The 1,140,660-nt window shown below is 42.9% G+C and overlaps 1 protein-coding gene and 2 long non-coding RNA genes across 9 annotated transcripts; 2 read left to right on the plus strand and 1 right to left on the minus strand.

The window, feature by feature from the left end:
* Window positions 1-21,271: 21,271 nt before the first annotated feature.
* On the minus strand, window positions 21,272-960,392 carry ARHGAP24 (Rho GTPase activating protein 24). 7 transcript variants are annotated; one of them, XM_056568756.1, is made up of 10 exons: window positions 960,166-960,392; window positions 510,774-510,973; window positions 350,670-350,757; window positions 107,232-107,354; window positions 78,307-78,514; window positions 40,096-40,228; window positions 33,820-33,893; window positions 26,951-27,072; window positions 23,748-24,816; window positions 21,272-22,078 (listed from the first exon to the last, which is right to left on the minus strand). In XM_056568756.1, the coding sequence occupies exons 1-10, from the start codon at window positions 960,248-960,250 to the stop codon at window positions 21,835-21,837; spliced, it is 2,346 nt and encodes a 781-aa protein (XP_056424731.1). In that variant the 5' UTR covers window positions 960,251-960,392; the 3' UTR covers window positions 21,272-21,834. The 7 variants fall into 7 exon arrangements, with proteins under 7 accessions (XP_056424731.1, XP_056424732.1, XP_056424730.1 ...); XM_056568757.1 differs by lacking the exon at window positions 960,166-960,392 and adding an exon at window positions 633,909-634,174; XM_056568755.1 differs by lacking the exon at window positions 960,166-960,392 and adding an exon at window positions 592,175-592,472.
* Window positions 37,401-39,404, plus strand: LOC130364083 (uncharacterized). The gene is made up of 3 exons (XR_008891886.1): window positions 37,401-37,447; window positions 38,070-38,108; window positions 39,253-39,404. It is a non-coding gene; the product is annotated as an uncharacterized LOC130364083 (long non-coding RNA).
* Window positions 960,393-1,117,086: 156,694 nt separating the features above from the next.
* Window positions 1,117,087-1,126,955, plus strand: LOC130304204 (uncharacterized). The gene is made up of 3 exons (XR_008854002.1): window positions 1,117,087-1,117,234; window positions 1,118,742-1,118,828; window positions 1,125,844-1,126,955. It is a non-coding gene; the product is annotated as an uncharacterized LOC130304204 (long non-coding RNA).
* The last annotated feature ends 13,705 nt before the right edge of the window (window positions 1,126,956-1,140,660 follow it).

Genomic DNA, 1,140,660 nt, shown 5'->3' on the forward strand with positions numbered 1-1,140,660 from the left:
TACTGAGCCTCATTTTGACTTGTCTTTAGGACATTCAATCAAAGTCAGTTCAGCCTGTAGTTTGGTTTTCCACTTTGATTTTGAGTGTGATTCCATATCCAGATCTCCATGGGTTGATACATTTGATTTCCATTAATAATTTGTGTGTGATTTTGTTGTCAGCACATTCAACTATGTAAAGATGAAAGTATTTCATACGATTAGTTCATTCATTCAGATGTAGGATGTGTTATCTTAGTGTTCCCTTTATTTTATTTTTTTGAGCAGTGAGCAGTGTAGTACCTTTGCATGGCTGACTATCAAATCATGCTTGAAATTGTCATTAACTTAATGGTAACCCACCCTTTATGAATATTCTATAGTGAATGAATTCATCTTAACACTCGCTCTAAAGATGAGATTCTTTATCAAAACATTTTGCCTTATTTTTTTTTACATTTTGTATGTATCTTATCCTTCAAACATGAGGTTTGCCTGAATTTTGCCAGAATACCTTTTATTCTTTAGTTTATTTCTGGGTTTTATTTATCCAGATGAAGATTATGATTTACCTTGAGGTAGAGAAAGAGCAAGGTCCTCAAACAAAGTGGGGAAGATATTGCATACCATTGCATATGCACTGGAGTTGTGTTGTGGCAAAAAACTGGAGTACATGTGTTGCCCCATATTTACTATGTGTTTTGTAAACACGGTTGTGTGTTTTAGACACTTACTGCGCTTTTCTCAACAAAAGAATTGGCTCAGCGAAAAATAGTTGTGTGGTGGAAAGCAGCATGACTTCAAATGCACTATTGTGCTCAAAATTATGGTGCAATGTAAGCTAACCAATAGGTGATATAAAGTTAGACAAGAGTGTCTAAAAGATACATCAAACTGATCAAGTATCAAGCGCCATTGTCTTAAGGGGGTACTCCGCTGCCCTGCTTCTGGAGCTCCGCTCCCCAGCGTCCGGAAGTTTATTGTTCCGAATGCTGTGTGCAAGCTTCCGTGTTCAGGGCCGCCCCTCGTGACATCATGCCCGCCCCCTCGTGACGTCACGCCCGCCCCCTCAATGAAAGTCTATAGACTTTCGTTGAGGGGGCGGGCGTGACGTCACGAGGGGCGGCCCTGAACACGGAAGCTTGCACACAGCATTCGGAACAATAAACTTCTGGACGCTGGGGAGCGGAGCACCCCTTTAAATTTCTTGCTTTCTTTGACTGCCTGGTCTAAGTTTCACTTAGTAGTAGACAGTTTTAGTAAATCAATTTTTGAATTCCAGTCTTTAAGCTCTAAAAGAACATAATGGGGGGAATATTCGAAGTCCTGTGTTATTAGGGCTCTTTATTTTGCACCGCAAAGAGTGTTAACTGCCCCTTATTTTCAGAAGTGTGTTTGGGCTTTTGAAAGTTTGGGGCAAATTGCACAAAAAGCAAATCATTTAACACCAAGTATACTTGGTATTAGCTGCGACACTTTATGTGCCAGAAATTAGTGCTAAACCTTTCAAAATAGGGTGCTAATAGCACAAAACTCCTAACCACACCACTTTTAAAAAAAAAAACTGGCTAACAGGGCACTAAATCAGGTGCTAAATATCTGAATATGTGGTGCTAATAGTGTGCACCACATTTTAAGCAAATGTGGTGCAGCTAAAGTAAAAAAAAAAGTGGATAATATTATTCTCATTGTTCAGGTGATGATATTATTGTCATTGTATCAGCAATTGTCACAGATGTTCTCTCTACCAGACATCATCTGAACGTGACCTGCAGCAGTGACTTGGCTGGGGAAACACTGCTTTTGGTCTGCTTTTATAAAGCACTGTATAAAACACATTAAATAACTAGGTTTTCTTTAGAGATAGTAACATGTAATGATCTATTGTAAACTCGTGTAAAAACTTCTTCATAGCATAAGTTCAGATACTGGAGCAATCAGATTTTTTCCATTTGTTTCCAAGTTTGTCCCTTTGTGACTCGAGGAACCGTATGGGCCACCTTCTTCTGTCATTGTATATTGAAACATTGAACATTTATCCTGAACCCAGATAACCAGTATGAACCCATCTGTAGAATCATTGACTGCTTATTGACTCAAGAAATGGTAAAACTCAACTCACCAAAACCTGTATCATGTTGGACTATTGGTTCCACGCTTGTAAAGTAATATTTTTAAGGATGGGTTTCCTTTTTACAGTTGATACACTACACATTGACTTGCCATGTTATAACTTATTTTGTGTAGTCACATGGGTATGCTCGCAGCTTATTGACATATCTGGACACAAATGATACCTTCAAAAAGAGATGCCAAATTCATCTGCATCTTTGTGCTTAAGAATATCTTAAAACAGCCTTGACAACCTGTACAGAACCATTCACGAAACAGTATGTGCTCTGTATTAGATTGAGCTTCATCAAGCATTATAGGCTGGCAGGAATGCACTTCGAAATGCTTGACCAAACGTTCCGCCTAGTAACCTCTAAGCCGGTGCTGACTATAAAGCAATGCCTATTGTATTTATTCCATAGCCAGGACTTATCTTGGTAAAATGTGGACATTTAGAGCTAAGGGAGGGGGGTTCAGACTGCTGAGACTTGATGTCATTTTTGTGATAATACTAGCAAATTGTTTTCTTTTGTACTGTTTGTGAATCATTCTGTTCTGGTGTGAGATTGAGACTTGTGCCGTTTCTTTCCAAATTTGCATTTCTCCTGATTCCGAATTTATTTTACAGTTTGCCAAATCCCAAAAACAAAACTTTTTGAAGCAATCATATCAGATATTAACAGCACACAGAAACTCATCCTGATATTTTTTTTGTAATAAAAATGCACACAAAACAAATCAAAAAGGCACGCGATATTTTAAAATGACTGTATATGAATAGAACTATATGTATGTGATTGAAAATTAAACTAAAACATTTGAATTGAGAATTGAATTTTCCTGTGTTTTATTTTACCAGCAAAAAAGCTCTGTGTTCTATTTAGTTTCTAACATTCTTCTTCTTCGTTGCTTGTTATGAAAGATTTAGCATTTGATGTACACCAAAATCTATTGGCTGGCCACTAGGTTCGTGTTGGTGTGTGAATCTATTTAAGCTACTTGTGATCCACAGGTACCATAATAATAACAAACAATAAAGAGTGCTATGCTTTATACAGAATGAGTAAGGCCGGGTTCACACATCCAGTTTCAATCAGGGTTTTGATCATTGTTTTTAGCCCAAACCAGGATTTGGTCCAAAATACATAAAAGTGTTTTTTTGGTCAAAAATTGTGATCAAAATGCTTATCAAGTACTAAACAAACCTACTATTAGGTAAAAACTAACCAGAATAATACCAGAATATGCATTTCACCTCTTATTATTAAACAATGCATGTTGAGTTTTTGGATGTGTGCATATTTGTCTTAAATGGTATTCTGAATTCAAATGGTAACTGTAAACCTATGATGATCAATTCTCTCTTACATTATGTAAGCTATTACTCACCCCGTATTATGAGATCTATACCCTATGGACAAAGGGGTATCCCTGTTTGCAATTTGCTGTATCTCCCTTCGACATTCATGGGAGATTAGTAAATGGCATAACACCAGGAGTACTCTGTTAAAGGGGTTATCCACAAAAAAACTTTTTTTATATATATATATATATATATATATATATATATATATATATATATATATCAACTGGCTCCAGAAAGTTAAACAGATTTGTAAATTACTTCTATTAAAAAATCTTAATCCTTTCAGTACTTATGAGCTGCTGCAGTTGAGATGTTGTTTTCTGTCTAAGTGCTCTCTGATGACACCTGTCTCGGGAACCGCCCAGTTTAGAAGCAAATCCCCATAGCAAACCTCTACTCTGTGCAGTTCCTGAAACAAGCAGAGATGTCAGCAGAGAGCACTGTTGCCAGACAGAAAACAACAACTCAACTTAAGCAGCTGATAATTATTTTTTATTTTGTTTTATTTATTTATTTATGTAGCGCCTACAGATTCCGCAGCGCTTACAATTATGGGGTACAAACAATAATTAATGAAAGGATTAAGATTTTTTAATAGAAGTAATTTACAAATCTGTTTAACTTTCTGGAGCCAGTTGATATATAAAAAAAAAAGTTTTTTCCTGGAATACCCCTTTAATGTAACTCCAGAAGTTATGTAAACAGCATGGCTCACAAGGCTATACTACCTACAAAACACCCATTAATGTCCACGGGGTTAGACAAATAGGGAAAGACCAGAAGTTCAACAGTTTTTTGGCTTTTCAGTGCAAATAAGCCGCAGAGGCCAGGAAGCCATGTTTTAGCCAGATGCGAATACTCCTTTAAGACAAAAGAAAGTAAACAGTAACAATGGAACGTTCATGTCACAGGCAGAGGGATTAAACATTTGCCTTTTGGCTAGAGGTTACCTGAAATATGTGAAGTGAATGATGCTCTTGAAAGAGTATAAAGTAGGGAAAGGTTTTCTATTTGTAACCAAAAAACACAAAACAACAAGCCCTTATATTACTGCAGACCTGAATGCAAGTTTAAGGTCACCAGTATCGGTGAGGTTGCTAGCTGCACATCGCTGACGGTCTCTCCCATCCCTCCCCTCAAACTTTGACCTTTCGACTGCAGCAACTTTTGTCTGGAGATGACTTGCTTGTCTTCCCATACTGACATGTGATAAAGAAAACAATAGACCTGGTCACTCCCATCAACTCAGTAACTCTGGTCAAAGATGCTTCTACCTGTCATACCAACAATTATTCCACTTTGGAACTCTGTCAGGTGTGATAAACCAGGTCAGAAACAAGACAGCTTTTCAGAACAGCATGAGTAATACATTTTATCAACAGCAATTTAAGCTATGTGATTGAGAAAAAAGTGGTTACCGATGATGGCAAGACTGTCAAGAAGAGTGGTTACCGGTGATGGCAAGAATGTCAAGAAGAGTGGTTACCGGTGATGGCAAGAATGTCAAGAAGAGTCTAACTTGAATCTAACTTATATAAAAATAGGGGTGTCCTAGTTATTTAGGATGTATGCGAGCTAGAGGATTTGGTTTTGCACATTGTAATAGTGGTGGCCCTGGGTTACTACAGCACTGCTCATGTTAAAGTGACCACCACTAGAGCAATGATATGTCAGGCAACCTGTGGATAGGCTATCAATAATTTTACCCTCGTGGGTGAAGCGGGCTTCTAATCCAGGAATTGGACGGCGCTGACCGGGACAAGGACACCAGACAGGTAGTATACCTGTTATCTCTCACACCACATGCACACTCCCCTCCATAATGGCGACGATCAATCGCTTGTGTTTCCGGGATATCTGCATCACTTCCTGTCTCTACATCACAGGAAATGATGCAGATATCCCGGAAACACAAGCGAGTGATCGTCGCCATTATGGAGGGGAGTGTGCATGTGGTGTGAGAGATAACAGGTATACTTCCTGTCTGGTGTCCTTGTCCGGGTCAGAGCCGTCCAATTCCTGGATTAGAAGCCCGCTTCACCCACGACTGTTTATACCAGGAAGGCTGCAGACCTTGACTTTATCCACGCGATCTCCATTGTTGTGTATGGGCTACACAACTATGTCGATTGAGCAGTGATTTCTCCCCCTATCCCATTGAAGTGAATTTACTCCACAAGGAGCGCCTCTGCTTTTTTCTTTTTCCACCAATAATTTTACCCTGGAAAACCTCTTTACACTATAAAACAACCCTTTTAAAGCAGGTTGAATCAAATACAGAGCTTTTTCATCTGTATAGGAGTAATAACTGAAGGCAGAAAGCAAAGGCTTAATACCTGCCACTTTCCTTGGAATTTTGGGGCATATAGCAAGACAGTATATAAGAAATGACACACTAGCACTGGGCCACAGGATAACAAAAAGATGTACATCCAAAAAAAAAAACTACCCAAAGATAATAAATAACAGCAAATGACCAAATATTGCACTCAACAAGAAAATTGGTAACAAAATATATAATAAAAATAAGAAGAAAAAATCCTGGAACTGACAAGGACTTAACCTAAGCAACCATGTGTGATGTTATAACCATACTTACCCACCTCAACGCACATTGAGCTGGATGCTTCGTCATGGTGGTGTGGCTAACTGGGTGACTGGTATACCTCTTTATACATAAACAATTTGATAGACAGTTACCATAAGCAATCAGCAATTAACACAGGTAAAAGGATATATGACTGACACACCTGAACAACCAGTAATGTATAACGGCACAGGATAAACCTCAATGAGAAGAAAAAGAAGATCCGGAGCTGAAAGAATAGTACATATATATAGACATGACAAGACAAAGCACACATATGAACAAAACCTCCGCAATGAAGGTATAAAAACCGCAAACCACCTCACACAATTACATATACTATGCACACTGTGGAAAAAAAATGTATTATAATGATATGTGGTATGGGTTGTGAGATGCAGGGCAGATGACATTAACCCCTTGTATTCGGGATGCCAGGGCATGGTTTATCCTCAATACCACCCGAAGGTATGCCGCTGGATCCTGGGCTTGGCACGGGGCAATAATAACTCCGATGCCAAGTTATGGACAACATTTGTTTTCCACTTGTTTCCACCAGAGTTCCCCTTTAAGTCACCTGGTCACTGATGCCACCTGGGTAACAATCACATGACAACTCACATGACAGCTGATGATCACATGTTAACCTTTCTTAAAGATACAACATTCTTTTATACATAATATAGGGGATAATATACATTTATAGTAGAACAGATGCAGGGGGGCCCAGGGGACATTGCAGGGAGGCTGCCTGACAGGGCAGCAAGGGTACGGGGTAACAACACCCATAATGGGCCACCACAGATATAAGTGATGAAACTATGTTAATGAGTGTATGTATATATATATATATATATATATATATATATATATACACACACACACACTTCACAGGAGAGCAGCACAACCACTATAATTGTCCGGGTGCAGGCTGTTGGAGCCTGGGTTAGAGGCCCTCCACTATACAAATAACAAAAAAATCAACAGCACTCCATTCCTTCAGATGAATCAGTGCGGGGCTTTATTCATCTTGTGTTACATATAAATATAATAAAAAAATATATGAAATAACAAATAACGATGAGCAATTAAAAGATTAATGTGAAAAAATAATAAGAGAAATGGGAGGAAAACCATATAAATACAGATGTAGAAGTGGTATATTGGAAAGAAAAAATAAATGAAATAATGTGAATAAAAAGTGTAAACACTGTAAAAATGAGTGTGAACATTTAAAAAAAAAAAAAAAAAGCCATATACTGCATATAATTAATAAATAGACTCTAATTTTCCAATCAAGATCAAAAAGTAATAGAAGGTGACTGAGACAAGATATTGTAGCATGTGTTAAGGTAAGTATATGAATTAAGGTGTTATAGCATGAAGATAAGTGTGTGAAAAAAGCAGAGAGACAAAAATGTGAATAAAAAACTATGTGATATTGTTAATAAAAAGTTGAGCAAAAAAAAATGTTTGATGAATGGGTGACAAATCAAAATAGTTAAAAAACAATATTAACCCCTTCAGGACCCAGCTAATTTTCACTGTAGGACCATTTTTTGCACATCTGACCACTGTCACTTTAGCATTAAAGGGGTATTCCAGGGAAAAACATTTTTTATATATCAACTGGCTCCATAAAGTTAAACAGATTTGTATATTACTTCTATTAAAAAATCTTAATCCTTTCAATAATTATCACCTGCTGAAGTCGAGTTGTTCTTTTCTGTCTGGCAACAGTGCTCTCTGCTGACATCTCTGCTTGTCTCTGGAACTACACAGAGTAGAAGAGGTTTGCTATGGGGATTTGCTTCTGAACTGGGCAGTTCCCGAGACAGGTGTCATTAGAGAGCACTTAGACAGAAAAGAACAACTCAACTTCATCAGCTCATAAGTACTGAAAGGATTAAGATTTTTTAATAGAAGTAATTTACAAATCTGTTTAACTTTCTGGAGCCAGTGATATATTAAATTAAAGTTTTGTCCTGGATAACCCCTTTAATAACCCTGAGATGCTTTTACTTTTCATTCTGATTCTGAGATTGTTTTTTTGTGACATATTCTAATTTATGTTAGTGGTAAAACGTTGTTTCATTTCTTGGTGAAATATTCAAAAATTTTATGAAAAAATGTAAAATTATTATTATTTTTTTTTTACTTTGAAACTCTCTGCTTATAAGGAAAATGAATATTCCAAATAAATTATATATTGATTCACATATACAATATGTCTATTTTATGTTGCCATCATAAAGTTGACATGTTTTTACTTTTGGAAGACATCAGAGAGCTTCAAAGTTCAGCAGCAATTTTCCAATTTTTCACAAAATTTTCAATATCGAAATTTTTCAGGGACCAGTTCAATTTTGAAGTGGATTTGAAGGGCCTTCATATTAGAAATACCCCACAAATTATCCAATTATAAAAACTGCACCCCACAAAATATTCAAAATGATATTCAAAAGGTTTGTTAACCCTTTAGGTGTTTCACAGGAATAGCAGCAGAGAGAAGGAGAAAATCCCAAATCTTAATTTTTTACACTGGCATGTTCTTGTAGACCCAGTTATTGAATTTTTACAAGGGGTAAAAGGAGAGAAATCTTCCTAAATTGTGTAACCCAATTTCTCTCGAGTAAGGAAATACCTCATATGTGTATGTCAAGTGCTCGGTGGGTGCAGTAGAGGGCTCAGAAGGGAAGGAGCGACGGGGAATTTGGAGAGTGAGTTTTTCTGAAATGGTTTTTGGGGGGCCTGTCACATTTAAGAAGCCCCTATGGTACCAGAACAGCAAAAAAAAAAAAAAATCACATGGCATACTATTTTGGAAACTACACCCCTCAAGGAACGTAACAAGGGGTACAGTGAGCATTAACACCCCACAGTGTTTGACGACTTTTCCTTAAAGTTGGACATGTAAATGATTTTTTTTTCACTAAAATGCTTTTTTCCCCCCAAATTTTAAATTTTTACAAGGGGTAATAGGAGAAAATGCCCCCCCCCCCCAAAAAAAAAAATGTGTAACCCCATCTCTTCTGAGTATGGAAATACCCCATGTGTGGACGTCAAGTGCTCTGCTGGTGCACTACAATGCTCAGAAGAGAAGGAGTCACATTTGGCTTTTGGAAAGCAAATTTAGCTGAAATTGTCTTTGGGGGGCATGTCGAATTTAGAAAGCCCCTATGGTGCCAGAACAGCAAAAAAAAAAAAACACATGGCATACAATTTTGGAAACTACACCCCTCAAGGAATGTAACAAAAGGTCCAGTGAGCCTTTACACCAAACAGGTGTTTGACGACTTTTTGTTAAAGTTGGATGTGTAAATGAAATTTTTTTTAAATTTCACTAAAATGCTGTTTTTTCCCCAAATTTTACATTTTTACAAGGGGTAATAGGAGAAAATCACTCCCAAAATTTGTAACCCCATTTCTTCTGAGTATGGAAGTACCCCATGTCCAAAAATCTGTCAGACACCTGTGGATTGTAAATACTCACTGTACCCCTTATTACATTCTGTGAGGGGTGTAGTTTCCAAAATGGGGTCACGTGGGGGGGGGGGGGCATTGTTCTGGCACTATGGGGGCTTTGTAAACACACGTGGCCTTCAATTCCAGACAAAATTTATCTTCAAAAGCCCAATGGCGCTCCTTCTCTTTTGAGCATTGTAGTTCGCCCGCAAAGCACTTTACATCCACATATGAAGTTTTTGGGGGCTTTTTTTTTCCTATTTTCCCTTGTCAAAATGAAAAATTTAGGGTAACACCAGCATTTTTGTGAAAAATATATATTTTTTCATTTTCCCATCCAACTGTAATAAAAATTCTTCAAACACCTGTGGGGTGTTAAGTCTCACTATACCCCTTCTTACATTCCGTGAGGGGTGTAGTTTCAAAAATGGGGTCACATGGGGGTATTTATTTTTTGTGTCTATGTCAGAACCGCTGTAAAATCAGCCACCCCTGTGCAAATCACCAATTTAGGCCTCAAATGTACACAGTGCGCTTTCACTCCTGAGCCTTGTTATGCGCCCGCAGAGCACTTTGCGCCCACATATGAGGTATGTCCGTACTCAGGAGAAATTGCATTACAAATTTTGGGGGTCTTTTTTTCCTTTTACCGCTTGTGAAAATAAAAAGTATGGGGCAACACAAGCATGTTAGTGTAAAAAAAAATTTTTTCTACACTAACAGGCTGGTGTAGCCCCCAACTTTTCCTTTTCATAAGGGGCAAAAGGAGAAAAAGCCCCCCAAAATTTATAGTGCAATTTCTCCCGAGTACGGAAATACCCCATATGTGGCCCTAAACTGTTTCCTTGAAATACGACAGGGCTCTGAAGTGAGAGAGCGCCATGCGCATTTGAGGACTTAATTATGGATTGCATTGGGGTGGACATAGGGGTATTCTACGCCAGTGATTCCCAAACAGGGTGACTCCAGCTGTTGCTAAACTCCCAGCATGCCTGGACAGTCAGTGGCTGTCCGGAAATGCTGGGAGTTGTTGTTTTGCAACAGCTGGAGGCTCCGTTTTGGAAACACTGCCGTACGATATGTTTTTCATTTTTATTGAGGGGGGGGGGGCAGTGTAAGGGAGTGTATATGTAGTGTTTTACCCTTTCTTATGTGTAGTGTAGTGTTTTTAGGGTATATTCACACTGGCGGATACATTCACATGGGGGGGGGGGGGGCGGGCAAACCTCTGTCTGTTTCAAAAATACAACTCCCAGCATGTACTGATTGCCAAAGGGTAGCTGGGAGAGGTAGTTATGCAACAGCTGGAGGTACACAACTACAACTCCCAGCAAGCCGAGACAGCTGATTGCTGTTTGTGCATGCTGGGATTTGCAGTTTTGCAACATCTGGAGAGCTACAGTTTAGAGACCACTGCACAGTGATCTCCAAATTGTGGCCCTTCAGATGTTTCAAAACTACAAATCCCAGCATGCCCAGACAGTAAACTGCTGTGTGTCATGCTAGGAGTTGTAGTTTAGCAAGATCTAGAGGGCCACACTTTAGAGACCACTGCACAGTGATCTCCAAACTGTAGCCCTCCAGCTGTTGCAAAACTACAAATCCCAGCATGCCCAAACAGCAAACAGCTGTCTGGGCATGCTGGGAGCTGTAGTTTTGCAACATCTGGAGGGCTACAGTTTAGAGACCATTGTATAGTGGTCTCAAACTGTAGCCCTCCAGATGTTGCTAGGCAATTTACCGGCTTCCGTAGGATCCAAGGAGCCGCATCGCCGTCCTCTGCTGCCACCGATCACCGCCGCTGATCGCCGCCCGCTGCCGCCGCCAATGGGTAAGTGGACTTCGGCGACGGTCTTCGTCGGTTTCCCCGTACTGCCCGGCCTACTGTGGGTGGGCAGAATGGGGAAACCGAAAGTTAACCCCCCCCCGCCCACGATCTGCCAACGGTCGTCATTTGTGAACAACCAATAGCTGGGATAGGAGGAGTGGCACCCCTGCCACCTCACTCCTATCCCTTCAGGGGGATCGTGGGTGTTTTGGACAACCCCAATCACCCTTATTTTCCGAGTCACCTGGAATCGGCGCAAATCACTGATGTGAATTCACCGGCGATTTGTGGTGATCACCGACATGGGGGGAGGGGTCTCAGGACCCCCCCTGGGCATTTGCACGGGGTGCCTGCAGATAGATATCAGCAGTCACCCCGGTCCGGTCCCTGCCTGATGTGCGGCGGGGACCGAAATTCCCACGGGCGTACAGGTACGCCCTGGGTCCTTAACTGGTTAAAGAAAAGGGAAATTCACAGTGAATAAGTGCCAAATGCAGATAAGGTACACACATAAGGTGCTTGAAAAATAATAATAGCAGAGGACTAGACAACATACTCCTGATCATCATAACAATTACACAGTTTATTATATGATAAAAGTAATACATTTGGTAATGACACCACACATGGAAAAAAGGACTATTAAAAAAGGTGAGAAACAAAATTATCAAGAGAGTAAAACACAAGACGACGATATTTCACGAATATATGGAATGTATGAATATTCGTCCTATATTCGTGAAATTCGCATATTCGATATATTCGAGGTTATTTTTACATGCACGTATGCGGATAACTATCTGCCTATCTATCTATATTATCTATCTATCCATCTATCTCCTAATATTCTTTAGTGACGATATTCGCGAATATTCACTCTCCAGTCTAATACAGTAAATAGTATAGGAACCTTCTTAAGACCACAAGCTGGAAGCAGGGAGGGATAAGATCACTGTGATGTGTTCTGTGGGAAAAAAAATTACAAATATTCGTAATTGTGAATATATAGTGCTATATTTGCCATATTCGCGAATATGCGAAATTCACAATAAATATTCAAATTGCGAATATTCGCGCTCAACACTAGTGAAGCATTTAGGTGATAGAGGTAACTTTAAAGAGAAGATCTGACTGCGATGAGGACGAATGATGGAATAAGAGCTGCAAAAGGAGGAAAAAAACATAATTAAAAATTTTTACTAAAAGAATATAATAAAAGGGAAAAAAAACGATGTTAAAAAGTGAAAAACCAGATGGTTTAGATACAGGGATCGGATCGACATGGATAAGGAAAAGACATGGAGAAGACCAAATTGAAGCTATGGATTGAATAATGTAAATGGGGCAAAACTGACATATTTATTTAGGCCAAATGGATACATGGTTTTAAATCCATTTAATTTCCTGCTGAGCCAACAACTTCTTTCAATTACCACCTCTTGGGCTAGGAAAGACCCTTTCAGTGCCCCTTACCTGAAGGCATGCTGGATATTGAAATGTTGTGGGATATTTGTTAGCCGAGATAGATCTTCTTCATGGGCAGACGTGATTGTAAACACATGCTCACGTATCCTGCTTCTGAATTCTCTAGTGGTGAGGCCTATATAAACGAGACCACAAGGGGCATGATAGATTACAAGTTATTGCATGAATAATCATAAATTGTTTGCCACCACTTGAACCAAAAAAGTGTGTGTCAGGGACAACATTGCAACATGCCACAAAGGCACGGCAGCCCCAGCTAGGACTCTTTATTAATTGCCAGTATGGTGACTGTTCACCAGTACATCACATAGATTCTGAGATTTTCTGACTTCTGTATGTAATGGATGGATATTTCTGAAGGTATAAATTTAGAGCCGGTGCAGTGTCGTGGATTGTAATTTGCCATAGATTGTGATGGAGTGACTCAGCAGTTTTCCCTGCTTGAGCACTCCGCCTCCATCAGTCTCACTTGGGCTATCACAGGGAGAGGATCTCTCCCTGTGATAGCCCGAAGCTGCACGGAGCTCTCATAGCCTCTGTGGCCCGTTTTATTGTCACCCGCCAGCGAGCTCGATCGCCAGCGCTATTGGGATCCCTATGCCCGATAGCGCTGTCATCCACTTGACTTCCGCCAGCGCGATCGGTAGCCAGCGTGATCAGGATCCCTATGCCCGATAGCGCTGTCATCCACTTGACTCCCGCCAGCGCGATCGGTCGCCAGCGCGATCGGGATCCCTATGCCCGATAGCGCTGTCATCCACTTGACTCCCGCCAGCGCGATCGGGATCCCTATGCCCGATAGCGCTGTCATCGACTTGACTCCCGCCAGCGCGATCGGGATCCCTATGCCCGATAGCGCTGTCATCCTCTTGACTCCCGCCAGCGCGATTGGTTGCCAGCGCGATCGGGATCCCTATGCCCGATAGCGCTGACAACCGCTTGACTCCCGCCAGCGCGATCGGTTACCAGCGCGATTGGGATCCCTATGCCCGATAGCGCTGACAACCGCTTGTCTCGCCGCCCGCTACTCTACTCCCCGTCCCCTGTTAACTCTCAGGGAACGGGGAACAGAAAGTAGAGCAGCGGGCGCAGCTAAAGTAGTGCTGCGCATGCGTGCGCAGCTAAAGTACTACTGCGCATGCGCAACACTACACAAATAGCGTAGGTAGGTTGTAATTTAGCATAGTTTAGGCACCACAAGTCCCAGCATGGGTGTTGTAGTTTAGGACAACAACTCCCAGCATGCCCAGACAGCTAAAGGCTATCCAGGCATGCTGGGAGTTGTAGTTTAGCATAGATTAGACAGCGAAGGGACTACAACTCCTAGCATGCCTAGACAGCTAAAGTCTGCCCAGGCATGCTGGGAGTTGTAGTTTAGGACTACAACTCCCAGCATGCCCAGACAGCTAAAGGCTGCCAAGGCATGCTGGGAGTTGTAGTTTAGGACTACAACACCCAGCATGCCCAGACAGCTAAAGGCTGCCCAGGCATGCTGGGAGTTGTAGTTTAGGACTACAACACCCAGCATGCCCAGACAGCTAAAGGCTGCCCAGGCATGCTAGGAGTTTTAGTTTAGCTTAGATTAGAAAGCGAAGGGACTACAACTCCCAACATGCCCAGACAGCTAAAGGCAGCCCAGGCATGCTGGGAGTTGTAGTTTAGCTTAGATTAGACAGCGAAGGGACCACAACTCCCAGCATGCCCACACAGCTGAAGGCTGCGCAGGCATCACTAGGGGGCATGACCGTGATGTCACGACCCCTGTACAAAATGTTCTGGAGCTGGGGCAGCGGAGTACCCCTTTAAATCCTATCTGGTTGTCGATGGATCCAGATGGTCTAGGCTTCAGGAGAGTATCCCTGTTGGTATGTTTGGTCCTTGTATATACCCACTGGATATATTTTATTTCATATCCATGTTCACAAAATGTTTTATTTCTTGCGCACTTTGCTCAAACATTTCCAAAGTGTGCCCGGGGGGGGGGATGTATGGTCATGACATCACACATGGTTGCTTAGTCCTTGTCTGTCCCAGGATTTTTTTTCCTATTTTTATTATATATTTTGTTACCATTTTTATTGATAAGCGCAATATTCGGTCATTTGTCGTTATTTATTATCTTTGAGTACCTTTTTTTTTTTTACATGTATATCTTTTTATTATCCAGGCCCAGTGCTAGTGTGTAATTCCATTAGTGGCGTTGCTAGGGTTGGTGACACCAGGTGTGGTAGAAAATGGTGTCACCCCATAACTACCCCCCCCCCCCCCTCCCCCAAAGTAAGTTTTTAGCCTGTGACAGACACCACTGGTGTAGAGCATTGTGAAAAATTCCAGTATAATAATGAAATATACCAATTGCCACAGAATGGGAAAGCACTAAAGAAGTTTTCACCATTTAATACTATTGCTTCCCGGCTGATTTAAAGGGGTACTCCACTGGAAAACATTTTCTCTTTAAATCAACTGCTGCCAGAAAGTTAAACAGATTTGTAAATGACTTCTATTTAAAAATCTTAATCTTCCAGTACTTATCAGCTGATGTATGCTCCACAGGAAGTTATTTTCTTTTTTAATTTCCTTTCTTGTCAGACCACAGTGCTCTCTGCTGACACCTCTGTCCATGTCAGGAACTGTCCATAGCAGGAGAAAATCCCCATAGCAAACATATGCTGCTCTGGACAGTTCCTAAAATAGACAGAGGTGTCAGCAGAGAGCACTGTGGTTAGACAGAAAGGAAATTCAAAAAGAAAAGAACTCCCTGTGGAGCATATAGCAGCTGATAAATACTGGAAGGATTAATTTTTTAATAGAAGTAATTTACAAATCTGATTAACTTTTTGGCCCCAGTTGATAAAAAAAAATGTTTTCCAGCGGAGTACCCCTTTAATCAGTGGTGAGGTTATGCTGGAAGTTGTAGTTTCACTTATCATAACTGTAGAACTTACAAGTGACTACAGCTCTGATAGGATAAAGTGAGGAGAATACACAATAATATCAGTGATAGTCACTATTGTAGGTGACGTCTTCTCTATAGTTGTTTCAGAAAATAGAGAAAGACTTCACTGAAACACAGTAGCACACCAGTAAATCATCAAATCCAATTTCATTCAAGACAGAAAAAATGTTTACACAAAGAAAGATCAAATTGCACACATAGTGGTTTAGCAATTAATGACAAAAAAACACATTAAAAACATTTAAAATCCTGGCTCGCAAAAGCCAGTGCACAACCTAGGAGATGGGCCATGTACCCCCTCACCTAAACTGACACCCGTTTTCATACCCTATAGATTAAATCAGTAGTAGATATATACTGACATATACTCCAATCTATATATAGATATGCAGTGCAGTAATCAATCATATAACTCATAAAGTGCAAAATAGTTATACAATATATCATATAAAGGGACTAATGCCTACGCAATACAAAAAGTATATATCTACTATTGATTTAATCTATAGGGTATGAGGACGGGTGTCAGTTTAGGTAAGGGGGTACATGGCCCCTCTCCTAGGTTGTGCACTGGCTTTTGCGAGCCAGGATTTTAAATGTTTTTAATGTGTTTTTTTGTCATTAATTGCTAAACCACTATGTGTGCAATTTGATCTTTCTTTGTGTAAAAATGTTTCTGTCTTCAATAAAATTGGATTTGATGATTTATTGGTGTGCTACTGTGTTTCAGTGAAGTCTTTCTCTATTTTCTGAATTGTCGTTTTTTATCACTGAGTAGCACCCAAATCACATTTATTGGCTTGAGCCCCCCTTATCCTCTTCTTTTGTATTCTCTATAGTCGTTCCTTATCTAATTCAGATGGAACATACCGCCAGGACTTGTTCCAGCTAAATCTTCTCTGCAGAATGTAACGCAAAGATGGCTCCTCACTGTCAGCGGATGCTGATCCTCTAAATGAAAACAATTATTATTATAAACCTGCCAGACACTGTATCCTCTAAATATAATACTACTATACACTGCACTCTCTGAATATAAACCTTCCACACACCATACCCTCTGATTATAAATCTGCCACATACTGTACCCTCTAAATATAATACTGTCACACACCTTACCCTCTGAATATAAATCTGTCACATACTGTACCTTGTGAATATAAATCTGCCACATACTGTACCCTCTAAATATAATACTGTCACACACCGTACCCACTGAATATAATACTATCACACACTGTACCCACTGAATATAATACTATCACACACCGTACATTCTAAATATAATACTACCACACACTGTATCCTCTGAATATAATACTAACACACACTGTATCCTCTGAATATAATATTACCACATACTGTACCCTCTGAATATAATACTACCACACACTGTACCCTCTGAATATAATACTATGACACACAGTACCATCTGAATATAATATTACCACATACTTTACCCTCTGAATGTAATACTACCACATACTGTACCCTCTAAATATAATACTGTCACACACTGTACCCTCTGAATATAATACTATCACACACTGTACCCACTGAATATAATACTATGACACTCTTTACCCTCTGAATATAATACTACCACACACTGTACATTCTGAATTTAATACTACCACATACTGTAAATTCTGAATATAATACTACCACACACTGTACCCACTGAATATAATACTATGACACACTTTACCCTCTGAATATAATACTATGACACACTGTACCCTCTGAATATAGTATTACCACACACTGTACATTCTGAATATAATAGTACCACACACTGTACATTCTGAATATAATACTATCACACACCATACATTCTGAATATAATACTACCACACACTGCACTCTCTGAATATAATATTATGACACACTGTACCCTCTGAATATAATACTACCACACACTGTACATTCTAAATATAATACTACCATACACTGTACATTCTGAATATAATACTACCTCACACTGTACCCACTGAATATAATACTATGACACACTTTACCCTTTGAATATAATACTACCACACACTGTACATTCTGAATATAATACTACCACACACTGTACCCACTGAATATTTGTTGTAGCGCGGTGGTGCAGACAGGCACAGCTGAAGACTGGGGTCGGGAGGGTGCTGAGTGGCATGGTGTCTGGTGTCACCTGATGCGACCTGAACCCCCCGCACTCCGGTCGCTAGGCCTCTGCATTTCATATGTACAGTATGTATTCTGGTGCCAATACCAATTTTAACATGATTGTTTTTTATCTGATGTTTTCTCAGCAAAGGTATAATTTGGGATTTAGTTGTAAGCGTGCATTTACTTTTAGATTTTTGGTGTAGCAATGACTATATTAATGTAACACCAAGCTGTAAGTGTGCCTGGATTGAAGAATAGAGGGGTCCGGCTACTTATCCACTTTTTTCCACATTATGCCACACTACACCATAATCACAGTAGTAGGACAGGTGTGAGGTCCCCTCATGAAGGCCTTTCATGGTGTTGCCCATGTGGTCTTCAGACCAATCTTTAGCAAATGAGACAAAAACAGGACTCATTGCTGAAGAGGATAGGCTTCCCTTGTCGTCTTGCTCTCCGCTGTTGTTACAATTGCAATCTTGGTGAGAGCAAATCCTGCTGGTCCTACTGCCGGGATTATGGTGTAAGGTAGCACTAGACCGTTCTAGTCTTTGTACCAGGTTCACTAACAGCTTGGTGTTACATTGATTTAGTTGTGGAACCAGTGTTATGACTATTTCTCTGAAGTTCCATTTTTAACACGAAAATGCAAGGCCAAGTGTTGCTCATGCGCCACCATGACCTGCAGTTTCTATGGACTTGTCTCTCATTAAACACAACTGGAACTTCTTTGGTTGGCAATTGCTGCCAGCAGTAGATCTTTTCAGAACACTGATAGCATGCCAAGGTGTGTAAGTGCATGCATTTCTGTTTGTAGTGCTCATACTCGGTATTGAATAAATCTAGATGTTTTGAATATTTTTTTCTTTCATTTTTTATCATTTGCATATCATTAACATCTCAATCCTGGGATTTTCATAATTCCATGGCTATTCCTTTTTGGTGATGTAATGTTAATGTTGAGGTATGAATATTTAACCCAAACAGCAAAGACTGGACAAATGCATCAAAATAGAAATATGTATATTAGATATAATTTACAAAAATTATAAAATATAAGTTTTCTGTGTTACTGTATTAAATCTCACACAATCATATCCAAGAAACCAGTTTATACTGTTATAGAACTATTCCAATTGTGCTGCATGACCTTGTGATAAAACTATTGTGCACTTTAGATAAGTTCATCCATCAGTTTAGTGGTCCATCAAAAAAATAAGGAATTCAACAAAATCCTGTCCACAAGCAGAAACACATTTTTTTATAGAGATAAATAGTTTATTTTTAAAAACAGCATCGGTTGGACATGAATGTGAAACATACTGTTTCATCAGTCTGATAAACTTCCATACATATACTGTATTCCTAGGCCTGTCTCCCCTTTCTGTTAAGAAAAGCGCCTTGTGACAAAATTAGAAATATCATTTATATACAAGTTTTTTGTGTCAGAAATGGGACACCTCTACTTTTCCTATGGGCCATTCATGATAAACCTCTCCAAATGTCCGATTTACTAACGTAGACATATTTAGAAAGATGTATAAAAATGGACCTCTGAGGAATGCCATGTGAAATAACCACATACAGTATAACATGGTGCCGAAATATCACCAGCTGTAATGACCATCTTTTTGCATATCCGTGTTGCCCACTCTATTCTTTGCTGCCCCTTTGCTGTGACTAGGATATGGTAAAACAGTTTGATATGTTATAAATTATATGTGTCTGGTCTAACTTCTGGAACTTCCACTTTTCATGAGACTGGAGATTCCGTGTCCCCTGAGTGAATGACCTAGCAGCATATGTGCTTTACTCACTTGAGTGCCTTCACTCAGTATGAAACTGATAAAACTTCATTTAACAGATATGAGCGATACATACACACAGTTTTATTATGATTATTATTATTTTGCCATTCCATAGCATTTTTGGGGTCAGTAGCAATTTTATAATTTTTATGCTTTTGGTGCAAATTTTTTTTCTCCATGGTGAAGTGTCTAAAGGGGATAAGTGTCAGGTCACTGGGACCCCCTATATCTCCTGCCCAGCGAAGACAGAGTGTTCCAGCAGTTGGACCCCCAAGATCAGACACTTATCCCCATCCTGTGGTAATGTACCGGAGTTCCTCTTTAACAACACTTATTCCAATGCCAGCACATGGCAATACTCAATCAGTCAAAACAGACAGTAAATAAACATACAGGGCTTGCTTTGTAACAGATGAGACTGTGTGCTGTAGGATTCATTTACTGCATTCAGTTAGAGACAACCATGTACTAAAACCCAGTAGACGTGTAGCAAGGGCTAGGTGTCAGCTGGCAAAGTGACACCTTTTATATCAGTAACACACACATTTGTTTGGGATTTCAATGGGCACTCCGGTTGGCTCATTTTTGCCCCGTATCTGGTTTTGTGACCATACTGAAAACCGTGGTATACAGGAGCGCCAGGTTTTCACATCTCACAGCCGGATCTAGTCTCTGTATTGAACCATCGTGGTGTGAATGCACCCTAATATACTTTATGAAAATCTCCTTTTTATAGAAATGATTGCTTATACCCCATACCATCCAAAACATAATCCTTTCTAACTGTAACATCATCTGTGTCCTAGCTGAAACACAGTGTGCGATAAAGTCCAAGAAGTGAAGCACAGTTCCTCGGTGCTCACTCCTGTCCTAAGACTCCTGTCTGAAAACAGAGGAGGCGGTTACAGAGCAGCCTGCAGTGATATGATGAAGAGACCCAGCACAGCAGACTCAGGGAGGAAGTGAATACATGGCGAGTGATGGCGGACTCAGAGCATGCCTCAAACACGCCCCTTCCTGAGCAGTGGATGTCAAAATGAGGGATCAGCTGTACAGAGCAGTACAGATTTGTGAGGCAAATACAGAAGCTAGACACATAAAAAGTTGTAAAGCATATGAATGACCTAGTGAGTAACATATAGAAGCATTATATTTTTCTGTGATATGGCAGGTACGCTTTAAGGGCAAATTGTGCATTGTTATATTAGTTTTAGAATTAGTTTTGCTATGATAATGGCTGTCGGGGCATGCTGGGAGTTGTAGTTTTGCAACAGCTGAGGCACCCTGGTTGGGAAACACTGAACTAGAGACTGTTGCTAATGGGTTATATCAGCCTGTAGTCTGACAATGGAGAAGCCACCAGCTCAGCACTGACTGATAGATAACTGTTGCCTAAATGTGGCCTTTCTACTAAATGTAGCCTTCCCCAAGAGTGAAACAACCACCTAATAGTAGTTATCATCAACAAATAATTTTGAACACAGGTACAAGAATGAGAATCTCTAAAAAAAAAAAAAAACAAGTGAGGCATGAGCAGTCTTGCTGTAATGCTTTATAAAATTCTGTACACTTTCTTTTGGTCATAGGCAAGTTAGTTGGCACAAACATCAAATTCACAAAGTATCATCCTATGGTTTTTTTTCTTCGTTCATTCCCTGTCAACATGGGAATCAACAATTCATATACAAAATAAGCCGATGGTAGCACAATGCGCAAAAATATTGTATTATGTTTAAGTGCAAGGGTATATATAGACTTCATATAAAGCTTAACTGCAACAACATATCAATTTGCCATTTTAAATACAATACTTGCATTATTATAATTCTTTGAATACAACTCTGCTTTTATAACATAACACTTTTTTTTTACTATGTACACACATCCAGTTGTAACACTTGACAGTAGCATTGATGGAGCATGTAATAATAGAACAGACTCTGTTAGGTGGACAGTGCTTAACATGTTGGTTAGTTATAGTCTCCTTTCTCCTTAGAGAGTACCACGTGATAGGAATATCAGGTGACCAGCCACCTGCATACCCTCCCTTTAAAAATCTACAGCTACATCTCACTGTCCGACATACTTTGGGCCACTTTACTGAATCCATATTGTGTTCCCTCTTTCTGGTCTACGAGGTTCAACTGTAAGGTCTCCAAAGGTTGAGAAAAATTGCTCCATCTCCTTCTGCAACATATCGTTTCTTTTCTCAGCGTCCTCTTTTGCACGTTCGGCATTCCTCATTTTAATTTCCACCATTGTGTATTTTTTCTTTTCTTGTTCAAGCTCCTCGTGTAAGGAAAGAACTTCTGTCTCCAGAGTTAGATTTCTTTGTTCCAGGCTGAAGGAAAACAAAATGTAGTCAGTAACGTAGGTATTAAATAGGATACCATATAGAGAGACTAGATGCACAGATTTAAATGGGAGGAAGGTGTCTGTATGCTGGCATGTAATAATAGGCTTGTACAGGGTTCAAGTCCTGCAAGAACGTATGGGAATGGAGTTCCTGCACTTTTTCCACAGCAGTAACACTGTTCCCATTAGCAGGAATTCCCACACTTTCCCCCCAAGACTTGACCCCTGGGCTTATTACAAAATGTAAAGTGAAATATACATATTTAAGGGGTTGCCTCTGTGCATGTGCGGCTGCTCGCTTCACCTGGCAAAGAAGCTGTACGTGGGTCCAGTGCATCAGGAAGAGGAGATAACTATTGATGAAGTAGTGGGGTGGGAGGGGAGGCAGATAGTGGTGTTACCATTGCTAAAAGAACAATAACACCCACATTGCTAGTTTTAGCCTCATATCTCCTCATTATAGATCTGGGTGATACATTGTTGAATAGAAAGTCACCTGCACCATAAGCCTGTATATTCAGGTTAGTGCAGGTGACCCTCCTGTCAGTTTCCCTTTAATGGCCTACACAGAAGACAAGGGGCCCCATTGAAAGACTTGACTGCATCCCCCATTGTCAATTTCTGAGAACTAAATGAAGGCAACGGCTTTGGTTGTACTTCTTGTCCAGCAAACTCAAGTGCTGTAGAACTTCTTACTCTATTTGTTCAAGACATGCTTCGGAACAGATGCCTAACATTAGAATCTCTGACGCGTTTCACTCCGAAGAGCTTAGTTATAGAGACTCTATGACTAAGCTCTTCAGAGTGAAACACGTCAGAGTTTCTTCTGTTATGTGTCTGTTCCCTAGGATGTCTTGAACGAATAAAGTAAGAAGTTTTTCTACAGCACTTAAGTTTGACAATTTCTTCCCTGGTTCGTATGTTTGTGAGGCCGAAGGCAGTGCTGGCATGTCCGTAGCACAGGTGCAGTGAGAAGCTGGGAGTGAGCTATAATTCTATGAAATGTGCACTTTTTGTGGCATGTGCAAAATAGAGCCAAAATGAGCCAAACTTTGGTTGCTGCTATAACTTTTGATGTGCTAATATATGGCTAAATGTGCCCATACACATGAGTGAAAATTTGACCAAACCTGCCAATTTTGGACTGACAAATGTATATGGAGGCCTCCTAACTCTCCCCAACAGATTATGTTGTGGGGAACTAAAGGGTCAGTCATGTTTGATTTCAACTACCTGACTCTATATAAGCCACTGCCAGAGGAGTCTAACAGTGGTTTGCCCCTCCTCCCTCCATCTAGAGCACATGGACATTGGGCAAAGCTGATTGTTCAAGTGAGTGTATTGAGGGATCGAGAGCAATATCTATGTTGACTGAATGAACGTTTAGCCAACAGCTATTAAAGGCCTCTTTTAGTTTGTGCTTTCCGTAGAAACCCTATTTAAAAATGTCTAGAAAGAAGGACATGGAAATGGGAAGTGATTATAGTTGAATGGGTAGTGTCTTCTTTCAAGCCAAATATTTTTTTCTTAGAGACTGGACTCTTGACTTTAGTCTTAGTAAAAAACAGTTAGCATGTTAATCTTTTTATACATATGGTAATAGTTCTGGGAGGATACTAAAGCCTTATAAACAGGATACATGAAAGTAATAATACCTTTTTATTCTTGTCTCAAACTCCATTTTCTGTTTGGACATTTCCTGCTTTAAACTGGACACAAGGCTGTGCAATGCACTATGATTGGTTGAGTTACTCACTACATAAGTCTCACTGTTGTCACTGCTACTGGTAGCCCTGCTACTGCGACCCCCTGCACTTCTTCTATCAAATTTGGTCTCAAAGTCTGCTGGGTTGTTAATATCCTCATTGACAGGTCCATCTAAAACCGGGTCTTCAAAGTTCCCACTGTAAAAGTCCTGCTCTGGACAAGTTGTTGTAGAGGAGCGGCAGGAGTTGGAGTTTTCGGGAAGGGATATTTCACATGATGACGTAGACCATGTTGCACTGTCTATGCTTTGTTTGTCATCAGAGTTCATCATGGAGAACTGTTGCTGGACATTATCATATGTAGACAGCCTATGTTGTTGAACCGATTCACCTGTGGAGTCTTTCTGTTTGTTGTCTCTCAATGTGACGTACCCATTGGGCAGCCAAATTGTGGTCCTACTGTTCAAAGCATTGCTCATTGTGTCTGTACTGGACACTCCCATTTTGACTGCTCCATTTTGCACACTGTGGGTACCCATTTTTGTTCCCGAGCTCTTTAGAGAAGAGGTTCTCCTGGCCTGTAATGTACCGTTAGGTAATGAGTGATGCTTGTCATGTACTTCCACTGAGCTACTAAAGGACCCATTGGTGACAATTCCACTACCCTTATTAAATGCTGGATTTTTTTTCACCATGAGTGGTGGGCTTCGGGAAACATCAAGTTTGTGAATACTATTCCTTGGGCTATTGGATTTACTTCCTGAGAGTCCAGTGGGAGAACCATTGTCAGCACTGGACCTTTGTGGAGAATCTGATTTCTCCCATGAACATCGTCTCACTGCTATGTCCTTTGTGTTATTGTTCTCTTTGTTTTGTATTTGGCCTAAAATCATTTTCTTCTGTAATTCATTATTATTGTTGCTCAGCTCTTGTCCAATTTGGGCATCTCCATCTTTGGGGAAAAGTATTTCATGTTCGCTTATCATCACTGCCATTAACTGCTGAACCACAACGGTACCTGCAAAAGAATGAAAGAAATTCTGGTTACACAATGGGCCTGATTTAGGATTGTAAACCAGACCTGTTGAAATGTTTGTCAGGTTGTGTGCCAGAATTTGCACCCAAAAAATCAAAAACCCAACCAACTCTCCAAGGGGCGTGATCACCTGAAAGGGGGCGTGTCCCTGACATTTCCGAAAAATCACAACATAATCACTAAGGTTTCCACAGAAAATGTGGTGAATTTGACCTGAGGAAAACCCTATAGATCAGAGCAGTTGTAAAAAAAAGAAAAACAAAGGGAAATGTGCAAAATCTAGGGAAACATTAGTAAGTACCATGGAAAAATATCTGTTCAAGACCAGTGACTTAACTATACCTTTTGGCACATGTTGCATGCACCTTGGTGCTTGGATACTGATTGTATAGCCAAAGATTGCTGAGGCTACTGCAAATGGGGACATTACCCATAAAAAGCTTTTGAGTGGCTGCCCATAAATAAATTTTCTCCTGAATGCCATGAAAACAAGTAGGATAGTACCATTTATTGGGGCACTCTCTGGCTATGGGACTGTATAGATATGTGTCTGGGGTACTGTACATTCAGTGGATCTCCCAGACTGGGCCACTGTCAGGCATTAACCTTCTCTATATGTGGATAATGCATGTGGACAAAACCAAGTCTGCAGACTGCATTTTGTCTGCATCCACTATTCATTTTGTAGAATCATACACAAAACATTTTACTCCTTTCCAGAATGGTCAATACATTTGTGCAGTAACATCTTCGGCCAAGCGGCCTTACAGTGTTACTGCAAGCGTGAGGTTTCTCAGCAGACTTGCGCTTCGACACTGCAGGGAAGGCCTATAAACATTTAAAAGAAGGAGTAGTTACAGGAGCTGGCAGGCAAGTATAATGGTGCATTTGGGTGCCAGGTAATGCCCCAGTGTACCAAAGACCATCATTTACATATTGCTGCTGCATGTTACAGTTAAAATGGTAAGGGCAAACCTGCTTAGAGATTCCCTTTAAAGAAAACTGAATACAATAGATAATGATAAATATCCAACAGTAGAGAAAAACATAGCGGCACTCACCATACAGTAAATCAGACTAGGAATTTATTGTGGTTAACATGGACTGAAACAGAACACAAGACAAGTGCCTTGCGTGCTGTATCAGTCCATGCAGACCACAATTAACACCTAATTTGATTTACCATATGGTGAGTGCCGCTATGTTTTTCTCTACTATTGGGTATATATTAAATATTTATATTTAGTATATGCCAATAAAAGGCAATTATGCAGTAAGAATAGAGAATGGCTTTTTAGTTCCATTTGGGATACAGGCTGTCCTGTACTATAATCTCACATTGTATCTTAGTGATGTGCTCGATAGTAAACACCCTTTGTAAAGCATGATTTCACTAATGTTGTAACATGTTGTCATTGCTGTAGAAGTGGTGTAACACTGAGCCTGGGATGATCCCGCCAGGCAGGTGACATCATGCATCAGATGTGTGAATGATTGCTAAATGCTGTTCTTGGACATTCCAAGACTTGAAACAGTAGATGTTTCTTAATATGTTATGTCACCTACTATGTGTACACAAACATATATCTTAATATACATGTGCTATATGAAAAATAATTTGTTGACTAAGTTTATTAATAAATTATCCTTTGTACGGATCATCATTACCAGATGGGTTGTTGACACTTTTCATCTGTTCCTCAAAACTGTGTCACCCCCATAAAAACACAGAACCAAAAGCAAACAGCTCCATACACAGTGGAGTGGGCATGCTGGGGTACTGCAGCTCAGCATTCCTGATTGGCCAGGGTGCTGAGAGTCGACACCCCACCGATGACAGGCCATAGACTGGAGAACCCCTTTAAAGACCATCTGCCTCTAATAATGCCTTACTAGAGATAAACTAGTACAATGTGTGCTATTTGGGGAATGAAGGCCATTTTGGAGTACTGTATCCCTCCTGATGATTCAGGCTCTCATAAATGCCCTGATCTAAAATTCCCTGGCCCTGTGTATGCCTGACGGATTTTTCTTACTGAATTCCATTAACATTATCCAAGTATATTTAACACAGAAGAATAGTGACCACACTGTAAAATGTATACGTCTAACTTACCTTCCATTATAGTCATGGGATCCTCCACCTTGGGACGCAAAATATTGGGACCAAATACTGTAGCAAGGTTCTGTACACTCATTTTATTCACCCCAGAATATGACTGAACTTCATCCAAAAACCTGGAGTATAAAATAAAAATTCAGAAGAGATGTTTTATAAGTTACATACTGTATGCACAATGCCTTTCTGTGCAGCCCACGGGGGCAGGGCAGACACAGGGCACATTTATTGTGTATTGTGAACTGTATATCATGTACTACAAACTATCATTTAGGGCAAATGATAGTGAAGCCCACCTGGTCCATTTGTTCTGCCCTTATATTATTTCCTTTTCATTTTCATCTTAGGATAGATATACCGTATGTTTATTTCAGGCCTTCACTTACTGTAGATTCACCAACCTCTTCTTATTACACTGCACTTTGTGGTGATGATCTCATCTGCTGACTGCAGTAGGTAATAATGTACTGCCGAGTACCTGATGTGGACCCCCAAATCCCCCTATTATAGAACAGCTAGTGAAATAGACCACATCATACACCTCAAAATTATAGTGGCTTAGGAAACCCTAGGTCACTAAACTGTGGATCTCTCACTGTTGTAAAACTACAACTTCCAGCATGCCCAGGCAGCCAACATTTAGAGGTCCACAGTTTGGAGACCACTGCAATAGACTATAAGAACACACTTATTCCTGATATGATATAACTATAGATTTCACCTTCTTGAGGATTTTAAGTGTCACTTAGGTTTTGTTCACACTGCAGAATCTCTGGATGGAATTTCCACCGGAGATCCTGCAGGTGGCGCAAGGACCGTGTGGACTGCATTGCCGTTCCCATAGATTGCAGCGCATTTCTAAGTGTATCTGAGATTCTGCAGTGTGTTGAGATCCTACCAATCACTACAAGGTGGATGGAGAAACATTAGGCTAAGTCAGTGTTTCCTAACCAGGGTGCCACCAGCTATTGCAAAACTACTACTCCCAGCTGTTACGCCGAGCGCTCCGGGTCCCCGCTCCTCCCCGGAGCGCTCGCTTCACTCTCTCCGCTGCAGCGCTCCGGTCACGTCCTCTGACCCGGGGCGCTGCGATCCCGCTGCCAGCCGGGATGCGATTCGCGATGCGGGTAGCGCCCGCTCGCGATGCGCACCCCGGCTCCCCTACCTGACTCGCTCCCCGTCTGTTCTGTCCCGGCGCGCGCGGCCCCGCTCCCTAGGGCGCGCGCGCGCCGGGTCTCTGCGATTTAAAGGGCCACTGCGCCGCTGATTGGCGCAGTGGTTCCAATTAGGGTAATCACCTGTGCACTTCCCTATATTACCTCACTTCCCTTGCACTCCCTTGCCGGATCTTGTTGCCTTAGTGCCAGTGAAAGCGTTCCTTGTGTGTTCCTTGCCTGTGTTTCCAGACCTTCTGCCGTTGCCCCTGACTACGATCCTTGCTGCCTGCCCCGACCTTCTGCTACGTCCGACCTTGCTTCTGCCTACTCCCCTGTACCGCGCCTATCTTCAGCAGCCAGAGAGGTGAGCCGTTGCTAGTGGATACGACCTGGTCACTACCGCCGCAGCAAGACCATCCCGCTTTGCGGCGGGCTCTGGTGAAAACCAGTAGTGGCTTAGAACCGGTCCACTAGCACGGTCCACGCCAATCCCTCTCTGGCACAGAGGGTCCACTACCTGCCAGCCGGCATCGTGACAGTAGATCCGGCCATGGATCCCGCTGAAGTTCCTCTGCCAGTTGTCGCTGACCTCACCACGGTGGTCGCCCAGCAGTCACAACAGATAGCGCAACAAGGCCAACAGCTGTCTCAACTGACCGTTATGCTACAACAGTTACTACCACAGCTTCAGCAGTCATCTCCTCCGCCAGCTCCTGCACCTCCTCCGCAGCGAGTGGCCGCTCCTGGGATACGCTTATCCTTACCGGATAAATTTGATGGGGACTCTAAGTTTTGCCGTGGCTTTCTTTCCCAATGTTCCCTGCATCTGGAGATGATGTCGGACCTGTTTCCAACTGAAAGGTCTAAGGTGGCTTTCGTAGTCAGTCTTCTGTCCGGAAAAGCCCTGTCATGGGCCACACCGCTCTGGGACCGCAATGACCCCGTCACTGCCTCTGTACACTCCTTCTTCTCGGAAATCCGAAGTGTCTTTGAGGAACCTGCCCGAGCCTCTTCTGCTGAGACTGCCCTGTTGAACCTGGTCCAGGGTAATTCTTCCGTTGGCGAGTATGCCGTACAGTTCCGTACACTTGCTTCAGAATTGTCCTGGAATAATGAGGCCCTCTGCGCGACCTTCAAAAAAGGCCTATCCAGCAACATTAAAGATGTTCTGGCCGCACGAGAAATTCCTGCTAATCTACATGAACTTATTCACCTAGCCACTCGCATTGACATGCGTTTTTCTGAAAGGCGTCAGGAACTCCGCCAAGATATGGACTCTGTTCGCACGAGGCGTTTCGTCTCCTCGGCTCCTCTCTCCTCTGGTCCCCTGCAATCTGTTCCTGTGCCTCCCGCCGTGGAGGCTATGCAGGTCGACCGGTCTCGCCTGACACCTCAAGAGAGGACACGACGCCGTATGGAGAACCTCTGCCTGTACTGTGCTAGTACCGAACACTTCCTGAGGGATTGTCCTATCCGTCCTCCCCGCCTGGAAAGACGTACGCTGACTCCGCACAAAGGTGAGACAGTCCTTGATGTCTTCTCTGCTTCTCCACGTCTTACTGTGCCTGTGCGGATGTCTGCCTCTGCCTTCTCCTTCTCTACGGTGGCCTTCTTGGACTCTGGATCTGCAGGAAATTTTATTTTGGCCTCTCTCGTCTACAGGTTCAACATCCCGGTGACCAGTCTCGCCAGACCCCTCTACATCAATTGTGTAAATAATGAAAGATTGGACTGTACCATACGTTTCTGCACGGAGCCCCTTCTTATGAGCATCGGATCTCATCATGAGAGGATTGAACTTTTGGTCCTCCCCAATTGCACCTCAGAAATTCTCCTTGGACTTCCCTGGCTTCAACTTCATTCCCCAACCCTGGATTGGTCCACTGGGGAGATCAAGAGTTGGGGGTCCTCTTGTTCCAAGAACTGTCTAAAACCGGTTCCCAGTAACCCTTGCCGTAACTCTGTGGTTCCTCCAGTAACCGGTCTCCCTAAGGCCTATATGGACTTCGCGGATGTTTTCTGCAAAAAACAAGCTGAGACTCTACCTCCTTACAGGCCTTATGATTGCCCTATCGACCTCCTCCCGGGCACTACTCCACCCCGGGGCAGAATTTATCCTCTCTCTGCCCCAGAGACTCTTGCCATGTCCGAATACGTCCAGGAGAATCTAAAAAAGGGCTTTATCCGTAAATCCTCCTCTCCTGCCGGAGCCGGATTTTTCTTTGTGTCCAAAAAAGATGGCTCCCTACGTCCTTGCATTGACTACCGCGGTCTTAATAAAATCACGGTTAAGAACCGCTACCCCTTACCCCTCATCTCTGAACTCTTTGATCGCCTCCAAGGTGCCCACATCTTCACTAAATTGGACTTAAGAGGCGCCTATAACCTCATCCGTATCAGAGAGGGGGACGAGTGGAAAACGGCATTTAACACCAGAGATGGACACTTTGAGTATCTGGTCATGCCCTTTGGACTGTGCAATGCCCCTGCCGTCTTCCAAGACTTTGTCAATGAAATTTTTCGTGATCTGTTATACTCCTGTGTTATTGTATATCTGGACGATATCCTAATTTTTTCTGCCAATCTAGAAGAACACCGCCAGCATGTCCGTATGGTTCTTCAGAGACTTCGTGACAACCAACTCTATGCCAAAATTGAGAAATGTCTGTTTGAATGCCAATCTCTTCCTTTTCTAGGATATTTGGTCTCTGGCCAGGGACTACAGATGGATCCAGACAAACTCTCTGCCGTCTTAGATTGGCCACGCCCCTCCGGACTCCGTGCTATCCAACGCTTTTTGGGGTTCGCCAATTATTACAGGCAATTTATTCCACATTTTTCTACCATTGTGGCTCCTATCGTGGCTTTAACCAAAAAAAATGCTGATCCCAAGTCCTGGCCTCCTCAAGCAGAAGACGCCTTTAAACGACTCAAGTCTGCCTTTTCTTCGGCTCCCGTGCTCTCCAGACCTGACCCTTCCAAACCCTTCCTATTGGAGGTTGATGCCTCCTCAGTGGGAGCTGGAGCTGTTCTTCTACAAAAAAATTCTTCCGGGCATGCTGTCACTTGTGGTTTTTTCTCTAGGACCTTCTCTCCAGCAGAGAGGAACTACTCCATCGGGGATCGAGAGCTTCTAGCCATTAAATTAGCACTTGAGGAATGGAGGCATCTGCTGGAGGGATCAAGATTTCCTGTTATTATCTACACCGACCACAAGAACCTCTCCTACCTCCAGTCTGCCCAACGGCTGAATCCTCGCCAGGCCCGGTGGTCTCTGTTCTTTGCCCGATTTAATTTTGAGATTCACTTTCGTCCTGCCGATAAGAACATTAGGGCCGATGCTCTCTCTCGTTCCTCGGATGCCTCAGAAGTTGATCTCCCTCCGCAACACATCATTCCACCTGACTGCCTGATCTCCACTTCTCCTGCCTCCATCAGGCAGACTCCTCCAGGAAAGACCTTTGTTTCTCCACGCCAACGCCTCGGAATCCTCAAATGGGGTCACTCCTCCCATCTCGCAGGTCATGCGGGCATCAAGAAATCTGTGCAACTCATCTCCCGCTTCTATTGGTGGCCGACTCTGGAGACGGATGTTGTGGACTTTGTGCGAGCCTGCACTATCTGTGCCCGGGATAAGACTCCTCGCCAGAAGCCCGCTGGTTTTCTTCATCCTCTGCCTGTCCCCGAACAGCCTTGGTCTCTGATTGGTATGGATTTTATTACTGATTTACCCCCTTCCCGTGGCAACACTGTTATTTGGGTGGTCGTTGATCGATTCTCCAAAATGGCACATTTCATCCCTCTTCCTGGTCTTCCTTCTGCGCCTCAGTTGGCTAAACAATTTTTTGTACACATTTTTCGTCTTCACGGGTTGCCTACGCAGATTGTCTCGGATAGAGGTGTCCAATTCGTGTCTAAATTCTGGAGGGCTCTCTGTAAACAACTCAAGATTAAATTAAATTTTTCCTCTGCATATCATCCCCAGTCCAATGGACAAGTAGAAAGAATTAACCAGATCTTGGGTGATTATTTGCGACATTTTGTTTCCTCCCGCCAGGATGACTGGGCAGATCTCCTTCCATGGGCCGAATTCTCGTATAACTTCAGGGTCTCTGAGTCTTCCTCCAAATCCCCATTTTTCGTGGTGTACGGCCGTCACCCTCTTCCCCCCCTCCCTACCCCCTTGCCCTCTGGTCTGCCCGCTGTGGATGAAATTTCTCGTGACCTTTCCATTATATGGAGAGAGACCCAAAATTCTCTCTTACAGGCTTCTTCACGCATGAAGAGGTTCGCGGATAAGAAAAGAAGAGCTCCCCCCGTTTTTTCCCCTGGAGACAAGGTATGGCTCTCCGCTAAATATGTCCGCTTCCGTGTCCCTAGCTACAAGTTGGGACCACGCTATCTTGGTCCTTTCAAAATTTTGTGTCAAATTAATCCTGTCTCTTATAAACTTCTTCTTCCTCCTTCTCTTCGTATCCCTAATGCCTTTCACGTCTCTCTTCTCAAACCACTCATCCTCAACCGTTTTTCTCCCAAATCTGTTCCTCCCACTCCTGTTTCCGGCTCCTCGGACGTCTTCTCGGTCAAGGAAATTTTGGCTGCCAAAAAGGTCAGAGGGAAAAATTTTTTTTTAGTAGACTGGGAGGGTTGTGGTCCTGAAGAGAGATCCTGGGAACCTGAGGACAACATCCTTGACAAAAGTCTGCTCCTCAGGTTCTCAGGCTCCAAGAAGAGGGGGAGACCCAAGGGGGGGGTACTGTTACGCCGAGCGCTCCGGGTCCCCGCTCCTCCCCGGAGCGCTCGCTTCACTCTCTCCGCTGCAGCGCTCCGGTCACGTCCTCTGACCCGGGGCGCTGCGATCCCGCTGCCAGCCGGGATGCGATTCGCGATGCGGGTAGCGCCCGCTCGCGATGCGCACCCCGGCTCCCCTACCTGACTCGCTCCCCGTCTGTTCTGTCCCGGCGCGCGCGGCCCCGCTCCCTAGGGCGCGCGCGCGCCGGGTCTCTGCGATTTAAAGGGCCACTGCGCCGCTGATTGGCGCAGTGGTTCCAATTAGGGTAATCACCTGTGCACTTCCCTATATTACCTCACTTCCCTTGCACTCCCTTGCCGGATCTTGTTGCCTTAGTGCCAGTGAAAGCGTTCCTTGTGTGTTCCTTGCCTGTGTTTCCAGACCTTCTGCCGTTGCCCCTGACTACGATCCTTGCTGCCTGCCCCGACCTTCTGCTACGTCCGACCTTGCTTCTGCCTACTCCCCTGTACCGCGCCTATCTTCAGCAGCCAGAGAGGTGAGCCGTTGCTAGTGGATACGACCTGGTCACTACCGCCGCAGCAAGACCATCCCGCTTTGCGGCGGGCTCTGGTGAAAACCAGTAGTGGCTTAGAACCGGTCCACTAGCACGGTCCACGCCAATCCCTCTCTGGCACAGAGGGTCCACTACCTGCCAGCCGGCATCGTGACACCAGCATTTTGCAACAGCTGGAGTCACCTTGGTTGGTAAACACATAGCTAAGCACTTGTCTCGGCTCACTGCTTTCCGGGGAGAGATGCACTTAGCTAAGCAGACTCGGACCATATCAGAACAAAACATTTGACAAGTCAACGTTTTTTGTTAGTGACAGCGAATCTTAAAGGATAAATGAAAGAGCTATTTTTGTATACTGATGTAGTAATACCAATGGGTGTGAATGACATCATAGTACACTTACCTACAGATATACTTCAATAGATTGTAATTTACTGTCGGAAGGCTTTTCACTTGCTTCACTAATTCAGCTACACCCTGTAAAGTAAAATGAGGATTATTATAAAAGGGTTTTCTCAGAGATCGAGCATTGTGAGCACATAATCTCTACAGCAGTGATTCAAGAGGAACTCCGACAACACCCTCCACTTACATATCTAGGGTGAGACCTGGAAATTATGACTGTTCCTAGTGTAAGGCGACCCCCCCCCCACACACACACTCTTATCCTAGCTCATAAATCTTTATCAAGCACCTCTTTATCCCATCCTACACTACTCAACTCCTCAATATAGTGCTACTTCCAGTGCTTCGTGTGACCATGGCATAAAGTGGTGGCCAACAGGCCCCCTCTATGTATTTCTACGGGAGAGCCAGAGATACACAAGCGCTGTATCTCCCAGTCTCCATGGAGATGCTTGGTTGTGCCGTGGTTGACTCAGCTTCATTCATGGGGAGAGCCAAGTAGCCAGACAGGAGATCATGTGGGGTCCCAGTGGTCAGACCTCTTACAATGAGACACTTATCAGATAGGGCATACGTTTTCCTAAACTGGACTACTCCATTTATAAAAATCCTGCATATCAGATAACATTTCTATAGAAGACGTCACCTAATATGAGGGAACTATAAGGTCCCCTTAGGTCCTACCACCTGGATGGAGGTAAAGTCAACTATCGGTTTAAATCAATAGGGAAAGGGGTTTTGTGGATATCTTGAGCAAATAAAGAAAGCAGAGCTTCTCATAGGGCAGTATGTCTGAAACAGTTTTCATATATAGGTAGTGGAGACCCCCTAAAGGTAACTGCTCATCTTCGTGGGTTGTATAAACAGACACAACCACTTTGCAGGCATAAAAAATGCATGGTGCAGCCTTCCAGCAATTAGTGTCGGAATTTGCTAGCCGAGAGGTACACAGGATAAACATGAGGAAGAAAAAGCCTGGATTATACAAACTTCTCCTTGTTTGGTGGACTTTGCTGAAAATCCAGGCTTTTTCTTCCTTCTAGAAAAAAGAAATGTGTGTGCAGCTCACAACCGAGTATCCGAGGGGAATGTGGTTAAGAGATCGATCCCGACCGATCAAAAGAAATTAAAATTCTGAACAATTATTAACCACACCTCAAGGATACTAGCTTACTAGGTACATAATAAAAAATATTGAAGACAGTTTATTTGAAGAAAATGTATAGATGTTTATTAAAACACAATATAAAATATAAAACTATAAACATAAATTAAAATAAAGCATATTTTCAGAGCAATATTGCACTACTGTTGTAATGATTTGCCATTGGGCCCTAATGGCAAAAAAGGGGGAGCTAAAGCACTGCCAATAGTAGTTGTATATGTCAGTAGATCACTGCAAGCAATGTTTAAATAATTTGCGAATACCGATCATCCGGAGGAAACTGTTAGTCCGGCAATTGGGTGTTAAATGTATGTTATATACATTTATTATATTATATACATTTATTATATTATATACATTTATTATATTATATACATTTATTATATAATATACATTTAACACCCAATTGCCGGACTGACAGTTTCCTCCGGATGATCGGTATTCGCAATTTATTTAAACATTGCTTGCAGTGATCTACTGACATATACAACTACTATTGGCAGTGCTTTATCTCCCCCTTTTTTGCCATTAGGGCCCAATGGCAAATAATTACAACAGTAGTGCAATATTGCTCTGAAAATATGCTTTTTCTAGCTTCTGTTTATCCTAAGAGTCCAAGCAATCAGCGCAACCCTTTATGTGTGAATGTGGCCCAAAAAAAATGGAGTTATGGGATGAACCTGTGGTGCTGTAACCCTCACTAGACAAACTTCATGTAGCAAATTGTGCAAATAGTGAATGTATAAAAATAGAGGGCAGCCACTCACCAAGTCCTTTTCGATCTCTTTATTTTATTCAGAAGTAAAAACAATCCAGTAAAATGGTTCCACGCTGCAAGTATCTAGGGCTGGATAGTTTAGTGTTCATTCATCATGCAAATAGGTGACAGCTGTTTCCTGCAGCAATTGCGGGAAATAGCTGTCACCTATTTGCATGATGAATAAACATTAAAGGGGTAGTTCAGTTTAATAATTTGTATCTATTATTAATTTCCTTCTTCATAGTTTTTTATTTTTGCAATAAACATCCATTAAGTGTGGTGCAGGCCAGGTGAGTGTGTGTGTCTGTCTGTGTTTGTGTGTTTGCGTAGTTTTTTATTTTTGCAATAAACATCCATTAAGCGCGGTGCAAGCCATCTGTCTGTGTTTGTGTGTGTGTGTGTGTGTGTGTGTGTGGGGGGGGGGGGGGGGGGGTTGTTGAAACTATGCTCCTAATGTGCAGAATCTATGCTACCTATTGTGGGGGAATCCTATGCTACCTAATGTTGGGAATCTATGCTACCTATTGAGGGGGAATCCTATGCTACCTAATGTGGGGAAACTGCTACCTAATGTGGGGAAACGATGCTACCTAATGTGGGGAAACTATGCTACATAATGTGGGAAAACTATGCTCCTAATGGTGGGAATCTGTGCTACCTAATGTGGGGAAACTATGTGCCTAATGTGGGGGAACTGCTGCCTACCTAATTTTTTTTTTAACTACAACTCTCAGCATGCACTGACAGCCAAAGGGCATGCTGAGAGTTGTAGTTATGCAACAGCTGGAAGGGCTCATTTTGGAAACCACACTCTATTGGTCTCCAAACTGTGCCCCTTCAGATCTTGCAAAACTGCAATTCAAAGCATGACCAGACTGTCCAGGCATGCTGGGAGTTGTAGTTCGACAACATCTGAAGGGCCAGATGTTGCTGAACTACAACTCCCAGCATGCCTGGAATGTCTGAGCATGCGGGGAATTGTAGTTTTGCTACATCTGGAGGAGTGCATTTTATAGACCACTGCACAGTGGTCTCCAAGCTGATGCCCTCCAGATGTAGCAAAATTTAAACTCCCAGCATGCACTGACAGCTGAAGTGTATGCTGAGAGTTTTATTTATGCAACAGATGGAAGTGCATGGTTTTGAGACCACTGTGGTCACCAAACTTTTGTCCTCCAGATGTTGCAATACTACAACTCCCAGCATGTCCACACTGTACAGGCATGCTGGGAGTTGTAATTTGGCCACATGTGAAGGGCCAAATGATGCAGAACTACAACTCCAAACATGCCTGGACTGTCTTGGCATGCTGGGAGTTGTGCAACATCTGAATGGGCATAGTTTGTAGACCATTGCACAGTGGTATCAAGGACACATCGGCTAATGCCGGCGTTTGCGTCTGCTGGCCCTTATATGGTCTCGGTTCCACATCACATCCTGTACGTCTATTAGCCAATCAGTGACCATTATTCTTATTCTCGTAGGATCCCGCGCATGTTTGAATACTTGGTAGTTTTCGGCATCAAGCTTCTATTGTGCGCATGATTGTGGACTTAGAAAAATCCTCTGCTGTCCGCCGATGTAAGCTATTGCGCATGATTCTGGACTTAGACTGATTTCTCCTGTTTTCACAGGCATTAGTGCGCATGATGTCGGACGTAGAAGAATTCTTGATGCTCCGACCTACATGTATCCTCTATGGTATGCCTGCACAGGCGCTGATGCATATGTTGTCGGACTGCATACATCCTCTACAGTATATCGATATTTGCTATTCCGCATGTTTCAGGTCTTTAAAAGACTTCTTGTGTGTTCCCATGCGCTGATGCGGATGATGCCGTATTTCGGAATTTCTATATACCGACCTGCGCATATCTTGTATGTTCCCCTGTGCTGATGCATGTGATGCCGTACTTTAGAGATTTCTATGTGCCGACCTGCACATAACTTGTATGTTCCCATGCGCTATTGTGCCTTGTGCCGTACCTAGAGAATTTCTGTGTGCCGACCTGCACATATGCTCATATAATGGGACCTAGAGAGATTTACCAATATATATACCTGCTTAGTACTCTAGTATTCATTTTCTGTACATATCACCTGAAAGTGAAATCCCTGATATCACTATTGTAACAGTTTGTTTCCTTTATTACTAAATGCATCTATACTTCACAGTTTGATGTTATTTTTTCTATATCTGATAATTGATTATATATTTTGAAGTATTATTATTATGGTTTTAGATATATTATAGGTGCATTATAATATTGCCACACAATGTGTTACTTTGTATACCATTAGTACCATTGTACTCTCTCTACAGATGACTTTCCCATGGAGTCTTACAGATGATCTTCCTTTGGTAAGTATGTCATTTTTCCATACCGATTGTAGAAATCATTGATTCAGAGGTTGTAATTACTTGTCCATACTGTATAATTTATGATTTGGTTATCAGTGTCCTAAATTTTATTAGAATGTATATCAAGTGTATTATTAAGAAGGTCTGATCCTAATGCTGCTAAAATAGGCGTTTTCATTTTATGTTACATCGGCGGACAGCAGAGGACCAGAATCTTGCGCATAATAGAAGCTTGATGCCGAAAACTACTAAGTATTCAAACATGCGCGGGATCCTACGAGAATAACAATAATGGTCACTGATTGGCTAATAGACGTACAGGATGGGATGTGGAACTGAGACCATATAAGGGCCAGCAGACGCAAACGCCGGCATTAGCCGATGTGTTCTTGATAAAGCCGACTTCGACGGTGAAACGTCGGACAGGCTAATAATGTTGTTTTAACCAGCAGAGTGCCCGATCTCAATACTTACAGTACAAAGTCCACAGTTGAGTGCTCGTCTCTCCACTACGGGATCCCTGTCAGCAGACTATAATAGTATTCATCGCACCATATGGTGATATAGGGAGAGATGTATGTTCATTCACTGAATTAACAGTGCAGTTGCACAGGATCGGAGGCATTCTGTGCTTTCAACATTGCTTGCACTCATTGGGTTTTAATGCTCTAAGGAGCTTAATAAAGTTTAATAATAAGATAATTTTGGGGGGCACCTTAGTTTGGGGATATTAGTCTGAGGGTTTTGAAACTTCAACTCCATGCATGCACAGATGGGAGTTTTAGCTTTGCAACATATGGAGGCCCCCATTTTGGGAATCATTGCTATATAGTACAGCAGATGAAAGCAGGATGGGAGTGGTTGCTTCGTAACATTCAGAGTGCAGGGGCTGGTCAGGTGACTGGGGCAGAAAACGGCAGTTAGTAGGAAGTGAGCACAGAGCGGCAGCAAAGAATGCTGGGACCTGTAGTTTAAAGACAACGTGCAGGGAAGGGAACAAGCAGGAGGGCAAAAAGGTGTATTAGAACCACGTACAGGAGATACAAAGGTCACAGTAGAATAATAGATGCAATGTAAATGTCCTATGCTGATGTATTTTTTTTGTTTTGTTATTTTATTACGTTCATTGGATAACCCCTTTAAGCTATCCAGCACTAGAGGCTTGCAGCATGGAACCGTTTTACTGGATTGTTTTTACTTCTGGAGAAAATAATGAGACCTAAAAGGACTTGGCGAGCGACTGCCCTCTATTTTAATACATTCACTATTTGCACAATTTTTTCTAAAAATGCTATATGTCAAAGACCCCACATCTCTGTTTTATATAATAAAGAAGAAGACTTTAATATTGGCGTATGTGATAAAAATAAAAAATATATAATATTGTTGTGCTATAAAATGTCACATGTTCATACATGGTGCAAAGCAATATCTAAAGAGATCAGAAAAACAAATGTCTGCTTTTATTCTCAGAAATAGCACCACACCTGTCTAAAGGCGGTGTCTGGTATTGCAGTGCAGTCTTAGGCTCGTTTCCTCAAAGGTTTTTTCTGGAGTTTTTTTTTTCTTCTTAAACTACCACTGCAGTTTCTGAGCCAAAGCCAGAAGTGGATTCAAAAAGACTGGGAAAAATAAAGGAAGAACTTATACTTCTCCTTTCTTCTGGATCCACTTCTGACTTTGGCTGAAAAACTGCAGTGGCAGTTCTCCAAAAAAACACCAGAAAAAACCTGTGTGAAAACCTAGCTTTATTCACATGAATGCAATACCAGACACAGCCCTTGGACAGGAGGGGCGCTGCTGTTTCTGAAAAAAGTAAAGGCAGATTCATCATAGTTTATCTTCTATTGAGTAGCAAACTAGATTAACCCCTTTTGAAAACTCAAATTTCACATCAAAAGTCGCCCTTATCTATGACATAACACCTGAAAAAACGAGGATTAAGAAAGCGTCTGGCGATCGCCATTCGGCCCCTTCTCATACTTACTGATTCCTCCTCCTTGCTCAGCTGTTTGGCACATGAGAGGAAATCTTCATACTTTGAATATGGGATGACAGGCTCCGGCAGCTCTCGCAGGTACAGCTTCAGAAGGGAGGCTACTGTGTGGACATCTGTATTACTGTAGATAACAGAACACAAGGACGTGCTTAATGTTTAGACAGAAGCATCAGTTTGCAAATCCATTGCACGCTGTCGAAGCTGCGCCATAGTTTAATACATCAATTCTGTATAATGCTTAGGAAGCAACCTTTTTTACTTTCCTCTTTGTCTGCATTTACCTTCATGTCAAATGAAATAAACCAGAGCATTAGTCATTTCTCTATAAGCATGATCCTACTGACAGATGAACGCCATATATAAAAGTATGCATAGAAGACAAAACAATACATCAAAATCCATATTTTATAGGTCCAGGTAAACCTGGGAAAGATAACATGAGTCCATATTTTCCTAGTACTGGATTATTTGTGGTGCAAATTTGTGCTACAGAAACCAAATGTATTTTCATTGTATTCCATGTTGCGCAATTAGTCATATAGACAACTGTTTAAAGGGTACTCCGCCCCTAGATTTGTTATCCCCTATCCAAGGGATAGGGGACAAGATGTCTGATTGGGGGGGTCCTGCCACTGGGAACCCCGCAATCTCTCCTGCAGCACCCCGTGTCACCTGCTGCATGGAGCGAAGTTTGCTCCGCCGGACTCTTGCCGTATCCCATTCATTTAAATAAGCCAGACGAAGTCAGTTAGTGACTCTGGTCAGCTCATTTTTGCACTGTATCCAGTTTTGCTGCCGGACTGAAAACCATGGTCTGCTGTGATTTTCATTACGGCAATAAAACTGATATGGTGCAAAAATTTGCAGACTGAGGTCACTATCTGACTCCGATCAGCTCATTTAAGTGAATGGGATGCAGTATGGGTCTGGCAGGGATGCGGCAGCAGCCAGTTTTTACATTTCCCCGCCAGACCCATATGCCCAAAATGTAGTGTGAATGCACCCTATGTGTGTATTTCCTGTACTTTATTATGTTCCCAGGTTTGTGCTTTAGTATACCCTTTTTGTCCTGACTTGATTTCTGACCTCTTACTGTATTGTTTATTATTTTGACCCAAGAAGACGTCCCTGCACTTATTAAGCGTAGGGACCGTCTTCTAGTTGTGGAATCACAGTTTAGGGCGACAACGCAACAGGCAAGGACAGTTGTTCTGTGTGAGTACAGGAGTGAACCTATTCCCTGCCCAACATGACAGAACTGAGCTGGAATACTGTACACAACACACATGTCTCTGAACCTTTGTCAAACGGCTCTTTGACAAAGATTCTGAAACGTGCGTTTCTGAGGAGTGTGCCTAGAAATTTCAACTATGGGTAAGATTTGAGTAATAGCATTTATTTACTTTGTTGGTAGATATTCACTATTTGTTGAAGTAGTAGAGAACATAACTTTATTGATTGCAGCCCACGGGAACCATAATTGGTTTGACGCTATTTAGCTCTTGTTTGGGTAGCATTTGTATGTATTATTCAGTCATCTATCTAACATAGTTTTATGCAATATATCTGCTGACAGCACCCACTCCTCCTGGCACATTGCATTTTTGTTTTCTCTGTAAGAGTCGTCATTAAAGGGGTACTTAGGTGAAAAACTTTTTTTTTTTTTTTTTCTTATCAACTGGGACCAGAAAGTTAAGCAGATTTGTAAATCTTAATCCTTCCAGTACTTATTAACTGTTGTATACTACAGAGGAAATGATTTTCTTTTTGGAACACAGAGCTTTCTGCTGACATCATAACCACAGTGCTCTCTGCTGACATCTCTGTCCATTTTAAGAACTGTCCAGAGTAGGAGAAAATCCCCATAGCAAACATATGCTGCTCTGGACAGTTCCTAAAATGGACAGTTCCTAAAATGGAGAGCACTGTGCTCATGATGTCAGCAGAGAGCTCTGTGTTCCAAAAAGAAAAGTATTCCCTCTGTAGTATTCAGCAGCTAATAAGTACTGGAAGGATTAAGATTTTTTAATAGAAGTAATTTACAAATCTGTTTAACTTTCTGGCACCAGTTGATTTAAAAAAAAAAAAAAAAGTTTTCCACCGGAGCACCCCTTTAAGCTTGATAATTGCGTTGACATTAGTTTTTAAGTTGATCTATAAAAATATATATATATATTTCATGTGAAGGTGGTGGTGGGGGGGGGGGTCTCCATCTGGTCCCTGCCAGGAAAATCCACTGCTGGGTTTCCAATGGGGTGACCGAGTAGGCACTCTATGTTAACAGCTTCACTGCTTGCACTCTTCACTCGATGGGTTAAACTGTAGAGGGTTAAAGTTATTGCTGAGTTTTAGCTATAATAAACACAAAGTTAGAATGGTGTGATCACAGCCCCGTAGCCCTTATAATACCCTGTAACATAGACGTACAATAGATTTTTCATGGGGGTTGCTAGTTTCATCAAACAAATCGTATGCTTTATATTATGCAAATCTTTACAATTGACTTTTTGTATCAATTCCTCTGCTTGCTGCCATTCAATAGAACCACAGGCACACAGGGGCTTGTTAGAAGACATAAGCTCTGGTAACTGTAGCTGTAAACGTTTATTCACAAGGCAGAATTTACGCTTGCGGAATTCCACATCAAATTAAAGTCCTTAGACTTCGATGCCATTCCGCACTACCATTCACACTTCTGAATTTACCCTGGCGGAATTCCTCAAGCGGAAATTCAGAGGTGTGAATGGGAGTGCGGAATCCTATAGAAGTCTATGGGCTTTATTTTGAGGCGGAATTCTGCAAGTGTAAATTCTGCCATGTAAATAAACCCTAAGGCTAGGTCCACACTGCGGAATCTTGGGGCAGAAAAATTCCGCCCGGAGATTCCAAGTGCAGCCCGCTAGGACCCTGCGGACACTGCAGTCTCCAATAGACTGCAATGTGTTCCGTGAGCAACGCCATTCTTCAGGTGGAAATTTTCAAGCGGATTTTCCGTTCACAAATTTTGCTTCACAAATTCCGAAGTGTGAATTGAAACCCATTCACTATACTGTACATTTTAGTAAGTGGAATTTCTGCCTGCAATTTCAAAGCGAAATTGCAGGTGGAAATTCCGTATTCTGAACCTAGCCTAAATCTCGCTTTCTATCACATGGCCAGGACAAATTTTCATCCTCTAAGCAAACAATAACGGTAACTATTGAATGACAGCAAGCAGAGTTATTAAAAACCATGAGGAATTAATGCAGGAAATATCTTAGATAATGATATAACTTTCAATATACATTGTATATAGAATAACAATGACTTGCTTAAAAATGGAATACCCCTTTAAGATGTTATTGCGGACAAAAAAATACAATTCTATTCTTTTTTGCTATATTTTATATTCATCTTGATTAAACCTAATATTTATTGGGGGAGATTTACTAAAATTGTTCCAAATAAATCCACGGCATGTAACAAATGTATTATGTACTGTAGATTTGTTTTTCTGCCTACCTTGACATTTTGAGAAATGTTTGGAAATCAGTGTGTGTAGGAGGTTACATAAAATATTTGTATGCAATGTTTTCATGGTTTTTGGCAAAAAAATATTGCTGTGTATCTAAGGCAGCTATAAGATGGAACAAGGTAGATAAAGGCGTCTGACATGTATCTGAATTGCGCCAAATATATTATGCCTTCTTGATAAATGTGGTGCAATTTACATCGGTTTCTTCAAGTCATACACCCATACATCCTTATGACACGCTCTATAAATCTTCAATGGAGTGTTGCTTCTAAATCATCTAAAAGGGGAAACGTACGGGATAGGTAATTGCCTAAATCTACCACTAGATGGCAGAATGTCACAGCAAATGATCTCCTAGGAGAGTTCAGGAAAGTTTATAATGTAACATTTTATTAAAATAGATCTAACTGTGCGATCTATTGTCCTTTATTCACAGAGTTGACCGAATGCCAAAATACAGTGTTACAGGATCAGGTCACTAAGTCTATTAAAAGAAGAATTCTTCATAATATTATAGATTATCTGGAAAGCAATAATGTTTATATATTTATGCTGTTTGTCACAATATCACAAATAACACTACCTGACTGTTTAATATATATTGTACATTCACTGGTGTAATCCTGTCTGTAGGCAGATGAAAGTTTCCTGCTTCTTTAATGGAAGCTCTTCTATGTTCACACGATGGAATTTCTGTGCGGGGATTCCGCGGCAGCAGAGTCCCGTTAATTTTGATGGGATGCTGCAGCGCTGTTCACATCTGGCGCGGAAATTCTAATTTTGGTGTCAGCAGAAAGAATGGACTTGTCTATTCTTTCTGTGAAATCTGCACGGAAATGATGTGGCGTCTATGAAATGGCGCATTTCAGGCGGTCCTAATGCTGGCATGTTCTGCCGGCGCTCCGCAGTCGGACTTTTGTGAACATAGCCTCAGGGAGGTGCTATCTTTACTTAAGTCTTCATAGTGCTATGAACACCCTAAGGAAGGCTTGTCAGGTCCGATTACTTAGCTTCCACCCCTTGATCTTTACAGCTTTAGAAACATCAGTTACTTTGGTACAGCAGGTCACAGTTAAGTCTCGCTTAGGCTGGGTTCACACTACGATTTGTAACTGCGGTTCCTGTATACGGCTGGGAGGAGGGGGGGCGGGGCTTAATTGCAGCCCCCGCACTCAGCCGTATAGGGGAACCGTAATTAATGTATGTCTATGAGCCGATCGCAGTGAACCGCAGCCTCCGGTCGGCTGCTTTTTCGGCCGTATGCGGTTTCCCGACCGCAGGCAAAAACGTGGTCGACCGCGTTCGGCTGTCCGGGCATGCTGGGAGTTGTTGTTTTGCAACAGCTGGAGGAACTCTGTTATGAATACACTGTGCCACAGCTTACCTCTCCTTTTGAAAGAGTCTTGAAAACCTGCATGAGAGTGGCGACAAGGGGATTTTAGTCTTCTAACTGCTGTTTTTGAGCCCCTGAGAATCCTGTCCCTTGTGCACAGTTATTTTTTTATTTTCTACATTTCAGGGGGCGGGACTATTGCTCAGCTGAACCCACAAAGGTACTCCTTTACTTTAGTTGTCTGACCAATCACAGAACATCACATACTCTTTTTGTTATGCCACCAGTGCTGGTAATAGTGCACTAAATTAACCAGGCTGGCACTGTCCTGGGCTGTTGGTTTAACATAGGAATATAGAATGTGTGGGCGGATAAGAACCATTTGACCCATCTAGTCTGCTCAATATTTTGAATACTATGAATAGTCCCTCGTCCTATGTTATATCAAGCATAGCCTTTTGCCTATCCCTTGCATGCTTGAACTCCTATGTATCTATAGCTACCACTTCTGCAGGAAGGCTATTCCATGAATCCACTATTCTAAGTAAAGTAATTGATATTAATGCATTAACCTATGTCCTCTTGTAGTTTTGCTTCTTTTAAATATTTCATGTTGTTGCATAAAAACTATTACTCCCCTTTATGTAGCATGAATTTGGTCAACCCCTCTTAAAGGGGTACCCTGGTGGAAATTATTATTATTATTTTTTTTTTTTAAAGCAACTGTTGCCATAAAGTTAAACAGGTTTGTAAATTACTTCTATTTAAGGGTGCGTTCCCACAGGGCGTATACGCAGCATATTTGATGCTGCGCAAAATTTATGGCAGCAGCGGGAAATACGCTGCATATTCCTTGCTCACTATACACACAGGGCTTTCCAGCGGCAGCCCAATGTGTGTAGTGAGTTTTGGAGGCGGGGCCGCGCCGGCACACGGCCCCGCCTCTAAAACTCATTGCACACATAGGGCTGCCGCCGGAAAGCCCTGTGTGTATAGTGAGCGAGGAATACGCAGCGTATTTCCCATTGCTGCCATAAATTTTGCGCAGCTTCAAATACGCTGCGTATACGCCCTGTGGGAACACAGCCTCAAAATCTTAATCCTTCCAGTACTTATCGGCTGCTTATGTTTCAAAGGAAGTTCTTTTCTTTTTGAATTTCTTTTCTGTCTGACCACAGTGCTCTCTGCTGACACCTCTGTCCATGTCAGGAACTGTCCAGAGCCGAAGCAAATCCCCATAGCAAACCTCTCCTGCTCTGGACAGTTGCTGACATGGACAGAGGTGTCAGCAGAGAGCACTGTGGTCAGACAGAAAAGAAATTCAAAAATAAAAGAACTTCACTTGTAGTATACAGCAGCTGATAAGTATTGGAAGGATGAAGATTTTTGAATAGAAGTAATTTACAAATCTGTTTAACTTTTTGGCACCAGTTGATTTTTAAAAGAATTGTTTTCCACCGGAGTACCACTTTAATATTTATAAAATACAACATGAACATCCACATGAAAACATAAAGTGGAATTTCCTAAAACCATTTTGAACCAGTTTTTAAATGTCTCTCAGTTCCCTGCATTTAGGCTACACATAAGAGTGTTGTGGCAGTGTAATCTGTATACAAAATGATATAAAACAAAAAATAAAGTCAAGTTTACTGTATATACAAATAATCAACCATCACTAGTCATAGTACACAGACAGCTTCTTGCGGAACGCGTGTCAAGGTACAGTGCTGCCTCCTCTATGGATGTTTTTCCTTCAGGTGGCTGTTATTTTCCTTCATGGGTTATGAGCTGTCTTTAATGTGTATTATCTGGCAGGTTATTTTATATGCTGAGAGGCAGATACCCATGCTGAGAGGCAGATACCCATGCTGAGAGGCAGATACCCATGCTGAGAGGCAGATACCCATGCTGAGAGGCAGATACCCATGCTGAGAGGCAGATACCCATGCTGAGAGGCAGATACCAATTTCCTGATTTGTCAGGCATTTGCCTCATGGAATTTGCTTGTTCTCTTTAGACATTCTTATAGACTTATAAATGGTTTTAGGTATTGATAATGTCTCATTCTAACTACTGTACTTTTTAGTATTATGTTTAATCTTAGTTTTATTATTATTATTATTATTCGTAGTAGTAGTAGTATTAATATTAGTAATAAATTGTATATTTCATGTTTAGTTTTTTTGAGGATTTAGCCCCTCCAGCCTCAGGAAGAAGTCATTTCTTTCCATCAGAAAGGTACATTAACCTGAAAGTACTCTGAGCTGCTGAAAACCACTAGTACCGGTCTGTAGACAGTTGGCGATAAATGGCATAGGTTTTTATAATTCAGCAGCGAGTCATGTGTAAATCCATATCACTACATTGTATAAAAACAGTTCATAGCACCAGCTTCTCATATGTGTATAAAAAAACAGTATTACTTTTGTTTCATGATTTAGAAAGACAGCCCTGTCTTGATGAAGTCCCATAGCTGACAATGCTTATCAAAAACCAAGCCATGAGGGGGAAAATAACTGCCTGTATAGCTCAGTGACAGAATTGTGTTGAGGCACAGATAAAAAGAAGAGTTTAATACATTTCTGCTGCACTGAAAATTCCCCGGAACACAGTGGCCTCCATAATGCTTAAATGTAAGGTGTTTAAAACAAGCCATAGTGGGCCAACTTCGTCGAGCTGGCTTCCCCACTGAACTAATCGGGGGGGGGGGGGGGAGAGAGGACCTTGGTAAGAGAAGTGAACAAGAACCCAATGGTCACTCTGGCTGAGCTCCAAAGATCATGTATACAAATGGGTGAAACTTTTAGAAGATCAACCATTGAGTGTCCTGAAATAACCCTCTCATCAGTAAAAGACGCATAAAAGCCCACCTGGGGTTTGTAGAAAAGCACCTAAAGGACTCTCAAACTGTGATAAACAATATTCTCTGGTCTGATGAAACCAAGATGGAACTTTCTGGTCAAAATTGTAACTGTCATGTCTCGAGAAAGCCAGGCACTGCTCATAACCTGCCCAAAACCATTCCAACAGTGAAGCATGGTGGTGGATCCATTACCTTTGGGGGTGTTCCTTCGTGTTTGGGACAGGGAGACTGAAAGAAGGTACAGAGAAACTTTTCCTAAACCAGTTTCCTATACGACTATAGGTTACTATGAAGTTGGTGACAGATTGAAAGGTGTAGAATGTATTTTGAGGCATAAAATGTCTAAGCACCTACAAAACATTTACAAAAACGCTTGAAACTTTTAAGCTTATTTTGCTTGTAAAACAAGTTTATTTTGGAGGGGCAAAGTGGACACAGCCTAAATATGGGTTCATAAATAGTAATTTGTTTTGTACCTTAAAAGAGAACTACGGGATTGAACATTTTATCCCCTATCCTAAGGATATGGGATAAGTTTCAGATCGCGGGGAGTCCGACCGCTGGGGCCCCCCACGATCTCCCGTACGGGGCCGCGGCTCTCTGCATAGAGACCAGTGGAGGGGTGTGTCGGCCGCTGCTTCGTGTGGTGGTCAACACGCCCTCTCTAACCAGAGAGCCTTCTTGTGGAGCATATAGCAGCTGATAAGTACTGGAAGGATTAAGATTTTTTAATAGAAGTGATTTACAAATATGTTTAACTTTCTGGCACCAGTTGATAACAAAAAAAAAAAAATTATATATATATATATATATATATATATATATATATATATATATGCGTGTGTGTGTGTTTTCCAGTGGAATACCCCTTTAAGAATGCTTCTTTAAACTCCAAAGCAGTAATAAATGGTTTCTATGGTGTACATTATAGGTAAAATAAACATGTAAATAGAGCTTTATATTCAGCTGGGATTTGTGTTTTACAGGATTACATAGTGAATTTAAATCTTACAATCCCCCAAGACTATGAAGTAAAATGAGAATTAAAAAAATGTGTGTTTCCATTACTGTAGGAAGAAGGCTTCCGCCTGCAGAGTTACACTGCACTCCCACATTTAATTTGCAAAATTCCTTAGTAAGACACCAATTAGCCTGATTTACAGATAGGAGATTGTGCTGAGCTAGATGCCGGCTCGTAATGTGCAGAACCAGAGGTACGTGCTACACCATGTAGAAAAATTAGGGACATTACCTGTTTCAGTAAGGCAGTAAATTACTTTGCATAAGACACACACACACATATATATATGGATATATACAGCGGGGCAAAAAAGTATTTAGTCAGTCAGTCAGCCACCAATTGTGCAAGTTCTCCCAGATGAGAGGCGAATGAAATTTTCATCATAGGTATACCTCAACTATGAGAGACATAATGAGAAAAAAAATCCATAAAATCACATTGTCTAAATTTTAAAGAATTTATTTGCAAATTATTCTGGTAAATAAGTATTTGGTCAATAACAAAAGTTCATCTCAATACTGTGTTATATACCCTTTGTTGGCAATGACAGAGGTCAAACGTTTTCTGTAAGTCTTCACAAGGTTTTCACACACTGTTTCTGGTATTTTGGCCAATTCCTCCATGCAGATCTCCTCTAGAGCAGTGATGTTTTGGGGCTGTTGCTGGGCAACACGGACTTTCAACTCCCTCCAAAGGTTTTCTATGGGGTTGAGATCTGGAGACTGGCTAGACCACTCCAGGACCTTGAAATGCTTCTTACGAAGCCACTCCTTTGTTGCCCGGGCAATGTGTTTGGGATCATTGTCATGCTGTAAGACCCTGCCATGTTTCATCTTCAATGCCCATGCTAATGGAAGGAGGTTTTCACAAATTTCACGATACATGGCCCCATTCATTCTTTCCTTTACACGGATCAGTCGTCCTTGTCCCTTAGAAGAAAAACAGCCCCAAAGCATGATGTTTCCACCCCCATGCTTCACAGTAGGTATGGTGATCTTTGGATGCAACTCAGCATTCCTTCGCCTCCAAACATGACGAGTTGAGCTTTTACGAGTTGACGAGTTGAGTTTTTTTGCACAACGGTCTTGTGATCATTTTGACACCACAGGTGAGATCTTACGTGGAGCCCCAGATCGAAGGAGATTATCAGTGGTCTTGTATGTCTCCCATATTCTAATAATTGCTCCCACAGTTGATTTCTTCACACCAAGCTGCTTGCCTATTGCAGATTCAGTCTTCCCAGCCTGGTGCAGGTCTACAATTTAGTTTCTGGTGTGCTTTGACAGCTCTTTGGTCTTGGCCATAGTGGAGTTTGGAGTGTGACTGTGAGGTTGTGGACAGGTGTCTTTATACTGATAACAAGTTCAAACAGGTGCCATTAATACAGGTAAGGGGTGGAGGACAGAGGAAACTCTTAAAGAAGAAGTTACAGGTTTGCGAGAGCCAGTAATCTTGCTTGTTTGTAGGTGACCAAATACCTATTTTCCACCATAATTTGCAAACAAATTCTTTTAAAACATCAGACAATAAGATTTTATGGATTGTTTTTTTCAATATGTCTCTCATAGTTGAAGTATACCTATGATGAAAATTACAGGCCTCTCTCATCTTTTTAAGTGGGAGAACTTGCACAATTGGTGGCTGACTAAATACTTTTTTGCCCCACTGTATATATATATATATATATTTATATATATATATATATATATATATATATATATATATATCTAATGTGTGTGTGTATATACATACTCTACTACAATGTAAAGTATTGTAAAGCCTGTATACCAGCCTGTATACTAGCACACAGCCATTCATGCATAACCCTTGGCAACAAAAGTGAGTAGAACCCTAAGTGTAGATGTCCAAATTGGGCCCAAATTATCAATATTTAGCCAGATCTTCACCAATATTACCAGAGCTTCACAGGTTTACCACTGGTTCTCTTCCACTCCTTCATGACGACATCACAGAGCTGGTGGATAATAGACACCTTGTGCTCCCCCACCTTTCAATTAGGGATGCTCCACAGATGCTTAATAGGGTTCCGGTTCAGGAGACATGTTTGGCCAGTCTATCACCTTTACCCTCAGCTTCTTTAGCAAGGCAGTGATAGTCTTGGAGGTGTGTTTGGGTCCTTTACCATGTTGGAACACTGCCCTGTGGCCCAGTCTCCAAAGGGAGGGGATCATACTCTGCTTCAGTATTGAAAATAGGGCCTTACAATTGAAAATATTAAAGATATGTTTTAACATTTAAATTGAAGATTTCAAATAAATGAACCTAAAAAGTTTTATTTATTGTGCCAACAGCATGAGCAGACCACATTGCGGTACAGTGAAACAGCCTGGTGGTGACGGAAGCATAAGTAGACCATATAGTGGCTGAACTGCACAGCCTAGAGTTGGTGGTTGCAATAGGAGACTATATAGTGACTGAATGACACAGCCTGGAAGTGGCGGAATCATGAGGAGACCATATAGTGGCTGAATGGTGCAGCCTGGAGTTGGAGGCAGCAAGAGGAGACCATATAGTGGCTGAATGACAAAGCCTGGAGCTGGCATCAGCATGAGAAGAACATATGGTGGTAGTATGAGACAGCCTGGAGTTGGCGGCAGCATGAGGAGACCACATATTGGCTGATAACCCAGCCCGGAGTTGGCGGCAGCAAGAGGAGACCATATAGTGGCTGATTTACACAGCCTGGAGTTGGAGGCAGCATGAGGAGACCATATAGTGGCTGAATGACATAGCCTGGAGCTGTCAGCAGCATGAGGAGAACATATGGTGGCAGAATGAGGTAGCCTGGAGCTGGCATCAGCATGAGGAGAACATATGGTGGCAGTATGAGGAAGCCTGGAGCTGGCAGCAGCATGAGTAGAACATATGGTGGCAGAATGAGACAGCCTGGAGCTGGCATCAGCATGAGGAGAACATATGGTAGCAGCATGAGACAGCCTGGAGCTGGCAGAAGCATGAGGAGAACATATGGTGGCAATATTAGACAGCCTGGAGCTGGCAACAGCATGAGGAGAACATATGGTGGCAAAATGAGACAGCCTGGAGCTGGAATGAGCATGAGGAGAACATATGGTGGCAGTTTGAGTCAGCCTGGAGCTGGTAGCAGCATGAGTAGAACATATGGTGGCAGAATGAGACAGCCTGGAGCTGGCATCAGCATGAGGAGAACATATGGTAGCAGCATGAGACAGCCTGGAGCTGGCAGAAGCATGAGGAGAACATATGGTGGCAATATTAGACAGCCTGGAGCTGGCATCAGCATGAGTAGAACATATGGTGGCAGAATGACACAGCCTAGAGCTGGCATCAGCATGAGGAGAACATATGGTGGCAGAATAAGACAGCCTGGAGGTGGCAGCAACAGTATCAGGAGTCCTGAAAGTGACCTGGTGAGGCGGTGGGTGGCAATACCAGTACCTGGTGATGAAGGTGCGTGACAGCGGGTGACAGGATCGGAATAGTAGCTGAGGCAGGTAGGAAGATGAAAACTGTCTCTTTTGTAAAAGTAAGTATTGTGCACAAGTAAGTATTGAGGACATGCATTATGTAAAATATATGTACCCAATTTTTTTTTTAAATCAAACTAAAGGAAAGGTGTGCAAAAAACACCATGTGCTACCTACACCACCAAGTATTGATGTGATGCAAATACCTCTGAAAGGTGGAAGGGAACAACGTATGGTTCATTGTAACCGGAGGGGGGTAAAAACTTCCCCTGTAAGGCCCGACTCTCGCATTATTAATTCCCTTCTTGGCAAGTGTTACTCGTTAGGCTAAGTTTCCACTTGTTTTTTTTTCTGGCAGTTTTTGGAAAACTGCCACTGCAGTTTTTGAGCCAAAGCCAGAAGTGTATTCAAAAGGAAAAGGACATATAAATGAAGGACTTACACTTCTCCTACATTATGGATCCACTTCAGATTTTGGCTCAAAAACTGCAGTGGCAGTTTTCCAAAAACTGCCAGAAAAAAACAAACAAATGGAAACTTAGCCTAAGGCCGTACTCTTGCCCTATTAATTCCCTTCTTGGCAAGTGTTATTCGCCTTAAAAAGGGCGGCCCACACAGGAAACTCTCCCTATTTCCACCTAAAAACCCTGGGAAATTGAAGTGTTTGTAGTGGGAAATAGGGAGAGGTTCCTGTGTATGGCCGCCCTTTTTTAGGGCGAGTAACACTTGCCAAGAAGGGAATTAATAATGCGAGAGTAGGGCACTGGTTACAATGAACCATATGATGTTTTTTAGAGGTCTTTGAATCACATCAATACTTGTTTGTGTAGGTGGCCCATGGTGTTTTTTGCACACCTTTCCTTTTCTTAGATATAAAAAAAAAAAATTGGGGTCCATATATTTTATCCTAAGAAAAGTTAAGTTTTAGCTAATGCATATCCTCAATACTTACTTGTGGTCTGAAGTGGAGTAATTTACGTAACTGGGGAGATTCTGTAACATTTCAAACAGTACCACAATAGTAATCCTTCCTTGTTGCAGGTTCGGGGTATCGACCGAGTCTATGTTGGTGCACCGGGTGGCAATTGGAAAAATCTCTTGGCCCAAAAAGAATGCAAATGGATAGAAATATTGGGCATAAAAACTCCTACTGGCTTGAATGAGATTAATAGCTTTGCCTCTTTTCTGTAAGTACAGATTAATTCATGTTTTCCTCTCCTCTTATTCTTTTGGTCGTCATATATATATATATATATATATGTATATATATATGTATATAATTGTTCTGTTCAGATACCTTCCGTTTTTTTGTCTCCTACATTGTAGTTAATCATTTTTTTTTATCTTGGTGATTCCCCTCATATACATACCTCCTATGGACACCCCTCCCTTCTTTTTCTACTACCCCCTTGTTACGCCGAGCGCTCCGGGTCCCCGCTCCTCCCCGGAGCGCTCGCTACACTCTCTCCGCTGCAGCGTTCCGGTCAGATCCACTGACCCGGGGCGCTGCGATTCTGCTTCCAGCCGGGATGCGATTCGCGATGCGGGTAGCGCCCGCTCGCGATGCGCACCCCGGCTCCCGTACCTGACTCGCTCTCCCTCGGTCCTGTCCCGGCGCGCGCGGCCCCGCTCCCTAGGGCGCGCGCGCGCCGGGTCTTTGCGATTTAAAGGGCCACTGCGCCGCTGATTGGCGCAGTGATTCCAATTAGTGTCTTCACCTGTGCACTTCCCTATATCACCTCACTTCCCCTGCACTTCCCTGCCGGATCTTGTTGCCATTGTGCCAGTGAAAGCGTTCCTTGTATGTTCCTAGCCTGTGTTCCAGACCTCCTGCCGTTGCCCCTGACTACGATCCTTGCTGCCTGCCCCGACCTTCTGCTACGTCCGACCTTGCTTCTGTCTACTCCCTTGTACCGCGCCTATCTTCAGCAGCCAGAGAGGTTGAGCCGTTGCTAGTGGATACGACCTGGTCACTACCGCCGCAGCAAGACCATCCCGCTTTGCGGCGGGCTCTGGTGAAAACCAGTAGTGACTTAGAACCGATCCACTAGCACGGTCCACGCCAATCCCTCTCTGGCACAGAGGATCCACTACCCGCCAGCCGGCATCGTGACAGTAGATCCGGCCATGGATCCCGCTGAAGTTCCTCTGCCAGTTGTCGCTGACCTCACCACGGTGGTCGCCCAGCAGTCACAACAGATAGCGCAACAAGGCCAACAGCTGTCTCAACTGACCGTTATGCTACAACAGTTACTACCACAGCTTCAGCAGTCATCTCCTCCGCCAGCTCCTGCACCTCCTCCGCAGCGAGTGGCCGCTCCTGGGCTACGCCTATCCTTGCCGGATAAATTTGATGGGGACTCTAAGTTTTGCCGTGGCTTTCTTTCCCAATGTTCCCTGCATCTGGAGATGATGTCGGACCTGTTTCCCACTGAAAGGTCTAAGGTGGCTTTCGTAGTCAGCCTTCTGTCCGGAAAAGCCCTGTCATGGGCCACACCGCTCTGGGACCGCAATGACCCCGTCACTGCCTCTGTACACTCCTTCTTCTCGGAAATCCGAAGTGTCTTTGAGGAACCTGCCCGAGCCTCTTCTGCTGAGACTGCCCTGTTGAACCTGGTCCAGGGTAATTCTTCCGCTGGCGAGTATGCCGTACAATTCCGTACTCTTGCTTCAGAATTGTCCTGGAATAATGAGGCCCTCTGCGCGACCTTTAAAAAAGGCCTATCCAGCAACATTAAAGATGTTCTGGCCGCACGAGAAATTCCTGCTAATCTACATGAACTTATTCACCTAGCCACTCGCATTGACATGCGTTTTTCCGAAAGGCGTCAGGAGCTCCGCCAAGATATGGACTCTGTTCGCACGAGGCGTTTCTTCTCCTCGGCTCCTCTCTCCTCTGGTCCCCTGCAATCTGTTCCTGTGCCTCCCGCCATGGAGGCTATGCAGGTCGACCGGTCTCGCCTGACACCTCAAGAGAGGACACGACGCCGCATGGAGAACCTCTGCCTGTACTGTGCTAGTACCGAACACTTCCTGAGGGATTGTCCTATCCGTCCTCCCCGCCTGGAAAGACGTACGCTGACTCCGCACAAAGGTGAGACAGTCCTTGATGTCTACTCTGCTTCTCCACGTCTTACTGTGCCTGTGCGGATGTCTGCCTCTGCCTTCTCCTTCTCTACCGTGGCCTTTTTGGACTCTGGATCTGCAGGAAATTTTATTTTGGCCTCTCTCGTCAACAGGTTCAACATCCCAGTGACCAGTCTCGCCAGACCCCTTTACATCAATTGTGTAAACAATGAAAGATTGGACTGTACCATACGCTTCCGCACGGAGCCCCTTCTAATGAGCATCGGATCTCATCACGAGAGAATTGAACTTTTGGTCCTCCCCAATTGCACCTCGGAAATTCTCCTTGGACTTCCCTGGCTTCAACTTCATTCCCCAACCCTGGATTGGTCCACTGGGGAGATCAAGAGTTGGGGGCCCTCTTGTTCCAAGGACTGTCTAAGACCGGTTCCCAGTAACCCTTGCCGTGACTCTGTGGTTCCCTCAGTAACCGGTCTCCCTAAGGCCTATATGGACTTCGCGGATGTTTTCTGCAAAAAACAAGCTGAGACTCTACCTCCTCACAGGCCTTATGATTGCCCTATCGACCTCCTCCCGGGTACTACTCCACCCCGGGGCAGAATTTATCCTCTCTCTGCCCCAGAGACTCTTGCCATGTCTGAGTATGTCCAGGAAAATTTAAAAAAGGGCTTTATCCGTAAATCCTCCTCTCCTGCCGGAGCTGGATTTTTCTTTGTGTCCAAAAAAGATGGCTCCCTACGTCCTTGCATTGACTACCGCGGTCTTAATAAAATCACGGTTAAGAACCGCTACCCCCTACCCCTCATCTCTGAACTCTTTGATCGCCTCCAAGGTGCCCACATCTTTACTAAATTGGACTTAAGAGGCGCCTATAACCTCATCCGCATCAGAGAGGGGGATGAGTGGAAAACGGCGTTTAACACCAGAGATGGACACTTTGAGTATCTGGTCATGCCCTTTGGCCTGTGCAACGCCCCTGCTGTCTTCCAAGACTTTGTCAATGAAATTTTTCGTGATCTGCTATACTCCTGTGTTGTTGTATATCTGGACGATATCCTGATTTTCTCTGCCAATCTAGAAGAACACCGCCAGCATGTCCGTATGGTTCTTCAGAGACTTCGTGACAATCAACTCTATGCCAAAATTGAGAAATGTCTGTTTGAATGCCAATCTCTTCCTTTTCTAGGATATTTGGTCTCTGGCCAGGGACTACAAATGGATCCAGACAAACTCTCTGCCGTCTTAGATTGGCCACGCCCCTCCGGACTCCGTGCTATCCAACGCTTTTTGGGGTTCGCCAATTATTACAGGCAATTTATTCCACATTTTTCTACCGTTGTGGCTCCTATCGTGGCTTTAACCAAAAAAAATGCCGATCCCAAGTCGTGGCCTCCTCAAGCGGAAGACGCCTTTAAACGACTCAAGTCTGCCTTTTCTTCGGCTCCCGTGCTCTCCAGACCTGACCCTTCCAAACCCTTCCTATTGGAGGTTGATGCCTCCTCAGTGGGAGCTGGAGCTGTTCTTTTACAAAAAAATTCTTCCGGGCATGCTGTCACTTGTGGGTTTTTTTCTAGGACCTTCTCTCCGGCGGAGAGGAACTACTCCATCGGGGATCGAGAGCTTCTAGCCATTAAATTAGCACTTGAGGAATGGAGGCATCTGCTGGAGGGATCAAGATTTCCAGTTATTATTTACACCGACCACAAGAACCTCTCCTACCTCCAGTCTGCCCAACGGCTGAATCCTCGCCAGGCCCGGTGGTCTCTGTTCTTTGCCCGATTTAATTTTGAGATTCACTTTCGTCCTGCCGATAAGAACATTAGGGCCGATGCTCTCTCTCGTTCCTCGGATGCCTCAGAAGTTGAACTCTCTCCGCAACACATCATTCCACCTGACTGCCTGATCTCCACTTCTCCAGCCTCCATCAGGCAAACTCCTCCAGGAAAGACCTTTGTTTCTCCACGCCAACGCCTCGGAATCCTCAAATGGGGTCACTCCTCCCATCTCGCTGGTCATGTGGGCATCAAGAAATCTGTGCAACTCATCTCCCGCTTCTATTGGTGGCCGACTCTGGAGACGGATGTTGTGGACTTTGTGCGAGCCTGCACTATCTGTGCCCGGGATAAGACTCCTCGCCAGAAGCCCGCTGGTTTTCTTCATCCCCTGCCTGTCCCCGAACAGCCTTGGTCTCTGATTGGTATGGATTTTATTACTGATTTACCCCCTTCCCGTGGCAACACTGTTATTTGGGTGGTCATTGATCGATTCTCCAAAATGGCACATTTCATCCCTCTTCCTGGTCTTCCTTCAGCGCCTCAGTTGGCTAAACAATTTTTTGTACACATTTTTCGTCTTCACGGATTGCCTACGCAGATCGTCTCGGATAGAGGCGTCCAATTCGTGTCTAAATTCTGGAGGGCTCTCTGTAAACAACTCAAGATTAAATTAAATTTTTCTTCTGCATATCATCCCCAGTCCAATGGACAAGTAGAAAGAATTAACCAAGTCTTGGGTGATTATTTGCGACATTTTGTTTCCTCCCGCCAGGATGACTGGGCAGATCTCCTTCCATGGGCCGAATTCTCGTATAACTTCAGAGTCTCTGAATCTTCCTCCAAATCCCCATTTTTCGTGGTGTACGGCCGTCACCCTCTTCCCCCCCTCCCTACCCCCTTGCCCTCTGGTCTGCCCGCTGTGGATGAAATTTCTCGTGACCTTTCCATTATATGGAGAGAGACCCAAAATTCTCTCCTACAGGCTTCATCACGCATGAAGAGGTTCGCGGATAAGAAAAGAAGAGCTCCTCCCGTTTTTTCCCCTGGAGACAAGGTATGGCTCTCCGCTAAATATGTCCGCTTCCGTGTCCCTAGCTACAAGTTGGGACCACGCTATCTTGGTCCTTTCAAAATTTTGTGTCAAATTAATCCTGTCTCTTACAAACTTCTTCTTCCTCCTTCTCTTCGTATCCCTAATGCCTTTCACGTCTCTCTTCTTAAACCACTCATCCTCAACCGTTTTTCTCCCAAATCTGTTCCTCCCACTACTGTTTCCGGCTCCTCGGACATCTTCTCTGTCAAAGAGATCTTAGCCTCTAAAAAGGTCAGAGGGAAAACTTTTTTTCTAGTGGACTGGGAGGGTTGTGGTCCTGAAGAGAGATCCTGGGAACCTGAGGACAACATCCTAGATAAAAGTCTGCTCCTCAGGTTCTCAGGCCCTAAAAAGAGGGGGAGACCCAAGGGGGGGGGTACTGTTACGCCGAGCGCTCCGGGTCCCCGCTCCTCCCCGGAGCGCTCGCTACACTCTCTCCGCTGCAGCGCTCCGGTCAGATCCACTGACCCGGGGCGCTGCGATTCTGCTTCCAGCCGGGATGCGATTCGCGATGCGGGTAGCGCCCGCTCGCGATGCGCACCCCGGCTCCCGTACCTGACTCGCTCTCCCTCGGTCCTGTCCCGGCGCGCGCGGCCCCGCTCCCTAGGGCGCGCGCGCGCCGGGTCTTTGCGATTTAAAGGGCCACTGCGCCGCTGATTGGCGCAGTGATTCCAATTAGTGTCTTCACCTGTGCACTTCCCTATATCACCTCACTTCCCCTGCACTTCCCTGCCGGATCTTGTTGCCATTGTGCCAGTGAAAGCGTTCCTTGTATGTTCCTAGCCTGTGTTCCAGACCTCCTGCCGTTGCCCCTGACTACGATCCTTGCTGCCTGCCCCGACCTTCTGCTACGTCCGACCTTGCTTCTGTCTACTCCCTTGTACCGCGCCTATCTTCAGCAGCCAGAGAGGTTGAGCCGTTGCTAGTGGATACGACCTGGTCACTACCGCCGCAGCAAGACCATCCCGCTTTGCGGCGGGCTCTGGTGAAAACCAGTAGTGACTTAGAACCGATCCACTAGCACGGTCCACGCCAATCCCTCTCTGGCACAGAGGATCCACTACCCGCCAGCCGGCATCGTGACACCCCTTCTTTTAACATATTCTTTAGTACATTTTTTTAAATCATATTTACTATATATATATTTTTTAAATGGATTTCTTATTTCACTTTTTTATCTATTTCTTGCCCAATATACAAGAACATATTCTTTAGTAACATTTTTTAATCATATATACTTTATATATATATATATATATATATATATATATATATATATATATATTGTCACGATTCGGCAGGCTGGAGGTGGATCCTCTGTGTCAGAGAGGGATTGGCGTGGACCGTGTCGGTGGACCGGTTCTAAGTAGCTACTGGTTTTCACCAGAGCCCGCCGCAAAGCGGGATGGTCTTGCAGCGGCGGTAGCAACCAGGTCGTATCCACCGGCAACGGCTCAACCTCTCTGACTGCTGAGATAGGCATGGTACAAGGGATAAGGCAAGAGCAAGGTCGGACGTAGCAGAAGGTCAGGGCAGGCAGCAAGGATCGTAGTCAGGGGCAACGGCAGGAGGTCTGGAACACAGGCTAGGAACACTCAAGGAAAGGCTTTCTCTGGCACAAGGGCAACAAGATCCGGCGAGGGAGTGCAGGGGAAGTGAGGTATAAGTAGGGAGTGCACAGGTGCAAGCTAATTAGGGAGATTGGACCAGGCACCATCATTGGTGCACTGGCCCTTTAAATTGCAGAGACACGGCGCGCGCGCGCCCTAAGGAGCGGGGCCGCGCGCACAGGGACAACACAGACGGGGAACGGGTCAGGTACGGGGACCGAGATGCGCATCGCGAGCGGGCGCGTCCCGCATCGCGAATCGCATCCCGGCTGGGAGCAATATCGCAGCGCACCCGGTCAGCAGGTCTGACCGGAGCGCTGCGAATTAAAGAACGCTGCGAGCGCTTCGGGGAGGAGCGGAGACCCGGAGCGCTCAGCGTAACATATATATATATATATATATATATATTTATTATTATTTTTTTATTATTATTATTATTATTATTATTTTTTTTTTACATTCATTTCTTATTTCACTCTTTTATCTATTTCTTGCCCAATATACAACAATTTATATTTTCCACCATTCCTATCTTCAATTCTCCAATTCTCTTTCTACTTTTGTTACAGTGTTGCTTCCATGTGAAAGTATGCATTTTTCATGCATCCCTCCATTTGTTAGCTAGTTCTTGATGTATTGTCTTTTGCGTCTTTGGAACTAATTTGTGTCCTCTAGGTACTAGAACATATGAACTGACTCCTCACCAATCTTCCTTGTCCGGCATCCCGTGGTCTCTGTTTTTCTCCCCCCCCCCCCCCCTCCTCCATCCTCCCCCATCCTAATTGTCCCATTGTTTTTAATATATTTTCTAATATATAATTTAGCATCATGTTTTGTTGATTTGTTTCCTGGGCTGTATATATGTATATTGAATATACATAGGTGTACATACCCTTGTGGAATGTGTCACATACACATTCGCCATATATGAATTCACTGTATTTTACATTAGCTATTATCACATTTTTCGTGGACAGATGAGTTCTCCTTGGGTGAAGTCCAGCGGATCTTCAAAGTGTTATGGCAGGGTCATGTCAAGGTATGCCTTCACCTGCTGGTTCAGATCCTGCTCCATGTCTACCTTGTCACGATTCGGCTTCCAGGTAGTGGATCCTCTGTGTCAGCGAGGGATTGGCGTGGACCGTGCTAGTGGACCGGTTCTAAGAGGCTACTGGTTTTCACCAGAGCCCGCCGCAAAGCGGGATGGTCTTGCTGCGGCAGTAGCAACCAGGTCGTATCCACTAGCAACGGCTCTACCTCGCTGACTGCTGAGAAGGCGTGGGACAGAAGGACTAGGCAGAGGCAAGGTCAGACGTAGCAGAAGGTCGGGGGCAGGCGGCAAGGTTCGTAGTCAGGATGGGTAGCAGAAGTTCAGGTACACAGGCTTTGGACACACTAAACGCTTTCACTGGCACAAGGCAACAAGATCCGGCAAGGGAGTGCATGGGAGGAGGTCAGATATAGTCAGGGACCAGGTGGAAGCCAATTAGGCTAATTGGGCCAGGCACCAATCATTGGTGCACTGGCCCTTTAAGTCTCAGAGAGCTGGCGCGCGCGCGCCCTAGAGAGCGGAGCCGCGCGCGCCAGCACATGACAGCAGGGGACCGGGACGGGTAAGTGACCTGGGATGCGATTCGCGAGCGGGCGCGTCCCGCTGTGCGAATCGCATCCCCAACGGCCATGACAGTGCAGCGCTCCCGGTCAGCGGGACTGAGCGGGGCGCTGCAGGGAGAAAGACGCCGTGAGCGCTCCGGGGAGGAGCGGGGACCCGGAGCACTAGGCGTAACAGTACCCCCCCCCTTAGGTCTCCCCTTCTCTTTGTCCGGTAACTGCCTCCCCTGGGATGAGGACACCGGGAAAGAATGGAGGGTTTCCTCAACGGCAGGCAGTACAGCAGGAGTGGGAATGGGGAGGGAGGGCAGAGGGCGAGGCCTGGCACGGGGCAGTGTGACACCAGGACGGGGGCCATGGTGAGGCACAGAGGCTTGCCTGACGGGACTGGGAGGGGGGGAGAGGCACTTCCTGTGGCAGGCAGAGTCCCAGTTCCCGATCTCCCCGGTGGTCCAATCAATGGTGGGGGAATGAAGCCGGAGCCAAGGCAGACCGAGGAGGACCTGAGAGGTACAGTTGGGGAGAATGAAGAACTCAATCCTCTCAAGGTGGGGTCCAATAGACATGAGGAGGGGCTCTGTGCGGTAACGCACGGTGCAGTCCAATCTGGCTCCGTTGACCGCGGAAATGTAGAGCGGCTTGACGAGACGGGTCACCGGGATGCTGAATTTATTAACAAACGACTCCAAAATAAAATTTCCAGAGGCACCAGAGTCCAAGCAGGCCACGGCTGAGAGGGAGGAGTTGGCTGTAGAAGAAATCCGCACGGGCACCGTGAGACGTGGAGAAGAAGACTTAGAACCAAAAGATGCAACACCCACGTGAGCTGGGTGCGTGCGTGCGTTTCCCAGGCGTGGAGGACGGATAGGGCAATCCACCAAGAAATGCTCAGTACTGGCACAGTACAGACAGAGATTTTCTTCTCTACGGCGATTCCTCTCTTCCTGGGTCAGGCGAGACCGATCCACTTGCATGGCCTCCTCGGCGGGAGGCCCAGGCGAAGACTGCAAAGGATGCTGTGGGAGAGGTGCCCAGAGATCTAAGTCTTTTTCCTGGCGGAGCTCTTGGTGTCGCTCAGAAAAACGCATGTCAATGCGGGTAGCCAAATGGATGAGTTCTTGGAGGTTGGCAGGAATCTCTCGTGCGGCCAGCACATCCTTGATGCGACTGGATAGGCCTTTTTTAAAGGTCGCGCAGAGAGCCTCATTATTCCAGGATAGTTCAGAAGCAAGAGTACGGAATTGTATGGCGTACTCGCCAACGGAAGAATTACCCTGGACCAGGTTCAGCAAGGCAGTCTCAGCAGAAGAGGCTCGGGCAGGTTCCTCGAAGACACTTCGGACTTCAGCGAAGAAGGACTGGACTGTGGCTGTGGCAGGATCATTGCGGTCCCAGAGCGGTGTGGCCCAAGACAAGGCCTTTCCTGAAAGAAGGCTTACTACGAACGCCACCTTAGACCGTTCTGTAGGAAACAAGTCTGACAACATCTCCATATGCAGGGAACACTGAGACAAAAATCCACGGCAGAGTTTAGAGTCCCCATCAAATTTGTCCGGCAGGGACAAGCGTAGGTTAGGAGCGGCCACTCGCTGCGGAGGAGGTGCAGGAGCTGGCGGAGGAGATGGTTGCTGCTGTAGCAGAGGCAGAAGTTGCTGTAACATGGCGGTCAACTGCGACAGCTGCTGTCCTTGTTGGGCAATCTGCTGCGATTGCTGAGCGACCACCGTGGGAAGATCAGCGAGACTTGGCAGCGGCACCTCAGCGGGATCCATGGCCGGATCTACTGTCACGATTCGGCTTCCAGGTAGTGGATCCTCTGTGTCAGCGAGGGATTGGCGTGGACCGTGCTAGTGGACCGGTTCTAAGAGGCTACTGGTTTTCACCAGAGCCCGCCGCAAAGCGGGATGGTCTTGCTGCGGCAGTAGCAACCAGGTCGTATCCACTAGCAACGGCTCTACCTCGCTGACTGCTGAGAAGGCGTGGGACAGAAGGACTAGGCAGAGGCAAGGTCAGACGTAGCAGAAGGTCGGGGGCAGGCGGCAAGGTTCGTAGTCAGGATGGGTAGCAGAAGTTCAGGTACACAGGCTTTGGACACACTAAACGCTTTCACTGGCACAAGGCAACAAGATCCGGCAAGGGAGTGCATGGGAGGAGGTCAGATATAGTCAGGGACCAGGTGGAAGCCAATTAGGCTAATTGGGCCAGGCACCAATCATTGGTGCACTGGCCCTTTAAGTCTCAGAGAGCTGGCGCGCGCGCGCCCTAGAGAGCGGAGCCGCGCGCGCCAGCACATGACAGCAGGGGACCGGGACGGGTAAGTGACCTGGGATGCGATTCGCGAGCGGGCACGTCCCGCTGTGCGAATCGCATCCCCAACGGCCATGACAGTGCAGCGCTCCCGGTCAGCGGGACTGAGCGGGGCGCTGCAGGGAGAAAGACGCCGTGAGCGCTCCGGGGAGGAGCGGGGACCCGGAGCACTAGGCGTAACATACCTGCTGATGATGATTTGATTTACTATGCGGGTGAAGAAAGGTACTCATCAGCGTCTGTAGACTCAGGCTGCTGCTAATGGAGCTGGTACTGCTCCTGTCACCCCACCCCTCTCCAGTAGCCATGGCAGTGGAAGGTGAGCGCAGAGGGCCCCCTGAGTCAGACCTGCGAGAGGATGGAGGATGGCACAGATAGGCATCGGCCAACTGACTAGGTAGGATGTCTCTGTAGTAGGTCAGTTTGTCCTCCCTCTCAGTGGGTGTAAATAAGGCCCCCATTTTGTCCAGGTAGTGAGGGTCCAATAAGGTGGAGAGCCAGAAGTCATCCCGCTGCTAAAAGGTGAGAATTCGGCGGTCACTACGCAAGCAATTGAGCATGCATCATGCCATTTGTGCAAGTGACTCGGAGGGACTCCCTGCTTCCATCTCCACTGCATACTGCCATGGTGTGTCTGGGTTCTCTATCTCGCCTTCCTCATAACCCTCTGGTTCCTCTGGCTACTCCTGCTAACGAGAAAAACTGCCCATTTCCTGAAACCTAAACTGTGCTCCACTGTGCCCCTCCTCCTCCAGTTCAGCCCCCACAGGGCTCATGTGGCCGTGAGATGTAGGCGCCACATCTCCAGTGCCCTGACCAGCCATCGTTTCCAACACGTGTTGTAGGAAATGAAGCAATGGAATGATGTTGTTCATCCTGTAATCCTGGCGACTGTCTAATAATGTAGCTTCCTCAAAGGGCCTGAGCAAATGGCAGGTATCAGCTGTCACTGGTTGATATTTAAGTTACACAGGGGAGTCCCCCTATCTGCTTGGATCAGCAAGAAATCAGTGATGGCTTTTCTCTGTTTGTATAGTCGGTCTAACATATGGAGGGTGGAATTCCAACGTGTGAAAATGTTGGGGGATGCTAAGTTTGGGGGACTATGTTGGGGGATGCTGTTCTGATGCTACAGCTCAAGGAGGGTGTGCTTTGCGGTGTACGAGTGGCTGAAGTGCATGCAAAGTTCCCTTCCCAGGATGTCTTGCAGATGGGGGGACAACCAGATTGAACACGTGTGCCATGCAGGAAGCATGGCTCAGTCTTCCTTGTCGCAGCGCAGACAAGATGTTCTTCCCGTTGTCGGTCGCAAGGTTTCCCATTTCTGATTTTAGTGGAGTAAGCCATGATTCCATTTCTTGATGAATTATTTCTAGCAGTTCCTCCCCTGTATGACTTTGTTCGCCAAGGCAAACCATGTGAAGAACAACGTGACACTGCCATGCCCTGCACACATGGTATGCTGGAGGGGCACTGAGACTTGTCTGTGTAGTGAAGACTGAGGAGACGGTGGAGGTTGAGGAGGCGGAGTCGCACACTGTCACAGGACCAACGGCTTGAGAGCGTGGAGGCGGAAGCGGCGTGACCTGTCCAAGTTGCTGTTGTGGCTGTACATTCACCCAGTGGGCCGTAAAGGACATGTATTGTCCCTGACCATAGTTACAGCTCCACACGTCTGCGCTGCCGTGACTGGCCAACCTTCTGTTCCACAAAATTGTGCAGGTCTGGTACTGCCTTTTTGGCAAAGAAATGATGGCTTGGGACTCTCCTCCTTGGCTCGACATAAGCCATCAGTTCTCTGAAAGGTCACAAGTCCACCACTTGAAAAAGGAGGAACTGCAGCACCAGCAATTTGGTCAGGAGCACATTCAGCTTCTGCGCCGCTGGATGAGTGGGCGCATACTGTTGTTGCTGGCGGAATGACTGACTCGAAGTAGGAGGGGTCGGGGACAGGGACTGCTCCCGGGCCATGCCAACTGAAGGTTGTGTCTGAGGAAACCCAGACTGTTGACTAGGGGTGTCAGACGTCACTTGTGATGAAGTGGATGACCGAGTCAACCAATCGATGACAGCAGATGGGTTGCTGGTCGAGACACGACCGCGAGCTGATACCGGGAGCTCAGGCCTCTCGCTGCGACTCCTGCTTCCACTCGTCCCTAGTCTGCTGAGATCTCTGCCTGCGCCTGATGAATTTAGGCCTCTGCCACTCCTCTGTGCATGTCTTGGCACATCTTAGTGCGTATATGAGGGGAGTACAATGTGCTCCACTACGCTTAAAACAGTATTTGTCTACAACACCAGCAGGTGTGTACTTTTGGCTGGCTTTTCACAGTAACTAGGCCCATTTGACTTTAACAGGAACAAAATGGTACACCACTTAGATGTACGTATGTAGTATGCACAAGGGAGTACAATGCACTCCACTATGCTTAAAACAGTACAGTGGGGATCAAAAGGTTGGGCACCCCAGGTAAAAAAAAATTTATTAATGTGCATAAAGAAGCCAAGGAAAGATGGAAAAATCTCCAAAAGGCATCAAATTACAGATTAGACATTCTTATAATATGTCAACAAAAGTTAGATTTTATTTCCATCATTTACACTTTCAAAATAACAGAAAACAAAAAAATGGCATCTGCAAAAGTTTGGGCACCCTGCAGAGTTAATATCTCGTACTGCCCCCTTTGGCAAGTATCACAGCTTGCAAACGCTTTTTGAAGCCAGCCAAGAGTCTTTCAATTCTTGTTTGAGGTATCTTTGCCCATTCTTCCTTACAAAAGTCTTCCAGTTCTTTGAGATTTCTGGGCTGTTTGTCACACACTGCTCTTTTAAGGTCTATCCATAGATTTTCAATTATGTTGAGGTCAGGAGATTGTGAAGGCCATGGCAAAAGCTTCAGTTTACGCCTCTTGATGTAATCCCCTGTGGATTTTGAGGTGTGTTTAGGATCATTATCCATTTGTAGAAGCCATCCTCTCTTTAGCTTCAGTTTTTTCACAGATGGCATCAAGTTAGCAACCAAAATTTGCTGAAATTTTATTGAATCCATTTTTCCTTCTACTCGTGAGATGTTCCCTGTGCCACTGGCTGCAATACAACCCCAAGGCATGATTGATCCACCCCCATGCTTAATAGTTGGACAGAGGTTCTTTTCATTAAATTCTGTTCCCATTCTTCTCCAAACGTGCCTTTGCTCATTCCGGCCAAAAAGTTAAATTTTAACCTCATCGGTCCACAGAACTTGTTTCCAAAATACATCAGGCTTGTCTATATGTTCATTTGCAAAGTTCAAACGCTGATTTTTGTGGTGAGGACGTAGAAGAGGTTTTCTTCTGATGACTCTTCCATGAAGACCATATTTGTACAAGTATCTCTTTATAGTGGAATAGTGTACCACAACTCCAGTGTCTGCCAGATCTTTCTGGAGGGATTGTGCAGTCAAACGTGGGTTTTGAATTGTTTTTCTCACAATTCTGCGAACTGTTCTGTCTGATATTTTCCTTGGTCTTCCAGATCTTGCTTTAACTTCCACTGTTCCTGATGACTGCCATTTCTTAACCCCTTAAGGACCAAGGACGTACCGGTACGTCCTTGGTCCTGCTCTCCTGATATAACGTGGGGTTACACAGTAACCCCGCATCATATCACGGCGGGCCCGGCGTCATAGTGAAGCCGGGACCCGCCTCTAATAGCGTGCAGCGCCGATCGTGGCACCGCGCGCTATTAACCCTTTAGCCGCGTGCTCAGAGCTGAGCCGCGCGGCTAAAACCGAAAGCGAAAGTTGCCGGCTAGCTCAGTGGGCTGTTCGGGATAGCCACGGTTAAATCGCGGCATCCCGAACAGCTTACAGGACAGTGGAGGGCTCCTACCTGCCTCCTCGCTGTCCGATCACCGAATGACTGCTCAGTGCCTGAGATCCAGGCATGAGCAGTCATGTGGCAGAATCGTCGATCACTGGTTTCCTATGAGAAACCAGTGATCAATGATGAAGATCAGTGTGCGCAGTGTTATAGGTCCCTATGGGACCTATAACGCTGCAAAAAAAAAGTGAAAAAAAAAAGTTAATAAAGATCATTTAACTCCTCCCCTATTAAAAGTTTGAATCACCCCCCTTTTCCAATAAAAAAAAAACACAGTGTAAATAAAAATAAAAATAAACATATATGGTATCACCGCGTGCGGAAATGTCCGAATTATAAAAAAATATCATTAATTAAACCGCTCGGTCAATGGCGTGCGCGCAAAAAAATTCCAAAGTCCAAAATAGTGCATTTTTGGTCACTTTTTATATCATTTAAAAATGAATAAAAAGCGATCAATAAGTCCTATCAATGCAAAAACTTCAGATCACGGCGCAAAAAATTAGCCCTCATACCGCCCCATACACGGAAAAATAAAAAAGTTATAGGGGTCAGAAGATGACAATTTTAAACGTATTAATTTTCCTGCATGTAGTTATGATTTTTTCCAGAAGTCCGACAAAATTAAACCTATATAAGTAGGGTATCATTTTAATCAAATGGACCTACAGAGTAAAGGTAAGGTGTCATTTTTACCAAAAAATTTACTATGTAGAAACGGAAGCCCCCAAAAGTTACAAAACAGCATTTTTTTTATTTTGTCGCACAATGATTTTTTTTCCGTTTCACCGTAGATTTTTGGGCAAAATTACTGACGTCATTACAAAGTAGAATTGGTGGCACAAAAAATAAGCCATCATATGGATTTTTAGGTGCAAAATTGAAAGAGTTATGATTTTTTAAAGGCAAGGAGCAAAAAACGAAAGTGCAAAAACGGAAAAAACCCAGTCCTTAAGGGGTTAATTACATTCAGAATAGAGGATATTGACATCTGAAAACATTTTGCTATCTTCTTATAGCCTTCTCCAGCTATGTGAGCGTCATTTATTTTCAGTTTCAGATTTCTAGACAACTGCTTAGAAGAACCCATGGTGCTGATTGTTGGGGCAAGGTCAGATGAGTCTGGGCATTTAATAAAACCTTTGAGATTGACATCACCTGGTCTTCCCAGATGATGATTGAGAACAATCCATGACACTGGCAGGTCTCAGCTTTGCAAAGGTGACAGTGCATGCTATAAATTCTGCAGGGTGCCCAAACTTTTGCAGATGCCATTTTTTTGTTTTCTGTTATTTTGAAAGTTAAATGATGGAAATAAAATCTAACTTTTGCTGACATATTATAAGAATGTCTAATCTGTTATTTGATGCCTTTTGGCGATTTTTCCATCTTTCCTTGGCTTCTTTATGCACATTAATACAAATTTTTACCTGGGGTGCCCAAACTTTTGATCCCCACTGTATTTGTTTACAACACCAGCAGGTTTGTACTTTTGCCTGGCCTTTCACAGTATCTGGGCCCTTAAGGCTCTAACAGGAGCAAAATAGTACACCACCTATGTAGGCACAGGTTACACTTAATAGAGGACAATACGCTCCGCTACTCAATCAGTATTAGGCACTAATAGCAGATGATTATGGCTTTTAGTGCTCTGCTCACCCTAACTGGCTGGCTACTATTAGCTCTTCAGTTGTTGTACACACCAGTGCTGCAGCACACAGTTGCTGTGTACTACACCCAAAATTGCACTTAAAGGGGTACTCCGGTGCTTAGACATCTTATCCTCTATCCAATGGATAGGGGATAAGATGCCTGATCGCGGGATTCCCGCTGCTGGGCACGCTGCACCCCATTTGTAATCAGTCCCCAGAGCGTGTTCACTCCGGGTCTGATTACCGGCGACCACATGGCCGGCGGCATGTGACGTCATGCCTCCGCCCCCGTGTGACGTCACACTCCACCCCTCAATGCAAGCCTACTGGAGGGGGCGTGACAGCTATCACGCCCCCTCCCATAGGTGGGCATTTTACATACATATAGACTTCTGCATTTCTTATAAAGAGACAGCTACACAGTGCACTGAATGGTATAAAATGATGCTGTTTACATAAGATGTAGAGCTGTATAGTATTGATACATTAATCTATACCATGATCACTTTACACTGTCTTTATGACTGCAGCTGCGAACAGTCCTAGTGGAGTCAATCTCTGCAGCCGCATAACTGAACTGCTTTGTATTCCTTTACTGAACATCGTGAATTGTGCTGGTATACTACAGAGAGATGGCATTAGATATTTCCTGGAGGAAAATAGGAACGCCACTGTATAAATGTCTAAAGATGTGCCATGATATGAGACTGGTCATGTGGCTAAATAACTAGATGATAGAAGAGGTGGATATTGCTCGGTCACAGTTCTATATTCTATAAGCGTTGAGTTTTTCTGGCTTTGAAAAATAACAAGTAAATAGATAAGGATTTAACAGTAAAGAAGCATTGGTGCATATCCAGACACAGCAGACTTCATTTTCATAGGAATGATAAATAGGCATAGAGTTTGGAAGAAAATTATGCAAGATTTTTGTTTTACTAAATTACCATATATGTCAATTTTTTTTAATATTTACTGTTGAAAGTAACATCTTTATACTGTCACCATCATCTACAAACACACCACATAGAGGAGCACGCAAATATCCCACAGATCAAACTGCAAATGAGTTTTCCCCAGGGAGAGAAAAGGAGGTAGGAAAGAATAAAGCTGGATTTCTAGTGTCATGTACTGGAGGTACAGTAGCTTCAGTATAAGTCAATGCTTACCCCATAAAAAGCCATAAAATTAACTCCAGAGCAGGAAAACAGGAATAATAATCCTATGGCTAGATAGGGCTTCAGCATATCTTTTTTTTTTCCCGCAGCATCGAGAAAAAAAAAATGTTTTATATTATATTCTATATATATATATATATATATATATATATATATATATATATATATTAACCTATTATATTCAAATGTAGCTCCAAAGCCCAGGAAATATTCCCAGCATGGCAAGAGCCCAGGTAAGTCCGGCCCATGTCCTCTTTATTACCACCATTTGACCCGCTTGTATTCCCCTACAATGTTTGACTTATATTGAATCACAGCAGCGAGGTCACTGCAGTCAGCTTTTTACTCTTTTATCCCACTAGTAAACCTGCAACACTTTTCTCCTCTCCACAGATATTTACCAGCTAGACAACTGGTCCTCCTGGATGATATCAGCCCTGGCAGTCTATTTAAAGAGCACTCAAGCATTTCCACTTTGTCTGCAGATTAGATACGTATTCCATTATAATTTTTTTTATGTATTGAAAAGGGACAGCAGAGCTCCTCATAGCTGAGACACTTTTCAGGTTTCCAATCATCTGACATAGTTGTGTAGCAAAAACACAACAACTTATAAAACTCTCAGTAAACAATGCAGCCACCAGGTTCCACTAGGATCTCTGGTCCACCGAAATAACAAAACACCAAACAGGAATTGAAGAAAAAGCGCCGTTATTTCAGGAAAGTAGTTGGCGATGCTATAATCTTCACACCAACATACGTGTATTTAGGTTAATAAAACTTAAAAAGCCATACACATGACGCGTTTCAGGGCATAAAACGCCCCTTCCTCAGATGTGCAAATGGCATAAAAACATAAAGCAAAATTACATCTTACATATAAATCTTTCTAGAAGAATGAACTTGTATAGATGACCTTTATCTGACTTACTATTCTTACTAAAGTTATAAACCAAGAGTTGTCTAGCGTCATGTCACAATGTTGCTCGATATAATTGGTCATATCTTACACATGCAGAGAGAACAACCCATCTAGTAACTTCATTGACAACTATTCATTTCAAGCCACATCTTGACTTGTCAGTATTAGTACTTGTGAATTAGATCAACCTTATGTCGCTGGAAAAAAATAAATGCATCCTGAGCTAATAATACATCTGGACCCAAAGTAATTGGCAAGGTAAACAATGCCTGGCAATACAATCTTATTTTTCTCAGGGTTGGTTATAAACAAGTGAGTTAGTCATAGTAGAAAGAGCCAATGTTTTTTTCAGCAAATAAAAGGACAGCGTCTGTTTCGTTTGTGTATAACATCTCAATATGATGACAACAGCAGAAGTCAAGATCTGCCTTTTAATGACTAGACATAATGGAGAGGAGGACCATCTGTCTGTGTCAACATTTTCATTTCCACACTAATTAAATAGTGGGATGGGAGCAGCTTTCCGAATTCTCATTCATTGTGGAACGTGTCTTTATTACTGGTGATGGCTGTAGGGGCACATACATAATGAAGGTAACAGGTTTACACAGTAACAGAGAATCAATGTCACAAATGTCACTTCTCCATAAAGCAGAAATTACAGGCTGCTGCCAATAAGAGAGAAGCCTTGTATACTGTGTATTATGTACTGGTATGCCCATAGAATCAAGCTGCTTTCATGAACTAAGAATTGGAATGCTTAATATGCACAATACCATTGTATACTCGTGTAAGGAGTCATGTTAAAACAAGCATATACATCTAATATTAGTGGTCCCTTAGTGACACTAGCTGGTCAAACAGCTCCAGAAGTTGGTCTTCTGGGGTATAAATTGGTCAAATGGAGCAATGCCTTTATACCATTTGTGTTAAAGGGGTATTGCAGGAATTATGTATTTCACTATGCTACAGAGCAGAGGCGGCTCTAGACTTTGTGAGGCCTTAGGCAAAACTCGAACATGAGGCCCCACATCATTTTCTGCAGACGTCATATTATGATTCGATCTGCTATAAAATGGCTGCTCTGTCGCCGGAGCACCAATATTAAGTGGTGACAGGAACAATATAAGATTAAGGTGTGACTAGTGTCCGTAGGCCCCATGGCAAATTTTGTTCTGTACACCAAATTTGTCATAGACCCCGACACAAACCATGTAAGTGAATACAGTTACACCTAGAGACTCACAGGTGATATATTCTCTGATCAAACTCGTTCACTTTCCCTTGTCTTCTCTATCTGGTTTAGACCATCATGATTATTTCTCCCATCCAAGACTTCTAACTGCAGAATCTGCCAGACAAACTATTTAGGTACCTTCCTATAGCACTATTTCCACCTCTTAACAAACTCCCCATGTGTATTGCCCCCACATACTGTGACTGTTTATCATCCCACATACTTTGATATCACTCTGTATTATCCCACATACTGTGACATCACTGTGTATTATCCCTGTACTGTGACATCACTGTGTATTATCCCTGTACTGTGACATCACTCTGTATTATCCCTGTACAGTGACATCATTGTGTGTATTATCACTCTACTGTGACATCACTGTGTATTATCACTGTACTGTGACTTCACTGTGTATTATCCCTGTACTATGACATCATTGTGTATTATCCCACATACTGTGACATCACTCTGTATTATCCCTGTACTGTGACATCACTCTGTATTATCCCTGTACTGTGACATCACTCTGTATTATCCCTGTACTGTGACATCACTGTGTATTATCCCTGTACTATGACATCATTGTGTATTATCCCACATACTGTGACATCACTCTGTATTATCCCTGTACTGTGACATCACTGTGTATTATCCCTGTACTGTGACATCACTGTGTATTATCCCTGTACTATGACATCATTGTGTATTATCCCACATACTGTGACATCACTCTGTATTATCCCTGTACTGTGACATCACTGTGTATTATCCCTGTACTGTGACATCACTATGTATTATCCCTGTACTATGACATCATTGTGTATTATCGCACATACTGTGACATCACTCTGTATTATCCCTGTACTGTGACATCACTATGTATTATCCCTGTACTGTGACATCACTCTGTATTATCTCTGTACTGTGACATCACTCTGTATTATCTCTGTACTGTGACATCACTGTGTATTATCCCTGTACTGTGACATCACTCTGTATTATCCCTGTACTGTGACATCACTCTGTATTATCCCTGTTCTGTGACATCACTGTGTAATATCCCTGTACTGTGACATCACTGTGTATTATCCCTGTTCTGTGACATCACTCTGTATTATCCCTGTACTGTGACATCACTGTGTATTATCCCTGTACTGTGACATAACTCTGTATTATCCCACATACTGTGACATCACTCTGTATTATCCCTGTACTGTGACATCACTGTGTATTATCCCTGTTCTGTGACATCACTGTGTATTATCCTGTACGTTGACATCACTCAGTATTATCCCTGTACTGTGATATCATTGTGTGTATTATCACTCTACTGTGACATCACTGTGCATATTTTTTCTGTACTGAGACATGACTTTGTATTATCCCTGTACTGTGACATCACTGTGTATTATCCCTGTACTGTGACATAACTGTGTGTATTATCCCTGTACTGTGACATCACTGTGTATTATCCCTGTACTGTGACATCACTGTGTATTATCCCTGTACTGTGACATCACTGTGTATTATCCCTGTACAGTGACATCACTGTGTGTATTATCCCTGTACTGTGACATCAGTGTGTATTATCCCTGTACAGTGACATCACTGTGTGTATTATCCCTGTACAGTGACATCACTGTGTGTATTATCCCTGTACAGTGACATCACTGTGTGTATTATCCCTATACTATGACATCACTGTGTGTATGATCCCTGTACTGTGACATCACTGTGTATTATTCCTGTACAGTGACATCACTGTGTGTATTATCCCTGTACTGTGACATCAGTGTGTATTATCCCTGTACAGTGACATCACTGTGTGTATTATTCCTGTACAGTGACATCACTGTGTGTATGATCCCTGTACTGTGACATCACTGTGTGTATGATCCCTGTACAGTGACATCACTGTGTGTATTATCCCTGTACAGTGACATCACTGTGTGTATTATCCCTGTACTGTGACATCACTGTGTGTATTATCCCTGCACTGTGACATCACTGTGTGTATTATCCCTGTACAGTGACATCACGGTGTATTATTGCTGTACAGTGACATCACTGTGTGTATTATCCCTGAACTGTGAAATCACTGTGTGTATTATCCCTGTACAGTGACATCGCTGTGTGTATTATCCCTGTACTGTGACATCACTGTGTGTATTATTCCTGTACTGTGACATCACTGTGTGTATTATCCCTGTACTGTGACATCACTGTGTGTAATATCCCTGTACAGTGACATCGCTGTGTGTATTATCCCTGTACAGTGACATCACTGTGTGTATTATCCCTGTACTGTGACATCACTGTGTTTATTATCCCTGTACTGTGACATCACTGTGTGTATTACCCCTGTACTGTGAAAATGAAATGTCCCAATCAGCTGAGAGGATGGCGGGAGAGCTCTTACCTGCCTCCTCGCTGTCTGATCGGTCCTCTGCTGCTTCAGCAGGCTGGAGCAGCAGGGCACCGATACCATGCTTTGGCATAGCATTGCACAGTATATGCAATTAAAAGTCCCCCCGCCCCAAATAATAAAGTGTTAACTTTTTTAAAATAAAAATAAGTGAATTAACCCCTTCCTAATAAAAGTTTAAATCCCCCCCTGACAAATTTCCCCATTTTTTGAAATACAATGATGTAATAAAAAAAAAAAAATGATCTCATGTGGTACCTATAGTCCGAGAGTAAATGTCCGAACTATTAAAATATATGGTTAGCTAAACTGTGCGGTCGATGGCGTACACGTAAAAAGGTACCACATTCAAAGAATGTGCATATTTGATCACTTCATATACAATAAAAAAATTATAAAAAGCGATCAAAAAAGTTAAATCAAAACAAAAATGGTACCGATAAAAACTACAGACCATGGCGCAAAAAATGAGCCCTCATACCGCCCCGTATATGGGAAAATAAAAGTTATAGGGGTCCGAAGAGGGGATTTTTAAACATACTAATTTTGCTGCATGTAGTTATAATTTAGTAAAGTAGTAAAATAAAATAAAACCTACATAAATTGGGTATCCTTGCAACTGTATGGACCTACAGGATAAAGATATGGGGGGAGACTTATCAAAACCTGTCCAGACAAAAAGTTGCTGAGTTGCCCATAGCAACCAATCAGATTGCTTCTTTCATTTTGCAGAGGCCTTTTCAAAAATGAAAGAAGCGATCTGATTGGTTGCTATGGGCAACATTTCCTCTGCACAGGTTTTGATAAATCTCCCCCATTTGTGTCATTTTTACCGAAAAGTGCACTGCGTAGAAATGGAAGCCCCCAAAAATTAAAATTTTTTTAAAATTTCTCCCACGAATAAGTTTTGTTTCACCACAGATTATGTCATAAAATAAGTTATGTCATTACAAAGTACAATTGGTGACACAAAAAACAACAACAAGCCTCATAATGGTCTTTAGGTGCAAAATTTAAAGTGTTATGATTTTTAAAAAGGGAAGAGGAAGAGATGAAAATGCAAAAACAAAAATTGGCCTGGTCCTCAAGGCCAAAATGAGCTGAGTCCTTAAGGGGTTAACCATGTACTGTGATGTCACTGTCTATTAACCCTGCATTGTGATGTAAAAGTGTGTATTAACTCTGTATAGGGATGTCACTCTGCATATTAACCCTGTACTGTGACAGTACAGGGTTAACATGTACAGTAACATCACAGTACATGGTTAATTTGCAGAGTAATGTCACAGTACAGAGGTTTTTTTTTTTTTTTACAGTATAGCATACCAAGATGAGGATGATGATAATAGATCATGGGTGGACCCAGACAGCTAGGGTACATCAGCATTATTATCATGTAATGTTTTTACAGCCGGCCAGTATGATCACTGACTGGCCGCTGCTGCATGGTGGTGCCTGCACTGCTGTATGGACTGTGGCCGGTGGATGCACCTGAAGGAAGCAGACAGATGCGGACATGGTGAGGCTGAGAGCCGCCACTTCTTCTTTCTTTCCTGCACTCCAAAGGCAAGGCAGGGACAAAGGTGACGCGCCTGCGTAGGCATGCTCCAGGCCCCAGCTTAAAGTAGCAGAGGGGCTCAGATGTGGTCGTGGCTCTCCCATTAGGCTGGCCACCGCCTTGGTCTGATCTGGTCTTACTTATGGTGGTCGGGGCCAGTGTGAGGCCTTAGGTGGTGCGACAGAGGCTGTAGAGTTAATGTAGTCTGTACCTGTGTTTCATGGTGGTCTCGCAATTCTTCTGTGATTTTTGCCCCAAGGTTTATTTTCAACAGCATACAAAATGTCATCTCAAGTTTTCCCAGGCTGCAGCGCAGCCCGAGGCATTACATCACTAGTCAGGTGTTCTGAGGGAGCCTGTCTTTGCTTCAAAGGGTGGAGCGACCGCTGGGTGGGAAGGGGATCATTCTGCAGTGAATTGTAGTTGGGCAACAGCTGGAGGCACCCTGTTTCTGTGTGGAGGGAGGGAACTCCAACAGAAAGAAAAAAAAAATTCACAAAAAGATAGCCACAGTGTTATGTTAATCTCATAACATAGCTATTTGGCCCCAAGACAAGCACGGATCCTTCCTACACATGTCTATTACTGTCTGGCAGATAAGTACTAAAATCCCCTCATGGTGGATAACACCTTTAAAGGGGTACTCAGACGCTAAGACATCTTATCCCCTATCCAAAGGGGACCCCCGTGATCTTGCACGGAGCACCCCGTTCTAATCAGTCCCCGGAGCATGTTCGCTCCAGGTCTGATTACTGGCGATCACGGGGGCCGGAGCATTGTGACATCGCGTCCCCGCCCCCGTGTGCTCCGGGGACTGATTAGAACGGGGTGCTGCGTGCAAGATCATGGGGGTCCCCAGCGGCGGGCCCACCGCGATCAGGCATCTTATCCGCTATCCTTTGGATGGGGGATAAGATGTCTTAGCGCCTGAGTACCCCTTTAAGTCAGTACAGCCAGTCTTAAATATAGCAATCAGTCATAGATATCTCTTGTTGAATAGTTATTCTGATAATTCTAATTTAATTAAAGGCATTGGCACCAAAACAGAAAATTCTGTGTGATGGCTCACATGTAACTTCCTAGATGGTAACAAACTACAACAGCATAGCATGGAAATTTGACACTAGAAGCTTTGTTGAGTGTGTTCCTGTCACCTCCAAAAAAATATTGCAGAGACATGACAAAAGTTTTATTTGGTGGGTGTCTGGGCCCTCAGATCCTCATTGATCGTTAGAACAAGGTGCACGTGGGGGGTTTCCTCCTCTCCTCTGCGATTTAACACTTTTTGTGAAACTTTTTAAAGCTATTTGGACATGTAGTTTAGCAGAGCTTCATAGGTTGTCACTGGAGTCCTCGTCTACTCCTCCATGATGACATCATAGAGCTGGTGGATGTTAGAGACCTGGCACTCCCCCATCCCCCACCTTCCATTTGAGGATGCCCAACAGATGCTCAATAGAGTTTAGGTCTGAAGACATGCGTACTGCAGGATATGTTGGCTCTATATAAATACCCATTATTATTCTTGTTTTTATTATTATTGGTGTCATGATATGTGTTTTTAAAGGATCTATCCTTATTGCATAAATTATTTAACGATGTATAGCATGTTGATGTATAGCAGGAAAGGCATACCTCTAATGTAGGTAATGTATACAATAACACTGGTTTGTAGAATACCTGTCAAATGATGGCTTCTCCCCACAGTCAAAGGCATCTTGTAATTCCTTCACCAGGTTAGCCTGTCCAGGTAGTCGAAATAATCCTTCCTCTGTCAGCCCTCGCTGCCGGATGAAGTCCACACACTGCTCCACCAACATGGGGGCCAGCCGTGCACCATATCGCTTCTCATACCGTACCGTGTCTTCAAGCTTCTGACCAAAGATACCTAGAGTTATTGAAATAAAGAAATTGGAGTAAGTTATGTGCAAATGTGAAGTAAAGTACTTTATAATAGCCTCCTGTGCATTCTGGGATTAATGAGTGCATGGAACCAAGTAAACACTAACATGTAAAACTGGGGAAAAAAGGAAATGATCCATGATTTATAACATCTAATGTATTGAACAGAAACAGCATACGCTAGCTGGAAGAAAATGAATCATTCCAACAGTCTCTAAAGGATTTATTGCATTATTAATGTATATGGCTGCAAGGTTATCATAAAGCTGAAGACTTCAGTGCGGTATACGTACTGTTTACTTGAAGGGGGAATTCACTGACTGCATTGGAATAAATGTCGATTTCCTGGGAATCTGCTCATACCTGCCATGGAGTGCCTAATGACTTCCAGAGTACCCTTCTGTACATACGATGGGCGATCTGGGGCTCTGGGTTACTGAGACTGTCTAAGTGAGGTATACATGAGAGCTCCTTGCAGAACCTTTCATCCTGATGCTAAAGGTTATTTGATGGACTCAGTTTCCATAAATAGCAAGACTGTTATTTGACAGTGTGTGTGTCAGTGTAAAGTTCTCAGAGACCTTGTAAGCCATAAATCACGTACTAACATATGGGAATGTCTATTTTTCTTATTAAGTACTGCAACCAGGTCAATATTATACAACTTCATTCCTGGCTGATGGAAAGGAAGCATTTACCCTCTGTCACTAGCAATATTGGAGAATGAGATCATCATCCACTGTGGGCTAAATTTATACGTGTAAGTTAGAATCTTTCACAATCCTTCCTTAAAGGGGTACTCCACCCCTGGACATCTTATCCCCTATCCAAAGCGCTGGAGGTTCTGGCTCCCGACCACGGGGACGGAAGATCGTGACATCACGACTCCGGCCCTTGTGACGTCAGGTTCCGCCCCCTCAATGCAAGTCTATGGGAGGGGGCGTGACACGCCCCCTCTCATAGACTTGCATTGAGGGGGCGGGGCCTGATGTCACACGGGCCGGAGTCATGACATCACGATCTTCTGTCCCCGTGGTCAGAAGCCAGAACCTCCAGAGCCTCCGGAAGCAGATACAGTGGGTGCTGCATGCTATATTGCGGGGGTCCCCAGCGGCGGGACCCTCGCGATCAGATATCTTATCCCCTATCCTTTGGATAGGGGATAAGATGTCTAGGGGTGGAGTACCCCTTTAAACCCACGTTATGTCCCTATAACTGGAGGACTTTTTTGTCATGTAGTGATCCCTCAAGATACAATGGCCTCATCTAACAATATTTTTGTTACATACAATGATCTTTCTAGGACCATTGAAACCACAATCCACATGCAATGCCAGAAACAGTCTAGATCCATGGCTTCTGTAAACAGCTGGAAGAGTCGACCAATTACAATGGGCATTTCCCTGGGGAAACCCTGTATTATTAAAGTACTTTTACTAATGTGCTGTAATGTACCGCTCTTTATCTGCACCAGGACTAGCTACTCCTTTCGACACCTGGAGAGTGGCCCCATTTTGTATCTTGGGTACACTGTGCGTACTTTATACGACCCTGAAGAAGCTCCAGCACACTATGTATGAAGTGATTTATAGCTTAAAGCAGCTATTTATAACTTTTATGTGTAAGGACCTGCTTTATCTGTATCGGTTATCCTGGAACCAATTTACTGGTTTTCTATAGAGTTAGGCCGGGTTCAAATGGCAGAATGTCCTCACCGAAACTCTCCATGCAGACATTCTGCAAGACTGCAGGTGAAGGCAATGTATTGTGTGCATCCATAGACTTGCATTGAGGGGGCGGGGCCTGATGTCAAACGGGGGCGGAGTCGTGACATCATGATCTTCCGTCCCCGTGGTCGGAAGCCAGAACCTCCAGAGCTTCCGGAAGCAGATACGGTGGGTGCTGCATGCTATATTGCGGGGGTCCCCAGCGGCCAGGTTTAAGGGCCAGGTACATTCTTTCTGCAGACACGGAAATTCTGCCATGTGCACAGCACAGCAGAATCTCATTGAATACAATGAGACTCTGCTGCTTCAGAATCTCTGTGCAGAATTCCAATGTGAAATTCCACTCTTTTAGCCTTATAGTCTCAAGATGCAATAGTTTCAACATCCAATGGTCAACTGGACCCAATAAATATAGTTACCCCAGCCAGGGCATATATCTTCTTTTCTTACCAATAGAGGTTTAAACCCTTGGCACCAGTTTTGGCTTTTGATCCCAACCTTGCCAGAGGCATGATTTAAAAAAAAAAACAAAAAAAAAAAAAACCCTTACCACATGAGGGCTTATTTTTTGAGGGAATAAGTTTTACTTTGGGGTAAATATCAGGGGGAATTTGTCAAGCAGCAAATAATGCCGCGTTTATGAAAGACATTGCTTTTGCAACAAAAATTTGCGACTTATTAGCCTGTTTACACCAAACGTGCCATTTTTAAAAAGTGAGCCACTGTACATAAGACTCCCTTTACATATACTTTTTGCATAGCATTTTTGTTCCCTGAAAAAAGGCCACAAACAACTGAATTTTATCCTCCACAATGATTTTTTTTTACCATTAAATAGTGTCGTTAGAGTTAGTATTTTTAAGTAATGTTTTGTTCTTTTTCTTCTTCTCATTACTAGTCATTTAAGGATATCTATTAAATAATGTGAAGAACGCCACAAAAGAAGACAGATTTACACAAAATTTGGTGGAAAAACACCACAGCTACAGCACCCTAAAACATTAAAGGGGTACTCCGCCCCTAGACATCTTATCCCCTATCCAAAGGATAGGGGATAAGATGTCAGATTGCGGGGGTCCCGTCGCTGGGGACCCGCAGGATCTCGGCTGCAGCACCCACCTGTTGCGGCTTCCGGCAGCGCTGGAGGCTCTCATCCTAACGCCTCCCAACCATGGTTACACGAGATAGTGACGTCACGACTCCGCCCCTGTGTGACATCACACCCCGCCCCTCAATGCAAGTATATGGGAGGGGGCGTGACGGCTGTCATGCCCCCTCCCATAGGCTTGCATTGAGGGGGCGGGGCGTGGCATCACATGGGGGCGTAGCCGTGACATCACAATGCTCCGTCCCCGTGATCAACAGTAATCAGACCCGGAGTGAACACGCTCCGGGGACTGATTCTAACGGGGTGCGACGTGCAAGATCACGGGGGTCTCCAGCGGCGGGACCCCCGCGATCAGGCATCTTATCCCGTATCTTTTTGATAGGGGATAAGATGTGTAAGCGCCGGAGTACCCCTTTAAGAAAACAAATCACAGAAATGTTCTTGCCATATGCCACATTATCCTTCTGTCCTCTTCCGTACCTGTGTGCAGAGTATCCTAGAATCCTAAATACCCAAAATAATGACTGTGAAATCTTTGAGCTGACAACATAGGTAAAATTGTTAGAGCTACATTCCACACTATTGCAAACCCATATCTAAAAAAATCTTCTAAACTGCAAAGTAAATGTTTTATATGGCTGGTGCCTAGAAATCTCATTGGTAAAAGATAGCACAAAAATGATCCAAATACCAATTTTCGTAGGGAGAAAACAACATTGACATGAGCGGAGAAGGTAATAGCCCTATGATTGTTTTTTTGCAATAGCTAATATATTTTTAACCCACTTGTATCCTGTATAAGTACTTTTTAAAGGGTTGCTAAATAAGAACATATTGAAGGCCTTTTCTTGGCAGGGATGTCAGCCTGACTCAGCGTCTGACTTTGGAAAGCCATTCAGGCAAGTCAACTAAGATCAAGATCTCTAGAGGTTCAAGCTGTGACATATACCCACACATCATTTATTTCGGCAGGCTGGGAACGTGGAAACAGTCCCACAACTCCACTGCTTAACCTAGGCATCCAGAAGTAGCTAAAGTGCTTACAGCTGAACGGAAAATAATAACTTGCATCCTATGACCAAGTGGCCGGGCAAAGGACAGATTAAGTATTAACAGGAACGCTCCTAATAGCTCTGACAAACATGCCAGGATCATGTGCTTTCCCTTCTGTGCAGTTCCATTACGGATATATTTTAGGGGCTATACCAATTTATATGTGTCTGGATCATATTTTCTTGTGTGTAAATAATTAGATAAGAAGAGTATTCCGGGATGTTTACATGGGGAAGATTTATCAAAACCTGTGCAGAGGAAAAGTTGCCCAGTTGCTCATAGTAACCTATCACATCGCTTCTTTCATTTTGCAGAGGCCTTGTTAAATTGGCACTGTCACCAACTTTAATTTTTGATATGTTGTAGTACTTATGTTCTACAACATATCTCTAATATAGTTTCATTTTTTTATTTTTTTATTAACACAGTGTATTTTACGTTTGAAAACCGGCCACTAGGGGTCTCCCTCCTAGTGGCCGGCTGCAGCCTGATGTCACGCCTGAATTCGGACCGATGCCGGCCGGGCAATCGATCCAAATTCATTCAGGCTGAGCTCGCTCCCTGCCTGCCAATCAGACAGAGCGCTGAGAACAGAAGAAGCGCACTTTGGCTCCCCTGCTTCCTGGCCTCGCACTCCGGGCCCGGCATCCCGTCGCTGCTGTCCTGCACTTACTTTTCACGCCGGCCCCATCACTGCATGGCCCTGGTATGTCTGGGGGGGAGGAGCGGGATGCGCGGTGGGGGGAGCACGGGGGGGGGGGGTGTTCGGGTAGCGGGGTTCAGGGGGGAAGGGGGCGCAGGCCGGGCCGGGGGGGGGGTTCGGGTTGCACTGCGGCTATGTATTGTTTTTAACACAGGGTGTCTCCAGTTTTTTCCCCACTACAACTCCCAGCATGCCCTGACAGCCAATAGATGTCAGGGCAAGCTGGGAGTTGTAGTGGTGAAACAGCTGGAGGCACCCTGTGTAGATGAACTAAGGGTGGAAGTGTCTGCCCCAGCAGGCATCAGTGACGTCGCGCCTGCTAGGGAAGTCTGCCTGGTAGTGAGCACACTACCAGGCAGCCAAAACTGCATTTTTAATATAGTAAAAATTTTAAGGCAGGGAGGAGGTTAGGGAGAGATGGGAAATAGGAAGGGACAGGAAAAAAAAGGGATGGTGGGAGCTACTCTTTAAAAATGAAAGAAGCGAGCTGATTGGTTGCTATGGGCAACTGGACAATTTTCCTCTGGACAGGTTTTGATAAATTGCCCCCAATGTACACTGTCGCTTTAAGAAACAGCAACATTCCTGCGCCCATTTTTCTCTAGTGATGTCCCTGAAAATAACTGCACATTTTATTTTCGGCAATGTCCTGAAATTACTTTAGTCATCTGAAAATTAATCTGTTAATCTTGGTCTCCAAATTCTGCACATTCCATGAGCGGCTGGGGGGGGGGGGGGGGGGGGGGGGAGGTCATCTGCGGGAAAGTCTCTCTTATTGGTGGCTCACATAGCTTACAAAGTCTTTCACATAATGGTTAATGCAAACTATAGATACAGAGCTTGCCATTTGCCCCACAGGCATGGCCTGTATTATGGGTTTTATTCCTTCCAGCTAGATAATGACAGAGATTTATTCTGAGTGTAAACTTTGTTTAGAGCAGTGGTCTCAAACTGTGGCCCTCCAGATGTTGCAAAACTTCAACTCCCAGTATGCTGAAGTTTTGCAACATCTGGAGGGTCACAGCTTGAGACCACTGACTTAGAGTAATGAAACAATATAGAATATGCATTATTACTGCTAAGGGGTATTATGGTTTCATGTAATAAAATATATTCATAAGTTATCTGGTTTTCCACTAAACTTTCCCCATTATGTCCGTATGGTTCTAACACCTTAAGAACCAAGCCCATTTTGACCTTAAGGACCAGGCCAAATTTATTTTTTCCTTTTCGTTTTTTCCTCCTCGCCTTCTAAAATCCATAACTCTTTTATATTTCCATCTACTGACCCATATAAGGGCTTGTTATTGCGTGACCAATTGTACTTTGTAATGAAAACTCTCATTTTACCCAAAAATTTATGGCACACCCAAAGACTTTAAATGAAAACCACAATTTTGCACACTTTGGATGGTTTCGTTTTCACACTGTACACTTTACGGTAAAAATGATATGTGTTCTTTATTCTCTGGGTCAATACAATTAAAATGATACCCATGGTTACATACTTTTCTATTTTTTGTACCGCTTTAAAAAAATATCAAACTTTTCGTACAAAATCAGTAATATAAAATCGCCCAATTTTGACCATCTATTACTTTTTCATTTTTCCGTATATGGGGTGGTATGAGGGCTCCTTTTTTGCGCCGTCATCTGTACTTTTTATTGATACCACATTTGCTATATAAAACTTTTAGATCACTTTTTTATTATATTTTTTTGAATAAAATGTGACAAAAAAAGCTGCATTTTTGGACTTTTTTTTATTTTTTACGTTCACGCCGTTAACCGTATGGGATCATTAACATTATATTTTGATAGTTCGAACATTTATGCATGCGGCAATACCAAATATGTTTATTTAAAAAAAATTACGCTTTTTGGGGGGAAAATGGGATTATTGGGGGAGGGTACTTTTCACTTTTTATTTTTACATTTTTGAACTTCTTTTTTACACTTTTTATGTCCCCATAGGAGACTATCAATAGCAATCAGTTGATTGCTAATACTGTTCCGTGCTATGCATAGGACATAGCACTGATCAGTATTATCGGCTATCTTCTGCTCTGGTCTGCTCGATCTCGGAACAGAGCAGTAGACGCCGGGAGACAGTTGGAGGCAGGTGAGGCGACCTTCGGCCGCCATTACAGATGATCAGATCCCCACTGCAGCGCTGCAGACGATCCGATCATCTATTTTAACATGCGCATTGCCGCAGATGCCGTGATCTGTATTGATCACGGCATTTGAGGGGTTAATGGCAGACATCCACGTGATCGCGGATGTCCGCTATTACCGGCGGGTCCCCGGCTGCTGATAGCAGCCGGGACCTGCAGTGTATGATGCGAGCACTGCTCCGATGCTCATACACAGGACATAAATATACGTTCTGGTGCGCTAAGTACCGCCGCACCAGGACGTACATTTACATCTGTGGTCATTAAGGAGTTAATATCTCTGCTTGCAGTCATTGAACAGAAACTTTCATTATTCACTCCTCACCTGGAATATACTGTTCAGTTTTGGACACCAGTTCATAAAAGGGACGTTGTGGAGCTGGAGAAGGAACAGAGACACGCAACTAAACTAATAAGGGATATGGAACATCTTGGCTATGTGGAAAGATTATAAGAATTACATTTGTTTAGTCTTGAGAAGAGCCGTTTAAGGAGGGATATGATCAATATATGTAAGTATATAAATGGCCCATACAAAAAATATGGTGTAAAATTGTTCCAGGTTAACCCCCCTCAAAAGACAAGGAGGGCACTGCCTCTGTCTGGAGAAGAAAAGGTTTAGTCTCAAGGGGCGACACGCCTTCTTTACCATAAGAACTGGGAATTTATGGAACAGTCTATCTCAGGAACTGGTCACAGCAGAAACAGTTAAAAGCTTCAAAACTGGGTTAGATACATTCCGAGAACAATATAACATTAATGCTTATGCAGAAATATAAAATCCCACCCCTTCCTCTTCATCCAACCATACCACTTCCCTTCAATTCCTTGGTTGAAGTTGAAGGACATATGTCTTTTTTCAACCATACTATGTACTTGCAGTGGATATAAATCTGTTTATGTGATGGGCTTATTATTGGCACAGTGCAGGTATTAAAACGATGTCTTGTAAGAAGCCATAAACCAGATTCTTTGGATACACTTCTAAACTGGTAGCATCTGCCGAGCAAAGACAACTTTATTGACCAAGGTGTTCGAGACATACCATGCGGTTTCTATGGGGCCTTTGGAGAGAGAGGCCTGGCTCCGGCCCTATTCCTTTTACTACTGGTAAGAACTCTGTAGGACTTCTCTTCCTAGGAAACTGCATTTTCAGCTAACAAAGGAAGGTTGGATTGGTCCAAGGATCATGGAAATCAAGGGAAAAGAAACACTAGGGCCACATAGAGAAGCTCCTAGGTGGCAATATCAGATGTAATATCAGTTGCAATAGGGAACACTCTTCTATGTATGCTACTGTTTATGGCCAATACCAATTTAGCAGTAGAATGATAGAGATGTGGTCTAGTTAATATACTTATGACCTACATAAGTCAGTGGTGTGAAGGTACAATTAATGCAGTGATATCATCACTCTGGACAAAGGCATGTACCTAGGATGTCAGTATATCGCTTTCTGAGTAATCATTGGTAGGTAGATGGTGGAAATTGGTACTCTGGGTAAATAAACGTATCCCATATTTACAGAATAGGGTATAAGTGTTTGATCACAGGGGGTCCAACTGCTGGAACCCCCCGGGTTCTCCTCTTATGGGGCTAAGCAGTCCCTCACAATAGCTCATCTCTGAAGGGGGGTTGTTGGAGTGCTCAGGAGAAGCAGCTGAATGGTACGTTATGCAGCGGGAGTTGGGCTTATACAGGAGAATGTGGGGGGTCCCAGTGGTCAGACCCCCAGCGTTCATACACTTATCCCCTATGTTTATTCCCCAGTGTACCCCTTCAACTACCAGGGTAGCGGGCATAGCAGCTGCTACGTGGCCCAACAGTTAAGAGGGGGGCATTCCCATTGAGTACAGACATGTATGTAAAGTGTCATGGAAATTTATATTGCAGCCCTAATATACGGTACATTTTAATTTCAAGCACTCTGATTACTGTGTATATTAGCCCATCTTTCTGGCATTACTTTGTGCATTATTCTTGTGTGACATCACTGTTTGTCTAATTGCTGTGTTTATTAATTTATCCCACTATTATTACTGTACATTACTGGGAATCTGGGAGATCTATTATAAGCTTTTTCTGAACATACTGCTTTAAATGGTCATGGTGGAGTTAGGCTCCATCCCAAGTTTTGCTATAGGACCCCATGATGAGTTGTTATGCCCCTGATGGTGGGGCAAGTTTTTAAGGTTTAATAGCTTTGTCCAACATATAGTGGAGATAAATATATTTTTGGTGAGATTCATTGATGCCATCTCTATTCTTGTGATCCAAGGTTGCCAGTGGTTGCCTCTATTCACAGATGAAAGGAGTATGCACAAGTGCTTGCTCTTAGGCTCGGAGGGAGCTTGGCTTCTCTCCCTATCCTTTCAAAGGTTTCTTTATATTTGCACACCGTAATTGCTGGATGTTTTCTTTTCACCTGTTTGAAAAGGTCACAGCTCAGCAAGCCCACTCTGCTTTGATGCAAGGTTTCACTTAGCCATTCCTTGAATTGGAATTTAGATAACATGACAAAAAGCAGTGCCTAAGAAAATTAATATAAGAAATGATCCACAAAGACGCTAAGAAGAGTTTACATTCTTCACTCATTTACTCATTTATCAAGTATTTTAGCTTGGCACCCCCTTTCTTTTTGCAAAAGAAAGTATTGGATCCCAGCAGCAGGAAAATGAGATAACATGTAAACAAGCCCTTAAGCTCTCATACTTATACCAAAAGCAGACAACCTGGGTGGGCATGCAAGCCAAAGTATTAAATCACAAGTGCCCAGCCATGTATAATAAAGGGGTTATCCACCATAAGGTGATTTTAGTATGTACCTGGCAGACAGTAATGGACATGCTTAGGAAGGATCTGCGCTTGTCTTGGGGCTAAATGGCTATGTTGTGAGATTACCATAACACTGAGGCTAGCTTTTTGTGAACTTGTATTTCTTGTTTGACTACAAATCCCACAATTCAATTTTCCTCCCTCCCGCATGTCAGCCACCTCACCCATTGAAACATAAATGAGCTTCATCCATTCAAAAGACCTGTGGTTTTCAATCAGGGTGCCTACAGCTGTTGCATTAGTTGCAGATTGATCTCTCTCCCACCAAGCAATCCCTCCACCCATTGAAGCAGACAGGCACCCTGTCATCAGCTGACTAGTGAGTCAGGTCTCGGCCACATTGCAACCTGGGAAAAATCTGAGACAACAGTCATTTTGTATGCTGTTAAAAATAAATATTGGGGTGAAAATCACAGAATTGCAAAAAAACTGTCACACACAGGTAGAAACACTATATTATGAACTACACTAACTTTACAGCCCCTGTAGCATAGTCAAATAAAAATAAAAAATCCTGGAATACTTCTTTAAAGAGGACCTGGACCTAATAAAATGAGATGTTACTATCACTACTGTCAATAAAAAGCTTATGGTGCCCTGATCCAACTCTTTTACAGTTTCTTCATACGCCCTTTTGTTCCTGAGATATGAAGTTTTATAGTATGTCTGACAATTTAGGGAATCAGTCATATGGGCGTGAACTTAATTTAAACAATTGGAAAGATTATCAGGGGCTGGAGCGATTATAAAGTCAGGGGGAAGGGGGGTGTATTAGACATAGACGGCCCTCTATGTACAACATTCACACCACCTGACTGAATAATCCCACCCATCATCTGATCTCGTCACTCCCATTATTAAAATTCAGTTCACACCCATTTGACTGATTACCTGAATTGTCAGACAAACTTTTAATCCACATATCTCAGGAAAAGGAAGGCGCATCAAGAAACTGTAAGAAGGTTCTATTATCAGGGCATCTCAGTTTTTAGGGGTTGGCAACAAGTCCCCTTTTACTTCAAGACAACTGAACCTTAGGAAGGTGAGAGGGAAATAAACAATATAAAATGGAAGGGCTCAAAGGATAAAGAAGGATCTAAACAGGAAAAGGAAAAACAGAGAATAAAAAAAAATGAAAGGCCATGTAAAAGATAAAGGTGGTACCAGGGAAATTGAACACTCAGTGAAAGGAAGGGTAGCTAGCATAGTGACATCATTTCTAAGGCTTCAAAAACACAGGACTAATATTTACTGCAGTGTATTATTCTGCAATGTTATTTACTATATAATACAAGCAGTAACATTTTGGTAAAATGTTTGGAGGTTTGTGACGAATCGAATTTACTGTAAGTTCGCTCATCTCTAGTTCACACATACAGGATCCTGCGCAGATTTGATGCGCAGGATTTGTAACTGTAGATTAGAAGTTGTGCTCAGTCATTTAGTTTACATTGAAATCTGCAGCAGAAAATCCTGCGCATCAAATCTGCGTACGTGTGAACACACCCTAAAGGATAATGTGATAAAATGATGATTAAGTAATCAAAAAACATTGACAAGAATAAAACATAAATATAATAAAGTGAACAACACATGATAAAAATACTCTGATGCATACATATACAATTAAGTGTAAATGGAAAAAAAAGTGTAAAACCATGTTGGGGGTGGGGGAGGGGGGTGCCCAGTGACAAAAAGTGACAAAAATATTTGAAAGTGAATACACACTAATAACAAACATATTAAAGAAGGGCAGTATTAGAGGAAAGAACAATTGTAGAAAAATAGACATGCAAGATGTTTGATAAAAAACAGATAAAAGGACCCATGTACTATGATTAATAGAGGCTAAATGATGTCCATTATGATAAACAAAAGGACATTCCACAGTGCATGATGGTACATGGGATGAGGGATCCTTTTGTATGTCACAAGTTCTCTGCATGTACCTTGGATGTTTGCTTCCTTTGGTTATTTCTCACAACATTTGGTGCATTGGTCACTTTACTGTATATCAATATTGGGTATATGTTAAGCCTCTTTATCTGTATTGTACTGTTATTTTATATAATTATATAAGATAATATAGTCTGCATAGTCATTCAATTATTACAACATTGAGTTTTATCTAGTTTATACGTGTGTATTTTTGTACATGCATACGGGCATACAGATAGTGTGCCCTCGATGGGGTAAATCCACATCGAATTCCACATGTGACATGTGCTATACTTGCCACACATTCATTGTAGATTTGTGGCAACACCTGTGTAGATTGTCATCCAAAGAGTGAGGCAAGTTTGGACCTATGGGATTACAGGGGTTCTCCAATTTCAGATATTGGTGTTGTACCTCCAGGATAAGCCATAACTATATGATCTGCCACATTGTCCCCAATATATGCATTGTATATTATCCAGAAACAATGGCTGTGTACACTCTGTAGTGGTGGGGTACACGCTGTAGATGATGGGGTACTGCAGCTCAGCTCCTACTGAAGCAAAAATCTGAAATTTGAGAACCCCTTTATATGGGAGTAAACCTTCCAGTAAGATTTGTGCTTACATAAAACAATGTTGACAATATTTTCAAACAGGCATTCATTTTCAGCTGTTTTTATGTGTAGAAACAACAGTAGCTGCAGATGACCTGATGGGTGGATATAGTATGAACAAGTCTTTACATCGTGTGTAAAGCTTTGAATGAAATTCCAGAATGACATTACTGTGCGCAGTAAATAGTCCCACCTGTGGAATGTCAAACAAGTCTTTAAAGGGGTATTCCGGGAATTTTTTTTATTTGACCATGCTACAGGGGCAGTAAAGTGAGTGTTGTTCATAATATAGTGTCTTTACCTGTGTGTGACAGTTTTCTCACAATTCTTATGTGATTTATATCCCAATATTTATTTTTATCAGCATACAAAATGACTGCTGTCTCGGAAGTTTCCCAGCTTGCAATGCGGTCGAGACCTGACTCACTAGTCAGCTGATGACAGGGAGCCTGTCTGCCTCAATGGGTGGAGAGAGCAATCTGCAAGTAATGCAACACCTGGAGGCACCCTGATTGAAAACCACAGGTCTGCAGCTCATTTATGTTTCAATGGGTGGGGTAGTTGATGTGTGGGAAGGAGGAAAATGGTATCATGGGATTTGTAGGCAAACAAGAAAACTGAAAACAGGAAATACAAGTTCACAGAAAGCTAGCCACAGTGTTATGGTAATCTCACAGCATAGCCATTTAGCCCCAAGACAAGTGCAGATCCTTCCTAAGCATGTCCATTACTGTCTGCCAGGTACTTACTAAAATCATTTATGCTGGATAACCCCTTTAAGAGTAACTGTAGTTCACTGCAGATTAGTCTTCTTCCACACTGCCGTTGTGACACAGAAGTGCGACAGACGTCAGGGAACATGGGGAGAATAGTGGGAGTAAAAATACCTCATGCAATGTCTTTTTCTCCCGCTACTCCCATCAAAAAACAACCCCATAATAGTAAATGGGATCTGTCGGGACCAGTTGTTGCCCATTGTGCCCCTACCGGATAACGGACGTTAAAGGCACAAAAAAAAGTGCCTAACGGACCTTTTCTGATGGGGCACAACAGCTGTGTGATGGGGACCTTACGTCTTATAATAAGGTATATGTTTAGGAAGGATACCACTATTCCTGGTCACTAGGGGGTGATGTATCATAACCTGTCCAGAAGAAAAGTTGCTGAGTTGTCCATAGCAACCAATCAGATTGCTTCTTTCATTTTTGAAAAGGCCTCTGAAAAATGAAAGAAATGATCTGATTGGTTGCTATACACAACTCAGCCACTCTGCCTCTGGACATGTTTTGATAAAGCTCCCCCTATATGGCTTATATCCAGCAGTATTCCTCTCTACAGACTCCATCATTAATCATTTTTTCTTGCCCCAGAGCATGTCAGCTAGCTCATATGATGTCTGCCATACACATCACACAACAACATGGACATCCTGCTCCCCTATCTGTCGTAAATTCAGCAACATAGAGGAAATTATACAGTAGTAATCAGTAGTCTAAGCTGTGATTCTAGCATTGGTGTGACAAAGAACACTCACTAAAAGTAACAGAATCTCTGTGTTTCTGAGCCTCTCACTCTCTCTCTAGCAGCTCACTCCTCTCCCCCCTTCTCTCCATACACTTCTATGGGCAGCAGCTGTAACCTGAGTTGAAAACCATCTTCATGTTTGCTGCTCTGAGGACAGATTTTACAAGGGAATAAAGAGTGAAGGATCAGTGCAGAATAAAATGTCAGTTTTTCAGTAAGAAAATGTATTGCAAAGTTTCTTATCTACGCTTCATTTATAGGAAAAACGGAAATGACACTTATTCCTTAAAAGACTATTCACACGTACAGTATTTTGCGCAGATTTGATGCTCAGGATTTGAAGCTACAGATTTCAATGTAACCTAAATGACTGAACACAGCTTTAATTCTGCAGCTTTAATTAATACGCATTAACTATGCACAGGATACTGTACATGTGAATAGAACCCGACGCAGTGTTTCCCCACCAGTGTGCCTCCAGCTGTTGCAAAACTACAACTCCCAGCATGCCCAGACAGCCTTTGGCTGTCTGGGCATGCTGAGAGTTGCAGTTTTGCAACAGCATGCTGAGAGTTGCAGTTTTGCAACAGCTGGAGGCACGCTGGTTGGGAAACACTGCCTTAAGGAGTGCTCGTGATACAAACCCTGTCAGCCCTTCCCTTATACACACACACACACACAGAAACAATCATGAAGACCTTAAAACAAAAATCAGTAAAGTAGTTTAATCTGTCATCCTTGACTGTCAAGGATTTGTGCATTTAAACCTGTGTTTATACAACTGATGTTATCACAAAAGTGATATTTTAAATTTAAATAGGACTACAGTTATGCCTACTCCATCGGGAAAGTGACAGCAGGGAGAATTCTAAATGTTTATTAAGGGGAACAACTAGGCGGCGGTACCAGCGCACCAAGGGGCTAGGGAACATACCCAGTGCATCATATTAGTATTTTTAGGTATATCTCTACAACGGTGTGATATACAGCTAAACCAAAGGACCCCTGTGATATGTGTTTCCCCCGCTCTGAAGCAGTACCAGCAGGTTAGTGTGGATGACACCGCCATTAGTTTCCCTTTAACAATATAAAATGACGGTTTTGCTTTTCTATATAAGGCCTATATACAATCTATAGGAGAGATGTGAATAGAAGCATATAATGGTCGTAGTGTAACAATCTGGACGTACCTCTCCGGAAGCTAAAGCACCTTTTTATTTTCCTGTAGGTTGTTTTGGTAATGAATGAATTGGTCGATAGAGAAGCAGATGAAGAGGTTGCTGCATTTCGGTCTTCCAGCATCATACAGGTGCCAGTTGGCATGGGAACTAGAGATGTTGTGTATAAGTAGCATTTGGATGAGACCTATGAATCATTCCTTGGCCCACAGATTTTTATTTTAATGTCACCGGCAAGCTATTGTTTTCCTCCTTTGCATCCTTTCCTAATATCTCTCTGTCAGTCTTGAAAGGTTACAAAATCGGTGCAGGAAATATGACGCATCTTCTGATCACATGTCAGGTGGGCGCGGGATCAATCACTTCCCAACTACATCTGCAGTCTTTAAGGAAAAAAAACTTTCTGGTGGACGGAAGAAAGAGAAGTAACTTCTAGACTACAAGAAGCTGCTTTAAAGTTTATCCAAATCCGCCAAAAACAGCACAGAACAAAGCCAAGACTTAAAATGCGGCCACCACAATATCATTCGCTCGTAGGAGAGGAAATGTGCTTGCTGAAAGAAAGGCAACGGAATGACACGTTTTCTGTTCTTCTAGATTCGCAGAATAGAAGCTGTACCTTAGAATGCCCGCTGGCCAAGGAATTGATTGGTCTGATGTGCCCCGGGCGCTGTGCATGCAGCAGGTGCAGTTCCAAGCTTCAGCAAGTTGGAAAGCAGTAAACAACTATCCCAGGCAGCAGGAGCAATGAAATCCCAGGCTCTGACTTTGAGTTGACTTCAAGCAGGCATCACGTGTGACAGCTTAGAGATTATTAAAGGTGCAGTCCTCCTCCGTCAGACCTTCTTCAAATAACCTCTACTGCTTTTCACTTCTTCTGCAATACTCCTGGGGATTTTTCTTTCTTTCTTTTTTTTTTTTTTTTTTTTTTTTACTGTTTAGATAGCAGAGTGAACATTCTGAGGAAGATTTTATATGAAGTCATAATTATGTATAATAAATAAAGAAAAGAAATATCTGTGGAAGAATAATGAGAGGAACCTTTTGGGAAGTATTCGTAGGTGATTCATGGAGGGGCAGTACCGTATTTTTTCTTTTTTTCTTCCCCAAAACTGGGGGGAAAAAGTCCGTGCGTCTTATACGGCGAATACACCCCTATCGCGGCGGTCCCTGCGGCCATCAACGGCCGGGACCCGCGACTAATACAGGACATCACCGATCGCGGTGATGCCCTGTATTAACCCTTCAGACGCGGCGATCAAAGCTGACCGCCGCGTCTGAAGGGAAAGTGACACTAACCAGGCTGTTCAGTAAGGCTGTTCGGGACCGCCGCGGCGGTCCCGAACAGCCCAACTGAATAGCCGGGTTAGTGCTTACAGGACACCGGGGGGGACCTTACCTCCTCCTCGGTGTCTTTTCCGTTCAGGGATCCCCTGTATGGCCGGCGCTCTCCTTCCTCGCCATCACGTCGTCGCGTACGTGCGTCGGCGTGCGTAACGACGTGATGGCGGCGATGGAGAGAGAGGATACCCGGCCGGCAGCAGAGATGTTCAGCAGCGACTGGGACACGGCGACAGTGATGGAGCGACATCCAGGGCAGCAGTGACGGGTCCGGAGCGGCGGGGACACGTGAGTTCTACCTCCTATGCAGTGGTCTTCAATCTGTGGACCTCCAGATGTTGCAAAACTACAACTCCCAGCATGCCCGGACAGCCAACGGCTGTCCGGGCATGCTGGGAGTTGTAGTTTTGCAACATCTGGAGGTCTGCAGGTTGAAGACCACTATTGAGTTCAAAATCTTTAATTTTTTAGATTTTGCACGTAAAAATAGAGTGCGTCTTATACGCCGATGCGTCCTATAGGTCGAAAAATACGGTATATTGCAACTTTTTTATATACATTACCAGGGTTAGCTTAAAGAATTAGTTGGAAGGGTACAAGTCACTCTCAGTTATGGATTTGATATTTGCTCCCACCTTAAAGGGGTATTCCAGGCAAAAGCTTTATTTATATATATATATATATATATATATATATATATATATATATATATATATATATATATCTATATATCAACTGGCTCCGGAAAGTTAAACAGATTTGTAAATTACTTCTATTAAAAAATCTTAATCCTTCCAATAATTATTAGCTTCTGAAGTTTTCTGTCTAACTGCTCAATGATGATGTCACGTCCTGGGAGCTGTGCATGATGGGAGAATATACCCATAAGAACTGCACAGCTCCCGAGACGGGAGTCATCAGAAAGCAGTTAGACAGAAAACAACAACTCAACTTCAGAAGCTAATAACTATTGGAAAGATTAAGATTTTATAAGATTAAGATTAATAGAAGTAATTTACAAATCTGTTTAACCTTCTGGAGCCAGTTGATATATAAAAAAAAGTTTTGGCCTGGAATACCCCATAAGTTTCTCTTATCAGTGGTCTTCTGTTTCCGAGATCTTAGAGAAGGGGTATTCTTTCTAAAACTGCAGATATATCGTTGATGATCTATAATACTCTATTGTTAATAGTAAGATAATAAAAAAATTGTATTTCTTTATTTATTTGATGTGTCTCTTCATAATGTGCGGATATGAAGTCATGCTGAGGTTTTTCAAATGTGCAACATATATATTATAGTGGAAGCTTCCTGCACATTTTCACAGCAAATTTCTCCCATTGCAATGCAAAAGGTAAAATGTAAGGCACATATGTATAAATAGGATGGAAACATTTGATGAGTCTTTGAAATATGTTCATTTTACTGTAGATTCACAGTAGATTTGACCCAACAGCTCTACAGAAAAGTGTTTTGGATTTTATGAACTCTGTCAACTGTGAAATCTCTATATGCAGCAATCTAGACTGTGTTTTTGCCTATAGTGCAATGTGTCTTAGTTTGTAGTAGACTGTATCTTGAGATATAGTGGACTGTTTTTGGCCCACAGTGAAGTGTGTCTTATTGCACTTTAGGCCAAGACACAGTCCACTATAGACTAAAACACATTAAAAACACATAGAATAAATACATTCTATAGTGGACTGTGTTTTGTCCTATAGTGCAATGTGTTTTAGTTTATAGTTGATTGTGTTTTGGCCTACAGTGCACTGTTTTAGTCTATAATAGACTGTGTCTTGGCCTGTAGTGCACTGTGTTTTAGTCTATAGTAGACTGTGTCTTGGCCTATAGTGCACTGTGTTTTAGTCTACAGTGGACTGTGTCTTGGCCTGTAGTGCACTGTGTTTTAGTCTATAGTAGACTGCGTCTTGGCCTATAGTGCACTGTGTTTTAGTCTACAGTGAACTGTGTCTTGGCCTGTAGTGCACTGTGTTTTAGTCTATAGTAGACTGTGTCTTGGCCTATAGTGCACTGTGTTTTAGTCTACAGTGGACTGTGTCTTGGCCTGTAGTGCACTGTGTTTTAGTCTATAGTAGACTGCGTCTTGGCCTATAGTGCACTGTGTTTTAGTCTACAGTGGACTGTGTCTTGGCCTGTAGTGCACTGTGTTTTAGTCTATAGTAGACTGCGTCTTGGCCTATAGTGCACTGTGTTTTAGTCTACAGTGAACTGTGTCTTGGCCTGTAGTGCACTGTGTTTTAGTCTATAGTAGACTGTGTCTTGGCCTATAGTGCACTGTGTTTTAGTCTACAGTGAACTGTGTCTTGGCCTGTAGTGCACTGTGTTTTAGTCTATAGTAGACTGTGTCTTGGCCTATAGTGCACTGTGTTTTAGTCTACAGTGGACTGTGTCTTGGCCTGTAGTGCACTGTGTTTTAGTCTATAGTAGACTGCGTCTTGGCCTATAGTGCACTGTGTTTTAGTCTACAGTGAACTGTGTCTTGGCCTGTAGTGCACTGTGTTTTAGTCTATAGTAGACTGTGTCTTGGCCTATAGTGCACTGTGTTTTAGTCTACAGTGGACTGTGTCTTGGCCTGTAGTGCACTGTGTTTTAGTCTATAGTAGACTGTGTCTTGGCCTATAGTGCAACGTGTTTCCATCAATATTGGACTGAGTTTTGGCCTGTAGTGCACTGTGTTTTAGTCTATAATAGACTATGTCTTGGCCTATAGTGCAACGTGTTTCCATCAATATTGGACTGAGTCTTGGCCTGTAGTACACTGTGTTTTAGTCTATAGTAGACTATGGGGGAGATTTATCAAAGGATTTAGACTGTTTTTTCCTGTCTAAATTTGTCGCACAGAAAGTCGCAGTCTAAATATGTGCGACTTTTCTACGACTTTTGCTCTAGAGGATTTTTAGAACATGATGCATGCTAGTCTATTTTAGACGGAAATGCATTGGAAAATGCATTGGTGCTGAATTTATCAAGTGCGACTTTTGTGCGACAAGTCGCATCTGCCCAAAATACGTTGAAATGTCAGACCATGTTGGAGCAGGTCTAAATGCAGTTTAAGCTGTAGACCCTGAAGTCTGAGCACAGAATTTAGCAAGGGCTGCGAGACCTTTGATAAATTAGGAGCACAATAGACAGGAGACTACCACATACGCTGGTCTATAAGCATACCCAGAATAGACTAGATTAGTAAATCTCCCCCTGTGTCTTGGCCTATAGTGCAATGTGTTTCCGTCTATATTCCGTCTATCTTGGACTGAGTCTTGGCCTTTAGTGCTATATGTCGTAGTCTACAGTGGACTGTGTCTTGGCCTGTAATGCACTGTGTTTTAGTCTTTAGTAGACTGTGTCTTGGCCTATAGTGCAATGTGTTTCCGTCTATATTCCGTCTATATTGGACTGAGTCTTGGCCTGTAGTGCACTGTGTTTTAGTCTATAGTAGACTGTGTCTTGGCCTATAGTGCAATGTGTTTCCGTCTATATTCCGTCTATATTGGACTGAGTCTTGGCCTGTAGTGCAATTTGTTATAGCCTATGCTTAGTCTATCATATAATTTGTCTTAGTATATAGTGGGATGTGTCTTGGCCTGTAGTGTTATATGTTGTAGACTATAGTGGACTGTGTCATGACTGTAATGCAATATATCTTAGAGTTTTGCTTTTAGGCAGATTGATAAAGCTGGGCCCATGTCTTGGTCTATAGTGCATTTTGTGTTATTGCATATTGGACTCTGTTATAGCCTATAGTGCATTGTGTCTTCGTCAGTATGTGTGCATTTATGAAGGATAACTTATTTAAAGCAGTTTTACAGAGAACATTGTTACACAATCTGCTGTTCATGTGTTTTTAGGCTTTAACACAATGTTTTCATAGTTTCCTACTTATAGATGAACTTGTAGGAATTACTATAATCGTCCATTATTGGCTTTCCTTCATATCCTTGCTATTATTTAGAGAAGCTCTTAGGCTGATCATAATAATCTGCTCCTCCCTATGTGACACAAACATTTCCTAACACAATAATGTACATTTATATTATGTTCACTTCTCAGTAAATTCTGTGCAGCTTAGAATGATCATTCCTTTAATAATGCATAAGGGCACTTTGTATGCAAACATCCCTGTAATGTCCTAAGTGACTTTGGTGGTGGTGTTTGTTCAGGTAACAAGAAGAAAAGGAATTATGTTCTAGATACAAGTCTTCACCCCCAGCAGGAGCGAACAAACATTCATTTAATCATGTAGTTAATGATTAATAGGGTTGCCAGCTCACATACCCGCCATAGCCCAAACACTGGTTCACTAATAAACCCGCTGTTGTCCATGAAATAGACGTAGCCATAAAGAGCAGTAGAAAAAAAGTGTAAGAAACAGCATGTGCAAGGTACAGTACTGTATATCCTGTGTATGGCAGTTACAGTCTGTTGGATTTATTACACAAAGTTTACTAAAGCTCTAAAACAAGATAATCAACATATATATATATATATATATATATATATATATCTATAGTTGTGCTCATAAGTTTACATACCCTTGCAGAATTTATGATTTCTTAAAGAGTAGCTATCATTAAAGGAGTACTCTGATTTATAAATTTATACCTTCCAAATGTTCCCCATGTCTGTACCTCTCTGGTCATGTACTTCTTGTTGCAATCGGTCCAGCCGTTCTCTTGATGTGGCATTCCGTATTTCACGGCACTTCATGGTTATGGTGGTGTGGAGGGTGACGTAAAAATCGTCATCCCCCATGCTGCCTTGCTTCAAGTTCCTGTCCCTCCGTGCCTCCCTCCTCCTCCCCTCCCCTCCCTCCATCTAGCATTTGGTCATGCGCATAGGACTGGTGTAACGTTACTTTTATGTGTAACTCCTTTTGTGAATAATCCTGATAGTTACGCCGGCATAACTACCAGTGTTATTACTGGACGAGGAAGATCACATGCCCGATCCAAAGTAAATGCTGAGTGCGCAGGTGCGCGCAGCTCAGCATGATTGGAGGGAGGCTGGGGAGGCGTTTACTCAGCCGAGCGAATGTCGGCTGAGCAAACGAAGGTGGGCATGCATATTCATGAGTGGGAGGGACCAACTCGTCCAGAGAACGATGACGCTTCGTTCCTAAGATGGCCGCGGACAGCTGCATAATGGGGAACGAAAGTCATAATCCACACAGATCAGCTGTACTTCCGGTTTTCATTAAACACGGTGATGGCTGCCTGCAAGACAATGGAGGTAATTTACTATGTTATATAACTTCACTGATGCTTGCTATTGGTGGGGAGAAGTTTTGCTTCAGAGTACTCCTTTAACTAAACTTTCCCTAATCCCCCTCCCCATCTGTCCCTGACACTAACTAGATCTATCCCTGTATTCATTTTTATTTAAATCCCCATTAAAATACCTTTATAATAACACCTTCGGTAGCTCAGAGTTGAGCTCTCTCCGGAGGGCAGGAAGTGGGCGTGGCCAGCTGGCGCGACGTCATCTGAAGCTTGGCGGGCCGGCTTCCGCCCGTCTTCCTGCACTGAGAAGAGGGAGATGCAGGGGGCGGGGAAATTAAAATTACAGGCGCTGTACGTGCACAAGCTCAATGGAGAAGAGGGAGATGCAGGGGGCGGGGATATTTAAATAACACGCACGAGCACTGTGCTCGCTCTCTGCCTGTTTCATATACAGGCAGAGAGCGAGCTGAGGACAAGCATTTCGGACCACGCTGGACCACGCTGCCCGGCCAGCAGTGGTCCGAACATGCTCAACGTGAGGGGAGGAAAATGATTCCTGGACCACATAGGGTGACACCTAGTGGCCAGGTTTTCAAAAGTAAAATAAACAGTGAAAACAAGATTTTTTAAAATTAATATATATTACAAAGATATTTATTAGGGCAAAAACTATTTAATAAAAAAAAATTGTTTTAATGAGAGTACCCATTTAACCATTGTTCAGAGAATATGATAACACAAAAACTTTTCTTTCACTCATGGTTAGTGGTTGGCTGAAGCCATTTATTGTCAAACAACTGTGTTTACTCTTTTTAAATCATGATCACAACACAAACTACCCAAATGACCCTGATCAAAAGTTTACATACCCCAATTACTTAATACTGTGTATTGCCCCCTTTAACATCAATGACAGCTTGAAGTCTTTTGTGGTAGTTGCTCTTTATCTCCTCAGATGGTAAAGCTGCCCATTCTTCCTTGTATAAAGCCTCCAGTTCACCTAAATTCTTGGGTTGTCTTGCATGAACTGCACGTTTGAGGTCTCCCCAAAGTGGCTCAATGATATTGAGGTCTGGAGACTAAGATGGCCACTCCGGAACCTTCACTTTTTTTTTTGCTTTAGCCAATGACAGGTCGACTTGACCTTGTGTTTTGGATCATTGTCATGTTGGAAAGTCCAAGTATGTCCCATGCGCAGCTTCCTGGATGCCGGCGGGGCTGGGATTCGCATCACGGGACGCGCCCGCATGCAAATCCCGGGCCGTCGCTCACCTCCCTCATCTTCCGCCTCTCCGTGTCCCCGCAGCCCCGGCGTGCGCATTGGAGCTCTTTTACTTAAAGGGCCAGTGCTCAATTAATCAAGTGTCTACACCTGTCCCCTGTCCTTAAATATCAGCACCTCCCTTGGTTCCCTGCCGGATCTTTGGTTGCCTAGTGCCAAAGTGAAAGTCCTGTGTCCCTGTTACCATGTACCTGTTCCTTGCTACCTTACCTACCCTGCACCTGTGTTGCCTGCCCTGACCTACTGCAATCTTGCCACGTCCTGCCTGTCTCCTTCTCTGCCACACCACCTCCCAGCTACCTGTGTGGACGAGTCGTGCCAGGGGTAGCGACCTGGGTGCCTCCTGCCGCAGCAAGACCATCTGGCTTTGCGGCGGGCTCTGGTGAAAACCAGCGGCACCTTAGACTCCGCTCCCTGACAAGGCTCATGTCATTATCTACACAGGCCCAGAAGATCCACCCCTTGCCGTGACCCATTACAACTGTCAGCGTCTTGTCCCCATGTTTCTGAATAAATAATTATTTTTCTCATAATGGAAGGATGAAGGTCTTTTGTTTTGTGTGGTATCTGGCATTTACATTGACCATGAATATAGAGGTCATGGTGTAACATGCTACTTTTATGTTGTGCGCCAGTGCATTGATCAAGGCTTTATTTGCTGGTGTGGTGGTGTGGTCTGATGTGCAGAGCAGATGTTGTTTCCCTAGGGGCAGATGGCATTAACCCCTTGTATTCGTGACACCAGGGCATGGTTTAGCCTATAACCACCTGAAGGTATACAGCTGGATCCTGGGCTAAGACTCCAACGCCAAGTTACGGACAGCGGTAGCTTTACTGAGGGTAGACAGTTGGTAAAGTTGGTAAAGTACAGCTATACAGTTCAGCCAGGGCCCAAGGAGGTGACCAGTGACTCAGAGACCTTAAGGGCTTGCTGGGACTTGTAGGAAGATTGGACAATTTGGTGCAGGCCATGTTGCTTAACAATTTGACAGAGACTGACTTGACTGATGACGGACAATGCTGCAGGTTTAGCTTACTTGCACTTGACTGTGGCTGCAGGATTCAATACTCTGGATACTCACTAGGCTCGACTGACCTCAGCAAAGACTTGGTGTAAAAGAGAGAGATGCTAGCTTCTCCCAGGCTTTTATGGGGGAGACTAGCAGGGAGCCCATAGGTCACGCTTGGGATCACCTGGTCACTGGTACCTCCTGGATAACAATCACATGACATATCACATGGTGTAACTCTTAAACACATTTTATACAGTACAACATATTTACAATGGGGAAACTAATACAGGGGGCCCTGAGGACACTGAAGGATGTTGCCTGACAGGAGAGTGAAGGTACCACTGCTTCGTTTCCTACAACACATGTTGGAAATGATGGCTGATCAGGGCACTGGAGATGCGGCACCTACATCTCATGGCCACATGAGCCCTATGGGGGCTGAACTAGAGTAGGGGGAGGGGCACGGTGGAGCACAGTTTATGTTTTTTGACATGGGCAGTGTTTCTAGTCATCTGACAGGAGAGGAGGAGTAGGAGCAGCCAGAGGATCTAGAGGATTATGAGGAAGGCGAGACAGAGGACCCAGACACACCATGGCAGTATGCAGTGGAAATGGAGGCAGGGAGTCCCTCCGAGTCACTTGCACAAATGGCACGATGCATGCTCACTTGCATGCGTAGTGACCATCGAATTGTCACCATTAGGCAGCGGGATGACTTCTGGCTCTCCACCTAATTGGACCCTTGCTACCGGCACAAAATGGGGGCCTTTTTTACACCCACTGAGAGGGAGGAAAAACTGACCTATTACAGAGACATCCTACGTAGTCAATTGGCCAATGCCTATCTGCACCATCGTCCATTCTCTTGCAGGTCTGACTCAGGGGGCCCTCTGTGCTCACATTCCACTGCCATGGCTGCTGGGGAGGGGTGGGGTGGCAGAAGCAATACCAGCACCTTCAGCAGCAGCCTGAGTCTACAGCCGCTGATGAGTAGCTTTCTTCACCCGCATAGTGAAGCAACTCATCAGCAGCAGGTAGACCTGGAGCAGGACCTGAACCAGCAGGTGGTGGCATACCTTGACATGACCATGTCAACACACCTTGAAGATACGCTGGACCTCTGGGCAGCCAAACTTGATTTGTGGCCGCAACTAGCAGAGTTTGCTGTCCTGCCTGGCCAATAGTGTGCCATCAGAGCGGGTGTTTAGTGCGGCGGGGGCCATAGTCACCCCAAGGAGAACTCGTCTGCCAAGAAAAATGTGGAGAGACTGACCTTTGTGAAGATGAATCAGGAATGGATCAGCCAGGATTTCCAGCCACAAATGCCTGATGCATCAGAGTAGATTGACCATGGTGCCACACCAACATTTCACAAATATGGATAGTGCTAAACAAATTTATGGCGCTTCTTCCCAGTTACAGACATTCCTCCGCATCAGACCACAAGTAAGTATTGAGGATATGCATTACGTAAAACTTAACTTTTAAGAATATTCTTAGGATAAAATATATGTACCCCAAATTTTTTAAATCAAACAAAAGGAAAGGTGTGCAAAAAACACAATGTGCCACCTACACCACCAAGTATTGATGTGATGCAAAGACCTCTAAAACGTGGATGGGAAGAACGATGTCCATTGTATCCGGTGGGGGGTAAAAACTTCCCCTGTAAGGCCCTACTCTCACATTCTTGGCAAGTGTTTGTCCTAAAAAGGGCGGCCCCACACAGGAACCTCTCCCTTTTTCCCCCTACAAACACTGCCATTTCCCAGGGTTTTTAGGTGGAAATATAGAGTTTCTTGTGTGGGGCTGCCCTTTTTAGGGTGAGTAACACTTGCCAAGAAAGGAATTAAATGGGGCGAGAATAGGGCCTTACAGGGGAGGTTTTTACCCCCACCAGCTACAAAGGACAATATGTTGTTCCTTTCCACCTTTTCGAGGAAAGTGTTACTCATTTTAAAAAGGGTGGACCCACACAGGAACCAATCCCTATTTCTCCTCATGCTGCTGCAACCTCCAAGCTGTGTCATTCATCCACTTTATGGTCTCCTCATGCTGCCGCCACCTCCACGTTGGGTCATTCAGCCACTATATGGTCTCCTCATGCTGCCAACACCTCCACGCTGTGTCATTCAGCCACTTTATGGTCTCCTCATGCTGCCGCCACCTCCACGCTGTGTTATTCAGCCACTATATGGTCTCCTCATACTGATGCCACCTCCAGGCTCTGTCATTGTGCTCTGCGACAGTGATTCTAATAGCGATGCCGGTAATCTACATGTCATACTGAATAACAGTATTATTTCACTACCCCAGCACACTCCCTATGCGTGTTACAGCAAGGCAAAGTGTTCTACACCCCTTTCAAGGCTCTCTGTAGGCCAGAAATAGCCGTTTTTAATAGCAATTCACCATAAATAAATTCCGACCAAAACACATTTTTTGGGAAAATTCGGCGAATCGGCCGAATCAAATTTTTCAAACATTAGCTTATCTCTAGCTGTGAGTTTGGAAGCCCCTCCACTTACATTAGTGCACTGCATTGAATTGAAAATAATGCAGTCTGTATTATAGAGGAGGAGTGTTATCTGCTGGTCACACCATACTGGAGAAAACCAGCATTACTAGAGGCCCTTTTTCATGCAGTTGAGAGTTTTTGCACTTGGAGTACAGTAACTCCTGCAAAAAAAAGGATCCTCTATTCTGAAGGATCACTGCAGGTCCGATCTGAGGGATTACAAAACAAAGTGGCGATACAAATAGTGTTGAGCGGCATAGGCCATATTCAAATTCGCGAATATTCGCGAATATATGGACGAATATTCGTCATATATTCGCGAATATTCGTCATATTCGTTATCTCCTCGTTTTATTTTCGCATATGCGAAAAGTCGCGCATGCGAAAATTAACATATGTGAAAATTTGCATATACAAAATTAGCATACGCGAAAATGCGCATATGCGAAAATTAGCATATGCTAATTTTTGCATATGCGCATTTTCGCACGCCAGTCTCACACAGTAGTATTACAGCCTTCTTTACACCACACAAGCTGGAAGCAGAGAGGGATGATCACTGTGATGTGTACTGTGAAAAAAAAAAACAATATTCGTAATTACGAATATATAGCGCTATATTCGCGAAATTCGCGAATTCGCGAATATGCGATATTCGCGAATAATATTCGAATTGCGAATATTCGCGAGCAACACTAGATACAAATACAGAAACATCCTTTTGGAGAAAAGTTGTACAAAGAGCATCATAACACATCTAGGAAGGCCAGGCCTATAGACATTGTGGCTTCCACATTACAGAACTGCCGCCTGGATCAATGAGTACTATAATTTCGCACAATCTGCCGGGAAATAACTAGTGTGCACTCATCAGTTAAGAAGCAAAGGACTAGTGTATCACTTCCCAAGGGTAACAGTGAAGTATAGAGTGTTTCAGGGATTCCCATACACTACCTTGGTTCCTTGGATGCTTCTCTGCTCTAGTCATTGTATTATTTCCCAAGTTTCGCAGTAAACAACTGTACCTTATTTTGCATATTCCTGTGTCTTGCTATGTGCCCCTGGGGACTTTGTACCATGGTCACCAGGTCACTGCTGTGCTACCCCTTGGCTGCGGCACTTGCCTGCACTGTGAGCACACAACACAGTTTCCTCTGCACTATACATATATCTTTTTACACAATTGGCTAATAGTAATGCTAGTAATGAAGAAAGTAGATGTAACATAGATGTATTTGGTAATGCTATAGTCATCAAATGCATTGTATTACAATCCAGTGGCTGAAAATAACAAATGCAAAGAACATGACATAGATAATCCCAAATCCATATAATACCCAGTAGCTATTCTGAATTATTGGCACCATGCAGACTTATGTTGGTTAAATGTTAATAGTGAGGCTAGGAAGCATTTTCAGTTATCATGCCACAATCTGAGAGAGGTTTGGCAGACATATGGCTATTCATACAGTTATCACTGATCTCTATGGACTAATGAAGTGCTGCTGCATTGATACATTTACATAAGATAATGCCAGAGCAGACACAAGGGAGTTCATCACTTGTCTGAGTATACTTTGATCAATGATCCCTATGCAAGTATCTGCATCTATCTGTCCTTGTCAAAAAAATGACAGAAAGAATGGGAATGAAAAATGCCATCTGCACTATATTTGACACCTGGAGGCATTGTAGCTCTTTTCTATCCTACATCACTGTTGGCATGAATTTTACATTCACTGCAGATTAAAAAAAATGCAGGATCATTCATACCATTCATACTTATATGGCAGGTTGAAGATCACTGTTGGGTTCAGAATCTCTTTTTTCTAGATTTTGCACCTTTAAAATTGGGTGCGTCTTATATGCGTTGGGCTTTCAAAGGACAGAAGTAAAGCTGGCAAATATTTTACAAAAGGTTAAAATAAACAATATAAATAAATATATTCATTGATACTTAAGAACTACCATAAAACTCTGGAACCATCTCTTCATGAAGTATTGTTACTACTCCGAAATTCATCTCTGTGCTGTAATGATAGTACCACATACAGGGCTGAGCCTAGGGTCATGGATGCCTAGGTGCAGGTCTGTTTTGGGCACCCCTGGTGGGCATGGTTATATAATGGACCCTTTAGACAGGAAAAAAGGGGGGAGGGGGAGAGGGACTGGTGTTAACCAAGCACCAGACCCAGCCTGCGCTAATTGTATGGTGAAAGCATGCCGTGTTACAGGAGTCAGTGCAACACTACTGTTTTTGACTGCGCCTCCACCTTCATTCAGCTAGGTCAGACTAGTGCACAGTTCCAGGGGGAAAAATGTTATACTCCTTAAACTCACAGTCAATGTCCTTCTACTCCTTAGACCCTACTTTCTGGGTGTGGTGTATCCCATGCACGCGTCTTGGCAGGGCCCTGACCACATATAGTAATGTCCATAGTATGCAAACTCACCTCCCCCGAATGGTGCCCATATGACTCTACGGATAGACTTCACCCAGTCTTCCATGTCATTCTGCGTGCTGGCCATAAGAAGGTATGTCTCATGGTTTGCAGTCATTCGTTCCCGATCTCCTCCTGTAAAAGACAAAGAAAATTATATAAATGATTGATAAAAAAACAATCAAATATGGATATTGTTACATTTAGATTACTAGTTCTTCATGCCCTATATAAGTGCCATTAAAACGTGTCATCTCCAGATGGGTTTTAGTTTATTCTGTGGATTTATTCTTTTATGTAACACCTGTGCTTGCCTCATATATACCTTATACTGTTTACCAACCCTTGTATTCTTTTGCTGCCGCTCCACTATTTACAGAACTTGTAGCTCCAGAACAGTTACTTTAAAAGGTTACACAAACAGGCAGGCAGCATTAATATTACCGGCGATATTTGCTAACAATTCATTCCAAATGTCTTAAAATAATGTATTCTTCAGCATAGCAACCAATACATAACAACCGCCATACACTGCAGAACATACAGCCTATAGAAATGAAAAAACAATACAAAAACCTTGTAATACACATAAACCACATTTTTGTTATTTGGTGTAGACCAATAAAATTAAGCAACAATAAACCAAGGCAAATAATAAAAGTCGACAAGAGATAAGCCTCCCCCTGCTGTTTGTCAGTCTGCAGGATTATGTGTATGCTCCGGAAGGAGTCTCGTAGAAATCCTGCTTAGAATGCTGCTCATTTCTTCTATTGTTGGGTAGAAAGAGTGGATGAGGTTGAGCAAAAGGGCCGGGGCCCAATATTATTTACCTTCTAATAAAGAAAAAGCAGTGGGCAGAGGGTCCTGCGGATTCCACGTGTAAATGCATTGCTGGGCGCATTTCCGAGCGGTCCTAGCGCCGGCATGTTCTGTCGGCACTCCACTGAGATTTTATGTGCTGACATTCCCCCCGTGTGAACATAGCTTTAGAGATAAGAGATAGACCACTAACAACAATGTACAGTGGGGCAAAAAAGTTTTTAGTCAGCCACCAATTGTGCAATTTCTCCCACTTAAAAAGATGAGAGGGGCCTGTAATTTTCATCATAGGTATAACTCAACTATGAGAGACATAATGAAAAAACAAATCCATCAAATCACATTGTCTGATTCTTAAAGAATTTATTTGCAAATTATGGTGGAAAATAAGTATTTGGTCAATAACAAAAGTTCATCTCAATACTTTGTTATATACCCTTTGTTGTCAATGACAGAGATCAAACATTTTCTGTAAGTCTTCACAAGGTTTTCACACACTGTTGCTGGCCCATTCTTCCATGCAGATCTCCTCTAGAGCAGTGATGTTTTGGGGCTGTCGCTGGGCAACACAGACTTTCAACTCCCTCCAAAGGTTTTCTATGGGGTTGAGATCGGGAGTCTGGCTAGGCTACTCCAGGACCTTGAAATGCTTCTTATGCTTCTTGGGATCATTGTCATGCTGAAAGACCCAGCCATGTTTCATCTTCAATGCCCTTGCTGATGGAAGGAGGTTTTCACTAAAAATCTCATGATACATGGCCCCATTCATTCTTTCCTTTACACAGATCAGTCGTCCTGGTCCCTTAGCAGAAAAACAGCCCCCAGAGCATGATGTTTCCATCCCCATGCTTCACAGTAGGTATGGTGTTCTTTGGATGCAGCTCAGCATTCAATTTTCTAATAATTGCTCCCACTGTTGATTTCTTCACACCAAGCTGCTTGTCTATTGCAGATTCTGTCTTCCAAGCCTGGTGCAGGTCTACAATTTTGTTTCTGGTGTACTTCGACAGTTCTTTGGTCTTGGCCATAGGGGAGTTTGGAGAGTGACTGTTTGAGGTTGTGGACAGGTGTCTTTTATACTGATAACAAGTTCAAACAGGTGCCATTAATACAGGTAACGAGTGAAGAACGGAGGAGACTCTTAAAGAAGAAGTTACAGGTCTGTGAGAGCCAGAAATCTTGCTTGTTTGTAGGTGACCAAATACTTATTTTCCACCATAATTTGCAAATAGATTCTTTAGAAATCAGACAATGTGATTTTATGGATTTTTTTCTCATTATGTCTCTCATAGTTGAGGTATATCTATGATGAAAATTACAGGAATCTCTCATCTTTTTAAGTGGGAGAACTTGCACAATTGGTGTCTGACTAAATACTTTTTTGCCCCACTGTTTCTGTAGTGTATTATGTTTCCGTTAGTGAGGGCAGCTGAACCAACATGGCAGGTTCCTTCCAATGCCGCATTCGCATGGTGGAATTTCTGAGCGGAATCCATTGCAGCAGCCTCTTATTGTTTTCAAGGGGATTCTGCTGCACTATACACATGGTGGGAAACATCTGCCCTGGAAACTTTAATTCCGGACTCTGCAGAAAGAATTGACCTGTCAATTCTTCCATTGGAACCTAGCATTGGCTTGTTGTTTTAAAAGTTTTGGGGGATATTCCAGTTTCAGCTAATATCTGAGTTGCTAAAGGTTAATACAAGTTTCCAATAATAATCTTTCTGTATCAGTTCTTTGTGATCCCTGTTGCTATTTGCTTGCAGTAGATAACAATTCTGCCCTGGCCATGTGATGGACTTGCTGCGCTCTGATAACTTTACCGTAACTATAACCAGTTCCGCACCTATGAGTCTGTCACATGACCAGCACACATACTGGAAGTTAATAATGTCAGCAACTAAAGATCATTAACACCACAGGGCAGTGGTCTCCAAAGCAGTGGTCTCGGCCATCCGGACATGCTGGAAGTTGTAGTTTCGCAACAGCTAAAAGTCCACAGTTTGGAGACCACTGCCATATGGAATAGATAGAGAAAGTATATGGGAACATTGTATAACATGTCAGTTTGCTAAATATTACTTTAAAGGGGAACTCCGGCGGAAAACATTTTTTGTAAATTACTTCTATTAAAAAAATCTTAATCCTTCCAGTTGTTATTAGCAGCTGTATACTACAGAGGAAGTGCTTTTCTTTTTGAATTTCTTTTTTGTCTGTCCACAGTGCTCTCTACTGACCTCTGTCCATTTTAGGAACTGTCCAGAGCAGCATATGTTTGCTATGGGGATTTTCTCCTACTCTGGACAGTTCCTGACATGGACAGAGGTGTCAGCAGAGAGCACTGTGGACAGACAAAAAAGAAATCCAAAAAGAAAATAATTTCCTCTGTAGTATACAGCCACTAATAAGTACTGGGAGGATTAAGATTTTTTTTCATAGAAGAAATTTACAAATCTGTTTAACTTTCTGGCACCAGTTGATTTAAAAAAAAAGTTTTCCACCGGTGTTCCCCTTTAAGGGAAGAATGTTGGGGCTATTTTAGTTTAGTTTCTATGTTTCCTGTCCCTTTCATAGCAATAACTATGATGACTATGATGATCATCCATCATGCTAAAGTAGGCAATAATCAGACGACAGACTTGGTCAAAACTACAGCAGAGTAAAGATGGATCAGATACTAAAAGCAACACATCTGAAGTCTACATCATATTACTAAGGGCCTTAATGAAATGAGAGAAAATATAAAGAATAGTCCACTTCATGGAGGGATATAATGGGTGATACTGATCAATAGCGGCTACATTCATATATTGATATGATTATTTTCCTTTTATTGTGCAGAATAGTTGCAGTAGTTATTTTTTGTTATATTACCTTTTTTAAAGTTATCAAAATGTGAGTTTTTACCTATAAAAAATTAGTCTGTTGGTCTGTTATGATTGAAACTCATCTTATTACCAATTCCTAAGTATAATATATACTGACATGTATTTGATATATGATCTTATTCCTTGGAGCTGTTATTTGTTTCTTTATTTCTGTACATCTTTTGCAGAACTTTTAATAAAATTTTATAAAATTGGTTTCTACAAGCCTCTATTCTTGAACTATTTTTTTGTTTTTGTTTTGTTTTGGGGACTATGAATTCAGAATTCATACCATATTTATCATTGCTTTTACCTGCTAACTTATATGTCCTATGTGTACAATAAAAACAACAATGTACAGTAGCATTAAACTACAAATCATATTGGAAACCAAAAATGTCATAAATCCACAAATCGTGGCACTACTCCTGGGAAATTTAGAACAGATGATAAGTATGCATGGTATTCTGTATATGAACTTATTTCTTCTAAAACAAGGTAGTGGATATTGCACACTGATATAACATTAGTTGGAGGTAAAAGAACCAACACTTGATCCCCCTATGGCTAGTTTCCACCCAGGCTTTTATAGTGTTTTTTGGATATCTGCCCCGGCAGTTTTTGAGCCAATGTCCGAAGTGGATCCATTAGGAAGGAGAAGTATACATTTGTCCTTTATATTTCCCATTCCTTTCAAAATACACTTTTGGCTTTAGCTCAAAAACTGCAGTAACAGTTTTATAAAAAAAAAAAAAAAAAAGCCAGAAAAAAAAAAAAACTGCGTGCAAACCTAGCCTAACAAATACATGTCAGGAAAATAGAACAATTTGCTTCATCAAAAAACAGTTTTGTTCTCCACATCCTTACCATAATCTCCACCTATAAATAAACACGATGGTATTGGTTGCCATAGATATAAACCTCAATTACATTTTCAGATTTGTACAAGTCGGGAAGCAGCTGATTAAAATAACTAGAGGTTTATGAATACGGCTTCCTTGTTACAATGCTATGTACACAATACAATGCTATGTACACAGTCGTCTTATCACATGTGATTACCAACAACAAATTCTGTTTTTCCATAAGTGGAAAAAATGCAAGATCTAGATAATACAAAACAGGATCTAAATAATGATAATGATAACCACATATCTTGCCATCTCCCCACAGAGTCAAAATGCCTTGGGAATACCATAAAAACACAAAGCAGAGCCGCTCCTTGTGGAGGATCACACGTGCTAATGTCGGATAGGGACGGGGGTATAGGTGGTCTCTTACCCGCCCCGGTTGTGTACCGACATACACAACAATGGTTAGCATGTGTTAGACAATGAAGGAGACTTGGTTGTCCGTCTGCAGCCTTCCCATGTGAACTTTGTGGGTAACAGGGAATTCTCTGGCGCTGACCGGAACAAAGAGGCTTCAGGTAGGTAGGTTCAGGTTAAAAAAAAGCTTTATTCAGCCAAGATGCAACGCGTTTCACTGCACAAGCGCAGCTTCCTCAGGCATTGAAACGTGCAGTGAAACGCGTTGCATCTTGGCTGAATAAAGCTTTTTTTTTTAACCTGAACCTACCTACCTGAAGCCTCTTTGTTCCGGTCAGCGCCAGAGAATTCCCTGTTACCCACGAAGTTCACTGGATTATATTGAGAATACCATGGCACTGTGATTTTTTGCTGTTTAATAAAATATTGGAAGAATCACATCCAAGCATCTTCCCAGCAGACATTTATTAAAAGATCATAGGTTCTCCTTTTTACAAATGAACACTATTCCCAATACACATCCCTGTTTGGGAAGAAATAGTCACACTAGCTTAAAGGGGTATTCCAGGATTTTTTTTTCTATTTGACTGTGCTACAGGGGCTGTAAAGTTAGTGTAGTTCATAATATATTGTCTTTACCTGGGTGTGACGGTGGCCTCGCAATGTTTCTGTTTATTTTTAACAGCATACAAAATGAGTGTCGTCTCAGGTTTTCCCAGGTTGCAGTGCGGCCCGAGACATTACATCACTAGTCAGTTGTTCAGAGGGAGCCTGTCTGTGCTTAAATGGGTAGGGTGACCTCTAAGTTGGAGGGAGATCATTGCATTGAAGGGATCAAAGATGTGTTTCAATGGGTGGAGTGGCTGATGTGTGGATAGGAGAAAAGTGACCTCACACTTATAAACAAGGAACTATGGAATTTGTTGTTTCATGGGCACAAACTTCAACAGGAAATAGCCAGATCATAAAAAGATAGCCTCAGCATTATGGTAATTTCACAACATAGCTATTTGGCTCAAAGACAAGCAGAGATCCTTACTAAGTATGTCCATTACTGTCTGCTAGGTACGTACTAAAATGACCTTATGGTGGATAATACCTTTAAAAACTGGACCACTTCATATAATGCAAGTATGAAAAATTAGCTAGCATCTTCTCACTGCCCTGATCGCTAGTGACCTGACTTTACTGATATATTTCACTTCTAGTGGCTTTATTGTACTCAAATGACTTATCAACCCCCTTTATACTATATAACAGGTGAACAGTGTAACCTCCTCCCTTGGATGCTGGCACTTCACTGGGGAAAGGATCAATTGCAGCTGGTCCCACTTCTACATAGAGCCCCATTATATCAAAGACATATACAACCCTGTTTTTATTTCATTCTTACTAGTACAAGTATGTCAAAATAGTTGGCCAAACAGCTTTTTAAATATTTTGTTAAAGAAAACATTGAAAATGCAGTCGGGTCTATAGGTATCATGTTATAGAGGATGAGGAGCTCAGAGAATTGATATATGGTTTTCAAGTATAGAAAGAAATGATCGCTTGCACTCACCGTCCTCGTAGTGTATTTCATCATGGACCCTCCGTGCAGCAGGGAGATCTCTACATGCGGGCACTCAGAGGCTAACAGCCATTTTCGCACACAGCCGTGTGCTTCTTATGGCCTTCTAGGAGGCCGGAAGAAGCACATGGCTGTGTGCGAAAACGGCTGTTAGCCTCTGAGTGCCCACATCTAGAGATCTCCCTGCTGCTTTCTTTGTTGACTTAGCACCCCATCAGTAGTATTATGTACTCAGGCTACGGCCATTGAATAATTCTGGGAACTGTTGCATGACTTTATTATATATGGACTGCCTTATGTGATTGTGCTCTCTGTGGTTCGTATATTATGATATATGGTGTTGTTGGAAAAGATTAAGTACAAACTATCATTTATTACTGTAAATATCTACTCATTCTGGGTTAAGTTGCAAGTGGGCGGTCCTACCTGGTGATTGACAGCTATCTGTGCACATAAGCGCATGTACATATAGAGAAAACTATTAGTAACAGAAAAGGACCGCCCACATGACTACTTAGCCCAGAATGAGCAGAGATTTATATGAATACATTACAAAGTACAAACCTGTATATCAGTCTGCTCAGCTTCTTCTGCTCTATAGCCCACCAGTGAATTAGACTGTATTTTTCTTTTTAATATCTAACTCAAAACTTGACAAGGATTGTGTTTAGAAAATACAACTTCACGCTATTCTTAGAAATAGCTTGGACGTACAGTACTTATGATAGCATCAGACATCATCTTAAGCTTACCAGTATGAGCGCACAGTAATCCAATCCAAAGCTGTAGATCAGCAAATATCCCATCATCAGATATAAAGAGCAGTATTCCAGACCCCGTCAACTAGTAAATAAGAAGATATGGCAGTACACTGATGTAGCCTGATCACTCCCAGGCTTATCGCTGCTGATTCAACACTTTTTATTTAGCCTCAAACAGCTGATATTTAGTGAACACCAGTGATATCAATTTTTTGACTCAATCTTTTTTCAGATGTCAAGCTAGGAAACCAAATATTCAGTACTAGTGCTGATAACTTAATAATAGAATCTCAATACAGAGCAGTACACGCAATATGTATTTATCATACTATTTATTATATTGCTATCAATGTTTTGGAGCAGTGCATGGTATTAATATTATTACAATTATATTTAAAAAATCCTCACAGCAACACAAAACCTGTAGTGCCAGACCAAGCTATACAAAAAACATAGTTTTTACAAAAAACTACGTTTATTTATTTATGGATTCATTCAGTATAAAGACCCCTAATATATAGGCGGGTGAGCAGGACACCATCAAAAATAGTATATGACAGTTAGTAATAAAGTCAATCAGACATCATATAGTAATAAAACTATAATAAAGTGCAAGTGTAGTATAATGATCCATGAATGTTCACCCACCATACCTGACATGAAAATATCCTTTTAAAAGGGGTACTCCCGTGGAAACTTTTTTTTTTAAATCAACTGGTGCCAGAAAGTTAAACAGATTTGTAAATCACTTCTATAAAAAAAATCTTAATCCTTCCAGTAGTTTTTAGGGGCTGTATATACTAAAGAGAAATCCAAAAAAGAAATGCATTTCCTCTGATGTCCTGACCACAGTGTTCTCTGCTGACCTCTGCTGTCCATTTTAGGAACTGTCCAGAACAGGAGAAAATCCCAATAGCAAACATATGCTGCTCTGGACAGTTCCTAAAATGGACAGCAGAGGTCAGCAGAGAGCACTGTGGTCATGACATCACAGGAAATGCATTTCTTTTTTGGATTTCTCTTTAGTATACAGCTCCTAAAAAGTACTGGAAGGATTAAGATTTTTTAATAGAAGTGATTTACAAATCTGTTTAACTTTCTGGCACCAGTTGATAAAAAAAAAAAAAAAAAAAAAAGTTTTCCACGGGAGTACCCCTTTAAAAAACAAAAAATGTTTTGGGGTACAGCTTGGTGTAAAGCTTAAAATGACATTAGGTTATTTTTTCCTCCCCTAATTCTTACTTTATGAGATTGTCTGGCTTGGGTAACTGCTATGTTTTAAGGTCCCTTGACTGTAAGCTGATATTGAGGGCTGCAGGGGAAAGAAGTAGTAAAAAGACATTCAGATATATGCAGCTGTCATCCAATTCACATGGAGAGTTCCACTATCCTGTATAGTCTATAAGAGAGGGATTTGAAAAGTGGTTGTCTATGGCTTTGTTCACACTGAGTTTGGGGTATAAAGTTGTGGCCAAAATTTTCAAAACTGACACAAATTTTGTTTTTCACAACGTTTAATGCTTTCGTGATTTTATATCTTTTAGGGTGCATTCACACCACGTTTTTGCAATACAGTTCCCATATATGTTTTCAATTTGAAAACCGTATGGAACCGTATTGAAAACCGTATGTATTGACTCTCCATTGAAAACCGTATGCAAAACTATGCATTCGGTTGCATCCGTATTGCGTCTTGTACGGTTTTGTCCGTTTTTTTTCCCTTACCCAAATCCATAGCCTACCACGGTTTTTGGTCTGGGTGAAAAATCGTATTGAAACCGTATATGTTTTTTTTAAACATAGGAGTCAATGGGAACCCGTAGAGAATTGTATGTGCGTACAGTTCCATCCGGTTTGCACCATACGTTTTTTACTTTGCACAGTTTTTTCTTGGAATTTCAATCAAACAAGTAAAACTTTATTCATAATTAGTTACATAGTTAGTATGGTTGAAAAAAGACATACGTCCATCAAGTCCAACCAGGTAATTGAAGTGAAGGGTGTAAGGGGATAAGGAGTGAAAAGTTAAAAATTTATAAGTTTTTTTCCTTAAAAAACGGATGCAACCGGACATCATTTTTCAAACCGTATACGGTTTTTAACTGCATACGGGTTAAACTTTGTACACACATTTTGATAAAGTTTTGTGTGGTTTTTAGGAATCCGTTTTTCATAAAAAATATGATACAGGAAATGTATTGCAAAAACGTGGTGTGTATGCACCCTTTTTCAGATGTTTCTATGTTTAATGAAGTACAATTATAAGCATTTCATACTTTTTTACACTTTTTTTGACAAATACATCAAATTGATGCAAAGACTCAATATTTACAACATTTAGCCCTTTTTCAAGCCTTCGCCAGTTTATCCTTGCATGCTGGATATCATCTTCTAGGCCAATGCTGACTGGTGACAACCAATTTTTGCCTTTAGGATTAACCACAGGTTTTCAATGAAATTGAGATCTGGAGAGTTTCCTGGCCATGGACCCAAATTCTCAATGTTTTGTTCACAAGTCGCTTAGTTATCCCTTTTGCCTTGTGACATGGTGCTCCAATATACTGGAAAAGCATTGTTCATCACAACATTCTTCCAGACTTTCCAAATTGTCTGAAGGAGGCTTATCAGAGAAAATAACTCTGCCCCTGTCATCTGCTGACCAATCTCTCTACAGGGGTAAAGTTATTATCTTTGATAGAAGCCCCTTCCATTATGAGCACCACTTACACACACTTTAGTAGATGCCTCCGCTCAGAATTAAAAAGGTATTCTGGCCTTATACATCTTATCCTCCATCCAAAGGATAGGGGATAAGATGTCTGATCACGGGTGTCCCAACGGCAGGACCTCCGCTTTCAAACATCTTATCCCCTATCCAAAGGATAGGGTATAAGATGTCTAAGGCCAGAATACCACTTTAAGCCTACCTATCTCCCCCTTCTTAGATCCACAGCAATGTGGTAGGTTAGGTAATTGGATAGAGATTTAGAAGATAGAACTGCTTCCGCTCCTTACTGAAGAACAAATGCAGGATAGTTCTGTGGTAGGAAAACATATGACCAACGATTATATGTGGTCAGGATATGGGGTGTGGAGCCCTTGTTAAAAGTTAAAGTGTAGCTGTAACCATAGAAAGTATATGTGTAAATTGAAATGTTTTTTTAAAGCATCTATTCTTGTACTTGCCATAGTAGTAAAGCAGATGATAACTATTGGAGGATGAAATTCTTAGGATAGATGTTTAATTAGGTATCTCCTAAGACTAGTACACACTAAGGCTAGATTTACATTGACGTTGTCTTCCGTCCTGTTTAGGGTCCTTTGGGCTCTTTTTTTTCCTAGTGAGCAGAATGGACACTGAACTGGATCAGAACACAACGGACACTGCCCAGTCCCGACTGACCCCATTAACTTGAATGGCGTCTGTTGGGGATCCGGTAGTCTAGCAGAAAAAAAAAAAATAGTGCATGGGGACTACTGATCCCATAAAGCCTTTATCCAATAGAAAGCAAACTGAGCAAAGTATTGAGCAGTGGGATGATCTCAGACATTAACCTCCTGTCACATCACTGCATTACTATGTCCAGTTGGTGCACTACAGATCCCAGCAGTGTCACTGCAGAATGCATTAAAACCATTAAGCGTAAAAGTTGACTGACAGTTTCACCACCACTTCATTACTTGGTGAGCGCCAAATCACCCCAAAATAGAACAATAACCTTCAAGTCTTTTTCAGTAATAAAAGAAAAGGACCCTTAAAAGGAATGGTTGGCCAAGGAAGGGATAGAAGAAAGTGCCTCCCTTGCCATGCTCTCTGTCAGTAATGTTGGTGACAGTAGCAGGTCTGTGAGGTACCACCCATTGGCCTAGACCCGGTACAGGTAACAACAGCAGCCTGGTGCCATATGGTAGTAGTAGCAGCAGCACTCGTTCTCGGTCATCCCAGGAGGAGGAAGAGTCTGACCATATGATGTTTGGCTAGGTGTCTAGTTTACCTGGCATCTCTTGTCAACATTTTAGAAATCTATTCATTTATTATTCAGGTTGGAACTCCTCATTAGATCTGGTTCTTGGTCTGCCAAGGGGAATGCTTCTCAGGATCCCTCCATCTATGCAGAATGTGCAAATCTACAAGAAATACATTGTTATCTTTCTATTTCCCAATAATTCTCATAGATAAGATGCATTTGAATCATCCTTTAAACTGCTCTGGTAAAATGAAAGCTAAGCTCTGATTGGTTGATATGGGCAGCAAAGACATTTTTTTTAGACAGTTTTGATAAATGAGGACCAATATATTCATTATTTTCCTCCCATTCCCCTTATTACTACCCTTTGTTCCCCCAGCACTATTCATTGTGATATCCTGCACTTTCATTTCTTTATATAGATGGGTATGTGGTGGAAATCTTTTATTATTACAGATATTATGGCCATTTCCTGCAGAATTCCTGTAGACCCACATTTCCTGTAGCATTATACATTGTCTTCAGAAATGTGAACTTTAAGACTGACAGGAAATTCTTAGTGTTCTATCAGCTGCACAATATAACAGTGCACAAGATGCTAAACTATCTCAACCTGCAGCAGAAGGACACCCTCCCTTCAGATAAGGGCACAAATACATCTAAACTAGAGATTATACTGCACGAACAATTGCACCTTAATTGTTCGCAGACTGTAAGAATGCCTATAGACTGTCAAGGGGGTGGTCATAGCTGCTTTCAATGGGGTGTGAATCTGAGGCTGAGAACTGACTGGTGATCACTACCCAGTTGACCAACTAGGCCCTTATAAGTATATTTGATTCTAAAAACAAAATAGGGACCGAGGGAAAAAAAAACATTTCACAGCTTAGGGGTACGTTCACATGTGCTTAAAGGAGTACTCCGGAGCGCTGGTACTTAAAAAAAAAGTTTACCTCATCTGATAGCTCTTTCAAAGACCTTTCCAACGATGCCTCATTTGTCAAATTTGGCCCAGCCATTCTCTTGTAATTGCACCTGTAGCAGTAAGTAGCCATGTCATAAAGACTACATTTCCCATGACTCCCTGCGCCAGCTTCCTGTTAGCTGCTGCTCTCTCCCCCTCCTCTCCCCCCCAGGAAATTATAATAAATTATAATAAAGTAACGCCCACAGCTCCTTCCCTCCTTCCTCCTCCTTCCATGTGCCCACTAGCGCAGTGTTTCACAACCAGGGTGCCTCCAGCTGTTGCAAAACTACAACTCCCAGCATGCCCGGACAGCCGAAGGCTGTCCGGGCATGCTGGGAGTTGTAGTTTCGCAACAGCTGGAGACACCCTGGTTGGGAAACACTGCACTAGCGGTGTCACAAGAATGCCGAGCGCGGCTCTGTTCCCTGTCCCTGTCAGCTCTCAGGGTACGAGCCTCGCGCACGGCTAACGTAGTACTGCGCAGGCACAGCACTACGCAAATAGCGTAGGGCTAACGTAGGCAGCAATAGGAGCCTAGCGTTAGCGCTACGCTATTTGCGTAGTACTGCGCATGCGCAGAATAAATTAACTTTGGGGGAGTAGCCGACTCCGGGCTGGGAGGCCGGCACAGCCCGCAGTGACTCATGGGAGCGATGAGTCACCGGGCGAAGATGGCGGCGGATCAAGATGAAATACAGGTCGAGCGTCATCAGAAGACCCAGCTTCCGGACGGAGAGAAAAGCGAGGAGAAGACCGGGAAGAAGACCATATGGAAAATGTGAGTATATTAGAATGTTATATAACTTTGCCTCATGCTACAATTCCCCAATAAAAGGTTAGCTTCGGACTACTCCTTTAATCAGCTACAAGATTTTGGTTATTTCCATAAATGGATAGAATCTGCAGCATCAAATCTGCAGTGCATTAAGTATGTCTATACATTATCCACAGCGGGATCTTTGCAGCTGAAACTCCACTTGCAGATTTGCTGCGGTCATTGAATAGTAAGATAATCCACTTGCGGATTATACATTTTGCTGGTTGGGTGGGAAACAGATTAAATAGGCACTGTCAGAATTAACTTTTTATATGTTGTATATCTTGGCAAAACATTAACCTTTCTAATATACTTCATAAAAAAATGTTATTTCCTTTTCATAGAAATCATATAAGAAAAGACCACTAAGGGTCCCCATACCATCTAGAACATAATTATAGTCCGGCTGCTGCATTATCTTTGTCCTAGCTGAAGCAACGGCTGGAACAAAGTCCAGGAAGTGGGGGTGGGACTAGCTCACTCCTGTCCTATCAGACTCCTGTCTGGAAACAGAGAGGAGGGGTTACAGAGATGCCTTTAGTGATTGGATAAAGAGACCCAGCATAGCACAGGGAGGAAGTGAATGCATGGTGAGTGAGGGCAGGCTCAATGCTTGCCTGGGACACAGGTATGCTTTAAGTTTCTACAACTCTGCTGGTTCACTCAACTACAACTTGGTGGGCTAACTCATCTATTTAATGCATTACATTCGTGACTGTTAACTCTGCTACATCTGTAAACCAACCTATGATAAAATGTAAAATGCTAAAATGATAGAAGATGGAACAGATGTCAAAACATTGTCTCATAAAATAAAATATTCTTCCCTGCTTTACATATCAGCATGTAAAGTTTACTCCAGACTTTTCTATGGGTAACATCAATCTTTCCTAAGAGGCCTGTCAAATCTGAAGTCATTATGTATGCAAACAGTAAGCATTTCATAATGTAATGACACCGAGCTATGAATTGTGAGCTATTTACTCCAGAATTCATTAGAAACCAAATTACTCATACCGTTACTATGAAAACATGCAAGTAAAATAGCAACATAATACAGGATAATAATACCTATTTAAAACAAAGAATGAAATATGTATATGAGTTTATAGAAACATTAAGAACTTTAAGTGCTATTCTTACTTTTGCTACTTTTACCTGTTACTGACATAAAATGCAGTCAAACATTTTTTATGCTTAGTAAACAGAAAACCTGTAGAAGGATCAATATCATATAGATTTAGTGAGAAGTAAAAGCAAATACAGCATTTTTCTTGATATGTGATTATCAGATCTGGTTATCCTCTTAGCCTTAGCACTCAGTCCTCCTTCTGAGCTTCATTCGGGATTTGGAGAGATGTCAATGAGAAATACAGTAATGTCTACATCTGCTCATGAAAGTTTGGGCTAACCAAAATATATCTCCAGCGATGACAACTCAGGAACGTTTCCTGACCTGGAATCCATAAAGTTTCCATTTTCAGCCGACAGTATAAATTATGACTTCCTTTGTTCTTTATTGCAGTACAGCCTACTTTACTTTAAGCATCATCAAGGACAACCTTGGAAAGGGCATGAAGGGCATTCGTCTGTGCCTTGGCTGGTAGGAAAGAAGGCCAGGCACCTACATACTGCTATTCAGTGTGTTTACATCAGTGCTACAGTAAGTATCTTTAACACCATCTGACCAATATGTATTAAAGGGGTACTCCGGTGGAAAACAAATGTTTTCAAATCAACGGGCGCAAGAAAATTACACAGATTAATAAGTTACTTCTATTTAAAAATCTTAATCCTTCCAGTACATAGGAAGTTGTATAGTTCTTTTCTATTTGACCACTGTGCTCTCTGCTGACACCTCTGTCCGTGTCAGGAACTGTCCAGAGTAGAAGCAAATCCCCATAGAAAACTTTTCCGGCTTGGGACAATTCCTGACACTAACTGAGGTGTCAGCAGAGAGCACTGTGATCAGACTGGAAAGAACAACACAACTTTCTCTGGAGCATACAGCAGCTGACAAGTACTGGAAAGATTAAGATTTTTAAATAGAAGTAATTTACAAATCTGTACAACTTTTTGGCACCAGTTGCTTTGAAAACATTTGTTTTCCACTGGAGTAACCCTTTAAGGTACATCTTGGTTGTAAAGATTAAACTCAAGCCTACAGGTTTAAGAAACTTATAGTTTTTACAGTTGTTTGACTTACATACATATACAGAATTGCCTTTATATGTACACCCCAAAATATTTTTCCTAAAATATATGGAAATGTCTAGAGCAATGCAACAGTACACATCTACCAATTGCATTTACATTTTAACATTCATCTAACTCTTTTAGGGTCAGGAACTCCAGTTCCAGTACACTTCCTTCTGCAATAATCTCCTTTTGATTTGGTGAGCACCTCTCAGGATCTGGTAAGCCCATTCCAGGATGAGCCATTTGAAATCATGGACTTTATTATTTATACTTTTCTTTTACAGTGGTTTATTTGAAAAGGGGGGTGATTTTAGCTTTTTTGGGGCAGCATTTTTTTAAATTTTTTTTACACATCTTTTGGTCCCCCTAAGTAGCATAATCAGTAATGTAGCAGGTAGTCAGTAGGCAGGCGGCAAAGGAGCAAGGTCAAGTCAAAGAGCAAAGGGTACGATAAACGGCAAGGCAATACTCAGAAAAACGTAATTCTTTCAAAAAGCTTTGGCGCGCACCCTAGGGGATGGGGACACATGCGCCGGAGAAAAGAAGCAGAGGAGGAGGAAGGAGGAGCAGGAGGTTAGTGACAGGCTGGAATTCGCATGTGGGCGCGTCCCACGATGCGAATCCCAGCCCCGCTGGCAGCAGAAGGAGACAGGGCCATGCGCATATGGCCAGCGTGTGTGGCAAGAGCAGAGATCATTACAGAAGCCCCCCTTTGGTCTCCCCCCTCCTTTTACGGTTCAGAAAACTCCTGAGAAGGTCACAGTACAGAATATTCTCCTCTGGCTCCGAAGGTTTCTCCTCAGGAGCCTAACCCTCCCAGTCAACCAGAAAAAATAGTTTACCTCTCACAGTTTTTGTGGCAAGAATCTCTTTAACTTTGTAGACATCAGAAGAGCTGGAGACTGGCGTGGGGACAAGATTCTTTTGAGAAAACCAGTTTATGACAAGAGGCTTGAGGAGAGAGACGTGGAAAGAATTGGGAATACAGGTAGTAGGTAGACAGAGTTTGTAGGAGACAGGATACATTTTTTGTAGAACCTGTGAAGGGACCAAGTTTGTAGCAGGGGATCTTGAAGCGAATGTATTTGGAGGAAAGCAACACCATGTCACCAGGAGAGAAGGACGGAGGAGGTCTTCTACTCTTATCAGACTGCGCCTTCATGCGTGAGGAAGCCTGAGATACAAACTGTCGGGTTTTTTGCCCGATGGTGGAGAAGTCGCAGACCAGCTCATCAACAGCAGGCACACCGGAGGAAACTGGGAGAGGAAGAGAAGAACGGAAATGGAGTCTGTAGACAACAAAGAAGGGAGACAACCTTGTGGACTCGGAATCCTTATGATTATATGAGAATTCAGCCCAGGGGAGAAGGTCAACCCAATTGTCTTGGCGAGGTGCAACAAAATGACGAAGATAAGTCTCAAGAATTTGATTAACCCTCTCCAGCTGACCGTTGGACTGAGGGTTGTAGGCCGAGGAGAAGTCCAGATTTATGCCCAGACAGGTACAAGGAACTTAGAGACAAACTGCACTCCACCATACGAAACAATATGCTGAGGAAGACCATGTAAGCGAAAGATATACAGCAAGAAATACTTTGCCAGCTGTAGGGGAATGAAATTAGCTATCTTGGAAAAATGATCTACAACGACCCAAATGACAGTGTTATTACAAGATGGTGACAGATCGGTGATAAAATCCATGGCGATATGGGACCAGGGAGTTTCTGGAATGGGCAAAGGCTGCAAGAGTCCAACAGGTCTCTGCCGTGGAGTTTTGTCATGGGCACAAGTATCACAGGATTGGATAAAATCAGAAACATCACGTTCAAGATGGGGCCACCAGTAGTGCCAAGAGATCAGAAGTAGAGTCTTACGTATTCCAGGATAACCTGCAGTCAAGGAAGAATTACCTAATTTCAGTACCTTGCGTCTAAATCTGGTGGGCACAAAGGATTTTCCAGGAGGAGCTTGTTGAATTTAAGCAGGAGCGACAGCAATCAATCAGGAGGAATAATATGCCTAGGCGTGGAGTCCAAACCAATGACGTCAGAGTACCTGGAGAGAGCATCAACCCTGATGTTCTTGTTTGCTGGACGGAAGTGCAAGAAGAAGTTGAACCTAGAAAAGAACAGAGACCACCTTGCCTGGCGAGGGTTCAAATGCTGAGCAGCCTGAAGATATAGGAGATTCTTATGGTCAGAGTAGATGCTGACCGGATGAGAAGATCCTTCCAATAAATTTCCCCTTTCCTCCAAAGCAAGCTTGATAGCGAGCAGTTCACGATCTCCAATGGAGTAATTCCTCTCAGCAGGAGAGAAGGTCTCAGAGAAGAACCCATAAGTTACAGTCTTGCCCTTGGCGTTTTTCTGTGTAAGAACGGCACCAACTCCAACAGATGAGGCATCAACCTCCAAAGCAAAGAGCCTCTCCGGATCAGGTCTAGTAGGCACGGGAGCAGAGGCAAATGCAGACTTTCAATGGGAGAAGGCCAATTCGGCCTCATGAGGCAAAGACTTAAGATTAGAACTCTTTTTTGTGAGAGCCACAATTGGAGCAACCAAGGAAGAAAAATGTGTGATCAATTGACAATAATAGTTAGCGAATCCCAGAAAGCATTGGATATCACGTAAGCCGGAAGGACGAGGCCAGTCCAATACCACAAACAATTTATCTGGATCCATCGGCAGGCATTGATGAGAGACAATGTAGCCAAAAAATGGGAGACTAGATTTTCGAATAGGCATTTCTCCAGTTTGGCGTAGAGATGTTTCTTCCGTAGATGCTGAAGAACCAGACGAACATGAGTTCGATGCTCCTCTAAGTTGGAAAAGATGATCAGAATGTCATCTAGGTATACGACAACACAGGTGTAGAGAAGATCATGGAAGATATCATTGACAAACTCTTGAAAAACAACTGGAGCATTGCAGAGACCAAAAGGCATTACGAGATACTCAAAATGTCTATCACGAGTATTGAAGGTTGTTTTCCATTCATCTCCCTTGCAGATATGAATGAGGTTATATGGTCCAACTTGAAGAAGACCTTGGCACCATGGAGATGGTCAAAAAGTTCAGAGATAAGAGGTAGTGGGTAACGATCCTTGATCGTGATTTTGTTGAATCCTCTGCAATCAATGCATGGACAGAGTGAGCCATCCTTCTTCCCTACAAAGAAGAAACCTGCTCCAGCAGGAGAAGAGGACCTACTGATAAATCTCTTTTGTAGAATCTTCTGGATATACTCAGCCATTTGCTTTGGTCACAGGAACTGATAAAGGGTAAATCCTTCCACGAGGAGGGGTGGTGCCAGGCAGAAGATCTATAGGGTAATCTTAAGGACAATGTAGTGGCAGAGCCTGTTTCTTGCAGAAAACATCAGAGAAATCTTGGTAAGGTGGCGGCAGGTAAAGTAGGAACACGAGAAACAACTTTAAACTGAACTGGTTGGAGACAATGATTTGACAGAATTGTCCCCAGCGAATAATTTCTCCAGTTCTCCAATACAGATGCAGAGAATGAAGTCGTAGCGAGAGAAGGCCAAGAAGAAGCTCAGAAGTACAGTGTGGCAGTACATAAAATGTAATCTTTTCTTTATGCAACACTCCCACTTGCATGATGAGAGATTCAGTACGGAAGTGCACCATACAGTCCAAATTGTGTCCATTAACTGAGGAGATGAACAAAGGATTGGAAAGCCGAGTAACAGGAAGATGATATTTGTGGACCAAAGAAGCATCAATAAAGTCACCTGCAGATCCAGAGTCCTAAAATGCAGTGGCACTAAAAGAAGACTTGGCAGAAGCGAAGACTTGTACAGAAATGGTTAAGCGAGGAGAAGTAGTATTCACACCTAGGGATGCTTCTCCCACATACTCTACATACTCTTTGGACGAAGTGCACAGTCCTTGAGGAAGTGCTCTGGGCTAGCACAATACCGGCACAAATTCTCACTGCGACATCGAGATCTCTCTAGTGGCGTCAAGCAAGATCGATCCACTTGCATAGCCTCTTCAGCAGGAGGCACAGGAGATGGACGTTGGAACAAAGGAGCCAAGGAAGGAAATCGCGGGGTACGAGGCGGTTCCCTAGCCAATCGTAGTTCCTCCTGCGTTTCGGCAAAACGCACATCAATACATGTAGCAAGATGGATAAATTCACACAAGGAAGACGGAGGATCTTGGGCAACAAGGGCGTCTTTAATTCTGCTAAACAATCCTTTTTGAAAGTGGCACACAAGGCCTCATCATTCCATGCCAACTCAGAAGCCAGAGTGTGGAATTGAACCGCGTAGTCACCAACAGAGGAATTTAGCAGAGGATCTTCTGGGGGACTAGGGGAAGAGGTTAAAAGTCTTCTCGGGCCATAATTTTCTGCCTCTGTGAAGGTGCCGCCTGGGTCCAATGTACCCGTTGTGACCCACTGTAGGGCCATCCCTGCATATAGCTTTAAATAAATGGAAATGTATAGCTTTCTTCTGCTACATTACCTTACAATTCTGAAGAAAGTCTTGAAATACATTATGCAGTCATGGTATTTTAAACTCCATTTAAATTCTGGCTTATTCCTCGCTGGATAGAAATTTATATGAAATGAAGCTGTGACTAACTAATTGATCTAGGACATTACGTTAATGCTTCAGATTTAATAACATGCAGATGAAACTGATTTTCTTTTATTACTAAACAAATTAAAGTCCATATTCCTCTGGCTGGGCATATGAATCATTTAGAACACACTATGAAATTTTATTTGAATAAGTCAAAGGTGAATAAAGTAGTATCTATCAACATCTATATAAAAATTTCAAAATAACAAGCTGACAGTTAACATCAGAGGCAGCTTTCCCATTAGGCAACTTAGGCGGCTGCCTAAGACCTCACGCAGGAGGGGGCCTTGCAGCCGCCTAACTCAATGTACACATTTCCATTCTACAGTGCCGCATCCTGGAAGCATTTTACTATAAGCGCGTCTTACAGAAGCCTCTTTAGCTAAAAGCAGCGCTCTGCTGATTGACAGATTGGTAGACAGCCGCAAGAGGCCTGAGTGTTCTTCCTCTGGGCTCTGGCACATGAGTGACATCATCACGTGCCAAAGCACAGACAGGAGAAGAAGAGGGGAGAAAAGGCCATGCTGCAGACTATGGGACCAGGTGAGTATATTTGTTTGTTTTTTCTTTAGTAATTACCTAAAGGGGACTGATGCTATTTTCACTACATAAAGGGGGCAGCTGCTGTTTTTACTACATAAAGGGGGCTGCTGCTGTTTTCACTACATAAAGGGGGCTGCTATGGTTTTTACTACATAGAGGGGCCTGCTGCTGCTTTTACTACATAGAGGGGGCTGCTGGTGCTGATTTTACTATCCTCAAGGGGGCTGCTGATATTCTTACTACCTAAAGGTGACACCTACCTATTTGGGGCACCTGTGTTATGGGGGAAGCAATGTTAAAGGACCTGTCTACCTCCTGAAGCGACCAAACTACCTAATGTGGGGACCTATCTACTCTTCCCCAACCCACTTATCTACCACTCTACTGTGTGAGACACTAAGGGTGTTATTTATACTGTTTGGAGCACTATAGGTGCTGGAAAAGTGCACACCCTAAAATATTTGGCTGGCAGGCTCTGTGGAGATGAGTTGTGGATGGAAGAAATTGTCATTACGGTATGGGTTGGATGGAGAAGAAAAAGGAAAGTGAACGACTCCCATCAGAGAAGACGTCACCTGCAACCGTATGTAATCATTTATATGGTCTGTAATCATTTATATGGCCTGTGTAGAGCTGGGGTTACCACTGGCTGTGTACAGTGGTTATTATTCAATATCAATATAGTGGTATCTTCCAGTCACTGTATGGTGGTAATGTGTAGTTATGGTGTGGCAGTATTATTTGTACTTTGCGTAGTGATGTTATTGGTGATACTGGTCTGTTTATAGTGGTTTTATTTAGTATGGTAGTACAGTGGTCCCTCAACATACGATGGTAATTCGTTCCAAATGAACCATCGTTTGTTGAAACCATCATATGTTGAGAGATCTGAGCAATGTTAAATATAGGAAGGTATACACCTGTCCCCGCCGCTCAGGACTGTCACCGTTGCCCTGGATGTCGCCGTCCATCGCTGTCGCAGCGTCCCCGTGGTGTCCCCGCCGCTCCAGAGCTTGTCCGCTGTCCAGGATCGCCGTCATCACGTCGCAACGCACGTCGCTCCTATTGGATGACGGGACAGCATGCGCGGCGACGTGATGGCGATGATGGAGAGCGATGGCGATGCAGGGGACTCGAAGAGGGCGGTCCGGAGCGCCGGGGACATGTAAGTGATCGTAACCGGACCACAGTCTGCGCTGCCGGATAGCCGTTTATGCGATGACCCAGACATCGTATTTTGATGATGCCTTCAACATGCGATGGCCTCTGAGAGGCCATCGTATGTTGAAATTATCGTATGTCAGGGCCATCGTAGGTCGGGGGGTCACTGTATTATTCCATCAATATATGATGGTAATGGTGGGGGGCATGGTTTGGTACAATTATATGTCCCTTGTTTAGTGGTGTTTTTTGTGTCTGTATAGTGTTTTTTATGTAATAACATTATGATGGTATCAGTCACTGCAGCAGTAATATGTCTTCCTGGTGTGGAGTTATTATTTTGTCTTTCTAAACCCTAACCCTTGAAAAAATGTCTGCGTGTTCCCCAGATTAGCGTCGATGCATACACTGTATACACTGCCATTCTCTAAAATTCCCAGGCCCGGGGGTGGGGGGCCTCATGATCTAGTTTCGCCTAAGGCCTCACAAAGTCTAGAGCCACCTCAGGTTATTATAGTGGGATGCATTAGGTGAAAACTTGTATTCATGATATATACAAGCAACCTACAGTAGTATATAATTTTAGGGAAAATATCCATGGATGCTAAACTCTATAGGAAGCAACCACACTATTCCAATATTGGTACGCCTACACCTTGCCTAAATCTTGGACTAGGACTTTGACAAAATAAGGTATAGATTTTACATATCAAAATATTGAACAGTATAAGTCTCCTTAGTGCTTAGCATCTAAATGTTATATAATTTTATAGTCAATGTGTGAATTCTACTAACAAGATGCTCTGCAGTACACTATTCAAGGAAATGTGGTTGAGTAGCAGTACTAGCATATCAACAGGTCGAGTACCAGAGCTATGTTGGGTAAAAGATGCCCATTGTGCCTTATCAGTGCTGCATTTACTTTTTTCTAGTCTCTCCATGGTCCCTGAGTTGAAACCCCTGACAATCAATCAATCAATCAATCAATGTATTATGGAATGTACTTTTAGAGAACCCCCTTTAAATACTCCTAACAGCCTAACAGAACTTTTCTATAAAAGGTGTGCTCAGGCTGCCAGCATTTCAAAAAAAGAAATAAAAATACTGCATTTACCTCCCTACGTTCACCTGGTGCATCTGGTAAACTGCTGCGTCCAGTATGGAGGTTGGACCTGGTCATCTTTTTGGTGCCAGGGCCTAATACGTCACACTGCCACTTAATGGCCTAGGTGGGACATTGCTGCGGCCAGTGTTTAGCTGAGCTGCAGTCTAACATGGGCACCTCCGGCAATTAGGAAGAGGGCCACAGCGGAGGACAGGAGTAGGATACCGAAGACATTGGAGGAGCGGTGACAACCTGTGCAGGAGTTTAAAGAAAAGTTCTATCCGGAGTTCCCTTTTAATGACTTTTACTTCACTGCCATCTGAGCTCCCACAATGCACCACTCAAGAAGAATTAAAATATTAGAGCAACTTATTGCTGTTTGGCTCCTGAGACTGCTGACTGTTTTTGCTGGGAAAGAAGCATTTATACTCAGTGCTGATAAGACATCCCTTGCTCTTTGATGAGACAACTCCTTTTAACTGTGGAGTACTGATAGAGGTGGAAGTACAGTATGTTTAACATAAAATAAGTCAATTCAAAATTGCTTCAGAGGAACAATCATGTAAATTCTTAAAGCTTATGTCTTACTGTGTGAACTTGCATATGTTTATAGTTTTAATAATATCCATACCAATTAAGATCCAGAGAGCCCCCTGGTATCAGCACTGCGAGATGACACGGAGGCTATTTTCCAAGAATTGCAATGGATTGTAGTGAAAAATCACTATAAACGCATACTGTGTATTCATTTATAAAAAAAATATATATAAATAAGATTTCTACAATGGTTTATTAAATAATTGATATTCTCTAATTGCCGTTACTGTCCATAACATGACTGTGTAAGACTGATGACGAGTGTATCGATCCTTTTAAATGTCAGCATTCACTGGATGGATCACAGCCTACTCTGTCTCCTATTAATTCCTCTCGCGTGTCTGAGTTCCGGTGTAGGCGAGCAGAAGTAAAACTGCTTTCCTTTTTTCAAAGCACATTTAATCTGTTTTACTCTACACTGTCAGCAGAGTAAAAGAGAATAAATAGGTTTCTCAACTGAATTTCATCAGCACATTCCAAATTCATTATGTGGTGACCTGCTTGGGGTGTTGAGGTGACCATGTCCAAAAGGCTAGAGATACAGCAATTCCCATTGTTTAATTTTTTATGTTCTCTTATACTGTACCAAAGCCAGACCCAGTGTTATCTTTTTACTGTGGAAAATCTGACATGTATTGATTTAAAAGGGCTGAGTTCTTTATTTGACAAATCCCAGAAGTTCCCATGTGTATTAAAGGGGTACTCCGGTGAAAACCTTTTTTCTTTTTTAAATCAACTGGTGGCAGAAAGTTAAACATATTTGTAAATTACTTCTATTAAAAAATCTTAATCCTTCCAGAACTCATTAACTGCTGAATCCTACAGAGGAAATTCCTTTCTTTTTGGAACACTGATGACATCACGAGCACAGTGCTCTCTGCTGACATCTCTGTCCATTTTAGCAACCGTGCATAGCAGATGTATGCTAAGGGCAGCATGGTGGCTCAGTGGTTAGCACTGCTGCCTTGCAGTGCTTGGGACTTGGGTTCAAATCCCACTAAGGACAACAATAAATAAAGCGTTATTATTATTATAATAACGTCAGCAGAGAGTACTGTGTTCGTGATGTCATCAGAGAGCATTCCAAAAAGAAAAGAATTTCCTCTGTAGTATTCAGCAGCTAATAAGTACAGGAAGGATTAAGATTTTTTAATAGAAGTAATTTACAAAATTACTGTACATGTTTAACTTTCTGCCACCAGTTGATTTAAAAGAAAAAAGATTTTCACCGGAGTACCCCTTTAAGTCTTACAGTGTCTGTCTGAACTGGACTGGACATACAGTATGACTTACTATACCTTTGTACATTGTTACTGATTATTTGATAGCACAACCATTCAGGGCCTGCTCTGTACTGACAAAGGACAAATACCTCAAAACAGCTGTCTACAGATTGATAACTCTTTCTTTTGGGGATGATTCTGCCTAGGCTGATAAGGCCTAGCTATGTTTCAATGTTCTTTAAAGAGGACCTGTGGTCAACCCCAAAAATTAGATTATCACAAAAATAGCTTAGGGCGCCCAGATCACACAACTGTTTACAGTTTCTTGATACACCCTGCCGTTCCTGAGATATGTGAGTTTATAGTTTATCTGACAAATTAGGGAATCAGATGGGCATCAACCTAATTTTAATAATGGGAGCGAATATCAGGTGATGGAATGTATTATACAGTCTGAGGGTGTGTATGTTGTACATTGAAGGGTGTGGATACCTAATACCCCCCCCCCCCCTGACTATATGGGCACCCTAAGCTATTTAATGATAATGCAATCTAATTCTGGACACAGTCCCACTTTATGGGGTCAAGCATTACTTTACTGGAAATATGCCTCCAATAGGTGGCACTAGAGAACCAGTTCTTTTCTTTCTAGAGGAAAGCTACATTGCATACTTTTTCCCAGGGAGCTTTGCCTGGCCTAATAGAACTACCACACTAGTTGGCGGTATTTCCTAAGCAAAACAATACCCCTCATACCCAATTCTATAGTAAATAGAGTCATAGGTTGTATTCACACACACAAGATCCACTGTAGATTTGAAGTTGCAGATCAACAGCTGTAAAATCCTCAGTTGTGGCTTTTACACGGCAATCACCTTACAGCGTCACACTTGTCTTCAGGTTGTGTGTGGTATTACAACTGTGTCCCATTCACTTCAATGGAATTGACCTGAAATACCTTACACAACCCAAGGACAAGATTGAAGATAAACCCTTTAAATATTAAAATAGAATTTTCCGTTTATACCATAAGACGTGTATTTTTCACAGGGCTCAGTGTTGATTTCACGGACACAGTGACACAGTATACACTGCGACAGAGCTGTGGAAGAGAAGTGTCCTATAACCATCCCTATAAGCTCCCCATGCCAGGTAAAAAAAAAGAAAAGAAAAAGAATAAACAAATAACACAGCAAAGTAACTATTAGGCTAAGTTTCCACTTTTTTTTTTTTCTGGCAGTTTTTGAAATACTGCCACTGCAGTTTTTGAGCCAAAGCCAGAAGTGTATTCAAAAGGAATAGGACATATAAAGGAAGGAATTACACTTCTCCTACATTATGGATCCACTTCTGACTTTGGCTCAAAAACTGCAGTGGCAGATATCCAAAAACTGCCAGAAGAAAAAAACAAGTGGAAACTTAGCCTTATGGTAACCAGGAAAAGACATCAATGAAAACCGTAGGCCAGATTACTAAGGCTGCATTCATACCACGTTTTTGCAATACAGTTCCCGTATCAGGTTTTTGAGGAAAAATGGATTCCTCAAAACCTGACTAAACTGTATCAAAACGTGTGTACAAATTTTAACCCGTATACAGTTAAAAACTAGGGATCGACCGATATCGTTTTTTTAGGGCCAATACTGATAATCGGTGGAGGTTAGGGCCGATATTCCAGTATAAGTTATCGGCTATTTATCCCCCCGTCACACCGCTGCAGATCATTGATTTAAAGAGGGCGCTTTAAATCAATGCACTGTAGTGGCTTTTGCGGTGCCATAGGCCGCCGCCGCCACCCGCTTCTCTCCCCCTGCCTGTCCGGGGGTCCTGAGACCTATCACCACCACCGCTCCCCCCGCCATGCCGCACCGCGACCGCCACCGCACCCGCGACCCGCCGCACCGCGACCGACCCCCCGCACCGCACCGGCCCCATTGTCTCCCCCATGCCCGGTTTTATAATTACCTGTTCCCGGGGTCCACTCCACATCTGGCTCCTGTGGCGTCCTCCTGAGCTGTCACTGTGCGTACTGACAGTGACGTCACGTCGCGCACGTCACAACACTTGTCATTGCGCACAGCGTAACGCAGGACGCAGCAGGAGCAAGAAGTAGCGTGGGGGGCTGTCTGGTAGCGCCCCCTACAGTACAGGGAGGTACTACATATTCTGTACTATTCTTTACCTGTGCCACAGTTACCTGCTCTTTTGGACACCAGGTGAGGGCGGCTCCATTTTACTTTTTAGGACATTGGGTGTACTGTACAGGACCCTGAAGAAGCTCCTGTCCTCTACATAGACAGTGATTTATATCTTCCAGCAGATCTTTCTTACTTTTATATGTAAGGACTTGCTTTATCTATATTAGTTATCTACTTATTTCTCTTTATTCCTCACTTTTTCCTATTATTAGGTGCCCTTTTGGAGGCTTCAGAACCAATTACCAGGTTTCCATAGAGTTTAAAGGGGTACTCCGGTGAAAACCTTTTTTCTTTTAAATCAACTGGTGGCAGAAAGTTAAACATATTTGTAAATTACTTCTATTAAAAGATCTTAATCCTTCCAGTCCTTATTAGCTGCTGAAGGCTACAGAGGAAATTCCTTTCTTTTTGGAACACTGATGACATCACGAGCACAGTGCTCTTGTTATTATTATAATAATGTTAGCAGGGAGAACTGTGCTCGTGATGTCATCAGAGAGCATTCCAAAAAGAAAAGAATTTCCTCTGTAGTATTCAGCAGCTAATAAGTACAGGAAGGATTAAGATTTTTTAATAGAAGTAATTTACAAATATGTTTAACTTTCTGCCACCAGTTGATTTAAAAGAAAAAAGGTTTTCAACAGAGTACCTCTTTAAGTCTCACCATACAATTGTTTCAACATACAATGGTCATTGCGACACCAATAATATTACAGTTTAATTTGTATTAACACTTACTGCACCAGGGATCAAGATAAGACCGGTAATTGAGGAGTACTGTTATAGCTATACATATATTTCAACTTCCTAGACACCACAAATGGGGGACACGTATATTTTTAATCGAACATCAATATGCAGAATCAATCTGCAAGAAAAATAATTGTGACATGCGCCAACATAGGTTTTCTCCTCAGGACGCATACAATAACACTTTGAGTTAATACTGGTTGCAATATGCTTGATGCCTTACAAGTTCCGTACATGAGGCCATTTTTCAGCCTTGTCCCATAATCATGCTCAAATTGCATAATTCTGGTGCAAATATCCCTCAAAAGGTGCAACCCTATGCAACTCGAAGCAGCACTTAGAAATGTGCCTGTGTAGAGTAATTATTGGAAGCTATTTAATGTGTGCCAAATTAACCACATGCCAAGTGCCAAAATCAACACAAGAAAACAATAGAGACATAGAGGCAATTCCCTCTGTAGTCCCTATATATGACATTTTTATGTGCATAAGCCCATGCATGGATACAATTAGAAACACTACAAAACTAAAACATCAGACCTGTCCAATGTGTAGTTATAGAGACATTTATCATGCTACAGACATCGCGCCCGCACAATATGGCCAATTCTGCCCCAATGTCTGGCTTCTGTTTCCAAATGTACCCATCATAGGAATTAGACTTCATCAATACAAAATGGGGGACATGTATCATTATTTGTGTATGGTAGAAGCAGTTTACCCCTTTTGCCGAATTCTAAATTATGCGCAGAAGCGCTAAATTTATCAATCAAGCGCAAGGAGTTTCATAAATTGCGGGTAAATATAGTAATCTCCTCATACCTCCACCCTTTGGAAAATGAAACCGATAGTCATTGCGCAAGATTTCTGCAGGTAAATGAAATGTACGCAGTTAATACATTTGTGCCTACTAAACATGTCACTGCAAGGTACACCGAAACCTACACATCTGGAGGAAATGCTCCACCAGAATGTGCTAAAAATAAAAAATAAACAGCTTGCACATAATTTTGCGCAAATTTTTTTTTACACGAAACAGGGGTAAAATCTTTGATACATGTCCCCCAATGACTCTAAACATTTGCCAGCATTTAGGACAATGTTCTATTAAACATTTGTGAGCTATTTCTTTACAGATTATGAGCTGGTATGTTTTGCTAACACATCTTATTGGTATATTCCCTAAGGAGTGCTTGCTGAAGAAAGCTTTTGGCAGATCTTATATGCTAGTAGATGCAAAATATCAGAGAGGCGCCAATTAGCTGCTAAGGGGAAAGCGACAGTATATGATGCCCTGCCGAATCGGTATGCAACACATGCTAGGACGTAGTACATAGGAGCAGTATAATTAAAGGGGTTATCCAGGAAAATACTTTTTTTTATATATCAACTGGCTCAAGAAAGTTAAACAGATTTGTAAAATACTTCTATTAAAAAAATCTTAATCCTTTCAGTACATATGAGCTGCTGAAGTTGAGTTGTTCTTTTCTGTCTAAGTGCTCTCTGATGACACGTGTCTCGGGAACTGCCCAGTTTAGAAGCAAATCCCCATAGCAAACCTCTTCTACTCTGTGCAGTTCCCGAGACAAGCAGAGATGTCAGCAGAGAGCACTGTTGCCAGACAGAAAACAAAAACTCAACTTCAGCAACTGATAATTATTGAACGGATTAAGATTTTTTAATAGAAGTAATTTACAAATCTGTTCAACTTTCTGGAGCCAGTTGATATATATATAAAAAAAAGTTTTTTCCTGGAATACCCCTTTAACCCCTTAAGGACGCAGGACATACTCAAACGGCCCCTTTTCCGAGTCCTTAAGGACTCAGGACGTTTGAGTACGTCCTGTCAAATCCCGGCCCCCCGCCGCTAGCTGGAGGGGAGCCGGTGCCCGATGCCTGCTGAAATCGTTCAGCAGGCATCGGGGCATATCGCCCAGGGGGGTCATTATGTCCCCCCATGTCGGCGATGGCCGCAGATCGCTGGACAATTCAGTCCAGCGATCTGCGGCAGATTTTGGGTCAATCGGGTCTCCAGTGACCCGGTGACCCGGAATTACAGGCTGTTTGGGGCCGTCTCCGACGGCCACAAACAGCCAGAGCCTGCAGGGGTGAGGTGGCACTGGTGCCACCTCACGATCGCCCTGATTCGTCGGCCGGATTACCGGCCGACCAATCAGGTAGCCTGCTGCTTTGTGTCACTCCCGCAACCCGCTCCGCCCCTCTTCCGGAGGACGTGAGCGGGTGCGGGACGTGCACCCCAGGTGCTGGGGACCCCGATCCCCGGCGTCAATGTTGGGATCGGGGCCCCAGGAGCGACGGCCGTGGCGGCGACGACGAGGGACTGACCTCATGCGGCTGGATCGTTGGAGGTGAGTGACAGCCTCCTGATGTTGCTTAGCAACAGCTCCCAGCATGCAAAAAGAGCATGCTGGGAGCTGTAGTTATGCAACAGCAGGAGGCAGACCACCACAACTCCCAGCATGCCCTTATGGGCATGCTGGGACTTGTAGTTTTGCAACAGCTGGAGGCACATTTTTTCTATGGAAAAGTGTACCTTCAGCTGTTGTGTAACTACAACTCCCAGCTTGCACCAACAGCTAAAGTGCATGCTGGGAGTTGTAGTAGTGCATCTGCTGGTTGCATAACTACAACTCCCAGCATGCCCGTTGGCTGTCGGTGACTGCTGGGAGTTGTAGTTTTGCAACAGCTGAAGGCACACTGAGTTATGTAGCAAACCAGTGTGTCTCCAGCTGTTGCATAACTACAGTCCCCATCATCCCCAGCCAAAGTAGTATGCCTCCAGCTATTGCATAACTACAAGACCCAGCATGCCCTTCCGCTGTCCGTACATGCTGGGGGTTGTAGCTTTTGCAAAAGCTGAAGGCACACTGGTTGCAAAACACTGAGTTTGTTACCAAACTCTGTGTTTCACAACCAGTGTGCCTCCAGCTGTTGCAAAACTACAACTCCCAGCATGCACTGATAGACCGTACATGCTGGGAGTTGTAGTTTTGCAACAGCTGGATGTCCCCCCCCCCCCCCCCAATGTGAACGTACAGGGTACACCCACATGGGCGGAGGATTACAGCAAGTATCCGGCTGCAAGTTTGAGCTGCGGCAAATTTTCTGCCGCAGCTCAAACTGCCAGCGAGAAACTACTGTGAACCCCCCGCCCGTGCGACTGTACCCTAAAAACACTACACTAACACACAATAAAAAGTAAAAAACACTACGTATACACATACCCCTATACAACCCCCCTCCCCTCCCCAATAAAAATGAAAAACGTCTGATACGCCACTGTTTCCAAAACGGAGCCTCCAGCGGTTGCAAAACTACAACTCCCAGCATGCACTGATAGACCGTACATGCTGGGAGTTGTAGTTTTGCAACAGCTGGATGTTCCCCCCCCCCCCCCAATGTGAACGTACAGGGTACACTCACATGGGCGGAGGATTACAGTAAGTATCCGGCTGCAAGTTTGAGCTGCGGCTCAAACTGCCAGCGTGAAACTACTGTGAACCCCCGCCCGTGTTATTGTACCCTAAAAACACTACACTACACTAACACACAATAAAATAAAAAGTAAAAATCACTACATATACACATACCCCTACACAGCCCCCCTCCCCAATAAAAATGAAAATCGTCTGGTACGCCACTGTTTCCAAAACGGAGCCTCCAGCTGTTGCAAAACAACTACTCCCAGTATTGCCAGATAGCCACTGACTGTCCAGGCATGCTGGGAGTTTTACAACAGCTGGAGGCACCCTGTTTGGGAATCACTGGCGTAGAATACCCCTATATCCACCCCTATGCAAGTTCCTAATTTAGGCCTCAAATGCGCATGGCGCTCTCACTTTGGAGCCCTGTCGTATTTCAAGGCAACAGTTTAGGGCCACATATGGGGTATCGCCGTACTCGGGAGAAATTGTGTTACAAATTTTGGGGGTATTTTCTGCTTTTACCCTTTTTAAAAATGTAAAATTTTTGGGAAAAGAGGCATTTTAGGTAAATTTTTTTTATTTTTTTTACATATGCAAAAGTCGTGAAACACCTGTGGGGTATTAAGGTTCACTTAACCCCTTGTTACGTTCCCCGAGGGGTCTAGTTTCCAAAATGGTATGCCATGTGTTTTTTTTTTTTTTGCTGTCCTGGCACCATAGGGGCTTCCTAAATGCGGCATGCCCCCAGAGCAAAATTTCCTTCAAAAAAGCCAAATGTGACTCCTTCTCTTCTGAGACCTGTAGTGCGCCAGCAGAGCACTTTTCACCCCCATATGGGGTGTTTTCTGAATCGGGAGAAATTGGGCTTCAAATTTTGGGGGGTATTTTCTGCTTTAACCCTTTGTAAAAATGTAAATTTCTTGGGAAACCAAGCATTTTAGGTAATTTTTTTTTTTTTTTACATATGCAAAAGTTGTGAAACCCCTTTGGGGTATTAAGGTTCACTTTACCCCTTTTTACGTTCCCCAAGGGGTCTAGTTTCCAAAATGGTATGCCATGTGTTTTTTTTTGCTATCCTGGCACCATAGGGGCTTCCTAAATGCGGCATGCCCCCAGAGCAAAATTTCCTTCAAAAAAGCCAAACGTGACTCCTTCTCTTCTGAGACCTGTAGTGCGCCAGCAGAGCACTTTTTACCCCCATATGGGGTGTTTTCTAAATCGGGAGAAATTGGGCTTCAAATTTTGGGGGGTATTTTCTGCTATTACCCTTTTTAAAAATGCAAAACTTTTGGGAAACCAAGCATTTTAGGGAATTTTTTTTTTTACGTATGCAAAAGTCGTGAATCACCTGTGGGGTATTAAGGTTTACTTTACCCCTTGTTATGTTCCCCGAGGGGTCTAGTTTCCAAAATGGTATGTCATGTGTTTTTTTTTTGCTGTTCTGGCACTATAGGGGCTTCCTAAATGTGACATGCCCCCCAAAAACCATTTGTCGCTCCTTCCTTTCTGAGCCCTCTACTGCGCCCGCCGAACAATTAACATAGACATATGAGGTATGTGCTTACTCGAGAGAAATTGGGTTTCAAATACAAGTAAAATTTTTCTCCTTTTTACCCCTTGCAAAAATTCAAAAATTGGGTCTACAAAAACATGCGAGTGTAAAAAATGAAGATTGTGAATTTTCTCCTTCACTTTGCTGCTATTCCTGTGAAACACCTAAAGGGTTAAAACGCTGACTGAATGTCATTTTGAATACTTTGGGGGGTGCAGTTTTTATAATGGGGTCTTTTATGGGGTATTTCTAATATGAAGACCCTTCAAATCCACTTCAAACCTGAACTGGTCCCTGAAAAAAAGCGAGTTTCAAAATTTTGTGAAAAATTGGAAAATTGCTGCTGAACTTTGAAGCCCTCTGGTGTCTTCCAAAAGTAAAAACACGTCAATTTTATGATGCAAACATAAAGTAGACATATTGCATATGTGAATCAAAAAAAAAATATTTTGAATATCCATTTTCCTTACAAGCAGAGAGCTTCAAAGTTAGAAAAATGCAAAATTTTCAAATTTTTCATCAAATTTTGGGATTTTTCACCAAGAAAGGATGCAAGTTACCACAAAATTTTACCACTATGTTAAAGTAGAATATGTCACGAAAAAATATTCTCGGAATCAGATTGATAACTAAAAGCATTCCAGCGTTATTAATGTTTAAAGTGACAATGGTCAGAATTGCAAAAAATGTCCTTAAGGTGAAAAAGGGCTCAGTCCTTAAGGGGTTAAACATGTACTGAGCTTAGAGATGGCATAGTGTGTCACCAGTGGATGTTCCATATGTACAATGTGCTTCTTATAATAATAAACTGAAGGCCTTTCCCTATTGTAATAAAGAAAATAATGTAAAAATAGTGAAATATTTAAAAACCATGGTCGAGATTTATTAGTTTACTATTGCAAATGCACCAACATTTTGTTGCTAGCTATACAAAAAAAAAAAAACTACTACTGTAAAACAAAACATGCAAATTAATGTGCATTTTGTATCTGAACAAGATAATTACATGAGAAGAGGCCCATACTTAGCAACAAACCTACGCCAAAATAGTAAATAACCCAAAAAATACAACTCACACAATTGATACTACAGTTATCCCTCAACTTACAATGGCCTCAACATACAATAGTTTCAACATACAATGGTCTTTTCTGGACCATTGTAAGTTAAAACCAGACTCAACATACAATGCTACAGACAGTCCAGATCTGTGAAATGTGTCAATGGCCGGAAGAACCGACCAATCAGAATGGGCATTGACTGGTAAAACCCCTGTATTACTGAAGTGCATACACTGACTGATGTCTGGTAGCGCCCCCTACAGTACAAGGAGGTATTACATGTTCTTCTGTACACTTTACCTGTACCAGGGTTACCTGCTCCTTTGGACACCAGGTGAGGGCGACTCCATGTTACTTTTTTAGGACACTGCGTGTACTCTACAGGACCCCGAAGAAGCTCCTGTCCTCTACACAGACCAGTGTTTCCCAAGCAGGGTGCCCCCAGCTGTTGCAAAACTACAACTCCCAGCATGCCCGGACAGCGAAAGGCTGTCCGGGCATGCTGGGAGTTGTAGTTTTGCAACAGCTGGGGGCACCCTGCTTGGGAAACACTGACATAGAAAGTGATTAAAGCTCCCAGCAGATCTTTCTTACTTTTATATGTAAGGGTTTGCTTTATCTGTATTAGTTATCTACTTATTTTTCTTTAATTCTAACTTTTTCCTATTTTTTGGATGACATTTTGGTGACTTAAGAACCAATTACCAGGTGTCCATAGAGTTCTGGTCTCAACATACAATGGTTTCAACATACAATGGTCGTCCTGGAACCAATTAATATTGTAACTTGAGGGACCACTGTATTTGATGTAGATTTTCAGGCACAAAGATGGGCTTGCCAGGGTGCATCACATCCAGAAGAGCAGCTGGGAATCTGTTGATCAGCATTTAAGTCATGTTGTCCTACTTTTACACCCACGTATTTCCTGTTGCTGTGTCCCACAGGGTCCACTACAAAAGTTCTGGTTATTTGTTTCATATACCTCTTCTTGTTTGATATTATTTAATGATATAGTGTGTTTTACATTGCACTTTTGATTTGTATCCCAACAGTGCTGTGGCTGAGAAGAAGTTATGGACTCCAAAACCATAGAAAACTTCTGGAAGGAAGGTGTAGCTTGCTTATTGCAAGGCCAGCCTCTCCTCAGAGTCAGTTCAGAGCAGAATGCAGAGGGAAGAGGAGTAAGGAGAAGAATATTCTGTGAGGAGAAGTTGTACAAGGGCCTCACCATTCCAAACCGGGACCCTGAAGCTTCCAGCCATGTCAAGTAAAGTTGTGGCTGTCACATTACAGATAGCTTTAAGATTGTCACCCTGTAGCTGAAAAGGAATGTTTCCTGCATCTACAAAGCGCTGACTATGAAAAGCTAGAAAGGGAATGCAATAACTCCAGAAAGCTACAGATGGGATTTATTGAGAAATCCCATGTGCTTTCATTTTAAAAATATTATCTGTGTACAACAAATGAACTATGAGTTATCATTTTTTAAACTATCCCTGTCTCTGGCTTTATTTGCACAGAACCATCAAGGACACCAAAGCCTACATCAGCCAGGAGATATACATACATGTGAGTAGTGCCTTGGAAGACTACTACCCCCACTATTCTACAGTAGTGCCGTCACTAGTGTACTTGCCCTGGGCTACTACACTATATTTTACAGTGTCATACAAAGAATATCATATCAAAGAAAATCATATTGATTTGTATCAGATAATATCGGTTTTATGCAGGGCTTACCAAAAATTGAAACTGGGAGGTGTATTAGCACAATAAGGTTTATTTTCTCTTGTTTTATTGCGATAGAACATTACTTAGTGCTATCACCGTGAAAGTATCACATTGTGGTAAAAAAAATATATATTTTCATATCAACAGAAAGTTAAACAGATTTGTAAATTACTTCTATTAAAAAATCTTAAACCTTCCAGTACTTATCAGCTGCTGAGGTTGAGTTGTTCTTTTCTGTCTGATCACAGTGCTCTCTGCTAACACCTCTGTCTGTCTCCTCATATCCCCATATCAAACCGCTCCTGCTCAGGACAGTTCCTGAGACAGATAGAGATGTCAGCAGAGAGCATTGTTGTCAGACAGAAAAGAACAACTCAGCTTTAGCAGCTGATAAGTACCGGAAGGATTAAGATATTGTTGTTATCTGACACTCTACCCAGTGTTGTGCCTGGACTGCACAACATATTCTGGTAAGCGCACATCTACATGTAGCATTTGACCACACTTGAGAAATATGCACAATGGAGCTCTTCTATTTTTCTACTATCCCTAACAGGGCATACTAGGGCCAAATTCACTGGAAATCTACTAACCTAGAATGTTTTTGGGGTGTGAGAAATCACAATACCTCATGAGAACCCACAAACTACATGTAGATGTTTCCTTGCTAGGACCCCAGTGCTAGGCACAATATTTTGACTATAAAAACCCAGGCCACTCCACTTGTAAAAGGCCTAACAAGTAAAATGTTCATATACATATATGAATGTGAAGTTCAAAGGGGTACTCCGCCCCTAAACATCTTATCCCCTATCCAAAGGATAGGGGATAAGATGTCTGATCACGGGGGTCCCGCCGCTGACATCATGGCCATGCCCCCTCAATGCAAGTCTATGGGAGGGGTCAGCGCTGGTGGCTCGTGATGTAACGGACGCGCCCCACTCGTGACTTTGCAGCTACGCCCCCTCAATGTAAGTCTATGGGAGGGGGCTGCCACGCCCCCTCCCATAGACTTGCATTGAGGGGGCATGGCCGTGACATCACGAGTGGGCATGACCATGATATCACAAGCCTCCACCCCACATTGCCAGTCATCCGGCTCGGAGCAAGATCGCGTGGGTCCCCAGAGGCAGGAATCCTGCGAGCAGACATCTTATCCCCTATTTTTTTGATAGGGGATTAGATTTCTAGGGGCGGACTACCCCTTTAAGGAGTGCATAGTAACATAGTAACATAGTTCATAAGGATGAAAAAAGACCAGAGTCCATCAAGTTCAACCTATATCCCTAATGAGTCCCTACTGAGTTGATCCAGAGGAAGGCAAAAAAAACCTCTTACTAAAGGTAAAAATTCCTTCCCGACTCCAAATATGGAATCAGAATAAATCCCTGGATCAACCTTCTGTCCCTATAGATCTAGAATCCATAACCTGTAATGTTATAATTCTCCAAAAATTCATCCAGACCCCTTTTAAATTCTTTTACAGAGTTCACCACGACCACCTCCTCAGGCAGAGAATTCCACAGTCTCACTGCTCTTACAGTAAAGAACCCCGTCTGTGCTGGTGTAGAAACCTTCTTTCCTCTAGACATAGAGGATGCCCCCTTGTTATAGATACAGTCCTGGGTATAAATAGATCATGGGAGAGATCTCTGTAAAGCCCCCTTATATATTTATACATAGTTATTAGGTCTCCCCTAAGTCTTCTTTTTACCAAACTAAATAACCCTAATTCTGATAATCTTTCTGGGTGCTGTAGTCCTCCCATTCCCCATATTACCCTGGTTGCCCATCTTTGAACCTTCTCCAGCTCCACTATATCTTTCTTGTACACTGGTTCCCAGTACTGTACACAGTATTCCATGTGTGGACTAGTGATTTGTACAGTGGTAGAATTATTTCCTTGTCATGGGCATCTATGCCCCTATTGATGCACCCCATGATTTATTTTCCTTGGCAGCAGCTGCCCGACACTGGTCACTACAAGTTCTTTTCCATGTCAGTAGTCCCAAGTGTTCTCCCATTTAATACATAATCCCAGCCCGGATTTTTCCTCCCCATATGCATTACTTTACATTTATCAGTGTTGAACCTCATCTGCCACTTCTCAGCCCAAACCTCCAACCTATGGAGATCCATTTGTAACAGTGCACTGTCCTCTATAGTGTTTACCGCTTTACAGAGTTTAGTATCATCTGCAAAGATTGCTACTTTACTATTCAACCCCTGTACAAGGTCATTAATGAATATATTAAATAGAATAGGACCCAAGATTAACCCCTGTGATACCCCACTAGTAACAGTCACCCAATCAGAATAAGTACCATTAATAACCACCCTCTGTTTCCTATCACTGAGCCAGTTACTTACCCGCTTACACACATTTTCCCCCAAGTCCAAGCATTCTCATTTTATGCACCAACCTTTTTTGTGGCACCGTATAAACTGCTTTGGAAAAATCCAGATATACGACATCCAGTGATTCCCCCTGGTCCAGTCTGCAACTCCCCTCCTCATAAAAGCTGCTTAGGTTAGTTTGACAGGACCGATCCCTCATAAAACCATGCTAATATGGAGTCATACATTTATTTTTATCAAGATACTACAAAATAGCATCCCTTAGAAAACCCTCAAACAATTTACATAGAACGGAGGTTAAACTAACAGTCTATAATTCCCAGGGTCACCTTTTGACCACTTTTTAAATATTGGCATCACATTTGCCATGCGTCAGTCCTGGGGAACAGTCCCTGTTACTATAGAGTCCCTGAATAATAAAAATAGGGGTCTGTCTATAACATTACTTAATTCCTTTAGAACACAGGGGTTAATGCCATCTGGACCTGGCGATTTGTTTATTTTGATTTTTTGTAGGCGGCACTGTACTTCTTCCTGGGTTAGACAGGTGACCTGTACTGGGGAATCATATGGAGTATAAGCACTTGGACTTGAATTATTACCAATAATCTATTATTCTAAATTAGTACGTACAATTCTTTTATGAAGCATGAAAGCATATTTATTCGGCATTTTCCTCTCAGCACTCTATGTGTCATGTGTCGGGTATGTGCGGTACTAATAGCACAGACACCTTACTACCTGATTCAAGTCCCTTTCCCGAAAAGCTTTTCCCGCTGACATGTCATTAGTTACTTGCTGAGGAGTTCACTTGTACTAACATGACCCCGCTACCTTTTATGGCCTGAAATCCACTTCAGATTGTTTTCTTGAGGAAGAAACAATAAATCTAAGAGACATGCTCAGTGAGCAGGGATTAGGTTTTGTACATGAGTAGAAAATAAGCTAGAAGGCACTGCATACAGAGAGGAAATAGAAAGATATCTGCAGGTATACATTTCAAAGGATTTCTTACAGTACATGTCATGTTTGGTACTGAGACACCAGATATAACCATGGTACCCAAATTACTTCCTCACTGCCACTGTATACTATATACATGTAGAATGATATAAATACTGCATCAAGAATGCCTAAATTGAATGTTTGCAAAGAAACAAAATTATTTGTTCTTTCCAATAATAAATCCACCAATAACTGTTCATGTAACTTAAAACAGCTCCTAGGACTTACTTAACACATCATAAGCATCATCCAACTAATGTATACTGTACTAGTGTGGCATCAAGGGTCAACTGTACCACAGGCCTCACAGGGAGGACGCAGTCTGTCTGTATTGCGCGGGACATGAGGTGAGTATTTTTTATTTATTTATATTATTATTTTTATCTTATCTTAAGTGGAGGGGGGTACCTAGCTACCTACTGGGCTACCAGCTGGAAACCTACCAAGCTACCTAGCTATTACCTACCTGGCTACCCACCTACTTAGATAGCTATCTATCTGGCTACCTACCTACTGGGCTATTTACCTACTTAGCTAGTTACCTGGCTATCTATCTAGCTAGCTACCTTCGTCATTTCGGATGAGATCCTAACCACATAGAGGTTTTTAAACTGATAGTGGATCCTGCATACACCCAGATAAAGGCTTTATGCCCTGAAGAGGTGAGTAGAGTTAGCCTGTTAGGGTCCCATCCAAAGAGAAGACAGCTCTGTATGGTGGCTGGAGGTCATGTTTTGATCAAAGAGTGTGCTAAGAGCCTCAAATTTACTTTTGTGATCTAATACTTTTGTGATCTAATGCATGCATCTATATGTTTGGTTGTTGTGCTGACTATCTCTGCGTGACATGTCATCATATTTTCTAGATTACACTAATACTTTTTGTAAAAATATGCTGGAATAATATGTACAAATGTGCCCCTTTAGGCTATGTTCACATGTCAGAATGTCAGACTGCATGCACCGACATGAAATCCTGGCACTAGGGTCGCTCAGGAATACGACTCTCATTGATGGCAATGCATTCCATGCGAAGTCCACAGAAAGAATGGACATGTCCACTTTTTCGGCAGACACCAGAATTGGAATTTCAGCGGCAGATGTTTCTGGTGCGGAAATTCTGCTATGTGCACAGCACAGCAGAATCCTTCTAATCAATCAATGGGACTCTGCTGCTATGGAATTTGCATAGGATTCCACAAAGAAATTCTGGCGTGTAAACATAACCTCAAAGTTAATAGTATGGCAGCTACAAGATTAAAGGAGTACTGTAGTGTAGTAAAACTTCTCCTCTATCCGACGGAACGCCCCGTTCCTGCAGACTGCCGTGGCCCCGTACAAGAGATCACGTGGTGATAAGTTATATTCCACTACAGTATTTCTTTAAGTAAACTAAGGCTATAAAAGCAAAATATTGTAAAAATGTCAGAACACCTGAGGCCATGCCCCCTCCCATTAGGACAACTTTTTTTTCAATAAAATTTGCAACTTTTGTATGCCAGAAAACTTGCATACATGCTTTGAAATATTCTTCCCTTTGTTTGAGCAGATTAACAAATACATTTTTTGGTAGCCCAGACTATTTTGTATCCTTTTAACGATGACCTCTGGTGAAGAATGTATTTTTTTTTTTTTTTAAACTTTAACTCACAGAGCGTAGTGTCTATAGTCGGTGATCTGTCAGTGCCGCTCCATCAATTACTGGCCAAGGTGGGACACCACTGCTGCTAGTTGTCACGATTCGGCTTACAGGTTGTGGATCCACTGTGTCAGCGAGGGATTGGCGTGGACCGTGCAGGTGGACCGGTTCTAAGAGGCTACTGGTGTTCACCAGAGCCCGCCGCAAAGCGGGATGGTCTTGCTGCGGCAGTAGCAACCAGGTCGTATCCACTAGCAACGGCTCAACCTCGCTGACTGCTGAGAAGGCGTGGGACAGAAGGACTAGGCAGAGGCAAGGTCAGACGTAGCAGAAGGTCGGGGCAGGCGGCAAGGTTCGTAGTCAAGGTGGATAGCAGGAGTTCAGGAAACCCAGGCTTTGGACAACACTAAACGCTTTCACTGGCACAAGGCAACAAGATCCGGCGAGGGAGTGCAGGGGAAGTGAGCAGGTATAGCCAGGGAGCAGGTGGAAGCCAATTAAGCTAATTGGGCCAGGCACTAATCATTGGTGCACTGGCCCTTTAAGTCTCAGAGAGCTGGCGCACGCGCGCCCTAGAGAGCGGAGCCGCGCGCGCCAGCACATGACAGCAGGGGATCGGGACGGGTAAGTGACTTGGGATGCGATTCGCGAGCGGGCGCGTCCCGCTGTGCGAATCGCATCCCCGATGGCCATGTCAGTGCAGCGCTCCCGGTCAGCGGGACTGACCGGGGCGCTGCAGGGAGAGAGACGCCGTGAGCGCTCCGGGGAGGAGCAGGGACCCGGAGCGCTCGGCGTAACAGTACCCCCCCCCTTAGGTCTCCCCCTTTTTTTGTCCGACAACTGCTTTACCTGGGACGAGGACACCGGGAGTGAATGGAGGGTTTCCTCAAAGGCAGGCAGTACAGCAGGAGTGGGAATGGGGAGGGAGGGCAGAGGGTGAAGCTTGGCACGGGACAGTGTGTCACCAGGACGGGGGCCATGAGGAGGCACTGAGGCTTGCCTGACGGGACTGGGAGGGGGGGAGAGGCATTTCTTATGGCAAGCAGAGTCCCAGTTCTTGATCTCCCCGGTGGTCCAGTCAAGGGTGGGAGAATGAAGCCGGAGCCATGGCAGACCGAGGAGGACCTCAGAGGTACAGTTGGGAAGAACGAAGAATTCAATCCTTTCGTGATGGGGTCCAATACACATTAAGAGGGGTTTTGTGCGGTAACGCAAGGTGCAATCCAATCTGACTCCGTTGACCGCGGAAATGTAGAGCGGCTTGACGAGACGGGTCACCGGGATGCAGAATTTATTCACCAAAGACTCCAAAATAAAATTCCCAGAGGCACCAGAGTCCAAGCAGGCCACGGCTGAGAGGGAGAAGTTGGCAGAAGGAGAGATCCGTACGGGCACCGTGAGACGTGGAGAAGTAGATTTTGAACCAAGAGACGCCACACCCACGTGAGCTGGGCGCGTGCGTTTCCTAGACGTGGAGGACGAATAGGGCAATCCACCAAGAAATGCTCGGTACTGGCACAGTACAGACAAAGATTTTCTTCCCTACGGTGATTCCTCTCTTCCTGGGTCAGGCGGGACCGATCAACTTGCATGGCCTCCTCGGCGGGAGGCCCAGGCGTAGATTGCAAAGGATACTGTGGGAGAGGTGCCCAGAGATCTAAGTCTTTTTCCTGGCGGAGCTCCTGATGTCTCTCAGAAAAACGCATGTCAATGCGTGTGGCCAAATGGATAAGTTCTTGCAGGTTGGCAGGAATCTCTCGTGCGGCCAGCACATCCTTGATGCTACTGGATAGGCCTTTTTTAAAGGTCGCGCAGAGAGCCTCGTTATTCCATGATAATTCGGAAGCAAGAGTACGAAATTGGATGGCGTACTCGCCCACTGAAGAATTACCCTGGACCAGGTTCAGCAGGGCAGTCTCGGCAGAAGAAGCTCGGGCTGGTTCCTCGAAGACACTACGGACTTCAGCGAAGAAGGACTGGACTGTGGCTGTGGCAGGATCATTGCGGTCCCAGAGCGGTGTGGCCCAAGACAAGGCCTTTCCTGAAAGAAGGCTCACTACGAACGCCACCTTAGACCGTTCTGTAGGAAACAAGTCCGACAACATCTCCATATGCAGGGAACATTGAGACAAAAATCCACGGCAGAGTCTAGAGTCCCCATCAAATTTGTCCGGCAGGGACAAGCGGAGGCTAGGAGCGGCCACTCGCTGCGGAGGAGGAGCAGGAGCTGGCGGAGGAGATGGTTGCTGCTGTAGCAGAGGCAGAAGTTGCTGTAACATGGCGGTCAACTGCGACAGCTGCTGTCCTTGTTGGGCAATCTGCTGCGATTGCTGAGCGACCACCGTGGGAAGGTCAGCGAGACTTGGCAGCGGCACCTCAGCGGGATCCATGGCCGGATCTACTGTCACGATTCGGCTTACAGGTTGTGGATCCACTGTGTCAGCGAGGGATTGGCGTGTAGTGTTGAGCGGCATAGGCCATATTCAAATTCGCGAATATTCGCGAATATATGGACGAATATTCGTCATATATTCACGAATATTCTCATATTCGTTATATTCTCGTTTTATTTTCGCATATGAGAAAATTCGCGTATGCGAAAATTAACATATGTGAATATAAGCATATACAAAATTAGCATACGCGAAAATTCGAATATGCGAAAATTAGCATATGCAAATTTTCGCACGCCAGTCTCACACAGTAGTATTACAGCCTTCTTACACCACACAAGCTGGAAGCAGAGAGGGGGGATCACTGTGATGTGTACTGTGAAGGAAAAAAAAAAAATAAATTACGAATATATAGCGCTATATTCGCGAAATTCGCGAATTGGCGAATATGCGATATTCGCGAATAATATTCGAATCGCGAATATTCGCGAGCAACACTATTGGCGTGGACCGGTTCTAAGAGGCTACTGGTGTTCACCAGAGCCCGCCGCAAAGCGGGATGGTCTTGCTGCGGCAGTAGCAACCAGGTCGTATCCACTAGCAACGGCTCAACCTCGCTGACTGCTGAGAAGGCGTGGGACAGAAGGACTAGGCAGAGGCAAGGTCAGACGTAGCAGAAGGTCGGGGCAGGCGGCAAGGTTCGTAGTCAAGGTGGATAGCAGGAGTTCAGGAAACACAGGCTTTGGACAACACTAAACGCTTTCACTGGCACAAGGCAACAAGATCCGGCGAGGGAGTGCAGGGGAAGTGAGCAGATATAGCCAGGGAGCAGGTGGGAGCCAATTAAGCTAATTGGGCCAGGCACCAATCATTGGTGCACTGGCCCTTTAAGTCTCAGAGAGCTGGCGCGCGCGCGCCCTAGAGAGCGGAGCCGCGCGCGCCAGCACATGACAGCAGGGGACAGGGACGGGTAAGTGACTTGGGATGCGATTCGCGAGCGGGCGCGTCCCGCTGTGCGAATCGCATCCCCGACGGCCATGTCAGTGCAGCGCTCCCGGTCAGCGGGACTGACCGGGGCGCTGCAGGGAGAGAGACGCCGTGAGCGCTCCGGGGAGGAGCAGGGACCCGGAGCGTTCGGCGTAACACTAGTGATTGGCTAAATGGCACTGTGACGTCACATCTACAGCTCAGGGCAAAAGTGGACTGTGAGCGGAGAACGGCCAGAGACAGAACGTCCTGATACCGGAGCTACAACGGAGTGGAGGTGAGTTAAAGTCTTGATTATTTTAATAGGCAAGCTGGGGAATTTGCCAAAAAACATTTTTCTTCAGAGAAGCCTTTTAAATTTACAGCAAAGGAAAGAGTAAAACCTGGGGCTAAAAAGCATATGATAAAAAGGGAAGTTGTAAGTATTCCATTAATGGGAAAATGGGAACTGGTCTGTTTCTGTACTTAAAGAGTCACATGAGCAGAAATAGCAGGGGGTATGGTGATTCATTCCCAGCCCCTTCTGTGTATAACTTTAGTTCAGGTCAAGTGTTTAGTTACTCAGTCATGTGTCAGAAGCTATATTACTATAACAAGTTGTACTGTTAATGCAAATCGGAACTGATATAAACCGGCTGGAGAATAAAAGTCATTGCCTGGGGATGAGGGTTGTTAATGTATTTTCCAAACAACAATTGAGACAAATGTCACATTTCTCAATGGTAAAGAAGCCATGTATATTTTCAGTGGAACTGGATAGACCTTGACTGTGACCTCAGCTGGCTGAGATTTTCTGACTTACGGAAATGTGCCTTTATTTTAATACAAATAAAATAAGGTTTACAGTTTTATTGATATAGGGCGAGTTTCTTGTAGGCCTTCCTTACTGCTATGATAGAGCCAATGGAGAAAAATGTCTGCTCATATTGTCCATATTCTTCTTTCTAGTTAGGATTTTAACCTGTCTTTAATGCATCAAGAAAAGAATATATGTCCTAATGAGCAGTTTGCTGTTCTCTCCTAGGAAAGGGGCAATGCTACTAGATGGTAACGAAATGGTATTAAATATCACTAGAGATCCCCACGTTTCTTTTTATACTGGGGTCCCATACTGAACTTGACACAACTTGTGTGTAGCTTGTATAGCGAATAGATAAAATATTATGGTATTATGTCCCCATCAGATACTTGCTCATCCTTTCCTTATGGATTTATGAACGAAAAGAAATAAGTATGTTAAATATTAACATCTAGGTCTATATATTAAGTGTAGTGGTCAACTCACACTGTCTCTGGCGCTGATATAGATTTAATATGGATGACTATAAATTTAATATAGTTAAATAGAGAAAAAAGCTACACTGAAAAAGTAGCAGCACATCGAATGTATAATTTTAGAAATATAAAAATTCTCTTTATTGTACAAATAACACACAGTTACATATTATGAAACACACTATTGAATAAAAACATTTAAAATTGGCCATAAAGGCCCAAAGCACAACAAAAGAGGAGAGGCCATGAACCCCCTCCTCTAAAATCACCTGTCCTGAAATATAATACAAGGATAGTAACTCAACCTCAGCCTGCATACAGCACAGTCCTCCTTGATAATAATCATCAATAAGAATACCACTAATACAACTGGCTAGAAGGCTGCCAGACTATTGAGGTGCTGAAAGTGTACAATACAAACAATATACCACCATAGAGGAGGCAGGCGAGTCAGACTGGAGGACATCCAAAGATAGAAAATAATATGGTCAGGACAGGGCCACAAAGGACCCCACGCATTCCGTCGCGGCTAGCGACTTCCTCAGGGGTGTTGTCACATAATATTTAACTGTGTGTTATTTGTACAATAAAGAGAATTTTTGTATTTCTAAAATTATACATTCGGTGTGCTGCTACTTTTTCAGTGTAGCTTTTTTCTCTATTTAACTACTGTGTCTTTTTCACCCATTATGAGTTAGTATTAGGATTGAGCCCCCCACATCTTGATTATAAATTTAATATAGCTGTTGGCCAACAGCTAACTTTCCCAAACCCCACATACACATGAACACTTGGCTCAACCAAGCATACATGTGTTCTAGATGAAGAAAGGCACTGCCAGACATCTCTGGTGGTGGTTTATCTGCTCAGAAATAAAAGGACCAGGCATATTAAAAACAGTGGTTTGGGCTAACATTAGTCTATTGTGTACGGCTAACTTTACTTACACTCAAAGTAAATAATGTATCCATATTTATATTAGATCATAGAGATATTTAGATATGTCACTGTGTCCCCCCTTGCATAGGTCAACAATAGGTAAAAACAATAGGTAAAAAACCTAAACAATCGACTAGTAGTTATTAGTAAGACTAGACAAATATTCGGCCTCCTACCTGAACATCATGCACTATAGGTGTTGTTGTATTGTCTGGTTCAGCATAACCTGCATAGCCATGTATATTTATACATGGCTATGCAGGTTATGCTGAACCAGACAATACAACAACACCTATAGTGCATGATGTTCAGGTAGGAGGCCGAATATTTGTCTAGCCTTACTAATATACACTTATGTGATTTCCCAATAGATATGCTGGATAGTCATTCTAAAAGGGTATTTCCAGTTTGGTAAAAAAAAAAAATTACAAAAAAATTACAAAAGATACCATACTTACCCTGCCGGATCCAGCACCAGAAGGTCAGGGACTTGAATAAGTGCCCTTATTTTTATAAACCTCCTGTGAATCTACAATAATAGACAGCCATGTTGGCACTTTTTTATATAACCTGCAAAAATTACTAAGAGTAAAGAAAAATGCAGCTTGATGGCAAGTAAATGTTGGAGCCTGAGGTCAATAACATTAGAGTTCTTGTCACATCTTATAAAGAACCACACTTTAGTTATCATCTTCATTTTACTTTTCACAAAGACATTGTGCACAGGCCTAAGTCAGCCGTTTCAGTTTTCGTTAATTCCTTATGACTATAGATGTGTTGACATGTACAGTGACAACAGTCCAGGTCCTTTTGGAGTTGGTATAATTCTAGTCTCATGTATAGAAAGTATAGGTAGAATATAGGGGGAATGCTCCAAAAGCCAAATAGAACTGCTAAGACAAATCCAAGTTAAGGAGAAAAGATAAGGAAATTGTAAAGTAGAGAGAGATGATCTGATCTACTGTGGATGAACGTAACTCTGTCTTATTATTGTAACAGCGCAAAGCAATTCTCCATAGCTCACTGTGCTGAAGGCAATGTGAGCAGCATAATGGATCAATGTACTATAATGAGGTAGATAAATCAGAATACTGAGGAAGTTAGGCCGCTTGATTCATGTAAGAGACTCGAATTCTCTGCTGACCTTCCACTATTTCTATTACACCGCTTCACACACTCATTTCAGAGCCACAAGACAGTGCCAGATAGAAACATCTCATTTACTCCTTTATCCAAATATCCCACACATTTCTTTCAACTAACTTTTACTGGAGAACCATATTTGGTAAATTGACCGACAGCCAAAAGCATTGCATGAGATCAGGGCATAGTATTTTCATAGTTTGTGAATAGAACTTTTCCTTTAGTGTCACACACCACAACAATGAAGATGTACTGTAAAGTTAGCACAGTAAAATTTCTTCAATCTAGAATTAAAGGGAACCAGTCAGGTAATTTGTGCTGTCCAAATCACAGGCAGCACGAACAGGGAATGTCATCAGCAGAGAAGGGAGAGCATGTCATCAGGGGAAGTAAACAGGAGCACCCGAGTGGACAGTGAGAGGTGAGTGTAATGGGAAACGGGTGTGGACCTGCTGTGCTACCAAATTGGCTTGGCTTCATGCCATACCTGGGATCTAAGTCAAAGTACCCTCTGGGTCTTCAACCTTTATCCTGCTCCAGATTACAAAACCTAGACTTCTGCTGCCTGGGGGTATCAGGTAGCTCCACAAGTGTGTTCCTTCTTGGTATGGGTAGAGTCTGACCCAGTAGGACAGATAGTACTGTGGGTTAGACATGTAAGAGTGGTTGGCATTTTCAGTCATACACAGGAAATTCTGAACAGATAAGGTTGAGACATAGTCCGATACAGGCAAATGGTTGATGCAGATGGCAGAGGTTTAGTTCTAGGTTGGCAAGAATAAAGTCTGCAAAGTACAGGAAGGACAAGGCAGAATTGAAAACCAGGAAACAGGCAGGGTTAGAATACACAGAATACTAGAATTGTAATGGCCCTCCCTTCGATAGGAACACTAGGAACTAACAACGTTTAGGCTCAGGATGTTGGGCAGACCCCCCTTAAATATAAAATGAAAAGCATGGATAAACGGAGTAAGATTTAGGAAAGCGTGCACTGTCCCTTAAAATTTCTGGAAGAGTGCAGCTGGACCCTATAAGCCACATTAGGAAGTGAACGAGCATGGTGGGGGGATGATGGGGAGCAAGGCACGAGGCAGGAACCGGTAACAGACAACAATGTGCTTGGAGGGACCACCTGCAGCGAAAACTCCAGAGGCCGCTGCACAGGAGCAGAGCTCAGCAGAATGTGTGGGAGCACTGAGTGCCAATGGGAGGCATTTACCCATGTAACAGTGAGTGTTCAGCGTTTTAGGCTATAGTTAGTTCATTAAATGAGAGAACCCTTTTGACAACCTATGAACGTAGGAGTTTTGTCTATTTATAAATTGACTGATTGTAATATTAATGTTGCTTCCCTGTATGACAGGCTTTCTGTTCTGGAACACCTCACCCCTCATGCCACATGTGCATCCAGATCACTCAGTCTTAGTTCTATTACTATAATTGTTTCTTAAAAGGGTTGTCCACCTTAGAAAATCCTAATGTAATATTCTGAGTTAGTAGGAGGGAGGGGGTCTCCTGTTTAGGACCCTAATCTCTTAGTCAATAGTGATTTACAAAAGCATTTATCAATCTGGAAGACACATCTTATCTTCCATTACATTGATAACCCATTGATTTCTTTTGGCAATGTGTAATACTTGACTTCCTGTGGGATGGTGCTGCTGGGGATATTATATATTTCCTATGGGGTTTCCCTGCAGATTACAACTGAATCCTGTGGGTTCAGTTTAGGGGCACTTTGTGATCAGCTTATTGCTAAGCGACCTTTCCGACATGTAAGGACTGTCCAAAGCGGAAAACCTCTTTAATGTGTCTATACATGTGTGCACATGCAGTATTTATGGCATTGCTTGACATCTCTTTGAGATTTCTTTCTACAAACCATGTAATACTACAAGTGTCAAAATAAAACATTTACTGTATTAGTCATGTACTCCACAATGTAATGTTAAGGTAAAAGAAAACATAAACATCATGAACACAATGCAAGCGCACATAGCACAAAAGGAACCTTGTGGGATCTCTTAAAAGTATGTCATTTGTTAACTCCAAAAGACAGGCAGAGCTTGGAAGCAGAGGGGTAACTAGAAATCACAGGGTCCCACAGCAAAGTATAAAGTGCTCACACCTGAGTACCCTCCCCCCCCAAAAAAAAAAACCTGCTGCTATGACTTCTATGACTAAAGCTATGCCCATGCTTGAAAGCCATCGTTTCAGACCAAGTCTCACTGTAGCTCTAGGAAGAATGAGTTAATTAAGGATTCAGTGGCAGAAAGTCTTAAGAAAGTGAGTATTGCATTGTCCATGTTCTTAAGAGAAGTCACAGTATATCTCAAGTGTACTGTGCTCAGCAGACGGGTCATGCACCTTCTATATTAAGCCTAGAAAAGAAATGAACTGAAAAGTTGAGGGTAATTTTACCTTCCATGTTCTGCGGTGGAAAGTGAATCATTCTTCAGTCACTGGCTCCTATTTAGGTGTCATGCACTGCCAGAACTTTTACTTATATCCAAGACTGGCCCACGGATAAGCTCAAACATAGATTTTCTAGCAAGGTAAGAGCCAGCAGACAATGAGTCTGAACTCCCTCACGAGCCATTGTTTACATGCCGAGGCCTGACAGACGCGCGGTGGAGAATAAGTCACACCCACATGGTCCTGTATACATAGATTACCTTAACAGAAGGACATCAAGGGAGTATTTTGACAGTATAATATTTTCCATGCTTTGGGAAAAAGCTGAAAAAACTACCAAATACATTATAGCATCATCCTGTAAGCTAAGCAATCTCAGGATTTAGGCTTGGACTACATGGTGTCACCACATCACGACTAAGGAACATTACCATGACCATGTCACAACAATAGGCAGAAATTCAAGCATGCGGCAAAAAGTAGCACATTTTTGTGAAAATTCTTATCCCGCACAAAAATGTTGCCACGTTTTGCCGTTCTGCGCTGTTGTTGTCGAGTGGGTGGGGCTAAACTGACAGCATTTTTACACCTGATAACAGGCCTAAATTGTATTTGAAATCTATGCCAGATCCAAGCTGGTGTAGATTTCTAAGGCTGCTGCATAGTCAACCTCAGAGGTGCAGGATTTATTGAAAGGCATAAGAAACCCCGGTCTTAGTTACTCCCCCCTTACTGTTTTGCTTCTGCAGCTTGCACTTATTGCAATACATTAAATGCCGCCAGGTGCTGTTCATTGTCTGTCCGGTCAGCTCTCTATCTGTATAAACTACAACCTCTTCTGCCTTGTTTTGAATGAGAATCTAAGCTCAAATCTGATTTTATTTTATTTGATATGATCAGAATTGACATTTTCCAGTTCTCTCACTGCAGCAAGCAATTGAAACAATAAAAACAATTCTACTAGAGATAAATAAAACTCTCTGGACATCGCAATGATAACAAGAATGAAAATGTCCATTATTTACACTACCATAGCAAAGTGATGTAAAAAAGGAAAAAAAAGGTTTCTAGTACTGTTTTTTATGGCTTATCTTTATTTGAGCCTCTTTAGGGTCTATTTACACGTACAGTATTCTGCGCAGATTTGATGTGCAGGATTTGAAGCCATTTAGTTTACATTGAAATCTGTAGAAGAAAATCCTGCGCATTAAATCTGCGCATCAAATCTGGGCAGAATACTGTATGTATGAATAGACCATTAAAGGGAAAAGATATTTTTATACTTATTAGAGCCAGATACTGAATTATGTTCTTTCTAATATGTTTCTATTTTCTAGTTATAATTATTTTTATTGGTACATTATTATTGGAACAGCCATGAGCTGTTTTTCACAGCAATTAGAGATATGCGTAACAGCATGTCTAATGGAAAAAGGGAAATTTGTCCAGCCCAGGCCTTCATATGCATAGGGATGTTTTCTGGTCATGCTCTGTGACCTGTACAGGGGACATCCTACAGGGAGGGGAATTCTTATCTGTGAGCTTTAGCAATTGTGAGGATTCTTTTTTCTCTATACACTGGTGCCATCTTTCACTGTACTGTAATATGTACAGAACAATAAGTCACTATGATGGCTTTTATTATTTTAATGCACAGTGAGGCACAGTGAGGCAAATATTTAATTTGCCTGAAAAAGCTCTTTAAAGAGTACCTGTCATCAACAAAAACTTTTAATATGTTGTTCATAATCATTAATGAAGAGATATTGTAATATATCTTCATTAAAAAATATTAATATTTATACCAGTTTTTTTATTTTATACTTTTGGCCACTAGGGGTCTCTCTTCTATGCCTGGTCTGCAGGCAGCTTCCTATGCTTTTCATAGTAAGTAAACAGCTTTTAGGACTAATGCTGAAAGGGCTCTGGTCCTTCCACCGGAAGTTCAGTACTCTCAGCTTACAGGCTGGGAGCGAGTCCTGAGCTGAGAGCACTGAACTTCCGGTGGAAGGACCAGAGCCCTTTCAGCATTAGTCCTAAAAGCTGTACACTTACTATGAAAAGCATAGGATGCTGCTTGCAGACCAGGCATAGAAGAGAGACCCCTAGTGGCCAAAAGTATACAATGAAAAAACTGGTATAAATATTAATATTTTTTAATGCAGATATATTACAATATCTCTTCATTAATGATTATGAACAACATATTAAAAGTTTTTGTTGATGACAGGTACTCTTTAACTGTTGAATGACTGTAAAAATAGGGAAAACCAGCTCCATGATATGGAATCCCACAATGGCACCATAGTGGCACCAGAGCTTCTACAACAATGTAGTACAACAGTAACTCTGTGTGCCACTGTTTAAGCACTGTTCACATGGCTCTGCCACGTGCATGAGGCCTAACACCAGACTGAATACAAGTATCAGGACAAGACATTGACAAATCATCTACCAAACATGTTTCCCAACCAGGGCACCTCCAGCTGCTGCAAAACTAAAACTCCCAGCATCAGGGCCTGTTTTAGACTAAGTGAGGTCCTGGGCAAAAATAAAAAATGGGGCCCCCAGATTGTGTGACCAAAGATCACTATGCTGCGCTCCCTGAATTGTGCTGTATCTCAGCTAATGTGAGTTTTTTGATTGTGCTGCAAACTCCAAATGTCTGTAACTACAACGTGTGAAACGTAATAATTCCATCCAGGATGAATTTGTGGCTGCTGTAATTTTGGGTTCACAATGTGACCCCATTTAGTGCAAATCAGCTGAGCTCCCCCCTTTGCAAAAAGGAAGTGCAAGGACAGCTATGGAGCAACAGCAACTTGTAAGGACACACGTAGAGAATTTCAGAGCAAAACGGCATCATAAAATGTATGGTCACAGGGTCACATAAAGCCATACATTCTATGATGCAGTTTTAAGGGTTTAATAAACCACCTAAAGAGCAAGAACTGATTTGCGCTGGATTTCTCTACGTGTGACCACATTTACTTACATCAGCACGATTCAAGGGGAACAACATGGCGATCTTTGACTGTGTGACCCATTTTTGCCATGTAGCCCTAACCAAATACTGTCACCTTGTTCTTGTAATAGTCACCGCACACAGATAAACAGCGATCTCAATGCTACCTATCAGTAATAGCGCCCACATATGCTACCTATGGTCAGACGACGGACTGTCCACACGGAGAATCTCTGTGCAGATATTTCGCAAACTGGAGGACACCGACATAATAACAGCTGGAGGCAAAAAATGGGTCGGGTCACTAGCGGATACGCAGAGTGAAATATGCTGCGGATCTGTTACGTGTAAGCCTACCCTAGCAGTGATCTTCTCAGTGCTGCCTGTCAGTAATAGCACCCACATATATTATAAGAGTGATCTTCTCAGTGCTGCCTGTCAGTAAAAGCGGTCATTTTATTCTTTTCATAGTAATAGTTTTCCTCTTAAAGGGGTTATCCAGGGAAAAACTATTTTTTTATATATCAACTGGCTCCAGAAAGTTAAACAGATTTGTAAATTACTTCTATTAAAAAATCTTAATCCTTTCAGTACTTATGAGCTTCTGAGGTTTAGGTTGTTCTTTTCTGTCTAAGTAATCTCTGATGACACCTGTCTCGGGAACCGCCCAGTTTAGAAGAGGTTTGCTATGGGGATTTGCTTCTAAACTGGGCGGTTCCCGAGACACGTGTCATCAGACATTACTTAGACAGAATAGAACAACCCTAACTTCAGAAGCTCATAAGTACTGAAAGGATTAAGATTTTTTAATAGAAGTAATTTACAAATCTGTTTAACTTTCTGGAGCCAGTTGATATATAAAAAAAAGTTTTTTCCTGGAATACCCCTTTAATGCCCCACACCGTGAAATAATGCCCACCTTCATGCTCCACACGTTTTAAAATTGTCAGCGATGCAGTGACTTGCCCTTGCAGTGGGGGTGTTGTGATAACCCTCTACTGAGTTAGGTATCACTGGAGTTATGGTATCTAAATACATAATTGGTGTGCTGGATATACCTGCATCACCTTAGCATAGACTACCAGTCCTGTTATTGTTTTTATGTCTGCCGCTGGTTAAGGGTTAGCCTCGCAACCCTTGACAAAGCGGATTCATCCGCTAAACGTCGGGGAGGCTTTTGTCTTTATTTTAACCAGCGGCAGACATAAAAACAATAACAGGACTGGTAGTCTATGGTTAGGTGATGCAGGTATATCCAGCACACCATTCACGCAGATAGATACCATAGCTCCAGTGACACCTGTATCAGTAGGGGGTTATCATAATACCCCCACTGTAAGAACAAGTCACTGCATCGCTGACAATTTTAAAACGTGTGAAGGGGTTAATTGGAATTTTAATACAAATTGAAATAAAGTTTGTTTTAGGGGAGGGTATCTAGTAAGGGTTTATCCCCGAGAGGGGGCAACCCCTTAAAGGTTGTTTAGTATTGAACTACCCTGAGACCCTCGGGGACACATTTATGTTTGTTTTTCATACAGCAATATATGTGCTATAATTGAATATTTTATACCCCCCCCACCCCATACTTTCCCCTATTACCTTATTACCTTCTTTTTTATCCATTGTACAGAGCCCATACACACACAGCCCAGACTTACTATGGATCTTCCAAGACCTACGATGACATCATCAGGAGTCCTAGCCTATAGGATTCTAGAAGGTCCATAGTAAGTCTGTTAGTGCTGTCTGTAGTCTGTCTTCAGCCCGGACGGCTTTAGGGCTATACTAACACTATTGTATTTTACGAAAACACAGCGCAAAATGCAGTACTGTTAGTAATGCCCTAAAGCTTTTCAGGGGCCCCCTTTTGGATGGGGGCCCTGGGCAATTGCCCAGGTTGCCCCCCACCCATAACACCCGCACTGCCCAAGGCTGTCCAGGCATGCTGAAACATAGTTTTGCAACAGCTGGAGGCACCCTGGTCTGGAAACAAAACACTAAGCTCTATGGAAAAGAGATAAACAGGCAGAGGATCATTTCAGGTGAGAACACTGTAAGAAAATAGCACATTTTCCATCTACAGATCACTGAACTACAATATCAAAATCCAAATCCTTGCTGACTAGATAGAAAGCTTGTTTATCTTTGCATGACCATTTATTAAAGGAAAAAAGAAGAATCTTGGAGATCCCTTCATATAGTTTCTATTTTATATGATAAAATCAAATAATTCTATTATGTTTATATGCATTTTAATTGAGAGCAGTTTCAAATGAGGCATAATTAAATGTTTTTAGGATTTCTTTATTTCAGACAGTGTAGTTTACGGCTCTGTGTAACGTTTTGGTGTATGTCATTGCTATACAAACAAAAAAGAACAATTTGTCTAGTAAACAATGCTTAAGGATATCCGCGCACACTGGGAGTTGTAGTTTTGCACCAGCTGGAGGCCCCTGATTGGGAAACAATGGTCTAAGCAGTGTACTCAGCGCGGTGGAATATGTTTTAGTTGCTTCCCCTTTAAATACGACATAGCTTTATCCAAAGTATATGAGTGGGACTGAAGCCGCATTACATCACCCAGACTTACACTCTTGTCCTTTGTGCAGTATTATATACCCACTAATCCATTGTTCCCTCTTTAGATAAATAAAAAGATGAATTAGTCCATTGTACAGTTTAGGTACATTTTTATAAAAAGGAAACTAAAGCCTAAAGTCACAAGTCCCTACTGTAGAGTGATTGTACATAGTTATATCATTTATAAGGTTGATAAAAGACTAGAGTCCATCAAGTTTAACCTATATCCCTATGGTGTCCCTACTGTGTTGATCCAGAGGGAAGCAAAAAAACCCTTATGAGACTGATGCCATTTGCCCCATACCAGGGGGATGAATTTCTCTCTGACGCCAATATAACAATCAGTTTAAATCCCTGGATGAAAATTCTATTCCTATAAATCGAATATCCATAACCTGTAATATTATTACAGAATTATTTTATTGAGTTCACCATGATCACTCTCTTATTGAGTTCACCATGATCACTCTCTTATTGTGTTCACCATGATCACTCTCTTATTGAGTTCACCATGATCACTCTCTTATTGAGTTCACCGTGATCACTCTCTTATTGAGTTCACCATGATCACTCTCTTATTGAGTTCACCATGATTACTCTCTTATTGAGTTCACCGTGATCACTCTCTTATTGAGTTCACCATGATCACTCTCTTATTGAGTTCACCATGATCACTCTCTTATTGAGTTCACCATGATCACTCTCTTATTGAGTTCACCATGATCACTCTCTTATTGAGTTCACCATGATCACTCTCTTTTTGAGTTCACCATGATCACTCTCTTAATGAGTTCACCATGATCACTCTCTTATTGAGTTCTGGCAGAGAGTTCCATTGTCTCATGTAAAACAAAATTTTTAGTTGTTAGCATACATTTTGTTAAAAAAGTACAAGCCCACTCGCCACGTCAAGGCCATCTAGCCAGAGTGGGTCCCTAAACTACCACTGGCATAGCGCCTCCACGACACCAAGCCCACAGGGAGAATGACCCAGTGGCCAGGCAGCCCCACCGCTGCCCGACCAAGCCCCTGGCTCCCGGCTCCCTCGCTCCACAGACAAAGCATCAGAGCAACAATGGCCACCACAGAGCACCACACCAGTCTCACTGCTCTTACAGTCTGTGCTGGTGTAGAATATGTAAAATATTTATCTATGTAAAATAGACTAAACCAGCCTGCAGGGAAATGTAACGTTCAGGCCCCTCCTCTAGGAGACAAGGGAGTGACAAGGGAGATTTCCACCTCCATACCATAATGTTCTCAAATTGGGTAGCATAAGAGACCTAGTAGAGCCACTTCAAGGATGTGAAATATAGGTACAGTGGAAGAGATGTATAAAGAGCAATTGCCCATAGCAACCAATCAGCAAAATCCTTTTTAAAAATTAAAGCTGGAATCTGATTGGTTGATATGGATAATTATTCCATAATTCCTCTTCTCCAGTATCTTCTGAATAAGGGGTAATGCGTATGCCACAGATGTAATAAGATTTCCAAAATTTCATTTCAAGTGAAAAACCTAATTTTTAATATTGAAAAAAAAATTGTCAAGAACAAATTCCATCCTCCGTTACTTCTGTGTTTTTCCTTCACCATACGTAAATGCCAGCATGTATTAATTAAAATGAAAGCACAATCTATTTAACGCCGACTTGTATCAAAGGTTACACTCTGCTATCTTCTAAAGAGAGGAATATATCTTCAAAGGAACCCGTGTCAGGCAGGTGTAATAGAGGAGAAGCTCATTAGCACAACATTAGAGAGAGTCATCATTTTAATTTCATTTTAAGAAGCAGAAGCCGCCTCCGGGCATTCCTACTCCGACACTTCTAGAACTTGGTGAAATTAGAAAGTTTCACGCCGCATATGTTTAAGATGAAATGTACCATTACCTGGATTGTCAGAACTGAAGTCACACATCTTCAAAACAAGGTATTCTCAGGATGCATTCTGAATAACACTCAGTCTACAGCTATGTTAACATGTCGGAATATCTCCGCGCGGACATTCCGAAGACTGCAGGAATGTGCCATCTCATAGACGGCAATGCATTCCATGAGGAGCCCGCAGAAAGTATGGGCAGGTTCATTCTTTCTGCAGACACGGAAATATAATACTGTTCATTTGTTCTGTGATCCATATGTCCTTAACCCCTTAAGGACCGGAGGTTTTTCCGTTTTTGCATTTTCGTTTTTTGCTCCTTGCCTTTAAAAAATCATAACTCTTTCAAATTTACACCTAAAAATCCATATGATGGCTTATTTTTTGCGCCACCAATTCTACTTTGTAATGACGTCAGTCATTTTGCCCAAAAATCTATGGTGAAGCGGGAAAAAAAATCATTGTGCGACAAAATTGAAAAAAAAAAACGCTGTTTTGTAACTTTTGGGGGCTTCCGTTTCTACGTAGTACATTTTTCGGTAAAAATGACACCTGATATGTATTCTGTAGGTCCATACGATTAAAATGATATCCTACTTATATAGGTTTGATTTTGTCGGACTTCGGGAAAAAATCATAACTACATGCAGGAAAATTAATACGTTTAAAATTGTCATCTTCTGACCCCTATAACTTTTTTATTTTTCCGTGTATGGGGCGGTATGAGGGCTCATTTTTTGCGCCATGATCTGAAGTTTTTAACGGTACCATTTTTGCATTGATAGGACTTATTGATCACTTTTTATTCATTTTTAAATGATATAAAAAGTGACCAAAAATGCACTATTTTGGACTTTGGAATTTTTTTGCGCGCACGCCATTGACCGAGCGGTTTAATTAATGATATATTTTTATAATTCGGACATTTCCGCACGCGGTGATACCACATATGTTTATTTTTATTTTTATTTACACTGTGTTTTTTTTTTTATTGGAAAAGGGGGGTGATTCAAACTTTTAATAGGGGAGGAGTTAAATTGTCTTTATTCACTTTTTTTTTTCACTTTTTTTTTGCAGTGTTATAGGTCCCATAGGGACCTATAACACTGCACACACTGATCATCTATGTTGATCACTGGTTTCTAATAAGAAACCAGTGATCAACGATTCTGCCGCATGACTGCTCATGCCTGGATCTCAGGCACTGAGCAGTCATTCGGCGATCGGACAGCGAGGAGGCAGGAAGGGGCCCTCCCGCTGTCCTGTCAGCTGTTCGGGATGCCGCGATTTCACCGCGGCTATCCCGAACAGCCCACTGAGCTAGCCGGCATGCTTTCGGTTTCACTTTAAACGCGGCGTTCAACTTTGAACGCCGCGTCTAAAGGGTTAATAGCACGCGGCACAGCGATCAATGCCGCGCGCTATTAGCCACGGGTCCCGGCCGTTGTTAGAGGCCGGGCCCGAACCGCTATGACGTGGGGCCACGCCGTGGCCCCGCGTTATAGATCGGGAGTGGACACATGACGTTCCAGTACGTCATGTGTCCTTAAGGGGTTAAGATGCTCTTATGTGTATCCTCCGTATTTGGAGTTTTACACATATTTTTTCTATATATTTATGTTTTATACTTAATATGACCATATACGGTAGGGCTACAAATAATTTCTTACCATCTTTAACCACAGTGCCCTACGATACTTGTTCTTTTATCATTATCAACCATTTTACAACAAAGAGGGGGGTGGTTTTTTCCTTTATTTATCAAGGGATTTACACAGGTTTTTTGTGTATACTTGTCACAAAAATTTCAAATGTGCGACTTTTGTGTGAATTTTAGTGGTACGCAGGTCTGCACGATTTCTCCCTGAACAGATGTTTTACACATGAGCTGCTTTATACTTTGCAGTGGTCAGTGATTAACAACGTGCGACTTTTCTAAAAAAAAAAAATTGCAGATTTGTTGCACAGCCTTCAATTTCACAAAAAACCCTACACCAGAACAGACCTTACTTTCAAAAAGTTGCACAAAAGTCACACGGGAGGGGTGGGGGGTGTGGTTGTAGTCAAACAAAAGTTGCGTAGAAGGGGGTCATATAAATTGGTGTTCTGAAGTGAAATTTCACAAAAATGTGTATCAACCCCATATTTATGACATGCCCTTCACCATTTAATAAATTTGGGGCATGTACACTCCAACTACACCATCAAAACCTGGGTATCAAAATAGTGCACTTACACTGACTTAGATAAATCTCCCCCAGAATGTTGTTTTCTACATATTGTCATTCACATATCTGTGTATGCAAATTACTCATGTGATCCAGTGACATGGAATCACTTTCAATCACTTACCATGGAAGGCACCTGGTATGGGCCTATTTAAGCTGGAAGTCTGCTCTCATACCTCGCCTGCGAAAGAGCTCCTACTCCTAGCTAGCGTTTATATTGTATTTTGAATTTCTGACATATTTGACCCATTGGCTTCGCTCTCTGTCTCTTCTCCTGTTTCTGCAATTTGGTATTTCTGTAATCTCTTGCTACTGACTCGGCTTGTGGACTGTGACTTATTGTGTGTGGTGTGTATGTTTAGTTATTATTTCTGTTAGTGTGTGTGATTCCATACAGTGTGTCCTGACCTCCACCTGTATTATAGTTTATTTTGTTGATGTTTGACTCCCTGCACTTATTCAGGCAGGAACCGTCACCGTGGTTGTGGACCTGTCACCTAGGTTGGATACGCAAGTAGGCAGGGCAAGTGGGAGTGGGTGAGTTAAGGGCTTCACTCTTCCCTGCCCATACATGACAGCAACACTATCTAGTAAGTGGTAACTATTTACAATTACTGTTTACAAACCTATAGATCCCACAGGCTTTACTAGGTGTGCACCTTTAATTTCTTTTTACATTTTCTATAGAAACTAGGAATTGACATACATTGACTATATCATAAATAACATGACATAAACATTCAGAATAGGCATTACTGTAGTTGGATAAAAGCTTTCCCTAAACCTACTCACAGGTGACTTGATCACATGATCTCTAAAGTTTATTGGTAACATTAAAAATAGATTGGATTTGATTTATCTTTTAAAATTCTGTCTGTAATACCGAATTATCTTTATAAATACATTAGTACAAGTCTACATCCAGCAGTCTTGGCAACTCTACGCTATAAATTATGTTCCTTCAATGTTACCATTCCAAAACAAACAGTAATATACTGTCAACAGTTGTTTAACAGTTTATGTTTTATTGAAAAGAGGCGCAAAGGGGTTGCAGCACCCCTTTGCGCCTCTTTTCAATAAAACGTAAATAATAGATGTATCACTAAACATTCCTTCTTAAAGTCTGGTGGACCATGTTAAATCACAAGAAACAATCATCCAAAGGGTTACTCCGGTGAAATTTTTTTTTTTTTTTTAATCAACTGGTGCCAGAAAGTTAAACAGTTTTGTAAATTACTTCTATGTACTGGAAGGGTTAACATTTTTAAATAGAAGTTATTTACAAATCTGTTTTACTTTCTGACACCAGTTGATGAAAAAATTTTTTTTTTCACTGGAGTACCCCTTTAAATATCTCTACCAATTCCCCCACATACTGATTCTTGAACGCACCTGTACCTGCTTCCTAAAGTAAAAAAATCATTGCCTTAGTCTTATCTACATTCATAATTTCTTTCTGTAGACTAACCCTCTAGTTCCCAAATTTCAGATCAAAATGCAGTTTCATTCCCATTTGTGAGCAGACTGATCAGCACACACATAAAGTGGATGAGACACAGGAAACACTGATGATGGTTCCCTGAAACAAATAGACGCAATATACCATAAATACAAGTAAAATAGGATAATGATACCAAGGTACGTTCTGCACCAAAATTTTACACCACTATCTGACACACCAATACCCTTTCCTTGCGCTAGGAGAGGTATTGGTGTGTCAGATTGTGGTGTATAATTTTGGTGCAGAGTGTACCTTGGTATCATTATCCTATTTTACTTGTATTTAACTGCAAATGATATGGTATATTGCCTCTATTTGTTTCAGGGAACCATCATCAGTGTTTCCTGCATCTCATCCACTTTATGTGTGTAATTTGTATCTGATTAGACTAAAAGTCAAGCTTTATTTCACCCCCCCCCCCCCTCTTCCTTCTTCATGTTTGATTTATTGGGAGTCATTCAATTATAGATACCTGTATCATTCTACACCCCAGTTCACAGTCTGATCTATATCAGCAAGATCATACCCTTGTGACTTGCACAGTCGGAGGAATAAAGGGAAAATAAAGCAGGACTCAAGCACCATTGAGGTGGAGTATCTAAATATAAATCCACAATACCTATTAATCAAAAATCTGTAGCAAATTACAAAAATCTAATGGCAGCCCGATGTTTTCAAACTTCCAGTACTATTTCAGTGTTTTTTTTTTATGCTGAGCTAAAAATCTACTGTACATACAAAACCCTTCCATAAGTAAAGATGGTATCCACATAACTAAAATAGCATGCACAGCTAATACAACTGCAACCTTCCTAGATCCATTCTGCCTATCAGCAAATTGAAATGTATCTTCTTTACTTTTCAACGCTTCATTAATGTGTGATAAAACATCACCAGTGATGTTACAGCTACCGGATGATAGCTGCTGTGTGTGACTGTTTTTCGTAAGGGTACAATAAACTGCCTTTTTAAGCAGCTGCTGACTGACGAAACAAATGCACATAGCTGAAGAAGTCTGGGCGGAATATTATCTGACTTGGCCCCCTTCTTCACCCCCATTTTAAAAGACATAAATACCTGTTTTTAAAGCAGTAATGTGGGGGGAAAAATGATTTCCTGCACTGATTGTTCCATGCTGCCCTGGTCTTAAAGGAGTACTCCGCTGCCCCAGCGTTCTGAACATTTTGTTCTGAACACTTGGAGCAGGCGGTGGGGGGGGGGGGGGGTCGTGATGTCATGGCCACGCTCCTCGTGACTTCACAGCACATCCCCTCAATGCAAGTCTATGGGAGAGGGCGTGGTGGTTGCCACGCCCCTCCCATAGACTTGCATTGAGGGGGTGTGGTGTGATGTCACGACCCCAGCAGCCCCAGGGGTGTGGAAATTTTATAAAAAACTACTTGTCCACGGGACTAAAATGGAGCAAAATCTACTTGTCCCTCATGACGATCCACTTGTCCGGCCAATTTTCGCTTTTACACTCTTGTTTTTTCCTCCTCGCCCTATAATAGCCATAACTACCTACTATAATGATACCTTTTAATTTTTCAATAACATATTCTCCGAACCAAAAATATATAAATATTAAGGGAAGTGAAATTGAAATAGTAAAAGATAATTTTGCAGATTTGGTGGTTTTCTTTTCTGCGCCATTTACCTTGTGGCCAGATAACATGTTAGTTTTATACTTTAGGCGCCTGATTACAGCAATACCAGATTTGTATCGTTTACGTCATGTTTGACTAATTCTGGACTTTTTCAAATTTTTTTGATTGCCATTTTTTAACCCCTGTAGCTTTATTTTTTTTCTGCACACCAGGCTGTATGAGGGCTCATGTTTTGCGCCATAATCAGATTTTTGTATCGGCACCATTTTGGTGTTGATCTGACTTTTTAATCGCTTTTTAACTTTTTTTTCTGGGAGATTATAAAAATTGCAAATCTGTGGTTTGGTATTTTTTTACATTTACCGTACGGGATACATAATGTTATATTTTCATAGGTTGTACAATTACGCTCGAAGCGATACCAAATATGTTTATTTTTATTATGTTTGCATGTTTTTATATGGGAAAGGGGGGTGATTTGAACTTTTAACATGGAAGGGGATAATGCAGCGGTCTTCAAACTGTGGCCCTCCAGATGTTGCAAAACTACAACTCCCAGCATGCCCGGACAGCCAACGGCTGTCCTGGCATGCTGGGAATTGTAGTTTTGTAACATCTGGAGGGGCACAGTTTAAAGACCACTGGGTTAATGTGTCTTTCAAACTTTTATTAAAACTTTTTTTTTTTTTTTACACTTTATTAGACTTATGAGGAATCATTAGATTCCTCATACAGATGAATAGAGTTCTATTGAACTCTATTAATCTGTGTGCTCTGTGATCCATTGATAGAGCCTAGTCCAGCCAGGATCTATCAATGACTGAGCCGGGACAGGAGGAAGCAGAGGTAAGTCCTCCGGCTACCTCCATAGTGGATCGCCCCCCTGCGATCGCGCTGCGGGGGGGGGGGGGGGGCGATCCACCCCACTAGCCCACCAGGGAGCATTCACATCTCCCTTTAGACGCCGCTGTCAGCTTTGACAGCGGCGATCTAAAGGGTTAATAGCCAGCCGCGGCGATCGCCGCATGCTGGCTATTAGCTGCGGCCCCCGGCTACTGTGAACAGCCGGGGGCTGCAGAGTATGGAGCGGGCAGGAATCCCGAGCCCGCTCCATACTCCCCTGTGAGCGCCGCAAGCATCTCCCCATGCAGACGTGCGGGGAGGGAAGGCAGAGGATGCAGGTCTGCACGGGGAGAAATAAGCCACGCCCCCTCATCTCCCCCCGCACGTCTGCAGAGCAGGGGAGAGAGGACATACACAGCTTCTCATCTCCCCTGCTCTGCTTCAGAGGACACAGGCTGCAGAGTATGGAGCGGGCAGGAGTCGGGATCCCGCTCCATACAAACTGCAGATCGCCGCCGCACTTGTCAGGTCCGGCCCTGCTTGCCCGAAGCCGGGCTAAGGGCCGGACAAATTTACCTGCCCGGCGCCCAAAACTGCTAGTCCCGGGCGTCGGGCGATAGAAATTCCACATCCCTGAGCTCCTACCCAGCTTTCTAAATGAACGCTGGGTGCTGCACAGAGATTGCGGGATTCCCAGTGGCGGGACCCCCGTGATCCTTTAGATAGGGATAAGATGTCTAGGGGCGGAGTAACCCTTTAATGCTGACCTGACATAACTGCATTAGATTCATGGCAACTGCTGTTTGAACCGGGAGTCAATTTCTCAGTGATTCTCTATAAAAGGTTCAATCTGAGGCTCACATAGATGCCTGCAGAATGTGACTTGAAGTCCACACAGCAGTCACCATGAGATTCAGATAGGACCGAAATGGCATCATATCGGGGAAATAATCCACTGGGTAAAAGAAGGATCAGCGTGGTTGTTTAACTATATCATGTTACTGGTGAACCTTAAGCAACTTCAAAAGACTTATCCACTACCTTCACTTGGTGAGTACCACAAAGATCAGACCTCTTAAATCTTAACCCCTTAAGGACCGGGGTTTTTTCCGTTTTTGCATTTTCGTTTTTTGCTCCTTGCCTTTAAAAAATCATAACTCTTTCAATTTTGCACCTAAAAATCCATATGATGGCTTATTTTTTGCGCCACCAATTCTACTTTGTAATGACATCAGTCATTTTGCCCAAAAATTGACGGTGAAACGGAAAAAATAAATCATTGTGCGACAAAATTGAAAAAAAAAAACGCTGTTTTGTAACTTTTGGGGGCTTCCGTTTCTACGTAGTAAATTTTTCGGTAAAAATGACACCTTATCTTTATTCTGTAGGTCCATACGATTAAAATAATACCCTACTTATATAGGTTTGATTTTGTCGGACTTCTGGAAAAAATCATAACTACATGCAGGAAAATTAATACGTTTAAAATTGTCATCTTCTGACCCCTATAACTTTTTTTTTTTTCCGTGTATGGGGCGGTATGAGGGCTCATTTTTTGCGCTGTGATCTGGAGTTTTTAACGGTACCATTTTTGCATTGAGAGGACTGATTGATCAAAGTGACCAAAAATGCACTATTTTGGAATTTGGAATTTTTTTGCGCACACGCCATTGACCGAGTGGTTTAATTAATGATATAGTTTTATAATTCGGACATTTCCGCACGCAGTGATACCATATATGTTTATTTTTATTTACACTGTGTTTTTTTTTATTGGAAAAGGGGGGTGATTCAAACTTTTAATAGGGGAGGAGTTAAATGATCTTTATTCACTTTTTTTTCCACTTTTTTTTGCAGTGTTATAGCTCCCATAGGGACCTATAACACTGCACACACTGATCTTTATCATTGATCACTGGTTTCTCATAAGAAACCAGTGATCAACGATTCTGCCGCATGACTGCTTGTTACGCCAAGCGCTCCGGGTCCCCGCTCCTCCCCGGAGCGCTCGCTACACTCTCCTCACTGCAGCGCTCCGGTCAGATCCACTGACCCGGGGCGCTGCGATACCGCCTCCAGCCGGGATGCGATTCGCGATGCGGGTAGCGCCCGCTCGCGATGCGCACCCCGGCTCCCGTACCTGACTCGCTCTCCGTCAGTCCTGTCCCGGCGCGCGCGGCCCCGCTCCCTAGGGCGCGCGCGCGCCGGGTCTTTGCGATTTAAAGGGCCACTGCGCCGCTGATTGGCGCAGTGGTTCCAATTAGTGTTATCACCTGTGCACTTCCCTATATCACCTCACTTCCCCTGCACTTCCTTGCCGGATCTTGTTGCCATCGTGCCAGTGAAAGCGTTTCCTTGTATGTTCCTAGCCTGTGTTCCAGACCTCCTGCCGTTGCCCCTGACTACGATCCTTGCTGCCTGCCCCGACCTTCTGCTACGTCCGACCTTGCTTCTGTCTACTCCCTTGTACCGCGCCTATCTTCAGCAGCCAGGTTGAGCCGTTGCTAGTGGATACGACCTGGTCACTACCGCCGCAGCAAGACCATCCCGCTTTGCGGCGGGCTCTGGTGAAAACCAGTAGTGACTTAGAACCGATCCACTAGCACGGTCCACGCCAATCCCTCTCTGGCACAGAGGATCCACTACCTGCCAGCCGGCATCGTGACAGTAGATCCGGCCATGGATCCCGCTGAAGTTCCTCTGCCAGTTGTCGCTGACCTCACCACGGTGGTCGCCCAGCAGTCGCAACAGATAGCGCAACAAGGCCAACAGCTGTCTCAACTGACCGTTATGCTTCAGCAGTTACTACCACAGCTTCAGCAATCATCTCCTCCGCCAGCTCCTGCATCTCCTCCGCAGCGAGTGGCCGCTTCTGGTCTACGACTATCCTTGCCGGATAAATTTGATGGGGACTCTAAGTTTTGCCGTGGCTTTCTTTCCCAATGTTCCCTGCACCTGGAGATGATGTCGGACCAGTTTCCCACTGAAAGGTCTAAGGTGGCTTTCGTAGTCAGCCTTCTGTCTGGAAAAGCCCTGTCTTGGGCCACACCGCTCTGGGACCGCAATGACCCCGTCACTGCCTCTGTACACTCCTTCTTCTCGGAAATTCGAAGTGTCTTTGAGGAACCTGCCCGAGCCTCTTCTGCTGAGACTGCCCTGTTGAACCTGGTCCAGGGTAATTCTTCCGTTGGCGAGTATGCCGTACAATTCCGTACTCTTGCTTCAGAATTATCCTGGAATAATGAGGCCCTCTGCGCGACCTTTAAAAAAGGCCTATCCAGCAACATTAAAGATGTTCTGGCCGCACGAGAAATCCCTGCTAATCTACATGAACTCATTCACCTAGCCACTCGCATTGACATGCGTTTTTCCGAAAGGCGTCAGGAGCTCCGCCAGGATATGGACTCTGTTCGCATGAGGCGTTTCTTCTCCCCGGCTCCTCTCTCCTCTGGTCCCCTGCAATCTGTTCCTGTGCCTCCCGCCGTGGAGGCTATGCAGGTCGACCGGTCTCGCCTGACACCTCAAGAGAGGACACGACGCCGCATGGAGAATCTCTGCCTGTACTGTGCTAGTACCGAACACTTCCTGAAGGATTGTCCTATCCGTCCTCCCCGCCTGGAAAGACGTACGCTGACTCCGCACAAAGGTGAGACAGTCCTTGATGTCTACTCTGCTTCTCCACGTCTTACTGTGCCTGTGCGGATGTCTGCCTCTGCCTTCTCCTTCTCTGCTGTGGCCTTCTTGGACTCTGGATCTGCAGGAAATTTTATTTTGGCCTCTCTCGTCAACAGGTTCAACATCCCGGTGACCAGTCTCGCCAGACCCCTCTACATCAATTGTGTAAACAATGAAAGATTGGACTGTACCATACGTTTCCGCACGGAGCCCCTTCTAATGCACATCGGACCTCATCACGAGAGGATTGAACTTTTGGTCCTTCCCAATTGCACTTCTGAAATTCTCCTTGGACTTCCCTGGCTTCAACTTCACTCCCCAACCCTGGATTGGTCCACTGGGGAGATCAAGAGTTGGGGGCCCTCTTGTTCCAAGGACTGCCTAAAACCGGTTCCCAGTAACCCTTGCCGTGACTCTGTGGTTCCTCCCGTAACCGGTCTCCCTAAGGCCTATATGGACTTTGCGGATGTTTTTTGCAAAAAACAAGCTGAGACTCTATCGCCTCACAGGCCTTATGATTGTCCTATCGACCTCCTCCCGGGCACTACTCCACCCCGGGGCAGAATTTATCCTCTGTCCGCCCCAGAGACTCTTGCCATGTCTGAATACGTCCAGGAAAATTTAAAAAAGGGCTTTATCCGTAAATCCTCCTCTCCTGCCGGAGCCGGATTTTTCTTTGTGTCCAAAAAAGATGGCTCTCTACGTCCTTGCATTGACTACCGCGGTCTTAATAAAATCACGGTTAAGAACCGCTACCCCCTACCTCTCATCTCTGAACTCTTTGATCGCCTCCAAGGTGCCCACATCTTTACCAAACTGGACTTAAGAGGTGCTTATAATCTCATCCGCATCAGAGAGGGGGATGAATGGAAAACGGCATTTAACACCAGAGATGGACACTTTGAGTATCTGGTCATGCCCTTTGGCCTGTGCAACGCCCCTGCCGTCTTCCAAGACTTTGTTAATGAAATTTTTCGTGATCTTTTATACTCCTGTGTTGTTGTATATCTGGACGATATCCTGATTTTTTCTGCCAATCTAGAAGAACACCGCCAGCATGTCCGTATGGTTCTTCAGAGACTTCGTGACAATCAACTCTATGCCAAAATAGAGAAATGTCTGTTTGAATGCCAATCTCTTCCTTTCCTAGGATACTTGGTCTCTGGCCAGGGACTACAAATGGATCCAGACAAACTCTCTGCCGTCTTAAATTGGCCACGCCCCTCCGGACTCCGTGCTATCCAACGTTTTTTAGGGTTCGCCAATTATTACAGACAATTTATTCCACATTTTTCTACCGTTGTGGCTCCTATCGTGGCTTTAACCAAAAAAAATGCCGATCCCAAGTCTTGGCCTCCTCAAGCGGAAGACGCCTTTAAACGGCTCAAGTCTGCCTTTTCTTCGGCTCCCGTGCTCTCCAGACCTGACCCATCTAAACCCTTCCTATTGGAGGTTGATGCCTCCTCTGTGGGAGCTGGAGCTGTCCTTCTACAAAAAAATTCTTCCGGGCATGCTGTTACTTGTGGTTTTTTTTCTAGGACCTTCTCTCCGGCGGAGAGGAACTACTCCATCGGGGATCGAGAGCTTCTAGCCATTAAATTAGCACTTGAGGAATGGAGGCATCTGCTGGAGGGATCAAGATTTCCAGTTATTATTTACACCGATCACAAGAACCTCTCCTACCTCCAGTCTGCCCAACGGCTGAATCCTCGCCAGGCCAGGTGGTCTCTGTTCTTTGCCCGATTTAATTTTGAAATTCACTTTCGGCCTGCCGATAAGAACATTAGGGCCGATGCTCTCTCTCGTTCCTCGGATGCTTCTGAAGTTGAACTCTCTCCGCAACACATCATTCCTCCTGACTGCCTGATTTCCACTTCTCCAGCCTCCATCAGGCAAACTCCTCCAGGAAAGACCTTTGTTTCTCCACGCCAACGCCTCGGAATCCTCAAATGGGGCCACTCTTCCCATCTCGCAGGTCATGCGGGCATCAAGAAATCTGTGCAACTCATCTCTCGCTACTATTGGTGGCCGACTCTGGAGACGGATGTTGTGGACTTTGTGCGAGCCTGCACTATCTGTGCCCGGGATAAGACTCCTCGCCAGAAGCCCGCTGGTTTTCTTCATCCTCTGCCTGTCCCCGAACAGCCTTGGTCTCTGATTGGTATGGATTTTATTACTGACTTACCCCCATCCCATGGCAACACTGTTATTTGGGTGGTCGTTGATCGATTCTCCAAAATGGCACATTTCATCCCTCTTCCTGGTCTTCCTTCAGCGCCTCAGTTGGCTAAACAATTTTTTGTACACATTTTTCGTCTTCACGGGTTGCCCACGCAGATCGTCTCGGATAGAGGCGTCCAATTCGTGTCTAAATTCTGGAGGGCTCTCTGTAAACAACTCAAGATTAAATTAAATTTTTCTTCTGCATATCATCCTCAATCCAATGGACAAGTAGAAAGAATTAACCAGGTCTTGGGTGATTATTTACGACATTTTGTTTCCTCCCGCCAGGATGACTGGGCAGATCTTCTACCATGGGCCGAATTCTCGTATAACTTCAGAGTCTCTGAATCTTCCTCCAAATCCCCATTTTTCGTGGTGTACGGCCGTCACCCTCTTCCCCCCCTCCCTACCCCCTTGCCCTCTGGTCTGCCCGCTGTGGATGAAATTTCTCGTGATCTTTCCATCATATGGAGAGAGACCCAAAATTCTCTCTTACAGGCTTCATCACGCATGAAGAAGTTCGCGGATAAGAAAAGAAGAGCTCCTCCCATTTTTTCCCCTGGAGACAAGGTATGGCTCTCCGCTAAATATGTCCGCTTCCGTGTCCCTAGCTATAAGTTGGGACCACGCTATCTTGGTCCTTTCAAAATTTTGTGCCAGATTAATCCTGTCTCTTACAAACTTCTTCTTCCTCCTTCTCTTCGTATTCCTAATGCCTTTCACGTTTCTCTTCTTAAACCACTTATCATTAACCGTTTCTCTCCCAAATCTGTTCCTCCCACTCCTGTTTCCGGCTCCTCGGACATCTTCTCCGTCAAAGAGATTCTGGCATCTAAAAAGGTCAGAGGGAAAACCTTTTTTTTAGTGGATTGGGAGGGTTGTGGTCCAGAGGAGAGATCCTGGGAACCTGAGGACAACATCCTAGACAAAAGTCTGCTCCTCAGGTTCTCAGGCTCTAAGAAGAGGGGGAGACCCAAGGGGGGGGGTACTGTTACGCCAAGCGCTCCGGGTCCCCGCTCCTCCCCGGAGCGCTCGCTACACTCTCCTCACTGCAGCGCTCCGGTCAGATCCACTGACCCGGGGCGCTGCGATACCGCCTCCAGCCGGGATGCGATTCGCGATGCGGGTAGCGCCCGCTCGCGATGCGCACCCCGGCTCCCGTACCTGACTCGCTCTCCGTCAGTCCTGTCCCGGCGCGCGCGGCCCCGCTCCCTAGGGCGCGCGCGCGCCGGGTCTTTGCGATTTAAAGGGCCACTGCGCCGCTGATTGGCGCAGTGGTTCCAATTAGTGTTATCACCTGTGCACTTCCCTATATCACCTCACTTCCCCTGCACTTCCTTGCCGGATCTTGTTGCCATCGTGCCAGTGAAAGCGTTTCCTTGTATGTTCCTAGCCTGTGTTCCAGACCTCCTGCCGTTGCCCCTGACTACGATCCTTGCTGCCTGCCCCGACCTTCTGCTACGTCCGACCTTGCTTCTGTCTACTCCCTTGTACCGCGCCTATCTTCAGCAGCCAGAGAGGTTGAGCCGTTGCTAGTGGATACGACCTGGTCACTACCGCCGCAGCAAGACCATCCCGCTTTGCGGCGGGCTCTGGTGAAAACCAGTAGTGACTTAGAACCGATCCACTAGCACGGTCCACGCCAATCCCTCTCTGGCACAGAGGATCCACTACCTGCCAGCCGGCATCGTGACACTGCTCATGCCTGGATCTCAGGCACTGAGCAGTCATTCGGCGATCGGACAGCGAGGAGGCAGGTAGGGGCCCTCCCGCTGTCTTGTAAGCTGTTCGGGATGCCCGCGATTAGCCGCGGCTATCCCGAACAGCCCGACTGAGCTAGCCGGCAACTTTCACTTTCGCTAAAGGGTTAATAGCGTGCAGAACCGCGATCGGCGCTGCCGTGATCTGACGCGGGGTTACTGTGTAACCCAGCGTTATATCAGGAGAGCAGGACCAAGGACGTACTGGTACGTCCTTGGTCCTTAAGGGGTTAAAGCGTACCCGTCAGATCCAACAATTTTTTTTTTAAATATATTACTCAATACCTAATCCTGATCATGTACATCTAATTTTTATGTGTCTAGCACCTTTATTTTTTTATTACACTGTTAATTTAGCTCACTAGTCTGAATTCCTCTCAAAGGGAGGGGGCGTGGCCTCACTGTGCATGTCTCCGCCCCCTCCCTCAGTATGCATGGACACAGCAGGACTAGTATGTGTCCAAGCAGGCAGGGGGGGCAGTTGTTTGACTGGCTTTTTAGTAGGAAATACTGAAAATTGTCTAATGAAAGCAATTGCAACACCTTCAGTCTTGAGGAGTCCATGCTTCTATAGGTCAGCGCTATACTGTACATACATACTGGTAGTAATATTGCTATGTACTGTATATGTAGTCAAATTTGTAGCCGTCTCCTGTTATGTGTTCACTAAGTTATCCAATGCCTCTACAGGTGCTTCAGTTCGGAATATCTTAGTGCTCAGAAGATCAGTTCACCAGCCCTAGTTTCTGGTGGCTTAATTATGTCTTGGGGTTTTGCGTGCTATAGTCTCAATTGTACATTAGTTTGATGGCTCATGTCTATTGGTTTGGAGCCCCAATCACTGATGGGGGTAGACTTGTGTATACATGTTACATATCTGCTTACTACTGCACTGATCTATCCTTCTGTGCGGACAGGTGGCATTATGTGATCTGCAGATGTCATGAGGCTTCATAGTCCTGCATTGTGAGCTTCTGTTTCCAAGATCTGTGATGTACGTTAACAGATGCTATATATATACCAATGTCTAAATGTGTATAGAAAAACTAATTTACAGATAAAAAATAAAAATAAAAAAAATACTGTTTTGTTTAACTGACCTACGGACAAAATTACCATAAGCTAAGAAACCCTAGCTGAGACTAAATATAGTAAGCAATCAACTGCTTTGTCCTCATTCTTTGTAAACCGATATACTAGTGACTTAGTTTTTATTAGGCAGTCTGGTTATTTATGCTTTGTCCCTATCTAAAAGTGTCCAATATGATTGTAAAGATTATGTGTGAGAGGATACATAGCTGGTTCACTTATTACATTCTGTTATATTAAAGCAGTTGTTATTCTCCTTAGAACTTGAAGGAATGCTGCTCTCAAACTGAGAGATGGGGACATTGTCTTCTTAAAATACATTGCCAAAAACATGTTATGTATGGTATTTAGCAATTTCCTGTATATATTCATGCAACGTGTACAGTTTCTGTGTATGTATTTATATTTATTGCCTAGTTTGTTCTATTTAAGGCAAGTGCAGGTTCATATATAAATGTTTATGTCACTATCATCTTCTGTGGCAATGTACAAAGAACAATTGCCAAAATACCAGATCAAACAAGAGATTGACAAGATAGTGGAGATTATGGAGAGGACCCTGCCACATATGAGTGTAGTCTAAAATGTTTTGGGCTATTTTTGGATGGGACATTTTTTGAGACCTTTACATCCCAAAATACATCCAACATCATGTACTGTGGGAATTAAATGGCCAAAAATTCCTGACAATTTATTTTACGGCCACAAATCGAAACCATGTGTGAACAAAGAGACGTTTTCCCATTGGATTTTCCAGTAGGAAAACTATGGCCTGTTTTTTATGGCCCAATATTTTTGGGTTGGCAACATAAACTGAAGGTCAGGTTATGGCAGATTATACACCTCAATGATGTGCTTAAATCTTTAAAGGGGTACTCCGGTGAAAACCTTTTTTTTTTAAATCAACTGGTGGCAGAAAGTTAAACATATTTGTACATTACTTCTATTAAAAAATCTTAATCTTTCCAGTACTTATTAGCTGCTGAATGCTACAGAGGAAATTCCTTTCTTTTTGGAACACTGATGACGTCACGAGCACAGTGCTCTCTGCTGACATCTCTGTCCATTTTAGCAACCATGCATAGCAGGTGTATGCTAAGGGCAGCATGGTGGCTCAGTGGTTAGCACTGCTGCCTTGCAGTGTTGGGGACTTGGGTTCAAATCCCACTAAGGACCACAATAAATAAAGCATTATTATTATTATAACATCAGCAGAGAGAACTGTGCTCGTGATGTCATCAGAGAGCATTCCAAAAAGAAAAGAATTTCCTCTGTAGTATTCAGCAGCTAATAAGTAGAGGAAGGATTAAGCTTTTTTAATAGAAGTAATTTGCAAATATGTTTAACTTTCTGCCACCAGTTGATTTAAAAGAAAAAAGGTTTTCACCGGAGTACCCCTTTAAGATTTAAAAACTAGGTATTTCCAAATCCAAGTGAGAGACAGGAGAAATTTATGTTAGAGTGGAAGAAATAAAGGGAATAGATGGGATGGAAAAGGTGTGAAACATGCAATAGCCTAAGACCTAGAGATTAGTAAAGAGTGTGGAGACACCTTTGTACATTAGTATAAGGATGTAAAGAGAGATGCCAGCAGCCAATGAAAGGCCCTAGAGGAGGTTTGGCACAATAACAGCAAATAGACTAGGCACGCTGATCAATCTGTTGGTAAGCCTTACAGGTGGCTGTTGTAGCAGTCACATTGACATGTAAAGAGAACATGCACCTTTGTATTTTGGTAAGGAAAGGATACAAAGAATATATGTGGCGATGTGAAAGATAAAATACAAAAATTCATTCAATTACATAATGAACTGGTCTGTAACTGGGCAGAACTAAAGTATGAGGGGTGCCAGGACAGACCATTGAGTATATTCACAGATAAAGGGCAAAAAGCTAAAAGCAAACAAAACCTCATTACTACATTATCATATAAGCAGTCATTGTAAAAGCTGTACTAGAAACATGACCGCTCTAATAAATCTGCGTGCTATAGTAAACCTGAACATTATAGAGATGTCCTATAAAGCGGAGAAATCAATTTCCTCTACAAGCAATGTGATTTGGTTTATGATTTAACACATTCAGTTGATTTACAGTCCAGCCCTACAACCTGTGATAAGGAGAATCATACATAGAAATAGACTTTCTGTACTACCAGATATAACTATTAAAAGGATTGAGGTGTAAAATCCTTTCTAGTAAGCTAAAGATGCAGTGCTTGAGCTTACGTATGACTGAACTCCATATACCGTGATACTATGGTAAATAATCATAGAGCAGGACGGCATGCGATGAATTCCAGTTTCAGAAAATAAAAGTCATCTATTGGATAATAAAAAGTTGTACAATTTTCCAGCATACTTTCTGTATGAATTCTTTTTTCATTTTAAGGCTCTCTGCTTGCTGTAATTCAGCAGGAACCTACAGTGTTTTTACCTGTTATGAGATGTGTGTCCTCGTAAACACAGCACCCATTACATGACAGGACAGATTAAAGAATTGTTAAACAAAGTACAGTACAGAACAAAAGTTTGGACACACCTTCTCATTCAGAGTTTTCTTTATTTTCATGACAATGAAAATTGTAGATTCACATTGAAGGCATTAAAACTATGAATTAACACATGTGGAATTATATACATAACAAAAAAGTGTGAAACAACTGAAAATATGTCATATTCTAGGTTCTTCAAAGTAGCCACCTTCTGCTTTGATTACTGCTTTGCACACTCTTGGCATTCTCTTGTTGAGCTTCAAGAGGTAGTCACCTGAAATGGTTTTCACTTCACATGTGTGCTGGTGTGGAGGAGGAGGTGTGATGGTGTGGGGGTGCTTTGCTTGTGACACTGTTGGGGATTTATTCAAAATTGAAGGCATACTAAATCAGCATGGATACCACAGCATCTAGCAGTGGCATGCCATTCCATTCGGTTTGCGTTTAGTTGGACCATCATTTATTTTTATACAGGACAATGACCCTAAACACACCTCCAGGCTGTGTAAGGGCTATTAGACCAAGAAGCAGAGTGATGGGGTGCTGCGCCAGATGACCTGGCCTCCACAGTCACCAGACCTGAACCCAGTGAAGGCAAAAGGGCCAACAAGTGCTAAGCATCTCTGGGAACTCCTTCAAGACTGATGGAAGACCATTTCAGGTGACTACCTCTTGAACCTCTTCAAGAGAATGCCAAGAGTGTGCAAAGCAGTAATCAAAGCAAAAGGTGGCTACAACCTAGAATATTAAATTTTTTCACACTTTTTTGTTATGTATATAATTCCACATGTGTTAATTCATAGTTTTGATGCCTTCAGTGGGAATCTACAATTTTCATAGTCATGAAAATAAAGAAAACTCTGAATGAGAAGGTGTTTCCAAACTTTTGGTCTGTACTGTATATTGGAAAATTATATTATTTTTGACTAACCTTTATCTGCAAACATTAGTAGTGCCTGTGACCTACTCCATAGACTGTGTCTGGCCACCTCTGGTATGTTCACATACAATAGCCTGGAGAAGGGGTGAAAATTGCTTGATATATTGCTGTAACCTACTATGCACTATTAAGGTGGAATCATTCATCAATAAAAGTGACAAAATGAGCAATATATAGACGTGTCCACCATTCCCTTCCTTAAATTTAGTTGAGTCTTTCAATTTCCCACTATACAAAATGTTTAAAATATTGTGATCAAAACCATCAACAGACTACTATTCCCATCACACCACTGGGTGGCCACACATATAGCGTATACATTTCATGACAACATACTGCAAAATCATGTTTTCTTTTAGGTTGGTTAGTCATTGGCTATTTTAGGTTATGTAGAGCCAGGTGGAAAGGTAAGAAAGAACACCTACCTACACAGTCTTCAGATTATGCCTCATGTCCACACAATAGGCCACTAAAGCTACATACTTCTTCATACTACACACTAAAATATACTATATCTAGATCTGTATCTATGTAAATAATGCTAATGTTTAATGCAGCACCCTCAGGGCACAACAGATGATAGGAGAAGGTTAAATCCTGCTCGTACAGGGTGCTGCTTTGTCTACATAATCATGCTCTGTCCTAGGGCCAAACAGGATCTTATAGTGTCAACAGAACGTCTACGAGAAACAAAACAGTTCTTATTATAGATCTGTCACCTGACTATGCTGTGTCAGGGCAGCCTATTACATACAAGGAAAGGACCACGCTCTTGTTGGCATAAATGGTATCAAATTATTGTGCCATTTGCCGTATTATACCACATGGCTTATAGGAGTTATCAAAGACCATAGTGGCCCCATAGTTCTAGATGTGGTGTATTCCTGAGTGGAGAGCTGTCCCTGTGTCTATGTTTAATCTTCCGGTGGAATCCGCCAGATAAGTTTCATCTGTCAATGTGACGGCACTAACATTGCAACATATTGCAGCTTCACATTATGCGCTGATTCCGGACAGAGTGAGTCCACTGGGGAAATTCACCATGGAAAGTCCTCACTGTATTTCTCAGTGTGAACACTATAATTTATAGAACATGCTTAAATAGATATGTTTTTTTTTCCACTTTTTCAGTTTGTCTTTCTAAAGTTCAACCTAGATCTTAATGTCCAGTTAATTTGTGAATAGTTTCATAAAAGCAAGGGATCTCAGCATTTCAGCTTTAAGGGGTACTCCACTGCCCTGCTTCCGGAGCTCCTCTTCCCAGCGTCCGGAAGTGTATTGTTCCAAACGCTGTGTGCGGGCTTCCGTGTTCAGGGCCGCCCCTCGTGATGTCACGCCCGCCCACTCGTGACGTCACGCTCGCCCCCTCAATGAAAGTCTATGGGAAGGGGGCGCGACGGCCGTCGCGCCCCCTTCCCATACACTTTCGTTGAGGGGGCGGGCGTGACTTCATGAGGGGCTGCCCTGAACACGGAACAATAAACTTCCGAACGCTGGGGAGTGGAGCTCCGGAAGCAGGGCAGCGGAGTACCCCTTTAAAGGCAATTCAAAGCAGTGAAGCGAATAGATGCAACTGAAAAGTAGAAAAGATCAGGTAAAAAGTCCAAAAGCCTAAAGCATTAAAACACCATGTATAGTTTTAGTTGATTTTGTGAATATAAAATCAATTCCTGGCCTGTACCTGTATTCTTCATGAAATAACAATTCAGGAATATCTTTTCTTATGGTTTTGTGTTTTGATGTTCTTCTGTTACTCTTCCTCGAAATGCATGTTTTAACTTAAATAGCCAACTGGGTGTTACCACTAGGAGGCGTGCCCCTAAAAAATCTGGCACTGTCAACTTTGATTGGATAGTGTGACATATTTTTGGATCTACAAACAGAGAGTCAGTGGTAACTTTTCTCTCTGGGATTAGAGACTTGAAGGTCACCTTGTCCAATATGTTGGTCATGTAATTTTGTAAACTCAATGGACTATTCTATAAGTAAGCCATTCTACTGCACAATGTATGTCCACCAATAGTTTCTGATACTTGCATGTAGTGAAAGGGCTGCGTATGGGTTTTTGAGCGCTGAGGCTTATGAATGCTTTTTGATACCCAAATGTTCAGTTTATGCCAGAGGAAGGAATAGACAATAATTGTTGTGGGAGTAGGTAAAGTGAAAAACAAACATAGGTATATGTTTTAGTAAGAGGAGCGATGAAAAACCTAGTTATATAAGGTGCCCACTATGGAAAGTCCTTTTTTGTTAGAAGTGTCCATTGTTGATAAGATGATCACAGTGTCCGGTTGTCAAGACTGTACCCAAGCTAATTAATAAGGGTCATGAATGGGGGACCTCCTTCAGTTAACTCCGAACTCCCTAACATAGTAATCCCTTGACATTCCATGGCTCTGACATACTTTAGTTTTAACTTACGATGGCATCTCATATTTAATTATATTTATATTTTATTATAATATTTTACTTCTACTTTGTTATGGGGAAAAAAAGACACTTTAGGCTGGGTTCACACTGGCCAATATAGATGACAATAGCTTAATATGGATGTATTTTATGTCTTTATCACTGATCACAGCTGTCAGTCCAGGTCTGATGACCTATAGTTGGGCTGGGACATGCTGTTGTAATTTTACATTAAAAAAGTCTCTATTAAGCTAGTGTGAACTTTACTGTACCTGATATCTACATGAATGAAATATTTTTCGATATATATATAGCTATAAACCTCCATTTTACTCTTCTTGGATTCTCATTTTGGCTTGGTGACCTTCTGTAACTTTATTTACCATTATAATAAATAGGCAGTGAATTTACCTTTTAAAGGAGTTATCCAGGAATAGATAAACTGACCTAATTTCTTTCAAAAACATCACCCCACCTTTCTCCAGGTTGGGTGTGGTTCTGCAGCTCAGTTCCATTGAAGTGAATGGAGTCAAGTTGAAATACCACATACAATCTGGGGATAGACATGGTGCTGTTTTGAAAAGAATGCTATGTATGTAGAAAAAACAAAGCTGGCACTGACAGAAATAAGCATGAGGGTGATTGCGGACAGTTCACAAGGACACAGTTGACAAGGATGCTGTTCTGATACTCCTGTAGCAGCGGTGCTCAACCAGTAGCGGTGAACAGTTGAAAGCAAAAGAAACACAGAAGGTGGCACTCACCATTCAGGAAGTCTTTATTCACCGTACAGGAACAGGTAACAGGTTGGGGAGTGGGGTGGAGGACGGTGCTGCCGGAACAAGTTGTTTTGTGCGCTTTACGCTCTTCCGGCTAGAAGAAGTGTGCAAAGCGCACAAAACAATTTGTTCTGGCAGCCCCGTCCTCCACCCCATTCCCCCGCCTGTTACCTGTTCCTGTACGGTGAATAAAGACTTCCTGAATGGTGAGTGCCGCCTTCTGTGTTTCTTTTGCTTTCAACTGTTTTTAAAAGAAATTTGCTCTGTTTTTCTATTGCTGGATAATCCCTATAAAAATGCTGCTGTCTACTAAGACATTTCCTACTTGTGAACTAATAACAGATGCCTATATTCTGTAATTTCATTTGTGATGTGTGATTCTTAATGAAAATGGGAAGAAAAACATTGATTTTGTTAAAATCACAGCAAGGTTGAGCCACAGAGCGTGTGAGGAGCCTGTGTAATGGGGAGATGAATAGCATGCTGCTACTAAACTGCAGTGTCGTCTTCTTTGGCAAAGATATTTATCTTGATATAAGAGCAGATGTTGTCTTTGGAATCAAATCCTTATGGCCAAGTCCCAGATGGCATGCCATCTCTATGATTAGAGATTGTTAAATTACTTTTAATGCCATATGTTCTTAACAGTTAATTGTTCATTTAAGAAGTACAAAGTGTTATCTTATTCTTACAAATAATGCCTAAAAAAAGTTTGCAGATATCATATCGTCAGATGTGAATATGTTCAGTGCAGGCAGTAGAAGACCATGGGCCCCCCAGACTAGTGAGGTCACGTCAAAAGTTCGGACAATGTTTAATGTAATGAAGCACTCTTTGTTAAAGGGGGAGCCTACTGGTCAGATCTATCTACATGTGATGGAAGAAGAATTCTTGGGTCCCCTAGGTATTAAATTGCAAAACCTTTCAGTCCACTTGGGTTGAACAGGCCATCTCATTTTCTGTTTTAAAGTTGGATATGAGTAATGTGATCACAAATGGGATACAGTATATAGTACAATGCTGTATCCAGTATATAAAATTATCCAATGATACTGGGGCACAATAAGCAAAACATATCTAAAACACCGTGCAGTTTAAAATTTGTAAACATCCAATGGCTGGGGAGAGGCAGGGGGAGGGAATGAATACTCATTAGTTAGGCTAATGTGCTGAATGAACAGCGCTGACTTCACAGTGCCGAGGCTCGGCTTGTAACCCCCTCCTGTGCCACTTGTTACTCATTAGCATATTTAGAAAAAAGAAGATTTCGGGCAAACACAGGGACGGATCCGGGCCTGGTAGGCATAATTTTAATCAGTGTCTACTACACTAACAGCCAGTACCACAGGTTAGTGTGGGTGACTTTGCTGACAGTTTTCCTTTAACAAGATGTGTTTCCCCACCTCACCCTAATCAAAGAATTAAGGCCACAAGGGGAATGGGACAAGGCAGGTGTCAACAAGGTCTTTAGCCAGCTCTAAAATGCCTTGTCAAGAACCACTAAAGCAGATGGAGATGATAGTGCAGTGCAAATCCTACTTTTAGTAAAATAGTAAAAATGCTAAAATAGCACAAAATGGCAAAATCCAGGGACTTTGTCACATACGCAGCCAGGGGTAAACAGCAGAAGCGGGAACTTAGGAATAGCCGAGGTCAGGATACTAGAAAACATTGTAGTCAGAAGTCAGAACCAGGATCAGGAACCAGAATGGATGTTAGCCAGGCCAGGTTAATACACAGAATACCAAACAGGAATAACAGCAATGTGCTTGCAGATCAGAGAACATGCAAGGGCAGAGGCTGCCTGACATGCTGCAGTTTAAATGACCAGGCCCCAGCAGGGAAGGGGCTGGCTAATTCGTCAGGGAAAGAGGGGCTGTTTGTTAGCATCAGCAGAGATGTCCTGCTGAGAAGCGAGTAGTGAAGCGGAGGAAGGCTGAAAACCCTGACACGACCACGTGATCTCTTTGTCTGGACATAGCTTTATACTGCATACTCACTTAGTAAATTTTACTAACAGCAGTGCAATAATTCTACTGTTCTTAGTACAATAGTCAGTAATATTGTAAATAACAATATTATCATCCACACTAAGCTTGTATCAATGAAAATGATCTACACATCACACATTCAGTGGCAAGATACCTTAGAAACCCACACATTAACAGCACATTTTCCAAGGGCAAATGTTTTCTAAAACAAAAATCCAATGATTTTGTTACCTAGCAACCCAGTAATCATCTGAAAATGGACAGTACAGTTCAGTAGGTCTTGCATTCACTAGGAAAGCTTCTAAATGAAAAGATGATGATATGTACATTATGAGCAAAATGAAGCGTGTGGCCAATAATACCACATGACAACAGCAAATATCACCACTGTACAACTATCTACCACCAAACAACACATCAGAAACTTGCAATATTAAAGGGGTACTCTGGTGAAAAACTATTCTTTTATTATCAATTGATTCCAGAATGTTAAACAGATTCGTAAATTACTTATCTTAAAAAAAATCTTAATCCTTTCAGTATTTATCAGCTGCTGTATACTACAGAGGAAGTTCTGTTCTTTTCTGTCTGACCACAGTGCTCTCTGCTTCCACCTCTGTCCATGTCAGGAACTGTCCAGAGTAGAAGCAAATTCCCTAAGCAAACCTCTCCTGCTCTGGACAGTTCCTGACATGGACAGAGATGGAAGCAGAGAGCACTGTGGTTAGACTGAAAAAAACAACTCAACTTCCACTGTAGTATACAGCAGCTGATAAGTACCGGAAGGATTAAGATTTTTATATAGATGTAATTTACAAATCTGTTTAAGTTTCTGGCAACAGTTAATTAAAAAAAAAAAAATATATATATATATATATATATATTTTCTCAAAGCTACATTTTATAGTCTATCTACAGTATCTATCCATCTATCTATCTAGATAAAGCAAATATGATGCAGCACTCCATAGATAGCAAAGAAGGTGGTTTTATTCCATCATGTGCATAGACAACGTTTCACCAGTCTCACACTGGCTTTTTCAAGTGTGAGACTGGTGAAACGTTGTCTATGCACATGATGAAATAAAACCACCTTCTTTGCTATCTGTGGAGTGCTGCATCATATTTGCTTTATCTGGATTAAGGAACCGGAGGACCCAGGTTCCTGATATGCGGGCACCCCGAATTTCTTTTCTACTCTGGATATTGGTAGTGCCGTTTTTATTTGCATTGTATCTATCTATCTATCTATCTATCTATCTATCTATCTAGGAACAAGAGGTGGAAGCAGCACATAAGTGTAAATAGTGGGTGCCCGTGGATAATGACCTGGTCCCAGTCGCAGATCAGGTGTAAACATCCAAATACTAAAAAAGAACTCCAGCGCCACTCCAAGTGATCAAAGAAAAATTGGTGTTTATTGACACATGGTCAGCAGTGGATGCGACGCTTCAGCGGCATCTCGCCGCCTTTCTCAAGCAGGCTTGCTTGAGAAAGGCGGCGAGATGCCGCTGAAACGTCGCATCCACTGCTGACCATGGGTCAATAAACACCAATTTGTCTTTGATCACTTGGAGTGCCGCTGAAGTTCTTTGTTTGGTATTTTTATCTATCTATCTATCTATCTTGTTAAGAAGGGATGCCTGCACTACACAACACATACTGTAAGTACAAAATACATCACTACAGTATAACATATATCAATGGGAGGAGAAATTTACTAAGACCGGCGTTTCATATGTTGTTCATATGTAAAATGCGAGTAAAAAAAAGTAGCTTCTTTATCTTTAAACTGAGATTGGGAATACATTGTTTACCCCCTTTTTATACTTGTACTATGTAGTATTCAAACTGGGATAAAAGAGTCAATAAAATGAATTATTGAATATGAATCTTAACAGGTTTTTTTTTTTTTTCAACAAAATTTGTAGAACAAACTGTACATTGCTGAATACATTTTATTGACATTTTCCTGCTGTGAATTAGTATAATAGAAGCTGTAACACAACATTGAATCGATATGAGAGTGTAAAAAGTATTACTCAGCAAGCTGCTTTCACGCTGGGCTTTCCTAGGGATTTTCAGTAAAAAGAAATTGTATGCAACTCTGGGCTTTTAGAAGCACAATGGGGGACATTTATCAATGATTTTACCCCTTTTTGATGTTTATTTTTTGAAGCATAATTTTGCGCAGTGTCACTTATTGCATCTTTTTTGTTGCTCTTTTTTTGTGGAACATTTTCAGATGTTGTCTATTGCTCGTGCACCGTGGAGCGAAAAATGCAGTGGACACTAATTTATTGCCTGCGCAAGGTTTATTTATGCTGTCAAACTTTGCACATTGCCGACATTTTTAATACAAACATACAACATCAAGGAGTACACGTACCAGCCGCTTGCAGACTCCTGCAGCCAGACTACTGTGGTACCTTGGTGGGGGTATAGGGTAGTTGGGGTGTTGCTTTTTCTGAATTATAAAGGGCGCTGTTAACCCTTGTCACTCGTGACGCCAGAGTGAGGGTTAAATACTGTAATGGTGCGGGGCCTATTGCCACCCTTCCCAAGAACGATAGGTGAATGCGTAATAAATTGATTGTCCGCAACCACTGTCAACTGAAACTTGCAGGAACTTTTACTGAAGATTTTCTGAAGCAGACAATAGCAACAACAGTCCGTGAACAAAGTCTATTTGTATTTGAGCAGCGATTGACAGTTGGTTGAGATTAGGTAAGCTCAATTTAGCTTTAGGAAGATTCCGTTGCATAGATCCACTGGATTTATTGGTGCGTTTAGGTCCAGTGATCTTGCGGAGAGTAGCGGGGAATTATATATCTATAACCACTATTATGTAGGCCGAGGCCGCAAGGCTTTGGCCTTGTAAACGTACTTGAAAGTTGCGGAGGTCCTACCTCATTCCGTGACAGCAACCCAAGAGAGCGATTAACCCCTTAAGGACCGGGGTTTTTTCCGTTTTTGCATTTTCGTTTTTTGCTCCTTGCCTTTAAAAAAATCATAACTCTTTCAATTTTGCACCTAAAAATCCATATGATGTTTTATTTTTTGCGCCACCAATTCTACTTTGTAATGACATCAGTAATTTTGCCCAAAAATCTATGGTGAAACGGAAAAAAAAATCATTGTGCGACAAAATAAAAAAACAAAAAACGCTGTTTTGTAACTTTTGGGGGCTTCCGTTTCTACGCAGTACATTTTTCGGTAAAAATGACACCTTATCTTTATTCTGTAGGTCCATACGATTAAAATGATACCCTACTTATATAGGTTTGATTTTGTCGGATTTCTGGAAAAAATCATAACTACATGCAGGAAAATTAATACGTTTAAAATTGTCATCTTCTGACCCCTATAACTTTTTTATTTTTCCGTGTATGGGGCGGTATGAGGGCTCATTTTTGATTTTTGATCTGAAGTTTTTAACAGTACCATTTTTGCATTGAAAGAACTTATTGATTGGACTTTGGATTTTTTTTGCGTGCACGCCATTGACAGAGCGGTTTAATTAATGATATATTTTTATAATTCAGACATTTCCGCACGCGGTGATACCATATATGTTTATTTTTATTTTTATTTACACTGTGCTTTTTTTTTTTTATTGGAAAAGGGGGGTGATTCAAACTTTTAATAGGGAGGAGTTAAATGATCTTTATTCACTTTTTTTGTTCACTTTTTTTTTGCAGTGTTATAGCTCCCATAGGGACCTATAACACTGCACACACTGATCTTCATCATTGATCACTGGTTTCTCATAAGAAACCAGTGATCAACGATTCTGCCGCATGACTGCTCATGCCTTGATCTCAGGCACTGAGCAGTCATTCGGCGATCGGACAGCGAGGAGGCAGGTAGTCTCGCTGTCCTGTCAGCTGTTCGGCTATCCCGAACAGCCCGACTGAGCTAGCCGGCAACTTTCACTTTCGCTTTTAGCCACGCGGCTCAGCTCTGAGCGCACGGCTAAAGGGTTAATAGCGCGACGCTGCGCGCTATTAGAGGCGGGTCCCGGCTTCACTATGACGCCGGGCCCGCCGTGATATGAAGCGGGGTTACTGTGTAACCCCGCGTTATATCAGGAGAGCAGGACCAAGGACGTTCCGGTACGTCCTTGGTCCTTAAGGGGTTAATGGCCGTAGCTCCCTTATATGGGTAGGGGCGGGCCATTTTGGATTGGTCCAAAACAACTGTCACTCACCGTTACACAGCATTATGGGACAACACGTGACTCAAGAACCACCTAAGGTCCTTCAACATACCATAGAGTTCTGAACCATGTCACATGACCTGCAGGTCCTGCGAAGCTAAAACAAGTGAGTAACACCATATACATATTTAAAAAGATAATATTCATAAATATCAAGTTACTAAGGGGTGACTAGGGGTTAATCAGGGAAGAGAACCCCGATAGTCCTAGGGACTCTGACTTTGGGGACTACTAACTAAGGCACATTATGAAATACGGTTCCGGGACACCGCACTACTGCTACTCTCATCATGAACAGACTCTTTTCCATCATGGGAGTAGTAGTTCCCTTGCTGCGGGAGTCTGCAGGCAGCTGGGGAGGCTAAATTAGTGTTAGTACTACTACCCCCCCCCCCCCCATCATGAAACAGAGTCAGTTCCATGTTGGGGGCAATAGTACAGGGGATAAGGTATTGATCGCACTGGGTCTCACTTCTGAGACCCAATGCGATCCAAAGTTATAAAGCAGGGGAGCAGGTGGCATGGTGCGCTCCCCAGCAATGTATATACTGTGTATATACTGTGTTTCTATCTGAAATCCCCTGCTGGGAGCCCTGGATGTCTGGCACCGAGGAGCCATTCAGCGCTTCCGGTGGGGTTTTTAAACTACTACTTTGACCCCCAAATGTATGCCCCCATGCATATTTATAATAATTAATTGGCCCCAGTGTGTTTATAATAATTAATTGGCCCCAGTGTGTTTATAATAATTCATTCGCCCCAGTGTGCTTATCCTTATTTCCCCCAGTGTCCTTATTTCCCCTTCCGCTGCCTGCTCATCTGTTTGGAGCAGGGCAGCAGCGGGATATGTCGGGAACCGGCAGTGGTGAATGAATAAAGCAGACATATCCTGCATGTAGGCTTCATTCATTCCCTGCCGTTGCCCGAAATGTCCCCCCTGCTGCCCTGCTCCTAGCGCAATCAACGCACCGCCGAGACATGTAAATTCTCTGCTGCTCTTCACCGTTGGGAACGGAGATGAGCAGCAGAGAATAATAGACATGTCCTGTTGGTGTGCTGATTGCGCTAGGAACAGGTCAGCTGCTTCCCTGCACCAAGCAGATGAGGAGAAGGCAGCAGGAGGGGGAAAAAGACACTGGGGGGGGGGGGGGGGGGGGGATAAGAATAAGCACACGGGGGCCAACAAATTATTATAAACACACTGAAGCCAATGAATTATTTTAAACACACTGGGGCCAATGAATTATTATAAACACACTGGGGCCAATAAATTATTATAAAAACACTGGGGCCAATGACTTATTATAAGCACACTGGGGCCAATGAATTATTATAAACACATTGGGGCCAATGAATTATTATAAATATGCATGGGGGCATACATTTGGGGGTTAAAGTAGTAGTTTAAAAACCCCACCAGGAGCCCTGAATGGCTCCTCGGTGCTGGCCATTCAGGGCTCCCAGCGGGGGATTTCAAAATGAAAGTTTACACAGTAGTATATAAATCGCAGGGGAGCGGAGCATGCCGCTTGCTCCAATGCTTTATAACTGCTGATTGCATCGGGTCGCAGAAATGAGACCCAGTACGATCAATCCCTTATCCCCTGTATTACTACACCAAACATAGAACAGACTCTGTTCCATGATGGGGGAAGTAGTACAAACACTAATGTATGCTCCCCAGCTGCCGGCAGCTGGGGGAACTACTACTCCCATCATGGAAATGAGTCTGTTTCATGATGGGAGTAGTAGTCCCTCAGCATTGCAGGAGTCTGCTGGTGTCACCTCTTCTGAGCATTCTCTGAAGTAATAGCAGTTCAGAAACAGATATTATAAACCAGGGGCAAACAGATGACATTAAAGGTTCATCCGTTTGCCATAGACTTCAATGTTAGGCTCCTTTCACACTTCCGTTTTTGTCCGGTAGGTGACGTCCATTAGGAAGATAGCGGGAGAAAAATCTGTGCATGGCACGTCTTTTTCTCCCGCTATCATAACCGGACTCATAACGGACGTTAGAGGAATCCCATTTTGCTCCGTTACAATAACGGACGTTAAGTAAAAAAAATTAAATAAAAAAAAAGAGCCATTAACGTCCGTCTGTAAAGGAACAACAGTCACAGTGTGAGAGGAGCCTTAAATTTATAATATCGGTTTCTATTCTGTTACTCTTGACTGGATAAAAAATACTGCATGCACCGTCTTTTCTCCCATTAAAAAAACAAACGGAACAGGAAGCAAACATGTGCAAACGGGTGATAAAGCTTTGTAAAAAAAATATCCCATTGACATCAATGGGATTATTTTACAGCTGCTTGCAACCCATTTAAAGATTATCAAATGGATTGCAGAACAGGCTTTTATTAACAGATGCAGATGGCTGTGTGAAGGAGCCCTAAGAATACCTCTGTATGTGCAGGAAGGGAGAAGAAGGTACGGCTGTTAAGTCTATGTATATGTGTGATCATGTGTATGCGCCAGAGCTGAATGTGTGATTGTGTGTATGCAGTAGAGCTGAGTGTGTTATTGTGTATGCAGCAGAGCTGAGTGTGTGATTGTGTGTATGCATCAGAGCTGAGTGTGTGACTGTGTATGCAGAAGAGCTGAGTGTGTGATTAGGTGTATGTAGCAGAGTTGAGTGTGTCTGTGGTCATGCTTACACATGCTTACACATTCAGCTCTGCTCCAAATACATGTCGCACACTAATTTCTGCTACATGTACATAATCCCACACTCAGCTCTGGTACATGTACACAGAGTTTACAAACCAGGGTTTTGCAAAACTGCAACTCTCCCAGCATGCCAAGTTTTGCAACACTTGGTGGCATTCTCGTTGGTAAACAGTGATATAGAGGTAAGGGGACAGATTGTTCATCAATATTACATATTTTTTAAACCCAGAAATTCTATGTTCTGTTATGTTCTATATTCTGTGTATAAAGATTTATGATTTTACTATTGTGCAGAGTTTTGTTCGGCACACACTGCTGCTCTGGTACCTCTACACGGTGCAGCGAGGGGAGGGGGGGGCGTTTCTATGTTTGCACAGATTACACAAAATTTATCAAAGGACGTGCGCAACTTTTGTCAATTTTGCGCAAGAGTGTAAATTAGACAAGAGGTATAAAGGGGTAGATCTGAATCTACAATAGACCCCTGATGATAAATGTCCCCCAATGTACTAAAAGGACAATACAAGAATGTATCTTCCATCTAAGCCGCTTAAGCATAACATTACATAATAATAATGATAAAAATCATCATCATAATAATAATGTGTCATGTTCTCCGTACATGCATTAGTGTGATGCATTTTAACCCTTAGCAAATGTTAAAGAGTACCTGTCACCAAACTAAACTTTTGACATATTGTTCCTTATGTAATTATAGAACACTTTGCTATCTACTTGCTGTTAAAATTCTAGACCTTTATATGTTTTTAATGTGATTGAAAAAGCGGCCACTGGGTGGCTCTGTTCTGTTCCCTGCGCAAGTCAAACAGTTAGTAATATATCCTCTCTGTCTCAAGTCACACTTTTCACTAATTCTCAGTTGTAGTTGTAGGGTCTATATATAGGGCCTAATTATCGTATCTCCTGCCCTGCTCTAGAATCTTCCATGTAAAACTCAATGTGAACAAATGCACAAATTGTCAGTAGGCGGCAGTGTTTCCTAACTTATAAAGGCAGAATGTAGTGGCTAGCTGATAATTATTTAGCAACTTTTGCTGCCTGACAGGAATACTGATGCAGTGAATATGAAGTGCAAAACAATAGAAAACACATTTGTTTGGCAAACAAACATTTGTTCCAATGTGTCTAAAAGCATAGACATAATTTTCCTTTTTGGCGTGTGTCATACATGGACTTCTATGTTAAAAAAAATGTATACCACTGCATATCTTTTTTTTTCTACTGGATCCTTATGTATTTGCTATTACATCCACCAGGAAATGGAAACCACATAAACAGAAGGCAAAATGACACTTTTTTGGCCTTCCTTGGGTGATTGGGGCCTATGGGTACATCTACAAACGGACACTGCAGATGTGGTGTGAAAAGAGCCAAAAAGCATGAAGACACATAAGTCGGCATGTGTTGTGGACGTGAAGCAAACAACTAATGTGCAAAATTCTTTCTGGGTAGCAGATTTTTTTTAATCAAAAGTGTGCAAAGTTGTTGCAAAGGTGCACAGAGCTGTCAGATGCCCCAGTGTGGACTAAAATAATGAAACAACAGTTATGTATGGGGAGGTATAGGAAGACTAGGGCAGATAGGTAGAAAGGGTGCTGGTTGTGGATTTCCTTAAATTTCATTGTCAGGCTATGTTCATACAGCAAAATTTCCTAGTGGAAAAATTCCATTAGGAAATTTAGTTGCAGCAGAGTCTAATTGTTTTCAATGGGATTTGGCTGCTCCGTGCAGATTTGGGAATTTCTGTGGCAGAAACATCTGCCATAAATTTCCAATTCCAGTCTCCACAGAAAGAATTGACATGTCAATTCTTTCTGCAGAAACCTCTTAGAAATGTATTGCGATCTATGGAGATGGCGACTTTCCGAGCGGTCCTAGCACTGGCATGTTCTGCCGGTGTTCACTACCTGTGGAATGTCAGACCGGAAATTTTCCAGGCAGACATTCTGCCATGTGAACATAGCCTCAGTATTTTGAAATTCATTAGCATAATAGAAGGAAAGGTGGAGTATGGGCCATTGGGCATAAGTTGTAATAATCTAGGAGGAAGATGATGAGAAGTTTTTTAGAGCTGGATGTAGCAGGAGGTGAAAAGTGTTAGAATGAGTGGTCTGAAGGTCATGTTAAAATCTATGGTTATTCCTAACTTAAGGGTATGTTCACACTATGTTACTGTCCCCTTTAGTCACAACCATCTGAATCCTGAGTTGATTCAATTGCATTTGCCATGTTGAATTTTAGGATGTAGAAGAAAAAGAAAGTAGCTGATAAACACTGCGGACCTTGTTGCTAGAAAGGTTACATCATAGACCAACTATATTTCCCAATGTTACTACTTGCTAAACAATGCTGTCATCCTGGCTTTGGCTTTTCCTTAAAGAGTACCTCTCATGATCTTGTTAAATGTTATAATCCTCCCAGTTCACTGCCCCCATCATGATAAACCGCCTCCTGCCTTTATTTTTATTATTTTGTTCGTTTTCTACCTTGATATTGCTCTGTATTTCCTTACAGACTGGGGAGGAATGTTCCCCAGCAGGCGTGACATCATCTGAAGCCATACAGGGGAGAACTTCCTCCCTCACTCTGCTACATACAGCCAAGAGCAGTTCAGTGTGAGATGAGCTATGATTGGCTAAGGCTGCACACCCACCCCCCTCCCTCCCTCAACACTCCAGACTGCATTTCCTGTAAGCCAGAAGGAATCTAAAGTCTGTGCAAGAGAGGGGGGGGGGGGAGGATGGTGGGGAAATGTGCTTTGGACATGTAGCGAGACACCTAGTGACAGCTTTTTTAAACACAAATAAAACATAGAAAACTTCATTTTTTTTTAACAAAGTACATTATAAAGATTTTTTTATTTTCCATAAGGAGTGCAATAGCAAAAAATGTGTTTTAATGAGAGTGCCCATTTAAACTAAAATGTTACAACTAACAACGTCCTATCTTTAGTCTTTGGAGCAGAGCTACAAATTATTTGCAATACCAAGATTTCCCCCGAGAGCTGTCCAATGACAAACAAAAGTTTCTTCCTTGCTGTTCTCTGAATAAGCATCACGGCATTTCCCATTATTAACCCCATTCAATACATCATTATTTTCCAGTGCCCAATTTGTACCAGACGGCAATGGACTCATTTGGGGGAGGGGGGGGGGATTACTAATGTGCATGACACTTTAGCTACTTGTGCTAAAACTCCATTAGTTTTAGCAGAACAGGATCTATCTTAAACTGCAGATTAACAGATTGGGGGCATTTTCAGGAGGAGGTGTTAAGGGGAACCATACAGACTATGCAGTTTGTGGGTTAACACATACATGGCATTATAAATGATTGGGCTATACACCATAGAGCCACTCACAACAGGAGGTACCTCAATAGCTTTCCATCAACGATCAGTGGTTGTCAGCTACAAGACTTACAGTATATCCCCAAGACCTGCCTTACCCGACTAACAGCACAGTCCCTTTCTATCTACACTTTCTTGATAATTTACCGTTTGTACGTCTTCTTCTGGTATATGGAATATATCTCTACTATTGATATACCCTTCTAAGTGTAGCACTAGTAACTGATGCCCTAAAAGAGGAATCCTAGAAAGGAAACGTGTAGGTACATATAGAATTTCAAGCACATCCTGTATGTTGTGTAAAATATATTTACTGTCTATTGATTTGTTGCTATGCTATCTATAAGCACAGGAGCCATGACTGCAGTGCCTTTTACACCGAGGTATATTTATCTCACTTTCCCAGCAGAAAGACTGAATACAATGAAATACAATCCAGTACAAAATACCTCTGTAACCAGAACCGGCCCAGATCTGTGTTCCAAATGCATCATTACACATCTGAGCATTAACTCCTATTATACTTGCTATGCTAATGCCATGATTAAGAACATATTGTTCGAAACGCGTCGGTGGACGTGGGTTTTTAACTCACTAGAGCACTTTTCTGTTATGTGTATTTTCCTTTCATCATTTTTTTTGTTTGACATGAATTAAAGTTACCTATTTTTAACTATTTTTTGGTGGAGCTGGAACCCCTGTCTTTTCGTATTGGATATTATACTTGCTAGTTACTCATTGATACTCAGCTCAGGTGCGTTTGCTGTATCCCTCTAATCTATGCCACAGCTAATTTAACTCTTTCCTTCTTATATATGCCAATTCTTGGTTCCGATAATACCTGCAGACGGAGGGGTAGCTTGTAGCTTTTGGGCCCCAATGCAAAATCTGTACCAGGTCCCATATGCCAATTATATTGCTGGTCTCTAATGGGGCTGATGTGCTTTGGGGCCCCCTTAGGCCCTAGGGCCACGGTGCAACTGCTACCTCTATAGCTAAGTGTGACATGTAGCAGTGCTGAATACGCATGTCACACTTTTAGGCTGGTGTTCACACATTGAAGAGTCGTTCCTGAACGTCCATATAAGATAGACAAAGTCTAAGTCCTTTAGTCACACTTTTTTCATACAGCATTGAAAGCTGCCCAAAAAAAAAAAAAAAAAATGCAGGTGTATAGGCAACCACAGTGTATGATGATATCTCTCTACATTAATGCAGTATATTCCCCTGCAGTCCTATGCACAGCAGCCAATAATGTTGTATCATGAGTTGTATCTATTGACATGTATCGTGAGTTGTATCTATTGACATGCTCGCTTTAATACATCTGGCAACCTCTGCTCCATCTGACGAAGACAAATTGTTACAGCTGCCGTGCGAAGAATTAGTAATCCAGCCGTGCTCTCTCTGCATTTTGATATATGGCGGAGTTAACGTTAACTCATTAGGTTTATCTGCAGTCCTATGGAAACAAGGGTGTGCTGACACCTGTCAAAAATGGTCTACACCTGTGCTGAGCTCTTCTACAGAACGGTGCCTCCAGCTGTTGCAAAACTACAACGCCCAGCATGCCTGGACAGCCGAAGGCTGTCCAGGCATGCTGGGGGTTGTAGTTTTACAACAGCTGGAGGTGCCCTGGTTGGGAATACTAGGACACAGGAACAGAGAACAGGGCAACAGGTCACTAAACACCACCACATCAGTCAAATCAACAATGTCTTTTCTTGCAGGAAACTAGAGGAGAGGGGAACTTCTTGAGAACAAGACTAGTTATTAGCACCAAGCGCTCCGCATTGATGTCTAAATTACAAGGCTTGCCACACAATGACTGCAGTGGTCTTTAAAGTTCACTCCGAAATGCGTCTTTCCACCCACGTGCCACCCAGAGTTCCATTGATTTACATAGCTTCACCCACAGGACATTCTATACAACAATTCCAAGCTGTCAGATAGCACAAGTATCCAGGGGCACAAAGTATGTAGCAGCAGACAGCTGTTTTTGGGTAACAGGCAAAAAAGGGGAAAAAAAACAACATCTCTATAGAAGAACATAGAACACATAATAAAACATGGTTATACATTACGTCTACTGCTCCAGGGAAGCTTGTCGAATTCTTGACTCATAGTAATTAGCTCAATATGGCAAAACTCCATACACCAAGAAGCCAGACAAGCTTTGGCTATAGGCTGCTAGGAAGCTGGCAGACAAAACTCACCAGTGCTGATGTGTTCCCGAGCTTAGTGGACACTTCCCATACACCAGCCGTCCAGTCGTCGCTGCTGCTTTGATAAGCTGGCTACAAGAGTGCCCGGCATCTGTTCCCTGTGTGAGCTCTCGCTGCAGTTTCTCCCATTACTCCATCACCCAGGAATGGCTCTGACACATCCTCACCCCAGCGCCGCTGCCTCTTCCAGATCAGGTATGAGGTGTCGTCGCTTTAACAAGGTCACATGGAAGAAGACGACGGAGCAGGATGCGAAGCGAGCGAGAAAGTAAGCAGCATGCGAAGCGACGGAGAGGAATGTTTCCCTACAGCAACTGCTTATTTCCAAAGACGGCGATACGCTGGGTGCAGTTTAAAGCTCCAGGAAGTGGAGGTTACAAGGGGAATCGCATTCGATAGTATAAAAAAAAAAAAAAAAAGAACTGCGTCCATCCAGAAGACGGACATCAAATGTCCACGAGTGTCACCTCTCAGTTCTAGAAGACTTATAATTGAGGTCGAGGGTTGTGGGTTTCATTACAGAGGCAGCGAGATTAGTTAAAGACATGGAAGTGACTCCAGGAATTCTTTCTTTGATTTTTTCTTTTTTTTTTACTGAGCAGTTTGCAAGCTGGGCAGGAAATTCCTGAACAAATGTCTGAACAATACCTTCAGTCACTTCTGTCGCCAAATCCCCAGTCTTTATGTATGGTCAGGGAGCAGCAAACTGCCAGTCTAGCATTTATCATGGAAATGTGATGGCTGAACGCTTGGGATGGGATACACTGACGGGAGCAGTCAGGGTGAAGGGTGAACGCTGGGTATTGGGGACTGATATACATTAGTACAGACTGGTTGCAAAATTATGTCTTGAGAACTGTTACTGTAGGTCTGTGTTTACCAACCAGTGTGCCTCCAGCTGTTGCAAAACCACAACTTCCAGCCTTCGGCTGTCCGGGCATGCTGGAAGTTGTAGTTTTGCAACAGCTGGAGGCACCCTGGTTAGGAAACACTTGGACATAGGAAGACATACAGTATACTGTTTAGTGAAATAGTGTAACTAAATAACTGGTGACACCACATCAGTCAAATCAACAATGTCTTATCTTGCAGGAAGAGAAGAGGGGAACTTATATGACTTATATCCAGCATTTATCAGCAGTATTCCCCTCTGCAGACTCCAGAGTGGGTGTCAAATAGCTGCTATGATGTCTCCCATACACATCACACAGTGACAAGAACATCCTGCTCCCCTATCTGTGTGTAGTAAACTACCAGACACAGCAGCAGCATGAAGGACATTATACAGTAGTAATCAGTAGTCTAAGCTGTGATTCTAGCACTGGAGTGAGATAGAGCACTCACTACAAGCAGCATCTCTGTGTAGTGAAGCTTCTCTCCCTCCCTATAGCAGCTCACTCCTCTTCCCCGTGCTTTTTCCATACACTTCTATGGGCAGCAGCTATAACCTGATTTCTCAAAATCGATTTTCATCTCTGCCGCTTTAAAGACAAATTTTTATCAGGGAATAAAAAGTGATCACTGCAGAAGAAAGCATCAATTTTATGTAATAAAATGTATTGTAAAGTTTCTTATCTAAGCTTCATTTATAGAAAAAACCTGAGATTAAACTTACTCTGTAATTAACACATTATTATTCTGGGTATTCTGTGCAGATTTGATGCACAGGATTTTTTGCTGCAGATTTCAATGTAAACTGAACACAGCTTGAAACCCTGCGCATCAAATCTGCGCAGATTACTGTACGTGTAATTAGACCCTAAAAGTCTTTTTACATATACAGTATTCTGCGCAGATTTGATGTGCAGGGTTTTAAGCTGCAGATTTCAGTGTAAACTAATTGAACATAGCTTTAAATTCCGTGTATCTGCAAGGTCCCAGTACAGGACATGGTCCTGCACTACCCTTAGGCCCTGTCAGGTTGAGATCCTCAGTGACCAGGCGGCTCCCCTGCAAGGTCTCCCCCTGTTGTTTCCAGAATGTTTTGTGTATAACTTTAATGCCTAGACAGTATCCTTATATATAGGTAGTACAAAGGACCTGTTTAAGTCTGTCACATGTTATGTTATGCAGCCACATGATTTGTTGTCACATGTTCTCCCAGAGAGCACCAGCTTAACCTATGACCCGCAGCTTGACCAATGGGCTTTAGTCCAGTCCCCCACTATATAAAGGGGCGGCCATTACAATTCACTCTATTGTACCATTATTCTTTATTTTATCTTTCTCATACTCAGCTTTTCCTGTCCTCAGATAGTGATTGACAATCTGGCCTTCTCCTCCCTCAGTCTGGGTGCCTCATCTTGTTCGGAAGTCTGCTCTTCCCCATCCTTGTGTTGACAGCTTTCCTTTACAAACTGATGCTGCTCTTAGCTACTGGATAACAACTTGCTAATATTAGCCAGGGAGGCATCAGAGGGCATCATCTTAAAAAGTACTTGTCAAAATAAACTTTTCCAAACTAACTCAGGCTACAGTCATGGCCGTAAATGTTGACACCCCTGAAATTTTGAAGAAAATCAAGCATTTCTCATAGAAAAGGATTGCAGTAACACATGTTTTGCTATACACATGTTTATTCCCTTTGTGTGTATTGGAACTAAACAAAAAAGGGAGGAAAAAAGCAAATTGGACATAATGTCACACCAAACTCCAAAAATGGTCTGGACAAAATGATTGGCACCCTTTCAAAATTGTGGAAAAATAAGATTGTTTCAAGCATGTGATGCTCCTTTAAACTCACCTGGGGCAAGTAACAGGTGTGGGCAATATAAAAATCACACCTGAAAGCATATAAAAAGGAGAGAAGTCCACTTAGTCTTTGCATTGTGTGTCAGTGTGAGCCACAATAAGCAAAGACAACAGAAAGAGAACTGTCCGAGGACTTGAAAACCAAAATTGTGGAAAAATATCAACAATCTCAAGGTTACAAGTCCATCTCCAGAGATCTAGATTTGCCTCTGTCCACAGTGTGCAACATTATCAAAAAGTTTGCACCCCATGGCACTGTAGCTAATCTCCCTGGGCGTGGACAGAAGAGAAAAATTGATGAAAGATGTCAACATGAGATAGTCCGGATGGTGGATAAGCAGCCCCAAACAAGTTACAAAGATATTCAAGCTGTCCTGCAGGCTCAGGGAGCATCAGTGTCAGCGCAAACTATCCGTCAACATTTAAATGAAATGAAACGCTATGGCAGGAGACCAAGGAGGACCCCACTGCTGACACGGAGACATAAAAAAGCAAGACTACATTTTGCCAAAATGAACTTGAGTAAGCCAAAATCCTTCTGGGAAAATGTCTTGTGGATAGATGAGACCAAGATAGAGCTTTTTGGTAAAGCACATCATTCTACTGTTTACAAAAAAAGGAATGAGGCCTACAAAGAAAAGAACACAGTACCTACAGTGAAATTTGGTGGAGGTTCAATAATGTTCTGGGGTTGTTTTGCTGCCTCTGGCACTGGGTGCCTTGAATGTGTGCAAGGCATCATGAAATCTGAGGATTACGAACGGATTTTGGGTTGCACTGTACAGCCCAGTGTCAGAAAGCTGGGTTTGCGTCCAAGATCTTGGGTCTTCCAGCAGGACAATGACCACAAAAATATGTCCCAAAGCACCCAGAAATGGATGGCAACAAAGTGCTGGAGAGTTCTGAAGTGGCCAGCAATGAGTCCAGATCTAAATCCCATTGAACACCTGTGGAGAGATCCTAATATTGCTGTTGCTAAAAGGCGCCCTTCCAATAAGAGAGACCTTGAGCAGTTTGCAAAGGAAGAGTGGTCCAACATTCCGGCTGAGAGGTGTAAGAAGCTTATTGATGGTTATAGGGAGCGACTGATTTCAGTTATTTTTTTTCCAAAGGGTGTGCAACCAAATATTAAGTTAAGGATGCCAATAATTTTGTCCAGCCCATTTTTGGAGTTTGGTGTGATATTATGTCCAATTTGTTTCTTTTCCTCCCTTTTTTTGTTTTGTTCCAATACACACAAAGGGAATAAACATGTGTATAGCAAAACATGTGTTACTGCAATCCTTCTCTGTGAGAAATACTTTGTTTTCTTGAAAAATTTCAGGGAGTCCAACATTTACGGCCATGACTGTATGTTCACTAATTACTCCTAATGCTCCTCCCAAGCTTAAAACAATTACAGAGCTTTGAAAAGCTGTGTATCATACCTTCAATCTTGCTCTCATAGTGGGTGTTCTCCAGAAAGTGGGTGTTCTCCAGCAGGCATGATATCACTGAAGCCTGCTGAGGGACCACTTCTGCCCTCAAATCGTTGCAGTGCTGTGATGAATAGAAGACCTCAGACTCTGTGCATGTTGCAGTGAGGCTCTGTGCAGCTGTCAATCAAGCTCAGTGCAGAAAAGCACTTCCTGAGTTTGGTCTCCTGCCAGCCCAGGAGGAGACCAAACTCACTGTATTAATTGCTTCAGGGAACAGAACAGAGCCACCTAGTGTGTTTTTTTTTCTATTACATTTTAAACATATTTATGTTGATAATTTTGAAAGCAAGTGAATGGGAAAGTGTCTGCTAATTACACAAGGAACATTATATTAAAAGTTTTATTTGGTGACAGTTACTCTTTAAGGCTCTATTTCCCTGGAATGCCCATCCCCGAAAATTATCCTGTGTAAAGTGGCCAGCGAATGAGAAAACGTTTATCAGCTGGATGCATCCTTTGTGTTGCTGATAAATTCATCGCTATCTGCCGCACAACTGTGAGATGTGGTCAACAATAATGAGGTTAGGTGTACATGAACAATCCAGCATTCATGCATGCAGCCTGGGCACATGTTTGGTCAAGCTTTGTGAAGGCACAGAAATTGGTACAGTAAAAACAGTAAAAGTCGATCACTGAGATTGACAGTCATTATTGGGTGTCTGTTGGCTTGTTTAAAAGGGCTTTCAGAATAAGGGCTGTTTTAGTTGCAAAGGTGTGACATAGGTCATGGAATGTTTTCTTAATCCTGCTCCTGCCTGCTCCCACTGGATTTCAGACCATTACCACCCATGCACATGAGGTGTGTGTTCCACTCCTGCCCACTTCTGCAACATGCCTGTTAAGCCCGCCTGGTCCCACAAACATTTTGCCACAGCTTTTAAAGAAAGCTCCCCTGTGCAATTTCATTGCTCCCTGTGCAATTTCTTTACCACCCATACCATTTCATTACCCCCTTGTGCCATTTTATCACCCCCTTATCTAATTTCATCAACCCCCTGTGCCATTTCAGAGGCATTTAGAATTTTGTGGGACCCACTGTATGTTCTGTGATGGCCTGCGTCCGCTTGCACAAGACTAAAAACTGCCGCTTTCGTAAGTTTTATATCGGGACCCATGGGATCCCAATCCTATTTTAGTTATTTAGTGTGACTTCATGTAGGACCAAACCTTTAATCATGCTTGTTCCCTCCTTATAATGAGGATGAGATTTTTTCTTAAAAGGATACATGGTTGTAATCCACGCCTTCCTCTCTAATATAGTGTTCAGAGGCGTCTCTCCCATTAGGTGACGTAGGTGGCCGCATAAGGCCTCACACAGGAGGGGGCCTTACAGCCGCTTAACTCAATGTACAAATCACCACTCTACAGTGCCGCATCTGTCATACTTATTGTAGGCCCCAAAAATGAATCACTATGTTCCATAGCATAATAGCATGATGTCGGCCATTTTGTTGTATGTTCTAAATAGTCCACAGTGTATTCTAAAATTCTTCAATGAAGTATTGTCTCTTTAGTTATTTATGGCTGTTTAGATAAGACAGGTAAGGGGAGTAGTTACATTCTCTAGACATTAACACATCTGTGTTAGAGAATCATCCATTGTATTATTATCTTTCCCATAAATTTGATAGTGTTGAAAATGTCTAGTTGGTGACTCTATGTCTGGAGAAACCATGTTTTAATTACTTATATGTCAAAAATAAACCCTGAACTTATAATATAGGGCTCCATACTTCAAGTTAACCATTAATGGTAAGAATGCTAATTGCTTATGCAATAGCACCCCCTAGGGTATGGGTAGTTGACATTACACCAACAGGAAAGGCATTATAGGGGATCTGCTCAATGCATTCTGGGTATTATAGTGATGTCATAGTCCTTACCATATGTACACACCCAACCTACATTCATTGGGGAAATCCAATTTAGGAGGGTGTGTCTAACTAATTAACAAGTCTGGTAAACCTGGTGTTATGGACTGGGAGGGAAAGAACACACACAAAGGAAAGAGGCCCAATAAAGTGGAAAAGCCATGTGAGATCCCAGCAAGCCGGACTGATCACACAGTACCAGACTAATGGCTATCCATGATGTTGAGATGGACCGTTCAGTGTTCCTAAGAGGCGAAGCGAGGTTCTTTTATAGACTTGGTAAGAGACACAAAAATGGTATTTCATTTAATTAAGACCAATTTGGATAATGTGGATGGAATTATACCATTTAAATTGGCGAATAAATTAATAAAATAATTATCTCCATATTGAGATTATAGTTTTAGGATATTGTGAGACTTCATTCTACCTGCAGAAGAATCAGGACTCATAATCTATCAAAGCATTAAATAATTGCTTATACATATTGATAGAATTCCTACTCGCCAAACTAAGTGTTATAAAGAACTTGTTTCAAGTTCTTCCTTCTAAAATATAGTCTAGCGAGATCATAAAACTCTGCTATGTGTCTTAATAGTCTTACCAAAGTCATGTATAGAAAAATAGTCCAGAATGAGGCGGAAGTATTCTTCCATGTTTATGTTCTTAGATGTATTTGCTCATTCATGGAGTCATGTTATATGTAATTGGTTATAAGGGGGCGGGGAGTGTATTTAGCATTCCATATTGAGATGTCTATGATTAGATATTGCCCATATTGATATCATAAGGTTTCCTCTGAACGAAGTGATATGTAATCTTTTTCTTATATGATATTCCTAACCTAGTAGCTTTTGTTTTATTGTAACAAGTTACTTACTACTCACATGTATTGTTCTACTATATGTAGTCAATTAACAAGCTTATAATGTTTACTAATATATCTAATTGATATTAATTTGCATATATCATTGTGTTTATTACTCATTTGTGATTATAACCTTATAACCAATAAATCTGCATACTTTTATAATACCTGTATATTATTGTATATTGCAAAACTACATCCTTAAGCGTTAATTTTATCCCGTCATAACAAGAACTTGTTGATATCTGAGGAAATAGTCGGACTCAGATGTGAATTGTATTGATTGGCTTTGTCTACAATTCACTAGGTCATAATTTTGATATTTGTAATAATTTTCAAAATTTAACATTTTTCATAATTAATATTTTTACGACCATAATTCATAATTGAGTTATTACCGCACAACACATCCTGGAAGCATTTTACTATAAGCACGTCTTACAGACATGCTTTTACCTAAATGCGCTGCTCTGCTGATTGACAGATCGGCAGTCAGCTGCAAGAGGCCTGAGTGTTCTTCCTCTGGGTTCTGGCCAGCCAGGAGAAAAAGAGTGGAGAAGAGGCCATGCTGCAGACTACAGGACCAGGTGAGTATCTTTGTTTGTTTTGTTCTTTAATAATTAGAGGAAACTGCTGCTGTATTTACTACCTAAAGGGGACTGCTGCTATTTTCATTACATAAGGGGGCTGTTTTTACTACATAAAGGGGGCTGCTGCTGTTTTCACTACCTAAAGGGGATGCTGCTGTTTTTACTACATAAAGGGGGCTGCTGCTGTTTTCGCTACATAAAAGGGTCTGCTGCTGTTTTACTACCTAGAGGGAGCTGCTGCTGTTTTCACTACATAAAGGGGGCTTGTCATGATCGGCTGGGTGTACAAGAAGAGTGAGCCCTAAGCTGTCCCTAGTGACACTCTCCCTGCCTACTTGCCCATACACCCTAAGTGGTAATTGACAACTTGTACGCGGTCCCCCCCCCCCCCTACGTTACAGTACAGTGGTGTAAAAACAAGTAATATACATAGTCGGTCACTGATCAGAAACAGAAACTGAAAACTACCAGACAACCAGATATACCAGACAGGATACAAATACTAACAGGGCAGGATATAGTGTATTAACAAACAGTTCACAAACCAGAATTCAGATAAATGGCAGACATGGATAAATGAACAAGACTAGGCATGGTATGAGTATACAGCAGAAACCAGGAATTGCAGGGGCGGAGCAGAAGACTTAATTGAAAGCTAGAACATTAAACTGATCAGGCAACATAGGACACTGTTCACACTTGGACCCAGGACTAACAAACTGGACACCCCACTCCACAAAAGGAGTAGGCGTCATAATAAAGCCAAATAGAGAACTAGCCAGCGGGGGAAAAACACCACTGTGTGATCAGGATGCTGACCTAGTAGGAAACAAAAATATAAAAACACGAAACACAGGACTAGAACCAGATGAGTCAGAACAGACTCCAGGAAACAAAACAGGAATTATTACTTACAGAGCACAGGTAACACTAGACTAACATAGTGTGAACACAGACTAAGCAGAATGGACATACTAATCTTAAAACTGACAAATGTAACAGACTAAAATCTACAATAAACAAGACTATTTAACGAATACTCAGATGAAATCACAAGATAAATACAAGGTAAATGCTCAAGCATAGTCAGAGTATTGCACAAACAGACTTCATAGTAGCATTATTGCACAAACAGACATCATAGTAGCATGATCAAGTTTTGCCTAAGGCCTCACAAAGTCTAGAGCTGCCTCTGATAGTGTTCTTTCAGATAGGGTAGCATATGTAAAAAAAAAAAAAAAAACTCTAGTAGGATTCTTACAGGCTTGGACCAGGGTAAAAATTGTTGTTGGAGTAAAAAACAACGCTTTGGTAGTGCTAAAACATGAGGAATTAAATGTAAAATGTAAAAATGTAAATGTAAAAAAAAAAAAAATATTAAAAGTAATCGAGAAAACTTCTTTAAGAGCAAAATATTATCCAGTGCTTATATAAACAAGAAAACAAATGAAATGCTATTAACCGAGTTGATTTACTGAACTTCCTAAATAAACTTTAATATAATTCAACAACTGCATACCATGATCTGGATAAAATGTAAACAGTAAATATTATACACGATATGCTAAGTAATTCTTGTGTGACTAACATAAGGATGCACAAATGAACAAGCCACCCATGATTCCTTGTTTACTTAAACAGTACATGACAGTTTATTTAGTAAATACTTCTATTTCCCATAAAAATGATTTTTTTTTTTGTCATAATCCAGGCAGTGCTGACAGCACACTGTGTAAGAAAACAGCCCTATTGAAACACACTAACAACCCTATTGAAAAGGGGAATGGTAACACCCAGGTATTAATTCATGAATGCAGTTCCAAGAGGGATATCAGAGAAATGGTACAGCACAGAGTTATACGAAAATGTGTCCAGTATTATTATTTCATGGGGAATACAGGCATTTACCGAAAAAGACATGGGGGAAGCTGAGCTGTCTAATTTACTATTATAAATTGTAACTGTCCTTACTGATACACTGTATATACTAAATAGCATATAATATACAATACAGCTTCAAGTTACAATATTAATTGGTTCCAGGATGACAATTGTATGTTGAAACCATAACTCTATGGAAACCTGGTAATTGGCTCTGAAGCCCTAAAATGCCATCCAAAAACAGGAACAGAAACTGAGCTGGAGTTACCAGGCCTGGCCACTAAACTGAACACTACAATGAACAGAGTCAACTGCTTCCAGTCCCATTCACTATGTACTGCGGCAGCCAAACAGCTATCTTCATGATAGGCCATCAATCAAAGTACCCTGGAAAGCCCCTTAAACTGGCACTTCCACAAGAAATTTTGCATAAATTAAGTACAAATGAATGTATTTTGCGATGTATCTTATCAGAGAAAAAATATAAGATTCCTTTCCCACCCTACCTCTCCTCCTATATTTTCATTTAATTTGAAAGACAATTCATTTCTGACCAGGGATGTGCACACATAGACTCAAAAGGGGGCTTGAGCCCTTGCCCTGATAATGCACCTGCCCTATAATGCCCTTAATGGTTGGGACCTCCGTAGGGTGATGCGGGTCCCATTCAGCTGACATGACTGCCGGTGGTCCCTTGTGTTGTGTTTACATATGTAAGGTTTATACAAACATTTTTTAATTAGAAGTGCCCTTCTTTTCTACTTGAGCTCCTGCCCCCCAAAATGTCTGTGCACGTCCCTGTTTCTAACTTCTGTTCTGTTTCAGTTCACAAAACAGATTAGCAGCTCACTGAGGGAACAGTTACATGCTGCCCATTCAAGTCTATGAGAGGTAAAATGCAAAAGTGTGATTCATTGGAGTTTTTATCTAAAATTGCCAATTTTCCTGTGGAGAAAAGTAACTTTTTTTTTCTACATTTATATAATCTGCAACAACTGCATCAAATCTGCAACAAAATGCACACACTTTTAGGCCCTCATTTACTAAAGTCCAACTGACTCTTTTTCTTGATTATTGCGCCTAAATTTTTCTCCCAAAGTCTGTGAGACTAATTATGCGACCAAATTTTTGTTGCACTACCGACATTTTAGAAAACACTCGGAGTGTTTTTTTTTTCACTCTGAAATGGGCGTGTTTTATGCAAAAATGGGCGTTTTACCGACAAAACCCAAAAAATACTTGGAGTACTTCCAAAATCACTGGAGAAAAAGTGTGAGTTTGCCTCACAAAATAACCGACAGCCAAGAGGCCGAGTGAAATTCCAAAAATGGAGTGATTTGTAACAAGGGACTGTTTACCATTGTGTTTTTTTTTTTCAATAGTAAAGTTTATTAAAGATTTTAAACATACAAAGTAGTAAATGTGCACATGCGCCCAAAAGAAATAGACAGGTAGTATGGTAAACAAGTCATATTAGGAGCAGTAACACTAGTCTTTTAGGACTCCAACATGACAACAATAAACACTTAGGCATACATGGCAGACAATAAAATATCAGCACCTAGTCTGGCACAAGTGTTCCTACAAGAAAAAGAGAAGAGCAAGAATAAATGAGAAAGGGAGAAGGCTCCCAGGTAGACCGGAAGGAAGACAGGAGGAGTTGGAAGGAGACAGAAAAACACAGGCAGAGAGAGAGAGAGAGACAATAAAGAGGACTAACCTTTCAGCACGGTGCACTGGCGAGAACCCCAACATCGGACAGACTGACATCATATGTAAGGGCACACGCTCAAGGCATCAGTCAGTGAACATTTCTTGAGAGTTCAAGTGGAGAGTTCTGTATGTGTCAGAGGAGAGAAAGGATATCCACGGTCCCCATATGAGATAGTGTCTCTCCACTTGCCCTCTGGAGTCTGCCAGCAACTCATCCATCCTATGTAGATGGGAGAGTTCCTGGAGCCAAGAAGTGAATGTGGGAGCAGAGGAAGATTTCCACAATCGGGGGATGACCGTACGAGCCGCCAGAAGCATAAAGCTAACTAGTCGGGCGGACCACTTTGGCAAAGAGGGTGGGAGCATGGAGAGAAGAAGGGGGCCTGGGGACACAGGTAAACGGATAGACGTCAATTGGTGAATTACATCCAGTACTTGGGACCAAAAAGGAGTCAGTTTCGGGCATAATAACCATATATGGGACATTTACCCTCCTGGCTCACCACATCTCCAACAGGCATCAGAAACACCTGGGTAAAATTTGGATAAAAGGGCTGGTACCCGGTAATTAGTTTCCTGTGCCCTGCAGGAAATCGACAACTTATGGCAAAGTCGGAATGCTTTCTCCCACTCTTCATCATCGAATGCTGTGGCTAATTCCCTCTCCCAACCGATCCGAAAATGTAGTGGATCAGTCCGAAGCGTATCAAGAAGAAGGGCATAGATGGAGCTAATTGGACGAAACGTCCGAGAATCTGAAATACACAATTTCTCGAAGGTGGAAAGGGGGCGGTGTAATTTAAGTGTGTCCCTGGCCTGTACATAAAAGTGACTAAGCTGAGAATATTGAAAGACATGTAGGAAGGAAGCTGGAGCCCCTCCCAAGATGTCGTGAAGTGGTCTCAAAGATGTTGATGCAAGGAGACTAGAGAAAGTAGGGGACTCTGATTCAGAAAGCCCAAGAAAGAGGGAGGTGGAAAGGGCGGGCGGAAAGGATGAGTTGCCAAATATAGGGGTAAGTGGGCCATCGGGAGTGAAAAGGGCCGTGGAGGCCAGGAAAACACTACGGACATGAGCCATACTCGCTAGGACCGGTGGCAAAGCAATGAGAGACCGTGTTGTGAGATTACCATCAGGTAGCCACATAAGTGTTTTGGGGTCTAATTCAGAGGCATCACGTTCAAGACCTATCCATAGTTTGGCAGGGGAGGGTGAGTAACAGTCCAGAACAGTCCAGAGTCCTGTCCAGAACCGCAGAAATGTGATAAAAGAGGCAGTCAGGCATGCCCAGGCCTCCATCCAATCTACGTCTGACCAGGATCCTGCGTGCCAGTCTCGGGTGTCTATTTGCCCAAACAAAGCCAGAAAGGAGCGCAGAGAGCTCCCTAAAAAAGGATCGGGGGAGGACAACTGGGATTGTGGAGAATAAATACAGGAGACGAGGTAGGATATTCATCTTCAGTATATTGATCCTCCCTATCCATGAAAAATCCCTGCGCTCCCATCTGGCCAAGTCTGTCCTCAGTAGGTGTAAGAGAGGGGCGTAATTGAGGGTAAACGTGTCTGAGAGGGTAGCAGGGACATGAATCCCTAGATATGTGATCGATTTGCTACACCATTTGAATGGAAAGGAGTCACGCAGGTATTGAATAATGGAAGGAGGGAGAGTGACATTGAGGGCCTCGCTCTTTGATGGGTTTAGTTTGTAGTTGCTGTGGTGGGAAAAGGTGTGGATGGTAGAAAGAAGAGATGGTAAAGTAGTGAGTGGATAGAAAAAGGAGAAGGCGGAACATTTGCAATGGCACGAGGGAGTCTGGAGCCCCTTAATATTCAGATTTTGCCGTATTGCATTGAGCAAGTGCTCTATACATAGAACGTAGAGGAGTGGGGACAGGGGACAGCCTTGCCTCGTGCCATTGCGAATGTCAAATGGAGTGGAGAGTTGACCATTGATGCGAACCTGTGCTTGAGGGTTGGAATAAAGGGCCAGAATGCGTGCTCTCATCAGGGCACCCAAGCCAACTTAAGATAGAGTGGCGTCTAGGAAACCCCAATCCACGCGGTCAAAGGCCTTCTCCGCGTTTAGAGACAATAAAAAAAAGAGGGTGATTGTGCTTACGAGCACAGTGTATAGCTGAGAAGGCACGAAGGGTATTATCCCTGGCTTCTCTGCCACGGATGTAGCCCATACCATTGTGTTTTGTGTGAAAGTAACTTGGTTTATAACCGGAAAACATTTTGTACAGTTAAACACTTTTATGAATAAAGTATTTAATGTTTGGGTGATCTTTTTTTTTTTTACATTATAACACCTGAATATTTTTAATTAATGAAACTGTTTATAAACAAACTAGTCCAAAACCTTTTGACTCACACAAATAAATTTTTATTTATAAATGGTCTTTAAGGTCCAAAAAAAAGTTTGTTTTACGTGTTTGGAGTTTGTTCGACACAATTGACTAGTGCGACATAAAAAACCCCCAAGAAAAATAACCGACACGTGCGACAGATTAGTAAACAAGCCTGGAAAAAAATGGAGGGATATAGAAAACACTCCACAATAAACACTCCACTTTTAGTAAATGAGGGCCTCAGTGTAGATTTAGTGTAGATTCCTAAAGATATACTATAGATTCCGCAAATAGACAATTTGCAGGATTGCGGAAGATAAAGTAGAGACAACTGATAGACATGAAATTCCAGGAGCACAGTACAGAACAGGTTACATGGGCTGTGGGTACTTATAAGTCTGAGACTACTGATGTATAATAAAAGCCGAATTTGGAAAACAGAGATTAAAGGGATTCTCCACTGCCCTGCCTTCTGGAGTTCCGCTCACAGCGTCCGGAAATTTATTACTCCGAACGCTGTGTGCAGGCTTCCGTGTTCGAGGCAGCCCCTTGCGACATCACGCCCACCCCCTCGTGACGTCACGTCTGCCCCTTGTGACGTCACAAGGGGTGGGCGTGATGTCACGAGGGGGCGGGCGTGACGTCATGAGGAGGTGGCCTCGAACACGGAAGCCTGCACACAGCGTTCGGAGTAATAAACTTCTGGAAGCTGCGAGCGGAGCTCCGGAAGGCAGGGCAGTGGAGAACCCCTTTAAAATTCTCCGGAAAAGCAAAGAGGCACAAAATAGAATAACAGTATTGTCATCACATGGGACTACCGATGCAAGGGGAAAGCCCTAACAATACAGTCTGGGAAAGCTGGGTGGTTGCTACAGCTAGCTCTGGTCTTGGTTCCTTATAAGTATACACAGTATGTCCCCAGGGTTTAGAGTATATAGGGGAGGGATGGAGCAGTGATTTATGCCCATATGATATTTAACATGTTGTTTTGTCTACAGTAATACATTTATATGGGCATTATATCAGCATTCCATAATTTCTCTATATTCTCTAATCTCTGGGGACATATATTCATATAAGGAATCAAGACCACTACCAGGTCTAGTGCCCATTTATTAAGAGAGACCACACAACTTTCCCAAACTTCAGATGTATGTGACTACTTGTAAAATATCCAAAAATACACAGTTATCAGGGCATAACAACTGTGATTGGAAGATAAGAGGTCAGTGTGAGGGTCCTATCTACTATATTGGGGCCTAACTACTATATGGGGCCAGTGTGAGGGTCCTCACTACTATATTGGTGCCTAACTACTATATAGGGGCAGTGTGAGGGTCCTAACTACTATATTGGTGCCTAACTACTATATAGGGGCAGTGTGGGGGACCAAACTACTATACAAGGGCAGTGTGAAAGTCCTACCTACTTATACAGGGGCAGTGTGGGGTACCTAACTACTATAGGGGGCAGTTTAGGTCCCTACTACTCAAATGGTGCAGTATTTACACATTAGTATAGAGATAAGGACAGTGCTGGAACAAGGAGCCTAAAATGTATGTCTGGCAGATTCTGCAGGGAAAAGTCATGGCTGGAGAAGTCATCATGATGCCAGAGCTGGATGGGGAAGACAAGAAAAAATGAACAAATCCAGTCAGGGGAAATACCCTCTGTGGGTTACTACAGATGGCCCTAGGTATGATGCTAAAACCTCTCCCACGACCAATGATTTTTTCCATTTAGAAAATACAACAATTTATAGCATCTAATGAATGTTCTTATTTAAGGAGTTATAGAACCAGCAATAAGTTGTGGGAGGGATAGGTTCTTAACAGAGCAGTGAATCTGGAAACACTCCGTAGAACATCTCTTCCCTACCCGCCCCATGCCATTGTTTACACTTAATTTAAGATCTTATTTATTGTGTTGGAAATAATTGTCTGGGGATGTCTGACGTGAGCTGACTGAACAAAGCCGCTGCTGAACAAAGACTCTTCCTGCTGAATATGAAAGCATTTACTTCGGTATTTCATGGGCTTTAACTGTATTCATGTGCTTTAATAAAGTAATATAAAACGATAGCTTGCCCTGATTATTGAAAATAACATCATGAATGTCAAAGTCTGACATGATTTTCTATAGGGGCAAACGTATTTTATTTAATATACATACACTCTTAAAACTTTCTATGTGTTAAAGCAGCTACTTTTCAATGCCATCCATAAATGGACCAACCACCTGGAAGAAACAGATTTAGCTTCCAAAAGTAGAAGTAGAGCTGATAAAATAATATCATATTAATACTGTAGGCAACATCTTTCACATCTGTGTTAGAGGCTTCAATTCCATGAATCTTGTCATGTGACTAGACGTCATGATTAAAATGAGAAGGGTCTGTTGGGATTCATTAATGTCCAGCATGCAGCAGACCATTCGGCTCCACTGGCAACTGTTGAATGGAGCCTGCGACAGAGGCCCCAAATAGAGCCTGCAATGCAGATGTGGACCTAGGCCAACAGAGTTTTCAAAGTTAAGGACTTGACTACTGGAGCCCCCTCTAGTGATTAGAAGTAAAATACAGCCGAACTTGGGAGACCTGACTTGTGCAGGCATTGGAACATAGCCTTAGTTATCTTGTTAAAAGTATAAACTGCAGATAGCTTTATAGAAACATCAATCTCTTTATTCTCGATATTAGTGGAAATAAACACCATCCCACCTCCACCAACCCTTTAAGGGTACGTTCACATGTACTGGATCTGCTGAATTATTTTGTGTAGCTGATTTTACTACCCATTAAAGGGGTATTCCAGGAATTTCTTTTATTTGACTATGCTACAGGGGCTGTATAGTTAGGTTTGTTCATAATATATTGTCTGTACCGGTGTGTGACGGTTTTCTCACAATTCTTATATGATTTTCACCACAATATTTATTTTTAGAAGGATAAAAAATGACTGTTGTCTCAGATTTTTCCCAGGTTGCAATGCAGCCGAGACCTGACTCACTAGTCAGCTGATAACAGAGAGCCTGTCTGTTTCATGGGTGGAGCGATCGCTTGGTGGGAGAGGGATCAATCTGCAACTAATGCAACCGCTGTAGGCACCCTGATTGAAAACGACAGGTCTTTTGAATGGATGAAGCTCATTTATGTTTCAATGGGTGGGGTGGCTGATGTGTGGGAGGAAGGAAGATGGAATTGTGGGATTTGTAGTCAGAAAAAGAAAAGTCAAACACGAAAATACGAGTTCACAAAAAGCTAGCCACAGTATTATGGTAATCTCACAACATAGCCATTTAGCCCCAAAACAAGCACAGATCCTTCCTAAGCATGTCCATTACTGCCTGCCAGGTACGTACTAAAATCACCTTATGGAGGAGAACCCCTTTAACTTCAATGGGTAACAAAATGGGTAACAAAATCAATAATTTTGTGCAGCACAAATATACAGCAGATCCCCTACATCTGAAAGTACCCTAAAATGTAATTTCAATTTGGGAAATTTTAGGCATACCCACAGGATATGTCATAAATGTCTGATAGATGCATGTCCCACCTCTGGGACATACACCTATCTGGAGATTGAAGACTGCCCAGCCTGCTCTGACCTGGTAACTGACTTGGTCAGGTTGGTTGCTCTAACCACCAGAGTTTGTTGCTGGCTGGTGGTTTTATACAGTTTGTGTATCCCCCATTAACATTAATGGGAGTTGCTTACATGTAAAAGTGAACTTTGCTGTTTCTGTAACTTCAGAATTACATTATATACATATTCCACATGAAAACCCTTTGATGGTATACAAAGATCAAATCGAAGATTACTTATTGCTCAACAATCGAGAGAGAACATACCTGCATGCAATAGACAAGTAGTATAGTAGAAATGGTCTGGTTGAAAACCCTCAGGTCACAATATGCAGTCGGAATGATGTGCAGACAGAAATGTGCTCCTCTACTGCACTGCCTCCCCTCTCCCTATTCCCTACCATTTCACATACTTCTTTTACTCGAGACTGTACTTGCTGTTAACATTACCATCTAGTTAGTTACCAGTATTGTTGGAAAATGACAGTTCTGGGAGCATTTCAATGATCAGAGGTGCTCACATCAGAGATGCAGAAGAGCATAGGCTTGTAGCCGAGCCTCTTGTTCCCCAGGCTGTGGTTGTCTGGTGACCCATGTTGCCAGTAGTTTAAACAGAAATAATATGATCCGGGTTCAAAAAAAATGTATGCAAGATAGACTTTCAGACATCAAAATGTGGTTAAAGGTTAAGAAAAAAAGAAATGCTCACAGACTATGCACAGCAGGCTCCTCAAGATCAATAGTTTAGTATCAGTAATTTAACTATCCAGGAAGTTTAGTGGACTGGACACATAAATAGAAGTGGATACTAATGGAAAAAGAAGGGGACAGGCACCATCGATATAAGCATCAGAGTCCTCATCAACATGCCCAAGCCATTGCAACTTACAAAACAGAGAGAAGAGACTGTGCATACAGACTGCAACTCAGAACAAGATAACTCCCAAAAAATCACAGAAAATCCTGTATTACAAACATTACCAAAAAGAATAAAGCATATAAATACAAGTATACATATGAAGTCAAATAAAAGATGTTAGATAAAACCCATTATCACAATGTGAACAACAATGTATCAAAATACAAATAAGAAATGTATCTGAACCTGGCAAGGGCTTGGAGACTAAGTACCATGCGTTTTATCATTACTGGGCTTCATCAGGGGATGACAGTTAACAGTGACAGTTCTTCCTGCTGACAGGAGCAGACAGGGAATGAATTCAGCAGATGCTGCAACTTCACTGCAATAGTCTGCTGTGTACTGCAATGTTCTGCAATAGCTCTGGCTGGAGAACTGGCAGGATTGATGTGGGAGGGAAGTAGGCAGGGTAGGAGAAATACAGAATTAAGTACAGGATAAATTTATGGTGGTTTTAGAACTTAGGCAGACAAGTAAGCAATGCTACATGCTTCTGTGGTGGCCCAGTATGGGAGGTGTTGCCCGTGCTCCTGTTGTCCTGTCAGGCAGCCTCCTTCAGTGTCCCCAGGGCCCCCTGCACTTGTTTCCCCATTGTAAACATGTTTTACTATGTAAAGTGTTATAAAATGTAAATGTTGCTTTAAGAGTTATATATACCATGTGATATGCAATGTGATTGTTACCCAGGAGGTATCTCATGACCAGGTGATCCCAAGAGTGACCTATGGGCTCCCTGCTAGTCTTTACCATATAATCCCTGGGTGGAGCCACAGTCAAGGGCAAGTAAGCTAAAGTCACAGCTTTATGAGTCAAGTCAAGTCAGTCCCTGTCAAATTGTCAAGCAACATGGTCTGCACTAAATTGTCCAGTCCTACTACAAGTCCCAGCAAGCCCTTAAGGTCTCTGCGTCACTGGTCATCTCCTTGGGCCCCGGCTGAACTGTATAGACTTTACCAACTGTCTACCCTCAGTAAAGCTACTGTTGTCCGTAACTTGGCGTCAGAGTCTTTTTTGCCCCCGTGCCTAGCCCAGGATCCAGCGGTATACCTTCTGGTGGTTTTAGGCTAAACCACGCCCTGGTGTCAAGGAATACAAGGGTTTAATGCCATCTGCCCATAACAACATCTGCCCTCATCACACACCCCGCCACCACACTTCTGCAGTATTTTTTTTTAACCTGCATCGGAATGACCCTTTATTGATAATAATGGGAGACTTCAGTCTTCCCCAGAGTTTTCCTTAAAATCAGCAGGATGGCTTGTGGGTGTTAAGATATTTCCTCTTTACATTTGCCTTCTTACATATCTATGAATCATAAATCCTTGTATCAAAGAAAGGATGTGATTGTGTTGTGCTGCATCCGATTCTGAATGCAGGTAATATGACGGGTGATGCCAATTGTTGTAAGAAAAAACCTGGAAGCGACAGCAGTAACATTTGTAAGACAGGATATTTTGTTCTTATTCAATGGCAGGAAATGTTTCATTGTAAAGTGTTGTTTTCTTTTATTCCTATAATTCCTTACAGCTAATGGTTTCTAATTGCTGTGCTTATGTTCTGCACGTGTTAATACCGCACTCATACTGAGACACACAAATAAACAGCTCAGATGGTTGACACTCCAGGCTTAATAGTTGAATGGAAAACTTTTTCAAGTGGTATTGTTACGCCTAGCGCTCCGGGTCCCCGCTCCTCCCCGGAGCGCTCACGGCGTCTTTCTCCCTGCAGCTCCCCGGTCAGTCCCGCTGACCGGGAGCGCTGCACTGTCATGGCCGTTGGGGATGCGATTCGCACAGCGGGACGCGCCCGCTCGCGAATCGCATCCCAGGTCACTTACCCGTTCCCGTCCCCTGCTGTCATGTGCTGGCGCGCGCGGCTCCGCTCTCTAGGGCGCGCGCGCGCCAGCTCCCTGAGACTTAAAGGGCCAGTGCACCAATGATTGGTGCCTGGCCCAATTAGCTTAATTGGCTTCCACCTGGTCCCTGACTATATCTAACCTCCTCCCATGCACTCCCTTGCCGGATCTTGTTGCCCTTGTGCCTAGTGAAAGCGTATTGTGTGTCTAAAGCCTGTGTACCAGAACTTCTGCTATCCACCCTGACTACGAACCTTGCCGCCTGCCCCCGACCTTCTGCTACGTCCGACCTTGCTTCTGTCTACTCCCTTGTACCTCGCCTATCATCAGCAGTCAGAGAGGTGACCCGTTGCTAGTGGATACGACCTGGTCACTACCGCCGCAGCAAGACCATCCCGCTTTGCGGCGGGCTCTGGTGAAAACCAGTAGTGACTTAGAACCGGTCCACTAGCGCGGTCCTCGCCTATCCCCCTCTGGCACAGAGGATCCACTACCTGCCAGCCGGCATCGTGACAGTAGATCCGGCCATGGATCCCGCTGACGTCCCTCTGCCTTATATCTCTGATATCACCACGGTGGTCGCCCAGCAATCCCGACAGATCGCCCATCTAACCCACCAGCTGTCGGAAGTATTCACCATTGTGCAGCAACTTCAGTCGCAACTTCAGCAGCAATCATCTCCTCCGCCAGCTCCTGCACCCCTTCCGCAGCGAGTGGCCACTCCTAGCCTCCGCCTGTCCTTGCCGGACAAATTTAATGGGGACTCTAAGTTTTGCCGTGGCTTTCTTTCGCAATGTTCTCTGCACTTGGAGATGATGTCGGACCAGTTTCCTACTGAAAGGTCTAAGGTGGCTTTCGTAGTCAGCCTTCTGTCTGGAAAAGCTCTGTCATGGGCCACACCGCTCTGGGACCGCAATGACCCCGTCACTGCCTCTGTACACTCCTTCTTCTCGGAAATTCGAAGTGTCTTTGAGGAACCTGCCCGAGCCTCTTCTGCTGAGACTGCCCTGCTGAACCTGGTCCAGGGTAATTCTTCCGTTGGCGAGTACGCCATACAATTCCGTACTCTTGCTTCTGAACTTTCCTGGAATAATGAGGCCCTCTGCGCGACCTTTAAAAAAGGCCTATCCAGCAACATTAAAGATGTTCTGGCCGCACGAGAAACTCCTGCTAACCTGCATGAACTCATTCATCTAGCCACTCGCATTGACATGCGTTTTTCTGAGAGACATCAAGAGCTCCGCCAGGAAAAAGACTTAGATCTCTGGACACCTCTCCCACAGTCTCCACTGCAATCTGCGCCTAGGCCTCCCGCCGAGGAAGCCATGCAAGTGGATCGGTCTCGCCTGACCCTGGAAGAGAGGAATCGCCGTAAGGAAGAGAATCTTTGTCTGTACTGTGCCAGTACCGAACATTTTTTGGTGGATTGCCCTATCCGTCCTCCACGTCTGGGAAACGCACGCTCGCACCCAGCTCTCGTGGGTGTGGCGTCTCTGGATGCTAAGTCGGCTTCTCCACGTCTCACGGTGCCTGTACGGATTTCTACTTCAGCCAGCTCTTCCCTCTCAGCCGTGGCCTGCCTGGACTCTGGTGCTTCTGGGAATTTTATTCGGGAGTCCTTGGTGAATAAATTCCGCATTCCGATGACCCGTCTTGTCAAGCCACTCCACATTTCCGCGGTCAACGGAGCCAGGTTGGATTGCACCGTGCGTTACCGCACGGAGCCCCTCCTAATGTGCATCGGACCTCATCACGAGAAAATTGAATTTTTGGTCCTTCCCAATTGCACTTCCGAAATTCTCCTTGGACTACCCTGGCTTCTACACCATTCCCCAACCCTGGACTGGTCCACTGGGGAGATCAAGAGTTGGGGTCCCTCTTGTTCCAAGGACTGCCTTAAACCAGTTCCCAGTACTCCCTGCCGTGACCCTGTGGTTCCTCCTGTATCCGGTCCCCCTAAGGTCGTTAGGGACTCTGCCTGCCACAGAAAATGCCTCTCCCCCCCTCCCAGTCCCTTCAGGCAAGCCTCTGTGTCCCCTCATGGCTCCCGTCCTTGTGTCGCCCTGCCCCGTGCCAAGCTTCACCCTCTGCCCTCCCTCCCCATTCCTACTCCTGCTGTACTGCCTGCCATTGAGGAAACCATCCATTCCTTCCCGGTGTCCTCATCCCAGGGGAGGCAGTCACCGGACAAAAAAAAGGGGAGACCTAAGGGGGGGGGTACTGTTACGCCTAGCGCTCCGGGTCCCCGCTCCTCCCCGGAGCGCTCACGGCGTCTTTCTCCCTGCAGCTCCCCGGTCAGTCCCGCTGACCGGGAGCGCTGCACTGTCATGGCCGTTGGGGATGCGATTCGCACAGCGGGACGCGCCCGCTCGCGAATCGCATCCCAGGTCACTTACCCGTTCCCGTCCCCTGCTGTCATGTGCTGGCGCGCGCGGCTCCGCTCTCTAGGGCGCGCGCGCGCCAGCTCCCTGAGACTTAAAGGGCCAGTGCACCAATGATTGGTGCCTGGCCCAATTAGCTTAATTGGCTTCCACCTGGTCCCTGACTATATCTAACCTCCTCCCATGCACTCCCTTGCCGGATCTTGTTGCCCTTGTGCCTAGTGAAAGCGTATTGTGTGTCTAAAGCCTGTGTACCAGAACTTCTGCTATCCACCCTGACTACGAACCTTGCCGCCTGCCCCCGACCTTCTGCTACGTCCGACCTTGCTTCTGTCTACTCCCTTGTACCTCGCCTATCATCAGCAGTCAGAGAGGTGACCCGTTGCTAGTGGATACGACCTGGTCACTACCGCCGCAGCAAGACCATCCCGCTTTGCGGCGGGCTCTGGTGAAAACCAGTAGTGACTTAGAACCGGTCCACTAGCGCGGTCCTCGCCTATCCCCCTCTGGCACAGAGGATCCACTACCTGCCAGCCGGCATCGTGACAGGTATCTTTATTTTTATGCTAAAGTAAGAGACAGCGCTATGATAACGGGTACATTTTGTTATTATTTTCCACTTTTATATGTTAACTAAACATTTTACACTTGTCAGAATATGTCACTGGTGGATCTGAAACACCCACCAATTCCTACGATGAGGGGTCAATGATGTTCAGTAAAGTAAGATAGGTGGAGGTCAGAGATTTCCATAACCTTGGAACTGCTAATAAATCATTCATCAGAAGAGTTATTATTATGAAAATCTTTACTGTATTTTAGTGGTTTGGATTCATTACGGCACTGGAAAATCTTCATTCCGAAAAATAAAGAGGATCTCAACTTCCCATCCGAAAGCTGTAATGGTAAATCAGTCACAAGGCCTCCAATTGCTATGAGTAAACTGGTGTCTTCTTATGTGACGTAGAGGTATTTGGGCCCCCTTAGCAGCCAATCATGGGTGCAACTGCTACATTTGCATTTCATTTAGGTACAACCCTGTGTAATCCTACATTACATGCAGCATTACACCAATGATGCACCTCCTCCATTATAATAATTAGAAGGGGCCAAGAAGACCTACACAACACATATGTTTTACCTCTGCATAGCTCTTCTCTTAGCCACCCAATTAGGGTACATTCACACCAGGTTTTTACAATAGTGTTTTGTATACGGTTTTGTATCTAAAAACCATATACAACCATAATGCTTGCCAGACCAACTGACTTTCCATACAAAAACTTAGACAAAAAGATGTATATATTGGTAGTAGTTTTTGTACTTTTTTTTTCCATGCACAAAACCGTGGTCAACCGCGGTTTTGTTCACGGTCCTGTCCTGTTTATCGGGTCTACAATGGCCTATAAATATTGTATATTGCCCATATATGGTTTTATTAACATTGTAGTCAATGCAAAACTCCTTGAGGGAGATTTATCAAAACTGTAGAGGAAGAGTGGTGCACTTGCCCATGGCAACCAATCAGATGGCTTCTTTCATTTTTTCACAGGTCTCTTCAAAAATGAAAGAAGCAATCTGATTGGATGCCATGGGCAACTGCACCACTCTTCCTCTGCACAGTTTTTTTTTTTTTATAAATCTCCCCATTGAGCATGAAATTCATAAGGTTTTGTCAAGTTTTTAACCCCTTAAGGACCAAGCCTATTTTCACCTTAAATGGGTACTGTCAGATACAAAAACTTTTGATATGTTGTAAAGCATGCAAATCCAATAGGTTTTGAAATTGCTTTCATTAGAAAATTTTCAGTATTTCATAATGAAAAAGTCAGTCAAACAACTGCCCCCCCCCGCCTGCTTGGACACATACTTGTCCTGCTGTGTCCATGCATCATCACCTACGTCATGGACACACTTCCTTGATTGACAGCTGTGAGCGCAGGGCTCACAGCTGGAGGAAAAATCCTCCCACTGTCAGCTTGTGTCCCGCTACTGTCAAGGACAAGTAGCGGGACACAAGTGAGGACAAGCTGGGAGTTGTAGTTTTGCTAATGCTAGGGGAGATGTGAGCAGACAGTATACTGAGGGAGGGGGCGGAGACCTGCACAGTGAGGCCACGCCCCCTCCCTTTGAGAGGAATTCAGACTAGTGAGCTAAATTAAAAGTGTAATAAAAAAATAAATAAAGGTGCTAGACTCATAAAAATGATGTACATGGTCAGGATTAGGCACTGAGTGACTGACCAGAGCATTTTTTGAATATCTGACCACTGTCACTTTAAGCATTAATAACTCTGGGATGCTTTTACTTATGAATTTGATTCCGAGAATGTTTTTTTGTGACATATTCTTCTTTAACATAAAATTTTTCTAAATAACCGCATCATTTCTTGGTGAAAAATTCCCAAATTTCATGAAAAATTTGAAAATTTTGCACTTTTCTAACTTTGAAGCTCTCTGCTTGTAAGGAAAATAGACATAACAGATAAATTAAATATTGATTCACATATATAAATATGTCTACTTTATGTTGCCATCATAAAGTTGACATGTTTTTACGTTTGGAAGACATCAGAGGGCTTCAAATTTCAGCAGCAATTTTCAAATTTTTCACTAAATTTTCAAAACCCGAATTTTTCTTGGACCAGTTTAGATTTGTAAAATAAAGGTAGTGCAGCTCAATCAATAATCTAACCTGAGGTTAACCGGTATGGTCTAATAACCCCAAGACCAAAAAAACCTACAGAAACTTATATAACCAAGAGAATTATATAACCGGTCCTCAAAGGGTAGTTGGAAATATAGAGATAGCAAACAATAGAGAATGGGTAGACAGGGATAATTGAATGGCAAAAAAAGTGAATAAATAGTAATAATAATGGTAAAATGTACCTAAGTAAAAAGCTGAATAATGCATAAATAATAAAAAATAATAATAAATACCTGCAGATAGAGAAGCTTAAATAATCATGTACTGTACATTTATTGGTAGAGATGATAATAGTAAAACATCTGGGCAGGGCCCTTGCCCCGGTGTTTGGTAAAAATGTACTAATTAAAAATGTGCTAATTAAAAGGAAATAAATGAAAAAAAAATTGCCAACCATCTCATATAAAATAATAGATAATAATGTTCATAAAAGTCCTTTTAAAATATTAATATATTTTTCAGCCAATGTCTAAAGTCAGTACAGTAGTTGTGGTTTGATTAACCAGCTACATTGATTAGAACTGTCCATAGAATCTGTGCGCTTATAATAGCAGCAAGGTGGAGACAAAGTATCTGTAATGTATGGTTAATGGGCTCAAGTACTTTCAAGTGCGATGCAGTTGTGACAATTGCTTCAGTAGGAGTGTGCCGGTTATTACAGATAGTTACAGTGTTAAGGACGGTACCTTGTAGATGACTTCACCGTGTTCTCCGGCAGCTGATGTCTCCAGGAGCGGCAAGCTCCGGTGACTATAGCAAATCAGTGCCCGCACGGACTAATGTGAAGGTGACCACCAACCTGGCATAGGTACAGGGGGCTCCTCTGATGCAGCGACAGGTAGGTACACTGGTCCAAACTGATATGGTATTGTCCTCTGCAATGTGGGAAGCCGGCTTATAATATCGGGAGGAAGATGGATGTGATCGCGCTGAGCACAATTCGCCCGGTCTGTAGAGCAGCAGTTAGGCTTGTAGATTGGCATCATTACCATAATAATTACCATTATTATTACTATTTATTCACACTTTTTGCCATTCAATTATCCCTGTCAACCCATTCTCTATTCTTTGCTATCGCTATATTTCCAACTACCCTTTGAGGACCGGTTATATAATTCTCTTGGTTATATAAGTTTCTGTCAGTTTAGATTTGAAGTGGATTTAAAGGGCCTTTATATTAGAAATACCCCATAAATGACCAGATTATAAAAACTGTATCCCTCAAAGTATACAAAATGACATTCGGAAAGTTTGTTAACCCTTTAGGTGTTTCACAGGAATAGCAGCAAAGTGAAGGAGAAAAATCAAAATCTCCATTTTTCACACTAACATGTTCTTGTAGACCTAGTTTTTGAATTTTTACAAAGGGTAAAAGGAGAAAAAGCCCCCCAAAATCTGTAGCCCAATTTCTCTTGAGTAAGGAAATACCTCATATGTGAATGTAAAGTGGTTTGTGGGTGCACTAGAGGGCTCAGAAGGAAGGAGCGACAATGGCATTTTGGAGAGTGAATTTTGCTGAAATGGTTTTTGGGGGGCATGTCACATTTAGGAAGCCCCTATGGTGCCAGCAAACAGCAAAAAAAAAAACACATGGCATAATATTTTGGAAACTGCACCCCTCATGGTACATAACAAGGGGTACAGTGAGCCTGAACACCCAACAGGTGTTTGATGACTTTTCGGTAAAGTCGGATGTGTAAATGACAAAAGTATTTTTTTCACTAAAATGCAATTTTTTCCCCCAAATTTACCATTTTTGCAAGAGGTAATAGGAGAAATGTCCCCCAAAATGTGAATCCCCATTTCTTCTGAGTATGGAAATACCCCACATGTGTGGACGTCATGTGCTCTGCTGGTGCACTACAATATTCAGAAGAGAAGGAGCCACATTTGGCTTTTTGAAAGCAAATTTTGCTGAAATGGTTTTTGGGGGGCATGTCACATTTAGGAAGCCCCTATGGTGCAAGAACAGCAAAAAAATTTTGGGAAACTAGACGCTTCAAGGAACGTAACAAGGATTAAAGTGAGCCTTTACACCCCACAGGTGCTAAGGTTGGACATGAAAATGAAAAATTTGATTCTTTTCACTAAAATGCTGGTGTTACCCCAAATTTACCCACAAGGGGTAATAGGAGAAAAAGCCTCCCAAAAATTTGTAACCTTATTTCTTCTGAGTATGGAAATACCCCATATAGGAATGTAAAGTGATCTGCGGGCGAACTACAATGCTCAGAAGAGAAGGAGCGCCATTGGTCTTTTGGAGAGAGAATTTGTTTGGAATGGAAGTCGGGGTCCATGTGCGTTTACAAAGCCCCCCATTGTGCCAGAACAGTGGAACCCCCCACATGTGACACCATTTTGGAAACTACACCCCTCACAGAATGTAAGGTGCAGTGAACATTTACACCCCACTGATGTTTGACCTTTGGAACAGTGGGCTGTGCAAATGAAAAATTACTTTTGACCACTGTTCAAAAAATCTGTCAGACACCTGTGGGGTGTAAATGCTTACTGTACCCCTTATTACATTCCGTGAGGGGTGAAGTTTCCAAAATGGGGTCACATGTAAGGGGGGGGGGAGGAGTCCACTGTTCTGGCAGCATGGGGGCTTTGTAAACGCACATGGCCTTCAATTCCAGACACATTATCTTTTTTTTTTTTTTTTGCATTTATGTCAGAACCTCTAAATCCCCTCAAATGTACATAGTGCACTCTCACTCCTGAGCCTTATTGTGCACCCGCAGATCATTTTAAGTCCACTTATGGGATATTTCCGTACTCAGAAGAAATTGCGTTACAAATTTTGGGGGTCTTTTTCTCCTATTACCCCTTGTGGGTAAATTTGTGGTAACACCAGTTTTATGGAAAAAAATCTAGTGAAAAAACCCCAGCATGTTAGTATGGGGCAACACCAGCATGTTAATGTAAAAAATGTAATTAAGGGGTAAAATGTAAATAAGGGGTAAAAGGAGAAAAAGCCCCCCAAAATTTGTTAGGCAATTTCTACCGAGTACGGAATTACCCCATATGTGGCCCTAAACTGTTGCCTTAAATATGACAGGGCTCTGAAGTGAGAGAGTGCCATGTGCATTTGAGGCCTAAATTAGGGATTTGCATGGGACAGGCCCGAATGCAAGAATTACACTTGCCTTTGATACCAAAAATACCCTACGGCAGTGTGAGTTGTTGTTCTGCAACAGCTGGAGGACCCGTTTTGGAAACAGTGCTGTTAAAGATGTCTTTTCATTTTTATTGGGGGGGGGGGGGGGGGGGTAACTGTGTAGGTATATGTAGTGTTTACCCTTTATTTTGAGTAGTGTAGTGTATTGTAGTGTTTTTAGAGTACATTGACATGGGCAGGGGTTCACAGCAGGTAAAGTTTGAGCTGCTGCAGTAAATTTGCTGCATTTCAAACTTGCAGGGGGAAACTCCCCCCTGTACAGTCAAATGGGGGGCGGGGCAAACCTCCAGCTATTGCAAAACTACAACTCTCAACATGCAGAGACAGCAGAAGGGACTAGTTATGCAACAGCTGGAGCCACACTGGTTGTAAAACAATGAGAGTTTGTTACTTAACTCAGTGTTTCCCAACCCGGGTGCCTCCTTCAGTTGCCAAACTACAACTCCCAGCATTCATGGTCTGTCAGTGCATGCTGGAAGTTATAGTTTTGCAACAGCTGGAGGCACAAGGGTTGGGAAACACTGAGTTAAGAAACAGACAATGTTTCCCAACCAGTGTGCCTCAAGTTGTTGCAAAACTACATCTCCCAGCATGCCCAGACAGTCAAGGGGCATATTGGGAGTTGCAGTTTTGCGACATCTGGAGGGCCACAGTTTGGAGACCACTGTGTAGTCGTGTCGAAACTGTAGCCCTCCAGATGTTGCAAAACTTCAACTCCAAGCATGCCCAGACTGCCCAGGCATGCTGGGAATGGCCAGATGTTGCCGAACTACAACTCCCAGCATGCTTGGACAATCTGGGCATGCTTTGAATTGCAGTTTTGCAACATCGGGAGGGCTATAGTTTGGACACCGTTTTGCAGTGGTCTCCAAATTGTGCCTTTCCAGATGTTGGAAAACTACAATTCCCAGCATGCCAAGACTATCCAGGCATGCTGGTAGTTGTAGTTCTGCAACATCCGAATGGCCAGATGTTACAGAACTACAACTCCCAGCATGCCTGGACTATCTGGGCATGCTGAGAGTTGTAGTTTTGCAACATCTGGAAGGGCAAAGTTTGGAGACCACTGCACTATTGCTCAGAGCTGTAGTTTTGAAATTCCTAGAAGCAGCAGTGAAGATCACTTGACAGCAATCTTCACTGCTGCCTCTGACGCCGACGCCGCTGCCTCCACTTGCCTGCGCTTCCTTTCTTCCGCCTGTCTACGTGTGATCTCAGGTAACTGCCGCCAGTCCCCCCTGCATCAATGGCCCCCGTACCATCGCCGCCATCTTCCCCTGCGCTGCCCAAACTTCCAGGGGTGGGCAAAGCAGTGGATCTGAACTTTCACGCACGACACCCCCCCACCACCACCCGCCCTGCGATTTGCCGGTCAGTCCTGACCGGCCAATTGCAGGGGATAGGAGGAGGTGGCACCCCTGCTTACCTCACTCTCATCCCTATTTTCCGGGTGGTCGGGTCACCAGAGACCCAATCAGACCGGAAAAGCCGTGATTCGCCGGTCAATTCTGACTCACGGTGTTTGCATGGGTTGCCTGCTGAATGATTTCGGCAGGCATCCGGGTCCGGTACCCGCCAGGCGAGCATCGGGGACTGGAATTCCCACGGGCATACAGGTACGCCCTTGGTCCTTAAGTACCAGGATGTCAGGGCGTACCTGTATGTTGATGTAGCCTTACTTGGATGGGGCCAAGCTGCAATTCTTTGCAAAACGGGGTTGCTGGAGAAAAGTGTGTAAGAGATGCACGGCTACACCAGTACTGCGTCCCACACTGGAAATTAGTTAGGAATAACCTTTTAAGTTCCAACATGCCTTAAAGGGGTACTCCACCCCTAGACATCTTATCCCCTATTCAAAGGATAGGGGATAAGATGTCTGATCGTGGGGGTCCTGCCACTGGGGATATCGCCTGCAGCACCCCATTCCTCGGCTGCAGGGAGAGAGGATCGCTCCGTGGCTGAGTATGGGCGATACAGGGGACGGAGTATCATGATGGCTATATTTCCCATTCCTTTTGAACCCACTTCTGACTTTGGCTTGAAAACCGCAGTGGCAATTTTCGAAACAAACGCCAGAAAAAACCTGAGTGGAAACCTAGCCTTAAACATATCTTTTGATATTATAGTCTTATCACGTCTCTCTTGAACTTCTCACACTGTTTGTGGTAGGATTAGTTTTATGGTTTTCTTATTGAAGTTTCATCTTCCCAGAGTAAGTAGTAGTCAGAGACATAAAGTAGATGTACAGAAGTACATGAACAGTAGACAATAATAAAATGACTCATGTTCCTTAAACTGATACTATAGTGATTCTCCATTTTTCATGCTTCTCCCCTTCCATCTTTATTAGGGTTTTATATGTTCTATAGCTGCAGCAGAATGCCATAATCCAATCAGCTTTATGCATTAATCTATTATGGCGACATAGATGTACAGCGGCTGAATTAACACTGTGTCTTCATATACTACGTTACATCAAAAAATGTTAAGTGAGGTCTCATTTATGCATGGCTATAGAGAAATGAAAGGGCTATGAATGACACATAAGTAGATCACCCTTGAGATGAACTAGATGGAAACAGTTACAATGTATGATCTAGATAGATAGATCGATACATAGGAGATAGATAGATAGATAGATAGGAGATAGATAGATAGGAGATAGGTAGATAGATCGATAGATAGATAGAAGATAGATAGATAGGAGATAGATAGATATGAGATAGATAGATCGATAGATAGGAGATAGATAGAAGATAGATCGATAGATAGATAAACAAACATATAGATAGCTAGTTGCTCAGATTAATTCTTGCCTTCTCTATTGTAAATCTTAACCAATGGGTCTTTTCTAAACTCTCCCCTCTTCATTCCATCCTAAATGCCACTCTCCTTCCTCTTCAGTTGTTACACCAATGCCATCCCCCCTGTGCCAGTCACTTAACTGATTACTCATTCAGTCTAAAATACAGTTCAAAATCCTCATTCTCACAAAAAAAAAAGCTCTCCACAATGCTGCACCTCCCTACATCTCCTTTTGACATCTCCTTCCACCATCCTACACATGCCCTCCTATCTGGTAATGATCTGAAACTAACATCTTCTATAATCCGAACCTCCTATTTCTGTCTCCAAGACTTTACTTGTGCTGCACCAGTTCTCTGGAATGCATTACCTCTATCCCTCCGACTTATACCAAATATTCACAGTTTAAAACATGCCCCAAAGACACATATCTTCAAGCAGATGTACAATATCCCCTAATTGGTCTCCCCTATTATCACTTTGCCCCCTTTTGACATCTCTGGATTTTGGAGACATCAAAAGTGCCATCATCGTCAGTCTAGACATTCCAAATGGATTTAGTGACTGGCTCATCCTCCCTTATGTCACCTATCCTATTTATAAAACATGGCTGGACCATCGTATTAATAAAGCACTTTGTGCTTTTTTCTCATTCCCATTCCTAATAATAATTATTAATAATAATAATAATAATAATAAGAGATATGTTTAAAGTGTCAATAAGAGCCCATCCATTACTACCCTACAGTCTTAAACATAGCCACATTTTCCCAAAAACTAGAGATTTCTTCATAGCATAACAACTTATGAGAATATTATCACAGTCTTGTTAGTGGGTGTAAATAAACACATGGCTAGATAAGGCTTGTCATTAATATCCATAGTTTCCAGTGCTGAGGCCCAAGTGCCTAGAGGCATTTCCCAGCATGGCAAATCTTGCCCAGCAACTCTCTATCTGGTGACTATCAGTCAAATGGGTTGGTAAATACAAGTGGGCTATAGGGTGGTGATAAGGAGTACATGGGCTGGACGCACCTGGGCTCTTGCTGTGCTGAAGAATGGCCCCTGGACACTTATAACAAAAAGGCTTATATCTCACCAATGAAGATGACTATTGAAATAAAAATGTTTTACTTATATACTCTAGGATTGAATAAATAATCATTACCAAAAATACTAGCACTTCAGTTTGTCAACATGTGATGCATATGTGATACATCATGTTATAGTCAGGGCTACATATCGGCAGTCAAACACCCTTCCACTGTGTTGCATGACATAACACAAGCTGACTATGGCTGTAGCCTGTATTCTGCCTATGGAGCAGCAGACACAACCTGTGATGACACTGTTAGGGTCACAGCGCAGGCAGGCCCGATGACACCAAGGCATCATATCTGTCTATATGAAGTCTCATAGGACACAGGCTTAAAGTGCATGCAGAGTCCATGCTCTGCCATAGTACTCAACTGCATTAACACTTAAAGGGGTACTCCTCTGCCCCATCATTTGAAACATTTTGTGTTGAACGCTTGGGGCAAGCAGCGGGGGTTGTGATGTCACACCACGCCCCCTCAATGCAAGTCTATGGGAGGGGGCGCCACGCCCCCTCGCATAGACTTGCATTGAGGGGGCGTGGTTGTGACATTCTAAATGAACGCTGGGTGCTGCACAGAGATTGCAGGGGGTCCCAGCTGCTGGACCCTCAAGATCAGACGTCTTATCCCCTATCCATTGTATAGGGGATAAGATGTCTAGGGGTGAAGTACCCCTTTAAACCTGGATCAAGGGGGCAGTTAACCACTTGCATACACCTCTGATGGAGACAAACGGGAAGCTAAATATTAAGAGAAAAGTAGAATCACATTGGTTTTGTCTGACAAACCACTGCAGTAAGTTTTTGTGCGCCTTTTTACTTCACTTTTAATCTGTTCCTTTGACACAAAACTTAAATGATCATTTTTACTTAATTCCACCATATTTGATATTGCAAAGAGGAAATGAGGCTGCAAAAAATGGAAGCTCATCAGAAATCGAGCTTCAATTTACAGTATTTCAGCTCTGTGTTCAAAAGTAATAAAAAGGCATATAAATATTAAGCAAGAGGCAGCCGCCATCCGGAGGATCCAGAGAAGGGTGCAGAGCATTCTGCACAGGAGACAGGCACCAAAGGCTAAATCTAGGACTGAAATCACATTTGCATTTTAGAAAATGTATTATGTGCTGCACTAATTGTATTTTATGAGAGTCACAAATCTCCATGTTGAACGTATTAAGGCAGCCAGTCATATTGTATGGATGTTAAACTCTTCTGGATTATTTCATTTTAGAAATATTGAACAAAATGGCAGGTCGATGTAAAGTCTAAGGGGATGGTTGACAAAAGGAGGCAATGTTTCCTTCAGTTATTGTAGACCTATATTGAAAGCCAACATATCGAAATAATATACAGGATTGCTTTGTAGGAAAACTGTCAGCCTGTTCACCCACACTAAAAACAATACACTGTGTTAAGTGTGGGTGAACAGGAGTCCAACAAGGGGTCACTTACTTAAACATGTCCAGCAGGTCCTGAGATATGTCCCCCAGAAAATCCTCTGCTAAACTGAGTGAATCGTGCACAGGAGGCGGGGTCCCAGTGGCTCAATTTACATATTCATTGCCTTTGACTCCACATTCTAGTGAAGTGGAGTTGTGGTGTCCCAACACAAGAGCTGTCCTGTGGCTTCAGACTGCTTCAGGCCGACCTGCAGCCCAGGTGTTGTCCCTACTGAAAGACTGATTAACTGTATTTTAGCACTTTGCCAAGAGTTAATATATTTTTATAATTATTTTGTTGTTATTCTTATGTATGTTATTTATGTGTTATGGTGCCTTTAAGCAGAGGAGAAGTGTACAACATGTGACCCTGCCTGCCAATGGGAACCCCTAAATTCTAGTCAATACAGTGTAGCGGGGAAGGAGTTGCCCCAGTCCAGTGCCAGTCACTGTTGAAAGCAGAGCAAGTGTGGTAAAGGTGTAAGGTGTGTTGTGTGCTCCAGGGGAAGGCCAAGATCAAATCTACTTCATCCGGTCATTCTGCAAGGATCACCCGCATGGTGAAAATTCATGCCCAGGTGGAGGAAGCTACAAGACCTTGACAGGACCCTAGCTACCATGATCAATCTTCAAGTCTCTTAAGAAAGTATCAATTCATTGGGTGAAAGCACCACAAGTATCAGAAAGGCAACAGGGCTCCCATGGGGTTATGCTGCATCCTCTCAGCGTGCACCATACTGTCTGTGTATTACCATTTGCACCTGCTCAGTAAAGACAGTTATCCATAACCTGACTTTGGAGTGTTTCTTTACTCCCCGTGTCTGACCCAGGAGAAGCAGTCTTCAACTTCAGACCATGTATGGGCTAACGGTGCCCTGGCATCACAAAGTGATAAGGTATTTCCCTACACCACCCGAGTCGCTGGTCAGGTGAGAGTGCTGCTCAAATGAAATAAGTTTAGGTTCTTTAAAATTGACTTGGTTGTGTACTTAGGTGTCTATAGAACACTACCCTGAATGTCTAGGAGACTAGTCTATGTTCCTCTTTATGGAGTCACAAACCTTAACCCCATGTAAGGAAAACAGGACTAGCAGATCTTTTAATGTTCATCTAAGTTTTTTGTATTTTGTTTGCACTCTTGAAGACATTTTGATCTGTCTCCTTTTGGAAAGATTTACCACGTAGATATCATTGTTGCCATTAGCTGGAACCCAAATGCCTTTTTTTGGCTTGATGCCTTGGATTTCTAGGCAACTATGGGGACGTAGCAGCATTATTTATGAATGGGATTACAGTTGGCGCATTATAAGGGAGTTTGGGGTGGGGCAGTGGGTGCATTATTAGTAAGGGCATTTTTACCATATGGTACACTAGTGGGAGCATCATACTTTGCAGAGACACCTCGCAGTTGGAAGAAGTTGGGATAGAGGAGAAAAAGAAAATATCCCCTGTGAGTCACTAGATGTAACTGTAATCACTTAGGCCTCCTTTTCATATGTGCATCTTCAGTTTTTTATCCCCTCCGGCGCAGCAAAAAAAGTGCCGGAGGGAAAATGAAGCCTGAACAGTTCACCATCATCCGGCGTCTCAGTTTAGATGCCGGATGATTGGACTCCCCGGACTGCCACAGACAGGGTAACGCATCATGCTGTGTTCCCCCCTCTGGCGATCACAAACAATGGATGCCGGATGATGCACAACTGATGCCAACTGATGCACTTCTGGCATCAGTTGGTGCATCAGTTGTGGCAATTTTCATCCAGTTTTGCCGGAGCCGGACACTGGATATATGTAACTCTAGCCTTATACAGGCTGCAAAACCTATGCAATAATAGTATCTATCACTATATGGTCCCTGTAAAACTGGTTATAGTGGTCTTCGTGTTAAATACACTATATGTGGTCATGATGTGGAAGGATTATTTGGCCCATGTATAGTGCTATTAGTAAGTGCAGGACCATATGGTGCAGAGATATACAGTTGTATATAAAAATTATTTGAGGACAGGGCATGTATCTATAGATACAAGTTTTATAATAAAGTAATATCCAAGGACAGAATATTGATGAGGAAGTATATCTCTACGCCTGTGTTTTACAAGTTGTTTTATATATTAATAAATAAATAAAAAGGCAGAACACGCCTTGAGGCTCCTGCCCCAGATCTTTTTAGATCCTTGCAATGCCCCACGTAGACTAATATTGTGTGTAGCTTATATCTCTTCAGGAGTTTATTTTTTTATCGTGGCCTAGTGTCCTACCTTGTTTTTCTTTGCCTCCTAGAAGTTTTCTGTTCTTCTACATGTAATCTTTAGACTCAACAAGGCAGGTAACAAGCCTGATTCACTAACTACTGTACCTAAGAGTATAATAATAAGGTGTACTAACAATGCAGTTTGGTGGTACCCCACTGCATGTAACTATATGGACTTTTTACTAATATATATATATATATATATATACACACATACATATATGTGTGTGGGCTTGTTGAAAAAAGATGATTGCAACTAAACTATGCAGAAGGGGTGTAGAACTGTGATGTTCCTCATAAACCATTTTGATGGTTTATAACAAAGACTTTTATGATTTACTCAGAGGAAACAATGACTCAGGCCTTCATAAACTTATCCTGTTTGAGTAGAAACAGTTGTAATCACACCATGCATTGCTCTTTCCTATTCTTCCTCATCTTATTAGCACATTTCAATGAACAAGAAAACACTCATGTTGAAGAATAACTGATCTTATTTTACCGAAAGAGTACCTTTCATCCAAACCATATTTTCTAAGCTGAGATTATATTCCCTAACTACTCCTAACACCCCTTCTGCCCTTAAATTTTTTTCCTGAGCTTTAAAAAGCTCTGTATGATACCTTTCCCCTTGCTCACATTGTGTGAGCTCCCGGCAGGAGAAAGTGGGCGTTTCCCTGCAGGCGTGACATCACTGAAGATTGGGAAAGCTGTTCCTCGCCATGCCCCACATGCACTTCCCGAGTTCCTTGTTCAAAAGGTAAAACTTCTAAAATTATTCTGTAAATTAATTTTCTTACATGCAATACTGTTGCATGCAAAATTGCTAGAATTTATAAAATTGGTATGTTTTGATAATAGACTATAAAGGAGACATGAAGCATTGTCTCCAATCTTATTGAAGCTTCTCATCTATGGCAATTACAGGGTAATTATTTTATCTTTGTTGTAATAAAAATCACCTCCCTTTGCAGTGATGCCCCAGTAAGGGTGCTTTCACACTACGATTGTAGTGTACGGTTGCTGGATCCGGTTGGGAGGAGCGAAAACTGTCCGCTCCCGTATCCCAGCCAGATACGGCCCGAACCCCATTCATTTCAATGAGCCGACCGGAGTCAAACGCTGACTCCGGTTGTCTCATTTTTGCCCCGTATACAGTTTTCTGACCGGACCTAAAACCGTGGTATACAGTGTAAAGCATATGGAAATGACAAAGTAGCCTGAAAGATAAGACATGGAGTAGGGCTTGGACAGTTATGATGCCCAAAGTCTCAAATTCCTGAATCATATCTGATTTGTTTTCGTTAATAGACAGAGCTCAAGGGTAGCCTGTAACAAGAAAAACACAGATATATAAATATACTCAACCAGGCTGTTACGCCTAGCGCTCCGGGTCCCCGCTCCTCCCCGGAGCGCTCACGGCGTCTTTCTCCCTGCAGCGCCCCGGTCAGTCCCGCTGACCGGGAGCGCTGCACTGTCTTGGCCGTTGGGGATGCGATTCGCACAGCGGGACGCGCCCGCTCGCGAGTCGCATCCCAGGTCACTTACCCGTCCCGGTCCCCTGCTGTCATGTGCTGGCGCGCGCGGCTCCGCTCTCTAGGGCGCGCGCGCGCCAGCTCCCTGAGACTTAAAGGGCCAGTGCACCAATGATTGGTGCCTGGCCCAATTAGCTTAATTGGCTCCCACCTGCTCCCTGCCTTTATCTGACCTCCTCCCATGCACTCCCTTGCCGGATCTTGTTGCCTTGTGCCAGTGAAAGCGTTTAGTGTGTCCAAAGCCTGTGTACCTGAACTTCTGCTACCCATCCTGACTACGAACCTTGCCGCCTGCCCCCGACCTTCTGCTACGTCTGACCTTGCCTCTGCCTAGTCCTTCTGTCCCACGCCTTCTCAGCAGTCAGCGAGGTAGAGCCGTTGCTAGTGGATACGACCTGGTTGCTACTGCCGCAGCAAGACCATCCCGCTTTGCGGCGGGCTCTGGTGAATACCAGTAGCCTCTTAGAACCGGTCCACTAGCACGGTCCACGCCAATCCCTCGCTGACACAGAGGATCCACTACCTGGAAGCCGAATCGTGACAGTAGATCCGGCCATGGATCCCGCTGAGGTGCCGCTGCCAAGTCTCGCTGATCTTCCCACGGTGGTCGCTCAGCAATCGCAGCAGATTGCCCAACAAGGACAGCAGCTGTCGCAGTTGACCGCCATGTTACAGCAACTTCTGCCTCTGCTACAGCAGCAACCATCTCCTCCGCCAGCTCCTGCACCTCCTCCGCAGCGAGTGGCCGCTCCTAACCTCCGCTTGTCCCTGCCGGACAAATTTGATGGGGACTCTAAACTCTGCCGTGGATTTTTGTCTCAGTGTTCCCTGCATATGGAGATGTTGTCGGACTTGTTTCCTACAGAACGGTCTAAGGTGGCGTTCGTAGTAAGCCTTCTTTCAGGAAAGGCCTTGTCTTGGGCCACACCGCTCTGGGACCGCAATGATCCTGCCACAGCCACAGTCCAGGCCTTCTTCGCTGAACTCCGGAGTGTCTTCGAGGAGCCAGCCCGAGCTTCTTCTGCCGAGACTGCCCTGTTGAACCTGGTCCAGGGTAATTCTTCAGTGGGCGAGTACGCCATCCAATTTCGTACTCTTGCCTCCGAGTTATCATGGAATAACGAGGCTCTCTGCGCGACCTTTAAAAAAGGCCTATCCAGTCGCATCAAGGATGTGCTGGCCGCACGAGAGATTCCTGCCAATCTGCAAGAACTCATCCATCTAGCTACCCGCATTGACATGCGTTTTTCTGAGCGACACCAAGAGCTCCGCCAGGAAAAAGACTTAGATCTCTGGGCACCTCTCCCACAGTATCCGTTGCAATCTACGCCTGGGCCTCCCGCCGAGGAGGCCATGCAAGTGGATAAGTCTCGCCTGACCCAGGAAGAGAGGAATCGCCGTAGGGAAGAAAATCTCTGTCTTTACTGTGCCAGTACCGAGCATTTCTTGGTGGATTGCCCTATCCGTCCTCCACGCCTGGGAAACGCACGCACGCACCCAGCTCACGTGGGTGTGGCGTCTCTTGGTTCCAAGTCTGCTCCTCCACGTCTCACGGTGCCCGTGCGGATTTCTTCTTCAGCCAACTCCTCCCTCTCAGCCGTGGCCTGCTTGGACTCCGGTGCCTCTGGAAATTTTATTTTGGAGTCGTTTGTTAATAAATTCAGCATCCCGGTGACCCGTCTCGTCAAGCCGCTCTACATTTCCGCGGTCAACGGAGCCAGATTGGACTGCACCGTGCGTTACCGCACAGAGCCCCTCCTCATGTCTATTGGACCCCACCTTGAGAGGATTGAGTTCTTCATTCTCCCCAACTGTACCTCTGAGGTCCTCCTCGGTCTGCCTTGGCTCCGGCTTCATTCCCCCACCATTGATTGGACCACCGGGGAGATCAGGAACTGGGACTCTGCCTGCCACAGGAAGTGCCTCTCCCCCCCTCCCAGTCCCGTCAGGCAAGCCTCTGTGCCTCCCCATGGCCCCCATCCTGGTGTCACACTGCCCCGTGCCAGGCCTCGCCCTCTGCCCTCCCTCCCCATTCCCACTCCTGCTGTACTGCCTGCCGTTGAGGAAACCCTCCATTCTTTCCCGGTGTCCTCATCCCAGGGGAGGCAGTTACCGGACAAAGAGAAGGGGAGACCTAAGGGGGGGGGTACTGTTACGCCTAGCGCTCCGGGTCCCCGCTCCTCCCCGGAGCGCTCACGGCGTCTTTCTCCCTGCAGCGCCCCGGTCAGTCCCGCTGACCGGGAGCGCTGCACTGTCTTGGCCGTTGGGGATGCGATTCGCACAGCGGGACGCGCCCGCTCGCGAGTCGCATCCCAGGTCACTTACCCGTCCCGGTCCCCTGCTGTCATGTGCTGGCGCGCGCGGCTCCGCTCTCTAGGGCGCGCGCGCGCCAGCTCCCTGAGACTTAAAGGGCCAGTGCACCAATGATTGGTGCCTGGCCCAATTAGCTTAATTGGCTCCCACCTGCTCCCTGCCTTTATCTGACCTCCTCCCATGCACTCCCTTGCCGGATCTTGTTGCCTTGTGCCAGTGAAAGCGTTTAGTGTGTCCAAAGCCTGTGTACCTGAACTTCTGCTACCCATCCTGACTACGAACCTTGCCGCCTGCCCCCGACCTTCTGCTACGTCTGACCTTGCCTCTGCCTAGTCCTTCTGTCCCACGCCTTCTCAGCAGTCAGCGAGGTAGAGCCGTTGCTAGTGGATACGACCTGGTTGCTACTGCCGCAGCAAGACCATCCCGCTTTGCGGCGGGCTCTGGTGAATACCAGTAGCCTCTTAGAACCGGTCCACTAGCACGGTCCACGCCAATCCCTCGCTGACACAGAGAATCCACTACCTGGAAGCCGAATCGTGACACAGGCTTCCACTCAGACCTATTTTTTTTTTTTTTTGCGAAAATGTTTTCGCAAATGGTGCAAAAAAATTAATAAATAAAAATTGCAAATCTATACCACCTCCCGACCAGGTCTAAAAAAAAAAAAATTACTACTCCTGTCTGTTTGCCAAAAAAACCCATCAACATTAAACATTTTACCATTAAAAAAATAATAAAAAAGATACAGTAGTGATGCAAAAAATTGTATTTAACTAAATGTATATACATTTTTAAACAGGGATCAATGTATGTGTGCGGGCAGGGCAGTAAAAATGTAGCCGACAATACTAAAAAATGTAGTGTGTGTGTGTTTCACTTTTTTCCTTTATGTTTAATTTTGTTTAGGTAGTACTACTACTCCCAGCATGGAACACACTGTTTCATGATGGGAGTAGTAGTACCTGTACTAATTGACAAATCACCCGGGGTCCGTTGCGATCCTTCTGTATAATGTATAGATGCGGCTGGCTGCTCTTCTATGGTCCCCTGCACCGACATATATATACACATATTCATATTTCCCGCAGAGATCTGTGATCCAATCACAACTCTGTGGGAAATATGAATAGGTGTATATATATATATATATATATATATATACACGTCAGTGCAGGGGATCATAGAAGAGCGGCCGTCCGCATCTATAAATTATACAGATGGATCACAGCCGGTGTCAGGAGTGACATCCGCTGTGATCTTTCCTTAACTGCATGTACTATAGCTCCCTGCATGGAGCACCCTCTACTCCATGCTGGAAGCTGTAGTACCTGCATTTATAGACAGATCGCAACAGGTGTCAGAAGTGACACTCGCTGTGATCTGTCTATTAATGCAGGTACTTCTGCTTCCAGCATGGAGCAGAGTGTGCTCCATGTTGGGAGTAGTAGTACCTGCAGTAAGGGACAGATTGCAGCGGGCATCACTACTGACACCCGATGCGATCGTCCTATCTATTGCAGAGATGCAGAGCGGCTTTTTCCTGTGCTCCGCATTTCTGCACTATACTCCGGCCGGCCATTGATATGAATAGAACATCACTCATTCATCTTTCCCTCTGAGAGCGGATTGGCTGCAACCATCTGGCCAATCCCCACTCTGGGCAGAAAATATGAATGAGTGATATGTATTCTATTCATATCACTGGCCAGCCAGAATATAGTGCAGAGATGCGAGCGCTGTATAGAGCCGCTCCGCATCTCTGCAATAGATAGGATGATCGCATCGGCTGTCACTGCACCTGGGGCGATCTGTCTATTAGTAAAGGTATTACTACTCCCATCATGGAACAGTCTGTTTCATGCTGGAAGTAGTAGTACTACCTAAAAAAATGTAAAAAACTGAGAAAAAAAAGTGAAACACACACACATTTTATTAAAAATGTATAAAAATGTAGTTATAAAAAAAAATGTAATTAAAGGAGATCTGTAGTGCTCTGAAGATTATCCCCTATCCCAAGGAAAGGGCATAAGTTTTAGACTGCGGGGGGGTCCGAGCGCTGGGGCTGATCTCCTGTACGGGGCCGCGGCAATGTACAGGAAAGGGGGCATTCCGTCCCCGCATGACGCGGCAGCCGGCACGCCCATTCATATATCTCTATGGGATTCATGGAGGGGCGTGCCATCTGCTGCATCATGCAGGGATGGAACGCCCCCTTTCCTGTACATTGCCGTGGCCCCGTACAGGAGATCGCGGGGGCCCCAGCGCACGGACCCCCCACGATCTAAAACTTATCCCCTACTGCATCCTTTTTTTTTTTTTTTTTGTACACAAAAATGCAATATCCACTCAAATCCCAAAACGCCAGAAATAATGTCAGGTGCTGGAAATTGCACTGGCGTTTTTTCCAGTAAAATAAAATGCCGGAAAAAAAATTTGAATCCTAGCCTGAGAAGCAGGATAGACATGGTCTGAAAGCGTGGTAGAAAATGATCTGGGTGCAGATCTGCGTGAAATTTATCATGGTCACTGCGACAATATGATAAATTTGGAGCAGTACCACCAAAAAAAAACAAAAAAACGCATCTACACAAACCACAAAAATGATCTAGCCAAGCCAATTATTAATAAATCTCCCCCATATATTTTTATGCCTTCATATTAAAGGGGTATTCCACCCCTAGACATCTTATTCCTTATCCAAAGGATAGGGGATAAGATTTCTGATCATCGGGGTCCCGCCGCTAGAAACCCCTGCGATCTCTGCGGCAGCACCGCAGTCATCTGGTGTGCTGACATCACGGCGACGCCCCCTCATGACGTCACACCCTCCCTTTGAATGCAAGTCTACGGAAGGGGGCGTGACAGCCGCCACAACCCTTCCCATAGACTTGCATTGAGGGGCGTGGACGTGACATCACGAGGGGTGTGTGTGACCGTGACATCACAAGCCTCCTGTGCCGCATACAGTGCTCTAAACAAACGCCAGGTGCTGCAGGGAGATTATGGGACCCCCGTGATCAGACATCTTATCCCCTATAGGGATAAGGGATAAGATGTCTAGGGGCGGAGTACCCCTTTAAAGATAACCTGTCATATTTCAAAATAGGCTTCATGTTATAGAGCAGGAGGAGCTGAGAAGATTGATGTATAAATCTGTTGGAAGAGTTCAAGGATAACTTGTCATTTATTCATGTACAATAGATCTCTGCTCATTCTGTGCCTAGGAGTCATGTGGACAGTCTCAATAAGTAATTGATAGCTCTGTGTATAAGTGTGTGCCTGTCAATCACATAATAGGACCACCCACTTGACTAATTTGCCCAGAAGAGCAAAGAACTACATGAATAAATGACCAATTATTTTCCAGAAATCTATACATCAATTGTTCAGCATCTCCTGTTCTATAACATGATGCCTACAGATTGGACTGCATTTTCATTGTGACAGGTCCCCTTTAAGCTCGATACTTCAGGGATATTTTAAGTATCCATTTGACTATGCTACATACTTGACCATAACATGTTCCAATAAAAATAACTAAATGTCATATGAAAGGGCACCCAGAGCAGAATGCTTACAATGGACCACGGAGCACTGACCTGAGTTCTAGACATTCGGCTCCAGTTAAAACTTTTCAAGAGGCTTTCGGGCAGCCAAAAAATGTCACTGTAGTAAAACAGCATGCAGTAAAGCTAAGCAGTAAATTATAAAGGAAACAACATGTTAAATTAAATGCAGTTGACTGGAGACCAACTGCTGGGAGTTGTAAGTTTTGCAACAGCTGAAGGCACACTGGTTGGGAAACTCTGCTATAGATATAGGCTTAAAGGGGTACTACAGTGAAAAACATTTTTTTTTATCAACTGGTGTTAGAAAGTTTTGTAAATTACTTCTATTTAAAAATCTTAATTATTTCTTTTTACATTTCTTTTCTGTCTGACAACAGTGCTCTCTGCTGACACCTCTGTCTGTCTCAGGAACTGTCAAGAGCAGGAGAGGTTTGCTATGGGGATTTGCTCCTGCTCTAGACAATTTCTGACATGGACAGAGGTGTCAGAAGAAAGCACTGGCCAGACTGAAAAGAATGCTGGAGCATACAGCAGCTGATAAGTACTAGAAGGGTTAACATTTTTAAATAGAAGTAATTAACAAATCTGTTTAATGTTCTGGCAACAGTTGATTAAAAAAACAATAATTTTTCACCGGAGTGCCCCTTTAAGTGTAGCATGGGTGGTCCTCCCTGCCTGTGTTTTTTTAACCTTTAGTCCACTTCTATTTGAATGGTAGCGAGGTGCTGGAGATTAGTGCTATTGGATGTTTATTGTACTGTTAATGTTTCTGAGTTATGTTGCTTTGGCGAGGTGGAGTCCGGATCTTGGTCTCAGATAAACATGTGGGATGTATTCCTCTACTTGTACTGTATGGCTCATTCAGTTTGTTATGTTATTGGACGAATTGTCCCCTTTTTGTTATTTAGCTCCTCTTGTATGCTTGTACTGTCAAATTTTTTTCAATAAAATTAATTTTAAAAAGATATGGGCTTAAAGGAAATCTTTCATCAGCTTCACCTGCACTAACCTGTCGGTACAGATAGGTAGTGCAGTTGACACTGATGACAACGATACTTACCTGGTCCTGTTCCGTGCTCTGGCTCTTCTGCAATCTTCTGATGGGTCCTGCTGCTGGCAAACAGCAATGGTGACATCACAGGGCTCCGCCCATTCTCCAATTTGGCCCCAGAACAGAAGATACGGTGGAAGATTGCAGGAGAATCACAGCAGGGAACGGTAACAGGTAAGTATCTTTGTCATCAGTGTCACCTGCACTATCTATCTGTACCGACAGGTTAGTTCAGTAACACCACGCCCCCTCAATGCAAGTCTATGGGAGGGGGCGTGTGAACCATAGACTTGCATTGACTTGCATTGAGGAGGCATGGCTGTGACTGCACGAGAGGGCATGGCCATAACGTCACGACCCCCACCGCCCGCACCTAGCATTGGAAATGAACACTGGGTGTTGCACAGAGATCGTGGGGGTCCCAGCTGCGGGATCCTGCAATCAGACATCTTATCCCCTATCCTTTGGATTGGGGACAAGATGTCTAATGGTAGAGTACCCCTTTAAGTGTAAAAAAAAGAAAAAAAAGAATAATAATGACTGTAAGCATAGGCATATCGATCATTTTCCTAATATGTATGAGGGAGTGGTCTGTTTAAAGTGTAGCTCCATATAGGACAATGTACTTCATAGAGAAATATGAAAATAAGTTTCTAGATACTTGTATTCACAAATATGGTCTGCAGTAATAGAGGAAATAAAGAAATGTACTTGGTACCAGAAGGAATAAGCACTACCTCTTGGTCTTGTTACTGGTATTGGTTAGGGCAGCAATTCTATATAAAAGCCTAAACACATCTTTGACATCTGTGAGATTTTTATACTCAGTATCCAAATAGTCATCATAAGAAATAGAAGGAAATACAACGTGTGATGACAGCAGTCCGCTACTCCTAACCTATTAAGAGGAAGACACCCTGATACATTATTCAAACCAAAGTTCTCTGCCAGGTCCAGCCACATATTCTCATTTGCGCTGAGTGAGCAAAACTAAAGTGAATTCATGTGGTGTATGAATTATGTATCTCTCCGGTCTTTGAAGTGACATTGACTTTACTATAAACCAAGATCCTTATGGGAACGATATAGAAAATCAGAGAACTAAATGATGATAAAACTCATCACGTTAACATAATACAACAGTAACTCATGTCACAAATAATTCATAAAAAAGCAGCAATGCCTTCATTATATTTATATGGCTTTACACACTGCAGATGTAAGGCGTTGTTGTGCTGGTGCATGGCCAAGAACTGGGTGAAAAAACCATAGGGGGAGATTTATCAAAACCTGTGCAGAGGAAAAGTGGGGCAGTTGCCCATCACTTCTTTATTTAAAAAAAAAAAAAGAAACAATCTGAATCGGGCAATTGCCCCACTTTCTTCCTCCCCCCCCCCCCCCCCATAGTTTCCATGTGATTTAATGTATGTGTTGTAATATTGCAGCAATTCACATTAAATCCTACCTGGTCACCAGAGGGGCAACTTCTAGCTTCTGGGCCCCCATGCAAAATCAGCAACAGGGCCCCATGTCTACCATGTGCTATTTATTATACTGGGCTCATGTGCCTTGGGGCCCCGATGAAACTGCTACCTTTGCACCCCCTATAGTTACACCCCTGATGGTCGTAATGTGTAAACAAAAAAAACAAAAAACAAAAAAGAATATACTGTTCATTTTTATTTTATGACCATATAATAATGTAAAATAAATATCTTGGGGGTTATTTCTCATTGTGTTCTTGTGTTTTGTTTTTTTTCTACATTTTTCGCTTTACGTAAATTTTTTTTTGCTTAGTTCTAAAATCCGTCTTTTTGAACTTTTGCTGTTGCTAGACCATTTTTTGAAGTCACGGATGCAGTTGTCACAAATTTATGAACTGCGTGTCTTTGATTTTTGATGCAACTGACACAAAAAAAATCTGGACCACCTCCTGACCAGTTCTAAAAAAGATTACTACTCCCGTCTGTTTGCAAAAAAAGAAAAATCATCAGCCAGAGTGAAACAGAGAGAGAGAGAGAGAGAGAGAGAGAGAATAAGGTAGAGAATAACAATCAAATGCAATGGTGTCCGCTCACCTCCGGAGCCGAATCTCTGACACACCTGTGCTCTCACGGACCCGCCGGTCCCGCCCCGGCTTCAACAGCGTATAGAAGGAAGGATTGTCCGGCACCAGGTATGCTCTAAAAGATTTCTTTTATTCAAGCCGTAGCAAGGAAGCAAACATCACAGGACTGTAGTAATCTGACGCGTTTCGCTCTCTCTTGAGCTTAAACGTAGACTAAATTCAACAGACCAACATGCAGTTTAAAAATAAGACTCAATGGTCACATGATAAAATACCTGACGTAGGTAGTGATTATAAAGACCCGGCATGGATATCATCTGTTAGTATTACAGAGTGGATTGGATCCTGTCATTAGTGCGTTATTCGCTGTGTGTCTGTCCTATGAGTGTGAATGTTCTCCAAGCACTAAGTGTGAAACCGACAAATATGCACAAATAAATAAATAAACCACAATGTGTTGGAATAGTATATGTATAAACCGATAATAAAATGAAATGGTTTATCTTCATATTTGTATATCTCAAAAGAGCTCAAAAAAAGCTGCATACATGAAAATATATGTGTCATAATTGCATACGTTGAATGGATCATGACATGTTAGGTGTCACACATGCACGGATAAATAATACAAAAGAATAAGCAATTTCTTTATGTGTGTAATTCATGTAACCTACATGCATGTATACATATACTAAAAGATGATATCTGCATCATTAGTTGCTGGATGTACATAAATAAATTGTAACAAAAATAAATTATAACATTGCACAATTTTCTCTGTTTTGATATGCATGTATATCGGTTGCACATCAATACCATAATTTACAGTAACCGCACTCTAATAGGCATCTAGACACACTAGGTGGAATCACCTTCCCAACCCTCCCACTAAGAGGAATCATTGGTCTACCAAAATAAAACATAAAACATGATATGATATGATAAGGGGCTGTGGTGCTCGGGGCGCTCGGAGCATCTGGGGAGGCATATAAAGCTAGACAATATTCTTATGTACAGGTCATAATTAAATCTAGGCGTTTGTTCATTCCCCGCGGGTATCTGGTATCCAAAAGGAAAATCCAATATGTCTCTCTATTGAAGAGGCGTTTTCTCACATCCCCTCCTCTAATACCCATCTTAACCCTTTCTACACCAGACACCCGCAGGGAATCCAACTCCCCCGCGTGTACATCCCGAAAATGGCGTGATAACATGGAAATGCCTACTCCTTCACTCCTGCTGTCGGAGATATGTCTCCTAATTCTTGTTTTGAGGGTATTGGTAGTGCACCCTACATATTGCATGTTACACTTGGTACACGTGGCTACATAAACTAGCATTGTAGTATTGCAGTTGATGTATTCACGTAATTGATATGTTTTATTATTTACACAAGATATTATCTCTTTGGAGTGATGCATGTATTTGCATGTAATACATCGACTATGTCCACAACCCCAATTGCCTACAATGTCCAACCAATTACCATGTTTAATTTTACTCTTTGTACTGTATTCTCCTTTTTTAGAGTTAAAAAGACTTGGTGATAGGGAGGAGCCCAATGAGGGTGCTTTTCTAGAGACCGCCATGATGCCCTCTTTAACTACCTCCCTCAATATTGGGTCCCCCTCTAAGACTGGTGTATACTTATGAATAATATTTTTGATTTGGCCAAATTGCGCACTGTATGTGGTAACAAAAACTGATCTTTTTTGTTTATTTTTGGTATTTTGTGGACTGTCAGTCCTTTTTCTTTTTCCAGTATATTGGATCAGTTGCTCTCTATTAATGTTTTCTACTCTTTCCTGAGCTTTGTTAAGACAGTCTTCTGTATAGCCCCTTCTGACAAATCTGCTTTTAAGCTCTCCTATCTCTTTTTCCCATTGTACAGGATCAGAGCAGTTCCTCTTGATTCTGCACATCTCCCCAAAGGGGATATTCTGGACCACATGCTTTGGGTGGCAGGAGGATGCCATAAGGACTGAGTTTGTCGCCGTCTCTTTTCTATAGGGGACGACAACAATCTTAGATTCTCTGCTGGATAGGGAGATGTCCAAAAAATTGACTGAGGTAATGCTAAACTGTGCTGTAAATTTCAGATTCAAATGATTATTATTGATATAAGAAATAAACTCAAGAAAACGACATTCTGTGCTCCCCCAAATAATCAATAAATCATCTATGTAACGCCCTATCCAGCAGATATCCTCAAAGAAAGGGTTACTGGGTGTAAACAGGAATTGCTGCTCCCAATAAAACATAAAAATGTTAGCGAAGGAGGGTGAATATTTGGCACCCATGGACGCTCCCCGGGTCTGAAGGAAGAAATCGCCATCAAACATGAAATAATTGTGCTGCAACAAGAATTCAGTAACCATGACGATAAATTCCTTCAGACCCGGGGAGTAACCACTGTACTGATCCAAATGACATGCCAGGGCAGTGAGACCCGCATCCCATGGGATAGATGGATATAAACCCACTACATCACAGGTGGCCCAAGACATATGCTCACCCCACTCTTTCTGATCTAGAATATTAATAACATGTTTAGTGTCTTGTAAAAAAGTGGGCGTGATTTTAGTGAGGGGTTGCAGATAGTGGTCCACCCACTCCCCAAGGCGCTCAGTGACCGATCCTATACCTGCCACAATCGGTCTAAGGGGAGGTGGAAAAACCCCTTTATGCACCTTGGGGAGTGAGTGAAACACAGGAACTACTGGGGCCTCCACATAAAGGTATTCTGCCAACTTGCTACTGAGAACACCCATAGCAACTCCCTCTTCCAGAACTCTTTTTAACTTAGTTTGAATTGTTTTTGTTGGATCGTTATTAAGTTTCCTATAGGTGTCACCGTCTGAGAGGAGCTCTACGTTTAACCGTTTATATAGATCAGAGTCAAGCACTGTCACATTACCCCCCTTATCTGCATTACGTATGACAATATAGTTGTTCTCGCTCAATTGTTTTAGTGCCATCCTTTCTCCTTTATTCAAGTTATCGGATGTATGTTTTGACACTATTTTATCATGCAAGTGCACAAGGTCTCTCTCCACCAACTCCTGGAATCTATCCAGGGCCTCCGAACGGGAGGCCACAGGATAGAACCCAGGGTTGGCGGAGTGGAACGGAACATCCAATTCGTCATTAACCACATGATTTTCACATTGCAAACTGCGCAGGTGAACCATATTCATCTGATCTCTAAAGTCCATACTCGTACATAAGTCCACCTGTTGTAATGGTGAAGGAGGCACTTCCGAACTTGCTAGCTGATTATCATCTTCTAATGAAAAAAAGTGTCTCTGTAATGTTAAACCACGTGCTAGTCTATTGACATCCAACAAGGTGTTAAATAGATTAAATGTACAAGTAGGTACAAAGTTCAGTCCTTTGCTCAGCAGGGTAATTTGGGGAGTAGTGAGGGTACATGCAGATAAATTAATTACTGTGCTCACCTCGGAGTGAGGAGTGACCTCAAGGCGTATCTCTTGCCTCCGATGTCGGCGGCCGGCCCTCCTGGTTTTTCGTCTCCTTTTTGGCCCCATCGGTTTTTTGGAGCCGCACTTTGTTCCATGTTTCTATTCACATTGGGATCCGTATTCATTGCTGAAGATCCCACGTGTTGTGGGCCTCCTGTTTCAGAAAAGCTCACTCTTCTGGGGGATCTTGAGCTTGGTCTGCGTCTGCGCCTGGATTTGGAGCGTGGAGTGCGCAAGATGGATTTCGGGGTGTCACCTTGCGCCTCTCTATGAAGGTGCCAAGAAAAAACTTGATCATTATTGTAATCCTCCGTATCTCTCCGGAATTTCGTTTTTTTGATCTCCATGATATTACTTTCCACTAGATCCAATTTCTTGAGGATATTTTGTTCCAACTTGGCAAACTCTTCATGATCTTTGTATGGCAACAGTGATTCTTTTAACGTATCTAGCTCCTTTTGCATAGTTTGAAGCTCTGATTCCTCTTCCTCAATAATATACGATATCAATTTCGCAGAGCAATCCAGAAGCGCCAGGTCCCATTTATTAATAAATTTCTGGGAATAATTCTTGACTGGTCTTTTTTTCAGTCTTAGGCCACGTGGGACCAAACTTTTCTCCAAGTACGTGGTTAGGGTTTGGTGATCCCACCATGTTCTCATTTCTTTTATCATGAGGTCCTCCATCTGCCGGGTTAAAGTCAGCATGTCTGGGGGGGCTACATTCATAGCAGGTGCAGCGAAATCTTGGAATACCGAGCGTGCTTTGGTTGCTCGGTCTGGACCCAATACTTGTCGGTCTCCCAGTGCCGCTTGACTTAGTAGCTCTCCCCCTCCTGTGGAAAATGCTTCCATAATTGACGCTTGGCGTAGATATGTGGCTCCTCCACAGCAATGGGAGCGGGACAATCGGGAAACAGTGAACGTCCAAATGCAATGGTGTCCGCTCACCTCCGGAGCCGAATCTCTGACACACCTGTGCTCTCACGGACCCGCCGGTCCCGCCCCGGCTTCAACAGCGTATAGAAGGAAGAATTGTCCGGCACCAGGTATGCTCTAAAAGATTTCTTTTATTCAAGCCGTAGCAAGGAAGCAAACATCACAGGACTGTAGTAATCTGACGCGTTTCGCTCTCTCTTGAGCTTAAACGTAGACTAAATTCAACAGACCAACATGCAGTTTAAAAATAAGACTCAATGGTCACATGATAAAATACCTGACGTAGGTAGTGGACCACTATCTGCAACCCCTCACTAAAATCACGCCCACTTTTTTACAAGACACTAAACATGTTATTAATATTCTAGATCAGAAAGAGTGGGGTGAGCATATGTCTTGGGCCACCTGTGATGTAGTGGGTTTATATCCATCTATCCCATGGGATGCGGGTCTCACTGCCCTGGCATGTCATTTGGATCAGTACAGTGGTTACTCCCCGGGTCTGAAGGAATTTATCGTCATGGTTACTGAATTCTTGTTGCAGCACAATTATTTCATGTTTGATGGCGATTTCTTCCTTCAGACCCGGGGAGCGTCCATGGGTGCCAAATATTCACCCTCCTTCGCTAACATTTTTATGTTTTATTGGGAGCAGCAATTCCTGTTTACACCCAGTAACCCTTTCTTTGAGGATATCTGCTGGATAGGGCGTTACATAGATGATTTATTGATTATTTGGGGGAGCACAGAATGTCGTTTTCTTGAGTTTATTTCTTATATCAATAATAATCATTTGAATCTGAAATTTACAGCACAGTTTAGCATTACCTCAGTCAATTTTTTGGACATCTCCCTATCCAGCAGAGAATCTAAGATTGTTGTCGTCCCCTATAGAAAAGAGACGGCGACAAACTCAGTCCTTATGGCATCCTCCTGCCACCCAAAGCATGTGGTCCAGAATATCCCCTTTGGGGAGATGTGCAGAATCAAGAGGAACTGCTCTGATCCTGTACAATGGGAAAAAGAGATAGGAGAGCTTAAAAGCAGATTTGTCAGAAGGGGCTATACAGAAGACTGTCTTAACAAAGCTCAGGAAAGAGTAGAAAACATTAATAGAGAGCAACTGATCCAATATACTGGAAAAAGAAAAAGGACTGACAGTCCACAAAATACCAAAAATAAACAAAAAAGATCAGTTTTTGTTACCACATACAGTGCGCAATTTGGCCAAATCAAAAATATTATTCATAAGTATACACCAGTCTTAGAGGGGGACCCAATATTGAGGGAGGTAGTTAAAGAGGGCATCATGGCGGTCTCTAGAAAAGCACCCTCATTGGGCTCCTCCCTATCACCAAGTCTTTTTAACTCTAAAAAAGGAGAATACAGTACAAAGAGTAAAATTAAACATGGTAATTGGTTGGACATTGTAGGCAATTGGGGTTGTGGACATAGTCGATGTATTACATGCAAATACATGCATCACTCCAAAGAGATAATATCTTGTGTAAATAATAAAACATATCAATTACGTGAATACATCAACTGCAATACTACAATGCTAGTTTATGTAGCCACGTGTACCAAGTGTAACATGCAATATGTAGGGTGCACTACCAATACCCTCAAAACAAGAATTAGGAGACATATCTCCGACAGCAGGAGTGAAGGAGTAGGCATTTCCATGTTATCACGCCATTTTCGGGATGTACACGCGGGGGAGTTGGATTCCCTGCGGGTGTCTGGTGTAGAAAGGGTTAAGATGGGTATTAGAGGAGGGGATGTGAGAAAACGCCTCTTCAATAGAGAGACATATTGGATTTTCCTTTTGGATACCAGATACCCGCGGGGAATGAACAAACGCCTAGATTTAATTATGACCTGTACATAAGAATATTGTCTAGCTTTATATGCCTCCCCAGATGCTCCGAGCGCCCCGAGCACCACAGCCCCTTATCATATCATATCATGTTTTATGTTTTATTTTGGTAGACCAATGATTCCTCTTAGTGGGAGGGTTGGGAAGGTGATTCCACCTAGTGTGTCTAGATGCCTATTAGAGTGCGGTTACTGTAAATTATGGTATTGATGTGCAACCGATATACATGCATATCAAAACAGAGAAAATTGTGCAATGTTATAATTTATTTTTGTTACAATTTATTTATGTACATCCAGCAACTAATGATGCAGATATCATCTTTTAGTATATGTATACATGCATGTAGGTTACATGAATTACACACATAAAGAAATTGCTTATTCTTTTGTATTATTTATCCGTGCATGTGTGACACCTAACATGTCATGATCCATTCAACGTATGCAATTATGACACATATATTTTCATGTATGCAGCTTTTTTTGAGCTCTTTTGAGATATACAAATATGAAGATAAACCATTTCATTTTATTATCGGTTTATACATATACTATTCCAACACATTGTGGTTTATTTATTTATTTGTGCATATTTGTCGGTTTCACACTTAGTGCTTGGAGAACATTCACACTCATAGGACAGACACACAGCGAATAACGCACTAATGACAGGATCCAATCCACTCTGTAATACTAACAGATGATATCCATGCCGGGTCTTTATAATCACTACCTACGTCAGGTATTTTATCATGTGACCATTGAGTCTTATTTTTAAACTGCATGTTGGTCTGTTGAATTTAGTCTACGTTTAAGCTCAAGAGAGAGCGAAACGCGTCAGATTACTACAGTCCTGTGATGTTTGCTTCCTTGCTACGGCTTGAATAAAAGAAATCTTTTAGAGCATACCTGGTGCCGGACAATCCTTCCTTCTAGAGAATAACAATGTTTAACACCTTAAGGACCAAGCATTTTTCTGTTTTTGCACTTTTGTTTTTTCCTCCTTAACTTTTTAAAAATCATAACCCTTTCAATTTTGCACCTAAAAACCATATGAGGGCTTTTTTTTTGCGCCACCAATTCTACTTTGTAATGACGTCAGTCATTTTACCCAAAAATCCACAGCGAAAAAAATAAAATCATTGTAAAACAAAATTGAAGAAAAAAAACCCATTCTGTAAATTTGGAGGGGGGTGGGGGGGGGGGTTGATTTTGTCGTACTTCTGGAAAAAATCATAACTACATGCACGAAAATTAATACATTTAAAATTGTCATCTTCTGACCCCTAATTTTTTTTTTGCGTATGGGGCGGTATGAGGGCTCATTTTTTGTGCCGTGATCTGAAGTTTTTAAAGGTACCATTTTTGTTGTGATTGGAATTTTTGATTGCTTTTTATCATTTTTTTTTTATGGGATAAAAAGTGACCAAAAATACGCTATTTTGGACTTTGGAATTTCTTTGCGCGTACGCCATTGACCGTGCGGCTTAATTAATGATATATTTTCATAGTTTGGACCTTTATGCACGTGGCGATACCACATATGTTTATTTTTATTATAAGAAGCACAAAGACACAGGGATCGTCCACTGACGCAAAAGGACACAACTATCCCTGATATGCGCGGAAACCAACAGCAGCAGGTACCTTCCAGCAGTCCCACTCTATCAAAGCAGTTTTCCTGTGATACGACCTCTCTACGGCAACACAAATTTTCCAATAAGGTAACGAAAGAATGGAGGGAGCACTCACGGTTTGGGAAACTTGCAAGTGGTAGCTTTTATTCTTAGGCGGTGCGGTGCATAGACCTGAAAAAGTGGGGCGCAATGGACCCACGATTAATTCACGTTCTTTCTTTACCTTATTGGAATTTTTTTTTAATTATGTTTATATATTTTTTATATGGGATTTGGGAAAAGGGGGGTTAATATGTGTGTTTTTTTACTTTTTGGTAACTTTTTTTAAACACTTTTAGTCCACTTAGGGGACTTTTAGGAGGAATCATTTGATGCCTCATACAGATCAATGTGGTTCCATAGAACTACATTGATCTGTGTGCTCTGCGCTCGGTTGATAAAGCCTGGCCCTGTGATGGAGTCATAGTTAGGTGTCCCTTAAGTGGGGGAGAGTAATGCCTCAACATTCTGTGCCTTTAAAGGGGTACTCCGTGGAAAACTTTTTTTTTTTTAATCAACTGGTGCCAGAAAGTTAAACAGATTTGTAAATTACTTCTATTAAAAAATCTTAATACTTCAGTACTTATTAGCTGCTGAATACTACAGAGGAAATTCTTTACTTTTTTGGAACACAGAGCTCTCTGCTGACATCATGACCACAGTGCTCTCTGCTGACACCTCTGTCCATTTTAAGAACTGTCCAGAGTAGGAGAAAATCCCCATAGAAAACATATGCTGCTCTGGACAGTTCCTAAACGGGACAGAGATGTCAGCAGAGAGCACTGTGGTCATGATGTCAGCAGAGAGCTCTGTGTTCCAAAAATAAAATAATTTCCTCTGTAGCATTCAGCAGCTAATAAGTACTGAAAGGATTAAGATTTTTTTTAATAGAAGTAACTTACAAATCTGTTTAACATTCTGGCACCAGTTGATTTAAATAAAAAAAAGTTTTCCACCAGAGTACCCCTTTAAGTACATTTAACCCTGTATGAAGATATGTAACTGAGGCACTCACCTTAATATGGGCGACACATACCTATTCCTCACCTGGTAAACCTTGAGGCTAAGTTTCAACTTTTTTGTTCTGCGTTTTTTGGTTTGAAAAAAACGCAAATAAAAACGCCTGAAAAAAAGGCAGTGCAATTTCCTGCATCTGGCGTTTTTTTCTGGCGTTTTTTCATTTGTGTGGAAATAGCATTTTTGGCACGTTTTTTTTTTTTGGTACCCAAAATTTGTTGGGTACAAAAAAAAAAAAAAAAGGATGCAGTGGTTATGGAAAAAAATGTATTTAAAGAAATAAAAAAATGTTGTAACTAAATGTTAATTAATATTTAATAAAGTGTGTGTGTTTCACTTTTTTTTTCTCTATTTTTTAATTTTTTTTTAGGTAGTACTACCACTCCCAGCATGGAACAGTAGTACCTGTACTAATAGACATATCGCCCTGGGTGTCAGTCTGACACCCGATGCGATCTTCCATAATATAGCAGAGATGCGGAGCGGCTCTATACGGCGCTCACATCTCTGCACTATACTCCGGCCAGTGATGTGAATAGAACCTCGCTCATTCATAATTTGCCGCCCAGAGTGGGGATTGGCCGGATGATTGCAGCCAATCACAGCTCTCAGAGGGAAATATGAATGAGTGAGTGGCCGGCCGGAGTATAGTGCAGAGATGCGAGCGCTGTATAGAGCCGCTCCACATCTCTGCAATAGACAGGACAATCACAGCGGGTGTCAGTAGTGATACCCGCTGTGTTCTGTTCTTACCTGCAGGTACTATTACTCGCAACATGGAGCACACTCTGCTCCATGATGGAAGATGTAGTACCTGCATTAATAGACAGATCACAACAATTGTATCTTCTGACACCTGTGTCAATCTGTCTATTAATGCAGGTACTACAGCTCCCAGCATGGAGCAGAGTGTGCTCCATGTTGGGAGTAGTAGTACCTGCAGTTAAGGAAAGATCACAGCGGATGTCACTCCTGACACCCACTGTGATCCTCCTGTATAATGTATAGATGCGGCCGGCCGCTCTTCCATGGTCTCCTGCACTGACGTATATATACACCTATTCATATTTCCCACAGAGAGTTGTGATTGGCTGGAACCATCTGGCCAATCACAGCTCTCTGCAGGAAATATGAATAGGTGTATATATACGGCAGTGCAGGGGACCATAGAAGAACGTCTGGCCTCATTTATACATTATACAATGTACAGGTACTACTACTCCCATCATGGAACAGTGTGTTCCATGCTGGGAGTAGTAGTACTACCTAAAAAAAAATTAACAAATAAAGAAAAAAAAGTCAAAAATGTACACACACTACATTTTTATTATTGCCGGCTTCATTTTTAGGTCCCTGCCCACCCACATAAATTGATCCCTCTTTAAAAATTAATACAAATTTTGTAATAAAGAAAAATGGCGTTAGATAACATTTTTTCCATCACTACTGTATCTTTTTTATCATTTATTTTTAAATGGTACCCTACAAAATTTTATTAAAAAAGATATCTCCATCACTTTTTTGATCGCTAAAGTCCAAAAGAGAATAAAAAACGCCTGAAAAAACGCCAAAGTTAAAACCCACATGGTGTTTTTCTTGGCGTTTTTTTTTTTTACTCCTATAGCCTTCTATGAGAGAAAAACGTCACAATTTCAGGGGAAAAAAACGCCAGTGGCTCAACATGCTGCGATTTTGCAAAACCAAAAGGAGCTGAAAAATGCCAAAAAAAGAGTGAAAAAACGCCAAAAGGATTAAAAAACGCCAAACTGAAAAATGCCATAGCATCTGGCCGTAGCATTTTTTGGTCGAAAAAAACGCCATGCGGCAGAATTGACATTTTTCTTGGCGTTTTTCCAAAAAAATAAAAAACAAGTAGAAACTTAGCCTTATAGAACAAAAAGTGCCTTCACGAAGATAAAGTGCTAAATTACAAACATGGCGTCCCTATGCATTTTACAGTGTGTTCTATGCCATTTCTAACAGAAATGTCTACCTGGTTTACCTAGACATAGACGCAAATATGAAGTGATCTGATAATATTTATAAACCACCTGACAGGAAAGGGCACCACAAGGTCTTAAATATAAAGGTTTTCTGTGAGGCTATTTATCCTGTTTACTAGACATTGACCTAGCTATTAAGTAACCTTTATTTCCCGCTGAGACAGTGCTTTGGGTCCTGTACAGTCACTTAGATTCTTTGCCCAAATGTCTAATACAGATGACCGTATAAGAGGAATGGTCCATGGTGACAGGCTAGCCTAGTTTAATGTAGGGCAGGTTAGCCCCCAGGCAGAGCTGAAGTAGCTGAAGAGTGTAGAGAAAGTGTACAGGTAAAAAGTATAGCATCTTTACTAGGGATCATATAACATTATTGTTAAATATATATATATATATATATATATATATATATATATATATGTATATATATATATATATATATATATACATATATATATATATATATATATCTATATATATATCTATATATATACATATATATATATATGTGTGTGTGTGTGTGTGTGTGTGTGTATATATATATATATATGTGTGTGTGTGTGTGTGTATATTTATATATATGTGTGTGTGTGTGTGTGTGTGTGTGAAATATAGTACAATATGTCATAAAACCAACATCTGCTATTGTAAAAAAAAAAAGTAAGCTAATTATAAGAATATATATTCTTATAATTCCTATGAAATTACTATGAATTTTTCCGTTAAAAATAATCCAGAAACTCTATTATCCATAATTTCTGACAACCTAAGTACCTGCCAACCTAAGTACATCTATCTCACATCTATGTTTTTGCGCCCTATACAGCCGTTTTCAAACCAAAGGCTGCATAATGCAACTAGAACATTGTTCTGTTATCAAAACGTTCACTACAGCATCCCAACATAAACCATATTTACTCCAAACAGGGTAAGATTCTCTCTCAGAACCTTGAAAAACAAAACAATGCCCTATTCCTATTTGATAGAATAAAAACACATATTTTCACCTGCATTCACATGACCATTTTGCAATACGTTTTTGGATCAGTTTTTTTTCCCAAACGGGGAAACAAATAACGGACAAAACTGTATGCAAAATTGTGCATTATAAAAACCGTATAATATACGGCGTATATGGTTTTTATATCGCCCACAGACTCCCGCAGCTGGGGGAACTACTATTCCCATCAGATGGTAGTAGTAGTTCCCCAAGCTGAAGGAGTCTGCGGGTGGCTGCAGTAACTGCATTAGCGCTTGTACTACTACTCCCATCATTAAACAGAGTCTGTTCCATGGTGGAGGTAGTAGTACAGGGGCTGAGGGACCGATCGCATCCGCTTCCCTGTGAGGTATATAATAACATGGTACTTCAATTTCATATTCCCTGTTAAGAGCCAGTTGATGACGGCCATTCAGGGCTCTTGGAGGGGTATTTGAAATAATACACTGAGGTTCATTCAACCAACAGGGAGCCGGGCGGCCGGTGAATGGAGCAATTCCGCCTTCCTCTCTGGCAGGAGCCGACCGTCCTTCTACTGCTCCCAGCATGGAACAGACTCTGTTCCATAATGGGAGCAGTAGTAGGATGGTCGGCTCCCGCAAGGGAAGTGGGTAGCATTGCTCCAACTCCCCATTGGTTGAATGAATGCCTGACGGCTCCGTTTGTTGAATTAGTGCCACCTGCTTTCCCTGCAGGAGCCATCCCTCCTACTACTAATCCCATCATGGAACAGAGTCTGTTCCATGATGGGGGCAGTAGTAGGATGGCCTGCTCCTGTCGGAGAAGCAGGCGGCATTGCTCCGTCCCCTGGCCAAATGGTTCCCCGTTGGTTGAATAAACATCAAAGTATAGTAAAGGCAGTGATGGCCATTCAGGTCTCCCAGTGGGGAATATCAATTTGAAGTGCCAAGTTTTTATATACCCTGTATGCTTTTGTATTGGATGTTAATAAATAAGTTTTTCAATACGGTTGCATGCAGTTTTCACATTTTTAAACCGTATGTAACCCAATACTCCAGTGAATTGACTTAGTAATCACTCTTTTCCCACAATAAAGGTAGACATAGTCTACTCAGAACTGGATGTTATTAAATGGCAAAGCCGAGTGAAGGTCTTCCTTGTGTAGACTTATGATTAAAAAGTCTGAAAACAATAGACCGTTTAATATTTTGTGTTGCAGTCGGTTTGTGATATTTGCTGCATTTTACAAGACAGCTGCTAAGCCACTATGCCAAGAAAGGAAAAAGTAATTTAAAGAGTTGATAGTCTTTATGTGTAAGTCATACTTTAATATTGCTGAACTTATGAAAGTAGAAATAAGATCAATTATTTGATTTACTACAAGCCTTGGCTGATATTACAGCAATGTTCCGAAATTCCCTTTATCTATAGGTACCTAAAGGCAGTGATAATAGAAAACAAAAATAAAATGTCTGCCGGGAATGTAATTCTTTATCCGTTGATTTTAAAAGGCGTTTAGTCTGGGAATAATACAGGGTTCCTTTAATCTACATTTAAATTGGAAAAGGGTTCAGTATTGCAGCTCCATTCAGCTTTCATCTAAGTTACATTGCTTTAGCATTTCTCTTATTCTGTGAATCTTGTATAAGGAATAGCATGAAATCTCCTTCAGCAGGAATGTGTATGTAAAACAGCAGTGTCAAACAGGAGCTTGTAAAAAGCTTTATTTTTCCTGAGAACCTTAGTAAACCCCACTGAATAGCTGGATGCACAGTGCCTAACATTTTCATCAGAGTTGATCTTGCGGAAAACACTGCCTTAAGTTACTGCTCAAGTACTGAAGTCAGCCGTAAGCCTCAACGCAGGAAAAGGGCTACTTGTTTTTTAACAACTGTCACTTTTATGCCTCTTCTACCCTTTAATAAAGAAAATAAAAAATGATGTGGCTAATGATATAGGTTGCCCGGTTAAAGGGGTTTCTGGCATATGTGGTGGCCCAGTACGGGAGGTGTCACCCTGTACCTTTGCTGCCCTGTCCGGCAGCCTCCCTTCAGTGTCGCCTGGGCCCCTTGTACTTGTTTCCCCCCTGTATATATGTTTTGCTATGTATTATAATATATAATGTGTTGTTGTTTTAATTAATGTACCATGTGATTGTTACCCAGGAGGTACCAGTGACCAGGTGATCCCAGGGGTGACCTATGGGCTCCCTGCTAGTCTCCCCAATATAAGCCCTGGGAGGAGCCAGCTGACTCTTTGAGCTCTGCTCTTTTCTGCTAAGCTGAGGTCCAGTCAAGTCAAATCCTAGTGTGTGTGCCCAGAGTGTTAGAGGCCTCAAGTCAAGTCTGCAGCCACCATCAAGTCAAGTAAGCTACAGTTATAGCTTCATCAGTCATCAGTCAAGTAAAGTCAGTCCTTGTCAGCAACTGTCAAGTCAACGTGGCCTGCATCAAATTGTCCAGTCCTACTTCAAGTCCCAGCAAGCCCTTAAGGTCTCTGAGTCACTGGTCACTTCTGTGGGCCCTGGCTGAACTGTATAGACCTTACCATCTGTCTACCCTGAGTAAAGCTACCGTTATCCGTAACTTGGCGTAGGAGTCTTTATCGCCCCTGTGCCTATCCCAGGATGGAGCAGTATACCTTCGGGTGGTATCGAGGATAAACCACACCCTGGCGTCATGAATGCAAGGGGTTAATGCCATCTGCCCCTAGGATAACAACATCTGCCCTCATCACATCCCATTACCACACATACAACTATGAGGGCAACCTTAAGGGTAGGGTCACACATGCTGTATATTGCTGCATATTTGCTGCTGTGTATTTTCCTGCCCATTGAAGTCATTGGGTAGGAAGTGTCAAGTAGGTAGAGCTGAGACGCTCAAGTACCACAGCCTGGCATGCTTTCTTGCTTTCCCTCACCTCCCAGATCCTCCTTTATTGATGTATAGAGCCCTGAACACAAACCAAGGAGGGACTGGGAGGTGAGGGAAAATAAGGAGATGTAGCAATGTAATTAATTAAGGGGTCTGATCTTGAGTTTTATTTACTTGTCTTGTCTGGGGTCTGATAAATTTAAAAGTTAGTTATCAAGTCTGATAAATTTAGTGGGTCTGGTCTAGGGTCTGATGAATTTAGATTAATTAATCTGGGGTCTCATACCTCATAATTAATAATGGTCTGGGATTTGATTATTTTAGGATATGGACTGGGGGGCTAATTATGTAAGAGGTTTGAACTGGTCGGGGGTCTTCAGAAATGTTGGGGTCTGATCTAGGGTGTGATTCATTCAGGGTTTCTGGGGGTCTGAATAAATGTATTATTCTGGTCTGTAATCCAAGTGGATTTAGGGGTCAGGTCCAGAGTCTGATTTATTAAGGGATTTGGGGTGTAATTAGAGGTTCTGAATTAAGGATTGTAGACTGGGGTCTGAGTAATTATGGGAATCTGTTCTGGAGTCTAAATTAATATGAGTTCTCATCTGAAATCTAAATAATTTAGGGGTTTAAACAAGCTTAGAGGTTCTAGTCTGTGGTTTTGAGTCTGAATTTATTTAGGGGTTTTGTCTGGAGTCTGAATTACTTAATGTCTAATTTAATTTAATTTGGGGTTTAAATTTATATTGCTATAGAGAGTTGGGGTTTGGCAGAATAAGTGAGGGGCTAAACAGCAAACAAGTTTTCATAGTGGTCTGAGGAGGATGAAATAAAAAAGAAATGTGTACGAATACAAATAGAGAAAATGTCACCTATAAGTCACTGGATTTGCCTCTGTCTGCATTTTGACAATACTGTATTCTTTTGTGTAGTCTACAGGATGATACTACTTTGTAGAACAGGTATCTAACCACTATATGGTTACTCTACAGCAGTATTATGGGTTATATTGGTTGTTGTATTGCACACCTGTCACCTGTTTTAGGTAGTGGCAAAGTTTGTGAACTGCTTGGGACCCCTTCGTAACGTGCCAGAGCCAGTGCAAAGAGTAGAATGTCTACTCATCTGAATGACAACTGTTTATTGTCTTTAAAGTGTTCTCTGTTTCCGTCCGCTCTCCCACATGTGTTGGAACACTACCATGCTATAACGAAATAAAGAATCACGTTGTTCGTTCAGACTGGGTGAGTGCTCCATTCTTTACTATATTCTTGTTGGATACATTAAAGTTTTTATAATTCTCTAAATCTGCGGGCTTGTTGATGGGATAAATCGATTAGCACAGTCCTCCTGTATATTCTGTAGGAAAACAGAATCATCAGAATGGTTCTCATTTGGAGAAATTATGAGCCATATGCTATTCTGTGAATATTGTGCAGCGTCAATTACAGGTAACATGCTGTGATAATCATCCTATCGTTTTAGATGGGTTTAATGGAGTAAACTTGATTTCTATTTTGAACTTGAGCAGAAATCCATAGAGAATTGGCCATGATTGCATCTTTTATATTCATGCAAAACTACAGTAAATGCCATCAGTGGGTCTTAACTCTGATTGTACAGGCTTATCACTTATGAATAAAAAAATACACTCATACGCATGTCTTCTTATTCAGTGTAATGCATTTTATTACCAGGCACCTGGTGGATTCAGAAAGTGGATAAGACTGGTCACAGAGGGTTTTATAGAAGCCTAGAGCAAAAATCACATACAGATACAGTATCTCCTTTCCATGCTTATTTCTTAACCCCTTAAGGACTCAGCCCATTTTGGCCTTAAGGACTCAGACAATTTAATGTTTACGTTTTCATTTTTTCCTCCTCGCCTTCTAAAAATCATAACTCTTTTATATTTTCATCCACAGACTAGTATGAGGGCTTGTTTTTTGCGAGACCAGTTTTCCTTTGTAATGACATCACTCATTATATCATAAAATGTATGGCGCAACCAAAAAACACTATTTTTGTGGGGAAATTAAAATGAAAAACGCAATTTTGCTAATTTTGGAAGGTTTTGTTTTCACGCCGTACAATTTCTGGTAAAAATGACATGTGTTCTTTATTCTGAGGGTCAATACGATTAAAATGATACCCATTATTATATACTTTTATATTATTGTTGTGCTTAAAAAAAATCACAAACTTTTTAACCAAATTAGTACGTTTATAATCCCTTTATTTTGATGACCTCTAACTTTTTTATTTTTCCGTATAAGCGGCGGTATGGGGGCTCATTTTTTGCGCCTTTATTTTTTTTCCTTTTTTTTGATACCACATTTGCATATAAAAAACTTTTAATACATTTTTTATAATTTTTTTTAAACAAAATGTATTAAAAAAGTAGGAATTTTGGACTTTTTAAATTTTTTTTCGTTCACGCCGTTCACCGTACGGGATCATTAACATTTTATTTTAATAGTTCGGACATTTACGCACGCGGCGATACCAAATATGTCTATAAAAAATGTTTTTTACGCTTTTTGGGGGTAAAATAGGAAAAACCGGACGTTTTACTTTTTTATTGGGGGAAGGGATTTTTCACTTTTTTTTAACTTTTACTTTTACATTTTTTTACATTTTTTTTTACACTTGAATAGTCCCCATAGGGGACTATTCATAGCAATACCATGATTGCTAATACTGATCTGTTCTATGTATAGGACATAGAACAGATCAGTATTATCGGTCATCTCCTGCTCTGGTCTGCTCGATCACAGACCAGAGCAGGAGACGCCGGGAGCCGCACGGAGGAAGGTGAGGGGACCTCCGTGCGGCGTTATGAATGATCGGATCCCCGCAGCAGCGCTGCGGGCGATCCGATCGTTCATTTTAATCGCGAACTGCCGCAGATGCCGGGATCTGTATTGATCCCGGCACCTGAGGGGTTAATGGCGGATGCCCGCGAGATCGCGGGCGTCGGCCATTGCCGGCAGGTCCCTAGCTGCGATCAGCAGCCGGGATCAGCCGCGCATGACACGGGCATCGCTCCGATGCCCGCGGTTATGCTTAGGACGTAAATGTACGTCCTGGTGCGTTAAGTACCACCTCACCAGGACGTACATTTACGTCCTGCGTCCTTAAGGGGTTAAAGGGTACCTCTCATCAAAAAGACTTTTGATATATTATAGATTAATGTATGCAGAATAACTTTACAATTGCATGTTATTAAAAAATATGCGTCTTTCTATTTAATTTTCCACTTTGAAGAAATGACCACTAGGGGTCTCCCTAACAGTCCTGGCAGCAAGCATTTTAGACTCATGCTGGAGTCCTAAACACTCCGAGCTGCCAGTCTGCTTTGTTTACAAAGGAGAACACTCAGAGCTGCCAGCCTGCTTTGTTCACAGCCTGTTTGGCTGTGAACAAAGCAGGGTGGCAGCTCTGAGTGTTTAGGACTCCAGCATGAGTCAGAAATGCTTGCTGACAGGACTGGTCGGGAAAAATATAATAGAAAGAAGCATATTTTTCATGAACATGCTATTGGAAAGTTATTCAACATTCATTAATCTAAAATATATTAAAAGTTTATTTGATGAGAGGCACCCTTTAACTCAATATATCCTGAAATGTATGGTGTGAGATTACCAGCTTTTCACAACAACACAATTTAGTGACCCTCTGTCACTAAATGTATACACTGTGTATATCTACGTGTGGACACCCAGTGATTGTTATGTCAATGAAACCTTTTGAGTGTTCTGACAAAATGTTAAAACATTATGTACTACTGAATGTAACAAAGAAAAACAGGCGTCCTGCACTCACCGTTCAAATGCTGATAATTCGGCTCCCATCTCGGGCTGCTCAATCCGGAAAGGAAGATATGAATGACGTGGGGCGCTCAGAGGCGACTGCCGGCGGTTTCACGCATACAGGTGCGCTTCTGCCGGCCTCTTGAGGAGCCGAATTATCAGCATTTGGACAGTGAGTGCAAGACGCCTGTTTTTCTTTGTTACATTCTTGCATTTACTGGGTTTCCCATTGTCCTAGCACCTCCGCCAGCTGAGTTGATCTAGTTAGCTGCCCGATTGTCCGTACTTTCCATCTTGTGGAGCTGTATATACAGGTACCGGTGCCACTATTCTATTTATTCTTTTGTGACATTATGTACTACTTTAATTTTCAGTGTGGTGTTGTCTCATCAGCTTCTTGGCTCCTCCCTCTCTCAAGAAACAATGGATCATCCTCTGCTGTCTCAGGAGGCTTGGTTGGATCTAGTCTCTGAGCTCTACTACCTCCCCCTGAGTGATGCCATCACCACTGACTAGCCCCTACAACAAATGTCACCATTTCCCTGTCATATAAACATATACATATATTTCTTTATTGTAACTTAGTGAGAATAATATATATTTACAGCATACTGCTTTGTGTTGAACAATGCCACCAGAGCCAGCCTGATGCTTTTGCTACGTGTCTGTGGTTGCCAGGACTCTGTTTTTTATAAAGCCTGCATCTGAAAGACTCTATCAATAGATCATAGATCTAACAGATCAATGTAGTACTGGGGTACTGCATTGATTTTTATGAGCAATTGAATTATTACTCATACAGGTCCCCTAGGGGAACAAGTGTTACATTTTTTTTATAATAAAATAAAATAAACCCCTCCCCTCCCTCTAATTTTTTTAAATAGAAATATTAAAGAAAATATAAAGATATTTGGTATCACTGTTTGTGGAGATTTTTAAACAGTTAAAAAATATAATATAATGGTGTAAACAATTTTTTTAAAAGCTGTGCAAAAGGCCCTTAAATAGCTTCTTACACAGAAAACTAAAACGTTATAGTGGGACAGAATACGGAGATTTAAAGCAATTATTTTTCATTAATTGATTAATTAATTTTTTTAAATTTGCATAGCAAAAAGCATACAAATTGTACAGTATTAACCACAGTATTAATACTACAAAGTTCTATTCTCTTTCCTTGTACCACTACTTGCATAAAATGCCAATATAATCACATAATGTACAAGAACATAGATTTACTACATAAAACAAGATATGTCTACAAACATATGAGTAATACAGATTTCCAGTAAACAACTGAACCACGAGATAGCATAATAAAGCAGATTTTCTACTCTAGCAAACATAACGAACAAGAACATAATAAGGGTGCCTTGGTCCTCTTATGGAGAAACATAAAAAGAAAAATCATGTAATATTTACAACCACCTGGCAGAGCACCTGAACAGGCTTGCATGTTAACCTTGTTGGTTCTATGTGAAAGAACAAGTGAGCAGTTATTATGTGGGCGTACTAGAACAGAACAACGCGTGGAAAGAAAATTGCTAAAACCCTAGTGAAAATGCCTCTGATCATTTTTGGCAATTTTGCTACCATTGATCTTTCAATGAGGCGTCATTCTTATTAGCTATAATAGCAGCTTTCACGTAGATATGTGCACATTTCTGATTTAGATGAAACTAGCGAATAAAAAAGCAAGTCAGCCGTACATACAGTGCTCAAAGAGGTTTCTCCGATCAAGTGCTAAACAAAAGCAATATACTGTAGAGGTGCAATCATGCATACTCTTATTACTGTGGTCAAGCGGGTCTATAAGAGGATCCGCAGGGTTTATAGAGTGCACAGATGTAACAGAACTTAAATTACTATGTAACCCAGGTGCATAGTTAATGTGGGATTTATCATAGGATTGAATAATAATTGCTATACATAAATTTCTATATGTAATAACAGATAATGCTGAATTCTGCCAAATGATAAACTAGACACTACTACATGGAATAGCTGGTTGACCATCCAGATAGCCAACCAGAATACCAAACACAAAAACAAAAAAAATAAAATAAAAAAATTGGGCAACCGATAAAACACTACAGCTTTTTACATAGATATTCACTTTGATGCGGTGACCTGGACTGCTTTTGTGTTAGCCACTACTACATTTATGGCGTTTTGCTAACACATAAATATACAGCAATCCTATCAATATTCTTAATGGTATGCTTACTTTATTGTCCAGTCTTTCCACCTAAATATGTGGCCGGTAAAAAGCAACAATGAAGCTCTCATCCTCATATCTCATCCTCATATACTGACATTATTTCCCGTCTTTATATTCCATCCTCAGATCCTGTCCTCGTATCCTATCCCCATATTACGACCTCATATCCTATCCTCATATCCCAAACTTATATTCTGACCTCATATTCCATCCTTATATCCCAACCTCATATCCCATCCTCATATCCCAACCTCACATCCTGTACTCGTATCCTATCCCCATATTACAACCTCATATCCCAACCTCATATCCTGTACTCTTATCCTATCCCCATATCACGACATCATATCCCGTCCTCATATGCTGTCCTCATATTCGTCTTTATATCCCAACAACATATCCTGACCTCATACTCATATTCAGAACTAATATCCCGTCCTCATATGTTTATTTAACTCGACAATATTTTTATTTGACATATAAGTACAGTGGGAATCAAAAGTTTGGGCACCCCAGGTAAAAATTTGTATTAATGTGCATAAAGAAGCCAAGGAAAGACGGAAAAATCTCCAAAAGGCGTCAAATTACAGATTAGACATTCTTATAATATGTCAACAAAAGTTAGATTTTATTTCCATCGTTTACACTTTCAAAATAACAGAAAACAAAAAAATGGCGTCTGCAAAAGTTTGGGCCCCCTGCGGAATTTATAACATGCACTGCCCCCTTTGCAAAGCTGAGACCTGCCAGTGTCATGGATTGGTCTCAATCATCATCTGGGAAGACCAGGGGATGTCAATCTCAAAGGTTTTAAATGCCCAGACTCATCTGACCTTGCCCCAACAATCAACACCATGGGTGACCTCTGTAGGGAAACTCCCGCCCCATTCACACAGGTCTTTCAGTACACGCTCACAAAGCTGGAGAAGGCTATAAGAAGATAGCAAAACATTTTCAGATGTCAATATTCTCTCTTCGGAACGTAATTAAGAAATGGCAGTCATCAGGCACAGTGGAAGTTAAAGCAAGATCTGGAAGACCATGAAAAATATCAGACAGAACAGCTCGCAGGATTGTGAGAAAAACAATTCAAAACCCACGTTTGACTGCATAATCCCTCCAGAAAGATCTGGCAGACACTGGAGTTGTGGTACACTATTCCACTATAAAGAGATACTTGTACAAATATGTTCTTCATGGAAGAGTCATCAGAAGAAAACCTCTTCTACGTTCTCACCACAAAAATCAGCGTTTGAACTTTGCAAATGAACATTTTGGAAACAAGTTCTGTGGACCGATGAGGTTAAAATGGAACTTTTTGGCCGGAATGCGCAAAGGTACGTTTGGAGAAGAAGGGGAACAGAATTTAATGAAAAGAACCTCTGTCCAACTGTTAAGCATGGGGGTGGATCAATCATGCTTTGGGGTTGTATTGCAGCCAGTGGCACAGAGAACATCTCACGAGTAGAAGGAAAAATTGATTCAATAAAATTTCATCAAATTTTGGATGCTAACTTGATGCCATCTGTGCAATAGCTGAAGTTAAAGAGAGGATGGCTTATACAAATGGATAATGATCCTAAATACACCTCGAAATCCACATGGGATTACATCAAGAGGAGTAAACTGAAGGTTTTGCCATGGCCTTCACAATCTCCTGACCTCAACATAATTGAAAATCTATGGATAGACCTTAAAAGAGCAGTGCGTGACAGACAGCCCAGAAATCTCAAAGAACTGGAAGACTTTTGTAAGGAAGAATGGGTAAAGATACCTCAAACAAGAATTGAAAGACTCTTGGCTGGCTACAAAAAGCGTTTACAAGCTGTGATACTTGCCAAAGGGGGCAGTACAAGATATTAACTCTGCAGGGTGCCCAAACTTTTGCAGATGCCATTTTTTTGTTTTCTGTTATTTTGAAAGTGTAAATGATGAAAATAAAATCTAACTTTTGTTGACATATTATAAGAATGTCTAATCTGTAAATTGATGCCTTTTTTGAGATTTTTCCATCTTTCCTTGGCTTCTTTATGCACATTAATACACATTTTTCCCTGGGGTGCCCAAACTTTTGATCCCCACTGTATCATGTCTATCAAGTTTCATCCAAATCTCCCCAGCCATTTGGAAGTTGACTTTTATGCTTTAACATACTGTACATACTTGCATTGAGTTTGATATATATATATATATATATATATATACATATCAATATTTAGGTGTAAACCTCCTCAGTACTTGGACTCATTTCAAACTAAGTGTGAAATGATCCAAGACTTGATGGTTTCTATGAACTTGTTGACAGATATACTTGTCTGTTTTATTCAGCTGCTGTGATCTTGTGAGATCCGCTACATTTAACAGCAGCTTAGAAGCAACTGGATAAATGACACTACATAAGAATCTGTGTCATTGTCAATTGTAAATGAAACATTGTCTTAGGACAAGTGAAAAGGACACTTCTTTCATCTGGGGAGTATGTGAAAAATGTAGCATTGTCAGACCATAAAGCTTGAACTCACTTTTGTTTATAGCAGCGGTCTCAAACTCAAATTATCTGGGGGCCACTGGAGGTAGCGGCTTAGTGAGACTGGGCTACATGCGCCCCTCACATATAATGCCCCCATAATGCATCCCTCACATAAAATGCCCCCATCATGCGCCTCTCATCATCCACTAGCAGTAGCACCCCCATCATCCACCAGCAGTAGCACCCCCATCATCCCCCAGCAACACCCCCCCTGTGATAATAGCATGAGCTGATGGATGATGGGGGTGCTACTGCTGTTGGGTGGCGAGGGAGAAGCATTAGGTATGCAGCAGTTTCTCCACATTAGGAAAGCAGCAGTTTCCCTACATTAGGTAGCATAGTTTCCCCCCTTTAGGTAGCCGTAGGACAGTTTCCCCACATTAGGTAGCTGTAGCACAGATTCCACACATTAGGTAGCCGTAGCACAGTTTCCACACATTAGGAAGCCTTAGCACAGATTCCCCACATTAGGTAGCCTGAGCAGTTTCCCCACATTAGGTAGTCTTAGCATAGATTCCCCATATTAGGTTGCCGTAGCACAGTTTCCCCACATTAGGTAGCGTAGCACAGTTTCCCCACTTTAGGTAGCCTTAGCACAGTTTCTCCACATTAGGTTGTGCAGCATAGTATCCCCACTTTAGCTAGCCTTAGCACAGATTCCCTACATTAGGTAGCACAGCACAGTTTCCCCACATTAGGCAGCCTGAGCACAGTTTCCCCACATTAGGTAGCCTTAGCATAGATTTCCCACATTAGGTTGCTGTAGCACAGTTTCCCCACATTAGGTAGCGTAGCACAGTTTCCCCACTTTAGGTAGCCTTAGCACAGTTTCTCCACATTAGGTTGTGCAGCATAGTTTCCCCACTTTAGCTAGCCTTAGCACAGATTCCCTACATTAGGTAGCACAGCACAGTTTCCGCACATTAGGCAGCCTGAGCACAGTTTCCCCACATTAGGTAGCCTTAGCATAGATTTCCCACATTAGGTTGCTGTAGCACAGTTTCCCCACATTAGCTAGCGTAGCACAGTTTCCCCACTTTAGGTAGCCTTAGCACAGTTTCCCAACATTAGGTTGTGCAGCATAGTTTCCCCACTTTAGCTAGCCTTAGCACAGATTTCCTACATTAGGTAGGTTGAGCACAGTTTCCCCACATTAGGTAGCCTGAGCACAGTTTCCCCATATTAGGTAGCCTTAGCATAGAATCCCCACATTAGGTTGCCGTAGTACAGTTTCCTCACATTAGGTAGCCTTAGCACAGTTTCCCCACATTAGGTTGTGCAGCATAGTTTCCCCACTTTAGCTAGCCTATAGCAGTTTCCCCACATTAGGTAGCACAGCACAGTCTCCCCACATTATGTAGCCTTAGCACAGATGCCCCACATTAGATAGCCTTAGTACAGATTCCAAACATTAGGTAGCCTTACCATAGATTCCCCACTTTAGGTAGCCGTAGCACAGTTTCCCCACATTAGGTAGCGCAGCACAGTTTCCCCACTTTAGCTAGCCTTAGCACAGTTTCTCCACATTAGGTAGCACAGCACAGTTTCCCCACATTAGGTAGCCTTAGCACAGTTTCCCCAGATTAGATAACCTTAGCACAGTTTCCCCACATTAGGTAGCACAGCACAGTTTCCCCACATTAGGTAGCCACAGTACAGATGCCCCACATTAGGTAGCCTTAGCACAGATTCCCCACATTAGGTAGCCGTAGCACAGTTTCCCCACAGTAGGTAGCGCAGCACAGTTTCCCCACTTTAGCTAGCCTTAGCACAGATTCCCCACATTAGGTAGCACAGCTCAGTTTCCCCACATTAGGTAGCCTTAGCACAGTTTCCCCACATTAGATAACCTTAGCACAGTTTCCCCACATTAGGTAGCACAGCACAGTTTCCCCACATTAGGTAGCCACAGTACAGATGCCCCACATTAGGTAGCCTTAGCACAGATTCCCCACATTAGGTATCCTTAGCATAGATTCCCCACATTAGGTAGCCGTAGCACAGTTTCCCCACATTAGGTAGTGCAGCACAGTTTCCCCACATTAGGTAGCCTTAGCACAGTTTCCCCACATTAGGGAACCTTAGCACAGTTTCCCCACATTAGGTAACCTTAGCACAGTTTCCCCACATTAGGCAGCACAGCACAGTTTCCCCACATTAGGTAGCCTCAGTACAGATGCCCCACATTAGGTAGCCTTAGCACAGATTCCCCACATTAGGTAGCCTTAGCATAGATTCCCCACATTAGGTAGCCGTAGCACAGTTTCCCCACATTAGGTAGCACAGCACAGTTTCCCCACTTTAGCTAGCCTTAGCACAGATTCCCCACATTAGGTAGTGCAGCACAGTTTCCCCACATTAGGTAGCACAGCAGTTTTCCAACATTAAGTAGCCTTAGCACAGTTTTCCCACATTAGGTAACCTTAGCACAGTTTCCCCACATTAGGTAGTCTCAGTACAGATGCCCCAAATTAGGTAGCCATAGCACAGATTCCCCACATTAGGTAGCCTTAGCACAGATTCCCCACATTAGGTAGCCGTAGCACACATTCCCCACCTGGACATCGCTACTTACATCTGCCTGCGGGGGCTTGCAATGGCGTCACTCACCGCGCACACCTCCGCCAGGAAGTCCCTGCAGGCAGATGTAAATAGCAGTTTAGTGACAGGGCAAGACTGGTTGCCCATCATATGTGCGGGCCGGGAGTTTCAGACCCCTGTTCAACAGATCCCTGGTCAATTGCAACCGTACATTCAACAGGGTTTAACATTTATCTGGCTCTTTGACTTTGTGCAAAAGCTGAATATTCCACTTAAAACCCATTGATCAGATTGGAGGATTGTAAGAAAACCATCCCCCCCAAAAAAATAATGTTCATAAAGGGTTTATATATATCCCAAAAGAAGACGTCCTGCACTCAGGGAATAGCAGGTAAAACTTGTAAATGGCTTTATTCAAAACGCAATAGGCAGGACAAGATCTGACGCGTTTCGCACGCTCAGGTGCTTAGTCGTAGATAGACACACATTCAAAAGTACGTGTTAAAATACACATGAGTTTGGTCACATGACCACATGAATCTTAATTAAAACAGTTAGTTACAAAACATGGAACTGGGAATCCTTGGTATATCTAGGGGAGAGTTCACACGTGGGCACATGCATTGCGATAGTTTTGGTTCCACACTAGACTATTTCTTTCCGCAACATTATCTATGCTTATATATGCGTGTGTAAAGTAGGTACTTTGAACTGGTCGTTTAAGGAGTGGTACAGACTATTCACTATATAACTATTAAACGCATGATATGTACCTCTAAGTGTGAACTCTCTCCTATGATGAGATAATCAAATAAAAAATATATATTGTGACGAAATATGTTCGGGAGCGAAAAGTACCAGAACCACAGGATAGATTAACTAGGTACACACACCCACTGGTATATCTATGTTCACGTAAGCATTATCTACGCACACGTCAACATCAAATCAAGTCTTTTATTTAATCCTTGTGGGTGCCTCGTTCCCAGGAGGAACATCCAATAGGCTTCCCTATTGTATAATTTCCTCCTGAGATCGCCTCCTCTGGATCCTAGTGTAACTTTTTCCACCCCTGATACTTGTAGGTTGGTGGTGTCCCCCAAATGGGACTCTCTAAAATGATATGACAGCATGGAAATACTTGTTAAGGTGCATTTAGCATCTGATATGTGTTTCCTAAACCTCATTTTTAGAGAATTCCCTGAACAGCCTACATACTGTAAATTACATGCTGTACAGGTGGCTACATATATGATAGATTTGGTATTACAGTTAATGTACTGATGTATATTATGTGTCCTACCTGTTGTGCACGATGTTATCGTATTAGAGTTTGTCATATGGACACAGGTGATACATCTAGTATGACCACATTTCCGATTTCCTATATTTCTGAGCCAATCCCGATCACTTTTATTTTCTTTTTGACTTGTGAATAGACTGGGCGAAACTTTAGTACCAATTGTAGGGCCTCTTTTAGATACAATGGAGATGCCATCTGATAGTATATCTTTCAGTATTGGATCAATTTCCAACACTGGGATATACCTATTTATAATCCTCTTAATTTGTCCGAATTGTGTACTATACGGTGTCACAAAAAACGGTTTCTTGTCTTTATATTTGGCTACCTTCCCTCCAGCATTGTACGATTCCCTTCTGTTTTGTTGGCTTCTAGAGTGTGATACTAACTCTTTACGCTCCAATCCCTCAATTCTTTTATGGGCTTTTTCTATTTTTCTAAAAATTTTTCACTGTAACCCCTCTCTTTAAATCTAGTGTGGAGTTCTTCAGCTGCAATTTTAAATTGCTTTTCGCAATATATATTTTTAATTTGATTATCTCATCATAGGAGAGAGTTCACACTTAGAGGTACATGTCATGTGTTTAATAGTTATATAGTGAATAGTCTGTACCACTCCTTAAACGACCAGTTCAAAGTACCTACTTTACACACGCATATATAAGCATAGATAAAGTTGCGGAGAGAAATAATCTAGTGTGGAACCAAAAGCATCGCAACGCATGTGCCCACATGTGAACTCTCTCCTAGATATACCAAGCATTCCCAGTTCCATGTTTTGTAACTAACTGTTTTAATTAAGATTCATGTGGTCATGTGACCAAACTCATGTGTATTTTAACACGTACTTTTGAATGTGTGTCTATCTACGACTAAGCACCTGAGCGTGCGAAACGCGTCATATCTTGTCCTGCCTATTGCATTTTGAATAAAGCCATTTACAAGTTTTACCTGCTATTCCCTGAGTGCCAGACGTCTTCTTTTGTGGTCTCTATTGAACCGGGAGCGGTACTGGTGTCCGTGGCACGAGGACGTGCAGTAGACGCAGGAGCGGTGAGCGGTTCTACTCTGTTTATATATATATATATATATATATATATATATTTATATGGCTGCCATGCAGAATACTTTTTTTGGATGGACCATGGTATCCTAGTTTAAAGGGTTACTACGGCGCTAAGACATCTTATCCCCTATCCAAAGGATAGGGGATAAGATGCCTGATTGCGTGGGTCCCACCGCTGGGCACCCCCCAATCTTTCATGCAGCACCCCCCTATCATCAGCCTCCGGAGCAAACATCGCTCCGTGTCTGAGGACTCACGATCATGGAGCCGCCCCCGTGTGATGCCATGCTGCGCCCCCTCAATGCAAGCCTATGGGAGGGGGCGTGGTGGCTGTCACATCCGCTCCCATAGGCTTGCATTGAGGGGGCGGAGCGTGACATCACATGGGGGCAGAGCCGTGATGTCACGATACTCTGGCCCCTTGATCATGAGTCATCAGACCCGGAGCAATGTTTGCTCTGGTGGCTGATGATAGCGGGGTGCTGCATGAAAGATTGTGGGGGTCCCCAGCGGCAGAACCCCCGCGATCAGGCATCTTATCCCCTATCCTTTGGATAGGGCATAAGTTGTCTTAGCCCCGGAGTACCTGTTTAAAGGGATATTAAAGGAATTGTTTTTATTTGACTATGCTATAGGGACTGTACAGTTGGTGTAGCTTATATTATAGTATCTGTACCTCAGTTGGATGGCTGTTCTCGCAATTCTTATGTGATCTTTGCCTCAATGTTTTTTTTTAACAGCATACAAAATGAGTGGTGTCTTAAGTTTTGCAGTGCGAGGTGAGACATTACATCACTGCTTCAATGGGTGGAGCGACCGCTGGGTCTGGGAGAAATCATTCTTCACAGGGGTGCAGGGAATTGTCCCAAGTGGGCTTCTATGGGTGGGGTGGCTGATTTGTGGGATAGGAGAAAAGTGAACTCACACTTACAAAAATGGGATCCTGGGACTTGTAGTAAGGTGGAGGGAACTACAACAGGAAATAGCCATTTCACAAAAAGAAATTAGAAGCATTATGGTGGACTCATGGAACACCACTGAGCACTAAGACAAGCATTTATCCTTCCTAAGCATGTCCATTACTGTCTGGCAAGTAAGTGCTAAAATCACCTTACCCCTTTAATTTTATGCTCATCAACAACTGTCTAAATGGGTAGTCTGGTGATAGGCTGAGCAGCAGTGTCACGTACTGGGCCTGGGCACCAAGAAGAAGACCAGAGCCAAGACTGTTACATGACACTGCTGCTCAGCCTATCACTGGCTGAGGTGGGGGCATAGCTGGAGCTGACAATAAGCTTAGCCACAATGTGACGTGTTGGGCACCAGAAGCCGGAAGAAGACCAGGGCTGGAGGATGGGACAGTGTTATTGGCGGCACTGGGGGATTGGTGGAAGGTAAGTTAAAGTATATTAATTTTTATATATATATGTATTTTTGTTATAATTTTTTTCATGGTCATAACGGATAAAAAAACAAATTTCACTGGAGTTCTCTTGAGTGCTGGAAAATCCCCTTTAATCAAATTATACCACAATGGCTTCTTATTACCAGAATGCAGACTGAGGCTACACTGAGCGAGACAGCCTGAGGCTATTACTAGAGGATTCCTATATTTCCATCATTATGTGAAATATACTTCTATTTCTATTCTATTCTCAGCACTTTCCCTAGCCTGGAGCCTCACCGCTGGTGTCTCTTGTGTATAAGCCATTTCACTGAGACCAAAATGAATTGATAAAGTAAATATTCCAGCAGCGAGAGAACGGCTTCCAGCTAGTAATAGGTTAAGTGCTTCTCAATAAAAGACTAATTATGTTCAGAACATCATGTTTATGCCTAGTTCTTATATGTTTAACCATTGCTAGGTAACCTGTAATGTCCTCTGTCCATGGAAATGGGTATGGAATAGCGTTGATGAAAAGTCGGCTGTGTCTCATAGGAGTCTGGCTAAAATGTGTCTTCTTTTCCGTTGTGACCGGATGACAGGAATAGTATGTGGCGGTAATCTCCGGAGTGTTTAGTAATCACTGTATGTGGGATTCTTTAACAGGGTCCCCTTCCAGTAACAGTACAATGAATGGCTTAGATAACTTATATAGCATGCTCTTAAAAGGAGCCTAGCAGCAGGTCACCAACTATATCTTATTTGTCTGCTACATTACAGATAGAAACTCAGTAAAAGATATAAAAGCAGTTGGGGAATAGCTGGAAAGCAGAAGTCTGCATAAAATAAAATAAAAAGTAGTACATGTGCTTATGAATATTTCTCACCTTACGCTTCACAGTATTCTACCAATGAGAACAACAGTTTGTGCTCCAGAGCTGTAATTCTATTTCTCGGGAAAGGAATACACATAGCTCATATGCTGCAGAATTCTTTTGCAGAAAATCTACAGCCTTTAGGCTAGGTTTCCACTTGTTTTTTTTTGTTTTTGTTTTTTTGCAAAAACGCCAATAAAAATGCACACTCTGCCGCATGATGTTTTTTTTTTTTTTTGTGTGTGAAAAAACACTGTGGCCAGATGTTAGCTGCATCAAAAGGGAGCTGCAAAATGCCATATCCACTTAGCGTTTTTCAGTTTGCTGTTTTAAAAATCCTTTTTCAGCTATTTTTGGCTCTTTGGCAGTTTTTCAAAAACGACCTCTTGTTGAGACTTAGGTGTTTTTTAAGGAAAATCTGGGCTAATTCCTCCCATAGAAGTCTATGGGTATGAAAAAACACCAAGAAAAATGCCATGTGGGTTTTAACTTTGGTGTTTTTGCCATCTTTTTTTATTCTTTTTCGGACTTTAGCGATCCAAAAAAGTGATGGAGATACCTTGGTTAATAAAATTTCGCAGGGTCCAAAAAAAAAAATTATAATAAAAAAGAAACAGTAGTGATGGAAAAAATTGTATTCAATGAAATTTATCTTTTTTATAACAAAATTTTTATTAATTCTTAAGCAGGGATCAATTTATGTGGTCGGGCAGGGCACTAAAAATGTAGCCGACAATAATAAAAATGTAGTGTGTGTATTTTTCACTTTTTTCTTTTTCAATTTTTTTTAAGTAGTACTACTACTCCCAGCATGGAACACACTTCCATGATGGGAGTAGTAGTACCTGTACTAATTGACAGATCTCCCGGGTCCGTTGCGATCCTTCTGTATAATTTACAGATGCGGCCGGACGCTCTTCTATGGTTCCCTGCACTGCCGTATGTATATATATATATATATATATATATATATATATATATACATATATATATATATATATATATATATATATACCGTATTTATCGGGGTATACCACGCACCGGCCTATAACACGCACCCTCATTTTACCAAGGATATTTGGGTAAAAAAAGTTTTTTACCCAAATATCCATGGTAAAATGAGGGTGCGTGTGTGCGCGTGTATACCCTGATACATCCCCAGGAAAGGCAGGGGGAGAGAGGCCGTCGCTGCCCGCTTCTCTACCCCTGCCTTTCCTGGGGTCTAGAGCCCTGCTGCCGGCCCTTCTCTGCCCCTGGCTATCGGCGCCGCTGCCCGTTCTGTCCCCCTGACTATCGGTACTGAGTCGGGTCCGCGCTGCTGCAGGCCTCCGGCGTGCGTCCCCTGCGTCGTTGCTATGCACGGCGCGGCGCACTGACGTCATGCGCCGCGCCGTGCAGCGCATAGCAACGACGAAGGGGACGCACGCCGGAGGCCTGCAGCAGCGCGGACCCGACTCAGGTAATTATGCCACCGGGGATGGGGGGAGGCAACGGGGCAGCGGCGCCGGCAATGGGTGCCGCTGCCCCTTCTCTCCCCCTGGCTATCGGCGCCGGTAGTGGGGCGCTGGTACCGATAGTCAGGGGAACAGAACGGGCAGCGGCGCCGATAGCCAAGGGGTGAGAAGGGCCGGCAGCAGGGCTCTAGACATCAGGGAAGGCAGGGGGAGAGAAGCGGGCAGCGACGGCCTCTCTCCCCCTGCCTTTCCTGGGGCGGTATCGGCGTATAACACGCACATAGACTTTAGGCTAAAAAATTTGAGCCTAAAAAGTGCGTGTTATACGCCGATAAATGCGGTATATATATATACACCTATTCATATTTCCCTTAGAGCGGTGATTGTCTGCATCCATCCGGCCATTCCCCACTCTGGGCGGAAAATATGAATGAGTTATGTTCTATTCACATCACTGGCCGTCCGCAGTACAGAGCTGTATAGAGCCGCTCCGCATCTCTACAATAGATAGGACGATTGCATTAGGTGTGAGGAGTGACACCTGGGGTGATAAGTCTATTAGTACAGCTACTACTACTCCCATCATGGAGCAGTCTGTTCCATCCTGGGAGTAGTAGTACTACCTAAAAAAAAATTAAAAATAGAGAAAAAAAAGGGCAAAACACACACACTTTATTAAACATTAATTAAAATTTCGCTATCAGAAAATAAAAATTTTGTTAAATACATTTTTCCCAAAGATGCAATTTCCACTCAAAAGGCAAAAATGCCAGAGAAAATGCCAGAAAACTGCCAAAATGTAGGAAAAACCTGTGGCAGTTTTTCGGGCGTTTTTATCTGTGTAAAAAGAAAAAACTAGTGTAAACCTAGACTTACGGTAGCAGCAAAGTGGATACTGGGGTTTATTGCTGATTGTTTCCAATAATTTCAAAAGGAAAATAAAAAATGAATAAAAATAAAACTGTAGTGTTGTGAATGTTGCTGTGGAAACATTATAGATCCGCTGAAAAATGCAAAAACAATTGATTTGATTAAACACTGTGGCCTAGATTTATGATGGTCTGTAGAGTTTTGTGCGATAGTGTTCTGAATGCCATATACTGGCAACCGTGTTAAATATTGTATTTGGTGTGTCCTATAAGGGGGAGATTTATCAAAACCTGTGTAGAGGAAGAGTGGTGCAGTTGCCCATGACAACCAATCAGATAGCTTTTTTTTTCATTTTTTAAAAGGCCTGTAAAAAAATAAAAAGGCGATCTGATTGGTTGCCATGGGAAACGGCACCACTCTTCCTATACACAGGTTTTGATAAATCTCCCCCATGTTCTTGACGATTGCACCTTAAAAAGACCATTTTCAAGTTGGTATCTTTTAAAAATAGATTATATGCTAAACAAATGCGCAATCCTCATTATAAATATGGCATGCTTTTCAGCAATCCAATGGACACACACTCTGTGGCCCAGATTTATCAGTGTTTTACCATTCTACAACTTTTCTGTTTGTTACTGAGTATCAATCATGCCGACTCCATTGTGTACATTTTATTATTGTTGTGGTATTTACTATTTTATCGCATGTTTGTTAATACAGGTAAAATGCACTGTAATTTACATCTCTGCTTTTTGTGTAGCTTGCGCCAAAAACATACATCCCTCTAGCCATGCCCTCTTTTACTGAGGCTATTCCCTTTTCTTTTAGAACAAAAAAGTGTTAAAAAAAAGTTTATAATAGTATTTGTATAGTATTTGCATTTGTAATAGTAAATCTGGGTTTTCAAGATTTACAAATTTTTTATAACGTTTGTCTTCATTGAATTGTGAGCCATCAAGCGTTAAACATGTTGTATTTACCATTGTGTCACATGACAAATCTTTTGTACTTCATAACCCCTAAATTTGGCGCAAAGACATGTGACTTGAATTTGGTGCAAAACCCACCAAGAAAATGACAATTTGTATATAACAAATCTGGGCTATTTACTCCTATGGCACTAGAATTATGGCATTAAATGCAACAGAATTGTGGCACACAGCAATTGAGATACATTTATTAAGTAGAGTACAAAAAAAAAGACAGTAATATTGCCTCACCCACAAGGGGGCACAGTTTACGTGGTCCTGTCTACTCTCCTTATGTTTTATTTAATGTCTTTGATGAATATCTGGCATATCAGTGCAAAAGCTATGTTTGACAATTTTTTGTATAGTTGCAGTTACATTGAGAAATACAGCCCATATTTTGGGAATTTTTTGAGCTTTTTTTTTCTTATCATGTATAATTTTATTAAGATAGCTTTTTGATAAAATTTGAATGTCAAAACTTAGAGGCTATCACAAATACCGTATTTTTCACCATATAAGACGCTCCGGCATATAAGACGCGCCTAATTTTAAAGGATGAAAATCTAGAAAAAAAAGATTCTGAACCAAATACAATGTAAAGTATAGGACAGTGATCTTCAACCTGCGGACCTCCAGATGTTGCAAAACTACAACTCCCAGCATGCCCGGACAGCAACATCTGGAGGTCCGCAGGGTGAAGACCACTGGTGTAGGAGGTAATACTCACGTGTCCCCGCCGCTCCGGACCCGTCACCGCTGCCCTGGATGTCGCCCTCCAACGCTGTCGCCGCGTCCCCGGGGTGTCCCCGTCGCTCCGGAACGTCTCTGCTGCCCGGTATCCTCGCTCTCCGTCGCCGCCATCACGTCGCTATGCACGCCGCTACGCACGCCGCTCCTATTGGACGACGGGACAGCGTGCATGATGACGTGATGACGACAAAGGAGAGTGCCGGACATGCAGGGGATCCCGGCACGGAGCAGACACCGAGGATGCAGGTAAGGTCCCTCTCGGGGTCCTGTAAGCTGTTCGGGATGCCGCGATTTCACCGCGGCGGTCCCGAACAGCCCGACTGAGCAGCCGGGTTAGTGTCACTCTCGCTTCAGACGTGGCGGTCAGCTTTGATCGCCGCATCTGAAGGGTTAATACAGGGCATCACCGCGATCGGTGATGTCCTATATTAGCCGCGGGTCCCGGCCATTGATGGCCGCAGGGACCGCCGTGATAGGACAGGGTTTTAATGTGTATTTGCCGTATAAGACGCACCAACTCCCCCCCCTCCCCAGTTTTGGGGAAGAAAAAGTGCGTCTTATACGGTGAAAAATACGGTAAAACAAGGATAAATAACACAAGGATAAATAACACAAGGATAAACTAGAACAATATAATATAAAGTTGACCTAGGTACTAGTGTTGCTCACGAATATTCGCAATGCAAATTTTATTCGCGAATATCGCATATTCACGAATATTCGCGAATATAGCACTATATATTCGTAATTACGAATATTCGTTTTTTGTTTTTTTTTTCCTTCACAGTACACATCACAGTGATCATCCCTCTCTGCTTCCAGCTTGTGTGGTGTAAGGAAGGCTCTAATACTACTGTGTGAGACTGGTGCTCGAATTTTAGGATATGCGAAAATTTGCATATGCTAATGTTTGCATTTGCACATTTTCGCTTATGCTAATTTTTGCATATGCAAATTTTCGCATTTGCGAATCTTCGCTTATGCAAATTTGTGCATATGCTAATTTTAGCATACGCAAATTTTCGCATATGCGAACATAAAACACGAATATTACGAATATGCTAATTTAGCGAATATATGACGAATATTTGTCCATATATTCGCGAAATATCACAAATTCGAATATGGCCTATGCCGCTCAACACTACTAGGTACCTCCTATTAGGACAGATGGGTCATTTTCTTTGCATAAAAAGTATTAAATGTACACAATAAATATACTTAATAGCAATACATAATGGGGTCAAAGATGCAAGCAAAAGGGAAATATGGGCCTGTAATTCCCAGAAGTGGAACTTGTGATCTGACAAATCGTACAGTAAGTTGTTTTGCATTAATCTTTATTCTATTTAGGAGTAGGTGGCTTTATACGTTTTTATATCTCTTGGCATATTACCAGCATATTACTTGGCATATTAACAGCCCAGCCAGTTCTTGAATGATTCCACCATAACTTTACGCCTTCAGGTCTAGCTAACCATGCTATAGTTATATTTCACTAAAGTATAGGGGCATTGCTGGAACCTATGAAGCGTGCAGGAGCATAAAAAATGATGTTTGCATAATTTTTTCATTCTAGCCTCCATTCTCATGCCGCCCGCACTGCAGAAAACATTGGTCTCCAAAATATGATTAGACAAAGTACATACTTTATGTCCAATGCCATTTAAGTGGTGGGAAGATTTAGAAGAAATATGTCACTTACTTATCACACAAAACTGTTCTTCAGGAATTGCCTGCCTTATATTATCTCTTTCATCTGATCAAAGCAACATTAGGACATTGTGTCTAATCTTTCATTGATAGTAAAGCTAAGATATTACATCAAATTTCTAACTGGTAAATCAAGCAAATAAAAGTAATATTTTTAATAAAGTGTGTGTTTCACTTTTTTTCAAATTTTTTTTTTAGGTAGTACTACTACTCCCAGCATAAAACAGACTGTTCCATGATGGGAGTAGTAGTACATGTACTAATAGACATATCGCCCCGGGTGCAGTGACACCCGATGCGATCCTCTATAATATAGCAGCTCGCAACTCTGCACTATACTCTGGCCGGCCAGTGATAGAAATTCACATCACTCATTCATAATTTCCGCCCAGAGTGGGGATTGGCCCGATGGTTGCAGCCAATCACAGCTCTCAGAGGGAAATATGAATGAGTGAGTGGCCGGCTGGAGTACAGAGCAGAGATGCGGAGCGCAAAAGAAAGTCGCTCTGCATCTCTGCAATAGAAATGACGATCGCAGCGGGTGTCAGGACTGATGCCCGCTGCGATCTGTCCCTTACTGCAGGTACTACTACTCCCAACATGGAGCACACTCTGCTCCATGCTGGGAGCTGTAATACCTGCATTAATAGACAGATCGCAGTGAGTGTAACTTCTGACACCTGTTGCGATCTGTCTATTAATGCAGGTACTACAGCTCCCAGCATTGAGCAGAGTGTGCTCCATGTTGGGAGTAGTAGTATCTGCAGTTAAGGAAAGATCACAGTGGATGTCACTCCTGACACCCGTTGCGATCCTCTTGTATAATGTATAGATGCGGGCGGCTGCTCTTCTATGGTCTCCTTCACTGACGTATATATACACCTATTCATATTTCCCACAGAGAGTTGTGATTGGCTGGAACCATCTGGTCAATCACAGCTCTGCAGGAAATATTTATAGGTGACTATATATATATACATATATATATATATATATACAGCAGTGCAGGGGACCATAGAAGAGCGGCCGGCCGCATCTATAATTTCTACAGATGGATCGCAACGTACCCCTTGCCATCTGTCAATTAGTACAGGTTCTACTACTCCCATCATAAAAATGTTGTTGTAAAAAAGACAAATTTTATTAAATACAATTTTTTCCATCACCACTGTATCTTTTTTATTATTATTTTTTTAATGGTACCCTACGAAATTTTATGAAAAAAGGTATCTCCATCACTTTTTTGGATCGCTAAAGTCTCTATCTCCCTCTCTTCCCCTTTGCCTTATGTTTTTTGATTTGTGGCAAACACACAGGAGTAGTCATTTTTTTTAGATCTGATCAGGAGGTGATCTAGATATTTTTTTTTTTTTTTTTGCACCATTTGCGGGAAATTTTGCGCAAAAATTAAAAACATGCAGATAATAAATATGTTACCACTGCATCAGTCACTTCAAAAGCTGGTCTAGCATGACCAAGAAGTCAAAATGACGGAATTTAGAACTTGTAAAAAAAAAAAGAAAATTTGCAGATTTAGACCAAAAAATTGAATAGAACACAATGATAAATAACCCCACAAGTGTCCAGCAGTAAGGTCGTGTTCAGGAAGATAAAATTTCCTGTCTCTTTGCAATATATTTTCTTAAATACAATGTACTGCATTGACAAACTAAGAGCTTTCACATATATAGCTTTGTAAATCAATTTTTTCCCACCGTTACAAAACTTTTTTTTTATTGATCTGTTCTTTTCTTTAGTTTTATTGTAGGTAATGAGAAGTACTGTATACCACTACAATAAACTGAACACTTAAGGGCATTTAAAACAATGAAATGTATAAATGCAACAAGGTTTGGAAATACAGGTCCAGATTAGTTTGTTGCAGTGAAGGCTTTGCTGATGTTCTCCTGCAGTTATAGAGAATAAGACTTGACAGAATAGCAAATTAGAGCCAGATAAGTATATTATATGGCAGAAATATCCAACTAATGGGTGTAAGGCCTCCAGCAATTGAATGTGCTCATTAGCCTTGGAGCTAATACCATGCTGTAATGAAGCCTATTGGTTCTTCATAGTTACATCCAGACAGCGCTCTCCATGGGAGTCAACATACAAACCATACCATGCTGTTCATGGTGGCATTATAAGCTCTGCTCTAAACCTATATGCTATATTTTTGTATTTGTGTGATACAAAAATATACTCCACCTCCTGCTATTCCCCACCCACTTAAAAACATGGCAAGAGTAGCATAAAAACAGGTCAAATCTTTTTCTTCAAAACAATGGTCAAAACTTGTGAAAGAAAGTCCTTATATGATAAGTATCATAAATAAAAGCTCTATGTGAGAGCCAAAGATTGATAAATGGCTTTCCCATAGAGATTTATGGAGGGGGCGTGGCAGCCTCCGCTTCGGACGGGGCACATGACGCGCTCCTTTACTGGAGAACCGGGGCTCCAAACAGGAGATTGCGGAGTGCCCCATCGCTCGGACCCCCGTGATCTAAAACGTATCCTTTATCTGTATAGGGGATACGTTTTTCTTCATGATACTTATCCTTTAATAAGCTCCCCTATGGTCTTTATACAACGGCCATGGTCTTTCCACAATTGTTCCATGTATTTGGTAATATGGCCCATGGCTCCCCTGAGTTGTGTGCAAATGTGGGCATGCTTTGCAGCCAAGTAGAAGAATTTGTCAAAGAGATTCTCCAATTTTATACAGTACATGTATATATTTGTAAAAAAATATTGTTAAAGCAAACTAAGGTAAGAGATAGCATGGTGTGACAACTTCAACACTATCTCTTCTCTTCCCTCTTCTGCTGTGAGCATAACGAAAATCTGGGATAGAGTGATAGAGTAATGTGTGACCGATGGATTGGTGTGTATATGTTACAGTCAAAACTGGTAGTTTCCCTAGTGTAAAACAGTTTTTACTAGGCGCCTTTGTCAAAACTAGAATTTACTGCTGTACCCTAGCTTAAATCAATTTTTGCTGAGCGCCTTTGTGGGAACTAGAATTTACTACTAATCAAAATCTGAATCTCAGTTAAAACTGGTTTAAACTAGAGAAAGCTAGTTTTCACAAAATGACTGATAAAACTAGTTTGAATGAAATTACTGTGATAAATGAAGAAAGTCAGGCACCTGATCATGTGGAGATATTAGATGACTCAGAGGAGGTATTAGCCTGGTATGTATTGTTGAATTTGATTTAAAACTAGTTTTAACTAGGGAAACCTAGTGAAAGAAATCAGTTTAAATCTATTGAAAGTGTTAATTGGGAATTATTATTTCTATGATGTATCATTTGTTGAGGATACAACAATATTCTGTTTTCACTAGGGAAGGGCAGTCAATTCTAGATTTCATAAAAGCGTTCAGTCAAAACTTGTTTTCACTAGGGAAAAACAGTTTCAACTAAAAACCAGTTTTCACTGTAACATAAACACTGCCAAATAACTACAGTAAAACTGACTTAGAAAGAACCAGGATACTTGTGAAAGCTCAAGTCACCTTATCTCAGACTCATATTCATAAGATTGTTTTGAATAATCTTTATGGAAACCTAGAACAAGTCAAGCATGGAGGATGACACATTAGTGTGGATTTTTGTTGAAAAGTTGCCATGCTGTGAACATTTTAGTATGTTTACAACTAATTTGGCTGCTTGGTTGTTCGGTAGTGTACCTGTAGTAACCAGTCTGTCTTAGATGGTTTGGTATCATTCTCAGAGCATAGATAAAAAATAGTCTCTCTAAAAATACACTATGCATTTTAGCACTCAATCTAAAATATAACTGAAATAAAGACCAAAGTGTACTCCCACCAGTGTAAAATGAGAGGGTTTATTGAGATGAAGGGTAGAGGGGAAAAAGGAATCCGATACTGGGGCTCACCCGTGCGGCAGCTGAGGAAATTATGTCAGGAGCCGTGATGAGGTAAATGATGCACTTTATTTTGGATAAAGCAGGGACTACGCGTTGCGAGGGGACACGCTCCCCTCTTCCTCAGGTCAAATCATGGATGATTGGACCTGAGGAAGAGGGGAGCGTGTCCCCTCGCAACGCGTAGTCCCTGCTTTATCCAAAATAAAGTGCATCTTTTACCTCATCACAGCTCCTGACATAATTTCCTCAGCTGACGCACGGGTGAGCGCCAGGATCGGATTCCTTTTTCCCCGCTATCACTCATACTCTCAGACCGTCCGGCCGGACGGGTGGATCCGGGCAGCACACCATGGATTTCCACTTACCCACACCAGTTGGGCCCCTTCAAGCTGCAACAGGTGTTATGCTCTCAGCATAACACCACCAGGTGAGAGCATTCCTTACGCTTCCTCACCTGTCACTTGTAATAAGGATAATGGCACATAGATAGGCGCATTATCCCTTTTTGTCTTTCATACTTCTCTGTTTATTGAGATGAAGGGCAGGGTCAAGAGAGCAGTTAAAAGTAGACAGTTATCCTTAGCAAGGAGGGTGGGAGTATACCAAAGTACCCAGAAGATGCCAACACACAAGAAAAAGAATGCCATACGAATTCTGACATCTTTCCCTTTTTTTAGAGAAGATGTTTCTTTTTATTGATGTGTAAATAGTTTATCCTCATTCACCCATCTTTTTCACAAAAATCACAAAATAAGGTACCTTCTCTTATACCTCTCTCCAGACACATACAAGCCTACATACACTGAAGTGGAAGAGAATATGGCCGAATTGCCATATCCAGGAAGGCGGTTTCCAACATCTGCAGGTATGTATAGGAGACTACAAAAAAAGAAGAAAAGTATTTGATATATGGAATTCTTAACTGGACTAGTGTTCCATGGAGACACTTGGTCACCTGCGAGTTGCAGTAAAATGGTAGCATTCTGTAAACTTGCTTGCAGCCTTGATGTTTTTTCTATGTCAAAATGTTTTCTTTCATGGTTTATTGAGGGAACATTGAGGTTGTAGATGACATGCAGTATTGCTACAATTTTCTGCCTTATCTCATGGGTTACTGGAGATCTCAGTGTAGCCCTAACTTAAAGGGGTACTCCCACCCAAGACATCTTATCCCCTATCCAAAGGATAGGGGATAAGATGTCTGATCGCGGGGATCCCGCCCCCTGCATTATTGAATGAGGCAGCCACCTCTTTTTTCACCGAAACCGCGCGGGGGCGGAGTCCTGACGTCACAGACTTCCGTTCCCGGAGTCGCGACTCAGACCCTCCAGCGGTTCCGGTGAAAAAAGAGGTGGGTGCCGTATGCAATAATGCGGGGGTCCCCCATCCTTTGGATAGGGGATAAGATGTCAAGGGTGGAAGTACCCCTTTAAATCTGTCTTTCTCAGTTGAAAAAATTTAACATGACACAGCATACATTTCATATTGATAGTATGTTGTTACCAAACCCATATTATTGCTCCAATGTATTGATTGAAGGGACAGATAATGATATTAATCTATTGCTACTTGAATACATTAAAATAAATAGAAAGAAAAAGAACTGTACAATTATTTGGATCAATATTTGGATTCTGCACAAGATCCTGAATAACTATTTGTTAATGCTTAAAAGTGTCTGCAATTTGAAGTTTAGGGAGAAGTAAAGTAATTATAAAGCCACTATGGAATAGGGAAAAATCTATGTGCATGACATAAATTGTAATTTCTGCAAAAAGAAGGGAATTGGTTACATCAATTTTCAGGCTCAGTGAATATAAGGAAGCACATGGGTCCTGGGAGAGCTGAGAAGTGTAATATTAAGGTGCAGTGAGGCATTATGCTCTTTCTTGGTGTTCAAGCTGTCTTGTTAAAGGACAAGTGATATCTATGTATCTATAGCTATACACAATGTATGGAAACAGTGTTCTACTAGTTACAAACAAAATAGTAACTTTGTGAGTTATTTTTTGTATATGCATTATGCTTAGTTGATCACCAGGGGGCTTACCATGACAAATCCTCCCAAAGCTACTAAATATGGCTGCTGATCTCCACTAACTATGGTTGACATCCATATAGCGCTGCCATCATGGCTATACTGGTGGCACTGCCATTGGGGGTGTGGGCCAAATGAAATATACACAAGGACCCATTGCCAGGTCCTTTCAGCTTTTGGTAAGGGTGAGGTTAGGTGGAGGCCAGACACTTCAACTGTATTGGGCCCCACAGCGTACAGAGAGGAGACTTAATGATTTATTTTATTTTCGTTTAGTTTTTTTCCAAACAGCATGCTATCCATATACCCATATTACATAAGGGGTGTAAATGGGGAATCTTTAGGAGCCTCAAATTCCAGGGAAAACAGCCCCTATCATGACATTAGTCACTGCCATTCACAGTACACACAGCTGTCTCTATTCACTTCACAGTGGTCACTAGATGTCACACTCTGCGCTCTGGCCGCAAGCACCGGCCTAGATCGCATGCGAATCACATGCCGTCACTCACCACGCTCTGCTGCCGCCTCCTCCTCTGTGTTTCAGCTCCGGTGCGCGTGTCCCATCTCCTAGGGCGTGCGCACCGGAGCTCTGAAATTTAAAGGGCCAGAACGCCCATAATTAGTTGTTACACCTGACACTACATTATAAAGACCCTGCACCTTCAACACTTCCCTGCCGGATCTTCAGTTGCCCCTAGCCTGAGATTAAGCATTCCATATTGCCTGTTTGCCTTACCCGTGTATTCAGACCTTCCCGCTACGTTATTTGACTTTGCACCTTTGCCGCCTGCCTTGACCTTCTGCTACGTTTGACTATGCTACTGCCTCATCCTTTGGTACCGCGCCTTGCCCAGCTACCTGTGCGGTCGAGCCTTGTCGGGGGTAGCGACCTGGGTGTCGCCTGCCGCAGCAAGCCCATCCTGCCTTGCGGCGGGCTCTGGTGAAGACCAGCGGCACCTTAGACTCTGCTCCCTGATACGGTCCGTGTCATCAGTCACACAGGTTAGAGGATCCACATCCTGCTCCGTAACACTAGAGATATATGTAGATGGAAAAGGAGAAGATAGAAGTGATTACAATCCTCTTATGGCTCTGGCTAGCAGGCACCAGAATTGCTCCTGATCCAGGAACAGGAGCTTTAAACCTGAACTGTAGATTTACTATGGCATGGGTGTAAAGCCCACAACCAAGTGCCAATGGTATATGTTCATAAACAGGTTAATACTGCCAACCATCGTATTTCACAAGAAAGATGTCTGATCCACCCTCTTAAATTTTCTTATGATTTTAGCCCAATGAACATATGCAGATAAAAAGAATGTTCTAATGTAATGAACTTATGTCTGACATTGGCTTCCATACAGGAGAAACCTTAAATTATATTGGAGGTTGTAATTCTTCTGAATTAATGGTCCATTACATTTTAATATACATAATATATTGGTATAATAGTAAACTTGTCCTTTATTTGTGTCATCAGTAACATATTAAGCTTTGAACTGTTTCTCAAGGACATTTTTATCTAAAACCTGATGCCGGGTCTCCTTACACTTTCTTGACTATTTTTGGAGTTTTCATATGCATTCCAGTAATGGCCAAGCCAACTAAACATCACATTTTAAATGGATTTACCACCTATGGAATGAATGTCCATGATGTGGCCAATCTGGTTCAATTGCTGGTATTGCTGCAATTTCACAACTAGTTCAGATGAAAAATATAATAAACCGTGATTCTCAGTTGCATGACAGTCACCGTAGCAAGGCCGCACTGTATACAGACAACATATAAGATTATTTTAATAATTTTTACCCCATACTATAGTCAAAAATATGTATCTCTAAAAAAATATATCTTCTTTATAGAGATAAAAGGAATATATAGCTTAGTTGCAAAGATTGAATACGGTGGGTTACTGTTAGAATATGAGACTGTGAGGACTCTTTTAGACTTACAGTCCATTTATTTCTATAAAAAAAAAAGTCTAGGCTTTTTCTTTGTCATTTCCTAAAGTAACCACCAACCAGCATTTGAATAGCATGATAGAGGATTAAAGTACATTTTCTCCCACTTCTTGATATCAGCAGGGAATCCCATCGATCAGTCTACCACAAACCATCTTGAACATATCCTGAACATAAGGGATAACTTTTTGAAATCAGTAGTATTAGGCTTTGTGCACAAACTGCATTTTCAGGCTAATTTTGAGACTTAAAAAAAACACTTATTTCACAGGTACTTTCGGCTGTTTTGTTATATTTGATTTTTTTAATTTTTTTATTTGGACAGGTCTGTGTGATCCGTTTTTTTAAAAACATTTTTTAAACTTTTTTTTGGGCTACAGCAAATGCTAATATGCAATTCACAACCAGATGTTTTTCTGGGACATAAGTGGCCCCCAAAACATCCCAGTAAACAGCTTAAATTGCGTAAAAGAAGTCATTTGCACTTAAGTTTATGAATATTTTAATTAGAGCCATAAAATTAAACTTGCAAACAGTCAATGCAATTCTATGAGAAAAGAAAAATCCGCTTTTGGGACATATTTTGAGAAGTAAAACAGATCTTTTTATGTCTCAAAATGAGTCAGAAAATACTGTGTGTGAATATAGTCTTAGGTGAACCCATATGTTAAAGGGGTACTCCAGTGGAAAACTTTTTTTTTTTTTTTTAAATCAACTGGTGCCGGAAAGTTAAACAGATTTGTAAATTACTTCTATTAAAAAATCTTAATCCTTCCAGTACTTATTAGCTGCTGAATACTAAAGAGGAAATGGTTTTCTTTTTGGAACACATAGCTCTCTGACATCACGACCACAGTGCTCTCTGCTGACATATCTGTCCATTTTAAGAACTGTCCAGAGTAGGAGAAAATCCCCATAGCAAACATATGCTTCTCTGGACAGTTCCTAAAATGGACAGAGATGTCAGCAGAGAGCACTGTGCTCATGATGTCAGCAAAGAGCTCTGTGTTCGAAAAAGAAAACCATTTCCTCTGTAGTATTCAGCAGCTAATAAGTACTGGAAGGGTTAAGATTTTTTAATAGAAGTAATTTACAAATCTATTTAAAAAAAAAAAAAAAAAGTTTGCCACCGGAGTACCCCTTTAATGTTTCCCACATGTTACATAACAGCTGGAAGATATAGGTTAGGATCATCAAATAAAAAAATGTTACCATAGGACTAATATTAGAAGGATGGGGAGGGTGAAATATCATATAGCACAAAACAGATTATAACTATTTTAAACAGTCGAGCCTGTGAATTGCAATAATGGGTTAAAGTTCTCAGCTACAATAAATGAATTATTCAAGAATATACACTTATTGGTTTTAGTATCAGAAGATTAGCCTGAAATATTTCTGCCACCTTTATTTAAAAACAAACTGGCTTCTAACCAGGGGCCAGACAGCGTAACATTATTGAAAGATAACAACGTGGAGAGACTGTTGGGAAATAAGATTATCAGCAATAATGAACATGGTCTCATGAGGTAGAAATCATTGCAAATTAATGCTACTAAATCCACAAGAAAGTAAGAGAGACCTGATTTATATTCTGTGTAGTTCCTTCCAAGGCTTTGGGAAACGCCAAACAAGGTGTCATAATGTTAAAACAATAACCCTTGTTGCCAAATTTAGCACCTGTATTTATTGGCTCTGCAACATACTCTTATAATTCTCAACAGGAAGAAAGGACCCTCCCAGCTCCCCACCCCCTCAATCCAGATGGTAATTTTAGGCTCCCATTTTTGCTTAATGTAAATCATACAAATGGGTTCAGCTTTAAACTGATTCATTGTACCATGAAATATCCTATTTATGTTATGATTTATTCTCCAGGAACACTGCATCTTTGGATCTGGAGGAGACCAAATCCAAATCTATTTATATCTGTAGCTGGCTGTCCCAAAGGATAGGGGATAAGATGTCGCTGGGGCCCCCCCACAATCTACCTGCTGCGTTTGTTTAGAGCGTTTGTTTAGAGCGTTGGGTGCAGCGCCGGAGGCTCGTGACATCATGGCCATACCCCCTCAATGGGAGGGGGCGTGACAGCCTTTGGATAGAGGATAAGTTGTCTAGGGGCGGAGTACCCCTTTAAGCCACTTTCATACAGCAGTAGTTTGGTCAGTATTTGGCATTAGTAGGCCAAAACTAAGAATTAGTGTTGCTCGCGAATATTCGCAATTCGAATATTATTTGCGAATATCGCATATTCACGAATTCGCGAATTTCGCGAATATAGCGCTATATATTCGTAATTACGAATATTCGTTTATTTTTATTTTATTTTTATTTTTTTTCTTCACAGTACACATCAGTGTTCACCCCCCTCTGCTTCCAGCTTGTGTGGTGTAAAGAAGGCAGTAATACTACTGTGTGAGACTGTCATGCGAAAATTCGCATATGCGAAAATCCGCATATGTTAATTTTCGCATACGCGAATGTTCGCATATGCGAAAATAAAACGCGAATAGAACGAATATGCGAATATTCGCGAATATATGACGAATATTCGTCCATATATTCGCGAATATTCGCGAATTCGAATATGGCCTATGCCGCTCAACACTACTAAGAATGGAAGCTACATAGAGAAATACTATAATAAAAAGATACGCACCTCTTATGTTTTTTGAACTGATGCTAAATACTGACCAACATGGTGTGGTTGCAAAGTGGCCTTAGGGTCTTGCATTGTTCTCTGTACTGATCCATTCTCAATGTAAAAATAGATGTGCACATGTTTTCACTTTACACTGATGAGATTTGTGGGGCTCCTAGAAGGTGAGAACACCACCAAACTTTTATGTGAATATTACTTATCTGAGCTGTTTCTAACAGCGTTTTGGTATATGCTTTATAGCAAGTCCTATGGACAAAAGACTGGAGAGGACCTTATTGGCTTTCATGGGAGAGTTTTCTAGGCATGCTTGGTGACCTGTGCAGAGGTCAATGTGCAGGGAGGGGGAGACTGAGCTCTGCTGCGAACAGCCTGATATTGTTTTATCTACAGAATATACTGGTTTCCCTCTTTATTGTAATCCTGACTGTGATGACATGATTTTTTACAAGTTTATTGTAAGGCTTACTGGCCAGAATGAAAACTACGGCAAAATCGAGGGGTCCCGATCAGATGAAAGGACAGGCTGAGGGTTCCTACATCTTTCCCATCTGATCGGCACTCCAATATGTGCAGACAGCCTCAGCAGCTTGTAGTAATGGAGTGTCAATGACAAAGGTCAATGCTTTGACTAAAAATTGTGAAAATTTAAAAAAAAAAAAACAACTTGATTTACACAATATATCATTTTCCAATTTCACATTCAATTTAGACAAGTCTGTAATGATGAGGCTGATTTACATTGGAATATTATAAACAGTTTCTGTATCTGTTTATTTCATTTTACACTGTTTACATTATTCTACAGAAATTATAAGCATTGACTATACAAAGTAATGTGAAGAATGTTAAATTTAGTTTAAACTACTAAAAGGAAAAGAAAATAGAGAGGCACGCTCCTAGTGTAATACTGTTGTAAAAAAAAAAAATTTTTTGATCAAGTGCAGGTTAATACACCTTACCGTGTCACGTTGTGCTGAGGGCACAACGCCTCGATGTGCATGTAAGCTCACACGTAGCCGTACTCCGAGCGGTGCCGTCAGTGCTGGTAAACAAGTGGCTGCCACTGCGTCCTTCACCGTGACTGGCAGGTCCGGTAAATCGGGAATGGATAATGAAGAGAGAATTGGACGAGATCGGCGCCTTCTTGAAACGGATCGTGGAAAATAAGGGATAAAAACGAGCTAGATTTTATCCCTTATTTTCCACGATCCATTTCAAGAAGGCGCCGATCTCGTCCAATTTTCTCTTCATTATCCATTCACAAATTTAGTTTAAAGGTAATTATACAAATATATAAAGAAATAATCTTGGCACTGATCTTGCTCTGGTGTTTTTCATTATCGGAAAAGTAGTTTTCAAAACAATCATGTTAACGTAATGTGATGTTGGAAAAACAAAGCATCTTCAATAACAACCAGCAGAACTGTCAATGTAGCTCTGGGCTATAATATTAGCGGAATCAGGCTCTGTCCACATGCAGCAATATTTTCCCCATCAAAAGGATTGACATCTTGGTCAAACCCAATGGACTTTATTGTAATCATTGAAGTCAACAGGGCACCACTAGTGTCCATTGTATGAGAGATCTGGAACAGCATTGTGTCTGCTGATATGAACAGAAGACACAACACTAATGTGAACGAAGTCTAATTCTAATGGTTTTTTTTATCCTCAAAACAATGAACCCATTGGTCAAACCCAATGGACTCAACTATTTATCAATGAGGTCTGTTGGCCACCACTGGCAACACCATTGTTTGACACATTCAGCATAGCGTTAAAGGGGTACTCCTATTTTTTGCAATCAACTGGTGCCAGAAAGTTAAACAGATTTATAAATTACTTCTATTTAAAAATCTTGATCCTTCTAATACTTATCAGCTGCTGTATGCTACAGAGGAAGTTCTTTTCTTTTTGAATTTCTTTTCTGTCTGACCACAGTGCTCTCTGCTGACACCTCTGTCCATGTAAGAAACTGTCCAGAGTAGGAGCGAATCCCCATAGCAAACCTCTCCTGCTCTGGACAGTTCCAGACCTAGACTAAAGTGTCAGCAGAGAGCACGGAGGTCAGAGAGAAACAAAATTCAAAAAGAACTTCCTGTGGAGCATTCATAAGCTGATAAGTAGTGGAAGGATTAAGATTTTTTAAATCAAAGTAATTTACAAATCTGTTTAACTTTCTGGCACCAGTTGATTAAAAAAAAGAAAAAAAAATTTCCACTGGAGTACCCCTTTAAGTTTTCTGATAAGAATGGGAGCCACATCACTAATGTAAAAAAAAAAAATAATTTATAGAGTTTGGGGGAGCTAACTTTTTTGAAATGCAAAATGATCTGTACTGATTCGTTTATAGGTCCCATAGTGCCATAGTGCATTAGTCTTCAATAGCTTAGTGGTCTGTCCCTATCTGTCTTATTATTATTCACACACACACTACTTTCAATTTGGTTTCTTCTGTCCTTCCTCCCTCTTCCTTGTTTCTCCTCTATAGCTATGGGTTGTTGTTACCCTAATTTTGGAACGTGTTATAGTTGAATAATACAAGTGATCCGCCCATTACTGTTTTATGCTGGCATGTTTGTAATTAGAGATGAGCAAACTTACAGTAAATTCGATTCGTCACACACTTCTCGGCTCGGCAGTTGATGACTTATCCTGCATAAATTAGTTCAGCTTTCAGGTGCTCCGGTGGGCTGGAAAAGGTGGATACAGTCCTAGGATTATAACTATTATAACTATTTTATAACTATAACTTATATATATAACTATATATATATTATATATATATATATTATATATATTATAACTATATATTTATACATTAAAACAAATCTATCAGTTGTCTGTGACATTACGGGAACATAATCTGGGTATGACCTGTTTGTTTAACCAACATTTGGCTACTAACTTTTTCAAAGAGACCCCTTTATGTTTAGTCTGCCGCATTAAGCAGTTTGTACAGCTGAGTGTAGGGAATGAAAGTCCCAACCATGTAATCTGCAGGCATGTGTTTTATCCTGTCAGGCAGTACTAACCTGGATCAGGGGAAATCACTTCAAGTGATTGAGGTGCTTTTTACAGCTAAAATTACTACTCAGTCAGCGGAACAATTCTGAAACTATTTCAAAACCTTGCAGTAGAGAATAAAAGGCCTCTTCTTTTTAGATCCGGCATATATATATATATATATATATATATATATATATATACACACTATAAACAAGGATGCCTTAATTCTATGCTCTATATAAGTACCCATAAATGTATTACATATGATTCTTATACAGTACTAGCAGCGGACTATGCATGGCCATGACTATACTAGGCAATTACAATATTAGGATTTTAAGTCCAAAGGGGCAAACCAGTCATTGCTTTAAATTCTCTCAGCGCACGTTATGCTACGAACATTACAAGATTATATGGGTGGTGTTGTGAAAGAGTCTCCAAACCTGGTGCTGACACAAAACCCTGGTGCTCCAAACCTGGTGCTGACACAAAAACCTGGTGCTCCAAACCTGGTGCTGACGCTAGTTCTAACTACTAAAGACTCTAAGTACTGTTCTTTTAAAAGAGTCTTCTCATAAGCAATATCCCCATCTACAGTGACCCCCCCTGACCTACGATGGCCCCGACATACGATCATTTCAACATACGATGGCCTCTCAGAGGCATGTTGAAGGCAGCATCAACATACAATGATTTTGTATGTCGGGGCCATCGCATAAATGGCTATCCGGCAGTGCTGACTGCTTCAGCTGCCACCGGATAGCCGTTTACGGTGCCCCGTGTGGTCCGCTGACGATCACTTACCTGTCCTCGGGGCTCCGGCGCGTCCTCTTCGGAATCCCCTGCATCGTCGGCGCTCTCCATCGTCGCCATCACGTTGTTGCGCACGCCGCCCCGTCATCCAACAGGAGCGGCATGCGTAGCGACGTGATGGCGGCGACGGAGAGCGAGGATGCCGGGGAAGCAGAGGCCTTGCCGGAGCATCGGGGACACCCCGGGGACGCGGCGACAGCGATGGACGGCGGCATCCCGGGCAGCGGTGACGAGCGGTGACGGTCCGGAGCGGAGGGGACATGTGAGTATAACCTCCAATACCAGTGGGCCTCAACCTGCGGACCTCCAGATGTTGCAAAACTACAACTCCCGGCATGCCTGGACAGCCAACGGCTGTCCGGGCATGCTGGGTGTTGTAGTTTTGCAACATCTGGAGTTCTGCAGGTTGAAGACCACTGTCCTATACTTTACATTGCACGGATCCCTCAACATACGATGGTTTCAACAAACGATGGTCCATTTGGAACGGATTACCATCGTATGTCTAGGGATCACTGTATCACCACTGGCTGGACAGATACAATACCACTGTAACAATTGACTAACCGTTATGTGCAGCTGCTACATTGTATCTGTTTTATTGAAGAGCTCTGAGAACAGGAATGAACATTTGCACTGTGCTTCTCTACAGGATTAGTAAATCGCCATATTGATAACACAGGCTCAAATCGCAGAATAATTTTACAGTTGTTATTTTTATTTTTTAGTTTTTAGTTGCTATTTTTATATTGGGATTATTATATATTTTACTGTGTATTTAATTAATTAGGGGAGTACAAGGGCCCTGTACATTCCCTACTTAATCCATTTTCATTCTATATTAATAAATACAAATTATTCTAAACCAGATATCTTTGACCTTTGAGCCCCATTTACTTTTAATAGATTTATAAATTACATTAGTTTAAAAATCTTAATCCTTCTAGTACTTATCAGCTGTTGTATACTACAGAGGAAGTTCTTTTCTTTTAGAATTTATTTTCTGTCTGACCACAGTGCTCTCTTCTGACACCTCTGCCAGTGTCAGGAACTGTCCAGAGAAGGAACAATTCCCCATAACAAACCTCTCATGCTCTGGACAGTTCCTGACATGGACAGAAGTGTCAGCAGAGAGCACTGTGGTCAGACACAAAAAAAATTAAAGAAAAGAACTTCCTCTGTAGTATACAGCAGCTAAGTACTGGAAGGATTAAGATTTTTAAACAGAAGTAATTTACAAATCTGTTTAACTTCATGGCACCAGTTGATTTTAAAAAATAGTTTTCCACCGGAGTACCCCTTTAACCTCGGGTCTACTGACAACCCATTAGACTCTCTGGATTAGCCCATTGCTAAATCTGTAGTGACCCAGTGGCTCAACTTCTCCAGTAAACCTTGTGATAATACCCACTTCACTTAAAGGGGTACTCCGCCCCTAGACATCTTATCCCCTATCCAAAGGATAGGGGATAAGATGTCAGATCGCCGCGGTGCCGCTGCTGGGGAGCCCCGGGATCGCCGCTGTGGCACTACGCTATCATTACAGAACAGAGCAAGTTCGCTCTGCACGTAATGACGCGCAATACAGGGGCCGGAGCATCGTTACGTCACGGCTCCGCCCCTCGTGACGTCACGGCCCGCCCCTTTCAATACAAGTCTATGGGAGGGGGCGCGGCGGTCGTCACGCCCCCTGCCATAGACTTGCACTAAGGGGACGGGCCGTGATGTCATGAGGGGCGGAGCCATGACGTCACGCGGCTCCGTCCCCTGTATCGCCCGTCATTACGCACAGAGCGAATTCTCTCTGTGCTGTAATGATGGCGCAGTGCCGCAGCGGGGATCCAGGGGGTCCCCAGCAGCGGCACCGCGGCGATCTGACATCTTATCCCCAATCCTTTGGATAGGGGATAAGATGTCTAGGGGCGGAGTACCCCTTTAAAGGGTTAACCTAGAAATCTATAATTTAGCTACTGAGGTGTTTTGTGTGGACGGTGAACACATAAAAGCAGTAAACATTGAACAGTAAACAAATTAATGACATTAATACCTAGTCAAATTACTTTTTAGATATATTTACTATCTAGATAGAAACATAGTAATGTTAACTTGGGTCAGAGAGTATGTGAATAAAAAACGTCAATTAGGTGGAGAAATATTTTCATCTCTGAGCGTTTATTAGTTTGGTTTGACACATACTTTGACTTTAGACATTTTAATGAGGAAAAAGAATAATGAGCTGAAATTGTGTCACAAGTATCCAGTCACTTTCTGACTGACACTTTTAACTCTTTGATGTGAGACATATTTTCTCCCTATGCTTAATAAACATTTAAAGATGTACTATGGATACTAAGAACATAAGAATCATATCAATAAAACAGCTGTATTAATATCTTCCGTTTATAAAGATGCCATGACAGATCTGTTTTATATATAGATCCTAGTAAGGCTGGGTTCACATCACATTTTTGCCATACTGTTGTCAATCAGTTTTTCTAAAGAAAATTGTATGGCAAAAAAACGGATGGATCAGTATGGGAAAAAGTAAACCGTATACTGTTTTTAAAAGTGCATATAGTTCCGTCCGTTTTTATTAATAAAAAACACATACGTTTTTGAAAATGTTGTCCATTTCTAATGGGAGGGGTGTTGGGTGGGGAGTTTAGGATGCAAATGCGCATGTGCAAAGTAAAAACCATATACGGTTTCCCATATGGAACCGTATACATGTGCATTTCCCATTGACATCCATGTTAAAAAAAAAATGTATGCGGTTGCAGTACTGTTTTTAAACCGGAGTCAAAACCGTGGTTGAATACAATTTTGTCTCTGGTTTAAAAACCGTACTGCAACCGCATAGTTTTTTTTTTTTTTTTAACATGGATGTCAATGGGAAACGCTCATGTATACAGTTCCATACAGGAAACAGTATACGGTTTTTACTTTGCACATGCGCATTTGCATCCTAAAGTCCCCACCCAACACTCCTCCCATTAAAAAAGGGACAAAATAAAAAAAAAACATGTGTTTTTTTTTTTTTTATAAAAACGGACGGAACTGTATGCACTTGTATGCACTTAAAGACAGTATACATTTTTAAAACGCATACGGTTTACTTTTTCCCATACTGTCCCATCCGTTTTTTTTGCCATACGGTTTTCTTTAGAAAAACTGATTGACAACAGTATGGCAAAAACGTGATGTGAACCCAACCCAACTTCTAATATTTTGTAACATATATATATATATATATATATATATATATATATATATATATATAGTTAGTAGGAGAATAGTCACACAGAATGATGAACAACTGGGGTATATGTGTGCACAAAGACACAGACTTTATAAATATAATTTATATATATGACTGTATACAGTATCGTTTTATTGTACGTCTGCATATTTAATTAAAAAGAGAACTTGAAATATATTTTTAGTCAAAATGATATGTTTGACCGGCAATAGAAAACATTTAAATGCTACGTGATTAAAAGTTATTGTACTTACAAAACCTTAAGCGTTGACTGGGAATATTATGACCTTTCCTGTCTTATTTCTTGGGAAAATACTTGTCCTTGCCCTTTGACTTTTACTCATTTACTGTTATGTTATATATTTGTTCATTTCTGAACATTCCACAAAGTTCTTGCAGTCTTTCCTTTATATAGTCTTGTTTAAAGGGACCTCCATGCTTAATGCGTGAAAAGTTCTGAGATTCAATACAATACTATGCTGTGGCAGAATCTTTTCATATTATATATTTACATATATGTATGATATATGGTGGAACTGAAAATCCCATAAAAGCTGGTTTGGATAAGGGGGTGGTTTCCTCAAATAGGTGGTCTTTTGGAGACGTTTTACTGTATGGATGAGATAGGAATAAAGTAAAATAGCTTTGAGTTGGCCCCCCTGAATTTGTGCAAAGAGTTTTTTTGGGGGGTGGGCCTCTTAAAGAAAAAAGTATACAGAATGCTGGATGAAGTGTCTGATGGAGTCAGCAAGCATGTACAGCGCACCGAAAAACACAACAAATCATTAAAGAGTCGAACATTATGGCTCAGATTTATTAAACTATGTGAGAGAAAAAGTGAAGAGATTTCCCCATAGAAGCCAATCACAGCTCAGCTTTCACTTTACCAGAGCTTGTTAGCTGAGCTGTGATTGGTTGTTATGGGAAAATTACTCAATTTTTTTTATATATCTGGGCCTAAGTCTTTTATCATGTGTGGAAGAACATTTCCCCCAGCATGGTAGACTCTCATTCCTTGTCTCCAGCATTGCTTTCACTCTTATTCCTAGTCCCCAGCAAGGATACCTATTATTCCTAGTCCCCAGCAAGGATACCTATTATTCCTAGTCCCCAGCAAGGATACCTATTATTCCTAGTCCCCAGCAAGGATACCTATTATTCCTAGTCCCCAGCAGGGATACCTATTATTCCTAGTCCCCAGCAGGGATACCTATTATTCCTAGTCCCCAGCAAGGATACCTATTATTCCTAGTCCCCAGCAAGGATACCTATTATTCCTAGTCCCCAGCAAGGATACCTATTATTCCTAGTCCCCAGCAAGGATACCTATTATTCCTAGTCCCCAGCATGTATTCCTTTCTCACTCCCTGTCCACAGTATGGCTTCCTATCTAATTCCTAGCACAAAGCATGGCTTCCCAAGTCATTTATTGTCCTAGCATGGCTCTCCATCTCATTCCTGGTCCTATGTATGGCATTTCATCCTGTTCCTGTTCTGAAGCATAGTTCCCTATCTCATTCAGTAGTTCCCTATCTCATTCCAAGTCCCCAGCATGGCTCCCCATTTAATTCTGTGTCGCCAGCAAGACAACAACGTAAGTCGAATGTCCCGCCCCCTGTTTCCTTCTGTCTCCTGAATTAATCTCTCTCTGTTAGCATATTCATATTCTGCGCTGTGCTCTAAGGTAGGAGTGCATGCACCAGACAGCCGCGAGAGCTCTTCTTGGGAGAGTGCTCAGCTACTGTGCTGGAGTGCATGCGTTACTGCCTGTGAGCTCAGCGCTCAGATGACATTCGACTCACGTCACTAGGATGTGAGAGCTGTGTGTAAACGAATGGTGCATGTGTTCCTGCCTCAGAGCGCAGCACAGAATATGCTAATAGAGGGAGATTGATTCAGGAGACAGAAAGAAGCAGGGGACGGGCAGCTGATGGGGCCCTGGCTCTTGCACGCAATTAACTGAATTAAGCATGGGAACTTCTCCGGGCAATATCACAGGAACCACTGGACCAAATTTGGTATGTGACACCTCTTGGGCTCCTGGTCACCCACACTATAACCCTGTGTATTGGGTTTAGTTTGTGTGATCAGGGTGATAGTTTTCCTTTAAGGGTAAATTCTGTTAATGTTCCTGAGTGTCCATGCCAGAGCTATAACTTAAACCAAATCAAATATGTCTGGAAAGACCTGAAAATGGCTTCCACTGGACCCCATCCAATCTGACAGGGCTTGATCTGCAGAGAAAAATAGCAGAAAATCCCTAAATCCAGGTACAAACCTTATGGCATCATATCCAAGCAGAATGTGAAAAAGTGCAAGGATCTACATACCTTCTAAATTATGACTTATTTATTTGATAAATCTGCTTCTTCACCATGAAATCTAGTTTATATGCATGTGAGCTGACAGAAGTAGCAAACATCTGACCCCCCACAATGCACTGTTCTATAGTATAGAACACTTACAGAATTTATCACACTTGATAAATCTGTTGCCACTGCAAAAAAATGAAATTGAGTTTTACAAGATGGTTTGTAGCTTTTTGCTTACTGTGTAAAGATACAATAAAAAGTGATTTGGCACCCGTGCAACATTTCATGCACCGATAAGCAAAAAAAAATAAAAAATGAAAATACCACTAAAGACAATGATAAATGTCCCCCATAGTGTATATATTTTATGAAATGCACCATTTTACAAAGACAACCCCTCTTAAGGCACAGGGGTCAGCTGAATGCCATAGATCTGGGTTCCTTACCATCACTGGAAGAAAACATTGGGTGGCAGAGCATCACACTAGAGTATGGAAGATGGAGAGAAGCACTGCGCTCCTCCCCATGGTATGTAAATAAACTTGGATCAAGAATCAGCAATAAGAGGAATTCCTTCTGAAATTTGCTTGGGAAAAAAGTTGAGAAAGAACAACTCTTAGGCTATGTTAACACAGTGGAATGTCCACAAGGAAAATTTTGGTGCAGACATTCCACCATCAGTAGAGTGCCGGGAGAACATGTCATCGCTAGGACTGCTTGGAAATGCGCTGTCTCATAGACGCCAATGCATTCAGTGCAGACTCAGCAGAAAGAATATACGTGGCAATTCTTTCTGCGGACTCTGGAATACTGCACAGTGCAGTAGAATCCCTTTGAAAGCAATGGGACTCTGCTGCAGCGGAAATTCCATCATAAGAACATGGCCTTTCAAACTGACGACAATCAGTTTCTTAATGATACTTTTCTTTAAAGGGTACCTCTCATCAAAAATATATTTGATATATTATAGATTAATGTATGCAGAAACACTTTTCAATTGCATGTTATTAAAAAATATGCTTCTTTCTATTTCATTTTCCACTTTGAAGAAATGACCACTAGGTGTCTCCCTACCAGTCCTGGCAGCAAGCATTTCAGACTCATGCTGGAGTCCTAAACACTGCGACCTGCCAGTCTGCTTTGTTCACAAAGGAGAACACTCAGAGCTGCCAGCCTGCTTTGTTCACAGCCTGTTTGGCTGTGAACAAAGCAGGCTGACAGCTCTGAGTGTTTAGCACTCCAGCATGAGTCAGAAATGCTTGCTGCCAGGACTGATCGGGAAAAATACAATAGAAAGAAGCATATTTTTCATTAACATGCTATTGGAAAGTTATTCAACATTCATTAATCTAAAATATATCAAAAGTTTATTTGATGAGAGGTACCCTTTAAAGATTTTTAAATTAACAACATAGAAGAATGAAGAACTTTTTTGACTGGATGCCAATGTATAGACTGGATGTACAGAAATAATGCAGTGTGAACCAGCCTATGATAGAAGGGCTAAAGCAAAGCAAAAATGACATAATACTAAAATGAAAACATGAACTGAACAATACTAAAAGTAAATTATATTATACTGTTATCTGATCATGAATAATAAAAACCTGCAAGTTAAAACCTTGTGTTGTGCCAAGATTTATAGCTTGTAGGCTTGTAGCACAGTTTTCATTATACTGTCTTTTAACAACAATATTGTTTCTGTGTATCCACAAAGTGTACACTTGGGCACCATGATGTTTTATTGGATTTCTCTTGAACTGACAAACAATAAAATATAGATATGTCTGCAACATAACTGTACACTTTGCTGAGCAAGACATTGGGAATGTCCTGACATGTTTTATAGCCCAGGGATCACAGCTGACGGAATAAATGTTAACTGAAGGTCTTTCCTAGTACCATACAAGATTTTACAGGGAAGAGGACCAAGTCTTCCATAAGAAACTTGGCAAAAAGTTCATATTAAAATATAACTCATGGGAACGGAGTTCCTGCACTTTTCCCCCTGCAGAAACACTGTTCCCATCAGCAGGAGTCCTGCAGGGAATCTTGGGATGAGTTTCCACACTTTTTTACCCAGGTCTTGACCCCTGCTAACAAGGTAGCTACCTATAGGAGGCACTAGTGAGGCACATTTTCTCTGTTTTCTGGAGGACAGCTAATTTACACAGGAGAAATAAAAGCTCAGAAGTCAAAGATAGCCTGTGACGTACAGTATGTGAGAGTTTTGCTATGTTTGGTGTTGGTCTAGTTTTGTGGATCTGATATCTAGTTATTTAAACAGCAAAACAAAAACAAAACAATAAAAAGAAAAAAAAAAGGGTATGAAACGGAACCACTTTTTTATTTTTAATAACAATTTTGATATCCCCATAAAGGGACTATAGTATATAAAGTCCCTATATGTGCCTATATGCACTGGCATACTACGCTGGTATGGTTGACTGCGCAGATTGCAGATATCTCTCATCATGGCAGTTGTGGTGAGATTATGACTATGTATTATAGCCATCCTACTTCTGGTGAATGGATGGGCACAGTGCCAGTACCAGTGTAATTACCTGGACCCAACAGTATATCAAAATGAAGTAACCAATTGAGGCCCCTGACATACTATTTCATCAAGGTGTGGGGAGGGGGTTAAGGGCACAATGGGGGAGATTTATCAAAATCTGTGCAGTGGAAAATTTGCCCAGTTGCCCGTGGCAACCAATCAGATCCCTTCTTTCATTTTGCAGAGGCCTTGTTAGAAATAAAAGAAGCGATCTGATTGGTTGCTATGGGCAACTGGGCAACTTTTCCTCTGCACAGGTTTTGATAAATCTCCCCCAATATGCCTAGTCCAAGACGTAAGGGGTTGGTGCAAGATTCAGCTATTCAAAGAACACTAAAGAAAGTACCCCCGAGTTATATCCACCCACCCCTGCTCTTCACAAAGCATAAGACAGCATATCGTGTTGCATACAGTATTGGCTGGAGTGGTCTCTTAATGGAGTACATTAGTATCCCACAGAGTTTTCCTTTGACTGAATAACACTTATCTGTTCATGGTATATATAACTGTGTATAAAATGTTGGATAACCTAAACGCTGTCTAAATTTTATTATTTCAACACGTTGATCTTATTGCTCGAAACCCTAGTAAACTGCATGAAATGTTTTATGAAGTATCTAATCCCCGTTCAGTCTATAAAATATGCTGTTCAGTCTATAAAATATTAAAATGTTACAGTTATTCTATGTACACAATGATATATATATATATATATATATATATATATATATATATGAAAAAAGGGGTTGCAGGAGGAGTAAAGTTTCAAGAGGAACTTGTGTGGACTTGTGATGGTATAGCAAGAGGCTTCATGGACACACTACGGGGGCACATAACATATAGGCAGGACACCTGCCCATTTTATTGACTGCATGGGCACTCTCCTAAAACAGTTACATGCTCACAGCAGTTCCAATCAGCTCCTATGTAAGGGGCTCCACTCTCTAACCCCTTTTGCCTCCTGTCTGTGGAATGGTGTGTAAGGCCAGACTTCCCCTGTGCCAGGTTGCTAAACTGCTTCGAAACCACAGCAAAATACAATTAGTACACGGGTGTCAAACACAAGGCCCGCGGGCCAACGCGGCCGGCCGCCAGCCTTCACCTTTTATTCTCGCTTTTTTTTTTTTTACGGTTTTTTTTTTTTACGCTTTTTTTTTTACACAAGAAAGCCGCCTCTTCAGCGCATGAGCGGCAGCCTACAAGCCAGAGTACATCTGCCCTCTAGCGATCCTCCTTCGGTCCTCCGCCTATATGGTTGTACGCACGGGACGTCAGTGACGTCCCGTGCGTACAACCATGGAGACGTGGGAGGACCAGGAGGACGGCAGGATCAGCACAGGACGCGCGCCGGCCAGGGCCTGGTAAATGACCGGCGGCACGTTATCTTCTTCAGCGTTCCGGTCACCGCTCGACCGGTCCTGGCACCTACTGCTATGGTCCATAGGCCACAGCAGTAGATTGTGACCCCGGGCCGGAGGAGCGGTGACCCGGATCACAGTGGGGGCAGCACAAAAACATACAGCCTCCAGCCATACACTGTATATGGCTGGGGGCTGTATGTCTGTAGGGAGGGGGGGGTGCTGCCAACCTAATGTGGGGGGAACTATACTGCCAATCTAACATGGGGGAACATGCTGCCAACTAATGTGGGGAAACATGCTGCCTACCTAATGTGGGGGGAACTATAATGCCTACCTAATGTGGGGAGAACTATACTGCAAACCTAATGTGGGGGAACATGCTGCCTACTAATGTGGGGGAACATGCTGCCTACCTAATGTGGGGGAACTATACTGCCTACCTAATGTGGGGGAACTATACTGCCTACCTAATGTGGGGGGAACTATACTGCCAACCTAATGTGGGGGGAACTATACTGCCAACCTAATGTGGGGGGAACTATACTGCCAACCTAATGTGGGGGGAACTATACTGCCAACCTAATGTGGGGGAACATGCTGCCAACTAATGTGGGGGAACATGCTGCCAACTAATGTGGGGGAACATGCTGTCTACCTAATGTGGGGGGAACTACAAGGTACTGTACATTGCGGTAGGAGGGGTAGTCTTATATGGCGAGTATATCCCAAACTCTACATTTTAACTGTAAAAGCTGGGGGTCGTCTTATACACCCAGTCGTCTTATACGGTATGTGGGGGGGGGGGGGGGGAGGGGTCCTACAGATACAACCAGCCCTTTGAGGGTGACCAAACTGCTGATGCGGCCCCCGATGAATTTGAGTTTGACACCCCAGACTTAGTACATTATGAAGGTAAGTAATTCTATAATAAATAGGCACAAGACATATTTACATTTTACAGAAAAATAACATATTTAAGGTGAGTTCACACACTGTAAAAAATATAGCCCTCTCTAATATTTGCCCATATTTTTTGGGTGTGTGAGCGTACCCTTAGGGTACATTCACACGTATACGATCAGCCCAGGCACGGCCTGCTTCATCGCTCTGCTCCATCTGCTTAGGGAGCACAGTTGTGACAAGGACTGTCAATCATGTTGAGGGGGCGTGATTACAGTGCAGCAGACGGGACTAGGTAAGCATAGCTCCCCACCCAGGGGACTACTTTAAACTATATATCCTGGCTGGCTGGGGACACTTTTAAACTATATATTCACCCCATCCCTGCGGAATCCCCTGGGAATGGGGAGGAAAAAGATTTTACCAAATAATGCATTGTTATGCATTATATATGGTAAAATCTGATGACAGTTTCCCTTTAAGATCCTTACATTCTCACTACTCTATTCATTCTAGCGGAGTTAGCATTCGGGTGAGAGAACATTTACATTTTCACTGTCTGTTCACAGAGATCGACTAGGAGGGCAGATTTATATTCATGCAATGTCATGTTAAATGGCTGGAATTGATTCTGGCAGTAGTTTATATTTCCCCACTGTTCACTCCTGGTGTCTTGTATGAACTTCGCTGTTTTTTTTTTTTTTTTTTTTTCAGCAAGAACCAATTTCGTGGCAACTTCATTACTGATAGTTGTGATGTGGGAGTAACAAAATAAAAAGAAGGGTAAAAGAGGCACTATAGATGGGAAGTGAAGGTGGTGCTGTTGATATCTCCCACCTGGACTTCATAATTGATGCAGTACCTCACATAAGTTGATCGATACAATATTTTTGTAAATATTTTATAATATCTTTTCATGTGACAATACTGAAGAAATGGTACTCTGCTACAATGTAAAGTAGTGCACAGCCTGTATAACAGTGTATCCTAAAAATAACTCCAAACACAGCCATTAATGTCTAAACCTTAGTAACAAAAGCGAGTACACCGTTAAGTGGAAATGTTCAAATTGAACCCAAAGTGTCAATATTTTGTGTGGCCACCATTATTTTTCGGCACCGCCTTAGGCCTCTAGGGCATGCGGTTCACCAGAGCTTCACATGTTTACCACTAAAGTCCTCTTCTACTCCTCCATGATGACATTGGTAAATCTGGTGGAGTTAGAGACCTTGCACTCCTCCATCTTCCATTTGAAGATGCCTCACAGATGCTCAATAGGGATTGAGACATGCTTGGCCAGTCCATCACCTTTACTCTTAGCTTCTTTCGTAAGGCAGTAGTGGTCTTGGAGGTGTGTTTGTGATCATTATCATATCGGAATATGCCCTGCAGCCCAGTCTCTAAAGGGAGGGGATCATACTCTGCTTTAGTATGTCACAGTACATGTTGGCATTTGTACTCATCACCTGGTTCCTGCCACACACACTTGACACTATCTAAACCAAATCAGTTAATATTGTTAATAATGTTTCCAGCTGTTTTTTTTTTTTTTTTTTATATCACCCTCTTCCCCCTCTTGGAAGTTCTGTAGTTCTTTGCATTACCTCTGGATCACGTCCCTGTTATCCGAGTGCATGTGCCATTTTGTGAAGTGACATCACAGGTCAAGGAAGTGTAGTCTATAGCAGTGAGCACCAAACTGCTGAAGAAGGAAGTGAGCTGCCTCATAGTGCTCATGGAATGGAATGTGCGGGGGCCACAGAACAAGTTTTTTGGGCAGAATAGTGTGTACTTGCATTGGTAAGTGCAATCCTATGCTTTTTGGAATTGTTTTATTTTGGTACCTTTGGCACATCTCTCTACACTAAAGAAACAGTAAAGATAGTTATCCGTAACCTTGCAGCGGTGTATTCATTACAGCTATATCATCCTCGGATCATGGAGGTTAACAATGCCCTGGCATCACAAACTTTACCTTACACCCTACCTTTTATCACTCCAATTACCATCAGTGGCACCACAGCCTTGTTTCTGGTGTTATGAACTGTGTGCTATAGCATCCACACCGTAGGCACCAAAGGCGTACTTGGCCTACAACAATATTTAGGTAGATGGTACGTATCAAAGTACCATTTACATGAATGCCAGCAAAGGACCCAAAGTTTCCCAGCAAAACACTGCCCAGAGAATCACATTGCCTTCACTGGCTTGCAATCTGTCTAGTGATCATGGAGCCGTTTCTCCCTCATGTAAGTTTGAGCCTTGTGTGCCACTGATCCTATTGCCAGTCCACCAGATGACCTTACTTGGACCACTTTTGGTAGGTACTAACCGATGCCGATGTCGGAAAGACCTGCTATTTTGAGATGCTCTGACCCAGTCATGTAGTCATCTAGCTATCACAATTAGGCAAGGTACACATAGAAAAATTCCAGCCCGATGGAAATGTATTCCAGGTGAATTCTTTTGTAAGAATGATGGAGCTGATTCTTTCTCTGGTAGAATTTCAGCACCGGAAACTCTGCCATGGGAATTTTGGAGTATGAATTATGGTGAAGCAGAATCCCATTGACAGCAACAGGACTCTGTTGCACTGGAATTTCCAAGTGCAATTACACTCAGAAATTCTGTAGTGTGAATTCCGTCAGATTCACATACTTGCCCATTTTCATCTACATTAACTAAAACAATATAATGTGTTATACATATCTATAATATATATCTATAAGATATAATCTAATATATCCCACCCTTAACAAGTGCCATTATAACAATATAATAATTAACTTGTCCTGCCAATGGTTATATTATGGTATTATTAGTCAGTGGTTTATATATTATATTCTGATATATTCACAATTGAGAGTGTTCTATCTCTGCAGCTGCAGCAGAACCTCTTTTTCAATGTGAGAGTACATTGTTTTTTTTGTTTACAAAGAAGTCCTGCAGCAGCTGTACTTGCATGTGCAGCAGCAGCTGGGCACAGTACCATATAGCACACATGCAGCTGCTGTTGAACCATCTGAAGGAAATGGGAAAACTGTATGTCAGTCGGTTAGTTGTAGGCACAGAAGACCTCTTCTGCAGTAGTAGATCAGCATGGTCAACTAATTTCTGTATAATCCTTCTAACATTCGGACATGATGTTCGATACATTGCATATGTTATGTTTATACTCGATTATGTAATTAAATCGTAAGACCTGAATAATATACGCCATTACCCAGTGGGACTTAATATACTGATACATGCATTGTACTATAGAAAACAATACACACAGTCTATCACATATAACTTACATGCAGTAGGTCGCAGATCGAGTTCTTCAGCTTTCTATATTCCCAGCTACAATTGCAGAACCATGAAATTCCAGAGCATTCCAAAGAATGAGACTGCAGAGGGCAGTGTTGTTGTGTATTTCGACAGCGAAACCTTCCGCACCGATGGCAGTAATAGGAAAAATATTACAGCATTTATTTAAAAGTAAAAGTTCTTTTCTTTAAGCTGTTGGACGCGCTGCTTAAGATATAGTGGCCAAAAGTGTTCAGCTAACAATGCTAAGTGAGGAGAGGGTATCAATATCAGGCTTGTGCTCACAGGCCGCATGTCCTAGCTCAGCTGCTATATTCAGGAAGTCTTCACATTCAGCATTTCATGGTATGGTTGACATATGTTGTCTGTTGTTTACAGCAGTAACTTCAGACACTGGGTACTGGGCCTTACTGGAAGTCAGCCCAACACTCCGTCTCCGGCATCACTACTTGGGCTGGGTGATAAGGAATGGAATTCCAATGGCTTGTTAAGATTCAGAAATTCATAAAACCACCTAACCTTACATTTTACAACTATGTTTATGGCCAAAAATTAAAATCTCCCCAGTGAACACACAATAAAAACAATCATTTCGAGTTAAGAGGCAATAAAATGACATATTAAGTATTCATACCGGAGCCGTCAGAACATTTTAGAGAAGATGATAGCGAATGGAAATGTGATGAAATATCCAGGAATTTTCTTACTTGGTAACAGAGTTTACTACCCTTAGAGTAGGCTAGATTGCCTAATATTACCAGGCTGTTAAACTGCATAAATTCTACTTAAAAAGAGTGTTTCTGAGTAGAATACGAAATCTCACACAGGATTGCTTTATCTCTTTAGGCATAAGAGGAAGCATTAAATGTCTCATGGACCAAGGACATTTCAATTTTAAAGGGGTTGTACTGCTGCTTTCTTTCAGAAACAGTGCCACACTTGCCTATGGTTTGTCTCTGATATTGCCGCTCAGTCCCATTGTAATACTAGACAAGTGTGGCATTGAAGAAGTCATGTTTTCTAATTCTGTACAAACTATTTTAGTGAAAATGTAACATGTCATCAAAGTGGGTGACAACGTGAAATTGCAACCGTGAATTGCAGTGAGATAGCATTCACTATTTGGACATGGCTACCATGTTATAAGATTCTTGAAGATTCTTGGTTACCTATAAGAATAAAAATAACTAACTTACAACTTATACAAAATATATTTCCCTAAGACATAACTGTATACTGAGTTGAAGCAAACCAACACTAATATAATTTTTTTTGTCTATAAGTGAATATACTGTATATACACTTATTGACCAAAACATTATAGTGTTGGGTTGCTTTAACACGACATGCAGTTATGTCTCAGATGTTCTGTTATCAGAGATATGTTTGTATAGGTGTGGTCTGACTAGTAACTGGGTGTTGTTACAAGATGGCATAAAAGTGCTTCCCCTTCTGCCCTATAAAAAAAAGTGTCTCAGAGGTTACTTTTGGCAAGTGTACCTCTTGGTGAGAAATCATTCAATTGTAGATATACCTCTACAATGCACTCAAAGACATTTTGCCCAGTTGATACAGGATGGTCTCTTCAACAAACTGCCTGCCATCTAGGCCGTTCTTAGCTGTTTAGAGGTACAGGGAACAGCGGTTACATCAGGGCACACATAAAAGGCTCCAGACAATTAATAGAGAGGATCATTTAATCCACCAAAAAGTGTGAGAGGTTCCTACTATTTCATTGTCCAACATCTATACATGGGTGCTTAGCAGAAGGAAATGGGGTGTCAAGGTGCACTTTATGTGCCTTGTTATTGACAACCAGACACTGTTGCCTTTGAGAAACCTGGACTACTATGGGCTGGAATTATACTGTCTTTAGTGATTAATCCAATATTCATAAGCGCCGGTCATGTGAGTGCTCAGTAGGCACCAGCGCTCACGTGACCTGTGCTTATGAACATTTAAATTTAGCCAGCGGGCCCGCCTCAAAGCGCAAGTGAGTGCTGGAAGAAGGGGGAACTTTGGAGGAACGGGCGCCAGACTGCAGGTAGGTATAGCAGTCCGAGACCCCGCATCAATCTCCTGTTTGCCCACACTATAAACTGGTGTATCGGGTTACAATGCGGGTGAACGGGTGACCGTTTTCCTTTAAACTGATGTTTTCTGCCTTCAGTTGACAATTCTGATGAAGTATTGCCACCGTAATACATATTGGTAGGAGCAGCTTATGGTTCTCAGCTGTATTGCAATGAATTGAGAGACATTTCAGGTTGGATTCCACCAGGATCATATGCTGCTGTCAAGGACAATAGTCTGTTCTGTACTGACATTAGCATGAACACGCCAAATGGTAGCAGATGGTACTATCCTCACAAGCCTTGCATTCACAGTATTATACTTGGCAAGCAATAAAGATCACCCTCACAGGATAATGCTCTTGATAAACATAATGATATCACAACTGCATATATATACTTCTTTACATCCTATATCTTGTCTTGTTGTGTATTCCTTCACTTGTTACGAAAGGCTTTCCAGAACTTTATGGAATTTCTCTGTACTGCTCTGTCAAGATGATCATACCAGAGCTTGAATTATACATGAAATTCTGTCAAAAATGGTCTACAAAAACGTAAGTCAAAATTATAATCAAAACTGTAGCATCTACAGCTGAAGAGGAACAGGTTGACGTTAAAGTAGTTGCACAGCCTCGTCTTAGGAGTGGCGGCTGTCTGCTGTGTATTGTGAATGCAGCAGTGCTGATCATTAGTCCTGAACCTTTCACAGTTTCTATTGATTGTGGAAGGCAGCGACGGCTTTCTGCACTCTGTGTCATCCAAGATCATCTGATAATGCTGTTGATAACCATAGTAAATATACTGTTCCCATATTTGTTTTTCCCACAATTTCAGAATGTATATACTAAGGACTGTACAATAAAACATCAATATAGCAGAGATGGAGGCAATATGTAAGAGGGACTGTACAAATATAACAAAGCTCAATGTATTTAATCCATCTCATCACTTGTTTTACCATGAAGCAATATGACATTGTAGTGGGTGTGATGTCAGGGGAATGGTTTAGCATATTTATTTGTATTTCTGTAAACACTTTGTCTTAAGTTACATTTTTTAGAATTTACAGGATTACCCAAAATCTGTCAAATGAGAACATTGTACATGTTTGGGTATTAAAAAGAAACATGAGGAGTAATTAGCGCTGTCAAGTTTTTCCTAGCCACAGTAATCAGTGTATTATAGAATTAAATTATTAGTATTCTAAAATAATGGGGGCATTTGTGTCAGGATTCTAGGCACTTGGGAATGGGACTCTGAGGACGTCTGACTGGGACTCTGAGGACATCTCTGACTGGGACTCTGAGGACATCTCTGACTGGGACTCTGAGGACATCTCTGACTGGGACTCTGAGGACATCTCTGACTGAGACTCTGAGGACATCTCTGACTGGGACTCTGAGGACATCTCTGACTGGGACTCTGAGGACATCTCTGACTGAGACTCTGAGGACATCTCTGACTGGGACTCTGAGGACATCTCTGACTGGGACTCTGAGGACATCTCTGACTGGGACTCTGAGGACATCTCTGACTGGGACTCTGAGGACATCTCTGACTGGGACTCTGAGGACATCTCTGACTGGGACTCTGAGGACATCTCTGACTGGGACTCTGAGGACATCTCTGACTGGGACTCTGAGGACATCTCTGACTGGGACTCTGAGGACATCTCTGACTGGGACTCTGAGGACATCTCTGACTGGGACTCTGAGGACATCTCTGACTGGGACTCTGAGGACATCTCTGACTGGGACTCTGAGGACATCTCTGACTGGGACTCTGAGGACATCTCTGACTGGGACTCTGAGGACATCTCTGACTAAAACTCTGAGGAAATCTCTGACTAAGACCCTGAGGACATCTCTAACTAGGGCTCTGATGACATCTCCGACTGGGACTCTGAGGACATCTCTGACTAGGACTCTGAGGATATCTCTGACTGGGACTCTGAGGACATATCTCACTGGGACTCTGAGAACATCTCTGACTGGGACTCTGAGAACATCTCTGACTGAGACTCTGAGGACATCTCTGACTGGGACTCTGAGGACATCTCTGACTGGGACTCTGAGGACATCTCTGACTAAGACTCTGAGGACATCTCTAACTAGGGCTCTAATGACATCTCTGACTGGGACTCTGAGGACATCTCTGACTGAGACTCTGAGAACATCTCTGACTGAGACTCTGAGGACATCTTTGACTTAGACTAAGAGGACATCTCTTACCGCGACTCTGAGGACATCTCTGACTGAGACTTTGATGACATCTCTGACTAAAACTCTGAGGACATCTCTGACTAGGGCTCTGATGACATCTCTGACTGGGACTCTGAGGACATCTTTGACTTAGACTAAGAGGACATCTCTTACCGCGACTCTGAGGACATCTCTGACTGAGACTCTGATGACATCTATGACTAAGACTCTGAGGACATCTCTAACTAGGGCTCTGATGACATCTCTGACTGGGACTCTGAGGACATCTCTGACTGGGACTCTGAGGACATCTTTGACTTAGACTAAGAGGACATCTCTTACCGCGACTCTGAGGACATCTCTGACTGAGACTCTGATGACATCTCTGACTAAGACTCTGAGGACATCTCTAAATAGGGCTCTGATGACATCTCTGACTGAGACTCTGAGGACATCTCTGACTAAGACTCTGAGGACATCTTTGACTTAGACTAAGAGGACATCTCTTACCGTGACTCTGAGGACATCTCTGACTGAGACTCTGATGACATCTCTGACTAAGACTCTGAGGACATCTCTAACTAGGGCTCTGATGACATCTATGACTGAGACTCTGAGGACATCTCTGACTGGGACTCTGAGGACATCTATGACTGGGATTCTGAGGACATCTCTAACTAGGGCTCTGATGACATCTCTGACTGAGACTCTGAGGACATCTCTGACTGAGACTCTGAGGACATCTCTGACTGGGACTCTGAGGACATCTCTAAATAGGGCTCTGATGACATCTCTGACTGAGACTCTGAGGACATCTCTGACTGAGACTAAGAGGACATCTCTTACCGCGACTCTGAGGACATCTCTGACTGAGACTCTGATGACATCTCTGACTAAGACTCTGAGGACATCTCTAACTAGGGCTCTGATGACATCTCTGACTGAGACTCTGAGGACATCTCTGACTGAGACTCTGAGGACATTTCTGGCTGAGACTTTTGAGTACATCTCTGACTAGGACTCTGGGGATATCTCTAACTGGTACTCGGGGGGACATTTGTGACTGTGGCTGAGAAACATCTGTGGCAGGTGGTCTAGGAGGCACACACTGTTATGTAAACCTTAAAATGGGTACTCAGCCCCTAGCCATCTTATCCTCTAACCTAAGGATAGGAGGGAGCGTGGTGTGATGTCACAAGGGGGCATGGCGTGACGTCACAACCCAGTGTTCTGAAAATAACTTTCAGAATGCCGGGTGCTGCACTGAAACCACAGGGGTCCCAGTGGCAGGACCCCCATGATCAGACATCTTATCCCCTATTCATTCCTATTTTTCATGTGTGTTGGGGGGGTGGGGGGGGCAAAGGGGTCTATTCTGTTACCCCTGTTTCCATTTTTTAATGTTGCCGGAAACTTTGTGTGGCAAAGAGTTCTATAGTCTTACTGCTCTTACCGTAAAGAATCCCTGTCTGTGATTATGGTGAAACCTTATTTCCTCTAGACGTAAAGGATGCCCTCTTGTCAGGGTTACAGGTCCAGGTGTAAAAAGATTACTAAAAAGATCTCTAGAAAGATCAGATTGCCCATATGACGTGCCCAACATTGTATAAAATATCCCAGTGATTTGTACAGAGGCAAAGCTATGTCCTTGACACAAGCACTTATGCCTCTGTTGATACATCCTATGACTTTACTACCTTGGTCGCAGCTGCCTGGCGCTTATTGCTAGAGTTGAATTTATTGTCCATGATCCACAAGCTATAAGTATAACAGAAAACAATCCAAACCCTCTACAGTAAATGCTTAGATGTATTAGTTATTAGGATGTGTCCAGTCATGGCTTATATTTATTAACTAAAGATAACAATGGAATACTATAGCAATATTGCATAAAAATATATCTTTGTCATGCAGTGCATATCCCAGAGCCAGGCACAGATAATGGAGGGACATGCAGTTATGTCATGCGTACAGCGGCATGCTGCTTTGCAGACAAGTGATTTCTACTTCCACCTGTGCAATGGATAGAGAAGGGGCATTTATTCTGAGTAATTAATGCCACCTGCTTTGGAGCCAAAACAATCAGCGGGCACTTGATATCTCCTTACCATCTGAAATCATTTGGCAAGTAGTTGGACTCTGGGGCATTATGCCACTGGCATACAAAGATGCTCAAATGGCAGCTCAGAATTTTTTGCAGAATTTGACTTACAGTAATTTCCCTCTTGCTATAAGCAGCTACTCATATAGAATTATACAATGCAATAAAGCCCAGCCCGTCTAGGACAGTATACGCATGAAGCTGCAAGGTGCCTAGTCATTAATATTCCCTACAAGCATGCTCACACTACCTGTGGCTCAGCAGCTGCTGGTAGACCGCCAGACAGGACCATGGGATTTTTATACGCAGTAACAAGTTAACATCTGGTTAGAGAACCAGATGTTACCGGGTTTTAGGCCATGTATTTAGCATATTTTTTTCCCTTTATGCTAGTACGTTGTAAGGTTAAAACGTGGTCTTTCTACACAAAACTAAAAAGTCAATTTCAACCGGATTATGCGGCAGCCTCCCTCCTGTAGAGTTCAGGTGCAAATGTTTCATTTAAAAACAAAACTAAAAAAAAGGAATAATAGAACAAGAATCACTGGCAGCCAAAGTCCTTGGGAGTTATTGAAACTAGAGACGTAGAAGAGCTGAACTGTCATTTTAGGCTTCAGGGCTGCCTTGTAAATGCATAATAATAACTACAGGGGCTCTTGTAATATAACTCCATGCAGGAGCCGCATACTTCACTCAATCCCATTCTCTACTTGACCAGAAAGATGTGATTTGTCTAGGACACCCAAGTCCTATGACTGTACACAACCTACCTAGTGCTATACAGATTGTGGTGTCCTGGACCTCTGTAACCATGACTTTGGGGATGAAATGGGATATTGTGAATAGTTTCAGTTAAATATCAACCTTTTTACCTTTAGGCTGCTGACACACAGGCATGTGTTCCATTATTCCATCCTTTTTTCTGTTAATAATACAGAGTTATATGTTATACATATTTTAAAAATGCATCATGTACTACATACCGTATTTTTCGCTGTTTAAGACGCACTTTTTCTTCCCCAAAACTGGGGGGGGGGGGGAGTTGGTGCGTCTTATATGGCGATTACCTGCGGCCATCAACGGCCGGGACCCGTGGCTAATACAAGACATCACAGATCGCGTTGATGCCCTGTATTAATCCTTCAGACGTGGCGATCAAAGCTGACCGCCGCGTCTGAAGCAAAAATAACACTAACTCGGCTGTTCAGTCGGGCTGTTCGGGACCGCCACAGTGAAATCGCGGCGTCCCAAACAGCTTACAGGACACCGGGAGGGACCTTACCTGCCTCCGCGGTGTCTGCTCCGTGCCGAAATCCCCTGAATGGGCGGCGCTCTCCTTCGACGTCAACACGTCGCCGCGCACGCCGTCCCGTCATCCAATGGGAACGGCATGCGTAGCGACGTGATGGCGGCGACGGAGAGCGTGGATCCAGGGGAAGAAGATGTCCGGAGAGTCGGGGACACCACGGGGACGAGGCGACAGCGATGGAGCGAAATCCAGGGCAGCGGTGACGGGTCCGGAGCGGCGGGGACACGTGACTCCTACCTCCTATCCAGTGGTCTTCAACCTGCGGACCTCCAGATGTTGCAAAACTACAACTCCCAGCATGCCCGGACAGCCAACGGCTGGGAGTTGTAGTTTTGCAACATCTGGAGGTCCGCAGGTTGAAGATCACTGTTGGGTGCAGAATCTTATTTTTCTAGATTTTGCACCTTTAAAATAAGTGCGTCTTATACGCCGGTGCGTCCTATAGGGCGAAAAATACGGTACATGTAACGGATCTGACGATGACTGACCCTAGAGTGAGCCCCCTGCCTGTGCCCAGCTCTGCTGCTATGAGCACACACACGGGTCTACGCAACTGTAGTAAACTGCGCACACATGCGCAGTTTACTCTTGGACATCGTGGCCGCTTTCTACCTAGCTCAGCTAGGAGCAGAGGAGCGGTCGCGATGTCTGTGAGTAAAAACTGCGCATGTGCAGTTTACTACAGTCGGGCAGATCCTTGGATGTGCACTCATAGCAGTGGATTGCTGCTATGGACAGGCACAGACTCAATCTAGGTTCGGTCATCAGCGGATCCGCTGCATAAAATATGCTGCGGATCCCTTACATGTGACCCTACCTTAAGGGTCTATTCACATGTACAGTATCCTGCGCATATTTGAAGCTTCAATGTAAACTAAATGAATGAACACAGCTTCAAATCTGCAGCTTCAAATATGCGCAGGATACTGACTTGTGAATACACCCTGAAACATGCATTTGCGTCTACAGAGAGAGATTAAACAATGTGCATTTGATCCGTATGAATAAGCAAGTTATTTATGGCATTTTCACATACTATATGTGTTTTTCAAAGAGTAGTTCAATTGATGGCGGAGTGCTGCTCTGTTTTTTTTTTTATTTTTTTTATTTACTAACTACAACTCCCAGCATGCCCTGATAGAGCCTGTGGCTCTGCAGCTGCCCCAAATGAAAACTACAACTCCCAGCATGTTGGACTATATAGTAGTATAGGACAGTGTTTCCCAACCAGAGATGCCTCCAGCTGTTGCAAAAATACAACTCCCAGTATGTTGGACTATATAGTAGTATATAGTATAGGTCAGTGTTTCCCAACCAGAGGTGCCTCCAGCTGTTGCAAAACTACAACTCCCAGTATGTTGGACTATATAGTAGTATATAGTATAGGTCAGTATTTCCCCAAGGGTGCCTCCAGCTGCTGGGAGTTTTAGTTTTGCAACAGCTGGAGGTGCTCTGATTCAGACCCCTCTGTCGCCTGTACTTTCACACTCCTCTGCCCCCTGTACCCTCCTGTAAACTCTTTTGACCCTTCCCAGACCCATCTGCCCCAACTCTTTTGCCGGGGCAGGGATGTGTCGGTGACATCCGGGGCGTGTCTATGCACGTGCCACAGACGTTTGCTACTCTTAAGTAGCTATATCCCTGCCCCGGCCTAATATACCTGGCGCCGGGGGATCGGTGCAGTGCCATAGAAACGGCACTGCGCTGGCCCTGAGCGAGGTCCCCTTCTGCGAGTCAGAGAAGGGGACCTCGCAGAAGAAGACACAGCGGCCGGCATTAAAAAAAAAAAAAAACGAAGATGAAGATGAAAAAGTATGGGGCCGGGACAGGTGAGATCCGGGGCCCATGTGAAAATATATTTTCTGGGCTAGTGACATCCCTGGTGTTTACTAAGACCAGCAAACACCAGATACCTCAGTGCTAGTGACCAGCACCTGGAAGGCCGCAAAGCTACAGTCATTCCAATAAGTCATAAGTCTATGTCTGCTGTCACTACCCATAGTCAAGTCCAGTCTAAAGTCAAGCCTCAAGATAATGATCTAAAGTCAATTACAAGTTAAATTGGTCCCAGCAAGCTGCGAGGTCTTTCTGTGTTCCTGGCCACCTCTCTGGGAATCTGGCCTAGCTGTGAAGATAATACCATCTAACTGAACTCAGTAAAGCCTCCGTTAAACTATAACTGGTTTTGGACTATCCTTTCACTACCGAGCCATTGGAATAGTGGAGTTACCGTTTGTGTGGTTCCGGTACCCAATAACCACTCTGGTGCCACGAACACTAGGGGTTAACAACACCTTGCCCTGGGGGTTTATACCATCTTACCACTCCACCTACACCGCTACACCCCGTGGTCCCGCCATACACCGTGGGTAACCACAAATTGAAAAATGTATCAGAGCAGTGTGCCTCCAGCACATTCTTTGGAAAACACTGTATTAGAGGTCCCCTAACTCTGGTCCCATGAGCATTTGCCCCTTTTTCTTCCCATTATCCTAGCTCTGACTATGATAACCAACCGTGTACAAAGTACATCCGACTGAATATTTACATTCTAATTGAGAATGCCATTGAAGAGACTGATGGCATTTGGGGAAACATTTTGATTTGTCTTTGTTCCTCTCAGATGTGGCGGTGACATTTACAGGAAGATCACCAGGCTTAAGAAGCATCACCTGCACAGATGAAAACAGCATCTGGGAACATAATGTTTTTCCTTCTCTGACTCTAGCAAATATACATACTACTACTCTCCAAAGGCAGCAAGTGATGAACATGTATGTAATGGAACAGGTCAAATAAAGTTCTTTTTAAAGGGGTAACTATTTTTTTTTCCATATCAACTGGCTCCAGAAAGTTAAACAGATTTGTAAATTACTTCTATTAAAAAAATCTTAATCCTTCCAGTACTTATCAGCTGCTGAAGTTGATTTGTTCTTTTCTGTCTTACAACAGTGCTCTCTGCTGACACCTCTGTCAGTCTCAGGAACTGTCCAGAGTAGGAGAAAATCCCCATAGCAAACCTCTCCTGTTTCTGAGAAAGACAGAGGTGTCATCAGAGGGCACTGTGGACAGACAGAAAAGAACAACTCAACTTCGGCAGCTGATAAGTACTGGAAGGATTACAATTTTTTTAATAGAAGCTTTCTGGAGCCAGTTGATATAAAAAAAATGTGTTTTTTTGTTTTTTAACTGAAATACCCCTTTAAGACCCTAAATGGGTTTCCTTATTACGTCCTTTTGGTGGAAGACAATAACACATGTCACGATGCCGGCTGGCAGGTAGTGGATCCTCTGTGCCAGAGAGGGATGGCGAGGACCGCGCTAGTGGACCGGTTCTAAGCCACTACAGGTTTTCACCAGAGCCCGCCGCAAAGCGGGATGGTCTTGCTGCGGCGGTAGTGACCAGGTCGTATCCACTAGCAACGGCTCACCTCTCTGGCTGCTGAAGATGCTGAAGATAGGCGCGGTACAAGGGAGTAGGCAGAAGCAAGGTCGGACGTAGCAGAAGGTCGGGGGCAGGCGGCAAGGATCGTAGTCAGGGGCAACGGCAGGAGGTCAGGAACACGGACTAGGAACAGACAAGGGAACGCTTTCACTAGGCACAAGTGCAACAAGATCCGGCAAGGGAGTGCAGGGGAAGTGAGGTGATATAGGGAAGTGCACAGGTGGGAGCCAATTAAGCTAATTGGGAAGATTGGGCCAGGCACCATCATTGGTGCACTGGCCCTTTAAATCGCAGAGACCCGGCACGCGCGCGCCCTAGGGAGCGGGGCCGCGCGCGCCGGGACAGGACCGAGGGAGAGCGAATCAGGTACGGGGTCCGGGGTGCGCATCGCGAGCGGGCGCTATCCGCATCGCGAATCGCATCCCGGCTGAAGGCGGGACCGCAGCGCACCCGGTCAGTGGATCTGACCGGGGCGCTGCAACAACGAAGATGAGGCGAGCGCTCCGGGGAGGAACGGGGACCCGGAGCGCTCGGCGTAACAGTACCCCCCCCCTTGGGTCTCCCCCTCTTCTTGGGGCCAAAGAACCTGAGGAAAAAAAACTCAATTTTTCCGTGATGAGGTCCGATGCAAATTAGGAGGGGTTCTGTGTGGAAACGTACGAGACAGTCCAATCTTTTATTGTAAAAACAATAGATGTAGAGGGGTCTGGCGAGACTGGTCACAGGAACGTAGAACCTGTTGATGAGAGAGGCCAAAAAAATTTTTCCTGCAGATCCGGAATCCAAGAAGAGCATAGTAGAGAAGGAGAAGGTAGAGGCAGATATCCGCACAGGCACAGTAAGGCGTGGAGAAGCAGAGTTGACATCAAGAACTGTGTCACCTTTGTGCGGAGTCAGCGTACGTCTTTCCAGGCGGGGAGGACGGATAGGACAATCCTTCAGGAAGTGTTCGGTACCGGCATAGTACAGGCAAAGATTCTCCATGCGGCGTCGTGTCCTCTCTTGAGGTGTCAAGCAAGACCGGTCAACTTGCATAGCCTCCGCGGCGGGAAGCACAGGAACAGATTGCAGAGGACCAGAGGAGAGAGGAGCCGGAGAGAAAAAACGCTTCGTGCGAACAAAGTCCATATCCAGGCGGAGCTCCAGACGCCATCCGGAAGAACGCATGTCAATGCGAGTGGCTAGATGAATGAGTTCATGTAGGTCAGCAGGAGTCTCTCGTGCGGCCAGAACATCTTTAATGTTGCTGGATAGGCCTTTTTTAAAGGTCGCGCAGAGAACCTCACTATTCCAGGACAACTCGTAAGCAAGAGCACGGAACTGAATGGCGTACTCGCCAACGGAAGAAACACCCTGGGCCAGGTTCAGCAGGGCAATCTCGGCTGAAGAAGCTCGGGCAGGTTCCTCAAAGACACTTCGAATTTCCGAGAAGAAGGAGTGTACAGAGGCAGTGACGGGGTCATTGCGGTCCCAGAGCGGTGCGGCCCATGACAGGGCTTTTCCAGACAGAAGGCAGAACACGAAAGCCACCTTAGACCTTTCAGTAGGAAACTGGTCCGACATCATCTCCAAGTGCTGGGAACATTGCGAAAGAAAGCCACGGCAATACTTAGAGTCCCCATTAAATTTGTCCGGCAAGGACAGGCGGAGGCTAGGAGTGGCCACTCGCTGCGGAGGAGGTGCAGGAGCTGGCGGAGGAGAAGTTGCGACTGAAGTTGGTGCGAAATGGTGGACATTTCCGACAGCTGACGGGTTAGAAGGGCGATCTGTCGGGCTTGCTGGGCGGCCACCGTAGTGAGGTCAGCGACAACTGGCAGAGGAACTTCAGCGGGATCCATGGCCGGATCTACTGTCACGATGCCGGCTGGCAGGTAGTGGATCCTCTGTGCCAGAGAGGGATGGCGAGGACCGCGCTAGTGGACCGGTTCTAAGCCACTACAGGTTTTCACCAGAGCCCGCCGCAAAGCGGGATGGTCTTGCTGCGGCGGTAGTGACCAGGTCGTATCCACTAGCAACGGCTCACCTCTCTGGCTGCTGAAGATGCTGAAGATAGGCGCGGTACAAGGGAGTAGGCAGAAGCAAGGTCGGACGTAGCAGAAGGTCGGGGGCAGGCGGCAAGGATCGTAGTCAGGGGCAACGGCAGGAGGTCAGGAACACGGACTAGGAACAGACAAGGGAACGCTTTCACTAGGCACAAGTGCAACAAGATCCGGCAAGGGAGTGCAGGGGAAGTGAGGTGATATAGGGAAGTGCACAGGTGGGAGCCAATTAAGCTAATTGGGAAGATTGGGCCAGGCACCATCATTGGTGCACTGGCCCTTTAAATCGCAGAAACCCGGCGCGCGCGCGCCCTAGGGAGCGGGGCCGCGCGCGCCGGGACAGGACCGAGGGAGAGCGAATCAGGTACGGGGTCCGGGGTGCGCATCGCGAGCGGGCGCTATCCGCATCGCGAATCGCATCCCGGCTGAAGGCGGGACCGCAGCGCACCCGGTCAGTGGATCTGACCGGGGCGCTGCAACAACGAAGATGAGGCGAGCGCTCCGGGGAGGAACGGGGACCCGGAGCGCTCGGCGTAACAACACATATGACTTGAAAGTTACTTTTGCAGTATTAGTTAAACTCATAACCGAAAAGAAGAAAAAAGGAGGTCAATTAAGCTACTGTACATTTATCTTAATGCCATACAATACAAAAACAATACATATATGAAGATTTCATGTCCTTGAGCATATACAATCTTGAACGTAACTGATACACAGGATATGCCATAATACAATGGGGTCCCACCTATATAATGAGAAGAATGAGAGTCCCTGCACCCTTATACTGTCCAGTGAGATGGTAACTAGCTGCTGCATATACATAGAAATGTGTTTTCCTATCACGGTGTCTCCGGCTGTTGCAAAATTAAATCTCTCGGCTTGCTGAGAGTTGAATATTTGCAACAGTGGGAGGCAACCAGTTTGGGACACACTGACCTACAAAATCAAATGGTTATCTTTATCTCCTATGTTTAGCTCCGGGACCCCATCTGGCCTGTTTGCAGCCTCTTGGGGCTATGTACAACTCCCAATAAAGTAAGTGGGAAGCCTATCGGCTGAATTTGTGTGAAGGGCGGGAGCTTCCGGCCCCCCCCCCCCCACGCGTTCAGGTGGGGCATAGAGCAATCAAGGTTAGGGGCAGGGGTATATAATGCCCCTGCTCCTACGGGAGGGGCGTACGGCACATTTTGCGGACGTGACGTGGTGAGGATGTGCGTGATGGATCTGCCGACGAAAATCATGCGGCGCTAGGGTAGCTGCTCACAGCCGGTTCCGGTCCTGCTGTCGGAAAACAGCTTATGAAGTAAGGAAGGATGGCCACCCGCCTACTCGGCCTGTTACGCCCCAGGATCCGGGAGCCGGGCGGGTGTTCTAGGGTGGTACCAGAACCAGCGGGCCATCAGTTTGCGGGTAAGCTTCTCTTGTTCCGCTGTTTACTTACCTGCAAGATAACCATCGCCGGGCCAGTACACACGCCCCCCCCAGCATGATTGTACTACACTACACTACATAGTGACGCGTCCATAGTTACTGACACTGCTGGGTGACTTCAGTACATACCGACCACGGGTATCTCGCTCATAGCTGGCACACGTTTTCTAACTGGTTACCACAGATGCAGTGTCACGTCGGAGCTTCGCGGCCAGCTACTGCTGCCGGTATGCGGCAGTGGAGACCATTGTCATGTTATGGAGGTTGCAGTGCATTGATGTATGCCATTCTCTGTACTGAATTTCATGTTTACGGTGGATCAGTCCGTCCCTGGTTAGGTGGGAGCATTGTTGGGGGTACTCCGGCGCGGCAATTAGCGCTGAAAAGTACTCCTTAAAGAACATTACTGATAAGAGATAGCGATTGCTAAGATGCTGTTCTTGATAGCGGTGGGCACCTGTAAACTAGTGTACCGTACTTAATGTCATGGTTTCTGTACATACGCTCATCACGTTACATGGTCATTCGCTAGCAGCCCATACGGCCATACACTTGTAATTCTACCCGCTATTCTACACGTAAGAAAAAAATATATATATATCAACGCTTTCACGGCACGTATGCTCCATACGTATACTAGTAACGTGCATACTGCAAGTACGTTTACAGCTTACCTTGCAAGTACACTCATTGTGTCTACACGGCTACGATCATAGGCGTACTGTTCACAGGTCATGGCGAGCCATACTTTCATACGCTCATGGGGTGTACATGGTCAACTTGCTTATTATGTTCATTAAACATGGCATCCATACTATTCATTTGTTCTTGGCTTTGATTATACTGGCATACCTTGACCTGTTCACACGGGTAGGGCATCTTCACTGTTCGTACCTTTATAACTTGCTTATCGTCTGTACACTCATGGCCTTATTCTCATACACGCATGGGGCACTACTCGTACATCCACAGTATCTCTACGGCTTCACGCATAGCCTCTACACGGTACACAAGCTCAAATTATTTAATTAGCTGTACGTCCGTAGCATTCACACTTGGCAATCTATTTGATTCCGTTTCACCTCGTGGTGTTTCTACTCCCATGCTCACTATGGGTGATACTGTCACAAAGGTTACTGACACGTCTTCAGAACGATAACGTTACGAATTCATAGGTGGCCTGCTTACCCTTTATGCCTGCCATGTCTGCAGAGGGAGGCGGCACGCAGGTTATTGTTACTGACACGTTTTCAGAACAATAACATCTCGATTCATAGGTTGTCATACACCTGTTACACCTGCCACGTCTGCAGGGGGCGCACCAAGCAATCGTTGCTACTGACACGTCTTCAGAGCAGTACATTACGACACATAGGTGGTGGTTTTACCCAGTATGCCTGCCACGTCCGCAGGGAGAGACACCACGCAAGTTACGGTTACTGACACGTCCTCAGAGCAATAACGTTACAACACATAGGTGGCCTGCTTACCCATTATGCATGCCACGTCTGCAGGGGGAGGTGGCACGCAGGTTATTGTTACTGACACATCTTCAGAACAATAACATCTCAATTCACAGGCTGTTATACACCCGTCATACCTGCCAAGTCTGCAGGGGGCGCACCACGCAACAGTTGCTACTGACACGTTTTCAGAACGGCAACATTACGACACATAGGTGGTTGTACCCAGTATGCCTGCCACGTCCGCAGGGGGAGACACCACCACGCAGGTTATGGTCACTGAGACGTCTTCAGAGCGATATCGGTACAACACATAGGTGGCCTGTTTACCCGTTATGCCTGCCACGTCTGCAGGGGGAGGCGGCACACAGGTTATTGTTACTGACACATTTTCAGAACAATAACATCTCGATTCATAGGCTGTCATACACTTGTCATATCTGCCACATCTGCAGGGGGCACACCACGCAATCATTGCTACTGACACGTCTTCAGAGCAACAATATCACGCTTCACGGGTTGTGGTATATCCATTATACCTGCCATGTTGCAGGGGAAGGCACGGCGCAATTGGTATCACTGACAAATACAACTACATCACGACACATAGGCGGTTGTATACGCTTCATTCCTGCCACGCCTGCAGGAGGATACACTGCAAAGTTATTGTCACGGACATTTTCACAGGGTTTTTCAGGCACACAGGTAGTGGCAAGAACGGGAACATAGTTAATATGTAAAATATTTTTGCCCTCTTGTTCCTACCAGGTTAATTTTTGCCCACTAAAGGCGTGCCCTCCGTCGCAGTCATGGGCAGAATTCTGATCGTTAGGTTAGTGTAATGTTTTCATACAGGTACGTATGGATTGCTGTATTCACGAGCACGAGCTTGAAGCCCCGAACACAAGTGGGAAGCCTATCGGCTGAATTTGTGTGAGGGGCGGGAGCTTCCACCCCCCCCCCCCACGCGTTCAGGTGGGGCATAGAGCAATCAAGGTTAGGGGCAGGGGTATATAACGCCCCTGCTCCTATGGGAGGGGCACACGGGACATTTTGCGGACCCCTCCCAGCCCTCCCTCTTTTTCAATTATCCATTACAGGGCATGCCCACTAAAGGCGTGCCCTCCGTCGCGGCCATGGGCACAATTCTGACCGTTAGGTTAGTGTAATGTTTTCATACAGGTACGTATGGATTGCTGTATTCGCGAGCACGAGCTTGAAGCCCCGAACACAAATAGGCGTTATGCAAATTCCACAACTTCCCAGCTTCGGCTACTTTTGGGTTCCTGACTAGTGTTGAGCGCGAATATTCGCAATTCGACTAGTTATTGTGAATTTCCTATATATATGCGAATATGGCGAATATAGCACTATATACTCGCAATTATGAATATGCGTAATTTTTTTCCCCACAGAACACATCACAGTGATCTTATCCCTCCCTGTTTCCAGCTTGTGGTCTTAAGATGACTCCTATACTATTTACTGTATTAGACTGGAGAGCAAATATTCGTGGATATGAGAATATGCGAATAATCGCGAATATCGTCACTAAAATTAGATAGGTAAATAGTGATGATATTTGCGAATATGACATGACAATATTCAAAATGAAAAATGTCATAGACCCATTATCACTTTTGTATAGACCAAGAATTAGCAGATAGATGGATAGATAGATAATGTAGATAGATAGGTAGATAGTTATCCGCATGCGCATTTACGCAAAGCGAAAATAACCGTGAATTTGTTGAATATGTGAATTTCATGAATATTCGTCCATATATTCGCGAAATATCGCAAATTCGAATATGGCATATGCTGCTCATCACTATTCCTGACCACCTTTGGTCAGAAGGGTTCAAGAAGCCATCATTATCATAAGGCAATACCTCTTTAATATAATACATCTGGGTAAAATGGAAGATTGGAATGCATGTTTACTAGATCTCTGAATATTACTTGCACATGCTACTTGGATGAAGCAGCGTCAGCAGCAGCAGATATGTATATCATAGATCATGGTACTTTCTCTTCAAGGGAAAGATGAACTGTTTAGCTCGCATTTTCTGAGAATGTATTTTCCCCAACACTTGTGTATATTAGTGTTCAGGAGTGGACTGGCAACTCAATACGGGCAATAGAGGATTACGGGGGCCCCTGTGTGCCCACCCATGTGTGAGCCACAATTATAGAAATGCCCTGCCCACATTCAATAAAATGTATTTCTTCTTATTTTTTTTATTTAAATAAATCTTTTAATAAATTAGAAAAATAGAGCTGCCCCTACATATGAATTTATACTACATACCAACCCCCACACATAAATCTATACTATATACTGACCCCACATATGAATATATACTACATACCAACCCCCACACATAAATCTATACTATATACTGACCCCACATATGAATATATACTACATACTGACCCCACACATAAATCTATACTATATACTGACCCCACATATGAATATATACTACATACTGACCCCACATATAAATCTATACTATATACTGACCCCACATATGAATATATACTACATACCAACCCCCACACATAAATCTATACTATATACTGGCACCACATATGAATATATACTACATACCAACCCCCACACATAAATCTATACTATATACTGGCACCAGATATGAATATATACTACATACTGACCCCACATTTGAATATATACTACATACCAACCCCCACACATAAATCTATACTATATACTGACCCCACATATGAATATATACTACATACCAACCCCCACACATAAATCTATACTATATACAGACACCACATATGAATATGTACTACATACCAACCCCCACATATAAATATATACATCATACCAACCCCCACACATAAATCTATACTATATACTGGCACCACATATGAATATATACTACATACTGACCCCCACATATAAATCTATACTATATACTGGCACCACATATGAATATATACTACATACTGACCCCCACATATAAATATATACTATATACTGGCACCACATATGAATATATACTACATACTGACCCCCACATATGAATATATACATCATACCAACCACCACACATAAATCTATACTATATACTGTCACCACATATGAATATATACTCCATACCAACCCCCAAACATAAATCTATACTATATACTGACACCAGATATGAATATATACTACATACTGACCCCACATTTGAAAATATACTACATACCAACCCCCACACAGATATCTATACTATATACTGGCACCACATATGAATATATACTACATACCAACCCCCACACATAAATCTATACTATATACTGGCACCACATATGAATATATACTACATACCAACCCCCACATATAAATCTATACTATATACTGGCACCACATATGAATGTATACTACATACCAACCCCCACACATAAATCTATACTATATACTGGCACCACATATGAATATATACTACATACTGACCCCCACATATGAATATATACTACATACCAACCCCCACACATAAATCTATACTATATACTGGCACCACATATGAATATATACTACATACCAACCCCCACATATAAATCCATACTATATACTGGCACCACATATGAATATATACTACATACCAACCCCCACTCATAAATCTATACTATATACTGGCACCACATATGAATATATACTACATACTGACCCCACATATGAATTAATACTATATGCTGATCCCACATATGAATTAATACTATATGCTGACCCACATATGAATTAATACTATATACTGACCCACATATAAAGTTATACTATATACTGACCCGATATATTAAATTATACTCTATAGTGAGCCCCACATATGAATCTATACTATATACTGGTACCACATATGAATTTATACTACAAACTGTTCCCACATATGACTTTATACTATATAGTGATGCCACATATACAGTACACATAAATAATTTTTCACACATACATTTTCACATTACACCCATACTTTTACCCATAAATGTACTTACATTTTAGGGAAGGTAGCTGGGTGGAGTTTAAAGAGGCTCCATGTATGAAGCAGTGGTCGGACTGTGAGCTCCTCAGGGGCTGCAGTCAGACACCCCTCCTCCCCCACACTCTTCCATCACGACAGGTAAACATTAGATAGGGAGGAAGTTACTTTTGCAAGGAAGCCAGAGCCCCCTGACCTAAGGAGAAGGTGAAGGGAGTGTGATGGAAGCATGTCTTAAGGTGGCACTAGCAGAACTGCTCTGTGAAGTAAACCTCATCCAGCAGCAAGACTCAGTTCCAGAGGTTTCTGCTGCCTCCAACCCACAGGCACCATTGCAGCTGCAGGAGGCCCCTTTACCCTGTTTGTCAATCCTGTAAACAAAAGCTTTAATGTCTATTTGTTTATACACTACTTTACCTGCTGGGAATGCAGACATCGCCAAATCTGCCTAGCACACCCCTCCTAGCCAGCAGCACACTCTATCTCCCCTTGCTGGATCTTGGGCATGTGCGCAGAATACCCTCTGATAATTCTTGCCATCGCCATGTACATGCCATTACTAATGACGCTCCACACATGTTAGAGTCTGGAAGTTGAAGGCATTGGCTCATAAATGAGACATCACAGGAAGTCAATAAATTATCCGACAGTGCGATCACATGACCCAAGATTGGACAATCGGAAGACTTTAGGGAAATTCAATTATTTACAAATTGAGGACAAATGTGGAGGCTGGTTAAATCTAGTTAGATCTTGGAAAAACCCTTTAACCTCTTCAGGACCCATGACGTATGCATACGTCATCACACCCTGGGTCTTAAGGACCCATGACGTATGCATACGTCATGTCTTTTCCTGGTCTCCGCCGGGTGAGATCGGAAGCGGATCCCTGCTGAAATCCTTCAGCAGGGATCCAGGGCAAACGCCGAGGGGGGCCATGCATGCCCCCCATGTCGGCGATCGCCGCAAATCGCAAGGGAAATCGCCCTTGCGATCTGCGGCGATACCGGGCTGATCGGGTCTCTGGGACCCGACCGCCCGGTAATTTTGCATTATCCCGGCTGTCACAGACAGCCAGGACCATGCTGAAGACTAGGAGCGAGGTGGCAAACCTGCCACCTCCTCCTATTCCCTGCGATCTGTCGGTTAGTTAACCGACCAATCGCAGGAGGGGGGGCGGTTACTTCCTCCCATCCTGCCCGTCCTCTTGAAGTCCGGAGAGGACGGGAGGAAGACCGGAGGACGCGGCGGGGGACGGGGGAGTGCTGGGGACCGGCCCCGGTACTTACTTCGTCCCTGAAGACCCGGATCCCGGCGAGGAAGATGGCGGCGGCGGCGGTGACAGGTGAGTAGATCTTCAGCCGCGGTCGGGCCCTTTACAGCAATGCACGTCGCCGTAAAGCGACATGCATTGCTGTATTGGGACCCTATATACTACAACTCGCAGCATGCCCAGACAGCCCTTGGCGTCTGGGCATGCTGGGAGTTGCAGTTTTGCAACATCTGGAGGTCCACAGTTTGGAGACCACTGTGCCCTTCCAGATGTTGCAAAACTACACATTCTCAGCATGCCCTTACTGTCCAGGCATGCTGGGAGTTGTAGTTCTGTAACATCTGGCCCTTCAGATGTTGCAGAACTACAACTCCCAGCATGCCTGGACAGTTTTGGCATACTGGGAGTTGTAGTTTTGCAACATCTGGAAGGGCACAGATTGGGAACCACTGTATTAGTGGTCTGCAAACTGTAGTCCTCCAGATGTTGCAAACTACAACTCCAAGCATGCTGGGAGTTGTAGTTCGGCAACATCTGGCTCTAAAGATGTTGCCGAACTACTACTCCCAGCATGCCTGAGAATGTTTGGGAGTTGTGGTTTTGCAACAACAGGAGGCACACTGGTTGGGAAACATTGTCTGTTTCCTAACTCAGTGTTTCCCAACCCGTGTGCCTCCAGCTGTTGCAAAATTATAACTACCAGCATGCACTGATAGACTGTGCATGCTGGGAGTTGTAGTTTTGCAACAGCTGGAGGTCCCCCCCCCCCTTGTGAATGTACAGGGTACATTCACATGGGCAGGGAGCTTACAGTGAGTATCAGGCTGCAAGTTTGCGATGCAGCAAATTTTGCGCGGCAGCTCAAACTCGCAGCGGGAAAATCGCTGTAACCCCCCCTGCCCGTGTGACTGTACCCTAAAAACACTACACTAACACAAAATAAAATAAAAAGTAAAAAACACTACATATACACATACCCCTACACAGCCCCCCTCCCCTCCCCAATAAAAAAGAAAAAACGTCTGGTACGCCACTGTTTTCAAAATGGAGCCTCCAGCTGTTGCAAAACAACAACTCCCAGTATTGCCGGACAGCCGTTGACTGTCCAAGCATGCTGGGAGTTTTGCAACAGCTGGAGGCACCCTGTTTGGGAATCACTGGCGTAGAATACCCCTATGTCCACCCCAATGCAAATCCCTAATTCAGGCCTCAAATGCATATGGCGCTCTCACTTCGGAGCCCTGTCGTATTTCAAGGCAACAGTTTAGGGTCACATATGGGGTATCGCCGTACTCGGGAGAAATTGCCTTACAAATTTTGGGGGACTTTTTCTCCTTTGACCCCTTATGAAAAGGTGAAATTGGGGTCTACACCAGCATGTTAGTGTAAAAAATTGCTGGTGTTGCCCTATACTTTTCATTTTGACAAGAGGTAAAAGGGAAAAAAGCCCCCCAAAATTTGCAATGCAACTTCTCCCGTCTACGGAGATACCCCATATGTGGGCGCAAAGTGCTCTGGGGGCGCACAACAAGGCTCAGAAGGGAGAGTGCACCATGTACATTTGAGGTGATTTGCACAGGGGTGCCCGATTGTTACAGCGGTTTTGACAAACGCAAAAAAAAAAAAAAACACATGTGACCCCATTTCGGAAACTACACCCCTCACGGAATGTAATGAGGGGTGCAGTGAGAATTTACACCCCACTGGTGTCTGACAGATCTTTGGAACAGTGGGCTGCGCAAATTAAAAATTTTGTACAGCCCACTGTTCCAAAGATCTGACAGACACCAGTGGGGGGGTAAATGCTCACTGTACCCCTTGTTACGTTCCTCAAGGGGTCTAGTTTCCAAAATGGTATGCCATGTGGGGGTTATTTTGCTGTTCTGGCACCATTGGGGCTTCCTAAATGCGACAAGCCCCTCGAGCAAAATTTGCTCTCAAAAAGCCAAATATGACTCCTTCTCTTCTGAGCATTGTAGTTCGCCCGTAGTGCGCTTCAGGTCAACTTATGGGGTACCTCCATACTCGGAAGAAATGGGGTTACAAATTTTGGGGGGTATTTTCTGCTATTAACCCTTGCAAAAATGTGAAATTTGGGGGGGAAACACAAATTTTAGTGAAATATTTTTTTTTTTTTACGTATGCAAAAGTCGTGAAACCCCTGTGGGGTATTAAGGCTCACTTTATTCCTTGTTACGTTCCTCAAGGGGTCTAGTTTCCAAAATAGTATGCCATGTGAGTATTTTTTGCTGTCCTGGCACCATAGGGGCTTCCTAAATGCGACATGCCCCCGAGCAAAATTTGCTCTCAAAAAGCCAAATATGACTCCTTCTCTTCTGAGCATTGTAGTTCGCCCATAGTGCACTTTATGTCAACTTATGGGGTACCTCCATACTCAGAAGAGATGGGGTTACAAATTTTGGGGGCTATTTTCTGCTATTAACCCTTGCAAAAATGTGAAATTTGGGGGGAAGCACACATTTTATTGAATTTTTTTTTTTAATTTTTTACATATGCAAAAGTCGTGAAACACCTGTGGGGTATTAAGGCTCACTTTATTCCTTGTTACGTTCCTCAAGGGGTCTAGTTTCCAAAATGGTATGCCATGTGTTTTTTTTTCCTGTTCTGGCACCATAGGGGCTTCCTAAATGCAACATGCCCCCCAAAAACCATTTCAGAAAAACGTACGCTCCAAAATCCCCTTGTCGCTCCTTCCCTTCTGAGCCCTCTACTGCGCCCGCCGAACACTTTACATAGACATATGAGGTATGTGCTTAGTCGAGAGAAATTGGGCTTCAAATAGAAGTATACATTTTCTCCTTTTACCCCTTGTAAAAATTCAAAATTTGGGTCTACAAGAACATGCGAGTGTAAAAAATGGAAATTGTGAATTTTTTCCTTCACTTTGCTGCTATTCCTGTGAAACACCTAAAGGGTTAAAATGCTGACTGAATGTCATTTTGAATATTTTGGGGGCTGCAGTTTTTATAATGGGGTCATTTGTGGGGTATTTCTAAGATGAAGACCCTTCAAATCCACTTCAAACCTGAACTGGTCCCTGAAAAATTGTGATTTTGAAATTTTTTTGAAAAATTGGAAAATTGCTGCTGAACTTTGAAGCCCTCTGATGTCTTCCAAAAGTAAAAACTCCTCAATTTTAGGATGCAAATATAAAGTAGATATATTGTATATGTGAATAAAATAAAATAATATTTTGAATATCCATTTTCATTACAAGCAGAGAGCTTCAAAGTTAGAAAAATGCAAAATTTTCAAATTTTTCATCAAATTTTGGGATTTTTCACCAAGAAAGGATGCAAGTTACCAAAAAATGTTACCACTAAGTTAAAGTAGAATATGTCACGAAAAAACAATCTCTGAATCAGAATGATAACTAAAAGCATTCCAGAGTTCTTAATGTTTAAAGTGACAGTGGTCAGATGTGCAAAAAATGGCCGGGTCCTAAGGTGTAAAATGGCTGGGTCCTTAAGGGGTTAAATAAGTTACCCTTTTGCACAATTCAAAAAATGTTCTAATATTATAAAAATTTCCACAATGACAACATTTTTCTTTATATTTTCAAGAACTCATGCACCTGGACTCATGCTATACCTTCAAGTGTACCATCACGTGGTGTGTTATAGTGATGTCATCACAGAGGTGCGGTGCGGTGATGTCATCACAGAGGTCATCACAGAGGTGCGGGGTGGTTAGCTACAGGTCCATAATATGAATCTATGGAGTCAATGCACATAGCATTGTATGTGAATATGCCCTAAAATTGATTAGCAGAAAAATGGACACAGAATTTATATATATATATATATATATATATATATATATATATATATATATATATATATATGTATATATATATATATATATATATACATTACAGACCAAAAGTTTGGACACACCTTCTCATTCAGAGCTTTCTTTATTTTCATGACTATGAAATTGTAGATTCACATTGAAGGCATTAAAACTATGAATTGACACATATGGAATTATAGACATAACAAGAAAGTGTGAAACAACTGAAAATATGTCATATTCTAGGTTCTTCAAAGTAGCCACCTTTTTGCTTTGATTACAGCTTTGCACACTCTTGGCATTCTCTTGTTGAGATTCAAGGGGTAGTCACCTGAACAGGTGTGCTGGTGTTTAGGAGGAGGTGTGATGGTGTGGGGGTGCTTTGCTGGTGACACTGTTGGGGATTTATTCAAAATTGAAGGCATACTGAACCAGCATGGCTACCACAGCATCTTGCATCTGCATGCTATTCCATCCAGTTTGCGTTTAGTTGGACCATCATTTATTTTTCAACAGGACAATGACCCCAAACACACTTCCACGCTGTGTAAGGGCTATTAGACCAAGAAGGAGAGTGATGGGGTGCTGCGCCAGATGACCTGGCCTCCACAGTCACCGGACCTGAACCCAATCGAGATGGTTTGGGGTGAGCTGAACAGCAGAGTGAAGGCAAAAAGGGCCAACAAGTGCTAAGCATCTCTGGGAACTCCTTCAAGACTGTTGGAAGACCATTTCAGGTGACTACCTCTTGAAGCTCATCAAGAGAATGTCAAGAGTGTGCAAAGCAGTAATCAAAGCAAAGGGTGGCTAGAACCTAGAATATGACATATTTTCACACTTTTTTGTTATGTCTATAATTCCACATGTGTTAATTCATAGTTTTGATGCCTTCAGTGTGAATCTACAATTTTCATAGTCATGAAAATAAAGAAACTCTGAATGAGAAGGTGTGTCCAAACTTTTGGTCTGTACTGTATATATATGTATATATATATATATATATATATATATATATATATATATGTTACCATTTGACATGTTACTAGCATCATAACTAAGCTGTTAAACTATGAAGCACATATGGCATGTAACAACAGTGTATGCATGCAAACTTGTGACACCAGTTATACTGACTTCTGCCTATGGAGATTGCAATTACTTGAAACTGGCAGTGCCACCGACGCTCCTGAAGCATCTTCCTTTGCAGGCTTAATGAATAGTCATTGCTAGCTGTCAAGAGTTACAAGAATGGCATTCATCATGGCGGAAACAGCAATTAAATGGCTCTGTGGAGCACCAAGTTCAGCGTTTCATTGTCATACAGGAAGGAAGAAGGAGGATTAATCTAGGAACTCTCCTTGAATTCACATATGGATAACACCATTATATATCTGACTGAAAACACTACAGATACCATAAATATCAACCCCTTTCTGCAGAACTTATGTTGCTCACAAACTGTCCTTTGTTGTGGAATATAAAATGAAGGATTTTACAGTTTTAACGTATAGAGGTAAATCCACATGAACGCATGCGGCTACAACTTTGTGTCTATAGCTTCCATATAGATCTGAGTCTCCACGGCTACAGACAACAAACCCTTTTGAAAGGCTCTAGAGAGGTTTTAGGCCTATATGCCTAGTTTTAAACCAGCTCCCAAGTTAAATTCTGCTACAAGCAAGTAAATAAGCCCAGGCTTTGCCAGTACTACTTTCTAGACTTGGGATTGTGTAAAATGTGACCAGTTTCCATTTATCTACCCTGAAGGACTGTGGCTTACTACCCTGTGCTGTAAGGAGAATTTTTTGATGGTCCTGCCCAGAGGACTTCAGTAAAATGGAACCCTATTAGTAAGTGACAATTATGTCTGGAGTATTACTGCAGCAAACAACATCATGGGTACACCCTCAGATACTTCATTAAGTGTACCCTTGGGTCGAGGACTTCCTTTATTGCGCAAGACTCCATTTTACAAAAAAAAAAAAAAAAAAAGTTGATTGGGCTCACAGGTGGACCGACAGAGTTAGCAAAACCACCTAGCTATCAGTGACATCATCATCATGGACTTTGCTGCTGCCCTGGACTACTACACCTACCCTCTTAGTGGGTGCCACACTGTAGACTGATCCTGTGTGTATGATCCCTTTTATCTGTCTTCCACTTATTGCCATGGCTCATTTTACCACATTAGCAGTGTCTGTTAGATATCAGAGGAATCCTCAATGACATAAACCAATGATGACGGACACTTAGCAGCATCCATTGTATGGTCCCATGTTAAACATGTACCATGAGGTATGCATTTCATTACGGGATCCAGGTACTTTATGAGTAATGGGGATCTATGGTCACATAGCATTGTAATCATTCTGTGGCACTATTTTCTGGGGCAAACTATTTCTGGGCTGAACTGTTGTATTGGCATTGCTATGTGAAAACTACAATGCAGATTGCTAAACTAATCTACAGTACCTTATGGTCACTATGTGGCATTTTGCACAATAAAAAATCTTCTGTTTTGGTGGCTATGGAAGGCCAGTATCAAGTATTATACATTTATTTAGTGATACTTTTAGGTAATTTTATTCCGGTATATAGCATAGCATAGCTTTTGCGAGCTGCAGCCCAATGAAATGCCATTGTTGTTATCTGCTTTGTATTTAGCCATAGTCATAGATTTTTTAATTGTTCCTATGATTTCAGTTTTGCATTAAAATCTAAGGTTTATGCCTCAACTGCTTCCATAGTTCAGGTTTATTCATTTCACTTGCCATTTTTAATGATATTAAAGGGGTCCTCCGGTGAAAACCTTTTTTATTTTAAATCAACTGGTGCCAGAAAGTTAAACAGATTTGTAAATTACTTCTATTAAAAAATCTTAATCCTTCCTGTACTTATTAGCTGCTGAATACTACAGAGGAAATTCTTTTCTTTTTGGAATTCTCTCTGATGACATCACGAGCACAGTGCTTTTTGCTGACGTCATTATAATAATAACTCTTTATTTATTGTTGTCCTTAGTGGGATTTGAACCCAAGGCCCCAGCACTGCAAGGCAGCAGTGCTAACCACTGAGCCACCATGCTGCCCTTAGCATACATCTGCTATGCACGGTTGTTAAAATGGACAGAGATGTCAGCAGAGAGCACTGTGCTCGTGATGTCATCAGTGTTCCAAAAAGAAAGGAATTTCCTCTGTAGCATTCAGCAGCTAATAAGTACTGGAAGGATTAAGATTTTTTTAATAGAAGTAATTTACAAATATGTTTAACTTTCTGGCACCAGTTGATTTAAAAGAAAAAAGGTTTTCACCGGAGTACCGCTTTAAGTGTACTTAGAAAGTTTCCTTTTCCAAGCGTTAATCATCCGGCATTTCTAGCCTAAATCTGTGGAAGTCAGCTCCTGGTGCGCAGACTCTAATAACATTGAATGCTAATATATTCCAGAGACAATCTGTAGACGTTCCACATCCTGCTTGTACATTTATTAAGTACTGCTAGTTAGGGCACTAAAACAGCTTGAAGGTCTGAATATTTAGTTCTACAATATAGGACTTATGAACCCATAAAACACATAGAAGACATAAAAAATACTGTCTGTGTACATTTCATTTTATTAGTTAGAAATAGTTAGAGAAGAGTAAGAGAAAAAAGAGCTTTCAGCTTCATGTTCCTAGTGCTTACAACCTTTGAGGCCCCACTGTACACATGGGTAGTCCCATATGGATGCTGGAAAAACTGTCTTACTACAGCTAACCCAGATGATGATCTCCATGGGTCCAGCTGCTGCTCGGAGATGGTTCTGGGGGTAACCATTCTGCCTGAAGAAGTCACTGAAGAGGATATCTAATTGTAAGGGAAGTCATATGGGGTGATAACAAATTGTGCAGGAACCCTTTGGAACTGTCAGGTGCCCACCTTATAGGAAGCTACTGTAATTTGTAATGTTGATGCTGACAAGGTATGCCTTTATTTACAGGAGACTTTGCAGACAATAAAGATGTATTGCCCAAAATGGGTGAGCGATATATAAATCTCTTAACAAGAGTATATGCCATTAATTCCTGACAGGGGCAAAGACACTAAGACTTTCATCTATTAGGAGAATAGGGTTCCCATGACTCTATTCACTTATTCCTAGTAACCATTATGGCCACAGAATTCAATAGAGAGAGTTTTTATTTTTGTAATAGGTCAATACCATAACTAACATAGACTTTAAAGGATATGGCATGCCTGCAAGCATGGCTATAATTCCATTAAACTGGATGGGGACAGTGGTCATCATCTATTAGCAAGCTGGGATCACAGGACTTGTCAGGAATGTATGGCATATGCTATTAATTCTAATATGCAATACTTATCAAATTATACAAAAGCAGCTACTACAGTGAGGGGAGGCTTTAAAGGGGTACTCCGCCCCTAGACATCTTATCCCCTATCCAAAGGATAGGGGATAAGATGTCAGATCGCCGCGGTGCCGCTGCTGGGGACCCCTGGGATCCCCGCTGCGGCACTGCGCTATCATTACAGCACAGAGCGAGTTCGCTCTGCACGTAATGACGGGCGATACAGGGGACGGAGCATCGTTACGTCACGGCTCTGCCCCTCGTGACGTCACGGCCCGCCCCTTTCAATACAAGTTTATGGGAGGGGGCGAGGCGGTCGTCACGCCCCCTGCCATAGACTTGCTCGCTCTGTGCTGTAATGATAGCGCGGTGCCGCAGCCGAGATCCCGGGGCTCCCCAGCAGCGGCACCGCGGCAATCTGACATCTTATCCCCTATCCTTTGGATAGGGGATAAGATGTCTAGGGGCGGAATACCCCTTTAACATGTCATACACCTGGTATGGGCTAAAGTCATAGAATTATCAGCTTTCTATATTCAGCATTGTAGCTTTGGGAGGATTAAACATTGAAATAAGAATAACACCTTGTCATTATGAACTCTGGCTCCTATCATCCCACTCTTCATTACTATATATAGCCACTTATTAAAGGACATTTGTACTGATCGTCACTGTGAACATGACTTTTATACCAATAACCTTGATATTTTCCCTTTCTGCCTTTTGCATTTATCTTTGGATAAAGAATGTCTCCATTAGAGATCACATCGCTCTATAAAACCTGCTCTCATCATCAGAATACATACTTTGCAATTATTACTTATGCTGTAGCATTGTAATGAAATGGATTCTACAGATGGGAAAGGACAGATGGTCCAGGACAGATTGAGAAAAAAGAGAAAAGTCACTGTGAGTAACTTAACATAATACAACCTCTCAATGTAACTGTAATCATTTATATTGTCTGCAGAACCTGTGTAAGGCTAAGTTTCCACTTGGTTTTTTTCTGGCAGTTTTTGGATATCTGCCACTGCAGTTTTTGAGCCAAATTCAGAAGTGGATCCATAAGAGAGGAGAAGTGTAAGTCCTTCCTTTATATTTCCCATTCCTTTTGAATACATTTCTGGCTTTGGCTCAAAAACTGCAGTGGCAGTATTCCAAAAACTGCCAGAAAAAACCCAAGTGGAAACCTAGCCTTAAGCTGGTATCTTCCACTAAATGGTCACTGTATGGGAGGAATATTGGTCTTTGTATAGTGGGTTTTATTTATTAGCAGTGTGATGGTATTAGTCCCACCTCAGCCAGTGATTAGCTGAATAACAGTATGACACTCTGGACCCCAACATCACTACAGCCCAAGCATCACAATTTTTGACAGAAAGAGCAATGTAACCAGTGACTGAAGCAGGACATTGGAGACATTGGAGGTAAGTAAAGGTTAAATGTGTTAACCCCATATAAGCCCTGGGTGGAGCTAGCTTCTCTCTCTCTTGGAGCTTAGAACTCTTGTTACTGAGGTCAGTCTAGTCTAGTGTGTGTGTCCAGAGTGTCGGCGGCCTCAAAGTCAAGTCCTGCAGCCACAGTCAAGGGCAAGTAAGCTAACCTGCAGCTTTGTCCGTCATCAGTAAAGTCAGTCCCTGTCAAATTGTCAAGCAAAGTGGCCTGCACTAAATTGCCTAGTCCTACTACAAGTCCCAGCAAGCCCTTAATGTCTCTGCATCACTGGTCCCCTCCTTGGGCCCTGGCTGAACTGTATAGACTTAACCAAGTGTCTACCCTCAGTAAAGCTACCGCTGTCCGTAACTTGGCGTCAGAGTCTTTATTGCCCCTGTGCCTTGCCCAGGATCCAGCGGTATACCTTCGGGTGGTTATAGGCTAAACCACACCCTGAAGTCACGAATACAAGGGGTAAATGCCATCTGCCCCTAGGGTAACAACATCTGCCCGGCAACTCACACCAACCCACCATACCACAACTGTTTTTTATCATGTACAATGGGAAAATAAAAAAAAACTTCTGCCGGATAACCCCCTTTAACCTCTTAAGGATGCAGGGCGTACCTGTACACCCTGTGCCCACTCCTGCCATATAATGCATCAAGTCGGTCCGGTACCCGTGGCTAATACCGGGAACGGTAGCCAAATACCGGACATCACCGATCTCGGTGTAAAAAAATACATCCCGGCAGCTCAGTCAGGCTGATCAGGTCCCGATCATCTGAGGACACAAAAGGGGGTCCCTACCTTCCTCCTCGGCGTCCGGTTAGCGATTGATTGCTCCAAGCCTGATATACCAAGCTATGGTATAGTATTGATCAGTGCCTGCAATCAATGTACTGCATGTTATAGTCCCCTATGGGGGCTATAACACTTCAAAAAAAGAGTAAAATAAAAAAGTTAATCAAGATGATTTAACCCCTTCCCTAATAAAAGTTTGAATCACCCCCATTTTCCCATTAAAAAAACTGTGTAAAAAAAAAAATTATATAAACATATGTGATATCACCGTGTGCGTAAATTTCCGAACTATAAAGTTATTTGTTAATTAAACTGCACTGTCAATGGCGTATGCGTAAAAAAAATTCCAAACTCCAAAATACCGTATTTTTGGTCACTTCTTATACCATAAAGAAATGAATAAAAAGCGATCAAAAAGTCAGATAAAAACAAAAAGGGTACCTCTAAAAACTTCAGATAACGGCGCAAAATATGAGCCCCCATACATCCCCATATGCAGAAAAATAAAAAAAGTTATAATTGCAGATTGCAGAAGAGCACATTTTTTTTCGTATTAATTTTCCTGCATGTAGTTATGATTTTTTCCAGAAATAAGGCAAAATCAAACCTATATAAGTAGGGTATAATTTTAATCATATGGACCTATAGAATGAAGAGGAGGAGTCATTTTTACCAAAAAATGTACTGCGTAGAAACGGAAGCCCCCAAAAGCTACAAAATGCCTTTTTTTTCTAATTTTGGCGTACAATGATTTTTTGGGGTTTTGCCGTAGATTTTTGGGTAAAAGGACTGATGTTATTACAAAGTAGAATTGGTGCTGCAAAAAATTGAAAGGGTTATGATTTTTAAAAGGTGAGGAGGAAAAAACGAAAGTGTAAAAACGGAAAAACGCTCAATCCTTCAGGGGTTAAGGACAGGGATATTTCACTTTAACTTTTTCATTTTTTCCTCCATGCATTCTAAAAGTCATAACACTTTCAATTTCCCACCTACAGACCCATGTGAGGGCTTAGTTTTTGGGCAACCAATTGTACTTTGTAATAACATCAACCATTTTACCACAAAATCTCAAAAATCTCAACACAGAATCTCAAAATACAAAAAAATACATTTGTGGGCCATTATGCTAATTATTATTTTTTTTTTTTGGGGGGGGGGGGTTTAGTTTTTATGCAGTCTATGTGCCTAAAGGGTTAATCCCCAACATCAACCTGATCGGTGATGTCCTGCTATAGCCATGGGACTCAGCTGCTGATACTATAAAGAATGAGATCACACACATACAGTGCTGTGAGCTTCCCAAGCTACATATTTTGCTTCTCAAAACTAAGGCACTATTCTGGCCTGGCCGAATGGTGGCTCGAATGTTACTGAAAACATTAGTGCTGTACTGACTAATACAGAACATTCTTTCGCCATGCAATTAGCCCCAATGGAGCCGTGGTTCAGCACTTGACTTCATCAACCAGAAGCTGAAGAAGTCCGAGGCTTGTAAATAGTACAATGGGGGCAGAGTGGCATTAGGAGACCAGATAGCAGGCAGTCAGTATCCATACTTAGCTCAGCCATGTAGCCAACCAAACAAGGATTTAAGCAGAGTATAACAGGCTACACACAGTATTAGGTACTCTCTATTGTTTTCTCTCTTATTTTATCTTTATCTTAGTTTATCTCTCTTAAGTTTGTTTTCCCCTCCCACCATTCACAGTCATACACCTTTAACTTCAAGGGTTTATCCAGGAAAAAAACTTTTTTAAATATATCAACTGGCTCCAGAAAGTTAAACAGATTTGTAAATGACTTCTATTAAAAAATCTTAATCCTTTCAGTACTTATGAGCTGATGAAGTTGCGTTGTTCTTTTCTGTCTAAGTGCTCTCTGATGACACGTGTCTCGGGAACCGCCCAGTTTAGAAGCAAATGCCCATAGCAAACCTCTTCTATTCTGTGCAGTTCCCGAGACAAGCAGAGATGTCAGCAGAGAGCACTGTTACCAGACAGAAAAGAACAACTTAACTTCAGCAGCTGATAATTATTGAAAGGATTAAGATTTTTTAATAGAAGTAATTTACAAATCTGTTTAACTTTCTGGAGCCAGTTGATATAAAAAATTTAAAAAAAGTTTTTTCCTGGAATACCCCTTTAAATTAAGTATATTTTTCCCCACAACCTTAAACCTCTGAATAAAGTTTGTGCTGCCCAGTGCCCACACACCCTATTAATAATACCCTAACCTCTGAATAAAGTTTGTGCTGCCCAGTGCCCCCAACCCCCTATTAATAACACCCTAACCTCTGAATAAAGTTGGTACTGTCCAATGCCCCACACTCTTATTACTAACTCCTTTGGACCCCAGTTGTTCTCTTTGCATGTCTTGAATGTATATTTGTAAAGGTGATCAGTTCATTATATAACTATACCCACCAGAGGGCGCCCAAAACAAACCTGTACTCAGGTGTCCATGACCCTAGGCTTGGCCCTAGCTAGGAATATTGCATTTTCACCCAATCTTGGAACACAGTATACATTTTCTGCTCAGCACTTTAGAATGTGTGATGCCATATAAACAAAAAAAAATTCTGAATACGGTTGTTAATTAAAATTGCTATTGGGATTATTGTTCACTGAGGATTTTTTTTTAAATACAATTGTTTTAATATTCCATAGAATACTGTAGTATATATAGTGTTGTACAGTAGGATAACACATGTTCTGCTTTCCCACGCTTTTATGGATTGGAAATTATGGTTGGAACAAAGGTTAAAATGCATTATCCTAACAGTTAAAAGTTCACACACTCTGGACGCAAGATTTATGGAAACTAAGATTATTATTACAGATTTGTTCTTGCACGCTGGAGGATGAGCATGTCCCCAAATTACAGCCTGTAAATGATGTGGCTGATTGTTTCCCTGTGAATTTTTATAGGAAAGGCTATGTGTTAAATCTATTTCTCACAGAAGAATCTGGAACAGGAGAGGAAGTCCAAATTTCCTCCGAGTTGTATTTCAGCAGATCATTTCAATTCATCACACGTCTCATCCCTATTTCAAGGCTACAGACTCACTAGGTCTCTCCTACATACATTCTCCAGATTATTTGCATGCATTATGGACAGGGAAAAACATTTATTGCTGCCCACAAGGTTATGAAACAAGAACATTGACTGTTTAATATCCCGCTTCAAGTAATAAAACTTGTAATGATCGAAGTGAAATTAATATTTAACTCAAGAAAGCACAAGAATAGAAGCTTACAGAAAAGAAGACATTAAATAATCTATTTCTATAATACTTTCTATAACACTTTCTGGTAAATGATGTCAAATAATGGAACTCTTGGGTCCGGTTTACTCAGTGGGGCATAATAAATGTATTCATGTGATTATAAATGCATTGAAAAGAATGGCATTCGAGCTTAGAGAAGTATAAAGCAAGAGCCTCCTCAAGCTTGGTTTAGTCAACTGGGCAAAACCTTTGGTGGGGCCCCAATGCTACTTCTGAAAAACCAAGTAGATGCCTTATTGTAGTCAAATTATTTGGTTTTCACTGATGGTCCTCTCTATGGAGCTCTATGTTAGTTAGATTTCAATTAGACTTCCATAGAGAGAGTTCCATGTATGTATGGCAAACTCTTCATTTCTTTCAATTTAGAAAGGACTGCTAAACAGCCATAAGGTGATATATTCGTGAGAGGCGCGGTTTCCAGTGTGGACACTACCCATATAGTAGCTCTAAACAAAAATTTTAAAAGGCCATGAGAAAATACAACTTCCACTATGGCATAGTGAGTGGTAAAGGAATGTTGGGGGTTGGGATAGAAAGAGCTGTCTTGAGAGTGTGAATGGTGGATGCCAGATGGGTACCAAAGATAGTGGAGACCCTGGGTACTTACACATTGAATTCTTTCATAGTTGAAAAGAAAAAAAAAGCACTGCTGGAGATTTTCTATTACTAGTGTACTGTACAAGTTTTTCCCTAGTCTCTCCACCAGTGCAGCATCCAGGGACCTTGATGAATCTGCCACAGGCTTAATACAACAACAATATGTTAACAAATAAGTTGTGCCTGGTAAACTCTGAAGCCCTATCAACTTTTATCACAACATCTGCATGCGTCTCAGAATGGCATATAAGTCAAAATAACATGTCTTTTCTTAACTTTCTTCCATTTTTAGGATCTTTTCCAAAGGTACAGTAAAAATCTAATAAACCAGAACCTGCCTTCAAGGTTCCCTCTTTGATCTTCTAAAACATTGGGGGAGGGGAGATTTGTTGTGGTGAATATTCTGTATTATCACGGCTCGTACAATTAAAAGTTCACTAAACACATTAAGCTAATTTGCTCGTAGCAGTAAACACGATGATCAATATTATTTTTCTGCTTAGTGGTAACGCTGTCATTCCTAGGCTAGTAAATGTGTCTCATTAGCTGCGCAAATTAGAAACATCAAGATGAACACTGGATATTTAACATCTACTAAAACACCTTATTCTAGCAGCAATAAACAGCTCCAGCCTACAAGACTTCAGTTCTACTAGATACCTGCAATCAGATTCTTCCCTTATACATGGAACATATATTAAATGCTTAAATACTGCATTGGTAAATCAATAGGGGATACAAGAAAAAGGCTTGATATGCATAAATTGTCGGGCTATGTTCACACTGTACTTGTTTTAACATATATTTGTTAGGTCCAGACTTACTCTTTAACTTGTGCTGTCTGTGTGCTTAAATCTTCGTTTTTATCCTTTTATTCCCTAAGTCCCTTGTTTATGTTGCTCACACTGCATGCAATTCACTGAGGAGGAGGGAAGTTCCCTTGTTTGCCCTCACATCTCATATGGGAACTTCCCCCTTCACTTCTCAGAGCTGACGCCTGGCTTCTCTGTGAGCATTGCTTCTCCTTTCTTGTCCCTCCCACTCTTCCTGTATTTTGTCTTGGCACAGAGACACTCAAGCAATAGCTGCAGGGACAAGACAGTGTTCTAAACAGTGAAGGGAATCCCTAGTGGTAAGAAATTGTTACGCCGAGCGCTCTGGGTCCCTGTTCCTCCCCGGAGCGCTCGCGGCGTTCTTCTGTGTGCAGCGCCCCGGTCAGACCCACTGACAGGGAGCGCTGCTCTAGTATCCCCGGCGGGGAAGCGATCCGCGCCCTCCCGCGGGTTGCATCCCAATCCTCTAACCTGCCCCGTCCTCCTTTTGTTCCATCCCGGCGCGCGCGGCCCCACTCTCTAGGGCACGCGCGCGCCGGCTCTCTGAAATTTATAGGGCCAGTGCACCACTAATTGGTGCCTGGCCCAATCTAGTGTATCACTCCCATTCCTATAAAAACCCACTTCCCCTTCCTGTCCTTGCCGGATCTTGTTTTTGTGCCAGTGAAAGCGTTTTTGTGAGCCCTTTGCCTGTGTATCCAGACCCTTGCTGTTGCCCCTGACTACGAACCGTCACCACCTGCCCTGACCTTCTGCTACGTCTGACCTTGCCTTTGCCTTGTCCTTGTGTCCTGCGCCAGTCTCAGCCGCCAGAGGGGTTGAGTCGCTACCAGGGGGAACGACCTGGGGGTTACCTGCCACAGCAAGTCCATCCCGCTTTGCGGCGGGCTCTGGTGAAAACCAGTAACCCCTTAGATTCCGTTCCCATGGTACGGCCCACGCCATCACCTCTCTGGTACAGAGGAACCACTACCAGTGTCCTCCCCGCATACCAGTCCGGATCCTGACAGAAATATGGAGCATTTTTTCACCCAAAAATATACAATTTTGTTTTACTAAGGTATATTACTAATGTACATTAAGGGGGCATTTATCAAGGAAATTCTGGTGAAATTGATCAAAACATTGCATACATTTGTGCAAAAATTATGCAACTTTTTAATCATCTCCATCATCCTCCCCAAGTGGGCAGAGTTTGTGATGGAGGAGGCATGGCTTTGTGCAAAGGGGGCATGGCCACCCCTCATTCGTCAAAATTCAACACAGTTTATGCTTGCTAGCAAATGTAAACTGTGCTTGAAATTTCTGACAGCTCAGAGCGGCAGAGATTTCAGGCAGAGCAGACAGGCAGCACCTGATGCACAGAGATTTATGTCGAGGTGTGCGCCTCTTCAAAAAATCCTGCAAGCCAGTGAGCTGGCGGGGCATTTAGACCGGGAGTACAAGATATGCTCACATGATGATGACTAAATATTTAGACTGTGTGTTGTTTCTTATCACTATATCAGAAAATGTTTTAATTTCCTTTTAAGTATATCTCCTTTTCAAGTATGCCACTGGTTTTGAGGTGAATTATGCAGTATTTACTATTTATAGAATTATATATATATATATTTTTTTTTTTTACCAGCGCTAGGCTTTTCTAGGATAGTTTTTGAATGTAACCCTGTGGGTACTGAGCCAGAAGACTGTTATAACTGTTGCGAACCACAACAAACATGGAGGTAATGCCAAGTATCATGAAGTGCCATCCAGTAGTACCTGTAATCAATTATAGTCACCAAACACATTCACCTACGCATGAGTTAAAGACAGAACAGCCAAAAGTATCAGTCCATAGTGCCCATATTTATAGAGCATTCAGTCCCTGCAACGCAAGGTCATTTCTCCATGGCAGAAATAAGTCTTTTATAGATCAAAAAGAACCAAACACATGGGGCAACTGTGCATACTGGACAAAATATAAAGGCCAGTCGTACATTAAGAAAAAACTCGAAGTCCTGACCCCCTCCTTACATGAACGGACAGCATACACCAGGAGAAACTTGACAGTGAAGATTATTCAGCTCTATTCACACTAGCGTCATTTCTTCCAAATTTTTTTTATTATGCAACAGATTGAAACAAATGTTTACTGACTTTATCTGAGTCCTTTTAGGTCTTTTTTAGCCTTTTGATGTAAATAAGACATTCTGAAGGGTAAAATAAAATATTTTTTAAATGTTTTTTTCAATAACCATCTTTTTAATAAACTAATAATATTATATTTATACATGATATTTCATGTAATGGAACTTTGATATAGGAAAAGTCTTGTCATATATCTAAACTTGAAAGCATTTATGGAATCTGTGTTATCTCTGAAATGATAAACTGTATTAAATCTAAGAAAACAAAATCATTTATTCATGGTGTATGATCTCCTGGCAAAGTTATAGGTTTCAAAACAAAGTATGCAAGGTGATTCTAGCTAATAAATGCATAACTGGTCCACTGGTTAGCATGGAGTAGGAGTTTTTTTCAATGCAAAGGCCTATGCAGCTCATGACTTTTCTTTGGACTGAAAGGAAAGATAAAACTGACCACACATATAAGAAAGAAGTTCAGCTGTGTAGGAAGCCATTTCGACACATCCAAGGTAGATGTGGTAATAAAAAATTATTGATCAGAATTACAACAACTGGCTCCAGAAAGTTAAACAGATTTGTAAATTACTTCTATTAAAAAAAATCTTAATCCTTTCAGAACTTATGAGCTGCTGAAGTTGAGTTGTTTTTTTCTGTCTAAGTGCTCTCTGATGACAACTGTCTCAGGAACTGTCCAGAGTAGAAGCAAATCCCCATAGCAAACCTCTTCTACTCACTGTGTAGTTCCCGAGACAAGCAGAGATGTCAGCAGAGAGCACTGTTGCCAGACAGAAAAGAACAACTCAACTTCAGCAGCTGATAATTATTGGAAGGATTAAGATTTTTTTTAATAGAAGTCATTTACAAATCTGTTTACATTTTTCGGAGCCAGTTGATATAAATTTTTTTTTTTCCTGGAATACCCCTTTAAGGTTGCACTGTATGAAGGTAAGTAGTACTGGCATTAGTGTTTATTCACACAATCAGGCCTGATCTACAGCAAGTGCCAGGACTACTTAGCTTCATTGAGCTCTCTACTCCACAGGAACCACAATCTTTTTAGTGTGTCGGTTAGTAGCAGTGGATCTAAGGCTAGAGCTATAACATGGCCTAAGCACCATATTCACTCTTGTTCTGGACAGTACATTCTAAAAATGTAATACTTTGAAAGTTTTCTCGTTTTTGACTACACAGTTACAACCTTGTAGTTACAAGTCCATCTAGTTCTATCTATGATTATGTAGATTCAGAGAATAGCATGAAGACCGTAAGATGGATGGCAATGGACTTCATAATACCTAATACCTAAAATATTTCTAGACTAAATTTGTCAAGTAGATTACAATGTCAATGAGGTCAGTTAAGTATTTTTGAAAAAGGGTCTTACCTGGAACCACTTCAAATAGGAATTTCCCAGGACTTTCTTCATTACCTGGATGCTCCACCACTCTGTTTCCAGGTAAAAAGATGGTACCCTGAAAAGAAAATGAGATCATATTTTAATTTATGCTGAACTATATGGTAACCAGTCCATGACTGTAAAAGAATATTCATTGGCAACTTAAAAGCTTGAAAATAAGACTATTCAGCTTCTCTATGTCAGCAAGATTACTACTCCACCTAATGATAGGCAGAAGTCCTAACTATCATCCAAATAGATTCCTAAAAAAGAGATGGAAGGCAAAATAAAAAAAAGGAAAATCACAAAAAAATAAAAAAATAAAAACTTCTAAGGCTATGTTTACATTTGCATTTAAAGCTCCATTGGGGAAACAATGGAGACCCCCAACTCAGTTGTAAACCTAGCATAAAATGTAAATATCATTGGTATATGTGTAAAACCTTAAGGGGGTACTTCGCTGCTCAGCATTTAGAACAAACTGTTCCGACCGTTGGAGCCGGCGCTGGGAGCGCATGACGGCATAACCCCGCCCCCTCATTGCAAGTCTATGGGAGTGGGCGTGACAGCCAACACGCCCTCTCCAATAGACTTGCATGGAGGGGGCAGGGCGTGACATCATGAGGGGGCGGAGCTATGATGTAATGAGCTCCCGGCACCGGCTCGAGTGTTCGGAACAGTTTATTCCAAACGCTGAGCAGCGGAGTACCACTTTAATGCATTTGAGGGCACAGTCCATCTTACATTTAATTCAAAATTAATTTCTTACTGATTATCCCAAGAAATAAATATTGAAAACATGCCCAGGCTTCCTCTATTGCTTCCTACGAAACCCTCAATGTCAATCTCATAGACTAAATAAAGATATACCGTATTTATCGGGGTATACCACGCACCGGCCTATAACACGCACCCTCATTTTACCAAGGATATTTGGGTAAAAAAAGTTTTTTACCCAAATATCCTTGGTAAAATGAGGGTGCGTGTGTGTGCATGTGTATACCCCGATACACTGTTTCTTACCCCGCAGAAGCCCCCAGGAAAGGCAGGGGGAGAGAGGCCGTCGCTGCCCGCTTCTCTCCCCCTGCCTTTCCTTGGGTCTAGAGCCCTGCTGCTGCCGCCGCTTCTCTCCCCCTGGCTTTCGGCACCGCTGCCCCATTGCCTCCCCCATCGCGTCCCTTGTCATTGTGCCTCGCAGCGCATAGCAGCGACGCATAGACGCCACACTGGAGCCAGAAGCACCATGGACCGGAGCCAGAAGCAGCACGGACCCGACCCCGGCAACAGGTAATCATAAAACCGGGGATTGGGGAGGCAATGGGGCAGCGGCGCCGATAGCCAGGGGGAGAGAAGCGGCGGCAGCAGGGCTCTAGACCCCAGGAAAGGCAGGGGGAGAGAAGGGAGCAGCAATGGCCTCTCTCCCCCTGCCTTTCCTAGGGGGCTTCTGCAGGGTCAGAAAAACCGGGGGGTGGGATCCGGGGAGGTAATGGGGCAGCGGCGCTAGCAGTCTCTGGACCCCAGGATAGGCAGGGACAGAGAAGCCGGCAGCGACGGCAGGTCTCTGGACCTGCAAATGCCACTGCAGTTCATTGATTTAAAGCGCCCTTTTTAAATCATTGAACTGTAGCGGCTTATCGGCATATAACACGCAGATAGACTTTAGGCTAAAAAATTTTGCCTAAAAAATGAGTGTTATACGCCGATAAATACAGTAAATAAAGAAAGTGATTTCCAGTCCACACAACTGACACTATGGGATACTGGATTCTAACCAATGGTCACATGGAGAAAAAAGGAATTTTGGGGGTGCTTCTTTGATATTCACAAGTGAATCTACAAGTCTCCTTTAGAACTCCAATAACACAGCTATATATATGTTAAATTTATAAGCATAATTTTAATATTTTTCTTTATTTTTTTAACAAATGTCTGTACATTAACAAAGTAATTTCTTTTGTATAACCTGCAACTGCTCTTTTCCAGGAACTATTCTTGAGCACGCAAGATTCAACATACAAATCTTATCTTAATCTTTAGAATGTTTATATACAAAAAGTCTCATACTAAACAAAAAGAAGCAGTGATTTCATGTATAAAGTATACATTCAGGATCTTTTACATTCAGCAACACCTTTCAGATCAAATTCTAATGTTACTCCTGAATATAAGACTGTATAGTATAACTTACTGACTGTAAGTGCTTCACAGTAATACTGTATGTATAGCCAAGGGTTTATTGAGTCCTGCTCCTTTGTGGCATTAGAGGTTAATGCTAGGTAGAATAACAGCCAAAAAGTAATTAAAAAGCTTTGATCCAAACATTTTTACTTTAAGTGACAAATAAAGAATGGAGCATGCCAAAGATAACAGGCTCAAGTCATGTCTGGCTGCTTATATTTAGTTATCACTCTTTCCATTCACCATCGGTGCATAGTCCAGTTGTTCCCGACTCAACAGATGGCTGGAATCTGGGTTTTGCCATCTCTGCCAAGTTCATAACAGATGCAATAATTGTGGCAGGTGGCTTGATTCCCTTTTGCTTGGGATAAAATACTTTTTGGATGTTTTTCAATGACAAACATTTTACCGGACCAATGAAATCAGATATTATATATGATATTTCACATACTGGAGCTTTGATATACCACATTACTAGGGAAAATTCCATTGTACATTTAAAGTTATGTAAGAAGAATCTATGCAATCTATGGTATCTCTGAAAGCACTGTGCTTTGATCATTCGGCAATAGAAAGAATACTATACATTACAAAATATTTCATGTGAGATGGTTCCAGATGATAAATGCAAACATGGTGCACTAGATAGCGTATAGAAGAAGTATTTTATATGCAGAGATCTTTGCGGCTTATGATACGGTGGCTTATTTATTTTCAAGAGCAACGTTCTTACGTTAGTCAAAGTTTGAGGGATGTAGTGAGCCATAACTATATAAATATCTAAATAAATTGTAAGTTTATGTCTAATATTTGTCCAATCCTTTATTATTGACTAATGTAATGTATTATTATAATGTGTATTATTTTCTTAAATGTATTGGAGCTTGAAAATGAAAGTGTGGCACATACATAGTTTGCAAAGCTTAAAAAAAGTCATACGTCCATCCAGTTCAGCCTATTGTTGATCCAGAGGAAGGCACAAACAAAAACAAAACACATTTTCCTAATTTTAGGGAGAAAAATTCCTTCCTGACTCCAAATCTGGCAATCATAAAAAATCCTGGATCAACAACCCTTACTAAGACTCTAGTGACTATACCCTAAAATATTATTACTCCCTAGAAATGTAGCCAGGCCCCTTTTTAATTATTTTATTGAGTTCATCATGGCCACTTACTCTGACAGTAAATGTGCCGCACAGTATTGTATATGATAATAGCCTTCAGAGTACATGGATGTACTTTTTTTGTAATGAGGATTATTATCTTAGGTTTGTTGAGACAAACTGATCAAGAAAATAGGTGATACAGAAGAAAGAGCAGTGGTCTGGCACCTAGAACAACACTATAAAGGAGTAGTCTAGTACACATATTTTAAAGGTGTTCAACGTGGTTAAAGGTTCATGTGTTTTCTATGGATCAAGTAGGAGTAATCTGCTGCCAGAAGGCTATGGGTGCAGTTTATCACTTTAAGATATAGGGCCGGGCAGTTGAAATCCAACATTCTTGACTCTTCTTTCCTTCTAACATTATCTGTTTGGTGAGAGTTGGGAGGTACCCATACACATTAGACAGTTGGATGGTCCTGCCAAAGTTGGTGGGCTTGGACAATTTTTGTCTAAAGCATAAGGGGACCGTAAGTTGTCTTGCACATGGGAAGTTGTAGTTGCATCTAAAGTTGGGTAAGTAGTAGTTAGCAGACAGCAGAGTGATCCTCCCAATTAACAAATGCTTTGTCTTTTTTCTCCATTGAAAAAAATGATACATTATCGATATCTAGAAACTGCTCTGTCTACCAGCACATTCTTTACAAAAAATAAAATTAAATGGTGAACATTTGAGAATATTTTTAACTAGAAGTAGCATTTGTACTCTTTATTTTTGTACTAATATAAAAACAAATATTCATTCATGTTCTTTCTTTATAATGTTTTAGTTTTTCTATTGTAGTTTATTTTATTATATATTCTGTACAAGATTACAGGAGTAACTATCTTTCCTAGCTGCTGTTAACAACATTTGGAGATATACTGTTCAGCAGTCACATGGACCATAGGAACCTGTAGATTGGAAATGTTTGTTAAGTTCTATAGGAGAGTATTCTAGGTATGCCATGTGACCTGTGAAAAGTTCAGAATGCATGGAAGGGGAGAAGATAAGCCATCAGGAGTTGGGCAAAGGTGTCCATCAACTATTGTCTTATGAGATGGTTGCTGGGAAATGATCTCCACAGAACAGGTAGTGTCAGCCTATTTATATGGATATGAAAAATAGAAAAATAAAGAACCAAAATTTAGATATTTTTTTTAAAAAAGAGACTGTTCAGGATTATAAAAATAGCCGTTTCTTTCATAAAACAACTCCACACCCGTCCTCAAGTTATGTGTAGTATGGCAGTTCTGTTCCATTTAAGTGAATGGAGCCAAATTGTAATACCAGACGCAACAACTCTGGCGTGGTTTCAGAAAAAAATATCAGTTTTTTTATTCCTCACACAGGACCAGGCGGCGACAGGGAGGAGCGCTCAGAGGCAATGCTGGTCGTTTCATGTGATACTACGTACTTATTTCAGCTGGAAGAAGTACGTAGTATCGTACAAAATGGCTGGCGTTGCCTCTGAGTGCTCCTCACCATCGCCGCCTGGTCCCGTGATCCAAGACTCCCGGATGTGTTGATGTTTGCCCTGCAGTGAGTTCATGTATACTTTTGTTATTGGTACCTTGATACTTCATCTAGTATATGCACCCCGCAGGCATCACTTGGTAACATGGGGCCCGGACCCTCTGCTGTTTGTATCTCATCATTACTGACAGCGGGATTTGTCATATAGTCCTAGTATATTCAAAGAAAGAACAAATCCTGCACTCACCGCACAGTACGGGATTCGCAGCCTCGGGTTCCGGACCTCCTCGGATGGCGTGGGAGTAGCAGCCGCCGCTGACAGCGCTGTCAGCGGCGGCTGCTACTCCCACGCCAGCCGAGGAGGTCCGGAACCCAAGGCCGCGATACCCGTACTGTGCGGTGAGTGCAGGATTTGTTCTTTCTTTGATCGTACTATTTACTGAAACTTACCCTCCGTCCTAGCACCGCCGCGGGTTGTTGAACTCAGACTCCCACAGCTGCCCTTGGTCCATAGGTGGATTCAGATATAAATTGCTGGTGCCGCTTGCCTTTTGTTCTCTGGAGTAGTCTTAGTCCTAGTATATGAGTGTGCTCTCCCAGTACGTTCTTTCTCAGTTCAGCGCACACAAAAAAAATTAAAGGGGTACTCCGCTGCTCAGCGTTTGGAACAAGGAGTACCCCTTTAAAGGGGTCAGAACACGATATTGAACATAGTAGCTTTTTTCATTTTCAATTTTTTTTTATCCATAAAACGAAACAAATATTACCAAAGTTTGGTATCATTGGAATTGTACTGACCCATAGAATGAAGTAAACATATCAGTTTTACCATATTGTGAACTCTGAAAAAAATGTGCTACAAAATTGCACAATTTTATCATCTGTTGGTTAATATAAATTCTAGTAGGGCGCCCCCTCTGGTCAGGCCCTGCATAATTTGGGACAGATAATTGTCTTTAAATATAGTCAGAAACCTGTTTCCTTTATGAGATTCACAGGTCCCAGTCTCCCAGTTTATATCAGGATAGTTAAAGTCCCCCATTATTATCACATCATTCTGATTTGCTGCCTTGTTTATTTGCCTCAGTGATTTATATTCTAGCTCTTCCATTATGTTTGGTGGCTTATAGCAAACCCCTATAAGAATATTTTTATTTTCATCTCCATATTTCTACCCAAAATTACTCCACATTATCGTTTCCCTCCCGCATATCCTCCCGCAGTGCGGCCTTCAGACTGGACTTTACATAAAGACAGACTCCTCCTCCTTTCTGTTTTGTCCGATCCTTCCTGAAAAGACTATAACCCTGTATGGTGACCGCCCAGTCACAGCTATCGTCCAACCAAGTCTCTGTTATAGCCACTATGTCATAATCCTACTCAGATATCAACCACTCTAGATCCTCTGTTTTATTGGACAGACTTCTGGCATTAGTCAACATGCAATATGATGTAAATATGGAAACATTTAACTCCTATCTGATCTATGTAAAAGCACTGTAAAGGGATTATCCAATAGTCAAAAAAATGACAATGTAAGGATGGTGGTGGAAATGTGCAAATTTTGGTGCAGATTTTCTGCTCTGTGCAAGAGCAAGGATTCCTGTTTATTCCTGGACTCCCTGCTCCTGTGCAGTAGTGATCAACAATGCATATAGTACTGTGTGCATTGCCACTCCCTGTACATTCAATGGGCTTGGTGTGAGAGTACCCAGCTTGGTAAATGTACATAAGTGGGTAACAATGCATGCAGTACTCTATGCATCACTGCTTACTCTTGCTCCCAACCCAATGAATGTGGGAGTGGTGATGCATCCAGTAACATATATTTTACTGCTTATTACTGTACAGGAATAGAGAGCTTTTTTGTCCTCCTAGATGTTGGCACACAACTAGTGACATGTATGAAAAGGCAGGAGATTTGTCTCAGTTCAATCGCTAAGCCAATCCCCTTGTCCATTATGGCTATATCTATTATTGTTCACTACTTTCAGTAAAATACAAGAAGAATATGTCCCTGTACCTGAAAATATGATGCAACCTCATCTCACCCAGTCACCATAGTTACCTGAATCTCAGACAAAGTAAAGAATATGATGTTGAGTTTGTCACGCATTTTAAATGAGAAAGTGAATGTCACAAAGCTTCAAAGCCCTTTTATAGAATTTCTAGTCTGCTTTTTTTTTTTTTTTTAAAGGATCCAAATATGTGTAATAAAACTAAGACATAAAGAAAAAATATGTTTTTAGAAGGGTGGAGATGTTGTCAAGTGATATTCATGAAAAAATGGCAACTTTTTTCACTGAATTTGGCAAACGTATCTGCGTTCTATTCTGTTTGGCTGTCATTTGTAGTTTAGGGGAGGAATATTATCCCTTTCCCAAAGCAGCTGGCATATGCTGTGCTGTTATTAAATTGTATGGCGCAATCTGCAGAAATTCATTGTGATCGCAGAAATGGTAAACTATGATTGTCCTTGTCCATGCAATAGCTTAGGCTGGGTTCACACTACGTTTATGTAATGCGGGGACCGGAACTGGTTGGAAAATGTGCAAACCAAATGCTCCTGTATGCCAGCCGGACCCGGCCTTGAATCTCATTCATTTGAATGAGGCAACCGGAGTCAGATAGTGACTCCGATCGGCTAATTTTTGCCCCGTATCTGGTTTTCTGGTCGGACTGAAAAAAAGCATACCGCAGTTGTCAGTCCGATCATAAAACCGGATATCGGGGGAAAAATGAGCCGATCGGAGTCACTGTCTGACTCCGGTTGCCTCATTCAAATGAATGAGATGCTGGGCCGGGTCCGGATGGAATATGGGAAAGCCCTGTCTGCACATTTCCAAGCCGGATCTGGTCCCCGTATGAAACAAATGTAGAGTGAATGTACCCTAATACAGTCTTAAATGTGTTGTCATATTGCGAAAAAAAAATTTCATACCCACTGCTAAAGAATTCTAGAGTTAATAGAAGGAGACATCATGGTCCAGATCCCCATCTCTAAGTACCATCATGTTAGCTGAAGGTGAGGTGGGGCCTATACGAATCAGACTTCTTTTTTTAACCTTGAACTCCTTGTTGTGCTTTTTATCTCATCCCTGGACACTTTTTGCAGTGTCGGAGCCATTTTAGCGGAAAAAAAAATTGTAACGATAACAAACTTTTCTTCCTCCTCTTTTGCCCTTTTTTTTTCTGGCTACTGCTCCTTCTTCTCCACCTTGTTCCCATAATTTCTTTATCCAACACACTTTTTTCTAGGAGAATCTTAATTTTAATAAATAATGATACAAGGTCTAATATTGAATATACAGATTGCTGGATGAATATAATGTAAAATATATACAATCATGCTGAACTTTATAAAAAAAATAAAATAAATTTAGTTTTTAAATTTGCTGTTTTAAGTCTACTCCAATATAAATTCTACAGATCTCATAGACATTTCAGCACTGTGGGAAGGAGATCTCTGAAAAGGCCAGCAAGACATCCAGCACATAAAAGGTATTAATGCATAAGAAAATTATATAATTGAATCAATTAAAATCTGTTTTATCTTGTTAGATAGAATCTTAAATATCGTGGCTAAGCATATGAATGGAACATTATGGAGCTTTTGCAGTATAATAAACATACAACACAGCACAAAATGAATTTGTAAAACATAAAGGAAAATTAAAAGATTGAGGTGGTGTGACTTTTACACTTAACCCATAGGATCCCATTCAATCCCTTTTCCTTCTGACATGTTACTCCTATAAGCTATCATTTTAAGCCCTTAAATCAGAGGCATAACTTGTAGCTTCTGTCCCCCGATACATGCATAATCTGCAACAGGGCCCCATGTGCAAAAAATAATACTGGTCTCTCTGAGCTCCGAAGATCCTGTGTGTCGATTAGAGAAATCACTGCGACAATTCACAGTAAGAGATTTATGGCATAGTGCCTCTTCTCAGTAAAGGACACATGAAAGCTCTGAAATTTGCAAAAAAAAAAAAAGACTCTCAAACTGTGAGAAACGGGATTCTCTGGTCTGATAAAACCAAGATTGAACTTTTTGGCCCTAAGCATCCTGTCTAGAGGAAACCGGGTAATGCTCATCACCTTCCCAATAACATCCCTACAGTGAAGCATGGTGGTAGCAGCGTCATGCTGTGTGCTTGTTTTTTTTTTAGCTACTTAGACAGGGACACTGGTCAGGGTTGAAGAAAAGCTGAATGGAGCAAAGTAAATAGATATTCTTAATTAAAACATATTCCAGAGTGCTCTGGACCTCAAACTGGGCCAAAGATTCACCTTCCAACAAGACAGTGGACCTAAGCACACAACCAAGACAACACAAGAGTGGCTTAGGGACACTCTGTGAATGTTCTTGAGTGGTAAAGACAGAGCCCTAGCTTGAATCCAATTGAACATCGCTAGAAAAGGCTGTCCACCGACGGTCCCCATTCAATTTGACCGAGCATCAGGGGCATAGCTATAGTGGTAGCAGAGGTAATATAATTGGCATATGGGGCCCTGTTGCATATTTTGCATTGGGCCCCAGAAGCTACAAGCCAAGCCTCTGCCGAGCATGACTATATCTGGAGCGGAGAATGGTAGAAAATCCCCAAATTCATGTGTGTAAACCTTGTGGCATTATACCCAAGAAAACTGGAGGCTGTAATTGCTGCCAACTAAGTACTGAGTAGAGGGTCTGAATACTTACAGAAGTAATTCTTAATCTCTGGTGCATTAGTATGTTTTAACACAACACAATGCTGTAGAGGGTTAATGCATTTAAGATAACCATGGCTACATCTGTATGGCAATGTTAGATTTTCCTTTTCAATAAATTAGCAAAAATGACTAACATTTTGTTTTCACTTTGTTGTTATGGGGTTTTGGGTGCCGATTTATTTGGTTGGTTAATCCACTTAAGGGTCTATTAATATTATTACTGTGGAGTATTCTGTATGGTGGTATAAAACTGTATATTGCTGCACTGTCTTTGAGAAAAGACATACAGTACCTTGCATAAGTGAGTACACCCCTTACATTTTTGTAAAAATATTATTATATCTTTTCATGTGACAACACTGAAGAAATGCCACTCTATTACAATGTGAAATAGTGATTGCACAGCTTGTATATTAGTGTTTAATTTTGCTGTCGCCTCAAAAGAACTCAGCATACAGCAATTAATGTCTAAACCTTGGCAACAAGCAACCCTAAGTTGAAATGTCCAAATCCAGCCCAATTAGTCATTTTTCCTTCCCAGTGTCATATGACTCGTTAGTGTTACAAGGAGCATGTGTCTTAAATTTGGTGTTATGGCTCTCACACTCTCTAATACTGGTCACTGAAGTTTAACATGGAACCTAATGGCAAAGAACTGCTGTTATACATAAAGATGGCCTAGGACATAAAAAGATTGCCAATACCCTGAAACTGAGCTGCAGCGTGGTGTGCAAGTCCATACAGCTGTTTCACAGTAAAGGTTCCACTCAGGACAGGTCCCGTCATGGTCAACCAAAAAAGCCGAAAGCTCAGTGTCATATTCACCGGTTATCTCTGGTCCAGAGGTTAAAAGGGTAGGGGGGCCAGCCTGTCAGTGCTCAGACTTATAAACGTATTTAGTTCAGATGGTGTCAAGCATGTGTAGTACCTATAAAGAGAAGTAAAAAAAAGGATGACAGTGCCTCATGCGTTACCTAAGACACCAGAGTCCTAGCAGAGGACAGAGATAATGATGGCTCTATAGGTGGCCACTCACCTTGTGAAAAAGAATATGCACGTATCACCTCTATATTGGGGTACCAGTAGGCCTGTGAGAGCAAACTGCCAAGCCCAAAGCTAACGGGAAGAGGGATAGCCCTGTCCCATTCAGAAATGAGGAGATGAGTAGAAAAAACCTTCATACGGGCGCTGTTCTAGGTTCCAGGAAATTCAAGCCAAGTCAGATGTTAAAGGATAATAAAAGTGCTGGTTAGCACTATATTTATAGAATAAAATAATAAAACCAATGACGCATTTCAGAGGTACAGTCTTCCTTCCTCAGATTAGCACATCTCTTCCACCATGTATAGTGAAAACCTGGTGAGGAGTACAAAGACAAGTGTGTCTTGTCTGCAGTCAAGCATGATTGAGAACCATGAATGTCAACCATGAACGCCAACATGTACTGTGACATACTGAAGAAGAGCATGATCCCATACCTTTGGAGAATGGGGCACAGGGCAGTTTTTCAACATGATAATGACCCCAAACACACCTCCAAAATGACCACTGCGTTGCTAAAGAAGCTGAAAGTAAAGGTGATGATCTTGCCAGGCATGTATCCAGACCTAAACCCTATAGAGCATTTGTAGGGCATTTTCAAACAGAAGAAGTTGGAATCTCTAACATCCACCAGCTCTGTGATGTCATCATAGAGGAAGGAAGAGGACTCCAGTAGCAACCTGTGAGGACCTGTGAACTCTATGCCCAAGAGGCTTAAATGGGCACTGTCACCAACTTTATTTTTTGATATGTTGTAGTACTTATGTACTACAACATATCTCTAATATACTTTTATTATTATTTTTTTTTCATTAAAAAGGTTTAATTTACATTTAAAAACCGGCTACTGAAAAAGGACTGATTTTGGAGTGGCAATCAGTCCTTTTTCAGTTAGGCTGCACTCGCTCCCTGCCTGTCAATCAGATAGGCGGGAGCGAGCGCATTGGCTCCCTGGCCACTGGCTGGGAGGCCACTCCTCCCGCACATCGCCGCCACCGCCTTGTTGCCGCCGCTGTCCCTGCACGCCCGCTGCCGGACTCTGCAGTAACTGCAAGTGTAATGAGGGAACGGGGTATGCGGGGCGGGGGGGGGGGTGAGGAGGGAACGGGCTAGTGCCGTAGCGGGGGGGGGGGGGGGGGGTAACGGGATAGCAAAAAAAAAATAGGATGGTGGGAGCTACCCTTTAAGGTAATTATGGTGGCCACAAAGAATATTGACACTTTGGGGCCATTTTCACTTAGGGGTGTACTCACCTTTGTTGCCAAGGTTGAGGGGACATAACATTAAACACTGTCATACAGGCTGTACACTTACTACTTGTGTTATTGTGTCATTTCTTCAGTGTTGTCACATGAAAATATAGAATAAAATAATAATATAATAAAATGTGAGGGGTGTAAGCACTTATGTGAGATACTGTAAGAAACAAAATTACATTCCTCTCCATGTGATACCCGGTTAACTTAAAGAGTAGCTCCCACCATGTAAAAAAAAAAAAAAAAATTCTATCCCTGCCTATTGCCCATCTATCCCTAACCCCATTCCTGCCTTTAAAAATGTTTTTACCCCCTTAGAAATATATTTTTGCCTGCCTGGTAGTGTGCTCACTTACCAGGCAGACTTCATCTCCTGGGGGCCGACTTCCGCCCTTAGCTCATCTATGCCGTGCTCCTGTCGGGAGCGCGCATAGATGAGTTGCTAATAGCACAGCAGGATACTCTTGGGTCTCCTCCTCCCTGTTTAGCAGTGTAGTGTTATCCAGGGAGGAGGAGTATAGGAGTATCGCCCACCTGCCATGCTATTCTACATTGCTGAGACCCGGGACCGAAATGAACACTTACCCGTACAGGACATGTACAGTCCTGGAGCATCAGTGCAGCACTAAGATTCAGTGCCGCGCTGCCTCCAGACTGTCCATGCCAGGGGCGGGCAGCCAATGAGTGTAACCCAGGCTTTCACAGCACTTGCTCCCGCCTGTCTGATTGACAGGTAGGGAGCGAGCGCAGGCAGACTGAATTCAGACCGAATACCCGGCCGGGATCGGTCCGAATTCAGCTGTGACGTCACAGCAGGCTGCAGCCGGCCACTAGGAGTGAGACCCCTAGTGGCCAGATTTCAAGTGCAAAAAAAATTATTTAAACACTTTAAAATAATTTAAATAATAATTTAAAATAAATAATAGAAACATATTAGAGATATGTTGTAGTACATAAGTAATACAACAATGCAAGTTGTGGAGAAGGTATTGAATGATTCTGTAAATAGAATAAATAAAATTGAAAGGAAGGAGTTGATAACATATTCTAGGAGAAACAAGAAACAAAATGAAAGTAAAAATAAGAGCAAAAATAGGAAAAGGAAGCCATATTTTGTGACAGCCTATAGTCTACAGTTTGACCAAATCAGAACAATTAATAATAAATATATTCCTATTTTGGAAACTGATCCTCTACTAAAAAATATAGTGTCTCGGGAACCGCCCAGTTTAGAAGAGGTTTGCTATGGGGCTTCGCTTCTAAACCGGGCGTTTCCGAGACACGTGTCATCAGAGAGCACTTAGACAGAAAAGAACAACCTTAACTTCAGAAGCTCATAAGTACTGAAAGGATTAAGATTTTTTAATAGAAGTAATTTACAAATCTGTTTAACTTTCCGGGGCCAGTTGATATATAAAAAAAGTTTTTTCCTGGATAACCCCTTTAATGAAGAAATTTGGGTCCTATAAGGTAATGGAGATAATAATGAATAACTGAATACAAACAGTACAATATATGATATTTAGTTCAAAATTTTAAAGAATATAAGATCAAGAGTGATATTAATTAATACAAACAATAATAAACTTAAAATAAAAATATAAAGAATATTCAACAAAAATTAAAATATTAATTCTAGATAAATGGACAGGTACTGTATGGTGCTTATGGTGTTGAGCGCCTGTAGTGCCTATCTATTGTACAAATATGTTAATCATGAATTTTGGAATGTTCTGAATGTTACAATTGAAATAGTTATGTACAGATATTGTACTGTTGTACATGCAGTAACATACACCGGTTTTTATATAAAATGCACTAAAGTGAAAAAAAAACGCAAACTGTATTTAGGTTAATCTAAATAGGTACCAAACAAATAGAAAGAGGATCTCACCCACACCGGGTCTTCCACATGTCTTAGTGTTTTAATATTGTAAGAGGTCATGTGACCCGTCGATTTAGTATTTTAACACGGTCTGTTAAATGTTTGTTAGTCTACGATTAAGCCCCAACGTGGGCGAAACGCGTCAGATGTTGTTCTGTATGTGAACTGTGTCAAGGTTTTGAATAAAGGAAAGCTGGTTTTAATCCTTCACTTGAAGTGCCGGACCTTCTTCTTTTCTCATAAGTACTAGAACATATAAAAAAAAGTTGATGAAAGTGCCCATTTAAGTAGCTGTAAGAGCAAAAGAAGAACAAGTGTGTATAAGGAGTGTGTTACATAACATTGGAGGAGAAATTTGATTTAAAGGAAAGCGGTCACCGTTCACCCACACACCAGGTTATAGTGCGGGTGAACAGGAGAATGATGCAGGGTCCCTGACTCATATACTTGCCTTCTGTCTGGTGGCTGGTCCCTCTGAAGATTGGTTTCTTTCTTCTGTGAATTGCGCACTGGAGGCGGGCCCGACGGCTGGATTTGAATATTCATGGGGGCTGGTCGTGTGCGCACCTGTGCCTCCAGCATGCAATTCACAGAAGAAACCAATCTTCAGAGGGACCGGGCACTGGACAGAAGGTACGTATATGAGTCAGGGACCCCACATTGGTCTCCTGTTCACCCACACTGTAACCCGGTGTATTGGGTTTAGTGTGGGTGAAGGGGTGACTGTTTTTCGTTTAAACCAAATTCTTGAGGCAGAAAATGAAAATTTGAGATATTTAGGAATTATGAACATTTTCTGCATCTGCTTCATGGAGATGTACCATCTACTGTAAATCTACAGTTTCATATCCCTCACCCTCATATTTTGCAGCACTGACTTGATATCCAAACCTGGTTAATAACAGCAGAACTCACTATATTAGACAAACCAAGTATTTGTATGTCTGACCCAGTGTCAAAACAAGAATGCTCATAATAGATACTGTATAGTCAATAGATACAGGACTACCATTCTGACACAGTATTAAAGGAATTTATTTTATTGTGGTAATAGGGCTCCACGGTGTCAACTCTAAAGTGTCACATGCCATAAAATTTTGAAGTACTATCACATCTTTTTACTGATTCGGCCTGTACAGGAATTGTTGCCAACCTGGTCATCCGTTAAAGCTCTCAAAATCTCAGTAAAGTAGTTTGAAACTAAAATTGATGTATTATTGCAATTGTTTGTTTCATATCTTATATATAAAACCACTGTCCGAGTTGAAGGCATTGAAAAGAAGTGAGAATAACTTTTTACTGGTATGGAAAACAAGGTAAGAAAATCACCCAAATGGCTGTTGTCTTAGGGTTGGATGTAAGCTAGTGTTTTGTGCAGGGGTATAGCTATAGGGGATGCAGAGGTAGCAGTCGCATTGGGGCCTTGGTGCCTAAGGGGGCCCCAAAGCACATCCTCCCTATGAGAGACCAGTATTATAATTGACACATGAGGCCCGGTTGCAGATTTTGCATCAGGGCCCAGAAGCTACAAGTTATGCCGCTGGTCTTGTGTCTGGTTGTTATTTCAAGGCTGGGCATGGAGCTGTTTCTGCTTCATTCACCAGTGCAAAAGTGTGTAAAAGGTCTCTTGGGCTCTAGTGAATCTACAGTTTCTATAGAAATTGATGGATAGTCAATAAAGTCCTCCATTAAAGCAGATAGATGACCAAAGCCTACATTTCCTCCCCTGGTTATAGGAATTTAACATAACATGCTATGTAGACAGGTAGCCGTTTTTCCAACATGCCTATGGCTAAGAAACTTTGAAGTGAAGAAGGCTTATTTTTTGGCTCATTGCTAGTATTCTACTTGTATTCCTGAATAATTTGTTTTGAAAGCAATATACTTTAAGATATCAAGACAGCATTGATGAATTCATTCTAAAACATGGCCGCAACATAATCATAAACACTGCTCCCATTGTGGAAGCTGGGCTTAGCTCCAGAACTATAAGTTTCTTTGGACTCTCCTTCTAAGGCTTCTAATTGAAACATAGATGGACACAAGTTTCCAGAAGTTTTTTAAGAACGATCCCTAAAAACAACACCCTAATACAAACTGAGACAGTAAATTTAGAAATTACAAATACTTAAATCAATTCAGTTAATTTCTTTCCTGCATAGTTGCATAGAGTTTGCTTAAAATATATTCTTACCCAGTGTTCATTTTCCAATGCATCCTTTTTTACTGCTAATATAAGTCATTTTTAACGTCATTGCCACCATAAATCATTTATAATCAAAAATCAGATGCTGGAGGGCATGGTCATGTCTTTAATAAATTGCCTATTTGTCACGTTTTACACATAGTTCATGTTGTGCCAAAAGGCACCCAGTCGCTGTCACCTTTTGTGCCAAAGTGCTTATTGCAGCATTTGGAATCCACTTAAGCTACAGGACAAATGTGCCAGAAGCGATGAAGTCACTCATATAAAATCAAAGCAACAAAATGAGTCTGGAGGAGGAACACCTGCATCATTGTTTAAGCTGTACGAAGGCCGATTCCCTCATGCCATTAGCCGCTAATGAGAAAATTTTGCCCTGATTTGTAGCATTAATTGTCGGGATCTAACACATTGATGGAATCACTGGCCTTCAGACTACACAGTGCCACGCATGGACTGGTGACATTATATATATGACTTACTTTTTCCTTTGACCTCATTAACCCCTCTATGCTTTTATGTTTTCAGAGCTGTACAATTTCACCGATTACCTGCCACAGTTAGTCCCTATCACAATAAAATATACAGGGGTTCTCAACAATTCAAAGCACCTAAAACTCTTTAACCCCTTAAGGACGCAGGACGTAAATGTACGTCCTGGTGCGGTGGTACTTAACGCACCAGGACGTACATTTACGTCCTGTGCATAACCGCGGGCATCGGAGCGATGCCCGTATCATGCGCGGCTGATCGCGGGCGTCGCTGCGATCTCGCGGGTGTCCGCCATTACAGGGTACATTCACATGGGCAGGGGGCTTACAGTGAGTATCGGGTTGCAAGTTTGCAATGCAGCAAATTTTGCGCGGCAGCTCAAACTCGCTGTAATCCCCCGCCCGTGTGACTGTACCCTAAAAACACTACACTAACACAAAATAAAATAAAAAGTAAAAAACACTATATATACACATACCCCTACACAGCCCCCCTCCCTCCCCAATAAAAATGAAAAACGCCTGGTACGCCACTCTTTCCAAAATGGAGCCTCCAGCTGTTGCAAAACAACAACTCCCAGTATTGCCGGACAGCCAATGACTGTCCAGGCATGCTGGGAGTTTTGCAACAGCTGGAGGCACCCTGTTTGGGAATCACTGGCGTAGAATACCCCTATGTCCACCCCTATGCAAATCCCTAATTCAGGCCTCAAATGCACATGGTGCTCTCACTTTGGAGCCCTGTCGTATTTCAAGGCAACAGTTTAGGGTCACATATGGGGTATCGCCGTACTTGGGAGAAATTGCCTAACAAATCTTGGGGGTCTTTTCACCCCTTATGAAAAGGTGAAGTTGGGGTGTACACCAGCATGTTAGTGTAAAAAAATAAACTTTTTACACTAACATGCTGGTGTTGCCCTATACTTTTCATTTTGACAAGAGGTAAAGGGGAAAAAAGCCCCCCAAAATTGGTAACGCAATTTTTCCCGAGTACGGAGATACCACATATGTAGGCGTAAAGTGTTCTGGGGGCGCACAACAAGGCCCAGAATGGAGAGTGCACCATGTACATTTGAGGTGATTTGCACAGGGGTGGCTGATTGTTACAGCGGTTTTGACAAACGCAAAAAAAACAAAACCCCACATGTGACCCCATTTCGGAAACTACACCCCTCACAGAATGTAATGAGGGGTGCAGTGAGAATTTACACCCCACAGGTGTCTGACAGATCTTTGGAAGAGTGGGCTGTGCAAATTAAAAATGTTGTACAGCCCACTGTTCCAAAGATATCACAGACACCAGTGGGGGGTAAATGCTCACTTTACGCCTTGTTACGTTCCTCAAGGGGTCTAGTTTCCAAAATGGTATGCCATGTGGGGGGTTATTTTGCTGTCCTGGCACCATATGGGCTTCCTAAATGCGACATGCCCCCGAGCAAAATTTGCTCTCAAAAAGCCAAATATGACTCCTTCTCTTCTGAGCATTGTAGTTCGCCCGTAGTGCACTTCAGGTCAACTAATGGGGTACCTCCATACTCAGAAGAGATGTGGTTACAAATTTTGGGGGGTATTTTCTGCTATTAACCCTTGCAAAAATGTGAAATTTGGGGGGGGGGGGGAAACACACCTTTTAGTGATTATTTTTTTTTTTTTTACATATGCAAAAGTCGTGAAACCCCTGTGGGGTATTAAGGCTCACTTTATTCCTTGTTACGTTCCACAAGGGGTCTGGTTTCCAAAATGGTATGCCATGTGTTTTTTTTTTGCTGTCCTGGCACCATAGGGGCTTCCTAAATGCGACATGCCCCCGAGCAAAATTTGCTCTCAAAAAGCCAAATATGACTCCTTCTCTTCTGAGCATTGTAGTTCACCCATAGTACACCTCAGGTCAACTTATGGGGTACCTTCATACTCAGAAGAGATGGGGTTACAATGTTTGGGGGGTATTTTCTGCTATTAACCCTTGCAAAAATGTGAAATTTGGGGGGAAACACCCATTTTAGTGAAATTTTATTTTTATTTTTTTAAATATGCAAAAGTCGTTAAACTCCTGTGGGGTATTAAGGCTCACTTTATTCCTTGTTACGTACCTCAAGGGGTCTAGTTTACAAAATGGTATGCCATGTGGGGGATTTTTGCTGTTCTGGCACCATAGGGGCTTCCTAAATGCAACATGCCCCCCAAAAACCATTTAAAAAAAACGTACTCTCCAAAATCCCCTTGTCGCTCCTTCGCTTCTGAGCCCTCTACTGCGCCCGCCGAACACTTTACATAGACATATGAGGTATGTGCTTACTCGAGAGAAATTGGGCTACAAATATAAGTATACATTTCTCCTTTTTCCCCTTGTAAAAATTAAAAAATTGGGTCTACAAGAACATGCGAGTGTAAAAAATGGAGATTGTGAATTTTCTCCTTCACTTTGCTGTTATTCCTGTGAAACACCTAAAGGGTTAAAACGCGGACTGAATGTCATTTTGAATACTTTGGGGGGTGCAGTTTTTATAATGGGGTCATTTATGGGGTATTTCTAATATGAAGACCCCTCAAATCCACTTCAAACCTGAACTGGTCCATGAAAAATTGTGAGTTTGGAAATTTTGTGAAAAATTGGAAAATTGCTGCTGAACTTTGAAGCCCTCTGGTGTCTTCCAAAAGTAAAAACACGTAAATTTTATGATGCAAACATAAAATAGACATATTGTATTTGTGAATAAAAACAAATTATTTGGAATATCCATTTTCCTTACAAGCAGAGAGCTTCAAAGTTAGAAAAATGCTAAATTTTTCATAAAATTTTGGGATTTTTCACCAAGAAAGGATGCAAGATACCACAAAATTTTACCACTATGTTAAAGTAGAATATGTCACGAAAAAACAATCTCGAAATCAGAATGATAACTAAAAGCATTCCAGAGTTATTAATGTTTAAAGTGACAGTGGTCAGAATTGCAAAAAATGGCCGGGTCCTGAGGTGTATAATGGCTGGGTCCTTAAAGGGTTAAGGCCAAAATGGGCTGAGTCCTTAAGGGGTTAAAGGGAACTCATTTACATAACATCTCATCCACAGAATAGGGGATAAGTGTCTGATTGGAGTCTCTGCTTGAAGCTGTGGTCAACACTCCCCTTCCATGCATCTCTATGGGAGAGTTGGAGGTACAGGAGCGCTGTATCCATGACTCTCTCATAAAGATACATGGAGGGGACATGACAACCACTCCGAGCAAGAGAAGAGCCGGCATTCTTGAGTTGCAGCTCACACACAAGCCTTGATCAGCAGCGGTTAATAAAAATGTGTGTGACCCGCAACACGTTCAGTTTGCATAAGAACTACAAGTACCAGGATTCATTTCTTCAATGCTGTACATATCATCTGGCCCCAGAATGTGTGTGGAGTGCATATATCTCATGACAGAGTGTCACCAAGGTGGTTGGCAGGGGGAGTGCCATGTCTTTGCTCAAAAAAATTTTATAAGCAGGACTGGCCTTAGGACGAACGTAAAATTACCTGGCATCCAGGGCTTGTAACACCAATACATTTGCTAAACCCTTTTTTAACTTATAATTAGGCCTTATTTAATTTATTTTTGTGTACTGTGAACTATTCAATGTAAGGCCAAGACACATGAGAACATTTGAAGAATTTAAAATTGTAGACAAGTGTATTCTTTTTGCAGATGCCAAATTTGGGATTTCCGTGGCAGATGCTTCTGCCTGGAAATTCCACTGTGTGCAGTGAAGCAGAATCCCATTGAAAGGAAGGGAGCTGCACGGACATTCCACTATGTAAACATACCCTAAGGCTAGTGTGAACCACCCAATAGAAGGCTAGCCTTCTTTATCAGATGCCATGAAGGAGTAGTGAACAGTTGTAATGGCTGACATGTACAGTACATTAATAATACTGTATATCCTGTAGCTAGAATAGTGTCTATTTAAGTGGTATGATAGCTTCATGTAAAATTTAAAACTTTAAAATATATCTGCAAATTGAAATTTCATGGTCTTATGCTTTTCCTCATTTAATATGTTAACACTTTTTACTTGACTTTTGTTTCTATCACTCATAGTAGCCATAAAAGATTGGAGAAAATCTGAGATAAGAAATCCATGGAGATTAGACTTTATTAAACGCATTATACTCATGATTAAACTGTATTACAGACTCCAATAAGTTTAAAAAAATGTAACAACTTTTACAGGGAAGTATGCCCTAGTGATAGGGTGAAACAAGTCTTGAAAATGGAAAAGACCTGCACAGGACCAGAGACCGGACATAGATGAGGTCATACCATCAGGAAGGTCAGGAGTGAAAAGGAAGAAAGACAGTAGAGAGGCAGAAGGGAAAAGAGAATACCAAGCAGTACACAGGCGCCAAATCACCCTAATGAAAACCATGGCAGCTAGCAAAGAAGCAGAGGGCAGGGGATTACTCAAGCATCATAAGAGAGCATTGGGGTGCATTGGTGCAATTCTGAGCTTCTCAATCAATGTCAATATTTTATAAGAAAGTAAGGAGGTCCAGTATGGGAGTTGGTGCAGGTGGCCAACATGGTAATACTTAGAAATATCAGGGAGTGCAAGACCTCTGCGTAAAGCAGGGGAAGTAAGTACCGTACAGGGACCCTATGTTGGCCATTCAGCCAAATGAATTTAAGAAAAAGAGATTGAATATGGTGAAGAGAAGTGCCAGAATGAGCGACAGGGAGGGTCTCAAACAGATACAAAAACTTTGGAACAATGGACATATTAATGGGATTATTCTGCCCCCAGGAGGGAAAGTGGTAAAGACAACCACTTAGATAGCATAGCAAAACCTTCTGCAATAAGCGGAAGAAAGTAATAACGGTAGATAGAATAATAGGAAGTAGAGATATGGACACCAAGATAGGTAAGATAGTCAGTGTGCCACATGTAAGGAAAGGTATGTTGCAAGGAAGCTAAGACGGGGTGGGGGGGAGATATTAATAGAAAGGACATCCGTTTTGGGTGTATTCATTTTGTAGCCAGACAGACGACCATACTCCAAAATCAGGGCATGAAGAGACGGGAGGGGACTAGATAGAGGTTGGGTAATAGTCAAGAGGACATCGTCCACATAGAGAGCAATTTTGAATTCCCTTGTACGAATCATCACGCAACTGATGTCAGAGCAGGCACATACGGCTGCTGCCAGGGGTTCAATGTAAATAGCAATATTGCCTTTTTATGTCATAGGAATACTCTGTCACAACAGAGGACAACCAAGTTAACATAACAAAATAATAAAAAATGATGAGCATTGTGCTTGCTAAAGTAAGAGAAAACTAAAAAATATGAAATTAGCAAAGTTCCTGTAAAGAAGGAAATAATAATGCTCCACCGATGGGGCACAGTGTCTGCAGTTCCCATTCGTCTGCATTGATGGCACACCCATTCTTGTTGCTAGTGGGGCTAGTTAGCCAAACAGTGATCTGGAATGCAGGATGAATTGCTATCAACCCCAGGGTCTCATGCTATCACTGCGTGGGCGATTTAAACAAGCAGCTGCAAACAGGTATGAACCCAGAGGTGTAAGGTGTAGCTGCAGCGCAAGTAATGTACGGCTGGCAGATCAAATGCAAGGTTTTCTTCGGCTTCAAAAAAAGTTCACGCTGGCAAGTAGCCACCTGCTTTCCTGCGAGCAGATCTGTTTGGTGGCTCGTGCCCCTTCCTGGGGTGTATGACCCCCCCACACACACACACACACACACACAAACGTGGACCAGGTTTGTCAAACAGTTAGTATGCCGCTGCCTTGGACTGTACACTGACTACATATTCCTTACTGATCCGCTACTGTGTGACCTCCAGTCATTTACCCAGCTAGTTAGACTTTTCTCACCTACTGCTAGGTTAAATTTTCCCCTGCACTTAGTCCAGGCCAGGGCTGGACTGTCTCCATGACTCAGACGGCCCTTTTAAGACAAGTGCCCCAAGTAGACAAAGACAGGAGTACTGGGAAGGAATCGGGCTTCACATGCCTCCCAGTCATTACATATAAGATATGCATTGTTGGAAGGTAAAAGATCATGGAATCTAAAGAATGATACAGCAAAGTCAAGTTTGTCATTTGGGACAGTTCTTCATAAAATTACAATGGGACATCTGTTGTCTTCCACATGATTTTTATCATCACTGCCACCTTGGAGATTTGATTGATCACTTTCTGGTCTTATTTGTGTTGTTGATAGAGGTCTGTATAGCATTTCAATTCATATACTTCATTCTAGCAGGAATTGGAACTATTTCCCTAATCCAGAACAATCTTTACATCTCCGGGAAGTGCAGATGAGCTTTGTCATCATCCGCTTGATCAGCAAACGTGAATGTTTAGTATGCAGGAGACTTTCTCTAGTTCATGGTTAATGAATAAGAGAGTCACGCAGCAATAAGTGCCCCAACCAAATGCTATACCTGCTGTAGTCTTCTCTCCTGATAGCATTTTGATGTGAACAGAGTGAAATGTTGGCAGTAGACATCGGCATCCTTTTGCATTCATTTACCACATATCCTCTACCTTCATTATCTTAACATATTTATATGTAGATTTATAGCCATGTTGTACGAGTTGTAAGCTGTTTTCAGGAAGATAAAGCAAGATGCTTTGCAACAGCCATTGGTGCAGTAAACTTTCCAATAGATCAGCTATGCTGTAGAGAGCAAAAATAAAAAAGTCAAAAATATTTTATTTGGAACATTTCTGTGTTCATATGAAGGCAATGCCCACATGTTGGTAATTTGAGACTTCTTTTTTTTTTATAACTGTTTATTTAATGAGTTTTTCATTTTAACATAAAAGGAAAAAGACAATATAACAAAAAGAAAAGAAAAAACAGAGTCATACATAATGAGCCTTGAACATAATCATTATGCAATAAAAAGGACTTCTTAATACTAATTCTGTTAATTTATTATCTTGTTTACCTTGTTTACATTTCACCTGTTTAGAAATGTCCTCTACACAAGTTGTATTAGGGCTAATTTCTTTGTGGGACAAGTTGTATTTTTTATTGGTGACTTTATTTTCATCATATAATGTATTACGGAGCCAAATATACAAAAAAAAAATATGCTTAAGGCAAAATAAAAAAAAATTTATTGTGCAATTTTGAGGGAATTTTTTTTTTTTTTGGAGTTCACAGTACGCTAAATTTGAAATGCTAACTTGTTTCGTTTTATGGTTAAAAAAAAATTAATACATTTGAAAACTTGAAAAAGGAAAAAAATGTTTGTTCAGTGCCATGTTCTGACCCCTATAACTTTTGTCCACCTACAGTTTGTTTGGGTATATTTTTGCGCCATGAGCTGTAATTTTTAACAGTATCACTTTTGTGTATATTTGACTTTTGATCACTTTTTATTATGTAATTTTTTTTTTTTATGTGACCAAAAATCAGCAATTTAGGCTTTTGGAATTTTTGGGCGGTTACACCGTTTACCATGCAGGATCAATAATGCCACAATTTAATAGTTCAAACAATTATTCACACGGTGATGGGTCCCCTAGACAGGGATTACCGGCATGTTATGTTTAAATGCTGTGATCACTATTGATCCACGCATTTAACCTTTACAATGGCCAACATTAGAGTCAGCTCTGATGTCCATCATTACCAGCAGATCATAGCTGCTTATAGCAGCGGGAATCTGCCAGTTATAATGCGGACCCTACGCTCGGGCCCACGCCATGTTTCCTTCACCCGACCCATAATGTACTGGTATGTCAGGGGTTGAGAGGGGTTAAGTCTCTTTAAGTAAATAAGAAAAAAGAGCCACTGTATTAATACATAAGGCAAAGTGACTTTCCTATGCATACACTACATTCAATATAATTTACCACATCTTAGATAAAGAGATTTTTCTTTGTTTCAGTCCAAAGTTTGTGTCCCACAGTGATAGTGATTTATCATATTTTATGTCCCACGGCAATAGCATATTACTATTTGTGGCAGAATATTGTTTGTCAAAAATGTATTTAAAAATTACTTTGAGGACATACGGTGAAGAAAAAAATGTTTTGATCCCTGCTGATGTACGTTTGCCCACTGACAGAAAAAAATCTATAATTTTAATGGTAGGTTTATTTGAACAGTAAGAGACAGGAAAAAAAAATCCAGTAAAATGCATTTCAGATACATTATAAACTGATTTGCGTTTTACTTTAAATAATGATTTGGCCCATAGCATTTAGCAGGATTTCTGCCTCCCAGGTATCTTTTATACAGGTAACAAACTGAGATTAGCAGCACTCTTATGAAGCTATGTGCTCCTAATCTCAGCTTGCTGCCTGTATAAAAGACACCTGGTCACAGATAATCAGATTCCAAACTCCCCACCATGGCCAAGACCAAAGAGCTGTCCAAGGATGTCAGGGACAAGATTATAGACCTACACAAGTCTGGAACGTGCTTAAAGACCATCGTCAAGCAGCTTGTTGAGAAATTTACAGTTGGTGGAATTATTTGCACATGGAAGAAACACAAAATAGCTGTCATTTTCAGTGATCATGAGAACGATGAGGAATCAGCCCAGAACTACACTGGAAGATCTTTTCAATGATCTCAAGGCAGCCAAGACCATAGTCACAAGAAAACAATTTGTAACACACTACGCCATTAACCCCTTAAGGACCGGGGGGTTTTCTGTTTTTGCATTTTCGTTTTTTGCTCTTTGCCTTTAAAAAATCATAACTCTTTCAATTTTGAACCTAAAAATCCATATGATGGCTTATTTTTTGCGCCACCAATTCTACTTTGTTATGACGTCAGTCATTTTGCCCAAAAATCTACGGTGAAACGGGAAAAAAATCATTGTGCGACAAAATTGAAAAAAAACCGCTGTTTTGTAATTTTGGGGGCTTCCGTTTCTACGTAGTACATTTTTCCGTAAAAATGACACCTGATATTTATTCTGTAGGTCCATATGATTAAAACGATACCCTATTTATATAGGTTTGATTTTGTCGGACTTCTGGAAAAAATCATAACTACATGCAGGAAAATTAATACGTTTAAAATTGTCATCTTCTGACCCCTATAACTTTTTTATTTTTCCGTGTATGGGGCGGTATGAGGGCTCATTTTTTGCGCCATGATCTAAAGTTTTTAACGGTACCATTTTTGCATTGATAGGACTTATTGATCGCTTTTTATTCATTTTTAAATGATATAAAAAGTGACCAAAAATGCACTATTTTGGACTTTGGAATTTTTTTGCGCACGCCATTGACCGAGCGGTTTAATTAATGATATATTTTTATAATTCGGACATTTCCGCATGCGTAGATACCATATATGTTTATTTTTATTTTTATTTACACTGTGTTTTTTTTTTTTATTGGAAAAGGGGGGTGATTCAAACTTTTAATAGGGGAGGAGTTAAATGATCTTTATTCACTTTTTTTTTCACTTTTTTTTTGCAGTGTTATAGGTCCCATAGGGACCTATAACACTGCACACACTGATCTCCTATGCTGATCACTGGTTTCTCATAAGAAACCAGTGATCAACGATTCTGCCGCATGACTGCTCATGCCTGGATCTCAGGCACTGAGCAGTCATTCGGTGATCGGACAGCGAGGAGGCAGGAAGGGGCTCTCCCGCTGTCCTGTCAGCTGTTCGGGATGCCGCGAATAGCTGCGGCTATCCCGAACAGCCCGACTGAGCTAGCCGGGAACTTTCACTTTCACTTTTAGCCGCACGGCTCAGCTCTGAGCGCGCGGCTAAAGGGTTAATAGCGCGCGGTGCCGCGATCGACGCTGCGCGCTATTAGAGGCGGGTCCCGGCTTCACTATGACGCCGGGCCCGCCATGATATGACGCAGGGTTACTGTGTTAAATCAGAAGTTATACCGCGTTATATCAGAAGAGCAGGACCAAGGACGTACCGGTACGTCCTTGGTCCTTAAGGGGTTAAAGGGGTAATCTGGTGGAAAAACTATTTTTTTTTTCTTTTTTAAATCAACTGGTGCCAGAAAGTTAAACATATTTCTAAATTACTTCTATTAAAAAAATCTTAATCCTTCCAGTACTTATTAGCTGCTGAATGCTACAGAGGAAATTCCTTTCTTTTTGGAACACTGATGACATCACGACCACAGTGCTCTCTGCTGACATCTCTGTCCATGTTAGCAACCGTGCATAGCAGATGTATGTTAAGGGCAGCATGGTGGCTTAGTGGTTAGCACTGCTGCCTTGCAGTGCTGGGGCCTTGGGTTCAAATCCCACTAAGGACAACAATAAATAAAGACTTATTATTTTTATTATAATAACGTCAGCAGAGAGCAGTGTGTTCGTGATGTCATCAGAGAGCGTTCCAAAAAGAAAATAATTTCCTCTGTAATATTCAGCAGCTAATAAATACAGGAATGATTAAGATTTTTTAATAGAAGTAATTTACAAACATAAGTAAATAGAAGTAGAAAAGTGGGTGGGCACTGCTAGAGAACCACTATGCAGGTGCAACAATCAATGTGTTCAGGTGTATGGCTGGTATACGGTGCTGGCAATCAAAGAGACAGTCTTTCATATGCAGTAGAACGAAGATAGAAAAATGTCCGCACTCACCATGCCATTTCAAGTAGTTCGCTTTATTGGATTCTTCAAATTTCCACCGGAAGATGCGTGAATAACGCAAAATGGTGCTGTTGTTCCTGACAGCCGCTCCTAGTCTCCTTGCCCGGAGCAGCTTCCCCTCCCTGCACTCGGGTGTTTTTGTCTTATGCTTTCTTATGGAAATTTGAAGAATCCAATAAAGCAAACTACTTGAAAGGGCATGGTGAGTGCGGACATTTTTCTATCTTCGTTCTACTAATTTACAAATATGTTTAACTTTCTGGCACCAGTTGATTTAAAAAAAGAAAAAAAAATGTTTTTCCACCGGAGTACTCCTTTAAGGTCTGAAATCCTGCAGTGCCTGCAAGGCCCCCCTGCACTACTAGTGTCACTGTTCTGGACCCACTACTCCAGGGTACATTGTATTTTGTTATCTTGTGATTTTGTGTTATGCAAATGTTACTGTATCTTTAACCCCTTAAGGATACAGCCCATTATGACCTTAAGGACCAGAGCATTTTTTGCACATCTGACCACTGTCACTTTAAGCATTAATTACTCTGGGATGCTTTTCCTAATCATTCTGATTTATGTTGGCATCATAAAGTTGATATTTTTTTAGTTTTGGAAGACATCAGAGGGCTTCAAATTTCAGCAGCAATTTTAAATTTTTCATGAAATTTTCAAAATCTGAATTTTTCAGGGACCAGTTCAGTTTTGAAGTGGATTTGAGGGGCCTTCATATTAGAAGTACCCCATAAATGACCCCATTTTAAAAACTGCCCCCTCAAAGTATTCAAAATAACATTCAGAAAGTTTGTTAACCCTTTATGTGTTTCACAGGAATAGCAGCAAAGTGAAGGAGAAAATTCAAAATCTTCATTTTTTACACTCGCATGTTCTTGTAGACCCAGTTTTTGAATTTTTACAAGGGGTAAAAGGAGAAAAAGCCCCCTAAAATTTGTAACCCGATTTCTCTTGAGTAAGGAAGTACCTCATATGTGGATGTTAAGTACTGTGTGGGTGCACTAAAGGGCTCAGAAGGGAAGGAGTGACAATGGGATTTTGGAGAGTGGATTTTGTAACCCCATTTTTTCTGAGTATGGAAATACTGCATATGTGGACGTCATGTGCTCTGCTGGCGCACCACAATGCTCATAAGAGAAGGAGTCACATTTTGCTTTTGGAGAGAGATTTTTGCTGAAATGATTTTTGGGGGGAAGTTTGCATTTAGCAAGCCCTATGGTGCCATAACAGCATTAAAAAAAGGGGGTCCAGTGAGCCTTAACACCCCACAGGTGTTTGACGACTTTTCAGTAATGTCGGATGAGTAAATGAATATTTTTTTCACTAAAATGCAGTTTTTTACCCCCCAAATTTACCATTTTTGCAAGAGGTACCGTAATAGGAGAAAATGCCCCCCCCCCCCAAAAAAAAAAAATTGTAACCCCATTTCTTCTGAGTATGGAAACACCCCATATGTGAATGTCACGTGATCTGCTGGCACACTACAATGCTCAGAAGGAGTCACAGTTGGCTTTTGGAGAGAGCATTTTGCTGAAATTGTGTTTGGGGGTATGTGTCGCATTTAGGAAGCCCCTATGGTGCCATAACAGCAAAAAAAAAAAAAAACAATTGTCTTACTATTTTGGAAACTACACCCCTCAAGGAACGTAACAAGCAGTACAGTGAGCCTTAACACCCCACAGTTATTTGATAAATGTTCATTAAACTAGGATGTGAAAAGGAAAATTTAGATTTTTTACACTAAAATGCTAGGGTTACCCCAAATTTTTCATTTTCACAAGTGGTAACAGGAAAAAATGTCCCTCACAATTTGTAAATACATTTCTTTGGAGTAAGGACATACCTCATATTTGGATGTAAACTGCTCTGCAGGTGCACACCAGGTCTCAGGAGAGCAGGAGGGCCATTCAGCTTTTGGAGAATTTTTCTGGAATCGGTCAGGGGCCTTGAGCATTTACAGAGCTAACATTGTGCCAGAACAGCGGGACCCCTCCTCATGTGCTATTATTTTAGAAACTACACCCCTCAAGGAACGTAACAAGGGGTACAGTGAGTATTTACACCTTACAGGAGTTTTGAACAGTGGGCCGTAAAATAACAAAATAGTTTTTTTTTTTTTTCACAAAAATGCTGGTGTTACCCAAAATTTTTCATTTGCACAAAGGGTAATAAGAAGAAATGCCCCCCAAATTTTGTAACCCCATTGCTTCTGAGTATGGAAATACCCCATATGTGGATGTAACATGTGCGGATGCACTACAGGGCTCAAGAGTCATAGAGTTATGTTTGCATTTGAGGCCTATGGTATATAACAAAAATAACAAAAAGAAACACCCACATGTGACCCTATTACAGACAGTACTCCCCCTGGGGAAGGTGTATAGGTGTGACTTGACATTTGGAACAGACGGGTGTTCCTGAAATTTATTTTCCAGGAATGGATGAAATGTACTATGAGGAAAATGAAAAATACAATTTTACTACTGATATGCCAATTATGTTCCCAGAGAGAGTATAGCCAAAAGTAAAAAATATGCCCGCCCCAAACCCTATGTTCTGAATCATCATTCTGGGAATGTGATGTGTGTGGCTGTCCCTAACCTGTTGCCTCAAATGCACACACCGTTCAGGTGGAGAGAGAGCACTGCACATTTCAGGCAACACAACCCCCCCCCCCCCTCCCCTGCTGATAGTGACTCAGTGACCCATGACCCATTTTTGGAAGAAATACCCCCAGAGGTCTTATCAGTCATGTTTGTTTTTTTTGGTATAATTTAGTGGTTTGTGGGGTTAAAATTTGGAATGTTCTCTGGACCTGGTACATTGGGGTAAAATTATGGGAAATTTAAATGAAAAGGGAAAATGTTGTACTCCATGGAAGTGTGATACTCCCTGAGGCAATCCGTAACATAGAGGCCCGGATGATCGGGGCAAGTGTCAAATTGAGTGGTGGTGTCCCCCAGTATCCCCCTCTTGTGACACACTCTGCATTTTTTTGCACTTTCCAGTATGGTGGACCTCACCTGGAAATTGCTGGCCTGGGACGATCCTGGCACCTATAACTCTTGTTCCTTGGTAACTCTGGGCTGCTCTTTCCTGGTCGCCAAAGATCAGGACCTTTAGGACTTCTTCTTGGAACTGGAGGAATGTCCCTGTGTTGGCAGCATACTGGGACAGTACAAAAGAGTTGTACCATGCCCATGTTTTCTGCATGGCATTGTATGGCTTGAGGACTTGATCAGAGAGATCATCTCCACCCATATACCGATTGTAGTCCAGAATACAATCGGGCTTGAGGACCGTTGTTGTGGTACATAGCACAGGGACAGGTGAGCTACTGTTTCCATGAATTGTGGTCAGCATAAGGACATCCCTCTTATCCTTATACCTGACCAGCAACAGGTTTTCATGGATAAGGGCACGGGACTCACCGTTGGGCATAGATGTCTGCAGAACATTTAGAGGGAGGCCTCTCTGGTTCTTCTGCATGGTCCCACAAGTGGACGTGGATCTGGCGGCAAGGGATGTGAACAGAGGGATGCTGGTATAAAAGTTGTCCATGTAACCTTTATCCAGCAATGGGTGCACAAGGTCCCAAACGAGCTTCCCGCCAACACCCAGAGTGGGGGGACATTCTGGGGGTTCAATAGGGGAATCCCAGCTCTCTTATACTTTAAACTTGCAAGTGTACCCGGAAGTACTCTCACAAAGTTTGTAAAGTTTCACGCCATACCGCACCCATTTCGAGGGAATATACTGGTGGAAGATGAGTCTCCCCTTAAAACTGATAAGAGACTCATCTACAGAGAGCTCCCTGAGGGGTACGTAGGCCTCCAAAAATTTGGCCCCAAAGTGATCTATGACAGGCCTCACTTTGTAAAGCCGGTCAGAGGCGGGTTCACTCCGGAGGGGGACGTGCTGCATTATCAGAGTAATGCAGGCATTTCCGTATGGCCTCGAACCGTCTTCATATCATAGCCATACTGTAAAGTGGGGTCTGGTAGAGGACGTCCCCACTCCAGTACTGCCTGACACTTGGTTTTTTGACTAGGCTCATGTGTGCGGGGGGGGGGGGGGGGGAGCATAGGCGTGCGCAGCCTATTGCATTAGGGTGTGCACCCTAGAGCACAAACTCCCGCTGCGTGTGTGTGTGTATATATATATATATATATATATATATATACACGCACACATACACACAGTTAGTATAGTTCCCCCACATTAGGTGCAGCATAGTTCCCCCACATTAGGTGCAGTATAAGTCCCGCCACATTAGGTGCAGTATAATTCCCGCCACATTAGGTGCAGTATAGGTCCCCCACATTAGGTGCAGTATAAGTCCCCGCACACTAGGTTGGCAGTACAGTTCCCCCACATTAGGTTGGCAGTATAAGTCCCCGCACACTAGGTTGGCAGTACAGTTCCCCCACATTAGGTTGGCAGTACAGTTCCCCCACATTAGGTTGGCAGTACAGTTCCCCCACATTAGGTTGGCAGTACAGTTCCCCCACATTAGGTTGGCAGTACAGTTCCCCCACATTAGGTTGGCAGTACAGTTCCCCCACATTAGGTTGGCAGTACAGTTCCCCCACATTAGGTGCCACCTAATGTAGGGGAACTGTACTGCACCTAATGTGGGGGAACTGTACTGCACCTAATGTGGGGGAACTGTACTGCACCTAATGTGGGGGAACTGTACTGCACCAGTACAGTTCCCCCACATTAAGTGCAGTACAGTTCCCCCACATTAGGTGTAGTATAGTTCCCCACATTATGTGCAGTACAGTTCCCCCACATTAGGTGCAGTACAGTCCCCCCACATTAGGTGCAGTACAGTCCCCCCACAATAGGTGCAGTACAGTCCCCCCACATTAGGTGCAGTACAGTCCCCCCACATTAGGTGCAGTATAGTTCCCCACATAAGTTGCAGTATAGTTCCCCCACATTAGGTGCAGTATAGTTCCCCCACATTAGGTGCAGTATAGTCCCCCACATTAGGTGCAGTATAGTTCCCCCACATTAGGTGCAGTATAGTTCCCCCACATTAGGTGCAGTATAGTTCCCCCACATTAGGTGCAGTACAGTTCCCCCACATTAGGTGCAGTATAAGTCCCGCCACATTAGGTGCAGTATAATTCCCGCCACATTAGGTGCAGTATAGGTCCCCCACATTAGGTGCAGTACAGTTCCCCCACATTAGGTGCAGTACAGTTCCCCCACATTAGGTGCAGTACAGTTCCCCCACATTAGGTGCAGTACAGTTCCCCCACATTAGGTGCAGTACAGTTCCCCCACATTAGGTGCAGTACAGTTCCCCCACATTAGGTGCAGTACAGTTCCCCCGCATTAGGTGCAGTACAGTTCCCCCACATTAGGTGCAGTATAGTTCCCCACATTAGGTGCAGTATAGTTCCCCACATTAGGTGCAGTATAGTTCCCCACATTAGGTGCAGTATAGTTCCCCACATTAGGTGCAGTACAGTTCCCCCACATTAGGTGCAGTACAGTTCCCCCACATTAGGTGCAGTACAGTTCCCCCACATTAGGTGCAGTATAGTTCCCCCACATTAGGTGCAGTATAGTTCCCCCACATTAGGTGCAGTATAGCTCCCCATATTAGGTGCAGTATAGTTCCCCCACATTAGGTGCAGTATAGTTCCCCCACATTAGGTGCAGTATAGTTCCCCCACATTAGGTGCAGTATAGCTCCCCACATTAGGTGCAGTATAGCTCCCCACATTAGGAGCAGTATAGTCCCCCACATTAGGTGCAGTATAGCTCCCCCACATTAGGTGCAGTATAGCTCCCCCACATTAGGTGCAGTATATCTCCCCACATTAGGTGCAGTATAGTTCCCCACATTAGGTGCAGTATAGTCCCCCACATTAGGTGCAGTATAGCTCCCCCACATTAGGTGCAGTATAGTCCCCCACATTAGGTGCAGTATAGCGTGCAGTATAGTCCCCCACATTAGGTGCAGTATATTCCCCACAGACATAAAGCCTTCAGCCATATACAGTGTATGGCTGGAGGCTGTATGTCTGTGTACTGCCCCACTTCAGTGTTCCGACCACCGGTCCTCCGGTCCGGGGTCACGATCTACTGCTATGGCCTATTGTCCATAGCAGTAGGTCCCGGGACCGGAGGACCGGTAGTCGGAACACTGAAGAAGACGTGCTGCCAGATCGTGTTGGTCACTTACCATTCCGGCCGGCGCGCGCATCCTCTTCCTTGAATCTCTGCTCCTCCGTTACTATGGGCGCACGCACGGGACGTCAATGACGTCCCTGCGTGCGCTACTTCCCGGCGGCCCCTGTGTTTTTAAAGTTAACGCGGGGGCCGCTGTAGAAAGGTAACCGGGACATCCTTGTGTCACGAAAAGATCTTTCGGGACACAGGGATGTCCCGAATGTGAGGGCTGCGGGCTGCTCAGTGGTGGCCTCGGATGCCCCCCTGAGCTTGATTAGGGTGTGCCTGGGCACACCCGGCACACCCCGTGCGCACGCCTATGGGGGGGAGGGAGTGTGTATGTGTGTGTGCTTGGGTGCAAACTACATAACGGTGTGTGATTAGAAAAAAATATTCTGCGGACAAAAAAAAAAAAAAAAGGGTCGCTCTGAAGCCCTGGGTCGTGCTATAAAAATTGGTTAGCGGACCCTTGGGGACCTATTAGGGGTCGGGGGATTTTTTTTTACAGTCCACCTACCTTTTCCTCACTTTATCTTTCCCTGCACTAAGGAGGCCACTTTCTCTGCCCTGAGGGACACAGATCTCATCAGGGGGGGGGGGGGGGGGTCCCTGGCACCTTCTCTCAGCACTGCCCACTGACTGAGCTCGGTGGCCTGGCAGAACTGAGAGAAGGATACATTATCCCCTCATCTGCCGGCTGCTATTGGTCGGACGATCATCCGACCAAAAGCAGCTCTCCTGGGGGCGTGACGGCATTGCCACCTCCCCCCAGCAACAGGAGGTGATTGCCGGTGTACAGTATACCACCGATCACCTTCTAATTCTGGGTCATTGGGTCACACATGACCTGTATGACCAGAATCGCCACAGATCCCCCTGTATACGCCCTGTGTCCTAGACAGGTTAAGGGAAGTCATGCAGAGTAAACCATGTGACTCTGATGCTCCAATGGGATGCCCCCTAGCTAGTAGGGGGGGGGAGTTGTTCAGTTAGAGCAAGAAGTTGGAGTTGAGCTAAAATAGAGTGTGGAGAGGCCCTGAAAGAACTCAAAAGTCTGCAGTCACGCCATTTACAAGCACCCCATGGCACAAGTACAGTTCCATGCCTGGAGATAAGATAGAAGCTCTGGGGGAATATAAAGTAGTCAGTCTAAAGTCAGCGTGAGATAATATCAGTCAGAAATCTAAAGCCTGCAATCTAAAGTACAAGGTCCATCATTGAGTCAAGTGAAAGCTACTACAAGTCCCAGCAAGCTAAAAGGCGCCACAGTGATACTCAGCACTTCTCCTGCTCTGATCTGTACTGTAAAGGATATTACCATCACTCCTGCCTCAGCAAAAGAAAGTTTGTCATAGCCCTGCATCTGCGGTCATAATTGTCTTCAGCGCTTGGCCCAGGAGAACTGTCCAAACCCTGGACAGGGTTTCCCTGGTGTCACGAACTGTGAATCATCCCAGTAGTCCACTACACACACATATATATATATACAGTATATATATCCCAAGGAGAGAAGCACTCCAATAAATCTGGGTGCAGGCTGTCAGAGGCTGGGTCAGCGACTCTCCAATAGTCAAAGAAACAAAGGATCAGCAGGACCACACTGTTATTTCAGATTTATTTTTATGTGGCTTTATTCATCCAGTATACAGCTGTATACTGGATGAATAAAGCCACATTATAATTCATCTGAAACAATAACTGCTGATCCTTTATATATATATATATATATATATATATATATATATATATGTATATCTCTCTCTCTCTCTCTCTCTATATATATATATATATATATATATATATATATATATACTGTATATAGAAAACTAACAAGTTGATAGTGTTCATTATGAGCATAAAGTTGCCAATGAACATCTAAATGATTCAGAGGTTATGTTTGTAAACAGGTTTTCCTATTATATAAAGTGATGGCATATTGGTAGGACATTTTATTGGTGGGTGTCCGACCTCTGGGACTGATTGTAAGAATGAAGGGACACAGAACTTTAAACATACTAATCAATGTTTTAGCCAAAAGTACTGTTAATTCTAACAGCAAATGATAGGCATAATACTACATACCACATATTCACTTCTACTTTCTCTGAACTTCTTTGTTTTCTTTTGTTAAATATAAAGGTCCAATACTCCTCAATGCATTGACATCTGCTATGTTCTCTTAGTCTGATTTATTACTCCTGTACAAGGATTTTCGTGACTCTGATATACAACCTGACCTTCAGACTTGTGGCTTATGATGACCCACTGATGGAATGATGCTGTAATTCATCTTTTTCTCTCTATTATTTAGCTCATAATGTGAGATCTCTGAAAGAAAATGTGGATTGCGGTGTCTCTGTTTTCTCCATAAATATTTCTAGATCAATACAAATTAGAGAAAATAATCTTTTTGTCCTGATATTTTAGAATTCCTAAGAGATTGGGTTTAACCTTTGTCATTAATTTGATAATTTGATATATTATGGTTTACAGTATATTCCTTACAGTAAATGAACAGGTCAATATTCAAATCCAGGAAATAAAGCTGCAGGTACTGTTTATGTTAAAAAAAATTGTTGTACAAAAAATAGAATACAAATAAAATAATAGTTTGAATCCATACAAAGTCTTCATGATAACAATGAATAGTATTTCAAGGTTAACTTTGAAGGCTATGTAAACCATTGAATTCTTTTATTTATTATAGTAAAGAAATAAAATGTATAATTGAGAATGATTAAAAATGTTACACATTTTTTTTACCTGTAGAGAGGCTTTTTGGCCTAAAACCCATCAGAAAAGTTTTTCGACAGGTTTCCACAGCAGTCTTTCCCAGTATCTCTCATAAACACCTATATGATAGCTTGTTTACTCACTGTACACTAATCAGGACACTCTAATAGGGTAAATGAGCGGGGGAACAGTCATATTGGCACAGCTGCAGTACGGACACACTCTCTAAGCAATGTACATGTGTCCTGTATATTACATAGACATAGCAGCTCCACTACAGCTCTACTGTTAATAGGGGAATAAAGATGGTGTCTATGTGTCTAAGCTCGCCCGCTCCTTATACACTATATAAAGAATCAAAATAAAAAATATTATTTATTCATTATAATAAATCAAATTAACAAAAAATGTGTCCAAAGCCTTTAAGCCTTTGTACAGGAGCAAGCTAAGGAAAGAGGCCTGGGAATTTCTGCACATCATGTAAAGGCTTATCATTTAATATTTTATTCTGTATTATCTTGTGTCCTTCTATTGCAATAGATATGGAGGACAACTATTGTGAAGTAACAACAACTGCTACTACTATTACTGCTACTAATGTGCAGTTAGGGTTAGTAACCAGATTTTCATAGGTCCTTAAAGGCATGAGACATATAGTTTCAAACTTTCGAACATTGCCGGGTTTGGCCCGCGCAAGCCTGGCAATGGTGGTAATAATAGCAGAAAAGATGAGGAACACATGGCATTTTGGCACCTGAATGAATCAGTGGACTGACCTTGGATAGTGACTTCCTGTTACCTACAGTACTGTGTCCAGTTGGTTCACTACAAATCCTAGCCAGTAGTGAACAAGCCCATAAAAGCTATCATATTACAAGCAGGGCAAAGCATTGATCAATGGGCTCCCCTTACACAGTGACTTCCGGTAACCTGCAGTACTGTGACCAGTTGGTGCACTACAAATCCTTGCCAGCAGTGAACGAGCCCATAAAATCTATCACATTAGAATACCTAGAAAGCTGAGCAAGGCAGTGGGCTGACCTGTATGTTAATATTAATACACATTAAAAGCGTTGTGAGCGTGGAATTGAGCACTAGAGGGGCTGGTGGTGGTAGGTGTGGTGGTCAGATTGCAAGGCATCATGGTGGAGATGCTGTGGGGGAGCAAGGAGCCCATGATCAGACATCACAAGTTACTAAGGAGAGAGGTGGGGACGTTGTGGAGGAGTTTAATGATGATGATGTTAGCTTGCCTTTCAATCTGATTAGCACAGAAGCAGGTGATGCTGCTGCAACTGCAGGTTTGAAAAAAAAAAAAAAAAAGCCTTCCAGAGGAAGGGCACAGTCGGGTGATGGTGTACATGGTGTACATCTGTTTAAGGCTACGTTCACATATAGTCGAAATTCTGCTTTTCTGCACGGAATTTGACAGGGAAAGCAGAATTTCAACTAAATGTGAACATAGCCTTAAATGCGGATTACCTGCAGATATGTGGAGTTTGTGTGAATTTTGAGTGGAATTTAAGCGGAATTTCAAAACACAGATTCTGCCTTGGAACTTTGAGCAGAATTATGCAAAATTATAAGACATGTCTTATAATTTTCTGGAATAAGAAATGTCCTCCATGGAAATTCCGCTGTGTGAATTGGACATCATAATCCCATTGCACATAATGTGCACTAAATTTTGCTGAATTTCCAAGCTGAAATTCTGCAGTGTAAAATTCTGCATGTGGAAATTATTTTCTATTTTACCAGATGCAGAAAACCAGGCACAGTGTGATCTCTGTAAAAAGAAAGTAAGTGCTGTCTGCTGGCCACTACTAGCACTTCTCCCCCACTGTCTGCTGTCTGCTGACCACTACTAGCACTAGTTCACCACTGTCTGCTGTAGACTGGCTACTACTAGAAATAGTCCGCCACTGCCTGCTCTATGATTGCTATTACCACTACTACCAGTCCACTACAAATGCTGCTGCTGTTACTAGCCAGGCCTACACATAAACAACCCATGATTCCAGAAAATAATAATTTTTTGGCTTTTTATGCAAAACCTTTTTCCTTACCAGTTTTGGACACCAATCCTGGTGCAACTATAAAAAGGGAGAATATTTGGAATTCTTGAAAAAAACAAAAAAAAAAAACATTACATCTTCTTCACTTGCTAATTATAATTTTTTCAACTTTTGAATATTTACAAAAGCTAATTATTCGCTATCTACAAGAGACTATTTAGAGACACTGTCACTAGTCCTGTTGGAACTCCAAAAGGGTAAGAATTAAAAATGTTTCACATTTTCAAAATGTACAAAAGCTATTACTCACTGGTGTGTTTGGGGTCATTATCATGTTTGAATATTGCCTTGAGGCCCAGTCTTTAGAGGGAGAGCATCATGCCTTGTTTCAGTATTTTACAGTATATGTTTGCATTCATGGTTTCCACAAAGAACTGTAGCTCCCCAGTGCCAGCAGCTCTCAGGCAGCCATAGATAGTTTATTTTGCAGCCGAAGTTGTGTCTCCCCAATGTTTTGGGGTATAGGGTAGGGGGATTGGGTAGTGGTAAGTCCTTAGTCCTCCCTTATTTAGAAGAAGCCCCAATAGGTAGGTAAGTAATTCTTCCTCTTTTACTAGGTAGAAGCCCACAGCTGGTAGACGGGTAGTGAATCCTGTCCAATTAGGTAGAAGTGCACAGTATGTAGGTAGGTAATACCGATCCCCACACCCTGGATAGGTAGAAGCCCCTACATCAGCTACAAGCCCCCAGTATGCATGTAAGTAGAAACTACCGTACATACTTTGGCAATAGCCCAGTCCGGCCTTGCCTGATGCCATCGCTTCACTCGCTCTATGGCAGTTACAGCCCTGCATGCAGCCCCAGACCATGACACTCCCACCACCATGCTTGAGTATAGGCAAGACACACTAGTCTTTGTACGCCTCTCGTGGTTTCTGCCACACACACTTGACACCATCTAAACCAAATAAGTTTATCTAAGTCTTATTGGACCACAGGATATGGTTTAAGTAATCCTTCTCTTTAGTCATTTTTTCTTCAGAAAACTGTTTGCAATATTTCTTGTGTTTCATCTTTAGAAGAGGCTTCCTTCTGGAACAACAGCCATGCAGACCAATTTTATGTAGCGTGCATCATATGGTCTGAGCAATGACAGGCTGACCCTCCCCCGCATTCCTTTAACCCCTGAAACAATAATGACAGTACTCATATGTATTTCCCAAAGACAACTGATGAACATGACACTGAGCATGTACACTCAACTTCTTTGGTTGAACATGGTGAGGCCTGTTATGAGTGGAAACTCTCCTTGCCCATGTTGAGCTCAGTTTCAGGGTCTTGGCAATCTTTTTATAGTCTAGGCCATCTTTATGTACAACAACTTTTTTTTATTTTAGAACCTTAGAGAGTTCGTTGCCATGAGATGCCATGTTGAATTTCCAGTGATCTGTAATAGAGAGTGCAAGAGTGATAACACCAAATTTAAGATTCTTGCTCCCCATCCACACCTGAGATCTTGTAACACTAACAAGTCACATGACACCCTGGAGGGAAAATGGCTAATTGGGCCAAGTTTCGACATTTCCACTTAGGGGTTATTTTACATTTTCCACTGTTGTTCCCTGGCAGATGTTATGCGCTCATGCCATAAACATAGTCATGTGATACCACAGCCAACCACTAGCCTCAGCAGTCATGTACCATAAATGTAAGAAGAAACTTTTGAGACCATTGTTCAGCATCTCATGTATGTACATTATTGCAGTAGTTCCTACGGGAGATACTTTAGAGGCAGCGGTAACAAATTTAAGGTACAGCAAAGTTTTATTTTTTTATTTATTTATTTATTTATTTATTAAATGCTGCTTCCTGCCTTATTAATGTTCTTAAACTCCCAGAAAAATCTTTTAAATTCCAGAATTTGTTGATAAATTCTCTTCATTTGTAACTACACAGCTCATTATACATATGCGCAAATACTTATCCTTCTAATTAGTGAATGGTAAATTAGATAGACTTTAGAAAAATAGAACGTTCTAATATATCTCTCCATCTGTCCCAGCGTCTGCAGCCTTTGTTGAACTTGCATACTTCATTGATTAAAAATCTTTCCATTCACAGTATTCAGCTGGTGGCTGATAGCAATGTTCTGCACCGCTTTGTTCTTTTAAAGTTATATTTCCTTGGGAACTCCTAAAGGGGATAACTTGACCTTTCTATAAATCAGATATCTTCCTTGAGAATACTGCAAGAATGTAATGTATCTCTATCACAAAACATCCATAGAATTAATTAATGTTAATATGCAAGCAATGATCCTGATGCACAATAGAACACTCAAGGTCAATTCATAGAGAAAGAACAGAGTTGCAAAGCATATTTCTTTCTTGGACTGTTAAAATAGGTCCGGTGTTCTTTAAAGCACACCTCTATCACAAAAGGAAACCTTGACTGAGAATCGGATTCCTTGTGTGTTCAATTTCCAGGACATGTTTTAGCTGACCATTTCCATTGCCAGCCATATGAGGCCTTTTTCAATGCAATGTGGATTTTGAGGATAGAAAATCTGTACTGTATTACGTCACCATCAAAATGTCATCCAAACACTGTTGAGTATGTTTTATAAATATGCAGAGAATCTGAATTTGCTCTTGTTTTTACAGTATTCGAGAGCCATCATAACAGATAGTTTCTACCCATTAGCTCAGAAACAACTGAAAATTAGATTTTGGATCGATAGGAGATCATTGTGATCAATCTGGTCAAAAGAATATAAGCTAAATTTCTCTAGTTGGACTAAAAAAAAATAATAAAATAAATAATTAAGACACTTAATTAGAATTACAATGTCTGTTATGACCCGAAGTATAAAAGTATCATGCTATTTAAACATTAATAACATAAAAAACATCAAAAGTCCTGTTTTTGCTGTTTTTAATCCCCCCAATAAGTTTAATAAAAAGAAAAATGGTATAAAAAAAAAACTACAGCTTGCAAAAACCAGCAAAAAACAAGCACTCACATATCTAAGACAATGGACAACATTTAAATGTCATTGGTCTGTAAAAGCACAAATATTCTTTTTATGTGTTTTCATTATGCAAAAATAGCAAACCATTAAAAAACTATATGTCAATTTTATATGACTGTAATTGGACCCAAGGCCAGAACAGAGGTTAACATATTATGGATGCCACATAGGGAATGGCGCAAAATACAATTCCATTCCCAAACAGAAACACTAATAAAAATGTATAAAAATTGTGACAAATAGTGATGATGACTAAAGGGATGAGGGAGGAGGGGTTACATTCAGTATTTTTTTATTTAGTAAATGCTTAAAAATATGTTACTTGAACTTGCTATATAAGTCTAACTTTCTCTGATCTCATGGTCTGAAGTGACTCTCAGGGTCTGCAACTGGCACCAGTTGAAAAAAAAATGTTTTCCAGTGGAGTACCCCTTTAAGGACTAATTTCTTACTTCTTGCTCCTTTCTGAACCTTTCTTACCTGTCTAAGGGGAGAATTGCAGAGCAAGTGCCCCTTAGCAAATCTGTGACCTTGTGGACCTCCGGTTGGGCCAGATTAATGTTTTCCTCTTGGAAGACAACCTATAGAGTTTTCCAAGGTCAGGGAATTTACTATCTCATTCCTACACATACTTATTAGGCTAGGTTCAGACTACGGAATCTACGGGCAGAAAATTTCCACCCGGAGATTCCGAGTGCGGCCAGCACCAACCAGTCAGTCAATCAGTCGGCGCTAGGACTGCACGGACACTGCAGTCTCCAATAGACTGCAATGTGTTCCGCGAGCATTTCCGCCTGAAGAAAGAGCAACGCCATTCTTCAGGCGGAAATTTCCAAGCGCATTTTACATTCACAAATTCCGAAGTGTGAATTTGTGAACGAAAACCCATTCATTACACAATACATTTTAGCAAGCGGAATTTCCACCTCCAATTTCATAGCGGAATTGCAGGCGGGAATTACGTAGTTTGAACCTAGCCTTAGGGTTCATGCACACTGAGGAAATTCAGTGAAGAATCAATGGATCTGTGCCACCTGACATTGACTTTTCTTCAATTACTCATCAGATGTTCCACTACAGAACTTCTAATGAACTAAGCAGCAGAATCCTATTGCTGCAAGGAGAATCTGTTCAGAATAATTTCTTGTAAATTCCAAGTGGGATGTCCATAGTGTGCCATAAGCCCCTATTATTTTTACTGTGTATTACTATTTTTCTTTCTTGTTTCAGCTATTTGGTATATAGCCGCGGCTAGTCCTCTCTTGGACCATGTTGTATCTTTGTTGTTCTTTTACATTGTATGATAAGATGATAGTTGTACATCTACACATGGAAATGATCAAAATATGTCATTCCAACATACAAATTGTGTACAGATGCTTCCTGAAAATGTTGATTCTTCTTTGTATTACATGTTAATTCATTGTTTACATGTCTAAAAACTAATAAAAAGATTGTAAAACATAAGCTCCTTTACTCTAGGTGTCTTGGTTTACGCTGCACACAACATCAGCAACCACCAGCATAAACCACCAGCCATTGTCACCAGAAAGCACCAAAGGGGATATGAACTATATCCCATCAGTGCAGCTTTGTACCCTAGACAAATTTTGTTGGGACTCTAGAGGACACTTGGGGTTCATCTTCACTAAAGACATCTGTAAACTTAAAGGGGTGCTCAACAGGAAAACATTATTATTATTTTTTTTTTAAATCAATTGGTGCTAGAAGTTAAACAGATTTGTAAATTACTTCTATTTAAAAATCTTATTTTTCAATTTCCTTTCTGTCTGACCACAGTGCTCTCTTCTGACACCTCTGTTCATTCTAGGAACTGTCCAGAGTAGGAGCAAGAACCTATCCTACACTGGAAAGTTCCTAAAATGGAGAGCAATGGGGTTTGACAGAAAGAGAATTCAAAAAGAAAAATACTTCCTCTGTAGTTTACAGCAGCTGATAAGTACTGGAAAGATTAATATTTGAAATCGAAGTAATTCACACCAGCTGATTAAAAAAAAAAAAAGTTTTCCAGTGAAGTACCCCTTTATCTGTGACTTTCCCTAATATGGGACTAGTGGAATTACAGTTACCAGTGAACCCTTAACTACTCACTAACATCTTTAACTTTTTTGCTACGTTTGTAGACACAGGGGTCATATTCAAAACTCTTCATATCACAAATTTTGCATTTTGCACCAAAAATTTTCCATCAGACATTCGAAGTGTTTTACATGAGAACTATCCAAAGTTTATACTAGTCACACCAGTTTTGCAAAAGGGGGCGTGTTTATGCAAATTTCATGTTTTACACGATATTTTCAAAAGGGTGAGAGTCCATTTCACATAAAATTTTTTGCTATTGTAGAAATCACAATGGTTGTAGTTTTTTAGTTTTTTGGGGAAAAGGTGTTATTTAATTAATTATTGAAAAATAAATAATTATTACTGGAAAATATTATTAAAAAAAATCATTTTTTTTTGTTTTCATGTTCACTACATCTGAACTCGCATTCATCCTGGACATGTTTTATTTATACTGTTATCTCTTGTCTGGGCACTAGTAATCATGGATTATTGCGTGAGATGCTTCTGCCAGAATTTTATTGGCAATTGAGACGCAAAAGAAATCCAATATGGCGACAACAAAAAAATTTGGTGCCAAATTAGGCAATTTTGGTGTGAAAAAAGACAAAACTGCCACGAAAGTGAACTCTCACATAGTTTTACATTTTCAAAGCAGCACAAGAGACCTTTGAAAATGTGAGGAGAAAAAGAAAAGTGTAATTAATATCACTGGAACAGAAATTACCATAGTTTTTGAATATTTCCCCATAGGATATAGCTCAAAAAAAGACTACCGTAAAAAAGTTGCTATGAGTGAACTAAGAGTTCTCCTTCATCTGGCATACATACAAAACAAGTTGTAGCATAATAAAGTTCAGATTATGAGAATTTACTGACAAAACTGCATTTGCCATCACTTTTTAATAAATCCTCATTCTACAGTAACATAGTCCTATCTATAGAGTTAATGATATGGTGGCGAGATAATAAGCTTTTTTTTTTTAGCAGGAAACAAGATATATATTTACCCCAAGCTGATTAATCATCTACAAATCCCACTTTAATGTCCAACGCAAGAGACTTTAAGGAAGCTATTTCTATACTCTAAGAGGCTAAAAGAATTCAATTCAGGCTAACGCTAACAAGAAGCTCCGCCAAGTCTAGTCATTTGTTCAGTAGCATGGAGGGAAAGATGTGTCCCTTGTATAGAATTCAGGGATTCATCTTCCTTTTCTCTTGTCAAGTGAAAGAACATCATGCAGCTTCATCCTCTATGATATTGGGAGATACTGTATAAATAGAAAGCCAACTACATGAACATAATAGCCCTATTGAATAAAAGTCTATGCAGAATAGCTAATGATACCAACCTTTCTTACATGAATTGTTCATGACAGTTATTTCAATAAAGTAAAAAAAAAAATGCCAGCGAGAGGTATGAAAGGATATATAAATGTAAAGCATTAAATAAAAGGCTTATAGATCTCCTTAAGAGATATAATGAATACAACTTTTTTAAGTTATTGTGCAGGAAAAAGACTGTAGACCTTTACCTGCAAGCATGTCAGTTACATTTATTCTCTATAAAATGTAGAAAAACATAACAAATAAATGTAATTGTGAAAATGAAAATATTACTAAAAATCCTAACTTTATTATCTATGGCTAGTGTTTGGAGTCATCTTCTGTATAGACATCATGGATGTCTAAATACTAAGAAAAATAAATGTTGTGCTCTGGATATGTGCCTAAAACTTATTTTTTTTTAATATGGCTTTGACGACCATAGGGCCTCACAATCGAAAAGATTACATCGATTTTTTTTAAGCATTTACTTTGAACTAATACTGTATGACCACAAAACCCAAAATAACAAGGAGTCACATGGTGGCACAATGACAGAGCCTAGAGATGGCAGCAGCCCGACCATAGGGCCTCACAATAGAAAAGATTAAAAATATTTTGTAAAATGTAAATTGAAGATTTTAGATAGATTTAAATTTTTAAAGTTTAATTCAAGGTGCCAACAGCATGAGGAAACAAACTGGTGGCACAATGACACAGCCTGGAGGTGGCAGCAGCATGAGGAGACTATAATGTGGCAGAATGACACAGCCAGGAATTGGCAGCAGCCAGAGAAGACCATAAAGTGGCAGAATGACCCAGCCTGAAGGTGGCAACAGCCTGACAGGACCATAGGGCCTCACAATTGAAAAGATTAAAAATATTTTGGAAAGTTTTAATTGAAGATTTAAAATAGATTAAGATTAAGTTTCATTTAATGTGCCAGCAGCATGAGGAGACCACATGGCCATGGTGTGTCTGGGTCCTCTGTCTCGTCTTCCTCATCACCCTGTATCTCCACAGCCTGCTCCTCCTCTCCTGTCAGATGACTATAAAACCCACCCATTTCGCAAAACCTTGCATGTGCTGCACTGTCCCCCCTCCTCCTCCAGTTCAGCCCCCACAGGGCTCATGTGGCCTCGAGATGTAGGCGCCACGTCTCCAGTGCCCTGACCAGCCATTGTTTTCAACACGTGTTGTAGGATATGAAGCAGTGGAATGACGTTGTTCATCCTGTAATCCTGGCGACTGACTAATAATGTGGCTTCCTCAAAGGGCCTGAGCAAACGCCAGGTGTCACGTAAGAGATGCCTCTGGTTGACATTGAAGTTACACAGGGGAGTCCCCCTATTCGCTTGGATCATCAAGAAATCGGTGATGGCTTTTCTCTGTTTGTATAGTCAGTCCAACATACGGAGGGTGGAATTCCAAAGTGTGGAAATGTCACAAATCAGACTATGTTGGGATATGCCATTCTGATGCTGCAGCTCAAGAAGGGTGTTCTTTGCAGTGTACGAGTGTCTGAAGTGCATGTAAAGTTTTCTTCCCATTGTTAGGATGTCTTGCAGATGGGGTAACACTTGGCAACCAGATTGAACATGTGGGCCTTGCAGGGTGCAGAGAAAAGACAAAAGATACAGCGCTCCATGGTGTAATAAATGGGAGACCTGTGAGGTGGAGAGGTATATACTGACAAGGAGGCTCACCTGGTGTTGTTGTGTACCCCCATACACAACAATGGTGAGCGCATAAAGTGTCTGCAGCCAAGCCGGCAGAACAGGAGGTAATGCAGAGAGAGACTTCAACAGGGGTGCCGGCTTTGAGAGGCGCAGGTCACAGGACAATCAAGGTAGGTAAAAGCAAGGGTAGTTTATTCTCCCAGCATGCAACGCGTTTCACTGTATCTGCAGCTTCATCAGGCAACAAGCAAAAAGATGCCTGATGAAGCTGCAGATGCAGTGAAACGCGTTGCATGCTGGGAGAATAAACTACCCTTGCTTTTACCTACCTTGATTGTCCTGTGACCTGCGCCTCTCAAAGCCGGCAGCCCTGTTGAAGTCTCTCTTTGCAGGGTGCATGGCTCAGGCTTCCTTGAAGTAGCGCAGACAAGATGTTCTTCTCGTTTTCAGTAACCATGGTTCTCTTTTCCAGTTTTCGTGGAGTATGCCATGATTCGATTTCTTGATGAATGACACAGCCTGAAGGAGGCAAAAGCATGAGGAGACCATGGCCGAATGACCAAGCCTGGAGGTGGCAGCAGCAAGAGGAGACCATAGGGCCTCACAATTGAAAAGATTAAAGATATATTTTAAAATTTAAATTGAAGATTTTAACCCCTTAACCTCTTAAGGACCCATGACGTATGCGTACGTCATGAGTCCGCTCTCGATCTATAATGCGGGGCCACGGCTAATAACGCTCAGCGTTGATCGCGGTGCTGCGTGCTATTAACCCTTTAGACGCAGCATTCAAAGTTAAACGCCGCATCTAAAGTGAAAGTGAAACCATGCCGGTTAGCTCAGGGAGCTATTCGAGGCGAAATCGCGGCATCCCGGACAGCTTACATGACAGCCGGAGGATCCCTACCTGCTTCCTCGCTGTCCGATCGCCGAATGACTGCTCAGTGCCTGAGATCCAGGCATGAGCAGTCAAACGGCAGAATCATCGATCAGTGGTTTCTTATGAGAAACCACTGATCAATGTAAAAGATCAGTGTGTGCAGTGTTATAGTCCCCTATGGAAGCTATAACACTGCAAAAAAAAGGTGAAAAAAAAATAGTGAATAAATATCATTTAACCCCTCCCCTAATAAAAGTTATTTTTTTTATGGGAAAAGGGGGGTGATTCAATGTAAATAAAAATTAAAAATAAACATATGTGGTATGGCCGCGTGTGGAAATGTCCAAATTATAAAAATATATTGTTAATTAAACCGCACGGTCAATGGCGTGCACGCAAAAAAATTCCAAAGTCCAAAATAGGGCATTTTAGGTCACTTTTTATATCATGAAAAAATGAATAAAAAGCGATCATTAAGTCCGATCAATACAAAAATGGTACCGCTAAAAACTTCAGATCACGGCGCAAAAAATTAGCCCTCATACAGCACCATACGTGGAAAAATAAAAAAGTTGTAGGGGTCAAAATATGACAATTTTAAACGTATACATTTTCCTGCATGTAGTTATGATTTTTTCCAGAAGTACGACAAAATCAAACCTATATAAGTAGGGATTCATTTTAACCATATGGACCTACAGAATAAAGATAAGGTGTAATTTTTACCGACAAATTTACTGTGTAGAAACGGAAGCCCCCAAAAGTTACAAAATGGCGTTTTTTTTTTTCCAATTTTGTCTCAGGATTTTTTTTTTCGTTTCAACATAGATTTTTGGGTAAAATGACTGACGTCATTACAAAGTATGCAGTGGTAGGGAAGAAAAAAAAAAACCTTTTCAAAGGGCGCTGCTGTTGTCCTGGTGAGATGAAGATGAAAAGTCCGAGGCAGAAGTATTTTGCAAGATATAGCTTCTTTATTGGTGTAGAATCATAGCAAGCAGGGATACAGGCTAGATAACGCGTTTCGGGGGACAGCGCCCCCTTCTTCAGATCAGTGATAACAACTGGTGGTGCTTACATGGTATATATACACTTAAAATGGGCGCCAAACATAAGGGGGAGGGGCTACAGTAAACAGGGGCACATACTGTAAAGGCATGATAAATACATCAAAATAGACATGCAAATCATGAAAACCTATTCTGACACATAGAACAGCCTGATGGAATGGAGCTATTACAAAAACTCTAAATAAAATCATTGGTGAACAGTAGGTAATATGCGCGCATCTGGAGCCGCTGGCCGCAGCTCCGGAGTGTGCGGCGGAAGTGGCCGTTGCTACAGACGCGTATCCATGCAGTCTGTCGGAAGCGTCCGGCCAGAGAGCGTTGCCCGGGAGACGCACGACGCGCAGAGGCGCAGCGCGTCACGGGCAGCGCTCAGGAGGCCGGCTCACCCGTGATGACAGGCACTGAAGTCCCTCGCTGGAACCCACAGGAGGGAAAATGTCAGGATGATAGTATATGATGAATAGGCAGTGGTAGTTAATGTGTATGGACGTCAATAAAAGTGTCACTGAATATGGACATCTTAAACTAGAGCCAGTGATGTGGCAATGAGAAAAATGGGGGGGGCTTAAGGGGTGGAGGGAAAGTAATGAGGGGGGGGAACTATGGGCAGGAACAGAAAAACGATCTATGATGGTAGAAATAATAATGAAAAATAAATAAAAATAAAAATAGAAATAGAATTAGAAATAAAAATAAAAATAGAATGGGAAATAAAAATGAAAATGAAAATAAAATTAAAAATAAAAATAAATAAATAATAAAAATAAAAATAATAATAATAAATATAAATATAAAAATAATAATAATAATAAATAAAAATAAAAATAAATATTAAAATAAAAATAAAATTAAAAAAGAAAAAAGAAAAAAGAAGAAAATAAAAATAAAAAGAAGAAAATAAAAATCAAATTAAAATTAAAATGAAAATAAAAATATAAATATATATATGGCAAATGTAACAACGGGATATGACACTAAAAAAAAAGGGGGGGGGGGAAACCAAACTAATTATGAATGTATATTGTGGGGGGGGGGGGGGGAAGGGGGGAGGGAGAGAGAGATGGGGCAATGGGCAGAGACAGAAAATGAAGTGAGATAAATTAGAAATAGAGATAAAAATGAGAATAAAAATATTATTAAGAAAAATGCATAAAAAATATATAAATATAATGTATATAATAGTGATGCCTCACAAATTGCACTCAATCATCTCATTCAGTCCACTGGGTGAGAGAGTCTGGAGACAATGAATCCAAAAAGTCATTACAAAGTAGAATTGGTGGCGCAAAAAATAAGCCATCATATGGATTTTTAGGTGCAGAATTGAGTTATAATTTTTTAAAGGTAAGGAGGAAAAAACGAAAATGCAAAAACGGAAAAACCCCGGGTCCTTAAGGGGTTAAGGACCAAGCCCATTTTAACCTTAAATGGGCACTGTCAGATACAAAAACTTTTGATATGTTGTAAAGCATGTAAAACCAATAGGTTTTGCAATTGCTTTCATTAGAAAATTTTCAGTATTTCATACTGAAAAAGCCAGACAAACAAATACCCCCCTGCCTGCTTGGACACATACTAGTCCTGCTGTGTCCATGCATCATCACCTACGTCATGGACACACTTCCTTGATTGACAGCTGTGAGCGCAGGGCTCACTGCTGCAGGAAAAATCTTTCCACTGTCAGCTTGTGTCCCGCTACTGTCAATGAGGACAAGCTGGGAGTTGTAGTTTTGCTAATGCTAGCGGAGATGTGAGCAGATTGCATACTGAGGGAGCGGGGGCGGAGACCTGCACAGTGAGGCCACGCCCCCTATCTTTGAGAGGAATTCAAACTAGTGAGCTAAATTAAAAGTGTAATAAAAAAATAAATAAAGATGCTAGACACATAAAAATTAGATGTACATGGTCAGGATTAGGTACTGATATATAAAAAAAAATGATTTTTGTTGGATCTGACGGATATGCTTTAAAGACCAGGCCAATTTTATTTTAGCGATTTCATTTTTTCCTCCTTGCCTTCAAAAATCCATAACTCTTTATATTTCCATCTACAGACTCATATAAGGGCTTGTTTTTTGCGTGAACAATTGTACTTTGTAATGAAACCTTTAGTTTTACCATAAAATGTACGGTGAATCCAAAAAAGTATTTTCTTAGGGAGGAGATTTAAATGAAAACCCCAATTTTGCACATTTTGGAGGGATTCATTTTCACACTGAACACTTTACGGTAAAAGTGACATGTGTTCTTCATTTTGTGGGTCAATACGATTAAAATGATGCCCATGGCTAGATACCTTTATATTTTTGTACCACTTAAAAAAATCTAAAACTTTTTGTACAAAAACAGTAATCTAAAATTGCCCTATTTTGACCACCTATAACTTTTTCATTTTTCCGTATATAGGGTGGTATGAGGGCTCATTTTTTGCACCGTCATCTGTACTTTTTATCGATACCACATTTGCATATATAAAACTTTTAGATCATTTTTTTATAAAATTGTTTGAGAATAAAATGTGACTAAAAAGCAGCATTTTGGACATTCTTAAATTTTTTACGTTTTTGCCGTTCACCATATGGGATCATTAACATTTTATTTTGATAGTTTGAACATTTACACATGCAGTAATACCAAATATGTTTATAAAAAAAATGACCAAGTCTGAAGGTGGCAGCAGCAAGAGGAGATCAAAATTTGACAGAATGACAAAGCCTGGAGGTGGCGGCAGCCTAACGAGACAAAAGGGCCTTACAATTGAAAAGATTAAAGATATTTTTTTTAAATTGCATGTAAACATGTCAACATCCTCCAGATACTTGATGGAAAACTGCCACATCGCAGAGTAGCTGATTTCCCCCCCAACAGTCCGCACTGAATGACTGCTACTGCCGCCAACTCCAGGGACTCCTGTTCCACTACCTCCAGGGAAGGTAGACTGCCACAAAGCAGGTGGTCTACCCCTGGCATGTTTGGCTTCAGACTTCCCACTTCTGCCACCATGCTGACTGCCAACCATGTTACCACCTTGCTAGCTCAACCGCTGCCTCATGGGCAACCTACCACCCTCTTCTCCTGATGATGATGATGATGATGAAACCCCTTCTGCAACCCGGCACCCAAGTGCGATCGGCTTCATCACCATCAAGTTGTGTCTGCACGTCATTGATGATCTTAGATGCTCTGGAGCCTGGACCACACTAAATGTAGTGTAATGAAGCAATTCATGCGATCAAATCGCAATGATATTTGGATTCGTTGCGAAGCAAATTTTTCCTGAAATTTGTAACGAATTAGGATTTGTCAGATTCGATTTGCTCATCCCTACTAATGAGATAGACCTGTCAACACGTTTTTGTCATCCTATAACACATGACATCATCAGGGCAGTATATCCAATGTGGTACATGATTTTCATGACCATAGCATAGCACTGATCACTAATACCGATCTACTTTTACACCTTCCTGACAACAGACTATATAAGAAGTTCTCCTGGGAGCAGCACAGAGGATGATAAGAGACCTCTGGCTGCCATCTTCACTTATCGGACCCCAGCAATTGCACTGTGGGTGGTCTAATGAGTGTCCCCAATCCCCTCCAACTGTTTTAGATGTTGCGATAAGTATTGATAGCAGCCGGAACTTACCACATATGAAGCTAGCAACGCTTCTCCTCGCTTCATAGATTGTAAACGGTCCAGGGCATAAATGTCCAGGCGGCAAGGGCGTACATTTACACTTTGTGTTCTCTTGGATTTAATGGGCTATTTTGATGAGGACTTTTTTCAGTCTTTGAGCCCATGATGGCAAGTTATATTGCCGTGTTTATGCCTCAATTACCTGTCTGCGACGCTTTTTTCCGTTTTCATTGCAAGGGATCCACAACCCGAAGTGCTGTGCTGCAAGTAATTTTTTTTTAACCATTGCCTCTGACCTTTCAGGATTTGTTCATACAATGTATGTTACAATCAGAAAAAAACATTAAAATATGTGACAGAAGCCTGAAGCATATAGGGGGAACCAATCAGATCGCTTCTTTCATTTTTCAGATGCCTTTTAAAAAATGAAAGAAGTGATCTGATTGGTTGCTATGGGCAACTTTTCCTCTGGACTGTTTTTTGATAAATCTCCCCCTAGTCTGTCACTATACACCAGTGTGGTTTCTACTATACATCCAGAGCAATAAATGACAGTAGCTGTTTATTCCAAAGAACGCAGCCTTTGAGGAAATCGTTTTCCATCCTCAGCTTGAGAAATCTGTTAGAGATATAAAGCAAAGCATCTGATATTTTTCCCACACAACACAGAAGGTTCCTCAAAACTCTGACAAACAAGTTAATCTCATCCCCCAAGAGGATCCACCTCCTTGCCTAATTCATGTATGCTTTCCAAATGTTCTGCATGTTTCCCATTGCTTCAGTTATTTGTCTCAATGTCCATTCATTTTCATAAAGTTAGGAACATTTCATTGTCTTATTGAGAACAGAAGCCAATATATAAGCTCCTTTTATATAACTTCAGGCTCACATCTGCTTTTCATATTTAGTTTATCACAAAGAAAATTAAGTTACCATCAGAATACATGTCATGCAATGGTTAATACCATAACTTTCCAATGGAGTTATACCAGATGAATTCTTATTGCAAATAAATCAATTCTTTCAAGAGACGAACATGTTTATTATTAACATAAAATAAGCCTACATGATGACATTATAAGCTTGGAATACTCCAGAAGAAAAAAAATTGTTGCACTCTATATTAGATCACAAAAGTAAAATTTGTCACGCGGAGGTGGCCTCTTCCGATGGGATCCTAACATGTTCACTCTACTCACCTTTTCTGGACATAAAGGGGTACTGCGGTGGGACAAAATATTTTCAAACCAACTGGTGCCAGAAAGTTATACAGATTTGTTACTTCTATGTAATCATCTTAATCCTTCCAGTACTTATTAGCTGCTGTTTACTACAGAGGAAGTTGAGTTGTTCTATTCTGTCTGACCACAGTGCTCGCTGCTGCCACCTCTGTTTGTAACAGGATCTGTCCAGAGCAGGAGAAAATACTCACAGCAAACCTCTCCTGCTCCGGACAGTTCCTGACACGGACAAAGGTGTCAGCAGAGAGCACTGTGGTCAGACTGGAAAGAACTAAAAACTTCCTCTGGAGTTTACAGCAGCTGATAAGTACTGGAAGGGTTAAGATTATTACATAAAAGTCGTTTACAAATCTGTATAACTTTTGACCACCAGTTAATTTGAAAAAAACTTTTTTCCATTAGAGTACCCCTTTAAGCCTTTATTATTGTCTTTATTTATTCTAACATGAATTGGAGCTCTGTTGTCCCATGCTTCTCATTACAGCTTGCTTTGAACTTATTAGAACCACTGTGGTCAACACAGCTCTTCGTCATGCAGAGAGCTGAGGTGCAGTGCAGAAGATCACGGGGGATCTGAGCGGTTGGACCCCCGCAAACAGACACTTACCCCCTATTCTTTGGAGTACTCCTTAAATGTTGTAACCATTTCTAGAAAATAAACCTAAGTACACTTTAACCCCTAGAGGACATGCGATGTACATGTACACTGCTGTGCCCTGGTACTTAGAGCACATCAACATACATTTACATGGCAGAATTCTGTGATCACCACGTTTTCCGACACGGTGATTGGGCCAAGCCAGCTGCTGTTATCAGCAGCTGGCACCTCATGGATTATAGTGGACATCATTAATTACAGCATCTAAAGTATCTGCAGGGCTTGGGGGGGGGGGGGGGGGGGGCTCATTGGACCACCCGCAGTGCGATTTCATAGGTCTGATGATTCAAGATGGAGGCTTGAGGTTTCCTTACTACCTCCATGCCACTCTGCTGTGATCCATCTGTATAGCCTTCTGGCAGGCTTTACAAATGGATTGCAGATGTATAACACCAAATAGGAATAGATAGTCCCCAGTAGGGACTTAACCCCTTAAGCACCAAGCCCATTTTGACCTTACGGACCAGGCCAATTTTCCTTTTTGCACTTTGTTTTTTTCCTCCTCCCCTTCTAAAAATCATACCGCTTTCAATTTTGCACCCATATAAGAGCTTGTTTTTTGCGCCACCAATTGTACTTTGACATCAATCATTTAATAACAAAATCTACTGCAAAACAAAAAAATATATATTTGTGGGGTGAAGTTGAAAAACTTTTGGGGGCTCTCGTTTCTACACAGTGCAGTTTTTGGTATAAATGACACCTTATCTTTATTCTGTAGGTTCATATGGTCACCTACAAATTTATGTAGGTTATGTTTTATTTTACTACTGTTTAAGCCCTTAACGACCACGTACGTAAATGTATGTCCTGGTTTGGCGGGACTTCCCGCAGCAGGACATACATTTACGTCCTGTGTATGACCGCGAGCATCGGAACGGTGCTCGCGTCATACACGGCAGGTCCCGGCTGCTAGCAGCAGCTGGAAACCCGCCCGTAATGGCCGACATCCGCGATCGCGCGGATGTCCGCCATTAACCCCTCAGATGCCGTGATCAATACAGATCACGGCATCTGCGGCATTGCGGTACTTTGAATGGATGATCGGATCGCCCGCAGCACTGCCGCGGTGATCCGACTGTCCAGCATGGCGGCCGGAGGTCCCCTCCCCTTGCTCCGACGTCTCCCTGGGTCTTCTGCTCTGAGATCAAGCAGACCAGAGCAGAAGATCACTGATAATACTGAGCAGTGCTGTGTCCTATACAGTATTATAATCAAAGGATTAGCAATCAAAGAATTGCTATAGATAGTCCCCTATGGGGACATTAAAAGTGTAAAAAAAAAAAAGTAGAAAAATGTAAAAATAAGAAGAAAAAAAAAAAGTGAAAAATCCCCACCCCCAATAAATAAAAATGAAAATTGTCCGTTTTTCCCATTTTACCCCCAAAAAGCGTAAACATTTTTTTTTATAAACATATTTGGTATCGCCACGTGAGTAAATGTCCGAACTATCAAAATATAATGGTAATGATCCTGTATGGTGAATGGCGTAAACGTAAAAAAAAAAAAAGTCCAAAAATGCTGCTTTTTTTCACATTTTAGTAAAAAATTATCTAAAAGTTTTATATAAATGTGGTATCTAAAAAAAAGTAAAGGTGATGGCGCAAAAAATTAGACCTCATACCACCCTATATACGGAAAAAATAAAAAGTTATAGGTGGTCAAAATAGGGCGATTTTAGATTACTGATTTTGTACAAAAAGTTTTTGATTTTTTTTAAGCGGTACAAAAATATAAAAGTATCTAGCCATGGGTATCATTTTAATCGTATTGACCCACAGAAAAAAGAACACATATAATTTTTACCGTAAATTGTACAGTGTGAAAACGAACCCCTCCAAAATGTGCAAAATTTGGGTTTTCATTTAAATTTCCTTCCGTACATTTTATGGTAAAATGAGAGGTTTCATTATAAAATACAATTGGTCACGCAAAAATCAAGCCCTTATATGGGTCTGTAGATGGAACTATAAAGGAGTTATGGATTTTAGAACGCGAGGAGGAAAAAACGAAAACAAAAAAATTAAATTGGCCTGGTCCTTAAGGTGAAAATGGGCTTGGTCCTTAAGGGGTTAATATTGTCATCTTCTGACCCCTACAACTTTTTTTATATTTTTTCGCATACAGGGCTATATGAGGGCTAATTTTTTGCATCGTGGTCTGTAGTTTTTATCGGTACCATTTTTCTTTTGATATGACTTTTTAATCACTTTTTATTAGTCTTTTAAAGTATATGAAGTGGGAAAAAATGTACAATTTTAGATTTTTTTTACATGTACGCCATCGACCGTGCGGTTTAACTAACCTTATATTTTAATAGTTCGGACATTTACGCACGCAGCGGTACCACATATGATTATTACTTTTTTATTATTACATTATTTCATTTAAAATATGGGGTGATTTAAACTTTTAATAGGGAAGGGGTTAGTTCAGAAATAACTGCAGATTTTTTGTCATTAAAGTGGTACTGATGCACAAAAGTGGTACTGAGAAAAATTGGAGATCTTGACACAAAATTATCAGCCCTCCCACGTCCACATATTTGGAAAAAAAAACATTATTGGTCAGAAAAGGACAGTTTTAAACATACAGTCGGCCATAAATGTTGGCACCCCTCAAATGTTTCAAGAAAATGCAGTATTTCTCACAGAAAAGGATGGAAGTAACACATGTTTTGTTATACACCTGTTTATTCCCTTTGTGTATATTGGAACTAAACAAAAAAAGGGAGGGAATAAAAGCAAATTAGACATAATGTCACACCAAACTCCAAAAACTGGGCTGGACAAAAATATTGGCAACCTTAACTTAATATTTGGTTGCACAAAATTTGGAAAAAATAACTGAAATCAGTTGCTTTTAGAAATGAGAGAATTGTAGAAAATTTGATTTGGCCAATTTGCTGAATTTTCCTCCAAAATTTGGTTAGTCCGAATGTATTTGCTGCGAATCTGTATTAAAAATGGCTATTTCTGCCTACAGAGAGCCTCAATAGGGGTGTAGAACACTTGTTGTAACACGCATTTGGTGTGCTGGGTTAGTGAAATAATACTCTTATTCAGTATGACATGCAGATTAGAGGCCTCGCTATTAGAATCACTGTGGCAAGAGAAGACCATATAGTGGCTGAATGACACAGCCTGGAGTTGGCGGCAGCATGAAGAGACCATATAGTGGCTGAATGACAGCCTGGAGTTGGCAGAAGCATGAGGAGACCATATAGTTGCAAAATGAGACAGCCTGGAGGTGGCAGCAGCATGAGGAGAACATATGGTTACAAAATGAGACAGCCTGGAGCTGGCATCAGCATGAGGAGAACATATGGTGGTAGTATGAGACAGCCTGGATGTGGCATCAGCAGCATCAGGAGTCCTGAAAGTGACCCAGTGACATAGAGGGGCAGTGGGTGGCAATACCAGTACCAGGTGATGAAGGTGGGTGAAAATAGGAGAACTTGGCATCAGATATGTGGCATTTGTGGCATTTCCATACTCAGGAGAAATTGTGTTACAAATTTTGGGGGGCTTTTTCTCATTTTACCCCTTATTAAAGGGAAAAGTTGGGGTCTACACCAGCCTGTTAGTGTAAAAAAAGAAAAAAGTTTACACTGACATGCTGGTGTTGTCCTATACTTTTTATTTTCACAAGAAATAAAAGGAAAAAAAGACACCATATGTGGGCGGAAAATGCTCTGCGGACGCACAACAAGGCTCAGGAGTGAGAGCACACTATGTTCTATTTAGGCCTAAATTGGCAATTTGCACAGGGGTGGCTGATTTGACAGTGGTTCTGACATAAACGCAAAAAAATAAATACCCATGTGTGACCCCATTTTGGAAACGACACCCCTCACGGAACATAACAAGGGGTAAAGTGAGCCTTAACACCCCACATGTGTTTGACAAATTTTCGTTAAAGTTGGATGGGAAAATGAAATTTGTATCTCCATTTCTTCTGAGTATGTGGATATAAAGTGCCCTGTGGGCACACTACAATTCTCAGAAGAGAAGGAGCGCCATTGGGCTTTTGGAGAGAAAATGTTTCCTTAATTGAAGGCCGTGTGTGTTAACAAAGTCCCCATTGTGCCAGAACAACGGACCCCCCCCACATGTGACCCCATTTTGGAAACTACACCACTACACCTCTAACGGAATGTAATAAGGGGTGCAGTGAGCATTTACGCCCCACAGATGTCTGACAGAATTTTGAACAGTGGTCCGTGATAATGAAAAATTTAATTTTTCATTTGCACAGCCCATTGTTCCAAGGATCTGTCAAACGCCAGTGGGGTGTAAATGCTCACTGCACCCCTTATTAAATTCTGTGAGGAGTGTAGTTTCCAAAATTGGGTCACATGGGGGGGGGGTTCGCCTTTTCTGGCACCACGGGGGGCTTTGTATATGCTCATGAACCCCGACTTCCATTCCAAACAAAATGTTTCTCCAAAAGCCCAATGGCGTTCCTTCTCTTCTGAACATTGTAGTGCAGCAGCAGAGCACTTGATGTCCACACATGGGGTATTTCCATACTCAGAAGAAATTGGGTTACAAATTTTGGGGGGCATTTTCTCCTATTATCTCCTATAAAAAATTTGAAATTTGGGGAACAAAACAGCATTTTAGTGCAAAAAAAAAGGTTATATTTACACATCCGACTTTAACGAAAAGTCGTCAAACACCTGTGAGGTGTTAAGGCTCACTGTACCCCTTTTTACATTCCTTGAGGGGTTTAGTTTCCAAAATGGTATGCCATGTATGCCAATTTGTATCTCCATTTGTTCTGAGTAAGAACATACCCCATATGTGGATGTAAAGTGCTCTGTGGGTGCATTACAATGCTCAGAAGAGAAGGAGCTGGTACTGTTCCTGCCACCCCTTCCCAGCAGTCATTGCAATGGAAGGTGAGCAGGCCCCCCAAGTCAGACCTGCGAGATGATGGATGATGGTGCAGATAGGCATCGGCCAACTGACTACGTAGGATGTCTCTGTAGTAGGTCAGTTTGTCGTCCCTCTCAGTGGGTGAATGGTGACAAATCAGCGGTCACGAGGCAAGCAAGCGAGCATGCATCATGCCATTTATGCAAGTGACTCAATGGGACTCCCTGCCTCCATTTCCACTGTAAACTGCCATGGTGTGTCTGGGTCCTCTGCCTCACCTTCCTCATAACCCTCTAGCTCCTCTGGCTGCTGCTGCTCCTTCTCTCCTGTCAGATGACTAGAAAAAACGCACATCTCGTGAAACCTTAACTGTGCTCCACTGTGCCCCTCCCCCACTTCCCCCTCCTCCTCCAGTTCAGCCCCACAGGGCTCATGTGGCCATGGGATTTAGGCACCACTTCACCAGTGCCCTGACCAGCCATCATTTCCAACACGTGTTGTAGTAAATGAAGCAGTGGAATGACGTCGTTCATGCTGTAATCTTGGCAACTGACTAATAAAATGGCTTCCTCAAAGGGCCTGAGCAAATGGCAGGTGTCACATATGAGCTGCCACTGATTGACATTGAAGTTACACAGCGGAGCCCCCCTATGTGCTTGGATCATCAAGAAATCGGTGATGGCTGTTCCCTGTTTGTATAGTCTGTCCAAAATATGGCGGATGGAATTCCAACGTGTGGAAACGTTGCATATCAGACTATGTTGGGGGATGCCGTTCTGATGCTGCAGCTCAAGGAGGGTGTGCTTTGCGGTGTATGAGTGGCTGAAGTGCATGCAAAGTTTCCTTCCCATTGTTATGATGTCTTGCAGATGGAGGGAACACTTCAGGAACCGCTTGACAACCAGATTGAACATGTGTGCCATGCAGGGCGCATGCCTCAGACTACCATGTCGCAGCGCTGACAAGATGTTCTTCCCGTTGTCGTTCACCATGGTTTCCCATTGCCAGTAAGCCATGATTCGATCTCTTGATGAATTACTTTTAGCAGCTCCTCCCCTGTGTGACTCAGTTCGCCAAGGCAAACCATGTGAAGAACAGCGTGACACCGCCGTGCCCTGCACACATGGTATGCTGGAGGGGCACTGAGACTTGTCTGTGCAGTGGAGGCTGAGGACACGGTGGAGGATGAGCAGGCGGAGTCGCACACTGTCACAGGACCAACGGCCTGAGAGCATGTAGGCAGAAGCGGCGTGACCTGTCCAAGTTGCTGTTGTGGCTGTGCAGGAACCACATTCACCCAGTGGGCTGTAAAGGACATGTATTGTCCCTGACCACAGTTACAGCTCCACACGTCGGCGCTGCCGTGCACTTTGGTCCACATAGACAGGCTCAAGGGCTGGCCCACCGTCTGTTCCACAAAATTATACAGGGCTGATACTGCCTTTTTCGCAAGGAAATAACAGCTTGGGATTCTCCACCTCAGCTTGGCACAAGCCATCAGTTCTCTGAAAGGTGCAGAGTCTACCACTTGAAAAGGGGGGGACTGAAGCAACAGCAACTTGGACAGGAGCACATACAGCTTCTGTGCAGTTGGATGAGAGGGCACATACTGTTGTCTCTTGAACATGGCTTCGCAGATGGATTGCAGGAGGAATGACTGACTCGAAGTAGGAGTAGCAGGAGAATCTGGAGCGACAGAAGATGGGTATGACACACACATCCTTTTGGCTGAGGTGGTGGAGCCTTGGCTGGCTGAAACAGGGAGCTGCATGCCACTGGGTGATGCAGCAGGCTGGACAACCACATCGGAGCCACGGTTCTCCCATGACGCTTTATGGTGACGCTGCGTATGTTTAGGCAGGGTAGTGGTGACAACATTGGGACCCTAGCCACGCTTCACCTTCTGCCGACACATCTTGCATGTGGCCAGGTTAAATGGGTACTCTGGCACTAATACATCTTACACCCTATCCAAAGGTTAGGTCATAAGATGTCTGATCACGGGGGTCTCGCCGCTTTGGACCCCCGCAATCTGTCACGCCGCTCCCATAGACTTGCATTGAGGAGGTAAGGCTTGACATCACACGGGGGGCGGAGTCATGATGTCACGATACTTTGGCCCTGTGGTTGTCACGCTGCACACTCGGAACCTCCAGTGCTTTGGAGAGTTCACAAAGGTGGGTGCTGAATGACAGATTGCGGGGGTCCCCAGCGGCAGGACCCCCGAGATGAAACATCTTATCCCCTATCCTTTGGATAGGGGATAAGATGTATTAGGGATGGAATACCCCTTCGGATGCTTGATGAAAAACTGCCACACCGTCGAGTAACTGCTTTTCCCACCAACAGTTCACGATGATTAACTTCTACTGCCGCCGACTCCAGGAACCCCTGATCCACTACCTCCCGGGAAGGTAGGCTGCCGCGAAGCAGGTGGTCTACCCCAGGCACGTTTGGCTCCAGACTTTCCACTTCTGCCACCATGCTGACTGCCAACCATGCTACCACCTTGCTGGCTCAGCTGTTGCCTCACAGGCCACCTGCAACCCTCTTCTCCTGATGATGATGAAGCCCCTTCTGCACCTGGCTCCCAAGTGTGATTGGCTTCATCGTCATCGAGTTGTGTCTGCACCTCACTGATGTCCTCCTCAGGTTCCTCAGCAGTGTCTGCTTCAGGACACTGAAGGTTCGCCCCTAGTCTGCTGCGACCTCAGTTTGATGAATTTAGGCCTCTGCTACTTCTCTGTACACGTCCTGGCACTTCTCTGCCTGACATACTTAGTGCGTATATGAGGGAAGTACAATACGCTCCACTACGCTTAAAACAGTATTTGTCTACAACATCAGCAGGTGTGTACTTTTGTCTGGCCTTTTACAGTATCTAGGCCCTTAAGACTTTAACAGGAACAAAATGGTACACCACTTAGATGTATGTATGTGGTATGCACTTATGAGGGGAGGACAATGCGCTCCAGTACACTTAAAACAGTATTTGTCTACAACGCCAGCAGGTGTGTACTTTTGCCCGGCCTTTCACAGTATCTAGGACCTTAAAGGGGTACTCCGGTGGAAAACATTTTTTTACATCAACTGGTGCCAGAAAGTTAAACAGATTTGTAACAGACTTCTGTTAAAAACTCTTTACCCTTCCAGTACTTTTTAGCAGCTGTATGCTACAGAGGAAATTCTTTTCCTTTTGAATTTCTTTTTTGTCTTGTCCACAGTGCTCTCTGCTGACACCTGATGCCCGTATCAGGAACTGTTCAGAGCAGGAGAAAATCCCCATTACAAACATATGCTGCTCTGGAAAGTTCCTGACACAGACAGAGGTACTACACCCAAAATTGCACTCTCTCTCTCTCTCTCTCTCTCTCTGTCTCTCAATCTCTCTCCCTTCCCTATCAGTGCTTCTAAGCTGGATTTGGGCTTGAGGTGAATCGCTCCTGTAAAAATGCTTTTCTGTGCAACACACACTGCTGTCTGTCCCTCTCTCTGTAATAGAATGCTGATGTGGCTGGCCGCAAGATGGCTGATGATTATGTAGGGCTGTGACATCACAGGGGTGGCTGGCTGATTATAGGCTGCATGCTGCATGTGATTCAGAGTCATCCCACCGACCCTTTTTCCCGCCTTCCTAGGATACCATGTCCCATGTCCTCACATGTGGATCTGCCATTTTAGATGCCCTGGAGCCTGGACCGCACTAAATGGAGTTTAATGAAGCGATAGTCACATTCGTTGCAAATCAAATTTTTCCTGAAATTCGTAACAGATTCGGATTTGTCAGATTCGATTCGCTCATCCCTAGTCGCTTCCTATAACCATCAATAAGCTTCTTACACCTCTTCAATCTGCTACAGGTCTCTCTTATTGGAAGGTGCCTTTTCCAAACAGTAATTTTAAGATATCTCCACAGGTGTTCTATGGGATTTAGATCTGGACTCATTGCTGGCCACTTCAAAACTCCAGGGCTTTGTTGCCATCCATTTCTGGGTGCTTTTTGATGTATGTTTGGGGTCATTGTCCTGCTAGAAGACCCAAGATCTCGGATGCAAACCCAGCTTTCTGACACTGGGCTGTAGAGTGCAACCCAAAATCCATTGGTAATCCTCAGATTTCATGATGCATTGCACACATTCAAGGCACCCCGTGCCAAAGGCAGCTAAACAACCCCAAAACATCATTGAACCTCCACCATATTTCACTGTAGGTACTGTGTTCTTTTCTTTGTAGGCCTCATTCCATTTTTGGTAAACAGTAGAATGATGTGCTTTACCAAAAAGCTCTATCTTGGTCTCATCTGTCCACAATTTTCCCGGAAGGATTTTGGCTTACACAAGTTCATTTTGGCAAAATGTAGTCTTACTTATTTATATCTTTGTGGCAGCAGTGGGTTCCGTCTGGGTCTCCTGCCATAGCGCTTCATTTCATTTAAATATCGACATTTAAGCCTCAAATAAAAAGTTACATTTTTTCAATGGTGTTTGGGGAAATACTTTTTGCATACATGGTATAATAAATTCATAATGTAGACCATACTATAATATATAATTGCTCACATAATGTAGGTCGTATAATAAAATATTCTCTTAATCATTATGTAGAAAATATTATAATACAGCTTCAGCCTATTATTTCCTCCCATTTCCGAACAAGACATGTCACTGCTCTATGAGGTTTTTTTAGGATGCATAAAATACATACATATATATGTGCCCATGTATAGGACAGTAGTAAGCCTCCATATTTCACAATAAAATAACTGCATAATGACTGCCCCTCATTTTGTTTACAGCACATTATTTATTTATTTATTTGATTTGGCTCAAGCATAGCTAGCACCATTCCCATTCCTCTGAAATCCAGAAAAACATCTGCATTCTGGAGTTGAGCCAAAGGCTGTCAGCACCCAGCACTATCCATATGCACGCAGCGTGCCAAGCATATATACAGAGAGCTCTGCTTGGATACAAAATGTTATGTCTATTTAGTGATCAGGTGATAGCTTAGAATAATTCTTTGTAGCCCAAATGTTGTTGATAGAATATATTTATGAAATTAAGAGACTGACATTCATATTGTAAAAAATACTGGTACGTATGTTACATATATTGTATGGTACATTACTATCTTGGGTTGACTGTATCTTGGGTTGACTGTTTAAAAATAATCTTTTTAATTGCACCATTAAATGAGTTTTCTAGGAATTATTTGACTGTTCTACAGGGGCTGTAAAGTTAGTAAAGTTCATAATATAGTGTCTGTACCTGTGTTTGATCGCTGGTCTTGCAATTCTTATGTGATCTTTGCCCCAATGTTTATTTTTAACAGCATACAACATTAGTGTTGTCTCAGGTTTTCACTAGTCAGGTGTAAAAAGGGAGCCTGTTTGCTTCAATAGGTGGAGAGACCACTGGGCTGCAGGGAATTGTTCCAGGTGTGCTGTGCTTCAATGGGTGGGAAGGCTGATGTGTGAGAGGGAGAAAAGTGAACTCACACTTACAAACCAGGGATCCTGGGACTTGTAGTTGGAGGGAGGGAACTTCAACAGGAAATAACCTTTTCACAAAAAGAAAGCAGCAGCTGATGGTGGACTCACAACATAGCCATTTAGCCCAAAAGACAAGCACAGATTCTTTCTAAACATATCCATTACTATCTGGCAGGTAAGTTCTAAAATAAGATTGGTCAGATAGATTTGAGCATTCTATTCAAACCCTCCATCTATTAGTTGGAATCAAGGCCTTCTAAAAGACAGTGTTTCTCACTCTGGAGAACCCAGCATACCTATAGACTATATGGACAGCTCCCTGATCAATCAGTAAATTGAACACTTGATATCAAGTTCTCGCACAGTTTACTTATTGCAACTTATTGCAGTAGCAGGACACCCTATGTTAAAGTGATCCTTAGGTGACCCTTTTATCTCCTTGATGCTGGCCAATGTCTTTTGATGGGTGGCATTGCAGGTCTTCAGTCTTCAACAATGTCTTTTGTCATCAGCAGTAAAGGGGTTTTACAGCTACATGGCATCCTCTGCATCAAGAACCACTTACAGCTCAGTTCTTAACCCCTTAACGGCGCATGACATAAATGTACGTCCTGGCGAGCTGGTACTTAACGCACAAGGACGTACATTTACGTCCTAAGCATAACCGCATCCATATTTGGTATCGCCTCATGCGTAAATATCCGAACTATTAAAATAAAATGTTAATTATACCGTACGGTCAACGGCATGAACATAAAAATATAATTTTTTTAAATTTAATAAAAAATTTATTAAAAGTCTTATGTAAACAAATATGGTATCAATAAAAAGTATAGATGATGGCGCAAAAAATTAGCCCTCATACCGCCGCTTATACGGAAAAATGAAAAAGTTATAGGTCTTCAAAATAGGGGGATTTTAAATGCACTACTTTGGTTAAAAAGTTTGCGATTTTTTTAAAGCGCAACAGTAATAGAAAAGTATGTTATCATGGGTATCATTTTAATCGTATTGACCCAAAGAATATGATTAATACAGTACACAAAAATAGGAAGTAATCACCAATGTAGAGCCATGTACCACCTGCACTTACCCCAACGTACGTTTTGCGCTACTGCGCTTTGTCAGGGGGCCCTTTTACTCAGTTCTGTGTACTGTGTCTATACATTGTTTTTAAAGTATGTGTTTCTATGTATTTTAACCCCTTAAGGACCGGGGTTTTTTCCATTTTTGCATTTTCGTTTTTTTTGCTCCTTGCCTTTAAAAAAATCATAACTCTTTCAATTTTGTACCTAAAAATCCATATGATGGCTTATTTTTTGCGCCACCAATTCTACTTTGTAATGACGTCAGTCATTTTTCCCAAAAATCTACGGTGAAACGGAAAAAAAAAATCATTGTGCGACAAAATTGAAAAAAAAATGCTGTTTTGTAAATTTTGGGGGCTTCCGTTTCTACGTAGTACATTTTTCGGTAAAAATGACACCTTATCTTTATTCTGTAGGTCCATACGATTAAAATGATACCCTACTTATATAGGTTTGATTTTGTCGGACTTCTGGAAAAAATCATAACTACATGCAGGAAAATTAATACGTTTAAAATTGTCATCTTCTGACCCCTATAACTTTTTTATTTTTCCGTGTATGGGGCGGTATGAGGGCTCATTTTTTGTGCCGTGATCTGAAGTTTTTAACGGTACCATTTTTGCATTCATAGGACTTATTGATCGCTTTTTATTTATTTTTAAATTATATAAAAAGTGACCAAAAATGCACTATTTTGGACTTTGGAATTTTTATTAATGATATATTAATGATATATTTTTATAATTCGGACATTTCCGCACGCGGTGATACCATATATGTTTATTTTTATTTTTATTTACACTGTGGTTTTTTTTTTTTATTGGAAAAGGGGGGTGATTCAAACTTTTATTAGGGGAGGAGTTAAATGATCTTTATTCATTTTTCCCCCCTTTTTTTTGCAGTGTTATAGGTCCCATAGGGACCTATAACACTGCACACACTGATCTCCTATGCTGATCACTGGTTTCTCATAAGAAACCAGTGATCAACGATTTTGCCGCATGACTGCTCATGCCTGGATCTCAGGCACTGAGCAGTCATTCGGCGATCGGACAGCGAGGAGGCAGGTAGGGGCCCTCCCGCTGTCCTGTCAGCTGTTCGGGATGCCGCGATTAGCCACGGCTATCCCGAACAGCCCGACTGAGCTAGCCGGCAACTTTCACTTTCACTTTTAGCCGTGCGACTCAGCTCTGAGCGCGCGGCTAAAGGGTTAATAGCGCGCGGCGCCGCGATCGGCTCTGCGCGCTATTAGAGGTGGGTCCCGGCTTCACTATGACGCCGGGCCCGCCGTGATATGACGCGGGGTTACTGTGTAACCCCGCGTTATATCGGGAGAGCAGGACCAAGGACGTACCGGTACGTCCTTGGTTCTTAAGGGGTTAAATAAAGCTTTATATACTTTTGCATATCTTCTTGTGTTGCTGAGTATTGAATTTGGGTGGTTAACACTTTGGTTTTCTCAGCAACCTATAACCAGTTGGTTTATGTTTTGGTGACCGAATGGGAAACACTTTATAGTCAGCCCTGAGGACCTAGAAAGGACCCCAGGGCTGTCTGTTTGGTGTACTTGCTGTTAGGGCACAATAGGTGCAGTCCTAGTAGCAGCCTGTGTCAAAGTGGCACAGGGTATAATGTATTAGGTTTGAAATAAAGTTATTAAATCATGAAACCTTATTGGAATAAATAAATAAATAAAAAGATTAATAAAGTAAAAAAAAACTAATATAAAATAAATAAAAAAGATTTAAAATAAAGAATATTATTAATATTATACAGCTGTCATAGGTTTGGATTGAGGGGCGGAGCGTGACGTCACACGGGGGTGGAGCCGTGACGTCACAACGCTCCGTCCCTGTGATCGCTAGTAATCAGACCCGGAGCGAGCTCGCTCCGAGGACTGATTCTAACAGGGTGCTGCATGCAAGATCACGGGGTCCCCAGCGGCGGGACCCCCGCGATCAGGCATCTTATCACCTATCCTTTGGATAGGGGATAAGATGCCTTAGCGCCGGAGTACCCCTTTAACTGATTCATACAGAAATGGAAATCACTGGGGAAGATTTTTAAAAACTGTCTATTTCTATTTCTGACAAAGTGTAAACTTAGACAGGCAGTCTAAGATTATGCCAGATTTTTAACAGTGGCTCAAACTCTTCAATGTGGCCCATCTTACACTGTCTACTTTAAGACTGCACCACCTATTAGCTTTTACTAGGCCAGACCTCCCTAAAGTGACCAACCTGGCATTACGAGGAAAGAATTAGGTACGAATCTTGTGAATTATGTGAAAACCTTTCATGAACTCTGTTGCAATTTACACCTAAAAAACTGAAAACAGATTTGAACCCCCTCCCCCCTACACACACATACTTACACTATTTCTTTTTTTAACTCTAGACTCATATTGAGTCACATTAGTTTGTTTGTTGAGCAGCAAGACCTGGAACTGAAACCTTATCAGAGAAACAAAGTCATCTAGGATGAGGGGGGAGCAGGGTGGAATACTTAGCCTCACCATGCTAATGTCAGGGAGGTAGACAAACGTTTTACCCAGAGTTTCTCTTTAAGGCAGCCAAAGTCTTTAACAATTCTTGTGTTGGGGAATATTAAAGGAATTGTCTTATGATTTAATGATGATTTATTCTATTAACACGTCCGTGTTAATTGACATGCTGGACCTTTTATTCTTTATATATATATATATATATATATATATATATATATATATATATATATTGTCACAGTGAGCGCTCCAGTCATCACCTCTGGACCGGAGCGCCCGCTGCCTCAGCCCTCAGTCCCGGGGTCCCGGCGTCTCTCGGTCAGACGCACTGACCGGGAGCGCGGGTTCCACAGCTTCAGAGACGCGGCTGGCGTGGCGGCTGGTTCCCGCTCACGCGCCGCGTCCCTGCCCGGCTCACCTGATCCTCGGCGCATGGCTCCCTGCACTCCTGCATCTCGGCGCGTGTGGCCCCGCTCTCTAGGGCGCGCGTGCCGGCTTCATTAAATTTAAAGGACCAGCGCACCGGTAATTGGTGCGCTGGTTCCTCACCTCCTACTGTGTCCTTCCTATTTAAGCTGCCTCCCCCTTCCTGCCTTGCCGGATCTTTGTGCCTTGTGCCTCTGAGAAAGCGTTCCTTGTAGCCTGTATTTCCTTGCCTGTTGCCGAACCCGTTGCTACCGTCTACTCGCCAGTGAACCCTTGCCGCCTGCCCTGACCTCTGCGACGTCCGACTACGCCTTTGCTTGCTCCCTGTTTACTTCGCCATATCAGCTGCCAGAGAGGTCGAGCCACTATTGGGGGAATGACCTGGGGGCTACCTGCCGCAGCAAGTCCATCCCGCTTTGCGGCGGGCCCTGGTGAAGACCAGATGTCCTTTAGACTCCGTTCCCCTGGTACGGCCCGTGCCATCGCCTCTCTGGTCTAGAGGATCCACTACCAGTCCTGCCGGTTCGTGACATATATTTTTAAATTATGGAAAATAACTCCACGGGAATAATAGACAACAAAACTCAGGGCAGACAGTTTATATCACTGCTCAATAAAGATATATTGAAAAGAAAGGTAGGTACCATGCATTAATCTTGGAAATGTAACCGCCGTAGACATTGAAAGAAGAAGAGTTCATCTGAAGCACTTTTAAAAGGATATTAATATAGCTGGACTTTATGTTGTTCATAATGGATGAAGGTAAAACTCCAAGACAGGAACATTAACATGACCTGTAAAGCCTGGATCAAATATTTATGCATCTTATGGTGCCACAATAAGTAAGGAGGAAAGAAAGACAAGGAAGACATGAAGTGGAGACACAAAGTATTTCTCCTCATGATAGGTGTACATGTGTATCTAGGTATACCGTATTTTTCGCCGTATAAGACGCACTTTTTCTTCCCCAAAACGTGGGGGGAAAAGTTGGTGCGTCTTATACGGCGAATATGCGCCCGAGGCTGCTGAGGGCGAGAGCGGGAAGTCAGCTGTAAGTACAGAGGCTGCGGCGGTGCGGTACAGCGCTGACTACCCGCTCCCCACCCGCAGCAGCCTCATGACCCCCGGTGAATTTTTCACCTCTCACCGGCTATGTTTATTGCCCTACGCCTGGAACATACATTTCCGGGCGCCGGGCAAGTGAATTACTAATAACTGTATACTAAAAACCAGGGGGCCTCCAGCTGTTCTGAAACTACAACTACCAGCATGCCCGGACCGGCAAAGGCTGTCTGGGCATGCTGGTAGTTGTAGTTTCACAACAGCTGGAGGCCCCCTGGTTTTTAATATACAGTATTAGTTTTTACCTGCTCTGGCCGGCCCCCGCCTGCAGCCACACACAGGAGCCGGCCCGGGCAGATAAAATCATAGGTTTTCCTATGCCGGACATCCCTATGTCCCGAAAAATCTTTTCGGGACATAAGGATGTCCGCGGGTCACTCACCATTCCCCGGCCGATGCGCGTCCTCCTCCGGTCCTCCTGCGGTCTTCCTGCGATCCTCTGCCTCTCTATGGTTGTACGCACGGGACCTCAGTGACGTCCCGTGCGTACAACCATAGAGGCGCCGGAGGACCGGAGGAAGACGCGCGCCGACCGGGGCCTGGTGAGTGACCGGCGGTGTGTAATCTTCAGCGTTCCGGTCACCGCTCCTCCGGTCCCGGCACCCTACTGCTATGGTCCATAGGCCATAGCAGTAGATGTGACACTGGGCCAGAGGAGCGGTGACCGGAACACTGTGGGGGCAGCACACAGAGATACAGCCTCCAGCCATACACTGTATATGGCTTTAAGCTGTATGTCTGTGGGGGGGGAGCTGCCTACTATTGCGGGGGAACTATACTGCCAGCCATTGTGGGGGAACTATACTGCCAATCATTGTGGGGGAACTATACTGCCAACCATTGTGGGGGAAACTATACTGCCAACCATTGTGGGGGAACTATACTGCCAACCATTGTGGAGGGGGGGGGGGGAGCTGCCTACCATTTTGGAGGGGGGGGAAGCTGCCTACCATTGTGGGGGAACTATACTGCCAACTATTGTGGGGGGGGGGGGAGCTGCCAGTGCCTACCATTGTGGGGGAACTATACTGCCAACTATTGTGGGGAAACTATACTGCCAACCATTGTGGGGGAACTATACAGCCAACTATTGTGGGGGAACTATACTGCCAACCATTGTGGGGGGGAGGGGGGAGGAGCTGCCTACCATTGTGGGGGAACTATACTGCCAACTATTGTGGGGGAACTATACTGCCAACCATTGTGGGGGGGAGGGGGGAGGAGCTGCCTACCATTGTGGGGGAACTATACTGTCAATTATTGTGGGGGAACTATACTGCCAATCATTGTGGGGGAGAGGGGGAAGGAGCTGCCTACCGTTGTGGGGGAACTATACTGCCAACTATTGTGGGGGGGGGGGGAGGGGGGAGGAGCTGCCTACCATTGTGGGGGAACTATACTGCCAACTATTGTGGGGGAACTATACTGATATAAAATATTTTACTACAGTATTTGGTTCAGAATCTTTTTTTTCTAGATTTTCCTCCTTTAAAATTGGGTGCGTCTTATATGCCGGAGCGTCTTATATGGCGAAAAATACGGTATAATCCAATGTAAAGACAAAACCCATCAAGTTCAACCTATTCTACAGTGTTGATTTAGAAAATGTAAAAACTTAGATTTGTTTTTTATTTTTCTGAATCAACAATGTAAAATAGGTGTCAATCTATTGTATTCAGATATGTGCGCTTAGCATGTTCTCCTTTGGCTCTGTGTCATGTGACCGAACTGGTCTTATAAAGCTAGGCTATGGGAACTTCTTACTCACATAGACACAGAGTAGAGGTGTGTGTATGTGTGTGTGTTTGTGAGGGGTGTTATCAGGATTTTATACTTAAAGAGTAGCTCCCACCATCCTATTTTTTTTTCTGTCCCTGCCTATTGCCAATCTATCCCTAACCCCCTCCCTGCTTTTAATTTTTATTTTTACTATATTAAAAATGCCTTTTGTCTGCCTGGCAGTGTGCCCACTACCAGGCAGACTTCCCCAGCAGGCACCACGTCACTGATGCCTGCTGGGGGGGGACTGCCGCCCTTAGTTCATCTACACAGGGTGCCTCCAGCTGTTTCACCACTACAACTCCCAGCTTGCCCTGACATCTATTGGCTGTAAGGCATGCTGGGAGTTGTAGTATTGAAACAGCTGGAGGCACCCTGTGTAGATAAACTATTAGTTACATGCAGCGCTAGCCCGTCCCCTCCGTCTCCCTCCCCCCACACCATACCCCGTTCCCTCCATCACAACCCCCCCCCCCCCCCGTATACCCTGTTCCCTCCATCACAAACCCCCCTCCCGCATACCCCGTTCCCTCATTACACTTACTGCAGAGTCCGGCAGCGGGCGTGCAGGGACAGCGGCAGCGACGAGGCGGCGGCGGCGATGTGCGGGAGGAGTGGCCTCCCAGCCAGTGGCCAGGGAGCCAATGCGCTCGCTCCCTGCCTGTCTGATTGACAGGCAGGGAGCGAGCGCAGGCTGAATGAAAAAGGACCGATGCCCGGCCGCATCAGTCCTTTTTCAGGCGTGACGTCACGCCAGGCTGCACCCGGCCACTAGGAGGGAGACCCCTAGTGGCCGGTTTTCAAATATAAATTAAACCATTTTAATAAAAAAAAAAAAAAAAAGTATATTAGAGATATGTTGTAGTACCTAAGTACTACAACATATCAAAAAATAAAGTTGGTGACAGTGCCCATTTAAAAGGGTTTTCTAGTAATGAAAAAATAAATAAATAAATTGTACACAGGCTGAGAACTGGGTATAAAATAAATAAAAAAAATTCTCACATATAAATTCACTATTAAAGGGGTATTCCAGGAAAAAACTTTTTTTTTATATATAACTGGCTCCAGAAAGTTAAACAGATTTGTAAATTACTTCTATTAAAAAACCTTAATCCTTTCAGTACTTATGAGCTTCTGAAGTTAAAGTTGTTCTTTTCTGTCTAAGTGTTCTCTGATGACACGTGTCTCGGGAAACGCCCAGTTTAGAAGATGTTTGCTATGAGGGTTTGCTTCTAAACTGGGCCTTTCCCAAGACACGTGTCATCAGAGAGCACTTAGACAGAAAAGAACAACCTTAACTTCAGAAGCTCATAAGTACTGAAGGGATTAAAAATTTTAATAGAAGTAATTCACAAATCTGTTTAACTTTCTGGAGCCAGTTGATATATAAAAAAAAGTTTTTTCCTGGATAGCACCTTTAATGCAGTGCAGCTTGTATATTGTGCATGTGATGGTACAGCCAGTCACTGGCCTTAGAAGTCTCTTTTTTGCATGTATGGCAGATGACCTTGGAGACCAGTGATTGGCCACAGTGTCACAATATATGCTGAACCTCTGCTAGGTACTCTAACCACAAGGATATGGGAGCTGCTTCTCTAACCACAAGAACCTCTGCTAGGGGCACCACAGTAGCCATTGTACTGTGTAAAAGGTGGTTCCAGCCTGTAAACAATTTTCTATAACTATCGCACTATTTTCTATAACTCTGTGCTTCTTTGGTTAGGAGCACTTATCCTTTTTTTTTTTTTTGTCAAAAGTCTATGTGTTGCTTCCATCACCAGAGGAGGCTGATCCATACCCAGCTCCGATGCAGATGCACCTACAGGCAGCCGTAGAGATTTTGAATAATAGAAACATGAACCAGCAGAGGAAAACTTGAATACATAAATAAATTCTCTTTCAAATCTGTAGTGTAAAAAGAAACACAACCCCCCACCCCCAATCCCAATTCTAACTTTATCTCAAATACATTCAGTCTCATCAAATTAACATATATATATCTTGGTGTTTCTGTATCTCTATTACATATACCAATTTGAATTTGAATTTCCCTTGCCCTTTAAATAACCACCCCTAGCTTGTATCAATACAGCTTTCTTAAAAAAAAATGTTAAAAAATGATATTTTTCCACACTGTAATGAAAAGGAATAAATATGTTCCTGGGCTCTATCATACTTTATACTGCATGTGATTATAGAAAGAAAAGTAACCACATAACAGGCGGTCTTCAAAGGGAAATTACTTTCTGGAATAAATGTGTTATTTCCAAAACAAATGGCGCTGAAATCCCATTCGCTGTTTATGTATTTATACATGAGCTCAGGAAAATGAGAGCCGTAGGTTTTGCATTAGAAATGACCATTTCTGAACAGTAAACGTAGAAAATCTCATCATATATCTACAGTACATGTATGAGTCCATGTATCAAAGGAGATATAAATCATCCATATCTTGTCTAGGAACGCTTAAAGCTCTATAACTATTCCAAGCTTAGCCTAGGAATGACCCATTTACATGGAGTGATAAGGGAACCCACAAGAAAAAGCTGAAGATGTTCTGTAATTGGAAAATGGATATTGAAATAGAATGGTGGTCAGCATCTGCATTATTATTCTGTTACTTATTAGAAATTTATCCTCATACAAACAGTTAGACACTTACAGTGACAGATATGCTATTTCCTACTGGGCAAGGAAATCTACTTTTCTCGTACACATGTAATGATAATGGCTGTAGGTAACCTTTTCTTGATATTTAAAAAGGAATACAGGGCTGTGCAATATTTCTCAAAAAGGTGTGTTTTTTAAATGGGCAGTGCCATTTGCCAAACAAAAAAATTTGATAATGTAGATAATAACATTATATGTATATTTTTATTATGCATTGCTTAAAAAATAGTATATTTTTCGATGAATATGTTGTTTTGTCCCTGCAGCTATAGTTTGTGTGCAGAGACAAAATACAGGAAGTGTGGGTGGACAAGCAGGGCTCTGTGCAGTGAGGACAAGCAGGGCTCTGTGGACTGAGGAGAAGCAGGGCTCTGTACACTGAAGACAAGCATGGCTCTGTGCAGTGAGGACAAGCAGGGCTCTGTACACTGAGGACAAGCAGGGCTCTGGGCAGTGAGGACAAGCAGGGATCTGTACACTGAGGACAAGCAGGGCTCTGTGCACTGAGGACAAGCAGGGCTCTGTACACTGAGGACAAGCAGGGCTCTGTACACTGAGGTCAAGCAGGGCTGTGTGCACCGAGGACAAGCAGGGCTCTGTGCAGTGAGAACAAGCAGGGTTCTGTACACTGAGGACAAGCAGGGCTCTGTACACTGAGGACAAGCAGGGTTCTGTACACTGAGGACAAGCAGGGCTCTGTGCACTGAGGACAAGCAGGGCTCTGTGCACTGAAGCTCTTTGACATGACCTGACTCACACAGCAGGATGATTGACAAGCCAGGAGCCTGCTCAGAGCCCTGCTTGTCCCGCCCTCACTTCCTGTATTTGGTCTATTCACAGAGACACACAGATAATAGTTACAGGGACAAGACAGTGTTTTTTCACATAAAAATATACACATTTTATAACTAAATTATATTACATATAAACATATAATGGTATTATCTACATTATATAAAAATTTGTGCAAATAACACGTACACTTTAAATTCATACAGTGGTGTACAGCTGAAAGAAAAAGCAAATGATCGCTTCAAAATTATGTGAATTTCTTCACTGTTTACAAATCAATGCTGTCTCAATTTTATTTTAATCACAAAATTGGAATATTCCGATACCAGGTAAAAGAAAGAAAAATCCTTACTCATCTTCCCCTATTTTAAAACCACTAAAAATCTGGTTAAGGAGTTTCTTAGTACTGCAATTCTTAGAATGCATTGCTTTCCCTCAGCTCTTCCTCACAGCCCTCCCACTCTTCCTACTGCCCTGCCACAGTAATCCTGCCAGTTTTCCACCCAGATTTGTTGCAGAACATTTTAGTGCACAGCAGACTATTGCTCTGCAGCCACTTAATCAGCAGCACCTGCTGTATTCAGTGCCTGTCTGCTTCCCTGTGAGCTGCATTGTTCAGCACAAGCAGAACAATTCGAAAGATACCACAACACGCCTTGCTTACAATTAACCAAGAGCTTTTATTTGTCATCACAAAATAACAATGTGTTGGCAGTGCAATACTGTCTTTATCAAGTGCAAAAGCAATGTGAACAGTGCAGAGCTTTATAATGCTACTGACCCACCCACGATTGGTCATACATAGCCCCTCCCCTCAATTATTTACCAAGGTTACGTAGTTTACAACATTGTGCCTAGAGACATCCTGCATAGAATACAAACATAAACAGAATGCTCAAAAGGAAGGCATATAGGCCCAGCTTTATCAAACTGTGTGAGAGAAAATATAGATTGCTAAATAAACTGCCCGATGTATGTACTGAATTTGTACTTTGATATTGATATGTGTTTTTTATAGATAGTATCTGTAACCATTGTGCCTCTTTGTAACAATAAGATATGGTGTGTCATTAGAGCTTTATAGAGTGCTTCTAGTTCCGCTATGAAATGTGTTTACATGTTATCTGGCAACAGGAATGACGACTGAATGGAGCTGCTGCCATCACATCTGCCCGATGTTTACAGAGTAATCATGCGGCGATCATTATCAGGTGGGTAACACTAAGTAACTTGGAGGAGCAGCAGTTAAGAGAACATAGTTGGCGCAATTGGCATCTCCATGTCAGGGAGATGTGATGTAGTCTGTAAGGTCTGGCCATAGGTGGTGACATCACATCACTCAGGGGGCAGAACCAGAGCTCAGAGACAAGATCCAGTCAAGCCTTCTGAGACAGCAAAGGATGATGTGTTGTCTTGGGAGGAAGGAGTCGGGGACAACACCACTGACAATTACAAGAACTACACAACTTCCTGTTGGGATCAATTTTCAACAAAACTTTTTTAGTAAGGTATATAATTTGGGGTGAACTGTAATGTTGACTGAACATAGCTTCAAATATGTGCAGGATACCGTATGTGTGAATCGACCTTTAGGGTGTATTCACACATACAGTATCCTGCACACATTTGATGCAGCAGATTTGAAGCTGCAGACTTTATGCTGCAGAGTTTAATGTGAACTAAATGACCAAACGTAGCTTCATATACTGCGCATCAAATAAGTGCAGGATACTTTACATGTGAATACATCCTAAGGGGCACTTGACACATTCCTATTTTTGCCACCCACTGACTTCAATGTACACAAATCAATTCATGTTCTGAGAGTAAGCAGAGATTTTGAAAATGAAAGGAAATTAATACACAAAATATGATACAAGTCGAAGCAATTTTTTATTATGCATTCATAAAACTTTCTTCACAAAGAGGTGAGGACTTACTGGCAACCATTCACCACCAGCAGCCTGAACTGCATCATTAATTTATTACCACAATTATTGCTATGTTAGTGCCACAAACTGCATGTTAATAGATAGATTAGATTATTATTATTGTTGTTATTATTGTTATTATTATGAATAATAATAATAATAATTTGTATTATTATTATGTGTACTACTACTACTACTACTACTACTAATAATCATCATTTGTAATATTATTATTGTTATTTATTTATTGTTGCTGTTATTTATTGTTGTTGTTTTATACAATACCATTATATTTCAACTTGTCTAGTTGCATGCGATCCTATGAAATGTGTTTAGTTGTCCCCGAAAGATAAAGAGTTTATAGCAAAGGTTGATAGAGATAAAAGCCTGAAGCAGGTGGGGAAGGATAAAATCTTCACTGAGTCTTACTGAAGGTCACATATCCGATCTATTAAGGATTTGTAACAATGACTGCTGATGTCCCATTCACTCTGCTCCTTCTTACCAACTTTTCAAGCAAGTCTTTCATTTCCATTCTCCTCAGGTCTCTCTGATCCCTTTGTGTTATACATTACGTCGGAGCCCTGTGTGAGATTTAAGTCTCTCATGAACATTATTCTTTCAAAGTATTAGAGATTTGTTTCAGGTGCCTTAAACTACAAAGAAAAGAGATTCCATTTTCGGCTCTGCCTCTATACATCATCCTGGTGTTATGAGAGTTTAAGTCAGCTGTTCCATTCTGTGGCATTCTTGATGGGTTGAGTAGCAAGGATAATGGTAAAGGTGCCTGGCATGGTTTCAAAGCTTCCATCTGTCACTGCTGAGACTTTTTTTTCCATACGCTAGTCCCCTGTTTCATGATCATACTGTTCTTTTTGGCTTTTAATGTTATTAGAACATTTCTAATTGCCGCATTTGTCCAGAAAAGACACTATGATCCATTAAAAACAAAATCTCAGTATTCACCTATCATGTATAGTATACCAGCTCAGACCATCGGTTGTATTAAGACTTGTCTTCACATTATGCTTCTCCATCTTTTTTTTATATAAAAACATAGAAAAAAATATTTCCATAAAAATTCCCATTGATTTACATGGGATTATTTATTTTGGGCGAATGTATTTATTTGGCTTCAGTTGACCACTTAAGGGGGTACTCCGCTGCTCAGTGTTTGGAACAAACTGTTCCGAATGCTGGAGCTGGCACCGGGAGCTCGTGACGTCATAGCCCCGCCCCCTCATGACATCACAGCCCGCCCCCTCAATGCAAGTCTATGGGAGGGGTCGGCATGACGGCCGTCATGTTACTTATATCCTTTGGATAGGGGATAACATGTCTAGGGGTGGAGAACCCCTATAAAATGACCAGATAGGAGGATGCGGTCACTAAGGCCTGAATCCACCAACTTCTCCAGGCACATATTATAAAATATGGAAAAATTCACAACATATTCCTTAAAAAATTATGTGCGCTTACAAACCACACTAGGAGGAGCCTACTTCATATAGATTTCTACAGCTCTTGTTAAACTTAGTAGTATAGCTAAAGCTAAATGTTGGCTAAACCAGCCAAATTCAGCATTATATGCCTACCATCTTATGTGTGTGGAATTCCAAAAAAAGGATCAGGCAGTTGGACGTAAACATGCCTAATCCTTTTGTTCTCAAAGGAGGTAAAGCTGCCACCAGAGGTGCCTGGTTGCTGCCATCCTTGTTTTGCTGATAGTGTAACTTGTTTAGAAAAAACATTAATGTTAACCATCCTATAAAGAGTTAAGTAGAGAAGCCCTCTCATTATTCAGCTAATAAATGTAATGTTTATCAATCCTGTTGACTCCAAAAACAAATCCAAACAAGACGTTACTGGTGTCAATTTAAAATGTCATTGATTTTACAGGGCGAGTGCTGATGTGTGAGGCAGCATACTAATATGGACGACTGCTGCAGTGTCACTTCTTATCAGAGCTGTACCCTATCCAAAAATGTTCTAGCACAATAGATATATAATAATGCATGCTACAGACGTCCCGTTACTCTTGAAGCTAGTTCAAGGCAGGGAATGAACCACAACACTAAGAGACAAAATTTTAGAGATAGATAGATAGGATAAATTATATGTAATGGGACTGGGGGGCCCCTTACCAAAATGTGTGGTTCACAGCAGGATATTGTCATGTATCAAAAGAGGCATGGACTCAAGGGACAGGGACATAATACTCCCCCTTTATAAAGCATTGGTACGGCATCACCTGGAATATGCTGTTCAGTTTTGGTCGCTTGTACATAAAAGGGACACTGCAGAGCTGGAAAGGGTGCAGAGAAGTGCAACTAAACTAATATGGGGCATGGAACATCTTAGCTATGAGGAGCGATTAAAGGAGTTACAATTGTTTAGTCTTGAGAAGAGACGTTTACGGGGGGATATGATAAACGTATATAAGTATATTAATGGCCCATACAAAAAATATGGAGAAAAACTGTTCCAGGTTAAACCCCCCCAAAGGAAGAGGGGGCACTCCCTCCGTCTGGAGAAGAAAAAGTTTAGTCTCAAGGGGCGACACGCCTTCTTTACCGCGAGGACTGTGAATTTATAGAACGGTCTACCTCAGGAACTGGTCACAACAGGAAAAATTAAGAGCTTTAAAACAGGATTAGATACATTCCTGGAACAAAATAACATTAATGCTTATGAAGAAATATAAAATCCCTTCCCCAATATCCCGCCACACCCCTACCCCTTATTTCCCTGGTTGAACTTGATGGACATATGTCTTTTTTCGATCGTACTAACTATGTAACTATGTGTTTTGTTTGTGCCATTTATTCAAAGCTGTGTTACTTTTGGTGATACCTTTGGCTATATCTTTATGGGTTATCTATATGGCTCACTAAGGTTAATGTTGTTTCTACATACCTATGGCAGCTGCTATTCTGTACATATTACAGTGTCTATGTTATTGGGTTACTGTCACTTTAATGTCTACCATTAAAGTTGGAGTTCTAGAACATGTTACTTTATTTGTGTAATTTCTGTAAATTGTTATTGTGGTACTGAAAAGTGCTCCTTCCAGCATGTGACTTGATCTGACCTTGGGGTGGTGCTAACTTATGTTGTTCCAAGGGGAGGTGTCCAATGCTGGTGTTGAGTCTGGCTAGATGGGAAAGAAGTAGTAATGAGTGAAAAAGAAATGCAAAAAAATTAAGACAAAAAAAAGTATCATGGCAACTTGTATGTTTAATCTTCTTTATTATCTTCTGCTGGATCCAATGGGAGTCAACAGACCTGATGATTCCCATTGTATCCCGCAGAAGATAAAAAATAAGATTGAACACACAAGTTGCTGTGATACTGTTCTTCTTTTCTTTGCCAAAGCTACACTGTATCCTGTGGAACACAGAGCTCCGTGGTATAAAGATATCTATATCGTATCTATTGCAAAAAAACAAACAAAAAAACACAACATAGTAGAAAGTGCTGATCGCTTCTTTCGTATATAGATTTCACCCCTTAAGGACCGAGCCAATTTTCACTGTAGGACCCGGCCTTTTTTGCACATCTGACCACTGCCACTTTAAGCATTAATAACTCTGGGATGCTTTTACTTTTTATTCTGATTCCGAGATTATTTTTTCGTGACATATTCTCCTTTATGTTAGTGGTAAAATTGCGTCGATACTTGCATCATTTCTTGGTGAAAAATGCAAAAATTTGATGAAAAAGTTGAAAATTTTGCATTTTTTTTTTATCTTTGAAGCTCTCTGCTTATAAGGAAAATGGATATTCCAAATAAATTATATATTGATTCACATATACAATATGTCTACTTTATGTTTGCATCATAAAGTTGACATGTTTTTACTTTTGGAAGACATCAGAGAGCTTCAAAGTATAGCAGCAATTTTTCAATTTTTCACAAAATTTTCTAAATCGAAATTTTTCAGGGACCAGTTCAGATTTGAAGTGGATTTGAAGGGCCTTCCTATTAGAAATACCCCATAAAAGACCCCATTATAAAAACTGCACCCATCAACGTATTCAAAATGATATTCAAAAAGTTAGTTAACCCTTTAGGTGTTTCATAAGAATAGCAGCAAATTGAAGGAGAAAATTCAAAATCTTCATTTTTTACACTGGAATGTTCTTGTAGACCCAATTTTTGAATTTTTACAAGGGTTAAAAGGAGAGAAATCTTCCTAAAATTTGTAACCCAATTTCTCTTCAGTAAGGTAATACCTCATCTGTGTATGTCAAGTGCTCTGTGGGTGCACTAGAGGGCTCCCAAGGGAAGGAGCGACAGTGGGATTTTGGAGAGTGAGTTTTTCTGAAATGATTTTTGGGGGGCATGTCACATTTAAGAAGCCCCTCTGCTGCCAGAGCAGCAAAAAAAACAAAAAAACTTGGCATAGTATTTTGGAAACTACACCCCTCAAGGAATGTAACAATGGGTACAGTTAGCCTTAACACCCCACAGGTGTTTGACAACTTTTCGTTAAAGTTGGATGTGTAAATTACTTTTTTTCCACTAAAATGCTAGTTTTCCCCAAAATTTTAAATTTTTACAAAGGGTAATAGGAGAAAATGCCCCCCAAAATTTGTAACTCCCATCTCTTCTGAGTATGGAAATACCCCATATGTGGACGTCAAGTGCTCTACTGGCGAGCTACAATGCTCAGAAGAGGAGGCACATTTGGCTTTTGGAAAGCAAATTTTGCTGAAATGGTTTTTAGGGGGCATGTCCCATTTAGGAAGCTCCTATGGTGCCAGAACAGCAAAAAAAAGACAAAAAAAAAAAAAACACATGGAATACTATTTTGGAAACTACACCCCTCAAGGAACGTAACAAGAGATACAGTGAGCCTTCACACCTCGCAGGTGTTTGACGACTTTTTGTTAAAGTTGGATGCCTAAATGGAAAAAAAAATTTCACTAAAATGCTGGCTTTTCCCCAAATTTTACATTTTTACAAGGGGTAATAGGAGAAAATGACCCCCAAAATATGTAACCCCATTTCTTGAGTATGGAAATACCCCATGTGGTGACGTCAGGTGCTCTGCTGGCGCACTACAATGCTCAGAAGAGGAGGAGCACCATTGAGCTTTTGGAGAGAGAATTTGTTTGGAATGGAAGTCGGGGGCCATGTGCATTTACAAAGCCCCACGTAGTGCCAGAACAGTGGACCCCCCCCACATGTAACCCATTTTGGAAACTACACCCCTCACAGAATTTAATAAGGGGTGCAGTGAGTATTTACACCCCACTGGCGTTTGACAGATCTTTGGAACAATGGGCTGTGAAAATGAAAAATTACATTTTTCATTTTCACGGACCACTGTTCCAAAAATCTGTCAGACACCTGTGGGGCGTAAATGCTCACTGTACCCCTTATTACATTACATGAGGGGTGTAGTTTTAAAAATGGAGTCACATGTGGGGTGGTCCATTGTTCTGGCACTATGGGGGCTTTGTAAACACACATAGCCTTTAATTCCGGACAAATTTTCTCTTCAAAAGCCTGATGTCGCTCCTTCACTTCTGAGCATTGTAGTTCACCTGTAGAGCACTTTACATTCACATGTAAAGAAGAAATGGGGTTACAAATTTTTTTTTGGGGGGGGGCTTTTTTCCTATTTTACCTTGTGAAAATGAAAAATTTTGGGAAACACCAGCATTTCAGTGAAAAAAATTTTTTTTTTTTCATTTTCCCATCCACCTTTATTGAAAATTCTTCAAACACCTGTGGGGTGTTAAGGCTCACTATACCCCTTGTTAGGTTCCATGAGGGGTGTAGTTTCCAAATTGGGGTCACATGTGGGTATTTATTTTTTTGCGTTTATGTCAGAACCACTGCCAAATCAGCCACCCCTGTGCAAATCACCAATTTAGGCCTCAAATGTACATAGTGCGCTCTCACTCCTGAGCCTTGTTGTGCGTCCGCAGAGTATTTTATGTCCCCATATGGGGTCTTTTTTTTCCTTTTACCGCTTGTGAAAATAAAATGTTTGGGGCAACACCAGCATGTTAGTGTAAAAATTAAATTTTTTTTACACTAACAGGCTGGTGTAGCCCCCAACTTTTCCTTTTCATAAGGGGTAAAAGGAGAAAAAGCCCCCCAAAATTTGTAGTGCAATTTCTCCCGAGTACGGAAATACCCCATATGTGGCACTAAACTGTTTCCTTGAAATACAACAGGGCTCTCAAGTGAAAGAGCGCCATGTGCATTTGAGGACTAAATTAGGGATTGCATAGGGGTGGACATAGGGGTATTCTACACCAGTGATTCCCAAACAGGGTGTCTTCAGCTGTTGCTAATCTCCCAGCATGCCTGGACAGTCAGTGGTTGTCCGGAAATGCTGGGAGTAGTTGTTTTGCAACAGCTGCAGGCTCCGTTTTGGAAACACTGCCGTATGATACGTTTTTCATTTTTATTGGGGGGGGGGGCAGTGTAAGGGGGTGTATATGTTGTGTTTTACCCTTTATTTTGTGTTAGTGTAATGTAGTGTTTTAAGGGTACATTCACACTGGCGGGATTAAGGTGAGTTTCCTGCTAGGAGTTTGCGCTGCGGGGAAAATTTGTCGCAGCTCAAACTTCAAGCAGGAAACTTACTGTAAACCCGCCCATGTGACTGTACCCTATGCATTCACATGGGTGGGGGGCAAACCTCCAGCTGTTTCAAAACTACAACTCCCAGCATGAACTGACAGACTGTGCATGCTTGGAGTTGTACTTTTGCAACAGCTGAAGGCACACTGGTTGGAAAACCTTCAGTTAGGTTCTATTACATAAATTGTCTAAATTGTATCTTGGCTCACAATGCACCACAAAAGTGTCTAGTAGGCTTTGTAAATGTGGCTTAAACACAGACAATCCTTAGCCCCTACCCTCTTTGGTGTAAGAAAATAAAAAGGGTACAGTGTGATGCATTTGAATACTTTTTTTTTTTTTTTTTTTACCATTTTTGCTGGTGTAAGCATATTAATCAATGTGTTGGACAATCAATACACCACGATTTTGGTGCATGTAAATTCTGGTGCAGCAGGTATAGTAAATATGGGCCATTGCATGTAGTGCATTTCATAACAAAAACAAAATGAAACAAAAATGTAGCCAGCACCTAGCCCAATACACAGGTGCATGCTGCTGTGGCAAGTACAAGACATGTAAAAAAGAAAAAAGAAAATGGCAGCAGCACACTTGGTCAACACAATGGAGGCTCTTAGCGCACTTGCATTTCATATATGCATCTCACTATAGACTGTAGCCATCCAGCCACAGTTGTCCAGATTTCCCAAACGGTTTATGACTACAGACAGTGCAAACTTAGATGGACAGACTTTAAAAAGTACCTGTGATCAAACCATATTTTCTAAACTAACAGATTATATTCCCTAACTACTCCTAACACCCCTCCTGCCTTTAAAAAAAAATTAAGAGCTCTAAAAAGCTCTGTATCATACCTTTCCCCTTGCTTACATTGTATGATCTCCCAGCAGGAGAAAGTGGACATTCCCCAGAAGAAGCAACTTCCTGAGTTTGGACTTCGGCAAGTCCGGGTGGAGACCAAACTAACTGTTTGGCTTGCGCAGGGAACAGAACAGAGCCACCTAGTGTTTTTTTTTTTATTCAATCACATTAAAAACATATAAAGGTTGAGAATGTTAACAGCAAGTAAATAGCAAAGTGTCTTATAATTACATAAGGAACAATATATTAAAAGTTTAGTTTGGCGACAAGTACTCCTTAAATCTGCCAAAGTCACCAAGGTTTCTCAGACTGATGAATCTGGTGAATTTTAAGACTGTCAAGTATAAGTTTACTTCAACTATTTTTTCTCTTACTTATGCGTCAGAGTGTAAAACTAGAATTTGATGCACCTTTTGCCGTTTCTAAAGCCATGCCCCCTTTTTACAGAGGACACACCTCTTTGGTGGAAAAGGCGAAAAACTGTCAAAAAAGTGTGCCAATTGAGTGTCAATTTGGGACTGAATAAACAAGGTAGAGACAGCATTTCTGTCTATATTGCATCTACTACATACCTTCTGCTTCCCTACCTAGGGATTGTCATTGTAGTGACAAGTATTTTTCTTCTTCTGGCCTAGCCAAATTTTATAACAACATCTCACACTGTAGTCTTCCAGCTGATATCAGCCTGTGCCTACTGCCTTGTAATAGTATTGAGTTACGGTATTGAGAATACAGTAATTTGGGGGGAAGAAAGAGGACTACTGAAAGCGTCAATGAGCAGCATCATTTTGTATGATGACATGACTGAACAGACTGAATGTAGAACGGATTGCTCCCACCCACAATAATAAAGAAGCAGGATAAGTATATTTTAAAGTCTTAAAGGGTAAGTCATTTTAGGTCATGAGTCAGGGATCTTGGAACCCTGACATTATCATCACAGTAACAAGATAGTAATATGCTTCACACTAAAAGAAATCGCAAGTTGAGGGGTTTTGTAATATAACAAAGAATAAATAAAAAAAAAATTATAATATCTATGGTACTTTCATAAGATTAAAAACCTTTAAATTACTGGGACATTTTCACATATTGAAATGCAACTTTACCTAACAAATTTTCAAAGAAATGCATTAGATAACACACAGTAATTTCAAAGAATTTAGAAGCATTTTAATTTTTCTTTTATTAAAAGAGCCAATGTCTGCCGCCTTAAAGTGTAAACAAAGCCCTTCTGTGAGATTTATAGAGATACAGTATTAACGTGTCAGTGTGTACACAAAACAAAGGGAGAATATACTGAAAATACATAAACACGGTGTGGTAATAATAAACATGATTGAAGCTGACTGCCAGGTTAGAACACAACATTTGGCATCGGGCCCTGCAGGCTCCCACAGGAATAAAGGTAATTAGGATGTGGAGGGCCGGGTAGATGTTATTCCAGATTTTCCTTGTCTCATTTATATTGCAAAAATAATGTGTCTAATTGTACATGTTGTGGATTGTTACCAGGGTCCCTCCAGGTTTGCTTCTTTTAGTTGCCCCTGCTTCATTTTCTTTGATGGCCATTAAAGAGTAGCTCCCTCCAAGTATATATTTTTTTTATTCTGTCCCTACCTATTGCTAATCTATCCCTAACCCCCTACCTGCCTTTTAAAAGTTTTTTCCTACCTTCTAAACAGCTACTCTTATGCTGTTCACTCTTGCTGAGCAGGAAGCCGACTTCCCCAGCAGGCACCAAGGCACTGATGCCTGCTGGGCGCCGACTTCCGCCCTCACCTCATCTATGCTGCGCTGCTGTCGGGAGCGCGCATAGATGAGCAGCCAATAGCACGGCAGGCTGCTCCAGGGTCCCCTCCTCCCTGTTTAGCAGTTCATGTGCTCCCAGTGAGGAGGAGTATAGGAGCATCGCCAACCTGCTGTGCAAGATATCCCTGCCGGAGTTGGGGACGGGCTGTGCGCGAGGCCAGTGAGCCAATGTGTGCAGCCCCGGCATTCACATCGCTCGCTCCCGCCTGTCTGATTGACAGACACGGAGTGAGCACAGGCTGACTAAATTTGGACCGATTGCTCGGCCAGGATTGGTCCAAATTCAGCTGTAATGTCACAGCAGGCTGCAGCCGGCCACTTGTGATGTGTAATGTGAAAAAAAGAAGAAAAAAAAATATTCATCATAATTAATATAATTCATGATATTGTAAATATTTGCGAAGTTGTGAAGTGACGATATTTGTGAAAAAAATTCGCTATTCGAATATTCGCGCTCAACACTATTTTATATCTCTGCAATGTCATTTAGAAAGGAAACTGTGTTATGAATGTGTGTTTGCGTCACCTTGTAGACATGGGCTCCAGGCCTCTATATTGGGTAAACAAGAATGACAAGCTACCCACAGTATTGTTGGCAAAACAAACTTATAATAAAATATTTATTTTGGTAATGTTTATGGGATGGTGAAAAACCAATAACCATTGCTGAAACATAGTGAAAGTCATCTAAAAATAATGTTTTAATTTCCCTATTATTGTCTTAGCAATTTCCAGGTTTCTCCATAATGTTTTTTTTTTCACAAAGCTATGCCATTAATGTCAATGGGAGTTATGCAAATTGCGCAAAACAGCTAACTTGGCTGTTTTCAACTTCCAGACCTTCTACATCTGCCTCCAAAAGCCTGGAGATGGCTGGGAAGCTATCTTTTTCATACATGGGAAAACCTTATTTGAGGGTTTAGGAAATAAGACATGCACACTTGTCATAACTCTCAAATGTTAAGTAGGCCCATGGGTTCTAGTTGTAATACTGATCAAATTTGCTAAGTGTGAAGAAGACCTTAGTCAAGCTAAACTACATTCCCAAGACACTAAATCATAAACATTTAACCCCTTAAGGACGCAGGACGTAAATGTACGTCCTGGTGCGGTGGTACTTAACGCACCAGGACGTATATCTACGTCCTGTACATAACCGCGGGCATCGGAGCGATGCCCAGGTCATGAGCGGCTGATCCCGGCTGCTGATCGCAGCCAGGGACCCGCCGGCAATGGCCGACGCACGCGATCTCACGGGCGTCCGCCATTAACCCCTCAGATGCCGGGATCAATACAGATCCCAGCATCTGCGGCAGTGCGCGATTTCAATGAATGATTGGGGATCAGATCATTCAGAACGCCGCACGGAGGTCCCCTCACCTGCCTCTGTACGGCTCCCGGCGTCTCCTGCTCTGGTCTGAGATCGAGCAGACCAGAGCAAAAGATAACCGATAACACTGATCTGTTCTATGTCCTATACATAGAACAGATCAGTGTTAGCAATCATGGTATTGCTATGAATAGTCCCCTATGGGGACTATTCAAGTGTAAAAAAAAATTTAAAAAAATTTAAAATGAAAAGTAAAAAAAAGTGAAAAATCCCCTCCCCCAATAAAAAAGTAAAACGTCCATTTTTTCCTATTTTATCCCCAAAAAGCGTAAAAAATAAATTTAATAGACATATTTGGTATCGCTGCGTGCATAAATGTCCGAACTATTAAAATAAAATGTTAATTATCTCGTACAGTGAACGGCGTGAATGTAAAAAAAAAAAAAGTACAAAATTGCTACTTTTTAAATACATTTTATTTTTAAAAAATGATAAAAAATGTATTAAAAGTTTTTTATATGCAAATGTGGTATGTGGCGCAAAAAATGAGCCCTCATACCGCCGCTTATACGGAAAAATGGAAAAGTTATAGGTCATCAAAATAAAGGGATTATAAACGTACTAATTTGGTTAAAAAGTTTGTGATTTTTTTTAAGCACAACAATAATATAAAAGTATGTAATAATGGGTATCATTTTAATTGTATTGACCCTCAGAATAAAGAACACATGTCATTTTTACCGTAAATTGTACGGCGTGAAAATGAAACCTTCCAAAAGTAGCAAAATTGCGTTTTTCTTTTTAATTTCCCCACAAAAATAGTGTTTTTTGGTTGCACCGTACATTTTATGATATAATGAGTGATGTCATTACAAAGGACAACTGGTCATGCAAAAAACAAGCCCTCATACTAGTCTGGCGATGAAAATATAAAAGAGTTATGATTTTTAGAAGGCGAGGAGGAAGAAACGAAAACGTAAAAATTTAATTGTCTGAATCCTTAAGGCCAAAATGGGCTGAGTCCTTAAGGGGTTAAAGGAGAAACAGTTCTTTATTTACGCTATTCTTAGATTGTTTTAAACCAGGGTGTTTAACTTGCCTTTCCATCACATGTTACATGTATTTAGTTAATATATGTGGTTGTAACAATCTTGTTTATTTGCTTGTTTTGCAATGACATTTGTAATGAGGCAGATAATTATGGATTGTGTTCATGCATTGATGCTGTAAGAAATCCAATTTGCCTCATTGAACCAATCCATCTTTAATAAGTTCAGACAAAGAGCTACAGTTCCAAGTGAAGCTGTTATTTATCACGAGACATATTAAAGTCCTATGTAACCAGCTTCAACTTCATCAGTGACCTTAGGCTCATCCCCACAGACATTTGTTTTATTTCAAAAATAAATCATGAGAAACAAAATCTGAATCCTGATTCCTCATAGTGATGACATCCGTGAAGCTATCATTCTTTTGTATGCATGTATAGAAAAAAGACCAGCTCCCCGCCCTGTGGTTTCTTTGAATTGGAGGAACTTCTGTGATTACTTGGAAGCACGGAACCAATGGCCAAGCCGCATACTTGGTGTGAACAGGCAACAAAAAAGAGATGAAAATTCCAGCTCCCAAAAAATAGGATAAAAGTCCAAAATGTATTTCACATGATTAAAAATTAATGCAAAAAAATTAAAACCAAAAAGAGGTGATTTTAAAAGCATAGCAGAAACACCGATGCATTTCGAACCATCATGGTTCTTAGTCATGGTCATGGCTAAGAACCATGATGGTTCGAAACGCGTCGGCGTTTCTGCTATGCTTTTAAAATCTCCTCTTTTTGTTTTTCATTTTTTGCATTAATTTTTAATCATGTGAAAAAAATTTTGGACTTTTATCCTATTTTTGGGAGCTGGAATTTTCATCTCTTTTTTATTGCCTATCATTCTTTTGACATCATAATTTCTACTGCATTATGTTACTAAAGACCTACTACATTACTCCTACTAAGAAAGCTACTAAGGGGATTGTTACCCATATCTCATACACTGAAGCTAAATCTGTGTGAACTTGTCATCACATTTTGCTGTAGGGAGACTGTATATTGCATTGGTGTGCGCACAGGATTCTTCAAGTAAAGTTTTGTTTCTTGTTCAAAGTTTACACCCAGGTCAGGTTTAAGTAATTCACATCTAACATTCTGGATGCACCAGCATTCAGTGCCCCAGGGTCAATGATTTCCCTTATATGTCCGCCGCCCCCCCCCCCCCCCCCCCATGCATTACACAAGCTGCTGAGACCACAGGAGGACAGACAGGGACCAACCAGATCCTCAAACTACTGTTCTACAATAACCTCTGCTAGGTAGACTACTACTCCCACTCAGCCCTACACTACTACTCCAATCTTTCTGTAGGCACCACATTTTGTGCAGGAGAGGGGGAGAGGGCCTGGATTGTGTACCTTCAATCAGTGAGTATGTCTGCCTCATCAAGAAGTCCATGCTGTGTTCTCTGGCCACCCATAAAGTTTTGGATAGCTGTCCCTTGCAGAAATACTTCTGTTACTACCAAACTATGTACACAGTGCTGCCTCCTGAATGTAGTCTTCTCGTCCATCAGTCTGCTGGCTTATAATCATTATTATTATTGTTGTGATCATCATTATTGCTTTCTGCTCACATAGCATGTTGCAATTCACTTTCTCCAGCAATTTGTCATCACATAGCAGAGATAATTAGGTGATGTGCTGGAATTGGCCAAAAAAAAAGTCCAGGTGTGAGTACTGCTTGCAAACAGCCAAGCTCTGGTATCTTCCCCTGAAATATAGAAAATGAGAAATAGCTGTGTACAATTGACGGAGCTTAATATTAGCAGTGAGAGGCCAAAAATCACCTTGTCGTCACTCTGAAGAGTTAAACAGACAGTGTCGCTCACCAATAACTGATTGAGAAGGGACTCTGCTACGGCCAGTGATTGGCTGAGCAGTGCTTATGGGGGAGCAGACTGTCAGCGGAGACTGGCTATGAGGGATCAGAAGAAGGTGAGTTAAAGTTTTTATTTTTTTATCACATAGGCTGATGATAGTAGTACAATAAAACTATTCCACCAGATAACCCCTTTATGATTATAAAAAAAACTGGATAAAGTGTATACATAGCATTTAATTACATTTACTTTTAATTATTTCAACTTTTTCTATTTTCTAAGTGAACCTCTTTGTCTGTTGATGTTTACTAATTGATATGGATCATGTAGCCATGGATGGTAACGTATAGGTAGAAAATCCTACTAACTTTATATGTACTTATAATAGCATGACATCATTCATGACATCATTCTGTTTTGGTCTTTAGACGTCCATGCGGACTTTGTCTCAGCTCGTTAACATTGGAAACTGACACCTATTACTATGTATAACTACTTCACTTCTAAGATCATAGAAGCAGTTGTGCCTGACATCATATGGGTGGAATGTACAGCAAACCAATTGCAGCATGTTACCTTAACCAGGTGTCAACATTAGACTCCTGACAGATTTCTTCCATGAAATTATTCTCCATCCTTATCTCATAATGCTATAATAATTCTTTATATAAGGAGCGCTGTACACTCAATTGGTCTCTGTCCCTATTGGGGCTTACAATGTTGTTTAGTGTGGGAGGAAACTGGAGTACCCACAGGAAACCCACCCACTTTTTTAGTCTCAAATTTATGACCATATTTTGTATGTTTTTTTAATCTTATTTTTTGTTTTAGCTTCTACTCTTTCAATTTGGCTCCTCAGAAAAATGTAACACTGCAGCTCAGTGGCTCTCAATTCAACATTTAAGCCCACTTTTTGATGTAGTGGTCCCTCAACATATGATGGTAATCCGTTCCAAATGGACAATCGTTTGTTGAAACCATCGTATGTTGAGGGATCCGTGCAATGTAAAGAATAGGACAGTGGTCTACAACCTACGGACCTCCAGATGTTGCAAAACTACAACACCCAGCATGCCCGGACAGCCAACGGCTGTTCGGGCATGCTGGGAGTTGCAGTTTTGCAACATCTGGAGGTCCGCAGGTTGAAGACCACTGGTATTGGAGGTTATACTTACGTGTCCCCGCCGCTCCGGACCGTCACCGCTGCCCTGGATGTCGCCTTCCATCGCTGTCGCAGCATCCCCGGGATGTCCCCAACGCTCCGGCAAGGCCTCTGCTTCCCCGGCATCCTCGCTCTCCGTCGCCGCTATCACGTCACTACGCACGCCGTTCCTACTGGATGACGGGACGGCGCGCGCAGTGACGTGATGACGACGATGGAGAGCGCCGACGATGCAGGGGATCCCGAAGAGGACGCGCCGGAGCCCCGAGGACAGGTAAGTGATCGTCAGCGGACCACACGGGGCACCGTAAACGGCTATCCAGTGGCAGCTGAAGCAGTCTGCGCTGCCGGATAGCCGTTTATGCGATGGCCCCGACATACAAAAGCATTGTATGTTGATGCTGCCTTCAAATGTGATGGCCTCTGAGAGGCCATCGTATGTTGAAATGATCGTATGTCGGGGCCATCGTAGGTCGAGGGGTCACTGTATGTCCCAGAAACAGAAACCTGCTTCCTCAACCCTCTTTTTGTCTCTGCCAGTAAGATGGTTCTTCAGGGACTTCAGTGTGACATCTAAGAAGGGCTGCAGCTGCAGGATAAGTTGCTAAAGTGAATTATCAGTGCTGAGGAACAACTTCTACCCTTGGCCACAGGTTAACCACAGTACCAATACATGCTCAGTGAGGCAAGAGAGGTAATGAAGATACATTACTCTTATATTGAAAGCTATTGACCCCAATGTGTCTCAACGGGAACTAGTTTTAAGCTTTATGCCTCTGTTAAGTCATTGGGACAAAGTACAGAGTGGAACTTAGTATACATTTTTTTTTTTTCAGGTTTAGATGTAGGTAGAAAAGTTTTACCAAGTATATCAGGAAATTACATCATTTTGAGCTCTTTTAGACAGGCTGACTGCATTCCCTAAGTATCAATCTTGTAGACGTTACATGGCTTGACTATCACGCATAAATATCCCACAAATAGACGTTGGATACCTCATGCAATCCTTTAATTCCAACCTTAGCCGGCCGCACATCCTATTGCATGGGGAGATGTGTGATCAATGAACAAATATTCTTTTACCTAATAAAACAATGTGATCAGCTGACAAAAAGGGCATTTGTTTATTTGTCAGCTGATCAACACAGGATAATATTGGCCTATTTGGCTGATAATTGCCTAGTGTTGTAGGGCCCTTATCTATACAGTGGGCCCTCAACATACGATGGTAATCCGTTCCAAATGGACCATCGTTTGTTGAAACCATCGCATGTTGAGGGATCCGTGCAATGTAAAGTATAGGACAGTGGTCTACAACCTGCGGACCTCCAGATATTGCAAAACTACAACACCCAGCATGCCCGGACAGCCAACGGCTGTACGGGCATGCTGGGAGTTGTAGTCTTACAACATCTGGAGGTCCGCAGGTTGAAGACCACTGGTATTGGAGGTTATACTCATGTGTCCCCACCGCTCCGGACCATCACCGCTCGTCACTGCTGCCCTGGATGTTGCCCTCCATCGCTGTCGCCGCGTCCCCGGGGTGTCCCCGCCACTCCGCAAAGGCCTCTGCATCCCCGGCATCCGTTGCCGCCATCACATCGTTACGCCCACTGCTCCTATTGGATGACGGGACGGCGTGTTGACGACGATGGAGAGCGCCGACGATGCAGGGGACCCCGAAGAGGACGGTCCGGAGCCCCGAGGACAGGTAAGTGATCGTCAGCGGACCACACGGGGCACCGTAAATGGCTATCCGGTGGTAGCTGAAGCAGTCTGCGCTGCCGGATAGCCGTTTATGCGATGGCCCCGACATACAAAAGCATCGTATGTTGATACTGCCTTCAACATGCGATGGCCTCTGAAAGGCCATCGCATGTTGAAATGATAGTATGTCGGGACCATCGTAGGTCGGGGGGGTCACTGTGTATATAAAACTCAATGGGGGACATGTATAAAAGATTTTACCCCGGTTTTGCGTTAAAATTTTTGCGCAAGCCTTTTTTTGCGTTTTGCTTGAGCATTTCCTCCAGATGTGTAGGTTTCGGTGTACCTTGGAGTGACATGTTTAGTAGGCACAAATTTATTAACTGCGTACATTTCATTTACCTGCAGAAATCTTGCGCAATGACCATATTTTTAACGCAAATTATAAGCCATCTTGGACTGCACATAGCAAGATGCTCTAAATCATCAATTTCATTTTTCAAAAAGTGGAGGTATAAGATTACTATTTTTTCCCGCAATTTATGAAACTCTTTTCGCCTGATTGATAAATTTAGCGCTTCTACGCATAATTTAGAATTCAGCAAAAGGGGTAAACTGCTTCTACCAAACACAAATAATGATATATGTCCCCCAATGTGTGTATGTCTGTGTGTGCATGTTCCAGAATCACTTCCAAATGGCTAAAGATATTAACATGAAACTTGGTACACGTTACTAATATGTCAACAACAAACATAGGATAGGTAATTTAACCCTAATCTATCCTCATTTGCGAGGGTCATGGTTTTTGTTTAAACTCCAATGCAAATCTATGGGAAATGTATGTTCTAGCATAACTTCCAAACAGCTGGAGATATTTTGAGAAAACCTGGTCACGTTACTTATATGTGAAAAAAAATATATAATAGTTAAATTAACCTCTAACCTACCCCCATATGTGAAGTATGGGGATTTTGTTTTAAGTCCCATGCAAGAATATAGGACTTTTGATGTCTTACTCCACAAGCTCCGCTCTGCATCTCCTGGTGAATGCGTCAGTCCGGCTGGCAAGCCACACCCTCCCAAAATGTAATGCCCCATCTTACAAAGACACGCCCACCCTTTAATCCACACCCCTTTTATTTTCAGCTCACAATATCTTTACCACAACACATCCCTACCTGAGGACAGAATATGAGGATTAGAAATTAGGATTAGATATGGGGATGGCATATGATGACAGGATATGAGGACGGGATATGAGGTCAGTATATGAGGGCGGGATATGGGGTCGGGATATAAGGATGAGATATGAGGACAGGATATGAGGACGGGATATGAAGATGGGATATGAGGACGGGATATGAGGACGGGATATGAGGATGGGATATAAGGCCAGGATATGAAGACAGGATATGAGGACGTGATATGAGGACAGGATATGGGAACAGGATATAGGGATGGCATATGGGTACAGAAAATGGGGACAGGATATGAGGACGGGATATGAGGACAGGATATAGGGATGGCATATGGGGACAGAATATGTGGACGGGATATAGGGAAAGGATATGAGGACAGGATATGAGTTTGGGATATGACAACGGGATATGAAGACAGGATAGGAGGTCAGAATATGAAGAGGGGATTTTGGGGTTCGGGATATCAGGAGGGGATATGGGGTCAGGATTTAAGGACGGAATATGAGGACAAAAGCTTCCTCATTTGTTGCTTTTCCTCCCCCACAAGGATAAGGTAGGAAAAACATATTAACATGAAACTTGGTACACATGTTACTTATTTGTCAACAACAAACAAAGGATAGATAATTTAACTCTTACCCAACCCCATTTGTGAGGGTCAGGGTTTTTGTTTAAAGTCCAATGCAAATCTATGGGAAATGTATGTTCCAGCATAACTTCTGTACGGCTGGAGATATTTCAATAATACCTGGTCACATGTTACTTATATGTCAAACAAAAATATATAAAAGTTAAATTAACCCCTAACCTACTCCCATATGTGAAGAATGTTTTTTTTGTTTTAAGTCTCATGCAAGTATATGAGACTTTTAGTGCCTTACTCCACAAGCTCCGCTATGCATCTCCTGGTGAATGCGTCAGTCCGTCTGGCAAGCCACACCCTCCCTGCATTCCATGCCACATATTGCAAAGACACGCCCACCATTTAAGCCACACCCCTTTTATTTTCATCTTACAATATCTTTACCACAACACATCTCTACCTGAGGACGGGATATGAGGTTTAGAAACGAGGATTAATGTGGGGACGAAAATGAGGATGGGAATATGAGGTCCAGATATGAGGCTGGGATATGAGGACAGGATATGAGGTCAGGATATGAGGACAGGATATGAGGAGGGGATATGAGGACGGATATGGGGTCGGGATATGGTCAGGATATGAGGACAGGATATGAGGATGGGATATGGGGATAAGATATGAGGACGGGATATAGGGATGGGATATAGGGACGGGATATGAGATCGGGATATGAGGACAGGATATGGGGACGGTATTTGAGGAAGGGATATGAGGTCAGGATATGAGGATGGGATATGAAGACAGGATATGAGGTTGGAATATGAGGAGGGGATTTGGGGTCGGGATATCAGGAGGGGATATGTGGTCATGATTTAAGGATGGGATATAAGAACAAAAGCTTCCTCCTTTGTTACTTTTCCTCCCCCACAAGGACATGGTAGGAAAAACCAGGCAGCGCCGGGTACTCGGCAAGTGACTATATAAAGCATCTATCCTACTATTCAGTAATGCTGTACACAACTACTAAGGGCATTCAGCTCCTGCCGAATTGAGCAATCGGAAAGACTGCACAGTTTACCTGAGACAGATGTGACTGACAGACACATTTTTTTGTTTTTACTGAATAAAGCCAGGAGATTATACCCTTCATTTTGCACTTTGAAACCTGGAAATAGCTATGATTTACACACAAGTCTGACTGATTTACAGTCTGCTCATAGAATAACAGTGTCAATCATTTTACTGAACGAATGTCATAAAAAAAACTAAACTGAACTGCTGGTTTTACATATAGGGAATATACAGCATTGTACTGTAATTATAGAGTTACAGTAATAATAGTAATAAAAAAGATTAATAAGCAAATATTTTTGTAATATTTTACATGATCTTAGTTTAGTTATGTATTGCTTCAAATGTGATGCTTTGGGAGAATTTTCTAATTCTATAGGTAAGAATAAGCCAGAAACTGGACTCACACCCATGTCACTCTGTGGCATGCATGCAAGTCATGGTTGGACTAGGGGTTACATACTAGCAGAATTTGCTTATCTGTTATGGGTACTAGGGAGTCCCTGATAATATTTATATTTTGTAATGACCATAATATGGGCCCATTTAACTGACTGTTGTGTCTTTTCTTGTGCCACGCACATTAGCATGATATTTGATTGGTCTAGTTGGGCTTTCTATCCTTAGCCCATTTCTCCTACTGGGGGATTTGTCTTTTTGTGTCTTTCAGTTTGCCTCAAATAACAGTGATTTGTATCATTATACTGATCCTGTATGGATTAAAGGAGTACTCTGGCAAAAATGAACCTATCCCCTATCCACAGGATTATTAGCTGATCACAGGAGGTCTGACCACTGGGACCTCCCTGTGATCTCCAGAACAGGACCCTGGTGCTCTCAGTGAGGCTAAGTTTCCACTTGGTTTTGTTTCTGGAACACTGCCACTCAGTTTTTGAGCCAAAGACAGAGGTGTATTCAAAAGGAATAGGACGTATAAAGGAAGAACTAATACTTCTAGTCCCTTATGGATCCACTTCTGACTTTTGCTCAAAAACTGCAGTAACAGTTTTCCAAAAACTGCCAGAAAAAGAAAAAAAAAAAAGTTGAAATGTAGCCTGAGGAGTGCATGTTGTCTACCGGTTGACGGCATGGGCTCCCTTCATTTCTATGGGAGCGCCAATGATGCCTGAAAGTCCGCTTTGAGCGCAAGGTCCCATCCCAGTGATTGCGGGGAGCCCAGCGGTCGAACTCCCTGCGAAGTTAATTTTCACCAGAGATCTCCTTTAAAGGAAAACTGTGGTTGAACAGGAGTTCATACACGGGTCACTTACATTTTTTGGTTTTGTTGCCTCCCACTCTCATCCTTTAAAGTTCTGTAATTCACCTCCTAAGTTGCGCTCAGCAGGCGTGTCCCCTACTGGCAGTCATGCTTTGGGTTCCGGAGGAAGGGGCTTAAGCCGCCCCCTGTGTGGGTGAACTGGCTGAAAGCTTTATTTTGGAGCTTTATTTTTTTTAAACCTGAGCATGATTGGTCAGAGACAATCTGACATATTTGCTAAGTACCTGTGTTCTATACATACAGGTCTTTTATGAGTTTAAAGGGGTATTCCAGGATTTTTTTTTACTTGACTATGCTACAGAGGCTGTAAAGTTAGCGTAGTTCAGAATAGAGTGTCTGTACCTGTGTGTGACAGTTTTCTCACAATTCTTCTGTGATTTTCACCCCAATATTTATTTTCAACAGCATACAAAATTACTGTTGTCTCAGATTTTTCCCAGGTTGCAATGCGGCCAAGACCTGACTCACTAGTCAGCTGAGGACAGGGAGCCTGTCTGCTTCGATGGGTGGAGGGATCGCTTGGTGGGAGAGAGATCAATCTGCAACTAATGCAACAGCTGTAGGCACCCTGATTGAAAACCACAGGTCTTTTGAATGGATGCAGCTCATTTATGTTTCAATGGGTGGGGTGGATGATGGGTGGGAGGGAGGAAAATGGAATTATGGGATTTGTAGTCAAAAAAAGAAAACTGAAACAGGAAAAACCAGTTCACAAAAAGCTAGCCACAGTGTTATGGTAATCTCACAACATAGCCATTTAGCCCCAAGGCAAGCGCAGATCCTTCATAAGCATGTTCATTACTGCCTGCCAGGTAAGCACTGAAATCACCTAATGGTGGATAACCCCTTTAAAGCGTTACTGTCATTAGTAAGAAAATGTAAAAAAAATCCTTAAATCAGTGTAGTTGTAGTAATATGCCCTAAGACCTGTATGCATAAAAAGATGCAAGTGTTAATATGTAAAATACCTTTTGATCTACTTATTACTGTGATAAATGTTTCTGAATTCTTCTGAGAGGCTGGGGATATTTCCCCTGGAGTATGATAAACTCCTCTCCTCCCCCCTCACCTGTCATCAGGTCTCCACAAACACTTTTACATTTGCAAAGCATACTGCCTAAATGCATGCTCTATATAACTCTAATGCAGCCATGTGAAACTATATGGTGCAAGGTCAGAAGAAAAACCTGCATTTTTTGCCATAAAGTAAAGATTTTTACATTTTCACAGCTTTGGGACCAAAGTGCATTCTTTTTTACACTTATATGGTGCTAATACACAATAAATAAGTTCATAACATGACCAAAGAGAAAAATTTTACATATAAATAAAGTTTAGCACCTTTCAATGCTTGTCTCTGTGCATGTAAATGCTTCTCAACTGAAGAGGCTGCAACCTGTCTGCATCTTGTCTGGATCTCACAGGTGTTCTCCTCACACAGTTGAAAGACGGCTGATGCTGTACTGAGTGAGCAGAGTAGAGAGAAAACCACACACCCACTCCCCCTACCTTCAAAATTGTGGTCCTTTTCTTGGTAGTCAAGAGCCCTAGATACCAGGGTTTATTTTCAAAATTAAAGAGACAGAGACCCCTAGTGGCCATTTTTTTTAAAACCATTTTTCACATCTTTAGCAATACGTTTTTTTTAAAGAAGTATATTAGGAAAATGCTTAGCTTTTAAAGAAGTATTACATGGAAAAAAAAAGTTGTTTCTAACGACAGTAACACTTTAATCATATTTCATCTGAGATTTGTCTATTTACTTTTTGGTGGTTATGAGATCTGTTACTTTTGAGAATTATTAATAGTTATGTTTTAATGCAGGTGCTACAGTGATTTCTCTCCATTTTGGAAAGTGAAAATTTCTAATATATTGGCTTATCTATGAGTTCTGTGACTGTCCTATTTAGCCGAAAGCTTGTGAAAAATATCTCTATATTTCTATAGAAAGATAGATAATATTTCCATTTTCAAAATATTTAACTCCAGCTCATAAAACAGCAATTCTAAAAATCAATGTATGAGGGAGATCAGGAAAAGAAAAAGGTCTAAAATGAGCGCTAATGCCAGATTCATACAAGTATCCAAGGCCACCACAATTGCAAGGGACTGATCATTTTATTTTGGAGAGTACAGAAATGGACAACACGTTTCGGTGATAACTCATGCCTTCCTCAGTTTCAATAATAAAACAGTCCTGTAGATATGAGTGAGGCCACATTACTTCACACACGCCGACCCATCCGCCTCTGTCCGCCTTGGTCCCCCTCACATGCTGTGACCACCCCAGCGATACAATGAGGGCAGAAAACTTCTTCAGGCAGCCATTTTTCTAAAAGCACCAACAGGTTAGACTCCACTCTACTTTTACATGACCTCCCTCATTCTCCTATCCACACACCAGGGTTCTAAATAAAAAAAATATATTACTAGTGAAATAAAGTGTGAGTTATATTTACCTTTATATAGCTTAAAGGAAATCTTTCATCAATTTCACCTGCACTAACCTGTCAGTACAGACAAGTAGTGCAGGTGACACTGATGACAACTGGTTTTCCCGCTATCTTCTTTGGTATCGTCCATTCCGGGACAACTTGGAGCATGGATGGAGCTTCGTGACATCACCGCTTCTGCTTCTCTGCCTGGTGACATCAGGATGCCCTGGCCCATGTTCTAAGTATGCCCCGTAATGGTAGATATGGAGGAAGATAGTGGGAGAATTGAAGGACCAGGTAAGTAGGGTTGTCATCAGTGTCACCTGAATTACTTGTTTGTACTGACAGGTTAGTGCAGGTGAACCTGATGACAAATTACCTTTAAGAAGAGTACTAAACAATAACATTAGAAATAAAAAAAATATATAAAAGTATAACAACATTCATAGTTAGAAGATAAAAAAAGTTTATCTTTAATGAGTACCTGTCATCAAACCATATTTTCTAAACTAACTCAGATTATATTCCCTAGATACTCCTAACACCCCTGCTGACCTTAAAAATGTTTTCCATGCTCTGTATCATACCTTTCCCCTTGCTCACATTGTGTGAGCTCCCGGCAGGAGAAAGTGGGTGTTCCCCAGCAAGGGTGATGTCAATGAAGCCTGCCAGAGCTGTGCCCCACCATGCCCTGCATGAACTTCCTGAGTTTGGTCTCCTGCCAAGCCGGGAGGGGACCAAACTAACTGTTTGACTTGTGGCAGGGAACAAAACAGAGCCACCTAGGGGCCGTTTTTTTTATCACATTAAAAACATATAAAGGTTGAGAATTTTGATAAGTAAATAGCAAAGTGTCTTATAATTACATAAGGAACAATATATTAAAAGTTTAGTTTGGTGACAGCTTTAAGGCAAAATAGAAAGTGTCATTGATGACAGATAATTATTTGATGATTTTTAATTTATCTTATTTTATTTATTTATATAGCGCCTACAGATTCCGTAGCGCTTTTAATTCAATCTCTTCAGTAAACATCAAAGAGGAAGAGAGAAATAGTTTTTTATTTGTTTACTGTACAACGGAACAGAACAATACCATACCATGAGGACAAGAAAAAATTGTAATAATCCATTTCCAGTTTTCTCTGTACCTGCAAATTCCCCTTAGAGGCTAAAAATAAATGAATGTACACTTTTAAGTATTTGTCACCAGTATACAATTGTCCCATTAAAGTTAGTAAAGGATTCTCTGGTGGTTCCCAAAAATTGGACCCTATATCACTATATAAACTGTATTTATTTTACATAACGTGTCTCATTATGGTTCTATAGCTAAAGGGTATTATTGCAAATAATAATCTTTTTCTTTCAAGCTGATAGTTTTCCTTCCAACAATTTCTTAAAAATATACAAAAGAAAAAGAACATAACACATCATTTACATCATATTTAGAAAAGGAAATGATTAGAAAATGATTTTCGTGAGCGTCAGGGACTGCTTTCATAGCAGCTAATGTATGCTCTTTGTACAAAGAGAAACAAGAAAAGAATCGGCTGATATGAAGGAGAGCAGTTTACAGTTTGGCATGCAGACATTGCAATTATCTTGTGTTTATAAAGGATTAAAATATAGTGAAGCATGCGTATTCTATTCACAATAGCATGCAATATTAATAACAGACTCAAATGTTACTGAATATTTCCTCGCCTGATATACTGGAGGGAGGGTGCTGAGAAGACTAGAGGACATGAGCACTGCTGTCCTGCCTATGGCCTAAACCAGGGGTCTGCAATCTTTAAGACAAAAGAGCCACTTGGACCCGTTTCCGAAGAAAAAAAAAAACTGAGAGCCGCAAAACCATTGCGACATTTAAAACAAATATAACACTGCATATATTGTTTTTTACCTTAATGCTATATATACAGGATCGTGCAGTCAGCTGTCAAACTGAAGAAAAAAAGGACTTTCACTTAACAATGTAAACTATATTTTTGCTGGGGTGGGCTTTTTTTTGGGCCCAGGCCTGGGGTGGGCTTTTTTTGGGCCCAGGCCTGGGGTGGGCTTTTTTGGGGCCCAGGCCTGGGGTGGGCTGGGGAGAGGGGGTTAATGCACTGGGGAGAGGGGTTAAGTTACCCCTCACCCCATGGCAGCGGAAGCGTTAACCCCTCACCCCGCAGCAGCATTAACGCTGCTGCGGGGTGAGGGGTTAACGCCCCGCTGTCAAGTGAGTAGTGTACTTTACATACTCACCAGCTCCTCGCATGGCGTCTTCCTCTCCCGGCGGCGCTCCTCGACTGAGGCGCAGGCCGGGCGACGTCACTGTCATGTGACGTTACATTGTCACATGACAGTGAGGATCCGCGCGGCCCCGGAAGAAGAGACTCCGCTCTGATGGCACCAGGGCAGCTAAGTAAACCGACGACGCCATGACGGCGGCTCATGGGCTCAGATCATTCCGGGACACTGCATTGTCCCGGAATGAGGGTGACCGGGACCCGGGACAGACTCGCGGAGCCGTGGCAAAGGAGTAAAAGAGCCGCGGGTTGCCGACCCCTGGCCTAAACCCATCTCAAAGTAAAGGTTTACTAACCAATCATGAGTTCAGGAAAGCACAGCACTCAAGTTCATTCAACTATGAATTTATATTTTTTTAATAAAAATGTAAGTTATGACATCAGAAGTTAGATGAGTATGGCATGGTTCACATCATGATTCGTGTCTCCTTAGAATCTCCTACTAATGTGTGTACTGAAAAAAAAGGGGTAGTGCCAGTCCCCAATTCTTTGTTGTAGGGCCATTGCATACTGTCATAACCATCACCGATCCAGAGGGATAATCGGCAAGTCACTGAATAAGAAATGAAGAAAAATGAACAAATTTTAGGAAATTCGATCCACAAAAATCTATATAGAATCTAAGTGGATACGCACTCACTGTATGGGTTTTTACATCTGCAGCATGACAATTTGTGTTGTGACCCTGCACAAACCTCCCAGGTTTAGTGAAGTGCTTTCTTCTTCGTGGGGATAGAAGAGGATACATCTTAAAGGGGTACTCCACCCCTAGACATCTTATCCCCTATCCAAAGGATAGGGGATAAGATGTCTGATCATGGGGGTCCCGCCGCTGGGGATCAGACATCTTATCCCCTATCCTTTGGATAGGGGATAAGATGTCTAGGGGTGGAGTACCCCTTTAATTCTCATGTATTGTCACATGTCTGTGTTTGGAATAAAGAAAACTAAACCTAGGAAGTCCATGGCTTTTGTAACACTAGTTCTTCTAATGTTATTCTTATAATACCTTGTGCAGCCACTTGTAGCCTCGCCGTAGAAGCTGCAGCTGAACTTGGGGGATTCCCATAGGCCATAGATTCTTTGAGGCTGTACTGTATATCACTATGCCTTTGATTTTATATAGTAGTAACTAACACATAACTATTAGCCCTGCCTTTAAGGTAAGAATAACCAGAAAATATTGCACCATGGGGAGCTCATATTGGGGGAGATTTATCAAAACCTGCCCAGAGGAAAAGTTGCTGAGTTGCCCATAGCAACCAATCAGATCGCTTCTTTCATTTTTGAAAAGGCCTCTAAAAAAAAAATGAAAGAAGCGCTCTAGACAGGTATTGATGAATCTGCCCTATAGTGCCTACAGCTCTATGGGCCGGAGCCACAAGGAATTCGTGTGCCTCTGAACAATGTCCTACACATGGCCTTAAACGGGTACTCCAGTGGAAAAAACATTTTATTAAGTCAACTGGTGCCAGGAAGTGAAAAAGATTTGTAAATTACTTCTATTTAAAAATATTAATCTTTCCAGTACATATCAGCTGCTGAATACTACAGAGGAAGTTCTTTTTTTTCCGAATTTCCTTTCTGTATGACCACAGTGCTCTCTGCTGACACCTCTGTCTGTGTCAGGAAGAGGAGGAGAGGTTTGCTAGGGGAATTTGCTCCTACTCTGGACAGAGATGTCGGCAGAGAGCACTGTGGTCAGACTGAAAAGAACAACTCAACTTCCTCTGTAGTATACAGCAGCTAATAAGTACTGGAAGGATTAAGATTTTTTTTAATAGAAGTAATTTACAAATCTGTTTAACTTTCTGGCACCAATTGATTTGAAAAAAAAAAAAAAATAGTTTTCCAGCGGAGTACCCCTTTAAAACAATACTGCTTCTTGTAAATGCTTGTCAGAATGGACAGTGGTTCACTGGTTAGCATTTGTTCCTTTATATTGTGCAGCGGAAAATTAAGAAATTATTATTAAACAGCTGCATAAATAACACTTTTTTAATATGATGTCATTAGCCTGTGTCTTTATTGTATATTTTCTGCTGTAATAAATGGCCTTCAGAAAACAGATACATGCAATGAAACTATGAATGATCGAGGCCTCAGAGATACTTTTAGAGACTTACCGTATATACAATTTCAGTGTTATATAACACCCCTTTATATACAACAGTTCTTTTCTGATTTCACCGAATAAGTGGAAGGGCTCATATTACACCCTAACGTCTTCTCTTCCATGCTTTACTAATGGCTCTTTAATTTACTTTTGATGTTATTTGAGCCATTTCCAATGAAATGTCTGTTCTTTCTCTGTTATTTTAATAAAGATTCCTTTCATCTCCTGAGATAATGAATCACCAGATAATTCACTTCTGATAACACAATGGCAAGCGTGCCCAGGTACTGATGGACACATACAGGTTAAGCCTGAAGAGTGCAGGTGCAGAGTTTACAGTCTATTGCATTATACTTCATTCAACACATAGGAAATTAAAGGAAATGTCCACAAAATGTTCTAATAATTCCCCCCCCCTTTTTTTTTTTTTTTTTTAAATCTGTCGGCCAATATTTCCCTATACACCCCCCCCCCCCCCCTATATAGATATCTGCTGGATTTAGCCAATCATGCCTGTGTTTTTATTGGAAAAAGGCATGTGAGCCACTGATAGACTCCTCTGGAAATGGCTTGTCTTTCTTGAGAACAAAAGGATGGGGCATGTTAAAATCAGACTTTGGGAGAGAGCCAGGAGCCCCCTATGGCCCTGCTTACATAATCACCTAGTCCCACAGAAATCTCCAGCTAGGGGGGTTGAATAGGGACATCTCCTGCATTTATTGGACAGGAACATGGACATGTGCTTATTAAAGGAGTAGTCGGGTGCTCACTTTTTTCATTTTATCCCGTCCAGGCTGCAAAATAAAAGAAAACACACTTTATCTTACCTGCCAACGAGCCCCCGGAGCTCCGGTACAGGTGTTTGGTCCCTGGGCTGTATTCTTCTTACTTCCTGTTAGCCCGGCACGTCACACGGAGATTCAGCCTATAACCAGCCGAGGTGGGACATCGCTGCGGCTGGTGATAGGCTGAAGCTCTGTGTGACGTGCCGGGCTAACAGGAAGTAAGAAGAATACAGCCCGGGGACCGAACACCTGTACCGGAGTGTACCGGAGCTCCTGGGCCCGTTGGCAGGTAAGAGAAAGTTTGTTTTCTTTTATTTTGCAGCCCGGACAGGATAAAATGAAAGAAGTGAGCGCCGGACTACTCCTTTAAGCCCTCTTCACAGTTTTTAGCAAAATACAGATGCAATGTAAAACACAGTTATATAGACCTTCAAGACTTTTTAACATACATTTTACTGAAAACTTTATGACACTCCGGCCCCCCAAGTTAAAGGGGAACTCCGATGGAAAAAAAATGTTTTCAAATCACCTGTTGCAAGAAAGTTAAACAGATGTGTAAATTACTTAAATCTTAACCCTTCCAGTACTTACTACAGAGAAATTTGTGACGTTCTTTTTCAGTCTAAGCACAGTGCTCCCTGCTGACACCTCAGTCCATGTCAGGAACTGTCCAGAGCAGGAGAGGTTTTCTATGGGGATTTGCTTCTAATCTGGACAGTTCCTGACACGGACAGAGGTGCCAGCAGAGAGCACTGTGGTCAGACTGATAAGAACTGCTCAAATTTCTCTGTAGTATACAGCAGCTGATAAGTACTGGAAGGATTAAGATTTTTTAATAGAAGTAATTTACAAATCTGTTTAACTTTCTGGCATCAGTTGATTTGAAAACATTTGTTTTACACTGGTTTCCATCGGAGTTACCCTTTAAGTTTAGTGTAGCAGCTGGTCCAATTGTGCTGGGCCACCGCGAGTCCATGTCAGTGTCTGCGTGAAAAGTCTCCTAATATGGAACACACTTTTTCTAATGCAGATTTGAAATCTGTGTGGAGGAAAAATAATAATAATAATATCAATTATAGAAGTGGCTTTCTTGCAGATCCTGTATATAATCCACATCAGGTTAATGGACATGAATCAGACCCAAGCCAATCTGTGGCAAAACCTGTGGCATTGAAAATGTTATCCCACAAATTCCTACTGCAGATTCAAAAAATGAGGACATACAATACATACAACTCTGCCCATGTGCTAAGTAATATCCCATAATATTAAAGGGGTACTCCGCCCCTAGACATCTTATCCCCTATCCAAAGGACAGGGGATAAGATGTCAGATCGACGCGGTGCCGCTGCTGGGGAGCCCCGGGATCCCCGCTGCGGCACTGCGCTATCATTACAGCACAGAGCGAGTTCGCTCTGCACGTAATGACGGGCGATACAGGGGACGGAGCATCGTTACGTCATGGCTCCGCCCCTCGTGACATCACGGCCCGTCCCCTTCATGCAAGTCTATGGCAGGGGGCGTGACGACCGCCGCGCCCCCTCCCATAGACTTGTATTGAAAGGGGAGGGCTGTGACGTCACGAGGTGCGGAGCCATGACGTAATGAGTTTGATCTGCGCGTAATGATGGGCGATACAGGGGCTGGAGCATCGTTACGTCATGGCTCCGCCCCTCGTGACATCACGGCCCGTTCCCTTAATGCAAGTCTATGGCAGGGGGCGTGACGACCGCCGCGCCCCCTCCCATAGACTTGTATTGAAAGGGGCGGGCCGTGACGTCACGATGGGCGGAGCCGTGACGTAATGATGCTCCGGCCCCTGTATTGCGCATAATTATGTGCAGAGCGAACTCGCTCTATGCTGTAATGATAGCGGAGTGCCACAGCGGGGATCCCGGGGGTCCCCAGCAGCGGCACCAGGGCGATCTGACATCTTATCCCCTATCCTTTGGATAGGGGATAAGATGTCTAGGGGCGGAGTACCCCTTTAAATAAGGTAGTACATAACAGATGGAAGTTACACTGCTGTAAATCACATTGTTCTGTATTGTTCTACCATCTGCTTTGAGGCAGAATTAAAAAAAAAAACAGAGGTTGTAGAAAGTAAAAATAATACCATCTCTTTGCTCCATCCTGGGGCTCCTCAGGGAGCCAGTAGATATACTGGAGTGCAAAGAGGAAGTGAAAATAAGAGAAAATAGATGTATGCAAGACAAATTGTGCTTTCGTGGTCAGACACCTGCTGAATGCTATGGTTCCCAGCAAGACAAGTGTGTGGATGACGCATGGCAGAGTTCCCTTTAGCAGACGTGTCCTTTAAATCAAGGCCACTATACATATTGCTGCATGTTTTAGAACACTATACATTTCCCATTTGTGATTTCAATCTGAATGGGCCCATAGAAGACAAGGTTATCCATCATGGTTTTAGGTGCTGACGCAATAAGGTTTTATATAGACAACTTCACAGAACTTATATGAAGCTGTAACACGTCAGTCATAGAAGTGTATGGTGCCCTTGTGTACACCCATATGTTTCTGGTGTCTTTCAAAGGAATATACAGGTTTTTATATTGATTCAGTAACAATTGTACATGCTTCTTCAGGATTTCTTTCTAATAAGGGGCACCGTAAATCTTCAACATGCATAATGCCTAACAGGATCTAAGAAATTCCCACTTGTCAAATGCTTGGCACTGGATTGCAATTGTTATTACCAAACCTACCATTCCTATTCAGTAAAACATTGTATATTGTAGGTGGCCCTGCTCAGTGGGTGACATCTACATCTGTATGCATGCTCATGTAGTGAAGCCTGTCAATTATTTACAATAGTCACTAAGCCCAGAGTGCTCAGGATATTTATAAAACATTTACTAAAAAGTTTTACTAACATCTTTTCGGAGTTAAGAGTGATATTAAACCATGGAGTAATAAGCAGTGCAGTAGGAATATAGTCAGCAACGGGTCACCTCTTAGGATAATCTTTTTAGGGTGACATCAAGGGAATAGTAGCCTCAGATAATATGGCAAAAACATTAGCAGCCTAAGACAACAGCATTTACAGTGCGTTGCAAAAGTCTTCACCCCCCTTGACTTTTTTCGTATTTTGGTGCTTCACAACCTGGAATTAACATGGATTGTTTAAGGATTTAGATGATTTAATTTACAGAACATGCCCACAACTTTGAAGAGTTTTTTTTTTTTACGCAAACAACAAATAGGACAAAATAACAGAAAAGTCAATGTGCATAACTATTCACCCCCTAAAGTCAATACTTTGTAGAGCCACCTTTTGTGGCAATCACAGCTCCAAGTCGCTTTGGATAAGTCTCTAGAGCTTGCCAAATCTTACCACTGGGATATTTGTCCAATCCTCCTTGCAAAACTGCTCCAGCTCCTTCAAGTTGGATGGTTTGCGCTTGTGAACAGCAATCTTTAAGTCTGACCACAGATTTTCGATTGGATTGAGATCTGGTCTTTGACTAGGCCATTCCAACACATTTACATGTTTCCCCTTAAACCACTCAAGTGTTGCTTTAGCATTGTGTTTGGGATCATTGTCCTGCTGGAAGGTGAACCTCCGTCCTAGCCTCAAATCATGCACAGAGTGGTACAGGTTTTACTCAAGAAGATCCCTGTATTTAGCGCCATCCATCTTTCCCTCAACTCTGACCAGTTTCCCAGTCCCGGCTGCTGATAAACATCCCCACAGCATGATGCTGCCACCACCACGTTTCATGGTGTTCTTTGGGTGATGTGTTGGGTTTGCACCAAACATAGCGTTTTCTTTGATGACCGAAAAGTTCAATTTTAGTCTCATCAGACCAGAGCACCTTCCTCCATACATTATGGGAGTCTCCCACATGCCGTTTCGCAAACTCAAAATGTGCCTTTTTGTCTTTAGCTGAAAGTAATGGCTTTCTTCTGGCCACTCTGCCATAAAGCTCAACTCTATGGAGCATATGGCTTATTGTCGTCCTATGCACAGATATTCCAGTCTCTGCTGTGGAACTCTGCAGCTCCTCCAGAGTTACCTTAGGTCTCTGTGCTGCTGGTCCATGAGTTTAGGTGGGCGGACATCTCTTGGCAGGTTTGCTGTTATGCCATGTTCTTTCCATTTGGTTATGATAGATTTGATGGTGCTCCTGGGGGATCATCAAAGATTTTGATATTTTTTTATAACCTAACCCTGACTTGTACTTCTCAACAACATTGTCCCTTACTTGTTTGCAGAGTTCCTTGGTCTTCATGGCAGTGTCTGGTTACTGATGCCTCTTGCTTAGTTGTTGCAGCCCCTGGGGCCTTTCAAAAAAGGTGTGTATATGTAATGACAGATCATGTGACACTTAGATTGCACACAGGTGGACATCATTTCACTAATTATGTGACTTCTGAAGGTAATTTGTTGCACCAGAGCTTTTTATGTTCTTCCTAACAAAGGGGGGGAATACATACGCACATGCCAATTTTCTGCTTTCTATTTCTAAGCAATAGTTTTATTTATATATTTTTCTCATTTCACTTCACCAACCTAGACTATTGTGTTCTGATCCATCACATAATTCCGATTGACAAAACATTGAACTTAAGGCTGTAATGTGGTGGGACTGCCCACCTATTAAAACATTTTGGAACAGAATACACTCAGTTCTTAGGCAGATAACAGGCTGTCATCTCCCATGGGGCCCAGAGGTGGCACTCCTCCATCTGGGTCTTATTGAAATCCCTAGCACAGATATCACCATAGTTATACATCTGTAGACAGCGGTTAAAACATCTATCACAGTTAAGTGGAAATCCACAGAAGTGCCTGAAATCTGTAACATATTAAACATAGTAGACTCCAACTGCAATATGGTGCGCTATATAGCTTTCTCATTGAATAAGAAAGCAAGATTTTTTAACGCCTGGAATAAATGGCTTAGGTATATACAGATACATACAACTTAACCTTGGCGGTTCCTTATGGTCCGCTTTCTTTCTCCCTCTTTTTCTCTATGGCTACTTTTCTTTCCTTCCCCTTTCTGTTAACTCTTGCTCCTCTGATTGAATGAATAAATGTTTGTATATCTTTAAAGGAGGAATGGTTAATTTCTCTTAAATGTGACTACAGACCAATGTACTAATGTATAGTAAGTATATATAATGAAAAATAAAAAGTATAAAAAAAAAAAAAAGTTGCTGAGAAGTCTTAGATCATTCTGCATGTTGTGGATGTTTGTTTTCTCCATTTGAATTCACATTATAAACAATATATACCAATAAAGAAAGTAAAGAGACCTGCAAAATTCTGCAAAAAACAAGGATATAAGTATCATGTAGAAGATATATACAGCGTACACTAGTAGACCACTCCTAACATTTGTGAAATCCCCATAACTAGATGGCCTCCATGTTGGAAAATGCAGTCCAATGTACATCCTGTTCAATGTATGCAATCCTTGAACAACAGTTTGAGGGTGCATATTGTTGTGCGAGATGTGTGCTAGTTGTCCATTTGGAAGCCCAGATCCTGCATCTAGAGGGGCGACTGGCAACAATGAGAAGCATTAACAACATGGAGAGGAGTCTCCTGCTCACTGAGCAGGCACTCTCGGGAATAGAGGTGGGGGAGGACAGTGGGACGGAGTTGCAGGACAGTCAGGCAGTTAGCTGGGTTACAGTTAGAAAGAGGGGTAGGGGAAAAAGTGTCAGGGAGGCTAGTCCTGAACTGGCACACCCCAACAAGTTTGCCCGCTTGACAAATGAGGGGGATGCCATTACAGAGCTAGCAGAACTGCAGCAGGATACCGACTCTGACCGCCAGGGGGGTGTCTGCTCCAGTAAGGAGGGAGGGAGGAGTACAGGGCAGGCCAGACAGGTACTAGTGGTGGGGGACTCAATTATTAGGGGGACAGACAGGGCAATCTGTCACAAAGACCGGGATTGCCGAACAGTGTGTTGTCTGCCTGGCGCACGAGTTCGGCACATCACGGATCGGGTTGACAGGTTGTTGGGCGGGGCTGGAGAGGACCCAGCAGTCATGGTACATATTGGCACCAATGACAAAGTAAGAGGTAGGTGGAGTGTCCTTAAAAATGATTTTAGGGACTTAGGCTGCAAGCTTAAGGCAAGGACCTCCAAGGTAGTCTTTTCTGAAATACTACCAGTACCACGAGCCGCACCAGAGAGGCAGCGGGAGATCAGGGAGGTAAACAAGTGGCTCAGAAGCTGGTGTAGGAAGGAAGGGTTTGGGTTCATGGAGAACTGGGCTGACTTCGCTGTCGGTTACCGGCTCTACCGTAGGGACGGGCTGCACCTCAATGGGGAGGGTGCAGCTTTGCTTGGGGAGAAGATGGCTAGAAGGGTGGAGGAGTGTTTAAACTAGGGACTTGGGGGGAGGGAACCTACAGCAAAGAGGGGGAAGATAGTGTAGATAGAGAGGTGGGAATTATAAATGTACCTGGGGGTGGAGCGGAGGGAGGGGTTAGAATAGTTAATAGGATTAGGCTTCATAGGAAAATAAAACTTACACCCTTGAATCCCATTAACCCCAATAACATAAAGGATGGAAATGTAAAGTGTATGTTCACAAATGCCAGAAGCCTAGCAAATAAAATGGGGGAGCTTGAGGCCTTGATACTGGAGGAACATATTGATATAGTTGGGGTCACTGAGACATGGCTGGACTCCTCGCATGACTGGGCTGTCAATCTGCAGGGGTTTACATTGTTTCGCAAGGATAGAATGAACAGAAAAGGTGGTGGAGTCTGTCTGTATGTAAGAAGTGGTATGAAAGTCAGTGTGAACGATGCCATAGTATGTGATGATTCTGAGGATGTGGAATCATTGTGGGTAGAATTACAAAAGGAGGGAAATACTGAAAAAATAGTATTTGGTGTAATCTACAGACCCCCTAATATCACTGAAGAGATAGAAGTTCGGCTGCATAAACAAATAGAGAGGGCTGCCCGGGCAGGTACAGTGGTAATAATGGGAGATTTTAACTATCCAGATATAGATTGGGGTCCGGGGTTGGCTAAAACTACAAAGGGGCGACAATTCCTAAATTTATTGCAGGATAATTTTATGGGCCAGTTTGTGGAGGACCCAACAAGAAGTGATGCCTTGTTGGATCTGATCATTTCCAACAACGCAGAGCTGGTTGGTAATGTAACTGTGCGGGAAAACCTTGGTAATAGCGACCACAATATAGTTACTTTTGACTTAAAATGTAGAAAACAAAGACAGGCGGGGAAGGCAAAAACATATAACTTTAAAAAGGCAAATTTCCCTGGGCTGAGGGCTGCACTACAGGACATAGACTGGGGGGAGGTGTTGTCAAATACTGAGACAGAAGGTAAATGGGACATCTTTAAATCAACTCTAAATAACTATACAGCTAAATATATACCAAAGGGGAACAAATATAAACGATTAAAACTAAATCCTACATGGCTGACACATGATGTTAAAAGAGCAATAAACAACAAAAAAATAGCCTTCAAAAAATACAAATCTGATGGGTCAGCTATAACATTTAAACAGTACAAGGAGCTTAATAAAATCTGTAAAAATGTAATAAAAACAGCAAAAATTCAAAATGAGAGACAGGTGGCCAAAGAAAGCAAAACTAATCCTAAATATTTTTTTAGATATATAAATGCAAAAAAACCAAGGACAGAGCATGTAGGACCCCTTAATAATGATAATGGGGAGGTTGTCACAGGCGATCAAGAGAAGGCGGAGCTACTGAATGGGTTCTTTAGTTCTGTATACACTATGGAAGAAGGAGCTGACATTGGCCAGGTCAGTGCTGGTAACACATCATGTAATGTACTGAACTGGCTTAATGTAGAGATGGTACAAGGTAAGTTAAGTGATATAAATGTAAGCAAATCCCCAGGACCGAATGGACTACACCCAAGAGTTCTTAGAGAGGTAAGTTCAGTAATATCTGTACCCCTGTTCATGATATTTAGAGATTCTCTGGTGTCTGGTATTGTGCCAAGGGACTGGCGCAAGGCGAATGTGGTGCCAATCTTCAAAAAGGGCTCTAGGTCTTCCCCAGGAAACTATAGACCGGTAAGTTTAACGTGCATTGTGGGTAAATTGTTTGAAGGACTTATAAGGGATTACATACAGGAATACATAGGGGATAATAGTATTATAAGTGATAGCCAGCATGGGTTTACTAAGGATAGAAGTTGTCAAACCAATCTAATTTGCTTTTATGAAGAGGTGAGTAGAAGCCTTGACAGAGGAATGGCTGTGGATATAGTGTTTCTGGATTTTGCTAAAGCATTTGATACTGTCCCTCATAGACGTCTGACAGGTAAGTTAAGGTCTTTGGGTTTGGAAATTTTAGTTTGTAACTGGATTGAACACTGGCTCATGGATCGTACCCAGAGAGTGGTGGTCAATGATTCGTACTCTGATTGGTCCCCGGTTATTAGTGGTGTACCCCAAGGTTCAGTACTGGGACTGCTGTTGTTTAATTTATTTATCAATGATATAGAGGATGGTATTAACAGCTCTGTTTCTATCTTTGCAGATGACACCAAGCTTTGTAGCACAGTACAGTCTATAGAGGATGTGCATAAGTTACAAGATGACTTGGATAGACTAAGTGTCTGGGCATCCACTTGGCAAATGAGGTTCAATGTGGATAAATGTAAAGTTATGCATCTGGGTACTAATAACCTGCATGCATCGTATGTCTTAGGGGGGATTAAACTGGCAGAGTCACTGGTAGAGAAGGATCTGGGTGTACTTGTAGATCACAGACTGCAGAATAGCATGCAATGTCAGGCTGCTGCTTCCAAAGCCGGCAGGATATTGTCATGTATCAAAAGAGGCATGGACTCAAGGGACAGGGACATAATACTCCCCCTTTATAAAGCATTGGTACGGCCTCACCTGGAATATGCTGTTCAGTTTTGGTCACCTGTCCATAAAAGGGACACTGCGGAGTTGGAAAGGGTGCAGAGACGCGCGACTAAACTAATATGGGGCATGGAACATCTTAGCTATGAGGAGCGATTAAAGGAGTTACAATTGTTTAGTCTTGAGAAGAGACGTTTAAGGGGGGATATGATAAACGTATATAAGTATATAAATGGCCCATACAAAAAATATGGAGAAAAACTGTTCCACGTTAAACCCCCCCAAAGGACGAGGGGGCACTCCCTCCGTCTGGAGAAGAAAAAGTTTAGTCTCAAGGGGCGACACGCCTTCTTTACCATGAGGACTGTGAATTTATGGAACGGTCTACCTCAGGAACTGGTCACAGCAGGAACAATTAACATTCCTGGAACAAAATAAGATTAATGCTTATGAAGAAATATAAAATCTCATCCCTTCCCCAATATCGCGCCACACCCCTACCCCTTATTTCCCTGGTTGAACTTGATGGACATATGTCTTTTTTCGACCGTACTAACTATGTAACTATGTAACTATATACCGTAATGAGTTCAAAAAGCAAAACATTAGTTTCCATTCTCTAACATTTATTCCCACAAAAAAGGCACATCAAAACAACTTAGTTCCAACATGCTTCCCCCTTATATAGAAGGTTCATCAGGGGACCAATAACTGAATATCACTATCAAATGCAACCCTTAGCCAGGACCCCTAATTTATGCTTAAGGTGGTCACAAATAGCTACAAAGACAAATAATGAATGATAGCCCCGCACTCCTGCCATCATGCCTATTGTTGAAAAAAGGTTACAGATAATACTGCAAAAACATTAGCAGCTTTGGACATTCAACACTTCAGTTATTCATTGCACCCTCCGGTCACCCTGTACATATTTGCATATTTTTGTTGGTTTTGTTATTGCATTCCAATAAACGTTGAGAATTTTTAATTATTGAAAAACAAAAACCCTCTTTATGTCAACTGAAGATTAAGGTGTGAATTTTTTTGCAGTACCCTGAAAACATCATAGAAAGTCCTTTTTATTCAGTTTTGCACAGGCCCCAGCCCTACTACAATCCAGGCAGTAGGTATGCAGAAATCTGACACTTGTCCGTCACATATATTTATCATGTTTTGATGCTTGTAAGAACTGTTTCAATTGCAAACTTTGCTATAGGTTTACCATTTCTATTATAAAATCTGTGCAAGCTGTAACCTTCAAATTTTAAAGGCTGCACTGTGACTGTTTCAGTCATCTAAACTAACGTTTTCTAACAAGCTTGCAGTATTTTCTTGTTGCCTTGAATTCACTGTAGAGTAACTTTCTTTGATTAACTAAGTAAGACTACAACAGACTAAGTAACTCAGAAGTTGGTCCCATTCCTGATAACATCTTCAATGATAAACGTATAAACAGTGGTTAATTATTTTGTGCCCTGCAGATACCGTAACCTGCGCTGGCAGAAAACCAGACGCTGCTATTTGGAAATCTTAATTGGAACTCCGCTCAGCGAGGCCTCCTTAAAATGATTTCATCTGCAAAGGCGTAAAACTGAAACGTGCAGAAGTTGTAAATCAGAATACTAATTCTCAACAAGCTGGTCAAGGAATCAGGATGGATTTTAGTATTAAAGATACCCAGTGAAGGGTAGGTTTAGATAACAGTTTGTCAATTTGTTGGATGTATACATCTGTATCATGTCAAAATGGGAATGTGCTCGGACATGGTGTTAGTAACTTTAAAGGGGTACTCCGCCCCTAGAAATCTTATCCCCTATCCAGATCGCCGCGGTCCCGCTGCTGGGGAGCCCTGGGATCCCCGCTGCGGCACTGCGCTATTATTACAGCACAGAGTGAGTTTGCTCTGCACGTAATGACGGGCGATACAGGGGCCGGAGCATTGTTATGTCACGGCTCCGCCCCTCGTGACGTCACGGCCCGCACCTTTCAATACAAGTCTATGGGAGAGGGCGTGGTGGTCGTCACGCCCCATGCCATAGACTTGCATTAAGGGGACGGGCCGTGATGTCACAAGGGGCGGAGCCATGACATCACGCTGCTCCGTCCCCTGTATCGCCCGTCATTACGCACAGAGCGAACTCGCTCTGTGCTGTAATGATAGCGGGGCTCCCCAGCAGCGGGACCGCGGCGATCTGATAGCTTATCCCCTATCCTTTGGATAGGGGATAAGATGTCTAGGGGCGGAGTACCCCTTTAATGGCCCCAACATTGTCGGCTTGTGACCTGCGGGTGGTTTTTCCTTTTAATAATGGGAGTGACTATCAGGTGAGGGGCGGGATTATACAGTCAGGGGGTGTGAAGGCTTACATTGATGGGTATATAAACCTAATACACACTCCCTGACTGTATAATCTGGCAATTTAACTGATAATCACTCCCATTAATATAATTAAGTTCACGCCCATCTAACTGATTCCCTGAATTGCCAGACAAACTATGAACCCACATATCTTGGGAACAGGAGGGCGTATTATAAAACTTTGAAAAGGTGCGTGATCAGTTCATCTATTTAACATTAAAATATTTATTTTATTTGAGGTGGCAACAGGTCCTCTTTAAACGACACCAGAATTCTGATGCATTTTTGCGCACACAGTCACATCTTAAGCCACACTCCTTTTGTGGGAGACAAAATTCTAGCACATTTGCAATAGTCAATCTGCTACACTGTAACAAAGCAGGTACTAAAAGTCAAATTTGTGTCATGGAGTGTGATATATCAGGCAACCGAGAAAGAAAGCTGGGTGATAATGCCCATGTTATGACAGTAAAGGAGCACAAGACAAGTAACACAGACTAATATTAAAACACAACTGAGAGTCCAAACATCCAGAACTTTTTAGTATTCGCTATGATAAAGAGTTAACAAGCTGTTACTTGAAAGACTGTATAAGACTTCATAACTACAAGAATGGGCAGTGTTCAGAAGAAGCTATGTGGGAGTCTAATAATGACTTTTGCATAATCAGGCAGAGCAGCGAATAGTTAATAAGGGCCCTGCCCACGTGCCAGCTCTCTGCAAAGAAAACCTTTCTATTACTTATCAATTCATTCTTTACATTCTTGGGATATCAAATAGCTTACTGGTCCAAGACAGAGTAATGTGCTGATTCCAGTCCTCAGGCATAGTGTTGCTCGCGAATATTCGAAATTCAAATTTGCGAATATTCGCGAATATAGCACTATATATTCAAAATTACGAATATTTTTTTAATCACAGTAAACATCACAGTAATCATCCCCCTCTGCTTCCAGCTTGTGTGGTGTAAAGAAGGCTCTAATACTACTGTGAGACTGGCGTACGAATTTTCGCATGTGCAAAAATTTGCATATGCTAATTTCCGTGTATGCAAATTTTCGCTTATGCTAATTTTTGCATATGCTAATTTTCACATATACTAATTTTCTCAAATGCAAATTTTCATATGTGCGAATTTTCACTTATGCTAATTTAAGCATATGCTAATTTCTGCATATGCAAATTTTCGCATATGCGAAAATAAAACACGAATATTACGAATATGCAAATTTAGCGAATATATGACGAATATTCGTCCATATATTCGCAAAATATCGCAATTCGAATATGGCCTATGCCGCTCAACACTACTCAGGCACGCTCTTAGAACTAACACTGAAGATTATATATATAAAATAATATGGAGGTCGATGGCTTATCCTCAGTGCATGAGTTATAGGGAAGAGCATTTCAGGTTCTGGCACAAGTAGATTGCTGCAAATAGTCATTTGGGCGGGCCCTTTGGAGAAGTAATCATCATGTCCTGGGGCTGTAGTCAGTCCTATTGAGGCTGTAAGCACGCTCCTGCTCAGCCACCTATTGTGTGTGCCAAACAGCTCACAGATGGCTCCAGAGTTTGCGTACTGTTCCCAGAGCCATCTGTGAGTCAAAAACAGGAGGTGGCCAGGCAGGGGACTGCACTCCTGAGATAGCTTCTTGCATCGTTCGGAGTATTTGATTTGAATGTCCTGCCTCCCACTCAAACCAGGAAATGGAGCAGGACAGAGCAACATAGAGAGCTGAAAATAAAAGGCAGGCAAACCCCTTTAACTCCACCCGATGACATGGTTCACCGTGAACAACCCAGTGTTACTTAGCAACTTGATTAGAATTCCCTGGTAGAGCCGGGGCTAGCGAAACCTCTATGCAGCAGGCTTACTGTTAGGGAGAAGTTATTAGGAGCTGCTTCTCCTTTCCTGGTCAGCCTAGGACTAACTTGGTTAGGATGCATTCACACCACGTTTTTGCAATACCGTTCCCATATCAGGTTTTTGATGAAAAACGGATTCCTCAAAACCTGACTAAACTGTATGAAAACGTGTGTACAAATTTCCACCCCGTATACGGTTAAAAACCGTATACGGTTTGAAAAAACTATGTCCGGTTTCATCAGTTTTTAAAGAAAAAAACGTATACGTTTTAAACTTTTCCCTCCATTTTGAATAAAGTTTCACTTGTTTGATTGAAATTCCAAGAAAAAAAACGTATGGTGAAAACCGGATGGAACAACATACGGTTCTGTACAGTTCCCATTGACTCCCATGTAAAAAAAAAACGTATACGGTTGAATGCAGTTTTTCACCCGGACCAAAAACCGTGGTAGGCTACGGTTTTGGGTACAGGAAAAAATACTGACAAAACCGTACAGGATGCAAAACGGACACAACCTGATGCATCTTTTGGCATACAGTTTTCAATGGAGAGGCAATGCATACGGTTTTCAATCCGGCTCCATACATTTTTCATATAGAAAACGTATACGGGAACTGTATTGCAAAAACGTGGTGTGAATGCACCCTAAGAATGGTTCCAGCACTCTAGGGAAAGCACTAAAAGAATCCACCCACATAACTTTCTAGAAGGCTGTAGCATGTAGCAGTGTGAGTGGACTGTGTAGGTCATGCCACCAGCTCCTCATACAGTTTTGTACAGGAACCTCAAATGTTGACTGTACAGAGAGAATAAACCACTGCACGACTTTATATCTTAGAATATTTATCAGTGTACGTTAAGCAATGTGAAGCAATACAACGTATGTTTAAAGTGTGCCTGTCATATCACAGAAAAAAATAATGCTTATATATGTTATTCACTAAGTCTTGCAGCTACTTTTCATGTCTTTTATGTGTCTAGCTTCTGTATTTGGCTTACAAATCACTCGGTTCCACTGCTCACTCATTCTGACATCCACCGCTTAGGAAGGGGCGTGTCCGAGGCATGTACTGAGCCTGCCCTCACTCACCCTGCATTCACTTCATAAAGACCCCCTTTAAGTTCATGTACAGGATCTCCCATCTACAGGTTGTATGTGGTACTGTATCCTAGAACCGCTAAATTCAACTTAAGAAGCTAGTTTTATTTAATTCTGCATCAAGACATAGAAGATGCAATTACGGACACTTGTGGAAGAAGTCTTCTTTATTGTAAATCATGGTGCAAAACAAACCAACAGTGGGGAGAGACACAGACAACAGGGGCATTCAGGACCGCATCATGCGCACTTCCACTAATCAACGCACACCCTTACTTCGTAGTGCCAGATATTAACCTCTTTTGTTGTTTTGTTTTAGTCCATTACAACCACTTTAAGCCGTATATATATGTCATGTATCATAAATCAGTCCGCATAGTGGAATTGTGTATTTACAAGAAAAGAATAAATCATTAAATGGTAATGAGCAGTAGGGCGCAAACCTAGTGCATCTGTATTATAAATAGCAAATGTCCACAAAAATAGAAAAATAGAATATGAGCATTCACCAGTACTGTAAAACTTGACTTTTAATTAGACCATTAAAATGCCCGCCGGCTGTAGAAAAGTTAAAATGGATGGCAACAGTCTGTTTCACAGGAAACTCCCGCTTCGTCTGGCCTTCAGGCCAGACGAAGTGGGAGTTTTCTGTGAAACAGACTGTTGCCATCCATTTTAAATTTCAGGCCAGACGAAGTGGGAGTTTCTCGTGAAACAGACTGTTGCCATCCATTTTATCTTTTCTACAGCCGGTGGGCATTTTAATTGTCTAATTAAAAGACAGGTTTTACAGTATGGGTGAATGCTCATATTCTATTTTTCTCTTTTTGTGGACATTTGGTTTTCATAGCATACTGAATATTGCATGATGCACCCCCATCTACTACAATACAGTTCCGAGCAGGACCAATGAATTACGCTTAAAGGGGTATTCCAGGCAAAACCTTTATATATATATATATATATATATATATATATATCTCAACTGGCTCCAGAAAGTTAAACAGATTTGTAAATTACTTCTATTAAAAAATCTTAATCCTTCCAATAGTTATTAGCTTCTGAAGTTTTCTGTCTAACTGCTCAATGATGATGTCACGTCCCGGGAGCTGTGCATGATGGGAGAATATCCCCATAGGAACTGCACAGCTCCTGGGACGTGAGTCATCAGAGAGCAGTTAGACAGAAAACAACAACTCAACTTCAGAAGCTAATAACTATTGAAAGGATTAAGATTTTTTAATAGAAGTAATTTACAAATCTGTTTAACTTTCCGGAGCCAGTTGATATATATATATATATATATATATATATATATATATATATATATATATATAAGTTTTGGCCTGGAATACCCCTTTAATTTTTGTATAAGTGCAATGGTGCCACCTGCTATTCTTCTGTGCCTTTAGTATTATAAAGAGCTCCTCCTTCATGAAGCATGGCAATCTAAGTGCTCAACACACATCAGACACCATTCCCTTGTAACTATACATGTCATGATTAACTAAAGAAACATGTCAGAGGAGGTATTATGGGAATTTATACGTGTGAATAAACTTGGCTACTCAGCTGAATATCTATTAGAGATGCCAAGTTGTGCCCATGCATCTTACTTTAATTAATTCTCTCCCCAGGGGTAAACATATCATAACTACAATAACTCATTCAGTGCTGATAAATTTTAAGCTACAAACAGTTCATCATATACAGATAGAGTAGTAGAGATGGGTTTGTCATTTAGCGGTCTCTTACTCAGTAAGTTAACCATTTAAACACAGCCCTGTTACATCTGTACAAATGCTGAAGCTGGCAGCCAGAGCAAGTTTACTACCGAAAAAGAGAACAAAGCTGATTGTCATGTTTCTAGTATTAAACAAGTTGGAATTTTGAGATTTATGCAACAATATTCATTGAACTTTAACCTATTAGAAGAATGGGCTCAGGCACATATATGCATGTTATTAAAGATGTGCAATAAAACACTAGCTGTGCACATGGAAGGGTGATGTAAGTCTGAATAATTCTACTGTTTATCGCTACTTAAATGGGCACTGTCAGAATCACAACATTTTTATATGTTGTACATCTTGGGAACACATTTACCTCTATAATATACTTTATAAAATGTTAAATACATCATAATTCATTTTTTATGGCTAAAATCCTGTATGGGCAGAAACTCCACCTCCATGTATCTCTATGGGATAGATGGGGGGCGTGTCAGCCGCCGTGTCATGCTGGGGGCAGACACACCCCCTTTATGCGGACTGCAGTGGCCCTGTATAGTGGATAAGTTATGTTGCACTAAAGTATTTTCTTTTAAGGGTACTTCCATGGAAAACTTTTTTTTTTTTTAAATCAACTGGTACCAGAAAGTTAAACAGATTTATAAAACACATTTATAAATCTTAATCCTTCCAGTACTTTTTAGGGGCTGTACACTAAAGAGAAATCCAAAAAAGAAATGCATTTCCTCTGATGACATGACCACAGTGCTCTCTGCTGACCTCTGCTGTCCATTTTAGGAACTATCAAGAGCAGGAGAAAATCCCCATAGCAAACATACGCTGCTCTGGACAGTTCCTAAAATGGACAGCAGAGGTCAGCAGAGAGAACTGTGGTCATGACATCAGAGGAAATGCATTTCTTTTTTGGATTTCTCTTTAGTGTACAGCTAAAAAGTACTGGAAGGATTAAGATTTTTTAATAGAAGTGATTTACAAATCTGTTTAACTTTCTGGCACCAGTTGATTTAAAAAAAAAAAGTTTTCCATGGGAGTGCCCCTTTAACCCCTTAACGACGCAGGACGTATATTTACGTCCTGCGCCGGCTCCCGCGATATGAAGCGGGATCGCGCCGCGATCCCGCATCATATCGCGTCGGTCCCGGCGGTAATCAACGGCCGGGACCCGCGGCTAATACCACACATCGCCGATCGCGGCGATGTGCGGTATTAACCCTTTAGAAGCGGCGGTCAAAGCTGACCGCCGCTTCTAAAGTGAAAGTGAAAGTGACCCGGCTGCTCAGTCGGGCTGTTCGGGACCGCCGCGGTGAAATCGCGGCGTCCCGAACAGCTGATCGGACACCGGGAGGGCTCTTACCTGCCTCCCCGGTGTCCGATCGACGAATGACTGCTCCGTGCCTGAGATCCAGGCAGGAGCAGTCAAGCGCCGATAATGCTGATCACAGGCGTGTTAATGCACGCCAGTGATCAGCATTAGAGATCAGTGTGTGCAGTGTTATAGGTCCCTATGGGACCTATAACACTGCAAAAAAAATGTAAAAAAAAAGTGTTAATAAAGGTCATTTAACCCCTTCCCTAATAAAAGTTTGAATCACCCCCCTTTTCCCATAAAAAAAATAAAACAGTGTAAAAAAAATAAAAAATAAACATATGTGGTATCGCCGCGTGCGTAAATGTCCGAACTATAAAAATATATCATTAATTAAGCCGTACGGTCAATGGCGTACGCGCAAAAAAATTCCAAAGTCCAAAAAAGCGTATTTTGGTCACTTTTTATATCATTAAAAAATGAATAAAAAGTGATCAAAAAGTCCGATCAAAACAAAAATCATACCGATAAAAACTTCAGATCACGGCGCAAAAAATGAGTCCTCATACCACCCCATACGTGGAAAAATAAAAAAGTTATAGGGGTCAGAAGATGACATTTTTAAACGTATAAATTTTCCTGCATGTAGTTATGATTTTTTCCAGAAGTGCGACAAAATCAAACCTATATAAGTAGGGTATCATTTTAACCGTATGGACCTACAGAATAATGATAAGGTGTAATTTTTACCGAAATATGCACTGCGTAGAAACGAAAGCCCCCAAAAGTTACAAAATGGCGTTTTTTTTTCGATTTTGTCGCACAATGATTTTTTTTTCCGTTTCGCCGTGCATTTTTGGGTAAAATGACTAATGTCACTGCAAAGTAGAATTGGCGACGCAAAAAATAAGCCATAATATGGATTTTTAGGTGGAAAATTGAAAGGGTTATGATTTTTAAAAGGTAAGGAGGAAAAAACGAAAGTGCAAAAACGGAAAAACCCTGAGTCCTTAAGGGGTTAAGGAAACCTGAGGTCATCTGAAACACACACACAGTTGCTAGGTTTACACAGAATAAAAATAAGGCTAATTTTTTTACATTTATTTTTACACACTGTTTTTTGTCTGTAATCCGTGAAAAAGTGGCTGAAAAAAAATTGCAGCTTTTTTTTGCCAATTGTGGAAGAGAAAGGCGTCACATAAAAATCGCTGCTTAAAATCATCAACAGTTATCTTTTATGGATGAATTGAAAAACTACCATAAAGATTATAAGGCTATATGTCTATTAAAATGAACAAGTTAGGAGCATATACTGTGAACTGTAAAATAACTACAGTTTCATGGATCTATACCAGCTCTTCAAGCTTCAAAGGAAATCATGGATGCATTCTCGACAATGCGAACAACACACAGTCATTTCCCTGCTTTTATGTGACATGAAAGACCATGTTATACAATATTGAAGACAGATATATTTAAGGTTTTCTGACGTATTTGATTCTTCAGTTATTGTCAAATGCAGCCCTTGGCGATATTAAAGGGGTACTCCGGTGAAAACCTTTTTTCTTTTAAATCAACTGGCTCCGGAAAGTTAAACAGATTTGTAAATTACTTCTATTAAAAAATCCTAATCCTTCCTGTACTTATTAGCTGCTGAATACTACAGAGGAAATTCTTTTCTTTTTGGAATGCTCTCTGATGACATCACGAGCACAGTGCTCTCTGCTGACGTTATAATAATAATAATAATACTTTATTGTTGTCCTTAGTGGGATTTGAATCCAAGGCCCCAGCACTGCAAGGCAGCAGTGCTAACCACTAAGCCACCATACTGCCCTTAGCATACATCTGCTATGCACGGTTGCTAAAATGGACAGAGATGTCAGCAGAGAGCACTGTGCTTGTGATGTCATCAGTGTTCCAAAAATAAAGGAATTTGCTCTGAAGCATTCAGCAGCTAATAAGTACTGGAAGGAGTAAGATTTTTTAATAGAAGTAATTTACAAATATGTTTAAATTTCTGGCACCAATTGATTTAAAAGAAAAAAGGCTTTTACCAGAGTACCCCTTTAACCCCTTAAGGACGCAGGACGTAAATGTACGTCCTGGTGCGGTGGTACTTAACGCACCAGGACGTAAATTTACGTTCTGTGCATAACCGCGGGCATCGGAGCGATGCCCGTGTCATGCGCGGCTGATCCCGGCTGCTGATCGCAGCCAGGGACCCGCCGGCAATGGCAGACGCCCGCGATCTCGCGGGCGTCCGCCATTAACCCCTCAGGTGCCAGGATCAATACAGATCCCGGCATCTGCGGCAGTGCGTGATTTGAATGAATGATCGGACCACCCGCAGCGCTGCTGCGGGGATCCGATCATTCATAACGTCGCACAGAGGTCCCCTCACCTTCCTCCGTCCGGCTCCCGGCGTCTCCTGCTCTGGTCTGTGATCGAGCAGACCAGAGCAGGAGATGACCGATAATACTGATCTGTTCTATGTCCTATACATAGAACAGATCAGTATTAGCAATCATGGTATTGCTATGAATAGTCCCCTATGGGGACTATTCAAGTGTAAAAAAAAATTTAAAAAATGTAAAAGTAAAAGTAAAAAAAAAGTGAAAAATCCCCTCCCCCAATAAAAAAGTAAAACGTCCGTTTTTTCCTATTTTACCCCCAAAAAGCAAAAAATGAGCTCCCATACAGCCGCTTATATGGAAAAATAAAAAAGTTAGAGGTCATCAAAATAAAGGGATTATAAAAGTACTAATTTGGTTAAAAAGTTTGTGATTTTTTTTAAGCGCAACAATAATAGAAAGTATGTAATAATGGGTATCATTTTAATCGTATTGACCCTCAGAATAAAGAACACACGTCATTTTTACCATAAATTGTACGGCGTGAAAACGAAACCTTCCAAAATTAGCAAAATTGCGTTTTTCATTTTAATTTCCCCACAAAAATAGTGTTTTTTGATTGCGCCATACATTTTATGATATAATGAGTTATGTCATTACAAAGGACAACTGGTCGCGCAAAAAACAAGCCCTCATATTAGTCTGTGGATGAAAATATAAAAGAGTTATGATTTTTAGAAGGCGAGGAGGAAAAAACGAAAACGTTAAAATTAAATTGTCTGAGTCCTTAAGGCCAAAATGGGCTGAGTCCTTAAAGGGTTAAGCCCATCACGCCATAATATAGAGGTGCCCAGACTACAGATCAACACAGATGGCCAGCCAAGCCACTGACTGATCAAATTACACTAACCTTGCACACAAATTGTGCTCAGCTGAGTAGGGGGACTGTCAGCTTCCTTCTCTGCCCTCACTTTAGCTTGTCATTATCATCATCATCAGCAGCAGCAGCAGTTCACTGCTTAGACCAGGGTTGCATTTGTTATGTCACCCCTTCCTTGCTGTAACCATTATCTCCTCTCCCTTTAGCTTGTCATCTTCAACAGCTACAGTTCACTGCTTAGACCAGGGTTGCTTTAATTTAGTATGTTTTAACCCATACCTTGTTGTGATGCTTTTGTTAACCTTGCTGCTCACATGGTACCTTGCAAAATCAGTGCATCAGTGCATGACCCCCTTCTCCCCCTAATATGCCATTTATAGTAGCACATTGTAAATCCTCCTCCAACAGCAGGGACGTGCACACATAGGGCTCAAAGGGGGCTTGAGCCCCTGCCTTTTCATGCACCTGCCCCTTAATGCTCTTTTTTTTTTTAAAGGTGTGAGGCACAGAGGCACAGGGGCAGGAGTGTATAGAGGCACGGCTGGTAGAGATAACAGCAGAGGACAAGAAGAAAGAGCAGATACAAGTGTTAGGAAGTGACATCTTATCATACAGGCATTCTATGGACACCTTCTCCCGGGGTCCTGCTGCTGCTGATGGCCCCTCCCCCTCCCTGCTCCTCTCTGGGTAAGGAAAGGAAGAGATGGAGGATAGAAGATCACCTGGAGCTGCCATGAGGGGACAGTAAGTGATCATCAGCCGGGTCTGTCAGGGAGGACTGTAGGGAGGGTGGACTGTGTGAGGGGACTTAGAAGAGTTACAAGAGTCCACAGTGACATTAATTGATGATCAGCAGGGTGGCCTCCTCTGTACAAGCAGCTTCAGGGAAATTATAGTGTGTTTTTGTGTTGTTTTGTTTTTTTCCTTATTTATTGTGACACTTGCTGAGTACCCGGCGTTGCCCGGTTTTTCATTCCTAATCCTTGTTGGGGAGGAAAATAAACGAAGGAGGAAGCTTTTGACTTCATATCTCGTCCTCATATACTGTTGTCATATCCCGATCTCCTATCCCGTCATCATATCCCGACCTCCTATCCCATCCTCCTATCCCGTCCTCCTATCCCGTCCTCCTATCACGTCCTCCTATCACGTCCTCCTTTCCCATCCTCATATCTCGACCTCCTTTCCCATCCTCCTTTCCCGTCCTCCTTTCCCTCGACCTCCTTTCCCATCCTCCTATCTCAACCTCCTTTCCCGTCCTCCTATCCCGTCCATCTATCCCGTCCTCCTATCCCCTCCTCCTATCCAATCCTCCTATCCCCTCCTCCTATCCCGCCCTCCTTTCCCGTCCTCCTATCCCGTCCTCCTATCCCGTCCTCCTATCCCGTCCTCTTTTCTCGTCCTCCTTTCCTGTCCTCCTTTTCCGTCCTCATATCTCGACCTCCTTTCCCATCCTCCTTTCCCTTCCTCCTTTCCCGTCCTCCTTTTCCGTCCTCCTATCCCATCCTCCTATCCTGTCCTCCTATCCAGTCCATCTATCCCGTCCTCCTATCCGGTCCTCCTATCCCGACCTCCTATCCCGTCCTCCTATCCCGTCCTCCTATCAACACCTCCTATCCCGTCCTCCTATCACGACCTCCTATCCCGTCCTCATATCTCGACCTCCTATCCCGTCCTCCTATTTCGACCTCCAATCCCATTCTCCTATCCCGACCTCCTATCCCGACATCCTATCCCGACCTCCTATCCCGACCTCCTATCCCGTCCTCCTATCCCGTCCTCCTATCCCGTCCTCCTATCTCGACCTCCTATCCCGACCTCCTATCTCGACCTCCTATGCCGACCTCCTATCCAGTCCTCCTATCGCGTCCTCCTATCTCGACCTCCTATCCCGACCTCCAATCCCGTCCTCCTATGTCGACCTCCTATCCCGACCTGTAATATGTATACCAGTTATTGAAATACCTCCAACCGCACGGAAGTTATGTGAGAACATACATTTCCCATTGATTTGCATGGGACTTTAAACAAAAACCCCGACCCTCACAAATGGGGGTAGTTAAGGGTTAAATTAACTATCCTATATTTTAAGTGGACATATAAGTAACACATGACCAAGTATTATCGAAATATCTCCAGGCGTTTGGAAGTTATGCAGTAACATATATTTACCAGTGACTTGTATGGGACTTTAAACATAAAGCCCGCCCCTGGCAAATGGGGGTGAGTAAGGGTTAAATCACCTATCCTATGTTTGTTGTTGACATATAAGTAACTTGTGTGCCTAGTTTCATGTTAATATCTTTAGCCGTTTGGAAGTTTTTGTGGAACATAATATATATATATATATATATATATATATATATATATATATATACACACATACACACATACACACACACACATGTTGAGTTTTATATATATAGATACTCTATGGGGGAGATTTAACAAGACCTGTCCAGAGGAAAAAGTTGCCCATAGCAACCAATCAGATTTCTTATTTTACTTTTGAAAAGGCCTCTGAAAAATGAAAGAAAGGATCTGATTGGTTGCTATGGGCAACTTTTCCTCTGGACAGGTCTTGTTAAATCTCCCCCATAGTGTCCCCCACCTACAGTACCTGAAAAGCTTAGTCCAGCATAGTTGTTCTTTCTCTCCCTATAAACCAGTGTTTCCCAACCAGGGGGCCTCCAGTTGGTACAAAACTACAACTCTCAGCCAAAGGCTGTCCAGGCATGCTGGGAGTTGCAGTTTTGCAACAGCTGGAGGCACCCTGCTTGGGAAACACTCCTATAAACCAATAGTGTTACCCACCTGTGCCCCTATAATGCCATTCCACATTTGTATCTTCCCCACCATCAGTCCCTACAATCTTTGTATTGTCCCACCTTTCTTGTGGACCTGTCCAAGGGAAAGTTGCCCATAGCAACCAATCAGATTGCTGCTTTCAGTTTTCAAAGGCCTTGTTAAAAATGAAAGAAGCAATCTGGTTGCTATGGGCAACTGGAAAACTTTTCCTCTGGACTGGTTTTGATAAATCTCCCCCATTTTGCTGCAGAATTTCTGCTGGTAACTCAATAACAAAATCCACAGTATAAAATCTGCAGCAAAAAAATCTGTAGCAAAATCCCAATGGCTGGATTCACCCTGTAAAGCACAACTCCATTGCTTATGATAAATAACTATTGTGCAGAACCAATTTGGCTTCTAAATACCTTAAAGGGGTACTTCTTTTTTTTTTTTTTAAAGAACTGGTGCCAGAAAGTTAAACAGATTTCTAAATTACTGCTAATTAATAATATAGCAGTTGTATGCTACAGAGGAAATTCTTTTCTTTTTAAATTTCTTTTTTTGTCCTGTCCCCACTGCTCTCTGCTGACACCTCTGTCCATGACAGGAACTGTCCAGAGCAGCACAGGTTTGCTATGGGGATTTTCTCCTGCTCTGGACAGTTCCTGATACAGGCATCAGGTGTCAGCAGAGAGCACTGTGGAAAAGACAAAAAAGAAATTCAAAAAGAAAATAATTTCCTCTGTAGTATATAGCTGCTAATAAGTACTGGAAGGGTAAAGATTTTTTTTAATAGAAGTAATTTACAAATCTGTTTAACTTTCTGGGACCAGTTGATTAAAAAAAAAAAATGTTTTCCACCAGAGTATCCCTTTTAACAGGGCTCCTTTCTCCCCACTCCTGGAACTGTCCATAGCTGATAACTGAGCATAGTCCATATGCAGCTTATGTATCACCAGACCCAGTGTGACACGAGGTGTGGACAGCACCAGGACACTGCGATGAGCTTATCTCCAGCCGCAGTGATGTCCCACCTCGGTCGGTAATAGGCTGAGCGCATGTCATATAAGGAGCCTTGGCCTGTTATATGACATTGCGCTCATTGTATCACTAGTCAAGGCAGGAAATCGCTGCGCCCGCCAATAAGTTCATCGCAGTGTTTCGATCTGTGCACAGGAAGCAGAAAGAAGCAGTCGGACCCCCCGCGATCAAACACTTATTCCCTATCCTGTAGATAGGCGATAAGTTAAATTTTGGCTGCAGTTGTCCTTTAACCCCTTAACCCGTTAAGGACCAAGGGCGTACAGGTACGTCCTTGGTCCTGCTCTCCTGATATAACGCGGGGTTAGACAGTAACCCAGAGTCATATCACGGCGGGCCCGGCGTCATAGTGAAGCCGGGACCCGCCTCTAATAGCGCGCAGCACCGATCGCGGCGCCGCGCACTATTAACCCTTTAGCCGCGCGCTCAGAGCTGAGCCGCGCGGCTAAAAGTGAAAGTGAAAGTTGCCGGCTAGCTCAGTCGGGCTGTTCGGGATAGCCGCGGCTAATCGCGGCATCCCGAACAGCTGACAGGACAGCGGGAGGGCCCCTTCCTGCCTCCTCGCTGTCCGATCGCCGAATGTCTGCTCAGTGCCTGAGATCCAGGCATGAGCAGTCATGCGGCAGAATCGTTGATCACTGGTTTCTTATGAGAAACCAGTGATCAATGTAAAAGATCAGTGTGTGCAGTGTTATAGGTCCCTATGGGGGCTATAACACTGCAAAAAAAAAGTGAAAAAAAAAGTGAATAAAGATCATTTAACTCCTCCCCTATTAAAAGTTTGAATCACCCCCCTTTTCCAATAAAAAAAAAACACAGTGAAAATAAAAATAAAAATAAACATATGTGGTATCACCGCGTGCGGAAATGTCCGAATTATAAAAATATATCATTAATTAAACCGCTCGGTCAATGGCGTGCGCGCAAAAAAATTCCAAAATAGTGCATTTTTGGTCACTTTTTATATCATTTAAAAATGAATAAAAAGCGATCAATAAGTCCTATCAATGCAAAAATGGTACCGTTAAAAACTTCAGATCATGGCACAAAAAATTAGCCCTAATACCGCCCCATACACAGAAAAATAAAAAAGTTATAGGGGTCAGAAGATGACAATTTTAAACGTATTAATTTTCCTGCATGTAGTTATGATTTTTTCCAGAAGTCCGACAAAATGAAACCTATATAAGTAGGGTATCATTTTAATCGTATGGACCTACAGAATAAAGATAAGGTGTCATTTTTACCGAAAAATGTACTACGTAGAAACGGAAGCCCCCAAAAGTTACAAAACAGTGTTTTTTTTTTCAATTTTGTTGCACAATGATTTTTTTTTCCGTTTCACCGTAGATTTTTGGGCAAAATGAATGACGTCATTACAAAGTAGAATTGGTGGCGCAAAAAATAAGCCATCATATGGATTTTTAGGTGCAAAATTGAAAGAGTTATGATTTTTTTAAAGGCAAGGAGCAAAAAACGAAAATGCAAAAACGGAAAAAACCCCGGTCCTTAAGGGGTTAAGGACCAATACAAATAAACCTGTATGCCCCTGAAAGACCAGGCCTGTTTTTTCAAATCGGGGATGTCTGTCTTTATTAGAGAATAACTCTGGTAACGTTTTGCCAATCACGATAATTCTGACATTGTTTTTTTGTCACAAGTTGTCCTTCATGTACATAGTAAAAGTAAGCCGATATCATTTGTAGTTTTTTTTTACAATGCAAAAAATCATGACATTTTTAAAAAAATTATGAATTTTTGCTATTTTAACACTAATAGGTTGCATATATTTATACTTATTCACCAAATAGTTTATGTAAGTTATACTTTCAGATGTCTACTTTATTTTGACGTCATTTTTTTGTTTTTAATTAACATTTTAAATTAGTTAGAAGCCTAACAATTTAACTTGAAATTTTGAAAATTTTGAAAAGTACATCTTTTTTTATGTGCTGTGCAAGGTTTGCAGAAATTAAAAGGTAGTAGAACATAGGAACATCCCCCCAAATGACCCCATTTTAAAAACTAGACCCCTCAAGGTATTCGCTAGGGGGTACAGTGAGTATTTTAACACCATAGTTTTTTGGCAGGAATTATTACAAAGTTAGTGTTAAAAATTTGAAATTTGCAATTTTTCACAAATGCATTATTTGGGGTGCATATTTTTTGTACATCACTTCTGATATTGAAAGAAATGCACCCTATATTTTATTTAGCTGCTCGGCCCGTGTTTGGAAATATCCCCACTTAGGCCATATATGGTTCCTTGGCCGCGTGGTAGGACTCAGAAGGAGAGGAGCGCCATTTGGCTTTCAACGCAGAACAGTGCCCCCACTCCCACAAGTGACCCCATTTATATACCGCACCCCTACAAGTTATTGGCTGGACCTCTCTGATTGGTCCTTGGTCGGCTAGCAGTATAACACGTCTGTCTGTGACAGTTAAGGCTCCTGATGGATATATCCGCCATGTTGTGGGAATAAGCACCCGCTCATGGCGAATATATCCACCACTGCTGCGGCTGGGTAGCTCAGTGTGTCCGCTCATGACTTCCGGTGGGAAATCCACCGCTATGAGTGGACACACAAAGCTACCCAGCCGCAGCAGGGAGCTCATTACCGTGACTGCTGCATAATGTGTAGGATCACATGGTGGACATCCGCAGCATATTACATGCTGCGGATGTCCACCAATGCGATCCAACACATTATGCTTTTTTTTTTAACTAGATTAATTTAATAAATGTATTTTTTATATATATTTTTTTTACACTTTTATTACATTTTAATTTATTTTTACACTTTTATTTTATTTATTTATTTTTACACTTTTATTTTATTTATTTATTTATTTTTACACTTTTTAATGCTTTGGAATACTTAGTATTCCAAAGCATTGCAGTTATATGCTGCCTGCCAGTTTTCACTAGCAGGCAGCATATCAGGACGTGTCTCTGGCACGTCCTTTCAGGCAATGCCCAGAGCAGACCTGGGGGTTTTTGTAGGACCCCCGGCTGCCCAGGTATGTAGCAGCACCCCGCGATGCTCCGGGGTGCTGCAGGAGAGACAGAGGGAGCCCCCTCCCTCTGTCAGAACTCCTTACAGCGCGCGGTCACTTCTGACCGTGGCTGTAAGGGTTAAACTGTTGGGAGTGAAGTGAACTTAACTCCCGGCAGTGCGGCAGGTCCCGGACAGCCGCGGCCAAACACAGCACCCCGCGATCGCGATGCGGGGTGCTGCAGAGGAGACAGAGGGAGCCCCCTCCCTCTGTCATAATACTTACAGCCCGCGGTCACTTCCGACCACGGCTGTAAGGGTTAAAACTGCCGGGACCGAAGTTTACTTCGGTCCTGGCAGTGCAGCAGGGTCCCGGCTGTGTGATACAGCCGAGTCCCTGCCGCGATCTCGTGGGTGCACTGGGCAGCACCCACGAGAATAATGGACGAGTATAGACGTCCAGGTGCGGGAACGGCCGCCAACCTGGACGTCTATACTCGTCCGTGGTCGTTATCGGGTTAAGGACCGTGCTTGGGTTAACACTAGTCTAGGGAGTTGCATATGGATCGGGTGTGCCCTTTTTTTCACATTGAGCCCCTGCCCCTCAAAATTCCTGTGCACGTCCCTGTCCAACAGAATTCCAACCTGCTCAGTGTACCTTCTCCAGCAGTATCTCATGGCATAAAAAAGGTAAGTAGGTGCTGTTCTGTGATTGGCTAGAAAAGTAATGGAAAGAAAGTCCATGTTTGAGTAGCCCAGCCCAGCTCTAGTCCCATCCTCTGAAATGGAAAGAAAGAAAAATAGCTGTTCATGTATATAGTGGATTTGATTTAATAAAAGTAATAAGAGTGTAGCTCTATTATCCAGTCACTAGTCATTTTATAGAATAAAAGTCCCTTGTTTAGTGATATTATTGGTTATGTTGGTCTCGGTATACTAGATCTGGTCAGTTTGAGTAAAATGGTAATAGAATGGTGATGTTTGCTGCTTGTATACTGGTGTTATTTGATATTTAGGTATTATAATACTATTTAGGTATTGTCATGACTGACTGGGGGGACAGGGAGAGGGAGCCCTAAGCTGTCCCTAGTGACACTCTCCCTGCCTACTTGCCCATACACCCTCAGAATTGACTCCAGCAAACCAAACGGTAATTATTACATACAGAGTACAGGTAACATTAGACTAACACAGTGTGAACACAGACTAAGCAGAACAGACATACTAATCCTAAAACTGACAATTGTAACACAGACTAAAATCTACAATAAACAAGACTATTTAACCATGGCTAAAACTCAGATTAAATCACAAAATACAAGATGCATGCTCAAGCAGACTTGGAAGTGTGTTGCACAATACCCAGCACCAGAATGCAGGAGAACTCTGGTTAAATAACCCCACCCGAGTTCTCATTCTTTCAGAGCATTAACTATTCACTTACCAAGGAGAATAGCCAACTGCTAAGAACATACTAGTGTCTAAATACACACCTAAACAGAAAAATATAAAAACAAATAAACGGACATTACAGGTATACAGTATTACACTGCAATCAAAACGTTCGATCAAAACAAAAATGGTACCGATAAAAACTTCAGATCAGGTGCAAAAAATGAGTTCTCAAACCACCTGAGCTCTCATACTACATGGAAAAAATGATAGGGGTCAGAATAGGACAATTTTAAACGTATAAAATTTCCTGCATGTAGTTATGATTTTTTTCAGAAGTACGAGAAAATCAAACCTATATAAGTAGGGTATCATTTTAACTGTATGGACCTACAGAATAAAGATAATGTGTAAGTTTTAGCGAAAAATGCACTGCGTAGAAACGGTAGCCCCCCAAAAATGACAAAATGGCGTTTTTTCTTCCATTTTGTTGTACAATTATTTTTTTTCTGTTTTGCTATAGATTTTGGGGTACAATGACTGAAGTCATTACAAAGTAGAATTGGTGGTGCAAAAAATAAGCCATCATATGGATTTTTAGGTGCAAAATTTAAAGTGTTATTATTTTTAGAAGGTGATGAGGAAAAATCAAAAATGCAAAAACTGAAAAACACTGCGTCCTTTAAGGATTATTTTATAACATTTTAATTGATAATTAGAAAAAAAATATGTTTAACATAAAAACTTAGTTTAAACAATAAGTCTTTTTCTGATGACACATTCTCTTTAACTTATCATCTGAAATGACAAGCTTCACAGATGAACCTTGAATGACACAGCCAAATGGAAAATTTTGTATTAAGGTGTTCAGAAAGCAGCAATTTCTAGGAAAGATGGACTGGAACTGGAATTATTTTTTAACACCATAAGGACTCAGCGTTTTTCCACTTTAGTTTTTTTTCTCTCCTCATCTTCTAAAAATCATAATGTTTTCAGTTTTCTACCAACAGACCTATATGAGGGCTTGTTTTATGTGTTAACAATTTTACTTTGTAATGACATCAGTCATTTCACCACAAAATCTATAGCAAAACTTTGTGGGACAAAATTGGAAAAAAAAACAAACACCATTTTGTAATTTTTAGCAGCTTCCGTTTCTACACAGTGCTCTTTTTGGTAAAAAATGAGACCTTATATGTATTCTGTAGGTCCATAGGGTTACAAGGATACCCAATTTATGTAGGTTTTATTTTATTATACTACTTAAAAAAATTATAACTACATGCATCAAAATTTGTATGTTTAAAATTGTCATATTCTGACCCCTATAACTTTTACATTTTTCCTTATACAAGGATGTGTAGGGCAAATTTTTTGCACCTTGGTCTGTAGTTTTTATTGGTAAATTTTTTGTTTTGATGGGAGTTTTTGATCGCTATTTATACATTTTTTTTACGGTATACAAAATGAACAAAAATATGCAATTTTAAACTTTGGATTTATTTTTACGTATACGCCATTGACCGTGCAGTTTAATTAACATTATATTTTTATAGTTCTGACTTTTACGCACGCGGCGATACCACATATATTTATTTTCATATTTTTTTAATAGGAAAAGGGGGTGATTCAAACTTTTATTAGGGAAGGGGATAAATCACATTTATTAAATTTTTTTAAACTTTTTTTTTTACATAGGGGACTAGTCCCATAGGGGATGATTACATGCAATCTTCTAATTGCATAAACTGTTCAATGCTATGCTATAACATAGCATTAAACAGTGTTATCGGTGCTCTGATGATCCACCCTGCTGAGCAAGCACGGAGCAGCAGATCACTGATCGGATGGCGAGGAGGCAGGTAGGGACCTTCCCCTCATCCTCTCAGCTGTTCGGGACACCGCAATTTCACCGCAGCGGTCCAGAACAGCCCGACTGAGCTGCCGGGAACGGTCTTACTTTCACTTTAGACGTGGCGATCAACTTTGATGGCCGCATCTAAGGGGTTAATTCTGGGCATCACCGCGATCGATGATGTCCGGCATTAGACACAGCCGCCGGGACCACCCGGCTATGACACGGGGTCAGCTCGTGACCCCGTGTCATAGCAGGGGAGCGGGCGCAGGGTGTAAAGGTACGCCCTGCATCCTGAAGAGACTGAGAAGTAGGCAAAAAAGTAACAATTTATCATTTGTAGGGGGCTAATTCCATGTAGCACCTACACAACAGTTGACACAAAATTAAAACTTTTTTAGTTTCTCCCATGTAGGTTTTATTAAATAGGCAAAAGTTTGTATTGTAAATAAACTTGTAACTATTAAATACGTGCCTGCACACTGGAATCTTTTGCTTACTCACTGTATTGTAAAAAAAAAAAAAAAAAAAAACCTACACGACATGGAAATTCCACTCATAAAGACAATACTTTTGTTAGTATAAAATATCTCCTCATTTGTTGAGTACAAAAATCTATATCCAAAGGACAAGGAGATGTATAGTACCCTTATATACATTCCTGTTGTTACGCCTAGCGCTCCGGGTCCCCGCTCCTCCCCGGAGCGCGTACGGCGTCTCTCTCTCCGCAGCGCCCCGGTCGGTCCCGCTGACCGGGAGCGCTGCACTGTCATGGCCGTCGGGGATGCGATTCGCACAGCGGGACGCGCCCGCTCGCGAATCGCATCCCAGGTCACTTACCCGTTCCCGTCCCCTGCTGTCATGTGCTGGCGCGCGCGGCTCCGCTCTCTAGGGCGCGCGCGCGCCAGCTCCCTGAGACTTAAAGGGCCAGTGCACCAATGATTGGTGCCTGGCCCAATTAGCTTAATTGGCTTCCATCTGCTCCCAGACTATATCTGATCTCTGCCCCTGCACTCCCCTGCCGGATCTTGTTGCCTTAGAGCCTAGTGAAAGCGTTACTGTGTTTGTCCATACTGTGTACTTGACCTCCTGCTATTACCTTATTGACTACGATCCTTGCTGCCTGCCCCGACCTTCTGCTACGTCCGACCTTGCTTCTGTCTACTCCCTTGTACCGTGCCTATCTTCAGCAGTCAGAGAGGTTGAGCCGTTGCTAGTGGATACGACCTGGTCACTACCGCCGCAGCAAGACCATCCCGCTTTGCGGCGGGCTCTGGTGAACACCAGTAGTGACTTAGAACCGGTCCACTAGCACGGTCCACGCCAATCCCTCTCTGGCACAGAGGATCCACCTCCTGCCAGCCGGCACCGTGACAGTAGATCCGGCCATGGATCCCGCTGAGGTTCCCCTGCCTTATATCTCTGATCTCACCACGGTGGTCGCCCAGCAATCCCGACAGATCGCCCATCTAACCCACCAGCTGTCGGAAGTGTCCACCTTGGTGCAGCAACTTCAGTCGCAACTTCTGCCTCTGCTACAGCAGCAACCATCTCCTCCGCCAGCTCCTGCACCCCTTCCGCAGCGAGTGGCCACTCCTAGCCTCCGCTTGTCCTTGCCGGACAAATTTAATGGGGACTCTAAGTTTTGCCGTGGCTTTCTTTCGCAATGTTCCCTGCACTTGGAGATGATGTCGGACCAGTTTCCTACTGAAAGGTCTAAGGTGGCTTTCGTAGTCAGCCTTCTGTCTGGAAAAGCCCTGTCATGGGCCACACCGCTCTGGGACCGCAATGACCCCGTCACTGCCTCTGTACACTCCTTCTTCTCGGAAATTCGAAGTGTCTTTGAGGAACCTGCCCGAGCCTCTTCTGCTGAGACTGCCCTGCTGAACCTGGTCCAGGGTAATTCTTCCGTTGGCGAGTACGCCATACAATTCCGTACTCTTGCTTCTGAACTATCCTGGAATAATGAGGCCCTCTGCGCGACCTTTAAAAAAGGCCTATCCAGCAACATTAAAGATGTTCTGGCCGCACGAGAAACTCCTGCTAACCTGCATGAACTCATTCATCTAGCCACTCGCATTGACATGCGTTTTTCTGAGAGGCATCAAGAGCTCCACCAGGAAAAAGACTTAGATCTCTGGACACCTCTCCCACAGTCTCCATTGCAATCTGCGCCTAGGCCTCCCGCCGAGGAGGCCATGCAAGTGGATCGGTCTCGCCTGACCCTGGAAGAGAGGAATCGCCGTAGGGAAGAGAATCTTTGTCTGTACTGTGCCAGTACCGAACATTTTTTGGTGGATTGCCCCATCCGTCCTCCACGTCTGGGAAACGCACGCTCGCACCCAGCTCTCGTGGGTGTGGCGTCTCTTGATTCAAAGTCGGCTTCTCCACGTCTCACGGTGCCCGTGCGGATTTCTCCTTCAGCCAACTCCTCCCTCTCAGCCGTGGCCTGCCTGGACTCTGGTGCCTCTGGGAATTTTATTCGGGAGTCGCTGGTGAATAAATTCCGCATCCCGGTGACCCGTCTCGTCAAGCCACTCTACATTTCCGCGGTCAACGGAGTCAGGTTGGATTGCACCGTGCGTTACCGCACGGAGCCCCTCCTAATGTGCATCGGACCTCATCACGAAAAAATTTAGTTTTTGGTCCTCTCCAATTGCACTTCCGAAATTCTCCTTGGACTACCCTGGCTTCAACACCATTCCCCAACCCTGGATTGGTCCACAGGGGAGATCAAGAGCTGGGGTACCTCTTGTTTCAAGGACTGCCTTAAACCGGTTCCCAGTACTCCCTGCCGTGACCCTATGGTTCCCCCTGTATCCGGTCTCCCTAAGGTCTTTATGGACTCTGCCTGCCATAAGAAGTGCCTCTCCCCCCCTCCCAGTCCAGTCAGGCAAGCCTCGGTGCCTCCTCATGGCCCTCGTCCTGGTGTCACACTGCCCCGTGCCAGGCCTCGCCCTCTGCCGTCCCTCCCCATTCCCACTCCTGCTGTACTGCCTGCCGTTGAGGAATCCCTCCATTCTTTCCCGGTGTCCTCATCCCAGGGGAGGCAGTTACCGGACAAAGAGAAGGGGAGACCTGAGGGGGGGGGGGGTACTGTTACGCCTAGCGCTCCGGGTCCCCGCTCCTCCCCGGAGCGCGTACGGCGTCTCTCTCTCCGCAGCGCCCCGGTCGGTCCCGCTGACCGGGAGCGCTGCACTGTCATGGCCGTCGGGGATGCGATTCGCACAGCGGGACGCGCCCGCTCGCGAATCGCATCCCAGGTCACTTACCCGTTCCCGTCCCCTGCTGTCATGTGCTGGCGCGCGCGGCTCCGCTCTCTAGGGCGCGCGCGCGCCAGCTCCCTGAGACTTAAAGGGCCAGTGCACCAATGATTGGTGCCTGGCCCAATTAGCTTAATTGGCTTCCATCTGCTCCCAGACTATATCTGATCTCTGCCCCTGCACTCCCCTGCCGGATCTTGTTGCCTTAGAGCCTAGTGAAAGCGTTACTGTGTTTGTCCATACTGTGTACTTGACCTCCTGCTATTACCTTATTGACTACGATCCTTGCTGCCTGCCCCGACCTTCTGCTACGTCCGACCTTGCTTCTGTCTACTCCCTTGTACCGTGCCTATCTTCAGCAGTCAGAGAGGTTGAGCCGTTGCTAGTGGATACGACCTGGTCACTACCGCCGCAGCAAGACCATCCCGCTTTGCGGCGGGCTCTGGTGAACACCAGTAGTGACTTAGAACCGGTCCACTAGCACGGTCCACGCCAATCCCTCTCTGGCACAGAGGATCCACCTCCTGCCAGCCGGCATCGTGACACCTGTGCTTCTATTACACAGAAAAAGGCTATTTTTCTCTAATGCAGTGTCAAAGAGGCATATCTAACCCTCTAAAATACTAGGGGCTAAAATGCCTCCATGCTTCCTCTCCCATACCTGTCTCTGCTTGATTGATTGTCACCTGGAAACCGTGCCCTGTTTCCAAATCTTGAACCTATGCACAATTTGCATGCATGGTGCATGAAAGAGACTTTAAACAGGGCTTGGCTTCCAGCTCACTGTAGTGATATTTGACCTGCATGGTACAGTAAAGTTGTTGTTTTTTTTTTTTCCAGATATATTTTTTTAACTACCCAACATTATTTACTATGTATGTTTCAAATATATAAAGTACCGTATGTAAAATAATCATTTAAAAAGGTTCCATGCAGACCAGTTCTATAAGATATCTGTTAAGGCATTGGACTATATTTCTGTTAGTGTACAGTTCACCTACTGTTCAATGTTATTTTCACCTATTTTTAACCCCTTAAGGACTCAGGGTTTTTCCGTTTTTGCACTTTCGTTTTTTCCTCCTTACATTTAAAAATCATAACCCTTTCAATTTTCCACCTAAAAATCCATATTATGGCTTATTTTTTGCGTCGCCAATTCTACTTTGCAGTGACATTAGTCATTTTACCCAAAAATGCATGGCGAAACAGGAAAAAAAATCATTGTGCGACAAAATCGAAAAAAAAAACGCCATTTTGTAAATTTTGGGGGCTTCCGTTTCTACGCAGTGCATATTTTGGTAAAAATTACACCTTATCATTATTCTGTAGGTCCATACGGTTAAAATGATACCCTACTTATATAGGTTTGATTTTGTCGCACTTCTGGAAAAAATCATAACTACATGCAGGAAAATGTATACGTTTAAAAATGTCATCTTCTGACCCCTATAACTTTTTTATTTTTCCACGTACGGGGCAGTATGAGGACTAATTTTTTGCGCCGTGATCTGAAGTTTTTATTGGTATGATTTTTGTTTTGATCTGACTTTTTGATCACTTTTTATTCATTTTTTAATGTTATAAAAAGTTACCAAAATATGCTTTTTTGGACTTTGGAATTTTTTTGCGCGTACGCCATTGACCGTACGGCTTAATTAATGATATATTTTTATAGTTCGGACATTTACGCACGCGGCGATACCACATATGTTTATTTTTTTTTTTTTTTACACTGTTTTATTTTTTTTATGGGAAAAGGGGGGTGATTCAAACTTTTATTAGGGAAGGGGTTAAATGACCTTTATTAACACTTTTTTGTACTTTTTTTTTGCAGTGTTATAGGTCCCATAGGGACCTATAACACTGCACACACTGATCTCTCATCCTGATCACAGGCGTGTATTAACACGCCTGTGATCAGCATTATCGGCGCTTGACTGCTCCTGCCTGGATATCAGGCACGGAGCAGTCATTCGTCGATCGGACACCAAGGAGCCAGGTAAGAGCCCTCCCGGTGTCCGATCAGCTGTTCAGGACGCCGCGATTTCACCGCGGCGGTCCCGAACAGCCCGACTGAGCAGCCGGGATACTTTCAGTTTCACTTTAGAAGCGGCGGTCAGCTTTGACCGCCGCTTCTAAAGGGTTAATACCGCACATCGCCGCGATCGGCCGTTGATTAACGCCGGGACCCACGCGATATGATGCGGGATCGCGGCGCGATCCCGCTTCATATCGCGGGAGCCGGCGCAGGACGTAAATATACGTCCTGCGTCGTTAAGGGGTTAAAAGAGCAAATTCTACTGATACCACTAGGGTGATGGTGGAATGATTGGCGTTATAGGTGACGTTATTACACCTAGACCTGTTCTCCAGGTCTTTAACTGTCAATTTTTTTGTTGGCTTTATTTAGTTCTTGAATGCCAAATCTCTGCCCTGTTAGAATCCGCCATTATTTTGTAATAATTTACAGGAAGATTAATGTGTCATGCAGAGCTGTTCTTTCTTTACAAAAAACAGAACAAACAAACAAAAATGTATACAATGGGACCTTGGTGCAATGTTGGTGCAATAGATCTGGTACTTAAAGGGGTAATAGAATTGAATGGAGCCAACTGCTTTTGGCCCTGTCCACTGCGTAGTGAGGGCACTGCAACTGTGCAGGTTAGCAGTTTATAGCTTATCCTTAGTATAGGCCATCAATAGTATTAGCTCCCCAATGGGGGAGATTTATCAATACCTGTCCAGAGGAAAAGTTGCTTAATTGCCCATAGCATTGCCCATAACCTGATTGGTTGCTATGGGCAACTGGGCAACTTTTCTTCTGGACAGATTTTGATAAATCTCCCCCATTGTATCTACATTTCTTTAAACTTTTACATTGGTAACATCTATCCCATATATATAGAACTACAATAAACTAATAAAAAAAAACTTGTGGAAACAGCTACTTGTTTTTATTAATTATTTAAGAAATATGTGTACACAGTTTATTGGCTAACTTATTTTTTTTTCCCTGCAAAACATATACAAGACTGTTGCAGCACATTTATTGGTAACACTGTTATAATATCTGCCATGCTACACTAAATTAATGAATTCTAACATATGGGGACCATTTACTTGCACAGCATTTGGCAGACATCCCTCCTATAAATGTATTTCTTGCTTTTCATAGCAACAGCGAAGATGTTAGACATTCAGAAACTATAATAGATAGTAAAGAGCATTTGTCTTAACACCCATAATTATTGAAGACAATTCTTGGCTGGCTGTTATACAACAATATGAGATACACAAATCCTTTAATGTTTTCCCCACAGTTTATATTCTATACATAGTGTATTTTTATAGGGTTGTAGATGGGGGTGACTGAGCACAAGAAGTTACCAGTATTCTGTCTAGGTCAATGTATTTAGATTCTATATCAGAGCAGCAAATCAGATCTTGGAGGATAAAGGTTAGGAAAAGCCTTGCCCCTTTAAATTCATTTTACTATGTGCTTACTTGATCTTCCTATAGAACCTCAATTGAGAACATAACCTTTATGATTCCAGCCTGAAAAAAACACATACAAATTTACATTTTATAGCTCATAGCAAGGAATTTCCTTCTATTGACTAAAAAATGCTCTTACAATGGAGCTTGTTTGTGTGCCCAGCCGAAAAAATTATTCCTTATCCAAAGGATAGGGGATAAGTTTTAGATTGCGGGGGGTCTGAACGCTGGAACCCCCGCGATATTCTGCCTGGGACTCTGGCTCTCCCGGGGAACGAGGCATGTCGACCCCCGCGTGAAGTGGCAGCCAACGTGTATAGGCATTAAGAGGACATGGGGCATTAGTGAGGACATGGAGCAAGGAAGTCTGGGAAGGTGGGTAGGCAGGATCACCCTGAATCACATGGCGGCATGCAGCCTATCAGTAGCCAGCCAGCCCTGTGATGTCACAGCCCTCTATATTTGGCAGCCATTGCTGAAGACAGGCGTTTCCTAGAGCAAAGACTGTGTGTGTACACTAATCACCGTTACTGACAATACAGATCTTTACAGCGACGAATCCATTCACCTCAAGCCCGCATTCGTTCTGGCTAGAGAGAGATACAACACTGTGTGGTCACTAATTAGTGTTACTAACAATACAGATCAGCACAGGGGAAATCTATAGACCTCAAGGCAGGCAGGGAGAGTTTAGAATTCGTTTCATAGACTGCCAATTGAGATCATTACAGGAATCACTCCCCATTCAAAGACTGCAAGCCACCATAGTGCATCCAGACTCTGTCATTGTGCCGCTCTGCGGCAGTGATTCTAATACCGATGCCTGTAATCTGCATGTGTTACTATGTAACAGTATTATTTCACTACGCCAGCACACTTCCTATGCGTGTTATGGCAAGGCACCCCTATTGAGGCTCTCTGTAGCCCGGAAATAGCCGTTTTTAACAGCGATTTGCCGCAAATATATTCAGATCGAACCCAATTTTTTCTGAAAATTAGGTGAATCGTCCGAATGAAATTTTTGAAAAATTTGTCCATCTCTACTTCTCAGGATTAGACAACCATCTCTAAAGAGTTTTGACTCCACTAATCCACAGCCAGCCTGTGTACAAATGGAGGAAATTAAAGGCCATTATTACCCTCCACAAAGATCACTGTAAAAGCAAGGAGCATTATAGTCCACAGGGCCTTTCCCATTAGCTAATGTTAATGTTTATGAGTCCATCATCAGGAAGACTCGGAACAACAATCGTGTGCATGGCAACATTGCAAGGACAATGCCACTGCACTCCAAAAATAACATTGCTGCCCAGCTGCAGTTTTCTGAAGATCATCTGGACAAGGTTATTGGAACAATGGTGGAAAGATGAGACCAATATATATATATATATATATATATATATATATATATATATATATTTTTTTTTTTTTTTTTTTTTTTTTTTTGCTTCAATGAGAAATGTTTGAAGAAAGGAAAACTGCATTCCAGCAAAAAATAAAAATAGTCCTCACACCATGGTGGAAGCATCATGGTTTGAGCCTGTATTGCTGCATCTGGGCCCGGACAGTTTATCATCTTTAATAGAACACTGAATCCTTAATCGTACCAGCAACATCTGTCTGTGAGCTGAATCTCAAGAAAACGTGAGTCATGTAGCAAGAAAATAAACATAGGCACACAAAACGTTCTATCAAAGAATGGTTAAAGTAGATAAATGTTATAGGTGTGGAATAGCCATGTCAAAGTTCTGACAGGGACGGAGGGTGTACGCTAATTAAACTATACCATTAATAACCGAAATCACTCTGATCAACACCACAAATCTACTGGTGCCAGAAAGTTTAACAGATTTGTAAATTACTTCTATTTAACAATCTTAATCCTTCCAGTACCTATCAGCTGCTGTATACTATAGAGGGAGTTGTGTAGCTCTTTCCAGACTGACTCTCTGCTGCCACCTCTGTCTGTGTCAGGACCTGTCTAGAGCAGGCGAAATTACCCATAGTAAACTGCGTTGGACAATTCCTGACATGGACAGAGGTGTCAGCAGAGAGCACTGTGGTCAGAAACAAAAGAAACTCTAAAAGAAAAGAATTTCCACTGTAGTATACAGCAGCTGATAAGTACTGGAAGGATTTAGACTTTAAATAGAAGTCATTTACAGATCTGTTTAACTTTCTGGCAGTTGATTTGAATTTCGCCACCCCCCTCCCCCCCCACACCCCCACGGGAGTACCCCTTTAACCCCCTTGCCGCAAAACGCTGTTTCTAAACGGTGCTGCGGCATGGGAGGGTTATGAAGCGAGCTCAGAAGCTGAGCTCGCATCATACCTGCACGGTTCTGGCTGCTATCAGCAGCCAGGACCCATGGCTAATGCCGGACATCACAATTCAGGCAGATATCCGGCATTAATTCTTTAGACACAGCGATCAAAGTTGATTGCCGCATCTAAAGTGAAAGTGAAAGCTACCCGGCAGCTCAGTCGGGCTGATCAGGACCAACGCGGACCAATCGCGATATTCTGATCAGCTAGGATGCAGCAGAAGGGTGCCTTACCTGCCTCCGATTGGTGATTGTTTGCTCCAAGCCTGAAATCCAGGCTTGAGCAATCAACCGCCGATAACACTGATCAATGCATTGCAATGCAATGGCATTGCTCAGTGTACTGAATCAATGTACTGCATGTTATAGTCCCCTATGGGGGCTATAACATTGCAAAATAAAAAAAAATAAGTTAGTAAAGATGATTTAACCCCTTCCATAATAAAAGTATGACTCACCCTCCTTTTCCCATAAAAATAAACATATGTAGTATCTCCACGTGCGTAAATGTCCGAACTATAAAAATATATCATTAATTAAACCACACGGTCAATGGCATTTGCACAAACAAATTCCAATGTGCATAATAGCATATTTTTGGCCACTTTTTATACCATAAAAAAAAGAATAAAAAGCAATCAAAAAGTCAGATCACAACAAAAATGGTACCGATAAAAACTTCAGATCACGTAAAAATGAGCCATCATACCACCCTGTAAGTGGAAAATAAAAAAGTTATAGGGGTCAGAAGAGGACAGTTTTAAATGTATAAATTTTCCTGCATGTAGTTATGATTTTTTTCAGAAGTACGACAAAATCAAACCTATATAAGTAGGGTATCATTTTAATCGTATACACCTACAGAATAAAGATAAGCTGTTATTTTTACCGATAAATTTACTGCATAGAAACGGACGCCCCCAAAGTTTTCAAAGTGTTTTTTCTTCAATTTTGTCGCACAATGATTTTTTTTTTGTTTTGCTGTATATTTTCGGGTAAAATTACTGATGTCATTACAAAGTAGAATTGGTGGTACAAAAAATAAGCCATCATATGGATTTTTAGGTGCAAAATTGTAAGGGTTATGATTTTTTAAAAGGTAAGGAGGAAAACATGAAAGTGCAAAAAATGGAAAAAAGCTATGTCCTTAAAGCAATGATTTCTCTGAAACATCAAAGTGTTTTAGAGTAACTCATAGCTGGCTGTAATAAGGGAGCCTGTCATTATTTTATGGTTCGGGAGCATAAAAAACAAAGGGTTCCCTTTAATAAACTGCAGTGAATAGAACTTCACTTAATACCAGTGACCCTAACAAAGATCCAAAGTATGAAACCAGAAACAACATAATAAAAATGAAAACTTGATGCATTGCTTTCCACCTCTAAAACCTTTCTAGCCCAAAAAATGGTCAAGGGATTTTCCCCTAGATTATAGCGTGGTGTTCGATGATAGGCCGGTACTGTATATGACTAGTTTGAAATAGCTTCTGTGCCTGACAATACATCTTGGTAATTGAATACTGAGCAATATTCAAACAACTTAAATTAAATTCACTTCGAGGTAATAACACAGATAAATTTTAATGGCACTCCAGCTCTCATATACGGTGCCGCCATAATCTACAGGTATTTCAATTTGACTTTTCAAATTTGACTTAATAAAATTATTCTAAAAACTTTTTAAATCAAACCTACTTCTTGTACGAAATGTAAATTTGATTTAGTGTAAGTAAAAATTCTTTTTTTTTTCTTAGAGATGAGCTTTCTCTTCTCCCCCCTCTTTTCCTCCTCCCAAATTCTAACAGGGGATCATTTGATTTGGAGATATTACGTTTTTTTTATTATTACTTGCTTTGTTTTTTTTAATACTTTTTCTTTTGCTCTGTTTTTTTCAATGCAAAATTATCAAAGTAGGCCGGTCTCAACTAAAGGTAATGTTTAGTATACCGTAGGTAAGAAAACTGATTGTAGTAAAGCCCTTTAATAGTCATACAATGCATTCAGAAAGTCTTGATGTTGTAAAGATCCCACATTGTCACTCACACAAAGGACATATGGGCTGGTAGTGTTACAGTGTATTCAATATCCCATAATGGCAAAGTGACAACAGAATGTTAGATACCTTTGTTAATTTATTGAAAAGGAAAAAAATAAAATATTGCAGTGACCAGGGCCGGTTTTAGACAAAGTGTGGCCCTGGGCAAAAATGAAAAATGGGCCCCCCAGATTGCGTTACCAAAGATCACTATGTTGCGCCCCCTGAATTGTGCTGCATATCGGCTAATGCGAGTAAATGAGACTGCGCTGCAAACCACAAAGGGCTTTGACTACAATATGAGAAATGCAATAATTCCATCCAGGATGAATTTGTGGCTGTGGTAATTTGGGGTCGCAATGTGACCCCATTTAGTGCAGATCAGCTCCCCCCTTTGCAAGAGCGAAGTGCATGGACAGCTGTGGAGTAACAGCAACTTGTAAGAGCACACGTAGGGAAATCCAGAGCAAAACGGCATCATAAAATGTATGCTCACAGGAAAACACAGGGTCACAGAAAGCCATACATTCTATGATGCTGTTTTAAGGGTTTAATAAACCACCTAAAGAGCAAGAACTGATTTGTGCTGGATTTCTCTACGTGACCACATTTACTTACATTAGCTGAGATTCAGCACGATTCAAGGAGAACAACATGGCGATCTTTGACTGTGCGACCCATTTTTGCCATGAAGCCCTAACCTTATATTGTAACCTTGTTCTTTATACAGTAATAGTCACCGCACACAGATAAACAGTGATCTCAATGCTACCTATCAGTAATAGCGCCCACATATACTATAAGGCTAAGTTCACAGACAGAATGTCCACATGGAGAATCTCCGTGCAGATATTCCGCAAACTGCAGGACACGACATAATATGCCGGCACTAGGAATGCACAGGAATGCAGCGTCTCATAGACAGCCATGCATTCTGTGCGGACACAGAAAATGGAATTTCCGTGCCGGAAACACCTGTGCATCCGCTGGTGGCCTGACCCATTTTGTGCCTCCAGCTGGCAGTATAGTTCCCCCACATTAGGTTGGCAGTATAGTTCCCTTCCATTAGGTTGGCAGAATAGTTCCCACACATTAGCTTGGCAGTATATTCCCCCACATTAGGTTGGCAGTATGTTCCCTCACATTAGGCTGGCAGTATGTTCCCCCACATTAGGTTGGCAGAATAGTTTCCCCACATTAGCTTGGCAGTATATTCCCCCACATCAGGTTGGAAGTATAGTTCCCCCACATTAAGTTGGCAGTATAGTCCCCCCCCCCCCACATTATGCTGGCAGTATGTTCCCCCACATTAGGCTTGCAGTATGTTCCCCCACATTAGGCTGGCAGTATGTTCCCCCACATTAGTCTGGCAGTATGTTCCCCCACAGACATACAGCCTACAACCATATACAGTGTATGGCTGGAGGCTGTATGTCTATGTATTGCCCTGCTTCAGTGCTCCGACCACCACTCCTCCTGGCTTATAGGCCATAGCAGTGACGTCCCGGCGTGCTCTATTTTCCTGCGGCCCCTGCATTTTGAATGTTAATGCAGGGCCGCAGAGAGTTAAAGGGGGCAACCTTGTGTCCCGAAAAGATCGATCGGGACATAGGGATGTCCTTAATAGTGATGGGGGAAATAAATCTGGGGGGGGGAGCAATTGCACCGTTAAAGCCCCCCCCCCCCCCGATCTGCCACTGATACTTATACTACCAATACTGCCAGGGCCATTTTTTCCCCCGACCAACCCCGCCACCCCCCCCCCCCCACCACATTTTTGCAACCCTAGCCAAAAGCTAATTTTGCCACCCCTTCACTCCGCCCTTTGACACATCCCACCTTACTACTGGGGTGACACACTGTAACAAGCCCCCTTTACATGTAATTAGCATACTACTGGGATGACACACTGTAACAAACCTTCTCCTCATGTAATCTCCTTAATATTGGGGTGACACACTGTAACAAACCTCCTCCTCATGTAATAGCCTTACTACTGGGGTGACACACTGTAACAAGCCCCCTTCACAGGTAATTAGCATACTACTGGGATGACACACTGTAACAAACCTTCTCCTCATGTAATCTCCTTATTACTGGGGTGACACACTGTAACAAACCTCCTCCTCATGTAATATCCTTACTACTGGGGTGACACACTGTAACAAGCCCCCTTCACATGTAATTAGTATACTACTGGGATGACACACTGTAACAAACCTTCTCCTCATGTAATCTCCTTACTACTGGGGTGACACACTGTAACAAGCCCCCTTCACATGTAATTAGCATACTACTTGGATGACACACTGTAACAAACCTTCTCCTCATGGAATCTCCTTACTACTGGGGTGACACACTGTAACAGACCTCCTCCTCATGTAATCACCTTACTACTGGGGTGACACACTGTAACAAACCTCCTCCTCATGTAATATCCTTACTACTGGGGTGACACACTGTAACAAGCCCCCTTCACATGTAATTAGTATACTACTGGGATGACACACTGTAACAAACCTTCTCCTCATGTAATCTCCTTACTACTGGGGTGACACACTGTAACAAGCCCCCTTCACATGTAATTAGCATACTTCTTGGATGACACACTGTAACAAACCTTCTCCTCATGGAATCTCCTTACTACTGGGGTGACACACTGTAAAAAACCTCCTCCTGATGTAATCTCCTAACTACTGGAGTGACAATGTAACAAACCCACTCCTCATGTAATCTCCTTACTATTGGGGTGACACACTGTAACAAACCCCCTCCTCATGTAATCTCCTTACTACTGGGGTGACACACTGTAACAAACCTCCTCCTCATGTAATCACCTTACTACTGGGGTGACACACTGTAACAAACCTCATACACATATCATACATACACATAAATCTATCATGCACACATAATACATATACACACATCATACAAAATCATACACATACATATACAATACACATCTCCAACCCAAAGCCTCTCCTTACCCCCAGGAGATGATTGCTGGAGATCAGGTTGGCTGAGGCTGCCTTGCTTCTGCACCAGGGTCATGTCAGTAGGGGCTCCCAGCAGCCCCTGGCCTTCTCAGCCCTGCAGGGCCACAGATAGTAGAAGGGAAAAAAAGGTGCTGGCAGCGATTGCCCGGGCCCCCGGGCAGTGGAGCGCAAGCAGCATGTGAGGGGGATTTACTAGTGGAGCGCTGCCTGCCGCGTTCCTCGTGGTGACGTCTGAAAAGTGGAGCGCAAGCAGCACTCCTCCAGAATGCTCAGGACAGGGGGAGGAGTGTTAGTGCCTTAGGCCCTGAATACTGCATTTTGCACAAATTTGCGGTAAAATCGCGGCAAAAACGCTGCGATTTTACCACTATTTTGAGCAAAATGGAGTATTGTTAGTAATGCCCTAAAGCTTTTCAGGGGCCCCCTTTTGGAGGGGAGCCCTAGGCAACTGCCTAGGATGCCCCGCCCTAACGCCGGCCCTGGCAGTGACATAATTATTCAGACCCTTAACTCAGTACTTAGTTAAAGTGCCTTTGGAAGAGATTACAGCCTCCAGTCTTTTTGGATATGAGGCCACAATGTTTACATACCTGGATTTGGCAAATTTCTGCCATTATTTTCTGCAGATCCTCTCAAGCTTGGTCAAAGTGGATAGGGAAAGCCATTTTTTAGGCGCTCCAGTGATGTTTGATTGGGTTCACAGAGTTATCCCAAAGCGATCCCTGTGTTGCCTAGATTGTGTGCTTAGGGTTATTGTCATGCTGGAAGGGGTACCTTCAGCCAAGTCTGAGGTCCAGAGCCCTCTGGATTAAGTTTTCATTAACGGGCTTAGGCAGTATTCAAAAAACAAAGCTGCTTTCTTTCAAATGCAGTGCATTTCGCGGTGATGCCTGTTATTAACCCTTTAGACACGGGGATCCAAATTGATCACTGCATCTAAAATGTTTGCAAATGATTCCCGTATGCCCAGCAGTGCTGATCAGGACCACCACGTACAAAACACGGTGTCCCAGTCAGCTTAGGACACGCGAGGAGGGTCCCTACCTTCCTCATTGGCGTCCAATTGGTAATCTACTGCTCCATGCCTGAGATTCAGGCTGGAACAGGAGAGCGCCGATAACACTGTTCAGTGCTATGCTATGGCATAGCATTGAACAGTGTATGTAATCAAAGAATTGCATGTGATAGTCCCGTATGTGGGCTATAAATGTGTAAAATTAAAAAAATAATTGAAATGATTTAACCCCTTCTCTAATAAAATGTTTAATTTCCCCCCTTCTCCCATTTAAACTTTTAACCACTTAAGGACCAAGGGCGTAACAGTATGCCCTGACGTCCTGGTACTTAAGAACCAGGGGCGTACCTGTACGTCTGTGGGAATTCCAGTCCCTGCTGCTCGCTGGGGGGGGGGGGGGTGACCTGATCGGGATTATTCAGCAGGCACCCCATGCAATTCAGACTGGCGATTTGCGGCCATTCCGTGTCAATCGTGTCTCTGAGACAGCCCCATTCATCCTTACCCAGCAGGAGTGAGGTGGCACAGGTGCCACCTCACAATCACATGATTGATTGTTCGGAAAGACCGGCCAATCACTACCCTGCTGGGCGTTGATTATGGCGGCGATCGGGGCTGCTGGGAGTTGTAGTTTTGCAATAGCTGGAGTTCCTACTATAACTCCCAGCATGCCCTTTAGTAGTTTGTGCATGCTGGGGGTTGTAGTTATGCAACAGCTGCAGGCACATTTTTTCTATGAAAATGTGTGCCTCCACCTGTTGCATAACTCCCAGCATGCACAGACAGCCAAAGGGCATGCTGGCATAGCAGTGTGCCTCCTAAACTGCCACTCACAGCCTGCCCTTCGGCTGTCAATGCATGCTGAGAGTTGCTGTAGTTGGAGTTGCCGGACAGTCCAACTCCCAGTATTGCCGGACAGCCACTGACTGTCAAGGCATGCTGGGAGTTTTGTAACAGCTGGAGACACTCTGTTTGGGAAACACTGCCATTAGGTATTTTGGTTACAGATGCAATCTAGGCCTCAAATGCGCATGGCGCTCTCTTGCTTTGGAGCCCTGTTGTATTTCAAAGCAACAGCTTAGGGCCACATATGGGGTATTTCTGTACTCTGGAAAAATTGGGCTACAAATTTTGGTGGGCTTTTCTCCTTTTACTCCTTATGAAAAAGTAAAGTTAATATAGACAAAATACAAGTGAAAAAAAAAAGGCAGAGAAAAGATATAGGTGAACGCATTATACAACATGAAACAAATTAATCAAAGAACTTGCACCTTATGATGAATTTGAACCATGACAACAAAAAATGAAGCAAAAAAAAAAAAAGGGGTAAAAACAGACACAGGACAACCATTATTGAGGAATTCCCTACATTATGCCAATCTCTAAAGCATATTTTCTCTGTGATAATAACTGAGTCTATCATAGCAACATAGTTTGTAAGGTGGAGACATATGTAAGACATAAGTCCATCCATTTCTGTCTATTTCCCTGCAGTGTTGATCCAGAGGAAGGCACAAAAAAAAAGAAAAAAAAAAGTAAGAAAACATGAGGCAGAAGTCAATTTTCTTCGTCTTAGTGAAAAAAATTCCTTCCCAACGCCATACATTATTAATATGCAATAGTTTAAATTTCTCATACAGTTCATGAAAGGCATTACAGGAAATATTCCAAGCATTGCACTCGCCTCCAGTGAGGCAAGATAGTAGATAATCATTATTGTACATGAATAGTAAATATTCCTGTGCAGCTAGAAGGTAACATAAACCTTGAGAATGATAGCAGAATATCCATTCCTAAAACTTCTAAGTGCTGACACACCATTCTGAGAATGGATTTAATATTGAATGCTCCAAATGCCAGTACACTCTGCCTATCGACTAAATTATACATAGTACCTTTTCAGTGATACGTTTACATCATATGTATTTTAAAGGCTCAAAAGACATTCTGCAAAATTCCAACCGAAAATATATATCAGTAATGGAATCATCTATTTAAAAAAAAATTAAATCCACAAATAGTCTCTCAAACTTCGTAAGGAATAATTCTGAGGCTACAATATTTGGTAAGAAGGATGAACATAAACAGGTCCCTGCATAACAACTGGGGTTGCAGTTGGTAGGTGACACTAATGTCTCTGTGACCTTGTAAAGATCCAACATCTTGTCACTTAGACAAAGGACATATGAATTGCTAATGCTACAAGCTATTCAGAAAGTCTTCAGACCCTTTCATTTTTTTTTCACAGTTTGTTATGTTGCGGCTTTCTGCTAAATTTAAAATAATTACGTCGTCCCCCATCATTCTGCACCCAATATCCCACAATAACAAAGTGGCAACAGAATTTATTGAAAAGGAAAAATTTAAATATTGCATTAACATAAGTATTCAGGCCCTTTACTCAGTACTTAGTTGAAGCATCTTTGGCAGAGATTACAGCCTCCAGTCTTCTTGGATGATGCCACAAGATTCCATCAGGCTGGACGAGGATCATAGGTGGAAGACATTTTCAAGTCTAAATTCTGACTGTGCACTCAAGGACATGCACAGAGTTCTCCCTAAGCCATTCTTGTGTTCTCTTGTCTGTGCACTTAGGGTCATTGCCTTGTGGGAAGGTGAATCTTCGGCCCAGTTTGAGGTCCAGAGCACTCTGGATCAGGTTTTCATTAAGAATATCTCTTCACTTTGCTCCATTCAGCTTTCCCTCAATTCTGCAGAGATGGTTTGTGGCAGTGGATTAGTAGTGCCTGGTTTTATTTCAGACATTTCAGACCGGTTTTATCACAGCAGAAATCCTTTTTGAGAGTCCTTTAGGAACTTTCATGTGTGTTTTACTGAAGAGAGGTTACTTTCTGGTCACTCTGTCATAACGTCCTAATTGATGGAATACTGTAGTGATGGTTGACCTTCTGATGGTGATGGTTTTGCCATCTGCTGACAAGATCTTTGGAGCTCATCCACAGTCACCATTGGGTTTTTGGCCTTTTCCACGTTCAGGTAATTTTCCGAGCCTATCATACTTTGGTCAGCCAGGTTTTTGAGTCCAAGACAAAGATCAAATAGGTTCAGAAAATGACCCTAATGTCATCACTAGCTGACTATGATCTGTCTGTACAGTCTATAGGAGTAAATGGTGTCAGTGCCTGTCCATGCACAGATACGATTGAAGCCGATTTGATCTTTAGAAATGGTATCTGTGTTACAGAGACACTAATCATGATGTGAACACGGCCTAAGTGATTTAAATCTGTTACCATGAATTTTTAAAGCATTTGTTAGTTTTTTCCCCCTAAAAACTAGCAACAAGAAGGTATCTTAAATAACTGTAATTGAACCAAAACTAAAGTTGGTGCACACTCTTTGGCACAAAACAGAGGCCTTTCTCTATAAGTCAGGTATTTTATGACAAAATACATATTTTGTCTTTGAAAGATCATCTTTTGATTTCAATAAGGGTATTTTCGGTTTCATTAACCAGTTATCCTGTTTAGTAGCATATATCAGGAAATCTTAAAAGAAGTTTAATTCCAAGGACCCATTACTGGAGACAAATAAGATTGAGTTAGACACCCATTGTTAGGTTCATGCTGTCATCCTTTTGACCCTCACACGATACTGTTTTTTAAATTTACCTGCTTTCAATGTATTAAACTCCAATAAGTATCCACCAGGCAGCCACTAAATCTGGTCCCAAAATAAGAGACAGAGTAATAGTCCATGCAGGGTTTTGTTGTGCCTGATTTTAGGTTATAAGTCTATTTAAGGCTCCAGCTAATACCCTCATGTGCCGGCTGTTTGTTATCTGCTGCCATATGCTGCTTTCTCCAGTCTGTTTATGTAGGTCTAATGGTGAGTTGCCAATTGCCTTTTGCTTTTGACATTTCATATGAGCTTGTAAGAACTTCCTTTGCAACTGCTGATTAGTCCTATGGTTCTGCCCAACCATAAGTCCTGGGGGTATATGAGGACTAGGAGTAATTGCTAATAATCAGTCAAAGTGACTAACGGTGATACTTGGTTTTGTAGTCAAGCGAACTGTAATCTTGTTATAGTGATGTAATATAGGCCTCAGATTGTGCTTAATGTACAATAACAATCATTTGCAATCTTTTGAAAGCTATAGGTCATCTTTACTCCTTACAATACACAATAACTAATAGTCCTTGTAGCTACTTTCTTGTGTTGCGTTTGTTTAGCCAGATTAACTGTATGTTGATATGATAGACAATAGTTTAGCTGTTACAGTGGCGCTCCGGCCGTGAGCGCTCCCTGTCCCTGCTGCCGGCGGGGCAGAGATTCACATGGCAGGATGCGCCCGCATGAGAGTCTCAGCCCGTCACTCACCTTCTTGTGTCTCTGCTTCCTGGTGTCCCCGCAGCTTTGGCGTGCGTGCCTTCGCCCCCTAGGGCAGGTGCGCGCCTGAGCTCTGTTTCTTAAAGGGCCAGAACCAATTAATTAAAGTGTTTGCACCTGTTCCTTGTCCATAAGTATCTGCTCCTCCCTGTTCCCTGTGCCGGATCTTTGGTAGTCTATGCCATTGTGAAGTCCTGTGTTCCTGTGCTCCTGTTACTGTGTATCCGTTCCTAGCTACCCTATACCTGTCTGACCTTCTGCCATCTTGCCATGTCCTGCCAGTAACCTCCTGTGCCATGCCTCACCTAGCTTCCTGTGTGGACGAGTCGTGCCAGGGGTAGCGACCTGGGTGCACTTTGCAGCGGGGTCTGGTTAAAGCCAGTGGCACCTTAGACCCCACTCCCTGGCAAGGCTCAAGTCTCCTTCCACACAGGCCCAGAGGGTCCACCTCCTGCTGTCCACCTGCCGTGATTCCTAACATTAGCTTCATATCGTCAGACAAACAATATTACAAAAGCAACACAAAGTATTTACTCAACATTTCAGGTCGTATATATTATTTTTTTTTAAAAGGGGTGGGTGGGTAATTTCAATGGCATTTATTGCTGCTTCTTTGTAAACTATGATGCTACTTTGGAAACCAGGATGGAGCTCAAAGCTACTGGAGACAGTGTTACTATGTACTGATTCTAATTGCATTTCCCAGGTCACCATAGGTCACTCTGCAGCTCCCTCTATTTCGGCTATAGGTTATTTATTTTTCCTTTATACTACACCTGCACAACAATCTGAATATCTAATTAGGTCATTTTGACCAAAGCATCATTCATTTTGTTTTGAAGGATTGCAAATAAAGATCACATAAAACGCCTAGTATCATTGCTTACTGATTCCCAAGGGGCAAGTATCATTTATTCTGATTCCTTTCCCTGTCAAATATCACTATGTGCAATGACTTCATCACTTTAGTGTGTGCAACTATCATAAAACTCCATCATACCAACTTATTCTTTATGTATTATCTAATTCCATACTATATGTAGCTACTATTCTCTGGTTATCTAGGGACACTATTGATTTGCTACTGATCACCTTTCTATGTTGAGAGTCACCGATAACCATGTTTATTTTCTATGCAGTGTACAGATCAAAACTGTCAAAACTATCAAAACAGAAAATAGTGGCTCTGTCGACCAAAGTAACCTATCAGCGTTCAACTTTCACTTTCCCAATCACGCTGGACCAGTAAAGGGGGAATTCTTATTGGTGACCATGGGCAAGAATGCCACATTTCAACTGAGACCAATTGTCCCACATTATAAATAGTATAATACGAGAATAAAATAAAAGAAATGAAACATCTCTCATGACATAAGTGAAAATAGCCTTAAGCTTACTTTACTATTCAATAAGTGCCTTCACAAAAAAGCAAAGCATTGCTTCATGGAAACAGCAAAACAAGTATTGGAAATTCCAGCCTTGCAGCTCAACCACACAAAAGCTGCCTTTGACTTTGCAGCTCGTCTGCTCTGAGCCATACAGTGCAGCCATATAGGTGACCTTTACAGCTTGTACTGTCCAGAGTTCCCAAGGCCAGTACTGACTCATATTCCATCTTTTCTCAAAAGTAGTGTATATATATCCCTATGTGTACGCAGTATAAGAATTGTCTGTACAATGTTAGTGCCTTAGATCGGTTTTCATCTAGACTATCCCAGAAGACATTTCTTATAAACACAGAATTCCTGAATCATGCCATAGCTTTTCTAGAAATAAAATCCTTACATGCACATATATACACTTTAGACCTACAGTATATCAATATTTGTCATATACATAATGAGAATATTTATTACAAATGTTACTTTGTTACCCTTCACTGCTTTTATGTAGTTGAATATACTGAAGTAACAACCAAACAAAAAAATAACAACCAAACAAAAATGTTTGTGTGGCCTAATATATTGACAATACAATGTGGGGCTGCTTTTTTCAGTCCAGTTTAGTTTTCAGTTTTCAGTCCAAAAAGGTGGTGAGTCATGGGGTCAGTAAACTACAGGATGACATCATCATCTATCAGATTCTCTTGGCTGCTCCCAGACCTCTCCCAGCTCTATCTATATACTGCTACTATTTATTTATTTATTTATGAGTTCAGGATATGGTAGTTATACACCTTCCCTTAGGCTGAATTCACGTTGCATATTTTTTAGCTTCTGTTCTTTGATTTCAAGGGATTTTCCCAACATTGCGGCATAAATTTTACTATTTTCCCCATATGTCCAAATTACAGTAAAAATGTGTAATCCTTACAGAGATTTTGGCAACTCAGACAACACATGGTAAGAACATATCCCAAATGCAGTGGGGATGCATGTGAACACAGCCTGAAGACTTTAAAGGGGTACTCCGCTGCTCAGCATTTGAAACAAACTGTTCCAAACGCTGGAGCTAGCACAGGGAGCTCATGATGTCATAGTCCCACCCCGTCATGACGTCACGCCTCACCCCCTCAATGCAAGTATATGGAAAGTGGCGTGACAGCCGTCATGAGGGGGCGGGACTAAGACATCACGAGCTCCCAGTGCCAGCTCCAGCGTTCGGAACAGTTTGCTCCAAACGCTGAGCAGAGGAGTACCCCTTTAAATCTTCATAAAATGCAAAAAAAAATGGGATTATAGGTCAAATCACCTTCTCCTCATGGCAATATTTAGGTAAAAATACACTTTAAATAAGGAAACATGTTAAAACTGCATTTGGTGTGAACAGACATCAACCAGTTTAGGCTTCTAGTTGCTATAGTCTAGCCAGGTGAATAGGTTGGTCTCCTTAGCTAAATTGCAGTGATTGTACCTTACACCTGCTCTCTACAAAGAGAAAGGAATCACAGAAAATGTAGGCCACATGAAAAAAAACTTTCTCTTCTGAAATGGAATCATAATAGCTGAAAATCCATGCCTGTAAAATCATCCAAACTGGTAAGCACAAGGAATACACATGAACCTCTACATTATTCTTATAATAAATAGCCTATGCTTCAAGATATAAGCAAAACAAGTGCTTCTTTAATATTAACAGGGTTGCCCATCTTCTTAATTAGCCTTCTCTGCCCCCTCAGGCCTCAAGGAAAGCTGAAAGCAGCCAAAGAGTAACTATCATTGACTTTATTGGCAGTTGTGCAAACAGCATAGCCATGCGAGCTACTCTATTACATTACACTTCTGTAGAGGAAATATAGGATTATAAATTATAACTTTCAACACATCAAAACGTTCCCACTCGCACTGCTGCGGCTGTAAGAAGAGTCTCTATACTATATAGCAATCAGTATAACTTTTATGGATACTGAACCGCCGCTCTCAAATCAAATATTGCTAAATCCCTCTATATACACAGACATGTAGTACTAACCTCCTCAACTTGCGAGGTGTTCTCATTGTTGGAGGAGCAGTAAGAGGAGTACCACTCATCAGTCAGTTCTTTACCATAATCCAATTAGCCTGAATGTTGTTTCTATCACAGTACTACTTGTGAGTAGTGTTGAGCGGCATAGGCCATATTCGAATTTGCGAATATTCGCGAATATATGGACGAATATTCGTCATATATTCGCGAATATTCGCGTTTTATTTTTGCATATGCAAATATTCGCGTATGCGAAAATTAACTTATGCGAAAATTTACATATATGGAAACCTGCGCAAGCAACAATTCGCAAATGCGAAAATTAGCATATGCAAATTTTCGCATATGCGAAAATTCGCACACCAGTCTCACACAGTAGTATTAGAGAAACAAAAGGAGTTGATCAGCTCACCAAAGTCCATATGTGTCAAGCATCAGGCAATAGTCCCGGAGCACGGAGACAGGGAGCCACCACTCCCTCGTGGAACTGAGAAAAAGAAATGGAGGGGGTCCAGCTCCTGGGTTGAGGTATCCAATAAAACTTAACCTTTAATGGCAACTAATTAAAACATGGAAAATCGCCACAAGGTGGCAAGTGACATGTCACTAAAAACAAAAGGGGGGTGAAACGCCAACGCGTTTCGAGCAGTTGCTCTTAGTCATGGCGTTGGTACCTAGTCACACGGGGGTTTAAATACACACTGGCATATGGTCGGGTCCCACCGTGGAAAAAACTCCCCGCCTCCGTCAAACAGGATGTGAAGTGGCATAAGGAAGGTAGTCAGAAAGAAAGGAAGGTGCGGCCAGGTGAGATCTAACTAAGTGGAAAAAGATGGCTGATTAACCCATGAGTGACCTGTATGTCATATCAGTCTAAGTATGGTAACATCCAATGTATGCAAACAATGCAGTATTATTGTACAGCGGCCGCTCGTGGGGTATACCCGGGTGGCTAGACTGTCATAACATAGTCAGCATTAGAAAAAAAAACGAGCACACTAAAAACAAAATATAGTAATAAGTAAATAAATAAAACGCATATTGTGAATTCCAACATATATGTCCAAAACTCGCATGTAAGTATAATAATATACATGGGAGTTTAACCCATAGCAAAATATGATATTGTAATAAACATGTTTATCGATTGGGCGAGTTAGATGCTTGAATACAATGCGCACAAGACCACTAATAGAAAACAAATATATATATAAACATATGTTGAGACTGTCTCGGAGACATGATAAGTTCATAAATATTTCAGTATTCAGACACATGGGAACCTGTGGGTAAGCACATATTGCAATAGGGGACAGGGATCGCAACATAAAATAAAACTAAGAGGGTGAGTAGGTTCTACCATAGCCACAGTTAAATGATATACAGAAAACACCACATAAGGCTGAATGAAAAGAATACTAGTTTAGTAAAAATACATGAGGTCATTTCTATTATTAGAGCCTTCTTTACACCACACAAGCTGGAAGCAGAGAGGGATGATCACTGTGATGTGTACTGTGAAAAAAAAACAAAAAAACAATATTCGTAATTCCGAATATATAGTGGAATATTCGCGAATTCGCGAATATGCGATATTCGCGAATAAAATTCGTATTGCAAATATTCGCGAGCAACACTACTTGTGAGAAGTGGTCTGGCTGAACATACTTACTACACATAATCCTGTATACTACAGTACCGGGTAACTACACGCTTGCTGCCAGGGCAAGTAACACAGGTTTAAATTCCAACGTAATCCTGAGGAACTGTCCTCCTTTGTCAGGGATACTGGTAACCTACGTCTTCTCTCCTGTGTAGGGCCTGGTTGACATGGCAGAATGTCCCCACGGAAACTCTCTGCAATTTGCTGGTGCCGGCTAAGACTGCTCAGAAAATGCCCCGTCTTAATAGACGGCAATGCATTTCCGTGCGGACTTCTTAGAAACATTGAACATAGTGCAGCGGAATCCCATTAAAATGAATGGGACTCTGCTGCTGCAGAATTTTTGTATATGGTGGATTAAGAAATATTTGTACTTGGAGACCAGCAGTTCAGCATCCATAAACCTGTATACCCCTTTACATATGCTATAAATAAAAACAACTTAATATTACCACATGACACCCAACGCACACTCCCAATCCATAACTAGTATACCGTAGGTCAAGGTATCTACAGTCCAGTACACAGGTGATAATGAGTCACCTTTTGCTAGACTGTGTTGTTAATATTTCTTTAACTTTGTTTCATTGACTCACCAAAGGTTTCATTTCATCTTCATCTTTGAAATAATAGAGCTGGTCTCCCTTGAGAACAAACCAGCGCGTGTGCCAGGTCTTGACAAAACCTCCTTGCTTCCGCAGCCATCCACACTTAATTGCATTCTGCCGTCCTTGGCCAGTTTGGGGGCTTTCTGCAGACACATTGTAGTCATCCATTATCAGACTGATAGACTTTTCTGTTAAAGAAACAAAAAAAGAGAGAAATGAAATACAGGAAATCATCTTTGTTCCAGAGGAAAGAAAAAAAAAGGCAAAATAGATTCCTTAGTAGAGACACAACTGTAAAATAAATAGTCCCTGACAACAAAAGTTGCACTGCAAGGGTTCCTACTGTATTCTTCTAACTTATCTCCATGCCTGTGGCAGTCAGCAGGGAGCTAACCTACTTTTTAAAGTGTGGTTCATCTGTAAAAGGCAAACAAAGAAAGGGAGCAAATCATGGATGTGTCGGGTAGTATGGAACAAAGCCAACCTTTCTCCTCTATAGTTCCTCATTGTAGAATAACAAATTGTCAGCATGGACCATCTCAGTCTCTCACAAGTACAGTACAGTGCAAAAGATTCATGTTTTGATCAATGCCACAAACCTATCTACTTCCATGGTAACCTCATTCACGTGGGTCCCAACACCAAGCAATGTTCTTGAACAAACTGGAGTAAAGAACATTGATTTAGACCCAGATATTGATTTAAGCCATTATACATTAAGCAACAAGCAGACATATTGTAGGTAACTTACTTACTGTACTCTATGATGCCAAAGTCAGAACTATAATCTATTGTTTAGAACATAACTTTTGTAAATACCTGAATGTTCAGTCATTAAGGACCCCTATGATCCTTTATCTGCAGCTAAAAAAACAACTATGGTAATAACAGCAAATGGCAATGCAAATGTATAACTTTAAATATCTCAGCACAAAAGCAAAAGGTTTTAACAGCTAACCTCCTAAAATACAATGTATTAGAACTGTTGGACTACCTCAAACATAAGTTACTAGATGTAACTGCAACCTTTGCACCCAGTGATGTAACAAGTAATCAAGGGGCCCCATAGAAAAACTTGAAAAGGGGCCCTACTCCACCATGACCATCTTTAAAAATAAGTTCAGAACATGTAGAGCTTAAATGGTTATTTTGGGCTCCTAATACACAGGTATAATGTACACAGCAATATCCCAATAAATATAGTACATTAATGATGCACACCAGGGGCATCACTAGGGGAAGGGTAGAGAAGGCTGAAGCCCTGGATCTGGCACCCATAGCCCAAGGTCTGAATCAGGCTTGTTCACTAATGGGGATAATATTAGTATCAGTATACAGGATTTAGTCAGTAACAGTGATGATGGTAATATGTATGGTGATAATATTCATCCTTGTACACTGTATTATTGGTAATATTGGTCTTAGTATACAGGACTTGGTCAGTAGCGGTATGATTGTAAAATGTATGATAATATTCCTCTTTGTATGCTGGTATTATTGGTAATATTGGACTCTGTATACAGGATTTGGTTAGTAACAGTATGGTGGTAATTTGTATGGTGATAATATACCTTCTTATATACTGGTATTGGTAATATTTGTCTGGTGGTAACATATCTGGTGATATTTGCTCCTTGTATACTCTAGTTATTTGCTATTTGTACGATTATCTTTTAGAGGTACTATTTCATGCATAGATAATATATATATATATATATATATATATATATATATATATATATTTTCCTTTTACTTAGAAAGTATGAAATTATTGGTATTTTTTAATCTGAGATCTCAGCATCTACATGCTACTTGAGAGTGATGGGAGTGTGGCTTCAACAATCAAACTCCTGTCACCCCTAAATCTCAGGCTTCCTAAGTTCCATGAGGGTGATAGGAGCATGGTTTCAGTAATCACACTCCTATTATTTTCAGGCAGTATTTACAGTTAGATAATATACAGGAGATGATGCATTATACTATAAAATAATGTGCACAGCGAGGGTAATCATGGGGCCTCATAGGAAATCAGAATGTGGTTCCATTTATTTTTTTAATCATTCCTCACTACACTATATATTTTAGTGGCCCCATAGTTCTTAGGTCCTATATCACATGCTATGTCTCCTACCTTGGCTGTTACACTCAAACCTACACCTTATTTACTTACACTTATTACACAGAGGAATAATAATTACAGTGCAATGATACAATATCCCGTAAAGGACAAAGGGCATACAGGAAAGCACTTGTGTCCTGGTACTTAAGGATGCAAGGGCTTTTGCTGGGACCCCTGCGATTGGACTGGCTATTTATTGTTGGAGTTTCCTCCCTCGAACTACATAATTCCTTGTTTGTTATTGTGAGGTCACTTTTCTTCCTCTCACTCATCAGCCCAATTAAAACACACTTGTGCTCCCTTCAATGCAATAGACCAGTGTTTTCTAACCAGGGTGCCTCCAGCTTTTGCAAACCTATAATTTACTGCAGAATGGTTTACCTCCCACCGAGCAGTCGATCCAACCATTGAAGCAAAGACAGGCTCCCTCTGAACACCTACTAGTGATGTAATGTCTTGGGTCGCACTGCAACCTAGGAAAACCTGAGATGACAGTCTTTTTTTATGCTGTTAAAATAAACATTGGGCCAAAAATCACAGAAGAATTGCGAGGCCACCGTTACACACAAGTACAGACCCTGTATTATTAACTACACTAACTGTAGCATATTCAAATAAATAAAAAAAATCCTGGAATACCCGTTGAAATGGTCTACGGATGCTGCTCTCTTTGTTGTTTAACATCATAGTATGGATTTGCAGACATAAAAAAAAATATATTATGAGGTAGTAGAATTAGTTGTATTAGTCCGGGTATCCTGTAGAATTTATCTTTATGAAATAAGGGCATACGTTACACTAAAAAGATCAGTGGTAATGTTTTAATACAGTTCAAAGGGGATTTCTTTTTGTTACAATGGTCCTCTAAAGAGAAACTCAGCACTATGCGTTTCATTGCTAGGACCTCCAGCAATCAGCTGTAATCAGCTGGGGAACTTGGCAACAAATGCTTACTTCTCCTGCAGTGCCACCACAGGGGAAAAGAAGAACTACATGCTGTCTATGTAACCACACATATTCTGGGTCCTCCAGAAAGAGAGAGATAGATGCTCTTTGTAGCTGCTTTCCAAATGGGTTAATAATGTTATTCATGAATGTGGGGTCCATTGGACCTGTGATAATCAAGATTGAGCCACTTTCAAACAAGGTTATGTATTACCATATATGAGTATTAGTGAGCACCCTGCTGCTCTCAATGGGACAATATTCAGTCCCTGCTCATCTTGCTACTTCCTACTTCTGAGATGAAAATGTCTCTGCATTGACAGTCTGCACTTCGGCTGAGGCAAGTTCTTCTCGGAAGCAGAAAGTAAAAGAAAAACTGGGGACTAGATAACATCACACTCGGTGATTCGCGAGCTGGAGTTAGGTGAGTATGCCACTTTTTTAAATAACCACCAGCCATCTGTAAAAACAATTGCAGGCCCCATAACCTATTTAAGTCAAACTACATGGAAAAGCTGGCCTTTTCTGTAGTAAATCTTTGCTGTTTCTTTCTCCAAGATATTCAAGAAAAAGAGATTGATATCTTTTATGCAGACCTTATACCTGTATAGAAATTTTATACTAGTCTTAAAAATATTCTATTATGTGTCAGGTTTACTGCACTACTGAAGTATTCACAAGGAAATATCATCCCTGGACTTCTGTCAACTTAGTATTTTCTCATTTTTATTTCCAAAGAAAATGATGTTGAAGCTACCCTGAATAATAGCAGCTATTCTAAATTGTAATTTGCTTGCAGAAAAATGAATAGACTGGCCTTGTTAAAAAGGTTTAGTGGCATATGAGCAAAGTATCATTGTTTATCACTAAATTCTTCCAGCACTACTACTAGCCAAATGGCACTAAATGTTTTGTGTTGTTTTGGCGACTACTATGGACCAAAAGCTGTAAAATGCCGCCCATTTACAGAATAGCATATCCAGCTGATAGATCCCCTTAGAGTACACAGGTTAAGATTCACTTTACTATCCCTAAGTGGTTTGTTCAGGGACATCAATCACTGTCAGCTCATAGTTGGATGCGCTCTGTGATCGTTTGCCTGTCACTGACTGTTGATTTTTCCACTACATTAGAGGGAATAAAACCTATACAATTTAGACCATGTGACCAAATGTAAAGAATTTCGAAAATTACAATACTATAACCTACAAACGCAGAAACAAGCAAAAAATATATCTATGTCGTTATAGCACGATAGTAAGAATACAATAAATAAAGGATATAGGTTGGTGTACCACCCAGTGAAATAACAAAGAGAATAGTAAGGTACATTAAGTCTACAGTGTACATTTGCATACTACAACAAAGATTTGTAGTTATTACAGTGCAAAAAAAAAATACAGGATAAAAGCAAAAAAGCATAACATGGGGATAAATGTGCTCATATCTGAAGGATACTTTATAGTGCAAATATCTATAATATATATCTACCTGCATTTCGTACAGTTTGATCACAGACCAATGAAAAAAGAAGCCATTATGTTAAGTGCATAGTGCCCGAAAACAAATGGCACTCCCCCTCCTTGCATCAACCTCAAAATAACAAATGCATAGCATACCACCCAGCAATGAGGGAGTTCTCTGATGTGCAATAGAGGGACCAAGCATCCGACCTGAATCTCTTTCAGTGAAACAAAACTCTTTACATTAAAAAATATTGTAAAAGTGTGGCAAGTAAAGGGTGTATTTCCTTAGCTAAACATCCACCTGCGGCCTAATTAATGAGGTAGCAGAAAGGGGAAGTGTGTTTAAAAGGAAGTCTGACAGAATAGTCTGGGCTCTTCCCAGAAGACAGCAAGGTGGCTGTAGGGGGGAGGCAGGGTCCTGGTGAGGAACAAACAGCCCGAGCTGTGAGTGGCCCCAAGAGTGGTGCGGACGAGACACACAGCAAGAGGATGCAAACGCTGTGTGTGAACAGTGAGTAGAAGGTTGCAGGAGGCATAAGTTTAACTGGCCGGGGAAAGCCCACAGTCAGAGCATGCTGGATTGTTTAGTTAGTGACTAGATGGTCTAGGGTTTTGTTTGTTCCTGTCTTACATTTTATTTATCCTGCAACCTGTCTAATAAAGCTGGCGAGGGGCCAGACTTGCATATAGTACTGTTGTTTGCCTGCTGATTGAAGTGGAAACGTGTCCTGTGGCAGTGTCAAGGACAATCCCAGAGCTATCCCCAGGGAGAAATCCTAAAAATATATAAAAATAAATGTAGAGGCAGCTGGACAGCGAAGTGCCATTGCAAGGGATTTAATGGCAGCCAAGTTGCTTTCCTCCTACAGATTTGTAAATTACTTCCAGTTAAAAATTCTTAATCCTGTGTCAGGAATTGTGTAGAGCATGAACAAATCCCCATTGCAAACCTCTCCTACTTCAGACAGTTCCTTACACAGACAGAGGTGTCAGCAGAGAGCACTGTGGTCAGTCTGGAAAGAACTACACATCTTCCTCTGGAGTATACAGCAGCTGACAAGTACTGGAAGGATTAAGATAATTAAATGTGGGTAATTTACAATTCTGTATAACTTTCTGGCATCAGTTGATTTGAAAATATAATTTTTCCCCAATGAGTACCCCTTTAAGCCCAGAAGAGGAGTAGCGTGAGCCTGTTAAGGTCCCATCCCAAGTAAGGCCACCTCCACGTGACAGAAGAGGGACATGTTTTGTTCTAATTTTACTTTTGTGATCTAATATAGAGTTCTAATGCAACTTTTTTTGTGTGTAAATAATGCATCTGTTCATAACAAAAGTAAAGTTATTTTGCCAGAGGTAGGTATGTCTTTCAAAGGACACCATTGACTTATAATGGTGTCTGGATTTTGGCGTGGGCCCAGTTGTTTTGATGGGAGAACTAGCAGTGCACGCAGTGCAATTCTTCTGTCAAACAAGACAAAATGGGATGTTTAGCTGCTGGTGTCCATACCTGTTGATATGACCTAAGCAATATACATTTGGCGGTATGTCCGTGCTGAATTCCACCTGCATATTCCGCATGGACATTACGCTGTATTTTGTGGAGTCAATTAGATTCACCCAATTCCGACTTCCGTAGAAAGAATAGACATTGTCTATGAGACAACGCATTTCCGATCGGTCCTAAAAGAATATCTACAGTGTTTTCCGGGTGGACATTCCACACATTTTACACATGGCCTTAACCCCTTAAGGACCAGGCCCATTTTAACCTTAAGGACCAGGCCAATTTGATTTTTGCATTTTCTTTTTTTTCCTTCTTACCCTCTAAAAATCATAACTCTTTCATAACTCTATTCACAGACCCATATGAGGGCTTGTTTTTTGTGTCATCAATTTTACTTTGTAATGACATCACTCATTTTACCATAAAATGTACGGTGCAACCAAAAAACATTATTTATGTGGGGAAATTGAAAAGAAAACCGCAATTTAGGAAATTTTGGAAGGTTCTGCTTTCACGCTGTACACGTTACGGTAAAAATGTCAGAATGTTTTTTATGTTCTGTGGGTCAATACAATTTAAATGATACCTATGTTATATGCTTTTCTATAATTGTACAGCTTTAAAAAAAAATCTATTTTAACAAAATTTGTATGTTTAAAATTGCCCAATTTTGACTACCTATAACCTTAAAATTTTTCCGTATGTGGGGTGGTATGAGGTCTAATTTTTTGCGCTATGATCTTTAGTTTTTAATGGTACCACCTTTGCTTATATTTTACTTTTTAATCACTTTTTATTAATTTTTTGGGGAGTAAAATTTTATTTAAAAAAAAAAAACTGCAATTTTGAACTTTTTTCTTTTTTTACATATACGCCGTTCAGCATACAACATAATTAGCATTATATTTTGATAGTTCGGAAATTTACCCACACGGCAATACCAAATATGTTTATTAAAAAAATGTTTACGCTTTTTGGGGGTAAAATAGGAAAAAGGGACGATTTACATTTTTATTCGGGGAGGGGATTTTTCTAATTTTTTTACTTTTTTTTTTTTTAATTTTCAGTTGATTGCTAATACTGTTTAGTGCTATGCATGGGATATAGCACTGATCAGTATTATCGGTAATCTTCTGCTCTGGTCTGCTCAATCTCAGACCAAAGCAGAAGACCCCTGGAGAAAGCCGGAGGCAGGTGACGGGACCTCCGTCCGCCATGCTGAATGACCGGATCCCCGCAGCAGCGCTGCAGGCGATCCGATCATGAGTGCTGCACTCCCAGCATGCCAAAGGCTGTCCGGGCATGCTGGACATTGCAGTTTTGCAACAGCTGGAGGCACCCTGGTTGGGAAACACTGCTCTAAGTAGTAAGTCCTGAAAAAAGCCAAAACCCTGAGATATCTAGTACCTTTGGTCCTGATAACTTGTTTATTTGACAGTATAATAACTATACCAATTCATGTTTTATATCCTTTCATAGTTTATTTCTTAAATGAAATGTAAATCGCCCCATTATAAATTAGATTAACTTGTGATAATGGTGGAACCTGAGCTTGAAAGGGACCTGAGTTAATAGCGTAATGAAAATGATAAATTGTGTAATCTGCGAATGAAGTCTTGTGAAAAACAAAACATTTTTCTTTCCTGCTCGTAGTGTGAGAAAATTTATTGGTCCACATGCCGCGTTCATAAAAACGTCACAATACTGGTGGCGATACGGGATGAGATAAGAAAATGGCCCAGGAACATGTGTTTTATCCTGTGGTTCCCTAGTGTCATTTTTGTGAGTGCTATTACATGTATCTATCACAAGTCTTTGCTGGAATTCCTTACTACATTACTAAATTATGTGGTAGGAAAAGAAACAGCTTCATCACTATTCCAGAGGATATTTCTATTTAAGTTCAGATACATAAACAATAAATACAATATTCATGTTGCGGTTTCTCCTTTTCTTCTCTTCTCCAAAGGATAGGGAACAACATGTCTGATCGGGGGGTCTGGCCACTGGGGACCCCCGTGATCTCCACTGCGGCACACCAGTCATCCAGTGCACGGAGCGAACTCCACTCTGTACTGGATGACTATCACAGCCACCATGACCCCTCCATTCATGTGTATGGGAGGGGGCATGACAGCCATATACATGAATGGAGGGGGCGTAGCCTGATGCCCCAGGCTTCCAGATCGCAGGGGGTCTCAGCGGCCGGACTCCCCACGATCAGACATGTTATCCCCTTGCCTTTGGATAGGGGATAACATATCTAGGGGCATGTGTTTCCTTTTTTTCCTTCTCAACTTTTAAGAGACTTAACTCCACAGAGCCATATTGTTTTTTTGTGGGACCAACTGTGCTTTGTAATTATACCATAAAATGTACAGTGAAGCAAAAAAAATTTAATAAATAAAACAATTTGGGGGATTGATGGTTAGGGAAAAAAATGCAATTTAGAAAGTTTGGTGGATTTAGTTTTTAAGTGGTGTGCTTTATAGAAAAACTGACATGTAATCTTTATTCTGTTGGTTAACTTGATTAAAATGGTATCCATGGTTACCTGCTTGTCTGTTATTGTACTACTACTTGTACAACAGTCAAACTTTTCTGTCAAAATAGGTACGTTTAATAAGTGTCCTGTTCTGACCCATACAACACTTTATTTTTTTTTGTCTATGTGGCTGTAAAAGGGCTTTTTTTGTGATCTGCAGTTTTTATCGGTAACATTTTTGTTTTGACAAAACTTTTTGATCGCTTTTTACCATGGTAGAGGCCTGATGAAGTGCTACATGCGTGCAACGGTCAGTCGCCTTTTAACATATCTATCCGCCCCCCTGATAGCTGTACCTGTTCTACTTATGGCTCAATAAAAAAGATATTTGATGAAAGTTATCCCGGTGAGTGCTCCGCTTTATTTATTTTCTGGACTGATTTGTTTGAGAGCTTTATCTTTTTGCATGTTAGCACCCATGTACTGCACCAATACACAGGGATCGCAGAAGTGAGTCCTGCCCTAGCCAGTAAAGTGTGCCGAGTGTCTCTCTCCCATTGAATGACCATGTAATAAAAGCAGCATGGTGGCTCAGTTGCTAGCACTTTTGTCCTGTGACACTGGAGTCCTGTATATGAATTCCACCAAGGAAAACATAGAGGTTGTACCTTCTACTCGTGTTTAGACTGGTTTCAACCAACAAATTCAATAAATTAAAAGAAATCTAAGGAAATTATATTGCAAGATTGTGAGCCTCCCTGGGGACATGGATTGATGTGAGGGATAGTAATCTTGAACCGTATAAATAGCAATAAAGAATAAGTGCTGTAATGACACACTATGGGTTTGGGAAGCTACCAATAGTCAACACTACTCTGATGAGCAGAATCTAAGGCCACCCCGGTGACCTCAACGGAGCCTGCTGCAAGACTGGACAGATTTGGCCACCAGGGACCCAGGTTGCATTTGCAGAGTGTCATTACTGAATATTGGCGCGAGAGGCTGGTTGTCATTACTGAATATTGGCGCGAGAGGCTGGTTGTTATTACTAAATATTGGCGCGAGAGGCTGGTTGTCATTACTGAATATTGGCGCGAGAGGCTGGTTGTTATTACTGAATATTGGCGCGAGAGGCTGGTTGTCATTACTGAATATTGGCGCGAGAGGCTGGTTGTTATTACTGAATATTGGCGCAAAAGGCTGGTTGTCCAGGCATGCTGGGAGTTGTAGTTTTGCAACAGCAGGATGTACCCTTGTTGGGAAAGATTGTTCTATAAGAACACTAAAGCATATAGTATTTTATTTGATTTTCTCCCCTAGTAATCCATATACTACATTATAATGGCAGGCCACAAGGGATCTATTTGAATGTAACATTTCTTTTTCTGCTTTTTAACCATAATATTCCTGGGAAAGCATTATTCTTTAAATATAAGCACACAGTCAAGGACAATGAATGAACAAGGGATACAAGAGTCTACCTGTGTATGCCGTATTAGCACATAATTAAAAGTGCCACGGGGCTACATTTTTCTCATTTATAAATGACCCCATTAATTATCAGCTGCTGGCAGGAGATAAAAGGGCAGCTTGGCATCCTACAATTCTGCCACAATAGTCTGAGACCAACGTGGCCTTTGCATAAACACATGACCGACTACATATCCTACTGTAAGATTTAATGCTTCAGCGACCTTTTAAAGACACAATGACTTGAGTGGAAAGTGTTTGAAATGTTATGTTACTCTTGTCCTATGAAGGCAGAATGTGAAAATCCTTTACTTTATACTATTTTAAGATGTAATTTAACTTGAAGGATGTGTACGGCCAGCACTATGTACAGATCTGTCAAGCAAAAGCATTAATTGTGCAAACGGCAAACAACTTAAGAGTGAATATTTTCATCGTGCTCACTTTTACTGATGAATGACATCACTCGTGCCACTGTTGGAATAACTCTTGCAAAGCAAACATTTGTATGAAGACCCAGTGGCAGATGTGCCCCTTTATGACAAGAAGAGATCCTTGACTGCAACCCACCTAATGTCATGAGGTAAATCATACATTGTAAACATTGTAAAGGGTTTTTGCAATTATGAAAAGCATTCTGATACATGAACATATACTCTTTTTATATTTCATGCTTTTCTTTTGCTCCTGATGCAAACTGTCTGCCCTGTTGTCTTTATGAGCCTTGTCTAGTTTACATCCTTTAATGGACTTCTGTACACTCTGGCTGGGAATTCAGCCAATTCTATCACTATGTTGAAAGGGATCATAATCAAGAATGTGTAGTGGGAGAGAGATAGAATTGGCAGAATTCTGTCACATGATGTATAGTGGACAAAAAGTGGGGCAATGAAAACAATGCAGCTCACAGTTAGCAAAAGTAGAGAGAAAACATGAAAGACCACATAAAGATAGTAAAATAATTTTACAAATTTATGTTCATTTACCAGGCAGTTGAAAATTGAAAAACCTCTTTAAGTTTAATGGCATAGAGGCACAGACATTCTGTTCTCTTCCTTACAGATGCTTTTTGTACGGCACTGTATCATGGATATATTCACACATGGAAGCAATGCTTCTAAAGTAGAATACTTCCATAACACGATATCTATGCCATTTTCAGCTGAATTCCACATGACTAAAAAGGCTCCACATGGCTGTATATGAAAATAGAGACATAAGGTACTGTTCAAAATTCATCGTGGATGAGCCCTTACCATATAAGTTCTGACAATAAAGGGGTTGTCCCACAGAACAGTATGGATTGTTCCACAGAATATGTGATAATAATACTGTTATGTATTGTCTGTTATGTATGTCTAGTGCCCCTAGATGGCTCTGTAGCTCTGTAAAGTTTGTGCACCATGCAGAGTTACTATCTTGTACTGCCCCCTTTGGCAAGTATCACAGCTTGTAAACGCTTTTTGTAGCCAGCCAAGAGTCTTTCAATCTTTGCCCATTCTTCCTTACATAAGTCTTCCAGTTATTGGAGATTTCTGGGCTTTCTGTCACGCACTGCTCTTTTAAGGTCTATCCATAGATTTTCAATTATGTTGAGGTCAGGAGATTGTGAAGGCCATGGCAAAACCATCAGTTTACGCCTCTTGATGTAATCCCCCCATGGATTTCGAGGTGTGTTTAGGATCATTATCCATTTGTAGAAGCCATCCTCTCTTTAACTTCAGCTTTTTCACAGATGGCATCAAGTTAGCATCCAAAATTTGCTGAAATTTTATTGAATCCATTTTTCCTTCTACTCGTGAGATGTTCCCCGTGCCACTGGCTGCAATACAACCCCAAAGCATGATTGATCCACCCCCATGCTTAACAGTTGGACAGAGGTTATTTTCATTAAATTCTGTTCCTCTTCTTCTCTAAACGTACCTTTGTTCATTCCGGCCAAAAAGTTCAATTTTAACCTCATCGGTCCACAGAACTTGTTTCCAAAATGCACCAGGCTTGTCTATATGTTCATTTGCAAAGTTCAAACACTGATTTTTGTGGTTAGAAGAGGTTTTCTTCTGATAACTCTTCCATGAAGACCATATGTGTGCAAATATCTCTTTATAGTGGAATAGTGTACCACAACTCCAGTGTCTGCCAGATCTTTCTGGAGTGATTGTGCAGTCAAACGTGGGTTTTGAATTGTTTCTCTCACAATCCTACGAGCTGTTCTGTATGGTATTTTTCTTGGTCTTCCATATCTTGCTTTAACTTCCACTGTTCCTTATGACTGCCATTTTTAATTACATTCTGAACAGAGAATATTGACATCTGAAAACGTTTTGCTATCTTCTTATAGCCTTCTCCAGCTTTGTGAGCATCAACTATTTTTAGTTTCAGATTTATAGACTACTGCTTAGAAGAACCCATGGTGCTGATTGTTGGGGCAAGGTCAGATGAGTCTGGGCATTTAAAACCTTTGAGATTGACATCACCTGGTCTTCCCAGATGATGATTGAGAACAATCCAAGACACTGGCAGGTCTCAGCTTTGCAAAGGGGGTAGTGCATGCTATAAATTCTGCAGGGTGCCCAAACTTTTGCAGACACCATTTTTTTGTTTTCTGTTATTTTGAAAGTGTAAATGATGGAAAGAAAATCTAACTTTTGTTGACATATAAGAATGTCTAATCTGTAATTTGATGCCTTTTGGAGATTTTTCCAGCTTTGCTTGGATTCTTTATGCACATTAATACAAATTTTTACCTGGGGTTCCCAAACTTTTGATCCCTACTGTATTTTATCTTATTTGCCACATATGTAAGAAAAAAAAAAAAAAACTCTTTGGCTTCTTGTTCAGTCTCCATTTTGTTTTGACCAGTAAAAGACATAAACCAATGATGTTGTATCGTATTAATTATCAACAATATGTAAGTACAAGACTTATAAAATATGTGTGCTGGAGGTCCAACCATTGGGACCGCATCAATCATAAGAACCCGTATTCTGAGCTTCCCATCTGAATAGAGCGTTATACAGTCATGAATACTGTAAAATTGCTGAATTACAGTTGTCACATAGATGTAGCCTGTAACAGAACAGGCGCCTGAACATTTTTCTTCTGTGCAGAGAAAAACACTTATTGCAGTCCTAAGGTCAGGTCAAAAACAAAGCTGATCACATTGGATGATCAGTTGCCCAGCAAGGAGGGTGGGCACAACTGGCAGTGGCTCAGGCCAGATGTGGGCAGCAGAATGTTCGCCTCTGAGTTATCATCAGGTCGGAGTTTCATATTCCTGGGGGGCAGGATCAACGCTGCCTTGTGACAGCTCCCTCGGGGGTCATACTTTAGGCAGTCATTGTTAGAGTAGGTGGGCATTTCACCACCAGTGATGATGATTCCTTTAAGGCAGCACATCTATTAAGAGTAATGGATTCACACTGAGCAATTATTGTTATGATTGTTCAGAAAGTAATGAATCATAATGATACTTGGCCAGAGCAAATATTAATATGCTATTTACCAATTGCCTCATTCCTATCAAAATGAAACTCATTGAAAATCCTTTTCAGGCTTTAAATAGTATACATGCTTTTTTCATTTAACAACAAAAAAAAATCCAGCTCATCAATATTAACATGCTAATAAATGTGCTTAAGCTTTACAATGTTGCATTATACAGCAAAATACTATAGCATAAAAAAGAATTTCTCTGTTCCAGCAATATTGACACCGGTAATAAACAATTACACTTGCTCCTCTGCTTGTTTAATGCATATAATTATGAAAAGGTATCATTTTATGGCCACAGTATTTTAGTCACTGAAACGTGAATGTAAAACTAAACATCCAGCGCCTGCCACTTAAACGTGTTTTATATCTCTTACTAGCGTTGCTTGGGCCATTTACTCTACTTAATTTTCCAGTTCTAAATACAGTTTTAAACAATGTCAGCTACATTCCTGCACAGAAAGGTGACTGCGGACATTTTAGAATCAAACAATCGAGATCAAACAAGTCTCTAAAGCTATCGAGATATAGCGGGCATCTCTTTGGCATATGGCACTCTGTGATGTGATTGGGTTTGAACCATAGGTCTTTTTTTTTTTTTTTTTTTGTAATTCCTTTGAACCGGTTGTCTTAGAAATTCCAGGTGTAAATGCAGAATATTATTCTAAAGTAAATGACTGGCTTTAGTAGTCTAAAAAAAATGTTCACTTAAAACTAAAATGCAAAAGGCCAGAATTCTGTTGAAGCGGACTATTGCCCCGAGCCTCCCATGCCTCCATTTTCTTCATATAGTGCACCCTGGGGCCAAGCTTTCCCCAGGTAAGTAGTCCACAGCTGCCTTCATAATGCAAAGAAAACCCAGGAGACCAGGCCGTTTCTTCCATTGCTTCATGATCCAGTTCTAACTCCATTGTGAGCACTTTTTTATGTGCAGGTTTGGCATGGGCACTCTGCTAGACATTCTGTAATGTGTCTGTTGACTCCTTACAACATTTGCAGCTATGGCCCTCTTACCATTTATATAATTGTCCTTCCTTGGAACACTTTTGGTAGGTACTAACCACTGCACACCAGCAATACCCCACAAGACTTACCATTTTATACATGCTTTTACCCAGTCATCAACTGGTCCTTTTCAAAGTTACTCAGATCCTTAAACTGGCCCATTTTTCCTACATCCAACAACTTCAAGAACTAACTGCTCACTTGCTCCATTATACATCTCACCCCTGACAGGTGCCATTGTCACAAGATAAGCAATGATCTTCACATTGTATGTAAGTGGTTCGATTTCCTGACTGAAATACAATATAAAAATATGACACGATAACTGCTGTAAAAATACTAATCTACCTGATCACAGAACCATATCAGAAATCTTTAATTTTTTCAGTTTTATTTTGTTTTCTTCTAATCTACTGCTTGCATTCATTCGCTATAAATAACAACTCTGTGTTCTTCCTTGAATCTTTTGAACCTTGGCAAATCTTTCAGCATTTTACCCTTTTTAAATCTACAATTTTAGATTCAAACATTGAGGTCATTTGCTTTCAATGATTGTTCCCAAATCCCCCAATTTGCTTGCGGTCTTATGGCTACAAGATATAATCTGTTGATACCGCTATTCCTAAATTCCAATCAGCTTGTGAAAAACTGCTTAGAGGATAAATGAAAGTTACTTAAAAAAAACATCAATACTCTAAGAAGATATTGACTGCAAGTAATTAGAGTAGCAGGAACTGAGCAAGGAAGGCACGATGTAGCAGTGCTGAAACCCCCATGCAGTAGGTGTGGTCCATGGACTGTTTCTGTATGCTCCAAAAAATACATTGTATCGAGCAGCTCATTATTTTTCTGTACAGATTTAAGCCAATTTTATATAGGCCCATCTCAGACCAATTTCAGAGTTTGGGTTACAATCACATTCTGAACTACTGGATTCTGTGCTGTTCTACTGTAATGGACTTACATCACCATAGACCGAGGAATATTCAGCACCCACACTGGTGTATGTCCTAAAGAAAATCATAAACTAAATCTGGCAATTGCGACAAGAATTTAATGCATAGTAGTTTTGCAAATATTTATGGCATATTCACAGACTAATAATATTTATATCGTGCCAACAGATTCCACAGCACTTTAAAATTTTGAGGGCACAGATAAGGACAAATATTAGACATTACAATATTATACACTAAATATTCAAACAAGAGGTGTGAGGGTCCTGATCGAGAGAAAGAGAGAGAGAAATGAGGTTGAGCTAAAAGGTGAACGTGCTTTATTGATACAATGGCCCAGCCATGTTTTCTAAATACGGGTCGTCATCCTGATCGTTGGGGAGACTGTGGATGTTGGGTGTAAGTGTGAGGGTTTGAGGTATTGCATTCTAGAGAACTGGTGTAGCATGCGCAAATTCTTGGAGACAGGAGTTAGATGTTTAAATTTTAGAGGATGTTAAGTTTCAGAACATTAGCCGAGAGGAGAGCATGTGTAGGTTGGTAGACATAGATAAGAAAGAAGATGTAGGGATGGGCAGCATGGTGAAGAGCTTTGTGGGTAAGAGTGAGGAGTTGATACTGTATTATGGACTGAATGGGTAACCAGTGTAGTGACTGATTGGGGGAGAGGAAGATGAGTCCGGCTGCTGTATTTAGGATGGACTGTAGAGGAGAGAGTTTAGAGAAGGGACGACCTATTAGTAAGGAGTTACAGTAGTCATGGCGAGAATGCCTGATTGCTGTGAGCCCCACCAACATGACAAACCTATTTGATGAATGGGGATCTGGTGATTGCATGGAGATGTCTGTGGTTGGAAATTGGTGAACCGGAGTCATTGGACATGTCATGAACACTTGGGTACCTCCTTATCGATCTCCTTAGTTAGGTTTCTGTTTATACTTGGTTATTCTAATATGTTCAGGCATATAATGTAAGGCAAAAAGTTCCCTTTTCTCATACCGCTCTGGTAAAATGAAAGCTAAGTTATAATTGGTTGCTATGAGTGATAAAGAAATTCTTATTATAAGACAGCTTAATAAATCTCCCATTGTCCGTGTACCAGGTGTATGCCTAAAGACTACATGTATCAGCATGCCTTTTTTCTGCAATAGAAAGTGACTTTGCAGTGATTAATCAAGTAGAGGGATACAGTTAAATAAACATACATGGCATAGTATACCTTTTTTCTTCCAATAAAAGTCAAGAGATGGCATATGCTACTGTATGTGCTTACTGTGGCATATGTTGTATCCCTGCAGGTATATTTTTAGGGAGCTACACAATGTTTAACTATAACAGATGAAAAAAAATTCTGTGGTGGACAGATGGCCTGAATTTGTTACTTACATTTTTTGCCCCCATCTTTTCAGCATTATGAAAATCATGTAAGTTACATTGCAAGCATAATATGCAACCATATATAGAAACACACAGTTCATTTTTTTTCTCAAAATATGTTATAAGACAAAAACCACCTTTTCTGCACTCTATCTTTTACGTACATAGACAACTAACAAGAATGAGTCAATCAATAAATTCAATTTATGACTATGATAGAACACCAAGAAGTAATGTACCTTGACCATTTTCAACTAATTACATTTCCAACAGCTTTACCGTACATGCATTTATGTCTATAGGATGACGTGCACAAATGAGGCATATAGGTCTACAAAGCTACCAAGTGGGAAGTACAATACAAAGAAACATAAAGTAAATATTAAAGAGAACCTGTCACATTGACAATGCAGTCCAGTCTATAGGTAGTATGCTATAAAGGAGAAGGGGCTATAGAAATTGATATATAGTTTTGTGGGATTTGTTCTAGGATTACTTGACATTTGTTTATTAAAGCTCCGCTCATTCTGGGCTTAGTAGTCATGTGGGCGGACCTACTGAGTGACTGACAAATATGCACATTTATATGTCATTAACTGTCAATCAAGGAGCAGGACTGCCCATTTGACTACTATAAATAGATAAGCAGATACTTACATGAATAAATGACTAGCTATCCTGGATTTTTTAGTTGGAGTTTAGTTTTAATTGAATTTATCAAATTTGCAGCCAATAAATACTATGTACTGTATGTGTAAAAGATTAAACTGAAGTTATAATACAACCATAGGTTATGGTTATGTCTCCCTATGCGCATACAATTTTCACAGCTGTGTTTTCTAAATTTGCCAACTTTATATTAACAATGGCATCCTGGTAAACAGAGAAGTGTAAAAATGTGTTCTCTTCTAGTATAATTCATCATTGCACTTTGAATACAAAATCCAAAGAATGTAAATCACTAGGAGACACGTATTATCTGGTGAATAAAGTACCACCACTTAAAAGACATAGAAATAAATCTGATGAAGTACATCCTCGAGATCTGCTGCCAAAAACCTTTAAATTGTGTTATAAGTTAGAAATGCTTACAGAGATGTTCATCATCCGATACCATTGTCAATGGAAGGCAGATACAGCCTTTAAGGCAATTGTTTCACAGGTTGCCTGTAGTGATATTACACATTACAAGGTGGGCTACTTGGTAGATGCAGCCTTATCTCTGCTGAGCAGACATCATGGGTAAAGTCAATAGGGTCTATCAGTGGAAAGTTGGCTGCTGAAAATCTGCCACAGACAGCCCATGGAAAGCCCATCCCCATTCAAACTCGCAGCAGGAAACATGCTGTGAGTTTGCTATCAAGTCCGCCCATGTTAAAGAGCCCTAAGGCTCTTCAGTGCAAACTTTTCTCTCCAGTGTTTGATCCTGTAGATAGATCCCCTCTCGGATGTAACCCAACAAATTGCACTGACTGAGAAGAACCATCTCAGCAGCAGTAGGAAGGACTAAGGGGACCGTACATTTTTTGGGTGAGAGGTTAAAAAGAAATGAGCTGCCTCAGTGGTGGAGGGAGTGATCACACACAGCAGGCAGGGGTTAACTGTGTGTATATGCCAGCACAATGCAGTTTAGTAGGATGAGACACTGAGGGGGATGTGAAGTTTAGTGATCCCTCAAGTTACAAAGGCCCAAGGTTACAATATTTTCAACTTTTTTCAGGATCATTGTAATTTAAAAACATGCTCAACATACAATGCCACAGACAATCCAGATATACAGTATGTGTGAATGGCTGGAAGATACAACCAATCAAAATGGGCATTTTACTGGTAAAACACTTGTGTTATTGGAGTGCTTGGCTTTATAGTTGTATATCTCTACAGTACAGTGTGGTTCTACATAAACTGTACTCTGGGCTATACATAACATTAGGCACCAGTGGGCCTGTGTCTTGGGTAGCAGTGTTTAGGGGGGCAGCCCAGTACTTTTATAATCCTGCCGACTGTCTGGCAGGTAGGTACAGAGAATAGTTAGTGTGAGGGATGGGATAGTAGGACAAGATATGAGATCAGATATTAGGGCGATATACAAGAACAGGATATGAGGTTGTATTTGAGGACGAGAGCATCATTGTTGCTTCTCCTCTCCCACAAGGTTTAGGTAGGAAGACAGTCAATGCCAGGTACTCTGCTAGTTTTTCTTTCATCTACATTGTTACTTATTTTGAAGGCTTCAGAACCAACTAACAAATACCATAGAGTTTTGATCTAAAGGTACAATATTTTCAACCATGGTTTTCCTGGAACCTATAAGTACTGTAACTTGAGGAACCACTGTACAATATGCTCAATCAGACAAAAGGCCGTGATATGCAGGAGGGTGGGGATGTTTGAGCACATATCAGAAAAAGGGAATACAGACTGGGCTCTAATTTTGAACTCTGATAAACAAAAACTAAAATCTTTTAAGACCTAAATAACCACAAAACCTGTCAAAAATGCAACTTTTTAATATTACACTTAACCTTCACTTTAAAGCTAAACTGCAATGATATCTTAATAACATTAAACAAAGGTTCACCCTACAAACTTTGGCCTTAAATAATATCCACAGTGCAACTGTCTGCGCTCATGGCAAATATGTAATAGAGGCAAGCATTTTATTACATTAAAGTTGGTCATACTCATAAGGAAAAAACTATTGGCTTGCCAATGTTTGCTGTACTTTACATCTTACATTTGCTGTAATTTTAATTAACTTTCTACATGTCACACATAAATATTGTTACGCCGAGCGCTCCGGCTCCTCCTCCGGAGCGCTCGCGGCGTCTTCTGCCCTGCAGCGCTCTGGTCAGCAGCGCTGACCGGAGACGCTACTCTGTTGTGCCCAGCGGGGATGCGATCCGCCTAGCGGGATGTACCCGCTCGCGGATCGCATCCCATCCCACTCACCTGTCCCGATCTCCTGCTGGGTCCCGTTGCGCGCGGCCCCGCTCCCTAGGGCGCGCGCGCGCTGGGGCTCTCAGATTTAAAGGGCCAGCGCACCGCTAATTGGTGCCTGGCCCAATCTTCCTAATTATCTTCCACCTGCTCCATGTGAATAAAAACCCACTTCCCCTTCCTATCCGCGCCTGTCTCAGCTGTCAGTTGGGGTTGAGTCGCTATCGGGTGGAGCGACCTGGGGGTTACCTGCCGCTGCAAGTCCATTCCGCTTTGCGGCAGGCTCTGGTGAAAACCAGTAACCCCTTAGATTCCGTTCCCCTGGTACGGCCCACGCCATCACCCCACTGACACAGATGATCCACCTCCAGTGTCCTCGCTGCATACCAGTCCGGATCCTGACACATATCAAAGATGAGATCATTCAGAGTCTCATTGTTGAGCCCCCCACCGATTGAACTGGCCACCTGATCTGGCTAATTATAGAAGACAGGCTCTATTATAGTCTATGGAGCCTGTCTCCTCCATTGAGTACCAAGTCAGGGAGTGAAGTGAGTTGCCACACACTTCACCACTCGACTATAACTAGTGATTATAGGGGGTCTCAGCACTAAAACCCTGACTGATCTTTACTTTTGACATGTCTTTTCATTGAAATGTATAAATAATGCAAATAACTACCAGTTATCAATGATGTACTTTTGTAGCTATGACTACTGATAACTGACCCATCTCCGCAGGAACAAAGCATTTTCATAACCCCTAGATTTAGGTTACTACGGTTACGAATCCTGATGACAGGGACACATTTCATACTCTCATAGTCATGTCCAAAATCCTTATTTACTCACTACGATTCTATTGCCCATTACCTTACAATGATACTTAAGGAACTGCCATAGAATTACCTGTTGCCTAGACAGTGCCATTTTTATAAAGGTTAGTTAAGATCTATATGTCCATTATACTCTCTCTATGTTGGACAGATACTTTTAAAATGCAGTCCCAGGAGCCTAGAACTGCTAGTGTTCTTGGCCATCCAAGAGCAAAAATTACAAAAAGATACCAGCTACATTTATTTTATGCTGGCCCAATGTTACAGCTTAGGACTTTTTGTAAGTTATAAATCTATGTTTTATGTACAAAAAATACTTTTATGAGACTTCACAAATAAGTAGGAATGTAATCTGGCTCTATGTACCCTTTAGTCTAGTTTTCAGCATTCCATACAGGTCTGCAAAAGAAAGCTTATGAATTGTGTTCTGGTAGAGCTTTTAATTGTATAGCGAACATGTAAAAAGGAACTATACATCATATACAATGTCTGCTGTAAATAGTATCTTTGAGCAAAATATGTGCAATCTCAGTTGTAGTGGCTTGTTTGTGTACTTTTAGCTAATTTGTAGTAAATCAATAGTAAAAGAAACTATAAGAAACAGTAATAGTGTTTTTTTTTTTTTTTTTTTAAATATGCCTCTTTCTCCACTTATCCTTTCCCATCCTCCTAAAATGATTATTACAATTATTATGAAAAGCTGTGAAAGTCAATCCTGAGAGACAAGATAGACTGCCATCTCATTTGACAGATCAGATTACAAGCTGTCAATAAAAATTTTTGGGGACAGGAAGAGGAGTTAGTTGCAAAGTAAGACTGAGGCAGAGAGAGACACACATAGAGGCTACAGGAGCTAGAAGTAAGTGTAATACATTTCACCCCTGTGCTAAATTCAGTACTGCTCTGTAATGTCTTTCTTGCTGCTGCTTCATCTTATGGTATGCTGCTAAATTCAATACTGCTCTGTAATGTCTTTCTGGCTGCTGCTTCTTCTTATGGTATGCTGCTAAATTCAATACTGCTCTGTAATGTATTTCTTGCTGCTGTTTCTTCTTATGGTATGCTGCTAAATTCAATATTGCTCTGTAATGTCTTTCTTGCTGCTGTTTCTTCTTATGGTATGCTGCTAAATTCAATACTGCTCTGTAATGTCTTTCTGGCTGCTGCTTCTTCTTATGGTATGCTGCTAAATTCAATACTGCTCTGTAATGTCTTTCTTGCTGCTGTTTCTTCTTATGGTATGCTGCTAAATTCAATACTGCTCTGCAATGTCTTTCTTGCTGCTGCTTCTTCTTATGGTATGCTGCTAAATTCAATACTGCTCTGCAATGTCTTTCTTGCTGCTGCTTCTTCTTATGGTATGCTGCTAAATTCAGTACTGCTCTTTAATGTCTTTCTTGCTGCTGTTTCTTCTTATGGTATGCTGCTAAATTCAATACTGCTCTGTAATGTCTTTCTGGCTGCTGCTTCTTCTTATGGTATGCTGCTAAATTCAATACTGCTCTGCAATGTCTTTCTTGCTGCTGTTTCTTCTTATGGTATGCTGCTAAATTCAGTACTGCTCTTTAATGTCTTTCTTGCTGCTGCTTCTTCTTATGGTATGCTGCTAAATTCAATACTGCTCTGTAATGTCTTTCTTGCTGCTGCTTCTTCTTATGGTATGCTGCTAAATTCAATACTGCTCTGTAATGTCTTTCTGGCTGCTGCTTCTTCTTATGGTATGCTGCTAAATTCAATACTGCTCTGTAATGTATTTCTTGCTGCTGTTTCTTCTTATGGTATGCTGCGGATGGGAAGCAGGATCGTTTCTTCTGTATGTTTATAGTAAATAAGTGGCAAAATATCAGCTAGTCTCTACTCACTAGCCAAGGGACAACTAGCAATTAGGACAACAGAGGGGAAAATTTTCAAAAAATAGAATAGTCAAGCAGATGGTATTTTGTCCAACTCAGCAAGAGTAAGGTAGTGGAATTGAATCATGGTGCCAAAGTGGATAGGGTCTAATGGACCTTGATCAAATGAATTAGCTGATTATTGTCCCATGTGAAATATTCAGGTATCAGCAAACAAAGGAGAAAAAGTTCATTGATCAGCTAATCGCTGGGATTGTGCAGCCCTAAAAATCATTTTTAGTTGGCAGAACATCTTCCCATTAAAAAGGGGAATTTTGGCTAACAATGGTGTAATTGATCCTGCCATTGTTTATATGGCCCTGCCAGCACAATAATTGAATGCTTGCTAAACTGGTAGATTGGCACTGGGACTGTCCGTCTAAAAGACCAATAAGCTTAGTATTGCTCTCTTTATTGATTTATGATTTAAAAAAAAACCCCTACTTTTTCAAAACTATAATGCTTGACCTCCAACCCCATCCAAAGCATATGTTAGAGAACAGTCTGACCGCCTTAGACACATTAGATTGCCAGCCAATCCCATCGTACTGAACCAGCTCAGCAGACAGTTATCTACAGTCCCTTTTACAAATAACAGAGCAAGCAATGATGGGTATAAGAAATCTTAGACAATTAGCAATTCACCATGTTGAGACATTTATTATAAGGAGGAATCATCAGGAACTTGTCACTATGATAACATCATTTATTGTCCAAGCCAGTGCTATTTTAGTAAATGCTTTTTAACAATCCCTATGGTCAAATCTTTAATAATACAACATATAAGTGGAATTACACGGAGTGTAAAATACTCCAAGCAAGGTTACAGAAATCATGTTATTTATCACACATAACCATCACAAGTCAAGACCAGTTTATTGCAGCTTTTTCTTCTGAGGCAAAACAATTATCTCGGATGATGGCCAAATTAAATGAAATCAGGCGTCCAATTGAGAAGTGAATCTGTCACTTTGTTTGCTTTTTGCGAGATGTCACTAAGCAGCAAAATAATCTCATTTCCAATGTCACTACGGGCAACATCATACACTAATGAGTTTCTCGGTCAAAGCCTTAAATACACCGAAATGATTCAATAAAATATAATTTCTCAAGGAGAGCCTACTGTCAACTGAAGCTGTAATTGGCATAATAATAATAATAAGTATTATTATATTGACTATAAGGGATTGATTGGGTAGGTGGAAGATCTTTTAAAAGAGTTATACTTACTTCACATTCTAGCAAAAAATGATTTTGGGATACATTCTTAGAGATACTATATGCTCCTAAAACAGTACTTACAACAGTTTTAATTAGGTGCACCGAAATGGAAATTTCAGAACCGAAACGAAACCGAAATAAAAAAAAAAATGTCAGTTCGAAACCGATACCGAAACCGAAAATGACTTCTCCCCGTCTTCTGGTAAAATGCAGCCAGGGCTGGTGCAAGGATTTTTGCCGCCCTAGGCAAAAGCTCATTTTGCCGCCCCTTGACTCCACCCATTGGCCCCGCCCCTTGACACACCTTACCCTACTACTGGGGTGACACACTGTAACAAACCTCCTATTCATATAATATCCTTACTACTGGGGTGACACACTGTAACAAACCTCCTCCTCATATAATCTCCTTAATACTGGGGTGACACACTGTAACAAACCTCCTTCTCATGTAATCTCTTTAATACTGGGGTGACACACTGTAACAAACCTCCTCCTCATGTAATCTCCGTACTACTGGGGTGACACACTGTAACAAACATCCTCCTCATTTAATCTCCTTACTACTGGGGTGACACACTGTAAAAAACCTTCAGAGTGCCTCTAGTTTTTGCAAAACTACATCTCCCAGCATGTCAGGGCATGCTGGGAGTTGTAGTTTTGCAACAGCTGGAGGTACTCTGGGAAACACCACAATAGCCCCTTATAAAAGCCCAAGTGTACCTGTCCCTTTAATAAATTAACCCCTTAAGGACCGGGGTTTTTTCCGTTTTTGCATTTTCGTTTTTTGCTCCTTGCCTTTAAAAAAATCATAACTCTTTCAATTTTGCACCTAAAAATCCATATGATGGCTTATTTTTTGCGTCACCAATTCTAATTTGTAATGACGTCAGTCATTTTGCCCAAAAATCTACGGTGAAATGGGAAAAAAAATCATTGTGCGACAAAATTGAAAAAAGAACGCTGTTTTGTAACTTTTGGGGGCTTCCGTTTCTACGTAGTACATTTTTCGGTAAAAATGACACCTGATATTTATTCTGTAGGTCCATACGATTAAAATGATACCCTACTTATATAGGTTTGATTTTGTCGGACTTCTGCAAAAAATCATAACTACATGCAGGAAAATTAATACGTTTAAAATTGTCATCTTCTGACCCCTATAACTTTTTTATCTTTCCGTGTATGGGGCGGTATGAGGGCTAATTTTTTGCTTTGTGATCTGAAATTTTTAACGGTACCATTTTTGCATTGATAGGACTTATTGATCGCTTTTTATTCATTTTTAAATGAGATAAAAAGTGACCAAAAATGCACTATTTTGGATTTTGGAATTTTTTTGCGCGCACGCCATTGACCGAGCGGTTTAATTAATGATATATTTTTATAATTCGGACATTTTCGCATGTGGTGATACCATATATGTTTATTTTTATTTTTATTTACACTGTGTTTTTTTTTTTTATTGGAAAAGTGGGGTGATTCAAACTTTTAATAGGGGAAGAGTTAAATGATATTTATTCACTTTTTTTTATCACTTTTTTTTTGCAGTGTTATAGGTCCCATAGGGACCTATAACACTGCACACACTGATCTCCTATGCTGATCACTGGTTTCTCATAAGAAACCAGTGATCAACGATTCTGCCGCATGACTGCTCAGGCCTGGATCTCAGGCACTGAGCAATCATTCGGCGATCGGACAGCGAGGAGGCAGGAAGGCTGTCCTGTCAGCTGTTCGGGATGCCGCGATTAGCCGCGGCTATCCCGAACTGCCCGACTGAGCTAGCCGGGAACTTTCACTTTTAGCCGCGCGGCTCAGCTCTGAGCGCGCGGCTAAAGGGTTAATAGCGCGCGGCGCCGCGATCGGCGCTGCGCGCTATTAGAGGTGGGTCCCGGCTTCACTATGACGCCGGGCCCGCCGTGATATGACGCGGGGTTACTGTGCAACCGGTACGTCCTTGGTCCTTAAGTGGTTAAATTACAACAATAGAGTCAGACACAGGCTGACAATCAATGGCTGATGGACTACTATACCCAGCATGGCCTGAAAATCTTCAGCAGAGATAGTGCCAAGCGCAGTGCACATGCTGCAGCCCCATGTGAGGCCACTAACCCTACCCCTCCTTCACCATGCCGGTACCTGCTATTCTCCAACTTCCAGGGATACTTGGCTGCATGGTGCCAGGGGTTTCTCGGCCCCAGGCGGTCGGTCCCAGGACGCACCAACTACAGCCCTGTAGGCCTTGGGGCTTTTACTAAGGAACCAGGGGCTGGCGGGCGGTATGGACCTGGCTGGTCACCAGGCAACCAGGGTGCGGAAGCAGCGGCCTATTTTGTCTATGGGTTGCGCCGGCCCTGATTGAAAACAGTAGCAAACCTGCTATTGGCTATTTCAAAATGCAATAGCCAATCTCAGGTTGGCTATTGGACCCGCCCACTATCTGCAGAGGAGCGGACCTGAAGGAGAACTTACTCCTTCAGCAGGCAGAGGGCGGGTCCAAAAGCCAACCTGCGATTGGCTATTGCATTTTGAAATAGCCAATAGCGGGTTTTTCTATTTGGTAAATGGTATACAGGAAGCGGAGCTTTCAGAGGCCCCGGAGTGGCCCCGGAGCGGATCGGCCAGCGGGAGATGGTGAGTTGGGATGGTCTTGGGGGGAGGTGGGTCATTATTGGCAAATTTTTGGTTGTTTCGGCATTTCCCCAAAATAGCTATTTTCGGCCGATATGTTTCGGCCGCCGATATATCGGTGCATCCCTAGTTTTAATAATAAAAGTGCTTGTAACAAAGTCCTCAGACCTAGGCAAATGAAACAGCCCATAACTTTGGAAGCAATGTGTTCTGGACCTTCTTACCTTAGAATACAACCAAAACTTGTTTCCCGATCTTCCCACCAGCTGCTCTATAGCCGATCATGCAGGTCTCCTACACAGGCCACTACTTTGTAATGCAATGTTTAGCTCATAGAGTTTCCTTGGATCTTGTCAATAATTTTAGATTCTATTCTGCATGAACTTAAACAGTACATAGTTACAAAGCCTATGTTTTAGAGAACATGGCCTAAAACACTGGGCACATGCCAATGATGGTATGCAGGGTTGCCAATCTGCGATTTTCTTAATTCTGGACAATTCTTTACAGACAGATTGACATTGCCTAATATATATATATATATATATATATATATATATATATATACACATACATATATATATATATATATATATATATATATATATAGACTGATTGAAAAGGCATAGGGAATCTTAAAATAAACAGTGATATATACCTACTGCTCAAAACATTTATATGAAAACATCAATAATAAACTAATAATAACCTATACAAGCTCAAAAAAATCAGACATATCAAACATTTTTTTATGCTTATGGACAGTGGAAAAAAGTCCTATATTTTTATGGACTGTCCAAGAATTTCTGGATGGCTTGTAATCCTGGTGAAAAGGGCTAATGAGGCCACTGCCTGGACCTAATGCCTGAACATTGTGCAGATATGGGGGGACATTTATTATTGTTGTCTTTGGAAAGTGAGCGGGTTTATAAATTTGGTGCACATAAGCATAAAACAATAAATCACTTCAGAACACCATTTTGTACGTTTGATCCTCTCCTCTGCAACTTTTCCGCACACAAAGTCGTTGCAACTTTTTGAAAAGTGCTTTCCAAAGCCAGTTTTGTAAGCCAGGTCTGACCTGGCTTTGATTTGCTAAATTTTGGAGGGGTTTGTGACATTCTTTATGCCTACATGAGACATTAACACATCATAAATACGCAACCACTGCAAAGTGAAAATTTTAAGTTGCTTAGGTAAGGCTGTTTGCTATTTTATGCGTACCCGCAAAAGTCGCAAAAAAGCTTAGGCACACGTGTGACATTTTGTGAGCCTGGAGTAAGCAAAAAAAAATGTATGATAAATTTTCCTCCATAGTGATCCAGGTGAACCCAATGATCAATGATCCATATTCTTAAATATGCCCAGCCTATCAGTGTGGTTTTGACAATAAAGGACATCTGTAACACAAAAATATATAATAAATATTCCAGCAGGTATAGAAAGCATGTTTACTCAAAAGGTATCTTAGAATAAAATTGTCACATGCATCTAGTTGCTACTAGACTGGTCAAAAAAAAAGTTCCAGTATAAAGGAAATGAAATGGAGTTAGCTCCTTTCCTAGACAGCTAAAGATTTAGCAATGAGTCAAACATAGACACAGGAAGGGAGATTTATCAAAACCTGTACAAAGAAAAAGTTGACCAGTTGCAAATATCAGATTGATTCTTTTATTTTTGAAAAGGCCTCTGAAAAATGAAAGAAGCAATCTGATTGGTTGCTATAGGCAACTAGTCAACTTTTCCTCAGCACAGGTTTTGATAAATCACCCCCAGGGATATTTGGCAAACCTTGGAACAGTGGAACAGTTGTCCATAGCAACCAATCAGATTCCAAGAACTCTAGTGCCTACAAAATGTAACTTTTATTAGCTGCGGTTAAAATATAGCAAAACAAAACTTGATGTTTCAACACTATATAAAGGTTGCCTCCCTACAAGGAGTTGGTACCAAACTCCTATATGGTGTGGTGTCCCAGTACTGGAGTGGGTCCTGTTAGGTAAACATTGCTTCAGGTGCCTGCGATGAGGCCTACTGCTCAGGCGATGCCTTAATATTTACTAGAGAATTTGCCTGTTGTTTTGCATTGTATCTGTAATAAATGTAAAGGATATTTGTTAGAAGGTATGATGCAGAGTACCCATGTGAACCTTATTGCCCAATGGGAGGCCCCCTAGCTAGGCTCTATATAGTGTAGGGGGGAAGTAGTTATTCAGTGTGTGTGGAGTGCAGAGCTCAGTGTGAGCTGTATTGTGGAGAGGAGTCAGCAGGAGTGTGAGGTGATTCAAGGGAAGCCTAAAATAAATATTCTGAAAGTGTATCTCGCCCAGGAGAAGTCGGAAATTCCTGGCTGTGGGCACAAGAGCCAGTGAGTCTAAGGGCCACACAGTAGAAAGCCTCAGGCAGCTGTATCCCAAGGGCTAGTTCATACCCTGACAGTAGCTTTACTTGTTGTAGCCTGCAACAAGTAAGGCTAAGTAGGTGTAAAACACTGCAAGTGCCAGAAATCTACAGGGCTCCAAAGGGTTACTCTTAATCTCCTCTACTCTAATCTGTGCTGTGAGGACTGTAACAACTACTCCTGCCTCAGCAAAGACAGTTATCCTTAATATAACATCGGTGTATTGATTATCCCGCACCTGGCCCAGGAGAAGCTGTCATATCCACGGACTGTATAGGTTAACGGTGCCCTGGAAAAACCTGGAATAACAGCTACTAATAGCTTTGTGCCTTTACAGCAATTATACAAAGCACCAATAAAACAAAAACTGCATCCATGAGAGAGGGAGAAAAGGACAAATAAGGCAGCGAAGACAGTTTTTTGCACTGGTTTACCTCCATAATTCCCTGCCTTTAATGTATACACTTAGTATCAGAGCATTTCTATCTTATTTAGCATGATCTCTTGATGGACATATCTTTTTTTTTTTAACCTCTGGTAATATATACTTTCTGACAGTAACATTGTATCCTCTGTGTAAATAATGATTACATTAATACATTAGGTTTATATGAGGATAAAGAGCAGTCAGTCTGTGACTATGAATGAAATCATGAGGAAAAGTATGTCAAAATATGTCTGATTGAGCTGTAAAAAGACAAATGGGATCCTATTGTGAAATCTCCTTATACTTTGCTAAATCCAATCATTTGCACAAACTGTACACAACCTCTAAACCAGCCCAATCTACCTCAAACAATTGAAAAGGTCCTAGAAGATGAACTACAGGGGGTTGTTTGGTTATCATTGGGCTTTCATTGAAATAGACCTGTTTAGTGTATTTCTCTTTTTGTAAAATGTTTTCTTATCTGTTTGTATTATACTTAATATCTATCTTTCATAGGCCTTTTTTAGTTTTCACAATTTTCTTAAATTAGTATTCATGCAGCCTATATATTTATGGATGTCCTTCGGCATTACAATTCTGTTAACTAAACTTATCGAAAGTAGAAAAAAGTGGTCCCTATATAGGATTGAGGTGCCTTATTAAAATGTAACTTTTAATAGTTAATCGCTTAAAAATATTATCTTTATCAAATAATAGTGCTCAAATAGTGCAACCAAACAAAAAGAGAAAAAAAGCGAATCAACGCTAAAGAGCTAGTTGGCTAGCGTATGGCGCTCATATATCAGCCTCGTGTCACTATAAAGGCTGTAACAATTAGTACTTGTCAACATGCCACCATATCAAAACTGATACTATAAGAACAGAATAACTGCATTTGTAATATACTGTTTTAGAGTCCCTTGTCCCAACGCGTTTCCATGGGTGGAACTGGTAAGTAACTTTGTTCCCACCACTTCATCAGGGGACTAGAAATCAACTTCATATATTATATGTATCCAAATAGTAATATGGAGAACAGATACATTGTACTCCAAATAGTATACAAGAATATGGTGTATCACTGCCTGTGTCTCTCTAATAGCTTAAAGCGATCAGTAATCCACCATTCGTTCCCCTGAGGGTCCTGGGCGCAACCTAGAATAAACACAGAAATCTCCCTTAGCAACATGTTGTAACTCACCAGGAATCATGCCTGACAGGGATTTAGGGCTTGTACTCACGATTATGTGTGGATACTGGGCTAGCTTGAGAGACCACCGGGTGCTGTAAAGGCAATATGCCTACATTAGATATCTATAGAGACGCCATACAGACAAGTGTGTAGTGTGGAGACCATAGTATTGTTCCAGATGTACTTACAGTTTGTTGATAGAGATGCACGCAAAAAACGCTGCAATGGCAGCGAGTGCCAGAGCGGTGTCAGGAGCTGGTGCGTGTATGGTGAACATGCCGGAGTCTACCTGAAGCCCGCGCGCACCTTTTTTACGTCACCGGAGGGCGCTCCCTATGACGTCGTCAATAGGGGCGCTGCCTCCCTGTCAATCATTAGAACTACGTTCCTAAGATTGGAACATGTTCAGACGTCGGGAGCGGTAGCTACCAGAGGTACATTCAATAGAATAAATTATTATATTAACGAAGATCCTGACTTAGGCTAATGATAGGACTAATATCTATGGGCAATCTAATCTCTGCAGAGACATATGTCAGGTTAATAACACCTACATATGTAAACCATCTCCTTATCAAAAAGGATTCAAGTGCCAGCTTTTACATAGTATAACTGCCAATAATCCTTTTTGTAATTATTCATAAGAAAAAAAAAATATATTATTTATAGGAAGGAATATGTCTTTTATCTAAGTCTTATATTTTCATGTTTATAGAACATTTAACTGACAGGAGTGTTAATATGACATGTCATGTTGGTATATTTCGGCTAGAGGCTGGGGCACAGGTGTAACACATAAGACAAAAAGGGGGGGGGGAAGAGGGGGGGAAGGGGGAAGCTACCAATGGAGCATCATCTGGAGCTATCTTTTGGGATCCTAGCATAGGAATGACGAGACATCAGTAAAAGGCATTTTGAGATTCCATAGCTGTGAATTGAAGAGTCCAGGCAGTAATTCTTACTGCAAACTGTATATATTGGGCTCACTATATAAAGAAAGGGGAATGGGAAGGGGGAGTAGTATACAATGGCTCACTATATAAGGAAAGGGGAGTGGGAAGCCCTATCAGGAGGTGAGGAGAGAAGTGTGTAGTATAGGGCCCAGTGAAGCCTATATATTCCCTATTCCGACCTATTCTGTTTAACCTATACCTAGTCGGCATGGACGCCCTAAAAAGGGCGGTACCGGATTGTCAGGAACCTCCTATATGCCCTACTTATCCCTAACTGTAATGGTGGCTTCTAAATGAAGAGGCCCACTGGGACCTTCCCTCTCTACCTCATACTGCCACCTCTGGGAAATAGACAGATAGTGAGCCAGCTCCTCCATGCATAATTAAATAAAACAGGTATAGGACAGTTGCTCATTTAGACCTCCTGGGGCCATAGTTTGGAGTCTATAGATCCATCTGCACTCACGTTGCAGAATGGCTCTATCCCAATCTCCACCCCTCTGTGATGGTTTGACCAAATCAATGCCAATAAATTTAATTACTGATGCGTCGCCATTGTGTCTTAAGTTAATATGGTTAGCTACAGGAGTATTCCTGTTATTGCGGACATCTCACACATGTTCCAGTACTCTGCGTCTAAACTCTCGTATTGTCTTTCCCACATACCTCTCTCCACAAATACAATTAACCAAATATATTACCCCTTTTGAACTGCAGTTCACGAAGTGCCTAATAGATATCTGTGTCCCTGATGTAGTATCATCAAAGGTTTTGGTCTTTAGTACAAAAGTACGGGCTCGACAGTGGCCACATTGGTAGCATCCCACTGTTCTTCCCACATCCAGCCAGGTTTGTGGTGTGGTGGTTGAAAGATGGCTATGAACTACTTTGTCACCTACACTTTGACCTTTACGGTAAGTAATCAGAGGTCTTGGGCCTATCACTTCTCTGAGATCAGGGTCCATTTTTAATATGTCCCAGTGTCGCTCTATGATGTTTCTCACTTCTTGGGACATATTATCAAAGGTACCTATTATACGTGTGAAACTGTTCCCCTCATTTTTGGGTCTCGGTACCAACAGGGATGTCCTGTCCTGAGACAGAGCATATTTATATGCTCTCCTCAGGATGTGATCTGGATAACCACGTTGATGGAATTGATTTCGCAGGTCTCTCGCCTGGTGTTGGAATTCTTCCCTGGTGGAACAGTTCCTCCTGAGACGGAGATACTGCCCCCGCGGAATGCCCCTTTTGAGGGGCTCCGGGTGGCAGCTCTCCCATCTCAGGAGGCTGTTCGTGACGGTAGTTTTTCTAAATACGGCGGTGTCCAAACTGCCTCGTAAATTCTTACTTATCAAGACATCCCAAAAAGCCAGTTTCTGTTCCTGAATCTCATACGTGAAATTCAAACCAATTTGATTCTTGTTTAGATGACATACAAACTTATCAAAAGTTTCTTTAGTGTCAGACCATAGTACAAGGATGTCATCAATGTATATAGACCAGAAAATGGCCTGATTTGACAATGTCTCCTGCTCACCCACAAATGCGATGGTTTCCTCCCACCAGCCCAGGGTCAGATTAGCATACGATGGGGCACATGGGCTCCCCATCGCAGTGCCCCTAAGCTGGTGGAAGTACCGCCCCTTAAATAGAAAGTAATTGTGGGTGAGCGTAAAGGAGAGGAGATCAAGAATAAATTGGTTATGTATCTGATGTTGTAGGCCACGTGACGACAAGAAGTGGGCTACCGCTCCCAATCCCACAGTGTGGGGGATTGAAGAATATAAAGCCTCCACATCACTTGAGGCCAGTAAAGTCTCCCCCTCTACTGTGAGGTCTTCAAGTTTACCCAATAAATCAAGAGTGTCACGAGTGTAGGAGGGTAGGGAACTAACAAATTGCCTAAGTACTTTATCAAGGTATATACCAACGTTCTGCCCAAGGCCCCCAATTCCCGCCACTATGGGGCGGCCCCGAAGGGGGACTACCCCCTTGTGGATCTTTGGGAGTGCATAGAAGGTAGGTATAGTGGGGGTCCTGGGCAGCATAAAGTCATATTCCTCTTGTGATACAATGTTAGCAAGTTTAGCTGCATCTAGAAGATGTTTTAATTCATTATAATATATCCGTGTGGGATTGCTGGGAAGAATCTCATACGTCTGGGAGTCATTCAATTGTCGAAAACACATCTCTTCGTATTGATTAAGATCTAAGAGTACAACATTTTCCCCTTTGTCTGAGGGTTTTATGATGACATTTTTATCCCTTTCCAGGTGGTCCAAAGCCCTCCTCTCATTATAAGAGAGATTATGTCGTGGTCGAATGGACAACCTGGAAATGGATCTGAAATCTCTGGTGACTAAATCTGTAAAAACATCGATACAGGAAAGATCATTGGTAGGGGGGTTCTGACGATTTTTTGTCTTACAGTCAGTATATGGACCCTGGCCTGGTATCCTTTCATTATCTGTAAGGAGCGCTGCCAGGTCTCTTGTAACTTGCAGGTCATCAACCATTACACCCTGTTCTCTGGCTAATCTTCTGTCCCTCACCTTGAAAAATTTATGCCACACCAGTTTGCGTGCATACAGATGTATGTCTTTTGTCCACATAAACGAATCATAATTTGTTGTAGGGACAAAAGAAGGACCCCTACGCAAAATGTTCAGTTCTGATGGTGCAAGGGTGTGATGAGACAGATTGATAACCTGTGAGGACTGTTCTAGGCCGGGTACCTGCCTCGATATGGTCGCTCTCTTAGTTGGTATGGATCCTTGGGTGGCTCTCAAAAACCAGATGAAGAGGATTGTGATGAATAAGGCTGTCCTGAATTTGTATAAGTTTGAGTCGGTGTCTGATTTTGTGGTGGTATACCCATATTTCTTCCTCCTCCCCGTGTTTGTTGTTGCTGGTTACGGTAATCCTGTGGGGGGGGAGGTCTATGATAGGTGTTTCTGGGTTTATAAGGACCCCTTGGACGACGACCCCTTTGTGATGGACGCCCCCTATCTGTCCGTCCTATATTTCTCTCTGTCTCCGATATGTCCGTGTCAGATGTGGAGAGGTCTGTTTCAGTGTCCCTCTGTATCTGTTTAGTTAATACAGAGTATACTTTATTCTCCCTGAAGTCCTGCAAATCACGAACGTATTGTGAATGCTTGCGTTCTTTCAGGAAGAATTGGAAGCGCTCAATGGTCGCTTGTAATTGGGTCTCCTTAGAGGTAAATTCAGGGTCTGATTTTAATTTTAGTACTATTTCTTTCTGCTCAGCTGGTTTTTTAGCAGCCAACTCTAGATGTATTTTCTCCTCCTCTAATAGAGTAGTCAGAAATTCTAGAGAACACTTGGTTGCCGATACATCTAGAGTTGGCTGCTAAAAAACTAGCTGAGCAGAAAGAAATTGTACTAAAATTCAAATCAGAAACACCTATCAGGAAGAAATATGGGTATACCACCACAAAATCAGACACCGACTCAAACTTATACAAATTCAGGACAGCCTTATTCATTACAATCCTCTTCATCTGGTTTTTTAGAGCCACCCAAGGATCCATACCAACTAAGAGAGCGACCATATCGAGGCAGGTACCCGGCCTAGAACAGTCCTCACAGGTCATCAATCTGTCTCATCACACCCTTGCACCATCAGAACTGAACATTTTGCGTAGGGGTCTTTCTTTTGTCCCTACAACAAATTATGATTCGTTTATGTGGACAAAAGACATACATCTGTATGCACGCAAACTGGCGTGGCATACATTTTTCAAAGTGAGGGACAGAAGATTAGCCAGAGAACAGGGTGTAACGGTTGATGACCTGCAAGTTACAAGAGACCTGGCAGCGCTCCTTACAGATAATGAACGGATACCAGGCCAGGGTCCATATACTGACTGTAAGACAAAAAATCGTCAGACCCCCCCTACCAATGATCTTTCCTGTATCGATGTTTTTACAGATTTAGTCACCAGAGATTTCAGATCCATTTCCAGGTTGTCCATTCGACCACGACATAATCCCTCTTATAATGAGAGGAGGGCTTTGGACCACCTGGAAATGTATAAAAATGTCATCATAAAACCCTCAGACAAAGGGGGAAATGTTGTACTCTTAGATCTTAATCAATACGAAGAGATGTGTTTTCGACGTATGAGATTCTTCCCAGCAATCCCACACGGATATATTATAATGAATTAAAACATCTTCTAGATGCAGCTAAACTTGCTAACATTGTATCACAAGAGGAATATGACTTTATGCTGCCCAGGACTTCGGGGCCGCCCCATAGTGGCGGGAATTGGGGGCCTTGGGCAGAACGTTGGTATATACCTTGATAAATTACTTAGGCAATTTGTTAGTTCCCTACCCTCCTACACTCGTGACACTCTTGATTTATTGGGTAAACTTGAAGACCTCACAGTAGAGGGGGAGACTTTACTGGCCTCAATTGATGTGGAGGCTTTATATTCTTCAATCCCCCACACTGTGGGATTGGGAGCGGTAGCCCACTTCTTGTCGTCACGTGGCCTACAACATCAGATACATAACCAATTTATTCTTGATCCATCTCCTTTACGCTCACCCACAATTACTTTTTATTTAAGGGGCGGTACTTCCACCAGCTTAGGGGCACTGCGATGGGGAGCCCATGTGCCCCATCGTATGCTAATCTGACCCTGGGCTGGTGGAAGGAAACCATCGCATTTGTGGGTGAGCAGGAGACCTTGTCAAATCAGGCCATTTTCTGGTCTATATATATTGATGACATCCTTGTACTATGGTCTGACACTAAAGAAACTTTTGATAAGTTTGTATGTCATCTAAACAAGAATCAAATTGGTTTGAATTTCACGTATGAGATTTAGGAACAGAAACTAGCTTTTTTGGATGTCTTGATAAGTAAGAATTTACGAGGCAGTCTGGACACCACCGTATTTAGAAAAACTACCGCCACGAACAGCCTCCTGAGATGGGAGAGCTGCCACCCGGAGCCCCTCAAAAGGGGCATTCCGCGGGGGCAGTATCTCCGTCTCAGGAGGAACTGTTCCACCAGGGAAGAATTCCAACACCAGGCGAGAGACCTGCGAAATCAATTCCATCAACGTGGTTATCCAGATCACATCCTGAGGAGAGCATATAAATATGCTCTGTCTCAGGACAGGACATCCCTGTTGGTACCGAGACCCAAAAATGAGGAGAACAGTTTCACACGTATAATAGGTACCTTTGATAATATGTCCCAAGAAGTGAGAAACATCATAGAGCGACACTGGGACATATTAAAAATGGACCCTGATCTAAGAGAAGTGATAGGCCCAAGACCTCTGATTACTTACTGTAAAGGTCAAAGTGTAGGTGACAAAGTAGTTCATAGCCATCTTTCAACCACCACACCACAAACCTGGCTGGATGTGGGAAGAACAGTGGGATGCTACCAATGTGGCCCCTGTCGAGCCTGTACTTTTGTACTAAAGACCAAAACCTTTGATGATACTACATCAGGGACACAGATATCTATTAGGCACTTTGTGAACTGCAGTTCAAAAGGGGTGATATATTTGGTTAATTGTATTTGTGGAGAGAGGTATGTGGGAAAGACAATACGAGAGTTTAGACGCAGAGTACTGGAACATGTGGAAGATGTCCGCAATAACAGGATTTCTCCTGTAGCTAACCATATTAACTGAAGACACAATGGCGACGCATCAGTAATTAAATTTATTGGCATTGATTTGGTCAAACCATCACAGAGGGGTGGAGATTGGGATAGAGCCATTCTGCAACGTGAGTGCAGATGGATCTATAGACTCCAAACTATGGCCCCAGGAGGTCTAAATGAGCAACTGTCCTATACCTGTTTTATTTAATTATGCATGGAGGAGCTGGCTCACTATCTGTCTATTTCCCAGAGGTGGCAGTATGAGGTAGAGAGGGAAGGTTCCAGTGGGCCTCTTCATTTAGAAGCCACCATTACAGTTAGGGATAAGTAGGGCATATAGGAGGTTCCTGACAATCCGGTACCGCCCTTTTTAGGGCGTCCATGCCGACTAGGTATAGGTTAAACAGAATAGGTCGGAATAGGGAATATATAGGCTTCACTAGGCCCTATACTACACACTTCTCTCCTCACCTCCTGATAGGGCTTCCCACTCCCCTTTCCTTATATAGTGAGCCATTGTATACTACTCCCCCTTCCCATTCCCCTTTCTTTATATAGTGAGCCCCATATATACCGTTTGCAGTAAGAATTACTGCCTGGACTCTTCAATTCACAGCTATGGAATCTCAAAATGCCTTTTACTGATGTCTCGTCATTCCTATGCTAGGATCCCAAAAGATAGCTCCAGATGATGCTCCATTGGTAGCTTCCCCCTCCCCCCCCCCCTTTTGTCTTATGTGTTACACCTGTGCCCCAGCCTCTAGCCGAAATATGCCAACATTACATGTCATATTAACACTCCTGTCAGTTAAATGTTCTATAAACATGAAAATATAAGACTTAGATAAAAGACATATTCCTTCCTATCAATATTATTTTTTTTTTCTTATGAATAATTACAAAAAGGATTATTGGCAGTTATACTATGTAAAAGCTGTCACTTGAATCCTTTTTGATAAGGAGATGGTTTACATATGTAGGTGTTATTAACCTGACATATGTCTCTGTGGAGATTAGATTGCCCATAGATATTAGTCCTATCATTAGCCTAAGTCAGGATCTTCGTTAATATAATAATTTATTCTATTGAATGTACCTCTGGTAGCTACCGCTCCCGACGTCTGAACATGTTCCAATCTTAGGAACGTAGTTCTAATGATTGACAGGGAGGCAGCGCCCCTATTGACGGCGTCATAGGGAGCGCCCTCCAGTGACGTAAAAAAGGTGAGTGCGGGCTTCAGGTAGACGCCGGCGTGTTCACCATACACGCACCAGCTCCGGACACCGCTCCGGCACTCGCTGCCATTGCAGCGTTTTTTGCGTGCATCTCTATCAACAAACTGTAAGTACATCTGGAACAATACTATGGTCTCCACACTACACACTTGTCTGTATGGCGTCTCTATAGATATCTAATGTAGGCATATTGCCTTTACAGCACCCGGTGGTCTCTCAAGCTAGCCCAGTATCCACACATAATCGTGAGTACAAGCCCTAAATCCCTGTCAGGCATGATTCCTGGTGAGTTACAACATGTTGCTAAGGGAGATTTCTGTGTTTATTCTAGGTTGCGCCCAGGACCCTCAGGGGAACGAATGGTGGATTACTGATCGCTTTAAGCTATTAGAGAGACACAGGCAGTGATACACCATATTCTTGTATACTATTTGGAGCACAATGTATCTGTTCTCCATATTACTATTTGGATACATATAATATATGAAGTTGATTTCTAGTCCCCTGATGAAGTGGTGGGAACAAAGTTACTTACCAGTTCCACCCATGGAAACGCGTTGGGACAAGGGACTCTAAAACAGTATATTACAAATGCAGTTATTCTGTTCTTATAGTATCAGTTTTGATATGGTGGCATGTTGACAAGTACTAATTGTTACAGCCTTTATAGTGACACGAGGCTGATATATGAGCGCCATACGCTAGCCAACTAGCTCTCTAGCGTTGATTCGCTTTTTTTCTCTTTTTGTTTGGTTGCACTATTTGAGCACTATTATTTGATAAAGATAATATTTTTAAGCGATTAACTATTAAAAGTTACATTTTAATAAGGCACCTCAATCCTATATAGGGACCACTTTTTTCTACTTTCTATTCTTTGCCGTGAGGTATTACCTAATTACGGTTCATGTATAGCCCCTTATTTTATACATTCTATCTACCCTAACTAAACTTATCCAAAGAAGCTTTCTCACAAAGGGATATTAACAAGTTATATTAACCTAGTCCCTGCCATTCCAAAGATCCCCTGTGGTTTCGATATAGGAGGCCCATGCTGACCACTGCTCAAGAACTGTAAAGGAAATGTGCTAAAAGTCTCTATAAATACATAGGAACTTTGGTGCTTGCCATAAACTTCACCTGGTATCGCCCTATTTCCACTAGAGTTCTGGAGCATTTTGCCTGGTAAATTTCAACCAAATGTGGAGTAAATCAGTCAGATAAAAAGTGTTCCACTTCTCCATTATCTCATAGATTTCTTCCTTTGCCCCATCAGCTTTCTATGCACTTAAGGTTGCCCAGATTTATCAAACTGAAGACAAAAACTTTTGGTTTACATAACAACCAATTACTGTGTTAGGAATTGTAAACATCTGTCTTCAGTAAGGTCCTCCTAGTGGCAGGGATAGGTAGCCAGAATTTTACTATTTAAAGGAGTTATCCAGGAATCCAAAAACAGAGATAATTTCTTTCAAAGACCACTCCCCGTCTGTCTCCAGTTTGGGTGCGGTTCTGCAGCTCAGTTCCATTGAAGTGAATGGAGCCAAGTTGTAATACAGCACCCAAAGTGGAGACAGACAGGGAGCGGTTTTTGAAAGAAATTAGGGCTGTTTTTCACTTCCTTGATAACCACTTTAAGTTTTGTATTCAAAAACTTTAAAATTGTAAGAAAGCAATTGATCCATTCTGGAGGAATCGAACCTTTGGGTGTGCCGTACACCTTGATCTCCACAGAGACCAATAACTTTGTGAAAAAGCAGAAAGCTGTGAAAAATTAAAAGTCCCTCTCTGCTCATAGTAAATATTGTGCAAGAAATATTTAGTTGATCATAAGCCAGAGATGAATTTGTAATTTACCTACTTCTTTTTACTGGCAATAGTAAGAAAATACAATCCTCTGAATCCACATTGTGATATAAAGTGCCATACGATGATCTCAGCTCTAGTGCACTATATACTTTTTTGTTTATTAAACTTTACAATATAATATTTGAACTAAGCAGTATAAAATGAGTGCATATTTTGTTTGGCACAAAACTGGATTTTAAGTATGAGAGTTAACTGTAGAGCAGCGGTCACATACATAACAGACATATTAATGAACTAAATGATCCCAATGAGCTTCTTTCACTGTGCTCCATGGCTCATAGTCAAAATGCTATACATAGCATTCCATTCACTGTGACTAAGGAGTTCATTATAAGACACTTCATTATCTTCAGCTGGCCGACAAACCCTGGCAACCCCAATTTTAGCACACATCCTTTCATAATCCTAAATTTCATCTATATGACTGCAGTTTCATCACATAGGGTTAAAGCATTCTGTTTTATGGTATATTATTCTGCTTTATATATGGTCTTCCTCCAAACATTAACAGAGCTTAGGGTGAGTATATATGTATGCTTGTATACATGTGTATGTTTTATGTGTACAAAGTTCATTAGGTTTATACATTATTCAGTCATTAAGTAAATTTACTGTACACTAACAAAATGGCCAGACCTCATGTACCATTTAGAAGCAAAGCAGTACATACTATAGAGGCTGACAAAAAAAGATTCTATAGGGCCCATAAGAAGTGGATCACCATCTCAATCCATGGCACCCTTTCCGCAGTCATAGCAATGGTAACAAATAAAGGGATTAGCTTTATGCTAACCCTTGTCTTTCATTGAATAGAAATGAGCATCCCAATCTCCTGGGATGAAGGGATGTGAATTCAAACCAATATTCACAGGGTTATTGTGGCCACCGTTTTTCCAATATTTATCTTTGGAAATGTTTTTAATTCCCAACATATACGAACATCCAGGTGGTCAGCAATCTACTGTGCACAGTTGATTCAAAATAGCCTTTCAGAGTGATACAGTGGCACAGAGATTGTGTCACTGGTAGAGCTGAGTGGCTCTTCTAAGAGAAGTCAGGAACAGTGTATTCAGCACTCGGACAGCGAGGAGGCAGGTAGGGACTCTCCTGCTGTCCTGTAAGCTGTTCGGGATGCCGCGGCGATCCCTAACAGCCCCCTGAGCTAACCGGCAATGGTTTACTTTCCCTTTAGACGTGGCGTTCAACTTTGAACGCAGCAACTAAAGGTTTAATAGCGTGCAGCACCGCGATCAGTACCGCGCGCTATTAGCCACGGGTCCCGGTCATTGTTAGGTGCGTACAGGTATGCCCTCCGTCCCCAACAGGTTAAAGGGGTACTCCGGTGGAAAACTTTTTTTTTTAAATCAACTGGTGCAAGAAAGTAAAACAGATTTGTTAATTACTTCTATTAAAAAAAATCTTAATCCTTCCAGTACTTATTAGTTGCTGAATTCTACAAAGGAAATGATTTCCTTTTTGGAACACAGAGCTGAATCACGAGTACAGTGGTCTCTGCTGACATCTCTGTCCATTTTAAGAACTGTCCAGAGTAGGAGAAAATCCCCATAGCAAACATATGTGGCTCTAGACAGTTCCTAAAACAGACAGAGATATCAGCAGAGAGCACTGTGCTCGTGATGTCAGCAGAAAGCTCTGTGTTCCAAAAAGAAAATAATTTCCTCTGTAGTATTCAGCAGCTAATAAGTACTGGAAGGATTAAGATTTACAAATCTGTTTCACTTTCTGGCACCAGTTGATTTAAAAAAAAAAATAAAAAAAAGTTTTCCACCGGAGTACCCCTTTTAACCACCCCCTATATAGTAATGTACATTATGAAAATATAAAAATGATGCAAAAATAAAGCCTGATGTATTGTGAAAACTGCACAAAAAATATTTTAAATAGGCTATATTTACACTGTGTTACATAAATAGCAAAATACATCTGTAAAAAGGAATAACATTTGTCTGTATTTTTAATCTGTGCACAATGATGGTTTATGGGAAAGTAGTGTGCACACATTGTTGAAAAAAATGCCATTGTTTTTCCACAAGGATCTCATTCTACAAATTCTAGTTGTTGAAGGTTATTGAAAGTCAATTGTGTTAGTCTGACTATGAGCAAAGGCCATATGGTACTGAAATGTGTTAGTTTTATTACGTTTTCTTCAGCTACATGCTGTAATACAGTCTCTTGTATTCCTGAATTTTTGTAACAATTTTTGTATTTTTCTACATCAATTAATAAAGGTAGCTCCCACCATCCTATTTTTTTTTTTTTGCTAGCCCGTTACCCCCCCCGCTACGGCACTAGCCCGTTCCCTCCTTCCCCCCCCCCCCCCGCCCCGCATACCCCATTCCCTCATTACACTTGCAGTTACTGCAGAGTCCGGCAGCGGGCGTGCAGGGACAGCGGCAGCAACGAGGCGGCGGCGGTGATGTGCGGGAGGAGTGGCCTCCCAGCTAGTGGCCGGGGAGCCAATGCGCTCGCTCCCGCCTGTCTGATTGACAGGCAGGGAGCGAGTGCAGCCTAACTGAAAAAGGACTGATTGCCACTCCAAAATCAGTCCTTTTTCAGTAGCCGGTTTTTAAATGTAAATTAAACCTTTTTAATGAAAAAAAAAATAATAAAAGTATATTAGAGATATGTTGTAGTACATAAGTATTACAACATATCAAAAAATAAAGTTGGTGACAGTGCCCATTTAAGGTGTTCTAGATTCTTTTACTATTGTTCCCTTAAGTGAATTCTTCTTCACTGGCTATATTGTACATTATGTTATAGTGAATTATATTTGCAAATTATGGCTAGAGAAACAATGCACTCAGCTAAGGCATACATACTCAGGGGTGTATTTTTAACAATTATTGTAGGGCAGGTGCCTAGGGTGGCAGGAAGGAGGGGGGTACTTCACATTTAAATTAGTTATTTATTTTATTAATCTCACACAAGAGCTGCGGTTAGATAATAATTTAGATGGCTGACAACATTGAAGAATAAATGGCCTTGGCAGACAACTGTTACTCAGTAGAATGTCTGAGCAGCCCCTCTTCAAATTGCATTGTCAGTAGTTCTTTAAACAAGTGAGGAACTGCTAACTACTGAGTCAGCACATAGCTGTGTGTATGCAGTTCTGATCGCGTCTATATCTGCTGCTATACATACTGCCCTCACATAAGAGATCATGAGATTTGTAAAAGTCTGATCATTCCATTGCATCTCTGTTCTGCAGCAGCCTACACCGGTTCTGTTGCTGTCTCATGCCAGTGGTATGAGGAGGAAGAATCATTCAGAGAACAAGGCTTCAAGATGCAAGGAGGCATGGTTTGTAAAAAAAAAAGTAGTGCAATATATGTATATTGTACATTGAAAAACACTGATCAGCCATGTCATTAAAACCACCTACCTTATACTGTGTACGTCCCCTTCCGACACAATAAGCAGCTCTGAACCATTGAGGTATGGATTGTACAAGAAGTATTTAGAAACTGAAGCAACACCTTAATCTCTTTGCCATCTTTCTCAAACCATTCCTGAACAATTTTCTAATGTGAGCGGATCATTATACTGCTGACAGAGGCTACTGTCATTAGGGAATACCAGTGCCATGAAGGGGAATATTTACTGTAAAAAAGTTTAAGGAAAATGCTAGGTGTTAAAGTACAAAATATCCACATTAGGCCCCTTTCACACTGCCGGTATGTCTCGCCAAATAAGTCCATCAAACTCCCTTTTTTTTGGGCAGTTTGACGGCCGTAATTTTGACAGGTAATAACAGCCAATAACGGGTCGTCTTTATTTTCGGAGAGAATAACCGGAGAAAAAGACGGGGCAAGCACTATTTTTTCTCTGGCTATTCTCGATCCTAGACAACCGGAAGTGTGAATGTAGCCTTACATGGATACCATGATCAAAGATTTCCTGGTAAAATATTGCCCAAAGCAAAACATTGCGCCGCAGGCTTGCTTCTTCCCAAAGTGCATCCTACCGCCTAGTGTTCCACATTTGAAAATGCTATAAAGTATCGCTGCCCTTGCTGCAAACTAACTACACGTCACTCTCCTACACCTCATCCTGCTAGTACCGAACCACAGACATCTCGGGCTGGATTGATCTGGGCTGGATTAGTTGGATTATGTTTGTGGCCAGGACAGGTCAGGACACAAAATGTGAACAGGCAAAGCACAAACTACAAAACACAGGGAATAAACAGACAAACAGAGAAAGTGTAGTCAACAAGCCAGGCCCATACCGAGATAGCATCAAAGGTACCAAATCAGTAAGCAGAAATAAACATTTAACTTGCCAAGGTCAGAACACACAGAGTTGAACAAGCCAGGAGCAGTAGAGGAGCTAGTGCAGAGTGATTCAAACACAAGCAAGGAATGACAGACTGGCTGGAAATTTATATCCACCTAAGAAGGGTGTGGAAACCAGATTGGACCGAACCTCTGGACCGAGGTGGCACCTTAACAGAGGTATCACTTTTACGCCTGAGATTTTTTTTGAAAGCTGCCAAAAGTTCTGCAGTCTGAATAGTCCAAGTCGCTCTTCCCCTGCGCTCTTCCCCTGCAATATTTCATTTTATTTTTTAGGTATGTTTTACAAAGACATAACATTGTTCTGTGTCATATCTGTGGTTTTGTATACTGGGTGACCATCCAGCGGTGATTCCATAATTCTTGCCAGGGGTTGCATTATGTTTACAATACTTGCCTTGGCTAGAGTGGCACTGTATTAACCTAAGACACAGTGTAATTCATTGCATATGAGTTAGAATTGAGAATATATATATATATATATATATATATATATATATATTTTACTTCTTATTCCAGCCTTATCATCTAAAGATATGAAGCGAATAACATCTTCATCTGAATTCTCCAATCTCAGTGGGTGTCTGTGAGGTTATCCTCTGTGGCAAACTGCAGGCATGCTGAATTCTGCATACAAAAGACTGGGGCCGCTTTGAATTTACTATTATTCATTCTGGTGGCACAGCTATTTACTGTGCGATCAATGGACACAAAATAAAAGGAAATATAATGCTAACATTTGTATGGATGTCAGATTACTATTCCAATTGTTATGAGTCTTTTTTTTAACCTGTAGAATCATACTCTTCTGCTAAATTTTATAAAATGTAAACATAAATATCCACTTTATTAATTTAAGAACAAAATAACCCTGACCAATGTAGAGCAATATAATATTTTATACAGTAAAGCTAGGTCAAACTGTTTTTTTTAGGCATATTGGGGAAGATTCTTTTGTATACCCTTTTAAAGTCACTTTTGTTGATGGTTTTTTGGCGGACACACAAAAAATTTATCAGCCCTGAAAGTGGTCTATGTTTACGTTTTTTTTTTCCAACCATTGCATTATAATTTATCACATTTTTTAAATTCTCGCAAATGACAAATTCAAGAGTTACTCCACTGTTAGACATCTTATCCCCCCTGCAGCAGCCTGGTACCTCAGCAGCCTGGAGCTAAGTTTTCTCCGAGGCTGATGACGGGTGGTGCAGGGGACGGGGCATTGTGATGTCACATTCCTGCCCCTCGTGACGCCCCTTCCATAGACCTGCATTGAGGGGGCGGACGTGACTTCAAGAGGGGGCGGAGCTGTGACATCACGATGCCCCGTCCCCAGCACCACCCGTCATCAGCCTCGGAGAAAACTGCTGCGGAGGTACCAGGCTGCTGCAGGGGGGGATCACGGGGGTCCCCAGCGGCGGGCCCCCCACAATCAGACATCTTATGGGGATAAGATGTCTAAAAGCGTAGTACCCCTTTAATTACCACTGCATGTAAAGTGGCCTACAAAGACAAGTCTTCACAAATCAGTTACATGGTAAGTAAAGCAAATATGAAAAAAAAAAAATGCATATGCAACATTGCTAAAAAAAATTAATAAATAAAAACGCACAAATTAGACCAATAACAAGTAAATAAATATTCAGAAATCTCCCCCATTGATTTTATAAAAAAAAATTCATCTGCAAAAATCGTGGACAAATTGCATCCCCATTTTTAACATTATTGTGCTCTAGTAAGTGTATATGGATGTGTTTTTTACAGCCTTTAAATTAATGACATATTACTTATTTATGCTGCTGTAAAAAAAAAAAAAAAAAATGTGCCCGTATTTCTACATATTGTGTGTACACACAAAAAAACTTGCCAAAAAAATTGAGTACACCACTATGTAGAAATGTCCAAATTGGGACCAAAGTATTAATATTTTGTGTGGACACCATTATTTTTCAGCACTGCCTAAAGCCTCTTGTGCATGTAATTTACCAGAGCTTCACCGGTTGCCACTGAAGTTCTTTTCCAGTCCTCCCTGACATCACAGAGCTGGTTAAAGTTAGAGACCTTGTGCTCCCCCACCTTCCAGTTGAGGATGCCTCCCTAGAAGTCTTCACCTCCTGACGAAGTGGGTTTGCCCATGAAACGACGTCCGTCAAGGTGGCACCGATCCCCAGATGTCTGCTGGTAATATGCCTGCCACAGGTAATCTGATGTGATTAGAGCACTGTTTCTCTCTTATAATTTTCATATGTATGGTTTGTTATTTTCTAGGGTTAGTGATTGCGGAATTAGTGGCACATTACCCAATAGGATATCTTATCATCTGGCTTTAGGGTTCCCTGTGTACTTTTTCTGGGGTATAGGTTCTTTCATGGGATAATGTATACATTTTTTTCGTCCTTGTTCTTGTAATTTTTGTGTTATTTCTTTTGTATTTATTTTTTGTGTGATTTTTGATTAATAAAGCAGTTTTTTTTTAAATGAATTTGTGTATATTATTTGTGGTGACATATGTAGGTGTTGTATGCTTAATAGGGTTCAGGTCTGAAGACATGCCTGGCCAGTCCATCACCTTTAATTCAGCTACTTTAGAAAGGCAGTGGTGATCTTGGGGGTGTGTTTGGGGTTATTATTTATCATGTTGGAATACTGCCCTGCAGGCCAGTCCCCTAAGAGAGGGTATAATGCTCTGCTTGAGTAGTTACAGCACAGCACTCCTCACCTGCTTGTTGGCACACACACTTGACAACTTCTGAACCAAATAAGTTTATCTTGGTCTCATCAAACCACAGGACATGGTTCCAGTAGTCCATGTTCTTTACTTCAGCAAACTGTTTGTGGGCTTTCTTGTGCTTCATAATTAGAAGAGGCTTTCTTCTGGGATGGCCATGTAGACCAATTTGATGCATGCAGTTTACGATGTATGGTCTGAGCACTGACAGGTTGACCCCATTTCATTCTCTTCAAACGCTCCTCAAACAAATGAAGCCACGTATGGTATCAAATAAATACATATGTCAATCTTTATTACATACAAGTTTTTTTTTTTAAAACATACATAAAATGCTAGACAGAGATTGGTAAACAGAGTACACATACTGATTATACGGAGATAAGTACATTAAAGATTCAACTGAAATAAATACACCGTTTGTCCAATAGAAGAATTTCACATGGGTAAATACAATATTAGAACCCGTATCATGGTAGATATACAGGTATACATAAGAAGTGGGTAATATAGTGGGACCATATGTAAGTGGAGCACCAATATTATAAACAGCAGTATATAAACCAGGACAGAACCATGTACAAAGGTAAATACAATGAAAGGGGAGGCTGCAATAGGTAATGGAAAAAGATATTTAGCAAAAATACCTAGCCATGCACCCAATCACAAGATGTCACACCTCACTCCAAACGCGTTTTCGCCTGTGGCTTCCTCAGGGGGCGTGTCTCAAACAGAAAAGAGCCCAGTATAAATGTGATATGGCAGCCAACGGGGAGAGTTGCTCATAATGATGCAAGTCAGCATGTGTCCCGCCAAGGAAGTCAAGCTGTGCCCTGCGCATTTTACTGGCCGCGTCTATTGCACATGGTTCTATATACTTATCCTTAGTATTTACATTGTTGACTGGCAACTCAAGTACTGACACTGAACATCAGCGCACAACGTGACCATATTCACGTGATGCGCTGCTGTCACATGAACTCTAAGGCATAGCTAATACTTACAGTGCTGCACTGTCACTATCCCGTTGGGTGGCGGAAGTCCCACTTATCGCAAGAATTGATCAGGTGACACGGTCACGTGACCGCACATACGTCACCAAGCACATTTCCGGGCCAGGACTGGACTTCATGTGCAATAGATGCGGACAGTAATACGAGCAGGGCGCAGCTTGATGACTTCATTGGCGGGACACATGCTGACTTGCATCATCATGAGCAACTCTCCCCATTGGCTGCTGTATCAAATTTATACTGGGCTCCTTTCTGTTTGAGACACGCCCCTGAGGAAGTCACAGGCGAAAACACGTTTGGGGTGAGGTGAGACATCTTGTGATAGGGTGCATGGCTAGGTATTTTTGCTGTTTGCTAAATGTTTTTTCCATTACCTATTGCAGCCTCCCCTTCCATTGTATTTACCTTTGTACATGGTTCTGTCCTGGTTTATATACTGCTGTTTATAATATTGGTGCTCCACTTACATGTGGTCCCACTATATTACCCACTTCTTATGTATACCTGTATATCTACCATGATACGGGTTCTAATATTGTATTTACCCATGTGATATTCTTCTATTGGGCAAACGGTGTATTTATTTCAGTTGCATCTTTGTTGTACTCATCTCCATATCATCAGTATGTGTACTCTATCTCTCTAGCATTTTTATGTTTTTTTTTTTTTTTTTTTAACTTGTATTTAATAAAGATTGATATACATATTTGATACCATACATGGCCTTATTTGTTTGGTGGGAGTATTGTATAGTGGCCAATTGTGATAGACTATTTTGTGTCCACCATTTTGCTGATAAACTCTGCAGCATTGTGGGCAGCGCTCATACGTCTATTTCCTACAACCTCTGAATATCATGCTGCTGAGCATGTGCAATCAACTTCTTTGGTCGGCCATGGTGATGTTCTTCTGAGAGGAACCTGTCCTGTGAAACCACTGTATGGTCTTTCCCACCATGCTGTACCACAGTTTCAGGGTCTTGGCAATCTTCTTTTAGCCTAGACCATCTTTATGTAGAGCAACAATTCTTTTTCAGATCCTCAGAGAATTCTTTGCCATGAGCAGATATGTTGAACTTTCAGTGACCAGTATTAGAGAGTGTGAGAGCGATAACATCAAATGCTAGACACATACAGTCATGGCCGTAAATGTTGGCACCCCTGAAATTTTTCAAGAGAATGAAGTATTTCTCCCATAAAAGGGTTGCAGTAACACATGTTTTGCTATATTGTGTATTGGAACTTAACCAAAATAGGGAGGAAAAAAAGCAAATTGGACATAATGTCACATCAAATTCCAAAAATGGGCTGGACAAAAATGTTGGCACCCTTTCAAAATTGTGGAAAAATAAGATTGTTTCAAGAATGTGACTCACCTGGGGCAAGTAACAGGTGTGGGCAATATAAAAATCACACCTAAAAGCAGATAAAAAGGAGAGAAGATCACTTAGTATTTGCATTGTGTGTCTGTGTGTGCCACACTAAGCATGGACAACAGAAAGAGGAGACGAAAACTGTGTATTTGAGAACCAAAATTGTGCAAAATATCAAGGTTACAAGTCCATCTCCAGATATTTAGATTTGCCTTTGTCCACAGTGCACAACATTATCAAGAGATTTGCAACCCATGGGACTGTAGCTAATCTCCCTGGGCAAGGATAGAAGAGAAAAATTTATGAAAGGTGTAAACGCAGGATAGTCCGGATGGTGGATAAGCAGCCTTAAACAAGTTCCAAAGATATTCAAGCTGTCCTGCAGGCTCAGGTAGCATCAGTGTCAGCGCAAACTATCCGTCGACATTTAAATGAAATGAAAAGTTATGGCAGGAGACCCAGGATGACCCCACTGCTAACACAAATACATTAAAAAAGCAAGACTACTGTCAGGATTCGGCTGGCTGGAGGTGGATCCTCTGTGCCAGAGAGGGATGGCGAGGACCGCGCTAGTGGACCGGTTCTAAGCCACTACAGGTTTTCACCAGAGCCCGCCGCAAAGCGGGATGGTCTTGCTGCGGCGGTAGTGACCAGGTCGTATCCACTAGCAACGGCTCACCTCTCTGGCTGCTGAAGATAGGCGAGGTACAAGGGAGTAGGCAGAAGCAAAGTCGGACGTAGCAGAAGGTCGGGGGCAGGCGGCAAGATTCGTAGTCAGGGGAGATAGCAGGAGTTCTGGTACACTGGCTTTTAAACACACAAAACGCTTTCACAAGGCACGATGGCAACAAGATCCGGCAAGGGAGTGCAAGGGAGGAGACTAGATATAGCCAGGGAACAGGTGGGAGCCAATTAGGCTAATTGGGCCAGGCACCAATCATTGGTGCACTGGCCCTTTAAATCTCAGGGAGCTGGCGCGCGCGCGCCCTAGAGAGCGGAGCCGCGCGCGCCAGCACATGACAGCAGGAGACGGGAACGGGTAAGTGACCTGGGATGCGATTCGCGAGCGGGCGCGTCCCGCTGTGCGAATCGCATCCCCAACGGCCATGACAGGGCAGCGCTCCCGGTCAGCGGGACCGACCGGGGCGCTGCGGAGAGAGAGACGCCGTACGCGCTCCGGGGAGGAGCGGGGACCCGGAGCGCTAGGCGTAACAGTACCCCCCCCCTTAGGTCTCCCCTTCTCTTTGTCTGGTAACTGCCTCCCCTGGGAAGAGGACACCGGGAAAGGATGGAGGGATTCCTCAACAGCAGGCGGAACAGCAGGAGTAGGGATGGGGAGGGAGGGCAGAGGGCGAGACTTGGCACGGGGCAGTGTGACACCAGGACGAGGGCCATGAGGGGACACAGAGGTTTGCCTGATGGGACTGGGAGGGGGGGAGAGGTATTTCTTGTGGCAGGCAGAGTCCTTAATGACCTTAGGGGGACCGGATACAGGAGGAACCACAGGGTCACGGCAGGGAGTACTGGGGACCGGTTGAAGGCAGTCCTTGGAACAAGAGGGACCCCAACTCTTGATCTCCCCAGTGGACCAATCCAGGGTTGGGGAATGGTGTTGAAGCCAGGGTAGTCCAAGGAGAACTTCAGAAGTGCAATTAGGAAGGACAAAAAATACAATTTCCTCGTGATGAGGTCCGATGCACATTAGGAGGGGCTCCGTGCGATAACGCACGGTGCAGTCCAATCTGGCTCCGTTGACCGCGGAAATGTGGAGTGGCTTGACAAGACGGGTCACCGGAATGCGGAATTTGTTCACTAAGGACTCCCGAATAAAATTCCCAGAAGCTCCAGAGTCCAGGCAGGCCACGGCTGAGAGGGGAGAGCTGGCTGACGTAGAAATCCGAACAGGCACCGTGAGACATGGAGAAGTCGCTTCAGCAATCATCTCCTCCGCCAGCTCCTGCACCTCCTCCGCAGCGAGTGGCCGCTCCTGGGATACGCTTATCCTTGCCGGATAAATTTGATGGGGACTCTAAGTTTTGCCGTGGCTTGCTGGGCGACCACCGTGGTGATATCTGAGGCAACTGGCAAGGGAACCTCAGCGGGATCCATGGCCGGATCTACTGTCACGATTCGGCTGGCTGGAGGTGGATCCTCTGTGCCAGAGAGGGATGGCGAGGACCGCGCTAGTGGACCGGTTCTAAGCCACTACAGGTTTTCACCAGAGCCCGCCGCAAAGCGGGATGGTCTTGCTGCGGCGGTAGTGACCAGGTCGTATCCACTAGCAACGGCTCACCTCTCTGGCTGCTGAAGATAGGCGAGGTACAAGGGAGTAGGCAGAAGCAAAGTCGGACGTAGCAGAAGGTCGGGGGCAGGCGGCAAGATTCGTAGTCAGGGGAGATAGCAGGAGTTCTGGTACACTGGCTTTTAAACACACAAAACGCTTTCACAAGGCACGATGGCAACAAGATCCGGCAAGGGAGTGCAAGGGAGGAGACTAGATATAGCCAGGGAACAGGTGGGAGCCAATTAGGCTAATTGGGCCAGGCACCAATCATTGGTGCACTGGCCCTTTAAATCTCAGGGAGCTGGCGCGCGCGCGCCCTAGAGAGCGGAGCCGCGCGCGCCAGCACATGACAGCAGGAGACGGGAACGGGTAAGTGACCTGGGATGCGATTCGCGAGCGGGCGCGTCCCGCTGTGCGAATCGCATCCCCAACGGCCATGACAGGGCAGCGCTCCCGGTCAGCGGGACCGACCGGGGCGCTGCGGAGAGAGAGACGCCGTACGCGCTCCGGGGAGGAGCGGGGACCCGGAGCGCTAGGCGTAACAACTACATTTTGCCAAAATGAACTTGAGTAAGCCTAAATCCTTCTGGGAAAACATCTTGTGGACAGATGAGACCAAGATAGAGCTTTTTGGTAAAGCACATCATTCTACTGTTTACGGAAAACGGAATGAGGCCTACAAAGAAAAGAACACAGTACCTACAGTGAAATATGGTGGAGGTTCAATGATGTTTTTGGGTTGTTTTGTTGCCTCTGGCACTGGGTGCCTTGAATGTGTGCAAGGCATCATGTAATCTGAGGATTACCAACGGATTTTGGGTCGCACTGTAAAGCCCAGTGTCAGAAAGTGACAAGTGCCAAGATCTTGGGTCTTCCAGCAGGACAATGACCCCAAGCATACGTCAAAAAGTACCCAGAAATGGATGGCAACAAAGCACTGGAGAGTTCTAAAGTGGCCAGCAATGAGTCCAGATCTAAATCCCATTGAACACCTGTGGAGAGATCTTAAAATTGCTGTTGGGAAAAGGTGCCCTTCCAATAAGAGAGACCTGAAGCAGTTTGCAAAGGAAGAGTGGTCCAACATTCCGGCTGAGAGGTGTAAGAAGCTTATTGATGGTTATAGGAAGCAACTGATTTCAATAATTTTTTCCAAAGGGTGTGAAACCAAATATTAAGTTAAGGGTGCCAATAATTTTGTCCAGCCCATTTTTGGAGTTTGGTGTGACATTATGTCCAATTTGCTTTTTTTCCTCCCTTTTTTGGTTTAGTTCCAATACACACAAAGGGAATAAACATGTGTATATCAAAACATGTGTTACTGCAATCCTTTTCTGTGAGAAATACTTCATTTTCTAGAAAAATTTTAGGGGTGCCAACATTTACGGCCATGACTGTATATACTTTTTGATTCAGACTATGCAAATCAGATACCAATACAAGGCATTTGCTTGGTCAAACTGAGTTGAATTAAATTAAAGGGGTATTCCAGGCCAAAACTTTTTTTATATATATCAACTGGCTCTGGAAAGTTAAACAGATTTGTAAATTACTTCTATTAAAAAATCTTAATGCTTCCAATAGTTATTAGCTTCTGAAGTTGAGTTGTTGTTTTCTATCTAACTGCTCTCTGATGACTCACGTCCCGGGAGCTGTGCAGTTCCTATGGGGATATTCTCCCATCATGCACAGCTCCCGGGACGTGACATCATCATTGAGCAGTTAGACAGAAAACTTCAGAAGCTTATAACTATTGGAAGGATTAAGATTTTTTAATAGAAGTAATTTACAAATCTGTTTAACTTTCCGGAGCCAGTTAATATATATATATATAAAAAAGGTTTTGCCTGGAATACCCCTTTAAGTATGCTATACATAGATGTTGCAGAGCTTATTTAGAAAATTTAGGTAAACTGATCGATTTATTAAAGTACTTCAAAATGATTTATTAATGTGCCTGTGGTAGCTCAGCACAGTTGTATCAGCTGCTACACCAATCTTAAAGGGGTACACCGGCCCTAGACATCTTATCCCCGATACAGGGGCCGGAGTATTGTAACATCACGGATCGACCCCCTCATGACATCACACCCCGCCCCCTCAATGCAAGTCTTTGGATGGGGGCGTGATAGCCGTCAGGCCCCCCCCATAGGCTTGCATTGAAGGTGTGGGGCGTGACGTCACGAGGGGGCAGAGCCGTGATGTCATGATACTACGGCCCCTGTTTTGTGAGTCATCAGACACGGAGCGATGTTCGCTCCATGAGGCTGATGACAAGTGGGTGCAGCAAGGAGATTGCGGGGATCAGACATCTTATCCCCTATCCAAAGGATAAGATGTCTAGGGCTGGAGTACCCCTTTAAGTTGGGTGGCTGTAGTTTCATAAGGTTTACTAGACAGAAAAAATTTGTAAAAGTTTTGCAAAGCTTGCAAAATATAGTCACATGTCAATCTTATAGTCACCTAAAATATAGTCACCTGTCAAATAAATGCATGAGATGTCCCAACTCCACCCCCCCCCCCCAACCCCCCAGCCTGGGATGTGGTGGTTATAGTTTTATCTAGTAAGCTAGTCAGAGCCTGACCAGAGTCAGAGGAGCCCATGGTGCTCTTAGGCTCTAGGCCGCGATAGTAAGAATAAAGTCATTGCTCATGGAAGGCAAAAATGAAAAAAAAGAAAGCAACATCCCCAAAGATCACTATGGAAGGTAAAGGTTTGGAGAATTGTGGCTGCTTTGACTGTTTAAAGCACTGGATTGGATAGTGTGCGAACGTATGCCTTGTAGCAAACATTTCTAGACCAGAAACGAGTTGCTAGTTTATATATTGCTTGAATATTGCATTTGTTTGTGTCTTCTTCTTCTTTTTTACTTTAGGTTTGGGTAGCTGTCTTTATCTTGTTTATATTAAAGGGGTTATCCAGTCTTATACAACTGATGATTTATCCTTGGGGCCCCCACAATCAGTTGTTAGAAAGCACCACAGATTCTTTAACCCCTTAACGACGCAGGACGTATATTTACGTCCTGCGCCGGCTCCCGCGATATGAAGCGGGATCGCGCCACGATCCCGGATCATATCGCGTCGATCCCGGCGCTCATCAACGGCCGGGACCCGCGGTTAATACCACACATCGCCGATCGCAGCGATGTGCGGTATTAACCCTTTAGAAGCGGCGGCCAAAGCTGACAGCCGCTTCTAAAGTGAAAGTGACCCCGGCTGCTCAGTTGGGCTGTTCGGGACCGCCGCGGTGAAATCGCGGCGTCCCGAACAGCTGACAGGACACCGGGAGGGCCTTTACCTGCCTCCTCGGTGTCCGATCGGCGAATGACTGCTCCGTGCCTGAGATCCAGGCAGGAGCAGTCAAGCGTCGATAACACTGATCAGAGGCATGTTAATACACGCCTGTGATCTGTGTAAAAGAGTGTGTGCAGTGTGTGCAGTGTTATAGGTCCTTATGGGATAACAATGATCAGTGTGTGCAGTGTTATAGGTCCTTAAGGGACCTATAACACTGCAAAAAAAATGTAAAAAAAAGTGTTAATAAAGGTCATTTAACCCCTTCCCTAATAAAACTTTGAATCACCCCCCTTTTCCTATAAAAAAAAATAAAACAGTGTAAAAAAAATAAATAAATAAACATATGTGGTAAAGCCACGTGCGTAAATGTCCGAACTATAAAAATATATCATTAATTAAACAGCACATTCAATGGCGTACGCGCAAAAAAATTCCAAAGTCCAAAAAAGCGTATTTTGGTCACTTTTTATACCATTAAAAAATGAATAAAAAGTGATCAAAAAGTCCGATCAAAACAAAAATCATACCGATAAAAACTTCAGATAACGGCGCAAAAAACGAGTCCTCATACCGCCCTGTACGTGGAATAATAAAAAAGTTATAGGGGTCAAAAGATGACATTTTTAAACGTATAAATTTTCCTGCATGTAGTTATGATTTTTTCCAGAAGTGCGAAAAAATCCAACCTATATAAGTAGGGTATCATTTTAACCGTATGGACCTACAGAATAATAAGGTGTAATTTTTACCGAAATATGCACTGCGTAGAAACGGAAGCCCCCAAAAGTTACAAAATGGTGTTTTTTCTTCGATTTTGTCGCACAATGATTTTTTTTCCGTTCCGCCATGCATTTTTGGGTAAAATGACTAATGTCACTGCAAAGTAGAATTGGCGACGCAAAAAATAAGCCATAATATGGATTTTTAGGTGGAAAATTGAAAGGGTTATGATTTTTAAAAGGTAAGGAGGAAAAAACGAAAGTGCAAAAACGGAAAAACCCTGAGTCCTTAAGGGGTTAATGTTAATCAAAGCTTGTACTTGCTTTGCCATACTTTTAGTACCTTTAGTGCATGTTACTGTAGTGTTACCCCATTTACTTATTTACTTGAATATAACAAAGCTGCAATATCTTGCACCATAGCTACTTAAAGTATAGAAATGCAGGCACAAGCGCTAGTAAACATTAAAATGCTTAAAATGCTATAATGCTTGAATGAGTACAAAGACCCTTTTTTGCTGATTGGCTAATGTGCTGGGAGTTGGTCCCATCCCATCTAATGCCAATGATAATCCAATCTAAGAATAAGCTATCACTTTTATCAAGCAGGATAAGCTATAAAAAAAATAATGCAATAAATGCAAAATGCAAGTGTACACAATTATTCCTGGAGCTTGGCCTATATCTTTGGGGTGGATTATTTCATGAAGATGATAATGAATACATGGTGAGGGTACATACAGTAATTTAGATTTAGCATTAGAATTTAACCCACTGATATATCACTATATTTAATATTATAAAATATTTAATATAACACAAATTTATAACACAATTTAATAAAAATAACATTTGACAGGTCTGAGTAAAACAACACAAAAGTCAGAGTCTCAGTGGAAAACCATGCAATCTATATCTGGCAGCTGAGCCGGCATTTACAAAGCAACAGTGAGGCTGCAAAACATCACAGAGACCCCAGAGTATGGCAAATCTCCAGCAGTAAGCAATGAGAATGGCAGCCATAAAATGGAAATTAATACGATTTGATTAAATTAACTAGAACCAATAAGCTGAAATTATCATTATATTGGAGAAAAATGATACCGCCATGTGAGTAGATGAAGGTTTTGGGGGAGCTCATTTAACGGTGAATCATTTAGAGTCACAAAGGACATTTCATGGGATTGACAAAGAACTAAATGAGCGCAGTGAAAAATGACAGACATTAGCTATACAATACGTGACCTCATATACAGCAAATTACTGAGACACATTGCTAAGTATAAGATAAGAGATAAGAAGATGCTATGTTATAGACAATTTCATTTCAAACTATTATTCTCATGTATAGGTGCATGAGGAAATATAATGCCCTTTTCAGATGTCACCTATTACTGCTTATTTGTCACAAGATATGATTTCTAATCGTTGTACAAATGTAATATTAGACTAAAGAAACTGTGTAACTGCATAAAGAAATAAAATATTGCTGCACGTGCTTCAACCTATGAAAATGGAAAAGAGGTGCAACAATTTCCTGAACAAAACTAAAGCAAATTGTAGAGCAATGGTCATGAGTGTCTCATATGCATCTCAAATTGTCAGGCACCAATGTATCAAAAATTGCTTATACTAAATGCATCAAAGACTGCCTGCCACGTATATTAACAAAAGACTGCCTGCCACAAATGCACAAAAGACTGTCTGTCACAAATGCTCTTATTACAGCCACAGACCCCAGTATGGGGCAAGCCAACGTTGCTCCCTATAGTGCCAGCTACTTCTATAATACTAACCATACATGCGTCTTAGTGCCTGCAACAGAAGCCACCAGGGTCTCTCTCTCCCACCAATGTTCCCTATAACACCAGCCGAAGACTAAAACAGATTCCCGATATAGCGCCCACTGGCAAATCACTGTCAGGGGAAATGTATGCCTCTATATATTTCAATACAATACTTTTTCAGCTACTGTGGTGGAATAAAAAAGTACACTATTTTTCAATTCTTCTATCCACCACCTAAAGCTGGGTCTAAAATGGATCATGCAACTACAGTAGATAATAACGCCAAGCACACCAGCATATCAGCATCTGATTGTCTAAAGAAGAAAAAACATCAAGGTGTTGAAATAGCCATGTAAAAATCCAGCCCTCAATATGATTGAGATGTTGTGGCTGGATCTTAAATGGGCACTGTCGTTTGAAAAAAAAAACAAAAAAAAAACGTTAGACTTTTTATAATATAGCTGTAATATACATTGGTAAAAAAAAAATGTGTATATATTTGGGATAAAAATGCTCTATACTTTTTACCATTCCTTGTCCAGAACATTGTCTTTTCCCTGCACCTAATGACTGTGTATCTTGCTACCGAGACAAATTACAGGAAGTGTAGGCTGGACAAGCAGGGCACTGTGCATGCTCCCGGCTTGTCAATCAGCCTGCTGTGTATCCTGGGGGGGGGGGGGGGGGTGAAGGTGGCACAGAGCCTCAGTGCACAGAGCAGCACCTGTTGTTCATTCTAAACAGTGAGGCAGGAATTCTCCCCATGAGATCCGAGGGCAAGCATCATCTAATGTGGGAACACCCCCTCCTTCTCAGTGAACTGCATGCAGTGTGAGCATGAGCAATATAAACATTAACTCCTGACAGGTACACTTTAATGACTGTGCATGAATTATTACTCTTAAACATTAATAAACTAAAACTATTATGTAGAGAAGAGTGAACTATTTTTTTTAAACCATATGAGGAAATGTTTAATTCAAGTTATTGTATCTAATAATGTTACTGAATTATAGGCAAACTTTTTTTTTCTGCATGTTTTCTAAATGTTGGTTTACTTTTTGGAAAAAAAAATTTAATATTCTTTTAGTCACCAAAGGTTATTTGTATCTTTATGGAAGTTGCCGAGGAGCATTCTATTACTATTTAGGCTCTGGTAAATTAAACATATACTTGAGGTAGGGGGTCCTTTATTTTTCCTGTGACTGTATAACCATTACATGAATCGTATCAAGATGTCCAGAATTTGTATCCCATTTCTCATTAATTTTGTTTTTTATTCATTCCCATTTCATTCATTATATTAATATGTCTCTCCTGAATTCCTATTTGCATTGCATTGTGGACAAAGCATATAGTACGCTAAGTGTGGATATAGTCTTTCTTATGTCCTCATCAAATAAATATTTACTAGAATGTGAAACTTTACCTGATATTTAAAGGATTGTGACATCCTATTTGTTTTCTTTCATGATAAAGGCAAAGTAAAAATCCATAATAAATTCATTGATTTATAAATATTAATCCTTAATCCAAGCAAAGCTTTAATTTTACATTCTAAGATGTTAAAGTAAATGCTATCCATTCCATGGGGAGGCATTTAGCTGGAAGTTTAAATATGAATGGAAGTTCCCAGAGGCGATGTATTCCATAAAAGTGATGAGGCTTTAAGGTCTAGCTAGCTGAGACATATACATAATAGGAAGATTTTGTAGGCAAATTCTCATAATTGCTGTAGTTCTTGAATTACAACTTCCGCTCTAAAGTATTTCTATTTATCCCACTTAAAATAGCAGCAATTCCTATGTGCCACATTATCTGTATATAAAGGTTATTAAAGCTGCATAAGCAAATCAAAAAATTCCAAACTCACAGCTTGTATTAACCTAACAACTGTACTTTAGGGGGTTTCCAGCATTTAACATTAATGGCCTATCCATAGGATAGTGTAGAAGAGTTGGTACACCTAAAATAACATTCAAATCCCTTAGGTTGTGCCAACGTAATGCCATTATCTGTCCATGGCTCAGATGCAAGCCACCCATCATCTATACTAGTTTTTCCCAAGCGTGGTCCTTAAGTACTGTACCCCCAACAGGTCCTATTTTCAGGGTTTCCTTAGTCTTTCAAAGATGATATAAATATGCTAATGCCTGTTACACTGGCTATAATCATATTACCTGTGCAAGATTAATGAACTCCTAAAAACATGACCTGTTGGGGGTACAGTACTTGACTACCTCGCTTGGGAAACACTGGTCTACACCAACTTATGCCAAATTATGCCAAACCTGATAATCTGATTCCAGTGTCCAATTAGAGCGATGGTTGGTATTAAAAATCCAATTTCCGATGTGGTGAAAAAGGGTAGATAGGTTATATAATCTGATACCAGGCATCTGAGCACCTCTCCTTATTTTGGCAAAGGGCATCATGTGTTATCCTCAGCTTCTTGCCTTGTCATGTAAATTTCACAAATAGGGATTTAAGTTGAATATTTCAGTGAAGAAGCAGCAGAATGGTCTCAAAAAAGGGGACAAAAAGTTTATTTCAGAAACCTTTTAAAATGTTTCTAAAATAATAAAAAAAAATACCAAAAATTAAAAATCACCTTTTATTATCAAACCAATTGTTATTGTGAAATAATAAAATAAATGCATTATTTTTATTTTCAACAACTTGACACTGTTAGCAAAAAAAAATGCTAAAAAATAATGGCAGAATACCCTTGCTTTTTGTCAACTTCTCTGTTAAAAGAGTACATAAAAAGTATCATCCTTCACAAATATAGCTCTGTCCATGATAAAAAAAAAATGTGTTATATAATAAAACTTTATTAAATGAACAAATAACCCAAGAGTATTTAACTTTGATTTAAAGTATCCATCCAGATGACTATGTCCAGTAATGTACTGCTGGAAAATAATGTTGACCTTGTAATATTATTGATGCCAAAAAGGACAGAAGATTTTTTTCTGTAAATGCATTTTTAAGTCAATGAGCTGGCAACGCATAAATATCACCCTTCTGGTGCCTCAACAAAATATTTTCTGAATATGCCAATAAATCAGCTGGGCTTTGCTATTTTACACAAACATCATGTAATGCATAGGCTTACAGAATTTGATCTTTGTAATTCAGTCTCTTAAGAGGTTTACAAAAGTTACAGCAGGTCGGATGATAATAGGGTATTGGGTAACATAACCTACTGCATATAACCAGCTCAAAATTGTTACTCTGTGATGACTGGTTCTGCCAGAACCCATAGGGTTAATGATTTCTAGCCCTGTTGTTGTTTTGGTTGCTGGGATGATGCCTCTGTGCTCCAGGGTGTGGTTAAGCTTGCTGAACCAATTAGAGTCCTCCCGGTTGCAGCTCAGGCATATATAAAGAGGCCCTTTTCAGTTATTCTCTGCTTTTGATAGTTCTTAGTAACTTACCTAGCTATCTCTGTCCTCATTCTGTTTATTCTGGTTTTGTGACTTCCCTTTGATACTCTGTTACTGTACTTTGTGCTCTCCAGGTTAGACTCTGCCCTATGACTACGTATTTTTGTGTGAGCGTGTTTAGGTTTGTTCTCTGTTAGTCGTGTACCTCCAGACTTTCCCAACCTTTTGTCAGTTTTGTAGTTTATTGTTTTTACTTTTTGACTGTCCCTCACTTATTTAGGAAGGGGCTGTCACCGTGGTTACGGACCTGTCATCTAGGGCAGGTACGTAAGTAGGCAGGGACAGGGTCATGTGCACTCCTTCCCTTTCCAGACATGACATTATCACAAGCCCAACTACTGCATCTGTTTTGTTGTTAGTCATGGACCCCATGACAGCTCTTGTTGGTCAGATGCAGAACCTAACTCAGTTGGTCCAGGATTTAGCTGAGAAGGTACAGCAGCAAGAGTTGTCTCAATCCCAGTCTAGAATAAGCCAGGACTTGATTGAAAGGCTTGAACATCAGGAGCAGCTGAATCTGAGGTTGTTGTCCAGAATCTTGGAGCTTGAGTCTTCATACTCAATTGTTCCTACTTCTCTTTCAGCTCCTTTGGAACCTCAGGTTAGTCTTCCTGAGCATTTTTGAGGGAACCGAAAAGCTTTTAAAACCTTTTGTGAAAGATGCAAGCTATACTTTCGGTTAAGACCCCATACGTTTGGTACTCAGGCCCAAAAAGTTGGTATTATTATGTCCTTTTTGCAAGGAGGTCCCCAAGAGTGGGTATTTTCTCTTGATCCTGATGCCCCTGAGTTGTACTCTGTGGACTCTCTGTTTGCTGGTTTGGGTCTTCTGTATGCAGAACCTGACCGGGCTATTTATGCTGAGTCTCAGCTGTGTACATTAAAACAAGGACATAGACCTGTAGAGGAATATTGCAAGTGGTGTGTGGCTTCCAAATGGAACACCCCAGCTTTGATTTGCCAGTTCAGACTGGGGTTATCTGACATCCTAAAGGACATGCTGATGACCTACCCCTCTCCTGACACCTTAGACCAAGCTATGACTTTAGCAGTATATTTGGATAGACGTTTGCGTGAACGCAGAGAAGAATGTTGTTCCTCTGTCTCCATTTTTGCCTGTCTCCTCTTCTGTTTCCAATCATCAACCGGTGTTTGAGGAGGAACCCATGCAGCTTTGCTCCATATCTACTCCAGAAAAGCGTAAAAGGTTCTGGTATCTCAACGGCCTGTGCTTCTATTGTGGAGAGGATATTCATTTCATCAGTAGCTGTGCCAAGCGTATGCGTCCAAGTGATCATCGTGGTGGCCACTTGGGCGCATAGGTATTTTCCGATTCCCAAAAATGTAAACCTGTCAATTTGTCTCTGGGGGGAATTAATATGCCTGTTGCATCAACTAATGTATCTTCAGGGAGTCCTAAGAAGCCAGCTTAACCCCTTAAGGACTCAGCCCATTTTGGCCTTAAGGACTCAGACAATTAAATTTTTACGTTTTCATTTTTTCCTCCTCGCCTTCTAAAAATCATAACTCTTTTATATTTTCATCCACAGACTAGTATGAGGGCTTGTTTTTTGCAAGACCAGTTGTCCTTTGTAATGACATAATTCATTATATCATAAAATGTATGGCGCAACCAAAAAACACTATTTTTGTGGGGAAATTAAAACGAAAAACGCAATTTTGCTAATTTTGGAAGGTTTCGTACAATTTATGGTAAAAATGACATGTGTTCTTTATTCTGAGGGTCAATACAATTAATTTGATACCCATTATTACATACTTTTCTATTATTGTTGCGCTTAAAAAAAATCACAAACTTTTTAACCAAATTAGTACGTCTATAATCCCTTTATTTTGATGACCTCTAACTTTTTTATTTTTCCGTATAAGCGGCGGTATGGGGGCTCATTTTTTGCGCCATGATCTGTACTTTTTTTTGATACCACATTTGCATATAAAAAACTTTTAATACATTTTTTATAATTTTTTCTTAATAAAATGTATTAAAAAAGTAGGAATTTTGGACTTTTCTTTTTTTTTTTCGTTCACGCCGATCACCGTACGGGATCATTAACATTTTATTTTAATAGTTCGGACATTTATGCACGCGGCGATACCAAATATGTCTATAAAAAATGTTTTACGCTTTTTGGGGGTAAAATAGGAAAAAACGGACGTTTTACTTTTTTATTGGGGGAGGGGATTTTTCACTTTTTTTTTACTTTTACTTTTACATTTTTTTACATTTTTTTTTACACTTGAATAGTCCCCATAGGGGACTATTCATAGCAATACCATGATTGCTAATACTGATCTGTTCTATGTATAGGACATAGAACAGATCAGTGTTATCGGCTATCTTCTGCTCTGGTCTGCTCGATCACAGACCAGAGCAGGAGACGCCGGAAGCCGGATGAAGGAAGGTCTGTCTCTCGACCCTCTAAGATTTGTAAGGGTGCGGTGGCCCCTCATAAAATGGGGGTACTGTGATGACTGGTTCTGCCAGAACCCATAGGGTTAATGATTTCTAGCCCTGTTTGTTTTGGTTGGTGGGATGACGCCTCTGTGTTCCTGGGTGTGGTTAGGCTTGCTGAGCCAATTAGTGTACTCCTGGTTGCAACTCAGGCATATATAAGGAGGACTTTTGGCTTGGCTTTTGACTTCCCTTTGATACTCTGTTACTGTACTTTGTGCTCTCCAGGTTTAGACTTGGCCCTCTGACTACGTATTTTTGTGTGTGCGTGTTTAGGTTTGTTTTCTGTTAGTTGTGTACCTCCAGCCTTTCCCGACCTTTTGTCAGTTTTGTAGTTAATTGTTTTGACTTTTTGACTATCACTCACTTATTTAGGAAGGGACTGTCACCGTGGTTAGGGACCTGTCGTCTAGGGCAGATACGTAAGTAGGCAGGGACAGGGGAGTGGGCAAGAACAGTGTGCACTCCTTCCTTGCCCAGACATGACAATTACTATTTGAGTCAGTTTTCTAATTGAGCTGTAGGGACAGAGCAATGAAAAGTTAAAACAGGGTGTGTAAAAAGTATGCAAACATTCATATACAAATGGTTTGGAAGAAGGTAATTCAGTTTTAGACACAAGCTGAAGGTAGGGGGAAATCTGTTGAGTCATATTACCATCATTCTTAAACACCAACTTTGTGGATTTAACTTCAACTGGTAAAGAATTACACCAGAAATGTTTGTCCATGGTTATTGTAACTCCTCCATACTATTTTTATGTCTTTTGTTTCTCCACTAATTCTACTTCTTAGATTAGTACAGTTTGATGTATTTGACCCTGGGACCGATCTTCTGGTGCCACGGCCGATTACATCAAACTGCTGATCAGCTGCCGGCCGAGGGGGGATATCACCAGCAATTAGCTGAGCCGCAATGTGACGGATCGACCACTGGCAAGCAGAAAGAAGATCACTGTGGAGGTCAGGGCTGGTATTGGAGGCAATGGGGGAGAAGCGACAGATTGGTACATTTTTTTTTTTGGGGGGGGGGAGCTTGTGAAAGCTAAAATAAATAAAAAATGTATCCTTTATGGTCTATTCCCACATACAGTATTCTGCGCAGATTTGATGCATATATTTGATGCGCAGAATTGTTTGCTGCAGATTTCAATGAAAACGGAATGACTGTACACAACAAATCACATCAAATATGCACAGAATACTGTACGTGTGAATAGACCCTTAAGAAGGCTAGTCAATTTGCTATTAGCCTTGATCCTATTCAATTTATACATTTGGGTTTGACCAAGTAAAAAGGGACAAGACTCTTTTGTTTCAAATATGAAAAAAGTGGGTGATTTACATTTTTATTATTGGGGGGCTGTTTTTCCTTAAATTTTTTTTTTACACTTTTATATGCAACTAGCTTAGTACCCGGCGTTGCCCGGTTTTTCCTTCCTAATCCTTGTCGGGAGAAAAATCCACAAAGGAGGAAGCTTTTAACTTCATATCCCGTCCTCATATATTGTTGTCATATCCCAACCCCATATCCCGTAATCATATCCTGACCTCCTTTCCCGACCTCCTATCCCGTCATCATATCTCGACCTCATATCCCATCCTCACATCCCGTCCTCATATCCCAACCTCCTATCCCGACCTCCCATCCCGTCCTCATATCCAGTCCTCCTATCTTGACCTCCTATCCTGACCTCTTATCCCAACCTCCTATCCTGTCCTCCTATCTCGAACTCCTATCCTGACCTCCTATCTCGACCTCCTATCCTGACCTCCTATCTCGACCTCCTATCTCGACCTGCTATCCTGACCTCCCATCCCGACCTCCTATCCAGACCTCCTATCCCGACCTCCTATCTTGTCCTCCTATCTCGAGCTCCTATCCCGCCCTCCTATCCCGCCCTCTTATCTCGACCTCCTATACCGACCTCCTATCCCGTCCTCCTATCCCGACCTCCTATCTTGACCTCCTATCCCAACCTCCTATCTGGACCTCCTATCAAGACCTTCTATCCCGACCTCCTATCCCGACCTCCTATCCAGTCCATCTATCCCAACCTCCTATCCAGTCCTCCTATCCCGACCTCCTATCTCGACCTCCTATCCCGTCCTCCTATCCCGACCTCCTATCTCGACCTCCTATCCCGTCCTCCTCTCTCGACCTCCTATCCTGACCTCCTATCCTGACCTCCTATCCTGACCTCCTATCCCGACCTCCTATCCCGACCTCCTATCCCGTCCTCCTATCCCATCCTCCTATCCCGTCCTCCTATCCAGTCCTTCTATCCCGTCCTCCTATCCCGTCCTCCTATCCCGACCACCTATCCCGTCCTCCTATCTCGATCTCCTATCCTGACCCATAATATGTGTACCAGGTATTGAAATATCTCCAGCCGTACGGAAGTTATATGGGAACATACATTTCCCATTGATTTGCATGGGACTTTAGACGAAAACCCCGACCTCACAAATGGGGGTAGTTAAGGGTTAAATTAATTATCCTATATTTTAAGTGGACATATAAGTAACATGTGACCAAGTATTATCGAAATATCTCCAGCCTTTTTGAAGTTATGCAGTAACATATATTTGTAACATATAAACAGTAACATATAAACATAAACCCCGCCCCTGGAAAATGGGGGTGAGTAAGGGTTAAATCACCTATCCTATGTTTGTTGTTGACATATAAGTAACATGTGTGCCAAGTTTCATGTTAATATCTTCAGCCGTTTGGACGTGATGCTGGAACATACACACATACATACACACATTGGGGGAAATTTATCATTAAGTGTCTATTGTAGACACAGTTCTACCCCTTTACACTCTTGTCTAATTTACACTCTTGCTCAGAATTTACTAAGGCTGTACACTCCTTTGATAAATCTTGTGTAAATATAGAAACGCCCCCCTCGCTCTACCGTACACTCCTTCTCTACCTCACAGGAAAAGTGAACGTAGGGATTTTGTTCTATTGCTTTGAGGTCAGGATTCCATTGAGGTTTTTTTGTCCATCAGCAAAAACGCCAGAGAAACTGTCCGAACTTTTTCCTGCGATTTTTGTCCATTTTACCTGCATTTTTTTTCTTGCGTTTTTGCTGGTGTGTGGAAACAAAAAAATGTACTAAACTTTTTGTTGTTTTTTTTCTTCACAATTTAGATACGTGAATGCGGAGAACTATGTCAGATTTGGTGGATTGCGACGAAGAACAGCGTTTAAAAAAAAAATGTCAATAAAAGGGTTAACGAGGGCTGTGGGGGAGTGTTTTTTAAATAACAACATTTTTTTTATGTGTTGTGTTTTTTCTAATTGAATTTTCAGGCTTAGCAGTGGAAGGCATCTTGTAGACAGAATCTATTACTAAGCTGGGGGTTAGCGTTAGCTCCACAACAGCTAGCGCTAACCAAGATATATGGGTTAGTACATTTTTTGCGCTCTCCTCTGGGAAGAGAGCACATAATGCAGCGTGTTCCTAAACAGGGAGCCTCCAATTGTTGCTAAACTACAACTCCCATCATGGGGGCTGTAGTTAAGCAACAGCTGGAGTCTCCCTGTTTGGGAACACACTGCCAGAAAGGCTCTGTTCCCATTATGCAAAATGCATAATGTGAACAGAGATCTTCCCCTCTGCCCTTGGACTACTACTCCTGTCATGGGACAGAGTCTGTCCCATGATGGGAATAGTTTTAGTACCGCAGTCTGCTGAGGGATGGCACTTGCACATCCCCCAACTGCGGGACTTTTAGAACTACTACTCCAATCATGGACAGACTCTGCCCATGATGGGAGTTGTAGTCCAGGGGCTGAGGTGCAGATCGCACCGCGTCATTCTGCAGAGACCCGCTGCGATCCGCATTTATTAACTGTAAAAGCCGGCGGTACATGCGACAACATTGCACTGCCACCGGCTTCTATATACAGCTGTCATAATTCATAATCCCCGCTGCCGGGAGAGGAGAGCTCTGATTGGTCAATAGCTATCCACCAATCAGAGCTCCAGTTTTCAGGATTATGAATTATTACAGTATAAATAGAAGCCGACAGCGCAGTGTAGACGCATGTACCGCCGGTGTAATGAAGAAAACTGTGCCCTGTAGCGGAATGTGACCCTCCGCATAGGAACACAGTTTTCTGCTTACAGCCAACTCCCTCTCACTCCATCCCTGCTACCCTCCGTCAGGGGGACAGGGACACAGTTTCTCCGCACATATTGTTAATAAATGCGGATCGCAGCAGATCTCCAGATAATTTAAATTAAAAAGCTGGTTGTACATGCGGCTACATCGCGCTGCCGCCGGCTTCCATATACACTGTAATAATTCATAATCCCTGCCGGGAGATGGGAGCTCTGATTGGTGGATAGCTATTGACCAATCAGAGCTCCCCTCTCCCGGCGGCGGGGATTATGAATTATGACAGCTGTATATAGAAGCCGGTGGCTTTTACAGTTAATCAATGCGGATTGCAGCGGGTCTCTGCAAAATGACCCGATGCGATCTGCACCTCAGCCCCTGGACTACAACTCTTATCATGGGCAGAGTCTGTCCATGATGGGAGTAGTAGTTCTAAAAGTCCCGCAGTTGGGGGATGTGCAAGTGCCATCCCTCAGCAGCGCCGCGGTACTACAACTACTCCTATCATGGGACAGACTCTGTCCCATAATGGGAGTAGTAGTCCAAGGGCAGAGGGGCAGATCACAGCAGATCATTCTCCAGAGACCCGCTGCGATCCACATTTATAAACTATACAAGCATCTACACTGCGCTGCCCGCGGCTCCTTTATACAGTTCTTATAATTCATAATCCCTGCCGGGAGACGGGAGCACTGATTGGTTAATAGGTTTTCACTAATCAGAGCTCCCTTGTCCCGGCGGCGGGGATTATGAATTATGACAACTGTATACAGGAGCCTGGCGGCAGCGCAGTGAAGCTGCATGTACTGCCAGATTTTACAGTTAATAAATGCGGATCGCAGTGGGTCTCTGCAGAATGACCTGCTGCGATCTGCACCTCAGCCCCTGGACTACAACTCCCATCATGGGCAGTGTCTCCCATGATGGGAGTAGAAGTCCTTACTGTGTCAAAATAGACACTTTGGTACGTGTCCTCCGAGGTGATGCATATTTGCGCAAGAAAATGCTGTTTGCGCATTTGTTTTTAGCAAAAAAAAATAAAACCCAGTTAATAAATTTGATTCTACAGTAGAAAATCCTCTATGGTAAACTTAACCGTAGACAAGGGGATGAAAAATTCTATCAAATTTCCCCCCAAAAAAAGACGCAAAAAAAATAGACACAAAACAGCTCTATATACAATGATAAATTCCCCCCATTGAGTTTTATGTATATAGATAAGGCAGACTGTACAGGAAAACCTTCCTATGGCAAACAAAGAGGCCTTCAGAAGCTGCCATAGTAACCAATTGGCACCCCTCAACTGTGTCGTGGGGGGTGGCGATCGGACCTAAGACAGGAGCAACACCTGTCAGTTTATTCTCTGTATGTGATGACAGCTATTGAAAGTGGCATGGAGAAGGTTAAACTGGTAGGACTGGATAAAATTTCTGATGTCATCAGTTGTAGGTAGCTTTAATATACCACTGAATCCTGCCACAAATCAAGAAGGCTTAGCTTGTGAGCCTGCTCTGTAAGCAATGAGCGTCATGATAGGCATATCAACAGTCAGTACAGATGTGTATGGCAGCACTACAGCTTCATCATGTTATCCAAGCTCCATTCACTAGGCATGTGCAATGCAGGCCTCTGTATATGTACATACTTTATTATATACATACATGCATTGCCAGTCTCAAAGTATTATACAGGAGCATGCAAATGAATAAAGTTACATTAACATAAAGTATACCAGTGTTTTTCAGGTGTAATTCTTTACCAGATTCATATGCCACATACCTACCTTCCCATTTTAAAAATTAAAATTGCATCCATGATGGGGACATTCCAGAAGGCAGCCATGTTTATGGCATGTCCTAACAGGTTTTCCCCTTCTCCCACAGTTTATGTAAAAAAAATGGACCACCATATTCCAAACTGCTTTCGTTATTACATTATATATGTGTGTGTGTGTTCAATTACTTTTAAATCACCCTGCACATCGCAAAATGCTATACCCTCTGTTATGGACACCATATTGAATGATTGTAATACTGAATGTTAATAGATGATATTGTGGTGTCCCGGTACCGTATTGCATACCGTACCTAGTGTAGAGGTCCCCAAAGTCAGAGTAACTACGTTCAGGTAGGGTCCCTCAGGTGGGACAGCCCCTAGTCGCCTCTTCTCAAGTCTAATTCTCTAATGTTGATACATGTATATATTTAATAATAATGTATATCTCATATAATGTATAGTACCTTGTTTAGCGTCGCAGGACCTTAGGTCATGTGACCATGTTAATCTTCTCTATGGTATGTTGGAGGACCTTTGGAGGTCCTTGGGTCACGTGTTACCCACAAATCTTGGCAATGGTGATTGACATCAGTATGGACCAATTAGCACTAGTCCAGCCCCTGCCCATATAAGGGAGCTGTAGCCAATTATCGCTCTCTTGGGTTGCTGCTCTCGTGGATGCCGGACTAGCAGGACGGAACTGCGCAACTTGCAAAGACATGCTAGGCCTGGAAACCTACCGGCCTCAGCCGAACTAAAACCATGAGTTCTAAATTACCCCCGCTAAAGGTAGCGTGACTACTGGACCGCAACTAATCCAGTGGAACAGCGCATAATACCTTAAAGACTCTAAATTGCTAAAGTCCCAACCTTTGTCAATCTCCAAAGAAAGCAGTTGTATGCATAGAGACTGTTTCGTTTATGAAGCTTGCAGAAAATCTTCAGTAAAAGTTATACTTGTTTCAGAAAACTCTCCGGTTGTGGACATTTTATTATTATCTACCTCCCTATCGCTCTTGGGAAGGGTGGCGATAGGACAAGCATTACTGAGGAGCCCACAGCCTGGGGTCATGAATAGCAAGGGTTAACAAGCACCCTTTAATAACCGCACAGCTACACTCCCCATACCCTACACCCCCCAAGATATCACATGTAAAAAAAATGGACCACCATATTCCAAACTGCTTTCGTTATTACATTGTTTGTGTATGTTCCATTACTTTTAAATCACCCAAAATGCTATACCCTCTGTTATGGCTGAGTGTAATACTGAATGTTAATAGAAGATTTATATATCTCTTAGCAGTTTTATTTTTGCTTTTGACTGTAGAACATCTTTCTTTGGAAACCTCAGTTTCTGAATAACTTAGTAAAAAAAAATATATAAAATTTAAATCAACTGATGCCAGAAAGTTATACAGATTTGTAAAAATGTCGAGCCTTCCTCTACTTATCAGCTGCTGTATGTCCTGGAGGAAGTTGTGTAGTTTTTCAGTCTGACCACAGTGCTCACTGCTGCCACATCTGTCTGTGTTAGTTACGGTCTGGAGCAGTCTGTTCTCTATGGGGAAATGCTCCTGCCCTGGACAGTTCCTGATATGGACAGAGGTGGCAGTAGAGAGCACTGGTGTCAGACTGGAAAGAACAACACAACTTCCTTTGTAGTATATATAGCAGCTGATAAGTACTGGAAGGATTACAATTTTTTATAGAAGTAATTTACAAATCTGTTTAACTTTCTGGCACCAGTTGATTTGATGTTTTTTTTTTGTTATTTTACTCCGGAATACCCCTTTAATAACTATTCGAATTTGGTATACACAAAAGGTCTTTCTTTGTGCAATGACGGATGATGACCATTATGAAATGTATTGTACATGTTTTACTGTCATCATATTCTTCATATTTCACTGTAAGTTATTAGATATGTGTATGTTAAACATTAAGTGCATTATTTATAAAAGTTTCATTTTTCAGGAAACATTTGTGTCTCCTATACAGCTGCAAAAGAAAGCAGTGGGCATCTTATATTGTAACTGCATAATGCACTGACAAATGGCGCTCTCAGAGAAAATACATTACAGTCACATTTTGGCACCTTTCTGTAATCATTAACCTTTATAGATTAGATTTTTGCTGCCTAAGCTTCTAAAATGCAGTTCTATTTACTAAAACAAAGCATAGTGTGTAATAAATGCAGTAGTTATTGAGCTCTGATTTCATCTACATTAATATTGTTGTGCTAAGATGACACATTCAATTTACTATTGACCATCAAAAGATCTGATATATTTTGGCATTCCAATCAAACATTTTTGTGGATCCAAAGCAGGAAAGGGTGGAATTTCTAATATTTGTCATATAGCAGGGGAAATACATGATAACAACATTATAATCTACAGACTTTTAATGCTTTTATGTTCTCGGTTGTTTTCTAATCTGTCGCCTACTGTTTCTTTGTGATTAATGGATTTAGCACTATTGTTTTTGTATCGGGCAATGTTCTTGGTATTCATAATTCGCATCGGCCACTAAAACATGGGGCCCAGCCCTGAGAAACTACTTTCATCACAACCCGAGGACACAAAGATGACTGGCAGGGGATTAATATCGAACAAGTACGGTTCTTCATGTAACATGAAAAGCAGTAGGTGTTAATGGATGCCAAAGTCATTTAAACCCCCTACATGGCCTCAACATGTTTTCAAGTTGTATTTAAATTCCTTTCCCAAGATGCTAATGTTAATGTACATTATATGTACTGTTCATTATATACTAGGAAGTTACTTTGAAGTAAACTTTAAAAAAAAATTATAAAAAATATATATATAGGCCATAGCAGTTATGGTACATTCAAATTTACTGTCTCTAAATCCATATTGGTAAACTGGTAACAGATTATAATAGAAAAATGATGTTGTGATACTAATAGTCTGTGCACAAATTGCAGCAAAAAGTGTAATTTTACTGTGAATATACATGTCGCTGTAAAATTGTGAGTTTTTTACTGCAATTTCGGAAAATAGTATGTAGGATATACTTTCGCTAGCTAACTTGTGCTTTCCAGATGAAGAAATAGTTCCTGTCATCAGATGAAGAAAGGGGATCCATACATTGATACAGCAATTCCTCTGTTCGGGCAGCATGCTGTGTAGGAGAAAGCCCTGGTGTCTCAACCAAGCAGTGCTGGTCTCAACCAAACAGCAAACAGCACTGCTTGGTTGAGGCACCAAGTTGGATCCCATTTCTTCATCGGATGACACATTGATAGCAGATACTATTTCCTCTATCTGGGAACACTATCCACATTCAGGAACGTTGCATTTTCCACATACTAGTGACCTTCCACATTTATGACTTATAAGCTTCACTGCTTTAACCTCTACATACCATCTATTCCAGGGGTCTCAAACTGGTGGCCCCCCAAGATGTTGCAAAACTTCAACTCCCAACATGCCTGGACAGGCTGCAGCCAACAGCTATCGGGCATGCTGGGAGTTGAAGTTTTGCAACATCTGGAGGGACACCAGTTTGAGACCCCTGGTCTATTCTGTCACACAGTCTATACTTTCACTCTCCCCCACTTTGCGATGTTGGCTATATAACAGATTTAGAAACATATTGGTAAAATTGTAGATGGAATTTGCGACAGTAAAACTAATTAAACACCCTGTGTGAACACAGCCTTACTTAAAGGGGTACTCCGGTGGAAAACCAGCCAGAAAGTTAAACATATTTGTAAATGACTTCTGTATAAAAATCTTAACCCTTCCAGTACTTATCAGCTGCTGTATGCTCCACAGGAAGTTGAGTAGTCCTTTTCAGTCTGACCGCAGTGCTTTCTGCTACCACCTCGGTGCGTTCAAAAAACTGTCTGAAGTAGGAGAGGTTTGCTAAGGAGGTTTGGTCCCACTCTGGACAGTACCTGACATGGACAGAGGTGTCAGCAGAAAGCACTGTGGTCAGACAGAATAGAACTACTCAATTGCCTAAAGTAATTTACAAATCTGCTTAACTTTCTGGAACCAGTTAATATGAAGAAAATGTTTTCCACCGGAGTACCCCTTTAAAACACCACACCCAAACCTTCTCTAATAGAAAGGTAATATAAATGCCAAAAATAGAAGAATCTTTGACCTGTCAGCAATAAAAGCAAGTGAGCGTAAATACAGTAGAGTATATATCTAAATACAAATCATGTGCAATTACGCCTCACCTGTAGAAGTAATAGCAGGTTTAAGGTGAGGCTTCCACTTTTATGATCAAAACAAAGCAGCACAGACTTTGACCCAAAGACAGCTTCCCATTGCTACAGTTTGCTATATACTGTTATGAATATGTTTTTCTTTTTTATTCTGCAGAGCGACTATTTTGCAGAGTACCCCTTTAAGTGAAAAAGTTTTCTAAACAATCTTGCTTCCCACAAATCTGCTTTGTCGCTTTTAATACATTGGATGAACTCTCATATTTAAATAAAAAGACTTCATTCTTTTACAGACAAGACATCATGTATTTAAACCTACAAGCCTAGGTCCATGGAAAAGCGACCGTCAGTGCACACATAAAAATAAAAAAATGCTGCAATTTTAATTAGAAAATTAATGCCGTTTTTTTTTTTTTTTTATCCAATGAGTGCACTGACAGATGTTTTTCAAGCGTTACTATCACTTTACTCCAGAGGCAGTATACATTTATAATCACAAGCAATCTCGTAGTTTGAAACTTGCCCTGAGACTCCTGTGAATAGACGGATTCCCAGAACTCCCATGTCAGGGGTCCAATAGACTTGCATGGGACCTCTGGCTTGGGAGTTCTGGGAAACGGTCTAATCATATGAGTTGCGGGGCTAGTCTCACACTACAAGATTGCTTGCAACGTATACATTTATACAGTGATAGTAATGCTTTGAAGGAGCACATTTTTATACCTATTTTATTGCAGTTTTTTTATGTTTACAAATAGTATTTGGATCAGTATTTTTAACCAAAAAAACATCACAGGAAAAAGTCTTGTCTGCATTATTGGTCTTGTCTGTATTGGTTTCACATACTGTGTGTGAACATAGCCTTACAGTCTAACATGCAGTGGATTTCCCATGGACTTCATTTCTTACATTGACATGCTGGTGATCCACACCGCAAGTCCATTCTTGCTCATAAAAAGCCTACAGCATGTGGGTGAAATTTTTGAAATAACCTGGTATAGTATTCTGTTGTGTTTTTTTTTCTCCACAGGTCATATATGCAGCATTTCCCCCTAATGTGACTTTATCCCTATTCTGCAGTATCTCTCCAGATTAAAAGAGTGCCCCAGGATCTTCTGGTTCACCAGACCTGTTTTTTTTTTTTTTTTTGGGGGGGGGGGGGGGGGGGGGGGGTTCACGGCTTCCATAGTAGTTAAACACCCAGACTTTCCTGGATTATGAGATACAGTGATCCCTCAACTTACAATGGCCTCAACATACAATCGTTTCAACATACAAAGGTCTTTTCTGGACCATTGTAACTTGTAACCAGACTCAACATACAAGACTACAGACAGTCCAGATCTGCAAAACATGTCAATGACTGGAAGAACTGACCAATCAGAATGGGCATTTACTGGTTAAACACCTGTATTACTAAAGTGCATACACTGACTGGCTGTCTGGTAGCGCCCCCTACAGTACAGGAAAGTATTACATGTTCTGTACTACCACAATTAGCTGCTCCTTTGGACACCAGGTAAGGGCGGCTCCATTTTACTTTTTTAGGACATTGCATGTACTGTACAGGACCCTGAAGAATCTCCTGTTCTCTATATAGACAGTGATTACAGCTCCCAGCAGATCTTTCTTACTTTTATATGTAAGGATTTGCTTTATCTATATTAGTTATCTACTTTTTTTTTTTTATCCTCACTTTTTCCTATTTTTGGATGACATTTTGGAACCAATTACCAGGTGTCCATAGAGTTATGGTCTGAACATACAATGGTCTCAAGATACAATGGTCATCCTGGAACCAATTAATATTGTAACTTGAGGGACCATTGTATACTGTAATCAGGTAATGGTTGAATGGGTTATAACAGCTTTACAATATAGGACAACTTAAGGACTTGTTTACTAGTGATTTTATGATCTCAGAGGGCTATTTCCTATAGACGTCTTAGTAATAGTTAAGAATGATCATTTAATAGACAATAAGATGAACAATACTAGCGATTTAAGTGCCTATGGCCTAGTTATGTAGAATTTGCATAATAATGTACTATTTTTAGTGCATAGAATCAGAATGAAGAAAAGTGATGCTGAATCACCCAACGCTTTACATACTTATTCAGTAGAACACTGTATTCATTTTATGTCAAGAAGATTAAAGTGCCAGGGTTGGTACTTTACACAATTGACTGATACACCCGATACTTCTACTCCCAATGTCTGCCTTCACATGTGGGATTGGTTCATTAATAGTAAAGAGTAAGTATACAATATCAAATAACTCATATTAGCAAATATCTCAACTTGGCTCTACAGACAGAATTATAAATAGCAATAGCGCCACTTTAAGCTCATAACAGAGCACATTAAGATCCACCTGCCAAGTTGTCTGAAATACACGGCAATGAATATTTGGGCTTGTTTTTGTTCCACAGCCATAATGGCCTTTTTACTTGTACAGAGGATATATTTGTGCCTAGAGAATACATTTGTGAACACTCCTTATGACTCTAGAGCCATTAAATGTCATTTTATAGAGAACAGACACTGCAGCACCATTTTTTGCAGTACGTGCACAAATGAAGCAGATTTCTTCCTTGCTATATTTAACTATGACTTTGTACGCTTCTCAGTGATACATTAGTCACTTTCATTTATTCTATTACTAACAGGCTGGTATAACTTGGGCTGATAATTCTGCTGTTATCATGTTATCATTATCACACAGCTTTCATACCTAGCATTTCATTTTTTTAATATACCTATATACCATATCATATACTGTATTATATCAGGGGAAGGTGGTATCTTCTTTGCCTTGCAGCAATCTATGTTTATCCTTTCATGACTTAAAGGATCTTTACAAATGTTTAGAAAACTCATAGTACTTAAAAATAAACATGTAGAACAGACCTTTTCAAACTGGGTGCCACGACCCATTAGTCCCGTCCGACAGCAGCAGCTGCCGCTTGTCACTATTATTAAAGGGGCATGGCCCTGCTGCTGATCTTGAAAAGGCGGTAGCTGCCTGAACTGATGAGTGACACCCCTGACATTGCACTGAGGAGCCTTACCAGAAGACGTCACTCATTAGACCTACCGAGATGCCGAGCCTCCACCTGGGCCTGCCAGAGTGCAACGAGAGACACAGGACAAGCGAGAATGCTGTGGCACAGCGGGGGATTAAGGGGAGTTATTGATGTGGCACTGGGGTTGGTCAAGAGGGAGGCATGAAGTAGCACAGGGGAGGATAAAGGGGGAATAAAGTGGCACAAGGGGGATCAAGGGGGAGGATAAAATGGCACAGGGGGTAATGAAGGGGGGAATAATGGCACAAGGGTGATGCAGCAGGATAAAATGGCACAGGGGGTGATGAAGAGGGGATAGCATGGCACAGGAGGGTGATGATGGGGGATGGAATGGCACAGAGGGTGATCAAGTGGGGGATGAATTGACACGAGATAATAAAGTTGGGGGAATAAAATGACACAGGGGGGTATTAGCCACATTTGTATTGCTGATACTAGATAGTGGAATCATAGAACCAGCAACATGATATGTGCAACTGGCAGCATGGCGAGGGGTGTGTCACCAAATCATGTATGTCTAAAAAGGGGGTCACCAACATGAAAAGCTGGGGTATATTCTCAGCTTATAAACTTAGTCTCAAATATGAAGCTTAGTTTATATCTGATCAGTGGTTCCACCAGGAGCCTCTGTGACAGATTTTATTTAGATCTGTAGGAAATTCACAGTACTATTATTTCCTGTCAAAATGGGGCATACCTTAGTGAAACATGATGAACGTCAGTGTAGGGCCTCATTCACACCACAATTTGTGCCTTCCAGACACAGATATGTCGGGAAAATGTCAAAATGACATACCGACATGTTTCTGCTTGGACAAGAATGATCCTCTATTCATTTCATGGCCAAGTGTAGTCAGCTAGTGACTATGTTCGGGTAATTTCCTGAGCATATACAAGTTTTAGCTCGGAATGAGAAATGCGGCTTGCAGCAATTTTCGGCCCTGAGACAATACTTAAATGATTTAAACGTAGTCCCTAGTAGGGATCGACCAACTATCGGTTTGGCCGATATTATCGGCTGATAATCACGATTTTGGACATTATCGGTATTGGCAATTATCTTGCCCCATTGCCTCCCCATCCTCTGGCCACATACCGCCGCCGCTGTCCCATTGCCTGCCCCCATCCTCTGGCCACATACCGCCGCCGCTGTCCCATTGCCTCCCCCCATCCTCTGGCCACATACCGCCGCTGCCACATCGCCTCCCCCCATCCTCTGCCAACATGTCGCCGCCGCCCCATTGCCTCCCCCCCATCCTCTGCCCACATACCACTGCCGCCCCATCGCCTCCCCCATCCCCGGTGTTATGATTACCTGTTCCCGGGGTGCGCGATACTTCTGGCTCCTGCGCTGATGCTGTGCCCTGCACTACGTAATGACAAGTGGCGTCCTCAACGCAACGTCACCATCAGTGCGCACAGTGACAGCGCAGGACGCCGACGGAGCCAGAAGTATCGCGGACCCCATGAACAGGTAATTATAACACTGGGGATGGGCGGAGGCGATGGGGCGGCGGTATGTGGTGGTTGGACTCAGGACCCCAGGACAGGCAGGGGGAGAGAAGCGGGTGGCAGCAGCGGATTCTGGCCCGGCAAAAGCCGCTGCAGGTCATTGATTTAAAGCACCGATTGCCGATAACTTATACCGGAATATCGGTACAAGTTATCGGCTATTGGCCTGAAAGGTGACCGATTATCGGTATCGGCCCTAAAAAAAAGATATCGGTCGATCTCTAGTCACTAGCTGACTACGCTCAGGCTTTAAAATGAATGAGGTCTGTTTGAGCACGGATATGTTAACATGTCATTTTGACATTTTACTGACGTATCCATGTCTTGAAGGCACACATTGTGCACCAAGCCTTAAAGTCTACCTGTCGTGAACAAAAACTTTTCACATAATGTAATTTCATCCAGGATGGCAAATCAATGGGAGCTGTGGTAAGAAGGTTTGCTGTGTCTGTCAGCGTAGTGTCTAGAGCAGGGGCGTCAAACTCAAATTCATCAGGGGCCGCATCAGCAGTTTGGTCACCCTCAAAGGGCCGGTTGTATCTGTAGGACCCCTCCCCCCCCCCACATACCGTATATGCCGGCGTATAAGACGACTGGGTGTATAAGACGACCCCCAACTTTTACAGTTAAAATGTAGAGTTTGGGATATATTCGCCATATAAGACTACCCCTCCTACCGCAATGTACAGTACCTTGTAGTTCCCCCCACATTAGGTAGGCAGCATGTTCCCCCACATTAGTAGGCAGCATGTTCCCCCACATTAGGTAGGCAGTATAGTTCCCCCCACATTAGGTAGGCAGTATAATTCCCCCCAAATTAGGTAGGCAGCATGTTCCCCCACATTAGTTGGCAGCATGTTCCCCCACATAAGGTTGGCAGTATAATTCCCCCCACATTAGGTTGGCAGTATATTTCCCCACGCATTAGGTTGGCAGTATAGTTCCCCCCACATTAGGTTGGCAGTATAGTTCCCCCCACATTAGGTTTGCAGTATATTTCCCCCCACATTAGGTAGGCAGTATAGCTCCCCCCACATTAGGTAGGCAGCATGTCCCCCCACATTAGTAGGCAGCATGTTCCCCCACATTAGGTTGGCAGTATAGTTCCCCCCACATTAGGTTGGCAGTATAGTTCCCACCACATTAGGTAGGCAGTATAGTTCCCCCCACATTAGGTAGGTAGCATGTTCCCCCACATTAGTAGGCAGCATGTTCCCCCACATTAGGTTGGCAGTATAGTTCCCCCCACATTAGGTTGGCAGTATAGTTCCCCCCACATTAGGTAGGCAGCATGTTCCCCCACATTAGTTGGCAGTATAGTTCCCCCCACATTAGGTTGGCAGCACCCCCCCCCCCCGCCCTCCCTCCCCACAGACATACAGCCTCCAGCTATATACAGTGTATGGCTGGAGGCTGTATGTCTGTGTGCTGCCCCCACTGTGATCCGGTCACCGCTCCTCCGGCCCAGGGTCACAATCTATAGGCCATAGCAGTAGGTGCCAGGACCGGTTGAGCGGTGACCGGAACGCTGAAGAAGATAACGCACCGCCGGTCACTTACCAGGCCCGGCCGGCGCGCGTCCTGCAATGATCCTGCCGTCCTCCTGGTCCTCCCGCATCTCTATGGTTGTACGCACGGGACGTCACTGACGTCCCGTGTGTACAACCATAGAGGGGGAGGACCAGGAGGACCAAAGGAGGATCACTAGAGGGCGGATATTACATCAAAGTTGGATCAGCCTGTAGTGTGGTTTTTCCACTTTGATTTTGAGTATGACTCCATATCCAGACCTCCATGGGTCGATAAATTTGATTTCCATTGATATTGTTTGTGTGATTTTGTTGCCAACACATTCAACTATGTAAAGATGAAAGTATTTCATACGATTAGTTCATTCATTCAGATCTAGGATGTGTTATCTTAGTTTTGAGCAGTGTGTAAAAAGTTTTTGTTAAGGACAGGTACACTTAAATAGAAGACGTCCATCAGACAATGAACCAGCATGGCACTGTGGGAACAGTGTCTAAAGTGATGTAAAAAATCTTTTTTTTGTTAAAGTTTACCATATGCACATTTAAACACTAAATAGTGTTTTTGAGTCAGTCATTTGCATCATCTTTTAGGTTTTTTCAAGCCAGACTTCTAATTAAAAAAAAAAGCCTGGTGACAGCTTCCTATTATCAGTGGGGAGCCCGAATCCTACATACAACATATATGATGGGCTTTTTTTTTTTTATTAACCTTATTTCAAAATATAAATTCCAGATGTAGCAGAGCCAGGATTATCATGTGACACAGCTAATGGTGACAGGACTGCATATAACCTGATGTGCTATGATAGAGTTTTACAATACGTAAAAGAAAGAGTTAAATTACAAATTCAGCTCTGCTGGAAGATGTCACCCCAACAAGTAAGCATTACGGTCATATCAGTATGACTGCTTGCTGAGGTTTCCCGATATGTTGACGTACAATAAAACGTTAACAGAAAATAAGCTCCAGTCTTAATACATATAGTGAAATATGACTTGCATTCAAATTACTGTGTAGCTTTCTCAGAATGGTAAGATCAATACAGTAAAGCAGAACATTTACCTTTTTCAAATATGATATTGTAATTCTGCAGTTAATAAAACCTGCTCTCTATCTTAAGCCCCGGGGCATCTTAAAGTAACTCTTAACAGGTTCGATGTCATGCCAAGATTACCCTATCAAGATGAAATATAACTACCCTGTGTCATTATAGCTGTCTCATCCTTTCACTTCTCAGCACCTACCACATAGAGAACATGTATACCTGCACCAGCTATGGCAGAGAAACATTTGCAGCATCTTAATTACATCTTCAGTTAGTACCAAGCAGGAATAAGATCTGTCACTTTAAGGATCCTAAATCCATTAGGGACTCAGCATAGGAAAACAATTATTCTTCCATACGACTCCGGTAAGTGATTAGAAACAAATATTGGTGAATGTATGCCGCGTACTAGAGCTCACCGCTATATCTGATATCTTTCAACATCACTATAAATAAACTAAGCTCGACACATTTTTACCACTTATTCTTTTACCGCGCATCGTTCATATTTACAACCCTGCTCCACGATAGACTTTATCATCCGATTCAAAGAAACAAGACCATACTAACTTACGTTTTCCTGTTCTCTTCTCGATCGATGATGGAGATATCAGAAGCAGCGCTCCAGAAGTCACACTGTCAAACAGCATGCAAATGTCTGAAGGGAACCTGTGCATTTAGAATTCTCCCTTCTCTATCTATTTCCTCTTGCCGGCTCTCACAATACACCGCTCCGAATGCAGCACTTTGCCAACAGCTGCTGAGGTGCTGTGAGTCCTGTGCAGATCATTTCAGGCGGATAGAGTGGAGGCACGGAGCTTTAATCTCCTTTCATGATGAATTGTCTCATGCACATGTACCATGTAACATGCTCTATTGTCATTCCAAGTGCTAGATGAGTCAGATAACCTAGATGAAGAGTGGACTTATATAAAGCACTTGTGTGTCTAGGAGGAGCACAGTGTTTAAATAAATGGTACCCAGCAGCATTCAAGAAAGTGGACTGACCTGTAAAGATTCCTCTCAAGCCTAAGACTGCCTATTAGGAATGAATGAACAGTGTTAAAGTATGATATGAAGTGTGATTTTTTTTTTTTTAAATCAACTGGTGTCAGAAAGTTAAACAGATTTGTAAATTGCTTCTATTAAAAATTTTTTAGCATCAATGAAAAATAGCAAACATGGATCTTTGCAGGCGCATGGACAGCAGTGGATAAAAGTTCATGGAGTCTTCAATACATATAGATGTTTATTTTAAGCACATAAAAGCAACGCGTTTCCTGCCCGTAGCGGGCACTTCATCAGGCAAGGCTGCACACTTGTGTCACCTATAAGGCAATACAACAAAGAATATGTTGCCGAGGCCACCCACTGGGAAAATTCAACACCAACAACAAAAGCGTCAGCAACAAGGATGTATGAAACATTACAAAAGTTTATTTATTGAGAATCATATAAAAAATGCATCATAGCAATTAAAAAGCACAGTGTACACAGCTGGAAGAGAAGGCAGAAACATACAGGCTCAAAGTGAGGGGTATTTGAATGAAAGGAACACTGACAAACGTTGCATAAACGAGGGACTCACATGGAGAGATGCAAACTATGCAGTAAAATTCAATAAACTGAGTACAGATGCAACAGCGGTCAGAAAAAATAACAGGTGTATATTACCACAACCGAGCCATGTAGTTACCTGCACCTACCCCAACGCACGTTTCACGCCAATGCGCTTCGTCATTCCGTGAGGGGTGTAGTTTCCAAAATGGGGTCACATGTGGGTATTTATTTTTTTGCATTTATGTCAGAACCGCTGTAAAATAAGGCCTCAAATGTACATAGTGCACTCTCACTCCTGAGCCTTGTTGTGCGCCCGCAGAGCATTTTTCACCCACATATGGGGTATTTCCGTACTCAGGAGAAATAGCGTTACAAATTTCGGCGGTCTTTTTTTCCTTTTACCGCTTGTGGAAATAAAAAGTATGGGGCAACACATGTTTATTTTTTTACACTAACAGGCTGGTGTAGCCCCCAACTTTTCCTTTTCAGAAGGGGTAAAAGCAGAAAAAGCCCCCCAAAAATTTGTAGTGCAATTTCTCCTGCGTACAGAAATATGTGGCCCTAAACTGTTTCCGTGAAATACGACAGGGCTCTGAAGTGAGAGAGCGCCATGCGCATATGAGGACTACTTTAGGGATTGCATAGGGGTGGACATAGGGGTATTCTACGCCATTGATTCCCAAACAGGGTGCATCCAGCTGTTGCTAAACTCCCAGCATGACTGGACAGTCAGTGGCTGTCCGGAAATGCTGGGAGTTGTTGTTTTGCAACAGCTGGAGGCTCCGCTTTGGAAACACTGCCGTACGATACGTTTTTCATTTTTATTGAGGGGGACAGTGTATGGGGTGTATATGTAGTGTTTTACCCTTTATTATGTGTTAGTGTACAGTAGTGTAGTGTTTTTAGGGTACATTCGCACTGGCGGGGGTTTACGGTGAGTTTACCGCTAGAAGTTTGCGAAGCGGCAAAAAATTCAAGCAGGAAACTCACTATAAACCCGCCTGTGTGAATACACCCTGTACATTCACATGGGGGGGGGGGGCAAACCTCCAGCTAATTCAAAACTACAACTCCCAGCATGTACTGACAGACCGTGCATGCTGGGAGTTGTACTTTTGCAACAGCTGGAGGCACACTGGTTGGAAAATCTTCAGTTAGGTTCTGTTACCTAACCCAGTATTTTCCAACCAGTGTGCCTCCAGCTGTTGCAAAGCTACAACTCCCAGAATGTACTGATTGCCAAAGGGCATGCTGGGATATGTAGTTATCTGGAGGTACGCAACTACAACTTCCAGCATGCCGAGACAGTTGTTTGCTGTTTGGACATGCTGGGTTTTGCAACATCTGGAGGGCTACAGTTTAGAGACCACTGCACAGTGATCTCCAAACTGTGGCCCTCCAGATGTTGCAAAACTACAAATCCCAGCATGTCCAGACAACAGACTGCTGTGTGGGCATGCTAGGAGTTGTAGTTTTGCAAGATCTGGAGGGCCACAGTTTAAAGACCACTGCACAGTGATGTCCAAACTGTAGCCCTCCAGCTGTTGCAAAACTGAAAATTCCAGCATGCCCAAACAGCAAACAGCTGTCTGGGCATGCTGGGAGTTGCAGTTTTGCAACATCAGGAGGACTACAGCTTAGAGACCACTGTATAGTGGTCTCCAAACTGTAGCCCTCCAGATGTTGCTAGGCAACTCACTGGCTCCCGTAGGATTCAGTGAGCCGCATCGCCGCCCTCTGCTGTCGCCGATCACCGCCGCCGATCGCCGCCTCCGCCGCTGCCAATCGTCGGCACTGATCGGCACCAATCCCTGCCGGTTTCCCTGTTCTGCCCAGCCTACTGTGGGTGGGCACAACAGGGGAACCGAAAGTTAACCCCCCGCCCCCATTCTGCTATTGGTTGTCGCATCTTAACAACCAATAGCAGGGATAGAAGGGGTGGCACCCCTGTCACCTCACTCCTATCCCTTCAGGGGGATCGTGGGTGTCTTGGACAAACCTGATCCCCCTTATTTTCCGGGTCACTGGGTAACCGGAGACCCGTATGACCTGGAATCTCCGCAATGGGCGATCGCCGAAATGGGGGGGGGGGGGGGGGCTCTGATGACCCCCCCTGTGCATTTGCGCAGGGTGCCTGCTGATCGATATCAGCAGTCACCCCGGTCTGGTTCCCGCCCAGCGCACGGCAGGGACCGAAATTACCACGGGCGTACAGGTACGCCCTGGGACTTTAAGTAACAGGGTGTCAGGGCGTACCTGTATGCCCTGGGTCCTTAACTGGTTAAAGGTCCATGCTCTATAACAGTATTTCCCAACCAGTGTGCCTCCAGCTGTTGCAAAGCTACAACTCCCAGCATTGTAGATTTGCAACAGCTGGAGGCACACGGTTTGGGAAGCACTGCTTTATAAAATAGGAAAAGACAGAAAGATGTGAAAAGTGTCTGCATGAACAATTCCCAAATGAACATTTGTTTATTACTATATAATGTGTAAATGTGTCTCTATTGTACAGTGCTGTGGAATACATTGGCATTATATTTTTAAAAAAATATTACAATTATTATTATTATTATTATTGGCAGTTTATTTAGCTTTTGTTTCAATAAAATATTTTACCTTGTGTTACCAGCACATTTAGGCTAAGACCAAGGCTAAGATGTTACAAATAAAGGTCTTTGATATTCCTCATGCAGGTATACAAAGCTCCAGTATGAAAAGCTCCAGTAAAAAGTCTCTCTTTTTGTTATTCTCCATTAAAGAGCTTATTTTTGTCTATTCTATGCCAAAGAATATCAGACCATACCCATACTTGTTTGGGCAGTTGCTTGGCAACAGAAGCAGGAGGCAACAGGTGGCAAGCTACTGTCGCCATCCAGAAATACATAGGATCACAGGAAAGAGACATTTTAGTGATGTCGTCATCCTATTGCTTTATAACAGATGTGCTGCTCAGTATTCTACCATAAGACCTCAGACCACCAGTAGTTTCTCTCAACCATAAGGTTATGTAGTCATCTAAGTTTGGTTCAGTAGGACTGTGTGAGTTTATATCTTCTGACCATAAACTTCAAATGTGTCTATATTATAGACTTCTAACATTCTTAAATGGAATCTGTCCAGTATATCAGTGCCAAGTGTTAGAGAAGTTGGAGCTGAGAAGGCTAATATATGATTTTGTGGGATTATTATTTTTTTGCATAAATTATACTTTATTAATCTAAATGTTAAGAGTCCATTGGGCAGTTCTACTCAATGACTGCAGCTATCGGTCTACAGACATATAGGGAATGGTCAATCAATGGGTCGGGTCGGGTGGTCGGGTCTGTGGGCATTACTGGCGGCCACGTTCCGGATATGGACCGCGGTCTGCCAGTTGATTACCCCTGACCTAGGTCTTATTTTCGGGGTAGGGCTTATATTGCAGCCCACCCTGATACTAATACTGCTAGGGCTTACTTTCGGGGTAGGGTTTATTTTTGGGGAAACACGGTACTTAAAGTTTTTAAACAAAGCTATACATGAGCCTGCTCAACTCCCCTTGCTATATCACACAATGCCTGTAGATTAAACTGCATCTCCCTTTAAGAAAGCTAGGTGATAACCTTTTTAGGAGCTGTAATAGTTTATGTTTTAGCTGTTGTTAAACTTTCCCATACAAAAGTCCCATACATATTTCAGAAATATCTAGTCAGTCCAATGGTGCGATTCTTAGGCTGGGTTCACACCATGTTTTCAGCCATACGGGACCGCATACGGCTTGGGGCAGCTAAAACCGGGCGCTCCCGTATCCCTGCCATATGCCGCCCGTATGTAATTCATTTCAAGGAGCCGACCGTAGTCAAACGCTGAGACCGGTCGGCTCATTTTTTGCTACATATGCGGTTTTCCACCGGACCTAAAACTGTGGTCCACTATGGTTTTTGGTCCGGTGGGAAAACCGCATACGGGGCAATAATGAGCCGACCGGAGTCAGCATTTAACTCTGGTCGGCTCATTGAAATGAATTACACATGGGCAGCATACAGCAGGGATACGGAAGCGCCCGGTTTTAGCTCCCCCCAGCCGTATGCGGTCCCGTATGGCTGAAAACATGGTGTGAACCCAGCCTTAGAAAAATTGTATCCTAATGTATACCATGGCATACTGGAAGCAGCTCTTTTTAACTATTGACTATGTTTGGGCTATTTACCTCACACACTAAGTAAATATATACATCAGTAGCTGACTATATTCTTACCATTAAACTAAATGAGACTGCTGTCAGTACACCATAAAATACCTTGGTGTACCATTTTGACAGTTCCTTGATACATACCACCAATGGACTGATTAATACAGTGTGAACCCAGCCTAGGAAACAGTTTAGGAGAGTCTGAAAAAATGTGAAAAATACATTAACATGATTTTATGGATAAAAGCTCTAGCCTAAAACTACACAAGTGACTGTGCTGAGAGGTAATATTAATAAGATCAGAATAAGATGTCCTTACAGTCTTCTCTATGGAGTCAAGCGGATGAGCAAGTTCTCATGAATTACATCGCCAGCCTGTGTCCATACATTCAGTCCAATGTACAGCACTGGAGAGTAAAGGAGCTTTGGATGACCAAATAGTAGATCTCGTAAATGGGATCGGTAGATCAGAATGTTAGGCCATTAGGCTATTCTGTAAGAGTACAAAAATTGCAATCATATCAGTTTGCTTATCAGAGTGCCTTTCACCAGTCTTTACTAGCATGACACCTATTGACAAATCACATAAGGACTGTTATTATCCACGATGACCAAAACCTACTCTAGCATAAAGCAGGACAGAGGGGGAAAAGCTGTACTGAAATATATAAAGTATGAATGGTTGTGAAGAAGGGGCAATAAGAAACTTATTGTGACTGTGTGGCGCACTAGTGCTACTGACTGAGGTGCAGGGTGTATATATCCTGTGTGTGTCTCCCAAGATTTGTGGCAGCCACAGGGAGTTAGACAGATGGTGGTACATGACCTGGGGTGGTTGGATGTATCACTACATGATGCCAAGGCACCGTTAACCTACACAGTCCAAGGATATGACAGCTTCTCCTGGGCCAGGTGCAGGATAATAAATACACTAATTCCAGGTTACGGAAAACTGTCTTTACTGAGGCAGGAGTAGTTGTTACAGTCCTCACAGCACAGATTAGAGTAGAGGAGATTTAGAGTAACTCTTTGGAGCCCTGTAGACTTTCTAAGACTCTCAGTGTTTTACACCCACTTAGTTTTACTTGTTGCAGACTACAACAAGTAAAGCTACCGTCAGGGTATGAGACAGGAGTAGTTCTTATGGTCTTCACAGTGCAGATTAGTGTAGAGGAGATGCAGAGCAACCCTTGGGAGCCCCATAGACTTGCTGGGACTTCTGTGCTGACTAGGGTTCTGATTGTGTCTGATTAATGCTACACCGCCAATGTATGAACTAGCCCTTGGGATCCAGCTGCCAGAGGCTTTCTACTGTATCTATCTCGGACTAGCACTGTATGTACCGTCGACTCACCGGCTCATGTGCCCACAGGTAGGAATTTCTGACTCCTCCTGGGCAGGGAACACTTGCAGAATGGCGTGGTTGCTTGCTTAAAGATTTTTAGGCTTCCCTTGAAACATCTCACACTCCTGCTTTCTTCTCGCCAAACCGCAGCTCACACTAAGCTCTGCACTCTCCAAACTCCTCAACTAACTGAATAGCTCCTCCACCCATACACTATATATGGCTTGGGGGACCTCCCATTGGGCAATCAGGGTTAGATGGGTACTCTGCATCATACTTCCTAACAGATATCTTGTACATTTCTTAAATATACAGTGCAAAACATTATAAATCAACGGGCAATGGCCATAAGCACAGGCACCTGAAGCAAGCCTGACAGGACCCACTCCGGTACTGGGATACTACAGCTGCTAAAACAATTATGGGGTCACCAGACCATATGAAAAAAGAGGCATACAAAAAGTTTACAGCATTATGCTCCATGTACTATGTCTTCACAAAAAGTAGATCCCATGCTGAAAAAGATTAACTAGCCTGTGATGAATGTTATTTTTTTATTTTATTTGAACTGTTGAGACTAGCTTAGGTAATGAAAGCTTAGGTAATGAAACAGCAGGTGAGTTTAAGAAGGTGCTATTATGGAGTACTGGTTAAGGTATATATTACAGAGCTGTCAAAAGCACTGATGCAAAGCTTTTATCCCCTTCCATATTGAACTGTATACTGTTCAGTTAACTCAAGTAAAGATAGCACAATATGGCAGACACTATACAGTGTAGCACAGTTTCTCTCAGACAACATACAAGGTACTTCATGTTTGAAGTGTGATCTAAAGGCAACAACCTGTACCACTTACTTCTCTGCTGTAGGGCTCAATGTGTCCATCAAAACATGATTCTATTGTTCTTACAAGAGCTGCTCTTAAACAGTTGCTGATATGATCATCTTCTCAAGTTCTACCATGTTTCTTTGAGTGGTTTGATTTGAACAATACTAAAGAAATTCAGTCTGACCAAAGAACATGCTTATTAGGGATGAGCGAATCGAATCTGACGAATCCAAATTTGTTACGAATTTCAGGAACAGTTTGATTCGTAACAAATGTGAATATCGGCGTGATTCAATCATGCAAATCGCTTCATTAAACTCCAGTTAGTGCGGTCCAGGCTCCAGGGCATTTAAAATGGCAGATCCACATGTGAGGGCATGGGGCAGAGAGATTGCACAGAGAGAGCAGTGTGTTGCACAGAGCAGCAGCCATTCAGCTCAAGCAGTAATCCTGCCTAGAAGCACTTATTGGGAAGGGAGTGAGATTGACAGAGAAAGTGCAATTTTGGGTGTAGTACACAGCGACTGTGTGCTGTAGCACTGGTGTGTACTGCTGGTGTTGTACACAAATACATTTTTAGGTGTACTGTAGCGCATTGTCCTCCCCACATAAGTGCATACCACATACATACATCTAAGTGGTGTACTATTTTGTTACTGTTATAGTCTTAAGGGCCTAGATGCTGTGAAAGGCCAGGCAAAAGTAGTCACCGGCTGGTGCTGTACACAAATACTTTCTTAAGTGTACTGTAGCACATTGTCCTCCCCTCATAAGTGCATACCACATACGTACATCTAAGTGGTGTACTATTTTATTCCTTTTAAAGTCTCAAGGGCCTAGATACTTTGAAAGGCCAGGAAAAAGTACACACTGGCTGGTGTTGTATACAAATACTTTTTTAAGCGTACTGGAGGGCATTGTCCTCCCCTCATAAGTGCATACCACATACGTACATCTAAATGGTGTACTATTTTGTTCCTGTTAAAGTCTCAAGGGCCTAGATACTGTGAAAGGCCAGCCAAAAGTACACACCTGCTGGTGTTGTAGACAAATACTATATTAAGTGTACTGGAGCGCATTGTCCTCCCCTCATAAGTGCATACCACATATGTACATCTCAGTGGTGTACTATTTTGTTTCTGTAAAAGTCTTAAGGGCCTAGATACTGTGAAAGGCCAGGCAAAAGTACACACCTGCTGGTGTTGTAGACAAATACTGTTTTAAGCATACTGTAGCACATTGGCCTCCCCTCATAAGTGCATACCACATACGCACATCTAAGTGGTGTACTTTTTTGTTCCGGTTAAAGTCTCAAGGGCCTAGATACTGTGAAAGGCGGGGCAAAAGTACACACCGGTTGGTGTTGTACACAAATACTTTTTTAAGCGTACTAGAGCGCATTGTCCGCCCCTCATTAGTACTGCATGCCACATACGTACATCTAAGTGGTGTACTATTTTGTTCCCGTTAAAGTCTCAAGGGCCTAGATACTGTGAAAGGCCAGGCAAAAGTACACAGCGGCTGGTGTTATACACAAATACTTTTTTAAGCATGCTTTAATTCATTGTCCTCCCCTCATCAGTGCATACCACATACAAACATCTAAGTGGTGTACTATTTTGTTCCTGTTAAAGTCTCAAGGGCCTAGATACTGTGAAAGGCCAGCCAAAAGTACACACTGGCTGATGTTTTACACAAATACTTTTTAAGCGTACTGTAGTGCATTGTCCTCCCCTCATAAGTGTATACTATATACGTACATCTAAGTGGTGTACAATTTTGTTCCTGTTAAAGTCTCAAGGGCCTAGATGCTGTGAAAGGCCAGCCAAAAGTACACTCCTGCTGGTGTTGTAGACAAATACTGTTTTAAGTGTACTGGAGCGCATTGTCCTCCCCTCATAAGTGCATACCACATACGTACATCTCAGTGGTGTACTATTTTGTTCCTGTTAAAGTCTTAAGAGCCTAGATACTGTGAAAGGCCAGCCAAAAGTACACACCTGCTGGTGTTGTAGACAAATACTGTTTCAACCATACTGGAGAGCATTGTCCTCAGAGTTCCCCTCACTTAGGTTTATGAAACAAACTGTTGCAGAATTTCTACAACTTAAACTGCTCCCTTTTAAATCCACCCTTGATGACCTTGTCATATATAATACTACCTATTTTTGATAGCACTTTTATTACAGATTTTAGTGTTTTTTGAAGTTTGTGTTTTTTTGCAGTTGTATGTTCTGTAATCAGGGCTGTAGCTCTGATGAGGCGAGTGAGGCAATCGCCTCAGGTGCGCTGTTGCAAGGGGGCGCAAGGGGGGTCCAGCGCACATTACACTGAGGCATTGATTCCCAACCAGGGTGCCAGGACACTCTGGTGAGAAATATGGCGCTAACATTTTTTGATTCTTCTGCCCAGGCCTGCACACCTGTGAGTCACAGGCGTGCAGGCCATGTGGGAGGGAAATCTGTGTGCAGTGCTGGGACAGTAGATGCTGCAGCTCCAATCCTTGTGTATCCTCCCTCTCCTGTGGAGCAGCTCTGGACTCTGGATTCTCCCTGGTCCCTCAGCAGAATTATGTGGATGGAGGGAAGGAGCAGGGGCAGCACTGACAGAGGCCTACTCAGCTTCAGATAGTGCACCCCCACCCTTCTTTCACTCCTCTACACCTCTCTGTCACCCCTTGTAACCTCTCTGTAATCCCTGGACACCCCTCTGTTATCCCGTATACCCTTCTGTCACCCCTCTAAACCCCTCTGTCACCCCTGTAAACCCCACAGTTACCCCGTATATTCTGTCACCCCTCTACCAGGGCCGGATCATCATTGGCGCTCCTGGAGTGTCTGCTCCGGGCCTCGTGCCTGCAGGGGGCCCCCGTAACATTCGGGACATCCCTGTGTCCCAAAAAATCTTTTCAGGACACAAGGATGTCCCTGTTACCTCTCTGCGGCCCCGCATTAACTTTATAAAAACTCAGGGGCCGCCGGGAGGTAGCGCACGCAGGGACGTCACTGACGCCCATAGAAGAGCAGAGTGGAGCAGTGGGGAGGACGCGCGCATGGTAAGTCACCAGAGGCACTTCATCTTCAGTTTTCCGACTACCGCTCCTTGGTCCCAGGACCTACTGCTATGGCACATAAGCCATAGCAGTAGATCGTGACCCTGGACCGGAGGACTGGTGGTCGGAACACTGAAGTGGGGCAGTAAACGGGCATACAGCCTCCAGCCATACACTGTATATGGCTGAAGGCTGGATATCTGTGGGGGAGCTATACTGCACCTAATGTGGGGAACTATACTGCACCTAATGGGGGAACTATACTGCACCTAATGTGGGGGAACTGTATTGCACCTAATGTGGGGGAACTATACTGCACCTAATGGGGGGAACTATACTGCACCTAATGTGGGGAACTATATTGCACCTAATGTGGGGAACTGTACTACACCTAATGTGGGGGAACTATACTTAACCTAATGTGAGGAACTATACTACACCTAATGTGGAGGAACCGTACTGCACCTAATGTAGGGAACTATACTGCACCTAATGTGGGGGAACTGTACTGCACCTAATGTGAGGAACTATACTGCACCTAATGTGTGGAACTGTACTACACCTAATGTGGGGAACTGTACTGCACCTTATGTGGGGAACTATACTGCACCTAATGTGGGGGAACTGTACTGCACCTAATGTGGAGAACTGTACTATACCTAATGTGGAGAACTGTACTGCACCTAATGTGGGGAACTATACTGCACCTAATGTGGGGATCTATACTGCACCTAATGTGGGGAACTATACTGTACCTAATGTGGGGAACTATACTGCACCTAATGTGGGGAACTGTACGGCACCTAATGTGGGGAACTGTACGGCACCTAATGTGGGGGATCTGTACTACACCTAATGTGGGGAACTGTACTGCACCTAATGTGGGGAACTATACTGCACCTAATGTAGGGAACTCTACTGCACCTAATGTGGGGGAACTGTACTGCACCTAATGTGGGGATCTATACTGCACCTAATGTGGGGGAACTATACTGCACCTAATGTGGGAAACTATACTGCACCTAATGTGGGGAACTATACTGCACCTAATGTGGGGAACTGTACGGCAGCTAATGTGGGGGAACTGTACTACACCTAATGTGGGGAACTGTACTGCACCTAATGTGGGGAACTCTACTGCACCTAATGTGGGGGAACTGTACTGCACCCAATGTGGAGGAACTGTACTGCACCTAATGTGGAACTATACTGAACCTAATGTGGGGGAACTGTACTGCACCTAATGTGGGGGAACTATTCTGGCACCTAATGTGGGGGAACTATACTGCCACCTAATGTGGGGGAACTATACTGCCACCTAATGTGGAGGAACTGTACTGCACCTAATGTGGGGAACTGTACTGCACCCCTAATGTGGGGGAACTGTACTGCACCCCTAATGTGAGGGAACTGTACTTACTGCACCTAATGTGGGGGAACTGTACTGCACCCCTAATGTGGGGGAACTGTACTGCACCCCTAATGTGGGGGAACTGTACTGCACCTAATGTGGGGGAACTACAACCTAATGCGGGGATATATACTGCCAACCTAATGTGGGGAACTGTACGGCACCTAATGTGGGGGAACTGTACTACACCTAATGTGGGGAACTGTACGGCACCTAATGTGGGGAACTCTACTGCACCTAATGTGGGGGAACTGTACTGCACCTAATGTGGGGGAACTGTACTACACCTAATGTTGGGAACTGTACTGCACCTAATGTAGGGAACTCTACTGCACCTAATGTGGGGGAACTGTACTGCACCTAATGTGGGGGAACTATACTGCACCTAATGTGGGGAACTATACTGCACCTAATGTGGGGAACTGTACGGCAGCTAATGTGGGGGAACTGTACTACACCTAATGTGGGGAACTGTACTGCACCTAATATGGGGAACTCTACTGCACCTAATGTGGGGGAACTGTACTGCACCCAATGTGGAGGAACTGTACTGCACCTAATGTGGAACTATACTGAACCTAATGTGGGGGAACTGTACTGCACCTAATGTGGGGGAACTATTCTGGCACCTAATGTGGGGGAACTATACTGCCACCTAATGTGGGGGAACTATACTGCCACCTAATGTGGAGGAACTGTACTGCACCTAATGTGGGGGAACTGTACTGCACCCCTAATGTGGGGGAACTGTACTGCACCCCTAATGTGAGGGAACTGTACTTACTGCACCTAATGTGGGGGAACTGTACTGCACCCCTAATGTGGGGGAACTGTACTGCACCCCTAATGTGGGGGAACTGTACTGCACCTAATGTGGGGGAACTACAACCTAATGCGGGGATCTATACTGCCAACCTAATGTGGGGAACTGTACGGCACCTAATGTGGGGGAACTGTACTACACCTAATGTGAGAAACTGTACTGCACCTAATGTGGGGAACTCTACTGCACCTAATGTGGGGGAACTGTACTGCACCTAATGTGGGGGAACTGTACTACACCTAATGTTGGGAACTGTACTGCACCTAATGTAGGGAACTCTACTGCACCTAATGTGGGGGAACTGTACTGCACCTAATGTGGGGGAACTATACTGCACCTAATGTGGGGAACTATACTGCACCTAATGTGGGGAACTATACTGCACCTAATGTGGGGAACTGTACGGCAGCTAATGTGGGGGAACTGTACTACACCTAATGTGGGGAACTGTACTGCACCTAATGTGGGGAACTATACTGCACCTAATGTGGGGAACTGTACGGCAGCTAATGTGGGGGAACTGTACTACACCTAATGTGGGGAACTGTACTGCACCTAATGTGGGGAACTCTACTGCACCTAATGTGGGGGAACTGTACTGCACCCAATGTGGAGGAACTGTACTGCACCTAATGTGGAACTATACTGCACCTAATGTGGGGGAACTGTACTGCACCTAATGTGGGGGAACTATTCTGGCACCTAATGTGGGGGAGCTATACTGCCACCTAATGTGGAGGAACTGTACTGCACCTAATGTGGGGGAACTGTACTGCACCCCTAATGTGGGGGAACTGTACTGCACCCCTAATGTGGGGGAACTGTGCTGCACCTAATGTGGGGGAACTACAACCTAATGCGGGGGATCTATACTGCCAACCTAATGTGGGGGAACTGTACTTCACCTAATGTGGGGGAACTGTCGTGGGGGGGGGCGTCATAATGAAGTGCTCCATCTTCCAGGCAGCCTTAATCTGGCCCTGCACTCTACACCCCTTTGTCATCCCTGTATGTCCCCCTATCACCCATGTACACCCCTCTACACCCCTGTCTCCGATGTACACCCCTCTGCCACTGGATGGGGTTATGCAGGAGGCATTGTGTGTGCTTTTGGGGGGGGGGGCTCAGCTAAACAAACTACCCTAGGCCGTGTAGCCGACTAATTTACTAAACCCCAAGGCCTAAGCCCGGGGTATGAAACCTCTATTGGTTACCCCTAAAATATAAAATATAACTTTTACTTCATATCATTAAAATATAAATCCCAACATCAAAGATAGGTTAAAACTGATAACCAGATGAACCCAGTGCCCAAATAACTCATATTAAGGGAGCAGTCTCCACTGAATAATATGTAGCCCTGCAGTGGCTACCTATCTTGAGGATCACACTAGTATCACTTAAAATACAACACTATTGCCACCTCTACATGTTTCGCCACCTCTGCGGCTTTCTCTAGAGGCAATGGTGGCAAGGGGGATATTTATCAAAACCTGTGCAAAGGAAAAGTTGCCCAGTTGCCCATAGCAACCAATCAGATTTCTTATTTTATTTTGCAAAGGCCTTGTTAAAAATGAAAGAAGCGTTCTGATTGGTTGCTATGGGCAACTGGGCAACTTTTCCTCTGCACCAGTTTTGATAAGTCTCCCCCTTTGTGCATTGTGGGAAGGCTGGTGACATTGTGTTTGGAGGAGGCTGGAGTCATTTGTAGGGAAAGGGGAAGGATAATGCTGCAAAAGTGCAGAGCCTAATACTAATGTTTGTGTTGCAGGTTCCATGATGTTCTTTTCCAGATGGAGCAAAAAGAGCTAGCTACAGCTCTGTCTATAATGCACATTATGTAACAATGTTTAGCACTTATCTGATTGCCTTGTAGTTTGCAGACTTTGTTTAAAGACTTTTTATAATATATGAAAAGTGACTTGTAAATTTTTAAATAAAATTTTATAGAATTTAAATAAATAATTTTGATCCATAAAAGCCAGATAAGAAGTCCAGAATGGAAGGTAACTCTTGTCACTACATTCTCATGGCATGAAGGACATTTCCAAAAGAATCTGCATTTCATACTGAATAACAGTATTATTTCACTACCCAGCACACACCCTATGCGTGCTACAGCAAGGCAAAGTGTTCTAGACCCCTATTGAGGCTCTCTGTAGCCCAGAAATAGTAGTTTTTAATAACGATTCACCACAAGTAAATTTGTATCAAACTACATTTTTTGGGAAAATTCGCTCATCTCTTATGCTTATTGAAGGAAATGTGTCTGCAATTCACAAAGAGCAACTGTCCTTTTTTTTAAGGTGAAGCACACTTAACCTGGAACTGATTTCTTATTAGGTCACTTTACTTAGCAGAACATTCTTGTCTTCACTTTAAGACTGGTAATACCAAAAATAAACCATAACACACACCATTTTAAGAAAATGATTTTAGATTACCAAAATATAAGTAAAAAACCACAAAGGGAACTTACAAAGGATAGAAAAAATATATAGCTCTGTATGCCTTCGAGAAATGCGTAAATTGGTGACTACATATAAAAAATATATATTAAAAAGTTTAAAGAAAAAAAAAAAAGCAATGTTAACCAGGGGTTTAATACATGTCTAATATGTGCAGTATATTAAATACTTGCAACACAAAAGAATAAATGACTGCCCCCCTCCCCCTAGAAATAAAGTGCTATGCTATATAAAGTGCAAAAGAGGCAATAGTCAAAAGATTGTACAGCTGTAGCAATTGCCAAACCAGAAAGTGCCAGTGCAAATGAAAATGCTCACAAGTTCATACAGACAACAGGACTCCCTAACACACAAGTCCTCTGACCCGTTCTCCGGGCTTGGCATTATCCAGAAGCCGAAGCATATTGTCCTGAAAATAAACTGAAGGGACCCTTAAAAAATCTATGGTAATTTATATATATGAAACTCAATGTGTGTGTGTATGTGTGTATGTGTGTGTATGTGTGTATGTTCCAACATCACCTCCAAACGGCTAAAGATTTTAACATGAAACTTGGCACACATGTTACTTATATGTCAACAACAAACATAGGATATATAATTTAACCCTTACTCACCCCCATTTGCCAGGGTCGGGGTTTTTGTCTAAAGTCCCATACAAGTCTATGGGAAATATATGTTACTGCATAACTTCCAAACGGCTGGAGATATTTTGACAATACTTGGTCACATGTTACTTATACGTCCACTTAAAATATAGGATAGTTAATTTAACCCTTAACTACCACAATTTGTGAGGGTCTGGGTTTTTGTTTAAAGTCCCATGCAAATCTATGGTAAATGTATGTTCCCACATAATTTCCGTATGGCTGGAGATATTTCAATAAAACCTGGTACACATATTACTTATATGTCAAATAAAAAGATATGATAGTTAAATTAACCCTTACATACACCCTTATATAAAAAATGGGTTTTTGTTTCAAGTCCCATGCAAGTATATGGGACTTCCAGTACCTTACTCCACAAGCTCCACTCTGCATCTCCTGGTGAATGTGTCAATCTGGCTTGCAAGCCACACCCCATCTCACAAAGACACACCCACTGTTTAAGTCCCACCCTTTTATTATCTACCCTTTTTGTGCATCGGCCTGGTTTGCAAATCACGCCCAGTCCCTCAAAGCCACATCCCCTTCTATTTTCAGCTTACAATATCTTTATCACAAATCAGTCCCACCTGAGGACAGGATATGAGGATGGGACATAAGGTCGGGATATGAGGATGGTATATAAGGCCAGGATATGAGGTCGGGATGTGAGGACGGGATATGAGGAAGGGATATGAGGTCGGGATATGAGGATGGGATATGAGGTTGAGATAGGAGGACGGGAAATGAGGTTGAGATAGGAGGTCGGGATAGGAGGTCGGGATAGGAAGTTGGGATAGGAGGTCGAGATATGAGGATGGGATATGAGGTCGGGATATGAGGACGGGATATGAGGACGGGATAGGAGGAAGGGATAGGAGAACAGGATATGAGGACGAGATATGAGGACGGGATATGAGACTGAGATAGGAGGTCGGATATGAGGTTGAGATATGAGGATGGGATATGGGGTTGGGATATGACAACAATATATGAGGACGGGATATGAAGTCAAAAGCTTCCTCCTTTGTTGATTTTTCCTCCCAAAAAAGGATTAGGAAGGAAAAACCGGGCAACGCCGTGTACTCAGCTAGTATATCACTAAATTCAATAGCAAGTGGGATCAAGAATTCCCTCTGGGAATGCCCTAATAGGGTATTTGAGATCAGTGGGAGCCCAGAAACTTAAAAACAATAAGGTGGAGATTTATCAAAATCTGTCCAGAGGAAAAGTTGCTGAGTTGCTCATAGCAACCAATCAGATTGCTTCTTTACTTTTTAAAAATTCTTTGATTGTTGCTATGGACAATTCAGCAACTTTTCCTCTGCACAGGTTTTGATAAATGTCCCCCTTAAAGATTAAATTGAGAAATATTTTTGTATTATATAAATGTTATATAAGTATCCATAAGAATCAGCTGCCCTAAAAAAAGTGAAATGGTCTGAACGCATGACAATTCTATAATTCTTCTCTCATGTTTTTTACTGATTTGACTAGACTTCATTTGAGTCTTTTTACCACCTTAATAAATTTAATATCACATTTACCTTTAGCTCTTTAAAGGGGTACTCTGTTGCTAGACATCTTATCCCCTATCCATAGGATAGGCGATAAGATGTCGCATTGTGGGGATCCCGCCGCTGGGACCTGAGCAATCATACATCTTATCCCCTATCCATGTCTAGCAACGGAGTACCCCTTTAATTAACCATCGAGTTCTAGAGTTTTACTAGAATTTGTATTATATTAATATTATTTATAATCTTTGCATTTCTGTTTTTCTTGCGTGCCAAGGTCGAATATATAACCCCCTGCCATGTGTTTTCACATCACTAACATTACCCTACCGCTGCAGAAGAAACTGTGGTTTAGAAATGTTTGTTGGCATATAGATCTTTGTGGTAGTTTACTGCTGATGGAAAAGCTCTAATAGACTGAATGTCACTGATATCCATACTCTGGTTGCCATTGAAGTAGAAAAAGTTAGTTATACTGCTGTTTGCATTACTACAGGTCTGTTTACTGACCACACAGTAGGGCACTGGTGACATTTTTGACCTGCTATGGGACCCTGTGAGATCTATTTACTCCAGTGGGTTCATGAAATCCAACATTCTCATGGACCCCACACTACTACTGTCTCAAGGTTACCAAGAAGAGGAAGCAGGACACACATATGTACTGAGCAGCTATACAGAATATACAGAAAAATTACAATATTTTTTAAAACCAGATTTTTTCATGTTTCAATATTTTAGAGAAATAAAAACAAACTGCAATGCACAAAAGGAGTTTGACAGATATATATATATATATATATATATATAAATCCAGAAAACAGCAGCACACTGGAGATATATATATATATATATATATATATATATATACACACAACATATATATATACATATTGGGATATATATATATATATATATATATATATATATATACACAACCTTGTAGTACCTCACTTCAACACGCTATTACAGTAAAATATCAGGAAATAACGAGTACCTGTCACCTAAACTGACCCCTGTAAACTAGCCCCATAAGCACATACTCTTACCTGTGGCATCTCCTCACATACCTTTATTTTGGTTTTCTGTAGCTGAAAACAAGCTAAAATTGCACTTTTGCCAGTGTTCTGCCACTGTGGTTTATGGCACATGTGCGACTGTGCACACAGGGTTGCTGATAGCTGAGTAGCCCTGTGTGCCAATCAAAAGCCCTTGACATTGGGCAGAGAAAGGAGAGTGTTGACTTAGCGCAGCTCTGGACCAACTGGCCCCGCCTCCAGGACACTAGCTACAGAATTCTAAAGTGCTGTTTAAGTGATGTCAGAAAAAAGCACAGGGAGTAGTATGTGCTTATGGGACTAGTTTACAGGGGTAAGTCTAGGTGACATATGCTCTTTAAATAACTATATTACCATACATAAATTGTATCAATAATGACTTGAGACATGCTTGTTTTAAAGTAGGTCAGCTGTATATTGCATCCATGACTATAAGATGAATATTCTTGGGCTGTGATGGACCCTCCTGACAACCATTAAGTTCCCTTACAGATTAAACAAAAATTATCTATGACTAGAATAGGATCAACCTGTAAAGCTTAGAGTGAATTTTGGTGTTCTCTAACATACTAGGTTTACTATAGAGTTATTTAACAGCCACGGTTGAGAGGTAAAAGGGTGGAGAGACAAAAAGTCCAAAAGTAAAAGTTGTTTATGAGAATATAATGTCACGCTCTACTGCAAGTGAAACCGACGTGAAGGCAACCAACTCTGCAAAACAGCTGCACAAACATAGTGCTTACTACTTCTTATGTGCACTGTGCATAGAATAAACAAGACAACGCTTTACTGCACAACATTGCCCTATATGAATCCAGGTCTATTATAGTATAAATGTATGCAGTGCTATCTAAGAAAATTGCCAATATATGGGTTGTCCAGGATCAGATTAAGAAGATCTACTTGACTTTAACAGACATAGTGTCTCTTTTGTCTGGTATTGTAGCTCATCCCTATTTAAAGGAATGTGTCATCAGAAAATGACCTATATATTTTTAGTGATTTTTAGTAGTGTTGAGCGGCATAGGACATTTTCGAATTCGCGAATATATCTACGAATATTTGTCATATATTCGCTAAATTCGCATATTCGTAATATTCGCGTTTCATTTTCGCATATGCGAAAATTAGCATATGCAAATTTTCGCATATGCTAAAATTCGCACGCCGGTCTCACACAGTAGTATTAGAGCCTTTTTACACCACACAAGCTGGAAGCAGAGAGGGATGATCACTGTGATGTGTACTGTGATAAAAAAAAAAAACAAAAAAACGAATATTCGTAATTACAAATATATAGTGCTATATTCACGAATATTCGCGAATTCGTGAATATGCGATATTTGCGAATAAAATTCGCATTGCGAATATTCGCGAGCAACACTAATTTTTAGTATATATATATTTTTTTCTCATTTGCTAATAATAATAATTTTGAAATCATGTAATTTTCACTTTGGCCACCAGGTCAAATACTAAGCAGAGGCTTCCTGTTCTGTACAGATTACTTTCCGGCAGCTTCTTCCTTGTCATCACAGGATTACAGTGAAAGGTAATATCAGTAGACAGAGAAGACTGGATAGACCATCTTTCCCTCTGAAATCACCTCTGTACAGGTCACAAAACATGCCTAGTAAACTATCATGTCAAGAGAGTCTGGCCTAAGCTATTGTTTTAGTATCTGGTTGTAATATTAAAGAAAAATTTAAACGATGCATTCACATTGAATATAGTTCATGGACAGGAGTGGTTCAGTTTACCTAGATAAAAGTAGATTTTATGTATTTTATTTTTTTCAAATATTGGACAAGCCCTTTAAAAGGAAAATATCACCTATATGTTTATTTACATACTAAAACATGGATAGATGGATAGATATTAAATAAATCGATAGATAGATAGATGGATATTAAATAAATAGATATATAATTGATGTTAGCTGCATAGGTCAATGAAGCATGTTTTTCTTTTTTACTACCCAGAGTGCTGCTGGGACTTTTCTCGCTAAATAGATGCATAGATATGACATAGATAGATAGATATGAGATCAATAGATAGATAGATATGAGATAGATATATATGAGATAGATAGATATGAGATAGATAGATAGGTAGATATGAGATAGATAGAGATAGATGCATAGATATGAGATAGATAGATAGATATGAGATCAATAGATAGATATGAGATAGATACAGTAGATAGTCATAGGATAATAAATATCTATATACCAATGTCAAGGCCCAGGAAGGTAATGGAGGGGTCACATGGTATGGGCCACCCTTCCCTTCCCTTGGGAATTAGCTGGTATTAGATATTAAGAAAAGAAAATATAAGGATATGAAAGGGTTAATCAAATTGCTAACTTTGTTGCTGAGCTTTCTCATAGGGCCGTTGGTGTTGCTGGGCAGGTCTGGAGCAGAATCTGATTGGCTATCTCCAGCCACGGCGGGAACTATGAAAACTATTTAAGAAGCTGCTGGACTGAGCGGGCTGCTAGTCTGAGGAAACACCTGAAGTAAAGACATCGTGCCCGTCCCTCCCTCCCTGTCACGGTCTGTTTAAGAGGGGGTCACCATTTAGGTGGACAGTTGTGTGTTTGTTTTTACATAAGAGGGTGTCACCCAGAGTTTTCTGGGTGTACAGCTGTGGTTTGAGTAACTGGTGGTTATGTGTTTCTTTATGGTTTTTAACTGGTTATTTATTAATTTATTGGTTTATTTATTAATAAAGTTAATGATTACCCTTAATAAATGGCAGTGGCCTTTTACCCCAACAGTGGTTATGTCTTTTATTTAAATGGGTGGTGGGGGGAGGGGTATGGTGGTCCTTATCCCATGCAACTCAGGAAAAAAAAGAATGATTTGCGAAACTACTGGCATATAAAATTTGATATTTGAAATTGTGAGAATTCCCGACCAAAGTGGATCCCACATGTTCATGACCTCTTCTGTGAACCGCACAATTTTGTTATACAAATTGTAGCAGAACATTTCAGCTAATAAATAAAGCTGTAAGTACATGAGGACATTATATTGGTGTAAGTGTCAGAATGTATTATTCAGTCAAACTCTGGGGGTAATTGCTGATCCAGATCCAGATAGCTATGAATGGCCTAAAGGCGGCACATATTAACCATCACAGCTCATTCTTTGGACTTGTAAAGTAGATTTTAGTAAATGAGATATTTTGCTGACATCTGATCAGGTACTCAGCACATTTGTCCCCTAGCATTTTTCCATCAGTGGAGATCTGGTTTCCTTCCTCTGAGTTGGTAGAAGATTTGGAGCTTCCTGTGACTTATCATAGACAATTCCATGCCAGCAACATCAATATTGTGTTATGAAAATCCCTTCTGGCATGGTACACAACAACAAGCAGCTATGTAAGGAATGAGCAGTCAGAACATAGAACTTCTGACCTGATGTGTAGATCACTATCAAAACAAAGCAGCGATTCTTCAGGGAATGTTGGTAACACAATATGCGTTGCATGCACTTCAAGCTCTTTCGCCTCCAGCACACCCTCTGGCTTTAAAGTTATGTTAGGACTACTGTCTAAACAGTAACCATGCTTCTACTTGTTGATTCGTGGGAATCAGAAGGTAAAATCATTGTAATCCATTTTATAGAAAACTTTGAAAAATAAACCGTCCCCTAAAGAAAAAAACAGACCAGACGGTATAAAAAGCAATACCACCTGCTAATACCATTTAAAAAAATTGATAAGGCCTTAGAAAGCATCCCCTACATCTAATATTTCTAAAATCAGATGTCTTTTTAATATTAATATAAACTTACCGTAGTTTTTCATATGGGCTATTATCTAGCTTTCCAAGGATCCTGAATGACATATGAATCTGTTTTGTTATGTAGCTATTCTTTCCTTTTGCAATAACTTTTGCAACTAAAAATCAGTTGTAGGATGCATGCACACGTATCCGCTACAGATTTGCTGCTGCTGATTTGATGCTGACAAATCAATATAAATAGATAGTTGAACTCAGCATTAAATCTGCAGCAGATACAGCGTTCTTTTTCTTTGAGGCTCCTACATGGATTTAGAAAAAGTATCAATATACGTAATTTATCATTTTCATAAAACAAGTTTGTTGTTGATATGAAAAATAATATTTACTGTATGTGTACATAGTTTAAAGTCTATTTACAAAGAAACTCTAAAATATTATAAATAGCCACTGCTATGTTTCCCAAGAAAAAAAATGGATCTTGTTGGGTTTCCCACAAAGGCAGTTGGTTTGTATTCTGTAAATTTGGCAGGACTAACCCACATTTGTCTAGAAATCTTAAAGGGGTACTCCGGTGGAAATTTTTTTTTTCATATTACCTGGCTCCACAAAGTTAAACAGATTTATAAATTACTTTTGTTAAAACATCTTAATCCCTCCAGTACTTATCAGCTGCTGTATACTACAGAGGAAGTTGTGTAGTTCTTTTCTGTCTGACCAATGTGCTCTCTGCTGACACCTCTGTCTGTGTCAGGAACTGTCCAGAGTAGGAGCAAATCACCATAGCAAATCTCTCCTGCTCTGGACAGTTCCTGACATGGACAGAGGTGTCAGCAGAGAGAACTGTGGTCAGACAGGAAAGAACTATACAACTTCCTCTGGAGTATACAGCTACTGATATGTACTGGAAGGATTGAGATTTTTTCATAGAAGTAGATTACAAATCTGTTTAACTTTTTTGGCACCAGTTGATTTGAAAAAAAAAAAAATAGGTTTCCATCTGAGTACCCCTTTAAAGTACCGTAATGTACATGCACACTAGTTCGAAGGCAAAAATTAAATTACTGTTAAATTTTGTCTTTTGTTTTTTTTATTTAGGAACTAGTCTAGGGTCAAATAACCAGTTTCTTATGAAATGTAGAGCGTTTTTGAACATTTATGGACTGCCCCTACATTTGACCCTTTTTTCCTCCTTTTGACACATAAAATAGATTTGCATTCATAAACATTCTACCTTGCTTAACAAACTGGTTATTTGACAGCAAACTAGTTTCTAACTTTATATTAGTCCCAGCTTGCATATTATTCCATCATCTTGTGTAATCTGGATCTTACAAACTTTAATATTCAGATGATTCATGTAAAAATATTTAAATTAAAACATTTTCAGGCGTATAGAAATGCATATAAAAATGAAAACTTTCATTCAATGAACTGTAATTGTTCCTTTGCTGTGCAAAAAGTTGTGAGGCATGGTGAAAGGGTTAATCCCACAATTTACCTCTTATCCTCTATCTGCAGGATAGGGAATAAGTGTTTGATCGCAGGGGGTTCCACTGCTGCGATCACTAGCAATCAACTCCTCCTGCTCAGAGCGAAGTGCGCCCAACATGCATCTGTATAGGAGAGGCGGAGATACGAGAGTGCTTTACCTCCATGCTCCGAGCTGGGGTGCCACATAGGGGATCGCAGAGGGTTACAGAGGTCAGTCTACCTGCGATTAGGCACTTATTCCCTATCTTGTGGACAGAGGATAAGAAGTAAAATGTGGGACTACCCCTTTAAGTTGTGACAAATACTGCACATATTTACATAAGATTGTCACAGGCCACAATCACATGTACTTCCACGTGGCTTTGTCATCGTGTGGCAATGAGACTTTATGTGAATGGTGCCCTCTATTATTTATATTGTTTTACCAGTGCTTGAACATGGCATAAGGCTGTACAAAGATAGTTTTCTAAATATAGTTTTCACACTATACACCATCACCACCACCACTGCCATATTTCACACAATCTTTAATTACATAGGACCCAGCTGAATGGGATTTAGATTAATTAAACAACTCCAGTCATGTATATATAATGAGGAGGAGCTGCTGTATATAGAAATGAGTAAAAGCAATTAATATCTTGCGGTGATCTATCATCCCTAAAAACGCCAGCTTTATGCAATGCCTTAAAGCAGCTACCTAATGCTTTACAAATGGGAGCTGTCCAAAAATCAATCAACCTTAAGAGGTAATCTTTATTAGACCATTAACTGACTACAATAGTCATACACAGTAAAGTGCAGCGGAGACCTCATCTCATTTAAATAAATGCCTTATGAATTGGTGACAGTTTTCAACTGTTTAAATCTGAGGACTATAGATGCCAATGTGGTATGGGGTGTGAGATGCAGGGCAGATGGAATTACCCTAGGGGCAGATGGCATTAACCCCTTGTATTCGTGGTTTATCCTCAATACCACCCGAAGGTATACTGCTGGATCCTGGGCTAGGCCTGGGGGCAATAATGACTCCGATGCCAAGTTACGGACAACGGTAGCTTTACTGAGTGACAGATGGAACAGTCTATTCAGTTCAGCCAGGCCCTCGGAGGTGACTAGTGACTTCAGAGACCTTAAGGGCTTGCTGGGACTTGCAGTAGATTTGGACACTTTTAGTGCAGGCCACTCTGACTTGACAACAGATGACTGTGACTGACTTGACTTGAGACTGACTAAGCTGTAACTGTAGCTCGTGGCTGCAGGGCTGACTTGAGGCCTCCTATAGACTCCAGACACACTCCTAGGCTTGCCTTGACCTCAGAAAAGACTTATCTCCAAAGAGAGAGAAGAGACTCATCCCAGGGAGGAAACTCTGGTGGCGTCCCATAGGTCACCCTTAGGTCACATGGTCACTGATACCTCCTGGGTTACATTCACGTAAGGGTACTGGGTAAAAACTCCCGTACTGGGCCACGACACCAAGATTTAATGCAAAGCAGATAGATAGATAGATAGATAGATGGATAGTTGGATAGATACAAAAATAAAAAGGTCGCTACAGCAGTCAGGTGAAGTGAAGAATTTGTAGCTTTATTTTGTTCCAAATGATACAGAAATATGAAACATTTCAGGTGCATAGATAGCTGAAACATTGCATATTTTTGTATAATTTGGAATGGAATAAAGCTACAAGTTCTTAAAGGTAATCTGTTATCAGTTTCACAGTACTAACCTGTTGGTACAGACAGGTAGTGCAGGTGACACTGATGGCAACGATACTTACCTGGTCCCGTTCTGTGATCTCGTTCTTCCGCAATCTTCCAGCGTATCTTCCTTTCCCAGGACGGCTTGGAGCATGGGCGGAGCTTTTTGACATTACCGCTGCTGCTTCTCTGCTGGGTCAGCTGGTAACAACGGTGACGTCAGAAAGCTCCACCCATTCTCCGAATTGGCCCTGGAACAGGATATACGGTGGAAGATTGCGGGAGAACCAGAGCACGGAATGGAATCAGGTAGGTATGGTTATCAGTGTCACCTGTACTACCTTTCTGTACCGACAGGTATGTGCAGGTGACTGATAACTTCACCTGAGTGCTGCAGCTGCCTTTTTACTTTTGGATTTACATTTGGCTCCTAGGCTATCAATGCTGCTTGGGTTCTACTGTGTTTAATAGACAGCTATGAGCTAAATAGATAGATAGACAGATAGACAAGTCAATGCTGTGACCTGGTATAACCAAGGGCTTGGTTTTATTCCATCAGTCCCTCTTCTTGCTTGGAATTAGATGTTCCTAACAAATGATCTCATGTGTGTTGCCCCAGCTGTCTTCAGAAAGTATGAGATAGTGCAAACTGTGGCAATGTTCTCAATCTTACCACCTGTTTTAATACATTTGCTGTGTGAGACAAACACTATTTTAAGAGTGGCTCTCTCCTGCTGTTATCTTCTAATGATAACTGATCAATGCATGGCATGAGGATCTGGCAGTAGCATCATAGACGGCAGAAGGTCTATCAACTCGTCACTGAAGTGTTTCTTCACTGTTAGACCATCTGGCTCATAATATTGGTGTTCTAATAACTGGCAGTAGACAGGAAGCTGATCCAAACCAGAAGAGTAGCCTGGCATAATATACGGTATGTTACAACTTGCTGCAGCAGAAAATCATAGGGAATCACATTTAATAAGACAACTGTAATTTTGTGTAGCTTTGCATGTAACAACAGATGATGCTAGAATGTCAACAAATAAACAGCCAATTTTACATTTATTAGTGTCATAAAACATAGCTTATATGGTATCCTGTCCATAATTCACTGTTTCATGGTAGGAAATACTCTTACACCTCTGCTAGTCTAGCTTATGGTATTTTTACTGTTTCTAAAAATAAGAACACACCTAATCTTCTAAGACAAAGCAGTTTCCTACACAGTGGATAGACAGAATTACCGCTGTGCAATTCAAATACTGACAAGGGGAGGGGTTACTACAGGTCTTACCCATCTTTTGTAATGTTATTGAGGCATGCTAACTTGGTTGCTCTGCAGCATTAGGGTCTTGGGTTCCTGAAGACCAAGGACATCTTCAACGGGCTTATACAGCGGATTAAATACTTATTGTCAATACAAATTAATGCCAGCTGCTTCAGTATCAACTGGTGGTCTACAAAAAGGTCTCTTTGCCAAGGTGTCACACAAAACACATCTTATGATGGGTAAAAGCAAAGAGATGGCTCAAGAACTTCCCAATTTAATTATTCCAAAACAGAACAATGGCATTGATTAAGGGCACATTTCTAAGCTTCTGAATGTTCCAGTAAGCACTGTTGGGGCCATAATACAGAAGTGGAAAGACAATTATTTCACCATAAATTTTCCTCGAGAAGGTACTCCTCGTAAGAGTGAAAATAATAATTAGAAGAGTTGTCCAAGAGCCAAGGACCACTTGTGAAAAGCTTTTAAAATATATGGAATTAGTAGGTACTGTATTTAATAAGAACAATGGTGACGTCACACCCCCTCCCATAGACTTGCATGACATCAGGAGCCTCTAGCACTCCGGTGCTGCCCCCTATGCTCAAAACGAACGCCGGGTGCAGCAGGGAGATCACGGGGATCCCCACTGGTGGGATCCCTGCGATCAGACATTTTACCCCCTATCCTTTGGATAGGGGATAAGATGTCTAGGGGTGGAATACCCCTTTAAGTAATATTAATATGAAATCATCAACAGAGATTTTATATATTTTTTATAGATTATATGTATTATAATTTCTTTGTTGTTTACAGTCACAAGACACAATACTAGATGTACAGAATTTTTTTTCCATTTAGTATATATAGTAATAAAGTAATTCAGTGTAGTACAGTATGACTGAATACAGATTAGGATGTGTCTAATGCTGGGAAAGAATGTTTGCAAAGGTGTCATCATATCTAGAAGGCAACTACACTTTTTTTTTTTTTTTTTTGCTGTGTAAAATTTTCCCCTTTGCTTTTGTATGGAAATAATATTCACAGCATCCAGAGCCTGGAGCTGAAAACAATCCAGACAGGTGCAGTCAAGCAGTCTTAGCTTTCTATCTGTTCTCATTAAAAAATCGTTATCATTTTCCTCACTCCTGGCCATAGAAACCAGAGAAGATCCTCAATGCTGAGAACAGGCAGAGGAGGCGTATACCATCAGGTTCAAACCCAATGGCTCGGACAAGTCACCTTGGACTGCACGCACAGCTGATGGAGAGAAATTACATTCTCAACTTTCTCTGGTAACAGACTAATACTCTTTAATGCTCTTCATCACAGTCAAGTGCACTTCAAGTCACTCATACTACATCACTAATAAGACTTATTAGAATTCATACCACCATGGTAATATGAAATGAATGACCCTGCAGTCTACTGGCAGTCCATTTGCAGCTCTAGAAGAGCAGTGTGATTGTTCACTTTTAGCCAGTACTCTGTTTGTCAGTCATTGTTTATGTTCATTTTTATTTATTAATATTATTTTTAATAATGTAAAATAACTTATGTCTGTAGGCATTGTGATCATGGGTGGGAGTAACGAACATGCAGCCTGTCCAGCTGCACGTTTCGTGCAGGCATTCAGCGGAGGAGGCAGGGGCACGCCGGGACAAGTTGTTTCGCGCGATCTTGCGCTTCTACAAGTCGGAGTGACACTGGCACCCCAGCTTACAGAAGTGCAAGATCGCGTGAAACAACTTGTCCCGGCGTGCCCCCGCCTCCTCCGCCGAATGCCTGCAGGAGACTGAATTAAGACTTGTGGATGGTGAGTGCAGGCTTTCCCTTTGTTCTTTGCCATGCAGTATTTGTTCTACATTACTTAGCGCCACATATACCCCCATCATTCCATGATCTCAGCGTTATACCTACAGCTTATTATACCTAACCCATGTCCTGCAAGTGCCGGATTGCTTTCCTTATCAATACACACAAAACAAATATACTTTGCTGGGTCTACTAAAAAGGGACCGGTGGATGACATATGAATTTTCTCTTTAATATTTGATGAATGCCGATGTCATGCACTTTCCCTCAGTCCCTGCACTAGGCATAACATTGTATATCAGATTTTCCCAGAGGGTTCTGTAAATTTTCTAACAGCTATATTTGAAAGGTTTATGCAGGATTCAAAAAATATGGTTGCTTTCTTCCAGAAATAGCACTACTCCTGGACTCTGTTTGTGTGTGGTATTGCAGCTTAGTTCCATTGTAGTAAATGGAGCAGATGTATAAAACAACACACAACCTGAAGGTGCTGCTAAAGTATATTTTTGTATTCTTAGATATCTCCTTAAAGAAATGACACTCATTTCATAGGGATACTTCTGTGGAAAACTTTTTTTTTTAAATCAACTGTTGCCAGAAAGTTTAACAGATTTGTAAATTACTTTAAAAAAAATCTTAATCCTTCTAGTACTTTTTAGGGGCTGTATACTACAGAACAAATGCTTTTCTTTATTGATTTCTCTGATTTCAGTGAGGAGCATGTAAGCTGAGATTTTTTAAATGAACTTGAGCAGTTTTTTGGGAGAGAGGAAATGAAGAGCAGGAAAAGAGCCTGATAAGTGATAACCCTTCTTAAAGGGGTACTACCGTGGAAACCTTTTTTTTTTTTTTTAATCAACTGGTGCCAGAAAGTTAAACAGATTTGTAATTCACTTCTATTAAAAAATCTTAATCCTTCCAGTACTTTTTACGGGCTGTATACTAAAGAGAAATCCAAAAAAAGAAATGCATTTCCTTTGATGTCATGACCACAGTACTCTCTGCTGACCTCTGCGGTCCATTTTTGGAATTGTCCAGAGCAGGAGAAAATCCCCATAGCAAACATATGCTGCTCTGGACAGTTCCTAAAATGGACAGCAGAGGTAAGCAGAGAGCACTGTGGTCATGACATCAGAGAAATCCAAAAAGAAAAGCATTTCCTCTGTAGTATACAGCCCATAAAATGTATTGGAAGGATTAACATTTTTTAATAGAAGTAATTTACAAATCTGTTTAACTTTCTGGCACCAGTGAATAAAAAAAAAAAAAAGTTTTCTACGGGAGTACCCCTTTAAGGTAAATGATAAGCCAAGAGTGTTCTTCTAGGAAGCCCAAACACTTGTATGCTAGTTGCTTCTGGGCTCCTTTAGTGTAAAACAAATGGAAGGAGCGCTCCATGAGTAATATAATCTGACACGGGGGTGGGGGCGCTTGTCGCTGTGAAAGGTTTGTGCTTACCTACCTTGGTTGTACACACCATACACAACAATGAAAATGAGTTTGATGTCAGGAGATCCCTCTGCAGCCCTCCTGCCTAGGTGGACAAATACAAGGTAGAACAGCGTCAATAGAGGTAGCTGGGATGACAGGTGCCAAAAGGATCAAACTAGGGGGAAGGTGAAAATGAGAACTTTAATGGACCAGCATGCAACACGTTTCCTGGATCACAGGCCACTTCGTCAGGCATGACTAAAGTGATCATTCTAGGCCCCTAGTATAGACTCTTAAATGAGGGGGCAGGCAGACAGGTACATACATACAGACAGAGATTTATCGTTGCATTTATGGCTTTTTTTTAACCAAACATTTGTGGCATAGAATGTTGCAAGTGCCCCTGGGTTGTTTTGTTTTTTTGGACCTCTATGTAGAAATGGCAAATTTTCCAAACACCCAAACATAGGGCTTTTTTTTTTTCATTTTTAACTTGCAGTGGTCATGAATTTATCAACATGCGCAAAAAAGTTGCACAAAAGTCACACAAGCAAAAACACACAGCAAACCTACACCAGCTTACAGTTGTCTTGGAAAGGGGCAAATGAAATGCCCACTTTTCATGTCTTCAACTGTTCTGACACCATCAAGAGCAAGAAGTAGTCCTGCTGAAGACACTCAAAAGTCCCTTCTGTAAATTCATAAATCCTAAATAATAGTTTCCTGGTTTAGATCTTCCCACCATAAATCCTTCTTTATTCATGAAATGAATGAGAGGTCATCACAATTTTGTCCCCATTAATAACATGTGATCTTTCTTAATGTCCTGACCTCTAACAATATACATAAACCGACAAGATCACTTCATCCAAAATGTTTATCCTCCGTTCCTTGCAAGGTCCCTAGGCAAGGGATCCATCATCCAATAATAGATAAAGCAATATCTTATAATGGCATGTGGTTCAGAAATTACGTTGTACATTATTTATGCACAGTGAAATATAAGTAAAAATCCAGAGATAGATTCAAATGATATAACAAGCGTCTGTTCACAGTCCTTCCAGAGACCGAAATACAATCTTAGTGTTGTTTAAAGTTCATGCAGTTTGACATCTACATTGTTTTTGCACATTTCTGCTTGTAGGCAAAAACAGTGAAACAAAGCTGGCTCTAGACTGCAAATCGTGGCTTTCATGACATGTACATTGAAATTGCTTACCTGCTCTTTTCTAATATTCTCTCTACCAGCTAATAAACTTCTATAGCTGAGCTTAGATCAGCCTTTATAAGAGTTTCCCCTTCAAATACCCTATATATATTGGTCACTCATGATGTTTAGAAGGAAATTGTGTATTGTAGATTTACTTAGACTGCATGAACATTGCCTGTAGCCTGAAAGAACAGCCACTACAGTTAAAGGATACCTATCACTTTGAAAAATGATAATATGAAATGTCAGAAGTTGTGATCGGTGGATATAGACTTTCTATAAATTCATACAGCGCTTGGCATGGCTCTCTGAGCTTAGATGAGGGCTTTTGACCATTGGGGGTCTTAGCAACTGGATTCCTGCAATTCAAAACTTCTGATATTTTAGGAGATTACAATAATGGTAAAAAAGCATACACAATTATCCATAACACTCTCTTTACAAGATGAGGTGGTAATAGCTATCTACACATGCAGGGAGTGTTGTCCTGTATTATATCAATGGTTAGAGGAGATGGGAAATGTAATATCCTCATGCATTTCTGCTAGGAAAAAAAGGCTAGTTAAGGGGTAAGAACAGAAGGCAATGTCCAGCGTGGTAGTTCAAGCAATACTCAACGATTTATTCAGCAATTAGTCAACATGGAGAACAGGTTACCTGTTCTCCATGTTGACTAATTGCTGAATAAATCATTGAGAATTGCTTGAACTACCACGCTGGACATTGCCTTCTGTTCTTGCTGTTATTCTGGATTGGGGGTCCGGTCCTGTCTCGTGTCGTGGCGTGGGCGAGAGGGTGAGCTGTGTCTACCACTGCTTAGTTAAGGGGTACTCCAGGGAAATAAAATGTATCCCCTAACCAAAGGATAGAGGATAAGTTTATGGTCGTAGGGAGGCCAACCGCAGTGGCTCCCTCCAGAAGGCTTCAGTGATGACCGGCGCAGCAAATCTCCGGTGTACAGGAGATCGTTAGCGACCCTAATGGTCAGACTCCCGGTAATTATGAATAGAGGATACATTTTATTCCCCCGATGTAGCTCTTTAACATAGTAGTTGTACTAAAAGAAGATCACCAAAAGTTGGACATGATAAAAAAAATTGAAAAAATTATTCAAGAATTGCTTTTTTTGTTCATAATCACAAGCCATATTTGCGCCAAGATGGTACCAATAAAAATGTCAACTCATCCTGCTAAAAACATTAAAAAACGGAGTGCTTTATTGTGAAAAGGTAGTGATACATATTAAGAAAATTCCTATATAAATTTGGTATTGACATAATTGGACTGACCTGCAAAGTAAAAATAATGTTAAAAGGTCATTTATAATACATATAATAATTGGTGGAATTCCTGTCCTTTTTAAAAAAAAATTGCATTATATGGTTTTTTTTTTTAATTTTTTTTTTTAAACATGATCTAAACCTTAAAAATGGCTCCTTTAACCCCTTAAGGACCGGGGTTTTTTCCGTTTTTGCATTTTCGTTTTTTGCTCCTTGCCTTTAAAAAATCATAACTCTTTCAATTTTGCACCTAAAAATCCATATGATGGCTTATTTTTTGCACCACCAATTCTACTTTGTAATGACGTCAGTCATTGTGCCCAAAAATCTACGGTGAAACGGGAAAAAAAATCATTGTGAGACAAAATTGGAAAAAAAAACGCCATTTTGTAACTTTTGGGGGCTTCCGTTTCTACGTAGTACATTTTTCGGTAAAAATGACACCTTACCTTTATTCTGTAGGTCCATATGATTAAAATGATACCCTACTTATACAGGTTTGAATTTGTCGCACTTCTGGAAAAAATCATAACTTCATGCAGAAAAATTTATACGTTTAAAATTGTCATCTTCTGACCCCTATAACTTTTTTATTTTTCCGTGTATGGGGCGGTATGAGGGCTCATTTTTTGCGCCGTGATCTGAAGTTTTTAACGGTACCATTTGCATTGATAGGACTTATTGATCGCTTTTTATTCATTTTTTCATGATATAAAAAGTGACCAAAAATGCACTATTTTGGACTTTGGAATTTTTTTGCGCGCACGCCATTGACCGTGCGGTTTAATTAATGATATATTTTTATAATTCGGACATTTCCGCACGCGGCGATACCATTTATGTTTATTTTTATTTTTATTTACACTGTGTTTTTTCTTTTATGGGAAAAGGGGGGTGATTCAAACTTTTAATAGGGAAGGGGTTAAATGATGTTTATTCACTTTTTTTTTGCACTTTTTTTTTGCAGTGTTATAGGTCCCATAGGGACCTATAACACTGCACACACTGATCTTTTACATTGATCACTGGTTTCTCATAAGAAACCAGTGATCGATGATTCTGCCGCATGACTGCTCATGCCTGGATCTCAGGCACTGAGCTGTCATTCGGCGATCGGACAGCGAGGAGGCAGGAAGGGGCCCTCCCGCTGTCCTGTCAGCTGTTCGGGATGCCGCGATTTCACCGCGGCTATCCCGAACAGCCCACTGAGCTAGCCGGCATGCTTTCGGTTTCACTTTAGACGCGGCGTTCAACTTTGAACGCCGCGTCTAAAGGGTTAATAGCGCGCGGCACAGCGATCAATGCCGCGCGCTATTAGCCACGGGTCCCGGCCGTTGTTAGAGGCCGGGCCCGAACCGCTATGACGCGGGGCCACGCCGTGGCCCCGCGTTATAGATCGGGAGTGAACACATGACGTTCCAGTACGTCATGTGTCCTTAAGGGGTTAAAGGGGTAATCCCGTGGAAAAGTTTTTTTTATAAGTCAACTGGTGCCAGAAAATTTACAGATTTTTAAATCACTTCTATTAAAAAATCTTAATCCTTCCAGTACTTTTTAGGGTCTGTATACTAAAGAGAAATCCCAAAAAGAAATGCATTTCCTCTGATGTCATGACCACAGTGCTCTCTGCTGACCTCTGCTGTGCATTTTAGGAACTGTCCAGAGCAGCATATGTTTGCTATGGGGCTTTTCTCCAGCTCTGGACAGTTCCAAAAATGGACAGCAGAGGTCAGCAGAGAGCACTGTGCTCATGACATCAAAGGAAATGCATTTCTTTTTTTGGATTTCTCTTTAGTATACAGCCCCTAAAAAGTACTGGAAGGATTAAGATTTTTTTAATAGAAGTGAATTACAAATCTGTTTAACTTTCTGGCACCAGTTAATTTAAATAAAAAAAAAAAAAGGTTTCCACGGTAGTACCCCTTTAACCCCTTCCCGACCTATGACATACCTGTACGTCATGGGTGGCAAGGTGTTCCCGACCCATGACATACAGGTACGTCATGGACATTACTGCCGCTACTCGCGGCATCCCGCAGCGCCCGGAAAGATGGTGGCTATCACTGATAGCTAGCCATCTTACCGTGCGACCACGGGGGGTTTCGTCCCCCACCCCCCCCCAGCGATCGCTGCTATCAGCTGGTCAAATCTGACTAGCTGATAGCAGCGTTTCGCTATCAGAATACTTAGCAGCGCGGTGTGTGAGTTCCTATCACGGGGATCGGGACACACACCGCTCTGCTAAGTGTCCCTGAGCCGTCCCCCGGCGTCACTTACCCGTCGGAGCGGTGTCCCGAGCGGTCCCGGCGTCCTCCGTGCGGTCCAGGCAGCGCTGTGTCCCGGAGGTGAGTTTCCGGCAGCAGTGCGGCATCTTCATTGGCAGCATTGAAATCGCCGTAAAGCGATCTCACTGCTGCCTCTGAGAGTTTCAAAACTGCAACTCCCAGCATGCCCAGACAGCCTTTGGCTTTCTGGGCATGCTGGGAGTTGTAGTTTTGCAACATCTGGAGGTCCACAGTTTGGAGACCACTGTATAATGGTCTCCAATCTGTGCTCTTCCAGATGTTGCAAAACTACAAATCTCAGCATGCTCAGTCTGTCCAGGCATGCTGGGAGTTGTAGTTCTCTAACATCTGGAAGAGCACAGATTGGAGACCATTATACAGTGGTCTCCAAACTGTGGACCTCCAGATGTTGCAAAACTACAACTCCCAGCATGCCCAGACTGCCCAAGCATGCTGGAAGTTGTGGTTCGGCAACATCTGATCCTTCAGATATTGCCGAACTACAACTTCCAGCATGCCTTGGCAGTCTGGGCATGCTGGGAGTTGTAGTTTTGCAACAACTGGAGGCACACTAGTTGGGAAACATTGTCCGTTTCCTACCTCAGTGCCTCCAGCTGTTGCAATTGTTGCAAAACTATAACTCCCAGCATGCACTGACAGACCATGCATGCTGGGAGTTGTAGTTTTGCAACAGCTGGAGGCACACTGGTTTGGAAACACTAAGTTTGGTTGCAAAACACTTGAAAGTTTATTACTTAACTTAGTGTTTCCAAACCAGTGTTCCTCCAGCTGTTGCAAAACTACAACTCCCAGCATGCACGGACAGCCAAAGGGCATGCTCGGAGTTTGCAACAGCTGAATGTTTGCCCCCTCCCCCCAATGTGAATGTACAGGGTACACTCACATGGGCGGAGGTTTACAGTGAGTGCTGCAAGTTTGAGATGGCGCAAATTTTGCGCTGCAGCTCAAACTTCCAGCGGCAAACTTGCTGTGAACCTCTGCCCATGTGACTGTACCCTAAAAACACTACACTGACACTAACCTAAAATAAAAAGTAAAAAACACTACATATACACATACCCCTACACAGCCCCACTCCCCCCAAAAATTGAAAAAAAGTCTGGTACGCTACTGTTTCCAAAACGGAGCCTCCAGCTGTTGCAAAATAATAACTCCCAGTATTGCCGGACAGCCATTGACTGTCCAGGCATGCTGGGAGTTTTGCAACAGCTGGTGGCATCCTGTTTGGGAATCACTGGCGTAGAATACCCCTATGTCCACCCCCATGCAAATCCCTAATTCAGGCCTCAAATGCGCATGGCGCTCTCTCACATTGGAGCCCTGTCGTATTTCAGGGCAACAGTTTTGGGACACATATGGGGTATTGCCGTACTCGGGAGAAATTGCCTTACAAATTTTGGGGGGCTTTTTCTTCTTTAACCCCTTATGAAAAGGTGAAGTTGGGGTCTACACCAGCATGTTAGTGTAAAAAAATAAATTTTTTACACTGACATGCTGGTGTTGCCCTATACTTTTCATTTTCACAAGAGGTAAAAGGGAAAAAAGACCCTCTAAATTTGTAATGCAATTTCTCCCTAGTATGGAGATACCCCATATGTGGGCGCAAAGTGCTCTGGGGGCGCACAACAAGGCCCAGAAGGGAGAGTGCACCATGTACATTTGAGGCGATTTGCACAGGGGTGGCTGATTATTACAGCAGTTCTGACAAACGCAAAACAATAAATATCCACATGTGACCCCATTTTGGAAACTACACCCCTCACGGAATGTAATAAGGGGTGCAGTGAGCATTTACACCCCACTGGTGTATGACAGATTTTTGGAACAGTGGTCTGTGAAAATGAAAAATAAAATTTTTGATTTGCACAGTCCACTGTTTCAAATATCTGTCAAACGCCAGTGGGGTGTAAATGCTCACTGCACCCCTTATTAAATTCCATGAGGGGTATAGTTTCCAAAATGGGGTCACATGTGGGGGGGTCCACTGTTCTGGCACCATAGGGGCTTCCTAAATGGGACATGCCCCCCAAAAACCCTTTCAGAAAAACTCACTCTCCAAAATCCCATTGTCGCTCCTTCCCTTCTGAGCCCTCTACTGCGCCCGCCGAACACTTTACATACGCATATGAGGTATTTCCTTACTCGAGAGAAATTGGGTTACCAATTTTAGGGTGATTTCTCTCCTTTTACCCCTTGTAAAAATTCAAAAATTGGGTCTACAAGAAAATGCGAGTGTAAAAAATCAAGATTTAGAATTTTCTCCTTCACTTTGCTGCTATTCCTGTGAAACACCTAAAGGGTTAAAACACTTACTGAATGTCATTTTGAATACTTTGGGGGGTGCAGTTTTTATAATGGGGTCATTTATGGGGTATTTCTAATATGAAGATCCTTAAAATCCACTTCCAACCTGAACTGGGCCCTGAAAAATTACGATTTTGAAAATCTTGAGAAAAATTGGAAAATTGCTGCGGAACTTTGAAGCCCTCTGGTGTCTTCCAAAAGTAAAAACTTGTCAATTTTTTAATACAAACACAAAGTAGACATATTGTATATGTGAATCAATATGTAATTTATTTGGAATATCCATTTTCCTTTCAAGCAGAGACTTTCAAAGTTAGAAAAATGCAAAATTTTCTACATTTTCATGAAATTTTTAGATTTTTTACCAAGAAAGGATACAAATATCAGTGAAATTTTACCGATAACATAAAGTAGAATATGTCACGAAAAAACAATCTCGGAATCAGAATGATAAGTAAAAGCATTCCAAAGTTATTAACGTTTAAAGTGACAGTGGTCAGATTTTCAAAAAATGCCCAGGTCATGAAGGTGAAAATGGGCTGGGTCATGAAGGGGTTAAGAGGGGTTATCACTTATCAGGCTCTTTTCCTGCTCTTCATTTCCTCTCTCCCAAAAAACTGCTCAAGTTCATTTAAAAAATCTCAGCTTACATGCTCCTCTCTGAAGTCTATGGAGAGAAGATGGGGGAAGAGGGAGAGGTTCGTGCAAGTGACTGGAAAGAGACAAGTGCAGACTGAGACTGCAGAAGCTTGTGGTGAGTATAAGGCCGCTTTTTATGTGTTTAAAGGGGTACTACGGTGTTTAGACATCTTATCCCCTATCCGTGTTCGCTCTGGGACTGATTACCGTCGACTGGGACTCCCTCGATCAGGCATCTTATCCACTATCCTTTCGATAGGGGATAAGATGTCTAAGCACCGGAGTACGCCTTTAAAAAAAATGCAGATGTATAGTGCAGCATACCTGAGCCATTACCTTTTAGTTTAAAAGCCTCCGAATTGGTAAGTGGATCTTCGGTGCCGGTCCCCGCCGGTTTCCCCGTCCTGCCCCGCCTATTGTGGGTGGACAGGACAAGGAAAATGAAAGTTAACCCCCCCGCCCCCGATCTGCTATTGGTTGTCGCTTCTGACGACCAATAACAGGGATAGGAGGTGTGGCACCCCTGCCACCTCACTCCTATCCCTTCAGGGGGATCGTAGGTGTCTTAGACAACCGCAATCCCCCTTATATTCTGGGTCACTGGGTCACCATAGACCCGTATGACCCGGAATCGGCACAAATCGCAAGTGTGAATTCACTTGCGATTTGCGCCAATCGCCGACATGGGGGGGTCTGATGACCCCCCTGGGCATTTGCGTGGGGTGCCTGCTGATCGATATCAGCAGTTACCCCGGTCTGATCCTCACCCGGCGCGCGGAGGGGACCGAAATTCCCACAGGGGTATGGATACACCCTTCGTCCTTAAAGGAGTACTCCGGAGCGCACTTTTTTCCTTTTATCCCGTCCGGGCTGCAAAATAAAAGCAACTCAGCAACATTTCCTGGACAGGTTTTGACAAATCTCTCTTTTAGTGTCCAGAGGTCTCATCCCTGCACTTTGCATGCAGGAGCAGCTTCCTTGACAAAAAGTCAGTGGGAGTCACAAGGAAAAACTGAATAAGCTATACCACACTGCCCTGTGATGTATACAATATTTACCAGTGCTGTGAATACGTTGGATTCTTTACCTTAAAGACGGTGGAGGAGGACTGATTGTACGCGCACGGAGGAGGTAAGCGCTATCCATACTATTTTTTCTCTCCTCCCTTCTCTTCATCAACATAATCTGTAAGTGGAGAATTGGGAGTCCGCCAAACACCTTAGACAGATTAACTTAACGAAAGCTGCAAGTTTAGCTGGCTAAGGTGTATGGGCGCCTTTAGGCAATCATGAATGTATAACCCTGAAGCTGGTTGAGGGTAAAAAACTATGACAGGATAGGTCGCAAGTCCCTCATAGTCCATATCCCTGGCGTTATCTTGAGAAATTGAGAACATAGTAGTATTAGTGTGATGGAAGACTACACTTGAGGAGTGAATCATGAATGTGACTTACTATGCAATGGTAAATCTACAAAAATGACTCACTTCTCAATCGTTCTGGTCAGGTTGGCCTACATACCAAAATTTACATTTTGATTCATGGGTTCCCCTGTTTTCTTGTTCAGAAATAATTTTAAGATTCCAAAGTTTTTGAGGATTAATCGAAAATGCTTACATTTTTAAGGCATTAAAGGGGTACTCCGGTGGAAAACAGTTTTGTCAATTACTTCTAATAAAAAAATCTTAATCCTTCCAGTACTTATCAGCTGCTGTATTCTACAGCGGAAGCTGAGTTGTTCTTTTCTGTCTGACCACAGTGCTCTCTGCTGACACCTCTGTCCATGTCAGGAACTGTCCAGAGCAGGAACAAATCCCCCTAGCCAACCTCTCCTGCTCTGGACAGTTCCTGACACAGACAGAGGTGTCAGCAGAGAGCACTGTGGTCAGACGGAAAAGAACAACTCAACTTCCTCTGTAGTATACAGCAGCTGATAAGTACTGGAAGGATTAAGATGTTTATATAGAACTAACTTACAAATCAATTTAACTTTCTGGCACCAGTTGATTAAAAAAATAAAATACTTTTTACTCAGTGTAAGCAAAGAAGCAAAGAGGACAAGACTTTTATAGTTTTACAAAATAAACCAATCAAGGTGACCACTGATAGTAATGAGTTTTGGTAAAATTGGCTGTAGACACTATTTTCCACGGTACCTAAGACAAAGTAGTTGGGAGATCCACGTTGTTCTGCATAATAGAACTCCCCCTCTAGGCAAAATATGAAATGTGTGTATCCAATTTAAAGGGTTTCAAAACTATGCGCATTGTGTGAAATAGAAAAAAAATAAACCTTTACTCACCTCCAGCGATCCAGCGACTCCTCCTCTGTCCTGATCTGGTCCCCCAGTGCGATCATCTTCCTGAGCTGCAGCGTGACATGTCAGGTCTGGGAACCACCTGGGTCCAATGTTTCAGACTTCCAAATTCCTGGCCACAACATTGTCCGGGCTTAGCCATGAATTTGCAGCAGCATCACACATTGGGCCCAGGTGCTTGGCACGGATGACGTTGCAGATTAGAAAGACAATTGCATCAGGGGACCGGAGCAGGACACCGGAGGCATCTCTGGAGCGCTGGAGGTGAGTAATGGTCTTTTCACGCGCACAGTATTCTGTGCAGATTTGATGCGCAGGATTTTCTGCTGCAGATTTCAATTTAAACTAAATGACTGAACACCGCTTGAAATCCTGAGCATGAAATCTGTGCAGAATACCGTACATGTGAATAGACCCTAAGGCCCAGATTTATCAAACTGAGGGAGAGAAAACATGGAGTGATTTTCCAACAGCAACCAATCACCGCTCAGCTTACAAGCTCTGGTAAAGTGAAACCTGAGCTGTGATTGGTTGTTGGAGGAAAATCACTCCATTTTTTTTTCTGACACAGATTGATAAATCTGGGTCTAAAAGTTTATTTTTTTTTATATATCTCACACACTGGGCATAGTTTTGAACCCCCCACCCCAACCCATCAGATCATCATTTAAATAGATGGATGTCATCTTTGTCCTTGGAAATGTCTTGGAATTCTACTTACTACTATGGACAATAGGGACAATGGTGGAGTTGCCCATAGCAACCAATCAGATTGCTTCTTTCATTTTCACAGGTCTCGTTAAAAATGAAAGAAGTGAGCTGATTGGTTGCCATTGGCAACTGCACCACTCTTCCTCTGCACAGTTTTGGATAAATCTCCCCCAATGAGGGTAATTTATCAAAACCTGTGTAGAGGAAAAGTGGTGCAGTTGCCCATGGAAACCAATCAGATCGCTTCTTTCACTTTTAAAGAGGCCTGCGAGAAATGAAACAAGAAATCTGATTGGTTGCTATGGGCAACTACACCAGTCTTCCTCTGCACAAGTTTTGATAAATCTCCCCCAATAAGTAGTCATCATAGGATATGTCTGCATAGCTAAAATATAAAGGCTTCATTTCCTAACCCTGCTATTTTGTGACCATAACCTGGAGACTTGTTTTGCAGTCTATGGCTCTCATTGACAATATGATGTACGCATTATTTAGTATGTAGATACGGAATTAGCAAACCATTATAATAAATATATTGATTCCTATAGCCGTCAACAATAACCAACATTATGGATTGCAACAATTGCTTTCATTATGCTTTTTAGGAGCCAATGTTTTCAAAAGCAATAAAACAAACCCCAACCATTACCATGTGTCACCTTACGCACGTTGTCACCTATCTCATCAGTCCTAGATACAAACCACTGGAAGAACATTCACAATTTCAAAAATAAATGCAGAAACATATGTTACACTGCCACAATTTGTGAAATGGAGAACATCATGTAGGTTGCTGTCTACTGAAATTCTTTATGAATACAAGCACCCACATAGTAGCAGCTGCAAAGTTAGCTTAGGGTATCCTTTACATCACAAGCATGCAGCCTGTTTCTCTAGTCCTAATCCTATGGGACAGGCAAAAACCATTCCAAAGCCTCATCCTTGTGAAGTCAGAAGTGACGCAGGGGCATGATGTGCCCCCAATGACAGATGAAATCCCACCAGACCTCTCACTAACCCAATGGGAGAACAGAGTCCCCAGTCACCCAGACACATTCCACAAGACAGCTGCTCCTTCCTAAGAACTTTCACTGTCAATTATTAAAGAAGCAATTTCTATGCAGAGAAAGAAGAACACTTACCCTATCCAACAACACTTACCCTATCCAACAACACTTACCCTATCCAACAACACTTACCCTATCCAACAACAGATCAGACCCAAGAGCTGGAAATAATCTCAATGAGGAGTAAATCCAAGGAAGTGTTCTAGCAATCCACAAGACCAGGGTGCAGGCTGAGCAATCCGTCTCGTCAGGGAGATGAAGTTGTCATTCAGCTCTGGTAGATGCAGTCTGGCCATGCAGAGGGATCCTGGATAGGAATGCAGACCCCACTACAGTCCACGATTAGTGCCAGACAATTAGCAGGACACTGTCCCTGAAGTTCCCAGGACTGATTGTGTGTGAATATGTCTCTACACTGCACAGTGCAGGAGGCTGGGATAAGGAGCAGGACAGCCCTCTCTGGTTTCACATTACACAGGCAACTGGCAGTCAGTGCAATACTACTGTGGGGATAGAGGATCCAGAACACATTACTGTCACCAGCTGCAGAGGGGACACTGATAGCTGCATATGTGACACATATATATAGTCATGTTTCCAAGCATGCAAGAAGAAATCGTATATCTACATTATCTATCTATCTGTCTATCTATCTATCTTATCTCTTATCTATCTGTCTATCTATCTTATCTCTTATCTGTATGTCTATCTATCTCATGTCTATCCTACTCATTTCTATCATCTATCTATCTATCTATCTATCTATCTATCATCTAGCTATCTCTTATCTATCTATCTCATATCTATCTATCTATGTCATATCTATCTATCTATCTATCTATCTCATATCTATCTATCTATCTATCTATCTATCTATCTATCTATCTCATATCTATCTCATATCTATCTATCTATCTATCTATCTTATATCTATCTATCTATCTATCTCATATCTATCTATCTATCTCATATCTATCTCATATCTATCTATCTATCTTATATCTATCTATCTATCTATCTCATATCTATCTATCTATCTCATATCTATCATCTATCTATCTATCTCATATCTATCTATCTCATATCTATCTATCTATCAATCTATCTATCACATATCTATCTATCTATCTCATATCTATCTATCTATCTATCTCATATCTACCTATCTCATATCTATCTAACTATCTATCTATCTATCTATCTATCACATATCTATATCTATCTTCCTCATATCTATCGATCTATCTATCTAATATCTATCTATCTATCTCATATCTATCTATTATCTATCTATCTATCTATCTATCTATCTAATATATCCAAAATGGCGGTTTATTCCATCCAACAACGTTTTGGTGGCCAAATGCGGCCATTTTTAAGTATTGGGCGACCGAAACGTTGCATCTTGTATGATGGAATAAACGTCACCATTCATTTCTACATCATAATCTGGAGTGCTGCAATGTTGTCTTCCATATAACTTTTAGTGCCTGGGACCCAGCCCTGTGACTGCTTGCACCCGCTTATCCTTACATTGGGAGTGCTGCTCAGCATTGCTTGTATATCTATCTATCTATCTGTGGTGAGCCCCTGGGTGATTATAAGGGTAGTCTTTTGTATACATCACAGGGCAGAGTGGTATAGCTTATTCAGTTTTTCCTTGTGACTCCCACTGACTTTTTGTCAAGGAAGCTGCTCCTGTATGCAAAGTGCAGGGATGAGACCTCTGGACACTAAAAGAGAGATTTGTCAAAACCTGTCCAGGAAATGTTGCTGAGTTGCCCATAGCAACCAAACAGATCACTTCTTTCATTTTGCAGAGGTCTTGTTAAAAAGGAAAGTAGCGATCTGATTGGTTGCTATGAGCAACTCAGAAATGTTTCCTCGGCACAGGTTTTGACAAATCTCCTCTTAGGATTCTATGGAACAACTTTACTTAAAGGGGTGGAATTTTTTTTTATTCATATCAACTGGCTTCAGAAAGTTAGACAGATTTGTAAATTACTTCTATTAAAAAATCTTAATCCTTCCAGTACTTATCAGCTGCTGTATGCTCCAGATGAAGTTGTGAAGTTCTTTTCAGTCTGACCACAGTGCTCTCTGCTGACACCTATGTGTCCGGAACTGTCCAGAGTAGGAACAAATCCCCAATTCAAACCTCTCCTGCAGTTCTAACAAAATACAGTTGTATTAGTAACGATTGGAATGTTACAGTTTTGTAGCCAGAAGAATGGATGTTTAGTCACTTGTCCCTTTAACCTGTTGGGGACGAAGGGCGTATGCATACGCCCTTGTGTCCTGTTACTTAAAGGAGTACTCCAGAGCCCACTTTTTTCCTTTTATCCCGTCCGGGCTGCAAAATAAAAGAAAACACACTTTCTCTTACCTGCCAACGAGCCCCCGGAGCTCCGGTACAGGTGTTCGGCCCCCGGGCTGTATTCTTCTTACTTCCTGTTAGCCCGGCACATCACACGGAGCTTCAGCCTATCACCAGCCGAGGCGGGACATCGCTGCGGCTGGTGATAGGCTGAAGCTCTGTGTGACGTGCCAGGCTAACAGGAAGTAAGAAGAATACAGCCTGGGGACCGAACACCTGTACCGGAGTGTACCGGAGCTCCGGGGGCTCGTTGGTAGGTAAGAGAAAGTTTGCTTTCTTTTATTTTGCAGCCTGGACGGGATAAAAGGAAATTACTCCTTTAGGGTGCATTCCCACATGGCGTATTTTGCTGCGTATTTGCTGCGTATTTGGTGCTGCGTATTTTCGTACCCATTGACTTCAACAGGGAAAATAAAATACGCAGCAGCAAATACGCAGCAAATACGCCGTGTGGGAACGTACCCTTAAGGACGAAGGGTGTATCCATACGCCTGTGGGAATTTCGGTCCCCGCCGCGCGCCGGGTGAGGACCGGACCGGGGTAACTGCTGATATCGATCAGCAGGCACCCCACGCAAATGCCCAGGGGGGTCATTAGACCCCCCATGTCGGTGATTGGCGCAAATCGCAAGTGAATTCACACTTGCGATTTGCGCCGATTCCGGGTCATACGGGTCTATGGTGACCCAGTGACCCAGAATATAAGGGGGATTGCGGTTGTCTAAGACACCTACGATCCCCCTGAAGGGATAGGAGTGAGGTGGCAGGGGTGCCACACCTCCTATCCCTGCTATTGGTCGTCAGAAGCGACAAACAATAGCAGATCAGGGGCGGGGGGGTTAACTTTCATTTTCCCTGTCCTGCCCACCCACAATAGGCGGGGCAGGACGGGGAAACCGGCGGGGACCGGCACCGAAGATCCACTTACCAATTCGGAGGCTGTGGGCGACAGTGATCGGCGGGCGGCGATGACGTGCGGCAGAAGAGGACGGCTCCCTGGATCCTACGGAAGCCGGTAAGTTGCCTAGCAACATCTGGAGGGCTACAGTCTGAGACCATTATACAGTGGTCTCTAATCTGTAGCCCTTCAGATGTTGCAAAAATAACTCCCAGCATGCCCAGACAGCTGTTTGGGCATGCTGGAGTATGTAGTTTTGCAACAGCTGGAGGGCTACAGTTTGAGACCATTATACAGTGGTCTCTAAACTGTATTCCTCCAGATCTTGCAAAACTACAACTCCTAGCATGCCCAAACATCTGTTTGCTGTCTGGGCATGCTGGGATTTGTAGTTTTGCAACATCTGGAGGGTCACAGTTTGGAGATCACTGTGCAGTGGTCTATAAACAGTAGCACTCCAGATGTTGCAAAACTGCAAATCCCAGCATGCCCAAACAGCATGCTGGGAGTTGTAGTTAGGTACCTCCAGCTGTTGCATAACTACATCTCCCAACATGCCCTTCGGCGATCAGTACATGCTGGGAGTTGTAGTTTTGCAACAGCTGGAGACACACTGGTTGGAAAATACTGCGTTAGGTAATAGAACCTAACTGAAGGTTTTCCAACCAGTGTGCCTCCAGCTGTTGCAAAAGTACATCTCCAGCATGCACAGTCTGTCAGTACTTGCTGTGAATTGTAGTTTTGAAACAGCTGGAGGTTTGCCCCCCATGTCAACGTACAGGGTACATTCACACGGGCAGGTTTAGAGTAAGTTTCCTGCAAATTTTTCGCCGCAGCGCAAACTCCTAGCGGGAAACTCACCGTAACACGCCAGTGCGAACGTACCCTAAAAACCCTACACTAACACATAATAAAGGGTAAAACACTACATATACACCCCTAAAACTGTCCCCCCCCCAATAAAAAGGAAAAACTTATTGTACAGCAGTGTTTCCAAAACGGAGCCTCCAGCTGTTGCATAACAATAACTCCCAGCATTTCTGGATAGCCACTGACTGTCCAGGCATGCTGGGAGTCTAGCAACAGCTGGAAGCACCCTGTTTGGGAATTACTGGCGTAGAATACCCCTATGTCCACCCCTATGCAATCCCTAATTTAGTCCTCAAATGAGCATGGCACTCTTTCACTTCAGAGCCCTGTCGTATTTCAAGGAAACAGTTTAGGGCCACATATGGGGTATTTCCATACTCGGGAGAAATTGCACTACAAATTTTGTGGGGCTTTTTCTCCTTTTACCCTTTATGAAAAGGAAAGGTTGGGGGTTACACCAGCCTGTTAGTGTAAAAAAAATTAAAAAATTTTACACTAACATGCTGGTGTTGCCCCATAATTTTTATTTTCACAAGCAGTAAAAGGAAAAAAAGACCCCCAAAATTTGTAACGCAATTTCTCCTGAGTGCGGAAATACCCCATATGTGGAGGTAAAATGCTCTATTTAAATTTGGATGGGAATTTTTTTTCACTAAAATGCTGGTGTTACCCTAAATTTTTCACAAGGGAAAATAGGAAAAAAGCCCCCCAAAATTTGTAACCCCATTTCTTCTGAGTAAGAAAATACCCATATGTGGATTTAAAGAGCTCTGCGGGCGAACTACAATGCTCAGAAGAGAAGGAGCGCCATTGGGATTTTGAAGAGAAAATTTGTCCGGAATTGAAGGCCACATGTGTTTACAAAGCCCCCATAGTGCCAGAACAATGGACCCCCCCCCACATGTCACCCCACTTTAGAAACTACACCCCTCATGTAATGTAATAAGGGGTGCAGGGAGCATTTACACCCCACAAGTGTCTGACAGATTTTTGGAACAGTGGTCTGTGAAAATGAAAAATTTTATTTTTAATTTGCACAGCCCACAGTTCCAAAGATCTGTCAAACGCTAGTGGGGTGTAAATACTCACTGCACCCCTTATTAAATTCTGTGAGGGGTGTAGTTTCCAAAATGGGGTCACATGTGGGGGGGGGGGAGTCCACTGTTCTGGCACCACGGGGGGCTTTGTAAAGGCACATGGCCCCTGACTACCATTCCAAACGAATTCTCTTTCCAAAAGCTCAATGGCGCTCCTTCTCTTCTGAGGATTGTAGTTCGCCCGCAGAGCATTTTATGTCCTAACATGGGGTATTACCATATTCAGAAGAGATGGGGTTACAAATTTTGGGGGGCATATTCTCCCATTACCCTTTGTAAAAATTGTAAATTTGGGGAAAAAACTGCACTTTAGTGAAAATTTTTTTTTTTTTAATTTACACATCCGATTTTAACGAAAAGTCGTCAAACACCTGTGGGGTGTTAAGGCTAACTGGACCCCTTGTTACGTGCCTTGAGGGGTGTAGTTTCCAAAATAGTATGGCATGTGGGGTTTTCTGCTGTTCTGGCACCATAGGGGCTTTCTAAATGTGACATGCACCCCCAAAACCATTTATGTAAAATTCACTTTCCAAAATACCCGTGTCGCTCCTTCCCTTCTGAGCCCTCTACTGCGCTGCCGAACACTTGACATACACAAATGAGGTATTTCCTTACTCGAGAGAAATTGGGTTACAAATTTTGGGGGGCTTTTTCTCCTAATACCACTTGTAAAAATTCAAAAACTGAGTCTACAAGAACATGCGAGTGTAAAAAATTAATATATTTTGAATTTTTTCCTTCACTTTGCTGCTATTCCTGTGAAACACCTAAAGGGTTAACACACTTATTGAATATCATTTTGGATACTTTGAGGGGTGCAGTTTTTATAATTGGGTAATTTGTGGGGTATTTCTAATATGAAGGTCCTTCAAATCCACTTCAAAACTGAACTGGTCCCTGAAAAATTCCGATTTTGAAAATTTTGTGAAAAATTTGAAAATTGCTGCTGAACTTTGAAGCTCTCTGATGTCTTTCCAAAGTAAAAACATGTCAACTTTATGATGCAAATATAAAGTAGACATATTGTATATGCGAATTAATATATAATTTATTTGGAATGTCTATTTTCCTTACAAGCAGAGAGCTTCAAAGTTAGAAAAATGCAAAATTTTCAAATTTTTCATAACATTTTTGAATTTTTACCAAGAAATGATGCAAGTATCGCCAAAAATTTACCACTACCATAAAGTAGAATATGTAACAAAAAAACACTCTCGGAATCAAATTTATAAGTAAAAGCATCCCAGAGTTATTAATGCTTAAAGTGACAGTGGTCAGATATGCAAAAAATGCTCCCGTCCTTAGAGTCATAATGGGCTCCGTCCCCAAGGGGTTAAATCTTAATTTTTAGCAGCTTTACTGAATTTAGCAATCTTGAGGTAATTTTTAGCACGTAAATGCAGATTCAATGCTGGTGTATATGTTTACAGGTTCCAAAGTTTTCAGTTCAATTTACTGAAACTACTAATGAGGCTCCTAACAGAAACGGTGACTGTGGTGCAATAGGTACACTTTCTGTTACAATATGACTCTGGTTCATATGTGGTATCGCCCCATTCGGAAATGTCTGAATTATAATAATATATAGTTAAATAAACCGCACAGTCAATGGCATACACGCAAAAAAATTCAAAAGTCCAAAATGGCGTATTTTTGGTCACTTTTTATATCATGAAAAAATGAATAAAACGCGATGAAAAAGTCCGATCAACACAAAAATGGTACCGCTAAAAACTTCAGATCGCAGCGCAAAAAATGAGCCCTAATACCGCTCTGTAATCAGAAAAATAAAAAGCTATAATGGTCAGAAGATGACAATTTTAAACATATTCATTTTTGTGAATGTAGTTATGATTTTTTCCAGAAGTACGACAAAATCAAACCTATATAAGTAGGGTATCATTTTAATCAGATGGACCTACAGAATAAAGATAAGGTGTTATTTTTACAGAAAAATGTACTGCATAGAAACAGAAGCCCCCAAAACGTACAAAATGGCGTTTTTTTTTCAATTTTGTCGCACAATGATTTTTTTACGTTTCACCGCAGATTTTTGGGTAAAATGACTGATGGCATTACAAAGGTGAATTGGTGGCACAAAAAATAAGCCATCATATGGATTTTTAGGTGCACAATTGAAAGAATTATTATTTTTTAAAGGTAAGGAGGAAAAACTAAAGTGTAAAAACGGAAAAACCCTGAGCCCTTAAAGTGTACCCGTCAGATCCAACACATTTTTTTAAATATATCACTCAGTACCTAATCCTGATCATAAACATCTAATATTTATGTGTCTAGCACCTTTATTTATTTTTTCTTACACTTTTAATTTAGATCACTAGTCTGAATTCTTCCCAAAGGGAGGGGGCGTGGCCCCACTGTGCAGGTCTCCGCCCTCTCCCTCAGTATGCTGTCTGCTCACATCTCCCCTAGCATTAGCTGAAACTACAACTCCCAGCTTGTCCTCACTGACAGTAGCGGGAAACAAGCTGACAGTGGGAGGATTTTTCCTCCAGCTTGAGGTCCTGTGCTCATCAATCAAGGAAGTGTGTCCATGACATAGGTGATGATGCATGGACACAGAAGGACTAGTATGGGTTCAGTTGTTTGAATGGCTTTTTCCAGTATGAAATACTGAAAATTTTCTAATGAAAGCAATTACAAAACCTATTGGTTATACATGCTTTACAACATATCAAAAGTTTTTGTATCTGACAGTGCCCATTTAACCCCTTTACCCTTTAACGACGCAGGACGTAAATGTACGTCCTGGTGATGTGGTACTTAACGCACCAGGACGTACATTTACGTCCTGAGCATAACCGCGGGCATAACCCGCGATCCCGCAGATGTCCGCCATTAACCCCTCAGATGTCGTGATCAATACAGATCACGGCATCTGCAGCATCACGGTCACTTAACAGGATGATCGGATCGCCCGCAGCGCTGCCGCGGCGATCCGATCATCCCACACGGCTGGTAGAGGGCCCCTCACCTGGCTCCTCTGCCTTCCGGGAGTCTTCTGCTCTGATCTGCCTTCCCGCAGACCAGAGCAGAAGATGACCGATAACACTGATCAGTGCTATGTCCTATACATAGCACTGAACAGGATTAGCAATCAAATGGTTGCTATAAATAGTCCCTTATGGGGACTATAAGAGTGTAAAAATAAAAGTAAAAAAGTAAAAACATTTGAAAAACCCCCTCCCTATTTTACCCCCAAAAAGTGTAAAAAAATTACTTTATATACATATTTGATATTGCTGCGTGTGTAAATATCTGAACTATTAAAATAAAATGTAAATGATCCCGTACGGTGAACGGCGTGAACGTAAAAAAAAAAAAGTCCAAAATAGCTGCTTTTTTATAACATTTTATTCCCAAAAAAATTTAGAAAAAATGGAATAGATGTTTTGTATAAGCAAATATGGTATTAATAAAAAGTAAAGATCACGGTGCAAAAAATGAGCACTCATACCGCCGCTTATACGGAAAAAGGAAAAAGTTATAGGTCTTCAAAATAGGGGGATTTTAAACGTACTAATTTGGTTAAAAAGTTTGCGATTTTTTTTAAGCGCAACAGTAATAGAAAAGTGTGTAATCATGGGTATCATTTTAATCGTATTGACCCAGAGAATAAAAAACACATGTCATTTTACCATAAATTGTACGGCGTGAAAACAATACCTTCCAAAATTTGCCAAATTGCGGTTTTCTTTTTAATTTCCCCACACAAATAGTATTTTTTTGGTTGCGCCATACATTTTATGGTAAAGTGAGTGATGGCATTACAATGGACTACTGGTCGCGCAAAAAACAAGCCCTAATACTAGTCTTTGGATGAAAATATAAAATAGTTATGATTTTTTGAAGGGGAGGAGGAAAAAACTAAAATGTAAAAATAAAATTGTCTTAGTCCTTAAGGTCCAAATGGGCTGAGTCCTTAAGGGGTTAACGACCAAGGACATATACTTACGTCCTTGGCCGGCTCCCGTGATATAACGCGGGGTCACGCGGGGTCACGCGGTGACCCCGCGTCATATCGGGTCGGTCCCGGCATGTATCTGATGCCGGGACCCGGGGCTAATAGCGGTGCCGCGATAGCGGTGCCGCGTGCTATTAACCCTTTAGACGCGGCGTTCAAAGTTGAATGCCGCGTCTAAACCGAAAGTGAAAGCTGCCCGGCTGCTCAGCGGGGCTGATCGGGACTACCGCAGTGAAAATGTGGTGTCCCGATCAGCTGAGATACGAGCGGAGGTCCTCTTACCTGCCTCCGGCGTGTCCCCTTCGGCGACTGATTGCTTCAAGCCTGAGATTCAGGCTTGAGCAATCGACCGCAGATAACGCTGATCATTGCAAAGCTATGGCTTTGCAGTGAACAGTGCTGGCAATCAGTGTGTGCAGTGTTATAGGTCCCTATGGGAGCTATAACACTGCAAAAAAAAAAGTGTAAAAAAAAAGTTAATAAATGTGATTTAACCCTTTCCTTAATAAAAGTTCAAATCACCCCTCTTTTCCCATAAAAAAAAAACACCATGTAAATAAAAATAAATATAAACATATGGTATCGCCGTGTGTGTAAATGTCCGAACTATAAAAATATATCATTAATTAAACCACACGGTCAATGGTGTATGCGCAAAAACATTCCAAAGTCCAAAATAACGTATTTTTGGTCGCTTTTTATATCATGAAAAAAAGTCCAATCAATACAAGTCCAATCAAAAGTCCAATCAAAAAGCGATCAAAAAGTCCAATCAATACAAAAACCTCTAAAAACTTCAGATCCTGGCGCAAAAAATGAGCCCTCATACAGCCCCATACGCAGTAAAATAAAAAAGTTATAGGGGTCAGAAGATGACAATTTTAAACGTAAACATTTTTCTGCATGTAGTTACAACAAGTACAACAAAATCAAAGTACAACAAAATCAAACCTAAATAAGTAGGGTATCATTTTAATCGTATGGACCTACAGAATAAAGATAAGGTGTCATTTTTACCAAAGCAAAACTATGCATCTCTAGTTTCTTTGTTCCTCAGGCGTTATACTTTACATTGCCTTCTAAACTGGTTGGAAAGTTGGTATGTCAATTTTAATGCCAATTTTTCTAAGGAACTTATCTCTAAACGCTAATCGTATTGAATCTCATTTGCCCTCTCAGTAAACCTATGTGTGTTTCTCAATGGAAAGATGAATTGCACATCCAATTCTGAGACAAACAGGTTTGATTTTTCTCCCAACACTCGCATTACTTCTCCACTTGTGTTTGCATACAGAAGATCTCATTTAAATTGAACTCTTCTTGGAATAGGACACATGGCCTTCTGTCTTTTTTTGGGGTATTGTAGACTATGACTGCTGCTGGAGGTTTGGGACTGAGATAGTCACTCTTTATGGTGGTCTTGCTTGAAGATCCAACCTGTTTGGCGAAAGATTATCACAACTATCCATTTAGTTACTTCAAGTTCATACCTGAAATGTTTTTTCTTGGGGTTCCCTTTCTAGTTTCACCTGCTTAGTCACACAACTGCTCTCAGTGTCTAGACAACTTATTCCAGTACACTAGAGATCTAACTCCCGTCCCACGATTGCCCATCAGTGTGAAAAAGTATCACAGTTGGAAGAACTAGTTTGTTGTCAAAGTCACATGAATGAGCAATATCTGGCTCATATATAGAGCTTCCCTATAAATTAGCCAACCAAGTGCTACACCCTAAAATTTGTGAAATTAACCAATGCTATAGGTCAGTTACTCTTTGGTAGGTGACATAGTCCACCTTACATTTTTGTCAGGTCTCTTGTTTAACTCTGACAAGACGTGAACAAAAAAATGTGTATTGCAGAGAGGTCCTTGTCCTTCTTCTCTCTGGTTTAGATGTAAAACTCCCTCTTCGAAACGAAGAACGAAAGCATACTATACTCACAGGAATAAAAACAGTTGCATAGACCTGATTGTGTTCATGATTTTATCTAGGTAGGAGACATGTGGCCTAGGTTTAGGCATACCTAGCAACAGCAGAAGATAGGAAATATAGACATTTTTGTGACTGACTAGAATACTCAAAAAGTCCACAGCTAGGAGATGCTGGTCTGGCAAATGCCAGACGCAGACTGATCTTATCAACATCAAAAAGTTGTGTTGTGGTGAACAATCAACAAGTTGCATTGTGCTGTAGCCAGCCATAGAATTGAGACTAAATTTAGGCTACTTGGGACTATGTTTGGCCTGATATACTGTATGCTAGTATATGTTGGTAGACACAAACGTGTGCAGACTATGCAATGCTTAAAGTGGTACTCTGTTGGAAAACTTTTCTTTTTTTTTTTTTTTTTTTTTATCAACTGGTGCCAGAAAGTTAAACAGATTTGTAAATTACTTCTGTTAAAAAATCTTAATCCTTCCAGTACTTATTAGCTGCTGAATACTACAGAGGAAATTATTTTCTTTTTGGAACACAGAGCTCTCTGCTGAATCACGAGCACAGTGCTCTCTGCTGACATCTCTGTCCATTTTAAGAACTGTCCAGAGTAGGAGAAAACATAGCAAACATATGCTGCTCTGGACAGTTCCTCAAATGGACAGAGATGTCAGCAGAGAGCAATGTGCTAATGATGTCAGCAGAGAGCACTGTGTTCCAAAAAGAAAAGAATTCCCTCTGTAGTATTCAGCAGCTAATAAGTACTGGAAGGATTAAGATTTTTTTTTTTATAGAAGTAATTTACAAATCTGTTTAACTTTCTGGCACCAGTTGATTTAAAAAAAAAAAAAGTTTTCCACCAGAGTACCCCTTTAAGCAGGTTGCATGTTGAAAAAACACCACTGACAAAAAAAATGCATGGTTCCATGGTCCCTAGTACTGGCTTGTGACCAACACAGCCATTCACTTGCTGCAATACTGATGGCAATATGTATGACATGTGACCACTGTGCCTAGTGCAGTCACTTTACTGGTATAAAACAACTTCAGTAATGTAAACACAGACTGTCAGTGGGCCATGTATAGTAATACCTGTGTAGTCCTCCCTGTAGAAGAGTACTTCAATAGACTACATACATGAACTGGGTTCCTTTTTCTGTGTCAGTCTGCATAAAAGTATATCACACCAATACAGCCTTACAGCTGCATAAAATTAAACATGTATGATAATATACATAATTTAGAATCCAAAAAAATTACGTTTTAATTTAATGATTTCACCTACATGTAACATATTCATTTTTGTCAGCTCTGTGGCAAAAATATAATAATAATAATAATAATAATACTGTAATAATAGTTTAATTTCTTTTTATTTAATGTTTATTAATTTTTTTATACACATGCCCACCAGATTATAATGGCGAGTAATCAAAAGAAAAGAACAGAGAGGTAAAAGGAGAGTGGTTCCTGCCCATTAGAGATGATGTTAATCTTATGGTTGGGTTTATAGTTGTTGAATGTGAAATCCTCAAGTTTTCCAATAACAATATAGTATACAGTATAACAAAAATTTGGCCAATGAATGGTACAGATAAAAGCAGCCTTCTTCTAATTTATTTTATTTCAGCTGGTATATGTCCAAGAAAACAATGAAGGTGGTTCTGCCAGGGCACCTATCCAATGTCCATCCTCCAGACGCCCTTTTAGCTTCTAATTACTCTTCGCTACATTTACCGTGGTTAAATTGTGATTTAAACAGATCCATTAGTCTTACTGAGCTGACAGAATCCATGTCACACTGAGTGATAGCTTGTACAGTTATCATGAATCCAGAAGAACAGGTGTATTTGTGTATTTTATGAGACAGATCTCCATTATATTTACCGTATTTTTCGCCGTATAAGACGCACTTTTTCTTCCCCAAGAAAAAGTCGGTGCGTCTTATACGGCGAATACACACACCTATCGCAGCGGTCCCTGCGGCCATCAACGGCCGGGACCCGCGGCTAATACAGAACATCACCGATCGCAGTGATGCCCTGTATTAACCCTTCAGACGTGGCGATCAAAGCTGACCGCCGCGTCTGAAGGGAAAGTAACACTAACCCGGCTGTTCAGTCGGGCTGTTCGGGACCGCCGCGGTGAAATTGCGGCGTCCCAAACAGCTTACAGGACACCGGGAGGAACCTTACCTGCCTCCTCGGTGTCTGCTCCGTGCCGGGATCCCCTGCATGCCCGGCGCTCTCCTTCGACGTCATCGCGCACGCCGTCCCGTCATCCAATAGGAGCGGCGTATGTTGCGACGTGATGATGGTGACGGAGAGCATGGATCCCGGGGGAAGAAGATGTCCGGAGCGTCGGGGACGCGGCGACAGCGATGGAGCGACATCCAGGGCAGCGGTGACGGGTCCGGAGCGGCGGGGACACGTGAGTATTACCTACTATCCAGTGGTCTTCAATCTGCGGACCTCCAGATGTTGCAAAACTACAACTCCCAGCATGCCCGGACAGCCAACGGCTGTCCGGGCATGCTGGGAGTTGTAATTTTGCAACATCTGGAGGTCTGCAGGTTGAAGATCACTGTTGGGTTCAGAATCTTTTTTTTCTAGATTTTGCACCTTATATGCCGGTGCGTCCTATAGGGCGAAAAATACGGTAAATAGATGTGTAAATACAAACACACAAATCCCAAGGCAAATTTACTAATTCTATGAAATTTATAGACAGTGGGGGAAAATACTCAAACCTGTATTCATCCTTTTTTGTGTAAACAGATTTGCTAAAAAAAAAAAAAAAAAAAAAAAATGGCACAGAATTTTCTAAAATAATTTATTTTTTGCACCGTGGCCTCTGAAAAAGGAGCGGGCAATAGTGGGCTTAAATTGTGCCACATTTTCAAACGTCTGCACCAAAAATAAAAAATCCTTACACATAAGATGTGCCAGTTTTTTAAACAGCCTAAGTCACAGTTAAAAATGGAGAGCAATCTTAAACCCCCCAGTGTCTATGGCTCATGTAGTGTCATACATTAAATGCATCTTGCTAGATATATTAGGCATTTTTGAATAAAGTTTTACCACCTATTTTATGCCTTACATTAACACTAATCTTTTTGAGCCAAAGCATCTCTCTGCAAACTCACTCCCTTCTATCCTAAGTCCCACCTACTCATTTTGGACAGAAACTATAACAGACTAACTAGGCAGAGAGAATTTTTCTTTTTGGTGTAGTTTACAAGGTATAGGCAATGCAACATGCAAACCTGGGCAGAGGAAAACCAGAGCAGTTGCCCATAGCAACCAATCTGATTTCTTCTTAAAATTTTAAAATTGCCTCCTCTGCAACCCTTCCAGTACTTATCAGCTGCTGTATGCTCCACAGGAAGTAATTTTTTTTTAAATTTGTTTTCTGTCTGACCATATTGCTCTCTGTCCATTTTAGGAACTGTCCAGAGTAGGAGCAAATCCCCATAGCAAACCTATCCTGCTCTGGACAGTTCCTGACATGGACAGAGGTGTCAGCAGGGAGCACTGTGGTCAGACAGAAAAGAAATTCAAAAAGAAAAGAACTTCCTCTGTGGTATACAGCATCTGATAAGTACTGGAAGGATTAAGATGTTTGAATAGAAGTAATTTATAAATCTGTTTAACTTTCTGGCATCAGTTGGTTTAAAAAAAAATTTCAGCGGAGTACCCCTTTAAACTGTGACAATGCAACAGTGACAAAAGAAATAGAGGAGTATTCCGAAGATTTTTCTCTAAATGCACTCAGGGCGCAGTTAAAGAGAAAAAGAACTTTAGATCTTTTATTTAAATATATAAACATTACAATAATTATAAACAACACCATAGCAATAATACACACAACATACAATATATACAAGTAATGAGTCCATATATAAGTCCTTATATGTCCATCAAAGTTTTTCTTGGTCCAGCCACATTCTCACCAGATACACCACTATTATAACAAACCCACACATATAAACTACTAAACACTACTTATTGATAATAATAACAAATAATAACCATAATAACCCTCTCACCCTTTTGTTCTCCAGCCATAACTGCTGTTTCAGTATCAGTCCCTTCTGCAAGTACTTCCTTGTGTTAATATCAGCACAAGGACCTTCCTGCTTAACGAATTAGTGACTGAAGTGGGACACTGCTGACCAGGTCCTTGTGCTGACACGCACAAATGCTTGACACTGAGACAGCAGCAGCAGTGGGGGAGGGAGGATGGTAGGTATAGGATTTTAGTTTTATTCAATTGAGCCCTGAGCACAGATAGCTATCAGTCAAGCACAGAACACATAGATCAATGCAGTAAAAAAAAATAAAAAAAATAAAATTAAAACTAAAAAGTTTAGGATTTTAGTAATTAAGTAAGTAGTAAAACATTACAAATATGCAAATTATATATTGTTGTAATCGGGGTGACATAAAGAATCATGATAAAATGTTAGTTTGACCGCAAAGTTAAAGGGGTTATCCACCATAAGGTGATTTTAGTACATACCTGGCAGACAGTAATGGACATGCTTAGGAAGGATCTGCGCTTGTCTTGGGGCTAAATGGCTGTGTTGTGAGATTACCATAATATTGGGGCTAGCTTTTTGTGAACTGGTATTTCCTGTTTGACTTTTCTTTTTTTTACTACAAATCCCAAAATTCTATTTTCCTCCCTGCCACACATCAGCCACCCCATCCATTGAAACATAAATTAGCTGCATCCATTCAAAAGACCTGTGATTTTCAATCAGGGTGCCTACAGCTTTTGCATTAGTTGCGGATTGATCTCTCTCCCACCAAGCGATCGCTCCACCCATTGAAGCAGACAGGCTCCCTGTAATCAGCTGACTAGTGAGTCAGGTTTCAGCCGCATTGCAACCTGGGAAAAATCTGAGACAAAAGTAATTTTGTATGTTGGTAAAAATAAATATTGGAGTGAAAATCACAGAAGAATTGTGAGAAAACCATCACACACAGGTACACACATTATATTATGAACAACCCTAACTTTACAGCCCCTGTAGCATAATAAAAAAAAAAATCCTGGAATACCTCTTTAACAGCATAAATAAGAAGGTACCCCTTGAAAAAATGAAGGAAGTTACTGCAAAGTACAATTGGTCACACACACACACACACACACACACAAAAAAATATATATATAGATGTGTGGATGAAAAAATAAGAGTTATGGCAATTTAAGGGGGAGGAGGAAAAAACTAAAATGCGAAAGGTAAAAGGGCAGGGGTCATGAGGAGTTAATACTAATAACCATCTAGGCCATAAGAAACAAGCTCTTAACATGCTGAGGAAAGGAGCAGGAATATTAGTAAAAGGAGGCACGTTCGCTAACTTTATGTACTACAAATTTAAAGAGTACTTGTCACCAAATAAAACTTTTAAAATAGTGTTCCTTGTGTAATTAGAATTATCAACATAAATATTTTTTAAATGTAACAGAAAAGACGGCCACTAGGTGGCTCCGTTCTGTATCCTGCCACAGTTAATAGTGAGTTTGGTCTCCTCCTAGCCTGGCAGGAGACCAAACTCAGGAAGTGCTTCTCTATGCACTGAGCTTGACTGGCAGCTGTACAGAGCCTCACCAAAAGCTGCAAAAAGCCTAATTGAAAGCTGCAAAAAGCCTCACTGAAACATGCATAGGTTCTCACTGAAAGCTGCACAGAGCTTGAGGTCTTCTATTCATCACAGCACTGCAACAATGTGAGGGCAGAAGTGGTCCCCATGCAGGCTTCAGTGATGTAATGCCTGCTGGGAAAACTCCCACTTTCTCCTGCTGGGAGATGTGAGCAAGAATAATGGTATGATACAGAGCTTTTTAAAGCTTTTTAATTTTTTTAAGGGTGGGAGGAGTGTTAGGAGTAGTTAGGAAACATAGCCTGAGTTAGTTTAGAAAAGTTTATTTTGTGACAGGTACTTTTAAATCACATGAATTGAGATGGGACTATTCCTTTAATTTTCAAAAGGGTTTCTTCATTTCCATTAAAAAGTAAGAGATAACATGTCAAAATTACCTTTGATATTAACTTAATATTATCCTTCTGGCCTAAATTTTCTTCTAAAAAGTTTCCCATTAACTTTTCAAATACTTCCCGTGGCCCAGAGGCTAAAGACCTGGATGTACGGAGACCTAATTAAATGGAACTAGAGCATGGACAGAGCTGACGGTTGGGAATAATTCAGCACTATGTAAGGATAGGGATGACAGACAATAATCCAACCTGGTACGTACATTATGTACCCAGGAATAAAAAGTTAAATTGCTGTTGGTGGGATGGCAGAATCGGCAAGTATTACGTTTAGGTGATCAAGTAGAAAAGAAATGGAAACAGGGGGTTTGTTGGTGTCCTCTGAAGCTTTGTGCTTTGTGCTTTCAGGTAGGGCTGCTTTGCCCTACAGCAAGAAGAGCACAGCGCGGCAATGGTGGCCCACTTCTTCCTGAGTGAGGAAGAATGGAAAGAATGGGAGTAGCTACAATGGAACCTTCTTTACAATCTGCAAGATGAAGCTAGTTCAGAACAGCGCCTCTATGAAGTCTCTGGCATTTTCTAAACGAAAAATTTGAAAAAGGCAAAAACATAAATATTTACATAAATCTTTATAGTAAAAATCCATTCAAGTTGTTATGCTCATTAAGGTAAACAGTGTAAAACTGCTTCTTTTTCTGCATTGTACGATGATAAAAAGTTATGGCAGACAGGATGCAAGACAAAAGATGAAAAAAATATCCTGTCCATATTGAACACCAACAGAAGTTTTGAAGAAAAAACAAATACACTCATACAATATATAAGAGAGCCGTTTACGTAAAAACTGTAGCCTGGTAAAACAAAACACCTTTTGAAATAAAACAGAACGCTTCTCGGAGTTGCTTGAAATACTCAAAAATTTTATTTATCCTTTCAATTTTCGCTCACCTCTTCCCTCCTCCACCCATGCTAAGTGCTTGTTACGCCGAGCGCTCCGGGTCCCCGCTCCTCCCCGGAGCGCTCGCTACACTCCTCTCACTGCAGCGCTCCGGTCGGTTCCACGGACCCGGGGCGCTGCGATACCGCCTCTGGCCGGGATGCGATTCGCGATGCGGGTAGCGCCCGCTCGCGATGCGCACCCCGGCTCCCGTACCTGACTCGCTCTCCGTCAGTTCTGTCCCGGCGCGCGCGGCCCCGCTCCCTAGGGCGCGCGCGCGCCGGGTCTTTGCGATTTAAAGGGCCACTGCGCCGCTGATTGGCGCAGTGGTTCCAATTAGTGTTTACACCTGTGCACTTCCCTATATCACCTCACTTCCCCTTCACTCCCTCGCCGGATCTTGTTGCCTTAGTGCCAGTGAAAGCGTTTCCTTGTGTGTTCCTAGCCTGTGTTCCAGACCTCCTGCCGTTGCCCCTGACTACGATCCTTGCTGCCTGCCCCGACCTTCTGCTACGTCCGACCTTGCTTCTGTCTACTCCCTTGTACCGCGCCTATCTTCAGCAGCCAGAGAGGTTGAGCCGTTGCTAGGGGATACGACCTGGTCACTACCGCCGCAGCAAGACCATCCCGCTTTGCGGCGGGCTCTGGTGAAAACCAGTAGTGACTTAGAACCGATCCTCTAGCACGGTCCACGCCAATCCCTCTCTGGCACAGAGGATCCACTACCTGCCAGCCGGCATCGTGACAGTAGATCCGGCCATGGATCCCGCTGAAGTTCCTCTGCCAGTTGTCGCTGACCTCACCACGGTGGTCGCCCAGCAGTCACAACAGATTGCGCAACAAGGCCAACAGCTGTCTCAACTGACTGTTATGCTACAACAGTTACTACCACAGCTCCAGCAACCATCTCCTCCGCCAGCTCCTGTACCTCCTCCGCAGCGAGTGGCCGCTTCTGGACTACGACTATCCTTGCCGGATAAATTTGATGGGGACTCTAAGCTTTGCCGTGGCTTCCTTTCCCAATGTTCATTACACTTGGAGATGATGTCGGACCAGTTCCCCACTGAAAGGTCTAAGGTGGCTTTCGTAGTCAGCCTGCTGTCTGGAAAAGCCCTAGCTTGGGCCACACCGCTCTGGGACCGCAATGACCCCGTCACTGCCTCTGTACACTCCTTCTTCTCGGAAATTCGAAGTGTCTTTGAGGAACCTGCCCGAGCCTCTTCTGCTGAGACTGCCCTGTTGAACCTGGTCCAGGGTAATTCTTCCGTTGGCGAGTATGCCGTACAATTCCGTACTCTTGCTTCTGAATTATCCTGGAACAATGAGGCCCTCTGCGCGACCTTTAAAAAAGGCCTATCCAGCAACATTAAAGATGTTCTGGCCGCACGAGAAATGCCTGCTAATCTTCATGAACTTATTCACCTAGCCACTCGCATTGACATGCGTTTTTCCGAAAGGCGTCAGGAGCTCCGCCAAGATATGGACTCTGTTCGCACGAGGCGTTTCTTCTCCTCGGCTCCTCTCTCCTCTGGTTCCCTGCAATCTGTTCCTGTGCCTCCCGCCGTGGAGGCTATGCAGGTCGACCGGTCTCGCCTGACATCTCAAGAGAGGACACGACGCCGCATGGAGAACCTCTGCCTGTACTGTGCTAGTACCGAACACTTCCTGAGGGATTGTCCTATCCGCCCTCCCCGCCTGGAAAGACGTACCCTGACTCCGCACAAAGGTGAGACAATCCTTGATGTCCACTCTGCTTCTCCACGTCTTACTGTGCCTGTGCGGATGTCTGCCTCTGCCTTCTCCTTCTCTTCTGTGGCCTTCTTAGACTCTGGATCTGCAGGAAATTTTATTTTGGCCTCTCTCGTCAACAGGTTCAACATCCCAGTGACCAGTCTCACCAGACCCCTTTACATCAATTGTATAAACAATGAAAGATTGGACTGTTCCATACGTTTCCGCACGGAGCCCCTTCTAATGAGCATCGGATCTCATCACGAGAGGATTGAACTTTTGGTCCTCCCCAATTGCACCTCGGAAATTCTCCTTGGACTTCCCTGGCTTCAACTTCATTCCCCAACCCTGGATTGGTCCACTGGGGAGATCAAGAGTTGGGGGCCCTCTTGTTCCAAGGACTGTCTAAAACCGGTTCCCAGTAACCCTTGCCGTAACTCTGTGCTTCCTCCAGTAACCGGTCTCCCTAAGGCCTATATGGACTTCGCGGATGTTTTCTGCAAAAAACAAGCGGAGACTCTACCTCCTCACAGGCCTTATGATTGTCCTATCGACCTCCTCCCGGGCACTACTCCACCCCGGGGCAGAATTTATCCTCTCTCTGCCCCAGAGACTCTTGCCATGTCTGAATACGTCCAGGAGAATCTAAAAAAGGGCTTTATCCGTAAATCCTCCTCTCCTGCCGGAGCCGGATTTTTCTTTGTGTCCAAAAAAGATGGCTCTCTACGTCCTTGCATTGACTACCGCGGACTTAATAAAATCACGGTTAAGAACCGCTACCCCTTACCCCTCATCTCTGAACTCTTTGATCGCCTCCAAGGTGCCCACATCTTTACTAAATTGGACTTAAGAGGCGCCTATAACCTCATCCGCATCAGAGAGGGGGATGAGTGGAAAACAGCATTTAACACCAGAGATGGACACTTTGAGTATCTGGTCATGCCCTTTGGCCTGTGCAACGCCCCTGCTGTCTTCCAAGACTTTGTTAATGAAATTTTTCGTGATCTGTTATACTCCTGTGTTGTTGTATATCTTGATGATATCCTAATTTTTTCGGCCAATCTAGAAGAACACCGCCAGCATGTCCGTATGGTTCTTCAGAGACTTCGTGACAATCAACTCTATGCTAAAATTGAGAAATGTCTGTTTGAATGCCAATCTCTTCCTTTTCTAGGATACTTGGTCTCTGGCCAGGGACTACAAATGGATCCAGATAAACTCTCTGCCGTCTTAGATTGGCCACGCCCCTCCGGACTCCGTGCCATCCAACGTTTTTTGGGGTTCGCCAATTATTACAGGCAATTTATTCCACATTTTTCTACCATTGTGGCTCCTATTGTGGCTTTAACCAAAAAAAATGCCGATCCCAAGTCTTGGCCTCCTCAAGCGGAAGACGCCTTTAAACGACTCAAGTCCGCCTTCTCTTCGGCTCCCGTGCTCTCCAGACCTGACCCATCTAAACCCTTCCTATTGGAGGTTGATGCCTCCTCAGTGGGAGCTGGAGCTGTCCTTCTACAAAAAAACTCTTCCGGGCATGCTGTTACTTGTGGGTTTTTTTCTAGGACCTTCTCTCCGGCGGAGAGGAACTACTCCATCGGGGATCGAGAGCTTCTAGCCATTAAATTAGCACTTGAGGAATGGAGGCATCTGCTGGAGGGATCAAGATTTCCAGTTATTATTTACACCGATCACAAGAACCTCTCATACCTCGAGTCTGCCCAACGGCTGAATCCTCGTCAGGCCAGGTGGTCTCTGTTCTTTGCCCGATTTAATTTTGAAATTCACTTTCGGCCTGCTGATAAGAACATTAGGGCCGATGCTCTCTCTCGTTCCTCAGATGCTTCTGAAATTGAACTCTCTCCTCAACACATCATTCCTCCTGACTGCCTGATTTCCACTTCTCCTGCCTCCATCAGGCAAACTCCACCAGGAAAGACCTTTGTTTCTCCACGCCAACGCCTCGGAATCCTCAAATGGGGTCACTCCTCCCATCTCGCAGGTCATGCGGGCATCAAGAAATCTGTGCAACTCATCTCTCGCTTCTATTGGTGGCCGACTCTAGAGACTGATGTGGTGGACTTTGTGCGAGCCTGCACTATCTGTGCCCGGGATAAGACTCCTCGCCAGAAGCCCGCTGGTTTTCTTCTTCCTCTGCCTGTTCCCGAACAACCTTGGTCTCTGATTGGTATGGATTTTATTACTGACTTACCCCCATCCCATGGCAACACTGTTATTTGGGTGGTCGTTGATCGATTCTCCAAAATGGCACATTTCATCCCTCTTCCTGGTCTTCCTTCAGCGCCTCAGTTGGCTAAACAATTTTTTGTACACATTTTTCGTCTTCACGGGTTGCCTACGCAGATCGTCTCGGATAGAGGCGTCCAATTTGTGTCTAAATTCTGGAGGGCTCTCTGTAAACAACTCAAGATTAAATTAAATTTTTCTTCTGCATACCATCCTCAATCCAATGGACAAGTAGAAAGAATTAACCAGATCTTGGGTGACTATTTACGACATTTTGTTTCCTCCCGCCAGGATGACTGGGCAGATCTTCTACCTTGGGCCGAATTCTCGTATAATTTCAGAATCTCTGAATCTTCCTCCAAATCCCCGTTTTTCGTGGTGTACGGCCGTCACCCTCTTCCCCCCCTCCCTACCCCCTTGCCCTCTGGTCTGCCCGCTGTGGATGAAATTTCTCGTGATCTCTCCATCATATGGAGAGAGACCCAAAATTCTCTCTTACAGGCTTCTTCACGCATGAAGAGATTCGCGGATAAGAAAAGAAGAGCTCCTCCCATTTTTTCCCCTGGAGACAAGGTATGGCTCTCCGCCAAATATGTCCGCTTCCGTGTCCCTAGCTATAAGTTGGGACCACGCTATCTTGGTCCTTTCAAGATTTTGCGCCAGATTAATCCTGTCTCTTACAAACTTCTTCTTCCTCCTTCTCTTCGTATTCCTAATGCCTTTCATGTTTCTCTTCTTAAACCACTTATCATTAACCGTTTCTCTCCCAAATCTGTTCCCCCCAATCCTGTCTCCGGCTCCTCGGACATCTTCTCCGTCAAAGAAATTTTAGCATCTAAAAAGGTCAGAGGGAAAACCTTCTTTTTAGTGGATTGGGAGGGTTGTGGTCCAGAAGAGAGGTCCTGGGAACCTGAGGACAATATCCTGGACAAAAGTCTGGTCCTCAGGTTCTCAGGCTCCAAGAAGAGGGGGAGACCCAAGGGGGGGGGTACTGTTACGCCGAGCGCTCCGGGTCCCCGCTCCTCCCCGGAGCGCTCGCTACACTCCTCTCACTGCAGCGCTCCGGTCGGTTCCACGGACCCGGGGCGCTGCGATACCGCCTCTGGCCGGGATGCGATTCGCGATGCGGGTAGCGCCCGCTCGCGATGCGCACCCCGGCTCCCGTACCTGACTCGCTCTCCGTCAGTTCTGTCCCGGCGCGCGCGGCCCCGCTCCCTAGGGCGCGCGCGCGCCGGGTCTTTGCGATTTAAAGGGCCACTGCGCCGCTGATTGGCGCAGTGGTTCCAATTAGTGTTTACACCTGTGCACTTCCCTATATCACCTCACTTCCCCTTCACTCCCTCGCCGGATCTTGTTGCCTTAGTGCCAGTGAAAGCGTTTCCTTGTGTGTTCCTAGCCTGTGTTCCAGACCTCCTGCCGTTGCCCCTGACTACGATCCTTGCTGCCTGCCCCGACCTTCTGCTACGTCCGACCTTGCTTCTGTCTACTCCCTTGTACCGCGCCTATCTTCAGCAGCCAGAGAGGTTGAGCCGTTGCTAGGGGATACGACCTGGTCACTACCGCCGCAGCAAGACCATCCCGCTTTGCGGCGGGCTCTGGTGAAAACCAGTAGTGACTTAGAACCGATCCTCTAGCACGGTCCACGCCAATCCCTCTCTGGCACAGAGGATCCACTACCTGCCAGCCGGCATCGTGACAGTGCTAAACACACATAATGGTGTCTTCATTCAATTTCCAGTCCACTAACTAATCATGAAAAATACCATTCTCCCATATCACTGTACAAGTTCCACTACCTAGGTGCAATTTAGAAAGATGTAAGTATTTCTGTCTCCATAATCTAAACAATTTGTATGTATATTTTTGATATTCATTGCTAGGTCTGGATATTGACTACATTGTGTAAAGGTATGCTGTTATCTAGTTTTGGAGTAATTTACATGACACAATAATTTATAATTGTTACAAAATATAAGATTAGAAAATGTTATCAAGCTATACTAAAGAAAATTTACGTAAAATAAATTATGTAAAACAAGAAATACTTGGGTTGCGTACTATGGAATCTAAGGCAGTGGAGGTAAAGTTAACCACAGAGACAGAGCTGTCAGAACCATATTTGTTAATGTGGTCATGAAACCTAAGGGCTTGGTTATACAATACTAAATGATCAAAATTAAGGTATTAGTTGCACACAGGTTTAAATAGGTTAATAAGGCGATGTCATGGTGCAAGATCACACCAGAGTAGTCAATGTACCATCTGAATGGAACCGACTAAGGACACTCACAGATAATCAGAATCATCAAATCTTACAAAAAAATTATAATAAAAAAAGTTTAAAACTTAAATATAACTAGATACTGATTGATATAGGTAGTTACTAGTTCTTTAAAAACTCGAGGCCAGGGGAGTCAACTGGCAGAATGTGGACAATGGCTGCCTAGACCCTCTGTTGTCTGAACTACCGTGTTTCTCCGAAAATAAGCCCGGGTCTTATATTAATTTTAGTCCCAAAAAACACACTAGGGCTTATTTTCAGGGTAGGGCGTATTTATTTATGAGGGGCTGCAGGAGTGTGGAGGATGGGGGGCTGTGGGAGGATGAGGGGCTGTAGCAGTGTGGAGGATGGGGGGCTGTAGCAGTGTGGAGGATGGGGGGCTGTAGCAGTGTGGAGGATGCCGCACCCCCCCATCCTCCACACTGCTACAGCCCCCCATTCTCCACACTGCTACAGCCCTCCATCCTCCCACAGCCCCCCATCCTCCACACTGCTACAGCCCCCCATCCTCCACACTGCTACAGCCCCCCATCCTCCACACTGCTACAGCCCCCATCCTCCACACTGCCACAGCCCCCCATCCTCCCCTTCCCCCGTCATACTCCACACTCCTACAGTGCCCCCCACCCCTCTGCCATAATAAACTACCGTACCTTACACCTTCATACCGGAAGCTGCAGCTCTCGGTGGCGGCGGGACCTCCTTCTGTTGCTTAGCAGCTGGGGGCAGGGACACAACCGTGACGTTGGCCGTGCATACGCGCCGACGTTTTAAAGTGACAGCGTCCCTGCCCCGGCTGCTAAGCAACAGAAGGAGGCCCCGCTGCAGCTTCCATACGGTATGAAGGTGTAAGATAGATAGTTAGATATGGGACCAGCCAAAGGAGGGTGGGCGGGGTCGGGTCTGCGGGCATTACTGGCGGCCACAGTCTGGATCTGGACCACGGTCCGCCAGTTGATTACCCCTGGCCTAGGTCTTATTTTCGGGGTAGGGCTTATATTGCAGCCCACCCTGGAAATACTGCTAGGGCTTACTTTCAGGGTAGGGTAGCAGTGCCTTCACTAAAATGCATGGTCATTCAGTTTCCAACCTCCTGTTTAGCAGGATGGCAGACTATGAGCAGACTGAGCAGTGAAGAAAGAAATGTAGGAGGAATTTTCATCCTCTACTACCTAAGTGATAATTCAGGAATAGAGATGAGCAAGCCGAATCCCGCGAACCCAGATTCAACCCGAACTTTAGGATTTTTCGGGCTCGGCGAACACTCAAGCTTTTACCGGTTCGGTGTTCGCAAGCCAGTTAATAGCGCATAAAACCTAAAGGCAGGGCGGCCAAGGGGCGGTGAGATGGCGTAAGGTACTAAGCAGATCACATGATAACCCAGGTTTATCATGTGATTTGCTGCTTACTGTGCAGAGAACACAGGTAAAAGGGCACTGACGCCACCCACAGCGTTCAGAGCACAGGAACTTCTGCAGAAAGCAGAAAGAGAGAGGGAGCGAGCTAGAAATAGGGACAGTTAGTGGTTAGAAAGATAGAAAAATAAAGACCCTGCATGTGTGTGTGTTAACAGGATTCAATCCCCAAGAATCCAATAGGGGCTCCTATACATGAAAGCATTGAAACTTAGATATGACAATCCAAATCTTAACCAAAAAGAAGAAAGTAACCCAAAAAAAAAGGCTGGAAAATGAGTTTGCAGACAGGATAGAGGGCAGAAGACCTGCTCTATGTTCTCTGCCAGTAAGAATGTTCGTGGCAGTCCTAGTACAGGTAGCAGCAACAGCAGCCAGGTGTCGTGTGGTAGCCGGGTCAGCACTTCCCAAGTTCTCACTGCCTGAGAGAGGTTATGTGGTTTCACCGGATGATCCGGCTTTCTGTAACATTTCTGTCATACAACTTCTGAGGAGGAAAATGTTGACAATATGACGGTAAGCCACAAGTCAGTAGATTCCTTCGCGTCTACACTCACATGGGGGAAATGGAAAGGTCCATCCTAGATACTGTGCTTCCTTATCTCTGGATTTGCCTCCCCCTGATGCTATGCAGAAGGATAGCACTAGCTATGCATGTGTGAGGAGATTCAAGCTTTGGAGTGTGTTTGTGAGGTGGTGGAGGTAGAATCAGTGGTCGAGTGGTCGAGCCCAACACAAGCCGGACTGGTGGTAGTAGGTGTGGTGGGAATACTGTATGGCGTCGAGGTGGCTATGCCGTGGGGGAGCAAGGAGCCCAAGAAGTCCATGCAGAGAGGAGTGGCATGGACAATGAGGAGTTTGATGTTGAGGATTATGTGATGTTGGACAGGACGTGGGAACCACCTGGGCATGAGCTGACGTGTTCGGAGCAGGAGGGTAGTGACAGTCTAACAGCTAGGTCTCCTCTACAGGCAGCACATTTTCTGGATTTTCCTCATCAGTGTCATGCTCTCTTCCTCCCCGATGCTTTCAGTTATCCACTGGGGAATTCATGTCCTCCAGACAACAGTTTCCTCCCAGTCACCCTGTTGTATTGTGCCTCAATACATACCTGGCCAAGTTGTTGGTGGGGCAGGCACTCTCATACAATCTTGTTAACTTCAGGCAACTAATGGGGTGTGCCCAGCCCAGGTGGTATGTAACTAGTCATCATTATTTTGCAGAAAGCTGTCCCCGCTTTGCACAATCATTTGGCAGAAAGGGTGGGCCACACTTGTCTGTGTGCAGAACAGTCCATGCCATAGTTTAAACGGGGAGTAATAGCTATGACCAGGGGCAATACATATCTGAAGAAAAGTTTTGCTTCATTGCTGTTGTCATTGCTGGGCCGCCTGGCTAGGGCAAAATTCTAATTTATTGTGTTTGCTTTTGCAAACACCCTGCGGCAAGCCAGGGCTACTGGCCAAATTAAAATAGATTTTTGGCAAACCTGCTACTTCCAGCCAGGCCTGGGCCACCTGGCTGGCTGGGTCAAAATTTATTTTAAAGGTTTGTCAACCTGCTGCTGTACGCAGGATACTACAACTTACTACAGTAAACCACTGTCACATGCTGAAGGTTGCTATTTGAAACCTCCCTCCCTCCAGCCAGCCAGGCCTGGGTCACCTGGCTGGCCGAATTTGAATTAAGTTTTAATTTGTGTCAACCTGCTGCTTTACAAAGACTACTACAACTTCCTCCAGTAAGCCACTATGACATGTTCTGCTGGTAGTTTCAGCCAGGTCTATGCATACACAACCCATTCATGTCAGCATCACCAGTCCAGGAACCATATAATAGAATTTTTATTTTTATTTCAAAATTAAAAAACTTCATATTAAAACTTCAAATTTAATTGAAAAACCACTTCCTTCCCGCTACTACCAGTCCGCCATCTTCTGCTGAACGCTATTGACATAATTCCGCCATCTCCTGATGAACACTAGTGACATCAGTAAGCCATTACTGCTGTACGCTGGCTACTACAATAAACACCAATCCACCATCACCCTACTTCCAGTTAGGCCTACATGCACACAATCCATCATCCACAAAAAAGGGATAATTTTTGGCATACTTGAAAAAAGCTACTGTGTCTCTTATCACATATCACGTATGTACATCTACGTGGTGTACCATTTTTTTCCTGTTATAGTCCTAAGGGCCTAGTTACTGTGAAAGGCCAGCCAAAAGTACACACCTACCGGTGCTGTAGACAAATACTGTTTTAAGCGTAGTGGAGCGTATTGTACTCCCCTCATATACGCAGACAAGTGCCAGGATGTGCACAGAGGAGTGGCAGAGGCCTAAATTCATCAGGCGCAGGCAGAGGTCGCAGCAGACTAGGGGCGAGTGGCAGCAGGAGTCGCAGCGATAGGCCTGAGCTCCCTGTATCAGTTAGCGGTCATGTCTTGACCAGCAACCCTTCTGCCCTCATCGATTGGTTAACACAGTCCTCCACTTCATCACAAGTGACATCTGACACCCCCAGTCAACAGTTGGTGGGTTCCTCAAACACAACCTTTCTAGTCTGACCACAGTGCTCTCTGCTGACACTTCTGTTCATGTCAGGAACTGTCCAGAGCAGGAGAAGTTTGCTATGGGGATTTGCTCCTACTATAGACAGCTCCTAAAATGGACAGAGGTGTCACCAGAGAGCACTGTGGGCAGACAGAAAAGAAATTAAAAGAACTTCCTGTGGAGCATACAGCAGCTGATAAGTACTGGAAAGATGAAGATTTTTAAATAGAAGTAATTTACATATCTTGTATGGAGCAGAAGACGTCAGCTCACCCAATCCTTTCGCACAGCAAAGAAATCTAAAACGGTGATATAGAACAGCAGAACCCTGCGATACAAGTAACTTCACCTTTATTTTTCATTCAGATTAAAACATCCACAAGGATTTGTCTCAGACACAATGGTAATAACATAAAACTTAGGAAATGTCCAGCATGACGCGTTTCAGGTCATGTGACCTTTCATCAGATGCATGATGGGTAGTGGGGAGATGGAGAGATATGTAGAGATAAATGGAACAGATGTGAGTACCACAGGTGAGGGTTTAACCCCATAAGTTCCAAGTTCCAAACATTTCACCACCACAAATCATTAAATCAAACACTAGCCACTTTACACTGCATTTAGGTTGGTATTGTGTATCATTACATATGTTTACACTTTGTTTGTAGATTTTTATTGTGCCAAGACAGTGGTCTATGTTATTGTTCTCATATACCTACCTCGTTACTTGCACCTTATTATGGTCACAATTGTGGCAGCAGTGACGCCTCTTGTTGTCCTTGTTCCCCCGCTGTGTATGTTTTCCCCCCTCATTGTATTTTAAATTTCTATCCAATAAAATTTTCATTTTAATTTCCCAATAAATGACTCCTTTGTTTCTTTAGTGTGCATTCCAATTAGGAGTTCATATATGAAGCCCCACATCTGCCTAGTTCACCTTAATTTTTATTGTTTGCCTGTAGCTGGGCAAGTCCATATACATTTTTTTTTTTGGTAGAAAATTCTAGGTAGTGTGCTATTTGCGTTCCTATACTACCACACACTGTACATTCTGAATATAATACTACTACACACTGTACATTCTGAATTTAAAACCAACACACACTGCACTCTCTGACTATAAACCTGCCACACACCATACCCTCCAAATACATTACTACCATACACTGCGCTCTGTGAACATAATACTACCTTACACTGTACCCTGTAAATATACTACCACACACTGCACCCTTGCCATACAGTGCACCCTCTGAATACAATACCACAGAAGTAGCAGCAGTAGTAGGTAGGTAGCAGTTTCCCCACATTAGGCAGCCTAGATTACCCACATTAGGTAGCATAGCTTCCCCACATTAGGTAGTAGTTTCCCCACATTAGGTAGCATAGATTCCCCACATTAGGTAGCAGTTTCCCCATATTAGGTAGCATAGTTTCCCCACCATTAGGTAGCAGTTTCCCCACACTAGGTAGCAGGTTCACCACATTAGGTAGCAGTTTCCCCACACTAGGTAGCAGGTTCCCCACATTAGGTAGCAGTTTCCCCTCATTAAGTAGCATATTTTCCCCACATTAGGTAGCATAGTTTCCCCACATTAGGTAGCAGTTTTCCCATATTAGATAGCATAGATTCCCCACATTAGGTAGCCGTTTCCCCACACTAGATAACAGGTTCCGCACATTAAGTAGCAGTTTTCCCACATTAGGTAGTTGATTCCCCATCTTAGGTAGCAGTTTCCCCACACTAGGTAGCATGGATCCCCCACATTAGGTAGCAGTTTCCCCACACTAGGTAGCAGGTTCCCCATATTAGGTAGCAGTTCCCGCCCTTATTAGGTAGCATAGTTTCCCCACATTAGGTAGCATAAATTCCCCACATTAGGTAGCATAGTTTCCCATATTAGGTAGCATAGATTCCCCACATTAGGTATAGAGATGTTACGAATTTTTCGCCGGCGAACTTAGCATGTTCGCGTTCGCTTCGCCGGGCGAACATATGTGAAGTTCGATCCGCCCCCTATACTTAATTGTCATTGTCACACTAGTGCAAATCATCTTTGGGGTGACCGACCATTGTGTAAATTTGAAAAAAAAAAACTTTTTTGGCTGTGAAATAAAATCAGTCAATTCACTTCACACTTGGGAGTTTTTGGGCCTGCTGGGCTCATTGTCACACTAGTGCAAATCATATGTGGTGTGACAGTTGTGTAAATTTAAAAAAAAAAAAATTTTGGACTGTAATAGATTGAATAGAAGTTAGTTGTCTGCAAGCGTGTGTGTCAGGCCTACAGCGTCTACTCTACGTCTACGTCTGTCAAGGACATGTTTTAGCGTAAGATGGCAATGTCACAAGGTCACTTCCTAGCCCGGCGTCTGACAGCTGGCTTGTCTGAACTCATAGCCCGCCAGCTTTTAAAAAATGAATAATTATTTTTTTTTTTAAATCAATAAAAAAATTATTTACAAAATTAAATAGCAATTTTTTATTTTAGCTATTGGGACACCGCAGTGGAAGGTACCCGGCCAAAATTTCTTTGCACAAAAGGCAATCCCCAACCGGTGCTCGATTGTGCAACAGGAAGTAATGGCATGTCTGGCACACAGTGTTGGGGCAAGGGTCCATCTGACCACTGATACCTGGTCTGCAAAGCATGGTCAGGGCAGGTATATCACCTACATTGGGTAAACCTGGTGACGCTGCGCAGGGTTGCCACGGTGGATTTTGAATGAAGACGGGTCTCTTGAAGCTGATTGGTCGCTCGCTGCTGGATGGTATGGGGGCGACCAATCAGGAACGTGCCGTACATGGCTGTGTACAGTTACGCTGTCATAGGAAAAAGTCGGTGAGGGGATGTCATCCAAACATAGGCATGGGGATGGAAGGCTTAACTCTGATTGGCTGTTCGGGATGTCGAGTGAGCCAATCAGAGAGGGGACGTATGAGTTCAGGTTGCAAGTCTTTGCCGCTGGTGGCCGCAGGATGTCTTTCAAATCTTTCAGCCAATCGCTGCTGGGCAGGTCCGGGCGGCGACCAATCAGGTTAAAGACGTATAATTCCTCTTTGGGGGATTACTAGAGGCATCGGCGGCAAATCTTTTTTGAAGAATTCGACCAATCGCTGCTGGGCAGGTCTGGGCGGCGACCAATCAGGGATGAGACGTGTATTTCCTCTTTGGAGAATTCCAAGAGGCATCGGCGGCAACTCTTTTTTGAATAATCCGACCAATCACGTTCCGTCTGGGTAAGGTGGCGACCAAGGATGACTTGCATGACTTATCCACCACCAACTATGGTTCAAGCCGCAATGTTTTAGGGCACTTTCTGTCTGGGAAACAAACAGAAATTTTTCTGGCTGCTGCTACAGCAGCGGCTGCAACAATACCAAATTTTTCAGCCATGTGTACATGCCTAATTTTTCTGGTACTCTCTGCTGACATCTGTCCATCATGCCAGTGAGGTGCTTGATTTGCGACAGCCCAACATGTTGGAATTCAAAACTCTTAATGTTCGCCCGCCTGCTCCAACAAGAAAAAGCCGTCAACGAATATTTGTATAACCGGGGTGCTAGGACATCATCTGCGGAGCTGGGAATTTTTTTTGCCAGGTTACTGGACGCTCATGCGCAATGCCTGTAGGCTCTTTCATCCTTTTGACTAGGTGACAAACCTAGTCAGTCGCACCGAAGGCACCATCAGCAACATCATACCATATGTTTTCATCCTGGAGCGTGCCCTGCGAAGAGTGCTGGATCAGGCAGTAGATGAGCGTGAAGAGGAAGAGTTGTGGTCACCATCACCACCAGAAACAGCCTTATCAGCATCGCTTGCTGGACCTGCGGCAACGCTGGAAGGGGATTGTGAGGAAGAGGAGTCAGAGGAGGAATGTGGCTTTGAAGAGGAGGAGGAAGACCAACCACAACAGGCATCCCAGGGTGCTCATTGTCACCTATCTGGTTCCTGTGGTGTTGTACGTGGCTTGGGGGAAGAAGATGATACCTTCCCTGACATCACTGAGGACGAGGAACGGGACATGAGTAGCTCGGCATCCAACCTTGAGCAAATGGGGTCTTTCATGCTGTCGTGCCTGTTGAGGGACCCTTTTATTTTGAAAAGGATTTCTTTGTGTTTGAATTTATGATAATTTAAATTGAATTTTCAAGAGTACTAACCATTACACAAAGGAACGCTTGTTGCGTGTGATTTTCAAACTTACATTTTCAAAAGTAAAATACAGAGAGGGAAACTCTGTTTCTTTATTTGATGAAAAATATTATTTAGAAAAGAATTTCTTTGTGTGTTCCTCCGTCCTGCATTATGGAGTCTTCTGGACTCTTGGATATGCGCTTGTTCTTATTTTTCAGCCATGTGTACATGCCTAATTTTTCTGGCCTTTGGTGCTGCACTTTTTAAGCTGCCGTAATTTTTCTGAGCGCTGCTACAGCTGCAGCTGCAAAAATACCAACATTTTGAGCCATGTGTACATGCCTAATTTTTTTGGTACACTCTGCTGACATCTCTGTCATATCTCTGCATATTAGATGTATTGTAAGGGTAGCATGGTGGCTCAGAGGTTAGCACTGCTGACTTGCAGCGCTGGGGCCTTGGGTTCAACTCTAACTATGTGCTGCCTAATATGGGGGAATCTATGTGCTGCCTAAAGGGGGGATCTAAATATGTGCTGCCTAAAGGGGGCTCTATGTGCTGCCTAAAGGGGGGCTCTATGTGCTGCCTAAAGGGGGGATCTACCTATGTGCTGCCTAAATGGGGCTTTAACTATGTGCTGCCTAATATGGGGGAATCTATGTGTTGCCTAAAGGGGGGATCTAACTATGTGATGCCTAAAGGGAGGCTCTATGTGCTACCTAAAGGGGGCTAAAGCATGTTATTCCAAAGAATTTAGAAATAATAGGTGATTTATGTCCTTTATGGATTAAAACCAGACTCTGGATAAACTATGTAATTTTCCATGGGAGTTTTGCCATGGATCCCCCTCCAGCATGCCACAGTCCAGGTATTAGTCCCTTTGAAACAACTTTTAAATCACTATTGTGGCCAGAAAGAGTCCCTGTGGGTTTTAAAATTCACCTACCCATTGAAGTCAATGGCGGTTCGCCCGGTTCGAAGGTTCGCGAACATTTGCAGAAGTTCGCGCTCGCCGTTCGCGAACCGAAAATTTTATGTTCGCTATATCACTAATTAGGTAGCAGTTTCCCCACACTAGGTAGCAGGTTCCGCACACTAGGTAGAAGCTTCACCACATTAGGTAGCCTCCCCCGACACACAGACACACACTCAGACAGACACAGAGACAAACAGACAGACACACACAGACAGACACAGAGACACACACAGACACATACACACAAAGACAGACACAGAGAGATGCACACAGACACAGAGACACACATGCAGACATACACACACAGACATAAAGACACACATAGACACAGACAGACAGACACAGAGAGATACACACAGACACAGAGACACACACGCGCAGACATACACTGACAGACACACAGGCACACTCACCAGGCCTGCACAGCTCTTCTTCTCTCTGGCGGCGGCCTGATTAGTGACATCACTGACGTCCTCTTGCGCGGGTCTGTGGAGAAATGTCACTTGTGCAACGTCCCTCCTCAGACCCGGGACGGCTGCTGGCACAGATGAAGATGGAAGGGTGTACCATAGTAACACTGAGACGCTCCTGGTGGTGCCTTACAAGGACCGGACATGGCAGTTAGGACGGGTGAGTTACAGACATAACATTTTAACATTTTGACCTTGCCTTCGAAGCTGAGGATTTGTGGACATGTCCGGGTCATGATGGAAGGTGCCCTATCCCCATCCGGGATGAAGCCTACAGTAGAAGGCTGGACCAGAGTACAGGGGACCCTAGGTTTAGCCTGCACAAACTCACAGGGCACAGCTGAAGACAGACGGGTGGGGGGGCAGATGGGGGTAGCTATCGGACGTCCGGACCCAGCTGAGTGGAGGCTGAGCATCATGGTGTCACCCCATCAGGCTGGTGTCACAAGGTGCAACCCGCACTACCTGCACCCTGGTCATTACGGTTGGGAGTCTGCATTGTGGCAGAGGTGGGAAGTCTGGAGCCAAACGTGCCCGGGATAGACCACCTGCTTCGCGGCAGCCTACCTTCCCGGGTGGTAGTGGAACAAGGGTTCCAGACGTCGGTGGCAGTCAATCAGTGCAGACTGTTGGGGGGGGGGAAATCAGCTAATCGGCAGTGTGGCAGTTTTTCATCAAGCATCCGGAGGATGTTAACCTGGCCACAAGCAAGATGTGTCGACAGAAAGTAAAGCATGGCCAGGGTCCCAATATTGGCACCACGGCCCTGCGTTAACATATGCAGCATCGCCATAAAGCGGCCTGGGAGAACCGTGCCTCCTATGTGGTGGTCCAGTCTGCTTCATCACCCAGTGGCACGTCGCTTCCTGTTTCAGCCAGCCAAGGCTCCACCAGCTCAGCCGAAAGGAGCTGTCTGTTATACCCATCTTCTGTCGCTCCAGATGCTCCTGCTCTTCTGTCAGTCATTCCACCAGCAATCCATCGGCAAAGCCATGTCCAAGAGACAACAGTATGCGCCCACTCATCCAACGGCGCAGAAGCTGAATGTGCTCCTTTCCAAGTTGCTGGTGCTGCAGTTCCTCCCTTTTCAAGTGATGGACACTGTACCTTTCAGAGAACTGATGGCTTGTGCCGAGCCGAGGTGGAAAGTCCCAAGCCGTCATTTCTTTGCAAAGAAGGCAGTACCAGCCTTGCACAATTTTGTGGAAGAGAAGGTGGGCCAGTCTTTGACCCTGTCGGTGTGTGTACCAAAGTGCACAGCAGCACCGATGTGTGGAGCTGTAACTACGGTCAGGGACATGTCCTTTATGGCCCACTGGTTAAATGTGGTTCCTGCACAGCCACAACAGCAACTTGGACAGATCACGCTGCTTCCATCTCCATACTCTCAGGCCGTTGGTCCTGTGACAGTGTGCGACTCCACCTCCTCATCCTCCACCGTGTCCTCAGCCACTGCACGGACAAGTCTCAGTGCCCCTCCAGCATACCATGTGTGCAGGGCATGGCGGTATCATGCTGTTCTTCACATGGTTTGCCTTGGTGAACGGTGTCACACAGGGGAGGAACTGCTAAAAGTCATTCATCAAGAAATCGAATCATGGCTTACTTCACAAAAACTGGAGATGGGAACCATGGGGACCGACAACGGGAAGAACATCTTATGTGCGCTGTGACAGGGAAGCCTGAGCCATGCACCCTGCATCGCACTCATGTTCAATCTGGTTGTCAAGTGGTCCCTGAAGTGTTCCCCCATTTGCAAGACATCCTCACAGTGGAAAGGAAACTTTGCATGCACTTCAGCCAATTGTACACTGCAAAGCACACCCTCCTTGAGCTGCAGCGTCAGAATGGTGTACCCCAACATAGTCTGATTTGCGATGTTTCCACACATTGGAATTCCTCCCTCCATATGTTGGATCGACTATATGAACAGAGAAAAGCCATCACCGATTTCTTGATGATCCAAGTGGATAGAGGGATTCCCCTGTGTAACTTCAATGTCAACCAGTGGCAGCTCATACGTGACACCTGACGTTTGCACAAGCCTTTTGAGGAAGCCACATTATTAGTCAGTCGCGAGGATTACAGGATGAACGACATCATTCCACTGCTTAATTTACTACAACACATGTTTGAAACGATGGCTGGTCAGAGCATTGGAGACGTGGTGCCCACATCTCATGGCCATATGAGCCCTGTAGGGGCTGAACAGGAAGATCATGTTCTCCTCATGCTGATGCCAGCTCCAGGCTGTCTCATACTGCCACAATATTTTCTCCTCATGCTGATGCCAGCTCCAGGCTGTCTCATTCTGCCACCATATATTCTCCTCATGCTGATGTCATCTCCAGGCTATCTCATACTGCCACTATATGGTCTCCTCATGTTGTTGACACCTCCAGGCTGTCTCATTCAGCCACCATACGTTCTCCTCAGGCTTCTGCCACCTCTAGGCTGTGTCATTCAGCCACTATATGGTCCCCTCTTGCTGTTGCCAACTCCAGGCTGTGCCATTCAGCCACTAAATGGTCTACTAATTTTTCTGCCACCTCCATGCTGTGTCATTCAGCCACTATATGGTCTCCTCTTGCTGCTGCCAACTCCAGGCTGTGTCATTCTGCCACTATATGGTCTCCTCAGGCTTCCGCCACCTCCAGGCTGTGTCATTCAGCCACTATATGATCTCCTCATGCTGCTGCCACCTCTAGGCTGTGTCATTCTGCCACCATATGGTCTCCTCATGCTGCCGCCACCTCCAGGCTGTGTCATTCAGCCACTATATGGTCTCCTCATGCTTTCGCCTCCCCCAGGCTGTGTCATTCAGCCACTATATGGCCTCCTCTTGCTGCCTCCAACTACAGGCTGTGTCATTCCGCCAGATTATTGTCTCCTCATGCTGCTGCCACCTCCCGGCTGTGTCACTGTACGACCATGTGGTCTCCTCATGCTGCTGGCACGTTAAATAAAACTTTTTAGGTTCATCTATGTTAAAAAATATCTTTAATCTTTTCAATTTTGAAACCCTATGGTCTCTTCAGACTGTTGCCACCTCCAGGCTCTTTCATTCAGTCACTATATTGTCTCCTCATGCTGCCGCCACCTCCACGCTGTGTCATTCAGGCACTACATGTTCTCCTCTTGCTGATGCCAACTCCAGGCGATGTCATTCAGCCACTATATGGTCTCCTCATGCTGCTGCCACCTCCTCGCTGTGTCATTCAGGCACTATATGGTCTCCGCATACTGATGCCACCTCCTGGCTCTGTCCTTGTGCCACTCTGTGACAGTGATTCTAATAACTACGCCTCTAACCTGCATGTCATACTGAATAACAGTATTATTTCACTAACACGGCACACTCCCTATGCGTGTTACGGCAAGGCAAAGTGTTCTACATCCCTACTGAGGCTCCCTGTAGGCCAGAAATAGCAGTATTTAATAGCGATTGGCTGCAAATAAATTTGTACCGAACCAAATTTTTTCGGAAAATTCGGAGAATCCGCCAAATTGAATTTTTCTAAAATTCAATCATCTCTATCCATAATACCACCCAAATACTTCAGTACTTTCAAATGCATCCATGTCTATTATCAAAATGTTCATCGTAATGTCTTATCAATCCCATATATGTTTTCTAAGACTCGCTCAACAAAAATGTAATGTTTTTTTTGTTCTTTTACATAGGGTTCACCTTGAAGAATATAATGTAAATCATATCCCTAGATGCTGTTGACAAGACAGAATACAAAGACTGTGGGCGAAGAAAATATGCAATAAAGTGCTTTATAATGAATTTAGATTGATAGCCCTTTATATGCCAGTTGTTATTACCAGTGTGTGCAGCGAACATTGAATACCAATTACACGCAGGACAACTTTCTGGTTTTGTTCTTGAGTTTAGCATTATTGTACTTGTGTTTTCCTTAAGTCAATAAATCATTGTACTTTTCCTTCAATGCCAGAAGAGCTGACATACTGTGGATAGATATATATAGGATTTGTGTATAATATTTATGCAGGTTTTGGGCCTTTACTTTCTTTTAAGAATTCTGTAATGCATATTAAAGTATCATAGTTTTTTTTTCCTAAAAATGATTATCTTGAAATATGGTAATTAGCAGATGAGGATTTGTCTGGAAAATGAAATGATTTAATCCCTGCTTAAATTCAGAATTAATCCATAATAATTTAGAACAAGACATTTATTAGAACTGTAATTGTTTGAAAAGGCAAATGGGTTGAATTGCTGACTACAGATTATGTCCCAATGGCTCTATACTATGGAGCCTGGGGCACATGTGCTACCTAATTGTACAATACCATATAAGAGAAGAAATCTGCTTACAAACAATGCTAATATTTGTAAAGACATTTAATGCATCATGCTCTAAATCCTTCATATGAAATCAGTAGCATACTGGGATACTGTATTGTCCTTTTGAATTCAATGGGTTTGTGTAATACATTATTGTACAGTACAAGAGTCCTATCAAGCTTTACAATTCACCATCAAAAGTGAAAATTGTCCTGGCTATCAGAAGTTAGCTACCATCCAGTTCAACTTATAACCCTACTGTGTTGATTCAGATAAAGGCAAAAAACCCTTATGAGGCTGATGTCAACACTCAATGTAAATCCCTATACCACACTCCAAAATGGCATTCAGAATAAATCCCTTGATAAACGTTCTATCCCAGAAATCTAGTATCCATAAACATGAACTTGTCTATTGAGGCAGACATCACAACATGTCCATAGTGTCACTGCTCTTGCAGTAGAGAATCTCTGTCTGTGATGATGGTGAAACCTTCTTTCCTCTAGACCTAGAGGATACCCCCTTGTCATGGTTACCGGCATAGGTATGAAAAGATCACTAGAGAGATCTCTGTACTGTCCATTCATATATTTGTACATTGTGATCAAATCTCCCTTAAGACATCTTTTCTCCAAACAAAATGACCCCAAGCTTGATAACTTGTCTTGGTCCTATAATCCTCCTACACCATTAATTATCTTGATCGCCCTCCTCTGCACCCTCTGGCTCAAAATATGATATCACTTCCTGCCAAATTTATTCCTACAATACTGCTATGCGGCATACAAAGGGGTTACAAAATTTAAGTTGTACTGTAATTGGTTGCAAACCAGTTTTCACAAGTCTGCCCTGAAAATGTATCTCCATGCAGCACAGGTGTAATGCTTTCGGGAAAGGTATTCACACAGGTTTTTTTCTGTTTTTTTTTTAAATACTGCCACTGCATTTTTTGTGCCAAAGCCAAAGGTGTATTAAAAAATAATGGAAAATATAAAGGAAGGATTTTTGCGTATCTTTAATGCTGGATCCACTGTTGGCTTTGGCTCAAATACTGCAGCGCCAGAAAAAAAAACTGTGTGGAAAGGAACCTCATACCTATAATACTCAAATTTAGCATCTCCGCTTGACACATTCTGGAGTAAGAGCGTACTCTGTTTTGTAGTGTCTCAGTAACATGCCATGCACTTGCCGACTCTGCAGTAGCACGTCAGGCTGTTACAAAAAGTGCATTTCTATCATTATCCTCACTGATAAACAACATTTATGCATTGGAAGCTATTACTGTATGACTTTCTGTGTCCTGAAAGCACAAGATGGCTTATACCAAACCTTTAGTTAAAAAAAAAAAAAATCCTTATACCAACACATATGCACACAATTACAAAAGTCTATGTAACATACTTTTTTTTATCAACCTTTTTTTCTTAGTACAAATATGTGGCTGTCACATGCACGCATTATACAGAACACTAATTAACCTAAGCCAAAAATAAAAGGGGTTTCCCAGACTTTTTCAGGGTTTCAGGGTTTTCTACAAGTTTTGCATGTTGTGGCTGGTGAGAATAGGAAAAAAAAACTATACTTACCTACCCATGTCCCCCAGAGGTCTCCCTGCAGTTCCAATTGAAGCTCCTCTTGATTCTCCTCTTGATATTTACTGGCTTCTACCTTTTTCTCACCAGTCCTAGCATTAGTGAAAACAGTGTGGAACTTTAGATTAACCCTTTAAAGGGGTTATCCAGGAATAGAAAAACAGAGACTATTTCTTTCAAAACTCTGTTTCAAAACTTGCTTTGTATTGTAGAGCAATAGCTTTCTATGGGTTTGTTCTGCAGTCATGCTGCTGGGATTTGTAGTACAGCAACTGAACACAGTTATTCTGGCCACTGAGGTCTACCCACTGTACAATGCTTTGATTAAATTGCTTTGCATTATAGTGTGAACATTTTCTGGGATTAGCAGTTCCACAGTGAGTTGTTTTGTGCACGGCTCACTGCTTAATTTTCTCTCCAAGATGGTGGCTGCAATGCAGTGCACAGGACTTTTATTATCTACCGCTATTCTGTCTACTGATTGGCCTGGGAGCTGTATGCTGTATGCCAAATGTTTGGCTTACCTGCAGTCATGTGATCTAGCTAATAGCTACACAGCATTCCTGGCTTCCCTGACATTAACTCAGCTACTTCCTCATCGCATGATCAAAACTCCATCTGTTCCTCGTCCTTTTTCCTATAATAGCGCAGTTTCCAGGCTTGCACGAAGCTAGCCAAGCAAAGTTCTACTGTTCAGTAAACCTTAATTTAGGCAAAGTTCTGAGTGAGACCAGGATCTAACAGTTCGGCTTTCTTATCTCTAGTCCTGATTGATGGGACCAAGGCACTCATGTGAGGGCTGCAGCCTCATTATTGCTTGCCAAGAACCTCTCTATTCTTTCGATAGCAGTACCTGGTATTGTAGCTTTTCCTATTCCCTTGTTTCTACAGTGTCATGCATCTTCACAGTGAGAGACAAGTTATAAAACATTTTATCCTGCAGACACCTTCATAGATTCTAAACAGTAGAGTGGGGACCAACTTAATAGACAAAATAACTTATTAATAGGCTACTCATTCAACAGGCAATATAATTTGTATCATAAGGTATAGGTTTTAAACCAAAATAGTTACAGCCTTTTCTAACCCCTTAACGACCATGGAAGTAAATGTATGTCCTGGTGTGGAGGTACTTCACGCACCAGGACGTACATTTACGTCCTGTTCATGACTGCGAGTATCGGAACAATGCTTGCATCATGCACTGCAGGTTCTGGCTGCTATCAGCATCCAGGGACCCACCGTAATGGCAGACATCAATGATCGCGCTGATGTCAGCCATTAACCCCTCAGATGCTGTGATCAATACAGATCACGGCATCTGGGGCAAGCGCATATTTAAATGGATGATCGGATCGTCTGTGGCGCTGCTGCGGGGATCCGATCATCTAAGATGGCGGAAGGAGGTCCCCTCACCTGACTCCGTCCGTCTCCTGGGGTCTTCTACTCTGGTCTGAGATCGAGCAGACCAGAGCAGAAGATATCCGATAACACTGATCAGTGCTATGCCCTATGCATAGCACTGAACAGTATTAGCAATCTAATGATGCTATAAATAGTCCCCTATTCTGACATAAAAAGTGTAAAAAAAAAGGTTAAAAAAAAAAAAAAAAAAAATACTTTTTTTAAAATTAGAAAAATCCCCTCCCCAATAAAAATGTAAATGTCCCATTTTCCCGTTTCCCCCCAAAAAAGCGTAAAAATAATTAAATTAATAAACGTATTTGGTATCACCACATGCGTAACTGTCCAAACTATCAAAATATAATGTTAATGATCCCGTACGGTGAACTGCGTAAATGTAAAAAAAAAAATTGCTGCTCATTCCCAAAAAAATTTATAAAAAAAATGTATTAAACATTTTATATATGCAAATTTGTTATAAATAAATAGTACAGATCATGGTGCAAAAAATTAGCCCTCATTCTGCCGCTTATACTGAAAAGTGAAAAAAAGTTATGGGTCGTCAAAATAAAGGTATTTTAAATGTACTAATTTGGTTAAAAAATGTGATTTTTTTTTTTAAAGCGGTACAATAATAGAAAAGTATGTAATCATGGGTATCATTTTAATCGTATTGAACCACAGAATAAAGAACACATTTTAACCATTAAATGTACAGTGGGAAAACGAAACCCTCCAAAATTAGCAAAAATATTGTTTTCATTTAATTTTCCTCACTAAAAAAATTATTTTTTGGGTTCACCGTACATTTTATGGTAAAATGAGAGGTGTAATTACAAATTACAATTGGTCACGCAAAAAACAAGCCCTCATATGGGTCTGTTGATGGAAATATAAAAGAATTATGGATTTTAGAAGGCGAGAAGGAAAAAATAAAATTGGCCTGGTCCTTAAGGTCAAAATGAGCTTGGGCCTTAAGGGGTTAAAGGGCATCTCTTTTCTACAATAAACATTAATATTATACTATAAGGGTTCATTCACACATACTTATTTCCTCTTATCTCCAATCTTATAATATTTCCCTAATTCTCTGCACTTGTTTGTCACATTTCAACAGTGCCACCTAAGATAAAGTGTCATTTTTACCGAAAAATGTACAGCGTAGAAACAGAAGCCCCCAAAATTTACAAATGTGTTTTTTCTTCAATTTTTTCGCACAATGATTTTTTTTCCATTTCGCTGTAAATTTTTGTGTAAAACAACTGATGTCATTACAAAGTAGAATTGATGGCGCAAAAAATAAGCCCTCATATGGATTTTTAGGTGCAAAATTTAAAGGGTTATGATTTTTAAAAGGTAAGGAGGAAAAAACGAAAGTGTAAAAACTGAAAAATGCTTTGTCCTTAAGGGGTTAAACAAGAGGGGTTGAGGGAGTCTTGTGGTAACTAAATAAAGAAACAAAAGCATATGACAAACATGGTGCAAAAACACAGTAATCAAACCCTCACTAAAACAGCACATTTCTATTCCTATATACATGTTTATGTGGCAGGAGAAAATCCCCATATCAAACATATGCTGTTCTGGACAGTTCCTAAAATGGATAGCAGAGGTCAGCAGAGAGCACTGTGGTCATGACATCAGAGAAATCTAAAAAGTTAAGAATTTCCTCTGTAGTATATAGCCCCTAAAAAGTACTGTAAGTATTAAGATTTTTTAATAGAAGTAATTTACAAATCTGTTTAACTTTCTGGCAACAGTTGATATAAAAAATAAAGTTTTCCATGGGAGTACCTCTTTAAACCCTTAACGACACAGAACGTATATTTACGTCCTGCGCCAGCTCCCACAATATAACGAGGTGACCCTGCATCATATCAGGTCGGTCCCAGCAGCCATCAATGGCCAGGACCCGTGGCAAATACCAGACATCACCGATCGCTGTGGTGCTGAAATTGCAGCGTCCCGAACAGCTTGCAGGACACAAGGAGGATGCCTACCTGCCTCCTGTTGTCCGATCGCCAAATGGCTGCTCCGTGCCTGAGATCCAGGCAGGAGCAGTCAAGCGGCGATAACACTGATCAATGCCATGTTATTGCCTGGCAGTGACCAGTGTAGGATATCAGAGTGTGCAATGTTATAGTCCCCTATGGGGGCTATAATATTGCAAAAAAAATAGTGAAAATACAGTGTTAATAAATGTGATTTAACCCTTTGGAACCCTTTCCTGTCTCTTCTTCCTCCTTCTTTCTGTCCTCATCTCCTCTTCTTCCCATATGTTGCTTACACCAACCACATTGTTGTTGATTGTTCCTACCCTGATCAAATAGAAGCTCGGACCATGTACCTTGAGTTGACTACTTGATGTTTGAATTGTCATGTCTTTAACTATTCACTTTAATGTATTCAACATCCTGTCTTGTTACTGAATACCTGACTTTATATAGTGATTGTCACGATGCCGGCTGGCAGGTAGTGGATCCTCTGTGCCAGAGAGGGATGGCGAGGACCGCGCTAGTGGACCGGTTCTAAGCCACTACAGGTTTTCACCAGAGCCCGCCGCAAAGCGGGATGGCCTTGCTGCGGCGGTAGTGACCAGGTCGTATCCACTAGCAACGGCTCACCTCTCTGACTGCTGAAGATAGGCGAGGTACAAGGGAGTAGGCAGAAGCAAGGTCGGACGTAGCAGAAGGTCGGGGGCAGGCGGCAAGGATCGTAGTCAGGGGCAACGGCAGGAGGTCTGGAACACGGGCTAGGAACAAACAAGGGAACGCTTTCACTAGGCACAAGGGCAACAAGATCCGGCAAGGGAGTGCAAGGGAGGAGACTAGATATAGCCAGGGAACAGGTGGGAGCCAATTAAGCTAATTGGGCAGATTGGGCCAGGCACCAACATTGGTGCACTGGCCCTTTAAATCGCAGAGACCCGGCGCGCGCGCGCCCTAGGGAGCGGAGCCGCGCGCGCCCTAGGGAGCGGAGCCGCGCGCGCCGGGACAGGACCGACGGAGAGCGAGTCAGGTACGGGGACCGGGGTGCGCATCGCGAGCGGGCGCCACCCGCATCGCGAATCGCATCCCGGCTGGAGGCGGTACCGCAGCGCACCCGGTCAGTGGATCTGACCGGGGCGCTGCAGCAACAAGGATGAGGCGAGCGCTCCGGGGAGGAACGGGGACCCGGAGCGCTCGGCGTAACAGTACCCCCCCCCTTGGGTCTCCCCCTCTTCTTGGGGCCAAAGAACCGGAGGAAAAAAAACTCAATTTTTCCGTGATGAGGTCCGATGCACATTAGGAGGGGTTCTGTGTGGAAACGCACGAGACAGTCCAATCTTTTATTGTAAAAACAATAGATGTAGAGGGGTCTGGCGAGACTGGTCACAGGAACGTAGAACCTGTTGATAAGAGAGGCCAAAAAATTTTTTTCCTGCAGATCCGGAATCCAAGAAGACCATAGTAGAGAAGGAGAAGGTAGAGGCAGATATCCACACAGGCACAGTAAGGCGTGGAGAAGCAGAGTTGACATCAAGAACTGTGTCACCTTTGTGCGGAGTCAGCGTACGTCTTTCCAGGCGGGGAGGACGGATAGGACAATCCTTCAGGAAGTGTTCGGTACCGGCATAGTACAGGCAAAGATTCTCCATGCGGCGTCGTGTCCTCTCTTGAGGTGTCAAGCGAGACCGGTCAACTTGCATAGCCTCCGCGGCGGGAAGCACAGGAACGGATTGCAGAGGACCAGAGGAGAGAGGAGCCGGGGAGAAAAAACGCTTCGTGCGAACAAAGTCCATATCCAGGCGGAGCTCCAGACGCCATCCGGAAGAACGCATGTCAATGCGAGTGGCAAGATGAATGAGTTCATGTAGGTCAGCAGGAGTCTCTCGTGCGGCCAGAACATCTTTAATGTTGCTGGATAGGCCTTTTTTAAAGGTCGCGCAGAGAACCTCACTATTCCAGGACAACTCGTAAGCAAGAGCACGGAACTGAATGGCGTACTCGCCAACGGAAGAAACACCCTGGGCCAGGTTCAGCAGGGCAATCTCGGCTGAAGAAGCTCGGGCAGGTTCCTCAAAGACACTTCGAATTTCCGAGAAGAAGGAGTGTACAGAGGCAGTGACGGGGTCATTGCGGTCCCAGAGCGGTGCGGCCCATGACAGGGCTTTTCCAGACAGAAGGCAGACTACGAAAGCCACCTTAGACCTTTCAGTAGGAAACTGGTCCGACATCATCTCCAAGTGCTGGGAACATTGCGAAAGAAAGCCACGGCAATACTTAGAGTCCCCATTAAATTTGTCCGGCAAGGACAGACGGAGGCTAGGAGTGGCCACTCGCTGCGGAGGAGGTGCAGGAGCTGGCGGAGGAGAAGATTGCTGATGAAGTTGCGACTGAAGTTGGTGCACAATGGTGGACACTTCCGACAGCTGGTGGATTAGATGGGCGATCTGTCGGGCTTGCTGGGCGACCACCGTGGTGATATCAGAGGCAACTGGCAGGGGAACCTCAGCGGGATCCATGGCCGGATCTACTGTCACGATGCCGGCTGGCAGGTAGTGGATCCTCTGTGCCAGAGAGGGATGGCGAGGACCGCGCTAGTGGACCGGTTCTAAGCCACTACAGGTTTTCACCAGAGCCCGCCGCAAAGCGGGATGGCCTTGCTGCGGCGGTAGTGACCAGGTCGTATCCACTAGCAACGGCTCACCTCTCTGACTGCTGAAGATAGGCGAGGTACAAGGGAGTAGGCAGAAGCAAGGTCGGACGTAGCAGAAGGTCGGGGGCAGGCGGCAAGGATCGTAGTCAGGGGCAACGGCAGGAGGTCTGGAACACGGGCTAGGAACAAACAAGGGAACGCTTTCACTAGGCACAAGGGCAACAAGATCCGGCAAGGGAGTGCAAGGGAGGAGACTAGATATAGCCAGGGAACAGGTGGGAGCCAATTAAGCTAATTGGGCAGATTGGGCCAGGCACCAACATTGGTGCACTGGCCCTTTAAATCGCAGAGACCCGGCGCGCGCGCGCCCTAGGGAGCGGAGCCGCGCGCGCCGGGACAGGACCGACGGAGAGCGAGTCAGGTACGGGGACCGGGGTGCGCATCGCGAGCGGGCGCCACCCGCATCGCGAATCGCATCCCGGCTGGAGGCGGTACCGCAGCGCACCCGGTCAGTGGATCTGACCGGGGCGCTGCAGCAACAAGGATGAGGCGAGCGCTCCGGGGAGGAACGGGGACCCGGAGCGCTCGGCGTAGCAGTGATGGTACGCATCATATGTGTGTACCCTATCGACAACCACGTTTCTTACGATGCCTGTTTATTGATGGTGTTTTTGTACTTTACTTGAACTTTGTACTTTGAATAAAATTAATAAAACGTTAATATAAAAAAAAAATGTGATTTAACCCCTTCCCTAATAAAAGTCTGAATTATCCCCCTTTTCCCATAAAAAACTATGTAAATAAAAATAAATATAAACATATGTGGTATCGCCGCGTGCGTAAATGTCCAAACTATAAAAATATACTGTTAATTAAACTGCACATTCATTAGCGTACAAGTAAAAAAATTCCAAAGTCCAAAATGGGGGGGCCAAAGCAGTGGCATAAGATGTCTAGCAGCAGAGTACCTTTTTAAGATCATGAATGAGGCAGCTCTTGTTGATTCTTGACATAGAACCAGTTGGGCTTTTAAAGGACATTTTGCAATTTACTGTTTGCAGTAACAGGACAAGGATGTTGCTTTTAGTTTTAAAGAATGTTTTCATTAATTTTGTAGCATATGTATGATCACACAAAAACAAACACATAAGGTTGGCATAATATAGTAGCCCATCTGTAGTTGTCACAGTTCATTGCATGAGCGTTGCTACAATGTTTCATTGGTGAACTATGCACAAACTAACAAAGTAAAAGAATAATAATGTATTTTGGAAGAATTTACCTTTTAGCATATTGTCAGTGACACACCAATACCATCTATAAGAATGCATGAAAGGGGTTGCTTGGCACAGAAATCATCTAAAGCTGCTTAGGTATAGCACACCTGTCAGTGTGATGAATGCATTTACTGTTCTCTGTTTACTCCTTTGGGCATGGGCACCATCATGTTTCCAAGTATGGTAAAACTCATTTTCTCCCTCTCTTCTTTTATTGATGGCAGGTTTTCAAACCCAAGGAAGCTAAGCTGACTATAATCCTCTTTAAGATATCTATGAATTCAGGTGCATCTTGGAGACTTAAAATGTGTTTCGATTTTTAGGAGAAATTAGACTTAAATTTCCATTTAATTAAGGTTAGTTTATCTTTTTTCATTGCTTTGCAATTTTGTTCATAACATTTGGAGATTGTATTCTATAATGTATTTAAGTGTAACTACAATATAAAGATGGATAGATATAGATTCAAAAGCAAAGATGGGATTTTGCAATTGGCATGGTGTGTCTAGTCATGCAACTGGTTGTCACGTTTCGGCTGGCAGGAGGTGGATCCTCTGTGCCAGAGAGGGATTGGCGTGGACCGTGCTAGTGGACCGGTTCTAAGTTACTACTGGTATTCACCAGAGCCCGCCGCAAAGCGGGATGGTCTTGCAGCGGCGGTAGTAACCAGGTCGTATCCACTAGCAACGGCTCAACCTCTCTGACTGCTGAAGATAGGCGCGGTACAAGGGAGTAGACAAGAGCAAGGTCGGACGTAGCAGAAGGACGGGGCAGGCAGCAAGGATCGTAGTCAGGGGCAACGGCAGGAGGTCTGGAACACAGGCTAGGAACACACAAGGAAACGCTTTCACTGGAACACACAATTAGAACCACTGCGCCAATCAGTGGCGCAGTGGCCCTTTAAATCGCAGAGACCCGGCGCGCGCGCGCGCCCTAGGGAGCGGGGCCGCGCGCGCCGGGACAGGACCGACGGAGAGCGAGTCAGGTACGGGAGCCGGGGTGCGCATCGCGAGCGGGCGCCACCCGCATCGCGAATCGCATCCCGGCTGGAGGCGGTATCGCAGCGCACCCGGTCAGTGGATCTGACCGGGGCGCTGCCGTAGCGAGGATGTTGCGAGCGCTCCGGGGAGGAGCAGGGACCCGGAGCGCTCGGCGTAACAGTACCCCCCCCCTTGGGTCTCCCCCTCTTCTTGGAGCCTGAGAACCTGAGGACCAGACTTTTATCTAGGATATTGTCCTCAGGTTCCCAGGATCTCTCTTCAGGACCACAGCCCTCCCAGTCAACCAAAAAAAAAGTTTTTCCTCTGACCTTTTTGGAGGCCAGTATCTCCTTTACGGAAAAGATGTCAGAAGAACCGGAAACAGGAGTAGGAGAAACAAGTTTGGGAGAGAAACGGTTGATGATGAGTGGTTTAAGAAGAGAGACATGAAAGGCATTAGGAATACGAAGAGAAGGAGGAAGAAGAAGTTTGTAAGAGACAGGATTAATTTGGCACAAGATTTTGAAAGGACCAAGATAGCGTGGTCCCAATTTGTAGCTGGGGACACGGAAGCGGACATATTTAGCGGAGAGCCATACCTTGTCTCCGGGAGAAAAAATGGGGGGAGCTCTTCTTTTCTTATCGGCAAACTTTTTCATGCGCGATGAAGCCTGTAAGAGAGAATTTTGGGTCTCTTTCCATATGGTGGAAAGATCACGAGTTATTTCATCCACAGCGGGCAAACCAGAGGGCAAGGGAGTAGGGAGGGGAGGAAGAGGGTGACGGCCGTACACCACGAAAAATGGGGATTTGGAAGAAGATTCAGAGACTCTGAAGTTGTACGAGAATTCGGCCCATGGTAGAAGATCTGCCCAGTCATCCTGGCGGGAGGAAACAAAATGCCGTAAATAGTCACCCAGGACTTGGTTAATTCTTTCTACTTGCCCATTGGATTGAGGATGATAAGCAGAAGAAAAGTTTAATTTAATCTTGAGTTGTTTACAGAGAGCCCTCCAGAATTTTGACACGAATTGGACGCCTCTATCCGAGACGATCTGCGTGGGCAAACCGTGAAGACGAAAAATGTGTACAAAAAATTGTTTTGCCAACTGAGGTGCTGAAGGAAGACCAGGAAGAGGAATAAAATGTGCCATCTTGGAAAATCGATCAACGACCACCCAAACAACAGTGTTGCCACGGGATGGGGGTAAGTCTGTAATAAAGTCCATACCAATCAGAGACCAAGGCTGTTCGGGGACAGGCAGAGGATGAAGGAGACCAGCAGGCTTCTGGCGAGGAGTCTTATCTCGGGCACAGACAGTGCAGGCCCGCACAAAATCAACAACATCCGTCTCCAGAGTCGGCCACCAATAGAAACGAGAGATGAGTTGCAAGGATTTTTTGATGCCCGCATGGCCTGCGAGGGGGGAGGAGTGACCCCATTTGAGGATTCCGAGGCGTTGGCGTGGAGAGACGAAGGTCTTCCCTGGAGGAGTTTGCCTGATGGAGGCTGGAGAAGTGGAGATCAGGCAGTCAGGAGGAATGATGTGTTGTGGAGAGAGCTCTACTTCCGAGGCATCCGAGGAACGAGAGAGAGCATCGGCCCTAATGTTCTTGTCGGCAGGGCGAAAGTGAATTTCAAAATTAAACCGGGCAAAGAACAGAGACCACCTGGCCTGGCGAGGATTCAGCCGTTGGGCAGACTGGAGATAGGAGAGATTCTTGTGATCGGTGTAAATAATAACTGGAAATTTTGATCCCTCCAGCAGATGTCTCCATTCCTCAAGTGCTAATTTAATGGCCAGTAACTCTCGATCCCCGATGGAGTAGTTCCTCTCCGCCGGAGAGAAGGTCCTAGAAAAAAAACCACAAGTAACAGCATGCCCGGAAGAATTTTTTTGTAGAAGGACCGCTCCAGCTCCCACTGAGGAGGCATCAACCTCCAATAGGAAGGGTTTAGATGGGTCAGGTCTGGAGAGCACGGGGGCAGAAGAAAAGGCAGACTTGAGCCGTTTAAAAGCGTCTTCCGCTTGAGGAGGCCATGACTTAGGATTGGCATTCTTCTTGGTTAAAGCCACGATAGGAGCCACAATGGTGGAAAAATGTGGAATAAATTGTCTGTAATAATTGGCGAACCCCAAAAAACGTTGGATAGCACGGAGTCCGGAGGGGCGTGGCCAATCTAAGACGGCAGAGAGTTTATCTGGGTCCATTTGTAGTCCCTGGCCAGAGACCAAGTATCCTAGGAAAGAAAGAGATTGACATTCAAACAGACATTTCTCCATTTTGGCATAAAGTTGATTGTCTCGAAGTCTCTGAAGAACCATGCGGACATGCTGGCGGTGTTCTTCTAAGTTGGCAGAAAAAATCAGAATATCGTCCAGATACACAACAACACAGGAATATAAGAGATCACGAAAAATTTCATTAACAAAGTCTTGGAAGACGGCAGGGGCGTTGCACAGGCCAAAGGGCATGACCAGATACTCAAAGTGTCCATCTCTAGTGTTAAATGCAGTTTTCCATTCGTCCCCCTCCCTGATGCGGATGAGATTATAAGCACCTCTTAAGTCCAGTTTGGTAAAGATGTGGGCACCTTGAAGGCGATCAAAGAGTTCAGAGATAAGAGGTAGGGGGTAGCGGTTCTTTACCGTGATTTTATTAAGTCCGCGGTAGTCAATGCAAGGACGTAGGGAGCCATCTTTTTTGGACACAAAGAAAAATCCAGCTCCGGCAGGAGAGGGCGGATTTGCGGATAAACCCCTTTTTTACATTTTCCTGGATGTATTCAGACATAGCAAGAGTCTCTGGGGCGGACAGAGGATAAATTCTGCCCCGGGGTGGAGTAGTGCCCGGGAGGAGGTCAATAGGACAGTCATAAGGCCTGTGAGGAGGTAAAGTCTCAGCTTGTTTTTTGCAAAATACGTCAGCATAGTCCATATAGGCCTTAGGGAGACCGGTTACAGGAGGAACCACAGGGTCACGGCAGGGAGTACTGGGAACCGGTTTAAGGCAGTCCTTGAAACAAGAGGTACCCCAGCTCTTGATCTCCCCTGTGGACCAATCAAGGGTTGGGGAATGGCGTTGAAGCCATGGTAGTCCGAGGAGAATTTCGGAAGTGCAATTGGGGAGGACCAAAAACTCAATTTTTTCGTGATGAGGTCCGATGCACATTAGGAGGGGCTCCGTGCGGTAACGTATGGTACAGTCCAATCTTTCATTGTTAAAACAATTGATGTAGAGGGGTCTGGCGAGACTGGTCACCGGGATGTTGAACCTGTTGATGAGAGAGGCCAAAATAAAATTTCCTGCAGATCCGGAATCCAAGAAGGCCATAGTAGAGAAGGAGAAGGTAGAGGCAGATATCCGCACAGGCACAGTAAGACGTGGAGAAGCAAAGTTGACATCAAGGACTGTCTCACCCTTGTGCGGAGTCAGCGTACGTCTTTCCAGGCGGGGAGGACGGATAGGACAATCCTTCAGGAAGTGTTCAGTACCGGCACAGTACAGGCAGAGATTCTCCATGCGCCGTCGTGTCCTCTCTTGAGGTGTCAGGCGAGACCGGTCAACTTGCATAGCCTCCACGGCGGGAGGCACAGGAACGGATTGCAGAGGACCAGAGGAGAGAGGAGCTGGGGAGAAAAAACGCCTCGTGCGAACAAAGTCCATATCCTGGCGGAGCTCCTGACGCCTTTCGGAAAAACGCATGTCAATGCGAGTGGCTAGATGAATGAGTTCATGTAGGTTAGCAGGAATTTCTCGTGCGGCCAGAACATCTTTAATGTTGCTGGATAGGCCTTTTTTAAAGGTCGCGCAGAGGGCCTCATTATTCCAGGATAGTTCGGAAGCAAGAGTACGGAATTGTATGGCGTACTCGCCAACGGAAGAATTACCCTGGACCAGGTTCAGCAGGGCAGTCTCAGCAGAAGAGGCTCGGGCAGGTTCCTCAAAGACACTTCGAATTTCCGAGAAGAAGGAGTGTACAGAGGCAGTGACGGGGTCATTGCGGTCCCAGAGCGGTGTGGCCCATGACAGAGCTTTCCCAGACAGAAGGCTGACTACGAAAGCCACCTTAGACCTTTCAGTAGGAAACTGGTCCGACATCATCTCCAAGTGCAGGGAACATTGTGAAAGAAAGCCACGCCAAAACTTAGAGTCCCCATCAAATTTATCCGGCAGGGATAGTCGCAGGCCGGAAGCGGCCACTCGCTGCGGAGGAGGTGCAGGAGCTGGCGGAGGAGATGATTGCTGAAGCTGTGGTAGTAGCTGCTGTAGCATCACGGTCAGTTGAGACAGCTGATGGCCTTGTTGCGCTATCTGTTGTGACTGCTGGGCGACCACCGTGGTGAGGTCGGCGACAACTGGCAAAGGAACTTCAGCGGGATCCATGGCCGGATCTACTGTCACGTTTCGGCTGGCAGGAGGTGGATCCTCTGTGCCAGAGAGGGATTGGCGTGGACCGTGCTAGTGGACCGGTTCTAAGTTACTACTGGTATTCACCAGAGCCCGCCGCAAAGCGGGATGGTCTTGCAGCGGCGGTAGTAACCAGGTCGTATCCACTAGCAACGGCTCAACCTCTCTGACTGCTGAAGATAGGCGCGGTACAAGGGAGTAGACAAGAGCAAGGTCGGACGTAGCAGAAGGTCGGGGCAGGCAGCAAGGATCGTAGTCAGGGGCAACGGCAGGAGGTCTGGAACACAGGCTAGGAACACACAAGGAAACGCTTTCACTGGCACGATGGCAACAAGATCCGGCGAGGGAGTGCAGGGGAAGTGAGGTATACATAGGGAGTGCACAGGTGAACACACAATTAGAACCACTGCGCCAATCAGTGGCGCAGTGGCCCTTTAAATCGCAGAGACCCGGCGCGCGCGCGCGCCCTAGGGAGCGGGGCCGCGCGCGCCGGGACAGGACCGACGGAGAGCGAGTCAGGTACGGGAGCCGGGTTGCGCATCGCGAGCGGGCGCCACCCGCATCGCGAATCGCATCCCGGCTGGAGGCGGTATCGCAGCGCACCCGGTCAGTGGATCTGACCGGGGCGCTGCCGTAGCGAGGATGTTGCGAGCGCTCCGGGGAGGAGCGGGGACCCGGAGCGCTCGGCGTAACACTGGTCTTTCACGTGAAGACTTTTCTTCTGGAATAATCATATGATGGTTGTTTTTTGCTGGACCAGTTTTACTTCGTAACAATATTCTTCATTTTACCTTAAATTGTACTTGGAAACAAAATAATAATAACAGTAATAATAATAATTTTAGGGTGAAAATGGAAAAATAATGCAATTTTGAAACTTCATGGTAAAACCGACATGTCTCCAATTTATGCAGGTTTCATTACATTTTATTCAAATTAAAACATTTAAAAATATATAAATAAATAAATAAATGAATTGCCATATTTTGACCCCTATAACTTTTTTGTCCACAAAGCTGTGTTAATTCTCATTTTTTGTGCTGTGACCTGTAGTTTTTATCAAGACCATTGTAGTGTAATTTGTTAGGTCTGTTTGTTTTTATGGTGTTCACCATAGGGGATCAATAATGAAATATTTTAATATATCAGACATTTTTGCATGCCACGATATGAAATATGTAAATGGTTTTGTAGTTAAAATTTATTTATTCAAATAATTGGAAAATTGATGTTTAGAATTTTAATACCCATGGAGGTATATTTTTTAATTGGGGGTGTATTTTTGTTATTCAAAATAAAATGTATACACTTTTAAAGTCCCCTTAGTGGCCTTTTATAAGCAATCATTTAAATGCATACACAAATTAATGCAATGTTATTGCACTACATTTATCTGTTTAATCTGTAATCTACTATTACAGCCTGCCTGCCAAAGAAGTTCACCACAATAGGCACAGGAGCCTTCAGAATTGCAGGGTGAGGGGGCCGATCAGAAGTCTGACAAGGTGATGACCTGTAAAAACAGCCTCCTAAATGCCATGCCAATGATCACATCATGTAGAGAATTAAATGACCGGCATCAACATGATCAGCATTGATGTTGGTCGTTAGTAGCGGGTGTTAGCTGCAGATAGCAGCGAGCACCTTACCATGCACGAATCAGGCTCCATACAGCCCTTCCCAACCTGTACCATTATTCTTCGTGGGTAAGACAAGAAGGAGTTACAGGAAAAAAGAATAAAAACTGGAAAATATATATTTTAGGCTGTGGTGGTTTTAGTATCTTTTCATTCTCTGGGTCATGGGTATTGCTATACATATATGTTTCTGTAAATATACTGCACAGTATATTGGTGTTTGTTTGTACAGTATGTACATTAATATTTATATAAATAAATGTGCATGTATTCTTCTCCCTTCATATAACCAAAATTATGTTGGGTCAGCTTATTGTATATGGATGTACACTAACTGGTTCTCCCTAGTATAGCGCTATAGAGATGTTAATCATGCTCCATTTTTTTTATTATTATTTTTTTAACATTACATGAAAAGGAATATCAGTATAATAACAATTATGATTTCATGTCCCCTAGCGTATATTATATGAAGCCCTTTATGTTGGTGCCTGACTTTTATGGTACAGTGGCTGTTCTGCACTGTCTGGATAGAGTAGCTGTGAATAGGCAAATGCAGGTGCTTCACTGTGAGATTGTGTGCTTTTGGGTAAAGGAGCATATGAATGTATTGACATAAGAGACACAGCCTTTTGTAACTGGTGAGAAGATCCATTAATTCTATTGTCTATGGCCCAGATTTATCAAACTGTGTGAGAGAAAAAGTGGACAGATTTTCCCACGGCAACCAATCACAGCTCATCTAACGAGCTCTGGTAACGTGAAAGCTGAGGTGTGATTGGCTGCTGTGGGAAAATCAATCCATTTTTTTTCTTTCACACAGTTTGATAAATCTGGGCCAATATCACTTAAAGGGGTACTCTTGTGGAAACCTTTTTTTTTTTTTTTTTAAATCAACTGGTGCCAGAAAGTTAAACAGATTTGTAAATCCCTTCTATTAAAAAATCTTAATCCTTCCAGTACTTTTTAGGGGCTGTATACTGAAGAGAAATCCAAAGAAGAAATGCATTCCCTGTGATGTCCTGACCACAGTGCTCTCTGCTGACCTCTGCTGTCCATTTTAAGAACTGTCCAGAACAGGAGAAAATCCCCATAGCAAACATATGCTGCTCTGGACAGTTCCTAAAATGGACAGCAGAGGTCAGCAGAGAGCACTGTGGTCATGACATCACAGGAAATGCATTTATTTTTTGTATTTCTCTTTAGTATACAGCCCCTAAATAGTACTGGAAGGATTAAGATTTTTTAATAGAAGTGATTTACAAATCACACCATTTTATGCTAGGGACGTTAGGGACCCAATCTAAATAGGTGGCCTTGACGTGGCGAGTGGGCTTGTACTTTTTGATCAAAAATATGTACTAACAACCTGTTAGTTTTTGATATTATGCTGAGAAGCAATCAGATCATTATACAAGATTGTAGATGTGCACCATGTCTGTTTTCTACCCGAATTCACATTGTGTTTTCTATCCCCTCCTTTTTTTTTTGTTTGAACATGTGCTGCACTCTTCCCCACCCCCTCAGCCCAACCCTATATAAGTAGTAGTTAGCTACACAAGGGCCATTTCTTTCCTAGCAGCCTCCCAGTCTGACTGGGAGAGCATGGTAAGTGAGCTATTACACCTTGTTCACACTGGTGTGGTGCTGTGCGGCATCCGTTGCTGCCGTGGCGCCGTGTTTGCGGAGGGTGCGACCCATAGACTGGTTTGAGTGGCATTGGGGCCGCTCTGCCAGTGGGTCGTTTCCTCCCCGTGGGCACTGGTGTCGCGGTGGTGGTGGTCGCTGCCCAGTGCTACGCCATTTTATGCTAGGGACGTTAGGGACCCACTCTAAATAGGTGGCCTTGACGTGGCGAGTGGGCTTGTACTTTTTGATCAAAAATGTAGACTAACAACCTGTTAGTTTTTGATATTGTGCTGAGAAGCAATCAGATCATTATACAAGATTGTAGATGTGCACCATGTCTGTTTTCTACCCAAATTCACATTGTGATTTACAAATCTGTTTAACTTTCTGGCACCAAAGTTTTCAACGGGAGTACCCCTTTAACTATTTAAGGAATTTAATTATGCATGAACGTTTCCTGGTTTGGATGGAACAAAAGTATTTGTACTGAACTTGGAAGTTTTACATTTAAGTTAACATTTTTAGACAGATGCTTCATTTGTACCAGTAAGGAAAATTTCTGATTTGTTGAGCATTAACATAAATTTTGTTTTGACATTGACAAAAAATAGGAAAGAAGGCATAATTTTTTGTTGATCATGCCCTTGCATACCATTAGCAGACAGACTGAGTATATTGTACCACCCAAACTAACAACCTAATAACATTCAATATCATTCAATATCATGGACACCGGTCTGAAATGTTCAACCTTTGTGCTAACAAAAATGGAATCCTCTAGTTAAAAATATCCTAACATAAAATATAATTTCATAAATTTGGCTTCTAGAACTTTATGCCAAACTTTAACAAAATACACCTATGAAAATGTAACAAAATAATTCCCAATAATATTTTATAAATAGATTTTGACAATGTTCTACTTGCTGTAAACTGCACAGAGTTATAAATCTCCTCTCTACTATGCTGTTAATTCCCAACTAATGCTCTTATGTAATGCCTGGTATTGACCAGTGTGTAAGCAGCTTTAAAGTCCTCTGAATTGGTTTAAAAGCATTATCGACAAATTAAGGGATTTTCATAAGCCATACTTTCAAATCATGGGCCATGAGTTTCAGGATACCAAGAAATGCTTATTATAACTGATAAAATAGGCTGGTAGACAACTTTAGGATTTAGGATTTGGCTCTGAATATATATATATATATATATATATATATACACACTTTTTTTCAATATACTTAGCACCCTTTAAAGATTCACATATGGAAGGTATGCATTTCAACTGTGTGAATATCATTTACAGGTAATATAATTTATCGGGTACTAGTGCCTTTATTCAGGGGTGTAGCAGGAAGGAGGAGGGAGCCTGGCGCTCCATGTACCCTTAGTACCCTGTTTTGTTACTTAAATATGGGGCTGGCAAATGTAACCTTCCTCCTGGTGAAGGAAACCCAGTTATACATTAACTTTACCTAAAATAGAAGAAATCTGTACCTGACAAATATCCCCTTGCAGTGATAAGTATTGACTGATAAAGAAAAACTTTAGATCCTCCTTCCTTTAAATAAGGATAAAGTGTAATTGTCACACATAAACATAAAAAAGGAAATAAAAAAATGCTCTGATCTCCACTGTTTAGGTACAGTGGGGCAAAAAGGATTTAGTCAGCCACCAATTGTGCAAGTTTTCCCACTTAAAAAGATGAGAGAGACCTGTAATTCATCATAGGTATACCTCAACTATGAGAGACATAATGAGAAAAAAATCCATAAAATCACATTGTCTGATTTCTAAAGAATTTATTTGCTAATTATTGTGGAAAATAAGTATTTGGTCAACTACAAACAAGCAAGATTTCTGGCTCTCACAGACCTGTAACTTCTTCTTCTTCTTCTTTAAGAGTCTCTGTCCTCCACTCGTTAGCTGTATTAATGGCACCTGTTTGAACTTGTTATCAATATAAAAGGCACCTGTCCACAACCTCAAACAGTCACACTCCAAACTCCACTATGGCTAAGACCAAAGAGCTGTCAAAGGACACCAGAAACAAAATTGTAGACCTGCACCAGGCTGGGAAGACTGAATCTGCAATAGGCAAGCAGCTGTGGGAGAAATTATTAGAAAATGGAAGACATACAAGACCACTGATAATCTCCCTTGATCTGGGGCTCCACACAAGATCTCACCCTGTGGTGCCAAAATGATTACAAGAATGGTGAGCAAATATCACAGAACCCCACAGGGGGACCTAGTGAATGACCTGCAGAGAGCTGGGACCAAAGTAACAAAGGCTACCATCAGTAACACACTACGCCGACAGGGACTCAAATCATGCAGTGCCAGACATGTCCCTCTGCTTAAGCCATTACATGTCCGGGCCCGTCTGAAGTTTGCTAGAGAGTATTTGGATGATCCAGAAGGTCCTGGAGTGGCCTAGCCAGTCTCCAGATCTCAACCCCATAAAAAAGTAGTTGAAAGTCCGTGTTGCCCAGCGACAGCCCCAAAACATCACTGCTCTAGAGGAGATCTGCATGGAGGAATGGGCCAAAATACCACCAACAGTGTGTGAAAACCTTGTGAAGACTTACAGAAAACATTTGACCTCTGTCATTGCCAACAAAGGGTATATAACAAAGTATTGAGATTAACTTTTGTTATTGACCAAATACATATTTTCCACCATAATTTGCAAATAAATTCTTTAAAAATCAGATAGTGATTTTACAGATTTTTTTTCTCATTGTGTCTTTCATTGTTGAGGGATTCTTTTTAAGTGGGAGAACTTGCACAATTGGTAGCTGACTAAATACTTTTTTCCCCACTGTAAATATCATGGTCAGTAATGACCACAACATGTTACAAGGAGAACAGAGGGTTAAAGGGGTACTCCACCCCTAGACATCTTATTATCCTATCCAAAGGATAGGGGATAAGATGTCTGATCGCGGGGATCCCGCCTCTGGAGACCCCCGCAATATAGCATGCGGCACCCACCTGTTTCTGCTCCGGAAGCGCTGGAGGGTCTGGGTCCCCACCACGGGAATGGAAGATTGTGACGTATATTGCACGGGACCCCCACGATCAGACATCTTATCCCCTATCCTTTGGATAGGGGATAAGATGTCTAGGGGTGGAGTACCCCTTTAAAGGAGTAATCTGCCCCTAAACATCTTATCCTCTATACAAAGGAAAGGTAATAAGATGTCTGATCATGGGGGTCTGGCTGCTAGGCTCCCCTGCAATCTCTGACCAGGCACTCCAGTCTTCTGGTGCATGGAGCTAACGCTACTCCGTGACGGACGGCGGGTGCCCACAACCGTCACACCCAATTTTGGAGGAAGCGTTACAGCTTTGTACTATGAAGTCATAATAGGAGATTATTTCCTCATCCTTTGCCTCAATACCACTGAAGATAACATTTTTGTTGTGGAGAAACATGTTGGAAATGCTTATACTAAGGGTTTCAAATTAACTTGTTGCATTTGCATTGTCCCATTTTCACTATTGATTGGTTGTCAGGTTTTATTATGAAATAATTTGTACCTGTCATTTGCCAAAATTTGTATATATAATGTAGATAATAACATTGTATATATGTTTGTAATATACATTGGTTACAAAATGTGTATATTTTTGGGTAAAAAAAAAATCCTGGCTTGTCCCTGCAGCTATTGTTTGTGTGTCTCTGTGCATGATGTGTGTGTGAGTGGACAAGCAGGGCTCTGTGCACTGAGGACAAGCAGCGCTCTGTATACTTAGGACAAGCAGGGCTCTGAGGACAAGCAGGTCTCTGTGCACTGAGGACAAACAGGGCTCTGAGGACAATCAGGGCTCTGTACACTGAGGACAAGCAGGGCTCTGTACACTGAGGACAAGCAGGGCTCTATACACTGAGGACAAGCAGGGCTCTGTACACTGAGGACAAGCAGGGCTCTGTACACTGAGGACAAGCAGGGCTCTGTACACTGAGGACAAGCAGGGCTCTGTGCACTGAGGACAAGTGGGGCTCTGTGCACTGAGGACAAGCGGGGCTCTGTGCACTGAAGTTCTGTGACACGCTCCCTGCTCACACAGCAGACTGATTGACAAGCCAAGAGCCTGCACCGAGCCCTGCTTGTCCCACCCCCACTTCCTGTATTTGGTCTCTACACTGAGACACACAGGCAATAGCTGCAGGAACAAGACAGCCTTTTCGCTCAAAAATATACACATTTTTTAACCAATGTGTATTATCTACATGACATAAAAAGTTTTTGCAAACAACAAGTAAGATGTAATGCACTGTTAATATATTGTTAATCTTTATGTGTACTTGTTACAGGTGAACAGATGAGCCTATGCACTCATCTCAGAGGAGAGTAGAGCAGTTTAGAGGGGTGTGAAAGAGAGGGGAGCAATCTATTCCCCCTTCCTAGTGCATTAGAGCTCTTAGTTGTGCATGCAGATGGGACCCCTGTGAAGTACTGAACTGCCTGTGTCATTGTCTGTTTTGTCCACTAATAAAAGCAACACTAAAAGAGAGAGAAAAAAAGATTCCTTTAGTCATTGGGTAGAAGATGTACCTTTGCAAGTCTAGGACCAAATGGGGTGCAGACCAGGCCTAGTTATTTATATAGCTATTACTGCCCATGTATGGTGTAATTTTTTACTTTTGAGACTGTATCACAAAATAACCAAGTTTAATAAATATTAATAATTTTTTTTAAATATTGATGAATATTTAAAAAAATAATATAGAGATTTATTAAGATTAACGTTTCATATTCCACTTTTAAACAGAGGACCACTGGACTAAGATTGAACAAATTTATTATGTGATTCATACATATTAATACATAATTCAAAGTTATTTAAATCTATGCCATACAAAAGTACTGGTGTAGATTTTTGGTATATTGAACACCAGTTTCTGAAGTAAATATTGTGCCCACCTTAGCTAAAATTTGCAAGCCTTTACTTCTCTTGTCACTTTTGAACAGTAGAGCTAGAAATCAAAAGTTGCTGTGCCTATTATCCTATTTATTAAGAAGATTGTCTTCCTCACTATCGTATGATTGTCCATGGATATGGAATTCAAGGACTCTTTTTTTTAAGCTGTAAAATGCTATGAAAACCTTGTATTTTCACAGAACCAAAAGAAAAGTATGTGTCCCCTCCATTTATTTACAATGTTACTCTGCCTAACAAATGGAATATATGGGCATCTCTAGAAATATATGTTCCTATATGAGCCTTTATTTGCCCTGGCCTACATGAATCATTAAGTCATTAAGCCAAGAAAGAGTAGAAATGAACCACTAGGATGCCGGGCATGGCATACTGAAGATTTAAGGCTCACCTGGAGGGAATATGTTCATGTAGCTCTCTGTTAATACAATGTTGGTAATATTTATTACCTCATTGAATGGAACCTAAAATGATAAAGTCATAAAGTAAAAGTTTGAATTTCTGAATCTTCAGGTAGCGTGTAGGATTTCCTGACTATGCTTACCAGAGGGCACACATTCAGCTGTCAAATAATATCCCCTTGAAAGAGGAGAAGATTAAAAGTGACAGAAATGTACTACACATTTAAAAACATATATATTTGTAATGCCTTGGGAGCGAGTCTTGTCTGTAAATCATCTGGCTATGTTTCTACAATATATATATATATATTTGAAATTTCCCAAGGGGAAAAAAATCTCTTTCTTTATTTCCTATTAATGAAACAAAAAAGAGTGGAACCCGAGTGGAACAAAAAATAAAATGTTCTATAAAATACAGGATTCCCAGCGTAAACCTCAATGCAACTGATGCTACAAGTGATGACAACGTGCAACAGTGCATTTGAGTAGCCAGACAGCCCTAGTTTTTTACAGAGAGTGGTACATATTTGGTCAACTATCGGTATTTGCATGTTTTGTGCAGATGCTTAATGTGCAAGACCATCTAGGCATTAACTTTTATAATTTGTAGAGCAGTATAGTGCTTTAAAGGGGTACTCCGGTGGAAAACTTTTTTTTTATATCAACTGGTGCCAGAAAGTTAAACAGATTTGTAAATTACTTATATTAAAAAATCTTAATCCTTTCAGTACTTATTAGCTGCTGAATACTACAGAGGGAATTATTTTCTTTTTGGAACACAGTGCTCTCTGCTGACATCATGAGCACAGTGCTCTCTGCTGACATCTCTGTCCATGTAAGGAACTGTCCAGAGCAGCATATGTTTGCTATGGGGATTTTCTCCAACTCTGGACAGTTCTTAAAATGGACAGAGATTTCAGCAGAGAGCACTGTGCTCGTGATTCAGCAGAGAGCTCTGTGTTCCAAAAAGAAAAGAACTTCCTTTGTAATATTCAGCAGCTAATAAGTACTGGAAGGATTAAGATTTTGTAATAGAAGTAATTTACAAATCTGTTTAACTTTATGGCACCAGTTGATGTATAAAAAAAAAGTTTTCCACCGGAGTACCCCTTTACAGCACTATGCTGCTCTACGAATTATAAAAGTTAATGCCTAGATGGTCTTACACATTAAGCATCTGCACAAAACATGCAAATACCGATAGTTGACCAAATATGTACCACTCTCTGTAAAAAAAATAGGGCTGTCTGGCTACTCAAATGCACTGTAGCACGTTGTCATCACTTGTAGCATCAGTTGCGTTGAGGTTTATGCTGGGTTTACACCGGAGATATGTGAATCCAGCCTTAGTTCAAGCAATCCTCTCCAAACTAAACACAACTGCACCATTAGTCTCTCCAACATACTGACCATTGATGTACCATCGCATAGATGTAAAAAAGCATGTTCTAGTTACTGACAGAAAACCAAAAAAATTGTAACTGTATACATTTAATACACAGCTTACACAAATAAAAGTTCTATTAACAGGCTAAAACATTAAAAGCTTTGTGCAGAATACCAGTATATAGTATTTCTTTTTAGATACATAGTTAAAAGGAATCTGTCAGCTTAATAAATACATCTCTAGATATTACTATAACATACATATTTCTATTATATCATCAAGAACATGTTGTAAATAAAATAAATAGATGCATAATATGCAGACCTCTCAATGATACATTAGAAAAACTATAGAGAATTGAAGTTGGGCATCTCAGGATACCCGATCAAACTCTAAAATTCTTTGCAGATTAAAAATAAAGAAGATATAATCAGAGAGTCAATTCTCATTGCTGCAAAACACCTGTAGAGAAATAATAGCAGCAAACAGAGAAGAACTAAAATATAATGTTATGACATTTCCTATAAACATATTGTAGGTACCGTATTTTTCGCTGTATAAGACGCACTTTTTCTTCCCCAAAACTGGGGAGGAAAAGTTGGTGCGTCTTATACTGCAAATACAAATTAAAACCTGTCCTATTGTTGCGGTCCCTGCGGCCATCAACAGCCGGGACCCACTGCTAATACAGGACATCACCAATCGCGGTGATGCCCTGTATTAACCCTTCAGAAACAGCGATCAAAGCTGACCGCCGTGTGTGAAGCGAAAGTGACCGTAACCCCTGCTGCTCAGTCGGGCTGTTCGGTGAAATTGCGGCATCCCGAACAACTTACAGGGCACCGGGAGAGACCTTACCTGCCTCCTCGGTGTCTGCTCTGTGCCGGGATCCCCTGCATGGCCGGCGCTCTCCTTCCTCGTCATCACATCATCGCGCACGCCGTCCCGTCATCCAATAGGAGCGGCGTGCATAGTGGCGTGCGTAGCGATGGAGAGCGAGGATACCCGGCAGCCGAGATGTTCCGGAGCAATGGGGACAACCCGGGGACGCGGCAACAGCGATGGAGGCCGACATCCAGGGCAGCGGTGACGAGTCCGGGGTGGCGGGGACACGTGAGTATTACCTCCTATATCAGTGGTCTTCAACCTGCGGACCTCCAGATGTTGCAAAACTACAACTCCTGGCATGCCCGGACATGCCCGGGCATGCTGGGAGTTGTAGTTTTGCCAACATCTGGAGGTCCGCAGGTTGAAGGTTCAGAATCTTTTTTTTTCTAGATTTTGACCCTTTAAAATTGGGTGCGTCTTATATGTCGGAGCATCTTATATGGCGAAAAATATGGTAACTCCAAAACAGAAATTCATAGAAGTAAAATTTGTGATGTATATCCTCATGATGATGTATATCCAAATACATGACAGAATTTACAGCAACTTAAAAGTCCATTCCATACATTAGAATGTGAAAGGAGCTGCAGCATTAGTATGGTTTTCTGAAAGGGTCATTCACATGAATAGATTAGTTACAAAAATGTCTTCAAAGCTACAAGTATGATTTGTGTAAACTATGATAGTCAAATTAAGGGGTTTTCAAGTATTTTCTGTAATGTATCCACCAGCTTGAACTTGCAAAACAATAAAAATAACTAAATAAATAAATTAATCAATTAATTTAAAAAGGAACTCACCTACTGCCACTGCTCTGGGGTACCTGCTTTACCCCATGCAATGAAATCACTTTACATTTTGTTTACATAGTACTGCAGCCAATCACCTGCATCAATGGTCTCTACTGGCACGTATGGCTGCTGGGATGTGTGGCCGCTGAGGCCAGTGAGGCAGCATCATGTAAAAAATGTATTTATTATGACAAATAAGGATTACTAGTTAGATAAACAAACTACCAATATAATTACATCCATCCGGTTAGCACGGGTGTAATGCTAACACTACCCCTAGGCGCTCAACCGGGGTTGTTAGAGCGCAGACAGATAGGAGAGGGGGCAGGGAAAGTAAATGAAAGAAATTTAGCAGGGGCTGTGCTCAAGTATAGAGAGAAAACAGAACTCTTACACCACTCACTGTATATGCAAAAGTAACACACTATTTTTCATAAAGATCTATGGTGGAAAAGTGGCTTTGCATGTGTCCATAGCATATTTCGTTGAGTTTTTAATAGGTCATCCACCATTTGTGACTGACATTTTGAAACTTTCCTTACTACACTACATTATATGTAAGTATTTCCATGTGGGAATACATTGGCTTCTTATCTGGTTGAGATAGTCTGCTTATATTTGTTGCAGCGCCCAAAAATGACTAAACATAGGGATTCCAATGTGGTTTTGTACAGGATGAGTGCGATTTCTGTTTCACTTATTTCTTTGTCCACAGCTATGGTTAGTGGCTCCACGTGTGCTCTCAAAATCTGACAGATTTTAGCATTTTGGGCAAGAACATGATACAGATTCTAAGAACATTTTACACAAGTGTAATATGGGCACCATATTACTGCCACAAAGAATGCCACTGCACATGTTGTAGAATGGAATTCTATTTCAATCATAGTCATTTCTATAACAAATAACTATACTGTTAGGGCTTTCTTATTACTATTCCATATACCTCTGAGCATATACTATATAAATATGTATGCCACCAGACAAAGCCTACTGTGTATAACATCACACAATGGCAGTGTGACATCATACTAAAAAGCTTTATGATGTCCCCATGCATACACAGCTCTTTCATGTGCATAAGCTGTAAAGATAGTCTTCCTTTTGGAACCTAGCAAGCATTCACTGCCTGGTATATCTATGAAAGGAATATTACCATTATTTGGGATTTATCATAGTTGCTACTAATATAAAGGTCTACTGCATTTCTGTCAATATCAATCAATACAAGCTGTTGTCCTTGCCTCGGGCTATGTTCTGGGGACACAGAAGCAGTTGTGTTTTTTCATATTTTATTGGTGGCGTGGAGGTCTTGCTCAACAAATTCCTAGGCCTCATATCTCTCAGCTTTCTATGATTTCTTCTTTTTACATTGTGTCATCTCAGTCTTACTCTGTTTTATCTACTGAATCTTCCTATGTACACTTAGTTATTTACAGATGATTCTTCTTAAAGGAATACCCAAGAGTAAAGGAATACACTACATTACATCCTTCAATTGTTGTTCTTTGAATTACTGTGTTATATGTTGCTGCCCTCAGGCCCTGTACATGGCATATCTTAGTTTTTGCATTGTACCTAATATATCACACCATTATTTTTATAGCATTTTAACCTCTATTGGACACAGGACATATATGTACACCCTGGCTGCCTGGTACATGGTGCGCCAGGACGTACTTGTACATCCTGAGTCTCATTAGGACTATGAAGTGAGAGCAGGAACTGTGCTTGCTTCATAGACCGCAGGTCCCAAGTGCTAATAAGCAATCACGCTAATGTCCGCCATTAACCCCTTAATACTGATCAAAGGAGGGAAGCTTTGAGAGACTTATCTGACCACTTGCAGTGCAATCGTCAGTTTCTGATCAGTGAAGATGCAGCCAAAGCTTTGCTTATCTCCTCCAGGGCTGCTCCTGTGACCCTCTTCTATGCTTTGTCTTCTGGCAGACTGCAGAAGTAGATCATATAACCTACAATTCCTAGCAGTTACACAACACTAAACATAAGTGTTGGTAAAATGCAATACTGACAGGGCCGGCCCTACCATGGGTCCCGGAGGGGCCATGGTCCCAGGTAGTACTTTTTAGGGGCGGCACTCTCATGCCGCTGCCCTGCCACCAGCCCCCCATCCCACGGCCGCCATCAGGGGGGTACAGCAAGTACCCCCCTGCAGCAGCCGGAACACAGAAGCAGAAGACTGCTGTGTAATTAGCGGTTTCCTGCTACTGCATACCTCCGGTGAGTGATTGACTCTCCCTGTCAATCACTCACAAGAGGCCGGAACTTCCTCTGCGCTCCGGTGCACGAGTGACGTCATCAGACGCCAGAGCGCAGAGGAAGAGGAAAGAAGAGGGAGCCACCGGGAAAGAAGAAAGATCCAGAAGGTAAGTATGTTTGGTGGGCTGGGGGGGGGGGACTGTGGGAGAGTACCTGCCTAACTAATGTGGGGGAGCATCTGTCTAACTAATGTGGGGAAGCATCTGCCTAACAAATGTGGGGGAATATCTCCCTTACTAATGTAGGGGAACATCTGCCTAACTAATGTGGAGGAACATCTGCCTAACTAATGTGGGGGACCATCTGCTTACCTATTGTGGGGGAACATCTGCAACCTAATGTAGGGGAACATCTGCTAACCTAATATGGGGGCACATCTGCCACCTAACCTATTGTAGAGGAACATCTGCCTACCTAATGTGAGGGAACATCTGCCGCCTAATGTGGAGGTACATATGCTTACCTAATGTGGGAGAACATCTGCCGCCTAATGTGGGGGAACATCTGCTGCCTATTATGGGGGAACATCTGCCGTCTAATGTGGGGGAACATCTGCCGCCTAATGTGGGGGGGAAACATCTGCCGCCTATCCCATTGTGGGGGAACATCTGCCCCCTAACCTATTGTGGAGGAATACTGCACAGCACAGGGGGGGGGGGGATCAGAGGTGGGGGATAACTAAATTGGCACGGGAGGGGGGGGGGTGACAATGAAATGGAACAGGAATGGTAATTAAAATGGCACATCAGAGTGGGAATCAGAGAGCCACCTCAATTCCCAACCCCCTCCCCCTCTTATCCTCCTGGGGCATTTTAATTCTCCCCCCCCCCCCAATCCACCCTTTGCCATTTAAATCCCCAACACCCCCTTTGATCCCCCTGTACCATTTCAATCCCCCCTCTGATCCCCTTGTGCCATTTCAATAAATAACAAAAAAAAAAAAAAAAAACACTGGAATGTTGCCATACAGTATACTTACAAATTACTTGGTCACATGATATTACCTGAAGTAGTCATGCTGGACTTATACAAGGTCAGCTGCTCGCCACCACATGTGTTTCTATGTCTTCCTCAGGAGTTATTTTAAGGGTGGGTTGTTTTTAGTGGGAGGGTCCTGTCATTTTTGTATATATGGGAACATCAATGAAGGTTTTGTATTTTTTGGACATTATTGATGTCCTGGTATTTCTTGATTGTTATAGTGTTGAATTACAGGTTCAGTATAGAAGTAAATAGCTGATTACACTGATCAGTGCTATGTCTAAGCATAGCACTAAACAGTAAAAATAGCAACCAAATCATTGCTGTAAATACTCCTTTGTGTGTGTGTGTGGGGAGGCTTCAAAAATAATAATAAAAAAAAGTTAAAAAAGAAAAGAAAATAAGTCCCTTTCTCAATAAAAAATTAAAATTATTTTACAAATTAGAAAATGTAAAAAAAAAAAATCAACATTAATTTTCTCATACAGTGAATGGTGTACATGTAAAAAAAAATACCAAAGTCCAAAATGCCAGAAAAAAAGGAATTTATAGTGATCAAATAGTCACATATACACAAAAGTGGTACCAATAAAAACTACACCTCACGTGCAAAAAATCAGCCATAATACAGCTGTGTATATGGAAAAATATAAAAGTTATAGAGGGTCAGATTTGGACAATTTTAAACATACTGATTTTGTTTAAAAAAGTTTCACTTTGTTTAAAAGCAGAACAGTAATAGAAAAGCGTGCAACCATGGGTGTAACCATGAACTGACCCGCAGAATAAAGAGAACATGTCAGCTTTACCGGAAAGTGCACTGTGTAAAAACTGTGTCATTACAGAGTACAATTGATTGAACAAAAAAAATCTGCCCTCATATGGGTCTGTACTTGGAAAAATAAACGAGTTATGGCTCATAAAAGGCAAGGAGAAAAAGACAAAAACACAAAAATGATAATTGGCTGTGTCCCCAAGGCCAAAATGGGCTGTGTCCTTAAGGGGTTAAATGGGAAATGTAAAATCTGTTGGCAGAATTAGCTGAACCATGAAATGCACAAAACAACAATGAAATGTGGAATACACTAAAGCTGTAACAGAAGAAAACAGGTAGTATTGAACCTTTATGAGACGTAGGTATTTCGAGAGAAAGACGAGCAATTATTATTTTGTTTTAAGGATCCCCCTAAGGTTATTGATACTAACCACACAAAAATCTATAGCGAGACTGTGAAGAAATACTTAGTGAGGGCAATGTGCTGGGTTCTATGATTAATCACCCTATTACTTTTCTGTGTACATTGGCAATTACTGATAGAAATGTCTTTGGAGGAAAACAAGGTGTTGTGTTTACAGGAATATTTTACTTGCTAATCTGCTCTGACTCAACCAATTTTCTCTTCAAAATGCATTGACATTAGACCGTTATTCATTAATGGAACCTAATCCACACTTGCAAAACATTGCTTGCTCGCTGTCTCTTGTAATTGGGATGCAGGCATTCTCTACACTACAAAGAAAGTGCACAAATGGGTGGTGTTACTGTCTGCTTCAAAATGTACCAACCTTTTGTTCCTAAAATGGAGATTAATATGTAGAGAAACTATCTTTGTTAACACTGAATGTAAGATTTATTTCATGCAAAACTTTACACTTTGTGTTATAGCTACCGTATATACTCGAGTATAAGCCGAGTTTTCAGCACAATTTTTTGTGCTGAAAACGCCCCCCTCAGCTTGTACTCGAGTGAACTCTCCACCTGTCAATCCCTTCATTAGTGGTCTTCAATCTGCGGACCTCAAGATGTTGCAAAACTACAACTCCCAGCATGCTGTCCATCATCCAGACCCCCCCCCCTTTAGTTTTCTACTCACCTCCCCTCGGTGGGAAGGAAGGGTGAGCTGGTCCGGGCCATCTATGCTGCAGGGACCGTCCGGTGGGGAGGGTTAGTCATTCCGGGCTGTCCATCTTCACCAGGAGGCCCTCTTCTCCGCTCGCTCCGGCCCGGCCCCGGACTAGTGACGTTGCCTTGACGACGATGCACAGGGACGTTCATGCGCAGGGACGTCTGCTGCGCATGAACGTCCCTGTGCGTCGTCATCAAGGCAACATCACTAGTCCGGGGCCGGCCCAGAGCGAGCGGAGAAGAGAGCCTCCCGCTGAAAATGTACAGCCCGGAACGACTAACCCTCCCCATTGGACGGTCCCTGCAGCATAGATGGCCCGGACCAGCGCACCCTTCCTTCCCACCGAGGGGAGGTGAGTAGAAAACTAAAGGGGGGGGGGTCTGAATGATAAGGAAGGCCCACGCAGTGGTCTTCAACCTGCGGGCATCCAGATGTTTCAAAACGACAACTCCCAGCATGCCCGGGCATGTCCGGGCATGCTGGGAGTTGTAGTTTTGCAACATCTGGAGGTCCGCAGGTTGAAGACCACTGACTGGGGATTGACAGGTGGTGATGATGAAGGGGGGGATGATGACAGGGTGATGATGACGGGGGTGAAAATGACAGGGTGATGATGACGGGGGTGTTAATGATGGGGGTCTGGATGATGACATGGGGGGGATGATGTATTTCCCACCCTAGGCTTATAGTCGAGTCAAAAACTTTTCCTGGATTATTGGGGTGAAATTAGGGGCCTCGGCTTCTATTCGGATCGTCTTATACTCAAGTATATACGTTATCTACTAATCATGCATTGTATCCATGAAAATATCCATATGTAAAATGGCTGGGGATCAAACAAAATGCAGTGAGCTCATACACTTAATATAAAGCTTTAGACCTGAAAGTCCACTGCATTGGGGTGTACAGAATGAGCTAGCTGGCCAATGAGGAGGTGGGAGCCGATGGTGGTGGCAAGACTTTTTGCCTTTTTATTTTTTAGCAAAGTGTCAAGGAGGTGGGGCCGAGTTGCTTAAGTGCCACTGCCTGGCATGCCTCCTTACCTCCTCACTCACCTCCCAGTCCCCTTTGATTGTATGAAAATCCATTACATCTGATAAGGAGGGGCTGGGAGGCGAGGGTAAGCAAGGAGGCATGCCAGGCTTCATCACATGAGCAGGTTGGTTTCACCGCTTTGACACTTATCTGAGACATAAAAAAAGGTGATTTTATAAGTTTTGCCACCACCATCACTTCCAGGAAAGGTACAGTTTGCATTTAACCGCTGACAGATTCCCTTTAAGTTATCATGTGACAATATTATTTGATGAAGCTGCCATTGTTTCTTAAATGTTTATATCTAAATGAATGCAGATGACTGTAGGTGCTCTTTTTGTAAGTGAATTACTACAGTATTACAATATTGTGTATTGAAGTGTCATCCCATCAAATTGAGTGTATATTTTATGCACTTTTATACAGACACAGTCTTTGTGACATTCAATATATGTGCATTTTGCACTGATAAAATATGCATGCTTTATAAAGATGGCAGAGTAAGGAAATTAATAACTTTAATCGCATTGCCACAGAAATTTAGTTTTGCATATATTCATTTAAGCAAGCCCATATGAAGCATGAAATGGGACTAAACCAGCAGGCAGTTCTTTCCTTTGACTAATACGTCTTTATGATTGGCATACAATATACATATTTAAGTGGTCTTCTTCATTAGAATTTAAAATGTTCCGGGTTCAGATCTTAGCTGAATTAGAAAAGCACGCACTATATAAAGCACCATTCATTTACGAGACTCATTAAATGCATGCCAATCTTTCTACACATAAATGAACATAATACATTGACAGCAATAATACTGTTCTTTTAAAGAATTTAAACACAATAACATTGACCGATAAATGTATTTTCTGTAAAAACCACAACTTTGTCAGATAGTCCTATCTTAAGTATTATATATTCAAGCACAATGGGGGAGATTTATCAAAACCTGTCCCGAGGAAAAGTTGCTGAGTTGCCCATAGCAACCAATCAGATCGCTTCTTTTATTTTTAACAAGGCCTCTGCAAAATGAAAGAAGCGATCTAATTGGTTGCTATGGGCAACTGGTCAACTTTTCCTCTGGACAGGTTTTGATAAATCTCCCCCAATATCCTTGTAGTCAGCATATATCAGGTAATTGTGGTACATCTACATACCACTTCACATATAAACCCATACAATGTTTATTTCCGCAAGATGAGATCTATGCAATTTATCTAAATGTATTTGACCTTGGTATTCTAGCTCCTACAGCTGATGGTGACTATTAAACATTCTTCTATTTCTATTATTCATTTAGTGACATAAAATCTGATACATTATTTCTGCAATATCTACCTTTAGTGCATTTTCACATGGGCATCGGACTCTCCACAACCATCACCCTTTCAATAGGAACCATAAATCCCATCTTCTAAGGTGTTACAGAGACAGTTAAAAGCTTTGAGCACTTCTCTTCCCGCTTTCTGTGTGCATGACCAAGATGGTCTGACACACTTTAATTGGAAGTCTGTCTTGGTCACGTGGCATAGGTCAATTTAGCGATCTGTAGGGGTCTGAACAATGAGTCCGGACTGATGAAAACTTTTGACATGTCTCTACAATACTTGAAAAGTATTTTTTTATAAGTAACAGTGCTTATTTAAGATTTGTAACATGTGGGAAGCCATGGATTGGAGACCACTTGTATAGATATTACAGTTACTACAAATCTGGAGCTTAAATATACTACAAATATTATTATACATATAATAAATATATTATAATGTTTCCCTAGGTTATATATCAATTATTTTACAGTTCTTGATATTTAGTGGTCATATGATGAAACAGGTTTAATATTTATAGCGGACAAACATGTTCAATTTCCTTGCAGTGCCACTACATGGGAAGTTAAGTGTTAGATAGTTCGTAATGACATTAGTAGACTATGTGATGCATGGACATGCCTGGTTCTCCAGAGAGAGAGGGACACTCTTTGTGGCTGTTCTTTTTTTCTGGCTAATAGATTAATAGATTAAGGATATTAATTTGGGACTCCAAAGTTGCCTAGAATTCTCTTACAGACTATCTAAGGCTATGTTCTCATTCTGTATTTTGGGCTGTTTTTGAGTTGTATATGGCAAAAAAAGCAAAAAATTTGAAAAAGATAACATCATGCAAGAAAGTATATGTTATGACCATGGGGTATCCATTGTGCTACAACCCGTTCTCTTTCTGTTCAGTGCAGAGGGGAAAAAAGCCAAATCGGCATCTAACGTGACGGAGCACAACGCTGATGTGAACTATGCTTAAGGCTGAAAAAACTATCTAAAAAATTGTGTGGGAACATGGCCGTAAAGTGTACCTGTTATTTGCAAAAACTTTTTATATGAGGTAGATAATAATTACATTATATGTATATTTGTAATACACATTGGTTGAGAAAAAATCAGGTCTTCTCCTTGCAGCTACTGCCTGTGTGTCTCTATAAGGAGACCAAATACAGGAAGTGTGGGTGGACAAGCAGGGCTCTGTGCACTGAGGACAAGCAGGCAGGGCTCTGTTCACTGAGGACAAGCAGGGATCTGTACACTGAGGACAAGCAGGGCTCGGTTCACTCAGGACAAGCAGGGCACTGTGAACTCAGGACAAGCAGGGCTCTGTGCACTGAGGACAAGCAGGGCTCTGTGCACTGAGGACAAGCAGGGCTCTGTACAGTGAGGACAAGCAGGAATCTGTGGACGAGCAAGGCTCTGTACACTGAGGACAAGCAGGGCTCTGTACACTGAAGACAAGCAGGGCTCTGTGCACTGAGGACAAGCAGGGCCCTGTGCACTGGAGACAAGCAGGGCTCTGTACACTGAGGACAAGCAGGGCTCTGTGCACTGAGGACAAGCAGGGCTCTGTGCACTCAGGACAAGCAGAGCTCTGTGTACTCAGGACAAGCAGGGCTCTGTGCACTGAGGACAAGCAGGGCTCTGTGCACTGAGGACAAGCAGGGCTCTGTGCACTGAGGACAAGCAGGGCTCTGTACAGTGAGGACAAGCAGGAATTTGTGAACTGAGGACAAACAAGGCTCTGTACACTGAGGAAAAGCAGGGCTCTGTACACTAAAGACAAGCAGGGTTCTGTACACTGAGGACAAGCAGGGCTCTGTGAACTCAGGACAAGCAGGGCTCTGTGCACTGAGGACAAGCGGGGCTCTGTGCACTGAGGACAGTACTCTCGCCCTATTAATTCCATTCTTGGCAAGAGTTACTCACCCTAAAAAGAGCATCTCCACACAGGAAACTATCTCTATTTCCACCTAAAAACCCTGGGAAACGACAGTGTTTGTAGGGGTAAATAGGGAAAGGTTCCTGTGTGGGGCCGCCCTTTTTAGGGCGAGTAACACTTGCCAAGAAGGGAATTAATAATTTAAGAGTAGGGCCTTACAGGGGAAGTTTTTACCCCCACCAGTTACAATGGACCATACGTTGTTCCCTTCCACCTTTTAGAGGTCTTTGCATTACATCAATACTTGGTGGTGTAGGTGGCACATGGTTTTTTTTGCACACCTTTCCTTTTGTTTGATAAAAAAAAAATGTTGGGTACATTATTTATCCTAAGAGTATTAGTAAAGTTAAAGTTTTACGTAATGTATATCCTCAATACTTACTTGTGGTCTGATGCGGAGGAATGTCTGTAACTGGGGAGCAGTGCCTTAAATATGTTTAGCACTATCCCTATTTGTGAATTGTTGGTGTGGCACCATGGTCAATCTTCTCTGATGCATCAGGCATTGGTGGGTGGAAATCCTGGCTGATCCATGCCTCATTCATCTTCACAAAGGTCAGTCTCTCCATCTCTCCATTTTTCGTGGACAGACGAGTTCTCCTTGGGGTTACTACGTCCCCCACGGCACTAAACACCCACTCTGATGGCAACCTAATGGGCGTCAGGACAGCTTTTCTAGGGCAAACTCTGCTAGTTGCCGCCACAAAGTTTGGCTGAACCAGAACTCCAGTGGATCTTCAAGGTGTGTTGGCATGGTCATGTCAAGGTATGCCACCACCTGCTGGTTCAGGTCCTGCTCCAGGTCTACCTGCTGCTGATGAGTTGTTTCACCATGCGGGTGAAGAAAGCTACCCATCAGCAACTGTAGACTCAGGCTTCTGCTGATGGAGATGGTACTGATCCTGCCACCCCACCCCACCCCAGCAGCCATGGCAGTGGAAGTTGAGCGCAGAGGGCCCCCTGAGTTAGACCTCAGGGAGGATGGACGATGGCGCCGATAGGCATCGGCCAACTGACTATGTAGGATTTCCTGTAGTAGGTCAGTTTGTCCTCCCTTCCAGTGGGTGTAAAAAAGGCCCCCATTTTGTGCAGATAGCGAGGGTCCAATAAGGTAGAGAGCCAGAAGTCATCCCACTGGCGAATGGTGACAATTCGGCGATCACTACGCAAGCAAATGAGCATATATCATGACACATAAGTGGCTTGGAGGGACTCCCTGCCTCCATCTCCACTGCATACTGCCATGGTGTGTCTGGGTCCTCTGTCTCACCTTCCTCATAACCCTTTAGCTGCTCCTGCTCCTCGTCTCCTGTCAGATGACTAGAAAAACCACTCATCTCATGAAACCTAAACTGTGCCCTACTGTGTCCGTCCCCCTCCTCCAGTTGAGCCCCCACAGGGCTCATGTGGCTGTGAGATGTAGGCGCCATGTATCCAGTGCCCTAGCCAGCCATAGTTTCTAACAAGTATTGTAGTAGATGAAGCAGTGGAATGATGTTGTTCATCAAGTAATCCTGGCGACTGACTAATAATGTGGCTTCCTCAAAGGGCCTGAGCAAATGGCAGGTGTCACGTTTGAGGTGTAACTGGTTGACATTGCAGTTAACAGGGGAGTCCCCCTATCCGCTTGGATCATCAAGAAATTGGTGATGGCAGATTGAATCCGTGTACCATGCAGGGCGCATGTTTCAGGCTTCCTTGTCACAGCGCATACAAGATGTTCTTCCAGTTGTCGGTCACCATGGTTCCCATTTCCAGTTTTCGTGGAGTTAGCCATGATTCAACTTCTTGATGAATGACTTTTAGCAGTTTCTCCCCTGTGTGACTCCATGGTATGCTGGAGGGACACTGAGACTTATCTGTGCAGTGGAAGCTGAGAACACGGTGGAGGATGAGGAGGCAGAGTCACACACTGGCGCTGGACCAATGGTCTGAGAGCGTGGAAGCAGAAGCGGCGTGACCTGTCAAAGTTGCTGTTGTGGCTGTGAAGGAACCACATTCACCCAGTGAGCCATAAAGGACATGTATTGTCCCTGACCGTGGTTATAGCTCCCCACATTGGCGCTGCCGGGCACTTTGGTACACACATGCTCAAGGACTGGCCCACCTTCTGTTCAACAAAATTGTGCAGGGCTGGTACTGCCTTTTTTGCAAAGAAATGACGGCTTGGGACTCTCCAGCACAAGCCATCAGTTCTCTGAAAGGTGCAGAGTCCACCACTTGAAAAGGGAGGGACTGCAGCATCAGCAACTTGGACAGGAGCACATTCAGCTTATGCGCCGTTGGATGGGTGGGCGCATACTGTTGTCTCTGGGAGGAGCAGGAGCATCTGGAGCGATAGAAGATGGGTATGACACACAGTTCCCTTCGGCTGAGGTGCTGGAGCTTTGGCTGGCTGAAGCGGCAGGGAGCGGCATGCCACTGGGTGATGTAGCAGGCTGGACCACCACATCGGAGCCATGGCTCTCCCAGGCCGCTTTATGTTAACACTGCATATGTTGACGCAGGGCCGTGGAACACTGGCCACGCTTCACCTTCTGCCGACACTTCTTGCATGTGGCCAGGTTAACATCCACCAGATGCTTGATGAAAAACTGCCACACCGCCGAGTAGCAGTCAGTCCGCACTGATTGACTGCTACTGCCACTACCTTCCGGTAAGGTAGGTTGCTGCGAAGCATGTGGTCTACCCCGGGCACGTTTGGCTCCAGACTTTCCCCTTCTGACACCATGCTGACATGCTACCACCTTGCTGGCTCAACTGCTGCCTCACAGGCAACCTGCAACCCTCTTCTCCTGATGATGATGATTGATAAAGCCCCTTCTGCATCGGCTCCCAAGTGCGATTGGCTTCATCGTCATCATTGAGTTGTGTCTGCACGTCGCTGATGTCCTCCTCCGGTTACTCAAAAGTGTCTGTTTCAGGAGCCTGAATGCTCGCAACACCACTTCCCACGCCACTCTCCTCATCACTACTTGCTCGCCTAGTAGAGGAAGTGGCGGATGTCTCCTCCACTTCTTGGCTGGGCAGTAGCTGCTGACTGTCCTCTAGTAGATTGTCCTCACTAAATAGTGGAGCTGAACCCACAGCATAAGATACTTCTGTGGGGGAGGGAACAGCATAGGACAGAGGCAATGGGAGGACAGGGACTGCTCCCGGGCCATGCCAACTGAGGGTTGTGTCTGAGGAACTCACCAACTGTTGACTGGGGTTGTCAGATGTCACTTGTGATAAAGTGGATGACCGTGTTAACCAATCGATGATGGCAGATGGGTTGCTGCTCGAGACACAACTGCTAGCTGATACCGGGAGCTCAGGCCTCGGCTGCGATTCCTGTTGCCCCTAGTCTGCCGTGACCTCTGCCTGATGAATTTAGGCCTCTACCACTCCTCTGTGTATGTTCTGGCTCTTATCTGCCTCCCTGACATACTTAGTTTGTATATGAGAAGAGTACTGAACGCTCCACTACACTTAAAACGGTATTTGTCTACAACACCAGCCGGTGTGTACTTTTGGCTGGCCTTTCACAGTATCTAGGCCCTTAAGACTTTAACAGGATCAAAATAGTACACCACTTAGATGTACGTATGTGGTATGCACTTATGAGGGGAGGACAATGCGCTCCTGTACGCTTGAAACAGTATTTGTCCACAACACCAGCAGGTGTGTAATTTTGCCTGGCCTTTCACAGTATCTAGGCCCTTAAGATTTTAACATGAATAAAATGGTACACCACTTAGATGTACGAATGCGGTATGCACTTATGAGGGGAGGACAATGCACTCCAGTATGTTTAAAACAGTATTTGTCTACAACACCAGCAGGTGTGTACTTTTGGCTGGCCTTTCACAGTATCTAGGCCCTTAAGACTTTAACAGGAACAAAATAGTACACCACTTAGATGTACGTATGTGGTATGCACTTATGAGGGGAGGACAATGCGCTCCTGTACGCTTAAAACAGTATTTGTCCACAACACCAGCAGGTGTGTAATTTTGCCTTTCCTTTCACAGTATCTAGGCCATTAAGATTTTAACATGAATAAAATGGTACACCACTTAGATGTACGTATGTGGTATGCACTTATGAGGGGAGGACAATGCACTCCAGTATGTTTAAAACAGTATTTGTCTACAACACCAGCAGGTGTGTACTTTTGGCTGGCCTTTCACAGTATCTAGGCCCTTAAGACTTTAAGAGGAACAAAATAGTACACCACTTAGATGTACGTATGTGGTATGCACTTATGAGGGGAGGAAAATGCGCTCCAGTACCCTTAAAACAGTATTTGTCTACAACACCAGCAGGTGTGTACTTTTGGCTGGCCTTTCACAGTATCTATTCCCTTAAGATTTTAACAGGAACAAAATAGTACACCACTTAGATGTACGGATGTGGTATGCACTTATGAGTGGAGGACAATGCGCTCCAGTACACTTAAAACAGTATTTGTCTACAACATCAGCAGGTGTGTACTTTTGGCTGGCCTTTCACAGTGTCTATTCCCTTAAGATTTTAAAAGGAACAAAATAGTACATCACTTAGATGTACGTATGTAGTATGCACTTATGAGGGGAGGACAATGCACTCCAGTATGCTTAAAACAGTATTTGTCTTCAACACCAGCCAGTGTGTACTTTTGGCTGGCCTTTCACAATATCTAGGCCTTTAAGACTTTAACAGGAATAAAATGGTACACCACTTAGATGTACGTATGTAGTATGCACTTATGAGGGCAGGACAATGCGCTCCAGTACGCTTAAAACAGTATTTGTCTACAACATCAGCAGGTGTGTACTTTTGGCTGGCCTTTCACAGTATCTAGGCCCTAAAGACTTTAACAGGAGCAAAATGGTACACCACTTGCTTTTCTGTGCAACACAAACTGCTGTCTGTCCCTCTTTCTCTCTCTGCAATAAAAGGCGGAAGTGACTGGCGGCAAGATGGCTGCTGATTAAATAGGGCTGTGACATCACAGGGGTGGCTGGCTAGTGATAGGCTGCATGCGATTAGGGTCATCCCGCCTACTCACCTTCCTGCCTTCCCAGGATTCCTTGCCCCATGTCCTCACACGTGGATCCACCATTTTAGATGCCCTTGAGCCTGGACCGCACTAAATGGAGTCTAATGAAGCGATTTGCGCAATCAAATCACGGCGATATTCGCATTCGTTGCAAATCAAATTTTTCCTGAAATTCGTAACGAATTCGGATTCATCAGATTCGATTTGCTCATCCCTATCCTACATATTTATTTAAAACATTAATATTATAAAAAAGCATCTTCCTGCAAAGGAAATGAGTACTGAAATAAAATAATGTGATATATGGTGTAATTAATTCAATTTATGGGACATTTCCTATCAGTATGTATTTTATCCTCATTCATATTCCAGGCAAGTGGTTCATCTTTTCATGATGTCTAATGATATAACAGTAATGAGCCTAAGGGAAAGAGATCCTGAGAACCACCATAAAGAGACCTAACAAATCAGTAGGTAGGAACATAATAAACTTCTATTGTTGTTGCCATTATGAAGATGGAGGATATAAGGTGTTGTTGACTTACATTACATTTTGTGTTTGCCATATAGTAAATTATTGTGTTCAATTACTAATTTAACTGAATTTAGACTAAATTATATGTTGTCTAATAACAAATATTAAAGTTTAACTTAAAGAGGTATTCCAGGAATTTTTTTATTTGACTATTCTACAGGGGCTGTAAAGTTACTGCAGTTCATAATATAGTGTCTTTACCTGTGTGTGACGGTTTTCTCACAATTCTTATGTGATTTTCATCCCAATATTTATTTTTATCAGCATACAATATGACTGCTGTCTCGGATTTTTCCCAGCTTGCAATGCGGTCGAGACCTGACTCACTAGTCAGCTGATAACAGGGAGCCTGTCTGCTTCAATGGGTGGAGAGAGCAACAGCTGTAGGCACCCTGATTGAAAATCACAGGTCTGCAGCTCATTTAAGTTTCAATGGGTGGGGTAGCTGATGTGTGGGAAGGAGGAAAATGGTATCATGGGATTTGTAGGCAAACAAAAAAACTGAAAACAGGAAATACAAGTTCACAGAAAGCTAGCCACAGGGTAATTTCACAGCATAGCCATTTAGCCCCAAGACAAGTGCAGATCCTTCCTAAGCATGTCCATTACTGTCTGCCAGGTACGTACTAAAATCACCTTATGCTGGATAACCCCTTTAACTCCTTCCTACCAGCCTTTATTATCCTTTGTGATGTGGGGATATTTTTCATTGCTGCCTTCCGAGAGCAGAAACATTACATTTTTCAGTCAACACATCTTTATGAGGGCATGTTTTTATTTTTTATTTTTTTTAACAAATCTTTCTTTTTCAATGGTATGGGTTCTTGGTACACATAATGGAGGGAATATATCAGCTGGTGTTCACTAGCAAAATGGCGTGCTTGGTATGTTTTTATTTTTGTGCATTGACTTGTTCCAACATGATCATAAAATTTTGTGCATATTTTATGTCCTCTGCGCTGGCATCATAATTTTTGGGAATGGGATAGATTCGGTACACCAACCAGTGCATCCAGTAGCCACGCCCCCAGGAAGCACACAACAAGGGAGCGTGGCTAGAGAATGCACTAATTGGTACACTGAATCTATCCTATGCACAAAAATTATTTTTGAGCAATTGTACGCCATTGACTAGCTGATGTTGGGATGTGGGTGATCTATTGACCCTTTTTTGCAGGGTCTTCTTGTCATTTGTGCAGATTTATGGAGTGAAGTGCACAACATTAATACATTTTGAGCAGAACAAAAATCTGCACTGATGATAAATTCCCCCTAATATCTTGAAAAACTTCAATTTTCAGGGTGCTTTATATTTTACTGCTTCAACAGCCTAACTTTTTGTAATGGAGCTGTGTTAGGTTTCCTTTTTAGCGGGATGAGTTAAATGTTTTCATTTGCTTTTCTTTTGGCTTGCATACTATATACTATACTATTTGCAGAGGCAAAGTTCACCAGTTCCCAGAGCAACCAATCAGATCTCTTCTTTTATTTTCTTACATTTTTTTTCGAAACCTTTTGTCAAAAATGTAAGAAGCAATATGATTGGTTGCTATAGGCAACTGGTCAACTTTTCCTCTGTACAGGTTTTGATAAAGCTCCCCTTATGTTTTGATCACTTTTCAATCTTCTTTTTTTTTGTTAAAAGTGCTTACTGTGCAGGTCAGGTCTTTGGTCTTGTAAGATGACACATAAGCACCTTCATTGGGCAACCAGCTTCCATGATAGCCCATCAACACCCAGCAATTATGTCATTGAGGTGGTCAACAGGCCAACAGAGGAAGCACCTTGCCTCATGCTAACCTAGAGCAGTACAGTGGTTTGCAGGATGACCCAACAGCTGTGCTATATATGGAAGGGGTTAAACGAGGTACTCCAGGGAACTGAACTTATCAGACACTTATCCCCTATCCACAGGAGTTTGTCTGATCCTGGGCTCTGACTGCTGGGACCTCCCGCAATTTCTTGTACAGGGTCCCAGCTATTCACGTGTCCATGGCATGCAGCCCCCACCATCTTAGATGAGAGCAAGTGACGGCCCACGTAACCAATCACTGCGGCTGGTGATTGGCTGAGCTGGCATTTACTTGCTCTAGTCCAGGAAAGTGGGGGCCAGAGTACGCTGAGGACAAATAAAGAGCTGGGGCCCCGTACAGGAGATTGTGGGGGACCCAGTGGTCAGGCCCCCTGAGATCATAAACGTATCCACTATCCTGTGGTCAGTTCTCTGGAGTATTCCTTTAAGGAATTTAAACAAAGACATTGATAGCATATCGATTGTATGTGTCTTCAGAGTCTGATTGGTAGATCTGACTGCTGTGACCACCATCAATCATTAGACTTGACTGGCAGCTTTGTTATTAAAGAGTCACATGGTCTGTACAGTAAGGCAGTCAGAGCCAAGAGAAATACAAATGTACGTTCCACTGAAGCATACGTTTACTTCATATTAATGATCAGCAGGTATCACCGCAGCCATATCCTCCTTAATTGGACATTGATGGCAATCTACTAGGAATATCACTGTGACTACCTGACACTGGATGGCTGTCATTGGTTGCCCAATATGTAAAATAATATTCTTTATGTTATTTCCTATATAGGTTTCCCAAAAGCACATAAGAATGACTGGGAAGGCAAAGAAAACGATGGCTTGTGCGCAGATCTGTAAGAGAAGAGTGAAGAATTTTAGGATTAAAGGGGTACTCCGGTGGAATTTTTTTCTTCTTTTAATCAACTGGTGCCAGAAAGTTAAACAGATTTGTAAATTACTTCTAGTAAAAAATCTTAATCCTTTCAGTACTTATTAGCTGCTGAATACTACAGAGGAAATTCTTTTCTTTTTGGAACACAGAGCTCTCTGCTGACATTACAAGCACAGTGCTTTCTGCTGACATCTCTGTCTGTTTTAAGAACTGTCCAGAGTAGAAGTAAATCTACATAGAAAACATATGCTGCTCTGGACAGTTCCTAAAATGGACAGAGATGTCAGCAGAGAGCTATGTCAACTAGTTACGTAAAACCTAACAGGGACAATAAACACAGAGAGGTGACAGTAAAGGAGTAATAAATACTACAATGTCCATAAGTCAGAAATAGTAATGTTCTGTCGCAGCATCGGTTGTACGATGTAGGATGTAAGGATGTATGCAGCAGGTTGAATGATCACTTTAACAGACAGCTTACTCAATGAATAAAGACTCCAGAGGTGTTCTCCAATGCTCTCTTTATACTTCAAGATAGCAAAGGCATAAACATAGAGGCTTTTCCATAGGTAAATTTCTAATGAAGTTACACAGTTCCCTCACTCTGCAGTATCTATGGTAACAACAAACAAAATGGAGCTACAACAGGAAATGGGGGTGGGAGCAACCAACTAGCCAGAAACAGCAGGGGTGCAAGGATGATACCAATAACATAGCATAACATAACATGTAATAACAACTGCTAGACAGTTAAAGCTGCGTGGCAGCACAAGTAACACAGATATTGATGTCACACATAAAATAGTCACAAAGCTGGGATAAGACACACATAGATATCATGATACATAGGTAAATATATAAGTCATAGTGATGTCACAGAACAAAGGTATTAAACAGTGACATAACTGGTAATGATTTTGGGCCCTTTGCGATATCACAGCAGGATCAGTTTTTTATCCGAAATTATTGCTGCAAAATAAAAAATCTTACTTAAAAGGGGAAATTTGGCCTAAAGGGTACTCCATGATGTCTGATCGCGGGGGTACTCTGCGGGTTGGCAGTGGCGGCGTGCGGAACATGGTAGTTTGGAACTTCCGTCTTTGTCACGTCATGCCCCCTCCATTCATGTTCATGGGAGGGGGAGTGAGGGCTAGTACTTAGCCATCACACCTCCTCCCATAGACATGAATGGAGGGGGTGTGGTGGCTGTAGTCACCTTTCATCTGGCACGGAGCGGAGTTCGCTCCATGCACAGATGACCGGGATGCTGCAGTGGGAACCCGGGGTCAGACATCTTATCCCCTATCCAAAGGATAGGGGATAAGATGCTGGGAACCCCCGCAACACTCCTATTATCTGGTGCATGGAGCGAACTCTGCTCCGTGCCTGATGACTTGCGATGCAGGGGCCAGAGGATCGTGATGTTGCAGCCCCGCCCCCTTGTGATGTCATGCCCCTCCCCCTGAATTCAAGTCTATGGGAGGGGTGGGCTTTCATTGAGGGGGGTGGGGCCATGACATCCCGATCCTCTGGCACCTGCATAACCAGTCATCAGGCACGGAGCGAAGTTCGCTCCGTGCACCAGATAATAGGGGTGCTGCAGGAGAGATCATGTGGCTCCCACCTTTGGATAGGGGATAACATGTCTAGGGGTGGAGTACACCTTTAAGGCTTTGTTTTTTTATGTACCTTCAAAATAAGATGCAGCTGGCACAAAAATAAGGATGCTTTTTTTTTTTTTAACTTTTACTTTACTTAGCTAAACATAAATAAATATATGGCAGTAACCTAGCCAAATCATAGACATCAAAAGGTCCAGCCACAAGTACCAAACTCATTTGGAGTCTAAGACTTGTTGCTCTGGACAATTATTAAAGGGATCTTCCCATCTGGGCAATTTATTCTTTCTCCACAGGTCATAGTGAATAACTTGTCGACAGGGGATAACTGGATTTGTGGGGTCCGAATACTGAAACCCTTGCTGATCCCCAGAACAAAGTAAAAATGCAGCCCCAAATGAATGGAGTGGGCCATTTCAAAGTCATGTTATCCTAACAAATAGGTTTGCAGATTTACTTTTGGCTCAGCATTACTGTGGTTTATTTTTTAACTAATTTATTTGATTCAAATTTTACTAACAAGTTTTTCTCACCCAAGAGTAGCAGAGCTGACTGTACGCCAACTCATCATGACTGCATTATTTGTACATACCCTAATGGGGCATTTTGGTTTGTCCTGGTGAGACAACCCATTTAAAAGAATGCAGCAGGTTTTCTTTAGTTCCATGGAAAACCATATATACTGTAGGTGACTACTGCCAAGTGAAAAAAAATAATCTCTAATATATCTGTACATTGTAACTGTGATGTTGTTACAGTTCTACAGTATAATGCAGGTAAAACATACAGGTATAAAACATCAGAGGACAACAAAGCCCATGAGAAGTAATAAATGTAATGCTTTTACAGCACCAGTGTAAGTACATTTAGTGATCACATATGATGTTACTTCTATGTGGGTGCAGGTAACCTTGTGGAAAACAAGACTCTGATAGGATCAGCTAGAAACCTCACCAAGGATACTGAAGGCTCTTGTTCTTCACACATTGTTTCAAATAACAGTAAACATTTGCCTTGAAGGAGACATTATGCACATAGGGCTTCCCTGTTCCATTCATTCTCTGGAATGTTGTTTTCCTTGTGAGAATACCATGGATCAGATGAAAACCTTATCAAATATTTATTGTGGTACAATGGCAGCATGTTCATTCCCATATCATTCTTCCTTTGGTATAATTCTTGCATTCCCATCTATAGAAAATGAAATAGATGTTCTACATTGATTGTAACTAAGGTTAAGCAATGTCACAGCTGCTTTCAGTCATAACAACCTCTTTCTGGCGTTAATGTTCATACGATTACAAAACACTTTTTCTTTTATCATCATTGATAAAGATAATGACATTATTAAAGAAAATGTCCAGTGCTGAGAAATGTATCCCATAAATAAATGTCTGATCGCAGTGGGTCCTGCCTGTTGGGCCGGCCAAACCTCCTCTGCAGGAGTAGGCTGGGGCACTTCAGTTGGTACCTGCTGGTTAGGCCAAACCTCCTCGACCACAGGAGTTGGCCTGGGCACATTCACAGACGACTATGGTAGATACTTTGGTTTCATGACAGGCAGCTCTGGCATGTAGACCTCCTCCTCCTGGATGGTACCTCTGACTTTAGGCGGCAGCAACCCAAAGAGATCGGTGTCCCAGTCGTCCGATGGGAAGTAGGCAAAACGGAATCTGGGTTGGATGGTTCAGACGGGTCACCCACTCTCCTCTCAAGCTCTGTAGAGGAGTATACTCCACAGGCTTCGGGGCCTGGGAGATTTGCTCTAGGCTAGGGGTAAATGGAGGGGTAGAGAATGCGGCCTCAGCCGGGGTACTCACTTCTGACTCCTCGGTGTGAATTTTGGCCCAGAACCCCCAGGTCCGGTGTTGAGGGGACAGCCTTACCGGCAATGATGCACTAGAAGATGCTGGCATTTCCTCCTCTGGGGTTGGTGGCCAGTCTCTATTGTCCTCGGGCAGCGGGACGTGGTAGCAGGCCTCTTTGGCCCCAATGGAGATGCGCTGTAGATGATCTGCCAGTTCCTGAAACATTTGCGCCACGGCAACTTTCCGGGCTTCCGGCACCATACTGAAACTCTCTGCACGTGTGCTTGCTTGTTCCACCATGCTGCTCCTCTTACTGACTTCCGGTAAACTGAGTGGTTACGGCGGCGCTGCTCCTTTTATGCAGGGCTTCGGGAAAATGGCCACAGGACGGAAGTGCGTCAGCGGTGCAGTGATGACTTCCGCTCCCCCGGCGGAATTTTCACAGTTCCACTTCGGCATCAATACAACAACATGGTTTCCACGTCCAAGGGCGGGACGTTGACCAGCGCGGGACATATTTGCACGCTTCTCCGGCACATCTTTAACCCTTGCAGGTACAGGCGATATTGGCAATGTAACTTAGTTTCTAATCTGATCTTGCACATGGTTTTCATGACTTCCATACTGTTCCAAATAGCAGGCAACAAACTTTTCTTCACCACCCCCTCTATTTCACAAGCGCCTCAGGTAAAACACATTTCATGGACAAAGTCCCGTAAACTTTCTGGCGAAGACTTAAATCGCATCGGCATGCGGTTTTTGCAGACAATATTGGACACAGTTCAAACTAGGGGGGGAGGACTTGTAGTATAAGGCACACACCCGTATCCTGTTCGTAGGATGCCAAAAGTTGTTGTAGCATGGTGTGATGAGGGCAGATGTGGTTACCCTAGAGGCAGATGACATTAATCTCTTGTATTCGTGATGCCAGGGTGTGGTTTAGCCTAAAACCATTTGAAGGTATACCTCTGGATCCTGGGCTAGGCATGGGGGCAATAAAGACTCTGATGCCAAGTTACGGACAAAGGTAGCTTTACTGAGGGTAGACAGTTGGTAAAGTCTATTCAGTTCAGCCAGGGCACAAGGGGGTGACCAGTGATGCATAGACCTTAATGGCTTGCTGGGACTTGTAGTAGGACAGGACAATTGAATGCAGATCACGCTGACTTGACAGATGACAGGGACTGACTTTACTTGACTCATAAAGCTGTGACATTAGCTTACTTAACTTGATGGTGCCTGCTGGACATGCCTTTGAGGTCTTCAGCACTCTGGACACACACACTAGGCATGACTGGACTGGACCTCAGATTGGCAGAAGAGCAGAGTTCAAAGAGCGAGAAGCTATCTACACCCAGGGCTTATATGGTGGAGACTAGCAGGGAGTCCATAGGTCACTATTTGGATCACCTTGTCACTGGTACCTCCTGGGTAACAATCACATGACAGATCACATGGTATAACTCTTAATGCAACATTACATGTTATAACACTTTACATGGTAAAACATAATTACAATGGGGAAACAAGTGCAGGGGGCCTTGGGGACACTGAAGGAGGCCTGACAGGACAGCAGGAGCACTGGGTAACACCTCCCATACTGGGCCACCACAGTACCACATATCACATCTCCACTATTAGCTTTTTTCTGATTCCTGAGACAGATACTGCAATATGTCCTTTTTTTCTAATCTGTTTCTATTTTATGATTGCAATGTTTAGAGCTCACAGATACGTATCTGAAACATCTCATAGACTTGTAAAGAACCAAACAAATTGCTCAAAATCAAAAACCGACATTGCTAAAATATAACTTTTACTAAAGATATTAAAAATATACTTATCCAAGGTACAGACAATTCAAAACGCACAGATACCCCCAGAGGGGGGAAAGACTCCTACAGGGAGAAAAATACATGCATTGCAGCACCCTGTATCTGCATAGATGCTCAGATATATACATATATAGAGTCTATATAATCTGCAGACCCTACTAGATATGCAGGAAAATAAGCACACTTAAACACAGAGGTATACAGAGGTCATTCTACAGGGAAGGGGAGGCTAAATTGTGAGCAACAGCTATTGTGTATACCTCTGTTATCTATATACTAGTGTCATCTTTTACTGTGCTCCTGTCTGTGATGAGAAAGACATTGCTGGAAAAATGATCTGTACAAAATATGAAGTCTCAGCTTAGTTTTAGGCCTAGTGGCCATAAAAGAAATTGCAAGATTTCAGGATTGTTTTAAAAATATATATAGTAAAATGAAAGAAATATAAAAACATCAACAAAAATTCATAAAAACTTGAAATAAATAATAGATAATTTTCTGGTGGGCACATTCCTTTTAAGACAAATGTATTTTACAGTGGGGCAAAAAAGTATTTAGTCAGCCACCAATTGTGCAAGTTTTCCCACTTAAAAAGATGAGAGAGGCCTATCATTTTCATCATAAGTATACCTCAACTATGAGAGACATAATGAGAAAAAAATACATAAAATCGCATTGTCTGATTTTTAAAGAATTTATTTGCAAATTATGGTGGAGAATAATTATTTGGTCACCTACAAACAAGCAAGATTTCTGGCTCTCACAAACCAGTAACTTCTTCTTTAAGAGTCTCCTCTGTCCTCCACTTGTTACTTGTATTAATGGCACTTGTTATCAGTATAAAAGATTCCTGTCCACAACCTCAAACAGTCACACTCCAAAGTCCACCATGGCCAAGACCAAAGAGCTGTCGAAGGACACCAGAAACAAAATTGTAGGCCTGCACTAGGCTGGGAAGACTGAATCTGCAATAGGCAAGCAGCTTGGTGTGAATTAATCAACTATTGGAGCAATTATTAGAAAATAGAAGACATACAAGACCACTGATAATCTCCCTCGATCTGGGGCTCCACGCAAGATCTCACCCGTGGTGTCAAAATGATCACGAGAACGGTGAGCAAAAATCCCAGAACCACACGTGTATGAACTGCAGAGAGCTACCATGAGGAACACACTACGCCGCCAGGGATTCAAATCGTGCAGTACCAGATGTGTCCCCCTCCTTAAGCCAGTACATGCCCCGGTCCGTCTGAAGTTTGCTAGGGAGCATTTGGATGATCCAGAAGAGGATTGGGAGAACGTCATATGGTCAGATGAAACCAAAGTAGAACTTTTTGGTAAAAACTAAACTCGTCGTGTTAGGAGGAGAAAGAATGCTGAGTTGCATCCAAAGAACACAATATCTACTGTGAAGCATGGGGTGGAAACATAATGCTTTGGGCTGTTTATCTGCTAAGGTACCAGGACGACTGATCCATGTAAGGGAAAGAATGAATGGGGCCATGTATCGTGAGATTTTGAGTGAAAACCTCCTTCCACCAGCAAGGACATTGAAGATGAAATGTGGCTGGGTCTTTCAGCATGACAATTATCCCAAACACACCGCCCGGGCAACAAAGGAGTAACTTTGTGAGAAGCATTTCAAGGTCCTGGAGTGGCCTAGCCAATTTCCGGGTCTCAACCGCATAGAAAATCTTTGGAGGGAGTAGAAAGTGCGTGTTGCCTGGTGACAGACCCAAAACATCACTGTGAGGAGCTCTGCATGGAGGAATGGGACGAAATACCAGCAACAGTGTGTGAAAATTTTTTGAATGCATACAGAAAATGTTTGAACCCTGTCATTGCCAACAAAGGGTATATAACAAAGTATTGAGATGAACTTTTGTTATTGACCAAATATAAATTTTTCACCATAATTTGCAAATAAATTCTTTAAAAAATCAGACAATGGGATTTTATGGATTCTTTTCTCATGATGTCTCTCATAGTTGAGGTATACCTATGATGAAAATTACAGGCCTCTCTCTTCTTTTTAAGTGGGAGAACTTGTACAATTGGTAGCTGACTAAATACTTTTTTGCCCCACTGTATAACTTTAAAAGGAAATGTATAGTAAGATATTTTCAACCCTATATATTCAATTAAAGTGAACCTGTCACGTCCTTCTAAGCCTAAAGCTCTTCCCAATACCTTATAGCAGTAAAGCTCAGCATTTGGACACTGTGCCCTCAAGGTTCCTCTAAAGCTGCAGTATCATAAAAAACAGCACGACCAACTTCATCCCTACAGGTTTCAGGTAAGTAGGCATGAGGAGGAGCTGCAGTGAACCTGAGCCAGTGCTGCTTGCTCCCACACCTACTTACCGAGTATAGGGAGAAGTGATTGTAATTGTTTTTCATCATAGTTCGCCATCAGATGAAACTTATGGGTACAGCATCCAAACACTGTGTGCTACTGCTGCCAGGTACTGGGAAGGGCTAATAGGAGTTAAGGGACCAAAGAGGTTCCATTTACCTTGTGGAAAAAAATATACATATCTAAAATACTTATCTACACAGCGTGCTTTACCCTTAAAGTGGAGGAATTACTTGCCATATCTTACAATGAGCACTGTCATTTGAGAGGCAAAGTGTTTTTTCGGGGACCTGATTGTTGTATTTCATTGTACTACTGTTTAAACTAGTAGGTTAGGAAGATCACTTTGGCCTTATGAAAGGAATGAAAGGTGGTAGGCTAGATAAACTGTTCACTGTTTACATGAGAACATGACTGCAATTGTGAACCATTGCAAAAGGTGGGCTAAGTAAAAGGGTACATGAGTTTTGAGAAGGGTGGACTTGTAGCCATTATAACCATTGGCCTATCATTAGAGAATAATTGGGGAGGCAGCACTTACGCGGGCACAAACTACCGGGGCCAATAGCTGTAAAACGGAATTAAAGGAGTACTGGTGCCAAAATGTACTTCCATATGATAGGGGATAAGTAGCTGATTGCAGGGGTCCGACTTCTGGGACACCACGCAATTCCCTGAATGGGACCCTGTCCTGCTCAGTCAGGAGCATGTGTCGTCTGCCTCTAGACGGCACGCACTCCATTGAATGGAGTGCTTGCCATCTAAAGGTAGACAGCAGGCTCTCCTGACTGAGTGGGATGGGGTCCCATTTAGGAGATCACGGGGGCACCAGCAGTCGGATCCCCGCAATTAGCTACTTATCCCCTATCCTGTGGATAGAGGATAAGTTAATTTTAAGCACAGTACTCTTCTAAAGTGTACAGTTGAGATGAGCAAATTTTTGAAAAATTCGATTTGGCCGATTTGCTGAATTTTCCAGTAACATTTGTTTAGTTCCGAATTTATTTGCAGCGAAGCGCTATTAAAAACTGCTATTTATGGCCTACAGAGAGCCTCAATAGGGGTGTAGAACACTTTGCCTTGTCCTAACATGCATATGGAGTGTGCTGTGTTAGTGAAATAATACTGTTATTCAGTATGACATGCAGATTAGAGGCATCGCTATTAGAATTACTGCCCCAGAGTGCCTGGATGTGGCAGCAGGGAGACCATATGGTGTCAAAATTGAAGAGAATAAATAGATTTTTTATGTAATTTTTATTTTATTTTATTAGAATTTATTACAATTTTTTGAGTACCCATTCTGATGAGCATCGAGCTGGCGGTCCGCCGCAAGGCGAGCTACAACCTGTTCCAGCCCGTGCCAATTGGAGATGGCTTTTCTCTGTTGTATAGTCGGTCCAACATATGGAGGATGGAATTCCAACGTGTGGAAACATTGCAAATCAGACTATGTTGGGGGATGCTGTTTTGAAGCTGCAGCTCAATTAGGGTGTGCTTTGCGGTGTACGAGTGGCTGAAGTGCATGCAAAGTTTCCTTCCCATTGTTAGGATGTCTTGCAGATAGGGGGAACACTTCAGCAACTGCTTGGCAACCAGATTAAACATGTGTGCCATGCAGGGCGCATGTCTCAGGCTTCCTTGTCGCAGCGCAGACAAGATGTTCTTCCCGTTGTTGGTCACCATGGTTCCCGTTTTCAGTTTTCGTGGAGTAAGCCATGATTTGATTTCTTGATGAATGACTTTTAGCAGTTCCTCCGCTGTGTGATTCCATTCGCCAATGCAAACCATGTGTAGAACAGCTTGACACCGCCGTTCCCTGCACACATGGTATGCTTGAGGGGCACTGAGACTTGTCCGTGCAGTAGCTGAGGACACGGTGGAGGATGAGGAGGCAGAGTCGCACACTGTCACAGGACCGACGGACTGAGAGCGTGGAGCTGGAAGCGGCGTGGCCTGTCCAAGTTGCTGTTGTTGTGGCTGTGCAGGAGCCACATTTACCCATTGAGCCATAAAGGACATGTATTGTCCCTGACCGTAGTTACAGCTCCACACGTCGGCAATGCCATGCAGTTTGGTACACACCGACAGGCTCAAGGACTGGCCCACCTTCTGTTTCACAAAATTGGGCAGGGCTGGTACTGCCTTCTTCGCAAAGAGGTGACGACTTGGGACTCTTCACCTAGGCTCGGCACAAGCCATCAGTTCTCTGAAAGGTGCAGAGTCCACCACTTGAAAAGGGAGGGACTGCAGCATCATCAACTTGGACAGAAGCACATTCAGATTCTGCACCGTTGGATGATTGGGCGCATACTGTTGTCTCTTTTAACATGGCTTCGGTGATGGATTGCTGGCGGAATGACTGACTAAAAGTAGGAGGAGCAGGAGTATCTGGAGTGATAGAAGATGGGTATGACACACAGCTCCCTTCAGCTGAGGTGACGTAGCCTTGGCTGGCTGAAACAGGGAGCGGCGTACCACTGGGTGATGCAGCAGGCTGGAGCACCACATCAGAGCCACGGTTCTCCCAGGCCACTTTATGGTGACGCTGCATATGTTGACGCAGGGCCATGGTGCAAACATTGGGACCCTGGCCACGCTTCACCTTCTTGCATGTGGCCAGATCAACCTCCTCCGGATGCCTGATGAAAAACTGCCACACCACCGAGTAGCTGATTTTCCCACCAACAGTCCTCATTGATTGACTGACTGCTACTGCTCCTGACTCCAGGAACCTGTTTCACTACCTCCCAGGAAGGTAGGCTGTCCCAAAGCAATTGGTCTACCCCAGGCATGTTTGGCTCCAGACTTTCCAGTTCTGCCACCATGCTAACTGCCAACCATGCTACCACCTAGCTGGCTCAGCTGCTGCCTCATGAGCAATCTGCAACCCTCTTCTCCTGATGATGATGATGAAGCCCCTTCTGCATCCGGCTCCCAATTGCGATCGGCTTCATCATCATCATCATCATCATCGAGTTGTGTCTGCACATCACTGATGTCCTCCTCAGGTTATTAAACAGTTTCTGTTTCAGGAGCCTGAATGCTCACAACACCACCTCCCAATCCCCTCTCCTCATCACTACTTGCCCACCTAGCGGAGGAAGCGGTGGATGTCTCCTCCAATTCTTGGATAGGCAGTAGCTGCTGACTGTCCTCTAGATCGTCCTCACTATATAGTGGAGCTGAACCCACAGCATAAGATACTTCTTTGGGGGAGCAAACACCATAGGTGTTACGCCGAGCGCTCCGGGTCCCCGTTCCTCCCCGGAGCGCTCGCCTCATCTTCGTTGTTGCAGCGCCCCGGTCAGATCCACTGACCGGGTGCGCTGCGGTCCCGCCTTCAGCCGGGGTGCGATTCGCGATGCGGATAGCGCCCGCTCGCGATGCGCACCCCGGTTCCCGTACCTGACTCGCTCTCCCTCGGTCCTGTCCCGGCGCGCGCGGCCCCGCTCCCTAGGGCGCGCGCGCGCCGGGTCTCTGCGATTTAAAGGGCCAGTGCACCAATGATGGTGCCTGGCCCAATCTTCCCAATTAGCTTAATTGGCTCCCACCTGTGCACTTCCCTATATCACCTCACTTCCCCTGCACTCCCTTGCCGGATCTTGTTGCACTTGTGCCTTGTGAAATCGTTCCCTTGTCTGTTCCTAGTCCGTGTTCCTGACCTCCTGCCGTTGCCCCTGACTACGATCCTTGCCGCCTGCCCCCGACCTTCTGCTACGTCCGACCTTGCTTCTGCCTACTCCCTTGTACCGCGCCTATCTTCAGCATCTTCAGCAGCCAGAGAGGTAAGCCGTTGCTAGTGGATACGACCTGGTCACTACCGCCGCAGCAAGACCATCCCGCTTTGCGGCGGGCTCTGGTGAAAACCTGTAGTGGCTTAGAACCGGTCCACTAGCGCGGTCCTCTCCATCCCTCTCTGGCACAGAGGATCCACTACCTGCCAGCCGGCATCGTGACAGTAGATCCGGCCATGGATCCCGCTGAAGTTCCTCTGTCAGTTGTCGCTGACCTAACCACGGTGGCCGCCCAGCAAGCCCGACAGATCGCCCTTCTAACCCGTCAGCTGTCGGAAATGTCCACCATTTCGCACCAACTTCAGTCGCAACTTCTCCAGCAATCTTCTCCTCCGCCAGCTCCTGCACCTCCTCCGCAGCGAGTGGCCACTCCTAGCCTCTGCCTGTCCTTGCCGGACAAATTTGATGGGGACTCTAAGTATTGCCGTGGCTTTCTTTCGCAATGTTCCCAGCACTTGGAGATGATGTCGGACCAGTTTCCTACTGAAAGGTCTAAGGTGGCTTTCGTGTTCTGCCTTCTGTCTGGAAAAGCCCTGTCATGGGCCGCACCGCTCTGGGACCGCAATGACCCCGTCACTGCCTCTGTACACTCCTTCTTCTCGGAAATTCGAAGTGTCTTTGAGGAACCTGCCCGAGCTTCTTCAGCCGAGATTGCCCTGCTGAACCTGGCCCAGGGTGTTTCTTCCGTTGGCGAGTACGCCATTCAGTTCCGTGCTCTTGCTTACGAGTTGTCCTGGAATAGTGAGGTTCTCTGCGCGACCTTTAAAAAAGGCCTATCCAGCAACATTAAAGATGTTCTGGCCGCACGAGAGACTCCTGCTGACCTACATGAACTCATTCATCTAGCCACTCGCATTGACATGCGTTCTTCCGGATGGCGTCTGGAGCTCCGCCTGGATATGGACTTTGTTCGCACGAAGCGTTTTTTCTCTCCGGCTCCTCTCTCCTCTGGTCCTCTGCAATCTGTTCCTGTGCTTCCCGCCGCGGAGGCTATGCAAGTTGACCGGTCTTGCTTGACACCTCAAGAGAGGACACGACGCCGCTTGGAGAATCTTTGCCTGTACTATGCCGGTACCGAACACTTCCTGAAGGATTGTCCTATCCGTCCTCCCCGCCTGGAAAGACGTACGCTGACTCCGCACAAAGGTGACACAGTTCTGGATGTCAACTCTGCTTCTCCACGCCTTACTGTGCCTGTGCGGATATCTGCCTCTACCTTCTCCTTCTCTACTATGCTCTTCTTGGATTCCGGATCTGCAGGAAAAATTTTTTGGGCCTCTCTCATCAACAGGTTCTACGTTCCTGTGACCAGTCTCGCCAGACCCCTCTACATCTATTGTTTTTACAATAAAAGATTGGACTGTCTCGTACGTTTCCACACAGAACCCCTCCTAATTTGCATCGGACCTCATCACGGAAAAATTGAGTTTTTTTTCCTCAGGTTCTTTGGCCCCAAGAAGAGGGGGAGACCCAAGGGGGGGGGTACTGTTACGCCGAGCGCTCCGGGTCCCCGTTCCTCCCCGGAGCGCTCGCCTCATCTTCGTTGTTGCAGCGCCCCGGTCAGATCCACTGACCGGGTGCGCTGCGGTCCCGCCTTCAGCCGGGGTGCGATTCGCGATGCGGATAGCGCCCGCTCGCGATGCGCACCCCGGTCCCCGTACCTGACTCGCTCTCCCTCGGTCCTGTCCCGGCGCGCGCGGCCCCGCTCCCTAGGGCGCGCGCGCGCCGGGTCTCTGCGATTTAAAGGGCCAGTGCACCAATGATGGTGCCTGGCCCAATCTTCCCAATTAGCTTAATTGGCTCCCACCTGTGCACTTCCCTATATCACCTCACTTCCCCTGCACTCCCTTGCCGGATCTTGTTGCACTTGTGCCTTGTGAAAGCGTTCCCTTGTCTGTTCCTAGTCCGTGTTCCTGACCTCCTGCCGTTGCCCCTGACTACGATCCTTGCCGCCTGCCCCCGACCTTCTGCTACGTCCGACCTTGCTTCTGCCTACTCCCTTGTACCGCGCCTATCTTCAGCATCTTCAGCAGCCAGAGAGGTAAGCCGTTGCTAGTGGATACGACCTGGTCACTACCGCCGCAGCAAGACCATCCCGCTTTGCGGCGGGCTCTGGTGAAAACCTGTAGTGGCTTAGAACCGGTCCACTAGCGCGGTCCTCTCCATCCCTCTCTGGCACAGAGGATCCACTACCTGCCAGCCGGCATCGTGACAATAGGACAGAGGCAATGGAAGGACAGGGACTGCTCACGGGCAATGTCAACTGAAAGTTATGTCTGAGGAACCCACTGACTTTTGACTGGGGGTGTCAGATGTCATTTTTGATGAAGTGAATGACCGTGTTAACCAATCAATGACGGCAGATGGGTTGCTGGTCGAGACGCAACCACTAGCTGATACCGGGAGCTCAGGCCTCTCCCTGCAACTCCTGCTGCCACTCGCCCCTAGTCTGCTGCGACCTCTGCCTGATGAATTTAGGCCTCTGCCACTCCTCTGTGCATGTCCTGGCACATCTCTGCCTGACATACTTAGTGCGTATATGAGGGGAGTACAATACACTCCACTATGCTTAAAAAAGTTTTTGTGTACTTTTGCCTGGCCTTTTTACAGTATCTAGGCCCTTGAGATTTTAACAGGAACAAAATAGTATACCACTTAGATGTACGTATATGGTATGCACTTATGAGGGGAGAAAAATGCCCTACAGTACACTTAAAAAAGTATTTGTGTACAATACCAGCTGGTGAGTACTTTTGCCTGGCCTTTCACAGTATCTAGGCCTTTGATACTTTAACAAGTACAAAATAGTATAAAACTTAGATGTACTTATGTGGTATGTACTTATGAGGGGAGAAAAATGTGCTACAGTACGCTTAAAAAAGTATTTTTGTACAACATCAGCCGGTGAATATTTTTGCCTGGCCTTTCACAGTATCTAGGCCTGTACAAACAGTTACAAAATAGGGCACCACTTAGATGTACTATGTGGTATGCAGTTATGAGGGAATACAAATGCACTACAGTACGCTTAAATAAGTATTTGTGTACAACACCACCCGATGAGTACTTTTGCCTGGCCTTTCACAGTATCTAGGCCCTTGAGACTTTAACAGATATAAAATAGTACACCACTTAGATGTACGTATGTGGTATGCACTTATGAGGGGCACAAAAATCCACTACAGTATGCTTAAAAAGTATTTGTGCACAATACCAGCAGTACACACCAGTGCTGCAGCACAAAGTCGCTGTGTACTACACCCAAAATTGCACTCTTTCTCTCAATCTCACTCCCTTCCCTATCAGTGCTTCTAGGCAGGATTTGTGCTGGAGCTGAATCGCTGCTGTTCTGTGCAACACACTGCTCTCTGTCCCTCTCTGTAATAGAACGCTGTGGACAGTGATTGGGAGGTGAATTGCTGCAGTAAGAATGATTTTCTGTGCAAAACACACACTGCTCTCTGTCCCTCTCTTGACTAGGAGGTGAATCACTGCTGGAAAAAAGCTTTTCCGTGCAACACACAGCGCTCTCTGTCCCTAGCTATCTCCCTGCAATGAAAGGCTGAAGTGACTGGCCACAATATGGCTGCCGATTTATATAGGGCTGTAACATCACAGGGGTGACTGGCTGCTGATAGGCTGCATGCTGCATGTGATTCAGGGTCCTCCCGTCTACCCTTGTTCCCGCCTTCCCAGGATTCCTTGCCCTATGTCCTCACATGTGGATCCGCCATGGAGTTTAATAAAATGATTACCGCGCTAGAATCGTGGCGATATTTGCAATTGTTGCGAATAAATTTTTTCCATAATGAATTTGGATTTGTTAGATTTGATTCGCTCATCCCTAGTGTACAGCTAGTTATAAGAAACTTCAAATTAATCAATATTGCCTGGGAAGATAAGAAACTTTGTACTATATTTTATTCTAGAAAAATGCTTTTTTCTCTATTTATCAGACTACACAGCTTCCAGGAGTGAGTCCCCATTATCCCTATATGGTCTAGTGTGCCTCAGACCCTGTTTCTCCCCAATTTCTCCCCATAATACATAAAAACAGAGTGGCCTATACTTGCTCTAAATATCTTTCTGTTATTGTATTAAATTAACCTAACCATTTAAAGGGGTTATCCACCATAAGGTGATTTTAGCACTCACCTACCAGACAGTAATGGACTTGCTTAGGAAGGATTTGCACTTGTCTTTGGGTTAAATGGCTATGTTGTGAGATTACCATAAAGCTGTGTCTTTCTTTTTGTGAACTGGGTATTTCCTGTTGGAGTTTTCTGTTTTACTACAAATTCCATAATTCCACTTTTCTCCCTCCCACACATCAGCCACCTCACCCATTGAACCACAAACAAGCTGAATTCCATACAAAAAACAGTGCTTTCTAAGGAAGCAGAACAGGCTCCCTGTCATCACCTGACTAGTGAGGTAATGTCTCGGCCGCACTGCATCCTGGGAATTTCTGAGACAAGAGTCATTTTGTATGCTGTTAAAAATAATCATCCAGAGCAAAGATAAGGTACAGACACTATATTATAAACTACACTAAGTTTACAGCCCCTGTAGCATATTCAAATAAAAAATATCCTGAAATACCCCTTTTAAACATTTACAGCTGTTTAAGTACAATACTCATATCTGATAAGAAAAGGGAAATGTCTTGTTAAGAGAGATACAAGTGGATATAATGGCTTCATACATTGACAGAAAGCAGAATGTCAAAAAATATTCTATACAGTATAGGGGCCTGTAGCTCACAGAAGCATTCAGAACATTGGCTATGTCCATATGGCAGTTGTCCATACACTGATGATTCCTAGCAAATAAGTCTTGGCTTCCTTGACTTTCTGCAGTAGATGTGTCTTAAGGGTTTTATACAACAATAGAAACAAACATGCTTTTAGGCAATAGTTTTGTAATTGTGGGTAACTGTGCTGTTGCCACTGACTTCTTCCAGCTATGAAATTCCTGTCTTCATCTTGGTTTGTAACTACTAGTGTAATTTTTCTATGTAAAAAAATGTGCTAGAGATCTAACTAGTGTTTGGAACCATGCAGTCCTAGCAGTGGGTACAAGCGTCACAAGTAAGGAAATTCCTGAGTGCTCATCTCCTTAAGATTACTAATAATGTGCAAGACAGCAAGGATTATCCAAGCTACATGGAGCGGATGTGAGAAAGGATAAAGAAAAGACTCATTGACTTGGTATTTACATTAACAAAGCATTACCGTCATTTATATAAACTTTTTACATGAGGTCCAGGCATGTTAGAAGTTTAGATCCTAAGACATGCTGTAGTCATTAATTATAGCCGTCTGAAGTGCTAGGCAGCATGCGCCTCATTCCCCATTCACCTGCCCAATCTGAAAATCATTATTTTTCTGGGAGTCCCTGCAAGAACGTAGAGTTGTGGACAACTTGAAGCATACTGCAGCCATCTGTACCTCTACTCAGTTCATTGAAGCTGCTCTTTCTTCCTATCTCAAATTTTGATGTATCAGTCTGGGTGCCTAAAAAACATACCCAACCATATGTCAATACATGATATTCCAATGTAGTAACATCCAGCTCTCCTTAATAGCTCGCAGTGGCTCAGACCGGAGTAGACCAAATCCAGGCATTATAGAAGAAAAGATGGTCCAGGGCTGCTAGGTCGGTAAATCATGAGCAATTTATTGAGCAAAAAACGTACAGGTAAAAATATGTGACACGTTTCGGCCACTAGTACACAGCCTTATTCATGAATAAGGCTGCACTGGACCATCTTTTCTTCTATATGTCAATACAGTTTCATGCATCTGCCAGTGAACTGTACTATGTTTTCAATACTTTCAGGAAACAGTATACAGTTGTTATGCTATCAAACACAGTTGAGATGGCCTACCGGAGGATTCCCTAGCTCTGAAAGAAAAATGATACCCAAAGGTCAAGGAGAAGACAACATTTGTAGTTGATAGGGAATTACATATTTGTCACTAGTGTCTATTGCTTATGGCATGATTTACAACATTAGACCTTATTGCTGACATGTCCTATGTGCAATAAAAAAAAAAACGGTTTGTATAGTGAAAGAATGAAATGTAGTCCATTACTGGATTCAAAAAAAGCTGTATTGCATTGGAGCCTAGTGTGATGAATCATATTTTCGTTTACACTGTGTGGTAGACTGGATGTCTGTGCCACTTCTCTGGGGAAAAGATAGCACAACTTTGCCTGATAGGAAGCATGCAAGTTCATAGAAACCCTAGGAAACCCCAGGTCCTGGCATCATGTGGATGTTACATTGACATGTATCACCTACCTAAACATTCTCGCCAACAATAATCTCTAATAGCAGTGGCATCTGGATTGTTTTGTAAAAACGTAACAAAGAGTTCAAGGTGTTGACTAGGTCTTTAAATTCCCAGCTCTCAGTCTGATGGTGCATCTATGGGATTTGCTGGAAAAACCTAATCAATAGAATTTGTACCCCTAGCAGAATCTGCTGGTAACCTCTTGATGCCAGATACCAAAGGACACCTTTTATGAGTTGTGGTGTCATTTTTCCCAGAATCTCCCGTAGAGCATAAATGGTCCATAAATCTATACACGTCTTTGTGACGCTCTCCTCAAGGAGAAACATTACCCTCATTGGTCCCATGACAATAGGCCTCTGCAGCCAGCCAGTATCCTACTCTGTGCTGACTATGGGCAACAACCATGTCTACAGAGGTAATCTTTACTTCTGGAGACATTTTTGGCATTTCATACATGTCAGTCCCCAGACTGACAGTGAAACACCAAACTGAAACGAAAGCTACCACCAAAAAGTGGTGTCAGAGAGCTGCTTTGCTTTATCCTTCTTCTACAGGTAAGTGAACACATGGCCACTCACATGATGTACAAAGTTCTAAGCAGAATTCCACTAAGTGTGAACCGAGCCTTAATGCTATGGATGATTGGTGTATGCCTGGCATAGGCAACCTTCGGAACTGCAGACATCTCCCATGATAATGTTACAGCCAAAATGCTGCCAAATCATCATGGGAGATGTAGTCCAAACATCTGCAGTGCCAAAGGCTGCCTATGTCTGGTGTCTGATCACTGAACCCAATATCATTACAACTAGCTAACATGCAGCATGCACTATAAACAGCATATTTAATTGATACACAAAGACAAGTGAGTAGAAAAAGGTGGGCACTGGGGAGGGGGAGGGTGGAGTCCAAAAAAAAGCCACTTTGCCTTGGTGAGAGTATATAAATATAGGGTTAGGGCACTAAAGTAAATGCCTGCCCCAGGTGAAAGAAAGCCAGACTACAGGTGTTCATAATGCTACATGTGTTCTATACAATGGCATGATACAAAATATCTCTTACCCTTACCTGGCCAGGACAATATAGATAAACTAAGACATAAAGATTAGGCTCGGCTGTTAAATCATCAGGCAGCATAATGTAGCAATATGTTACAGTGAAACCTCCAGCCTGGGAATAATTACAAGACACGATGGCTGCTTTATTATTGTTCTACTTTTAACAACGATAGATTGTAGCAATATGGTCTTTGGACAGTGAATTTTTCAGAGCATGCAACACAATTGTGTATTCAGAAATTAGGATCATAAATACAAGTAGATTTATTTTGCCAGTCCCAAATCGTCAAAGTATAACTTATTGTAAAATGTTTAGAGACTACCGACACAAATAGAGACTGATGATAGTATGAACAAAGAATCATAGGCATATCCATCATCATGATGGAACAATAATGCTTGCTTTCACAAAACTTATCATTTAGACATATGGAATGAAATCTTCTATAGTGTTACCTGTTTGTGAACATAATTTAAGCAAAACCTGTTAAATATTAAAATCATGTGGAGGAAATAAAGGACAGGATATGAAGAATGAACATACAAGTATTCTATAGTAATAAAACATGTATTTTTTATAGAGGATAAAGTAACATTAGAGAAGTCTGTTTTTTTCCAGGCGTGACTAAACTTTTTAGGTACATATTGAATGATCTTATATGAGATCAGTTTCCAAACAGGTCAATTTATTTACTCAGGTGTAGGGATGTCCAATACTAGTCTTAAAATAGTATGTAAAGCTGGCCATACACATTAGATCAAACTCATCCAAACCATCCAATTTCAGTGAGACCAGACAGTCACGTAATGTTTATGGGGCCTTGGAAATCTCTGTCAACAGCAGTTGGATTTCAACAAGCCCAATCCTCTTATTCTCAGGAAAGTCAGCTTCCTGCTGGGCATGTCTCGGTGCCACTTACTCCCCTCTACCCATTCAGTACCCCTTGCTTACTCATCCAAGCATGCATGTGTATAGGGAGGTCAGTTGAAATAGCTGTTGTCAAAATAATAATTTGCCTGACAGTTATCTAATGTTAATGTTTGATGCTTACCTGCCATATCTTCAGTGTCTACTGTTTACTTGCTTATTTTTTCCATTATGAAATCTATAAAAGAGGACTTTTGCTTGGCTGCATTTTCCTATAGCAGTATGAGTAAGGCCAGGTTTACACTACGCTTGTGTCTTTAGAGGCACTTATATGTCGACAACCTGTTAAAATGGGATGCCAACATATACTTTATGAGCATGAATAGGAATGGACCCCATAGAGATTTTTAGCCTGAAAGTAGTCAGCTAGTGACTACATTCAAGTCATTTTCCAAGTTAAAACCCCTGTACATTCAGAAAATTCTTAGGTTCTGACCATTAAATCTATGGAGTCTACGCCTGTCCCTGCTCGTACATGTTGGCATCCCATATTGACAGGATGCTGATGTCATAAATCCACTTCCTGTCTCATGAGAAACTCTGACTCCTATTCCAATGCTTTATATGACAGCTCTGCTTGTTTAGATAAATTTACATGTAGATTGATCCTACCTTGCACAATAAATCTTCTAAACATTTGATTTGCATTCTCTGCTCTAGAAATTTAGTTACAGTCACTAACTCTTGTTCTTTCCCTTCTGCATGCTATTTGCAAAAAATTTCCTTTTTTATTTTATTTATGGCACCTATTGGGTGGAAATGCTGTCTGCTTCCACATTTTGCCTGCAAGTTTATACAACCAAGGGGCTGATGTTAATTGAAAAAAACTATGTGCATTCTATCATTGCATATAGAGATGAGCGAATTTTTGAAATATTTGAAAGGGAGGGACTGCAGTACCAGCAACTTGGAAAGGAGCACATTCAGCTTCTGTGCCATTGGATGAGTGGGAACATAAAGCTCGAAGTGGCTGCAGTGAAAAACCTCATATTTGTATCTTAACCCCTTAAGGACCAGGTATTTTTAGTTTTTTGCACTTTCGTTTTTTCCTCCTTACCTTTAAAAATCATAACTCTTTCAATTTTGCACCAAAAAATCTGTATTATGGCGTATTTTTTGCGCCACCAATTCTACTTTGTAATGACATCAGTCATTGTACCCAAAAATCTACGACGAAACGGAAAAAAAAATCAATGTGCAACAAAATTGAAAAAAAAAAGCCATTTTGTAACTTTTGGGGGCTTCCGTTTCTACGTAGTATATTTTTCATTACAAATGACACCTTTTCTTTATTCTCTAGGTCCATACGGTTAAAATGATACCCTACTTGTATAGGTTTGATTTTGCATTACTACTGAAAAAAAATCATAAATACATGCAGGAAAATGTATACGTTTAAAATTGTCATTTTCTGAGTCCTATAACTTTTTTATTTCTCCATGTTCAGGGGGCTAGGAGGGCTAATTTTTTGGGCCATGATCTGAAGTTTTTGCTGGTACCATTTTTGCATTGATCGGACTTTTTGATCGCTTTTTATTCATCTTTTCATGATATAAAAAGTGATCAAAAATACGCTATTTTGGACTTTGGAATTTTTTTGCGCGCACGCCATTGAACATGCAGTTTAAAAAGCAGTATATTTTTATAATTCGGACATTTCCACATGCGGCGATACCACATATGTTTATTTTTATTTACACTTTTTTTTTTTTATTCTTGGAAATGCCAGTTGATTCAAACTTTTATTAGGGGAAGGGATCATTGAAAGGGTTAATGATCTTTTTTACACTTTTCTTATGCAATATTATAGCTCCTATAGGGGGCTATAAAATTGCATTAACTGATCTTTTACACTGATTGATCCATCTCCATAGGAATGGATCAATCAGTGTTTTCGGCGATTGAATGCTCAAGCCTGGAATTCAGGCTTGAAGCATTCATTCGGCAATCGGACAGTGCAGGAGAAGGTAAGAAGACGTCCTCCTGTGCTACAGCTTTTCGGGATGCTGCGATTATACCGCGGCGATCCCGAACAGCTCCCTGAGCTAGCCGGGCACTTTTACTTTAGTTTTTAGCCTAAAGGGTTAATAGCGTGCGGCACGGCGATCAGTGCTGCGCGCTATTAGAGGCGGTCTCTGCTTCACTATGACGCTGGGCCCGCCGCGATATGATGCGGGGTTACCGTGTAACCCCGCGTTATATCACGGAAGCGGGACTAGGGGCGTGAGTTTATGCCCTTGGTCCTTAACAGGTTAAAATTGATCTGGTGGTCCTCTGCCTGGCAAGATACCACCTGTTCCAGCCCCTGCCTCTCAGTGCACCCGTGACTGTGAAAGTATGAATGTTTCATTTAATCAGTTATGCTTCATAGTTATCGCTCTATCTATTTTTTGACATTTAAATTTAAGATTTAATAATAAAATGTGTGGTTACAAAAGACCAAATCCAACAATTAGTCACATGTCACATGGTGGCACAATGACAGAGCCTAGAGGTGGCATCAGCATGAGGAGACCATAATCTGGCAGAATGACACAGCTTGGAATTGGCGGCAACAAGAAAAGACCATATAGTGGCTGAATGATACAGCCTGGAGTTAGCGGCAGCATAAGGAGACCATAGGGCCTCACAATCCCCAAGATTAAAAGATGAATTTTCAAATTTAAATTGAAGATTTATGGTAGCTAGTGCTACCATAAAAATGTTTATGTAATCTAAAGCAGCATGAGGAGATGATATAGTGGCTGAATGAAACAGCCTGTAGTTGGTGGCAGCATGAGGAAACCATATAGTGGCTGAATGACACAGCCTGGAGCTTGAGGCAGCATGAGGAGACTATATAATAGCTGAATGGCACAGCCTGGAGTTGGCGACAGCATGAGGAGACCACATAGTGGCTGAATGACACAGCTTGGAGTGTGCGGCAGCAAGAGGAGACCATATAGTGGCTGAATGACATAGCCTGTAGTTGGCAGAAGCATTAGGAGGCCATATATTGGCTGAATGACACAGCATGGAGGTGGCAGTAGCATGAGGAGAACATATAGTGGTTGATTGACACAGCCTGGAGTGAGCGGCAGCATGAGGAGACCACATAGTGGCTGAATGACAAAGCCTAGAGTTGGTGGCAGCATGAGGAGACCACATAGTGGCTGAATAACACAGCCTAGAGTTGGCGACAGCATGAGGAGACCACATAGTGGCTGAATGACACAGTCTGGAGTTGGCGGCAGCATGAGGAGACCACATAGTGGCTGAATGACACAGCCTGGAGGTGGCGGAAGCATGAGTAGACCATAAAATGGCTGAATGGCACATTCTGGAGTTGGCAGTAACAAGAGGAGACCACATAGTGGCTGAATTACACAGCCTGGAGGTGCTGGAAGCATGAGTATATCATATAGTAGTTGAATGGCATCGCCTGGAGTTGGCAGCAGCAAGAGGAGACCATATAGTGGCTTAATGACACAGCCTGGAGTGAGCGGAAGCATGAGGAGATCATTTAGTGGCTGAATGGCACTACCTGGAGTTGGTGGCAGCAAGAGGAGACCATATAGTGGCTGAATGACACAGCCTGGAGTTGGCGGCAGCATGTGGAGACCACATAGTGGCTGAATGACACAGCCTGGAGGTGGCGGAAGCATGAGTAGATCGTATAGTAGCTGAATGGCACATCCTGGAGTTGGCAGTAATAAGAGGAGACCACATAGTGGCTGAATGGCACAACCTGGAGTTGGCGGCAGCATGAGGAGACCACGTAGTGGCGGAATGACACAGCCTGGAGGTGGTGGAAGCATGAGTATACCATATAGTAGTTGAATGGCATGGCCTGGAGTTGGCAGCAGCAAGAGGATACCATATAGTGGCTGAATGACACAGCTTGGAGTGTGCGGCAGCAAGAGGAGACCATATAGTGGCTGAATGACACAGACTGTAGTTGGCGGCAGCATTAGGAGGCCATATATTGGCTGAATGACACAGCGTGAGGGTGGCGGCAGCATGAGGAGAACATATAGTGGCTGATTGACACAGCCTGGAGTGAGCGGCAGCATGAGGAGACCACATAGTGGCTGAATGACACAGCCTGGAGGTGGCGGAAGCATGAGTAGATCGTATAGTATCTGAATGGCACCTCCTGGAGTTGGCAGTAACAAGAGGGGACCACATAGTGGCTGAATGACATAGACTGGAGATGGCGGCAGCATGAGGAGACCACATAGTGGCGGAATGACACAGCCTGGAGGTGGTGGAAGCATGAGTATACCATATAGTAGTTGAATGGCATGGCCTGGAGTTGGCAGCAGCAAGAAGAGACCAGATAGTGGCTGAATGACGCAGCCTGGAGTGTGCGGCAGCAAGAGGAGACCACATAGTGGCTGAATGACACAGCCTGGAGGTGGCGGAAGCATGAGTAGATCGTATAGTAGCTGAATGGCACATCCTGGAGTTGGCAGTAACAAGAGGAGACCATATCGTGGCTGAATGACACAGCCTGTAGTTGGCGGCAGCATTAGGAGGCCATATATTGGCTGAATGACACAGCGTTGAGGTGGCGGCAGCATGAGGAGAACATATAGTGACTTAATGACACAGCCTGGAGGTGGTGGCAGCATGAGGAGAACATATAGTGGCTGATTGACACAGCCTGGAGTGAGCGGCAGCATGAGGAGACCACATAGTGGCTGAATGACACAGCCTGGAGGTGGCGGAAGCATGAGTAGATCGTATAGTATCTGAATGGCACCTCCTGGAGTTGGCAGTAACAAGAGGGGACCACATAGTGGCTGAATGACATAGACTGGAGATGGCGGCAGCATGAGGAGACCACATAGTGGCGGAATGACACAGCCTGGAGGTGGTGGAAGCATGAGTATACCATATAGTAGTTGAATGGCATGGCCTGGAGTTGGCAGCAGCAAGAAGAGACCAGATAGTGGCTGAATGACGCAGCCTGGAGTGTGCGGCAGCAAGAGGAGACCACATAGTGGCTGAATGACACAGCCTGGAGGTGGCGGAAGCATGAGTAGATCGTATAGTAGCTGAATGGCACATCCTGGAGTTGGCAGTAACAAGAGGAGACCATATCGTGGCTGAATGACACAGCCTGTAGTTGGCGGCAGCATTAGGAGGCCATATATTGGCTGAATGACACAGCGTGGAGGTGGCGGCAGCATGAGGAGAACATATAGTGACTTAATGACACAGCCTGGAGGTGGCGGCAGCATGAGGAGAACATATAGTGGCTGATTGACACAGCCTGGAGTGAGCGGCAGCATGAGGAGACCACATAGTGGCTGAATGACACAGCCTGGAGTTGGTGGCAGCATGAGGAGACCACATAGTGGCTGAATGACACAGCCTGGAGTTGGCGGCAGCATGAGAAGATCACATAGTGGCTGAACGGCAAAGCCTGAAGTTGGCGACCTCATGAGGAGACCACATAGTTGCTGAATGACACAGCCTGGAGGTGGCGGAAGCATGAGTAGACCATTTAATGGCTGATTGGCACATCCTGGAGTTGGCGGTAACAAGAGGAGACCACATAGTGGCTGAATGACACAGCCTGGAGATGGCAGAAGCACGAGGAGACCTTTAAGTGGCTGAATGGCACAACTTGGAGTTGGCGGCTGCATGAGGAGACCACATAGTGGCTGAATGACACAGCCTGGAGTTGGCGGCAGCATGAGGAGACCACATAGTGGCTGAATGACACAGCCTGGAGTTGGCGGCAGCATGAGGAGACCACATAGTGGCTGAATGGCACAGCCTGGAGTTGGCGGAAGCATGAGTAAACCATATAGTGGCTGAATGGCACATCCTGGAGTTGGCGGTAACAAGAGGAGACCACATAGTGGCTGAATGACATAGCCTGGAGATGGCAGAAGCACCAGGAGACCTTTAAGTGGCTGAATGGCCCAAACTGGAGTTGGCGGCTGCATGAGGAGACCACAGAGTGGCTGAATGACACAGCCTGGAGGTGGTGGAAGCATGAGTATACCATATAGTAGCTGAATGGCATCGCCTGGAGTTGGCAGCAGCAAGAGGAGACCATATAGTGGCTAAATGAAACAGCCTGGAGTGTGCGGCAGCAAGAGGAGACCACATAGTGGCTGAATGACGTAGCCTGGAGATGGCGGACGCATGAGGAGACCACATAGTGGCTGAATGTCACAGCCTGGAGTAGGTGGCAGCATGAGGAGACCACATAGTGGCTGAATGACACAGCCTGGCGTTGGCGGCAGCATGAGGAGACCACATAGTGGCAGAATGACACAGGCTGGAGTTGGCGGCAGCATGAGGAGACCACATAGTGGCTGAATGACACAGCCTGGAGTTGGCGGCAGCATGAGGAGACCACATAGTGGCTGAATGACATAGCCTGGAGGTGGCGGAAGCATGAGTAGACCATATAATGGCTGAATGGCACATCCTGGAGTTGGCGATAACAAGAGAAGACCACATAGTTGGTGAATGACACAGCCTGGAGTTGACGGCAGCATGAGGAGACCACATAGTGGCTGAATGACGTAGCCTGGAGATGGCGGACGCATGAGGAGACCACATAGTGGCTGAATGACACAGCCTGGAGTAGGTGGCAGCATGAGGAGACCACATAGTGGCTGAATGACACAGCCTGGAGTTTGCGGCAGCATGAGGAGACCACATAGTGGCTGAATGACACAGCCTGGAGGTGGCGGAAGCATGAGTAGACCATTTAATGGCTGATTGGCACATCCTGGAGTTGGCGGTAACAAGAGGAGACCACATAGTGGCTGAATGACATAGCCTGGAGATGGCAGAAGCACGAGGAGACCTTTAAGTGGCTGAATGACACAACTTGGAGTTGGCGGCTGCATGAGGAGACCTCATAGTGGCTGAATGACACAGCCTGGAGTTGGCGGCAGCATGAGGAGACCACATAGTGGCTGAATGGCACAGCCTGGAGTTGTCAGAAGCATGAGTAGACCATATAGTGGCTGGATGACACAGCCTGGAGTTGGTGGCAGCATGAGGAGACCACATAGTGGCTGAATGGCACATCCTGGAGTTGGCGGTAACAAGAGGAGACCACATAGTGGCTGAATGACATAGCCTGGAGATGGCGGAAGCATGAGGAGACCATTTAGTGGCTGAATGGCACAACCTGGAGTTGGTGGCAGCATGAGGAGACCACATAGTGGATGAATAACACAGCCTGGAGGTGGTAGAAGCATGAGTAGACCATATAGTTGCTGAATGGCACAGCCCGGAATTGGCGGCAGCAAGAGGAGGCCATATATTGGCTGAAGGACACAGCGTGGAGGTGGCGGCAGCATGCGGAGAACATATAGTGATTGAACAACACAGCCTGGAGGTGGTGGCAGCATGAGAAGACCACATAGTGGCTGAATGACACAGCCTGGAGTTGGCGGCAGCATGAGGAGAACATATGGTGGCTGAATGACACCGCCTGGAGGTGGCGGCAGCATGAGGAGAACATATTGTGGCAGAATGGGAAAGCCTGGAGGAGGGCCGTAGCAGCTGCTGATCAGTTCCTTCACTATGCGGGTGAAGAAAGGTACCACATTTTTCGCCATATAAGATGCTCCGGCATATAAGACGCACCCAATTTAAATGGTGAAAATCTAGAAAAAAAAGATTCTGAACCTTCAACCTGCGGACCTCCAGATGTTGCAAAACTACAACTCCCAGCAAGCCCGGACAGCCGTTGTTTTAGTTTTGCAACATCTGGAGGTCCACAGGAGTTTTAGTTTTGCAACATCTGGAGGTCCACAGGTTGAAGACCACTGGTATAGGAGGTAATACTCACGTGTCCCCGCCTCTCCGGACCCGTCATCACTACCCTGGATGTCGCCCTCCATCGCTGTCACCGTGTACCCGGAGTGTCGGAACGTCTCTATTGCCGGGTATCCTCGCTCTCTGTCGCCGTCATCACGTTGCACGCCGCTCCTATTGGATGACGGGACGGCTTGCGCGACGACGTGATGACTATGAAGGAGAGCGCCGGCCATGCAGGAGCAGACACCGAGGAGGCAGGTAAGGTCCCTCCCGGTGTCCTGTAAGCTGTTCGGGACACCACGATTTCACCGCGGCGGTCCCGAACAGCCCGACTGAGCAGCCGGGTTAGTGTCACTTTCGCTTCAGACGCGGTGGTCAGCTTTGATCGCCGCATCTGAAGGGTTAATACAGGGCATCACCGCGATCGGTGATGTCCTGTATTAGCCACAGGTCTCGGCCGTTGATGGCCGCAGGGATCACCGCGATAGGAAAGGTTTTAATGTGTACTTTGCGTTTAAGACGCACCAACTCCCCCCCCCCCCCACCCAGTTTTGGGGAAGAAAAAGTGCGCCTTATACGGCTAAAAATACGGTACTCGTCAGCGCCTGTAGACCGTAGGCTGCTAATGATGGAGCTGGTACTGCTCCTGCCACCCAACCCCTCCCCAGCAACCATGGCAGTGGAAGGTGAGTGCAGAGGACCCCCCGAGTCAGACCTGCGAGAGGATTGACGATGGCGCCGATAGGCATCGGCCAATTGACTACGTAGGATGTCCCTGTAGTAGGTCAGTTTGTCCTCTCTCACAGTGGGTGTAAAAAATGCCCCCATTTTGTGCCTGTAGCGAGGGTCCAATAAGGTGGAGAGCCAGAAGTCATCCCGCTGCCGAATTGTGACAATTCGGCAGTAACCACACAAGCAAGTGAGCATACATCGTGCCTTTTGTGCACGTGACTCAGAGGGACTCCCTGACTCCATCTCCACTGCATACTGCCACAGTGTGTCTGGGTCCTCTGTCTCGCCTTCCTCATAACCCTCTAGCTCCTATGGCTGCTACTGCTCTTCCTCTCCTGTCAAATGACTAGTAAAACCGCCCATTTCATGAAACCTAAACTGTGCTCCACTGTGCACCTCCTCCAGTTCAGCCCCCACAGGGCTCATGTGGTCGTGAGATGTACATTTCCAACACGTGTTGTAGGAAATGAAGAGGTAGAATGACGTTGTTCATCTCGTAATCCTGGCGACTGACTAATAATGGGGCTTCCTCAGAGGCCCTGAGCAAACGGCAGGTGTCACGTATGAGCTGCCACTGGTTGACATTGAAGTTACACATCGGAATACCCCTATCCACTTGGATCATCAAGAAATCGGTGATGGCTTTTCTCTCTTCGTATAGTCGGTCCAACATATGGAGGGTGGAATTCCAACGTGTGGCAACGTCGCAAATCAGACTATGTTAGGGGATACTGTTCTGATGCTGCAGCTCAAGGAGGGTGTGCTTTTCAGTGTATGAGTGGCTGAAGTGCATGCAAAGTTTCCTTCCCATTGTTAGGATATCTTGCAAATGGGGGGAACACTTCAGGAACCGCTTGACAACCAGATTGAACTCGTGTGCCATGCAGGGTGCATGGCTCAGCCTCCCTTGTCACAGCGCAGACAAGATGTTCTTCCCATTGTCAGTCACCACGGTTCCCATTTCCAGTTTTCGTGGAAGTACACCCAGATCCTTCTCTACCAGTGACTCTGCCAGTTTAATCCCCCCTAAGACATACGATGCATGCATGTTCTTAGTACCCAGATGCATAACTTTACATTTATCCACATTGAACCTCATTTGCCAAGCTTGGTGTCATCTGCAAATATTGAAACAGAGCTGTTAATACCATCCTCTATATCATTGATAAATAAATTAAACAACAGTGGGCCCAGTACTGAACCTTGGGGTACACCACTAATTGCCGGGGACCAATCAGAGTACCAATCATTGACCACCACTCTCTGGGTACGATCCATGAGCCAGTGTTCAATCCAGTTACAAACTAAAGTTTCCAAGCCCAAGGACCTTAACTTACCTGTCAGACGTCTGTGAGGGACAGTATCAAACGCTTTGGCAAAATCCAGAAACACTATATCCACAGCCATTCCTCTGTCAAGGCTTCTACTCACCTCTTCATAAAAGCAAATTAGATTGGTTTGACAACTTCTATCCTTAGTAAACCCATGCTGGCTATCACTTATAATACTATTATCCCCTATGTATTCCTGTATGTAATCCCTTATAAGTCCTTCAAACAATTTACCCACAATGCACGCTAGATTTACCGGTCTATAATTGCCTGGCGAAGACCTAGACCCCTTCTTGAAGATTGGTACCACATTCGCCTTGCGCCAGTCCCTTGGCACAATACCAGACACCAGAGAATCTCTAAATATCATGAACAAGGGTACAGATATTACTGAACTTACCTCTCTAAGAACTCTTGGGTGTAGTCCATCCGGCCCTGGAGATTTGCTTACATTTACTTTACTTAACTTACCTTGTACCATCTCTACATTAAGCCAGTTCAGTACATTATATGATGTGTTACCAGCACTGACCTGGCCAATGTCAGCTCCTTTTTCCATAGTGTATACAGAACTAAAGAACCCATTCAGTAGCTTCTCTTGATCGCCCGTGACAACCTCCCCATTATCATTATTAAGGGATCCTACATGCTCTATCCTTAAATATATGAAAAAAAATATTTAGGATTAGTTTTGCTTTCTTTGGCCACCTGTCTCTCATTTTGAATTTTTGCTGTTTTTATTAAATTTTTACAGATTTTATTAAGCTCCTTGTACTGTTTAAATGTTATAGCTGACCCATCAGATTTGAATTTTTTGAAGGCTATTTTTTTGTTGTTTATTGCTCTTTTAACCTCATTTGTCAGCCATGTAGGATTTAGTTTTAATTGTTTATATTTGTTCCCCTTTGGTATATATTTAGCTGTATAGTTATTTAGAGTTGATTTAAAGATGTCCCATTTACCTTCTGTATCAGTTTTTGAGAACACCTCCCCCCAGTCTATGTCCTGTAGTGCAGCTCTCAGCCCAGGGAAATTTGCCTTTTTAAAGTTATATGTTTTTGCTTTCCCCGTCTGTCTTTGTTTTCTACATTTTAAGTCAAAAGTAACTATATTGTGGTCGCTATTACCAAGGTTTTCCCGCACAGTTACATTACCAATCAGCTCTGCGTTGTTGGAAATGATCAGATCCAACAAGGCATCACTTCTACCTTGCCCCTAGTCTGCTGCGACCTCTGTCTGCGCCTGATGAATTTAGGCCTCTGCCACTCCTCTGTGCACGTCCTGGCACTTATCTGCCTGGCATACTTAGTGCGTATATGAGGGGAGTACAATATGCTTCACTATGCTTAAAACAGTGCTTGTCTAGAACAGCAGCAGGTGTGTACTTTTGGCTGTCCTTTCACAATATCTACACCCTTGAGAATTTAACAGGAACAAAATAGTACATCACTTAGATGTACGTATGTGCTATGCACTTATGAGGGCAGAAAAATGCGCTACAGAACGCTTAAAAAAGTATTTGTGCACAACACCAGCCAGTGAGTACTTTTGCCTAGCCTTTCACAGTATCTAGGCTCTTGAGACTTTAACAGAAACAAAATAGTACACCACTTAGATGTACGTATGTGCTATGCACTTATGAGGGGAGAAAAATGCGCTACAGTATGCTTAAAAATTTTTTTTTGTGTACAACATCACCAGTGAGTACTTTTGCCTGGCCTTTTACAGTATCTAGGCCCTTGAGACTTTAACAGGAACAAAATAGTACACCACTTAGATGCACATATGTGGCATGCACCTATGAGGAGCAGAAAAATGCACTATAGTACGCTTAAAAAATTTTTTGTGAACAATACCAGTAGTACACACCAGTGCTGCAGTCGCTGTGTACTACACCCAAAATTGTACTTTTTCTCTCTATCTCACTCCCTTCCCTATCAGTGCTTCTAGGCCAGATTTGTGCTTGAGCTGAATCGCTGCTGTTCTGTGCAACACACTGCTCTCTGTAATAGGACGCTGTAGACAGTGACTGGGAGGTAAATCGCTGCAGTAAGAATGCCTTTCTGTGAAACACACACTGCTCTCTGTCCCTCTCACTGTGCAACAGAACGCTGACTTGACTAGGAGGTGAATCGCTGCTCAAAAAAGCTTTTCTGTGCAACACAAAGCGCTGTCTGTCCCTATGTGTCTCCCTGCAGTGAAAGGCTGAAGTGACTGGCCGCAATATGGCTGCCGATTATATAGGGCTGTGACATCACAGGGGTGACTGGCTGCTGATAGGATGCATCTGCATGTGATTCAGTGTCATACCGCCTACCCTTGTTCCCGCCTTCCCAGGATTCCTTGCCCCATGTCCTCACATGTGGATCCGCCATTTTAGATGCCCTGGAGCCTGGACCGCACTAAATGGAGTTTAACCTCTTAACGACGCCGGACGTAAATGTGCGTCCTGATGAGCTGGTACTTAACGCACCAGGACGTACATTTACATAATACACATAACCGCGAGCATCAGAGCAATGCTCGGGTCATGCTCGGCAGGTCCCGGCTGCTGATACCCACTGTTAATGGCGGACATCTGCGATCGTGCGGATGTCTGCCATTAACCCCTCAGATGCCGTGATCAATACAGATCACGGCATCTGCAGCATTGTGAACACTAAAATGGATGATCGGATCCCCCGCAGCGTTGCCGCGGCGATTCAATCATCCAGCATGGCAGTCAGAGGTCCCCTCACCTGCCTCCGCTGCCTTCCACGGGTCTTCTGCTTTGGTCTGCGATCGTGCAGACCACAGCAGAAGCTGACCGATAATACTGATCAGTGCTATGTCCTATGCATAGCACTGAACAGTATTAGCAATTGAATGATTGCTATAAATAGTCCCCTATGGTGACTATTCAAGTGTAAAAATAAGAGTAAAAAAACAAATAAATTAGAAAAAAAACCTCCCCCAATTATCCCATTTTCCATATTTCACCCCCAAAAAGTGTAAAAAAATATTTTATATACATATTTGGTATCGCCCTGTGCTTAAATATCCCAACTATTAAAATAAAATGTTAATGATACCATATGGTGAACGGCGTGAACGTAAAAAAACATAAAGTCCAAAATAGCTGCTTTTTTTAAATAAAATTTTATTCCAAAAATAATTAATAAAAAATGTATTAAAAGTTTTATATAAGCAAATATGGTATCAATAAAAAGTAGAGATCACGGTGCAAAAAATGAGCCCTCATACTGCCGCTTATACGGAAAAATGAAAAAGTTATAGGTCTTCAAAATAGGGGGATTTTAAACATACTAATTTGGTTAAACAGTTTGCGTTTTTTTTAAGCGCAACGGTAATGGAAAAGTATCTAGCCATGGGTATCATTTTAATCACATTGACCCAAAGAATAAAGAACACGTCATTTTTAACGTAAATTGTACGGCGTAAAAACAAAACCTTCCAAAATTTGCTAGCCAGTCTGTTCTAGTTATCACAAATATGTTAACAGTAGACAGTTACAAACTAGTTCATTTGTGTGAAAGACCATTGAAAGGATGGTCAAGTGTTTTGTTCCACCAAGTGTAACCTACAACCACTAAGCTCATTGTGCTTCTAAATGTAAACTATAAACACCAAGGAAATTGTGCCTAGGGAGTGTAGATGTTGATGTGGGTGAAAGTGCCTGTAAAATAGCTTGGACCTGCAGTCCTGCACTAGTAACGGTTCAGATGGCTCTGGTCACATTGGCACAATGACTTCCACAGGGTAGGGATGTGCTTCATGAGCTGGCACCATGACAAGTTGTCTACACAATAGATTCTGGAGGGTTGTGGTTCCCCCCAGGGAATACCCTGTCTTTCTTGTAAACTTAACTATGGCTTGTTTTGTGTCAGCTGTCCTTTGTCTCTCTTTTCTAAAAAAAAAAAAAAAAATGTATGCTAACTGGTTGCTTCCCAGCTTTTTCCAGAAAAGCCTCTACTCATACTGTTGCTGCCCTTACATTAACCCTTGCAGGAGTATCCACTGCTGCACTGGTAGGATCCTGACCAAAATGGAGCAAACCATCCCTACTGCCAAGTATAAGAAGTAGGAGGACAATGATGATACCAAGGACTAACAGAATGAAGTGAAGATGACCATACATCTTCAATAGCTATTGTTCCTGATCTTTCCATATACATAAACATTGGCTTAACATGCTTGCGTTCTCAGTGGAGAGAGGAAGGGTAACCTGCTGCCAGGCAACTCTGGCAGCAGTTTATCTCAAACAAAATTGTCAGGAAGTTTAAATCCAACATGCCTCACGAGGGGGAGGCCCCCTGAACACTTTAGACAGTCAGGCAATCCTGTTCAGCCAACTGTTGACTTAAAAGAGTACTCCAATGAAATAAGAAATAAGTTATAGATTGCGGGGGAGGGGGTCCAACCGTTGGGACCCCCCATGATCTCCTGCATGGACAGCCCCATTAATCCGCAGGAAGTGGGCGTGCCAACTCCCACAGGTCAGCACACCCCTTTCTACGGACTGCTGGGGCACCGTGCAGGAGATCGTGGGGTGATCTTTGATCTTCGACTTATCCCCTATCCTTTGGACACCATTGTAGGCAAGATATTTTTTTCCTCAGCTGCATTGCAACTTTGCAGTGTTGCTGTTTGTAAACAGAAGCAAGTACCCCAAAAGTGTCCACAAGGATAAGGAATAGGTAGGTGGCAGCAGCACAGTGTATTAAGCAGATAAGGTATGAAATGCAACAATCCATCCTGAAAGATAAGTTCTCAACCGTATGAAGTAAATCCAGAGAAGAACCAACAGATCATAGCATTCTTCCTTTACATAGGCATAAATCATACAAAAAAAAAAATACATGTTTTCTCCCTATGCTAAGGCCCTTCTCAACTTATTTATGCAGCTTCCTGTGAGTGATAGGCTACATATTAACCGATGCTTTCTGATGTGACAATGTGCCATGACATCACAGAATGTGGGCCAAGGTACTATGCAGTTATAGCACAATTATTAATATGAACTTTGCTATTGACTGCATTAAGAATTCTGTTTTGGTTAAAACCTCCCCAAAAGTTTTCAGCAAAAAACAAACAAAAACAAAAGACATCTACAATAAATTGTATAAATATATAAAATGAAGGTAACTACAGGCTCCCACATACATTTCCGTCTTGGACCCATTTGTTTGATAGCTTTGAAAGTATTTTATGTTCCTTTACATTACATGTCAAACTTTTGGTATTATATAATGCCGGTTACACAACTTGAATGTTGCTTTTCTCCATATGAGATGAATTACAGGAAGGAACTTGAATAAATAGCAATAGGATATTAGCATATGGCAGAATATGTAAACATGTGGCCTCCAGATTTCTGTCCTGCAAAGACTCAGAATCTCACCTCCATGCAACAGGCTTGGAGATGTTATCCAGCACGTTTCAGTCTGCATGATGTAAACCAGACCTAACTAAAATTATAAACGTTAGATAGATGATAAATATATATTAGATACATAAAACACAACTTATGGCTGTATTACGGGCAAATAGCTGCCCTATGTGAGCACCAATTTATGATGGTCAAGTTGATCATTTAAAAAGATCTTTAGACTGGCTTGAAGACAACCTGAAAGATTAATGGGTCAATTGTGTAACCCATCACTTTCATCAATGTTGGCAGCACATCGCCTGTTTACATGGGGAGATGTACTACTGACTATCAATGACTTTTAGGCAAAAGTTATCCCAGTGATCAGCTGACAATGGAACATTTCTCATTTGTTGGCTGATTTTTCAGTTTATGACATGGGGAAATAATTGGATTATTCAGTCAATGATCTCTACAGCCTAATACAGCCTTTACAAATACATTCTACATATCCAGTTTTGAGACAACATCACAATGCATCACTACCTTTAAATGTTTTCATGATATTATTATATCTTCAGTGCACCCTATACTATTGTTATATCTTCACAATATCTAGCTTAAAAAACAAACACTGTAATGACAGTAGGCCAGGGCATATCAAATACAATGACTACTGTGACAGCAGAAGAACAGAACTTAGCTCTTGTAATGTTGTGACATCATCATAATATACCTTAACCTGTATATGTAACAAGTGACACAGTATCATGACATAATAATGACATTAGCCTATATTATTGCTATAATAAATGTAATTTTAAAACTTACACAAAACATTTTGACATTGTGACAATGCAGTACTGCCATTAAATATATACACAATCGGGTATAGATAGATAGATAGACTTCTCAGAAGATCATCCACCAGGCTGACCTATTAAAGTCTATGAGGTCTCTGACCTGGTGTCTCATATGTAAAACTGAGTATGAAGTTTAGGGTGTTCTTTTATTCTATCTTGCAGAGACGTTCAAGGGAACTGGAGTCATGAATGTCACAATGATGAGTATTGTTCTATATCCCAACTGCCAAGCTTGATCTCTAGTGCAATTGTCACACAATGATTCCACACTTGTTAATAATATTTTAGAGCTGCTATTTAAGAACTGCATTGTGTTATACATGGCATTAGTAAATTCCTTCTCTCAAAACATATTTAAAAAAAATGCATTACTTTTGAAAAAAAGAAGAAACAACTATGTAAATGCGAGGGCCATATCGGTGGTAGCATTTTAGCTTCTGGCTCCAAGCTACATTGGGGACTAGAATTTAGAAACAAGCTGTTTCTAAATTCCACATAAACCACATGAACTCATTATGTGGTTCTTTCATGATCAGGAACCACCATGATCTGGAATATACCACGTAGTTTGTTTACTCAAGCAAGTGGTGCTTGTGCTCCCTATGGTCTACACACTTATATCTCCAGAAAGAGGAGACCTCAGACACTGGCTCAAATTTTATTAATCTGTCTAAGGCTACAGCTGCAAAACCCGGCCGTTACAAAACCCCTGACGGCCGTGACTAAATTGCATTGCAGCTTATGGGGTTTTGTAACTGCCTGTTTGCACCCGTATATGCCCATAATTCATTAGGGGCGTTATACAGTGACGGGACATCGTGGCGGAAAAATTACTGCATGCAGCGCTTTCCGGCAGCGCAAAATGCTTAAGCTGCTGCCGGATAGCAGCTTAATGTTCCCCGTGTGGTGCGGTAAGTATTACTTACCCCTCCACGATGCTCCGGGGTGCCCTCCGGGTCCAGCGCTGGTCTTCCGGTGTCTCCTTGGCCCTCTCCGATGACGTCAATACACTGCTGCGCACGTCATCCAATAGGAATGACGTACGCGGCGGCATAATGGCGTATGCAGCGGCGTAATGACGTCACTACGCAGGTCCAGAAAGGCCTTGTGGAAGACAGCAGAGGACCGGAGAAGACAGCGGAGGACCGGAGAAGACCAGGAGAGCCCAGCGGAGGCCCAGGGTCACCATCGGGAGCGGCGGGGACACCATCGCGAGCGGCAGGGACAGGTGAGTACAGCTTCCTATACTTTACATTGCACGAATCCCTCAACATACGATGGATTCGACAAACGATGGCTCGTTTGGAACGAATTACCATCGTATGTTGAGGGACCATTGTATTTTACAGAACGCTAAACTCCCGCATTGACATAAAGTTAAATAAAAATATTCTTGATGCCTGCTAACCCCTCTAGTAGAAGCTCTGAAGTAAACTGCATTTAATGTAAAAATTAATCTAAATATTATGAAAAGACCATGCATAAAGTCCCCCTTTGTGGTATGTGCAGTCAGTTTGAAGTCTATGTCTATGTAGGGGTGTTAGAGCTCTAACAAATGAGCTTTAGAATTTTAGACCTGAAAATAAATTTGTGTTGAAAACTGTACATTAACTTAACAGGCACAGGTGAACTTAACCTTTTATAGAGCTCTCAAAGATATGGCATTGAGAACTTCTATCATAAATGTACTTATTGCCATATTTCTGCAATGAACCTGTCCCATTTAACCATATATTAGAAGATGGTACAATTTCATGTTTACCAAATCTCTCAGGATGCCTTTGCCTTATTGTAGTTGTTTTTGACACTAACGGGGCATTGTTCATCTCTGTGCTTGGTGTAACTGGCCAAAAAGTTACATAACATTTTTAACAATTTACACTGTTCTTGCTGAGTGGGCAGAGCTTACAGCAGAGGGGGTGTAACTTTGCATGAAGGGGGCATGGTCGCCCCACATGCCGAACTTACTACTAGCTAGCAGGCATAAATTGCAGTGGGTCTCCTGAAAAATCCATTGCAATCCTACACTGGTGCAGAGTTTACTGGCATATGAAAAGTTGATGTCACGATTCGGCTGGCTGGAGGTGGATCCTCTGTGCCAGAGAGGGATTGGCGTGGACCGTGTCGGTGGACCGGTTCTAAGTTGATACTGGTATTCACCAGAGCCCGCCGCAAAGCGGGATGGTCTTGCAGCAGCGGTAGCAACCAGGTCGTATCCACCGGCAACGGCTCAACCTCTCTGACTGCTGAGATAAGCGCGGTACAAGGGAGTAGACAAGAGCAAGGATCAGGGCAGGCAGCAAGGATCGTAGTCAGGGGCAACGGCAGGAGGTCTGGAACACAGGCTAGGAACACACAAGGAAATGCTTTCACTGGCACAATGGCAACAAGATCCGGCAAGGGAGTGCAGGGGAAGTGAGGTATAAGTAGGGAAGTGCACAGGTGAAGGTACTGATTAAAACCTCATACGCCAATCAGTGGCGCACCGGCCCTTTAAATCGCAAATTCCCGGCGCGCGCGCGCCCTAAGGAGCGGGGCCGCGCGCGCCGGGACAGCACAGACGGGGAACGGGTCTGGTAAGTGAGTCGGGATGCGCATCACGAGCGGGCACGTCCCGCATCGCGAATCGCATCCTGGCTGGGAACATTATCGCAGCGCACCCGGTCGGTAGGTCTGACCGGAGCGCTGCGAATAGGAGAACGCTGTGAGCTCTCCGGGGAGGAGCGGGGACCCGGAGCGCTCGACGTAACAGTTGGTCTTGATAAATCCTCCCTAGATGCATAAGAGCAAAATGTAAAATAGGGCACTAGTTGCATTTGCATTTGGTTGAAAATGTCTATAAAATTGTCTGGGGGTATCTAAACAGTTAAGAATTTGCATTGCTTTGTTTACTATAAATCCTTTGTACATTTCATAGAATGAGACAATGATATTGTATCCTCTGGGCAAGGAAACATTAGACAAATGCTAATGTAGTTTTCCAGACTTGTGAATGTAAAACTCCAATCAGCAGCAATTCTACCGACTACCTAACAATGACTTTTCTATAGATTTTACAAAAATACTCATTAAAGGAAAGTACAGAATAATCCAGATCTAAAACTAGGATGATGACAGATACTGAAAACTCTCATGTTATACCTGGAGAATCTCCAGTGCTGAAAGATAATTAATAAGATATTAATGGACTAAGTAAAGTGACCAGTTATTATGACAATATAAGAAGGGTGCTTTTCTTAAAGTGTTGAGGAGATATATTTAAAGGGTTACTCTGGTGAAATATATATATATTTTTTATCAACTGGTGCCATAAAGTTAAACAGATTTGTAAATTACTTCTATTTAAAAATCTTAATCCTTCCAGTACTTATCAGCTGCTGTATGCTCCACAGGAAGTTGTATTTCTTTCTGGAGTACTTTTCAGTCTGACCACAGTGCTCTCTGATGACACCTCTGTCTCTGTCATGAACTGTCCAGAGTAGGAGCAAATCCCCATAGCGGACCTCTCCTGCTCTGGACAGTTCCTGATACAGACAGAGGTGTCAGCAGAAAGTACTGTGGTCTAACAGAAAATATATTTTAAAAGAAAAGAACTTCCTGTGGAGCATACCACAGCTGCTAAGTACTGAAAGGTTTAAGATTTTTAAATAGAAGTAATTTACAAATCTATTTACCGTTCTGGCACCAGTCGATTTAAAAAACATTGTTTTTCACCAGAGTACCATAGCACCATAGCCACACTGCAAGGGCCAGTGGTTTGGCACACATCTGGCACCGGAGACAAGCACTCCTGGTCTTTCAATGTAAACTATCATCAAATTCAATTGCATCTTCATCTTCTCCCCGACTGATCCCCATGGGACCTTAGGTATCATCTACTAACTCTTGTCATTTTGTAGCACTACCCCCTTCTTTTTATTTATTTATTTTTTTTATAATAGAGTCTTCTCCTATTTGAAAGTTCAGGTTCGATAATTGTGTACATTTTTTATATTTATGCCCAAAAACAGGAAAATATATTTTAAAGCGCCAAAGTCTATTATTGCTTGTGTTAGAGCACAAAAAAATGAATAATTGATTACTGAAATTTATAGTGCAGCAGCTTCAAAGTTCATCCATTAGTTGCCGTAGAAGTATTAGTAGCCAAACAAAGGAAGAAGTATTTATCGGGGTATACCACGCACCGGCCTATAACACGCACCCTCATTTTACCAAGGATATTTGGGTAAAAAAAGTTTTTTACCCAAATATCCATGATAAAATGAGGGTGCGTGTGTGCGCGTGTATACCCCGATACACCCCCAGGAAAGGCAGGGGGAGAGAGGCCGTCGCTGCCCGCTTCTCTCCCCCTGCCTTTCCTGGGGTCTAGAGCGCTGCTGTCGGCCCTTTTCACCCCCTGGTTATCGGCGCCGCTGCCCGTTCTGTCCCCCTGACTATCGGTGCCGGCGCCGATAGCCAGGGGGAGAGAAGCGGCGCCGACAGCCAGGGGGACAGAAGGGGCAGCGGCACCCATTGCTGGCGCCGCTGCCAAGTTGCCTCCCCCCATCCCCGGTGGCATAATTACCTGAGTCCGGTCCGCGCTGCTCCAGGCCTCCGTCGTGCGTCCCCAGCGTCATTGCTATGCACAGCGCGGCGCTCTGACGTCATGCGCCGCGCCGTTCAGCGCATAGCAATGACGCCGGGGATGCACGACGGAGGCCTGGAGCAGCGCGGACCGGACTCAGGTAATTATGCCACCGGGGATGGGGAGAGGCAACGGGGCAGCGGCGCCGGCAATGGGTGCCGCTGCTTCCCCCTCTCTCCCCCTGGCTGTCGGCGCCGCTTCTCTCTCCCTGGCTATCGGCGCCGGCACCGATAGTCAAGGGGACAGAACGGGCAGCGGCGCCGATAACCAGGGGGTGAGAAGGGCCGACAGCAGCGCTCTAGACCCCAGGAAAGGCAGGGGGAGAGAAGCGGGCAGCGACGGCCTCTCTCCCCCTGCCTTTCCTGGGGGTGTATCGGCGTATAACACGCACACAGACTTTAGGCTAAAAATTTTAGCCTAAAAAGTGCGTGTTATACGCCGATAAATACGGTAAGTGATTATGTAGAGCAAATTATTAGTTCTTAATGAATCCCTAAATAATGCAACTTCTTGGAGGTGCAAATGCTGGGGAAAAAAAAAAAAAGTCTCTCCACAATCTAAAACACCAAAGTCTGTTATTGAATGTTGAATGTTAAAGCACGAAAAATAAATAATTAATTACTGTCAATTCCAATGCAACAGCTTCGAGGTTCATCAGTTAATAACCAAACCAACAAGAAAGTAGGTGATGAGGCAAAAAGAAAAAATAGTTGATTATTAGTGAGAGAGTCCCTAAATGGCGCAGCCTCTTGAAAAGTACACATTGGCGCAAAAAAAAATCCCCCCCCCCCAGTTTCAGTTGCCCCACTGAAGCTTAATAGTTAGAAACTGTGCTCTGGAGCTCTGCTCCTCTCACCGCCCCCGTCTCACGATTTCTCAGAGCCCGGCATCTCACGTGGCTCACAGCCTCCTCCTCACTCTCCGCGGCTGTTCAGTGCTGCTTGCCAGTGCCACTTCCCTCCTCTGTATGCCTCAGTCAGCCCTCCGCAGTCCAGCCTCTCATCCTCCACTTCCGTCGGGACCCGTGCCTACTTGCTTCTGGAGATTCAGCGCTAAGGATGAGCGGCATTGGCCCTATTCGAATTTGCGATATTTTGTGAATGACGAATATTCATCCTATATTCGCGAATTTTGCAAATTCACATATGCGAATATTCGCATATGTGAATATTTGCATATTCGCATACTCGAGGAAGAAAACAGTGAGCGGGTGGGCAACTTTACTATTGGTTGCTAGGGATGTTGTTGATAGCCTCTGACAAGTGTATTTGCATCATCCTAATTGGCCCACAAGTTAAAAGAAGCTATATGTGAATATTCACACATGCGAATATACGCGCATGCGAATATTCACATATGCGAATATTAACATATGCGAATATGTGCATATGCGAATATGCGGAAAAATAAATATTCACAAATTCGCATGTATAGCGAATATAATCGCAATATTCGCGAATTTGCGATATTCGTGATTTAAATTCGAAATGCGAATATTCATGCCCATTCAGCGCATACACGGCGGCATCACAGCAGCTCCTTACGCCTCAGGTAATTGTCAGAGGATCAGGGAATCATTGCGCCGATCAGCTGGCCATGCCGGGTGATCTGAGCGGTGTCTCACACATGTGCCGCTCACATGCTCCACCCCCACATCCAGACTGTGTCAGTACTACCCCCTCCCATGTGACATAAGTTTCTTTGGGTTTCCCCTGACACCAGGTGTAAGATACTCACCCATCCATTCTCTTTATTTTGACCTGGGTAGTTGACCATTTAGGTCATATGGTTTTTGTTCTGATCAGACCCTACCTATCATTAGAGCCTTAGTGTAGATGCGTCTATACAGCATTTTAATCCTTTCTCACAGTATGTATGGTGAATAGCTACAGAAGTATTGTACAATGTAACACCAACGGAAATGCTTGTATAGGTTCTATTACTTTACAATGTCATAGCTAGAATTCTACCTTGATTTATGGTCAACTTATCTATTCGAAGCAAGTCTAGGATTATTGGCTAAAGGCTTCTCTCGCTTGCAGGAGCTGTTGACCATGTAACACATTTGGTGAAAGCAAAGAACACCAACCAACAGCCAGAAGCTCTCTGGGGTTGACATTTTATTGATTATATAGTTGTGACACAAGCACTGATGAAGACACTGCTGCTAACCATTATGTGGACTCAATGAATATTACATTTAGAAAGAAATAGTGGCTTGTCCTGTTGTAGGGTCTTTTTGGCATCGTTATTTGTGAACTGTGGGTTGCACTGTTATTGGGTGACATCAACTTTTACTCTGTGTTGAATTGTGGTATGGTTCATGAGGGCAACTATAGAAGTGTGTGAGCATTTTTGCACGCCCTACACTGCATACTACTGTATGTATATATTTCATACCAAAAATCTTTGCTGAGTATGGGAAACAAGGCTGTTGTTGGTTTCAGACTGTTAGAGGGTATGTGGTGGTGTTACTTATAGTAACCAGTTAGATCTCTGAATTCATTTTTTAGCCTGCATTGGGGAAACATGATATAATATCTAGGATATGATCGACTTCTCAATGTGTTTTTGTCTGCACCAGTTTGTATGCCTGAACCCCACCCTCTATATGCATGGTGTAAATTATAAATTATTTTCTCTCCAAAAGAATAAATGTAACAATTACTGCAACTGCACTGAATAATTCTTCCCACTGTGAAAACCAATTTTCTTTTGTAAAACTGGGATATTTTGCTAATAATATCCAGGTTATGTTTGGTAATAATCATATTTTGTCAAATGATTCTGACTGTGTTTTAGGAAACAATTTTGTTGCACAGTAATGGATAGATGATACAAATATCATACACACTGATGAAGTTTTCTATATGACAGTAATAACGTATATGACTTCAAAAGGCTGGTAACCTGTTTAAAGCAAAATAAATACCGTATCTCAGAAAATTATTTATATTAAGAGATTACACATTCAATAATGTGTTGCTAAACTAGGCAATAGAGTTTAGTAGTTGTATAATGGGATTTAGCTTGAATAAACTGCTTCTAAACCTGTAACAAGACAGAAGGCATTACAAAAAGAGATGAGCAAATTTTTGGAAAATTAGATTTTCTGAAAAAATTCCGTTCGGTCCAAACTTATTCGCCGTGAATCGCTATTAAAAACGGCTATTTTTGGGTTTCAGAGAGCCTCAATAGGGGTGTAGAACACTTTGCTTTGTCATAACATGCATTGGGAGTGTGCTGTGTTAGGGAAATGATACTGTTATTCAGTATGACATGCAGATTACAGTCATCCCTATTAGAATCACTGTTGCAGAGTGTCTGGATGTGGCAGCAGACCCTGCTGCCACATCCAGAGAACATATGGCATCACAATTGACGAGATTAAAGAGATTTTTTAATGTAATTTTTATTTAAATTTATTTAAATGTATTAAAACATTTTAAAGTCTTTTTTTGAGGACCTATTCTTGTGAGCATCGAGCTGGCGGTCTGCCGCGAGGCAAGCTACCACATGTTCCAGCCCCTGCCTCTCAGTGCCCCTGCCTCCCCTGTTTCATTGGATTCTTGTGGTAACTCCACAGTTAATATATGGTCGTGGCCGTAAATGTTGGCACCCCTGAAATTTTTCAAGAAAATGATGTATTTCTCACAGAAAAGAATTGCAGTAACACATGTTTTTCTATAGACATGTTTATTCCCTTTGTGTGTATTGGAAGTAAACCAAAAAAGGGAGGAAAAAAAGCAAAATGGACATAATGTCACACCAAACTCCAAAAATTGGTACCCTTAACTTAATATTTGGTTGCACACCCTTTGGAAAAAAATAACTGAAATCATTTGCTCCCTATAACCATCAATAAGCTTCTTACACCTCTCAGCCGGAATGTTCGACCACTCTTCCTTTGCAAACTGCTCCAGGTCTCTCTTATTGGAAGGGCGCCTTTTCCCAACAGCAATTTTAAAATCTCCCCATAAGTGTTCAATGGGATTTAGATCTGGACTCATTTCTGGACACTTCAGAACTCTCCAGCGCTTTGTTGCCATGCATTTCTGGGTGCTCTTTGACGTGTGTTTGGGGTCATTGTCCTGCTGGAAGACCCAAGATTTCGTCCGCAAACCCAGCTTTCTTACACTGGGTAGCTTTGGCTGGCCTTTCACAGTAAGTAGACCTAAACTAGTTTTACAGAAAAAAAACGTCCCCCACCTATGTACCCACAGGTTACACTTATGAGAGGTGGACAATATGCATCACTTAAAACTGTATTAAAGGGGTATTAAAGGCAAAAACTTTTTTTATATATCAACTGGCCCCGGAAAGTTAAAAAGATTTGTAAATTACTTCTATTAAAAAATCTTAATCCTTCCAATAGTTATTAGCTTCTGAAGTTTTCTGTCTAACTGCTCAATGATGATGTCATGTCCCGGGAGCTGTGCATGATGGGAAAATATCTCCATAGGAGCTGCACAGCTCCTGGGACGTGAGTCATCAGAAAGCAGTTAGACAGAAAACAGCAACTCAACTTCAGAAGCTAATAACTATTGGAAGGATTAAGATTTTTTAATGGAAGTAATTTACAAATCTGTTTAACTTTTTTGAGCCAGTTGATATATATATATATATATATATATATATATATATATAAAAAAAGTTTTGGCCTGGAATACCCCTTTAAGCTACCAAAAACAAGGGTGTAGCTTTGGCTGGCCTTTCACAGTAACTTGGCCCAAATTAGTTTTTAAGGGAAAAAAAAACGTACACCACCTATGTACGCACAGGTTACACTTATGAGAGGTAGACAATATGCATCACTTAAAACTGTATTAAGCTACCAAAAACAAGGGTGTAGCTTTGGCTGGCCTTTCACAGTAACCTGGCCCAAATTAGTTTTAAAGGGGAAAAAAACGTACACCCCCTATGTACACACAGGTTACACTTATGAGAGGACAATAAGCTCCACTTAGCAACCTGTATTAGGCAGTGTAATCAGGTGACTATGGCTTTTCGTGCTCACCCTAACTGGCCCCTGTTAGCTTTACAGTTGTTGTACACCAAACTGCAGCAGTACAGAATCGCTGTGTGTAGAGCCCAGTACAGTACTTTTATGCACTAATAGCAGGTGACAATGGCTTTTAGTGCTCAGCCTAACTGTCCCCTGTTAGCTTTAGAGTTGTTGTATACCCAACTGCAGCAGTACAGAATCGCTGTGTAGTGAAGCCCAGTACAGTATTTTTATGCACTAATAGCAGGTGACAATGGCATTTAGTGCTCAGCCTAACTGGCCCTTATAATCTTTAAAATTACTGTACACCACTGCAGCAGGACAGAATCACTGTGTAGTAGAGCCCAGTACAGTATTATTATGCACTAATAGCAGGTGACAATGGCTTTTAGTGCTCAAACTAACTGGCCCCTATGAGCTTTAGAGTTGCTGTACACCCCACTGCAGCAGTAGAGTCACTGGCCCACTTTTATCATTACAGTGCAAGTTAAGCATTTTTTTTACACCTTTTTTTGGTAAAAGAGCTTTGATAAATTTTGTGCAGGTCCATATTTTCAAAAATTTCTGTCTACACATACACCAAAAAGCTACACCATGTCTGGGCTGGTGTAGTTTTAGAGACTTTTCAATGGCTTTGCGCCTTTTTTTGCTCCTTTTTACAAAAAGGCGCAATGATAAATCCCTTCTATATCATGTGTATTGCCGAAATCAGTGGATTGCAACTCAAAATCAGTGGATTGCAACTCAAAATCAGCAGAAATCTGTAAACAAAAAGGGGCAAAAAAAGGCGCAAAAAACCCTGCTTGCGCCTTTTTTGCGCCTTTTTTAGACACAATAAACAGTCTAAAGACAATGATAAATGTGGGCCACTGTGTATTACACCTAAAAGTGTACTTTCTCTCTTTCTCTCTCAGCGCTTTTCTGCAGTGATTTTGTGCTGAATCGCTGCTGTCAAGGTGTTTTTCTGTGCAATGCACACTCTGCTCTATCTGTCCCTGCAATGAAACGCTCTCTCTGAAATAAAACTCTGGAATGCCTGGCCGCAAGATAGCTGCCGATTATATAGGGCTGTTACATCACAGGAGTGGCTGGCTGCTGATAGGCTGCATGCTGCATGTTATCCAAGGTCATCCCGCCTCCCCACCTTCCCAGAGTTTCTTGCCCCATGTCCTCACATGTGGATCTGCCATTTTAGATGCCCTGGAGCCTGGACCGCACATATTGGAGTTTAATGAAGTGATTCATGCAATCGAATCGCGGCGATATTTGGATTCATTGCAAATCTAATTTTTCCTGAAATTCCTAACAAATTCGGATTAGTCAGATTTGATTCGCTTATCCCTCATTACAATTACTAAACTGTATTCTATTGCCTGAAAAATAAGTGTTCATGTTAAAGATTAGCTATTTCAAGGTAGGTTTCCTCCCTAAAATGTAACTTGAAGCTCCAGTAACAAACCCCCAGGTACCAAACTTGGTACGTATGTATCGCTGGTCCCCAAAGAAGGTCTTAACCCCTTCCCGACCCATGACATACAGTACATGTACGTTCTGGATTGATTGAGCGGGCATCTGCTGCAAATGACGGACATCAGAGATCGCTCCAGTGTCTGTCATTTAACTGGTTAAATACCATGATCTATACAGATCATGGTATTTAAACATTAAATGCTGCTATTCTCTGGTGACTAGTGGTCCCATAGCCCCCCCAGGGGCTGGGTTATGGGTTGCTAGGGTAGCCCTTACTTTGTCCTCGGCGTCTTCCCTGGCTCTGTGATTGCTGAAGGCTGTCTTTTGCAGCCCTTAGCAATCAAGGACAGATTTCATGGATCAATGTAATACAATAGCATTACATTGATCTATGTTAGCCATCTAATGATGGATTATGATAGGACCCGGAAAATCCCTTTCCTGATAAAAATTCAAATCACCCCCTTTTTCAATTTTTTTAAAATAAAACACTGTACAAACAAGAAAAATACACATATTTAATATCGCCGCATGTGCAATTGTCTGAATGATTATGTTTCTGATCCTGCAGGGTGAACAGTGTAAATGCAAAAAAAATTCCAAGTGCCAAAATTGCTGATTTTTGGTTACATTACATCCCCGAAAAATTTTTCATAAAAAGTGATCAAAATGCCAGAACTACACAAAAGTGGTACAGTTAAAAACTATGGCTCTTGGCGCAAAAAAACAAACCCTAACACAGCTCTGTAGGTGGAAAAATAAAAAGTTATAGGGGTGAGAACATTGTAAGAAACAAGTTTTCAATTTATTTGTAACCATAAAATTGAACAAAAATTATTCAGGTATGGAATAATTGGGATCATACTGACCCATGGAATAAAATTAGCTTGTCAGTTAACTGTATTTTAAACTATGAAAAAATTATTGCACTACAAAATTGTGCAATTCCATATTTTTTTTCAATTTTGCCCTACATATAATATTTTTCTCGCTTTATAATACATTGTATGCCGCCACGCCCCCTCCCATAGACTTGCACTGACTGGGCATGGCATGACGTTGCGAGGGGCTGGGGCAGTGGAGTACCTCTTTAATATATTCATGAATTCATATGATATGTACAACATTCCCTAAAATTATGTAGGTCCTTTCCATGTGTGTGTTGAGGCGTAGACTCCACAAGACTTCTAAAGGTGTCCTAAAGTATCTGGTACCAAGTCGACAGCAGATTCTTCAAGTCCAGTAAGTTGCAAGGTGGGGCCTACATCTTTTCCAACCCATTCTACAGATGTTTAATTGAATTGAGGTCTAAGGAAGGTAACACCCTGTTTCTCAAACCATTACCTGTATATTTTTTACAGTCTGGCAGGGCACATTATCCTGCTTAAATAGGCCACTCCCATAAAATAATTGTCATTAAGGGGTATTCCTCGCTAAAACATTTTGAGATGTCTGATCGCGGTGGGCCCGCTGCTGAGACCCCCGCAATCTCCCTGCAGCACTCACATTCTATGCGGGAGCTGAATCTCCAGTTTCGGAAACCTCCGGGTTTCAGGGACTGGGGACGTGACGTCACACCACACCCTCTCCATTCATGTCTATGGGAGGGGCGTAATGTCCGTCACGCCCCCTCACATAGCCATGAATGGAGGGAGTGTGACGTCACGTCCCCAGTCCCGGTAACCCAGAGCATTGAATGCGGGTGCTGCAGGGAGATCGCGGGGGGTCTCAGCAGCGAGCCCCCCGCGATCAGACATCTTATCCCCTATCCTTTGGATAGGGGATAGAATGTTTTTGCCCGGAATACCCCTTTAAGGTTTGTACTTCGTCTGCAATATGTTTCGGTAGGTGGTACATGTCATAGTAACATCCACATGGATGTTCGACAAAAACATTGCTCAGAGAATGACACTGCCTCTATTAGCTTGTCTTCTTACCACAGTGTATCCTGGTGCCATCTTTTCTCCAGGATAGTGACACATACCTGTCTGTCCACATGATATAAACAAAGTCTACCTTTATTCATTACTTAAGGTCCAATTATGATGCTCATGTGCCCATTGTAGGTGCCATTGGACCAGACAGACTAGCCTGCACACCTCCTGCACATCAATGAATGAGCCTTGGGCACATGTCCTGTCATTAGTAAGTACATTTCACTGCTTATTGTAAACACCCGCCAAGATCTACCTTTGTAGAAGTTGTGACCCATTAGTCGAGTCATCATAGTTTGGCACTTGTCAAAGTCATTCAGGACCTTATGCTTGCTAATTTTTCCTTGTTCCAACACATCATCCAAAGTAGCTGACTGATAACTTATTGCTTTTTATATCCTACCCTCTACTGTTGTCAAAAGACAATCCATGTTATTTACTTCAGCTTTTAGTAGTTATAATGTTTTGGCTGATCGATGTATGTGCAGTTTATAATGGCAACGGGTAAGGGACTTTAAAATGAATATCTGCCTATTACTTGCAATTGCTGAAAAAGAGGCATTCCCACTAGACAAGGCATCTTCAGTTGTGCAGTAATGGCACTTTGGCACTTTGCCCATAAGAGTCCTTATTTTGTTGGACAAGATGGATCAGCATAGCCATCTGTTGTTTTAGCTCATCTATGTTAAGGACAAATAAAGTGTATATTCTGAAATTCAGTTTGGCACGCATCAGTTGTTTATTCAGCTGCTACTTGTAGAAGGTTGCAAGTCTTCTAGTCTACATTATTCTTAACCTGGTTTTCTCTGGCCTCCTATGGAAAAAAGACTCTATTCACTGACATTCACTCACTTATTTTTGCAATGTTTCTATTCTCTCAGACTCCACAATGAATTTTCTCTGCAGGAGCAAGACCTGCATGGAGGCATCAACTTTAATATGGCAACTGCTTGAAAAGTGTATCTGAAGGGAAAAATAAAAACTTCTTACCACTCTTAGAAACTTGCGTATAGTATAGTATTTGTGTGAAGCTTTTCCCCTCAATTCTCGTCATATTGTGCAGCAGCCATGAGCCTGTTGTATGTACCAGATTTATTACAACTTTTTTAACTGTTTCTATGGCTAGGCAAGCCTATATTATTATGGCCACTTTCCTTTCCTCCCCACTATACTCCTGAAGTTCCACCTCTATCACAATGCGGAGAATATGTCCTTGAAATAGTACAGAAGCTGTTACCTCTATAGAAACACATATACATACACCTATTTCCGTTCTCTCCGTTTCTCTCTCTTTTTCTCACCATTGCAACCAGCACTTCTACTCCAAAGTCTAGACATTTTTTTCTACAGCAATTTGAGTTATAGTTTGGAAAACTGCACAACTAAAGACTGTTATGGTCCAAATACTCAGGATTACAAATGTTTACCAGTCATATATTAAAACTTTTTGCACATGAATTTTCAGCACATAAATATACTTGTCAACGTGTATCACAGTAAGTAAAACTTTAACAGTATTGTAGACTTATAAAGATCATTGGCCCAGATTTATCAAACTGTGTGAAAGAAAAAATAGAGGGATTTTCCCACAGCAACCAATCACAGCTCAGCTAACAAGCTGAGGTAAAGTGAAAGCTGAGCTGTGATTGGTTCTTGTGGGAAAATTTCTCTATATTTCCTCTCACACAGTTTAATTAATCTGGGCCAATGTAATTTAAAAAAAAAACACATTAGCTCTATAAAAAACATACTGCTAATGCACATATGTTGGTTTTCTATTAGATACTTCAAAATACTTAAGAATCAACACTATTGCACTTATCATGTACAGTGCAATGCTTATACACTCCACATGGATTGCCAAATTAGAACTTCCCTAAAGCTCTTCTGTGAGTACATTCACCCAATATTCACTCCTCAGTATAAGAGCTTCAAGTACTAATTTTAGTGATTCCCTCATACACAATGCAGTCCACCACAAAAGGCTCTATCCACCATCCGTTCCTCCACAGTTCAACTTTGACTGTCCACTACTAGTTACTCCTCTTTGAACTTCTATATCCTTCAACACCTCCTTTTGCATATTTTGAAACTATTTGGCCATGTTTTTGAAATAAGGCAGTAGATACCCAGTCAGAAAATGTAAGATAATGTGGTGGCCCAATACAGGAGTTGTTCTCCTGTACACTTAACTGTCCTGAGAGGCAGATTTTCTGTCAGTGTCCTCTGGGTCCACATTTCTCATATGTACAGTCAAGTGTTAAATATGCAATATTTTCTTATGTTATATGGGTAATCTTTTGAGGCATGTGTGCCTTTAAATATAGTTGCTAAGCCTGTGTAACCAAGGAAGGTGCCATTGACCAGGTGACTTTTTGGTGACCTGTGGGACTCCTCCAAATTGCTCCCTTATATAGCGGGGAGGATCCAGCTTAGTTCAGTTCAGTTCTGAGTGAAGCCATGCTCACGTGAGATGGGAAATGAGTGTGTAAAGTTGCTGGGAAAATTGTTGCATCACTTGCTAAAAAGTGAGGCTCTATGCCACTGTTTGTGAGTATGGCTTCATCCATGCGCTATGAAAAACTACCCAATTTATTTATTTATTTATTATTTTACCGTGTTATCACTTTTTGTCATGGCTGGGTATGAAAGTTAACTTTTACAGATATTTAGCTCTAAATTAAACTAAATAAACTTTAAACAAAAATGAATAGATTTGTCCACAAACTATTCAAATGCAATAATATTACATTAGAGTGGATCAATGAATATGGATTACCGTATATACTCGAGTATAAGCCGACCCGAGTATAAGCCGAGACCCCTAATTTTAACCCAAAATCCCAGGAAAAGTTATTGACTCGAGTATAAGCCTAGGGTGGGAAATACCTCATCCCCCCCTGTCATCATCCAGACCCGTCATTAACATCCTCATCATCATCCCCTTGTCATCATCCCACACATCCCCCCTTCATCATCCTCTTATCATCCCACACATCCCCCCTTCATCATCCCCTTATCATCCCACACATCCCCCCTTCATCATCCCCTTGTCATCATCCCACACATCCCCCCTTCATCATCCCCTTATCATCCCGCACATCCCCCCTTCATCATCCCCTTATCATCCCACACATCCCCCCTTCATCATCCCCTTATCATCCCACACATCCCCCCTTCATCATCCCCTTATCATCCCGCACATCCCCCCTTCATCATCCCCTTATCATCCCACACCCCCCCCTCATCATCCCCACCCCCCTTCATCATCCCCACACCCCCCCTTCATCATCCTCTTCTCATCATTCGCCCTCAGTGGTCTTCAACCTGCGGACCTCCAGAGGTTTCAAAACTACAACTCCCAGCAAGCCCGGGCAGCCATCGGCTGTCCGGGCTTGCTGGGAGTTGTAGTTTTGAAACCTCCGGAGGTCCGCAGGTTGAAGACCACTGCGGCCTTCAACATCATCCAGCCCCCTCTCACCCCCCTTTAGTTCTGAGTACTCACCTCCGCTCGGCGCTGGTCCGGTCCTGCAGGGCTGTCCGGTGAGGAGGTGGTCCGGTGGGGAGGTGGTCCGGGCTGCTATCTTCACCGGGGGCGCCTCTTCTCCGCGCTTCCGGCCCGGAATAGAGGCGTTGCCTTGACAATGACGCAGAAGTACGTTGGCAATGAACGCACCTATGCGTCGTTGTCACGGCAACGTGACTATTCTGAGGCCGGGCCCGAAGCGCTTAGAAGAGGCCTCCCCGGTGAAGATAGCAGCCCGGAACCAGTATCCCACCGGACCACCTCCTCACCGGACAGTCCTGCAGGACCGGACCAGCGCCGAGCGGAGGTGAGTACTCAGAACTAAAGGGGGTGAGAGGGGGCTGGATGATGTTGAAGGCCGCAGTGGTCTTCAACCTGCGGACCTCCGGAGGTTTCAAAACTACAACTCCCAGCAAGCCCGGACAGCCGATGGCTGCCCGGGCTTGCTGGGAGTTGTAGTTTTGAAACCTCTGGAGGTCCGAAGGTTGAAGACCACTGCGGGTGGGGGAGTTCACTCGAGTATAAGCCGAGGGGGGTGTTTTCAGCACGAAAAATCGTGCTGAAAAACTCGGCCTATACTCGAGTATATACGGTATCTTGCTCTCCTTGATATCTTCTTTATGGCTTGTTGCATCTGCTGTAGGTTAAATAATCACAATACATTGACAGCAATAGCTAGTGTCTGGATTCCTGATAATTACATTTACTGTTATAGAAAATGTATTACATGACCTTTACAGACTCTTATTAGTTTAAATTAGTTTGGAATCTGCCTTGAATAAAAAAAAAATTCTGCTTCGGACTTAAAAAGTCATGAGATACAGGTTGTTATTGTCATAATATTATCTTATATCTGAATTAACATCTGGCCCATGACCTTCAGTTTTTTTGTAGCTATGAAATGAATGAAAGTTTTGGAAACCAATGGTAATGGTCAACCGACAGTGGCTTGCATGACCCATCCACATGCTATGAAGAACAATTTTTTTTGTTACTGTAAATTGTCCATTGTACGGGTCATCTTCAGGAAAGATTTATACATATTCCAATAAAAAGAAAGAAATAGGCTTCATCAGCAAAAAGAAATAAAAGGGAAAATTAATTTTACTTCTGAAAATGTCCGAAATACGGCCACTATTTATCATTGAATTTCATTAAATTCAATGGTAAAACATCAGTTTAATTATATGTCCTCAATTGTTACAGATATAAAAATTAAAGAGTACCTGTCACCAAACTAAACTTTTAATATATTGTTCTTTATGTAATTATAAGACCCTTTGCTATTTACTTGCTGTTGAAATTCTTAACCTTTATATGTTTTTAATGTGATTGGCTACTAGGTGGCTCTGTTCGGTTCCATGTGCAAGTCAAACAGTTAGTTTGGTCTCCTCCCAGACTTGCAGAAGTCCAAACTCAGGAAGTGCGTGCGGTGCATGGAGAGGTACAGCTGTCACAGTCTCCAGTGACGTCATGCCTGTTGGGGAGTGCCCACTTTCTCCTGCCGGGAGCTCACGCAATGGTAGAAAGGGGAAAGGTATGATACCGAGCTTTTTAAAGCTCGGAAAAAAATGTAAGGGCAGAATGGGTGTTAGGAGTAGTTAGGGAATATAATTGGTGTTAGTTTACAAAATATGGTTTGATGACAGGTACTCTTTAAAGGAGATCTGCAGTGGTATATAACTTAACTCCTGCGGATAGGGGATACATTTTTGATCGCAGGGGGTCTGACCGCTGGGAGCCCCTTGCGATCTCCTGTACGGGGCTCCGGTATTTCTATGGTATTCGTGCATTCCCGCCTCTTCCATAGAGCTGAGTGGACTAGGCGTCTGTTGACCTCTTAGTGAGGTCGACGAGACAAGCACTAGCCACGGGTCCCCGTGGTCGAACCCTCCATGATCCCCTATCCTGCCGATAAGTTATATACCGCTGAAGCTCTCCTTTAAAGGCTAGGAACTCCTTTTAAACTCTTTGTGTGTAAATACATGCCCCTATTTTACCAGTTATTATAGGGCATAAATGTAAAAGCCATTTTTTTGTTTGCTGGAGCCCACAAAAGACACCTAAAAATAAAAAATAAACTAAATCTAAGTTCCACAAAAGGTCAAGAAGCAAAAAAATATAAAAATTAATAAAATAAAAAGGCTGAACAGACCTTTTAAATATCATAGAAGAAGAAAGAAAACATTTCTTGCCTGTAAAATAGGACCCAAAATAATGTATGACTCCTTTTGTGATTGAGTTTCCTTAAAGGGGTACTTCAGTAGAAAACACAAGTTGATTTAAAAATATTTGTTTTCCACCGCAGTACCCCTTAAAATGTGTCAGAACCTGGGTTAACAGGAAGATCCTATTATTTCGCGCAGGACATGGGGGAATTTATCAAGGTTTTAAACCAGAGAACTGATGTGAACAACTTTTCTCCAAAACCTACAAAAAACATTGATAAATTACCCCACCCCCATATGACCCTTCATTGAAACTAAAATAGATATGAAACAAAACCCCTTTGTTCTTAATATTGCAGTTGTTGCATGCCCCATTGAATTTGTGTAAATTTTAACCCCTTAGCCCATTTTCCCCTTAAGGACTCAGCCCTTTTTTGCAATTCTGACCACTCTCACTTTATGCATTAATAACTCTTACATGCTTTTACCTTTTATTCTGATTCCGAGACAGTTTTTTTTTTGTGACATATTTTACTTTAACAAACTGGAAAATTTTTGTCGTTACTTGCATCCTTTCTTGGTGAAAAATCCCAAAATTTTATGAAAATTTAGAAAATTTAGCATTTTTCTAACTTAGAAACTTTCTGCTTGTAAGAAAAATGGACATTCCAAACAAAATATTTACATCTGCCACAGTAGTGCACCTATTTTTGTACTTTTCGTATTTTTGTATTAACTTATATGTTACACATCCCCTTCATCTGGTGTAGGATGCCATTGTGGTACTTGTGGTTCTTTGCAGGCATCCTCCATTGTGTGAATTTTTTTAATGCTGGGGATTGCCCATAGCAATGGACCCCAAGTGCAGGATTTGCCTTTCCAGCATAAATGCACATCGACATTTTGGGTTGAGCACATCCTGCCATCTTTGACCTCGTCTTCGTAGTTAATGTCTCAATTTTACATCAATTTTGAGGGTTAGTCAATGTTATTATTTACATCTACCACAGTAGTGCACATATTTTTGTACGTTTCGCTTTTTTTTAACTTTATGTTGGAATCATAAAGTTGACATGTTTTAACTTTTTGAAGAAATTAGGGGGCTTCAAAGTATAGCAGCATTTTTCAAAATTTTCACGAAAAATTCTGAATCTGAATTTTTTATGGACCAGTTAAGTTTGAAGTGGATTTGAGGGGCTTTTCTGTGAGAAATACCCCATATATGACCCCATTATAGAACCTGCACCCCTCAAAGCATTCAAGATGACATTCAGAAAGTTTGTTAACCCTTTAAGTGTTTCACAGGAATAGCAGCAAAGTGAAGGAGAAAATTCAAAATCTTCATTTTTTACACTTGCATGTTCTTGTAGAGCCATTACTTGAATTTTTACAAGGCGTAAAAGGAGAGAAATCCCCCCAACATTTGTAACCCAATTTCTCTCCAGTAAGGAAATACCTCATATGTGGATGTAAAATGCTCTGTGGGTGCACTAGAGGGCTCAGAAGGGAAGGAGCGACAATGGGTTTTTGGGGGAGCATGTGGCATTTAGGAAATGCCATAATATGGTGCCATAACAGCAAAACAAAAATTAACCACATGGCATACTACTTTGGAAACTACACCCCTCAAGGAACGTAACAAGGGGTACAGTAAGCCTTAACACCCCACAGGTTTTTGATGGCTTTTCATTTAAGTCAAATATGTAAATGAAGAAAAACATTTTTTTCACTAAAATGCAGTTTTTCCCCCAAATTTAACATTTTTACAAGGGGTATTAGGAGAAAATGCCCCCTAAAATTTGTAACTTCATTTCTTCTGAGTATGGAAATACCCCATGTGTGGACGTCATGTGCTCTGCTGGTCTACTACAATGCTCAGAAGGGAAGGAGTCACATTTGGCTTTTGGAAGGCAAATTTTGCGGAAATGGTTTTTGGGGGGCATGTCGCATTTAGGAAGCCGCTATGGTGCCAGAACAGCAATAAAAAACCCACATAGCATACTATTTTGGAAACTACACACCTTAAGGAACGTAACAAGGGGTACAGTGAGCCTTAACACCCCACTGGTATTTGACTACTTTTCGTTAAAGTCGGAGATGGATTATTTTTTTTTTTTGACAAAAATGCAGTTTTTTTCCCCAAATTTAACATTTCTACAAGGGGTAATAGGAGAAAATGCCCCCTAAAATTTGTAACCCCATTTCTTCTGAGTAGGAAAATAACCCATGTGTGGATGTAAAGTGCTCTACAGGCAAACTACAATGCTCAGAAGAGAAGGAGCACCATTGAGCTTTTGGTTGGAGAATTTGTATGGAATGGAAGTCAGGGGCCATGTGCGTTTACAAAGCCCCCCGTGGTGCCAGAACAGTGGATCCCCCACATGTGACCCCCATTTTGGAAACTACATCCCTCACAGAATTTAATAAGGGGTGCAGTGAGCATTGGCAGCGAGCATTGGCGTTTGACAGATCTTTGGAACAGTAGGCTGTGCAAATGAAAAATTTAATTTTTCATTTTCACGGACCACTGTTCCAAAAATCTGTCAGACACCTGTGGGGTGTAAATGCTCACCGCACCCCTTATTAAATTAACTGAGAGGTGCAGTTTCCAAAATGGGGTCACATGTGGGGGAGGGTCCATTGTTCTGGCACCATCAGGGCTTTGTAAACACATGTGGCCTTCAATTCTGGACGCTCCTTCTCTTCTGAGCATTGTAGTGCACCCGCAGAGCATTTTACATCCACATATGGGGTATGTTCTTACTCAGAAGAAATGTGGTTACAAATGATGGGGGCTTTTTTCCCTATTTTCCCTTGTTAAAATGAAACATTTAGAGTAACACCAGCATTTTAGTGAAAACATTTTTTTTTTCATTTTCCCATCCAGCTTTAACAAAAATTGTTAAACACCTGTGGGGTGTTAAGGGGTAACTATACCCCTTGTTATGTTCCGTGAGGGGTGTAGTTTCCAAAATGGGGTCACATGTGGGTAATCATTTTTTTGCGTTTATGTCAAAAAAATCAACCACCAATTTAGGCCTCACATTTACATAGTGCCCTCACTTCTGAGCCATGATGTATGCCCGCAGAGCATTTTACGCCCACATATAGGGTATTTTTGTACTCAGGAGAAAATGATTTTGGGGGTCTTTTTTTCCTTTTATCTCTTGTGAAATTGTAAAGTATGGGGCAACACCAGCATGTTAGTGTAAAAAATGTATGTTTTTTTACAATAACATGCAAGTGTAGACTCCAACTTTACCTTTTCATAAGGGGTAAAAGGAGAAAAAGCCCCCAAAATTTGTTAGGCAATTTCTCCCGAGTACGGAAATACCCAATATGTGGCACTAAATTGTTGCCTTGAAATATGACAGGGCTCCGAAGTGAGAGAGCACCATGCGCATTTGAGGCCTACATGCAAATTAGGGATTTGCATGGGAACGGACCCGGATGCAAGAATTACACTTACCTCCGATACCAAAATTACCCTACGGCAGTGTTTCCCAAACAGGGTACCTCCAGCTGTTGCAAAACTCACAGCCTGCCAGGACAGTCAATGGCTGTCTGGCAATACCGGGAGTTGTTGTTCTGCAACAGCTGGAGGCTCCGTTTTGGAAACAGTGCCGCACGAGACGTTTTTCATTTTTATTGGGGGGGGGGTAACTGTTTAGGGGTTTATGTATATGTAGTGTTTTACTTTTTATTTTGTGTTGGCGTAGTGTAGTGTAGTGTTTTTAGGGTAGATTCACACTGGCGGAGGTTTACAGCGAGTTTCCCGCTAGGAGTTTGAGCTGCAGCGGAAAATCTGCTACATCTCAAACTTGCAGCGAGAAACTCACATTAGCTGGATAAAGCTCCTCTGTGAGCGAAACTAGTTGCATTTTTCTCCTTCACGTCCTCCACCTGTTCCGGACTTTGACCCCCGGCTGAATAAAAATCTCCTCGTGTGCAGCACATTTAAAGTGGGTGAGTGCGGTTCAATCCTTCTACACTTGCACCTATTATTGGACTTTTCCTGTTTAACCTGCACCCCCATCGATTGTCTGCTTACCCGATCTCCTGGAAGTACTATCACCACCAAAACCTATCTAATACATGCGGACAGTGCCATTTCCCTCTACATTTCACTCATAGAAACTCACTGTAAACCTGCCTGTGTCAATCTACCCCGCACATTCACATGGGGGGGGGGGGGAGCAAACCTCCAGCTGTATCAAAGCTACAATTTCCAGCATGCCCCTTTGCTGTAGTGCATGCTGGAGGCACACTGGTTGTAAAACACTGAGAGTTTGTTACTTAACTCAGTGTTTCGCAAACAGTATGCCTCCAGTTGTTGCAAAACTACAACTCCCACCATGTACGGTGTTCATGCTAAGAGTTGTAGTTTGCAACAGTTGGAGGCACACTGGTTGTGAAACACTGAGTTAGGTAACAAGTAACAAACTCAGTGTTTTGCAACCAGTGTGCCTTCAGCTGTTGCAAAACTACTACTCACAGCATGCACTTACAGCCGAAGGGCATGCTGGGACTTGTAGTTATGTAACAGCTGGAGGCACACTACAACTCCCAGCATGCCCATTGTCTGTGCGTGCATGCTGGGGGTTATAGTTATGCAACAGCTGGAGGCACAAAAATGTGCCTCCAGTAGTTGCATAACTCCAACCCCCAGCATGCACAAACTACCAAAGGGCATGCTGGGAGTTGTAGTAGTGTGCATGTTGGGAGTTGTTGCTTAGCAACAGTAGGAGGCCAGCCTTACCTCCTGCTGCTGCGTAGTGAAGATCTGTCTGTGTATTTGATTTTATTTGTTTTAGTTTTAATTTTAAGGCAAACTAATGTCTTAGTTTCCACTTGTTTTATTTTTATTTTTTGTAGCGTTTTTGCCTTTGAGTGGAAATTGCATTTTTGGCCCCTTTGAAATTTTTTCTAAATTTGTTGGGTACCAAAAAAAAAAAAGGGATGCAGTAGTGATGGAAAAAAAATTTGTTTAACAAAATTCCTATTTTTATTAATTTTTAAACAGGGATCAATTTATGTGGGAGGGCATTTATGTGTAGCCGACAACAATAAAAATGTAGCGTGTGTGTGTTTTTCACTTTTTTAAAAATATTTAGGTAGTACTGCTTCTCTCAGCATGGAAAACACTGTTCCATGATGAGAGTAATAGTTCCTGTACTAATAGACAGATCGCCCCTGGTGTCACTCCTGACACCCGATGCAATCGTCCATAATATAGCAGAGATGTGGAGCGGCTCAATACTGCGCTCGCATCTCTGCACTATACTCCGGGCCGGCCAGTGATGTGAACAGAAATTCATATCACTCATTCATATTTTCCGCCCAGAGTGGGGATTGGTTGGATGGTGGAAGCCAATCCCCGCTCTCAGCGGCAAATATGAATGGTGAGTGGCCGGCCGGAGTACAGAGTAGAGATGCGAGCGCAGGGATGAAGGATGATCACAGCGGGTGTCAGGAGTGACACCCGCTGTGATCTGTCCTTAACTGCAGGTACTACTGCTCCCAACATAGAGCACACTCTGCTCCATGCTAGGAGCTGTAGTACCTGCATTAATAGACAGATCACAGCGAGTGTCACTCCTGACACCCGCTGTGATCCTCCTGTATAATGTATAGATGCGGGCGGCCGCTCTTCTATGGTCCCCTGCACTGACTTATATATGCACCTATTCATATTTCCACAGAGAGTTGTGATTGGCTGGAACCATCTGGCCAATCACAGCTCTCTGCAGGAACTATGAATAGGTGTATATATACGTCAGTGCAGGGGACCATTGAAGAGCAGCCTGCTGCATCTATAAATTATGCAGCAGGATCGAAATGGACCCCGGGCGATCTGTCAATTAGTACAGGTACTACTACTCCCATCATGGAACAGTGTGTTCCATGCTGGGAGTAGTAGTACTACCTAAAAAATTTAAACGATAAAAAAAAAAAGTGAAAAACACACACACACTACATTTTTATTATTGTTGGCTACATTTTTGTGCCCTGCCTGCACACATCAATTGATTCCTGTTTAAAAAATAATTAAAAAATATGTTATAAAAAAGATAAAATTCATTGAATACAATTTTTTCCATCACTACTGTAGCTTTTTTATTATTTTTTTTTACTGGTCCAAAAAAAGAATGAAAACTGCCTGCAAAAACGCCAAGGGAGTAGTAATTTTTTTTAGACCTGGTTGGGAGGTGGTCTAGATCTGCAGGTTTTTTTACACCATTTGCGAAAAAAATTTGCGGAAAAATAAAAAACACGCAGATACTGTATTTTTTGCCATATAAGACGCTCCGGCATATAAGACGCACCCAATTTTAAAGGACGAAAATCTAGAAAAAAAAGATCCTGAACCAAATACTGTAGTAACATATTTTATATCAGTATAGTTCCCTCACAATAGTTGGCAGTATAGTTCCCCCACAATAGTTGGCAGTATAGTTCCCCCACAATGGTAGGCAGCTCCTCCCCCCCCCCACAATGGTTGGCAGTATAGTTTCCCCACAATAGTTGGCAGTATAGTTCCCCCACAATGGAAGGCAGCTCCCCCCCCAATGGTTGGCAGTATAGTTCCCCCACAATAGTTGGCAGTATAGTTCCCCCACAATGGTTGGCAGTATAGTTCCCCCACAATAGTTGGCAGTATAGTTCCCCCACAATAGTTGGCAGTATAGTTCCCCCACAATGGTAGGCACTGGCAGCTCCCCCCACAATAGTTGGCAGTATAGTTCCCCCACAATGGTAGGCAGCTCCCCCCCCCCTCCACAATGGTTGGCAGCATAGTTCCCCCACAATAGTTGGCAGTATAGTTCCCCCACAATGGTTGGCAGTATAGTTCCCCCACAATGTTTGGCAGTATAGTTCCCCCACAATGGTAGGCAGCCCCCCCCACAATAGTTGGCAGTATAGTTCCCCCTCAATAGTTGGCAGTATAGTTCCCCCACATTGGTTGGCAGTATAGTTCCCCCACAATGGTTGGCAGTATAGTTCCCCCACAATGGTTGGCAGTATAGTTCCCCCACAATGGTTGGCAGTATAGTTCCCCCACAATGGTTGGCAGTATAGTTCCCCCACAATAGTTGTCAGTATAGTTCCCCCACAATGCTAGGCAGCTCCCCCCCCCCCACAATAGTTGGCAGTATAGTTCCCCCACAATGGTAGGCAGCTCCCCCCCCCCCCACAGACATACAGCTTCCAGCCATATACAGTGTACGGCTGGAGGCTGTATGTCTGTATACTGCCCCCCACAGTGCTCCGATCACTGCTCCTCTGGCCCGGTGTCACAATCTACTGCTATGGCCTATGGACCATAGCAGTAGGTGCAGGGAATGGAGGAGCGGTGACTGGAACACTGAAGATTACGCGCCGCCGGTCACTCACCAGGCCCCGGTCGGCGCGCGTCTTCCTCCGGTCCTCCTGTCCTCCGGCGCCTCTATGGTTGTACGCACGGGATGTCACTGACGTACCGTGCATACAACCATAGTGAGGCGGAGCATCGCAGGAAGACCGCAGGAGGACCAGAGGAGGGCGCGCATCGGCCGGGGAATGGTTAGTGACCCGCGGACATCCTTATGTGCCGAAAAGATTTTTCGGGACACAGGGATGTCCGGCATAGGAAAACCTATGATTTTATCTGCCCGGGCCGGCTCCTGTGTGCGGCTGCAGGCGGGGGCCGGCCAGAGCAGGTAAAAACTAATTCATGTATACTAAAAACCAGGGTGCCTCCAGCTGTTGTGAAACTACAACTACCAGCATGCCCAAACAGCCTTTGCCGGTCCGGGCATGCTGGGAGTTGTAGTTTCAGAACAGCTGGAGGCACCCTGGTTTTTAGTATACAGTTATTAGTAATTCACCTGCCCGGCGCCCGGAACTGTATGTTCCAGTCCTAGGGCAATAAACATAGCCGGTGTGAGGTGAAAAATTCACCGGCGGTCATGAGGCTGCTGCGGCTGGGGAGCAGGTAGTCAGCGCTGTACCGCACCGCCGCAGCCTCTGTACTTACCACTGACTTCCCGCTCTCGCCCGCAGCAGCCTCGGGTGTATATTCGCCGTATAAGACGCACCAACTTTCCCCCCCACATTTTGGGGAAGAAAAAGTGCGTCTTATACGGCGAAAAATACGGTAATACATTTGTGACCACTGCATCCTTCAGTTGTGAATCTTTTCAAATTCTTTAATTTAACCCGATAACGACCACGGACAAGTATAGACATCCAGGTTGGCGGGCGTTCCTGCACCTGGACGTCTATACTCATCCATTATTCTCGTGGGTGCTGCCCAGTGCACCCACGAGATCGCAGCAGGGACTCGGCTGTCTCACACAGCCGGAACCCTGCTGCACTGCCAGGACCGAAGTAAACTTCGGTCCTGGCAGTTTTAACCCTTACAGCCGTGGTCGGAAGTGACCGCGGGCTGTAAGTGTTATGACAGAGGGAGGGAGCTCCCTCTGTCACTCCTGCAGCACCCCGCATCGCGATCGCGGGGTGCTGTGTGTAATACGCGGCTGGCCGGGGCCTGCCGCACTGCCGGGAGTGAAGTTCACTTCACTCCCGGCAGTTTAACCCTTACAGCCGCGGTCAGAAGTGACCGCGCGCTGTAAGGTGTTCTGACAGAGGGAGGGAGCTCCCTCTGTCTCTCCTGCAGCACCCCGCATTGCGATCGCGGGGTGCTGCTGCATACCTGGGCTGCCGGGGGTCCTACAAAGACCCCCAGGTCTGCCCTGGGTATTGCCTGAGAGGCACGTCCTAATATGCTGCCTGCTAGTGAAAACTGGCAGGCAGCATATAACTGCAATGCTTTGGAATACTAAGTATTCCAAAGCATTAAAAAGTGTAAAAATAAATAAATAAAATAAAAGTGTAAAAATAAATAAAAATGTAATAAAAGTGTAAAAAAAAAAAATATATATATATATATATATATATATATATATTATATATATATATATATATTAAAAATACATTTATTAAATTAATCTAATTTTAAAAAATGCATAATGTGTAGGATTGTATTGGCGGACATTCGCAGCATGTAATATGCTGCGGATGTCCACCATGTGATCCTACACATTATGCAGCAGTCACGGTAATGAGCTCCCTGCTGCGGCTGGGTAGCTTTGTGTGTCCACTCATAGCGGCGGATTTCCCGCCAGCAGTCATGAGCGGACACACTGAGCTACCCAGCCGCAGCAGTGATGGATATATTCGCCATGAGCGGGTGCTTATTCCCACAACATGGCGGATATATCCATCAGGAGCCTTAACTGTCACAGACAGACACGTTATACTGCCAGCCGACCAAGGACCAATCAGAGTGGTCCCTGGTCCAGCCAATAACTTGTAGGGGTGCGGTATATAAATGGGGTCACTTGTGGGGGTGGGGGTACTGTTCTGCCCTGAAAGCCAAATGGCGCTCCTCTCCTTCTGAGTCCTACCACGCGGCCAAGGAACCATATATGGCCAAAGCGGGGGTATTTCCGAACATGGGACAAGCAGCTAAATAAAATATAGGGTGCATTTCTTTCAATATCAGAAGTGATGTACAAAAAATATGCCCCCCAAATGATGCATTTGTGAAAAATTGCAAATTTCGAATTTTTAACTCTGACTTTGTAATAATTCCTGCCAAAAAACTATGGTGTTAAAATACTCACTGTACCCCCTAGCAAATACCTTGAGGGGTCTAGTTTTTAAAATGGGGTCATTTGGGGGGGTTCCTATGTTCTACTACCTTTTAATTTCTGCAAACCTTGCATAGCACACAAAAAAAAATGTACTTTTCAAATTTTCAAAGTTTTCAAAATTTCAAGTTAAATTGTTAGGCTTCTAACGAATTTAAAATGTTAATTAAAAACAAAAAAATGATGTCGAAATAAAGTAGACATCTGAAAGTATAAGTTTCATAAACTATTTGGTCAGTATGTATAAATATATGCAACCTGTTAGTGTTAAAATAGCAAAAAATCGTAATTTTTTGTAAAAATGTCATGATTTTTTGCATTGTAAAAAAAAACTACAAATGATATCGGCTTACTTTTACTATGTACATGAAGGACAACTTATGACAAAAAAACAATGTCAGAATTATCATGATTGGCAAAACGTTACCAGAGTTATTCTCTAATAAAGACAGACATCCCCGATTTGAAAAAACAGGCCTGGTCTTTCAGGGGCGTACAGGTTTATTTGTAGTGGTCCTTAAGGCGTTAAATAAAAAAAATCTATGTAATCTTTTCAAGACTGAAGCCCTATGGTCATCCTCATATAATACCTCTGGAATTATCACAAGAATCCAATGAAACAAGCCGCCAGCTCAATGCTCAATAGAATGGGTCCTCAAAAAAGGATTTAAAACAATAAATAAAAACTATAATTCAATTAAATAAAAATTACATTAAAAAATCTCTTTAATCTCTTTAATTGTGATTGCATATGGTCTCCTCCCCCTGTTGCCACATCCAGATGCTCTGCGTCAGTGATTCTAGTAGCGATGCCTGTACTCTGCATGTCATACTGAATAACAGTATTCTTTCACTAACACATCACTTCTCTATGCATGTTACGACAAGGCAAAGTGTTATGCACCCCTATTGAGGCTCTCTGTAGCCTATAAATAGCCATTTTTAATAGTGATTCACCACCAATAAATTTGGACCGAACTAAATTTTTTCAGGAAATTCGGCGAACCTGCCGAATCGAATTTTCCAAAAATTCGCTCATCTCTAATTTCTTCAATAAAGCGAGGTCTCTAAAGGGAGCTCTAAAACCATTTTACACATAGATCTCGTGTAGTTTAGTTAGTTAGCATTTCTTAAAGGATTCCATTGAACCATATCTGCATTGCTAGCAAGTTGTTTCGATTAATTTTCTGTGTGAGTAACTTGCTGGCATTGTTTAGGCCACTTCTGATTAGTTTTGTACTAAAACATTCCACCATATCATTTATAGTTTATTTCTCAAATCTGTGAATATTTAAGAGTAAAGCCTTGTGCTTCGCTAGAAGAATTCAGGGCCCTGGAAAATAACATCACTGTGGGGTGCCCATTGAAAAAAATAGATAGATAGATATCGTTTTGGGGGTTTTCATATATATTTTCCCATTGGGCATCCTACAGTGATGCATAGAAGGCCCATTGAAACCATTTATTGGCCTGAATGCCATCTTAATCTTGGTTGCACCAGGTTTGATGATAATTATCCCACTATGATGACTTCATCCTGCAAGGAACATTCGCCTGTGAATTCCTTACGACTAGCTATTTGTTCTGAATGCTAACCCTGTCTCTGATCCTAATATCAACTTCAACCATGTCTTTTCACTGCTTGCTCCTTCTGGTTGGTCATTTGGTTGTTGTATTATTAACTCCTACTTCATCCCCTGGTCATGTTTTCATCTTCTCCTCTGGCTGGTCCATTTATTGTTTCATTTAAGTTTGGTTCAGCATGAAATTTCCACTGGCTCGCTTTGGCTGAAACTAGTAAAATGATGTTGGTGCAATGTGAGAATAGGAGGAGGAAGGAGGAACACACAACCCCAGGGCAGTGCAGAATAACTTGTAAGTAGGAGGACAGATCACATGACCTCAAGTTAGCCAATTGCCTTGCAAGAAGGTGAAAGGATCACCTGACCTAATGGAAGCTAATAATGCTACTGAAAACCGCGGCATACCACAGTTTTTAGTCTGACCACAAAACTGGATACTGGACAAAAATGAGCCGACCAGAGTCACTATCTGACTCCAATAGGTGCATTTAAATGAATGAGATTTGGCGTCAGTTCAGCTGGGGCACAGGAGCGCCCGGTTTCAAAATTTCCCTTCTGGATCACATGGTGTGAATGCACCCTTATTTAGTATTTGATTTTAATCACAACCTCAAAGTCAATGGATGGCCTCAAACCTTAAGGAGACTAAACAAGACATTGCCCTTTTTTATACATTGTAGCACACACAAGAAGGGTGTCCTGTACACAGCAACCAATCTTTACATTTTCTATCTTGTAGGTATCAAAATGACAGCTGGAATCTGGTTGCTATCAGCAGTTTGCACTAGCTTTCCTCAGTGAGGCCCAGTGGCTTTTGTACTAGTACTGTGTACTATCTATTAGCAAAAACTTACAAAATGAAAGCCAGCTATGAAATGTCCAGGATACAGATTTTAGGAATCCACAGAAGCAACATTTCATTTTTTTTACTTATTTTAACTTTTACATTTTAGTTACATAGACATCTTATCTTTTAGTTCCTCTTCATTAACATATAATAATTATCCCTAGACACCACAAGAATGAAGAAGACGGGATCTCACATTTCTCATTGTTTGATATTCCCATAGAGACAGACTGCAGAAATCCAGACATTTGAATAGATGAGCAAAGAACTGAAAGGTACATGTCAGTCTTTTTAATGAAAACTTTAATGAAAAACATTGCAGCAGTCTACTGGATTCCTTGAATAATACAGCAAATTAAATCTTTGTAGGCCACTGTATTCAAGAGACACCGAGATCTGGGAGCTTGTTACAAAGTGTTCAGGAAAATTACAGTGAAGGTAAATGGGAAAGTTCTGTATACTACGCAACATGACTCACACAGGTGTCTTCGGTATACTGGTATAAAGCTGTCTATTCATTTATGACATCATAAACTTGATTCTTATAACAAGCATTAGTTACACACAATTAAACTTACACAGTATTAATAATAATACAGTCAACATCACAAATAAGGCAATGATAAAGTGCTAGTGCATGGAACTGAAGGCTTTTATGCCCAGTGTTATTGGCATATACATATATTGCCAGAGACCCTTTTAATACCTTAAAGGGGTTATCCACCTTAAGGTGATTTAAGTACATACCTGGCAGACAATAATGAACATGCTTAGGAAGGATCTGCGCTTGTCTTGGGGCTAATGGCCATGTTGTGAGATTACCATTAGGCTGTGGCTAGCTTTTTGTGAACTGGTATTTCCTGTTTGACTTTTCTTTTTTTGACTACAAATCCCATAATTCCATTTTCCTCCGTCCCACACATCAGCCACCCTACCCATTGAAACATAAATGAGCTGCATCCATCAAAAAGGCTGTAGTTTTCAACAGGTGCCCACAGCTGTTGCATTAGTCGCAGATTCATCCCTCCACCCATTGAAGCAGACAGGCTCCCTGTCATCAGCTGACTAGTGAGTCAGGTCTCGGCCGCATTGCAACCTGGGAAAAATCTGAGACAACAGTAATTTTGTATGCTGTTAAAAATAAATGTTGGAGTGAAAATCAAAGAAGAATTGTGAGAAAACCATCACACACAGGTACAGACACTGTATTATGAACTACACTAACTTTAAAGCCCTGTAGCATAGTCAAATAAAAAAAAATTCCTGGAATACCCCTTTAAGTAATTCAGACTGGTAGGTGTAGTACTTACTTAAAGGAGAAATGCGGCACAAAACCTTTAACTTCCAAACGAAGAGGAAAAACAAAGGCACTCACCCGTACAGTGATTCTTCTTACTTTTATTATTCAAAAGTCCATACAGACATAGGGCTGCGGCAAGCAGCTAAAGCAGGTGGAAGACGCCAGTGCGCACTGATTGACCTTTAACATTTAACTTCCCTGTGCCCAGGCTTTAAGAAGTAACAAAAGAAACATTAACTCACCTTCTTACATTACCCCACTGCGCCGATATCAGCTTCCCGGTCCTCCAACACTGCTCGGCTCCCTGCTTCTTAGGCTCAGAATGTCACACTGCGGTCAGAGTATCGCCGGCCGCAGCGATGTCCTGCCTCGGCCAGTGATAGCCTGAGCGCACTGTCATGTAAGGAGCTTGGGCCCTGCCTTCTCTTTTTGAAGGCAAAGAGGAAAAAACGAAAACGTAAAAATAAAATTGTCTGAGTCCTTAAGGCCAAAATGGGCTGAGTCCTTAAGGTGTTAAAGTGTACCTGTAATTAGCAAAAACTTTTTATATAATGTAGAAATTAACATTATATGTTTATCTGTAGTATACATTGGTTAAAAATTTGTATATTCTTGTCCCTGTAACTATTGTCTGTGTGTCTCTGCAAAGAGACCAAATACAGGAAGTGTCGGTGGACACGCAGGGCTCTGTGCACTGAGGAAAAGCAGGGCTCTGTTCAGTGAGGACAAGCAGGACTCTGTACACTGAGGACAAGCAGGGCTCTGTACACTGAGGACAAGCAGGGCTCTGTGCAGTGAAGACAAGCAGGGCTCTGTACACTGAGGACAAGCAGGGCTCTGTACAGTGAGAACAAGCAGGGCTCTGTGCACTGAGGACAAGCAGGGGTCTGTGCATTGAGGACAAGTAGAGCTCTCTGCACTGAGGACAAGCAGGGCTCTGTGCAGTGAGGACAAGCAGGGCTCTGTGCAATGAGGACAAGCAGGGCTCTGTGCTCTGAGGACAAGAAGGGCTCTGTGCTCTGAGGACAAACAGGGCTCTGTGCACTGAGGACAAGCAGGGCTCTGTGCACTGAGGACAAGCAGGGCTCTGTGCAGTGAGGACAAGCAGGGCTCTGTACACTGGGGACCAGCAGGACTCTGTACACTGAGGACAAGCAGGGCTCTGTGCACTGAGGACAAGCAGGGATTTGTGTATTGAGAACAAGCAGGGCTCTGTGCACTGAGGACAAGCAGGGCTCTGTGCAGTGAGGACAAGCAGGACTCTGTACACTGAGGACCAGCAGGACTCTGTACACTGAGGACAAACAGGGCTCTTTGCACTGAGGACAAGCAGGGATTTGTGTATTGAGAACAAGCAGGGCTCTGTGCAGTGAGGACAAGCAGGGCTCTGTGCAGTGAGGGCAAGCAGGGCTCTGTGCAGTGAGGACAAGCAGGGCTCTGTGCAGTGAGGACAAGCAGGGCTCTGTGTAGTGAGGGCAAGCAGGGCTCTGTGCACTTAGGACAAGCAGGGCTCTGTGCAGTGATGACTAGCAGGGCTCTGTGTAGTGAGGACAAGCAGGGCTCTGTGCAGTGAGGACAAGCAGGGCTCTTTGCAATGAGGACAAGCAGGGCTCTGTACACTGAGGACCAGCAGGACTCTGTACACTGAGGACAAGCAGGGCTCTGTGCACTGAGGACAATCAGGGATTTGTGTATTGAGAACAAGCAGGGCTCTGTGCACTGAGGACAAGCAGGGCTCTGTGCAGTGAGGACAAGCAGGACTCTGTACACTGAGGACCAGCAGGACTCTGTACACTGAGGACAAACAGGGCTCTTTGCACTGAGGACAAGCGGGGATTTGTGTATTGAGAACAAGCAGGGCTTTGTGCACTGAGGGCAAGCAGGGCTCTGTGCAGTGAGGCTCTGTGACACTGTCCCGGCTCACACATCAGGAGAATTGACAAGCCAGGAGCCTGCACATTTCCTGTCCATATATGGTTATTCCAGGTTTTTGAAGTTAAGTTTCATTTATTTAAATAAAAGTAAAAAGGAGTGATTAAAAATCTAGTTAGGGCAAGATATTTCATTCTGAAATGTTTTTTTTTTTACTCTTTTCCCTAGGAGTATTGTCAGAATTATGTGGAGACAAAAAATTGGACAACCGATGGCGCTGCCTTGTACCGTTACCAATGGTAATACAGGTACATGTATTAATGCAGATTGCTCACGTACCTGAAGATGTTGGGCTCAGAGCTCAACATCTATATTCGCATATGATAGCAAATTCCTTTGCGGGGCTACCACCGGACCTGGATCCACCTGTAGAATGTGGCTGGATTGCACTTGTGTTACCGCTGAACTGGTCCAGACCGGAGGCGAAAAAACCCAGGTTGGTTGCGGGCACGCACCACTGGTAGTAGGAAACCACTTTAAGGGTTAAGACTATTTAATTGTACAATAGACGAAGCGTTTCGAAAGCGTGCCGCTCTCTTTAGTAAGTCTCTTACAGAAATGACATTTTAGCAGAATTATATACATAAAACATTCGAAAAAGCCCTGGCTTAGTGACGTAACCCAGGTAAAACATCACATCCTGTTCACACAGGTAAGTGTGTGCAGCCAATCAGAACGCATTGCTCACACATAAAACAAACACCAATTGCATAAAAAAAAACAATTAAAATCACATCTAGGAGTTCCTATGATGTGTACTGTAGTATGCAGTATTATAGAAACAAAAATTAAGATAACATATGACCATAAATTACATAAAAATACATATGTTCATAGAGAAACTTTCAAATCCTGATGTTATGAGAATACATACCGTTTCAACTTTCTAAGTTAAACTTAGGAAAACTTTTTCTCTTTCTTTATTTAAAAAAAATATTATTTAAACTGGGTATAAATATAAATTCCAGAAGGCCTACTTGAAAGGAAGGGCCAGTGGTGCTACTGATAGAGAATTGGGTTTAGGTGTTAGGTATTTACAGTAGGCCCCTAGTTAGGTAAAGTTCTTCTTTATTTTTTACTTTGTAAAAGAGTTGTATGGTACACTACAGTAATATTGTATTAAACTAAATATTTGTTTTGCTATTTCCGGCAGTAGTAGGAGTACTATTATAACAGCCACAGAGGCCTTTGTAAGCCCCCTGGCTACCATGACAACTGATTGGCACCCTGCAATTTTGGAGAGATTTAATTGGAGACTAGAAAAAACTGGCATCTGTCATCTAAATCCCCAAATGCCATGGTTGCCATTGAATGCAGAATCTGTGGGGGTTTAAATGACCAATATATGAGTGATCTCCAATGCCGACAGCAAATGGCATGTGTTAATGGCACATATCAGCTGACACCCACTGGACAAGGAGTGGGCTCAGCTCCTGAGCATGCTTTTTATTCCCCACCAGACATATGAAAGAACAGTATGTTAAATGTCGAGATGGGATTAGTATTGTATAGTATTTTACTCACTTTGTCCTTTAGTGGAATTTTAGTCTGACATCTACAACTATAAAGCCTGATAATCCTGTACTTGTTTCCTGTTCAAAACTGCAATGCAATGTTCAATCTTACCAGAATAGAAGCAGAAGACAGAGTACAGATAATCAATGTGGATATTCTTATGACTAAAATACAAAAATACTCATGTATATATTTTTTTCTCTTAAATAAATGTGCCTGACACCCCACCGACAGAAATATCTCGCAAGAGCAGCAGCAAACAAGAAGAAGTGTCACAATTCATTTAAAGAGAACCTATCAGTTGATTTTACTCTCTGTTGCCAAGTGTCGAAGAGGTGTTTCCAAACCCCAGAAGTGCTGCAGGCTGGAACGCCTACTCTTTTTCTCTCCCATCCCTGTCCCTGCTTGATTGACAGTCAGCTGGAGGCCAAGCCTGTTTCCTTTTCTCACACCTGCCCACAATTTGTAGTCACAGCACAGAAAAGAGATTTGGAAACAGGGCTCGGCTTCCAGCTGACTGTCAACCAAGCATGGACAGTACAATAGAGGAAAAAGGAACTGGCACTGTGCTGGTCCTAATATCTTCAAAGAGGCAATGCCATCATGAGAGCTTAATTCCAAACCCTTTATTTGTACATAAAACATGTGTTTCTCACCTGGATAGGGACCTTCATCAGGTACAAGTGCGTATCAATCCTTTTACCTCTATTATACTGATCATTGTGCCGGACTAGCAGTGTCTACGCCTGGGAAACCTACGGCTGCAGGATCCTATTGTTTATCTACATACCTTTGTAGGTGTTGTGCTATTACCAAATGTGCACAACACCATTTGGTGAGTGTGCATTCCACTTACCTTTAAGTTAATCCACCTAGACTTACTTCACCAAAAGTGCTTTTCCTCCCCCCCCCCTTCTTTTTGGTGTAACCAAGCATTGACAGGTATAGACGGGGGAGTGAGGAGGCATTATAGCCCTCAGCACATCAGAAGCTTGAGAACACCTCTTTGACACTTGGCATTAGAGAATAACAGCAAATTTCTATGTTCTGGAAGCACAGACAGATATATTAAAGGTACCATGTGTCTCCTTGCCTTAACAGTAACAGCAGTTTGGCATGTGAATTGCAGCTGACAAATTCCTTTTTAGGGTACGGTCACACGTAAAGCATCCGCAGTGTATTTCTTGCTGCAGATCCGCCAGTGACCTGACCCATTTTGTGCCTCCATCTGTTGCCACCCCCCTTCCCCCACCTCGCTGCCCCTGGCCTGCTCGCAGCGGCAATCCGCCACTATGAGCAGCCACACAGGGGGGCCTGTGAGTCGCTGAGTCCACATGCACAGTGCAGTCAGACATCATGGCTGATGTCAGAGTGGACTCGGCGATTCGCAGTCCCCCTGTGTGGCTGCTCATAGTGGCAGATTGTTGCTGTGAGCAGGCCAGGGGCAGGTGGGGCGGGTGAAGGGGGGGCGGTTGTGGCAACAGCTTGGTCAGGTGACCCGGCGGATCCGCAGCGTGAAATACGCTGCGGATCCGTTACATGTGACCCTACCCTAAAGGTTTCAAAGACAACATACAATTCATTGGCCCTGATTTACTATTGTAAACCCGACATGTTTTTTCGGGTTGTGCGCCAGAAATTCTGTCTGCGCCAGAAAAAAAAACCTGACCAACTCTCCATTCTGCTGAGAAAACCTGAAAAAGGGGGTGTGGTCATCAAGAAAGGGAGTGTGGCTATTGAAAAGGGGTGTGTCCCTGATATTTTCACAAAAACATATTTACTAAGGCTTCCACATAAAATGTGGTGGATTTGAGCTGAGGAAAACCCCACAGATCAGAGCATGTGTAAAAAAAGCAAAATGTAGGGAAATGTGTAAAATTTTGGGAAACCATAGTAAATATCTTGAATGAAAAATTGTAGGGAATTAATTAAAAACCCACAAAGAAAACTACACTCCACTCTTAGTAAATCAGGGCCAGTGTGTTTAACCAGGTTTCATTGCATTGGTGTATGTGATGTAAAAGAGTCTGCCAATCTTATATTTCTTTCATCTCTCATCTCCTTTTTTAAGCTTATTCCAAGGCTGTGCACATACAAGATTTTGAGCCTTATTTTAGTCAGCAGTTTTTCCAAAAATGATAGTTTCTCATTGTCAGTTTCACTTCAAATTTTGATAAAAGTATAGACCAAATTTAGGCCTAAAATAAGGCTCAAAATACCAGAAGTACAAATGCAATTAGTCTTACATGAGTATGACTTATGGGTTTGAGAAACTTTTTAGACATTTTTCTGCCAGGTTTGACAAAGGGGACGCAGGCTATGTAAAAAGGGGCATAGGCTAAATGTGCCAACAATGATTCTGGTTTGAATTAAAGGGCTACTCCCATAAAAAAACAAATGTTTTCTAATCAACTGGTGCCAGAAAGTTATACAATGTTATTTTATGCGCTCCGGCCGCAAACGCTGTGAGCACATGGTCCCGTTACCTGCTGCTGCCGGCGGGGCTGGGCTTCGCATTGTGGGGCACACCCACATGTGAGCCCCAGTCCGTCACTCTGGTGCTTCTCCTGCCCCTGCCTCTGCTTCTCTGCTCCGGCATGCATGTCCCTGTCCCCTAGGACGCACGTGCCCCAGCACTTTAAGATTTAAAGGGCCAGTGCTCTCATTAGTGTAATGCACCTGTGACTCATTGATTAATTCCTCCACCCTCCTTACTTCCCTGCCGGATCTTTGTTGCCTTTAGCCTGAGAGAAAGCCTTCCTGTTATTGCCTTGCCGTGTATCTGATCCTTTGCTCCGTGATCTGACCTTGTTCCTTTGCTGCCTGCCTACTGACCATTTGCTACGTTCTTTACTACGCTACTGTGCCGCCTGCCCTGACCTTATGCTATCCTGACTACGAGCTGCCTTAGTCCTCCTGTGCCTCACATCTCCTCAGCTGCCTGTGTGGTCAAGCTGTGCCAGGGGTAGCGACCTGGGTACCGCCTGCTGCAGCAAGACAATCCCGCTTTGCGGCGGGCTCTGGTGAAAACCTGCGGAACCTTAGACTTCGTTCCCTTGTACGGTCCTAGTCATCTGCCACACAGGTCCAGCGGTTCCACATTCCTGTCTTCTGAGTGTTACATGGAGATTTGTAAATTACTTTTATTGAAACATTTTTAGCCTTCCAGTACTTATTAGCGGCTGTATCCTACAGATGAAGTTGTGTAGTTCTTTCTGTGTGACCACAGTGCTCTCTGCTGACATCTCGGTCCGTGTCAGGAACTGTCCAGAGCAGGTTAGGTTTGCTATGGGTATTTGCTTCTATCATGGACAGTTCCTGACATGGACAGAGGTGTCAGCAGAGAGCACTGTGGTCAGACAAGAACTAAACTACTTCCTTGGGAGCATACAGCAGCTGATAAGTACTGGAAGGATTAAGATTTTTAAATAGAAGAAATTTACAAATCTGTTAAACTTTTTGGCACCAGTTGATTTAAAAAAAAATGTTTTCCACCTGAGTACCCCTTTCAACAAAACCATCATCTATTGCTATTCAATACAAAGTATGAGATTTTGAGCAGATGCATCTAATTTGCCTGTCAGACATGTTAAAGGAAGATTGGACATGTTAAAGCCAATGCATTAGAAAACAAATAATGGCAGGGAGACTGAATAAATCAAAGATCTGGACATGACATGAAAAATACATCAGGCATTAAATGATAATTCTACAAATAAGATTGGGGCACAACACGGCATTTCATATTTATGTGCTTCTAGATGACAATTTATGTATCATATATCTACTGCTAGAAACATCTATTCCACAGTCAGTGTAACAGTTTAGGATATATAAATTTATGTAAAGTTCCCTGTGTGTTCCATGTTTATGTCTCTTAAAGCAAGATATAGAAATTTTTTCTATAAATTATGTATTCTAAGAGGAAAAAAAAACAGGGGATGAAGTCCTGGAATGAATAATCACAAGTAGCCATTTTTATTGAGATAAATTCAGGAGGCTCACAATGAAGGTTTTGTGTTTATTGAATTAAAATATACCGTTTGTCTACGAACATAGAAATCTAAGAAACTGGGTGACACGTGATAATAAACTGCATGAAGAAGATAAGTAATAAAACAGTGAGACCTGAAAGCCTTGTACAATCTGAGATACATACTGTCATTATCCATCACATTAATTAAGCAGAACAGAAATCCTCATAGATCAGTGTATTACATGACAATCTTAAAGCATTACAGTCACTAGAAAAAATTATTCATTGTAAGTCTATGAAGCCCTTCCACTGCAACAAGTCAGATTGAGCAGTAAGTTAGGGAGTAAATCGCACAGTCATGCACATCTCCAGGCAATATCTATCAGTAGGGGTCTCAGCACTGAGACCCTGAATGATCAAAACTTTTGACATGTCTGTGGGACATGTAAAAAAACATTTAAGTGACAGTACTGCTTTAAGCTAAAGTGCCGATTGAGTGCATGATGTGCCAAATGTATTAGGAGGTGCTGGCCTTTTAATAATTTTGGTGCATTGATAACTGCCTATGAAATCTACACTGTTTCCATCATGATGTGTTGAGGATTCATAGGTTTGTTAGACACCAGTGTAACAGTAAGTCAGACACAAAAAGCCATAATTGACAGTCACATGACAATTAGTCATACATAGGATTGTATCATCCATTATATACACAGTATCTGCTTTACAGGAATTATTTGCCATATTGAGGTAGAGTTGACATACTTCACTCCATTTAATAGCCTATGTGATTTCTAATATATATTGGTAAATCACCAAAAATGGTTTCTTGCCTCTCATTTCCCTGCAAACTGCTGTCCACTGCCTGTTATAAGGGGAATTCCATCATTACCAGGACTGATCATAGGAAGAGGGAGTGGGACTTATCTAGCGCTATGCAGAGAAAAAAAGGAGAGAGCCTGGGCTGTGTACATGTAGTCTGTGAGCCTACAGTGGATCCATGCTGTGTAAATCATGGCTTTTCTTTCATCCCTTACACCCTTAAAGTTCAGGGTAGACGTCCCTTGTGTAAGCACTTGTGTTCCAACTGCTATATGTACACAGTGCTGCCTCTTATATGCAATGTTCAATTGTACCCCCAATTAATACAATTAAAACAAGTCATAAATTTCCTGCCTGTGATAATATAAATATTCCCTGAAATATCAGCTTTTATCTGTCTATTGGTATTACTTGCCGCAGTGTGTGTGTGTGTGTGGCATCCACCAGAGGGGGGTTCTCAATCATTTTCTGCAGGGTCCTAAACAGCAGCGAGCAGCAGTGTGTGTGTGGGCAGGATCTGGTTCATGGAAAGCTGATTGAGAGGGATTCTCACTCAACTTTTCAAGGGACCTAAATAGCAGAGCGTTGTGTTGGGCAACAGTGTGTGTGAGTGAATGGCAGCCACAGGCAAGCAGTAGTGTCAGTGGGAAGAAAGCTAAGGTAAAGGAGGGCATGGTTGCGGGTGGTATATAAGATAGTATAACTTGCTACTGTATGGTGTCCCCCAGCAGATATAATGAACTTGGGGCTTCGGGCAGGCATGCAGCCATTAGGCTGCTGGACCTGCCGGTAATGACAGACATCAGCGATTATGCTGATGCCCACCCTTAACCATTCATATGCCATGATCAATACTGATTACGGCATCTGAAGTATATGAGGGCGTACAGACACTTATTGGACCACCCGTGGTGCAATCACAGGTGTACAATGAGTTAAGATGGCCACTGAAGCTCTGCTCACCTGCTCCCAATTGGCTGCTGCACTCTTCTTCTCTGGTCTGCCAGAAGGCAGATCACAGATAAAACTAATCAGTGCTATGCCTATGCTATAGCACTGATCAGTCTCAGCAATCTAAAGATTGCACTAAATAGTCCCCTATGATTTAAAGAGTGAAGTTAAAAAGTGTGTTTTTTCTTCTCACCTTCTAATAGCCATAAGTCTTTTAATTTTCCATCTACAGACCCATATGAGGATTTGTTCTTTGCACACTGATTGTACACTGGTATATAAGATAGTATAACTTGCTGCTGTATGGTGTCCCCCAGCAGATATAATGAACTTGGGGCTTCGGGCAGGCATGCGGCCCTTAGGCTGCTGGGGAACTGCCGGTAATGGCAGACATCAGCGATTATGCTGATGCCCACCCTTAACCATTCATATGCCATGATCAATACTGATTACGGCATCTGAAGTATATGAGGGCGTACAGACACTTATTGGACCACCCGTGGTGCAATCACAGGTGTACAATGAGTTAAGATGGCCACTGAAGCTCTGCTCACCTGCTCCCAATTGGCTGCTGCACTCTTCTTCTCTGGTCTGCCAGAAGGCAGATCACAGATAAAACTAATCAGTGCTATGCCTATGCTATAGCACTGATCAGTCTCAGCAATCTAAAGATTGCACTAAATAGTCCCCTATGATTTAAAGAGTGAAGTTAAAAAGTGTGTTTTTTCTTCTCACCTTCTAATAGCCATAAGTCTTTTAATTTTCCATCTACAGACCCATATGAGGATTTGTTCTTTGCACACTGATTGTACACTGGTATATAAGATAGTATAACTTGCTGCTGTATGGTGTCCCCCAGCAGATATAATGAACTTGGGGCTTCGGGCAGGCATGCGGCCCTTAGGCTGCTGGGGAACTGCCGGTAATGGCAGACATCAGCGATTATGCTGATGCCCACCCTTAACCATTCATATGCCATGATCAATACTGATTACGGCATCTGAAGTATATGAGGGCGTACAGACACTTATTGGACCACCCGTGGTGCAATCACAGGTGTACAATGAGTTAAGATGGCCACTGAAGCTCTGCTCACCTGCTCCCAATTGGCTGCTGCACTCTTCTTCTCTGCACTCTTCTTCTATGCTATAGCACTGATCAGTCTTAGCAATCTAAAGATTGCACTAAATAGTCCCCTATGACTTAAAGAGTGTACAACTAAAGTTAAAAAAGTGTGTTTTTTCTTCTCACCTTCTAATAGCCATAAGACCCATATGAAGATTTGTTCTTTGCACACTGAATGTACTTTGCAATGACGTCATTTATTTTTCCACTGAATCTACTGTAAAACAAACGAAAAATTATTTGTGGGTCATAATTGAAAAAAAAAACACACCTGTCATGAACAGGGGGAGGATGGTAAAGTGAGCCCTAAGCTGTCCCTAAAACCCCTTTCCCTGCCTACTTGCCCATCCGCCCTAAATGACGGATCGACAACTTGGAGCTGGTCCCTTCCTTGTGCTAAAGTGCATTGGCCTCGAAGTCAACAAAACAAACAGAACTGTACAAAGTCGGTGAACAAGTCAGGAACATAACAGGAATACAATAAACAACAAACAGATAAACTAGGCAGGAATTATCATACTAGCATAAAACAGGTCAGGAAATCAAGAGCAATGTTCACACTGGACACAGAAAAAGGAATACACTAGACACCCCACTCCAAACATTGAGGAACATCAATACTAAAGCTAAATATGCTCCTAGCGAGAGGGCACTCTCCACCGAGTGATCAGGATACTGGCCTAGGAGGAAAACAAAATCCTAAATGCAAGGAAGCACGGGTACACTCACTCCTAGATAGGCTGAATAGCTCAAGGCTCTGGACAGGATTCTATTCTAGGAGTCGCAGGATCAAAAGGTCAAAACAGGACTGGCATAATGCATAGCGTGAACACAGACTAAGATATATATCAAGGTAAATGCAGAACGAACATACAAAAATACTAAATCCCGACAAAAGTACTAAAACAAAGGAGGCTAAAATCTATATATAAAACTGGACAGGTAACCATGATTAACCCCTTGCCTCAAATGCACGTTCATTAACGTCCATCTGTGGCTCCCGAGGTATGACGCGCGCTCAGCAGGTGAACGCGCATTATACCCGGTGGGTCCCAGTTGCTGTAAGCCACATCTAAAATGAAAGTGAAAGCTTCCGGCAGCTCAGTGAGGCTGATCAGGACCATCGCGGTAAAATCGCGATGTCCCGATCAGTTAGAACGTGTCAGGAGGGTGTCTTACCTACCACCAAAATTTACAAAGTGTAGTTTTTTCTTCAATTTTATCGCACAATGATTTTTTTTTTGTTTCGCTGTATATTTTTTTGTAAAATGACTGATGTCATTACAAAGTAGAATTGGTGGCGAAAAAAATAAGCCATCATATGGATTTTTAGGTGCAAAATTGAAAGGGTTATGATTTTTAAGAGGTAAGGAGGAAAAAATGAAAATGCAAAAACTGAAAAACGCTTGGTCCTTAAGGTGGTTAAAACTCAGGATATGTGCTCAGACAAAAGCTAAAGTGCATAGTACAGATCTAATTACCAGCGGAGAAAATGTTGGGGACACGCCCCCTTTTGGCTTCCATGCCCCTTTTTCCGACCGACACACCCTTTTCGGGTTTTCTCAGTAAATTGGAGAGTTTGTCAGGTTTTTGATTTTTTTTTTTTTTGTGCACAAATTCTGGCACAGACAGAAATTCTGGCCCAATGCACCAAATTCTGGCACACAACCCAACAAAACAGGTTGGGTTTACAATAGTAAATCAGGGCCAGTATCTTTATTTTGTAGGTCCATATGATTAAAATGATACCTAATTTATATATGTTTTGTTTTACTACTTTTATGCCTAAAATTGTCCTCTTCTGACTTATAACTCTTTTATTTTTCTGCATACAGGGATTTGTAAGAGCTCTTGATTCACATTTTATATTTTTTTCTAGCATATGAAGTGACTAAAATATAGATTTTTGGACTTTGGTATTTCTTTATGTTTATGCCATTGATGCAGATTAACACCTTAAGGACCAAGGGCATTGTTGTTGACATATAAGTAACATGTGTGCCAAGTTTCATGTTAATATCTTTAGCCGTTTGAAAGTTTTTGTGAAACATACATACATACATACATACATACATATATACATACATACATACATACACACACACACACACACACACACACACGTTGAGTTTTATATATATAGATTATTGGTGTATGTATATAATATATATATATATATTAATATATATATCTCAATAAACATTGTTAGTTTTTATCCGTTATGTCAATAGCTGAACCCTGGACAGTTGCCATATATGTAAGGGGTTAACATCCTATCGTGTCACGTAACCAGGGGGGATTGCTCCGCCTATAAATACCTGTGTTTCCTTTTCATTATTGTATGACTAAGAGCGCACTTGTGCTTGAAACTCGTCACTTCTGTCTACCTGTTCCCATGTGTCGATATGTTGGAATAAATCCTACCATTTTAGCATCTGATGAGCTGGATCCGCTTCATCTTTTTTACATGATACGCTAGTGTTATCCTGCACTGGGATCGGTGTTCTGGTTGTCTCTTTAGGGGTTAGCTGGATGCACTGCATCCCTTATGATTTACAAATCTGTTTAACTTTGTGGCACCAGTTGACTTTAAAAAAAAAAATTTCGATCGGAGTACCCCTTTAAGGCCAAAATGGGTTTCGTTCTTAAGGGGTTAATTATATTTTAATAGTTTAGGCATTTATGCATACGGCAAAACCACATATGTTTATGTTTATTTTTGTGTACATTTTGTTATTTGAAAAAAAAGGAAAAAGGGGTGATTCAAACTTATTTTTAAGGGAAGGGGGTAAATTTACTTTTTCTTTTTTTACATTTTGTACACTTTTTTGTTTTTTGTTTGTCCTTTATAGGAGACTGTTACATCCAATGTTTAGATAGCAAATACTGAACAATGTGGTGCCATAGCAGAGCATTGATCAATGTTAGAGGTGCTCCCTTGCTCCATGCTGGGATGGCTTCCTGGAGCATAGGAGCACCAATCGGACGGAAAAAAGTAAGGACCCTCCTGCCATCCTCTTAGATGATTGGGTGGGAGCCTGCAATTTCATTGCATTACAGCATTTAGATGCTGTGGTCCTGAATGCTGATAGCAACCAAGATCCACCAAGTATGAAGCGCACTCCATACCACAGAATAGAGGCACAGGATGTACTTTTAGGTCCATTTGTGGGAAGGGGTTAAATCATCTAATTTTTCAAAAAAAATAATGTAAACAAAAATAAATATAAACATATTTGGTATCACCCTGTGCAGCAATAACCATTAAAATATAATATATAACAGTAATGAAACGCATTGGTCAAGGGCGTAAATGTAAAAAAATACCAAAGTTTAGAATTTCTGATTTATGGTGACTTCATATGTAAGAACAAAAAGTCCCATCAAAACTAAAATGGTACCGATAAAAACTACAGGTCACGGCACAAAAAAATTAGCCCTCATACATCCTCATATACAAAAAATAAAAGTGTTAGAGGGGTCAGAAAATGACAATTTTAAAGGGATATATCAGTATCAGGTAATACTGATAAAAATAATACTTACCATATGCAGATCTGTGCCTCCTTTTGTCCGTAATTCTAGTTATTCATTATAGGGTGAGAACCTAGGTGCATGGGGGTCATTCTCAAGTTCTGAATGTACTATGACATTGGGCTGGCATCTTCAGAGTAATGCCTCATCCCCTGTGTTGAGCCTTCTCTGCTGCAGAATGGAGCTCCACTCTGCATCTACATCTCTCCTTCTTATGCGCAATAGCCACAGCATAGGAAAGGGTTGTAGATGCTGAGTGGAATTACGGACAAACGTGGGCATGGATCTGTGGATGCTAAGTACCATTTTCATCAGTGTCACCCGCACAACACGCCTGTACCAACAGGTCAGTGCGAGTGATACTTATGACAGGTTTTCTCTAAGCAAGTAGTAAAATAAAACAAACCCTAAATAAATTGGGCATCATTGTAATCGTATGGACATACAGAATAAAGATAACCTGTCATTTTAACCATATTGTGCATTGAGCAGAAACAAAACCTCAAAAAAATTGTGTTTGTTTTTTAAATTTTTCCCTACATTTTTTTAATGGTAAAATGGGTGATGTCATTGCAAAATACAGTTGGAGGAAATATGTGAAGACTGAATAGTGTTGCAAATGAACTGTGAAATACAATTGTACAATAATTTTTCCGAGGTCGTTCAAAAGACTAAAGCAGTGACTTGCTTGTGATGGCCAACTATGCCACATTCTCTTTGAACCACAATAGTCAGGTAAAATAGGTGCAAACATTTTTTATAATGTAAAAAAAGAAAATGGCTAAAAGGTTTTTGAGCATTAAGTAGTAAAACACATGAAGTATTAAGGGGTTAAAGTGTTAGTTCAGAATCAAATAGATTTGATTCATTAAATTTATAAGAGGGAATAATTCATTATTATCCCTATAACTTCTTTGTCTGGTTCCCAATTAACAATGATTTGCTGTCTTTCCACTAATAATATAACACATCATTAACTTGCTGTCTGGTGTCATGTAGAGAAGGAGAGAGAAATTTACGTCTATTCAGTAACTTCACGGACTTGATGCCACTACGATGAAATTATAATTTTGTTTCACCGTAAAACAGAATATACAGGGTCGTATACATTTTACATTAAAGGGGTATTCCGGCTTTAGACATGTTATCCCCTATCCAAAGCATAGGGGATAAGATGTCTGATCCCGGTGGGGCCCACCGCTGGGACCCACGCTATCTCCCTGCAGCACTCGCATTATTTGTGGAGCTGCGTCTCCAGGTTCAGAAACCGGAAGTTTTGGGGACTGGAGACGTAACGCCATGCCCCCTTGTGACGTCAGATCACGCCCCCTCCCTTCATGTCTGTGAGAAGGGGCGCAACGGCCGGAGGGAGGGGGCATGATGTGCAGTCACAAGGGGGGCGTGCCTTACTTCACGTCTCCAGTCCCAATAACTTCCGGTTTCTGAGCCTGGAGACGCAGCCTGTCAATAAATAGGTGTGCACCTTTTTAGTTTCTTGATATGCCCTCCCGTTCCCAAGATATGTGTCTTATTAGTTGCCATACTAGTTACCATACTTGTAGGTGGCCACGTGAATCATAGTAGTAGTGGCAGGGGATGGTGTTATAATTCAAGATTATCATATAATAATTATTATTTATGAAATGCATCGACATCTGTCAGGCAGTAGTAGTAATATGAACAGTACCTGAATATCCAATATGGGTAATAAATATGGATGGGAGGGAGTAAAGCATGATGCAAAGGTTATTATTATAGAATGTTGTATAGTAGATAGATGTACTAGCATCTGGTAGTAATGAATGAATGATAATAGTATAAATATATATGTATATAGGTAAATAAATAAATAATAGTAGATAAGGCATGAATAATGATGTTAGCGGAGTAATACATGAATAATAAATATGGGTAATAGGTATGACTAAAAGGAGTGAACATGATGCAAAGGTACGTATCATATAATATTGGTGTAAAAGCAATGGTGAGTGTAAGGACTGGTGGGGGGGGGATTAGGGGGGTTAAGGCGGGATGGGTATAGGCAGACGGGGATATCAGGCAACGCGGTATATGAAATGAGCAGATGATGTCTGCATGGTGGTAGTATGTGGGGTAACCGTCATGAGGGGATGAATGGGGGTGAGAAAAGAGCAGCTGGACTAGAGATTGTACTCGATCATCTCATTTAGACCTCCAGGAGACAGGGTACGGATGGTGTGGATCCAAAAGTTTTCACATTTCCTGAGGGTGTTGTATCTCTGATTAACTTCCTTGTGATGTATTCAATAGGGGTGGCCCAGATTGCACTGAAATCATCCTGGTGGTGCTCTGTCATGTGACGTGAGACGCTGTGTAGCAGGAAAACGTGTGTTGTATTGCTACAGTGTTTCTTCAAGCGTTCTCTGAAACACTGTATGGTCCTGCCCACATATTGTTTGTTACAGGGGCACTGGAGTAAGTAGATGATATACTGTGAACCCCAGTTGAGGAAAGATTTGATGGAGTATGTTTCGTTGGTAACAGTAGAGGAGAACACTTGGCATTTGTCTGTAATGTGTGGGCAGCATTTGCAGCATGATAGCCCACATCTGAAGCTTCCAGTTATATCCGAGAGTATGGAGGGGTTAGACTGCTGTGATGTGGACTTATGTTTACTGGCAGCAATCATATTCCGTAGGGTTCTCCTCTACTGCACTTAAGGACCCAGCCCATTTTCACCTTAAGGACTCAGGTATTTTTTACACATCTGACCACTGTCACTTTTAAGCATTAATAACTCTGGGATGGTTTTACTTTTCATTCTAATTTCGAGAATATTTTTTCGTGACATATTCTACTTTATGTTAGTGGTAAATTTTCATCGATACTTTCATCATTTCTTGGTGAAAAATTCCACAATTTGGTGAAAAATTTTAAAATTTTGCATTTTTTAAACTTTAAAACTCTCTGCTTACAAGGAAAATGGACATCCCAAATAAATAATATATTGAATCACATATAAAATATGTTTATTTTATGTTTGCATCATAAATTTGAAATGTTTTCACTCTTGGAAGACATCAGAGGGCTTTAAAGTTCAGCAGCAATTTAAAAAATGTTCACAAAATTTTCAAAATTGGAATTTTTCAGGGACCAGTTCAGCTTTGAAGTGGATTTGAAGGGCCTTCATATTAGAAATAACCCACAAATGACCACATTTTAAAAACTGCACACCTCAAATTATTCAAATTGACATTCAAAAGGTTTGTTAACCCTTTAGGCGTTTCACAGGAATAGCATCAAAGTGAAGGAGAAAATTGAAAATTTTCATTTTTTACAATCGCATGTTCTTGTAGACCCAGTTTTTTAATTTTTACAAGGGGTATTTGTAACCCAAATTTGTAACCCAATTTCTCGCAAGTAAGGAAATACCTAATATGTGAATGTAAACTGCTCTGTGGGCGCACTAGAGGGCTCAGAAGGGAAGGAGCAACAATGGGATTTTGAAGAGTGAGTTTTTCAGAAATGGTTTTTGGGGGGCAAGAACAGAACAAAAAACCACATGGCATACTATTTTGGAAACGTAACAAGGGTACAGTGAGCCTTAACACCCCACAGGTGTTTGACGACTTTTCATTAAGACGAAACGACTTTTAAGTTGGATGTGTAAATAAAAAAAAAATGTCACTAAAATACAGTTTTTTCCAAAAATTTTACAATTTTACAAGGGTAATAGGAGAAAATGTCCCCCACAATTTGCAACCCCATCTCTTCTGAGTATGGAAATACCCCATGTGTGGACGTCAAGTGCACTAATAGCACACTACAATGCTCAGAAGAGAAGGTGTCACATTTGGCTTTTGGAAAGCAAATTTTGCTGAAATGGTTTTTTGGCGGCATGTCGCATTTAGGAAGCCCCTGTGGTGCCAGAACAGCAAAAAAACAATGTGGCATACCATTTTGGAAACTACACCCCTCAATGAACGTAACAAGGGGTGCAGTGAGCCTTAACACCCCACAGGTGTTTGACGACTTTTCATAATATTTGGGTGTTTAAATAAATTTTTTTTTCTTCACTAAAATGCTAGTTTTCCCCCAAATTTTACATTTTTACTAGGGGTAATAGGAGAAAATGCTCCCCAAAATTTGTAACCCCATCTTTTCTGAGTATGGAAATACTCCATGTTGGGACGTCAAGTGCACTGCGGGCAAACTACAATGCTAAGAAGAGAAGGAGAGCATTGGGCTTTTGGAGAGGAAATTTGGTTGGAATTCAAGTCAGGGGCCATGTGCATTTACAAAGCCCCCCATGGTGCCAGAACAGTGGACCCCCCCACGTGTGACCCTATTTCAGAAACTATACTCCCGCACAGAATGTAACAATGGGTGCAGTGAGCATTTACACCCCACTGACATTTTGACATACTTTTGGAACAGTGGGCTGTGCAAATGAAAAATAAAATTTTTCATTTTCATGGACCACTGTTCCAAAAATCTGTCAGACACCAGTGGAGCATAAATGCTCACTGCACCTCTTATTACATTCGGTGAGGGGTGTAGTTTCCAAAATGTGGTCACATGTGGGGGGTTCGGCTGTTCTGGCCCCATGGGGGCTTTGTAAACGCACATAGCCTTCAATTCCAGCCAAATTCTCTTTACAAAAGCCCAATGGTGCTCCTTTTCTTCTGAGCCCTGTAGTGCACCAGCAGAGCACTTTATGTACACACATTTATATACTCAGAAGAAATTGTGTTACAAATCATGTTTTTTTTTCCTATTACCCCTTGTGAAAATGAAAAATTTGGGATAACACCAGCATTTTAGTGAAAAAATACAAATTTTCCATTTTCACGTCCAACTTTAATGAAAATTCTTCAAACACCTGTGGGGTGTTAAGGCTCACTATACCCCTTGTTACGTTCCGTGAGGGGACTGTGTAGGGGTATGTGTATGTGTATATGTAGTGTTTTTAAATTTTTATTATGCGTTAGTGTAGTGTGGTGTTTTTAGGGTACATTCACACAGGCGGGGGTTCACAGTGAGTTTTCCGCTGGGAGTTTGAGCTGCAGCGGAAAATTTGCTGCATCTCAAACTTGCAGCGAGCAATTCACTGTAAACCCCTGCCATGGGGGGGGGGGGGGTTTGGGCAAACCTCCAGCTGTTGCAAAACTACAACTTCCTGCATGGCCTTTGGCTGTCCATTCATGCTGGGGGTTGTAGTTATGCAATAGCTGGAGGAACACTGGTTGCAAAACACTGAGTTTGTTACTTAACTCAGTGTTTCGCAACCAGTGTGCCTCCAGCTGTTGCAAAACTACAACTCCCAGAATGTACAGTCTACCAATGCATGCTAGGAGTTGTAGTTTGCAACATCTGGAGGCTACTAGTTGCGAAACACTGAGTTAGGTAACAAGCTCTTACTGTTTCAAAACCAGTGTGCCTTCAGCTGTTGCAAAAACTACAACTCTTAGCATGCAGTGACAGCCGAAGGGCATTCTGGGACTTGTAGTTATGCCACAGCTGGAGGCATACTACTACAACTTCTAGCATGCCTTTGGCTGTCCGTGTATGCTGGAGGTTGTAGTAATGCAACAGCTGGAGGCACATTGGTTGCAAAACACTGAGAGTGTGTTGCTCCAGCTGTTGCAAAACTACAACTCCCAGCATGTACGGTCTGTCAATGCATGCTGGGAGTTCACTGGTTGTGAAACACTCTTTGTTTTACAACCAGTGTGCCTTCAGCTGTTGCAAAGCTACAACGCTCAGCGTGCACTGACAGCCAAAGAGCATGCTGAGCGTTATAGTTTTGCAACAGCTGGAGGCACACTACAGCTAGCAGCATAACTTTGGCAGACCATGCATGTTGGGAGTTGTAGTTATGCAACAGCTTGGGGAACAATTTTTCATAACTACATAACTACAACTCCCAGCATGCCCAGACAGCCAAAGGGCATGCTGGGAGTTGCAGTTGTGCCTCCAGCTATTGCAAAACTACAACTCCCAGCATGCCCTTTGGCTGTGCATGCTGGTAGTTGTTGCTAGGCAACAGCAGGAGGCAAACAGCACTTACCTCCTGCTGTCAGATCCATCTGCCATAGACCGCCGGGACTGCTACTGCTGGGGACCACCACCGCTTGGGACCGCCTCCACACCGGACCCCGGTTAAGCCTCCCCATACTCCCCACCACTGATCACCCCCTCCCTCCACTGCCAATACCCCGCCGATGCCGCCCAGCAGGATGGGTGATTGGTCGGCCGGTCCGGCCGACTGATCACGCCGATCGTGAGGTGGCATTGGTGCCACCTCCCTCCTGCTGGGCAAGGGTGATTGGTGCTGAGACAAACTTCACCAATAACCCATCCCGTTCCAGTCCCCACCCAGTGCGTGGCGGGGACCAAAATTCCCTTGGGTGTACAGAGACACCAAGGGTCCTTAAGTACCAGGGAGCCAGGGGTACCCGTACGCCCTAGGTCCTTAAGGGGTTAAGAGTATCCTCTGTCCTCCACTTGTTACCTATGTTAATGGCACCTGTTTGAACTTGTTATCATTAAAAAAGACACTTGTCCACAACCTCAAACAGTCAACTCCAAACTCCAATATAGCAAAGACCGAATAGCTTCCGAAGGACACCAGAAAAAATATTGTAGAGCTGCACGAGGTTGGGAAGACTGAATCTGCAATAGGCAAGTAGCTTGGTGTGAAGAAATCAACTGTGGGAGCAATTATTAGAAAATGGAAGACATACAAGACCACTGATAATCTCCCTCGATCTGGGGCTCCATGCAAGATCCCACTCCGTAGTGTCAAAATGATCACAAGAATGGTGATCAAAAATCCCAGAACCACACGTGGTGACCTAGTGAATGACCTGCAGAGAGCTGGGACCAAAGTAACAAAGGCTACCATCAATAACACACTACGCTGCCAGGGACTGAAATTATGCAGTGCCAGACGTGTCTCTCTGATTAAGCTAGTACATGTCCGGGCCTGTCTGAAGTTTGCTAGAGAGCATTTGGAGGATCCAGGAGAGGATTGGGAGAATGTCATATGGTCAGATGAAACCAAAGTAGAACTTTTTGGTAAAAACTCAACTCGTCATGTTTGGAGGAGAAAGAATGCTGAGGTGCATCCAAAGAACACCATACCTACTGTACAGCATGGGGGTGGAAACATCATGCTTTGGGGCTGTTTTTCAGCAAAGGAACCAGGACGACTGATCCGTGAAAAGGAAAGAATGAATGGGGCCATGTATCGTGAGATTTTGCGTGAAAACCTCCTTCCATCAGCAAGGGCATTGAAGATGAAACGTGGATGGGTCTTTCAGCATGACAATGATCCCAAATACCCCTCCCCCCCCCTGGGCAACGAAGGAGTGGCTTCGTAATAAGCATTTCAAGGTCCTGGAATGGCCTAGCCAGTCTCCAGATCTCAACCACATAGGAAACCTTTGGGGGGGGAGATAAAAATCTGTGTTGCCAAGCAACAGCCCTAAAACATCACTGCTCTAGAAGAGATCTGCATAGAGGAATGGGCCAAAATACCAGAAACAGTGTGTGAAAACCTTGTGAAGACTTACAGAAAACATTTGACCTCTGTTATTGCCAACAAAGGGTATATGATAAAGTATTGAGATGAACTTTTGTTATTGACCAAATATTTATTTTCCACCATAATTTGCAAATAAATTCTTTATGGATTCTTTTTTTTCTCATTATGTCTCTCATAGTTGAGGTATACTTATGATGAAAATTACAGGCCTCTCTCATCTTTTTAAGTGGGAAAACTTGCACAATTGGTGGCTGACTAAACACTTTTTTGAACACTATACTTACATGGCTATTTTTCGTGAAAACAGAAATAGAAATAATTTAGTCACATGATAAAAGAATCACATGACTTCAGAAATGTAGGATAAAATAGCAAATAAAAAATGTCTATTGCACATAATGTTTTAGAAAAAAGAAACAAAAAAAACATGCATTACGGAAAACAAAAATGAGGAGGCAGTTTTTTGTGGCATTTTTTTTTTCAATCCAAAAACTGCCAAACAATTATTCTGCCTGTTCATTGCCTAAAACCTGCTTGTAAAGAATAAATTGTGACATATTTTTGTGTTGATTCTGCAGAGATTTGTTAGGATTATTAGGATGTGAATTCCCCTTATGGTATGTTTACAGGAATTATTCCCATTGGAGAATGCACCAGTGTCTCAGGCTAAGGATAGGCCATCTGTTAGTTACCCTAAACTGTGTCAGAATCTTGTGCCACAGTTCTGGTGCATTTTTGGCACACAGTGTCACATCTTAAGCAACACACCCTTTTCATCAAAGTCACATACTCTTCTGCTGAGGCCATGCCCCTTATGACAGAAACCAGGGAAGAGTCTAAAAAGTGTTTAAATCTCCTAAAAAAATGTGACATAATTCATGTTACACTAAATGCAACAGTAAGGCTGGCTTCACATATGGCGGGGATCCGGCTTACATAACTCTTGACACAAGTGATGCCACAACTAATGACAACATGAATCAGTTGTCATCAGATGTGTAGCATCCGGAGTCCATTGTTTCTGAACGCTGGATGGGTGAACACAGCAAAATGCTTTCCCCTGTCCGGTGACGGTCCAGCGTGTCCAACCATCCAGCATCCAAATTGATGTGAACTGTCCCATTCAAATTAATGGGATCAGTTCTATCATCAGAATCCCTCCGGTGCTTTTTAGATGATGCTGGACAAATGTGGACAAGCCCTAAATCTGCCCCAATATATAATGGTTTCCTTTAAGAAAGTATCAGCCTACTAGGCCATTCTGCACAGAAAATGGTATATTTACACACAAGACATTATTACATATCTTTGTATGACATACGGACCAAGGATAATTCTGCTGTTTAAGAATGAGACGTTATCTTTATATTTTTGTAAAGGAAAAGCTTTCCTTATTCCGAAATTTGCTGCATAATACTTGAACTTGTACCTTAGCAACAGTCTGTAAGCTGCTGCTTTTTCACTGTGTACTGTTACTATAAGAGCGGAAGTTTTCAATCTGTTGCTAAAGAACATCTGACAGGATTTTAAATGTCAAACATCAGAAGGAAAGGAAATACTTCTTGTAATATAATTTAATCTTTGACAGGATATGCTTACTTCTAAAACTTATACGAATACCTAAGGACAACCCATGTGTTAGTTCAGCTGATACCAGGCTACAATTTCCCAATATGTTTTATAGTAATACCCTTTAACATCCTATACAATCATATCCTAAATGCTCCGGTGAGATAACTGGAACTTGGTTATCTTTTAATGCAATGAACAGGCTCTGTTGACATCAACAGAAGCTTATCCAAAATGGTTTGCTTCTCATAGGCATAAGCAAGCAAATCTGAGTGTCTGATAGTTCAGAGGGCACCAACCTAGTCTTTAAGGCCCACCAACATTCCAGGTTTTCAGTTACTCCATTGGAAAAGAACAGGGAAAAATCAAATCCTGGACTGTCAGTGGGCTTTAAAGACTGGGTTTGGGACCTCTGAGGTAGTTCAATGGTGGAACAGATGGAAAGAAAAAATTGGTGTAATATAGTCCAAGTGAAAAGGTTTTGTGGGGGTCATACTTCATACTAGGGGATGGATTCTGAAGCTTATTTACTGTGCATCTTGCGTATCTTACAAGCCCTCGATGGAGTGCTTCAGATTACCTATTTCTTCTATATGAGCAGGAAGAGGTTCCTTGGAGGCAAATTATCTGGAAACAATCTACTAATAAAGTGGTGAGTATTAAATGTTAGCTCTTTATGATACAGCTGAAGATGGGCCTCTTAATGATGGCTCGAGGCCCTAGTTGTTAGGAGAAGCCATGTTCCATATTGGTGCCCTTGGGTCAAGTGAGCACCGTTAAGGGTAAAGGTTGTTAAATGCACTGAGAATTAGGGTGTTGTTGTGTTGTTTTGCTTGAAGATTATGTTGGAGCCTTCAGAAACACTGTTTGTACAAATGTGAGATTTAGGCACAATTGGTTACTTAACCCCTTAACGACCCAGGACGTCTATTTACGTCCTTGGCCGGCTCCCGCATTATAACGTGGGGTCTTGCATTGACCCCATGTCCTATCGGGTCGGTCCCGGCATGTATCTGAAACAAAGGTTAATAGCGCGCGGCAGCAATCATGGTGCCACGCGCTATTATCCCTTTAGAACGAATTTTTGCTAAAACGAAAGTAAAAGCTTCCCGGCTGCTCAGTGAGGCTGATCGGGACCACCACAGTGAAAATGCGGTGTCCCACTCTTCCCATTCTGCCCAGATTGATCTGAAACTATTTAATCTTTTACTAGACCTACCAGCTCTCCATTCCTCATATTTCCGAATTTTTTTAACTAGTCTCTCACATTCAATTACATTAGGGCCTCTATTTCCAAAAAGCCACCTCAAAACTACCACCTTGGCTAGCATAAAAATGTGAATGGGAAGAGTGAGGTCCTCTTACCTTCTTCTGGCACGTCTGTTCGGCGATTGATTGCTCCAAGCCTGAGATGCATGATTGAGCAATCGACCGCCGATAACACTGATCAATGCAAAGCTATGGCTTTGCAATGAACAGTGCTGGCAATCAGTGTATGCAATGTTATAACCCCCTATGGGAGCTATAACACTGCAAAAAAAAGTGTCAAAAAAAAAGCTAATAAATGTGATTTAACTCTTTCCCTAATAAAAGTCCAAATCACCCCCCTTTTCCCATAAAAAAAACATGTAAATAAAAATAAATATAAACATATGTGGTATTGCGTAAATGTCCAAACTATAAAAAGATATCATTAATTAAACCGCACAGTCAATGGCGTATGCGCAAAAAAATTCCAAAGTCCAAAATAACGTATTTTTGGTCACTTTTTATATCATGAAAAAATTGTTGCATTTTTTCTTGTCAGTTGAGGGCTGGGTTTTTCCAGAGCTCAATTTTTGTTCATAAGCCCCGCTATACTTGAGGAGACTAAGTAGATTACCTAGGATTAGGGATGAGCGAATCGAATCTGACGAATCCAAATTTGTTACGAATTTCGGGAAAAAGTTTAGTTGCAACGAATGCAAATATCGGTGTGAATCGATCACGCAAATCGCTTCATTAAACTCCATTTAGTGCGGTCCAGGCTCCAGGGCATCTAAAATGGTGGATCCACTTGTGAGGACATGGGACAAGGAATCATGGGAAGATGGGAACAAGGGTAGGTGGGATGCAACATGCAGCCTATCAGCAGCCAGTAACCCCTGTGATGTCACAGCCCTATATGATCGGCAGCCATATTGCGGCCAGTCACTTCAGCCTTTCATTGCAGAGAGATAGATAGGGACGGACAGAGCTGTGTGTTGGCCAGAAAAGCTTTTTTTCCAGCTGTGATTCGTTCTGTTGCACAGAGGGACAGAGAGCAGTGTGTTTTGCACAGAAAAGCATTCTCACTGCAGCGATTTACCTCCCAGACACTACAGCGTTCTATTACAGAGAGGGACAGAGAGCAGTCTGTTGCACAGAACAGCAGCGATTCAGCTCAAGCACAAATCCTGCCTAGAAGCACTGATAGGGAAGGGAGTGAGTTTGAGTGAGAAGGTGCATTTTTGGGTGTAGAACACAGCGACTGTGTGCTGTAGCACTGGTGTGTACTGCTGGTGTTTTACACAAATATTTTTTAAGCGTACTGGAGCGCATTGTCCTCCCCTCATAAGTGCATACTTAGCAAGTGCATACCACATACGTACATCTAAGTGGTGTACTATTTTGTTCCTGTTAAAGTATCAAGGGCCTAGATACTGTGAAAGGCCAGGCAAAAGTACACACCGGCTGGTGTTGTACACAAATACTTTTTAAAGCGTACTGCAGTGCATTGTCCTCCCCTCATAAGTGCATACCACATATGTACATCTAAGTGGTGTACCATTTTGTTCCTGTTAAAGTCTCAAGGGCCTAGATACTGTGAAAGGTTGGGCAAAAAGTACACACCGGCTGGAGTTGTACACAAATCCTTTTTTAAGCATACTGTAGCGCATTGTCCTCCCTTCATAATTGCATACCACATACGTACATATAAGTGGTGTACTATTTTGTTTCTGTTAAAGTCTAAAGGGCCTAGATAATATGAAAGGCCAGGCAAAAGTAATCATTGGCTGGTGTTGAATACAAATACTTTTTTAAGCGTAGTATAGCGTATTGTACTCCCCTCATACACGCACTAAGTATGTCAGGCAGAGAAGTGCCAGGATGTTCACAGAGGAGTGGCAGAGGCCTAAATTCATCAGACAGAGGTCACAGCAAACTAGGGACAAGTGGCAGCAGGAGTTGCAGCGAGGGGCCTAAGCTTCCGGTATCAGCTATTGGTGATGTCTCGACCAGCAACCCATCTGCCATCATCGATTGGTTAACACGGTCATCCATTTCATCACAAGTGACATCTGACACCCCCAGTCGGTGGGTTCCTCAGACACAACCGTCAGTTGCCATGGCACAGGAACAGTCCCTGTCCTCCCATTGCCTCTGTCCTATGCTGTTTCCTCCCCCACTGAAGTATCTTATGCTGTGGGTTCAGCTCCTCTATTTAGTGAGGACAATCTAGAGGACAGTCAGCAACTACTGCTCAGACAAGAAGTGGAGGAGACATTTGACGCTTCCCCCACTAGGCGGGCAAGTAGTGAGGAGGAGAGTGGCATGGAGGTGGTGTTGCGGGTATTCAGGCTCCTGAAGCAGACACTGTTGAGGAACCTGAGGAGGACATCAGTGACATGCAGACACAACTCGATGATGATGAATCTGATCGCACTTGAGAGCTGGGTGCAGAAGGGGCTTCATCATCATCATCATCAGGGGAAGAGGGTTGCAGGTTGCCCGTGAGGCCACAGCTGAGCCAGCAAGCTGGTAGCATGGTTGGCATTCAGTATGGTGGCAGAAGGGGAAAGTCTAGAGCCAAACGTGCCCAGGGTAGACAACCTGCTTGACAGCAGCCTACCTTCCTGGAAGCTAGTGAAACAGGGGTTCCTGGAGTCGGCAGCAGTAGCAGTCAATCAGTGCGGACTGTTGGTGGGAAAATCAGCCACTCGGTGGTGTGGCAGTTTTTCATCAAGTATCCGGAGGAGGTTAACATAGACATATGCAAGATGTGTCGGCAGAAGGTGAAGCATGGCCAGCGTCCCCATGTTGGCACCACGGCCCTACGTCAAGATATGCAGTCTCACCATAAAGCGGCCTGGGAGAACCGTGGCTCCGATGTGGTGGTCCAGTCTGCTGCATCACCCAGTGGCATGCTGCTCCCTGTTTCAGCCAGCCAAGGCTCCACCACACCAGCCGAAGGGAGCTGTGTGTCATACTCATCTTCTGTCGCTCCAGATGCTCCTGCTCTTCCTACTTTGAGTCAGTCATTCCGCCAGCAATCCATCGGCGAAGCCATGTCCAAGAGACAACAGTATGTGCCCACTCATCCAACGGCACAGAAGCTGAATGTACTCCTGTCCAAGTTGCTGGTGCTGTAGTCCCTCATTTTTCAAGTGGTGGACTCTGCACCTTTCAGAGAACTAATGGCTTGTGCCGAGCTAAGGTGGAGAGTCCTAAGCCGTCATTTCTTTGTGAAGAATTCAGTACCAGCCCTGCACAACTTTGTGGAACAGAAGGTGGGCCAGTCCTTGAGCCTGTCTTTGTGTACCAAAGTACACGGCAGCACCGATGTGTGGAGCTGTGACTACAGTCAGGGACAATACATGTTCTTTAAGGCCCACTGGGTGAATGTGGTTCCTGCACAGCCACAACAGCAACTTGGACAGGTCATGTTGCTTCTGCTTCCTCGCTCTCAGGCCGTTGATCCTGTGACAGTGTGCGACTCCGCCTCCTCATCCTCCACCGTGTCCTCAGCCTCCACTGCACGGACAAGTCTCAGTGCTCCTCCAGCATACCATGTGTGCAGGGCATGGCGGTGTCATGCTGTTCTTCACATGGTTTGTCTTGGCGAAAAGAGTCACATAGGGGAGGAACTGCTAAGTCATTCATAAAGAAATCGAATCATGGCTTACTCCACGAAAACTGGAAATGGGAACCATGGTGACGACAGCGGGAAGAACATCTTGTTTGTGCTGTGTCAAGGAAGCCTGAGACATGTGCCCTGCATGGCCCATGTGTTCAATCTGGTTGTCAAGCGATTCCTGAAGTCTTCCCCCCATCTGCAAGACATCCTAACAATGGGAAGAAAACTTTGCATGCACTTAAGCCACTCGTCCACCGCAAAGCACACCCTCCTTGAGCTGCATAGTCTGATTTGCAACGTTTCCACATGTTGGAATTCCACCCTCCATATGTTGGACCGACTATATGAGCAGAGAAAAGCCATCACCGATTTCTTGATGATCCAAGCGGATAGAGGGGACTCCCCTGTGTAACTTCAATGTCAACCAGTGGCAGCTCATACGTGACACCTGCCATTTGCTCAGGCCCTTTGAGGAAGACACATTTTTAGTCCATTGCCAGGATTATGGGATGAACAACGTACTTCCACTGCTTCATCTACTACAACACATGTTGGAAACAATGGCTGGTCAGGGCACTGGAGACATGGTGCCTACATCTCACGGCCACATGAGCCCTGTGGGGGCTGAACTGGAGAAGGAAGGGGAGGAGCACAGTGGAGCATAGTTTAGGTTTTGCGAGATGGGTGGTTTTTCTAGTCATCTGACAGGAGAGGAGCAGGAGCAGCCAGAGGAGCTAGAGGGTTATGAGGAAGGCAAGACAGAGGATCCAGACCAGTATGCAGTAGAGATGAGACAGGGAGTCCCTCCAAGTCACTTGCACAAATGGCACGATGCATGCTCACTTGCTTGCGTAGTGACCACCGAATTGTCACCATTCGGCAGCAGGATGACTTCTGGCTCTCCACCTTTTTAGACCCTCGCTAACGGCACAAAATGGGGGCCTTTTTACACCCACTGAGAGAGAGGACAAACTGACCTACTACAGAGACATCCTACATAGTCAATTGGCCGATGCCTAGCCGCACCATCGTCCATCCACTCGCAGGTCTGACTCGGGGGACCCTCTGCGCTCACCTCACAATTGCCCCCCCCCCCCCCCAAGATTGCTGTAAGCTCCAGCTCCACCATTCACTAACCTTTCACACGCTGTGATTACACAGCGTCTGAGCTGCGGGGACGCGATCCACTAGAGGCCGGCGCGATGACGTCACACCATCGCGCCGGCGCCCGGAGATTCTGTCCCAGCGGCCCGCATACTGTAAGTAAGGGTATGCTCTGGGCCCAGGGGATTAGGGGAACTATATCGTACAGGAGGAGGGGGAGGGGGATTTAAAAACTTGGGAAAAGGGAATATTTAATGTGAGGGGCTGCAGGGCAAAGCACAGGGGGCATTATATGTGAAGAGCACATGACAGGGGCCCCCCTGTGCTGTGCCCCTCACATATAATGCCCCCTGTGCTGTGTCCCACACATATAAATTATATGTGTGGGGCATAGCACAGGGGGTATTATATGTGTGGAGCACTGCACAGGGTACATTATATGTGAGGGGCACAGCACAGGGGGCATTATATGTGAGGGGCACAGCACAGGGGGCATTATATGTGTGGAGCACAGCACAGGGGGCATTATATGTGAGGGGCACAGCACAGGGGGCATTATATGTGTGGAGCACAGCACAGGGGGCATTATATGAAATAATGCCTCCTGTGCTGTGCCCCTCACATATAATGCCCCCTGTGCTGTGCCCCTCCCATATAATGCCCCCTGTGCTGTGCCCCACACATAAAAATTATCTGTGTGGGCCACAGCACAGGGGGCATTATATGTGAGGGGCACAGCACAGGGGGCATTATATGTGAGGGGCACAGCACAGGAGGCATTATTTCATATAATTCCCCCTGTGCTGTGCTCCACACATATAATGCCACCTGTGCTTTGCCCCACACATATAATGCCCTGTGCTTTGCCCCACACATATAATGCCCCTGTGCTGTGCCCCTCACATATAATGCCCTCTGTGTTGTGCCCATCACACATAATGCCCCCATCATGCGCCCCTCATATATAATGCCCCCATCATGCGCCCTTCACATATAATGCCCCCGTCATGCGCCCTTCACATATAATGCCCCCGTCATGCACCCTCACATATAATGCCCCCTGTGCTGTGCCTCTTACAAATAATGCTCCTGTCATGTGCCCCAAACATAAAATGCCCCCTGTACTGTGCCCCTCACATATAATGCCCCCTGAGGGGACAGGATGGGGGCACTATATGTGAGGGGCACAGCACAGGGGGCATTATATGTGAGGGGCACAGCACAGGGGGCATTATATGTGAGGGGCGCATGATGGGGGCATTATATGTGAGGGGCAAAAAACTGGGGCATTATATGTGAGGGGCTCAGCACAGGGGGAAATATATGTTAGGGGCACAGGACAGAGGGCATTATTATTATGTGGGGGGGAACAGGACGGGTCATAATTATTATATGTAGGGGCACAAGATGGGGCATTATTACTATATGTGAAGGCACAGAGTGTTTTGTATTTCAGAAGTATAGTGTATATTATGAGGAATTTCTTGGGTGGTACGTTTTTTATGGGCCACAAAACATTTGGGTATTTTATTCAGAGGGTGCACTGCACAGCAAGTAATATTCAGAGACTGCAGTGTGTGGTAGTATTAAATGTAGAGAACACAGTGTGTGGTAGTATTATATTCAGAGGGTGCAGTGTGTGATAGTATTATATACAGAGGGTACGGTGTGTGGCGGTATTATATTCAGAGGGTACAGTGTGTTGTATATTCAGGGGGTACAGTGTGTCAGAATTATATTCAGAGGGTGTGTGTCGGTATTGTATTAGAAGAATACAGTGTTTGGCAGTATTATAATAATTATTGTTTTCATATAGAGGATCAGAATCTGCTGACATAGAAACCATCTGGGCGTCAAGTTCTGCTGAGAGAAAATATAGCTGGAACAAGTTCTGGCGGTATGTAGCATCTGAATTAGATAAGGAAAGACTATAGAGAAGACGTCACCTGTAATCACTGATATCATTCTGTATTCTCCTTACTGTGTCCTATCAGAGCTGGAGTCATTGATATATCATTGTGTATTCTCCTGTGTGTGTCCTATCAGAGCTGGAGTCACTTGTAAGTTCTGCAGTAATGATGGGTGAAACAACAACTCCCAGCATCCCCTTACCACTGCTTAGGTCATACTGGGAGCTGTAGTTTTAAATGGTAAAAACCTCTTTAGCGCTTTCCCATTCTGTGGCAATTGGTATATTTGATTATTATTCTGACATGTGAGCACGGCCTAAGAGTCTTAAACAAGGTTAGGACTCTATGATACATTTAATAATATTGTAAGTTCCGTTAGCAACATCTTATTTTCTGTCCGCCAACACAAAATACTCTAATAGTGCCCCTCCCGAGACTAGACTCTGGATCCGCCCCTGGCTGGGAGTTGTAGTTTTGATACAACTGAAGACACCCTGGTTGGGAAACAATGCACTTTGTTTGTAATATACTGAATTGGCTAGAACAGTGTTTCCCAATCAGTGTGCCTCCAGCTGTTGCAAAACTACAACTCCCAGCATGCCCAAAGGCTCTCAGGGCATGCTGGGAGTTGTAGTTTTACAACAGCTGGAGGCACACTGGTTTGGAAACACTGGTGTAACATGGTGTTTATGCTGAATAGGCTAGGACAGTGTTTCCCAATCAGTGTGCCTCCAGCTGTTGCACAACTACAACTCCCAGAATGCCCTGACAGCCTTTGGGCATGCTAGGAGTTGTAGTTTTGCAACAGCTGGAGGCACACTGGTTGGGAAACACTGGTGTAACATGATGTGTATGCTGAATAGGCTAGAACAGTGTTTCCCAAACAGTGTATCTCCAGCTGTTGCAAATCTACAACTACCAGCATGCCCAGAGTCTGTCAGCATGCCCAAAGGATAGGGCATAAGATGCCTGATCGCGGGAGTCCCGCCTCTGGGGACCCCCGGGATCATGCACGCGGCACCCCGTTTGTAATCAGTCCCGGAGCGTGTTCGCTCCGGGTCTGATTACGGTCGACCGCAGAGCTGGCGGCATGTGACGTCACGCCCCCGTGTGACGTCACGCTTCGTCCCTCAATGCCAGCCTACAGGAGGGGGCGTGATAGCTGTCACGCCCCCTCCCGTGGGCTTGCATTGAGGGGCGGAGCGTGATGTCCCTTGGGGGCGGGGGCATGATGTCACACGCCGCCCGCACTGTGGTCGCTGGTAATCAGTCCCGGAGCGAACACGCTCCAGGGACTGATTACAAACGGGGTGCCGCGTGAAAGATCCCGGGGGTCCCCAGCGGCGGGACTCCCGCGATCAGGCATCTTATCCCCTATCCTTTGGATAGGGGATAAGATGTGTAAGCACCAGAGAACCCCTTTTACCACCGGAGTACCCCTTTAAATCCACAGTTTTGTGCATTATACTGTGGTATCTATGCAGACTGACAAAAAAGCTATAAAACTACGGACACATCTTTGGGGGTTGGGGATTTATTATCGTGAAACCCACACTTTTTTTATTCAGGTCATGGGACACTAATTTGGCACATTGCCTTTGCATCAGGGTTTGAGAAAAGCGGGTGTCTCCTCATTTTTTTTTTCTTGGTGTGAAAATCTCTTTTTTTATCCAATTCATGCTGAACTGGTCAGCCACTTTCTCTATCTTTCCTATTACCACAAAATGAATTTTGAAATGGGTTCACCTCTGCCACCATGGTTTCCTCTGTGGCTATAGCTGTGGCTGTGCTTGTAGATAAAGCAGGGGTCACATCTTGGTTGCTGGAAACACTAACACCTAGGTTTATCTTCCTGTGGCCAATGTGTCACTAGGAATTTTTTTTTAAAGGGTGGATATGGCCTCTGGTGTCTTGCTGGAGTATCCACACCGATTGACACAAACCTCAATCTTTCCTCTATCCTAGAGTTTAAGTTGTGAGGTAAAGATACATCATGTGATGTAGGAGAAAGATCTTGGTGCAATGCACCACAATTTACATGTGCCCAAATTCTGGGCAATGTGAGACACATTAATAAATAAAATAACATGGGAAATGCAAACCCACACTATTGATAAATGCCCCAATGCATCAAAGCGATCACATTCCCTTCTTAGATGTACCCCTAAATCTGTTGATAAAAAAAACAAGGGTTGGAGTGTATATACAGTATATACAGTGATCCCTCAACATACAATGGTAATTCGTTCCAAATGAACCATCATTACTTAAATCCATCGTATGTTGAGGGATCCGTGCAATAATAATATAGAATGTTATACTCATGTGTCCCTGCCACTCCGGACCGTCACCGTTGCCCTGGATCGTCGCTCCCCATCACCATCATCACGTCCCTGGGGTGTCCCCGCCGTTCCGGACCGTCACCACTGCCCTAGATTGTCGCTTTCCATCGCCGTCATCCCGTCGCTGCGTACACCGCTCCTATTGGATGACGGGACAGCGTGCGCTGCAACATGATGACAATGAAGGAGAGCGACAGCCATGCAGCGGAGCATGAAGAGGACGGTCTGGAGTGGCGGGGACAGGTGAGTGACACTCACCGGAGCACACGGGGCACATTAAACGGCTATCTGGCAGAAGCTGAAGCAGTCTGCACTGCCGGATAGCCGTTTATGCGATGGCCCCGACATACAAAAGCATCGTATGTTGATGCTGCCTTCAACATGCGATGGCCTCTGAGAGGCCATCGTGTGTTCAAATATTGTATGTTGGGGCCATCGTAGGTTGGGGATCACTGTAATTGTATACCAAACTATTAACATTACTAATATTTGTATAGAAATAGAGAAAGCTATTAATGCATCTAAATCTAGCCTTCCAGGCGACCACAAATGTCAATGTAGATAATTATAAAATCATAAAAAGGGTGTTAAATTAGAATGCCATCAATTACAATAATGATTGCTAACCATCAAATGGAACATTCCCCATAGCCTTTCAGCCAATGCTTGAACATGTAAGCAGTAATAAGATAGGCAGAAACAGCCAAACAGCTTTTCCAAATTACAGCGTCCACATAAAATGCTTGACTTAAAGTTGGGTTAATGAATTTGAACTGCATGAATGGGCTATGATAATGGAAGAGTGACAAAGATAATCAAGATTATTGCTCTACAGAACTACTTATCTCCAAGAACATAGAGATAGAATCTGGGATAGAACAGGCACTGTCATATCGTCCTGTGACATATTAATACTTTCAATCATTGTTTCATCACTTGATTTTTTATTGAGTATGTCGATTCCAAAACTAGATAAACTGAAGAACGCCTTGACTGGCTCTAAAAGAGCGTGTTCTAGTTAAATTTCACATATGGCAAGACTACCCTCTAGTGGTCAAGAAAAATACTTCAAGGTAAAATTATTTTGGATGTATTTAATCTGTATTTAATCTGTATTTAAATGACAATATTTTCTTATATAATCAAAATTCTGAAATTTCCCACATACATTTAGTTATCTTCTGAGTTAAATGTAGTATTATTAATATTTATAGCTTTAATGGCACTGTACGAGGTGTTACAAAATTACTAGGTGCAATGAAAGTACAGTGGGTCGTTCCCCCACCCCCCCCCCCCCCCCCCCCCGTGGGCACTGGTGTTGCGCCCAGTGCTACGCCATTTTATGCTAGGGACGTTAGGGACCCACTCTAAATAGGTGGCCTTGACGTGGCGAGTGGGCTTGTACTTTTTGATCAAAAATGTGTACTAACAACCTGTTAGTTTTTTATATTATGCTGAGAAGCAATCAGATCATTATACAAGATTGTAGATGTGCACCATGTCTGTTTTCTACCCGAATTCACACTGTGTTTTCTATCTCCTCCTTTTTTTTTTGTTTGAACATGTGTCTGCACTCTTCCCCACCCCCTCAGCCCAACCCTATATAAGTAGTAGTTAGCTACACAAGGGCCATATATTTCCTACCAGCCTCCCAGTCTGACTGGGAGAGCATGGTAAGTGAGCTATTACACTTTGTTCACACTGGTGTGGTGCTGTGCGGCGTCCGTTGCTGCCGTGTCTGCGGGGGGGGGTGCGACCCATAGACTGGTTTGAGTGGCATTGGGGCCGCTCTGCCAGTGGGTCGTTCCCCCTGTGGGCATTGGTGTCGCGGCGGTGGTGGTCGCCACCCAGTGCTACGCCATTTTATGCTAGGGACTTTAGGGACCCACTCTAAATAGGTGGCCTTGACGTGGCGAGTGGGCTTGTACTTTTTGATCAAAAATGTATACTAACAACCTGTTAGTTTTTGATATTATGCTGAGAAGCAATCGGATCATCATACAAGATTGTAGATGTGCGCCATGTCTGTTTTCTACCCGAATTCCCAATGAAAGTACAAACAAAATCTTCAGCTCACCTCCCACTGGTCTTGCACGGATCCTCAGCCTGGCCCAGATTGATACTTAGTATTGTGGCATTTATAACTAGTAATTTTGTAACCTAAAGAAATGTGCACTGGATCCAGCAATTCCATAAAACATCAACTTTTATTTATAATCCACAGCGTTAAAAACTTTCCAAATACAACACACCACCTAGCCAGTGATACACTGCAACATGGATGCGTTTCGAGCACATGCACTCTCTTCATCACCATGATAGTGATCAAGAGCGCACATGCGCTCGAAATGCGCTAGGTGATGTTTTGTGCGTGCTATTTGGAAAGTTTTTAATACTGTGGATTATAAATAAAAGTTGATGTTTTATGGAATTGCTGGATCCAGTGCACATTTCTTCAGTTTACAAAATTACTAGTTATAAATGCCACATACAGACAAAAATGGCCTTGAACATTTAAGATATAACAGCTTTTGTTTAATTAAAGGGGTTCTCTGATTTTAACGGGAAAAGTTACAGCCAGCCACTAGAAGAAATGTAGTTTTACAGTTCATTCCTGAGGAAGCTATATGAGACCTCCAGACTATTTTTCTCATCATTCTGCACTCAATACCACATAAAGAGATGTGAATGGAATTTTAGAAATTTTTGAATATTTCTGAAAAAAGAAACACATTTTTAATTAGGGATAAATATTCAGACCCTTGGCATTTAGCTCTGGCTCCTCCCATTCCTTTTGATCATCTTTAAAATATTTATACATCTGTGGTTAATTCAGTGGAGTGGACAGGATATGGAAAGACACAGCCCTGTATGTCTCACAGCCGACAATCTCTGTATATCAGAGCAAAAACCAAGCCATGAGGTTAAACTGCCACTGCAGTTCTTGATCCAAAGTCAGAATTGGCTCCAGTAGGAAGGAGAAGTATAAATCTTTCCTTTAGGAAGCAGAAGAGGTTTGCTATGGGGATTTTCTTCTGCTCTGGACAGCGGGTCAGCAGAGAGCACTGTGGTCAGACAGAAAAAAGAAATAAAAAAGAAAAGAACTTCCTCTGTAGTATACAGCAGCTGATAAATTCTGGAAGGATTAAGATTTTTTTTATAGAATTAATTTACAAATCTGTTTAACTTTCCGGCACCAGTTGGTTTAAACTTTTTTTTTTTTTTTTCACCAGAGTACCCCTTTAAAAGACAAGTGGGGATGCAAAGGCAAAAGTCGATTGGCCTTGCGCCCGTAGCCCCTGAGTGGTCAGAGGGCAGCATGTGATGTTTAGCCAGGTACCATTGTTATAGTAATGCGTGGAAAAAAATGTAAACACTGCCTATTACCGGCCAAAATATCATCCATATTGGGAAGCATGGTGGTGGCAGCTTTATGCTGTAGGCATGTTTTTCACTGGCTGGGACAGAGAGACTGGCCAGGGCTGAGGGAAAGCATAATTGAGCAAATAACAGAGATATTCCTAATAAAAATCTGATCCTCTGGACCTCAGACTGGACTAAATGTTCAACCATGACCTTAAGAACACAGCCATGACAACACTAGAGTGGCTTATGAACAACTCTGTGAATGTCCTTGAGTGGCCCAGCCACAGCCCTGACATGAGCCCAATCTACATCTCTAGAACTGGGTAGAATGGTGTGATTAAAAAATGACTAGAATCCTAGAATTTTTTTGCAGAGGTAGGGAATAGGGAGGGGGAGGCTTGGTTTTAGTCATTAGTGTGGATAGCTATTATTGATTGAAATATAGCTTTTGTAACCTGTTTTATATATGTGTTTTTTTCTTTAGGAAAATCAATAAAGAATAATAAAAAATTAAAAAAACATGTCTAGAGAGACCTTAAAATGGTTCCAACCGACAGTCACTGCCCAACCTGACAGAGCTTGAGAGGATCTGCAGATTAGAATTGCCGGAAGTCCCCAAATCCAGATGTGTAAACCTTGTGGCATCATACCTAAGAAGATTGAAGGCTGTAAACACTGCCAAAGGTGGCATAACTAAGTACTGAGTAAAAAAGGCCCAATACTTAAGTCAATGCAAGTTTTTCCTTGTCAACAAATTAGCAAAGATTTCTAACATTCTGCTGTCACTTTGTCATTATGGAGTAATAGGCGCAGTATGATTGGGGATAACTTGATTATATTCTTATTTTAGCACAAGGCTGATACATAATAAATAGGAATGGTTCTGACAACTTTCCAAAGGCTCTGTATACACAGATACAGATGGAAAGATAGGAGTAGGGAATTGTCCCAAGTACTAGGTCAGATGCAGTCTATTACTAAAATATTATATACTCTCTTTAGAATCTATTTTCTTTCACATTATATTAGGGGATGGAGTGGGGCAAACAAAGATGCATATGGAGTACTCTGTGTGCTTTCTGCTTATGGGATCAGAAATGCTTTTGATTAAAAAAAAAACTTCTGAAAGCTTGACTCTACAAAATACTGTTTCTAATTTAAAAAAAAAGGTGTTACAAGATTCTGCAACGTGCTACAATATATATATTTTTTTATCCATAGAGAATGGATATCCAAATACTTTCATATTTCTATCTGACACATTTCACCTGTCAGATAAAAAGAGGATTCATCAGGGAAGATAGACGTAAATACCAACTTAGATTATTTGGTATTATATTATCAAATACTTATTGCGTACTGTATTCCCTGCAGCTGCTTCTACCACCTCCTTCCTAATGCTGATGGTGTATATATGGATGGCCATACATTCACAGTCAGCTGACATTACTTACAAAGCTGTATGGTAATCAGTTATAGGACTATTCAACTATACCGTTTCCTATAGTTCAAAACTCTAAAATGAATAAATAAATACCAGCACTCTATGGGTTATTATAAACCGGTGTATATAATTTATTAGTAGGGTAAATACAGTCATGGCCGTAAATGTTGGCACCCCTGAAATTTTTCTACAAAATGAAGTATTTCTCACAGAAAAGGACTTCAGTAGCACATGTTTTGCTATACATATGTTTATTCCCTTTGTGTCTATTGGAACTAAACCAAAAAAGGGCGAAAAAAAAAGCTAATCGGACATAAAGTCACACCAAACTCCAAAAATTGTCTCGACAAAATTATTAGCACCCTTTCAAAATTGTGGAAAAATAAAATAGTTTCAAGCATTTGATGCTCCTTTAAACTCACCAGGGGCAAATAACAGGTGTGGGCAATATAAAAATCACACCTGAAACCAGATAAAAAGGAGAGAAGTTCACTTAGTATTTGCATTGTGTATCTGTGTGTGCCACACAAAGCATGGACAACAGAAAGAGTAGAAGAGAACTGTCCAAAGACTTGAGAACCAAAATTTTAGAAGAGTATCAACAATCTCAAGGTTACAAGTCTATCTGCAGAGATCTAGATTTGCATTTGTCCACAGTGTGCAACATTATCAAGAAGTTTGCAACCCAGAGCTAATCTCCCTGGGCGTGGACAGAAGAGAAAAATTGATGAAAGGTATCAACGTAGGATAGTCCGGATGGTGGATAAGCAGCCCAAACAAGTTCCAAAGATATTCAAGCTGTCCTGCAGGCTCAGGGAGCATCAGTGTCAGCGCGAACTCTCCGTCAACATTTAAATGAAAAGAAACGGTGCCCTTCCAATAAGAGAGACCTGGAGCAGTTTGCAAAGGAAGAGTGGTCCAACATTCCGGCTGAGAGGTGTAAGAAGAATAGGAAGCGACTGATTTCAGTTATTTTTTCCAAAGGTGTTCAACCAATTGTTAAGTTAAGGGTGCCAATAATTTTTCCAGCCCATTTTTGGAGTTTGGCGTGACATTATGTCCAATTAGCTTTTTTTCCTCTCTTTTTTGGTTTAGTTCCAATACACACAAAGATAATGAACACGTGTATAGGAAAGCATGTGTTACTGCAATTCTTTTCTGTGAGAAATACTTCATTTTCTTGAAAAATTTCAGGGGTGCCAACATTTATGGCCATGACTATTAATAGACGATAAAAGATATCTACTGTATCAGCGGATACAGTAGATATTCCGCTGATACAGTAGATATCTTTTATCGTCTATTTATTTATCCTACTAATAAATTATATACACCGGTTTATAATAACCCATAGAGCGTTGGTATTTATTTATTCATTTTAGCATTTTACCCTTATTTTATGGTTTACAGGGATCCATAATAATACCTGGCAGCTAAGTTTTTTAGGGTAACAATTACTCAAGCCACATAGGAAGTGTGGCCTATAGTTCAAGAACATTCAGGTACTGTATATGTAGAGATGGGCCAATATTAAAATAATCCGATTCATCGGATTCGCCGAATTTTCCGAAAAAATTTGGTTTGATACGAATATATTTGCGGCAAATCGCTATTAAAAACGGCTATTTCCGGGCTACAGAGAGCCTCAATAGGGGTGTAGAACACTTTGCCTTGCCATAACACGCATAGGGAGTGTGCTGGGATAGTGATATAATATTGTTATTCAGTATGAAATGCTGATTACAGGCGTCGCTATTAGAATCACTGCTGCAGAGTGGCACAATGACAGAGTCTAGATGTGGCAGAAGGTTCGGGAGACTGTATGTCGTCACAATGGTTGCTTGCAGTCTTTAAATGGGAAGTGCTTCCTGTGATGATCTCAATTGTCAGACTATGAAACGACTTCTAAACTCTCTGTAACACTCACATTTCTGCAGATTCTGCTGGACCTGTGTGGCAGAGGACTCAGACCGTACAAGGGAGCAGAGTCTAAGGTGCCACTGGTTTTCACCACAGCCTGCCGCAAAGCGGGATGGACATGCTGCGGCAGGCGGCGCTCAGGTCGCTACCCCTGGCACGGCTCGACCACACAGGCGTCTGAGGAATTTGAGGCACAGGTAGGATACGGCAACTCGTGGTCAGGATAGCAGAAGGTCAGGGCAGGCAGCACAGTAGCGTGGTCAGGAACGTAGCAAGTGATCAGTAGGCAGACGGCAAAGGAGCAAGGTCATGTCACAGAGCAAAGGGTATGATACACGGCAAGGCAATACATGGGAATGCTTTCTCTCAGGCACTTAGGCAACAAATATCCAGCAGGGAAGTGTGGGAGGTGGAGGAATTTATTAAAATTACGTTTTTCACTTTTTTTTAAAACATTTTTTTTTCTTAATCTTTTAAGAGGTAGTCCGGTGAAAAATATTTTTTTTAATATCAACTGGCTCCAGAAAGTTAAACATATTTGAAAATGACTTCTATTATAAAATCTTAATCCTTCCAGTACTTATCAGCTGCTGAAGTTGAGTTGTTCTTTTCTGTCTGACCACAGTGCTCTCTTCTGACACCTCTGTCTGTCTCAGGAACTGTCCAGAGGAAAGGTTTGCTATGGGGATTTGCTCCTACTCTGGACAGTTCCCTGGACAGACAGATGTGTCAACAGAGAGCACTGTACTCAGACAGAAAAGAACACCTTAACTTCAGCAGCTGATAAGTACTTGAAGGATTAAGATTTTTTTAATAGAAGTAATTTACAAATCTGTTTAACTTTCTGGAGCCAGTTGATATTAATTTTTTTTCACCGGAGTACCCCTTTAAGTCCCCACAGGTGACTATTTATAGCAATCTGTCCATTGCCATTAATGTTCATTGCTAGGCATAGGGATCAGTGATATCTGCGATCTGCTTGTATAGTCTGCCAGACAGCAGACCATACCAGTGAATGGCAGAAGAGCGGCATGGAACAGGTAAGGAGAGCTCCAATCGCCATCTTGACTCATCAGGCCCCCGCAATAGTGCTGCGGGTGGTCCTAAGAGTCTCACAAAGCCCCCCTAATTCTTTAGATGCTGTGATCAATACTGCTGATAACAGCATCTTACAAAGCCCGGTCACAGTCTCAGGAGACATGGTGATCACAAAACCATGCAACATACATGTACAGTATGTTGCATGTGCTATAGAGAATTGAGCCCATGTGCCGACTGAGCGCTCATGTGACCTTAATTTAGTGCTTAATGTAGCTAGGATATGGATACACAGACCATTAATATGTAAATTGAGCCACTTCTATCGCACAATTCACTGAATTCAGCAGAGGATCTTCTGGGGACATATCTCAGAACCTACTGGATGTATTTTAGTAAGTGACCCCTTGGTGGACTCCTGTACACACGCACTACAATCCAGTGCATTGGGTTTAGTGTGGGTGAACAGGCTGACAGTTTTTCTTCAAATAGATTACATCTTCTGACTACTTAGCTAATATTATTTAAAAGTGGAGTTTCACTTTAACAACAAAAATTCCAGGTGGATGTCTCACTTCAGATGAAGAAAAGCTAAACAAACTTCAGAAAATCCCTTAAAAATAATGAATGGGGGATCAAAAGGTTCCTGGGTAATGTTTTCAATTTCCAGAGCAACACAAGTGGAAAATAAGTGGAGAATGTAATATATAGTATTAAGGGGCTTTACAATAGCATTCTGCTTTCAGCAATGTCATCACCTTCTTTTAAAGGTGTTGAGTCATGGTAAAATGTATTAATAAAAGCTCCTGGAGAAATAGAGTTCATTCAGGTGAAACAATTGTGGAAAGAAGTAAAGGAGGAAGGCTATACAATTACTTCAATTCTCCAAACAAGCCATCTGATGGGATTTGTCTAAAGAACATAGATAAATGATATTAACCTCAAACCATAACCATAGGTGGTGCTCCAAGGTAAAGCAGGTATTCACCTCTAAGTCACCAAATATTATAAGATCTGTTATGCATGGCACTTGCAGCCATCACAGGCTAATATAAATTTTGTATAATTGATAGATTTTTCTTCCTCTATTGATCATTCAACATATTAATATACTGTAAGAGAAGGAAGAGAAAGGTTTGGCTAGAGCCATGCTGGTCTGCTCTTGTCCTCTAGGCTCCAGCAATGTGGTACTACTCACAAAGATTACCACTGCATCCCCTGTAAACTGTTCCCTGCCTTTATCCCTTTTCTGAGAGATTGGAGGTGTCTGAAAGAGAGACGGTGCTCTGCTCATCATGCTGTGACACTCCAGATTTTTAACCCATTCTCCTTACTAGATGGAAAGGTAACTGACCTTCGGCATTGACATTTAAAGGGATTAATAAGCAAAAAAAAAATTTTTTTTTAAGTGTGCGCGGGCTGTGTGATCAAATGACAAAAGTCTCTAATTACTGCTCCCCCGTAGCGTCCGTTATCGTGGTGCCCAGTCTCCACAACACAGAGTTGCAGATAATGTCACATTGTTGCTTAGTCAATCATTGGCTAAGGTGCAGTGAGGATTTTTATTTTATCAGACATCCTGGGCACGTCTTTCCCGGATGAGAAAACACAGAACTCCGTCCAGCCATGAGATTGGGTTGTTGACCAAGAAGACATATCCTACAAATATATCCTAAATAACCCTAAATATTGAGACCACACAAAAATAAGAAGACTGCTTACAAACCAATGACAACTATCTTTATCCTATCCTAACCTATCTTTACCCATCTTCCACACAAAGTTAGCATCCTAGGCTATTTTCTTAAAGGAAAATTGACAGCAGCATCACCTGTACCAAAATAATAATAACAAATAAAAAAAAAAAACTAAATAATTAGAGGAGCAATGTGTGGGGACTTTAAGTCCAAATCGTATTTTCTATTCAAGATGGGTGCCCAGTTTCAGAATTAGACGTAAGGTCCAGAATCAAACAGGAAGAATCTTAGAAAGAATCAGAACACCACACATCCAAATGTAAAAAAAATTTGAAGATTTATTCACCCAACACTATACAGTGGTCCCTCAACATATGATATTAATTGGTTCCAGGAGAACCATCATATGTTGAAACCATCATATGTCGAGTACATATGTCTATGTAAAAATGGTAATTGGTTCTGGGGCCTTGGAACCATTGTAAGTTGAATACATATCTCTATGGGAAACTGCTAATTGGTTCTGGGATGACCATTGTATGGGGAGTGTTTAACAAACCAGGGTGCCTCCAGCTGTTGCACAACTACAACTCCCAGCATGCATGTACAGCCATTGACTGTCTGGGCATGCTGGGAGTTATAGTTTTGCAACAGCTGGAGGCACACTGATAGGGAAACATTGATGTATGGGGTGTATAGTGTGTATATGTATTGTATGTGATGTGTTACATCGCATACAGTACTGTACAGTTCTTTAAATACCGTCAGGGGAGACAGAATGTCCTCCATTACGATACTGCCGACTACAGCTCTATAGGAAAGGAAGGGGAGGGCAGCCAGCAGCTCATTGGATGCCTGCAACAAGATGCTACAGGCTATTGGCTATGGCTGCACTGGGGGGCGGGGCTTACACAGAGCTCACAGTGGAAGCCTGCGTGAGTTAGCAGGACAGCATGTGAGTAACAGGAGGCAGAACAGGCACATTAAACAGCTATCTGTCAGTTGCTGAAGTTGTCAGCGCTGTCAGATAGCTGTTTGTACGATGGCCCCGACACACAGCAGCATCATATGTCGATGCTGCCTTCAACATACGATGGGCTCTGAGAGGCCATCATATGTTGAAATTATCATATGTCGGGGCCATCATAAGTCGGGGGGTCACTGTGTATATATATATATATATATATATATATATATATATATATATATATATAGCAAAGAATAAGGGAATCGGCACTGTAAATAATACTTAAAGTCCGAATAGGGTGCTCAGCTTTCACAGGTTCAAACTCCAAACCCTTCTTCAAACACCTCCAAAAAATAAAAGCGGCACTCCAATGGCAAAAAAATTGTGTATTTATTCACCCATCAAGTCAATGCGACGTTTCAGCCTCACAATGAAGCCTTTCTCAAGCGTGAGAAAGGCTTCATTGTGAGGCTGAAACGTCGCATTGACTTGATGGGTGAATAAATACACAATTTTTTGCCATTGGAGTGCCGCTTTTATTTTTTGAAAGTATACATATATATATATATATATATATATATATATATATATATATGTGTGTAAGGTTATAGCAGCTGCTACCAAGGCAAATAAAATCATGGGGCACATCAATAGGGCATAGTACTGTACAAATCACTAGTCAGACCACACATGGAATACTGTGTAAGGTACTGGGCACCAGTGTACCAGAAAGATATAGTGGAGCTGGAGAGGGCTCAAAGACGGGCAACCAGAATCATAAATGAAATGGGGGACTACAGTACCCAGAAAGATTATCAGAATAAGGTTTCTACACTAGCATAAACAGTGTTTTTTTTTTACTATAAGAGGAGTGCAACTATGGAATTTTCTGCCAGAGGAAGTGGTCATGGTGAACTCAATAAAAGAGTTCAAAAGGGGCATGGATGCATATCTGGAGAGAATATAACATTACAAGTTATGGATATTAGATTTATAGGGACAGAACCTTGAACCAGGAGTTTATTCTGCTTGCAACATTTGGAGATGGGAAGACATTTTTCTCAGATGGAGAGTACCATCTGTTTCTTCTTACACTACGCATTATTACAATTTATTTGGAAAGTGGAGAGCCTAAGGTGTTTGTCTGGTAGGCTCTGCAGAAATGAGTTACATCTGGGAGAAGTCATCCTGGCTGTCTGGGTCAGATGGAAGTGAAAAGATAAAGTGAACGCCTCTGATCTACCAAGACTCCTACTGTGAGTCACTCAATGTAACTGCACCATAATCATTTCTGTTCTGCATGGGCTTTAGTGGTAGTGATAATGGTCAGTGCTGATATTACTAAGGTATTATGGAGGGGGTATCATTGAAAATATATTACTGTGTATAGGGCATTTTATTCACTTGCAGTATGGAGGTAATACTTCATTCCTGTATGGTGGTAATATATGCACCTGGTATGTCTTTAACAATGTTTTATGATAACTAGATATGTGTAGGAGTACTCTGGTGGAAAACATTTTTTTTTTTTTTTAAATCAACAGGTGCCAGAAAGTTAAACAGATTTGTAAGTGACTTCTATTAAAAAAAATCTTAATCTTCCAGTACTTTTTAGCAGCTATATGCTACAGAGGAAATTATTTTCTGGTCTGATGAAGTACTGAAGTACGACACAGCTGTTACCTGCGCGCTGAGGCCCTCGGCGTTCCTGTCTATTCCCCTGTCCGACACCGCCACTGTGTTTGTACAATAAAGAATATTTGAAGCTTCCATCTGGGTGAGGGCCATCCTTCATTCTTTCCTCGTGTAATTTACAAATCTGTTTAACTTTCTGGCACCAGTTGGTTTTAAAAAAAGTTTTCCACTGGAGTGCCCCTTTAAATCACCCACACCTTATTCTTAAATTATTTGGGGTCTCAAAGATATCACTTCTCATAAGTTAGTGTTACGCCTAGCGCTCCGGGTCCCCGCTCCTCCCCGGAGCGCTCACGGCGTCTTTCTCCCTGCAGCTCCCCGGTCAGTCCCGCTGACCGGGAGCGCTGCACTGTCATGGCCGTTGGGGATGCGATTCGCACAGCGGGACGCGCCCGCTCGCGAATCGCATCCCAGGTCACTTACCCGTTCCCGTCCCCTGCTGTCATGTGCTGGCGCGCGCGGCTCCGCTCTCTAGGGCGCGCGCGCGCCAGCTCCCTGAGACTTAAAGGGCCAGTGCACCAATGATTGGTGCCTGGCCCAATTAGCTTAATTGGCTTCCACCTGCTCCCTGGCTATATCTGGTCTCCTCCCTTGCACTCCCTTGCCGGATCTTGTTGCCCTTGTGCCTAGTGAAAGCGTTTTGTGTGTCCAAAGCCTGTGTACCAGAACTTCTGCTATCCACCCTGACTACGAACCTTGCCGCCTGCCCCCGACCTTCTGCTACGTCCGACCTTGCTTCTGTCTACTCCCTTGTACCGCGCCTATCTTCAGCAGTCAGAGAGGTTGAGCCGTTGCTAGTGGATACGACCTGGTCACTACCGCCGCAGCAAGACCATCCCGCTTTGTGGCGGGCTCTGGTGAAAACCAGTAGTGACTTAGAACCGGTCCACTAGCACGGTCCACGCCAATCCCTCTCTGGCACAGAGGATCCACCTCCTGCCAGCCGGCATCGTGACAGTAGATCCGGCCATGGATCCCGCTGAGGTCCCTCTGCCTTATATCTCTGATATCACCACGGTGGTCGCCCAGCAATCCCGACAGATCGCCCATCTAACCCACCAGCTGTCGGAAATGTCCACCATTGTGCACCAACTTCAGTCGCAACTTCAGCAGCAATCATCTCCTCCGCCAGCTCCTGCACCCCTTCCGCAGCGAGTGGCCACTCCTAGCCTCCGCCTGTCCTTGCCGGACAAATTTAATGGGGACTCTAAGTTTTGCCGTGGCTTTCTTTCGCAATGTTCCCTGCACATGGAGATGATGTCGGACCAGTTTCCTACTGAAAGGTCAAAGGTGGCTTTCGTAGTCAGCCTTCTGTCTGGAAAAGCCCTGTCATGGGCCACACCGCTCTGGGACCGCAATGACCCCGTCACTGCCTCTGTACACTCCTTCTTCTCGGAAATTCGAAGTGTCTTTGAGGAACCTGCCCGAGCCTCTTCTGCCGAGACTGCCCTGCTGAACCTGGTCCAGGGTAATTCTTCCGTTGGCGAGTACGCCATACAATTCCGTACTCTTGCTTCTGAACTATCCTGGAATAATGAGGCCCTCTGCGCGACCTTTAAAAAAGGCCTATCCAGCAACATTAAAGATGTTCTGGCCGCACGAGAAACTCCTGCTAACCTGCATGAACTCATTCATCTAGCCACTCGCATTGACATGCGTTTTTCTGAGAGACATCAAGAGCTCCGCCAGGAAAAAGACTTAGATCTCTGGACACCTCTCCCACAGTCTCCACTGCAATCTGCGCCTAGGCCTCCCGCCGAGGAAGCCATGCAAGTGGATCGGTCTCGCCTGACCCTGGAAGAGAGGAATCGCCGTAAGGAAGAGAATCTTTGTCTGTACTGTGCCAGTACCGAACATTTTTTGGTGGATTGCCCTATCCGTCCTCCACGTCTGGGAAACGCACGCTCGCACCCAGCTCTCATGGGTGTGGCGTCTCTTGATGCTAAGTCGGCTTCTCCACGTCTCACGGTGCCTGTACGGATTTCTACTTCAGCCAGCTCTTCCCTCTCAGCCGTGGCCTGCCTGGACTCTGGTGCCTCTGGGAATTTTATTCGGGAGTCCTTGGTGAATAAATTCCGCATTCCGGTGACCCGTCTTGTCAAGCCACTCCACATTTCCGCGGTCAACGGAGCCAGGTTGGATTGCACCGTGCGTTACCGCACGGAGCCCCTCCTAATGTGCATCGGACCTCATCACGAGAAAATTGAATTTTTGGTCCTTCCCAATTGCACTTCCGAAATTCTCCTTGGACTACCCTGGCTTCTACACCATTCCCCAACCCTGGACTGGTCCACTGGGGAGATCAAGAGTTGGGGTCCCTCTTGTTCCAAGGACTGCCTTAAACCGGTTCCCAGTACTCCCTGCCGTGACCCTGTGGTTCCTCCTGTATCCGGTCCCCCTAAGGTCGTTAGGGACTCTGCCTGCCACAGAAAATGCCTCTCCCCCCCTCCCAGTCCCTTCAGGCAAGCATCTGTGTCCCCTCATGGCTCTTGTCCTTGTGTCTCCCTGCCCCGTGCCAAGCTTCACCCTCTGCCCTCCCTCCCCATTCCTACTCCTGCTGTACTGCCTGCCTTTGAGGAAACCATCCATTCCTTCCCGGTGTCCTCATCCCAGGGGAGGCAGTCACCGGACAAAAAAAAGGGGAGACCTAAGGGGGGGGGTACTGTTACGCCTAGCGCTCCGGGTCCCCGCTCCTCCCCGGAGCGCTCACGGCGTCTTTCTCCCTGCAGCTCCCCGGTCAGTCCCGCTGACCGGGAGCGCTGCACTGTCATGGCCGTTGGGGATGCGATTCGCACAGCGGGACGCGCCCGCTCGCGAATCGCATCCCAGGTCACTTACCCGTTCCCGTCCCCTGCTGTCATGTGCTGGCGCGCGCGGCTCCGCTCTCTAGGGCGCGCGCGCGCCAGCTCCCTGAGACTTAAAGGGCCAGTGCACCAATGATTGGTGCCTGGCCCAATTAGCTTAATTGGCTTCCACCTGCTCCCTGGCTATATCTGGTCTCCTCCCTTGCACTCCCTTGCCGGATCTTGTTGCCCTTGTGCCTAGTGAAAGCGTTTTGTGTGTCCAAAGCCTGTGTACCAGAACTTCTGCTATCCACCCTGACTACGAACCTTGCCGCCTGCCCCCGACCTTCTGCTACGTCCGACCTTGCTTCTGTCTACTCCCTTGTACCGCGCCTATCTTCAGCAGTCAGAGAGGTTGAGCCGTTGCTAGTGGATACGACCTGGTCACTACCGCCGCAGCAAGACCATCCCGCTTTGCGGCGGGCTCTGGTGAAAACCAGTAGTGACTTAGAACCGGTCCACTAGCACGGTCCACGCCAATCCCTCTCTGGCACAGAGGATCCACCTCCTGCCAGCCGGCATCGTGACAGTTAGTAAGCATGTTTATTGTGAGGCCTAAATGATGGTTTAAATACAACTTTCTTGAATACAATACACACTTTTCTCTAGATGGAAAGTATAAAATAATTGTACTGACCACTGACTTCAAAACAGTATATGACCACATTGACCCAATGGATTTTCATGCAGATTTTAATGCAAAATCCATATATCTTGTGAGTTACAATCCTCATGAATTCTGCTTGCAGAAACATCCTATTTTTTTATAGTTCACAGGAAATCCAAAGCAGAGACATGTCCCTTACCGTCATGGTTCCTATGTGGATTCCGTGTAGAGATCTCTTCAGGCAGGCAGGATGCTGATTAGCCCAAAGAAATGGAGCTATATCCATGTCCAAAACTGTGGCAAACCCATCAGCATACAGAATGAAACTCCCCATAGGAGAATTTCTACTGCAAATTCCAACATAGATATACAAGAAAGTGTATGGGCAGCATAGTGGCTTAGTGTCTTGTATTGTTGCCTTGTAGCATAAGGGTCCTAGGTTTAAGCTCAACAAAGAAGAGCATCTGTATGGCGTGTGTATGTTTTTTTTCATGTTTGCATTGGTTTCTTCAGTGCTTCAAATCGTAACAATAGTTTAACTTGGAATTTAGATTGTGAGCCCCATTGGGGACAGTACATAACAATAAGAAGCTTTGTAAAGTGCTGCAGAATATGTTGCACTATACCAAAGTTGTTTTCATTCAAAGCAAAAATGATCTCTGAGTCCTCTGTGGACTGTGGGAATACAAAGTTGGGTGAAAGGGTAGGGTTACATGTTCCGTATTTTGCTGCTTGTTTGCTGCTGCATATTGTCCTATCCATTGAAGTCAATAGGTAGCAAAAAAAAAAAGCAGGGGATTTTGCTACTTCTTGACATCATTGGGTAGGAAAATATGCAGCAAAATGCGGCACGTGTGACCCTACCTTAATGTTGACCATACACTTTCATATGCAGTCAGCTGAACACTCTCCCGTCCTCCCCATACACATGAATGTTTGGCGTGGCAAAATGTTTATATGTGCTCTATGGAGAGGGGAGGGGTAAGCCACATCTAGACAGCACTGATGGCAGCTTATCTCTTCCAGAACAGTAAGGTTGAGAAATTGAGATCGAAAATGGTCTTTTTAAATCCATATTATTTCTAAGGTTCAGTGCTCATGGAATAAAATTCTCAGTATTGATGTGCATACATAATGGTTAAGAAAGAAAGAAAATGCAACCAAATATTTCATTTACTACCTCTTGGTATTAGCATCAGAAAGGTGCGTAGCCCCATCAGCACTGTAATGCTTGGTTTTAGTTTCCACTCAAAGTTCAAGTGAGTAGAGTGAGGGTGTTAGGGTCCCATTCGAGATGTGGTGGATGGAGGACACATTTTGATCAAAAAGTGCGCAAAGAGCCTCAATCTCAACTTTTCTGATTAAATATAGAGTGCTACTGCAACCTTCTTTTTGCGTATTCTCCACTGAATTGGAGGCTGGAGTTGACAGAAATCACGGTAGAGGGCCACCAGACTAGCATTCTCTGATAAGTCACAAGTCTGAGATGTAAGTTCTTCACTCCAGCACTAAGTCATAGAAAAACTAAAGAATGAGGCTATAAAAGATTCAGTTTAGTATTAGCAATTGGAAATAAAGATCTGGCTGAAGCGCTATGGAAACAAACATAGTTTCTGTCTATCACAGCCTACTATCTCATCAGACCCATCCAAAGATCATGTTCTGCAATTAAACTGAGCATTGCAGAATAGGTTAATGTGATGTCAAGAGCACAAAACATAATTATTCTGCTTTTTCACTATGTACTACATTAAAGACCATTTTAAGGGAGCTGTCTCTTGCAGCAGAAAAGCTTTAAAGGGGTACTCCGGTGAAAACCTTTTTTCTTTTAAATCAACTGGTGGCAGAAAGGTAAACATATTTGTAAATTACTTCTATTAAAAAATCTTAATCCTTCCAGTACTTATTAGCTGCTGAATGCTATAGGAAGGAAATTCCTTTCTTTTTGAAACACTGATGACATCACGAGCACAGTGACATCTCTGTCCATTTTAGCAACCATGCATAGCAGATGCATAGCAGATGCATGCTAAGGGAAGCATGGTAGCTCAGTGGTTAGCACTGCTGCCTTGCAGTGCTGGGGACTTGGGTTCAAATCCCACTAAAGACAACAATAAATAAAGCGTTATTATTATTATTATAATAACGTCAGCAGAGAGAACTGTGGTCGTGATGTCATCAGAGAGCATTCCAAAAAGAAAAGAATTTCCTCTGTAGTATTCAGCAGCTAATAAGTACAGGAAGGATTAAGATTTTTTAGAATAGAAGTAATTTACAAATATGTTTAACTTTCTGCCACCAGTTGATTTAAAAGAAAAAAGGTTTTCACCGGAGTACCCCTTTAACCCCTTAAGGACCAAGGACGTACTGGTACGTCCTTGGTCCTGCTCTCATGATATAACGCGGGGTTACACGGTAACCCCGCATCATATCACGGCGGGCCCGGCGCCGCGCGCTATTAACCCTTTAGCCGCGCGCTCAGAGCTGAGCCGCGCGGCTAAAACCGAAAGTGAAAGCTGCCGGTTAACTCACTGGGCTGTTCGGGATAGCCGCGGCGAAATCGCGGCATCCCGAACAGCTTACAGGACAGCGGAAGGGCCCCTACCTGCCTCCTTGCTGTCCGATCGCCGAATGACTGCTCAGTGCCTGAGATCCAGGCATGAGCAGTCATGCGGCAGAATCGTCGATCACTGGTTTCCTATGAGAAACCAGTGATCAATGATGAAGATCAGTGTGTGCATCCCTATGGGACCTATAACACTGCAAAAAAAGGTGAAAAAAAAAGTGAATAAAGATCATTTAACTTCTCCCCTATTAAAAGTTTGAATCACCCCCCTTTTCCCATAAAAAACACAGTGTAAATAAAAATAAAAATAAACATATATGGTATCACCGCATGTGGAAATGTCCGAATTATAAAAATATATAATTAACTAAACCGCTCGGTCAATGGCGTGCACGCAAAAAAATTCCAAAGTCCAAAATAGTGCATTTTTGGTCACTTTTTATATAATTTAAAAATGAATAAAAAGCGATTAATAAGTCCTATCAATGCAAAAATGTTACCGTTAAAAACTTCAGATCAAGGCGCAAAAAATGAGCCTCATACTGCCCCATACACGGAAAAATAAAAAAGCTATAGGGGTCAGAAGATGACAATTTTAAACGTATTAATTTTCCTGCATGTAGTTATGATTTTTTCCAGAAGTCCGACAAAATGAAACCTATATAAGTAGGGTATCATTTTAATCGTATGGACCTACAGAATAAAGATAAGGTGTCATTGTTACCGAAAAATGTACTACGTAGAAACGGAAGCCCCCAAAAGTTACAAAACTGTGGGGGTTTTTTTCAATTTTGTCGCACAATGATTTTTTTTGCGTTACCGTAGATTTTTGGGCAAAATGACTGATGTCATTACAAAGTAAAATTGGTGGCGCAAAAAATAAGCCATCATATGGATTTTTAGGTGCAAAATTGAAAGAGTTATGATTTTTTAAAGGCAAGGAGCAAAAAACGAAAATGCAAAAACGGAAAAACCTTAAGGGGTTAAAGGGGTACTCCTGTGGAAAACATTTTTTTTTTTTTTTTAAATCAACTGGTTCCAGAAAGTTAAACAGATTTGAAAATAACTTCTATATTAACCCCTTAAGGACCAAGCCCATTTTCACCTTAAGGACCAGAGCATTTTTTGCAAATCTGACCACTGTCACTTTAAGCATTAATAACTCTGGGATGCTTTTACTTTTTTTTGTGACATATTTTATTTTTTCTCTAAAATGCATTTTTCCCCAAATTTACAATTTTTATAAGAGGTACAGTAATAGGAGAAAATGCCCCCCAAAATTTGCAACCTTATTTCTTCTGAGTATGAGTCTGAGTGTGGATGTCAAATGCTCTGCTGGTGCACTACAATGCTCAGATGAGAAGGAGCCACATTTGTTTTTTTTTTTAAAGCAAATTTTGCTGAAATGGTTTTTAGCGGGAATGTCACACTTATGAAGCTCCTATGGTGCCAGAACAGAAAAAAATATTAAAAAAGCCCCACATGGCACACTATTTGGGAAACAACACCCCTCAAGGAACATAATCAGGGGTACAGTGAGCCTTTATCCCCCACAGGTGTTTAACAAATTCCCACTAAAGTTGGACATGAAAATGAAAAATTTGATTTTCTTTTCACTAAAATGCTGGTGTTACCCCAAATTTTTCACTTTCACAAGGGGTAATAGGAGAAAAAAGCCTCCCAAAATGTTCAACCCCATTTCTTATGAGTGTATAAATACCCCATATTAGAATGTAAAGTGCTCTGCAGGTGAACTACAATGCTCAGAAGCGAAGGAGCGCCATTGGACTTTTGGAGAGAGAATTAGTTTGGAATGGAAGTCGGGGGCCATGTGCGTTTACAAAGCCCCCATGCTACCAGAACAATGGAACCCCCCTCCCACATGTGACCCTATTTAGGAAACTATACCCTCACAGAATTAAATAAGGGGTACAGTGAGCATTTACACCCAACTGGCGTTAGATAGACCTTTGGAACAGTGGGCTGTGCAAATGAAAAATTACATTTTTCATTTGCATGAACCACTGTTCGAAAAATCTTTCAGACACCTGTGGGGTGTAAATGCTCACTGCACCCCTTATAAAATTATGTGAGGGGTGTAGTTTCCAAAATGGGGTCACATGTGGGGGGGGGGGGGCATTGTTCTGGCACCATGGGGGCTATGTAAAAGCACATGGCCTTCAATTCCAGGCACATTCTCCATCCAAAAGCCCAATGGTGCTTATTCTCTTCTGAGCCCTGTAGTGCGCCAGCAGAGCACTTTGCATCCACACATGGGGTAACAAATGGGATTACAAAATTTGAGGGTTGTTGTTCTATTACCCCTTGTGAAAATGAAAAATTTTGGATAACACCAGCATTTTAGTGGAAAAAAAAAATCATTTCCATGTACAACTGTAACGAAAATCGTTAAACCCCTTGTTACTTTCCGTGAGGGGTGTAGTTTCCAAAATGGGGTCACATGTGGGTGTTTTTTTTGTCTGTTTTTTTTTTTTTTTTTTTTGCGTTTATGTCAGAACCGCAGCACCAGCATGTTAGTATAAAAAAATAAAACATTTTACAATAACATGCTGGAGTAGATCCCAACTTTACCTTTTCATATGGGGTAAAAATAAAAGAGAAAAAGCCCAGAAAATGTATTAGGCAATTTCTCCCGAGTAGGGAAATATCGCATATGTGGCCCTAAACTGTTGCCTTGAAATACGACAGGGCTCTGAAGTGAGAGAGCGCCATGTGCATTTGAGGCCTAAAGTAGGGATTTGCATGGGACGGATCGGATGCAAGAATTACACTTGCCTCTGATACCAAAATTACCCTACGGCAGTGTTTCCCAAACAAGGTGCCTGCAGTTTTTGCAAAACTCCCAGCAAGCCTGGACAGTCAATGGCTTGTCCGGCAATTCTGGGAGTTGTTGTTTTGCTCCATTTTTGAAATCATGCCATACCAGACACTTTTCATTTTTATTGGGGAGGGGGGGGGGATAACTGTGTAGGGGTATTTGTATATGTAGTGTAGTGTTTTTAGGGTACATTCACACAGGCGGGGATTGACAGTGAGTTTTCCACTGGGAGTTTGAGCTGTGGCGGAGAATTTGCTGCATCTCAAACTTGCAGTGAGAAACTCACTGTAGACCTCCGCCTGTGTGACTGTACCCAGTACATTCACATGGGGGGGGGACCTCCAGCTGTTGAAAAACTACAACTCCCAGCATGCCCTTTAGCTGTCCGTTCAGCTGGGAATTACAGTTTTGCAACAGCTGGAGGCTCACGGTTTGGGAAACACTGAGTTAGAAAACAGACAATGTTTCCCAACCAGTGTGCCTCCAGTTGTTGCAAAACTACAACTCCCAGCATGCCCAGACAGCCGAAGGGCATGTTGGGAGTAATAGATAAGCAAAAACTGGAGGAGAACAGTTTGGAGACCACTGTATAGTGGTCTCCAAACTATAGGCCTCCAGATGTTGCAAAACTTCAACTCCAAGCATGCCCAGACTGCCCAGGCATGCTGGGAGTTGTAGTTTGCAAGATCTGAAGGGCCAGATTTTACAGAACTACAACTCCCAGCATGCCAGGACTGTCTGGGCATGCTGAGTTGTAGTTTTGCAACATCTGGAAAGGCACAGTTTGGAGACCACTGCACAGTGGTCTCCAAACTGTGGCCCTCCAGATGTTGCAAAACTACAACTTCCAGCATGCCCAGACAGCCTTTGAGGGTTGTAGTTTGGCAGTTGTAGTTTGGCAACTCCTAGAAGGCAGCAGTGGAGACCACTTACCAATGATCTTCACTGCTGCCTCCACCACTGCCTCCGCCGCTGCCTCCTTTTTGCTGCCGTTCCCGCCACTTTCTGCTGTGATCACCGGTCCCAATGGTCCCTGCACATTCTGGCCCCCTCCGCCATCTTACCCCCGCTCTGCCCGGACTTCCAGGGGCGGGCATAGTGGGGATTTCAGTCCTGACCAACCAATGGCAGGGGATAGGAGGAGGTGGCACCCTTGGCACCTTACTCCTATCCTTTAGGATAATTGGGGCTATCTCTGACAGCTACGATGATCAATATTTTCCGGGCGATCGGGTCACCAGAGACCCGATCAGCCCGGAAAAGCTGTGATTCTGAATAGCGAATCTCAGGACCCCCCCCCCCCCCCAGAGGTTTGCACGGGGTGCCCGCTGAATGATTTCAGCAGGTATCCCGCTCCGGTCCCCGCCCGGCGAGTGTCAGGGACCGGAATTCCTACGGGTCCTTAAGTACCAGGACGTCAGGGCGTATCTGTACGCCCTTAGTCCTTAAGGAGTTAAAAAATCTTAACCCTTCCAGTACTTATCAACTGCCATTTGCTCCACAGGAAGTTCTTTTCTTTTTGAATTTCTTTTCTGTCTGACCATAGTGCTCTCTGGCAACCCCTCTTGTATACCCCGAGCGTAAGGTTTAATCGTGATGTAAATAGTCCTCTTGTAGGATAGCACAGAGGGTTAACCTGTCATTAAAGATGTGTATACAGTTGAAATCTGTGACAAAGCAATGGACCTTACCCCATCACTAAACTCTTAGAGATCATAGGCAGCTTTATACCTGTGGACTGTAAGAAGCTGGAAACCATGCAGGACTTCAAGTTAAGTGACCCCTGCACACACTGCCCCTGTTTAATCTCCTACACACACACTTACACATGATTAACTACAATACTACCCATTCCCTCTTGTCTGCTTCACTGGATTGTGTGCAGCTTCTCAGACAGTAGGAGAGAAGGCCAAGGCCATTGTAGTAAGGAGCGGAGGTGCTGGACCAAGCATATTCTGCACTTCAAATGTCATATACTCTTTGAAGAAATAACCCCTTGGCAGCAGCTAAAGAAATCATCCATCATCAGCACAAAGACAATGACCTACAATATGTGCTGATCTATGTAAAAATTTCCAGTACACTTAAGTATTTACAGAGTGCATGTTGGGTGGCTGTTTGGGGAGCATCTAAGCAGGGTGATCCCTAACTTTGTGCTGCTGCCATTTTTAACAATTATCTGACAGCAATATCCCTGGACAGCAAAAGAATTTATACAATTCTTGATTCTATGCTGCCCCTGTTCCTTTTGCCATACTAGGCACCAGCCCACAAATGCCTTCTTAGAAATACAGCCCTGCACTCCAAGCTGTTATCATCTCCAAACTCACAGAAATGCCTGTCAGAACTGGAGTGTTTCCAGTAACAAGAGTATCTTATATTGCTGGTTGTTAAATTCTTTAATATATATCTGTAATTGTAGGTACAACACAGATCAGATTCACTATAACATCCTAAACAGAGAAACATCTAAGATATAGCTTCCCAAACTACAGCAGCTACAAAATGCCACAAAGAAAAAAATCTAGATAACACTTTATGAGAATTAAAATACTAGGCTAGAAAGAGAAGAGGTTAATTTGTGGTCTGGCATAGCTATTTGTGAAGGTGGAATGGTAGCCCGTGCTTCGGCTACGGTACACCTAAAAAGGGGAAATACCTGGTGATAGATAGTACTATGTAAGGATAACCAAAATTGGGGAACAGAGGGTGGGATGCTTATTTGATGAACTGAAAATACTCCTCCTAATAAGTAGAAGACAATATGCAGGGTTATTGTTACGCCGAGCGCTCCGGGTCCCCGCTCCTCCCCGGAGCGCTCGCTTCACTCTCCCCGCGGCAGCGCTCCGGTCACGTCCTCTGACCCGGGGCGCTGCGATTCCGCTGCCAGCCGGGATGCGATTCGCGATGCGGGTAGCGCCCGCTCGCGATGCGCACCCCGGCTCCCCTACCTGACTCGCTCTCCGTCTGTTCTGTCCCGGCGCGCGCGGCCCCGCTCCCTAGGGCGCGCGCGCGCCGGGTCTCTGCGATTTAAAGGGCCACTGCGCCGCTGATTGGCGCAGTGGTTCCAATTAGTGTTTACACCTGTGCACTTCCCTATATCACCTCACTTCCCCTTCACTCCCTCGCCGGATCTTGTTGCCTTAGTGCCAGTGAAAGCGTTCCTTGTGTGTTCCTTGCCTGTGTTTCCAGACCTTCTGCCGTTGCCCCTGACTACGATCCTTGCTGCCTGCCCCGACCTTCTGCTACGTCCGACCTTGCTTTTGCCTACTCCCTTGTACCGCGCCTATCTTCAGCAGCCAGAGAGGTGAGCCGTTGCTAGTGGATACGACCTGGTCACTACCGCCGCAGCAAGACCATCCCGCTTTGCGGCGGGCTCTGGTGAAAACCAGTAGTGGCTTAGAACCGGTCCACTAGCACGGTCCACGCCAATCCCTCTCTGGCACAGAGGATCCACTACCTGCCAGCCGGCATCGTGACAGTAGATCCGGCCATGGATCCCGCTGAAGTTCCTCTGCCAGTTGTCGCTGACCTCACCACGGTGGTCGCCCAGCAGTCACAACAGATAGCGCAACAAGGCCAACAGCTGTCTCAACTGACCGTTATGCTACAACAGTTACTACCACAGCTTCAGCAGTCATCTCCTCCGCCAGCTCCTGCACCTCCTCCGCAGCGAGTGGCCGCTCCTGGGATACGCTTATCCTTGCCGAATAAATTTGATGGGGACTCTAAGTTTTGCCGTGGCTTTCTTTCCCAATGTTCCCTGCATCTGGAGATGATGTCGGACCTGTTTCCCACTGAAAGGTCTAAGGTGGCTTTCGTAGTCAGCCTTCTGTCCGGAAAAGCCCTGTCATGGGCCACACCGCTCTGGGACCGCAATGACCCCGTCACTGCCTCTGTACACTCCTTCTTCTCGGAAATCCGAAGTGTCTTTGAGGAACCTGCCCGAGCCTCTTCTGCTGAGACTGCCCTGTTGAACCTGGTCCAGGGTAATTCTTCCGTTGGCGAGTATGCCGTACAATTCCGTACTCTTGCTTCAGAATTGTCCTGGAATAATGAGGCCCTCTGCGCGACCTTCAAAAAAGGCCTATCCAGCAACATTAAAGATGTTCTGGCCGCACGAGAAATTCCTGCTAATCTACATGAACTTATTCACCTAGCCACTCGCATTGACATGCGTTTTTCCGAAAGGCGTCAGGAACTCCGCCAAGATATGGACTCTGTTCGCACGAGGCGTTTCTCCTCCTCGGCTCCTCTCTCCTCTGGTCCCCTGCAATCTGTTCCTGTGCCTCCCGCCGTGGAGGCTATGCAGGTCGACCGGTCTCGCCTGACACCTCAAGAGAGGACACGACGCCGTATGGAGAACCTCTGCCTGTACTGTGCTAGTACCGAACACTTCCTGAGAGATTGTCCTATCCGTCCTCCCCGCCTGGAAAGACGTACGCTGACTCCGCACAAAAGTGAGACAGTCCTTGATGTCTACTCTGCTTCTCCACGTCTTACTGTGCCTGTGCGGATGTCTGCCTCTGCCTTCTCCTTCTCTACAGTGGCCTTCTTGGACTCTGGATCTGCAGGAAATTTTATTTTGGCCTCTCTCGTCAACAGGTTCAACATCCCGGTGACCAGTCTCGCCAGACCTCTCTACATCAATTGTGTAAATAATGAAAGATTGGACTGTACCATACGTTTCCGCACGGAGCCCCTTCTTATGAGCATCGGATCTCATCATGAGAGGATTGAACTTTTGGTTCTCCCCAATTGCACCTCGGAAATTCTCCTTGGACTTCCCTGGCTTCAACTTCATTCCCCTACCCTGGATTGGTCCACTGGGGAGATCAAGAGTTGGGGGTCCTCTTGTTCCAAGAACTGTCTAAAACCGGTTCCCAGTAACCCTTGCCGTAACTCTGTGGTTCCTCCAGTAACCGGTCTCCCTAAGGCCTATATGGACTTCGCGGATGTTTTCTGCAAAAAACAAGCTGAGACTCTACCTCCTCACAGGCCTTATGATTGCCCTATCGACCTCCTCCCGGGCACTACTCCACCCCGGGGCAGAATTTATCCTCTCTCTGCCCCAGAGACTCTTGCCATGTCCGAATACGTCCAGGAGAATCTAAAAAAGGGCTTTATCCGTAAATCCTCCTCTCCTGCCGGAGCCGGATTTTTCTTTGTGTCCAAAAAGGATGGCTCCCTACGTCCTTGCATTGACTACCGCGGTCTTAATAAAATCACGGTTAAGAACCGCTACCCCTTACCCCTCATCTCTGAACTCTTTGATCGCCTCCAAGGTGCCCACATCTTCACTAAATTGGACTTAAGAGGCGCCTATAACCTCATCCGCATCAGAGAGGGGGACGAGTGGAAAACGGCATTTAACACCAGAGATGGACACTTTGAGTATCTGGTCATGCCCTTTGGACTGTGCAACGCCCCTGCCGTCTTCCAAGACTTTGTCAATGAAATTTTTCGTGATCTGTTATACTCCTGTGTTGTTGTATATCTGGACGATATCCTAATTTTTTCTGCCAATCTAGAAGAACACCGCCAGCATGTCCGTATGGTTCTTCAGAGACTTCGTGACAACCAACTCTATGCCAAAATTGAGAAATGTCTGTTTGAATGCCAATCTCTTCCTTTTCTAGGATATTTGGTCTCTGGCCAGGGACTACAGATGGATCCAGACAAACTCTCTGCCGTCTTAGATTGGCCACGCCCCTCCGGACTCCGTGCTATCCAACGCTTTTTGGGGTTCGCCAATTATTACAGGCAATTTATTCCACATTTTTCTACCATTGTGGCTCCTATCGTGGCTTTAACCAAAAAAAATGCTGATCCCAAGTCCTGGCCTCCTCAAGCAGAAGACGCCTTTAAACGACTCAAGTCTGCCTTTTCTTCGGCTCCCGTCCTCTCCAGACCTGACCCTTCCAAACCCTTCCTATTGGAGGTTGATGCCTCCTCAGTGGGAGCTGGAGCTGTTCTTCTACAAAAAAATTCTTCCGGGCATGCTGTCACTTGTGGTTTTTTCTCTAGGACCTTCTCTCCAGCGGAGAGGAACTACTCCATCGGGGATCGAGAGCTTCTAGCCATTAAATTAGCACTTGAGGAATGGAGGCATCTGCTGGAGGGATCAAGTTCTCCTGTTATTATCTACACCGACCACAAGAACCTCTCCTACCTCCAGTCTGCCCAACGGCTGAATCCTCGCCAGGCCCGGTGGTCTCTGTTCTTTGCCCGATTTAATTTTGAGATTCACTTTCGTCCTGCCGATAAGAACATTAGGGCCGATGCTCTCTCTCGTTCCTCGGATGCCTCAGAAGTTGAACTCTCTCCGCAACACATCATTCCACCTGACTGCCTGATCTCCACTTCTCCTGCCTCCATCAGGCAGACTCCTCCAGGAAAGACCTTTGTTTCTCCTCGCCAACGCCTCGGAATCCTCAAATGGGGTCACTCCTCCCATCTCGCAGGTCATGCGGGTATCAAGAAATCTGTGCAACTCATCTCCCGCTTCTATTGGTGGCCGACTCTGGAGACGGATGTTGTGGACTTTGTGCGAGCCTGCACTATCTGTGCCCGGGATAAGACTCCTCGCCAGAAGCCCGCTGGTTTTCTTCATCCTCTGCCTGTCCCCGAACAGCCTTGGTCTCTGATTGGTATGGATTTTATTACTGATTTACCCCCTTCCCGTGGCAACACTGTTATTTGGGTGGTCGTTGATCGATTCTCCAAAATGGCACATTTCATCCCTCTTCCGGGTCTTCCTTCTGCGCCTCAGTTGGCTAAACAATTTTTTGTACACATTTTTCGTCTTCACGGATTGCCTACGCAGATTGTCTCGGATAGAGGCGTCCAATTCGTGTCTAAATTCTGGAGGGCTCTCTGTAAACAACTCAAGATTAAATTAAATTTTTCTTCTGCATATCATCCCCAGTCCAATGGACAAGTAGAAAGGATTAACCAGATCTTGGGTGATTATTTGCGACATTTTGTTTCCTCCCGCCAGGATGACTGGGCAGATCTCCTCCCATGGGCCGAATTCTCGTATAACTTCAGGGTCTCTGAGTCTTCCTCCAAATCCCCATTTTTCGTGGTGTACGGCCGTCACCCTCTTCCCCCCCTCCCTACTCCCTTGCCCTCTGGTCTGCCCGCTGTGGATGAAATTTCTCGTGACCTTTCCATCATATGGAGAGAGACCCAAAATTCTCTCTTACAGGCTTCATCACGCATGAAGAAGTTCGCAGATAAGAAAAGAAGAGCTCCCCCCGTTTTTTCCCCTGGAGACAAGGTATGGCTCTCCGCTAAATATGTCCGCTTCCGTGTCCCTAGCTACAAGTTGGGACCACGCTATCTTGGTCCTTTCAAAATTTTGTGTCAAATTAATCCTGTCTCTTATAAACTTCTTCTTCCTCCCTCTCTTCGTATCCCTAATGCCTTTCTCGTCTCTCTTCTCAAACCACTCATCCTCAACCGTTTTTCTCCCAAGTCTGTTCCTCCCACTCCTGTTTCCGGCTCCTCAGACATCTTCTCGGTCAAAGAAATTCTAGCTGCCAAAAAGGTCAGAGGGAAAAATTTTTTTTTAGTGGACTGGGAGGGTTGTGGTCCTGAAGAGAGATCCTGGGAACCTGAGGACAACATCCTAGACAAAAGTCTGCTCCTCAGGTTCTCAGGCTCTAAGAAGAGGGGGAGACCCAAGGGGGGGGGGTACTGTTACGCCGAGCGCTCCGGGTCCCCGCTCCTCCCCGGAGCGCTCGCTTCACTCTCCCCGCGGCAGCGCTCCGGTCACGTCCTCTGACCCGGGGCGCTGCGATTCCGCTGCCAGCCGGGATGCGATTCGCGATGCGGGTAGCGCCCGCTCGCGATGCGCACCCCGGCTCCCCTACCTGACTCGCTCTCCGTCTGTTCTGTCCCGGCGCGCGCGGCCCCGCTCCCTAGGGCGCGCGCGCGCCGGGTCTCTGCGATTTAAAGGGCCACTGCGCCGCTGATTGGCGCAGTGGTTCCAATTAGTGTTTACACCTGTGCACTTCCCTATATCACCTCACTTCCCCTTCACTCCCTCGCCGGATCTTGTTGCCTTAGTGCCAGTGAAAGCGTTCCTTGTGTGTTCCTTGCCTGTGTTTCCAGACCTTCTGCCGTTGCCCCTGACTACGATCCTTGCTGCCTGCCCCGACCTTCTGCTACGTCCGACCTTGCTTTTGCCTACTCCCTTGTACCGCGCCTATCTTCAGCAGCCAGAGAGGTGAGCCGTTGCTAGTGGATACGACCTGGTCACTACCGCCGCAGCAAGACCATCCCGCTTTGCGGCGGGCTCTGGTGAAAACCAGTAGTGGCTTAGAACCGGTCCACTAGCACGGTCCACGCCAATCCCTCTCTGGCACAGAGGATCCACTACCTGCCAGCCGGCATCGTGACAGTTATAGGTAGTAGTGAGTGTCAGCTGAGACATGCACAAGGTCGTGTAACAGCGGAGCCGACATAATTTATTGAACCACCATGTAGTGTAACTTCAGAATGACCAGTGAGCATTGTTGTTTCAGAAAGCATTTGTGGTAGCCCTTGGGGGGTGTATGGTAGTGGTGGTGTGGTATCGGTGTATGAGGGGTTAATGTTAACCCTATAGTTCGTGACACCAGGCTGAGGGCTGGTATGCTGAGGTAATACTCCGGCCTATTGCTGCCCTTCCCAATAACGATAAGTGCATGAAATGACTGATGGTCCACAAGGAGATTGAACTTGAACAACTTTACTTAAGTGCTTGCGATACATCCAAGGCACAGTAACAGTCTCGTACAAACAGTCCTTATATTGCTCAGTGACTGACAGTTGTTTCGGACCTTGAGCTATTTAGAAAGTCTCTGAATTTAGGGTAGATATTTGCAGATCCGTCCGGATTTAGGGGTTATATTAGGTCCGGTGATGCTGCAGAGTGTCTGGGAAATGATACACTCTATATTCTGAATGACTCAGCCGTTGCCGCAAGGCTCGGGCCTAACTCACTGCGATAGTTGCTGCGCAGATCCTTCTTGTTTGACGGCCCAGGAACAAGAGAGAGAAAAGATGGCCGCCGCTCCCTTATATGGGCAGGGGGCGGGGTGAATCCAATTGGTCCGAACATCTGACACTCACCATTACAGAGAGTAATGGGATTGCATACGTCACAGGGCCTCCAAAGGCCTCCAAAATACCATAGAGTTTACCTAGTCACGTGACCCGCAGGTCCTGCAATGCTATGGAACCGGTAATTAACCATTTATCTACATATATATTACTATATTTACATTACCCTTACATAACTTACATAACTATTAGTTGGAATAGAGGCGACAAGGGGTAGGCTACACAACAGGGATCCCTACGTCCTAGGGACTCTGGCTATGGGGACCCACACATATATAGGTACCGTATAAGATGCGGTACCGGGACACCACAAACCCCCTTACTTAAGATAAGTCGGCCTCGACGTCTGTCCCCTGAGACAGAGGGACTTAGACTAGAACAGGATGCTATAGAACAGGATGATCTGTACTTTTGCTATACATCCTAAATAGATTAAACACATTTACATTATTTTGATACCTTTCCTAGTATCTGGATTAGGCAATTATAAATCTATCTAGACATTTAATGCTATCTAGACATTCAATGTTATCTAGACATTTAAAGAAGCTATCTATCCCTTAGTTTCTAGCTTCCTATACAACTTTATCAAACTTATACATTTGAAGCTTACTAGACAGTTAGGCAGCTATCTGACATATAGTTGCTAGCACCTACGACACTTTATTAGCTCTCTATACATTTTTATGAGGCTAAACTGAACATTAGCACATACTTCTATACATAAGGCTAACTAGACATTAGTACAGCTTTCTATACAGTTAGCTTCAAGCTGACTAGGCATTTGTATTATCTCACACATTCTATTTGCCAACAATAAGTTACCTGTTAGTTAGTACACGAAAGGTATACTGGCTAGCCGGGAGCTAAGTCACAGTAAGGGTGGCTGCTAGGGTCTATCGGCTACACGCTACTTATCCCTAGAGCACTTTCAAAACAACCTATTAGGTTATCCTTAGAATTAGGGGTTTATTTTTTGTATTTGCAAGAGCACCTACTGGCCAGGATGAGCATCTCACACATGCAATGGAAGAAAAGAAGAAGTGTACCTAACAGTGGCAGGAATTGGGTATCAATATGCTACAATTCCTTAAGTGTTTTTCTGAAGTGAGATATTTATTTTGATGTATGTACTAGAGAAATTTTGAGGTAGTACATTTAAGTGAGTAATCTAGGGTACTGAAAAGTGATTGGCAGAGCATTGAAGTGGGTTATCAAAGGTACTATGTGTGCAGGTACTAAATGTGAGTCCTGGTACCTTATGGGTAGTTTGCCCTGTGTAGTCCTTTGAGACCGTCGCAACACCACCTCCAAGTCATCAAGAGTTCCTACACTTGAGGATTCTTCAAGAACTTCAGTCCCTGAGGGACCAGCTGGAGGGCTGGAAACGGAAGCAACATCTTCGGTTGAACTGAGGGGCTCTCCCAAGACAGTTGGAGTAGTGGCATCAATATCTGGAGCAGTCACTGGAGCAGGACTGATGTTAGGTGTAGCGACAAATGGGGGTTGACAGGGGGCAACAGCTACTCGCAACTGACTGGGCGGTGCCACCAGTGTCGGCTGACTGGATGGAGCTGGGAACGGTATACATGGTGGGCTGTGAGATGGGAACAAAGGAACGTCCATAGTGGGATGAATTCCCTCTCCCGGCACATATTCTCTCATTGGCCTTGGTGGAGGTGGAGTAGAAGTAGCAGGAGGATCAGAAGGAGTAGGAGGAGATGGGCCAAGCATATCTTCTTTCAGGCACACTTTTATCCTATTCCGGTGAACCACCTGTGGCTCGAACCCGTCTTTTTGTATCTCATACACGTCCGTTTCAGGATAAGGAACCGCAGTAATGGTGTATGGCTCCGTTTCCCACAGGGAGTCCAATTTAGGAAATTTCCTGAGCCACACTTTATCTCCAAGCTGCAAGGGCTAAGCCGAAGCATGTCTGCTGGCGTTCATGAATCTTTCTGCTGGCGTTCATGAACTTCACCCATTTTCTTCTCAACGATGTCCTTGGCTTCCTCAATTCTTCGTCGATACTCTGACACCCAACCTTGGGAAGCCTGAGAAGAATTGTTGAAAGGTGCCTGTAGCCCGATGGTTCGATCCTTTGGCAATTGGCTGTGTCGGCCCATCATCAAGAAAAAGGGCGTATACCCCGTAGAGCAGTGAACAGTGTTGTTGTAAATTTCCAGGAGTTCAGGCAACAGCTGAGGCCACTCTTCGTGCTTCGAGACAGAGGTTGCTCTGAGCATCTGGATGAACACTAGATTGATCCTCTCGCAGAGCCCATTCCCTTGGGGATGGTAGGCCGTTGTACGGAGTTTCTTGCAATCATGCAACCGGCAAAGTTCCTGGAAGAACGGGGCTTCAAAGGCAGTTCCCCGATCCATGAGGACCGATTCGGGACACCCCAGAGGTTGGATCCAATGTCGATAGAAGAGTTGAGCAGCAGTCTTGGCGGTAAGATCCTTGACAGGGACCACGACCACCCACTTGGAATAATGATCCACCATTGTTAGAGCATGACAATAGCCAGATCGAATGGGGGCCAGTTTCACATGGTCCAAGGCAACAATTTGATTCGGCCTTTCTGTACAGGTGGGATGCAAAAGGGCTCTTGCGTCCCTCCGGGGGTTCTTTATCACGTTGCACACGGAGCACTCGGCACACCATTTCTCGATGTCTCCCCGCATCCCACTCCAGTAAAATCTCCTCCTGACAGTGATCTCTGTCTTATGGACCCCGAAGTGTCCGGACTGATCATGATAGGCATTCAGAACCATGGCTGCATCCCTCCTGGGGACCACAATCTGGTGTATGCGGTCTCCTGAGACTGGGTCCAGGGAATTTCTGTAGACCAACCCCTTGTGCAGGAAGAGGCGATTTCTCTGTCACCACAGCCGCTTCAATTCAAAGTCTCCGTGGGCCTTGCGCACCCGAGTAGGCATTTTCCTGTGGAGGCAATAGTCGAGGAGGTCCCCGATAACTCTGCTTTAATCCTGAAGTGTCTTCCAGGTGGACAGATCTTCGGAGACTTTGGGAGATTCAGGTCCGTCACCCGTCTGGGCAGTTAGAGCATTATGGCTCACGAACCTTCGGTAGAAGGGAGGCATTTCTACATCTTCCCACACATCTTCAGCAGGAGGTGCTTCTCCTGGGGCCATGCGAGAAAGTACATCCGCATTAACATTGGTTTTTCCGCTGCGGTACTTAATGTTGAAATCATAGTTGGCCAACCAGGAGGCTCAACGCTGTTCAAGAGCTCCCAACTTGGCAGTGTTCAAATGGGCTGTCAAATGGGTTGTTATCTGTGTAGACCGTGAAGGGAGTAGCAGCCAGATAGTCTTTAAACTTCTCAGTAATAGCCCAAACCAGGGCCAGGAGCTCCAACTTGAAGGAGCTATAGTTAGCATCATTCTTCTCAGCACTTCGAAGATGCCGGCTGGCATAGGCAATCACCCTCTCCTTGCCATCTTGCACTTGAGATAAGACCGCTCCCAGACCTTCAAAACTAGCGTCTGTGTATAAACGGAACGGCAGGCTGTAGTCAGGATATGCCAATATGGGGGGTTCCGTGAGGAGATACTTCAGGGCTCGAAAGGCATCTTCTTGTTCTTCAGCCCACTGGATGGGAAGCCTCCCATTATAATTATCCCGGGCTGTCCCTCTCAGTAATTTGGTTAAGGGTCCAGCAATTTGAGCAAAATGGGGGATGAAACGCCGGTAATATCCAGCAAACCCCAGGAAACTTCGGATGTCTCGCACCATCCTGGGTGAAGGCCACTCTTTCACAGCACTCACTTTGTCTGGATCAGGCTGGACCCCTTGAGCACTGACGACATGTCCTAAGTAGTGCACTTGTGGCTTTAGCAAGTGACATTTGGAAGTTTTAACCTTGAGTCCATGTCGGATAAGGACTTGGAAAACTTCTTTCAGGTGATCCAGGTGTTCCTGATATGTTCGAGAGTAGACTATGACATCATCTAAATACAACAAAACACTCTGGAAGTTAAGGTGTCCTAAGCTTCGCTCCATTAGGCGTTGGAAAGTAGCTGGTGCATTGCACAGCCCAAAGGGCATACTTTTAAACTCAAAGAGACCCATAGGGGTCACAAATGCGGTCTTCTCTCTGTCCGCTTCTGCCATTGGCACCTGCCAGTAGCCGCTCGTCAGATCCAGTGTGGAAAAGTAGGCGGCAGACCCCAATGTAGTCAAGGATTCTTCGAAGCGTGGTAGAGGATAGGCATCCTTATGAGTTATGTTGTTCAATTTCCGGTAATCCACGCAAAAGCGGATAGTTGCATCTTTTTTCTTCACCAGGACCAAAGGTGCAGCCCACGGACTCTGGCTTTCCTGGATGACATCGACCTCTTTCATCTCCACGAGCATTTTCTTTATGGTCTAATACATCCCAGGAGCCACAGGACGATGTCTCTCTTTAATGGGTGGATTGTCTCCGGTGAGAATCCTATGTTTGATCACGGTGGTCCTGCCAAAGTCTGTGGGGAATTTGCTGAAAGCTTCTTGATGTTTCTTAGCCACCTGGATAACTCCTTTCACCTGTTCCTTGGGGGTATCTTCGTCTCCTACCTGTAGTTGGTTCCACCAAGGTTCCGCAGGATTCTGGTCAGGTCCTCGTTGGACCACCTGTGACTTCGAGACTACATCTCGGACGTCTAGATGGTGTAGAGTAGCCAATGGGGTATACTTGGGTAGCTGGACCGCAACTTGAGAGAGATTAATAAGTCTCACTGGGACCTTCCCATTCAGTACGGTTACCAGGCTTCTAGAAGCTCGTACCAAGGGACAATCTTCCAGTAGAAGGGGTTCCAAGAGCTCTTGGTAATCTTGATTTTTCACCCCGGGTCGGGCACGGCACCAAAGAACTGTCTCCGTCTGTGGCTGTAGACTAACGGCTCGGATATCTTGAATCCTTACTCGACAGATTTCTCCTTGATGATTTACAAACTTCTGTTCTGCTTGGAGGATTTTGAGGTGGTGTTGTGCAGCTCGTCGGCCTGTGGGTGACAAGTGAGGGAGAGATGCATGCAGTGCACAGACAATATCATCAAAAGAGTGCCTCATAATATTCATGCCTAAAATGAAATCAGCTGCCCCCTCATCCCTAACATTTGTGACAATCACCCCCTGTCTTCCTAACACATGTTTTCCCACCTGCACTGTGGGCTCCCAGTAACCATGCCTGGGTACTGGTTTCCCGTTCCCTGCAATTACTCTGAACTCTGCTTCGTGAGGGTCACACAACCTTTCTGGGCCCCAGTACTTATAGAAAACCCCCTGTGGAATAGTGGATACCTGAGACCCCGTATCTATCAGAGCTTGTAACCGGACACCTTCAATCATCACCTGTACATAAGGACAAGAAGCTACATACATAGACAGTTCCTTCATGTCGCTGGTTGATTCTGGAACTTCAACCTCTACTTCTGGGGTGCGGTCCTCGACCCCAGGGGATGCCCGTTTAAAGCCCAGCATTGGCTCTTCCAGTGTCCATTCTTGTTACAATAGCTACAGATGGGTCTCTGACTCCCAGGTGGTCTCACAGGAGGGATACTAGATGGAGTAACAGGGCGAGGGTCAGCCTTCTTAGGTGGTGGTGTTACAGATCTAGAAGGATTTGGCCGTACCGACATTTCTTTAAAGTCCTTGGCTAACTGTTCAATGTCCTGTTTAATGTCTTGTAAGTTAGCTGTCCAAGGACTAGAAGAAGGTGTTGGTGGGGCAGATTGAGAAGGGACAGGCAGCTGGGGCACGGGCCCCGGAGATTCAGCAGCGGGGACACTAATCTCCTCTGTCTGAGGTCCTGACTCTATTACTTTCACCGCGAGTCTCTTAAAAGCTGGGAAAGCCATGTCGGGATTTTGCACGGCCAGCATCCTAAGTTGGGCCGTGTCCCATTTGTTTAGCGCCCCTTCTATAAAACGGTCCATCAGTACTCGATTGCCCTGATCGGGCGTGTTGCCGTCCAACTTCTGTATTGCCTCTAATGCGCTCTTCAAAGCCACTGCATATGCTTGGAGGGTCTCACCTGGCTTCTGGCGTCGTTCATAGAGTCGGAGGCGTACCTCCGAGGGAGAATGTGATTCAAACACTTGAGAAAGTCCTTCAAAAATCTATCCCACTGTGGTCTTATCAGCCGCTGGCCAGGTGCGAAGTTCTTCCAAGGCGGGTCCCTGGAGTTGTCCCAGAAGCAGCTGTACCTGTTGATGAGGGGGAAGTGCATAAAATGCAAAGAGGCTGTAGAATTTTTCTTTAAAGTCTCTTAATGTAAAAGGGTCACCATTGTAGGTGGGAAGCACAGGATTCCCCAAGAAGACAGGTGCAGTGACTGGGGCTCCCAACACATAGGGGGAGACTGAAGGTGGACTGGTTGGGTCCTGTTCCGCCTGTGCTGGAGGTCTTGCCGGCATCACAGGTAGAGCACGTCCTTGTGAGGTCGAGAGCGTTGGTGAAGGCGGCAACATCCTTCTGGCTTGGGGTGGAGACCCCATTGGTGGGGCCACTGGAGCATCGCCCCCTTGCTGTTCAGGCGGGGACTGTAGGGCTGCAGGTTCTGACATCTCTGTATTTGGTACGCTGGCCCTTTAAATAGATCTTGGATTCCTAGGTCCCAAAGAAATACGCAGTTGTTCTTTAATCTGGAACTTGAGAGCATAGATTTCAAATTTGAGAGCGGTGACCTGAAACTCAACAGCCTTTAATTGAAATTTGAGTGCGTTGATCGGCAGCTGAAGCGACTCTATGCAGGACTTCAATTCGGCAATCTGATGTCTCAGAGTCCCGTACTGTTCCGGTTCCTCACAGCTTCCAGCCCGCTGTCGCACACTTTTTCCGCGCTGAGCTGTCTCTCCTTGTTTTTTTTCTGGCACTAGGCTGCGACAAAATGCACCGAGCACCGGCACCGAGAGCTTCGGTGGGCGGGGTCTCTGGATCACGTGTCGGTGATGCTGCAGAGTGTCTGGGAATTGATACACTCTATATTCTGAATGACTCAGCCATTGCCGCAAGGCCTAACTCACTGCGATAGTTGCTGCGCAGATTCTTCTTGTTTGACAGCCCAGGAACAAGACAGAGAAAAGATGGGCAGGGGGCGGGGTGAATCCGATTGGTCCGAACATCTGTCACTCACCATTACAGAGAGTAATGGGATTGCATACGTCACAGGGCCTCCTAAGGTCCTTAAGCAAAATACCATAGAGTTTACCTAGTCACGTGACCCGCAGGTCCTGCAACGCTATGGAACCAGTAATTAACCATTTACCTACATATATATTACTATATTTACATTACCCTTACATAACTTACTAGGCTATTAGTTGGAATAAAGGCGACAAGGGGTAGGCTACACAACAGGGATCCCTACGTCCTAGGGACTCTGGCTATGGGGACCCACACATACATAGGTACCGTATGAGATGCGGTACCGGGACACCACACATTCATACTTACGATTTAGTTGCACGTACATATAAGGAACGTTTACCACTAAGATATGCATTACCTAACCTCCTGCAGAGCACAGGTCTAAGTTTAGACCACAAATACTGGTCAATTGTCTGATCGACCTTACACTTATACCTTTAATCTTGGATGATGACACATATAAGCATTCCACTCCACAAAACCTGCAATGCATGCAGACCATTTTCAGAACCCATCATTTTTTCACATTTTGTTATGTTACGGACTTGTGCTAAAATAAAATAAAATCTAGTTGAAATATTGCAGTGACATAAGTATTCGGACCCTTTACTCGGTATTTAGTTGAAAGTGATTACAGTCTCCAGTCTTCTTGGATATGATGTCACAAGGTTGGATTTGGGATTTGGGAATTTACGTCAAACTTCTCTGCAAATCCTCTCAGGTTGGAGAGAAATTGTCAGAAGAAGCCATTTTCAGGCTTCTCCAGAGATGTTCTATTGGGTTCAAGTCAAGGCTCTGGATGGGCAACTCTGGGTCACTGACAAAGTTGTCCCTAAGCTGCACCTGTGTTATCTTGTCTGTTGGAAGATGAACCTTTGGCCCAGTCTGAGATCCAGTTGGGCAGTGAAGTCTAGGAAATGTCCTAATTGCTCTAAACTTCTTCCATTTAACAATTATGGGGCCATTGTGTTCCTGGGAACTTTCAGTGACGCAGAATTGTTTTTGGATCCTTCTCTACATCTGTCCCACCATAATATCCTGTCTCTGAACTCTCCAGTGGTTGTCTTTCCAAATCATGTCCAATAAACTGACTTTACCACTAGTGACTCCAGTCAAGGTGTAGAAACATCTCAAAGATGATCAAGAAAAAAGACATGCTCCCAAAGCTAAAGTTCATAGTCTGAAGTAAAGGGTTGTAAACATATTCCCATTCAAATTGTTAGTTTTTAATTTTTATTAAACTTGCTGAAATTTCTAAAATTCTATTTCCACATTCCCATTATAGGGTACTGAGTGCAGAATGATAGACTTTTTTATTTATTATTATTTTAGCAAAGAAAATACATTGTGTGGTCAAGGTAACAGTTGCTGATAAAATAAAGTGTCCACAGCAGAGAGTTTTACACCTTGTCAGTTGTCTCCAAGTGAGAGCGATTATAGTGCGCTATGGAGAACCACAGGTTGTATCATCTCTTTACACTGTTGAATGAAGCAAATAATTTCAGCTCACTCCTGCAAATGCGTCCGGACTGGACTTGGACACATCTACATAATTATGCAAAAGAAAGAGAATGTCCAGTGTTGACTCGTGAAAAAAGGAACTTCTTTAATAGAACATAGTAGCTGCCATGGGAAACGACAAGGATTCAAGTAACGTGACACTTTTCAGCCTGAAGGGCCTTAGTCATACAATTGTTACAAGTGCTTTGATGGTTTATATATTATATATATATATTATATATATATATTATATATAAACTGGTTAACTTGACTGAACAGAGTCACAGGTATAACCACAAAATAAAAAAATATATATTTATATACCGTATTTATAACATGCACCCCCATTTTAACAGGGAAATTTAAGTAAAAAAAATAAAATGTAAAATAAATGACTTGGACTAAATGCCACATCATCCCCCCCAACTTCATTTTCTTCTGCACCTCAGTTTGGTCCTGTCCCCTCCAGTACCACATAATTCCTTCCCTTTTGTCAGTCCCTGTGCCACATTTACCCCTCACATCGCCACCCCCCATGTCTCCTCATCCCCCCATGTCTCATCATTGCCCCCTGTCATAGACCACCACTAGCCATACAGACATTAAGCATTTAGTGCCTCCCCCCACCATCATTTCCCCCTGTCTCATCATGTCCCCCATCATTCCCCCCCCTCATCATCCCCCCACCCTGTCTCATCATGTCCCCCATCATTCCCCCCTCATCATCCCCCCACCCTGTCTCATCATCCCCCCACCCTGTCTCATCATATCCCCCACCATTCCCCCCTCATCTTCCCCCCACCCTGTCTCATCATCCCCCCACCCTGTCTCATCATGTCCCCCACCATTCCCACCTCATCATCCCCCCACCCTGTCTCATCATCCCCCCATCCTGTCTCATCATGTCCCCCCATCATTCCCCCCCTCATCATGCCCCCACCCTGTCTCATCATCCCCCCACCCTGTCTCATCATGTCCCCCACCATTCCCACCTCATCATCCCCCCACCCTGTCTCATCATCCCCCCATCCTGTCTCATCATGTCCCCCCATCATTCCCCCCCTCATCATGCCCCCACCCTCTCTCATCATGTCCCTCATCATTCCCCCCTCATTATTTCCCCCTGCCTCATCCCCCCATCACCCCCCCCCCCCTCATCCTTTCCCCCTGTCTCATCCCCCCATCATTCCCCCCCTCATCATTTCCCCATGTCTCATCATCCCCCCATCATGTTCCTCCTATGGCATCCAGTGGTCTTCAACCTGCAGACCTCCAGATGTTGCAAAACTACAACTCCCAGCATGCCTGGACAGCCAACTGCTGTCCGGGCATGCTGGGAGTTGTAGTTTTGCAACATCTGGAGGTCCGCAGGTTTAAGACCACTCTTCCCTTTTCCTTACTTGTCTGCGCTTCGGCTGTCTTGCGGGGTCAGTGAAGCAGATGAGTTACGTCCTCTTCCGGCTCCTCTGTGCGGCATCACGGATGTCACTTTTCGGCGGCGACTACATGAAATGAAAAGTGACGTGAGTGATGCCGCACAGAGAAGCCGGCAGAGGACGTAACTCATCTTCTTCACTGACCCCGCAAGACCCCCGCCTGACCTGACCTGCCAAAGCGCAGACAGGTAAGGAAAATAAACAAAACTATAAAGAGCTGGGAAAGGGGGAATGATGGGGGAGGGAGGGAAAATGAGAAGTAAAACTCACTTGTCTCCCGCACATTGGATTGTGCGGGAGACACTGATTAAAAGGTAGCGCAGATCCGGGTAAGGTAGGGTTCATTTTCATCAGTGTCTCCCGCACTGTCCACCACACCAGTACCTGTGGATAGTGCGGGAGAAAACAAGTGACAGAGCGGGGAGGAGACGCCGCTGGTCACGGATTTTAATACTGTTAATACTTAACAAGCAGACCCTGCTGCGGCCGCTTTAAATCAGTGACCAGAAGACTTATCGGCGTATAACACGCAGGCAGACTTTTTGCCTTAAATTTAAGTTTTAAAAGTGTGTGTTATACACCGATAAATACGGTAAATCATATTATGTCACCTTAGAAAAACAGACACAAAAGGTAAGACACAAAGTATAGGGGAAATTCTATAATGTATGAATAAAAATCTTAATCAAAAAAATCTAAATCTTAATGCAGAGAATCAATAATGCAAGATAGTGACAAGTCTGCTGTCCTGTTAACATTAAAACATGAAAACCGCAAGGTCTGAACCAGAGTTTTTTAACGAGGCTATGTAATTATGTATGCAGGTGTTACAGTGACGTCACAATTGTTTCTGTCACTTCCCCTGTGCATATATAAACCATCCAAGCACTTGTAACAATTGTATGACTAAGGCCCTAAGGCAGAAACGCGTCAATTTACTTGAATCCTTGTAGTTTCCCATGGCAACGACTATGTTCTAATAAAGAAGTTCCTTTTTTCATGAGTCAGCGCTGGACATTCTCTTTCTTTTGCATATCACTTTACACTTTATGATAAAAATGTACATCTGACTGTCAGTAATATAGTAATTGTTATTGCAGTTTTTATGTTTTTATACAATATGTAACAGTAGAAACAATAGAATCACTGATGGATGAAAGCATATTATGAATACTTATTAAAGGGATACTTTTTTTAAATTTTTTTAATCAACTGGTGCCAGAAAGTTAAACAGATTTGTAAATTACTTCTATTAAAAAATCTTAAACCTACTAGTACTTATTAGCTGCTGAATACTACAGAGGAAATTCTTTTATTTTTGGGAACACAGTGCTCTCTGCTGACATCACGAGCACAGTGCTCTTTGCTGACATCTCTGTCAATTTTAGGAACTGTCCAGAGCAGCATATGTTTGAAATGGGGATTTTCTCCTACTCTGGACAGTTCTTAAAATGGACAGATATGTCAGCAGAGAGCACTGTGCTCGTGATTCAGGAGAGAGCTCTGTGTTTCAAAAAGAACAGAATTTCCTCTCTAGTATTCAGCTTCTAATAAGTACTGGAAGGATTAAGATTTATTAATAGACGAAATTTACGAAACTGTTTAACTTTCTGGCACCAGTTGATTTAAAAAACAAAAAAAATTCCACCGGAGTACCCCTTTAAGGCTGAAATAAATATCTCTGGCTTCTTTTTTTAATATGCATGAACTTATATTTGAGTTCTAACTCTAAGGCTGTCACAGACCAAATAATGACAATTCCCATAGGATGTTATGTGATTATTAACTTAACCTATCATTCTCTTTGCTGCGCTACCTAACAATCCTTTTTGTTGCCTGGCAACATGTTACCTATGTTACTATACTGCCAAAAGTAAAAAGAGAAAAGTACAATACAGGCATAAATGTCAGTTTATCAGAAATATCCTCACAAGTGAGCTTTAAATTCAAGTTATCATGTTTCACTGTTTGTTCTAGTACTACTAACATGTATTCAACTAATCGTCCTTGTTGTATGGCTCTTTTGAAGATGTACTTGCAACATCACAGGAAGAAGAAACACAAGGAAGGAGGCCTGTGGGACGGGCTCAGGCCTATAGTCCTCAGGCTAGTTAAGGACTGTGACTTGATGGTCACTAGGGTTTGAAGGCTTTCTCAGGGACTCATAACATTTCAGTGACAGTGACAGAAGGATGCACTACGGATAGTTGTGCTTGCACTTCTCCCTGCCTAATGGTCATATGGTGTGTCCTTGGGGGTTATGTGCAGTGTTGAGGCCATACACTGGATATACAACTCATGTATAGTTATTGCAGAGACGAACCTAGCGCCACTTGCGCCCCTGGCAAGGTGCTGTATCGGCGGTGGATGATCGGATCGCCAGCGGCACAGAGGTCCCCTAACTTGCTTCCATTCTCCCAAGGTCTTCTTCTCTGGCCTGACATCATGCAGACCAGAGAAGAAGATAGTCGACAATACTCATGAGTGCCTATGTTATGGTCACATCACATTCCAAAAAATAAAATGCGATCAAATAGTTACATATACGCAAAAGTGGTATTAAAAAAACTACAGATCACGGCACAGAAAAATTAGCCCTCATACAGCCCTGTACATGGAAAAATGAGAACTTTATAAGGGGTCAAAAAAGGGCAATTTTAAACATTACGGGGGAGAGTTATCAAGATCTGTATAGAGGAAAATTTGTCCAGTTGTCGACAGCAACCAATCAGATTGCTTCTTTCGTTTTCCAAAGGCCTCTTTAAAAATGAAAGAAGAGAGCTGATTGGTTGCTATAGGCAATTGCACCTTTCTTCCTCTACACAGGTTTTGATAAATCTCCCCGTATATACTTTTTTTTTTTTTAAGTCTGAGTTGTTTTTTTTTTAAGTGGCACAATAATAGAAAATGATGTTAACACGGGTATCATCTTAATCATATTGACCCACAGAATAAAGAAAAAAATGCAGTTTTCTTTTCAATGTAATTACAAAGTACAAAAATAAGTGATGTAAAAAACAAAAAACAACCCCTCATATGGGTCTGTGGATGGAAATGTACAAGAGTAATGATCTTTAGAACGCGAGAGGGAAAAAGGTTTAACGCGAAAATAAAATTGGCCTGGTCTTTAAAGGGGTACTCCGCCCCTAGACATCTTATCCCCTATCCAAAGGATAGGGGATAAGATGTCAGATCGCCGCGGTCCCGCTGCTGGGGACCCCCGGGATCGCCACTGCGGCAGCCCGCTGTCATTACTGCGCAGAGCGAGTTCGCTCTGTGCGTAATGACGAGCGATACAGGGGACAGAGCAGCGTGACATCATGGCTCTGCCCCCCGTGACATCACGGCCCGCCCCCTTAATACAAGTCTATGGCAGGGGCATGATGAACGCGACGCCCCCTCCCATAGACTCGTATTGAAGGGGGCGGGCCGTGACGTCTTGAGGGGCGGAGCCGTGACGTAACGATGCTCCGGCCCCTGTACTGCCCGTCATTACGTGCAGAGCGAACTCGCTCTGTGCAGTAATGACAGCGGGGTGCCGCAGCGGCGATCCCGGGGTTCCCCAGCAGTGGGACCGTGGCGATCTGACATGTTATCATATTAGCTGTGGAATTGCCACAAGAATCCAATGAAACAGGTTGGAGCGATAACAATGAACCATAACTGATTAAATGAAACATTTGCAGCTCCACAAAGAGTAAGACAGTGGGGGGGGGGGGGGCAGGGGTTGCTGTGAGGCATGGCCTCGTGGTGGACTGCCAGAAGTACCCCTTTGAGGGGTTGAATACTGTCATGGTGTAACACTTTCCTGCCATATGGATTAAATACTCTCCCCCCCCCCCCCTGTATGGACTGGATATTGTGCCCTATATGGATTAAATTCTGTGCTCCTATATAGTCTGGGGGGCACAGTATTTAATCCATATAGGGGGAGCATAGTTTGTAATTCTAATCCATATGGGGGGCATAGTATCTAATTCATAAAAAGTGCACAATATCTAATCCATATAAGGGAACAATAGAGTATCTAATCCTAACAGGAGGGGCACAGTATCTAATCCATACATGGATCCATATGGATTAGATACTGTGCCCCCCCCCCCCCCATATGAATTGGATACTGTGCCTTCCCCCCATATGGGTTAGATACTGTGCCCCCCCCCCCCCCATATGGATTAGATACTGCACCAGGGTCCGACTGGGACCAAAAATAGGTTTGGGCATTTTAAACTAAGCAGCACAAAGTTTTTTTGTGGGTGTCTGACTGTTGGGACCTCCATTGATCACCTCAGTTCAAGTGGCTCTACAGCTGTTGCAAAGCTACAACTCCCATCATGTCTGGAGAGCCCCAGGCATTATGGAAGTTGTAGTTTTGTATCAGCTGGAGAGCCTTAGATTGGGGTACAGCATCATCCATCATAACTGCAGACCTTACAAGTGACTCCAGCTCTGATGGGACAGTCAGAAAAATACACAATGATATCAGTGACGTGAGTGACGTTTTATCTGTTGTCTTTCCTATTCTTCCTTTATCTGGTCCAGATGCCATGTCTTCTTCCAGCACCATCTTCTCTGCAGAGTTTGATGCCTGGACATTATTGGTTCCTCACTTTGTCAGCAGATCCTTATCCTCCAAATATTGTGACCCCTGAATATAATAGTGCCATACACTGCACCCTCTGAATATAATACTGCCACACATTGTTCCCTCTCAATATAATACTGTCATACACTGTACCCTCTGAATATAATACTGCCCCACATTGCACGCTCTGAATATAATACTGCTACACACTGTGCCCTCTGAATATAATACTGCCACACACTGCACCCTCTGAATATAATACTGCCACACACTGCCCTCTGAATATAAAACTGCCACACACTGTGCCCCCTGAATATATTACTGCCACACACTGTACCCTCTGAGTATAACCCTGCCACACACTGTGCCTGTACTAATAGTGTCACACACTTTTTCTTCATAGTTCAATCCCACCCCTGCACTGTCCTCCTGCAGACCCCTCTATCATCCTTCAGGCTCCTCTGTCACCCCAGACCCCTAAGTCTTTCTCCCAGCTCCTCTGCCCCCCTGCCTAGACCTCAAGTCCTCTCCACGCTCCTCTGCCCCCTCCCCCAGACATCAGGTTTTCTCCATGCTCCTCTTCCCTCCTCCCCAGACCTCAAGTCCTCTCCATGCTCCTCGGTCCCCCTCCTCATACCCCTAAGGCTATTTTCACATGGTGGATTATGTGTGGAATGTCCATCCGGAAAAAGCTAGAACCGCTCATAAATGTGCTGTCTCATAGACGTCAATGGATTTCTGAGTGGAATCTACTAAAAAAAGGCATGTATATTCTTTCTGAGCACCTCAAAATTTCTCTGCCAGATGTTGCTGTCATGGACATTCTGCTGTGTGCATAATGCAGCAGAATCCCATTCAAATTAAAGGGACTCTTCTGCAGCGGAAAGTCCATGCGGAATCCCACGAGGACATTCTGCCGTGTGAAATTTACCCTAATTCCACTCCACGCTCCCCTGCCCCCCTCCCCAGACCACTAAGTCCTGTCAATGCTCCTCTGCCCCACCTTCCCAGACCGCGAATGTGTATGTATGATAGATGTGTGTGTGATAGATGTGTGTATGTATGTATGATAGGTGTGTATGTGATTGATGTTTGTGTACATGCACACATCTATCATACATACATACATCTATAATACACACATATATCACACATACATCTATCATAAATACGCACATCTATCATACATACATACATCTATAATACACACATTATACATACACACATCTTTCTTTTATACACACATCATACATACGCACATCTATCATAAGCACACACCCATCATACATAAATACACACATCCCCCCTTCCTTGGTCTCCTCACCCCTCCCCATCTTTGGTCACCTCACCCCCCCTTCCTCTGTCTCCTCACTCCCCCCCCCTTTCCCCCATCCTCGCCCCCCACCTCGGTCTCCTCAAGTCTCCTCCCACCCCACCCCCCGATCCTTGGTCTCCTCACAACTCCCCCTCCATTCTCATACCTTCCCCATCCCACCATCTTTGGTCTCCTCACAAAACAAATCGTACACTGCAAATACCCCCTCCCTCACCCCATTATCCCCGGTTTCCTCACAAAACTAATTCTACACTGCTCCACCACCCCTTGGTCTCTTTAACACCCCCATCCTTGGTCTCATTGGACCCCAGCTAGTACAATCACCCTCCAGTGGAAAACTATGAGGCAACGGAGACTTCGTGCCAGCTGATGTGCGTGCTTGCGCTGGAGTTGATGTGCGTGCCTGCGCAGGGTACGTCAGCTCCCAGCAGCCCCTGGCCTGGCCATCCCTGCCGACTCATGCCTGCAATGAATTTACCGTAGTTGTGCTGGCAGCGACAGGCCCTGCTGCTCCAGCATAAAGTGTAGCGCGGCTCCCCCTGCTGCCCTGAAACTGTGCATTTACTGCTACCACAGGAGAAGCAGCCTGACATGTTTTGCGGCATGTGCTCCTTACGGGTGTGCGCCCCTGACAGGGCCGGGTTGGCCAGACGGTAGGTACGTCACTGCCCACAGTGTGACTGTAGGGTACCTGGATATGGTCCTCTTTACTCTATCCCTTGTTGTGACTATTTCATTTACCTTTGTCCCTGGGGCAGGATGTAAGTAACTAAATCACAGTAAAGCTCTTAAGTGGGAACACACAAACACTTTTCTTTTCTGTACTGTAATTTCCTTCAATGGGGTAAAAACTTTATATTTCTTACTTCTTTTTAGCCCACTCACAGATCAGGACTAGGTGGGAAAATATGTTGGACAGTAAATCCTAATGAGAACAAGCATGAGTCCCAAGTTGACTCAGGATTCTTAGCGGAAGCTGTTGTCAGTGAGGGCTCAACACGTGAAGAGAGGTTGCCCGGACTCATTCTATTGCTAGAAAAGTCTGCTATAAAATCCCTTAAACTTTCTTTTTCTTTCAGTAGAGAGGCTGGGCCAGACCTTTTGGGAGTTCCTAGCAGTGTGTGTGATATCTCTTCACTTCTCACAGCCATACCTGGTGCATTACAGTTACAGTATTATCAACATGGTACTGGGCAGGAACAGAACAAAGCAGATAACTGGCACCAGTAAGTAAATAAAGCACACCATAATGCACATAGTGTGGGTGGCTAATGGGCCACAGAAGAAAATGTTTGCTAAGAATGTTTTTAAATGCAAATGTATTCGATACACTTTGAATTCACAAGATAAAAAGTAGGAAAAGGGTATTATTTCTCTATTGAGAGAATGCCCTTCCTGTAAAAAGCAGAATACAGAACAAGGATTTTCTTTAACCCTTTTATGATGCTGTAATTTTTGTTTATCTGTATTTTTTCTGCTTTGGGTCCTGTTCAGACACTGTGTTTATGTTTGAACAGTTTCTGTGTTTATTCTCCCTGGATTGGAAAGAGTTAGGGTGCGTTCACACTTAGGAATTCAAGAGGAATTCACGAGGAATAATTTCGGTCAGGAAATTGTTGCCATCTCCATCAAGCGGAATTCGACCGCTTCTCGGCCTTTTGGCTAATATCAAGTGTAGTGTCTGTTCTTATCAATTTCATGCTGTGGCAGGCGACGCCAGTGTGGAGCTGGTGGGGATGGGTGCTGCATGTTAGGGAGCAGGTGTACCGGGGCATTCCGGGGCTGGTTCTGAGGAATCAGCTCAACGGCTGCCCCGATGTGACCTGTTTCCTCCAGGTCTCGCCACGAGGCTGAGAGGGTCTAGAGCCGAGGTACTTTAGTTGAAGCACGGGCACCATGATCTCTGCACCTTTGTGACACTCACCTCTTGATTCCCGCCCTTCTGGCTAGAATCAGAGAAATTTTTTATAGATCCGGCCGGATGTCCGGGCAGTATTTCTGCACACATTCATTTATTTATTTCTTTTTGTCTCACTGTGTCCCTTTTTGCGAATTGTGTGTCCACAGGATTTGTCAGGATAAGGTAGCCCTTCTGGGTGTCCCTCCTGGCGGTCTAGGGGAGGTGTGTGTGGCCATTAGGTTCCGCACCTCCCTGCAAACACCCTGGGTACTCCTGCTCTGGGTACCTACCGTTATTGACTCTGCGGGCAGATACCTTGGCTAACGCCAAGGGGGATGCCGGGAACCTTTGTGGTCCCTTAGTAGCTTCGGCGAAAAGGGACATCGAACCTGGAACCTCGCAGGACCTTTTGGTCCGGAGGCGAAGGGTAAGGTTTGTTGGGGGGCCTCTCTCCTATCGGAGAAGGGCTTGCGATAAACCGCATCCTCTGTGCACGTTTTTTTTAGTGTAACACGTTTGCACTTTTTCTTGCACTTTGGGTGATTCGAGAGCACGTTCCTCGGCTCTTAGATAAAGAAATCAAGCAGAATTCGAGCGGAATTTCCATGCGGGAATGAAGAGGAATGAAGGAGGAGGCTATTTAATCTACTTTTCTGAATTCCGCTTGAATTCCGCTAAAACTTTGCTTGAATTCCGCTCGGATTCTGCTTGAAACAGATGTCAGGCAGAATTGTTTATACCATTGACTTCTATTGGATTCTGCTTGCAGATTCCGCTTGAAGAATGAACATGTTCTTTCTTCAAGCGGAAAGGAAAGGAAAGGACAGCAGAAATAACATTAAAGTCAATGGGCAGAGGAGATGTGCATTAATTTGGAGAGGAGAATTCAAGAGGAATTGCTCCTCTTGAATTACTCAGTGTGAACACACCCTTAGGCTAGGTTCACACTACGGAATCTAATAGTCTGCACTACGGAATCCAATAGACTGCAATGTGTTCCGCGAGTTTTCCGCCTTAAGAATGAGCAACGCCATTCTTCAGGCAGAAATTTCCAAGTGGATTTTCCGTTCACAAATTACGCTTCACAAATTCCGAAGTGTGAATTTGTGAACGGAAACCCATTCACTACACTATACATTTTAGCAAGCAGAATTTCTGCCTGCAATTTCAAAGCGGAATTGCAGGCGGAAATTCCGTCGTGTAAACCTAGCCTTAACCTTCCAGCGTTGCCCACAGCAAGCAATCAGATTGCTTCTTTCATTTTGCAGAGGCCTTGTTAAAAATTAAAGAATTGAGCTGATTGGTTGCAATGGGCAACTGGGCAACTTTTCCTTGGGACAGGTTTTAATAAATCTCCCCCTGGAGTGTATATAAGGCTGTGGTGGCAAAGTACGGGAGGTGTTACCCCGTACCCTTGCTCCCTGCTAGTCTCCCCCATATAAGCCCTGGCTGGAGCTAGCTCTTTTTCTTTACAAGTCTTTGCTGAGGTCATGTCAAGTCCTAGAGAGTGTCCAGAGTCATAAGAGGCTTCAAGTCCTGTCTGCAGCCACAAGCAGCTACAAGTAAACCACAGTCTCAGTATTGTCAGTCATCAGTCAAGTCAAGTCAGTCACAGTCACCATTTGTCAATTCAATGTGGCCTGCATTAAATCCACCATATCTACTACAAGTCTCAGCAAGCCCTTAAGGTCTCTGAGTCACTGGTCACCTCCGTGGGCCCTGGCTGAACTGTATAGACTTTACTATCTGTCTAACCTCAGTAAAGCTACTGTTATCCGTAACTTGGCGTCGGAGTCATAATTGCCCCTGTTCCTAGCCCAGGATCTAGTGGTATATCTTCCGGGTGGTATCGAGGATAAACGACACCCTGGCATCACAAATACATGGGGGTTAAAGGGGTACTCCACTGGAAAACATTTTCTTTTAAATCAACTGGTGCCAGAAAGTTAAACAGATTTGTAAATTACTTCTATTAAAAATCCCAATCCTTCCAGTACATATCAGCTGCTGTATAATACACAGGAAGTTCTTTTCAAATTTCCTTTCTGTCTGACCACAGTGCTCTCTACTGACACCTCTGTCCATGTCAGGAACTATCCAGAGCAAGAGAGGTTTGCTATGGGGATTCGTTCCTACTCGGGACAGTTCCTAAAATGAACAGAGGCGTCAATAGAGAGCACTGTGGTCAGACAGAAAGGAAATTCAGCTAATAAGTACTGGAAGGATTGGGATTTTCAATAGAAGCAACTTACAAATCTGTTTAAAGGGGTTGTGCACTTCCCTGACTTTCGGAGCTCCGCTCACAGCGTCCGGAAGTTCATTACTCCGAACGCTGTGTGCGGGCTTCTGTGTTCGGCCCCTCGTGACGTCTCGCCCGCCCCCTCAACGAAAGTCTATGGGAAGGGGGCGCGACTGCTGTCACGCCCCCTTCCCATAGACTTTGATAGAGGGGGCGGGCGTGACGTCACGAGGGGGCGGGCGAGACGTCACGAGGGGGCGGGCGAGGGGCTGGGCGTGACGTCATGCCCGGCGGCCGCGAACACGGAAGCCCGCACACAGCGTTCGGAGTAATGAACTTCCGGACGCTGTGAGCGGAGCTCCGAAAATTAGGGCAGCGCACAACCCCTTTAACTTTCTGGCATCAGTTGATTTAAAAGAAAATGTTTTCCAGTGGAGTTCCCCTTTATTGCCATCTGCCCCTAGGGTAATTCCATCCGCCCTTTGCATCACACCATCTACCACAACTTTTGTCATCACGAACAGGATACGGCTGTGCGCCTTATGCCACCAGTCCTCCGCCAGTCCGAACTGTGTCCAGTATTGAAGAGAAAAATTGTGCGACAAAAATTGTGCCAGAAAGTGTACGGGACTTTATCAGTGGAAAGTGTTATACCCGAGGCGCTTGTGAAATAAAGGGGGAGGTGAAGAAAAGATTTGAAAGAGAGGATCCAGAGTTTGTTTGTCTTTTCTCTTTCCCTCCTAACCAACAGGTGCAATTGCTCACAGGACAATTCCAGGGACCAGCATTAGAGGAAGTCCGCACCTGGCCAGCCTCCGAGAAGGCGACTGTAGAACAGATCTTTGAAGGTCTGTACCAGGTATTTGAGTCACACTATCTGTCAGAGGTATGTCTCCGGCAGTAGATAAGACCTTAAGAGCATATCCCGTAGCCCTACAGAATGCCCTAGAGACTGTCCAAAAATTAGATGGTATAACTCCCGAGCAGGGCAACAAGGTGTTAACGGACAGATTTATTGATGGAGCTCATAATAAGTGGGACAAAGCCCAGATTTTAGCAGTCCAGAACCCCAACATGTCATTCCCCGTTTTCAAAAGACTGGCTTTCCAAGTGATTGAGTCTGGGACTGAGTTAGAGGAAGTTTGTACACCCCTTACACCCATTCCAGAGCCACTAGGGGTGGTAGCCAGACCTATACCACCACCATCACCAGCCCCCACCCCAGTGTTATCTACTTTACCAGTCACCGCAGCCTCAGATTTACAGAGAGTTAGGCAGGACATTGAACAACTGACTAAGGCTGTGAAGGAGCTTGCCACCTGGGCCGCTCCACCTGACCGTTAACCGCCCCTGGCTAGGAAACCTGCCCCTACTCCTGCCCCCCGCAATTTTAATTACTGCAATCCTCCGCCCAATAGACCCTTGGGGACTCAAAGACCCTTTTGCACTTACTGTAATAAGTCAGGGCATTGGGAAATGCAGTGCTGGGATTCAAAAAGATTTTCCCTCAGGTCGCAGAAAACAGTCATCAGGTCCAATTACCTGAACGACCTAAGTCAGGACTCTGACTTTATGTCGCCTCCTGCCCCTATGTAAAAGTTATTTTAGAAGGTGTATCGTTGGAGGCATTTATAGATACAGGGTCAAAAGTACTATACCTAAAAGTGCTTTCTATCAGCATTGGGATGCTAGTTTATTGTGTGAGCCTGATGATGTTAACTTCCGAGTAGTTGCGGGTAATGGACAACCAGTACCCAGACATGAATACTGGGAGCCAACCATTCAGTTGGGAGAGCATGTACTTAGCGGCCAGGGAGTGATTGTAACTAATATGTTGGATAAGGGGTCTGCTGAGTTTATATTGGGGATTAACATTATGAAGAATTGTTTCACTGAATTGTTAGATGCCTTGCATGCCTCTCTTCCCCATAAGTCCCATTCAGGCCAGCAGGCTGCGCAGCACCACTTGAAAGTTCTACTGGTGGAGCAGAAGTTTGCCAACAAGCAAGGTGAAATCTGCAGAGTACGAGTTGAAGACATCAGGTTGGTGACCTTACAACCCAACACGGAGATCATCATCTGGTGTTGTGCACGTCCCGGAGTCAACAATAGGGACTATCAAGCCCTGCTGGAACCTATGAAATTGGAAGATTATCCTCTTGTTCAAGCTGCAAGAAGCCTTCTCACTGTCACCAACAGGAGAGTCCCGTTGCAGTTAATAAATCTGTCTGACTCTGCTACTGTCTTGCCCAAATACACTCCTGTAGCCCAGCTGTACCTCATAGAGTCTAAAGACATTGTGGCAGAATGTCTGGTGGCCCGACAGCCTGCAGCTCAAGTGGCGGAGGATCCAGGGTGAGCCTTCCAGAGCCATGGTGGGCGCAACTCCAGGTTGGAGACGACACTGGAATTATCAATGTTGCCAAGAGGTACCATGAGGCTTTCAGCAAGCACCCCAAAGACTTCAGGCAGACATCAATGATCCAGCACCACAGATGACAGCCCACCTATAAAGGAAAGACACCTTCCAGTTGCGCCTGGCATGTATCAGACTGCCAAAATGACGGCCGACATGAAAGAGGCAGACGTTATCCAGGAAAGTCAGAGCCCCTGGGTGGGGCCACTTGTCCTAGTCAAGAAAAAGGATGTTCACCATATTATCAGTATAATCTGTGATTCACTTCCAAGACAAGAGAAGAAGACTACAGCAGAGCAGCAGGAGGCAGGTGAGGAGATCTTTTGCCGTCATCTTGGCTCGTCAGACCCCCCAGGTCATTCCGTGGGTGGTCCGATAAGTCTTACTAAGCCCCTGTTATGCTTTATATGGTGCCACTGCAGTCACAGTAAGTAAAAAAAAAAAAGAATGTGCTGGCAGCGGGCCCCCTCTCAAGCCACAGTGCCAGAGTGCCCAGCCTGTCAGACACCCCTGGTTATGGACATATCTCTAATAGACCACTTTCACTAGCATGACCAAGCTGCAATAAAAAATAAAATGTTTCTGCTAATTAAAACAGGAGGTTAGGTAGTTTTTATGGACACTGATTATTTGAGCAATATCCTTTTTGCTTTTTTGTTTCTTGCCCTGGAATACACCTTTTTGGCAAAATATAAAAGTTTGTAATATACTTCATAACAAAATTTCACTTCCTTTTACCTTTTATAGAAATCATGGCTCATAAAAAAGACCACTAGGGGTCCCCATACCATACAGAATATGGTCCAGGAAATTAGGAAATTAGGGTGGAACTAACATTCTGTGCTCACTCCTGTTCTGTCTATCAGACTCCTATCTGAAAACAGGGGGTGGGGGCATTACAGAGCCATCTGCAGTAATTGGATGAAGAGACCCAGCAAAGCACAGCAGCCTCAGGGAGGAAGTGAATATATAATCCTTATTTTTTTCTGTGATATGATAGGTGCACTTTAAAGAAAAATATTGTTTTCCTGTGCTCTGAGCGAAAAAAATAAAAATAAGCTCAAATGCACATCTGAATAGACCACATGGAACATCATCAGTTAATATATGCACACCCACAAACACCACATACAGCCTCTGAACAGTAATTATGACAAGTAGCATCTGGTAAAAAAAAAAAAATAAAGAAAAACATCTGATTAATATCTTTGAAGTTTCTTTCAGGATTGAATGGATTGAGAGACTGACGCATTGATTATACATCCTACCAATAAAACTCCTGACATACGATGAAGAGAGATGACATGAATAAAAGCACAAACATCACCAACCCAAGTACTTTGTGAAAAATGATGTGGGCTCTTAGTTATATAACACCTTATTACATCTGACATTCTGTAGTTGTACTGGACTCATACACAAACCTTTTTCTAAACAGGATGTCACATTTAAAGGGAACTCTTCCCTATATTTGGTATTAGGTTTTTAGGTTGTATGCAGAAACATTATTGAATGGGGATGTTTGATATCATATATTCATTTACTCTATGTACTGACCTAAGTCAAGGATAGTTTGAAGTCATGTATGTGTCATGTGGATAGAATCAGTCAGTATAGACACAAATATAAATGCATGTTATTGCTACAGCTTGTTGATAGGATATATCATAAATATCAGATCAATAGTGGTGCAACTGCTGCACTCCTCTTCAAACACTTGAACAGGAACCTTGTGTCGGAATTGTAGCCTAAAATCCAATGGTAGGTGCAGGGGCGTAGCTGGGAAATTGCACCCACTGCAGCCACTGTAGTGGCATACTTAAAGGGGTTCTCTGGTGCTTAAACATCTTATCCCCTATCCCTGGGGACCCCCGGGATCATGCACGCGGCACCCCGTTTGTAATCAGTCCCCGGAGCGTGTTCGCTGTTCACTGATTACCGGCAACTACAGGGCGGGCCGCGTGTGACGTCACGCTCCGCCCCGCAATGCAAGCCTACGGGAGGGGCGTGATAGCTATCACGCCCCCTCCCGTAGGCTTGCATTGAGGGGCGGAGCGTGACGTCAAACGCCGGCGCAGTCGCCGGCGCATGTAGTCGCCGGTAATCAGTCCCAGAGCGAACATGCTCCGGGGACTGATTACAAACGGGGTGCCGCGTGCATGATCCCGGGGGTCCCCAGCGGCGGGACTCCCGCGATCAGGCATCTTATGCCCTATCCTTTGGATAGGGGATAAGATGTTTAAGCACCGGAGAACCCCTTTAAAGGAGAAAAGTTCAACCACCTTTCAAAAGGTCATTTTATTATACATAAATGTTTTTATCCCTGTACAATTAAAAATGTAATATACATGTCCGTGCGGACTTACTTATGTCGGTCAAACAGCTAGGATGATCAAAACCCGTCTCAACGAACACAAGTCTGTTATTAGGAAATTTTGTGATACAGAAAAAATTGAGGCATCGGGCTATGGAGAGAGCAATGTTGCTAGACATTTTTGTGAATGTGGTCATTCTATTTCAGCACTTAAATGGTTAATACTTGAGGAGATTCCAGAGTCGGCAAACGAGAGTCTTAATAAAAGACGCCTCCAGCAGAGGGAATGCTATTGCATTACAGAAATGGATAGTGTTTTTTCCACATGGTTTGAACGAAATATGTAGTTTTAAATCATTTTTATAGTATGATAGCACTTTGGTTAATGTGAATTGACTTTGAAATAATTGCATACGATTTTTCTCATTGTTACTATGTCTGTATGAACAGGTGTCTATCTATTTTGCTATATAACCCTTCCCCTCCCCACACCTGGTACGCATGACTAAGGGGGCCCCACCCCTGAAACGCCATCGCATCCAAGGTGTAGAGCAGGAGGAAGATCTCAGTTCAGATACGTCTGTTGATATGTCAAGCTCCACTTTGTTTATAAGATCCATGATGAAGTTTTGAAAAGAACTTGAAACGAACATCGGAATCGTGAGTTACTACCCGGCTGGGTCTATATTAGATGGACATGTCTTAAATATCTCTATATCCCACAGTGTGTGATTATATTGAAGAAGTTTTGCACCTCACACCATCTCTACACAGGTGCTGCAGACTGTATTACAATGCAGTTACATGTAGTGGCTCACGTGGGGACCTCTTCATCTTTGTGGAGTTGTTCTCTTGCCTTTCTTTTCTGTCGGACTTCCATGAAGACTTCTTCCAGCCATGACTTGTCACCGGAGAATCTGCCAGAAAAGCAGGTTATGCTCTGCGGATTTCCCAACTTTTCCCAACCCTCAGTGCCCCAAATATTGCCTCCTTTGGTGCCCTGCATAGTATGGAGGAGTTGGTAAGCATGTTGGGGGGATGTTAGTAGGATTGAGTGAAGGTAATTTGCCACAATAAATTAGATGCCCTTAGTAGGTAGGGAATCCCCCAGTAGGTCAGTAGATAACCCCCTCCCTAGTAGTGAAGTAAAAAGGTAACCTCCTTCCTCCATTAGGTAGATGATCTCAGTATATAGGTAGGGAATCCCAATGTTAGATATTAGGTAATTTCCCCTGGTGAGTAGGTAGGTAATGGCCCCCGGTAGAAAGGTAGGTAATGGCCCCCTAGGAGATAGGTGATGTCCCCCTGGTAGGTAGTGCAGAAAGGTAGGCAGGTACATAGTGCAAACAAGTAGGTAGGTAAGTATATAGTGTAGGCAGCCAGGTACATAATGCAGGTATTTATATGGGGTAGGGCAGGTAAGTATATAGTGTAGACAGTCAGGTAGGTATGTAATGCAGGTAGGTATCTGTGGCAGGGCAGGTAGGTATATAGTGTAGGCAGGCTACATGGTACTCATTCCACTCATTTTACCTTCTTGGGGGACGCCTCTAATCCTAATCCCCTGTCAGCAGCTGGGAATTCAGTTTCTCGCTTCTCCACTGCCAGCCCCTAAGGCAGTTGCAACCGGGCTAAGGGGTCTGACCCCTATAGCCAGGGGGGGTGAAGCCATGGAAACATGGAGCACCAAAAACATTGATCAATGCTGTGCTGCAGCGTATGTAATCTAAAGATCTCATATGGGGACTTAAAAATTTTTTAAAAATAAATAAAAAGTTAATAAATGTGAATTGAACGTTTCCCAATAAAAGTGAATCACCCCCCTTTCCACATTTAAAAAAAAAAACTTATGTAAAAAATTAAATATAAATATATGTGGTATCACCGCGTGGGTAAATATCTGAACTTTTATAAAATAATGTTAATTAAACCTCACAGTCAAGGGCGTACATGTAAAAAATATCAAAGTCCAGAATTGTGTATTTTTACTCACTTCATTTACTATAAAACAAAATAATAAAAAGAGATCAAAACATTCTATCAAAACAAACAAACAAAAAAAAATTAGCCCTCAACCTTAAATGAAGGGGGGGGGGGATAGTTACAGGGATCCTAAGAGGACAAATTTAAAGGGGTACTCTGGTGGAAAACTTTTTTTTTTTTTAAATCAACTGGTGCCAGAAAGTTAAACAGATTTGTAATTACTTCCAATAATAAATCTTAATCCTTCCAGTACTTATTAGCTGCTGAATACTACAGAAGAAATTCTTTTCTTTTTGGAACACAGAGCTCTCTGCTGACATCATGAGCACAGTGATCTCTGCTGACATCTCTGTCCATTTTAGGAACTGTCCAGAGCAGCATATGTTTGCTATGGGGATTTTCTCCTACTCTGGACAGTTCTTAAAATGGACAAAGATGTCAGCAGAGAGCACTGTGCTCGTGATTCAGCAGAGAGCTCTGTGTTCCAAAAAGGAAATAATTTCTTCTATAGTATTCAGCAGCTAATAAATCCTGGAAGGATTAAGATTTTTTAATAGAAGTAATTTGCAAATCTATTTAACTTTCTGGCACCAGTTTTCCACTTTAAGCATACTCATTTTTGTACAAATAGTTATAATATTTTTAAAGTAGTAAAATAAAATAAAACCTACATAAATTGGTATTTTTGTAATCGTATGAACCTACAGAATGAAGATAATGTGTCATTTTTTATGGAAAAATACACTGCATATAAATGGAAACCCCTAAAAGTTTTTTTCAATTTAGCCTGACAAATAATTTTCTTTGGTTTCACTATAGATTTTTTGGTAAAATGACTGATGTCATTACAAGGGGTTAATCTGACAAGATGTTTTATAATAATACATCTTTTAAGGAGTGAGTTTTCCACAATATCCAGTATATATGTTAATACATATACTGTAAGGCAATGCTTTCCGAACAATGTGCCTCCAGCTGTTGCAAAATTACAATTCCCAGCATGCCCTGACAGTCAAAGGCTGTCTGGGCACGCAGTGAGTTGTAGTTTTATAACAGCTGAAGGCTAACTGGTTGGAAAACACTGACGCAACATGTCAGAGGATGTTAGTAATGGTTAACTTTGCGCAATGGCTATGAAGTGAGCTTAGAAGCTCCTGCGCTCACTTCATAGCCATTCAGTAAATGTACAGCGCTGTTTTAGCGTACAGTGTATAATGAACATACCGGTCAGCGGGCACGGCAGAAGGCAGTCCTCAGGGTCAAGTACCCGGCGGCTAATTACCTTAATTATAATGCAGGCAGGCGAGCGGGCGAGCGGGAGGGAGAGCGGGAGAGCGGGCGAGCGGGAGGGAGAGCGGGCGAGCGGGAGGGAGGGCGGGCGAGCGGGAGGGAGGGCGGGCGGGCGAGCGGGAGGGAGGGCGGGCGGGCGAGAGGGAGGGAGAACCGGCAGCTTCATTGTACAAACTGCAATAGAGGAGGAAGAAGAAGGGCAGGGATTCCTCAATGTGACCCATGCGTGCCTTGATCTCCACTCAGTGGCAAGGAAGGGGTGGCACAGTCAGGGCATGATGATGCTGCTGCGCTGTCCCACCCATCCCAGGATACGTCAGGACCGGGCCCGCATCTGAACTCCGCTGCTGCCCAACGGTAAGGTCTGGCAGCAGCGGGATGGCACTGACTTGTGGAACGGTTCGACAGGGGCATAAACCTAATTAATAATGGCGGCAGCCAGCCATGAAGTAAATGTAGAAAGGGGCCAAGTTGCAATAACGACCGTTGCGGTCTCTGTAGCTACGCCACTGGGTAGGTGGGAGGAACAGAGTGGTCTTTAAGGTCAAACAAACAACTGTTACTGGTATGTAGGGAGTAATACAATGCTATTACTGCAAATGCAATATTTCATTCCAAGAGCCATTGCTGGATTCGACCACATGAGTTCTATGTTTTAAACACATGAAGCTCTAAAAATAAGAGAAATTCAAAGATGTTGGCACGTCCTCATATTTAGATAATTAAGAAAGAAGCCAGAAACATGCAACAATGATAATATCTTGTTAACTGGCAATGAACAATAAAACAAGCCTACCATTCACTAAATGTGATGTATTACTCATCACAAGGCACTGGTGCACATTTACTTGCTTTGGTTGCCATTTTTAAGCAGTCATTTGATAACAAAGAAATTAAGTAGGCTGAAGGCATCATGAAAAATGCATTAGTAAGATTGGGTGGTCAATAACTGTTTATTTCTGGGTCATTCTTCAACTACGGCTGGGTTCACACCACGTTTTCTTAAATACGGTTCCCGTATACGGTTGGGGGGAGGGGGGCGGGGCTTAATCGCGGCGCCCGCACTCAGCCGTATTCGGGAACCGTATTTAATGCAAGTCTATGAGCCGACCGGAGTGAACTGCAGCCTCCGGTCGGCTTCGTTTGGTCGACCACGTTTTTGCCTGCGGTTGGGAAACCGCATACGGCCGAAAACGAAGCCGACCGGAGGCTGCGGTTCACTCCGGTCGGCTCATAGACTTGGATTAAATACGGTTCCCGAATACGGCTGAGTGCGGGCGCCGCGATTAAGCCCCGCCCCCCCCCCCTCCTCCCAACCGTTTACGGGAACCGTATTTAAGAAAACCTGGTGTGAACCCAGCCTACAACTCCTAGCATCCTTTACAGCTCCTAATACTCTTATATCTGAGCCAGGTTTTGTTTTAGCACATGAGACCATTCATTCCCTGCTAACAGCTTATTACCTGGGAGGTTGAGATCAGGGGTAATGACTGCATATGGTACAATGGAAAGACGTCAAGAGAGCACATTCCTTTTTTGTGCATGTCAAGCTTCCAACTGGAAAATTACATATTTCTCTAATGCATGAAATCATATCTTTAAAACGTTATATCAAACTTGTAATTTCTGACATAAAAGAAGAGTTTCATGGGAAGATGTAAGAGTAATGAGACTTCTCTTTGTTTTGGAAAATTCAAAATTTTGAAAAATAAACAGTTATATAAAAAAAAAAACATATATAGTAATTAACACCTAAAGGTTGTGTTCACACAGTGCATTTTGTTCTCTCCAGTTTTTGTTGTGTTTTAGCAATATATGAAGTAGTTATACATTTTTTATACAATTTACCGGGAAAAAATATCCTGGCAATAACAGAATCACAAAACTGGACAGTTTGTAGTAAAACAAGGGCAGTTTTTCAAATGCATTTTGTGCTGTATTTCATAGTACAACAAAATGTTAAAGAATGCAAAATAAAGTAACTTGCATAATATGAATCCAGCAAAAAGGTTATTTAAATGAGATAACTGAAGTGTAAATGAGACAACTGGTGTCTACATTTGCTATTGAACACATTGCAGTAGCAAAAGCTGCAGTGACAACTGAGCAGAAAACGTGTGAGATGGCTGGACCCTGTAGTGCACCACAGCCTTGTTACAGTTCTGTCAATGAAATGTGGGTCACGTGAGCCGATGACCCAGAATTAGAAGGTAATCAGCGGTGTACAGTTCACCGCCAATCACCTCCTGGAGCTAGGGGGAGGTAGCGATCCGTCCCCTCCCCAGGAGCGCTGCTATTGATCGGACGATCGGACGACCAATAGCAGCGGGCAGAGGAGGGGTTAATGTCCCCTTCTCTCAGCTCTGCTCGCCCACCACATTCAGTCATCAAGCATAGCTGAGAGAAAGAGCCAGGAATCCCCCGTCTGCCGAGATCTGTGCCCCTCAGGGCCGAAGTACTGCTGTATAGTGCAGGAAGAGATTCATAGTAAAGGGACAGGTAGGAGGTAAAAAAAAAAAGTTAAAAAAAAGTAAAAAAAACTCCCCCCCACCCAACCCCAAGGTCATCGATCACTTTGGGGCCAAATTTTGGGAAGCCTAGGTACCGCTCAGGGAGCTCTCGGTAGATAAGTCTCTTATCAGTTTTAAGGGGAGACTCATCTTCCACCAGTATATTCCCTCGAAGCGGGCGCGGTATGGCGTGAAATTCTACAAATTTTGTGAGAGTACCTCTGGGTACACTTACAAGTTTAGAGTATATGAGGGACGAGATTCCCGTATTGAAGCCCCAGAATGTCCCCCCACTCTGGATGTTAGCGGGAAACTTGTTCATGCACCCATTGCTGGATAAGGTTTACCACGTGTACGTGGACAAATTTTATACCAGCATCCCTCTGTTCACATCCCTTTGCCCCAGATCCACGTCCACTTGTGGGACCATGTGGAAGAACCAGAGAGGCTTCCCTCAAAATTTTGTTCAGACACCTATACCCAAGGGTGAGTCCCGTGCCCTTACCCATGAAAACCTGTTGCTGGTCAGGTATAAGGATAAGAGGGATGTCCTTATGCTGGCCCCAATTCATGGTAACGGCAGCTCACCTGTCCCTGTGCGAGGTACCACAACAACGGTCCTCAAGCTTGATTGTATTCTGGACTCCAATCAGTATATGGGGGAAGTTCATCTCTCTGATCAAGTCCTCAAGCCATACATGGCTTTGCAGAAAACACGGGGATGGTACAAAAAAAGCTGCGGTCTACGTGGTACAGGTTGCCATATACAACTCTTTGGTACTGTCCCAGTATGCTGGCAACACAGGGGCATTCCTCCAGTTCCAAGAAGAAGTCCTAAAGGCCCTAATCTTTGTTGACCGGGAAAGAGCAGGCCGGAGTTCCCAAGGAACTGAAGTTATAGGTGCCAGGCCAACACTTTCCAGGTCCCTCACACTGGAAAGAAGGGACGATCCCAGAAAAAATGCAGAGTGTGTCACAAGAGGGGAATACGGAAGGACACCACCACTCATGTGACACTTGTCCCAATCATCCGGGCCTCTGCATTAAAAACTGCTTCAGGGTACGTTCACACGCTATTACTAGCAGCGGGTTTCACGCTGTGGGAAACTTGCTGCGAGTTACACTACCATTGATTTGAATGGGTCCACAGACAGTCCGCAATAGTTGTCAGACTTGCGGCCTGTCCGCGGACCCATTTAAATCAATGGTAGCGTAACTTGCAGCGGGAAACTCTCGCTGCTAGCTACTAGCGTGTGAACGCATCCTCAGGGAGTATCACACTTCCATGCAGTACCAAATTTTCCCTTTTCATTTTAATTTTCCATAATTTGACCCCAATGTACCAAGTCCAGAGTAAATTCCAAATTTTAACCCCATAAACCACTAAATTGGCCAAAAAAACTGTTATAAAAAAAAAAAAAAAAACCTGATAAGACCTCTGGGGGTATTTTTTTTCTCTGGGTTATGAGTCACTATCATCAGGGACTTTTTTATGTTGCCTCAAATGCGCAGCGTTCACCTCCCACCTGAGCAGGGTGCGCATTTGAGGCAACAGATAGGGGCTGGCCACACACATCACATTTCCAGAATGATGATTCAGAGCATTGGGTTTGGGGTGGGCATATTTTTTAAATTTGACTATGTTCTGGGTCATCCTTCTGGGAACATAACAACATATTTTATTATTTTATGGCACACTGTACTTAGCTTTAGTAACTTAGTGAACCCCATGCAACGCTCCTTGAGGGGGGGGGTCCCGCTGTTCTGGCTCCATAGGCAGTTATGTAAATGCTCAAGGCCCCTGACTGCGCTCCTGCTCTTCCAAGACCTGGTGTTCACCCGCAGAGCAGTTTATGTCCTAATATGAGGTATGTCCTTACTCCAAAGAAATGTATTTACAAATTTACGGTGACATTTAGGTAGTTTCGGTATTTTCCAAAATAGTATGCCATGTGGGGTTTTATCTTGCTGTTCTTGAACCATAGGGGCTTCCTAAATGCGACATGCCCCCCCAAAACCATTTCAGTAAAATTTGCTTTCAAAAAGCCAAATGTGACTCCTCTTCTGAGCATTGTAGTTCGCCCACAGTGCACTTGACGTCCACACATTGGGTATTTCCATACTCAGAAGAGATGGGGTTACAAATTTTGGGGGGCATTTTCTCCTATTACCCCTTGTAAAAATGTAAAATTTGGGGGGAAAACAGCATTTTAGTGGAAAAAATAATAATTTACACATCCAACTTTAACGAAAAGTTGTAAAACACCTGTGGGGTGTTAAGGCTCACTGTACCCCTTGTTACGTTCCTTGAGGAGTGAAGTTCCCAAAATAGTATGCCATGTTTTAGTTTTTTTGCTGTTCTAAATGTGACATGCCCCCAAAAACCATTTCAGAAAAACTCACTCTCCAAAATCCCATTGTCGCTCCCATTGTCGCTCCTTCCCATTGTCGCTCCTTCCCATTGTCGCTCCTTCCCTTTTTTCACTTCCACTGTCACCATTTTGTTGGTTTCTGAAGAGTGGTAAAGAACACACTAGATGTCTCTAAGGGTCACTGCTCCTCAGGGACGTTAAGAAAATGGTGCTGGCTCCCCCTTTTCATCTCACCTAGCTTGTGCTATGCACATGTGCAGTAAGCAGCCCATGATTATTTCTGAGACACTCTCAGTCTTAACTTCTTATGCCCTGTGCCTGCCTTAAAGCAACTTGTGTAGGTGTTGTGAAGTGAGACAACACAAAGAGGCTACAGTTATGGCAGCCCCCAGTATACACTTTATTAATAAATAACATTAAAATGACATTGTCCTAAAACTAAATACATAAATGAAATGCTTTATCTTTATAGAATAATTTTATTTATTAGCAAAATAAAATGGTGACACATTACCTTTAACCTCTTAAGGACGCAGGGTGTGCCTGTATGCCCTGCGCCCTGTCCCGGTATATATAGCGTGTCGGTCCCGGCGGCTAATGAAAGCCGGGACCCTGGGCTAAAAGTGTGCAGCACCGATCGTTGTGCCGTGCACTATTAACCCTTTAGATGCAGCATTCGAAGTTGATTGCCGCGTCTAAAGTAACAAAAATACACTCCCAGCAGCTCAGTCAGGCTGATCGGGACCATCGCGATCAGCTAGAACACGAGCGGAGGGTGCCTTACCTGCCTACGTCGCGTCCGATAGGCGATTGATTGCTCCAAGCCTGAAATCCAGGCTTGAGCAATCGACCGCCGATAGCACTCATCATTGCCGTGTTAATGCACAGCAATAATCTGTGTAGCAGATCAGTGTGTGCAGTGCTATAGCCACTAGAGGGGGCTACAACACTGCAAAAAAAAAGTGTGAAAAAAGTTAATAAAGATCATTTAACCCCTTCCCTAATAAAAGTAAGAATGACTGTGTAAATAAAAATAAACATATGTGGTATCGCCGCGCGGAAATATCCGAACTATAAAAATATATCATTAAACTGCACAGTCAATGGCGTATGCAAAAAATAAATAAAGTTTTAGGGGTCAGAAGATGACAATTTTAAACGTATAAATTTTCCTGCATGTAGTTATGATTTTGTTCAGAAGTACGACAAAATCAAACCTATATAAGTAGGGGATCATTTTAACTGTATGGACCTACAGAATAAAGATGAAACCCGAAAAATTTACTGCGTAGAAACGGAAGCCACCAAAAATTACAAAATGGCATTTTTTTCTTCAATTTTGTCACACAATGATTTTTTTTTTTTTTTCATTTTGCCATGGATATTTTGGTAAAATGACTAATGTCTCTGCAAAGTAGAATTGGTGGCGCAAAAAAAATAAGCCATAATATGGAATTTTAGTTTCAAAATTTAAAGCGTTAAGCGTAAGGTGATGAGGAGAAAATTAAAATGCAAAAATGGAAAAACCCTGAGTCCTTATGGGGTTAAAGTGCTGCAGGCCCAGAAGCAGTTTAAAGGGTTACTCCGCTCACCAGCGTCCGGAACATTGAGTTCCTGAGCACTGTGTGCGGGCTTCCATGTTCACGCCCGCCCCCTGGTGACATCACGCCCCGCCATGTGATGTCACGTCCCGCCCCCTCAATTCAAGTCTATGGGAGGGGGCGTGACGGCCGTCACACCCCCTTCCAATAGACTTTCATTAAGGGGGCAGGCCGTGATGTCACAAGGGGGTGGGTGTGAACACGGAAGCCCGCACACAGCATTTAGGAACTCAATGTTCTGGATGTTGGGGAGCAGCGTAACCCTTTAATTCACTAGGATAGCTCTGCTTCTGGACCTGCATGATATTTCAGTGCAGTGCACAGGCTGACAGTCACGCTGGAGTAAACATAATACATCCTGAAGCCACAGTGACTACCTCAAGAAGAAGAACGCCCCAGGGACTACTTGCTCCTATTTCACATAGAGCACAGGGCAACTTTAAAATATATTTACTCCAGGATCGCGGTGCAAGGTGCAAAATGAACTCCACTATACTATACTTCCTCTTTGGCAGTAATCTGTGGCGCATCCAGGGAAGTTCTTCTGAGCAGATCGTAGACGCAACATAGATCAGTATTAGACAGAGAGATCCTTGTACAGCTTTTTCTCTCTTAAAAAAAGACAAATTCTCACTTTTGGGGTTGAGACATGGTAGAATGTATCCTTGCAACATGGGCTGTAACATGATTCAGGAACAACTTGATTGTAGACCAGACTGCTGACATATGTGACCTATGTGTGAGGTACGCTTGACTTTAGCAGTCCTAAATCCTATAGAATTGTTCTCCTCAGGAAAAGCAGATCTGGGGGATGCATATGTTGCTCTGGCTAAGCTTAGTCCTAAATAACTAGCAAACTTTCAGTCATCCTACATCCCCAGGAGAGGAAAATAGGACCACAGAGTTTCTCCTGCAAATAGCTGACATTTGACTAAATGACTATTCAGCAGTGTATTCAGTGCATTACATGTGAGAAATATTAACACCTTAAAACATTTTCTCTTTTGCACTTTCGTTTTTTCCTCCTCCCCTTCTAAAAATCATAACACGTTAAATTTTGCACCTACAGACCCATATAAGGGCTTGTTTTTGCATCACCAATTGTACTGTGTTATGACATCACTTATTTTATAACATAATCTGGGGCGGAACCCAAAAAAAGTTATTTGTTGGATATGGTATCAAGGATACCCAAATCATGTACGTTTTATTTTATTTAACTACTTAAAAAATCCTAAATACAAGATTAGTATGTTTAAAATTATCATTTTCTGACCCCTATAACTTTTTTATTTTTCCCCATATGGTGTTACATGAGGGCTCATTTTTTTTAAGCGCCGTGGTCTGTAGTTTTTATCAGAACCATTTTTGGTTTGATGGGACTCTTTGATCGCTTTTTATCAATATTTTTATGGTATATGAAGACCATAAAACCAAAAATGCACAAACGTTGGTATTTTTTTACGTGTATGCCATCGGCATCGCGGTTTAGCTAACCTTATATTTTAATAGTCCGGACATTTATGTATGATTTAAACTTTTAATAGGGAAGGGACCTGACGAAGCGTTGAGCGCGCTATATGAACCGTCGCCCAACCTACTCCCCCACCCCTCTACACCCGTCCACTCTCCCACACATGATGGAACATTATCAAGCAAATATGAAACAAAGAAGTTTGCTGTTCCTTGATACCTGTGCTCAATTCTTTTGTTTTCTCTTCATGGAATATGCTATGATCTTCTATATGTGAGCACCGGAAAGGAAATTATACCAGAGTAGCCTAGTGGGATTAAATTGGGTTAAAGGGGTACTCCGGCACTAAGACATCTATCCTTTGGATAGGGGATAAGATGCCTGAATGCGGGGGTCCCGCCGATGGGGACCCCCGTGATCTTTCACGCCGCACCCCGTTAGCATCAGCCCCTGGAGCGTGCTCACTCCGGGTCTGATTACCAGCAATCACAGGGACGGAGCATAGTGATGTCACGGCTCCGCCCCCGTGTGGCATCACAGCTCCGTCCCCTCAATGCAAGCCTACGGAGGGGGCATGACAGCTGTCACGCCCCCTCCGTAGGCTTGCATTGAGGGGGCGGAGCGTGACGTCACACGGGGGCGGAGCGGAGCGGTGACATCATTATGCTCCATCCCTGTGATCGCTAGTAATCAGACCCGGAGCGAGCACGCTCCGAGGGCTGATGCTAACGGGGTGCGGCGTGGAAGATCACGGGGGTCCCCAGCGGCGTGACCCCCCACGGTCAGGCATCTTATCCCCCTATCCTTTGGATAGGGGATAATATGTCTTAGCGCCGGAGTACCCCTTTAAGTAGCAGTGCCGGGTACCTTCTGTTGTGAAGTGTTAATTAACCTTTATTAACTTTTTTTGCATATACTGATGAATGCTATGCCATAGCATAGCATTGATCAGTGTTCTCAGCGCTCTGCTGCTCTAGCCTTCTGAGCAGGCTTGGAGCAGCTGATCGATGAACGGATGATGAAGAGGCAGATGAGGACCCTCTCGTCTTCTGGTAAGCTGATAGGGACATCACGATTATATTGCGATAGTCAAAATCATCTCCGATACTTTTGGTTTTGTTTTAGATGCCGCAATCAACTTTGCTGACGTCTAAAGGGTTAATGCAGGGCATAAGCCCGATCGGCAGTGCTGGGAATTAGCCGTGGGTCCTGGCTGCCCACAGCAACCTGGACCTACCGGGTTTAACCCGTTCTCCACTGGTGAGAATGGTTTAAAACCCGTTAGCAGGACCAGGGTGTACAGGAATGCCCTCAGTCCTCAAGGATTTGGGAACGGGGGCATACGTGTATGACCTGCATCCCCAAGGCGTTAAAGTGCAATTCAAGGAAATATATTTAGAAGATTCTCCAGTATCTGAGATGTACAATATAGATCCAGCTAACATTTAGGATCTCAGCCACAGCACAACTCTCTAATGGGAAGCAGCTGGAACTGCTGTAGTGGGACCAAATATGTCCATGAACATTGTTCCTTCTTACGAGAAACATGGTAGTTTTCTATCTCCTCCTGTGAGCAGATATGTCCTACAATATACAATCAGAAGGCTTTTTTTCAGTTTCTTTAAATGATGTGGTCCTTACTGAGAAGCTAATATGTAAGTACTGCTCTGTTCACAGCTGCTAAGAGCCTTCTGTTAGAGGTGTACATCGGGAGATCCTCAACAGTTATACCATGACAGACAGCTGCAATTTTTCCCACTGCATGGACATACAATGGCATGTATCAAGAATAAATATACCACACATTGTGGGGGGGGGGGGGGGGAACTAAAACTACTGTAATTTCTGTTCCAGCGATATTATTCATCCCTTTTTCTTTTTTTTTTTACAAAACTGACGTGAACCATGTAAACCGCGGCACAAAGCTCTTTGAAAATGTGGTTGATACTTTTGCGCTAAATTCTTTGAGAATCTCCCCCATTATGTTTTCTTACTGAATAGCTCAGAATACAATAGTGTAATCTACTCCATTTTCCATACCACAAAAAAAAAATACTGACACAAAGTGGTCTGGAAATGTGGGTCCTATGGAAATACTTAGCATATGTATGTATATATATATATATATATATTTAGAGAGAGAGAGCTTCCCAAGCACATAGAATGTGGAGCCAAAGTTAGATGTAAAGATAAGAAGTCTAATTCAATGCAGTCTAGTTCACTTTAAGGAAACATTCAAAAAATTAGTATTCTATTTATCTGACAAATAAACACAAGCGGCATTAACCTTATGACCAGGATTTGCAACAGCAAAGTGTTATTCTGTTCTGTACAAAGGATTTCAGAAGTTGAAACCTCGGGGGAAATGTCACTTATCAAACAGCTGCTTTAATTGTTTAGAAAATCATCCAGTAGAGGACAAACGCTGCCCAGCTCCCAAACCTGACTTCTTCCTGACAATTAGTTCAAATGAAATTCAATAAAAATTATTTTAAAAAAACTAAGAACACAGACCTACAGATATATATATATATATATATATATATATATATATACACACACATATATGGTGTATGAAGATGAATAATAATTAATAGTTATGGCTAGTTATATGTACACAATTAATAGTAATAATGTTTATTATGATGCGGTTGTCAGGGACAGACCAGGGGACAGGGAGAGTGAGCCCTAAACATACCCTAAAACCGCTCTCCCTGCCTACTTGCACATCCAATGGTGGATCGACAACTGAATGGTGGATCGACAACTGAACGCCGGTCCCTCCCTGAGCTAAAGTGCAGGGGCCTAAAAACACATACTAATAAACAGTCGGTCACAAACCAGAAACATAACAGAAAATAGAACTCTATAGTATAAAGTTCTGAGGACACAGATCAGTGAGCAGCACAGACCTATGGTAAAGCAAAGAGGAAAACACTAGTTAAGTGATCATGCACTCTAAGATCAGTGCATGTACAAAAACTCCAAAGATCTGAATAAAGAACTAATAAACGTATAGAGTTCAAAACACCAGACATACAAAACCAAATGGATGTGTCTAAACAGACTCCAGGACCAAACAGGAATATAGCATAATCCCCCAGAACCTCCAGTAGACACAAAGTCCCCATGGACCGGTAACAGGGATCTATCACTACAAAGGAATAATCGCAATCCCTAAGAAAACCTCCAGTAGACACAGAGTTTCCATGGACAGGTAACAGGGATGCCTAGTTACAACACAGAAAACAGATACAACAATATAATTATAGAACACTGTTCACACTGAACACAAGACAGGAATCGCAATCCCTCAGAAAACCTCCAGTAGACACGGAGTCCCCATGGACAGGTAACAGGGATGCCTAGTTACAACTCAGAAAACAGATACAACAGAATATAATTATAGAACACTGTTCACACTGAACACAAGACAGGAATCACAAACCCTCAGAAAACCTCCAGTAGACACAGAGTCCCCATGGACAGGTAACAGGGATGCCTAGATCAGAAACTCCAGTAGACACAGGAATGTCCCCATGGAGCGGTAACAGGGATATCTAGATCAGAACCTCCGGTAGACACAGAAATGTCCCCATTGAGCGGTTACAGGGATATCTAGATACAGAAACACAAAAAACAGATACAAGAGAAAACACAAGGAGTGTTTCACCTAAAGCTCCATAGCAGCATGTCCAGCATGTTAGCAGCAAGATATCAGGAAGTCCATATGTAAATCTGAAATCACCAGCCCAAAGGCTAGAGTGGGCTGACTTTAAATAGACACACCGTAGGAGCTATTGGCTAGCAAGCCAAAGGCTTTAACTATTCCCTGACTGGGGAACATGAAACTGTTCACACACAAGCAAATCCAATGGCTGTGTGTGAACACAGACCAAGACAGACATGACAGCGATAAATAAGTGTCTAAGCAGGGCTCTTGCTGTAGACCTTAACACATATTAGAAGTAATATATAAAATGTGCAATATAAAAAAATGTATTAAAAAAATTTAAAAAATGAATGAATGAACGGGTAGAAAGTCAATTATAGTTCATATACAGCCACCAGATAGTATTAGTGCTTTACTGGCTCCAGACTCAGATTGCTGAGTTAAAGTTCATGCAACTACAGTTTGTATGGTTGCATGGTTTGGTGCCTTGCACCACTCACCGCACCACTGGATGGGTAGAATCTCCGGAACTGATAACGGAATGTAGCAGTTAGGTGACCAGCGGTCTTCGCTCCTGTGGACTGGCACAGCTGTGCAGCCAGCCCGAAGATGGTATCTGCGCGATGTGTCGGATGACAGTGGTTATTGCCGGAGTGGCACAGACTTGTGTCCAGCGAGACAGATGGGTGCCGTGGGATATGGTGAGTGATGACCGCATCCCACAGCACCCATCTGTTGGCCTGACGCAAGTCTGTGCCACTTCGGCAATAACCACTGTGACCCGACACATTGCGCGGATACATCTCTGGGCCGGCTGCACAGCCGCGCCAGTTTGCAAAAGCAAAGACCGCTGGTCACCTAACTGCTCCATAGCGTTTTCAGTTCCAGAGATTCTACCCATCCAGTGGTGCTGTGAGTGGTGCAAGACCCAAACTACCATACAAACTGTACTTTCATGAACTATAACTCAGGAGCAATCTGAGTCTGGAGCCAGTAACACACTTATACTATCTGGTGTCTGTATATAAACTATAATTGACTTTCTACCCGGTCATACATTAATTTTTTTTTTATTCATTTTTTTACATTGCACATTTTTATACATTACTTCTAATATTTGTTAAGGTCTACAGTAAAGGCCCTGCTTAGACACTTATTTATCTCATTATAATAAACATTATTGCTATTAATTGTGTACGTATAACTAGCCATATATATATATATATATATATATATATATATATATATATATATATATATCACTTTAGACATCTATATGGTGTGAGTCCCCCAATGTCTATTTTAAACTGTTCAGTAAAAATTTTTTCAGAAAATTATTTCCGTAGCAGTAATGGAGGAAGGCGTAACTCATCCACATCCAAGGGCAAATATAATGTATTGTGACTTTAAATGCACTTTTTGCAGCTAGATTATTAGTGATAAAGCTTAACACTAGAGATGAGCGAATTTACAGTAAATTCGATTCGTCACGAACTTCCCGGCTCGGCAGTTGATGGCTTATCCTGCATAAATGAGTTCAGCTTTCAGGTGCTCCCGTGGGCTGGAAAAGGTGGATACAGTCCTAGAAGACTCTCCTGAAAGCTGAACTCATTTATGCAGGATAAGTAATCAACTGCCGAGCCGAGAAGTTCGTGACGAATCAAATTTACTGTAAATTCGCTCATCTCTACTTAACACAGTAAAGCCCAAAAGCTTCAAAATGATATCAGGATCACTATTTGTAAGTACAATTTTGTGGTGGAGAACTAAGTTCTGCAGAGGTTCTGCTAGAAAAATGTGGGTCCTGGCATTCATGTGGATGTTATGTTGGCACATAGCCCCTATTATTGTTCCAGGGCACTATTGGAGGCTGGGTTTCAGATGAATTTGCTGAGTTTGTATGCTGAGAATATGTATTTCCTAATGGATAACCCCTGTTAGCCAACCAGGGACACGAACACCTCAGGGACACAACATCTAGCAACACTGCCTTTCAGGACTAGTGACTATGGGCAGCAATTTTTAAAGGGGTACTCCGGTGGAAAACTTTTTTTTTTTTTTTAAATCAACTGGTGCCAGAAAGTTAAACAGATTTGTAAATTACTTCTATTAAAAAATCTTAATCCTTCCTGTACTTATTAGCTGCTGAATACTACAGTTGAAATTCTTTTCCGTTTGAAACACAGAGCTGTCTGCTGACATCACAAGCACAGTGCTCTCTGCTGACATCTCTGTCCATTTTAGGAACTGCCAGAGTAAAAGGAAATCCCCATAGCAAACATATGCTGTTCTGGGTAGTTCCTAAAATGGACAGAGATGTCAGCAGAGAGCACTGTGCTCATGATGTCAGCAGACAGCTCTGTGTTTCAAAAAGAAATTAATTTCTGCTGTAATATTCAGCAGCTAATAAGTACAGGAAGGATTAAGATTTTTTAATAGAAGTAATTTACAAATCTGTTTAACTTTCTGGCACCAGTTGATTTAAAAAAAAAAAAAAAAGTTTTTCACCAGAGTACCCCTTTAAACGGATAACCCTTACAAAGTCACCAGCATTGAGAGTAAGAGACTCGCTTGCATTAGAAATTTTTGCAAGTAAAGACCTATTGCACCTCCTCCTTGTCTTTCTATGTTTGGTATTCCTGCACTATCGCCCACCAGCCAGCCACAGTACTGTGGTGTGCCCTTGGGGACCCGTTCCACACTACCATCAAGTGCACACCCTTCATTGACAAAACAATGTGGAGTAAAAGACGAAAGCGAACAAAGGAAAAGGGGAGAGCACCTCACGTACTTCTGTGGAATGCTAGTGTCAAAGCTCCTAATTAGTTGCGGTAGCCCCACTTGCAGTGCAATGTTTTCTGATATAAATTTTAAAACCATGTGGTAGCCTAGGGAGTATATTTGAGACTGTATAACCACACAAGCTAGTGGAATACATACTGTAAACCTCTGGCGAGTGTTGCCTATTTGCCTTCTTCATTGTATTTTTTTTCACTCAATCCAGGTATGACATAACTGCATCCTTGTACCAGAAGACCCACTACACCTTGCCTTAAATGGGCACAGTGAGATACAAAAACTTTTCATATGTTGTACATCTTGGCAAAACAGTAACCTTTAGGACAGGAGAGAGCAGAGAGGAGTGCTTTAAGACAGGAGAGAGAGCACAGAGGAGTGTTTCTAGACCATAGAAAGAGTACAGAGGAGTCATATCAGACAGGAGAGAGCACATATTAGTAATATCAGACTGGAGATAGCACAGAGGAGTCCTATCAGACAGGAGAGAGAACAGAGGAGTTGTGTCAGACAGGAGCGAGCACAGAGAAATGCTATCAGATAGGAGAGAGCACAGAGGAGTACTATAAGACAGAAAAGAGCACAAAGGAGTACTGTCAGACAGGAGAGAGCACAGAGGAGTGGTATCAGATAGGAGAGAGCACAGAGGAGTACTATCAGACAGGAGAGAGAACAGAGGTGGGCTATCAGACAGGATAGAGCACAGAGGAGTGCTATCAGATAGGAGAGAGCACAGAGGAGTACTGTCAGACAGGAGAGAGCACAGAGGAGTGCTATCAGATAGGAGAGAGCACAGAGGAGTACTTCAGACAGGAGAGAGCACAGAGGGGGGCTATCAGACAGGAGAGAGCACAGAGAGGAACTATCAGACAGGAGAGAGCACAGAGGAGTACTATCAGACAGGAGAGAGCACAAAGGAGTACTATCAGACAGGAGAGAGCACAGAGGAGTACTATCAGACAGGAGAGAGCACAGAGGAATGCTATCAGGTAGGAGAGAGCACAGAGGAGTACTGTCAGACAGAAGAGAGCACAGAGGAGTGCTATCAGATAGGAGAGAGCACAGAGGAGTACAATAAAACAGAAGAGAGCAAATAGGAGTACTATTAGACAGGATAGAGCATGGAGGAGTACTGTCAGACAGGAGAGAGCACAGAGGAGTGCTATCAGACAGAAGAGAGCACAGAGGAGTACTATCAGACAGGAGAGAGCAAAAAGGAGTGCTATTAGACAGGAGAGAGCACAGAGGAGTACTATCAGGCAGGAGAGAGCACAGAGGAGTACTATCAGGCAGGAGAGAGCACAGAGGAGTTCTATCCAACAGAAGAGAGCACAGAGGAGTACTATCAGACAGGAGAGAGCACAGGGGAGTCCTATCAGACAGGAAAGAGGACAGAGGAGTGCTATCAGACAGGAGAGAGAACAGAGGAGTGCTATCAGACAGGAGAGAGCACAGGGGGGCTATGAGACAGGAGAGAGAGCACAGAGTAGTACTATCAGACAGGAGAGAGCACAGAGTAGTGCTATCAGACAGAATAGAGTACAGAGGAGTACTTCAGACAGGAGAGAGCACAGAGGGGGCTATCAGACAGGAGATTGCACAGGGGAGACCTATCAGACAGGATAGAGCACAGAGGAGTGCTATCAGATAGGAGAGAGCAGAGAGCAGTACTTCAGACAGGAGAGAGCACAGAGGGGGCTATCAGACAGGAGAGTGCACAGGGGAGTCCTATCAGACAGGAAAGAGCACAGAGGAGTGCTATCAGACAGGAGAGAGAACAGAGGAGTGCTATCAGACAGGAGAGAGCACAGAGAGGGGCTATGAGACAGGAGAGAGAGCACAGAGTAGTACTATCAGACAGGAGAGAGCACAGAGTAGTGCTATCAGACAGGATAGAGTACAGAGGAGTACTTCAGACAGGAGAGAGCACAGAGGGGGCTATCAGACAGGAGATTGCACAGGGGAGTCCTATCAGACAGGATAGAGCACAGAGGAGTGCTATCAGATAGGAGAGAGCAGAGAGCAGTACTTCAGACAGGAGAGAGCACAGAGGGGGCTATCAGACAGGAGAGTGCACAGGGGTGTCCTATCAGAGAGGATAGAGCACAGAGGAGTGCTATCAGATAGGAGAGAGCAGAGAGCAGTACTTCAGACAGGAGAGAGCACAGAGGGGGGCTATCAGACAGGAGAGAGCACAGAGAGGAACTATAAGACAGAAGAGAGCACAGAGGAGTACTGTCAGACAGGAGAGAGCACAGAGGATTGCTATCAGATAGGAGAGAGCACAGAGGTGTACAATCAGACAGAAGAGAGCACAGAGGAGTACTGTCAGACAGGAGAGAGCACAGAGGAGTACTGTGAGACAGGAGAGAGCACAGAGGAGTACAATAAGACAGAAGAGAGCAAAGAGGAGTACTATTAGAAAGGATAGAGCATGGAGGAGTACTGTCATACAGGAGAGCACAGAGGAGTGCTATCAGACAGAAGAGAGCACAGAGGAGTACTATCAGACAGGAGAGAGCAAAAAGGAGTGGTATTAGACAGGAGAGACCACAGAGGAGTACTATCAGGCAGGAGAGAGCACAGAGGAGTTCTATCTGACAGAAGAGAGCACAGAGGAGTACTATCAGACAGGAGAGAGCACTGGGGAGTCCTATCAGACAGGAAAGAGCACAGAGGAGTGCTATCAGACTGGAGTGAGCACAGAGGGGGGGCTATGAGACAGGAGAGAGAGCACAGAGTAGTACTATCAAACAGGAGAGAGCACAGAGTCATGCTATCAGACAGGATAGAGCACAGAGGAGTACTTCAGACAGGAGAGAGCACAGATGGGGCTATCAGACAGGAGATTGCACAGGGGAGTCCTATCAGACAGGATAGAGCACAGAGGAGTGCTATCAGATAGGAGAGAGCAGAGAGCAGTACTTCAGACAGGAGAGAGCACAGAGGGGGCTATCAGACAGGAGAGTGCACAGGGGTGTCCTATCAGAGAGGATAGAGCACAGAGGAGTGCTATCAGATAGGAGAGAGCAGAGAGCAGTACTTCAGACAGGAGAGAGCACAGAGGGGGGCTATCAGACAGGAGAGAGCACAGAGAGGAACTATAAGACAGAAGAGAGCACAGAGAAGTACTGTCAGACAGGAGAGAGCACAGAGGATTGCTATCAGATAGGAGAGAGCACAGAGGTGTACAATCAGACAGAAGAGAGCACAGAGGAGTACTGTCAGACAGGAGAGAGCACAGAGGAGTACTGTCAGACAGGAGAGAGCACAGAGGAGTACAATAAGACAGAAGAGAGCAAAGAGGAGTACTATTAGAAAGGATAGAGCATGGAGGAGTACTGTCATACAGGAGAGCACAGAGGAGTGCTATCAGACAGAAGAGAGCACAGAGGAGTACTATCAGATAGGAGAGAGCAAAAAGGAGTGGTATTAGACAGGAGAGACCACAGAGGAGTACTATCAGGCAGGAGAGAGCACAGAGGAGTTCTATCTGACAGAAGAGAGCACAGAGGAGTACTATCAAACAGGAGAGAGCACTGGGGAGTCCTATCAGACAGGAAAGAGCACAGAGGAGTGCTATCAGACTGGAGTGAGCACAGAGGGGGGGCTATGAGACAGGAGAGAGAGCACAGAGTAGTACTATCAAACAGGAGAGAGCACAGAGTCGTGCTATCAGACAGGATAGAGCACAGAGGAGTACTGCAGACAGGAGAGACTACAGAGGGGGGCTATCAGACAGGAGAGAGCACAGAGGGGGGTTATCAGACAGGAGAGACCACAGAGGAGTACTATCAGACAGAAGAGAGCACAGAGGAGTACTGTCAGACAGGAGAGAGCACAGAGGAATACTGTCAAACAGGAGAGAGCACAGAGGAGTGCTATCAGATAGCAGAGAGCACAGAGGAGTATTTCAGACAGGAGAGAGCACAGAGGGGGGCTATCAGACAGGAGAGAGCACAGAGAGGAACAATCAGACAGGAGAGAGCACAGAGGAGTACTATCAGACAGGAGAGAGCACAGAGGAGTACTGTCAGACAGAAGAGAGCACAGAGGAGTACTGTCAGACAGGAGAGAGCACAGAGGAGTACTGTCAAACAGGAGAGAGCACAGGGGAGTCCTATCAGACAGGATAGAGCACAGAGGAGTGCTATCAGATAGGAGAGAGCACAGAGGAGTACTATCAGACAGGAGAGAGCACAGAGGGGGGCTATCAGACAGGAGAGAGCACAGAGAGAAACTATCAGACAGGAGAGAGCACAGAGGAGTACAATCAGACAGGAGAGAGCACAGAGGAGTACTATCAGACAGGAGAGAGCACAGAGGAGTACTGTCAGACAGGAGAGAGCACAGAGGAATGCTATCAGATAGGAGAGAGCACAGAGCAGTACTATCAGACAGAAGAGAGCACAGAGGAGTACTGTCAGACAGGAGAGAGCACAGAGGAGTGCTATCAGATAGGAGAGAGCACAGAGGAGTACAATCAGACAGAAGAGAGCACAGAGGAGTACTGTCAGACAGAAGAGAGCACAGAGAAGTGCAATCAGAAAGGAGAGAGCACAGAGGAGTACAATAAGACAGAAGAGAGCAAAGAGGAGTACTATTAGACAGGATAGAGCGTGGAGAAGTACTGTCAGACAGGAGAGAGCACAGAGGAGTACTATCAGACAGAAGAGGGCACAGAGGAGTACTATCAGACAGGAGAGAGGAAAAAGGAGTGCTATTAGACAGGAGAGAGCACAGAGGAGTTCTATCAGACAGGAGAGAGAACAGAGGAGTTCTATCAGACAGGCGAGAGCACAGAGGGGTGCTATGAGACAGGAGAGAGAGCACAGAGTAGTACTATCAGACAGGAGAGAGCACAGATGAGTACTATCAGACAGAAGAGAGCACAGAGGAGTATTGTCAGACAGGAGAGAGCACAGAGGAGTACTATCAGACAGAAGAGAGCACAGAGGAGTACTGTCAGACAGGAGAGATCACAGAGGAGTACTGTCAGACAGGAGAGAGCACAGAGGAATGCTATCAGTTAGGAGAGAGCACAGAGGAGTACAATCAGACAGAAGAGAGCACAGAGGAGTACTGTCAGACAGAAGAGAGCACAGGAGTGCTATCAGATAGGAGAGAGCACAGAGGAGTACTATCAGACAGAAGAGAGCACAGAGGAGTATTGTCAGACAGGAGAGAGCACAGAGGAGTACTATCAGACAGGAGAGAGCACAGAGGAGTACTATCAGACAGGAGAGAGCACAGAGGAGTACTGTTAGACAGGAGAGAGCACAGAGAAATGCTATCAGATAGGAGAGGGCACAGAGGAGTACTATCAGACAGGAGAGAGCACAGAGGAGTACTATCAGACAGAAGAGAGCACAGAGGAGAACTGTCAGCCAGGAGAGAGCACAGAGGAATGCTATCAGATAGGAGAGAGCACAGAGGAGTACAATCAGACAGAAGAGAGCACAGAGGAGTACTATCAGACAGAAGAGAGCACAGAGGAGTATTGTCAGACAGGAGAGAGCACAGAGGAGTACTATCAGACAGAAGAGAGCACAGAGGAGTACTGTCAGACAGGAGAGAGCACAGAGGAGTACTGTCAGACAGGAGAGAGCACAGGGGAGTCCTATCAGACAGGATAGAGCACAGAGGAGTGCTATCAGATAGGAGAAAGCACAGAGGAGTACTTCAGACAGGAGAGAGCACAGAGGGAGGCTATCAGACAGGAGAGAGCACAGAGAGGAACTATTAGACAGGAGAGAGCACAGAGAAATGCTATCAGATAGGAGAGAGCACAGAGGAGTACTATCAGACAGAAGAGAGCACAGAGGAGAACTGTCAGCCAGGAGAGAGCACAGAGGAATGCTATCAGATAGGAGAGAGCACAGAGGAGTACAATAAGACAGAAGAGAGCACAGAGGAGTACAATTAGACAGGATAGAGAATGGAGGAGTACTGTCAGACAGGAGAGAGCACAGAGGAGTGCTATCAGACAGACGAGAGCACAGAGGAGTACTATCAGACAGGAGAAAGCAAAAATGAGTGCTTTTAGACAGGAGAGAGCACAGAGGAGTACTATCAGGCAGGAGAGAGCACAGAGGAGTTCTATCCGACAGAAGAGAGCACAGAGGAGTACTATCAGACAGGAGAGAGCACAGGGGAGTCCTATCCGACAGGAAAGAACACAGAGGAGTGCTATCAGACGGGAGAGAGAACAGAGGAGTCCTATCAGACAGGAGAGAGAACAGAGGAGTGCTATCAGACAGGAGAGAGCACAGAGGGGGATATGAGATAGGAGAGAGAGCACAGAGTAGTACTATCAGACAGGAGAGAGCACAGAGTAGTGCTATCAGACAGGATAGAGCACAGAGGAGTACTATCAGACAGAAGAGAGAACAGAGGAGTGCCATCAGAAAAGAGAGAGCACAGAGGGGTCCTATCAGACAGGAGAGAGCATGTTCTTCAGCTTGGACAAAGTCATGATTTTATAAGCCATTACTTCTATAAAAATGAAATAAAATGTTCTTATGAAGTATATTAGAAAGGTTTTGCCAAGATGTACAATATATAAAAAGGTTTTGTATCTGTCCTTGAGGGGTTAAATGCATAGTTTGAATGTACAGAGAAGTACTATCTGACAGTAGAGAGCACAGAGGAGTGCTAGCCCACCCTCACTTACTTGATTTTGTTCATGCTTTGGACCAAGCTATGATTTTATAAGCCATGATTTCTATAAAAAGGAAATACAATTCTCTTATGAAGTATATTAGAAAGGTTAATGTTTTGCCAAGATGTACAACATATAAAAAGTTTTTGAATCTGACAGTGCCCATTTAACTTCTACGCTCCTACACAAGTTCCCCTCTTCATGAAAATGATCTCTTTCATCATAATGCACCCTGGCACACTGTAAACACATTGTTCAGGAGTGGTTTGAGGAAAATTACAATCCGTTCAAGGTGTCGGTTCGGACTACAAAATCCCTAGATCCCACCTCATAACTTATCATACTGCTGTCAGCACACCGATACCAGATACAGCAGAAGTCCTTCAGAGGTCTCATGGAGTCCATGTCTTGACAGGCCAGTTATGTTTTGGTGGTATGAAGAGAACCACTCCAATGTATCATTACCACCAGATATAAATCAGTCACATAAATCTTTATTGAAAATATCCATACATTAAAAACATTTAATAGACATATATATAGTCCCCTGAGGAAGCTCAATATTGAGCAAAACATATGTTGGGATTCATGCAGATGGTGGTAAGGCATGTTTGTATGGTATTTTGCTGGGACTTGTCTGTGTTATGCTCTGTCTCCTTTCGAAGTTTGCCCTTCTTTGACTGCACTATGCACTTTATTGATGTACTTACATAAACATGAATTGAGACTAAGCTATAGATTATTACCTGTTTCTTTTGTTGGGGACTGGTATGAAGAGGACCTTCATATTATTAGGCAGATCCTTGTATGATATGGTGAATTAAAAAACAAAAACACAAATGGGCTTCCATTTACAATTGACTTACCGGGCATACATTTTTTCATTTTTCCAAATTTACATAATCGTATTTTATCTGCTATATTTTGTGGAAATTAATTAGGAAAACCACTTACACCCAGACCTTGTCCACTGCAATAAGGACCCACCATTCATACAGATTTTAATTTGCAGAAATAACACATATTGCAATGACTAAACACTGAGTATAGTTGACATCGTAAATATACCAAAAGCTGAGCTCTGCTTAAGCTCATCAGTATATGGGTTTAGGCTCTGTTCACATTTGTGTTATGACTTCTGTTCATAGTTTAATCACTGGCACCCAACAGACCTCATCAACTTATAATGAGGTCCTCCATGGTTTCATCAAGGTTTTCATTATTTTGTTAGCAACAATATAAATGCAAGCTGTGCTATTATTGTCATCAAAAGTGATAAGCTGCAAACCTTGACAAAACCCTTGAGCAAAAAAAGAATTTTTTTTTACAAAGTTTAAGGAATCTGAACAAGTTTCCAAAACACACAGTTAGTTGCAGACGTTAACAGTCATTGGTTACATAGAAGATTAAAAGACAAAATGTTATTTAGTAATCAATGGAAAATATAATCCAGGGTTGACAACCTGTTCTAGTCTGTATTCTATATTAGATTCAATGAGACAAGCGTACACCGGCAACTCCACCACTAGTAATCCCAGCGATATCCCTGGATAGTTGGTCAACAGACTCCTAGCACCTCCCCTGGTTGTGGTTGTGCACAATGCTCCAAAGGTGAGAATATAATAGATGCACAAAAAGAAGAGACAATAGCCAGCACTCACCATCCGGGGGTCCTTTATTGCTTGAAGCGGTGCTTATACATGCAGACAGCGGGCAGGTGTAAGGAGCACAGGGGTATCAGGACAGCACTGTTTCGCGCTTCCTTGCGCTTCAACTCGCAAGGAAGCGCGAAACAGTGCTGTCCTGATACCCCCAACCTCCTTACACCTGTCTGCATGTATAAGCACCGCTTCAAGCAATAAAGGACCCCCGGATGGTGAGTGCTGGCTATTGTCTCTTCTTTTTGTTCATGTATTCTATATTGCACTGCTTCTAAGGGTTGCAAAATGATAAATAAAATTTAAAAAGTATCTCAGATAAAATGGATGCATCATTTAATGCCTAGAGTAGGTCTGGAGGAGTCGGTTTATGGCAAAGGGATTCAAACTCATGCACTATGCATAACGTAGTGTATCAGTTTTGGCAAAGTGCTCCTTTACATTACTTAGTGACAACAACAGTGCCCCATGAAGAAGGTTCCACTCTGACTATTACAGACAGATTTCTTAAACCAGTGACAGTAATAGATTCCCCCAATATAATAACACATACAGTGCCACCTATTTGATCCAGTCACAGCAGCCTCCCCATTGGTGTCAGCCACAGATGTATTTTTAGTGTCAGCTATGGCCCCTACTAATTCCAGTTACCTCCTTTTACAGGTATTAAAGCCACAGGCCCTCATTAATTAGAGTCATGTATATCCCTCATAAGAATGCCAACCAAAAATCCCCATGTCAATCACAGTTCGCTAATAACAATACCATTTATCCTCTTCAGGACACAGGGCATATGGATACGCCCTGCATTCCGAGTCCTTAAGGACTGAGGGCGTATCCATATGCCCGTGGAAAATCCGATCCCCACCGCTAGCCGGTTGGGGACCGGAGCCGGATGCCTGCTGAAATCATTCAGCAGGCACCCTGGCACCGACTCCCCCATGTCGGCGATCGGAGGAAATCGCATGTCAATTCAGACATGCGATTTTCTCCAATTCCGGGCTGATCGGGTCTCTGGTGACCCGATCACCCGGAAAATAGGGCTGATCGGAGTTGTCAGCAACAGCCCCGATCAGCCTAAAGGATAGGAGTGAGGTCGCAAAGCTGCGATCTACTCCTATCCCCTGCCATTACTCAGAATGTAGTTCTGACCAATGGCAGCGCAGGACAGGGGGTTGCCATGGCAACCCCCCGTTCTGCCCGTCCCTGGATGTCGAGGGGCTCCGGGAAGAAGATGGAGGCCGTACCTGCAGGAGAAGATGCTTGGGGACCTGGGATCTTCACTGGAGCCTGCAGGATCCTGATCAGGTAGGGAATCGACAGTGGGGGGGGGGGAATTGAAAGTGAAAGTAAATCGATCTTTACTGTGGCAACCACTAGGGGGGGGGGGCAAACTGCAACTCCCAGCATGCCCAGACAGCCAAAGGCTGTCTGGGCATGCTGGGAGTTGCAGTTTTGCAACATCTGAAGGGTCACAGTTTGGAGACCACTGTTACAGTGGTGCCCAAACAGTAGCCCTCCAGATGTTGCCAAACTACAACTCTCAGCATGCCTCGACTGCCCAGGCATGCTGGGAGTTGTAGTTCTGTAACATCTGTCCCTTCAGATTTAGCAATTTTCATGACATTTTTGAAAATTGCTGCTCTACTTTGAAGCCCTCTAATTTTTTCAAAAAGCAAAAGTATGTCCATTTTATGATGCCAACATAAAGTGGACATATTGTGTTTGTGAAGAAAAAGAAGATTTATTTGGAATATCCATTTTCCTTACAATTAGAGAGCTTCAAAGTTAGAAAAATGCAAAATTTTCATGAAATTTTGGGATTTTTCACCAAAAAAGGATGCAATTAATGCCGAAAATATACCACCAAAATAAAGCAGAATATGTCACGAAAAAACTATCTCAGAATCAGAATATTCGGTAAAAGCGTTTTCGCGTTATTGATTTGTAAAGTGACGGTGGTCAGAATTGCGAAAAAGGGCTCAGTCCTTAAGGTGAAAAAGGGCTGCGTCCTTAAGGGGTTAAAAAGCCTTCAGTTTACCTCAGATGTTGACCCTGTATACATACACCCAAACTTTAGTTCTTGAATTTTTATAATTTGCTTTTTGAGTATTTGGTGCTAATATAACCCTTTAAGCACTGTGCCCAAGAATAACCATCTGACAATGATACATTAAGGACAAAAAAAACTTATCCCCATTGATCTGTTTAAGAAAAAGACCATAGCACTCCTGTGAGTCCTGTCTACATTTCATTGTGTGCACAGTGTAACAACACAAGCTGATCACTAGATTGTGACACAATGCCTTACTTTCAGCAGTCGCCTTTCTTGGGTTCAAGCTGTGGCACCTAATACTTAGTTCCAGGACATACAGTAGAGCTAGATAGTATGACAAGCAGCAGTCACAAGACAAACATACATGTATAAATGCTGGCAGGTAACAAGAACAAGATAAGCAATTTGACTCAAACTGGAGATGATGGTATGACTAATGAAGCAAACCAAGTATATGACTCTATCCAAGAATAAGGAAAAAGAAAAAAAACAGGAGCAAACAAAAGGATTAGGCTTACTGTCTGTTCCTAAACATTCCCTAGATTTTTTCCCTGAGCTAACAGCAAACTCCACTAAACCTTTCTGTCCCTGCAATGCCCCTGCAACAGCCCTAGACTATAAACTATCCTTAGCAGAAACAACAAGCAGGCTTTGAGACCCAAAGAAACAAAACTGAGTAAAAGACTCACAACAAAACAAACCTAGATACATATAAAAATACAAATATCAGAATAACACGAGCAATAACCCATAAATACAGAATTCACTAAGAACGAGGACAAGAACATGGAATTAGAAATGCATCTTAAAATATGAACCCTATGGCCTCATGTAGGCAGCTGTATTGTGCCTTTAATTGTCCATATTTCAGATATAAGACCCTCCATAGTTTTACTGAACAAAATATACAGAACCATAACAATCAGTGGGGTCATAATTCAGTACATTTTTGGGGACCTAATTATTACATACAGGTACAATATGCCCATATAAATGGGCATTACATTAACCAGAAATTAAAGGGGTATTCCAGCTGTATACATCTTATCCCCTAGCCAAAAGGATAGGGGATAAGATGTATGATCACAGGGGTCCCCGTCTCGGAGACAGCACCTGGCACGGAATGCCGGGGGCTGTACCAAGATCGCGGGGGTCCCCAGTGGCAGGACCCCTGCGATCAAACATCTTATCCCCTATCCTTTTGGCTAGGGGATAAGATGTATACAGCTGGAATACCCCTTTAATCACATGACTGTATTAGAATTGTTGAAAACGTAAAGATTTATATTTAGCTACAATGATCAGAAATTAATATAAAAAGACTGTTAAACTAATAGACACAAAAAGACAGACCGTCTCATGTTTTACTAACCTGTAATGAATTTAAAATAAAAAAAACATAGAGGTTGTGTTTTGTTCTTTTTTTTTATTATTCTCAATTTATGATTTTTTTGTGTTTTGTTCTAATACAAAATACATTATCTCTCAGTTTACAACATTAGATGCTTTATTGCAGGCTTTTAAGCCACCTAGCCAAGAATAGAGAACATGAGACATGAGTACATATAATTATAAACAAAAGGCATTATCCATATGCTGCCAAGCTGCTCCCACACAAACACTCAAGAAAAATTCCAAAAGCTTTATGGCCCACTGAAGAATATTTTGCCTTCCTAATTTCAGAGGGACAGTTTTCGAATTTAGTTTCAGAACTATTACAACTACTTTATTACGTGCAGATGTACAATCCCTCTCATCAGACTAGCTGCTCATTTTTAACCTTCAAAGCACTTGGCAAAGTTTAGCCTAGCAGACCCAAATAATTTTTTAAATATTTATCATTGTATTTATTTTTAAGTAAACTTATATGGATGAAGTCTAATATTCTTGATACTGAAATAGTTGTACAGTGACCCCCCGACCTACGATGGCCCCGACATATGATCAAATTGACATACGATGGCCTCTCAGAGGCCATCGCATGTCGATGTCAGCATCGACATACGATGCTTTTTTATGTTGGGGCCATCGCATTAAGTGCTATCCGGCAGCGCAAAATGCTTAAGCTGCTGCCGGATAGCAGCTTAATGTTCCCCGTGTGGTGCGGTAAGTATTACTTACCCCTCCACGATGCTCCGGGGTGCCCTCAGGGTCCAGCGCTGGGCTTCCGGTGTCTTCTCGGCCCTCTCCGATGACGTTGGCCCTCTCCGATGCTGCGCACGTCATCCATTAGGAATGGCGTACGCAGTGGCCTTGCGTAAGAAAGCAGAGGACTGGAGAAGACAGCAGAGGACCGGAGAAGACAGCGGAGAGCCCAGCGGAGGCCCGGGGACAGGTGAGTACAGCTTCCTATACTTTACATTGCACGAATCCCTCAACATACAATGGATTCGACAAACGATGGCTCATTTGGAACGAATTACCATCATATGTTGAGGGACCACTGTACTTTCTTTTGGTGGCTTATTTACTTTAGTGCCCCGATTTGCTAAAGAGTGTTGGGTTCTTACTGGTGTGGAATGTTGTTTTCAACTTGCAGGATTCCACTCTATTTATTTTGGGGATTTACAGATCAGGAAAGTTTTCTGATCGTTTTTTTCTTGGTGGAAATTTCCAGCCATTTATTCACAGGATTTTCTGTGAATTCAAGAGTAAATAGGTTGGGTTGTGAGAAAACACCCCTTTCCTGACTGGCCACACCATCTTTAGGATTTGACTGGTTTGTAGGTTTAATTTGGTGCAGTGTGGCACAGACACAATTTGTGTCGCATTTTGCGGGTGACCCGACAAAAGCAGGTCGATTTACAATTGTAAATCAGGGCCATTATGCATACCTTATCATTTAATCAGTGTACATTTTATCTGGGTAAAAAATATGAAGAGCATTTATTTTATTTTTTTTACATTGTACCCCAGTCATTGTAAATGAAGGTAAACAGGTTGTTATAGGGATATAGAGAGACCAGCTGTGCATGTCATTTATCAACTTTCATCAAGAATTAGAAAAGAAAATGTATTTGTTTGTGTGTCTCAGTTTTAAGACCCACAAACTCTATTGTTTCTAAATGAGATCCAGGAATGTTCATGTGTTCCTTGCCACCTAGAGTTTATTGAAACCATCCAGCTTATGTACCTATTATTTTAACAAATGTCTGGCATATCAAAGTGCCTAGGGATGAGCGAATCAAATCTGACTAATTCGAATTTGTTACAAATTTCAGGAAAAGTTTGCTTCACAATGAATCCAAATATCGCCGCGATTCGATTAAACAAATCGCTTCATTAAACTCCATTTAATGCAGTCCAGGCTCAAGGGCATTTAAAATGACGGATCCACATGTGAGGACATAGGGCAAGGAACTCTGGGAAGGCGGGATGACCCTGAATCACATGCAACATGCAGCCTATCAGCAGCCAGCCACCCCTGTGATATCTAAGCCCTATATAATCAGCCATCTTGCGGCCAGGCATTGCAGCATTTTATTTCAGAGAGAGCGTTTCATGGCAGGCAGAGATAGAGCAGTGTGTGTGTTGCACAGAAAAATAGTTTCACAACAGCGATTCAGCACAAGCCCAAATCACTGCATAAAAGCACTGACAGGGAAGGGAGAGAGAAAGTACACTTTTGGGTGTAATACACAGAGACTCTACTGCTGCAGTGGGGTGTACAGCAACTCTAAAGCTTATAGGGGCCAGTTAGGCTGAGCACTGAAAGCCATTGTCACCTGCTATTAGTGCCTAATAATACTGTACTGGGCTCTACTACACAGCGATTCTGTACTGCTGCAGTTGGGTGTACAACAATTGTAAAGCTAACAGGGGCCAGTTAGTGTGAGCTCCAAAAGCCATAGTCATTACAGTTCCTGACTACAGTGCCTAAGACAGGTTGTGTAGCGGAGCTTATTGTCCTCTCATAAGTGTAACCTGTGCGTACATAGGTGGCATACAATTTTTTTTTTCCTTCCTGTAAAACTAATTTGGGCCTAGTTACTGTGAAAGGCCAGCCAAAGCTACACATTTGCTTTTGTAGCCTAATACAGTTTTAAGCGGAGCATATTGTCCATAGTGTTGAGCGGCATAGGCCATATTCGAATTTGCGAATATTCGCGAATATATGGACGAATATTCGTCATATTCGCGAATATTCGCATATTCCTAATATTCTCGTTTTATTTTCGCATACGCGAATATTCGTGTTTGCGAAAATTAACATATGCGAAAATTAGCATGAACGAAACTTCGCATATGCGAAAATTAGCATATGCAAATTTTCGCATATGCGAAAATTCGCACACCAGTCTCACACAGTAGTATTAGAGCCTTCTTACACCACATAAGCTGGAAGCAGAGAGGGATGATCACTGTGATATGTACTGTGAAAAAATTAAAATAAAAAAAAACGAATATTCGTAATTACGAATATATAGCGCTATATTCGCGAATATTCGCGAATTCGCGAATATGCGATATTTGCGAATAAAATTCGAATTGCGAATATTCGCGAGCAACACTAATTGTCCACCATAAGTGTAAAATTTACGTACACCTACGTGGTGTACATTTTTTTTTTCCTGAAAAACTAATTTTGGCCTAGTTACTGTGAAAGGCCAGCCAAAGCTACACACTTGTTTTTGTAGCCTTATACAGTTTGTAGTGGGGCATATTGCCACCTCTCATAAGTGTAAACTGCATGTACACCTACATGGTGTCCTTTATATATTTTCCTGTTAAACTAATTTGGGCCTAGTTATTGTAAAAGGCCATACAAAGCTACATTTTTTTCTGCAGTCTAATACAGTTTTAAGTGTAGTGGAGCGCATTGTCCTCCTCTCATAAGTGTAACATATACACACTCAGCTGGTGTATAAGTATGTCAGGCAGAGAAGTGCCAGGACGTGCACAGAGGAGTGGCAGAGGCCTAAATTCACCAGGTGCAGGCAGAGGTTACAGCAGAGAAGGGGCGTGTGGCAGCAGGAGTCGCAGCGAGAAGTCTGCGCTCCCGGTGTCAGCTAGCAGTCATGTCTCGACCAGCAACCTAGCAGCCGTGATTAATTGGTTCACTAGGTCATCCACTTCATCACAAGTGACATCCGACACCCCCAGTCAACAGTCGGTGGGTTCCTCAGACTCAACCCTCAGTTGGCATGGCCCTCATGCTGCTGCTGCCACCTCCAGGCTGTCATTGTGCCGCCATATGGTCTCCTCATGCTGATGTTGCCACTTCCAGGCTCTGTCATTGTGCTGCCATATGGTCTCCTCATGCTGATGCTGCCACCTCCTGGCTGTCTCATTGTGATGCTATATGGTCTCCTCATGTTGATGCTGCCATCTCCAGGCTCTCTCATTGTGCTGCTATATGGTCTCCTCATGCTGCTGCTGCCACCTCCAGACTGTCATTGTGCTGCCATATGGTCTCCTCATGCTGATGCTGCCCCCTCCAGGCTTTCTCATTGTGCTGCCATATGGTCTCCTCATGCTGATACTGCCACATCCAGGCTCTGTCATTTTTGCCGCCATATGGTCTCCTCATGCTGATTCTGCCACCTCCAGGCTCTCTCATTGTACCGCCATATGGTCCCCTCATGCTGATGCTGCCAACTCCAGGCTCTGTAATTGTGCCGCCATTTGGTCACCTCATGCTGATGCTACCACCTCCATGCTCTCTGATTGTGCTGCCATGGATACTGCAAAACATAATTAAGGTGCTGGTCCCTAGTTACAGAAATTCCTCGGCATTAGACCACAAGTGAGTATTGAGGAAATTCCATAGCTAAAACTTGACTTTTCTTTGGATAAAAAAATATGGACCCCAAATTTTTGGAAATGGAACAAAAGGAAATGTGTGCAAAAACCACCATGTGCCACCCACACCACCAAGTATCGATGCGATGCAAAGACCTCTAAAAGGTGGAAGGGAACAATGTATGGTCCATTGTAACAGGTGGGGGTAAAAAGTTCCCCTTTAACCCCTTAAGGACCAAGCGTTTTTCTGTTTTTGCACTTTTGTTTTCTCCTCCTCACCTTTTGCAAATCATAACCCTTTCAATTTTGCACCTAAAAATCCATATGAGGGCTTATTTTTTGTGCCACCAATTCTATGATCTGAAGTTTTAGTCATTACCATTTTTGTTTTGATCAGACTTTTTGATCGCTTTTTATTCCTTTTTGTATGGTATAAAAAGTGACCAAGAATACAATATTTTGGACTTTGGAATTTTTTTGCGCATGCTAATTTTCGCATATACTAATTTTCGCATGCGCGGATTTTTCGCATATGCGAAAATACACCGCGAATATTGCGAATATGCGAATTTAGCGAATATATGATGAATATTCGTCCATATATTCGCGAATATTCATGAATTCGAATATGGCCTATGCCGCTCAACACTACACCCCACTGGACCCCAAGGGATAAAGGCACCTTTAGACACCGCTGTAAGCTTTGACAGCGGCAATCTAAAGGGTTAATAGCCGGCCGCAGTGATCATCGCATGTCGGCTATTAACGCCGGCCCCCAGCTACAAGAAGCAGCTGGGGGCTGGCTGGTATGACGCGGGCTCGAGACGTTAACGGCACATGGACGAGTGTAGACGTCCAATGTCGTTAACGGGTTAAGGCCCTACTCTTGTACTTTTAATTCCCTTCTTGGCAAGTGTTACTCACCCTAAAAAGGGCAGCCTCCCTATTCCCACCTAAAATCACTGCCATCTCCTAGGGTTTTTGGTCGGAAATAGGGAGAGGTTCCTGTGTGGGACCGCCCTTTTTAGGTCAAGTAACACTTGCCGATAACTGAATTTATAGGGTGAGAGTAGGGCCGCATAGGGGAAGTTTTTACCCCCACCTGTTACAATGGACCATACTTTGTTCCCTTCCACCTTTTAGAGGTCTTTGCATTACATCAATACTTAATGGTGGAGGTGGTACATGGTGTTTTTTTGCACACCTTTCCTTTTGTTAGATTTCCCCAAAAAATTTAGTCCATATATTTTATCCTAATGATATTAAAAGTTAAGTTTTATTTAATGCATTTCCTCAATACTTACTTGTGCACACCAACACTTTGACAAGAGACAGTTTTCTTCTGCCTACCTGCCTCAGCTACTATTCTGATCCTACCACCCACCTGATGCCACACATGTGATGCCAAGTTCTCCTTCTTTCAACCACCTTCATCACCGGGTACTGGTATTAACACCCACCACCCCACTCTACCAAAGTTTACCAAAGTGCATGGCAGCGCCAACGTGTGGAGCTGTAATTATGGTCAGGGACAAAACATGTCCTTTACGGCCCACTGGGTGAATGTGATTCCTGCACAGCCATAACATCAACTTTGACAGGTCACGCCGCTTCCGCCTCCTCAGGCCGTTGGTCCTGCGACAGTGTGCGACTCCACCTCCTCATGCTCCACCGTGTCCTCCGCCACCACTACACAGACAAGTCTCAGTGTCCCTCCAGCATAGCATGTGTGCAGGGCACGGCGGTGTCACACTGTTTGCCTTGGTGAACAGAGTCAAACAGGGGAGAAACTGCTAAAAGTCATTCATCAAGAAATTGAATCATGGCTTACTCCACGAAAACTGGAAATGGGAACCATGGTGACTGACAATGGGAAGAACATCTTGTCTGCGCCTGAGATATGCACCCTGCATGACACACATGTTCAATCTGGTTGTCAAGCGATTCCTGAAGTGTTCCCCCATCTGCAAGACAACCTAACAATGGGAAGAAAACTTTGCATGCACTTCAGCCACTCGTACACAGCAAACCATACCCTCCTTGAGCTGCAGCATCAGAACGCCATCCCACAACATAGTCTGATTTGCGACATTTTGACATGTTGGAATTCCACCCTCCATATGTTGGACCGACTATACGAACAGAGAAAAGCCATCACCGATTTATTGGTGATCCAAGCGGATAGGGGGACTCCCCTGTGTAACTTCAATGTCAACCAGTGGCAGCTCATACGTGACACCTGCCGTTTGCTAAGGCCCTCTGAGGAAGCCACATATTTGTCAATCGCCAGGATTCAAGGATGAACAATGTCATTCCACTGCTTCATATGTTACAACACGTGTTGGAAACTATGGCTGGTCAGAGCACTGGAGACGAGGCACCTACATCTCATGGCCACATGAGCCTTGTGGGGACTGAACTGGAGGAGGATGGGAGAGGATCAGTGGAGCACAGGCAAGGTTTCGCAAAATGGGTGGTTTTTATAATCATCTGATAGGAGAGGAGGAGCAGGAGCAGGCTGTGGAGCTACAGGGTGATGAGGAAGATGAGACAGAGGACCCAGACACACCGTGGCCACGTGGTCTCCTCATTCTGCTGGCACATTAAATGAAACTTTATCTTAATCTATTTGAAATCTTCAATTTAAATTTGACAAAATATATTTAAACATTTCAATTGTGAGGCCTTATTGTCTCGATAGGCTGTTGACACCTCCAGGCTGTTTCATTCTGCCACATTATGGTCTCCTCATGCTGCTGCCACCTCCAGGCTGTGTCATTGTGCCACCATATGGTCTCCTCATGCTGTTGGCACATTAAATTAAACTTTAAAAATTCTAATCTATATAAAATCTTCAATTAAAATTTTACAAAATATCTTTAATCTTTTCAATTGTGAGGCCCTATGGTCTTGTCAGGCTGCCACATCTAGGCTCTGTCATTGTGCCGCAAGAGACTCCTTGTTATATTGGGTCTATAAATTCAGTTATTGGCAAGTGTTACTTGCCCTAAAAAGGGCGTTCCCACACAGGAACCTCTCCCTATTTCCAACCAAAAACCCTAGGAAATGTCAGTGATTTTAGGTGGAAATAGGGAGGCTGCCCTTTTTAGGGTGAGTAACACTTGTGAATCTAATCAAAATCTTCCATTTAAATTTTAAAAAATCTCTTCAATCTCTTCAATTGTGAGGCCCTATGGTCGTCATCATATATAACCTGTGGAATTACCAAAAGAATCCAATGAAATAGATTGGAGCGATTATAATGAGCCATAACTTAGGAAATGAAACATTCGCACTTTCACAGGTGGGGGGGTGCTGAGAGGCAGGGGCTGGAACAGTTGGTAGCTCGCCTCGCTGAGGACCGCCAGCTCAATTTTAAGATACAAGTACAAGCTTTTTCTCTGCAACCACTTCTAACTTTATGCGCCACTTCTAACTTTATAACTTTATACTTACAGTCATGGCCTTAAATGTTGGCACCCCTGAAAATTTTCAAGAAAATGAAATATTTCTCACAGAGAAGGATTGCAGTAACACATGTTTTGCTATACACCTGTTTATTCCCTTTGTGTGTATTGGAACTAAAGCAAAAAAGGTAGGAAAAAAAGCAAATTGGACATAATGTCACACCAAACTCCAAAAAATGGGCTGGACAAAAATTATCGGCAACCTTTAAAAATTGGGGAAAAATAAGATTGTTTGAAGCATGTAATTCTCCTTTAAACTCACCTGGGACAAGTAACAGGTGTGGGCAATATAACAATCACACCTGAAAGCAGATAAAAAAGAGAGAAGTTCACTTAGTCCTTGCATTGTGTGTCTGTGTGTGCCACACTAAGCATGGACAACAGAAAGAGGAGAAGAGAACTGTTTGAGGACTTGAAAATCAAAATTGGGGAAAAATATCAACAATCTCAAGATTACAAGTCCATCTCCAGAGATCTAGATTTGCCTTTGTCCATAGTGCGCAACGTTATCAAGAAGTTTGCAACCCATGGCACTGTAGCTAATCTGCCTGAGCATGAACGGAAGAGAAAAATTGATGAAAGGTGTCAACGCAGCATAGTCCGGATGGTGGGAAAGCATCCCCAAACAAGTTCCAAAGATATTCAAGCTGTCCTGCAGGCTCAGGGAGCATCAGTGTCAGCACAAACTGTCCGTCGACATTGAAATGAAATGAAATGCTATGACATCAGACCCAGAAGGACCCAACTGCTGACAAGGAGACATAAAAAAGCAAATACATTTTGGCAAAATGAACTTGAGTAAGCCAAAAATCCTACTGGGAAAATGTCTTGTGGACAGATGTGACCAACATAGAGCTTTTTGGTGTAGCACATCATTCTACTGTTTACCGAAAACAGAATGAGGCCTACAAAGAATAGAACACAGAACCTACAGTGAAATATGGTGGAGGTTCAATTATGTTTTGGGGTTATTTTGCTGCCTCTGGCACTGGGTGCCTTGAATGTGTACAAGGCTTCATGAAATCTGAGGATTACCAATGGATTTTGGGTCACACTGTACAGCCAAGTGTCAGAAAGCTGGGTTTGCGTCCGAGATCTTGGGTCTTCCAGCAGGACAATGACCCCAAACATATGTCAAAAAGCACCCAGAATTAGATGGCAATAAAGCGAATGAGAGTATACCAAAATAGCTATTGTGATGAAAGAAACATGTTTACTAGGTTTTGGAATAAAAAAATATATGCTCCTGTTCTTGCAACTGCTTTCAGCAGGGAACAAAAAGGCCTTGAAACCCGTACATTAGGGTCGGGTTACTTAATAATTTAGTTGGAAACAGTTACTATTGTCGGAAAACGCCCTTTTTTGGCTTCCCTACAACCCGAATCGGGTTGATCGGTAAAGAGTGTCGCATATTAGCGCAAGGTGTCTGTGACATGTCGAAGACATTGTGCACCCGTTGTAAAAACAAAAACAGAGTCAGGTTTGCGATGGTAAATCAGGGCCAATGTGTTGTAATGGCTCAGTCATATGATTTAAACATTCCCCTGGTTTAGTAATAATAATTTTCTAAATTGTTAGTTGTCTTCTCCTGTGATTGAAAGGTGCCACTCTTTCTGCACGTCTGGTAGACAACAGTGAACAAGGCTTTGTCTTAACATGCAAATGTACTGGGATAGTCTTCATTAATGCACTGGCATGACTGCAAACATTCTTGTTATTTAAATATAACAGACTGATTTTTTTCTTCTTAACAATTTTAGTTTATAGTCCTGATTAAGATTGGTGTTGGGGGGGGGGGGGGGGGGCGCAGCATGGAGTGGCACCAATATACCACCATACAGTATAGGGTGGCAGTCATTCAGGAGTCAAAACCACAGGTCAACACATATGATTTGCCACAAAAGTGCTGCCATGGCACAGGAAATTTTTCATGAATCTTTTTCTCAGGTACATCCTACTCAATTAAACCTTCCCTAGTAGTCACCAATCCTCAAAATCTTTAGTGACAGTGCACTCAGTATGCTTTAACCCCTTAAGGACCGGGGGGTTTTCCGTTTTTGCATTTTCGTTTTTTCCTCCTTGCCTTTAAAAAATCATAACTCTTTCAATTTTGCACCTAAAAATCCATATGAGGGCTTATTTTTTGCGCCACCAATTCTACTTTGTAATGACATCAGTCATTTTGTCCAAAAATCTACGGCGAAAAGTAAAAAGAAAATCATTGTGAGACAAGATTGAAAAAACCCCCGCTGTTTTGTAATTTTGGGGGCTTCCGTACATTATTCGGTAAAAATGACACCTTATCTTTATTCTGTAGGTCTATACGATTAAAATGATACCCTTCTTATATAGGTTTGATTTTGTCGTACTTCTGGAAAAAATCATAACTACATGCAGGAAAATTAATACATTTAAAATTGTCATCTTCTGACCCCTATAACTTTTTTATTTTTCCGCGTATGGGGCGGTATGAGGGCTCATTTTTTGCGCCGTGATCTGAAGTTTTTAGTGGTACCATTTTTGCATTGATAGGACTTATTGATTTTTTTGCGTGTACGCCATTGACCGTGCGGTTTAATTAACGATATATTTTTATAATTCGGACATTTACGCACGCGGCGATACCATATATGTTTATTTTTATTTACACTGGGTTTTTTTATGGGAAAAGGGGGTGATTTAAACTTTTAATAAGGAAGGGGTTAATTGATCTTTATTCACTTTTTTTTCACTTTTTTTTTTTTTGCAGTGTTATAGCTCCCATAGGGTCCTATAACACTGCACACACTGATCTATTACATTGATCACTGGTTTCTCATAGGAAACCAGTGATCGATGATTCTGCCGCGTGACTGCTCATGCCTGGATCTTAGGCACTGAGCAGTCATTCGGCGATAGGACAGCGAGGAGGTAGGGACCCTTCAGCTGTCCTGTAAGCTGTTCGGGATGCCGCCATTTCGCTGCGGCTATCCCTAACAGCTCCCTGAGCTAACAGGCATGCTTTCACTTTCACTTTAGACGCAGCGTTCATATTTGAACGCCGCATCTAAAGGGTTAATAGCGTGTGGCCCCGCATTATAAAACAGGATTAGTGATAAATGTGTGATCATCTGGGGGTCCAACTTTTGGGACCCTCAGTGAAATGAAGAACACAGGGCAAAGTGCCACTTGTGAATAAAGATGCAGAAGATGACATTCATCATTGTAGGTGCAAGTAAGCACAGGTAGGATTAGCGTAGGTCCCGCGCCATTTTGAGAAACCTTGGCATTGGTGTTTGGGCTCCGGTGTGTCCTTCACATAAGGATACACTGGTGAATGTCTCAATTTTAACATCAGTGTTGAGGGATAGCCAATGTCATTGTATACATCTACCACAGTAGTGCACCCATATTCCTGTATTGTATTATTCTAATTGTTACACATCCACACCGTTTATCTGGTGTAGGATTCTATTGTGGCACTTGTAGTCCGCTGCAGGCATCCTCCATTGTATGCATTTTTATGCTGGGGATTGCCCTTAGCAACAGACTACAAGGGCAGGATCTGCTCCCCCAGTATAAATGCACAACCGCATTTGGGGTTGAGCACCTCCAGCCATTTGAGACCACATTTTTTTGTTTAGGTGCAAGTAAAGCATTTTTCTCAATTTTTTGTGTGTGCTGGTAATGTGTAGGAGCTCTCAATTTATTAAATGGTCGCAGGGCATTTGATACATTTTGTGCAGGTTACATTTTCTGAAATTTCACTCTTCACATACACCAAAAAGCTAATCTAAGTCTGGGCTGGTGTAGTTTAGAGGCTTTTTGATGGTTTTGCGCCTTGTCTTGCGCCTTTTCACAAAAAGTCTCCATTGATAAATTCATTCCCACTGCATATGATTAACCATAAAAGCTGGTCTGTACACACACAAAAAAAAAGGGTAAACCAAACAGGCGCAAAAATAGACTGAGGTTGAGCGCTGCACCAAATGTGAGACAAATCTACATGCAAAACAGCTCTAACGACAGTGATAGGGCGCTATCGATGCGAGTCATGTAGACAATGAAAAGACAATTATGCGATGCACTAGTGCTTCATCTACCAGGACCTTTGTCCTTGAGATCATGGGGGCCTAACAGTAAGACAATCTACTTAAAAGTAGTTTTATATAGGAGAGACAGTTGAAGTCTTCTGTTAAAATAGTATTTTCACTTTCGTTTTATCCTCCTTACTTTTAAAAATCATAACCCTTTCAATTTTCCACCTAAAAATCCATATTATGGCTTATTTTTTGCATCACCAATTCTACTTTGCAGAGACATTAGTCATTTTACCAAAAAATTCACGGCGAAACGAAAAAAAAATCATTGTGCGACAAAGAAGACGAAGAAAAAACGCCATTTTGTAACTTTTGGGGGCTTCCGTTTCTACGCAGTGCACATTTTGGTAACAATTACACCTTATCATTATTCTGTAGGTCCATACGGTTAAAATGATATCCTACTTATATAGGTTTGATTTTGTAGTGCTTCTGGAAAAAATCATAACTACCGTACATGCAGGAAAATGTATACGTTTAAAAATGTCACCTTCTGACCCCTATAACTTTTAATTTTTCCATGTACAAGGCGATATGAGGACTCATTTTTTGCGCTGTGATCTGAAGTTTTTATCGGTATGATTTTTGTTTTGATCAGACTTTTTGATCACTTTTTATTCATTTTTTAATGGTTTAAAAAGTGACCAAAAATACGCTCTTTTTTGACTTTGGAATTTTTTTGCACATACACCATTGAGCGTGCGGTTTAATTAATGATGTATTTTTATAGTTCGGACATTTACGCACGCGGCAATACCACATATGTTTATTTTTTATTTTTTTACACTGTTTTATTTTTTTTTATGGGAAAAGGGGGGTGATTCAAACTTTTATTAGGGAAAGGGTTAAATGACCTTTAACACTTTTTTTTAAACTTTTTTTTGCAGTGTTATAGGTCCCATAGGGACCTATAACACTGCACACACTGATCTCTTACACAGATCACTGGCATGTATTAACACGCCTGTGATCAGTGTTATCGGCGCTTGACTGCTCCTGCCTGGATCTCAGGCACGGAGCAGTCATTCGTCGATCGGACACCAAGGAGGCAGGTAAGGGCCCTCCCGGTGTCCTGTCAGCTGTTCGGGACGCCACGATTTCACCGCGGCGGTCCCGAACAGCCCGACTGAGCAGCCGGGTCACTTTCCCTTTCACTTTAGACGCGGCGGTCAGCTTTGACCGCCACTTCTAAAGGGTTAATACGCACATCGCCGCAATCGGCGATGTGTGGTATTAGCCGCGGGTCCCGGCCATTGATGAGTGCCAGGACCGACGCGATATGATGCTTCATATCGCAGGAGCCGGCGCAGGACATCAATATACGTCCTGCGTCGTTAAGGGGTTAAATCAAATAGAAAGATAATCAAAGCTTAATGTTGTGATTTTAATCTTCATTCTGCATCCACTTCCATTCCTTTTAGTCTCCCCCTTTTTCTATTACAGTAACCCCCTCCCCCCCCGACATGCAATGGCCCCGACATATGATCAAATCGACATACGATGGCCTCTCAGAGGGCCTCGCATGTCGATGTCAGTATCGACATACGATGCTTTTATATGTTGGGGCCATCGCATTAACTGCTATCCGACAGCGCAAAATGCTTAAGCTGCTGTCGGATAGCAGTTTAAGCATCCCGAACAGGTTCACTTACCTATCCCCGCTGCTCCGGGTCCACTTCGCGATCCTCCGGCATCTTCTGCATCTTCTCCAGGGTCCGGGCCTCGCTTTCCGGTGTTGTTATTACGTTGCTGCGTATGCCGTCCCGGCGCAGCAGCATAATAACATCACCAGAAAGCGAGGCCCGGACACCAGAGAAGATGCGGAAGAAGCCGGAGGATCCCGAAGAAGACGCCGGAGCAGTGGGACAGCATCGGGAGCCCCTGGGACAGCATCGGGAGCAGTGAGGACGCGGTCCGGAGCGGCGGGGACAGGTGAGTATTAAATGCACTTTTTACATTGCACGAATCCCTCAATATACGATGGATTCGACAAACAATGGGTCGTTTGGAACGAATTACCATCGTACGTTGAGGGACCACTGTACAATATAAACCCTTAATTTATTGTCATATTGTAGAATTACACTTTCAGTCTGAGCTTTTGAGCAATTGCGCAGACATTTGCTTATGGTTCCAATGACTCAATTTGAGTGCTGAAGAAAAAAAGTTCTCTGTTAGCTGCAAAACATTTATTATTATTATTATTATTATTTATGAAGCAACACATATCAGGTCATCAGAAATACAATTTTAAACTTTATTCTCAAGATCTGTACAATAACACCAAAACCAATTTATATTTTTCATTATAAAAACACCTTTTTTACTGTGCAGTATAATAACATAATAATTTTTTCTGTGGGTGGATACTTGATACAAATGTACCGTATATACTCGAGTATAAGCCGAGTTTTTCAGCACGATTTTTCGTGCTGAAAACACCCCCCTTGGCTTATACTCGAGTGAACTCTCCGCCCTCAGTGGTCTTCAACCTGCATGCTGGGAGTTGTAGTTTTGAAACCTCTGGAGGTCCGCAGGTTGAAGACCACTGCGGACTTCGTCATCATCCAGCCCCCCCACCCCCCTTTAGTTTTGTACTCACCTCCCCTCGGCAGTACGTTAGGTTGAGCTGGTCCGGGCCATCTGGGTTGCAGGGACCGTCCGGTGGGGAGGGATAGTCGTTCCAGGCTGTCCATCTTCATCGGGGGAGCCTCTTCTCCGCGCTTTGGGCCCGGCCCCGGAATAGTTACGTTGCCTTGACGACGACGCACAGGGACGTTCATGAGCAACGTCCATGTGTGTCGTCGTCAAGCCATCGTCTCTATTCCGGGCCCGAAGCGCGGAGAAGAGGCCCCCCTGGTGAATGACTATCCCTCCCCACCGGACGGTCCCTGCAGCACAGATGGCCCGAACCAGCTCACCCTAATGTCCCGCCGAGCGGAGGTGAGTACAAAACTAAAGGGGGTGGGGGTGGGTCTGGATGATGTCGAATGCCGCAGTGGTCTTCAACCTGCGGACCTCCAGATGTTTCAAATCTACAACTCCCAGCATGCCCGGACAGCCGATGGCTGTCCGGGCATGCTGGGAGTTGTAGTTTTGGAACATCTGGAGGTCTGCAGGTTGAAGACCACTGTAATCAGACATTGACAAGCGGTGATGATGAAGAGGGGGGAGGGGCTGATGACAGGTGGTGATGATGAAGGGGAGGTGGGATGATGACAAGGGGATGATGAAGGGGGGTGGGATGATGACAGGCGGTGATGATGAAGGGGGGTTTGTGGGATGATGACAGGCGGTGATGATGAAGGGGGGATGATGTATTACCCACCCTAGGCTTATAGTCGAGTCAATAACATTTCCTTGGTTTTTGGGGTAAAATTAGGGGCCTCGGCTTATATTCGGGTCGGCTTATACTCGAGTATATACGGTATATGGTTTTAAAGTGTCCTACTTTTTTCACGATAAAAATGTTTTTAATACTCTTACTGTTTATTAAAGTTTTGTGCCGCTAAACAAATAAACAATAGTATTTATATTTTTCAATCAACAAAGTTGCATGGATGACTTGTAGTTTTCATTGGTACCATTTTGTGATCTATAGAATTTTATACAGTTTTTTTTGTTTGTTTGTTTGTTTTTTGTAAATCAGAATGAACAAAAAACAGCGACTCCACCATCATATTTTAATTCCTTGTTTTTTTCAGTGTTTACTGTGCAGTATAATAATATGATAAATTTGTTCTATAGGTTGATACCAAAATTTTTCTCTTCAAATTTTACATCTTTTGCCCAATAAAAAAAAATTTATTAAATAATTTTCTGTTATGGTGTCCCATTTCAAGCTTATAACATGTTGTTGATTGCTTTTTGATGTTTGAGGCCTTGTTTATTGTTGGATTACTTGTTAAAATAAATAACAAAGTTATATGTGCTCCAATATTGAGTAAAATAATGAGTAAAATGTTTGACTTTTTTTTTACAGTTATTTCTTGTAAAGCTGGTAAATAAATAAGAGCAATTTTATCACATGGTGTTTACTGCTCCAGATATAGACAAAGCTGCTACCAACATGAATGGCAGTGTGCTACTTTGTTTCTGTGGCAGTACTGTATGCATGGTCACTCACTTAACATTCACTTGGTCAGGTATAAAGGCACCTGGACCAGTACTGTATGCATAGCTACTCCCTGTGCATTTACCAGGCTTGGCACCTTTTAATCGGACTACTGAGTTGCCGAGGAGGACCCCTATTGAAACTACTTGGATGCAAGAAGTTAAAGGGTTAGGTTAGAGAGTTGGATTCAAGCTGTCATCATGAACCCATGCCAAGTGTGCTGCTTCATGACTTAAAGAGGTATTCCGGCCTTTGACATCTTATCCCTTATGTCTGATCGCAGTGGCTTTTTTTTTTTAGAAGACCTCATTTCAAATTTTTTTTGTTCTTCCTGAGCTAGCAAGTGGAGCTTAGCTTCTATGATGGCTCCTATATACTGTTCACACTCAAAGGAAGAGATCTTGCTCTTTGATGTCACTATACACACCCTAAGAGGCAACAGCAGCATGGAGAACATTATAGGGCGGTGCTGAACAGTCTAAATTGTGAATCAAGAACTAATGTGAGTTCCAGTACTCACAATAATATCTTGTGTAGTCTCTTTGCAGTCTCTGCAGCTTCTGGTTCTCACAACACACTACTCATTTCTCCCGACTTCAAAGACATATATACTTATCTGCCAGTACGTAACCTCATCCCTTATTAAATTGCTAATCTGTCTTTTTCAGAGGGAGAAAAGTTTATCATGCTAGAGGGAACCTGGTAAAAGGAAAAAGAAGCATTTTTTCTCTGATGAGAGATATCACAACGTTTCTTTCATTAGCTTGTTTTTTCGAAACAACTGTGTCAGTTTATGAACAAAACACCAGCAGGGCATATGCAAATGTCATAAGTGCAAAGCAGCAGAAGTGATATGCCCCACTGGTGCATTAGGCTTGGTTCACATGTTGACGATTTGCCTTTGTGGGGATTTTTCAAATGGTCTTTGGCAGAAGTTTAAGGCTGATGCTCAAATTTTTTGCTGCAGTTGTGTCGGTAAATTCTAAAAAGAATTTTCAGGAGAATAAGCTGCAGCTTTTGGATGTGAAGAAGAGCATGCTGCATATTCTGCACTGATTTTTTTCTACTGCATGTAGGTAGGGTATGACCCCTTACCCTTTTCAGTTGGAAACACATGGGAATTTACTCACCAAAATCCTTATCCTCATAATACCTCAATGTTCGAACACAGCAATAATTGTGTAAGTACCATGTATACTCATTAGTGTTGATGCTTTTCTTCAGCAGAAATTGTTTCCCTGATTATCTTTTTCATGTATAAAAGTGATTTTGGATAAAAAAGTGCAAAATATGGCAGAAGTTATGGCAAATGTGGATGAACATGGCAGTGAACATAACAATGGACAATAATAACATTACTTCTACAGACATCACTAAGACAGAAAGCCCATCGGCACATATTAGCCAATACAGTATACAAATTCCGAATATTGACTTTCCACAGATAATAAACAATGGTTGAAATACAAAGAAAAGTACAAATGCTAATTTGTCAGGAATGATGGTTGTTTGAGAACATATATCTTCAAAAAGGTTTTATAGATCCAAGGGGGGAATTTTTCATTTTAAATTTAAGGTCTCTCCATGAAACATATAGTAAAATAAGGAGTGGCAAGAAAATCTAATCCCTTCTCACAAAAAAAGAAGCCCACATATTGTATGTCGACAATAAATTAAATTATGGTATAGCTTTTGGCTGTGTTCTTAAGTGGTTAATTCAATGTTTTATATCATTAGTAAATAAGATATTTGTAACACTCACGTTTCAGAAGACAGGAACCCAGTTGGATGTGGATCCACTGGACTTGTGTGGCAGATGACTCGGACTGCACCAGGGAGCGGAGTTTAAGGTGCCGCTGGTTTTCACCAGAGCCCACCGCAAAACGGGATGGACTTGCTGCGGCAGGCAGCACCCAGGTCGCTACCCCTGGCATGGCTCGACTACAAAGGCAGCTGAAGAGATAAGGCAGCTCGTAGTCTGGATAGCAGAAGTTCAGGGCAGGCGGCACGGTTGCTTAGTCAGGACGTAGCAGGAGGTCAATAGGCAGGTAGCAGAGAAGCAAGGTCGGGTCACAAAGCGGAGGATCAGATGCACGGCAAGGCAGAAACAGGAATGCTTTCTCCCAGGCTCAAGGCAACAAAGATCCGGCAGGGGAGTGAGGAGGGTGGAGGAATATATAAATGAGCCACAGGTGAATCCCACTAATGAGCGCACTGGCCCATTAAATCTTAAAGCTCAGGCACACACGCGCCCTAGGGGACGGGGAAACGCGTGCCGGAGCAGTGAGGCAGAGACTGGGGCAGGAGAAGCACCAGGTGAGTGACGGACTGGGGCTCGCATGCTGGCGCATCCCGCGATGCGAGTCCCAGTCCTGCCGGCAGCTGCAGGTAACGGGACCATGCGCTCACGGCCCTAATGTGTAGCACCTAACGTAATAGTATTGAATAAACAGAATTGCACTTTTGGGTACATGATTTATAACCAGGGACCACAGTGTTAAATATAGTTGTGCCCCTTTTTTTTTATTTTCATTTGCACTTCATTTATGCATTTATGAGGAATATGTCTTCACAAATTTTTCTTTGTATATCTTTTGCATAAATTCATTTAATTAATTGTTGTGAAGAGTCATTTTCAGATGTAATAAAAAACAAGTGTATTCATGTACTTATCTCACTTACTGATGAACAGTCATTTAGTGCTAAACATTTTAGTTATGTAAGTCTCACAGGGAGATATGGAACAGTTATATTAGCCATTATGCGATTTCTCAGCATTTTTGCAAGCTTTTGATATAACATCTTTTCGATGGTATACTAACTTAGCGTGAACATAGTATTTTAGTATCAAAGGAGCAATAGCTATTTGAAGTAGGTGTGGAAATACCATAGATGCAACTGAGCAGTTCCACAAAGGTCTTGGAGGTAAAGTTACCCTAAAAATTAGGCATCATTATCTTAATGTATGTTAGATTACATATAAAGACTAAGTAAAAGAATGTTATCACTTACAAATAATGATGGCTTGTTGGAGCGATTAAAGTGAGGGTGTTGGAAGACCATGTTTTGGTGGATATTTTCCATCTCCTACCTGCTACATGTCTGTCCTAAATGGCAAACCTAAACTTGTTTTCTGGCCTACATATAGTTTACATACACTGACTTCTAATAAGAATGGCTCACACTACAATGTTAGAGTAGCACTAGTGAGCTGTAAATATGCTTGAGAGCTTATGGTCTATATCTGAGGCTGAGCACAAGGGATGTTTACCTGAGTGGAGCTTAACCATGTGCACTGAGCAAAGGCATGGAAAAAAACAGGTCTTAGAAGAATAAAACACACAAGGAGGTCATAAAAGGCGTAAATCAATGCTCAGACTGAATCCCATACCTACTGTTAGAGCTAGATCTCCACTGGTGTGGGAGGACCAGGCTGCATCCCTGAATACCTTATCTAAGGAACTTTTCTAATTTTAGAGTTGTTATCATTTTATCTGCAGAAATAAAATCCCAATGGTTTTGAACATCCAGTCTCTGTTTCCTTAAAATCCATAGTCACAGCCCATTCCTGTCAATGGCAGTATTGTTAGGAAGGCCTTATGTATTTTCAGGGTTGCACCAAGGAATTTCTTGTGTGAGGATAAGTGTCCCTGAGCTGCGCGCTGCTCCTGCTCTCCTTCAACGCTGGGGAGATTCCCAGTCCTTCTTTTGTCCAGGCAATGCCAATGCAATCCCCTCGTCTACACTAAAATAAGCAGTGGCAACTGATAATGTGGTGTCCCAGCATGTCCCGTAATTAAGGACTGACTCGGGCAGCCTGGCAGCACAGAGTGCTGGGCCCACTGATGTTCTTTTATATATTAATTATTTTTCTATTGTAAAATTAGAATAATATGTTTTCTTTAAATACATTTTATTATTGTTCCTGAGCATCAAACCCCATGTGATCATGTGAGCCAATAAGACCCCAAAAGGAGTACGTCAGCATGCAGTTAGTTAACCCAGTGTGTACTCCTGAGCAACCGTCTAAGCTCAGGTGTACTGGTCATCCTACAAGTGTCACTCGCGGGAAAGATACATGCCCCTGAAGAATCATTTACCATTTACAGTGCTTTGGTAGGACCCTAGCCACCAGAATCACAAATTCTTCAATTCCGTCTGGTCAAAAGCACCACAAGTCTCAGAACGACAACAAGGGGTATGCTGCACTCTCACACTAAGGCCAGCTGTTTGTGTCATACCAACTTCACAATCTCAGTAAAAGCAGTTAACCGTAACCTTCCGTCAGTGTGTTTATTGACTCATCATGTCTGGCCCAGAAAGACTGCTCCCCACCTTCGGACCGTGGATCGGATAAATGATGCCTAAACTAATACAGAGCTCAAAGCAGACTCTCTAAATGAACACAGACCTCAGATCAAACCCCAAAACAAACCTAGACCTCAGATCAGACCTTCTAAATAAATCTAACCCCAGGGATCAGGAACAGAGAGAAACCGTATGTGGCAGGGGCTGTATGGGACCAATGGGAGGACAGTAAGTGACAAAAGATCTGTGAAACCAGGGGGCAGATACGGCAAATTGAGGGGTTTTGTAAGTGGAGAAAGACAGAACGTGGCAGGGGTTTGTGAGGAGAGGAGGGGAGAACAAGGTGGCAGAAGCAGTTTGGAGTAAGTGGGGGATGTTACAATATAGTATTTCCACAGCACGATTAACAATACATTTTAGGTTGAATTAAATGAAATGCCTGACTCACCTTTCATATAAAAATCTGTATGGTGGCTTGAGCTTCTGATGGTCACATGAGTTGTTTTGAACTTCATTTCCCAGCAGTCATTGGGGCAGATGCTCATTCCTTTGCTGCATCAAAAATCTATTCTTCATAATGATAAAGTAATCTGTCCTCATACAACATGCAGTGTTATTATAGGGAATAATATCAAAATAAATCTCTTATATCAGTATGAAAGTGAACTTAATGCAGTGTAGCAGCTGTATGCTGCAGTCTATTTGGCTGTATATTTACTGTGTATGAGGCGAACTGTGTAACTGAGCATGCCTGACCAGAAAACTGCCCACAGGACGTGTCCAATGGCAACAAGCAAAAAAAAAAAAAAAAAAACAATAGAGCCTCCAGTCTATAACATAACCATTAGTGTCACCACTGTGTAGTACCACAAGTCCCAGAAACTCCCCACATTAAATACATGTTTCAAAACTGTACAACAGGTCATAAGTCATGTGGAAATCATGCAGATTTTTTTCCTACAGCAAGTGGATGAGAAATCTTCAGATTGCTAGTATATTGTAAATTTGCTTGTATTGTAAATGCTATAGATGTTCCGCATGGAAATTCAGTGCAGAAACTCTGCAGCGTAAATATGGGTGGGTATGCCCTTAAAGGGTTTGTCCGGTGTTTTTTTTTTTATAGTTATATGGTGCAAATCATTATATTCAGCTTACCAGTTCTGTGCCTGGTTTCTTTTCCTTGTCTGGTGTTCTTTCGTAGTTATTTTAAAATCTTCCCGGAAGATACAGTTTGTTACTGGCTTCCCGTCACTGGCGCTCACATTTCACTCAGTGTTGTCGGCCATGTTGTGAGCGCCACGTCACTTACTCAGCTGTGATGTTTTCTGCTGCACCTTCTCCCAGCTGCCGCTCTACCCTGCCCCTCATGAATATAGTAATCACATTCACACTTTTTTCTTTTTTTTCTCGAGTCATCGGTTGTGGCAGTCATTGGCTAATGATCAGCCAATAGCTGTTCAGAACGGACTCCGCAGCACCTTTCTTCTTACTTGTGCGCATGTCTGTTCCTTGCTGTGCAGCGTCCTTAGCAACTGACTTACTTCTGAGCAGACTCCCGCAGTGTTGAGGGACTACTACTACTCCCATCATGGAACAGGCTAGTTTCCATGATGGGAGTTATGTGAGTAGTAGTTCCCTGGCTGCTGGAGTCTGCTGTCGGCTGGGGAGGCTACATTAGTGTTTGTACTACTGCCCCCATCATGGAGTCTCTTCCATTTTGGTGGTAGTAGTACAGGGGCTGAAGGACTGATCGTACCGTGTCTCAATTCTGACACCTGATGCGATCAGCAGTTATAAAGCAGGGGAGCGAGTGGCATGCTGCTCTACTCTGTGATGTATATACTGTTTAAACTTTTATTTTTAAACCCCCGCCGGGAGCCCTGAATGTCTGGCAGCACTGCAGGAGTCTGCTCAGAAGTAAGTGAGTTGCGAAGGATGCTGCACAGCAAGGAACAGACATGCGCACAACAAGTAAGAAGAAAGGTTCTGCAGAGTCCATTCTGAATAGCTATTGGCTGATCATTAGCCAATGACTGCCACAACCGATGACTCAGTAAAAAAAAAAAAAAGTGCAAATGTGATTACCATATTCATGAGGGGCAGGGCAGAGCGGCAGCTGGGAGGAGGTGCAGCAGAAAACGTCACAGCTGAGTAAGTGACGTTGCGCTCACAACATGGCCGACATGAAGCAGGCTAGAGGAATCGCCAGTCACCAGAATCCCAAACTTCTGGCCAGCAACAAAGAGGTCACAAAAGGAGAGCTACATGGACAATAGGCCATCTAAAATGTGCAGGTAAGCACAACTTCCTGCAAGGCACAATATACATGGAAAACCCTCAGCAGTGGAATACCCCTTTAACCCCTTCCCTACCTTCCGAATTTTAATTTGTGGATTGCAATTCCTCTCACCTACTTAGACCCATAACTTTTTTTTTATTTTTCCACTGACAAAGTTCTATTAGGGCTTATTGTTTGTGGCATAAGTTATAATTTTGTTTGGTTCCTTTAGTTTATTAAAAAATGTATTACAAAGCCATAAAGAAATATTTGTAGGGCAAAAGAGCTTATAATATGCTAAAACTCACATGCTAACTTTATTCTATGAGTCATTATGATTCTCAAAACACCAAACGTCCTGCATCATTAAGGGGTTAAAATTATATATACGTTCCATAACCATTTTTTTATTGCCTTATTAAATTTAAAATGAAAAATAATTCAACTTTGTAATACTGTAGGTCTTACTTAACAACATTTCTACCATTTAGTTTTTACAGCACCTATGCAGATTATTTGTCTCTATGGTAACAGGCAGCAGACTAATTCTGTATATTGTTATCCTGCAATCTTGCCATCTCACACTTTCCTTCTGTTACGCCGAGCGCTCCGGGTCCCCGCTCCTCCCCGGAGCGCTCGCAACTTCCTCGCATTTGCAGCGCCCCGGTCAGACCTGCTGACCGGGTGCGCTGCAATGTCTCTCTCAGCCGGGATGCGATACGCGATGCGGGAGGCGCCCGCTCGCGATGCGCATCCCGGCTCCCGTACCTGACTCGCTCCCCGTCGGTCTTGTCCCGGCGCGCGCGGCCCCGCTCCTTAGGGCGCGCGCGCGCCGGGTCTCTGCAATTTAAAGGGCCACTGCGCCACTGATTGGCGCAGCAGGCTTAATTAGTGTGTTCACCTGTGCACTCCCTATTTATACATCACTTCCCCTGCACTCCCTTGCCGGATCTTGTTGCCATTGTGCCAGTGAAAGCGTTTCCTTGTGTGTTCCTAGCCTGTGTTCCAGACCTCCTGCCGTTGCCCCTGACTACGATCCTTGCTGCCTGCCCTGACCTTCTGCTACGTCCGACCTTGCTCTTGTCTACTCCCTTGTACCGCGCCTATCTTCAGCAGTCAGAGAGGTTGAGCCGTTGCTGGTGGATACGACCTGGTTGCTACCGCCGCTGCAAGACCATCCCGCTTTGCGGCGGGCTCTGGTGAATACCAGTAGCAACTTAGAACCGGTCCACCAACACGGTCCACGCCAATCCCTCTCTGGCACAGAGGATCCACCTCCAGCCAGCCGAATCGTGACAGTAGATCTGGCCATGGATCCCGCTGAAGTCCCACTGCCAGTTGTCGCCGACCTCACCACGGTGGTCGCCCAGCAGTCGCAACAGATAGCGCAACAAGGCCACCAGCTGTCTCAACTGACCGTGATGCTACAGCAGCTATTACCACAACTCCAGCAACAATCTCCTTCGCCAGCTCCTGCACCTCCTCCGCAGCGAGTGGCCGCTTCCGGCCTACGATTATCCTTGCCGGATAAATTTGATGGGGACTCTAAGTTTTGCCGTGGCTTTCTTTCACAATGTTCCCTGCACTTGGAGATGATGTCGGACCAGTTTCCTACTGAAAGGTCTAAGGTGGCTTTCGTAGTCAGCCTTCTGTCTGGGAAAGCTCTGTCATGGGCCACACCGCTCTGGGACCGCAATGACCCTGTCACTGCCTCTGTACACTCCTTCTTCACGGAGATTCGAAGTGTCTTTGAGGAACCTGCCCGAGCCTCTTCTGCTGAGACTGCCCTGCTGAACCTGGTCCAGGGTAATTCTTCTGTTGGCGAGTAGTGTTGAGCGGCATAGGCCATATTCGAATTCGCGAATATTCGCGAATATATGGATGAATATTCGTCATATATTCGCGGATATTCGCATATTCGTTATATTCCCGTTTTATTTTCGCATATGCGAATATTCGCGTATGCGAAAACTATCATATGTGCATATTAGCATATACAAAATTAACATACGCGAAAATTCGCATATGTGAAAATTCGCATGTGCTAATTTTCGCGTATGCGAATTTTCGCGCACCAGTCTCACACAGTAGTATTAGAGCCTTCTTTACACCACACAAGCTGGAAGCAGAGAGGGATGATCACTGTGATGTGTACTGTGAAAAAAAAAAAAAAAAAAAACGAATATTCGTAATTACGAATATATAGCGCTATATTCGCGAAATTCGCGAATTCGCGAATATGCGATATTCGCGAATAATATTCGAATTGCGAATATTCGTGAGCAACACTATTGGCGAGTACGCCATCCAATTCCGTACTCTTGCCTCCGAATTATCCTGGAATAATGAGGCCCTCTGCGCGACCTTTAAAAAAGGCCTATCCAGCAACATTAAAGATGTGCTGGCCGCACGAGAAATTCCTGCTAACCTGCATGAACTTATTCATCTGGCCACCCGCATTGACATGCGTTTTTCCGAAAGGCGTCAGGAGCTCCGCCAGGATATGGACTTTGTTCGCACGAGGCGGTTTCTCTCCCCGGCTCCTCTCTCCTCTGGTCCTCTGCAATCCGTTCCTGTGCCTCCCGCCGTGGAGGCTATGCAAGTTGACCGGTCTCGCTTGACACCTCAAGAGAGGACACGACGCCGCATGGAGAATCTGTGCCTGTACTGTGCCAGTACCGAACACTTCTTGAAGGATTGTCCTATCCGTCCTCCCCGCCTGGAAAGACGTCCGCTGATTCCGCAAAGGTGAAACAGTTTTTGATGTCAACTCTGCTTCTCCACGCCTTACTGTGCCTGTGCGGATATCTTCCTCTACCTTCTCCTTCTCTGCTATGGCCTTCCTGGATTCCGGATCTGCAGGAAATTTTATTTTGGCCTCTCTCATCAACAGGTTCAACATCCCGGTGACCAGTCTCGCCAGACCCCTCTACATCAATTCTGTTAACAATGAAAGATTGGACTGTACCGTGCGTTACCGCACGGAACCTCTCCTAATGTGCATCGGATCTCATCACGAAAAAATTGAATTTTTGGTCCTCTCCAACTGCACTTCTGAAATTCTTCTTGGATTACCGTGGCTTCAACGCCATTCCCCAACCCTTGATTGGTCCACAGGAGAAATCAAGAACTGGGGTACTTCTTGTCTCAAGGACTGTCTTAAACCGGTTCCCAGTACTCCCTGCCGTGACCCTGTGGTTCCCCCTGTATCCGGTCTTCCTAAGGCTTCTATGGATTATGCTGACGTCTTTTGCAAGAAGCAAGCTGAGACTTTACCCCCTCACAGGCCTTATGACTGTCCTATTGACCTCCTCCCGGGTACTACTCCACCCCGAGGCAGAATCTATCCTCTGTCTGCTCCAGAGACTCTTGCCATGTCAGAGTACATCCAGTAAAATTTAAAAAAGGGCTTTATCCGCAAATCCTCCTCTCCTGCCGGAGCTGGATTTTTTTTTGTGTCCAAAAAAGATGGCTCCCTACGCCCTTGCATTGACTACCGCGGACTTAATAAAATCACGGTAAAAAAACGCTACCCCTTACCTCTTATCTCGGAACTCTTTGATCGCCTACAAGGTGCCCACATCTTTACCAAACTGGACTTAAGGGGGGCTTATAATCTCATCCGCATCAGGGAGGGGGACGAATGGAAGACTGCATTTAACACTAGAGATGGACACTTTGAGTATCTGGTCATGCCCTTTGGCCTGTGCAACGCCCCTGCCGTCTTCCAAGACTTTGTTAATGAAATTTTTCGTGATCTCTTATATTCCTGTGTTGTGGTTTATCTGGACGATATTCTGATTTTTTCTGCCAACTTAGAAGAACACTGCCAGCATGTCCGCATGGTTCTTCAGAGACTTCGGGACAATCAACTTTATGCCAAAATGGAGAAATGTCTCTTTGAATGTCAATCTCTTCCTTTCCTAGGATACTTGGTCTCTGGCCAGGGACTACAAATGGACCCAGATAAACTCTCTGCCGTCTTAGATTGGCCACGCCCCTCCGGACTCCGTGCTATCCAACGTTTTTTGGGGTTTGGCAATTATTACAGACAATTTATTCCACACTTTTCCACTATTGTGGCTCCTATCGTGGCTTTAACCAAGAAAAATGCCAATCCCAAGTCCTGGTCTCCACAAGCGGAAGACGCATTTAAACATCTCAAGTCTGCCTTTTCTTCTGCTCCCGTGCTCTCCAGACCTGACCCATCTAAACCCTTCCTATTGGAGGTAGATGCCTCCTCAGTGGGAGCTGGAGCTGTCCTTCTACAAAAAAATTCTTCCGGGCATGCTGTTACTTGTGGGTTTTTTTCTAGGACCTTCTCTCCAGCGGAGAGAAATTACTCCATCGGGGATCGAGAACTACTGGCCATTAAATTGGCGCTTGAGGAATGGAGGCATCTGCTGGAGGGATCAAAATTTCCAGTTATCATATACACTGATCACAAGAATCTCTCCTATCTCCAGTCTACCCAACGACTGAACCCTCGCCAGGCCAGGTGGTCGTTGTTCTTTGCCCGTTTTAACTTTGAAATTCATTTTCGCCCTGCTGACAAGAACATTAGGGCCGATGCCCTCTCTCGTTCTTCTGATGCCTCTGAAGTGGAGGTCTCTCCGCAACACATCATTCCTCCGGACTGTCTGATTTCCACTTCTCCAGCCTCCATCAGGCAAACTCCTCCAGGGAAGACCTTCGTTTCTCCACGCCAGCGTCTTGGGATTCTCAAATGGGGACACTCCTCCCATCTCGCAGGCCATGCGGGCATCAAAAAATCCTTGCAACTCATCTCTCGTTTTTATTGGTGGCCGACTCTGGAGACGGATGTTGTTGATTTTGTGCGGGCCTGTACTGTCTGTGCCCGGGATAAGACTCCTCGCCAGAAGCCTGCTGGCCTCCTTCATCCTCTGCCCGTTCCCGAACAGCCTTGGTCACAGATTGGTATGGACTTTATTACAGACTTGCCCTCATCCCGTGGCAACACAGTTGTTTGGGTGGTCGTTGATCGATTTTCCAAGATGGCACATTTTATTCCTCTTCCTGGTCTTCCTTCAGCGCCTCAGTTGGCAAAGCAATTTTTTGTACACATTTTTCGCCTTCATGGATTGCCCACGCATATCGTCTCGGATAGAGGCGTCCAATTCGTGTCTAAATTCTGGAGGGCCCTCTGTAAACAGCTCAAGATTAAATTAAACTTCTCTTCTTCTTATCATCCCCAATCCAATGGGCAAGTAGAAAGAATTAATCAGGTCCTGGGTGACTATTTACGGCATTTTGTTTCCTCCCGCCAGGATGACTGGGCAGATCTTCTACCATGGGCCGAATTCTCATACAACTTCAGAGTCTCCGAATCTTCTGCTAAGTCCCCATTTTTCGTGGTGTACGGCCGTCACCCTCTTCCCCCCCTCCCTACTCCCTTGCCCTCTGGTTTGCCCGCTGTGGATGAAGTGACTCGTGATCTCTCCACCATATGGAAAGAGACCCAAAATTCTCTTTTACAGGCTTCATCCCGGATGAAAAGATTTGCCGATAAGAAACGAAGAACTCCCCCCATTTTTGCTCCCGGAGACAAGGTATGGCTCTCTGCTAAATATGTCCGCTTTCGTGTCCCCAGTTACAAACTGGGACCACGCTATCTTGGTCCTTTCAAAGTCTTGTGCCAGATCAACCCTGTCTCTTACAAACTCCTCCTTCCTCCTTCTCTTCGTATTCCCAATGCCTTCCATGTCTCTCTCCTTAAACCACTCATCATTAACCGCTTCTCTCCCAAACTTGTTTCTCCCACTCCTGTATCCAGTTCTTCTGACGTCTTCTCCGTGAAGGAGATTCTGGCCTCCAAGACGGTCAGAGGAAAAAAAAATTTTTTGGTGGATTGGGAAGGCTGTGGTCCAGAAGAGAGATCCTGGGAACCTGAGGACAACATCCTAGACAAAAGTCTTATTCTCAGGTTCTCAGGCTCCAAGAAGAGGGGGAGACCCAGGGGGGGGGGTACTGTTACGCCGAGCGCTCCGGGTCCCCGCTCCTCCCCGGAGCGCTCGCAACTTCCTCGCATTTGCAGCGCCCCGGTCAGACCTGCTGACCGGGTGCGCTGCAATGTCTCTCTCAGCCGGGATGCGATTCGCGATGCGGGGGGCGCCCGCTCGTGATGCGTATCTCGGCTCCCGTACCTGACTCGCTCCCCGTTGGTCTTGTCCCGGCGCGCGCGGCCCCGCTCCTTAGGGCGCGCGCGCGCCGGGTCTCTGCAATTTAAAGGGCTACTGCGCCACTGATTGGCGCAGCAGGCTTAATTAGTGTGTTCACCTGTGCACTCCCTATTTATACATCACTTCCCCTGCACTCCCTTGCCGGATCTTGTTGCCATTGTGCCAGTGAAAGCGTTTCCTTGTGTGTTCCTAGCCTGTGTTCCAGACCTCCTGCCGTTGCCCCTGACTACGATCCTTGCTGCCTGCCCTGACCTTCTGCTACGTCCGACCTTGCTCTTGTCTACTCCCTTGTACCGCGCCTATCTTCAGCAGTCAGAGAGGTTGAGCCGTTGCTGGTGGATATGACCTGGTTGCTACCGCCGCTGCAAGACCATCCCGCTTTGCGGCGGGCTCTGGTGAATACCAGTAGCAACTTAGAACCGGTCCACCAACACGGTCCACGCCAATCCCTCTCTGGCACAGAGGATCCACCTCCAGCCAGCCGAATCGTGACACCTTCATTTGCCGCCTATTTGGTGCAAACATATTGTACATACTGTACATTAGGTAGGTCAACCAGAAGTACATTTCTCAGAGTTTGTTTGATGTCTGTTACCATGGAGACGAGTAGCTGTAGAAACAAAACAGTAGTACAGTTTTAATTAGAAATTCATGAGGAGATTCATCAAAACCTGTGCAGAGGAAAAGTTATACAGTTGCCCATAGCAACCAATCAGATCAATTATTTTGTTTTTCAGATGCCTTTTTAAAAATGAAGGAAGCAATCTGATTGGTTATTATAGGCGACTGGTCAACTTTTTCTCTGCACAGGTTTTGTTAAATCTCCCCATTAGTTCTGCTGTTGAGCCCTTATTTTGTTAGGCTAGGTTCAGACTACGGAATCTACGGGCAGAAAATTTCCGCCTGGAGATTCCGAGTTGCGCCTGCGCCGACTTAATTAGTCGGCGCCAGGACCGGGCGGACACTGCAGTCTCCTATAGACTGCTATGTGTTCCGCTAGGATTTCCGCCTGAAGAAAGAGCAACCCTTTCTTCAGGCGGAAATTTTCTAGCGGATTTTTCATCCGGATTTTCCGCTTCACAAATTCCGAAGTGTGAATTTGTGAACGGAAAACCATTTACTACACTATGCATTATAGTAAGCGGAATTTCTGCTGGAAATTTCAAAGCGAAAATTCCGGCGGAAATTCAGTAGTCTGAACCTAGCCTTACAACTAGATACAAGAAGTAGTAAGCTATAGAGCATCTTCCTTTAATTGGGAAGGAACCAAGTCATCTGTGATTCTCACCAACTTCATATTAAAGTACAGCATTTATAGGGCTATTCCGTATATCTGTATAGGGGTACAGATTTGTAAATTACTTCTATTTAAAAATCTTAAACCTTCCAGTACTTGCCAGCTGCTGTATACTACAGAAGAAGTTCTTCTCTTTTTGAATTTCCTTTCAGTCTGACCACAGTGCTCTCTGCTGACACCTCTGCCCATGTCAGGAACTGTCCAGAGCAAAATCAAATACCCATAGCAAACCTCTCCTGCTCTTGACAGTTCCTGACATGGACAGAGGTGTCAGCAGAGAGCACTGTGGTCAGACAGAAAAGAAATTCAAAAAGAAAAAACTTCCTCTGTAGTATACAGCAGCTGATAAGTACTGGAAGGATTACAGTTTTTAAATAGAAGTAATTTACAGATCTGTTTAACTTTCTGGCATCAGTTGATTAAAAAAATGTTTTTCAGTGGAGTACGCCTTTAACCCCTAAAGGAAAAGCCCATTGTGGACGAGGCCAATTTTCGTTTTTGAACTTTTGTTTTCTAAAAGTCATAACGCTTTCAATTTTGCACCTACATACCCGTATAAGGGCTTGCTTTTTGCGTCACAAATTGTAATGACATCACTTATTTTATAACAATCTTTGGAGAATAAAAAAAAAAAATTTTGTGAGGTGAAATGAAAAAAATTCCATATTGTAACTTTTGGGGGCTTCCGTTTTTACGCATTGCACTTTTCGGTAAAAATTAAACCTTATATTTATTCTGTAGGTCCATACGGTTACAAAAATATCCAATTTATGTAAGTTTTATTTTATTTTACTACTTAAAGGGGTACTCCGTTGAAAACTTTTTTTTTTTTTTTTTTAATCAACAACTTTTTTTAACCCCCTAAGGACCAGGGGTTTTTCCGTTTTTGCATTTTCGTTTTTTGCTCCTTGCCTTTAAAAAATCATAACTCTTTCAATTTTGCACCTAAAAATCCATATGATGGCTTATTTTTTGCGCCAACAATTCTACTTTGTAATGACGTCAGTCATTGTGCCCAAAAATCTACGGTGAAACGGAAAAAAAAATAATTGTGAGACAAAAATGAAAAAAAAACGCCATTTTGTAACTTTTGGGGGCTTCTGTTTTACGTAGTACATTTTTCGGTAAAAATGACACCTTATCTTTATACTGTAGGTCCATACGATTAAAATGATCTCCTACTTTTATAGGTTTGATTTTGTCGTACTAAAATCATAACTTCATGCAGGAAAATTTATACGTTTAAAATTGTCATCTTCTGACCCCTATAACTTTTTTATTTTTCCGTGTATGGGGCGGTATGAGGGCTCATTTTTTGCGCCGTGATCTGAAGTTTTTAACGGTACCATTTTTGCATTGATAGGACTTATTGATGCACTATTTTGGACTTTTGAATTTTTTTGCGTGCACGCCATTGACCGTGCGGTTTAATGAATGATATATTTTTATAATTCGGACATTTACGCATGCGGCGATGCCATATATGTTTATTTTTATTTACACTGTGTTTTTTTTTTATGGGAAAAGGGGGGTGATTCAGGGGTTAAATGATGTTTGTTCACTTTTTTGTAAACTTTTTTTTTGCAGTGTTATAGCTCCCATAGGGACCTATAACACTGCACACACTGATCTTTATCATTGATCACTGGTTTCTCATAGGATTCTGCCGCTTGACTGCTCATGCCTGGATCTCAAGCACTAAGCAGTCATTCGGCAATCGGACAGCGAAGAGGCAGGTAGGGGCCTTCCCGCTGTCCTGTAAGCTGTTTGGGATGCCGCGATTTCGCCGCGGCTATCCCGAACAGCCCACTGAGCTAGCCGGCATGCTTTTGGTTTCACTTTAGATGCGGCGTTCAACTTTGAACGCCGCGTCTAAAGGGTTAATTGCGCGCGGCACAGCGATCAATGCCGCGCGCTATTAGCCACGGGCCCGACCCGCTATGACGCGCCGGGGCCCCGCGTTATAGATCGGGAGTGGACACATGACGTTCCAGTACGTCATGTGTCCTTAAGGGGTTAAACCAAAAAGTTAAACAGATTTGTAAATTGCAGATTTGTAAATTAAAGTCATGGCAGTAAATGTTGGCACCCCTGAAATATTTCTAGAAAATGAAGTATTTCTCACATAAATGTTTATATAATATATTATATATTTATATAATATTCATATAAAATATTTGTAAGGTGAAATTGAAAGAATTAAAAAAAATTACAAATTAGTTTTTTTTTCTTTTTTACGCCATTCACTATGCGGTTAAATTAATGTGTTTTGATTTTGATACTTTAGGTCAGCATGAATAAAACAATACATATTTTGTATAGTTTGTATCATGTTTTAATCATTTTACAAAAATTCTAAACTTTTTAGAAAAATTAAATATTTTTTTTAATTGCCATTTTCTAAACAACTATAACTTTTTTTTTATCTTTGAGGGCTCATTTTTTGCATCATGATCTTTAGTTTTTAACAATAACATTGTGCTAATGATCGGAAATTAGTAAACCTATCTTAATTTTTTCTTTATTGGTCTCCTAGGGGACTTTTAGGAGGAATCATTAGATTCCTCACATGATCAATGTAGTTCCATAGAATTGAATTTATCTGTGTGCTCTGTGCTCGATAGATAGAGCCTGCCGAAGAAAGGCTCTAACAATCCCAGAGCCACGGAGCGCACAGGAGAATAGGTAAGCCCTCCGGCTGCCTCTGCAGTGGATCGCGGGGGGCCATTCACCCACTAGGCCACAAGGGTCCATTTAAATGTCCCTTTAGACACTGGTGTCAATAGCCGGGGGTGGCGATCGTGGCGAACATGGCGATCATGAGTCATAGCTTGTTACAAACAGACAATTACACTACACAAATACACTCATTGACAAAAGTAATACATCCATAAGTGATTACAGGTGTGATGTGATTAGATATTGGGTGTTGACACAAGAAAGCAAGAAAGTGTTTGTTGCCCTATTTAATCGCTGCCCCAGGGCCGTCATCTGGCAGTACAGGCAGTACTGCTTTCAGGGGCCCGGACCTGGAGCACTGGGTACTGATGCCCGCTGCTCTGTCACCCTCCTCTTGCATATCAGTAAAAAGCTCCCCCTGCCCTGCATGGACACAGCAGGACTTTCCTGCGTGGAAGCTCCCGGGCTCAGCATTTCCCCACACACAGACAGGAAGATGTACCGGAAAGATGTACTGGGCCCCTCTCCTGGGCCCATCCCCCTCCCCTCAGTAAGTAAGTCGGGGAAAAGGAGGAGGGAAAGGCTGCAGGCTGGACAGTGAAGCTGGTGGCTACACAAGATGTGGACCCCTTAAAACTGCCTAATATTGCATAAAAAGTGTGTATTTGTGTAAATGTCCTGTGCCTAACTGTGCTTGCATGTCTGTTAGTATTGTAATTGTATACAAGTATTGTGTGTGTGTGTGTGTGTGTGTGTGTGTATGTATACTGTATGTGTAGCCACTGTGTGGGTCACTATATGGGTATATGCTCTCTTCAGGAGATTGGGAAAGCTGGGTGACAGGCAGTACACAGTGCAGGGCTCACACTATTACCCCAGCTTTATGTGTACTGCCTGTCATTCAGCTTTCCCAGTCTCCCGAAGGAAATATCTGGTGAAGTAGCCATATTGGAGAGGAGACAGAGTAGAGTACCAGAAGTGTCACACTAGTATTCTGAAGTGTCACACTAGAATTCTGCCATTCAGGAGTCTTAGTACAGGACGTACAGTACTTCCCCAGCTTTATAAGTCTCCTGAATGGCAGACTACTACTGTGACATCTGGTACTTTATGTCTTTAATACGGCTGCCTCACCAGACAGATATTCCCTTCAGGAGACTGGGAAAGCTGGGTGCCAGGCAGTACACATAAAGCCAAAGTAGTACTGTGAACCCTGCACTCTGTACTGTTTGTCACCCAGCTTTCTAAATCACCAGAATCCCTACTCCAAGAAGTGATGCTGTCTGTTCTCCCTCCACTTGTCATTTAGTATGGCAGCTGTACCATCTCCCTGCCTCCACTTTCATCACCCCTTATGTATGTATATACTCAGAGCGAACAAACATTGTAGGCCGTGTCCAGATGGAGGACACAGCATTATGGACCACAGATATGAAGGGAAATAGGGGGGGGGGGGGGGGCGTCCTGATAGGAGAGGAGCAAGAAGGGGGAGAACACTGAAGCGCATCCGTTAGACTAAATAAGATACAAGGTCCCGCGAGCTAACTTAGCAGTGAATATCCCCGATTCCTCTCCTAAAGATACTGCCCCAATTATGGTATAAGAAAGACTCATGGACGGTGAGCTAGACATCCCATAAGCCCCTAAACGGTTCAATATAATGATGGGAAAAAAAAAAATATATATATATATATATATATATATATATATATTAATTTGTAACATATATATTTGAGATAAATCGCTGATATAAGAGGGTTTAGAGGGGATAGAAACTCACCGTCCATAGGTCTAGGATGAAAAATTAGTAAATAATAAACAACTGTAGCCTGTATAGTGAAACAGGAAGGATAGTAGTAGTGTGCATTATGGGAAATGGTAATAACCAAGAGGAGAACGCATGACCTGAAGGAATAGACCTGACCAATAATAGATGAATAAAAACTTAGGGTTCAGAGTGAAAGCATCCATAGAGGAGTAATCCATATCTATAAACCATAGAGTGTAAACAAACTAGAAATCCATAAACCTGAAGATATAAAATAAAAAAATATATAATTATTGATGCTGGACAGTCTAGTCCCAGAGGGGTGAAATGCGGGCCCACCAGGGCAGATCCTAGGAGAGGGTGGCAGGGGCAATACAGGGGCCTAAGGTACCTAAACCTGTCCCTAACCTAGCTAGAATGCCCTAACCCTAGGCAGGGTGAACGCCCTAAAAAGGGCGGCCCCGCTCACGTTCCTCCTGCTTGGCCTTATCATCTCCCCTGTCCAGCATCAATAATTATATATTTTTATTTTATATCTTCAGGTTCATGGATTTCTAGTTTGTTTACACTCTATGGTTTTTAGATATGGATTACTCCTCTATGGATGCTTTCACTCTGAAACCTAAGTTTTTATTCACCTATTATTGGTCAGGTCTATTCCTTCAGGTCATGCGTTCTCCTCTTGGTTATTACCATTTCCCATAATGCACACTACTACTATCCTTCCTGTTTCACTATACAGGCTACAGTTGTTTATTATTTACAAATTTTTCATCCTAGACCTATGGATGGTGAGTTTCTATCCCCTCTAAACCCTCTTATATCAGCGATTTATCTCAAATATATATGTTAAAAATTTATATATATATATATATATATATATATATATTTTTTTTTATAAACAAAAGTTGGCGTGAGACAGCAATGGGGACCAACCTCCGTGCATGTGAAACACCCAGGCAGCCAGCCTGGTGCTAGTGTATGCAAAGTCCAGGAATCACAGCACCAATAGGTCAAGGATCTTCATAAGCTGGTTTCTTTATTCACCCCAAAAGTTACAACGTTTCGGCAACAATAGCCTTTATCAAGCATAACATCATTTTTAAAAGTGCACATATATATATATATATATATATATATATATACAGCAAGTGCATTTCATTGGATACAACTCATGTGTTGTGAATGTGTAATTATCCAACACCACACCTCCTTTCAGATCCCATTGGGAATCCATCTTGTCAATCATAGTGAAAACTCAGTTGTCATAGCAACATTACATATACAAAACAATCAATATACATAAATACTGATCTGTGTCATAAAAACCTGTGTAAATACATAAGATTAGGAAGGTACCTTCACTTTCAGCCATTTAACCATCGTGGTCAGTTCATCTGCCAGCCGATCGCAACCATTGCTGCCACATTCAGTTAATGTAGATATTTGTAAACAAAGCATTTGCGCATGTGTCAGAGAATTGTCAAGCCCATGACTACATCATATCCGCCTCCGATCGCTCAACACATTGCGAGCCAATCAGGTGCGGGGCTGTCCTTACCCGTACACGTCACTGTCTACCCACTGCGGCTGCGCCAGTGGGCCCGGCAACCGCGTCATCAAATATATGACGTATTGCGGTCAAACCTGTCGGTCCGCGCATGCGCAGTGGGTATCGGGTCCATACTCTTAGCTTATCAATAGTTTATCTATGGGCGAAAAGTATTATAGTCAAAAAAGATGTGCAGAAATTACTTTATTCTTGTATACCAGATATCAAAACAAATATTAAACTATAATAGTAATACTATAAAGCAGGATGGTTGCGGGGATGGCGTTCTGCGATCCTGGCTGCGGTGAAGGTCCTTTTACAAAGACGAGTGATGTGATCCCAATATATCTCAAATATAAGAAATAGTAAAATGAGTGTTAGGTACACATCATATTATTTAAAAACATGAGATATTAACGAATCGTGCAAATAAATCCAGAACAGGATAAAGTGGAAGAAAAAAAGGGAAGAGACTAAAAAAGAAAAAGAGAAAGAAAAAGAAAAAAAGAAAGAAAAAGAAAAATTTAAAAAGAATAAAAATAAAAATAAATTTAAAAATTTAAAATAAAAGTAAAAATGAAAATAAACATAAAAAATAAAATATAAAAAATAAAAAATGAAAAAATTAATAAAAAAATAAAAAATAGAAAATAAAAAATAAAAATAAATAAAAAATAATAATAAATAAAATAAAAAATTAAAAATGAAATAAGATGTAAAAAATTAAAAATAAATAAAATATAAAATATAAAATGTAAAAAATAAAATATAAAATATAAAAAATAAAAAAATAAAAAAATAATAAATAATAAAAATTAAAAATGAACAAATAAAGAAGTAAAAATAAAAAATAATAAATAATAAAAAATAAATAAAAAAATAAAAAATAATGCGTGGACCAACAGGTTTGACCGCAATACGTCATATGATGACGCGGTCGCCGGGCCCACTGGTGCAGCCGCAGTGGGTAGACAGTGACGTGTACGGGTAAGGACAGCCCCGCACCTGATTGGCTCGCAATGTGTTGAGCGATCGGAGGCGGATATGATGTAGTTATGGGCTTGACAATTCTCTGACGCATGCGCAGATGCTTTGTTTACAAACATCTACATTAACTGAATGTGGCAGCAATGGTTGCGATCGGCTGGCAGACGAAGCGACCACGATGGTTAAATGGCTGAAAGTGAAGGTACCTTCCTAATCTTATGTATTAACAAAGGTTTTTATGACACAGATCAGTATTTATGTATATTGATTTTATTGTATATGTAATGTTGCTATGACAACTGAGTTTTCACTATGATTGACAAGATGGATTCCCAATGGGATCTGAAAGGAGGTGTGGTGTTGGATAATTACACATTCACAACACATGAGTTGTATCCAATGAAATGCACTTGCTGTATATACATATATATATATATATATATATATATATATATATATGTGCACTTTTAAAAATGATGTTATGCTTGATAAAGGCTATTGTTGCCGAAACGTTGTAACTTTTGGAGTGAATAAAGAAACCAGCTTATGAAGATCCTTGACCTATTGGTGCTGTGATTCCTGGACTTTGCATATGTATATATATATATATATATATATATATATATATATATATATATTCATCATTATATTGAACAGTTTAGGGGCTTATGGGATGTCTAGCTCACCTTCCATGAGTCTTTCTTATACCATAATTGGGGCAGTATCTTTAGGAGAGGAATTGGGGATATTCACTGCTAAGTTAGGTCGCGGGACCTTGTATCCTATTAATTCTAACGGATGCGCTGCAGTGTTCTACCCCCTCTTCCTCCTCTCCTATCAGGACGCCCCCCCCCCCCTATTTCCCTTCATATCTGTGGTCCATAATGCTCTGTCCTCCATCTGGACACGGCCTACAATGTTTGTTCGCTCTGAGTATATACATACATAAGCGGCACAATATGACTCTCTGTCTGTACCAGGCATATTGCCCGAGTATACACCGCTGCCGTTACTAAGGACGCTGTTCTGTCATATCCGGCGCCGCCCCTGTCCGCGTCTGGAGGGCTGGGCGCTAGGACGCGGCTTCAGGTCGGCAGCGGATATGACGTCAGACGCCGGCATGGTCCCAGTGAGCGCTCAGCAGCCACTAGTATCAGACGGCTCCCCGCCACTGCGGGTAGGAGCGCTGCACTGAGAACCATTTGCTGGAACCAAGCTTATCCTAACTGTGAGTACACTTGCTGGTGTTTTATAGAGAAGTATGAAAGACAAAAATGGACAATGCGCCTATCTATGTGCCGTTATCCTTATTACAAGTGACAGGTGAGGAAGCGTAAGGAATGCTCTCACCTGGTGGTGTTATGCTGAGAGCATAACACCTGTTGCAGCTTGAAGGGGCCCAACTGGTGTGGGTAAGTGGAAATCCACGGTGTGCTGCCCGGATCCACCCGTCCGGCCGGACGGTCTGAGAGTATGAGTGGTAGCGGGGAAAAAGGAATCCGATCCTGGCGCTCACCCGTGCGGCAGCTGAGGAAATGATGTCAGGAGCCGTGATGAGGTAAAAGATGCACTTTATTTTGGATAAAGCAGGGACTACGCGTTGCGAAGGGACAGGCTCCCCTCTTCCTCAGGTCCAATCATAAGGGCTAGGGGGTAGGGCTTGTGTTTTAAAGGGAAAAAAGCCGGCGAATTTGGGTGCTCATAATCACAGAATACACAATAATGCAAAAAATAGCAGACAAATACATAATATATAAGGATCGTGAGCGATACAAACATGTGGGGCACAGAATGTTACAAAGGCCCCATGTGAAAACAAAAGATAGGATACGTTCTATATTTAGTATAGTTTCATGCACCAAGTATTGGGCAGTGATACTATACGACATGGTGCACAGGAAGTCCCAGTGGTATGGGGCCATGGACAGACAGTGCACTTAGCCGCTGTTCAGGCATGGCAGGGACAAACCTCTGGATGGGAGACATAGGAACCGACAATCCAAGCCCTTCCATTGAATCCAGATGGTTTGAGGTGGGTACATGGTTTAGGCAGAAAATAGGCTGGCAGACCTAAGGGGGGTGGTAATGTCTATAGCTTGATACTAGCAGATGAGCTCAGTTGCCTCATTCAGACCCCTAGGGTGAAGTGTCTGGAGGGAGTAAATCCAGAACATCTCTTTTTTGTTCAGTATTGCAGACCTGTTGTCCGCACCAATGGGGATCTGCTCAATTGGTGTGATGGTAATTGGCTTAGGGATGTCCTTATGATGAATACTGGTATGTCTGGATAAGCTGTGGAGGAGAAAACCTTTTCTTATATTCGTCCTGTGCTGGTTCAAGCGTATGTGAAGTGGTTGTGTGGTCCGACCAATGTATTGTTTGCCAAATATACAGTTTATTAGGTAGACCACGTAAGATGATTGGCAGGTCATGCGGGATTTGAGGGGGAACGTGGCACCCGTTGCTGTGCTCGTAATGGTTGATTGCTTATGGCAGATGGTAGTGCAGCATAAACATCTGGGATGACCACATTTAAAGGCTCCATTCTTCGTGGTCATGGTATTGAAGGTACCCCCTATGGTTAGATGTTTTTTCTTTTTCTTACCACGGCTAGGGGCGATCAGATTGCGTAGAATTATTCCAGAGAGATGGGGATCTGATTTCAGAACATTCCAGTGTTTGTTGATGATTTGTTGTATAATTCTGTGGCCTCCAGAGTATGTGGTAATAAAATTCAATGTTGGATTACTTGTCTGGCTTTGCCTGTTTCTGGGGCCAGGAGATATGGGTACTGGTGTAATTTCATTCCCCTTTGTTTCCAAGGGATGGACTAGGGAAACAACAGGATCCATCACTGCTGGTTCCGGGAGAGCCACCCAAGCCGAGGATCCTGCTTTAGGAACCGGTAGGCAATCTTCCTGAGTCAATTTGAGGGTTCTCTGGTATGCATCCCTAACCAGCTGTTTGGGATAGCTCTTTTCGTGGAAGCGATCTTTCAAGATTCCTGCTTGTTCTTTGAATGTTTTTTCTTCTGCACAGTCTTTTCTAATCCTGCGGATTTGGCCATACGGAATATTCCGTTTTCATTTCTTGTGATGTCCACTCTGGAAAGGAATATAACAGTTTGAATCCACTGGTTTGAAAAACGTGGATTACTACGTCCATGTTTTTCAAACCAGTGGATTCAAACAGTTATATTCCTTTCCAGAGTGGACATCACAAGAAATGGAAACGGAATATTCCGTACGGCCAATTCCACAGGATTAGAAAAAACTGTGCCGAAGAAAAAACATTCAAAGAACAAGCAGGAATCTTGAAAGATCGCTTCCACAAAAAGGGCTATCCCAAACAGCTGGTTAGGGATGCATACCAGAGAACCCTCAAATTGACTCAGGAAGATTGCCTACCGATTCCTGAAGCAGGATCCTCGGCTTGGGTGGCTCTCCCGGAACCAGCAGTGATGGATCCTGTTGTTTCCCTAGTCCATCCCTTGGAAACAAAGGGGAATGAAATTACACCAGTACCCATATCTCCTGGCCCCAGAAAAAGGAAACAGGCAAAGCCAGACAGAAGTAATCCAACATTGAATTTTATTACCACATACTCTGGAGGCCACAGAATTATACAACAAATCATCAACAAACACTGGAATGTTCTGAAATCAGATCCCCATCTCTCTGGAATAATTCCAGATAAACCTAGGTTTACGTACCGTAGGGCTCCTACTATACTCAATCTGATCGCCCCTAGCCGTGGTAAGAAAAAGAAAAAACATCTAACCATAGGGGGTACCTTCAATACCATGACCACGAAGAATGGAGCCTTTAAATGTGGTCATCCCAGATGTTTATGCTGCACTACCATCTGCCATAAGCAATCAACCATTACGAGCACAGCAACGGGTGCCACGTTCCACCTCAAATCCCGCATGACCTGCCAATCATCTTACGTGGTCTACCTGATAAACTGTATATTTGGCAAACAATACATTGGTCGGACCACACAACCACTTCACATACGCTTGAACCAGCACAGGACGAATATAAGAAAAGGTTTTCTCCTCCACAGCTTATCCAGACATACCAGTATTCATCATAAGGACATCCCTAACCCAATTACCATCACACCAATTGAGCAGATCCCCATTGGTGCGGACAACAGGTCTGCAATACTGAACAAAAAAGAGATGTTCTGGATTTACTCCCTCCAGACACTTCACCCTAGGGGTCTGAATGAGGCAACTGAGCTCATCTGCTAGTATCAAGCTATAGACATTACCACCCCCCTTAGGTCTGCCAGCCTATTTTCTGCCTAAACCATGTACCCACCTCAAATCATCTGGATTCAATGGAAGGGCTTGGATTGTCGGTTCCTATGTCTCCCATCCAGAGGTTTGTCCCTGCCATGCCTGAACAGCGGCTAAGTGCACTGTCTGTCCATGGCCCCATACCACTGGGACTTCCTGTGCACCATGTCGTATAGTATCACTGCCCAATACTTGGTGCATGAAACTATACTAAATATAGAACGTATCCTATCTTTTGTTTTCACATGGGGCCTTTGTAACATTCTGTGCCCCACATGTTTGTATCGCTCACGATCCTTATATATTATGTATTTGTCTGCTATTTTTTGCATTATTGTGTATTCTGTGATTATGAGCACCCAAATTCGCCGGCTTTTTTCCCTTTAAAACACAAGCCCTACCCCCTAGCCCTTATGATTAGACCTGAGGAAGAGGGGAGCCTGTCCCCTCGCAACGTGTAGTCCCTGCTTTATCCAAAATAAAGTGCATCTTTTACCTCATCACGGCTCCTGACATCATTTCCTCAGCTGCAGCATGGGTGAGCGCCAGGATCGGATTCCTTTTTCCCCGCTACCACTCATGCTGGTGTTTTATGCACCTTTTGCTTTTCAGGTACATACAAGCAATATACTCAGGCCCATCTCTACCAGACCGGCAAACCAAGCAATTGCTTGGGGCCCCGAGCTGGCTGGGGGGCCCCGAGCAGAGCCGGTGCTTGCCTGCCCTGTAGCGACCAGGCACTTCGGGAGTCCTGCACATTTCAATTAAATTACCTTTGTAGGGTGCGGGCCACTTAAGAAACAAACCGGCACCGGACAGGTCAGGGGCTGATGGGAGTAGAGACATCACGTGCCCCGCGCAGGCACGCACGTCTACGCCAATCACCTGACCTGTCCCTGCCTACGTCCCCACGCGAATCTCCAGCATCCTCCGTGCAGTGACAGGAGCAGCAGCAGACTCACGCCGCTGCAACGATCCGCGGCAGGGTAAGTAAACTGGCGCGGGGGGCCCAGGGGGGGGGGGGGGGATTGTATGGTGGTTAGGGGACTGCAATTGTGATGAGAGGTTGTGTGTGTGGTGGGGTGGTGTTATGGGGGATCATGAGAGATGCAGGGGGGTGTTATGGGGGTCATGAGAGATGCAGGGGGGTGTTATGGGGGTCATGAGAGATGCAGGGGGGGTGTTATGGGGGTCGTGAGAGATGCAGGGGAGGTGTTATGGGGTGATGAGAGATGCAGGGGGTGTTATGGGGGGGATGAGAGGTGCAGGGGGAGTGTTATGGGGGTCATGAGAGATGCAGGGGGTGTTATGGGGGTGATGAGAGATGCAGGGGGTGTTATGGGGGTCATGAGAGGTGCAGGGGGGTGTTATGGGGGTCATGAGAGATGCAGGGGTGCTATGCGGGTCATGAGAGATGTAGGGGGGTGTTATGGGGGTGATGAGAGGTGCAGGGGGGTGTTATGGGGGTGATGAGAGGTGTAGGGGGGTGTTATGGGGGTGATGAGAGGTGCAGGGGGGGTGTTATGGGGGTGATGAGAGGTGCCCCCACGCACCTCTCCTCATCACCCCCCCATAACCCCCCCTGGTTATAATAGTGATGAGGAGAGGTGGAGGGGAGTTATAGTAATGATGAGGAGAGGTAGATATCAGACTCTGCAGAGAAGATGGAGCTGGAGGAAGACCTGGTCTCTGGACCAGATGAAGAAGAAAAGAGAACAGAGAAGATATCACTCAAGTCAGTAGACGTCACTCAGGCCACTGATATCATTGTGTATTCTCCTGACTATCCCATCAGAGCTGCAGTCACTTGTAAGTTCTGCAGTGATGATGGGTAAAACTGTGTCCAATCTGTGTCTCTCCAGCTGTTACAAAGCTACAACTCCCATTGCCAGAGGCTCTTCAGACATGATGGCCAGGGGGGGGGGGGGGTCTGGACAGGGGGTATGGGTAGGGAATACTGCTGCACCTAATGTGGGGGGAACACTGCTGCACCTAATGTGGGGGGAACACTGCCTACCTAATTTGGGGGGAACACTGCTGCACCTAATGTGGGGGGAACACTGCTGCACCTAATGTGCGTCGTATCGACGTTCGCTCACGTTGTGCTCCCAGAATTCAAGGGCCGGCGTTACTATGTCCTGATGCCGGCCCTAGAGCGTGACGTGCGTGAACATCAAAGGGGGGGGGCCTCCATGTCCATTTTGCTTGGGGACCCCAAATTCCTTCAAACGGCCCTGAGTATACTTATGGGGATTATATCCTATTTCCCTATAGGTACCTACGGATCTTACAGGGATATGTGAGTGATTACTCCAGTGGAATGTATTAGTATTATTGAGGAATGTCTATTGAAACCATCTATTTTGTGTACGTTTTCTTTACAGATCCACTGATGATTATCAACCCTGTTGCCTAGGAGTCTGTGTCCTGAAACCTTGTATGGGGTACACTATGTATCGGGTGTATTCCCCCTATGAGTAATCATGGTTCTCAGTTTACAAATATCTTTTTATTTACAATATTTCTAGTGCTTGGTGGGCTTAGAACAAATAGCCTTCATACCAGGACCTTTTGCTTAAAAAGTCCCCTGATGACACCACATCATTGTGGCAGAAACGCGTTGGGTCTTTACTACTAGCATTAGTTTGGAATTATTCTTGATAAATCCACACTGACATGTGGTAATTCTTTCACATTCACTATTATTTGGTGTAGGATATAGTTTTGAGCACTTTCTTGATTACTCTGGTGGCTTTTAAACTATATTTAATAAAAGCTAAGTCTTATGGAGTTCCCCTCCGATCAGCACAATTTTTTGCTGTTGATTTTCTCAGGGAATTAACAGCTCAGCGATGAGAACAGGATATCCTGTGGCTTCCAATTGACTACTTTTAACTTCCTTCTCCTTTCAGTAAAAAGGGCTATCTGAGAACAAGCATGTACCTTCCCTCTGGCATGTTCCTAGCTAAATTTGTACATACCATTCTGCTTGCAGCCATGCCTGGTACTAGTGCAGTTACAGTGTTAACCCCTTTATGCAGAATGTCATATATATACGGCAGGTGATGCAATGGGTCCACGCAATCTGCCGTATATAAAGGCATTCAGTTAAATGACTCGCCTACAGCATTGAGCAGGTTAAACTTACTTGCTGTGCGGTCTCCAGAAGCAGACAAGTCCTCCTTCAGGACCAGGTACCAATGAGATGCGGACAGGGGCGAACTGACAACACTCGGGGCCCCTGGACCAAAAAAAGGCAAGGGCCCCTGCTAGGCTCGGCAGCTCATCAATCTTCTGCCACATCCTATTCCACCCAAATCCCTTACACAATAAGCTAAAATTTATATATATAAGAAACACTTTTACGTAGGTAAATTTCCATGACCAATAATACTGGTATACAAGGAGTAAATATATACCACCACACAATAATTGGATAATATTGCCATACTGTACTGAATAAAACCACTATACACAGACACAGACACAGTATACTATAAAGGATCTGTATACAATATAAGTGATTATATACAGGACCATTACGACGGTAGATAACAGCTGTACACAGGATCTGTAGACCATCTAAGTGATAACAGTTACATTTTGGGACTCACAATTACGTCTTTTTTGATCAGCGGCGTCCTCTTTCCTTTTCTTCTCCGTCCGGATAAGACCGCCATGTGGATCTCTTAACATCTGCAGGACAAACATGTCAGACTCTGCATTTTTCCAGTGCCCTCCCCTCCTCTACAAAATCTTTCCATCTATAGGCCCACAAACTGTAATAATGCTCTCCTTAGTGTCCTGCACAGTAAAAGGGCAGGTAGGTAGGTAGCCAGGTAAATAGGTAACTAGGTAGGTAGATCAGGAAGCCAGATATGTAGGTGGTAGGTGACAAGCCAGGTTGGTAGAGGGTTAGCTAGGTAGTTAGGCAGCCATGAATGAAGGCCATGTACATAGTTAGGTAGCTGGGTATGTAGGTAGATAGACTGGTATGTAGGTAAGTAGTTAGGCATCCAGGTATAAAGTTAGGTAGCCCCCCTTCCCCGTAGGTATAGGCAGCAGAGTTACCCCCCCCCCTTCCCTGCAGGTATGGGCAACAGAGTTAACCCCCCCTTCCCTGTAGGTATAGGCAACATAGTTAACCCCCCTTCCCCAAAGGTATAGGCAGCAGAGTTAGCCCCCACCCTTCCCCATAGGTATAGGCAGCAGACTTAAACCCCCCCCCTTCCCCATAGGTATAGGCAGCAGAGTTAAACCCCCTTCCCAATAGGTATAGGAACAGGTTTACCCCCCCCCCCCCTTCTCCTTAGGTATAGGCAGCAGAGTCCCCCCCCCCTTTCCCCATAAGTATAGGCAGAGTTACCCCCCCTTCCCCATAGGTATAGGCAGAGTCCCCCCCTTTCCCCATAGGTATAAGCAGAGTTTCCCCCTCCCCCTTTCCCCATAAGTATAGGCAGAGTTGTCCACCACCCTCTTCCCCATAGGTATAGGCATAGTTACCCCCCCCTCTTCCCCATAGGTATAGGCAGAGTTGCCCCCCCTTCCCCCATAGGTATAGGCAGAGTTACCCCTCCCCCCTTTCCCCATAGGTATAGGCAGAGTTACCCCCCCCCTCTCCCCACAGGTATAGGCAGAGTTCCCCCTCTCCCCTCCCCCTTTCCCCATAAGTATAGGCAGAGTTTCCCACCCCCCTCTTCCCCATAGGTATAGGCAGAGTTACCCACTGCCTGCCTCTTCCCCATAGGTATAGGCAGAGTTACCCCTCCTTTCCCCATAGGTATAGGCAGAGTCCCCCCCCCCTTTCCCCATAGGTATAGGCAGAGTCCCCCCCCTCTCCACATAGGTATAGGCAGAGTTTCCCCCCTCCCCCTTTCCCCATAAGTATAGGCAGAGTTGCCCACCTCCCTCTTCCCCATAGGTATAGGCAGAGTTACCCCCCCCCTCTTCCCCATAGGTATAGGCAGAGTTACCCACCCCCCTCTTCCCCATGGGTATAGGGAGAGTTACCCCCCCTTTCTCTATAGGTATAGGCAGTTACCCCCCCCATTCTCCATGGGTGTAGGCAGAGTCCCCCCCCCTTTACCCATAGGTATAGGCAGAGTTTCCCCCTACCCTCCCCCTTTCTCCATAAGAATAGACAGAGTTGCCTACCCCCCTCTTCCCCATAGGTATAGGCAAAGTTACACCCCCCCCCCATCTTCCCCATAGGTATAGGCAGAGTTAAAAAAAATATATCTATGCTCACCTGATGTCCCACGCAGTGATCTCCTCAGCAGCAGGGGCCCATGTCTTCTCCCCTCCATAGTACAGGCGCCGATGAGTGACGTCATCGGCGCCTGTACTGCATGCTGCATGGGGGCGGACGTCACGTCTCCTCTGTGTAAGCTGCAGATGCGGCTCAGACAGAGGAGACGCCTTCTCCTGTATGTGCGTGTATTACATTTACATTCTAAAATGGTATGTGAGGGGGGTTTCCACTGTTTTGGTACCATGGGGGCTTTATAAATGTGAAATGCCCCCCCCCCCCCCAAAGCTATTCCAGCTTAATTTTCTCTCGAAAAGTGTTCCTTCTCTTCTGAGCTTTGCCGTGCACCTGCACAACACTTTACATCCACATTTGGAAGAATTTTGTACAAATTTTGTGGGGCTTTTTCTCCTTTTACCCTTTGTGAAAATGAAAAATTGGGGCAACAAATTTATGTAAGATTTTGACTTTTTACCTCCTCTTTGGTGCTATTCCTGTGAAATACCTAAAGGGTTAGTAAACTTTCTGAATGTCTTTTTTGGGGTAATTTATGAGAAATTTCTAACATGAAGGATTCTCAAATCCATTTCAAACTGTACTGGTCCCTAACACAAGCAGATTTTTTAATTTTCTGCTAAACTTTGAAGCCCTCTAATGTCTTCCAAAAATGAAAACATGTCCACTTTATTATGCCAACATATTGTATATGTGAATTAATATATAATTTATTTGGAATGACCATTTTCCTTAAAAGCAGAGCATTTCATATTTAGAAAAATGCCAATATTTAAATTTTTTCATGAAATTTTGTAATTTTTCACAAAGAAATTATGCAAATATCGATGAAAGGTTAACACTATGTTAAAGTAGAATATTTCACAAAAAAAACAATCAGAATCAAATTCATCAAAAGCATCCCAGATGACAGAGGTCAGATTTGCAAAATTTGGCTATGTCCTTAAAGGGGTACTCCGCCCCTAGACATCTTATCCCCTATGCAAAGGATAGGGGATAAGAGGTCAGATCGCCGCGGTGCCGCTGCTGGGGACCCCGGGGATCGCCGCTGCGGCACTGCGCTATCATTACAGCACAGAGCGAGTTCGCTCTGTGCGTAATGACGGGCGATACAGAGGACGGAGCCGTGTGACATCATGGCTCCGCCCCTCGTGACATCACGGCCCGTCCCCTTAATGCAAGTCTATGGCAGGGGGCGTGACGACTGCCGCGCCCCCTCCCAAAGACTTGTATTGAAAGGGGTGGGCCGTGATGTCACGAGGGGCGGAGCCGTGCCGTAACGATGCTCCGGCCCCTGTATTGCGCGCCATTACGTGCAGAGTGAACTCACTCTGTGCTGTAATGATAGCGGGTTGCTGCAGCGGGGATCGCGGGGATCCCCAGCAGCGGCACCGCGGCGAACTGACATCTTATCCCCTATCCTTTGGATAGGGGATAAGATGTCTAGGGGCTGAGTACCCCTTTAAGGTCAACATGGGCTATTTCCTTAAGGAGTTAAATACAGAAAAATTTTACAATTCTATATATAACACATTCAATGGAAAATGACTACCGTTCAAAGTTATGCTTGCTAGTCATCTATCAAAATGAAAGGCAATTCATAATCAGCACCAAAATGCCTAAATGGGGCACCAGTATACCCATTCCCTACTGTATATAAAGGGCAATAGGAAACAAAGCTTACCATTCCTTCTCAACAAGATCCATCTCCAGCGCGAGACCCACTGTTATGTGATTATATGACATTAGGCCTCACACTGGAGATGGCTGGAAGCTTTGTCTCCTATCACATAGTTACCGTATATATTCAGTGGGGAACGGGGTGAACAGAGGTGCCGATACTAAATGAGTATTGAAAAAAAAATGATTATTATTATTTGCCATTGAAGGTATCTTTGACCTCGCATTCTTTGAAGTTTTCTTAATTGCTAAGATATTGGATTAATTTTGAAATCAGATGAATGAAGCCTAAGAGAGATCATGAAAGGGGAGAGGCGATGTCTATTGTATCCTTGTCACATTGCTTTTGCCATAACCAGCAGTAGGTTGCACATACTGTATTATATACTGTAATATCTAGTTTTATAATTATAAAAATCCCATCATCTCATCACTCAGACTCATTATTTAGTCTATCATATTCAAAGATCTACTCTTGTAACATAGAAGTTGCAGATAATTAATCTCTTAAAATAGAACAAGAGCTGTAGCAATCTGTTTTTACTTCTTTCTCTGTTATATAATAGTTCCTCTTCCTAAAGTTCTAGACAAAATGTATTAAGAAATACAGTGCACACTGGTACAATAGAGGTTCATGTTTGCAATTTTAACCTTACAAAACCTAGGACCATTATCATTTTAAAACCTGGCTATGGCCAAACATACAACAAGAAGTTCAAAAGCAACAGGAACATGATGGTAGTTATGCCACTAGCTGTACACAAGTTGTGTATATCTAAGGAATGAATGCAAAGCATAGCAATTTACAGAGAGAGATTGCCTAAGGTTGTAAGCAAAGCTATATCATTCTCTTACGTAGACATGTCGTCTAATGCAGAAGGGGCGCTTAAGAAGCAGCTGGGTTTCTTTTTGCTATTCTTTTTTGCAGGTTACTATTCAGCAAATGTGCTGAAAGAAACTACATCCAGTCACAGTACAAAAGAGTATTTTTCCCAACAAAAAAGTCTAAGAAATTACTCATTGTATGCAGAAAACCAAAGCATTTTGAGCAGGGAGGCAATGAAGCCAACATAATTGGTCACAGGGCCGGAGTTGTGATAAGTAGAAGGGTTATTAGAATATCTTAGTGTTACATTTATTGTGGACATAATCAGTGTCCTTTTACATTCTACTATGATCTATAAAGCAGAAAGAGTGAAAAGAATATAACAAAGGAATATAACAACAATGGGGGTATATGATATGGGGGTCCTGTGTACGTGGTTGGGCTTCCCTTGTCTACAGTTGCAACATTATGTGCCTTCAATAATGTGTGCATTGACAATTGTTCTATATATTTGATTGTGCCTTTTATTGTTTTATTGTGTATATGTGCATATACAAGAGTTTTTATCAAAACAGCAAATCGCCCACGTGACTCAGCCTCCCTACAGCCTAGATTTTGTTCCCTGAGACCTTTTCCCAAAACAAAATATAGAACTGTGTAAGATCCCAAGGTGCCTACTTTTAAGGGGACTAAGGCATCATTGTTCTATGTACAATCTTTCTTCTTCCTTGTATCTTCTTCAATAAATGTCTCTATTTTTCTAATGACTCTCTTGGAATTCTGGCCTTAGCTGTGAAGATAATTCCATCTGTCTTATACTCAGTAAAGCCTCTGTTTGACCATAACTGAACTAATTTCACTACTAGCAACTGGGATAGCGGAGGGACCGGACGTGTTGGTGTTCCGAAACCCTAAAACCACACTGACGTCATGAACACTAGGGGTTAACAACATCTTGCCCCCTGTGTTAATACTATCTGATCCCACCACTCACACCACTACACCCGTGGTCCCACCTTATCCCGTGGGTCACCACAATATAACAGTCCAGTATCATAGGCAGTTCACAGAGAGAGTAGGAGAAAAGCAAAAGTACTATTTGGCAAATGCTCAGCTGTATGCCTCCTTACTGGATAGTGACTAGTCTGCCTATTTTTCCTCTTCTTGTTTAGTATAGACACAGTTATGACCACCACATTGGCCCTCATTTACTTAGAAAATCGGGTTGTAAGTCTATCTTGCTTTCTTACCCGACTGCTTTTTTCCCCTGGAATTTATTATTATGTCGCATCCTGTTTGTCGCACTGGGTTTTGTTGGTTTTGGTTTCCAACTCCTCTGAGCTGTCGGGAAAAAATCCACAACAATTCAACAAATTCGGGTTGGAAACCTTTATAAATATGTGGGAAAGCTCAGAAATGTCGAGTTACGCCCCTTTTTCGGGTTTGGGAGAATCCACATCGGGTCAATCGGGAAAAAATGTTGCATCGCGTCGCAGACTGGCGCACGATGTCTGCGACATGTCGCAGACAAAGATGCGACAAAAAAACCCGACAAAACAAGTCGGGTTTAGAATAGTAAATGAGGGCCATTATGTGCCTGGTTCTTTCTACAGCACTTCTGAACCCAAACAAACCATTAGTCCAGTATACTGCTCTGCATCCACTCCGTAACTCTGGGCCTCCATTTCAGGAGGAGATGTGTCAGGCATAAATACAGTAAAACAGATTCTTTCCTTAATCATAGTGTGTATGGCACTTTCAAATGATGTGTTTTAGACAAAATTAACACCAATCTTTACAGGTATGAAAAGTATTGAGAAAAAGAGCAAGATTAAGGGAATGTTCACACATTAAGGTTTTTAAATGCAAATTATGAATTCAAAGCCAGGAACAGATCATCAATGGAGGACAAATATAAACAAAAGACTATTCATGTTTTCAGATCAATTTCTGTCTTTGTATTCAATAATTGCTATTAAAACGGGAATACACCATAAAAGTAGTCAAGGGGAATAATTTTTTTAAGCATTTGTTCCTTTTTTGTGGCACTATTTCTTGGCTCAGTTAGCATCTAAAACTTTTCTAGATCTCTTGTTTTTTATATGATTACATAATGAATGTATCTATTTTTATATGCCTTCCTTGATTATGTTATTATTATTGTCAGATCTATATTTTATTTGCCAATATGTATGAAATAAAGAATTTACATTTTTTATGTGTTAAAGGGGTACTCTGGTGGAAAACTATTTTTTTTAAATCAACTGGTGCCAGAAAGTTAAACAGATTTAAAAATCTTAATTCTTCCAGTACTTATCAGCTGCTGTATGCTCCGCAGGAAGTTCTTTTCTTTTTTTCATTTATTTTCTGTTTGACTACAGTGCTCTCTGCTGACACCTTTGTCCATGTCAGGAACTGTCTAAAGCAGGAGCAAATCACCATAGCAAATCTCTCCTGCTCTGGACAGTTTCTGACATGGACAGAGGTGTCAGCAGAGAGCACTGTAGTCATACAGAAAATACATTTTAAAAGAAAAGAACTTCCTGTGGAGCATACAGCAGCTGATATGTACTGGAAGGATTAAGATTTTAAATAGATGTAATTTACAAATCTGTTTATCTAAGCGCTGCGGAATCTGTAGGCGCTATATAAATAAATTATTATTATTATCTTTATGGCACCAGTTGATTATAATAAATTCCACTGGACTACCCTTTTAAATCAGAAAAAGCTGGAAAAATTGGCTCAAATCCATACCTGGCTTAAATTCAGTACAAGTTGTTCCAAATGTGTACCTCGATATACATGGGTATGGGGTGTCTGTAGGATAACTGTGTTTCTGTTTCCTAAATATAATATTTTATATCTTACTCAGTTTTCCCCTTCCTTCTGAGTTACAGAAACAGCAAGTCTCTCAAAGCTATACAGTCATACAAAGGTACATAAACTGTGTAAAATAGCTTCATCTCCTGCTGCCAGAAGCACGTGGGAAGGACCGGGAGCCCTTAATCCCAAGATAATAGAAGCTGTTAAGAAACAACTTAGAAAGAAAAGACACATACATTGTATTTCTAAAGTGTATGATATTTTAAGAAGGTTTCTGAATAGTCATTAAAGGGGTATTCCAGGCCAAAACTTTTTTTTATATATCAACTGGCTCCGGAAAGTTAAACAGATTTGTAAATTACTTCTATTAAAAAATCTTAATCCTTCCAATAGTTATTAGCTTCTGAAGTTGAGTTGTTGTTTTCTGTCTAACTGCTCTCTGATGACTCACGTCCCGGGAGCTGTGCAGTTCCTATGGGGATATTCTCCCATCATGCACAGCTCCCGGGACGTGACATCATCATTGAGCAGTTAGACAGAAAACTTCAGAAGCTAATAACTATTGGAAGGATTAAGATTTTTTAATAGAAGTAATTTACAAATCTGTTTAACTTTCCGGAGCCAGCTGATATATATATATATATATATATATATATATATATATATATAAAAAAAAGGTTTTGCCTGGAATACCCCTTTAAAGTATTGATGAAAATTTTGAGATTTTGAGGAATGCAAGAAATGTTACCCTGAGCCCAAACTATAGAGTAGTACAGATTGTTATGCTCTGGCATTTCTCAAAGCTAGACGGATACTGAGTAAAAATTTGGAAATAATATGAATGATTTTCAAAACAAATGTATAATTAGTACCAGAAGTATGAATTGTAGGTATAATAAATATATTAGACAAGCAGATAAGTTTAACTGTTACTAGAATTATGTTTATCATACGAGGGGACATCAGAGCGGGCCTTTTCTGGTAAGATGGCTCATCTTGAGAGCATGAAGAAGCAATGACAAGTGGGAAACCAAATAGTATCAGACTGGAAGTTGTGGGGGATCAAGGAGTGAGTGTGATTTATTATTTTATTTTACTTACTTTAATATTTTATTTTTTACACCCCCAGCCTATATAATCAATACAATTAATATTCCCTGACAACACCTCCGACACTACTTGAAAGCTCACATATATATCCACAAAGAGAAGTTACACACACACATATATATATATATATATATATATATACACAGTGATCCTCCAACCTATGATGGCCCCGACATATGATCATTTCAACATACGAAGGCCTCTCGGAGGCCATCGTATGTTGAAGGCAGCATCAACATACCATGCTTTTGTATGTCAGGTCTATCGCATAAACGGCTATCAAGCAGCGCAGACTTTAGCTGCCACCAGATAGCCATTTAACATGCCCTGTGTGCTTCTGTGAGTGTCACTCACCTGTCCCCGAAACTCTGGACCATCCTTTTCCTGCTCCGCTGCATAGCTGTCGCCCTCCTTTGCTGTCATCACGTCACCGCGCACGCCATCCTGTCATCCAATAGGAGCGGCGTACATAGCGATGTGATGACGGCGATGGGGAGCAACGATCCAAGGCAGCGGTGACGGTGATGATGGTGATGTTCTGAGACCCATAAATGAATTTGGTAAATGACCCAGACTGACCACAGTGGTTTTAACCCACAAATGTGGAATATGAAAAGTATAATATTTTTAAGGCAATTATTAGTGCATTTTAGGTCTTTTTAGGTCTATCCTATGGGAATGCCAGCAAGAATTCCCATAGGATACAATAGACAAAACATAGTCTACAAGAGGCTACTATACTCAAGACTATGTGTAAAATTTTAACTGTAAAATTTTTATTGTATCTGCCACCAATTAGTGGCAGTGAACATAAGTGCTCAACATTTGCTGACGATCTTTTGATGTACATCACCAATTCACATATCTCTCTTCTCTCTTTGGTTTTGATGGATGGTCCAATTTTAAGATAAATATATCTAAATTGGAAGGTTTAAATGTGTCCCTCCCCCAGTCTGTTATGGTGTTTCCTTAAAACTAATATTTCCTTTACTTGGCTAGCCTCTGGCCTCACTTATTTAGTCATAAAATTTGTCCCAATTATTTCCCTGTAATTTTACTCATTTTATTACACAATTTACATATCATCTGAATTCAAAGAGCTGGAAGGAATTCTCCTGGTTTGGTGGAACATTCTCAAAATTACCCTTTACCTAAATTTCTCTATTTGTTGCAGACTATCCCTTTTGCATGCTTGAGGTGTTTCCTGCCATATTGTTGCATGTACTATCTTGCTGCCATGAATACATGACTTTTGCACTTGCTGCACAATTATACCTCCAAGATCTATTTGCACATAACACATGATGTTTATCCCTTTTGCTGTTTGTGCTCCCATGAACTTGGCCCCCATCTCAGATGTTCTCAGTTCTCCACTAATTCACGACAAACAATTTTTGGTCAATCCTACGGGCCCTCTATTCCCTATCACTGACCATTCTACTTTTCCTCTGGGTCTTTCGTCCCACTGCTTGTTGAGAGGCTTCAAACAAACCCATTTGCTGTTGCTGTGGACTTTGTGTTGGCACCATGCCCTTCTCTGTGTTCTTTTTGGTTCACTGTACTTTGTACCATCCAAGATGTTACTGAGACTATTGTTCCCAGCTCACCAGGAGTGACCTTATTATTTATATTTGAATTGCCTCCATCCTCCTTTAAAAAAATATCCTTGCTTTGTCACTTCTTGAAGACGGCTAAAGTGTTTATCCCACATAAGTGGAGATCACCAGAACCCCCTACCTTTGGAGAATGGCAATGTATGGAAGAGTTGATTGCTTTGGACCCTGTAGAAAATGATCACTACAGTAAGATTGTGGTTTGATTGGATGTCTTTCCAGTTGTATTTAGGATATAGGAATCTCTCAGATTCTGGAATCCGTGCAGTCCCTTAATTCCACAGTAATATAAGCGGGTGAATGAACCGCAATCACAGAAGTGAACAAAAGGTGCCTGTTTAAATGTCACACCATAGTGGAACCATATTCAGCAACTGATTGGCCTGGCACTTTCATCTCCTGATTGGCTGACCTGCACTGCCTCTAATTTTGAAGAGCAGTTCTGCACCAACCAGAGCTAGGTGTCATAGTAGCACGAGGATGCTCTTTGCGGTGCCTCTCAGAGATCAGACGCAACGCATAAGCAACAACAGGAGAGTTCCTGAAAGAGTGCTCACAAATTTTGCATTCCACAATTCCAGATAATTCAGAAGCAAAGTTAGAAAGGAACTGGTGAAAAAGTAAGATACCTTGTGCTAAGTACATTGGAAAACAACTACTCTGCCTTGGCCAGGATACAGTGAAGCCTCTCCAAAAGACCACATCTTTGAGAAGACTATGCCCTTACCAAGACCAGATTTTTAGTTTGTAATTTTCTTATACATTTTCGTGTCAAAGAAGGGAATAGAATACTTTCCTCAGGAAAGGCCTAGCGGTCAATTTAACTGTAATGTAAATGTTGCAGTCTACGGGGGGGGGGGGGGGGGGAAACTATAAAACTGGAACCATCATGCTACATAAAGCCCCAGTGAATTAAATGGGTTTAATGGATTTGCATGCAGTATGACACCTGCATATTGCATTGCAGTTAAACAGAATTTTATTATTTGACTTTATTGTGATGTCCCAGGACGGGATTATGTGACGCTATACTGTCCTTCTGCCCTGTCAGGCAGAGTCCCTGCATGTCCCCAGGGCTCCCCTGCAGCATACCCCCATTATGTATATAGGTTTTCCTCATTTAATGCACTGTTGCTTTAATGTTTGTACCACATGATTGTTACCCAAAGGGCTCAAGTGACCAGCTGATCCTCACCCCCCCCCCCCCCCCCCCCGAAATGTGACCTATGGGCTCCTTGCACAGCCCCCCTATATAACCAGGGGAGGGGCTGCAATCTCTATCTTTCCTGCTGAGGTCCAGTGCAGTCAAGTTGTTCCAATGTCTGTGTCCAGAGCATTGGAGGCCTCAAGCCTAAATTCCTGCAGCCACAAGTCGGTCATCAATAAGTCAAGTCATCTTCTTTTCAGTCACCATCTCTGTCAAGTCAAGTCCATCTGCAGTCACCGTGGCCTGCACTAAAGTCAGTCTAACTACTGCAAGTCCCAGCAAGCCTGCGAGGTCCCCCTGTGTCACTGGTCACCTCCCTGGGATATTTGGCTGTACTGCAGACTATATCACCTGTCTTACCTCAGTAAAGCTGCCGTTATCCTTAATCTGGCATTGGTGTCTTCATTGCCCCTGCCTAACCCAGGATCAGCGGTATTACCTTCGGGTGGTTAAGGCTAAACCACGCCCTGGCGTCACGACAAGAAGGTGTTAATACCATCTGCCCCTTGGGCCACAACATCTGCCCTGCATCTACCCTGCACCTCATACCCTGACACTACATTATGATCATGAGAAGAAAAATAGCAAAAGTTCAGGCCCCTTTTCACCACAGGTCCCATAGCAGTGGCATGGTCCAGAAAAATAAATTGAAGCCCCTAAGCCCCAATGAAAACTATGGAACAGGGCCTCCAGTAACCATGTTCCATTTTAATACTTGTGTCCTCTTATGTACGTGTCCTCTTATGTGCCAGAGGCTCCATTTCAGCCACTACTACTTCTGCACACTTATAGTTAGACCTCTGATCTATCTCTCTGGCAGATATGCCACAGAAAGAAGAGGGGCATGGACCTTTCATCTTGACCTTATTTATGTAAGATGCATTTGGGAACCCTTTTAATTTATATTAACATTTAACCTTCAATAATCTGTAAATTTAAAATAAAGGATATCACTGGCCCAGTCCCCTGCCATTGCCATTCGAATAATGCCAAGTCCCTGCTAATGAGTACTTCCTGGGCCCTGTCTCAAAATAATAAAAATGGCTACTCAGCCTATCATTGACAAAGGCAGATCACCTTATAAGTGGGCATTTTCTACATGTTTAGACAATACCCAGGAAGTGCTGATCAGCGGGTATCAGTACCGTTGGAACAGCGACAAGGGTTGGGCAGTTAGGTATCCCTTTTTTTTTTTTTTTTCAAGCCAACCTAAGTCCATTGAAAAATCCTAGCTCCACATAATGCCTTTAAAGGGGTTATCCACCATAAGGTGATTTTAGTACGTACCTGCCAGACAGTAATGGACATGCTTAGGAAGGATCTGTGCTTGTGTTGTGAGATTACCATAACACTGTGGCTAGATTTTTGTGAACTGGTATTTCCTGTTTGACTTTTCTTTTTTTAACTACAAATCCCCCAATTCCATTTTCCTCCCTCCCACACATCAGCTACACCACCTATTGATACATAAAAGACCTGTGGTTTTCAATCAGGGTGCCTACAGATGTTGCATTAGTTGCAGATTGATCTCTCTCCCACCAAGCGATCGCTCCACTCATTGAAGCAGACAGGCTCCCTGTCATCAGCTGACTAGTGAGTCAGGTCTCGGCTGCATTGCAACCTGGGAAAATCTGAGACAACAGTCATTTTGTATGCTGTTAAAAATAAATATTGGAGTTAAAATCACAGAAGAATTGTGAGAAAACAGTTACACACAGGTACATATACTATATTATACCTGTAGCATGGTCAAATAAAAAAAAATTCCTGCAAAACCTCTTTAATACCTTAAGCATTTTATCTAAGGAGCCTATGGTGCCCCACAAGTGTATTTAAGCCTGACATACAAATATAAATGATCTTCCATTATGCAACCATTACAGCACAATATTAACTAACACTTGTTGAATCTCCACAGTGTTATATATACCAAGTTTGCAAATTATCAGTAAAACACAGATACACAACAATCCAGCAAATCACATATTTCTCAGTGAATCCTCTATAACAGGGAAAAAATGACATACCGTAGTTATATTTTATACTAATATAAAAGACAAGCTGAGCGTACGCTGCTTAACTTCTTTAAACAGTTACCATGGAAATGCATTCGCTGGATCTGATATCAGACCATGAGGTAACGGCAGAAAAAGCATTGAGTTGTGTTGACAATTAAAACACATCTGCAAAGAGGTAACAAACAACAGATGACACAATCGGCTTTATCTTTATTTATCTTAAAGAATTCACAACCCAACAATCTTTAATTGGGCAAGTCAAGTCAGCGTGCTCAACTAGGAAGAGCGGCAGCGGAAAAGAGCAAGGAAAAGAACCAGTTGTCTTCTCCTGGAATAGATGAATCATTAATGTAAAAGATAATACTTTAGATTCCAAAAGAATAATAAAAATTATAAATAAATATTCAAATACAAGGAGTCTGAAGATATAAGGGCAAATCCATTAATATGACTAATCTATCAATTTATCTATCTTTATCTATTCCACTATAAACAATGTTTAACCTTTTCATTAATGATTTCACCTCCGGTTAGTACAACTGTAAATAGGTAAAGAACCGATAAAGGAATATTTGCAGACAACATTGAAACCTCGTCTTTTTTTTTTTTTTTTTTTTGCCACATATCGCTGTATTGTCATGTAAATATAGAAATGTTTACCACATTCCCATCAATACAAGTTAAATTATTAAAAAATACATAAAATGCAGTGATATTATAGTACAATTGCTCATCCTAGGCCAACATGACACTCAGTGTTAATCTACCTGCTGTCAAGGCAACTGCAATACACCTTGCCTAGCATGTCAAGAGTTAAAGGGTCATACAGCCAAGAGAACTGACAGCAAGTTTATCTTGTATTTCAAGCAATGAGATAATATACAGGTCTATGAGCTGATAGACTTGCAATAACAAGTAACAGATACAGCAACAAGCAAGGTACAGTATTCTTGTACTTACTGATTCCTGTGTGTGTCTGGCTGAACGCTGTAGCCACCAGCCCCGGGAGCAGAGTTTCTCTTAACGCGGATGGAAGAGTCATCATATTTCATACATTTACCACACCAAGTAGAAATAATCTTAGTCAAGGCAAGAGTGTCTGTCTCGAAAGAGTTGCCGCTGGTGAATAGTCTCACACTTCAGAAAGAGCGATCCGTTAACTGCGTCTTTATAATGAAATGAATCTGCTGCTCTCCTTTCCTCCGGCTCACACTGGATGAAGACATTCTGATATTTCAAAACCAACCAACCAGAAACCCCAAATGCTTTTAACACGTAATTTACCTATTCAAGCAGCTGACTAGGTAACAGTTTGAAACACAGAGAAAGAACTGCCTGGTCCCTTAAGCAGCACAATGTTCATAATGCTGACCATGTCACTGTGTTAATACCCATTTTTATTTGCATTTATATGACTGTCACAGGGGCAATTGACCTGCAATGCTCCAATTACTCTTACCATTAGCAGCTGATTCTGGGGGTATCATGCTTTGTCACATATGCCTGTCCCAGTCTATGCAGGGAACAGGACAATTGCATTACATGAATGCATTGTAGTCTAGGGAATGGTGAGAAATAAAGATGTAGTAGAGCTGAAACTACAAGCGATGCCCGGAGACAAAAGAAAACTCTGAACGAACTAAATTAAAGAGAAACTGACAGGTGTTTTATATGATCTGGAGTAGTAAATAGTGAACTGTTAAAGGGGTACTCCACTGGAAAACCTTTTTTTTTTTTAATTAACTGGTGCCAGAAAGTTAAACAGATTTGTAAATTATACAAAGAAGAAAGTGTGTATGCACTCACCACTCAACGGAGACAGGTCGGTATGACGGTCCGGTAAACGGGTAGCTGGATCACAGCATCGGCGCAGGTGTAATGGCGCTCACAGGATACGCCGGCAGTTTCACACGTGAATGCGTGCTTCTTCCGGCCTCCAGGAGGCCGGAAGAAGCACGCATTCACGTGTGAAACTGCCAGCGTAGCCTCTGAAGACCATTACACCTGCGCCGATGCTGTGATCCAGCTACCCATTTACCGAACTGTCATACCGACCTGTCTCCGTTGAGTGGTGAGTGCATACACACTTTCTTCGTTGTATTATTTGGATACTTCACCCTTTGTATATGCACCCCACAAGAGATTTGCTCCCAGGTTGCCGATACCGTGCTGCAGTAGTAAGGTGATATCGCCTCTTGTGTGCCCTCTCCTTTCTCTCCTTATCACTAGTTTAGATTAGTAAATTACTTCTATAAAAAAATCTTAATCCTTCCAGTACTTATCAGCTGCTGTTATGATCGACAGGAAGTTCTTTTCTATTTGTATATCCTTTCAGCCTGACCACACTGCTCTCTACTGACACCTCTGTCCATTTTAAGAACTGTCCAGAGCAGGATAGGTTTTCTATGGGGATTTGCTCCTACTCTGGACAGTTCCTAAAAGTGTCAGCAGAGAGCACTGTGGTCAGCCAGAAAGGAAATTCAAAAAGAAAAGAACTTCCTGTGGATCATACAGCAGCTGATAAGTACTGGAAGGATTAAGATTTTTTAATAGAAGTCATTTACAAAGTTTAACTTTCTGGCACCAGTTTATTTAAAAGAAAATGTTTTCCAGTGGAGTAAATATACTGCGAATATTACGAATATGCGAATTTCGCAAATATATGACGAATATTCGTCCATATATTCGCGAAATATCGCGAATTCGAATATGGCCTATGCTGCTCAACACTAGTAAGCACCCAATTTGGATTCCATACTGTGAAGCAGTGCAAGACAGTGAAAGTGAGCTCCCAAAGTCAAGTCAAGTCTTGTCCAGTCTAGGCTATTCAAGTCAAGTCTAGTCAAATCAACTTTGTTCAAGTCCTGTATATTTTAGTCTAAGTCACGTCCCAGTCGGTTAAGACTACAAGTAGCAGAAAGCCCTGTACTACAACTGTGGTTTCTTACTGCATTCTTCACTACAATTGCACAACTACAGAACTGTCTATACTACCTCTCCTGCAATTGTTTAGGTAACATTCAAGTGATTACCTTAACCTGGCATGTGAGGTATTCTTTACCTGGCAACACTCCTGGCATCAAGAAAATTAAACTTGGACAAATCACCCAACAGTCAACATACACGCCAAACCCTGCTCACCACACATGGAATCTGATTCTGTGGATAGAATCTTAGAAGGAAACGCTTTATAATAGGACAGCACAGTTAAGGGATCCTCATAAAACCAAGTTAATGGGAGAACCTGAAGAAAGGACCAGTCTGACTGTAACTCCCCATGGGTGTGGAACCACTGTGCCACAAGTGGCAGCTGGCCAGGCAGGCAGAATGTGGTAAACTGACACTAAAGATAGTGTCAAAGGCAGCAGAGCTGAACAGGCGTTCATTATCTGAGGAGATGCTGTGAAAAAAGATAGACAGGTACAGCAGATAGACAGGATAAGGAACTCAGGTACAGAAGACAGGGTTCAGGGACCTGAGCAATACAGGAAACACAACCTTGCTGAGGCATCAGGCAACAGTGGTGCAGGTTTATATAGGAAGTCCCAGGCAGGGATTGGAGAAGGATCCATTAGTGAGTGTACACTGATGGATCGCTTGCGGACCCAAGAGGACAGACAGGAACAGCAGCAGGAGACACTCCAAAGCAGGAAAATCAGGAAGCACAGCAGACACATGGCACAGAGGATGTTGCCAGATGCTGGTAAATACCAGGACACATGGAAAGCTGATGGTTACATTAATACTGATGACCTGTCCTTAGGGTAGGCCATTAATATTAGACTGAGGGGGTCCAACTTCACATCCCAATTAGCCAAATGACTAAAAAGGCTGCAGCCTCTTCAGTATTTACCAGACACTATGCTGTACATTTGGATTTAGGCAAAGCAGACTGAGCAAAATGCAGTATGCGTAACAGAACTAGGTAATGAACTACAGCATTTACCCGTGTCCCAGAGACCTCAATCAACTGATCAGTGGAGGTACTGAGAGTAGAACACATACCAGTCTATAAGAATAATATAGGCCATTAGTATTAATATCCCAGAAAACCCTGTTAACCCCTTCACACCCACTGACGTAAATGTACGTCCTGGCTTGACGGGACTTCCCGCACCAGGACGTACATTTACGTCCTGTGTATGACCGCGAGCATCGGAACGGTGCTCGTGTCATACACGGCAGGTTCTGGCTGCTAGCAGCAGCCGGGGACCCGCCCATAATGGCCGACATCCGCGATCGCGCGGATGTCCGCCATTAACCCCTCAGATGCCATGATCAATACAGATCACGGCATCTGCGGCAGTGCGGTACTTGGATTGGATGATCAGATCGCCCGCAGCACTGCCCCGGCGATCCGATCATCCAGCAGGGCGGCCGGAGGTCCCCTCACCTTGCTCCGGCCGTCTCCCGGGGTCTTCTGCTCTGGTCTGAGATCGAGCAGACCAGAGCAGAAGATCACCGATAATACTGAGCAGTGCTGTGTCCTATACATAGCACTGCACAGAATTAGCAATCAAAGGATTGCTATAGTCCCCTATGGGGACATAAAAAGTTTTTAAAAAAAAGTTGAAAAATGTAAAAGTAAAAACAAAAGTGAAAAATCCCCAATAAAAATGAAAATTGTCAGTTTTTCCAATTTTCCCCCCAAAAAGCGTAAAATATATTTTTTAATAAACATATTTGGTATCGCCAAATGCGTAAATGTCCGAACTATCAAAATATGATTTTAATGATCCCATATGGTGAATGGCGTAAACGTAAAAAAAAAAAATAAAATAGTCCAAAAATGCTGCTTTTTTGTCACATTTTATTAAAAAAAATTAATAAAAAAATTATCTAAAAGTTTTATATATGTAAATGTGGTATCTAAAAAAAGAACAGGTGACGGCGCAAAAAACGAGCCCTCATACCGCCCTATATACAGAAAAATGAAAAAGTTATAGGTGGTCAAAATGGGGCAATTTTAGATTACTGATTTTGTACAAAAGGTTTTAGATTTAGTTTTAAGCGGTACAAAAATATAAAAGTATCTAGCCATGTGTATCATTTTAATCGTATTGACCCACAGAATAAAGAACACATGTCATTTTTACCGTAAATTGTACAGTGTGAAAACGAACCCCTCCAAAATGTGCAAAATTTTGGTTTTCATTTAAATTTCCTCCCTAAAAAATTCTTTTTTGGGTTTGCCGTACATTTTATGGTAAAATGAGAGGTTTCATTACAAAGTACAATTGGTCACGCAAAAAACAATCCCTTATATGGGTCTGTAGATGGAAATGGATTTTAGAAGGCGAGGAGGAAAAAATGAAAATGCAAAAATAAAATTGGCCTGGTCCTTAAAGGAGTAGTCCAGTGGTGACCCAGTGGTGAACAACTTATCCCCTATCCTAAGGATAGGGGAAAAGTTTGAGATCGCAGGGGGTCCGACCGCTGGGGCCTCCATTCGATCTCCTGTACGGAGCCCCGACAGCCCGCGGGAAGGGGGCGTGTCGACCTCCGCACGAAGTGGCGGCCGACACGCCCCCTTAATACAACTCTATGGCAGAGCCGAAGCGCTGCCTTCGGCAATCTCCGGCTCTGCCGTAGCTGTGTATTGAGGGGGTGTGACGGGCGCCGCTTCGTGCGGAGGTCGACACCCGCTATCTGGCCGGAGAGCCTGGCCCCCATAAAGAGAGATCGCAGAGGGCCCCAGCGGTCGGACCCCCCGTGATCTCAAACTTATCCCCTATCCTTAGGATAGGGGATAAGTTTTTCACCACTGGACTACCCCTTTAACCTCTTAAGGACCAATGACGTCCTGGGACGTCATGGCACCCTGGACGTTAAGGAACAATGACGTCCCAGGACGTCATGGCATTTTCCGGTCCCTGTCGCGCGCCGGGCAGAGATCGGAACGGCATGCCTGCTGAAATCGTTCAGCAGGCATGCCGTGCAAATGCCGAGGGGGGTACCGGGACCCCCGCATGTCGGCGATCGCCAGAGATCGCTTGCGAAATCACGCAAGCGATCTTCGGCGATTCGGGTCATTCGGGTCACTTGTGACCCGATGACCCGGGAATAAACGGTGATCGGCGATGTACAATTACACTGCCAATCACGTACCGTTGCTGGGGAGCGGTGACAATACTGTCACCGCCCCAGCAACGCTGCTATTGGCCGGCGATACGCCCCGAGGTGATCCCGCCCATGACCGGCTTTACAAAGTGAGGCCGGTCATCGATCACTTTGGGGCCAAATTTTTGGAGGCCTACGTACCACTCAGGGACCTCTCGGTAGATGAGTCTCTCATCAGTTTTAAGGGGAGACTCATCTTCCGCCAGTATATTCCCTCGGGCGCGGTATGGAGTGAAGCTCTATAAACTTTGCAAGAGTACCTCCGGGTACACTTGCAAGTTTAGAGTGTATGAGGGACGAGATTCCCGTATTGAACCCCCAGATTGTTCCCCCACTCTGGGTGTTAGCGGGAAAATCGTTTGGGACCTTATGTACCCATTGCTGGATAAGGGTTACCACGTGTACGTGGACAACTTTTATACCAGCATCCCTCTCTTCACATCCCTTGCCGCCAGATCCACGTCCGCTTGTGGGACCGTGCGGAAAAACCAGAGAGGCCTCCCTCTAAATTTGGTCCAGACGCCTATCCCCAAGGGTGAGTCCCGTGCCATGACCCATGATAACCTGTTGTTGGTGAAGTATAAGGATAAGAGGGATGTCCTTATACTCACCACTATTCATGGGAATGGCAGCACCCCTGTCCCTGTGCGAGGTACCGTGGGACTGGTCCTCAAGCCCGATTGTATTCTGGACTACAATCGGTATATGGGGGGAGTTGATCTCTCAGATCAAGTCCTCAAGCCATATAACGCCATGCGGAAAACACGGGCATGGTACAAAAAAGTTGCGGTCTACTTGGTACAGGTTGCCATGTACAACGCTTTTGTACTATCCCAGTACGCTGGCAACACAGGGACATTCCTCCAGTACCAAGAAGAAGTCCTAAGGTTCCTGATCTTTGCTGACCGGGAAAGACCAGGGTTTTCTGAATCGGGAAAAATTGTGCTTCACATTTTGGGGGGTATTTTCTGCTTTAACCCTTTGTAAAAATGTAAATTTTTTGGGAAAACAAGCATTTTATGTAATTTTTTTTTTTTTTTTACATTTGCAAAATTCATGAAACACCTGTGGGGTATTAAGGCTCACTTAATTCCTTGTTACGTTCTCTGAGGGGTCTAGTTTCCAAAATGGTATGCCATGTGTTTTTTTTTTTTTGCTGTCCTGGCACTATAGGGGCTTCCTAAATGCGGCATGCCCCCAGAGCAAAATTTGCTTCCAAAAAGCCAAATGTGACTACTCCACTTCTGAGACCTGTAGTGCGCCATCAGAGCACTTTTCACCCCCACATGGGGTGTTTTCTGAATCGGGAAAAATTGGGCTTCACATTTTGGGGGGTATTTTCTGCTTTAACCCTTTGTAAAAATGTAAAATTTTTGGGAAAACAAGCATTTTATGTAAATTTTTTTTTGTTTTTTTTTTACATTTGCAAAATTCATGAAACACCTGTGGGGTATTAAGGCTCACTTAATTCCTTGTTACGTTCTCTGAGGGGTCTAGTTTCCAAAATGGTATGCCATGTGGGGGGGGGGTTTGCTGTTCTGGCACCCTAGGGGCTTCCTAAAAGTGACATGCCCCCCAAAAACCATTTCAGAAAAATGTTCTCTCCAAAATCCCCTTGTGGCTCCTTCCCTTCTGAGCCCTCTACTGCGCCCGCCGAACACTTTACATAGGCATATGAGGTATGTGCTTACTCGAGAGAAATTGGGCTACAAATAGCAGTAAAAATTTTCTCCTTTTACCCCTTGAAAAAATTCAAAAATTGGGTCTACAAGAAAATGCGAGTGTAAAAAATGAAGATTTTGAATTTTCATCTTCATTTTGCTGCTATTCCTGTGAAACACCTAAAGGGTTAAAACACTTACTGAATGTCATTTTGAATACTTTGGGGGGTGTAGTTTTTATAATGGGGTCATTTATGGGGTATTTCTAATATGAAGACCCTTCAAATCCACTTCAAAACTGAACTGGTCACTGAAAAAAAGTGAATTTGAAAATTTTGTGAAAAATTGGAAAATTGCTGCTGAACTTTGAAGCCCTCTGGCGTCTTCCAAAAGTAAAAACACGTCAATTTTATGATGCAAACATAAAGAAGACATATTGTATATGTGAACCCAAAAAAAAATTATTTGGAATATCCATTTTCCTTACAAGCAGAGAGCTTCAAAGTTAGAAAAATGCAAAATTTTAATTTTTTTCATCAAATTTGGGGATTTTTCACAAGGAAAGGATGCAAGTTACCACAAAATTTTACCACTATGTAAAAGTAGAATATGTCACGAAAAAACTATCTCGGAATCAGAATGATAACTAAAAGCATTCCAGATTTATTAATGTTTAAAGTGACCGTGTCAGAATTGCAAAAAACGCTCTGGTCCTAAGGTGTAAAATGGCCTGGTCCTTAAGGGGTTAAGGTGAAAATGGGCTTGGTCATTAAGGGGTTAAATTGTGTTTAGTTAGTGCAAAGCTCTGCTGTTTAACATCAAGGACAACTCCAATTGCTCCTCCAATCCTGGTGTGCTGAGAAAAATAAGGGTAAAATGTCCAAACTATCTTTCAAAAGAACACCACATTAAGTTATAAGAAGAACACTATAGGAATGTAATTTCCTTTGCTGATTTTATCCCATATGGGGATGCTGGGGAGCATGAATAGAAAATCAATTTATCTGCCATCAGAAATAAGAAGGTTTAAATAAAACTTGTCAGGGGCATGTCAGGACTAAAACAGTGGACTAATCTTGTGATACTAGACAAGAAGAGGCAAATACTTTTCAAGAGGATAAGTAGCTAATAGCGGGGGGTCTGACCGCTGACCACCCCCCCCCCCCACACACACACACGCACACACACACATACACACGTGATCTCCTGAAGGGGGACCCATCCTGCTCAGTCAGGAGCACGAGTCTTTTACCTCTAGACACACTCTCAATTAATTTCAATGGAGTGCTTGCCGTCTAGAGGTAGACAACACGCGCTCCTTAGTGAGCAGGAAGGGGACACTTTAATGTAATTGCAGGGGGCCTAAGCAGTCAGACCCACTGTGATCAGCTACTTATCCCCTATCCTGTGGATAGGGGATAAGTTGATTTTGGCTACAGTACTCCTTTAAGTATTGGTATTGTAGTAACCACTAGAGAGATGCTGAGGGTTATGTTAGAAGAAATAGTCTTCAATGTATATGTCACATGGCAGAGTGGTGTACTAGCCTAGTTTTTCTCTGTGATCTCACATCTTTTGTCAGTGAAGCTGTTTCTCAATCCAAAGTGCAGGAATAAAACCTTTGGACACTAGGATTCTGTGAGACAAGCAGTGTAAAACAGTTGCTTGAAAACAGCTTTGGAGTCAGAAGAATGGATATTTGGCCACTGTCCCTTTAATTAGTTATTTTATAGCAGTATTACTGAATTTTTCAACCTTTAGGTGCAACACTTGCATGTGTATATGTAATGACTAATTCAGATGTTAATGTTCTCTCAGATTTAAGACATGTGGCATATGTATAGGAATACAGAAGCTAGATAAACTTTACTTGTCTTCCCAGCAGGAGCTCAGCTGAGACACATGTGGCAGTGGTAAAAGCCAGGCCCAGAGTAACTAGAAGGTATGGTCTTCCCATTTCCCCAGGAAACAGAGGTTGAACTAGGAACTTTCTCCTGCAATGATTGTCTAGGAGTGTCATGTGACCAAAGCACCATTTATTGTACAATATGTGCAAGAAATATAAACCCTTTACACTATGCAAGACCTCAGTGTGTACAAAAAACATATTGCAATGCAGAAAAATACATTTGCAAAACTAGTAACTAGTATCTAGTACCTAATACACATTTTTGCATAAAGCAAACCTGACCCTGAGTCATCAGACAACTTTTCAGTGGACGGTAGCTGGTACAGTCATACTGGGACACCATGCTGTCACCTTATGGCAGCCCTGAATATTTCCCATTCCTGATTCCTGGGATGGGGAAGGAGACTCCCAGGATATTCATGCTAAATCAAGAATGATGGGTTTGGGTATTGCTATGTATCAATCTCATTTGTACTTATTTTTTGTTTTAGTAGTGCCTAATCTACATTTATGATGGCTTCATTTAGATCATGTTTATGTCCTCCATCATGTTACAAGTCGGCATTCTTTTAAAAAGGAATACCAACTTGCAGCCCAACAAGTTGCCAGCAGGCCCATAGACTTAAATGGGCTGAATGCGGTATAATTATAGCTACTTTCTCTCCATTTTTCAAATGTTTATCCAGCCTGTACAAGATTTCAAACTGTGATCTATCAATTTTGTCATAAAATAACTCACGTTTTAGGTGAACAGGTATAAGCTTCTTTATTTCTTTATACGAGGTGCATTTTCAAGCATAGCGCAGCGGGGCGTTCAGGAGACACATCCGTATGCAACGATAGCTATTTCGTGCCGCTCCGGGAACTTCTTCAGGTCACGCCCCCTCCAGGTGAGAAGGGGCAGGTAAATACTTCCTGAATCCTAACGTCATTGGGAGGAGGGTGTTACGAATATTGGATACAAAATGCAAACAACTTTCAAAACATTACATCTATTTAACTGTGCATAACAACAATACTATAATATAACAAGACATAAAACCTTTGAGACAACCTGTCTAAAGGGTGAGCGTCACGATTTAATGCCGTATTTATCGGAACATTATTTAAGCAAAAACGCTCATGTCAAGGCGGTCATTCAGACGGATGTTTCCTTCTGCTGCGGTCCGAATGATCCATCTTGATTCTGATTGCTGCAGGCGCTTTTTGCTATCAGTTCCTGGGATCGGCATTATTTTTTTCAATACCACAAAATTTCAGGGTTCTTATATCCCCCCATGTTCCTTTTCTACATGTACAATTAATCTGGGGCTACCTTTCTTGGTGGTTATAGATCTTATATGTTCTCTGAAGCGCACGTTCATCTGTCTGATAGTACATCCGATATAAAAACGTTTACAGGAACAAAAAATTGCGCACACTACATTTTTGGTTTTACAGCACATAAAGTTTTTTTAACTAATATTTACTCCTCCTAGTGACAGATCTCTATCAATACAAGCATGTTGGCACCAATTGCAGGTGCCACACTTATGCATCCCTGGGGTTAGGGATTTATTTAACCAGTTTTCTTGTTTTTGATTCTCTTTGAATGCTGTTTTTACTAATATATCTTTTATATTTCTACATTTCTTGAAGGCTACCACTGGCTTCTGGTGCGTATACTCAGCCAAATCGGCATCATTCTGCAGCAGGAACCAATTGTCATTTATACTTTTTTTGATTGTATTTGCCATTGGGCTAAATGGAAAAGTAAAGGTAAACCTGGGAGTTTCTGTTTTCTCTGTAGTTTCTTTTAAAGGACCCTCTAATAAATCTGTCCTTTCCTCTGCCATTGAGACTAGTTCTTCTCCTTCTCTTTCATTTGTTTTGCGTCTTTTTTGATACTTCCTTTTTTTATTTATACCTGTAAGTAAATTTTTACGATTTTGTTTATTCGCTTTTTTTAGTGATCTATCTAGTAACTCCTCTGGGTACCCTCTAATCATAAGTCGTTTTTTAAGATCATTAGCCTGGGTTAAGAAATCCTCTTCCCTGCTGTTTATACGTTTTAAACGTAAGAATTGTCCGTATGGTACGGCTTTCTTGACGTGCGGCTTTCTTGACGTGCTCGGGGTGGTAGCTCCCATAATGCAGCAGTGCATTGCACGCTGTGGGTTTGCGATATCCCTTAGTTACAATGTTATCTTCTTCTACCACCACGAGCACGTCAAGAAATTCCAGTTCTCTCTTTCCTATTTTTGAGGTGAAAGATAGATTCATGTCATTAGTGTTGTTTAAGCTGGTTACAAAGTTATTAAATTCATTTTCTGTACCTGTCCATATAATGAATATATATTCCACGAATCAATAATAACCTGTAACACACTTCAGATATGGGTTAAGGGTGGAAAAGATATATTTTTTTTCAAACATGGCGACGTAAATGTTAGCCAGGGTGCATGCCATTGGCGTACCCATGGCAACGCCGCCTACTTGCTTGTACCATGTTTCCCCAAATTTGAAGGTGTTGCAGGTTAGAATAAGATATACGGATTCGCAGATGAAATTTATATAACTTTGTGTTTTCCCTGAATCTTCCAAAAGTTCTTTGATGGCTGCTACGCTTCTCTCCTGGGGGATACTGGTGTAAAGACTTTCGATGTCCAAGGATACCAATATACCATTAGGGGGCCAGTTCATGTCTTCCAATGCTAATAAAAATTCATTGGTGTCCTTCACTAGACCAGGTATCTGGTCTAGGGTGCAACAGCCAATCTATATACTTGGAAAGGGATTCTGTTAGTGACCCCACCCCGGAGACCATAGGTCTCCTGGGTGGAGACACAAGGGTTTTGTGTGTTTTTGGCAGGAAGTACCAGTTCGCTGGCTTGGGATTGGTTGGTAATAACCTTTCTGCCATTTTTCTTGAAAGGATCTTTCTTTCTACACAGGTTCTCAAAAAGGACTGTAATTTTAATGACATTTTCGATAGGGGGTTAGCAGGGAGTACTACGTAAGCCTTATCGTTTTTTAGTTCTCTATTTGCTTCTTGTAGATAGTATTCTTTACTTATAAGCACTATGTTACACGCAAAACAAATGTAAGAGAAGGAGAAGAACTAGTCTCAACGGCAGAGGAAAGGACAGATTTATTAGAGGGTGTTTTAAAAGAAACTACAGAGAAAACAGAAACTCCCAGGTTTACCTTTACTTTTCCATTTAGCCCGATGGCAAATACAATCAAAAAAAGTATAAATAACAATTGGTTCCTGCTGCAGAATGACACCGATTTGGCTGAGTATATGCACCAGAAGCCAGTGGTAGCCTTCAAGAAATGTAGAAATATAAAAGATATATTAGTAAAAACAGCATTCAAAGAGAATCAAAAACAAAAAAACTGGTTAAATAAATCCCTAACCCCAGGGATGCATAAGTGCGGCACCTGCAATTGATGCCAACATGCTTGTATTGATAGAGATCTGTCACTAGGAGGAGTAAATATTAGGCAAAAAAACTTTATGTGCTGTAAAACCAAAAATGTAGTGTACGCAATTTTTTGTTCCTGTAAACGTTTTTATAAGGGATGTACTATCAGACAGATGAACGTGCGCTTCAGAGAACATATAAGATCTATAACCACCAAGAAAGGTAGCCCCAGATTAATTGCACATGTAGAAAAGGAACATGAGGGGATATAAGAACCCTGAAATTTTGTGGTATTGAAAAAATAATGCCGATCCCAGGAACTGATAGCAAAAAAGCGCCTGCAGCAGTCAGAAGCAAGATGGATCATTCGGACCGCAGCAGAAGGAAACCTCTGTCTGAATGACCGCCTTGACATGAGCGTTTTTGCTTAAATAATGTTCCGATAAATACGGCATTAAATCGTGACGCTCACCCTTTAGACAGGTCGTCTCAAAGGTTTTATGTCTTGTTATATTATAGTATTGTTGTTATGCACAGTTAAATAGATGTAATGTTTTTAAAGTTGTTAGCATTTTGCATCCAATATTCGTAACACCCTCCTCCCAATGACGTAAGGATTCAGGAAGTATTTACCTGCCCCTTCTCACCTGGAGGGGCGTGACCTGAAGAAGTTCCGGGAGCAGCACGAAATAGCTATCGTTGCATACGGATGTGTCTCCTGAATGCCCCGCTGCGCTATGCTTGAAAATGCACCTCGTATAAAGAAATAAAGAAGCTTATACCTGTTCACCTAAAACGTGAGTGCCCCCGTGTTTTTTTTCTATTTGCATGCATTGTGGACATTGCTGTCTTTCGTACGGGTAGAGCACCTAGGTGGGACAGTGTTAAAGACTCGTGCTACACCGCGGCTGCGGCTGCATGTTGTGATCCTCCGAGTGTATTTACACAGAACCAGTGCCAGCCAACTTCTGCTTGAATGGTGTCATTAGTCACACACATTGGTCCTAATGGAGTGTATGTACTGTATGTACTTACTGTCTGCTATAAAATGTGCTATGGAAATGTATTTGCCCTTTCCCAAGTTCTTATTTTTTGCACATTTGTCACTCATAAATTACAGTTTTGAAATGGGCACTGTTATTTGCAGATCCTTTTTAAATAATGTAGATAATTACTGTATAATTGTAATGATGTATAACTGTATAATTGTAATATAAATTAGTTAAAAATGTGTATATTTTTGGGTGAAAAAAATTCTGTCTTGTTCCTGCAGCTATTGTATGTGTCTCTATGCAGAGACAAAATACAGGAAGTGTGGGGGCTGACAAGCAGGCTTTCTGACATGCTCCGGACTCACACAGCAGTTGACTGATAAACCAAAAGCCTTCACAGAGCGGTAAGATAAGCTTTTATAATTTTTTTGAGTTAGCAGTGGTTTTCCCCTTGAAGTTCTTTAAATGGGCACTGTCATGAACTTTTTTTTATATGCTGTAGTACATATGTACTACAACATATCTCTAATACATTTTCATTATATATATATATTTTTTATTAACCCCTTAACGACGCAGGACGTATATTTACGTCCTGCGCCGGCTCCCGCGATATGAAGCGGGATCGCGCCGCGATCCCGCATCATATCGCGTCGGTCCCGGCGCTAATCAACGGCCGGGACCCGCGGCTAATACCACACATCGCGGATCGTGGCGATGTGTGGTATTAACCCTTTAGAAGCGGCGGTCAAAGCTGACCGCCGCTTCTAAAGTGAAACTGAAAGTATCCCGGCTGCTCAGTCGGGCTGTTCGGGACCGCCGCGGCGAAATCGCGGCGTCCCGAACAGCTGATCGGACACCGGGAGGGCTCTTACCTGCCTCCTCGGTGTCCATTCGACGAATGACTGCTCCGTGCCTGAGATCCAGGCAGGAGCAGTCAAGCACCGATAATGCTGATCACAGGCGTGTTAATACACGCCTGTGATCAGGATGAGCGATCAGTGTGTGCAGTGTTATAGGTCCCTATGGGACCTATAACACTGCAAAAAAAAAGTAAAAAAAAAGAGTTAATAAAGGTCATTTAACCCCTTCCCTAATAAAAGTTTGAATCACCCCCTTTTCCCATAAAAAAATAAAACAGTGTAAAAAAATAAATAAATAAACATATGTGGTATCGCTGCGTGCGTAAATGTCCGAACTATAAAAATATATCATTAATTAAGCCGTACGGTCAATGGCGTACGCGCAAAAAAATTCCAAAGTCCAAAAAAGCGTATTTTGGTCACTTTTTATAACATAAAAAAATGAATAAAAAGTGATCAAAAAGTCCGATCAAAACAAAAATCATACCGATAAAAACTTCAGATCACGGCGCAAAAAATGAGTCCACATAACGCCCCATACGTGGAAAAATAAAAAAGTTATAGGGGTCAGAAGATGACATTTTTAAACGTATACATTTTCCTGCATATAGTTATGATTTTTTCCAGAAGTGCGACAAAATCAAACCTATATAAGTAGCGTATCATTTTAACCGTATGGACCTACAGAATAATGATAAGGTGTAATTTTTACCAAAATATGCACTGCGTAGAAACGGAAGCCCCCAAAAGTTACAAAATGGCGGGTTTTTTTTCGATTTTGTCGCACAATGATTTTTTTTTCCGTTTCGCCGTGCATTTTTGGGTAAAATGACTAATGTCACTGCAAAGTAGAATTGGAGACGCAAAAAATAAGCCATAATATGGATTTTTAGGTGGAGAATTGAAAGGGTTATGATTTTTAAAAGGTAAGGAGGAAAAAACGAAAGTGCAAAAACGGAAAAACCCTGATTCCTTAAGGGGTTAAAATGCTTTAATTAACGTTTGAAAACTGGCCACTGGGGGTCTCCCTCCTAGTGGCCGGCTGCAGGCTGGCGTGACATCACGCCTGAATTTGGACTGATGCAGGCCGGGCATCAGTCCAAATTCATTCAGCCTGTGCTCGCTCCCTGCCTGTCAATCAGACAGGCAAGGAGCGAGCGCATTGGCTCCCTGACCGGCCAGCCACTCCTCCTGCACATGACTCCACCGCAGCTGCTGCCCCTGTACACCGGACTGTCTGGCAGTATGTATGGATCTATTTTAGGGGAGAGCGGGGGTTGGGGGAGAGCGGGGATCAGGGGTTGAGGGAGAGCGGGGTTCGGCATTTTCAACATGGGGGGGAGGGATCGCGGAACAGACAGAGGGAACTGGGTAGCACCGCGCCCATGGCCCTAACTAATTGATGTCAGGGCAAGCTGGGAGTTGTAGTGGTGAAACAGCTGGAGTCACCCTATATAGATGAACTAAAGGCGGAAGTCGCCCTCCCCAGCAGGCATCAGTGACGTGGTGCCTGCTGGGGAAATCTGCCTGGTAGTGAGCACACTACCAGGCAGACAAAAAGTCATTTTTAACATAGTAAAAAAAAAATAATTTAAAGCAGGGAGGGGGTTAGGGATAGATGGGTAATAGGCAGGGACAGAAAAAAAAAGGATGGTGGGAGCTACACTTTAAATGTTTCTGTGGCTTCTTTCGTAACCTCTTGGATGAGTCTTCACTGTGCTCCTGGGGTAATTTTGGTAGGCCAGCCATTTCTGGGATAGTCCACCAATGTTCCAAATTTTATCCAATTGTGGATAATTGCTCTTATTGTGGTTTGCTGTCCCAAAGCTTTAGACATGGCTTGGTAACCTTATTGAGACCGATAAATGTCAGTGACTTTGTATCTGTTTTCTGAATGTCTCTGGATTACGTTATGATGTCTCTCTGTTTTCAGACCTTTTGGCCTACTTGACTTTGTCATACAGGTTCTGTTCAAGTGATTAGTAATGTGGCCTGAGTGTGGCTAGTGAAATTGAGCTCAGCTTTCCAGTCAATGCTTCCAGTACTTATCAGCTGCTGTATGCTGCATAGGAAGTTGTGTAGTTATTTTCTGTCTGACCACAGTGCTCTCTGCTGCCACCTCTGTCTGTGTTAGGAATCGTCCAGCGCATGAGCGAATCCCCATGGCAAACCTTTCCTGCCCTGGCCAATTCCTAAAAATATAAAAGAGAGCACGCCATAGCGTAAAACCTGATGCCTGATGAAGCTGCAGATGCAGTGAAACGCGTTGCATGCTGGTAGAATAAACTACCCTTGCTTTTACCTACCTTGATTGTCCTGTGACCTGCGCCTCTCAAAGCCGGCACCCCCGTTGAAGTCTCTCTCTGCATCACCTCCTGTTCTGCCGGCTTGGCTGCGGACACTTTATGCGCTCACGATTGTTGTGTATGGGGGTACACAACAACACCAGGTGAGCCTCCTTGTCAGTATATACCGCTCCACCTCACAGGTTTCCCATTTATCACACCATGGAGCGCTGTATCTTTTGTCTTTTCTAGCGTAAAACCGACTGGGTAGGTATTGGCAGAAGGATTCTTTTTAAAGCCTCTTACCCAGGTGGTTGTGTGAGCTCACACACAACAATGGACAGCGTGTAAGGATTGTTAGAGCCCGGTCTGCAGCCTCCCAACCAATTAGATAGAGACAAATGGACATCAAAGGTGCGGTGGGTCTTTTGCGGCGCTGACTCGGAACAGGCACATGAGGTGAGTATAAAAGGTTTATTAAAATGCAACGCATTTCACCGCACATGCGCAGCTTCATCAGTCATCAGATGCCTGATGAAGCCACGCATGTGCGGCAAAACGCGTTGCATTTCAATAAACCTTTTATACTCATCTGATGTGCCTAGCCAATGAACAGAGGTGGTAGCAGAGAGTACTGTGGTCAGAGTGGAACTGCACACCTTTCTCTGTAGTACACAGCAGCTAATAAGTACTAGAAGCCTTAAGATTTCAAAATAGAAGTCATTAACTAATCTGTATAACTTTCTGGCATTAGTTGATTTTATAAAGTTTTTTTAAGTTTAATTATAATATTAAAAAAGATTCTTCTATTGTAACAAACGCAAATTATATGATTTCTGGGGAAAAGCACAATTGCATAACCATTATATAAGATAACAATGATTACATTTTTTTTTATAAATGTTAATAACGAGAGAACTGTAGTCATTTATGGTATTTTCAGGCTAGCATGAGAAATATTTCTGGTCTTTACAGTAAAAACAAAGGACCTTTAGATCAGCCGCACAGTGGTCATGCAGCCATTTGTTATCAACATGTTCTGCTGCTTCTAATTTTATCAGCACTACTTACAAATGCAGCAATTACAATGAAATAGGAGTTTTTCTGTTGCTTTTAGGATTAGGAGCCATACTCCAATCAAGTTCTATTATAGGGTTCTCCACAACCGCTCTGTGGATGTAGGCACTTTACTTTTCACATTTCACATACCTCTACTGAGAAGCTAAATGCAACCTTTGTCCACCTGTGAACTGACAAAAATGCATTAGCCATAGTGGTCCACTATAGAAGAAAAGTCTAGAATGTTTCTAATTAGGTCTCCTACTGCCTTTATTCTTTGGCACAGGTTGCCCTAAAATCAACCATGTCAAGTAAAAAGAAAATCATCCAATAGAAAGAAAAAAGCTAAAAGATAAACTTAAAAGTCTATTTGTAAACAGTGAAGATTTGATAAATGTTCATTATAGTTAGGTTATAGAGGATATAAAAATAAAAAAAAGAAAGTAAAATGAAATAGAATAAAATTCTCCAGTGCAAGTGTGAATGAAGGTTTGGAAACAATGGGGGAGATTTATCATTGCATTTAGAGCTTTTTTTTTTTTTTGCTTACTCCTGGCGCTCTAAATGTTGCACATGTGCCTAAGCACTTTTTGCCACCTTTGTGGGTATGCATAACGTAGCAAAAAGCCCTACTTAAGCAACTTTCAGTTTTCACTTTGCAGTGGTCACTAATTTATGAAGCGCGAGTGTCGCACGTTGGCATAAAGAAAAGTAGCAAACCCCTCCAAAATGTCGCAAGTCAAAGCCACGTCAGACCTGACTTACAAAAATGCCTTTGGAGGGCACTTTTAAAAAGTCTTACAAAAAGTTGCAACTGAGACTTTTTTGAGCAGAAAAGTCGCAGAGGAGAGGAGGAATCATACAAAATGGTGTTCTGTGGTAGTATGATAAATGTGTCGCACATAAACAAAACTAAAGCAAAAACTAAATTACTTCAAAACTCACTTTCCAAAGACAACAATGATAAATCTCTCCCAATGATGTTTGATCTACAGTTACAGAACAGGAACCAAACACTAAAAAACACTTTTTATATGTTTTTGAAAGGGGTAACCATATTGGTTGATACCAATGGTGAAGAAGGCAGGGTACCCCTCTCCATCATGCACAACATTTTTATATAGGACAGTTTAAGTTTGTGATTGTATTTTTGCTAATATCCCTTGTGGTCTAGAGGTTAATAACGAAAATTTTTGGTGGTCTACAGTAGAGAACCAGCCTTTAATAATGTTTTTGGTGCTCTAGTTATGGGTTAAAGGGGTACTCGGGTGGAAAAAAAGTGTTTTAAAATCAACTGGTACCAAAAAGTTAAACGGATTTGTAAATGATTTCTATTAAAAAATCTTAATCCTTCCAGTACTTATCAGCTGCTGTATACTGCAGAAGAAGTTTTGTTATTCTTTCCAGTCTGACCACACTGCTCTCTGCTACCACCTCTGTCCATGTCAGGAACTGTCCATAACAGAAGAGGTTTGCTATGAGTATTTGCTCCTACTCTGGACAGTTCCTGACATGTCCCTACAATGTGTCCAAAGTTTTTTTGAAAACTCAGTCAGCCTTTAACCTGTAGCCCACCAGCATTTAGTGTTTACCCCTATATCTGGGCAAAACATTACCTTTTTAATATACTTTATTTAAAAATATATATATTTTTTTGGGGGATGCACCGATATATCGGCGGCCAATACATATCGGCCGAAAATAGCTATTTCGGCAAAATGCCGAAACAACAAAAAATGTGCCGATAATGACCCACCTCCCCTGCCCGCTCACAGCACAAGTTACAAACACTGCCAGTGGCAGAGGCACTCGTGGGGGGTGCAGGGGGGGCCGGTCGCAACATCGGGGGGGGGGGGGGTTGCGCTCTCCGGGATAGGATTAGGAATACTTCTTTTTATGTGCCCGGGCCGGCTCCTGTGTGTGGCTGCAGGCGGGGGCCGACCAGAGCATATAAAAACTAATACTGTGTACTAAAAACCAGGGGGCCTCCAGCTGTTGTGAAACTACAACTCCCAGCATGCCCGGACCGGCAAAGTCTGTCTGGGCATGCTGGGAGTTGTAGTTTCACAACAGCTGGAGGCCCCCTGGTTTTTAGTACACAGTATTAGTTTTATATGCTCTGGTCGGCCCCCGCCTGCAGCCACACACAGGAGCCGGCCCGGGCACATAAAAAGAAGTATTCCTAATCCTATCCCGGACATCCCTGTGTCCCGAAAAATCTTTTCGGGACATAAGGATGTCCGGCGGTCACTCACCATTCCCCGGCGTCCCCCTGCGATCCTCCTGCGATCCTCCTTCGGTCCTTCGCTTCTTCGCCTCTATGGTCATACGCACGGGACGTCACTGACGTCCCGTGCGTACAACCATAGAGACGTAGGAGGACCGCAGGATCGTCGTGGGAGAACGCGCGCTGACCGGGGCCTGGTAAGTGACCGGCGGCGCGTCATCTTCTTCAGTGTTCCGGTCACAGCTCCTTCGGTCCCGGCACCTACTGCTATGGTCCATAGGCCATAGCAGTAGATGTGACCCTGGGCCAGAGGAGCGGTGACCGGAACACTGTGGGGGCTGCAGTACAGACATACAGCCTCCAGCCATACACTGTATATGGCTGGAAGCTGTATGTCTGTGGGGTGGGGGGAAGCTGCTGACCTAATGTGGGGGGGAGCTGCCTACAAATGTGGGGGGAGCTGCCTAATATTGTGGGGGGGGAGCTGCCTAATATTGTGGGGGGGGAGCTGCCTAATATTGTGGGGGGGTAGCTGCCTAATATTGTGGGGGGGGGGAGCTGCCTAATATTGTGGGGGGGGAGCTGCCTAATATTGTGGGGGGGAGGGAGCTGCCTAATATTGTTGGGGGGAGCTGCCTAATATTGTGGGGGGAGCTGCCTAATATTGTTGGGGGAGCTGCCTGATATTGTGGGGGGGGAGCTGCCTACAAATGTGGGGGGAGCTGCCTAATATTGTGGGGGAACTGCCTACTATTGTGGGGAACCTGCCTACTATTGTGGGGGAACTGCTGACCTAATGTGGGGGGGAGCTGCCTACAAATGTGGGGGGAGCTGCCTAATATTGTTGGGGGGAGCTGCCTAATATTGTGTGGGAACTGCCTACTATTGTTGGGGGGGAGCTGCCTAATATTGTGGGGGGGGGGAGCTGCCTAATATTGTGTGTGGGGGGGGGAGCTGCCTAATATTGTGGGGGGGGGAGCTGCCTAATATTGTGTGTGGGGGAGCTGCCTAATATTGTTGGGGGGAGCTGCCTAATATTGTGTGGGAACTGCCTACTATTGTTGGGGGGAGCTGCCTACTATTGTGGGGAACCTGCCTACTATTGTGGGGGAAATGCTGACCTAATTTGGGAACCTGCCTACTATTGTGGGGGAAATGCTGACCTAATTTGGGAACCTGCCTACTGTTGTGGGGGAGCTGCCTACTATTGTGGGGGAGCTGCCTACTATTGTGGGGGAGCTGCCTACTATTGTGGGAGAGCTGCCTACTATTGTGGGGGAGCTGCCTACTAATGTGGGGGAACTCCCAACCTAATGTGAGGGAGCTGGCAATCTAATGTGGGGGAATCTAATCTAATCTAATGAGCGGAGCGCTGCATTTTACCAGAAGACGGGGAGAAGTCATTTTCGGTATCGGTTTCGGCCGGACATTTTTTTTAATTTCGGTTTCGTTTCAGTTCTGAAATTTCCATTTCGGTGCACCTCTAATTTTTTTTATTGAAATCATGGCTTATAAAAAGGACCACTAGGGGTCCGCGTACCATCTAAAACATAATGCTGTCCGACTGCAGCATCACCTTTGTTCCAGCTGAAGCGCAGGTTGGGACAAAGTCCAGGAAGTGAGGGCGAGACTAGCACTCCTCTGTGCTCACTCCTGTCCTGTTTATCAGACTCCTGTCTAAAAACAGAGAGGAGGGGGTTACAGAGAAGGGAGGAAGAGTGAGTCATGCAGAGTGAGGACATGCACAGAATATCAGATCAAGTGAGAAACAAACAAAAGGTATTTGTGAGAGAAATATAGTTGCTAGACACATCAAAAGTATATGTACATAATTAGGTACTGAATAACTTATATTTGTATGTGGGATATAGCAGGTACTCTTTAAATCTCTGTTTACACTACTGACTGCAAAAATGGGGGGGGGGGGAAGACAATGTTGTTGTCAGGAGAATAAAAATTGTTTGGGAAGCCCCATTTATGGATGCAGTGTGTGCAGCACTGAATGTACATTCAGCAATAGATTGGGGCAAAAACTTTGCTAATAAAGTATGCTATCACCTTAAGTCATGTATAGATTTGAAATGTTTTTTCGCCTTTCACCTTACCAAACAAAGCAGAACTTCTCAGAACATCTACATCCCTCTACAACGTTCCTGCTCTCCCTCACTGGATGTCCTTGCACACAGCAGAGATGTTTTAAGTAACATATGAATGCCATTGTACAATGTATCTACATGTTGATTTTCCATTTACTAGACAACTTCACCAAGGTCAACTATAGGCACTAATTAATTTATTATTATTAATAATAATTAGTTAATAAATCCAGCTCTGAGTTTGTGTATGCAAAGTATGTACAGCATAGGTGCTGTGTGGGCAACATGTTTGTATTGAATGTATGTCATCCATGTGTTTTTGGTGTAGTGTCACAATACATAGGTACAGGGTGGCTGCTATCTGTATACAGTATCTAGGACAGTAGGGGGTGTGATAAATGAATACTGAAAGTTAAAAGAACCATAAGAATATGCTTCACCTATATAAATAATGAGAAACCTAGAAGTAATAGAGTTAGTTTCCTCTGAAATAATCTGGGTGTAAAGGTACTATGAGGAAAAGATCAATCTACTAAATGCCATTTACACTGGAAAATCCAATGAGAGGTGACATAAATAGGGGTAATGTCATTTCGTCATTGAATGTCACCTGCCTAATCGGACACGAAGTACAATGCCGCCTTAACCCTTTTGTGAGGCAGGGTTGTTTTGGCATTAATGACGCGTAAATTTTCATGTTTTGTTTTTTTCCTCCTCGCCTTTTAAAATCCATAAAATGTAGCATATTTTGGGGGGTTTGTGTCTACACAGTGCACTTTCCAGTAAAAATGACATGTGTTTATTTTTTTTGTCTTTGAAGGTCAGAGCTTTCCAAACTTTTCTTTTAAACATGCATAGTTTGGTCACACACCCCACGCAAATTGCACATATCTAATTATGCATTTCCTGATACCAGTACTCAGTATTAGCATTGCAAATATGGCTGCTATACCCCCCCCCAACCCCCTCCCCCCGTGGCACTTAATTCCCTTTCTTGATCCACCCAGTGCCACTTTTTTTCTTCCCCTTGATCTCCCCTGTGCCATTTCATATCTTCCTTGATCCCCCTCATGTCATTCCATTCCTACCTTCATCACCCTCTGTGCCACATGATCCCCCATTGATCCCCTCTGGGTCCCATTATTGCAGGAGGACATCACTCGTCAGACCAGGAGCACTGGAGCACATGGAGAGACACAGGCCAGATGAGAGTGGCAATAGCACAGCGTGGGTTTAATCCCACGCTGTGCCATTGCCACTCTCATCTGACCTGTGTCTCTCCATGTGCTCCGGTGCTCCTGGTCTGACGAGTGATGTCTTCCTGTGTGGTTCCTTGGCAAAACATCAGGGGTGTCACTTGACAGTCCCAGCAGCCACCGCAGCTCACTGATTTGAAGTACTCCCCCTTTTTTATCAACTGGGGCCAGAAAGTTAAACAGATTTGTTATTTACTTCTGTTTAAAAATCTTAATCCTTCCAGTACTTATCAGCTGCTATATGCTCCACAGGAAGTTTTTTAGTTTTTTTTTTCATTTCTGTCTGACCACAGTGCTCTCTGCTGACACCTCTGTCCATTTTAGGAACTGTCCGGAGCAGGATAGGCTTGCTATGGGGATTTGCTCCTACTCTGGACAGTTCCTAAAATGGACAAAGACTGGGATCACCGAACAGTGTGTTGTCTTTCTTGTGCTCGAGTTCGGCACATCACGGATCTGGTTGACAGGTTGCTGGGTGGGGCTGGAGAGGACCCAGCGGTCATGGTACATATTGGCACCAATGACAAAGAAAGAGGTAGGTGGAGTGTCCTTTAAAATGATTTAAGGTACTTAGGCCACAAGCTTAAGGCAAGAACCTCCAAGGTAATATTTTCTGAAATATTACCTATGCCACTAGCCACACCAGAGAGGCAGCGAGAGATTAGTTAGGTAAACAAGTGGCTCAGAAGCTGGTGAAGAAGGAGGGGTTTGGGTACATGGAGAACTAGGCTGACTTCGCTGTCAGATACCGGCTCTACTGTAGGGATGGGCTGAACCTCAATGGGGAGGGTGCAGCTATGCTTAGGGAGAAGATGGCTAGAAGGGTGGAGGAGTGTTAAAACTAGGGACTGGGGGGGGGAGGGAACATACAATGTAGAGGGGGAAGATAGTGTAGATAGAGAGGGGGGACTTATTAATGTACCTGGGGGTGGAGCGGAGGGAGGGGTTAGAATAGTTAATAGGGATACGCTTCATAGGGGAAAAAAACATACACCATTGAATTGCATGTTGACTAATGCCAGAAGTCTGTCCAATAAAACAGAGTAACTGGAGTTGATAATGTCTGAGGAGAATTATGACATAGTGGGTATAACAGAGACTTGGTTGGGCGATAGCTGTGACTGGGCGGTCAACATACAGAGTTATAGGCTATTCAGGAAGGATCGGACAAAACGGAAAGGGGGAGGAGTTTGTCTTTATGTAAAGTCCAGTCTGAAGGCCACACTGTGGGAGGATATACGGGAGGGAAATGATAATGTGGAGTCATTATGGGTAGAAATCTGGAGATAAAAAAAAATTCTGATAGGGGCTTGCTATAAGCCACCAAACATAATGGAAGAGGCAGAAGATCAATTAATGAGGCAAATAAACAAGGCAACAAATCAGAATGAGGTGATAATAATGGGCGGACTTTAACTATCCTGATATAAACTGGGAGACTGAGACCTGTGAATCTCATAAAGGAAACAGGTTTCTGACTATAGCTAAAGACAATTATCTGTCACAAATGGTGCAGGGCCTGACCAGAGGGGGCGCCCCACTAGACTTAATATTAACCAATAGATCTGACAGTGTAACTAATGTGCAAGTAGAAGGATACCTAGGAAATAGTGATCATGATATCACACATTATAACTTGTTCCTAAATAAGGGAATCTTGCGAGGGGCCACAAAAACAATGAACTTTAGGAAGGCAAAGTTTGATTAACTCAGAGAAGCCCTTAACAATATAAAATCGATGATGTCCTCAAAAACAAGAATACTGACACTAAATGGGAGACTTTTAAGATTATTTTTAATTCTCACTGTAAGATGTATATACCTAATGGGAAAAAATGGGTCATGAATAAAAGAAAACCAATATGGATTAATAAAAATGTTAAGGGGGCAATAAATGACAAAAATAAAGCATTTAAACAACTAAAACAGGACAGCAGTGAAGAAGCATTAAACAGCTATACAGAAAAATGTAAAATAGGTAAAAAAAAAAAAAAACAGATAAAAGCTGCAAAAATAGAGACAGAAAGAATCTTTCTGTCCCTTTAAAAAATGACGAGGAAGAAATTGTAGACGGGGATCAGGAAAAAGCAAATATATTAAAGAAATTCTTCTCCACTGTATTCACCGAGGAAAATGAAATGCCAGGTGAAATACATCGAGATAAGGTAAACTCCCCAGTACAGGTCCCCTGTCTAACCAAGGAAGAAGTACAGTGCCGCCTACAAAAAATCTAAATAAACAAATCACCATGTCCAGATGGCATTCAACCCCGTGTTCTAAAGGAATTAAGTAATGTAATAGACGGCTCCGCTCTCTAGGGCGCGCGCGCGCCAGCTCCCTGAGACTTAAAGGGCCAGTGCACCAATGATTGGTGCCTGGCCCAATTAGCTTAATTGGCTTCCACCTGGTCCCTGACTATATCTAACCTCCTCCCATGCACTTCCTTGCCGGATCTTGTTGCCATCGTGCCAGTGAAAGCGTTTCCTTGTATGTTCCTAGCCTGTGTTCCAGACCTCCTGCCGTTGCCCCTGACTACGATCCTTGCTGCCTGCCCCGACCTTCTGCTACGTCCGACCTTGCTTCTGCCTACTCCCTTGTACCGCGCCTATCTTCAGCAGCCAGAGAGGTTGAGCCGTTGCTAGTGGATACGACCTGGTCACTACCGCCGCAGCAAGACCATCCCGCTTTGCGGCGGGCTCTGGTGAAAACCAGTAGTGACTTAGAACCGATCCACTAGCACGGTCCACGCCAATCCCTCTCTGGCACAGAGGATCCACTACCTGCCAGCCGGCATCGTGACAGTAGATCCGGCCATGGATCCCGCTGAAGTTCCTCTGCCAGTTGTCGCTGACCTCACCACGGTGGTCGCCCAGCAGTCGCAACAGATAGCGCAACAAGGCCAACAGCTGTCTCAACTGACCGTTATGCTTCAGCAGTTACTACCACAGCTTCAGCAATCATCTCCTCCGCCAGCTCCTGCATCTCCTCCGCAGCGAGTGGCCGCTTCTGGTCTACGACTATCCTTGCCGGATAAATTTGATGGGGACTCTAAGTTTTGCCGTGGCTTTCTTTCCCAATGTTCCCTGCACCTGGAGATGATGTCGGACCAGTTTCCCACTGAAAGGTCTAAGGTGGCTTTCGTAGTCAGCCTTCTGTCTGGAAAAGCCCTGTCTTGGGCCACACCGCTCTGGGACCGCAATGACCCCGTCACTGCCTCTGTACACTCCTTCTTCTCGGAAATTCGAAGTGTCTTTGAGGAACCTGCCCGAGCCTCTTCTGCTGAGACTGCCCTGTTGAACCTGGTCCAGGGTAATTCTTCCGTTGGCGAGTATGCCGTACAATTCCGTACTCTTGCTTCAGAATTATCCTGGAATAATGAGGCCCTCTGCGCGACCTTTAAAAAAGGCCTATCCAGCAACATTAAAGATGTTCTGGCCGCACGAGAAATCCCTGCTAATCTACATGAACTCATTCACCTAGCCACTCGCATTGACATGCGTTTTTCCGAAAGGCGTCAGGAGCTCCGCCAGGATATGGACTCTGTTCGCACGAGGCGTTTCTTCTCCCCGGCTCCTCTCTCCTCTGGTCCCCTGCAATCTGTTCCTGTGCCTCCCGCCGTGGAGGCTATGCAGGTCGACCGGTCTCGCCTGACACCTCAAGAGAGGACACGACGCCGCATGGAGAATCTCTGCCTGTACTGTGCTAGTACCGAACACTTCCTGAAGGATTGTCCTATCCGTCCTCCCCGCCTGGAAAGACGTACGCTGACTCCGCACAAAGGTGAGACAGTCCTTGATGTCTACTCTGCTTCTCCACGTCTTACTGTGCCTGTGCGGATGTCTGCATCTGCCTTCTCCTTCTCTGCTGTGGCCTTCTTGGACTCCGGATCTGCAGGAAATTTTATTTTGGCCTCTCTCGTCAAAAGGTTCAACATCCCGGTGACCAGTCTCGCCAGACCCCTCTACATCAATTGTGTAAACAATGAAAGATTGGACTGTACCGTGCGTTACCGCACGGAGCCCCTCCTAATGTGCATCGGACCTCATCACGAGGAAATTGTATTTTTTGTCCTTCCTAATTGCACTTCTGAAGTTCTCCTTGGACTACCCTGGCTTCAACACCATTCCCCAACCCTGGATTGGTCCACTGGGGAGATCAAGAGTTGGGGTCCCTCTTGTTCCAAGGACTGCCTTCAACCGGTTCCCAGTACTCCCTGCCGTGACCCTGTGGTTCCTCCTGTATCCGGTCCCCCTAAGGTCATTAAGGACTCTGCCTGCCACAGGAAATGCCTCTCCCCCCCTCCCAGTCCCATCAGGCAAGCCTCTGTGTCCCCTCATGGCCCTCGTCCTGGTGTCACACTGCCCCGTGCCAGGTCTCGCCCTCTGCCCTCTCTCCCCATTCCTACTCCTGCTGTTCTGCCTGCCGTTGAGGAATCCCTCCATCCTTTCCCGGTGTCCTCATCCCAGGGGAGGCAGTTACCGGACAAAGAGAAGGGGAGACCTAAGGGGGGGGGTACTGTTACGCCTAGCGCTCCGGGCCCCCGCTCCTCCCCGGAGCGCTCACGGCGTCTTTCTCCCTGCAGCTCCCCGGTCAGTCCCGCTGACCGGGAGCGCTGCTCTGTCATGGCCGTTGGGGATGCGATTCGCACAGCGGGACGCGCCCGCTCGCGAATCGCATCCCAGGTCACTTACCCGTTCCCGTCCCCTGCTGTCATGTGCTGGCGCGCGCGGCTCCGCTCTCTAGGGCGCGCGCGCGCCAGCTCCCTGAGACTTAAAGGGCCAGTGCACCAATGATTGGTGCCTGGCCCAATTAGCTTAATTGGCTTCCACCTGGTCCCTGACTATATCTAACCTCCTCCCATGCACTTCCTTGCCGGATCTTGTTGCCATCGTGCCAGTGAAAGCGTTTCCTTGTATGTTTCTAGCCTGTGTTCCAGACCTCCTGCCGTTGCCCCTGACTACGATCCTTGCTGCCTGCCCCGACCTTCTGCTACGTCCGACCTTGCTTCTGCCTACTCCCTTGTACCGCGCCTATCTTCAGCAGCCAGAGAGGTTGAGCCGTTGCTAGTGGATACGACCTGGTCACTACCGCCGCAGCAAGACCATCCCGCTTTGCGGCGGGCTCTGGTGAAAACCAGTAGTGACTTAGAACTGATCCACTAGCACGGTCCACGCCAATCCCTCTCTGGCACAGAGGATCCACTACCTGCCAGCCGGCATCGTGACAGTAAGGTAATGCACAGGGGGAAGAAAAATCCGGGCTGGGATTATGTATTAAATGGGAGCACACTTGGGATGACTGATGTGGAAAAGGACTTAGGAGTCTTAATTAATAGTAAATTTAGCTGTAGTGACCAGTGTCGGGCAGCTGCTGCCAAGGCAAATAAAATCATGGGGTGCATCAATAGGGGCATAGATGCCCATGACAAGGAAATAATTGTACCGCTGAACAAATCACTAGTCAGACCACACATAGAATACTGTGTACAGTACTGGACACCAGTGTACAAGAAAGATATAGTGGAGCTGGAGAGGGTTCAAAGAAGGGCAACCAGGTTAATACAGGGAATGGGAGGACTACAGTACCCAGAAATATTATCAGAATTAGGGTTGTTAAGTTTAGAAAAAAGAAGGCTTGGGGAGACCTAATAACTATGTATAAATATATCGGGGGCAGTACAGAGATCTCTACCATGATCTATTTATACCCATGACTGTATCTATAACAAGTGGGCATCCTCTATGTCTTGAGGAAAGAGGGTTTTTACATTAGCACAGATGGGGTTTTTTTTTACTGTAAGAGCAGTGAGACTGTGGAATTCTCTGCCTGAGGAGCTGGTGATGGTGAACTCTGTAAAAGAGTTCAAAAGGGGTCTGGATGTATTTTTGGAGAATAATAACATTGCTGGTTATGTATACTAGATTTATACGGACAGAACGTTGATCCAGGGATTTATTCTGACTGCCATATTGGAGTCGGGAAGGAATTTTTATCCCTCACTTAGGATAAGAGAGGGACCGACACGGTGGTTGAGGCCACCCTGTTAAGGAGGTGGGACAGAAGGACGGGTGCATTTAGAACTAATGGCCTCTATTTCTTACATATCCCTGCATATTAAGGACTACCAAGGGAAGCCATCTATCCATTTACCCTACTCCAACTACATCAAGGGACAGACCTATCTATACAAATTTTCATCTCTAAGGAAACACTTTAGAGTACATGTTTTGAGTGTCACACGTTTGTTTCATTTTTGAGTGACACCTTTGATTTTGGGGTGTTTTTTCAATATTTTTTTGGGGACATTTACATGTTTGATATTATAGCTATACTTTTTCGCATTTTTGATCAGAGGTACCTTTGTTCAGTGACATTTAAAAGGTAATTCAAAAAGAAAAGAACTTCCTCTGGAACATGCAGCATCTGGAGTACTGGAAGGATTTTTTTTTTAGAAAAAATTTGCAAATCTGTTTAACTTTCTGGGACCAGTTGATTAAAAAAATGTTTTCCAGTGTAGCACCCATTTAATAACAGTGAACAATGATGGCTGCTGCTGTGGGAAGGACTGGTTCCAACACACATCTAGGAACTGCCGCTGACACACTAATGTCACTGCATCCAGTTTGGAAACCAGTATGTAAAATGAAGTCTTGACACTCACGTATCTCTGCAAAAACGTTTGTGTTTATTCACACATCTTCAATATAGCGACACACAGGACGCGTTTCGGTAAGACACGAACTGAAATTTACAATGGTCTGCGACCAACAGCATATCAGTTTCTTGGATAAAAAGGTGTTGAAGGATCACAAGGATGGTCTGATGACTGATTTGTATAGAAAAAACACGATCGCAACAGTCTATTGCACTTCACTTGTTCCCACCCCAGGTCAGTGAAATTGTCGATCCCACGGGGGGCACAGAGACAACAGATAGAAAGAATAGTCTCTGACCCTGAGGTCCGAGAATTGAGGCTGAAAGAACTGGATGATAAATTCCACGAATGGGGCTATCCTACATCAGTCTTGGAGGCATCTAAAACTCCAGGGGTCAGTGACCACACATCGTGAGATCCTTGGATCCCGTTCGTGAGGAATTATCATCTGTTGTCCTATAAGGTGGATAACTTTGTGAAGAGACATTGTACCTGTTAAATCTTATCCAGCAATTGCAGAATTTAAGTCAGCTCCACATATTTGCAATAAATGGGCACCCAATCTACGGGACAAGCTTGCCCGTTCGGATGTGAGTTCTACTCTCAGTACATTGCGACAAACAACACTGAAGAGTAAGAAAAATTGAACATTTTTGTGTCTTCATTGTGTACAGTGCAGCAATGTGACTCGAGGGGACATTTTACAACATCCACATACAGGTAAAGAAATCAGGATCAGACATTTTTCTACTTGTGACTCCAAGAATGATATTTATATCATTAAATGCCCGTGAGGTCTTCTATACATTGGGGAGACTACCCAGCGTGTGGGAGACCGCATAAATAGGCACAAATCGAGCATTCGATGTAAAAATTTACTGTACCAGATCCCCCACCACTATGAAAAAGTAGGACATAATATTGCCCAACTAAAATTTCAGGTGATTGACAAGGTGGAACTACCAAGGAGAGGAGGTAATTGCTTCTGAAATGGGAAGCCTACTGGATCCATAAATTGGATGCAGTAGAACCCAGGGGTATGAATCGTGACTATGAACTAACACAACTGCTGTAATAAGTCTATACTGCCCTTCTTTTCCCCTGATATCTAATATTGTATATAATATGTATTTTTTTACTAACATGAATATATTCCTTTGTTTTAGATACAACGTAGAGAATAAACAAGCAAATATTACAGTCAAGATTTGTGACCTGAGATATCGGTTTGCACGTTCCTTTTTGCCTCAGCTTTTGGTTTGCAATATGTATTGGGACACTAAGTGTCCATTTTCTGTTTCCAGGTTTAGTGATAGCTGACACCTGTATAGAGTCAGGATTAATTAAGCAGCCTACCGGATGGTGCAGGCTTCCTATATATTACACCTTGTATCCACTTGTAAGCATTACGGTTGATAACGGCTTGTGGCCGAAACGTGTCCTGTGTGTCGCTATATTGAAGATGTGTGAATAAACACGAAAGTTTTTGCAGCGATACATGAGTGCCGAGACTTCATTCTACATATTGCATTTATTTTTGGTCTGCAAGCACCACTCGTTGTTGTACAAGTGTCGACTCCATCTGCTTCATAATACAGTTTGAAAAGCACTGTTGAAGGTCAATCCGATTACAACAATACCAAATTTATATAGGTTTTGTTTTATTTGACTACTTTTAAAAATTGTAAACTTTTTGTAAAAAAAAAAAAATAAGCTTAAAGGGAAACTGACAGCTAGTTTACCTGCACTAAACCCAATACAGCGCAGTTAACGTGGATTACAAAGAGGTATTACTTACCGGGATCTGTGGTCTATTTCCAGAGATACTCATTGTATTAGACTCCATTTCTAATAGCCAGCTTTGCACAATGGATAGGTTTGTCGGGTCCAACCTCCATTAAGGAAAGCTGGCTATTAGCAATGGAGGGTAATACAACGGGTATCTCCGTAACCAGACAGTGGATCCAGGTAAGAGATATATTGTTGTAATCCAGTTTACCTGTATTATCACCCTGTGTATTGAGTTTAGTGCAGGTGAACCGGCTATCATTTTCCCATTAAAATGTCCCTCTTCTGACCCTATAACGGTTTTATTTTTCCATATATGGGGCTGTATAAAGGCAAATATTTCGCACCATAATCTGTAATTTTTATTGCTATCTGATTTTTGTTTTGATGGGCCACTTTAATTGCTTTTTATTTATTTTGTCTGGTATGTAAATGGACCATAAATCATCAGTTCCAACATTTCCCCTAGTGGCAATATCACATATGTTTATAAATAAAATTTTTACAGTACATTATTTATACTGGGGGAATATTTACATTTGTCACTAACAATTTTATATTTAAGATCCCAGGATTAACTTTGATTAAGGAATCCAAAGGGTTAATACCTGTCATTAACAGGATCGACATCATAGGTAAGTCCTGGCTGCTTATAGCAGCCATTTCTCACTGTCTCTGAAGCTTCTAGCGCTCCTGTGCTCTTTTTTAAGATGGTTAACATAAAATGGTGTAAAAATACATAATTTCACATTAACATATGATGTAACTATACGTCATTGGATAGGAATGGGTAAGAGACACTAAAATACACAAATCACTGAATCGCAATGGCATCTACCCCTGAGTTTTGCACCACGATAGACAGATTCCTATATTTAAAGATTCTATAAACTAATCTGATCAGCTTCTATGAGGAGGTTGGACTTGGATAAGACTGTAGATGTTGTATGTTATATATCTGGACTTTCAAAGGCAATTGATATTGTGCCACCCCAAAGGTTGTTACATACAATGGGGATGCTGGGGCTAGGGAGCAATATAATTGGCATAGCTGGCATGGCTCCATTATAAAAGGAAGCCAGAAAATCTAATGTAATCAGAGTTTAAGGGTGGTTTCCCCACACAGCATAATTTGGAAAAATTTCCACTGCAATTTTTATTAGCTGTTAATATAAAGCCAGATATGGATCCAGCAAGAAGAAAAAAAGCATATTGTAGACTGAATTTACTGCTTCAAAAACTGTGTGTAAGTGGAGAGAAGATATGGGCACAGGAGGGGAGTAACAGAAGGTGAGTTACAGTTTGTTATTTTATGTTTTTGCAGCCCGGGTCCAATGTAATGATAAAACATTCCGGCGGATATCATCTTTGATATTCCTCATTGCATAGCCAAATTGATGAGGGTGGATAAGATCCAATATATTGGAACTTACCTAACTCCTGAATAGCAGCTATAAAATGTCATCCTCTGAAAATAATTCACACCCCTTAGCCTAGCATTCACATCCAAATTTACAATAGAAAAAAAGTTCCCGGCCATTTGACAATTCATTGCATTGAAGAACAGATAGTCAATTAAATATTGAAACCACTCAGGAACAGGGCAGAAGGAAATAGTAAAAAAATAAATAAATGAATAAATAAAAAACACCATTTGAATTTTGCAACCTAGGCAAAACATTTTTTATGTAAATCAACTATTTTTAGTCCTCTGTAGGAGTATCCCAAAATATACCCACAGCTAGATTTTTTCAGAACTGAAGTTTTGTACCAGGCATCTACCCAAAAACCTTTAGTGAGTGGATTGATAAAATTTAGACTAAATTGAAGACATTTTATATAAAATGAGTATTTGCCCCAAAAGTTTTTTTTTCAAGACATAGATAAGATGCCTGATAATGGAGATATAACCAGATGTGTCAGTTTCTCATTACCTAGAAATGTTTGTCTTCAGGTATGCTGTCTAGAAATTTTTTTGAGTGCCAATTTTTGTATTCCTTTGGGGTTCACATACTTTTTGTATGCAGCATATGTCAGCTAAAACATCTAAAATATAAATAAATATTGCCTCAGTTAGAAACAATGATACGTTTTTCCCTAGATGGTAAACTGTTTCCGAAAATGTTGAAAAATATGAGAACTCACATTCATATTTGGTGGGATTACCCTAAAAAAGACTGTTTTGAGGATGAATACTTTATATATTCTTTTGCGTTGTGTTTTTAACTTTTCAAAAGCTTGAGGGTTATAGGAAGGAAAGAAAGGGATGGGGCATAACAAAATAAAACAATAAAACATAGCATCCACCAATCATCATAAGGAAATGGAGATCTGACATTCAATGCAATATGGACCATAATTCATAGTATAAACAGATCTTCAACTTATCTTATTCTCCCCCTCATAAGTATATGTGTCAGGACTCCATGGAATTGTAGTAGAGAAGAGACAAGAGAATGAATAGTTTTAATATCCTTTATTGTATAACTTCAATTAATATCAAATAAAATAGTCCATGTGTTTTCTCCTACTTTTTCCTTCAACCCTTATACTTTGATATTGTTTTCCTATAATTGGGACCAAATGAAACATAATAAATAAAACCAATAAAGATGTTGGGGGGGGGGGAAACAAACAAACACCACACTATTTAAGTTGTTTTATTAGTCATTTTCACCAGTTTTTTTATTTTTATTTGCCTAAAAAATGCTGTGGAGAGATGTTGGATGTTAGTCATAGTAAAACATAATATGACCATTGTTTTTGCTGTGTTTTACATCAATTTTAATGTGTTTTTTGGGTCAGTGGCTGTTTTATGTTAAAACACGGCATGTTCTGTGTATGATTTTTTTTTTCTGACATTTTGTGGCATTTTTCTCCCATAAAAAAATATCTTGTTATTTAGAGAAATACTTGAAGGGGTACTCCGCTGCTAGACATCTTATCCCCTATCCAAAGGAAGGACCCTAGCTTTCTCTGTGCCGTCACGCCCCCTCCCATAGACATGAATGAAAGGGGCGTGGAGGGACATCACTCCCACTGCCACTGGAACCCAGCATTTGTTCAGAACACCGGGTGCCATGCGGAGATCGCGGGGTCCCAGCGGAGGGACCCCTGCGATCAGACATTTTATCCCCTATCCTTTGGATAGGAGATAAAATGTCTAGCAGCAGAGTTCTCCTTTAAATTTCATGATTATTGTATCACATGATGAATCAAATGATGTGAACCCACCGCGCAGCCTAGCCGATTTGGCTTTGGGCTACTCTCATGGGCAATTTCCAAGCAGTCCCTAGGTTTTCCCTCCTTAACCTTCTCCTATGATGATTTAGTCTTCGCTACTAGATCTCTACATCTGAGAGTGGTCCTGATATAAGTTGTGGGTAGCCCAGAGGTCCAAGAGACACTGAAGGGACAGGTAGAGGAAGTCCAGTTACAGACCATGGTGTTGGGCAGGCAGCTTACTGGTGAAGTCAGAAACAAGTAAACTTGGGCAACACAGGTTTGTCAACAGGCTAGGTCATACACAGGAGAGGCAACATGGAACAAGGAGCAGGCAGGAACAAAGTCAGGAAACAGGCTGAGGTCATACAATATAACAGAACTACATACTCAATCACCATACCTGGAACACTAGCAAGCTAGGAACCTTTGCTCAAGCAAGTAGGCAGAGGCATAACTTGAGTGGGTACAGAGGTAGCAGTCAAACTTGGGCCCAGGTGCCTGAGGGGCCCCAAAGACCGCTCTGTCACATAAAAAATACTCTTGTGTGGTATAATTGGCACATGGCAGGTGAGGGCACTTTAATGAATCTTGCATTGGAGCCCAGGGAAACCTTAGGTTATGACTCTGCAAGTAGGAGTGGCAGCCTTATATAGACCTGGAGATTGCAGCAGGTTGCACCTTAAGCAGGTAGAAAAAATCCATGGGAGGAAAAGGCCCTGCCTGGGCCTCAGTGATGGCAGGTGTGTTACCACCAGCCTATTTGGGGAAAAAAGTGCAAAAACCTGTGTCATGACTGACAGGGAGAGTGAACTCCAAGCTGTCCCCAGTGACACATCCCCCCATACATATGGAAAATGGTACGGCTCAATAGACTGGCTGGGGGTGTTTCCCACTTTTTGTATAGTAATTTGTATACAATGTAATTTCCTGATTTGCTTAATGTTTTTCCATAAACAACATGTTTTTTGCCTGCTGAGATATATTCTGCTCTCTGAGAATTATATAATATAACTGCTGATTTCACTGACTACAAATGACTTAATGGCCAGACTCTTCCTGCTTTGCCTGTGAAAGTATTTATTTCTAAGTGTGCCTTGCACTTACAGCTCTATGTTCCCATACTGAAAAGCAGATAAATGGAGTCTGCCCTCATTATGAATAGTAAGCAAGCAGCTCTTGCAATGTCAATTGTGCTTTGGTGCATTCTGTCAGTTCCACATGCAGTAAGACTGCAGACCAATTTTTGTAGTTATTATTTCAATGTCCTCTCTGCCACATGTGAGCAGGGCCAGCCAGCTGCCTGGGTCCAAGAGTGAAATGTTGCCCATCCCCACCCAAAAAAGAAATCTGTAGCTTTTATGAGTACCATTTTTGTTTAGCTGAGACCATTGGATCACTTTTTATAAATGTTTTATGGTATATAAAGTGACCAAAAATCAGCAATTCTGGACTTTGGTATATATATTTTTGTTTACGCAGTTCACTGTTGCCCCCTGACATCACTCCCAGCACATTAATCTTAGTAACTAACAGGCAGGCGGCATGAAGGACCAGAAATAGAGTCTGTTGTGTTCACTGCAGAAGATAAAGGGGCAGAGACGTTCTCCTCTGCACTTCTCTTTGGTGGGTCACTGACATCTTGCTGCTTTTAGCAGACATGCCTGTGCGAGGTAAACACATCTGCTACCCAGCCAGCCATTGCACATGTTTTAAAGGGCCTGGTGGCTTGGTGAGTGAGTGTAATGTATGTATGACCCACCAGCAAAATAGTGAATACAGCTCTGGAGTATAATACAGGATATAACTCAGGAGCAGTACAGGATAAGTAATGTAATGTATGTACTCAGTGACTCCACCAGCAGAATAGTGAGTACAGATCTGGAGTATAATACAGGATATAACTCAGGATCTGGAGGGGCAAGCTGAGTATAACTAGCTTGCCCCCTGACTGGTGAGCAGTTAAGGGGTTAAGAAATAATACAGGCAAGGTTTTTAGCCCCCTCCCCCGCCTTTAAAACTTGTCGGTAACTATAATGGTATGTCCCATGGGTGGGGGGGAAGGAGTGCACCTATCAGGGGTTTAATAGTTTCCCGAGTTTTCAGGGGCCCTCTCCTGGGTATTTATAGCTGTGGTGTCTCCCTTCCTCCCTCAATCTGCCCAGGACCCGGAGTTTTGGCTGCCGGTTGGTAAGTGGATGGAGCAGGAGGGTGAGGGCTGGCATGCTCACTTGTGGCTGAGCTGGCCTCCCCTCCTGTTGCGCCGGCGTTGGGTTCAGGAGGCTGGCAGACCTCTTATCAGTCCCGCCCTTCTTTCCCGCTGTAGTCCCTGTGAGCCCTGTCCTGCCCGTTCCTTGCACCCTCTTCCCTGCCTGTGTCTTGAGCCCTCTCCCCGGGCGTGCTTGCTCCTTTTGAGCATGCTCTGACTCTTTTTCCCTCCCTGTTCCTGTCCCCTCCATCTCTGGAGGTGGCAGACCCTGGATGGCTGCAGCTGTCTTTAGCCCCTTTGCACAAATGGACGTTTATTAACGTCCATTTGCGCGTCTCCAGCTATAATGCGATAAGCAACCAGGACCCATGCTAATGCCGGACATCGCCGATCGGGCAGATATCCGGCATTAACTCTTTAGACGCAAAATGGGAAAAGGACTTAGGTATACAAATTCCACATGAGAGCTGGATTAAATTATACGTCTTACCATCTAGCCTGTCACATTGTATATCACATCTGGAAAGTTCTCGTAAACTCATGTATCGCTGGTATTATACACCAACACGTCTGGCGAAAATGTACCACATGGAGAATAGCAAAGCTGTGTGTTGGAGGTGCATGCAGGATCAGGGCACACTTTTACATATTTGGTGGAGCTGCCGAGTGATACAGCCCTTATGGGAAGCAATAAAAATAATGCTTAATAATATCTTAGGAAAACAAATAGAATGGGGTCCTGGGATGGCTCTCCTGAATATCGGCTTGGACAAACTTCTATTTAAAGACAGGGCTATAAGTTATCTGTGGTCCGTACGGCAGTAGCAAAAAACTGGAAGTCCACTAAAGTCCCCAGCATAATAGAAATTTTAAACTCTCTAACCCACGTATGCACAATGGAAAGACTTAGATTAGATAAAATAGACAGTTTGATACCTCTGGATGTAAAATGCAGGATGTGGGACAATTGGATAGAAAAAATAAAAGAGATAAGAGGGGTATAGTGCCGTATAGGCTATAGACGATTATAGAGTGCTTTACATCACCATGTCATAAATATACCTGGAGAGGGAGAGAAGATTGGATTGAGGAAGGGTACAGGACTAGGTGTGAATGTAGGTATGTTTTGGGAGTTAGGGTGGGTGGGGCAAGTAAATGTGGGTTATTTCCCCTTACCCCCGCCCTTCCAATTGTGTTTGTCATGTTGTATATTGTTGTCCTTTTTTCTTTTGTTCTTTGTATTGAAAGAAAATAAAAATATTGTTAAAAAAAAAAAATAAACTCTTTAGACGCGGCGATCAAAGTTGATCGCCGCGTCTGCTAGTGAAAGTCCTAGCATCCCAGCTGCTCAGTAGGGCTGATCGGGACCATCGCGATAAAATCGCAATGTCCCGATCAGCTGAGACGCAGCAGGAGGGTCACTCACCTGCCTCCTGCGCGTCCGCTCGTCGATTGATTGCCCCAAGCCTGAAAGCCAGGCTTGAGCAATCAATCGCCGATAGCACTGGTCATTGCCATGTTAATACATGGCAAGTGATCAGTGTAAGGTTCAGTGTGTGCAGTGTTATAGCCCCCTATGGGAGTTATAACATTGCAAAAAAAAATTTTTTTTAAAGGAGTTAAAGTTCAGTTAATTAAGATCATTTAACCATTTAATCCTTTACATAATAAACGTTTGAATCACCCCCCTTTTCCCCATACAAAAAAAAAAATAAATAAATAATACATAAATTAAAAAAAATAGAATAAATTAAAAAAAAAGAAAGAAAGACTGTATATTACAACAAACATACACAAATGTGGTATCGCCGCGTGCGTACATGTCCGAACTATACAAATATATTGTCAATTGAAGTGCTCCCTCAATGGCGTACACGCAAAAAAAAAATTTCAATAAATAAATACATTTATAATTAAATAAATAACTTCCACAGTCCAAAGTAGCATATTTTTGATCACTTTTTATACCATAAAATATGAATAAACAGCGATCAAAAAAATCTGATCAACACGACAATGGTACCAGGGAAAGCTTCAGATCACAGCGCAAAATAGATGAGCCCTCATACCGTCCCCACTCATTTACCCAGCTCCTTGTTTCTGTCTTCTGCATGCCACGTTGGCGTTGGTCGGCAGCTTTCCTGTGGACGGGGGAGTGTTTGCGTTTCCTCCGGTTTGGTTTCCTCGGGGCTCGCTAGGTGCCCCTGTTCCAGTCCTTGCTGGTTTACTGAATGTTCTGCGTAGCATATAGTTCTGGGCAGGGTTTTTTCCTGCAGGTTGTCTCTGGCTGCCGAGAGTGTGCGGTATCTGTGCCCCCGCATGTGTGCCCCTGGTCCATGTGTGCCCCTGGTGCGCTAAGGGCTGACATTTCGGTTGGTTGGGGTTTTCAGGATTTATGCGGAGGACAGGTCTGCTTTCTGTCCCCCGTTTCAGCGCACGGGGAGCTCGCTCTGTTCCCGGATGTTGCCGGTTTGGTAGGTTTTTGGTGTGGTGTTTGGTTTTCCAGTGGTGCTGTGGAGTGGTTTACCCCTGGGTCTTGGTAGTCAGTGGGTTTCTGCCATGCTTGGGTCTTTGTTTGTGCTTTTTCCCTTGGTGTTGGTTGTGGGACTTGTGGGTGCTTGCTTCGGCAGCTCGTGTTCTAGAATTGTAAAGATACTGTGTGGGTTGGCATGGCCCCTGCGCTTGGTTGCGCGCTAATTTTGTGATGCTTTTCTTATTTTCTAGGGTGTGATTTGAGTGATCGTGGGGTGTGTTGTCGGTCTGACATTAGGAGCATTGTCACTGCTAATATCTTTCTTTCGGCTTTCTTCCTGTGTTCGGCTTGTTGCACCTAGTGCTTAGCTGTTTGGAGTTACATTTTCTTTCAGGGCTACGCTCCCTGGGGTTGGTATTGGGTGTTGATGCTTTGTCCCATTTTTCTCTGGCAGTTGTTCCGGTGGTTGCTCCCTCGGGCGGAGTCAGAGGGTTGCTTGTGTGGTTGGCCCGTGGGTCATCGTGGAGAATGGTGTACTTCTTGGTCCGCTTTGGTGGCTACTGTGACTTGGTCGCACTCGCGGTAAGGCGCTTGCCAGTGGTTGGTGTTGGTGTGGAGGCTGGGATGTCTACAGTCGTGGAGGGTCCCAGAAGTTCCAAGTGTGTCTGGGGATAGGGGATTTGTTTTTCATACCTGGAATGCCCCTTGAAGTAACCTTAAAAGGCTCTGATGTTTTGCTTTCCTATTTCATTTTACTAGGATGTGATAATGGAAGTTAACTTCTGTGTCAGCTCTCCAAGGAGGTCCGAGATTTGGGCTATGTTCTCAGTGCAACCAAATAGCGTTCTTGGTATGTGACGCTGGGTACTCTTCACCTGTTCATGTGTATCACCTACTTAAAAAAAAAATTTGGGTGGCTTTCCCGCTGTGCTGCGATCAAGTGGGGTGCGGTTGCACGGCGCATGGCGGGGGGTGATTTTTTTTTCTTCTCTGCGGTTGGTGGGATGTTGGTGTATACTTAGGGGCTGGGCCCGGGAGGAGTGGCCTTGCTGCCGGTGACCGTTTTTTTCTATAGGTTTTTGGGCCGCTTGGTGGTGGCTGCGGGTCGGATTTTTGGTTGTCGCTTTTGCGTCTTTTTTCTGATCTGAGGTTTAGCGCTGGCTTTTTTCGGGGCTATGTGGATGGGGCACTTTTCTCCTCATCTCCTTCCATTGGACTTGGGTGTCTGATGTGTTTTTGGGTGCCTATTTTGTGCGGTTGCCGGCCCGTCGGTCCGAGACTGCCTAGGCGATCCGGGACACGGAGCTTGTGCTGCATGAGGGTCTGCAAATTACTGTTTTTTCCTGTTGTTGTACTATTGTTTGACTGGGTCACGGTGCCCCCTCCCCCTTTTTCTTTTTCTCCTCACCCCCGATTATTTAGTTTCATGTTTTTTATCTGTTTTGAGTTTTTGCTTTTCTTTGATGGGATGGGGTTTGTGAGTTCGGGATTTCGCTCTTTTTGTATCGGGGCCGGTGGAGGCGGAGGTGGCTGGGTTTTCTGAGAGGGTAGCACAGCGAGTGGGGCGCTGCTGGCTATCTGCATGTTGTGTTGCTATTTTCACCCAGTTTGATGTTTCCCATATGTGTTTTGTTTTGCGTGCGGCTTTCAGCAAAGTGGTGCGAGTGCTGCGGCACTCTTCGGTGTATGGGCGAGTCAGAGAGATGAGTTCACGCAAGAGTTACAAAATAAATTTAAAAAAAAGGTCCTGGCAGCAGGTACCTCGGATTTCCTGGAGAGGAAATGTGTTGGGTGTGTCCGGGGGGCTGAGGTGGCCCCAGGTGTTGGCTGTCTGGTATCTCGGGTGGGGGTCAGAGCCCAGTGTAGGGCTAACTGGTCTCCTCCGTTGCGGTAAGAAGACGGTGAAAGCGGGGTCAACCCGGCGTAGACCTCCACACAGGCCGGTGTGGCAGCACCTCTCGGGTTGGTAAGAAGCCAATCGGTGTCTTCGTTACAGTTAAATTGTTATTTATAAGTAATTTTATAAATAAAGCTGTGGCCGATCCCCACCCACGGAAAAGTTAAATTGTTGTTGTGTCAGTTATTATTTAATTATTTATTGTAGTAAGGGGAGGGGAAGTTATAGCCTGCTAGGAGCTAATTGGGTCTCAACAGTCTGGAGGGGCAAGCTGTACATAACTAACTTGCCCCCTGACTGGTGAGCAGTTAAGGGGTTAAGAAATAATACAGGCAAGGTTTTTAGCCCCCTCCCCCGCCTGTAAAACTTGTCGGTAACTATAGTGGTATGTCCCATGGGTGGGGGGGAAGGAGTGCACCAATCAGGGGTTTAATAGTTTCCCGGGTTTTCAGGGGCTCTCCCCTGGGTATTTATAGCTGTGGTGTCTCCCTTCCCCCCTCAATCTGCCCAGGACCCGGAGTTTTGCCCTCACTCCCTTTTTTGTATCTTTGTTTGTTGTAAGTCACAGCTTGGCGGAAAGAAGACGGTGAAAGCGGGGTCAACCCGGGTTAGACCTCCACACAGGACGGTGTGGCAGCACCTCTCGGGTTGGTAAGAAGCCAATCGGTGTCTTTGTTACAGTTAAATTGTTATTTGTATAAGTAATTTTATAAATAAAGCTGTGGCCAATCCCCACCCACGGAAAAGTTAAATTGTTGTTGTGTCAGTTATTATTTAATTATTTATTGTAGTAAGGGGGAGGGGAAGTTATAGCCTGCTAGGAGCTAATTGGGTCTCAACAGTCAGTACAGGATAAGTAATGTAATGTATGTACACAGTGACTCCACCAGCAGAATAGAGAGTACAGCTCTGGAGTATAATACAGGATATAACTTAGGATCAGTACAGAATAAGTAATGTAATGTTTGTACACAGTGACCTCAACAGCAGAATAGTGAGTACAGCTCTGGAGTATAATACAGGATATAATTTAGGATCAGTACAGGATAAGTAATGTAATCTATGTACACAGTGACCTCACCAGCAGAATAGTGAGTACAGCTCTGGAGTATAATGCAGGATATAACTTAGGATCAGTACAGGATAAGTAATGTAATATATGTACACAGTGACCCCACCAGCAGAATAGTGAGTACAGCTCTGGAGTATAATACAGGATATAACTTAGGATCAGTACAGGATAAGTAATGTAATGTATGTACACAGTGACCCTACCAGTGAATGCTGGCGGGGTAAATGTCTACAGTTACATTACTTACCCTGAACATGGGTTTATATTACATACCGCAGAGCAGTGACTGCAGCAACTCACATGTTCTCTTCTCTCCCAACTGCTCCTCACAAGTCCTTCAGCAGAATCATTCCTCTCCTGTTGAGCCCCGCACACTCCTGTCATATGATCCTTCTCACAGGTCCTTCAGTCACCATACCCTCTCTCCTGCAGACCTCTGCCCCACCCTCCCACATGCACTGGTCACATGATTGTGACATCACCCCGGGTCCTTCACCTCCAGCTTTCTGCAGATACAGAGCAGGTCCTGGTTGGGCAGTCACTACCGTTGTAATGTTTGTGTGGGGATCTCTGCTCCTCAGTGAGTGCCTGACAAAGGACCTGCCTTGGCCCTTAAGCGCTTAACCCCTTCCCGCTATTGGACGTATGCATACGTCCAGGCGAACTACACGTTCGCGCAAATGGACGTATGCATACGTCCAAGTGATCTCCTGCTCTGCCGCGGGCAGCGCAGGAGATCGCGGGTGGGACTCAGCTGTCAATCACAGCCGGAGTCCCACCGCAGCTGCCGGGGCCGCGATCGCGCCGGTTCCGGCCGCATTAACCCCACAGATGCCGTGATCAGTTCTGATCACGGCATCTATGGTGTTTGCAGGGGGAGCGCTCTCCCCCTGCCCACCAACGGCGGCACCGCGATAAAATAAGGGTGATTGAGGATGTCCAAACACCCTCGATCCCCCTTGAAGAGATAGGAGAGAGGTGGCAGGGTTGCCACCCCTCCTACCCTGCTATTGATCGGCGGAGCGACCAATAGCAGACTGGGGGCGGGGGGGTTAAAGTTCGGTTTCCCCCCGCTATGCCCACCCATCGGTGTCTGAGCACAGCGGGGGGAACCGTGTAGTAGCGGCGGTCACTTACCCGGCGGCAGAGCTCCAGATGACGGCGGCGGCTGTGATCATGGCGGCGGTGGAGGTGAGTATGGCGCCGCGTGTCCGGGAGTCTGTTGCCTAGCAACATCTGCAGGGCGACAGTTTGGAGAGTGGTCTCTAAACTGTGGCCCTCCAGATGTTGCAAAACTACAACTCCCACCATGCCTTGACAGCTGTTTGCTGTGTTGGCATGCTGGGAGTTGTAGTTTTGCAAGATTTAGAGGGGTTCAGGCTAGAGATCACTGACAGTGGTCTCTAAACTGTAGCCCTCCAGATGTTACAAAACTACAACTCCCAGCATGCCCAGACAGCAGTTTGCTGTCTTAGCATGCTGAGATTTGTAGTTTTGCAACATCTGGAGGCACACTGGTTGGGAAATACCGAGTTAGGTAATAGGTTCTATTACCTAACTCAGTATTTTCCAACCAGTGTGCCTCCAGCTGTTGCAAAACTACAACTCCCAGCATGCACGTTCTGTCAGTGCATGCTGGGAGTTGTAGTTTTGCCTGTCTGTCCCCCCCCCCCCCCCTCCCATGTGAATGTACAGGTTACATTCACACTGGCGGCGGATTACAGTGAGTTCCATGCTTCAAGTTTGAGCTGCAGCCGCAGTTCAAACTCCTAGTGGGAGACTCAGTGTAATCCGCCGTCAGTGTTAATGTAACCTAAAAACACTAAACTACACTTACATAAAATAAAGAGTAAAACACTACATATACACACGTACACTGCCCCCCCCCCCTTACCACCCCCCCTTCCCCCCCAATAAAAATGCAGCAGTGTTTCCAAAACGGAGCCTCCAGCTGTTGCAAAACAAAAACTCCCAGCATTTCCGGACAGCCATTGACTGTCCAAGCATGCTGGGTGTTTAGCAACAGCTGGAGGCACCCTGTTTGGAAATCACTGGTGTAGAATACCCCTATGTCCACCCCTATGCAAATCCCTAATTTAGGCCTCAAATGCGCATGGCGCTCTCACTTTGGAGCCCTGTCGTATTTCAAGGCAACAGTTTAGGGCCACATATGGGGTATCGCCGTACTCGGGAGAAATTGCCTAACAAATTTTGGGGGGCTTTTTCTCCTTTTACCCCTTATGAAAAGGTAAAGTTGGGGTCTACACCAGCATGTTAGTGTAAAAAAAAATTTTTTGTACACTAACATACTGGTGTTGCCCCATACTTTAAAATTTCACAAGCGGTAAAAGAAAAAAAGCCTCCAAAATTTGTAACACAATTTCTCCTGAGTACGGAGATACCCCATATGTGGGCGCAAAGTGTTCTGGGGACGCACAACAAGGCTCAGAAGGGAGAGTGCACCATGTAAATTTGAGGTCTAAATTGGTGATTTGCACAGGGGTGGCTGATTTTACAGCGGTTCTGACATAAGTGCAAAACAATAAATACCCCCGTTTTGGAAACTATACCCCTCACAGAATGTAATAAGGGGTACAGTGAGCATTTACACCCCACAGGTGTCTGACAGATCTTTGAAACAGGGGTCTGTGAAAATGAAAAATACAATTTTTTATTTGCACAGCCCACTGTTCCAAAGATCCGTCAAATGCCAGTGGGGTGTAAATTCTCCCTGCACCCCTTATTACCTTCCGTGAGGGGTGTAGTTTTAAAAATGGGGTCACATGTGGGGGGGTCCACTGTTCTGGCCCCACGGGGGGCTTTGGAAATGCACATGGCCAAATTCTCTCTCCAAAAGCTCAATGATGCTCCTTCTCGTCTGAGCATTGTAGTTCGCCCCCAGTGCACTTCACGTCCACTTATGGGGTATTTCCATACTCAGAAGAGATGGGGTTACAAATTTTGGGGGGTATTTTCTGCTATTATCCCTTGTAAAAATGTAAAATTTGGGGGAAAACAAGCATTTTAGTGTAAAAAAAAATTTTTTTTTTTTACATATGCAAAAGTCGTGAAACACCTGTGGGGTATTAAGGTTCACTTTACCCCTTGTTACATTCCCCAAGGGGTCTAGTTTCCAAAATGGTATGCCATGTGGGTTTTTTTTTCTGTCCTGGCACCATAGGGGCTTCCTAAATGCGGCATGCCCCCAGAGCAAAATTTGCTTCCAAAAAGCCAAATGTGACTCCTTCTCTTCTGAGACCTGTAGTGCGCCAGCAGAGCACTTTTCATCCCCATATTGGGTGTTTTCTGAATCAAGAGAAATTGGGCTTCAAATTTTGGGGGGTATTTTCTGCTATTACCTTCTTTTAAAATGTTAAATTTTTGCTAAACCAAGCATTTTTGGTAAAAAATAAATTTTTTTTTTTACATATGTAAAAGTCGTGAAACACCTGTGGGGTATTAAGGTTCACTTTATCCCTTGTTACGTCCCTCAAGGGGTCTAGTTTCCAAAATGGTATGCCATGTGTTTTTTTTTGCTGTCCTGGCACCATAGGGGCTTCCTAAATGCGACATGCCCCCCGAGCAAAATTTGCTCTCAAAAAGCCAAATATGACTCCTTCTCTTCAGAGCATTGTAGTTCGCCCGTAGTGCACTTCAGGTCAACTTATGGGGTACCTCCATACTCAGAAGAGATGGGGTTAAACATTTTGGGGGGTATTTTCTGCTATTAACCCTTGCAAAACCCTTGCTATTTTTTTTTTTTTTACATATGCAAAAAGTCATGAAACACCTGTGAGGTATTAAGGCTCACTTAATTCCTTGTTACGTTCCTCAAGGGGTCTAGTTTCCAAAATGGTATGCCATGTGTTGTTTTTTTTTTGCTGTTTTTACACCATAGGGGCTTCCTAAATGCAACATGCCCCCCAAAAACCATTTCAGAAAAATGTACTCTCCAAAATCCCCTTGTCGCTCCTTCGCTTCTGAGCCCTCTACTGCGCCCGCCGAACAATTTACATAGACATATGAGGTATGTGCTTACTCGAGAGAAATTGGGCTACAAATTCCAGTGTAAATTTTATCCTTTTACCCCTTGTAAAAATTCAAAAATTGGGTCTACAAGAACATGCAAGTGTAAAAAATGAAGATTTTGAATTTTCTCCTTTACTTTGCTGCTTTTCCTGTGAAACACCTAAAGGGTTAAAACACTTACTGAATGTCATTTTGAATACTTTGGGGGGTGCAGTTTTTGTAATGGGGTCATTTATGGGGTATTTCTAATATGAAGACCCTTCAAATCCACTTCAAACCTGAACTGGTCCATGAAAAATAGCGAGTTTGAAAATTTTGTGAAAAATTGTAAAATTGCTGCTGAACTTTGAAGCCCTCTGGTGTCTTCCAAAAGTAAAAACACGTAAATTTTATGATGAAAATATAAAGTAGACATATTGTATATGTGAATCCAAAAAAAAAAATATTTGGAATATCCATTTTCCTTACAAGCAGAGAGCTTCAAAGTTAGAAAAATGCAAAATTTTCATTTTTTTCATCAAATTTGGGGATTTTTCACCAAGAAAGGATTCAAGTTACCACAGAAATTTACCACTATGTTAAAGTAGAATATGTCACGAAAAAACAATCTCGGAATCAGATTGATAAGTAAAAGCATTCCAGAGTTATTAATGTTTAAAGTGACAGTGGTCAGATGTGCAAAAAAGGGCTGCGTCCTAGAGGTGAAAATGGGCTGTGTCCTTAAGGGGTTAAAATCTTCTCAGGGTGGCAATTTGCTGCCCCTGTAAAGGAGCCGCCTGGGTCCAATGCAGTAAGATATACTTTTTGAAATGACACAAAAATAGTCAATAGGGCAGAATTCCTATTGCAAATGTGCCAGAATTCTGGTTTAATAAACATGATTTGCTGACTTGCACCATATTGATTATGAGTTTTAGATTTGTTTTATGCTTTTGTGTCCTGCTGAGAAAAGAGGCATTGTGTGCACCTCCATGCTTGTGTTCAACATCCACCAAAAATATTGCCCAAAATTTGCCATATAATTTTGTGGTAGGCCTCTGGGGTAGGGGTAGTATAATCAGGGTTTTGCTTCAGTATATCAGGGGTTAAGGTTAACCCTATTGTTCGTGACGCCAGGCTCAGGGCTAGTATGCTGAGGTAATTCTCCGGCCTATCGTCGCCCTTCCCAGTAACGATAGGTGCATGCAAATAATGACTGAAGGTCCACAAGGTAGTTGAACTTGGGTAAACTTTACTTAAAGGCTTGTGGTACATCCAATGAACAGTAACAGTCTCATTCAAACAGTCTCCATAAACTTCAGTGACTGACAGCTGTTGCGGACCTTGACTTTTTTTTATAAGTCTTAGAATTTAGAGTTAATTGCGAAGATCTGTCCGGATTTAGGGGATAGATAAGGTCCGGTGATCTTGCAGAGTGCTTAGGGATTGATACACTCACGGTTTTGTAATGATCAGCCGTCGCCGCAAGGCTCGGGCATAACTCACTGATGACAGCAGCACAGATCCTTCTCTAACAACAGCCCACGAGGAAAGAGAGCTAATAATGGCCGCCGCTCACTTATATGGGCAGGGCCGCTTTGGTCCGAATAACTGTCACTCACCGTTACAAGGAATGATGGGTGCAATACGTCATAGGGACCTTCAAAGGTCCTTAAGCAAAAACCATAGCGTTTACCTGATCACGTGACCCGCAGGTCCTGCTACGCTCCCTACAGGTAATTAACCAATTATATACATTTATACAATTATATTTATATAAATCCTGAATAAACTGTTAGATTACTAATACCTAGATGAGAGGTGACAAGGGGCGGACTAGATAAGAAGGACCCCGACGTCCTAGGGACTCTGGCTATGGGGACCTCTATACAGGATGCGGTACTGGGACACCACAATTTCAACTCAAGTAAGCCAATTTATAATTGGTCAAAACTTAGACTAGACAGTCTAAGCAACCCGTCACATTAATAAATCTGGCTTAGACTGTCTAATCTAAGGGCACGTTCACACAGGCAAAAACCCTTCTCACATTGATTCAATAGAAGATGGGGAACTACGTGAAAAATAAGTCAGCTGTCACTTCTACCCACGGTTATGCCCTGAAGTTTCCATTAAAATTATTGGGAGCTTTAGGGCTGGCCCCCACCCCCAGCTGACCATTCATCAAAGAAAGTCACAGTGCAGAGCTTTACACACTGTATGGGGTTTGCCTATGCGAACATACCCTAAGAGTGCACTGTCTAAGGGCAATATTTTTAACATATGCTGGTCAAAGGACATACAATGCTGTCTAGCAAAAAATAATAATTTTTAGACAAATGGAAAACAATAATTTATTTCTCAGTTAATCCAGGCAAGGAAAAGAAAGAGAGAAAGAGAAAATAACAGACGTGAGTGTGTAAACATGATGAAAGCAGGGCGCACCCAGAAGATGACAATGACACAGATGTAACAGTTGAAAAGACATCTTTATTGAACAGTGATTCACACATTTTTCAACTACATTTGGTAGTTTTTAGTCAGATCCTCTTTACAATGAGGTGCCATCTCTTTAACCCTTTCAGGTGCCATCTCTTTAACCCTTTTTTGAGGTTCCTCCTCACCTTCTAATATACATAACTTATTTTTCCATCTAAAGACCCATATGAGGGCTTATTTTTTGTGTCACCAATTGTACTTTGTAATAATATTACTAATTTTACCTTCAAATGTACAGTGAAAAAAAATTATTTGAAAAAAACACAATTTTCCTACTTTTGGGGCTTCCATTTCTACCCAGTGCACCTTTTGGTAACAATAACACATTATCTTTATTCTGTAGGTCCATACGGTAAAAATTATACCAATTCATATGGGTTTTATTTTACTACTTTTAAAAAATTCTAAAATTTTGTACCAAAAGGAGTATGCTTAAAATCTTCCTCTTCTGACCCCTATAACAGTTTTATTTTCCTGCATACAGGCATGTATGAGGGTAAGTTTTTATTGGGACCATTTTTGTCTTGATGGGACATTTTGAGCACATTTTTTCTAGTGTATGAAGTGACCAGAAATATGGATTTCTGGACTTTGGTATTCTTTTTTATGTTTGCACTTTTGACCGAGCGGTTTAATTAACATTTTATTTTAAGAGCTCAGACATTCACGCATGTGGTCATACCACACAAATAATGTTATGATAACTTTTTTAAACATTATTTTTTTTTTTTTTTTACATTATTTTATTTGAAGGAGCGTGATTCAAACTTTTAATAGGAAAGGGGTTAATGCACATTTATGCCTTTTTTTATATTTATTTTTTCACCATCTTTTTAGTCCCATAGGGGACTATTACATGCAATCTTTAGGTTGCACACACTGATAAATGTTGCTCCATAGAAAAGCATTGATCAGTGTTATCAGCACTCCATTGCTACCAGCCTGCCATGGCTGGTCAGGAGGACGATAAGAGACCTCCCGCCGTCCTCTGAGCTGATCGGGATTCCTTGATCAGTCCTGATCAGCCCACTGAGCTATCCGGGAAAGAGACCGCTACCGCATTGAGCGCATTCACCGCATTTAGATGCTGGAATCAACTTTGATTGCTGTGTCTAAAGGACTAATAATGGACATTGGCTTGGTCAGCATTGCCCGTGGGTTGCTAACAGCAACCAGGCACCACAGAGTATGAGGTGCACTCAGCTACTGAGTGGGTATCATACACTGGGAGCCAGCAGAGGATGAAAATATACATCCATTTGAGGGAAGGGGGTTAAAGTGGTTTTCAAGGGGGATAAAAAAAACTATATGCAGTGCCTCCCCATTCAGTAAATAAATAATAAAGCACATACTTGCCTCCCTCAATCCACTGCTGCTCCAACTGTCTGATCTTCAAGTCCCTGCTGCACTCTCCTTCTGCCAGCTTCTGATGACATCCCACTTAGCCAGCCACAGAGCTGATTGGGGAAGCAGGTGTCATCAAAAGTTGGCAGAACGGGAGTACAAGTGAACCAGAAAATGTGACAGCGAACAACAGTGAAAGTGAGGGAGGTAAATATGTGCCCAATTGCGATATTACACACAGTTTTCTATTTATAAATAAAAGCCACATTTGCCTAACTCTGGTCCTCCATTGTTCGGCTAGTGAAGGCCATAGGACTTAAATCTCCTTATCTCCCCCACAAAGTTTATTAAATAGTGATTAAAAAGTCACATCAAATAGTCCAAATAAAAACTACATTCAACTAAAAGCTGCTGAAAGTGTGCATCTAAGCCTTACAAAAAGGTATTTAAAGTCTAACCCTAGATACTGAGTTCTATCATACTCATTTAGCAACATATATAAATCCACAGGTTAGGGCAGAGACACTTAAAGACCACAGAACACAAGACCACTTACTTTCTTTAAGATTTTCGTTCCTTTACAATGCTGTTTCAAAGTAAGCATTACATGCTAAAAGCACAACATCTCCAATAGAGCCCCAGAGCCTCCAAAGGACTTCTCAAGTGATCTGTAAGTGGTACCTTGGAGACATTTTTGTGGTATTTTTTTCTTAAACCTAAGTCCTGCCCTAACCTGTGGACTTTATACAAATAAAACCTACAAATAACTGTGTCAAATGTAAAAAATGTAAATGAGACCATAATAAAAACTACAAAAATCTGATACTGACAAAAAAGTGCAAAAACTAAAATAACATTATTTGTACATGTTATAAAATGATTGTGCTTTTTTCCATTTTCCCACACAAAACTTTTTTTTTAGATACAATTTAAAAAATATAACTCATATTGCAAAAAAAAATTGACCTTATATGGCTCAAGAGAGAAAAATAAAGTTGTGGTTTTAGAAGGCTAAAAAATAAAAAAATGACAATGTTGTTGCTGCTTTGTGATACCAGCAGTACTCCACACGGTGTGTAATGTACAGAACTTACATAGTCCCCTTAGCTTGTTTCCAGTGCTATTTACTTTTCCCTGATGCACCGCCCTCCTCTGCCCACTCCATTTTCTCTCTGCTTCTTCCTCCTGAACACCCTATTAAGACTACGTTTCCTGGAAACATTCACTTACCATAACTTCAATTGAATCAGTCATCGGTATCCAAGAGCTGGAAAAGAAATCCTCAAATGTAGGGATTTTGGATAACCACTTTTTAAGTTTACTGAGTAAATTGCAGGATCACAATACATAGTTGACAGTTCAGGTTTTGGAATAAAGGTTACACTGCTGCAAATGAACTTAGTGGGAAGCCACAGTCACAATTTACTGGAGATGATGGGACTTGTAGTACTTGTGGAAATGATCTGGACTGACTTGACTCAGGACTTTACACTGACTGCTGACAATTGACAAGAGATGACAGGAGATAACTGACACAAGTTGGATTCTTAACCCGTGGAAACAGGAAAGGTCCCTATCCCTCACCTAAGTTTTATCAAGTGTAAGCCTGGACACCACTTCTGGAGAGCATCAAGCCGAGGGACCCCGGACGTGAGTCCATCATGAGGATGTATGTGGCCCCGATGATTCCCACACCCTGATCCAATTGGCTATTGGGCCAGTTAGATGTATGCTGTTGTCCCGAAACCACTCTTACATGATTGTGGTAAGCTACTTGAGGCAACGGCATGTATGTAGTACTGGTGGGGTGCTGTGACTAAAGTAGAGTTTGTAATAAAAAGGTCAGCTCACCCTTCCATAGTTGACATAAAGGCACAGGGTCCAGTTCAGTGGCAGCATGGTTGGTTGCTGGGCCGGGTCCCAGTTAGATGCATTCAAAGGAAAAAGGTCTGGTTTCCAGCTTCCATAAAAATAGTAAATTTATTTCATTCCTTTAAAAAAGTACAAAAGCATATGTGTCCCCATAAAAGCCAAATGAAATGCAGACATGTTTCGGCTTATTGATAAACCTTAATCATAGCGATAATCATGCGTGGGAACATGTTTTCCCATATATACCTGAAGTAAGAGTAGTTAACAAGGTATAGAGTCCACCCACATGAGGGGTGGAGACAAAGTGTCACTAATTATCCTGGTGTGGAGATCACACCTGTATAGTAAATCAGGTAAAGTTTAAAGAAACAGAAAAGGAGGCGAAAAGTAAATATCACCATGGCAATATAGATAAAATATTTCAATATATATACATGAGATCATTTTTATAAGAAGTCAGATCACCGGGGTCCCACTGCTGGGGACCCCCGGGATCTCGGCTGGAGCACCCTGCTATCATTACTGCACAGAGCAAACTCGCTCTGTGCATAATGACCGGCGATACAGGGGCCAGAGCATCATGAACTTCACGGCTCCGCTCTCTCGTGACGTCACAGCCCACCCCTTAATACAAGTCTATGGGAGGGGGCGTGATGGCCGCCACGCCCCCTCCCATAGACTTGTATTGACGGGCCGCGACGTCATGAGGGGGCGGAGCCGTGACATCCCGATGCTCCGGCCCCTGTATTGCTCGTCATTATGTACAGAGCGAGTTTGCTCTGTGCAGTAATGATAGCGGGGTGCTGCAGCCGAGATCCCGAGATGGTAGGGGCGGAGTACCCCTTTAAGCTGGACAGATCACCTGCGTGTTTGTCAAAGAAATGTTTGCTAATCCTGACATGGAGCTTGAATTTGGTTCAGATTTTGTGGCATATGTAAGTGTTCTGAAATTCTTGTTTTTAGTTTCCGGGATGTACATCCTATATATTGAAGATTACAGGTGCGGCAGACAGCAGAATATATGACGTGAGAAGTTTGACAATTCATGAAAGATTTCATTTTATTGTAGGTTAATGATGTATTGTTGGTTAATGATTTGAAACTAGAAGAAACATTCATACATTTACAAATATTACAGCGAGTATGATTACATTGATAATTTCTCTTGCAGTCCAACCTATTTTTTGTTTTCCTGTTATTTATTGTAGAGGAGAAATCGCTATGGGATAGTTGGTTGTATAAAGATCTCTCCTTGTGTGGGACGATTCTGATACCATCTTTTATTATTTTAGAAAGCTTTTGATCATGATGTAATATTGGTAAGCCAAATAGAAGAAAATCAAAAAAACTTGCACTCACCATCCACGGACTTTATTGGCTGGAGTACGGGCACATACAGCGGAGGCAGGGGCACAAATATTGGTAAGTGTTCTAATATAATTTCTTTAAATTAATTGAATTGTATACTGTAAGGGGTACTGTACCCCTTACAGTATACAATTCAATGAAATTAAAGAACTGCAAGGGAAATTATCAATGTAATCATACTTGCTGTAATATTTGTAAATATATGAATGTTTCATCTAGTTTCAAATCATCTCAAATCAAATCAAAATCTGAACAGAACTCAACGCTCCATTTAAGGATTAACCAAGCATTTCTGAGCATTGTTGAAGAACAAGCAGCTTAAGTATACAGGGCATCGAGAGAGTTAAACCTCCCAGTAGAGGTGGTAACTGGGGGAAGCTCGTGTTCAGACAGGGGGCGTTTTGGATCTAGCGTCTGGATACCAGATTCCCCCAGGGACTGAACTATAAAAATCTCATGTATATATATTGAAAATATTTTATCTATATTGCCGTGATTACATGTACTTTTCTCTTCTATTTCTGTTTCTCTAAACTTTACCTGATTTACTATACAGGTGTGATCTCCACACCAGGATAATTAGTGACACTTTGTCTCCACCCCTCATGTGGGAGGACTCTATCCCTTTCCCTTATCCCCTTACACCCTTCCCTTCAATCCCCTGGTTGGACTTGATGGACGTATGTCTTTTTTCAACCATACTAACTATGTAACTATGTAACTACTCTTACTTCAGGTATATATGGAGGAACATGTTCCCACGTATGATTATCGCTATGATTAAGGTTAATTAATAAACCGAAATGCGTCAGCATTTCATTTGGCTTTTATGGGGACACTTATATGCTTTTGTACTTTTTTAATGGAATGAAATAAATTTACAAATTTTATGGAAGCTGGAAACCAGACCTTTTTCCTTAGAGTTTGTAATACCAGGGTAGTGTTAACCTCCACATTCCAAGGATGGTAGCTTCCTGGGCCAAGCGATGAGGCAACAGTGACCACGGATACAGTGTTACGGAAACTACTCAATTTTACAAAGGAAATTGCAAAATAAACAGGAACAGTTCAAGGTTTAGTGCAAAGTTCCCTGAAGAATGCTTCAAGGATCACAGTTGCTTCTAGGCAATATGGAACTTGTAGTCCTCAATGACTAACTATTGCTTGACCGGTCAGAACTTGGAACTTGACTGTGTAGCTAGTATAAGACTTAGGAGCTGACAAACACTGACTTTGCTCTTCACTTGGGAAACCTGAGTTAGGGCTTACCGCCAGACTGGATCTATTTGGACCAGAGTTGCCTGATGCTTTCCATATCCTGCTATCCTTTTGGAACTTGACTGGCCCAGAATCCTGTGAAGGGTGCTGTTGCTCAGGAACACATTGGTGCAGCAACTGGATCTCCTAGGCATGTCCCCATGTGGTGAAGTACAGGTCCACAGTAGAGGTCTGAAGGTGACCTCCACTCTTATCTCCTCTCAACTCTAGACTGACTAGCTCCTTTCAGTCTAGCCAGACGTAGGGGAGCAGGCAGCAGCCCTGGTTGGCTAAAACAGACATGTGTATTCTCCTGTGCAGACAGGTTAACTCCATAGCGCACAAGAGTATAACAGTGAATTCAAAATACATTACACAGTTCAATAAATCATAAGACATTACTCAGAAAAAACCTGAGCAGTGGGCCTGAAGCAGACACGCTAGGTGACATCCAACTGACTGGTCAGGAAAACAGATGTGTTCTGCACCGGGACTCTGGATTCTGGAACACACTGACAACACTTCAGGCCTACTTACATAAGGTGCCAGAGCAGGTGGGGATCATGTTCACCTCTAGCTAAAGTTGAACAAAACTAAACTAGACCCCACCCTGTCCCAAGGGACTAAGGAGGAGGAAAAGTGGACTCAACCTGATTGGCTGATTGACTGTTGCTATGGCTACTTTTACAAAGTAGTTAAAGGCACTGTTGCAATGCTAACTACAAGTAAATAAATTTTTACCTTAGGACATACTAAAATTCAAATTAGAATTAGAGACAGGCACCTTGGGGGTAACAATCACCCGAAAAGAGCTCAGGTAGTAAAGGTCTTCTGCTCTGGGATACCACATATTGAATGGGAAGGGTTAAGGAGTGTGAATGATGGGGAAGTGAGTTTAGAGATCAAAGGGAGACACACAGAAACGTAATTAACATAATTCAAAGCTTAGATAGTTTACTACTGCTCTATAATGTCGCTACTGGAGACATGGAAGATCAGGATCTCCTCTTCTTTGTGCGTGCAATGTATGGAGCTATCATAGAGGCTGGGATCTCCCGAGTAGCTCACTTAGAAAAGAAGTCTACTTAGGATAAATCTGAAGAAAAAAAAAGTCATATACAAGTTATATAAAGGCCAGAAATCGTGCTGCTCTTCATGTACACACCTAACAGCTTTTTCTGAAAGGTTAGTTGAACCAACAGGTGCACTTTAACAAAATTCTGAATTATTTCAGCAATGGATCCTCACAGCCATAAACAAATGTATTTTTACTTCTGTTATATTAGACACCTATTTTTAGAGACTGTGGGGGATAGTTAGGAGAAAGAGCTTTTATATACAGAAGCATTTGATTGTAGTAAAACAGTACACAGAGCTCACATCATTTGCTAATCTGCTTAGTAATGCTTTCCCTAAAGGCCATGTACTATTGTATGTAATAATGTGTTTGGGAGTGAATTAAACACACACAAAGGCTCATGTGGAGCACCCTTGTAAAATGCACACTAATTGCCTTCTTTTTTTGGTGTTGAGGAAAAAAGTAGGAATTAGTGATCTGCAACCTGTTCTATACGCTCCGAAATATCTAACACTAATAAGGATTCTACATATCATTAATATCCTTTGTTCATTGCTCAGGCATATAATAATAAACAAGGGAGAAGTAAAATAAATGCAGTAAAAATTAATTTGCAAAATACATAAAAATGCATAAGCTAATTATAAACATAGATTTATAATAAAGGACATATTATTAAAATACAATCACGTGTGTATCATAAAGTATCAGATATTCAAATGATATACAACAGCTGGGACAAACCTTCTATTGCCATTATAGGTTTTCAGAACAAAAAAAAAAAACTCCAGTGGCAAAATGTGCATAAAACTAGAGACCCATAGATTACATTAATAAATTGCTAGAGCAAAGGCTTCATCAAGGGTGGTTGGTGAAGAACAGATTATGATATACACTGCTCAAAAAAATGAAGGAAACACTGATAACACATCCTAGATCTGAATGAATAAACTAATTGTCAGGATCCGGGCTGGTAAGCGGGGAGGACACGGGTGGTGGATCCTTTGTGTCAGTGAGGTGATGACGTGGGCCGTACCAGGGAAACGTAATCTAAGGGGTTACTGGTTTTCACCAGAGCCCGCCGCAAAGCGGGATGGACTTGCAGCGGCAGGTAACCCCCAGGTCGTTCCACCCGATAGCGACTCAACCTCACTGACAGCTGAGACAGGCGCGGTACAGAAGGACAAGGAAAGAGCAAGGTCGGACGTAGCAGAAGGTCTGGGCAGGCAGCAAAGGTTCGTAGTCAGGGGCAACGGCAAGGATCTGGATACACAGGCAATGGAACACACAGAAACGCTTTCTCAGGGCACAAGGCAACAAGAACCGGCAAGGACAGGAAGGGGAAGTGGGTTTAAATAGTGTAGGGAGTGCTTGGAACTAATTGGGCCAGGCACCAATTAATGGTCCACTGGCCCTGTAAATCTGAGAGACCCGGCGCGCGCGCGCGCCCTAGAGAGCGGGGCCGTGCACGCCGGGACTGAGCAGAAGGACAGGGCTGGTGAATGATACGGGATGCGATCCACGGGCGGGCACGTCCCGCCACAGGGATCGCATCCCCGCCGAGAGACACAGAGCAGTGCTCCCGATCAGCGAGTCTGACCAGGGCGCTGCAGGCAAGAGAGTAACACCGCGAGCGCTCCAGAGGGGAAGCGGAGCCCGGAGCGCTCGGCGTTACAGTACCCCCCCCCTTTGGTCTCCCCCTCTTTATGGAGCCCAGGAACCTATGGATGAGCTCCTTGTCGAGGATATTGTCCTCGGGCTCCCAAGACCTCTCTTCAGGGCCACAATTCTCCCAATCAATGAGAATTTTTTTTTACCTCTGACGACCTTGGAGGCGAGGATTTCTTTTACCGAGAAGACGTCAGAGGACCCAGTGACAGGAGCAGGAACGGTGACCTTGGGGGAAAAGCGGTTAAGAATGAGAGGTTTGAGAAGGGATACATGAAAGGAGTTAGGAATACGAAGAGAAGGAGGAAGATGGAGCTTGTAGGAGACAGAGTTGATTTGACTTTTGACTCTATATGGTCCGAGGTAACGAGGACCCAACTTGTAGCTAGGGACACAAAACCAAATATATTTGGCAGAGAGCCACACTTTGTCACCAGGGGCAAAGACAGGAGGAGCTCTTCTCTTCTTATCCGCATGTTTCTTCATGCGAGAAGAGGCCAGTGAGAGCGACTTTTGAGTTTCCTTCCAGATAGAAGAGAAGTCCAGGGTCAAATCATCTACGGCAGGAACTCCAGATGAAGTGGGGATGGAGAGGGGGGGAAGAGGGTAACGGCCATACACCACAAAGAACGGAGACTTGGCGGATGACTCAGAGTTTTTGAAATTGTACGAGAAATCAGCCCAGGGTAACAGGTCGACCCAATCATCTTGGCGGAAGGAAACAAAATGTCGCAGGTAGTCACCAAGGATCTGGTTCTCTCTCTCCACTTGTCCATTGGACTTTAATTTGATCTTTAATTGATTGCAGAGAGCTCTCCAAAATTTAGACACAAATTGAACGCCTCTATCCGAGACGATTTGCGTGGGAAGCCCGAGAAGACGAAAGATCTGCAGAAAAAATTGATTCGCCAACTGTGGCACAGAAGGAAGGCCTGGAAGCGGAGTAAAGAGAGCCATTTTGGAAAAACGATCAACGACCACCCAGATGACAGTGTTGCCATGGGATACAGGAAGATCAGTGACGAAGTCCATGGCTATGTGGGACCAAGGCTGTTCAGGCACCGGCACCGTCTTGTCACGTGCACATACTGTACAGGCTTGTAAGAAATCGGTCACATCTTTTTCCAAGGAGGACCACCAATAGTGTCTGGCAATCAACTGTAAAGTCTTTTTTATTCCAGCGTGACCAGCCAGAAGGGAGGAATGGCCCCATTTGAGGATCCGGAGACGAGAACGGGGAGGAACATAGGTCTTTCCTGAAGGGACAGGTACCAGAGAAGCAGGAGCAGAAGAGATTAGGCACTCAGGGGGAATGATGTGCTGAGGAAGGGTCTCGGCTTCAGAGGCATCGGTGGTACGAGATAGAGCATCAGCTGTGACATTCTTGTCTGCGGGACGAAAATGGATCTGAAAGTTGAAACGGAAAAAACAACGACCACCTAGCCTGGCGAGGATTTAGCCGCTGGGCGGATTGGAGATAAGACAAATTTTTGTGATCAGTATAAATGGTGATGGGGTGAAGGGATCCTTCCAGAAGATGTCTCCACTCCTCAAGGGCCAACGTAATCGGCAACAGTTCACGGTCTCCGATGGAATAATTTTTTTCTGGAGGTGAAAAGGTTTTGGAGAAAAATCCGCAAGTGACATTTTTTCCTTTAGCTGATTTATGTAGGAGAACAGCTCTGGCTCCAACAGAGGAGGCGTCAACCTCGAGGAAGAAGGGCTTCTGAGGATCAGGTCTGGACAAGACTGGTGCAGAGGAGAAGGCGGCTTTGAGGTGGTTAAAGGCTTCCTCCGCCTGTGGCGGCCAGGATTAGCATTTTTCTTAGTCAGTGCTACAATAGGAGCAACGATGGTGGAGAAGTGGGGAATGAATTGACGGTAGTAATTTGCAAATCCGAGAAATCTTTTGATTGCTCGCAGGCCAGTGGGACGAGGCCAATCCATTACCGCAGAAAGTTTATCAGGGTCCATTTGAAGACCTTATCCGGACACAATGTAACCCAAGAAGGGAAGACTGCTGCATTCGAATAGACACTTCTCAATTTTGGCGTGAAGTTGATTTTGGCGTAGTCGCTGGAGCACTTGACGAAAATGAAGGCGATGTTCCTCTAGGTTGGAGGAAAAAATGAGGATGTCGTCAAGATAGACTACCACACAAGAGTACAGCATATCCCGAAAAATTTCATTAACAAAGTCCTGAAAGACTGCTGAGGCGTTGCATAGACCAAAAGGCATGACTAGGTATTGTAAGTGACCATCTCTGGTATTGAAGGCGGTCTTCCATTCATCACCTGCTCGAATACGGATGAGGTTATATGCGCCCCTTAGATCTAGTTTGGTGAAAATCTTAGCACCTCGCAGTGGGTCGAAGAGCTCGGAGATGAGAGGCAGAGGATAGCGATTTTTTACGGTAATTTTATTGAGACCACGGTAATCAAAACAAGGGCGGAGAGATCCATCTTTTTTAGCGACAAAGAAAAATCCAGCTCCAGCCGGGGAAGAAGACTTCCGGATAAAACCTTTTTTGAGGTTTTCTTGTATGTACTCAGACATAGCTTGGGTTTCCGGGGCAGAAAATGGGTAAATCCTACCACGGGCCGTGTGGTACCAGGGAGCAGGTCGATAGGACAGTCATAGGGTCTATGTGGTGGTAAGACCTCTGCCTGCTTTTTACAAAAGACGTCCGAAAAGTCCTGATAGGCCTTAGGAAGACCTGGCAAAGGAGTAGCCATGGAGACTTGGCAGGAAGAAACTGGGTGAAGACATCGCTTGTGGCAAGAAGATCCCCAGCTCTTAATGTCCCCGGTAACCCAGTCGAGGGTAGGCGAATGACGTTCGAGCCAGGGCAAGCCCAGAAGAATTTCAGAAGTGCAGTTGGGTAGCACAAAAAATTCAATATGTTCATGATGGTGAACTCCAACAGTCATGAGTAGCGGTTGAGTGCGGTGACGCACGGTGCAGACCAGCCTCTCTCCATTGACGGATGAAATAAAGAGAGGCTTGACAAGATGGGTAACTGGAATGTTGAATTTGTTTACTAGGGAGGCTTCACCACGAACACCACCTTAGACCGTTCTGTAGGAAATTGGTCAGACATCATCTCCAGGTGTAGGGAACACCGGGACAGGAACCCACGGCACTGTTTAGAGTCCCCATCTAATTTGTCTAAAAGAGACAGGCAGAATCTGGGAGCAGCCACTCGCTGCGGAGGAGATGCAGGAGCTGGCGGAGGAGATGGTTGCTGTTGTTGCGGCAGAAGCTGTTGCAGCATAGCGGTCAACTGAGTCAACTGCTGTCCTTGTAGCACGATCTGCTGTGATTGCTGGGTGACCACGGAGGTTAGGTCAGCGACACTGGGCAGCGGGACCTCAGCAGGATCCATGGCTGGATCTACTGTCAGGATCCGGGCTGGTAAGCGGGGAGGACACGGGTGGTGGATCCTCTTTGTCAGTGAGGTGATGACGTGGGCCGTACCAGGGGAACGGAATCTTAGGGGTTACTGGTTTTCTCCAGAGCCCGCCGCAAAGCGGGATGGACTTGCAGCGGCAGGTAACCCCCAGGTCGTTCCACCCGATAGCGACTCAACCTCACTGACAGCTGAGACAGGCGCGGTACAGAAGGACAAGGCAAGAGCAAGGTCGGACGTAGCAGAAGGTCTGGGCAGGCAGCAATGGTTCGTAGTCAGGGGCAACGGCAAGGATCTGGATACACAGGCAATGGAACACACAGAAACGCTTTCTCAGGGCACAAGGCAACAAGAACCGGCAAGGACAGGAAGGGGAAGTGGGTTTAAATAGTGTAGGGAGTGCTTGGAACTAATTGGGCCAGGCACCAATTAATGGTGCACTGGCCCTTTAAATCTGAGAGACCCGTTGCGCGCGCGCCCTAGAGAGCGGGGCCACATGCGCCGGGACTGAGCAGAAGGACAGGGCCGGTGAGTGATACGGGATGCGATCCGCGGGCGGGCACGTCCCGCCACGGGGATCGCATCCCCGCCGAGGGACACAGAGCAGCACTCCTGGTTAGCGAGTCTGACCGGGGTGCTGCAGGCAAGAGAGTAACGCCGCAAGCGCTCCGGAGGGGAAGCGGGGCCCGGAGCGTTCGGCGTTACACTAATTGTATCAAATATTTTCGTCTTTACATAGTTGAATGTGCTGACAACAAAATCACACAAAAATTATCAATGGAAATCAAATTTATCAACCCATGGAGGTCTGGATATGGAGTCACACTCAAAATCAAAGTGTAAAACCACATTACAGGCTGATCCAACTTTAATGTAATGTCCTTAAAACAAGTAAAAATGAGGCTCAGTAGTGTGTGTGACCTCCACGTGCCGGTATGACCTCCCTACAACGCCTGGGCATGCTCCTGATGAGGTGGTGGATGGTCTCCTGAGGGATGTTCTCCCAGACCTGGACTAAAGTATCCGCCAACTCCTGGACAGTCTGTGGTGCAATGTAGCATTGGTGGATGGAGCAAGACATGATGTCCCAGATGTGCTCCTCCGGATTCAGGTCTGGGGAACAGGTGGGCCAGTCCATAGCATCAATGCCTTCCTCTTGCAGGAACTGCTGACACACTCCAGCCACATGAGGTCTAGCATTGTCTTGCATTAGGAGGAACCCAGGGCCAACCGCTCCAGCATATGGTCTCACAAGGGGTCTGAGGATATGGCAAGCACCTCTGGCAAGCACATGGAGGGCTGTGCAGCTCCCAAAAGAAATGCCACTCTACACCATTACTGACCAACCGCCAAACCGGTCATGCTGGAGAATGTAGCAGGCAGCAGAACGTTCTCCATGGCGTCTCCAGACTGTCACATGTGCTATGTGTGAACCTGCTTTCATCTGTGAAGAGCACAAGGCGCCAGTGGCGAATTTGCCAATCTTGGTGTTCTCTGGCAAATGTTAAAAGTCCTGCACCACATACCACCATTATGGAGTCTGTTTCTGACCGTTTGCAGGGCTCTGACTGTGCTCTTCCTGCTCCTCCTTGCGCAAAGGCGGAGGTAGGGGTCCTGCTGCTGTGTTGTTGCCCTCCTACAGCCTCCTCCACCTCTCCTGATCTACTGGCCTGCCTCCTGGTAGCGCCTCCATGCTCTGGACACTACGCTGACAGACACAGCAAACCTTCTTGCCACAGCTCACATTGATGTGCCTTTCTGGATGAGCTGCACTACCTGAGCCACACTTGTGTGGGTTGTAGACTCCGTCTCATGCTACCACTAGAGTGAAAGCACCGCCAGCATTCAAAAGTGACCAAAACATCAGCCAGCAAGTGGTCTGTGGTCACCACCTGCAGAACCACTCCTTTATTGGGGGTGTCTTGCTAATTGCCTATCATTTCCACTTGTTGTCTGTTCCATTTGCACAACAGCATGTGAAATTGATTGTCAATCAGTGTTGCTTACTGAGTGGACAGTGTGATTTCACAGAAGTGTGATTGACTTGGAGTTGCATTGTGTTATTTAAGTGGTCCCTTTATTTTTTTGAGCAGTGTATATGTATACTCTACCAAATAGAAAAGAGAACACATATATTTAATTAATTTAATAAAATAGAATCATATAAAAAAAAAACTTAGATAGACGTTCCAGTGTCATGGGAAAACTGGTGCCATGTGTTTTCTCTAGTATAGGCTAGGGCCTATATAAATAGCAGTTCTGTTCCTCACCAACTACCTCGGATGAAGTACTTTGCGAAATGTGCGTTGACAGAACTTTATAGAACTTTGCAAAAACTTAGGTTAAAGGGAGACATCCATCAGTTTGTGACCCCTAAAATCTGTTGATAGGATTAGATAATGATAAGTTGTAACGTGATCTATTCTTATCTTGGTGGATATTCATGTTAGTTCCATGACCAAGAAAAGCTATTTTTTGTTTTTCTTTTGCTGCAATTGCAAGTGAGATGTGGACAGTCCGTTCCTGTGCAGTGTATTGGGTTCCCTGAACTGAATGTTCCCCAACAGAACATTCACTCAAAGCAAGGAGAGGGGTCGGGGAACATTCAGTGCATAGAGCCCAGGAGACTTCATAATTGGGGGCAATCAGTTCCTGTGAGTTTTTTTGGGGGGCTCTTAGCATGTTCCCTGATAGAACATTCACTCACAGCAGGGAGAAAGGTTGAAGAACATTCAGTGCATAGAGCTCAGGAGACGTTATAGGTGGCAATTGCAATAATGGAGTAAAGGAGGTTAAAGGGGTACTCCGGTGAAAACCTTTTTTCTTTTAAATCGACTGGTGGCAGAAAGTTAAACATATTTGTAAATTACTTCTATTACAAAATCTTAATCCTTCCTGTACTTATTAGCTGCTGAATACTACAGAGGAAATTATTTTATTTTTGGAATGCTCTCTGATTACATCACAAGCACAGTTCTCTCTGCTGATGTTATTATAATAATAACGCTTTATTTATTGTTGTCCTTAGTGGGATTTGAACCCAAGTCCCCAGCACTGCAAGGCAGCAGTGCTAACCACTGAGCCACCATGCTGCCCTTAGCATACATCTGCTATGCATGGTTGCTAAAATGGACAGAGATGTCAGCAGCGAGCACTGTGCTCGTGATGTCATCAGTGTTCCAAAAAGAAAGGAATTTCCTCTGTAGCATTCAGCAGCTAATAAGTACTGGAAGGATTAATATTTTTTAATAGAAGTAATTTACAAATATGTTTAACTTTCTGCCACCAGTTGATTTAAAAGAAAAAAGGTTTTCACCGGAGTACCCCTTTAAAAAATTTTTCCTCAATCAGGCCTCCATTTTTTTCTTTTTCTTTTTATAAACAGCTGTCTACTATTGTAGAAATAACTCGGTTGTCTAGTATTGCCCCATGTTGAATCTCATTTCATGCTCGACAAGTTGTTATAGATGTGGTAGAACTCATCAAGTTTGGAAATATCACCATTATAACACGTTATGCCTCTCCTGGTTTCAGTGTTTTTCTTATGACAGTATATCTGTGTGCCTAATATTTTGTTACTGGCAGACTAGAAAGCAGCATTGTTATTGCCAATGTTTTTTCTCTTTCTGAAAATGTGATCAGGAAATCTAGGTCACTCAACAACTCCAATAGTGCAGGTAAACTGCCAGACTCATACAAATATATATTTATGGTTGCATATTTACAGTTTGAAATCCACAAATACTTTAAAATAATTTCCTTTGGGATGTCAAAAATGTATAACTTGGAAAAATGTGTTTAATTAATCTATTTATTATATATTTTGAACATATAGGCCCTGATTTACTATTGTAAACCCAACCTGTTTTGTCAGGTTGTGCACCAAAATATGAGGTGTAATGCACCAAAATAAACCTACCAATCCAACAAACTTTGAAAAGGGGGTGTGGTCTGCTGGAAAGGGGGCATGGTCGGCCAGAAAAGGGGTGGGGTTTCACAACCCAATCTCTTTACTATTAAATTCACAGAAAATCCAGTAAATAAATGATTGGAAATTTCCACCAAAAGATAGCTGGTCAGAAAATGTTCCCAACTTCTAAATCTATGAATCCCCTTAGTAAATAGAGAGGAATCCTGCAAATCAAAACAACATTTCACACTAGTAAAAACCCAACATTCTTAAAGGAGTACTGCAGCCTTAGAGACATAATCCCCTATACGCAGGATAAGGAATACAATGACCCAGAACTACATCAGATCTGCACAGCTAATGCTTTGTGTCGTTGACCTCACTAGGAGGTCATCAGACACGCCCCCTCAATTCAGCTCTATGGGAGAGGCAGGGATGCACGAATGCTGCATCCCCACCTCTCCAATAGAGATACATGGAGGGGGTGGATCAGCCGTGGCATCATGCTGCGGTCAACACGCCTCCTGCATAGGGACCACGGCCCCAGACAGGAGATCGCGGGGATTCTTGCGGATAGGGGATAAGTTGTCTAAGGCTGCAGTACTGCAGGGCCACAATATGCTAAATGTAGGCTGTATTTTAACTTAAAGTATAATTAAAGAGGTAGTCCAGTACCAAAAAACATATCCCCTGTCCACAGTGCCTTGGCTCTCTGAATGCAGTGTGCATGAAGTTGTGGCTGACATGCCCCCTCCATACTCTATGGGAGAGCTAGAGATACCCGAATGCTCTCTGCCTCTCCCTTAGAGATGCAAAGAGGGGGCATGCCAGCCACCACTTTGTGCGATAGTCGACCCACCTCTATAAATGATTCTTTTTTTATACTGTATAACCACCTTTTAACATATATATATATATATATATATACACACACTAACCTGAGCATCCCTTTCAGATTGAAGTAGTGGTCTGTATCCTAGTCAAAAATCTACCAACAAATTGAGGAAAGGAGCAGGAATATCAGGAAAAGGAGGCAAATGTATTTGCAAAAACATTTAAGTTCACTTGTCCAGTGTGTATCTACATTATTTAAGATGCAAATCCCACTTAAAGGACCAAGCCCTATGTAAAAAATTTGACATGTGTTGCTTTATGTGGTAAAAGCTTTTAGATGATTTTGCTTATCCAAGGGAATCTGAGATGGGTTTTTTCGGGACATATTGTACTTCATGTCAGTTGTAAATTTTGGTCAATATATTAAATGTTTTTTTTTTGGGGTGTAATAATTGGACAAATTAGCATTTTTCCATATTTGAAACTGCATACAATAAACATAGTCATGCCACATAAATGAGTTATTAACTCAAATTTTCAAAGTGTCTACTGCATGTTCATATTATTTGATAAATGCCCTTTTTTGTTTAGAACATTTTAAGTTTAGCAGCAATTTCCATGAAAAATCTGATCAGATTGTTTCAGGGGGACCTGTGATTTGGATATAAAGGGCCTTTATATAGAAACCTCTATAAATCATCCCAATGTAAAACTTCACTCTCAATGTATTCAAATCGACATCTACAAGGTTTGTTTACCCTTTAAATGTTTCACAGGAATAAAAATGGTGGAGCTATAGTTTAAATTCTACCCATGTTTTTCTGAAACACAATGGGGTTTATTTACTAACTTGATCCCGACTCTTTTTTGTCCGGTTTTGCGCCCAAATTGTGTCACATGTTCCATGCGACTCAATTTGCGACCCAAAAAAACTAATCTACAACATATTTACTAAGGTTTCCACAGAAAATATGGTGGATTTGAGCTGAGGAAAACCCGACAGATCAGAACAGTTGTAAAAAAAGCAAAATGTAGGGAAAAGTGCAAAATGTAGGGAGACCTTAGTAAATACCTTGGGAAAATACCTGTCGGAAATCAAAATCCACAAAGAAAACTATACTCCACTCTTAGTTAATAAACCCCAATAGGTAATACCAAAAAAGAATGAACTTAAAGGAATATTCCAGGAATTTTTTTATTTGACTATGCTACAGGGTCTGTAAAGTTAGTGTAGTTTATTATATAGTGTCTGTATCTGTGTGGGATAGTGGTCTTGCAATTCTTCTGTGATTTACGTCCCAATATTTTTTTAACAGCATTAAAAATTACTCGGGTCTCAAGTTTTCCCAGGTTGCAGTGCTGCCGAGACATGACATCACTAGTCAGGTGTTCAGTGGGAGCTTGTCCTGCTTCAATGGGTGGAGTATCTGCTGGGTGGGAGAGAGATTATTCTGCAACTAACTGTATTTTTACAACAGCTGTAGGCACCCTTGTTAAAAAAAACACTTGTCTTTTGAATAGAATGCAGCTTATTTGTGTTTCAATGGGTGGGGTGGCTGATTTGTGGGAAAGAAGGAAAGTGACCTCACACATACAAACAAGGAACCATAGTAGATTTGTAGTTTGAGAGAACAAACTCCAACAGGAAATACCCAGTTCACAAAAAGATAGCCACAGCATTATGGTAATCTCACAACATAGCCATTTAGCCCCAAGACAAGTACAGATCCTTCCTAAGCATGCCCATTACTGTCTGGCAGGTACATACTAAAATCATCTTATGGTGGATAACCCCTTTAATATTTATTACCCTGATTCTAAAGTTTTTAGAAATAACCAATGTTAAGTCATAGTGTGCTCTGTGATTCATACAAAGGCCTCAGAAATAAATAATTACTGTGATGACTTGTTCTGCCAGAACCCATAGGATTAATTCTCTCTAGCCCCGTTGTTTAGTCTGTTGCTGGGACTACGACTTTGCTCTGGGTGTGGTTCAGCTTGCTGAGCCAATTACTATCCTCCTGCTAGCATCACAGGGATATATAAGGAAGCCCTTCTCAGTCATGCCTTGCCTGTGAAAGTTCTTGTGACTGAAACTAGCTACCTCTGTACTATATTGTCTTATCTGGTTCTGTTACTTTTTGGCTTGGCTTTGGACTATCCTTTGGCTCTCTGTTATTGTACTCCATTCTCTCCTGGCTTTGACTCAGTTGACTTTGGTTCAGTGTGTGTGTTTAGGTTTATTTCAGTTTTTGTGTGCATCCAGCTGTTCCCGACCTTTGTCAGTCTTTGTAGTTTATTGTTTTGACCTGTGACTGTCCCTCACTTATTTAGGAAGGGTCCGGCACCATGATTGTGGATCCGCTGCCTAGGGCAGGTACGCAAGTAGGCAAGGACAGAAGGAGTGGGAGAGATCAGGGCTGCACTCTCTCCCTGCCTGACGTGACAATTATATGGTGGATTTTGGAGCCTTCTTCTTATTAAGTTGTTTTTCAGGGAGCATATTGGATTTGCATATTTGAGTTGAGGTACCAAAACATAAGACTACCACATTTTGATAACTATGACCCTCAAGGAATTTATCAAGGAGTGTAAGTAAGCATTTAATGTGCATATGTTACATATAAGAATAAGACCATAAAACTGATAAATTACTATTTTTCCAATAATATACTATTAGATTAACAGTTCTAACTTTTACAAGGAATTACAGGGGTATATGTGCCCCAAAAGGTATTATACAATTTCTTCTTAGTACAGCAGTACCCCCAGAAGATATTTGCCCACATGGCAAGGCCCAAAAGGGAAGGAGTCCTATTTGGCATTTTTAGCATAATTTTGCTGGAAATGTTTTCTGGGTACCACGCACAGTTGCAGTGTCCCCTGGTACTGGTACAGTGGAAACCCATCCAGAAGTGACCTCATTTTGGAAAATACACCACTCAAAGAATTCATGTAATGTTATAGTGTGCATTTAGCCATCCCCAGGCATTTGAGGTATTTTTTATTAGCAGTAGACTGTGAAAATAAAAATTACTAATTTTCTTATGAAAGGCACCTTAGCTAAAAGATTCTTAGTTTTCCAAAGAGCACAAAGGTATAAGCACTCCAAAATGTGTTCTCTGTATGTGGTCATAAGTAATTATTTAGTCACATAGCAGGGCCCAAAAGGGAAGGAGTATTCTGTGGATTTTAGGACATATAGAAGGAGATTTATCATTCTATTCAAATGTATGACTTTTATATGACATTTTTTTTTACTTACTTTTGCTTACATGCGACCTATTTATCAAATAGTCGCACGACCTTGATAAATAAATCGCCATAATCAAAACCCGGGAAACCCGCTCACTAAAGGATTTTTTAAAGCAAAAATATTTTCCCTTATAGCCAAAATAGCCAAAGTTCTTTATCTACCCTTTATAACCAGTAGCGTTGCTAGAGAGTGATGGGGAATGGGGGGTGTACTGCATCGGGTGACACCCTGACTGTCCTGCCTGGCACTAAATAGTTGCACTCCAACTATCCCACAACAACTCATCCACCCTCCTCAGAAATTAAAAAATATTAAAAACATACTATGCCGCACCATGAATATCTGTACTCTGGAGGCTTTTTTGTTTCATTTTGAGCCTGCATTTGGTGACGATGGTGGCTGGAGTCTTGCGTCGCTTCGCTGAGGCCGGAGTTTACTTCAGGAAGGAGGACAGCGCAGCACCAACAGGCACATAAACAATTGTGAAGTCACAAAAATAATACGGCTCGGTACGTTACCCACCCAAAATATGCATGAAGCTGTATTACTATGGAGGTTTCTTTTTTTTAAGGAGAAATTTTAGTGCCAAATATGGGTTATTTACGTAGTCTGTACAGATTCTTACATCATTATTTTGTGCCTTATTCTATTTTAACACAACATTAATTTTTAAATTTAGTGGGTACGCCAGCATGTACGTGTCCTAAAATTAACAAGGTGTGAAGTGTGTATTTTCAACCTTAAAATTAATAGTTATTAGTTATTTAATAATATAAATGTTTTTCTATAATTAACATTAATGTAGTAGCTTTGGAGAACTGGGTCAACCCGATACGCGATGTGCCGAACTCGAGCACCAGGAAGACAACACACTGTTTGGCGATCCCGGTCTTTGGGACAGAGCGCCCTGTCAATCCCCCTAATAATAGAGTCCCCCACTACCAGTACCTGTCTGGCCAGCCCTGCACTCCTCCCTCCCTCCTTACTGGAGATAACACCCCCCTGGCGGTCAGAGGCAGAGTCCTGCTGCAGTACTGCTAGCTCTGAAATGGCATCCCTCTCATCTGCCAACCGGGCAAACTTGTTGGGATGTGCCGGTTCAGGGCTAGTCTCCCTGACACTTTTCCCTCTACCCCGTTTTCTAACTGTAACCCAGCTAGCTGCCTGAATGTCCTGCACCTCTGTCCCACTATCCTCCCCCACCTCTACCCCAGAGAGTACTTGCTCAGTGAGCAGGAGACTCCTCTCCAAGTTGTCAATGCTTCTCAGTGTTGCCAGTCGCTCTTCTAGACCCAGGATCTGGGCTTCCAAATGAGCAACTCGCACACATCTCGCACAACAATATGCACCCTCAAACTGCTGTTCAAGGATTGCATACATTGCGCAAGATGTGCACTGGACTGCATTTTCCAACATGGAGGCCATACTAGATTTGGGGATTGCAAGTATTAACAGTAACATAAAAAATATATATATATATATATATATATATATATATATATATATATATATACAATCAAATATTTCAATTGAACTCCCCGAATTTTAAGTCCCCTAAATTTTAAGTCCCTCTCACTTTTATAATTACACTCACTTGTATACTTCACATTCTTGTATACAGACACACAATCCCTAGCTCAGACAATAGCTAGATATACTTGGTTTTATAGTTACCAAACAGCACCTCTCTCTTCACAGCCTGGAAGTGAATGCAAGGGCTAGCAGGCTGAAAACAGCTGCAATTTATCAGCTGCTAATTAGTTAACTTCTCCACCCACTCTCCACCTGCAGTACCCTCCAGACAGAAAGAAAGAGAGGGGAAAAAACACAGAAGCTCTCAATGCTCAGTCACAGTACTTCTTACAGTATTCCCTTAAATTTTAGGTCCGTCTCACTTTTATACTTACACTCATTTGTATACTTCACACTCTTGTATACAGACACACAATCACTAGCTCAGACAAATTACTTCTATTAAAAATCTTAATCCTTCCAATAATTATCAGCTGCTGAAGTTGAGTTGTTCTTTTCTGTCTGGCAACAGTGCTCTCTGCTGACATCTCTGCTTGTCTCAGGAACTGCACAGAGTAGAAGAGGTTTGCTATGGGGATTTGCTTCTACTCTGGATAGTTCCCGAGACAGGTGTCATCAGAGAGCACTTAGACAGAAAAGAACAACTCAATTTCAGCAGCTCATAAGTACTGAAAGGATTAAGATTTTTTAATAGAGGTAATTTACAAATCTGTTTAACTTTCTGGAGCCAGTTGATATATTAAAAAAAAGTTTTTTTCCTGGATAACCCCTTTAATTTCCTTTTCTGCAGACGTATGCACTTTCTGTAAGCCAGGTTGCACTTGGAATACATATGCGACTTTTAAATGGAGATGCAACTTTTTTTCTTCATAAATAGTGATGATCGCAGTTGATAAATACATGACCACTGCAAAGTAAAAAAAAAAAAATTACTACGTGAGCAGATTTCAGAAATGTGCTTTGAAGTAAGCAAAAATCAAAAAGTCGCAGCATGTATAGAAAAGTCGCACGTTCGCAAGTACGTGCAACATTTTTACGCAAAAAAAATCTACTACAGAGCTTGAGAAATTTCCTTAATAGTAATTTTACCTTGAATTGTTCTAGGCCCCACAGCATGCCAGCCACGGATTTGAGCTGGCAAATTATTACCCCCAGTCTTCTCCCAGAAGTGACCTAATTTTAAAAACTACATCCCTGAAGAGCACAAATAATATTAAGTTTTATAAGGGGGTTTGAGTTAGATTTGTCCTAAAAAGTACATAAATCTGCTGAAGCCCATTTTTGTATTCATTGTGCTCTTGATCTTGTTTTCCAAAATACAGTGAAATACTTCAAACAAAAGAGACAATTTATACTCATTAAAGAGACATGATAACTGTATTCATGTTAATATGACTACATCGTGCTAACAAAGCAGCTGATCAAAAACTGTGTCAATCCATACATGCGTAAAAAGAAAACAATTGTGCTGAAGTGAAGAGCAATATATTTGAAAAAATGTAACTTGTTTACAGGAGAAAATAACAGCTATAAAACTATATATTATAATAAAACACTTTTTTTTAATAGGACTGATTGCACATCTCTTTGGCCCCTTTATAAGTTACAAATGTGCCAAGTGATATCTGCACGCCATAACATATCCCTGCCTGGAAAGGTAAGAACTGAAATGTGTGCAAAATAACCAATCATCTACAGCAGGGGTCTCAAACTAATTATCCGGGGGCCACTGGAGGTAGCAGCTGGGTGAGGCTGGGCCGCATGCGCCTATTACATATAATGCCCTTATCATACGCCCCTCATCATCCACCAGCAACACCCTCCACCAGCAGTAGCACCCCCATCATCCACCAGCAACCCCCCCATTTCCCCTATCCTGTGTGGTAATAGCATGAGCTGACGGATGATGGGGGTGCTACTTCTGGGGGTTCCCCACATTAGGTAGGCAGCAGGTTCCCAACATTAGGTAGGCAGCAGGTTCTCCACATTAGGTAGTAGCAGGTTCCCCACATTAGGTAGGCAGCAGGTTCCCCACATTAGGTAGGCAGCAGGTTCCCCACATCAGGTAGTAGCAGGTTCCCCACATTAGGTATTAGCAGGTTCCCCACATTAGGTAGGCAGCAGGTTCCCCACATTAGGTAGCAGCAGGTACCCCACATTAGGTAGGCAGCAGTTTCCCCACATTAGGTAGTAGCATGTTCCCCACATTAGGTAGAAGCAGGTCCCCACATTTGGTAGTAGCAGGCTCCCCACATTAGGTAGAAGCAGGTTCCCCACATTAGGTAGAAGCAGGTTCCCCACATTATGTAGAAGCAGGTTCCCCACATTAGATAGTAGCAGGTTCCCCACATTAGGTAGCATTGTCGATTACCCCCCCCCCCCCAACTCACACACAGACACACACAGACACCCACACAGACACACACACAGACACCCACACATGCACACACACATAGACAGACAGACACACACACACATGCACACACACATAGATAAAGAGACACACACACACACACATGCACACACACACAGACAGACAGACACACATAGACAGACAGACACACACACATGCATACATAGACAGACACACACACATAGACAGACAGACACACACATGCACACAAACACGCAGACAGACACCCACACATGCACACACACATAGACAGACACACACACACAAGCACACACACATAGACAGACAGACACGCACACATGCACACACACACATAGACAGACACAAACACGCAGACAGACAGACACCCAAACATGCACACACATAGACAGACACACACACAGACAACCTTACCTGTACTGCACTGCACGTCTCCTCTCTGGAGTAGTGAAGAAAACTGTGTCTTGAAGCGTTCTGTGTCCCGAATAGCTGAGGAAAGTGCTGAGTCACTGTGCTGAGTGCTGAGACACTGTGATTGGTTGATGGGGGGGTGCAGTCTCTGCTCAGGACACAGAACTGCTTCAAGACACAGTTTTCTTCACTACAAACCTGCCGCGGGCCACAAACTTTCGTTCCGCGGGCCGCAAATGGCCCGCGGGCCGGAGTTTGAGACCCCTGATCTACAGACTATATAACGGGGAAGTGTCCAACACCTTCTACGTGAACGGTAATGGATCCCATCCAAAATGAAGTTTTTATCAGGTATGAAAAGATGTGCCAAAACCTGCTCAAAGCCATGAAAATTATACTGTTTTGATCAGTTACAGCTCGTGGTTCACAAATCCTTCAAACTTAAAGAACTATGCCATATCACCAATTCTGACAATATAGATATGTGGTGACACGGATGGAATGTGGGTGAGATGTACTCTTTATGATGCCAGGGCACTGTTAACCTACACGGTCCGAGGCTGAGATAGCTCTCCTGGGCCAAGCATGGGGACAATGTTGACACCGATGCAAGCTTACAGATAACTATCTTTACTGAGGCAGGAATGTTGTTGAAATCTTCACAGTACAGATTCGTGCAGGGGGAAGTGAACCCTGGAAGCCTGTCGCTTTGCTGGGACTTGTAGTTGCTGAGACTGCAGTTTTAAGATAAATAACAGCCCACTCTGAATTTAGAGACTTGGTACTGACTGACTGATGACTGTTTTTTCCCTGGAGCTTTGTGCTTCCCGCCAGGCTTTGACTTTCACCTGAGTGATGGGGTTTTCCTGAGACTGGTGTGGCTGTAGATTTTAGAGTTTCCTTAGTCATTTTCTGACTTCTTCACACACTTCTCCATACTGTACTATGAACTGCTCCTCGCTAAACTGAGACAAGGCCCAAGACTGAACATCTCCCCCCCACACACCCTCAATACTATATGGGGACAATATCGGTGGCTCCCATTGTGGCATCAGGGTCACCAGGAGCATTTTCTTAAAAAGACAGAAAGTACATAATTTATCACAACATAACAGCACAGTGGCAGCAGGGATGCCTGAGGCAAACTTTAGCCCACAGGACCACATCCTGTACTGGGACACCACATATATTTACATAAAAAAAAAAAAAAAATATATATATATATATATATATATATATATATATATATATTAGCGCTTATAGGGCATGACGCCAAGCAAAAAAAAAAAAAAAAATTATATCAAACTATTGCAAAATTACATTTCAGTGCTTTTGTTTGGGCTCTATTTCTACAGTTACAATGCTGAAAGAATTCCTTCAGGGGTATAGCAAGAATGTTTTATTTTTTTCAGTGTTTTTACAGATACTTCAAGTTAGTATGAACAATTGTAAAGAAGCATCCCTCTATGTATTCATCAAGGTGCATAGTGAGATTTTTACATTTTCAGATTTTCAGTGGGCAGTAAAAGCTAAAATAAATAACATACATTTTTTACAGGATAGAAGAAGGAAAGGATAAGAAAAAAAATTAAAAGCCTAAGGCTTGTATTATTGGAACATCTGTTACATTGATATCTGGCCTTCATTCTAGGTTGGAGAGACAAAGGGAAAATGGGTGTCCATTTGGATCAGGTGAGATCCCAGCTTCTTATACCATGTTTTGGTCTTCCACATGGCATTGTAGGACTTAAAGGGGGACTCCAGCACATGATCACTTATCCCCTATCCACAGAATCCTGTGGATAGGGGAAAAGGGTATGATTGCAGTACGTCCAACAGCTGGGACTACCCGCGATCTCCTGCCCGGCACCCCAGCTATCTCCATGCACAGTGCAACCTCTGCTAAGTGCAAGGAGAATGTCGACCCCCACACGAAGAGGTGGTCCTCACACCCCCTCCATGTTTCATTATGGGAGAAGCGGAGACTAACGCTGTATCTCCAGCTCTTCCATAGAGATGCATGAAAGGGGCTTGTCAGGGCCTTTAATTATTACTTGGTCAGAGAGATCCATCCCACCCATGTAGTGGTACTCAAGCCACGCACAGGAATCATTCTACTGTTGTCAGTATGGATGATGGACAAAATCTAAATGCCCCTTTTGTCCCTTCACAAAGAGCAAGTTTTCAGTGCAAACGTTTGTACTTTTTCCTTTCTGCAATGACTGGCCCAGAAGAGTTTTGGGGAGTCATCCTAGATTTTTTCTGATGATTCCATAGGAACCATGTATCTGGTGGATAGGCAATAAGTGATCATGTGCTGGAGTTCCCCTTTAAGGCAACATAGATCTGTAAAGTACCAGAATACTAAGTACTATTAATCAGGAATGGGGGACAATCCGGGGGGGGGGAGGGGGTTAGCTTGGGAAGGGAAAAATGAGAAGGGTGCAGCTGTAGGACACTTTTTGGGGGAAATGGACTTCAGATCACTCAGGAGTGGGAAGGTTTCCTCCTTGAAAAGGACTATTTGACTTGCCCTTACACAGGAGGCACTGGTCATCAGTGGGAGTTTGCAAACAACACCTCACTTTGGAGGGTCATCACTGCCTTTTATTATGCTTCTGCACTGTGCAGGGGGCTCATCGTTCTCCCTAGATGAGGATGAAGATGAAATATGAATTCATCCTCACCCTTCTTAGAACTTGCACTGTAAAATATTTGGGTACCCTGAGTAATATAAAAGACAAGATTCCTTTTTCTTTTTTTATAATACTTTATTAGACTTTTATTGAGACTTGATGGCTGACACAGCCTGGAGGACAGGGGAAGACAGGAGGCAGCAAGGCTCAGGTGTAAATAAGGGACACTTCTGTTTGGAGTGTCCAACTGGGTCAGCAGGATGGATGATGGAGGCAGATGATTGAGGCCAGCACCAAAATGGCAGACAGGAGGGGAGGCAGATGATGTAAACCAGCACCAGAATGCACGTCAGCAAAGGAGGAGGATAATGAGAACACAGAAGGGGGCAGATGGTCACAGGACTGGCAAGGAAAAACAGAAAACAGGTAAGGAACACTTTTTGGGCATTCTGAACCCCAGATTGCACAGAAAGGTGACGAGTTTCTCTTGATGAGGACTATATGGACAACACAGGAGGCCAGGGATGGTGCAAGGATTTTTGCCACCCTAGGCAAAAGCTAATTTTTCCGCCCCTTGACTCCACCCATTGGCCCATATTTTGACACGCCCTACCATACTACTGTGGTGACACACTGCAACCTATTTTGCCTATTTTGCTTGTAAGCAGAGCCGCCCTGCAGGAGGCACTGGTCACCAATGTGAGGATGAAGTCCACATGAGGCACAGGAGAGGCTGTCCCATAATAATGTACCTCATGTAGAGTTCTGGTTTCATCCTCACATTGGTGACCGGTGCCTCCCATGTGAGGGCTGCTCAAGTAGTCTTCAAGAGGAAACTCTTCACCCTCCTGTGTGATCTGGGGTCTAGATCACCCAAAAAGTGTACCGAAAAGTGGCAAGTGAAGACACTTTGGGTGGTGATCAAAGCCTTTCATTATGTAACCTTTTTCTTGGGTCCCTCTCTCAGAATGAGTAATTACATGGAAATAAGTTTGTAATTTATAAATTATTTAAGCACTGTTTAGTAAAATGATTTACACACAGTAGGGCATATTTATCAAAAGCGTCTAAAACAAAAACTGACTTTGTTGCTTGGAACAACCAATCAGGGCTCTGCTTTCATTTTACCAGAGCAGTTGAAAAAATGCAAAGCTGAGTTTTGATAGGTTGCTAGGGGCAACATAAACAGTTTTTCTTTTAGACTTGATGACCCATATTAGTACCGCCTTGTTATTTATACATTGTGTGGGCCATTTAAAAGCTCTCAAAGTCCTGCTGTATGGTGTTGCTAATTATGATAAGATTGCAACTTTCCAGAATAAATAAAAAACTAAATAAAAAACTTTATTTGGTTGGTTGCCTAGGGCAATGTCTTTTGTGGGTACATATGACTATAGTATTGGACACTGTACTTCGCTACAAGTTGTATAGACACAGAGGATTTAGACTGGTATTTCCCATCTAAAATTGTTGCACAAGAAGTCACAGTCTAAATACATGCGACTTTTTCAAAACTTTTGCTTTAGAGGATTTTTAGTACATAACACATTCAAGGCTATTTTAGATGGAAAATTGCATTGGTGCTGAATTTATCAATAGCGACTTTTCGGTGAAAAGTCGCATCGGCTGAAATGTCAAACCATACTAAAGTAGGTTTAAATACAGTCTAAACCGTAGATCCTGAAGTCTGTGTGCAGAATTTATAGAGCCGTGCGACTTTTGATAAATTAGGAACACAATAGACCAACCTAATGCTCTGTAAGTTGGTCTATATTGATGTGGGAAATAAACAACTTTGATATATCCCCCCTCCCTCCCCCCATTGTATATATAGATAGATTACAAACAGGAGTAATTTCAGTGTGATGAGCTCACAAAAAAAAATATATTTTATAACTTGAAAAACCTGACAATTGACCAATTCTCTGCTCTAGATCCCAAGGATTTGATGTTTAAAGGGAACCAATCATCAGATTTTACCCTATATAATGCTTGGCAAAGCGTTATATAGGGTAAAATTGTTGTCCTCACCATCCCCGGGGGACGCTCCTGCCCCCAGGGATGGTGAAGATATGAAGTTATAAACTAGTCACCGCCGCCGCCATAAGTAGTCACCTTGGCGGGGAGCTCTTCTCACCTACTCCCGTTCTTCGGCCGGGAGCGACGCCCCCTCCGCTTGATTGATGGGCCACGTCATTGTTCCGCTCACTGAACAGACGGAGCAGAGCAATGACGTGGCCCATCAATCAAGCGGAGGGGGCATCGCTCCCGGCCGAAGAACGGGAGTTGGTGAGAAGTGCTCCCCGCCCAGGTGACTACTTACGGCGGCGGCGGTGACTAGTTTATAACTTCATATCTTCACCATCCCTGGGGGCAGGAGCATCCCCCGGGAATGGTGAAACTAAAGATTTTACCCTATATAACGCTTTGCCAAGCGTTATATAGGGTAAAATCTGATGATTGGTTCCCTTTAACTCATCTACCAGTACTAAACGCTGGTACCCTAGTTTTCTGAAGTGCAGAACATGAGTACATGAGAGAAATATAGCTCCACAAAGCAAAGTTTCCACTTGGTTTATTTTCTGGCAGTTTTTGAGCCAAAGTCAGAAGTGGATCCATAAGGGAGGAGAATTTTAAGTCCTTCCTTTATATGTCCTATTCCTTTTGAATACACTTCTGGCTTTGGCTCAAAAACTGCAGTGGCAGATTTCCAAAAACTGCCAGAAATAAAAAAAAACAAGTGGAAACTTAGCCTAATAGAAAATTCGTCCCTGGGTGAAATGCTAAAATGGCAAATTTTAACTTTTTTGCCACTTCTTGGCCAAAAGCTTTGAATATTCATCCTCACTGCTATTTGCTCATAATACAGCTTTGTAATCTGTGCTGTACAGTGGGGAAAAAAAGTATTGCCACCAATTGTGCAAGTTCTTCCACTTAAAAAGATGAGAGAGGCCTGTAATTTTCATCGTAGGTATACCTCAACTATGAGAGACATAATGAGAAAAAAATCCATAAAATCACATGGTCTGATTTTTAAATTATTTATTAGCAAATTATGGTGGAAAATAAGCATTTGGTCGCCTACAAACAATCAAGATTTCTGGCTCTCACAGACCTGTAATTTATTCTTTAAGAGTCTCCTCTGTCCTCCACTTGTTACCAGTATTAATGGCACCTGTTTGAGGTTGTGGACAGGTGTCTTTTATACTGATAACAAGTTCAAACAGTCACACTCCAAACTCCACTATAGCCAAGACCAAAGTGCTGTCGAAGGACACCAGAAACAAAATTGTAGACCTGCACCAGGCGGGGAAGACTGAATCTGCAATAGGCAAGCAGCTTGGTGTGAAGAAATCAACTGTGGGAGCAATTATTAGAACATGGAAGACCTACAAGATCACTTATAATCTCCCTTGACCTGGGGCTCCACGCAAGATCTCACCCCGTGGTGTCAAAATGATCACAAGAACGGTGAGCAAAAATCCCAGAACCACATGGGGGGACCTAGTGAATGACCTGCAGAGAGCTGGAACCAAAGTAACAAAGGCTACCATCAGTAACACACTACGCCACCAGGGACTCAAATCATGCAGTGCCAGACGTGTCCCCTTGCTTAAGCCAGTACATGTCCGGGCCCGTCAGAAGTTTGCTAGAGAGCATTTGGATGATCCAGAAGAGGATTGGGAGAATGTTATATGGTCAGATGAAACCAAAGTAGAACTCAACTCAACTCTTCGTCTTTGGAAAAAAAATAATGCTGAGTTGCATCCAAAGAACACCATACCAACTGTGAAGCATGGGGGTGGAAACATCATGCTTTAGGGCAGTTTTTCTGCTAAGGGACCATGACAAGTGATCTATGTAAAGAAAAGAATGGGCCATGTATCGTGAGATTTTGAGTGAAAACCTCCTTCCATCAACAAGGGCATTGAATATGAAACATGGCTGAGTCTTTCAGCATGACAATGATCCTAAACACACAGCCCAGGCAAGGAAGGAGTGGCTTCGTAAGAAGCATTTCAAGGTCCTGGAGTGGCCTAGCCAGTCTACAGATCTCAACCCCATAGAAAACCTTTGGAGGGAGTTGAAAGTCCGTGCTGCCCAGCGACAGCCTCTAAACATCACTGCTCTAGAGGATATCTGCATGGAGGAATGGGCCAAAATACCAGCAACAGTGTGGGAAAACCTTGTGAAGACTTACAGAAAATGTTTGACCTCTGTCATTGCCAACAAAGGGTATATAACAAAGTATTGAGATCAACTTCTGTTGTTGACTAAATACTTATTTTCCACCATAATTTGCAAATAAATTCTTTATCCCCTTAAGGACCAGGCCCATTTTGGCCTTAAGGACCAGGCCAATTTTATTTTTGCATTTTCGTTTTTTCCTCCTCGCCTTCTAAAAATCATATCTCTCTTATATTTCCATCCACAGACCCTATGAGGGCTTGTTTTTTGCATCACCAATTTTACTTTCTAATGACATCACTTATTTTAACATAAAATGTACAGCGTTACAAATAAAATATTATTTATGTGGGAAAATTGAAAAGAAATCCGCAATTTAGCAAATTTCGTAAGGGTTTGTTTTCACGCTGTACACTTTACGGTAAAAATGACGTTTTATTTATTCTGTGGGTCAATTTGATTAAAATGATACCCATGTTACATGCTTCTCTATAATTGTACCGCTTAAAAAAAATCTCAAACTATTTTAACAAAATTAGTATGTTTGAAATTGCCCTATTTTGATCACCTATAACTTTCTCATGTTTCCGTATATGGGGCGGTATGAGAGCTCATTTTTTTGCACCGTGATCTGTAGTTTTTATCGGTACCACTTTTGCTTAGGTTTTACTTTTTATAAATTTTTCATAAATGTTGTTATATTTAAGCCGTTCACCGTACTGGATAATTAACAATATATTTTGATAGTTCAGACTTTTACGCATGCAGCAATACCAAATATGTTTATGAATTTTTATGAAATTTTGAATATTTGAATTTTCACAATTTTAAACTTTTTTTTTCCAAATTTTTTTTACTTTTTTTTTTATTTAATAGTCCCCATAGGGAACTATTGTTAATACTGTTCAGTGCTATGCACAGGGCATAGCACCGATCAGTGTTATCAGCAATCTTCTGCTCCAGTCTGCTTAATCTCAGATCAGCGCAGAAGTCCCCTGGAGACAGACGGAGGCAGGTGAGGGGACCTCCATCCGCCATTATGGATGATCGCATCCCCGTGGCAGCGCTGCGGACAATCCGATCATCCATTTAACCCCTTAAGGACCAAGGACGTACCGGTACGTCCTTGGTCCTGCTCTTCTGATATAACGCGGGGTTACACAGTAACCCCGCGTCATATCACGGCGGGCCCGGCGTCTTAGTGAAGCCGGGACCCGCCTCTAATAGCGCGCAGCGCCGATCGCGGCGCTGCGCGCTATTAACCCTTTAGCCGCGCGCTCAGAGCTGAGCCGCGCGGCTAAAAGTGAAAGTGAAAGTTCCCGGCTAGCTCAGTCGGGCTGTTCGGGATAGCCGCGGCTAATCGCGGCATCCCGAACAGCTGAAAGAACAGCGGGAGGGCCCCTTCCTGCCTCCTCGCTGTCCGATCGCCGAATGACTGCTCAGTGCCTGAGATCCAGGCATGAGCAGTCATGCGGCAGAATCGTTGATCACTGGTTTCTTATGAGAAACCAGTGATCAACATAGAAGATCAGTGTGTGCAGTGTTATAGGTCCCTATAGGACCTATAACACTGCAAAAAAAAAGTGAAAAAAAAGTGAATAAAGATCATTTAACTCCTCCCCTATTAAAAGTTTGAATCACCCCCCTTTTCCAATAATAAAAAAAACACAGTGTAAATAAAAATAAAAATAAACATATATGGTATCACCGCGTGCGTAAATGTCCGAATTATAAAACTATATCATTAATTAAACCGCTCGGTCAATGGCGTGCGCGCAAAAAAATTCCAAAGTCCAAAATAGTGCATTTTTGGTCACTTTTTATATCATTTAAAAATGAATAAAAAGCGATTAATAAGTCATATCAATGCAAAAATGGTACCGTTAAAAACTTCAGATCACGGCGCAAAAAATGAGCCCTCATACTGCCCCATACACGGAAAAATAAAAAAGTTATAGGGGTCAGAAGATGACAGTTTTAAACGTATTAATTTTCCTGCATGTAGTTATGATTTTTTCCAGAAGTCCGACAAAATCAAACCTATATAAGTAGGGTATCATTTTAATCGTATGGACCTACAGAATAAACATCAGGTGTCATTTTTACCGAAAAATGTACTAGGTAGAAACGGAAGCCCCCAAAAGTTACAAAACAGCGTTTTTTTTTTTCAATTTTGTCGCACAATGATTTTTTTTCCCGCTTCACTGTAGATTTTTGGGCAAAATGACTGATGTCATTACAAAGTAGAATTGGTGGCGCAAAAAATAAGCCATCATATGGATTTTTAGGTGCAAATTTGAAAGAGTTATGATTTTTTAAAGGCAAGGAGCAAAAAACGAAAATGCAAAAACGGAAAACCCCCCGGTCCTTAAGGGGTTAAAGTACCATTTAAAGATGCTGTGATCTGTATTGATCTGAGGGGTTAATGGCAGACATCCACGCAAACACTGATGTCCACCATTACCGGCGGGTCCCTGGCTGCTGATAGTAGCCGGGACCTGCATGACGCGAGCACCGGTACGGTGCTCGCGGTCATGGTGGAGTGTAAACAGAGCGTCATGGAGCGTTAAGTACCACGGCACCATGACGTACATTTATGCCCATTGTTGTTAAGGGGTTAAAAATCAGACAATGTGATTTTATGGATTTTTTTTTCTCATTATGTCTCTCATAGTTGAGGTTTACCTATGATAAAAATTACAGGCCTCTCTCATCTTTGCACAATTTGCACAATTGGTGGCTGACTAAATACTTTTGTGCCCCACTGTATATGACTCAAATGATTGTGCTATGTATGGCATCATTATTTGCATACTGTTTGGCACTATTAATTAAGCAGTATATGGATCAGCTATTTGTGCACTGTGATGTGCAGCTACAGCACTTTGACCTATAGATGGTGTACTTCTTGCCAGCTATTTTGCTATTGTAATTCATCAATATATATTTTTAAGGGGGCACAAAAATAACAGTTTGCATGGTCTGCCTAATTAAAGGGGTACTCCGGTGGGAAAACATTTTTTTTTAATCAACTGGTGCCAGAAAGTTAAACAGATTTGTAAATTAAAAAGTAGAAAAAATCTCAGCTCACCTGGGACTTGCACGGCTACCTCCAGACATGAAGAAAAAATAAGGAAAAAGGCCAGCAAGTAGAAGCATAAAAAACTTGACTTTAATTCAGAAATCCTCCATAAAAACCTTCAGGTGGCAGACAAACATGGACATGAAAAAAGTACAAAAAACAGCACATGTAGAAAAGGTCCCAAGCAGTAGCTGACGCGTTTCCGATCTATCGATCCTTACTCATAGCTTGCTAGCACTCAAATGAGGCATCCTTATATATGCAAGGATGTATTCCCTGAACCAAACAGGAAAGGGAGGAACAGGTTCATATCACATGTGCAAGTGATTAAAACCAATGATGGATGGGACCCATGCAAAAAATAGAGACAAAAAACAAAAATGTGTAAACATGTACAAAAGTACTAATAATGTAATATTAAATCTGTCTTACTGTTTGAACCATTTGGTTGGGTACTATTTAACCCCTTAAGGACACAGGGCGTATCCATACGCCCCCGTTTCCAAGTCCTTAAGGACACAGGGCGTATGGATACGCCCTGCGCATTCCCGGCCCCAGCCGCTAGCCGGTGGGGGGCCGATGCCGGATGCCTGCTGAAATCGTTCAGCAGGCATCGCGGCATATCGCCCAGGGGGGTCATTATGTCCCCCCATGTCGGTGATGGCCGCAGATTGCTGGACAATTAAGCCCAGCGATCTGCGGCGATTCCGGGTCAATCGGGTCTCCAGTGACCCGGTGACCCGGCATTACTGGCTGATCGGGGCAGTCTCTGACGGCCCCGAACAGCCATAGCCAGCAGGGATGAGGTGGCACTGGTGCCACCTCATGATTGCCCTGATTCGTCGGCCGGTTTACCGGCCGACCAATCAGGGCACCTGCTGCGGGTGTCACTCCCGCAACCCGCTCCGCCCCTCTTCCGGAGCACGTGAGCGGGTGCGGGACTTGGACCCCGGCAGCTGGGGACCCCGATCCCCGGCGTCCCTGTTGGGATCGGGGCCCCAGGAGCGGCGGCAGCGAGGGACTGACTGCATGCGGCGTGGATCAGCAGTTAGAGGTGACTGACAGCCTCCTGCTGTTGCTTAGCAACAGCTCCCAGCATGCAAAAAGGGCATGCTGGGAGCTGTAGTTATGCAACAGCAGGAGGCAGACCACCACAACTCCCAGCATTCCCTTATGGGCATGCTGGGACTTATAGTTTTGCAGCAGCTGGAGGCACATTTTTTCTATGGAAAAGTGTACCTTCAGCTGTTGTATAACTACAACTCCCAGCTTGCACAAACAGCTAAAGTGCATGCTGGGAGTTGTAGTGGTGCATCTGCTGGTTGCATAACTACAACTTCCAGCATGCCCGTTGGCTGTCAGTGACTGCTGAAGGCACACTGGTTGTGAAACTCAGAGTTTTTTTTTTTACCTTACTCAGTGTTTCACGACCCGTGTGCCTCCAGCTGTTGCAAACTACAACTCCCAGCATGCAACGTACATGCTGGGAGTTGTAGTTTTGCAACAGCTGGAGGCACACTGGTTGTGAAACACTGAGTTAGGTAACAAACTCAGTGATACACAACCAGTGTGCCTACAGCTGTTGCAAAACTAAAACTCTCAGCATGTACAGTATGTCAGCGCATGCTGGCAGTTGTAGTTTTGCAACAGCTGGATGTTCCCCCCCAATGTGAATGTACAGGGTAAACTCACATGGGCAGAGGTTTACAGTAAGTATCCGGCTGCAAGTTTGAGCTGCGGTAAATTTTCTGCCGCAGCTTAAACTGCCAGCGAGAAACTACTGTGAACCCCCGCCCGTACGACTGTGCCCTAAAAACACTACACTACATTAACACAAAATAAAATAAAAAGTAAAAAACACTACATATACACATACCCCTACACAGCCCCCCTCCCCAATAAAAATGAAAAACGTCTAGTACGCCACTGTTTCCAAAACGGAGCCTCCAGCTGTTGCAAAACAACTACTCCCAGTATTACCAGACAGCCACTGACTGTCCAGGCATGCTGGGAGTTTTACAACAGCTGGAGGCACCCTGTTTGGGAATCACTGGCATAGAATACCCCTATGTCCACCGCTTTGCAAGTCCCTAATTCAGGCCTCAAATGGGCATGGCGCTCTCACTTTGGAGCCCTGTCTTATTTCAAGACAACAGTTTAGGGTCACATATGGGGTATCGCCGTACTCGGGAGAAATTGTGTTACAAATTTTGGGGGGGTATTTTAAGCTTTCAACCTTTTTAAAAATGTAAAATTTTTGGGAAAACAAGCATTTTAGGGAAAACATTTTTTTTTTTTACATATGCAAAAGTTGTGAAACACCTGTGGGGTATAAAGGTTCACTTAACCCCTTGTTACGTTCCCCGAGGGGTCTAGTTTCCAAAATAGTATGCCATGTGGTTTTTTTGTTTTTTTTTTGCTGTCCTGGCACCATAGGGGCTTCCTAAATGCGGCATGCCCCGAGAGCTAAATTTGCTTACAAAAAGCCAAATGTGACTCCTTCTCTTCCTAGACCTGTAGTGCGCCAGCAGAGCTCTTTTCAAATTTTTCATCAAATTTTGGGATTTTTCACCAAGAAAGGATGCAAGTTACCACAAAAATGTACTACTATGTTAAAGTAGAATATGTCACGAAAAAACAATCTTGGAATCAGAATGATAACTAAAAGTATTCCAGAGTTATTAATGTTTAAAGTGACAGTCGTCAGATGTGCAAAAAACGCTCGGGTCCTTAAGGCCAAAATGGGCTTGGTCCTTAAGAGGTTAAGAGGTAAATCCAAACAGTTTCTCTGTTGTGGAGGGATCGAATATGATCTCCTCCTCTTTTGCTTAGTTTGACTTTTTCAATGCCCGAGAAACGGAAAGAAGTCATGTCTGAATTGTGGCATAGCAAAAAATGTTTGGACACATTAGAAATGCCTGAAGCCAAAGGGCCAGCTGCATGCCTGATGTGTTCCTGCATGCGTTTTTTTTTTAAAGATCTTTTTGTGGAACCCACGTATACTAAATCGCATATAGTGCACATCACTTTATAAACAACAAAATTGCTATCACAATTGATGAAGTCATTTATCGTATGGTTTTTACCATCGATTGTCCCCTCCATTTTATAGCATTTTTCAGCGAAAGGGCAGACCACACAGCGTGTGTCGCCACATGTATGAAACCCTTTATGAAACCCATGTATGAAACCCGTAGTTAAATTCCAACCACTTTAATCTAAAATTTAGGCATGTCTGGTCCAAATGTGAAACCCCTTTTTTGGACATAACCCTGCGAGGTAACACTGCAACTGGTAAAATTGAAATTGATCCATACAGAAAAAAAGTCACAGGTAACACTATTCTTAGAGCAAATTCCTGTCATTCAAAGAGCACTATATCTGCCATACCTGTTGGTGAGTTGATCCGGGTAAAACGGAACAGCTCTTCGGCAGATGCATACCTGAGGGAAGCTGATAAGATGTGCACACGCTTGACAGCGTGTGGTTATCCTGGTTGGATGCTAAAGAAACCCGATCACGAGTAGATCGCATGGATCGCAAAGATCTTTTAGTCGATAAGCGAAGGAAAAATCCTGTTGCAGATGACTGTCCGATTTTTGTTACAACCTTCAGTTTAGAGTTTAACGATATCAAACGTATCATCACAAAACACCTACCCCTACTATCCACAGACCCTGTGGTAGGTGAGATAATTAAGCCGGGCGCCCACGTGCACCCACGCTGTCTAATCTCCTCATCCCTAGTATGGTAGATACCGCAAGCCCTCATACACATTGGCTAAGTACGAAAGGGTTTCATACATGTAGCGACACACGCTGTGTGGTCTGCCCTTTCACTGAAAAATGCTATAAAATGGAGGGGACAATCGATGGTAAAAACCATACGATAAATGACTTCATCAATTGTGATAGCAATTTTGTTATTTATATAGTGATGTGCACTATATGCGATTTAGTATACGTGGGTTCCACAAAAAGATCTTTAAAAAAAAAACGCATGCAGGAACACATCAGGCATGCAGCTGGCCCTTTGGCTTCAGGCATTTCTAATGTGTCCAAACATTTTTTGCTATGCCACAATTCAGACATGACTTCTTTCCGTTTCTCGGGCATTGAAAAAGTCAAACTAAGCAAAAGAGGAGGAGATCATATTCGATCCCTCCACAACAGAGAAACAGTTTGGAATTACCTCTTAAACAGTACCCAACCAAATGGTTTAAACAGTAAGACAGATTTAATATTACATTATTAGTACTTTTGTACATGTTTACACATTTTTGTTTTTTGTCTCTATTTTTTGCATGGGTCCCATCCATCGTTGGTTTTAATCGTTTGCACATGTGATATGAACCTGTCCCTTCCTTTCCTGTTTGGTTCAGGGAATACATCCTTGCATATATAAGGATGCCTCATTTGAGTACTAGCAAGCTATGAGTAAGGATCGATAGATCGGAAACGCGTCAGCTACTGCTTGGGACCTTTTCTACATGTGCTGTTTTTTGTACTTTTTTCATGTCCATGTTTGTCTGCCACCTGAAGGTTTTTATGGAGGATTTCTGAATTAAAGTCAAGTTTTTTATGCTTCTACTTGCTGGCCTTTTTCCTTATTTTTTCTTCAGATTTGTAAATTACTTCTATAAAAAAAAAAAATCTTAATCCTTCCAGTACGTTTTAGCTGCTGAATACTACAGAGGAAATGATTTTCTTTTTGGAACACAGTGCTCTCTGCATGACATCACAAGCACACTGCTCTCTGCTGACATCTCTGTCCATTTTAGGAACTGTCCAGAGCAGCATATGTTTTCTATGGGGATTTTCTGCTACTCTGGACAGTTCTTAAAATGGACAGATATGTCAGAAGAGAGCACTGTGCTCGTGATTCAGCAGAGAGCTCTGTGTTCCAAAAAGAAAAGAAATTCCTATGTAGCATTCAGCAGCTAATAAGTACTGAAAGGATTAAGATTTTTTAATAGAAGTAATTTACAAATCTGTTTAACTTTCTGGCACCAGTTGATTTAAAAAAAAAAAGTTGTCCCCAGAACAAAAAAACCAGGTCCTTGCGGCATTTGTAAACTATTCGTACTCTGAAACAACTGAGTTATTCATGGTGTCGTGGACTGGCATGCCTGCACCATTTTTATTTTTCTTACGGTTTAGGCAGTATAAAACTGATGACAGGTTCCCTTAACAGCAATAATGTTGTCAGCCAGTCAACTAAGATTAGGAGGATCTCTTATACTCACAACTGCTTTCATTACTACAACAGACCATATAAATGATTATTGTGCATTTATATCAGTGATGCTCCTATATGTCTAAATAATACCATACCTGCTATTATTACCACTACAGACCATATCAGTAATTATTGTCCAGTTACATCTGGTGACTCACAGGTAACGTCTTCTCTTTCTCTTCTAGCTCTGTTTTTTTTAGATTAAAGTGTACCTGTCGTTAACAAAATTTTTTTTATATAAAGTAGATAATACCATTACCTATATTTGTAATATACATTGGTTACATGTGTATATTTTTGTTCCTACAGCTATTGTCTGTGTGTCACTGTGAGGAGTCCAAATACAGGAGGTGTGGGTGGACAAGCAGGGCTCTGTGCTCTGAGGACAAGCAGGGCTCTGTGCATTGAGAACAAGCAGGGCTCTGTGCACTGAGGACAAGCAGGGCTCTGTGCACTGAGGACAAGCAGGTGTTGATGTTGTCACTGGATACTTGGCTCTAAGAAAAGCAACCAGCCTAGTACCATAACAACTATGATCAGCATTTTGCCATTTATTGGTTCAAACAATGGATTTCTCCATAATTGTATTTATCTTGAATGACACAGCCTAAAATACAAAGTATTTTCTAAGAGGACTAAGAGGTACACTGAGGACAAGCAGGGCTCTGGGCACTGAGGACAAGCAGGACTCTGTTCAGTGAGGACAAGCAGGGGTCTGTGCATTGAGGACAAGCAGGGCTCTGTGCACTGAGGACAAGCAGGGCTCTGTACACTAAGGACAAGCAGGGCTCTGTACACTGAGGACAAGCAGGGCTCTGTGTACTGAGGACAAGCAGGGCTCTGTGCAGTAAGGACAAGCAGGGGTCTGTGCATTGAGGACAAGCAGGGCTCTGTGCACTGAGAACAAGCAAAGCTCTGTGCACCGAGGACAAGCAGGGCTCTGTGCACTGAGGACAAGCAGGGCTCTGTACACTGAGGTCAAGCAGGGCTCTTTGCACTGAGAACAAGCAGGGCTCTGTGCACTGAGGACAAGCAGGACTCTGTACACTGAGGACAAGCAGGGCTCTGTGCACTGAGGACAAGCAAGGCTCTGTGCACTGAGGATAAGCAGGGCTCCGTGCAGTGAGAACAAGCAGGGCTCTGTGTACTGAGGATAAGCAGGGCTCTGTGCACTGAGGACAAGCAGGGCTCTGTACACTGAGGACAAGCAGGGCTCTGGGCACTGAGGACAAGCAGGACTCTGTGCAGTAAGGACAAGCAGGGGTCTGTGCATTGAGGACAAGCAGGGCTCTGTGCACTGAGCACAAGCAAAGCTCTGTGCACTGAGGACAAGCAGGGCTCTGTGCACTGAGGACAAGCAGGGCTCTGTACACTGAGGACAAGCAGGGCTCTGTGCACTGAGAACAAGCAAGGCTATGTGCACTGAGGACAAGCAGGGCTCTGTGCACTGAGGACAAGCAGGGCTCTGTACACTGAGGACAAGCAGGGCTCTGTGCTCTGAGGACAAGCAGGGCTCTGTGCAGTGAGGACAAGCAGTGCTCTGTGCACTCAGGACAAGCAGGGCTCTGTGCACTCAGGACAAGCAGGGCTCTGTACACTGAGGACAAGCAGGGTCTGTGTAATGAGGACAAGCGGGGCTCTGTACACTGAGGACAAGCATGGCTCTGTACACTGAGGACAAGCAGGGATCTGTGCAGTGAGGACAAGCAGGGCTCTGTGCACTGACAACAAGCAGGGCTCTGTGCTCTTCCGGTTCACACATCAGGATGATTGACAAGCCAGGAGCCTTCACAGAGCCCTGCTTGTCCTGCCCTTACTTCCTGTGTTTGGACGCCTCGTAGAGACACACAGGCAATAGCTGCAGGGACAGCATTTTTTCACCCCAAAATATACAAATGTGTTAATCAATGTATATTACAACATACATATGTGGTGGACCACCGGTGTATGGTGGGACCAGGGGTGTAGCGCTGTAGGTGGTGAGGCCAGACTCCTGCAAACCCCTAGTGTTCATGACGCCAGAGTGGTTTTTGGTATCGGAACCACACGAACGGTATCTCCGCTATTCCAATGTCTATTTAAGGAAAGGAGAGTCCACAACCAGTTATGATTTAACGGAGGCTTTACTGATTTTAAGACAGATGGTATTATCTTCACAGGTAGGCCAGATTCCCAGAGAGGTGGCCAGGAACTCAGAAGACCTTGCAACTTGCTGGAACCAATAATACTTGTTATAGACTTGAGACAATTATCTTGAGGCTTGACTATATGCAACACTTAACTGCTTATAGCGACAGCAGACATAGATTTTTGACTTACTGGAATGACTGTAGCTTTGTGGCCTTCCAGGTAGCTGATCACTAGCACTGAGATATCTGCACTGGCTGGTTCTCAGTAAAGGAAGAGAAGAGAGTGAAGTGTAATGGCTGCCCCTTTATATAGTGGGGGACTAGACTAAAGCCCATTGGTCAAGCTGCGGGTCATAGGTTAAGCTGTTGCTCTCTGGGAGAACATGTGACAACAAATCATGTGACTGCATAACATAACATGTGACAGACTTACAGATCCTTGAGACAACCTCTCACAGGTCCTCTGCTATATCTATACATTAGGATCCTATTTGTACATTAAAGCAGTATACACAACATTCTGGAAACAACAGGGGGAGACCCTGCAGGGGAGCCCCCAGGTCACTGAGGGTCTTAACCTGACAGGGCCTAAGGGTAGTATAGGACCATGTCCTGTACTGGGACATTACACATATAATATAGTATTATCTACATTATATCAAAAGTTTTTGTTAACATCAGGTACACTTTAATGTGCTAGTCCAGTGAATCTTCTCTGAGGAGTTCTCTCTGTGCTATGGGACTCTTGTACAATTTATATAATCTCTGTATACACTAAATAGTCTCTGTAATTTACGCTATATCTTCTCTTAAAATAAACTTAGGGTAGACTAGGTGTAGAATTCTAGGGTACACAGTCCTGTCTTCACATGAGTATTAGTACCCCAAACAGTCCTAGGTGGTGAGTTCAAACTAATAGAAGGTGAGAGGTAAGGTGCTCCTTACCCTTCCTCTCCCTCACTGAGCTAGACTTACTCTCTCTGAGGAGGTAAAGCCTGTCCTAGGGCAGCTCTTCCTTCACACTAGAATGTTCTGCATTACTAGTCAATGTAAGTGCAATTGTCCTGCTTCAGCATCTCTTTCTCCATCTCCCAGACCCCCTAAGTCCTGCTTCAGGCTTTTCTGCTCCCCTCCCTTCCATCAGACCCCTAAGTCCTTACCAGGCTCCTCTGTCTATTGTCTCCTCTGCCAGGGGCCCCTCATTGTGACAGTCAGGGAGTCTTATTGCTGCCGACAGTCGCAGTGGCAGCTACAACATCCAAGACCGGCAGCCAGGGCAGGGACACATCAGGTGCATGTTGCAGACGTGTCTGCTCCCAGCAGCCACTGCTGCTGTTAAAGTGGTAGTTTCCCTGCCCTAGCTGATAGGAGTTGGGGCCGGCCCTCCTTCATAGCCAGAGAAGGGGGTCTCGTGGGGGCAGAGCGGGTAAAGCTGCAAACCTTAAAAAATAAAAATTGCATGGGGGCGGGCCCTGTATGTATTCAATACATTATTGTTGAGGTTTATCTAAGCCTGTTGTATCTTTCAATATATTGCTTATTGGTGTAGGCAAAACATATGCCTTGAGGTTTGTGTCCTTGATCTTTTTAGCTCCTAGCAATGTAATTGGTAGACAGTAGGAAGAATTGCCTTTGCATCTACTACTGCTATGCCCCTGACTGTAGTGCATAACATATAAAGTAAATAAAAGCTGAAAACCATTACCGTAGTTATAATACATGTAACATCTATGGCCCAGATTTATCAAACTGTCTGAGAAAAAAGTGGAGTGATTTTCCATAGCAACCAATCACAGCTCAGCTAACAGGCTCTGTTAAGAGCAAGCTGGGCTGTGATTGGTTGCTGTGTGAAAACCACTCCACTTTTGCTTTCACACAGTTTGATAAATCCTGATCCATGTCATTGGGAAACTATATACTTATTATTCTATTTTAATGTGTACCATAATTATTTGCCTTATATTTTTACACTATTCAAAAGCATTCTCTTTACAAGTGCTTTAAAGCGTTCCTGTCATAGTACAAAAAAAAGAAAAAAGTGATATATTACTCAGGACCCAATCCTGATCATGTGCATATAATTTTTATGTGTCTCGGACCTATATATCCAGAGATATAAGCATTTATCTGCTGGTGAGTTACTTTTTCATTGTGCAGACTGGAGGGGGCGTGTCAGTCTGTCTCCCTCACAGGAGCAAGCCTGTGCAGTCAACCAATCAGTACTCTACTCTGTAACCCTTTCCTCTCTGGTTTTATGCTGTGTCAGAGGAAGATACGTGGAGCTTGCCTGCAGTAATCAGAGGACATTATGGTGAATTCATAACAGGATAAAATGCATAAATATAAGAATAGATCTTTATAAAATTAGTGCAAGGATTTTTAGATAAAAGTTCAGCATTTTTATGAATACATGTTCTATCTGTTTAATCTTCTCCTAGTAAAGCTGAATGCTAATCAGCATAGCTGTCACTATGTGTGTCATTCATCTTTCACAGACTCCTGAATGTCTGATCAACTTCTTTGTCATTCAGGAGTCCGAGAAAGCTTTGACTATTTCAGCATGCTGAGAGTTGTAGTTTAGTAACAACTGAAGCTGCAATGTTTGTAAATAACTGTGTTAGAGCAGTGTAGCCTCCAGCTGTTTTAAAACTACAGCTCCCAGCATGTCCACACATCCTTTATCTGTAGTTTTGCATACACAATAGAAATCTCCTATACTGGATACCGGTATGCTTTACGGCCGGTATCCAGTATGCTGTAAAATCTAGACTAGTCTGTCTGGCTAAAAGATTGGTGGCTATTTTGAGCTTGAATTTCAGGTGAAAATGTAAAAAATGTTTAACAGGTGTATATTGTGAAATGTCATATTATAATCAGTCCTGCAATATATGAAAAGTTTTTAACAATGACAGTGCCTCTTTAAAGGGGTACTCCAGTGGAAAACTATTTTTTTTAAATCAACTGGTGCCAGAAAGTTAATCAGATTTGTAAATTACTTCTATTGAAAAATCTTAATCCCTCCAGTACTTATCAGCTGCTGTATGCTCGAGAGGAAGTTCTTTTCTTTTTAAATTTATTTTCTGTCTGACCTCAGTGCTCTCTGCTGACACCCCTGTCCATTTCAGGAAGTATTCAAAGCAGGAGAAAATCCCTGACAGTTCCTGACACGAACAGAGGTGTCAGCACTGTGTGCAGACAGAAAAGAAATTCAAAAAGAAAATAACTTTCTCTGGAGCATACAGCAGCAGATAAGTACTAGAAGGATTAAGGTTTTTAAATAGAAGTAATTTACAAACCTGTTTAACTTTCTGGCACCAGATGATTTTAAAAAAATGTTTTCCGCAGGAGTATCCCTTTAAGTGCTCTGTAGTCATCTGCAGCTCATCCCATGCTGCACGTTTTCCCTATACAGAGCATCACTTCTCCTAATCAAACAGCAGATGGTGCTGTTATACTATACTAAAGACCTAGTAAAACCTAATCTCTATAATTACTGTTGTTATTATTACTAGTTCTAAGCATGATAAAGGTTTAGTTCACTATTTTTTAATTCATTAAGACTCACATACTGTACAGTACACCAATTTTGTTGGAAAATTGTACATTATTTTGTCCAAATAATTGCACTTGACTATATGATTCTGTTTTCTACCTTTTTCTAGATCATGAGAAAAGATTTGTGAGGACATATGGAGGTATTTATCAATTTTGCCTGTTGACAGTTTCTTTTTACCCTTCTTTTCCCCACTTTTCTTTTTGTGGACGCGCACCAAATTTATCATTTGGTGCACGTTGTTAGTAATTTCGATGCAAATGTTGAAATCAGCTGTTCACAGCACCTTTTACACAGAACTTACCACCACAGAGCATTTTACCCAGTAGAGCGTCTTTTACCCTGTAGAGCAGCCATTTCAGATTCCCTCCTGCAGTATATCAGCAAGCGATGTGAGTTATTTTATAGCCACCATGTGAAATGGATTTTATTTTTAACTTGAGTGTTTTTTCTTTATTTTTGCTTACTTTTAGTGCTTACCTTTTCTGAACTTGTGTGGCCATGTCCAATGCTGGCTCAACGGAGGGTGAAGGTCCCTCAGAGACAACTATGTCGCAGGATAGTATTGCGCAGCTCCGGAGGTGTCGCTGCTTTTACAAAAAAAAAATTGTAATGTATTTTGACGCCTTTACATTTTCTGACATTGCTATGTGTATTTTCCATGTACAAAATTTCAGGACCGTGTGATTTTGAGAAAGTTTAACCCCTTAACAACCAAGGACGTATATTTACATCCTTGGCCGGCTCCCGCGATATAATGCGTGACCCCGTTTCATATCGGGTCGGTCCCAGCATGTAACTGAAACCGGGACTCGGGGCTAATAGCGCACGGCAGCTATATTAACCCTTTAGACGCGGCGTTTAAAGTTGAACGTCATGTCTAAAACGAAGGTGAAAGCTTCCCGGCTGCTCAGTGGGGCTGATAGGGACCAAAGCAGTGAAAATGCGGTGTCCCGATCAGCTGGGACATGAGCAGAGATTCTCTTACCTTACGTGTCCCTTTGGTGATTGATTGCTCTAAGCCTGAGATGCAGGCTTGAGCAATCGACCACCGATAACACTGATCGATGCAAAGCTATGGCTTTGCAGTGAACAGTGTATTAGGTCAGTGTGAGCAGTGTTATAGCCCCCTATGGGAGCTATAACACTGCAAAAAAAACTGTAAAAAAAAAAAGTTAATAAATGTCATTTAACCCTTTCCCTAATAAAAGTCCAAATCACCCCCCTTTTCCCATAAAAAAAACATGTAAATAAAAATAAATATAAACATATGTATCGCATATGGTATCGCCGCGTGCGTAAATGTCCAAACTATAAAAATATATAATTAATTAAAACGCATGGTCAATGGCGTACGCGCAAAAAAATTCCAAAGTCCAAAATAACGTATTTTTGGTCACTTTTTAGATCATGAAAAAATGAATAAAAAGCGATCAAAACATCCGATCAATACAAAAATGGTACCTCTAAAAACTTCAGATCATACCGCCCTGTACGTGGTAAAATAAAAAAGTTATAGGGGTCAGAAGATGACAATTTTAAACATTTACATTTTTCTGCATGTAGTTATGATTTTTTACAGAAGTACAACAAAATCAACCCTATATAAGTAGGGTATCGTTTTAATCGTATGAACGTACAGAATAAAGATAAGGTGTCATTTTTACCGAAAAATTTACTGTGTAGGAATGGAAGCCCCCAAAAGTTACAAAATGGTGTTTTTTCTTCCATTTTGTCGCACAATGATTTTTTTTTTACGTTTCGCCATAGATTTTTGGGTAAAATGACTGAAAAAGGAGGAAAAAACGAAAGTGCAAAAACTGAAAAAACCTGTGGTTCTTAAGGGGTTAAAAATGACAGTAGAGAGAATGCGCCAAACTTTGGCGCAAAAAGACACTGCGCCAAATAATTGCGAATTGCAAAGTAAAATAAAAACATAAATCCGTTGATAAATACCCCCCCATAAACCACTGCAATGAGACTCAAGGCTAGAAACTATTACAAAATGGTTATCTGGTAAAGTAAAATTTATCAACAAGTTGTATGGGTTAAGAAGTGAAAGTAAATGATGTGAAACTGTATCAAAAATATGAAAATAGCACATGTGGCATAATACATTCTATAAAACTCACTAAGCATATTAAACACTTTTTCTGTGGCAGTCAGGGTATGTGGGCTCATGGAGTCCAGCAACTGGCTTGGCAAGAGCGAGCTAAATTCCTCAGAATGAAGAAACCTAAAGGGAATGTATCACCTACTGCTCTTCTTTCTAATCTGTTTTTATTTTCTCACTGATTTTTTTTAATAATATTATATTAATAGCATGTAGCTTTACAGCAGGACCTATGGACATAGGCATCAACAGACTACAACTGTCCAATTTAGATGATTTGGAAATGTTACTGGGCAAACTCTGTGATCTTTTCAGAGTCCATTCTACAGGGAGGGAGCATGAGCTCTGCTGTGAAAGGTGAGGAATCCAGTGTTATCTATCTACTGGTGTCATCTTTCATTGTATTTCTGTCTGTACTCAGAAGAAAGGCAATACTAGGAAATAATCGGCTTTCTCAATCAGGAAGTCTCAGCTTAGTTTTAGGCCTTTAGGCCAGAATGGAAACTGCATGATTTTAGGATTATTTAAATATATAGATAGTAAAATTCAAAATTAGAAAAAAAAAACTCACTACAAATTATAAAATATATGGTTATCATAAAAACTTAATTGATAATTTTCTTATTCCCTTAAAACTAACTTTTGGAGGACTTGTGTCCATCTTTTTCTCTTGTTCCCTTGTTTGTGATACTTCATTATTTATAGCACTCTCAGAGATTGAGTAAACTGTTTCACAATAACTGTGCCATTTTTAGCATCAAATCACATCGTACATTGCAATCCAGTGAGCCTGCTGTAAGGCTATGCCTTTGGAACAATAGAATAAAATTGTGAAAATGTTAGATGAGATGCTTTATTGAGTGGACTTTTCCCATGGTTTGTTTGGAAAATCAATATAAAAGCACATGGTCAATCCATATTTTATCCCATATTACAACCAGGAAGTTGTCCAGGGATTGGCTGAATGGGCATTTCCTGTGTGTCGAGATGCAAGCAGAAAGCACCTGACAGTGTGGACTAGTACTGGTGTGCCTTTTTTATTTTTATTTTTTTCATTCCACCTTGGGCTCATTTAAATGTGGTAGCCCAGTACAGAAGTGGCCCTTCTGGAGAGAGGTGGTATCTGGTAACTATAAAAGCTACTACACTAAACTATTGTTTGAGCTAGTGATTGTGTGTCTGTATACAAGAGTGTGAAGTATACAAGTGAGTGTAAGTATAAAAGTGAGAGGGACTTAAAATTAAGGGAATACTATAAGAAGTATTATGAGCATTGAGTGCATTGCTGTATTAAATTTTTTATTTTTTTCTCTTTCTCTGTCTTGGAGGAATACAGGTGGAGAGAGGGTGGATTAGTTAGATAATTAGCAGCTGATAAATTGCAGCTGTTTCAGCCAGCTATCCTTTGCATTCACTTCCAGGCAAAGGAAGAGAAAGGTGGTAACTATAAAAGCAAGTATACTAAGCGATTGTTTGAGCTAGTGATTGTGTGTCTGTATACAAGAGTGTGAAGTATACAAGGGAATATAAGTATAAAAGTGGAGGGAGTTAAAATTAAGGGAATACTGTAAGAAATATTGTGAGCATTAAGTGCATTTCTGTGTTTTATTTTTTTTCTCTTTCGCTGTCTGGGAGGAATACAGGTGGAGAATGGGTGGAGTAGTTAGTTAATTAGCAGCTGATAAATTGCAGCTATTTGCAGTCAGCTAGCCCTTTGCGTTCACTTCCAGGCAGTGTCTGTATACAAGAGTGTGAAGTATACAAGTGAGTGTAAGTATAAAAGTGAGAGGGACCTAAAATTTAGGGAATTCTGTAAGAAGTATTGTGAGCATTGAGTGCATTTCAGTTTTTTTCTCTTTCTCTGTCTGGGAGGAATACAGGTGGAGAGAAGGTGGAGTAGTTAATTAATTAGCAGCTGATAAAATGCAGCTGTTGGCAGCCAGCTAGCCCTTTGCATTCACTTTGCCAGCCAGTGGAAGAGAGTGGTGGTATGTTGCAACTAGAGCTGAGCGAACTTACAGTAAATTCGATTTGTCACAAACTTCTCGGCTCGGCAGTTGATGACTTATCCTGCATAAATTAGTTCAGCTTTCAGGTGCTCCGGTGGGCTGGAAAAGGTGGATACAGTCCTAGGAAAGAGTCTCCTAGGACTGTATCCACCTTTTCCAGCCCATGGGAGCACCTGAAAGCTGAACTCATTTATGCAGGATAAGTCATCAACTGCCGAGCCGAGAAGTTCTTGACGAATCGAATTTACTGTAAGTTTGCTCATCTCTAGTTGTAACTATAAAAGCAATTACACTAATTGATTGTTTGAGCTAGTGATTGTGTGTCTGTATACAAGAGTGTAAGTATAAAAGTGAGAGGGACTTAACTCCTTAAGGACTCAGGGTTTTTCCGTTTTTGCACTTTCGTTTTTTCCTCCTTACCTTTTAAAAATCATAACCCTTTCAATTTTCCACCTAAAAATCCATATTATGGCTTATTTTTTGCGTCGCCAATTCTACTTTGCAGTGACATTAGTCATTTTACCCAAAAATGCACGGCGAAACGGAAAAAAATATCATTGTGCGACAAAATCGAAAAAAAAAACGCCATTTTGTAACTTTTGGGGGCTTTCGTTTCTACGCAGTGCATATTTCGGTAAAAATTACACCTTATCTTTATTCTGTAGGTCCATACGGTTAAAATGATCTCCTACTTATATAGGTTTGATTTTGTCGCACTTCTGGAAAAAATCATAACTACATGCAGGAAAATTTATACGTTTAAAAATGTCATCTTCCGACCCCTATAACTTTTTTATTTTTCCACGTATGGGGTGGTATGAGGACTCACTTTTTGCGCCGTGATCTGAAGTTTTTACCGGTATGATTTTTGTTTTGATCGGACTTTTTGATCACTTTTTATTCATTTTTTAATGATATAAAAAGTGACCAAAATACGCTTTTTTGGACTTTGGATTTTTTTTGCGCGTACGCCATTGACCGTACGGCTTAATTAATGATATATTTTTATAGTTCGGACATTTACGCACGCGGCGATACCACATATGTTTATTTTTTATTTTTTTTACACTGTTTTATTTTTTTTATGGGAAAAGGGGGGTGATTCAAACTTTTATTAGGGAAGGGGTTAAATGACCTTTATTAACACTTTTTTTTTACATTTTTTTTGCAGTGTTATAGGTCCCATAGGGACCTATAACACTGCACACACTGATCTCTAATGCTGATCACTGGCGTGCATTAACACGCCTGTGATCAGCATTATCGGCGCTTGACTGCTCCTGCCTGGATCTCAGGCATGGAGCAGTCATTCGTCGATCGGACACCGGGGAGGCAGGTAAGAGCCCTCCCGGTGTCCGATCAGCTGTTCGGGATGCCGCGATTTCACCGCGGCGGTCCCGAACAGCCCGACTGAGCAGCCGGGTCACTTTCACTTTCACTTTAGAAGCGGCGGTCAGCTTTGACCGCCGCTTCTAAAGGGTTAATACCGCACATCGCCGCGATCGGCGATGTGTGGTATTAGCCGCGGGTCCCGGCCGTTGATTAGCGCCGGGACCGACGCGATATGATGCGGGATCGCGGCGCGATCCCGCTTCATATCGCGGGAGCCGGCGCAGGACGTAAATATACGTCCTGCGTCGTTAAGGGGTTAAAATGAAGGGACTTAAAATTCAGAGAGTTTAATTGAAATATTGTTTTTTTTTTTACTGGTAATTTTTGCAATCCCCAAATATAGTATGGCCTCCATGGTGAAAAAGGCAGTCCAGTGTGCATCTTGCACAATGTATGAAACCCTTGAACAACAGTTTGATGGTGCATATTGTTGTGCGAGATGTGAGCAAGTTGTACATTTGGAAGCCCAGATCCTGGATCTAGAGGAGTAGCTGGCAACTCTGAGATGCATTGACAACTTAGAGAGGAGTCTCCTGCTCACTGAGCAAGTACTCTCTGGGGTAGAGGTGGGGGAGCCTCCTTGACTGTCTCTTTGCCAAAGGGCTTTGAAAGAGTGTGCAGGGGTGGGCCTTTACAAAGGGGTCTCCTCTCTAGTATTTACTCTTTGCTGCTGTCTCCCTTCACTGACCAACCCCTTTCACATAGATACATGAGCTGTTGGGAGGAAGACCTTGGCTCCCCTATCTCCCTTCCCAATGGAGACTGATTTGGGAACAGGCCTCTAAGGCCTCTATCTGTACGGCCTATAAGGAAACGCAGTTAAAATTGCTCATGGGTTGGTATCATACTCCAGCCCTTCTCAATAGACTGAACCCTGCTATCCATCCGCAATGCTGGTGTTGTGGTGTGGGCTTAGGTACAGCCTTTCACATATTTTGGTCCTGTCCGCTGATAGTTCCCTTCTGGATCCTGGTGGAGGGTTTGATTTCTAAGGTCCTTGATGTCACTGTACCTCTTGACCCCTTAGTTTATTTGTTACATTTGTCCTCCAAGGCCCTCTCTAAAACGCAATTTAAGCTCTTTCTACATATAGTATTGGCGGCTAAGACCCTAATTGCAAAGTGTTGGAAGAGACCCTTTCCTCCCTCTGAGGATGATCTCCAGGCTAGGATACGGGAGATTCGTTCTCGTGAGTACCTCACTGCGTCTATGAACAATGCTGTCCCGAAATGTCTTTCTGTATGGGACCCCTGGGACGGCTTTGTTGCTGAGAGGCCCTCATGACCCACCTCTCCTCTTTCTTCTTCACCTCTGATTTTTACTGTTTACTTCTCTTTCTACTGTTGTGTCTCCCCTGTTGGTCTTATCCGTAAGGGTGTTCATAGTTCCCTTGTCACCCTTCCCCCCTCCCCTTCTTCCTCCATCCCCCCCCCCCCCCCCTCTCCCCCTTTCCCCTCCCCCTCTGTCCCATGTCCTGTGTTCCTAACCTTAGATAACAGCTATGTTGATATATTGTACCATAACCTTGCTATATTTCTTTATTCCTTTTTTCTTTTTTGGGGGGTTGCAATCCCACAGTTGTTGTTTGATTTGTCAGTATAATAGGGAAAACTTTAATAAAAATTTACAGTTAAAAAAAAAATTTAAGTGTTGGCCCTTTAAAAAATGATGAGGAAGAAATTATAAACAGGGATCAGGAAAAAGGTAATATATATATATATATATATATATATATATATATATATATATATATAGCTAAAAGAGACGAGTATTTTCCTCAGGGAGAGGCACCACTTCTGGTGTAAAACGGAGATTCAAAAAGGCCATGAGCACTCCGCAGGTAAGAATTTATGCAAAAAAGTTTCTCATCACACCACCATATAAGGTAGCGTGCCCTCTGATCAGCCCTGGCTTTGGTTACAAAGTCTCAGAAGCTGATTGGGATTAATGCCAAGTCAGAAATCTCCCCAGAAGGGAAGAGAACCAATCTGCAGACAGCTGTTTCAAGGTGCTTGCCCCTCGTCAGTACAGAGCAGGGTGTTCTGGCTGGCTAGGATTCCCATCACAAGGAAATAATTCTACCACTGTACAAATCACTAGTCAGACCACACATGGAATACTGTGTACAGTACTGGGCACCAGTGTACAGGGAAGATATAATGGAGCTGGAGAGGGTTCAAAGACGGGCAACCAAGGTAATACGGGGAATGGGAGGACTACAGTACACAGAAAGATTATCAGAATTAGGGTTATTTTGTTTAGAAAAAAGTAGGCGTATGTGTGACCTAATAACTATGTATAAATATATCAGGGGACCGTACAGAGATCTCTCCCATGATCTCTTTATACCCAGGACTGTATCTATAACAAGGGGCCATCCTCTACGTCTAGAGGAAAGAAGGTTTCTACACCAGCACAGACGGGGGTTCTTTACTGTAAGAGCAGTGAGACTATGGAACTCTCTGCCTGAGGCGGTGGTCATGGTGAACTCTGTAAAATAATTTAAAAGGGGTCTGGATGCATTTTTGGAGAATAATAACATTATAGGTTATGGATTCTAGATCTATATCAACTCAGTAGGGACTCATTAGGGTTATAGATTGAACTTGATGGACTCTGGTCTTTTTTCGTCCTTATGAACTATGCTACTATGTTACAATCTATGGTCCTTTTCAGGTGGATTCAGTCCTAACCCCTGGCCCCACACTTGTCAATACTCTGGTTATGTGAGTGAACATACAAATGGTTAATGTGTTTTATTAAGATGTATATGCCTTTAAGTCCTGTTGTTAAGATATGTAACCTATAGGACCCCTTCAAAAGTCCTCCTATATAATATAAAGGAGGAGTTAGCTAGCTCTCTTGAGTTCCAGTCTTTGCTGAGTACAGAACAGTCAAGTCCTGAGTGTTTGGTGTCCTGAAGAGACCCAAGGCCTAACCACGCAGCCACGCTTCCACCAACCAAGTGCCCCACAGGTGAAAGTCAAAGCCTTGTAAGCTACCACAGGGGTGAAGTCTAGTTAGTCATAGTCAAGTCAGTCAAGCCTGCTAAATTCAGCGTGGGTCTGCTTAATTCAGTCCAAGTCCACTACAAGTCTCCAAAGACTTGCCCTCAAGTCTCCAAAGTCACTGGTCAACATCTCCTTGGGCTTAACTGAGCTGTGACACCTGTCTACCTCAATAAAGCTGCCGTTGTTCCGTAACTTGGCATCAGAGTCACTATTTGCCCCCGTGCCTTGCCATTTTTACCATTTTGTAGTCTAAGCAGTACCTAACAAAACCCTGAATTTTATGACTTTAAATATTCTTCATACCCCTTTAAACCTCTTTGAAATTGTAAATAACCTTGGCCCATGGATTTTAAATAAATAGGACTTCTGCTCAAAACTGGCTTTTCACATGTCATAATAGGTTCACACTGCATTTTCATCTGCATTACACTCTTTCTGTGCTATTATGTTATGATTTGGGACTCTACTGCCCACAGTTGCTGCCTTTGCTTTACACTAACTTCCTTCAATTATAGCAAAATTCTGTGCTTTTCTAGTCATCTATGTTGACAACCTGGTTTGAATATATATCCTATCTATCCTTTCTTACACACAACTCATTCCATTAAATAAACCTCACTGCCATTTGTTAGTAGGAATGTGCAAAATGGCAGACTCTATTAGAAGATCACCGGGTGGCCGGAACAGAAGTATCTAGAAGAACTTTAGCGTCTGAAGATTGCTGGAGTGCTGATCGGTTTGCTGGCTGCTCCCGTCAGAAGCCTTTTAAATACTGTGATGGCATAATTTAAGGAAATAATGACCGACATATGTGGGTGACAGCAGCTATCACTCACAGTGTATAAAGTGAGGGCAGTTCCTGCTCTCGCTTCATGAACTTACTGCACAGTGCACAGTACATTTACGGTGCTGTGTGTTAAGGCACAGACATCCACACCGTACATGTATGGCACATGTCGTCTAGGGGTGACGGTTCTCCAAGATGACAACATGAAAAGTGTTTGATCTTCTCAATAAGTCAGTAACCCCATAACCTGCTTCCACTGCAACTCTTTAAGTGTCTAATAGGTCATTGACCCCTGAGGATCGTGGCTGCCCATAATTACTGGTGAGGTCCCATCTACTTATAGAAGTCGTCCCTTACCCCCTATGAAGTGAATACAGCTCCTGTGCACTCTTCATAGTTACTTAATGCTCCAGGGTGTACATGTACACCCTTGGTTATTAAGTCCCAGACAGCAAAGGTGTATATGTACACCTGAAGTTGTCTAGAGTTTAATACATTTGGTGTGTTGTTGACTGCCAATGACCCACCACCTGGTGTAAATTTTTTGCTAGTTCTTTTCAGCATGAAATATAGTAAATTATAGGCCATGGGATGTGCATGTCACTAATGATAAACTGCTCCAAATAGTGGCATTAGCAGATCTATACAGGGAAAAAAGCACAAACTTTTGGGTAAAATGTAGTTTGCACAAAAATTTGTAAATATTGTACACCAGAAACTTGGCATACTTGGTAAATTCCTCTTAATACATTCCTCAGTGATACATTGCCATGGACAATATATATTTTTACATTTCTAATAATCATAAAAATTATAATTTCAAGTTTACCTTATAAAATGGCCAGAAAATGTCTTCTGTAAATTAGTCCACCATCAGCATATAATACCAGAAGCTGTAGAGACTGAAGTGAAGGATTATGCACAACATCATCGTTCAAAATGAGCTTGGAGGCTTCTTAAAAAGATTTCATATCCACAATATGCCTAATATTTCTAGTCAGGATGTATCTGTTCCATTAACATAAAGGATTCATTGCATCTCCTCCTGACTATAATCTCAGGGCTCCTGCAGGGTAAAAACCAGGCATGCCACTGAGTTGTTATCCTTATAATGAGTAAATTGCATATTAGCAGTTGAAGAAAAAAAACTTAGATTCTGATATTTCCGTGCTTGAATGCTGTGGGGACACTGGGAGAAACCAAATACCACTTATAGATTGTAAGTTTAACTTATCTATAGTTTTTATCTTATGAAATAAATATTTGAATAAATAAATTAAAAATATAAAAAAATTAACATGCACTATTGAAGGTGAAAAACTACAGGAAAGTGATACTAATATTAGCAAGGATCTGTCAACTCTTCTGAACTGTAGCTGTAAACAGAATAAACAAAGAATAGGGCTCCTCATAACTTTTTTAATAGTTTTGCGGTGGTACAGACAGGTAGCCAAAACATTCTGGGGATTTGCTCACTTTTTTGAATTGTGTGGGAGTGCAGTTACCCTAGGTGTCCCACTGACATAATGTTTGTCTCGGCGGTTGACTTACTCCTTTTGGCATTGACAATCATGAAGACTTCTCCAGCCATGGCTTGTCTTTGCAAATACTGCTGAATATTTTAGGCTCCTTACTACAGCTCAATCCTCAATTATATAAGTCTTCCCATCTGTATTACACTGCCCCCATATAGTAGTTAGGATGCCTTCCCCAATATAGAAGTTAGTACCGCTAACCCCATGTAGTAGTTAGGTCCACTGCTCCTATATCATAGTTAGGAGCACTACCCCTTTATAATGGTTAGGGCCTCTGCCCTATATAATAGTTAGGATCACTGTCCACTGTGTGTATTATCTCTGTACTGTGACATCACTGTGTGTATTATCCCTGTACTATGACATCACTGTGTATATTATCCCTGTTCTGTGATGTCACTAATAAGCATATTACCCTGTATTGTGACATCCCTGTGCTTATTAATCTCGTACTGTACAGGGATAATGTGCACAGTGACAAAAGAGTAGAGGGTTAATATGCATAGTAATGTCACAGTACAGAATTAATATGTGCAGTGATGTCACATTACATGGTTAATATGCACAATTATGGCACAGTACAGTTATAATACACAGTAATGTCACAGAACAGAATGTTACACAAAGTAATGTCACAGTATAGGGATAATACACACAGTGATGTCACAGTACAGAGATAATACACACAGTGATGTCACTGTACAGGGATAATACACACAGTGATGTCACAGTACAGGGATAATACACACAGTGATGTGGCACCATCAGATGAGTATATGCCCCTTCCAAATTAAAGTAGAACTTCAAAATACAAAAATTGTCCCCCATACTGCCGGCAGTAAAAAAATAAACAGGTACATACCTTCCTTCGCTCCCCCGAAAAGTTCAGCAAATGATACTTCCTGTATTTACAACAGTTACAAGGGTTTTTACTGACTGTAACAATGTGCCGTGTGCAAAGCTATACGTCAGGAATAACTGTCCTTGTGATTGGTTTCTTCCATCTGTAGGTGTTCCTCATCCAGCACATGGATCTTATCATCTTGGGTATAGCTCTCTCAAGGCGCCATCTTATATACATTATATATACGTTTCAAACACGATGGGAGGGGAAGGGAGCTAGTGAGTGGCCATTTTAGCAAGCATATTCTAAATAGCCATTTTAGCTTATCTATTACAGTATGTAACAGTAAAGAAATAATACACACAGTGATGTCACCGTACAGGGATAATACACAGTGATGTTACAGTACAGGCATACTACACACAATGTTGTCATAGTGCAGGGATAATACACACAGTGATGTCACAGTACAGGGATAATACAGTGATGTCACCGTACAGGGATAATACATACAGTAATGTTACAGTACAGGCATACTACACACAATGTTGTCACAGTACAGGGATAATACAGTGATGTCACCATACAGGGATAATATATACAGTAATGTTACAGTACAGGCATACTACACACAATGTTGTCACAGTGCAGGGATAATACACACAGTGATGTCACCGTACAGGGATAATACACAGTGATGTAACAGTACAGGCATACTACACACAATGTTGTCACAGTGCAGGGATAATACACACAGTGATGTCACTGTACAGGGATAATACACACAGTGATGTCACAGTACAGGCATACTACACACAATGTTGTCACAGTGCAGGGATAATACACACAGTGATGTCACAGTACAGGGATAATACAGTGATGTCACCGTACAGGGATAATACATACAGTGATGTTACAGTACAGGCATACTACATACAATGTTGTCACAGTGCAGGGATAATACACACAGTGATGTCACAGTACAGGGATAATACACAGTGATGTCACAGTACAGGGATAATACACACAGTGATGTCACAGTACAGGAATAATACACAGTGATGTCACAGTACAGGGATATTACACACAGTGATGTCACTGCGCAGGGATAATACACACAGTGATGTCACAGTACAGGGATAATACAGTGATGTCACCGTACAGGGATAATACATACAGTGATGTTACAGTACAGGCATACTACACACAATGTTGTCACAGTGCAGGGATAATACACACAGTGATGTCACCGTACAGGGATAATACACAGTGATGTAACAGTACAGGCATACTACACACAATGTTGTCACAGTGCAGGGATAATACACACAGTGATGTCACTGTACAGGGATAATACACACAGTGATGTCACAGTACAGGCATACTACACACAATGTTGTCACAGTGCAGGGATAATACACACAGTGATGTCACAGTACAGGGATAATACAGTGATGTCACCGTACAGGGATAATACATACAGTGATGTTACAGTACAGGCATACTACATACAATGTTGTCACAGTGCAGGGATAATACACACAGTGATGTCACAGTACAGGGATAATACACAGTGATGTCACAGTACAGGGATAATACACACAGTGATGTCACAGTACACGAATAATACACAGTGATGTCACAGTACAGGGATATTACACACAGTGATGTCACTGTGCAGGGATAATACACACAGTGATGTCACAGTACAGGGATAATACACAGTGATGTTACAGTACAAGCATACTACACACAATGTTGTCACAGTGCAGGGATAATACACACAGTGATGTCACAGTACAGGGATAATACACAGTGATGTCACAGTACAGGGATAATACACACAGTGATGTCACAGTACAGGAATAATACACAGTGATGTCACAGTACAGGGATATTACACACAGTGATGTCACTGTGCAGGGATAATACACACAGTGATGTCACAGTACAGGGATAATACACAGTGATGTTACAGTACAAGCATACTACACACAGTGATGTCACTGTACAGGGATAATACACACAGTGATGTTACAGTACAAGCATACTACACACAATGTTGTCACAGTGCAGGGATAATACACACAGTGATGTCACAGTACAGGGATATTACACACAGTGATGTCAAAGTACAGGAATATTACACACAGTGATGTCACAGTACAGAGATAATACACACAGTGATGTCACAGTACAGGGATAATACACACAGTGATGTCACAGTACAGGGATAATACACACAGTGATGTCACAGTACAGGGATAATACACACAGTGATGTTACTGTACAGGGATAATACACACAGTGATGTCACAGTACAGGGATATTACACACAGTGATGTCACAGTACAGGAATAATACACAGTGATGTCACAGTACAGGGATATTACACACAGTGATGTCACTGTGCACGGATAATACACACAGTGATGTCACAGTACAGGGATAATACACAAAGTGATGTCACAGTACAGGGATAATACACACAGTGATGTTACTGTACAGGGATAATACACACAGTGATGTCACAGTACAGGGATATTACACACAGTGATGTCACAGTACAGGGATAATACACACAGTGATGTCACAGTACAGGGATAATACACAGAGTGTTGTCCTATACAGGGATAATACACACAGCGATGTCACTGTACAGGGATAATACACACAGTGATGTCACAGTACAGGGATATTACACACAGTGATGTCACAGTACAGGGATAATACACACAGTGATGTCACAGTACAGAGATAATGCGCAGAGTGTTGTCCTATACAGGGATAATACACAGTGATGTCACATACCGGGATAATACACACAGTGATGTCACAAAACAGAGATAATAAACACAGTGATGTCACAAAACAGAGATAATAAACACAGTGATGTCACATCATATGTCAGAAGAAATTAATAAAAAGCAGTACAAAAATAAAATGGAATAGTATTGATAAAAACTACAGTACAATCAGAGAAAAGCATGGAAGCATCAAAAATAGCAAAATTGCAGTTTTCTTTTCAATTTCAACCCACTTGTAATATTTTTTTATTGCTATGGCATACATTTTATGGTAAAATGAAAGGTGTCACTACAAAGTACAGTTGGTGTGCAAAAAACAAGCCCTAGTATGGGACTGAAAAGGGAAAAATAAAAGAGTTATAGCTTTTAAAATTGACTGTGTCCTCAAGAGATTAATCTTGGGATAAGATAAGACCATAAAACAATCCAAAAGTTCCCCCTCTCCACACACTGCCCCTATATACTGCTCCCTATACACCTATATACAGCTCCCTATACCCCTTATATACAGCTCACTATGGTCCCTATCTCACACACATAATGCCCCCTATACCCTCTATGTGCATCTTCCTATGACCTCCTCACCCCCAAATTCATTAATCTCTATACCTCATCCCAACCCACCTATATTTTCCATTTTACCTCCTCTTTCTCTGTGCACTGATGTCTTTCAGGACCTAATTTTGTCATTGCATGCCTTAAAAGGTCCTGAAGGGTCCTGTAACAGTGTTTGTGCTGATCAGTGGCGTTGCTAGGGTTGGTGTCACCCGGTGCGGTAGAAAATGGTGTCACCCCATACCTCCCCCCCCCCCCCCCCTCAGTAAGTTTTAGCCTGTTGTGACAGACACCACTGTTGTAGCGCATTGTGAGAAATTCCAGTATAATAATCAGATACACCAGTTGCCACAGAATAGGAAAGTGTTAAAGAAGTTTTCACCATTTAAATATACAGCTCCCAGAATTACTTAAAGGGGTACTCCACTGGAAAACATTTACTTTTATATCAACTGGTGCCAGAAAGTTAAACAGATTTTTAAATTACTTCTATTTAAAATCTTAATCCTTACAGTACTTATCAGCTGCTGTATGCTCCACAGGAAGTTGTGTAGTTTACAGTCTGACCACAGTGCTATTTGTTGACACCTCTGTCCATGTCAGGAACTGTCCAGAGCAGGATAGGTTTGCTATGGGGATTTGCTCCTACTATGGACAGTTCTTGACATGGACAAAGGTGTGAGCACAGAGCACTGTGGTCAGACAGAAAATAAATTAAAAAAGAAAAGAACTTCCTGTGAATCACTTATACAGCAGCTAATAAGCACTGGAAGGATTAAGATTTTTAAATAGAAGTCATTTACAAATCTGTTTAACTTTGTAGCACCAATTGATAAAAAAAAAAAATGTTTTCCAGTAGAGTACCCCTTTGAGCAGTGGTGAGGTTATGCTGGGAGTTGTAGTTTCACTCACCATAACTGTAGAACTTACAAGTGACTACAGCTCTGATAGGACATAGAGAGGAGAATGTGCAATGACATCAGTGACTACAGGTGACGTCTTCTCTATAGTCTTTCTTTATCTAATTCAGATGGTACATACCGCCTGGTCCAGCTAAAACTTCTGTCTGTAGAATGTGACGCCCAGACGTCTCCTCACTATGTCAGCGCATTCTCATCCTCTATATGAAAACAAGTATTATTATAAACCTGCCAGACACTGTATCCTCTAAATATAATACTACTATACACTATACTCTTTGATTATAAACCTTCCATACACCGTACCCACTGAATATAATACTACCACACACTGTACATTCTGAATATAATACCAACACATACTGTACACTCTGAATATAAATCTGCCACATACTGTACCCCTGAATATAATACCGCCACACACTGTACCCTCTGAATATAATACTACCACACACTGTACCCTCTGAATATAATACTACCACATAATGTACCCCTGAATATAATACTACCACCCACTGTACCCTCTGAATATAATACTACCACAAACTGCGCCCTCTGAATTTAACGTTGCCATACAGTGCACCCTCTGAATATAATACCACAACCGCAGTAACATCCCTCAACATCCGTTAGCTGATGCTATTACCACGGGATGGGGTTTTTCGGTGGTGTTGCTAGTGGATGATGGGGGTGCTACTACTGGGGGGGTGTTGCTGGAGGATGATGAGGGTGCAACTGGCCATCCCCCCCTGGCAGTATCACCCCATCATCCATCCGCAGGATCATCCTCCTGGCAGGAGCACCGCCATCATCCACCATCAGGATCTGCTGATGGAGGTGGTACTGCTGGAGGGGGGGGGGGGTGTTGCTGGTGGATGATGAGGGTGCTACTGCCAGGGGGGGAGCATTAGGTAGGCAGCAGTTCCCCCACTTTAGGTAGGCAGCAGTTCCCCCACATTAGGTAGCATATTTTCCCCACATTAGGCAGCATAGATTCCCCACATTTGGTACGTGTTCCCCCACATTAGGTAGCAATTTTCCCACATTAGGTAGCACAGATTCCCCACATTAGGTAGCAGTTTCCCCACATTAGGTAGCATAGATTACCCCCATTCGGTAGCACAGATTCCCCACATTAGGTAGCATAGACTCCCCACATTAGGTAGCACAGGTTCCCCACATTAGGTAGCATAGACTCCGCACATTTGGTAGTAGTTACCCCACATTAGGCCGCAGGTTCCCCACAATGGATCAAAATCTCCCCACATTAGATCGCTGTTTAACCCCCCCCCCCCCACCCACAAAAAAAAACCACATACAACACAGAGAGACACACACACAAACACACACACAGTCAGAGAGACACACACTCACAGACACACACACAGAGTCACAGTCACACACAGAGTCACACACACACAGAGCCACACAGTCACACACACACACACAGGGCAGGGGGGGGGGTGCTGACGGGCGCACACCGCAGGTGAATGCCGGAGGGGGGTTCTGTCAGATGGGCGCACAGCGCAGGTGAAGGGGGGGGGGTGCTGCCGGTCGGGTACAGACGGGGGTGTCGGTGTAGCTGGGGGGGTGTGCTGCGGAGCGTCTTGGTGTCACCCCATTAGGTTGGTGTCACCCGGTGCGGGCCGCAACGCCACTGGTGCTGATCAATGGGTTCTATACAACCCCAACAGCTATAGGACAACATTCATATTATTGCAATCTCCCTCATTTGCGCAAAATCGCTGCATTTTTGCCACAATTTTACCACCATTGTCAGGATCCAGGTTGGTAGCGGGAAGAACACGGGAGTGGATCCTCTGTATCAGTGAGGCGATGGCGTGGGCCGTATCAGGGGAACGGAATCTAAGGGGTTACTGGTGTTCGCCAGAGCCCGCTGCAAAGCGGGATGGACTTGCTGCGGCAGGTAACCCCCAGGTCGTTCCACCTGATAGAGACTTAACCTCACTGACTGCTGAGACAGGCGCGGTACACAAGGACTAGGCAAAGGCAAGGTCAGACGTAGCAGAAGGTCTGGGCAGGCGGCAACAGTTCGTAGTCAGGGGGAACGGCAAAGGGTCTGGATACACAGGCAATAGGCACACGGGAACGCTTTCACTGGCACTAGGGCAACAAGATCCGGCAAGGACAGGAAGGGGAAGTGGGTTTTTATGTGTATGGAGTGATTACGAACTGATTGGGCCATGCACTAATTAATGGTGCACTGGCCCTTTAAATCTGAGAGACCCGACGCGCGCGCACCCTAGAGAGCAGGGCAGCGCGTGCCGGGACTGAGCAGGAGGACGGGGCAGGTGAGATGATCGGGATGCGACCCACGGGCAGGCACGTCCCGCCGCGTGGATCGCATCCACGCCGGGGGACACAGAGCAGCGCTCAGCAAGTCTGACCGGAGCGCTGCAAGGATGAACAGGACGCTGCGAGCACTCCGGGGGAGGAGCGGGACCCGGAGCGCTCGGCGTTACAACCATTTTGTGCAATAGAGCATCAAATGGCATGTGTATAAAAACGGTAGGGGTTCAAGACCCCTTTTATGTCTGTATGTGCACATCCCTGTTGCTGTGGACACATAACACACTGACTGTAACAAACTTCCTCCTCATGTAATGACCTTACTGCTTTGGGGACATCACACACGGTAACAAACCTCCTCTTCCTCATGCAATGACCTTACTGCTGGGGGGACATAACACACAGTATCAAAAATCCTCCTTTTCAGGCAAGGAGCTTACTGCTGGGTAACATACAGTAACACACTGTTACCTCTGACCCCTATAACACTTTTTTTATTTTTCCGTTAGCGCCATGATCTGTAGTTTTTATCGGTACCATTTGCTTGATGAGACTTTTTGCTTTTTATTCATTTTAAATGCTATATGAAGTGACCAAAAATACGCAATTCTGGACATTGATATTTTTTTAAGTATACACCATTGACCGCATGCTTTAATTAATATTATATTTTAATAGTTTGGATATTTACGCATGCAGCGAAAAGGGAAAAGGGGGTGATTCATACTTTCATTACGGAATGGACTTATTGACATTTATAAACATTCCTTATTTTTTTTCCCTATGTTTTACACTATTTGTTTAGTCCCCATAGGGGACTATTACATGCAGTCTTTTTATTGTGTACACTGGACAATGCTTTGCCATAGCACAGCATTGATCAATGGTATCTTTGCTCCAGGTTGCCATTGCTTCCTGCAGCACTGGAGCGATGATCAGGCAGGCTATCCTGCTATGATGTACACTCAGCTTCTGAGTGCACTTCATAGAATGGGAGCAGTTGCAGGGCATGCATATACGCCCTGCTTTTTTAAGATGTTAAGGACAGTGACTTAAGGTACATTTATGGTCTATATGGTGGCCTTGTTATGACTGGAGCTAGCTGAAGCACATGTGACTCTGGCAAAGAACAGGCTCTAACTAAAACAGCATTTAGGTCCACCTTTTTCCCCAGGGGATTGAACTTGGGACTGTCTACTGCAATTATTAGCTAGGAGATGACATGTAACTATATCAACCATTCAGCTGCACAGTGAAATATACAGCACATGAGAAACAATAACTGCACTCTGGTTAAATATGTATAAAATGACAGTGAAACACAGAGAATACATTTGCAATGTAGATAATCACACTTTCAATACTATCCATCACTTAAAGGGGTACTCCGGCGCTCAGACATCTTATCCCCTGATCGCGGGGCTCCCACCGCTGGGGACCCCCGTGATTTTGCACGCAGCACCCCATTAGAATCAATCCCCGAGGCGTGTTCACTCGGGTCTGATTACTGGCGATCACGGCTGTCACGCCCCCTCCCATAGGCTTGCATTGAGGGGGCGGAGCATGATGTCACACGGGGCGGAGCCGTGATGTCACAATGCTCCATCCCCGTGATCGCCAGTAATCAAACCCGGAGCGAACATGCTCCAGGGAACGATTCTAACAGGGTGCTGCGTGCAAGATCACGGGGGTCCCCAGCGGCGGGACCCCCACAATCAGGCATCTTATCCCCTATCCTTTGGATAGGCGATAAGATGTCTTAGCACCGGAGTACCCCTTTAAAGGGGTAGTCCATCCCTAGACAACCTATAATCTATGTAGCGCCATACATTTACGGTGCGGCTGTGTGCTGCGCTCTCTTCATTCCTGGCAGGTCCTAGCAGCTGCTGACCCATTGGTAATGGCGGACATCAGTGATCGCGCTGATGTCTGCCAGTAACCCCTCAGATGCCAATACAGATCAATACAGATCAATACAGATCACGGCATCTGTGGCTGATCTAATCGCCTGCGGCACTGCAGTGTGGATCAGATCAGCCAAGATGGCGGACGGAGGTCCCCTCACCTGCCTCTGTCCGTCTCCCAAGGTCTTCTGCACTGATCTGCTTTCCAGCAAACCAGAGCAGAAGATCACCGATAATACTGATCAGTGCTATGACTTATGCATAGCACTGAACAGTATTAGCAATCTATTGATTGCTAAAAATAGTCCCTATGGGGACTATAAAAGTGTAAAGTAAATGTAAAAAAAGGTTAAAAAAAAAAAGTGAAAAAGCCCCTCCCCCAATAAAGTTTTAACCCCCCCCCCCCCCCTTTTCCCAATATTAATACACAAAAGCGTGGAAAAAGATAAATAATAAACATATTTGGTATCGTCGTGTGCGTAAATGACAGAACTATAAAAATATAATGTTAATGATCCCCTACAGCGAACGGCATAAACAGTAAAAAGAAAAGTCCCAAATTTCAGCTTTTTTGTCACATCAAACTGCAAAAAAATATATATAAAAAGCAATCAAAAAGTCACATATGCGCATATGTGGTACAGATCATGGCACAAAAAATGAGCCCTCACACATCCCTGAATATGGAAAAATAAGAAAGTTAGAGGTGGTCAAAATAGGGAAATTTTAAACATACTGATTTTGTAAAAAAAAGTTTGAGATTTCTTAAAAGCAGTACAATAATAGAAATGCATGTAACCATGGGTATCATTTTAATCGTATTGACCCAGAGAATAAAGAAAACATGTAATTTTTACGGTAAAGTGTACAGCGTGAAAACCCATCAAATTTGCAAAATTATGATTTTCAAAGACGAGGAGGAAAAAAACGAAAACGCAAAAATAAAATTGGCTGTGTCCTTAAGGTCAAAACTGGCTGTGTCCTTAAGGGGTTAAGCATAGTCTTTTTTTTATTTCTTTTTTTTTAAGCATTATTTCGAAACTAGCAAAATGATGTATGTGGTGTTCATTGGGTTATTCCACACTTCTCTGCTACAATCCCTACGTAAATTACGGTTTAGTCATCCCAGTTTATCATCACTTAATGAGATGGGAGCTAATTAAAATATTTGTTTGCGTGATAACAGTTATGTTATGTTCTAACTGCAGAGAACACAGCCAAAGGCAACATTTTCTGAAAGTTGAAATATGTCATTGTTCCTGTTAATAATTTAGTGTATTTTTTCCGAAACACACTGTTTTTTTTCCCCATGTTGTTGTTACGTGACCTGATACAGATAACAGGTATAATATAATAATATATAATGCAGAGTAAAGTAACTAAATATTTTCATAGCAGATATTGAGCAGATTATTACTATATGCCACAGTATGTTTTTGTGTAATTTTTTGAGTGTAGTATATAACTGATATTTATGAGTAAATGTTATAATTTTGCTTGCTTGCTTGACTCTTGACGCTTCCTGTCTATTCTGTAATGTTTACCTGAGATGCCATCTTACATCTTATACTTATAGGGGAGATTTATTAAAACCTGCCCAGAGGAAAAGTTACTGAGTTGCCCATAGCAACCAATCAGATCGCTTCTTTCATTTTTCAGAGGCCTTTTAAAAAATGAAAGAAGCTCTGTGATTGGTTGCTATGGGCAACTGGGCAACTTTTCCTCTGCTCAGGTTTTGATAAATCTCCCCCCATACTGGCCCTCATTTACTATTCTAAACCCGACTTCTTTTGTCGGGTTTTTTTGGCGCATCTTTGTCTGCGCCATGTCGCAGACATCGTGCGCCAGTCTGCGACACGATGCAACATTTTTTCCCGACGGACCCGAAGTGGATTCTCCCAAACCCGAAAAAGGGGCGTAACCCGACATTTCTGAGCTGAAAGTTGAGCTTTGTTGAATTGTTGTGGATTTTTTCCCGACAACTCAGAGGAGTTGGAAACCAAAACCTACAAAACCCACGTGCGACAAACAGGATGCGACATAATAATAAATACCAGGGGAAAAAAGCAGTCGGGGAAGAAAGCAAGATAGACTTACAACCCGATTTTCTAAGTAAATGAGGGCCAGTGTGTGGAAGTGCTAAAGTAATGGGGAGAAAAGTGGTCAGGCTGCCCCCATATCATACAGTATATGATGCCCTGCCGAGTAAGTTAAATGACAGAAGTTCTATGACATTGATCTATTACTTTCCACACTTAGGATTCAGAGTAAATAAAATAGATATACTCAAGATCCTTTCCAATATTATTAAAGCCATAGAGGACATCTTTCTGAAGTCTGGTCCCAACAATCATGATGACTTTAAATGGGTACTGTCAGATACAAAAACGTTTGATATGTTGTAAAGCATGTATAACCAATAGGTTTTAATCTGGCATTGGTGTCTTCATTGCCCCTGCCTAACGCAGGATCAGCGGTATTACCTTCGGGTGGTTAAGGCTAAACCACGCCCTGGCGTCACGACAAGAAGGGGTTAATACCATCTGCCCCCATAATATCTGCCCTGCATCTACACCCCAACACCACATTTTGTTTATACCATTTACCGTGGGGGATCAACAGCATAATATTTTATGGATTACACAATTCCATACCAATTATGTTTTTATTTTCATATTTGAAAAATGAGAAAAGGGGGTGATTTGACTTTTAATATGGGAGAGATTTAGTTATTTTTAAAATATTGTTTGAATTTTTTTACACTTTTTTTTAGTCCCCCTAGGGGTCTTGTATGAGAAATAATTCCATATGTGCTACATTAATCCATTACATCTGTGCACTATTGGTAGTGCCTGCCTAGCAAAAAGTTTGTGCTGCTATGACAACAGATCTGTACCCTTCAATTGTGTCACAGGGAGCTGATCCAAACCACTGCACTACCAATGATGCACAGTAAGTTCATTTAAATGATGCTGTCAACATCAACTGACAGCAGCATTTAAATGGTTAAATAGCAGTCGTCAGAGATCCCTCTGTGCCGGCTATTAGTGGTGCCCTTCAGCTGCTAAAAGCAACTGGTGCCAGAAAGTTAAACAGATTTGTAAATTACTTCTATGAAAAAATCTTAATCCTTCCAGTACTTATTAGCGGCTGTATACTACAGAGGAAATTCTTTTCTTTTTGGATTTCTTTTCTGTTACGACCACAGTGCTGCTGGCACCTCTGACACTTCTGTCCATGTCAGGAACTGTCCAGAGCAGGAGAAAATCCCCATAGCAAACATATGCTGCTTTGGACAGTTGCTAAAATTGACAGAGGTGTCAGCAGAGAGCACTGTGGCATTGACAGAAAAAAAATCCCAATAGAAAATAATTTTCTCTGTAGTATACAGCCGCTAATAAGTATTGGAAGGATTAGGAATTTCTAATAGAAGCAATTTACAAATCAATTTAACTTTCTGGCACCAGTTGATAAAAAAAAAAAAAAGGTTTCCACCGGAGTACCCCTTTAACCTCTTAAGCACCCAGGACGTACTGGGACGTCCCCGCACCCTGGGCTTTAAGGACCCAGGACGTCCCCGTACGTCCTGGCGTATTTCGGTCCCTTCCGCGTGCCGAAAATTGCCCTTGCCATCTGCGGCGATAACGGGCTGATCGGGTCTCTGGGACCCGACTGCTCGGTGATTTCGCATGATCCCGGCTGTCACAGACAGCCAGGACCATGCTAATGAATAGGAGCGAGGTGGCAAGCCTGCCACCTCCTCCGATCCCCTGCGATTCATCGGTTAACTAACCGACCAATCGCAGGGGGGGGGCAGTTACTTCCTCCCGCCCTGCCCGGCCCCTTGAAGTCCGGAGAGGACGGGAGGAAGACCAGAGGACGCGGCGGGGGACGGGGGAGTGCTGGGGACCGGCCCCGGTACTTACCTCATCCCTGAAGACCCGGATCCCGGCGATGAAGACGGCGGCGGCGACAGGTGAGTAGATCTTCAGCCGCGGTCAGGCCCTTTACAGCAATGCACGTCGCCGTAAAGCGACATGCATTGCTGTAATGGGACCCTGTAAACTACAACTCCCAGCATGCCCAGACAGCCCTTGGCGTCTGGGTATGCTGGGAGTTGCAGTTTTGCAACTTCTGGAGGTCCACAGTTTTGGGACCACTGTGCCCTTCCAGATGTTGCAAAACTACACATCCTCAGCATGCCCTTACTGTCCAGGCATGCTGGGAGTTGTAGTTCTGTAACATCTGGCCCTTCAGATGTCTCAGAACTACAACTCCCAGCATGCCTGGACAGTTTTGGCATACTGGGAGTTGTAGTTTTGCAACATCTGGAAGGGCACAGATTGGGAACCAATGTATTAGTGGTCTGCAAACTGTAGTCCTCCAGATGTTGCAAAACTACAACTCCAAGCATGCTGGGAGTTGTAGTTTGGCAACATCTGGCTCTAAAGATGTTGCCGAACTACTACTCCCAGCATGCCTGAGAATGTTTGGGAGTTGTGGTTTTGCAACAGCTGGAGGCACACTGGTTGGGAAACATTGTCTGTTTCCTAACTCAGTGTTTCCCAACCCGTGTGCCTCCAGCTGTTGCAAAACTATAACTACCAGCATGCACTGATATACTGTGAATGCTGGGAGTTGTAGTTTTGCAACAGCTGGAGGTCCCCCCCTGTGAATGTACAGGGTACATTCACATGGGCAGGGGGCTTACAGTGAGTATCAGGCTGCAAGTTTGCGATGCAACAAATTTTGCGCGGCAGCTCAAACTCGCAGCAGGAAACTCGCTGTAATCCCCGCCCGTGTGACTGTACCCTAAAAACACTACACTACCACAAAATAAAATAAAAACTAAAAAACACTACATATACACATACCCCTACACAGCCCCCCTCCCCTCCCCAATAAAAATGAAAAACGTCTGGTACGCCACTGTTTCCAAAATGGAGCCTCCAGCTGTTGCAAAACAACAACTCCCAGTATTGCCGGACAGCCGTTGACCGTCCAAGCATGCTGGGAGTTTTGCAACAGCTGGAGGCACCCTGTTTGGGAATCACTGGCGTAGAATACCCTTATGTCCACCCCTATGCAAATCCCTAATTCAGGCCTCAATTCAGGACGGGGGAGTGCTGGGGACCGGCCCCGGTACTTACCTTGTCCCTGAAGACCCGGATCCCGGCGATGAAGACGGCGGCGGCGGCGACAAGTGAGTAGATCTTCAGCCGCGGTCGGGCCCTTTACAGCAATGCACGTCGCCGTAAATTTGCTCTCAAAAAGCCAAATATGACTCCTTCTCTTCTGAGCATTGTAGTTCACCCATAGTACACTTTAGGTCAACTTATGGGGTACCTCCATACTCAGAAGAGATGGGGTTACAATTTTTGGGGGGTATTTCCTGCTATTAACCCTTGTAATAATGTGAAATTTGGGGGGAAACACACATTTTAGTGAAATTTTATTTTTATTTTTTTACACATGCAAAAGTCGTGAAACCCCTGTGGGGTATTAAGGCTCACTTTATTCCTTGTTACGTACCTCAAGAGGTCTAGTTTCCAAAATGGTATGCCATGTGTTTTTTTTTTTTGCTGTTCTGGCACCATAGGGGCTTCCTAAATGCAACATGCCCCCCAAAAACCATTTTAAAAAAACGTACTCTCCAAAATCCCCTTGTCGCTCCTTCGCTTCTGAGCCCTCTACTGCGCCCGCCGAACACTTTACATAGACATATGAGGTATGTGGTTACTCGAGAGAAATTGGGCTACAAAAATAGCAATACATTTTCTCCTTTTACCCCTTCAAAAATTGGGTCGAGTGTAAAAAATAAAGATTGTGAATTTTCTCCTTCACTTTGCTGCTATTCCTGTGAAAAACCTGAAGGGTTAAAACACATACTGAATGTCATTTTGAATACTTTGGGGGGTGCAGTTTTTATAATGGGGTCATTTGTGGGGTATTTCTAATATGAAGACCCTTCAAATCCACTTCAAACCTGAACTGGTCCCTGAAAAATTGTGAGTTTGGAAATTTTGTGAAAAATTGGAAAATTACTGCTGAACTTTGAAGCCCTCTGGTGTCTTCCAAAAGTAAAAACACGTAAATTTTATAATGCAAACATAAAGTGGACATATTGTATATGTGAATAAAAAAAATTATTTGGAATATCCATTTTCCTTAAAAGATGAGAGCTTCAAAGTTAGAAAAATGCAAAATTTTCAAATTTTTCATAAAATTTTGGGATTTTTCACCAAGAAAGGATGCAAGATACCACAAAATGTTACCACTATGTTAAAGTAGAATATGTCACGAAAAAACAGTCTCGGAATCAGAATGATAACTAAAAGCATTCCAGAGTTATTAATGTTTACAGTGGTCAGATGTTCAAAAAATGGCCGGGTCCTAAGGTGTAAAATGGCTGGGTCCTTAAGGGGTTAAGGGCTCTATGACAAAAATGTTGCTATTCAAATTCTCAGGTGTGTAGCTAACCTAAACTGTTGTTGGTTGTGGACACTGTACATAGAATGACTAAAACGTGACACTAAGCTAAGAAAAAACATTTCACTAGCAATTGGTTAACATACACAATAGTTAAATAGTAACTTATAATGATAGCTTAAAGGGGTACTCCGGTGAAAAACTTTTATTTTTTATTTTTTTTTAAATCAACTGGTGCCAGAAAGTTAAACAGATTTGTAAATTACTTCTATTAAAAAATCTTAATCCTTCCTGTACTTATTAGCTGCTGAATACTACAGTGGAAATCCTTTTCTTTTTAAACACAGAACTGTCTTTTGACATCACGAGCACAGTGCTCTCTGCTGACATCTCTGTCCATTTTATGAACTGTCCAGAACAGCATATGTTTGCTATGGGGATTTCCTTTTACGCTGGACAGTTCCTAAAATGGACAGAGATGTCAGCAGAGAGCACTGTGCTCATGATGTCAGCAGACAGCTCTGTGTTTCAAACGGAAAAGAATTTCCACTGTAGTATTCAGCAGCTAATAAGTACAGGAAGGATTAAGATTTTTTAATAGAAGTAATTTACAAATCTGTTTAACTTTCTGGCACCAGTTGATTTAAAAAAAAAAAAAAAAGTTTTTCACCAGAGTACCCCTTTAAGTGAGGGAATCTGTCTTCTGGTACTTTCACCACTGCTGCTAACAAGGGGCTCTTAAAGGGGTACTCTGGTGGGTAAAAAAAATGTTTTTTTTATTTTTTTTGGCAAACCAACGCTAAGAGCAGACATAGTGTTCTGTAAGTTGCCGCGCATGCGCAGTGTACTCGCACACATCGCAGCTGCTCTCGGCCTAGCTCAGGGAGTAGGGGGAACACGATGTCTGCAAGTACACTGCAAATGCGTGTGGCGGCTCACAGATCGCTGTATGTCTGTTTATGGAGGCAGATTGCCACTACGAGCGGGCAGGCACACTTTAGGGTCCGTCAACGGCGGATCCGCAGCATATAATACGCTGCCGATCCGTTCCGCGTGACCCTACCCTTAGAGAGATATGCCTCAGTGTTCAAACTGGCAACAGGTGACTCAGTTCTGGGACCTCACATTATCGTAGGCACATTTAGCCTTACAGAACCAATTGGACTGTTTAAGATAGTTTGATATAATGTATGAACTTACGCTTCTTATTTCCACTGAAACGTTATTTGTTAGATATTAAAAAGTGGTAACATGTAGAACAATTACTCTTCCCTTGATAGGCACTTCAATTGTAGATTTTTCTTGGTGTCCAGTTTATCTGCAGGGAAAGCGCATTTAGAATATACTATAGCTGTATATGAGAAAAATTTCTTTTGGTTTCCTTTATTGTTCTCCAGGTTCCACTGCAATGGGTTTCTCTCTGGGAACGATTTTGTCTTCTTTATTAGTTTGTGGACATTTTCAGAGTTAATTTCACCAGGTATATTATCACCGGCACTGAATACAGAGAGTCTTGTTGAATTGGCCCTTCGGTTATCAAGTGTCCTAGTTTTCCACACATACTGTAGGGAGATAGATTTTGTATTCACCTGAAACATTGTGAGCGAAAAATATAATTATCTGTTTTCATTTTGTCATTTTCTACTATTTTGTGGAGCGTTTGAGTTTTTTGACAATTGTACACTTGGCTAGTGCAGAATTTATGACATCATACACCAATAATTAAAAGGAGAAAAAAATATAGTCTCTATATAAAGACATTTATTTTAGGATAATTTTTACCAGCAATATCCAACAGCCAGAGATGCCTCAGATTATGGGCTACCTCTGCTAAGCTTTTCTGGGCACCTCCTGTTCCCCAAACTACTATCATAAAATAAATCATAAAAAGTTTATAAAAAGTTAAAGTGTACCCATCAGATCCAACATTTTTTTTTATATATCACTCAGTACCTAATTCTGACCATGTACATCTAATTTTTATGTGTCTAGCACCTTTATTTTTTTTTATTACACTTTTAATTTAGCTCACTAGTCTGAATTCCTCTCAAAGGGAGGGGGCGTGGCCTCACTGTGCAGGTCTCCACCCCCTCCCTCAGTATGCTGTCTGCTCACATCTCCCCTAGCATTAGCAAAACTACAACTCCCAGCTTGTCCTCACTGACAGTAGCGGGACACAAGCTGACAGTGGAAGGATTTATCCTCCAGCTGTGAGCCCTGCACTCACAGCTGTCAATCAAGGAAGTGTGTCCATGACATAGGGGATTATGCATGGACACAGCAGGACTAGTATGTGTCCAAGCAGGCAGGGGGCAGTTGTTTGACTGGCTTTTTCAGTATGAAATACTGAAAATTTTCTAATAAGAGCAATTGCAAAACCTATTGGTTTTACATGCTTTACAACATTTCAAAAGTTTTTGTATCTGACAGTGCCCATTTAACATCATGGGGCAGATAAATAGAAAGTTGCTAACTCTTAGACAGTGTAAACTTTGACGACACTTATACCGGCCAGGTTTATCGGAGTGGCTCAAGCGTCTATTACATACATAAATACTTTTATTCTCTGGTGCAAAGAGTGAAGAGGTATTTTCCAACTCGGTTGTACTGAGGGCTTGAATACCTCAGTGCTCCCCCTCCTATCCTTGCCCCTCTTTGATTGACAGTCATCTGGAAGCTGAGCCTCAGGTAAGAACAGGGATGGGGGGATAGAGTGAGGAGTTGTTCCAGCCCTAAGCACTTCAGGGGCTTTTGAACACATTTTAAAACTTTGCAGAGGAGAATAAAATAATTTTTGAACATTCTGGAAGCACAGACATGTATATGAAACATACCATGTGTCTCCTTCACTTAAAGGGGTTTTCCAGGCAAAACTTTTTGATATATATCAACTGCCTCCAGAAAGTTAAACATATTAGTAAATTACTTCTATTAAAAAATCTTAATCCTTTCAGTACTTATGAGCTTCTGAAGTTAAGGTTATTCTTTTCTTTCTAAATCCTCTCTGATGACACCTGTCTCGGGAAACGCCCAGTTTAGAAGCAAATCCCCATAGCAAACCTCTTCTAAACTGGGCGTTTCCCGAGACAGGTGTCATCAGAGAGGATTTAGACAGAAAAGACCAACCTTAACTTCAGAAGCTCATAAGTAATGAAAGGATTAAGATTTTTTAATAGAAGTAATTTACAAATCTGTTTAACTTTCTGGAGCCAGTTGATATATATAAAAAAGTTCTTGCCTGGAATACCCCTTTAAATGGGCACTCTTATTAAAACTCATTTTTGCTATTGCACTCCTTATGGTAAATAAAAAAAATTCTAATGTACTTGTACATATAATGTATTTGTGTTTAAAAAAGCTGCCACTAGGCGTCTCCCTACTTGTCCAGAGCACATTTCCCTCCATCTCTTGAACAGATTTTGGACTCCTGCTGGCCTGGCAGAAGTCCAAAATCAGGAAGTGCAGTCTGGAGTGGGGTAGCCACAGGATGTTAGTAAGAATACCTGATCACTTCATAACGTCAGGGCACCGTTATACTATACAAGGTCCGAGGTTTGAGGCAGCTTCTCCTGGGCCAGACACGGGGAGTAAATGAACAAACCTGAATTGCAGCTGACTGATTCCCTTTAACTCCTTAAGAATGCAGGGCTCACGGTCTGCCCCCCCCCCCATCAGCCTCCAGAACCCGTGTCTAATGCCAGACATCACAGATCACACTGATCAATGCTATGCTATGGGTTTTCCCGTTTTTGCACTTTTACTTTTTCCGTCTTACCTTTTTAAAAGATAACTCTTTCAATTTTGCACTTAAAAATCCATATGATGGCCTTTTTTTTTGTGCCACCAATTCTACTTTATAATGACATCACTCATTTTACCCAAAAATCTACAGCGAAATGGAAAAAAAATCATTGTGCGACAAAATTGAAGAAAAAATGCCATTTTGTAACTTTTGGGGGCTTCAGTTTCTACGCAGTACATTTTTCTGTAAAAATTGCACCTTATCTTTATTCTGTAGGTCCTTACGATTGTAATGATACCCTACTTATGTAGGTTTGATTTTGTCGTACTTCTGGAAAAAATCATAACTACATGCAGGAAAATGTATCCGTTTAAAATTGTCATCATCTGACCCCTATAACTTTATTTTTTATTTTTTCAGCGTTTTCTGCAGTCCCATATGTATTGATCAGACTTTTTGATCACTTTTTATTAATTTTTTCATTATATAAAAAGTGACCAAAAATACGCTATTTTGGACTTTGGATTTTTCTTACGCGTACGCTGTTGACCGTGCGGTCTAATTAATTATATATTTTTGTAATTCGGACATTTCCGCTAGTGGTGATACCACATATGTTTATTTTGATTTACACAGTTTTAAATGACAAAAGGGGGGTGATTCAAACTTTTATTAGGGAAGGGGTTAAATGATCTATATTCACTTTTTTTTTTTTTTTTTGCAGTGTTATAGCTCCCATAGGGGGCTATAACACTGCACACACTGATCATTTACATTGATCAATGGTTTCTCATAGAAAACCATTGATCAATGATTCTGCCGCTTGACTTCTAATGCCTGGATCTCAGGCACTGAGCAGTCATTTGGCGATCGAACAGCGTGGAGGCAGGTAGGGGCCCTCCTGCTGCACTGTAAGCTGTTTGGGATGCCACAATTTCATCACGGCGATCCCGAACAGCCCCCTGAGCTAACCAGCAATGTCTTACTTTCACTTTAAAGTAACCGGCAATGTCTTACTTTCAATTTTGGATGCCGTGTCTAAAGGGTTAATAGCGTGGGGCACCGCGATCAGTGTTATTAGCCACGGGTCCCGGCCATTATTAGAGGCTGGGCCTGGCCCCGTGTTATAGAAAGGGAGTGGGAGGAGGGCGTATAGGTACGCCCTCCGTCCCCAACAGGTTAAACTTACTAATATTGGTGCATGCAGTTATAATTTTTTTTAAGTAGTATAATAAAATGAAACCTACATAAATTGGGTATCCTTGTAATTGTATGGACCTACAAAATAAATATAAGGTGTCAATTTAACCGAAAAGCGCACTGTGTAGAAACAGAAGCCGCTAAAAAATTATAAATTGGCGGGTTGTTGTTTTTTTTTGTTCAATGACTGTGTGATTGACACACAGGTGTCAATGCAAGCGCCCCTTCGCTTATAACCCGTGCGAGCCGTGGCATGTGTTGTTATGGTTTGCTGTTAAAAAAACTTTATTCAGATGTGCACCTTTATTATTACTGAATATCTAATAGTGCTGGCTATCCTCTTCTTTCTTCTTGCTGTGTCGGTGACCGGAGATGCGCGGTCTGTCGCTTCTACTCCCAATGCCTAGAGGCAGAAAGGAAGCGCGCTCCTTGCCTCTAGCACTGGGCATGCACACTGAGGAGGTAGGCGCCGCAGCGAGCGCTTGCTATGATGACGCGCCGCGGCACTCATGGGGGATAAGTGAAGGGGTGCATGCGCTGAGACCTGTGTGTCACACAGCGGTCCCAGTGCTGACGTGCAGGGGATAGGCGTGGCGGCAGCGGGGCATTGCGAACCCCGACCACGCCTATCCAACTGTATGCGGCTTCTATCAAAACTGTTTTATGGAGTAATAAAGGACGGCAGACAAAAGATAAAAACACTGCCTAATACACAATCTGCACACAGAACAGAGGCTGTGTGTAGGTTGTATGGCCCAGATTTGATGACAGTTGCGCTTTAAGGGGTTAAAGTTAATGGCCTTTCTACACATCTTATGAATAAAGCTGAGAGAAGCTGATGACTGCCAATGGGACTTGATGTAGCCCCTTTGTTGTAGTTATAGGCGGGGTTCACAGTGTGTTGGACCTCCACTGATTACATTTTAATATAGTATACATGTCTAAGCTGTACTAGTCATACAATGACCCAGATTTATCAACCAATCACAGATCAGCTGTCATTTTACCAGACCTTGTTGAAATATGAAAGCTGAACTGTCATTGGTTGTTATGTTCAAACACAACAGTTTTGATTTCAGGCAGATTGATACATCTGGTCCAGTGTAAGTAACAATAATCATTCTGGAATCCAGGACAGGAGGTTTTGTGATATTGTGTGCTATTCCATACACTTGTGTGCTATTCCATACACTTTCCTGACCACTTATATTTTGTTTCATACACTCCACAGCATCATATCTGTGATAAACTACTGCCATTTTCCCTAGTTTAGAAGATCAAGAGGGTTATAGCAAATGTTCTCTTTGCTACTTTTGCTGTCATAACAACAAGTTGTTTCCATAGAAATAATCATATATTCTCTTCAATACACTGTGGTCACTAACTTAAAGGAAAACTGTCAGCTTGCTCCCCCTGCTCTAACCAGCGGTACTCTCTGGTAGTGCGGAAGACGCTGATGTTTGATGCTTACTTTGCCCGGATCCACCTCGCCGTTCAGACGTAATCTTCTATTTTCGGTATAAGCTAATTAGGTGCTAACTTGCACCGGCAGGGCTAACTGGCACTCTGACGTCAGCGTTTTTGGCCGCAGCACCGCCCAGCTCATCAATATTCCTCCCCTCCCTCCGCCTCTCCCTCTTCTCCCCGCTCTGTAATGAAGAGGGAGAGGCGGAGGGAGGGGAGGAATATTGATGAGCTGGGCGGCGCTGCGGCCAAAAACGCTGACGTCAGAGTGCCAGTTAGCCCGGCCAGTGCAAGTTAGCACCTAATTAGCATATACCGAAAATAGAAGATTACGGCCGTACGGCAGGGCGGTTCCGGGCAAAGTAAGCATCAAACTTATCAGGGTCCCCCGCACTACCAGCCAGTACTGCTGGTTTGTGCGGGGGGAGCAAGCTGACAGTTTTCCTTTAACTTTAGTATGATGAAAAAAACATAAAAACATTCAAAGCACAATAGCTAGTAAAGCAAATGCCTTGTCCAGTGTTGTGATATATATATATACAGTCATGGCTGTACATGTTGGCACCCCTGAAATTTTTGAAAATACGTTTTGCTATACACATGTTTATTCCCTTTGTGTGTATTGGAACTAAACCAAAAAAGGGAAGAAAAAAAGCTAATTGTCACACCAATTTCCAAAAATGGTCTGGACAAAATTATTGGGACCCTTTCAAAATTGTGGATAAATTAGATTATTTCAAGCATGTGATGCTCCTTTAAACTCACCTGGAGCAAGTAAAAGGTGTGGGCAATATAAAAAAAATTACACATGAAAGCAGATAAAAAGGAGAGAAGTTCACTCAGTCTTTGCATTGTGTGTCTGTGTGTGCCACACTAAGCATGGACAACAGAAAGAGGAGAAGAGAACTGTCTGAGGACTTTAGAAACAAAATTGTATCAACACTCTCAAGGTTACAAGTCCATCTCCAGAGATCGAGATTTGCCTTTGTCCACAGTGCACAACATTATCAAGAAGTTTGCAACCCATGGCACTGTAGCTAATCTCCCTGGGCGTGGACAGAAGAGAATAATTGATGAAAGGTATCAACGCAGGATAGTCCGGATGGTGGATAAGCAGCCCCAAACAAGTTCCAAAGATATTCAAGCTGTCCTGCAGGCTCAGCGAGCATCAGTGTCAGCGCAAACTATCCGTCAACATTTAAATGAAATGAAACGTTATGGCAGGAGACCCAGGAGGACCCCACTGCTAACACAGAGACATAAAAAGGCAAGTCTACATTTTAACAAAATGAATTTGAGCAAGACAAAATCCTTCTGGGAAAACATCTAGTGGACAGACGAGAACAAGATAGAGCTTTTTGGTAAAGCACATCATTCTACTATTTACCGAGAACGGAATGAGGCGTCAATGATGTTTTGGGGTTGTTTTGCTGCCTCTGGCACTGGGTGCCTTGAATGTGTGCAAGGCATCTGTCACGCACCTGTGTGGCTGATGACTCGGACCATATCGAGGAGCGGAGTCTAAGGTGCCTGTCACGATGCCGGCTGGCAGGTAGTGGATCCTCTGTGCCAGAGAGGGATTGGCGTGGACCGTGCTAGTGGATCGGTTCTAAGCCACTACTGGTTTTCACCAGAGCCCGCCGCAAAGCGGGATGGTCTTGCTGCGGCGGTAGTGACCAGGTCGTATCCACTAGCAACGGCTCACCTCTCTGGCTGCTGAAGATAGGCGCGGTACAAGGGAGTAGACAGAAGCAAGGTCGGACGTAGCAGAAGGTCGGGGCAGGCAGCAAGGATCGTAGTCAGGGGCAACGGCAGGAGGTCTGGAACACAGGCTAGGAACACACAAGGAAACGCTTTCACTGGCACAATGGCAACAAGATCCGGCAAGGAAGTGCAGGGGAAGTGAGGTGATATAGGGAAGTGCACAGGTGAAGACACTAATTGGAATCACTGCGCCAATCAGCGGCGCAGTGGCCCTTTAAATCGCAAAGACCCGGCGCGCGCGCGCCCTAGGGAGCGGGGCCGCGCGCGCCGGGACAGGACCGAGGGAGAGCGAGTCAGGTACGGGAGCCGGGGTGCGCATCGCGAGCGGGCGCTACCCGCATCGCGAATCGCACCCCGGCTGGAAGCGGAATCGCAGCGCCCCGGGTCAGTGGATCTGACCGGAGCGCTGCAGCGGGAAGAGTGTAGCGAGCGCTCCGTGGAGGAGCGGGGACCCGGAGCGCTCAGCGTAACAGTACCCCCCCCCTTGGGTCTCCCCCTCTTCTTAGAGCCTGAGAACCTGAGGAGCAGACTTTTGTCTAGGATGTTGTCCTCAGGTTCCCAGGATCTCTCTTCAGGACCACAACCCTCCCAGTCCACTAAAAAAAAAGTTTTCCCTCTGACCTTTTTAGAAGCTAAGATTTCTTTGACAGAAAAGATGTCCGAGGAGCCGGAAACAGGAGTGGGCGGAACAGATTTGGGAGAAAAACGGTTGAGGATGAGTGGTTTAAGAAGAGAGACGTGAAAGGCATTAGGGATACGAAGAGACGGAGGAAGAAGAAGTTTGTAAGAGACAGGATTAATTTGACACAAAATTTTGAAAGGACCAAGATAGCGTGGTCCCAACTTGTAGCTAGGGACACGGAAGCGGACATATTTAGCGGAGAGCCATACCTTGTCTCCAGGGGAAAAAACGGGAGGAGCTCTTCTTTTCTTATCCGCGAACTTCTTCATGCGTGATGAAGCCTGTAAGAGAGAATTTTGGGTCTCTCTCCATATGGTGGAAAGGTCACGAGAAATTTCATCCACAGCGGGCAGACCAGAGGGCAAGGGAGTAGGGAGGGGGGGAAGAGGGTGACGGCCGTACACCACGAAAAATGGGGATTTGGAGGAAGATTCAGAGACTCTGAAGTTGTACGAGAATTCGGCCCATGGAAGGAGATCTGCCCAGTCATCCTGGCGGGAGGAAACAAAATGTCGCAAATAATCACCCAAGACCTGGTTAATTCTTTCTACTTGTCCATTGGACTGGGGATGATATGCAGAAGAAAAATTTAATTTAATCTTGAGTTGTTTACAGAGAGCCCTCCAGAATTTAGACACGAATTGGACGCCTCTATCCGAGACGATCTGCGTAGGCAACCCGTGAAGACGAAAAATGTGTACAAAAAATTGTTTAGCCAACTGAGGCGCTGAAGGAAGACCAGGAAGAGGGATGAAATGTGCCATTTTGGAGAATCGATCAACGACCACCCAAATAACAGTGTTGCCACGGGAAGGGGGTAAATCAGTAATAAAATCCATACCAATCAGAGACCAAGGCTGTTCGGGGACAGGCAGGGGATGAAGAAAACCAGCGGGCTTCTGGCGAGGAGTCTTATCCCGGGCACAGATAGTGCAGGCTCGCACAAAGTCCACAACATCCGTCTCCAGAGTCGGCCACCAATAGAAGCGGGAGATGAGTTGCACAGATTTCTTGATGCCCACATGACCTGCGAGATGGGAGGAGTGACCCCATTTGAGGATTCCGAGGCGTTGGCGTGGAGAAACAAAGGTCTTTCCTGGAGGAGTTTGTCTGATGGAGGCAGGAGAAGTGGAGATCAGGCAGTCAGGTGGAATGATGTGTTGCGGAGAGAGTTCAACTTCTGAGGCATCCGAGGAACGAGAGAGAGCATCGGCCCTAATGTTCTTATCGGCAGGACGAAAGTGAATCTCAAAATTAAATCGGGCAAAGAACAGAGACCACCGGGCCTGGCGAGGATTCAGCCGTTGGGCAGACTGGAGGTAGGAGAGGTTCTTGTGGTCGGTGTAAATAATAACTGGAAATCTTGATCCCTCCAGCAGATGCCTCCATTCCTCAAGTGCTAATTTAATGGCTAGAAGCTCTCGATCCCCGATGGAGTAGTTCCTCTCCGCCGGAGAGAAGGTCCTAGAAAAAAAACCACAAGTGACAGCATGCCCGGAAGAATTTTTTTGTAGAAGAACAGCTCCAGCTCCCACTGAGGAGGCATCAACCTCCAATAGGAAGGGTTTGGAAGGGTCAGGTCTGGAGAGCACGGGAGCCGAAGAAAAGGCAGACTTGAGTCGTTTAAAGGCGTCTTCCGCTTGAGGAGGCCAAGACTTGGGATCGGCATTTTTTTTGGTTAAAGCCACGATAGGAGCCACAACGGTAGAAAAATGTGGAATAAATTGCCTGTAATAATTGGCGAACCCCAAAAAGCGTTGGATAGCACGGAGTCCAGAGGGGCGTGGCCAATCTAAGATGGCAGAGAGTTTGTCTGGATCCATTTGTAGTCCCTGGCCAGAGACCAAATATCCTAGAAAAGGAAGAGATTGGCATTCAAACAGACATTTCTCAATTTTGGCATAGAGTTGATTGTCACGAAGTCTCTGAAGAACCATACGGACATGCTGGCGGTGTTCTTCTAGATTGGCAGAAAAAATTAGGATATCGTCCAGATATACAACAACACAGGAGTATAACAGATCACGAAAAATTTCATTAACAAAGTCTTGGAAGACAGCAGGGGCGTTGCACAGGCCAAAGGGCATGACCAGATACTCAAAGTGTCCATCCCTGGTGTTAAATGCCGTTTTCCACTCATCCCCCTCTCTGATGCGGATGAGGTTATAGGCGCCTCTTAAGTCCAATTTAGTAAAGATGCGGGCACCTTGGAGGCGATCAAAGAGTTCAGAGATGAGGGGTAGGGGGTAGCGGTTCTTAACCGTGATTTTATTAAGACCGCGGTAGTCAATGCAAGGACGTAGGGAGCCATCTTTTTTGGACACAGAAAAATCCGGCTCCGGCAGGAGAGGAGGATTTACGGATAAAGCCCTTTTTTAAATTTTCCTGGACGTATTCCGACATGGCAAGAGTCTCTGGGGCAGAGAGAGGATAAATTCTGCCCCGGGGTGGAGTAGTGCCCGGGAGGAGGTCGATAGGACAATCATAAGGCCTGTGAGGAGGTAGAGTCTCAGCTTGTTTTTTGCAGAAAACATCCGCGAAGTCCATATAGGCCTTAGGGAGACCGGTTACTGGAGGAACCACAGAGTCACGGCAAGGGTTACTGGGAACCGGTTTTAGACAGTCCTTGGAACAAGAGGGCCCCCAACTCTTGATCTCCCCAGTGGACCAATCCAGGGTTGGGGAATGAAGTTGAAGCCAAGGAAGTCCAAGGAGAATTTCCGAGGTGCAATTGGGGAGGACCAAAAGTTCAATCCTCTCGTGATGAGATCCGATGCTCATAAGAAGGGGCTCCGTGCGGAAACGTATGGTACAGTCCAATCTTTCATTGTTTACACAATTGATGTAAAGGGGTCTGGCGAGACTGGTCACTGGGATGTTGAACCTGTTGACAAGAGAGGCCAAAATAAAATTTCCTGCAGATCCAGAGTCCAAGAAGGCCACAGTAGAGAAGGAGAAGGCAGAGGCAGACATCCGCACAGGCACAGTAAGACGTGGAGAAGCAGAGTAGACATCAAGGACTGTCTCACCTTTGTGCGGAGTCAGCGTACGTCTTTCCAGGCGGGGAGGACGGATAGGACAATCCCTCAGGAAGTGTTCGGTACTAGCACAGTACAGGCAGAGGTTCTCCATGCGGCGTCGTGTCCTCTCTTGAGGTGTCAGGCGAGACCGGTCGACCTGCATAGCCTCCACGGCGGGAGGCACAGGAACAGATTGCAGGGGACCAGAGGAGAGAGGAGCCGAGGAGAAGAAACGCCTCGTGCGAACAGAGTCCATATCTTGGCGGAGCTCCTGACGCCTTTCGGAAAAACGCATGTCAATGCGAGTGGCTAGGTGAATAAGTTCATGTAGATTAGCAGGAATTTCTCGTGCGGCCAGAACATCTTTAATGTTGCTGGATAGGCCTTTTTTAAAGGTCGCGCAGAGGGCCTCATTATTCCAGGATAATTCTGAAGCAAGAGTACGGAATTGTACGGCATACTCGCCAACGGAAGAATTACCCTGGACCAGGTTCAACAGGGCAGTCTCAGCAGAAGAGGCTCGGGCAGGTTCCTCAAAGACACTTCGGATTTCCGAGAAGAAGGAGTGTACAGAGGCAGTGACGGGGTCATTGCGGTCCCAGAGCGGTGTGGCCCAAGACAGGGCTTTTCCAGAGAGAAGGCTGACTACGAAAGCCACCTTAGACCTTTCAGTGGGAAACAGGTCCGACATCATCTCCAGATGCAGGGAACATTGGGAAAGAAAGCCACGGCAAAACTTAGAGTCCCCATCAAATTTATCCGGCAAGGATAGGCGTAGACCAGGAGCGGCCACTCGCTGCGGAGGAGGTGCAGGAGCTGGCGGAGGAGATGACTGCTGAAGCTGTGGTAGTAACTGCTGTAGCATAACGGTCAGTTGAGACAGCTGTTGGCCTTGTTGCGCTATCTGTTGTGACTGCTGGGCGACCACCGTGGTAAGGTCAGCGACAACTGGCAGAGGAACTTCAGCGGGATCCATGGCCGGATCTACTGTCACGATGCCGGCTGGCAGGTAGTGGATCCTCTGTGCCAGAGAGGGATTGGCGTGGACCGTGCTAGTGGATCGGATCTAAGCCACTACTGGTTTTCACCAGAGCCCGCCGCAAAGCGGGATGGTCTTGCTGCGGCGGTAGTGACCAGGTCGTATCCACTAGCAACGGCTCACCTCTCTGGCTGCTGAAGATAGGCGCGGTACAAGGGAGTAGACAGAAGCAAGGTCGGACGTAGCAGAAGGTCGGGGCAGGCAGCAAGGATCGTAGTCAGGGGCAACGGCAGGAGGTCTGGAACACAGGCTAGGAACACACAAGGAAACGCTTTCACTGGCACAATGGCAACAAGATCCGGCAAGGAAGTGCAGGGGAAGTGAGGTGATATAGGGAAGTGCACAGGTGAAGACACTAATTGGAATCACTGCGCCAATCAGCGGCGCAGTGGCCCTTTAAATCGCAAAGACCCGGCGCGCGCGCGCCCTAGGGAGCGGGGCCGCGCGCGCCGGGACAGGACCGAGGGAGAGCGAGTCAGGTACGGGAGCCGGGGTGCGCATCGCGAGCGGGCGCTACCCGCATCGCGAATCGCACCCCGGCTGGAAGCGGAATCGCAGCGCCCCGGGTCAGTGGATCTGACCGGAGCGCTGCAGCGGGAAGAGTGTAGCGAGCGCTCCGGGGAGGAGCGGGGACCCGGAGCGCTCAGCGTAACAGTGCCGCTGGTCTTCACCAGAGCCCATCGCAAGGCAGGATGGATTTGCTGTGGCAGGCGGCACCCAGGTCGCTACCCCCGATATGGCTCGACCACACAGGTCCTGGGGAAGGCGATGTACAGGAGGATTAGACATAGGCGTAGTCAATGTAGCAGAAGGTCAAGGCAGGCAGCAAAGGTTCGCAGTCAAAAAAACATAGCAAGGAAGTCTGGTAACACGGGTAGGCAAAACAGGCAATGGGAACGCTTTCTCTTAGGCAATGAGCACTGAAGATGCGGTAGGGATGTGTGGGAGGTGCAGGGATTTATAATGTAGTGTTCAGGTGCACTAATTATGGGCGCACTGACCCTTTAAATTTCAAAGCTCTGGCGCGCGTGCATACTAAGGGACGTGAGCACCGAGGCTGAGATGAAGCAGCAGCAGCAGGAGTGGCGTGGGTAAGTGACGGGCCGGGATTCACATGCGGGCGCGTCCCACAATGCGGGGTACTGCGCTCACGGCCGGTGCTAACTGCCTGAGTGCAGAATGTAGCAGCATCATAAAATCTGAGGATTACCAACGGACTTTGGGTCGCACTGTACAGCCCAGTGTCAGAAATTTGGGTTTGCATCCAAGATCTTTGGTCTTTCAGCAGGACAATGACCCCAAACATATGTCAAAAAGCACCCAGAAATGGATGGCAATAAAGTGCTGGAGAGTTCTGAAGTGGCCAGCAATGAGTCCAGATCTAAATCCCATTGAACACCTGCGGAGAGATCTTAAAATTGCTGTTGGGAAAAGGCGTCCTTCCAATAAGAGAGACCTGGAGCAGTTTGCAAAGGAAGAGTGGTCCAACATTCCGGCTGAGAGGTGTAAGAAGCTTATTGATGGTTATAGGAAGCGACTGATATCAGTAATTTTTTCCAAAGGGTGTGCAACTAAATATTAAGTTAAGGGTGCCAATAATTTTGTAAAGCCCATTTTTGGAGTTTGGTGTGACATTACGTCCAATTTGCTTTTATTCTCCCTTTTTTGGTTTAGTTCCAATACACACAAAAGGAATAAACGTGTATAGCAAAACATGTGTTACTGCAATCCTTTTCTGTGAGAAATACTTCATTTTCTTGAAAAATTTCAGGGGTGCCATTTAAGGCCATGACTGTATGTGGCTCAAGCTGGCTTATAACATAAAATATGAGAGAGAGTTACCTGCCCACTCATCTCAGGCACTTAACCCCTTAAGGACCCAGCCAATTTTCAGTGTAGGACCCGGCCATTTTTTGCACATCTGACCACTGTCACTTTAAGCATTAATAACTCTGGGATGCTTTTACCTTTCATTCTGATTCAGAGAATGTTTTTTCGTGACATATTCTACTTTATGTTAGTGGTAAAATTTTGTCAATACTTGCATCATTTCTTGGTGAAAAATTCCAAAACTTTATGAAAAAATTGAAAATTTAGCATTTTTTTAATTTGAAGCTCTCTGCTTGTAAGGAAAATGAACATTCCAAATAAATTATATATTGATTCACATATACAATATGTCCACTTTATGTTTGCATCATGAAGTTTATTTTATTTTTTTACTTTTGGAAGACATCAGAGGGCTTCAAAGTATAGCGGCAATTATCCAATTTTTCCAAAAATTTTCAAAATCTAAATTTTTCAGGTACCAGTTCAATTTTGAAGTGGATTTGAAGGGCCTTCTTATAAGAAATACACCATAAATGACCCCATTATAAAGACTGCAACCCTCAAAGTATTCAAAGTGAGATTCAAAAGGTTTGTTAACCCTTTAGGTGTTTCACAGGAATAGCAGCAAATTGAAGGAGAGAATTCAAAATCTTTTTTTTTTCACTGGCATGTTCTTGTAGACCCATTTTTTTATTTTTACAAGGGGTAAAAGGAGAGAAATATTCCCAAAATGTGTAACCCAATTTCTCTCGAGTAAGGAAATAACTCATATGTGTGGATGTCAAGTGTTCGGCGGGTGCACTAGAGGGCTCAGAATGGAAGGAGCGGGATTTTGGAGAGTGAGTTTTTCTGAAATGGTTTTTGGGGGGCATGTCAAATTTAAGAAGCCCCTATGCTGCCAGAACAGCAAAAAAAAAAAAACACATGGCATACTATTTTGGAAACTACACCCCTCAAGGAACGTAACAAGGTGTACAGTGAGCCTTAATACCCCACAGGTGTTTGACGACTTTGTTAAATTTGGATGTGTAAATGAATAAAAAAAACTAATATTCACTAAAATGCAGGTTTTTCCCCAAATTTTACATTGTTACAAGGGGTAACAGGAGAAAATGACCCACAAAATTTGTAACCCCATTTCTTCTGAGTATGGAAATACCCCATGTGTCGAAGTCAAGTGCTCTGCTGGTGCACTACAATGCTCAGAAGAGAAGGAGCGCCATTGAGTTTTTGGGAAAAAAAATAGTTTGGAATGGAAGTCAGGGGCCATGTGCGTTTACAAAGCCCCCCCCCCCCCCCCCGTGTTGCCAAAACAGTGGACCCCCCACATGTGATCCTATTTTGGAAACTACACCCCTCACAGAATTTAATAAGGGGTGTAGTGAGTATTTACACCCCACTGGCGTTTGACAGATCTTTTGAACAGTGGGCTGTGCAAATGAAAAATTACATTTTTCATTTTCACGGACCAGTGTTCCAAAAATCTGTCATACACCTGTGGGGCGTAAATGCTCACTGTACCCCTAATTACATTACGTGAGGGGTGTAGTTTCCAAAATGGGGTCATATGTGGGGGGGGGTCCATTGTTCTGGCACTATGGGGGCTTTGTAAACACACGTGGCCTTCAATTCTGGACAAATTTTCTCTTCAAAAGCCCAATTGCGCTCCTTCTCTTTTGAGCATTGTAGTTAGCCCACAGAGCACTTTACACCCACATATGGGGTATGTTCTTACTCAGAAGAAGTGGGGTTATAAATTTTGGGGGTCTTTTTTCCTATTTTCCCTTGTGAAAACGAAAAATTGTGGGTTATTAAAGCTCACTATACCCCTTGTTACGTTCCATGAGGGGTGTAGTTTCCAAAATGGGGTCACATGTGGGTTTTTCTTTTTTTGCGTTTATGTCAGAACCGCTGTAAAATCAGCCACCCCTGTGCAAATCACCAATTTAGGCCTCAAATGTACAGAGTGCACTCTCACTCCTGAGCCTTGTTGTGCGCCCGCAGAGCATTTTACGCCCACATATGGGGCATTTCCGTAGTCAGGAGAAGTTGCATTGAAATTTTTGTGGGTCTTTTTTTCCTTTTAACGCTTGTGAAAATAAAAAAGTATGGGGCAACACCAGCATGTTAACGTAAAACTTTTCCTTTTCATAAGGGGTAAAAGGAGAAAAAGCCCCCCCAAAATTTGTAGTGCAATTCCTCCCGAGTACGGCGATACCCCATATGTGGCCCTAAACTGTTTCCTTGAAATACGACAGAGCTCCGAAGTGAGAGAGCACCATGCGCATTTGAGCACTAAATTAGGGATTGCATAGGGGTGGAAATAGGGGTATTCTATGCCAGTGATTCCCAAACAGGATGCCTCCAGCTGTTGCTAAACTCTTAGCATGCCTGGACAGTCAGTGGCTGTCTGGAAATGCTGGGAGTTGTTGTTTTGCAACAGCTGGAGGCTCCGTTTTGGAAACACTGCCATACAATACGTTTTTTTATTTTTATTGGGGGGGGGCAGTGTAAAGGGGTGTATATGTAGTGTTTTACCCTTTATTATGTGTTAGTGTAGTGTAGTGTTTTTAGGGTACATTCACACTGGCGGGTTACGGTGAGTTTCAAGCTAGAAATTTGCGCTGCGGCGAAAAATTTGCCAAAGCTCAAAATTCAAGCTGGAAACTTACTGTAAACCTGCCCGTGTGCATGTACTCTGTACATTCACATGGGGGGGAGGGGGCAAACCTTCAGCTGTTTCAAAACTACAACTCCCAGCATGTACTGACAGACCGTGGAGCTGGAGACACACTGGTTGGAAAACCTTCAGTTACCTTCATGTACTTATCGCCGAAGGGCATGCTGGGAGATGTAGTTATGCAACAGCTGGAGGTACGCAACTACAACTCCCAGCATGCTGTTACATGTTTAGAGACTAGTGCACAGTGATCTCCAAACTGTGGCGCTCCAGATGTTGCAAAACTACAAATCCCAGCATGCACAGACAGCAAACTGCTGTGTGGGCATGCTAGGAGTTGTAGTTTTGCAAGATCTAGAGGGCTACAGTTTGGAGATCACTGTGCAGTAGTCTCTAAACTGTAGACCTCCAGCTGTTGCAAAACTACAAACCCCAGCATGCCCAAACAGCTGTCTGGGCATGCTGGTAGTTGTAGTTTTGCAAGATCTGGAGGGCTACAGTTTAGAAACCACTGTATAGTGGTCTCAAACTGTAGCCCTCCAGATGTTGCTAGGCAACTCACCGGCTTCCGTAGGATCCAGGGAGCCAGTCGCACGACATTGCCGCCCGCCGATCCCCGTCGCCCGCAGCCTCCGCAGATCGGTAAGTGACCTTCGGCGCCAGTCCCTCTCGGTTTCCCCGTCCTGCCCTGCCCATTGTGGGTGGGTAGAACGGGGAAACCGAAAGTTAACCCCCCGCCCCCGATCTGCTATTGGTCGTCGCTTCTATACAACCAAGAGCAGGGATAGGAGGGGTGGCACGCCTGCCACCTCACTCCTATCCCTTCAGGGGGATCGTGGGTGTCTTGGACAACCGTGATCCCCTTATATTCTGGGTCACCATAGTCCCGTAATGACCCAAAATCGCGCAAATCGATGGTGTGAATTCACCAGCGATTTGCCGCGATCGCCAACATGGGAGGGGTCTGATGACCCCCCCTGGGCATTTGCGCGGGGTGCCTGCTGATCGATATCCCGCGGCCGTACATATACGTCATGGGTCCTTAACTACCAGGGTCCCATGATGTACCGGTGCGACATGGGTCCTGAACTGGTTAACTGAACTAAGGCTCTGACTGAATCAACAGACAAGAGCAGCCTGTGATAAGCATTTCCACAACCCCACTTTCTGCAGTCTGTTTTGGTGTCTCTATTGCTAGGCAGGGTCGGCACCACCTATAGGCAAAGTAGGCACCAGACTAGAGTGCCCAGGGGATGAGAACAAGTGCAGCTTTAACCCTTAAGGACCAGGCCAATTTTATTTTTGCATATTTATAATTTTTTAGGAATAAAAGGTGACAAAAAAAAGCAGCAATTTTGGACGACTCCTTTTTTTTTTTTTTTACTTTTACGCAGTTTACCGGACAGGATCATTAACAATATATTTTAATAGTTCAGACTTTTACGCACGTGGCGATACCAAATATGTTTTATTCAATTTTTTTACGCTTTTTGGGGGGTAAAATGGGGAAAAACTGCTGATTTACATTTTTATTGGGGGAGGGGATTTTTCATATTTCTTTTACTTTAAAAAAAAAAATACACTTTAATATTCCCCATAGGGGACTATTTATAGCAATCATTTGATTGCTAATACTATTAAGTGCTATGCATAGGGCATAGCACTGATCAATGTTATCGGTCATCATCTGCTCTGGTCTGCTCGATCTCAGACCAGAGCAGAAGACCCCAGGAGACCGGTGGAGGAAGGTGAGGGGACCTCCGGCCACCATGCTGGATAATTGGATCCCCGCGGCAGCGCTGCGGGCGATCCTATAATCCATTTAAAGCACCACACTGCCGCAGATGCCATGATCTCTAATGATCATGGCATCTGAGGGGTTAATGGCGGCAAAAATACGTGATTGCGCTGATGTCCATTACCGGTGGGTCCCTGGCTGCTGATAGCAGATGGGACCTTCTGCGCATGACACGAGCACCGGTCCAGGGCTCGGGGTCATGGCGGAGCGTAAATGTACGTCATGGTGCGTTAAGTACCATCGCACCATGACGTACATTTACGTCCATTGTCGTTAAGGGGTTAAACTTTGTGTGCGCCTTTTAGACATTTCATAGAAGGCAGTGCCCATAACAGGATGGAGCAGCGTATCTCTATCCTGTTACTACAGACTGGGCAGAACCCTAGGTACCTGAATCAATCTGACAAGTCAGAATAAATCTATTGGGTGAAAGCACCACAAGTCCCAACAAGGCAATAGGGCTCCCAAGGGGTTACGCTGCATCCTCTCACTCTGCGCCATACACAGACAGTATGGCGCAGAGTGAGAGGATGCAGCATAACCCCTTGGGAGCCCTGTTGCCTAGTGTTGCTCGCGAATATGCGCAATTCGAATATTATTCGCGAATATCGCATATTCGCGAATTTGCGAATTTCGCGAATATAGCGCTATATATTCGTAATTACGAATATTCCTTTTTTTTTTTTTTATTCACAGTACACATCACAGTGATCACCCCTCTCTGCTTCCAGCTTGTGTGGTGTAAAGAAGGCTGTAATACTACTGTGTGAGACTGGCGCGCTAAAATTCGCATATGCGAAATTAGCACATGCAAATTTTCGCATATGCGAATTTTCGCATATGCTAACTTTGTATATGCTAATATTCACATATGTTAATTTTCGCATACGCGAATTTTCGCATGTGCAAAAATAAAACGAGAATATAACGAATATACGCGAATATATGACGAATATTCGTCCATATATTCGCGAATATTCGCGAATTCGAATATGGCCTATGCCGCTCAACACTACTGTTGCCTTGTTGGGAATTGTGGTGCTTTCACCCAATAGATTTATACTGACTTGTCAGATTGATTCAGGTACCTAGGGTTCTGTCAAGGTCTTGTAGCTTCCTCCGCCAGGGCATGAACTTCCACCGTGTGGGTGATCCTTGCAGAATGACCGGATAAGATAGATTTGTTCTGGGCCTTCCCTTAGAGCTTCTCCACACACCTCACACATTTACCACGCTTGCGCTCTGCTCACAGCTCTAGGCTGAACTGAACTGGGGCAACTCTTCCCCCCACTACTCTATATGGACAAGAATTTAGGGGTTCCCATTAGCAGGCAGAGTCGCATGGGTCCACACTGCTCCTCTCTTTAACACCTATAAATAACATGTACAGAAATAACAGAACATGATAATTATAAAAATATATTAACTTTAGCAAAGTGCTGGGACATAACAAACACAGTAATAGGTCCCTCAGTGGGCCCAACACCTGTGCCGCAGGTCTGCCTGAGGAAGTCCAAAGCCACAGGACAGCCTTAGGTGCTGGGACACCACATCTGTATGATGCTGCATGCACACGAAAAATAGGAGCCGCAGGGAGAGAAGCATCTGGAGCTTCAAGGGAACGATGGAAAGGTGAGCGGTGTTTTTTATTTTTTAACTGCAATACAGGGGTCAATGTCAGGGAATGTGGGCTAATGTATGTGAGGGGGCAATGTGAGGAATATGGGTGCAATGTATGTGAGGGGGCAAAATATGTGAGGGGGCAATGTGAGGAATATGTGGGCAATGTATGTGAGAGGGCAATGTGAGAATTATGGGATCAATGTATGTGAGGGGGCAATGCGAGGAATGTTGGGGCAATGTATGTGAGGGGAGAATGTGAGGAATATCGGGACAATGTATGTGAGGGGGCAATGAGAGGAATATGGGGGTAATGTATGTGAGCAGCCTGCTATATATGGAACAATGTGGGATACAAACAAAGGGGATAGAGGAAAGGGGATATGGAGGCAATGTATGTGAGGGAGGCCTGCTTTATATATTGGGGACAATGTATATGAGAGGCCTCCTATATATTGGGGCAATGTATGTGAAGGGCCTGCTATATATGGCAGTAAATATATGTAAGGGGTATGCTCTATATGGGGGCAGTGTATGTGAGGCTGCCTTCTCTATATGGGAGCAAGGTATGTGAGGGGCCTGCTATATATGGGGGGCAAAGTAAGTGAAGGGCCTGTTATGTATGTGTAATGTCTGTTTTTGTGTCTTTGTGTTTTAGGCCCTGTTCAGACTGTTTTTATGTGTGAACAGGTTCTGTTCTAATTCTTCCTGTACTTGGAAAAGTTAATGTTCTCACCCTATTGCAGCTTGGGTGTGGCTTTAAAACTCTAGCTCTGCTGCACTTTGGTTGCTGGTGATTCAACTACTTTGACTATGTTTTATCATGCACCTTGGATATAGTGCTATTCTGTCCATGTCTGCTTAACCATGCACCTTGTATTTATATTGTGATATTTCTGAGTTTTTAACCATGGTTAATAGTCTTGTTTATTGTAGATTTTAGTATGAAGTACAATTGTCTGTTTTTAGGATTATTGTATGTTCGTTTTGCTTGTGCATTGTTTCTTAGTCTGTGTTCACACTGTGAGTTTGAGTTTAAAAAGATCCTGTCTAGTATTCTGACCTGTGTTGCTTCATGTTGTGAAGTTTGGTTTTCTTGTATCTGTTTTTATATAGTTCTTTATTGCTGATCTTTAGAGTTTATAGTACATGCACTGATCACTGATGTAGTGTTTCCTCTGTGCTTTACCATTGGTCTTTAGTGTCCTCTGTACTTATTCACTGATCTGTGTCCTCTGAACTTAATCTGTTTATGTTAGTTATCTGAGTCCAATGTGAACAGTGTTCTATGTTCCTGATCAGTTTGGTGTTTAGCATTCAGTTCTTCTGTTTATCCCCTGCATTTCCTGGTTTCTGCTGTGTGCTTATTACATGCCTTGTCTTGTTCATTTATTCATATCTGCCATTTATCTGGATTCTGGTTTCTGAACTGTGTATTTATATTCTGTTTGGTTGGCAGAAGGGCAAGTAGGCAGGGAGAGTGCTATTAGGGAAAACTTAGGGCTCACTCTCCCTATCACCCTAGTCGTTCATGACAGTATGTGAGGGGACCTGCTCTATATGGGGGCAATGTATGTGAGGGACCTGCTATATATGGGGGGCAATGTATGTGATGGGCCTGCTATATATGGGGGCAATTAATGTGAGGGGGCCTGCTATATATGGGGGCAAATGAGGGGACATATGTGGCAATGCCAGGGAATATATGGAGCTATGTGAAGGGATATGGAGGCAATGTGAAGAAATTGGGGGCAATGTGAGGGAAAATGTGGGCAATGTGAGGGAATATAGGAGCAGGGTGAACGAGGAGTCTACAATGATTGTCAAGTAGATTCCGCAAAGACATGTAGTGGCTGAAAAAGTCTTCATGATGAAGAAGAAAAAGAAAAGTGACTGACTCCGATCAGAGAAGACATCACCTGTGAGTCCCTACACGTAGCTGTAATCCCTTGTAGGGTCTACAGATCCTGTGTAGAACTGGTGTCTTCTTCTGCATGGTCACTGTATATGACCATATTGATCTCTGTAGAGTAACTTTTATTCAGTAACAAGGGTGGGATCAAACGGGAGGGGGTGGGAGGCAAAATAAGGTTTTGCCTGTTGGGCAAAAATTTTCACCAGCCCTGTTGCTGGGGACGGCCTGAGGCTAATAACAGGCGGAAACTTGAGGCCCTTTTTTAGGGTATAAGAAAACAAAATTGTTAGATCCAATAGGATAGAGATTTGCTTGCTGATTGGTTAGTTGCTATCCATTTAAAGAGGTTATCCACCATAAGGTGATTTTAGTACGTACCTGGCAGACAGTAATGGACATGCTTAGGAAGGATCTGCGCTTGTCTTGGGGCTAAATGGCTATGTTGTGAGATTACCATAACACTGTGGCTAGATTTTTGTGAACTTGTATGTCCTGTTTGACTTATGTTTTTTTTTACTACAAATCCCACAATGCCATTTTCCTCCCTCTCATACATAAGCCACCCCACCCATTGAAACAAAAGACCTGTGGTTTTTAATCAGGGTGCCTACAGCTGTTGCATTAGTTGCAGATTGATCCCTCCACCCATTGAAGCAGACAGGCTCCCTGTCATCAGCTGACTAGTGAGTCAGGTCTCTACCGCATTGCAAGCTGGGAAAAATCTGAGACAACAGTAATTTTGTATGCTGGTAAAAATAAATATTGGGGTGAAAATCACAGAAGAAAAACCGTCACACACAGGTACAGACACTATATTATGAACCACACTAACTTTACAGCCCCTGTAGCATAGTCAAATAAAAAAAATCCTGGAATACCCCCTTTAACATCACCTTTTAGCAACTAAATGCTTCCTTGTTCTCAGTCTTTCACATTGCTGTTGAAGATTTTTAACTCTTTCTTTAATTCTGTCATTTCCATTGGCTGAAAGGTTTTCCAGGAAAACCTCATAGTTAACTCCATTACTTTCTGTGGTTGAATTGGAGTTGGACCCTATCGGAGTGCAGACTGTAAGATATTACAGATGGTTGCTTTATTGCACAGGGATTCATATGATAAACTGCAAGGTTCTCAGTTTGAGGTCCTGCCACAGCTTCTCTATTGAGTCAGTCAGACCAATCCATTATTTCAATAATAGATCATTGCCTTGCTGCATAATTCGATTACACCTGAGCTTCACCACATGAATAGGTGACTAGACATTCTTCATAATAATTTTATGGTGCAGGGTAGAATTTATGGCTCAAGTAATATTTCTCAATGTTGTGCAGGTCATGGGGATCAAACTCCATCTCTTATGGTCCCCATATTGTTGTTCTTAATGTATTTGCTTTCAACTTTTGACGCACCCCAAGTATACCTCTGACAGACACCTTCAATGTATGCTCCTAGATATGCAATACTGTAATTTTTACTGTATAAGGCTACATTTTCCTAAACTGTACCGTGACAAAAATAGGCATGCCAATACATACAGGTGCTGAGTAAACAAATACTGGAGGCTTATAAACATCATCAGAATGTGTGCTAGAAGCTTTCCTGGAGCATACACTAGACATAAAGTGAAAACAAAGTGTGAACAGACCTGTACTCTTGGATAGCAATGGCTTCCACCTGCCTAATCTTCCATTATGCTCATGTCTGCCTAGTGCACACTGTAGTGAACAAACGCTGCTGTTCCCTGGATGTTTTTTTTTTTTTTTTGCTGTATTTGGTGACAAGCTGAGGGGTCAAAAAGTGATGTATTGTTGGTAAATTCATACCAGAGATATCTCAGTCACAATAAATGTATAAGGAAAACAAGGAGCCTCCAAGGAGGTGGCGGACATCAGGAGGCGCTGGACACACTCGGAGGGTAAAATCAACTTTAATCACCCATCATGCAACGCGTTTCACAGATTATCTGCTTCATCAGGCATGGTAACATCAGGCTCTAGTCGGGTCTTCTCCGATGGTATAATGGTCAGATTGACCATTATACCATCGGAGGAGACCCGACTAGAGCCTGATGTTACCATGCCTGATGAAGCAGATAATCTGTGAAACGCATTGCATGATGGGTGATTAAAGTTGATTTTAACCTCCGAGTGTGTCCAGCGCCTCCTGATGTCCGCCACCTCCTTGGAGGCTCCTTGTTTTCCTTGTGCATCTTTCTGAAGGTGAACCGGCTGCCGGCATACTTACACACAAGTTATTTTCCATTGTTACACTTGGCGAGTGTAACATTCTGGGTGAGCATTGTAATTACCTCTGTTCACCCTGGTTTTTAGTGGTAATGCGCTAGGTAGCGCCCTCTCTATTCCTTTGCTGTTTTTACAATAAATGTATAACTCTGTATCAGCTTGGGTTTATGAAGGATAGGGCCTGTCAGACTAATCTGTTCAGCGTACTGACGTAAGCTCAAGACTGGACCAGAGTAAGCCATTGGATGTCATAAATCTTGATTTTTCCACATAAACGATTGGTACATAAAATGAGAATGCCTGGGCTGGGGGAAAATGTGTGTAAGTAAATGTGTGTAAGTAGGTAAGACAAATGTCAGTTCTGGGTAACCAATTTTAAAGGACCCATTACATCAGTCATGTAGTATGCTTGGATTTTAAATAGTGAATATTACAAAACATTGCTTAACCTTCTACTTAAGAGATTGTGAAGCAATCATGTGTAAAACTCATTTAGTTACAATCTAGTGCCTATGGTCCTATGAGCATGTGAAAGGCATTAACATATTTTACGAGCTTGGATTATTTGTTAAGTAATTGTAGTCTTTTTTTTGTTGTTGTTATTGTTGTTTCACTGTGTAGCATAGAAGATGTCTTTTGAAAAATACACTTTTTCCTAAATAGCTCGCTAGATATGGATTTTTTATATTCTATGAACAGTGTGAGCAAATTTTTTCGTAGAAGGCCCTGAAAAAAACAGGTTTAGAGAAGACTTCTTCCTCTATAATAATGTTTAACACTATAATGTGTGGATAGGTTCAGCAGGCCATACGTAATAGACAACTCAGATCGCCCCCAATGTCAACAGGATTTGTGTGTCACCTGACTGTCCCTTGATATATGATGAGGGTAAAAACAAGGATGCGGCATGTTGTATTTTTTTAACAACATTTATTTAGGCATATAAGAAACATACAGTTATATCTTATCCAATGACAACAAGAGACAATACAGAAAATAGCAATAAAAAAACATTTACTTCATGAAGCCCCCTACTTCGTTATTATCAGTGATCCCCTTTTTTCTTTTCATACTAATTTTAAAGAGAACCCTATCAGAAATAAAGCACAAATAAAAATAAAAGCAGTTTAATAAATGTATTCAAATATATGAACTATGGGGATACATAGTTACATAGTTCATCAAACTGAAAAAAGCCATAGTCTATCAAGTTCAACCTATATCCCTATTGTGTCCCTACTGATCCAGAGGAAGGCAAAAAAAAACAAAAAACTTGTAAGACTGATGCAATTTGTCCATACTAGGCCAACCAAGGCCCTCTGGATGATATTTTGTGCCCCCCTGTGAGATTAATTTCCCCATCAGGAGTTATAACATCCCTGTGACCTGAAAGATCTTTAGAGAAGGCACCATACAAAATGGTGTACTGAAGTACAAAATGTGCACTAGCACCATATTAATCACGTCCTGAATAAAATTGGTGCACGTACACTTTTTTCACAACACAAATATATAGGTGTAAAAAAATGTTTACCTACACCAACCTACACCACCAATTTCGCCCCCCCCCCTTATGAATTTAGCGCTGTCTCACCTACTTTGTTGTGTGTCTTCGTATAAAATCATTGCAACTGAGTTGTAGTGTGCACTAGTGCTGACAATGATGTTTAGTTAATATACTGTCCTGAGTATTCATGAACTGCTGCTGTTGATTGAAGCCTTTTTGCCTGTGCACAGTACATATATATAATATATATATATATATATATATATATATATATATCACAAAAGAAGACGTCCGGCACTCAGGGAGTTGCAGGTAAAACTTGTAGATGGCTTTATTCAAACGCTGTAGGCAGGCAGAATAAACGCACTGAGTATACCCTCCTACTGATATATCTATGTTCACGTGATCATTACTTATGCGCACGTCAACATCAGGTCAAGTCTTTTGTTTAACCCTTGTGGGTGCCTCGTTCCCAGGAGGAACATCCAATAGGCTTCTCTATAATATAATTTCCTCCTGAGATCGCCTCCTCTGGGTCCTATTGTAACCCTTTCCACCCCTGGAAAGTAGGAGGGTATACTCAGTGCGTTTATTCTGTATTTATCCTGTGTTTTTGGTGCTTCTCACCTTTGAACATTTTTCGTCATGTAAACATAAACATATATATATCTGGAGTTTTGATTGTTCCAACATAGGAAAGAATTCACACGTGGAGGTACATGTCATGCATTTAATAGTCATATGGTGAATAGTTTGTATCACTCCCTACAACTTCTAGCCAAAAGTATTACATTTATTAATATAGGCATTAATTAGATGGAGAAGTGGAGAGAAACTAGTTTAGAGAAGAAATAAAATTTAAATTAAAATCAAAACTAAAACTATCGCAACACATGCGCCCACGTGTGAACTCTCCCCTAGATATAATAGGGATTCCCAGTTCCATGTTTTGTAACTAACTGTTTTAATTAAGACTCATGTGGTCATGTGACCAAACTCATGTGTATTTTAACACGTACTTTTGAATGTGTGTCTATCTACGACTAAGCACCTGAGCGTGCGAAACGCGTCAGATTTTGTCCTGCCTACAGCGTTTGAATAAAGCCATCTACAAGTTTTACCTGCAACTCCCTGAGTGCCGGACGTCTTCATTTGTGGTTTCTACTGAGCCGGGAGCGGTACTGGTGTCCGTAGCACGAGGACGTGCAGTAGACGTAGGAGTGGTGAGCGGTTCTACCTTGTTTGTATATATATCACACAAGAAAAACGTCTGGCACTCGGGAAGATGCAGGTAAAACTTGTCAATGGCTTTATTCACACGCTTAAAGGCAGGACACAATCTGACTCGTTTCGCACGCTCAGGTGCTTAGTCGTAGATGTTCTACGACTAAGCACCTGAGCGTGCGAAACGTGTCAGATTGTGTCCTGCCTTACCTTGTCTGCACATATATATATATATATATATATATCCACACATATATATATATATATAGTGGGCAGGGACAGCAACATTTTATTAATATGCTAGACTACAGAACTTGGGCATATCATTTGCAGGCCACAGGACTAGTAGGTTGTGATGCTCAGATACTGTGAATGTATAAAATGAATACATTAAACAAAAACTAAGTTAGAAATGGTTGCAGTCAAAGTCTCCGCCAGTATTTTATACTGCTGCCTTCAGCATTAACTTTAAGAGGCACAGTGATGCAGCACTAACAGCAAGGAGTGTCTCTAGGGTCTAAAAAATTAAGGGCACATGCATTCATTTCCTTTTTGTTCTCTATCTTGCCAAGACTGCCATGACAACTTCTTCCAATCAAAACTGTATTCAAGCTCCCAAATATCATATTACCCCAACACTCAGTGCCCCCCACAAAAAAGCAGTTGTACCACTTTGTGCCCCACACATTAGTGCTTCCTTTTGTTCTCCACCACACTAATAATGCCCACTAAAAAATAATAATTCCTTCTTTGTGCCCAGTAATAGTACTTCCATTGTGCCCCTATGCTGTAAAAATTCTTCCTCTGTGTGTATAGAATGCAGTACAGAGGTGTGTATATGTGTGTGTCTAAGACTATTTCCACATTGCATCTTAAAATCTTAGTTATATTTAATGTATACCTCAGATGTATACCTATGAGTGTCATCTTTCATTCACGGGGTCTCATCTACAAAGAAACTACTAAAACTTTTGTCACGATTCGGCTGGCAGGAGGTGGATCCTCTGTGCCAGAGAGGGATTGGCGTGGACCGTGTCGGTGGACCGGTTCTAAGTTGCTACTGGTATTCACCAGAGCCCGCCGCAAAGCGGGATGGTCTTGCAGCGGCGGTAGCAACCAGGTCGTATCCACCGGCAACGGCTCAACCTCTCTGACTGTTGAGATAAGCGCGGTACAAGGAACTAGACAAGAGCAAGGTCGAACGTAGCAGATGGTCAGGGCAGGCAGCAAGGATCGTAATCAAGGGCAACGGCAGGAGGTCTGGAACACAGGCTAGGAACACACAAGGAAACGCTTTCACTGGCACAATGGCAACAAGATCCGGCGAGGGAGTGCAGGGGAAGTGAGGTATAAGTAGGGAGTACACATGTGAGGATAATGATTAGGCCTGCTGCGCCAATCAGTGGCGCAGTGGCCCTTTAAATTGCAGAGACCCGGCACGCGCGCGCCCTAAGGAGCGGGCCGCGCGCGCCGGGACAACACAGACGGGGAACGGGTCAGGTACGGAAGCCGGGATGCGCATCGTGAGCGGGCGCGTCCTGCGTCGCGAATTGCATCCCGGCTGGGAGTAATGTCGCAGCGCGCCCGGTTAGCAGGTCTGACCGGGGCGCTGCGAATGAGAGGACGCTGCGAGCGCTCCGGGGAGGAGCAGGGACCCGGAGCGCTCGGCGTAACAGTACCCCCCCCCCCCCCCTTGGGTCTCCCCCTCCTCTTGGAGCCTGAGAACCTGAGGACAAGACTTTTGTCTAGGATGTTGTCCTCAGGTTCCCAAGATCTCTCCTCTGGGCCACAATTCATCCCAATCAACCAAGAAGAATGTTTTACCTCTGACTGTCTTGGACGCTAGAATCTCCTTCACCGAGAAGACGTCAGACGAACCGGAAACAGGAGTAGGGGAAACAACTTTGGGAGAGAAGCGGTTAAGGATGAGTGGTTTAAGGAGAGAGACATGGAAGGCATTGGGAATACGGAGAGAAGGAGGAAGAAGGAGTTTGTAAGAGACAGGGTTGATCTGGCACAAGATTTTGAAAGGACCAAGATAGCGTGGTCCCAGTTTATAACTGGGGACACGAAAGCGGACATACTTAGCGGAGAGCCATACCTTGTCTCCAGGAGCAAAAATGGGGGGAGTTCTTCTTTTTTTATCAGCAAATTTTTCCATCCGGGATGAAGCCTGTAAAAGAGAATTTTGGGTTTCTTTCCATATGGTGGAAAGATCTCAAGTCACTTCATCAACAGCGGGCAAACCAGAGGGCATGGGAGTGGGGAGGGGAGGAAGAGGGTGACGGCCGTACACCACGAACAATGGGGATTTAGCAGAAGATTCGGAGACTCTGAAGTTGTATGAGAATTCGGCCCATGGTAGAAGATCTGCCCAGTCATCCTGGCGGGAGGAAACAAAATGTCGTAAATAGTCACCCAGGACCTGATTAATTCTTTCTACTTGCCCATTGGATTGGGGATGATAAGAAGAAGAGAAGTTTAATTTGATCTTGAGCTGCTTACAGAGGGCCCTCCAGAATTTAGACCCAAATTGAACGCCTCTATCCGAGACGATATGCATGGGCAACCCGTGAAGGCGAAAAATGTGTGTAAAAAATTGCTTTGCCAACTGAGGCACTGAAGGAAGGCCTGGAAGAGGGATAAAATGTGCCATCTTGGAAAATCGATCAACGACCACCCAAACAACTGTGTTGCCACGGGATAAGGGCAAGTCAGTAATAAAGTCCATACCAATCTGTGACCAAGGTTGTTCAGGAACAGGCAGAGGATGAAGGAGACCAGCAGGCTTCTGGCGAGGAGTCTTATCCCGGGCACAGACAGTACAGGCCCGCACGAAATCAACAACATCAGTCTCCAGAGTAGGCTACCAATAAAATCGAGAGATGAGTTGAAAGGATTTTTTGATGCCCGCATGGCCTGCGAGGTGGGAGGAGTGTCCCCACTTGAGAATCCCGAGGCGCTGGCGTGGAGAAACGAAGGTCTTCCCTGGAGGAGTTTGTCTGATGGAAGCTGGAGAAGTGGAGATCAGACAGTCCGGAGGAATGATGTGTTGCGGAGAGGTTTCCACTTCAGAGGCATCCGATGAACGAGAGAGGGCGTCAGCCCTAATGCTCTTGTCAGCAGGGCGAAAATGGATTTCAAAGTTAAAACGGGCAAAGAACAACAACCACCTAGCCTGGCGAGGGTTCAGTCGTTGGGCAGACTGGAGATAAGAGAGATTCTTGTGATCAGTGTATATAATAACTGGATATTTGGATCCCTCCAGCAGGTGCCTCCATTCCTCAAGCGCCAATTTTATGGCCAGTAATTCTCAATCATCAATGGAGTAGTTTTTCTCCGCCGGAGAGAAGGTCCTAGAAAAAAAACCACAAGTAACAGAATGCCCGGAAGAATTTCTTTGTAGAAGAACTGCTCCAGCTCCCACTGAGGAGGCGTCTACCTCCAATAAGAAGGGTTTAGATGGGTCAGGTCTGGAGAGTACTGGAGCAGAAGAAAAGGCAGACTTGAGATGTTTAAATGCGTCTTCCGCTTGAGGAGACCAGGACTTAGGATTGGCATTTTTCTTGGTTAGAGCCACAATAGGAGCCACAATATTGGAAAAGTGTGGAATAAATTGTCTGTAATAATTGGCGAACCCCAAAAAATGTTGGATAGCACGGAGACCGGAGGGGCGTGGCCAATCTAATACGGCAGATAGTTTATCTGGGTCCATTTGTAGTCCCTGGCCAGAGACTAAGTATCCTAGGAAAGGAAGAGACTGACATTCAAAGAGACATTTTTCCATTTTGGCATAAAGTTGATTGTCCCGAAGTCTCTGAAGAACCATGCGGACATGTTGGCGGTGTTCTTCCAAGTTGGCAGAAAAAATCAGAATATCGTCCAGGTAAACCACAACACAGGTATATAGAAGATCACGAAAAATTTCATTTACAAAGTCTTGGAAGACGGCAGGGGCGTTGCAAAGGCCAAAGGGCATGACCAGATACTCAAAGTGTCCATCTCTGGTGTTAAATGCAGTCTTCCATTCGTCCCCCTCCCTGATGCGGATGAGATTATAAGCACCTCTTAAGTCCAGCTTGGTAAAGATGTGGGCACCTTGTAGGCGGTCAAAGAGTTCCGAGATAAGAGGTAGGGGGTAGTGTTTTTTTACCGTGATTTTATTAAGTCAGCGGTAATCAATGCAAGGGCGTAGGGAGCCATCTTTTTTGGAGACAAAAAAAAATCCAGCTCCGGCAGGAGAGGAGGACTTGCGGATAAACCCCTTTTTTAAGTTCTCCTGGATGTATTCCGACATGGCTTGGGTTTCTGGAGCAGACAGAGGATAGATTCTGCTCCGGGGTGGAGTAGTACCCGGGAGGAGGTCAATAGGACAGTCATAAGGCCTGTGAGGAGGCAAAGTCTCTGCTTGTTTCTTGCAAAAAACATCAGCATAGTCCAGATAGGCCTTAGGAAGACCAGATACCGGGGGAACAACAGGGTCTCGACTGTGAGTACTGGGAGCCGGTTTAAGACAGTCCTTGTGGCAAGAAGTACCCCAGTTCTTGATTTCCCCTGTGGTCCAATCAAGGGTTGGGGAATGGTGTTGAAGCCATGGTAATCCAAGAAGAATCTCTGAAGTGCAGTTAGAGAGGACCAAAAATGCAATTTTTTCGTGATGGGGTCCGATGCACATTAAGAGAGGTTCCGTGCGGTAACGCACGGTACAGTCCAATCTTTCATTGTTAACAGAGTTGATGTAGAGGGGTCTGGCGAGACTGGTCACCGGGATGTTGAACCTGTTGATGAGGGCCAAAATAAAATTTCCTGCAGATTCGGAATCCAAGAAGGCCATAGCAGAGAAGGAGAAGGTAGAAGAAGATATCCGCACAGGCACAGTAAGACGTGGAGAGGCAGAGTTCACATCAAGAGCTGTCACACCTTTGTGCGGAGTCAGCGTGCGTCTTTCCTGGCGAGGAGGACGGATAGGACAATCCTTCAAGAAATGTTCGGTACCGGCACAGTACAGGCAAAGGTTCTCCATGCGGCGTTGTGTCCTCTCTTGATGTGTCAAGCGAGACCGGTCAACTTGCATAGCCTCCACGGCGGGAGGCACAGGAACGGATTGCAGAGGACCAGAGGAGAGAGGAGCCGGGGAGAGAAACCGCCTCGTGCGAACAAAGTCCATATTCTGGCGGAGCTCCTGACGCCTTTCGGAAAAACGCATGTCAATGCGGGTGGCAAGATGAATAAGTTCATGCAGGTTAGCAGGAATTTCTCGTGCGGCCAGCACATCTTTAATGTTACTGGATAGGCCTTTTTTAAAGGTCGCGCAGAGGGCCTTGTTATTCCAGGATAATTTGGAGGCCAGAGTACGGAATTGGATGGCGTACTCGCCAACAGAAGAATTACCCTGGACCAGGTTCAGCAGGGCAGTCTCGGCAGAAGAGGCTCGGGCAGGTTCCTCAAAGACGCTTCGAATCTCCGTGAAGAAGGAGTGTACAGAGGCAGTGACAGGATCATTACGGTCCCAGAGCGGTGTGGCCCATGACAGGGCTTTCCCGGACAGAAGGCTGACTACGAAAGCCACCTTAGACCTTTCAGTTGGAAACTGGTCCAACATCATCTCCAAATGCAGGGAACATTGCGAAAGAAAACCATGGCAAAACTTAGCGTCCCCATCAAATTTATCCGGCAAGGATAATCGGAGGCTGGAAGCGGCCACTCGCTTGCAGGAGGAGGTGCAGGAGCTGGCGGAGGAGATGATTGCTGAAGCTGTGGTAGTAGCTGCTGTAGCATCACGGTCAGTTGAGACAGCTGGTGGCCTTTTTGCGCTATCTGTTGCGACTGCTGGGCGACCACCGTGGTGAGGTCGGCGACAACTGGCAGCGGGACCTCAGCAGGATCCATGGCCGGATCTACAGTCACGATTCGGCTGGCAGGAGGTGGATCCTCTGTGCCAGAGAGGGATTGGCGTGGACCGTGTCGGTGGACCGGTTCTAAGTTGCTACTGGTATTCACCAGAGCCCATCGCAAAGCGGGATGGTCTTGCAGCGGCAGTAGCAACCAGGTCGTATCCACCGGCAACGGCTCAACCTCTCTGACTGCTGAGATAAGCGCGGTACAGGGGAGTAGACAAGAGCAAGGTCGGATGTAGCAGAAGGTCAGGGCAGGCAGCAAGGATCGTAGTCAGGGGCAACGGCAGGAGGTCTGGAACACAGGCTAGGAACACACAAGGAAACGCTTTCACTGGCACAATGGCAACAAGATCCGGCGAGGGAGTGCAGGGGAAGTGAGGTATAAGTAGGGAGTGCACAGGTGAGGATACTGATTAGGCCTGCTGCGCCAATCAGTGGCGCAGTGGTCCTTTAAATCGCAGAGACCCGGCGCGCACGCGCCCTAAGGAGCGGGGCCGCGCGCGTCGGGACAACACAGATGGGGAACGGGTCAGGTAAGGGAGCCGGGATGCGCATCGCGAGCGGGCGCGTCCCGCGTCGCGAATCGCATCCCGGCTAGGAGTAATATTGCAGCGCGCCCGGTCAGCAGGTCTGACCGGGGCGCTGCGAATGAGAGGACGCTGCGAGCGCTCCGGGGAGGAGCGGGGACCCGGAGCGCTCGGCGTAACAACTTTAAGGCATCCATCACACACAGGACCTCATGTTAAAAAAAAAAAAAATCTCATAGACCTGTAACTTTTTCTTTAAGAGACTCTTCTGTCCTCCACTTGTTACCTGTATTAATGGCACCTGTTTGAACTTGTTATCAGTATATAAGACAACTGTCCACAACCTCAAACAGTCACACTCCAATCTCCACTATGGCCAAGACCAAAGAGCTGTCGAAGGACACCAGAAACAAAATTGCATACCTGCACCAGGCTGGGAAGACTGAATCTGCAAAAGGCAAACAGCTTGGTGGGAAGAAATCAACTGTGGGAGAAATTATTAGAAAATGGAAGATACTGAGGCTCCATGCAAGATCTCACCCCGTGATGTCAAAATGATCACAAGAACGGTGAGCAAAAATCTCAGAACCACACAGGGACACATAGTGAATGACCTGCAAAGAGCTGGGATCAAAGTAACAAAGGCCTACCATCGGTAACACACTAAGCCGCCAGGGACTAAAATCATGCAGTGCCAGACGTGTTCCCCTGCTTTAGCCAGTACATGTCCGGGCCCGTCTGAAGTTTGCTAGAGAGCATTTGGATGATTCAGAAGAGTATTGGGAGAATGTCATATGGTCAGATGAAACCAAAGTAGAACTTTTTGGTAAAAACTCAACTCACCGTGTTTGGAGGAGAAAGAATGCTGAGTTGCATCCAAAGAACACCATACCTACTGTGAAGCATGGGGGTGGAAACATCATGCTTTGGGGCTGTTTTTCTGCTAAGAGACCAGGATGACTGATCCGTTTAAAGGAAAGAATGGATGGAGCCATGTATCATGAGATTTTGAGTGAAAACCTCTTTCCATCAGCAAGGGCATTGAAGATGAAACGTGGCTGGGACTTTCAGCATAACAATGATCCGAAACACACCGCCTGGGCAACGAAGGAGTGGCTTTGTAAGAAGCATTTCAAGGTCCTGGAGTGGCCTAGCCAGTCTCCAGGTCTCAACCCCATAGAAAACCTTTGTGTTGCCCAGCGACAGCCCCAAAACATCACTGCTCTAGAGGAGATCTGCATAGAGGAATGGGCCAAAATACCAGCAACAATGTGTGAAAACCTTGTGAAGACTTACAGAAAACGTTTGACCTCTATCATTGCAAACAAAGGGTATAAAACAAAGTATTAAGATGAACTGTTGTTATTGACCAAATACTTATTTTTCACCATAATTTGCAAATAAATTATTTAAAAATCAGACAATGTGATTTTATGGATTTTTTTTCTCATTACGTCTCTCATAGTTGAGGTATACCTATGATGAAAATTACAGGAATCTCTTATCTTTTTAAATGGGAGAACTTGCACAATTGGTGGCTGACTAAATACTTTGTTGCCCCACTGTAGATACTACTCTCTATATTGCAGTCTGACCTATGCTGTAAGCGAATCCATACATATACCACCCAAATAGAGGTAAAAATGACACTCTTTCACATAATGGGGTCTACGCATACTTTTACTGTAGATGCTAGAAGACAACCCACTGCTCATAGTAAATGGGCACAGCATATAGTAGCAGAATAGACTCTCCTGGCTGAAGATCCCAGCTTCTGACCCCGACACATCTGGTTGATCCCGTGATGGTGATATTATTACAGCCCCTAAGATAATAATAATAATCTAATCTACTGCCTAACAACCTGCCTATACTAACACTTCCCGCCTTTGTTTTGTACCCTGTTGCACTGTTAGCTGCGAGCCACCTTAATTTAGGGACCTATCGCAACTGCGTCCGCTGCAATGCCTATAACTATATGAGATTTATGATATATTACAAATAGGATATTCTAATAAATCCTGTATAGGCATAGACTTCTAATTCAACAATATGATATAGCTTACTTTCTATATTTTCATTCTACGTTCACCATAGGGGAGTAAATGTTTTTGTGATATTTTTTAGAATAAAAATTCTATGATCTGGTGAATTTTAATATTATTCTTCCTATGTATATCTCAAGGAGAGTTTGTATTGTCAGACAGTTCGAGATCTTTGAAGCAGGAGCCGGATAAAGTCTCCATGGTAACCGCTTTCACCAGGTCCCGTGGGAAAAGCAATGAAGTCAGCAATTAACAGGAAGATGTGGGAGCGATGCCACTCCTGCCTCCGTAACAATCACATTATGGTTACTCCATGCTCAGTGTATCTGGTCTGTGAAACAATTTATACACAGGAACAATGTAAATATATAGATATACAGTAAGAACTAGTCCATTTTATACATCACATAAGGTGGTCATTTAAATCAGTGGTCTCAAACTGTTGCCCTCCAGATGTGGCAAAACTTCAACTCCCAGCATGCCCGGACAGCCGTTGGATGTCTGGGAAGGTACAGTCCTCCTTTGGCATACAAAGCATTACACAAACAACATATTTATGGAACAAAATGGAAGGCTGTCTGGGTATGCTGGATGTTGATGTTTGGCAACAGCTGGAGGCACATTGGTGGGACACACTTATCTAATAGTGATATATTATGTAATTTGTAATCAAATTTACTGAAATTTCTTAGCGAGCCTGCAGAACTGGCTCAATTACGTTTTATTTAATGTAATTTGCGTAAATGTTATGCAAATATCGTAGCCAGCCTGCAGATTAGGATCTTACGTTCTATTTTACGTTATTTGTGTAAAATGTATGAAAATATCTTAGCCTTTCGGGATCTAGTGCAGTCTCTACGTAAAGTGCACAGCAAGCCCGTCATTTACGCTTGTTGTGTAGAGCTGGCCACGCTGACAGCGCAGCAGAGCAGGGCTTTATTGTGCACAGGTGATCACAGCCTATACCGATAGGCTGCGGTCCTGAAACTCCCATACTGTGCGCTCAGCCAATTAGGGCTTAGCACATAACGCAAAGATGAATAGGCATGAGGTGGGAGAAGAGGAGCCGGCACGACAAGTGGCCGGGGGAGGGTAGGTTTCTCACAGCGCATTATGGGTAATAGTGATGTGGCGTCGACCAAGATGGAGGCCCCATAAGGAATAATATGTCGACGCTACACGCATTAGGGGACCAGGGAGCGACTTCTGGTGACAGCATAGCAGCGAAACGGGGAAATCCAGGTAATGGAAGCCAATTAGTAATATGTATAACTTTGTATTTAACGACATTGGAGCTTAACTTGTTCAGCGATGCAGATGTCCTTTAATGGGAAAGGATATTCGTTGGTGACCCTAGATGTAAATTGCTTGGTTTTGTTGGAGATATTCTCAATGGAGATATTTGGTATTGGAGGGTTTTAACCATGGAGTTCTTGATAAAGCACAAAAAGACTATATTATAGTTAACGAACCGGCCCTACCTTTGTTCTATTTTTTGCCCAACGTCTATAAGGACCAAAAGAATCCTCCAGGCTGTCCCATTGTTTCAGGAATCAACTCATTGCCAGCTAACTTGGCACATTATATAGATCAATTATTGCAGAAACACGTTCTCAACCTGAGATCTCACCTACGAGATACCACCGACTTCATTAAACATGTCATTGGAGTACCATGGAAGCATGAATACTGGCTTGTTACAATAGATATCTCATCCTTGTATACGGTAAATGACCACAACCTTGGGATAAGTGCAATATCACACTTCTTGGAACAAGATAGTGTGATGCCTGCAGCTCAAAAGGATTTTATCTTAAAAGGTTTGAAATTTATATTGTCTCATAACTATTTTGAATTCAACTAACAGATCTACTCGCAAGATACAGGCACAGCGATGGGGTCAAAGGTGGCACCAAGTTGCTTCAACCTCTTTGTGGGCCTCTTTGAGAAACAGGTTGTACATCCCTATCCTTCTTTTAAATATTGTCTTTTTTTTTTTTTTTTTTTAAATGATTCATAGATTATATTTTCTTTGTGTGGAGTGGCAGTTTGGAGCAACTGAATGAATTTTTATCTGATCGTAATGCTAATGAATGGGGTCTAAGTTTTAACCAATCCGTTTTTAAGAATCATGTGGAATTTCTGGATGTGACAGTTTTCCATGGTTAGCCGAAGAAACTACAGACAAAGACTATTTTTAAAACTGTAGATAGCAACAGCTATCTAGATTTTACCAGCGCACATTATAAAAAATGGATACCCCACATGCCTCTTGAAAAAGCCACTTAGCTGGTGAAACATTGAGGGGGGGCATAGGTCACTGGTTTGCTGTGTGCTTTTGCCTATGCCAGTGGATCAGGAGCATAGCTAATTAAAATGCTCCCCGCTAAGTGACCATATCTAAAAGAGCCTTTAGAGCCCTCATCATTTTAAAACAAATGGTTAATTGCACACAGTGTTTTTAAATGTGTGTTTTTCATCTTATGATTTTTGACACTAAGCGCACTGTTATTGATATTATTATTTCAAGTGGACCTGACTAATAAAGTCCTTTTAATTGATGGTTGGGACCTTAGGGTAATTTTGGACCACCTCTGGTGGCCTATTGGATTTTGTAGTATATTCACCCTCCAACCATCGGTCTCTTTAAAATAAATTAGGCTCCACAGTGTCTCCTGACATATTACAGAGGTCAATAATTCCAATTTTGGGAGTATTGTTATCACACCCATAGAAGGGATATCCAAGGATGACCACCACTTTTCCACTTTAAAAAGAAGAGAAAACTTCTGGATATACAAGTTGCATACTTTTTAATGAACAAGTTGCCACACGGTTTAAATGAACTGATTGAAAGCTCATTGTGACACGTTGTGCCTCTTCTCTCTTTTTATCCTATTATGAGACTTTTTAATTATGGCTTTAATTATTATTTATTTATTATATTTTTTAATATATTTAGAATGCTAACATATAAACATCCTTTATATGCGATTTCAGCTGCACAAACCATGTAGTGTCTATTTATTTATCTATATCTCATTTTAGCCTTATTTAATAATTTTATTCCTCAATCATACCATGATTGTTTATCATTATTTATGTACTTATTGTTACGCCGAGCGCTCCGGGTCCCCGCTCCTCCCCGGAGCGCTCGCTTCACTCTCCCCGCTGCAGCGCTCCGGTCACATCCTCTGACCCGGGGCGCTGCGATTCCGCTGCCAGCCGGGATGCGATTCGCGATGCGGGTAGCGCCCGCTCGCGATGCGCACCCCGGCTCCCGTACCTGACTCGCTCTCCGTCTGTCCTGTCCCGGCGCGCGCGGCCCCGCTCCCTAGGGCGCGCGCGCGCCGGGTCTCTGCGATTTAAAGGGCCACTGCGCCGCTGATTGGCGCAGTGGTTCCAATTAGTGTGTTCACCTGTGCACTTCCCTATATCACCTCACTTCCCCTGCACTCCCTTGCCGGATCTTGTTGCCATTGTGCCAGTGAAAGCGTTCCTTGTGTGTTCCTAGCCTGTGTTCCAGATCTTCTGCCGTTGCCCCTGACTACGATCCTTGCTGCCTGCCCCGACCTTCTGCTACGTCCGACCTTGCTTCTGCCTACTCCCTTGTACCGCGCCTATCTTCAGCAGCCAGAGAGGTGAGCCGTTGCTAGTGGATACGACCTGGTCACTACCGCCGCAGCAAGACCATCCCGCTTTGCGGCGGGCTCTGGTGAAAACCAGTAGTGGCTTAGAACCGGTCCACTAGCACGGTCCACGCCAATCCCTCTCTGGCACAGAGGATCCACTACCTGCCAGCCGGCATCGTGACAGTAGATCCGGCCATGGATCCCGCTGAAGTTCCTCTGCCAGTTGTCGCTGACCTCACCACGGTGGTCGCCCAGCAGTCACAACAGATAGCGCAACAAGGCCAACAGCTGTCTCAACTGACCGTTATGCTACAACAGTTACTACCACAGCTTCAGCAGTCATCTCCTCCGCCAGCTCCTGCACCTCCTCCGCAGCGAGGGGCCGCTCCTGGGCTACGCCTATCCTTGCCGGATAAATTTGATGGGGACTCTAAGTTTTGCCGTGGCTTTCTTTCCCAATGTTCCCTGCATCTGGAGATGATGTCGGACCTGTTTCCCACTGAAAGGTCTAAGGTGGCTTTCGTAGTCAGCCTTCTGTCCGGAAAAGCCCTGTCATGGGCCACACCGCTCTGGGACCGCAATGACCCCGTCACTGCCTCTGTACACTCCTTCTTCTCGGAAATCCGAAGTGTCTTTGAGGAACCTGCCCGAGCCTCTTCTGCTGAGACTGCCCTGTTGAACCTGGTCCAGGGTAATTCTTCCGTTGGCGAGTATGCCGTACAATTCCGTACTCTTGCTTCAGAATTGTCCTGGAATAATGAGGCCCTCTGCGCGACCTTCAAAAAAGGCCTATCCAGCAACATTAAAGATGTTCTGGCCGCACGAGAAATTCCTGCTAATCTACATGAACTTATTCACCTAGCCACTCGCATTGACATGCGTTTTTCCGAAAGGCGTCAGGAACTCCGCCAAGATATGGACTCTGTTCGCACGAGGCGTTTCTTCTCCTCGGCTCCTCTCTCCTCTGGTCCCCTGCAATCTGTTCCTGTGCCTCCCGCCGTGGAGGCTATGCAGGTCGACCGGTCTCGCCTGACACCTCAAGAGAGGACACGACGCCGTATGGAGAACCTCTGCCTGTACTGTGCTAGTACCGAACACTTCCTGAGGGATTGTCCTATCCGTCCTCCCCGCCTGGAAAGACGTACGCTGACTCCGCACAAAGGTGAGACAGTCCTTGATGTCTACTCTGCTTCTCCACGTCTTACTGTGCCTGTGCGGTTGTCTGCCTCTGCCTTCTCCTTCTCTACTGTGGCCTTCTTGGACTCTGGATCTGCAGGAAATTTTATTTTGGCCTCCCTCGTCAACAGGTTCAACATCCCGGTGACCAGTCTCGCCAGACCCCTCTACATCAATTGTGTAAATAATGAAAGATTGGACTGTACCATACGTTTCCGCACGGAGCCCCTTCTTATGAGCATCGGATCTCATCACGAGAGGATTGAACTTTTGGTCCTCCCCAATTGCACCTCGGAAATTCTCCTTGGACTTCCCTGGCTTCAACTTCATTCCCCAACCCTGGATTGGTCCACTGGGGAGATCAAGAGTTGGGGGGCCTCCTGTTCCAAGAACTGTCTAAAACCGGTTCCCAGTAACCCTTGCCGTAACTCTGTGGTTCCTTCAGTAACCGGTCTTCCTAAGGCCTATATGGACTTCGCGGATGTTTTCTGCAAAAAACAAGCTGAGACTCTACCTCCTCACAGGCCTTATGATTGTCCTATCGACCTCCTCCCGGGCACTACTCCACCCCGGGGCAGAATTTATCCTCTCTCTGCCCCAGAGACTCTTGCCATGTCTGAATACGTCCAGGAGAATCTAAAAAAGGGCTTTATCCGTAAATCCTCCTCTCCTGCCGGAGCCGGATTTTTCTTTGTGTCCAAAAAAGATGGCTCCCTACGTCCTTGCATTGACTACCGCGGTCTTAATAAAATCACGGTTAAGAACCGCTACCCCTTACCCCTCATCTCTGAACTCTTTGATCGCCTCCAAGGTGCCCACATCTTTACTAAATTGGACTTAAGAGGCGCCTATAACCTCATCCGCATCAGAGAGGGGGATGAGTGGAAAACGGCATTTAACACCAGAGATGGACACTTTGAGTATCTGGTCATGCCCTTTGGCCTGTGCAACGCCCCTGCCGTCTTCCAAGACTTTGTCAATGAAATTTTTCGTGATCTGTTATACTCCTGTGTTGTTGTATATCTGGACGATATCCTAATTTTTTCTGCCAATCTAGAAGAACACCGCCAGCATGTCCGTATGGTTCTTCAGAGACTTCGTGACAATCAACTCTATGCCAAAATTGAGAAATGTCTGTTTGAATGCCAATCTCTTCCTTTTCTAGGATATTTGGTCTCTGGCCAGGGACTACAGATGGATCCAGACAAACTCTCTGCCGTCTTAGATTGGCCACGCCCCTCCGGACTCCGTGCTATCCAACGCTTTTTGGGGTTCGCCAATTATTACAGGCAATTTATTCCACATTTTTCTACCATTGTGGCTCCTATCGTGGCTTTAACCAAAAAAAATGCTGATCCCAAGTCCTGGCCTCCTCAAGCAGAAGACGCCTTTAAACGACTCAAGTCTGCCTTTTCTTCGGCTCCCGTCCTCTCCAGACCTGACCCTTCCAAACCCTTCCTATTGGAGGTTGATGCCTCCTCAGTGGGAGCTGGAGCTGTTCTTCTACAAAAAAATTCTTCCGGGCATGCTGTCACTTGTGGTTTTTTCTCTAGGACCTTCTCTCCAGCGGAGAGGAACTACTCCATCGGGGATCGAGAGCTTCTAGCCATTAAATGAGCACTTGAGGAATGGAGGCATCTGCTGGAGGGATCAAGTTTTCCTGTTATTATCTACACCGACCACAAGAACCTCTCCTACCTCCAGTCTGCCCAACGGCTGAATCCTCGCCAGGCCCGGTGGTCTCTGTTCTTTGCCCGATTTAATTTTGAGATTCACTTTCGTCCTGCCGATAAGAACATTAGGGCCGATGCTCTCTCTCGTTCCTCGGATGCCTCAGAAGTTGAACTCTCTCCGCATCACATCATTCCACCTGACTGCCTGATCTCCACTTCTCCTGCCTCCATCAGGCAGACTCCTCCAGGAAAGACCTTTGTTTCTCCACGCCAACGCCTCGGAATCCTCAAATGGGGTCACTCCTCCCATCTCGCAGGTCATGCGGGCATCAAGAAATCTGTGCAACTCATCTCCCGCTTCTATTGGTGGCCGACTCTGGAGACGGATGTTGTGGACTTTGTGCGAGCCTGCACTATCTGTGCCCGGGATAAGACTCCTCGCCAGAAGCCCGCTGGTTTTCTTCATCCTCTGCCTGTCCCCGAAAAGCCTTGGTCTCTGATTGGTATGGATTTTATTACTGATTTACCCCCTTCCCGTGGCAACACTGTTATTTGGGTGGTCGTTGATCGATTCTCCAAAATGGCACATTTCATCCCTCTTCCTGGTCTTCCTTCTGCGCCTCAGTTGGCTAAACAATTTTTTGTACACATTTTTCGTCTTCACGGGTTGCCTACGCAGATTGTCTCGGATAGAGGCGTCCAATTCGTGTCTAAATTCTGGAGGGCTCTCTGTAAACAACTCAAGATTAAATTAAATTTTTCTTCTGCATATCATCCCCAGTCCAATGGACAAGTAGAAAGAATTAACCAGATCTTGGGTGATTATTTGCGACATTTTGTTTCCTCCCGCCAGGATGACTGGGCAGATCTCCTCCCATGGGCCGAATTCTCGTATAACTTTAGGGTCTCTGAATCTTCCTCCAAATCCCCATTTTTCGTGGTGTACGGCCGTCACCCTCTTCCCCCCCTCCCTACTCCCTTGCCCTCTGGTCTGCCCGCTGTGGATGAAATTTCTCGTGACCTTTCCATCATATGGAGAGAGACCCAAAATTCTCTCTTACAGGCTTCATCACGCATGAAGAAGTTCGCGGATAAGAAAAGAAGAGCTCCTCCCGTTTTTTCCCCTGGAGACAAGGTATGGCTCTCCGCTAAATATGTCCGCTTCCGTGTCCCTAGCTACAAGTTGGGACCACGCTATCTTGGTCCTTTCAAAATTTTGTGTCAAATTAATCCTGTCTCTTATAAACTTCTTCTTCCTCCTTCTCTTCGTATCCCTAATGCCTTTCACGTCTCTCTTCTCAAACCACTCATCCTCAACCGTTTTTCTCCCAAATCTGTTCCTCCCACTCCTGTTTCCGGCTCCTCGGACATCTTCTCTGTCAAAGAAATCTTAGCTTCCAAAAAGGTCAGAGGGAAAACTTTTTTTTTAGTGGACTGGGAGGGTTGTGGTCCTGAAGAGAGATCCTGGGAACCTGAGGACAACATCCTAGACAAAAGTCTGCTCCTCAGGTTCTCAGGCTCTAAGAAGAGGGGGAGACCCAAGGGGGGGGGTACTGTTACGCCGAGCGCTCCGGGTCCCCGCTCCTCCCCGGAGCGCTCGCTTCACTCTCCCCGCTGCAGCGCTCCGGTCACATCCTCTGACCCGGGGCGCTGCGATTCCGCTGCCAGCCGGGATGCGATTCGCGATGCGGGTAGCGCCCGCTCGCGATGCGCACCCCGGCTCCCGTACCTGACTCGCTCTCCGTCTGTCCTGTCCCGGCGCGCGCGGCCCCGCTCCCTAGGGCGCGCGCGCGCCGGGTCTCTGCGATTTAAAGGGCCACTGCGCCGCTGATTGGCGCAGTGGTTCCAATTAGTGTGTTCACCTGTGCACTTCCCTATATCACCTCACTTCCCCTGCACTCCCTTGCCGGATCTTGTTGCCATTGTGCCAGTGAAAGCGTTCCTTGTGTGTTCCTAGCCTGTGTTCCAGACCTTCTGCCGTTGCCCCTGACTACGATCCTTGCTGCCTGCCCCGACCTTCTGCTACGTCCGACCTTGCTTCTGCCTACTCCCTTGTACCGCGCCTATCTTCAGCAGCCAGAGAGGTGAGCCGTTGCTAGTGGATACGACCTGGTCACTACCGCCGCAGCAAGACCATCCCGCTTTGCGGCGGGCTCTGGTGAAAACCAGTAGTGGCTTAGAACCGGTCCACTAGCACGGTCCACGCCAATCCCTCTCTGGCACAGAGGATCCACTACCTGCCAGCCGGCATCGTGACACTTATCCCTTGGTCATACTATGATTATTTATTTATTAATTAATTATTTTAGCTGCATATCCAACCGCACATTTATTTTCATTCACCCTTTGTTTTATTCTAATAAATGTTATCTATATTATGTGGATGTGTTTCATATCCCCCATTTGGCCTTTGCGATACCTACCTGCTATTACATGCACTATTTAGTTACTACAAACCGCTAATGCAGTGTATATTCTCTCTCCACAGTGTGCTGCTTGTCCTCCAGCGCTCTGTTTGGATTCAGACTGCACCACGTGACTTCAGTCCTGGCGATGCGTACCTAGCAACTAACAGGTCTTGCATGATCTTCTCTCCTATTGGCCGGATGGTGTCACGTGGCCTCCGATCAAAACAGAGCAGAGCGATGTGCTCTGTGCTGCGATCGCTGACACTGGTTCAGACAGTGGAATACTATGAACTCTTGTGTTTTTGTTTAAATACATTGATCCTCGCTCCCGTGCGATAGTAATATGCAGTGTGACTGTTTACATCTGTCTCCAGCGATCCTCGCTTTCACACAGCACTGCCGACTCACGGCATGAACGAGCATGCTGTGACCTTAAGTCTCTATGAACATTCTCTGATGTTTATACCTATTATATGTTTCTTTTATATGTAAGCTATTTATAATATAATATGCTTTCATTTACTATTGCCTTTTTATTAATTTTCTGGTGTTTGTCATAGGTTGTGTGGGGCAGGGTAACTCCACCCACCTGTAATCTGGCACCCATTTTGTTATATAAGTATCTTGTTTGTGTAATGCTTTGTATGCCAATCTGAAGAAGGAGGACTGTACCCCCGAAATGCGTCATTGGTCTCTGACTTTAAATAAACATAGTGCCTATTGGTTCTTCTTTAGGAACGTATTGGAACCCTGATTCATCAGGAAGAAAGCCATGCTTTGGTGTTGAAACATGTGGAATGTAGTAGTATATACAAATTTTAGTTGCACCACTATCCAATAGAATCATAAGAGCAGAGTCCATAATATACTCGCTCACGGCTATTGCCATTAGTTAGTGCTATTTCAGCACTAATATCCTAACCCTACTAGGATCGGTTAAAAAAGTGATTAATGTTGGATCCCAACGAAGGGGACTAATCCTACATATACACAATGAATAGGGTCTGGATTTGTAAATTAGTGCATGGATAGTGGATGCATTTTTTAACCCACTTTCACTTAATTTTTAAAAAGAAAAATATTAAAAGTTACTTTTATGGTGGAGGGACCCATGAGGGATTAGTGCCCTTTGGGCACCTTTGTTGTGGTTGCTATAGTGTACCCTCCCCTCCATCTGGGGCAATTATTTTGGTTGTTTATATTAGGTATTACATGAGGCGCGGTCCCTCGTTTTTTCCATTTTTAAGGTAATGCTACTATTATCTTATGGTAGTATTCTCACCCAGAAGCACTGCTGAAGTATATCTTCCTAATATAGTGTTGTATGGGGGCACAAATTGTAAGGTTCCATTACTATAGAGCCATAGGGATTTTGTGTGCCATTGTACAAACTCCATGTGCATAAAACCTAAGATTGTAAATTACAGGATGGGTGCTTTATAGTAGCACATCATTAGTAATAAATGTGGTTAGTGTAATGATATTTTTGGTGCAAGTACAATGTTATTCTTCAAACCACACTTAATCAAAACTATTATAGTCAAAAGTTTTATAAAATGATAGGTAGATAACTAAGTTAAAAGCCTTGAAATTCATTCTACATCTGAAAGGTGTTGTGATACTATTGATCTCCTTTCCGGAATATATAGTCTGTATTAGTATGTGCCATTTGTCATAGCACATTTAGCTTCCTAATTTTTCATTAACCACTTAAGGATGCAGGGTGTACCTGTACACCCTGCGCCCACTCCCGTGATATAACGAGGGGTCACGCACTGACCCCCCATAATATCGAGTCGGTCCCGGCACCTAGCAATGGCCGGGACCCTTGGCTAATAACGGACATCACCGATCGCGGTGATGTCCGGTAATAACCCCTTAGATGTGGCAATCAAAGTTGATCACCGCTTCTAAAATATTAAAAAATGCTTCCCGGTAGATCAGTCGGGCTGATTGGGATCACCGTGGTAAAACTGTCAATTGATTGCTCCATGCTTGAGATCCAGTCTGGAGCAATCGAGCACCGATAACACTGATCAATGCTGTGCTATGGTATAGCATTGATCAGATTATGCAATCAAGGCATTGCATATTATAGTCCCTGTGGGGGCTATAAAAGTGTAAAAAAAATAAATAAAAAAAAGTGCAAGAAAAGAGTTAATAAATGTGATTCGACCCCTTCCCTAATAAAATATTGAATTACTCCCTTTTTCCCATTTAAAATTTTTTTTTAATAAAAATAAATATAAACATGTGTGGTATCACTGCGTGCGTAAATGTCCGAACTATGAAAATATATAATTAATTAAACCGCATTTTCAATGGTGTACACATAAAAAAAATCCAAAGTTCAAAAATAATATGTTTTTGGTAACTTTTTGTACCATAAAAAAAATTGATAAAAGGCGATAAAGTGCCATCAAAACAAACATGGTACTAATAAAAGCTTCAGATCACAGCGCAAAAAAATTAGCCCTCATACATCCCTGTATGCGGAAAAATAAAAAAAAGTTATAGGGGTTGGAAGAGGACATTTTTAAATTAATTAGTTTTCGTGCATGTAGTTTTGATTTTTACCAGAAGTGAAACAAAATCAAACCTATATAAGTAGGGTATCATTTTAATCAGTAGACCTACAGAATAAAGATAAGGTGTAATTTTTACCGAAAAATGCACTGCATGGAAACGGAAGCCCCCAAAAGTTACAAAATGGCGTTTTTTTTGTTTCGCTGTAGGTTTTTGGGTAAAATGACTGATGTCATTACAAAGTACCATTGGTGGCACAAAAAACATAATATAGGCCTGTAGGTGCAAAATTGAAAGGGTTATAAGTCCAGTTTTTATTTTGATGTGTACACAAAGAACATGGGTGCATTAAAGGCGTAAGGTACCCATACACCTAACAGTAAAGTTGATCAAGACATCCTATTTCAGCCAAAATCATACGTTGTATTAGTTGATCAATGACTTGTCATTTTCAAAAAATGAAGATGGCCAAATTTGAAATTTCTGTCCAATGGTTACTAGTCAACAAATGCTCATACTGCCAAAGTACCTTCCCAGAATGTTCTCAGAAGTCTCTTTAGCCTTTTTGTATCCCCATGTTTTGTAATAGCATATTTTCCCTTTAATAGGAAATTAACAATTCCATAGAAACATTTGAATAATAGATCTTCTATCTTTTAAGTATTGTTTACAAATATAAAACTTATCAACATCTATACAATAAATAATTGTGACTGGACGGGGGAGCACTCACGAAGTCCACTCACGGTTACGGTGCCAAGGATATCTTTATTCAGGTGCAGGTTACAAAATCAGCCGGACGCCAGGTTCCTGTTACAGGGGTTAGCAGCTTTCACACCCGCTCAAAGGGTGCTTCTTCAGACCACTCCCCCTGTCATCACCTGACCAAGGTAAATACACCTATGCTGGTCACGTGACAACAGGGGGGCATGTTTACAACAACTTTATTAAAAACACACAACACAGGTGTGCTGTTACGCCGAGCGCTCCGGGTCCCTGCTCCTCCCCGGAGCGCTCACGGCGTCTTAAGACCCGCTGACCGGGAGCGCTGCACTGACTTTGCCGGCGGGGATGCGATTCGCATAGCGGGATGCGCCTGCTCGCGAATCGCATCCCAAGTCACTTACCCGTCCCATCCCCGGCTGTCATCTGCTGGCGCACGCGGCTCCGCTCTCTAGGGCGCACGCGCGCCAGCTCTCTGAGACTTAAAGGGCCAGTGCACCAATGATTGGTGCCTGGCCCAATTAGCTTCCACCTGTTCCCTGGCTATATCACATCACTTCCCCTGCACTCCCTGGCCGGATCTTGTTGCCTTGTGCCAGTGAAAGCGTTTAGTGTTGTCCAAGCCTGTGTTACCTGATCTCCTGCTATCCATATTGACTACGAACCTTGCCGCCTGCCCCGACCTTCTGCTACGTCTGACCTTGCCTCTGCCTAGTCCTTCTGTCCCACGCCTTCTCAGCAGTCAGCGAGGTTGAGCCGTTGCTAGTGGATACGACCTGGTTGCTACTGCCGCAGCAAGACCATCCCGCTTTGCGGCGGGCTCTGGTGAACACCAGTAGCCTCTTAGAACCGGTCCACCAGCACGGTCCACGCCAATCCCTCGCTGACACAGTGGATCCACAACCTGTAAGCCGAATCGTGACAGTAGATCCGGCCATGGATCCCGCTGAGGTGCCGCTGCCAAGTCTCGCTGACCTTACCACGGTGGTCGCTCAGCAATTGCAGCAAATTGCCCAACAAGGACAGCAGCTGTCGCAGTTGACTGCCACGTTACAGCAACTTCTGCCTCTGCTACAGCAGCAACCATCTCCTCCGCCAGCTCCTGCACCTCCTCCGCAGCGAGTGGCCCCTCCTAGCCTCCGCTTGTCCCTGCCGGACAAATTTGATGGGGACTCTAGACTCTGCCGTGGATTTTTGTCTCAATGTTCCCTGCATATGGAGATGTTGTCGGACTTGTTTCCTACAGAACGGTCTAAGGTGGCGTTCGTAGTGAGCCTTCTTTCAGGAAAGGCCTTGTCTTGGGCCACACCGCTCTGGGACCGCAATGATCCTGCCACAGCCACAGTCCAGTCCTTCTTCGCTGAAGTCCGTAGTGTCTTCGAGGAACCAGCCCGAGCTTCTTCTGCCGAGACTGCCCTGCTGAACCTGGTCCAGGGTAATTCTTCAGTAGGCGAGTACGCCATCCAATTTCGTACTCTTGCTTCCGAATTATCTTGGAATAACGAGGCTCTCTGCGCGACCTTTAAAAAAGGCCTATCCAGTAGCATCAAGGATGTGCTGGCCGCACGAGAGATTCCTGCCAACCTGCAAGAACTTATCCATTTGGCCACCCGCATTGACATGCGTTTTTCTGAGAGACATCAGGAGCTCCGCCAGGAAAAAGACTTAGATCTCTGGGCACCTCTCCCACAGTATCCTTTGCAATCTACGCCTGGGCCTCCCGCCGAGGAGGCCATGCAAGTGGATCGGTCTCGCCTGACCCAGGAAGAGAGGAATCGCCGTAGGGAAGAAAATCTTTGTCTGTACTGTGCCAGTACCGAGCATTTCTTGGTGGATTGCCCTATTCGTCCTCCACGTCTAGGAAACGCACGCACGCACCCAGCTCACGTGGGTGTGGCGTCTCTTGGTTCGAAGTCTTCTTCTCCACGTCTCACGGTGCCCGTGCGGATTTCTCCTTCTGCCAACTCCTCCCTCTCAGCCGTTGCTTGCTTGGACTCTGGTGCCTCTGGGAATTTTATTCTGGATTCTTTTGTGAATGAATTCTGCATCCCGGTGACCCGTCTCGTCAAGCCGCTCTACATTTCCGCGGTCAACGGAGTTAAATTGGATTGCACCGTGCGTTACCGCACTAAACCCCTCTTAATGTGCATTGGACCCCATCACGAATTGATTGAATTTTTTGTCCTTCCTAACTGCACCTCTGAGGTCCTCCTCGGTCTGCCATGGCTCCGGCTTCATTCTCCCACCCTTGACTGGACCACCGGGGAGATCAAGAACTGGGACTCTGCTTGCCATAAGAAATGCCTCTCCCCCCCTCCCAGTCCCGTCAGGCAAGCCTCAGTGCCTCCTCATGGCCCCCGTCCTGGTGACACACTGCCCCGTGCCAAGCTTCACCCTCTGCCCTCCCTCCCCATTCCCACTCCTGCTGTACTGCCTGCCTTTGAGGAAACCCTCCATTCACTCCCGGTGTCCTCGTCCCAGGTAAAGCAGTTGTCGGACAAAAAAAGGGGGAGACCTAAGGGGGGGGGTACTGTTACGCCGAGCGCTCTGGGTCCCTGCTCCTCCCCGGAGCGCTCACGGCGTCTCTCTCCCTGCAGCGCCCCAGTCAGACCCGCTGACCGGGAGCGCTGCACTGACTTTGCCGGCGGGGATGCGATTCGCATAGCGGGACGCGCCCGCTCGCGAATCGCATCCCAAGTCACTTGCCCGTCCCGGTCCCCTGCTGTCATCTGCTGGCGCGCGCGGCTCCGCTCTCTAGGGCGCGTGCGCGCCAGCTCTCTGAGACTTAAAGGGCCAGTGCACCAATGATTGGTGCCTGGCCCAATTAGCTTAATTGGCTTCCACCTGTTCCCTGGCTATATCACATCACTTCCCCTGCACTCCCTGGCCGGATCTTGTTGCCTTGTGCCAGTGAAAGCGTTTAGTGTTGTCCAAGCCTGTGTTACCTGATCTCCTGCTATCCATATTGACTACGAACCTTGCCGCCTGCCCCGACCTTCTGCTACTTCTGACCTTGCCTCTGCCTAGTCCTTCTGTCCCACGCCTTCTCAGCAGTCAGCGAGGTTGAGCCGTTGCTAGTGGATACGACCTGGTTGCTACTGCCGCAGCAAGACCATCCCGCTTTGCGGCGGGCTCTGGTGAACACCAGTAGCCTCTTAGAACCGGTCCACCAGCACGGTCCACGCCAATCCCTCGCTGACACAGTGGATCCACAACCTGTAAGCCGAATCGGGACATGTGCGGACTAAAATCCATATATAAATATATCCATATATTTTAGTCCGCACACCTGTGTTGTGTGTTTTTAATAAAGTTGATGTAAACACGCCCCCCTGTTGTCACGTGACCAGCATAGGTGTATTTACCTGGGTCAGGTGATGACAGAGGGAGTGGTCTGAAGAAGCGCCCTTTGAGCGGGGGCGTGAAAGCTGCTAACCCCTGTCACGGGAACCTGGCGTCCGGCTGATTTTGTAACCTGCACCTGAATAAAGATATCCTTGGCACCGTAACCGTGAGTGGACTTCGTGAGTGCTCCCCCGTCCAGTTCTATCTAAGTAGCTTTGTCTGTACTTGCTTACATTCACATAGGGGTGTTAGCACCAACAGAAGGTGAGCGGTGCACCGCAGGGACTGGGAAATTCTCTCTCTCATTAGCATCAGTGGGGTATATACACCTTACTGTCAGCCTAGGGGTAGTGCCGATCGCTGTTGCTTTTGCTGCCAATAAATAATTGTGGCAAGGTAATCATAGGTAGAAGTACGTACCAATGTACTTCTGCAGTCACAAGGTCTTTGGCCCTTGTTATTTGGTAGTATGCAACCACCCATATCTTGTCACAATTGGTTTCTCTAAATCATGCTCACATGAATCCCTAATATTTTTGCAGTAAACATTTACCTCTATATTTTTAGTAAATCATGTCCAGGTAGAATGAAAGTAGTTATCTCAAGATAAAAAGGTATCTCTGTCCACAGGATAGGGAAAACTAGTTGACCTGTGAGGCACCAGAGGTAGTAAGAAAAGAGGTCAATTGTCCCTCGAGTGAATGGAGCAGCAGCATAGCTGAAAACAATGAAACACCAAGTTTGTTTGTCTGACTTCACCAGATTTCCACGTCTTCCTATGCTGAAAAATGAGTGCAAAAAGATGTCCTTTTACTGTGTGATTCTTCACATAGGAGGCATGGATCCAGGTACAGTAGAATCTCCCAATAGCAGACACTCACGGGGAATAAAAAAAAGTGTTCACTATTGAGAGATATCCCTTATTGGAAAAAAGGCTCAACATTCTTTCTAAATGACAGAATACTGTACTGTACTCACTCCAGAGTGTAATTATCTATAAAACTCGAAAAAAAAAGCAATATTACAGTAGAATCTCTCAGTGTCGTTTTATCTCCCCTTATCCCGCCCCCATATCATTTCATCTCCCTTTAACCCCTTAAGGACCAGGGGTTTTTCCATTTTAAAACTTTCCCTTTTTCCTCCTTATCTTAAAAAAACATAACTCTTTCAATTTTGCACCTAAAAATCCATATGATGTTTTATTTTTTGCATTACCAATTCTACTTTGTAATGACATCAGTCATTTTACCCAAAAATCTACAGTAAAATGGAAAAAAAAATCATTGTGAGACAAAATAGAAAAAAAAACGACATTTTGTAACTTTTGGGGGCTTCTGTTTCTAGGCAGTACATTTTTTGGTAAAAATTACACCTTCTCTTTATTCTGTAGGTCCATACAATTAAAATGATACCCTACTATATAGGTTTGATTTTGTCGGACTTCTGAATAAAATCATAACTACATGCAGGAAAATGTATACATAAAATTGTCATCTTCTGACCCCTATAGCTTTTTTATTTTTCTGCGTATGGGGTGGTATGATGGCTCATTTTTTGCGCTGTGATCTGAAGTTTTTTGCAGTACCATTGATGTATTGATCGGACTTGTTGATCGCTTTTTATTCATTTTTTCATTATATAAAAAGTGACCAAAAATGCACTATTTTAGACTTTGGAATTTTTTTGTGCGTACGCCATTGACTGTGCGGTTTAATTAATGATATACTTTTATAATTTGGACATTTCCGCACGCGGTGATACCACATATGTTTATTTTTATTTACACAGTTTTTTGATCGGACACCAGGAGGCAAGGTAACAGCTGTTCGGGATGCCGCGATTTCGCCACGGACATCCCGAACAGCCCCCTGAGCTAACCAGCAGCGATTTACTTTCACTTTAGACGCAGCGTTCAACTTTGCCTTCCTGCGTTATTAGCCACGGGTCCCGGCCATTGTTAGACGATGTGGCCCCGCGTTATAGAAAGGGAAAGGACTCAGGACGTACCGGTACATCCTTGGTCCTTAAGGGGTTAATACCCTGTCCCATCTTATCTCCCCCCCCCTTGCATTGTGCCAAATTACCCCCCTCCCCCCTGTGCCACATCATTTCCTCTTGATCCCTCTGTGCCATTTCATTCCCCCTTTATTACCCTCTGTGCAAATTCCTCACCCTCTTCATGAAGTGGCACAGGGGGATAAAGGGGGAATAAAATGGCACAGGGGGTGGTAAAGAGGGGGTGATGTATTTGCACAGAGGGCAATAAAGGGCGAATTAAATAGCACAGGGGGGAATCAAGACAAAATGATGTGGCACAAGGGGTAATAAAGGGGGGGATGATTTGGCACAGGGGAAATAAAGTGACAAGGGGGGGTCAGGGAAGAAGGGGGGGGGGAATGATGTGGCTAGTGGACGTAAAGAAGCAGGAGCCCACTGTATGAACATTGGTCTTCTGCTTCTGTGCTGGGGCTTCTGCAGGGGGTGCAGCGGGGGCCTGGGGTATTGGCTGTACCCCCTGAGGGCAGCCCTGTGTACAAGGTAGGGCCAGCACAGAAGCCTGGTTGTCCCCTAATGGGAGTGTTTTGTCCCCTGTTATCCCATTTTGGGTGTGTCCATGTCAGCTATTGGGAATGTCCCCTTTTCGGAGGCTGCAATTACATTAAATCTTATGCGACTCTGCCAGGGAATTAAAAACTGTCTGCTATTGGGAGGTGTCCCCTATTGGGAGGTGTCCACTAAGGGAGATTTTACTGTATCTCTCCCTCTCACTATACTACAATTACAGTGATCATCAGGGACCTTACTAACAATCTGTAAATGCATCAGAGTTAAAAAAACAAAAACAAAAAAATAATAAAGTTTTATTTAAAGGGGCATTAAAGGGGTACTCCGGCGCTTAGACATCTTATACCCTATCCAAAGGATAGGGGATAAGATGCCTGATCGCGGGGGTCCCGCCGCTGGGGACCCCCGTGATCTTGCACGCCGCACCCCGTTTATAATCAGTCCCTGGAGCATGTTCACTCCGGGTCTGATTACCGGCGACCACAGCCTCCACCCCTGTGTGACGTCACGCTCTGCCCCTCAATGCAAGTCTATGGGAGGGGGCGTGACAGCTGTCACGCCCCCTCCCATAGGCTTGCATTGAGGGGGGCGGAGCGTGACGTCACATGGGGCGAAGCCTTGACGTCACAATGCTCCGGTCCCATGATCGACAGTAATCAGACTGATTATAAACGGGGTGCGGCATTCAAGATCCCCAGTGGCGGGACCCCCGCGATCAGGCATCTTATCCCCTATCCTTTGCATAGGGGATAAGATGTCTAAGCGCCGGAGTACCCTTTTAAGGTGATGTCTGGGGGAAAAAGGTTAATTTAGGGCTGGGGTGTTGTACAAATCTACCAATAGTGCTATACTCACCACCTCAGATTTCAATCAGCTGCTGCATCAATGCTCCCAGTCCTTCATGGGTCTCTCTTACTTTCGAGTTCTGTGTCATCCGGACCACCTAGGACCTGCCTGCTCAGCCAGTGACTGAGGTCGGATATCACTGTGGCCACTGATAAGCTGACTAGACAAGTACTGTGTAGTTGGAACTACAGAGAACCTGGAAGGTGCGATGAGCAGTGGTGGACCAGGCACATCAGCACAGCAGCTGAGGGGGACATGAGGAGGTAAGTATAGCTTTCTTATCAAGCTGTGGAGAAAATGTCTCTTATCCCCAGACAACCTCTTTAAAAGGATTACCCAGCTTTGTAATACTGATAGCCTATCCTCAGGATAAGCCATGAATATTAAATCTGCAGGGGTAAAACTCCCAGCCCACCACTAATGAGCTGTGTGAAGCACTGTAGCCTCTTTATTGTCTTCTGTTGCTTATACTCGCAGTTGCCATATGTTTAGAAGCAGCAATGCAAAGATATGCAGCAATGGCCCTTTACTTGAATGGGACAATGCACCACCACTACTAAAAGTGTTCACGTGAGTGCTGCGGCCTCTTTAAACTGCTGATCACCAGGGATGCTGGTAGTCAGACCCCCAGGAATTTAAAATTGGTAGCCTAAGTATAGGCCATCAACATTACACATCTGCATAATTCCCTTAAGAGAGTCTTTTATTAGCTTTTCTAATCACTTTTCACTCTTAAAGGGGTACTCCGGTGGGAAAAAATTTTTTTTTAAATCAACTGGTGGCAAAAAGTTAAACACATTTGTAAATTACTTCTATTTAAAAATCTTAATCCTTCCAGTACTTATCAGATGCTGAATGCTCCAGAGAAAGAGTTGTTTTTTCCAGTCTGACCACAGTGCTCTCTGCTAACACCTCTGTCTGTGTCAGGAATTGTCCAGAGCAGGATTAAATCCCAAAAGCAAACCTATTTTGCTCTGGACAGTTCCTGACATGGACAGAGGTGTCAGCAGAGAGCACTGTGGTCAGACTAAAAAAGAACTATACAGCAGCAGTATATTGCAGCATACAACAGCTGATAAGTACTGGAAGGATTAAGATTTTTGTATAGAAGTAATTTACAAATCTGTTTAAATTTCTGACACCAGTTGATTAGTAAAAAAAAATAGTTTTCCACCAGAGTACCCATTTAAATAAGTAATGTAGTCTGTAAGATCCATGGCAATGCTTGGTTGTTTTAGTCAGCCTATAAACTTTAGGGTACATGTCAGATCCTACAAAAAATGTTATACCTCTATCACCTGTATCTATATATAAAATAAAATATAAAACTCAACGTGTGTGTGTATGTGTGTATATGTATGTATGTATGTGTGTATGTTCCACAAAAACTTCCAAACGGCTAAAGATATTAACATGAAACTTGGCACACATGTTATTTATATGTCAACAACAAACATAGGGTAGGTGATTTAACCCTTACTTACCCCCATTTGCCAGGGACAGGGTTTATGTTTAAAGTCCTATACAAGTCTATGGGAAATATATGTTACTGCATAACTTCCAAACGGCTGGAGATATTTCGATAATACTTGGTCACATGTTACTTATATGTCCACTTAAAATATAGGATAGTTAATTTAACCCTTAACTACCCTCATTTTTGAGAGTCGGGGATTTTGTTTATCCCCTTAAGTACTCAGGGTTTTTCCGTTTTTGCACTTTCGTTTTTTCCTCCTTACCTTTTAAAAATCATAACCCTTTCAATTTTCCACCTAAAAATCCATATTATGGCTTATTTTTTGTGTCACCTATTCTACTTTGCAGTGACATCAGTCATTTTACCCAAAAATTCACGATGAACGGAAAAAAAATCATTGTGCGACAAAATCGAAGAAAAAACGCCATTTTGTAACTTTGGGGGGCTTCCGTTTCTACGCAGTGCATATTTCGGTAAAAATGACACCTTATCATTATTCTGTAGGTCCATACAGTTAAAATGATACCCTACTTATATAGGTTTGATTTTGTTGCACTTCTGGAAAAAATCATAACTACATGCAGGAAAATTTATACGTTTAAAAATGTCCTCTTCTGACCCCTCTAACTTTTTTATTTTTCCACATACAGGGCGGTATGAGGGCTCATTTTTTGCGCCGTGATCAGAAGTTTGTATCGGTACAAATTTTGTTTTGATCAGACTTTTTGATCACTTTTTATTAATTTTTTAATGGTATAAAAAGTGACCAAAATACGCTTTTTTGGACTTTGGAATCTTTTTGCGTGTACGCCATTGACCGTGCGGTTTAATTAATTCTATATTTTTATAGTTCAGACATTTACGCACGCGGCGATACCACATATGTTTATTTTTATTTACACTGTTTAATTTTTTTTATGGGAAAAGGGGGGTGATTCAAACTTTTATTAGGGAAGGGGTTAAAAGACCTCTATTAACACTTTTTTTAACTTTTTTTTTGCAGTGTTATAGGTCCCATAGGGACCTATAACACTGCATACACTGATCTCTCATCTGATCAGTGTGTGTGCAGTGTTATAGTCCCCTATGGGGGCTATAACAATGCAAAAAAAAAAAAGTAAAAAAAAAGTAAATAAAGATAATTTAACCCCTTCCCTAACAAAAGCTTGAATCACCCCCTTTTCCCATTTAAAAATAAACATATGTGGTATCGCCGCATGCCGAAATGTCCGACTTAATTAAACTGCATGGTCAATGGCGCATGCGCAAAAAAATCCTATTTTTGGTCACTTTTTCTATAATGAAAAAATGAATAAAAAGCGATCAAAAAGGCAGATCAATCCAAAAATGGTACCGCTACAAACTTCAGAACGCTGCGCAAAAAAATTGCCCTCATACCGCCCCAAACGCGGAAAAATAACAAAGTTATAGGGGTCAGAAAATGACAATTTTAAACATATTCATTTTCGTGCATGTAGTTATGATTTTTTCCAGAAGTACGACAAAATCAAACCTATATAAGTTGGGTATCATTTTAATCATATGGACCTACAGAATAAAGAGAAGGTGTCATTTTTACAGATAAAATGTACTGCGTAGAAACGGAAGCCCCCAAAAGTTACAAAATTGCGTTTTTTCTTCAATTTTGTACCACAATGATTTTTTCTTCAATTTTGTACCACAATGATTTTTGTCCCACAATGGTTTTTTACCTTGCGATCAGACACTTATCCCCTATCTTTTGGATAGGGGATACATTTTTCTAAACTGGACTACCCCTTAAAAATCATTTAAGGGGGGGTTATGTTTTTGGCTTTTTAGTAGGTGTGTTCTCACATCATTTTTGGGTTTGGATTCAGATGTTTTAGATAAATTATTTTTGGTCATCTTTTTTGTTGGATATTGGGGGAGATTTATCAAAACCTGTGCAAAGGAAAAGTGGTGCAGTTGCCCACAGCAACCAATCAGATTGCTTCTTTCATTTTCCACAGGCCTCTAAAGAGGCCTGTGGAAAATGAAAGATGCAATCTGATTGGTTGCTATGGGCAACTGCACCACTCTTCCTCTGCACAGGTTTTGATAAATCTCCTCCATTGTGCTTTTCTGCATTTGCAGTTTCTCACCTTCTTGAGTCTGTGTTCATACGTGGTGTTTTATTAGCCGTACAGTCACGGTACGGTTGTATTTTTACCATGTTTTTCTGAAATTGCTAAACAAATTGCACAATTATGCGATTATGTAAATTGCAAATATGCAATTTTTATGCACATTTGTTCATTTTCCATAATTAGCACCAAAAACTTGTGTGGTACGGCAACAGTACCGCTAATAAAATGCCACTAACACAGACTCAGCCATAAACATAAATCTGTATAAGATCTCTTAAGAACACAATAATAATATCTATCCATATCATAATATGTGATTTACATTGTTCAGCTTGAATTTTTCAGGATTTTAAATGGGTTCAAATATGTAAAATTTTGGAGTGAAATGGAAAAAAGTGTTTCTAAAACAAAAACCTCACCCATTTTCAAAGCAACACTAGTAAGCTATGTGTTACGCCTAGCGCTCCGGGTCACCGCTCCTCCCCGGAGCGCTCACGGCGTCTTTCTCCCTGCAGCGCCCCGGTCAGTCCCGCTGACCGGGAGCGCTGCACTGTCTTGGCCGTTGGGGATGCGATTCGCCCAGCGGGACGCGCCCGCTCGCGAGTCGCATCCCAGGTCACTTACCCGTCCCGGTCCCCTGCTGTCATGTGCTGGCGCGCGCGGCTCCGCTCTCTAGGGCGCGCGCGCGCCAGCTCTCTGAGACTTAAAGGGCCAGTGCACCAATGATTGGTGCCTGGCCCAATTAGCTTAATTGGCTTCCACCTGCTCCCTGCCTTTATCTGACCTCCTCCCATGCACTCCCTTGCCGGATCTTGTTGCCTTGTGCCAGTGAAAGCGTTTAGTGTGTCCAAAGCCTGTGTACCTGAACTTCTGCTACCCATCCTGACTACGAACCTTGCCGCCTGCCCCCGACCTTCTGCTACGTCTGACCTTGCCTCTGCCTAGTCCTTCTGTCCCACGCCTTCTCAGCAGTCAGCGAGGTAGAGCCGTTGCTAGTGGATACGACCTGGTTGCTACTGCCGCAGCAAGACCATCCCGCTTTGCGGCGGGCTCTGGTGAATACCAGTAGCCACTTAGAACCGGTCCACTAGCACGGTCCACGCCAATCCCTCGCTGACACAGAGGATCCACTACCTGGAAGCCGAATCGTGACAGTAGATCCGGCCATGGATCCCGCTGAGGTGCCGCTGCCAAGTCTCGCTGATCTTCCCACGGTGGTCGCTCAGCAATCGCAGCAGATTGCCCAACAAGGACAGCAGCTGTCGCAGTTGACCGCCATGTTACAGCAACTTCTGCCTCTGCTACAG

Source organism: Hyla sarda, chromosome 1, assembly GCF_029499605.1.
Source record: "Hyla sarda isolate aHylSar1 chromosome 1, aHylSar1.hap1, whole genome shotgun sequence".
NCBI classification, from domain to species: domain Eukaryota; kingdom Metazoa; phylum Chordata; class Amphibia; order Anura; family Hylidae; genus Hyla; species Hyla sarda.

What these genes read in the sequence shown, in the direction of transcription:
- ARHGAP24 (XM_056568755.1), bottom strand. Translation starts at nt 592,277, where the DNA reads ATGCACAGGTTCCCTTCAGACATTTGCATGCTGTTTGACAGTGTGACT. An exon ending in AAGATGAAATGAAACCTTTG is followed by an intron (nt 350,758 to 510,773) that starts GTGAGTCAATGA and finishes TTTTCTTTTCAG; the next exon opens with GGTACCATCTTTTTACCTGG. An exon ending in CTATTGAAGTATATCTGTAG is followed by an intron (nt 27,073 to 33,819) that starts GTAAGTGTACTA and finishes TTTATACTCCAG; the next exon opens with GTTTTTGGATGAAGTTCAGT.